The sequence below is a fragment of the Cygnus olor genome, chromosome 5, assembly GCF_009769625.2.
Source record: "Cygnus olor isolate bCygOlo1 chromosome 5, bCygOlo1.pri.v2, whole genome shotgun sequence".
Classification (NCBI taxonomy): Eukaryota; Metazoa; Chordata; class Aves; order Anseriformes; family Anatidae; genus Cygnus; species Cygnus olor.
The window spans coordinates 24,938,139-25,982,975 of record NC_049173.1 but is presented as its reverse complement, the minus strand read 5'-3'; the positions used below and the strand labels follow the sequence as shown (position 1 = coordinate 25,982,975).

At 38.5% G+C, this 1,044,837-nt stretch overlaps 9 protein-coding genes and 8 long non-coding RNA genes across 26 annotated transcripts in view; 9 read left to right on the top strand and 8 right to left on the bottom strand.

Annotated features, from left to right (window-relative positions):
- The window catches only part of NKX2-1 (NK2 homeobox 1), a 7,133-nt gene extending 4,342 nt beyond the window's left edge, over positions 1–2,791 (bottom strand). The window contains exon 1 of the mRNA XM_040559868.1: positions 2,641–2,791. Coding sequence (XP_040415802.1) covers positions 2,641–2,693 — 53 coding nt within the window. The 5' untranslated portion in view covers positions 2,694–2,791. The remainder of the gene's footprint in view (positions 1–2,640) is intronic.
- Positions 2,792–40,502: 37,711 nt separating this feature from the next.
- NKX2-8 (NK2 homeobox 8) lies at positions 40,503–42,497 on the bottom strand. The gene is made up of 2 exons (XM_040558760.1): positions 42,216–42,497; positions 40,503–41,278 (listed from the first exon to the last, which is right to left on the bottom strand). The coding sequence occupies exons 1-2, from the start codon at positions 42,379–42,381 to the stop codon at positions 40,734–40,736; spliced, it is 711 nt and encodes a 236-aa protein (XP_040414694.1). The 5' UTR covers positions 42,382–42,497; the 3' UTR covers positions 40,503–40,733.
- Positions 42,498–89,728: 47,231 nt separating this feature from the next.
- On the top strand, positions 89,729–112,840 carry PAX9 (paired box 9). 2 transcript variants are annotated; one of them, XM_040558631.1, is made up of 5 exons: positions 89,729–89,952; positions 90,840–91,466; positions 93,651–93,790; positions 98,893–99,045; positions 108,246–109,711. In XM_040558631.1, the coding sequence occupies exons 1-5, from the start codon at positions 89,949–89,951 to the stop codon at positions 108,498–108,500; spliced, it is 1,179 nt and encodes a 392-aa protein (XP_040414565.1). In that variant the 5' UTR covers positions 89,729–89,948; the 3' UTR covers positions 108,501–109,711. The 2 variants fall into 2 exon arrangements, with proteins under 2 accessions (XP_040414565.1, XP_040414566.1); XM_040558632.1 differs by lacking the exon at positions 98,893–99,045 and having other exon boundaries at positions 108,246–112,840.
- Positions 112,841–113,687: 847 nt separating this feature from the next.
- On the bottom strand, positions 113,688–366,109 carry SLC25A21 (solute carrier family 25 member 21). The gene is made up of 10 exons (XM_040557950.1): positions 365,557–366,109; positions 224,171–224,219; positions 179,170–179,253; positions 141,615–141,681; positions 135,261–135,320; positions 133,331–133,438; positions 128,238–128,402; positions 117,196–117,377; positions 116,331–116,383; positions 113,688–113,829 (listed from the first exon to the last, which is right to left on the bottom strand). Exons 1-10 carry the CDS (start codon positions 366,107–366,109, stop codon positions 113,759–113,761), a joined length of 1,392 nt encoding a protein of 463 aa, XP_040413884.1. The 3' UTR covers positions 113,688–113,758.
- Positions 218,469–221,120, bottom strand: LOC121070872. Its single transcript, XR_005820272.1, has 2 exons — positions 221,061–221,120; positions 218,469–219,074 (listed from the first exon to the last, which is right to left on the bottom strand). It is a non-coding gene; the product is annotated as an uncharacterized LOC121070872 (long non-coding RNA).
- Positions 364,223–559,064, top strand: MIPOL1 (mirror-image polydactyly 1). Of its 7 annotated transcripts, none has more exons than XM_040558627.1 (13): positions 364,223–365,581; positions 367,075–367,235; positions 398,883–398,962; positions 414,260–414,455; positions 417,288–417,423; positions 419,946–420,051; positions 432,513–432,642; positions 437,703–437,736; positions 437,996–438,166; positions 459,400–459,507; positions 507,528–507,622; positions 534,933–535,163; positions 553,281–559,064. In XM_040558627.1, the coding sequence occupies exons 3-13, from the start codon at positions 398,890–398,892 to the stop codon at positions 553,345–553,347; spliced, it is 1,347 nt and encodes a 448-aa protein (XP_040414561.1). In that variant the 5' UTR covers positions 364,223–365,581; positions 367,075–367,235; positions 398,883–398,889; the 3' UTR covers positions 553,348–559,064. The 7 variants fall into 7 exon arrangements, with proteins under 7 accessions (XP_040414561.1, XP_040414559.1, XP_040414562.1 ...); XM_040558628.1 differs by lacking the exons at positions 364,223–365,581; positions 367,075–367,235 and adding exons at positions 370,255–370,590; positions 389,012–389,163; XM_040558624.1 differs by lacking the exons at positions 364,223–365,581; positions 367,075–367,235 and adding exons at positions 382,824–383,022; positions 383,659–383,755.
- Positions 559,065–567,963: 8,899 nt separating this feature from the next.
- LOC121071203 lies at positions 567,964–570,261 on the top strand. Its single transcript, XR_005820437.1, has 3 exons — positions 567,964–568,215; positions 568,314–568,395; positions 568,954–570,261. It is a non-coding gene; the product is annotated as an uncharacterized LOC121071203 (long non-coding RNA).
- A 5,034-nt stretch (positions 570,262–575,295) lies between these two features.
- Positions 575,296–576,980, bottom strand: LOC121071457. The gene is made up of 3 exons (XR_005820608.1): positions 576,824–576,980; positions 576,150–576,228; positions 575,296–575,921 (listed from the first exon to the last, which is right to left on the bottom strand). It is a non-coding gene; the product is annotated as an uncharacterized LOC121071457 (long non-coding RNA).
- A 2,026-nt stretch (positions 576,981–579,006) lies between these two features.
- FOXA1 (forkhead box A1) lies at positions 579,007–584,347 on the bottom strand. The gene is made up of 2 exons (XM_040559831.1): positions 583,977–584,347; positions 579,007–581,586 (listed from the first exon to the last, which is right to left on the bottom strand). The coding sequence occupies exons 1-2, from the start codon at positions 584,046–584,048 to the stop codon at positions 580,324–580,326; spliced, it is 1,335 nt and encodes a 444-aa protein (XP_040415765.1). The 5' UTR covers positions 584,049–584,347; the 3' UTR covers positions 579,007–580,323.
- Positions 584,348–595,580: 11,233 nt separating this feature from the next.
- On the top strand, positions 595,581–658,952 carry TTC6 (tetratricopeptide repeat domain 6). Its single transcript, XM_040557943.1, has 32 exons — positions 595,581–595,643; positions 595,971–597,121; positions 602,519–602,602; positions 603,391–603,480; positions 608,317–608,456; positions 611,902–612,111; positions 618,781–618,937; positions 619,372–619,476; positions 620,475–620,573; positions 622,173–622,232; positions 623,748–624,172; positions 625,352–625,832; positions 627,039–627,168; positions 630,217–630,392; positions 630,810–630,951; positions 633,141–633,245; positions 633,731–633,851; positions 635,200–635,350; positions 636,654–636,736; positions 637,808–637,884; positions 638,701–638,861; positions 640,956–641,090; positions 642,502–642,651; positions 642,915–643,055; positions 643,753–643,866; positions 645,288–645,407; positions 648,354–648,427; positions 650,286–650,496; positions 652,037–652,189; positions 652,386–652,556; positions 655,438–655,663; positions 657,073–658,952. Exons 2-32 carry the CDS (start codon positions 596,315–596,317, stop codon positions 657,243–657,245), a joined length of 5,472 nt encoding a protein of 1,823 aa, XP_040413877.1. The 5' UTR covers positions 595,581–595,643; positions 595,971–596,314; the 3' UTR covers positions 657,246–658,952.
- Positions 658,953–678,226: 19,274 nt separating this feature from the next.
- On the top strand, positions 678,227–698,093 carry LOC121071774. The gene is made up of 3 exons (XR_005820766.1): positions 678,227–678,331; positions 678,417–678,507; positions 698,036–698,093. It is a non-coding gene; the product is annotated as an uncharacterized LOC121071774 (long non-coding RNA).
- Positions 698,094–707,478: 9,385 nt separating this feature from the next.
- LOC121071541 lies at positions 707,479–723,799 on the top strand. 2 transcript variants are annotated; one of them, XR_005820681.1, is made up of 4 exons: positions 707,479–707,587; positions 707,771–707,940; positions 715,892–716,024; positions 721,789–723,799. It is a non-coding gene; the product is annotated as an uncharacterized LOC121071541 (long non-coding RNA). The 2 variants fall into 2 exon arrangements; XR_005820682.1 differs by lacking the exon at positions 707,479–707,587 and adding an exon at positions 714,681–714,896 and having other exon boundaries at positions 707,819–707,940.
- Positions 723,800–788,528: 64,729 nt separating this feature from the next.
- On the top strand, positions 788,529–794,264 carry SSTR1 (somatostatin receptor 1). Its single transcript, XM_040559529.1, has one exon. It carries the CDS (start codon positions 788,710–788,712, stop codon positions 789,895–789,897), a length of 1,188 nt encoding a protein of 395 aa, XP_040415463.1. The 5' UTR covers positions 788,529–788,709; the 3' UTR covers positions 789,898–794,264.
- Positions 794,265–804,393: 10,129 nt separating this feature from the next.
- On the bottom strand, positions 804,394–806,790 carry CLEC14A (C-type lectin domain containing 14A). Its single transcript, XM_040559625.1, has one exon. It carries the CDS (start codon positions 806,050–806,052, stop codon positions 804,634–804,636), a length of 1,419 nt encoding a protein of 472 aa, XP_040415559.1. The 5' UTR covers positions 806,053–806,790; the 3' UTR covers positions 804,394–804,633.
- Positions 806,791–818,858: 12,068 nt separating this feature from the next.
- LOC121071499 lies at positions 818,859–850,813 on the top strand. The gene is made up of 3 exons (XR_005820635.1): positions 818,859–818,966; positions 831,783–831,913; positions 850,675–850,813. It is a non-coding gene; the product is annotated as an uncharacterized LOC121071499 (long non-coding RNA).
- On the bottom strand, positions 825,894–832,356 carry LOC121071498. Its single transcript, XR_005820634.1, has 3 exons — positions 832,066–832,356; positions 831,822–831,894; positions 825,894–828,464 (listed from the first exon to the last, which is right to left on the bottom strand). It is a non-coding gene; the product is annotated as an uncharacterized LOC121071498 (long non-coding RNA).
- A 54,081-nt stretch (positions 850,814–904,894) lies between the features above and the next one.
- On the top strand, positions 904,895–910,369 carry LOC121071420. 2 transcript variants are annotated; one of them, XR_005820585.1, is made up of 4 exons: positions 904,895–905,024; positions 908,388–908,672; positions 909,587–909,626; positions 909,773–910,369. It is a non-coding gene; the product is annotated as an uncharacterized LOC121071420 (long non-coding RNA). The 2 variants fall into 2 exon arrangements; XR_005820584.1 differs by lacking the exon at positions 909,773–910,369 and having other exon boundaries at positions 909,587–909,673.
- Positions 910,370–1,044,837: the final 134,468 nt, after the last annotated feature.

Genomic DNA, 1,044,837 nt, shown 5'->3' with positions numbered 1-1,044,837 from the left:
TCAGCTGCCTTGGCACCAGCTCCCTCCGGCCCGAGTGCCCCGAAGTGGGCTTGGTGTGGGTCCGCTGGGCCACCAAGGGCACGGAAGGGCGACTTTGGGCTACAAGGACAGCTGCTTTTACCACATCCTCTTTTCTTTCCAGATCTTTAGATCTTATCTTTCCAGATCCCTGGAGCATTTCTTCCCCATCCACCACGATCACCACCCCGCCTTTTCTCCCCTCTTTCTGCGCGTGTTTTTCAGAAAGGTATGCTGTTTTGCTCTTACAGAGAGAGACACTCGACCTTGCCTGTTTGTTTGCTTCTTTGTTTTTGTTTATGCTTGCCCCTGATTTCTCACACATCAGCTCCGTGCCTCTTTTATTAGCCTTAAAAAAAATAGGGGGTGGACGGAAGGTAAAAAAAAAAAAAAAATTACCAAGGGATCCTCCAAAAGGCTGCGGTGGATTTAAGTCAGAGATGAGGGCTGGCGAGGGTTGCATGGTGCAGGGGCAGCGGCTGCTGTTCTGCGGGGATGGAGCTTGGGGGTGGCCGGGGGCGGGCAGCGCTGGGTGCCCGGTGCCCACCGCCCGCCCTGCGTTTTCCCGGGGCGCGGCGGCGGTCGCTGCTTTCACCGCTGGCTCTATTGATTCCCCCGCTCGAAGGAGCGCTGCTTAAATCGCCTCCGAAAGCCTGCTCAAGGAGATTAACCCGAGGCAGTCCTGCCTTGGCTCTGCGCGGGGTCTTGTAAAGGGGAATTAAAGCGAGAGCTCTTCATTCCGCCTTGGCTGGGCAGCGGGGTGAAAGTCTCTTGGCAGGGCTGGTCGGTTATTTGTAAGGACATCGGCGCGCAAACGGGCACAGCTACACCCCTCAAGGTCCCAGCAGCACCTTTTAGCCCCTCTGGACAGATCCAGTGGAAGAGAAGCGGGTCAGCCCCTGGTCCTTCTTTCCCGCCCCAAAATTAACTTTGCCAGGGCAAGTCAAGCCGCGGAAACCGGCGAGAAAGCTTCCTTGCTGTTGCTCTGCCCCGACCGCTCACCCTTTTCCTTGCAACCCTCCACCCAAGTTTTGCTCTCCAGAGCTGTCCCCCGCTCCCCTCGGGGGGTGGCCGCCCCGACAGGGTCCTGCCTAGGCTGCCTTTGGTGATGTGCTCGTTTACCTGCTGATGCTGCTTAGTAAAACGCTCGAGTTAAAAGGAAATGCTAAAGGAGGAGAGCAGGGAAGATGAGATGCGTTTTGCCTGGTGGAAGCATTTTCATGAGAAAGGCACGGTCTTCACCCCGTGTTTGCAGAATGCGGCTACACGGACGTCCCTTCAATAGCTTCTGACCCCACACAATCCGTTTGATAACACTCGAGAGGTGGAAGAATGGGAGACTTTGTCAATCAAATGGTGCCAATCCCAATGGAAACGGTGCCACCAAGACCGCAGCGCGTTTCCTCATCAACTGGATTGCGGGGGCTGGGAACTCAAGGATCAGCTTTTGAAAGTGCGCGCAGGGCTCTCCAAAGACAACAATGTCTTTTTTATGCGAGCCGCCGTGCCTTCCCAACAGGAATCAAATGTGCTCGTCCAGCCAGAGCCGCGGAAGGGCTCCAGCAGGACTTGCCACCCATTTCGCCGGGCGGGGGATGGAGAAGGGGGGGGTCACTTCTGCCCGCTCGGGTGTCCAGATCAGCTCCTTGCCCTGAGCCTGTATCCCCCGCCTCCGAGCCCTTTCGGCGGGCGGTGACGGCCCCGCACCTTTCCCCGCAGGCAGAGCTCACGGCCCAGCACCAGGCAGATGCCGACCCCCCCGGGGCAGCCGGGCTCGGGGGGCAGAGGGCAGGGGCCCAGGCGACGTGGGGGCGAAGCCTTCCTCGGCACCAGCCTCACTTCTCAGGCACTGGTTCCTAACACGAGGGGACGAGGCCCCCGTGATCCCATAGGGTGCCACTGCGACACGCGTGACCCGGTGCTGCGTGTCCCTGGAGCGGGACTCAGGGTGCTGTGCGGAGGGTTCAGCCCCTGCTGGGACAGCCTTCAAGCGGGCACGGGGAGAACTGGGGAGGAACTCTCTCTTCCGTCCCGGTTATCAGCACAAGCCTAACGCACCCAGAGACAGATTTAAAATCCCCTCCCAAAGCCCTGCGCCTGGACGAGGGGAGAGGCACCCGGCGCCCCCTTCCATTCATCCCTCTCCCGTCCGACAGAGAAACTCCGGCCCTGATGCACGGTGTCGTGCCGTGCCCCCCGCAAACGAAGCGTGCGCACAGCGCATCCTGCCCAGAGACCGCTCCGGGAAGGAGGGAGCGGAGGGGACGTTTCCGCAGCCACTGCGTGGGGCGGACCTGTGTCGCTGTCATTGCCGGCCCCGGGCAGGGCGCCGGGAACCGCTCCCTGCCTGTGCAGCACATGCTCAGGCGTGTGAGGCAGGGTCGCCCTACATAGACACCCTCCCTGCAAGCGCCCCCTCGGCACAGAGCGCGCCTGGGGCGAAAAACTGCCCGTTGAGCTCATCGGGACAACTCCCCCCCCCCCCGTGGAACAGTCCCCCTGCCTTGCATATTTCGTTAGGCTGGGGGCAAATCTGCCGTGTACCGGTCGCGACCTCGTCCCCTGGCGTGGGAATCTAAGCAAGCAAGCGAACCAGCCAAAGCCCCAGCCGAAAATCCTCACCCCTCCGCAGCGCACGCACAGTTGCTCCTCCAGCTGCCCAGGGCGTGGAGCATCTCGCATGCAGGCTTCCTCGGGGCCCCTCCGTGATCGGTCGGTCCCCTCCGGCCCCACTGGCAGGGCTCCGTGCGAGGGCAGAGCGGGCTCCTCGCAGCCCTCGCCCCTCCTTCCCCAATTCCTGGCGGGCGGCCGAAGCTTTCTGCCCTAATCCTCCGACCCCCCGGCTTTTCCTCCGCCGGGCCGTTCCCGGCCAAGAGGGCCAGGGAGGGGCCAGGTGCCAGGTGCCAGGGCAGGGTTTTTGGAGCTGCCTCGGCCCGGCGCCGCTCCGCTGCTGCCCCGGGGCGGGGGGGCGCGGGTGCTCTTGTCCGTAGTGGGAACAGTGGGAACGGGCGGCACCCGAGCCGCGTCTGAACCGCGAGCTACCCTGGCACCGCTATAGTTCGCAGTTAGCGAGCTGACCCTACTAATAGTCCACGTCTGAGTCCCTTAATGTCCGTAGTTTGTCACTGTCGCCACACTGTCACTGCGTGCACGCAGGACTCGGTGTGGCCCCAAAGCCGCTTTGATACGGCCGAGTCAGGAGGGGATTTCAGCGGAGGTGGTTGCTGAGAAAATTTGGAGAAAGTTGTGCTGTAGATACTTAAAAATATAGGCATGAATTATAAAGGTACAAATACATACGTAAACACTTCTTATCGCTGCATACCTGCAAACAGAATCCTACCAAGATCGAACTATTTAACAGTTTTTAGATACAGCTATCAGTAATTTATGTTAGATAACTCAGGAGTTACATGCTTGTATATATACACCCAGTTATGCACACACACACACATACTCGGGGTTACATGCCTCTGGGAGCGGGTATGCGGGAGCATATATTTACGCACATATATCTCGTCCTCAGCCCTGTCGCCTGCAAATATTTCCAAAAGGAACTCGGCTTGCAAGTGGCTGGCCTGGCACCCTGCCCTGCCCTCCCTGGGTACGGGGCCTCACGGTGGAATGGGATCCCTAGGTGCCCCGGCTTTGCTTCCGAACCCTTCCCTCGCCCCTGGGCAGCCCCGGCCAGGGGATGGGGGAGCCGCTGCTTGCCCCGGGCTCTCTGCGGGCCGAGGGCTCCACGCAGGACTCTTAGGGCCGGGGCTGGGGTTGGGACTGGGGCCGGGGCGCTCCCCCGCGCCCGCCGGGAGTACGTGCGCTGGCGGGAAGGCGACCTTTCCCCCTCGACCTTTCCCTGGGGGTAACCAAAGCTCCCTTTTATTTTCAATGTCACTTCGGAGTTTGCCTTTTGTTCCCCACTACCTCTCGCTTCCAGGGATACGGGCGGCTCCCCGCTGGCTCGGGGAGGGGCGAGCGGTTGCAAAGATATCTCATTTAAAAACGACAATGGAGCCCTTTCGACCAGCCCGGGTGGTGCCCGAGCTTTATTTTCTGGCTGGGGGAAGGGAATTGTTTGCTTTACTTTTGTTTTCCCAGCAAAACTCGAGGGCAAGTTACAGGAGGGCTGCGAGCAGCCCCTGCCCTTCCTCTTTGTCGCAAGGTACCGGGCAAGGCCACCCAGCCGCGGGGCTCCGGGCGCATCTACCCGCAGCTCGGCTGCCAGGCTTCTAAGGCACCGAGGTCTCCCCTCATTGTCCCCTCTGCTCCCCCGCCTACAGCTCGGCCTGAGTTCCCCCAGGGGCTGTAACTCAGCAGGAATTGCCGGCTGCCCCGTTGTGCCCTCGGCTGGGCTTTTATGTTATTATTTATTTATTCTGCGAGAGCGATCGCTGCAAGGTGAGACACCGCACTCGTGCTCCCCAGGCTCCGGCGGAGGCCAGGAGGCTCCCAGCCGTGTCCCGGGAGCGCTGTGTCGGGTCCGGACCCCCGCGGGCCTCCGGGCGGAGGCGACCCACAGCAGCCTCCGCTGGCGGCCGGGGGAAGTGCAGCCCCGGCCCGGGAAGCGGGGCTTGCACCCGCCTGTCCGTGCCGACCTTTTGTTGTCGGAATTCTCCCTAAAGAGACAGCGAGACAAGATGAAGACAAAGAAAGCAAGAAACACGATGGGATTTTGCTCACTCGCCCCCGTAGGAGGTTGATGTGTTGGGTGGGTCTTCGCCACTCTTTGCTGTTTCATCTGTGCGTTGCTCCAGATCTAGAGGGAAGGATTAGCTTCTTTGAATGTTGCTGCAGCTCCTCTTCAACACTCACCCATAGAGGTAGCTTGGCCTCTAAGCAGGATTCTTCCCCCTCTCGGGAAGTATCTGCGATTAGCCTCGATCAAGAGGAGCCGTTTGAAAATTTGTGCCTGCTCCAAGTGTTCACTTTTGAACAGCATAGTCTACAGTTTCAAATTGTGCTCTTGCCAATTCATGGTCACATACACAAATGATCTCACTCAAAACCTGCCTGTTGGGAGTGACAGTCCCTCTTCCCTGTCTGCTTCCTCCCCTTGAGCCCATGGTTCCCATGGATGCAGTCTGTAGGGCTGGGCTCTGCTCCCCCTCTGCAGGGGCAGCCCAGCTGCCCCATGCTCTCCTCACAGTCCAGGAAGGGTGTCTGCCATGCCACTGAGGGCTGAAGGCCTCAGAGGTAGAGCTGAGATGGGTTGGTGAGCTGAGGTCTGGTAGGGCCAGACTGACCAAGCTGCCTACTGTAAATGGCAGGTGGATTTATTTCTCACATGAGCCTCAAAGTCAACATCACCCCTGAGTCTTAAAAGTAAAGAAACCACAACTTGCTTGGCCTTGATTTTCTTCCTTTCTTTCCTCAGGACAGAGAACACAGAAGGTTTCCTTCAGAAAGAGGACCATTTCAGACGCCCAAGGGCAATTCTAAGGATGTTTTAGAAGTCTCCTTTTCACTTCAAGGGAACCAGAGTCTCCTGGGAAGATCATGCCCTCAGTCTGGCTAGTACAACTGGTAGGTCTAGTTAAAAGCTGATGTAAAAAGCTGAGCACAAAAGGAGTCATTTGTAGTGAAACCCAACAATGAACTTTATTGGTCCTGCTACCAAACCCATTAACAAAGCTGTACATTCTGAAGCATTGTTTCCAGGCCTGCATTTTGTTAACTAGCTTCTGACATATATATGGCCCAGAGTACTGATGTAACAGGTGAATTCCTCTTGCCATGAAGGAGTTCAGTTCAGTTACTAGCTTCCACTAGTTCAGCCCCTAGGTACCACCCTCTCAAGAGTTTCCTATTGTAAGCAGGGTCTCAGACCTTCCTTGTACAGGAAGCTGTACATGGTATATGTGGAAGGTACGCAGGGTATAGATGGCAAGGAAGATCAACTTGGGCTGTAAGACCTGTCCCACAGAAGGAATCTGACTACTCTGACAACAGCTCTCATTGCCTCCAAGACAATGGGGTCAGATAGAACATCCTGGAAGCCAAGATTGGGCTCAGATCAGGCTCCATCAACTGGACTACCCTGCGGTACTGTATCTTTCAAAGTGTGCTATAAAAACAGTATATGCTTCTCATTCACTTCAACACCACCTTCCTCTGTTGTTGCTGGCACTGGTCTCTCTTCCCTTTGGATGTATTAATAACCCATAGAGCAGGATTCTTTGGCTCCCATAATACTACAGGGTTGGCAGCAGAGTTCCACTTAAAACTGAATTCTGACCAAAATGTTTCACATATATAATAAAAGACAGGCTCAGCCTTGCAGAAACTTTCTTCCTGGAGTTGATAAACAAGAAGGAAAGAGTGAAGTTCAGCTTGAGGTTCACTTGGGTTGAAGGACCAAAAATTAGAGACAAAAAAAAAGCCTATTTGTATTGTAACTAAAAAATGCACCCAAGAAGTTTCTGAAGGTCCAGAAGTATCTTAACTTTGAATTAGAATAGTACTTTCTATTCAAATAAAAATCCTAAAACATGTGCTAAAGCAAGTCCTTGCTAGCAGCTTTATTTTCTGTTTCCCCAGACATTAATCATTATTAGCATTCTAGTGCAGAAGAGTCTCCATGTAGCAGGACTATCTTCTAAATTACTTTGGATGATAGACATAATGAAGTTAAAAATTTCACTCATCTTTGCCCTGTCATAAATGAAAGCACATATTATACTCATTCAAAAAATAGCTAACCATAGAGTTAGGTTCAAGTTACATTTTCAATGTAGAAATGTTTATGCTTAAAAAGCCTAGATACTTTCTTGGAAGTAGTTTAATGATGTAAAATAGTCCATTAATGGATTTTGACTACTGTGCAGTTTTTAAAATAATGTCCCTTATAATTAGTTGTTTCATCATTCCTTTATGTGCTTTGCTTATTTCGAATTCCAGGGAAAGAAGACTGCTAAACTGATATAATGAGATAATATCCTTCACTGGCATAAGTAAGGATATGAGATGGACTGCTACCCACATGGGTAATTATACATGCTTTGTTTCCACAACTGGAACCAGAATGAATACTCTACAGCATTTTACTGTCTTTGAATAACATTAAATGAAAAAAACAAGTGAGTAACTTGTTTACGTATTAGTATTGGAGGAAGCAACCTGAGCTGGCTGTCCTTGAGTCTGCAGAGTCAAACTCATTCAGTGGGCACTTAACACAGGCCTAGGGAGAAAAGCCACTTTGCTACTGACATATATACTTGCTGTGCTGGCTCTGCTGTTCCATGGGGTGCCAGCTCCAGGTTCCCAGGGACAGGTCACCAGAAGGCAGGGAGATGATCACAGATTTGTCCACTTGTGAGAGACAAGGTTTGCCGGTGATTAAACTTGACACTTCCATCCCATCTTCTCTGTAGGATCTCAAAGCACTCCAGGATTGTTAATGGGCTTAGGGTGAGAGGAAGAAGTATTACATGCACCATTTTGGGATGGGATAAGAGGCAGAGATTTGGCTCACAGTCATATGTGAAACAGGTGGGTCCACATCATCTGTTTCTTCTAGAGACCTGTTCTGACTAATGAACGGAGGCAGATCTGCCTACTGCCTGCATAGACCTCTCTGGCAGCATGGCTACTACAGGCTGCTCTCACAGCAGAGAGGCAGGGCTTCTGGTGAAAAGTGCCTGTGCAGCCAGAGGAGCTCAGTGCTGCAGACAAATGAAACCTCCAGTGGCCCCTTACCTGCACCAGATGGAGAGCAGGTTAACAAAAAAAGAGAGAAAAAAAAAAGAAAAAGAAAAACATTTGGGTGACCCAGCATCTCCGCAGTTCCTCCTGATGGGGTTGCAAACAGGACTGCAGGATGTGCTCAGGAGCGCGTACATGCTGCCATCACCTGCAGGCAGGGGTCTGTCCTGCCACTTTGCCACCTGTGGCCCAGGGCTCTCCCAGCGTGAGAAATAAGGATTGCATTTAAATTCAGTGGGAAGAGTCTCTGGTACTTACAGCCTTTAAAGCTTGCACTGCAAAACGTATCAAGGAGTACTTGCTTTTCATTATTGCATTTTTCGGTGCTTTTTCAGTAAAAAAAAGCTTTGTCCTGAATGTAGCCTGGAAACATCAAATGGAAATACATATTGCATGAAGCAGGGGTTTCCAAACAGATCTTGCTTTGGGTACTGCTTTCTGCAGCAACCATAGCTGCTGGCAGCTGGAGTTGTTGGTGTCAGCCCTGGCCAGGGCTGCTGACTGTGGTGGTGGCTGCTAGGACTGACTTTGTACCAGTCTGTCCATTCCACCTCCAGCTCCCCAGCCTCTTGTCACCCCTCCGAGTATGAGGATGCCAGCCATAGCTCTCCTAATCTTTCTTCCAGACCCACAGTCCTTTTTCTCCTTCTTCCTCCTATCACATTTTCAGCAGCTGACCAGCACTGCCAGCGTAATTGCAAGAGGTGACTTTGGTGCTGGAGACTGTGGGACACTGCTTGTGTCCAGGTACAAGCATCACAGCTGAGCACCTTTCTACATAACACTTGGAGTACTCTGAGTACCAGCAGTACCATGCAGGCTGCAGGGTCTTCATGCCTAGGAAAGCTGTGAATTACCATGACCAACCACTTTCAGAAATTAATAATAATAATAAGGTGTCTGAAATGTTTTTGAAATTTGTACCTCTAAGAAACGTGGCTTCTGCAGGAAATTTTCAATGAGCTGTGGGTGCTCAGCTCTCCATGGCCTGTTCCTTGCGAGGCATAATGCTCTGTTGAACGTACAGCCCTTTGAACTGATGGGCTTCTCTAAATTTTCCTTTTCTGATTAAATCATTATGTATTCTGTATTTACACAAAATGGCTAGAAATGCAGAACTTTGCCTTCCTCTCAATCCGCATGTCAATCCTTTACGAAGCTTGAAAATATTTTTTTTTCATGTGGTATTTGTTCATTTGGCTGTGCTGTATATCCAATTAGACTATTCTGCTGCAGATTCAGAAATGAGAACAGTTCCACCTCCCTCGCATGCAGCGCCATTTCTCTTCAGTTTCATTTCCCTCAGGGTCACTGTTAGGTGATGACATGCAGTAATGTCCCCAGCGAGGTGCTGTTTCCATTAGCTTTCCCCTTCAGAGCTGGTCAGAGGTCTGAATTCTTACATGATTTGCTTTCTTGGCTTCTTAGGAAATAAGGTTCAGTTCTGATCCCTCTTCTACACAGACGAGAAATGCTCTGCTTTCAAATATTTCTTCCTTCTCTAATAAGACAGTGGCTCTTACCTCTGTTGTTAAACCAAGCAGAATGTTTCACTGGATGATTCTTTAAATCTTTATTCAATACTGTTTATATAAAAATGGTTTTAAAAGCAGGAAGAAATCACATGGCAGAACATATCATACATATCCATATGTCTCTGTTATGAAAATAGCAGAGAATGCTCCCAGATGCATCTACATGGAATACAATGAGAAAGCAAAGAAAAAATCCACCTATGGAGCACAAAGCATTTTCTGCAGATGGGTAAAAGCATAAGCTCCATACTACAAGGATGCGATAAGCTCAGTAGATGTAATCTTTGCTGAATCAAACATGATTCAACACACAATGTGCTTTCAGTTATGCTATTTTGGCAACTGCCTTCAGGGGAGGAGGAGGAATGACAAACCAAGTGTGACAGGTTCCCTTTCTTCCCTCAATGAAGTGTCATTTGAAAGTTTATCTTCTTTCAAGCACTGAAATGGCTTTTTCTCTGATCGTGAAATTCTAACATGTGGGGGCACTTCAGTGCCTTGCTGCACTTTAGCTTACAAGAGCGGTTATTCCCTTAAAGTTAATATTACTCAGTAGCCTTATATTGGCTCTTCACACCACTTGAGGCCCATGGTAGGGCTTTGCAAGAGAAGCTGGAGACAAATGGCCTTGTACTTTACCATCATGGGCCTTGAATAAGCTGCTGTGGAAGTGAGCTTGGAGACAAATTAAGGCTCGCATATCCAGGGAATCAGTGATCTGCAAATTTGGAAGAGGTGTTTTAGAGATGCAGTGACTACTATTGGAAAATAAGAAGAATTATTACTTATATAGTCAAACCTATCAATAAATACCAGGGTTCGGGTGAATTCAATCACCAATCAGGTCTTCTAGTTTTATTGATCTTTCCATGCTTTCAATGTATATTTCCTATAGTTATCATCTACATTTAGCTGGGTCATCAGTAGACATCATTAGTCATCAGTAGACATTGTATTGCAATTAAAGCTGGCAAGCTTAAACCTTATCATTTTCAGCAGAAGATATTTTTTTTTTCTGAATTTGCATCTTTTTCTGTTAAACCTAATTGAATCTCCACTTGGGTGTTGCCTGCCCACATTTTTCTCTGTCCCCCAACTCCATAGCTGGACAGCATCTCCCAGCTGCATTGTTGATTACAATTTTATGTTATCAGAAGTTGAATTTTCTCTTCTGAAAATCTCTCCTTTTCTCTGTTTCAATACAGAAGCAAAGCAAATGTCAAATATCAAGGTTGTCATTTTTTCTGTTTCCTTGTTTTTCCTGAGAAAGAAACTTCACCAAAACTCCTGTTGTTTTGATAAATGCTTTGCTCTGGTTTCAGAAGAAATATCAGTTTTTTTCTGTGGTAGAAAAAGTACAGTTTGCAGCCATCTCAAATTGAAATTAAAAACCCAATTGCTCTGAGTTCTTAAAATTGTTCTGAGTAACTAAATGCCAATGAGAAAACCCAATAGTTTGGACTTCTTTTCTGGGAAGCAGAAAGCTGTGGAAAAAACTCATAAACTGGACATCTGCATGTCTAATGGTTGGCAGAAACCTGCTCAATTATACAGGCTGAATAGTTAACAGCAGTTAAGATATTACCTATCTGGTCTTATACTATGATCTAGACTGCAGAACTCTTTTGTCTGCAGAATAAAGTTTTGTCAAGACATCTTGTTTCACTATTCTAGAAAGTCTTCAGCTAACCATTACACTCAGCTGACCACATTATTCATCACTGTTGTGGCATGACTGACAGGCACTGCCAAAGGCAGGAATCCAGCTTCTCCTCACTGTGCAATTGCAATTCCTAGATGTTTCTATGTATGGTAAGGTTATCGGTGATATAGCACCAGAGACTCTGTGGTGCTGTTTCAAGACTCAGATAGAAAATGTGCATGCCTTTGCTCTAGTAAACACAAAGATGTGAGTCTCAGGATCTTTTACATATCATTCTGTCTCTAATGACTTTAAAAATAATTGAACTCCAAAAATTGCCAGTGTTTTCTTTTTAGCTATTGTTCCTTCCATGTTTTTTTTTTTCAGTCTTTAAAAAAAGATATTATTGAATTTTATTTAAAAAAACGATCTTCCAAAATGCTTAGTCTTCAACAGGAAATAAGAATGCCTTTAGCTTTTTCAACTTTTATTGAAAAACAACAAATCCAGTGTATTCATACAAGACACACACATTATTCTTTTATTTGTCAAACTAGACCATTCTGTACCATCACTTCTAAATAGAACATTGTGGACTACTTTTCATGAGACAACCCATAGCCACACTACAATCTGTCATAAAACATCTGGTAGCCTAAATTTACTAATGCAGTATAAAGCTCTTTTGTTTTTTGTTTGCAGGTCAACAGCTCCAGAGATGCATAGGTAAACATCTTCTCCTTTCTTTTTTTCCACAGCAAATGTTTTCCACCAAGTTTCACAATGGGTATTATTCTTTGTATACTATAATGTCTTTCTTTGGATTAGTTGTCTAAATGAATGCTAGGTAAAGCTCTTCACTTTCAAATCCTCCCATCTTTATGTGCACACATAACTTCTACTGATCTCACAGAGTTCTGTATACATAGGGAAAGGAGGGTAGAGAATTAGAAATTGCCACCATTGCAACTGACTACACGATTTTTGCTTCTTTCTTTACCTTTGAATGCAACTCATTGAATCAATATAAAATTTATTCTGTCTACATTTGCCTCTTCCTTTCTCTCTCACTTTCGTTCCTAGTTCGCCTCCGCCCCTTGTCATCTGTGTGCACAGCGTTGTCTCTCTTGGTGTCATGCCACAAAGCTGAGGAGATCAAGTCCTAGCCCAGGAGAAAACAAATGTGTGACCATGAAGGTCATGCAGTTGCAAAGTATGTTTCCTTTCCAAATCCAGCTGCATGCTATTGGTCAAAACCAAATTGCATGGCAGCGTTGCTATGAGAAACTCCCACAAATGATGAGCCAGGTTAGAAAGAGTCAAAGAGCAAGTGACACATACAGGTAACAGCCTTTGTAAAGGGACAGATTTTTTTAGGCTGTTCAGTGGCTTCATGAACTGCTCAAAGGGTTGCTAGGTGGTCTTGAAAGTAGAAAATATGGATGTTTCACTTCAGCCATTGGTACAGTGAAAGGGAGGTGCTGCACTACAAGGACTCCACATGCCAAGAGTGAAGAGGGGAAGGAGCATCGTAAGCTGTGCCTCTGTGATATCCGCTCCTCCCCAGATGTATAGCTGCATCCAGTGTAGAGCTTTTGGATTGGTTCCAGGTGAGGTAGCTGCTGCTTGTCTCCATTCATCCTTATTCCTAGTTAACTGTGCTCAGACAGCATGGAAAATAAGTCATAAACTGCTTGTTCCCCATCTCACATAGCCTGAGAAGCATGTGACGAGGTGTGGAAACAGCATGGCTGCCTCTCAGCCAGCAGTGTGATGATGTACAAGTTGGACCAAACTGAGATTACCACGGGGACATAAAGGAGGATGGTCCATTTTCTTGTTTGTGGAGCCAAGATTTTGTGTTGGCACTGGGAGAAATTGTGTTGTGGGACTCAACTCAGTGCAACTGAGGCTTTCCCTGAGTGTATGAATCCAACACCAGGAAAAAAGATCACCTCCAGTATCCACTTCCATGATAAAAATCTGTCTCAAAGTGATTGAACGACAGAGGAACATGGAAGCATTATACCTTTAAATAGTCTACACTCACATGTTTCTGTCAAGGTTAGTTTCTTTCTGCTAATCATTTCTTTAAAATTCGTTCTTGCTACATCTCATTTCTTTTCCACATCATGCACTTCATTTTTCTCTTCAGAAAAGGGCTGGTTTCCTTACTCTCCATCCATGTGTATAGCAGAGTCAAAGGGCTGGAGTCTGAAGGATATGTGGCTGGAATATAACTGTATCAACTTCAGTAGTTACTCCAGGAGTACTTGAGAGAAGAGTCAGGGACAAGTTCTTTTTAACAAAGCAAAGCCTGTTGTCACAATTGTTTAAAGCTTTGTGGTACAACATAGGATGTGTCAGATAATGTTCATTTTAAAAAAGTATCCTTTTACATTTTGCAACCTCCTGCCAGCTGGCAATATTTATTTATTTATTTATTGATTGATTGATTGATTTCTCCTTCTCATGACCTGTTTTTGCAATTTGTTTCTCTGCTAGCCCAGACTAAGAAATTCTTCCACATCACTGCATCTGGTAGCTCTGATAGTCCCGTGACTGCTTAATTTGTTTGTGTACTTATAGATGAATCATGAGAGAAAGAAAACAAACTTGAACTCTACCATTTCCACTTGCTCAAATACATAATTTTAATGAGCAGTAAATTTGCTGGAAAATGTAGTACCAGTTTTCATGACACTATCCATTTATGAATTGCACAAAATAACAGGGCTAGACGGACAACTCAACTGAAAGATTTGTTTTCTTCTTAATTGGAGTAGAGGACTACGAATCCTGAGGAGATCTGAATGAGCTTGCCTCATCTCAAAGGTTAGTGCCTTCACCCCCTTGTGCCTGTTAGGTAGCACCTCACCTCTTATTTGGCCTCTGCTGAAGATGACATCCATGCTAGAGTAGGGGCAACTAGAGCCCAGCACTGCAGACCCTCCATCAAACCATGATGATAGTTACCCAGGCTGTGTATTTTATACCCAGTAAAATAGCTCCAACAGTGGAGGATTGATTTTTCTTTCTCTAATGTTTTATCTGTTCTTGGATGGGCTTTTCATTGTTTTCATTGAGGGTCATCCCTGATCCCAATTTTTCCAATATTAAAACTACTTTCTCTTACTAATTCTAGCTGCTGCTTTTATTCATCCATTTAGTCATTACATCCCTTTTAGCCATGAATTTTCTGTCTCTGTCACATCCTTATGTTATAGATATCCTGTTTTACCCTGCTCTGAGGAGTTGAGTCACCCTAGAAATGATTGCTTCCCTGTATTGCCTACAAAGGACAGTTTATATAGCCATCCGTGAGTAGAAATCTGCATATTGACATCTCTGATTAGCTGAGTTGAATCTAGCTCTTTTTATGGTCATCAACATCTTTCTCAGAATGACTCAGCATGTCATTGGAAGGGCTCAGCAGAGTATTGAAATACTTTCTGAGATGAACTACTAAGTTAGCCAAGGGAGCAAACAGCTAGTCCCTCAATGCCTTCCTCTGATCATCTCTCTCTTTGCTCAAGATGGAAACTCACTACTTATCTCACATGATTTACTGTTTTTTTTTTTGTTGTTGTTTGGTTGTTTTAGGGTTCTTCTTCTTCTTTTTCTTCTTCTTCTTCTCCTTCTTCTTTTATATAGTAGCAATGCAGATTTTGTATTTACATTCATTGGCATGGGATATTACCGTGAAAATTCACATCCATCTTCCCTGCCCTTCTCTTACCCATTTCTTTCAAATAAAAATGCAAAACTAATATATAAGATTCCTTAGTTTGTACTTCTCAATTAGCACATTTTTTTCCTTGCTTAAATGGCCCTCCTGCTGTTCACCACATAGTAAAGCAGAGTATTTCTTTAGTCATATAGCATAAAAAATATTTTCTGGACAACAAGTTTCAGGGAGTATTTTCTGTCCTTTGTTAAGGTATGCACCACGAGGTGGAAAATGTGATTCATCATCCCAGTTGAATAGCCTTGTTCTGGGCTTTCCTTCCTTTCTCCAGCTTCTTCACTTTCTGTTTTTCCTAGATCAATCTTGTGTTTTTGTTTCTAACATCTCCCTAGGCTCCTTCAGTCCTTTTATATTATATGTCTGTATAACATGATGTCCCCAATGAAGGATGGGAACATTTCCCAAGGAAGAATCATCTGCAAATGCCATCAGTGTGTTTCTAATCTTTTTTTTTTTTTTTTTTTTTTTTCCCTAATCACACTAAAGATATTAAATAAAATCAGAGCTAGTTTCAGTCTCTGTAAGAACCCTCTAGGCACCTTCCCCAGCTTGCACATTAGCGCTTATTGTTTCAGTCCAACAGCTAATTTATAACTCATGCTTTAGTGCTCTTGAAAGAAATTAATGCAACAAAACATAATTCTAGACCTTCTGGTAAGCAAAGGTGATATTTGTTTTAAACAAAACTGACTGCAGTCCCTCATGCTCTTTTTCCCACACATTTTGCTCACTTGTTTTCTCACACCCACATGCCCATAAGCACAAACAGTGTGTATGTCCAGGTACTCTGGCCAGTTATTGAGTCCTCACTGCATCTCGTGTTCCTCTTTGCTGGTTTAACAAGCAGGATTTTGGATAGGTCTTTTATACCTTTGGGGAGCTGAATGTATTATGAAGCAATCCCCAGATGCTAAATCTTGTTTACTTCATCTTTTGTAAAACTTACATGAAGCTGACATCTGGTTTCCTTGGGCATTTTTATGGCTCCAGACCATCTTCATATTGGGGTAGTGGAAAAAGGAGGGACACATGTCATGTGCTGTAACTTTTTTTACCCCGTTGTCTTGTCCTCAGAGGTCTGTGCTGGGACCTTACTGGAGCACAGGCCTTTGAGTTCTCGTCTGAAAATCACATTACTCAAGGCTTGACAGTTTGACTGCAGCTGCTCATGCCCTTGGTTATCAAGGCAAGTATCTTGGGGATTGTTATCTTATTGATCTATAAGTATGACCGCTTATCAGAGTGGTCATTACTTATTTTAAAATTTGCCTCTAGTACTTGCTCAGGGGGGTTCCATTTATTTTTGACGTTGTGGGCTTATTATAGGTTCTGTTTTATGTGCAATTTACTTCCTTTTATGGGTCCAATCAACAGATGTTAAATATGATTTGTTTATTCCTGACTGTCTTCTAAAAATCTCAGCCTGAATAAGCAGTCATCTCAGACTCTAAGGTAACATGGCACATTATCAAACCACTCATAATGGAAAAGATCCCAACCTGTGCAGTTTGATTTTGGTAGAGTGACTGAAGCGTACTTTAAACATGGGACAAATAAGTTCTGTATCTCAATGGTTTTAGAGTTGCAGTCTGTTGAGCTGAATCAATTACAAATGGAGGGTCATTCAAAGACAGCAAAACATTTAAACTGTAATTCCTCATTTTGCAATGAGTCAAATAGTACTGCACAAGCTCATCTTTTGCATGTTTTTGTTCAGTGTCTACAGTTTTTAGCACTGGTGGTGTTGCCTATGAACATGTTACATATTTATTCTATTTCAAGGTCAAGATTTCCTGAGAGGATAGAGATATACAAATAACTTACATTTGATATGGCTGGGTATTCAAGCAGCAGTGCTATTGTAAGTGATAACAAAAGACAAAATGTAAGTCCGATACTTAAGGCCAGAACATGTTGGTTTTTTTGAATCTTTTGTAAGAAAATGAAGGAATAGAAATTTTATCTTCCTTAATAAAAACATATTTATTTCTTTGTATGTTTAGTTTATGATATCAGCTTTACAAAATGATTCAAGCAGCTTTTACAATAAAAGATAATTCATAAATGTTCCTACAGGATTACATGTTATTTCTTCATATACATCAGTATCCAGAGGTCATTGCTTTCTTGTCAGAGAGAAATCTGAAGCACTGTATTTTGGGTTTAATTATAATATTCTTATGTTTCAGTAAACAAATTCTGACCATATTTAAGTGCTGGTTTAGGAGTCATTTTGTAAAGCAGCTGTTTGGGGGTCACCACTGCCATTTTGTTCATTCTGTGTGCATACATTGTCACAATGTACAGAAGGAGACAATTTTTCTCCTTTTTCTTTTCCTTTTCCTTCACCTGCACCCCCAAGAAATCCACTTGTTGAAAACACAAAGACAAGCATTAGACCAGACAGAATCTGGGCAGCAGCGGGAAGGTGCAGGAGAGAAAAAGTGAGAAAGGTCCTTCAGGAGGATAATCATGGGTCAGAATCAGCCTGAATTGCAGAGAGAATGTACAGGATCAAGGGACAGAAGAAGAGCATTGAAAAAGGAAGGAAAGAGAAAGAAAGGAAATCAGAGAGCAAAGAATGGCTGGCACGTGTCCTGGTACCAACCACAGAAGCCTATCTGCTCTCCAGCACCAAAGAGCACAACACTGGCTGCTACTGCCCCAGAAGGCTCTGCCTTCTGCTTCTGCTTCCTATGACAAAGAAATGCCTCTGTTCTGATATTCAAATCCCTCTTCAGGGACAGGTCCAAGCAACACAGAGATTATTTCTCCTTCTCTGCTACTAATGTGATTCCTTTTTTCAAGAAAATTTTAACTGATTACAGGGCACTTCAGTCATTGGGAGAGGAGCTGTTGGTCTCACAGGAAGTGCACTGAGGTTGCAGATCTTGTTCTTGCAAGCAAGAAAAATCACTACAGACCCTAATACATTGGGAGCTAAATGTCAAATGCTGTTCAGATGCTTGGTGCGTCTACTCACATTGACAAAGAAGACTTTCCGCCTTTGCTACACTTAGATGATGTGTGTCCTTGGCATTTGCCCATCTCTCTGCCGATGCTTCCCTTTTGCCATTAGAGTTCACCACTGTTGAAGTGGCTACACTTTTGCCTCCATCTGGTATGTGTACATCCACCAGGTACCTGTAGGGCTAGGAAGCTTGCATAGGAGCAAAGAAGGGAATTTGAAACAAGTAGGACAGAAATAGGATGTTACTTGGGGAAATGTATTATGGAATTCTGGTCCCTGACTCATGCATGAATAAATCCCAAATGCTAATTCTAATAAATCTTACCCTGGAAACAGGGTGGGTTCAAGGTTAACGTCCCTGAAAAACTGAATCATATTTTCCAGGACACCTCTACTGCAATTCTTGCTAACTTACATATTCAAAACAAACAAACAAACATTACTGCCAACTTGCTAGGGCAGAGAATAGTAGCTTTTCAAATATAGAAATGTCCTCTCCTGGTATTGTTTCTGTCTCCAGGGGGAAATTCAGGGTCTTTTTGGGAGATCAATGTGAGCCATCTGTGAGAAGCAGAATCCTTTCCTTTTTCTCCTTAGAAGAGAATCAAGCAGAGCCAGTTAGAAACAGTCAAAAACCATTACTGTCTCAAATGTTCATTCCTCAAAGACAGAACTTTTCACAAAGATGTGTTTTCAGTCAGCTTTTAGTAGAAGTGTTTCTCAGCCCTCTGCTCTCCTGGGAGCAGATATTAATCCACAGCTACAGTACCTAAAACCAGCTATCTTGCTGTCTTTTTCTTGCATGAAAGAAGAGTCTTTTGGAAGATGCAATCTTCCTTTTTTCAGAGATTTCATTGGAGACTGCCTCAGAGCCATGGACACGTGGAGTGCCCAGAGGCTGAGCAGTGAGCACACATTTGGCAGCAAAAGGAAGAGACTGCCCACGCACTGGGGTATCAGGCATCTTCTCACGGTTGACTTTTAGTTCTTGCTTTGTTCTTCCCATGTGGTGCTTTAGCATCCCTGGGAGTCAGCCACTCAGGGATGCTTTTCTGGGCATCACTGCTGCCAACCAACACCAATACCAACTTGTGTTGAAGCTAACTTGAGCTGGAGTACTGATAACTTCTGCATCCCCTGTACTTATCACCCCCAGCAAACTGCCCAGCCCCTGCTATTCAGATCATTCCAAGGCACAGCTAACCTTACATCTGCTCCTCAACCTGGCCTGACATTTTGAAACCCGCTTGTGTAATTCATAAAAATGAGAGTGCAAGAAATATCTTCTTTTCCCCATTGCAAACTCAAAGTTAAAAGCCATCACAGCTGCTGCAGAGGCTTCACCAAAAGCCGTATCAGCAGTTTCTGTTTTAAAAACATTTTTTTTTTCACCCAGTCACACTGATGCAGCTGCAGTTTTCGGCAGAGCCTTCTCTGTGGCTGATTTGCCATTTTCTCTCACTTTCCATTAAAAAATATCTAGGGCTTTCAACACCTCAAGACTTAGTTTATGAAACTCTGAAAGTGAAGGTTAAATATATCACAGCATCTGGCAAAGCTCTGTCAGACCCAAGGTCAAGTATTTTGCATATTTAGATGGAGGAATGTCTTTGTTCTCCAACTACATTCTGAATGCCAGATGAAATTACCAAAAGTTGCTTCAGACACAGTGTCAGTAACACGTTGTGGATACCTCAGTGCTAATGGTTGCTACCTGATGAATTTGAAGTGGTCTGCCAAAGGTAATGGCAGTGGGTTCAAACCTCTCATGGTCATGAAGACAACTAGGAGCTGGTAGGTTTCATGAATGCTACCCTCAGACAGTATATCCTGGGATACAAAGGCTTTTGCTAGAATTTGTGCTGCCTTCATGAAGGACTTTCATCTCTCCCCAGGAGCCAGCTGTTTCATTTCCTGCCATCCAAAGTCCAGGTTCCTTCAGAAATAGACAACTGCAGAATAGCTGCTGCAAATGAGGAAAAAAAAAGAGTTGGATTTTGTGAGCAATAGAATGTCCCCTGCTGATTTGAGACCTTCTTCAACAGCTATGGGTGTCCAGCCTGTTCCTTGCAGGATTTTGCCAGGAGAGCTCAAAGCACAGCAGGGAAGGCAGTTTCCATGCCTTGAGAAGCATGGCAGTCCTGGGGCAAGAAGGCAGTCACATGTCATTAGATAGAAACTTGTGGTAGAGGGAAGGAAACAACATTTTAGGACTCCCAGTGTTGTGAGAGAAGGAAGGAGGGGAACATATCACCAACTTAAAGATTTTGTTCTCTTTTTCTCATGTAGTTTTGTGCTGTCTTGGTTGTAGTCTTCTGTGAGTGCTGTTCCCACACATTTCAGAAACAAATGGATGGGTGAAAAGGATATTCAGCTTCAGGTGCCCTTGATATCAAAACAGAGATTAATGCATTCTAAGGCAAAAGATACAAGGACTGATTATCTAACACCTCTGCTTGACATCTAGGTTCTGAGTCCACATATGAAAAAATAAAACTTTCTTCTCCCTATTCATTTCAGTTAGAGCATGTGCTGGTAGATAGGGTAGGATGAAAATAATTTTGTGGGTTTTGTGCAATTCATTGTATGTAATTTAACTGTGAAAAAAAAATAAAATCAAATATATAATGAAAATCACCAATACTGAGAAGACATCAGGCACACTATATATTCTCTTCATTATTACAGCACATATCCAAAACAGCTATGCAAAACAACCTGTACAAAATAAAATGAAAATCAGTGAATAGTGTCTTGCTATATGGTGTTTTTTCTCTCTGGTGACTCCACTTAATTTCTGTTAAACTGGACAAACCCAAACATTTGTCTGAGGGCATCTGTGACAAAATTCCTACTGTAAGAGCTTTCCCAGAGCTGAATCTCACCTGATACAAGATTGTGGGAATAAAAGAACTCCAACACTGAGTTAGATCAAAGGTCCACCTAACCAATATCCTGTGATAGCCAAAAGTATGTAACTAGGGGAGAGCAAGAGGATAGAGAAAACATACAGTGATGCTTCTCCAAAATAACCTTCCAATCTCCATCAGCTTGTGACTCAAAGATCCCCTGAACCAGACATGGTGTTTAATTATCTTTGATGAGTTTCTGTTACTTGATGAGTTTCTGTTACTTGAACTTCTCCAGTCTCCTTGAATTCATGCCCAGTTTTAGTACACACAGTGCCTTTTGATAAAGAATTATTTTAAAACATTTTGTGGAGAACCATCTCCTTTTTGTTTGTTTATAATCTGCCACCTGCCAATGTCATGGGATGCCCCTTGCTCTTGCGCTGGGAGAGGGACAATCAACACTCATTTGCTATTGGCACTCAGGACTTTACACATCTCCAATGTATTTCCTCTCTGTTATCTCTCTTCAGGCTGAAGAAACCTCACCTTTTGGGGTAAATCATTTCATAACTGTGCCAACTTTCTCTGAGCCTTTTCAAATTCTGCTATATCCTTTTTGAGATGGGCAAAAAGAACGGTATGTAGCGTTCAGGATGCAGATGTACCATGAATTTATACAATGGTATTATGTTTTCTCTTTTGTTCTCTTTCCCTTTCCTAGGCATTTTTAACATTCAGTTTCCATTGTTACCTCCACTAAGAACTGAGATGACATTTCCATAGGACTGTCTGTTACAACCATTCATTCCTGAGTAGTTATCTCTGAGTCCATAATATTATATGTGAAGTTAGAATAGGATTTTTTTTTGTTATATGCATCACTTAATGTTTATATACTCTAAATTTCATCAGCTATTTAGTACTCAGTCTTGTAAGATCCTTCTAGACAGTTCTGTCACCCTACTACTCATACTTGAAGCATTCAATGTCTGTTATTTAAAAGAGAATTGCTATTTAGCTTTAAAAACGTATTAAAATTAAATTTATTTATATTTATTGCAAATCTGTGGGAGCAGAAAAGAACCTTTCCCTGGAAATTGCCGGTGATCTGATATTGGGTAGGAGATGCAACTGGGGCATGAGCTGGAACAGCCTCATATAAATAATCTATGCTTTCTTCTTTCTTCACTGTAAATAAGCTATTTCCAGTGGCTATTGCTGTAGTGGGAACAGACTGTACATATGGGACCGAGTGTGGAACTCTGAGGTGCCTGATCAGATGTAGCTGACATTTGAAGTCAGGCAAAATCTGGAGTCAAATGCCTCATTCTTGGAACTGAAATATTTTTGAACCTGTTTTAAATAACAGGACCAAGCACAACACACACATACACACTCTTTTTTTTTTCTTCTTTTTTTTTTTTTTCCCTCTCGAAATATACTGCTTGGAATATGTAGCTGGTGATTAGGGAAAGAATGGAGAACAATGATCCTACTCTCAGCCAGTGGCCTTTGGCCAGTTATTTTTTCTTCTCTGACAGGCTCTGAGCTCTCCTTGGGGCAAATGTCTGCCATGGACAGCTTACAGAAGAAATTGCCAAGTTCTTTCGCTTGACCCTTGTTTTACCAGGGTAGCATGAGCACAAGGGAGAAAAGGGACCCATCATTTTCCTTGTTCTGAGTCCCGAGAATTGTGAACTCCCATACTTGCCATGGAATTGGGCTTGACTTGCTTCATCTGCAAAATCTGATCAACCTGGTCCAGTGGAAGGTGTCCCGGTCCATGGCAGAGGGGCTGAAACTAGATAATCTTTAAGGTTCCTTCCAACACAAACCATTCTGCATTTCTGTGATTTAAGAAATAGAGTAAAAGAAGAAGAAAATACCAATGTTGATTAAAAATGGTGAGAAGGCCATATGTACTTCACCAAAGATACATTGTAGAAGCATAAACTTTTCCCCTCTGGCTTCAAACGGATGATTTAACTGCCAGGATGCAAAGAAAACAGAAGCTAATTATCAAATGAACATTGTCTTAATATGTTAATGAAGCGGTTTTGCTAATAGCGAGAGACCTGAATTTTAATACATTTTAAGAGCTCCTTGATTACGTGTTTGTTAGTTGTTATGATCATTTTAAATTATCTGTGCATGGCTTTATAATGGGTTAAAAACTGTATTAAGCACTGTATTCTAAACAGGCCTTGATGAGGCAGGTGAATAGTGCAAACATTGTCGCTAGGAAATTCACTTCAAAAGAAATGTAAACTAGTTAACCTAAAACGTGTCATCAGATCCAACAGTCACAGTTAGCAATGTAAGTCATTTTTATGTACCTGCCAGTTATTTCTTCAGAAATGTTTTTTTTTCTGATGATAACTCTATTCCAGGAACCTAACAGCTATTATATCAGAGTGTTTCTCTCTGATCTCCAAACATATTTAGGGGAATGAGCAAAATACTTTGTAAAACACAAATTTATTCCATCCTATCTTTGGTAATTAGAACAACTCCCTGTTTTCTTTTATTCAGTTATCCACAGACTAATGTTTTTTGTTCTTTCCTCTTCAAAGAATCTGTACCATTGTCTTTAGGCAGGCCTGGGACCGGCACAAACCAAAAATGCTTTCTGTAATGTCACAAGCATAAAAATATGAACACTTACACAGCAGTTTTCTTCTAGAATGTTTCTTGGTCCCCTTTTCCATCAATTTTCAAGTCACCCTGGACCATTTCAAGTCATCCTGGACCATTATCTTTCCTTCTCAGGCTTCTTTTCAGCCACCTGGAAAAGCCTTCAACCAAAAAGTTCCTGATGACAACCATTGCTCCTATGGAGCTTGTTAACTGAATGAGATCTGTTTCTCTTGCTTAGTGAGAAATAAGTGACAGTCATGAGTCCTCTGTTTTCAGTTTCTGCAATTTCCAGAGGCAGCCTGAGGTATCTTCTCCATGAGATATCTTCTTTCAGTCCTTGACAATCCATTTTCAGCCAAAATGCTGAATAAAAAGCCAGCACAGCATTTGTGTGGACAGAGAGGGTGTAGCTTCTGGAAGGATATCACTGTTTGCTGGAGGTTACTCACGTCTTTTGGGCATTTTTCCCCCATTGTTAAATGAAATGATACTTGAGTTGTGTGTGGCACAGATTCTGGGTTTGCTGGTGTGTGAGTGTACATACTCTCCCTGCTCAGACAATCAAGGAAGCAAGACTTTAATTTCCCTAAAACAGGTAGTGGTGCTCTGGATGGGAAGGGAATGGGGACGTGCGCAAATAGGAGTTGTACTTAGGTCAGACAAACAGCCACAAAGTGGTTTAAACTTTCCCCTCGTTACGTCCATTAATAACAACCAGAAGGCTCATGCTTGCAAAGCAATGGTCCTTTGCGATCCTCATAATATATATAATATCAAGTTATGCAGTATGGGACACAGGCTTCCTCATTTCAGTGAAGGCACATATCTGCCTCTCATTCAGACTCCAAAAGTGCCTGGAGCATTAGGCCATTCTGGCAGTTTGGTGAGCATTTGGGCTACCTTTGAGTACCAAGCTCTGGCAGTGCTTTGATTAATGAGCCAGTACTCCCACCTCCCGCACACTTGGGTGCCTGAGTTCATTTCATATCTCTAGGTCAAGCCCATGCAGTAGCACTGATAGGCAAAACCTGAAGGATAGTAAGGGGGACCGAGACTACCCAAAATTCTAGCTGCAAAACCCCTCTTAGGAAACCATATGAAAGGATACTTAAGTATAATACACATAGCTTTGATAGTTTGCAAAATTAAGTATATGTATTATGTGAGCTAAATAAATTAACATAGGGTAATACTGCTCATTTTGTTACATTTATTTTCTCATAAAATTTGGAAATTGTAAGTATCTCCTTATTTCTTGCACCTCTGTGCCAATTTGTCAGAGAAAGGAGGAAACAATTTTATTTAACCTAACCAGTGTTTGAAAAATACTAATTGCATGGTTCATTTTAATTTATTTTTAGGTCATACTGCCCTCTAGGGGATTAGGCATATAGCTAGAGATCTTTGCATAATATGAACATTTTTAATTCACACAAAACCAGACCACTTCCTCTGTACTGCAGTAGAATATAATAATCTATATAGATTTTGTAACTGACCATTTTAAGTGTGACTTGCATTCATTTTCTTGGGAAGTATCTTTCATAGTTAGTATAGAGTCTTTGCTTTCTGGATGTGAGGCTGACACTATATGCACAGGATATTCATTTTTTTACTTTAGGAAGTTTGTACAGGGTCCAGATAATGCCGTTAAATCAAGGGAACTTTCCCACTCTTTTTGAGGGATATTGTAGGAGAAGTATGAGAAAACTTATATCTTTAAATACCCTGTGTGGAGAACATATATATTTGCTGCATTGAACATGACCTCACTTTCAATGTTTTTGAAAAAAAAAAAAAAAGATGATCATAATAGAAAAAACATCAGAAAAAAAATATATCAAGAGTTGTGAGTGTTTTCAGATGAAATATGAAAGTTAAAATAAGGCAAAAAAAAAAAAAGAAAAAAAAAGAAAATTGAAATGCAGGGAAAAAAAAAAAAAAGAAAGAAAATGGTTAGAAAGACTGTCCTTTGCGTATTCTGAGAAACTCGCAGGGCTTTTCAGAGGTGTCAACACTCACTAAGGAGGATAGTAGCCTTCTGGAAAGGACTAAAAGGCCAGATACCTAGTGGCCTAATTACCTCCAAAAAATCAAAACCTTGTCCCTTTCACTGTCCCTTACTGATGACACAGTCCTGCCGCTGACTTCTCCTCATCCCGTTTTAATTCCAAAATATATCAACTAGGCAATAGTGTCATAATATTGCCTGGCCAAACTGAATCAAGAAACCACTCTGGAAAATGGGGATGCCTCACCAGGTCATCATTGTACATTGCATCATTGTAAATATGCTCTGTTGCTTGGCATTGTGCTTGAGGATTTCAAGGCAGGTATTTTGGAAAGTTATCATTTGGCTCAGAGTAATCTTCATTTTACTGTGGAGCGAGTGGTCTGAGCATTGCAACGTGTCTCAAGCTTCTTGTTTGATATCCTCAGTGAAGCTGCCTCCCAAAGTTGGAATAGCTATCTCCTGGAAGCATTTGCCTTTACAAAGAAACCAATCTGCTCTATCCTCTTCCCAGGATCACATGGGTTTTTAAAGACATTTTAAAGTTGTCAGATTGATATGGTCAGGCTTCTCACTTCAGACCTAATACTGTTCCATTTAAATGTTTCATGAGATATTCATCTAGCCATCCTCTGGCTTTGCCCAGCCATACTTAAGTCTTCTCATTTAAAGTCTGCATCCACTTTATAGAGTTTATTCTAGAAGGATAAACTGCTGAGCCCTCTTATGTTTTCTTGCCTGGCCATAGGAGTGGGAGTTAACCTCTGGAACATTTTTTTATTCCATCTGGACAGCCTTATCATATTGAGGCTTGTACATCCTGTATTGCTTCCATGGCATGATGATGGTCTCTGCCTCTCCTTCTGTTTTCCCAGCTGAGTCATTGTGAGCTCAGAGTCTGTGCAATAAGGAGCTTTTCCCAGTCTCTGCTGAATCTCACCTCATTTTATCAAAAGTTATTTGTGGAAATCTAACATCCCCAGAGATTCTCTCAGGTTACCTTCTTTTGTCTGTCAGTTAATCATGCTTTTCATTGCAGTGAGTCCACTAAGAAGAGCTGTTGCCACCATGGTTTTCATCCTACATGTGAGGTAAGAACTCAGTGGCACTAGCTCCCTAGTGAGATATTTGCTTTCAGAGACGGCACATTCTCAGCTAGCATTGGAGGCATGTGCAGTGTGAATGACTTCCTGGGACTCATTCCTCTTCCTTCCTACTTCCGTGCTTCTCCCTTGGTTTCCACAAAGGCAGCTTCTTTGCAAGGAGTGGTTGCCCTTGGATTCCATAAGGAATATTCACAAACATATTCCACAAGGAACTCCAAAATACCAACAAAAACCTTGCTCTACTTCAGAAAGGGAGATAAACAATTAAAAATACACTGAAAAAAAAAAGGGGGGGTGGGGGTGGGCATGGGCGTGGGCGTGGGAGATGGGATGGGAGAATTCCACCACTGCAGTCTGGAAAACCAAAGCAATGCTTCTGCACCAGTATGTTAGAAGAATTCAGTGAGATTCTGAGCGTCAGAGGAGCTTTTCGTACCCTGTGCCACCGAGCTAGGTGTGCTGTCCCCAGGCAGGAAAAAGTATGGGGGATAAACACTAAAGTGCAGCATTCACATAACTAGCTAAGAACCTGCACGGATAAAAAGACTTATTCCTATGTAATTTAAGACACATTTTGCATAATATATTTTCCTAGATCTTGCATGCCTGTATGAAGAACTTCTTGACTCTGTAAGTGATTCTCTGATGAAAACAAACAAGGCCTGATGGTGACTAAAGTGCTCCTCAACACAAGAGCAGTGCTGCAGCCAGATTCTGCCATAGCCATTCTTGCATTAAGTAGTGACTTAGTCTACAAGTAGGGCGTTTAGTTTCAGCCTGAGCACTGTTGGTGAAAGGTGCTACTCAGACTGAAAAAGAACCTGATTTACAATAAGAAATACAAGCCAAAACAACAGATTCTCCAATCACAATGGTTGAGTGGGAAGGTTAAGATTTAAGATGCAATGCTTGAGTAAGAATTTGCCTTAGGAATCAGGGTTAGGTTCTCTTTTCTGCAGTTCTCCTCAGGTCTTTCCTGTTCACACACTCTTAGGATCTAGTCTACAAAAAGGGACTCAGTGCCATGCTGTGCCCCACAGATCCACCCTTTAGCATTGCTCCTGCACAGATTTACACAGACAAGAATAAAACCAGAAAGCAGTGAATCACATTGTCCAGCCTCCTATATATCAACTGTCATTTCATGTTCCTGTTAAGATCTGTAATGAGTCTTGAGCAATTTCAGTGCAATTTAAACATGTTTTGCACAGGGGCCTCTAGTTTTCATTTATAGTCCTTACCCTGGCTAATTAAACTTACACTTTCAACTGTGTGCCTTGCTCTAAGTTTGGATTTGTCTTGCTTTCAGCCTTTCTTTTTGTTGTGCCCTCCTCTAGGCAGACATATTTTTTTTTTCCTCCAGGAACACTTACAACCCAGTTGATCCTGTGGATCAGCTCTCTTATTGCAGAGGGTTCAGCAACAAAATCCCATGTGTCTCTTCACATAAAAATCAGCATAATACCCCCATGTGTCTCTGGAAAGAGATCTTTACACTGTAATGAAATGATCTTGCAATCTTATTTCTGCTAAGTCTAGTAGATGTACATTTTTAAAAGACTTTTGTCCTTTTATTTTCTTCTTTCTTGAATTGCTCTGTGTCCTTTGTTTGTATGCTCTCCTGCAATGTGTTTTGAAAATATGTATACAACCAATGGACATAGTGACCTAACATTGATCTCATCAACTAGAGGTGGAGAGAAATTGCTTTATTTCTCTTACTTTCCATCTCCTTCTTAAAAGCCAAGGATTACCCATGCCTTTTTTCATAGTTGTACTGGCATCTTCCACTGAACTCTTGGCTCTTCTTTCAACCACGGGGCTTCCCAACTGTCTTTTCCCTATTCCTTATGTAGGATGTGTGTTTTTCTTCAGCTCTTGATATATCACTTTCCTGTGACAATATTCAAATGTGTTTTATAAGGGTCAGTCTTTCAAAGCAATGTAGGCAGCTTCTTATGGTTGCCTCTTCTACACACTTAGCTCATATTCTGCTCAACACTTGGGGTGCCAGGGATGGAAAGACAGAAGGGAAGAGGATGGTCCTTCCAGCAGCAAAAAAATGAGAGATTAGCTCAGCCATCTTGCAGAAACTCACCTCAAGTATTGTTATTGACAGGACATAGAAGAAATTAAGTGTGATCAGTTGATAAAAGACTATGCCAGGGCAAAGGGCATATGCCCAAGGAGCTACCTCATTTCTGGAACATACTGGCTTTTGCAGGTTTGACTTTGCAAATAAAAAGACATTTAAATGTATTTGTGTATGTAACATTATTTATCTCTCCTAAGAAACAGCCTCTGGACAAGCACAAGACATACTATTAACTTTAAATTAAAGGTAACCTGCTGCTTAAGGACTTTTCTGAATGAGGCAGGCCTTAACCATCATTCTAAATCTGCATGTCAAAGTAAGATTTTTAAACTCTATATTTAGGTTTCCAAATTCACCTCTAATGGTGCAAAAGAATAGTTTTCAGAAGCGTTAAGTATCCAGCACCGCTATATCCTCAGATAATCCACATAAAATACATTCCTTACCACTATGCAGGTATCTTCTATACACTTCCACTCTTCTGTCCCTGAAAACTAATGTTTATTATTCATATAAAGCCAATAGTCATAAGTATTTTTAAGCAACCAAGGATTTTACATTGCTTATTGCACAGCTTTTGTTCTTTTTTGGCCTGTGAGGGAGGGTCTGACTGTATATTGCCATATATTTAAACAATTCCTATTGCAATGTGGAGCCCTCCTGCTGCTGAAGAACTCAGATATTATTGTGCTATAGATAAATACTGACAGTATATCTACATAGTAAACAAACAAACAAACAAAAACAAAAAAGGAAAAGGCTCCCATATGAATAATGCTTCAGAGAGCATCAGGAAAGATGGAGTTATTTATTCCCATCATTCTTTCAGTCATTTGGTTTCTGATAGCACTTTTGCCTGAAGTTAAGATCTGCTATTCTTTAATCCCCAGGAAAATGATTACTACCATTTAAGAAAATGATATTCTTTCTAATTAAGCTGTTTTCAGACAATTAAATTGCTTCCTGATTTTCATAATTGTCTCATTGCTATGATCTACCTCTTTCCTGATTAGCAAGGTGGAGAAATCCCAACCTTTTTACTCTGTACAATATTTAGCAGTTAAGAAAGAAGTCCCAGCAAATATTCTGAGACAGATTCTTCCCCCACACAACCTGCCCTATATGTGCTTCTCTGGCTTCACAAAGTCACATCAAATAGCCAAAGGCACTCAGAAGCGTAACCAGAAAAGTAAGAGGAAATCTCTTTGGGATGGTCTTGTGGGCTAGCATGGGAGGCACTGTGGGAGGCAAGGGTGAATTTCTTCATCATCTTCAGGTTTTGTAAGGAGAAGATTGACTTCCCAACCAGCCTGGGTGGGCTGGGTTCAGGCTGCCATTCTCTGCAGAGGATCAGGTCAAGGGGACCTGTTTGAAGGCTGCCAGTACAGTGGCAGTGCTTCACAGTTACAGAGCACACAAATATAGTGGTCGTGTCAAGAGCTGCATTTCTTGTGCTGCTTCAGCCAGTTCAGCTGTATGCCACCTATCCTGGCAGCAGTCATGTCTGACCCATTCCTCCCAAGAGGTGTATATAGCTACCCCATGACAATGCAGATTTTTGTTTTGTCCCCACTAACACAAAGCAACAGCTCAGAAAGACACAGGTCTGCTGCGTGGAAATAGGGACATATCTAAATTCTGCCACCCCATTGGGATACACATCCTGTTTTCTACTGGATGGCAATACTTGTTCGGGACACTACCAGTAATACTAAAGCTGAGGCTCAAACTGATCTGTCTTAGGTAAACAGAAGCTCCTTTAAGGCAGTTCTTGATATTTCTAGCCGAAATTGACTGTTTTTGTTGTTGTTGTTTTTTTGTTTTTCCTTTTAAGAACCTGAAACCAAGCTTGTCTGCATCCATTGTTTGCCTATACCTTAGTCTGATGTCTCAGTAGACTAGAACAATGGATTCACAAATCCACAGTGTACAGCAAATTAACCTTGGCCAAACATTAAACAGCTAATGCAGTCCACCCTTCCTACTTACACAGTCTGGCACATGATTGATTTGCTGTACACAGACACTTTGAACAATGTATAGAGAAAGTCTGGTTTTTCCCATCCCAGCTCTGTGCAGTATGGCAAGAATGTTGTCAGATATACCTGGACCCATCTCACAGTATTACTTTTTTTCATCTCTCACATCTCATGTGCATGTTCTCCTCTCTTTCATTTGCTTTTTCTTGCCCCTTGATCTCCTGTTCTGTTGCAGTTAGGCATTACCTGTTAATATAAGAAGCCTAGCACTTACTAAAATGTGCAAAGTGTCTTAAGGTGCTAAGTGCTAAAGGGTTTGGAGAACACCATGTGACTTTTGGCACGTGAAACGTGCATAGCAGTAGTCCTGCACATCTTTCCACATTTAGTGCCCGGTTGCCTGCAGCTTCATGGAGACTGTTCGAAATGACCCAGTGGGTCAATACACTTGGAACTGAATGAAAACAAATAGATGGGACCTATGAAGGAGAGAACAATCCTAGAAACGTTCAGCTAGCTTTCCCCTGCTTCCCCACTTCCAAGCCAGCCTCTCTCCTGCAGCACCAGACTCCAGCTTTGTTAGCTGATTTCTGCCTAGGAGACAGAGACAACCCTCCCTGCTGGCATGGACCCTTTCCTCCTGTGTTAGTAAGCAAACAGTCTTCAAGGGACCCATTTCTCATAACCGGTTCTCAAGTGGACGCACTGTGAATGCCGCACATTGAACCTAGAGGTCCCTCTGATCTCAGCTTTCAGTCACTGTGCATCCCACAAGCAGCAAGCCCTTTAGCACTTCAAAATGTTTCTGGATCCCTTTATCTATGACTTTATGGGCCAATTTCTCTAAATGGCATTCAGGTGTCTTTCAACTCTGTGCTGACAAATACAGACTGTTTCTTTGTTTGTTTAGTGGTGTGTGTTAATAAGTGCAGAAATACCAAATTGGTAACACTGTGCTTTTAAGTATTGATCCACTCTTTCTCCATTAGAAGAAAAGAAGAAACGAGAAATAAAATTCAAGAAGTATTTCAGCAAGGTATTTTTCTTCCCACAGTTCATTTACCACTCAGCTCTTACTATGACAGATTCCACCTGAATTTACTGAACCTCTTTGTGATAATACTGAGTAGACAGAAACATGACAGCAAGGAGCTTTCCCAGCCTTGCACAACCAGGGAAATGTAACCACACAAGTGACAAACTATTTTACAACATTTTTGAGATCTGACTCACTGATTCTTGATTCTTGTGTGTTATGGTGCTGAAAATGCGGCATAGACTCACACGGATAAACACCTTAATGTAGCCAGAAATATTCCTCCATTAGAGATCTTCATGGGCTTGTTAGATATCTCCTGCAGTCTCCTTCTTTTGACATTCCCAACCAAATCATAGAATTCCTGAAATCAAACACTTTTGCCTTCCTGATATGAGAAGCTATTTTGTTGTGATATCAAGGGCCATTATTGTTAACTATCTCTTTTGTCTTTCAAATCTGTCTTTCAAATTGTTCCATGAGAAATGACTTAATATGAACTTCATGTCTTCATTGATAATTTTGTGAGGAGGGAGACGATGGCTTCAAAGGTGGAGAGGGCAGTTGTGATAGCATCAAAAGTAACAGGGATGGCAGAGACAGAAACAGGTGTTGCAGTGCTGAAGGGCACAGTGATGTGGAAGGGAAGGAAAGAAGTAACCAGTTAGTCCACAGGTTTCCTCTGAGAGTCAAGCCTCTGCTGTGGATTAGTCTCATTTTGGTTGCTTTCATTAATGCTGACACCCTCATACTCTTCTCTCCCACCTTTTGCCTTTTTCACCTCACACTTTAACAGCCTGTCTCAGAGGGTGGTAATGAAATAACAAATAATTTTGTCTGCAGAAAAGAATCCTGCAGAAAATATCATGTGTGGGAAGTGATCCTTCCAAACACCTGCACGTCCCCTCTGTACTGTGGGCTGAGCTAGCTGGAGTAGGTTATAAGTGTGACACACAGATGATCAGCAAGCGCTTTGCTTGGCATCCCTTTTTCATTATCCTGCCATTTTAGAGAAATGTTTTTATAGCCTCTGCTTGATTTTCCATCAAATCCCTCCCTATGAATCCTCCCTTCCTGCTTCCTACAGAATGTGGCCAGCTGGTTACTGCTAAATTTAAACAAAGATGTGCTACTTGTAACTCTGTTTGCTTCATCCATGCAATATTACTAGCCTAACTCAGCTAGCAAGAAGTACTTCTATTTTGATGTGCACAGGGATTGTAAACCCAGATGGAGGTCAATGAAGGCTGTTGCATAGATAGATAATGCTGACAGGGAGTGCTCTGGCTGGTTTTCCGCAGGGAAGTGCTGATTCAGTGGGACTGGGACATTTGAGGGGTACACGTGAATTCTGTTCAGTATTTGGGGTCCCCATGGGACTTAAAATGGGGTGCCCACCAGAGGTCTGCAGAGCAGCAGAAATGCATGGCCCAGGTCTCCATCAGTGCAGTGGTTTTGCTGTGCTGATACAGAACAAAACACCTGGCATCTCTTGTGAAATGGAAACCCTTCTTTCCAGTCAGCTCTAATTACAAACAGCATACCACGTTTAAATAACCAATAAAATAGGGCATCAACACAGAAGCTGCTCTTTGCATCTCTGAGATTCATACAGCATCCAAGAGCTCAAACATCAAGGAGAAAACAGCAGGTAGCTTAACTCCCAAGATCTCTCCCCTGCTGTTGTTATCATTGACAATGAAGGCAGTGTTGTAAGTGCAGAGTGCAATGGACAATTCATGCACTTACCGTATCTTGCACTCTAGCTACAGGCGCGTGATTTTCTGAAGAAATGATGACAGGATCAAACATATTCTGGCAGATGCTCACAAAATCAGAGCCCCTTTCACTCAGTAAATGACCATAAAAATGCTTTGAAGATGACAATAAAAAGTTATTTAATCATGTTCAAAACAGAAGCACCTACCAAGTCAATATATCATTTTTTACATGATTGGCTGGTGCGGTGACAATAGCAAAAAATGCAAAGTGAGGCTGTTAGGAGCAGCTACTGGCCTGATTCTATAGTAGGCATAGCCTGATAGTGGAGAGAGAGAGCAAGAGAAGGAGAGAAAAAGCAACAGAAACTCACACGTATATTTCCTCTGCCTCCTGATTTTTCAGCTCTTTTCCCGAGCTGTTACAAGGTGCCCTTGGAAACCTAGCCTGAAGATGTGCCGACCAGCCCCCATTTTCTGTGCAGTCAGTGCCAGAGGGAGAAGGGACAGTGACTAGGAGACATAAGGCAGCCTGGCTGGTCTTCATGCTGCCAAATCAGATGGGAAAAAAGCTGGCGAGATGGGCAGAGATTTGACCTTTTGGCAGCACCACTGCCCAGGATTTCTGCAAACCAGTAGACACATGCTGCTAGAAAGAGACATAGAGACATCACCTTCACAGCTTCATCCACCCCAAATTCAGCTACTCTTCTGTACATGATTATCTCTTCCATGACTAGCTAAAATTAAAGCAGCCCAAGGGTGGTAATAATTTGCATGAGTTGATGACAAGGCACCAGCCCAGTCCACCATGCCCACCAGTCCACCAGGGCAGCAAACTTAAACATGCAGATTTTAGGGCCAAAAGGGATTGTTCTGATCAAACACTGTCATCTCCAGGGGGATCCCTGGAATTAATTCTCAATAAAAGACCAACCTCTATGATTTGTCTAGCTGTTGTGTTGGACTTCATTAAGCTTTGGCTGCTAACCTGAAGGGTCTTTTGTGACCTAATTTATGTTTACTATGTCACTGCATTAGCTTAGGTTGCTTCTTTAGGCTCTTTCATGAGTTAGAATAGACAGACCCTCCCCAACCTTCACTCCACAGGGTGACTGTCAAGCCACTACCTTTCCCGTGGCTCTTGCATGATGGCTTTTGAGTACTTCAATATCTTTCTTAAAAAGTAGTCACCAAAACAGAATTCCTGTGGTGGCTTGAAATTTCCATGCACCAAAATTTCAACACTCTGTTGCCAAAGAAATCTTTAAAACAAAAGTACTCAAATCAGAAAACCATAATAAACTGCTAGATTACTTTGAAGCATAGGTGAAGTTAATTTTCAATAGCCAAATCTGAGTAAACAAATGTTAATCACAAACATGCACATTGGTATTGTGAAAGTTAGTTGAGTAACTGGGTCTGAAGATTACTCAGATGTAAAATTAATTCCTCAAGATTGTTGTATTAGACATGAGTGACAAAAATGGAGTACTAAATTACTGGAATAAAAAAAAATGAGGAAGGGAAGAATATTCACAGTATCCCAACCTTCTATATAAGATAGGTTAACTGAACACAGAGAAAGTACTTGCAGTGATGAAGAGAGAACTTCAGCACTTTGGACACAAACAATAACATTGTCACAGCCTCCTGAAGCCAGTGTAAGGAAAGTGAAGTAAAAAGCTGAGTAAAAACAGATGTGTCCACCTCATAACTTGTTCAAATAGCACAAAAAGACATTTGATAATGTGGTGCTCTCTGAAAGCAATAGAGAAATGGAAGACATGAGGAGGATCCACAACTGGTGCCCAGCTAGCAGCAGCAGATGCATTTTCTGAAGTGTGATAGCAAAGCAATCATCATGAATGATACTTTATTTTACAGAAAACAGATGTGTTCAATTAGGAGCTCAATGTGAATGCACACAAACAACAGAAAGAAGCAAATCAACAGCTTCCAGACAAGCATGGCATTAGCTATTGGGCACCTTTCCATACTGGGCTGCAGACCTTCAGGGAAGTTTACTTTGTCTGGCAATATTGGAAAATATTGAGCATGTAGGTTAGGTACGGAAGATATCCAAGACAGGATACAAACCTGAAAAACAGCTGTAGAAAGGCAGTAGCAGTAGGAAAAAAATAATAAAATAAAATAAAATAAAATAAAATAAAATAAAATAAAATAAAATAAAATAAAAAGTCTATACAGGTTTCATGAAAAACTGCAGATATGGAGAAATATCAGTAGCATATTTTCTTCCTTAATTGTCTTTTTACTGCAGCTTAAAAAACACATTATTTATTTAAATACCTATAATGTGTATGGCGGGAGACATACAAACACCCTAACATAACACCAATGTACCGATACCAATGTTCCAATATCTTTTCTCTCCAGATTGATCTTTTTCTACATATTTTTAGTGGTTATGTTTATGATTTAGTAAAATTGCTACTATGTTGAGTATCATAAAACCATTCGCTTAGTACCAAATCTCTCATCCACCCGCAACAAGGAAATCAGGAACTAGGAGGAAAACTTAATTCCCAGCAAACAAAGTCTGATGCCTCTGTTGCCTCCTGCCAACAAATACTGCAGAGCGATATGTTGTGCCTTTTGATGATGGCAGGAAATCATTTTTGGTTGATCATTTTGGGAAATCATTTCAGTGCTGTTCTGCATGTTGGATGCCCCTGAGAAATTTGGCTGCTTCTCAAAAGCAGCATGAAGAACTCTGGGACAGTCGCACTGAAATGCACCCTTTGGACTTCAGAATTGGTGAGAAGGAGTTTTTGCTCTTTTGCTGCTGACTTTTCGATTTCCTTTTCCTTATTGTGTCCGTTCCTTTTCTCTTTCGAAGTATTTCTCATTCAGATACAAAATCAGTCAGATTACGGAGAAGTTATCTAACTCCCAGCTTTAAACATTAGATGGAGCAAAGGCTTATGGAGAAGTAACTAACATGTAATTGTCTCTAAATAGTTTCGTCTCCTTTTGCTCAGGAAGATAGTCTGAGACCTGTGAATGAGTGTCTGAAATGGACTCATTCTTCACATTGGTCCTGAATGTAAAGAAAGCAATACCTTTGCTCTACAGAGAGGTAACCCAATTTTTTCTTGGGAAACCTGACTTCAGAGCACAAATTTCTGACATACTTCACAATCTCTTTTAAATAGAAGAGGACTGGAGAATATAGGATGAAAACTGGTGCTACTGCTACCATCCTCACTCTGGAGAGCTGATTGCCTTCTCTGTTTAGAATGCAATTGTAAGCCTGAATATAATGGACAGTAATCCTGATCTGCTAGCTAAGTAAGCTGTGCTCAGTGACAGGCAGAAATCTCTTATCCCTGTTAAATCTTGTAGATGTGTAAGTCACTTTTGATCATGCTAATAATGGATACTGCTGCTCTGAGCTACTGTACTCTTACCTGAGAATATCTATTCTCTTACCTGAGAATAGCTTTATGCTTGAAGAACGTAAAGCAACTTCTCTGATGTCTGCATCTGCTGCCCCATTCTCACAGGAAGTTCCCTTTTAAGTAATGTGAGTCGGAAGCCCCCTGTGTGAGGTGATTGGCATCCTTCAGTCACTGCTGATGTTGGTGGCACTTGACTCTTCCTCTGTTTTTTTTAATGTCAGGTAGGTGAAGCGGAGTTTTTGTTTTGCTATTCATTGGTCAAGGCAGGAGTTCTGGGAGGAGTGCATTATCAATAGCATATTGATAGGTCAATAGGTATAGGACTGGACCAGTACTCATGGGTTGGAAGCACCAACTGGGAAAAAGGGAAATACACTACCTAGGCTTTTGATGAAAGGGCTGCGTGCCATTAGTAATGCTCAGAGACTGGGATTCCTTGTATCCTAGCCACTCACATCTTCTCCAGAAGCAGCAGTTATCAGTCATTTGAGTCCAGTAAAAGATATGTAACTTCATTAAAGATCTGCGGTTTGTGAAGGGCACTGAAAATAGGAAAAGCCAGGCCTGTGATCCTCCACAGAAAGTGCTGGGCACCACTGGTTTCTGAAAGCAAAATGGGAACACTGTTCCCTCCAGCGCTGGGTGGACCCTGACCAGGGGGTGGAAGGCTGCTCCTGCCGGTGCAGTGCTTTGAGGCAGGAGGGGCTGAAAAGCCTAAAGACTTTTCACAGATCTGACTTGCACTTAGTTAACAGTACAGTCTGATGGGTTATTAACCTAGACATACATAATGCAAGGCTGCCAGAAACCTTTCTTAAGTCAGTGGTAAAGAAAATAGACTTATTTTCGTCCTCGACAGTGTTCTGCTTGGGAGGTGATGGTTTCTTTTTGTTGTAATTTTTTTAATGTGTTATGTATATATCCAGGGACTAATGATGGGCATGCATTGACAGGGACACAAATGGTTCATAAATTATAGCATAGAAGCTGGATCATATGCTTTTCCTGACCCATTGTCCATTTCTTGGAAACAAAGTCTAGTGATAGATGCCTTGGTTCTGAGTTAACAAACATGTGCCCAGGGGCTCCCACTGAAAGAGGGCTGGGCCTTTGCAAAGTCATTTTATTTACTGAATAAGAATAAAGCACCCAGGAAGATGTTTGAAGATGTTAGCAATGCTTTTCATTAGCTGAGGATGGCATTCAGGTCTTGATCATAACATGTTTATTCATTAGGTTCAGTGAAATCACAGTCCTGTTTGCAGGGTGAAAGAAACAGTGAAAAATGATGGGGCAAAAGAAAGGGGGAAAAGGCAAAGATTGTGTGTGCATTCACCCCTTACAGAAATAAAAATTAAAAATAAATTAAAATAAAATCACACACACACACACAAAACAAACAACAAAAACACAAAAACAAACACAACCATGATTTTCTGTCTTATTAAAAACTAAACCAAAACAAAGTAACAGAAAATACACTGAAAGGCAGTAAGTTTTTTGCCTCAAATTCATTATCAGTAACATTCGTCAAAGTCTATCTCCTAGATACAGCTTAAACACTGGTTAGGTTAGCAAATCAATTTTCCTAGCTAATACACTTGAAATGTAGATGGATCCATTTGTTTCTATTAGGGAAAAAAAAAAACAACAACAACAAAACACAATATTTTCGGTTCTGCTCAGTCTTTACAAATTTTTTTACTGTAAATTTCCATCATCTATTGAGTTGACTTCTTATTTAATACATTCTTCCTTCTACCCGGAGATAGCAATTCAGGGGGCTGCTTGTCCCAGTACTTAAGCCTGACTTTATTGTCCTCCTATACCTATGCTGTGCTTACTGTCCCTCAGCCTGCAAGGGCTTTGGACTTTGCTAGTGATCAGGAATTACACCTTTCCCACCCGCCGGGCTTGGTAAAAGGCAATGCTCAGAACCTGATTGTTTTGCTTCAAGAACCCCACATCAGGGACATTGCAGCAGATCCTTAGTGGGAGTCCATGCAGCCTGGGGCTGGGAGGGCAAGAGGAGAGAAAGGGTCACCGTAATACCCCCTGCCATCGCCTATACAGCCAGTAACTGGTGAAAGCAGTAATGTAATAAAGACCTCCTATTTTACAGAAGCTTCCTAGGGCCACGTGTGGTCTCCAGGGCAGGAGAGCAGCCCAGATAGCCAAGGAGCCGGGAAGGACCCCAGAGCCTCCCGGCTGAGATGCGGCCAAGCCCTCGGCAAGCTGATGGAGGGTAGATTCGGGCTGGGGAGGAGAGGGCTTGTCCTGCCGTCTTTGTTTCCGTTTCTAATGAAGGTGCCACGCTATTTCCATGGCTGCTCCTGCTGCATAGTTGGGTCGCAAAGAGTTAAAATGAAGAGCAGCATGTGCACTTTTAAAACTACATGCGACGAAGTCCAGAGCTTGAAGTCCGGGTCCCTTCATCCCTATCATCCCCGCCGCCCCCCTCCCCCCAGCTTCCAGCAATCATTTATTATAAAGGGGTTTTATGATACAAATTTGATAATCTCCCATACACATTGGCACTGTTCTAATTGGAGTTGTAAGCCCATAAAATTCAAACCCTTTGTCTTCATGAAGGCCACAAGGTTTTAAAAGATACTATTGTACCGCCTAAAACCCATAAAATTGTCACTAGGGACTGATTAAACAGTCCTGAATTGAAACAGTGCGGATTTTGTCTAGGTCCTTTTCAAGCACAACAATGCTCTTTTCAACTCCCAAGACAAAAGAAGGTTTAAGGAGCGATTCTCTGGGAGATTCTTCTAAGATAACCCCATCCATATGGGAGACAAGGTGGCCAGCAGCTGAGACCAAAAAAAAAAAAAAAGAAAAGAGGGAAAAAGAGAAAAAAGATTTCGGATGGCAGGAGGAAAAATAAAGGGAAGAGGGGAAAGACAACAACAACAATAAAAAAAACAGGTGACACAAAGGCTGTATTCCCCTGTGTCCGAAGCCTGGCCCGGCCTGCATCCCCCTTGGCACCTGGTCCCCCGGCCGAGCGCGGCGGCGGGACGGCGCTGGGAGGGGATTTGGGTGGAAGGACCCCGCAGCTCCGTCCTGCAGCTGGGGTCTCATCCTCCTGCACGGGGTCAGGGCCGACTCCGAGCCGTCGCAGGACCTCGCGGAAGGGATGCAGTCCTGGAGAAGCAGGGTTGGGAGCCGCGAAGCATCCCCGCGAAGCACCTCGCATCCCTGCCTGCGGGAGCTGCGCGGGATGCGGTCACTGCACAGCACATCCCAGGGGCACATCTGGGCCGAGTTGCTCTCTCCCGGGAAAAAAACAAAACAAAACAAAACAAAACAAAACAAAACAAAAAACTGCTTCTGCGGGTCCCGCTTCTCGACAACATTTCCGCGACGAACATCAGTCCTCGCGGGGGTCTTCGCCCGCAGATATTCCCTCCGGGTTCTTGGTCTGCGGCTCCCGCCAGAGGGGTGGATGCTACCAGTCTAGTCCACAATTGAAGGAGACCTATTTTTTCTTTTTTTCTTTTTTTTTTTTTTTTGGAGGGGTTTTCCCCATTCACGGTTAGCAGGACTATTATATGACTTTTTTTTTTTTTTTTCCCCAAATAATAAAATCAATAGTTCGTCCAAGCGTCTCAAAACACAACTCTCAGGCCGTTAAAAGTCTTCACTATTTTCTATTGGCCATCCTTACCCAGCCGATCTTCGCAACAGATGCGGACCAAAGGGAAAATTCGCTTACTCCTGGCCTTAGAGGCTCTGAAAAAGACAGCAAGAAGCTGCTGCTCTGCCGGAGCCAGCGGCCCCGGGCCCGGACCCACGCTTCGCATTGCAAACGGCACCTGCAGTACCGTGGGGTGCTCGCCCCAAACTTTTTTCGCCCTTTGTTGCCTTATGTGGGTAAAATAGAGGAAATCGTGGGTGAGATTCCGCTGGCAAGAGAAGCATGTCAGCTTTTACGGCGCAAGAGGTAATCCAAAGCGAAAGCCCTAATCGTCAAAAATACACGTCTCCGCCGGGAAAAAAGTAAAAATAAAAATATTTCGCCCCAAATCATTTTATTAGTCACCGGAAGAATAAGCTATCTGCAAATAAACTAGGTCGCTAGGATCATTATTATTGTTTTTTTAACAGGGAACCCTCTCAGAAAGAAACAGGGGGAGCAGAGGTTTTACAAACGCCGTGCCCGGTCCCCGTGCCCCCGGGCGAGCCGGCGGCGGGGCGGGCAGCCCAGGCGCCCTCGGGATGAGTCCGGCCCGGAGGGCGAGGCGCCGCTGTCACCAGCTCCAGGAGACGACGGCGGGGTGCGCTAAGTGCTGGTACGCGGGGAAGACGCCCAGGGCGGGCGGGCAGGCTTGGTAGCCCTGGACGGCGAGGGCGGCCTGGGCGCTGCAGCCCGCCAGGGCGCAGCCCAGCTTGGGACGGGCGGCAGGCGGCGGGGGGCTGGCGGGGCAGCCCCGGCACGGCTCCCCGTCCCGCACCAGCACCGGCACCGGCACCAGGAGCCGGCGCAGCAGGGCGGGCGGGCGCGGCGGCGGAGGGCTGCCGGGCCCCTCGCTGCGCGCCCGCTTCATCTTGTAGCGGTGGTTTTGGAACCAGATCTTCACCTGGGTGGGAGTGAGGCTGAGCAGGCGGGCCAGCTGCTCCCGCTCCGGCGCCGAGAGGTAGCGCTGCTGCCGGAACCGCCGCTCCAGCTCCAGCGTCTGCGCCTTGGAGAAGAGCACCCGCCGCTTCTTCTTCTTCTCGGCCTCCGAGCCGCGGGCGGGGAGCGGCCTTTGGGTGGAGTCGGGCAGGCTCAGCTCCGGGCCGCTCTCGTCGGAGGCTGGGGACAGCGAGGGGTTAGAGACAGGGGGTTCCCGGGGCCGCCTCGCCCCCCGCGGGGACAGCCCCGGCCAGGCTAATCCCGGTGGCCGACAAGAGGTCGGGGCTAGCCCCCCGAGCGGGATGAACCCGCTGCCTCTGCGTGCAGCCGCGCACGGCCCCGCACGGCCCCGGGGCTGGCGGGGACTGGCCCGGGGCTAACGCGGGGGCTCGGGCCGCCAAGTCGGTGCATCGCCGCTTTTCTCCGGCTGCTCCATCACCTCCACGTGTAACTAAGCCCGGTGGGGATCCTCCATCCCGCCAGCGGACGGGCTCCCCCCTTACCGCACGCCTGTATGAAGCGCTGTACTGCTGCGGCACGATTTGTAGGGGGGGATAAGGGGAACGTGCCGCCTAGCCGGGGGCTCGAGCCGGAGGCTGCTCTCCTCCGCGCTGGGAAACGCGTGGAAGGACGCGGTCGCGCCCAGGGCGCGCTCCGTGGCGGCCCGGGGAGGTGAGGCACTGGGCGTGTGCTTTCCTCTAGGGTACGTGGGATGACCTGAAAACCCTCCAGCGCAACAACGCAGGGTTTCTTGCAACAGTGAAACGGGAAAAAAAAAAAAAAAAAAAAAAAAAAAGGAATCCGGGAAGAGAGCTTAAACGATAAACGCAGAGAGACGGGTGGACACAGCCTGAGGTTTAGCTTTCTGCCACAGCCGGGAACATGCACAGACCTAGGGGAGAATATCTTTTCTCTCTTAAGCTCGTGGCTGGGATGTTCCTGCTGTTTCATTGTTGCAATTCAGGAATATTCTATAAAATTCCTAGCCTGGATTCCCCCGATCCTGTAGGCTACGCACGCTGGCGATTCGCTTCTTCGCATCTTCCCCAAAGGAACGGGGGAACAAATAAAAGAGAGCTGCATGGAGATGGCGAACTCCTGTCCGTTTCATACTCACAGGGATAATGATTTCTGTCTGTTTCTATCCACCCTCGGTACGGCGAGCCGGTGTAGTTCTCCGCTGAGTGGTGGTGGTCGGAGGCTTGCTTTATGCTATGCGCATCCTGCTCTGGTAAATCCAAAATGCTCCTCACTGTAAAACTGATCCTGCCAGATGTGGCCATGGTAGGTTGTGCCCACACCCCCCAAAAATATCTTCCCAAAGCCCCAAACCCCCTCCTTTAAAAGCTGCGAGGAAAGGACTGCGCCCAGTTACTGGGGAATCTCCGGGCTCAAGAGGACCTTCCCTTCCATCGCCACCTAACCCCAAATATTAGTGTCGTTTACAGAGGTGTCCTGTTTATATAAACAGTCCTCCCCACTGCAAACACTGCCTGCTTTCAAACCGTCCCTGTCTATAGGATGCTAAGTACCTGAATTAGTCAAGTGCTAAAGCCCTAATGGGAGTAGGTGTAACCCCCCCTCCCGCCACCCCCATGAGAGAATAACCCGTTACCTCCCAAAGACAGCAGGAAACAGGCTTCATCATTACATATTCTGTCTGATTAGCCAAAAGTGGGGACAGATAATGGTAATTGTTAGCAGTGAATAACATCTTGGGTGGCATGTGGATGACCAACAACCACCCCCCTCCATCCGCCACCAAAGCCACCAGCGTCCCTTCTATCCGCAGACAAAGTGAATCCTCCCAGGACATCCGCAGAGCCTGCCGAGAGCCTCCTCCCTGCTTCTCTCTCTTTATTCCTCTCCCCCCCTTTCCCTCTCTTTAAACCTGGAAGGAATTTAAGTTGTTATTTGTTTTATTTAGCCGGGCTGTTTGCCGTGCTACCTCCACTTCTCCCATTGCCATTGACAGGTTTCCGACCCGCAGCCCAGGATTTTTCACACCTCGGCGGTGCCCTCCGCGGGGAAGGCTGGTGTTTGTGTGTGTGTGTGTGCTTTCAGGGGATGGGATCTCCGTTTTTGTTGCCTCTGCGGAGCATGTTGTGGACGTAAGGTGCACCTTTTTCTCACGGAGGGCAATGGGGTGAGCTTGGCTGCGGAAACACGGGGAGCCCAACGCGCTCGGTCCATGAGCGAGAGCCGGGGTGGTGGAGATTTTGTTAGCATCGCTCTGCGTTGCACTAACCCAAAGAACATCGCCTCGGGCGCTATGTGTGAGGGGCTGAAACGATTCCAGCTGGGAGAGAGGGAGAAAAGATCAAACGCAGCGCGTTTATTTATCCTCGCGTCTCGCGTCCCCGCCGAGCGCCGCTTCATCTGCCAAAACCAGCAGCAACCAAACCCGGCGCCCCGGGCCCCCCCTTTTTATTTTCCGCTCCCGGCAGGAGGGGTGCGGCCGGCGCTGGGGGCATCTCCGGCGGCATCACCTCCGCGGTCCCCTCCGCGGGCCGCGGGGCAGGAGCCTCCCCGCAGCCTTTCTCCGGGCGGCCCCGGCCCCTCGCCCAGCCTCGGTGAGCGCCGGGGACCCAGCAAATGGCACCGCCCGCTCCGCTGCTCGGCTCCAGAACCGCAGTGGCAGGGCTCGGGGCTCGGCCGCAGGGCACGGACACAAGAGACAACCGGTCGCAGGGCGGCTCAAGCCGGGGGGGCGGGGATCGGAGCGCCCCCCGCCAGGCTCCACCGTGTCCCCCGCCCGGGGATGCGCTGGGAGCCGAGCCCGGGTGGATGGAGGAAACCTGGCAGGAAAGGGGGCTTGAACGGCGGCCAAAGTGCACACAGTGTAGCCCCGTCGGGGAAATTGCGGGAAACCCTGCGACACACTGCGCGCCTCGGAGCGGCGACCCAGATACGCATGCAGATACGCCTCTAGCCGGCCGCTTTGTTGGTTCAGATTTCCCTGTCCAAACAGACATCTCTAACCCATTGTGTATAGATTATAGTTATCCATACCCTGCTCTCGCCCCCCGGCCCCGCTCCCCGCCTGCCTCCGGCCGCCGCCGCCCCTCCCCGCCCGGCTCCGTGCGGCGCTTCTGGAAGCAGTTACACTTCCCCGTGAAAATGTAAATAGAGCGATAATGACAGCGGAGGGGCGAGATTTATATCGGAGAGATTTGTGGGCGAGATGAACAGGGCACAAGGCTCCATTTGGCCAACTTCCTGCATATTTCTCCGGGACTGGACAGGCTCCATATAAACGATTCCCAGGCCGTGATTACTGCAGCCACCTATCAAGCGTGCTTGGTGACAGTAGTTATCTTCCTCGCTTGGAGCACAGCCTCCCAGCCGTCTTGGGTGGTCGGAGCGAGGGGAGCACAAATACATGCCAACTGCTAGGCCGTGAACAAAAGGGAAATGTAGCCCTATGTCCCGGACCTGTTGGAAGCATTTGTTCCAGTCAAGATTTTGCATTTGTTCAGATCTGGAATAATAGGTGATTGACGCCTTCCCACAATGTGCTTTAACTCTCCGGGATAAATCGGAGCTTGTTCCTTGTTGTCATGGTTTTCAATAGGGTTCAATGGGATTGAACCACTATCGACTCTGCTTTACGTCTCCGGCAGCCCCGTCCATACAAATTTATTAGTTATGTCTTTTTAAATGAGATTAAATTGAAGCGACGTGGCCGTCCTCCGCGGAGCAGCTCCTCCCGCAGCCGCTGTCGCCCCCCGGTCCCCTGCTCCCCGTGTCACCGCCGGGGCAGGCGGCGGCCGGGGGGGGGGGGGGGTCACGGTCCCGGGCCAGGTAGGGCCGCATTCACCTGCCGGGCAGCGCCGCTGCTGCCCCTCGCTTCCTGACGCCCCCGGGAGCAAAGGAGGCCGAGGAGTGCTTATTAATATCTTGACCCCGCGGGCAAACATTTGCTGAATGCCTGCGCTTGGAGCTGGGCTTCGGGGGGGCGGCGAAGGGAGGGGCGGGGGCCGGCGTTCAGAGCCACAAACTTATACAGTATCCGAGGTGGCTCTTAAGGGGAGTTTGCTGAGGACACTCTAAAGAAAGTGCAAAAACTTTGCAAGGAAAAAAAGTCGGGAGGAGAGAAAGAGAGTCTACTTCAGTGACCTCTCTTAGCCTTTTAATCTATTTAACATCCTAAGCCCACACTGATGTGTAGAAATAAGTAAATGGTACTCTTCAAGCCTTAAGAGCTCTTCAGCATCAAATATTTGCACTTACTCTTAGAGTTTTTCTCAAATAGCGCAAGACACATTCTCCTTGGACGAGCCGAGCTATCTAAATATACCTACGCATTGTGATCTGCGGGAAATAGTTCGCTTCAAAGGCAGAAAGTAATAACCTGAAATGTTTCATGTCTTGTTTTGTTTGGGACCGACTTGGACACTTTTCAGCTCCGGCCGCCCGGCCCCATTTCGAGGTCCGCCGGGTCACGTTTCACCCCCTCGACGGACGCGACGGCCCCGGGCCCGAGGGAGCTCTGCCCTCCGCGGGACACCCGCCGAGGCGTCCTTTAACAGAGAGGTCCCTTCGCCGCTGCCCCCATCGCCCTCCAGCCTTTCGGTGCCCCTGGATGTCGAGAGCCCGGCACCCCCTGGGCGCCGCCGAGAGCCGCCGCTGCCCCGACGGCGCCCTATCCTCTGCGGGGACCCCCTCCAGCGCTTCTGAATTAACTTTCTCTTTTCCTAGCGGGTAAAGAAACAAACAAGCAAAAATATTTTTAGAAAAGAAATAAAAGTTTATTTGTTTTCACTTTATTCACAGAGCGCTTTTTCATCCCGCCCGCCGACGAGCGTGTTTGGTTGAGGCTCAAGGGAAAAAGGGCAGAAAAAACAGGGTTTCCAGCCCAAGATGTGTCCCGGCCTTTCTGGGATATCCCGGGGCTGGCTCGCACCTTCCCCGCTCCCGTCGGGGCTCCCGCCGTGCTCTTGCCCTGCTGCCCTCCGCACCGGCCCCGCCGGTCCCTCTCCAGCTGGGGAAGCCGGGCTGCTAAAAGCACCTCTGACCACCTGAGAAAACAGGGGCTTTCTCTCTCTTGCCCTCTCTTTCCCACCCCACCCCACCCCCTTTTTTTTTTTTTTTTTTTTTGAATGGGCTCATTTATTGTGCGCAGTGGAGGCTTGTAGAGCAGATTGCCCAGATCGATGGACGCGGGATGCGCGGGTGAAATTTTCGTGAAATAGGTGGTTGTGTCTGCTCCTCGGCAGAGGGGGATGGAAATAAAGATTTGCATCAAGAAAAGCGGCATTCTGGCTCTAGCCGATACAGTCCCAGCTCCAAGGAGGAGCTCTCCATAGCACTAACCCAGACGAGCGAGGGGCAGTGCTAACAGCCAGGGGAAGCTGAGAGTTTTCCAGGCTGCTTTAGGTTAAATCCCTGGGAGCAAAACCTACCGAGACTACGCACCTCTGCAGGCTGGTGACAGGGAAATGAGGAATGGAAAATGAGTGACTTGGCAAGCAGCACAAAAAAGCCTGGCAAATGAATCCCTCGCCGAGAGCTTCCTTTTTTAGAATACGGGATTTTAAAATTTCATTCTATATACAACATATCTGTGAGGTGTTAAACTGAGAACTTTGGCTTCACTAAAAGGAAAACCTGATTTCACAGAATTCAATGTGAATTTTAGAGTTGATTTTAAAAAAGACAAGATTCCACCTTTATATAAACAAAATAAAATAAAAAATCCTCTACTTCATTTTTCCAATAATGAAAATTCTCACAGCTTTACAGTTTTCTTTTGTCTTCGCCTGAAAATAATACCTTTCCCTCTCAACAACTAAGCAGCTTTAACTTTGAACCTTACCGTAAGCTCTTGTCTTTTCTCTTTGCCATTGACGTTCATTATGGTACATTTTCTGATTAGGGCAGTATTGTGAAAGGAGTGTAGTATTCCCTACAGGAAGGATTGGTTTCCGTGTATTTGTCTATATTACATTTGTCTCTCTTCCTCAGTAGAATCATGTTTATTTCTGGCTGTAGCTTTTTGCACTTACTAAAACTTCCTAACAAACTACAACCCTTTTTTTTTTTTTTTTTTTTTTTTTTCCTTTTCTTGCAGCTCCTTTATTTCTTCTTTTCATTACTATTCCCCAACCTAAGTACGTGAATACATCGGCCTCGTATGTATGAATACATAGGCCTCGGCCTATCAAAAACCTCAACAAAATTTAATTATTATTCTTTCTTTCGTGGTTATTTTGAAACTTCTTATTCTCTGTTGCATTAATTTCCACTCCACCTAAATAGTGACTCCCTCTTCTATCAGTTTCCTTTTGGTTTCACAGATCTCATTTATTAAAAATAACTATTAAATCTGATGCATACAAAGTATGTTATCCAAGGCTTACACTTTCTCTGAACCCCTCAACTTTCTGTTCTGCATTTAAACAAGAGATATTACTCCTTGCAACATGGATTACCCACACCACTAGAGGATTCAGGATCAAGCTTTTTATTTGCTTTGTGTGATCATCCTGGAGAAATTATTTTGCAAATGGACTGCAAGCAAAGTAGCAAGGGACAAGCTCTCCTTGCCCCCCTTTCCTTTGGGATGAGTTTGTGAGGAGGTGAAGTGGTGTGGCTCTGTGCAGCGAGGATATGAGCATGGCTGCACACTTGCCAGGGCTTTCCTCCCCTTGGGCTCCTTTGACCTCAGCTCACAGGGAAGTCTGAGGGGATGGGGATTTTCGTTTTCAGCCTGCACAACCTTCCAGCTGAAGGGCAAAGGACTTGATCCCAGGCCCAGAGTCCACTGCCACAGCTGAAGCCTGAAGGGACCTTTCCCCTCCCTGTTGTAGCACATCTGTGCAAGATGCTCGGGCTCAGGGGTGTAGGTGGTATGTCTGGAGTGCAGAGGACCGATGACCTTGAAAGGGACAGGACTAGATCAGAGGCTGTGACCTCGCCCCAGCCTCCCTGAGAGTTTAGGCACCTAACTACTCCTTCATTGCAGTGGGCATGAGGTGCCTAAAGCTCTTTGAGAGTCTGGCTTCAAAACCAAAGCAGATGGTGCTAGGAAAATGGGGTGAATACTAAGACAAAAGCACAACCTTTAAGCAGTTGAGAAACTGCAATAGAGGATGGGATTGTCCCCTAGGGAAGCTGTTCACCAACACCGTTGTCTTCAACAGACCTTCACAAAGGCATGAAGGTGTTTTGTCCTTTGAATGGCTTGCAAAAGTTTATATTGGATTTTAGTGCATAACTCTTTGTCCTGCACTGTAACATACCAATTGCATTTTAAGTAATTGTTAAATTCTGATAAGTCTTCTCCGTTGGCCAAATGCTATTAAATTCTGATATATAACCTCTATTATAATAAAACTGGCAGCCAAAATTATAAACTTGAAAAAGTTCTTTTTATCACTTTTATAAGATGTTATTTCCTTCCTCTGTGATGTGCCAAGTCACCCAGAGGTAGCAGTGCTTTGGCTGGGTGCATGCTAGCTGGCTGCTCGTCACATGTGCTGACTGGCTAGTAGGCTGCTGCCAAGCCAAATATTTATTTTCAGTTAGTCAGCCAATAATTTGGGCTTTCTCTCAAGCCATTAGGTTTCACGAAAATCCTGTGATCATAATTGGTGTTGAGACTTCTGACCATCTATTGAAATTGTTTGAGACTTTTTTTTTTTTTCCCAGATGACAGGCAGAAAATAAGATTGTGTGAGCCTTGCTCTTTAGGAAATCAGGCCAAAAAGGTACTTATTGCTCCCAGCTGCAAATGTGAAAGAAAAGGTGTCTGATGAAAATCAAAATGTTTCCAGAATGGCAAGATTTATCTCTGGTACTGCAGGTAAAAATATATGAACACAGAAAGTCCATGTTAAAATTACAGTCCACAATTTCTTGCCACACTTGAGCTGAATTCTGCTTTCACTTGAACACTATTGACTTTTAAATTGTTGAGTGAAGTTACTGCTGCCTCGAAGAGAATTGAGCTGGGTGAAGCAGGGCTTGCTCTGGCACAGCACACAATAAATGGGAGAGAGGCTCTGGCTGTGCAAGAAGTTACAGTTCCAGCTCTCACTGTGTGAGGGACTTTACGGAGGAATCACTTCCAGTCTCTGACAATAGAAACATTTATTTATTTATTTATTTTTATTTTTGATTGTGCATGGCCCCAGACCTCAGATTCAAATGTCCCCACTTACAAATGTAATTTGAAATCTGCACTTGAATTGTTCAGCTTTGCCCTGACTTGATATTGGGCTATTTTTTGTTTGTTTGTTTGTTTGTTTGCTTTTGTTTTGCCCCTAAAAATATAAGTAGTAAGGAAGATTTTTTGGGTTTGTGCAGCAAGAAGCTGTAGCTTATTTTCATATGAAACAATCTCTCAAACTGATAATCATCTAACCACACACATCCAACTTTATGTACTTTATACTAGGAATTGCGTGCACACACTTTTGGTGCTCATCATTTAACATAATAATAGTCTTTAAACTTCACAGTAGATGATTTATTTTCCTTTCTTCCTCAGCGCCTGTCTCCACAGCTCTCTTCTGTTTTTCTTCCCTTCTCTCAACCCACATTATAGCTCTTTTTGCCTCCATTTTCCTTTCTCGACAGCTTTCATTTGAAGTCTTATTTGTGATCATTTTCTCACAGTAACATCAAGTGTTGTATATACTCCATGCTACCAGAGCTTACATTCAGAAGCCATTAGGTTATATGACAATTTCTCAATCCTGTTGCAGTTTTTTAAATGCTGTTTAGTCACCAAACTGAGCAGCAAAGCATCTGAAGATCCCCCAAACAACCCCAGACTGGAATATTTGATTACAAGACAATAGCTGGAAGCCTGTCTTCAGATATGGCTTATCTGAAATGACTTATCTTGTGAGGGAGTTTGGTAAAATCCTTGGGCCTGATTCTGCTGTCATGATGCTTTCTTAGGGGCAATGAGGACTCCAATGAGGCAGATAGAGTTTGGGTCAAGTATAGATATTTAATTGTTTATTTGAAACAGCTGGCCATCAGTTTATGCAGCTACTGTCAGGTATGGTGAGAAAACAAACGTCTCCCCAGGGGATTTTCTCAAGCCTTCTTTTGTGCAGTAATTATCAAAGTCCAGCTCTAGCAAGATAGCTATATAGTCTGACAGAGTACAGGTTAGATGAGAATGGAGGACATTTAAAACCTATTTAGTTCTCCTGCTCTCACCACATGGTTTTGCTTCCTTTATCTATTTCTGTGTCTATAAAATGATGTCAGATTTTATTAAAGCATCTCATACAACTGCTGTGATTGTGCATTGTGTAACTAGTGAGTATCCATATAGTGTGTTAATCATATGAAATGCTGTCAAAACCTCTAAATAAGCACTCAGGACAGGTATTCATAATGGACTCACCACCTGACCCACACTACTGCACGCTTCTGATCCAGACTTCTGCGTGCAGCGTGCTTTTGTTCACCAAAGCTATTTAAACTGTTGCAGTTCTTAAAGCAGAGAAGTTACGAATCATGTGTGGAAACAGCTGCTGCAAGAATGTTTCAGAAGAAAATGTTTTGGGGTATTTTGAGGTTTTAGTCACCTGCAGGCCGAGAGACATAATATCATGTAACGGCTTCCAAAATGCCACTGTTGAAGCTCCCATAAAAAGTCCAGGAGTGATTTCTCATAAAGTTTTCAGGCAGGTAGTAACACAGTTAAAAGAATGGAAATAGTAACATTTAGTGATGTACAGAAATTAACAATGTGGGAAAATACAGTGTGTTTTCCCACCACCTCCACTGCACTTCTCTGCACTCCCAGCTTCAAGCCCAGCTCCACAGCAATGTATGGCTGCTGAGCTTGTGCCCCAGTGCCTTGTGAAGGCTAATGTCATGAATACTCACATACTTTCAGGTGTGTGTGTGTGTGTGCATTTTTGGGTTTGAGTGTACTTATGTGATGATTTGGAGTCAGGTTGACTACCCTTGAGGTTGTAGTGGGCAGGAGCAGCCTGCACTGGTGAGCAGTATGAAACCCTGTGGATGCCAAACCAGGGCAGTCTGTCTGCTTCTGGTCCTACAGAACCAGACAGAAAATCCCCCAGCAGGCTTCACAAAGATGCTGGCTCAGGCATCAAACAAATCCTAAACACGCAGGGTAAGTGAAAACGGGAGGAGAGAATATCAGGAGGCAGGAGGAACACACAGTAACTAACAGTGAATAAATGGCTGCTGACCCTCCCCATCTCTGCCCTCCTTTTCAAGCTGATCTCAGAGAAAAGTTGGATATCAGCTGTTTTCTTTAGGAGTTTAGTCAGCTCCATATACAGAGTTTTGAATTCTGCTGAAGTATCTTATAACTTGTTTGCTGATCGGTTGTGTGCTGACATCCTTCCTAAATTAGAATACTTGTAAGTAATATCCCTGGCCATCTTGTCTGTGATAATCTCTCAGCTTTTCGCAGGACAAGTACTAACCACTTTAAAGATGTATTGGTCAGTTCTTCTGTTAGTCAGAATGATTCACTTCTGGGGTACTGCAGCTCAGTGAAAATTCTTACTGGAATTCTCAAAATATTTCCAAAATCAACTTCAGGAATATCCCTTCTTGCTTCAGGTCTTGGGCATTGCATACACACACACGCACACACACACACCAAAAAACAAAACAAAACAAAACAAACAAACAACAACAACAACAACAACAACAACAAAACACATCTCCAAGACTTTCTCCCTCATACTGTAGTTCTTAAATGTCCTGACAGGAAGGAAGAACAGTGGATGATTAATTTTAAAACAAAACATTCCTGCCAGCCCTCTGCAGCTAAATGGAAGCTGTGGTGACTGAGGCATTTATGGAGAAGATTTCAAAGTGAGATATATTTATCCCATGACAACACTCTATTACCATGACATTTTGTGGTATACCTTTAATAATGAGTAACTTTTGTATAATAGTTTTCATATGATGGAATTTGTTACAACAGTGAAACAAAGCTGCTTTACTATTTCTGGAGCAGAGACATTCCAATCCTTTTTTATTATTTTTTATTTTTTTTCTTTTTCTTTTTAATATGCTTTCTTTCCTTGTTCCTCATCCAGTCAGCAAAAATATCCATTGATTAACAATACAGTTAAACTTCCAGCTCATGTAATCATTTGTATTATGCTCAACATCAAGCAGATTTATGGAACTTAAAGTAACGTTTAATAATACTGGGTTCAGGAGGCTGACTTCTTTTGTGAATTCTGATCTATTGCATTGATTTAGTAGTCATTTAGGGTTAAACAGTCAGCATGACATTGTATGATCCATATTTAATTTGATAAGTATTTCAAGTTTGCTTAGAGCAGCAGCTGTTTTATTTTATGTATTTAATCAAAGAAGTGTTTTGTAAAGTTATGCCGTGCTTTGGTCCATAACAAAAGTTTACTTTAGAGTAGAAAAAAGTTCATCTGTGCTCAAATCATTGTATTATGCGTCCTATCATGCTGTACCACTGGGGGAATTAGATTTGCAAATAGAAAATAAAAAAGGAATAACAAAGGAGAAAAGGAAAACAGTATTTTTAGTGCCTTATCTTGCAAACACATATCAAAACACAAAAGAAAAAAAAAAAGATTGTAAAAGGAGCTTGGGCGCTGCTTCTTTAGAAATCACAGTAATTTGTATCCAGCTCCCAGCTGACGAGCACAACTGTGTCTTGAGTTTAGACTTTAACCAGAGGGAAGGTAGCAGCGCCGATACTGCCTGTAGGCACTGGGGGCCACGTGTACAATGGCTGAAAGAGCGACCACCCAAAGTGACGCATTTCGGTATTGAGGATGCACAGAGACCTGTATCAGTTGACCTCAGCCTGTGACCAGCGGAGTAAAGAGTCACTAACTCAGAAAGGTAACTCGGGCCTTGCTTTTCAATGGCTTTGTGAATCAGCATAAGCACCTTATAACGAATGCAAAACTTTCTCAGTCACCAAGTGCAACTGAGATAGGATTGGGAGGCCGGGGGGGTTCCTGTGAGCAACCCCCTGGCAGCAGCCAGAACCACAGCTGCGCTTGCAGTACGGTGCTGTCTGAAAAACCATGCAGCAAGCAAGCTGGAGTGCCAGGAAATACTGCAGCTTTCCTTTTAAAAGTGTATCTGTGCACCTTCTGATTGCTTAGGTCATCAAAATCAGGAGTCTCAGACTCTGTGATCAGGAGTCTTGAAACAGAGATGGAAAAACAGGGGAGAAATCTGATTTGTGCAGTGGCAGCAGGACAGTAACAAGATATGTTTTGACACCCACAAGGGCAGACCTTAAGCTTCCTTGCACCCATAAAGGTATTTTATGACACTGGATACTCCCAGGCTACTTTTTTCACACTCTAAATAAGTATTCAGCTGGGGATGCAGAGAAAAGATAGTACTTCATTTAAATAATGTTACAGTTTACTGTGTATTTGTGTCTAAAACCCTCCTCAGAGGGTTTTAATTTGTTTGGATGTGACAGCTGTATTGCAGCTGCAGCCAGAATATTCTGTCTTCCTTTAGTGTCAACAGCAACATTTTTAGAGATTTCCTGTACTGCCTTGTTTGCCTCTTTTATTTTTTCCAGCTTTTATTTTATGAAATTAATCTTTGTATGCTAAGTGTTTAAGTTTGTGTTCTTCCTGCCTCATTTTTTGATCCTCATACGCTCTGTTTGGTTTTTCACTTGTGCAGTAACCACCACAGCAACATTTTCCATTTTCCTCTTCCAGGTCCAGAAACTCAAGGTCCATAATTTGACTATCACTGGCCTGTGAATTGTGTGCTATGTTTTGGGGAGCTCACCTAGCCAAGAGGGTCCTGGCTCAGAGCATCTTCAGATTATTCTTCTGCATCTCCAGTCCAACCACACAAGTTACATGAGCTATAAAACAAAGTAGTACAATACAGAACTAGAGCGTGGATTTTTAATCCATTGTGAAGAGGTTATATTCACTGGCCAGCATGAAATTTAATGCATTTATGCAAGGTGTCTATGACAACCTGAAACACCAAAAATCAATATTGACTAATATGCTATCAATACTCTTTTAAGTAGTGTCTTCTCTTCAAAGCAAACAAATGAATAAAAAAATCCACAAACAAACAAACAAAAACAACCCATAGCACAAAAGGTAAAAGCTAAATAAAGTGCAGATAGACCTGTGAAAGCCAGTAAGTACTGAGGTTTTTTTTTTTTGTTTTTTTTTGTTTTTTTTTTTTTTTTTACATAAAGCCAGATTTAGAGCATGTGTATATCTCTATACCTCCGTTGACTTTGTGGAGCTACAATGGTTTAAACCAGTTAAGTTGCTGGCTCTAGATATTTTATTCTTTCCTTTATTGCCTTCCCATGCCAGGCTTACAGAACAGACACAAGAAATGAAGGCTTACAACGCTTGAAAATGAGAGGAAATTTTGCAGTGCTGGTTAAGTGTTTAACTGCTCGTCAAGGTTAACAATGTGTTTAGTGCGCACACATGAGGGAAATCTTAAACAAGTGGATTTACAGAAACAAGCCATTGTTAGACTGGGAGTATAAAGGTCTATAGCTGCAAGTTGGAAGATAATTGCTTGAAAATATTGCTTTAAAAATAAACCATAAGCCTCTATCACCAGCTTCAGATAATGTCATGGGAACAGGCTGCATGCCAAGGAGCAGCAGGGAAGGTAAGAACCAAAGCTCATTCCTCTGTGTCCAGCAGCACTCCAGCACTGACTGTCCAATGCCAGCCCAGATGAATGCCCAAGCCAGTCCCATCTGGCCAGAAAATTGCACCATACAAATAAATAAAAGAGATGAGAATCAGGCCCTGCAGCATCTAGATTGCAGGAACTTTGCAGAAAGATTGTACTAAATGGAGCTTCCAATCTCAGTTCAGAAAATTTCCCTGCCCTCTTCTGTATTTTCTGCTTTTCTCCTTCCCCTTACTGTAAGGTGTGACCATCCTATGGCATGACAGCTGGGACACAGGTGGTGAGTGCCAGGTTACATCTATATTCTGCAGTAATAAACTTGTGTGTCCATTCCTAAAAAGATGCTTAAAAGTTACACTTGTTATTAAAATGGTATAAATACATTTCAGCTGATAAGGGCCAAGTTTATATTGGCATTTTGGGCACGAAACCAGGAATAACAACATACTGAAAGCTGCAGGCTAGGCTCAGCCTGTAGGAATTTTTCTCTGGAGTGTACTGTCAGCAGGTTATGTCCCCTCAACCAGTGGAAACAAGGACACTGTCAGGGCTCTGGCTTTTTTCCTTCCATTGTCTTCTTTCCAAATTACTTGCCATCCCTTTTCTCCAAGAAAGCAGTAAGCTGCAAGGAAGCAGCATGATTTTTATGTCTGTAGCTTTGAACTTCTCTTCCTCTCCAGCTCTTTGCCTGGGGCATAATCTCAGACATATTTTAGCCTATTAAAGAGAACTACCATAATTAGCGTTCAACATCAATATACAGAGGAGTTACATGGTTCAAAATGATATAATTGCATCAGAAACAATATATTACCCTCACTATAATCTTTGCTTAAGGTCACTACACAAGTAAATATTTTCAAGTACATTCAACATGTTTTTTTTTTTTTTTTTTCAGATATAATACAAAAAACATGCTATACTCTTGCCTCTAATCATGAGCTAATTATAATCATATTGTAATGGACAACCTGTCTCCTAATGTCCTTTTGGGGAATAATATCCTTCCAACACAAAAGCTGGAAATGAACCTTTTTTGAAAGCCGAGTTTCTTTCATGTTCATATGATGTCAGAACTTGGGGCTTTAAAAGAAAAAATCAAATTACTATAAATCTGTGAGACTCGCCAACCCTACAAAGGCCTCATCCCTTTGCTCTGACAATATAAAATGCCTTTCCAGTGCATCTGCATTGTGTTTGTATCCACTTTAGCATACTTTGATGTTCATTGGCAAAGCAAGGCCCTTAGTTTAAATAACAATCTGCACTTCTATCTTTTACAGTAATACACTATCACATTCCAGCCTTGAAGAATAAATATTGTTCAGGGGGCTCAAATGAAAGGGCAGCAGAGAATAAGAAATATTGGCTGAGCCCTAAATGCCACGAATGACAGGGATTTTTCATGGGAATATGCTGTTTTGTACAGGAAGAAGTCGGTTGACATTTTCCTGCAACTTGGCCACTTGATCCTGTTCAGAAAGATAGAAAGACAAACTGAGATGGTGGGTGATGTTATAGTTGCTAAAACCATCTGTTGAGAAAATAACAACTCTTGCTATGCCTGCTGGCTTGAACCAACAGCAGAAACATCAAATACTTAAAGGAATGAAACTCAGACATTTTCCTCTGATAATCAGTCCCATGTCACTTGGGTTTTGAAGGAGATCAGTCCAGTCCAACAGTGATTTAGAACTAAACAGCACATTTTTTTAAATAAGATCTTCAGTAAAATGAGTTGATGGAAACAGTTCTTCGTGTGGTGCGTGGAGGTTTAATTGAAACCAGTGGTGTATGTGCCACTGGCTAATGCCCTTTACCAGGAGTCAGTTGGGAGCTCAAAGAAGGAAGGCTCAGGGAAATGCATTTAGATTTTTATTGTACATGTTCTGTGCACAAATATTATGTTGCCTTCTCTAGAGTAGGCCAGCTGGCATAAAAGTAAAAAAAGCACCTAGACATTAGAGGCTCATACATCAGCCAAGTAGGCAGTTGGACCCTGGACACGCAAAGTGAACAGTCTGTTTTCACCCTTACTGCAGTTCTTTGTTTGTAACAACTTGAAACATTTCATGGCAGCATAAAGACAACCACAGAGAAAGGGAATCCTAGAAGTGCTTGTTTTTAAAGTATCTTTTCTTCCCACACAAGGTCCTTTAAGACTGGCAAGTAAAAAGCTCTTGTCAGCCTTCCATTCCATTTATTTCTATGGATCCACAATGTGCTCTCCCTCCATGCATCCTCCTGCAGTCCGCTACTGGCTCTTTGTTGTCTGGAGACTCACTAGGATTCTAACATTTTACCTAAATTGCTCAGTGGAAAAATATCAGAATATTTCATTTCATCAGCTTGAAGTGCTTTGCTTCTCTACAGTTGAAACACTTCAATTCAGCTGTAATGTTTTGACTTTAGCAAAATAATAAAATACTCTAAACTGTAAGCACTGAAGTCAATGCAAAAAGATTGAAGCTTGTTGTTCATGTCTTTTTGAGGTATTTCATGTCACAAGAAATTTTGCCTTTTTCTTTTAAGAAAGAAGAAAAATCCATTATTTTTTTTTTAAGTAAAGGAAACAGAAATTCCAAATTTTGTTCTGTTCTAATAAAAATAAATATTGTCCAACCAGTGATTCCTCATACCAAAAACATGGTTGGACTATCACTGTAAGGCAGAGATCGACAGGTTCCTATAAGACAACCGCTCTCCATAGAGCAGTTGAGAGATTTACGTTCAATTTTAAACATTATGGAAGTCTGTATTTTTCTTTGCCTGACTACAATCCTCTTGGGTTTAAAACAGTGCTTAAAACAGAAACCATCCAACAAAATGGACTGTAAAGTAACCTGATCTTTCATTCTATCCAGGTGCTTGCAGAGGGCAGATATGTGAACACATCCAGTCTCCATGAGTCAGGATGAGATTCAAGCACGCAGCCCCATGATTTGGACCCCATGCACATTAGAGTGCCACATGCTCCTCTCCCATCTCTACTAGTCACAGGAAACCCCAGGAAACCTCTGGGCTTCTCCCCACACACCAGACTACACAAGAATGGTCTTTCTCTTTTGCTTCAGCCCCATTCCCATCATGCTGCCCAAAGCCCCACCACCCATCTCCATGCCATGGTGCCAGTGAACCAGCCTGCCAGAACACCTCTCCTCCCAGGCCCTGTGGGGGGCCATAAACTACTTCAGAACCAGAGCAAATTGGTATTTTTGTTTTCAAACAGGCAAAGCTACATAAATGAATCATTCAGGCAACCAGGCTTGTCTCACAACCTCAGAAAGACTGGCCTTACACCACCAAGCTTTTCTAGACTTTTCTCTCAAAAAAACAAACAAACAAAGAAACAAAAAAAACACTTCAATTAACAACTAGTAAATGAAGAGGACCTGGTATCTGAAGCTGAGTGGTTGACTACAGCACATTAGTCTTGAAATAAGAGTGTGAAAAGCCCTTTTTCAGGTGAATGGAAAAATGGCCATTATGTTTTTCCTCTGTTGGTTCACCCTCTTCTGATTCCATCATGATTCAGGCCAACAAATATGGTATAAAATAAAATTCTTTAAAACCCTATTTGCAGTTATAGTTTCTATGGGATCAGCACTGCTTTAAAATAAATTGGACCTCATTTACCTTTGATTTCTGTTAGCCTCATGTCACCTTTCAAGTCAAAAAAGCATATATACAAACAAAACACAAGCAGTTCTGAAGTAAACCTGGGAACGCTTAGGAATGCTATGACTTTTTTTTTTTTTTTCTTAGGAAGAATTTTAGCAAGCCTAGGAGAGTTCTTGCTGTCATTGATAGTGATGGGCCTTCTTGGCTGTTCAAGATTACAAAAGTAAATGAAAAAGGGATATTGTGAACTTCTGCAACTCAACTGCCATTCCTTTCCTGATAACTGAGATTTTCAATATAAAAGGTTGAGATCAAGGGAGTCAACATAGCCAAAATTTTGTTCTGACTTCTGTAAGGTAATTCATGACATTTGGAAAAAGAATCAGTTGAAGCATCAAAGACAGCAATAAGGAGGGAAATCTTTCCGCTGTAGATACAGATCACTGCTTTAAAATCTTACTATGTCCAAAACCAGTCAAACATTGCATGGGTGAGAGAACTACTAAATATGAAAGTCTCAGTAGTAAAGTAAGGGAGACCTCCTTGACTTGGCTCTTATCTTAATAAAATTAGTGTGAAAACCTAAAATTTCCTTCCCTGTTCTTGCTGGAAGCTCAAAACCTTTAAGGAGGAGGTGGTTGGGGGTGGGAAGTGAGGGTGAAGTAGGTGAATAACGGCACAAAGCTCTCCTGAAGAGGGACTTCTGAAATATCAACTCCAACTGACACAGCATGTGTGTTATGTCAGTTTCACTCTTACATTGACAGAAAGCCCCCATTGCCAGCAAGAGGGCTGTGCTCTGGAATGCACAAAGGAAATGGAGGCTGTTGGAAAGAAACACAAGGTATTGAACTCTGGGCATTAAGGGAGGGAGAGCAATACAGAGTACAGTCTGCATGTGTCTGAGCTGACTCTTCATGACTCATCGGGAAAAAAAAGAGATGATAGAGAGGAAAAATTGTCAATTTTCTTTTCTCTTCTCTTTTTCCTTTCTTTTCTTCTTTTCTTTTCTTTTCTTTTCTTTTCTTTTCTTTTCTTTTCTTTTCTTTTCTTTTCTTTTCTTTTCTTTTCTTTTCTTTTCTTTTCTTTTCTTTTCTTTTCTTTTCTTTTCTTTTCTTTTCTTTTCTTTTCTTTTCTTTTCTTTTCTTTTCCTTTCCCTCCCGTAAGCTGAACAGTAAACATTGGAAATTCTGGGGGCAAAAAAAAAAAAAATGTAAGAGGACATTTTATATGATTTTTTTTTTTTTGGCAGGAACATTGATTATTTATTTATTTTTAATTTAAAGTTAATTTGATTCTGCTGTAGCAGCATCTTAGTCCTCCAAAACAGTATTTCAGGACTTATAGTATAGCAGCTATTTTATTTCCTATATAGTATAACAGCTATTTTATTTCCTATACTCACAGGGCTTAGAATATTTTTCCTCTCAATAGCTCTAGGCTTTTTCTGGGGCAGAAAAGGGGGGTAAAGTTTTTTTCATTGTCATCAAAATTTCTGCAGTCCTTTAGTTTTGCATGTTGGCTGACACCATCAAAATCCCATTGTGGGATCCCAAGCAAATACAAGCTGTAAATGTTATCCATGGCCAGGACAGGCCCTGAGAGATCTGCTGCTTCCACTGCCTGCAAATGAAGCACTGTTTCTTCAGGAGAATCCAGGTCCCAAAATTGTATGCCTCTGCTGTGTAGCAGGTGCTCCTAGGCCCAGCACTTGTAGGATGGAGCAGATCCACCAAGCAGCTGGTGCATAGCTGTCCGTCCTGTCTGCAGTACCCTCAGCAGGCTGTGAGCACATTAGATTTGTTGCATGTGCATAAGCTAGCCATACAGCAGGGCTGTGCTCAGTCTGACGCCTCCAGGCATGCTGTTTATACACACATATGTTTTGTCCAAGGCTTCCAAACATCTGGAAATTCTAAATAAGTGGCTAAATTCCTTTTCCATCTGGAGATCATTTATATACAATATCATTGCTAGCTGTCGTGCTTTTCCCTTATCTCTCTTGACTGACAGGCAGGAATGAGAAAGGCAAGATGAATTATTTATAATCATTACTTCTGTTTATATTCTGCATAAACAGAGACATTTACAATCCTGCCACTTACCATTTCTGTGGAGCTGCGGGACAGACATTCCCACAGGAGCAGCATCGCCTCTGCTCTGCTTCCTCTGCTCACTGTAACCCCCTTTGTGCCCAAACACCTCGCTAGAGCTCCTGTACACTCAAACAGGCATAGAGCAAGGCATTTTGCCTTGCCCTCGAGGGCATGGCAGGAGAGCAAGTTACACCTCCTGGCTTTGACATCAACACAGAGAAGTGAGGCTCTGAGGACAGCACATAAGCAAATACACGAGCAGATTTTCAAGACCATTCTTTGCCCATTTTCAAAGCCTGCAGTCACTCTCTAAGCAGAAAATCAAGTGATACCAAGGGGCCCCAGTTTGTATCAGAGCAGGGATTGCTGCAAGGCATTCCCACAGACCAGCGGTTCCAGCTCTGATAAATATCGTATATTTGCCAGGTTATTCATTTACAGGGAACTTGGCAGAAAATACTGTCCCTCTGAAGATCTGGCCTGGGTTTTCCCTTCACCGCACTACAAACACTACGCAGGTGTCTATCCCCCTCTAGAGGTAAAAGGCTGAAGCGTCTGTGGCATGAGTAAAGGCACATTTGCTGGTCTGAAGCAAATGCAGTGGTCCAGACCCTCCTGGTTGTCCCAGCACCAATACGACTAATTTGCACTTCTTGCTGCTGAAATCCAATACTTGGATCTTCAGGGCTTTCCGTCTTGAAAAAATCCTATACACTTGCGTAAAGCAGATGCAAAGCCACTGCCATTTCAGTGTGAAAGCAGATTACAGCCTTCCTCCACACAGGTGTAAGAAACTATAAAAGGTAAAAAGCAGTGGAGAAACCGGGTTCATAACTCAGTGTCAACTGCGCAGGAAAAATAAAAATAATTTCCACTATAAATAATGTTTATATATATGTATATTTCTTAATATTTGGCCTTCTCTGTTTCAATCTATATAGTATATCTGTTGCCTATGTCTCAAACACAGCACATGGATAGGTAGCACCACCTGTTACAACAGATCTGCTCTGATCTCTGACCTCCCAGATAGAAAGAGCACCTCACAGGGCCCCTAGAGAGACACAGAAAAACTGTAGTTATCACAATTACTATGCATGGACGTCAGATTTCCCAGTACAGAGTCAGAAATATGTTGCATGACTGTTATATATTGCATATATGTTGCATGATTGTTGCAAACCCACCTGAAGACAATGGGCTGAAAAATAATAGAGGCACATGAAACTGTAAGATCTTTTACTCCATAATGTACCTCCCCTAAAACATATGTAGAATAATGCAATACAAAAATCACATTATTGCGTTTAATTTTTTTTTTCCAAGAAGACTGTCAGGTGTTGAATTTAAGCTTTGGATATTTATTTATTTATTTATTTCTTCTTAAAGTTCTGTTGCAGCACATGAGCTCTCACTTACTCTGTTCTTGTACACACATCTTTTTTGGGCCACTGTTGGAGACATGTTACTTTGGAGAGGTTGGACCTTTGGTCTTTTAGAGAATACTTCTTCCTATTGCCTTTAAAAGCTCTGATAAATGTAGCACCAATGAATCTGTGTATTGTGAGACTAGGAAACCATGAAGCCTCTTATAACACAAATGGAACCAAGAGAGGAAGCAGGAGCCTGTGATGTGTCCCAACAAAGGCAACTCTGAAGGAAGAGAAGAGCACACACTGGTATGGTGCTCCAGCCTGAGTGGTCTAAAGTAAGAGTATTTTTGCAGTGGCTTTAGGAAAACTGTGTTTGCAGAATGTCTAGCTCTGTGAGGTGACGGTTACAACCTGTAAATGCTGTTAAATCACCATTAATGTCAGCTTTTCTGAGGGAGGTTCATTTTGCTACTTTGCTTCTGATAGGAATTTAATTCCTTGTTAATTTGGGGGTTTTAAACACAGTGAGTCTTGTTTTATCAATACTCTGAAGAAGAACTTCTCTAGACTAGCACTTTTGTGTTACTCCTCCAAAATTCCTGGACTAAGATTTCATAACAGTCCAGGAAGAGATATTTGTAGGCTTTGAACCACACTGCTTGCGGGAAAAATGTGAATACTGACACAAATCCCAAAGAAAAGATGAAAAGCCTTTCCATTGATCTCAATAGGCTTACCGCTCTCTGGGAATATTAATTCTGGGAAATATCATGTACTTTCCTATCAGATTTCTTTGCTTTTATTTCAGAAAACCTCAGAAACTTGGGTTACAGGACTGACTGCTCTACCACCTATTTGAAGGGAATTCTCAGTTTGCTGCTCAAGGCTGAGCCACATTTGTAACATTTATTTCATATTCACCATTAAGAGAAGTTTCAGCTAGACTTGAAGCCAAATAATTCAGAGGCTTTGTCAACATCTATTATTCAAGTGTAGGAAGATGAAACAAATTCTTTTTGATTAGGTCAATCTGAAGGAGTATTTCTATGCCCCTTTTAGTAGTGTATTTCTTCTCTAATGCAGAATAAATTGTTTGAGTCTTTTCCTGCAGTATTTTTCCAGAACAGACATTAAAGTAGGTACAAGTTCATGGTCTGATCAGGGTTATGGAATTCCAGATTGGCCACAAAATGTGATTTTATATGCAGATGTTGGGGGGTTCAGGTGGCAGGGGGGTAGATCTTCAGAAAGAAAAAGAAAAGAAAAATGTGTTCCAAATACACCTGCAGGGCTTCATTAATATGAATGACATAGGAAAACATTCACACTTACACATATACCTGCCATTAAGACTTTCACACGAAAAGCTTGAGTGCTTGGTTCCAAAAGGAAAAACAAGAACTTTAATTGATTATGACTTGTGGTGCTAGTTTAGCCAAAGGCAAAGTTGTACTTGGGCAGGAAACAGATTGCACAAAAACACGCTTTTTCCAAGCTGATCACATGTTCCAATCAGGAAATTCACTTGGTATTTGGTAGGAAACCCTATGGTTTCTATGGATCTTCAGAGGAAAGCTCAGCTGAAAAGCAGTGATGTCCTGCTTATGCAGAGTCTTCATCAAAAACTTCAATCTTACTGCTTCTTTGTAATATCATGTTCTACAAAATGTTAAATAAATTTGTATGTGTGTATGTCCATATATATATAAGCTGTGAAAGAGGAACAAGAAAACAGAAAATAAAATTATCTGTCTTACTAGTGTAAAGCTAAAAATGACTTTTAAAAGGTCAGATTGCATTAATTAAGAAAACCAAAGTTTCTTACAAAATAAATCTTATTTGATTTTCCACCCAAATAAAACATGATGTGTAAAAACAATTTTCTGGTGCTACTGTCTGAAGATTTTTGCAGGCCTCCGTGTACTGCAATGCACTGGCTTCTTCTCTTACACCACTTCTACGTTTCTCTGACCCCACTAGACTTGCAGGTATAAATAACATCTTACAGATGTGTGAGTACAGCTGACATTCATTGAAGCCACTGGAAGAGAGCAGACTTGAACTGGCAACATGGATGAGAAATTATGGGATAGTGTTAGAATTTCAAAGCTAAACTCTTCTTGGTTTCCTATTGTAGTGGGATAGATCCTTGTGGTAATTCAGCCTTTTGCTCTCTGGGAGGACTAAGTCTGCCGTGGATGATCCCTGATGTCTGTAACTGGAAACTCTGTGAGACACAGACAGTGTAGACCTGGCTCCAGCCATGCCTAACTTCCACACCTGCCTGGCTGGCTGAGCAGTGAGAGAGGGTGAGCAGGAACACATCATCCTTATTTTACATGACACATTCCTGGGCTAAATGGTGACCAAAGAATTATCTGTGCAGAGACACAAGAGTTTAATGAGTTTCAGAAGGAAGGTGAATTTATTTTAGGTGCATTAACACTGTTTTATGAATAAAGCAGTTAGAAAAGCCAATGCAAACAGTGTGTGATGCTTTTATAAATCTAGCCTGTAATTGTTACCATACGAAGCACACTTATTTTACTGCAACTTGAATTGCACTGTAAAAGCTTGATTCATGAAGGCATTATGAAATAATTAAGTGGGTTTTCTGTGAACTTAACCAATAAAAAAGTGCAGAAAGGACACGTCTGGAAGTTTCAGTGGTCACTGAATGTGCAGAAGCTGGTAACACACAGGTGTTCCTACAGTATCAGCCGGTGTCTGCTTGCAGCAGAGGAGGGAAGAAGACGTGTTTTAGACATAACCTTAAACACTGCTACATGGAATTATTGTGCCTGAGGCAAATAAGGGAAAATGTTATAAGCATCAGCCTTAGCCCTAAAACATTAATGTGATAAAGGGAATCTGTAACATCAGCCTTCTTTGGTCACTTTCTGTGTGTGCACATCTGTGTATGTATCTATCTGTGTATGTATCTATCTATCTAGTCTTCATCAAAAAGTATCTCCTGGTTATTTTTTTTTCTAATAACTAATCCAATATTGTCAGCTGTATAGTTCTGGTAAGTTGCTTAGTCAAAGATCCAATTCTGGCTCCATAACTAAAAGAAATTTATGATAATTTTACCTGCAGAGGAGGTGAGATATGTTAACCACCTTACTCTTCTGCAGATTGGCAAGATAAAATGTCCTATCTTCAGTCATTAATAATGAAGTAGGTGTCTCCTTGTGCCTGTCAATCTCCTCTCTCTAACATTGGGAAGAAGGATGGAAGAATTTCCAGCCCTGTGTTTGCTGCTGAAGCCCTGCACTTACCCATGAAGGTGACTTAACACCTAGCACATCTTACCTTGCAGTTGGAGAGTGCTAATTTACACTCAGCTACTGCAGCTCAGCTGATGGGAGGTAACAGTCGGTGCAACCACCTCTCCTAACCTGGCCATAAATCTGACTTATTGTCTCTCTTACATAATCTAAATCTGCTTCTGTGAAACTGAAAAAACTAAGGAAGCAAAAGCCTATTTGTGCTGTCAGTCACAGATGCACAATGTAAGGCTTGTGCTCTGGATGTGAGATTCACCGGGCTCCCCTCACCCTGGTGTCTCTCACACTTGACCTATCATGCCATAACGTCTCCCTGGCTCTGGGCTGTGCTCACAGGGTCGGGACGTGGATGGGGCTGCAGGGCTGTGCCACCACAGCAGGCCTGGTCCCAATGGACTGGGAGTGGTTGCTCAGAAAAGAGGAGGATAAGCCTTCTGAATGGCTCCAGAGGGAGGCAGCAGAAAGCCAGGCCACTGATTTTCTTTGTGCTTTCGGGACACTTTTAATGAATTCATTATTGTTGTCAGTTTTCTTCTGCTAACTACGTGGGATTTATTAGGATACTGCATCACACATACTGATTCTGCTGCCTGGATGGCTGCCCTGGGCACTAATTCAAGTATTGTCTGATTGTTAGTAAAGAAAAGGATATCAAGGATAAATTGTTAATACAACATGCTGTTGCACTCCACACCCGTTTGTTCTACAGGAGATGGAGAATCTGCAGCCCCTCTGAGTGAAGACATAGAGTACTGCACTACCCTCCCAGGGAAGAAATTTCTCTTGAAGTATAACCTGAATAAAAGATTTATTTTTTTCTTTGACTATCTAATCAGAAGTACTTGCAGAAAATGAACTCAGCACTACATGTCTGCAATGTCTTTCAAGCTTCACTTTTATTATCTCCTGAGGTTGTATAAGATGCTCCACCCACACACTTTGTGGTGAGTACATGAGAACTGAGGTTTGTGAAGGTACTAAAGAACAATACCTGTGATACGCCACATTTAAAATCATCAGTTGAACTCTCTAGCCTCACCTGTTCACCTTTATCACACTCTCTCCTCTTCATTCCCTTCTTCCTGCTAATGTAGCAAAGGCATACATTTTGGTCCTTCCTACGGTCTCACCTCTTCAGCTAGCACTGTGTAAAACCCCCTGGAGCTCCTGCCATCTGAAACTGTCTTCTGGTGTTCCTCCACTTTGACCTAATTAAACCCCCACTAAGAGCAAATGTCTTCTCACTTGTCACCATCTCTTCATTTTTCTTTTCCTTTGAATTTATTTATTGCTGAATGAATAGTGCCTGATAACTCTGCAGAAGCATTTGGGGGTGCAGTAGGCATGAAAGGTGGGAACCCACACAGAATGATATCGTCTGACTGATGTGCTCTTGGAAGTTCTGTCATTGGTTCAGAAATACCAGCAACATCATGTGTAACTGCCCCTTTTCTACTGGAGGGCCACCTGCTATATGAACTAGTCATAGCAAATTTATCAGGGGTGTTTTCATAGCTCTTTTAGTCAGAAGGAGGTAATGTGAACCCATTTGGAGATTCTCTTGTGAAGTACCCAGCGTAGCACACATTTTCCCCTCGTTACATACAAGTAGATCCTTGTGATGCTGATGGAAATTACATATGTGTGCACTTAGAGGAAAGTATAGATCTATACACTGCAAATTACTTCAGAAAACAAACTGACTTTCTGGACACAAGCTTTGCAAAGCTGAGCAGCAGTATATTTCAAGCAATGTTCCCTGCATACCACATAGTAAAGGAAAGAGAGGGCTAGGGAGTGAGGGAGGGCAGAGATCTGGATTTTATAACTAGTTTTAATAACAACCATGGAGGATAAAACCTGCAGAGTTTTGAATAGCTTCAAAATCACTTCTCACCTCTGGTTTTGAAATCTCCAGCCCAATTATTTGTTTACTTGATAGTGCTAAAGTCTTATTCTCCATCATTATTTGCTTTCTAGTAAAGAACCAAAAAGAGCTGCAATCCAAAGGTAACCACACAACTAAATCACTTCCAGATGATAAGTCACACTCTGATGGTGAAAGCAGACTTTACAGTTTCAGTGTGCCAGGTAATATATGGCAGTCACCCAGTTCCTATTAGGTTTTTGTAACAGTATATACACATACTCTTTTTTTTTTTTTTTTTAAGTCGGATTAGGGTCAGCTAATAGCACATATGTATAATGCTTAGCTTGATTTCAATCAGAAAATCTCTCCCTCAAAAGAAAAGAAAATTCTTAAGCATCTATTATCCCCATCACTCTATACACAAAAATCATGTTAGCAATTTGTGACATTAAGTGTCCAGCAGTTTGAATAGCCAGCTTTAGGAGCACTGAGTTTAAATACCCTCCCTCTGTGTGCATGTTTGTGATGCCATCCTTGAGTACATGACCACTTGCCTTTCCCACAGGATCGCTGCCTCTTCATTGCTCAGGATGAGCAGCATTCATTTATTGAAAAGCCATTCAATATTTTCCTTTCTCCATATGTTTAACATGTGGCCTAAAAGCCTGCTTACTACAGATTAGTTGATCTTGATCTGAAGAAAGAGTTTTTAATTTAATTTGCAAAGCTTTGCATGGTCTTAATGACTGTAGTCTCTAAGCAGTTCACAAATGTGTATTTATTTTCAGATCCCCCTTATGATTATCATCCCTATTTTACAGCTGGGTAAGAGCTGAGAGGTGCAGTGATTTGGGGTGCTTTATTTAAGACTCCAGGTTCTAATTTGTCAGGGTACTTACCATTATGTAATTCTTTAGATATTCAGAGCAGAGCTCTCATTGAGATCTGCTGCAGCTGCAAGTGCTCAGCACTTCTCCAGATCAGGCCCTGGAGTCTCAAGCCAGGTATCCACGTAACTGGGAATGTGCAATTAGTCACCATGTGTGTAAAATTTGGTGTAAGAACTTATTATCGGAGTAGAAGAGATATGTGGCAGAGTCAGGCAGGGTTGTATCCAGTTCTTCAGATTAGTATTCAACAGCTTTAAGCAAGATAGCCTCCACTGGTTTGCCCTAATCAAATGTATTCAAAATGCATTATTGAACCTACAGCAAATGGATAGATAGTGTGAGTAGACTACAGCACCTCTTACACAATCCTTACTCATCTTGACAGAACCCAGGGCTGAGCACAGACTGACACAGTTTCTGTGGGAGAAGAGTACCTTTTTCTGCAAATAAAGATGTGTTCCCTAAGCATATGTGCAAATGGGGAAAAAGCTGCACAGACAGCTTCAGCTCTGGCACTTTCCAACTTCTGAGTGTTTGTTTTGGCAGCTCACAGAGTTCTTTTAACAGAGTGTTTGTAGGTAATTTCCTAGGTTCTTAATGAAGCAAAGTGGAAAAACAAGATTTCTATTATGTGGCATCATATTAACACCTCTATGCCTCGCACTAGTGGGGTTAGCTTTTAGCTTCTCCATACAGACTTATCATGCCCTCTGAGCTGATGGGGTGATTTGTAGCAATGCAAAGTTGCCAACTCCTCTGTGGACCAGAGGCCACTTTTGCTGTGGGCTGACATCGGAGCGGTGCCATGACACAGGGGCCTTGTTATCTGGAACGACTAGGGAAGGGGCCGCAGTCTCTTACAGTCTCACTAAGTCTGTCTTACACACTTCAAACCACACCTGTCCCATTTCTGTTCCTTCTACATCTCTGGATCCTTGTTCCCCACCACTGCTTTCTCTCTCAGCCAGTTGCCATTCCATTCTCCCAGCCGGTTCCAGTCACCAATCTTTCTTTTTCTCTACCAGCCTCTTACCTGAAAGCGTTGGTCTCTCATGTCTGCATTTCTTGTCCCAGTCCCCCTTAGGTCCCCCAGCCTAGCTCTCCACCTCCTGAATGCAGCTGCTTAGCTTCAGCCTTTTGCCCAGGTGCTCAGTTCATAGCCTTATCCTCATTTCCACATCCAGCTGCTCTCTTATCACATTTAATACCCAGTCTTCATGTCTCTCTCTTTACCCTCTTCTGCTTTAGTCTCCCTGCAGCTACAGAGCCTCCCTATAAATGCTGAAGAAGGAAGCCTTCTACAGGGATAAAACTGCCTTTCATCATCCATGTTTCCCCTCCCTACTCCTGCTACATTTCTTAATTACATCCCTTCAGGAGGGTCCACTTACATTTTTACCATCAAAAATGAAGCATTTCTTTCCCATACATATATTCTTCTATTTCTGGAGGCAGTCTGTCGGGTTAATGTTACTTTTCTCTGGCTGGATAAATGCTTATATATGCACCGTTCTTTATGCCGATGCTGTGCTTAAGTGTCATGTAGCTTTTTAATGGTCTTTCAGCAGGGGGTTGAAGGAGAGGACAGAGAATTGGGGCCACCTCATGGATTTCTTTTTGAGCTACCTCTGATGAGTTCAGAACAGATACTCCTGCAAGAGTCTGCCAAGCCAGATGCTCCTGGGGGAAAAAAAGAAAAAATAGTAGCAGTGGGGGAGAGGGGGAGGGGGAGGGGGAAAGCACATGCTACTGCTACAGGGCTCAACCTTTAAAAATAATGTTTTAAAATTTGTATATGTTAAAAACTTTATCTTCAAGACGAGAAATAAGCAAACAAGTATATACACACAGAGACACTGATACAAATACAGACAGCCATCCACTGTCACACATGCATCCTTATAATTCATTTTCATTTTAAATGTGGAGTTTTCACTTGGTCGGTCACTGTTGACAGTAATGGGAGTGTTGCTTGCAATAGGAGTGCCATACTGAGTCCCTCAGCATAGGCAGAATTCGTCTGTTATGTTTGGAAGGGTAGAGCTGAACTGATGACAAATATTTTCTTACAGATTTATTAACTGCAAATATGATTTAAACTGAGGAGAAGAGGGGGGATAGCCCACACTGCCTGATGCCCCATAACTTCTGTTCATGCTTTTAAGTTTAGTCCATTATCCCTTGAAGTCAGGGGAAGGTTTGCACTGAACTGAAGAAGAGATTGATCACGTCTTCATGTGAGTCCTTCAGTTTGGCCTGTATTGAGTGATGGATGGGGTGAAGTACGGGACATGAGTAAAACTTTCTCTTGCCTGTGTAGTTCTCGTACAAGAGATAAGCACAGGGAAAGGCTGCAAACATGGTGGCATAATAATCCTCTGTTTTAAAATGGTATCCTATGTGTGTGGCTCTTACACTTATAGACATATACATTCATAAATAAAGTCAAATATCAAAAAATATGCTGACTAGTAACAAGGTAATTAGTCAACCAAATGTTCCAGAACTGTCATAAGGAGGAAGAAATAGTGATCTCAAGTTACTTCAGCCTGCTGTCAATATCAGGTTGGAGTGTGAGTATGATGCTAAACTATTTCATATGCTCTACACATGAAAACAGAGAAGGAAAGTGATGAGCTCTTTATATGCCTCTTTCCAAATAAATTTGGAGAAGAGCTTAGGAGGTTAAGCAGGTCCCAGGTGGTTTCTGCTGCTGAAATAGCCTATTGATGCTTTATTTTTCCCTTTAGGTTTTCCACCACATTAAACATTTTAAACTACCAAATATTTCTTTTTAAAGGGGAATGGAATGAAAAGATGTCTTACATGATTTATTACAAATTCAGAGGGAAATACTCCCCTTGTAAATAGCTCTAAAAAAAATCGCATCATCAATTTCAATGTTGACATGTTTAATATTAAAAGGTCATATTGTACTGAAGTTTCCCATTCAAATGAGCTAATTTCAGTGGGAACTGATTGGAACAGGGGCTTGTGCTTTCTAGTAGTTGATCTATCTCTGGGTTTAATTCCATGATTTTCAGTGCAATTGGCACTTAACTCAATTTTTCTGGGTCAAATTGGTTTACTCCATATTGCCTCTGCAAGTTCTTGTGCCGTAGCCAGTGTTTTACCACATTTCCTCGAGGGCACCATGCAGGTACCTGGGACTGAAACCTCTACAAATCCCTACTGGTGCCTCAGGGACACAAAAATGTCATGGTACCCAGGGGGACAGGATCAAGATTGCCCCTGGAAGGGCCTTACCTTGTCCTTACTTTGGTCTCAGCACATGCTTTTCCCATTCCAGCTTTGTGCTTGGGCTCAGCTCAGAGGTTTAGCTTTGCCACATGCAAGCAGGTTGCAAGCACAAAGCCAACTGAATTCATGTCATCAGCTGTGTCCTGGCTGGAAGTGTCCCCAGCGCTGCCCCTCCAAATGTCCTTCACCCTTCCAGCCCAGCCTTCCCCCACCAGCCCATGTAAAAAACAAATACTTGTGCTTCCAGAGGTGACCACCTCTGTACCAGAGCCAGCTCAGCCACTGGGGAAAAGCAGCATGCATTCCCCAAGCCACAGGATTCCCGGATGTTCAACAGTTAAAGCATCAAAACCTGTAGAGTACCTCTTATCACGAGCATGGACTAGATTTCCACTGAAAAAATAACAGTGTTTTGATTGTTTTATGTTTTGTTTATATATTTTTGATTTTAAAGTTCATGTTTATTCAGGGAATTTTTTGCCATTAAACTCAGTGTTCTGGAAAGAAATTACTTCATTTAGAGAAAATATTCAGCCCTTTTTCTGTCTTTCTGCTTCTATTCAATATGAAAAGGATATTGTAAGTGCATATTCAGCTGAATATGCGGTTTGGCAGTGAGTGGCTATTCAGCTGCCCTGCTTCTACCTCTGAGTTTATTCAGGTCATAAAAGAGACATATAAGCATTTGACTTAAGATTTATAGTTACATTAAATGTATCAGAAGCTTTTTGTACTTAATATAAAACACACTCTAGCAGCTCAACATCGCTTTATTCTACAATACAGTCAATATTAGACATGTTGCCTCCTGTAATTACTTACATTAATAGCCTCAGAAATAATGGAAAGTGAGTTAAATGTCAGTGTGGTAGATGTAAATAAGACTTTTCAGTACACGTCATTTTGAAATATTGCATGTCATGAAATTTGTACTTAATATTTCTCTATTTAGTAATTAAGCAATAACCCAACAAAACAAAGGACATCCTCACGTAAACACAGCATGGGTCAGGCTTTGCTATAAATTCAATAAAGAGCTTGCCTTAGGAATTTAATTTAAATTCCATGGAAGATTCAACCCAGCCCTGACTGAGCGGGAAGGTGAGGTTATGGACCTTTACTCCTGCACCCCAGAAGCAGGCATGCAGCGTTACTCACCTCTGGGGCATGCATCAGTCCAGAACAGGAGGCTGAGCCGTAGCCATCTTCTCCACAACAAGCCCACAGGGACCTCTGGTCTTCCTGAAGGAACACGACAATGATAGGAACCCTGGGGAGCTCCCAAAGGGAGCCTGACTCATTACTCACTCCTTTTCTTCTCCTGTGTTTTCCAACCTGGATTGCGGTGGCTCTGTGCCATTCTCAGTCCTTTAACAGTTGTGCTTTCCCTAGGGATGAACAACTGCAGAAATCAAATAATGTCCTGCTCCCACTCCTGACTCCTCAGTGTCTTTATTGCCTATTACTTCTACTGCAGCTTAAGTGCAAGGCAGAATCATATCTATTGTGATTATCGTTGCACAAAATTTACAGGAAGATATAGGTTTTGTTTTTTTTTTTTCTTTTTAACAAAATACTACAGCCCTACATAAACAGCGTGTGGATGTGGTAGTTATAGCTACTGACCTCTTGGTGGCAGAATGGAGTCTATAATTATAAATAACGTACTGAGAAATCAAAGGATCACAGTAAGTTGAGTTAAATTTGCCTTCTGATCTATTTGAAAAGTCTTCATTAAAAAGATAAATAGTAAAAATGCTGCCCTGGGACTAGATCTGGCATACAGTAATTGCAAACAGCTCTGAGCATTACATACGGTATGGCTCCTCCTAGTGAAACACTGCACAAACAGTTGATGACTAATTTTCTTTCCTTACAGTACTTCCATCACGTCTTGACCTGTAGTTACCTAAAAAAAAAAAAAAAAATTGTACTTTTGCTTCATAAACAAACTTCTGCCTTCAAACGTGTCTGGCTGCTGCTGGCTTCAGTCTCCTTTGCAAGTGTGTGTTTGCTAGTTACCATTCACGCCACTATAAATCAAAGAACTGACTCAAGGAACTCCAAAGTGAAAACATAAGCTGCTAGAGTTTGAGTTAAACAAGACAATTGTCATCTGCTATGGAGCTACTTATCTGCTATAAAGCTACTTTCATACCTTCTGGTAGCTTCTACTCTCTCTGGAAAGCAGAGCAGGCAAACCATAAGGCAGAACTTGTCCCTATGACTTCTAAAATAGTGTGCTTTGCAGTTGTATGGAGAAAATAAATCTTTTGTCTAAGCTATTTCATCTGTTTATCATTATATTTAATCGATATTTCATTCAGATATCAAATATGATTTTGTGTAGCTAGTTTAACCAATTTTGTTCTAATGATAATTTAGTCAAAATAAATGCTGGCAGCAAAACTAGAAAATAAGGTCACAGGGAGACAAGAATCCTCATAGCCAGTCAAATTAAAAGTGGAAATGACCAAGCAAACAGCTTGATAAAATTGTGAAGAATTCGTAACTTGCTACAGCTTTCTGGTGGGAAATTTTGAAAGTTTGGGTTCGTTACAGGAGATTGAGAAAAGTTTCACGTTTCAAAGAAGGTGATTAAAATAAATTTTAAAGTATTCCCCCGATGTCTGTAGGAGCCATTGACAAACAGAATCTATTTCTAGCAAAATAAATAAATCCCCAAAGCAAAACAAAAATACGGCTAATCTATTTGTCTGTCCAATTAAAGGGCCTGTCCAGCCCAGGCTAAAATAGTATTTAAGCGAGTGAGTTAAAGGCACTCTGCCCCAGAGCTGGTGCAACATCGATGTACAAAGTAACTTGCACATCTTTAACAAGCTCCCTGGCAGTTTGCTCAGGCATTTTCCATGTTCTCTGTTTAGCTGGCTCTGTTACCTCTTCCACACAGCATGGAAAAAGAGTTGTTCAGGATTGAGAGCTGCTGCAGTTCAGAAAATAAATAAATAAATAAATAAAAATTGGTCAGGATTCCTTGCACAGGAGAGATTGCTTACAGTAAAAACTTACTTTTGTCCTGAAGCAAGAATAAGCCTCTGTCTAGATCGCCAGACATGAAGTTACCAAACTGAAGCAATGACGAGGCAAAATAAAAGAACTTTTTCCCTTGTTTCTCTGCACGTCTTCTTTCAGGATGTTTAAAGAAACCAAGGATATTAATTAATTCGGTCTGTGGCCAGTTCTCTTCTGTATCCTAAATCTGACTGCATATCTTTCCACAATTACTAAACTGGAAGCTGCCAATAGCTGAAGAAAAATGGACTGTAATCACAGCCCTCCTACAGCAGGAATAAAATGCTGTGACAGTCCTGCTGAGCAGGAAAAATCACTACGGTGCAGAGATCAGGATTACACAAGTTGGCTCCTTTATTAATCTTTTAGGAACAGATCCTGAAATAACGAATAAATTAAAATCTGAGTTACAGTTGAGTGCTGGGTGAGAGTTGGACCTTGAAAACTCCCCCACATGCTTGTTTGACTCTTAAGTTAGAGTCTTGCCACTGGCATCCCATTGCATTACCTGTGATGGATGCAAAGCTGTGACTCATGAGCAGTTATTCTTCCCTTACAATTAGGTAGGAATCTATTATGGAAATCTAGCTGGCTATTTCTAGACTTTCCTGAAATGATTCTCTAAACACAGCTGCCTTACAGTCATGGTAAACATTCTTCACAAAGGCCAGTTTGCTCTGCAGGCCCCAAGGAATGTGACAGCTTGATACCTGGATAAGCCTGGGCTCAGTTTCTGTTTCTACAGAAAAGCTGGAGTCTCTAGTGGATGTTGGTAAACAAACCCCGGAGCCATTGCTCGATGTGGCTCATAAGCTGTTACTCAGCACCTTGTAATATGGACCTGGATGTGACCAAAATGGCAGGCAGTAAAAAAAAAAAAAAAAAAAAAAAAGAAAGAATAATCTGTTTCAAAAATACTTGAGACGAATAATAGCACACAGTAAGCTGCTCCTGAGGAGCTATGCCTAGCTATTTGGCTGTTACACGTGGCCTGGCTCCACTGCCCGGGCACCAGCAGCTGCAGCTGGTAATGGGCACAAGGCCTCTTCCCCAGTGTCCCCATACAGCTCTTATAGCCTCTTACAGGGTGGAGGGAGGAAGACTGGGACAACACTTGTAAGCTACTCCTGCTGTCACATACAGAAGGTAAAGACATTTTAATTTTTGGTGTCTGAAAGCTGAAGCCAGGTAGATTCAGGCAAGAAGTGGCATACACTGTCAGTACTGTTAACCACTAAATAAGTGTATTTAAAGAAGCATGTAGTTGCATAGGAGTCAGTGTCTTCCTAGTCCTTCAGTATCTAGAAATGATATGCTACAGCTCAAGCTGTGGTCCTGGAGCTAGCACTGCCTGGTAAAGTGCCGTGCTCTTTATCAAGGTGGTGAGGAGCTGGATCCCTTTGAACTTGCTGCTGCTTTTCTGGGAGCTTCTGTTTGCTTTTGTGATGAGGAGACCATACAGGGAGTGTTGGAAAGGACTTAGGTGAAGAGCTATTATCGTTACTGCTGTAGGACCAATTCCACCTTCATGACTAAGACTGAACAAGACTTACTGCCAAATAAGACACTACTTGCTTTGGTGCACGGTGGTGGAATTAAGCCCAGAATAAAAACACCTGGAAATCTGGGCTTGACTGTGCACGTGTTGGGCACCGTGTGGGAAATGCCAGGCGTGCCAGTGCCAGGCAGCCTCCACACCCACTGGCAGCCTGTAGCAAGCTGGGGACAGTGGGGCTCTGCCCACCGCTGGCCACAACCACGGCATGGCAGCAGCAGGAGGGTTTCAGTGCAGCAAGGAAGAGAGAGGCATTTCTCAGCCTTCAGGTCACTCCCTGCTGTGTATACAGTTTATCCCTTCTTTCCAGGGATGATGATTGTTTGTTCTTGTGGACAAAGGATTTCTCACTCTCTGCATCCATTTCATTCAATGGTGACAACTTTCAGCCAGCGGAAGCCTTCCCCAGAAAGGCTTCAAACAGGTACCAGCACATCACCTCGGTGACCTTAACACACCAGTTTTCTGAGAGGACATCCTCCTTCCATGCACTATGATCATCTGGAAGAGATTGTTTCTTCATAGATTATTGGGAAGATTTTCAGGTGTGTCCTCAAAGGCAGACAAACATAATGACCTGAAAAAAGAGGGCAAGAAATCAGATGAGATTTTTTAGCTGCTTTGAGAGCAGTCAGCTGAGCAGATCTTGGGAAGGGCTATGGGTCTTCTTTAGTGTTGAAGGGCTGGTAAGGTAAAAAAGGGCTTCAGTGACAGAGCCTGCTAGCAGAGAAGCCTTTGTTTCATTGTGGGTAACTGCAATCTAGTGCAGTGTTGATACCAGAGAGGGAAAGCACGAAGTTAAAACTGTAATCCTGGGACTGGCAGAGGGAAGGAGGGTAGAAAAAGAGAAGCCAGCTCTCAGTGAGAGATATGCTGTTACTTTTGAAGCATATTAACCTTGTATCCTGTGGTCTTGCTTTACAGCAAATAAAGCAATCATCATCACCACCATTAATACAGGATGCACTTTATTTCAGGAAGATGCCACCATAGGCTGGATTAATGACAATGCCTGAATCTGTCGTTTTTCGTGGTTTACTAGTAATTTTTAAAACTGCGTGATTGACTCCGATATATGGGGGAGTGTTAGATATAAACACTGCACTGAGCCCAGGATTGCCTTCACGCTGTGAGCAGAGATGTGGGAAGAGAGAGAGCGAGAGATAAACCTTTGGTGTATGTATCCTCTCTGAATTACAGCGCCTGCAGCCCTGTCAGGGCCCAGCAGAAAGTGAACCATGCCCCAGTCTCTGAGTCTGCAATGTCCCATCCCAAACGCTGCAGATGAGTTTAATCACAGAGAGGCCTGGAGCGCTTTCCACATTGGAAACAACCAGTCTCTGTGACAGAAACGAAAGTGGAAAATTCCCAGCACAGTTAAGCTCAGAGACCTTCCTCCACCCCAACCGCCCAGAAAGCAAGGGTTATTCTAACCACACATCTGGGCCACCACACTCAGAGCGACTTCAGGGAGGCTGCCGAGCTGCTTCGCTGTTGTAAAAGAGAAGCCATGCTTTAAGAGGATGGCTAGCAGGCAGAAGGGGAAGCCCGACAGCTGTGGCTGCAGGAGCAGTGAGGGCCAAGCCATGCCGCAGTCCCTGCTAAAGCCTGGTTGGGGGGGTCAAAGGTGCCGGCACAGCTGCTTCAGTGGTGCAGGAGCCCACAGCATGTGACCCCATGCACAGAGCAGTGCAGACCCAACACACATGCACTCACAGACACGCACCAGGGCAGTCTGAGCCCCCCACCCCTGTCCCATACACCCCTACACATGCACACGCACTGCCCTGTGCACCCTCTGCTCCCCAGGAGAGCAGTCTCCCAGGAGGCAGAGCAGTCTATTTGGCCCAGCTGTGACTTTCAAAGCAGGGGGGTACCTGTTACTATTATTTTTAAATCACTTTGTGAAAATAGAGGATTTGAGGTTTGCAGTTTGGCTGTAATTCAATGCCGGGACAGGCACCTTTCATTACCTGCCTGTTTCCTTCTCCCCTGGAGGTGCTTTCCCAGGGCCCGAGAGAAAACACCCACCACAGCTGGGGGACAGATCTGCCCTCCGGGATGGCCAGGGTCCCCCACGGCACCAGGATCCCACCCTGAGCCCCCTCGAGACTTCCCAGTATCAGCCCCACAGCTGGGGCGTTTCGCTCCCAGGGAGATCTCCGGCGAGCAGGACGAGGCGAGTATTGCTCCAAATCGCTTAATCGCTCTTAAGATCAACCTGGCAAGAGAATAAGCTCAGGAACAGATAAATCTCCTCTTCCCTAAGGAACAAAGACGCCGAGCAGCCCCAGCTCTCCTGCCTCCCCTCCCGGCAAATTCAAGCAGCCCCGCAGAGGGCGAGTCGTGGGCAGAGAGCTCATTCTCACGCCGGCTGTTTCACGGGGCTCGTGCGATGCGGACCCCTTTTTCCTGCCGTGCAAAGTGTAGGAATACTGTAGGAACGACACCATTCCCCCGGGGCACCTCCCGCCTCGGCAAACCGGCAGAGCGGGAGCTGTCCCTCCCCGACGGGGAGGGAGGCAGGGAGGGAGCCCCGCCGCCGGGGCCCGGCACCCACCGCCCCTCCAGCCGGGATTTCGGGTCTCTGCTGGGAGAAGGGTCGCTCTCCAGAACAAATGTTTCCCCCTCTCTCCGTCCAAGCCGCCGCGGTGCCTCTCCTCGCCGCCCTTTCCCCATCCAGCTCAAAGATGAGGGGCGAGATGGGTAAAAGAGAGGCAGAAGCGGCTGCATTTGTTGCTTTTGCTTCTGACGCCAAAAGGGCTTTAGAGGTATTACTAGCGGCTTATTTCGGGAGTCCCAAAATACACCGAGAGAAAAATAAACGAGCAAGAACAAACGCGTTGTTTTTAAGCACACAGTCGGGGAGCACCAGCGCAGGAGCCGGAGGCAAATGTTGCTCTGATTATTCCGGGAAAGGAACCGCCTCCCGCTCGCAGAAAACGTCCCGTTTCGTGTAAAACACAACAGCGCTGAAAATAAATATATACGCATATATACGCGTACAGAGCACGGCAGAGCAGGCAGCGGCTTTCTTGGCCCCGGGGGCTCTCCCCGCTGCCACCTCCCGCTGCCCCCTCCCGACGGGCTCCCCCCGGGCTCCCCCCGGCCCGGCAGACGCTGCCGAAGGCAGGGCAGAAAGGCTGTGGGCTTACACTGCGGCCAGAGACCTTCTTACCCGCCCGCTTTCCTCATTTTCCATTCGGTCGCCTTGGGCTGGCGTCGGCTGGGTGTCGCCAGCGGTGCTGTCGGGCAGGAGAGCCCGCGGGGTCCCTTGGTGTCACCTGGGGACACACGGGGATGCTCGCCTCCAGCCTCCCCACCCGCGACTGGCCCTTCCCCGCCTATTCGCCAGCGCCCATCCGAGCCGTAATTTCCTTTCCCCGCTGATCTGGGGACCCCACCTGTCCCAAACCTTTCCTGTGGTCCAGCAAGCAATCACTCGTATGCATACAGCCGTATGCACATACCCAAAGGGGAACAACTTTAATTCGAATCTGTACTTTTAAATAAAATACTCACCGGGCTATATAAGCATCAGAATTTTAGCTGGCTGTTAATAAATACGTCTCTGAAAGCCAAGCTAATGTTCATCTTTATTGTCTAAATCCGCACCGTATTTCCAGTGTAATCCTACCTGTTTTGTACCTTTTCTCTGAATAGCATGCTCGGATTTGTTTGTAAATGAGAAACTGTATTTTTTTATGTGTGTAGGAACAGAAATACCGAAGGAAGGTAATAGGTTCAAACGTTTTAAAACATTTATATTGTTGTAGAAACCATCCACATTTTTTTAAGAAAGTTGTAGGCAAGTTAATATAGAAAGTTGGTCCCGATAGTGTTTTGTAACTTCTGTCATGCTGCAGCTCTCCAAATATTAGATGGTTGTTAATTGACAATAATAATATTCTAATAATTCAAGAATGTTGTAATCTATGATGATCTGATTCTTCTAAATGAAATTCCCATTCAGAAACAGACAATTATTTGGACTTGCAACTGTATTTACCAGGAGAGGGATTTATAATAGAAAAATGTTTGTTTGTTTCCCTTTCTTTTGATAGTCACAATTTACTTGTGGAGTTTATGGGTTAAAAACAACAGGGTAAAAAGGGCACCTCATTTAAACCCCATGGAAGCACCCGCCTTCATCCTACATTGTGTGCATACAAAGAATAAACAAACCCTTCGTGCACTGGGAAAAGGTAAAGAACAACGAGATGTTGTTGCCTGTTCTTTTCTATGCGACATTTCTTCTATTGCTCCTATTACATATAGGTGGAGGCAGTTTGCACCGAGGTGAAGAGATGTTTATGTGGATTCTGGCCTGATATGCAGAGGCTGAGAGGTTGTTCACAGTACCCAGGATGCTGATGGTACAAGGAAAACAACAGATACATATATGCCGTTTATATCAACGAACGAAAGCAGCTGGATTGATTTTCCTAAATCTCTGAGGAAAGAGATACGGGCACCGATCGATGAACGTGTGTTGAAGCCGCACCTCGACCACTTCACCCTGCCTCTGCCCGGTGACCAGCGGCACGTTTGGCAGCTCAAGGGCTGCTCGCCTCGGCTACGAACTGGTCTTGCACCTGGGTACCGAAGAGATGCTGTAAACCTCCCACTGCACTCCAGGCAGCTCCTGACGCGGCCTCCCGTCGAGGGCACCCGTGGTTTGCCTGCCCTGGGGTAAGCACTGGCCTCTGCCACACGGAGAAGCCCTGCTGCAGGGCTGCCGGGCTTTGCGAGCTCCAGCATCCCCAGCAGGTCTTCCTGGTGACCTTCACAGCAGCTATACTCGGGGGTCTTGCCTGCAAACCTTCTCTTGGAGGCCTCGGCATCACCTTCCTTCCCATCACGTAGGTCCCTGCGATGACCTAAAACGCTCTGAGGCAAAGTGTCGCGAACGGGGACACGGCAGGTCTCATCCTTGGACAGGAGGAGAAATGCCACGGCAAGCCAGTCAGGCTGGGTGGGCGCAGCAGCCATCGGTCCCGGGGGCAGCGGCGGGGACGGGCAGAGAGCAGAAGCCCCCAGGGTGCCCTGCCGTCGGGGCTGCGGTGGGAGCCGAGGCCGTGGCACACTGTGCTGGGCTCTCCCGAGGGAGCCTGAGCCCAGGTCTGGGAACTCAGCACGCTGCTGTACGCAGCAAAAATCCCTCTCCTTCCTCCCTCCAGCTCCCTCACTTGAAATTAAACCAGGACAGTGCATGGACTGCAGTGAAAGCGGTGTGGCAGCTCCTGGCAAAGGCCGGATCCGGCTCTCCAGCCTGGCAGCTGCCACCCGGGATGCTGCGGGACTCCCCTGCGTCTTGCTGCCCAGCCCCTGGTCCTGCTGCACCCACTCCATCTGGGAGGACCGGGATGGGGGGGGGGCGGGGGGTGGGGGGCTGGGGGGCAGCTGCGGCTGCTTGCAAGGGGTGGCTCCGGGGCTGGAAGGGGGCTCATAGGGGTTCATTTTGCTGCGCCCAGGGGATCGGAGAGCAGTGCTCGCGGCCCCTGGAAAAGGAGGGCTCTCGGAGGCTGCAAAATGACAGCGCGGTGGAGAAAGCCCAAACGTTCCCCGGCCCCGGCTCGTCCCTGTGTTATTTGTTATTGCTGCTTTTCGGCAGTAAGCGCACATCGAAGCAGCCACGCTCAAAAGTCGATTTCTGCCTCCGTTGATTTAAAGCCCAGGCAGAAAAAAAACTCTCCTCGCTGAGCCTGCCCTGCCGCTCCCGGCCAGGCGTGGTGGGCAGAAGTGGGGGCACCCCGAGGAGTGACAGCGGCGGGGTCCCTCCCAGCGGCCTCGCGAAAAATGCGGCTTCTCCCCCCGCAAACGGGCAGAAGTTGCCGTGTATGACAGGGCAGCACCAAAGCCCCCGGATCTTTCCTTAAAACAGCCTTTCTTCTCCGAAATGTGTGTATTTAAAGCGCTCTTGTCCATTAAACCTTGCGACGCTGGAAATGCCCTGGCTGGGTTTTAGCCTCTCGGTTATTACACTGCGACTGCAGGCGAAAAATATCTTGCAAACGAAATCGACGGGGACCGGTGCGAAACGCGCCCCCCCGGCTGTGCGGCTGCAGGGCCGGCGGCTGCTCGGCGGGACCCGGCCCCGCTCCGCTCCCGTGGGGCTGCAGCCGCGGCGGGCGGCCAGGCCCCCCCCCGGCACCGGAGAAGGGGCAGAGGGGGCTCCGGGGAGGGCACCTGGCCGGGTGAAGAGACGATTTCGATCCCAAACGCGCACACGCAGGGGGGAAGCGGGCAGGGTTCGACCCCGCACCGGCGCGTAGGCAGCGCTGAGCGTCCCCGCAGAAGGTTTTTAAGCCGGAGAGCCAGGAATTTTGTTTTGCTTTACGAGAAAACAGCAACCGATAGCGAACGCCACGCTCGATTGCGTCTTTGCTATGTCACGTAGCAAATGGCTTATTATCCCGTGCATTAATAACGTCGCTGGCCCTTTGGAAAGCGGGGCGACAGGCACGGTGCTGCCCCCGCCTTGGGGAGCCGCCGAGCGCAGCTGCAAACCCGAGCAAGGCAGGAGGGGATGGGCAGCTCGGCTTGCTCCCTGCGGCTGCCTGTAGCATTAATAGTAGTACTAGTACTGGTATTAGCGATTAATTTATTTCTCACAACGAAATGGAAGTCTCCAGGTCGGAACGATAGTTTTCTTTACGCGTTAAAATATCAACATGACTACAAATCTTCCAGTGTAGGCCAAAAATGTTCGTTTCTTCTAAAAACCTGGCCGCATTTCTTACCCTCTCAGGAGAAACGAACTCTGGGTTTTGTAATTAGGCAATGCAAAGGGAGACGAAGTTTCGGGGGAAAACGTTAGCAGCCTTTCTCCGTCGGAACTGCCTCCAGCCCAGACTTTGTCCCGGCGCGCACGGGCGCTTTTTGTTGCACCTGGATCAAGTGTCGCGGTCCTTCGGGAGCCGCGGACACCTCTGTCCCTACCCGCATGCAGACCTCGGCTCATCTCGGAGGTATCTCCTTCCCGGAGAGAAAGGGCATCAACAATATTTACTGCGGACATTGCTGTATAAGAATGACGCTGAATAATACGCACATATACGTGCACACATTTTTGGATAAGGGTTTTATGCCCCGCAGAAGTATGGAAACTAAAAACCCTTAAAGGTAAAGGACCAAGAGAAAAAGGACGCACTTTTAAACCTGATCAGAAAGGATAGCCGCAGTTTCGAAGACAAATATTCGCAGGGGAGGTTTAAACGAGGGAAATGACAGGGGAACACCAAGCCCAGGAGGAACTTTCCGCCCCCGCGGAGCCACCTTCGGAGCGCGGTGCGGGTCGGTGCCCGCCGCCCCCGGCCCCGGCCGCCCCCCTGGGGCCGCCTCGACGGGACTGCAGCGGAGGGGGAGCGCTGCTCGCAGCCGAGGCCTCCTCCGCCGAAGCCGGGAGGGGAGGGATCATTATTTTGCCCCTGGAATTTCTGAGGCATTCGTTATAAATCGTCGGGCGAAGGTAAAGCCCTAAGGTGTGCAGGAGAGCAAGGCAGAGCGGCACTTGGCTTGTAGCTGGCCCTCGTAAAATACAGCCAGCAGATAAACAGGCATTGATTTGGGGCGCTGTGCAAGCGAGCTCGTAAATTCCCCGTGCTGCTGGTGGGTGTGCTGGGCTCCGCTGGAGCGGGCGGGCTGCCACCCCCGCTGCTCGGCCCCCCCGGCACCGGGCCAGCGACACCCCAAAAAGCTCTTCGGTATAAGCCTTTGCTTGCAGCGATTCCCTTTCCCCCTCTGCCTTCCACCTGCCGTGGCAGAAAAGAACGTGTGTTTGTACACGTGTGTGTTAGCGAGAACTCAAACGAAAGCTACAAAGAAAAACAGCTTTCGGAGTCAGTGTTTCTACTTTCTTACTCTAAAAAAGCTCGAAAACGCAAGTATTCCTGTAGGTGGCACTGGTACTAGGTGTTGTAGAAGCGAAGGCAGAGATGGAGAAAATTGCCTAGGAATTCCCAATTGGTTCCTATAATTTAATGCAGAACAATAGAGGTATTTTTTTCATTTACTCTAAATTCATGTAACATGTGACAAATGAAAACCCGATTGCTCTATTAGAACAAAATATGCTTTTAAAATCTGGCCCTCTGTAGCTTTATGGCCTAGTACATGAGAATTGTCTATTTCCCTATATGTCATTAAACAAATCCTAGTGCAAAGAGAAATTAACTCAATACCGCTCATTCAAGTCAAATGTTTACACCAGGAAAGCCCTAATGAGACACTGTCTGGGTTCCAGAGGGATTGCTAAGAACAAGTGGCGGCAAAGTTATTAAACCCGTCCAAGCTACTAACAGATCATTAAGAGCCACCACCACCAACACCCCCCCCGACCCTCCCAACCTCGATCTGAATATTCAAGCAGGGCAGGAAGGCGTAAGGCGGTGGCAGGAGGGATGCCGGGGGGCGGGAGATGCCGGCCGGCTCGGAGGGGCTGAGCTGGGGCAGCCCCCGGGGCTGGGCAGCGGGGAGGCACCGCGGGGTTTGGAGGGGAAGCTCTGTCCGCGGGACCTCGTTACCCCCGAGTCTTCCCCCGGTTTAGCACCGCTGCGCATTTGTTTCACCTGTTCGTCTGTTTTCAGTGCGGTACAGTACAGTGCAGGAGCCTGCTCCTGCCTTCACACTGAAGGGTTATGGACGTGAGACGAGGGGTGTCCATCAGTCCACGTCAGCCGGGTCCGTCTGTCCCCTCTGTCCCCTGGGGGAGTCAAACGCGTCGCATCCTCCCGCTGCCACCGCCTCCACCCGGGGGCACTCGACGCGGGGCTCCTGCGCTGTCACAGCCCCCGCCAGCTCCTGCCCCACAGCCCAGGTGTTTCCCAGCTTTGGCATTACACGGGGGGACGGCGGACAGGGGCTCGGGGGGGCTCAGAGCCGCGGCCGGGACGAGCGCAGGAAGCCGCGCAGCGCCGAGCCGCGGGAAGCGCAGCCTGCGCACAAGCCCAGCGGGGCCCCGGGAAAATCCCAGGGAAGGCTGCCTCGATTTCTTGTTAGCTTTCGTTTCCCTTCAGATCTGGGAGTCTGACACCGCCGAGGTGACTCCAAGACCTACCTGTGTTTTGCCCGCCATTGCTTCATAGGACGTGTTTTGTTTGCAACTGATGAAAATTTGTTAAACAAAACTTCATCCGATTACATTGTCATTCTCCGACCCGTCCCCGACGTCAAACCAATTTCTTAAAACTGCAATCACTCACACGCGGCACTGCCCCGCCGCCCCCCAAGCCTGTTTGAGGACAGGACAAAATCCCAAATTATTTCCTGGGTGTGTCGGAGTTGGTGCACGGATTTCTGAGCACGCTTGAATATTTTATTCATTGACTTAATGTAAAAAAATATCCTGTCCGGGATTCGCATGTCTGTCCATACCTTGATGCAGCCATGTGTTATGTGTGCTCAGAAGCACACGCGTGTTTTGTAGCGAGATGAAAGAAGGCAGCGGGCAGCAGTAACAGGAGAGAGGCGATGTCTGCCAACGAAAGATCGGCAACATGTGGCCGGGATCATTCCCACCCAACACTTTTCCCCCGGAGAGGGCAGAACAAGTGGAAAGTCAGGCCCACCCCTGCAGAAGGGGGCAGCCGGGGGTCGCTAAAGGGCTCGGGGCTGCGGGGGGGCGGCGGTGCCTGAATTCCTTCTCTGGGCCGCTTCCCCAGCCAGCATCCACCAGGGACGTTTTGGAAGCGCTTTTGTCCCGGGCTGCGGGGGACAGGCACCTGAGAGCCGCTCGGTAGACGGCAGGGTCGGAGGGGGCGCGGGCGGGGGTCATCGAGCCCCCCGCGCCCCTCTCTGTGGGGGTGCTGAGCTGCCACCCGCGGAAAATGAGAGTGATGCCTGCAGATCCCGTGGGGTTTTGTTCTCCCGCGTGGAGGAATGGCTCCGTGCAAAACGCACGCCCCGTGGCTCTCGCCTCTTTCTACACCGCGCAGCACCTTCGCTGCGGGATGGGTCACCTCCGGCGGGGAGGCACAGCTCTCTCCCGCCCCTCTCCCCGGGGCATGGGATGGTCTCTGGAGGCTTTGCTGTCCTCTCCGTGCGCTCCCTCCTCCGGACACTGTGTGCGCAGGTAGAGCAGCCCCTCCTTGACACGGCCCGGGGGTGTCTCTGCCCCTTCATCTGCCTCAGCCCCACTTGTCCATGGCCTGGCTTTCCCAGATGTCCAGACCCCTCTCTGACACCCTCCCGCGTTGCCCCCATTCCAAGGTGCCCTTTGTTCTCCAAACTGCCCCCGTCGCTCCCGCGGGGATTTCTCTCCTCCACCGCACGGCAGGGGCTGAGGGCAAGGCAGGACAACAATGACAGCCTGCGACAGCCTCTGCAACAGCCTTGCCACGTCCGTGTGGCTCTAAACCCCACCACACCGGACCCACACCTTCCCCACACCGGCTCGAGAAATCCTTCCACCCGACTTGCTCCTCTGGAAGGGTCTCAGGTTTTTTTCTACTTATAAAATGCGCTGCAGCAGGAGTGTCCCTCTGCCCTAACAGCTCCTCAGTAGCTGCCTCCTCTCGTGGAGGGAGAGGGGTTTAGCTCCCTTCCAAAAAAAATCATTAACAATCTGCAGCTTCAAAGACAGGCTGGAGGGGTGTCCCGTTTTATTTGGCTGATTTCTTCCTACAGTGGGAGAGCAGAGGAAGCTGGAGACCGGCGAGGCACTCAATCACGCCGAGGCCCTCCAGAAGGCCTTCATGGAGGAGGACGGGCCTTCCCTGCAGCCGACGGGGGTGCACGGGAGCTGCCCAAGCCGAGGTGAGCCCCCCGAGCCCCGAACGAGGCCGCCCTGGGACCGGAGCCCGGCCGGAGGGGCGAGCTGATGCCGCCTACGGGAGGGGCTCTGGGGATCACCCCCCGAGGGCTCGGCCGAGCCCCCCAGCCCCGAGCCCTCCGCCTGCCGGGCGCCGGGGTGCCAAGAGGGAGGAGCGGGACACTTCCAGCGACCTCGGGGCTCCTCTGCATGCGATCGGGGCTGCCCACCCGGGCTCTGCCTAAAAGGGTGCCGGGGGCTCCCGGTAGCCGGGGCTGAGGCAGGACGGCCTGGCTCGCTCCCTCTCTTCTGCACGGGGTAGCAGGGTCTCAGCTCGCCCCTGCAGGGGTCTCCTTCCACCCCCACGCGTTGCTTTGCATTGCCGGGGCACCCCACGGAGGGAGCGCCCACCTCAGGGCGAGCCCCCTGCCTCGCCACGCGTGCCCTGCCCGGGACGACCCCCCCCGACCCCGCGCCCCCCGCCCTCCTCTCCCTGCCGCCTTTCCCCTTCAATTCTCCAATTATTTCCTACCTGAAAAAAAAATTAATCTTTTTGCCAGGCAGGTCACCAGCGATCAACAGGCTGTTGTATATTACAATGTTTTCATATTCCTCTCGGCTCCCCCTGCCCTCTACCGACTCACTGTAGATGTGACCTTTGGTATTTCAGCCCACACTCAGCAGTTGAATGGAAACAAGTTGAGCACGTTCACTTCTGATAAACATTATCCTTAAACCACTGGAGACCCGAGCAGAGTAAACGAGCTTTTCCGACAGGACCACATCAGGAACACACATTGAGAAAGGGAAAGAAACCAAATAGCCAGGAGATCAGAGGCGGGGTGGAGGGGTGGGAGAGGGAAGGAGGGGGAACAGACAGGTTGGAGGACACCCCGCGGGAGGGAGGGGGGGAGAAAAAGACGCAGTTGTGAACACAACAGGCACAGATGGGGAGAGAAACTGCCCCGGCACCGTGAGAGAGCAGCGCAGTGTCACGTCCGAGCACCACAGCGACCCTGGGGGAGAGCTCCGTGGGCGCCGAGCGGCTCCTCAAGCCCCGGAGTGGCAGGGCCGGGCTTGCAGCAGCCGTGCTCCCGGAGCTCGTCCCCGGCCACAGGTCGCTTAGACCGGGCTGTAGCGGCGGCAGGGCAGGGGCCGTGCACCGGGGAGCCCGCGGGGCCGGTGCCGGTGCACCGGGCGCCGGACACGGCTCGGCCGGGCGGGGAGCGGCGGCTGCGGGGAGGGCAGGCGTGCCGGGCTCCGCTCCGGGTCGGCGAGGAGCAAGCTCCTGGAGCAGGTCGGCAGCTCGATGAACACGCGCTCCCCTCCTTTGTTTAATTGCAGAATGAACTGAAAGAGCTGCTGGATCCGGCTCCCACTAATTCAATACCTCCTACCTCCAAAATATCCGGATGGGATATTTTTATAGGATGTGCGAATAGGGCAGCTCACGACGCCGAGAAAGACTCTGACTTCAACAAATGCCTGCGACTATCGCTTGCGAGCACTGCTTCCTAACGATGGCATTTGTGCGCATATGTGTCTTTGCGGTGGGAGCCCTTTGCTAGAGGTGATTTGATTTAGATTTCGGAAGCACCGCAATTTACAAGTGTGATATGCTGAATTTGTAGCTCATGTTTCGGAAATAAACACAGAATTGCTAGAGAAAATGGTTGGTTTTGAACCTCTGCGGAGTAAACAGAGTATCCGCCGATATTGCGATCAAATAGATACATGCTGAGGAACCCCTACCGTCTTCTTGCCACCAAAAAACGCCTGCAACGTGCCATTAATTTCTGGTCGATCTCCTGTAACATCCTCACTATTCCTCATTGGGCACTTTCACTGTGATACGAATCCAAAATCTAGCTCAATTAATTAGATTTCAATAAAATATCTCTTACAAATATTTCACTCAATATTTATACAGTGTTCATACACACCAGCGACATCGAATCCATATTTTACTCGCTGGTGTTTCGAGCGCCGCGGTGACCATGTTATTTCTTTTCACGTTTTATTTCATTTATAGAGCCTGGATCTTCGAGAGTCTATTAAAACAAACAAACAACAAATCTCAGAAAAAAATAAAGAAAAATATGATAAATTTTTGGTTGGAGGTGGGAAGCCCGTGATTCCTGCGTGTAACGCGATGTACGTGGGATGTATATGAGAGGCACACATACGAGCTCATAGATCGGGATCCGAACACCTAGTGCCAAACCAAACACGTCTTCCACATATACAAACACGCCGTGACCCACACGTACTTTAATTCCTACCAGCTTTGTCTGTTTTTCTTTTAACTGTTAATATGTCGCAGTGTCTTTGATATAGTCGAAATCAGCTGCAAGAGGCTGATGTTTTACAGTTAAGCCCAGCGCCACATTTAGTACGGGGACTAAAACGAAACCCGCGGGGGGCTCTGGCGGCCGAGGAAGAGCAGCCCCGGTGGCTGGGAGCCCCCTGCCCGTCTCCTCTCGGGGCAGGAGATGCTGCAGCCGATGTCCCGACCTCTTTGCGGCTTCCCCCAGCAATAACCTGCCCGCCGCCGCTCGCTACCGTCTCCTGCACCACCCGTGAACCATTCGTTAGTTAAAAAGCGCTTTATTGCAAGGGGGCAGAAAACAAAGAACGCCTCTCCCGTGTCTGCGAGCAAACGCGGGAGCCCCTCGCGGGTTTCGGCACACCCTCCTTTCCCGGCACCGGGCTGGGGAGGAACCCCCGGCCGCCCCGACGGCTTTCAGCGGAGAGGGCAAGGCCAGACCGGCAGCAGCCGCGGTGTCGCGGGGCTGGGAGCCCGGCGCTGCGCCCTGCCCGGCACGGCCCGGCCCGGCCCGGCACGGCACGGCACGGCACGGCACGGCACGGCACGGCACGGCACGGCCCGCCGCGGACCCCCGACGGCTCCCGTCCCCTCGAGGCTGCCCGCCCGCCCCCGTCCCCTGGCGGGGTGCTGCCCTACCACAGCGCCAGCCCCGCTCAGCACCGCCCCGGCATTAATTGCACTTGGCGTGCAACTTACCGCCAGGCAGGTATTAAATAGGCATTTCTATTGTACTGGGGACCCAGGTGCCGAGCACGCCTCCGAGAGGGAGCGGAAGGGCCGCCAGGCCCGTGCTGTCTGTCATCTCCCCTGGCCACTGGGAGGGCGGCTGGGCCGCCGGGCCGCCCCCGGGGGCGGGCTCGGGTGAGTGATGGGCTGCGGCGCCCTGCCCAGCCCAGCCCTGCCCACGTTGCCCTGAGGTTGAAATGCACAAGTCAAGGCTCTCTTGCCGGGAAGCAGATTGCCTTGTGGCCCTTTTTCCTCGCGCCCCTGCCGCCTCTGCGCTGGAAAGCAGAGAGCCCGGTGGGCTAGGGCGGCCGGCAGCGCGAGAGGCCGGCAGAGCGCCTCGGGGCTTAGGGCTCCGCTCGGGATTTAGGGCAGCCTCAGAGGTGTCCTGCTCAGAGGAATGGGTAAGTGGCTGGAAGCTGCAGGAGGGTTCAAGTGCTGTCAAGAGAGAGGGAGCACCCGTGCGCCGTCATGTGCCGCCGCAGCTCCCTTATTGACTTTGCTCGTGTTCCTACAAGTTGTAAGAACGTGCCGAGGGTCAGGAGCAGGGAAGAGAGAAAGCTAATGACTGCTCGGTTTATTATTAATGTTATTAGGCGAGTGCGAGGCAGGATCGCAGGCGAGTGGATGGCTGGAGCCTGTGGCACGTTGTATATTATTCCTGACACCGATCTGAGCAGTTAACATTTTAGCACGTTTGTTTTACAGCCTGGTATAATTGTGCTGTTAAGAGAGAGGCGCTAACAGCACCAGAAATGGGCTTTAAAATGTTCGTCGCGACCAGGCTTTCAGAAGCACCGCGTTGCCCTTGCCTCTCCCAAGATTTAAAAGAATTTCCTCAACTACTTTTCCTTCCTCCCCCTCCCCCACGCCTTTGATAATGTTTTTCTTTTCCTTTTCTTTTTCTTTTCTTCACGTTCCTCTTCCTGTGGCAATAAGGCTGACTTGCCTGTTCAGGCGACTTTTCGTCTCTGGAATGTGCTTTTTCGGAATACGTGTGATGCACGGTCCGGAGAAATGTGACATTTGTTGTCACGGCTTTTCTTTCTTTCGTTTCTTTTCTTCCATTTTTGTCTCGCCTTCTCCTTTTTTTTTTCTTTCTTTTCTTTCTTTCCTTTTTTTTTTTTTTCTTTTTAATTTCGGGGATATTCTGCTATTTGAAAGCAGCGTGAGTGGAGTGACCAGGGGGTCCCCGAGTTGTGACAACTGCTTTCTGGTGACGAGGCGTTCAGACGCCCCCTTCAGAACCATTGGCCGTGTCCGACGGGTGTGTTTGTGTGTTTGCTTGCAGAACCTGCCTTCGGGGAAGTGAACCAGCTCGGGGGGGTGTTTGTCAACGGGAGACCCCTGCCTAATGCCATCAGGCTCCGGATTGTGGAACTGGCGCAACTGGGTATCAGACCGTGTGACATCAGCCGGCAGCTCCGCGTTTCCCACGGCTGTGTCAGCAAAATCCTGGCTCGCTACAACGAGACCGGCTCCATCCTACCGGGGGCTATCGGAGGCAGCAAGCCTCGGGTCACCACCCCCACGGTGGTAAAACATATCCGGACCTACAAACAAAGGGATCCGGGCATCTTCGCCTGGGAGATCCGGGATCGCCTCCTGGCCGATGGCGTGTGTGACAAGTACAACGTGCCGTCGGTCAGCTCCATCAGCCGCATCCTCCGGAACAAAATCGGCAACCTGTCTCAGCAGAATCACTACGACTCCTACAAGCAGCACCAGCCGCCCCCACAGCCCGCTCTGCCCTACAACCACATCTACTCCTACCCCAGCCCCATCGCCGCTGCGGGAGCCAAGGTGCCCACTCCCCCAGGGGTGCCCGCGATTCCCAGCACCATGGCCATGCCCCGGACGTGGCCGTCGTCCCACTCAGTGACTGACATCCTGGGGATCCGCTCCATCACAGACCAAGGTGAGGAGGGGGGTACGCGGGGCCACAGCGGGGCAGGGCCGGAGACTCCGTTCCCCGTCCCCTCCGAGGCTCGGCAGGGGCTTTCGCGGCTTTCCCCGGGAAGCCTCTTGCGTTTTCCCCGGCACTGAACTTACCGGGGGCTGTGCCCTGTGACCGGGGCACGTCGGAGGTCCGGGGGGGAGCCGCGGGCGTACCAGCGAACGGGAAATACCGGCAGCCACCGGTAACTTTGTGACCCGAAAAGTGGCGACTCCGGCTGGGGGGAACGGCCCCGGGGTTCGCTGCCCCGGGGCCCGCGGGGCTCCCGGTCTCGATCCCGGTCCCGGTCCTGGTCCCGGTTCCGGTTGGGACAGGGCTCGCTGCCGCCCTCGGGTCGCAGGCGCCACCTTGGCGTTAGCGAGCAGTCCATTTTCTCTAGTTTTCGCAATCAGGCCAAATTTGCTCGGGCAGGAAGTTCAAATGTCACCTAATTGCTTTAATTCTGATGCTGTATTTTCCTTCGAAGCGGTGGTCCAGGAAAACGAAACCCCGAAGATTTTCTCCTTGTATCCCTTCCACCTTCTTTCTGTTTCTCCGGCTGGAAACTGTGTCGTGTCTCCCAGCCGCTCGCTACGCTTTGCCGCAGAGAAAGGGACATTTTTTCCACTCCCGTCTCTGCCAGTGAACTAACAGTGAATGTGGTTAAAACAACAGTCTAAAATAACCTTCGCCTACAGCGATCTTTGCGTCCCACTCTTCCCTCCCAATTAGCGGAGGGAAGGGGGGGTGATTTTTGTTTTCATTGCGTTTTTAAAGGCAATCGTCCGGTTCCAGCAGCACTTCAAATGCAAAGTGATCCTTTATGTATTGCAGAATAATTATTCTTTCCTCCGAAAGCTGGCGTTTTTTCCAAGCAATACATACTCACATAAGTATGTTTTATTTATACAGACATACGAATTTTTGCCCTTCTTCGCCCTTTGCTTCACGGTACACTGTTATCCTCAGACCGCGCCGGCACAAACAAATATGTTTCCGAGTCGGCTTTAAAAATACACGCCTGGCAACCTCTGCTCTGTGCTGGGGAGAGGTAGTGTTGGCAATGAACATTAAAGAGAACGAGAACATTACAATCACATGAGAACTGGAGATTTTTAGTGAGTTCCTCTTTTATTAACACCACATTGGCAGGCAGGCCTCTGACGGTACTGCCGGGTGTCTCGGCATCTCCCCGTCTCTCTCAGACCTCGGAGCTGCACACGTCTTTCTGCGGTGTAAAATCTCCCCCCTCCCCTTCCCGGCACCGACCTGGGGCTGCTGAGCAGCCGATGCCGCAGATGGGGGCTGCTCGCCCTTGATTTATAGGATAAACTGACCTTGCTGACACGGAAAGGAAGCCCCTATTCATGGGAAAGTGTGAGATCAGCAGAAAAGGGCGCTCACCGAGAGAGCTCAATTTCTTAAGACAACTCCAGATTTGTGCTTTTTCCCCGGCCTCGGCGTGGGGCCGAGCGGGGTGCTGGGGCACGGACGCCCGCTCCCACGGCGGCCCGCAACCCCGCACCCTCCTGCGGGGCTTGGAGGGGCCGTGCCCCCCCCCCCCGCCCCCCCCCGGCTCCCGGCCGTGCCCCGTATTCCCGTGCGGCGGCTGATGCGTGTAAAGGACAGGGCTTTTCTCCTTTTTGTCTTCTTTCTTCCCTTTGCTCCAATTTTTCGTCTCTTTCCTTTATTATTATTATTATTTTTTCGTCTGTGCGTTTTGCTTGGTTATTTGCTTTGTTTTCTTGGGTTTGGTCCCAACCTTGTTTAGAGCCTGGTGCGCTGGGCAGCCGTGTTGGGGTTACTTCTCTACCAGGGGAAACACTTTGCCCTCGGACACGCTCGCACACATGCCGGACAAATCTAATCCTGCAGACCCCAGGTGGGGACCCGCGCAGCGACACGGGGACGAGCCAGCTCCTGCCTTGGCCGCGGATGCTCTTCCATCAGCTGCACCAGGGGGAGCGGGGGACACCGCAGCCCCCCCGCCCGCCTCCTCCTCCTCCCGCATTCCCCCCTCCAGGGCCAGCCTGGGGACCCAGCACGGTGCAGGGGGCACCCCTTAGGCCTCCCCTTAGCTCTGCCCCCCGGGGAGCAGGGCCGGGGTTTGCCCGCAGCAAGCCACCCCTGCCTCTAACTCCCCCCTTTCCCCCGTGTTTCCCGCAGTGAGTGACACCTCGTCTTACCCCAGCCCCAAGGTGGAGGAATGGAGCAGCCTGGGCCGAAACAGCTTCCCCACCGCCGCCCAGCACGCCGTGAACGGGCTGGAGAAGAGCTCCCTGGAGCAGGAGGCCAAGTACAGCCAGGTAAAGAGAGAGGGGCGGCCGGGCGGGGGGGATGCTCCAGGCCTCTGAGCTCGGCCCCGGGGCTGCGGCCCCTTCCCGGGGCTGCCGCTCCCGGTCTCAGGCCGGTGTCGGCCTTCGCTGGGCGGCTGCTTGGTTTTTTGGGTCGTGAGCCAAAAAACTCCGCACGGAGGGGCGACGTCGGGAAAGAGCCTCGTTGCAGCCTCCGCTGCCTCCCCCAGCACAGGCGGCCGCCAGCCCCCCCGGGAGACCCCGGCCGCCTCTCTCCCGGGTTGTGCAGCGGCTGCCCGGCCCAACCGGCCGAGTAGACACCCGAGAATCGCCGCGCACCGGCCTCCGCCGCGACCGGCCCCGGCCGCGCCGCTCCCGGGGTCTCTGCCCCCTGCCGCGCCGTGCCGAACCGAGCCGTGCCGAGCCGCCCCCAGGCCGGGTGAAGCCGGGGGCGTCCCATGGCGCTGCCGACCGCCGCCCTGGTGGCTGCACTGTACTGTGGCTGCGCTCAGTAGGCAGGGGAATAATTCGAAAATGAGGTGTAATTGCTTCCTACATTAAGCATTTTTAACCGCTTAAGTAGACTGCGAATTTCCTACATTTTAATTGCAACACAATATAACTGTGACTTAACAAATCTCTGTCTAAATCCTTGTACTTGCTAATCAAATCCCATGCCAGGAGAAAAGCTATAAAAGACTCAACTGTTGCTAGTTGGGAAAGCACAGGCTTGAAAGAAAGAAAGAAAGAAAGAAAGAAAGAAAGAAAGAAAGAAAGAAAGAAATAATATAAAAAAAAAAAACAACTGTACTTTTTCCATCCGATGGAAACATTTCAAAATGTAACACAAGTTTCTCAGAAGCGTTGCCTTCCCTCCAATTCATTTGTTATAGTTGTAATGAATTCAAGGAAAAACTGTGATCTCCGTTTAGCATGCTACTATTCAAGGACAGAGACTTTGGACATATTTGATGAGTCCTGTGCCTGGTTTTGGACTCCACGTTGAGGAGGTTTTTGTATCTCCTGTTTGGTGCTGAGAGTAGCTGAATCAGACCCTTTCACATTGTTGAGCGCAAAGTGCATGAATACTTGCAACGAGGTGAAGGAGGCAGAGTTGGACATATCGTAGGTCACAAAGGTGAACAATCACTTTTATATATTCTGCCTTACAAACAATATTCTGCTCTTTATGCATTATACTTGCTTTGTATTATGTTTTTCTATTATCCCATTATTATTTTGTTCATTGCGTATTACATAAAATGTGCACTGCAATCTAGCCATGACTGTGCAGTTAAAGCTAGAATTAGATTTAGAATTAGAGTTAATATTCACTCTTCCACAATTTTCTTTAAAGCAACAACAAAAACAAATTAGAATAATTTGTTAGGAATCTTGCTAAAAATTGTGGAAATATCTTGCCATTATTCTGTTGAGGATGGCTGTACCGTGGCTCTCCTGTCTTAAGTGCCAGTCTGGGCCATTCACTTTCCAAATGAATGATTCTACTGAAATAGTCACAGAAAGTCGTTCATAGATTATAAACCTTTGGAATCTCATTTATCTCAACAGGCACGCTGAGGAACAATATTGGGTAAATTGGGTTATTTTCAGTGCTGGAAACTATTTCAGTGTTGGAAACTATTTTTTATCTTTTTTCACTCTTTCGATATTTATGTTTTCATCTTGATAATATATCACTATTCTATTGTCAATACCAGTTTTATTTTAAAGTTCTGTTCAATCTGAAAGATTGCCTGATAAATGTAATTTAAACATATTCACTATCTAAAAATGGAGCAAATTTCTATTAATAAAGTGGAATTCATTTATCAAAATACATTGTCCAAAGAGTTTTAAAGGGCAGACAAACAAAAAAGCATTTATCCAAAAGGTCATTTTCTAAGTTATGCTCACTAAAAGAAGATAAAAAGGAGATTTCCCCCACAAACAATACGTATTAATAGATTTTGGAAATTTCTGAACTATACACCAATCTATTCATTTAGTATTCAGACTTGCTTACTAGAGAATGTATTCAAAGAAAATTAATGCCAAATAAGGATGTGAAAATGTGATTTTTTTGCAGTTTTTGCTTTTTTATTTTTTTGACAAAAGATTTGTTCCAACAAGGTGCAAAGTGAATTTATGAACCAAATTCTTGCTACATGTAGAACTGACTTAGTTGTCCATTCGCTGAAGCGCAGGGAGTCTGGGGTGACGTGCTGTTACAGTTAAGTCTTGCCAAAGACACATCCTTGGATCTTTACATAGTCTTTCACAATGTGTACTGCTTTGGATGTAAATAGATGAGCAGGGGGAAGGAGAGAACATTGGTTCATTTATACAGATCCAGCAAACAGGTAGCTGGAGTGGCGGAAAATGGAGAAGCCACAGTGATAATTTACATGCCAGAAGGATTACAGTGAAATAGGCTGTGCCTTTGGACTTCAGGGTAAACGTTATTTTCCTCATCTCCTCTGTACAAAGCTCATTGTGAATGCTGGGTCTTAAGAAGGCAGACAGCGGATTTCCCCTGGAGAAGAGAAGTGGCTGTTCTGTAATACTTACTCCAGCTTTATGTCTGTATAACCAAACTCAGTGGAGCCTACAGCAGGAGTAGAGCAGCAGGGAATCGAGAGAGTGTGTTTTACTTAGGCTTTCCAATTACACAACAGGAGCAGAGGGAATGTGCTCTGAAGCACATTAATGAAGGATTCTGTGGGACCTGTAGGGAATTCTGCTGTTTCTAACTAATATCAGCTATACATTTTAAGCATCTGCAGCATCCAAGACCGATTCACCTGCCCACAGCTTGTGAACAGCTCCATAGCTGCTAGGTGGGTGAAGGACTTGCTCCTCCAGCCTTAATCATGGAAGATATTTTACCTCTCAGGAAGGCCCCTGGAAATTCCCTCTGCATGAGCAAGACTAGAAAAATGGAGCCCGAAGAACAAAATGTTCTGTACTTTTAAACCATATATGTTTGCACCCTCCTTCTAAGTGAAACGCTTGTTTCAACACATGGGATCTTGTAGCCTTTTGTTCAGGCAGAGCTCCCATTGAACTCCCACACTTGTCAGCCAGGGCAGATCTCGGAGACCAGCTCAAATGGCTGCTTTTCGTCCCCTGCCCCACACACCAGTGGCAATTTGGTCTGGGGAAGGATTGCGCAAAAGAGGCAGGAAGGCTTCAAATTTTTGCCTCAGCAATATGTAGTCACACTTGTTTAACATGAAACTGAACTGAATGTAGAACATTTTTCACGTTAAGTGTTATTAATTTCCTGGTGTCGCTGGGCCTTTGTTTGCAATGTTGTTTGGTATTTGGGCTTGGGGAGTTTGAGAGCTCTGCCTGGCAGTCTGTCATTCTGCACCAAAAACTGCACAGGAAGTCACAGCGATGCCTTGTAAAGCTTCTTTTCACTTTTAATTACCTGATGCCCCAAGTTGTCATTTCTATGTAAGTAACTGCATTATATTTTCCCACTGCAATACTGCCACACGTTTCTCTTGTCATACAACATTGCAAACAGAGCAACTGTGAATCAGAGAAAACAAAAAGGAAAATAGATTTTTCTGAGAGCTTGACAGTTTTAGGTCATACACGTTTCATACAGAGCTGAGTTACATTCCACTATTTATACTGAGAGGCCCATTCAATGTGGTGTTGGGGGGAAGGCTTCCATGGGTAATTATATTATTAACACAAAGAATGAATATTCTGAGTATTTTACGCATTAAGCAGCTTATACTAATGGCTGCATTTGAAAAACAAATATCAGCTGAAATCACTGGAATATGAAGCCATTTGTTCCCTGCATTTGAAATGACACTATTTAATAAATATGTATCATATTTAAAATGCAGTTTTCAGCCATCTCGTGCTTGTGACTTTTTGGACTAACCTCAGGGACATGTAAAGTGAAAGAACTGCAGTTTGTACTTGCACATGTATGAAAATACAGAAGATCTGACGTATGCCTGTACAATTTGTTGAGAGGCAAATGGCTTTGGAAATATTTTTTCTCAGAATTATTTGTTGTGTGCCTTGCAGAAAGTAGACGCGCGCATTGCCAAAGGGAGCTGATACTCATTAACAGAAATATGTTTGTAACTGGGACCTAAGAGCAAGTGGTTGTTGCAAGCTTGCTCATGGAAAGGCTGAGCTGTTAGGAGGCCTGAAACCAAACCTACTGGAGTTGCTGAAAACACTCGTCTTAATTAAAAGGGGTTTGTGAACATGCCTCGGGTGACATCTTCCTGTGACATACTGGGCAGACCCCAAAGTAGCAACCCCTTCACCTCTGCCTCAGCAAAACTTCCTCAGTTGTTACTGCCTTGACTTTTCAGCTTGCCGGGATAGCGCCCCTTGTTCTTCAGTTGTGTTCTGATTAGGCGATCATGAGCAACATGTGCTTGCAGCATAAAAAAGAAGGCTCCACTTTAGGGCAAGCGATTGCAAATAATTGTGGGTGCAATTCTGGACAACTATTTACATAGAAAGTATAGGCAATGTAAATATTTAAGTTCCTGATCTTTGACTGTAGATGAACAATGAACTATATATGTGGTGGCCAAAGCATCTGTAATTGTTTTTATCTACACTACTTAGAACCTGTGGCATATAATTACTTCTTTGGGAGCAAGATGACAATGTAACTTTAAATGTTATGGCCAGTTACATGACCCTCCTACACAGATTATTTATTGCAAAATTTCATTTGAAGATTGCTTGTTTGGCATCCTATTTTCTAACTCAGGATTCAGAGATTTGGACTCCTATTATGGATACATGCAAAATCCATAAGGATAAAGGTCTAGACTGCCTGATCTCAACCCATACCCAGGGAAGGGGGTGGTATTAAGGAGAGGGACTTATTAGCTTCCCTGACGTATGACCGAGAAGAATTGTAGGCAGAGTTCCTGTCTGGTGCAAGGGTTCTCACCTTGTCTTGGAGACTCTGGTTCTGTCTTATTATCTCCAGGCCAGTGCCTATTATTAAAATATTGTCACTTAAGGTGGCTTGTCTGAGGTCTAGGCATCCATGTCAATGCATGTTGTGGGTGAGGGGCATGAGCTGATCCCACTACCTGCACCCAATTCCTTCCCAGGTGATCTGGATGGCACCCCATTCGAACCCCATTTGTGAGACCTGCCTCTTACTGGCCACCTGCTTCCACGGCCAAAACACAGTGCCCTGCCCACCAACCCACATGGCTTCAGGGCACTCCACCCGGATGAAACTAATAAAGAAAGTCAGAGAGGTGAGTGAATGGTGTAATGACACTCAAATTGCACGCTGAGCACCCTCTGCTCAAAGGGCCCCAAGCAGCCAGGAGCTCTGCTGTGACAAACAGGACTATGGACTGGAAAGCGAGAGGTGGGAGATACCTCACTCAGCCAAGGAACAGAGTGTCGGGACAAGGGGACCAGATAGGATTTCATCTCTTCAGTCTTCTGGTACTTGCAGGAGAGTGGAAAGTAGATAAAGACTGTACAGTGTGTTTGAATTTGTCTGTTGTGGCAATTGATCGTCTGTTAGGGATTGCCTGTTTGCCTAATCATAATGATGATGGTCATTCAATGATTGAGGGGATGTGATTTCACCTTCCTTAACTTGATAACTTCCCAGTAATGGCCTCTACAGCATCAGAGATTTGTTAGACAAAGGGGAGTGCAGTTTTGCCTCTCCTTAAAGAGGACAAAATGGGGATGTGTTGTGTTTGTTCCCATACTTACCCAAGGTCCATCTAGAAAGAAGCTCTTTGACGTCTCTGTGCCTGTAACATCTCCTTCTGCCAACCTCACAGCCTCAACCTTAAATAACCCAATATTTAAATACTTATACCCTGTATTAAAATTACAATAAATTGTAGATTATATTATATACAGAAGGCATTTTTTTTGTAGAGCTTTTTGCTAAAAAATCATAGTTTAGTACATCATTGTAGAAAGAACAAATGTTTATTCTTTTCATTGTATTTGCTTGTTTAATGTCCATAGTTGCCCTGCCTGACTCCAGATTTTGCCAAAATACCAGGGGGAAATTGTTGTGCAAATCTGTTCTAAAACTATGGGAATCTGTTCCTAGTTCCTACTCAGGGGAGTTTGTTCACATTGCATGATTTTTCCTAAGCTTTTCTTTTGTCCTAGTAAGCACAGTATATCTGTCTATGGGAGGCTAAAGTTGTGTCTTCGTTATTGCAATCGAGCTTTGTACTCAGAGCAAATAGATTTTTTTTCACATTAGGTTGAAGTAGCTCAGTTGTGAGGTTTGCTAAATAACAGAAGACAATCCAAGAGCCAACACTTTCACTGAAAAGGCAGTGACTTCCACTTACTTACATAGTCCTTTCTAAACTGGAATGAAAACCATTCCATGAACATACAGCCTTTGCACAATACTCTGCTTTTGCGAGACATTTTAGGCAGGCATTGTAGCGTGTGCCTGGTGTGCCGTATGAGGTAGAAATCACTTCACTGTGAAAAATCACCTAAAATAATCCTCTTTTGAAGAAGCATTTAAAACACTTGCTCCCACTTTTCCCTCGCACTCAGGTTTCCCTCGGTCTGCTTTGTCTCGTCTTTTTCTCCTGCCTCGTCTTCCCTCTGCTGTTTTTAGGTTGTCTCAGGTTGTTTTTATCAGTTTAAGTCTTTGTGAAAGAGTTTTTTCTTTCTTTCTTTTTTTTTTCTTCTGTTGTAGTTTGTTTTGGAAAAGACGTAAAATGCCCCTGGCTCCTTTAGGAAAGGATCAGTGATAGTGTGTAAATTCAAGTTATTTCTATTTTCAAAAGTGGGTTTTTATTTCCCCGAAGAGGCTGAGATTTAAAATTTGATAGGAAAATATAATTAAGAGTGATTTTGATGCATGTCGCAACTATAGTTAAAACACTCAATTGATCCTATCTGATTTCTGTGTTATTCAGTGCAGCTGGGGTTGCCTACAAGTAAAGGAAACAACTTTAAGTTAATAAAAAAGCACATTAAACACAGGGAATAGGATCTGCTCATTATTAAGGGAATGAAGTTTTATTTTAGAAGGAAGTAGTGTGATTTGCTCATGTGGTACAGTGTAATGCAAGGACTATTGAATTTAGTAATGGGAAAAGTAGCTGTAAAGAAAACAGCATCAATGTAAGAGAGATGATGTAGGATTGGATAACTAATTATGTTTGCAATCTTAAAGCACTTAAGCATGCATATAACTCTGTTTTAATTGTGTCTTCAAGTAGAATATCAGCATACAACTTACAGTGAAAGAGGGATCCTGTAACTCCCCATCCTTGAAAGTTTTCTTCCTATTTTTCAAAGCCCAGTCTTCTGGGAATCAACCCAGCTCAGCTGAGCGACAGATTGACTGTAAACATCTTGCCCATGTGTTATTTTAAAAGCTCCTCAATTCCGGTATGTTACTGCTGCCCAATCTTTATTGAAAATTAAGGCATATATTTCAAAGTAATATCCTACCTACAAAATGTTCCCCCGTCTGTTCAAGGGTATTTTGGACGTCACAATTATTTGATGAAAATGTTTTCACTTTTCAGAGTCCATTCTAGTCTCTTCTGCTTGCAGTGGCATTAACAGAAAATGGAAGTGGGAACATGTTAAATATAATAAGTTAATTCATATAAGAATATGGATACCGTTTAATATGAGCTATGAAAAGATTTTTGCAAAAAATTTCCAGTATTAGGAAATGTCACTAAACTGTGGTTTGCAGAATCAGCTCTGACTAAGTTATCACATGTACTCTGCCATCTTAGCAATTTTATTAAATTTTTCTTAGATTCTGAATGAAAAGTTATCATGAACTGGATAAATTTGTTCACTGCTCACTTCTGTAGCCCTTATTCTTTAGGTTACTGTGACTTACCTGTGTGGGCACGTTAATTTCAGGGGGATGCTGATGAGTGTTTGTAGGATCACGTCATTTTTCCCATTGAAGTACTGAATAGTAGCTTCAGAATTTAGGTCTAATTTAGGTAACTACAATCTGTACCAAAATATTTTTAAATGTCATTCTACTATTCTATTTTTAAAGTTATTTTAAAAGCTTAAAAGAAACTTAGGTGTATTACTTGTATCTTTAGGTAATGCCATTTTCTGAAATGAGATTTCCATTACATGCCTGCTGCTGATGTTTTACTTGGAAAATTTGTTTACTCTTCCCCTGGGATCCCATCTGTTGGTTTGATTTATAAATCATATTTAACCTCCAATTAAAAGGGAGATTTAGCAGGTTTGCTTCCTTTATGTTTGTAGTTTGCATTTGATTGCTCCTAGTCTTGTTGCCGTAACCGTTTTGACTGATTATGTGCACGTCACTACGAACATTAGATATCCTCTGGGTTTTTAGGCAGTTTGCTCTTCTGATTGAAGGACTCGATATTCAGCTCAGTTCCGTGCTATGCTTTTCCCTTGCTGTGGAAAAAATGACTCCTCCAGTAGCTACCCTGTAGTGCGTTTTCAGGACATTCGGAGAACATTTGGTGTTTCCAGAAATTGTTTAAGCTTTTTGTTTTGAAAAATGAGCAGCAAGAGAGCATCTGTTTGTGGAGCTCTGGTAGCGCTGCTGTAGTTAAGCTGCTGCCAGCTCTCCATTTTGCAGGGGAGCTGCTGCTCTCGGTAGTGCTGTGGTGATGCCTCCACAGATCTGTTTCGTTTGCTCTTGGGGAAAGGCCCTGGGCTGGAGGATAAAGGCAATTGCTGAGCTTGCTGATCCAATGACAGGGAGGGTTCCTTCTGTCCAAGGCAGAGTTAGGGTTAGGAAATACGTATGAAGCAGCAGCCTAACTCACCAGAGGTGTGTTCCTCTGTGACACAGGCAGAACTGCTGCTGGTTCCGGCACGGGAGCTTGGTCTGACTCACTGTCCAAGCTCATTAGGGCTGTCAAATTAGCTAGCTTGGTCTTGAAGCCAAAGTTGTTTCTCCAGAAACACTTTTTTAATAAGTGTTTTGAATACTTCCACAAAACATATGCTTAGTCAATATAGAAAACTATCTCTGTAAAACAATATTGTAGCAATTGCATTACAATGGGCAGATGACTCAAATCATTGGAAACAATTACTTTAAAATAAGAAGAATCATTTGCATTCTTTTGAACACTTACTGTGGAGTTAGACTATAAAACCGAGGTGGCATCCACCTAACGTTTGTATTCATGTAAACTTGGAATGAGGTCATTCACATGACTGCTATTAATAATAACTAACCTAAATGCAAGTTTACAATTTGGAATGCTGTTTCTGAGAAAAATTAGGTGACTCTGGGTCATCTTACGAAACATTTCCTACTTGTGAAAGGATCACAGGGAGATGATCTAATTTGGATGCTCATAGAACATATCTAGCAAGCAAAATGCAGAGAAGGAAAAGCAGACAAGGGATGAAACAAAATGATATCACTCAGTTACAGAGAGGTATAGAATATATCTATATAGAATTTGAATTTATACCTGAAAGTGGAATCTAGCTTGTGTTTTCTTTGGTGTTAACATGGCCAAGGCAGAAAAAAAAAAGTCACATTGCTTGTCTGGCATGGATTGTTTGGGAAGTTTGTGAGGAAAGTTTGTGTCCTGTCTCCTAAAATACAGGAGAGGAGGCTGAAGCTGTATGGCACGTTACACCAGCATAACCTTCTTAACAGAAATCGAGTTGCAGGGGGCTATCTCAGGTTTCGACTTTTAGGAATCTAAACAGCTGGTGGAAATTATTTGTTCCAAAGACAATCCCAAGCAGGCTTGGGTCTAGACTTGCTTTTCAGCTACCCACCCCTTTATATCCCAAATCCCAAACAGACTGAAAACAATGTATTGTACCTAGGGTGTCTAAAACTAAAAGTCCCTGGGTTAAAACTACCGAGTCAACTCCTTCACTGGTGAAAATGCACACAGTCATTTGCTTCAGCATCATCATTTTATATCACATAAAGTGACATTTTAAGTCCCTTTGGCTTTGTATTGTGTCTTGGATATTCCCTTCGCTTGCACTGGCGCGTATCAGCAGTAACGCAGTAGAACAGCACGAGACTGAACTTGTGATCCTGACCCGACTGTTGTTTTGCAGGTATCTTTGTGAGAACAGGTTTGACTGAATTTACAAATCATTTGGAGGTCACGTGTTTTAGGTAGAGAACACAGCTCTAAAATTTGGAAATACTTATTCCGTCAGTTACTTCAAAACATCAGTAGAGGCAGCAATGCAGAGCAAATATTTCTCTCTGGTCTCTGTAGAAGCCAGGCAGTAAAGTACTCCAAACAGGAACCCTAATCATTCGCACAGCAGAGGTTCTCCATCAGTTAGAACTACATGTTTGTTTGTTTGCTTGCTTTTTAAATTGTTTCCCTTGAAAGGCAGTGGTTTAAATTAAGGAAAAAAAACTGTTTATAAAACTTAAAAACAATGTTCAAGAAGCTCTGCACTTAAAACAAGTTCTAAGGGTTTTAAAAATTCATAATCACCATGGGGTTCTCGCACTCCTAATTATGAATGTTTGGATTTTGGTGTTCATTTCCTCTGATTGAAATACTGCAGGATGAATTATTCATCCAGTATATACAGGCTTGTGGAACTTAATCCCCTCCATTTATTTTAAGTGAATGTCATGTTTGTAAAAAGTGCCAGATTGACAGACAAGATTCAACCCTTCTGATAACCTACACATTGTATCTAAAGCTGTTTAGAAGCAAAAACCCTTGTGGTTAAAATTATTGTACCAAGTCCTTCACTGATGAAAGTCAGACTTTTTTTTTTTTTTTTTTTTTTTTGAATAGCACAATTTTAAGTCATGCAAGGTGAGGTTTTCTCCAGCCCCTCGGTTTTACATTTGGACCAGAATAGGCCTCTGGCTGCTTTGCCAGGACAGCTCAAACATCTGCTGGAGCAGAACCATGCTGTGTGCTGGGCCAGTCCTTACCCACCCCAGTGCTGCCTGTTTTCCTCGAGACATCGATTGGCATTCACATCTTCATGTCTTCGAGCAGTAAAGCTTTGTAGCCCTGGAAACAAAATCAGAGTGATTCATTCATTCAGCGAGGGAGAGACAATAGCTTTCAAGTGTTGGTGGCCTCTGGCAGGTCACAACTGGTGGTCCCTACACAAGTATCTCCATGTTTTGGCCTCTGTTTTTAGGGCAAGATATTCCTCACATTCCAAACAGTTAGATGCCATGAAAACATCAGTTATCACAGCTGTGGTTTAAGAAAAGCGTGCCCCTCAGCATGGGGTCTGGCAGGGCACAGCCCAGGGACCCTTCCCAGCAGGCTGCGTGGACAAGGCCTTCTTGTTTCAGGCAGAAGGAAGGTGAGCTGTAGAGACGAGTATTGTGTGACATGGCTCATCCTCAGGACCAGAGAGTTGGCCCTGGTCTATTTTATTTACATGTGTAGACATAGTCACCATCTCTAGATATATATATACATATACATTTTTTTTCCTGGATGCAGTTTAGGGTTGGACATAGGAGGAATTCATTTTTTGAGGACCAAAAGTTGCCTTTCTCACTGACGGCATGCACTACCCATACACACTTGGCCTGTGATAGCAGGGTGGGTAGAGATGCTTGGCAAAGCGATTGCATCAAGTGGTATTTCAACTTGGCATAAGTCAGCACTGCACACAGCTTTGAAGGATACATTCGTAGCCTAAGTACTTATTTTTCCTCAGATGAGGCGCTGTTAGAGCATCTGCCTTTTCTAAAGAGTTTTAAGAGGAAGCGCCAGTGTTTGGAGAGCATCCTATAGCACGGCAGTCTGTACAGCATATGGGAAGCATTTTCTCTTCTCCATGGCAAATGAGGAGCCTGGCTTTTCCCAGAGCCACATGTGATAGAGGGGAGCAGCAACAATGCAGGAGGCTAGAGGGACGTGTGACTTCTCTGTAGCCTAGGGGGAATCCTTGCAAAGGCACAACCAAGGGACATGACCATTCGTGTTGAGGAACCCTACTTAAAACAGGGCTTTCATCCTTGAGCCCACTGCTTGGCACCAAACTGCTTGGAAGTGGGCAAGCCTGGGGGAGCAGGGTGGCATCACAGAGTCCAAACAACCTCTTCTGAGCCTCAGGGGCTGGAGGTTTGGCTGTCCTGTGCTGCCGCACCGGCTATGAGACTCCCCAGGGACTTGTCCCAGGTCTCTTTCCAGCCCTCCATCAGGGTTTCTGTACTTCTCCCTGCAGGATCCCTCTAGGCTGTGGGTCTTGATGTCCCAGTGTTACAACCCACCTCTAATGGCTCTGCTGCCCCTGTGAAAAGCTTTTTGTTGCTGTCAGGAAAACCAGAGAGGTGCTCTTTTCTTGTTTCATATGCTGCTGAAAAGCATTTGCACAATAGAAGAGTCAGGGAGCTTGGAGAACAGCTGCTATTTAGGACCTGTCACACTTTTTACTTTCTGGTAAATTCAGTAAAATAATTTTCCATGTGATTTAAGAAGTGTACGAATTTACAGTGCAATTATTTGAGGGTTTGTATTAATTAGTATTGTTGCAAACACTGATATTTAGAACCAAGGCTAAAGTGTAATTCTGAGACACAGTATGGGACGTGTAATTGGAGTTGAAGGTCAGGTCACATATTTGGATTTTCAAAAGAATAAGGCAAGTTCAGCCTCAACAAAGTGTTTATGGATTTGGAATGACGATTATGTTGCTGCTGCAGCTGTATGTTTTGCACTAATTAATATCCCTATTTGAAGCTTATGGCTGGAATCCCCTCACTGTCTCCTGCTGTTTTAGATTGCTGTACACATTTATATTGACTCCAGCAGGATTACTGCTTATTTTCCCAAGTGGCAATGAGAGGACAGTCCAGCCAGTGGAACTGAGTTACACTGGTAGGAAAAACAAACCTGAAACTAGGCCAGTGTTGTTTATGGAGATAAATACTGGAAATTTAGGCAGGTGCAATCCAGACAGAGATTGGTAAGTGAAATGTTAACATTGAATAAAGTTTTAGCAGGAACAAAAGTCTGTTTCATTTCTCAACTCTGCACTATCCAGGTTAGGTCCAGTTTTACCAGGTGATTAAATCTCTGCAAAATTGGCAGACACGGCATGATTTGCTGAATTGATACTTGCTCTTTCATACCCAGATAGAAAACCTTTCTGGGAAAAAAAAACACACCAGAAATCCTAAAACATAAACACTACACAAATCAAAACCTAAGCAAGATAAATGATCCTGTTTTGTTCCTGTTCTGCTGAAGAAGCATTTATAGGGTGTGAAATAAACCACTGAACTTTTTTTTTTTTTTTTTTTATTCAAATAAGGAGTCATTCATTGTGAAATCCTACCCTGGTAGACTGAAGGACTCTCCCTTCTTTATTTAAATAGAAACCCTTCTCCCTAGCCTAGGGAGGACCTAGGAAAATAGCTTGCAGGAAAGGACCCAGCCCTGTAATTGCTTTGTGCACAGAAGCCCTATTGAAACCTGGAGAAGCTGTGGGCAAAGAACCTTTGCAGGGGTATATCCAGATACCTAGAAAACAGATTTTAAAAGACATCATCAGTAATACTACTACAGTTCTGACTCATGCTCTGAGCAAACAGTTACCAAAGAGTTTCAGATGTTCCCATCCCCCCAGCTGCTTGTTACCTTTCCGCTCCAGGGAGCGTTGTGCCAGGATCCGTGCCCGCGCCTGCCTGCTGCAGCTCAGGGCTGAGCCCTTTGGGGCTGGGGCAGGTGAGGCGCTGGGATGGGTCCATCACAAATAGATCCAGCACTAGCTCTTGAACATCACCAGGAGATGCAACCATGGGCTTAAGGAGTCCCTGGCATTGCTGGTGGAAGGCAGGTAGGCTTACAAGGAGGCTACCTTCATACAATCATTGAATATCCAGAGTTGGAAGGGAGCCACAAGGATCATTGAGTCCAACTCCTAGCTCCACACAGGACCACCTAATAATTAAACCATAATAGTAGCACAGAATAAGTCTCGGTAGTTCTTGCCCTGCTTTTTGTATGTGTTTTCTAAATGTAAGCAGCTGGTCACGGCCATGGCTGGGCTCCTGGGAGGGGTGTGCGGGGCTGATGCAGGGTAGCTGGTCTTACAAGCAAAGCACAAAGGGGCCTCAGCACCACGGAAATCCAGGGGAATGATGATGGGTGGCTCTTGGCTGCTGTCATATGGGCATCACCAGCCCTGGTTCTTGTACAAATGCCTCAGCAGCTTCTTTTATTGCAGATAGGATTTGTCTTAGAATCATAGACTCATAGAATGGTTTGGGTTGGAAGAGACCCTTAAAGAGCATCTAACTTCAACCCCCCTGCCATGGGCAGGGACACCTCCCACCAGACCAGGTGTTCAAAGCCCCATCCAGCCTGGCCTTGAACACCTCCAGGGATGGGGCATTCACAGCTTCTCTGGGCAGCCTGTGCCAGTGCCTCACCACCCTCACCGTGAAGAATTTCTCCCTTATATCTAAACTGTTTTACTCCCTTAGAAACATTTCTCCCTTTCCTTTCAGGCACCGAACGGCCTCCCAGCTGTCGGCAGTTTCGTGTCTGCACCGGCCATGCCTCCCTATGCCACGCCAGCCCAAGTCTCGCCGTACATGACATACAGCGCTGCCCCCTCTGGCTACATGGCGGGCCACAGCTGGCAGCATGCCGGAGGCACACCACTCTCCCCGCACAGCTGCGACCTCCCCACCTCGCTGGCCTTCAAGGGCATGCAGACAGCCAGGGAAGGCAGCCACTCAGTCACAGCCTCCGCTCTCTGATGCAGGAGCTGGTCCAGGATGAGCGTCCCCGGCGCCTGGCTCACGGACTGCTCTCCTCGTGCTGGCAGTACCGGGCATTTCTCCTCCTGACTTGCATCCCGTTGGACTTTCGGGATTGAAAGAGTTGAAGGCAACACCACAAACAGAGGGGAATGTGCTGATGTCCTTGCACTCTCCGACTAAAGATCTTGTGTCCCTCAAAGGGCCCGTGGAAACTTGTCTACTCTCCTCTGGTCAAACCACACGTATTTATTCTTAATCACCACAGACTTGTTAAATGTGCAATTGTTGTTAAGATTTGTGTAGAAATCAATAAAGAAAAATCATCACAGGAAATTCTGCTATGCCTCAAATCAGCAATGGTGGCTAAATAGAAGGTATTTGCCAAAGACCTGTCTCTAGAGAACAAACCTCCATATTGATGAGGTTATGCAATCCACTGCTATTAAGAGATCACTTTTTTTGTTGTTTTGTTGAGTTTTGGTAATCAAATATAGAACCAAGGCAATGTGCAGCTCTCAGATTCTTCTCGCATTTCGTCATCAGTGGCAGTAATACATTAGTACTTTTATCCATTTGTAAATATAGGCTTTTGACAGCATTTGTTTTCACTCCCCAGTACATTTGTATTTTTCCTTTTTTTTTTTTTTTTCTTTTTTTTTTTTCTCCTTTCTTGGAAGTTAAAAAGGTGACTTTCTAGCTATTTTCTGTGTCTTTGCGTGGTGGGGTGATAGCCTCAGGTGATGAAGTTTAGGTAAGATTTTTTTCATCATGTTTTTGTGTGGAGGCTTCAGCATCTCATGAAATACAGTTATTTCTCTAGCAGAAGATTCAAAGACCAAAATCCAGTCAATAAACACTCCCCAGTTGCACCCAGCCTCCCATGTTCACAAAATACCACATCCATGTTAAGTACAGAAACAGAAATGGGTGGAAAATATCTGAACAAAACTGAATTCTGAAGAGAAAAAAATGCTGTTAGTGTGAAACATGCAAGGATGCTTACAAAGCCATGTAAGTTAGCAAAACCACTGTGAAACAGAATTGTACTGTCATTGTCAGCTCACTTGTGTCCAGCATTTTTGGCCCCAAGATTATATATATTTTTTTTAAGAAGAAGTTGTCTTTAATTTCTGCTTTAATGAATGTAAAATATGGCTCTTGGTAAAGTTTACAATGTTGTTCTGAATCATTTTTTTCCCTTGTAGGTATACTGGTGGTGGTGCTACAAACACAGATATTATTTAATATTAACAAGTTCCCTTTCTAGATTTCTGTATCCAGTGGCAAGTACTCTGTCCCATTTATTTTGCTTTAAACCTTCTTAAGTTTTATCCCAAGAGAGCTAACATTCTGATCTTTGAAAATTTACCTGTTTTCCTTGGGCAATAATAAAGTTCTGAATATTATTCCAGAATGCTTTCCACATGCTGTAGGTATGTTCAGAATATGAACATGGAAAAAAATATAAAGATTGGTGTGAGATTTCATATCCTTCATAGAATATTAATATATTGTATATTTTTATAAATGTTGTGCAATAACTTAAATTACAGCAAAGATGGTTAAAACAAAGGAGAAAACGTCATTCTTCAAATATTGCTCTATCTGCGTACAATATTAAACATTCATTCAGTGGGAAGGTAGAATACAGTCCTCTCTTAAAATACATTCCTCTCTTTGTAGATTTCCAGGTTTCATCACTGAGACAACAGTGGGCAATTTTTCCTAACAATAGAAGTAATCAGTACAAATGTTGTGTACAGTAAATCCACTGAAATACAGGTGGACTCTACTTATTGCAGCCACCTTTGCTTTTTGCTTTAAAAAACAGTCAACTGAACAGTATTTCTGTAAAGAACACAGGTATTGTATTATGGCCCTAAGGAAAGAAAGATCTGATCTTAAATATGATCCCATACTCTCAGGCCTCAGTACAGCAAAGGAATTCAACAGCTGGTTAGCTTTAATGAGACGCTTAAGCCATTGCTATTCAGTAGAACACTTTTTAACAGACTGTTTGCTGGAAACCACTACTTGTAACGAAATTTGCACACAAGTGCATTTCCACACTGCCGTACTATTAGTAGGGTGACTGATCCTATTCTGTTTTTACATAGAGTTGAAATAAGATAAAAGTTTATGCAGCCACCATGAAAAATAAATTGGTTTAACTGTAGACTAGCTCTTTACTAAAAATAAACTAGGAATTAAAGAAAAAAAAAAAAAGTAAAAGATCACGAGTCAATAACTGATTTAGTTGACAATAGAATTTTAGCTTTCAACCTTTTCTTTCCTGGATAATGGAATTATTAAGTCTACCTATTGTCACCCATGCAACACAGGCAATATACATCTAAGGAAAAAGTGATAAAAAGATAAACGACAAGCAGCCTTTCAAAGCACAGATTTTTGAGCTCCAAGGATTCGCAAGCCTGCAATGAAGTGCACCTATGTTAAAAGTTTTCCGTATTTTCCAGTGCAACAAGGAAATTTCTGGGATATAAGTCTGCTTATCTGAGATTCCCATGAGGCATTAGTGTGTTGTGGAAGATAGAAAAACAGTTCCTCAGCTTGTATGAGTTGCTTGAATTATCTTGTCTTCATCTTAATTGGGATAATTTTTTAAAGCCAGGACAAGACATTTTATTAATTAATCTTCATCTGTGAACACACACACACCATCACGAACTATTTTTTGTTTGTTTGTTTGTTTCAGTACAGTTTGTGCTTCATGCATTTGCCTGTTGTAAATACCACCTTATACCTGTGTGGAAAGTCAGTAGGACTGCATGCAGGAAGTGTCGCTCAGCATGAGCAAAGGTGCCTGACCTTGGCCCTTGGTGACTGGCTTTTTTTTTGGTCAAATTTCATAACTATTTTTTTAATGTAAACCTATGATGCAGAATATTTCTTTGCCCAAGGACTCTTTTTACTGCTTACACTCATGGGTAAACTGAAAAACACAGCACGTTAGCTTATTAGCCATACAACTTTAAGCTACTTTACAATAAACAAAGGAAAAAAAGAGAAATTGTTTTTCAAGTAATAAATAGAAGTCAGCTCCTGCTGTAAGGAACAGGGGTGTAAATCTGGAATGAACTCACTGAGGTGAATGGGTTAATCTGGGAGATGTGCAGTATACATGAGTGCAGAATTTAAGTTTTTAGTACAAAAAGCCTAGACTCCATTCCTAGAGCATTAAATGTTTTCAAATAAATCAGTGAAGTCTAATACTCCCTTTTGTGACAGCCCCACTGTGTTTGCATGACCCCGGTGTAAAACTGAATCTGACCCCATATTACACGAGGAGCGATGGTGGATTGGCCTGGAAGAGACATAAAAAAGGCACATTCATTGGTTTGTTTTCTAAAACTATGCTGTGTTTTCTGCTTTCTAATGGTTCTCTTTTTATCAAAGATCAGGCTGAGATATCAACTGAAAAAAAATCACGTTGGAAAGGATGTAAAACCGAAGGCTATATATGTATATACAGTATGTCTAAAGTCTTTTATTTTTATATTTTGAATGCCCTAAATTAATAAAAGACTAATTATGAAGCATTTTGATTTTCACTTTCAAAATGATTTTAGTAGTGTCTTCTCTTTGGCTAAGTACTGATAATGAAGTGCAACAACAATGAACATTTGCCTTAAAATTACAAACTGCAACACAGCTGATTTAACTGATTTTATATATCAATTAGAATAGGTATGAAAAATCACTGTTGTCAAATTTAGACAAAAGAGAGGTTAACTGATCATGTCAGTACAAGCATCCTTGAAAGTGCTGAAAATGCATGTCTATTTTTAGCTATTTGTTATTTTTTAATGCATTAAAAAACACTTATGAAACGAGACTTTACATGTGAACTGTCATTTTAAAGTAACAATCTGGAAAGATATTTCTTTAGGATTGAACATTGATAAGAGGAAGAGCATTTGAAGTGTGAATACAGTATGGGGTGATACAGAAACTGTCAGCAATTGCAAGATATGCATTCATTTGACAACAAACCTTTATATAAAGGGAACATTTTCATGACAGAATAATACATGATTTTAAGTTACTTAAAGAGTTCTAGAGAAGAAACTGTCAAGTGGCATGAAATGAAACTGTCTTCAGTTAGCATAACAGAAAAATATTTCACAGAGGTGGTTAGAATGGCTAATAAAGATAGGAGTACATCACTGAAATATTGTTTATATTTACAGTGACTGGGAAAAGCAATAATTTTAGCTGTACAGCAATAACTTTTATCTATAGAAGGCACATTGCTTTGAGGTGTATGGCTAGTTAATTAAGATCACATGTATTCTGTCAGTCTAGAACACTGTTTCTCCACCTCACAGTAGTGAGAACAGCCTAAAGGGGTAATCAAGGTGCCCTGAGCGTTTTTCTGATAGGACATCTCCTTAAGCAATAGTGAAGGTGGACAAAAATTCACAGTAAGATCTTACACGCCTAAAATATTTTTTTTCTGTTAATTTGTTTACTCGTTTCTTCTATGATTCCCACAGTTGCTTCACACCTGAATGTAACTTTATTCATACCAATTATGTTCAGTATCTCCTGTGACCTAAGTGAGCTTTATATTATATATACAGCTATGAATAGGCAGGACATTTAACAGCGTGAGTCTTTCTAAGGTTGTAGCTACTCCCACTGTTCTTTTTCTGTCCCAACTCCCAACTACTTAAGAAGCTCTTCTGTCACTGCTGAAATCATACTGGGCTGAATGGAAATGGCACCCAAAGCCGACACAAGAGTTTTTAGAATTTGGATCAGTTTTTAGGTTTTGGTAACCTGGAGTAAATGGAGCTGTCAATTTGCTCTGTTTAGTATCTGGTCCCAACTGATTATTACAGTTTTCTTCTTCAAAACACTCTGAAAGTCATTATTTTGCCGTTCCAACTGTAATTTAAAAAAAAAAGAATATATTGACTACATAGCACAATTCAGGGTCCAGAAGTTTGTCTTTGAAAAATTATCTTGTTCCTATGTCTCCTTTATATTTTCTCTTGATACGGAAAAAGAAATTACAAATATCAATTCTGTTATTTACTTATGCAATTACAGGAAAGCATGTGCTTAAATATTTTTTTGGATCAAGAACTGAAGACCAAATCTGTTTTGAGCTGTAATAACATCAGTATAACCTGATGGCATTCAAAACTATAACAATGAGAATCACTTTGACTTTATTAAAATGTATTTTAGAATGCATATAGTTTTAAAGAGTACATTTTTCAGAAGCACTACTTGGAGTCAATTGTGTCCTGAAGCCATGCATAAACGTATTCATAAACCAAAAGCATCACTGCGCCACCTGGAAGAGAAGATATTATTTACTACATACAAAATTCAATATTTTCCAGATTTTGTAGAGTTTGTAATGTGTAGTATAAGACAGAATATGGCAAAACCTTATTTGCAAAACAGTTATTTCTAATTACTTCCCTAATTCATTAAAATCACCAATTCTTGAACCATATCTATCTATTTTGCTTGATATTAGACCATAAAGTTGATGTGAAAAGCTTCTATATTAAATCAAAATCACCCTCAGTGTATTTCAGATATTTTTCTTCACATTTTTGCAAGATTCATTTGTGTTTGTTCTTTTACAAGTGAATCTTTTCATCTGTGAACACATGTATATTTGTGTGGTTGTTTAGAGCTAGATTTGGCCATGAATGAACAACTTGAGTGATGGAATGACAAAAATTCATCACGAGGGTTGTGAAAATACTTCCAGGTAAGAGTCACAAAAGGTTTTCTGCTGTTTGTTTACCACAGAATTAGAAGACCATGGTATTGAAATGAATATAATCTTGTGACTGTACCTAGCTATGAATTCATTGTCAAAGTTTTGATTTGATGAAGCGGCGTTATCTGCTAGAACTGATAACAGTACAAAATCTCAGCTTGAATGCAATAAAGGATGTTTACTCTTAGTGAGCCAGACTAAGCCCTTCTGTAGCTGAGCTGTAGTTATTATTTGAGCTGAAGAAGGGAACATTTTGGAAGATGTATATATAACTAAGCATATATAGAGAGGCTGCTGAGAAGATGAAAACGAGAATCAGCTTCTAGGCTGCAGGAGCAAAAGTGTGTTATACTGGACTACTTGTGGGTGCCAGCATTGGGGCACAACTATTTTCTTCCTTTTGCCTTTGCCTGTTGGCTTGCTGAGCAGGTTACAGTAGCACCTCTAAAAAATAAGTTCTGCTGAACTGGTCTGACCTTTCTACGTGGATGGGATAGGCTCAGACAACCAGGCACACAGAGCTACCACATGTTTTCCCAGTTATTTATCCTAATGAACCATGATCAGACTTGAAATCCTATGTGAACAGTAACTCCCAGATAACTAGACAGAGCAAAAGTTTGCAAAAGGCTTTGACCAACAAACAAATTATAGTCACAATGTCTAGAAGATGTGATTTGAATTCAAATCAGGGCTGCTTCCAGTTCTTATAATGTGTGATGTTTGTGTATCTCTTTTCCTGAAAGCATTCACATGTTGAAAGAAGGAATTACCTTTCCAGTCACAATAAAGATTACCTTATTGTTTCACCAGAAATCCAAATCTACTTATTAGTCAATGGAACTATAAAAGTGTTTAAAATGAAGCACACACTTAACTGATTTGCTGGATTTGAGCCAGAATGCAATGTCACTTTTAAGATGAAAAGTTTTATTCCAAAGTCAGCTGTGCTAACGGATACTGGGGAAGTGAAGCCCTGCCTGCTCTTTGTCCTGTATATAATTTAGTAGCTTCAGATCTTGAGGGAAAAGGCTTTTACCTTCAGAGTTATGCCTAGGTGCCTTGTTTCCCCTCCCCACCTTCTTCCTTTGCCCTGCACAATAACCAGGCATGGTCTAGCACTTAGTCAGAAGGATTGGATATGCAAACATTTACAGACAAACCTAATGCCTCCTTTATACTTCAGAGCAGACTCTGTACCTACTTGCTTTTAACCATGTGTGCTCTTGCCTATTAAACCACCTTGCACAATTGGAACTACAATTTCATGGGAATGGGATACTGTTCAAACTGGGGCATCTGCTCTTTTTGACACAGACTGCCTCTGTGGGCTGGCAAAGTCTAAGGGCCTGCTGATTTGATTTCATCATTAATCAAAAGCAGTCTGAGAAAAATAGTCTAGATGTCAAAGAAGGTCTAGCCCTCAGCCACTGTGCTCCTCCATTTGGAGTAACAACTGGTGAGAAGGGGTCAATCAACAAACCTCGTTTGAAGCTATCCCTGTCCTTTTAGCCTTCTAGTGACGTGTAATGGGAGGAATCCCAGCCCATGCTGTTGACCTTTTAGGGTTTGTTCCTTACAGACCAAGCAGAGCACAGGAAGCAGAAAGTAAATGGAATGTGATATGCTTGGGCTCAACTAGTTGAGGGCATTTATACTGAAAAGACTCTAGCCTGTGTTTTAAGGTGACTTTACATTGGTACAGAATAGACCTAGTGAAAGCAAAAAATTACATTAGAGGGAATAGGACAATCTTTAATAAACACTTCAAAAGGTTTCACAGCTCTGGCACTTGCATGGATGCACTTTGGCTTGTTCACAAATAAAGTAAGTTCACAAACAGTTACTTGGCTCTGTGATCATCCCATCTGTATGTGTAAACGATTTTTTTTAGACACATTTAGACCAAAAGAAATCATTCAAAGATGAAAGAGATTTTGATGATTTCTGGTTCAGTGTCTCATTTATTTGTTTGATGCTTACTATATTTTGTCAAGAAATTGAAAAACAGGAAGACAAAGTAAGAACAAAAACAATACAGAAATGAGAGGAAAAATTACCTGGACCAAGCCTCATGATCTTGGGAACCAAGCCTTTGTACAGAGCCAGAAATCTGCAGCAGAAGAAAAACAAACAAAGCGTTTCAAACAATATTCTTGCTGTAAAAGAAGAATGGAATTTTAGCATGTGTTTGTTAAAATGCTGGCAGAGCACTTAGAAGCAATTATTTGAAATTACACATGTTCAATAGCAGGCAGTATCTGGATTTTAACATTTTACAGAGGCAGATCAGATGAAGAGAAAAAGTTAATCAATGTTCAGTCACAAAAGCTACGTTGTGAGTCCAGCCAATCAGAAATATGACTTTAATCAGTGAGATGGTTTTACTTTCAAGACAACTCTGTTAACAACAGCTGCATACATGGACAAATGACTGCTATAATTGAATATCAAAGCTACAACTCAGTCCTCACTTGAGAAATATTTTAAAAAGTTGGAAAAAGTTACTGCCACGAGGATCTGTCCCCAGTTCAATTATTTCAGCAGTCATTTTAAAAGTGCAGAGGTCTAATTACAAGTAGAGTTAAACTGGGCAATACTCTGTTTTGTGTAGATATTTTCCTTTTACAAAATGAAGAGTTGACAAAATTACATGAGATATACAAAGCATTTATGTGTTGAACACAAATTTTGACAACCTAGTAATCATCTCATAAGCCTTCTGTGAAAGTTCACATGAAGTTGGAAGACATTTCCTTGTAATTCTAAAATACATTTTTAAAATGTTACATTGTGCTCTTTTGATACATGAGTTCAGGGTGGCTTAATGGTCCTTGTGAAATCTGAAATATAACAACATGGTTTTATGGACCCATATGAACTAAAACAGAGGTCTGGACATTTATTAAAATAAGAATGTTTTACCCTTCCTCTTTATAGACTGTTGCCATAGTTTTAAAACAGGTTCTGTACTTGATCTCTCCAGGAACTGGCTGTGGTCCTTGAATCCTACTTTTTGCAACATCAAAAGGAATGTTAATAATTGAGGCTATTGTTCCTGAGACTAGACCAATTCCAAATTTCCTTAAAAACTCCAAATTTGGATCCTAAAAAAAAGAGAGAGAGAGAAGAATAAAAAGGGAAAGAATAAAAAGGGAAACGGAAGGACCTATGCAGGTTAAGCACTATAAAGTAATATGCATTTAATCAGAAAACTCACACAACACAACACACTCATGTTATTTTAGCGGAACACATTAGGATTTCCTATGCTGGAACTTGTTTTCTTGACAATCCTATTGGCTATGTTTTTACACATGGTCTAAATTGCTGAAGTACACATTTCCTCACACAGGATTTATAAACACAGTTCATAAAGAAAGACTGGTATGGCATATGGGGATGATTTGTATAATTGGGCTTCACAATGTACTTAGTATTACTGTATCAAAACAGGAGAAATCCAAGCACACTATTAGCTAATTGGCCAGAATATTTTACAAATGACAGCAACTTCCACCATGAAGCCTACTAAAACGCTCATTTGTGTGTTGGACCCCCAAATGCTAAATTAAATAAAGGCTAATCTCAGTCTGCTGCCATTCCCCTCCAGGTTTTTTACATTTATTTTCACATGTAGCTGATCCACTGTACTGAGAAGTGCTAGCTTCCTGTTATTAACAATCCAGCTCGGCACAACGGCAAGAGAGCCTCCACGTTCTGTGCATTATAAACGGTGGTAAGTCACTCAGCTAATTGGCTGAAGAATTCACAACAGATTGCTTCTGAACCCTACTATATGTTCAGGGTGAGAGTTAGAAGCAGGTTAGTAGTGCATCTAAAAACTTTTTTGCTCACTCCCCATTCACAGTCTGACTGGGTTTTATTTGATCTTACAGAAAGACCTCCTACCTTGGCATTTTCTATGACATCAAAGAATTTAAAGTTATCTGAGAGTCAAAATCTCTTGAAACAAGTCTCTTTCTACTTCTATAAGTAGTGGAAACCACTGGAAAGTGTGTCCCCATGTCTTGCCTATGCACATAGGTTTTTTTTTTTCTTTTGCTATCAGTGTTCAGCAGCAATGACCCTTTTTTACTATATCAAACTCTATATATGCAGTTCCATTTTTTATGAAGTCACTTTAATTATAGAAAACCATCAGTAAAATAATAGATGATCTTGTCGTGTCATAGTGTCAGTACAATATTAAAATGAAAGAGCTCTGTGTTTTCTAAACCTTTACATTTTTGAGTGAAAAAAAAAAAAAAAAAAGAACAATGAAGAAGGTCTCCTTTCCAGATTAACAACAAGGAACATAAGTTAAAGCCTCCATAATATGCATTGGATGAAGTCAATACAGGTGTTTGGAGAGAAATGTCAAAATCAACAGAGCATTTTATTACTTGCAGAAAAACTCAACACCTTGATTTCACAAAACATGAAACACTGATAATACCTTTTAATAATTAGAATGGCTTGTGATACATAAAGAATTGTACAACTTTATCAACGAAAAGCTTAGCAGCAAATTTCTGTTTATTTTGTACATAGTAGCACTTGTTTAAATGGAAATAAAATAAAGCTGACTTTTCTGGTACCCAGAGAGGAAAAAAGGACCCCTTTTGAAACCCAGGTGCAGCAGTGCGCCAGCCCCTTTCCAGTGTGGTACCCACGCCGCTCTGGGCAGCAGCTGTATGATCACACCCACACCTGGCACTAAGGTTGCATTTGCCTCCTCAAACCAGGCAGCACTGAGGAGGCTGCCACTGCCAGGTTGACTTCTCATAGTCTAGAATGATCTGAAATATCTTATTCAAGCACAAGGACACCTCTTCAGTAGTGCCAAGTACAGTGGGCTGCCCTCTGGGCTAGGCAATACATGTCAGGCAAAAGTATTATTTTTTCAACATGGAATTTCAAGCATTGCTGTTTCTGGCAAATCCCTTATATTTGAACATCTTCATATTTTGCTGAATTCCCAATGCCAGCATTGCCTGCTTTGTGACTGGCAGTGCCACAGAGTATGGGATACGGTGGAGTGTCCAGTCAAGTGAGCCTCTTTTGAAACCTGACACTGCACCACTGTAACTAACGGGAAATGAAAACAAATTGCTTTATTTCTATTCCAGTATTTGTGACATAGAAAAAGTTGGAAGGGATTTTGAGTATTCACGAAACTGGATTATAACCTAATGTGCTGTGGTTTACACTAGCTTTGCTATATAACCTGAATTTTTTATGACATATCTCATAAGAAAGGTTTTCTATGGCATTCATCACTGTAATATTCAGATTACTTCATTCACACAATGGATTCCAAATAAATTTAGCTGTTAAAATAATTTAAAAGTTTTTATTTTTTTTCCTAAAAGCACAGAGTAGTTGCTTTTTTATGTGCTACCGCTTTCAAGTGTAAAAAAAAAAAACACTTTCAAATATACTTTATAGTCTGTGTCTACAAAGCTTACATGGACAAAAGAACATCGGCTGTCTATCATGTAGTTGCAAGCTGGTGCAATCATGAAACACTGTCTTTCTTTTTACACTAAAATCGACCCTTTTCCTATCCCATTGGCAGATTCCAAAATATTCCTAGCAGTCTAGGACCCTGTGAAAGGAGACATGAGGTAAAGGTAAATGTATCTGCTTAGCGCTATCACTGCAACTGGCTAGCAGAGGCGATTATCATCATGGTATTGTCACTAACTTCTGCACCATGCAGTTTACCAACTGAATATTAAATATTTGGTACATTAAAGAAAAATATTCTGACAATCTTCCCTTGCTTTCATAAGTGACAGAACTAGAGGAAAAAATAAATAATTTTGTTTTTAGGCAAAAGTAATTTTTCTGTAGTATGAGTAGAATATGAAGTACAACAGAAGCACAATTTTAGATGGTGACACACCACAGTACAGTATACCTCATGGAAATGAACAACCAGTTTGCTTTTTCCTAATGGAATAACTTTGTTGTGGTTGGATAATGCAATCTCTGATCCTCTTACCTTTTTAGCATGTTCTTCACAATCACATTTCCTACACACTTGAGTCCTTGCCCTGTGAGCATAACCAGCCATCAAAAATAGAGAAGTAGGCATCACTAATAAATGCCATATCTATGCATGCCTCACTGCATTTCCCTACTTTGTTTGGAAGAAGAAATTTTGAGATATTATATCTCTGTTTTTTATATTTCATTACTCCTATTATAACACTTTGAAATAAGCAGAGACTTTGTAAATTTAAATCTTAAATCACATGCTACTTAATTCTTTCTTTTATATTCCGTGATTTCTAGCAACAGAAAATTCTAACCCTAAATCTATCACATGCACACCCATGTACAAGAGTGTCACCCACTGGAGATACTTTTTGGAGATACTATCAGTTTCATTTTCCAAAGCCACAGGCTTTCCTTTCCGTACCTCTTTATTGACTTGTTTATCAGCTAGGAACTTTGTCAAAACCTCTGTTTAAATCTTTGATCTCAGTCAAAAGCTTCCACACTATATTCATCTGTTCTGAAAGAAGGCCACTTAATTCAATAAGTAGCATAGATAATAATCCAGCAATGAAATAACCATTTGGTAAAGGCATGTATGCTTGGAACTCAGTTAATTTAGCCCACTGGTAGGGTCACCATGAATCCAAGTGCATTCATTATTGATGGAGAGCATGACCAGAATGCTGATCCATGTCTCCTGACTAGAATAACAGAAAAATCACTATAGAATAGACAATGACTCACCCTAGTCGATATGTTTGTACTGATTTAGACACCCATCTTGGGTGCAATTCAAAAGATCAAAGGTGGAACACCCCACTTGCTATATATAGTGCAGAGAAGTAGGTACCTTCAAAGGAACAGCTCAAAGTATCTAAAGTATATTGCTTGCGGTAACCAGAGACAGATAATGTGAACAGTCCAGTGGCATGCATAAAAGTGTTGAGAAACCTGAACAGGAAAGACACTCGGGAACACTACTCATTTTGTCCTTGTCCTCCTACCAATGAAGTCCCTGTACAGTCTCAGTAAAGGTGGCAGAATGTATCTCAAATAAATATATATTTTAACCTCATTTTAAGGAAAAAAAAAAACAAAACAACAAGAAAAAAACAAACACAAAAACCAACAAAACATAACCCCACAATAATATAAGAAGAAAAGTAAGTGAAAAAAGTGAAAAGTGTGAGTTTGCCTAACTGAAGCTGTTTGTCTTAAGATCCTTTCACTTTTATTTTATTTTATTATTTTATTTTATTTTATTATTTTATTTTATTTTATTTTTTATGTTGCTGAAGGTATATATTTTATGAGAAAGAATACTTCTGTAAACATGTTTTAGTACTTTTGGGCACCTCACAGATAAATTCATTATAAAAGAATAGGGCTTTTAAAGTAAGGAGAATGTTAATTCCTGACAATTTGCATGAAGAATAAATAATAGCTATGGAATAATATTTTAAGCTATTTTTGCAAAGCAGTCTACAGGACTTAGCCTGAAACTAATACTGACTTTGAGCGGAATATTTGCGTCAAGTTTCTTAAACTCCTTTGAAAACGTTAGCCATAATATTAGTTTTATATATGAGTTACACTTGGCACAAAAGATTAAAGCAATTTGAAATGATTGTTAAATCTAAATACATTTGCTCAAGGTCACATAATAGGTCAATGGAGAAGCCAGGAACAGAGCTGAGAGGCTTTGCACTATATGCGGCACATCTAACTCCCTGCGTGTAACAAGGAAGACTTTAAAAGACAGAAGGCTGTGGTTTGGCCAACTCTCATTCTGCCTGGTACACCCAGGAATTATGGGCCTGAAGAGGCATAAGGAGTAGAGTTGCTGCTTGATCATTTTGGCTAGGGTGAAGTGCAATAAGCATAGGAATTCCTATGGCAAGCTAAGAGGTTCCACAGGACCTTACCTGGGCTACATTGACTACAATCAAGTTTTTGGCAACAAAACAAGCTGTAAGGAACTGCTCTAGCCACCCTGATAATTGGTTTTAACCGCTGAAAAGAGCTTCCAATGGTAATAGGCAGTGGAAGAAATGAATGTCTGAGGAAGGGGAGCTTCCAAGACAGAGAAGATATATTCAGAGGGAGGCAAAGTAGCTTCTGAGAGCATGATAGGTCTCAGGAAAGTAAGAAGGAACAGGTGAGAAGCTATGAGTTATTTTAAACATGGACACTGATCCAGATCCCAGAGGAAAGCCATGATCTTGGTTCTTCTGAGTTTCAAGAGGAGCACTGGGAAGAAAGGCTGTGAAATTCTACTCTTAGGGAGGGAGAGGCTGGTACGGATGTGTTCAGGTGGTGTGGAGGCATGCAAACTCAGGACAGGATTCAGCAGTAATCAAGAGAAAATGATGTAGATCCACTGCAAGACCCTAGAAAGTGTGAAAACAAAAAGGTGAAAGTAAGTCTTGTCACTGTTGTGGTAACATGATGCTTTGATTCTTTTAAAGAATAGTCACAATTTCTGTTTGTGACTGAATCAAGATTTGACCACAGCTTTATGAACAATTTCATAGTTTTACTCACCCTGAACTTTTGTGCATCTCATGCATTTACATAGTAAACTCTTTATTGTAAACTACAGCTTGCTGTCTGATTAGTATAATGATGTTCTGATCTTTGTCAAGATGCATAGGAAATGCTCAAATAATAACAACAATAAACACATTGATGAACAGGAAAGGCATTCCAAAATGCATAGTCAGAGCTGCACTTTGAATTCGACGTGCCTTTTCACACTGGTATTATCTCAGATTCCTCCTTGAGTGCAATCTCATTGCAGTCGACATTTATTTAAGTTTTTAAAATCCATCTGTCAGATGTCTGACAGCATAATAAGATGAGTGACAACTACTGGGATAAATGTCCTGGCTAGTCTCCAGAGTGTGATGACTGTCTGCTCTACAGGGTAGACAATTTCAAACAATGTGCAATTCTCTCAGTGATCTTTTTTTCTTTTTTTTTTTTTTTTTTTCTTCTCGGAATTCAATTTCCTGATAGAATTATTAATCTTAATCCAGATTTATAGGTAGTAATATCTACCATTTACCTTTTTGCCATAACCTTTTGGACCCTTTGGTCAAGGCTAGGCCTCCGCTTCACTTATTCCTAAAACAAACATCTGCACCAAAGAACTTTTGATGCAAAAAATAAATAAATGAATAAATAAATAAATGAGACAGTAAAAAAGTCTCAAAATGTACAGAATTTTGGAGACTCAGTCGGTACAGTCAGCAAGAGAAGTAGCAGATAGATCTGTATTTGTTCCTCTTGCTGATCATTACATTTTTGTAGATTATTGTTAGAAGGAGAACACCAAAGAGGCAAAAGAAACTCGTGCTCAACCACTTTGGCTCCTCGCAAACTTTTTTTTTTTTGGTTTGTATCTTTCCAAACGCGAGCACCATCTTCTCTGTTAGTCCCATAGCCACCTCTACCAATGACATTCAGTTTATCCAGGAGAGGGTATCTAGTATTCTTGTCATTCAATGTTCAGTGTACGGTTTTGCAGCTCCTAAGGAATGGCCACCTGGAAAAACACCAGCTACACTGGTAAAAACAGAATCAGTCAGACAACTTCATGTGAGGCTTCTGCTATAACTCCAGTCAGCTCTCCCACATAGAGTCAGTCTACACAGATCATCAGACCGTTTGTAAACTGTTGGGGTTACAAGCAGGTCACCTCTTCTTGGCATCATTTAGACATTAACTACAACTCCCTTACAATTCCTTGAAGCAGAAACTGGCACCCAGGAACGGACATCTTTTTGCTTAACACCTGCATCCAGTACATATCTACTATCATCTCCAGTCTTAGTTACACAATTAGTTACGAAACAGGTGTAAAAAAAAAAAAAAAAAGTAGCTCCATGAATACCAGAACTACAGAAGTTTAATGTCTTATGAGTTCTTGTCTCATGACTTATTGACATTGTGTCTAGAAAAGTGCAAGCTCAGACTAAGGTTTATTTTGTCTTTTTCCTATGAAGTTCATTGTTCAATAAGACATAAGTTCTCACTGAAATTTTCCCTCAGCTACCACACTCATAAGACGTACTTGTAGGATTGCTCTTCCTTTTAAATGATTATTTGTAGGTCTTGTAAGAATTTAAATGTGTCTCTGTCTCTACCAGCTTTGGTTGAATCTGGCTTTTAGTTTAATCATTATTCTCATTTCTATAGGAAATCAGATAACTTGTGTTTCTTCTTCACATTTTTCTTTTGACCAAAGATTCCTCTCCTCAAATGTCACATCTGTCTTGCCTACAGGAATACCATAGAACAGGATCAGGTGAGGTAGAAAAGGACTCTCCCCTTTTTATACAACATCTTCTGGTGAAAATGGCCAGGGCCGAAGTTTTTAAACAACACAGACTGTTGCTTCAACAATCACAGGGCACCTCAGATTGGAAAGTACTGATCAACAGGTGGCTTGTAACCCTGTACTGGATACAGCACTACCATTTTTTTTTTTTTAGTTTACAGATCATCCTGAAACATGATGATAGCTCTGAGGTTGTTATATTGACTCTAATTCAGTCTTCTCCTAAATCAACTTGGTTTACTATTTTTCATCTGTGTCACACCACATGTCCTTTGCACTGTCTGTTTCTACATATAACTTTTACATTGGTGTAGATCTGAAAACAACTAAAAATAAAACCGTGCTCTGCATTCTTATTTATTTGACAAGATGAATAGCCTTTTTTGGTTTCCTATCTCTTCTTTGCCTATAGAAGTTTAGAGTCCTTTCTCTGACAAAACAACACACTGATCAGCTCCTGCTGTCTGGTGCAGCAGCCCTTTTAATAGGAGGCACGTCTGTGGCAGCTGGAGCAAACAGTATCTGACTTGAAATGAGTTTTGCAGCTGGCCACGATTCAAAGGGGGCTTTTACCGGGCAGTTGGGTTTTCATATTGTTAAGAAATATGACAGCCACTTGGAGGTGGTAGTGAGCAAAGGTTTTAATGAAACTAATGTTTACTATCAAACCAAACTATGACAAAAACAAAAAAAAGTGAGAGCTGCTGGAAGCCTATGAAGTGTGCTATAAAAGCACGTGCCATAAAACTGAGACGATATAAATTTTCAGACTAATTTGATTGCTAGTGCAGATGTATACCCGTTAATGCTCTATGGGTGATACATTAGTGGCAATTGAAACAAGTCTGGCTTATTCCATATTCAGTAAACAGAGCATGAGGTTGGCTGTAAATGGTCTGTTTAGCAGAATAGACTGAACATATGAAAAATTATTCATTATGAACATTTACAACCCACACATGTCATTTATATCATTTGAACACTCAACATAAAAAGTTTATTGTTTTTGGCAAAATAAGCTGCAAACATCCTTAATTGGGATGCAAATTTAATGCACAGTTTAGCACTGTTGACAGCTAAAAGGCTCATACGGACATTTCCATACATTTTTCCATTTACATTACAGATGGTGAACAGCAGATACATAATCAAGAGCCAACATTACTTCAAGTGTAGTATTCTTATTTCACAATTTTTATATGCTTGTCAATATTGCAAGACTGACTTTTGAGATTTTGTTTCCAGGTGAAATACACAAAGCGAACAAACTAAGTTTTGTAATGAAATCAAATATGTGAGAAAACATGAAAAGCTATAACTGTACTAATTTTTCAGACTAACCGCAAAACAGCTTCTATGAAATTAATTGTACAGGTTTGATAACTCTTGGTCTCTAGCACTTGCCTCCTGACACAGGAGATTTAAGTTATAGACCACAACATATTGATGGATGCTGATATTTTCCAATCACTGAGGCAAAATTCAGTGCACATAAACACCTGAGACACACTGTTGGCTAGCACAAGCCAGATGAGGCATGAATTACACCCCTGTTAAACTCAAGGTAAGACTTGCATTGATTTCAATGGGAGTTTGGTCAGAATTCCTGGCTATGTCTGTATGTACAGAAAATTGTCTGTCACTGATGCCAGTTGGCCTAGAATGTCCTATTAACTTTATTAATGCCACTAGGTGCTATTACCAGCCAAATCAGAGTGCCTGCATGAAACCTGCCTATGAGGAATGGTTCCTCGCCTGCACTAGCTCCCAAGCCATACCCAGAAGCAGTGCTAGCTGGCCTGGGACAGGGCTGTGCCAGGCAACCCTGAGCAGCACAGATGACAGAGTTTCAGTGAGGCTGCTCGATTTACTAGCTGAGATGTAGCTACTGTGCAAGCCACTGTGCACGGCACTTTGCACTGCTCAAGCACAATGCAAACCTCTCCACTTACCTGCAGTTAACACAATCTAATCTACATTGATTACATTGCATTTTGCTTTTGATAGTATGAACAGGACAGCTGGGTCATCAGCTGACACCACTCACTGAAGTAATTTCTCTTTCATCATCTATATGTATTTAAATTTATGCTCTAGATATTAACAATATTCTGTATCATACAAAACCTGTACAAAGTGCTAGTTTCTCTTAGATTATAATGCTCTGAGTCTTTCTAATCATATAATAATTGTTCCTCCCCCTCCCCTTTTAATCTGAAAGACTAGTAAAGAATGCTTATACCAAATACTATTACTATTCTTCAATTACTATGCAGAGAAACTTAAGAATTTCTATGGAAGTTGTATATAAGCCTCTGTCCTTATCTGCACATGGTTCTGAGTGTTCTCCATAGTAACTACAATTTTTCATCTTTTCATCAGCATAAATGTGTTTACTCCTATCTTAGTATCAAGCTATACTTGTGCCTTGAGATTTTAGAATGTGTGATTAAAGTACTTTGTGAAGTATGCTTAAATACACTAAAAGAAACTTGTAGAAACTTGTGGGTTAGCTGCTCTTGAACAATTCAATTTACTGTAATGATCTGCAAATAAGAAGTGGAGCTTTTCTCCATTTATACAATGTTGCCAACAAAAATACCAGGCTACTCAGAAGCATAGAAAAAAAAAAGGTGTTGCTTCACCTGGGAATAGAAACTGATCCCGTTTGATGTAAATTGCAGCTTCTTATATGAATATCACTACATATTACACCTGTGACTGTTTAACTGTCATCATCTAAAAATCACATTAGTGAAAATACAGTTCAGTAAGTAACATACTGGAGTCATTAATAAACCATTAACTGTTGCTCATGCAGCCATTTAGAAAGTTTCCTGTATTATCACATTTTCATTAGTAAAATTTCTCTTTGTTATAAAGGGAAATGCTTCCTTCTTTATAATAAAGGAATATAAGACTACTGAATAAAATTGCTTCAAGGGCAATTACAGCTATATTATTTTTTTTTCAACTTACTCATAGGGCATACTACATAAAGTCCCTGTGCATGACCCTGTCAGTCCTGTTTTGGTCTGGTTCCCTCCCGAGTGGGTAAATCTGACCCGTCATCCTTCAACACCAGGTTGGACTGCCTTGAGTAAATAGGCCCTGTACATGGCCAGGATACCTATGTACTGCAGCTCTGCCTTCTCATCAAGCTTGGCCACTTACTTGGTGAATACTTCTAGACGTTCTAGAAATTGCTTTTTCTTTTCCAAGCCAGTTTACCACAACAAACAAACAAACAAACCAAACACCACCGACAAAACAACAACAAACATACATACATACTTAACATAAGCATAATACACCTGCGTCCAGATTTCTGTCTTTTTACACTGCTACTGTAGTATAAAGGGATGTTCATAAAATTGGGAATTCAAATATGACTGTTTTATCTATACTCAGCTTTGCTTAAAAAGTCACAAGTACAAATCCTTGCTTTGATTCATAAATCTTATCATGAAAATGCTATAGATTTCTGCAAAACAGAGAGCTAGGTTAGTCACCAGTTAGTCACTGCACTGCTTTGCACAGAAAAGTACAGTGTTAAATAAATTGCCAAACCTCTTATCTGTTTATCTTATCTGTTTGCATTGTATGAAAAACTTACTTTATTGACTGGAAGAATGTTTTTCACGTTGAAGTAGAATCCAAAGTAAACCATGTTAAAAACTCCATGACGGCCCAGTGTTGCAGTAAGACCTTTGTTGAGTCCTTGGAGGCCCAAACCATTGGTTTTAATGATCTGCCGAGCTTGAACAAAGCTAGATGGTTGCTACACAAGTTAAGTAAAGGAAGGAAGAGATCATCTTTAGAAAAAGAAAACAATAACCACAGCCTCATTTCAATCCTGTTGACAAACAGCGTTGCCAACTCTTGTCATTTTATCTTAAGTCTCACCATAATTATTTTCATTAAAAAAAAAATCCTCACTTTTCTGATTGCAGAAAAAAAAAGGTGACAACATCCCTAAAGCAAAGATAAAGCTCTTAAAACAATAATTTAAAAAATCAATCAGATTTTACAGAGAAAATTGTGTCTTTGAATGTGTGAATTTGGCAGTAGTTTTTTTATCACTGAGCTTTGCTGTTAGGACTGTGACAGATGAAACCCTTGCACAACTAGAGCATACAACAATTATTCTGGACAATTAGAAGATTAAAACAGCTTCTAGAGTAAAACCAATGGCACGGGGACATGCATTGTGGGAGAGTGATGAAAGGACAGAACTGGAACAGGAAATTTGAGAGCCATTATGGTGAGGGAAGCAAGCCATTGGGAGACACAAATTGGAGCAGCAAGAGACGCTATAAATATGTGTGTTGAATAGCAGTTCCACATTCAACGTTAGGAATAGGGTTGAAAGGCGACAAAAAGCATATATATTATCTGGGAGTCCTTCTGTATCCTCAGGTTCTTCATGCTGTTAAGAATGCAAACTGCTGCTTTAAAATACCGACTTTTAAAGAAGTTACTGGATATACAGAGCTTTTAAAAACTGGATTACATGTTAAAAGTTTTTCCGTTACAGAGGTAGGCATCTAACTTTAATATTGGAGTACTGAAAATCTAGAAAGAAGGTGTAGATTTTTTTTTTCCAAAACCACACAACTGAACCCCCTGTTTTGCACTCCTAGTGCATGTATTTGACTTAAAAAGCATAGTTAGATTTTGAAAACCGGAATACCCATATACATTCCAAGGTACAAATTTAGGAAATTGACTTTAGAAATCCTTTTTTGAAAATAACAAGCAGAAGGCTTAGAAATTCTCTTAGTCAGCCTACTGCTACTTAATGAAAGCCATCAAGGAAGAAACTTCCCCAGGATCCACTTATGTAATGATCAATTCCTCTGACAGGATCTGCCTGACTACATACACAATTGATCTGTATCACAATATAATGTGACACTCAGAATCAGGTGCTAAAAATCAATTTAGCAGAATTACAGAAAAGTTATTTTCAAAAAGGTGTTGACTTGAGTTTGGTTTTCTCCAATGCATAAAGCTAGCTCTGGGTAACCAAATATTTAATTAGAAAGGCAAAACATGACTTCCACTAGGATTCTCAAACAGGAAAATACAGAAGAATTTTGACTACAACGCTCTGACCACTGCTAATTTCAATACACTTATTTGTTTAATGTCTTTCCATTTCAAAATATCACTGTAGTAGATCAACACCATCAGCCAAATGATCCCTATTATATCCGACACAGCATATGATTGCTTATTTAGGTGACTGACAAATGTAGTCTTTAATACTAAGTTTCACTCTGTTTTTTTTTTTCATACTTTGTAACTAATGTTATCCTCTTAATGCTCTGCACATATTTTACTACAGTTTACTTTTCTAACTACTCCCCAGTATACAAATCAGAATCTATTAAAAATGTAGATACCCAAATGGAATATGGTCCAGATACTAGCAATAACATCCATTCCCATGCAAAAAAAAAAAGAGGGGGGGGAATTAGATCTTTAAAAAATAACTAGTGGTCCTGAATAAAGTGATTTAAGCTGAAGACAGCAACTTTCAATAGTAAGTTGGTCTCAAATACAGATTTACTCATGACTCACAAGGGAAGCCTGCCAGTTGCTGTACACCAGAGATGGGATTCATCGGTCCAAATGTAGATGCCTGAAACGTCTACATCTAGAATCACAGAATCATAGAATGGCTTGGGTTGGAATGGACCTTAAAGATCATCTAGTTCCAATTACCCTTCCATAGGCAAGGATCACTAGATCAGGTTGCTCTACACCTGAGCTACTCAAAAGGACTCCCTTTTTAGCAATAGAGAGGGCTCTCCTAGAGAACAATTTACCAGACATCTAAAATGTCAGCTGATCTTGCCACAGAAGGTCTATATTTCTGTACTGATGATGGAAGGACCTTATGATGACTAAGTAGGAGGAATTCACTGTATAAACATCCAGAGTTTGACTCACTTCAGACACTTGTTGACTTATACTTAACAGACACCTAGACAGCACAATCTGGAGTCAAAGCCTTCTCATCCTAGAGCAGAAACACGTATTTGTTTAATTAATCACAAATTGAAAGTGAGAAGACTTCAATCACATCACCATCTATAGCCAGTGGGTTTTCCATGGCTATAGGGAAAAGAAAGAAAGAAAGAAAGAAACAAAAAAAGTGTTGGGACTTCTAGCAATTTACCTAAACAAAAAGTGTTGTGTTATTTTTACGTGTATCAATTCAAATTACAGAAGTGCCAATATGATTTATTGTGGCCTTCCTCTTTAAACCTATCAGCCCTAGAAAGATGATCTGGTACCACAGAATAACTCAACTGTCACTGTAGTGTGTGAATATTTACTTTGGGGGTGTGCAGGAGTCTGGGTGTGGGTTTATGTGTTCATGCTCTTCCTTGTTCCTTTAAACAAGATATATTTATTATTTCAATACAATAGCCGAAGAAATATGTGACCTGCATTAGGTTTCATCATATAATATGAAAGCTGCACAATGGGATAGGTGCATACTTAAACCTTTTATAAAAACAGTGTATGGTAATGAAATGAGTGTACCATTACCCTACACTCTGTAATAACATGCAAGTGCTTCTCCCAGTAAGCTGGAGTTTACATGCTTTAGTATGGAATGTCCTTTAACGTATTCTTAACGAGAACTTGAGATCGTGGTACTGAAGCCACTAGAGCTTTCCTGATTTACTGCAAATTCTAAAATTATAATCCTTTTGAAAAGATATTTTAAAAATTGATATCTCCGTGATTTAATCACAATTGTGATTTAAGAAATTCAGTACCTTGGATTATTTACATTAGGGCAAATAGACACTTTCAATCATATTTTAAGTGTAAACTAGGTTCCTAGTTGAGTCCCAATAGCATTCTTTTAAAATTTTATTTGTATGACACTATATTCTGACTTGGACTATGTGAAAATTTGCACTTAAATTAAATTCAAGGAATTTTCACTTAAACAATACAACTCAGTTTTTGAACAGCAATACTGTGATTATCAGAATATTTTGAAGGTCATCAGGAAAGGACTGCTGCAATTAAAGTAATTCATTGCATAAAATTTACTAATTAAAACATCATGGTCTTTATAATAAGTCTGAAATAGAGAAAAAAAAATAAAAGGTATGAAGAGAAAGGATATATCAATCTCTTGCAACTTTACAGGAACTAGTTATCTCAAAATATATACTGGTTTATTTGTATCCAAAACCAGAGATTTTTAAAAAATATTTGTTTCTTCACAACCATGAGACAGAAAGATCAAGAATATCTACCTGCTTTACTGAGGAGCAAACAGGCTGAAAGAGTAGTAGTCCATAATTTTCATACCACCTTACTGAGAAAGAAATCTTCTCATGCACTGCTTTCTCCTGCTTTGTCTTTCTCCTTGCAGGATCCTAACCATTTTACTCTCGTACAGTATTAGCTCTTTGTTTCAGTAGTGTTGATGCTGATGATTAAAAAATGTCTAGGCTGGAGACTTAAAGCAACCTAACATCTCTTTTGCATGCATTGAAAATATAACAGAAATTTACCAAATGTTTTAAAATTTATTCTCAAAGAGAATGCTTCTCTGAAGGAGTTACAGTCGGTGCCAACTGCTCTATGCCATTTGGAAATTAGCAGCAATATTTTGCCAAAGTGTCCCTGAAGAGCATGGCCCAAACAGCTTATGTAAATGGCAAGTTGATATATCCTGTGCATCCCCCAACAGGGTTCAGTTTGTGAGATGAGTGATAACAGGCATGCAAGTATTAGCTCTGACAAAGCTTAAAAGAAGAATATGGAAAACTTGTGCCTCACCGGGGATCCATCCAACATTTTCAGGCTTATGTGACTTGGCACTTTTACCATAATAGGTAGAGCTGATTTCTCAGAAGGTTTTGAAAGAGATGATTTGTCATTTGTTAGTCTTATTCACTGAGAAAAAAAGGAAGGAACTGTGTGACTGCCTGCCTTCTTCACTTTTGCCTGGAACATTTTCTGCATTAAAAGTAATTGAAACTGGTGCATTCTTGTGAACACGAGTTTGATGAATCATTCTTCACCAGTTTAATCTTTTTCCCCATTCACCAATAACCAACACCATGGACAAAGTCAGTTTCACACTCTGACTTTGAACAAAACAACATTTCAATAATAAAACTCTGAGGAGAAATAGGACTTTCAATTATCACCATGCTTTATTATATAACTATTTCCCATTTTGTGCCTAGAAATGTAAAGATTTATACTACAAATAAATTCATCCAAGTCTACAAAACCTACCAGCTACATTTTTAGTATAAAAGGCATGCCTAGGGCATAGGTCCTTGGTGTCTTATGGCAATCTTCTGTGCTCACTTGAAGTCTGGAGCCTGCCAGAGTAAATGTGTACAAGGGTCTCAGAATTGTACTTCTGGATAACAATTCCTCACAGCGCTGCCCCACTGGCTGCTCTGGAGGGGAGGAAGTGTACTGCAGGCACAGGATATCTACAGTGGAAATGCTGACTCAACTGAAAATACTCTATGCATCTTGATGCATATCTGACAGCATCATCTACTGAGTCTCCTCCCTTTTTCCATTTTTGTTAACCTTGTGGGAAAATCATTTGCATCAACCCACTATAGTATAGATATTCCAGTCTAAATATGAACTTTGAAGTGCATTACACTTAATAAAGCAAAAAGAAAAGTGGAACAGTTCTCATACCTCTGTGAAGGCATTCCGATTGGTCTGTAAGCTAACCTTTACTACTTCAAAGGGGTTAACCACAACTGCCTCTGTTAATCCAGATCCCAAGCCAGCAACTGCAAATGCCTAGGGAAGTTAAATCAATCAATATGTAAAAATCAAGTAGTAAAATTTCCCATATATCAGATTATGAAACTGAATGATACAATGAGAGATTTCAGTAATGTGGCAGAACTACTACTAAACAACACTAGCCCTTGATTAGATGCTGACAGTTCATGAAGACAATATGACAATAGCCATAAACCACATCCCAAAAAAATACAAAATAAAATGTCATAGCACTGTCAATGAACTCTCTTTTGAGCTATAAGAAAAACTGTGGTATTGATTTATAATGAAAACATGAAAAAGCATTGCCCTCATGTTAACTTTGGGTGGAGTCTGAGTAAAAGCATAAATGCAGTTACACAGTACCAGAAAAAAATAAAACTGCACAGAACTTTAAGTGTATAACATTAACACATTAACTTAAAAAAAAAAAAAAAAAGGAAATGTAAGAAATTCAAATAATGCAGTACTTAAGCAAATTACATAAGGAGAAGAAAATTCCTCCTAAGTAAATATCCAACCTGAAAAAGTTTATATGGGAATAAGTGGCACATATGGAAATGTCAGCATTCTCTACAAGGATGAGTTAACTCCGTGTACTTAAAAGCTGATGGTACATTACAGCCAGAGAAATGTTGATATTCAGTACTCTGCTTTCCATCAGGAAACAGCATTTATAAATACATGAATTTCTTTGTAAGAGAAAAATAGTTTAGATATTCAGGTCAATAAGGAAAATTCAGAGGGGTTAATTTTTGTGATCACTTTACACATTTATTGCCTCCGTTTGTTGTCTCTGAACTTTCTAGAGGCTGTAAAGACTCCCAGGACCACAATGCAATAAGTGTATTTGCTGAAATTCAAGGAAACGAACGGTAAGGAAAAAACAATACTAAGACAAATAACTTATTCAATACAGAGAGTTTTGACCTGGGAATATTGAGAGCTCAGGTACAGAATGGTAAATTAGAAGGGTAGCAGCAAGCTCCAGCCATAGTACCTTTGCCTCCAGCTGTACTACCATGTTACCAGCAGATCTATTTTTCCAATGTAGGATGGGAACATAACATATCCCTTTTACCGTCAACCAGCAGGAAGCCATCAGGAAGCTGGTGCTAATGTATGCATCTCTCTTTCAACAGCAGAAGTTGTCTTGATGAGAGCTCTGTTGAATCACCTAGAATCATTCTGTGTAGCTTAGACCAGAATCCCTCTCAGTCATCTTTTCCCTCACTACCATGGCTACCTTAGAGGCAAAAATGCCTCCAAGCATTGCACCAAATAACGTGCAAGAATGCTGGGGAGTCTGGTGGCTGCTGCATCTGCTAGATGAATTGGAGCAGCTTTTGGTCAGCTGTGGCATGTTTACAAGTTTCCAGCATATTTTACTCCAAAAAAGGTGATGGTGTACCATAGGACTCTTATCTCTGTTCTTTCCACTTTCTGGAGAATAGCCTCTCTATTTACATCTAAGGAAGAGATATTATCGCATGAATAAAAAAATATTGACAATGTTCAACATTTTATTTTGCAAGACTGAAAAATGACAAGCTGCATACAGACTCTTCTATGGTGACTGTCAATAACACTTTAACAATGTTAAGACATTTATTTATGACATTATTATTAAGGCATTTGATATAAAAATTAATGTAACTATCATTTTGGCAGATTATGTTATCAGTGTTTCAAAGGGACAAGTCTGTTCTGAGAAACTGCGATTTGGTAGACCAGACCCCCTTATTTTTGGGGCTTCTTCTAATATGGGAAGAAACAGATGGGACTGTTCAGAATATAAATATTAACTCAGAACATGAAGTGTTGTATCCATACATACCAGTCCTGGTGGTAATGATGCATATGCTAGTAGCTTCTTGTATTGTTCAAAGGTGAAAAACTGTAAAGAAAAGTTAGATTGAAACTGCATGGAAAAAAAATTATGAGTTAATTATGCAAGTTAGTAAAACCAAACTACAGTGATGTTCCACTACCTCATATCTTGAGTAGCCACATGAAGTTCCGCAAAAAAACATACGCTACTTTTTTTTCATACTCTCTGTAGCAGTGTTTGATGTGCAATAGTAGACTATTAGGCTTCAGAACTGATTTTATTAGTATATTGTGCACAACAGCAGCATAAATGCAATTAAGATTTTATGTAAGAGTTCACTTACAACATACAGTTCTTGTTTCCAATTTATTATTTTTCCTCTAACATCTAATTTTCATACGCTTGTATAAATGTAGTAGTGTAGTAGCAGATACTATTATTTGCCACCAGAAGTCACCCTCATATTTAATATATTGCAATCATCTTCACATTTCTCATGAGAAAAATGTAACTGCAGATTTTGAAGACAGAAAGTCTGTAGATTTTTGTAGTTTTTCACTGTCAACCCCATTAATTTTCAGAATACTTTTTTTTTGTGACATCTTCTCAAAACCGAAGCAGAATAAATTAATAATTTTGTTCTTCCAAGGAGATTGTTGAGAATAATCCTGACTGCACTGAAGTCAGTAACAAGCTTCCCATTGACTTATGCAAAGAGACTTTCACAACTGACTTCCTGTTCTGTAGGCACAAACTCTAAGATGCATCAGTCAAGGTATTTTCAAAAGAAAGTGTGTTTGTGATATTTTATAAATTATAAGGTGTCCTCTCAAATACAGTCCTGGCCACCCTTGTTCAAAAAATATGAACTCAGACTACAGCATATTGAAAACACGGTTGCCAGGATCCTAAGGAGAACTTAAGGTTTTTTTTTTTTAAGAATGAAGACTGAAAGAAAAAAAATGCTTGTCATGTTTAGTCTAGCAAAAAGGAGGCTGCAAGGGAATGAAAAACTAGGAAAGGAGAGAGAGATGTAACAAAAAAGTGGGTACAAATGGGTATAAACTACTCATAAATGGATTGTGGCTTGACATAAGATGAAACTTTCTCACAGGCAAAGAAGTGGGGTCCTAAAACAATCTTCCAATGGGAGGGTTCTTAATCACTTGTTAGAGAGAGTTTGATAGATTTCTGAACGGTAAACATGGAGCAGCAGGGGACTAGACTTGTTAACCTAAGAGATCCTCTCTAGTCCAGTGCTGCCATGAACAGCAACACTCCCTGAAGCCCGTCTTGTTTCTAATTCATATCAATAACATATATCAAATATGTTGCTGAGGCCACTGAAAAAGCACTTCAGGCTGATGGCACATAAGATAGTTCTGAGGGCACTGAAAAAGAGGCTAGAGCATGAGGAATGAGGATAGCAGAAAATCTTGTGGGTTATAAAGAGTAGATATTTGAGTTCCAGGGAAAACTAAAGATACTGGAAGTGTTATTTCATGCAATTTTCACGGAAGGAACACTATGAGGCCTGGAACTAAAGCTCACTCTTTGTGAGTCCTGTCTATCTATCAAGTATTCACTATTTTGTGTGCAAAAGGAAAGTGGCTTTTACATGGCATGTCCAGTATTACACGACTGAACAACAAAAAGCTGTCACAGCTTCACCAAGACTGCATAAACACAGGTGGATATTTACTGGAGCAAGAGCTGTCACATCCCTATATAGCAAAAATAAATAACTAAAATCTCTTACCTTCTTGGCTACTTTCCAAAGCTAACCTGTAACACTTAGTTTAGAGCAAGCTGATTCCAATGAAGGTGGGATCCACTGAAAGTCTATGCGTTTCACTCCCATGTATGAGACCATGAACACTCACATACCAACTAGCCATGAATGTGACATACTGTTTCACCATGAGAAAAAGGCAATAGGAAATGAGGCCAACAGAGATGTGGGAATCTTAAGAAACATAAGGGAATAGATTTTTTGGGCAAATCAGAAAGACCTATGCTGGGTCTCATCCAAAGAAGACATCCTCAGTCCCTCAGGCTCAGTTATCACAAACCTATCAGAAGAAAACATCCTTTCCATAAATCAAAAGAAATAGAATGAGCACTAAATTGACATTTTAACTTGTTTAGAACCCTGTCCTATGGCTAGTTCAACAATGTTCTTCAGTCAAGACCTGGTTCATCTGGAAAGTCATTAGAATCTTGCCAAAACCAGCAGAGAAATAGATGTTAATGAGTTGATAACAACACCATATTTACAAAAGAGGGGAATGTGTATTATACTTCCATAATGTAAAATTAAGATGTTAAATCCTGAAACTTGAAGGACCAATACTCTGGTCAGTGGATATATACTTTTTTATTATCAATAGGTATTATGTAAAATTTTGCAGAAAAGGCCCTAGAACCAGAGCCTAGATTGTAATTGCCCAGTGTACAGATTGAACACAAATCTTGCAAACATCTTGCAAATATGTTTAAAATCATTGTACTGGCCTTGGCAACAATAATAAAAGATAGAAGTGTTACTTAGACTGTAGGTCTATCTTGGATAAGTAAAATATAATGAAGTATTCCTTCTTCCATAATGTGTAATAATTTTCAGTGTTATTTTTACTTATAAGTAAAAGGAAATCTTTGGAAAGTGTCAATTGTAGGTAGGTGAGTTACTTCTCTAAATGAAATTAGTTTCTTATTGTGGTAAAGTTTGCTTTATTCTCTGTCCAGCACCTTTCTACTCATTGTTACCTTCCTAACCTTTAATGGAATTTCTGGTATTCCTTAATGTTTTCCATAGTGTCACAGATCTGTAAAATGGTTGTAATAAAGGCAGAAATACATTACCTAGCAATTTTTTGGTCTTAAAATTTTTACCTTAAAAATCAATAGTTTCCTAGAGTCATAAATAAAATAATGACATAATAGTAACTACGCCTCATATATTTTTTTAAAGAAAATAGATAAATAAAAGGATCAATATAAATGTTGCTGGGTATACGAGTGGCCAGTATACATACAATTTTGCCAAAAGTATCCAGCTATATCATATGGGTTTATATTATATATGTATACCCAAGTTGTTTTTAAAAACAGAGTAATTTGTCTTTTTCTCTATAGTTGTATTAAGTTAACAGCTTTGTGCAAAAAAATCCCACAATAAATGTATTTAAAACATGCTTTTGTTTATAGAATAACCAATATTGTCCATCTGGCAAAGATACACTTTAATACACAGAGAATAGTCAGACTACTTACCAGATGTCTCAATAACTCTAAGGTAAAAATATATGCTTGAAACAAGATGTCTGGGAATGCATGAACAATACGAATTTGCCCCAAAAGTTCATCTGTTAACCATTGGCATCATCACTTCTTTCCTCCAAGTTCAATCTAACATAAAGTTATAAACTTTGACTTTTCGTCTTCCAGAAATACCAGCTTTCTTTTTTTTTTTTAGAAGGGAAATAAAGAAAAAAATATATAAAAAAAAGCAAGATAGACATGAGAACCTCCTTGTCTAAAAGTGAACCTGTATCTTCAACACTTAGCATTTAAGCTGAATAACTGTGGCTAAGTAACTTCATTTTATCAGACTTATATTCATTAGCAAATAACCATGCCACGTAAATACAATATTCCAGTAGCAAGACTAAATTTCTTCTCAATACAAAATCTGCCTTGCCCCTTCTCTATACACTTTTATGAGTTATAAAAGACACTTTATCTAGAAGTTTTCCAAAATGTTCAGTACAAACCAAGGCTGAGAAATTGCCTCTCTACTTTTTTTTTTCCTCAGACCTCAAAGCCATAGTCGTTGATGTAGTTCTCCATGACCCTAAATCTCACTAGTCAGGTTGGCAGCAGACAAGACACATATTTGGGCCTGTTAAATGAGGAAAACCATTAGAAGAATAAAAGGTGGAGAACAACCAAAGAAAGCAGTGACTTTCCACTGTTGTTTCACATTCATATCCAAAGAAGGTTAGTGGAAATTTTAGCCAAGCTGAATTCTCTTCAGGCCAAAGTATAGATTCAAACTCCACTTTGGATGTTAGAAATTGTGCTGGCAGATAACACCTGACATTAAATAGCTTCAGTATCCAGGAACCTAAAATCACTTAACTATAATGCCCTATCCAGCCACTGAACCATTGGAATGTAAAATATGGCTGATATCTCAAGATAACTTGAAGTCCTGTTGGTGTCTTTGGAACACCATAAAATTTAAAATAAAAGTGTAAAGAATTAAAGAATTCAATGATTTATTTAAAAGCATGTTTAGCATTTAAATCTGATTCTCAAGGTTTCAGAAAAAATACTGGGCTCTCATGTAAATGTTCAAGAATTAGGTAGAAAGCATCCCACTAAGGGAGCACCAGTAAAACATTTAAGAAGTTGTGAGCTTATGATGTACAAAAGGAGGCTGAGAGAAATGAATTTGTTTATCCTGAAGATATGAAGGCTAAGGGGATCTAATTCCTGCCTTCCACCATAAAAAGCAGGGTTACAGAGAAGACAAAGTCAGAAACTTCTCAGAGGTCCACAACAAAAGCACAAGAGGCAACAGGCAAAGTTGCAACAGAGGAAATTTGGATTGGATATATGGCAAAATTCTTCACAGTGAGAGCAATCAAGCACTAGATTAGGAGCACAGAGAGGCTACAGACTCTTCATCCTTGCAGATTTTCAGAACTCAGCTAGACAAGGTACCTGAGCAACATACTCTAACCTGAAGTCAGCCATGCTTTGGGCAGGAGGTTCACCAGATGACCCACAGAGATCTCTCTCAACTTAAATGTTTTTATGATTCAACAATCATGTTGAATATTGTGGGGTTTAAGCTAACATAATCAATATGAGTAAGAGAAAGTGACTCATGATTTTTGAATGACTCAGGATGGTAGGAGAGAAATCAAAGTTGGGGTTGTATTTTAACTACAAATATGCTGGAATCTAAAATGCATGATCAGATGGACTTGGAGCTGTTCCAACTGAAATGCAATAAAGAGACAAAGACAACATTACAGTCTGAAGAGAACAAGTCATTAGGAAGCTTTCAAATAACATCCATTTATTCTTCACTGCCATTTTGCTATTAAATAGAACTTCAGTTTGCTTAGTTGTATTAAATAATTTTGAGATAGGTGACACACATCGTTGGCATCTAAAATGCTAATGCAAACAAGAAGATGACATTAGCAGAACTCCTTTAGGATTCTATTACAAGGTCACATCCTGGCACTTAATACAAATATTATTCCTCTGTAAAGGAACTGGAACATGAATGATTAATTGCAGGCTGAGGCCCAAGATCATATGCAGCCTTTTTAGAAAGACACCAAAGGAAAAAAAAAAAAAGAAAGAAAGAAAGGAAAATCAAGACATTCTGTACAGTAACTGCTTTGAGACACATTTATTGCAACTATAGAAAACTTCAAAGTTCTGAAGTAAGACAAACTTTCATTCATAACACCATGGATGCTTTGACAGATTTAGAACTGTAAGATGAAATGCTTATTTAGTAGCACTAAAAAAAAGGGTTGCATTTCATAATTGTAAAAATTGGTGTATTGATATTCTTTGCCTAGGAGTGTTACTAAAATAATGTTCCAGAAGTTGAAATAGAGGATAATAAAAGAAAATCAGATCAACATTTGATGTTAAATACACTGTTATAGGCTAGCATCCATTTCAAGTGTAAGAGACCTGGAACAAAAAATTCTTTGCATGCTAGAAAGTTGTACCCACTAACATATTCAATCTGTAAGAAAGCAAGAGTATGGAGCAGTGCTCTTTGAGTACAAGAAAACTCCAGACAGCACTTCAAACCTACAGATATACTACTTCAGGTTACTTAGTAAGTGCTTACTAGGAGTGGCTTCTTTAAAGGCTTCATTTATTACGCTATTCTGAGTATTAGTTGTTTTGTAAATTGGCAGGCATTTCCAATAAAACAAAATGTCTACATTAGAGGTAATTATGAGGCTAAAATATCAATTCTAGTACTCTGTTATAAACATTGCTTATTGCAAAGTTTAATTGCAATCTGTAATTAGAATTTGTTTTTCAGTAACAGTTTATATATTTATAGCCTAGCAAAAATAGCCTAGCATTTTAAAGCCTTATACTACACTTCTTAACCAAGAACAGTTTTTATTGTGTTATTCAACAGGAAAGTTTCCTCCTTGTAAAAATCAGAGAATCAATCTGCCAAAGCTTAAGAATCTAATGCTTTGGAGAATCAGTGTAGGAGAAATAAAATATTTTAGAGCTGACACTCTCTCTACTCATATTTTAAAAGGGGAAGCATGTTTATTTTTTTATTATTATTATTATTTTTACCTTCACCGCCCTTTTGGGTGTCTCAGCTAAGATGGGAGGGAATATTCCTTTGTAGAAGCCAAGCAATCTATTGAAGAAAAAAAGGAAAAGATTTTGTATGGATAAACAACAGATCATTGCCATACTGCCAATTCTATTTTCACTTTTACGTAAAGCAACTAACATTTTAACATTTCTAAGCATAAAAATAATAGCGATGCTCTTTGCTTGCTTGCCTGTTAAATAATGTTCTACCTATTCTATTATGTGCTGGTGAGAAGACAATCAAAAGAAAGCAATGAATAAGTAAAAATTCAGTCCATTTTACTGAGTAAACAAGTAATTATATTGAAAAAAGAAGAAAAATTTTGAAAATGAAAAGGAAGTATTATTTGTATTAAATGTAAATTTTATTAATTTTCTTGACATTGCAATGATATTTAAAATTGAAGTCATGACATACTGTTTTGGGAAACAAAACTGCGACCAGTAAGTTACATACAAAACCTGCATGCTCACCTCAGATACTAGGTTAACGCATCTTTTGAAATTTAGTTTAGTTTTACATATGCTTGAAAATACATGAAATAACCTTTGTTTGACAACTTAATTTTAAACACAAGTTAGCTCTTCACAGAGACATAACAGAATACATGTAATTTGTCTTGGAAAAAACATTCAGGCAGTATCTTGCTGACGTACTCATTCAGTTTATAACAGCTGCAGTCTTTTGGAGTTGGGCTGAAGCTAAAGATCAACTTGTTGTGGCACTTTGCATCGTAGTATCTAGATTTTATATATAATATATAAATGTCATATATATATAATTACATATAAATATTTTATATATAATAATATATAATACTTTAATATAATTTTATGTCTTGCTACAAGGACACATGGTATTTGAAGGCAGCCTGAGTTCTGCTTACAAGACCAGTGTGGACACATAAGGTTGGGTCTTGGGAATGTTCTAAACATCAGGTAGCTCTCAAGAACCCCAGCTGAGGTAAGACCAGATGTAGTTCCTGTCTGCTAGGCCTCCACGTTGCCTAGGTAGTGCTTAGCTCAGAATGATGTCTAATGCAATGAGCAATAAGGTACCTTGCCAGCCAACACGGGTATATCTTAAAACTTATCATCTTCAGAGCTCATATTCTTCTTCCCTGTAAGAAGGAAACTGTCTATAGACAAAATCACTTCTTAAAGCAAAGTTTTTGCATCCTTTTGAAATATTTAAAGGTTGAGATTCACTTTTATAAAACAGCCTATTATGTGGAATACTTTTACAGGGTGTAGAAGAGTAAGCACAACAGAATCTCCGATAGTTATCCTGTGCACATCAAAAGAAACCGATTAAATTCACACTCCCCACCCGACAATAAAAAAACACAAATGCTCTATCATCTTTTTCACCTTTCTTCTAACATTTCTTTCAAGTCCTCTTCCTAAGCTGCTCCCATGTAAATAAAATATTTAGGCTTTTTAAGACTTTCCAGAGTGGGAATATCACTTATCCTTCCTCTGAAGTGAGCAAGGTACAGATTCCAGTCCATGATGAAAAGAAATGTTGAACGTTTTATACAATGATGGTTTCATGACAAAATACTGAAAGCCCTTGGATAAGAGATTTCAGGAATTCAGTCAAGGAGTTAGATGTTTGAATTTCCCCCAAGCCTCAACTTAGGAACATAAATATATATAGATACTTAACTATGTACATATATCTATACGTACAGATGTAGATATAACCATACAGATAGATATACATATCCACAGATATTGATATAGTGATATAGATATAGTGGATACATGCTTAATCTTTAACAGTTCATACATATTCAATTTACTCTTGCTGATTCAGCAAGCTATTGAAATGTTGAATAACTTTATGCAAGTGATTCATACAGTTTAATGTGAGTTCAAACTGAAATTGAGGTCCAAGTAGGATCAGCAACAAGAACACAGATCCCTATAAACACTTTCTTCTTTTCAGCTCAATCTAAAACTCTGTAAGCGTATCTACAACAGGCATCCTGTTTAGAATTTCTAGTACACCAGCATGATTGGAAATGGAACATGAAACATACTCCACTGCTCTACTCACAAGTGTAGCTCTCGCTACAGAGAAGTGAGACCTGAACTTAATCCAGATTTTCTCATTACTAGAAGATGAATAAGCAGAGAAATATGCAGTGTAACAACTCTGTTAGTTCTAGAATCCCACTGCGCCATTACCTAGACAGCACGACAGGTTGCTTTTTCAGTGTAGTCTTCATATATATTGAAATATATGCAGTTATTGAATATATAAACATTGTAACATTCCCGCGGTCTCTGAAGGTCTCAGAGAAAATGTGGAGCGGAAGCATATAGCAGGAATAGAGCAACAGATCTGCCATTTCAGCAGTCTTGAGAGGCAGATAATTGTGTCTAAAAATAACAACATTCTATCATATTTGGGTGTTGAAATAGCAGCAATTCAGATGATCAGCAGGCTAGGCTGTGGGTTGTTTGAAAATTCTAGAGAAATGGGAACTGAAAATACAACAAACAATTATCCATTGCTCCTGAATCTCAGAGACACAGAATGATTGAGGTTGGCAGAGACCTATGGAGGTCATCTGGTCCAGCCCCCTGCTCAAACAGGGCTCCCTAGAGCAGGTTGCCCAGGACCATGTGTAGTCGGGTTTTGAATATCTCTAAGGAGACTCCACAACCTCTGTGGGCAACCTGTGCCAGTACTCCATCACCTTCACAGTAAAGAAGTCCTGCTTGATGTTAGACAGAACCTACTGTGTTCCACTTTGTGCCCACTGCCTCTTGTCCTGCTACTGGGCACTACTGAAAAAAGCCTAGCTCCATCTTCTTTGCACCCTCCCTTCAGGTATTTAGACATATTGATGGGATCCCCCCGAGCCTCCTCTTCTCCAGGCTTATCAGTCCCAACTCTCTCAGCCTTTCCTTATATAAAGGACGCTCCAGTCCCATAATCATCTCTGAGGCCCTTACTAGACTCTCTCCAGTAGATTCATGTCTCTTCATGTATTGGGAAGCCCAGAACTGGGCAGAGTACTCCAGGTGCAACCTCACCACAGCTGAGTGGAGGTGAAGGATCACCTCCCTCCACCTGCTGGCAGCACTCTTCCTAATGCTTGAGAGAGCAAGCACTTCAGAGAACCTGGCATGCTGATTTCCCAGAAAGGCTCAGGGTTTGTGCTATTTATTCATGCTCATAATGGTGCCTTGCAGGTATTTCCTTGCTTAAATGAAAATGCTTGAGTTTGCTTGAGGTAATAGCTTAAACCCTGATCTGTTGATTTTGTGTTCCCTTTCGTTCCCATCACCACAGGCCCTTTGCTTGTCAGCCCCATCCATCACTCTGTCACAAGTCTGCTGGTAGCTCTCACCCTCACCTGTTTTTCCTGGTTTAAAGCCCTCACCAGGTTAGCCACCCTGACCCAAAGATACATGTGCAGTGATATCACTGTGCATATTATGTGAAGCTGACTTGCTGCAAGGCCAGCACAACAACGTTCTCTTGGAAGAACCTCTACTGTGAGTGAGGAGAATGTGCAGAGCTCAGCAGCTATATTCATGACCCTACAACTGGGTTTCATTGCTTTACTTCTCTTTTCTTCTGTGGAGGCATATTTCACCATGAAAAACAGACAGGAAGGAGTTAAGATCTATTCCTATGGAACACATTAAGTTTAGAAATCTAAAAACACATGAAAACTTTGAGGATATACATATGTATATGCAATATGTAATTCAGTAAACATGGTAAGGACTAGTTCAGTATTTAATTATGAAATATGGCTTTTTTTTTTTTACCTCACTTGAAATAGAAGCTGAAAAAAAGGTTAGAAAGCAAAGTTATGAGGTGAAAGAAATAAGCAACTAAAACACAATCTCATCACCACATCTTGTCAACTGAATAAATTTTTGCATTAAGCACAAATTCATATAGAAACTTCTCTTCCTGAGGTGGAGCAGCTGCCCTCAACTTTTCCAAATAATGCTTTAAAAATCATGCCCATTAAGGATTTATTTATTTGAAATTTTGCAGAATTAGCTATTTATTTATTTTTCAAAACTAACATGATGATAACAGAAACTTAAATGGTTCTCATGTCAGCCAGAAAGTACATACTACACACAAAGATTTATACTTCTTTTTTCCTCGGTCAATAACACCGAGTTAGCCTACTTGCACATAGTGTATAAAATTTTTCAAAGTCAGCTAATGAATGGTGATGACATTTCACATTTGAAAGATATTGTCACCTGGATTCAGGCCTTCCTACAGAAAACTGGTGTTCAGCAAAATTATGGAACAGCAGCAGCAATCACTGCAGCATGTGATAGAAGGGAGAGGACGTGACATCATATCCCTAGCTAGAAACATTGGAAAGAACAAGTAAATCTCTAACAGAAACACAGCTAACACAGCTACATCTTATTTTGTTTCAGCAGTAAGGGTCTAAATGAACATCACCATTCAATTGTATTCTGGGCAACAGCCCAAACTCATCTTTGCAGCAGTTGATTTTGAAACATTACAGTCAATCATATCTTCTCAATTTGTTCTTTCAGGCTTTTGCTATCCTTCTGGTTTCCATTTCTTGTTTGGAAGCCTTGAGTCATTCAGCCTGGCAAGACGACCAGCCTAAATCAGTTATTTTCTCGAAATTATGCTGAAATTGGGATCTTGCTTAGTTTGTTGTTTTCTTCCTCTCTTTCACATAATTTTCCCTTTAAGGATCTAATAAAGCTGATTGAAGGCATGAACACAATATTGCTTTTCTCCTGTTGCTGTCAAATCTAAGTCCCTTACCCACATTGTTTTATAATTGAAAAAAAATACCTCTTAGGTCCAATTCTACTTTCATTACCTCTACATTATCCCAAGTACAAATAGAAGACCTGGGTTTCATGATCATGTCAGTTATATTAAACGGAATGCACAACTTTCTGTTTTTACAAGAATTTTTCTTTCAACAAAGGGAAGGAATTTTGAAGACATGCTTGGCAGAAGGCTGGGTATTCTTAAAAAAAAAAAAAAAGGAAAAAAAAACACAAAACAAAACAAAAAATCAGAACACATACCTGAATGTAACAAAATTTGCTTAAAATTTTATTTACACCAAGGAAAAGACATGCATGGTATGTAACATGTTGTGAATTTATTACTATCAGAAGGTAAAACAACTGAAAACAGGGCAATATGACTTTAATATATGCTACTAGTGTGAAGTAATCTTTATGATGACCTAGCTGGAGATTTCAAAGATTTTAAATTCCCAGAAGTTAGAGGAAAACTATCAAGTGCTTAGTGAAAACAGACACAAATTACTACTTCCTGCTGAGAAAAATGGACAAACAATTTAGCTATTTATTTTGAGAGCAGCAACCCACTAGCCAATTGTCACACATGTAGTTCATCCTAATCACTGTGCCTACAACCGTTTGCCCATCTGAAGAGGTATGCTATAGGGAAATCTGGGTGTCATTCAGCAGGAATAGGCACGGAGCTGGGCATACCTGAAAAGATATTAAAGGTTGGAAACATTCATAGAAAACCAGGTTTCAACACTCTGTTACTATCCAAAAATCATTTTTTTTTCCTTGTGAAGTATGTTTTGTATATTATCCTACTGCAAATGTTAAACACATGTCACTACAGGAACCTCAGAGAAAGCTATTAATGACATACTTATCCAAATTAGCTTCTGAATTTCTATTATGCAAATATATTTCTGTATCTATTCTTTGCCTCTTATACAGATACCTGCCATTTTAGACATCAGCACTAAATACTAGGTACTTATTTTCACGTCATATTTATTTTTTTTTTCACTGAGCTCTCATTTATCTAGATCACCATTGGCTACAACACATGGGAATTAAGGAAAAGATTATTTTTTTTTCACAGCAAGTAAAAGTAATACAGAATTATATGTTACTGTGGGGCTGCAGTAACACTAATGTTATACTATATGCTAAAAGAAGACCAAAAGTCCAGCTATAAGGATACTAGAAGTACACTGACTCAGGAAAGAAATCCCTCAAATAAGTGAAGGCAACATAGAGTATGAAAAGTGACTGGCTAAAAAGGAAGAGACCATCAGTGAAAGGTACTCTTAAAATACTTCAGAAAAATACTAAACAGTGGAGGAGCTGGCTCAGAAACAACCAGACTGGCTAAGAAATGGATTAATAGTCAGCATCAACCTACCTCACTTATTTAAAACGACAGTCATCACCATATTTACTGCATGTGGGTCAGATTATGAAGTTATTATGATCCATCATCCATGTGACTTTGTTATTCTTACTGAGAAATGAGTCTTTCTTCCATGATTTTTAATCACCTCTCAATTTCTTGTTCAAAATCCTTGCTAATTTTTGGCTTTCTAGTCTGCACTCTGAATTTAAATGAGTTACAGGACACACCTAAATATAAATCCCTCAAGAGAGGGAAAGACGATACCTTTCCCTTCCTTTCTCATGTCTATGGCAGCAAAAAGTGGGAGTAAAAAAAAGGGATCTTTGTTAGAATTTCTCACTATTCAAATGATTGCCCTCTATACTACTTATCCCTTCATTCTTTCTGGGTTTCACTATACCTAAGCATTTAAAAAAAGAAACACCTAGGAAGGTGAAGTTTGAAGTTAAAGCCCTGCATTGTAATGGACAACAAAGCCTCAACAGTTTTCCGTGTGTGGAAAAAAAAAAAAAAAAAAGAAAAAAAAAAAAAGAAAATCTTCTGACCTTTTGTTTTGCATATGATTATAAATTAAGTGTACATTATTACCCCGTATTGCTCAAGTAGATGCGCTTAAGTTAAATTTAACTGGATTTTTAAATGTCTAAGTACTCAAATCTATTTCAGATACAACAACTAATTGAAAATGTGCTTAATTAAAGAAGTGATTGTCATAAGCTGTTCAGAGTAGGTCAGTCATTCAGACACCCACACCCTGGCATGCCTCTAGGCTGAGTCCTCAGCTGGTATAGCTATTTACCAGCACCCATCAGCAGCGGAGCCTGGTGGCCTGATGCTGGAGTAGCTGTCTGTGTAGGCAAAGCAGGCAGCAGCTGCTTGTGGGACACATTTTGCTGGGGAGAGTGCAATGCAAGTACCTGGGGCTGTAAAGCTGTACTGACCACTGCTGCCAAGGGAGGAATTGGGCCATATGGGATGGTGGCAACTGCTGCGGGGTGGAGAGGCAGGACCCTGCCAGCTGCAACAAGCACTGCTCGCTGCTGCTTCTGCAGTCCCCCAGCAGCAGGAGCAGCAAAGTGCACCCTGCAAGGCTTGGTGTCACCTTTGCCTCTTCTTTCTTAACACTTTTGCATTCTGGCCCCCATCACCCATGAATGAAAGATCAATTTTACCCATGGTCTGTTTGATGCAATTCCCGTTGAAATCGCTGCAAAGGGAAGTGTTATTATCACTGGCAGATGGTCTAGGCTCTTACTAAATTGCTGGGCTGCAGAATGGGTCTACATGTCTCATTTCTTATGACTGACAGCATTTTCTTCTCCAAAAGACTTTCCCTGTAACTGCCCCTTTGTTTGCAATAGAAATAAGATACAGACATGCCAAAACAGCTTTGCCTAGAGCTTCTGAAACAGAAAAATTCTTCATTGCATTTTGGATTGTCAGAACTGGCAGAATGCTTCATTTGTTCAGTAGGAGTTTTAGTTGTTCAAACACTAGAAGAGAATTTAACTTCCCCCCCTTTTGCTAACAGTACTGCTGTAACTGGTACGACAGGAAGCAGTCACTGTTTTAAAGTAGCTCCATACCTACATCTCTTGAAGGTAAAGAATGCAAGAAAATGATTCACTTTTAGTTTTGATACCAGAGAAAAACAGGCTTTGTAGCTCTGTGCTATTTCTGACAATAAAATAAAATAAAGTAGTTGAGAGGATAACTAGATGGGTTTTCTGGAAGAGACTGACAGCATTTGTCTGTGTTAAACTGATGCTATGACTCATTAAAGGAAAATTCATGAGATTAGCAAAATTTTCTGTACTTGCCCTGAGCATGCGTCCTACTTAGATCAGTAGTGACTCAATAAAAGTACAACAGTTTAATTTCATCAGAAAGAATGTGTCTCAGGAAGGAAATTTTTGATTGCAAGTTAATGCTAAACTTCACTGGAATAAGTTATGCTCTTCAACATCCACATGTGTAATCTCCAGGGAGTTACATGACTACATGTATTCTTTCCCATCTGCTGGCTAAATATGAGATTTAAGAGGCTTTCAGTGTCATTATATAGATTAGTGACTCTCCCAGGAGGACTCTAGGTTCACAATACACTGAATAACTTCCAATGAGATTTAGAGGACCAACTTTCAGAGATCATTTTATCTGTGCATGGGTTTTGCACCTGCAATTATTTGTGCTTGTAATTTAGGTTACTTAAATGTTTTTAATTTATAGACGCAATCAGTGATGTAGATACTTAAATAAACTGAACTGCAGGCAACTATAAGTGCAGGTGCAAAATTTTGCCTGCAATAATTTGGATTCATAAACATATTGATTTTCTGAAGTCAAAAGTAAAAACTACGCTAGTAGTTTTATAATGTTTTTAACTGACTAAAAAACTTACATATTATTACTGTTTCTCAAGAAAGTCTCAAGGCAGATTTTTTTAGCTTTAAAAAGAAAAAGGTATCATTAAAAATATACATGCACATAATAATTAATTTAATTCCATCTTTTAGTATCTTGACCTTTGGTGTATTTTTCTTACTCCCTTTACAGTACCTCTAGCAGGAAATCATGAAAGATTCATGATTTTGTAACAGGAATACTGTTGATAGTTGCACCAGTAGAGTGAGACAGTCTTATATGCACAAAGTGTGAGGTATTTGTAGCACCACTAAGGTAGTGAAAAGCACCATGAATACATACACATCCTGGCAGTTGGATTTCCATCTGGCAGACAGTGGTGGTGCATAGATGTACCTTGGGAGTGAAGGGTGTTATTATACAGATGCATGAGGAAACTCACATGCGTGGCAGCTACCTGTCAAAGGACAAAATACCTCTGTGTGTCACTGAAACTGGGTTGTGTCACGAGCCTCTCTTCACTCAGGAGGAGTTAATTGTTATGAGGGAAATCAGTAACAGAATTTTTCATTAAGAAAGTTATTAGAAAGAGTTTTATTACATGGGAGTAAGAAAATTGCTCCTCAAAAAAGGCAGAAAGTTGTTGCAGTTAGTGCCAGGTACTGGGCTAGTGCCATGGATCATTTCCTCCACCTCCAGGATGCCATCACAGAGCGCTGGTGTGGTGCAGCTGGTGTGAAACCGATCCCTGATCCTTTGTTCCAGCCTGGGCTATGCTGTTTAAGAAAACTCCGTCACATGAAGGCCTTCATTATACACTGACTGTCATGGATGCTGGAACCATGCCCAAAAGGATACCTCCTATTGTTCATGCACCATGCGCAAACGCCCTAAAAATACCATACAGATTAATACCTTTTCCTCAATGTTATTCCGATCTAAGAACAAACAGAGTTGACAGTTTATAGAAACAAACTTATTTTCATTTTTTAGCACAATACATTCTGAACATGAAAGCTCCCTTTTCAGGCTATCTGCAGCAATGCATCCAAACTGATTCCACTTTCAATACCTCCTGTGCTGTGATGACATTCCTCTCGTACTTCTCACACCGTTTTTAAGATAAAACACCATAATGCCATGTTATTACTTTGTCTGGAGAGGTAACTAACCTTCACTCTGAGTCTCTCAAAGGGAATGACAGATGAGGTAAGTTTAAATGACTGAGAAATGAAGAAGACTTAGCAAAGATTTACCAAAGAAATCCAACCAAAGCTGACTGCTGAAAGAATAGAAAGATTTTGCAAGGCTTTAGACCAGTGCTACGCTTCAGTGTGGTTACCAATGAAAAACCTGCTAGAAGACTGTGGTGCAGAGATATAAACACCTTCTAAGACCAGATCTACATGAAAGACAAATGTGTGAAGAGAAGAATCATGTAGAAGTTGTTGTCCTAATTAATATTATTATTATTTATTATTTAGTGATCTACTCTTGTTTTCTGTAGCCATGCCTCACCTGTCAATAGTCTCTTCACCTACATAGACATCTAAAAAAAAAAAAAAGTGTCAAGTTTCTTTAAAGTAATGGAGTCTGTGCCTCAGTGATGTGGCAGTTTCTACTGAATTAAAAAAAAAAGAAAAACCAACAAAAAAAAAACTTGCAAGTTGTTCTTTGAGCAGCATACCTGCCTCAGCAGGTTTAACTTGAACATCTCTTTTGAAATGTTTTCTTTTTCTCAATATACTCTTCTGATCCAGCACCCTTCTCAACTTGAACTCTTCTGCAGAAAAGAAATTTTGCCACTTTGGCTTTGAATAAACAAAACAAACCAGTCCTCTCTCCCAGACTACTCTTAAAAGCATGCAGAGTATTTCACTTTACAAATGAACAAAATGTTTCACGCAGCAATCCAAGTAAAAGCAACACAAGTTATTTTACAGCACACAGTGTGATTTTTTTAGTATAACTTTTCTGTGTCATATAACTTGAAATAGTAGTAATACCATAATACCTTTATATATCTCAAAAAAGTAAATTTTGATCAAACTTGCTTTTCTTCTAGATCTCTAATTTTCTCTGTATTTGACAAAGAGAAATCTTTTTTTTTTTTCTTTTTTTTTTCTCTTGCATAGCTCACAAGCATGCCATTAGGCTTGCTCAGCAATCAGCTCTGAGTGTTTAGGAGTCAGCTACATTAGCCAGAGATTATCACTGCACCTTTGCAGCCAGCAGTATGGTTTGCCATGATCTCACAGTTTGTAAGTGTAACTGCAATTTGCAATCACACTTCTTCCTCGTTCACCGTCATCAGAGACCATTACAAAGTGAGTATAAACAACAGTTCACTAGCTATGACTAAATGATCACCTGGTGCTGTACAGAGAGAAACGTGAAAACCATCCCTACAGACAGTAAAACTAGACAGGACACAAGAACACATTTATCTTGTTTTGACTGGGGTAACAAGCAGCCACAACACCAGTTTCGTTGCAAACCTGCACATGGCAAGCTGCTGCTGATGAAAATAAAGTCTGCTACGAGCAGATTTGCAAGGCAAGGGTGGGCAGAGAGCTCAAGCTGCAATGGTTGCTGCTGTAGCTGCAGGTGATGCTGAAGGAGCAGGTGTTGAAGTGGTCATGAGCTCTGGGGCTCTGGAGGCAATGCCAGGTTAAAAGGCATCAGATGCTACCAATAACAATATGCAACACAGCAGATCCTTCTATGGGCTGTGCTTTGCTGTAAATTAATGCTGAAAGGCCTGCAAGTGTCAGTGAGCTTTAATAAAATGTGTCTGCAGTTCAAGAAAAAAGCCTGCAAGATTTATGATTTGTACTGAAACTGTGTAAAAATGACAGTACAGTACAAAAACTCAATAGTATTGATAACAGCCTTGTGTTCTCCCTTGGGTTATAAAATTCACACAAGGACATCACCTGAAACCAGCTGAAAATTATTTAGATAGCTGCATAACTTAAGAAGTAAGAGAAATCATGAATTCCTGAGAAGCAGTATTTCTTAAAGCAGTTCAACTTAACTTTCTTTGTGCCGTGATGCACTAGTTGGTTTAAGATAAGCTTTTCTTTCTGGGAAGAACACTCTTTAGTAAGCAAATTTCTATACTTTCGTAGGTAAAAGTGAGTAACAGTAACAAAGCTATAGACCCTTCTTCACTGATTCAACTCCTACTGAAGTCAAAGTAGTCCTCTGCATTTTAATAGAATTTATATCACATCTTTTGTAAAGAAGATTTAAGTGAAGTTAGAAAACATAACTACCTCTTTTCTTTCAAAGACTACATAGTCCTTAGTTCTTCTCTACGTATTCAAGACCCCTGCAGCTTTTTGTACTGTGGTTCCATCTCCCTATTTTTCTTCAGTTTTTATCTATAAAGCCGATGATCTTAGTTCCAAAAAAAAAAAAAAAAAAGGTTGGTACCATAAATTATTCAGAGACAAAGCAGAGCAGACTACTGCTACGTTCAAGGATTAAGCAAACACACTTCAATGAATTTGGCTTATGAATACTGACATATGTCTATTGCCCCAAACATTTATATATACACACACCACTAACAAATACAACCAGTCTTACATGAAAAACATTGTACATTTTGATTCAGGATTTATAACAGAAACATTTTTTTTTGTTGTTTAGAGATACTTAAAAAAATGGTTAAAGGTACATTCTGATAATGAGTGTATAAAACTTACTCTTGAGGATACAAGAAATCATAAATAACCAATAGAGAGTAGAAAGAGAAATGTAATGCTTTCCATCATCTCTGGGGTCTGCCCTGCATGTGGAACCCTCAGAAACCACAAAGCATAAAGCAGTGCCTCATAATGTAATGAATACCTGTAGTTTGTAGGAAAAGTACATTCACTCCACATACAGACTCAGGATGTAGTAGTGCACGGAGCCCTGGTACTGCAGCTCGAGCCTGCTACCATTTGAGCTAAAGCAGAACTACAATAGCTGGCACTAGCAGCAGCTCATTTATCCTGTCTGCAGGTAAGCCAGCACAGCACACACACAGGCAGAATCACTTTTCAAGTAAAATGAGTAGAGAAAGGAGGTAAGGAGAAAACTACAGCTTTGTATTAAGTTTAGTGTAGATACCTATCTAATTAATTCATTTTTCAAAATTATTTAAGCCTCTGGGAATGCAGCCTTCCTACAAGACGTTATACTCGAACGGCACTACATCACAACAAGTCAAGCACATAAAATCAGCTTAGAGATGACGAATAATGAAGTATTACTTGAGATTTTCAGCCTATTCACTCCATACTTGTTTGTGATGATGTGGTAAAAAAAATGCTTTGGATCTCGGTTTTAACCATTTTACTGGACATCTGGTGTTTGCTGCTTAAAGTTTCACTATTACCAGGGTCATTGTAATTCTATAGCACATCTGGGCCAAATTCCCTGGCAGATTTTAGCGAATTCTGCGGCAGTGGAAACATCTGTAGCCGCACACAGTTCCACACATACAGAATTGTGAGAAGCTGCAGAATGTTCTTGGATCTTTCACATGTCAGTGTCCAGGAAATAACCCACCGGTAATGGATTATCTTTTGGCAATTTTTTAAAAAAACTTCTGTGGGATACATCCAAATCAAGTAAAACCACACAGATTCTAATCACTAACATTTTATTTTCATCAGTTATTAAAGAAAACACTGGTTCCTCAGTTTTCATGTTTTCAGAACACACAGCATTTGGAAACATTTTCTTGTAAGTGGATGGACTGATTCAATGGACTGGCCCACTGTCACTGAAAATTTTGTGAACTGCAAATAAAGCTTAGGCTACAAGAGCTGAAGAGAATAAGAGGAAAACTTAGCAATAGATTCTCTCAGTGAAGGACTAGATATAGTAATCATGATTTTTATCTTCTAAGGTAAAAATAAAGATTAAAAATTGTAGCATTATCACATCCACCATTTGTGTGCAATCAACTTTTGTGTTAAAATTCTTTTAATGACATTATACCATAAAATAAGTTTCATTTACTTGCTTTAAAATGATGGTATGAAACTATTACTTGTTACAAAGAAAGGCTTGTGAGAATGAGTGCCCTGGAAGAAATAGTCTCTTACTCCCCAGACCCTGAAATATTTCTGCCAATCTGTTACATTTAAATCAATATATTACAATTGCCTGGACTTGATCCAACACTTTCCTTTGAAAAAAAAAAAAAAAAGCAGAAGGAAAAAGAAAAAAGAAAATCCTAGCACCAGCTTTCTTTCCAGTAGCATAACACATCACTGACCACCAGATGACTAACTAAATTTGTTATTTGCTGAGTCAAGTAGTTCTTGTTGTATGTGCTTAGACTGGCAAAGTGAATCATTGGACAGGGTAAGACCTCATTTATATTTCAGTCTAAATCCTAAACTGAATTAAACCCTAAATTCTTAAGAACTATAGCAAAGATATTGAAGACAATAAGGCTGGGACTGCAGTGAGTTAGCCTACAGAGTTTTTTCAGCCTCAGATGAGACTTTAAGTCATTCTACAGGGGAAAAAAAAAAAAAAAAAAAGCAGTATGCCAGGACGTATAATGAAAATGACAAAGAGCAACAATCTGGACAACCCATATATGTGGACAGAGCAGTGTGGAAGGGAGAGCATAAGGATGCCTAACACAGGAAGGGAGATCTATGACTAGATACAGGGTTAGAAAGATTTAGAACACATTTAATAGCTCCATTTAGTAACTACTTGTTGTAGGGCAGGTTCTCTTCAGCAGCGTACCCACTTTTAGAAATGCCTACACCTTCCCAACACAGCTTTCCCCAGCTGCTTCTTTCCATTTCTATACCACAGTCTTTCACAGTCATTTGTGCTAATATGCTTATCAGTATGACCACACTGTATGCCAGATCACTGAAGAGTGGAGAGAGGAATTCAAAAAGGAAATGCAAGGTGGCTGGGAACAGTGGAATTCTTCTTCTGAAATTGAAATCTTCTTCCAAAAGAAAGAAATATATGTGGAGATGACAGGACAAGAGCAAAAGAAGCTGAAATGTCAAATTTGTGATGGATGAGTAACATTGAATATTTATGGCTTGAAATTCTGTTCAGGCTGACTGAACAGATTTTCAATAGGGATTACAAGACATTTCACTTTGCTATATTTGTTCTCATACAGGTTAAAGACAACATTGATCTTGAAGGTAGAGAATCTGAGCAGCAGACTAGGTGGAACAGACAGAAAGAGACAGAGAGGATGCCTAGAACAAGGAATTTGTGATAGTCCCAGACTGAGGCAGAAATTCCTCACTGGCGAACAGTAAAAAGGTAAGACTCTGACCCTTCAAAAACAAACCATACTCCCCAAAAGGATTTCCTTTTCACCTCAGAGGACAAATCTGTGCTATCACATCTTCATCTGTATCCAATCTTGCTTAAAAAGAAGGAAAAAAACCCCTCCCTGTCATGCATCTAGTCATTTGTGCATTAAGAACAAATAATCCCTCTTGATCCCTGACAGTGACTTGCTGAAGCTCTGAAGCATGATGTAAGTACCATCATTACTATAATGCAAACCTGCAAATGTTATAGTAAGTTTAGGGCAGTGCAAGATTTCCTGTTCTCAAAGCTTCACTCAAGAAGGGGTTTGAGTTAGGACACTAGAGGACAAATTCAGAATGAATCCTTTAGGATCTATCATTTTAATGATACACATTTTCATCTGGAAACTACATTAAATAATATTTGCAAAGACTCAGGTAATGTCCCTCCAGCAAAAGTCCCCAAGAAAAACCCCTCTAGCTGATTGTTCCAGTGTTGTTTTACATTCAGAGGAAACTGCATTTGAAGGCCGAATTGCTAAACATCCCAGGTACTGGTTGTGCTGAGCTGATACTGTGGCTGGCACGAGTCTAAAAACCTTGAATTCATAGGTGCCAGAAAACTTTTTCCATAGGTGAAAAATACAGAACAATCATGTAAATTCTCAGTATTCCCTTTCACCACCAGAAAAACTTAACCCCTTGAACTTTATGACACAAGGCTCATTTTCCTCCCATGGCTGTTTTCTGGTGCTCTCAAATTCTACAGCATATCTATATTTTCTTGAAGTGTTGATTCAATTCAGTATCATTTAATTCAGTGTGTTTACATTTTCTTTTAAGTGTTCAGTACTGTATCAGCTGTCTTACCAAAGTCATGGATGGAGGCAATACTTCCTTACTATTCTTTAATTGCACGCAGCAGTTTTTTATACTTTAAGATTGAGTGATCCTTTTTGCTACACTACAGTCTTATAAGCTCATGTTCATATAATTATCTTTAACTACTAATTCTTTTGGTACTACTGCTTCCCAAGACACTGCCCTTTACATTATTGATATAACAAATACAATATGAATTCTGATTACCCCGTGACTTTGTATTTGGCTACATGAAAAGGCAATTAGTTTTATGATGACCTTGTAATTGGGTGTAATTTACAACAAATACCTGTTCTAATTTGCTGTCCCACCAGTGTTTGTGTTAATTGACTCACTTGCCAATTTTATTAAATGTTCACCAGGAAGGAATCACAATGCTGACTGTAAATACTTATTTTAACTTCAACTATGTGGCTTCTTTGTTTTTATTTAACTGAAACTCTTCCCGCTCTTAATTATTGTTCCCTCCTTGACTCAGAAATACTAAGGGCTGGGCTGAATTACAAATTTGATTCCAGAGATAACGATGTCTTTGAAGCATTCCCAAACTAACCTTGAGAAAAAAAAAAAAACACAAAAAAGTAAAGACTTTAACTGATAATATTTCAGCAAATGTGAGAGTATTAGTTTCACATCAGTGAAATTCTGAATTCTGTCATCTGTTTGGCAGACAGAAAATTCACCCTGCCAAGATAACTGGGCCTGGTGATACCACAAATATACTTTAGCCCATATGAAGTCCCATAGTGGAAAAATGATTGGGCTAATGTTCAACTGGGCATTAAAACAAATAAACAAACAAACAAAACAAACAAAAAAACACACACACAACAAAACTGGTGGTAATCCAGAAGGGTTCCCCCTCTCTGCCTCATCACGTAGGAACACAGACTTTTTGCCAGCTGAAAAGAAGGGATAGTGTGCAGACGGGACAGAGCAACTGGGAAAGGGATTATTGCTTCTTCGGTGGCAGTGCTAGTTTATTCCAAATGTGGGTGAAATCAAAACTCAGTAGCCAGAGCTGTTGGAGACAAATAGGGTAAATCCCAGCTGCTGCAGCTGCCACCTGGGCAGGCACAGCAGAGAACACAGGAGTCAGGGGCAGCTGAAAGGCTTGTGGGGACAGGGCCCAGTGTTTGGAGATACTTTCCTGGTCACTGGCAGGGATTCTGGCATAAAGTGGACTGTAAAATATAGAAAAGCAACATGACAAAATGGCTTATTAAAGAGAAGATGACAGAGAATTGGTAAGACTGTTATCAGTAAGACTGTAGTTTACAACTTTAGCCTGAATTCAACGCGCCATTGTTACTGCTTTCACAGTTACTCAATAGAAAATGAGCTGACCACGGTATCAGCTCTCAAACTCCCGTCCATTGTAGACAGTTTTTATTTTCATAAGACATTTTCTGTAATCATGACTACGAAGTCCTTTGCTCACCTGAAGGAGAAAAAGTGGTATATAATACTTTCGGATAGAAAGAAAATAGTCTGCAATATATTCTTCAAGATAAGTAATACATATTCTGAAAATAACTACTGTTTAAGAGGAGGAATATTTTACCATCATTGTTGGCATTATTCACTTACAACAACAACACTTAGAAAACAATTTACCTAAATAACATAAATCAACCAAAAGGGTGCCTTTTTTTTTGCTTTTTCAGTGCTACAATGTCCAATACAGATTATACAAATCATTTTTGGAAGAAGTCTGTCCCACTCAGTAAACCAATCCATGACCCAAAAACAGGTGCAGAAATGCACAAAGGAGAACGTGGCACAAAGTGGGAACATACAACTCTGGGCAAACAGCATATAAGGTCGTTTCTTCTGGTGGCAGTGCTGGTCTAAAATACTCATGAAACTATGGCTTTGGTTAGACAGAAATCAGGATGTAGCCTATTATGTTTTCCTCTTTAACTCAATTTTTTAATGTATGGTTCACATGTTGCTATGTATTATTCTCATCCAGCTGTGCTATAATAATAACACTTTTACCCTCTCATCAGGCAGTAATTTTGAATTAAAAAGTCTCTTCTAGGGATAGCTTCTAAAGTACAACACATACCACCTCATGAATGTGGTAACTGATATGTCGACATTCCAGAGTGCTAAATAGGTGAGGATGTTGGCTTTCAGGAACAATCTCTTGCCAGATAATACTTCATTATCTGACAGACCATCTGGTTTTCAGTCCGTCAATGCTATATTAATACCGTCAGCTCTCTATGCTTGATTATTGCCCAACATTTCTATTACTTTGTAAATAACAGAACTCAAAAAAAGGAGTCTTCCAGAGACTGAGCAAGACAAATCACCACTTGCTCATGTACTTGCCATTGTCATTTTTGGACAATGGCCAAAGATTAGATTTTTTTTTTTTAATGTGACTTGTGAATTCAGAGTACAGCATACTCCATTGTTATCAGGAGAAAGATCACTAACTTTTAATTGCACAATATATATAAACACAGCTGGCCTAGTGAGTCATTTAGTAATGCAATATGTTACTCCCCAAAACTCTGTTTCAGGTGTAACCTCAGGACTCTTTCTATTCTAGTCGTAGAAGTCTGTGAGATTTGCAGTGATGCACTCCTAGACTACTGGGAATTTTTAAAGGAATCTTTCTTTTCTGCAATTGCAGAAGGAATGTTTGGACTGTAAATGAGAAGCTGTATCTATTGGATATCCTTTCGGTGCCTGTTCAAACCACCCTGTTTTAAAAATGACTAATCACAAGAACGTGCAGTTCATAACTCTGTAAGCAATAATAGTTGATCTCTTTACAGTAAAATATACATTCCTCCAGTAGGAGGAATGTCACTGTGGGAATGTCATGACATTGCTGTACAAGATCATGAAGAACAATATTGGCTGCATTTTTACAACAAAGATATACATTAAGATATGAATAAAAATAGTGTTTCATTGTAGTTAGTAATGGAATGAAATATTTATAAATATTTTATTGGATTCTAGCTGAAATACTTCTACTGTGAGCTGGGAAGCTGGTGAATACTCAGGACTCATTTGTTATCACCTCTGAGGATTTGCGTTTTGTATACAACTCCCCTTTCCACTGAAATCAACAATGAGCTTACTCACTCATGAAAGCACTCTCTCTCTGTTTCAGTAGCCTTGACTTAAAATTTCAGATATCCTTCAGTAACTGATGTAGTCATCACTGTCAGTGCATGGTCAAAGCTAAGTATCTGGTTCAAAATCTAGATGCCTAAGGAAATCCTACAGCTAAATAAATAAATCTCAGAACAAAAAAGAAAAATCTTTTGAAAAAGATGGCGGTTAAGTTCTAGTGAAAAATGCATAAATAATCAATTAAAGAAATGTTCAAAGTTTCTTATACTCTTTTTTTCCACATTAATTGAATGTTTTTCCTGTGAGTACTCAAAGCACTAATGATCACATTCTTATCAGGCATGTCTGAAGTCCTTTTTCCAATAATAAAACACAAATATAAATATCAGCAAGTTACTGTAAAAGAAAGACAAAACTATTCCAAAAAGTACTTACAACTAGATTGGATCTATCACAAATGCCTGTTTCAAATTTAATTGTTCTCCATAAGTCAGGTCAAACATGAAAAAACAGGAAACAGAAATTGTCTCAACTTTCCTGTATTCCAATTTACTACTTGGTGCCTAAAAGACTCCAAAACATATGCCGCAGCCTAATTTGAATGAAGTCTGAGGTAATGGCTCTTTCTCTATTTCAGAACAATAAAATGTTAGGTTAAAAGTTATGTAGACACCTACTATGCATCTCAGCAAAGGTGCAGCTGCAGATGTAACTCTGATGAAATCAGGTCAAGTTGTACAGTAGTGGACCATGCTCATTACGCTACACAAGAGCCAGCACCGTCCCAAGGGATGCTAATGGGGAACCAAAGCCTAGTATCCTTTTAAAACTATGCCAGACTGCATGCACATGCTAGCAAAATAAGCAGAGATGCTGCTGCACTGCCTCAGCAATGATGTCTATAAAAACTTGGCAAGAGGCACCGTTCTTTACTTCTACAGTCAGCGCTATCCCTGCAGCGCAGATCTGCTTTTACAGTGTGTTTTCTTTCCCAGCAAAAACAGAAATTCCTCTTCAGGGGCTGTAAATGCTCCCCCTGCTGCAGCAGTCCCCACCGCCAGTTTCTGCAGACCTGCTAGCTTGTTTTCCAGGACTCTTCCCTCTCAAGTCCCACTACTCTGGGGCACCCCCACAGCATCCCAAACTTCACTACTTACAGACTGGATGCCCTGTGCTGTGGTTCATCAACCTCAAGTCCTTCATTATTCAGTCACAGAGAACCTGAGTCCAACATTGAAACTCTTAATGGGACAATATTATATATATATTATAATGATAACTATAATATATTATGGGACAATAACATAACATGCCATAGCCTCTCAAAGTGGAAGGTCTGTGGCAAGACATCCTGCCTGCTTTCTGATCACAGCTCCTGCTCACTACAGCTTTGGGTAGACATGCACACTTGAGCTTTTATAGTGTTCATTTTCCCAGGGGATGCTGGCGAGAGAAGTGAGGATGAAGCATCTAATTCAGGATGCTGTAACTACCAAAGGTGTTGTAACCCCAGGTACCCGAGGTGTTGCAATGCTGGATGAGAAACAGGCTGATGGAACTCCACAGACTCAAGCTAACAGACAGCTTCTTTAAACAAGCAGAGGAGAACTGTGTTTCATGAGCAGAGATGGGGCTGCAAGTGATAAGCTTCCCAGCATGTGGTACTGCAGGGCTCAGATTCACTTTGCTTAATGGTCACTCACTGCATCTACAGAAGCTTTAATATCCCAAGTTTTACTGCTGTGTGTATGGCCCCATGGGAAACAGTTTCTTTCATTTATGATTCATGGTTCACAATCATCCCCCAAAAAGAGACACTGACTTCTCTAACAATCAAGAAGACAACCACCTACTATTTTGCTGGGAAAATGGCAGGAGGAACCGGTTACCTCTCTTAACTAAAAAGTCAGGTTCAATTCCCCTTTTCCATACCTGCAAGGGATTTCTTTAATAAACTCATTGTCATGAAGAGTTTAAGGAATACAATTAGAAGCTATGACTCTTCCATCCAAATGCACAATCACAGAGTCACAGGCCATGATCTCTGGACAAACACATCTTGAAGTACACAAAGTTGGAACAGAAATGTAAAATGAGTGTTACCATCTCTATTCTCCTTCCCCTATGACTGTGAGAAGAGGCTGTAAAATGGTGGTAGATCATACTACAGCAAAGAGGAGTTAAGGGTCTGGATTCTTTGGGTACAGAAGAAGTAGCAATCTCCACTGCATAAAGGAAAATATCCTTCGGAGTATCATTCTTCAAAAACAAGGTAGGAAACACAACCATACTTTACATATGGTTTTGTTTTAGACATGGCATACAAATCCTTAGAAATGGATTGAGCCTATCAAGTATCTCCACGTGGCAACAGAGTGCGCTTTCTTACAATGTAAGTTTTAGGCTTAGGTGATTTTTTTTTTCTTCTGGATATTGCTTTTTTATTTGTCTCATCATTTTAAAATCCAAGCTTTCTGGTATGGTCCAAAAACAATAGTTTAACCTGGGTTAATTTTGATTTTCTAAATTAAAAAATAATCACAATTTGGAAAAATTTATTGTTTGCTCATGGAACAGTGCATCAGTTTTCATGATACCATAATTATTGGTACAGATTTCCTGGTTTAGGTAAAATGTATCTGTGCAGGACTGGTTTTATAAGTAGCTTTATTAATAAACAATTCACAAGGCAGCTTTCCAGTAGCTTTTCTACTCGCCTTTTCCAAATCCTGGGGCCTTGTCCACACCCTGGATTGCAACACATTGCCCTTTGTCCCCTCGGGGTCTGGCATGGTTGAACTTGTAGAAATATGTACGTGTAGTGGCGCTCTGACCATGACTCCTTCCTTCCTGCACCACCCTGGGCAGCTTTATCACCTAAGTATCCCCTGTGTAGGATGATCTTTGGTTGGCTGCTAAGCAAGCATCATAGAAGGCTCTAAGGACAAAGCAGATTTTGTATTACACTTTTAAGGATGCTTTCAAAGATTTGCTAAACGGGTGCTTAATTTAGTTTCATTTCTGATGAAATGATTATCAGGCACCCATATGAAGTCAGCAGCAAACCGTGAAGGCTAACAGAATCCTTAGCTCATCTGTTTTTCGGTGATGGGCAAGCAGCATCATTTAGATATTTTTGTTGTTGCGCATGCACTTATTTAATGCTTTATAATTATCTTCTTCCTGTGAGAGATTGTCTACTCACAGGTGTTCATCAAATGGTCTCAGGTGAATCACAGAAGCAGAAGCTTTGGTCATGCATCACTTAAGATGTAGACATCCAAGGTTAGCTGGAATGCTACTGAACATCCCCAGGTTTTATCATTCCTATCTGCAACATTCACTACGACAATGAAAACTCTTTCTAAGATTAAAAACAAGACCTGTCACAAGTGAAAAGAGTTGCAATTTTTAGAAAAAAAAATACTAGGAAAATTTGTGTAATAGATGATGACTAGCCCATACATTTCAAATATTGCCTAAACAATCTTACCTGAATTAAAATTTTAAACAATTTCCATGATATGTAGAAAGGCTTGTTAGACACCTGTTAGCACATTATATGTATACTACTTGTATGACAGAATTATAGATGTCTAAATTCTGCTTTCCACGCTGGATATCTTAAAACCTTGGGCAACTGTAAAATTAAAAATTGTGTAATTTAATATGTTGTCTTAAACACAGGTTTGAGCAACATGACAGAAAAGTTTTAGAAAGGTAGTGCAGAAGAATTTGCTAAATAATCTGTAATTCTGCAGGTCACTAATGAATGTGGAAAAGTGTAGTGTTTATACAGAGCCCACGGCACTGCAGACTATAATGATCACACAGCAGGGCAGAAGCAAATTTATGTGCTATGCTCTGAAAGGTAATATGAGCTTCATTTTGAATGAAATGACCTACCCAGCACAGAAGGAATCAAGGAATGTTCTAAGGAGTAGGTAAGCAGCAGCAGTGTGTACTAGTCAAAGATCCTGCATTTCTTTTTTAGGAAAATAGGGTTTAAAATGAATTGTATAATCTAAGCAGTAAGAGCCAGGACCAGAGCACTTTGAGTAATCTGCATTCAAATTTGCTTTTTTTCTCTACTGAAAAATAAATCCCGTTGCTTACATAAACCAAAAAGAACATATTCCAGTTTTCAGATTGTCTTAATCTTACATTGTACTCTTTCAGGACCACTTTGAGAAATTTTTATTCTTCCTATCCTATCTTTGTGTCATCTTCTGGTATGAAACTCTCCTCTTTTTGCTCCTCCAAGAACCACAGCTCCCCAGATTCTATGTCAGATACCTGTTAAGAATGTATTTCTTAGAGGAGATCTCTCAGTGTTAACTCACAAAACCACAGACATTTCAGTGTATTTCTCCTGCCTGCTCCCCTTTCTATTTTTTTTTTCTTTTGCAGCTTGTATGTTCCTTTTCTTCTTTGTATCTGATTTAGATCATCTTGATGGTAGCACAAAAGACATCATATAGTATAAACAGAGAGCATATATAAATAATGGGAGGGAGTAAATCTTTTTATAATACTACCACTACCTTGAATACAAAACTGGGAGTTTTATGGTAATTATGGGTTGAACTTCAGGGGATTATTTATCAATTAAAAATATGCGTATACATTTAAGCAGCCTATGTTATTGTCTATATTATGGTAAGACGACAGTCTTACAATAAATGAGGTACATATCTCCCAGAATCAGAGTATCTATTATGTCATTTGAAATAGGAGTTGCTACAGAAAACATACTAAATGGTAGGTAAGCAACTACACAGAATGTTTATGGATGTGGTTAGAATTAACAGCTTAAACTTTAGTACATTCAAAGCTAGCAACAAACAAGGTCTAAAACTTGCATATCTTTGAGCTATGCCCGGTCTTATTTTCTCACATGTACTAGCTTTATTTATGTCCTGGAATATAAAAAGGAAATTCATTATTTTTATGTTGCCAGAAAGGATTTTAATGAATTATAAGTGCTATGGACTCTATGTGAACTTCTCACAAAATTCACATGAAACACAATTCAGACTTTGGACAAGGACAGATGCTTCATAATTTTTTAACACTATCTTCAGTCAGAATAACTTCCAGAATACTGTCAACAAGTAAGTAAAGCATAAAAACAGAGCTGTCAAAGTCTGATATAGGAATAACTAAGATCATGAAAAAAAAAAGATATAAGAACTACTGTATTAATTTTTAACACCTCGAAATGTTACCAATTTTTTAATGCCCTCTGTTTTGATTCTTTCATGTGTGACCTATCAGGTTCTGTGATCAACTGTCTGTATGGCTCCATGTTTAATCAAACTGTTTGTGTAGGACATAAACATTAAGACATAAAGTAAGATTTATATTAAAATTACTACTTAGGTGTAAAACCATATACAGTGAGAAATGGGAAACTATTTTAATGACAGCCTTGGGTTCCATTTCTTAAAAAACAAAGAAAATTAAAGGCCTGATACAAAGACCATAAAGTCAACAGCATACTTTCCATTGACTTCAGAAAGATGTGAATCAGGCCCTTAAAGTAGCAACTCATTTAGTACTGACTGCTAAATTTATAGCACTTCTTTATTTTCTCTAAGCATAAGAGCATCCATTCATCACACTGCAGTAACAAAGCCGTAACCTGATATATGACAAATATTACAAGCTCAATGGCTGATGTCCATTACTGACGGGACCTGCTCACCATTTAGAAAAGATTGGCACTGAAGGATTACTGAGCAAACATAGCACCTGAAAAAACTTGCATGCAGGAGTCTGTCATCAGGTGTGTGATCGAGGGCATTATCTGAGAACGCTGGCTCTTTATCTTCAGTTGGAAACTGCTGCAATTGCCAACAGTTCTCAACAAAGAGCTTCCGTCATGGAAGGCTGAGACACCGAGCCAGTCTGGTGATGGTTTACCTTCCCAAGGCTTCATTCCTTTTTATGGATCACCTGAGACCATGCAGCACACCAGTCTCTAATAGCTTAAATAGCAGGACAACCTAGCAAACTGATGACAATCAATGGAAAACCAATCCTTTTCGGTAGAAAGACAAAATTCCAGGCATTCCCTCATGGTAACTGAGAAAGTCTTACTTCTAAAACTGCATTTTCCCAAACCCTTCAACAGGATGCTGAGGGCAACTTTTTTGCAATTGATTCTGAGCATTTTTCAAGGACTGCTAACTCTTCCAGTGTGAAACTGCTCACTAGTCCTTTTTTCATCTTTTACACCATTATAATTCTTCTTGTGAATAACTTAAACCCCTTTACCTTTTTTGTAATGCAACACTAGATAAAATTACTACTATACATTTTCTAAGAAAGCCTATGAAAACTTTATTTGTATAAAAACACTTATTTTTCTTGTTCTGTTGAAGTCTAAAATTCTAGAGGTATAAAAATATTATTACAGCCTTGAGAAATATTTATTATTTACAAATTATTAATATCAGCTGTTGAAATGCTGGTGGAGACATTTTATTTTTCTTAAAATCATAACAATATATTTAATATCCACGGAAGTTTTTGAAATGTAACTGAAGGTTTTGGTTTGCTTTTTATGTACTTTTAAACAAAAAATAATTTTTAAAAGGGATTTTTAATTAAATTACCCATGTATGAAGAAAAGATAAAAAATGAGATGAAATAGTTTAATATGTTGTAAAGTAATAAACATATACAAATCTGAATATTGTACAATTTTTTTTTTTTTTGTATTTTCAAAGGTAGAGACATGTTATGCAAGACTACTTTAAAACAAAGGCTCAAATGCATATTAGTTGATATTTTACTTTTAACCACAAAATTGACTCTTTTAAATCACAGTAACAATCAAAAGAATAAATATTACCTATAGGCTAAATGATAATTCATACCAGAGATAGACAACATTTCCAAATAAAAATGGTGTAAAAATAAGATTTTGAAATATCTATGGAATTTTTTGATAAAGTATTTTATGCAGAAGACTATTTGAATTTCTATTTTTACTTGAAGAAATGAGTGGATTTTTTATTTTCATATAAAATGGAGGTTTGGAAATAAAAAAGGTACATTGGTTGAAACTTGACTTTTGTTAAGTTAAGATACAAAATTATTTTATGAGGGACTCAAATAATGAAAAAAATAACTTCTATTAAGAAATGTTTTAGTAGTAAGTAATCTGAGCCCATACCTACATTAGGAAGCACCTGGAGCATAGAAGTATTTCTTCCTGCCATGGAGTTCAACTACTACAGAGAACAATGATTGGATAGTTTTGGCTACCAAATTCCTATGATGAAGAAGTGTCTATTTATTATGGAAAAATCCATGTATCAGATTAAAAGAACGCCTGAAAAATCTTGATGAACCTAGGACACCCATTGCCAATGGGATACACAAGCAGAATTTAGACATCTATAATTCTGTCATACAAGTAGTATACATATAATGTGCTAACAGGTGTCTAACAAGCCTTTCTACATATCATGGAAATTGTTTAAAATTTTAATTCAGGTAAGATTGTTTAGGCAATGGATACACAAGTTCAGGCAAAGACAAAATATGCAAAAACAAACAAACAGTGAAGGCAAACTGTAAAAAAAAAAAAAAAAAAAAAGAAAAAAAAAGGCATTTCTATCCACATGGGAATTGATCTTGTATTCATAACTGGAGCTGATCTTTCAGTTAGAGTTACTGCCTCATATGCTGCATGAAAGCTTCAGAAATTTACTATGGAGTGTCAGCCTGCTTTCCTGTGAAAGGAACTTTCCATGCTAGATAGAAAGAGAATGCAACAGTACATTTCTGTGCTTATATGCGTGGACTCCTGTAAGAAGATGCAGCATGTTACACAAACAGTACTCATGATTTAGGCATTTTTACAGTCAATGAAAATTATTTGCACTGCATTAAAGTTATTATTTTATTTATGTGGTAAAAAACAGTTGACTGTGAGTAAAATTGCATAAACAAAGATTGTGAAAGCTAAAAAGCCCACATTGTATGTATTTAGAATTTTATTTTCTTGAGAGAGGCAAATGGCATGACAGTCCAGCAGACTATTTATTTTTCACAGTTTGATTCTCAGAGTCATATGGATTGCAATGTGCCCTGAAATATGAGTTAGCATTATACAGTAAATATACTCTTCTAAAATATTTCCATATGTAATGCTAATTCCTCATTTTACCTTGTTTTATTTAAGATGCATTCCATGGAAAATCTGCACATAACTGTCAAATATTCATAGCTATTTACATTGCCTTTTTGTTTGGAGCTTTTGCATTGATTTAGATGAACAGTTCCTCCTCCATTGTCAAGCATAGATATTCTCAGCAACTAGTTTACTAAATTTCTTTCAGAATGTGAAGCATGGCACACAAAGCCTTTAAATTGGGTAAAGAATATTGCAAACAGAAGAGCATTTGGTGATGGTTTTAGAGAGGAATGATCAGTGTACCTAGCACTTACTGCTGCATCAGCAGCTCTACGTCTCAACAGATGGCTGCCAGGGAAAGCTTCTCCTCCTAACAAAGATGCATTTTAAAAGTTTCTCATCAAAATGCTACTCAACTTCCAACATTTAAAAAGAAGCTAAAGTACTTTAGTAGGAAAAAATGGAGGATACCTATATTTTCATTTGCATAATACAAATTTGTTAATAAAAATGCTATAGAAATCTTATAATTAAACTACCCCCAAAACATGAAAATGATGCATATTGAAAAAAAAAAAAAGTCTACATATTCTAATAGGTGATAGTCTTACATCTTCATTATTTACAGTTAAAATTATGAGCAAATTTATACAGTGTAAGGCACAATTATTCCAGGAGTGAAAATGTTTTACCACTGAATGCAATACTTTTGCATAGAATTTTTGTCTGCATCTTTTAGAGATTAAATACTGGAGGGATTCAAATAAAGCAGAATTATATATAAATAAACAGCTGAGGATTACAGCAATCAGAAGGATTGGCATAAAAGAGAAATAGCTTTATTTTCAGATGTAACAAGTGAAGAAAATTAAGTTAGATGAGGTAAAGACATGCTGATTAGAGAGCAGTATAATTGTGTCATTATAAATAAATATTAAATATAGTCAATATAAACATACTAAACAAATGTTGTCTGATTAGTTAGGTCAAGACGTGAAAAAATTGATCTGGATTTTTTCTTTTTTCCTCTTCAATTTACAACTTACAGACTTCTATTTTAAAAAGAAGGCTTTTGACCTGAAACGCTGCTGCTCATTTTCACATACATGTTTCCTACAACCTAAATAAAAATGCTTTACTTTGCATTTTACGCTGTCTGCCAGGTATTTCCTGTGAACATCCCATCTAAAATCTCTTGGTCCTAGTAACTAATGTCTGTAAAGAAAATCTTGGCAAAACTATAGTTCTAAGCTTCACAAGCAGCCATTTTAAACAGAAAGCTGCTTTAGTTGTGTTGACAATCGCATTTTAAACTGATTCCTTCCAGATGAAAAGATGCTTTTTCAAACAATGTAATAAAAGTGTAAAGTCAGCTGTTCCAAGCATATAAAAGTGATTTATCTGTTCTCTGGTCACTGTTTTTTTCCCTGATACAGTGAAATTTTTCTTTTAAGGAATAGGTTAACAATTAATCGCTACTAGAATCGCAAATCATGGAGAAATAAACAATTTGCCTTTAAAAGAACCTCGACACATAACTGAAATTAATTTTGCATCTGAATGTGCATATGCTATTGTGATTGTGTTTATGAAATGTTAACCATTAATGGCTAGATTTACATAACAGACACACAGTTAATTTTGACAGCTGACTACTGACAATGTCACAATCAGATTTCAGAGCTATTACCTCTGATAAGAAAGAGGGTAGTGCATGGATTTCAGTTTCTTTTATCTACTTGCAGCTGAGCATGACAGCCTTGCATGGGGTTCAGGTTTGAGAAAACTCTGATCCTCTGTCAGGGCTAGAAGCTGTTTCTGCTCTTTTAAAAACAAGTTTAAGTCCTGGTGATTCTGATGGCAGCATATACACGCCATTTCGGAGCAAGAAAGTTGTGTAGGGACAGATCGCCCTGAAGCGGCACGATCCAGACGTATGACAACAGAATTCAGCCTCTTAATCTTAAAACAGCAATTCATTAAATCTTTGCTCAGAGGATGTGCAGCCTCGGCTGCGACTACTGTTGGTTGTGTTTCGGTTCCTGACCTGAAAGCTTTTCACTAGCTGAGAATTTTCTTACAGCCCTGGATAAGCCAACAAAGCCCTGCAGATGGGCAACACTCACAGCGTGGGGTGTGTGAGCACTTCACTGCTTTCCGGCCCTAGATGGCTCTCTGCTCAGCATCTCGGCCGCCCACTTTCCGCCCGGAGCCCACCTCTCCGAGTGCCGTGGGCTCGGGGCTTGGCTGCAGCCCCACAGTACGGCCCCATTCAGGGTGAAATTGCCCCTGCCGAGGCCCCAGGGACAAGCTTCTGCTTGGGAACGTCCCAGTCACTGCTGCCAAACACTGCAGCCCCTGGTGATGAGCTGCTTTGCTGAAGCAGGGGGCATTCATGGCCATTTTCCTGGTCTACAAAATTTGGCAGTTATGTTCTTCACACTCAGAGAACATAAACATGTTCAGAGAGTACAGTGATGCAGCACAGTATAATATTTTCCCATACACTAGGCTAACAGGAGTTTTTTAAAAAAGCGAAATTATTACATTGATCTCTTTAAACAAAATTACTAATACGTCTGAATGCAGCAGGAACGTAAATTGGTAAAATGATAAATATTCCTGAACGTTGAAATCATAAGGAATAAAAATTAAAGGTCTGCTGCTATTTTGCTAGCTAGAGTAGATAAAGATAGATTGTAAATAACCTTCAGTAGGTATCCCCTTACTACTGTAATCTTATAATGCAGTTATATAATTCCAAACTGAACCCATAGGAACTACTGTTATAAATATGGTAATATAAAGAACTATATTTATGCTGCATTAATAGAACACACAGACACCCAAGGAATCATAGCTTTCAGATTAAAACAAACTGATGGTGAAAAAATCGGAAACTTAATAAATACAACCTGAACCTTTAAAAAATACAAACCAGACACTTACCAAGTGTAAACTGGCCATTCCAGTGGCCATAGCAAACAGTAACGACTAATGACAGTTAATGTCTGGCCTGTTTACGTCTAAGGTGCTTATAAGATTTATATAATTTTAATGTGTTCTGTTCTGTTCCTATGGGAAATAAATGAACATGCACTTCATCTTTAAAGCAGCTGATTCTCAGAAGTGATTCCCTAAAAGTGTCCTTGTTTACTCTGTTGCCATATATACCAGATCAAATGTTGTAAGTAAAATGTCCGTCCATCAGTAATAAAAATGTGATTGGCCAAATGCTGCCCATAGTTACACCAGTGCAACCTCGTTGTATTTCAGAAAGCTACACACATAAAACTGGGAATAAAAGTTTTTCACATTCCAGAGCCATTTCTTGTGTTTTCAAGTGTTAACATATGAAGATGGGGGTAGGGAACCTACAGTGAGGAACAGAGAATTCCTGCCTGAGCAGGATGATGAAAACCTGATGACAGTAACATCACTATAAATGCTGCTGACTATCTGCAGAGAGTGCAGTCCATTGAACAGGGCACCAGTCTTGCAGTCAGGATATCTGGCTACAGGCTTAAAACTGCCACTAGCTCCATGTATGACCTTGGACAAACCACCTCACAAAAGGGATTGCCAAAAGTCTTCAAACCCCTTCTGAACTAGGAGCTTAAATCAAAGAATGCAATTTTGTGTCCAACACACATGTTCCTCAGAGCTCTGATATTAACATGTTACTATGGGGCAAACAAAGTACCCAGTATCAGTCTGCTCCATGACAAACATCTGTGTTCATGCTCCTACTCTACTGCTTGGCACCTTAAACCCCAGTATCCCCATCTGCATAAATGAGATAATGATACTTCTTTCTTCTGTAGAGCGTTTTGAGACCTAGAGATTAAAAGAGCAGTTTTCATCTGTTTTTTTTTTTTTTCTTTTTTTTTTTTTTTCTCATGACTGACTACTGTTGCAAAAAGCATCCAGAGTCACTTGGGACAGTTGGCAAAACTTCACTGGATTATGAACTGGGTAAGTTTTGTCTACTAAGAGACTAAGTAAATGTATGAACATTTTACAAATAGGCATGCATATGCATGCGTATGTGCATTTTAAAACACTATGAGGGATAAGAATTTCCTGACATTTTTGCGGTCTTTACTAGGACATGAGACAAAGTTTAAATATCAAATGCAAATGTTAATTTAATGAAGATAGCACAATACACATCACCTTCACATAACTAAAGATCTCTGCTTTGTGGCCATACTTGATCTAAACCTTTGCAAGCATAATATAAATCACAACCTTAAAGTAAATAATCAGGAAAAATCTGTCAGTTAACTTTTCTGCCTTCCTTGTCTCTAATCTTAAAAGCAGTCTTATAATGATAATTTTAACCAGGACTGTTCCACCATTTAAATTTTATGTCTTGAAACCACAATAGACAACCAAATGAAACTGAAAATAGTAAGACCATGTAAGTATGATATTACACATAGGCCTATATAGAGTAAGGCATGGGGCAAAGTTAGACTAAATGGCATCAAGAACAGCTATGCAGTATATTACTCTGCATGTATACATAGTGGATTATGAAAAAGGAACTCCTGCTAATTACCCAGAAAAATTCTGAAATTTTCATCATGTGGCACCAAGAGGCTGAAGTCTGCTAAGGCATCTTTTTTCTTTTCACTACAGGTCCATGAGCCCCATTCCCCAGAAGGCCACATGAATCCTGTCTTCCAAACCACACCAAGAACTCTTCAGAAGAGTGCAATGGCTGAGAAATGCCATGGCTTGCCTGTAGAGGGGCTGTAATATCAAAGTCTCAACCAGTGGAAGAAATGTTAAAGCAAATGGAGTCCCTCACTTCTGAAAGTAAATGTATAGATTCAACAGTTAATATTTTTAATTATGTACTAAAAGAACTTGTGATTACCCCAGCTATATTTTTCAGGCTCATTTTCCCTGAAAATGCACAAATACTAGATTTCCTAAATTTGAGATTTCTTCTTCAAAGATATGCAAAGCAAGCACAAGGATTCAGGTATTCAAAAATTCAGCTCTAAGACTTTGATTTTTGTCCACAAAAGCCAAGAGATTTTATACAGAGTCACAGTTTAAGTCAACACACTATTCTTCAAAATCTCAGTTATAGTTCTCGTAGGGTGTTACAAAGCTTCAATAATACTTTAAGTTTCAGATGGTATTATTTCACAGGGGAATGTGATAATTTTTTCAACAGTATGTCACAAAGATGCTGATGCAGCATACTGTGACCCACAAAATAATTGTACATGTGGGATAAAGAGAGGGAAAATTAGTAATATACTATATATTGCTATATATGGTCTACGTGGATTCATCAGGATAGGTTCAGAAAGATATTTTGGCACTGTAGTGCATCCAGGCCTTGGGCACCCAACACAACAAAGATGTTGATCTGTTAGAGTGGGTCCAGAGGAGGGCCACAAAGATGATCAAGGGGCTGGAGCACCTCTCCTATGTAGAAAGGCTGAGAGAGCTGGGTCTGTTCAGCCTAAAGAAGAGAAGGCTCCAGAGGAACCTCATTGCAACCTTTCAGTACTTGAAGGGGACTTATAAAAACGATGAGAAGCAACTCTTTGCTCAATCAGATAATGACAGAATGAGGGGGAATGTTTTTAAACTAAAAGAGAGGAGATTTAGATTAGAGGTTAGGAGGAAACTCTTCACTGTAAGGATGGTGAGGCACTGGAACAGGCTGTCCAGAGAGGTTGTGGATGCCCCATCCCTGGAGGTGTTCAAGGCCAGGTTGGATGAGGCCCTGAGCAACCTGATGGCTTCCCTGCCTGTGGCAGTGGGGTTGGAACTAGATGATCTTTGAGGTCCCTTCCAACCCAAGCCACTCTGTGATTCTATGGTTCTATGACTTTAGCAAGACCTGTACAAGTATTATTTGTTTGTAGGTTGACCTGTAGGGCAGACCTGTAGGGCTAGAAAAGAGACAGAACTATGTATAGGTATTTTTGAAGTATGAGTGCTAGCAGACCTTTCTCAGGGTTCACATGGAAGTTACTGTTCCTGTAGTAGTGGGCAACAGGGAAAATGTGCTTTCAGTTTGCTAGATCACAGGTCTTTGAAAGTGCCAGTGCAGGCGGATCTATATGAAGAAACCAGGTTCCCGAAGGTAGCGAGTGAGCATGGGTCCAAGTTCACTTCTGCTCTCCTGGTGCTAAAAAGAAATCAAGGAGTGGGGTAGATAGCTGTGGGAGCAAATAACATCTTAATCTACCACTTTTGCTTGCCTCAGAGCACTTAAGTCAGAGCCTAAGTCTGGTCTTTTGATACCAGAGGAATTTATGCCTCCAGTAAGTGGAAATGAATCTCTGCTTCGTAGCTGCTAGCTGGGAAAAGGGATTTTTGGCATGACTGACCATGTCACACCTCCCCGGTCGGCAATTTCATTGAAGGATTCATGCACAAGGTAGCCAAGTATTTGTATCTTGTATAACATTTATTTGGCAGCCTTTTGATAAGTCTCCTCAGCCCAGCTGGAAGAGCACACATCCAGCTGGGCCCCAGGAATGGGTGGTGATGACTGCTGGTGAGTGCCAGAGGCTGAAGCTTGCCTGCAGGGCTGGCAATCCTGCAAGTCTCCTTTCCTGACCTGTTGGCAATCAGAAGCAGCAGAGCATCATCTGCAGCTAGCTGGGAGAGCCAGGTCTCAAGAGCACTGCTGTAGTCTTTCAGGCACTTGTCACCATGATAGACAGCCAAGGGATAGAGGCAGGACAAAGGAGAGTGCTAGCAAATTCCTTAATCAACAAATGATCGCTGTTATCACATAAGCCAGGAACCCTCCAGCTTCTGCACATTTGCTGACAACTCAGCATTCATCCAGCTCCTGCTTAGCCTTGGCTGTTCTCCCGCCTACTCCACCCATAGCTGACAAGTTTTGTGCAGCTTTAAAGCCTAATCCTACTAATGTATGAGTCAGGGTGCTGCTTATTGAAAGAAAGGTGTGTGGTCATACAGGCAGGCATTTATAGGTATAAGAGTGGGGTATGAGAGTATGAGGCAACGCTGAGAAGAAGACAGAAATAGTTATAAAGCTTATTGGGCTTTTTTATTAGGAGGTAATTGTTCCTTCCCAAACCAAATTCAGCATTAATAATCAAATAACCCAGCAGAAGTAATGAGGTCTCAAATGATCAATGACTATTGTGTTTTGTATTTTCCCAGGATCATCTAGGTCTAAGAAAAGCTAACAGCCCTTTAAACTGTACCTTTCTCAAATGTTGAGTTTCAAAACTGGAAACCAGGACACTGCTACCCTTTCTGTTTCAGGCAAGCTAACCAATGAATGAGAAAGTAACAGGCACTTGACTGGGTGCCTATCCAAAAAGCCAACTGTAAGCCAGAACATTTATTGTTAAAATAATGAGCCCATGAAAATCTAAGTTTATATGAAAAAAGTTGTTTACAGACCCAAAATAACAGCATCTATGTAAAATGGTGGATGCAACTCTAAATTAAGATAGTGCAGATGGACATAATTTCCATTCTTAATACGAGACAACGCCATGTGTCTTTAATATAAATGCAACATATACATTCAGCTAGACTGTCGGTTTATTCTGACATTTCATATTCAAACCTAAGTCGTTATCAAAGAAGTGAGTGATTACAAGTGCAGTGAAAATGGCAACAATGCAAACATTGGTCAACAAACATGATCAACCCCTTAGAACCTCTAAGAACCTTTTAGGTCCTTATTTGTAGGACCTAAAAAGAATGAAAAGCTTTCTCTGTTAATGGTTTCAGGTAATCCTCTATCCAAACATTTTCCCCAATAAACATCAGATTATTTTTATGTTAGCTGTAAAGCTGTCACTCCTCAATAAACAGATATACTCCTGGTGGTTTTACCTCTGCTGTTGAAGATCTGTCAATACATGCAGCATCTCATAAGTGAAACCAGAGAAATTCAGATGCAAGGTTCCTAACAAATACTGCTAAACAAAGGCTGGTCACCACAGAAGAGGATTCGCAGAGCTGCAGTCCCTGTGCAATTGGCAGTGACTGGAAGGTTTCAGCACAAGTCTGCAAAAGCCCTGAAGTGGATACTCCTAACTCCATTTAATAGACAGCTATGTCACCTCCAATGCTGTGCTAGACTGACCCTTCCTTTAGTGAGTCTCACTTAAATTTTATGTTTTGTGGCTCCTGTTTTCTTGTAAGACAAGAAAAGAGTTCAAGGGATGGATCCTTCTTTGAAGATTTTAATTCCCTGTGGAGAAAATTTATTTCCATCTAAAGAACTCTTCAAAGTTTGGGAGCTGGGGGAAGGGAGCTTTTGTAGAGGTTTTTTATTTTTTCCTGTATTTTTTGTTTAAGAAACTTTTAATATTTTGTGAAGATAAAGGAGACCTCATATTCTTTGAAAAGGACAGAATTCTATTAGTGGAAATATTTTATCTGCAATTCTCCTTATAACAGAGAGAAAATCAGAGGGATGGTTAAAGAAATCCTGGCCACCATTTCCAATGAAGCAGTTTGTCACGAAATCACTAGATTGTTACTATAATGCTGCAGTAACATAATACTGGTCAATCTTCAGTAAGAGAGATTGCAGCAAATTAAACTTTTGCATATATGTTAATAAACATGATAAGTACTTATTAGGTCAATCCCACAAATTTACTCTTCATATAACCTGAACAAGGTCAAAAAATTAAGGCATTAGACATATCTTATCTGTCTGAACTGGGCTTGGACATCCTAGCTCGCCATAGTTGCTACTATTGAAAATGTTACTACAGAAGAGCATAAGCACTATTCTCAGATGTAAATATTTTCAGGTGCAGGCCATTAGTAACATTTCTTTTTCTGACATGTTCCCTTATTTCATGAATTTGTTTTGTGATAAACTTAACGTGAAGTCACATATGGCAGTAGGCAACTCTGAGTGCTGGAGAGAGGTGCATAAATCCCTTACATAGTCAGTATAAACAGAATTGGATCTCTCTGAAAATCAGTATAAAAATGCTGAAGGGGATTTTATTTGGGGCTAGCGAATATGCAATAAACATGGGGCATGAAAGAATTTCTTTTACCCTCCTCCCAGTTCACACACCTGAATCTGGACACTTCATATATTGTTTTTATTTGCTTGGTATCTAAATATGAAGCCCTTTCTTGGTGCTCTATTCTGCATATTTTTGTGATCACCCAAGGAGAGGTTCAAGAATTAAATTCAAAATAATTCAATTTAGGTTCAAGATTTCCACTAACTTAAAGATTTCGCAGTCATCTCTCTTGTTTCCCCCAAAGTGTCATAATCAGCAAGTTTCAGAAATGGGACAATTTGCACAGGTGGGAATAACAGACTCAAGGATTCAGAGAAGTTTGTTAGGGTTAGTTGATTACTTTTGTTTATTTTTAGCCAAAGTTTAAGATTATATTGTATCTGAGATTCTCCTCCTTTTTCCCTTGTGCTTACAACTGATGACTGTTTTAATGTGACATTCTGTTTCTAACTGACAAATACTGCCGATAACGGCAAACGTGACAACTTCCTCTCTTTGCAACTTTAGTGAAACATCTCTACATCTCTCTTTACTTTAGCAATTCAAACTACCTAGTTCTATATCTGTGTACTTATGTAAGGTAGTTTAGCTAAATCTCACTACAAGAAACAATATTGGTCTAGTTCTTTTTCACTGCTGGCCTCTCCTATGTTTTACCAGTACAACTTGTGGACATAAGAAGTCTGATCCCCGTTGCACCTCTGCTGCTTCCATATGTGGCATCTATGCACAATTCCATTTTGATCAATATATGGACAAAATACTGGTTGCTGTTGCATTTGCAAAGTTGTTATGAAAAGCTTGTCAGCTATTCAAAACTGGCATTGACTAATTAGAGTTACCTTGATTAAAGGCTAGCTCCCAAAGAGCTCCTGTGGATAACAGGCTTAACTTTAAGCATGTGATCAGTCCCATTACATTCACTAGCTTTAACAGGACTGAACATAAAATTAAGCATGTATTTAAATGCCTCTCTGGATCACAGCCCAAGTCCCTTAGAAGAGCTTTGGCTCAGAACGGTGTAACCTTCTAAAGGTTCAGGTGACTAAGAACCATAAATCCTTTTCCACATTCTGTCAAATTGAAAAGTCGTGTAATTTTACTCACACAGGTCTTGGAAACATTGCCTACCACAGCTAACTGGGAATGCCAGTTCATCAGAGGTTGGAAACAAGTACTCCACTGAACTCAGGCTCAGACTGAGCTCATTCAGAAAACAAGATAAAATAACCAAGATACTGAACTGCACTGATGTGGCCATCCCGCTGCCAGTACAGAGGCGGAGTTTGCCCAAGTATCTCTGCACAGCTATGTATCACAGTTTTTAAAACATATCCTAATAGCAAAATTTGGTATTGTGAGTGTGAGTAATGTTAGGACTTTGCAAATTGTGCTCGTTATGTAAGACTAAATGTTTGCCAAATTCTGGCAATTGCATAAAGGGTGGAATATAAAGAGGATCTAATGTCGGAAAATAGGTGATTAAAAAAGGTCACATAAAATTGACAATTTTAAAAACATATACTCTTACCCTTCTCTCTGGAAAATAGTCCTAAAAGAGTCCCCCAGGCTCTTGTAACTGGTCGGATCAGTTTTCCCTCTTTGAATTTGGAACCTAAAAAAAAAATACAATTTACATCACAGCATGAGAAGTTAGGGATTTTAAGTTACTTTTAACTTTCCAATTATTATATAAAAGAAGTTTTAAAGGTTATTTAATGTATCTGATTCATTATTATATACTGTTCCTGATATACTTATTAACACTGTTTTCATAGAAGCTGTTAAACTAAGGAAAAATAGAGCTTTAGTAGTAACTTTTTTTTTGTAGTTTATGGAACTCACAGTATAACTATCACCTTTGACATTTACACCTCTTTCTAGTTGTTTGAAAAATAAGCTGTTAACCCTGTGCCTGATCCAAAGCCGATTGAAATTAATGGGAGTCTTTGAATCAGACCCTGTTTTTGAAAATCTGAAACGGAATACTGTCATGTGTTTCACTATGAAATTAATCCACTGTGCAGTTTTGTTCTTTTTATATCTGATGCAATTACAATAAAAATCAACCAGGGACATGACCAGAAATTACAGCATCATTCATTTTTTGTAATTTATTAATAAGATGAACAATAAAACAAAGCAATGAATTCTTTTAATTCTTTTAATTAAAACCTTGTTTTCTCTCTTCATATTCTGACAGTGATAAAGATTTCAACAGAAAGGCCTTGAAAGGAAAATCAAGAGTATGATTTAAGACTGTAAACATCTTATTATTTACAATTTCTGTATTTGTTAAACAGCAAGTTTAACAAACTATATTATTTTATTCAATACCCCAGTCAGATTATCCTACTTCTTGTATAGCATGGAGAAATTTTGAAAGCCTTTTTTTTTTGAAAAAAAAAAAGAAAAAAAAAAAAAGAACACTGATATTAGCAAATCCAATCTACAAGAAGTCTTTATCAGTCAATCAATAAGCTGGCTTTATCACTAAGTACAATACAAATTCTACACAGCAAAAAAATAGTTTCAAAGAATAACTGACATAATCAAGAAACTCATACACCACAGGTACAGGGCAAAACAAATATATGCGTATATGGCTTCTTAAAATCTGAATTTTCAACAAGTACTAACCACTGCTCCTCTAGGAAACATCTATTGTTACTTACTCTGATTATTACACTGAATCTCATTAATATGTGAAGGTATAACGGTATTTTTAACTCAGTGTTAAACAGCAGTGTTTTCTTTTTCACGAGAATTTAGTAGAAACAAATCAAGATTTCTACTGGAACAAAAGGCATTTATCATAATGAACATCAGTATTTCCTAAACTGTGTTCTGTGCTAACACATCTAATGTTTTATTCACTTTGAGGAAAAAAAAAATCCAGTGATGTAATACAATTCTTTAGGCACTTATGAAGGCAAGCCCACACCTTTTTTGAAAACAGTTAGAAGGAAACACTGAGCCCCTCCATAGTCCTAATAAAAGTAGTTCAGGCACATCTGGGATCTCTATCTGGGGTAACCTCTTTTATTAGCGGGAAAACTTGCTGCCAAGTTGGCAGAGAAGAGAATGCTATTCAACAGGCTTACACTCAAATAAGAGCTGATGCATAACATTTTGTCTGAAAAGAACCCTGGGGAAAGCTAATAGTTGAAAATGCCTCAATGCCATTGCACAAGTCCAACAGAAATACCAGCTACAGAAACTTTTACATTGAGGTAATCAAGCAATCAACATTATAACAGAAAGTAGATTCTAATCAAATATTGATATATATAAAACTTGATTATTTATACCTGTCAGTTCAAAAACAAAAATAGTCTTTATGTTTTTTAAAGAAGAACAACAAAAAAATTCTTTCAAAAACTCACCAGCAAATTACTTTTTCTCAAGTATTTCAAAAGTAAAGCTTTCTTAACCCGAACTCTTTTTCTCAAGTTTCAAGATTTGGCCCACTTGTAAACTCAGAACAAAGCTTTACTGTTTCAAAACATCCTCAGAATAACGTGCCTTCCCTCTCTCTCACCTTACAAATCCTCAAGCTTATCCTACTAGCACATGTGCAAGGTTCCCAGCTAATCCGCGCATGCACAACTGTTGGTAGAACTGAGGCATTAATCACAGTCTCACTGTGCATCTCAACAACACAATGAAGGTATGTTACTTAATTTTGATTTACAATTACAGTCTGTCAACTTCTCAACTGAATTTAAATAATTAACTAAAGTACGTCTTTGATAGCAATAATGAAAATCATAGCAAAAGACAATAATACAATAAACAATTTCATTGTTTCAGATGAAAAGACACGAGGACTACTTCTTGCTAAAAAAAGTTAAAGTTGCTTTTTTTTTTAAATTTTAATGTAGATAAGATTCTAGTATTAAATGAGTCTATTTGTAACACTGAGTCACACAAGTAACATATTCCTTCCTTTAGGGTTTTTGGATCCATTCCTTCCCTAGTAAATCTTTTTTATAGCTTTAACAGTGATCCTAAAATACATGCCAATTATGTGTTTCAACCTAGATCTGCGAATTGGGTTCTTTGATTCAGAATTGCTTGCCTCAATAAAATCATGTGTAACTTGTTAATGAACTAGCTAATTGATCACCAGCACTTGTTATAAGAAGCTCAAGGAAGAGCTGAAAAAATGTTTGGTTTTCTGGAGGCAGCAGCAGCCTGTGTTGGTAATCTTAATAATCCAAAAGAGTGAAAGCATTCACTTCAGTAAACAACCTGGTCTGTTTTTAATGATTGTTTAGAGGAATGAACACAACTGGGGGATACGTAATGGCTTTCTCTGCTTCCAATCCATTTCCTTCTAAAAGCATTATAAAACCCCTGAATTTCATGCATTTTTGGGAGCTGGATGCCTGCCTTGCAAGGTATTAGCTTTGCTAGAACAAAAAAAGATAAACTCACCTATAAATATAATCAGAGCGTTAACTTCTGACCTAATTTATTATTCTGATGTCTGAAAAGAATCATGTGCAGTCAGCAATCAGAGACATGTTGAATGGACAGGGAGGCAGATCGGCCACTGTATGCTCCAACACTGTAAACATTTACTGAGAGCTTGATTGCCCTAAAAATTATCATTAGATAACTTTCTTTCTTTCTAATTTTAATTCTTCTTTGCTGTCTGGCGTGGCCAAAATGCTGTGATGTGTGTTCCCACCTTGGGCCTGCTGGCAGAACCATTGGGCCACGTGTTGGTGCCCCGGTAATCTCCTCCTGCTTGGGGCCTGCTGCCTTCCCTTTCTTGCTGCTCCCACCTCCAGCTCCTGATGCCCCTGGGGACCTCGCAATCTCCCTTTGGGACCATAGCAACATGCCGTGAGACTTGGCCTTCTATGCCTTCTTTGACTGAACACCACCTTGTAGTAGCTTTGTTTGATACCAAAGTGTCCTGATATTATTTTAAAAAAGAACATCAATGTCTTTCCCTGTTCAAACCAAAAGAGACATGGCTGGGATCTCAAAAAGTGGAAATCATGTAAAATAATTTGAGGTCTTGGGGTCTGTTCAAAATGCAACGTCTGCATTGAAAACTATGATCTAAACCCAAGAAAATATTGTAACTCATCCACATTATTCAGCATTATGACTACCACTTGTGAAATGAATAAACCCAAATTATTTTGTACATCACAAGAAACAGCATTTGATGGTTATTACAGTGCTTGGTCAATAACTCTCAACATGCTGAGCCTGAAATCCCACAATGCAGATGCTTGACTCCTTTCATCAGTACTCTGAGCAACTTACCCTTTAACAAGTGACACTTCATATTTTGAAACGACTCTGCTGTACTCTGCTGTACACTTTGTGTACTCTGCTGTACACAAAGGTACATATCTATTTACAATGCCTAACTTAAAGTTCTTTTGGGTTTTATAATGGCCAGTATTTTATGCTGAGTTTAACAAAATCCTCATTATACAGGAAGATTTCCTGCAAAAACACCCTGTTGCAGAAGTCCTTTAAAGTCTTTTCTAACACTATATCTATAGGAGTACATGGAGATGTGTGTGCTTTCTGATATATATATATATGTGTATATAATATATATTTTTTCTCTCCCTCTCTCCTTTGCTAATTTTTTTGTTCATGTTTGCTGAAGATCTCATCAAAAGTGTCCTGTGGATTTTGCCACTACAGTATATACACATGTAGTGTTTACACTCTGTTCATTGCAATGTTACCTAGCAGTCCTCCCCCTTTTATTTAATGCTCTGGGTTGAATAAAGATGTCAAATTCATGCTGAAATTCTTTTAGTTACCTTAAAATCTAAAAGGAAGAAACCACTATTTTCATATCTATGTTCAAGTAGGTAGTGAGCAGCTAAATCACAGCTATGTAGAACAACCACAATGTGATGTGCAGCGGGCTCACCAAATTCTGTGATGTGGACCAGACTCGCCACTGGGATTACAAAGCCCATACCCTCATTCATAAATTCCAGAATTTCTCGGTGCATTTGTACAGTACTGCTGACTAGTTCCTCAACCACAAAGCTCAGAGGGAAAGAAAAACATTGACTCAGAGAACCAGACTTTACACCATGTCACAGTGCTTCCAATAAGTGGCAGTCTTAGATGTTTTTTCCTTCTTCTCACATCTTGTTAGGATTTTATCATACGTTCTACTCTATTTTGAATAAAGCTCCTAACATTCCCCCCATGATTGGGACCAAAGCAAATAATCTCAGTTACTGAGCTCTTCATATAATATAAAGAAGAGAGAAGAGTTATGTGGCATAACAACAAAACAAATTATCTGTGCAATGTTAAACTTAAAACAACTTTTAAAGAAATATACAGCCTTCTGAAAGCTGAAAACATTTATAGTCTTCCTAAACTTCCAATAATTCCCATGATTCCAGACACACCTCTGTAGTTAGTCCTACTAGCATAACTCGATCAAGAATGTATAGCCTGAAGCTTTATATCAATATACATCATCTAACAGTTCATGTCCATAATAAAAAATAGCTGCTTTATAATATAAAAAGATTTCAATTTGCTAACTTAAACATTTATTCAGGTGCTACTACTGGTTAAGGCTATCTACTGATGCTCAGATTTCATGCAAAACTTTGCACTGCAAAGCAGACCTTGATAATATATTTTATTTTTTTGGCTCAAGTTCTTTGAGTTGCTTATGTTTCTTACAGGCTAATAACTAAATTGAGATATAAAAGATATAAATTATGCTAGTATAAGGGTCATATTTTAAGTATTATAGTATTGCTATGATGATAATTTAACTGCAAAAAACATAATAATATTATAAAGTTGTAACATAGAGAACAGGCAAAGAACAGAACTTATTCCTGTCATTGTGTTTAGCAGATATAGATTTGCTTCCATCTAACTACAGAATTTATCACCTGCTTTCATACAGTTTGTGTTTATTTTACAAGTAATAAATCAGAATCATTGCTAGAGAAGTATTACAAAACTGATTTCAAAATTAATCTAAATGGAAATTTTATTCACTTTGTTGGAATTCATGATGTTATTTATTTTGTTTACCACTATGACTTTTGAAGGAACTTTTTTGTTTTATGGCAGAAAAAAGAAAATAATAGTAACAATGAAAATAATTGTAAAGATACCCTGAAAACTCAAAATTCTTTGCAGAGATGACTTTTATGTGAGTCTGAATGTCTACTATCAGATATGAAGTTCATATAAAAAATTACCAAACACAAATTGATGAATTTTCACAGTTACTGAATTATTTAACAAATATTGCAGCTCATAAATTCATCCATTCCACACCTGACCTGTGTCTTATTGCAATCCCAATCTATTCTTCTATCCTCTTCATATGTGATTGGTTAACAAGCAATTTTCATTTTGTCTGTTATAAAAAATTCTCAGCAACTGCTGTGAAATCCAGGTAGGGCAAAAAGAGGAAACATTGCCAGTGTATGAGTAAGACAGTAACTCCTACTTACATCTGAAAGAGTACATTCACAGTAAAAGTTAGAGCTAGATAAACAAAGGATATAGCAATTTAGAGCAGAACTTAGATGGAACAGATTGCCTATTCTGATCAAAATTTGAATCCAGTAAGACCGTCATCAGTTGCCACCTCCCTTTAAGTTAACTAAAAGCAATTTATCAAAGCTCTCATAAAGCAATTGGTCCAAACTCTCATTGGTTTACAACCTTGGATCTCCTCCATTCTGTTCGATTAGGAACCTATTCTGGTAAAACTATTTGTGTTGAAGACAGCATCCATGAAACAAAAAGAAGTCCCCCCAGCTTCCTGACAAGGCACCAGAAGAAAGATGTGATTATTCACTGACTTGATAGTGAAGAGATATGGATTATAGTTTCTATTCCTCAGATTATTGCTGTGTTTTACAACTGCAAACTGCTGCCGATAGAGAAGCATCATCTGCATCACTCTATTTTGCTTTCAGCATGAATGATAAGAACTTTCCATGTGTGGGCTCACTCCTAGCATATACAATTTTGAAAATATCTTCCCTGAATGAACTACATCACTGAATAGAGAAACAGCAAAGGCCTAAACACAGCAAAATGATTTAGGTGGTTCACTGATATTATCAGCCAGTTCTCTGAATATGAGACTTACTCCTAGAACAGACAAAAGTATACTGATCAGAAAATAGAATAATCTTTCCTGTATTTCCTATTATTTTTAAGGATGACTTCCTCCATCTTATACTTTAGTGTTCTAGCACATAGTTCCACCAAAAATATCAGTGGGAAAAATAAAGTGGCACTACATATATTCCTGGAGTGTAATAATGTGTAATAATGCATTTTAGAAATAAAAGCTGTATTTTGTCAGTTACTAATGAAGAACTATTAACTTTTCCATTATCCACAGGGGACAAAACATAAAGCAGCTACAATGGCAGAAAAATAAATAAATAAAAAAAATCCTTTACGTATAGCTTTAGACAAGAGCATTTAGCAAAAACAAACTTGGCAAGAAGCACGTACGGCAGTTACAGAACCTATGTAACTGTTTCATGAAAATCTCCTCTGGTAATTTTCTTAAAGTACAGTAAAAATAACTAGTTATAGCAGTCAAATACAAATAATTTAATGTCTTCCTGAGAAACAAACACGGCAGAAACTAAGTTCAAACCATAAATACTTTTAATAATCTAATTCCATCGATGCATGCGTTTATGTGGAGGAAAGTTCAAAACAACAACAAAAAGTAATTCACTGAAAACTACCATTCCCTTATTCCACAGGAATGAAAGATTAAATGAAGGACAATCTTAAAAGCTGGTCAGAGAAATATCATGCAAACTGATAGCTATGATTGTGCAAACCATATGCTATTTCTAGTTACATTGTGCAAATTTGCTTTTATTTGATGGATTAAAATATTGAGAACACTGTCAGTGCTCCGTGCTGACCAAGGAACAGAAAACCCTTGTATTGTTCACCTAAGCTTGGCACTGGAAGTGCAAACATGATATGTGCCTTGGCACTGGAGGATGAAGCCTTCAGACCCAGTTTATTTCTGAATGCAGTATATCATATATTCAAAGAAAACTTTGCTATCTTATTCTTACATTCTATTCTGACATCCTGGCATGTTTCTTAGTGAGGTGAACCTATAGAAAGGGACTCAGAGCAGGTGTCCTCTCTGCCTATTGCACATGCACACCAAGCTTTAACTTCCAGCTTCCAAGCTCTGTGTTTCTGGGTGCCAGATACAACTGCGGGCTTTCAGCTTCTACAAGGTCCCTTCGAGTACCAGCCTTTCTTCACAGTTATGGACCTGGAAACAGCACACACTGTTATTATCCTTTAGAAGTTACTCTAATGTTCTGTCTGAAAAGCCTATCTGGAATTTCTGCTGGAGCAGGGACAGCTCTCCAGTGTTGAGGATATACAAATGAATGTATAATTTTGTCCTCAAAACTATTTTGGCTGCCTGGATACAACTTCTATGACAACAGTGATGACCTTAGACAGATACTTATATCTGAAGGATTACACAATATCTTAGGTGTGATCTTATGATCTTACGAAAGTAAGATTGGCTAGGAAGTGACAACTGTAAAAGGAGTAGGTAAATTTAAACACTGCCTGTGCTTTTTGTCTACATTATCTTGTGTATAAAATGCTTAGCTATTAGTGAATCTGCAGAAAGTAGAAATAGCAAAAACAGTATTTTGTTTTTAAGAGTGATGGTTTATTTCTGAAAACTCTTGTAATCTGTATTTCCTAAGTAAAAACAACCATCCCAAAATCTATGGATGTTTTTGCCCCTTATCTAAACAGGACAAACATTGAAAATGACAGCATGAGGAATAATTTTTCATTGTCAGAGATGATGAAGTTATTTTTTTAAGATTTTACATATGGGTAGTTACTGATGGCCTAATACATCAACAGAAGTCTGGCTTTCATTAGTTTTGGATAGTCTTGTACGTTTTTCTTCAAAACTGCTTATAGAAAAACAACAGACAAAGTGATGAGGAACACAAATTAATGACTAGAAGAGATTTCACAAGAAGTCAGATATTAGATTATATTACATAAAGGCTCCAGCATCCAGTCCCAATTCAGGGAAAAATGAGAATGTGGTTTGGCTGATTTCTGTTCATAACATGTGTCTGATTAAAAAATGTCCAGTTTCTTATCTTAGTTGAAATGCTATTACAAAAATGTATATCCTCTCTTGACCTCTCTCTGTTGGATTAGTCAAATCCAATAGAGCCATTCTCATGCCTTGTGCCATTACCATCAATGAGCCTTATTGATGCCTTGATGAGCATTATTGAGCCTGTGCAAATTAGAGCCTTCAAAAAATTTGAATGTGAATATGAAAAATTCATTTATCGGTTAAATTTGTTATGATATCAATGATACCAAATAAGATGAATGATTTTGCTGCTTATAAAAAGTAAGGTTATTCTCTATTACTTCAAAAAGATACAAAGGCAAATCTTCATGCAGCTTTGTAAAATAAAACATATCTGATAAGCCATAGGAATGCCTCAAATGAATAATTACTGTTGGTTATTACTAACCAATAACTTAAATACAAATAGTAATCATTATTCAAAAATGCTTCCAGTTTAAATATTGAAATAGGAAAATTTATATCCCACAGGAAAAAGACACTTTTTTCGTCAACAATTCCTATAGACGGGGCCAAGAATTTCTACATTTTTTTTTTTTTAACAAAGCTTTGATTTCATTTTCCCCTCTGGTAATCACACAGAACTTTTCTTTCTGAGTAGGCAGGAAAATTGTTGCGGCTTTCAGACGAGAAGATTTGAGGGGAGGTCTTTTTGAAGGGTTGTTCAATTCATTTCAGGACTCATTAGCATCTTAAGTTCTTCGATGAGAGGAATCCCAACACAGCTTAGTGTATTCTGACTTTTCTTTTTTTTGTATTAAAAAGATTTAGCACCAAAAAATTTGCAAAACACAACAAAATATACATTACACTTTTTCCCTATGGTCGAAGTAGTAAAGATAACCGAAAATATCTTTTTTCCCAAAGGAAAGAAATGGTCAACTAAAGAAATCCAAACTCATTTTCAGTGGAAAATAGCCAAAATCAAATTGTGAGTTGCTGAAAGAAGTGTTAGTTTTGAGTGTCCACCCAACCTCCCATGCCTGTGCTGGAAAACATTTAAAATTTGATTAAGATATAGTGGCTGAGATATTTAAAATACTGGGAAGGATATAACCTGCCTTACTCCACTGAAAAGTACAGCTAAATACTCTGCATTTGAATACTTTAACTTATATGACTTTTGTTATCAAAGGACAGACTATTTAAAAAGACTGATGCCAAATATACATAACATGGGCAATACCTTCCAAGCATATGTTGATTCCATGTTAAAATTACCTTTTTTCTATTAATTTGCATAGCTAAGGAACAGAAAACCTACACTCTTAAAAAAGCACTACATTTTGAAATAAAACCAGTAAAATAAGGAAATTCTGAGTTAAAGACTGAAACTCAATTCTTACCCACCCAGCTGTGCTCCAATATTGCAGCTTATATGGAATTCATTATCAGGCAGTGCTTAGCGACCTCAGCAATTCTTAACATACAGTAGGGCATAACAAGGCAAGTTAAGGATGAAATTTCCTCTGAAGAGCTATGACTCGCTCTGCTGAGGTGACTTAAAATAAAACTAGTAAAATATCAGAACACTCTTGCTTTCTGTAATACAGTTTATCTGAAATGGTACATTTCCCTCTCTGTAAAAAGAAAAATAAAAACATGATCCCATAACTTTAAGGAAAGTTTGCTGTGTGTTGAAATGGTAGCTTTCCAGCATCTTTTATAGTCAACAGACATGTATCCACACTTCCAGCAAGTTTTTGTCTAACAAATTAAAATATATCCCAGGAAGGGAAGAGAAAACTTTGACACTTGAGGATACACACTATTTACTCACAGTTTGAAGATAAAGAGGGGAGTTATCCCAAATGCAGTGTAGTAAATGCTACTTCGTAGGAGCAGCAACAGCAGTTCCTACAGACTTCAGTACTTTATTTTTATTTTTCGAGTAACACTTCTACTTTTAGTAGGTAACAACAGAAATAATGTTAAGCAAAACAGAAGAATCTTGAATACAGGTTGTATGCTGTGGTCAGAAGACTCATTTTGAGTGTCCAAAACTGTGAATCACAGTTGCTGCAAAGATGTCACGATATTTATTTATTTATTTATTTATTTATTTTTCTGCAGACCTAACAAGCCCCTCCCAAAGAGATTATTTTTCTTATTTGTAAATACATTTTGAAAACTACCAAAATTTGACTTCAACTATTTTATGGCCTGGTTATAAACACCAGAAAATAAGAATTAGTGCTGCAATGGAAACACTAACAGGCTCTTGACAACGGCAGCACAAGGCTGAACCTTTACATCACAACACACTCTCCCCGCTGAAAAAACTCACTGGTTATCCAGGATAGTTTGGAAAAAAAGAGCAGCGTTATTTTAGGAAAGACAGTTGCTTGAAAATGGGCCGAAAGTGGTGAAAGTTAAAAAGGAGGGTTTCTTTATTCCCCCCAAACCTACCTAACTACTCCATAAAGTAATGCACAAATCATTCATTATAATGAGTCATAACAATGATTTGTGATCTTCCAAGTTTTCATTTTATGCCCCTCTGTTTTTCCTTAAAGACAGGAGGATAGACAAAGACTGGAAACTTTGGGTCATATGGATCACGGCACCACTGCTATGTCTGGAATTTTCTTATAAATATCCTATTGCTCTGAGGTTCATAGGCCTGACTGAAACAGCAGGGACGATCTCATTTGTACTTTTATAGTTGTAGAGGGATTTGCAAGAGTTAACGCAATTTTCCATAATATTTCTTACTGACCTCAGGAATAAAGGGAGAATTCCCTTTTTAATCAGTATCTGAAACATTGTTAAGTCTAAAGAAAAACAGGACTTCTTTCAGATTTAACAAGACTTTTCCAAGTGCTGATAATTTTAAAGGTACAAAGCAGGGCAGCTTTTGAATGAGAGAGAGGATTGCAGAAAAACATTTGTGGGAAGCAGGCAGTGCAGTAGTCTGGAGGATAAACTTCTCAACAGATTTTACCGCTTGCTTGCAGTCTTGGGCCTTTTATGTATTGTTCAAAAAAAAAGTTAAATGATTTCATGAAAATCTTCAAATCAAAGAAGTATGTGAAGGTTCTCTTATAATGATCTCAGAAAACAAAATGTTTTGTTAACCATCAGTTGGAAACCAGCAAAATTCCTCCTCTCACTTCGCACATTCACAGAAGTCTTTTAAAGACATTTTGCTCATGTTCTCCAGGCAGGCTACACTAACATGGCTGATCTGTCTCAGCTACTGAGCCCTAGGACTGAAAAACAGACATGACGGAAGGCAGTTCTGATGCTGTCATGCAGTATTTCCAAGGGACTACTGCTTTGTTTCCTTGTTACATTTGGTACATCTTCCATACTTGCACTTAGTCAAGTCTTTGTAGTACTACATGGCCTTAGAGATAAAGCAAATTGATTTATTGAATTATTGAATGTCTACTGATGAATAAAATGGGCTTGTTGAAATATGACTGAAAACTCAGTGCTTCATAACTAAAAGTTAATTACTATGTATATAATTATATTCAACATGTAGGGTTATGCCTTTGTTGGTTCATACATTGCTATTTGCTGTTTAAGGCCAAACTGAGTAAGAGTGCAATAAATAAAAACCTAACCGTACAACATATTGGTCATGCCACTTTCCTCCTTTTTCTTAGCACACGTGCTAGCTAATTGGGAAGCAGCTACTTAGAACAAAAGTTATGCTATGCTTCTTCCAAAGACCTAGACAGATAGTGTGTGCACTACGCTGGCAGTACTTTCACCTTCTCTGTTGTGGGTCTTTACTTTGGTGCAATACAGTCTGTGCACATAAACAGAAATCCAAGGATAGCCAGGTTCCAACTTTCTCTGCTATGCATCCTGAAAGGTGCCCAGGCTAAGGCATGGGAAGGACTTAATCTACTTAAACATTGCAGAGTACATTGGTACTGTACTTAAATCTACAGCTTGTCCCACTTGTGGCCTGAACCCCTCCAAGAATAAACCTGACTTTAAAGGTCTGCAGAAGGGAATCTCCAGTTTCATTACATGCACAGGAGAATTTTTAGCCTTTTTATGTTTCAAGACCCTCTTGAAAATGCAAATAGCCATCCTGCCTACCAGCTAATAGACATACCATTTACCCCCATTTATTAGAGGTCACAAGATGCCAACTTGTCATTGGAACTGGCAGGAGAAACCACAGTTTCACAATAAACAAACACTGCTGCTTTTGTTGCAGGAAGTTTTCACTATGAGACTGTGGGCTGCGAAAAGGGCAAACAGGGAAAGTCAATTGCTGAGGAATGACTGATGGATGTATAGAGTGAGAAAAATTATGAAAGTAGGTAGAAGGGAGAAGAGTGTGGTCCAAGAAACACCATATATATTGAGCAGACGGAAAACCTTCAGGCAGTCATTGTTCAAAATATGAGCAACGTATCATTGTCTCTGCTCCTTCCATGTCATCTCTAACACCTATAAACAAGCACTGCAGTTCTGCAATTTTCCTTTCTATGTCTACAGTTTGTTGAATGGATAGTCATAATGTAGACATAAATGATATCTGAATTACTATATGGTATTGATTTACAGTACTGTACTGTATCAAATTGCAATGCTTAAATCCTTCAGCTTCCATTAACAATAAAAGCAGTTTAGAAAATACATCAGAAACCTATGCTTTAACTTTATATGAGAAACTTTTGCAGGAATTTCTATACTGAGCAACGAATATAACAATAACGTATGTAGTTTGCAGAGGTTTGCTACATCTATGCCACATCTCATCTCTTCTTAATATCAAGTGGCATCTTTAATATATCTTAAAGTCTTTTTTAGGATCAAAGACACCCCCTTTGCTCTCCGTTGCCTTTAACGTACTTCAGCAACTACTGTTTCCCTCCCCACCGCTAGAGTATACATGTGCACGAGCATAACTTTCCTAAAATATGCAGAGGAAATATGGTATGACTTGAGAAACTAATTTTCTTTGAAAGAATATGTGAAGTGAGAATAGTTTAATGTCTGCACCACTGTTACAAATTATGTCTGAAGAATGAGAGGAATGATCAGAAACCTAATGTGTTTCCAGATCTGCTCATATAATGGCCTCTAAGTAGCCGGTAAACTTCCTGCCCAGGTCAGGACTGTGTGCTAAGAAGTACTTTAGCTGCTTCATTTTTTGTCATTCTGTCTCTGTCCCAGTTGCTATGACTGTGTGAATTTTGAATGAGTATCTTGAAGAAATTTCTTCAACATAAATGATTCGGCCAATCACAAACATTTATTAAATATGACTTGCTGCTTTCAGAAGTGGAAAATTTCACTGAAAGATGAACATCAAAATACGAAGTGGCAGTAGAAAAAAAAAGAATAAATACTGTCTAAAAAGTGGGGAAAAAAAATCCTAACCCTGTATCTAGATAGTATCTAGATAGATACAAGAGTATCTAGAACTGCTCATCTAATGTTATAGACTAGGTTGTGCTATAAGTGAGGAATAACATCCTGAAAATGCAGAGGAGAGTCAGAATATATCAGTAACAAATTCACCTGTTCTCTCTTTAGTACAGAGAACCTCTTTGCATATATAATAAAAATAAACCTCTTTCTAAGAAAATGCAAACAACAAACCAGCTACCTACCAGTATTTACACAGCTAGCTCAAGAAGCACATTTCAAAATTCTACCAAAAATCTATTCCTACTGGCAGCAACAAGCCCTAATTAGAGTGGAAACAAATAGCTTTAAAAAAAGTCATTGTGTAAAAAAAATCCACCAAGTTGTTTCAAATATAAAATCAGAAGCTCTAGGAAGTCCAGATATGAGCCTTTGAATGACTTTATACATACATGCATACATATATATACACTCCTTGTCTTCCCTGCAATTACAAGAAATAGAAAGGATAAAGGCTTATAAGAAGAAGCAATGAATGTACCACTAATTCACATCTTCAAATTCCTTATTCTTCTTGATATACACTTACATGTTACTTAACTAAACATAAATCAATAGGTTGACATGTGCCATAGAGTTTAGATACCAATTTAACACTTCCACATAAAGTTAGAGAGAGAATAATAAAATCACTTTGAATTTATTATTTCTAGAAAGAGTAGACAAAAGTCTTTGAGGATTAATTTCATGCTGTGGGTTAAATTTCACTCTCACGATAGGCCAACTATTGCCTGGGGCTCTACAGATAATGAACCTGCCAAGGGATTAGCAAGGAAACACTTGTGTTATTATAAATCGTGTACACTTCCCTTTCTAACCAACTTCATCCTTCATGACATTAACAAATTACACACTCTGTCCGTGTTTCAATATAATGTGAGGCTGTGAATGAACCTGAACCAATAGTACATTAGATAAGATCTTCCAAAGGCATAAATATCTATTAAATTTGGTTGAAAGATCCAGACCTCCTGAAGTGAGAACATAAGGCATATTCTGTCAGATCTCTCCAAGAAGCAGAGAAACAGTTGTATGTAAAATCTATTAAGAATATCAGCTGATGCAGTCTAAAATGGCTTATAGAGAAATGTGTGCAAAATAATTAAATGTAACACTGAAACAGAGAAAATTTTAGGGAGAATTAATATACCGTAAATAGTCTAAACTAGCCTATGCAAAGATGTCAATAACTTGGTATCACTGCAAGCAATGGATTTGCTAAAGAGATCAAACATAATTTATCATATGTATATTATTTCTAATAATGATTTTATGCCTATGATTTTATGCAGTTAGAATATTACTGATTCAAATCTAGATGTTTTGTGTACTTGATCCTTTTCTCCTTTCTTTTACTGCAAAGTTTAACTTTTTTATGTTTACCTGTAGAAAATAGATCAGGTTCTAGACAAACCATGCTGAGCATGCCCTGTAGTGAAACTGCATAATATTACAACGTTAAAGTAGAAATCTGGCATCATGAACTGATCCTAAACAGTATTCTCACACTACCATATAAACAGTAAGGCAAGAAAGAAGTCTAAGCTCTGAGACTTCTCCTTTGACCCAAATCGGCTCAGGACAGCATTCTCTGAGTTTTAGTGATGGTAGTACTACTGACAGCGATCCCTATAGGGAGAAAGACTCTGAAAAAAAAATAGTAGGATTCTATCAATATAACTCACACTTCTGTAGCTTTCAGAGCATTTGCACAAAACAACAGACTTTTTTTTTTTTTTCTGTGCCCCCTTGTTTACCCACTTCCTGGAAGCCAAAGCTGCCTTTGAGACAAACCATCTCCAGAATGTGGCAGCACATCACTTCTAATCACCACAAACTAATCATCCATGTTAAAATGCTCTGAGATTTATTCCATGTGCTGGATTGTCAAAGGCATGGGCAGTCCTTTCTTTTACTCCTGTTGTCAAACAGCCTGGCCAGAACCCTCTGCTAATGTTCCCTTAAACACTCTGAGGGAACACGACCTGAAAGGTTGTCCCTGGACCCCAAAAGTGTGAGCTTATTATGTGGGAAAAATGGCCAGTTTTGTCTGTTCTCTCCTACACATGCAACCAGTGAGCTCTGTTCTCCCTTGCTGTGGTTACAGAGTGCTCTTCTTTGGAGAACAGCATGCACTCGACTCTTCCAGCCATGATGAGTCACTCAGCTCTGCCAGATGACTCCGACCAGCTGCATGGCTGGTATTGTTCTGATGTGACAAAAACAGAGAAAGAGGAATTTCGCAATTGTTCTCTCACAATGCTTCAGTATCATTTTCTTCTACTGCCTAAGGAAGAGTAATAGTTGCTGCACTTCCCTCGACTTTCTAACAGGACAGGAAATAATACAATTGTATTAGGAGGCAGAAAAGATGGAGTAATAAATGCCTCACTTCTAAGAACTGGCCGTTCTGACTCCTTAGCATAATATAATGCTTGGCAGTTGCGCTTTTTACCTACCTGTACAGCTGAGCCTGCTCTGCATCCAACACTAGCAACAGACCTTTCATGAAAATTATTTTAAGTGAAGCACAAAACCTATTAAAGTGGCAACTGAGCATTCCTTAAAGGGGATATTTGGACAGTGTAATGAGTCCTGTGGCAGCTCAAAGAGCTCTCCGTATTTTCCAGGACTGCAAGTGCTGCAGACTAGACCAGTAGGATTCATGTGGCCTTTATAGTGGGAAGACAGAAAAGTGTCATTAACTTTCCCAGATGATCTTGAAGGTCTCTTCCGACCTTAATGATTCTATGATTCCACTTGGGATGTAATTCAGTGAATGGTTCCACTAATGGCAAAGCCAACTGAGTAAGTTCTTGATCCCCATCACTGCTTGTTGCCAGACTTTCTTTTTTGCAGATGCAAATATTTATGAGGCCATGCAGTAGAGCAAAAACAAACACACACACCCTGAAATTGTGCTACTAACATAGATTGTTTTACTTTTCACCACAGATTCCAAGCTGCTCTTGGGTGCCTGCATACAATTTGAACCAAAATTAACGTCATTTTGCTTTAAATACTTCTCCCCTTCTCAGCAAGCGATATGTTTGTAGCAGAAAGTGGTGCCTTCATCTAAAGGAGTCAAAAGGAAACAGAGCAAGTAAAGGACTGAAGTCCAGTGAAGTGGAAATGAACCGGAGAGGAGGAGTCTGGCAGTTGAACTGGGTAAAGAACAAGAGAGAGTACAGGACAGGTGGAATATATGCGGACAGATTGGTGGGAAAAGGCAGCAACTGGTGGCAACTGGAAAAATAGACGGAATTTTGGAGCTAGAAACTGAAAAGAAGAGTAAGGAGAAATGGGAGGCTGGCAGCAAAAGTAAATGGGAACACAGGAAGACAGAAATTATCTGGGCCTCAAGGGTCTGCAATAATTTGTGCACATGCCTTATGATACATTCTTTAACAAAAAATCTTTTCAGCATTTTCAGTAAGTGCAATTGTTTCATGAAAAACATGTTATCTACCTCTCTGTGGTTTGCTTTTGGAAGTGGCAGGTTTGTTCCGTGAAATGTTTTAGAGGAAACTTTCAGCTTTAAATATCCCCAGAAAATATAATTTTGAGCCAGATATGTAGAAATAAAAATGTGCAATGAGATGTTTATTTTTTAAGGCCCCTTCCTCATTAAGTCCACAGGATACATGGCAGTCTGCAAATGAATCAGTTTGCATTAGGAATAAGGATATTGAAGTTGGCATATAATATGCAGAAGAAATTAAATGTAGTGACGTGGTCCATGTTACTGAAGAGACACATTATTATGGATTGTGCAATTTGTAGTTCTCTGAAAGCTAATGACTATAATTCAGACATTAATTTCACTTAGAACGTAACAATCCTGTGTATTTCCCAGTTGGTCTTTACTAGAATAATGAATCTTAAGTCAGCTTAAAACAATTTTATGCTACACTTCTAACCATGGAATAATGCACATTCTACTTTGTATTAAAAAATCCATATAGGTTCACATCTGTTGCATATTACTTGTCGCCTCTTTTCCCCCCCCCTTGAAGGGAGCTTCTTGTTTTGACAGCATTTTAGTGTCTATACTTCAGGCGAACTCTTGATTTATAAACGAGTAATTGCAAAAATAATGTGAACTTATTTCTAATTTTCATATTTCCATTTCCTCTTCATTCGCTAAGAGTTGTTACTCTGAGCTTAAGGAGGTGGAACTTAAAGAAAGTCCTGCCCAAATGGAATAAGAGAAAGAAAAGAAATATCCAATTGTTAAACATCATCTGCTTTTATTATCGCTGTTTGTCCTAAAGAGAACCATGGTTGGGTGTGAGCGAAAAGAACTATTGTCCTTATAAGAGAGTTGCCAAGTACTTGTCAGCTGACTAAACTGATACCTTGGACCATTTCTTGACATTTATAGACCATGAACGTCCTATTATTACATGGCATGTACAGATGAGGTCTGTTGGTAAATGCTTTTCAGTGGACAACCAGGTGGCAAAGATTTTCATTACTCGATGATACTCATCTCTACCCCTAATAGGCACTATAAGGTAAGAAACACATTGAACTCTATACAACTTTTACAATACATAACCACTAAAAGCAGTAACTAAAGAGAAACTGAATAGACATTTTAATAATGTAGTCAAAACACATTATTTAATCCTCTGTGCCAGGTAGTAATAACAATTTGCCTAGCAAACTTTTTTTTTTGTCAGATGTTTTCAAATTTACAGCTATCCTAAACTGTGAAAGAGAAGAGCTAGCTTGACAAGCTGAATTAATGCGTCTATCAGCATTAAGCCCATACTACACAGTGACATCTCTCCAGTAGGTAAACTGCCTCTGAGACTAATGTGTCTTCACTTATTACTTCACTCCTCTTTGGTTAAATTCTGAAATGTCAGGGGACACAAGTGATTGTGTCTTCAAAATAATTTAAAACCTGCTGTAATATAGTATCAAAAACATGGTGAGCAAGATCTTGTCAAAATGCAAAATCAGTAGCGAGTGTCAGGAGGCAGAGCCTGCTGTCTGCAATCTGATCCTTCCACACACCATAATCTCCATTTTATTTTGCCTAATGAGGCAAGAGTTAAAACAGTTGACCTGATCAAATTCAGATGGCAGCCCTAAAGGATGAGCCCCCTGCTGCACTCTTGTCCCGACACCCTTTGTTACCTCCAAGTGAGCTGAGACCAGGCTGTGAACCATGTAAATAGGAGGTTTCCAGGTTAATGAAAAGCTGCAACACCATTCTAAATCAGGACAGAAGGTTATGCTTTTCTAATCCAAGAAACTTTCATGAACCTCAGTAATAAAGTTTAACGAATGTTGGCCATTTTGAACCTTGCAAGTAGAGACTGGACAAAGGGTAATAGCTTCCTTATAAAATTTCCTCATTCTATAGCCATTGCTTGGCATATATCAGTAAAGTAAAATGAATTTGTTTTCTTATGACAAAATCAAATATAACAATTAAAAAAGGATGTCTTGGGAAAAGGTAGTTAATGGTTCTTATGAATTGATGTTTTTATTAGGTGATGGCATGTTTGCTGTTTCATTACTTATCTGCCAAGGAGTTTCTTTCAACACCAAATCAGAATCTACATGCTACAGTCATGTAACACATTCAACTTCAGTCCTTGTGCTCCAGCTGCATACACAGATAAATCTTTAAAAGTGGGCAAAGCATAAAAACTGTCTACACTACCTTTCAGTGTGGATTGTAACTTGCAGTCTTTTACACAAAGGAAATAACAATTGGATTCAATAATTATAGCTCTATCTGTTACTTCAAAGAAAAGACTGTGAGAAAATCCCATGTTTGATGGTATCTCTGTGGTGTCTACAGAAAGGAACATGTTACATTAATTTGGGCTTACTGAGTGCATACTCAACTTTGTGTGAAGTGGGGGGGGGTCTCAGTCATGCTGACAAGAGATCATGTGCATAAACAAAGTCGACAAGATATACATAAAAATGCCTCATTGCATCTCTGGAGTTTCATTAATAAGTTTGAATATGTTTCCTGGTTTGGGATGTCTGGTTGTTGTTGTTGTTGTTGTTTTTTAAATGTGAAGCATTCCATATTTTGAAAATATGCATTCACACAGAAAACATTAAACTGGATAGCAAGAAAATGATGCCTATATGGGTGAAAAAATACATACATATATGATTTATGGTTACATTGGTTTAACTCTACTGAAAATTTGTATTAATTTATTTTATCTGTCTTGAAGAAAAGTGTGACAGATTTTACATTTTCATGTTTTAGCCTTATCTCCTGGGTGGCTATTCATTTGTTACTTGGTACATATCACATTTTTGTAATTCAGATTTCACTGGATTGTGTTTTTAGTCCCCTTTTCCTTTCCTCAATTAGGCATTCGTGACACTACTTTTCATACATTCCAGTAATCAATTCCGAAGCCATTCATCAGGATTTCAGAAGCTGCTCTTGAAAAATTAGATACATGTGCTCAGTGTAAATGAGAATGCAATGATTTATGACACAGGTCATTCTGAAAACCCATAAGTTCTTCTCCAGTGACATGCCAGAAATCACAACTATTACTATAGGGCTGTGATCTGTTTATTATACAGCGTATGGGTGGTGTGCCATGTCTAATTCATTTTTAATGTGTCACATTTTTTCTGGTTGATTTTTGAAAACAAGATTTACAGTTGTTTAGAGTTTGACAAGAACAGTAAACTGCTGGTTTAGTTAATACTTCTTCAAATGGATTGATTAAACTATCAGCCTGTTTGCACTCAATGTTCCAGCTATGAAGGCAGTGTTGTTTTAATTGCAGCTACAGCAGTCAGCAGTTCTGTAAACCATGTATTATGCATCCCTTGGGTGAAGAAAAAAACATGGATGTTCAATCTCACTGGCAGGGAAGAAATTCAGTTTCTGTTTTCTCTTCAGTTTACAAAGGGGAGAGGGGGACAATCACAAGAGAGTAAAGGTCTTTCCCAAATTCCGTGTTCTCAGTCACCTGTTCAAGGGAGGGATCTTAGCAAGGTGGATCAGAATATGCTCCTGAACCTTTTGGTTGACAAGGACTCAGCATTATGTCTGCTGGAAAGGTCTTAAGCAGCTCCTACCCATTGGTGATATGAGAGTAACAAAGCAACACGAAGTTAGCACTGGTTGATCAGTACTGATTTACCCAGTGGTGATGGTCAAAAATGACAAAGACTGAGGTTTACCATGGCACTCGTGACAGCTTAAAAGACAGTGGGGTTGTTTTCTGCTTTAGAATTGGCACAACTTCTAACCACTGGTTAAGGACAACCTTGTAGGAGTTATCAGCTGTGTGGTTTCCAGTGTAGACACAGATTTGTTTTTATCAAGAATGTATGAGGGCTGTAGCACTCAATTAATGCTGCTTCATACAGCACACAGTTCTGGCTGTGACAGAGCAATACTCATGCAGCTGTTCACTACAAACATGCAAGCAGACAGCATCTCTGCCACCATCAGTTTGGGAACTAAGTCATGTCTAGCAAGTCCCATTTAATAGGACAGGGGAAGCATCTCAGGTCTAGTACAAACAGGCACCTCAGAGGCACAAAAGAGCTCTGCCTTTATACTGAATCAGAATCTGGCCAAAACACCTGTAACTATGTACAGCTTGTTGGAATTAGATATACACCAAAGCAGAACTCCTGCATACATTTTAAATACTTAATTATGTTTCATCTCATTTAACTTCAGTCATTTTAATTTAACCATCCACTTTAAGCCAGTCATCTAGGCTCCCCGCAGAACCAGTGCTGAGACATACATCTCCAAAGGCCAATCATCCAATCCTAAATTGCGTATCACGGACAGATGGAATGAACTGTCCTGCATAATTGTTCCTCTCTTTCCCTTGACTATAGATGGAGCTGTCTACCTTTGATACACTGCCCAGGTTCTAGCAAGTGCCCTTAAAGAAGGGGAACACACTTGTCAATGGTCTGTTTTTTTTAGGTGAGATTTTTTTTTTTTTTTAAATAAATTACAGAGATATTTCACACGGAAATACAACTAACTTCTTGTAGTAGAGAACAGGTCACTTAAACTTGCCAGCAGACTATTGCCAAGTGTCCCTCTGTTTTCTGTGGCAGACTCCCACAATCATATCCTCAGGCAACACAAACCTTGCATCCAGCAGGTGACCCAGTATTTTTTGGAGGGCACTACAAGAACAGTAATGGTGAAATTTGGGTAGGAGATCCACTTAGGTCTGCTCACTTTGCCCACAAGACTGCAGTGTCTGGGGTAAGTTGTGCTCTCTGGATATGTGATGTAATCCAGACTCTGTGGGATGACAAGCAAAGGCGGAAAGGTCTAGGATAGGGGCAAGGCATGGGAAGAAGTTCAAGGACGGCAGAACTCAGTGTCCTGGGCAGCAACAAACGTACCTGAACAGGCACTTAGATAAAATATAAGTTTGATATATAATCACTGGACTTGTTCACAATCTAAAATATAATGAAAAAAGAGAGATAAAATATTAAAGGGCTCAATGAAAACTACAATCAAATTAGACTCCAGTGTGTATTTTGCATTGGTTAATTCCAGAAGAGCACCCAGAGAACATCAAATTGCAAAAATTTTGGTCAGTAAAACAAGAATACTCATTTGATTAAAAATTGTCAGAATCACCTGTATCTTGTGAATGCACAAGACACAGATACAACAAGAGAGAATAAACAAATTTCAAGGTCTTGGACTATGCCACTATGAATGATACTATCTGTCACTGTTAATGGCAATCATGGCTGTAAGTAGCATTGATGTCCCAAGAAGGCTCTAGTTTCCCTCTTCAGCATTTTGCATATTTAAAGTTTGTATGAATTTTTTCATACAAAAATCCTTAATTTTCCATTCTTAGCTTTCATGATCAGTCTATTAATTTTTTAATGAAATGAAACTATACACTATGTGAGTGACAGTCACACTCGGGATTTACTTTTCAAACATGGTTTAACGACTGTAAAAGCAACTACTAAGCAAATAAAACTCTTGAGTTTCACTGAGATGTAGTCAAGACAATGACTTTGTGAGGACTCAGTTTTAATGCCACCAGGAGAAAATATTTTTCCTCAATTTTGTGGGTCCACTCTGCAGATGGCTTGGCACATTTATGCTTTGCTTCTGACCATCCCAACTCCTCCTCCCCCACTGTTCCCCTGTTCAGAGCTCATGCATAGTAGTCTCACTGCTCCACACTCCTGATGCCTCTCCTACCTCCTGAAAAAAGTCAGGGCAAAGCAGTCCTGCCTTGTACAGGCTCAGAAAAGCCTGCAGGTCCTGAAGAAGGAATCTGCAGCGGGACTGTGCTATAATAAAGGAAGAATCCAAGTAGCAGAAGAGGCAGAATTCCCAGGATGGTAGAGAGGAAGGGAGTGTGCTGTGAAAGAAGATCTGGGCTCAGGAAAAAGGACAGGGACTCTGCACACTCAACACCACACTGTGCTGTGGCCTCCACCATGGACCAAAACCACCCAGGACTAAATTCTTGCCTTTGCATACTCAGGAGCCCAATGAAAGGAGAGGGAGGGGGAGGGAGAAGTGTAGAGAGAGGAGGAGAAAGAAGGATCTTTAACCATGACCCCTAAAACCTCATGAAGCCAATGTACAAAGTATTTTATATGACTCTAGTATATCTCTGTTAGCAATACAGTGAAAGATTGAAAGGGATTTCCTGTCAGTAGCCCATATCTCTAGCAGCCCTTTGTTTAATCTTAAGATGAAGGACAATAACATTCATTGGTTCTCAGAACTAATACAGAAATTTAGTGGATTTACTGTGCGTAAGTTCATGCAACAATGATAAATGCAGCATGCAGTCTATGTCATATGATGTTTCATATACACTGCACATCTCTACCATCTCTGTTTCAGTTATATCTAACCTGGATGGAATAATTCCTTCTTCAGCAATATTTCTGGCTATGTTACCTACCATACTATACTGATAAAATACTAAGGATGGTCTCATTTCAAAATGTCCAGGGTAAATCTCCATTAGAGCAATAGTTGAACACCATATCCAAGTCTAACATTCTTGATCTGGCAAGCATCTACCAACTGTCTCTCATCACTTTCTTACATCTTCCATTACAAGAACTGTATGACAGTGGACAACTTGTAGATGACTTCACAACAGTTCCTAAGAGCTCTCAACAAGGATATCCAGTGTAGCAGCCATGTATTTCACAGATTCATGGAAAAGTTCTTGATTCTGAGATGGGACAGTGAAGATTTGAACAGAATTATTGTCTCCCAGAAATAGCATGGAGATTCTCCTCTTGACATTTGTCCAGAAATGAACAGGGATATGAAATGGTGAGAATAGCAGGATTCTCCCCATTTGAAGGGAACAGAAGTGATGCTGAAAAAAGCATATATTCCAGTCAATTCTGTAGTCACCAGGGCAGATTCAGCACCCTGAGGACCAATGGTATTTTTTGAGAGTAGGATAGATCCTTCAGTGTTTTTCACTGGAAGCCACATGACACTTCTCCTTCTCACAGGCTTGTGTCCATTCTATTTGGGACAGGGACTCCAAAGATGAAATCTCCTCATCTAAGGAAAACATTAGCTACTGGACTAAACCTTAAGATTGTTCTTACTACTAATACACTTCAGTAACTGGACTTGTAATTCTGACAGGCAGAAGGGTAAACAACTTCCCTATCAGAACAACAAACATTACTGAGCAAAAGTAAAGATTGAGGGCTAGTATCAACAACATCATTTACAGATGAGAGAGTCAGTTTGGCAACAGAAGACTCAGAGCTTCATTAATGAGAGGAAGAACCCTCTCTGATGACTGTAGGTGTGTGGATGAACTACCCATAAAATAGGCACTACATTCTTGAACTGCTGAAAGTATTTTTTTCCTTGGTTCTATGTGTAGCAGGATTTGAACTGGGATCATTTCAATCATAAGTAAAGGGCAGCAGTTTACTGAGGAGATGCTATTACTTTGATCTTCTATGATCCTCTGTGACTTTTTTTTTTTTTTTTGGGTTAAGATCAGCAAAGGTGGAACATTTGCTAGGTACATGTAAGGTAATTTTGTTAGGTACTTAAAACAAGAAGTAGATATGACAGGGGAAAATATGAGTAAGAGTTTCACAAGACATATACTGTTTAAAGCCAGTTTGTTTAAGGTGGAAAGATGATGTTGCTTAAAGACGTGGCGAGAGCAGTAAGAAAATATCCGGAATGGCTGAACAAACAGGGTAGGTCAGGAACGAAAAAGCAGCATTTTTTTTCTTATGCTTTAATTAAATGAGATCCATTGAAAAACCTCAAGAATAATAGTGATTCAGAATGATGTTCCTGAGAGAACAGCGGATGTACCAGTTCAGCCACAGCACTGTGCATTTTCCACACATGCCACACAGACTGAAAGTGCAGAAATACATCATGGACAATGCTAAGACTTAAAAAAAGATTCTGTATCTTCAGTGTGCATGATTTTGCACCTGCAGCATAAATGTACATGTTGATCTGTAGTGGTTTTACTCGGGTGGGCAGCCAAGCTCCACCACACCCGCTCTCTCACTTCCCCTCCTCAAAGAGGAACAGGGAGAAAATATGATGAAAAGGGCTCAGGGGTTGAGATAAGGACAGGGAGATCGCACAGTAATTATCATGATGGGCAAAACAGACTCAGCATAGGGAGATAGTAAAATTTATTGCCTATTACTAACAAGCTAGAGAAGTGAGAAACAAAGGAAAGAAACCAAAAGCACCTTCCCCCCCATCCACCCTCTTCCACCTCCTTCCCCCGAGTGGCGCAGGGGAACGAGGGAATGGGGGTTATGGTCAGTCTATAGCGCTTCTTCGCCGCCGCTCCATCTCGGTCACTCTCGTCCCCTGTGCTGTGGGGTCCCTCCCACGGGATGCAGTCCTTGCTGAACTGATCCGGCGTGGGCTGCCCACAGGCAGCAGCTCTTCAAGAACTGCTCCAGATATGGGTCCGTACCACGCGGTCCATCCCTCAGGAGCAAACTGCTCCAACCTGGATCCCCCACAGGCAGCAGCTCCTGCCAGGTCACCTGCTCCTGCATGGTCTCCTCTCCACGGGCTACAGGTCTGGCCTGGAATCTGCTCTGGCAGGGGTCTTCCATAGGCCACAGTCTCCGTTGGTGCAGGTCCACCTGCTCCACTGTGGTCTCCTCCACGGGCTGCAGGGTGGAACCCTGCTCCACCATGGTACTCCATGGGCTGCAGGGGGACAGCCTGCTTCACCATGGTCCTCACCACAGGCCGCAGGGGACTTCTGCTCCAGCACCTGGAGCACCTCTCCCCCTCCTTCTTCACTGACCTTGGTGCCTGCAAGGCTGTTCCTCACTCCTCTCACTCTCCCAGCTGCTGTGTGTGGCACAGCATTTTTTTTTCCCTGTCTTAAATATGCTCTCACAGAGGTGCAAAACAACATCACTTATCGGCTCAGCTCTGGTCAGCAGTGGGGCCCTTACCAAACATGGGGCAGCTTCTAGATCCTTCTCACAGAAGCCACCCCTATGGCCCCCTGCTACCAAAACCTTGCCATGTAAACCCACTACACAATCATTTTAAAAATGGATCTATTTGAATAAACAACACCTTCCATCTTGTTATTTTGATTAAGATGACATTGCAGCTGAAGGAGAAATGAGAGGCAGGGTATTACTGACTGCAGTACTTGCAGTAGGGTCTGGCAGATACACCCTGAAGTCCTTACTTTGTTACAACGCAGTGTAGTTGAACCATGTGTGCAAGTGAACATGCTGGAAGAATGTCTTAACCAGAGCTCATACTTCTAGTCTTGCCTGGAGGAATTACTGAGGTTTGAATAAAGACACAACAGAGACTCAGAGGTTGAAGCACCTGTGTAGATTTTGGGAAGGTCAAGTCCAAATCTGACTTCTGATTCAGGGGAGAAGGAATTTGGACTGGGTCTCTCACTTCTTAGCTATATGAGGTTATTGGCTATTCTAGATGACAGGTTAATCTGTCAGTTCTATGCTGAAATTAAAGAAGTTATGACACAGCTTCTTCACTAATGCTAAAAATGTTTCAGTAATGAACATATTAATTTATATTTATTTAAGAAATATATATACGTATTTCCCCAGTGGCTTTAAAGATTTTCATTGACTCTCTGAATTAGCACCTGAGTACTCAAGGAACCCATGAGTGCTTCTCAGCCCATCACACTTTACTTCAGTGACCATGAAAATGAGGACAAATAGATCAAACTAGAGTGAGCTTCTGTTTAACTACATGACGGAAACCAGCACAGCTGGAGGCAATTCTTAGCAAATTGATCAGAATTCCTTTACCTTAACTACAGCTTAACTAATAAATAGACTTCCATAATTTTCTGCAATCAATCTAAATGTATTTGCAAAATTAGTGAAACCGTTGATCTTGAAACGTTCACTAAATCTTAAGCACATAACTTTGGAGAACTTACATAGTTTATCTTTCTGCCAAACTGGAAAAGAATAACCGTTCATAATACAACCTTGTTAACTAAGTAAACTTTGTAGAAGATGCAGGTTCATAACTCATTTGCCATGTAACAGAACTGTTTTGCTTTTTTTTTTTTTTTTCCCCTCCTCCATAATCAGTATTAACTTTTACCAGGTTTGTATTCTGCTCTGCTCTTTTCTTTAAAGATATTTTTATGTCAATGTCTGGAAACAGTAGTAATCGCACTAAAAATCTGAAAAGACTGCATGCATGTTGATGCTCTTTTGCCATTTTTTTTTTTTAAAAAAAAGCACACTTCATCCAACAATCCATCCATTTTTCTAGATGTATCTGTCTTTTAAGGGGCTTTTCAAACATTCTGTGAACAAGACAATCTTGAATTCCCGTTGAACATAACAGGCACTTGGAAAATTTAATGAAAATACACATTTTTGTAATGTAGTTGATCTGGCTTTCACCCTTTTCCCGATTATTTCTGCAGTTACAAACTGGCAAAATCTGAAAGTAATAGAAACATCCTATTTGCTAAAATAAACGAATACATTGAACTTTTTTTTTTTTTTCCTAAAAGCCTGCGTTGCAATCCCTCCTAAGGGACAAAAATAACAAGAAAAAGATGGAGTTTGAACTCAAAGCAAACATAAAAGCTTTCTTACAAAAAATCAATTACACTCCCCAATTTGTTTTTACCAGCAGCCAAAGGAAAACCTGGCTAGCATGTTTCAGGATCCAAACACCTTGGATCTACATGTTACACCAAATTTTACATTATGGCTATTTCTAAGAAACAAACTAACAATTAGAGACACCTGTTAAAAGTGCCTGTGCTCTGTTCACACTTCATGTAGTATCTTGAAGTGACAGCATATTAAAATGTCAATGCAATTCTTTTGCTTTACACAAATATTTATAACAACAGAAAGTGCAATTAAATTTTCTGTTTCTAAGTACTTGTACTCAACTTCTTTAGTATACAGGAAAAGTATGAAAATACAAGAGAAAACTATTAAAAATAAATGCTATAATACTACAAAACACAGAATTACAGAAGACATTGTCAGAAAAAGTTCAGTACCTAGATTAACACCAGTCCTTCGCCTCCCACAATTTTATGTACTGATTAAGCACATAATATATTTCTTCTATAGACAGACTGGCAAGTATAGATGTACAGGCTAGTAAAAAGTAAAATGAGTATACTGGATAAAAGAAATATGATCAAACTGAAATTATTTATTCAAAACTTTGGCTTTGAATATGTGCCAAGACACTATACAACTTGAAGGTTCAATGAAGTATTCTTTGATTTTGAGCTCTTCAACACACACATGTGCCTAACTCATGTCATGAGTTTCTGAGTGGGAACTAAGTCACATTACAGACCATACCTGAGACCCAGAGTAAGATAATATACCTTCAATTTCAACAGATCATAGAGGTCGCTAATACATTGGTGGTGCAATAACAGCAAAGTGAAATGGAAATTCCATCTTGATAACATGGATAGCTATGGGAAAATTGCACTCTGAGAAACATGTCACTTTAGAGTAAAATTCCAAAAAAATACAGAAGTTAACATTTAGGAAAAATTAATTTCTCACAAAACCCATCTTGAACATTCCACATAATGATCTCATGCCTATGCAGATGGTTGGAGCAGAGCATCTAAAATACTCCAGCCCTACTTAAATGCTCAGTGGAGTACAAAGGGTTCTGCATAGTCTTGTGATAATGTCCTAGAGAAAGGTAAAATTAGACTGTCCTTTAACGATGTTTTGTATTTTCTAAAATACTGAAAGTAATGGACAAATAAACATATACCACTATGAACTTCCAAAGGATCTCATTTGTCATGCCAAATCATCCACCAACACTGGGTGTATGCAACATTATTCAGAGCCACAGGACTCTGAAACGGATTTTATGTTAATGTTATTTTGCAGATAGGAAAACAACCTCTTTCCAAAGGCTTCTGGCTATTCACATCAATTGAAATTTGATGCAACTACACAAATTATGTCCTCCAAGGGCACCTGTGAATTGGCCTAGTGCTTTACCAGTTTTACGGTTTGTCACTCCAGACTGAAGTTTACATTATCCTTAAGCAATGTGACTAAGTGGGAGGAAGGACCATGGGCCAAGCTTTTCAAAGCTGTTTCTCACAGTTCCATTGCAGTTGGAAAGCCAAGAATGGTGGAACTGTGTTAGCCCCAGCACACATAGCACAACTCTGGGAGTTGTTCTAATTGATGCTGAATTCCTATTAGTCACAAGGGTATGTCCTGGCAGCCACGAAAAGCTGGAGTATAAAAGACATTCTGACCATTGACTTCTTTCCAGAATTACCTATTCCCATATAAGAGTTTGTGAGGAACAGGTGAAGTAGAGTCATTAATCCACCTCTACACCACCTACGGATTTATGTTCCATTAAGATACATTTCCAGTGCCAAAATTTCCCTCAAGGTCCCTTGAGCTGTCAGAATAGTATAAAAAGACAAGAATAATACTTTGCCCTCCCCCTTCAACATATCTACATACTTCTATTGTATACATTTCTATAAAGGCTGCAAAGTCAGCAAGTAGAAAGAACATCATTAATACATAAAATTGATCTAAAACTAGTTATAAATCTCACTGCAGAATTGTATTCAGACTTTTAATTCATGTAATTTAGCAAATATTAATTGTTTGGATAATCAGGGAATGGTTTTGTGATGTAGTAGCTTCTGAAGCAGAGTGAGCTGAAGACATCTGGTACTATTAACTTTGTTCCACAGGTGGGATTTTCTCTGGGACTTCCTTGTTGCTAATGGATGAGATGGTTTTCATGTTATTCAGAATGCATGTGAGTATGATACAGTCATCATCATTCTTTTATTACTTTTCTGATGATTTTTCATGCAAATCAAACCCTGGACCAAAAGAAGCTGTCTGAGTCAGTGCTTTCAATCCCTGTTTTCACAGGCACCTATGTCATATATGTCCTTGCATGCCCCTATATGTTACTTCATAGAATCATAGAATGATTTGCGTTGGAAGGGTCCTTAAAGATCACTTATTTCCAACCTCCTGCCAAGGGCAGGAACACCTCCCACCAGACCAGGTGGCTCAAAGCCCCATCCAACCTGGCCTTTAACAATTCCATCCACAGCTTCTCTGGGCAACCTCTTCCAGTGCCTCACCACCCTTAGAGTAAAGAAAGTGTCTCCAGAAAGTCACTAAGCTCCACTATGAAGATAGTTAGGAGTCCAGCCTTTTGCCTCTATAAATACCTATTAGAAGGGTGCTGCACAGTCTTGCTGTGATGACAAAACCCTAATTCCTGGAGAAGTTAGACTAAATTATTTTTGTGCTAATACTATGTATAAGGGATCAGAAGGACATCCATCCTAATATCTAATTCTTGCCAATGGTCAATAAAGGACCATTACACTAGTGTATGGCAAGATGACAAGTATATACTCTCTTCAGACTTCAAGGGTCCATGATCCAGGAACTCAAGAATCTTCTTAACTCTGTCCTTGCTCTCTCCTTTGTGACAGCATGGAACTATGGGAACAAGCCTTATATATGATTCCAAACTTATTCCTGTGTCCAGGTTTACTTCCTAGGTAGGACAGACCTTCATGTTCCATGTTTTTCACACTGTTCAGTGGAGTTGATTGAAAAACTCACACCTATACCTGGAGAGACAGGTCTCCCAGTTTACTTCCTTATTCCTCCCTCCAATTACATTTACCTTTTGCTAGACAGTTTGTTCTGTTTCATTTGTTTGTTTGTTTCTTTTCTGATGAATTAGTTTTTAGCCAAGTTAGAAAGCTGAATCTGCTGAGATCAGGGCTGGCATGAGAGGGAATGCAAGGCTCCTTTTAGTAGCCATGAATTATATCTGCTGAAGCTTTAATATGAAATTTCTACCTTAATTACATGTTTCACAGAAAAGTCAAGAGCTTTTTGTAATGTGCAGTAATTTCTTATGGCAATAACTGCAAACAATTGTAAAATTGTGCAATTTTATTAACAGGCAACTTCAGGAATCCTTTATTCATTCAAATTTGGCAAAGTATTTAGACATGAATTAAGTATTGCAAGCTGATAAATAGTGCACTGAAGAACAGGAATTAATTTACTCCTGATTTAGATGGTTTGATGCCTCTGACTTAAGCTGTTCCATGAACAGTTGAACTGATCTAAAAGTTCACCTAAGAAAACAACAAAAACATACAAACAAACAAAAAAGGGAGTTTTCATCCTCAGTTCCTTCTCCCCATTTGCTGTGTGGTCCTGCTCCTTCTCCTGTGGTAATTCTGAGTCTCACTGAATCCTATAAGCTGATTCAATTCACAAATTCATCAAAAACTGTGCCATTTTTGATAAATTAGTCTTCTCCTAGGAATGGAGTTTTGTATAGGCCCAGGGAAAACTACAATAAGGTCTACAGCTTGTACAAGGAGGGGTGCTGACATGGAGGAAAAAACACACCTTGTCCTTTTAGAACAATTAACTGCAAAATTGGAGCTTCCCATCTATGAAATCGAATACTAAATTTCAGTATATACCAAAATTTCATGAGACATACACCATACATGCATTATCTGTATAACAATGGAGTTTGCAGCTGTTTCAGTTCTTAGATATGTCAAATTGTTCAGATAATAAAACAATTCAGATAAAAAGAAAAAGAAGACAAAGGAAAAGGAAAATGATGTATTTAAAAAATCACCCTCCAGGGGCTAAATTAAGAAAGCCTTTTACCTATCTAACATACTTGCATTATTATTATTCCCCCTGTAGTGGAACTCAACATTTTTATCCATCCTGACTAGGATGTTCTAAGTGAAGATATAACACTATGAAATATATGCTATCAGACAAGACGGAAAAAAATGGCAATGGAAATAAAAGTTCTCATTTAACTTAGAGATGTACTAAATAAATGTGTATACATTGTGACTAGGATGCAGTTTTGCATTACAACTGAGCTGATCTAATGGTATGCAGCCACCAGAAAACAAATTCTTTTTTACAGCTTAATTTTCTGACATACCAACAAGCTGAATCAACTTTTCCTGAAGTTTTGCAACTGCTAGATCTGATGTAAGGGAAACAGTGGGAACATACCAAATACAGTAGAGAAGGGAGCTGGGTAGCAGGGAACCATAAGCAGGACTAACTTGCTCAGTGTCAGATCACCCTTTCACCAGGTTAATTGTAACATTACACTGCACTCTCATGACAGTGTATACACATATGCCTTTCATGTATACTTTTAGCATACGGTTTGGTGGTTGCCACTGACAACCTGTGTGGGTTGCCCCCTTTTCTGGCCTGGTATTGCCTGTTACACAACTGTATGAAGAAACAATTTGGGAAAACAAGCTGGCAAAAAAGAAAACCAAAAAGTGATTAATAGATCAATTTTCCACTGTCCCTGCTGATACTGTCATTGCATGACAGTGTAAGTATCAAGGGGAAAAAAGTAATTCCAAAATAATTGACCTTAAACTGTTGGGGAAACACATCTTCAAATTAAATATGCCTTTTCTTAGTTCTTTCTAGGATACAAAAAATGTCAAAAAACTTTTTTCCCTTTCTGTTTTTCCTTTCCTAATTTGTATTCCACTTTAGCAATCTCAGAACTATTTAATTTGAACCTTCCAGTTTGTGGCTGACTCACTCAGGGAAAGTGTCATGAGACAGGATAGAGGTTTCTGTCATAAAGATTTGCTGCTGTCTACAGGCACTTTTCCCATCCCACAGGCACTTTTCTCTTGTACTTCTTCCTCCTTTGTACTGCCACTGCCACTCATCTGATTCTTGTGTTGAGCTGATTCAGCTCACTAATGTGCTAAAGAAGAAGTATCCAACTTGCCTCCTGTGAGAAACCCACTTGATCTGAGTTGCTACAGGGAAAGTTATCTGAGTAGATGTTAGACGGATAGTACCATATATAGCACTTAGAGGTACAGCTCCGTTTTCTCAAAGGATAAGGTATGGCAGTGCCTTTTGCAGTTACGAGAAGTTAGTACTGCTATGGATCAACAGCCTGTCAGGGCTAAGGGAACACCAGGCAGCTCACTGCCCCTCTGAGGCACAATCCCTTCTGTGTGCTGCTCTTGAGCTGGTGCTGCTGAGCTCTGCCCCCAGCTTGACTCTGGTTGTAAAAGCACAGTCTAACCCTCTGTTTCTCACCAGGGAGTAATCAGTTTACTACAACATTGCAGCAGTTACGAACTTGCAAATATTTCCATTTTTTGCCCTTTCTTCCTCCTGAGAAATAAATTCAAAAGACAGCTCTATTGTGCCAAGACTATTTTGGAGATGGTATTTAACTTGCATCCTACTCAACATGAAGACTCTTGTTTCTCAAAACCCCCTCTAGACCTAGAATACACACTGGTGCATCTGCTCGTAAAAACATACAAAAAGCATAGTTCATAAAGATATTATCTCTCTTTTTATTTATTTATAGATTTACTTGGCACTTATTGGCCTAATGTAGTTATTTTAAGGACATACTTAAATACAGTATTAATGGCCAGCTTCTCTGACAGAATTGTTGGCATTGCTACAGTTACACTGTGCTTCCAACATATACAGTTTTAGTCTCTCATATCCTTAGCCTCTAAAAGCTAGTGCAAATACAAGTAAGAAAAAAACAAATGTAAAGAGGTAGAAAATTGCTTTTGTGCTTATTGTAAATGAAGATGTTAAATAGGGATTTTCCATACTTAAATGATCTCCCACTCATTCTACTACATGACTAAATAATGAGAAAAGTAAACATAGCTTCCCTTTTTCTTTCATTTTTCCTTTCCCTTTCCCTTTCCCTTTCCCTTTCCCTTCCCTTCCCTTCCCTTCCCTTCCCTTCCCTTCCCTTCCCTTCCCTTCCCTTCCCTTCCCTTCCCTTCCTTTATTCTTTAAAAAAAAAGGGGGGTTCCTTCCTCGTTTTATTTTAGGCATGTTCCATCCATGGTTAGAAATCAGCCATGACAGTGGTTTAATGCAAAATTTTTGTCCATGGAGAAATCAGGCATGACCACGTTCTACCCCTGAATGTGATCTTAATGTTTTATACCACTGACAAATCATTAACATCTGCTAATAACTCACCCAGCTGCTTTGTTAGATTGTTGTAAAAAAATCTTATGTATACCATAGATGTCTCCAACTTGTAGCCCATGTAACCTTTCCCAGCTGCTTAATCCTTATTTTAAACATCACTTAAAAATGCATACATATTTAAAACTATCCAATTTCTTCGTCTCCAGACTACTTTTTTAACCATGCTAACATCTGGTCATTTCCACTCCCCAATTCCCATTTTAAATACTTATTTTCAGCACATATTTTTCTTGTAAATAGAACCCCATGTACTTTATCACCTCCTAGCCCTCCACTTTCTGCTTTCTGCTCTTGCTCTCATACCACTCCATCCCTCATGGTTTCACTTGACTCATATTTTAAATACAGGATTGACACAGAGGGAAGATTATGTAAAGAGGTTCTTTGATTGTCTACCCTAATTTAGGCTTAGGGAAAGAAAATGGGGGCATGTCTAAAGGGAATAAACAAAGGGAAAGAGGAACAATGTACAGTAAAGGGGGTATAGGTAGTTGTTAGGGATGAAATTGCATAATGGAAACATTTGAACACTAGAAAATACTTCCTGGCTGTGAGAGCTAGTAGGCTATGCAGGAGCCTCCAAAGGGAATTAGAAGGCACTTGTCACCTGGCACACTTTAAAATAGGCTGGAAAGCAGCTGTGGTTTAGGGCCAGGCAGCTAACAGAACCAAGGATCTCTGAACAGGAGCAGAAGGCTCTGCTCCCCATCCTGCCTCATTATCCTAAGAAGTCAGAGGGGAAGGAGAGGACAATTAGGAACTCCTCCAGGACCAGGCATAAGAAAGCTGGGAAGAAGAGGACAAACCCAGTCCCATGGCCTGGGAGCCATTTCCATGCTGGGGATGTGGGTGAGATGGGAGGACAAGTGGGAGAGGGAGAGGGAGAAGCAGAGGGAGAGGGAGAGGAGAGAGGAGAGGAGGGGAGGGGAGGGGAGGGGAGGGGAGGGGAGAGGAGCTCAGCACTGGGATGGGAATTTCTGAGTGCTGGTACAGCAGTGGCTGGAGGAACATCATGGATGCAGACTGTAACACCTCATTTGGAAACTGGCTGTGAATTTAAGTGCTGGTTACACTGTCCTGGTCAAAATTGCCTCTAGCAGTTTTGGTATCGTTCCTCATTGCTATGAACTAGCAGATAAATAGGCAAATAGATCTTCCATGTCCAGAATGAATAAATCAGATTCATAAATGTTGTACAGGATAGTCCACATTACATTGATTGCTAAGAATCTAACATTATTTCTTTCTCACCATTTGAGTGAGGCAATTTACGTAGCTCAAAGAAGGTATATTAGCACATTATGATAATTTAGATTTTTTTTTTTTTTTAACAGCAATAGAATAGCATATCCTGAGGCTATGGGAATCTCAATAAATAAAATAATTAAACACATTTATTGTTTAATGCAAACCATAACACATAATATAACACTGCAGGGTATTTTCTGTACAAATATGGATATATTTTTTCAGACCTCTTAGCCTGATGCATCCATTCTCATATCTGTATAAATCTTGAGATACCTCAAAGAGAATCTAAGCAACTCTACACCTCTTATTTTTTAGGTAGGTTCTACCTAGAGAAGCAGCCAATTGTACAATGAGCATATTTTGGAAGGCATTTAGTCCTTGGTTCTCTTCCTTTTCTTCCTCTTCCCAGTAAATAGTGCTACAAAAGAATTATTCCAACATATCAGCAATCCATGACATGGCTCTTATCTATAGTTACAGTTTTGGAACTCTTTTGTCACATTTGCCTACTCTGCCTGGAAGAGGGTTATCTGTAGTCTTACGTTAGGAAAGGAAATATTTTCATAAAATTAAAATAAAAACAAAAGGAAGGAAAAAATTCAGAGCTTTCCTGAATTTAAACCAGGAGTGCACAATGTGCAGCCCATGAAATCATAAAATGCAGTCCATACAACCATCTTGAAACTGCATCATGAGGACACAGCTAATCAACTGCAGTTTTTTCCAGTGCTAGTGATCTTAAACATCAAGAAACTTTCCTTTCTCTACCAAGGAAGATACTGTACCAGTACAATCAAATGTGTCTTTATACATTTTTTTTTAAAGATGTAAATATAATATATGTAGATTACAGAAGGGAAACCCTCAGGCTCTTGTCATATTACAAGTTCTGCCCATGTAGCTGCCAGGAATTCTTTACGTGAAGCTGGTACCTGATGGTTGTAAGCAGTGGAAATCCAAACAGAAAGAGTATTGTGCTATGGCATTAGAAGGAAAGCAAAACATAAATTAAAGGGACCTGAAATGAACTATTCTAGTTCACTGTCAAAATCAGATGAAAAGCAGAACAACAAGCATAAAATTGTGAAACGCACAAATGCATGTTTACATTTGGCAGATGTCCATAGTCAAAAGCCTGGTCACTAGTAGGATGGATGATATTTGGTATGTCTTTTAGTATGATTTCCAGTTGTTCCTCAGATTGTCTGCACAAGGAATCATTTGTAAAGGGTTCTACAAAACAGAGCTGTGCTTGGGATGTGTAAAAGGACAGACAAAAAGACGAACCCAAACAAAAATCTGCAACAAAAATACAGACTACATGTTGAAGAGCACTAAGGCCACTCCAAGTCATCTTTGATACAGCTTCCTTCCAGAAATCCAACATATACCTTACACACCTACTGGTCTGAAAAGAAAATGTGCAATATACCATCAGACATTTCTTCTTGTCAGTCTTGGCTCTTCCTCAGGCATTCTTTCTCATTTGCTCTCTGTGGGAGACTGTCCGCTTGCTTCCACTCCTGAGAAGCTCATTCCCACATCTGCTGCTGCCTCTCTCCTTAATCCTCCTAGGACAGTCTCAGCATTTACCTCCTGCACACAGACCACTTCTCTTCCTTCTAGTGTAAGAGACTGGCCAGCTGCACACCTGTCCAGATAGCTAATTAGGCATCTAGAGGCTTTTTTTTTTTTTTTTTAAATTTTATTCCCCTACCATCCTTAGAAACAGGGAAAGAATTCTTTAAAAGGGAAATAGAGAAATAGATATTAATCCACTATCTTGAGCATGTTAAAGGTGGATATGGCTTATTTGGCAGGTGTTGGAAATTTCACACTGTTATATCTCTCAAGTGAGTCAAAAAATAGGGTTGTTTTCGTATGGCCAGTGTAATGGCACAGATAACACGTAACTTAAAAGGTAATATCATTGAGCTGCTCTGTAAAATGGAAATGATTATTTCATGGGATTTCAGTTTTTTAAGAAAGCACCTAAAGTTTATAAAAATACACAGTAAATGGCAGAATGTTCAATAAAAATTACAGAAAAGCTTCAGAAAAGAGCTCCGACAGCCTATTTTGCTGACGGACAAACATTCAGTTTCTAACAGAGCGGTGATAAGCTTATTCTAAAATCAAGAAACACTATGTTACAGTTTTTACAAAAATCAACGCTGATTTGAAATAGAGATACTGTTAAGCACTTTTGCAGTTTGACCACAAATGGCACAGTATCACATGAGGAGATGATGATATATTTATAGTTCTTTTTATCCCAAAGGATCTCAAAAGTCTTTATAAAACATACATATGGTACGCCTACGAATAAAAATAAAAAATAATAATAATAATAAAAAAACATAACAAAAATCACTTTGACCAGCACTGCAAATCAGAGCATCTGTTTAACAGTGCACATCAATACTGTTGTTTAATTCAGGGAAGGATTTAAATTGGAATAGTACATCTAGCTGGAATTATTAGCCTGTACGCCCTTATTAATTCCTAACAGTTTGTATGTAGAAGAAAAACAAAGGGCAAATTACTGACTCCTGGATCACATCCACATCCAAATCATTGTAAACTTGAGATAAGTTCTTATTATACAAAACTTGGGTCTGTAAGGAAATATTCAAAGCATTTAAAAACTGAAATTCAAATGCCAAAAACAGAGTATCAGCTACAAAATGCACACAGACCGTATGAACAATTGTGCCAAAAGCCACTGATAAATCAAGTAAGACTAATCCCAGAGAAAAGCCTTGATATTTGGTTGAAATAAAGACAATAAGTTGATTTGGTCAGGGATTATTTTTATAATTTTTTTCCCCACAATGAAAACAATGACAACAACAAAAAACTTTTATCAGGAAACAATCAGTTTCAATATATTTTTATCTACATTTTTAGATGATAGTGGTTCTCTATGTTTTCAACATTTTCAACCCAAAACTGCTGTTTTTCTGGATAAAAAAAAAAAATAAAAGAAGAATCTTAAGTGAAAATTTCCAAAAGTCAAAATTAATTAAATGTAGTCTTTCGTTGGCCAAATTTAATTGTTTTTATAATAGTCTTCTGAGATTTCACCTCAAGAGCAGAATACGGAATTGTTTGGTATCCTGATAATTTTCCCAGGACAGGAAGACTATGCTTAAAACTATTATGAATGTAGCTAGAGCAGTTCGCATGAAGTAACATGAACTTAACACAGCATGATGTGAACCAAGTCAGCTATGATCATTTGGAAATGGTAACATTGTATAAGGAAAATGAACTCTTCCTTAAACCATGTTTTTTAAGAAACAGGCTCCACTACTGCTCACTTAAACAAAAAAGACCAGAAATCAAAGAGGAATTAATGATATAAAGGAAGTAGCTCTTGCAAAACAACAGATGGAATGAGATCGGAAACACATGTAGTAAGCTGAACTTTTTAATAAGACCAAAATGACAGAATTGGAACAAAGGAACAAAATGGATAAACACACACACACACAAATCAGCAGAACAGTTGCTAACTAGAAATGGGTCTGTACTGCAGAGTTCAAATTTGGACTCAGATCCCAAATTCTCTACTAAATTCAGGGCTTTAGATCCACGATGTTGGTCTGGATTGTTGCAGAAAGAGTGGCAAACCATAAAATCTTGATCATGACTAGAGGAAAACTTTCTCTAAACTTTTTAAGGCGAATTATTGGCCTTATTTTCTAATGTTGATATTCTGGATCACACAAAAGATGGAAAATAAGTTCACACACAGATCCTGCTCTAATGCTGAACTATGTAAAAAGGCATTAAAGTAGAAGCAACATATTTTTCCCAGATTCTACCAAAGGTGGGAAACAGCTTTAAGAAAAATAACAGGGATGTACAGTAGGTTGATCAGGAAAACAAGTAACATATTCTCCTGAGGAACAAGTAAGAGATTTTGAAGGAATGTCTCTTAGGTTGTCTCTTGGGCTTTGCTTTCCAAATTGCACACATCCATCCCAATGTGAGGCCATGTTATGAAGACACAATTAAGTCTGAAAATAGAAGAGACTATTTAAATAAAGAATAAAAAATTAAAAGTATCTGGAAATGTCATTATTTGAATTAAGTAGAAAAGCATTAAAACATTGCCTCTTGAATATGTTTAATTTGTAATGATACAAGCTATCTTGATGGCTCTCTTTAAACAATAATTAATTAGAGTTTCTCCAAACCCTTTAGATGGTAGTTGGCTTACAATAACATTTACCACTCTCTGAATATGTTGTGTGGAATTGAAACCCCTTAATTTTCAAGGGGTATGAACTAATATATTTCCACTGAATTCAGCACAGATCTGGAGCATAATTTTGTATTAGTATGACGTGAGAGAAAACATCTTTCTTTTAAATATTTGTCTCAAAATGTATAGTTATGTCAAATTGCTGCCAAAATGAAAGAGAGAAGTAAACGATTCATCTAATCTGTATAAAAATATTTCTGTTCACAGGACCTTCAGATACAAATCTTTTTAGATGCCTTATGTATTTGAAATTTTTCAGTGATATCTTGTTATTTTTTCTTTATTATTTCAAAGCACCTAATCACACATTTCTTCATCTGTGTTTTCTATTAAATTCTGTCATGTAGATACAATTGCTAAAAAGAGTTATAAAATATGGTTTCCATTTCGTAACTAAAGAATACTGAGCCACATCCAAAATGAGTATTTCCATTTCGATACGTGCTTCACAGTATTTATGAATACTTGCACTAGCAACTTTGAAATTTGTTTTCATGAACAGTGAAGTGACAGAAATTCAGATATATAAATACTGTTGATTAATGAAAAAGAGGAGGCACATGTAAAGGTAACCAACATTTATACCTGAGGAAGTATTAGCTAACATTTTATTTCTGGTCATAGGATTTATAAGTTCTAATTTTGCAGTGTCCTTCTTGGCTGCATGCATTTTAGAGATGTTAAAATGCAATAGCAAGGAAAATTATACGCCAGTGCAGGTAGTTTGGAAGTTAGCAGGCTCCTGAAAATGTCAGTTTTATGGCAGCAACCCAGTAGCAGGAAATTAACCATTGTTTTGTTTGTTTGTTTGTTTTTTGTTTTTTTCCACCTAAAACTTGAAGGTGTTCAAAGCTATGGGACCACATAAAGGCATAATCTGGAGCCACAGTGACATCTTCCAGTCAGGTTTGCCTGACTGATCCCTCAAACAGCATCAGCTTTCCCTCAACTTCTGATAGCTTCCTATAATTCTCTCCGTTTTGCTCTGCAACTGGTCCTGTGAGCTATTGCACAAGTATTTTTTTTTCGGCAGTAAAAGGCTATTAATTTATTAATTTTATATGTTTGCTTAAACCAAAACATATGCCAGTAGGGCCAAAGGATAAACTCTAGGTGGAAAAGTACTCTGATAATTTTAATATAAAATTAATATTTATATATATGACAATGTTTTGTCCTACATATCATGATCTAGAATACCTTTTATCATCCTTTTGTAAGTCTAATGAATGACATCATAGCCCACATTAGACATAAGAAAAGAAAAGGGTTTGAAAATAAACAAAACCAGACTAAGACACTTTTCTACTCACTTTCCAGTAAAGAAAGACCATATAGGCTTCTTAATTAAAAAAATGAACTTTCTGTGTCTTGACTGTGTCTGTACCAGAGAGATCTTACTTGCTACTGCTCTCCCTGCTTGTACATAGGCAGACACAAACACTTACCACGTTCTGTAAAACTTGCTCGTATTTAGGATGACAAAAATGGAGATTTATTTAATCTACGAATCAGTAAAGTAATCCTAAGGGTAACTGGTAAATAAAACAGCTAACCAAAAGTCTCTGTCATATTGAAAGACTAACAAATATAGCACAAATATTTGAATAGTGTCTCATCAGAAACTATACCAATATATTTTCTAATTGAGAAGAGAGCTTTATTTCAAAGAAGAATTGAGATTCATAGGGCTAAAACAATGGATTATAAGTTATCTCTCTCTAGCCAGGTCACTTACATGAATTTCTGAAAATAGTGATATTTGGTGTTCTGATAGATAAAATAAAATTATTGTCTAATGCCTATTAAGAAACAAACAAACAAACAAAAGTCTATTAAGCATTTTGTTGGTCTGTAGTTTATAAAAATGCATTTATATATATATATGTTATTCCTTCTCTGATATGTGTTATGAATAAAGAAGTTAAGCATTGTTACTGTAAAATAATAGAAAATTACTAAACACAGAAAAGATATTGCAAAATGTCGCAAAAGAGCCAAACCATTTTCCAGGGTTTCAAAATAATCTTTGACAGGAACTTTCATTTCTCCAATTTTTTATTAAAAACATACACACACACAAAAATTATAACAACCAAGCCATGATCCTGAGCTACAAATCCACTAGATATGAGCCTCTGGCATCCTCCCTAAACTTCAGAATGCTAATTTAGATCAAATAAGATTCCACTCATTTGAAAAAGCCATGGGACTTTCCAACAAACAAATGCTTAACAGAAAAAATGAAGGAAAATCAAAACATAATAAAAATTAAGCAAGAAATAGTGGTTTTATAAATTCTTTCACCTAGTCATAAAAATAAATAAATAAATAAATAAATAAATAAAACAAAACCCAGCAACCTATATTAGCTGGATTAGCTGGAAGCAATTAAGAAATGAGAGATTATCAGTACAATGTTAGAAAAGAGTGAGTGCACTGCAGTGCTGAGAGACACTGAAACAAAAGAATAAAGTAAATGAAAATGCATTACAATCCATTCTAAATTCAAAGTTAATAATTAAAACCAATGTTTCACCTGAACCTCTGTGCGGCCACGAATTAACCTGCTATAGCAGTTTTGAGAACTTTGGACCGTTGCAAAACAAAGGGAAGGGGCATGAACATGACACTGAATGGTGGATGAGATAAAAGAATACTTTATTCTGGGTTTTGCCACTGGCTTTCAAGATGTAAATATTTATACTAGCCAATACTAACCTCAGCAGAATTACCAGAATCCGTATAATATCTCTGAATACATCTGCACCACCAGAACACAGGAAAGCTATTACTTGGGTACAGCTCAATTCTGCAAAGAGTTGCAGTGGCGGAGAAATTTGCTTAATGGCTTTTTTACTTGATTCAGCCCTTTGTTTTTGCCATGAACTGTAATCTGATTTCTTTTACACACCTATTGTTCTTCCATTTTTTTTTCTTCTTTCTTCTTTAATTCCATTATGCATAGACTCAGGTTTCACATTTAAAGGGTTCTTAATATTTATAATTTTTATAATTTTTTTAAAATGTTGAGAAAGCTTCACAAACATCCCCTTACACTCTTCAATGCTACCCATTTCTGGATCTCAGATGTGATTAGCATTTTCTATATTAACAGTATAACAAAAAAACAGTAAAATCTGGAGTAGAAATGGGGAACTCTGACCTTCTGAACATCCACTCTAAGTTTGGTTTCTGTCAGAAAGCTGGGAGTATATCTGTTAATTGCCAGTTTATCAGAACACATGTAACTAATGTTTTTTATGATATATAATATGCAGCATGTTCTGAATCATGGATGATAGTAAGGATAGTATTAAGTTCTTTCAACCAAGACTGGGGGCATGAGGATGGGTTGGATGACAACCTCAAAGGCAGCAAAGACATGAGGAGTAAAACACTGATGCTGCATTTATACTATGGAAGAATACAACACCTAGTTTAGTACAAAGGAAAACGGGAAGAGGTAACTCAGCCAGAGCTTTAAACAATTCTTACAGCACAACAGGCCAAAATGATGCCTCTAAAGCGTATCCTATGAGAACTACAGGAGAGACAGAAAAGCAAGACAGATTTTTTTTTCTTGTAAGTTTGGTCTTGTATCTGTTTTGCTTGTACCCTCTTGTTTCAGAGTCTTTAATTTCAGTCTTTCTATGTAAATCATGTTTTATTTGAAAAGTCTCAGTATACTGAAAGGGGCACACAGAGGACCCACTTGAAACTACTGGGTGTATTGTCTCCATATGAATCAATATATTCCATATTATGAAGGCATCCAGAAGAATTTTCAGAGCAAACTCCAAGCACCAAGGAGTACCTGCTGCACCCAGGCAGCAGTTAATGTGGATGGAGCCTCCATTGCTCTCCTATGGTTTGGGGCAATGACCACAGATGGCCTCCTTCTGCAAAAAGCAAGCTGCAGAAAAGTATCTCAAGGCCTTAGGCAAACCCCAGAATGTGATTTAAACATAAGCCAAAATATATCTGTAACAAATTCACGTTGGCTGACTGAAACTAGAACCTCAAGTCCTTATTGACTGCTTAAAGCATATTCCAAACACCACAACTGATCTCCTCACTATTTGTAGAGGGGTCTGATACATCTCCCAGTGAAATGTTTTCACTTAGATGAGTGAGACCTAGACAGAGGTCTAGGTATATGGTATTTGAGCAGGCTACCCAGGGAAGCAGTTGAGTCTCCATCCCTGGAGGTATTCAAAAGACATATAGATGTGGTGCTTCGAGACATAGTTTAGTGGTAAGGACACAACTATTATTAACTGATATTTTTCAGTTTCAATAAACAACATTGAAAAAATCATTTGACCAAATTTTCCAGGTCACTTTATCATTTATGCTTACACATAAACAAATAGTCAGAAAAGGAAATAGGGACAAAAGATGAAATCATAAAGTTACATAGCTTATAAAGCAAATATGGAACACCTCATTTCACCATTTTTATCATTTGTATCAGCTCTCAGAAATCTGTGAAAATGATTTTGGAGGCAATATGGCATTTCCCACTTAAAAAAAGAAGTATTGCTGCAGATGATACAGACAGTAAGTGAATTTAACTGTGGCCCTCTTCATATAATAGGATTTTGTTACAATGTTAAAAATGCATGTCAGAAAACGTATTTAACACCTTTAGATGACCTCTAATCAGAAATGTGTTATGCTATTCAAATTCCAACTGCCAAATGCTGTAGATACAGGTAAGTAAATATAAATGCCATTAAAGGTACAAGTTATCTTACTTCGAGAAGTTCTAGCATTTTATTTTTTGACAGCTCCTAATCTGGATATCTTCCAGTGTCAACAAAACATGTTCAAGCAGAATCTTACCTTGTTTTCACTACATCAAGGGGATGCATCAGGCAAATTTCTACAAGACCTATAAAATAATAATAAAAAAAGGCCTAATAAGCATTCGTACAAACAGTAGTTTCATTTTCATTGACTCCAATAGTTTTTGAAGTTTGAAAAGTAAAGTAAAAACCTAATCGTATCCTTGATGTTACAGCATTAAAATATCTCATATATTAAACATACTCTTCTGTAGTGTATTGGAACCTTCAGAGATTTTAGACAGTACACCCAGTGATAGTTGTTTACTGCAGCGGGGAAAGTGAGGACATATGCTATGTGATAATTTTATTCATTGTTTTTACTTAGCTTTCTGCCTTAAGAACACCAGGCATATTGGACGGGCATCATAAATAAATAAGTACTGCTGAAAGTAGTGAAGGAGGGGAGTTCAGGTTAGCACTGGCTTCTTTGTCATACAAAACTAATCCCTAAAGATACTGACTGCTATTATGCAACACAGTGCTGGGGGCTCAGATGAACTTGGTAAGTTCAAAAAAATAACAGCTGTTTTTTGAGCTGGTTATTTGGGTTGTGGCCTTGCTTGTTCTTCATCCTGTGATCTTCATTGCACTGATGAGCTGTCCAGGCTTTTCCCCTTCCTGTTTCACCACCCATCAACCCAATTCACATTCTGGGGACTTTCCATGTTCAAGAGTGGAGGGTGTGGATAGCAAGGGGAAAATGCTGAGGAAAAAAGAGATCTGGAAAATCCCTAATGCACCTGCCACCACTGACTTCAAAATTGGTTCCATTACTGTTTTGCACCCACGTGCCACCTCATTAGAAGTCCAGAATTTTATCACCCACATTTTGCTCCTACTCCATGGCATATGCCACCTTTCATTATTTCAGAGAACTTCTGAGCTTCTCTACATTTTCTTATATCTGCTAGGCTTGCCTACATCCTTGTCCATTCTATGTATGTATCTCACTTCAAACAGCAAACATACAAGAAGAACATGTATTTAACAAGACAACAGTAAAAGTATATTTTGAGATCCGTCAATATAAAGAGATGATAAAAACAACTGCACAAATTTTAAAGGATTTTGAACTACTGAGAAAAAATGCATCTGTACATCCAAGATACTAGATTACCATACCTTTGAATTTTCTGTGCCCTGGCTTACTAAGACTAATAAGCTTCCATGGTCACTTTTTATCCAGAGTAAGAAATTTAATGGTATAACATGCAAAAACTGTTTCTGAAGACTATATTGATCATAATGTTTCAATGCATCTGTTTCACTTATTCATTATTTTAGCAAGAATAATTACAAACCACTTGTAATATAGAGTGTGTATTTTGGTGATTCATGGCTAAACTTCCAAAAATCTTAATCATAGAATTATAGAATCACAGAATTTGGTTTGGGTAGGAAGGGACATTAAAGACCATTCAGTTCCAGTGCCCCTGCCATGGGCAGGGAAACCTGCTGCTAAACTAAATTGCTCAAAGCCCCATCCCACCTGGTCTTGAACCCTTCCAGGGTTGTAGCACCCACAGCTACTCCGGGCAAGTTTTTCCAGTGCCCCTACACCCTTAAGTGAAGAATTTCTTCCTAATATCTAATCTAAACCTATTCTCTTTCAGTTTAAAAACATTACCCCTTGTCCTGTCATTACACACCCTGATAGAGTCTCTTTCTTGCAGATTCCCTTTAAGTATTGGAATGCTTCTATAAGGTCTCCCTGGAGCATTCTCTTCTCTAGGCTAAGTAACCCCAATTCTCTCAGCCTCCCTTCATAGGAAAGACAGAACTTGATTCAGAAAAACATTCTTATTCAGGTTAGAATATCTTCAAAGACCTTTCTTTACACATACCAGAGAGACCTACAGAAGCCCATGTTAAAGTTCCACTAGGTGCTCTCCTCATTCATATGCCACTGTCTTTTGGTACAGATCTTGTGCTCTTGTTTTAATGGCACAGAATATGGCTGGGCTTACTAAAGTTAACAATCTCTAAAACTTAAAGCAATTTATTACATGCTAGGCTCCTGAATTACTTTCACTTCACACAGACGTGAAAATATCATGAAATTTGAAATGCCTCCCCCCACTCTCCCCCCACCGACTATTACTACTGAAGCAATGGAATTTGCATTTTGGCCCTGTTCTGCAGCAGACTTGATGCAAAAAGATTCTTGTTGGGCTTCATGTCAGGCTCTGCCTAGGCAGAGAACACTGCAGTATCAGAAATTGAGTTGCTTTTTCCATTACTGATTATAAATCTAAATGAGGCTTACAGTTTCCATTTTATAACTACTAAAGGTAGTAGTTCAAGTGTAATAGGAAAACAGTTTTATTTTATTACTACTATTTTGAAGTTTATGTAAGAAAGGATTAAATTTCAAAACATTATCTATTTTCTATTTCAACTTTATCCAAACTTCCTGAGTAATAAATGTTCTTATCTAAATAAGCCTTTTACATTGAACCAAAGCATTAGCAGAGTGAACATTCTCATTATAGTCAAAGGAAAGTTAGCCAATATATGCAATATATATGTAATTTTTTTGAGTTAGTCACAGGAGGGCATAAGCTGTAATGCTAACATTCTCAATTAAATGCATTTGAGCAGGAGTTTACGCAAAAGTTTGCAAAGATGTTAAAATGTTTAAATTGAATTCTTTGCATAAAATACTTGATGAGAGTTCCAATTAACATACACAATTTTCCCACTTTTCTATCATTACACTCTAATATATAAAGCTTGCAAAACATAAAACTGGACAGACAACCTCTTTAACCTAGCTATTTGCCATTCTATTTGAAAGAGTATCAAACTAATATTTGACCCTTGTTTTGTCATATTTTCTCTCCTCTCCATGCAGTATTTCAGTTTTGGAAAAAAGGAAGACAACATACACTGGATCAACCATAGAGTATTAATATTAGTAGTATGGAGACAGTCATTCAAAACCATGTAATTCAATATTTTCAGTATTTTTTCTGAAAAGCAAGGGTTGTAGTTGTTATTTCTGAACAGGTATATTTATGGCCATAAATATTACCCAGGAATTACTTCTATTTTAATAAAATAAGAACAAATCACATGTCACGTAAGGGAACACAGTCTGTAAGCTTTCTGTCCTGATTCTGTCCCCAAACCTATAAACTACCCCACAGCTGCCAACAGGTGCTTTACAAGTGGAGCTGCAGTCAAGTGTTTCAGTGCTGGCAGGGGGCATAGCCTACGAGTTTTTTCCTTTCCAAATACCCTCCTTTTCCAACTTCTCCTCCCCTCACTCCCTCTTTTATCCCTCCCGACCCCCTCCCAAGTTTTTGATCTCTTCCATGTTGTTTTGGCAGATACAGCCTACGGTAGGGGGCCAAGCACGGGGCTGGGGTTGTTCACTCTATTCTGTTTTTGCAGCATTAATGTCCATTTTGGGAGAAAAGTGTACATTGCCAGAATTTGGCTCTATTTTCTTGGTCCTCATAGGATAATTTTTAATTCAGGCATTCTTCCAGCAACTGAATCAGATGAATTCCAAGGTCTTTGGCAAGGGATCTGTTTTGATAACTTCAGGATTGTATTGGTTATCTGCCTTTCTCAGTCTTTCCTTTGTCTCATCATTTAATTACGCACTAGGTTTTAAATGGTGTATAATTACTTGATTTCACCAGAAAGAACTCTTCAAAAGATTCTGGGATTATTACATGGCTCTCTGAAGAGCACCAAAGGAGCACACACTGTGCAAGACGCTAATGGAATGGCTACAAACACAAGCTATATTTTTCCATCTACTATAGTAGTCATGCAAATCATTACAACATCCTACTTGATAGCCTGCCCAGAAAGTGTGGTGGCCCTACTAAATTACAAGCACTCTGAGATGTGCCCAATAAAATAAAATATATTGCTCTTTCTTCAACTAATATTCATCAGCTTTGAGATAAATTCAATTAGCACTATGAAAATCTAATTTGCTGAATTGATATATCACGGTGTAATGTATTTTAACTTGTTGCACTGTAATGACTACTGTTTACCAACTTTATTTCATGATAAAGTAGCTAACATTGCTATAGATAGATTGTTCAAAAATGTATTCCAATTGTCCCATTGGGTCTCCTTGGTGATGTCACCTGAACTAACTCAGAGTGATTTATGATGGCCTAATTCTGTTCAAAAAAAACTCAGATCCAACAAGCTGAACAAGAGCCCAGAGGAAATATAGGAAAGAACAATTACGAGGGCAGTCCAACATTTGTTGTCTTCTGGGTGGGAAAACATTCCTTGTGAAAACTGGATACTAACCATAAAGCAAGACATAATCAAAATCTCTGTGTAGAAGAAATAACCAGCTGTCATCATCGACATCCTCTGAGTGTACACAAGTAGAATATCAACAACCAAGAAGGGAGTCCAGGGTTCTATTATGTAAAACACGCTGCTGATTAACTAAACCTGCTGAGGGAAGAATATGTCAAAAAATACTGACCCCCCAGTGCAACCCTCCTCATTAGAGAATTTTCCCTTTTCCAGCGAGCATAGTCTATTTTCAAACTGTTTCCCATTATGGATTACATTACATTTCCCTCTACAGGATTCACACTTAAAATTTCAAATTGGCAATTTTTGTTTACTTCTCTTCAACGAAAACATTGTGGCGACTGGTGCATATGTTGAGTTCCTTCGCTCTTTGTTCCTCTTTTCCATCACACAAACAAATCTTGTATCAATAATCATATATCACAGAATCACAGAATCGTCTAGGTTGGAAGAGACCTCCAAGATCACCTAGTCCAACCTCTGACCTAACACTAACAAGTCCTCCACTAAACCATATCACTAAGTTCAACAACTAAACGTCTCTTAAAGACCTCCAGGGATGGTGACTCAACCACTTCCCTGGGCAGCCTATTCCAATGCCTAACAACCCTTTCAGTAAAGAAGTTCCTCCTAATATCCAACCTAAACCTCCCCTGGCACAACTTTAGCCCATTTCCCCTCATCCTGTCACCAGGCACGTGGGAGAATAGACTAACCCCTACCTCGCTACAGCGAGGTATATATATAATATGACCTGATAATACTATGGCTCTGTTTAAAAAAGGCTCTAATTCTCCATCTGGCAAAAAGTGAGAGATTTCAGTCACACAGGACTATAGCTCTCCTCATCTTCCCAAGTGTTTCTGTGCTTCACCTATTCACTGAATAGGGAGAAAAATGAAATCTAGATAACAGTACTTGCTAAATAGCACAGATAGGAATAGAATCATTATAGTTTTGATCCTCCTTATGAGACAAATTCTTGCCTTTAGCTCTTCTTAGACCCTCAAAATTATGAAATGACAAGTGTAAAGTGTCTGTGACACACAGTGATTTGTCTTCCAAAGAAACTCAAGTAGTTAACCCTCTACGTGTTTTCTGCAAAACGCACCCTGAAAGGGTGTTCCAACACAGATTGAGGAGGTGCGGAGCATGATCCATATATGTTAGTTCAGACAACCCCCTGCAGCGCAGAAGTCATTATGCATCCTCCTACCCTTGTGTTACTCATTTCCCTGGAATAACATAGTCACTGGAGAAACACAACAGAAAGGAGACTGGTCATAGAAAATGTGGCAATAAACACATCAGGCACTGTATATTGTATAGCTGGAACAGTTTGTATTTATTTTGGCTTTTGCATAGATATAGTTACAATGTAAGAAATGATCATAAATATTTTATGCATACTATGCATTTCCTTCTGAGAATATATGTCTGACAGACAAAAGCTTGTGTTGATCTTTGTATCCTAATAAAAAAAATGACATATTCTTAAGTCTCTTTGTCTGTTAGCTAAAACACTTTATTCGACAAGATGAAGTGTGGAACCTCTTCCTGATTATAACAGCATTGCTTGAACAATCAAAGTCTGTAGAAAAGTATCCCCGTAGTCAATTCTATACAGGCTAATTTTTATTAGCCTGTTGTCCTGCTGCATCTTCACAGACACATACAGCTTTTATCTATTCTGTAAGGGTACATCTCTCTCATAAAAGAGAACCAAATTCTAGGTTCACTGCAATATAAATGGCAGCTCACTGCTTTTCCAGGGAAATAGTCACATATTGTGCCCTTCCAAAGTGTAGTATGTGTTATGTAGGCTCCAATGAAAAATATACAGCAGTATACATGGGATATGCTGGAAAAGACCTATGTATTAGCCTTCACTTAAAAAAAAAAAAAAAAAAAAAAAGACATTTATTTTAACTCTTGCCCACGATTCTATTTAGCACTGTGGTATGAGATTAACTAATGGTACTCTGGAGCTTCTCACAAACATTAATTAACCTTTTAGGTAATGAGCCAAATCAATGCTTTCCTTAGAAAACGTGGAGAAATAGAACGTTACTCCAAAAAAATACTCCATAATGGCAATGCAGCATTCGTGAGTCATTCTTCCTTAGAGACCTTGTCTACACTGAGAAAATATACTAGAAAACATGTTAATTAAACAAGATGTTGAATATGATTTTTCCCTTGGTGTGGACAAGGATGCCTTTGTTTAAAAATATGTTAGCTGATCACAATTAATCCCAGGAGGAGCTCATGATTTACCATCATTACCTAATGCATTTTAGAAGAAGGTTTTTGCATGCTTACAGGAGGAGCTGGGTCATGCTCAACATCTTGTTAGGTAACTGTTTCCTTAACAGATGCAACCCATCAGTGCAGCATTGCTCTCTGGAAACAGGAATAGCAGGAACAGTGATTGTCTGGTTTTCAAAAAAACACAGGACTTCAGCTAGAGGCTGATGCTTTGCCCGTAACACCTCTGCTGAAAATGGCGAGAATCTGCTTGTAGGGTGTTCTCAGATCTCTCTCCACAAAAGCAATTCAGCCTGTGTTGAATTCATGAGGGCTTCTTGATTGTATAGCAAACTAGCATGTTAAACTTCAAGGTTTCAAGTAAATGTTACTCACTGGAGAATCACATCCTAGATGTGTGGAAGACGGTAGCTGGAAATGAGTGTTTTGGGCAGCATGTCATCCAGACTAGCTGCTGCTCAGCGTAAGCCTCCTTCAGCTTCTGAAGTCCCAATCCACAGACCCAGAAATGTGGTCATGCTGCATACTCACACCATAAAGTCTAAACTGCTCATCTTAGGTGCTGACAATGCTTACCTAGTATCTGCACGGTTTCACTGATCCCTGCCTAGTAAAGAAGCATAATCATAGTATAAGATCCATTATTATTACCTGATGATATGCATTGTGACAATATGCTTATATGCATAAATATTTATATGCATTTATAGCCTTTGAAAGGGCAAATTCCACCTTGTGAAGCCACCCGCATATATAAGTACTAAGAGGTTACTGTAGTAATAAATCACCATTTGCAATGCAGTATATGTGAGTAAGGAATATATGGTGAAGATCTTAATCTTTTTCTTCAAGACCCTGATATGTGGTGAAAATAATAATAAAAAATAAAAAAAAAAAAGAGTAAAGGTTGTCTTAAAAAAAAAAAGAAAGAAAAGAAAAAAAAGATTATTTCTTATATTTTACTCCCTTTCTGTATTATCTTTATGGTATCTTGAAATTGAAGATAAATGACCCAGTCAAGCTATGCAGGCATTCTACCATAGAACAAGTTTTTTTTTCAATCTAACACACAGCCAAGTTGACACATGTAAATCCACTGCAAGTAAAATTAGTGTGAGCTAACCAGACACACAATATGCATCAATCTTGTACTTAGTAAAAAAAATAATATTTTACTAATATATTTCTTGCGTCTGGGAAAAAATATCTATCTAGATATAATATTGAAAGTATGCATGGCAAACTACTCTAAATTTAGCATAAATTTATTCATTGTTTGCTTTTCACAATGTTTAGGAACAATTAGCTAAATCAGTATATTATGCTCATGCTGCCAGCAATTTCCACATCTTTATACTTACTTTTGCCTGGAATACAGCTCAGTGAATCCTGTAATGTGTTTCCATTAGACTGCTCAGTGCTCATCTAGGCACTGGCATTTAAGTACTGGGCCATTTAGGTACTGGCACAAATGATAATGGAGAAAAACATTGTAGAGAACATACCAAAAAGCTCAGAAACATACTGCTTCCTCAAGTGGCATAAATTATTGTACTTCTTCTAAAGGAACAAAGACACATCAAAAAACAAACAAACAACAACAACAAAAAAACAAACTGAAATTACCAAACATTTTCTCTAATTTCTTAAATATTAGTAAGGCAACGCAATATGCATCTCCACAAGTCACCATTTAGAATGTTACAGAAATTTGCTTCACCTTAATTTCCATTCAATTCCAAATTACATAACAATAACAATAATAACATAACAAACAATTCTAAATAAAATAAATAAATAGTTCTGGGCAAACTCACTTTTTCTGAAATGATTAGCAATAAAGAGTTATTTATATAACTGATTTTTTTTATTTATTTAGTCTTTCTACTTCCTTTAATGATCTTGTATTGACATTAAAGCTTTGACTTATAAAATAAACACTTGCAATTTACAAACTTAAGTATCTGAGTCTCCAGACACAAGTGAAAGGCTATATAGTGGGTAAATTCTCCATAAATTCTTCGGCAAGTATTACGTACTATTATGTCACTCACAGATGACATGTTCTTTCCATCATTTGTGTCTAAAAAGGAAGTTTTTAAAACATGACTGAAGGGACCACTGAGGTCAGCACCAGGTTATACTATGTTTGTGTCACTACAGCTTTAGATATTTCAATGCATATTGAATCAATATACCTGCAATGAAAATGTGTAACCTATATTTTCTTTGCTGTTATAGTAAAATGCTTCTCAATAAACTTGTTTTCATAAGAAGTTTGCCCATTCATATGTCCCAGAGCTATTGTAATCTTCATTGCTAATGCTGATCTAAGAGCATGGACATTATTCTATTTCTTGACACATTTAAAGTTCTCTAATGAATAAAGCAAACAGCTTATGGTTGCTTGGACTGTCACTTGATTGCCCCTGAGGGCTTTAATGTCTTTAAAATAGGCCTCCTAGTTTGTATTTAACTACCTTGTCCACAGAGGTCTGAGGGGTAGAGCAGATCAAAGATGTGCTGGAAACATAAAAAGCAGCTGTCCTTCATTTACCTTTAATTAGCTACATCTGACCAGATTCTTTATGGCTTCTTTGTCACACATTCAACAGTCTATAAGACTTCTGACCTGTCATTGAGGGCTGTACTGTTCTAAGAGTTTCTACAAAATTTAAGTTTAAAATATTTAATACAGAACCTTGAAAAAATCTTTGATCTCACTTTGGAACTACTACCTGAGGAAAAATGATTTTGGCTTCATCTGCCAAATTTACAAATTGCTCAGTATTTGGAGAGTCAAAAATGGGGTGGTTCCTGAACTTAGATTTGTTATTTACTTATGGTCCTTTGTGTACTACTCAATGTTGCAGTAAGTAAATATCATACAACAAGGAATCCTACAGAAAACCGAAAGGCAAGCAAGCACCACTTGGCTGGTGCAGTATTGCTGCCCTTACAGGAGCTATCGTGTAGAATGGCTATGGTCCAAACAGCGGGTGCAAATTTCTTCCTTGAGTTCCGCTGGGCCCTTCAAATTTTGAACAGCTTGAATAATCATCCCAGGTTTGGAATGAAATAGGGCCACCAGAAATGCTTCAGGTTTATGACATAGTTCACTAAGTAGTTTGTGGCCACTCCATGATTAATAGAAGTTAAAAATCCACTTCTAGGCCTGACAAATCCTTTCACATACCATTATGACCCAAATGACCTATAGAGACTGCAAAATAACTCCTACCATACATTCTCTTGGTGCTAAAGAAATTACTTCCAAATGATTAGGATTGTTCTGGGATCCCAAACACCAGTTCAGAAGTAAAAGATGGAAAGGGATCCTTCCTAGTGCTTCCATTCAGTAATCAACAATGTTTTAAATCTGATTGCTTACTGTAGTGTTGTCAGTATAAAAACAGATGGCACTTCAATAAATTGAGTAGCATGGATATCAACTGGGAGTTCCCCAGTTCATTGGACTAATTAACTACATATTGACTATTTCGTTCTCAAGAATGCTCTTGTAAACGATTACAAGGAGAAATCGGTAGGCTAGCATAGAAAACTATCTGTTGAAATCAGCAGAGCTAGTACCATTTAAATAAAAATAATACTGAGACTTTCAGATCTACTGAGCATGCGTTTTAAGTTTGTCAGTGCTGTCTTCATTACTATCAAGTTGAAGAACATGATCAAGGGAATAGGAAAACCTTCACATTGACACAAATGCAATGTGAAGGTTTTATTCTAATAAATGTATTTTTGAGTACATAAGCTTTGAATAAAGCACGTATCCCTTGATACTAACAGATCATTATAACACAAGGACTATGAGATATTTATAAAGTCATGTGTCTATCTGCACTCCTCAGTACTCTTTGTAACATAGATCCCATTACTTAAATATCTCTCTACCTAGCACAGAATGCACAACAGTTTCCAGTAGGATTTTGAATAACGGGATAATTCTGCCTCTACTGCAGGATTAATATGTAGTTCTTGTTCATTACAGCCCAGTAGTCAGGGCTGCAGTAAACTCCTGTATCAGCAACCCAAGGCTCTTATAGAATAAAAGAAGTTTAATAGAAAGGTTAGAGTGTATGCTAAATGACCAAAGATAGCTGGTCACACAAGGCATCATATAAAGCCACTGAGGTGAATTGATTTTGGATTTGGTCCATTCACAGAAATAATTAGCAAACAACAGAAAAAAATATAGTAAAAATGCTTATACAAAGTAGAATAGCTAATTCTGCAGTCAAAATTATCCCCAGATCTCTTTCTGTGTATGCAACAGCAGTTTGTAACCTCCATATTCTTTTCCAAAATGTCAACCTTTTAGTCTTCCCTAAGAAAAGTTTCAATTAATCACATCTCCAAACAGTTTAATACTCTTTCAAACACAATAGTGGGGAGGTACATAAACAGCCAAGTAGCCTGCCTCAATATATGTACAGTAGCTAGCAAGGGGGTGTGGCTAGAAGCCAGATTTTATTCTTCACAAAAAGTCTTCTGGGCAGTGCACAGTGGCAGCTTTCTTCCAAAATATCAACCTTGAGGGATTATTGTTACACCTCAACTTTACTCTTCACAAAGTTTTTTTCTAGTATCATACAAAGCACTTGACCCAAACTGTACAGTTGAAAGCTTTAATTATTCATCACTGATTTCAAGAAGCATGCATCTTTCATCTTTCATTTAAGAGATCTGATTTAAAACAGGAGTCATATCTACTTGCATTTATAACTAAAAGAGAAACATGCCTAAACAAAATAAAATCAAGTGGGTTTAAAAACTAATTTTGCGTGCTTATTTTTTCAAATAATTCCTAAAGTAAAGAATATTTGAATAGTTATTAATGAGACACCGATGTTTTCCACTGTTTTTTGTACCATCAGTATAGTCACATAATGAGGTAACTAGATGCATGAATAATGAAATTACAGTACCAGTTCCTGTTCAGGTCAAAGAACGCAAATAGAAATAGGCACAGTAATGCTGAATGCGTAATACAGATAATGGTAACTTTCTATGCATTACACCATGTTACCCTGAAAATACATCATCTTTGACCTAAAAATTTTAGACTAGAACTTTGTACACAAAGTATTAAAAACCTCAAGGAAAATTTGGTTTAAAGACAAACCTAATAGCAGGAATGTAAATGTTCCTAAAAGATAAACATTAAAAAGCATTTATACATTGCAGAGTAAAGTCTTATTTTTCTTTGGAATGAATGAAGCTAAATCATTCTTCTGGCTAAAAATATACTCAGTAGTTAAAGAAAAGACATACAACCTTGTCAAAAATATGCTGGTGAGCCATGGAATAACCAGAGAACAAGAACTTTAGAGCAGCCTGCTTTGGAATGGCTGCTCAACTCAACGATGCTATGAAAAACTAAAAGTGCAAAATCCATAATGTGAGATCTTTACTCTGAGGTGAACCAGCCAGTCACAAAGCTATCCTAGCTATCCTAGCTGACTAGCTATCCTAGGGTGAGTTTCTTCCTTATTTCCCACACAAAATTTCAACAGCTTCACATTCACACTGGCGTGAACAGAAACATTTCAGAAATATCAAAGAATATTAATCCCTGTTCCCATCATTTGCTCAAATTCTATGATTAATTGTAAACTAAACATACCCAAGAATAAAGTGTATATACTGTAAAACACTACTTCTGAAGATGAACTTACCCTTCAAATCTGTGATGTTACCCCACATGTAGTACATGCAAATACATGAAATTTGGCAAAAATGATAGCTATTTTGCCATCTGGGGTAAACTCAGTATTGGATGGTCATTAGCTGGAGAGTGAGACAACTGACCACAGATAAAACAAAAAATTTCAGAATTAGGTTATAATGATATGTAGGCTTGAACAACTGCTGTAACAACATATGAAACTCTGTCCATCTTAGTTTTACAAAGTGGCTTTGTAGCACCACCTTTGCTAATCTGTACTTGAATGTTGAATTTATTTTTTTTTCTAAAAAAAAAAAATGTGGCTCACATCAAGATAGCTGTTGGTGTTTCCTTCTTTTTTTTTTTTTCTTTTTTTTTTCCCAACCTCTCCACTAGTTGCTGCAATGTAAAACTGAACAATCCCTGATTTTTGCATTGGAAATGAAACTCAATGGCTGATAAGGCTTTATAAAACTATTATGAAAACCTGAACTATCCAGTTCCCTGACTAGTAAAAACACGTTTATGATATCATCCAAGAGTATAGGTATATTTCTGTTGTACAAATGTACTAGCTCTTTCTACTGTTTAACAAAGAATATTATAGAAAATCATAATTAAGACAATGTTTTTCTCATTCCAGTTGCCATAACTTTAGACTCAAAAGACATTTTCTTTATTCCTCCTGATCTTTAATATCAAAGATTAAATTTAATGGGATTTTTTCCTCTTTTGTGAAAAAAACAGTGATGAAAATTTCAAATATAACTGTATCAAATATTTACAGAACAGAAAACCTTTATTTTTTACACAGCCAAAATTAGCTATTTACCAAATGAGATGCCCTGTACTAAACACTTTTTTGTTAAAAAAAAGTTGTCTGTGTAAGTTTAGATTTTCACCCAGTGTTTGCATATTCATGAGCTTTCCAAATACATTTTTTTCTGTTTTGTCTCTACCAGTAATTATAGAATTACACTATGACAAAAAATGTATTACTGTTAAAATTAGGTAGATCTCATGCCACTTTAAGACACAGGTTTTCATTAAAAATTTTGCATTTATCATTTGCAGGCAGTACTCACTGGTTTCATTGTACTTAACACACCTAACAAGAAATTGAATACTTTTGCACGTACAAGAAAAAAATGAACAACCACCACGAACTCATTTTTAATTTGTTGCTGTCCAACACTGAAGCTTGTAAACATTTATTTATTGATTTATGACAATCCAACTTTATAGCATTTCAGTCAGCTAACATATACCAGTAAGGAACTGGACACTTGGTGTTCAGGCTACTAAAACACAGTGACTCATCAAGTACTTATGGATGAAAGAAAAAAAAAAAGATAAAATATTTTCTTGAACATGACTTCTATACAAAATGCAGTTGAATATTCTAGAGTCTTCATAGTGCATGTATTTTTTTGTTGAATTCTCTGTTGTGGCAACAGGTGATGACAGAATCACTATTTTGTGTTATTTTAGCAGTCACTGGTCTTCCCAGTATTTTTCACCACTCCCATTTGCTGGCAGTATATCATGGCAAAGTTTCAAGAGAAATCTACTATGAAGCCATGTATTAACTGGGAAATGTCAACATGCAAAGCCACGTCTAGAATTAACCTATCTTTAGCATTTTCAGGCACTAACACCCTCTCTCCTTTCCAAAACTTAATTAAGCAGCTTGCCAACTTTAAAAAAAAACTACAAACAAACACCCACACACACACAAAAAAAGGACAAAAAGTGTATCTCTATTTAATGCAAAGATAGAGCAATAATCCTCCAACAAAGGCACTGAGGTTGGTAATGTTGAACTTGCCAAGAAACAAACGTCTTAAAAACATAAATACCACCAGTTAAGAAGGAATAATTTTCCACTGAAAGTATGAGGACTTACTGCTACTGACTGAATTGATAGATATTCTGAACCTCTTCCTTTGAGTAACAGATTTTCATTGGTCAGGTCACAAATGCCCTTGTTCTAGTATGCTGAAAGTAACTCTGAATTCCCAAAGATCTTTCTCACAGAAAACACATCTCTTCTGCTCAGTTTTATAAACAATGGTTTTTTTTTCAGAACAAAATAAAACCACAAAAGTTAGGATTCTGTAATCCCTGTTTATTTCTGTAATACAAGCTCTAATTTTTGACAAGTGTTCATTTACATGTAATTAACTGCCAGTGCACTTACCTGATCTACTCGAGGACTAATTCGCCGAACAGTGTCGATGTGATATCAAAGGAAAAGAAGAGGCAACCCATAGCTCTTGAGCTAACGTGCAACTCACCTGCTGGTGCTATATCACACCACTGGCAGTAGGAGAGCTTGTGAATAAAGGATGGGCTCCCGTGATACTCATGATTGACTACAGCCTAGATGACTTCCATACCACAGTGGGGTTTTGCTGTGTCAGGAAGCCACTGCTATCTTCTATTTCTGAAATATCGTCAGAGTTCCTCATTTACACAATTCTCTGCACCTTCTGGCACTCAACCAGAGACTGGCCACCTATTAAATGGAATTGGTGAACGAAAAGCTAAATCTCAGAAAGAAATTGTAACTGGAAGAAGGTAAGGGAAAGCTGTAGGACTTGATGACAGTAAAAGGAATTCAGTAATATTAGGTGGTGTTTGTATGTGAAATTGCACACAAGGTCTTACGCAGAAACCAATGGTGCAGATTTGATCAAAAGCCATATATAAAGCTGCATACAGTGAACTGGAGCAAACACCAACCCTTAGGCTGAAGAGAGTCTCCCAGTGCCCACTTCATATTCAGCTATGTGGAAAAAAGGACCTTTCTGAAGACAAGGGAAGCAGCCTTAGAAATCACCTTCACTCAAACAGACATTTGTTCATTGCACTGATGAGCAGCTGCAACACTGAAAGTTTAGACTGGAATGCAAAGCATTTTTATTACAACTATTGATGACAACTATAAGCAATATAAATTTTAAATTTTTATGCTCCTTACTTGATCATGGACTTTTTATTAATGGATGAAATCATAGCATAATTTAGTTCGCAAAGCATGTCCAGACATCATTTAGTCAGACATTAGAAAATGTTGGTCTTCTGCTCCACCCAGTTTAGTTTGATGCACCACCCATCCACAAACACTTTGAGAATGCTCGCCATCCCATCATCCAGCTTATTAATGAAGACATTAAACACTACTTCTTCCAGTATCAATCCCTGAGCAACACCACCGGTTCCTGGCCACCAGCTGGACTTTGCATCACTGTTCACAACACCTCAAGCCAGGCAATCCAGCCAATTTTCCACTCACTTTATTGACCACTTACTCAGCTCATCCCTCATTAATATGGCAATAATGAGTCTGCAGGACATTTTGTTAAAAGCCTTGATAAAGTCAAGGCATACAACATCCACTACCCTCCCCTTGTCTATAGAGCAAGATATCTCAACATAGGATGTTTAATTAATGTAAAAATTGTAAGACTGAAGACTTAGGCATGGCTTAGGTAAATTACATTGAGAACAGCCAAAATCCTGTAGCCACAATCCCGTTGTTAGTGGGATACATGCTTAAATAAAATCAGGGCTTTAATGTGTTAAACGTTTGCTACTATTTTCATTTTATGTGTGATTTTGATTCTAAAAGTTAGATATTATTTAAAATTGTTGTTGTTGTTGTTTTTAAATCAACCAAAGTGTCATTTACAGAAGTGTAATTAAAATAAGCTATCATTTTAGGATACATTAGGCTATATTTTACTTTTATCAACCAAAACTCATTTAAAAAATTTGCTCACTGTAACTGAGTAAAACTTGCATTTTAATTAGCACAAACAGATATTTAGAGCTATGAATCCATTTTGATTTTAGTTCCCTAACTCCTCTTTTCAGCATATGAACTCTATGTTCAGCATTTTCCAGCCACATTTTTGCCTGTATCTTGCATGACAGCTGCTCAGCTTTGAATTAGCTGTTTGTTTCAAAAGAGATTTACTGAAGTCCAAGTGAAGTTCGGACACCACAATCATGTATGTAATTCCATTACAAAACCAGAAGGAAGAAGCTGAGGACCCAGACACTGCCACACAAACAAAGCCTTATTGTACCACTGAAGCCATAAACAATACAGGAAAAGCATTTCAGCCAACGGATGACAGGAAGCAGTAATACCAGCCCTCAAACATACACTGAAACACCTATTATGAAAATGCTGACATAGAACAGCTTACTACTAGAAATACCATGAGAAGCTAAAAATCAGAACAACATGCACTGCCAGAAATTGTTTCATCATCAGATTTCAGCACACTCATCTGACCAGTTAATGCAAACAGCTGTATTCACAGAACTTTGGAAAGGACTGGTTTTTTTTTTTTTTTTTTTTTTTTTTTTTTTTTTTTTTCTGTTTGCTTGGTTGGTTGGTTTTCCCCAGGCAGAGGCTTACAACACTGATATCAGTGAACCCATATCCATACCTGAATACGTTGTCAGTGAATTTAAAAAAAAAAAAAATGTGATGGCATCTCAGCAGTCATACAGAAGTGGTATCAACAGCATGGGTATAATGCACTCAAAAAAAAAAAAAGGCTCACGGGAAACAGGCAAAAATTCTGGTTATACAGTTAGAGAACCTTATATACATAACCATACATAATAATATAATAGTTGGTTCCAAGAGTTAGTCATGTTCCAATGCAGTTCTCTGACAGGGTAATAACCTCTGAATCATACAGAGCATTTTTATAACCCTAGCCGGTTACCCAAGCTATATACAGCATTTTATGAAGACAAGAACTTGAAAGGGATTTGGGAAATTATTTAATGAAGATTAGTTCAACCTAGAATTAAAATCTAGGCACTACAGCAACTGAGCGAGTTATATCATGCAGAAAACTATTCAAGAAAACCACATTACATTTCTAAGAACAATGCATCTCATACTCAAGCCTTTACACATGCTGATGTAGACACAAAATCAACTGTCATCTAGCTTTGCTGTCCCTTAAATAGTTAATAAAAAACACATACTGTGAAAACAAATTTGTAAAAGATTGTTTTGGACTTTCTTTAAAAGGGCACAACATTTTTTTTCCTTTTACGTTTTAACAGTTTTCTTTCCAGAAGGTAAGAATTTATTTTGAATAACTATGGTAACTATAGTTCATTGAGGTGACAAGAGACATCAGGTCAGTTTCCCAACTGATAACAGAAATAATAAATTTTGTCAGTGATAATTTCAGGGAACGAGTAATGACTTTACCTGATATCACTATAAAAGGAAGAATTGTGTCAAAAAAGAGAGCAGTAAGTGCTGCAAGTGAATTCTTCGTTGTCACCACTGTGCAGGATGAATTATTATGAAGATAAACAAAAATGGCTTAAACCAACTTGTTGAATGGCATCCACAGTGATATTTTTAAAGATGCTGAATAAAGAAGCCAATACTTATGGCTGAGTTTAACATTTTGCTGGTATATTTCCCTCTGATCTTCATCTTTCTTTGTCCTTTTTAGAATGCAAATGCTGTGGGTCAATTCTTTTGCCTTTGGAAGGTGCCTACCTGTGTTTTGGATGCTACTGTAATCTCAGAAAATAGTGTCTAATTTAAAATGATTTATTCCAAAACATGAATGGCCACCAGGGAGATTTGAGTGTGCCCTTTGGAGCAAAGAGCTCAAGTTTGTAAAGCTTGATCTAAACATATAACTGAACAGCTATATTAAATGGACTTCTACCTATATAATTACACAATTCCTCCAGACTATAGCATTTATTCCAAGTATGTGTAAGCATGCAAAAGTCTAAGTTCTGGGGTATCCCTACATTTATGAGGGAAGATTACTGAATATTTTTTGAAGATTTTGCAGGGAACCTTCAGAATCAAAAGGTAGCTGTCTAAAGTGAGTAGTCAGTGTGTGCATGTATGCATATGAGCATATATGTGTTTGCATGCTTGCATGTACATGCACAAGCATCCATATGTGTTTTACAGAGTTGTATAAGAGGCCAGTATCCTATATCACCTATATATAGACAAGGCAGCAATTTATTAATTCATTCTCCTGCAAACCATCAAATGCATGGTCCAGCTGATGGTGTGTTGCCAACTGAATGGTTGACTTTTCCCTATCTGGGGAATATATTACCCTAACAGCTTGATGTCTTGCTACTCTTGTTACTAGCCCAGTATTTACTGCAGACATTTCAGCTGGTGCTTCCAGTAGGAAGGGACTCAGAGGCATATTTCCTTCTGTTTATGTGCACAACCCAGCACAAAAGGGAGAGCTGCTGCCATGACAGTAGCTCATAACAAGCCTCCTACAACTGAAATCCGGTTACTAGGGCTACAGATATGAGATCACTCTACAATATTTTTTGTACTGTATTTTTAAAAGCAGAGTTAAGAGATCTCACAAGCTTTCAGAAGTCTTTATTCCACAAAATAACAAATTTTCCCTCAAACCTCATGCGGCATTTCATCTCATGATTCTGGATCTCCCTGAGCTGTGTGAAACCATCTTGAGTATAAATCTTCTAGCTCTGACTCTAGGAACCAAGATTCTTTCTTGATTTAGTGAGTATTACAGGCATCTTATAGATACTGTATGAACAAAATATTGCACATACACTATTTCTAAGATGCTAAAACAGTAATTGCAATTGCACCTAAAAAGTTGGAAAATACCCCATGTTTACAAATATACAGCTTTGAAAAATAATTAAATAATGATTATCAATGATTTACCTTGTAAATTAAATAATCCAAGAGGTTCATTTTATATTTTTCAATAACAGATTTTAAGAGCACATTTCCCATAACAGACACCTATGTTATTAAAATGTAAATGTTTGAAATCAAGATTGATTAAGACTTAATAAGCACACTGAGGAAAATGAAACTTTTTAATTAAGTCTTGAAAACACAGTTCAGAACTTCAGTTCCTAATGTGTCAAAAGTAGCTGTCACTTTAATATCTATATATTTGCTTTTATACGGCATCTCATAGGCCATCTAAGATCCAAGTAAAGAGAAATATCAAATAACTCAAAAAAATCCTGTGAAACTTGAAAAAGTTGGTTGTGCTATTTGGAAATCTTCGCATTAGCAGCCAGAAAGAAGACTCACTTTCTAGTATCTAATTCTTTCATTATTCCTTATATGTTCCTTACATGCGACGCTTGAAACAATGCCTCAGATACGGTAATTAACAGCATATTTAATTTGTAGATTATTAGTTCCTGCCTTGGACAGACTATAAGTATAAATTTATTTTATTCATTCAGAGTTAATTCTAAGAATCTGTTCTTATAGAAAACAAAGAAGTCCTTCAGAAGATGACCACCTCCAGGAGCCTCTTACTCTGGGGCCACACCAATATGAAAGTCTGTGAGAAAGCCCTCCCGCACTACGGAATTGCAGGACTGCATTGAAACTTGGTGCTTAGACTGGAGATGATAGTGTCTGTGTAGCCAATTATCACAATTTTTTAATGATACATGCATAGGTATATGAATAAACACTGTGTATATTTTGCAAGGTCATTAATTTATTTGAGTGCAACTTCTATTTCATTTCCTACCATGAGACCCAATGAAGAAACCTTCACCGGTTTCCTCAAAAGTAATGTCTGGTGCCTCTGCACCTGACTACTTATAATCATTGTACAAGTCTGTAGTGGAAAGTACTGCATTTCTGACTAAAAAATGTAGGGAAAACTGTTTTGTTGTTGTAGTTGTTATTGTTTTTTGTGAAATAAAAAAAAAAATTCTGAGGAAAGTGAGACAATTCTCTAAACTATTAGTTTGTGTCAAGCAACTGCATACTTCCATGTTATTTGGAATTAAAGTACTCCTGTTTAGAAAAATAAACAAGCCTCTCTTATCACTTTAAAAATATATTTAATTTTGACGGAGAAATAAGTTTAAAATATTAGGAACAGCAACCTTCTAACTTAAGCACAGTGCATTTTACAATGATGTTGGAAAGTATTCTACAGTTCTCAACTGCATTCCCAAGCACAATCACAACACTTGTAGTTTTTTTCCCTCTTTTACAAACTAAACCACCAGGACTCAATAGATTTTGAATAGCAATTTGCCATGGACATCATCATGTTTCAGAACCAAAGTCCACCTGATAAGGTTTGCACCTCTGTAGATTAATATTGAACACTTTCTATATAACTGAGATGTGTGCAGAAAACACAAACACTATTAAAATAGCACTTATTAGCACTTATAACTTACTGTGCTCTTTTAAATTGAAACATTTATTTTCAGTTTAAGGTGATGTTTTCCCCTCAAATGCATTTGAAAATACTTTGTGTATCCTCCAAAAGCACAAATAAATATTTAAGACTTGCATTTTCTTGTTCCCTGCAGAGCTCAATTCTAAGCTCCTGCAACACTGTCATTTATTAGCTTGCTCCAGGCCATTACATTTCTACACATTTTACTTATACTGGCACTCAGCCACACTGTTCAGGTCTAGAAAGCTCACAAGTTTTTGTATTTTTTTTTTAAACTAGCATGACAACCATTCTGAAGAGTAGCCCTCTCACCTAGTACGTTAAAATGTAAGACCATGAACATCGCTGCTGTTCTCTCTTTATTTAGTGCTGAAAATGAAACTATTTTTTCAGGTGCAACTAGCGCCATAAGAAATCTCCCTAATGTGTAGACATTTTGTAGCCGTATTTTTAATGGAACAGATCCACTAAACTTATCTAGAATTAAAAAAATTTAAAAAAAAAAAAAAAAAGGAAAAAGAAAAAAGAAAAAAAAGCATGAAGAACAAGCTTTTTAAACTGCAAGTTTCAGTGGACAAATTTTTTCACTCTGAAAATCTTATTATGCTGAATAGGACACATCTCTTTCTCAAATTCAGAAGAAACTGAGAAGTAACACAGTTGGAAAGGCCTTTCTGCAGGCAGAAGAATAAGTTTTCTCCAACAAGAATGCATGAGAATCAACACTGATACATGCAGGGGAAATCTGGAGCAGGGAACACCAACATGTATTTATAAAACTAGTAAAGCATGTATTGTTTACTTAGTTTGCACACATTGTTTCACTTCAGTGTATACTGCCTGAGTAAATTCTTCACTGCACATGAAAGCCAAAGATGAGAATTACTTTGATTCAAATAATTAGCTAAAACACTTCAACACTACTATATGAAAAGTTTTGATTTAGTTAAGGAGTTGCGATCACCTGCAATTCTACCTTGAGAAAATCCCAACAGTGTTTTGCTACTGAGTTTTTATCTGCATGAGCTTCACCAATATCAGTTAGTGTTCTGCATCTTCTCAATGAACAACCCACAAATCACACCTGAAAAATTAGCCAAATCAATGGGAACCAATACTGGTAAATCCCAAATACCACAAGTTAATCTACATTTGTTTTACCAAACTGAATTACAAATATTCTCTACTTACCACAATCTTTCATCAAAAAATTTTTTTTTAGTTACCACTCATGAACCCCTGAAAGGTGTTGGAGGGAAACCAAAGTTTTGACTTTATGAATAATTCTCTCCCTGGGATTTGTGAGCTAACTAAATGGTGTGAAATGCTTTTCCATTGGACAGTGTTCTCTTTGTTCCCCACTGATGACTCCCTTAGTTTGTCTTGCACTGATGTTCCCTCTCCTACTGTTTCCGAGCCCTTTAATGGCAGGTACTCTCTTTAGTCTATTACTGGTACTCAGAATTATCACTCAGAGAAAAGTTCATAAATCCATTTGCTGTGTGTTCATTGCTTACATTGCCTGAGAAGCTAGGGACAAAAGAGATTAGAAGAGAGCAACCCTCTTTTGGTGTTCTGCATCTATGTATACCCTCAGGCATTGATTTCCTGAAAATTTGGGTGCTCAGTTTTCCTAAATAGCTGGTCCTTTAGGTTCATGCATACACCCAGAAAAAGAACGAATAAAAGTTTTTCAGGAAAATGCTGTAATATATCTGGGTGAAGAAGTAATTTGATACACTATAAAAATAATTGAAAAAAGACATGAAATTGTTGATATATTCAAAAAAATTATTTCCTATTTCCACTTTTTAATTAGAGAATCAGTAATTAATTAAGGGATTAGTATCTGTTTTTTTTTTTTTCAATTAACTTAACTAAATATTCATTATAGGTCACAATAACATTTATTAATTAATGTCACTAATTGTAGGTTCACTGAAAATGTTTCTGACTGAAGAGAATTCTTCCATAACTATCTGTGTGTTAAAGCATATTATGATCAGCAAGAATCCTGACACAAGAATATTATAGGACATAACTCTTTTTAAAAACAATTTTGATTTTTGAAATAAATTAACAATAAAATTCCACTTAGGTCACAGTTCATTAAGGTTATTGTAGTCGGCCAAATTGCTATTCAATAAACAAGTTGCACCGTTTACAAAAATAAATGATAGTGAGACAGCAGGTGCAAATTCAGAGGCTGTTCTGCAACAGTTGTTTGTGACCACTGTACAATTTGAAAATTCAAATGGTTCTGGCATTAGACACTAAGCTAATATCTCACAAATGGAGAAAACCTCACAGCCAATTTTGTTGGTAGGTTAGAATTGTTCTCTTTCCCATGTATCTGTTTCACTTTGTTATGCCTATTCTCTGTGCTTTTCTCTTTGTCACTACTGTATTTGAATACACTGTGTTTCTTTAACCAAATGACAGGTAACTCAAAGCTGGAATACGAACAATAATATTAAAAAAAAAAAAAGATAAGTTGCGATCATATGTAACTCTTACTTGAACATGGTTATTCTACAACATAACTAACTAAAAATGGGCATCGTTCATAGGCATTACATTTGTGGTTCAAATCTAAACTACTGAAATCAGTAAAAAGTGTGTTATTCCCATGTTACAGAACAATTTCCAGAATGTCACAGGAGACTGATAAGGAATAAAGTGACATCTTTGAAAAGAAGCTGTGTCAGAGAGCACAGTGGAATCAAAAGTGGAGGATTTAAGCATTTTTGAAGATCAGTCATATAATTATATAGTCTGCATAAACCTCATTAAAAATTCAGGTGCAATCAGCAGATAAGATTGAGACATTACTTTTCCTCAGCATAATCAATTATTTTACCAAAATTCATATATCCTGAACAATGAATAGTGCTGTTAGCTACAGCAAAGATGCTGCTCCTTTGCATATCCAGTGAAGTATTTTGCCTTCTTTACAGTTTGCTAGTATTCCTTGCTGTAGCTTCTGCATATCTCATTATTTTATGCACAGGTAAAAAAACAATCCAAATATACATTTAAATCACATTGCCTGATCATTTTTGGATTGATGCACAAAAAAATAATCACCCCCACTGCTTACTAAGTAAAGGTTACATACATTCTGGAGTACTGAGCTGTAGGAACAGCTAAAGGCGGCATGTACAGTCTTGTGCATGAACAGTACAGGAGAGACTTGGACAAACTGGAGCAAGTCCAAGAAAGAGCCTTGAAGATTATTAAGGGACCGGAGCTTCTGAAATACAAGAAAAGGCTGAGACCCTGAGAAGAGAAGGCTTGGGAGGATCTTATCAATGTACATGAATACTTTGTGGGGTGGGGGTAAAGAAGATGAAGCCAGACAGCTCTTTTGCAGTGGTGCCCAGAGACAGGACAAGAGGCAAGTGGTAAAACTGAAATACAGGAAATTTTGTTTCAACATAAGAAAAGAGCTTTTGTAAAGGTGACTGAACAGGTTGCCCAGAGAGGTTGTGGAGTTACTCAAAACCTAGTTGAGCATGGCCTGGAGCAATCTATCCTGTCTGACCCTGTCTTGAATAGGGCTTGGACGAGACAGTCTCCAGAGATCCCTTCTAACCTTAGGTATCTGTGATTCTGTGATCACAATGAACTCATTGACCAATTTCATTAAATCTATCAGAGGGATAGATATAAAAGTCTTTTTTTTTTTTTTTAATTGGCTGCTGGGAAGTCAAGCTAGACACTTCTTTAGTCTAATATTCTTATCTGCTTTTATTTAAAGGGAAACATGAGTAATAATTGTTTGGCAACAGCCACATATATAGTTGCAGCTGTTATTTATTAGTCTCTTTATATAGTCATTACGCCACACTAGCCATAACTCCTGTAGCTCATGCTACCTTTACTGAACTGTAAAGCAAGCTAGCAAGATCACACGGTGGTATTAGGAAGGAACTGAGGAAGCACAGACAGGACATCTCAAAGTATGAAGAAGAAAGGACTGAAGAATATGTTGTTCAAAGATAATTGATGCATTTTTACAAATCACTTCATATGAAAATGATAAAAATGAATGCCACATCTATGTTCATTTTTGCTACTTGAAATGGGAAAAAAGTCTTGCCTTTCTTGCCAGTGCTGGAAAAAAAAAAAAAAAAAAAAAAAAAAAAAATATTGCAGTATCATAACATTACCCGTTAGTAGCAACAAACTATTCAGCTAAGGTATAACAGATAGTGCAATGGCTTACTTACTCACCAGAGGCTTACATGTCTTGCAAGTCTCTGAAATAATGCAGGCAACTTTACATTTAGATTCTGTTCCCCAGCATTCTGCTGTGAAATGGGGACAGTGATACTTCCTCTCCTCCCAGGGATGCCAGGAAGATAAAAACTTTCAATATTTTGAGGTTCTCAGCCACTCTAACAATAGAAGAGGCAAGTGTTGCATCTGAAAAGATTAACGCCATCTGCTCTCCTTTCACCCACTATATTTTGTGTTAATCTTAATATTTCATTTTTATACCACATGAATGACAATATTCCTTAAGCCTCAGTCTCCACATAGCCATACTTTTTCTTATGCTAAGGGCATTTTCTTTAGCACATTTCCAAAATGGTCCAGACATGATTTTGTAAAGAAAAAATGAACATTAAAAATTGCAAAGAAAAAAAGTTTTAAAACCTTAATTGTGAATGACACTACTACAATATATAATGGAAAAATAAGTGCGGTAAGTTAAAATACAAATAATACTAAAACTCAGGACCCCCAAATCAGCAACAAATTTGCTTATCTGAAGTTAATGGATACACAGGTGTGAGCACATAAATCCTTGCAGGTTCAGAACACAGGGTTTGACTTGACACCAGCTGAACTTGACAAAAACTTTGCTTTTACAGATTTCAGCAAGCTCAGAATCAAGCCATCAATTTTTTCATGTGAAACACGGAATAGAGATGATCAGGCTTTAGCAGCAAAGGTATTGTTTCATATCCTATTTTGTAGAAGGAGCTGCTAAAAGCATGAGTGATCTGATGTTTCTCTTGTGCTGCTATAAATCCTGGATAACTAGAGTCATTAGTGTAATACAAGGAAGGTAAGAAACAGGCCAACAGTGTTGGTACATGCACCCATATTGCACTAGACACCCTTTGAAAGAAATCTCTAGTTACTCCTGTTCTGCCCAGAAAATAATGGCATGATACAGCTCAGGAAATTTTGTCTTGGGAAAAACATACACAGAGGGCAGCTAATTGTTTCAAATATTAATAAACTATTTTGATAACACTTTTTTTTTTTTTTTCTGAAATTGCATCTGGTAAAATAACACATTCTTTGGCCTACAAGTTTAAAAAAAAAGTTTCTGAAAACCACCAACTTCTATTCAGGTACACCTCAAGAAAGTGTGCTACTTTTTCAGATATGTATTTAAAAAATCACTGCTGAAAAAAGACCTTATAGATTCTCTATTTTTTAAAAATGGGATCAGTCATAAAGAGCCCTAACTACAAGATTATCGTAGAAATTACATGTTCTTAACTATAAAGTTATGAAAGGATACGCCATTTTGGATTACTAAATTATTGTAGAAAAATGCAACATTTTTGTAACTACATCTTATTTGCATTCTTTTATTATTTCTCAGTTAAAAGCTCAGTAACTTTTTTAACATTAGTGTTTATTATTTACACAGTTGCTTAAAATCATGTATGCAAACTTTCTTATTTCCCTGTTCTAGAATTAAACTGAAAGGTACAGAAGTGCTTCTTATGAAATGCAACAAGAGGATGTATTATTTTGATATCTGCCTGAAAGAAATAGGAACAATTATTATAATGCACATGCATTTTGCAATATAAAATGTATTAGATCTTGAATGTCTGAGAACAAAGAGGAAACTGATGCAAGTCATGGAGGAACTCTTTTTAAAAAAATGTAATATTCAGACTTCAAGTTGTAATATTAAACAAATAGCAGTTATATACAACTTGTATATTAAATGATGTCTCAAATGTGAACCACAGCATTTTACTAGAAGCATTGAAATAAACCAGCCTTTAATGTCGCTAGAAATCCTAAGTCAGTGTACAAAGCGATCCTTTGTAACGTTCTATCATAAATTTTAAATGTGCAGGCTGTACATGGTTCTTAGCCATTAAACAGAAATGGGCCAAATTCTATTTCAGCTTGCACCATTTTGGGGGAAGAAGGTTTGTAAGCAGAGCATAAATCTTGTCAGAATTTCAGCTAGTAATCAGTACTGTAAATCATACTGAAATTTTGTAAAGGAATGACACTTTGTGAGTAAGTTATTACAAGTCTGTTTTTTTCTTAAATATTCAAAATAGACCTTTCTAGAAGGTTTATGATGAAGGTGCTCAGTAAGACAGCTCGTCAAATGAGTAAAGTTATTTCATTTTTTACTTGCTGACTAGCATGTTTTATTATTAATGCATAATATTTTATTTTTTACTTGCTGACTAGTATGTTTCATTATTAATGCACAATGCACAATATTTATTTTATTTATTTAATGCGCCTACCATATACATTTAGGTATTTGTTTTTAAGACTTATTCTCAGAACGTAGCATTACAATGATAAAAGCAAATCTTCCTACTATGCAATAAAGTCCTTTTCTTCATGAAGAATCAGGGCAATATAGTATGAACATGTGGTTATACAAAATGCAAGGAATATGCAAACTGACACTAGCAAAATAATCTCATCAAAAACACATACTATTATCAAATATATTAAAAACACTTTTTATTGTAAACACGAAATACTACACTTCTGGGCTTTTAAAATACTTTCATCTGGCTTTTAGAAATATTTAAAGTCTCTATCCCAGAAAAAAGGATCTTTTTAATTAACTGTATAGTTATATGATATATATGTAGTAAAGTTAATTTTTACAGTAAATTTAATCTCATACAGGGGCAATGGGTGAGAGAACTTGTCTACAGACACTTTCAGTTGTAACTTACTAAAGTCTCCAGTGAACTACCGTCTCCAGTGAAATGGATTTTAGCAGTATTTTCAAAATGCATGCAATTTTGCATGGAAATACAGTTCTATAAAGTTTATCTTTTAATTATCTTCCAGCGCTTCAGCTTCTCAAAAATTTACCAAAAGTAAGCAGTAAATGCTGAAGTAAAAGACAACTATTTTTTTTAAATCCAATTCTTTCATCTTAGTAGCTTTGAGACATAGTATAGCAGAAATACTGAGAGTAATTTGTTTGATTAAATCCTTGTAATAAGTCATTTAAACATAGGTTAACTATACTGTTCACTCTATTATTTATTTAAAAGACAGTTTTACCAATATAAGTTGTTTTCTTAAAGACAATTAAAAACATAACTGTTTTGTATATCTTACCTTGGCTTTGAAAACTGCTTTTTTTCAGTTACTTCCAGGATTTTCTTTTTCCATAGCTATTTATCAGACCACAATTAAGGCTCTCAGTAATGTCTTTCACAGTTAAAAACAAACAAGTTTGCTCAAATGATGAAGAATTTTATTTGTATTAGCTAACTATACTGATGAAAAAATCCTTACCATATATATTTTTTTCTCATTAAAAAATCACACAGAGCACACACTTTTCAGTTGGAAAGAACATGTTCTTAAATTTGTACAGCATGATTTTTTTTTTAAAAAACACCTATAGATAATAATAAAAAAAGTAAAAGAGCTGTACTGTCACCTAGTGGATAAAGGTATTAGACAAGTACACCTAGGATTACTTACTAAGATACTTGCAATTTTAACAACATTAAAATATACATTGTTTTTTATATTGATTTCCTGGAAGAGATGAGTAAACAGCAAGAATTGGATCTACTGCTGTCATAAGTCCTATGAGTACTTTAATGACAGCCCTACAGAGCCTTTGGCTCTGAATATAGCTTTTAATTGATTCATTGTAATGTTGAGTATTACGTTCTAAATCTGAATGTAAACATTGCATTTTTAAGAGCTTCAGATGTAGGGGAAAAGTCTCAGATTAAGAGGCTGACTGGTAGTGTAGACAACACAAAGAATAAAGCTAAAAAACGCTCTGTGACCTTTGTTTTGCCTTCTGCTCTGAACACACCATCTTGTTTTTGTACTGCAGCTCCAGAATGTCTTTAAAAAAAGTCTGACAAAGAAAAACTATGGGAGTGATGCTTCTGAGACACAAGAAAAGCATCTACACTAAAGAATTATTCAAGCCATTCAATAATCCAATCTAACTACATGCATAGATGAGGCCACTCACTTGCACAATTTCTTTTTTTTTTTTTCCCAGAGAACTTCTTATCATAGGAGCAGGCAAATATCTCACTGAAATTTTAACAAAACTTCTTCCTATGCTACAACTTGTGATTTAAGACCCAAAGAAAACATTTGCTTCAGGACACAGTTGACAAAACTCAAACCAAGTCAATACTGACACTCTTCCCATCACCGTTCTCCTGCAGCAGAAACCTTGTGAGAGTGATACCAATCTCAGATATATGAAGGGACTTCCCTCCATGTACTGCAACATAGTAGGAAAGGAAAAAGATTTTGGGAGTGGTCATTTTACTGAATAATAAAAAGTAATTTTAAGGGAAAGTAATACCTCTTTTTGAAACAATTAAGGGTAATATCTTCTGCTTGCATACATTCAATAGTCACAGATAGTCACAGTCTTAAGAAAATTTTCTATTCTTTTCATGCATTTAAAACATTGGCTGAAGCTCTTAAGCTCTTTATATCCACCTCATCCTTGTCCATGGATTGAGAATTCTAGAATAACAAATTGCTCTTAGACGACCACTTTTATGAAGTCTTTTTTTTTCTTTTTTTTTTTCTTTTTCTTCTTTCCTTTAGCACAGAGTAATCCATATCAGTTTTGCAACTACTGCAATTCTATGGGAACATGCATTAGACCATTATTATCATAAAGAACGAGGCACATGCACAGGAACTTACTAAGAGACGCCTTCATGGTGTTGTATTACCTGACATTAAATCATTTCACCCTTGTTTGCCTTCAGTGAAGCAGATTTACTTGTTCTTAATGCTCTGGTCTGAAGACTGATTCATTCCACTAAGGTTCACATTTGGAAAGAAAAAAAAAAAAAGAAAAAAAGGCAGACTATCCTACCTTACACTACACTTAGACTTAAAAGCTGCACTCTACAGCTTTCTAGCACCAGAAAGTTTGAGATAAATAGCATCATTCTGTCTTTCCATGTAATACACATACATTCTATCTTTAAATGTTTTAAACAAATAAACAAATAGTCAACCAACCAACTAAACATTTGTAGTTATCACAGTCATGTGAGCTATACTAGGAGTTTTTCTAGTGAAAAGTATTTTTCCTTATGTGTCCCTTGTATGGTAAAGGATGGTTACACATTGCAAATACACAGCCTGGAACAGAACTAAGTCAACTTTCTGCACCGAACAAATTCTCATAGAGCTTAACTACTGAGCACAGGTAGAAGTGAATAGTGAGTTCAATGTGAGTATCAGCAATTTAAAAACATATTTTGAGTGGCAAATAATATGATATACTTCTTTGTCCCTGGCACTCAAGACTTTTGCCTGAACTCAGTGTTCAGTATAACTGCTTGCAACACGGATTCATGATTCTCGCTCTGGTAGTAGTCAGCAGTATGTGCTTACAGCTTGTCCTTTCAGAGTATGTTCTTACATGTAAACATGTTTGCTAGAGTACTCATGCTGGAAAGCAAACATCAAAGGGCATGATTAATCACAGAAACTTAAAAAAAAAAAAAAAGTTTGGAAAAGCATTTCCAAGTTACTTCCTAGAATGCAACACCTTTTAATCTAAATTTTATAGAATACACTCTTCAAACAATATTACAATATTTGCAATATTAACTCATACTCCAAATGGACATTAAGGAACTTTAAGTGGCATTATAACATGGAGGATTGTCTTAGTGATAGATGAATAATTTAAGTTCAAGAACCACTTTGGATCTAATAATTGGTTTCATCTAGAGAAAAATGACAGCTAATAGTTTCACAACTATAGGGGTAGGGAATCCATTTTCTTTCTCTGCGCCTTCTTTACAAGATATAAAAGGGGAATTACCTGCAACCTCTGTTTCTTTCCACGGACCTGAAAAGCTCTCTGTGATGTACTCACTGTGAGTGCATGTCAATTTGAGGAAACAATTTCTTTTGCCTCAATATGTGATGGCAATTTATCCCAACTCAAAACATGTATTCCCTAATCAGTCATGTGAAGGCTGAAGACAGTGCAGCTAATTGTAAAGAAGCTGTAGCAATGGAGAAGGTTAGGCAGAAGTTATCTGTGGAGAGCAGAGATATTTGTTTAGTGGGCTTTTACATTGCTGGCCATTTGCTTCCTTCACTTTCTCACTACAAAGATGGGGTGGTAGTGGCAGAGCTGGACAAGTTACTGACATCCATATCCTACAGACTTTCTTTGAGCTACAAATTGACACCACCCCTCCAAGCTTCTTAAGTGCGTCTTTGCTCACTGGATCATTTTTACCTCTTCTGCATCTCTTTCTTCTCATACCTGACTAAAAGGGCTCATGGTTGAAAATATCATGAGGCAAGACTTTCCTGTGAGATTTCCTGCTAGTCCTGAGTTCGGTTAAGGTTGAAGATAGTGCAGTTTCTTCTTCTATTTCTCACTTCAACAAAAGCAAGATGTTCATAGACACAAAGGCAAACAAGCCTTTTTTTCTTCTTTTGAAAGAATCTTTCAGATTTTTGAATTTTTTTGCAGATCTTGAAAAAAAAAAAATCCCAACAGAAAAATGTAGCTTTGGTTAGGGTTTCATTTTCAATGAAGATTAGGGATTACTCTAAAGCTTTATAGAAAGTTCTATTTATTTTAAAAGAATCTCAGACTTATATAAGTAGTAAATGAGAATTAAAATACTGAACGGTTTAATGTAGAGCTGTAAACAAAAGATGAGACTAGACCAAGACTCAAGAGACCTTGTTTCAATTTCAGCCCAACCACAGGCTTCCTGTGTGACCTATGCACGCCACTTAATCTATCTGATGTTATACTTCCTTGCTTATATAATTAAGCTAATACTTCTCTGTCTCAGAGGGCTCCTATGAGGATAAAATTAATAAATGATAGGTTTTCTGTTAGCATTGTTAAGAAGATTACATAAGTGGATTACAAAATAGAAATTGTGGGATTAAGTGTTGCATTGTTTAATAAATTTCAAAATAGAAATCAGGATTTTGAAAATGGAAGAATTTATGATCTGAATAATTTTTAAATTCTCCTGTCTTGACTTAGACATATGGAAAGAAAAACCCAACAACCTGTTAACAGGCTGATAATTATATAAACTGCTTACATAGAGATCAGGAACGTTGTAAATGCAAAATTACCTTTTGCAACTAGGTTAATTCCAGAATAAATGCATAATAATTTTAACAATGAACTGTAACACTTGTTCAAATGTACTCAACTTTTCTAAATACTAACATATAATGTGGTAAAAGACTAGTGTTAAGAGCTTTAAATAAGAATCAGCAATCCAGTAAATGGCAGATGCCTGCAAGGCTTTTCTAAGGTCTGTTTCAACATAGACATAACTTCCTATGTATTAAAAGACTATGACAAAGTTATTTAATTGCATTAAAATATGATGAAACAGTTTCAATTTTTGCCATTTTCCTCCAGTTTTAATACCATTTAAACACCATACTTAGAAGAACTGAAAAACACAAGGGCTAAAATTCAAAGTATATAATTACCATAAGTGCTCACAAGAAATCACAAAACATGCTTAGGGAAAGCAATGGCAGGAATCAATCAATAGCAGTTCACTGTCTAGATTTAGCAAATAGACAGCTTATCTACAAATACATTTAACACTTCATATCATTGTAACAGGTCAATGAAAAAGGGCTACACTTCAGCAGTCTGACTACATACCTAGCTTGCAGTCAGAGTATCACAGACTGGGCACAGCTTCTGCTCTGATATTCTTAGCATTACCGCTGACACAAGCTGACTTGCCCAGTCAAGCTTTTAATATTTCTTGCGTGTCTCTTTATGTTTAATTACATAACAGCTTCTTCTACTCATAACACCTCTGATAGCACTGTCATTAAGCAAACCTATTTCTTCAGTAATAGAAAACCATAAGGTCCTCCTGAGTCAAAGGTCAAACACAGTCAATTTATTCCAAAAAAAAACAACACAACCCACACCAAAAAATCTCAGCTGCAAGTTACTACTTCACTCCAAGGAGTTTTATATTTTCCTTGTCTTTTGAAACAACCCACAAGTGATAATGAAATGCTTAAAGCAAAAAGAGAGAGAATCGGGTTTCATCTACCTGGACTGTCTGGCAGCATACTGTGTAACAATAAACGAGTGTTCTTAAGTCACAGCATTTCACTGGAAATGAGGCAGAACTTGTGTATTTTAACAGCTTTTTACAACTGGTAACCACTAGCAAATTTATTTTAGTTTCTCAGGGAAGACCAGTGAACGTCCCTAATTTAAACTAAAGGGCCTTTCAGCCTTGAAGACAAAAAGCACTTCTGCTTAGCACCTGAGTAATACATGGAATATGTACAGGTGAATCGAGAGGACTGGAATCAAAGATAGTTTGTCTTTGGCTGGTCTGAAAGGTCTGACTCATTTCCAGTTCTGTGATCATTTATTATCCAGAAAAGAAAGGCTAGCTTTTTGCACTGCAAACACAGTGGTGGTCTGCAGCTCGTGATGAATAGATTTCCCAGGTCTGCTCTGAATTGCATGACATAGAGTTTTCCAACAGGCTCTGACACATATACACCTGATATATGTTTAATTTCCCTTGCACAGACGGACCTGAATATCTACCTGCATGCACTTTTTTCTTTAAACTTATTATATACAGAATACATTCTTAGGTGGCATATTATTAAAACAAACAAACAAACAAAAAAACCCACATTATAATACAGTCCTATTTTTCATCAGTAATTTCATGTCAGACAAAGTCTTATTCTCCTGCAGGTACCCTAGGTACTCTAATAACTTCAGTATAGCATGGGAGCCTAATTTCGGTCCTAAAACATCAGATTCTGTATTTTCAAGGTGCATGTTATATTATGTTTACACAGGACTGAATTTACATTTGTGGATAATAGAAAAGTAAAAGATAGAAACGATGTTCTTTATCCTCAATGTTGCTTTGTGATAAATAGCAGCATCTTTAGACAACTGTTCCTGAATTTGGGATTTATATTCCAAACTAAGCCTTTCAAAAGTTACAAAGTGCTAATCAAAATCAAAGTATTCAATGGAGTAATATCACAAAACTAAGAAAATTCATCGGCAACATTTAACAGTTGTCGATTTGATAGCCACGTTGTTCTTTGCAGCTGACCTGTTTTTGCGGATAAAAGCTAATTTTACCACTGTACTAGAAGCCTGTAGTTCAATAAGTGTTAAGTGCTAGTACCTGTTCAAAAAAAAACAAAACAAAACTGGTATGTATTAAAAAACTATAATTAATCAAATATGTAGAATTAACAATTTAAAAAATACCAAAACAACATTGATAAGCATTCTCTGATCTGTAAAAAAAAAAAAAAAAAAAAAAAAAAAAAAAAGAATAAACACACTGTACAACTATGTTAAAATAAATAAAACTACAAGGATATAAAAGAGAACATGATTTTAAGTGCTTCTTTACTAACTGTACTTGCTCTGAAATTCAATTTTAGATGTGTAGAATCCTATAAGTCTTTAAATAATGTTTAATATTCGATCAGCCTGATGATCACTTTGAGTCCAGTGTACAAAACAAATGTGAATCCTTTGAAGAGACAGAAGAAAGAACAACAAAATGTCTTTTTGCTCAGTCCCTACTGAATCAATGCTGGTAAATTCTACACAGCATTAAGCAAAATATTTAGTATTTTCTAAGACTTCCTAGACATGTTGCAAGCATTGCCTATAATACCCAAAAGGCAAAGGAAGCATACACTGAGCATTCATAAATGCTGAGATAAATTGTTCTTTTAAAATGTTAACTTTCATCACTAATAACTATTTGAGTTTTACTCTAAAAATTCTTTCAGGATGATACTCCAGTATTCTTAGAGTTGTACTGAAATTTATTTGGCCCAAGTCTCACAGAATTATCATTTCAAAATTTTGTTAGGTACAGCAACTATCCTCCACTCTGCTTTATAAAGCTTAGTTTCCTTTATATACTCCTCCAGTTTTACTGCCTCAGTTCAGGTCTGTAATTCTTTCAAATTGTTTAACTTCCTTCTCACAGGAAGACAATGTCTTTGGTCTTAGTGGAAAAGGGTGTTTTGTCACTTTTTCAATACTGCTATCTGATTTCCAGAGGCAGATACCTTCTACTTCTGTAAGTACTGTGGTAAGAGAAAACAAACAAACAAACCAAACTATGGAGTCCTAAAGGGCGTTGGCTATGCAATAGACCAGGATTTAACCCTTACAGATTTGGAGAGATATTCAGATGACTAAATACAGATATATTTCCTGGTTAAAATGTTTTTTGTTTTATTGTAGGAATATGAAAATCATCAGAACACAACTAGAAAAGATTCTGAATCAAGTTCCTTCACAACGAAAACCAGGTGTATAAAGCAACTATAGTTTAGCTGAATTCTCTCACATAGTTCCAAAATCACCGGAAGAGAACAGCACTTGGACAGGTTAAGTCCTGGTGGCCTAACGCCTCAACTGCAAACACACACACACAACTGTAACTTTTCTAATGTGGAAAACCTAAGAACTGTAATGCTAGCCATATTATATATTGGAATTTTTACAGTGAACATGAGACAGAAATGGTTACTCAAACTAACAGACGTGGGTGATTTTCTCCCCATAGAGATAAGATGTAACAAAATAAGACAGTTGGACAGCCTTAGTATTTTTCAAGATTTTTCACAAGTCAAATCTTCAGTCTGAGAGTGAAAAGACTGAGATGAGTCTACACACTTCCCTTGTATGTCTGAAGATGCCCATGATCCAAGACTACCTGATCCTTTTGAGTGCTACCAAATTCCTTGACTTTGTTTCTCTTTAAGGCCAGGTGAAAAACAAGCAATGTATAAAATACCCTCTCTCTATGAATAGTAAGAAGAGAACTTCAGCCTATGTTTTTGGATTGAAGGACTGAAGAGTTTCTCATTTCACATTTGTTACGACTAAGAGCAACTTACATGTTGCTCTTCATATGATAATCAATGTTTTAAATATAACTTATCACTAACCTCTATTTTGTTTGTTCTTTATTATTTTGAACTTCAAGAAGTGCATTAAAATACAAAATTCTGTTTCCATACGGAAGCTTAAGTTTTACATGGATATCAAGAATGGTTTTGAGTGTACATATCTTCACCATTTTAAAATCAATTCTGGATTCAGATAACTGGTTGCTGCAGTTGAAAGTGTAATATTCTGAGCTGCAAGGGAAGTTAAAGACATCCATTCTTCAACTGATCTGACCTTATAAAAGAGAAAAAAAAAAAAAAGATAGTGCCACCATATTTCCTGTTCTTCTACTTGCAATTGTTAGGGGTAAACATCTTCAGATTTTCTTACAGATTTTTTCTTTAAGTGAAATTCAACAGAAACAATCTTCTGTAAAGAAGACAGATGTATTTGAATTGCATGCCGACTGTTATTTTTGCTTTCAGTAAAAAACTGCAGGCAAATAAAGTTCTGTAACATTTGCTCAAAAGGTCAATCCTAGAATCCTTTCTCTAAATATTCCTGAAAGTTCTGGTATGTTCATCTGACATCTTCAATTCAGCAAAGTATTTTTTAAAGGAAAAAATAGTTTAAGAAAATATATTTATAACATAACCAAACGGCATCCATGTACTGATGAAGGGGGAGAGAAGGTAAATACAGATTTTTTTTTTTTCCAGAAAAAAAATAAGAAAAAAAGAGACACTGTACGAAGTCCCAGATTGGTCATACATTTTGGTACTGGTCAATAAACTAGACCACCATATATAAACAAAACATTCCATTCAACATTATGTCAACCTTTAACAAAAAGATCATCAATCACTGCAAATGCATGTTCCATGCACCTGTAAAATCTGATGGACATTCTTTCAAGTTTTTATTTCAACACTGTGTCTGTCAGAATTACCCCCCACCATAAACTTGTTATTAATGTTGGGAGAAGTTTTCCAAATGTCACAGAAATGAATTAGTATCACACTGAGCCCAAGACTTAAGAGAGTCACCATGTGCATTTATGTATTTTCCCTCCCATAATACTGACACATTTATATCTTTTCCATGTCTGCTCCAGGTCTGGTGGAACTGCACAGTATGATTCTCATTTATTTTGTTATAACATAATGACAAAAATAAAAATTGATTTGCATAAAGTTTGTTGAAAAATTGTTAGTAATGGCCTGCATCCCAAAGATGGTCCAAATTAAAACAAATGAACAGTTTTTTACCAAATATATGACAAAATGAGGTAAAATACCTATTGTGCTACATGTCATTTCCAATTGTGATGTTAAACTTTGTTGGGCTTCACATGTGATGTGATTTTATTTTTGGCTTTAAAGAACTCTATGAAGAATTAATTCAAAGCTTTAATTTCTACATATAGGACCATGTATTTGATAATAAAGTACTTGTAATTTTAGTAAAGATATAATAAGATAAAAAAGCTAGACAATTAAAACTAGAAATAAAACACCTAACAGCAGTATTGTTTAGCCTTTAGAATAATTCCCTAAGTGTCCTGTAAATTCTGCCAGGTTATATGTTTTTAAAAGAATATATTACTTAGTTCACACAAGAGCTAGATAAGGGAAGATGTGCAGTGCTTCTTGCATTAGAGAACCCTACTGCAAAATAGTGCTTTCCTAATTTCCAATCATTTAGTTAACATTAATTTTACTGCTTGTGTGCTTAACATTTGAGAGAGATCTATAGCTACCATACAACAGGTACATACTAACACTTAGTTGCCACAAGGTGAGAAGGATACAAGTTTCATGGTGGGTCAGGGAATGGCCTTTCAAATAAAGGCTATTTTCCATTTGTAGTTCGACTTCAAACAACTTACATAAGCACATGCGTGATTTTGAGAGCAATCCTCTTGACTTCAGTCTGTACGCTCCATACATAAAGGCAGGCACAGGACAGTATGCTTTAGAAATTATACATTTTAGTATATTCATCTTACTTCCTGAAACTAAAATTGTACTTCTCAACTTCCTCATCACATATACGACGTAGAAAATGCATTCTCCAAATGCATCAATTAAGTGCATCTGATTTCCTGTAATCTAGCTAGATTTTCTATTTATGTTTTCCCTTACATCACTAATTCAATAATCTGCTTTGGCACACTATAACCATCTACAATTTCTTCAGTCCTCACTTTGTAACCTAAAAGGCTCTCATTATGAATGAAGCAGAATCCTGAGCAAATGAATGGTGATCCAGGTCACAGCTCTACTGATATTATTAAAATGAAAATGTCGGTAAAAGTCACTGAAGGTCATATCATAAGACCCTCCTTCAGATTTTACCCAAGCAGAATTCCAGCTTCTACACACTTCAAGCATAGTTTGTCTCAAGAAAACCTTACTGTAGGTTTAACAGTTTGCCCTGAAGTGAAGAACTGCCACTTACTGGTAGTAGGGACGCAGACAATAAATTGATACATTTCATAAACATTAAAAATAGAAAACAAGACTTTCACAAAGAAAGTTTTATGACTCCTATGGTTTAGGAATTCTTGACTGGATCCTGGAATTGTTTCACTTGGACTGGGTGTTAGATTTCTCTCTACAGCTGTGTGAATCCTGCAGGGTTCAGTTCACAAAATGAACCCCTGCAGTTTGATTCAGAAGGTTTGGAAAGGAACCAATATTTCTTTGTTCACTTACAGATTGAAGTATTTGGTCATCTCTTGAGTTCTTAGCACCTTTACATTAAAAAATCCCAGTATTCAATAATGAATGAATGGTAGGCAGCCTGACTCCTCCTCATATGTACTTAGGAGGATGTGAATTACAGAGCTTCACAGTCATCGAGTTCCCTCAGAAGCTAACAATAAGCAGAAGGAATAGGAGCGTTTTCCTCATTTCATTTTACTACAGGGAAGTCAGAAAACCCAAAGACCTTGTGGTGTGGAAAGTAATGTGGCAAATACTAAAGAGACCCTAAATCGAACCATTCAAAAAGGCCAGAAAGGGGAAATCACCAACCAGTAGCTTGGGTAACTCCACTCAAGGAGAACAACTCTGAGTTATGTTCTGAAGAAGCTGGGAATTACCTACTAAACTGAATTCCTGCAGATTCACAGAAACTGGGGAAAAGAGAAGACCTACTAGGCTACTTAAAAAAAATATATTAAAAAATTAAAGCATTTCAGGATGAATTAATATGGTTAACTACAAAAAGAAGACTGCAGAATATTCACAGTGTAAATGGTCACAACCTTCATAAGCACTGACTGAGATTCTTCAAAGCACTGTATCTGCATTAAGCTAAATTTCATATATGATAAAATAATTTCTGCATCTCTTCCATGCTTCACACTTCGCCAGTTTCCTGCTGGCCCCTGCATACTGATTTTATTTTTTAGACAGTAAAAAACTTGCAAAATGTTTCCACTTCATGAAGTTATTATTCCTTTTTACTTGGTCTTTTCTACAGACATAGCCATCTGCGGCTATCAAACACTGCATTAAAGAGAAATTAACATCCTGCATTTGTGCCTCTTTTCAGTCTCTAGCCTCTCATAGCATCAAATTAGAATGAAAGCATTAGGTTACCCTCACAAATCATTTGTTCACCAACATTACAGCTGAGCTATCATTTATACTAGCAGAGTTCTATATTACATTACTCACATGCTGTGCTGGCTTCTAGCATTTCTACAAAAATGGCTGAGAAATTAAAGTCAGTGATTGAAACTCACCTCTTTGCGTTGAAGGGGCTGGTGTTAATCCAGGGTTCAATCATTTTATGTCCTCTCCCTGGTGTGAATGAAATGCCTGTACCTTTGCCGATGATTACACATGATATTACAGAAGAAGGGTGAATGTGAAGATTTCTGAGAGAATGCATGTGAAAATCTAGATGAGACTGGGGAAGAAAGTTGTTTTGTGAGCACAGTGAACAGGAAAGTTAAAGTATTTAACTGCAGTAAAAACCAAGAGGTCAGTGGACCTGATCACCCTCTCCAAATTCTTCACCAGGCAAGAAGAAAAAGGAAATAAAGGGTTCCCAAACTGAAGATTTGCTAACTTTACAAAAGGTTTTAATTCAAGAGATGGGCTAGTTTTAAATAAACTCATTTTCATGTCTGTAATGAAAGCTTTCCACTTCAGTAACTCATTCAGCCAGTTAACCTTTAGACCAAATTATTTTAACGTCCTCTATGTGAGCCTGCTTTTGAAAACTACCTGTACACTGGAGTTTTTGTAGAAAGTGTAATAAAAACAAATCAAGACCTGTGCCTGTGGGACTAATGTTACACTTAGCATTTGCTACATGTCAGGGGAGAGGTTTTGCAGTCTTATGCTATTTGAGTTCAGCTTCCCTTGGAAGAAAAAGGATAAAGGGAATGGATGGATATCTTCAAGTGGAAAGAGGACAAGAAGCAAAACTGTCCTGCTGAAGACCTAGAAGACTAGAATCACTACTGAAAAGAATCACCATCTGCACTGTCAATATAGTTCTTTGAATTAGTTCTTTTCTCTTATGCTTCTATGCTTCATAGTTATTTCATTCTTTTGTTTGATTTGTTAGAACAGCAATAGCTTTTGTGTACTTTCCCTGTACAGCATACTGATCATCATATACACTTAATGGGTATGTGTACAACTGATATTTAATATGGTTAATTTGTACCAAGGCAACTCAAACTCTTCAAGGCACTGAGAACAGTGATAATAGTATGAAGTAAGTGTTAATTTATGAGCTATTCTCTGTGTTCAATATAAAAGGGGTCAGTATGGTTTTAAATCAGTGTTCTACAAGTTGAAAATGAATCTCCTTGCACAACATGTCTAAATGAGGTAACATAAAGCCAAGAAAAGAGGCACTTAAAAGCAGAGTCAGTAGTTTGAATGCCTGATAAAAATCTTCAAGCAGATAGTTCACTGGAAGTAGTTTTCCTAATCAGAAAGGAATGTTGTATTAAATCATCATATTTTGACACAGTTTCTGGAAGCACATGTGTTGCAGATTCTCTACTAATTTGGAAGGCAGCAAGCTTCCACGGATAGGAAAGGACATAAAGCACATCTGGGAATTCAAAAGTCTTGTGTACTGTTTCTTCCATGCATATTGCATGAAACCAGAATTAGGATGGAGTTTAGGTGTGCTGACTCATTTTTAGATCCAGTATGTGACCAGTACAACCGGTATTCTATCAGGAGATCACATTTTATCAGTTACATATACTGGTGTTACAAATCTGTAAATCTGGTCAGAATTCTATTGCTGCCTGCTGAACATTAGAGATGAACACAAAAAGTATGCAGAGTTGCTATTCCTACTCTCATATGATAGCAGGAAAGAAAAAAAAAGAAGTGGTGAGTGAAAAAAAGAGAATCTGCCTCTTAAAAGTAATTTAGTATATGAAATGCATTTATGATTTTGCAATACTGACAAGTGGATACTACCACGTCACCAGAAAAAGAATGAACATTGTTTCGGCCACTTATTGAGCTTTACATATTGTAAACTATTAGCATTTCCTTCCAATTAAAATATAATTTGAACTTTTTGACTTTCAAAGAACATTTTAAGGAATGACTGCAAAAACATCAAACCAGTGATACACTCCGGGTTTTAATTCTGGTCATACATAGGCTAAGTCTACAATTACACAAACCAGAATAAAAGCAGTAAGCTTGCTGAGGGTCACCGTGTGAAATACAGCTGAGGATAGTGTCCGTAAACTTCTTCATTTGCACAATCTGACCACATTGTGGGCCAATTCAGGTTGTTAAACCATACAGCCATAAGCATGGCTGTACTGGGTCAGATCAAAGCTCCATCCAGCCCAGTATTCAACAGCAGATGCCTGAGCAGTTTCAGAACAGTGTGAGCAGTGATGCCCTCCCCTCTGCAATAGACTTCAGTAATTTACAGCTAAGGGATTCCCCACACCAGAGGTGGTTCCTTCTGTATTTCGTATGCCTCAAGACATCTTTACAAGCCTAAAGAGTCCTGACTTGTTTACATGTTCTCTGTATGAAAACTGTTTCGTGGTGAGCCTTACCACAATTCTCAGAATCCAAACAAGCTCTCATCTATCTTTATGTTGAGGGAAGGGGGACTGTAACTGCATATTGGCTTCAGAATATGGCAACACAATAGCTGTACCAAGAAACATAAATAGTGTTCTCTGTTTTGTTCTCTGCTCCCTTCCAAATAATTACTAACACTAGATTTGTTTTCTTTTCATGGATACTATCCTAATGTTTTCACAGGACTATCATATCTGTTTGTCTCTTTTGCTAAATAAATATAATAAAATATTTCTATTTCTGATTAGAAACATGTCTATTATAATCCCAATTATCTAACTACTGAGTAATAATAGGCAGGGTCTGCCTTTTCATATGCAAAGCCAGGATCTTTTTTTCCCTGTTCTGTCTATTAATTTACACTTACCTACACTGATCTCATCTGCCATTCTATCACAAAGCCATTCAACATTGAAAAGTCCATTTGCAGTTCTCCATAGTCAGACCTTGTTTTAATTTCTCTCTGGAACTCAGTATCATTCAAAGACTGTCAGCTCACTATTACCCCCCCTTTTTTACTTATTTATTTATTTTTGAGAATACTCAAATACTCATTGCTGATCATCATTTGCTGTGAAAACTGACCATTTACTCAGTTTTTACTCAGTTTCTGTTTCCTTTGGTTCAGTTATTTATCCAATGTCAAGAATTTTTTCCTTATTCTCTGGCAGTTTCTAAAACAACTTCACCAAAAATCTCTAGAAAATCCAACTAGACTACACTCCTTGCCCACACCCCTGTTGATTCCTCCTAAGAACTCCCATAGTTTGCCTTACCTTTACTATAGCCATTTTGAAGCTTTCCATACGCTTACTAATTCTAGTTCCTGCTAATCTGCATAGCACAGATGCTAGATTCCTTCCTCTGCAGGTCCTCTGATGTCTCTTGAAACCCTTTTTGAAAAGTGGCACAAAAATGAATCTTACCAAACAATTGGTTGGTGTTCTTCTGGTTTAGCTCCCTGAACTGGCTTACCATGGAGACAGGCAGGACCCTCATTGTCTATCTGATGAGCTCTTGAGCTAAAGAACAAATAAGATATATCTAAGGAAGGAAAAGGAATCAGACCATCCTTTACCAATAGCTAGGTGTTGGTCAGCTGAAGCACCAAATGGAGGCTATATAGGCTATATAAATTGTTTAAAGCAACTTGGTTGATTTTCAACAGAGAGCACAGGTGTGCTTTTATGGGTTGGGATGGATGCTACTGAGGTGGATTTTTTGTAACAGTCATTGTTTGATTCTATTCAGTATAAATGTAAAGGGAGGTTTTAAGTTCTTCTAAGCAACTACACAGGTGAAATAAAAGCAGTGTTTTCACCAGACACAAACTTATACAACCAAATCTGGGTAGAGATGTTTGGTTGTGCGTTTGCCCACCAATAAAAGAAAGCAAAAAGCTGAGTAAAATTCATTAAGAAAGTAACAAAGCAGTACTGAACACAAAACAGTGTTTAATAATGCTAGTGTTTCAGATTTAGGAGACTGCTCTTGCTGGTATGGCTGTACAAAGAGTTGCACTAACATAAATGAGGAAAAAGAAGGGACACAACAGGCACTTTAACAGGCACTTTTTCTCTGTGCCTATCATGCACACCAAGAAACTAGAAGCATGATACTGAGAAGCAGCAAATGAGACAACAATTTTTTACATGGACTGTTGGGAGGATATACAGAACTTTAAAATTATGAAGTTTAACCTCTGCACTAGAAACAACACTAGAATAGTAAAGAATATCATGGTTGTCCATGTGCTACTAATTCTATAAAAAAAGGAGTCTTTCATAGAAGGAAGTCGTGTCTCACAAGACCATCTCTAATAATGCCTGTTGTCAGCCAGCAAGGAAATGAGATTGAACTGATTGTTACAGATGGGGTGCAGGAAGCCCGTAACGTGACAGTCAAAAGCTGGGAAAATACACTGGAAGAAGTGTCAGTCTCTACTTGCTCTGTTCTTGTATGATTTCTCATGGCCATTGTGAAAGAGACATTAACTGGACATTTGCTCTGAACCAGTGCATACACTCCTATCTCATGCTATTCTCACAGAATTTATAGAAACTTAGTAGTTCTGAGGCTTTCACCCTTCTACTAAATCTGGTTAAGGCTGGCAAAGACTGAAAAAGTTATGAAGGAGAGGGAGCAAAAGGCAGTGAGAGTGACACACAGCAGGATTACATGAGCCTTCTTTCTTCACATTCCTACACAATTCCAGTAACAGCTTCTGCTGAAGACTTGGCTGCAGTATTTATCCTGAAACATTAAGACTTCAGTAGTATCCAGAATTCAGTTATTTCTTATTGCCTACAAACATATTTGGATTTAGTGATAAGAATCCCATGGAAAGCATTTTTCAGAATTCATTCTCTTTTAGAAATATGTTCTGTTTTCCCTGATACATACGAAATTAAAGATCCCAAGCCTATACAATTACAATGTCTTTACTGGTACATCGGTATTCAGATTTCCCTATTTTAAGTATGGATGTATCTTAATTAGGCCCATCAAGCAGTTTAGCCCATCAGATGTACTATCTTAACTGATGTAGTGTGGATTTTTGCTGCAGTTTCACATTTTTGAAGATTAAAAAAAAATATGCTGCTAAAGAACATTGTTATTAAAAAGCAAGGAACTTGCCCTACCCCAAATTAAATTAACTCTGATTTAATAGGTTTAAATTAGATATTAGTACATATGCAAACAGACTTTTACATATGAATATTATGAAAATCAAAACTGTTCTAAGCTCTGCTGTTGATTCATATTATCAAGAAGCAAGAAGTTAGATAAGTTTCAAAATCTAAATACACCAGAACCTTGGAAAAATGAAATTCTAATTCTGCAGCTTGAACCTATTTCTAGAAAGAGATTATTGCTATTTTGAATTGTAAATGGGCTATTTGGAATATAAATAGGACCATCTGCAAATAATGGCATTCAAGCACCCATCATAGATGAAAACAAATTATTTTGAGCATCATTTGAATAAAGCACTTTATTAAGAGAGATTCATAACAGTAATTAGTGAGAAGCATATTCAGCATGTTGAAAGTGACTTGGTCTGGGTAAGAAGTGACAGGGAAAACCTCTGTGGCACAGGAAGTCCTTTCCCTTTTCAGAACGTCATCCATCATGCTGGGGAAACGGCAGGAAAGTAACCTACTACTTCTTAATAGGCTTCTGCATAGAGAGTTGCTTTGAAGCAGCAGCTGCCCATAGTAAATTTCACTGACCCTTAGAGCCTTTCTCCAAGTTTTCCAACTGTTTTGTCTCCTGAGTTACAACTTAGTGTTAGGTCCAAGTCACCAGCACCTGACAAAACTTAGAAGCTCCAACAATGTGAGAATGTAAAGCTTACAGGGATGTTGTCTTTTCCATACAACACCAGCAGAGAGACCTGATGCCATTACATTTACCAGCAGAGAAACTTTTCTCCCTGTGAGACGGGGACTGTTTTAGAGGATGGCATTACACTATGCACATGTGTGCTATTAGAGAACGCAAGATAAACAAAACGTTAGATTCCTGGCACAGGAATTAAGACTCCGTCATGATACAAAGTGCTATATCTCATTCATTAAACCTTAAACATGTAACAGTTTAAATCTGCTGTTTGCACCAAAGTGTTGAACATGCAATTACAAAGGATGGTAAAGTATACCACCCTAACAGTGTTCTACAGAAATCAATTGAGCTTTAGAATGCCTATTTAGTCATGCCCTCCTCATCAAATGCACTCCTGCATTTTTCGATCCAACTTCTGTGGACTCAGTGCCAGCAAATTACTTGTTCTGCTTAACTTTCTTCTTAAACCCTTCCTTCTCACTAGAGCTGGTGAAACAGAAAACATGATGCACTTCTCGCACTGTCTTTCAACCAGATTCTATCATCATCTCCTCTTGTCCTCTCTGACACCAGGGTGTCACCTTTTGTCTTCCTGCTCCTTATCTGTTTCCCTTGGATTCCCCTCCTCTTTTTTTTCCTAATGCTGCTCTCATATGCTCCTTCTTTTTTGTTTTCCCCTCTCTATAGCAGTATACTATGGGTTCTGTGCATTCCACAATAATACCATATATACATACATATTTCACAGTAACACACTCTCTTCTTCTTGAATGAATAAATTGCAACAAAATCAAAAGACCACATATTTGTAAGACAGTCCATTTTTTTCCCTTAACTTTTGCAAACCAGACTATTGGTAAATTTTCCAGTTTTTCTCTGCCTCTGATTTCTTAGTCATTTTTCAAATGGATTAGCTACAGAATAAAAGTTTTATTTAGCTTCAACTGTGGTGAGTAATGTACCCAGTATAAATGCTTGGCAGGCTTATATTAGTGTTGGAGCTGCAACTATACTGTTAATGTTCAAGGTTAGCTCTTCTGTACTGAATGCTGCTAGATTTAATTGTGTTAAACACCAAAAATAGAACATTAGCACACTAAAATACTATGGCATGATCATCATTTGTTCTGTAAACTTGCACATAATAAAGGGATTGTAAATGTTCTTTAGTTCCTCATATGATTAAAACATACATGGGGTCACATAATGGGAGAAATAATATTCATTCCAAGACTGTTTCTCCCCAAATAACAAGTGGGTGGGACATCAGAAGACTATTTGTCTCTCTTGGAAGTGTGCCTGGGAGGTTGGAAAACCAAAGCAAAATTAGATGAAATTGCTACCAGTATAGAGCAGAAACACACCTCACCAAAAAAAAAAAAAAAGTGACGTGGAATCAGAATTCATTACTTCATGCTTGGGAGATCATGCAAGTTAATGTTCCTTATGCACCACTCTATGTGAAGATTTCTGAATAAACAAATAAAGAATTGCTTCATGAGAAAATTTCATCATCTGTTTCCTCTTTTAGAAGCACTGTGAATGAGCAGGAGAAATAAAGATTAAAACAAAAGAAATCTGTTAGGATGATCTCTAAGGACAGACTTATACCTCATGAAATTCCAGCATATGAGCACTGTATATGTTGTCAGGTAGCCCGAAAGCCAGGCAACACTAATCTACCCATTAGGCTTTGAAAATAGGATCTCACAAGCTTCCTAAAAGGGAAAAATATATCTCTTTGTTGTGTTTGAGATTCTAAGTAAACCACATTGGAAAAACTTGTAAATACACCAAGTCTTGGGATTACACTGGGTTGCCTAAGGAACGCACCATCTTCAGTAAATACTAAGATTTGGAAAAATGGTGTAAAAATATGTCTCTCTGGAAAAGTCAAGATATGCCCTAACAAGCTACCTTGTTACTGGCATAACACTTTTTGTTTTATTTTACTTATTTTATTTATTTATTTATTTTAACTTATTTCCTTTATTTTGCTTACTTTTTTATTATATTTTAACTATGGCTATATAGAACTCAGAGCAAATTACAAAAGCCTGTCTAAGAAGTGAGGTATACACTTGGGTGATGACCTCACGGTAGGTCCTAATCTGCTGCAGTTAGTATGTGAAAATATCTAATAAAATTTTATTATGACTAGTGTAAGAATATTTGTATTTCAGTGCAATCTATTGTAAATTCAGTGCAGACTTATCATTCCATGCCACCAGGCAAACTACACAGCAGAATGTTTGTTGGCAATAACACAGCCCCAATCACAATGGTTATGTGATGGCACGAAACTCTAAAATTGTATTACACAGTTAAAATTGCACATTTGTATTAGGTAGGATAACTGGAGTTAAACTGGCAAAACAGCACTTTGCAGGGCTTACTTTGTTTTCTGTATTATGAACATACAGATTGTGGGATTTATTAAGACAATTCTGAGCTGAAGGTTGTTCATTAGACAAAATGTAATACTATGAACACTTCCAAAGGTATATAATTTGCCGAATATTGTAACAGCCTTGTTATTTGTATGAAATAATCCTGGAATACTTAAAATTCTGGAATACACCAAAAGCTTCATTTACAATAAACAGGGAATAAAGAAGGTGGACATCTTCACAGAGTCACAAGAAGGATAATGTATGTAATCACAGTCACAGGGAGGACAATGTATGTAATCACAGTCAAAGTTAGAAGAGAGCTATGGATGGGTAAATTTCCTTTCCAATAAAAGAACCAGAAAGAGAAATCTTTTGGAAAATAATTGAAAAACAAGAATGGTCTCCATCAGGGAGAAGAAGAAATATATGAATTCAGATTAAACACCTTCCCACAAAGAAAAAAGCCTAATTTGGAAAGATCACCTTCAGAAATCAGTTTTGAAAGCACATTTAAGAGGTGAAGTGCTGTTGAGTAGCTCATGCAATTCTCAGCAAATATGGTAGAGTAAAAGAGTAAGCTCAGTTTGAATGACAATACTAAGAAGACAGAATTCTACTCAACCTAACTTTTGGCTCCCACAGTTAAAACACAATTCAGAGAAATCATAACCTACCAGAAGACTGGCAAGTAAAAATGCATTTTATATTTTTCTCTATCTTGTAATTTTGATTCCAATTTTAAAGTGGAGATTACAATCCTTTCTTTTGTTTGAATTCTCTCTCTCTTTTTTACCTTAAACACATCTAGTGTCCAGAGTGACATCATGTGAAACCAATAAACCTTCCAGCCAGAGCGATACCATAGGTCCATGCACCATTTCACTCCACCTGTATTTCTTGGCTAGGGTAGTTTTACACTGGTTGCATCCTCTGATTCAAGTTTGGAGTGCACAAACACAAGCCCCCCTTCTTGTTCCAGGAACAAAGGTGGCAACAAGGGAGGAATGCACAGCTGTGAGCAAAACAGTTTAGCAGCAAATGCTGGATCTTGCCGATCTAAGTGTTTGTTTAAAAACAAACAAACAAACAAACAAAAAAACAACTGGAGCGTACTAAATTCCTCCTCTCATGTAAGGCCATGCCCCTCAGTGGACATGGTAATTAAATGTTTCTTCCCATGGCACCAATAGAAAAAAGCCACAGAACAGCCCTCTGCAAAGGTCACGGTACCACTGCCAGACAGCAGCAGAGTATTCCACAGCAAGCTGCAAGACCTCTTCGTACAACAAAATTAAAAGTTCCTGAGAGAAAAAAAGTTATATAGTGTGGGCTGCAAACAGATTTGCAATTACTTTTTAACTGATTAAGCCAATTTATCTTGCTAATATGGACCTACCTTGCATGGCACCAAGTAAACAAAATGTGTTTAGGTAAATCAACATTATTTTTGGAGATGAGTTCTTTAGCTGTTTTTACATGGGTAATACAAGTTTCCTTTCTTGATACCTGCTCATTTATGTGCATAAAATGGTATCTTTTTTTTTTTTAATTCTAGGGGGTCTGTTGTTGTTTATTGTTTATATCAACAGGAAAATCATCCTATTATTAAAAAAAAAGAAAAGAAAAAAGAAAAAAAGAAGAAGTTGCCAGTTTCTGGGGAATGGAAAGATATCAAATCATTTGCAACTGTGTGTAGAAAACATGTTTTCCTTTTCTTATTTCTTGGTTTCAATTTTAATGACAAGTTATATGACGTGTACAGTATGTGACATCAAATTCAAGTAAAAAGCACAGATCATTCAAGACTAATGTTTTGTGCCTTTTATCACTTGTATAAATAGATTGTTTCCTTTAGAGCGGGTTTAAATTTAATGTAAAAAAAAAAAAAAGAAAAAAGAAAAGAAAGAAAGACTGATAAAACAATGTTGAAGTTCTAAAAAATATATGACAATCAGCAACAAACTCATAATATTTGGAACAGAAATTATCATTAGTGTGCTATATTATATAAAATGAAATATTAAAGAAGACAAAATTGGAGATAACATCTTTGTAAGAAAATAACTTGTATGCACTGCTTAGGAAAATTCGGGTTTAAACTAAAATAATAAAAATGACTGCAGTAGAGTATAAATAAGAGGAAGTTGGAGGCTAAGGTACAATTGAACTTAGTGAATTTGGTAGAGGTGAAAACGAGATTCTGTACAAGTGCACCAGAGTTTGCAGTACGGGCCTCCTGCTGTTCTTAGACTGGCCTCTAAGTGAAATGACCAAACACAACTCAGCATAATTTAGCAACAAGATAAAATCATCCATACTCTATTTTCCATTAACATCACAACTCAGAAGGGACAGAGTGTGCAAAAGCTCCCCCATAAGCTTCCAGGGTTGTTAATGGGAGCGACATTCCTGGCTCTCACCCATCACGTTGACAATAACCTCTACTGAGCTGACCTGAGAGACTGCTCATGTTTCTGATACCATGCTCCCACTCCTCTTACTGTCTTACCTGAATCCCACAAATTACCCTGCAGTTTACCTCCTCTACAAGCCCAGCTTATTTTTATAATGTATTTTCAAATCCTGACTGCAAATTTAATTTCTCACACTGTTGCCTGTTAACAAGAACAACCTGGTCACTCTGTACAGGAAGATTTGATCAGAAAGTAGCTAAGGAAGCAACATAAATTTCTCAGGGTGATAAAAAATGAGTGTGCAGAAAGGTTCACATTGTGCTCAAAAACTCAAATAATAAATAATAATAATAATAAGTGCCTACAAATTTACTTAAACATTGGAGATTTCATGCACACTTAAATACTGGAGTCTGAATGTCAAAATTTAAGTTAAAAGGAAAAACCCTAATTAGAAACGAATAAAATGTCTTGTGAAATAAAACTTTCTTAAAATAAAATAAATAAAAATAAAATAAAAATAAAAATAAAAATAAAATGATCACTTGAAGAGATGTATAGAAAGTTCCTAACTCATTATATACAGAGGCTGAACCACAGAAATAATAAAAGCTGAAGAACAGCATTAACCATCTATTTCCGTGTAATTAGCAAATAAATAGAAAAAGAGAATTGGTAAAAATTATATGGCATTAATTATAAAATCCTATGATGGGGAGACTGAGAAAAATGCAAAGATCAGGATACCTAGTAGGAGATAGGGTCACAAAAAGAGAGAAAGAAAAGCTGCAGAAGTTGCAGAGAAAACATCTGCAAATAGTGCTACTGTTGAGAGAAAAGGGAGAAGCAAATGCTCATGTACACCATTACCAAGCAGCCTGAAACTTAAACCAACACCACTGGTATGGGATTTTTCTTGCAAGATCAAAAGGAAGCAGCAATGCCATCTGCTGTTTGCTTTGAAAAATTGTTAGAGCAGATGTTCCCATGTGTGGACCCTCCATCCCTTCTACTAAGAAACCACTTGAAAAATAACCATGAAATAACATAGGGAAAACATCTGCATGGAATACAGCAGACCACCAGTCGTGAAGCACAGGAAAGCCAAGAAAGGAGGAGAGAAAGGACTGGAACAATTCAAGCACGTCTAAGACTAGGTCAGAGACAGGCACCCCATTGCGTGGCATAACCTCCATATGTATACATATGTATAACCACTCACTGGTTGTCTTTTCCTTTCATTACTCAGCAGGAGGAAGCCAGATTTCTCACCCATTGAACCTATGTCAGGCAAGACACTCTTTGTGTGTGTGGTGAAGGCAAACACCACAAAGAATGTGTTAAAGAACCTGTATGGCACAGCAGAAGAAAGACTTAATCTTTCTATATGCTTACATCCCACCTAGTACAATAAGAACATGGTAGTGTATTTATTATTATGAATGGAGAAATTGCTTTCCACATAAGAGATGTTCGCAAAATACATTGCCAACAAAGAGACTAACTTAAAAATATATGCCACAGCAAAAGGCATTCTAGATTGTTGCAAGGTTAAATAAGTTGTTTGTCTTGCTTGAATACAAAAACAAAAAAAAGTTCACAGCAGAACACTTTAAAAGGACTGGTGGATTTGCTGTGATTGTAGTGAAGAAATCACACACGACAAAAAAATTCTGAAAGAAGTTAGAGTTGATGATAAGCATCATTGCAAAAAGAAAAAAAACTGCATTCTGATTTTTTATATCAGTGGAGACATCACAGTGAATTGTTTATTTCAATTTACCTCACAATCTCACATTTTAATAACTAGTAAGAAAGTTAACCCATCTACCACTATCTATACTGCTTAGAGATTCTACATACAGGCATATAATGAGCTACTCAACATTTCAAGTTGCCCTTAAAATTACCCCCCATAATTGGTTTGCAGACAGCAGCCTGCAAGGGGAAGCAAGTTTTTTCTCACAAGTGCCGTGTTCTTCAAACTTCCTTTGTCCCATCTCAGAATGCATTTACCAATTTATATTTCATTCCTGGACCTGTGGAGGACTAGGATGGGCATTACCATTTCTTGAACTACCTCTTTTTTGTAACTTCAGGGAAGGGATAGTACCTTGTTAAGACTGTTTTTTAGCAGACTCATGATCTGTACACTTCAATACTTTGTCCATGACTAATGTGGAATGATCGAAGAACACATTCAGACTTTCTAATACTGATTGATGAACAGGTGGATTTCAGATTTCAGAGTAACTAAATGTCAGGGTTTGGGTGGAAATACAAGTAGTAGAGACACTTTCCAGAACGTTCCATAAAAGTTTACTAGAGATTTTCAGGGATTATGACTATTTTTCCAGTGGTTCACTTCTTTATACTTTATGATCACAGAATCACAGAAAGGTTGAGGTTGGCAGGGACCTCTGGAGGCCATCTGGTCCAATACCACCTGCTCAAGCGGGGTCATCTAGAGCTGGCTGTCCGGGACCATGTGCAATCAGGTTTTGAGTATCTCCAAGGAGGGAGACTCCACAGCCTCTCTGGGCAACCTGTGTCAGTCACCCTCACAGTAAAAAAGTGTTTCCTGATGTTCAGATGGCACCTCTGGTGTTCCAGTTTGTGCTCACTGCCTCTTGTCCTGGCACTGGGCACCACTGAAAAGAGCCTGGCTCCATCCTCTTTGCATCCTCCTTTTGGGATTTGATATACATAGATAAGGTCTATCTATAATGCCTTAGATTTTCTTTCTGAATGTGTTCTTCAATCAGTCTAGGTTAATCATTCTCAGAAGAATTTAACACACTATGTCCTATGCAGATATTCCTAATATCTCATGCAATTTAAACCATCTATTTAAACCATCTATTCAGGATTTCTATAGGGTCATTCAAGTGGACTCTACAACTTATACATAGTGTTCTTTTTTCATCTCTTGAAGATTGAGTAATGCCTCACCTTAATTAAGACTGAATAGAAAATGTGAATATGTCAAGATTACCTCGTCTTTAACCACTTCTCTGATAAAAATAATGCTGCTGTCAAGAATTATTATCTGATAATTCTTCCCTTAATGATATCCTCCAAGATTCCTATAGGGATGAACAATCTCTAGAACCTCACAATCCTTTGGAGTTGTTGTTGAGTAAAGCATAAGCTTTTTACATTTTTTTTTCCATTTTATCAATATGCTATTTGTTCCCTAATGCTTGTATTTGTCTTATAAATGACTGAGAAATAGTACTACATCTGTATAGTCAGCTATGTATTTCTGTGTAAAAACATCACAGGCAGTTCAGGTCTTAAAGACACTTGAATATGGATCCACAGAAGAAATTATACTCATTTTAAGGTACAGAAAGCATAAATGTGACTTCAAGAAGTCTGGAATTATTTTGGCCCAGCTTCTTTTCAAATGGCTATCATCTGTAGTTTCTTAAAGACCAGACACAGATATAAATGCCAGTCCTTGAAAATGCAATAGGAGGCACCGCAATGTGTACACACATCTTTCTGTCCAGAGCCAATATGATGAATAAGAAACAAAATATACTGATTTATCACACAAACTTTTCTTCTTTCTGTCTTTGGTATCTTTCCCACCACCCCCTCCCTTCTTTTTCTTCTTGCTCTTTCTCTCTTTTCTTTCTATTCTCTTTCTCCTTGTCTCTTCTAGTGATACAAAGAAAAATGAATCGGCATTACAACAGACCTTGATAAATATTTGTGAGAAAGTGATAATTTCTTACTTATATATCCAGAGCCTGGTTGTTTGACAACTAAGAAAACTCCTTTTGAAATCTCAGTTGAAGGTTCAATTATCACCCACAGAGCAGAAATGAGCAGATGGAAAAGAAGCAGCAAGACACAACAGTTTTCTTAAAAATATTGTAAGGCCAATATGTAAAGATTTCAGAACATGTTCTGTAATCGGTATACAAAAATGTCAGCAGCAACAATTTCTGGTAACATCCACTGAGACACCAACATGCTAAAAATACTGCAATTTACCTGTTGTGTAAATGAATGCTTAAGAGTGATTAAAAACTATTCTATCCAATTTTGCCAATCTAATTTTTCTAAAATTAGACGACATTTACAGGCAAAAGCAGATCTTTAAAATAACTGCAAGTATATGAATTCTTAAATGTAGCATTTTGTTAGGAAACTGTGGGTAAGACAGTAGAACATAAATGTAGTCATTTTTTGTTTGCTGTACTTCCATCTAGATTTTCAGACTATAAAAAAGTACAGCATTATTTATGTGAATGGCCACAGCTGTATAATATTTTGTATTACCATAAACCAATCACTTACACATACTTGTGCATTATATGATCAATTAATTTATATTAAAACCACAACAACTGGTTGATCTGACAGGTTCATATATCCAAATCTTCTACTGCAATTAAATATATGATGCCTGTTCTAGATTTATATACTACTTCCACTTGAAAGTTTGAAGTTTTCCCATTAGTATCTATTAGACTTGCTTCAGGTGGGAATAAAAGAGGCAAAAGTAATGCTTTGTTCCAGAATATGTCCTTATTGACAGAATATGTCGAAAGGACAAAAGTATTTTTCAAGGCATTACAGCTGGAGACAATTATTGCCATTATCCTATCAGTGACTGCCTTTATCCTGCAGGGATGGAAAACATCCCTCTGCAAGGGACTCTAGAAACTGATATGTACGTGTTATCAGGAGGGGTAGAACAACTGAATTCCAAATGTTTGCTCTCTGTATGACATTCCCTAAATATAGTCAAAAATATTGCTATTTCAAAGTGCAGAAAGAGAAGGTAATAATTTAATCTTACTGGACAAACTTCAATATTCTTCATTTCTAAAGTGAGTCATTCATATGTCATTTGGCATACCTCTAATGCTTTTGTCACTTTATTCTTACACCCTCCTCTTTCAATTCAAAACTTCAAATAGGTGAAGGAATGACTATTTTCTCTTCTTCAGGCTTCTAAAACAGCTATGACTGTTTATATTACAAATGCAGCATTTCTTGTTCACAATGGAACCTATTCAACAGAGACAGATGAACAACTACTAAGGTAGTAGTTGTTTACTCCTTATAAAGAGTTTTGTAAAATTTATTGTTGTTGGCTTCACTTTCAAAGCACCCAATCCAGTAGTTACCAATTTTAGTATCAGTTTAAATAGGCGATTTATTATCAGTTTACATGTATACATTTCAGAACACTCTTCCTGTAAGTCTTGCTATATACATACCATAAACCATCTCTTTTCTTGCAGTAACCTGAAGATCTACTAAGGCATAATGACAGCTTATGTGTTTTAGAAGCTGGAAGCATCACTGGAGACAGAGCACAGATTGATTCAGATGCCATCCGATGGACAAACATTATTGATATGTGCAGTAGTGTCTCCCTGTTACCCATAGGAAATACTGGTATATAGGCTTGATTCTTCCCTGGAGTCAGTGTTAGAGGCCTCAGCTGGGAATCTCAAACTGTGAAGCAGCTGTCAGTGCTTCAGAAGGAAATGCGAACAGCTAGAATGAATACCAGTGCCGTTGCTTGCTTGGCTTGCTTGTTCCCGGACATTGTGCAACTCTCGTCAGCTTGATAACAACATTAAGAATGTATGAATATAGCCCCTTGAGATTATCTAATCAGGCACAATTTTTCTATTTAGAAATATTCTATATTTTTAGCGTAAAGGCTTTTTCAAATGAAAACTTCCCAAACTGCTGAAATTAACAAAAATAATGTTAATCTGAAAAAAATCTGAAATTATCTTTTCTAATAATTTTAAAATATATTCTGCTCTCTCAAATAGGAAAATTATATTATATAATAATTTTAAAATATATTCCGCTATCTCAAATAGGAAATAGATTTTTAACTTCTTTGAAAATATAGAAAAAAAGTTAATTGCAGATGAAAAATTCTTCTCAAATTGTTTTAAATCAGAATTCTTACTCTTCTGCATTATTCTTATCTTCACTAATTTGTAATTCAAAGAAAGGAAAAGCAGTGGTTTTAACTGTGCTAGTTTAGCTCTTTATACCAGCCCAACTTGTATCTACAAAAAGAAAATGTGTGAGATTGCTCACTGACTGTTCTTATGATCTCAGAACCAGCTGCAGGTTTCTATGCAATATTTTACCAGGAAATTCATCATACACTGGGCACTAAAATGCACTATCATAAATTCTGTTCAAATTAAATTGGCCACATATTGTCTATTTTGTTCCTTATCCTTGAAGGCTGCCAAAGGAGGTAGACTGGAACATGCCCAGAACCTTAAATTCATGAGAATTTATGTTTGTGAAACAGCATGCTTCTCGGGCCTATAGGCAAGTGAGAGACAATGAAGCAGAATAAGAAGCCAGCGCGCTGTGAGCAGATGATGAATGTGTCTAGCTTTGTAAAGAGTCCCATCTGGTTTTATAACTCCCTGCCTCTCCAAGTTTGGTAACTGAATAGCATATATTCTTCTTAAGAATTTTGATTGCAAAAAAATGGTTTGATGTACAAACCTTGTAATTCTTGAAAATATGCTTAATACAGAACTTGCTGGCGTAGGAGCTGAGTCAGAGATTTTAATGATAAGATAAGTATGCTGAAGTTCACTAAGTAAGATACTATGTTCTTCTGACCCTTTTCCAAAATAAAGACTGTCCTGGAAACAACTAGATGTTATTAGCTTTTCCATTTTTTCCTATCACTGTCCTACCTCTGAAGATGTTTTGCAGCTGCTGCTGGTACTGATAAGAAGCTTAGCAAAACAAAGGTAGAAATGAAGACTTGAAAGAACGAATCAGATGGCACTGGGGAATACTGATGTAGAAGTTAAGAATCAAAAAAAAAAAAAAGTTTCTAAATAAATGCTAAATGATGTAGCAAGGCTATTTCTAAATGGTTGTCTGCAAGACTATCATCAAATTCACAGAGGCTTTATTTCCTAATATTTTGAGAAAATGACAGAATGATATATTTTATTATTTTACAGACCAAGAGAATTAAGATTTAAAAAGACTGCATTTTTTGTTTCCACAAAGAAGCTTTGCTCTTTCTAAGGTAACTGACTTGCCCATAGATGTACTTTTATAACACCATGATATGTAGGTTAGCAGCAGAAGACACAAGATCCTGTTAGTAGAAGACAGGAAATAAGAAAAGAAAATCTTTCAATAACCTCATAATAGGAAAGATAATCTTGCCTGCAAACAATGGCTGAATTCTCTTCTGTATTCCTCTTTTTATTATCTTAGCACCTGTTTTATAAAGTAGCACAGTCTTGGGTATGGTCTCACCTTAAACTGTCGGGCAAAGGAGACTGTCAAGAAAAAAAAACACAATGATTTTGAAATGGAATGCATTCTCAGAAAATATGTGTTTTGCTTTCCATTTCTCAGGAAAGGTGACAATAACTTCCATCTAATGTGCAATTTCTGTGCCAGAATATGAAGCAATAACATCTACAAAGAAAATTCCTGCTGAAACAAAGTAACTAAAAAATCTGTTAGAGCATGAAAAAAATATTCACTTGTCCAAAAACCTCAGTGATAGCTTTATTTACATGTGCCCAAAAATGCTATCAATAAAATATTTGGAATGCTATCAGAGTTTAGCTTTCAACTCTAGTCTTTCCAAAAACAGTCATAACTAAAACTGGGTCTTCCATATATCCACAATGTTGGAAGTCAGGTAAAGGATTCACTTTGAAAAAACTGTTACAGAAGTATAGTTTCAAAGTAGATTGCAAGGAATTTGTAGTAGTAGTAAGGAATTTGTTTGGGGAGTCTTTCCACATGAACAATAGCATGCCTGTTAAACACATTGACAGTATGAGTCTGCAGCCAGTACCATCAAATTTAAGACTGCTGTGAACAAGCCCAACCTGCATAAAGATTTCATCTTTTCAGAGTGTTTGCAGATTTCTCCACTGACATTGTAGATTTCTGCAGCAGTGCTGGAAAGCCAGTGTTGAGGAAGAACTCTGAAACAAGGCTTACAATTGTAAATTGCTCTTTAATAATAAGAGCAGCTAAATTAACAAGTAAATAATGAAGTGAGGAGAAGACCTGTAGCTATGCCTACACTACAACTTACAGGTCCTTTTTGAAATATAATGAATAAGGAAACTAATCAAAAGCAACTTAACTGAACCCACACTGCAAGCTAATGAGAATCCCCCAACTTTTCCATGTATTCATGGGGAATACTGGATGGGTGCTTCTGTCCCACATGCCCTTGCAACATCTCTAACTTGGCTTTCCAGCATTTCACTCCATCTCACATGTCTGGTCCACAAACAGCCTCCTGAGTCACCAAAGCATCATGTGTTAAGTGTTTTGCACTGATCTTGCTGCACTTTGCAGAACACTAAAGTTTATGAAACGGATGCAGCCAAGACAAAGTGTGGTTGAACCAGCCAAGTTCACATCTACCACATTCCAACTTTTGTCACCTGAGCCTAGACTTCCACCAACATTCCACATTTTGGTGGAATACTGAACTGCTACTGATCTATAGGATCCACAGGATAGTCTTTTCCCAAAAACTGATAGTTATCAATCTCTGGTGTCTTTTGCATTTTGGAAATTAGCAGCTTGCTCATGTGCAAAAGTGGTGTGATTTACAATACGGATCACTTAATGACTGCTAGTTATTCACAGCCAAACTCAAACACAGCAATGTGCTTCTGCAGCCATCTTGTTTACAAATTTTTGTCTTTGCACAGAATTGTGCAACAGAGTCGAAACAGAAAGAATTCTGAATGACTATCCATTTTACAGTACAGACATGCAATGCATACAATGATTTTAATCACCATTAACATTTTGCTACTGTGTCCTGCATCCTCCTGCTACATAAGCAGAAATTAGTCATTCTAAAACTTTGATCCTTAACCCAACACCAGTGCACAAATCACACTGTTTATCCACTACCATTCTTTCTGTAGGATCCCTTACATTTTTTTCTTACTCTTGCCTAATGTAGAACTATGACAGTGAGGAAGAAAAAGCAGCTCAGATTCTACAGGGCATTGAAACATATGCAAACTTTCCTGTTTCCTGTACTTTACAAGAAAATTTTATGCTGTATTGGGCAGAGGCAAGGAAACAGAATTCAAGAAATGATGCTGTGTGTAACCTGAAAAGATGACGAAAAGCTGCCCAGGAAATGGAGTACCTTCTTGACCTACATAAACAGTCTAGTTAAGTATTAGACTCACAGGGATGATAGCCAAAGACACAGAGAAAGCATTAGGCAGCACAAGCAAGCATACTGTACCAGCCAGCCCCAGCTTCCCCACAGGGGTGTGAACTCAACAGAACAAAAAGTACTGGAGGCAGAGGTGGAACAGAGAAAGACAGAAACACCTAGGACAGTGCATAATACTCTGTAGGGATAGATAAGAACAGATGGAAAAGGATTGACTGCTTTTTTGCTTAATAAACTCTACTAAAATGAAGATTAGTACCAATAGAGTTTGTGAACTAAATTTATTGGTTGATTAGATGATTTTTTATGACAACTAAAATGATCATAATTTTCATTATTTGCATCTCTACCTTACATTGGCTTTCTTAGCATATGAGACCCTTTCATTTGTTAGGTTAACCCTTATTTTAGTTGAAAAAATATTTATTTTCAAATACATTTATAATTTAAATCATTATACAATGTAAATATTTTATTTATTTATATTAAAATATATTTTTATTTATTTTTTAAAATCCTACAAATAACCTTTTCTTTTAAACAAAAGTTATGTGAGCATTAATCTTTTTGGAGATCCAAGTAGGATATACTTGGTTAAATGGCTTCTCCAAAAAGATTAATGCTCACATAACTTCTGTTTAAAAGAAAAGGTTATTTGTAGGATTTTTAAAAATAAATAAAAATATATTTTAATATAAATAAATATAAGGATATCCTTATATACTTACAGCGTTTCAACAAATGGGACAGCTTCATCGGGATGCTTCAAACAATAAATGAATGAATTATTAGAAAACATCTTGAGATAATGAAAAAGTATTTCTTTTGCTCATGGAAAATGGAGATTTGCCCAAGGTTACATAGGAAGGTTTTGAGAGCACTAGGAACTGAAGACAGATTTCCTGAATTGTTTCTTTAAGCCCTGGTTACTACACCATGTGTCAAATACATGCTTCTCTCAGATGAAGCTTTCTAATGCTTCTGTGGTGGCTCTCAGTGGCACCTTGGTTGCTAGATGCTCAGCAGCTATGTTAAGCTAAGTTAAACAAAATCAAAGCACACAGTGATTTAATGATTCAACAGGAAGGAGTGCTGGGTGACACATGAATGTTATAGTCTTTTACACTTTGATTTATTCTTGGGCAGTGTACATTAACACTATTATTTTAATAATGCTAACTATTCTGAGCCCAATCTACAGTAGTTTGAAAAGAAAGAAGCTATAACTGAGATCTCATATTTCAGTAGCGAATATAACAAAGTAAAAACTGCTAGCTACTTTCTTTTTTAGATGAATGAGTTCCCACAGAAAGGATAAATGGGAAAGGAAACAAAACACATAAGAAGTCTTCTGCTTAGAACTCTGTTTTCATGGAGGCCCATGGAAACGGAAATTCTCTACCACTGTCATTAAGCAGTTAGGCTGTAGCACTATGCTGAGATAACAGAGAGAAAACAATTTCATAGCCAGAGTCCTCATTACTATGTAAGGAACTTTTCCCACACTCTTCTAACACCCTTATGTGAGCAAATGCCATTGAGAAATACTTCATCAGGCTCCCCAGCATGAGGTGTGATCTCCATATTTCAGATAGCTTTCCTGGTCAACAGTGGTAACTGGGAGGCAATTCTTCAGCAGAGCTCTTTGTGCTGCTGCCCTCTGCTCCTCCATATGCTGCACGGGCATGTACCTGACTAATAAGAGGATCACAACTCATACCGCAGGACAGCATTTCTATTCTGCAGCTCATGACCTTTGCTCTTCCAGTTCACGCCGCCTTGATCATTCTTTTGGCCTCTCTTTCTCAGGGCAACATAGTGGCATGAAAGAATCCATCCTTTGCACTCAACACATCCCCCTGCCTACATATGTTAAGTGACTGTCAAACTTCTCTTTCAAGTGCCAAATGAGAAAGTAAATGCTTTTCAAATATTGTATTTGCACACTGTGTATTCCATAAATTCTTATGATGTAGCTCTCCTTAACAAGATAAACATATTCTTCTGTATTTGTCTCACAATTGAAATCCTCAAATATCCTATGCCTCCTTATACATCCCTAAGTACTTGTCAGCCTTGCTGCCATATCTCTAATTGAGAGGAAAAGCAACAGTAAAGAAAAAGCACTTTTCAACTCGTTGTGTGACAAGTGCCAGGTAGCCCAACACACATCAAATGATTTATTTATTTATTTTTTGCTGTGGGCTCAGATAAAAGCATCATAAAAAGGAGGAACAGAGCAGCAAAAGAACACAAAGAAACACCATTATCAGAGAACCTCAGCTAGCCTAAGGTGTCAAATCAGCACCTGTTAAACATTCTAACCAGAATAAAATTTGGCAAGAAATCCTTCAGGTGTGCTGTCCAACTGAACTGGTCTCTAATACACCATATAAAAATGGTAAACTACTCAGTCAGAGACACAGACTCTAATGGAAATAGTCAGCATCACCATAAACGACTTGATAGAAAATTTCAAGACTGCACAAAATTCTTGCAGTTTGGCACTAGAGATAGCCTAACCAGAATTTTCATTATGTTGCAAACTTGATGCTTCTGAGAAGGGAGAGAAAATTCAAAATAAGAAGACAAACATTTAACAGTTTCAACAGAACACAATTTCAAGAGAGAAAAATATCAGCATCACTAAGCCATTGTTGTTTTTTATAATGCCAAATTTTCCTTCTGGCAATATTGAGATATTCACGTTTCCAAGATGAAAAAAATATGTATAATTTCCTAGCATGCCAGCTTTATTACTTTTAAAAACTTGAAACATATTAAAAATCAAATAACTGTATAAGCTGAAAAAATATGCCGGTGATATATGTATTCAATATGATATATATATATTCAATATTCAAGTGACATATATTCAATATACACATTGTAATAAACAGTTCTGGACAAAATCATTGAAATAAAATATTCTACCACATCAAAACCATAAGCTTTCGAAATGTAATGAATTAAAAAAAATGTTGCACTCTTATTTCTGTTTTTACTTTTGAGAAGTTATCAAAAAGACTTGCTTCCACAAAACTTTTTCAGTACATTAAAACTGCATTTATATTTTTTATAGAGAAAGCTGTTCCATTAAAAATATTTTAACCGGTTTTAGTCAGTCTGGAAACAGATGAGCACATGTAATCTGCTGGAATGTGTTACAGAGCCTGCAGAGGGCTTGAGTGATTAGTCTCTCTGGCTAGGGATCCTTGAATCTTCATTTCATGCTTAAAGTTTTGGAATTTTAGTTCTCCTCCTTGTTTACCAACAGGATGATCAGAGCGCCATCCATCATGTGCATCTCAGACCCAGGAAGCTAAGTACAACTGGGAGTTATGTATAAAAAGCACACAGGTGACAAACCACAGGAAGAAAAAGCATGCGAAGCCTGAGATAAAAGGTCTGCTGAATAGAGATGAAGGTAGAACCAAACCATTCCAGACCTATCTTGCTGCTTTCTCTGTCTAAATCCAATTGATAGGCATAAAGCTAGCAGTCATATACTCGCCCTTCTTTCTGTAAATACTGAGATACAGAAGAGACGCCAGTTTAACTAAATCATTCCATCAAAAAAAAAAAAAAAAGAGTAACATTTACCTCTCCTTCTGCAGCTTGTATGTGGAATAAATTATGTATCTTCAAGTCTAAACTTTGCCTGGTCTTTTAATATACTTGTCCAAAGATACTGCTGAATAGTATAGTTGGTCTTGGTCTCAACACTATTTTGCCTGTCCAGCGTCCAAAACTCCCGTGCCAATCTGGCAGAGTTATGACATTCAATATCATGATGCTTACCTTCCTTGATTTTGGAGAAATTTATTTCACAAACAGTGGACTACACTACTGCAAGATGGCCCTAAGACACAGTGTGAGGATGTGAAGACTGACATCAGCAAAACAGACCACGTATATTATTATTCCTATGCATGTCTATTATTATTCATACTTGTTTATTTTTTTAATTTAGCTCTATAGCTTAATGTTTACTTGACCCTAAAGTAGCAAATTGCAGAATATATGCCTATACGTTAACATTTGGCTAGGCGTATTTTTCTAAATAAGACATTGTTCTATTCTCACGATTCACATAAAAGATCTCATGCTATTGTGGACATTTACAGAGTTATCCAGGAAAATACCTAACTATACAAAAATGTCTGCTTTAATTTATTGATTCATTTTGGACCATCATGGGAAACTTAGGGCCTAAAAATATCTTACCCATAGGCTTTATGTTCACATTTCACATGTACTGAGAATGACTGACTGTATTAGAGGCCCTTGGTACCTGTTGCTGAAGTTTCTGTTCTCGGTATTTTTCTTGGATTGGACTTGCAGCCAACTGGTTGTAATTGACCCTCTACTGGGACAAGTTAGGATAAGAACATATGCCTTTCCTTACAAAAGAGAGAGAGAAAAAGAGAAGGAGAAAAGCAGAGAGAAAGAGAAATATCACCAGTATTTATTTTAAGTTGCCTTCATTTCCAACTTTTCTGGCAGACTGTCAAGCTTCTGTCATAATGCAGAACTCCATTTAAAAGCAGCTTCTGGAAAAAAAGACTACACAAGGAACTGTAACCTAACCAAAATATAAAATATAAGAATGGAGCAGTAGAGTTATTTCTGCCTTGTAGGGTAGACAGTATACCTGATACAGCCATAAGGTTTCTGCATATGAAATGCCAGGCTGGCATTTCTCTTTAGGGCAGTCATTAGTCAATTTGTCATACATCATGCAAACGTAAATTACTAAATTCTAACTGTGAATGTGCAAACCTCCAATGGTTCTTTACCTCAGGCCAACTATTTCTAGGCTAAACAAACTTGACACCAGGCTTCAGCAGCAATAGTAACAATTCCACAAGGATCTCAAGGGAATTAGTGGCTGTACCATGTGAAAATATGTAAATTCTATCTAATTTTTAGTGCATGAAAAGGGAACTTTATTTTTGATAAACTTTTGCATGCAGAAAAGTATATTAAAATACAATGTTATTGTCTGCTTACGTGTTGCTTTCTGCAGCATGCTATATGTTAAGCTTTGGTGCACATAATGGAAACTGCCACCATCTTGCCATCACTGATGAGCTCACACTCATGCTAAATTTGTTCTCATTTTTGGTATATAAAGCAAACCTCCCTCTAAAATCAGCAGTCCATATCTAATGGAACTCAGCATCTGCTTTGTTCCTTTCCTGGTGTCCACATAAAAGATTTCAGGTGTAAACTTACTAGAAAGCTTTTTTCTTTATACGTGTGAAAGCTTATGATTTTGATACATACATCTCTTCATACTAAAGGAGTACGTAGCATCCTTGCTGGTGAAATACATGAACGCTTCAGACATTCAGACCCAAATTAGAGACTCACTTGCAAAACACTAACTGATGAAATCTAGCCCCTCCTCAAAGACAGATGAGATTCCTTCGTTTTGTCATTGAAACACTCCAACCTCTACCATAAAATACCACAATGGGGAACAGACTGCACAGCCAAAGACTCCTGTGGCATCTTTAATAAACACAAACATTTGTTGTCACTATTAGGCACTGCTCCCAAAAGACAACTCCTCAGGTAGCTCAGCATCTTCTAATGCTGCATTATGATACTGATTCAAGGTTTAACAGATTGTTTAACCACTCCCAGTGCTGAACACAACTTCCAGAGCCAAAATGTCTTGACTGACCAGCTTTGTTCACAACATACGTGTCCTCATATGTGGATACTAAACCAGCACAGTCCTGCTTAGCTTAGAAAACTTCTGTTGTAGTTGAAGATAAGCTATCAAAGTCAGTGGTAATGTCCTATACAGACCTGGTGAATTACAACGGACTTATGAGTAATGAACATTCATTTTTAGCCCAAATCAATTGCTAGCTGGATGAAGAGGGCTGTTCTTTCTAAAGCGGCAAATGGCTGTTCAGCAGTCGTTCATCCAGACAGGTAAAACAAGGAGAAAAAAAAAAAAAAAAGCCTTTCCCACAAGAGAAAAGCATTGCATTAAACATGCTTCTTACCCTCCTGCATACTGTTCAATTCATGCATCTTAGTCCTTACACTCCTCCGTGTCCCCAGCTGGATTCCTGGGCCCATAGGAGTTGTAATGGACTTGTACGTTCAGTAATTGCTGCATGTGACTTCATCATAGGAGGCAGTGCAGCCCTCGGGGGAGGTAATAGTAGAAGGAAAGAGAGCATCTGTTCAGCTTTATTTTAACACAGCAGCCAGTCATGGAAGAACCTTCTTTCCTGATTGTTGGTATGAAGGCAAGGATGGCATTAACATCGACAACATGCCTGTAAGCTGGACTGCCACACATGGCAATGGGTATGGCTGGGGTCTCTGAAACCATTCAGGAGAAAATGGGCCTCAGCCATCTCGCAGTGCCGGTTTAGGTATTCACCCATCCACTGCCGAGAGGGAATGAACTCTTGGCAAAAACAAACAAGGAGTCCTGCAGAGAAATTGCCGTATTCTGTATAGTGTACAGGCACTTTCCACAAGAAAATATATATCCTCATGCTTCACATTTTACACTGCTGGCAGTTTAGGATTATCAGAAAAATGTTAAACCACGCAGAATAAGAAGAGTTTCCTATCTTTCTGTCTCTTTTATAAAAGCAGAAACATAACCTCTTCCATGGATTTAACATCATAATTTGTTGCAGCCAAGAGGTTTGTAAGAGCTATGTTATCAAAACTGGAATCATCAAGAAATTGTATCAGAAGACACTGTTTAAGTACAAGTCTAATTACTGCAATCATTTTTTTCTTTTTCTTTCCTTCTTTTTGTTTCCTTTGCATAGATCCACTTAATCCCATCTCTTAGTGTGGGCAAGAGCTGACAGTTGCATGACAAGGAATGTTTCCCTTTGTAAAAGCCTACTTCCTCTCTGTGTAGTTTTAGCCTAATTGAAATGTTTCCTATTAAGCTCAATCAAGGCAGCAATTATCTAATTACTCACTTATGCTTTTCCAGTCAAAAATTGTGCAACCAAGCATATTAGAGGGCTGCATACATATTTATTATTGTTTTTATATGTCCCTGTTTAGGTTTAAGCAGCAATCAAACATTTTTACAGTTCTTTTGTACAGCCCCTAAGTCAGCTTGCTACTATTTTCTCCTACAAAGATTTGCTCATGTCACAAAACCTCCTCTGTGCCTTCTACAAGTTCTGTAGTAGGTAGACAGCAATTTCAGAATCAAGTTACTCCTACATAATATGGTAAAGAGAAAAGTCGGCTGCAAACAAACCCATTTCATATGAATGGGCCTCGCATGAATAAGTTTGCTAGACTGAAGTGATCCAAGGGAACTTTTAGGCCTTCTAAATGCACCACATTTATGATGTAACTTTTTTTTAATGGGCTCAACTGAAGAGGGATTTTACAAGACCTCCATAAAAACACATTTTCTGAATGTCTAGACTTATTCTTTAGCAAGATCCCTGAAATCAAGAGTATCAACGCTGCAGGTGATCTGTACTCTGTGTGCCAGTAAATTCATTGTATATGTAATTGAAAAAAACACGAGATCACCAGTGACTGATTTTTACTAAAGCATAACACAAATTACACTACATATATTTACACCATGCCAGTGCTAGGTAGCTACCTGATTCTTGCACAGGCAGCTAGCATGTAATTATTTCTATGGATAAATTATTTTAAAAAATTTAGGAAAACTTTGAATGCAAGATACTTTGTTTCAGAATGCTTTATTGCTTTTAATTTGAAGACAAGCACAATACTGTATATCTTTACATAATCTGCATCCCATGCAATGCTTTGTGGTTGGAATTAATTTTACTGATGTAAATTATCTTTTCAAAACTGACTAGTGACTTTGGATACCGTAACTCCTAGGCTCATAACCTAATAAATACACTGTACAGTAACGCCTACTTTTTCATAATGGTACTGAGCAACCCTCTGTTGAACCTAAAGCCTGTCCCAGTATCCCAGTTTAAGAACACAAAAGAGGAAAAGATTGTCGGCAATGAGTCTAGGTGCCTTTTTTAGCGGGCACTTGAATCACACAGTTTGGATCACAGACACTTAAAGCTCCATTTGAAGTCTAGAAAGTTTTTCCTAGGTCCAAAGTAATCTAGTTTTCTATCTGAGCCTTTTAGAGAGGTCCTTTGAACATGTATATGGCCTATAAAACCACAGCACTCCTTCAGTAGCCTGATGCTGTTGTTGCTCACCTCATATTGGTTTTCATACAGTAGCCTCTTTTCTGAGCTAGATATAGCAGAATAGATATATCTGTCCTGCATTGCAGAAATAACACATTAACAGCTTTGACCCTTCACAAAAGGCCTCCTGCAATGTATGACGAAGAAAACTGAGGAATCCTTTTTTGACTTCATGTGGTCCATAAGCAGAAGGTGAAGTCTCGTCCATGTATGAATCCAGAGACTAAGACACACCGGTTAAACACCTGGTATTTCCCCCCAGCAGTACACAGGCGGGTAGGAGGCCCACCTCACACTCTTGCTCTCGTGCCAGTCCCTGTCTGGGGAGCCCCTGTGCTCACGTGGAAGGGGACAGCAGTGATCTCTGTGACATGCCATCCTCAGCCTTCCTGCAGGGATTTTGTCTGGGTCTGCAGAACATCAGGCAGTTAAAGCTGACTGTCAGGCACATTCGCCCCTTCCTGCTGCCCAGGATGCATCCAGATCAAGCCATCACAGAAAGGCAAAAAAAACCACAATTCTGTAAAGTGACATTATCAGCAAAGACTGCTTAAAAACTATGGGTAATAGCTTTGAAAATGAGAAGACAAAAAGTACCACAAATGAACGCTAGACAAAGACCTCCTATTAAAACATACCAGTTGAGCTGCAGGCAGTAATGTTACAGAGCACAATGTTAGAATTACAATCATGTTGTCCCCTGTGCATGACACATGCTACATGTACATAGGTTTGAAGCACACCCATGCAGGGAGTCTGGAAACACTTAGCAGTGATGGCCTGCACTTGCGCATAGGAAACCTATCTTTAATTTCTAGACTCAGGACATCTGGGGCAAAAGTAGAACTAAATGACATTCACCACACGGCTGCTCTTTACTAACTTGCAAACTACAAAACCTTGTCATACCGCTATGAACATATTCCTGTTTTCTACTTTTTAAAGTGAAAATGTTCATTCTTAATAGAAAGGATAATTTTACACATTTAGAATGTAAATGGATACTTACACTGTATTTCATAAATTTATGAAATGCACTATTTTTCCCACCACCTGACTCTGATGTTGTTTCATATACATTATCAACAAAAATACAGCTGCCTGGACTTTCTGGAAGATATATGCACGTAGCACACATTCACTCTCCATATACATGGAGGTAATATCCATGTGAAAAATTGAAGAGGTATGTGATACCCATGACTGCATCACCTGCCCACTAATCCAGCTCCCTGGGAGTTAGTCTAACATTCCAAACTCCTGAGCAGCTTCAAACAGCTGCTACTTAAAAAAAAAAAAAAGAAAAAGAAAAAAGCCCCAAGCTGCTGAATATGACAGTGAGACAGCAAAATGTCTCTCCTGGTAGACATTCTTCTACCTGTATAAATGCTAAAGCACCAAAATCCAGTCCTTTCCCCAGTGAATTTTAACATTGACTGAAAAGATTTATTACAATAACTGCAGCTACAATGAGCAGTTCCAAATTATAAAAAGCATTGAAAGACTCAGAATTCCCAATATCCCAATGCAATGATTGCTACATCCTTAAGAATGAGCACAAAGAAACAGTTTGGCTGCACAGAGGAAAATTTCATTCAAACTCTTAGAAAAACAAACAAACAAACAAAAAAACACTATGATTACAATGCAAAAAAAATTCAGGGAAAAATACTGTAAATTATACCAAGCATATAATCCACATAGTCCTTAAAGTAATAAGAGAAGGACCCTTTCAATCTTTAGCTTTAGTAGGGCTTGTCAGTGAGAGCAACCTTTCTGTTGACACCAATTTGGATGGCACAGAGCAGGATCAGATCCACTATTTCTAACTGAGGCTGAACAATGACATGTAAGCTGTGAGCTTGGGCTCACAGAATACTCTCTTGCATCATTTGTAGTCTGCTGTGTAAGTAAAAGTAATTAGGTCTGTAAAGGGAGTCAGGTACACCTCAGCTTTAAACAATTCTGGTCAATACGTTATGTTCTCAATAAGAAATTCTGTCATCTTTTAGTGGTGTTTTCTGTCACTCATCATTGCAGTAATATCAAGTCCTGCCAATGACTCATTTATTGAACATAATGACATGAGGAGTGCTGCTGAATTCAAGTGTGTAACTGTTAGGATGGTACATGCTCCAGCAGAGGAGAAATATACCTAGCACTGGTACTAGAGATTATTTTCTTATTTGTTTATTCTTCTGTCAAAACAATTTAAAACTCAGTCTACATTTCTGAAGTAAGTTACTAACCCAAAGAGCCCTGGCTCTTGATTTGATCCCAATACAGCTGCCACAACCCTAATAACATTTTATTTTATTTTTTTCACAGCTAGAGTTGTCAAGCACTGGAAGAAGATTCACGGAGATGTTCTGGAATCTCCATCCTCAGAAATGTGACAACTTGACTGGACATAGCCTGAGCAATCCTATCTAACTTTGCCCTACTATGAGCTGGACCTAAAGACCTCCAAAGGCCCCTCAGCACCTACACGGTCAAATTATTCTAGCAATAATTTTGGTGAGTCTACCAGACAAAAAGCTCCATATGAATATATACACTAAATGAGGTAATACATCTGAGAATTTCTTATGAATATGTACACTAAGTAAAGTAAAACCTCCAAATTTCATTTATCTCCCTGTTTAGTTTTCCTTTGTCTTATAAAACAGGATCTACCATGGCCATGAAACAGACACTATAACTGGAAATTCATTCCATCTAATTATACTATTTAAATGATACATTTGAATGAGGATAAATTATTAATGAAACTTACAAAGTTGAATTCAAATGTAAAGATTACTTGGATATGTGTAATAATTCTGACTCCCTTTCAAGAGATAAAACTTTGAAAAATGGAAAAGATTCAAGAATTGTCTGGATTAAACTTGTTAAAGGATTTAGGGGAATATAATCCATACAAAGCCAGAAATAAAGCACAACTAAAAGCACATTACTGCTCTGTATTCTGTTATGATTATCACGACATCATTGTTAAGTAATTAGTAAAATAGTTGATTAGGAATTCTGTTTCCATGACACGTGCTAATACTTACAGAGTTTTGCTAGTTAATACCAATAGCTGAAGGAATGCAAAATATTAAAAATAGTATTTATCATTAAAAAGTTCTTCACACTGCAAAGAAGAGTTGCAATGGAAATAAAACAAAAAGGTTTATTAAAAATAGCTACTGATTTGTAACTTTTCCTGAGACCAATAAAATCTAAAGGTAGAAATGTTAAGAGTGGAGAGGGAAAGGACTAGGAGAATGAAAATCCTTAAAATCTTTAAATCATTGTAAAGTCAATAGGGCCAGAGGGGATTGAGAACATTACGAAAGTCCCAACTGCACATGTGGAAAAAAAAAAAAAAGAATGGATAAAACATATGTAAAACGTGAACATTTTTATATTAAAAAGAACAGTGCTTCAACTATTATTGCTCTGCCTGATTAGCAAACTGCTTGCTATAAGAATACTGAAGGCTGGAAAGCATGATCTGTACAATTTACCACACTGATTCTCAAGAAAAACATGATGTCAGGATCCTGATGGTAGGTGGTCTTTGAAGGCAATATGTTGATTTCACATAACACAGATTCAATTTAAACTGTATGTGGAAATAGACAATGCACATCCAAAGCACAAACCACAATATATTACCTTCGTACACAGATATGCAACAGCGCAAATTCCTCCAAATTAAAGGTTAAACTGCTCCCAGAGGAAGAGTTGTCTAGCCAGCCCCACAGCAATGTAATCACGTTACAGTCCCCAAAGGAAGTTAGAAGCCATCAGGACAATTGCCTTTGGAATCTACCATAAAGGCAGACGCTGCTGCCAGTAGCCGGCTTTCCACAGGCAAGGATCTGTTCTTAAAAACAGTTCTAATTCTGCAGCAAGCACCACAACCGAAACATGGCGATGAAGTAGGAAATGGTCAAATCTATCTGCCTTATTCATAGGGACCTGGTTCCTAGGAGCTTGCAAATAAATATTTGCCAGGTGTAGTTTTTCTTTTGTCATTTTATGGAGGATACTGGCCCACTATTCTATCACTTCTGAGAATTTATTTCTGATTTTTATTTATTTGTCAACTTCTTTTAATGTAGCCTGGTTTTGAATTTTGCGTTAAACAATCACTAGATAAAGCGAAAAGTGAGCTGGCTGCCCCTCTGCCATTAATTTATCAGTTCTGGCTCTGCTCTTGGCCTTCTTGCACTTAAGAATTCAGCACAATGCCCAGTGCAAGCAGCAAGGGTGAAGGAGGAACCTCTCCTGGTACTACTCATCTCTGGAGGCAGCAAGAGGGGACTTATCCAGCACATGGGAAGGCTGGGGATGAATCTCTTCAGGCCTGAGGGAATTTAAACCACATCTTTTCTTTTTGTGCTTGTCAATAGCAATTACACAACAAAGAGCACAGCTGTATCCTGCTCTCAGGAGAGAAATTCTCATTTTGGTTACCAGCTGGATGAAATACTCACTGTGCACTCTAAAATGAGCATGTCAGCTGAAAAAGGGATCAAGAATCCAGACACAAAATAATGTGCTGTTTGTTTTGTATTGCCTCTCCTTTCAGGTGTGCCCATTTCTCCCCAGTGACTGCCCAGTTGCTTATCTCTCGCACTCCACTCTCTTGTGATACACTGACACCTATTTTTTTAAGTATTGTGATCTTTAAATTGTGATCTGGTAAGTGTTCTGGCCATCCCCCTGCTAGGAAAATGCTGAGATGCTGTCTTTCTGTCAGCCCCTGACTTGATGTTGTAGCCATGCAGAGTTGCTGGTGCCTGGCTCCAGCTGCAGTGCACGAGAATGTGTCCAATTACAGGATTTGCTAGAAGCTATGCCTCAGAAGAAGAAGGGGGGAAATAGTATTTTGCGGTAACAGCACCATACAAAAAAAGCATAAACAATACATGGCTACTTTATTCACTTTCTATTCCTGAGGTAAATACACACTGTATTTCAACTTCTGGCAGTCAAATAATTAAAGAGAACTTCCTATTTAGCCAGGACAAGCTCCCTCCAAAGACCTAGAAACACACTTCAAAAGAAACTGCCATAGAACATTTCTTCTGGTGGCTTTTCATAAGGCTTGGCATAGCATTCTTCTCTTCTGTCCAATTGTTTCTCAGCTAAAAGCACATCCTTTCCTCAACTGCCAGATCATTCATTTAGTTAAGGGGGACACAGCCAACATGTCACACTTTCCAACTTGCTTACAACTCTGTCTTATAACACCTTCCCCTCTCACATGGGGAATCATTACTAGGATTCAGTATAAAGTCATATTTTCTTTAGATTTACCCTCAGTGTGAATATCTGTCTGTTAATACAATAATTGCCAAAGCATATGAAAAAGGGATAACTGAAAAAGTAAACATATGTATGAAGTAACTGATGATACAAAGAAGCCTAATGATTAATTCCCTGTGCAAGCACTAAGTACAACATATCCTCAGTGTTATATACTCTTGTATACATACTCTTTATATACATTTGCTAAAAAATGTTATTTATAATAGCCTTTCACAAAGGTGCTACGGATGGGCCCAATGATGCCAGATGCTAAGAACACTCAATTCCAATTAATTTTAATGAGAGCTGAAAGCATTCAGAATGTCCACCCCTGTTGCTAGTTAAGTAGTGACCTTGCAGTCACACTGGAATTTCTAAATCCTAGAAAAATTATGCAACAAGACATACATAATGCCAAATTGAAGTAGGTAGGCTCACCCTGTTTGCAGTTTACCGATACAAATATCCTCTTCCCCTCTCTCTAAACAGGTCTGATCCTTTTCTACTCATTTTCCTCCTGTGTCTTCTTGTGCCACAATGACCAAGAGAGACAACAGCTGACCAGTTCCTAAAAACACTGAAAAACTGAAATCTGTGCCATTCAGCCTTCACAGCATTTCAGATACCCCGCTAATTCTGCCTGATACTGTGGACTGTGAACAAGGTTTTGAGAATGAGCTGGTATTAACCAGTTGTATGTTTTTAGAGGATAAGGGAGGAATATTTCATACTGAGCCAGATTATCTGAGATGCAAGCAGTTTCTTACCCTCACAGCAGGATTACAGAGACAGGCATATTTGGATTCAGAACACTGTGAATTAGAAATTTAATACTAAAAGTAAAGTAATAGACAGTAAAACAAACTGCAGTTAATACATAGTGAAAATAGGCTAAATAATCTGTTTCCCAGAGGTAAATGAGATTTTTTCACCTACATTTGTACGGAAAAGGGGAATACTGAAGACTCAGACAGTTTCTTGCCTCTCATACAGCTGGAAATAGTGAGAGGAACTGTAAACTGAGTTTCGAGAGGGACAGACTGAGGGCATCTGCCTCAAATTATGTTGGGAGCAACTGTTACATAGTATGCTTGTACTTAAATAGATGAATTTCTGTGCACTGCCAAGATTATAATTTCTAGTCTGCCTCAGTCTCTACCTCTATTTCTTTTGGCTCTAAGCAAGGCAGAAACAGAGATGCTATGTGACTTTCCTACAGAAATAAAAAGGTCCCAGACATACAGTCCAGTTATCTCAATTCAGCTAGTTAACAAGCATCAGCTGAACCATGCTAACTGCCTTTGTACCCATTCTTAGCCCTAGGAATATATACTGGTTTGATTTACAGGCCAACCTACAGACAGCAGGCTAAATTGTAAAGCCATAATAGCACATGCTCAATGTTGAGCTTTCATGGGCAGTGCGAGAATTGAAATTGTGGCTCCCTCACTCCTCACCCTGCAGGTCAGTCCTAAGATACTCTCAGAGCAACACTAAGCAATATGCTACAGTCAGATCTGCTTCCCCAACATTTCTATTTTATTTCCCCAATATATTTCAAGAGCTGAATTGATATATAGTTAGGAGTTCCAAAATTACTCTGAAGTAAACAGAAATTAGCTTATTTTTCTGATTTACTGCTTTGGGTTCCAGTCTTACATGGACTTAATGGATAATACAGCACTTACAGCACTTACATGGATAATGTGCTTAGCTTTAAATGAATGAGTAGGCCAACTAGCGCTAGTGGGGCCACTTACGGGCATGAGAGTCTCCAAAATCACTGGCCTCTTTTATTTGCACTGAGGAAGCCTTAAAGCTATTTTATTTATCACAGAGGGTGGAATTTATCTGATCTACCACTTTAGGAAAAAAGTCAGGCATCTAGTGGAAAGAAACAACTTTCCACTCAACCAGGAGAGATATAAGCTCCCTAGGAGAACATTTATCCCCACTTTAAATACAGGTCTTAGTAGTACATGCATATTCCCTTTTTTAAATATATATATTTTTACTTTTTGTGATAACTAAAAATGAATGTCTACTGCTCTAGGAGCAGTCATCCTGCAAAAAAATGTGACTAAACCAAAATCATTTTAGATACCAAACTTCTGAGAACTCTGCTCTCACTGCACGAAACCTAGAGGGCAAAGAGGAGCAATGGCTATTTTTCTACCTCATTTTTTTTTCTTATTCATCAAAAGTGAATTGTAGCTACTTCTTTAAGAATGAAAAACATGCTGTATGCAACTTAGTATCTAAAAAGCAGGTATTGTGCTTATGAAATAAATATGCATATTATTCTCATACACAGGAATAGATAGTGTGACTCTAAGAGACATTGCACTCTTCAGTTTACTGGCATCAGTAAAGCAAAGCCTCAGAGACAGAGGGATATTGAAAATAAAAAACATCAATGCTCTTGACAGGCAATTGGAAATTCAGTGTTATAATGCAGATACAGAAGAAATTCATGTTTCTCAAAAGCTGTTTTGGAAAATGAATATGACCTCCACATTAATCTTTAGAGATACATATAATACTAACATGGAAGTCATGCATGTTATGTAGGCTTGCACATATACACTAATGTTAATTTTACTATCATTACAAAAGCAGTACGTACTAAGGATTAATGATTAATGTGACCTCAAAATAAAAACCTAGAATATATGAGAACTCAATTTTAAGCTGGTAGTTTTAAAATAAACATTCAATTAAGAAAATTCTTAGGAATAGAGGGCGTATTGAAGAAATGGTATGCAACAACAAGAAAACTGACATATACAAAACATTTTCTCAAGAACTTTTTTTCTATCTGGAGTCAGCAGAAGAAGTTTTTAGATTAAGGGGGGGGAGGTGTTTGCTTTTGTTGATGTTACTGTTTTTCTTTGTTTTGTTTTAAATTTCTCTCCCCTCCACTTCTCACAACATCATATTTTTTTATACTAGATCTCAGGGAAAGAAGCGTGGGAGAAACAAAGATGCACACACAGAATATCACACTGGAAATAAAAAGGAGGGTGGGGGGTGTTCAAAAGTTCCATTCATCCCCTGGTTCCCTCTTCCCATCTTTGTTGAAAGATCCCATAGCAAATTCCAGTGACAACACAGCAGATGAGACTTTCTCCAGTGGACATACATGCCTCTCCATTCACCACTATTCTGTATGTAAACAAAGGCACATAAAGAAATTAAATATTTATTTATTCACGATGCTTTGAGAACAATTGCTAGAATACAAACTGTACCAAAATACATGGCATATTACCCCAGTTTTAAAGTGCTTGTTTTATCCTATTAATCTGTTGTCCACCATAAAAACCTGCTGCACTGATACAGAAGTATCACTAAGCAGGTGTTATTAGCATTCTAATTGTTAATTCTTCCAGAAAGAAGTAGACTATTGCACTACATTACAATGAAGATTATTTTTCAAGTCCTCAAGTAGTAAGTGGCTCTCATGCTCCTGAGATAAAGAATCAGACAATGATCCATCTCAGCGGCTCTGTCAGCAATTGCCATGCTGGCTGACAAGCTGAAGAGTTGGACTTCTCCATGCTGTCAATTGTTAAAATTTTAAAAGAAATCAAAATAAGTACTTCTTTCTCAGAATTATAATCTCAGTCTTTCAATTCTCATCTCAGTAGGGAAAAGCAGAAATGAAAGACTTCTGTTCCATTAAAAAAATAATAATAATAATAATAATAATAAAATAGAAAAAAAAAAGAGTAGAAGAGCAGTTTAGAAGAATTTTTGACTTTAGGAACTTGATACTAACTTTTGAAATCAATGTTAAAATGCATTCTTTAAAAAAAAAAAAAAGAAAAAAGGAAAAAACCTACATCAAAACCTACATCTGTAATAGAGTAGCAAAATGCTCATGCTACCAGTCTTCCACTGCTTTCCAGTCTGGAGGACAACCAAGAAATGAGAACTGCAGCAGATCACTGTTTCTTTGCTTGCACCCACAGGCAAGAGGCTTCAGCATGGAAGTCAAAATGAGATGCTTTTTCAAAACAGTTTGTATAATTCATTCATGAGACAGGCTGAATATTTACTACAAACTACATATCTTCCTTCATTGGCTAGGCAGTGGGTGGATGTGGCTTCTTTTCCCATCATGTCATCACATGTTGCTGGCTGCAGGGAGGGTCAATATTTGTCTGCCTTCTCTTTGCCCATTACTGTTGTTCCCCCTCTCGCCCCCCTCCCCCCCCCCTTTTTTTTTTTAAATACTGTAGTCTAGTTCCATTTCTCTGGATATTCTCATACTACAGTAGCATTAGTTGAAATTAACAGGAAAACAATCTTCATTTCATTACAATTAAGTATGGGTGAACTACTATTACACAGTTTAAAAAAAATAAATAGACGTACTGGGCATGAGGACTGTAATGCCAGACTTCACAGCCTGCTGTGACATAAAGGAAGCAGTTGTAAATTTCTGACTATCTCTGGTTGGTGTCCAACTGAAAATTGATTTGATGTCATTTTTCCTTAAAGGTTGTGTATAATTCCAGAATCCTAGCCAACATTTCCTTTCTCAGTAAACTAGGATCTAAAGATGTGTGAGAGCTGCAACTGAACTTACACTGGATGCCACAGTTTGCCCACTCGCTGCCCTATCAATTACCAAAAATGTTACTTTGTAAAAATTTTTGTATTCTTTGGTATTGAAAAATAGTATATAAAGTCATTTTTAATATGAATGTATATGTAAAATGGATTTTGAATGTGTGCAGCTTTGTTTTGATGGGTCCCTTAACATATAGGCAGTAAAAGTTATAAGTATGTTTTATATTCCCAGTTCCTTATAGAAATGGATTGGGAAAGCTGTTTCCAATACTTTGTCAGTGTACATTTTAATAGGGAAAAATAACTGCTGATTATTATGAAACAATGAGCCCTATTTCAAGTAATCCAGCCAATCAGTAGAAAGGATTTTAGGCCTTCTGTTTTATATTTGTGTGCAAACAGCTGTATTTCATTTTTTAGCCTCTTTGTTTTCTGAAGCTTTTTAACTTTTTGTCAGATAAAATCCATGTTGTCATGGTGGCCAACACACTAGTGAAATTAGGGTGGAGGAAGGGGGAGAGCTATAGGGGAAGAGAAAGCGCCCTGCTTGAAGTTTGTAAAATAAATAAATAAGAATGCAAAGAATAAGTAAGAACAGTTTATCCCTACGTAAAATATCAACTCCACAACACTTTACTTTGAATTGCAAATAGTTATTGTAGTGATCTCAAATCACAACACTGAACAACTCACACCTACAAGATGGTATTAAAAAATACTCTATCATACAAACTTGACAACATAGAATTCCTCACTTCCTAATTTTGATAACAATTTATAACTTCCTTAGGAAACTGTTTGGATTTGTTCTAATAAAGCAGTTGGGGAAGAATGAACACTGGAAGAAGTCCAGCTGCAGTACGTGCAGTTCTTAAAAATTAAAAATAATAAAATAATTTCATGAGTTATTAATGGTTTATTGCCTCTTTTGAGATTTACTTAAAATTTAATAAGTTTGTTGCACTATAAAAATCTGGGTAGAATTTCAGTAGGGTCAAAAAGTCTAAATCTAGCTGGCATTGCAAATTAAAATGAATTTCGTGTTCTCAGTTCATGTTCTTAGATCTCCTGAGACAAAACTTAATGTCACAGAACTACTGTACATAGAGCATAATGATGTAAGTGCTCCATATTCCACGTACTCCATGCATGTGGCTTGCATGCTGGCTCGATCAAGCCTATATTTTAGTATTATGGGAAGCTTTGATCAGGAAAGATCCAAGAAATAACTGCAAGACACAGCTGCCAGGCTAAAAGAAGAACATATCAGGGTAGCAATGGCCAGAACAGTCTAACTAAGCAGAGAAGGGCTTCATGGTACACAAGTAATGCAGAGCATGAATGCATCTGTCCTTTCAACCTCTTTTCAAAGAGCAGCCAATTCTGAGAACATTAGCTAAAAACCAACATCCAAAAGAAAACCCCAACATTTAAACTCAGTGGGCCAAAATTCAAAGGCATACTCAGCACTCCTTCTGACTTCAAGACATAGCTTTGTTGTGTCAAATGCAGAAAGCAGTTAAAGTAACCTTTCAAATCTTTTATCTCAGCTATGGCCCAACTTGACCCTCAAATTCCATGGGAGATTTTGCTAAAAACTAATCAGAAATGCAAAAGATACTTGTTCAAATTTGTTTACGTACTATGTAAAATTGATTTTTTTCTTTAATACTAAAATTTAGTCCATCTGTTGAGAAAACAAAATATTCTAAATATATGCAACGAGTAGAACTGCTTCATTCCACTGACTATATCCTGTGGTAGATGCATTTTCATCAGAATGTTTGTCTTGCAGACAAAATGAATGTCAGATGGTGGTTTTGAAAAAGGGCAGACCTAACATGAGGTGATTAGTTTCAAAAACAGATTTTTATTCTTGATAAATTATTACCAAATACAATCATCTGTTGATTGAGGATATAAAACAGATTGGTCATACCATAACCCACAGGTTAAATGAAAAACGGAAATAATAAGTTTATTTAACATAGTCTTGCATTAAGTTCCCAAGCAGTGCAAAACTAAGGCAAATAATTAGATTTCCAATTTAAAGATATACATTTGTTAAATCAGATGTTTCTTAGGTCATCTATTTCTTTACTGGCCATTCTATCTGCATTGTGTACTACATATGTACACAGACTTTTACAGACATATATAAATATATCATTTCAACCTGCAAACAATGATTAATGTACTTTGTACAGGACTTATCAGCTAGAGTTACCATTGCCATTTTACACAATTAAAATCTGTACTCTATCACATTTGCTGATTATTTGTGAAGAAATCTGAGAAATCTGCTGGCCTACAGTAAGAAATTCTCGCAGAGTATTACAGAGAAAAAGAAACTGATTCTTAAAGCAGGGGGAGTCCCAGAAGAAAAGAGCTTTGACTTACTAAAAGCACCTCATGACAATCCTTGCCTAGTAGTTCTTATTGAAATAGTGGCACAATAATTATGTGTGTTTCAGGAAGAAATCATATTCCTTGAAATTTACCTACTTTTACCTTAAAGACAATTATAACTGTTATAACTGTACTGTGTTTAACATGAAGATGGAAAAAAAAAAAAAGTAGAACAAATCAGTTCCCGTGTTTCTTACCCTACAAACACACATAGATTCATATGGAAAAATCAGTGTTGTTAAAGACAGCAGAATGTGACTCACAGTTTCAATTATTCACTCTAATCATCAGAGCAAAAACTATGAATTTGTATTATATTTTCATTGTATTCTATGACATGTAGTCATCTAGGCAAAATTCACTGCATATAAATTCTCATTAAAATGGTAAAATTACAGGCATGCATAAAAGCATTCCATGTTCAGCAGTGACCAGCATACAAAATAAAATCAACAAAATTTCTCATTCTTGGAAAATGACAAGGTTTTAAATAAAAGCTCTGTGACAAGATTTTAAATAGAAGCTAACTGCTGACTAGAAGTCTTTACCTTCTCTATAGGGACTGTAACTCCAACCATGCTCTATTAACTGGAAGTCTTCTACCAGACATAAAGCCTAACCAGTTCTTCTGCTAAAGATTCTAAAAAGAGTAGGCTAAATCGATAAAAAATTACTATTTTACTGTTTTGGTTAGTATGCAAAATTCTCACATATAAGAAAAGCTTCACTCCCCTATCCTCCAACCCTCAGTAGCAGGTTTCCACTTCCAACATGAACCTGAATGCATGTTTACACTACTGAAGTGGAGGGAAAATAGTGAATTCTGCCATCTTGAGTACACAGGACTATTTAAATTGGAAGAAACTAAAGCTTTGCTAATTTAACTTTATCACCATTCTGAGATTACGAAGTCTTTGATAAACAGTTAACTGGTTCTTGACATTGCTGCTGAATAAGGGCAATTACATTTTATATTTTTCACACACCATTTAAGGGTACCAGAGTACGTAAAGTTATATTGATACGCACATTACAAAGTATTGTGGATTTTTTCACAGTGGCCTGTAATTCTGTAGTTGGTATTAGCAGAATTTTCTGAAAAATAGCTATATATTTTGTATTTACTGTTTTGAAGAGTTTCTCTTCTTAATTTGTGATATTTTTAACCTGTGGTATTGTTAACTTTTCCCATTTTGTTCAATGCTATTTCTTTTTTGTTGCAGACTTTTTCCAGATGGGAAGTAATGGGGATCCCTAAGAACTTTATCATGGTTTTTAGCCAGTGGAATCAAAATACTTCTTGCACTGCCTTTTGAGTATCTTTTGTTCAGTCCAAGTGCTATTACTTAGGATTTGATATAATTGATTCTTAAGCCCGAGACTTCTCTGAATACCATCATTTGCTTCATAAGGCATGAGGCACACTTAAGTAAAGGGATCAGCAATCATCATTAGAACATCATTCATATGAAGTTTAATTCTTCTCCCTCTCTATCAGCCATCTGTATTTATTCTCCAGTTGTGGTCTTTCTCCCCCTGATTTTTTGCATGCATGAGGCTCCACAGCCATAAAATAAATTGGGTGTGGGCATGCCTATCAAATGAACAGGGTTCATTTATTGGTTCATCAACTGGTTCATGTAACTTTGTTGTTGAAGTGTATTTTTATGCATTCAGCTCTCATAAGTAAAAGGCAGGAGATGACCTAGCTGATTATGACTGGTTTTGCCAGTTAATAGTATGCAATAGTAACAGTAAAATTAAACAATTAAATTTGTATAGTCAGACGGGAAAGGTGGAATGAGCAGCACCAATGCTCTAAAAGACTCTAAAAAAACAGGACTGAATGAGCAGAAAAATGTTGAGTACATATAGTCATGTATAGACATTTTCAAACACTGGCTGCTAGAAGATTCACTGCAGTCCTGCCCAGTGTGTGACTGAATTGTACCAAGTATGCAACCACTAAGAATGCATTACTATGTAAAGAGTGCAGAAGCCCCTTCCTCAAAAGTGTCAAAACTTGCACTTCAAAACTGTTTATTTCATATTGCCGAACTCACAGTGACACAGTTTGTGGTGCAGTCTATCATTTACCATCAAATGTGTGATACGGCATTTTTGCTTCAAAGACCGCAGTGCAACATCAAATGCTTTTCAAAATATTTTTGCAGATCTGTTCCCATCATTGCCACAAAAGGAATTTTAACAAAGTGCTGTCACCTTCTATATGTTTATAGTCTCACGTAATGTGCATGTATTCATAAAGCCAAAAAGCCAATGAATGACATTTCCTACCAGTCAAGTAGAAGTGCAGTGAGCATTGCTGCACATTTACTGTTCAGAAGAGTACTTCCTTCACTGCAATGGATCCTCAGTGAGTCACAGCTCAGTTACTTCCCTCAGAATCTGGAAACTAGTGCATGGACTCAATTTGTAATTTTCCTGTATATTCCGTAACAACATCCCCAGGAACTTCCATCTTTATATGGGCATCATTAAGCAGTTTAAATAAGCATATGTTAATCTTTTCTGTTCTCCCTCTATGTTCAAATGCCTCCTAGGTTTAGTTTGGGGTATGATAAGTATCTTAACCTGCAATTTTCACAGTGTTTAAGTATCTTGGCTATAGAGACAAAATTAACCGTGCTTAACTATCAAATACATCACCTGAGAATGCAGCATTACATAGGTTTTCAGGATCATAAAATAGTTTTGGCACAGCATTGTCACTAAGAAATATAAAGACAAATTACATCTCCACTAACCAAACAACTTACTATCAGTGGACTCAGCTGTAACAACACAAATGTTTGTCTTCTCCCTTTCTGCTCAAAGTCTGAAAGCCAAGAGAATGCTCGGTCACCACTGGGGATGCTCCTACAAAGAAGCTTCCTCTCCACCTCTCCAACTTTTCCATTTTTAATTTTTTTTACTTTTTTTTTTTTTTTTACACTTCAGAGAACATGAGTTTGGTTCATTGCCTTAGCTAAGCTCAGCAACTGGTGAAGTTTGCACCTGCCTCACTGGTAAACTGAGATTCTACGTTATGTGGACTAAAGACGCATAGGTTTTTCTGCCAGGGATTAAAGGATGCAAGAACATAACTTTTTGATGAGTGTGAAAGTACAGTAACTGTTTTACTATTGGGAATGATCAATGAAACTTGAGCAATTCTTTATCCTATAACATTAGTAGAGTATGTCCATTTCTCCCTGAAATGGAAATTTCTGTGAGTTTTCTAATATCAGATCAAATGTTTTATGACCTTTCCTGGAAAAAAAAAAAAAGAAGCCCATTTTCTTGAAAATTCCTCTTTAGCCCCTCTGGGTTACAATAGTATTGGTGTTTTTTTCCTTCCTGGCTCTAGGCAAAGATAGAAACTCTAAAACACAGGTATCTTGGCTAAGTAAAAACAGGACAAGATTTTTTTTGTTTGTTTGTTTTGGGGGTTGTTTGCACTATGAAAGATTACATACGGAAAGCTAAGAAAGCAAAGAAAGAACCCTCAGATCCTGGCTGAGGCAACTGCAGAGTGATTAACTGCAGGCAGGAAGAATGAAAAGGGATTTCACAGAACAAGAGAAAAACCTGAGTTTAGGCTTCCTCTTGGTATGCAGAAGTTAACTGGGGGATTTGGAACAGTCTTGGGCTTCAAGACAGCCTAAGAATAACCACTAGGGGAAGACTATGCTGTCCTTCCACCTAAAGAACTTAGAGCTAAGGACTTAGAGTCAGGGGCTTGGATCAAAACTATGGCTCTGTTTGGAGTTTGTCATTTAGCTGGGGAAAACAACAACAATAAAAAAGGTACTCCAAGAAAACCTCCCAAGTTTGTCTAATGTAGGAAAATCACACATAAGCTGTAAAAAGAAAGGAGGAGTCCCTGTATCTCATCATACTGTTTTGACTGGGTGCACAAAAAGTTCCAGAAAAAGTAAGAAAATGAGAGCTGCTCACTGCACTAGTCACCCTGAGGCTTTGCGTATTGCAAACTGTTTTACACTCAAAAGCCACCGGGTTTTCAGAGCTGATAGGTCAAAACCCAATTTCCTTTGATTCTAGTGAAAAGTCCATTCTTATCTACGCTGACAGAATTAATAAGGCTAAAAGATACGCAATTCCAGTGACTCATCCCTATTTCTTCTTTTGTTTAAACAACGTGCAAAATTTGCTTGAGTGATGTTTGAAAGAACCAGTCTTCATAATAACAAACTGCTATAACACTTTAACAAGAAAATATCTAGGACAGCATTTTCAGGAGGTTCCTAAACACTGCTCCAAACTGTTTCTCCTGTCATTGAGATGGGATACAACATCACCAAGAGTAGTGTTGTATCTGTCAAGTTAAAACCCAGCTAGAGTCAGTGCACTGGAGGTGGGGTGAACTGGCTGTTGAACAATAACAGGTTCATGTTTCCTACACAACTAAACCCGATTGACTTCAGACTAAAATTCTACCTTCTGTATTTATATGAGAATAAAATTCTACCTTCTAAAAGCATATAACATACTACTACTATATCTAACATATACTTAATTATTGCTCAAAAGACAAGAAAGGCCATGAAAAAAAAATTATTCATGTTCTGTGTCACAACTACACAGATAAGCAGCCACCATGAGAAGTGCAATATTTGTCACCCTCATTTTTCAGAGGTGTTGACTTTTCAAAGCAGGACAGTAAGGGATAGAGTACAGAATTGCTGAGTGTGCTCAATGAGGAACACAAGTAATGAGGCATAGTACTATCTTTTCTAAATGGAAAAACATAACCAGAAGGGGCAGGAAATGTAATTACTGAAAACGTAAAAAAATAAAAATAAAAAAATAAAATCAATAATTATGTATAAAAGCAACTTTCAAACTAGTTCCAAAGATGTGAGATACATTTAACAGCTTCCCTTTCCCATGCTTGTTTTTTTAGACTACCATGAAAGAAAACAGACTGCAATAATAGAACACATGCTGTAAATAAACTTATCAGAAACTTCTTGGTTTTGCCAGCTGTTTCACTTTCAGGCTTGAAATAAGTCATTTTCCAGATACGCTAAGATGTTCTTATATTATAAGAGACAGAAATGCCAAGAGAATCTGCAATATTAGAATAACAATAAGGAAAAAAATGTGCAAAATGAGGAAGAGAACCCGACAATTTTATGTCTCTGGATTCTCCTTTCAGGAACACATAATGCTGTAAAAACTGTTTCTGACAATCACTGTATTATTGATACATCACACTGATGTCACACTAGCAGTGTAAAATACTACAAAGATAGTTCAGATGTAGACATGATTAAGTCTAATTGATTCAAGTGCTAGATAGGGGTGAGCATTAAGTTTCAAGCTTCACAGCAACAAAACCTGGGAAGTGTAGGAAACTTCAGGGTGGGACAGCAGAGATGTGCTGACCTTGTAAAATACCAGCAACAAACAAACTGCGACAATTTGTGTGTCAGCTTGTGTGCCAAATATCCACAATGATGCGATCCACCTCACTTGATGAAAAAGAACCATTCAAAGTGCATGGCAGTGACCTTACTTGAGGTATTTCGCTCTCCATTGCCACAGGAAAAGACAGAAAAGGCATATAGAAATAAGTCTAGGGCTGAACGTAGTATTTGAAATCACTTATCATGAAAACTGGGATCAACGTAAAACACAACAGTAGCTCCCCCACATGTTGAGTGGCTGGGACAGTTCAAGCATGCAATTTTATAGCAGGCAGCAAACAAGATTGGGAATTCAGGGTTAAAATATCCAGTGAAATTTTGTCTTATAAAGTAATGAAAGTTGACCAAAAGAGTAAATCAAATGGATCTCCTAACAAACTGAAAACAGCTGTTTGGCTGAGTTTGTCTCTAAGTTTGGTAATTATTGCCCTACTGTGGCTCAAGGTTATTCTGTATTAGTGAAACAGGATATCATATGAAAATCATCCAACTTCTTAATTTACTGTAGCATCAAAAATTCCACTGTATAAAAATATGCTGGAAACATAGCCTTCTAAAAACTTACCTATAAACCTTTTAAATGCTCATTTATTTATTCTTCTGACAGACAATTACACAAAATTTAATTAAAATAAAACTAGAATATCTATGCCAACCAAACGATATTTCACCTCTAGTCACTCCAACTGCATTTTCACATAAATACATTGGAAAACAACTTTTTAAAGTAAGAGTCAGTGATAAAACATCTTAGCTTAATAGTCCACTCCTTGGACTACTATGCTCTACCTTAGCACACAGAAAAATCATTCAGATTCTTACAAGAAGACATTCCTTCACAGGATACTTTCTCTTAAGGGCTTCTCATACCAATAGTAGCACACAATTCAAACTTACTGAATTTAATTTTTCTAAGTTGAAAAACTTGTGAAAGAAAGCATGGTAGATATTTGATTAATCTAAGCTTGATACTTGATCCCACATTAATTCCAAAGTACATTGTGGCTTTATTAGTTGCTTACATGCCTTTATTGACTAGCAAATAATGAATCAATAATCTATGTTAATAATTTAATTACCATGATAGTCTTGGTTGGCCTGTTGGGCATCAAATAGTGTACACGTACAGGAAAACATTTAATTGTCTGGAGCATCATTTTTAATGCTAAAAAGTGAAGAAACACCATGTGTGTTCTGTGAGCAATGTACTAGGATTTCAGTTCCAGAAAGTCAACAAAGTATCTGGTTATCCCTTACACCCTGGCTACAGTTTTTGAGTCAGAACCTATTATTGTACATTGCTGGACTGAATCTTTAATTCTAAGAACATGAGAGTAACATTGAAAAACATTTTATTAAACAATAACATAATCCCCACAAATTATTACAAATCAAGGTGTTTATTCTTTCTGAATCTTCCTTTCAAGATCAACCGGAAATCTCAAATCAAATGATTCAGGTGATTTATTAGAGGAAAAAACTGAATTGGAGGGCAGGTTATCATAGATTAACTGCAAACAGGTATTTCAAAAGTGTCCTTATGTTACCCATCCATCACACCATTCTTTTGTTCTGTTTCCTGTTTTCTCAGTTGAGATATATGCAAATAAAACCTTTGCCAGAACAAAATTTGCACATATACAGTCTAAAAATGTGATAATAACTGAGTATATGCTACAGGAAAAGACTTCTGAAAACATTGCTGATAAATTTTTTGATGTCAATGAAGATCAGGCAGACTCAAGCAAGATTAGTAGTAAACTGACTCACTTTATTCTTTTTAAATTAGAGTAGACTCTATGCAAATCTTTCTGAATTTCTAACACAAAACAGGCAACAAACATCAATCCAAAATCCTTTCTTCATATTCTTTGCCAAGGAGCAATTTTCATATTGACATAGCTTAAATACACATACAAGAGAGGCCAATAAAGGCACTTTGGCTATGAAAAACATCAAGACACACAAACGGACAACCTCTACCCCAACAGCATTGCAGAACAACTGACTGGAAACAAGGGAAGTCCCCACTCTGTTTTGAATCAAGTGCCCAATAACTGAAGCAGCTAAATGGAAGGAGAGAAAAATAGAAGGGCATAATAAGTCTAATTTCTCATCTGCTGATCTTAAGGTGCTTTGAAGTTAGGGCAACATAAGAGAGAACTCTACCAGATAATGGCTAAAACCTACTGCTACATTTTCTTACGCACAAAGACACTCTGGATCAATGAATGACATCATGTGCTGAGATAGCTGGAAGTCAAATATCTATGTATGAAGAGACTTCCATTCCCACGTGGCAGTTCATAGAAGCATGTAAAAAGTACTTATTTTAAAAGAAAGAATAAACAAGGAGGAGAGTGAAAGTAGGACTCCTTGTCATTAAATAGACCCTGAGGCAGGCTTAATCTCAATGAAAGTGACAGAAGTCTTTCACTGGCATTTAAATTCAACAGAGTTAACTTAGTATTTTGACTATTGATTTCCGTGAAAATATGAAACAACTATGCTAGAGGACATAAACTTCTAAAATAAGACTTGAGACAAATTAATGCACCCGTTTCCAAACAGAGCTACCTAACTCCAAAGGCAAACCTTTAAGCTTGATGTTCCTTAAGCTCCCAGTGATGCTTCTGCACCCATCAAGATCTGCCTTTCACAGACAAATTAATTCCTTCTTAAGCTTGTCCAGGTGCAATATGCAAATCTACAACATAACACAGACATGGACATAACATGGACACACAGATCAGAGCCTTTGAAAACATGACTGTGGGTGCTTTTGAATCACCACTAACAAAGGAGGCAATGATCTACCTCATCAACCTCAGCTACTTTTTTTTTTTTTTTTGTTAGGAAACCTTAGAGATTAAGATTCAAATATTTCCTCAATTCAGAAGTGGTTCAGCATCTTCTGTCTGACAGAAGGAGGTACACACTAGCTTCACTTTGCAGTAACCTTTCAGCAGCAGTGTTGAAAACTGTCATTATGCAGAAAGAACAAAATATATCCTTAGAAAGAGGCTACAAAGCATGCCTGTATTGCTTAAAATTTCAGAGGCTCACCTAAAAGTACAGTGTGTTATATGCTGGTATGGAGGGCATCAATCCAGAGTGTTCCATTTCTTAAGAAGAGATCTAGCCTTCTTTTGACACCATACAGGAATACAGAAGAGGTCTTTAACATGACTATTCCCCAATATTTCACGCTAAGTTCTACTGTTTAATTCTGTATGTTGTAGGGAGATACAGAGTCTTGAATATTCATTGAAACAGTTCCACAAGGCAACTGTAAGGGCTGCTGTAATATCCAAGTAACCATCTCTTTTGAAACACAATAAAATTGACCGTTTCTCAATGATGGCTATCATAGCAGTAGATCCAATGTAGACTGTTCATTGGCAAACAGCTACATCCTGCCCCTCTTAAGTCTGGCATACAAGGCATATGTATCAAGGACATCTTTTTTGCAGTTGTACATATAATCTCATTTTTGTTTCTGAAAAAAAAAAAAAAAAAGCTACTATTTGTACACATTATTAGATGGATATTGCTCCTTATCGAAAATGGTTTAGAGAGAAGTTTCAGCTTCTATTGATACTAACAGGAAGTAGACTTAATTCTTTCAATCTTTGAAACTGATATTTTCCCTGTTTCATTCAGAACGAAACATGAGTTAGTTCTCCAGAATTTTCCTAACTCTTCTATACCTTTAGAATATTCAAATGTGGAACAAAGAAAGTAGGTGCAAAGATGAAGGAACAGTTATTTTAACCCCAGCAACATTCTGTTGACATCTTATTTTGTGTTGTTCTGTTCGCACAGTGTCTTTCATTTCAAGATCAATGATGTTTTCCCCTCTTCATTAAATTTTGCTTTCACATACTGACACACACAGAGATGAGCTCATCCAACACCAAAATGCAGCTACCCCTGCAGTCAGAATGCAATGAGTCTTACAATAATATTTTGAAGTATCAGATGACAAATTCTTAAACAGTGATGACAAGATCCAGCAACACGTGACTTTTATTGTTTGATACTTTGTGTGCATTGCATATTCTTTCTTGTGCCTATGCTAGGGATAGCCATAATAAAATAGAGGACCTACTGTGACAATGAACAGAGGCAAATACCTGATTCCTTTGCCATTTTGACATCCACATTACAGAGTTCTCCCTCCTCCAGCACACATCTGGAGCACAGTGTTCAGCACTACAATGCTTCCAAAGCTTCTTTTGTAATAGGATCCAGAGTAGAGGTGGCTTCTTTAAAACTCTTCACCAGTAAGAGTTAGAAAACCTGTTCTGAATTTCTCCTCAACTTTTATAGATGATTGAAAAAGAAGGAATAAATCTTGGGCTCCATTACTAAAAATATGTTACACTGCTGTCAGTATCTCAGTATGTGGCTATCAGCAATGTCAAATTGCAAGTGTCCTTATACATAGTGCAAGTCTCTGCCCAGCTGTACAGCAGCTGGATCTGACTAAACCCAGGAAAGGTCGAGGGTGACATGAATCCTCAAAGTACTGCTGGATCGTTGTGTTGATCTTTGATGGTTAGAGAGTGCAAATGGCAAAAAAAGAAAACAAACATTTTCCTTCACCTTGGATTTCTTAAATGATTTAATGTCTTTGTCTCCTATGAGAAGCAGTTCAAAACATCTGCAGACTGGTCACTGGATGCCACTGCACACGAATCAGACACGACACAGAATCCTCTAACTGGGCAGATTTCGGTAGCCTACCTTGACAAGGACGTGGAAATATCCACAGAGACCTTTTCCGACCTAGCAGTCTCAATGGGTTCTCAAGTAACATTTTACTGATAGGTACATGACTTCTAATTTGCAAAGCCATCAAGGGGATGGGATTTAACCAGTTTTCAATCTTTCACATGCTAAAGGAGTTATTCTGTTCTGAAATTGTATAGCAACACAATACTGGAGCAGTAATGACCAAAGAAAAGAACTGTCACATTGATTCAACCATGGAACTAGCTATTAAAGTGGATTAAATTGCACCAAAACTCACCATGCTACAAAAAATTGAAAAATTTCCTTGAGAAAATGTGTGCATCAATTACAGTTTTATGCTAAAGCAGAGAAAAATTCAGTGTAACACTCCACAAAAGCACACCATACACTTTCCTACAGAAACCTAATGGTATAGCACACACCTAACAGAGAAGTATACTGAAAAATCAAGCCAGACACACCCACAAAAATTGTTACCATTATAAGATACCAAAGTAGGTGTTTCCCACCATACTTACTTTGGATTTTCTGCTGGCATAAGAGAGTTCATAGACTTCTGATAGTTTTTTCCAAAATCTTAGCCCTCTTTTGATAGACTATTTGGAATATAAAAATTGGAATAGGTACAGAAGTAAACAATATTGTACATAATGAAAATATACAGGGCTTAGGGAAGAAGCTAGATATTACAACAAGCTACAAGAGCAGGAACTCTCTCCAGATCTGCTCAAAAAATAAAATAAAATCTCTAGTGTGCTTTTTTCTCATAGTGCTTTTCATTACTCAGGTGCCTGAGCCACACAATGAGGCTGCAGTCTCATCTGCTTGGGCCTTTCATTTCATTGCCTTCTGTCTACAACATCTTTTCCCTCTACTTATATCCCTTCCAACCATCCAGTTTCAGTCTAATTTCACTTCTGAAGTGCTTAATTATTTTGGTAAAGGTCAGCAATGCTATTTTCTGTTTTGAGAACAGCAAGAGAAGAAAACAAACAAAAAATGACATTTCCCATTGCATATGATGGAAACCTAACCACTTACCAGCAACCATCTTCTTGAGCAAGCTGGGACCTCAGGAATCTCACACTCTGCTGCACAGCAAGCTTTGCCAGGGGACAGGGAGGGTCCTCACTCTGTCAAGCCTCATGGCTGGAAGATATGCCTTGGTTAATGTGGGTCCCAACCCTCTTAAAATGATCTTACAGAAGACAGGAAGAAACACAACTGATCTTTTTGACTTCAGCTGGACTACTCATGCCAAAAACTTCTCACCAGTGTTCCACTGTCTGGCTCTAAAAGTAATATAAATCTGGATTGTCACAAGCAGGAACTAAACCAGTTGGCACCAGCACTTCCTCAAATGCATGGATACAGCTGGTCCCTGGTTATGATTTTGTGCTTTGCATCTTGAATGATGAATACTGTTTATTCCTGTTTGTGTGTTCTGTATTTACACAGGGTGGTGGGGCTAGACACCTAAATTTATTATTGAATCTACATTGCTTAATTTAATTGTAGTGGAAAGCTTGAGACTAGCTTATGTTTAAATCTGTTTACATTTCCAAAATGCTCCCATGAGTATTTAAAGCCCATGGATGTAAAATTAAGAAAATCTGAATGTTCTTAATGTCAGTAAACACAGTATGGATGATGCAAAGGACCTCAATTAATAGAGTTATATGATATTATTGGTATTTAAAAATAGAAAATTGAGGTCAATTTATATTATATTGCTAGTTGATTACATAAAATTCATACACATGCGAAAGTGAGGATGTGCACACATACTCACAAACAGTTCAGGGTTGTCCAGTCTGCTTTGTTTGGGGCTCAGATCCATTCAAACACACATGTATAAATAAAGGTTTTTAAAAAAAATCAACATTTTTCAAACTAAACTTTTTAAATGCCCACTGAATTTTTGTTTCAACAGAAGCATTCATATCACTATGGGCTGTAATGACACTGAACAGTGTTTGATCAAATATTCTCCCTGAAATTGTGTAGGGCCAGAATGACAATTAGTCCTAGATGAGAGCTACTCACATAAGTAGTCACAGGGAACTCAGCTGGACTAAGCAAGTCAACAATTTTGACAGGCTGCCCCTATGTAAACAAGTACCAACACATTGACTTTAATTTTACAGCAGTCCTGTTCTTACCATGCCTTTACTTAATGTAAGTCTGCTGTGCTAAATGTTTTGTCTTAAATCAACAACATCACGAGAGTATCAATAGCTAAAGACAGCTGTGACTCCTAACTCATACAAAAGAAAGTGAAGGTTTTATTTGAGCATCATTGGTACTTTCTCTAGCATTTTTTCCTTCTTTCATTATTCCATTTTAGTACTTTAAGTTAATGCCTGCAAAAGAAATTAGAAAATGTTTTCCACATATAATACTTGAATACTTGAATGCAATCCAATACACTCTTAGCAGATATGTGTTGTCACTGATGGCTGTCTTTTAAAAATTGTTTTAAAACATCTTGTTATTTCTATTTTAACGCCTAGATTTTGAGGTCCAGTTGCAAGTGTTTTCTATAGAAAATTGGGTCAAGCCGGTGTTTGACCTTTGACAGGAAGCTGCCCTCACTCCAGCTAGTCCCAACAAACTAGGCCCAAGACAATAAGCTGCTTTATAGCTATTAGCTAGGCCAGTATGTTTCTCCAGGAAGACCTCAAGCTGAAAAGCCAACACGCTTGACAACCACAGCCAAGGTACCAAGGGTCCAAGCACTAGACATTAGAAAACAAATGGAAAAGCACACATGGCTACATCTGGAATCCTAATGGGCCACCAATGGTTCCCAGCTAAAGGAAGAATTACCAATGTTATTTTATCATCCCTTGTGCTAACTTAGCTGTTTATGTACAGCAATAAATGATTTTTTAAAAACATATTTGGGTCATTATGTCATATACCACCAGCAAGTACGATTGTTTTATTGTGCTTGGAGTCAAAATACACTGCTATACCCAGATGTGAGGGAAGTTCAAAACCTCTAGTCCTTCTGTATTCATTCCTGTTGGACAAATGGATTAAGTTTTTAAAAGGGAAACTGAGAATTTTTATGGCCTGTACTCCCATCTCACTAGTAAAATTCACACTGATATTTTCCTACAGAAGTTTGCCTTGCCAATGATAACATTAAATATTAACTTAGTAAGCAAACCTAAATTTCAACCAACAGGAAATGCCACACATTTCATTATCAAAACACCTCCATTCTCTTCTTCCAAAGCCACAATATGTTATATTAAAGAAATATTTTTGATGCCTTTTTTTTTTAACCTGTTCACCAATTGAAATTCAAGGCAAAATAATCATCATACAGTGGAATGAAATTAAAAAATATATATTTATTAAAGGACTTAATAAAGGAGGACTCTCCAGTTATGGCCCTAAATTTATATATGCAAAACCACGCGTTTCCAAAACCTACAATCAGAATGTTCTGTTTCCATAAACACAGAATGGAACACGGAATTTGTGTAAAGACTTTTGCACAGTTTTTCTAACCCTAGTACTATGGCATTTAAACATTGAGATCAAAGCAGACTAAAGAAAAACAGAGCTAGATCCTTCAACATTTGGTACTTGAGAAGAATATCAACAATTCAGTAAACAAAAACAGCAGACGTATATTATTTTTAAAATACTTTTTAATTTATTTATTTATTTATTTATTTATTTATTACTTTAATTAATTTTAATTTTTAAAATAAATAGAAGGTTTGACATTTGTTGAAAATATGATTCTAAAATTGTCAGAATCCCAACAACTTAATACACCATTTATCAACAGAACTGTTTTACAACTCTCCATTCCAAAAGACACTGAAGGTATTTGAAAATATTGAAGGTATCTGTAAATAAGTGCAGTTTAGCAAATGACACCTGAATCCAATTTAAATAAATGTAATTCTAACAGACTTTCATTAATTTCAATGGAGGACAGATCGATCTGTAATCAAAATGAATACATAATTCAATGAAACCCAGGTTTTATCATTTTTTCTCTTCCATTCTCATTCCCTCTTTCCTATTTCTTGCTAGCCCTGTTGCACTTTTCCTGTCCATCCTTTCTCACTTTTCTGGTGGGGATTAGGGCGGATGAGCAGGTAGGTGGACCATCAGCTCCCAGTGATGAAAGACATTTCTCACAGAAGAAATAGAAAATACCAAATAAAAATACACCAAGAATTTACAATTAACTTGAACATAGATTTATATAATATAGATATTTAATTTAACTATAATGCAGAGATCTAAATTTACCAGCACTATTTAACATCAAGCTGCAGATGAACAGAGTCATAGCATGTATAAAGCTAGCTAATTTTGAAGAAAGATTGCCATGGCGTGCACCATTTCACAGGTTATGCCCCAACTTTGCCAACCTGCTTACAGAGAGTCAAGGGCAAACCCAGCTGGGAAAATTACTGAGGAGCAAATGATCCAAAATGATTCAAGATGGTACTAAAAAGACAAATGAGAGAGTGTAAACATGTGCACGTCCCAGACACACAACGCGGTTGGAGATGATGCACTGAATGACACTCAACTTCATTACAGTCGATCAAAGCAGTCAATATCCTACAGAAGACTTCCATTAATATTAGCTGGAAGAGAGCTCAGAAGGTTTTAGGATATCTTCTGTCAAATAACATACATTACTTTAGCACAAATGACAAAGGATGAGATTATTAAAATAGTTATTTGCAGAAAAGTCAATACTAAAAGTAGCTTCTTTTCAAAACTGTTTTGACCACCTTGTTTCTCCTTTGCTATTACACTCCAAGTAACCCTTATTTGCCATGGAAAAACAGACGTGTGAATTTGATACCCTATACTTGTTGATGTGTTTTTAAAGCTGACAGCAGAGTGCAGAATGTGAAATTTCCTTGCTTCTGCTGCCACATGGCAGGTTAAAAGCACAATTAAGTAAACAGCTAAGTGTTTCCCCTGATTTCCAGGAACAGCAGAAATATTACATTAAACCTAAAAGAAAAAAAAAAAAAAGGGCAAAAAACCACCCACATCCCAGCAACTGATCTAGCAACTGATCTCTAGACACTATAAAGTCACTTCAGAAATATCTGTTCCATTTCCAAAAAGTAGACTAAATAGGGAAGCACAACACTTAAAAATTCTGGCACTGCTATAAAGTTCCGCATCCCTATACAGTGTAGTGCAATATATATACGCAATGCTTAACTTTGGGTATGTTTGCATATATGTATGTATGTGTGGACATATAGACATATATATGTGCATATATACTAACCATCCCAAAGTTAAATATTACATTTAAAATATACCTAGTAACTTAAAATAGTTCAGAATATCTTTTCCTTGCTGCCTTCCCAGATTTTTTTATTTTTTTTTTTTTACTTAATGCAAGAAGCAGAGCAAGGATTATAGATGAGTTTCAGAGAAACACAAAGCACATTGACAAATACTGAAAAGATAAATAAATATGTTTTCTACTCACAGAAGTGATTCTTTACACATGCCAATTACTCCCTCATGTTATCATTGGGAAAATTTGATCCTTGACAAAAATAGATTTAAAATATATTTAAATCCCAGGGGACCTTACACCAACACAAATAAAAAATTAAAATAAAAAAAAAAAGTACTCAGTTCCTATTTCATCTGCAAACATTTGATTTCAGTTCATATAATTATTTTCTGCTATTTCATCCATTCCCTTCCTTGCCTCCATACTCCCCTCCCCTTCTTTTTAAGGGAAGAGAAATTAAGTGATTAATTTCAATGTTTGCCATATTCACTTGTGCAAGACCCTATCCATCTTAAGCACAACTTATTACATTAAAACAAGGCTTAAATAACACAGACGGCTTTGTGCGGGTATGTCAGAAACAGGAATTTCATCAGAGACTGATAGTTAATAAACAAATAAATAAATAAAATCAGATTTCCAAAGTCTTACTGATGAGTCCTCTTCTTGCCACAATAGTATTTGTATTGTCATGTACATAAACGGATTGTAAAAGTATACTGTAAATATCAATTCTAAAATCACTGCTTGTATTTATTGGTGGTCTCAGTTATAATTATATATGTATTTAGCAGCAATAATGAGTAATTTCTAGTGTTTCTCAGTATACTCTCACAAATCAATTAGAAAACATCAGTTTCTAATTTTATTGGTCTGGCATTTTTCACAGTAACTACATTTTATTGTGGAAAAAATGTGCTTTCCCTCCAGTGACTACTTGGCAAATGTGTATTGAGGATTTCTACCATTAATTAAAGTGGCTTATTCTTGTTTACTTCTCTATATGTTCCAGTATCTCCAACAATTTAAAAAAGAATGTACTCAGCTAGCAAGGGGCCTGTTTAACAGCTTGATACAGCACAACAAGAGATTTCACACACTTTGGTTGAGTCACAAAAATAGTGATCTCTTCAAAATGTCTGTTTGAAGAGGCAGGGTGAACATTTTTTAGAAAAAAAAAAAACGTTCAGAAGTACCTTCTCCGTTAGACAATAAGAAATATTTTAAACCAGTGCATAAGGGCATTTTTAAAATCAAAGATATTTGCAGAGGGTTATGAAATACTTCCACATGTGATCATATTTTCACAATGAAGGTGACTATCAAACATTATATTGCACATTAATTTTTATTGTTGAGTAAGATGCTGGAGCCAAGAATACTGCAGATTATAAAGCGCAGCCTGTTGCAGCATATTCCCTGGCCAACTCTTCATACCACAGATGTCGGGCTGCTGTCCCAAACCATTGCACATATTTACTGGTGCTCATTTTTTCATATTAGAAGTCCCCTATTTAGCTGTTCTCCTCAGTAGCATTAACCAAGCAGTTCATAAAGTGCAGCTGCAAATATCTAACTGCTTTGTGAAGCCACTTGTTTCATGCTCCCCTTAAGATCTGCCATTAACAAGGACTAAATGGCCTGTGTCTTAGGTTGAGAAAGTTGTTCAAAAGCCAACTAACATCTTGATTCAGGGGCTAATTCTGAAGTAAATTACTAATGTCAAGTTAAAATATAGGTCTATGATTAGGCATGTGAACCTATCAAAGCTTAAATATAAACTCTGTCAATACAATGTCCTGATAGAATTAAGTTACAGCCTTCCAAAGACTGAATAGCCATAAAGCCTTTAACAAATGTTAATAACGGACACCAATATAATTATGACACAAAGTACTGGAAGTAAACCCAGGCCAGAACTCCCAGCAAAAATACCTGCACCATAAGTGAAGAATTTTTTTCAACTACTCAGCAGCCCAACACTGTTTCTACTGACAGCAGTGTGCATACTGGCTACCTTTGCAGATATGAACTAAAATCAACTGTCTTCCAACAGAATTTTGTAAATAAAAGTGTTCAAATTTTAAAGTTGAGTATCTCAGGACAGCCCCAGACAGTGTATCCTACCCAAGTCAGAAGTGTCCAAAATGTGAAGGCTTGCAAAATACTAAGCTTTGAGATGGGTGTATAACTGATTACTGTCCAGTTTTTCACATAGGCCAGTGTATTTTTTGGAGGCAGAAAGTACTTTGTTGGCTAGGAGAAAGGCAGGAAATTTTTCTTTGGCAGGTTGATTTTTTTATATATTTTTTTAAATTAGCAGATGTTTGAAGCTGCTCCAAGGTTTGGAATGTTGAATAAATCCCAGTGGAGATAGATTAGTGGCAGAAAGCAGGTGAGGTGGTCAAAGGTGGATGTAAATACAATTTATCAGATGACTCTGCAATTTGTCACAATGGTATCACCACTGCACATGTGGCATATATAAAAGCTTTGGCAACAAAGAATGAACATCAGTCCTTTAGTCAGTGTAGTTAGAGATGAATTGTACAGCAAACCAGCAATGTGCTACCAGCAAAGCAAATAAGAAAAATTGTAGAAAGAATTACTCCTTAGTTCACAAAAAAATCTGCAGTGTGCATTCTTGCACTGAGAAAGGAAGTAGAAAAGGGTTCTATAAAAACAAACCAACAAAACACAAACAATAAAACAACCACCCTCCTCTTCCATAGCTGGAAAACTAATTTAGGCAAATACCAAATATCTTCCATGCCAAATGCTAGGTATAATTCTTCAGTCCTCTTTTCTAGATCACAAATACTCAATGAAATATATGAGCAATTTATCTATTTAAAAAAAAAAAAAAAAAAAAAAGGATGACAAGATCCTTCCCACACCCAATACTGAGAAAAGTGAGCCTCCACATTAACAATTGTCTTCCTGGAAAGTGAATAAATTAAATTTATCAGAACAGGCTAGGAGACACCGAAGCGTGTCTCTTCCTCAAAAACCTTGGTCTGATTTAATGTTACAGCCCTAACACCACTTTATCCATGTATACAAATAAAACCATATAATGCTGTTTTAAGTTGTGATAAAATGCTATAGCATCAATATGCTAATGCAGTTATGGCTGGAAGTTTCCCTTCAAAGAACAAAGAGAACATCAGCACCAAGCAGTGCATGCAAACATACCTGGAGCCCTGGCTCCAGGCTGGGCTCAATTTTAGGAGGAAGCTGAACATATATCACAATTTGGAAAAACTAATTTCAGAATTGGTGACAAATTTGACTACTGTGAGGAAACTAAAGTGTGCAGCTGAGTATACAAAGGCATAGGCAGAAAGGAATATCCATATATATCTGAATGTGTTGGAACTGTTATTGTATCCAACAATTTCCTACCTTAGGGAGCCTTCTGTTGTGGGTTGGCTTGTTTTTTAATTCAGACAATCTACCCAGAAGTGCAGTCTTGGCTTTGCCATGATTTTGCATTTATGGCTTAAAAGATAATGGAGTTACTTTATAATTTATAAGATTCTTCTTCCATGTGACAAACAAGAAATGCATATGCAAAAGGAATGCTACATTATATTGTTCTACCTTTGGGGAAAAAAAGGAAAAGAAATAGGAAACTATGAAAGCACCACTATTATGTGTTGATGAGCTATACAGGTCAAGGTATGTCATAACTAGATATCCAGGACATGACTTCTTAGAACTTTGAACAGGAAGGCATAATTAATTGCATCTCATGAAGAAGTAAACCAGTAAAGGTGTTCACGCTGCATGCTTGTTCTGTAAGCTGTTCTTACAGTGCTCCAGACAGGACTTGAGAACTCCAAGGATTTGAGAAAGATACTATTGAAAGAGATACTAGATGAGGTCTCAACTTATATCATTTGTAAACCGGAAAATATTAAAATGGAAAATGGCTTGCAAAGTAGGATTGATTCTGTTTTCAGAGTCAGACTCTTTTCCTGTCCAGCAACTGAAGATGTCTTCAAGGTCCTCTTCGATAAGCAAACAAAAAATTTCTTAATCCAACTCTGAATTACACCCATCTCTTTCTTTATTGATCAGTATCAGAATTTAATTATCTTTGTCCTTTTGAGAAAAGGTTCCCCCCAGGCTTCAAAATGAATTATCTTGCTTTTGTTTCTGTCATTAGAATCATAGAATAGCCTGAGTTGGAAGGGACTCGTGAATATCATCATCTTTCTCCTCACACATGCATCTCTTTTGCTTGCCCTGATGCTTGTTAGTACTTGCACATCTTATAACTTTCCACACCCTGTTTTCCCAAAAATTATAAAATACTCTTATAGCAGTATGAAAAATGTGTGTAAGAACAGCCCATTGTCATTACAACATACTAAAAGCCTTTCTATGACACTTGAAATCAGTTTGTATATTATATCGCCAAGCAAGACAGGACCCAGCAATATAATATTCAAAATTGAAAAAGAAAAATATATCATGAGTAAGGAAGGTAAACATTCCATGAATAGATATGGAAAATAAAATATTAAGCAGTGATGCTCTCAGCTAGGAGCAGTAATTCATCTTTTCACTCTTAGCAGTCCAAGAAAGACAGCCTGGATAGTTACTGTATATTCTTAATGAATTTACCCTATAATTTAGTGAGGCCCACATTTTTGGTAATGAAAAACACATCGTGATGTCTAGACTCAAGTCATACTATGAACAGAGTTCTTTGCTTTTCAAAAGTTCTTACAAAGTCTTCTATATGGGAAGCTTTTCAGAGATGTCCTTCCTGAAGGAAAGACCTGAAATTAATACAATAAAAGGAAGGGTAAAGCCAGAACAGTCCAGAAGGCCAGGCAAATGCTTACAAGGAAAGAAGTGAGAAGCAAGTCTTGTTGCAGAAAAAGCTAATGCATCGCATTGTTTTATACCATGGCCTACTTAAGGATGTGAAGAAATGTAGGTTATGCTGAAAACAAATTATACTTCTGAAGACCAATATGAATTGTGTGACATCATTGCTTATTTCAGCTCCTGTGCAAACATGAACATATGTGGGATATATAGACGAAGCTGAGGATATCTACTATAACCTACAAGAAAAAAAAAAAGAAAAAAAAAAGCTACTGTGAAGCTACTGTGGTGTGTGATGTACTTCTGCAACAGCACGGATTACAGCAGTTAGTCTAATTATTGTTTTCACTGCAACTTAATAAACCTACCTCCTGAATGTAGTAACAATGCTCGTAAATAAACCCCAAAACATTTTATTATTAAACAAAACTACTAGAACCATATGTGTTTATAAATATATCTGAAACATCCTGTAAAACCATTGATGACTCTGCCCACACATTTCTTTGTGAAGATTAAAGGTGAGAAAAACTATATTAATACCATACATGTGCACTACGTATTTTTTTCATTTAGGTGAATTCTGGGTTTCTTTTCTGGAAACAAGAGCAAATCATACAATTAAGTAATTCCTGCAAAGAGAGACAAAGAATACTAATAAAATTTATTCATTAAAAATTACTACAATATTGCTTTTACAACTTTTCCAAAAAAAAAAAAATAAAAATAATTTACAATACAGCGATGAAGGAGATTTTCCTCATAGTACGTGGTTCTCATAAATATTTTGAACACTCTTCCTTTCATCCTGACCTTTTCTAATCATTATGTCTTTAAAACCAAAACTTAGTTTCTTGGAAGGCCAAATTAAATTACCTTTTGATCACTGAAATTTGGCACATGTGATATAAGTTGTGCTTCATTCAAGTCCTCAGTCCAACTGTGTACTTTTGCTATTTTCATTATGCTAGTACCTACACACTACAGTAAAAATTAAAAAAACCAACAAAATCTAGAGATCCTAGTGAGAAATAGCCTACAGATACATGGGAAACAGGGACAGCAGGAGCTTACAATTTCAGTAACCAGTTCAGGCAATCACTTGCCATGGTTTGACCTCTGTGGGGTCAAGGAGTGAATGGAAATAAAAATTACAGAAACACAACTAGGTCAGTAGTGGAGTGCTGGTGATGTTTTGACTGAAAGGTCCTGCTGCTTGCAGGCTGACGAATATCTTGCTTCAGAAAAGGACATAACTGGATTAACACATATGAAAAGAAGTTAAAGGCAGTAGGCAGACATGTCATATTTGTCTTGACAGAGAAAAAGAGATTTCATACATACTGTCAGCTATAGGAATACTCATGGGATAATTACACAAATGGAAAGAAAAGGTAATACAATATTTTTTCACTTTTTCTGTGTCCCATCACTGCATTCTCTCTCATGCAATATACGCAGTATGGTGCATGACGCATAGCATAGTCAATAGCCTCTGATCTGGGAGCAGTTTCATAGAAGCAGGGCTGCACCAACCCAAAACTAATTTAGGTCTGAGCCAGTTTAGGTCCAGAGCTGCACCAGTGCAGAGCTCTACCTCAACTCTAGGTCATCTGCCTTTACATCTGCTGTCACCAAAATTTTCTTTCATCGCTCCACTGAACCCTCATTGTACATTCCTATGGCTTAATTTGCCTATTTCCTGTGGCTTCGCACTGGGGTTATTTCAGTCCTTACCCTAGGTAATTAAGAGCTGATTAGATATCAAAACATGATTAGTTCTGGCAGCAAAAAAGGGTCCACATATAGTTGAACTGTTTTCAGGGAAGTGAGCTGTCTCAAATCCTGAGGCCAGTGTCCCAAATCTGCATGTACTACTATACTATAAACTCCTGCTATGACAATTTATGTTCAAGTAATTTACAGATGGAATAAGTTAAAAAAGAGTAGTATTTCCCTACTTAAAAACTATAGGAGTCCAGAAAAGTAGAAGATAAATAGAGGAAACCAGTTATTCAAAGTATGAATACATGTAAGGAAGTTCCTCTGAACCAACACAGATGTCTATTTGTGAGCTAATTGATTAGACTCCCTGCATAGTCAGAGTAATAAGGACTGTTTTGCATGGTTTGACTCACCCTAACAAAGCTGCCTAACACAGGTCAGATGAAGCATACCCTACAGAGACTTACTTGTACCTAAGGCATATAGACAGAGCCCAGAATGACTAACACAAATATAGGTGTCTAAAATCACCTGGGATTAATTTGCTTGCGTGCTGCATATGGTATTTGCACCTGCATACATGCTCTTGTAATACACAGATGCTTCCCTCTCTGACATTTAGGTATGCAAATGGGTCTATGTGCATGAAAATTTTGCAAAGGCCAACCAAAATTCTGGTTCGAGTCAGTACATTCAAATCTCAGGCCCAAAATCTTTCAAGAGATCTTGGAAGATCACAGTTTCTGACAGTAGTCTAATCAAGCATGTCAGTAAAGAAGGTGAAGTCTATTCTCACCTGATCAGCTAATCAAAAGCAACTGGCTGCAGTTTATGTACCTGCCCAACAGGAAGCTTACACTGGAAATGGTAAAGACTGAGAAAATACATTCTCCTTTTCCCTTCTCAACCTCAGGACCTAGTGCTATAAGAAGTGAATTCACTGAGTGTGAAGGATTATTAATACTGTGTGATGAATATTTATATAGTGTGACAAATATCAAGATTGCTTATTCCTTTGTCATCTCAACAGCCAGTCTCCTCAGGACTCACTAATTGAGGAATGATAATATTGTCATTTTCAAACCAAAGCTGGCTACTTACTGGAGATGATTCAATGAAGTTGTAATCGCACTCTGCCTTTAATCGCCATGTTGTTTGGATACACACACACAAATACATGACTACTACTTGGAAACACTTTGCTTCATCTAATAGATACAGACCTTGCAACACAGCAAATTTGTTACTCAGTGGTCGCTTTTTAATAGTACCACATAAAAGATTTAATGCACATTACCTTTAATAGGTGCCTTTTAGAATCACTGACAAATATAGATTAAGATCAATTTATTTCCATATTAAAGTCTCTGAATATTTATTGAAAGTAAAGCATATGCCTAGAAACAATGAGCCAAACACTGAAAATGACGATTTTACCGGCTTAGATAAGTAAATGTTTTAGAATAATATACTGATTTAAAATGACATTCTAGAGCAACAAAAGAAAATCATATTATTTTGAGGAACTTGCAAAGATTTTAGCTTATTTTTTACGTTCTGCAAACAAACAATATTTAATCTGTTTAAAATTAAACTCAAAAGATCAGATAGGCTTTTGAAGGGCTCAGACACTGCAAGTAGTTTAGCATTGTATTTGCAAGAGATACAGCCAGTTTAACCACAGTGATATCATTTAGTCTATAACTTAAACAAGCATTGATAAAGTTTTTTATAAAACGATGCTATCAGCAAAACAAACACAGTATTTTGTATTACTTCAAAGCTTATTTATAATGTGTTTAGAAATATTCAGTGGAAACAGGAAAATAATGTCTTGATTTTCTAAACTTTACAACATCTGCTTTTACTTACTTGCAGCATTGTAAAGTTCTCTGGATTTCAAATGGGTAACTTTTTTCTTTTGTCTGGTCCCAAATCTGAAAGTGTTCACATTATTTTTTAACCCAAACAATTTTTCATTTTTCACTTATGAATACAGCCATGTGAAAATCTCCACAGCTTTCTAACAGTGGTAAATACTAGTTACCATAATTCACATTTTAAATAAGCACATTAGAGACCTGCTAGAAATTATCCTTCCTCAGTTGACTAAAATTCTTCCATCTTTATGATTTCCCTGTGTATGTATGTAACATTAACTGTTTTTAATCAGATTTCATACTGCATATTCATACTACTGTCTCCCAACTGGGTGTAACCTACAGTAATTTCCACTGGAGAAGGCATTCTTTTTTACAAATGCTGTTCTTTTCACTGTCCTGGTTTGGGGGAAATGGCTACAACCTTCTACAACCAAAGGGCTTCTCCTTTAAAACTTTCTACATCTAAAAGAAAGGACTCAGCCTGTCATCCTAGGACATTAAGATGTAACAAGTGCCTCTGTATCACTTTAACAGTTTACTGAATTGTATGAAAATGTACTCTTGCATATATTGGTTCTCGTCCATATAAAAAAATCAAAGCTGTTTGCCATTTAGAGAAGCCATTTCTGAAGCCTTCAAGTAGATGATCATATGCTCTTTGATAAATACACTACCGTGTACAAGAAAGTTCCGAGCATAAGAAACTTCCTCTACTGGCTAAGATTACAGGTAGGGAAGCTACTCCTGCTCATGAGTCACTTTCTGCCTGCACGGCGGCTAACGTACCAGGCACCTCGTAGGGAGCATTTGATGCTACAGTGTACCTTGGTCTCCCAATCACCCAAATCAGGCTGATCAGCTATTGCGTGGTCTGGCTCCCATCTGGCCTCATGCTCGGGTTTCCCTCCCATCAATCAATAGCACTTGGGGGGACAGCAGGGAGGAGAAAGGAACTGGTGGAAAGCTGGGTCTCAGGCCACTGTAGGGATACGTGGCTGCAGGGTGAGGCAGAAGGCTTAGTTCGTGCTCGAGTTTTGCTGCAATATGAGATGAGGTCAGAGTCGGACATGCCCAGACCCCACAGGCTGGAAATGCTTCCAGGTCTACTAGCTTAAACACGGCTTCTGTGCGCCTGACAAGCAAAGGCAGTGAAGAGAGAAAGATTTCCTGTATAGTCCCCGAATAAACAAAAGGATGTTTGTTGCCATGCTGTAAACAACTGCATAGCAATGATGCTTCTTTTCTTCTTTCTAATTCCACCACAACAAGAAAATTCTTAGTTTAACTGTAACTTTCCTCCTAACTTTCTGCCAGTGTTTTTCATCCCTGTGTCTGGAATAGCCACTGGGTGATGGAGGTTGTGACTGGCAGCATAGCACATGCTCGGATGTAGACTTCGCAATGTATTTGTTACAGCAGAGAGGAGGTGGATCTGGTCTGGCCAGCTCAGGCTGAGCTCTCATGTACTGGGTGATTTTGTACCAAATTAAGACCTGCACCCCAAATTTGCCTGTTCAATCAGTTTTCAAAGCTTGACAGGCACACTGGATTCCTCAACCAAACTTGTGAAACATTTGGACTTCTTCTAAATGAATTTTTAGCATTTTAAAAATTATTTTTAAAAGCATTTCCTTAACTATTGCCATGTAGTAGTAGATTTAGCAATATCTGTGCAAACTTCTAAGCTGAATTTTTACATATACGTGTATCAATGGGTACACATTAGGTATTCATGCACACAGTGGGTATACATGTGCAATGTATGCAATGGGTATACCCATACCAATTTCTGGTTCCCGGTTTACCAGGTTGCAATGGCAGCAGGTTACCTGAACACCAGAGATTTTCAAAGGAAACCCTCTGCCATGGGATCACTGGCACAATGGTTTGAGAGCTAGACTCACACAGCAATTTACATTCACATCCCCAGGAAGCACTTAGGAGGCCTGCTCCCTTTCGGATACTCAAATACTGTTCACTTCAGTGACTTTTAGAGGAGTCTCTGGCCCCAATTAAGGAAGATACAGGCAAGAGAAGTCAAAATTTAGATTCTCAGAAATGCTTCATACTTTCTGCCTGAAACATCTGACAAGACACATTAGAATCTACGCTTTAATATGTTGCAGGCTTTGTGTGCAGATGAAGTCTGTTTCTATGCTGCATCCTCCAAATGTGATGCTCCAGCATCCCCTACCACCCATCTATCTATGAACTTCAATTCTACATCCACAACCCTTCAGCTTAAAACCTTTTAGGCAAAGACTGTTAGAGCAAAGAGAAAGTAGATCCTCAAGACTGCTAATGCTTGAGGCACTACTCCAAAAGCAGAAAGGTGTGGAATTCATTTCCAGATCCAGTAGTTTCAGCATTTTTCATACATGTTATAACAAACACCCATTAAAACAGGAACTGGAATCCATGGCTCTTGCCAACACCAGTGTGCCTCAGTTATGAGGCAGAAATAAACATACTCTTCAGTATTTATTCTCTCTGGCCATTGACGAGTTGTTTGAAGCTGTTCCACAGAATTAGGGGGTGCCTCATTCCTCAATAGTAGCAAAAGATGTAAATCTCATCCTCTGCATTTTCCACTAGAGTGTTCCCTATTCTGCTTACTGGGAATATAAGTACCTGATTCAAAAATGTGGATCCTGCTGCCAGAGCATAGCACCAGCTTACTTTGTGGATATGGGCCCTTCTTTGTTGGTCAGTTATAGAGCAAATACTGTCAGATATTTGAAGAATGAGAGAGCTGCGAATCCTGCAGCTACGGATGAGGTGATTGTTCAAGCCAGAGGGGGCAAAAGAAATCTCTTGAGTGAGCAGTTGATGTTGCTAAGCCTGGCAATGTATCCCTATCAAGGAAATTGATAGCACAAGTCCTCTTCTCTCTACCTCAGTATTTACAAGGCTGTGTGTTTGATGAAGATCCCAATTCATTTCAACCCTGTGGTGCCCAATGGGATTTGTGGTCCTCATATATGTGTGATCATGCCCTTTGATACCTTTGCAGGGAGTCAAAAGATTCAGGGGAAACTTAAAGCAGGGAAAATAGATCATTGACACTGAGATTTGTATTTAGCACATTTTGCCTTTTCTATACCACAGGTGTTGCTTGAGACAGCCCTGATCCTACAGTTTTAGATCTGACTCTGTATGTGACTCGATACTAACTAGCCAGGACAGCAGTGACTTTTAAAAAGTGACCCCTCTGTGATATAATTAATCAGCCTTCTTGTTCTTCAAATAAGTCACAGGTGTGGACCTAAGCAGGTAGGAACATAATGTAAAAGGCTGAAGGAATGGAGATAGCTTGGGTTTTCAGGAACATAAATGATCAAGTTCTAAGCTTCAGCAAGGCTGATGGAGACAGCTCAAAACTGCTAATGTTTTAATTTACAAAGAGGCCTCCTGGTGCCATGCATTGCTCTGGGGCACTCAAGCTACAGCTGCCACTAAAGATTTCTCAACCCCACACTCAGCTGACCCCTGCAAAGAGCCCACCTCCACTTTCCTTCACTTGCCTGAATGAACCACTCACTACATTGGTCCATGTGGAGAACAGAAGAAACGGTGAGGGAGGAGGGAGCTGAAAACAATCTAGCATCCGACAGAACATGTGGAGACAAAACCAGAAGAGGAGGGGTCGTAGGTAGAGAGTGGGATGTACAGTACAGTTTCTCAGCTTTGAAAAACTACTTCCAGTTCATTAAAGGATGGTCTGATCAACCACAAGAAACATGTCTACCAGACAACTTACGGGACATACCCTTTAAAAACTCCCTGATCCTTTAGATGGACCTTGAGAAATGTTTTAGGGTAGAAATAGACCAGTTTTTATACCTTATGGCCCATCCAAAGAAGTCTTTTTTTTTGTTTCCTCTCCCGCCCTTGACCATTGTCCCATTCTGAGTGGCAGTACCAATGCTGAAACAGCCACAGAGCACAGCAGCAGCTGAAGAACCCAGAAAGCAAACAAACCTAGGAAGTCTGACTTGCAGTCTTCTGCATTTATTATTAGACAAATCTCCTTAGTCAAATAAGCCACAGAAATGAATGTAAATAAATTGTCTTCCTCCTCATTTGTTTATCCATTATGTATAAGGAAGGGGATACCTTCCTCACCAGCTACTTGGGACTGGTCAAGTTCAGTAAAGAACCACCTGATAGTCCTCTTGTGGAGAAAATAAAACTCTTTAAATAGCAAAAACTTTTCCTTTTGTGTTATTGCATTTACTTACTTGTAAAAAGCAAATGTTGGATTTTTACTCAAAACAAGCATTGAATAAGCAACTGATCATTTGTTTTCCCTTGCCTGAGTCTGATGACTGTATAAACCTTGCTTGTCTTTTACTGGCATCACAACCACAACAACATTATTCATTCAAACACAAGTTTGTATTTGAAGTCTCTCTCAAGATGGAAATGAAAAGCTTAAATCATGGATAAATACTCTTCTACCAAATCTATTGCTCCCCACTCCCTGCTACCCCTAGGCAAGGGTAAAAGATGGAGTTAATTTTTAAAATTAAACAAACAAAATATTTGGTCACTTAGTTTCATTTTCTTCTGGCATTGATGTCTTGTGGGTACTATACCAAGCCATGAAAAATAAATAAAAGGGAGCTGAACGTTTCAAACACTGTCAGTGAACTTTTTTCCAGTTCAGTGAGGTTAATAGGTCTTTTAATCCACAAATTCATAAGAATAGGATTATACGTTGTTAATATGTTCTTTATATACTCATAGAAGTCTTCCTACTAGAAACAGAAATTAGTTCCTCGTGACAGAGTCAAGACTACTTGTAATTAACAAAAAAGTCACATTCAAGCAGACTTCAGACAGCAACAGCTAATTACAGCAACCAGAATGGACAAGCAAAAGAACTTGCAAACCCTTGAAAAAATTATTAGACTTGAGTATGTCAGTTGGTCCAGAGAATCTGTTCAAGCAAGTTGAAAACATGCACAAGTAATTTACAGGACTGGGAATAAATTAATCATTTCATTTTGGGATCAACCCAAATAAATTTCAGATCCTTCACAAACTTCTTGCATTTCAGAAAAAAAAAGGACACGTTGTGTGTGACACTCTGTCAACTTACTCTGCAGACCCAAACAACCTGGAATTTCAGTGGTGTTTCTTACTCTACATTTACATTTACAATGCCTTGTAAGAAATAATATATTACACTGTATCCACCCATCAACTAAAACCAAACCAAACCATACCAAACAAAACAAACAAAAAAATCAGGAGTTTACAAATAAATGTCTGCCATTTCTGTTGATTTTTTTTTAAGGGTAGCAAACTTGATATGCAGCACCCTATTAAAAAAATCAAGGCAGTAAACAATGGGAAACTGAAAAGCAGAAAGTTCTCTACAAAATGCCCTTCTAGCTGTGTGAACCCAAAGGAAGAATTTAACCTGCTGCATGTTCCAATTCCTTCTTCATGTTAAGAGAGGCATTGGTCAGTGTAGCAAGATATGGTTCTCCTTTGCACAGCTATTTGTAGAGAAAATGTTTTATTAGAGGAACCTTCACAAAGTGACAGCATCAGCAAGTACAACTTCCATTTCTTCTGTATGCTTTTCTAAATGTCAAATCAAAATGTGGCAATGGGATTAAATATACTGGTAACCATAGTTGTATTATAAGTGCCTTATAAATCATGTTATAGTTAATTAATCTAATTAACAGTCTTATGTCCCAGATACATTACAGGAAAAGACCAAATCAATCCAACCTTGAAGAAAGCACTAATATGTCTCAGACACCAATCCTGGATTTGTTGAGCATTCATTGAATATCGACCTGCTGTGAAAATATTACTATACCTGCTGCTTTTATGGGGCTGGATTTTGCTTGCTTTTTTTCCCCCTTTAAAAAACAAAACAAAACAAAAAACAACAACAAAAAAATTTAGGAACACAGAAGTTAATGTTATACACTAAAGATACTTCACTAGTGGCTTAGCATTTCAAAGATAGTTAATTAAACTGATTAAATGAACCTCTTGTAAGTTTTAAGATTCACAGGCTGATAATCTACTATTTTTCTGCTATGTCCAAATAACATAACTTTCATCTGTCCAAATTAAAACACTGATATGCAAATAAAACCGCACTAAGTCCCTTGGAACTTGGCTGAAAAGTCTCACATTTTCAGAAGGTAAATAAAGAGCATGTTGAAGCAGAGCAGAGTTTCTAATGAGTTAATGTAAAAAAACCTCATGCAAAAGCAATCCGCATCAAAGCTAGCAGGCTATACCCTGACAGTCATCCATCAAACCAAAAGTCCCCTTAGTAAATGCCAATTATAGGGCAAATATGCACAAACGCGGATAGCATAAGCCATGGGATCATTTCCTTCCAAGAAAATTAGTGACCAACAAAACACCCGTGCAGTGTAAACTACCAGCCTGCCCTACAGCAACACTCACTCCTGACCGGAATACTAACTACTATTATTATTTCACTCCTTTTTATTTCATTTCATTTTATTTTGTACTTTGCAAGAATTCAGAACCACACAGAATTTTGTTTGGGGTTATACAAATTCCTTCACAATTTGTATAGAAGTCTAACATAACTTTTTAAAAGCCATGACATGCCTATAATGTATACAGAGTCTCTGACTTCCGCCGTAAGCGAGCCTTTTTCCTAACTTAATCATACTCAAATTTCACCCCTTTTAAAGATCCTGATTCAAAAATGTTCACTCATTCTCCACAGTCCACAAATTTATACCATCTCTTCCTGTGGTATTATATGTGCATAAATTAAAAAAGAATGGTCTTGTATAAGGCCTAAAAAGTTAACATTCCAGGTCCCCACCCCCCCAAATCTAAGCTCAATTTATCAAGGAATAAAATACAAAATATACATTCTTATAAAATTATCCTTCTGCATATGGACAGGATGTTTTGAATTTGAGCAGTTATGTTCCCCAAACCTAAAACAAAGGGAAACACAACATGCTATGTAAAGTCAAGCAAATAATATTAAAAGGTTCTCCATTGTTGCATTTGCCATATATCTGATTCATTTCAGCCCCTTCTGCTAACACCGCCTGCAATCACACCTGACCAACACTTTTGCTCTCCCAAGAGCAGATTTTTTAGATTTATTGTATCCGATACACAGTATACTGAAAGGCAGCACATTTTCTCATAAAGAGTGTCAGAGGTCCATACCTCAAGGTAACAGTTAAAGTCTAAGACAAAAAACATTATGCTAATAAGCCAAAGCAGGTTTTCAAGAAGAAAACCTTAATACTAGTATCATGACAGAGAGAATTAATTCCTTAGATGAAAACACTCACATTTACTATATTTATACAATCGGATTAGAAAATGCAGTGTTAGTCCTAGTTTGATGTCTTACCTAATTGACCTCTAAAGTGACATCTTCCATCGTACAGGCTGGCCCGTGCTATATTCATTTATTTCCATCTTACCTAAAATTATGATGAATGGTCTGAGCTCCATTCAATTATTGAAAATGTGCAAAGAAACAGAAACAATGAAACTGGCAAAGTGCTCTGCATTCTTAGGAACAATTTAGGCTAATTAGCATCAACTTCTCTCCCATTCATCATACCCCTTTAGAAATATAAACAAACTGTCAGCTCTAACCTAACAAACAGATCACTGAGCTACTTAACACAAATTATTCTTACATGAAAAGCTCCTTCTCAGGCAATATTCTCCTCTAGGGCATCTGGGAAGCTGAGCTATTAAAATTGAAGACATATGTTTCAGTCAAACTTAACTCCCAGATTGCAATGATCGCTGTTGTGACAGTTTTCCGTCAGCATACTGCTGCTGGCAATGTACTGCAGATTTAAACAAAGCAATGCAACAATAGACTTCAACGATGCATGTTCGGTTACCGCACTATCAATACCAACCAATTAGTGTCCCACACCTAAAAGGGGAGCTATTAAAATTATCACTTAGGTACAGCTCAAATCTCAGGTTTCATTTCGGAATTACAAGTTTGGCATCTTCCAGCTAAGGGGCAGCAGCTCGGACAGCGCCGGCTCCCAGAGTCGCTTCCCAGGTCAGATGGAGCTGGAGGGGAGGCAGCACTCTGACAGGGCCACAGAAGAAGCAGCGCTGTGCTGCCACTCCTGTGCTCCGCTCACACTTCTCCCGAGGTGCCACAAGTAAAAGGATAGCTCTTTCAGCCCACGAGGACAGGGAGATTCACCAAGAGGAGTTCTTCCTTAGCGGGGCTGGCACTGTACTACTTCAAAAGCCAAAACAATAGTGAAACTCTTTCTTCCTCCCATTCTCCAAAATGCAGAAGGATCTAAATTTGTCCCCCACTCCATACCTAAGCTAAAACATTTTTCTTCACTTCAGTTAAATAGTTCACTATCTGGTGAAAGGAAAAAATAAACACTGCCCTTGACCTTCCTGCCTCATAGGTATTTGGGATGTTCTGCGTAAGCAAGCTTAAGCCTTTTCCAGCAAAGAACTGCAAAATTAGGGAACATCCTATGCTGCTTTCTTAAAACATGCATGCTGACAAATAGGGACTGGGAGCTCCAACAATATCTGAAGTAATCCGTGGTGAGGAGCTATTTCCTAACTGGGATGGGTTTTTCATTTGGAACTAAAAAAAAAATAAAAATAATTTTAAAAAAAATCTTATTTATTGCCTTGGTTTCCTTAAAACAGCAAAATACGAAACTGAAACTGTGAATTAAAAGGGGCAGACTTTCCTGTCATATCTCATTTGATTTCCTCTCATTTCTCTGCTTTTCTATTTCTTCCTGTCTCTAATTTTGTCTTGCGTGAATCACTTGTAGTACATCATAGCTCCTTTTTTTTTCTTTTTTTTTATATTCTTCCCCATTGTTTCCTTCTTCTGAGGAAAGTAATGCAACCAATCAGTAGCAGCACTGTGACCTGTGTGCATAAAAAAGTGTAGCTGGAATTTAATTTTGTTTCATCTTTGGGTGAGAGGAGGAAGAAGCGTCTTCCTTTGATGTCCTGATTTGGCCCTCATTACAGGCTTCACATACAATTGCTTTTTCTGCTTGGATATGGAACTTGCTAGGCCTGGAGGCACATGATGAAAACCGGAACAATTTCAGATATGAGGTCCCCAAACACCTTCATGGTGATAACTTCATCTTACCACCAGAGATACACTTTGTGAATTGACACAAACAGCAAGATTGTATTCTCGCTTCCAAAGAAAAGAATCTTGCATCAATGAAGATAAAATATGACAGCCACCTCAAAAAGCGTTTTACACTTTGGTGCTGTCCAGAAAGCCCAATCCAAGAAACCTTATGGCAACAGATTGGTGAGATTTGAAAATGAGCACCAAGGTAAAGGCTCCTTCCTGTCCTGTCTGAAATGACACCACAGCTATGGGCCTGACAGACTCATGTAGTTCATGTATATTAAGAGAGAATGAAGAGGGATTTACAGTCAGAAGGCTTCAAACCTATTCCAGATGTCATGAACATGAATTCATACATCAGAGTAGTAAATCAAGATTTTAAGCTGGACAGAAACACTTGAGGCCTGAAGTAAAAAATAATAAAAGCGACAGCATGGAAACAGCACTTGAACTCACATTTGTAGATAAGACTGCTCAAAAGCTAGGTGCAGAAGTAAGAAACAAACAGGATAAAAAAAAAATGTAGAAGAAGAGAGTCTCATGAGAATTTCAGAGGGGTTAAATGAAGGAAGAAACTACAACTGCCTTTGGTTACTTTTTTAGAACACAAAAAAAAAATAATCTAAAAATCTGATGGGTGACCCCACAGAAGCCAGGGGGATGTAAGATTTCAAGAAGACAAGGTTAAGCTCTGACAAGCTGAGAAGGAGGATGGAGTAAAGCTTCAGCAACATAACTAGGAGCAGAATATTAGAGAGCTTTGGCCTAGAGGAACAAGAAGTGTTTTAAGAAGACAGAGCCAGGCAAAAGGGGAATCGTTCTAAACTGTTCTTCAGAAAAGACTCTGCAACAGCTACGCAGCACAAGAGTTACCTGTATCTCATCAAATATATTGATGTGGGGAAGAGTACATTCTTAAAAACTCTGACCTGCAAGTTATGACACCAAAATACAGTGAAATAGAAACCTTAGGATTGTACCTTCTGCACCTTTCTGTTTTTACTTCCAAAGAAACAAAGAAAAACAAATAAAAAAGAAAAACATGAATAATTTTGCTCTAGAAACATGGGCGTGAAATTGGAGTCACAAAGGGACAGAGCAGCACTTAACCCTTCCCAGGTATTAGAGCTGAAACTGGAGGTATGCCACAAATGCGGCAAAGAAAATGTCACTTAAAGATTAAGTAACTTGCCCTGTGCTATGAAAAAGTATTCTCTAAGTTGTGGGTTATTTTATACAGGACCATCCCAAAGGGGGTCACCAGCAGAATATATTGATTACTGAAAAGAACATAAGGGGTATAGTATGCTACCTAAATGCCAAGGTGCATAATCCAGTTCACCTATTTAATGGATGGCAATCCATTTAATGTATGTGAATGCATCTAATGTATGTGAAAACACTGATTTCATCTTCACAGCTTTTTTGCTGTCTCAACAGCTACAAAATTGTCCTTATTTTAAAAGAAGCTAAAGGCATGTGTACATGGCTGCCGTGGAGCCAAATAAAATAAATATTAGATCATATACCTGGAAATTACTTCAAAACTGGCACTGGATTTTCACTGAGCTCTGCTGAAGCACAGAGAAACTTGCACACGGTAGTTCTTACCTTTATGTTACAAAGATCAAATGTGCAATGTTACAGAATTTGTTTCTTTTTTACACTGAGTTGCTCTGACATGGCTGTTACTTCCATTTTTCCTTACATTCTCAAGTGTTTTCTGTTGGTTCAAAGATTGTTTTCTTCCTGGTTGCAGTGCCTTTTTAAGGCACAGCATCAAGTAATAGAAGCAGACAGGAAATAAGTGTTGCGGCTCTCCAGAGGATGATTAAGCAAGTCTGCACAAGTTCCCTGAAGTTCCCACAAACAGGCTCTTAGGTAACAACATATGTTTTCAAAGATATTTTCTCTGAGAAGTGAAGAGACTTCATGGGAAAAATATAAACTAGCTTTACGATAAACACTGCTGAACATGAAATAACTAAAATAAAAGTCACCATGAATGAAGTAAATTATTAGATGCTAAAAATAGCAACTGATTCTCATTTACATTACTCAAAATTAACCTTGTTCAATAAAATGCCCACGTCTTGTAGTTCTTATGCAAAGAAGGCATCTTCCATGTTTCTCTGAACACCATCTGTAATGCTCTGGGATCAGTCCAGATGAAGGTATCAATGCAAATAATCCAACTGGCTTCAATAGGTTGCTTTTGTGCAGAAACCAGAATCTGTCCATCTCCTCTCATCTCTATTCTCTCAGAGCAGAATTTATTTTAATTTTAGACAACTGAAAAACGCATATATTATAGAACACTAAGATTTTCTGTCTTGCTCTCTACTAATCTGAAACAAAATTCTGAATAATTTTATTAAAAGAATTAAAAACTTATAGAAGAGATTATTTATATTCTTGGGAGGAAAATATTTGACTAATTAGCATTAGACATGAGGATAAGATATAATATCCTTTGATTTTCCTACCCATAAATAAAATGATTTTGGAAGACAAACATTGAAAAAGACAAGTGAACATAAACAGCACAGCATATGTATTAAGTTTTCAGGTTACTTTCATTTCTCTTATTTTCATCGGCTTTGTACAAAGATTCGATATTGCAAATGTAGAAAAGACAGGTCAACTAAATATGCCAGAGTTAACTACTCCCTCACAGATCAGACCCCCAATGTGTGCTCCAGCAGAACATCTTGCATGCTCTGGAAGTCTGCTAGCAGTAAGTCTGATTTCTATGAACCATACCATGCATTTTATTTTCACATTATGCAGGCAGGGGCTTAGCATTCTGTGTATTAAAAACATGGCCCAGATGTATAAAATTGCACACAGCTTATCCTGTTCCTAAAATCTACAATTGAGTATTTCACATGAAAGGAACATCTATTCACAAAAGATGAAGACTAGATGAACTGGATCCTTGACTTCCTAACTACTCTCTGATATTGTTACCATAAACTGTTTTTTAAAGATTTTTTTTTTTTTTGGTTTTGACTGTTAAAGACACAGAGGAGGCATATAACACAGGGGCTTCCCAGAAAGAGCAGAAGCAGAAACAAAGAAGATGAGATGTTTTCTGCCTTACAAAAGCTATGTGGCCCTACTGAGTTCACTTTCTCTCGTCTTTCTCACAATGGCACCAAAGTGAGAAATCATACTACAGTTTAAAAAAAAAAAAAAACAAAAAACAATTTGCTGTCTTCTCATGACCATGTGCTAAGCCTTTTCAATATTCAGTAAATAGACTTCTTACAATTCACTATTCCCACTTAGCTGGTGCTTTTTTCCCAGCTGGTGCTGGGAATTCACTCTGTGGGGTTGTTCAGTCATAGAAACAAGAGCTAGAAATGACCTTACAAGCCATTTTCCTGGCCAAACAGGATCATTCTTTCTAGCATATTTGTTAATGAGCTGTTCCAGGACCCAGGTGATGAGACATTTACCACCTCCTTATTTCACAGCCTGTAGATCTCACTGCTTGATAGCCATTCTTTCAAGCACCGTGATTCTTTTTTCAACATTACTTCCTGTACTATGTGCTGATTATACTCCACAATCCATTATAAGTAAGTACAAACCATGGCCAATCATGATGAGGATTATCTGAGCAACAGAAATTGCAGGGGTGGTAGGGGGAAGAAAAGCACTCTAGAACAGTCCTGGTGAGGAAAACGGAGAAGACACCTTTGAAGCTTTAACTCTGTAAAAGATCCTTATAAATGCTGGAAGGCAAACAAATAATAACTTCTTTAAGTCTAAAGGTCTGTTAGAGAAAGACAGCTTGTTTGCTCCATTTGTGCACAAGTTTACTGTGTTCTTTTAATATGCATCTTCCTCAAAAAAAGGTAATCAAAAAGGGATCATAACATGGATAATTGAGGTTCCTATTGCATTAAGATCTGTATTAAGCCAGACCTCAAAGACATTTTTCACAACAGAAATTAAGGAAAAACACCCTACAACTTTTTCTGTCCCTCTTAAACCTAATGACGTGATCCAGAACTGAAAATCTGTGCCTTCCTGGTTGCATGAGCCTCTGAAGACAACAGATGGAAGCACTGTAGTTAACAGAAGCATCAGGAAAATCCAAAGAGCTGCCAAAACATTCCTGCTCTTTGGTCAGGAACTGCAGTTGCCAAAAGCTGGGGTCAGGCGCAGAAAACTGACAGCTTATGCAAATGCTTTCCAGGCTAAGAAAGTCATGATTCTCAAGCCAGTTCACCCCCCTAGTTGGGCCTACACAGCTTGAAAGAGATTTTTTTTTTTTTTTTTTTTTAAAGCCATGGGTGGGGATGCAGGCCCTAGGCCAGCTTCTGGACTATAAGCATTTTTGTTTGCATTTTAAAAAACAAAACCTGTCGCTCAACAGGAGCAGGGAAGATGGGCTTGGGCCAAAGCCTGTTCACAATTCCACCGCAGCTGACAGATGTTCTCTGAATGAGGGAAATGCCTGCTTGTGCATTAAAGGGCTCCCTAACGAACATGGCCGTGAATGGGAGTCTTCTTACTGAGTTCACATAAGTGCTGCATCAAACCAAGCTGCCTGGTGATTGAGTGGATGCTGTTCCTAGAATCTCAGTTCCTATATGAGCCATTAGCACAAATGGACTCCCCCAGATTGATGCATCCATAGCAAAAGTTAGGTTTGGCTCCTTGAGTAAATGTACAGTTTTTGCTTCAAACCTGTGAGCTAGTTATTAACAGACCTTTGCGTGTATGTTGATGTTCCTTTAAGGGGTAATTTAAGTACTTCAGGTAGTGAATGTTGCTTAAAAAATGGTTAACCACAGAGTATTGGTTAAAAACGTGCAAATATCTAGGAAATCCAGGTGCATTTGGCACCACCTGTCAGCCAACAGAAGATACTGACATTTATGTTTTGAGTTCCCAATGACTGATATATGAAGCAGTAGAGAGACTCAAGGCACATGCATCTTCCATTGTCTTAGGTATCTCTTTCTCATTTAAATTCTAACATACAAGCAGGAGGACTATTTTTAGACTCCAAGAACGAACCACTCAGAGACCAGGATATCCCCTATTACCACACAGTCCAATTGAAAAAATACCATTCCCAAAGTCACTGGAATGCAAAATTACAGACCACTGGCAGAAAAATAAAATAAAATAAAATAAAATAAAATAAAATAAAATAAAATAATAAAATCTTGAAACAAGGGACATTCACTGCTTAAACTGAAGCATATTAAGCAGATGACATCAGTCTTGAAGCCTTAACCCTGAAATGGAAATAGTCATTATCAGCCCGCAAAAGCATCCCACAAAAACTCAAAGAAGTGTTCAATAACAGGTGGGTCTTCGGTTCTACTCTTCTGCACAGCACTTGCAGGAGTGGGTATTTATTCTGGTCTCAGCTGCTCTCCCTTCCACTGTGCCCCTGACACATGCTGTGACACTCTCTGGGTCTGAAACTGCTGCCTTGAGGCTAAAACCACAAAGAATATGCTACGAAATGCTGAATGCTATCTGTACCTACATAAAGTGTTCCACCTCATTTGTGTAATCTACAGTGTATTAAGCAGGATTCCCAAATGCCACATTCACAGACATGGTGAGTATCTTTGAGGTCCCTAGGAAGAGCCAAAACCCCAAGCATTCACCTGAGGAGCAGCACTGGGAAATGCCAAGCAGAAGGAGAGCGCTCCCTGTCACTATCAGACACTCAAATTCTCTGCAGATGTAAGATGCCTCTTTCTACCCGGTATTTTCAACCTGCAGCCTCATCCTGGAATTAGATGTATTACCATTTGTGACTCCTTTTGAAAAAGCAATGATGGTGATTTTACCTGCAACCAAACAAGTAAACAAATTAACGGTAACTGAGTAATAGCATCAAGGCAAGGGAAACTGTTTCCTTGTCTGCCTCTAACAAAAGGGATTTAAACCTGCCTTTATCAGCTCCCAGGAGACTGCCCTAAATGCCAAGTTACAACAGAATAACTGTAGAAGGTAAATTTATTCATTCCCTCCTGTTCAGACCAGTACATTTTGTGAAATTAAAGATCCACTGGATCAAAGGCTATTCACTCTGGCCTAGTGGAAGAGGCACTCTGGTGGGAGGCAGGAAGTCGGGATTACAGTCTCAGCTGTGAATTTAACATTTAAATTGAAACCTCCTTCCTTGCTAGTAGGCTCCACAGGCATGCACACCACCTCTCCCAGCCCTTAAATGTTTTGTGGAAAGGTGTTCAACGCAGAGGGCTGAGAGCATGAGCTGTTCGCCACAGCAGCTCAAAGTGGGCACCCTGCTCCCCCCAGAGCAGCACGTAACACCAGCTTTAGTTTTTACAGAGGAGGAGCTGAACCCAAGTCTCTTGCATCACGGTCAGGCAATCTAATGCTGCAGCAGATGTAGGACAAAACTGGTGGGAACTGTCTTTCTCCCCCACGATGGTTTATACAAAGGCTGATCTGATGAAGCTTCTCTAAACAGCCGCTGGACGGAGCCCTGCAGAGAAGGATGCCTATGCTGTTGATCACAATACAACTTGGATACGAGTAAGTCTACAAACTGAGTGTTTATGCCAAGCAAATCAGATTTTGAAAACAGAGCTCTAAATAAAAAGAAAACTGAAAGAATTTTTCAGAAACCAAAAGTGAGGCACATAGTCCACAAAATTTAAGTCATAAAGGACTGTAGCCCTTCAACTGTTTTGGGAACGTTGACATTTAGACAAAGGGTTCTGGTTTTGTGGTGGGTTGTGATTTTTTTGGTTTGTTTTTTGGTTGGTTGGGGTTTTTGTTTGTTTAGTTGTTGTTATTTATTATTTATTTTATCCCCTCCCTCCAGTATATGTGTATTTGTCACATCCAGGCATGTAAGTGTTAAAAGCAATTGGAAAACAATAGAAGGTTAAAGTATGCAATGCAATAAGAATGTTTAGCATGCCCTGACATCCAATTCCACCCCTCTCCCCTTTTCAGGCATCTAATTGTTTGCTTTTCCTCCTACATACAATAATGAAGTGAACTACAATCAAAGTGTGATGACAAATGGTCCCAGGGTTTGCATTCTTTGGAATATATTGGCATTTGTAAACCAAAAGATAGATGTAATCAACCACCCTCATACAAGGGAAGGATCTGGAAGAATATGTTGGCAAAATCTTCAAACCACATTAAGGACTAATTTGAAAGTGTGTTTGAAAGAAAGAAAGCAATGCATCTAATACCAGTTTATTTGTGTAACAACAACTAAAAACTGAACTTGCTAGATATATTTTGAAAGATGGAAACAATTAAAATACATTAGTGATCTAAACAGGCACAGCATTTAAAATAAAAGCATTTTAAACAATCAAGGTTATGCATATCCACATTTTATTGACTAATCCTCACCTTCCCTTGATCTGCTAATATTCAATACTTATATTACATGGAAACACTGCATTTGTGCTCACAACAGAAATGCACAAGAGTGAAATCTGTATGAGTATATTTGCCTATGGAAAGAATGGTATATTGCTATATTGGAAAATCCACATCAGCTGCAAGATGGCAATTGTTCTGTCTCCAACATTAAAACTTTCAACCCCTCTATTCAAAAGACAACATCGTAATCCAAATACAGAATGCCCAGGCCACAGTACATCATTGTAACCAGTGAATGAGCTGCTCATTTAACTAGTAAATCAAAATGGACAGAGTGTGTTGAGACAACATGTTACTAACAAAGAGGAAGATGTGAGCAACATCTTCACCGGAAGGGATGAGGACTCAGAATGGGAGCAGGCTTAGCAAAGGGACAAATCATAGGACATTATTTAAAATAATTTTAAATATGTAATACTTGAGTTCAAATAAAATTAAAGATCAACATAACCCACACAGTTTACAGGCATGTTTTAAAAATAGTACTTCAGACTTCTGGACACTGACAATCTCTCCTTCAAAAGATCGAGTCATGCCCAAGTATGAATTATTAAAAAAACCAGTTGTCTTTAGATACTTGCTTTTAACCTGCTACAGTCCTACCAGGCCGTCGCAGGCACATACAAGCTTCAGAAAATACTGGCATATGTCTTCATAACATGATACTTCCCCTCATTTTTTTTGCATGCTTTGATGAGAAGCAAAATTGTTAGCATTTGTAAGCATCAGCATTAGAATACATTAGCACAGAGTGAAATGAACAGCTCATGCCCATGAGCTACTGTTTCTAATCTTCTGAAAACTTAGACATCACTACACTGGTTATGGTTGCTGCTAGTCTTGCCGATTGCACATGCAGCAAAAAAATAACTACAGCAAAGGCAGATACAGAGTAGGGATTTCCCAACTGATTTTTGATCTCCTCTTTTCACATGAGGCATAGTACCAACAGCTACCTGTGGTGGGAAGTTACTTGTAATTACATAAGCTACATCAATATTTTAAGAGGCCAAGTTGATTAATACTTTTTTTTTTTAAAGTGATTATAATCAGTATGTATCATCCACTATTGTAGGAACCCAAAGAAAAATACCTGTATATCAGAATTCTCAAATAAGGAACAGACATTCACAGTTAATACACAAAAGCTTAAAACAGAAAACAAAAATAGAGTCAATGCATTCATAGAGAGCTTGAATTTTAGGAACAAAATGGTGGTAAGTACCCCATGAAACAGCTTTAGCATTCATTTAAAAAGCTTAAATGGTAGAACACTGAAGACAAAGAACAATAATCTACTTTATAATAACTCTAAAAATAATCATTGAGACAAATAGATTTCATACATACAAGTAGTACTATCACAAAGTATTCTGTATTATTTATGTTTTAAGAATGGTGATACACCTTGTTCCACATGGTCTGGAGCCAGTTTCCTGAAATTCCTACTTCAGAGGAATAGAAATTAAAGTAGTGAAATAGGAGTTGGACAGGCAGGGAATCAGGACTAGAAGGTATGAATGATGTCGCCTCTTAAATATCAATTTTTTAAGGAACAAAGTGCAGACAAATTTCCAGTGTTAAATACAATCACAGCCATTGAAGAAACAGATAGTATCTGTGGAACGCAAATGTATAATAAATACTTGGCCCCTCTTCCAACCCCATCTCACATATTTTTTATGTGAAGCTTTTTCAAATGCCTTAAGTGTCACAGGCTTCACTCGTAGGATAAAATAGGTAAATTCTAATAGCAATACAAACTCTACCACATATTTATAAAGGGTTATGCTCTTAAAACTACCACTGTCAATGTGAGTTTCAAGACTAATAAAGAACTAAAAATGTGTACACTAATGATATACAGTAAATTATATTTTCATACTATATGAGACTTCATATTTCCAAAAATATTTATTTCTACTCATGATGTAATAGGTGTTCAAAGTTACACAGTTGCCACTGAATTCTCCTAATAGCTGTGTTTGAGTCGCTAGGACGTAGCGGCTTATTAATAGATGCACAGTTTTGCTTGCAGAGTTAGAAAAAAAAAAAAAAAGTACAGTGAAACCATCCAACTGTAAAGTAGTTAATGAATATGGAAGGACTACAAGTTAAGGAGGAAAACTGGAAGGTTAAAAAGAAAAAAAAAAAAGCATTGTAGAATAACAGAGACATCTGTCATCTACGAGGATCTGTTAGTAAGAGACTTGAAAAACATTTGCTTATATAGTCAACCTCCTAATATGAAAACAAGAAAGCTGAGACACAAGTAATCAGTGGTGCTTAGCTCTTCAGACTTCAGTGTGCAAGAAGACACTGTGCAAGGTGTGGGTATCTGAGACCTCAGTGGGACTTGGGGTGGGCACCGCATCCACAGGTGCAGGACCACCAAGGTCAGCATCTGGCTGCTTTCCAGCTGCAAGGCCCAAGTTCCAGATGTTCAGATGCACTGCTCTGGTTCCACCAAGAACACATTTAAACTATCAGTCTTCCAAACACAGAACTGGGTTCTTATTCAAGCCAATGGGTTTGTGCCCAGATGCATTTAACCCCCTAGTGACAATGCTTTTCTGAAAAGAATATTATAGTTTTCATGAGTGTTTATAAAACTGTCGTAAATACTATGTAAGTTTGTAACTTCCAGACTATGAACAGCTCAAAATCCAAGCTCTTCCATTTTAGCTGGAACTAACAAAGGCAATACTTTATGTGAAATAAAATTATTCTCAATTTAAATGTTTTTCAATTAAGTGTTTTTTTAATAGAACTTTTCAATTGATACCATACTTCCTTGCAGCACGTACAGACAGATCTTTAACTACTTGCTGTAGCTTAATTTCAATACTTGTCATATGACTGACATAGTTATCTTCCTATAGAAAAACTTGCAGATGGCAAAGCCTTCTGCACGGTTAGGCTTCTTCTTGCACACATGAACTCAGAAAACAACACAGCAGCCTGAGAGTCCGAAGAGACAAAGCTGAACCACAGTCGTCTGCAATTTGCTTTTGTCTCCATGCAAGACAGGGAAGAAGCACAACACTGCCATCTCCACCTTAAATGCTGAAGTACAAGTGTCACACACAAAGATTACAGAATACTGCAAAGAACATAATGCAAGAACATAAGTAAAGGCTTCTAAAGATTTATGAGCAAATTAAGAAAAATACTGTCAGGCAGAAAAATAAAGTTTAACAAACCAGGATAATGTACTAGAAAGACATTAAAATCAATGGCCTCAGAGCCTAAAGGGAATAGAGCAAGTGAGGTGAAAATGTAAATTCCCTCACACTTCCAACATCACCCTCTGCCCTCAAGTGACCAACAAGGCAAGACATTTTTGATAGTGCTTCTATGCCTTGGTTTATCTGTCAGTGTTCCAGATTAACACAAACTCTGGTGATGGGTTTTTCTAGTGGCAGGCTCGTGCTGGGAAACAAGACCAGCAACTTGATCACTATAGCTGCAACTCACTGTTTTTTTCCACACATACAGTCAAGCAGGCTATACACTGAGCAAAGTGCAATACAAAGGCCAAAATCCATTCCCCAGACCCTAAACTCAATTCAGGATTCATACACGTTCATCAGTGCACCAGTAATACAAAGAAGAGTTTCTTAAGCTCTTTCCTAAAAAGCAGAGTGAAACCTTCTTTCCCTCTTAATCCTCACACAAATCTGAGCAAAGTCCTTTTTTCCTGGCATGGATTATTTGAATACGTATTTTCCTTTAATGGTATTTGTTAAGGGTTCAGGTTACCTGAGAAGCAGGTCCTATGAGTGTATATATGGAAGGTGACAAACAGCTTCATTAGCTACCACAATAGAGCAAGTTAAATTGCTGATATCTGTTAAGCTTTGGGTGACATTCAGAAGCTGAAGCATTCTTGGCACTCACTGCAGCCTGATAAAACAAGTAAGCAACCGAATGAGCCAGCTGATACCAAAACCACTACCTTCTCTTCCTCCACTCCCTGCCAGCTCCCCCAGTTCAGGCAAACAAACTAACAGAAAACTAAACCAATTAGGTTTGTCACCTAAGCCCCTTGGATCGGTTCTCTAAAAGGGCTGAGCATCATTTCAAAGAGTTTTCTAACACAATAAGAACAAGCACAGATAAATACCACCACCTCTTTCCTTTATAGGTCAATGGGGAACCTTGCAACAGAAAAGGGTGACATGGTCGACTTAAATGTACCCTGAGTTTGTGCTGATTTTAACCTAGACAGTGACAAAATCCACTGGGATGAAAGAAATGATAAATAAATAAATAAATAAATAATTTAAAAAAGTACAATGAGATTCTCATTATAGGTAGCACTTGGCTAATGAGAGAAACAGGGCTTGCACAGGCAACATCATCCCTAACAGAAACATGTGAGTTAATTGTAAAGGAAAATAACAACGGAAAAAATCCCAAACACCAAACTGACAAGCACCCTTTCTCGTGCTGGAAGTTTGCAAACTATTGGCATTAAATAAGGTAGACTCTTAGCTGAAACATGGGGCTAAACCGACCAAGGAGCAGAGTGAGACAAACTTCCAGAAAGTTCTATGCACACAAGAGACATGAAACATTCATTTTTATCTTTCCATGGATCATGCTTAGTAAATAGGGAACAAGAGACTGCCTATCAAGTTTGAGGACTTTATTGTTGCAGGCAGGAACCGAGTGGGTGTATTTACTGGCTACAACAGGTAGGAAAAAAGCTGGGGGCCTCCATTTATTTACCTAGTTTGTCTGTAGACATGAAAAAAGAATATTTAAATTATACACGAGAGGAGAAACTTCGGGGGAGATTCCTGACAGAAAATGTTTTCCCCACTAGCAGGTTTGATACCACCAGGGTTCTGGCAAGAACACGTAGGAAAACAAAGCACAAATTGCATACATTCAGAGCATGCTGCCATTTAGGTCCTGCTTGGCACGGGACATATGTTAGAAAAATACCTCACACATCTGATGTTCTACATACCATGTTTTGATCTGGGAAAAAGACTTTCAGAAAAACCTAGAGATGCCGAGCAGAAGCTAAGCAAAACCCAAATGGAACTCTGATTGAATGGAAACAGCGCAAACATCTCTGCCAGGTCTGTCAGACCACTGCCAACATCCATCCTGCAACAAATGAGGGAGAAATACAAATACGCCCTGGACACTCAAGAACGGAAGGAAACTTGTGCTTGATCCAGGCCCAGAAGATGGAGCTCAGCCTCCAACTCGAAGCCAACTGAAGGTGACCAATAGATATGGGATGGAAATCTCAATAGAAAACATGAGAAATTGACTGGGTCCCAGCTACAAGTGGAGGAGTAACTAAGCTGTCCAGAGAAGCTGCTAAGGCAAATATTGACAGTCCTCTTATCTAACAGTTTCAAAGTGTAACCCAGGAAGTCAAGATGGAACAGCAATGCGATTAGATAACTGAGTGTAAATAGGCTCAGACAGAGAAGACTGCTTCAGTCTTATCTCACTTATTAAATACCTTTCGTAAATTTATTGTACTGTCTATGAGCCCACAAGAAACCCTGTTCCTCACTCAGCAAGACAACCATGTACAGACTGAATACAAATCATAGAGAAAACATCTCCAGATATGCACCCCAGATCCTTTGGTAAAAGGGCAATGGAGCCATGTCCAAAAATATGACAACATCCATGTGACTTTACTTATCTAACTTGGTGAATGGAAAATCAAACACTATATTTTTTTCCTTCAAGTTTGAGAATAAAAGTTCTAGAACAGAATGGGAAATAACGTACATTAAAAATGTTGCATTCAAGAAAGGGCTCCAAAAATATGAGGCCAGAGCTGTGGCAGACTGGTGTTACCCAAGCAGTGAGAGCAAGCAATAGATTATCGTGCGTCACAGATGCCTGTGCCAGCGGTACATCAGAATTGATCTCCTCCTTTCCTGCAGTAAAGGCTTACATTTGTTGGATGGAAAATATGCTTTTATATAAAACTGTTACCACTTTTCCAAAAGAGATTTATGGTGCTCTTCAGTGCATCACACAGCTCTTTTTACTGAGCACAATACAGCTGATCCAACAGTACCTGACGATGGACTGCACATTTTAGAAGTGCAATACTTTTAAAATTTATTATTAAATGACAGCAAATTTTCCGACATTTTAGCTTAATGTCCAAATGCAAGAAGGGATATCAGTTAAAGTTTTGTACAGTACTTCAGAGATATAAGTTAATAGATTGTATCAAATTCACAATTCTCTATTTTTTTTTTCATACCAAATAGCATTTGTAGTAGAGTTAGAATCAGTAATTTAGGTGAGATAGGAACTTTGGGGGTCAGCTGGTCTGTCAAAGACAGATCAGCTCTGAAATGCAGACTGGTCCAAGCTCTGTCCAGTCCATTAATTATTCTTTCTGTATTTATAACACTGTGAAGACAAGCTTTCAGCTCACTGATGGATTATATATTGTTCATCCATAATTGCTGTGATTAATCTGCATTCTGTGATAGTTTATCACACACACACACAAAAAAAAATCTTTTGTGGTAAAATTTAGATCTTGGAATTCAGAATTAGTCAACTGTATTTAAAAATCCTCCATTAGCAAAGTAAACTTTCAACTAAAGCAAACTTGCATAACTTGGTATAAAGTGAAAATTCTTCCAGTTTAAAACTTTTTTATTGTTCTATAAGCAGCATGTGACGATCTTTTGAAGGTTTTGCTTAAAACTAAGGCAAAATATGTTTTTTCCAATATCATTACAGCTTCTTGTCTTTGGTATCTCTCTTTTTTTTTTTTTTTTTTTTTTTTTTTTAAATCAATTGACGTTTTTTCATCAAACAAAACTTCCGAAGCCTCTGGGATAGGAGCCCTCTACCAGTCATTCCTACCAGATAGGAGCATACATTGCCAGCCCCATTCTATTCCTGCAGACTTCAGTGATTTGTGATTAAAAGTAATGCCTGTCATAGTGAAATACTTGATATCTGCCTCTAAGTATCCAGTTTTAGACACTCAAATTGGAAAGTTTCATTTTAAAGTTATTTGCCTACATACTTCTGGGACATCAGCCTAGGCACTGCAAACTTAGAAGGTCGCTGCGGGGCTGCAGCAGGACACTTCACAGCACCCAAACCTGCAGTCAGTGAGATAATTCATCAGCAGTTCAGTCCTGTACACATCCATGGAGCAGCCACTGGGAGCTGGTGAACAGATGGACACGCTGAACACCAAAGGAGACCTTGTGCAGATCTAATACAGGTCAAAAGAGATACCAGGGAAATAGTAACTTCCGTTGATTTCAAAGGAATTTAGATACTGATCAGTCTCATGGTTTAGGCACCTGCATATCCTTAGAACTGAGGAGTGCCAGTTCCCCTGAAAGTACACATGAAAAGTTAATGCATCAGGGCCCAGAAAGCAGGACAGTTATGTCTGAGGTTTTCCTCAGCTTAAAATAATAACTAAGTCCATCATTTCACTTTTTCAGAGGACTTCACTCACCACCAGGGCCACTGCATATTCAGCTACCCTCCTGTTGAGTGTGCACCACCATGTAAAAACTACAAGACTCAAAGACCCTAAAAAGAGCAAGAATGAACCCAGTTCTGCAGCCCAGTAAAAAAGACTCAGGGAAAGAAGGACTTTCTTGGTTCCTCAGTTTCCTGGGCTACAGGCTAAGCCAAGGAGCGTCCCAAGTCTTTCCCTGGTCTCATGAATTTCACGGGTCTGTTCTGAATTGTTCCACAAGCCCCAGGCGCCCAATTTTTGCTTAGGCAGAGTGCAGGCAGTCTAAATCTTGCCCTTAGTCAAAACTATTTATATTACAAACCTGAATACTGAAGGGTTTACAAAACAATTAGCAAACATAAATATAAAATATGTTCAAGTTTTACAAACAGTTCAACTATAATACAAAATGCAATACAATGATTTATTCCTCTGTCTGAATTTAATTTCCTAACTATAGAGTTTGTAGTCAAAATAAAGTCAAAGTAAGCTATCCTTATTCCAGTTGAACTAAATACGGTTCCAGCCCTAGTGATGTCCCCCTGAAAAGGGGATTTATTAAACACAGCTGATTCTCCCATCAGAGTTTTTCAGATCTTCACAGGTTTTGCAGTTAAGGTTCTAGGTGCAGTTACAAACATGAATTAAAAAGTAGGAAACAAGGATTAAGACTGAACAGAAACAGACCAGTTTAACACTGAGCTTGCAGCAATCAATATACCATCTCTACTTGACTGCAGTGTTTCTCCTTGAAGGATGCTACCCTCATTCTGTGCACAGAATGCACATGGCTCAGTCCAAATAGCAGAGTAACATCCTGTCTTTAGGGTCCCTTCTGTTCTTAAAAACAGTTGGAAGATGCATAGATAAGGACACAAAGGACTACAAGCAAGAAAAAAAACAAAACAAAACAAAACAAACAAACAAAAAAAACAGTTAAGACAGTTATTTCCCTCTCCTCTCTCCAGGATTATGTCCCATTTCTCTACAGGTTTCACAAGACATTCACAGCATGTCAGTGAACATGTCTAATTTACTTGCAGGTGCCCATCTTGAGGAACCATGATTCCTACAAATCTCTGCACACCACCTGAAGTCTTCAGTGAAAATACTCAAGTAGAATAAAAAGATTCAGGCATAATCAATAGTACATGTAAGTGACAGCACATTAGATGAGAAGATAATGAGTATTTAAATAGAACAGCCATTATTCATTCTATTTATTGAACAAAATATAGATTGATATGGAGAAAAAGCAAAAGGCTATCATGTAATGAAAGGTGGGATCATACTACACAAGCATAGGAGTTGTTGCCCAAGTTATTCAACCTAATTCCAAGCATTGACTCTGCAAGACCAAGCAAATGACTAGTTCATTTTAAAAGTTTAGGGCAAGTCTAAACTGATCAATGTTCTTGTAATGCCTTTAAAGAACATTTCTGAATGTAGAAAATCTATTTGTGGACAATACATAACCAAAACGCTGTAAAACTTGTTTATCCAGCAAATGTTTAGAAGTTCATTCTACACTGCCCCTTATCTTTGTTCCAAGAATTTTGACGTGACATTTTTAGTGGATGTTTAAGGACCACCTGCTCCAATTTTATTGCCACTTCTTGCTTTTCGAAAGTCTGCAGAAGATACTTGTGTTTGTATAAACTTTAATTTTACATCAATTTATTTTTTGCTATTGATTTCCCAAAATACTTTTGCCTGTGATCCTGCTGTTTATTCTTTAGCTGCCAGAAATATTTGAATTCCAGGTGAGCACAATCTTACAGAGGAAATGATACCAAAAAGTTCAAATACACGGTAAATTATACATTTTACAGGTTTTCCAAATCAATAAACAAAGCTTGAATTCTTATGCCTACTGATATAGAAAAGGAGTTCTGTTTATATACCACTTCAAAAATGGGTAATATTTTCTTTTGGTTCATGTGTGAAATATTAGATGCCATCCTGTTTTTTATGCAAAACACTTGGTTTTCATTGATTTTTAGAAGAATGTTTGCTATTATTTTCCAGAGTTAGAAGCTAAAGCCCAAATCTTGATTCAGGAAGAAGAAGATAAACAAAATAATATTTGCTTACAGTAATGGCATCACATGGGTACCAACATTCCTTCAGTAGGCTTTAATTAGATCCATGCTGTGCAAAATAGTTATTGCCCGTGCCTGATGTACCTTTCTCTATCTGCACTCACCTACTAGCAATGAGCCCTAGAAAGACAAGACAGAATGAAACCTCATTTTTCAGGAACAGGATGAGGTCTCCTCCCTCCACTCCCTTTCTGAAGTAGACATATGGCTTTTATTCCAGTGTTCACCCAATATCCACTCTTACAAGAAAGAAGAGCCTCCAAGTACTGCAAGAAAATTTGTTTTTTCCAGGAGAGGACTACTCCAGTTCTAACCCAGCAGACCTCTATGAGAACAGTGAAAAATGCTTCATCTGCTGCCTGAATTTAACAAGATCCACTCAGTACAAAACAGATTTCCAGCTCTGCTGGCTACATCCACCATCTTAATCAACCTAAATGACTGAAAACAGTAAAAAAGGCTGCCCCACAGATATGTTCATATGGTATCTGGGCAAAAGGTATTTGCAGTCCAAGTGCCAAGCATCCAATTAATGTTTTAGTGCAACCTTTCCATCAGGCTACAGAGAAGAGTAGTAAAGTAAAGAAAAGTAGTAAAAAAGAAGAGTAGTAAATTTTGGCAGTAAAGTAGTAATCAGGAAGAAAAATATTCAGCAGTGGCAAGAATAGCTATACATCTATTAGTACAATATTTCAGTTATTACTACAAAGGGCAGAATTCCAGCAGCTCAGTAACTTGTTTATCTAACCAAATGCATTAACAGCAAGTGTTGCCTATAAACTTCAAAAGACTGAAGAGACTTATTTTTATCTGTCAATCAATATATTTTCAACAGGCCAATTTTGATAATTATGACTTGATGAAATATTGAAGAGTTTTTTTCCAAAATGTTGTTCAGTGTAACTTCTGGAATCATCATAGCCACCAACACAATGACACTAACTACAGTTGGATAGAAACTATTCCTTAGCCATTCAAAACCAGAAAGCAGTAAAATACTAGCTACTGTTATGTCCTATTATAACGTAATATCAGTTGAAGACTGCACAAGCTCTACTGTAGTTTTTAACAAGCTCTGGTGGAAGGTATAAATGACATGGTAAATTTATATTTGAATTCAAGGAACTTTAAAAAAAGTCTGTTTCCCATTTAGCTCTCCAACCAGAAACAATATTTTCATTTGTAAATATGCTGTTTCATAATCAGACATTTTGTGTTTTTGAGGGTCCCCTGAAATAAAATCTACTGAACTCTAATAACTTATTTTAAAAATAAAATAGTATCTTTTCAACATAAATCATTCAATACTTTCTGCACCCCTCCACAGTCTAACGTATAAGGAAAGATTTTAAGGAAAATTTAATCTAGTGTCCAAATATAACTTTACTTTAAACATGAGGTCATCTAAACATCTGTCTCCAATATATCCCTAGGGATTTAAATCAAAAGTCTGCTAAACATGTACAATCATTTTGAAAATAAATAACAGAACAAATTTAGTCTTGATTATGATTATCATGCTTTTTAAAAGGAAACATTTATTCTAATAAGAAAAGTCTGAACTAATTTAAACTTTATGGACATTAACCTAGACGAGTTTCATACTCTAAATAAGACATTTTTTTTCCATTTAGTCTAGTCTCTAACAATATTCATTGTTTAATATTTGCAGAAAGACAGCCCATATGCTTTCTTCCTTCCCTTTAGAAATGTCTAATCAATAATGCTATATTTCTTCTTTTATTAAGAAGTATAATTTTGCAGAAAGGAGAAAACCTTGCTGACAAATCAGGAAAAGGGGTTGATTTGTTTCTTTTTTGTCATCTAGGATATCCATCATCACACTTTACACTAAGGAAGAATATGCCAGATAAAACATATTGCATCTTGATAGTTATTTTCTTTGTTGTTTAGGGAAAAAACAAACAAACAAAAACAACAAACAAACAAACAAAAAAACAGTAGAAGCTGTTTTAAGCAAAGACCATCTTAGTAACCACCTAGCATTCCAGGTTTACTATTTAAATTTTTTTACTAACAGGCAAAATAAGTAAATCTGCCATGGCTCCCCTGGTTAATTCAGCAGCCCTAACCCCATTCTAAATCCCAGTCCCATTTCAGAGAAGAGAATGGAGCAGTAATCCATACAACACAATACTACCTTGAAACATTAATTGCTTTGGCTCTGTAGCCACAGATCATGAAATGAGAGTGAAGAGCAGGTCTCTGAGGACTCTCAGAGCTCCCAGGTTCTTCCAAAATTCTTTTCCTCTCCAAATACTGCCAATTGCTTTATTTTTTGATGGGGAACTCTTCTCAAGGAGAAGCTGTTCCAAGGGTGAACTAGAACATCTAGGAGAAACGGACGCTACCTAGAATATGATCACAGAAGTCTAAAAAGAGTGCTGGATGCAGAGTTTAGGATGTGAAGCATGAACAACGCAACAACTCTTGTTCGCACTATTATGCCTGTCCGACAACACTAGGGATAGAGGGGGAAAAAGAAAAAAGAAAAAAAAAAAAAAAAGCAGCTGTTAACAGTGTAGTTTACTGACTGAAAAGCTGATCTAAAGGGCAACTACTCCCATGTTTCCTTTTCTATTTATTGTATGGGTTCGGAACAACCCGTGTATAGGTTCTCAACAAACTTCAGACCCTCTCAGATATAGCAGTATTCTCCCATCAGGAAATCACTACTATAGGTAGTTCAGCCTTAGGTGTTCCAGCCGTTAGTGATATTATATTTAAAATGCAATGAGTCCTCAGGACAAGACTTGCTGCAGGAAAAAACGACAGGTGCTTTTCCTGCAACTATTTACCTTTCAACTTCCACAACAAAAGCAGTTGATGTGAACTACAGAACCTGAGTACAGAAACTATTTTATAATGACTTAAGTTTAACATTTTTCTCGTACAAATGATAATTAAGCATCAAAGAGTGAGAGCTTCTGATTATAAAACCCACTACAAACCCGGCCAACTATCAGAATCACACATTTTCGTCTCTGGTTGAAGCAGAACAGACATAAGGCTTTCTCTGACCAAGATGCAGCTACAGGAAATACTTAGAGGTATTCCTATAATGGAAGCAATGTCAGTTCTAACAGTCCATTGCATGACTGACTTTCAAGACTTCCAGATTCTAGCAGTCACATTACTATCTGAGGTTTTGTTTGTTTGTTTGTTTTTTACCTCCTAATCATCTTCACTTCTTTCAGCACTTTTAATTCATACTAACCTTAACCATGGTATTTAGGTCAGTCTGAGGCATTTAGGTTAAAAAGAAAAATTTTCAGAGCGAATTTTGACAGTCAGGCAAGCAGCAACTGATGAGTTCTTCCAGTTTCAGTGGTATGATTTTGTGGGTCTTATACTGTTGTGTTAGTTTGAAATAGAAATGTAACTAGCATAAGAATGGATGCTTGCAAGCGTAAGGACATTGAAGGGAATATCACAGAAACTGAGGTACAGTTAAGGGAAAACTTCTAATATCACTTAATGGGCAAAAATCCCTACACAGAAATAATCACAATCAGTTTTCATTTTCCTTTCTAGAATGCTTCAACAGAACCACATATGTTGCTATCAAAGGGCACACTTTAGAATTGTATCCTTATTCCACGTAGTATGACAATTTTAGTTGGAAATGAATGTGAATATTGGTCACTAAGCACAACTGATGAAACAACAAATGCAGTAATGAAAAAATATTTTTTAACCCAATATAATCTTGCCACAAATGTATCAACTTCTCAGAACTGCTTTTGCAGACAATGGATTCTTTTGCCTATAAATGTTAAAATAGACATAATTTAATTTTGATGACATAATATCATATGTCATAATATCATAATGTCATCATAGTTTAATTATAATGTCGTTAATAATTTAACCTACATATTTGGTTTTACATACATAGTACATACTATTCTATAATACTCTAACTTGGAAATCTGACTAATTTGTCCAACACTGTTTGCAATAAAATATTCTGAGTTTGTTCTGAAAAAAAATACATATCTGCAAGTTTTTATGCTTTGCTGTAGGTCACATTCCTATTAATACTTGAAAGAAATTAGCATATGCTTACAGCAGCCTCTAACACCCTGGTCTCAACTTTGTTTATGAAATCTGTGGTAAAATTAAAATAATCAACAGGCAAATTCCTTCCCATGGAAATTGGTAGCTAGTTGCATATTGATTCCATTGGGCCAGAAGTCCATCCCAGGTTTTCTGACTTCTGCGTGGTACCTTTGCCTGAGCACCACCCTTTGACCTTTATCAGTGATATAACAGTCTGTTTACAATCTTCTGCAGATTTCTGTTTACGATTCTGTAGATTTAAGGAAAGTCAAATTCAGTTTTTGCAGCACATATATGAAATCAGTATTTATTGATGGTGATTTGTTTTATGTCTTTTAGCTTTGCTTTCACGAATTATTATCCAAATTCCCTTATCCTAATCTTCTCACCTGCAACAGCTTCAACGTCCTTTCTCATTCATCTGCCACACATTGAGCATTTTATTCTAGTCTTATACTGCCACCTTGTGGGTAACAGAGCAAATAATTATAGATCACCACCATTACTCTAAGTTTTGGGGCTTTGTGTGTTTTTTTGTTTGTTTGTTTGTTTTGATTTATTTTTTGGAGAAAAAAACCTCATAGTAGAAGATAACAGTAGAAAATGCATAACCTTTCTCAAAACCCTCAGGCTTATGTGTATAAAATCTTAATGATAAATGTCTATTGCACAGCCGTTTTGTGCTTAGTATGTCACCATTAGCTTGTCACCATTGACTAGCTTGCCAACTACTTACTTTCCCCAGATTTTCTCTTGGAACAAAGACAGAATGGTACTGATGAGTTCTGGCTGCAGGATGCTTCCATTTACTTTCCTTTTATCCACTCAAACCAACAGTGAAACAAAGCAACACTAGCTTAATTTGAAAATTAATCCCCACGTTCAAAAAATAAGTTTGTTATGAGCAATTCCTGGGTCCACAGACCAAAAAAAAAAAAAAATTTAATAGTAATATTCATTTCAAGGTCCCAGCTTCCATAGGAAGTAATAAGCATACAGCAGGTGTCAAGACAAAAGTTATGAAGTCTTACAGCTTTTTAGTTTTCATCACAGTTGTATAAACATGTACTTTAAAATTACATCTTCGTATCTTAATCCCCATACGAAAGCTATTAAATTTTAAAAATGCATAGCTAGAAAAACATTTAGGAGTTCCAGGCAGGATTTTCATAGCTTCTTAAGGCACTGCTTTGAACAGATCCAACAAAATCAGTTCACCCAACACACAACATGTAAAGGTTTTCATTTGTTCTATTTAAACTATCTTGCAAGGATATTGTTTCTTCAAACTACTTAAATGTCTGAAAATTGATAGGATTTTTCAGCATAGTGAATGAAAGCCCATGAGGATTTCATTAGTTTTCACTAAAATTAAACAAGGTTTTCTGAAGCAACTCCACAACACCTTTAAATAAGGAAGATGCACACAAAGCAAATGGTCCAACCTGTCTTTCAGATTCAGGGGTGAATTTTCAGTATCATTTGTGGGCAGAAAGGGAGAGGCTCAGAAGCTGAAAATGTTACTTGCAGAATTAAATAATGTTTGATAAGCTGCAGTGGATGCAAAGTAACTGCAATTGCTTTGCTTCCTGGCATTCCACATGCTTTCAGCTAGCTGCTCTGTGCACTGGTTTGCTGCACATAGGTATGTTCTCATTGGATAAAAAAACAGGCAAAATGAGACTTTTTTCAAGTGACCAAGAAACAGCAGTTAGCAATTCAACCATACTGCCTTTACAACAAGCATCAGTTTCTGTGAGCTTCCATGGTGGCGGTTCCTTACTCCTGGGATCCGTTGAAGTCCCAAGCTAGCCTGAACACCGCACTCCCTCCCTGAACTGCTCAATGCTGAAAGCAGTGGGGGTTTCATAGACTTTGCAAAGATCTTTCACATTTTCTTTTCAGAATGTTTTGTAAAACACATTGTGGGGTGATGGCTGTCTTCCACCTCTTACCTTCCTGACTATTCCTAGAATAGAAACTTCCAGGTTTCTGAGAGGATACTTGAGGAAATTCAGGATACTTGCTACCTGAGCCTAGCTGAGAAGGTAGCCTAGCTGAGAAAATTGGCTTTACTGGTGCATTTACAAGTGCATTATTTGGAAATAATTTAGCTTGTAAGATGTTTCTTTGAAACTAGTACTATTTGACTGATTCCCACCCTTAGTTTGTTATCACAAACAGTTTTTGTTAATGTCCAAAATGCCAGTTCAGTACAAGTGGTGAAAGACAATGAACACATACTGTGGTCTCAGATATTTCAGTCTTAAGAGACTTCAGAAACAGGAACGTTTGAGCACTTCAAAACATTATGGTTTCACATCAAGATATTTAATAGCTTTAGCTATAAACTTAGATAGTTGAAACTACCACTGAGCATTAAGTGATTATTTTAAGTACCATGTGAATGCCAATAGTCTGGCTTAAAGGCAAGAAAAAAGCAGCTAGGAAAACACTGAACAATTACCCTAACTTTAGTTTCCAGAAAAATGTCAGCAAAATAATCAAAACAAATTAGTTGAACACCTTGGGGAAAAAGAAAAAAGGAAAAAAAAAAAAGAAAAAAAAAAAGAAAAAAGAAAAAGAAAAAAAAATTAGCTGATTTTCCAGCTGTTTGAAAGTGTTTCCTGTACAACTATTACTTAAGTTGTTTCACAGCTTATGCTGGCTGGCATACCTTGCAGTGATTTTTGTCTGCCTAATGCCTCTAGTGATAGGAGGACCAAACACTGCTTTCAATATTATATTTGCATCCAACACTCTTACTCTGATGATTGGCTTTCCTGCTTATAGATCTGGTTCAAAGGAGTTGCTGCAATCCAGGATAATCAACTTCGTCTACTCCTGAAATAAAACACCTCTCAAAAGAAAAGGTTTGGACTTTCAAAGGAGCTTAAGAGAATTAGACTCCCAAATCCTATTAGATTTCAATGCAGCTGGAAACCTAACTCTTTCCGAAAAAATCAAAGCCAAGAGGTCTAGACAGGCAGAAATCCTGCTGTTTCATGAAAATAAGGAGAATGAGAAAAAAAGACCAGCTCCAGTTATTCTTACATAGCAAGTAAATGCTTTTCTTTAAAAAGCAACCAACCAAACTTCATTTTATACCGACTTTTGCATATTCATCTTGCAATAACAGGAAGCCAATAGCTCATGATAATTTATTACATGGAATTAGCAAAAGAAATATGCTGAATTACAGCAAAAAAAGTACTTAAAGATCCAGTCAATATTACAGATTGACAGACATGTCATCTTTGTATTTATCACCTATTACATACAATAAATAAACCCTTCAACATTTTAACTTCAAAAATAAAGATGTTTATCTTATTTATTTGAAAGTGTATGGGAGCAAAAGAAGTGAACATAAAATCTCATTTATATTTACTTTCTATTTATGTTACCGATGGTTTTAGCTAACTGTTTCCTTCTGCAGCCTTTATTATTATTATTAAATACACACTTATACCAAGCAACAGCATCCTATAACCTTCCATGTAACCAAATTCAGCTACTTCACTCAGCCAAGGGTCATCTGTGCAATTGTTTAAGATGACATTTGCACTTCATGCCAGGTGCAAGGCTGCACCTCGAGTACTGTGTTCAGTTTTGGGCCCCTCACTACAAGAAGGACATGGAAGTGCTCGAGAGAGTCCAGAGAAGGGCGACGAGGCTGGTGAGGGGTCTGGAGAACAAGTCTTACGAGGAGCGGCTGAGGGAGCTGGGATTGTTCAGCCTGGAGAAGAGGAGGCTCAGGGGTGACCTTATCGCACTCTACAGGTACCTTAAAGGAGGCTGTAGCGAGGTGGGGGTTGGTCTTTTCTCCCGTGTGCCTGGTGACAGGACGAGGGGGAATGGGCTAAAGTTGCTCCAGGGGAGGTTTAGGTTGGATGTTAGGAAAAACTTCTTTACTGAAAGGGTTGTTAGGCATTGGAATGGGCTGCCCAGGGAAGTGGTTGAGTCACCATCCCTGGAGGTCCTTAAAAGACATTTAGATGTAGAGCTTAGTGATATGATTTAGTGAAGGACTTGTTAGTGTCAGAGGTTGGACTAGGTGATCTTGGAGGTCTCTTCCAACCTAGACGATTCTGTGATTCTGTGATTCATCATTCATACTGACTCAAAGGACAGTTCCCAGCATGTCACGGCAAATCTACCCAGGTATCACACAATGTAACTTGCAGTATTCAATTCCTTTTTCTCTGGAAAGAAATTTCCATTGACTTTGCATGCAACATTACTTTATTTCTTTAATTTCTGCCTTTTCCATGCTGGCAGAAAAAACAATTCTTTTCTGATCCTTATGAATTAGAAAAATGATTCTTCTGTGACTTTAACCCTTCATTGACTTGGCTGCTGAAATAGCCTTTAGGTTTCCTAGATATATAGCAATCCTGCAGTTACAGATTCCTAAGTTCTTCTTTTCGCAATGAGATTTACAGTTTAAAGATTTTGTTTTGTTTAATTTTTGCTGTACATGCCACACATGCCTCAGTGTACTAATCAACCACTAGAGAAAAGGAGCATGCCATCAGCTCACTGTACTGGAAGGGACCAAACTTAACAATAAAGGGCCCCAGTTCCATTTCAGTCAACCTCCTGTTCCTCACTGCAATCATACACCAAGGCAAGCAAACAAAATCAAGTATTTTCAGTTATGGTATTGACCTCCACTCAGGAATCTGAAAGATGGGAGCAAACTGAAATGGCAACAGGAAAAAATATGCCAAGACTAAGACTTCGTACTTGAGATTGAGTTCACCCTCGGGAAGCAGAGCTTTCAACTTGATATGAAGTCAAGCTGTGAGCCACCCAGAAGCAGATGCCCCCCCTGCCATGGACATGAAGTAGGCCTGAGATCCCATCACGCCTGAGGTCTACAGTTCAGTAATATCAGAGCACCACTCGAGTTTATCTTTAACTTAGAAATGTCTCAGTCAGCCAACAGTATGTTTAAATCTTTTCTTTTTCAACACTGAATACTTTCATTTCTCCTTACTTTGGCATACTAGTATCTTCTATTTTATCAGTCTTGTTGACTAGGGGTCATGCTTGATTTCTTTTTCCCCTTCCCCTCTCTTTATTAAGTACATGAACAAGTCCCGTCATCTTCCATAAAGCTTCAAAAATCCCCTTCTTCCTGTTCTGACAGCTTAGGCTTATCTGTAATCATTTTCCACTCGACCTAGCAGAATCACATCTTATCAGATCCTTTTGCATCAGACACGCAGATGCTAAATAATGTCTCATTTTACATATGCAGACAGTATTTCTGACCCTTCATTACACCCACTCTGTTGCACAATTCATTCCCTGACTACCTGGCTACTTTCCTATCGCTGTTTTGACTAAGACACAAAATTATGGCTTCCTTACAGCTTCCTACCCTCCTTTTTTTTTTTCTGAACTGTGTGAGTTAAGATTACCAGTATTTCTTAAAAATATATTCATCAATTCACCATCATATGCATTTTTTTCAGTTTCCTACTAAATACCACTCTGTGGTACAGGTAGAGAAGACAGTTTAGGGTATCTGTGACATTCACATGAGGCTACTAAACACAACAAAAGCTCTACAAGAGCCTTATGTCCTTCTGCAAAGGCAGCCAAAAGCATGTAGGGTGTATAAAAGAGATATTGGAAAACTAAGTTCATGCAACCAAGTTCCTTACAAGGGTGAAATACTAAGTACACTCTCAGGAACTCATGCCCTCCATCATTTCATTTCTGCTTTCACCTTCTCCATGGTAGATCCACACTTGTCTGAAATTTAACCATTGGCCTGAAGACCTCAAAGCTATCGCCTTCCTCATCTGTCTTCTCTTTAAATCACAAAGTACACCACCGAGCTTCTAAGCATGTGCCAAGAAAGTTAATTTTCAAGTTTGATCCACTTCCCTCCAATACCTTAAAACCCTCACTTTGAGCCATAGGCTTACCAATCCCTCAGACACGATGCTGTTGTTAAGAAGTAAGGAACAGTCCTTATTTATTTCAAAAGCAGTGAGCAGAGATCTCTGGACAGATTTAAGGTTAGTGATAGAGTTAAGGCACCTGTCTGACGGGAGACTAAGAAAAAGTATGCAAGCACCTTAAGAGCATATCTCTGGATTAGATTCAATAGGCTTTCCTTATTATATTTAGATAAATAAATAAATAAATAAATAAAAAGTGTTAGGTGCAGATTAGTTGTCTCCTTGAAAGGAGAATGCTATCACTTTAGCACTTAAGCCTACCAGGTAAGTGCAAATAGTTTTCATCCTCTCTGTTCATCACCTTCAAACACACCCCTGTTTTCCAATTCTAGTCCTTCTGTAGGACTCTGCCTTCATCTCAGTGACAATTTTCTTTCCAGTATGTTAGCCAAACTGCCTGTACCTCTGTGAACAAAGAACGGTGCCTGTAAAGAAAGCAGGCTGCCTTCAGAGGATGGACAGATACTGTGTTAGATCAGTCTGAATCAGTAACGTACAGACCCTCAGCTATGGGCAGAGAAATCTGTCATCTTGCAAAACATCTGCTAGCAAAACATCTTGGTATCTCTCCAGATACGAAGGGACTTTAAGGGGCTGGTGCAGATTAAACCCTTCCTTTCTCTTCTAAGGGAAGAGGGGGATGGTACCAAGCCGAACCTAAAAATGCTTTAGGATTTTTAGAGCTATGTAAATCCAGTACGCTGGCAGGGCCCGGACAGCAGACCTCTCTGCTTCTGGTGTGATGCCTCTCTGTGCCAAAGCAGAGGGCTGAAAACAAAGGCTATGCAGAGTCAGGAGCACACAGAGGAAGCACACAAATGAGCGTTGGGGGCAGGAACCCATGGGAGTGGGTTTAGTGGGAGCCAGGGAATTATAGGGGAGTGCCGCTCACGCGTTAACCAGGGCGTTACATAAAGCACGGCTGCCGTCCTTCACATAAAACACAACATGGCAAAACAGCACCGTGACCCTGAAAGAGACACTAAAGAACAATTAAAAACACAGTGCATAGCTGAAATACCAACGGGATTTACAAACATACCCTGCAACAGCGAGCCGTTGTGCAAACACTCGCCACACTGTAGGCTCACGTCAATATTTTAGGTTGCTTCTTACTTAGGGGAAACAAGAAACTGAACCACCAGCGCTTTCGTTGGGCACAGACAGACAGAAGTACGTGGTTTGGACACGCGTGGCTTGCAGCCCACGGGGGAACCCTCCACCGCAGTTCGCGGAGGGCCACCGGAGGCTGCTGCGGTTTAACGGGACTTGCCCGCTGGCCTTATCGGCCGAGGGGCCGCGGGGTGTGCTCCAGGGCGATACACCGAGCCCCGGGGGATGCCCGCCCCCGGGCAGAGGAGGCCGGCACACTCGCAGGAGTCGCAGCAGCGGCCCCGCAGCGCTGCCCCCCTGCCCCGGGACCCCCGGGGCCGCCCGCCGGGGGAGGAGCCGCCGCCGAGCGGGGCCGGTCCCCGGCGCTCCTGCCCCTGAGGAGAGCAACGGGACGGCGGCCTCGCCTCAGCCCGGCGGGGCGCCGGTGCGGGGCGGGAAGAGCTGAGGGCCCGCGGGAGGGAAGCGGCCACTTACCCGCCGAGCCTCCGGCGGCGATTTGGTGAGAGGCCTCCTGAAGAAAGCCCGCGGGCTGCCGAGCCATGTTGAGCCGCGGGGCGGGCACGGGCGGCCGGAGAGCGGCTGCCGAGCCGGGGCCGAGATGGCGCGGGGCGGGAGGGGGCAGAGCCGGGGGGAGGCGGGGGCCGCCGTTATCGCCGGGGGGGCCGCGGTTATCGGCGGGGGGACCGCGGCGGGGCAGGGCAGGGCCGAGCCCCGCGCTGCGGCCTTCGGCAGCCCGCGGGTGGAGGGCAGGGCTGGGCTCGCAGCTCCTGCTGGTGGCGGCCGGGATCGGGCTCTCCACCCGCTGCCAGCCCGGAGAGCGGAGCAGCAGGCGCCGGCATCCCCCGCGCTGGGGCGGCGGTCGTGTCCTGTCAGGGGACTGACGGGGAAGGTCTGTCACCACACACCTTGGGCTTTCGCTCCCCTTTTGGGGCTTTACAGCACACGCTTCTTGCAGTCCTGCTCTCAACACGGCGAACGCCCACAAATTCCCCTGTGCTCTACTTCCAGGAAGGATCAGGGGTGCCATTTGGTTCACCCACCGTCTTTCAGAAACATACTGTACTTTGAAAACCTTTGGACTTTGGTTCTAGCTCTTCAGTGTTCATTGGACCCAGGTCTTTTAAGTGGCTATTACAGGTCTTATGTGGACCCATTGGTCCCTCTTGGTAAAGTAAACATGCCATAGGCTCCAGCATTGGGACACAATCAGTCCTGGTTTTGACAGTCCCCAGCATTATTCTTGCTTAGGCCAACCAGCGCTTTTCCAGAAGATGCCAGGGAACAACAAGGGGATGACGTGGGCCAAAGGCTCTTCTGCAGAGGTTGTGTGGAAGAGGCTATGCAACGGAAGGGGAAGACAGGCTACCTGTATGGATGTGGAGCACCCAAGGACATCTAGTCTCAGGGCAGAGATACATTATATTGAGTGCCAGATTCATAACAGCATTTAGGTTAATAAACTACAGCTTACACACTTAATCAGCAACTCAATACCTAAATGCTTTTATGGATTTGGAGCCTCCAAAAGCAGATGCAGTATCACAGGTCTTTTCCTTTTCCTGTTGTATCACTGACCCTGTTCCACTAGTCAAACCCCTGGGTTGCCAACATCTAGCAGTAAATATTTTTCTTATGACTCCAGTTTCTGTCTTCTCCCTAACTGAGTACTAGTGTGGTTTCCAGCATTCTTCTCCATTTCCTCTTTTTGCACATATCTCACAGCCTCTAATACTGCTGATTCTTATTAACTCAAGCAAAGCCTTATCTGAGCTCAAGGTTGCTCCTTTTCTAACAGTGAGAGGATACTTACTTACAAGCATGATTATGTTGGTTTTGGGAAGAAAGCAGGGCTACTGTTGATTTCAAAGTTATTAGTGTTAAGAAGATGGATTTTAAGGGAATGGCTCTTGAATAAAGTTCTTGACTGCTTGTTTAACCAATCACCTAAATAATTGGGGATATTTATTTATTTATTTGCTTTCTTGCTGACAGACCTACAGTGTTAACACAGACAAGGATATCAATTCTGAGTGAGAAATCCTTCACAAGATCTTCAAAGTGATTCCGAATACTGTTCGTGATCTTGGACATCTTGAAGAAGAACTAGGAGATTAGATTTGCTGGTACTTCTTCAGAAGAGAAGGAAAAGAAAGGTAGTTTTTACATCGTTATGTTTTAACTTTTCTCACCTAGAGAACAAACAAAACAGATTACTGTTACCTTACAAGGGCATCAGTTTATACTAGTCTCTTAAAAGCATAGATAATTTGTAACTAGTTGCATATATTTAGTCCTGCAGCACAGCTACTAAAGGCAAATGTTGGTACACAGTTTTTTTGTAGTCCTTATGATTCATATTAAGCTAGGTCTGTTTAATATATTCAAACAGTATTTTTACACACTCTATTCATGCCTGAGATAGGTATTTAACTACAGTCTGCAGTCTGCATATATTTTAGATTAGGAAGAGTGAGGCTTCCAGACGTTCACTTAAAGACTGAGCCAGTGACTTTAAGGTAAAGTCCTTGGCACTGTGAATCCTGGGCACCCCAGAGGCATAGTACTAAAGTCGTCATTTCATGGCCCATACTCAAGGAATATATGTATCATAGCAGAGCTGAAGAGGATAGATACTGGTTTTCCTTACCTTCCATTCCTGGAAAGGTTCTTTAAAGGTACAAGAGAGATTTGGCTTTGTTTTAATAATACTACATCTTTTCCTCAAGTAAGAGGGGAAAAACTGAATAAAAAATCCATTGTTAAGAAAGGCATGCATAATTACGATAAAAGTGAAAATGGAAATACCTACAGTTGATAGATACGGGAGATAGCATTCCAGCATTCTAGTGGCTAGAATTCAAGTAATCAGAGATGAACTAGTAAAAGAGGAAATTAAGTAAAAGACAAAATGTATTTTAGATTGAGATTAAAATACCAGTATCTATTTCATAAAGGCAGAAAGCAGTACAGGCAGAGACAATTTCATATAGTGTTGTGAGAGAGTTCTCAAGTCACAGCTCTCTAGATTGGCTGGATGGAAATACAAAGGTTACTGCTAGACTGCGACAGAGAATCTAGAAATAAATGAAGCAAAATAATGAAAGCCTGTTAGAAACAGGATTTACGTCATTTAACTGTCTACTTTATTCACTGAGAAATAACCTTTTTTTTCAAACACAAACCAAAAGGCTATGATTTGTACAATGAGGAATATTTTGAGAAGGAAGGATTCTTCAAAAACCTGCAGGTGGGTTTTGTGCATAACGTTTTGAAACTGCAGTACTTTCATTGTCCTCAGTCACCTTTCTGAGAATCATTGGTCAAACCTTTCCAAACACATTTTCCTGTTTTGAGAACAAATTACAGGCACCTTAGTATTTGGAAGTCAAAGCTTTTTAAACGTGTTTTGGAAAAGTATTTTCATGAAGTCTGTTCATGAAGTATTGTTCTGATATGTTAGCTTGCAGAGTGTGCAGGTTTTGTGAAGTGGCTAGAGATTCCAAGGTTGAAATGGAATGTAGGCTTTGATAATTCAGAGCAAAGATAAGAGAAAAGCAAAGTTTTTTATTGCTAAAGTGTGAGAACATAGAAAATATACACAGAATTGTTAATAAAGTGATAAAATACTGAGTCTGTAACCATAAAATGGAATAATAGGTCTACTATTCAGGTATATAATTTGTATGCATCAGCAAATAAACAGTAACTTGAATTCTTTGATATATGTAAGAGCAGAGTGAGGATTGCTGTGGGAATACAGAATAACTCCCTAAAATTAATAAATTCCTAATGTGCTGACCTTTAAGTAATTAAAATCTCAACTTCAATGTTTCATTAACATTTGCATTAGTTCCCTTGGTTTTCCTCTTTGAGACTGCTGCTCAATAAATATAGCAAGATCATCAGGTCTCCGGTGTTCTGTATCATCAAAAAACAGATGCCAAAACATCACTGCTTTTTTGTTCCAGGGACATAGATCTCACTGTGCAATGCTCCCTACGATACAAACAGCAAATCTAGTATTATGGTGGACTTTCTGTAGTAGTTCAATGGTAAAGAGAATTTGGAGTTGATCAGATGGTGAAGAAACTCTTTAGTTACATTTGTTTTCTGCACAAGGTGTCACTGCAACAAAAAGGTTTACATTAAAAAATAAATTGCTTAGAATAGTGTAAAAAATGTTCAGAACGCTTGTAATTTTCATAGAGATGCATTGACAGAATAACATAACATCCTTAGAAAATAAATTCTGCTATTAGGAAACTAGTAAATCTGACTCAGAGTCTTCAGAAAAACAAATCTATTCACCCCAACACCATTAAATTCTCTTGCTGAAAGTCTCTCATATATTGCACATTTCCCTCCCTACTCTCCCTCCAATCGAAGAGAAGCGTTCCCATTGTGCGGGTTTCCTAAAGCACTTCCAGACTTAATCCCATTTTCACATGGCCTCTTCCCAAGCCGCTACATGTGGATCCACACTATCCTCAATAGCCTTGGCGGTGTGTTCCTCTCCGTGTGCGCCCACCGCGTGCATTATCGGTAAGAAATACCGCTTCTAGCCCACCTGGGCAGCACTCCAGCGCCAAGCCCACCAAGAAGACAACGACTTCTCTCGGTGCATGGCCAGCAGGGGCTGGGAGAGACGCCAGCTCCCACGTTCCCGTCACGGGGAATCAGGCAGCAGGCTCCCGGCCCACCACAGCACCCCGCTGTTCTCCTTGCGCCGCCTCTCCCGCCCGCAGGGCGGCACCGGCCGCTTCTTGCCCTGCCCGAGCCCGAGCCCGAGCCAGTCCCCACGCCTGGGCCGTACCGTGCCCCGCCCGCGGCCCTTTCGGCTACTGCGCGGCTCCCGAGGGTGGCGCGCTCGGCTCGTGCTCGGCGTTCCTCCTCCTCCTCCTCCTCCTCCTCCTCCTCCTCTTCCTCCTCCTCCTCCTCCTCCTCCTCCCGGCCCGCCCGCCCGCTCCGGGGCTTTGTTGTGGAGGCTGCGGCGCCGGGAGCGGGCCCGCGGGGGAGGAGCGCGCAGGTAACGGGCCGGCGGGGCGCTTCCTTCGTCGGCCGCTCGCGTTGGAACCCGGCCCCTCACCCGGAGCCGCGCCGTGCCCCGGGGGCTGCCCGCAGCGAGCTGCCCGCAGCGCCTCCCCGCCGCCTGGCGGCTCGGCTCGCCTCCTCGCCTCCCCCGCCGGGCCGCTGCCGCTGCTTCGGGGGCCGTGGAGCCCGGAGCAGCCCCCGGCGAGGCGGTGGCTCCGTCAGCCTCCCCTCCGCCCCCCTGAGGGCCTTCGACTCACCCCGTCCGGCTCCGAACCGGAGAAGTCGGGCAGCGAGTTGCCCGCTTTGGGGTGCTGGGCTTGGGGTTTCGATTGGTGTCACTGCAGTGAGGAGGGGGGACACGGGCAGGCTGGCCTCTGCACGGAGGAAGGGCAGCCGGTGGCAAGGTTATTCGGAGGCTACGAAGTGAAACCTTTCCCAAACAAGTTCAGCAGGTCAAAGCTGGATCTGTAAAGTCAGGTGAGAACAGGATGTGGAGGGTGCTCAGACCAGTACTGCATTACAGAGAGGGAAAAAAAGCCACATACATCAAAAATGCCAAAGTAAAGTTTGCAGCCTGTGCTTTTGTTTTAAACATATATGACTTAAAAAGCGTCTTTGAGAAGTTCTAATGAATTTTAAACCTTAGCTTCTAGGACAAGTAAGTTTCATACAAACCTGCTTTCTTGATGCTGTTGTAAAGGTCAGTTTCGTTTGAGGGGAAACCAACAATGCTTTTTCAGTGTGAGCAGTTCAGAGAAAAGACATCCATTCTGTCTGAGTACCCTGAGGCCTGTTTTATCTGCGACAGCACACATCTCCGTGCTGCCTGCGGAGCAGCCCTGCTGGCATCCAGAAGTAGCTCCAGGGGGTTGAGGTGGTTGGAGCTGGTTGCTGTTGGAGGTTGCTGGCCCTTCATTTGGGAATGCCAAGTGCTTTGCAGCAGCTGTGTGTCTTTTGTAATACTTCTGCAAGCTGTAGCTACGGTTAGAACAGTCTTATATTAACCATGCTTTAGGCATGGAAGAAAAACCACTTAGCCACTGCAGAGCTGCTGCTTCTGTCTCAGGCAATTCCAGAAACGGGAATTGTGGAGGTTGTGAGGCCTGTAGTTATTAGGACACTGTGATACACCCACCTTCTGTCCGTCCTTGAGCATCTGTTCTTGGCCCACCATGTTACTCTGGGAATATACAACCTTGTTTCAATCCCAAACCACCATTTTTATATTCTTTGCTTGCCTAAATATACTATGGCACTGACTTATTTTTTTCTAAAACTTCACAAAATATCTAAAACTAGGTCCTAACTGTTAAGGTAAACATGCTGGGTTAAGTGACAACTCTGTTTCTGTTTTGGTTTTGTTTGCTTTGCAAAATGTAGTCATTCACAACAAAGTCCTTCAGCTGTTAAGCAATGTGTGAAAATGAGCTATATATGGAGGAGGTACCACGGGCATGGTGGCTAGGGGCTCTTTTGCCCATCACTGGTGAAGGGATCAGTGCTAATTTCATTCTCTTGAAAGTGACCAGCTGAGGAGAAGTTACTACAGTACTAGTTGCAGTATAGATAGTGGGTGGAGGGGCTGGGCATTAAAATCAATGTACAGAAGTTATGAAGGGACAGCTGCTGCTGTAGGTTTGGGGAAGGAGGCGGAGTTGGGATGCAGCAGTGACTGCACAGCTTCATGTAACAGAGTGATAACGTTACTGGGGAGATGACATCCCGCCCTAGAACTTTGCTTCCTGGTAAATTTGCCTGCGGAGGCAACATCTGGGAGCAGAATATCCATTTACCCTTTTAGCCATTTCTTCACTAGTTTTAGATGTTTTGTCTCATTTTCTTTGAAATGCCTGGACTGATGGGGCTCAGTCCAAACTAGTAGATCTCGTGGTCAGAAAGGTTGTATAATCTCATATATTTAATAAATGATTACTTATTATATGCATTTCTCTATATCCTTTTTGAGGTTACTGCATGTTTTCATATAATGATATCAAAAGTTCTTTATAGCCTTTTTCTGATTTCCATTACAGTCTGTAATGGGAGCTACTTTCTCTCCCATAGTAGTGGGTAGCAAATGAATTTTTAAAAGAACTGTCACCAGTTTTCATGTGAGAACTAATTAGACTTCATTGTGGGTTTTTCGTTGGTTGGTTGTTTTTTTCTTGATTCACCTCATTTCCCTTTTAATCATTAGTTTACCCTGTTTGGAAAAGGAAGTGTTGCTCTTGTTCTTTGCATTCTGTTCTTCTATGTCCCTGCTTTTTAGAAATCATTCTGCATTGTGCTAAATTAGAAATACATGATTATGGTGTTACCTGATTTTCTTGACCATGAAGAAATAAAACAATTGTATCAGGCTTACTATGTATCTTGCAGCTAGGCAAACCCAATGCATTATATTACCTGCAGTTACAGGAGTATAGTGTTGACATTCTGTAGCCCAGATCTAGCTTTTTACATTTTGTGGAATTTTTAGTTTTTTAGGGTCTCTAGGTTGGTAGAAATGTAAGGAAATTTTCAGACCTTGCTGGAAGGGGTTATAGGAGGAGGGAAGAATGTTTTTTGGTAATTCTTTGCGGAAAGAATCATTAAATTATTAACTGATCACTAGAATTGGAAGAAGGAAGATACATGTGAGCTGCAGGTGAAGGGCAATAGATGTTTTAAAGCTTACTTAAAGAAAGAAACAAAAACTTTCTGGGGTGCAGTCTATTAATTTCTCTGCATAGTAATGTTGCAGCTGGCAGATATTCCTGAAAGTATGAGTTCTGGCATTTGCCCTTACCTTTTAAAGGGGAACGGCTTTTAAGGAGTAACAGAAGCAGTATTGGACCCCTACCTGCAGAAGGGGTTTTTGTTTGTTTGTTTGCTTTTAATTTCTCAAATGGAATTACTTCAATCTTCCTTATATGAGATTTGGAACAGCTATTACTTATCTGTCCCAAGCACAAGTAACAGAAATATGATCACTTAAATTGCATGCTATTGGATATCTATCGCAGTGCATCATTACTGTGTATGGGGTTCCTCTGTTTGTTACTGAGCATCAACTCCATGTGAAAACAGCTTGCCGTATTTACTCTGCACCATTATACTTGGATGAGCCTTGTTAAAATTATTTGCAGATTTGTCTTGTTTTTCAAAGGGATAAAATCGTGTTGGTTCAGATAGTAATTTTGCCAGTTAATTCTTTTGAAAGATTTTTCTTTGATTTTGAAAGCTAGCGCTGTAGCACCATGACTTATGCTGACCTTTATGTTGACCACCAGAATACCCGTGCAGCTTGTTTTCTTTTTTGTTTTTGTTTACCAGTGCTTTTCTGATATAGGGCTGTGAGAAGAGTGATGGGGTGAGGTGTCTTGCAGGAAACTGTCTCTCTGTTTGCTGTGAGTTGGGTGCAATGCATGTGCACAGGATCAATTGCAGGCACGCTTCTGTGGGATGTGGAGGCAAGGGGAGGAAAGACCAAGTAGGGTCCCTGAGTGGCCATGTAGCCTATCCTCACAAGAAAATCCAGCAGCTGGCTTCCTCTTATGTGTGATCCAAGCTTGCATGTAATGCATCAGTAACATAATGTTCAAACATCAAAAATAAAAACAAGTCAACCTGTAGGCAAGCAATTATGCCTTCCCCTGTTTAGGCAATTTAAAAAAGAAAGCAGTCCTATATATCACTTTGAAAGTGTCAGCTGAATGCTGTACTTACCTGTGTAAGTTTTTAGCCCATGAGAATAATGAGATCCCTCTACAGTCAGGGTGCAACTGATGCTGTTGGTATGCATCAGCCTGTTGGGCAGCCCTACAACAAAAAGAAGGGACTCCTCTAATGATATCCAAGACAGAAGTACTTGTAGGGCACTGTTATCAGTTTGTAGGGCATTATCTTTTTTTGTTTCTTCTTTTTTCCTTTAAGTTTAACACTTTAAAGGAAAAAGGCAGGCAGAATATGAGCAGAATCAGTGTTTGCTGAAATTTATTCTAGAAATTAATGTTGACAAAAGCATATAATTCTGCTGGCAACTTTTTGTATAGATAAAACTGTCAATACATATGTGGCTCTCAGTTTTAACAGGGAATAAAATACACAAGACTGGTTCATCACGTTATATTTTCCTTATTCGAAAGAAGTCAGCATCTATGATATCATTTTGCTATAGTATCACTTTCTGGTTAGCAAATCAAGGAACAGATCCAACTTGCCTGCAAGTGAATGGCAAAACTTCTGCCAGTCACAGTGGCATGGGATTATGCTCTAGGTTTGGAAGAAGTAATTGGTAATGACTTCAGCTCCCGAAGGGCATTAATTTTTGCACCATGAAATCCATAGTAAATTGAGTTAAGGAGATCCACATAACATGCTGGTAGACAAATGTTATCCTTTCTGTCCTTTTATGTAAATCTGTTGAAGACGGAATTTGATCTTTAAGTTACACATTCATTTAAGTAGTAATATTCCAGCCAGCTATGCTCTAATTTAAATGTTAAGTGTGAAATAAATTAGAAAGATCTAATCTGCTTCAGGAAGGTAGTGTTAGGACAGAGAAGGATTAAAATGTTTGGTTACTGGTGAGTTGTTGGGAAGAAGGTGGTGGCATCTCCTGTCAGAATTCATGGAATGAGAACATAGTCGTGTGTGAATCCCAATCGTTCTGGGAATGCTGTAGTATTCCCACTGCAAAAGAATTTAATGCAGCATCATAGACTATTGTACTTGAAGTAAATACTATATTTTAATGGTCTTTTAAGACTGTATAGATCCAGTAATGTATGTTGATTTGTACTTTCTAAATATAAATGTCCACTTGTAAAGAGAGTGCTGAAGAATTGCTTCGTGGTTGTGTGTGTGTATGAATTCTGCTTTTTGGGACCAAACCCAAAGCTTCTGTCATTAGTTGTGAATTTAACAAATGGTACTAAGCTTAGATTCACTTTGCAAAAAGGATTAGGGCTTTCTGAAGCATGGCAGTTGATATGTATAGAAATGAGAAGGGAAAAGTGTTTTATTTATTTATTTATTTATTGGCAGAGCACAACTAAAAATATTATTGTATCTTGTTTCAGTTTTTAATACACAAGTTAAATATGTTTATAAATATTTGTATTATGAACACTGATTCTTGTTTTGAATGATCTAGGTTTGTTACCTCTGGGAGTAATTAGTTCTGCTTTAGCCTTCTTTCTTGATGCTATTTCCAAATATATATATTCGTTCCCCCTCTCTTTGTTAATTCCAATGTATTAGTGGGTGGGAAAGTGAAATCATTCTTGATGCTTACATATTACATCTGACAGTAAATAAAATACCAGTTTAAACTATGTTTGTTTGTTTGTTTTTCTATCAGTGCAGCATAGGTGTAGAAGCTGAATTGACTGGTAAAAAGGCAAGCCAACTTACCAAGAAAAATGGTAACTCAGCTGACACAGAGTGTAGTTCGAGAACGGAGAATACTAACTGAGTATAATTAGAAAATTATTCTAAGACATTGTAGTGGTCATTTCAATGCCATTGTTAGCAATTGTGCAAAAATAAATATTTTCTAAGTATTCATTTCTCTCAATAATGGTATTTGTGGGTAGAAATATGATATGTAGTTACATATTTTATTAAGTGATCAGTTAGTCCTACATAAGAGACATTAGATGATGAAATGTGAAGAAGATGTATATCCTAATGCAGTGTCCTGTCATTTATGCTTGTTGTTGCATAAATTATACCCATCCTATAATAAAGCTATTAGTATTGTTTTAGGTATTATTTGTTTTTGTCAAGTACAGTTCTTAATTTCTAATTTTTTTGGTTTGCAGTTGGACTTGCTTTAGGATTCAGTTTCTCAATGCGTTGTCATTGTGACTCATTCAAGTAAATAAAGTTTCAGGTTCTGTAGGATTTTGCAAGGTTAGGTGCTTGGTAGGTGAGAATGGGGTAACTTGGTCATGTAAATTTTTAGATACAAATGTGAGAAACAAAGTATTCTTAATCATAGTAAGCTATAGTGTGTTTGTGTGTATCTGTGCAGGGATACAGGCAGATTTTCAATTTTCCATTGTATCAGAACATTAGGATGTGGCTTCCCTGTCGAAAGAGTTTTGCTATAAGCACTGTAGGAATCATTTGCTCCTTGGTACCTTCCTTGTAATGAGGAAATTAGAAATTAGAAAATTAGAATGAGGAAAAAAAATTAGAATGAGGAAAATTAGAAATTAGAAATGCCTCTAATGAGGCATTAGAAAAAAGCCACCACAACTTGAAGATCTGATGAATATTTTCTGCTGACTCTTAAAATGATGCAAATGTTGTAGGATTTAAAGTGACCTTAAACACTAAACAACTTTAAAATGTGTGTGTGTGTTTTTTTCTTTAACCCATTGGAGTTATGCAGCTTTTTATTTGAGGCACACGTTCCTAGTTTTTGTAGGGCAGCTTTTTCTGTTGTTTTGCTGAGGAGAAAAAAAAAGGAAAGGGAAGGCAAGAAACATCTTATGGATAAGGTAACTGAAAAATCGCTTTTTCCCATGTTTTTGTCGTGGACAGAAAATTATATTTGGAAACTTATTCAGTTGAGCCACAAGAGCAGAATTAATATGCTGATTACCAGAAACACTGTCTTTGTGTTTCCTTACCTTGTCCTCCGTGAGATCTTTTGGTTCCTTCTCCCTGCCCTGGTGAGGTGGCAGCTGTTGGTAGTGTGCTCTAAACAGGGAGCAGCTTTGTCAAGCCATATTTTGTCTTCAGATAGCTTGAAGGAAAAAAGTTTCCCTGATAGCCCTTGACACCAAGGGAGTATTATTCTGGAGAGTGGCAAGGAAAGGCTGCTTTCTTCAGTGCTTTGGCCAGCAGCAGGAAGACTGAGCAGAGCTTTTCATGTGTTCTTCAGTATTTCTGAGAACCCTAAAGGTCTGGTGCCTTTAGACAGCATAAGCATTTGGCAGTTCTCCTTTGACTGCTTTACCTCGGGCTGATGTGGTATAGATAGTGGCAGTAGGAGGCGTTTTCTCTCTTCTGAAAAAAAAAACAGCTAGATCCTGGAAAATTCAGGAAGTATAATTCTAAAGCATTTGTTAGAATATTCTTTTTCAGTGAAGGCAAGCTTTGTTTTCTTTTTGTGGCATAATTGTGCAGTGCTTGTTTTTACTTTTAATTATGATGGGGCAACAGAGTTATTTATACAAGTAGAGTGCCAGCTGACAATATGGATTTTCTGTGAAGATATCATTCTTAAACATAAATAAATCTGAAATCCCAAATGTGAGAGACCATTCAGCCAGAATCTCAGCATTTTCTGTATGTCATCCAGTAACAACGACAAAGAAAAAGTCTCTGTACTTAGGCCACTGTAAAAACAGCACAAATGTACTTTTGTCTCCTGGGCAGGTGATAGAAATGCTAGCAAATTACACAGTTCCACTTGGACAGTAGTTGATATTTTTACATATTTTTGAAGTGTATTACCTCCTTGATAGAACTACAAAAATGTTTCCTAATACTGAATGTCTTTATTCCAAATATCACTAGGTGAATGATACAGGTGGAATCAAGGACATTCAGTTACTCAGTAATCAAAGTAGGACAGTTAATGGCAGATACTAATAAATATCTACATTTACATATGCTAATCAACTTTTTTACACTTTTTCTATTTTGCTTCTAGTTGTTAGGATACCATGAGCTTGCTGTCAGGGAAAACAGTTTAAGATAGAATAAAAATGAGTCTTGAGGTAGTTAAATACCTCAGTTCACTTGACCTGTATCTGAAGAAAAACAAACAGTTATTAATAAATCTGTATTTGTCTATCTGTTCGTAATGGTATTTATTTTAATTAGACCACAGGAATCCTGAACTTAAACTTTTCTCTTTTCACCTGATTACATATGATGAAAAAGGATGTGGTTCCACACCTATATCCTCGACTGATGTCATTGTTCCTTAAGGAGGCAGCAGCAACTCCATAGTTGTATTCAGTTACATTTTAAAAATGAATTTTGATTAAAATCTTAGTTTAGCAAATGAAAATCCACCTTTAAGAACTAAATTTTGTTTTTCCCTCAAGTTCCAAAAAAAAAAAAAAAGAGGCAAAGAAGCATTCTGTTCTCTTTCTGCAATGCTTGCAGCTATCTTCTACCCGAGTTCACTGTAGGAGGTTTGTCCATTAGTGTCTTCAACTATCTTTTTAGAGGGACAAACTAAATTGGGAAAATACGGCCCCAGGTAGGGCTGTGTGAATTCACTGGTGTCTTTGTTCACTGTATCTCCCTGCCCATAGTGCCTGGGTTTTATTACTTCCTGCTCTGTTCGTGCCTTCTTGCTGCAATGATCTCTTGGTTGTTTCCAGGTGTTCCTGGCTAAAGTCATGCTATCTCTTCCTGCAGAGGTGTACAAAGAGATGTACTATGAGCGATATAAGTATTTCCATGATTCTGTTACCCTGACTTCATTGTTCTTTTGCCTCCTACAGTACTCAGCCCCAGTTATCTGGCTTAAACTTGGTGTTGAGTAGGGGACAGGATGCTCAAAGAAAAAGGCAGGGGGGAAGTTGTGGAACCCACTGCCCTTTTCTTGTGCCGTCTCTTTTCTTGCACCAAGTCTTAAGTTAGCTGCTGATCTTCCTAGGCATGCCTTGGAGAAGAGAATTGTTGTGCCTGGTCAGCCATTTGTTGGCCTTGCCACCTGGGTGTGATCACCAGTTGGGTGTGTTTGCTAATTTCTCAGCTGTTCCTTTCCAATCCCTGTAGTAAGCCTGTTCAGAAGTAGATCAGGAGTGTAGAGGTGTGTGTTGCTTCGTGTGGAAAAATAAGGGTTTTTTAGGACAGTTTTCAAGCCATATTTTACAAATCCTAAAGGATAATAGAAGACTTCATATACATACGCCTCTCCCTACTCAGCAGGTGTGTGCGCATGCATTTGGCTGACAGTCTTCTGCTGAACCAGGACTGAATACCTGGACTTCCTTAGCAAATAGAGGCATAAGCTAGTGGGTGGGAAGCTTGCTGCTTGCCGTGCAGTGCCAGCAGCCAGGAGATGGAGCCTGTGCCCCCAGTGGGCCTGGCGTGGGCTACACTCATAGAGTCTGCAGGCGGAGATCTGCACCTGGCCCTGTGGCTGCGCCTGCCCTGCTGCACCTAGGGTGTGACAGGGGGGGTCTAATTAAACATCCAGTATGAGATTTGAGTGCCTAGTTTCATAGTTGCTTTTTTTTTTTCTTGCTAATGCTAACTACTAATCCCATTGAAACTATGTGTTTGAGCACTGAGAACTGTTGAGCAGCACAGTGCATAAATTCAAAATCAGCAGTAGCTTATCCTGCAAATTCCACGTTTGGCGTGGTGTGTCAGCATCCCTGCATTGTGGCACGTGGCTCAACAAGTCGATGGAGTGGATGTGGTTTGTTCACATCTGTGTGAGCTGTTTGGAAAACTGTTAAGAATATGCAAGTTGCAAACAACTTCTTTAGAAATAAATTTACCAGGTGCAGTCTTGTAGGTAGACCGGTTACTACTCTAGTGTGAGAACAGTTGCTAAGTAATAAGGCGCTAATTTTACTTGAAAATGTGAGTTACAGGTCTTAACTTTAAAGGGACAGAGCAGGATAATATATTAGAGGTAATAAGAGGTAGTAAGTTTTTTGTTGTGGTGAGGTTTTTGTTTGTTTGTTTGTTTTTGTTTTTACTGCCAATGTGTATGTACTTCAAAGATCTGCCAGATCTGTCCTGTGATTGTAAAAGGTACACACTTTGTGTAACATGTACCTCGCATTTCTTATTTGAAATTCTAAATGACTTATGTTTACAGTTCAAAACAATGGAAAGGGTGTGGGTCCCCAGGGCTCCTGCTCTGACTAATAATTCTCTGCAGTCACACTCCTGTACAGTACCTTATAGCACAACAAGGAAGTAAGATCATTCTCAAAGACTGCAGATTTGTCTGATGACCATATGATTGATTACTAGGCTAAGTTGCAAGTAGAAATAATCTTTGGAAATGTGTTTCTCTGTGCTGGATATTATGAATGTGAAACCTGCATTCAGACATTAGGGAATGGGGTTAAAAGTGAGATGAAATTATGAAGGCACTTGCCAGAAATAAATTATTGAGTTAGAATTCTGCTGAAATGGTATAATTTGGTTTGCTTTATTTGTTTTGATGGTTAATAGTCACTTACTTATGGTTTGCAAAAATGAAATCATGGGTTTTCTTTAAGATGGCACATTAACGAATTGCAATACAGCACTGAAGGATGGGTCGTGTCTGGAGCTCACTCTCCCAAAGTGCAACCAAATGTGTTTGTTAGACATTTAGTTGAAATTGCTTCCTAATTTCTCTTTGTGTCTGCCATCAATAAATGCTGGCAAAAGTAGAGACAATTAGAAAGTAGTCTTATTCAAGCATTAGTCTTTTCTAAAGCACTTTAAGTTTTTAAAATATCACTTATTTTTCAGCCCACTGCATGTAGTTGTCACCTTATCAGACCATTGTGATAATATGTGCGACAAGTTCTGAAGTCTGTCCGTAAAACAGATCAGTGATGTGTTTTTAAGAGGAATTTAAAAAAAAAACACAAAACTGAAAACAAACAAACAACCCAACAAAACACAGAAGAGTTTGAATTGGGATTAAATGTTGTTACAAGCTAGCAGTTTTGAGGAGATCAGATTGTGGCAGACATCTGGGCAAAACACTTAGAAAATATTGACAAACCCCAAGCTAACCCCTATTGCTAACAAAGCAATTAGAATTCAGCCTCTGAAAGTGATCTTGGAGTACAGGCTTTCATTTTTGGTGGAGATAGAAGGTGCAGGTGAAAGTCCAAGTAGACAAGAGATTAGGCAGAATAGTGTCATCTCAGCCACCTTCCTCCTGAACAGAAAAACAAAATAGTTCGTGCAAATAGTGCATGGTGCAAAACATCAGAAGTCCGAGTGTCCAGAGCTATCTGTTATCCTTCTTCAAATATCAAAATATGCAAACATGATGACGAGAATGATGGTACCTTTAGTTATGAGGATATTGCCCTGGACAATATGATGGTAGAAGCAAAAATCACCTACCTGAAGCCCAGTGGAAAGTGTATCATTTGGATAGCCCAAGTGCAAAAAAAGTGTGGTGCCAGGCAGGAATATTATCTAAAAAAAGCAAGCTGTAGAACATAAAGATTTGGTTTGTGTTTATATAATAATCTTACTGCCATCAAGGGAAGGATTACTAAGTTTTAGCTCATGTTCTTGCTAAAAGAGTGTGGGGTTTTTTTTGGTTTTTGTTTTTGTTTTTGGAGAGGGAGGGGACTTTTTCAGGAAAAGTCTGTTGATAAAAATTTCCATGAAATACAAGTTAGAGCTGAGAAAACAAATGGTCCAGAAAGTGACATTACAACAAACGTTTGCCCTTAGAAGCAAAAGAAGAGCTTAATAATCTTCTATGAAACGTGAAATGAGTGATAGAGTCAACAGGATAGGTTTGCTGCTCATTAAAAGGTGGGGAAGAAAAGACAAGCCTTCATTAAACTTGTTGGCCTTAAAATGTTTTTAAAGTAAAAATTAAAAAAAAAAAGTTTTGCACCTGCCAGTGTATAGAGATCATGAAAAGATGACTGATAGCAAATGGTTTTCTACACTTGATGCATCGGTAGAATTTGGCAGTTGCCCTCAACCAAGTGAAGACCCACATCTGTGTGTGTTCAGCTTTCCTTATGTATCAGCACATGCTTCTTTTGAGAGCCATTTAGATTTTATGTAGTGCCTGAAGCATTTAGCAGAGGAATACAACAAATGTTTAGTAGCAGATCTTGAAGTCTGAAGGGAGGATGACAAACATGTAGAACTAGCAGTTGTGGGAAGCTCTGGGAAGATGCAGGGCTTCTTGGGTCTGGTTTCATCTCTTTTGATCTGAAAGATCTCAGGTGGTAACTGAAACACGGTAATTCCAAATGATGGTATGGGCAGAAGTAATAGAGTTTTCTCCTAACAGTAAAGGGTACCACAAAGAGCTATTGAAGATCGCCTGTAACATAATGAGATTTCCCTACTACAGTTTTTCTGTTAACAGGTTACATTCAGTGGGGAACAAGGTTTTAGGCACTGAGCCCTTTAAACAACTCATGCGAAACAAGAAATCATAACATAGAGCAGGGACTTCAAATCCTCTGTATTTATCAGGTGTGATACAGAAACTGATTGGAAGGGGCCTGTTGGTCTTCTAAGGTCTGAATGGTTTCCGAATGCAAATGGGGGGAAACGGAACACTTTGACAACTGCAGTCTTGCATGGAAAACTAATTTGCATGAGGTCATTGAGCTTTTTATAGCTTAAATTTGCATCTTAGCGGTAGGAAAGGCCAAAGTTTTAATGCCTGGAGTTCAGTGTTCATTCAGAGGCATAAGCTTGCTAGATCTAATGCAAAGCATCTCACAAAATGCTAATTTTTCTGTTTGTAAGCATATACCCAATGTATTTTACTATCTGGCTGATGCTTGGAAACAGATTTCCTGCTGGACTAATTACCCCTAATTGTGGGCTAATTACCACTATTTATGGTACTTTTGTGTAGCAATAAAGGAAACTAGCAGGAGAAACTGGTCTAATACTGACATTTAAGAGATAAACAACATAGACTATACTGTTCTTGTGTAGTACAAAATTTTAGTTGATATATGATTCAGGAAGCTAAGAGGGAAATTCAACCAATAGCTAAAATATTTTAAATTGTATGCATTGGTGATAGCCTTTTCTGAAAGCTGAATGGCTTTGGTGGTGATTTTATTCTTATTTCCCTTTGGAAGTGGATTGTGTGAGCTGGGGAGTTGTGCTTGCTTCCCTATTTAGCTTTGTAAATGTTGTGCTGTTCAAACTGACATTACTACTTATCCAGCAGTGATCAGTTTTCCTATTTCTTTGTATCTAAGACACAGATTCCAGGTGGGTGTCACAAAACCCCTTTTTCCTTTTTTTTCTTGTTTGTAGAATAGATTTGAATCATTATTTCTAGAAGGAGATGGTGATTCATTCCAGTAATTCATACAGGAATGATTTACAGTCTGATACAGGAAGGATGTTCATATTTGAGCCTAGATCTTACCAAAGTTTTTTATGCTAGTATCTTTTCTTAAATAGCGTCAATTGCCTCCGAAAGATTTTTAACGTATTTTACACTGTTTATATGTGTGTCTATTTATATATATTTAAAGTAATTAAAATATGTATGTATTAGGATTTTTAACTGTTTGGTTTTTAGGGTCTGGCCAGCTTAAAATTAGAGCTAGTGTTCTTTATCTCTAGTTATCTGCTGCAATACAGCTTTACTGAAGGACTTCTGTTGATCAATTTTTCATAACTTGAAAAAGCTGTAGGAGAACCCCTGTACCTATTTTCATATAAAATCATAACATGAAAAAAATAGTACAGGAATGTTTTTCTGAATCAATTAAGAATGTACTGCATTGTCTTGATACCAGATAAACAATTTGATACTCATATAGAGAGTTTCATATACATAAATAGGACTTAGATAAACTGCTTTAATCACTTATTTGCTCATATCTCCTGATTTTATAGTTAACTTGGGAAGTAAGAATAATCATTTTTGTTGTATGCTTTTGTGGACTGGATGTAAATTAATCGCAGAAGTACAGTGTCAGCATGAATTAATTATGTAAGTAAGCCAAATGGCTATTTCATTATTTTATTTAAATGGCAATAGCTTGAGAAGATCTTTTGTCTTAATAGATTAGCCAGAATTCATATGAAAAAGTCTTAGTATGTTTAAGGTAATGGAAAAAAAATCACTTTCAGTACATCCTAGCAGAGATCCTGTTTAAAACAGATGACAGCCTGTCACATTCAGTAGCATATCAGTCATCAGATTTATTCTAATTCCTTAAGCTGAACATTTCATTCAAGCCTGTAGATTGTCTTGTCAAGCTACGAAAAGCTTCATAGCTTTCCTGTCAAGCATATAGTTGCAGCAGCAGTTCACAAATAAATGCTAAGCTGCAAAAATGTTGTTTATTTTCTTTAACCTTTTAGTCAGTTAACTCTGGTGTTCTTCGTGTTATTTTCTCCACGTGTTTATTGCAAGGTATTTGAGGTACTACTTCCTAAGCATGCCTCATCCTGACCATAGCCACTTCTGACCAAGGGCCACTCGTTTTGCCATGTGTCATTTTTGCTCATAGCGGTCTAGACCACCATGGTTATGACATTCCTGCTTTAATCACAAAGGCCCAGTGAGCAGCTTCGTTTGCTGCAAACGTGAAGGAATTCCACTGCTAGTGTGCAGGAGGCACAGGGGGAACCAGTCCTGCCTTGTGCAGGGCAACTCTGCTGGTGGAGATCTGCCCTGTATGGAAAATTACAATTTTGTTATCAGCCCGTATAGCTATGTCATTCCCACTTCATCAAAACGTCTTTGGGCTTTTTTCTTAATGCTTTACTGGGCATGTTTGTGCACATGGGACATAGCTGAATTGGGCTTCTTGCTTTTCTTTTAGATCTGCTGCCTTTGAGAACAGAAATTTTTCATGTCACGTTTTTTTGTTGGTTTCTTGTTTGACCTTCTCTTCTTCTGAGCCTTTTACTTTGCTTAAAAGAAAGCTTCTGTGTAAACTGTAGCACTTACATACAAAGTACTTGAGCCTGTGCAGTAGTGAGAACTTGGCTTGAGACACAGTTGACTTTCTTTGACATCAACGTGCGTATGTCTAAGAGCAGTAAAACACTGGGGTGGTTAGTGGAAGTAATGCTAATTAATGCTTGTGCTAAAAAAGCAAACAAAACAAAAACTAAACTACTAAGTTGGTGCATTTATATAATTTATATTTAAGTCCAAAAAATTGCTCGGTGAAGTGAGTTTTCAAGTATCACTGAAAAGCACATCTGAGTTAGACTAATGGCTAATATTAAATTGCTAATGCTATGGCATTGAGTGTAAAGTTGTGACTGCCCTTTTACAGGGAAAAAAACTTCCTTGCTTACCTTTTTCAGCAATAATAAAAATCTAAGCTGAGTGTTAATAATTGTCCAGAACCACCAAATTCAGATTTCTACTCTACTTTCTACTGTTCTTCACTGGAGCTTGGGATTTCTTCTAATATGTGTTTTTTTCTGTCATTTGCACACAGTGCTACATTTTCTTCCCTAATCAGGTGTTTTTCTTTGTCATAAAATCCTGCTTTTTTATATATTTATATATATTTTAAATATTTTGATTTGCTGAATGGCAAATATATTCTTTTAGCTGGCTTATTTCTTGAACAGGTATTCTGGAAGACAGAGTGTACTTGTCTAAAAATCAGCTGTGGGGTTGAAGCCCTAGATAAAATCAAAGCCTGAGTATAAAAAAAAAAAAAGTTAAAATGTCAAGATAATGAAAAGTCAGAAAATAAATGATACCTATTGCTAATTTTGACTTTTATTCAAACAGAAATATGTAGCATAGACAAAACCTGGTTACAGAGAGATAAATTAGAATTTTACACAAGCATAATTGGTTTTTTTTGTATTTTACATTTATTTATAAGATGAAGGCTTGGAATTCTCAGTATAAATCACAGTATGGTCCTAATGAATGCCAAGGTCAGTAGATGGAAACCTTTTCACTTGCAAAATGCATTTCTACTGTGGAAAATATCAGTTGAATAAAGTGAAACTGATAAGCACCACCTTTCTTACTATGGATTCTTCACTTGCTTTATAATGTTAGAGATCTGGATATTTTTGGTTTTCAAAGGAGTAAATATGTATTAACTCTCTCACTATCCTCCCATATGTTACCTGTAGCCAAATTAACATCTTATTAATTAATATAAAACTTCCTTAAATTTTTGGCCAAGAATGGAACTGTTGTTGAAATATCGCTGAGAAATTAGATTGGCCCTGTAAAAGCAGACTTGTATGTACTGAAGATGTGGTTGATGGGATCCAAATGATGCATAGATGTTAGAGCCCACATTTTAAGAATGATGAAAAGTGGTAAGAAATAGACTTCTCAAGGTATCTCCTACTTCACAAAAATGGTTAACTAGACCTGACAGGTTATATTGTCAAGCTGGATATTTTAAAGAAGTGTTGGCTTTCAAGATGTCTTGATCAACTGCCCTTGTTATGTAGAAATAGTCATTTGTACATCTGTTACTGGTTATAGACTCCAGGTTTTATGGGCTCCTGTTGAAGTACCACTGTCCCCGAGGTCAGTGATTTGCTGCTGTTCCTTGTGTTAAGTCATATCAGAGGGTTGTGGCAATGGGTAAGTGACTCAGCAGCCCAAGAGTGCTGATCTGATGTTGTTGAACAATTCCTCTAGGTAAGTCTTGGGACTACAAATGGTCTTTTGTGTTCTTCAAAGCTCTAATTTGTGAGGTTCTAACTTGTTCCATTTCGTCAAAGGAAGGGGCTCTGTGAAGGAATCAGAATCTCTGTCTGATCAGGATCTTTGTTGGATAGACTTCAAGGTTTTGTGTGCCATCCGGTTTAACGAGCATGAAACTGTAGTATGGCACAGGTCAGCAGCTTTAATTTGCTGGGCTGATAACCAGATCGTTGAGGTCTGCTTCTCAGTGTGACTGGACATTCTTTCTAAATAGCGAAGGTTGATGAAACTGCAGAAGGACTGATAAGGAAATGCAGCTCCCTGTGAGATCAGACTCGCTTTACTTTTTGATAGAATGGGATTTCTTTGGGGATCATAATGAGCCCATTTCTTATGCTAACACTGTTAAAAGGACAGTAGTGTACCCAGTTGACTAGTTTGTTTATGGCACCCTAAAGGTACGAAAGAATAGAACACCCATGAAGGATTCCTTTAATCATAAATGTTATGGATAAGTGTGTAACGGTTGCTTCAAGAGACTCTTTTGTCTTGGGATATACATACAGCCATCCAGTTAAGGGTGCTTAAGTTAGTTTCCTATGCTAGGTAGTGTAAAAGTATGGCAATGTAATCATGGCTGGGAGCAAAATTTAGGTTTTTGCTTTGAGGACTCAGAATTTGATGGTAGCAAAAATAAACATGGTTGTGGAGTGTAACACTTTTTCTCACACTGTACTGAAGGTGACTACTGTGCAGGTGTACAAGGTAACTCTAATTAAAACAGTTTCCCCTTGAAATGTAATTTTGTTCCTCCTCTTCACTATCCAGTGGTAGACTAATATTTGTCTCCAGAATGTTTTTCCAGGATCTGAAGTGGAATTACAGTATCTGAAGGTTACTAAATATTAGGCAAAATTTATAATTCTCTTCATAGTTTAAAAGTATCTTTCATATTTCAAAAACCCTCCTGGATGTAAAATTCTTTTGGCAAACATTCACTGTCTTGCACTTATGAGAGAAAACTTACTAAAAATAGCATATGCTGTTATCATACTGAGGTTCCCCACTGCTTATATCTGCCCAGTAGCTTGTTTCCTGTTTGGTATAATATGCGCTTCCCAAGTTTATCTTAAAAGTTAAAGAACAAAAAACAGCTAGTTTATTGAGAACCCATTTAGCATTACATATTACATTTTCTTTCCAGTAATGCAGCCATTCAGCTTGTTATAGAGATCAGGGAAATCAAGAATTAACTGTACATCTCTAGTTCTTAAGAATCCCACATGTAGTGAAAATAACGCAGTGATGGATACATATATAGGTACATGTGTGTGTGCTGATGTTGATTTTTTTTAACCTGTAATCCAGTAAAATACAATTATTTGTAAAAGTATTCCTGTTTACTAATACAAGTGAGGAATTTGATATTGTGAGTAAAAGCAGAATTAATTCCAGTTGCTATAGAAATTCTTTCAGGATAATGTTAAATTTCAATTCATAAAAAATAATTTTCTCCAAAATATTTTGAAACAAAACTATAACTTGTTACCAGATTTTAAAATTGTGTTTGGAACAAACAATTGTTATTTACAGGGTCTCTGGACTTCTCAGATATCTAGAGATGCAGGTTTTTAGGAAGGTGTTTCTTAATGGTTTTCTGAGAGGATGAGTGTTTTTTTATTTTTATTTTTTTTCCCAGTCTGTTTTGAAAACACTTTGGGAAACCTTCAAATCCTAAACTGCCTTTTCCTTAAATTTAGCTTTTTTAAAGTGAGCACCTTTATAAATCAAAAGTAACCTTGCCCCTCAGTGAAGTTCAGTGTGATGAATAAATGAAATTCACCGAACTCTTTTCAGGCAGGATGAGCATATTCTAATAAGCTAAGTTATATAAGGCAAAAACTACCATCTAACCACTGTACGTCTTTTTCCAAACCTGTCTACTCAGTACATTCACAATCCAACTGAATAACTGAGTATGGTGAAATACTGCCTTGAGATCAGAAGGAAGCAAAAGAGGACTGTTACTTATTGACATGTTTTCAGAAAGGGAAATAACTAGTTAGATGTTGTGGCTTTAAATTCTTGAAGAAATTAAAAGAATGATGAAGCACTCTGAATGCAGTGTCAAAGTGACATAACTTTATCAGAAAAATTACGCCTTTTTTACGTTAAAGTTTGAACATGTTAGGATTTGCTTTTGACAACAAGAAGTCATGTTAAGTCTTGCCTTCGACAGCAAGGTGTCATAAAAGCACAGCAATCAAGAAAAGTTGCCTTCGTTCATAGTGTTTAAGAAATATTCCAAATGATTTTCTCCCTTCTTTTCTCCCAGTTTGACTGTGAAATAGAAAGCTGTTTAGGATTTTTTCTAATGCTGTATTAGGCACAGAAGACATCCTAGTGCAAATACCTAACCTTCTTGTTAGCTACTCCTTCAACATGAAAGGCAAGATGAAGCTCTGGAGTCTAAAAGTCTTACAGTTTCAGCATGTCCAAGAATATCTTCAGAATTGTTCTATTTGTGTGTATATAAAATCTTGTGTGTTATCTATGCTTATGTTATCAAGTCTTCTTGCTTTATTTTGTTTTATTTTTTAGTGATGCCAAGCAGTGCAACTTGCAATGCCCAGAATGTCTGACAAATAAGCCTCAAACTGTTAAGCAAGATTACGTGCATGAGAAAGCAGACATCAAAATGAGCTTGGGTTTCAGAAGTGCTGTCTAAGTAAGGATTTTGCCTCCTTTGTCTAGTAAGTGGATTTAGAGCTCTTTTGCTCTGCCCAGGAATAACTTGTGGGGCCAAGATTCAGCTGCTCTCTCAGCTCTCTGAAACCTAACCTAATTTCTTCTTTTCACCTCTGGTGTCAAGTGTTGTGGCAATTAAAACATTAATGTAGCTTGATGAATCAAGGAATAATGAGTGTTAGATATCTGAATTTATGATGAGGTTGCAAGAATGAAGAGAACATCCATCTGTTTCTTTTTATAAAAACTGAAGAGAATAATCTTGCTGAAACTGGCTTGATAATTCTTGGTCTGGAACTTTTCCAGGATTTTTTTTCTTCAATTTGTCTTTGTGGAAAGAATCTGATTTTTTGAAGCTCAGAACCCCTAGTAAAAACTTCTTCTGTCAGTTATATAACCTTCAACTTACCTGAACCTCTTTTTAGTTTGTTCTTAGAGAAATTCTTTAAGGCTTCTTCATCATAAATTATTTTCATGTTTTTAGCCAAATAACATGCTTTCTAAGGCTTTCAAATGACTTCAAAACACAGTAAAGAAATGTTTTAAACAGTGTAAGTCTGTCTGGCTTCTCTATTCTGTTCTTTATATATTATGATGTTGTATGTAATCTTAAATGATGACAACATCAAGGAACTCCAGTTCCTCAATGATCTAATTATGCAAGTGCATACTTCCAAAAATGCTTAAATATTTCATTGGTTGAAATAGAAGAACGGAAATGACAGAGCTTTTATTATATTGGGAATCTGACAATTTTGCCTGTTTTTTCAAGTTGTCCTGCATCTCTTTCTAGACCTTTTTTGAGTTTTCCATCTTTTGTAACTTAACTATTTTAGATGGAAGCTTTTATTCACAGTAGACATTTCCTTTCTACTGTGTGAAGATAACTTTTTTGGTCAGTTTCAGCTGAGAAAAAGTTTGAGGTATTTTCCAAAGTAGCTTAGATTAAAGATAAATATATTGTTTTTCCCAAAGTAAACAAAAATATTGCAGTAGTTTGATTGGGAAGAAAGCATTTGTTAGTGAACTTCATAAGTTTTGCATGGGCCCACATATCAAGTCTTTCAAGGTCCCTCTGGAATGCATCCCTTTCCTCCGATGTGTCAACCATGCCACTCAGATTGGAGTCATTCACAGTCTTGTTGAGGGTGCAGTTAGTCCCACTGTCCATGTCGCTAACAAAGACGTTAAATGGTACCAGTCCCAATACAGACCCCTGAGGGACAACACTCATCACTAGTCTCCATTTTCTCACTTACAAGTATTAAACTACTATTTGTAGTAAATGAAGACACTATGTACTGGATCTAGTTGCTAGATTTAAAAAGAAACATAACTTGACAAGAGACAATATATTTATTGAGTTGTAGGCAAAAGTATGTTGATGTTCACACCTGTGCAACATCTTACGATTGTGCAAGCACATTCTAGGGAACGGTTATGATCTTACATAAAGAGGACAGCTTAAAGGACAGCTTTCTCTTCAGATACTCATTTTTAAAAACTGGTGGCTCAGTTAATTCTCTTAAAGAACAAAACCGATCTGGATTTGTTGCTTTATTTCTTTGCTGTATTCAGTTTGTAAAATTTCAGGTGTCATGATTCTTGTCAGCTCAAGTGTATGCTCTTGAATTTGAGTGGGTAGATAATTTGGGGTACATACAATGCACTGGATGTTTTGTTTTATGACAGCAGAGGAGGTGCGTTTGTGCTCTCATGCTGTTCAAAATGTTCTGACATAAGTAGTTGGTGCAGCTGTATTTCTCTGAGAGGCCTGTGGGCCTCATTCACTACCAGGTCTTGAAAGGATGGCACATTTCTATCAGGCCTCAACATGTTTAGTACTCATGGTGGTTCTTGATCAGGCTCCAATATCCACACTATTTTGTAGTCTTTATGCTTTACATTTTTAATATGTTTGTTGTCAGGAAAAAGGGGGCTATTTGAAGGGACTTTGAGAAATGTGAGTTGGCTGGATAAACTGAGACTTCCTTTGCTTCCGTTCGGTTTGTTGCTTCCGTTCCTTCTCTAAGTTCCTGCTCTATCTTCCTTTGTTCCGTGAAGTCAGCTCAACAATTAAATTGGGATGCTTTGGACAGGAGAAATGTCATTTCTGTTTAATGTTATTACTTGTACTAGTGGTTTATTATTATGCTGCTAAATAACCCCTTCTCATTTTTACACATGCATAATATTCTGTGACTTCATTTTTGCTTTTATGGTAAAATCTAGGCTAGTAACTTATTTATATGGTAAAAGAAATAATTCTTGTGCCTTTCTGCTTTTTCTCTGGTCTGCTGTCCTGCACTGTCAAGCAGAAAGCAATGCAGAATTTAGTGTATTGTAGGAATACTAGTTTTGATGACTTTAATTACAGTCATTGGCATAATAAAATAGGTAGGAAGGCACCTCTGAATATCACCCAGTTCACACCTCTGCTAGACCAGGCCGTTTCCAAAGTTAGGTCAGCTTGCTATATCCAGATGAGTTTTGCCTATCTTTAGCAACAGGAGATTCTGCAGCCTCTGAGCAACTTGTTTCAGTGTTTGACCTTCCTCACTGTGAAAAAATCCTTTACCTTCCTTGTAAGTCATGTGCTACAGACCTCTCATCGTCTTTCTGGCTCTTCTTGACTTCCTTCAGGATATTCCTGGGAGCCTCATACTGGACACAGCACTTAAAGCATCATCGCAGAAGTGCTAAATAGAAAGGATTTATCTACTGGTGGTGATTTTGTGAGCAGAGTGTAATGGGCAGGTAGCCCTCATCACCATGATGACATAGTCCTAATTCTACTAAATATTCTTTGTTCCAAATAGGACAGAAGCTGCTTTAAAACATCTGTGTCTTTATCTGTGCAGGCTATGGAAATCACAATCTGGTTGTAAACTATTTAGATATGGAGATCTAGTGCCCTGGACAGTAAGACCAGTGATTTATTTACAACAAAGCTGAAGGATGGTTAAATGAATTGACTATTCTGCACCTGACCAAAGCATATCATAGTTTCGTGATTAGAGTGAAAAAAAAATGTTTATGGACATGTCACAGAAGAAAGCTACCTCACAGAACACACACGCAGATGAGAAAAGATGGACAAAAAGTAGATACAGACTTTGACAAGATCCTGTGTGGTTTTCTTTACATTTCAAAGAGATGGCAGAGAGGAGGAAGGAAAAGGCATGTATTGTCAGAGGAAAGACAAAACTAAGAATAAAAGAAAAGAAATGGAAGACAAAGGGCAGCTAAAAACTGGGATAGAAGAGGACAGAGCAGACTGATGATTGCTTAATAACTAAAATACAAAGATTATTTCATTTTTTAATGGAGGAGAGAGAATATAACAGAGGGGAGAAAAGGTATGGGGATATTGGCAATCAGTGATTTATTATGCACATAAAACACTTCCTTGTATGTGTAAAAAGAAAAATGAGCCTTGAAGACACTGACCTAATACCAGAAATTAGTCAGGGAGGAAAAATAAAGAAAGATAGAAGTGCATGTCCTTTATCCAATTAAATTTATTTCAGGAACGGGTACAATCTACTCTAAACCAGTTAAAAACTGCAACAAAAGATGTATTCTCTCTTGCCTTTGTCAAAAGCACAACACAGAATGAGTGCTCTGTGTTTCAGTGTATGTCATCGTTAAAAGCATCAGATGCAAATTCTTCATAGAGTATGAGAAGTTTCTGCAGCAGAATAAAAAAATATCTGAGCCCTGGTTCTCCATGTTTTTCTGATGTGTACAGGTTGCTCAGAACTTAATGCAGGTGTCTCATCTCTTTTGGGGCCAAGAATCGCTACGGGAGAAAAGCTAGGGATTATTATATTATTCTGCCCTCTGGGAAAATGTTTTTATCAAGCTTCCAGATAATGCACTTAACTTCTATAAGTCAAAATCTGGAAGTTTTTGTGGCAGTGCTGGAGTTTTACATGTGAAGTACTACTCATGCTGCATTCATCCATGTGGAGGGCTAATACACTTGCATAGCTTTTATATTCCCTTTAAAATGAAACAGAATATTTTGCATGAAATATTTCTATTTTAAAGCAAATAAGAGTAATAAAATACAATACAATAAGTAACTCCATAATCAAATTTCAAAGTATATTTCATTTCATGACTTTCAAATATCTAAGAGATTGATTTTTTTTTATTCCACACCTGACAAATATTTACAGTGACTATTTCAGTTATTCTTTGACTAATATTTTTCTAACTTCCCCAAACTATTTTTAACTTATTTTGAGTTGCATTATGTTTCTGATTTTCCATAAAGTTGTGTATGGTAGTGAGGAAATGTGAATCTTTTGTGGAGGAATGTATCACTGCTTCAAAATTTGGCATGCACCTGAGATAAAGAAAACAGTCTGTTCCCTTGGGAAATGTACCTAGAAGGTAATTTTGTTTCTTATATAGTATACCCTCCTAAATTAAGTTATTTTGCTTAGGTTGGCCTGGGGCAAAATGTTTCAGGATATTTTTAGGAGATCCTGGTGATCTAATTAAGCTTACAAAAATAACACTAATATTGATTCTTTATTTCCCTATCGGTGAAGTGTATGGTGTTACCTCTCCTTTAGAGCTCCATCCCCACTCTGTCATTGGCAACTGTTGACTGCACCGTTAGGCAGGACAAAGGGTGGCTTGGTGCCATTCCCAAGGGTGCTGGGAGCTGGTTTCTAGTTCTGCCAGAGGCTGAGCAGGTAGAGGAGCCCCCCTTTGTGGCAAATGCTTCCAAGACCTAAGGACTTTTCATTAAGAAGAGTGAATTCCAGCAACACCAGCAGCCATTTGCTTCTTGTTGCAGCTGTGAAGGCTGTGCATGATTCAGTAGCTCAAGACCTGTAAAGGCGCAAACAAGGACGAGGGGTTTACAGCCATCAGGGCTTCATACAGAGGGGTTTCAGCAGCCTTTTGGTTTCCAGGGAGTGAAGTCAGGAACTGAGCTCCAGGAACTGGGAAGTTGAACTTCCTCATCTCCTGCCCAAGGAGGGAGTGTGCTGGGAGCTACGGCAGACTGGCAGGAATCAAAATGCCTTGGGTCAACATCACTGGTCCGATGGTTGAAAGTTTCTGATATTGTGTGGGTGCTTGCTTGCGTTTGTGTAATCTATATGCTGCAGAAGCTCCTGATTTTTTTTTTCTCTGAAAGTGAAATACGTCCGCAGCTGCAATAAAAGCTACCCAGAACTGCAAAAGTGCTGTATGCTTCATACCTTTGTAGATTTACGTTGTTTTTATATACCTCTTGTTTTTATTTAATTACTCTTAAGTGTTTGTGGTGGTAAGTAATTTGAACCAGTATCGGAATGCCTTCCTCTTAAATAACTCATTATTTTGTTCATTTTTTTTCCCCTTCTAAGATCCCCTTCAAAATACAATGTACCGAAAGGCAAAATATTTTGATGACCATCTTCTCAGTAAGAAGTAGTAATTTTAGCACTAATGTATTTAAAAAAAAATAATAATAATGAAGGCAGTGCAGTGAGCTAAGTGAGCTTAGTTCCCATGGTTGTCTGTCATAGATGTGAATAATTCAAACATATAAACATGGAAAGAAGTTGGGAGTTTGCAACTGTGACTGCTTGACTCTTGTTGGACAATATTAAGATTTCCTTTGTTTTGATGTTCTTTAGGAAAAGGCTGGTTTTGCTGAAGTATATCCCAGTTAAATGCTGTTTTTTTCCACTGGGAACCCATGCTAAATGAGAATGTTCATGTATTTCATACATATGCTTATGTAATTAAGCATCTAGTATTTTTTTCTCTCTGGGAAGTACTTCTGCAAATCAGCAGTCCGTATATGAAGAGTTAAGATGATATCATCTGTTGTTTAAGGTAAGGCTAAGGACAGACATTATTACTATTTTATAATAGATTCTTAATCCTTTGTTCTGTGAAGTGTTGATGTTTTCATTAGACTTAAAATATGTTGCATGTTTACAGAAAGCCTGAAATCAATTTTAATTATTTGACTCATTAGAACATCTAATTTTTTTGCTTAAGGTGCACGAATGTACCATTGAATCTGTTTTTTAATTTTTTTTCACTTTAATGTCTGAATCCAAATTCATAAAGAGTTGGAAAAATGAGATGTCTGAGCTATAGGATTCACAGGGATTTTATATGAAGCCTATTTAATCAGGATAACACTGTTATTAATATTCATAAAGTCAGCTGGAACACAAATGACAGACTATGGAGCCTAAAATTTTTTACTTGTGAATTTATTAAAAGCAGCTTAAAAAATTAATGGAATTTAAGTAAAGTTGACGAAAATGAAAATCTTATGTTAGCAGAAAAAAATCTTTATTAGAACTTTCTCTAAGACCATCTTGCATTGATATCTTTGACAGATTTCATTGGCACTTAAAGAAGAAAGATGCATGAATGGTCATTTAAAAGGATTTAAACACATTGGCACATTAATTTTTACATGAATAATAAGTAGTTTCCAAAAGCAATTAACTTACAGTGTACAAGATTTGAATAGAAAAATAGGACTGTGACATCAAAGGGCAAAGCAAATGTGCTGTACATTTTAAACTTTTAATAATATGACTTCTTAAAGTAATTTATTTCATTTCCACAGTAGGTACAGTCACAGTGACAATATTTGTGTTCAACTTTGGTTTGTTTTGAAATACACAGAGATCAGGAACAAAGACATATCTTGATGCCAAAGTGCTCTTGGTAAAGAACAATTTCATGCTCTAACAATGATACGTCCTTTTGAATAAAGCTTTTTTTACAGTCAATTTATGCGTGTGGAAAATAGTCAGATACTGGCCCCAGCATATGATTCTTTCATGTGCTGCTGTGTGCTGCACTGGGAAGCATCTGTTATTTCTGTAGAAGGCAAAATAGGTAGATCTGGGATTTCTTTAGTGGGAAGATATTGGTTAATTTATATTCATATATGTAAGTGGCTTTGTACTTATATATTTAGAGTGAATTTTTCTTGACTATTGCTTATAGTCTTTATCTGATGAATATAATTTTTTCCCCCTCAGTTTCTTTGCTTAATGTATAAGTAGTAGTCTTAACAAACACAGATTAAATAAATAGATAGTGAATAAGGAAGTCAGTATTTAAAATTAATTCCAGATTTTGGGTTACAGTTTCACCTTGTATTTTCAGTTTTGTTTAAGTCTACCAATATACTTTATTTTAATCTCCATCTTTATTTTGATTGTTAGATAGATTGATTATTAGCAGATTGTATTGAAATTAAATTAAAGCCTTGAAATAATTGTATTTGATTTTTTTGATGATTCCTCCTGAGAAAACCTTCATGGTTGTGTCCAGCTGCCGATAGGTGTTGACTTGAAATTTAACACTGAATAATAGTTTGATAAGTTTAGATTCCAAAGATACCTTACCTTTGAAATACCCACTGTAAAGCTATATCTTGAATGATACATAAATGTTGTACATAAGTTAGATACCCACTGAAGTGTGTTCAGAACAACCAGTTAGTGTATGGAATATCTGGTCTTCTATTAACTAGCATTTTCTTTCTAATAATGGGGAAAGTATACTGAAAACCCTAGGGAGCTCCCCAAAGGTCCGTGTTTCACTTCGATCAAAAAGGTTGCCTTAATCTGATACAGAAAATAAACATACTTTTGATAAGTTTAAAACAGAAAATACCTGTTAATTAACAGAACATATTTCCCCTACGAAGACAGTCTGTGAAATGAGTCTCTTGACTTCTTTCTCCAATTATCCATTTGATATGCTCTATTATTTCCAGGAGAGGGCAGCATTTTCCTACATGAGGTACGTGAAAGAACATGCCCTGCTTAGGCTGTCAATGTTTCTTGTAATTACTCCCAGTATATTTGTTGCTTGCTTATGAATTAACTTGCATTTATGGAACTAAATCATTCCAATCATTTAATTACACCTGAGGAGCTGAACTATAATTGCTTGCTTCCAACTAGGATCTGATATGGCTTGAGCAGTATTAATTTGGTGTTTACTTTTCTGAGTGCTAAAAGCATTAAAATGATTGTGCAATGGGATTACATTTTACTAATTGCTGGCATTCATTAGCTGGGTAAATGGTGAGGAAGAATGACTGTATATTGTGGAGGGATAAAATTATGGTTTTAAATAGTATATTACTAGGCACATTAAGGCCCTAAGACATGTTTTAAAATACTCCAGAGGTTATTAAATACCATATTTTCTTCATGTCTTGCTATATGAATATCTTATTAAAATACTGCAATTATTATGAACCTTTTTGTGCAATATGTAGGGAAATGGCTTCATTGACAGAAACCTATTTCTTGATATTAATAACCTTCTATATTTTCAGCTAATCCAAAAGTAAATGAGGAACTTAGGAAAAGATTGCCAACTCCAAATCAACACGGTTACACAGAATTGAAAAAGAAGCGTACAGCTTCATTTAAGGGACTTCTGTAAGGAACTCAGTGTTCTGCGATATGGCATGAAGTGTTTTTTTTTGTTGTTGTTAAGACCTAAGCACGTCAAATCAACATTTTCTTATCATGCCCATTTATAGTTAACAACAAATACAAGCTAGATATGCATTTCTTGAATAAATGCTAGTCTTGAATCTTAAGTATTTGCAGAAGTAGTATATTTTTTATAATCTGAGATATAAAAAAGAAAATATCTGCCTCTGGTGTCGTATAGGAAAAAAAAATTGTCTCCTGCTTTATTAATTAAAAATATATGTCCTGGTGTAATGCACTTGAATTTTAAAATGTTTATGTAATGTTTTTTTTGTTTTGGTTTAACTTCTACATTTATCAACACAGTGACAACGCTTTGGGTATTTTCATGATCTGGTTATTGCATCTTCAAGGCATGTGCTGTATCTTTTTAATAAGAGTAGAAAAATTTTTGCAGGGAAGAAATACAAAATAAGCATAATGATAATAGTAAAAGTTGAAAAATTGTTCTTTGTATAATACATTTTAAAGGAGATGCCTTTGTAAGTAATAAAATTTCTGGTAAGCTTACTATATTAGCAAGATTACTACTTTCTTTAAATTTTTAACCTATAACAATATATATTTTAACATTAAAAATGTTACATAGTAAAACTAACATTTTACTGTAGGGCTTGTGTTTGAGTTTGAGGGTTGTCTTTTGAAGATCCTCAGTTACATAAAGTATTGCAACCATGTAATTAACTGTATAGTCTGAAGCAATATGTATGCAAATAGTAGGATGTGTTAAATTATTTAGTTGTTTAGAAAAACATTCAAGTACAGAGTTGGCATGGTCAAGGGCCACTTCACCTGTATTTAGCCAGGAAATTCAAGCAGGTGAAAGAATGTTTTAAAGTGAAGCAGATACTACCATCTGTAATAATTACCAAAGTGAGCAGTCTCATTCCCTCAAGAGTGGACTATTCGGTGTGGTTTATGCTGTGCTCAGTAGCATATACTTCCAAGATCAGACTCTAGAACAAGAAGACAAACTAATAAATTTTGCCATGAAGGCATTACATGCTGTAGAAAGCTGAACTAAACCGTAATGTAAACTAGATGTGTGAAGAAAATATCTTTTATTGAGAAATACAATTTAACACTCTTTGTTAGAGTACACAGACTTTATTGTGCTATTAAAAATATTTTTAAATCATTTGTCTTGTAAATTTTCTGTCAAATGAAGGCAAAGTATAAGTGTGTTATATTGTTTCAAGTTTATTTATCTAGAGTTTGCTTTATTTTAGCTGTGAAATGTTGGAGGAAAAACTGGAGTCAGTGCCAGATCAAACAAGTTCAGAAGAACAAATGGAGAACTCGTCAAAAGGTAGGGACTTTTAAGATATTACTAAGGAACCTCAGGTGTTGTACCAGTACTAGGCAGTGACTGGAATGTATTTGTTCTTGCCGATATATAGCTGACTTTGGAAGAAAAGAAAAGAAAAGAAAAGAAAAGGAAAAAAAAACACTGCCTCTAAAAAGTATTTGGGTTAACAGGAGAGCAGCTACAAACACGATTCTTTCTAGACTTCTATATATGTGCAGGCAAAGTAAGGAATGTAACATATCAGCTTTATTTTCTGGGTTATTGAAGCTGGTTTTGTACAATCCTAACAAGTTTTATTTAAGTTCTCAGCCTGTATATTGCACTTACCCTATTTAAAATTTTGGAGAGTGAACAACAAATCTGAAGTCTCTCTTAAAGTAACTTTCTTTGCTATTCATACCTGGCCAACGTATGATTAAGTCATCTACAAATATTAGCAATTTCTCACTATTACCTCAACCAAATGTAGTCAGTAAGGTAGTCTGTGAGGTTGAGAGGGCCTTGGTTAATGTGGAAGGAAGGGCATTCATCCTTTCCATGGTTCATGGAGTTTTAATCTTGATGAGGATGGAAGGTTCTTTCTATATTTGGATGACCACACTGCTGTTCTAAGATACATTTTTCTGTGCTTCATGAGAGAAACTTTAGAAAAAGTTTAATTTGAGAGCATGTTACGTGACTGAATTACTGAGAAAAGTGTTGGGAAGTGGCCTGTGTCTGCGTAACAATGCATAGGTTGAAGAAAGCACGGACACAGGAAGGAGACCTTCGGTACATCATAGAAGGGTGGATTTTTTCAGGAAGTGGCTATATGTAGGTTGAAAGAAAAAAATGGAATAGTTGTGTCAACATCTAAGATGCCTCTTATATGGGAGCCTGATTTGATTTTGTTTATTTCTTTTGGGGAATTTTATCCTGTGTATTCTTTCTAAAACCGTAATAAATGTCAAGTTTCTCATGAAGAGAGAAGGAATACTCCATCTTGGAGATAATGCATTTCTTAGTAATGTAAAGGAATTCCTATCTATATTACTGTGTATAACTACTTGTAGACCCCTTTTAATTCATGACATTTTGAGCTATTACTGACCTAAGTTAAAAATGTTTTTTAGTCAAATACACTGAAAACAAAAATAGTTATGGCGTAGTAACTTACTGGAGAACTGTATTTGGACAATTTATATTTCAAATGTGTTATGGCTTAATCAGATTTAGTATTCTTAGACCTTTAGGGGTCAGCATACCCAAAGAATGGTTCAAAAGGTTAACTTTTCCAAAGTAGGCTGCAAGTGAATGCCATGAACTGATTCTCTGTGAAATATTTTCTGTCCAATTGCAAGAAATGATGTTTTTTTGCAGCTATCAGATACTTTAAAAATCGGGTAGCTACTGAGTTTCATGTGTTTTATTCTTCTGATGCAGTAAATTAATATTTTGTGCTATTTAGAAAGCTATCTTTTCTAAGCTACCATTTAATGTATTTGTCAATCTAATGCAAGTTGTTGTATGAACATAGAAAACCTTGAAAGAAAATGTGATATACTCTATTTTTGTGTGCGTCAGTCATTAGTAAGTCACATAATTTCTTTACACTTGTACTCTTAGGACATTTTAAAAAAAAAAAAAAGGATTATGAAGTAAATAAATCTTGTCATACTGGTTTGGATAAGGATTTTTTGTGAACTTTTATTTGAGTGTTAACAAGTTATTTTTTTCTTGTCATAAAGATGGCATTTCAATAAAATAACAGCAACAAAATATTCATTATGTACCCTTGGTTCTATTACATTTTCTCATTGAACTACTATATCAAAGTAATTTTAATCTTTTGTTTAAGTGTCTAAAGTTGAATTGTGTGTCCTTCTGTGTTCCACTTTCTTTATCTGTGATATCTTTCCTTTTTGCAGTGGGTACAGTACCATATCTAGCTGTTCTTACCCTGTAACTTGGAAGTTAAAAAAGGTCTTTTCAGAAAAACGTAATAATGACTTATTCAGTTTTTTTAATAACATAATGAAATCTTAGAGATTATTTTATTTTGTGAAAAATAAGTACTCTAAAGCATGTCTGAGATTAAGTTCAGCTGACTAGATGAAAATTCAGTCAAGCAATCAGAATTAAGAAAAAAAAAAGGTACTGAAAAGTAGTAGGTTTATGATGGCTGTGTGGGATAATATGTTACCTGTTAATAGAAGCTATAAAATAAAATGCTAGAAAGAAAGGCAGTATTTAAGAAAAATATATCTGAAGTGTTTGAAAGTTGAGAATTTATTTTTAATGTTCTGGATTGTTTGGAATGTGCTTGCATGGATTGAGTACATCTGTCTGTCTCTGGTCTGGTATATTAGAAAGGGGTAAGTGCAAGGCTTATTATTTTGGGTTTGTATCTAATTTAAATGTACTGTTTATCTCCATAGGATCCAGTTTTTAATAGGGTAGTGACTTTTCTCATTTCTCTATAAGAATACTTGAGGGAATGTATCATGAGTGTTGGCAGCAGGCCAGTGGAGGCTATAATTTCCAGATGAAAAATGTTCAGAATACAAGCTAGAAAGCGTAGGACCATAGTCCATTATATAAATAAACATATATTAGCAAATAGGTACATAGCTTTACATTTTGCAGTGCACTGCACCTGGATGGTGTTGTTGCTTTTACAGGGTTTACATGCATGACAAAACCTGCACAATCATTAATGCTGTGAAAACATAAGAGGGAACCTGAAATTGGGTGCTTTCTGTGTTTACACATATATTCAGGACTTGATATATCAATTTTACAAAAAAGCTAGCAGGACAGCAAAGTGGTGAGCGTGCAAATACTGAAGGTAAATTTGTGTCTCATTTGGCTCATACCAGGTACTGGGTTTGAATGGGTGCAGGTATACTTGTTCTGTATTACATTGTCTTTCACTGTTGTAATCTTTTGCCTTGGTCATATTTCTGAGTGACCGTGATTTTTAAGGACGGTAGAAATTAGGAGGAGTCTTTCAGTATAAAATACTGTTTGTTTTGTTTTGACAACGTTATAATTTTGCTGACTCCAGAATGGAAAACATTGCATAATTATTATTTACATCTCATAAAATGAGATAATTGATTGTTTTTAAAGGGACAGTGGTTTGCTTCTTTTCAAAGATAATTGTTATATGTTATTCCAATGCTTGAAAACTATATATATTATTTTAAATCACTACTTAAAGTACATACTGTAACATGTGTCAATGAACCAGTTCCAGCTGTAAGAATTTGATGTCAGCTTTTATATGATAAATACAGATACTTTCACTGTAGCCTCTTGTCCTGCAAAACAATGTTTTTGTGGCTTATAAAAATGCTTTAAAATTGCAAGCCAGCAAACTTCAGTTCAGAGGAGATTCTTGAAAGAGACACAGTAGTGTAGATTGGAACAGGATTGCAGAATCAGCTTGTGCAGGGAAGTTTGAAAACTAAGTGTTTTATCTGGTGGTGAGCTGTTGTTTTCTAGTCCTGCTCAACTGAGGAAAAATAGAGGAGGAGGAGAACAGGTATGTAAACCTAATGAACAAGTTAAGTGTATATGTAGCTTCTCAGACACAAGTGTATGCAATAAGCTTATGCATAGACAATAGTCTTCATTGCATTGTGCGCTTGTGTATGCATTTGTCTTGCGTGAGTGAATGGTGCTTGCTGTTTTGATTTGTGTCTTCCATGTATGCTTTGCTTTCAGCATCAAACATACTCTGTGTAGCTGCCCATTTCCAAGTGGCAAGGGTGGTAACAGGTTTCTCTGTCCAGTATTGGATGCAAAAGAGAGGTCAAGAGGATGATCTTGCATGAGTCATACATAGGAATATTAATCACATTGGCTCATTAATAAATATTCATGTTGAACAACAGTTAAGAATGAAAGATAAGAAAACACCTTGCGTGGAGGAAGGGGAGTAGTGTGCCATGACTCAGGAGCTAACAACAACTGAAAAATCATCAAATGCTATCTGATCTTTCCTGTACATATAATCATCCTTTCACTTGTATAAATTCTCATGTCTCCTTTTTGCACCCACTTCCATTTCTTATACATTTTGAATGGTTAACTACAATGCATTTGTGGCCAGTCTGCATGGAGAAACATTCCTCATGAGAAGCACAATTAAGTCTCAGGTATCTGCCTGACTCATTAGGGTGTTGTGATTTTGTTAGACCCTTTACAATACACCGAAAATGTGTAGTACCTGATCTATGCTGAGTCCTGCAAGCGCTAAAGACGGGGAGAGTGCATACTGAATCATTTAGGTCTTTAAAGTTTGAGTGCAGCTAAATTCAGAATGTCTTGAAACGTGCTCCAGGAAGGAGCAGTGCTTATTCCCACAGTGATTGTTATGTGGTGCTCCAGAAGGACCTTCAGAAGACCTAGCAAAAGTACAGAATTTTGGTTATTTTCTTCTTTATAAACCTTTGGTGCTTGTATTTTAACAACAGCTAGAATGAAGCTTAAATTCAGAGTTAAGACGTAACAAAGGATTTCATTTAAAAAAAAACATGCCCTGGTTCTCCAGGGAATGCACTGGAGACTCTCATCTGAGAGTTCACCTACATCTTTAGTAGAGCTTTTACTTGGAGTAAAGGGTATGTGGGTGAGGTGTCTTCCTGATACTTTATGCAGAGTGACCTTTCTCTTAAGTCGGACACCTGAAATTACAGTATTTTTTTCTTAACTAATCCTAAAGCTGTAGTTTTCTGGGATTTTGTTTAGAACACTAAATTCAGCAAAGCCTTAGTTGTTTGTTTGTGGTAGGGGAGGTTGAGTACATTTGGATAAGAGAATTTTCACTATAATTAATGGGCATCAGGAAACATGACCCTGCCTAGATAAAAGGGAGTTCTGGATCATTAAGATTTAGATAATGGAAGGCGTTATATGTGAAAAGCAATTGTCTGGGATCACAATAGCAAAAGAAAAATGGGATAGAAAGGTTTACTTTGTTTTTAGCTGTTTTAGGAAACATAAACACAGCATGCTTAGTAAAAACTCTAGCAGACACTATGTTTGGAAATTATGTAATAACTCCATATAGGCCGTAATGATATCCTGAAACCCTGTATTTAAACTAACCTGAATTACAATGAGAGATAAACAGAATATTTACCCATCCCTTATGAGCTGCTGCTGATATGTAAATTTATTCTTCTACTTTGCACAAATATACTTTTGAGCTACTGCTTAAACACTTCAAGGTCCTTAGCCAAACAGTTTTAATGATGCCTCCAATATTATGAAAGTGTGACATTTGATGAATGCCTTGTATAGTTGTGATATCGGGGAAAGTGTAAACAAAAAACGCACATCAAGTCATCGTGCAACACCTAGATAATTTATAATTTTACTGTTTATATCCATCTTGACATTTTTTATCTGCCAAAGGCAGGTTTCATTTGGAATCTTAATCTGAGATTTATTTGGTGGATCTGGAAATCATAGCTAGAGTTCCCACAGGAAATGGTCCATCTACCAACAGATTAAATGGCAGTCCTGCAGTTGTTAAGGGAGCTCTGCATTTAACACACATGCATACTCATTCAGCCAGCACTGTGGAGAAAAATTAAAGTAGTAACCCAGGTTTAGGAACAATGTAGCTAAAAAGTCCCATATTTGCTGAATGACAAAGGGTTATATAGCAGCATTTCATTTTATTATTCGTGCTTGAATTTCTTGTTTGCTTTGTTGAGTCTGCTGACGAATACTAATAAATGCCTGCAACAATCCAGACGAGAGATGCCTGGCAACAAAGCTATGCGGTGGACCTCCCTGATCTTCTCCAGTTCACAACCTGACCTTTTGAAAAATTGGCTGGGCTAAGCTGCAGAATTTGGGTGTAATGGTTATTGTTAACTCCAGCTTTAGGATTTATTAATTTGTGTGATCAAGACTTACCTATACTTCAAAGTTTCAAAAGACCAAACACAATCATCCATCCATTAGAACTAACATTGTGTTTCAGTGAATCCCACTTAGTATCTGCCTAGAGATTCTGCTATTTTGATGCATTCAGAATATAAAAATGCTTTTTCAAGTGTGAGACCAATCCAGTGAAAATCTGGTGTCTTCTCAGAGACTAATATTTTAAAATAATAATATGTTAATGAGTTGCAAACGGAGAGTGGAATGCCAAAGGAAATGTGTGATATTTACACATTAATAAATGCATCACGATTAACTGCAGTGACTACCCAAATAATGATTGGTCACATATTTTAAGGACTTAGAAGCATTTTTCTATTTTAAATATTCACCAGTTTGTACACAATTGCTTTTTAGATGCAAAATAGGAGAGCAAAAGACTTGGTAAGAGACAGATGAGGGAAACATCATTACTAAAATAATCAGAATCCTCGGAGAATTGTAAAAATTGCCTTTGCCAGAATAACTCCAACTGTTCTTAATCTCCCTCTCAATTTATTTCTTTATGAGGGGTGTTGCCAGGGTTCCACACAAGTACAGGTGAATAAAGAAGCATTCAAAGTAACACAGATGTACCCCCGCTTAAATTGCTAACACAGAATGAATTCACTGTTCTCTTTAGATTCCTTTCAGGAATTAAAAAAGGAACCATTAAGCTTCTGAGTTTTGTCTGTATTTTAGTTGACAAAAAGGTATTTTCAGGCCTTTTTTTTGTGTGTGTATGCGTCATTAGAGCAAGCTAAGACAAAATATAACGTAGGTTATTTTTACTTCATTTGCGGAGACCTTTTTCAATAAAGTTCCAATAAGAATACATTGGGTTTCTTGACTGTGATTTTGGACTTCGTAAATGTTTAACTGTAGCCAATGATCGAGCATTTGAATTGCATTGTTTTGTTAATCTGACTGACTTCTAAAACAGTTTTAATTGTTCAAAAGTTTTCTGTATTAAAACCATAGTCAATGTAAAAAAAATAATTTCTTCTGACTACTATTGGAATTACAAGAAGTTTGTATATACTGTACACTGCACATCTGTCTTCTAATGTAGAAATACTACAGTCTGTCATGTGAATGAAGATCATTGTCATAAAGGAGTGCGGAAGGATACCAACCTAGCTATTTTAAATTCCTCTTAATCTTTTGGTTATACAAACACTACTTTATCATTCATAAGTAAAAGTGATTTTTTTTTTTTCTTGGAGTCCATTTGAAATTAATTGCATTTTGTAGTATTCAGGCTGCCTTAAGCCCCTCTGACAGAGGAGAAAAAGAATTCCAGGTCTCTGAGGAGGAGAAAGGAACAAGAAGGGCTGCCAATGAGGTAGCATGTCCTCCAAGATCCAGCATGGAATGATGCCTTGGACTTCCGCAGCTTTATTTCTGCCATGGCTTGTTCAATGACCTTAGTCCATTACTTCATTAATCACTGTGTGCATCAATCTTGCTCACTTTAAAATGACTATCATGGTGCTTATGTATCCTTTGCAAAATACCTTGAGAGTGTCCAGAAAATGTTGTTTTCAACATTCATTTTGACGAGTTTCTGTCATTTGTTTTGTAAAATAAGAGGACATATTCTGTCTCACTAAGAGTTGCCTCATCCTTTTCACTTGAGCCATGGTGCTCTCTGCATAGCCAAGAGTTATGATTGTTGGGGCACTGAGTGTACAATGCATCTATATGGTGATTTCCTCTTCATAAGTGCCAAGCCCTTGGCACTTTTCATATGTGACATTTTGGCTAGGAGGCAGAGCACTGAAAAATAAAAAGTATTAGCTTTGTATTACAGAACTATTTGGATTTCAGTCTTCATGTGTTATTAGGTTCCTGTGACTGTATTTCTGTCTTGCAACACAAGTGAGACACTTTGAATCTTACTGAATAATCACCTTATAATTTGCCCAGTTTTCTTTAAACACTAGGAAAAGTGTGTCATAAAAGGATAACTGCTTGCTGTTAGTTGCAAGTTATTGGTTCTCAGTAGACTACACTGCATTGAAGGGGGCTAAGTGACTGCTAACATAAGTAAATCTGTAGTAAAACCAAAGGTGAGTAAAGCTGCACTTTTGTTTGCTTTGGAGAAAACACATCTTGACCTTGTACTTTTTGTACTGAGCTCTTGTAATTGTTTTCCAGAAACAGGAATTACTTTCTTCTTGAAAATAAGTACAGCATCTTTCCATGGGATTAATTCTGAAAATTTGCTTGCAGATTGTGGAAAAGTTAAAATATTGAGCAAAAAGTTAAAAATAATAGAATACTCTTTGAGATATGCATGTAAATCATGTATGTTGTGTCTGTGTCAACTTCAATAGGAATGAAAGAGGAAGCTCTGAAAATGCATAAATCCTAAACCAACTCCTATCTTTCTACTTATGCCAAGGAGCAGGATTAGATTTCTTCCACCAGCTTCATTTTCTTTCTTTGCATATTTATGCCTATAAAATCCTTTAATTTTGTGTTTCCCACTCCTTTTCAGGATTTATGCCTTTTAATCATTCAGTATGGGGTGAACTGTTGAGTCATCTGAGCTTTTCACAGACACTGTGTTTGGTAGAAGTTGCAGTAGTTATACAGCCAAGTGAATGGATGTTTGTCTTTGGCAGAAAGGCTGAGTTGTCATTTTCAGTTCATGAAGGAATATTCAGCCATAGTACTAATTTAATTGTCATAGCTTGAAAAGTTGGTAGTTACCAGGTTCAAATTTTCAGTTTGATGTTAATGTAGAATTTATATTTATTTATATGTATTTTTATCTAAGAATTCAAGTCAAATGGCATTAGATATTATGAATTTAAGACAATTCCATAATCCATTTTTCACATGAAGCAATTAGAGATTGGTTTTTGTTAATGCAGCAACTGTCTAGTGCTGTCTGAACAGCTTGTTAAAACATTCACAAGTATGTGTGCATTGTCATACATGCATCCAACAAAAATCACCTTTTCAGAAATTTGTGATATTATTAATGCACAAAATCTCTAGATAACTGGAAGGTTAATAAAGAAGACCATCTAGTCTAGCAAAAATAAAAAGAAGGTGAAGCTCTTGAGTGGAGATCTGACACACTTGACAGTTATTGCAGGAGGTTGAGGTAGATGCTTGGTTTGTAGGTAGGTAGGGGTAAGAAATATTTTTAAACTTTACTGTGTCCTTGCTTTCCAGTGGGAATAGGTTATTTTGGTATAGGGTTGGGGTGGCTCTTTACTTTGATTGTTTTCATTGGTAAATTACTATTCTCTTATGGTACCTGAAATTCAGTTTTTGTTATTGTACAAAAGCAAAAACAAAACAGATCAAAGCTGCATTGTGGTTTATACTGAGAAGAAAAACTACAGGTTAACAATTAATTAGTTTGTTAACCACTGAATTTTAGGGGAGGTTAGTCACTGAGGTTGTAGTCAGTTCCTCAAATGCAGCACCATGGTTTTTTCTGCATTTTTTTCAAATGTTTTTAATCTGACAGTATCATGTAGAAAGAGTAAGCTACCTTATTTGCAGTCAGCTTTGCTTTTTCTCCCAAAATGTGTATGGCTCATTCTCCTCCTTCCTGGTTGTACTCGTTTTGCTACTCTGGCTCTTACTCCCATCCCTCTAGGGGTTCATTCATTCAGTCTTTTGCAGGTAGACAAGAACATGCTTTGTCTGTGCTACAGACCGACTTCAAACAAATACTTGGAAGCTACAGGTAGCAAGTGAAGCTGGATTGGAGCACCCACAAGGCTTCCAGTGTCCCCATAATCAACTACAGGCAGATTTGTAGCCAACCATGTATTTTGCACTACTGTGTGCATGTTCAGTTCTTGTTGTTGTTCCTGATTTTTCCTTTATTGTTATTTCTCAGAGATCCCCCCCTGCAAACCTCTGAGCTGACCACAGCATTTTGGCTGGTGGGATGTTAAAGAGTGCAGACAGGGGAAAGGAAGTGCCCACCCAGCTTCAGCTGGATGATGGGACTGCTGAATGTGGTGCGTGGTGCACAAGGGAGGCTACTGCTTTCTTAGCCTTGCGGGTGAATCTCTGCCTTCTGTGCACTTACATCTTCAATGCTTCTTTCCATATTGTCAGTTTCCATACTACAGGATCCACTAATGTTCTACTTTCACCTCTCTTAGTGCCAATCCCCCTTTTCTGAGGAAAAAGCTCTGAGAAATAGTGGCTGCCTTCAAATTGTGTTAGGTTTAATGTTTTTACTTGACTTTTTTAACCACTCCCAGCTTAGCAGCATTGAATTCTGTCCTAGCTTTACTATTTCAAGCCATGACAGCATTATCTTCCCCCTACTTCCATCACAATCAATTCCCAGCTTTAATTCTAGTGTCTTTATTCCTTCTTCCTAACATTTGCCTTTCTTTCCCTCAATGTGAATGAGGTATTCATTTGAGATAAATACATAAAACAGAAGATCAGCTTCTCCCTGTAGTGAAATATTAATCTGGGCTTCTGAAGTTGTTCAATTCTGTATGGAAAATAAGTTGTTTAGTACACTCAAGAACCAAAATCAATGGTGGTGATACCACTTAATGAAAACTACAGCATTTTTTCCAAAGCTTGCAAGGCTATTGTATGCTTTCTCTGATGTTCCTTGTGCAGCCTGATTATTGCAAATGCTACTTACTCCCCAGTGTGTCTCTGCAGCATTGGTAATTAGTGCACAATACAATTTGCAGGAGGCATGAAGAAAAGCACTGAAGTGCATTGCTACTTGGTTTAAAAGGAAGACTAGAATCTATCGTATCAAGGTCTAAATTACATGTGGTGGGGAACAGTGCGCTGTAGATCATGGAGAAGTGTTTTTAAAAATAAAAGAATTACTATGCCCGTTGATCTGACTGTTCACAACATCTTCCCCAAAGCATTCTCCTGACAGATTTAGCATGTTGACAAAATTAAAAAAATAATAATTAATAAAAGAATTGCAGCTCTATTAACCAAGCAAAAAACCCTCTAACCTTAATGCCCTTGGGCAGAGTGCTTTTAATTCAGAGGGGATGAGGCTGCTGTCCTCCTCTCTTTTACAAAGCCAGCAGGGGGAAAAACAGAGCTTCTGTGTTTCATCTAATGTTTCCAGGAATGCCACTCATTTCCAGGAATACCACTTACAGGCTTGCTGTAATACTTCTTCTCAGTCTTACCCCTGTCCTTGAGGGAATTGAGTTTGGATGAAGAGGTGTGCAGCAAATGTAAGTTGCTTAAAGAAGCAGCATTAGCAGTAATAAATGCCAAAACAGGTATAGTCCCATGATAAATTCTTTTATTTTCAGCTGGTTTCCTTTACAATCTTTATAGGCCTAGGGATTCAACCAGGAGTTCATCTGCAGGTGTTTACATCATCATGCGGACCAGTGGAAGAAGCCTCATGTTCACAGGTCCTCATGGGGGACTGCAATGATGCTGATAATCTGCTGGAAGGCCGATCATAGCAGGACACAAGTGATTGAGGGGGGGTTCTGAAGTCCTTTGATGACAACTGTCAGATGCAAATGATTGAGGAGCCAACAAAGAGAGGTGTTCTGCTGGACCTCATACTTAGAAACAAGGAAGAACGGGCTGTGGGTGTTGAAGCGGGAGGCAGCTTTGGCTGCAGTTGCTATTGAATGGCAATTCTATATATGAAGAGGAGAGAGCAAGGCAAAAAACAGGACCTCAGCCGTGGGCTTCAGGAGAGTAGATCATCCTCTGAGATCTGCTTGGAAGAATCACATAGGATACAGTCTTAGAGAGAAGAGGGATCTAAGAGAGATGGTTGGTATTTAAGGATCACCTACTCCAAGCTCAAGAATGCTCTATCCTGGCAAGCAGAAAATCAAACAAAGGTGGTCAGACACCTGTATGGGTAAGCAAGGAGCTCCTGCCTAAACTCAGACATAATAAAAAAGCATACAAAATGTGGAAGCAGGGGCAGGTGGCCCAAGAAGAATATAGAGATGCTGTCTGATTGTGCAGGTATGGGATTTGGAAAGCCAAAGCCCACCTAGAGTTGAACCTTGCAATGGACATGAGGAGAAGCAAGAAAGGATTCTACAGGTATCTAACGAACAAAAGGATGAGGGGGGAAAATGTTGGCCCACTGCTTAAATGCAGCAGGGACTGTGGTGACAAAGGACATAGAAAATGGCCACGTTACTCAATGTCGTCTTCACCTCAGTCTTTACTGGTAAGATCTACCTTCAGGAGTCCCACCCCCTTGAGACCAGGGGAAAGTCTGGAGTAAGGAAGACAGCCTTGGTTGAGGAAAATCAGGTTAAGTAACAGTAAGTCCTTAGGGGCCTTACTGGATGCACCCATAAGTGCTGATCACACTGGCTAATGTCATTGTGAGGCCACTGTCAATTGTCTTTGAAGGATCTTGGTGACTGGGAGAGGTGCCTAGCGATGAGGAAAGCAAATGTCACTCGTGTCTCCAAAAAGGGTAAGAAGGATGATGCTGGGAACAACAGACCAGTTGGCGACACCTCAGTCCCCGTGAAGGTGATGGAACAAACTAATCCTGGAAGCCATTTCCAGGCACATGAAGGACAAGGTGGCAACTGGGAGTAGTGAAAATGAATTTACTTAGGTGAACTCATGCTTAATCAACTTGGTAACCTTCTAGAATGAGGTGACAGCCTCTGAGGAGAGAGCAGTGGATATTTTTCCTTTTGAGGCCAAGAGAGCTGAGACTGAGCTTGCAGAAGGGAAGTCTCGGGGCAGGGGGGATGAGGGATCTTATCAGTATATGTAAATACTTGATAGAAGGGAATGAAGAAGTGGCCAGATTCTTCTTGGTAATGCCCATTAACAGGACAAGAGGAAACAAGTACAAATAAAAACAGATGGAATTTCCATCTGAATACAAGGGAAGAGGTTTTGGTTTTATTTTTACTATAAAGGTGATCAAACACTGAAACAGATTGCCCAGAGAGGTTGTGGAGTCTCCCTCCTTGGAAGTCTTCAAAAGCTGCCTGGAGATAGTTTTGGGCAGTCTGCTCTGGGTGGTCCTGCTGGAGCAGGGGGCGTTGGACCAGGTGATCTCCAGTAGTCCCTCCAACTGCAATGATTCTGTGGACTCTTTTTAAAGTCCTGGCACTAAAAGTAGCAAATTAGAAAAACACAAAATGTGAAAAGAAAAAAAAAATAGTTAATTACTCTTATGTTAACAGTGTAAATGTGGTACATAACGTCATCTAATGTTTTTAGCATTACGGAGCAAGAAGTTTTTTCTTCAACTCTTCCATGTGCTGTTGGTGAAAGGAGAGTAATGCCTAAACTAGGAGCAATTTCATGGCAGTACAGTCGCTGGTTGTTGCAACAGATATATTGTGCTTGAATTCCTCCAGGGAATGTAACACACTTTACCCGAGGCACTTCAAATGTATGTGGCTTATAGAAAATGTTGATGGCCAAAGGAGAAGGGGAGAAAAAGTTGTTAAGGCAAGTGAAGCATTGTGCTTCCCCTTCAGCACGTGAGAGAATAATTTGCAACATTTTTTATATGTGTGTATATATATGTATGTATATGTATATATGCACACACAGATGACTGTGTCTTAAACAGGAGGAGTGGACAGGATGATTTATTTGACTGGCAGTTCTTTATAATATAGATCAAATGGGAAACACATCTCAACCAGGTGTATGCCTCCCTATAAAAGGCTTTGCAAGTATTAAAATTCAAACTAGGCTGATTTTCAGATAGTAATAACTAGAAAGGATTCAGAAGTTAGCCGTGTATGTTGCTATTCCCAAGCTGGGGAAGGTTCTTAGAGTATAAACAACGATTTTTTAGTGCTTGTTCTTTTAGAGATCATCCATGCTATATACTGCAAGGAGTATCAAGAGGTTAAATCTAGTTTTAAAATGCAGCAGGTCTTTAAAGGAATCTCTGCTCACAAACCTGCAGGATTTTGAGCCAGTGAACATTCGCTCAGAATCCAGGTGGCTATGTTCAATTTCTGCATTAGCTGTGAAAGGATCTGATTTGAGCAACGTGTTTCAGTCACAGTACTGGAAGCACGATACTGGATGCAGTGTTAGGTTATACTTATTAATGAATGTTTTATCAAGTTATGGTTCCCTCATGTTTATTACTACTCAGAAACAAAGATTCTGCTGCACTGTTGACTGTTGTTCTTCTAGTATGAAAACCAGTGGTTATAGTTTAGAGGAATGGTGAGAGTAGACTCAAGAGGACTTATACTGAGGTAGATAAAGAGAATATAGATCAGCCATGAGCACAAGAACGTTTCCACAAGATAGTAATGCACAGCTTTGCATACGAACTTTTTAAACCAACTTCAGTCAAGCCACAAGAAGCCATCTCTTTGTGCCTGTGCCATTGTTTGTGCTATTCTTTCTTTCAGGAAGTCAACAGATTTTACAGACATGCTTCTGTGCTTTTCTTTTTTATATGCAGCATGACACCTTGACACTGATTAATGTGTATTTTCAGGCTATTTGTAGAAGATTGCTAGTGCATAGATGGTTCTTACTATTTCTGAGGAGGCAGTAATAAGTTGGATCAAAGAATATATAAAGTATAATTTATCGGAAATGTTTGGAAATGCTAACTTTGTTAAATAAGCAAAAGCTCCACTGTGTGTTCTCAACCTGTGAAAAATGTGCACTTTTTTTTTCAATTTTCAGCTTTTTTAGGCTTCTTCCTTGTCATTTTTAATATAGTTCTATAATTAAAAGTTACTTGTTCTTGCTTTATGAAAGCATATTCTTGTCATGTAGATCCTTCTTCCATTTAAATACCTTGATATCAGAAATGTGTCCTAAATATATCTACTGGCCAGGCTTAGGAAAACTACCTATCACACTCAACATTATAATCAGATCATTCTTCCATTTGACACAATTTGTGCTTTGCATTCTCCAAGTTCTTTAGTTGTACGAGCCTCTAGCTCATCCTTTCCAGGAATGAACAATGGGACTTTTTTGTTGCTAATTACAGCTTGCTAATACTGTTCTTGTAACCAAACGGGATTTGAAAATGACCTCAGAGCAAGTGAGACTCCAGTTCACAAGCTGAAAATGTACCTGTTTAGAGCAGAAATTCATCACATCTATCCAGGGTAGAAATGATTTTTACAAAAGATAGGTAGATGATTTGCAAGGGTCAGTGTTACATTAAACAGTCATTGAAGGGGAAGAGTGTTTCGGAAATGATGAAGAATTTTTCAGGTTTGCATGAGAAAAATCCAGTAAATAGATCTTAACTCCTACATCAGTGCTTGAAGGAGTACAGCACATGTTCCTTAGTGGAATGAGGAAGCTGTGAATGGGAAACTAAAGTTCTTTCTCCCTTCTGCTAAATTTGTACTTTTTTTTTCCAAATGAAAAAATATGTTCACTTCTATTTCCAATTAGAAATACGCATCTTGGAACAGAAAAGAGAAGACTTCTGTGCAGAATTTCAACTTCATCAGAATTCCTCAAAAAAAACAGAATTTTTCATCCAGGCAGAAGCTGAAGCATTGAAACTTTCAGATTTGGTAATAACCAGTCAAAGAAAAGGACCCCCAAATATGTGTGGTGATTGTAATTCCAGTCCTGGAGAATTAAGGTAAAAACAAATCCCTAAATATATTTTTCTATATTCATAATATAGATAATGTATCTATGATTTTTGGATAAAAATAGGGAAGTTTAATTCTTAGCTGAGAATCAGTATGTCTTCTTTTTACTTAGACTAGGAAATCACAGTTTGTATAAACATGGTGTACTAGTGGATAGTTGATATAACTGTGGTTAACCTGGAATGCAGCATTTCGCCAGTGTCTTCTCCAGCACAGATGCAAAATGTGATCATGGCAATGGCTTATGAAGCACACTGTAGATATTTCAATTAACTGTGATCACTTCAGAGAATTTTAAAAATGCATATTGAACAGAATTAGAAAAGGTGATCTAAAATCTAGACCATAAGTCCAGTGTACCCAAAGCATGATGAGTAAGTTGGTGGTATAAGCTAGGAAGCAGGAATAAATCAGGTTGAAATCCAGGTGAAGTTGAAAGAGCAAAGACGTGGAGCTGTATTGAATACTTCGTAGAGAGTCTGTGGCAGGAATCTGGGGAAGGGCAAATATGGTTGAAGAGTGTAATACAAAGTCTGAAGATTTTATTCTGTCATTGACTTCTGTACTGAGCTGTGGCCCTGTATAGCAATCTTAAGAAACATAAACACTCATGCAGTATGTGATGTAATATATGCAGGTACCTACTGACTGTGGAATGTTATCAGTCTTGAGTGATAGGCAGTCTGAAGCTCAAGTCTTAACAATGTTACCAAGTTGCTTTTGAAAATGAGATCAAGGCTGCAGAGTTGTGTGACCTGTTTTTGAGAGGTCTACTCTAGCTCTTCACCTGTCTGACAAAGATTCTACATCTGTTTTTGTTATCTTCAGTATGATCCAATGGAGACCCAATGCACCAAAATTAGTCCATAGTACTTTTCCATCTGCATTGTTGGTTTTTTTGTTTGTTAGTTTTTTAATTGAAGCCTGGGATGTGCTGTTTGAACAATGTATCCAGCTGTAAAAGCCAAATATGTTTGAGTGCTTAAGTAAAGCCCAGCATAGTGTCAGCCAAAGTCTGTTGTTCCTACCCTCAACAGTGTCACACTGGCAAGCAGGCTGGGCTTGAACATTGAGATTAGCTTCCCACATCAGTTAGCATGTTGAACCATCTTATCTGCATGTAGGATTCCAAAGCTATAGACCAAGACCTTGTTGTGATAGAGACTGTATAAACTGCACAAAATCTATCCTTCCCCAAATAGTTTGCAATTAGAATATATGATGAGAAAATAACTTCATACAAACAGACCCAGGAAATGTTGAGTCAGTGTTGATTTGCATTATAGGTGATGGTCTTAGTACACCAGCAAAGTGATTTATCAAGTTTTCTGTTACACAATAGGAAGAAAAAAATGAAGGAGGAACTGAAAGATGATGAAGTATATTCATAGTTGTTCATAGGAAGCATATCCTGAACATGGAAAATGCACACAAAGAAAAAGCTCAATGTTTAAAATGACTGGCCAATAGTCTCCAGAGTTGTTTATCATTCACAGTCCAAAATAATAGTAAGTGAAAATGAAATTCATTAGACAGAGCAAAGATGAAATAGAATCTTGAAAGTGAAGATAAGCAGCTTATGTACCCTTCCGTCCCACTTAAATTATAGTATAGTATCCTAAGCATTTAGTTACATGTGAATTACCATACTGCCTATATATGAAGTGCTTTGAGTTGCATCATAGGTTATGTGCAGAGTACAGATCTTAAGTTCTTTCTTAAAGAATCATGCGAATAAGAAGTCAGATGGAAGCAGGTGAAGAAGGGGGTAGCTGAGTACAAACAAATGTTTACCTAAGTGGATGACTCTTTGGAATAGCAGGTAGCTTTTCTTTCTAGGATGTGAATTACACATGCAAGTAGTATAAAGAAAGTAATTTATACATTGAAATGGAAGTTCAGAAGGTACCATTTTTCTGTGGCTACTTCTTATGACTGATAGCCCTTTCTAATCCATGAATCTATTTATTTTGCTCCCATCCTGGAAGTGAGATCTGGGTTACCTGTGATTATCAAAGGATAGCCAGGGTGTTTTATTAAAGTCTTGAGACAGAATTTTTGTGGCCATGTTTGTATTGCTGCTTCTGAAGCTTGCATTTTAAGCTGAGAGTGAAAAAATCATTTTATTGTTAGTTTGGGCTTTCATATTTGTTGCCAGCACAACAGTGAGCCCTATCCATTGATAGAAAGATCATTGTTACAAGGCTGTAATAGTTAAATCCATCCTTCCTTCTTAGAAAAATAGCTAATTGAATCTTTTCTCATTTCCCCCTGTCTATGGCTAAATAATCTTAAAACTCTGTGGGTATACAGTATAGAATTCCTGCCATCAAATACAATATTTATAGTAACACCATCATTTTACAGTTTTCTGCAATACAAACTTCTAGGTCCTGTCTTCTGGATATTCTCACTTTACTTCATGTGGAATTGTCCATCCTCCTGAAGAATTTTGATTCTTTTAATCTGAGCATCGATTTGATCCCTAAATATTTCATTGCTTTGTTGTTCCATGTTTAAGCCCCAGGTTTTAATATTTGCTCCCTGTAAGCATTTTCTGTTTATAGGCTTCATACCCAATTTATATTCATCTGTTTTATGCCTTAGCACTGTAGTATATTTGCTTAATATTTCCATATTTACAGGTTTTCTTTTAGAGTAACAGATTTAAGAAGTGACAGAAAGACATTCCTGTTACTGCTACTTAATATATTTGCAGTAGTTAACAAATGCTGTTAATTTATTTCTGCATATTTTGGGGGGTGAGGGAAGTGTTCTTTGCATTACTTTTCTCACTTTTTTTTTCCTCCTAAAAACAGCACTATAGAAGAAAAGGGTAAGAGGATGCTCCCTGAATTTATATCCTCATGGAAGGATGGCACAGATGTAGGTGGGAAGACAGAAACTGCATTCCTCCTAAAAGAATTGGACACTCTAAGGGCCAAAAACAAAAAGGTAAAAATTGAGATATTCAGATCACAGAAGTTGCTCTTTTATGGTTGTCTTACAAGACATATATTTTAAACTGTTCCTAATTTAGTTTTGTTATTTAAGTACACCAATCAATAGCTTTCTAGTCATTTTGGATTCTTAGTATCTGTTTAACAACTGCATCTCTGGAATTAAAGAATCTTTCATGCTGCCCTTTGACCTTTTTAATCAGTGACATAGGTTCCTGCATCATGGATAAAAAAACACTGAAGTTAATGGAAAAGTTTTTGTTGGCTTGAAAAAGCTTGTGGATTAGGGTTCACGTATGAAACATATTTATTATGCATGGAACTATTACAACAGAATAATTAGTAGTAATGGCTGGAATCCTGCTCATGTTACAAAGTTATCCAAATCAGGAATTCTTGTAAGCCAACACAAAAACAATAGTAATTCTTCACCAAATTCTACATTGTTCATATATTTTGACAGAAGATCCATTTTACTTCAGTGTAGTATTTTCATAGCATGGTGGAAGAGGTAAAACCCATTAATACTTGGAGGTCAACAAAATCTTGAGAGATGTTCTGAAATGCTTGCTAGGAGACAAAAAACTATTGTTCTAATACTTGCATATTGCTTGTAAGAAACAGTAAACTGCTTTGAGGCCTGATCCCGAAAACATGGTGAGCTGAGATTAAATATGGGAAACAGTGAGTCAATTCACTACGTAAAGTCATGGTGTGCAGGTTCTTACAAATTTAACATCTTAAACTTTTTCTATTTCTTTTTTTTTTAAAATCAGAGTTCTGTCATTAGAGTTAACATAGTTAATTTCTGTATTGTAGTTCCTTCCCAATTATATTTGGTCCATACTTTGCCACATGTGCCTTGTAAAACCTCTATTCATTTAAATCACAATACCTACCTTAATCCCAAGTTTTGATATCTACTTTCCATTTCCTTTGCATTCTATTTTGTATTTATATGTATTTTTATCTATGCATTTTTTATTTATATGTACATTTAGTTTAGCATCATACTAGAAATGAAAGTATGTATGTTTTTCCTCACATCTGCCATTTTAAGATATTGTAGTCATCATCATGTATTCTACTGAAAGTGGCACGTCTTCTCAATGATTCCTTTGGTTAACTTGATTAGCCTTCTGTTTTTTGCAGAGTAATCTTAATTTTTTCCTCTCAGAAATTTGACAGTTTTTGATGCTGAAATAACACTTGGTACTGACGTTGGCTTTTTACCAGAAGAGCCAGTGTATATTATGAATGTCATTTGAGTATGTTTTGCTTCTGCTACAGCCTTGTTTCTCTTGTGCTTTGATATAATGAAGACAGAATTGTAGCTTTTCTAATGTAATAGCATGGTTCAAATGATGAAACTTTGATAAAGTTTGAAACTTACTTTCTAGAATACACCTGGTCTCTTTCATTAAACATACCATCCCAGATCTGAGATGGCTCAAGCATTTCATGACAAATTTTTCAGCTGTTGAATACAAAAAAGGACCAAAACCAAAGCCAGTGTTTCATGAACAGAAACTGGAGCTCATGCTTCTGTACATGAGGTCTATATAATGAACACGCCCTGATATTTCTATGTTAAGGGGGGGAAAATTCCATCCTACTTGCACGCTGCATTGTTTCTACTGTTAGCAGCAGTTGCATGTGTTATTGACAGAAAACTGAAAAATCTGTAAAAAATCTGAAAAATCTGAAAAATCTCTTTCCGTGAATTGATGCCCAGTGTTAGGACAAGAGGCAGTGGGCACAAATTGGAACATCAGAGGTTCCCTTTGAACAGCAGGAAGCACTTCTTTATGGTGCAGGTTACTGAGCACTGGCACAGGTTGCCCAAAGAGGTGGTGAAGTCTCCCTGGAGATCTTCAAAAGCTGCCTAGATGTGGTCCTGGGCAACATCCTGTAGGTGGCCATGCTTAAGCATTGGGGAATGCTCAAGATGTCCAGCTGACCTCCAGAGGTCACTGGCAGCCTCAACAGTTCCGCAGTTCTGTGAAATGTCATTGAATATGTGATGGCAAGCTCAGCTCTGTCTAAAAACAGGCTAAGTGAATTCCCAATTAAAAGACAGATCCTGGCATGTGAAAGAGTGTAGGTTTTCTGTCTGGTGATGTGCATGGAAAATGACGCATTTACACCACAGGCTCTTCAGACATCAGTGATGTCAGTAATCTTGGTAAGAAAAAGGCTACTAATGCAGACACCATCTGCATTATATTCCATGTAACTTTGAACTTCCTTAGCAAGAAAAAGCATAGTTAGTGATATCTGAAGAGGGGAGTCCAAAATAAAAGTAATGGCATGCACATTGCTGCTTGTTTCAGAGAGCAAGATAGGGCAATTGATGAAAGAAAAAAAAAAAAGCATTTGTCCTTTAAATAGATAAATTTCTGTGGTATTGCCTAGTGTTTGTATTTTGGTGGTAAGAGAACTGTTGTTTAAAATTTTGTTATGCTGGTTGACTGTTTCTGAGAAATAAGAATCTTACTGTCCACTTGTTCTGTTCAGCTTCAGGATAAGCTGTCTGAAAAGGACAAGGAGCTGAAGACAATAAAACTGGACTTAGAACTGCAAGAGAGAGCTACAGAAGCTAAGATTGCAGAAAAGATTGCAGGTATGGTAGGCAAGCATTTAACAGATGGCTGTATGGCTCTTACAGTACCTGCGGTTGCTATATGACGTGGCCTAGTGAATGTTAGCTTTATTTGCTAAAGGAGGGAAGATTTGACTTTTTTGTGTGTGTGTGGCTGTTTAGAGTTGCTTAGAAAATAGGTGGCTTTAACATCCTGGTACTGGTATTAGCAGGAGCTTTACCTGTATTCATACTGATTTGGGCATTAAATGCATTGTTAACACCATGTCAATCCAATCACAAAAAGGTTGTTTGTTTTGTTGGAAGGTCCTGAACAAACAAGGGGAAATAATGATTACCAGTGCTTCTACCTTTCAACCAGCAGTTCAAATACCACTTATTGTTTTAGCTCGTTCAGAGCAATACTACCCCTCTCCCAGTGTATGAAGATAGTCGCACATTCACCTCAGCTATAGACCTGCACTTTTGAAAAATCCGTTCTTGTGGTAGTTAATGAATTTTTGTCTGATGATGGTATGTCTTCAGTGAATGACGTTTATGCAAATTGCCAAAATGTAAGGTATTTAAGTTTACAGTTGAAAGTGAATACATGCTTATATTGTTAAGTGTTCTTTGGATAGACACACAAGAATGGAAACAATTTGTATTCTGCAGTTGCAGAAATTTCTAAAGTGGTGAAGTTGAGTATTTTTATTATTATTGAAAAGTGATAGTGTGTATAGTATGGATGTGGATGAAAAATATCCTGAGGTTTTGCTCCATAAGTTTCAAGAAAATTTATAGGAGTAGTATTATAGATTAATCATATCATTTGTTCGTAAATGAAGTGTAGGATAGGTAAAATTATATCCTTGTGGTACTTAGGTGCCTGCCAGGGCCAAACCGAAACAACCACAGACAATTCACATAATATTGATAGTGAGTACTAATACCTGCCCCAAAAATATTGGTATTGGAGTAAGGAGTAACTATCTTCAAGAAAATGGAGCTGAAAATAAACTCCGTGGCTGAAAAAATCATATGGCTGACTTTAAACATGAAACTCCTGGGAATACAGGCGTTTATTATCCTGAGAATACAGGAATTCTGTGTATATTATAAGTTGAAGAGAATTGCTAAATTTTCTGTGATGGAGGATGGGAAAGGAGAAACTAGATATTAGGAAACAAGTTTAAGTGAAATACAGGCATAATTTTACTCTTATTTCATCTTATATAAACTGTTTTCTATATTTTCAGAAGACAAAAAAAGTCTGAACAACATATCATAGTTGTATCCAGCAACTGAATACTAATGCAAATTGTTTGGATTGAATTCCAAGTTTTGTATTTGTTCTTGGATATTTGCAGAGTGTTTTACCTCTATACCTATAACACAGAAATATTCTATTTGATATAGGTGTTCATTGCTCATTAAAACTTGGAAAGAAATATGAAATGTGTGTCAAAATGCTATTTAGTTTCCTTGTTATGGATACAGTTGAAATATTTGTTAGTAAATTGTTTTCTCTTGCATTACTGTTTAAACTTTCTAATTATGTCCTGAGTATGATATCCCCTCCGAAACAGTATGACGTGAATATGGATAGAATAATTAACATAGTTATTCCAATTAAAAAACAAGAGTAAGCCAAATTTTAATGAGAGCTGAAGTGCATAGTTAGGATGGCCTTTAAAAAGATACCTTTTTTGCTTCTTTTATGAGTTCAGGAAGTATAAAATTCTTTAAATGCTGGGAGTGAAGGTAAGAGGCTCCTTACACTTGAGAAAAAAAAAAAAAAAAGGAAGCCTTGTTAACATCTTATGGCTTTTTGCTTCCTATTTTGGTGTTCTAAGAATCTTACCAAGTTTGGATAAATGTTTTGAAATCTGGAATGATTTGAACCAAACAGAATTTGTGGAGGTCTATGTGTGTCTCTCATAAAAAGCCTTGGGGAGGATTGTAATGGACAGACATAACCTAATAAAGAAGACTCAGCGTGTTTCAGGAGAAACTTTTTCCCCGTGTATTAAGTCCTTTGAGGAAAGGAGAACACATGCTGCTGTGATTTCATGTTACTAGTTAATGTTTAATTACTGCAGTGTATAACACATGGTAGAGTGAAGCCTGTAAATATGGGTGTTTGCATTTTTATTATTACTTTGTACTGACTTTATGATAAGAAAATGACTCCACAAAATTATATTGTAAAAAACATCAGAAAGGTACACCATAAAATGTTATCTACTTTGAGGAATATTACAATTCTATTTTTAAATGGAACCCTCTAATTGATGGGTTTTACCTAAGCAAGCTGTGTGGCAAGAACAGGAAAGCTGAAGACAAAGGCCATTTTGAAATTAAACTGCAGAACTCTTCAGAAACAAATAACCCAAAGCTTGTCATTTTGTGCTTTTTACTTTCTTCAGATAAAGATGTGAAGAGGAAAAGTGTAAATTTGTGAAATGGTTGTGAGAGAATAAAAAAAAAAAAAAAGTAAAGAGTAAAGGTAGAAGAGAATGTTTACTATGTGCAATAAATGGCTTATTTTCAGAAGATTTTTATTTTTTATTTTTTCTATCCTGGAGTTCACAGTTCATGAGGAAATTCACAGTTCTGATTGCAGTTTCTCAACTGTTAGATACTATTGTTTCTGGTGGTCTTAGTTGCCACAGGTTACTACTGTTTGTGCACTATTCTTCTGTTAGGTTTCCTCTCATATAAGGCAATGTCAGAAACTACAGTTAGTTTCACTACGAGAGAAGAAAAAGAGAGAAGGCAACACAGGAAAAATCAAGGGGAGAGCACTTCATAGAAGAACTGAGACTAGGATAATGTAAAGGAAAAAGAAAGAGGAACATCAAATGTGAATTGGATGTGAGGAACAGGACTGCAGAATTTTCATATGTTGAACAGAAAAGGGAATGAGTGCCCTCTGTGGGAGGGGAAAGGAATAAGGAGCACACGTCCTCTGAGGACAGACTGGAACTTAAGGATCGAGATGCAAAGGAGTCAAGTTTTTACTTTAAAAGAGAGAGCCAGCAGAGAGAACAGATCTCACTTTGGACAGACATAATAAATGACTTTGTTTTTGCCTAACAAGAATTATACACGGTGTATATTGGAATTTTTAGAGGAAAGAGCTTGTTGTGTATAAGTGACAGTAGTAGAGCATAATGGTGTACCCTCTCTAGACTTAGAAAAATGTCAAAGCCCTGAACTTCTGAGTTACCTCCACCATTACCATAACAAGATATACCATAGTTGACAGCAGAGCCTTGTCTCTTGGGATCTTTGTGTTGCTATCACACTGCTTTATACAGGGATTAAGAATAATTTTTGAAGGAAAATATAATCAGAAATATTTCTGATTATATCTGTTACAGAATTTCTGTTGCAGCAAGTCTTCCTGTAATAGGGGCTATTTTGTTTGCTTCTTTCTTTATTTGCTTGCTTGTTTGTTTTTTTTTTTTTAAAAAAAAAAACAATATCTGATGGCAATGTTATCAAAATTGAATACTTTTCAAATCAGAGTCAACTCAGCTGGCAGAACTGGATTGTCTCCAGTCTGCTAAGTCTATCAGGTGCTGCACACCACCTTTAATGCTTGAAAAATGTATCAACATTCAGCATATACTTTCTGAAATGCCAGGGAAATGACAGAAAATACAGCAAAAAAAAGAAGGTAAAGTAATACTTCTAATGCAGTTGTACCTGTTATGTACCTTCCAATCTCATGGAAACTACAGCAATATACCAGTAATTAAGTTCTTGTTGTCAGGTCAGTTTGTACTAAAATGTGGAGAATTGACATTTGTGATATTTTGAAATTCTTGAATATGGTGTGGAAATTATTCATGAGCGTTATTTAGTGTTTCCTGAATTAACTTGAAAAATAATGCATATGCAATGGTTTTAATAGCAGAAATGAAAACAAATATCCAAGTGGCTATTAGCTTAAAGTTTGATTTAATATCCCATAAAGTAAGAGGAAGTAAGTAATCTTGCCAGTAATAAACTTTGGGTGGCAATAACTTCCAGCACAGATGTATTTTCCATTTCTTCAAAGCTCACTTTAGAGTCCCTTTTTAGATGTTATTTTTCTTTCTTGCATGTCATCCATTAAAGATTAGCTGTGGAAGGTTGGAGCATGGAGAGATTATGAATGACAGAACAACTCCTGCAGAATAATAATCAGTTTTTGGTATTTAATGCTGTTTGACTTTTGCAGACACATTTCTTATTAACCTTTGGTACAAACAGAAATCCAGGTTCCTGATATCTCATGGAGAAGATGAATTCAAGATCCTCTTCCAATTAAACTGAAATAAGGCCAATATTGGGCTTTAGCCAAAAGAACTCAGTAGTTCCCAACCCTTGTGTTTATAAGCCTAAATATGAATAACATTTTACAGTTTAAGTAGGTAATGCATATATTTCCCTAACTTATTTTTAGCGCATAATTCATTTTTATATGTAGTCTATATAATTATGAGCTTGTTTTTCCCTATTAATGCTTCCTTATGCAAAACTACTTCCTGAATATTTTTTTCAAAATATTTCCTGGTAAATAACAGAATTTGGAGAATAGCTGTATGATTTGAATCCTCTGTATGGGAACATAGACAATCCATCTAAGCAACAGGAAAAAAAAAGCCAAGGTGGGGGCATTGTGAGAACATCTTAATTTTTGTCTGTTTAATTTGAAACAATTTAGTTTTACCTTCAGATTGTTAGAATCATCAACTGTCGAAAAAGTTGCATGCAGCTCTTTGACAATATAAGATTAGCTGTAATAGGTTAAAATGTAAATTATTAAGCTATTTACGGGGTAGAGTTTTTACATAAAAGCAAGCCAGTAGTTTCTGCAAATTGTATTAGTCTGGCCCTTCTCTCTTCCCCACTATATGGTGCTAGATGAACATAAAGGATTGGGTTTTACTCAAGAGTATAAGTTCTGCAAATATTCTACTTCTTGGGGCATTACAGAATTTTTTCTTTAACCTGTCAAATTTTAACTTGCAAACTTTAATGCAACACTTACATCTTTCCCCCCTAAAGTAAATATTCAGGCATCGGCAATTATTCACTGAAAAAGTTTAACAGCATTATCGTTTGATTTTTGAAGTCAGCTGTGTTTAGTGTACTAGAAACAGAGGCTTAAGTATTGTACAAGGATTGGCTTTCACAAGAACTGCCTTGGGGTCTGTGTGTAATACTCTCTCCTATTCTTTTCCCACTTTATTTTTTTTTTAATTGAATTGGGATCTGAGTACACAAAGAACACCCTATACAGAGCTGCCACTAAGCAACTATAGCCTTTTATTAAGAACGCTGTGTTTATAGCATTGGAAATGTAGGAGCAGATGAATGCTGTGCACTAAATACATACAACAAACACAAAGCAATAAATAAGTCAGTGTGTTCTATCAGTGTTTGTTCAGATTGCTTTATCTATAAAGTCACATTTAGGTGTAAATGACTTGTAGTCTATAATTCCTTGTATAGACCAGTGAAAACTCTTAAGCAGTTTTCCTGTGATCTTCTTATCACTATTTTGCTTTTATTTTTCAGTTATAGGTCATAACTGAAAGTAAATGAATGGTACTTTTCAAAGAAAACAGCTAGCAACTTAAGTTGTCTGTTTCATAATAGAACATTTCAGCACTATTTTTAAGTCAACAGTAAGCCCTGGAGCTCATGGTAGTTTGCCATTAACCTGAATGAGAACTGCATAAGGGCCTTAGGCTTTGAACATTTCTAGGGATTATCTGCATTTTGCAACATGTATGCGCAGAGACCAATTAGTGACACATTTTAAAGGCTTTCATAGCAATGCAGTAAATCTGTTTTTCAGTTTATTTGGCTATGATTGACTACTTATTTAAGAATTGTGAGCATAGAGTCATTAAATCTAGTAGGAAAAAAGTCTTAGAGAATTCTGATTTCTCAAATGACTGAATTACAAATGCATTAATGTTTGTTATTGTGTAAGGAGATCAAGTGTATATCTATATGGTTAAATAAAATATAATTATATTGACCCTTCTGGAAATGGCAAAGATAGCTTCCAGGTCCTCTTGTGACAGACGGAGACCCAGTAATGTAGGAATAGGAGGGTTGATGAAAAGGAAAAGGCAGGTATTCATAGTACCTCTTTATACTTCCCTGATTCCTTACATCATCTATCTGCTCTTCAGAAATCCAGAGAAAACACAAAAAAAATCCCTAAAAAGCTTTAGTTAAACCTCTCTGCAGGATAAATTTCAGCTGACAGTTTTTTCACAGAAGCAATGCAACAGGATAAACAAGAAGCTCATTACAGGAATCTTGAATTCTAAGTATTACTTGGCCAAGCAAGTTGTTTCATGTTTGTGCTTTTCCTTTAGAATAACATGAATCTTGAAAAGGTAGAAAACAAAATATTCTTTGCTTCATTTTCTCATGTATTCAACCTTCTCTCCCATGTATGCCTGTATGACACAGAAGTTGAATCACAGAAAAAAAAGTTTGGAGTAATTAGTTATGACTGTTTCAGGCAGTTCTTGAATATTGAAGATGCCCTTTGCCTTTTTTTGTTGTTGTTGTTTTGTTATAAAAACATATCATCTAATTTGTATTTCTTGTTGCTGTCACGGTGGGAGTAACTATTAAAATTACTTTGATTGTGCCAGAATCAATGCTAAAGAAAATCCCAAGTCACTTATTTTTCAGGAGCCATTGTCCTTGAATACTAAATCTTAAACTACAGAACTTTGACATTCTGCAATAATACATTGTTATTAATAGAAAAACATGCTTAACCATGTCTTCTTCTTGGAAGTAGATGATCACTGTAACTAGTGTTAACTAGAAAAGCAATTATCAAAGTTTTATTTGTAGTATTTCTTGGATCACTTTGTTTTCATATAGTCAAAGCAAAAATAATCATTGCATTGCATCAGGTAATGTCAAACACCTGACAAAGTCCAAAATATCATTACTTCGTCTGTAAGACTGAATTATCCAAAAAAGCAATTATTATAGTATTGTAATATTTACCATATCTTCTGAGATAGTGGTGTGGGTAATGCTGTCATCTTTTACTTATAAGGTCTTCCCTGTATTCTTTTTTATAAATGTTTTAGTGAGTACTCTTAAGTGATTTCTGGTGATGTAGATGTTGTAAATCCTAACAAGTTCTTCTTTCTTGCCTCTCCTTTTCTATTTTTATTTTTAATTTTATTATCATTTACACAGATGACCTCTAGGAAATCAGCACGTTCTTTTCCTAGGAACTGTGCTTCCCTCCCTTCTCCCAAAGTTTTATTGTTTGTAACATTGTGAACCACTGTTTAAACTAGAATGGTTTCCAACACGCCTTCTCACTACTGCTGTATTTTAAAGGTAGTTTAAAAAGTGTAGAAGACGAGTTTGCCAAAAGAATCAGGTTCAACTAAGAAAATATGTACACTGCTTTGACTCAGTAAACTCATACTCGGTATGGTTCATCTTCTTCATATTTACTTTTGCCCATATTAGAAAACAATTAGCTTACTAAACAAATTTGAGTATTTGGGAAGAAAAACTCTACTTTGAGTCTCTCTCATTTGACTAAGAATTACATGATATTTGATAAGCTTGTTTAAAAATGGACATATCCAAATATTATTGTAAACACCCATTGATTTGTTTTACCTGCAATATAAGTATTTTACTTAGTTGGCTTACATAGTAGCTAATAATATTTGTTAATGTAATTTAACTGCTGTGAACCTTTACTGAACAAATATTGAAATTTATACAAGTCAAAGAAAGAGAATCTCTAATGACTTTTGTAAAAGCTTCCATTTAATAGTTAAGGAGAAAAGTTTATATGACATACCAGATGCAATTAACAGTAGATTTTACATTTAATAAAAAGAAAGAAGCATATGTATTTGCTTTATTCATTCCATCATAATTTGCATTAGAGCTGTGGGTGTTTAATGAGCAAATTCCAGCTAAAATGCTATATTGATTTTCTAAGTGAACTTTGTAATAGCTATCTACCTTACAAAAGCTCTCTGTTTACAATTGTTTTCTTTACTAAAAACTAAAAATGTTTTAGAATTGATGAGTTTAGCATAATGATTCTTTTAAAATAAAGAGCTCTTGTAGAGTATGCAGAGGTTTTAGTTACAAGGAGAAAGATGTTATTAAATTATTCTAAAGCAAATAAAGTTTATGCAACTAAATAGTACTGTCACATTTGTATATATTACATTATTATATTATTTATATATATTGGAAAGAATCCTTTTTTCTTAATTTTTCACTCTGGAAATTGAATATGTTAATTCTTGAATATCATATGTATATGAATTAGTAAATAACGCAATTCATTTTAGCTTAATACTTGACCATTCATAGTTCATTTTGTATGTCATTTTCATGCTTGAAACATGAGTACCATAAGAATTTGTGTTTCTTGTTGGTCAGGCCTCAAGATAAACAGGATAGGGTTGGTTGGTGCACCATTGGAAGGTCTCCAAGAAAAACCTCATGGTGTCGACCAGAGCAGTTGGTGACTAAGTAGCTGGATTACTTTTTCATTGGATCAGACATCAAGTGAGCATTCCAATATGGGGCTAGTGGTTTGCTGAATATGACGTCTCGAATGGGACTTAAGAACCTGACTCGTTACTCGTTATTTTTTGCCTGGCATTTTTAAGAAGCATTGGGATAATAATCTGGATATTTTTTTACAGTTTTTAATATGGAGGATTTTTATGTTTTTATGGACACCTTACACTTCACATACTTTCCTAAATTTGACATCAAATGTTTTGTTTTGCTGCTGTATTGAAACGCAGAGGTGTATGTGTTTCAGTGGCTTATTTGAAGAATCTTGTGAATCTTATGATTTAGATGACTTCTGAACATGAATAAAGTGTGGCATTGCACAGTCAGTTTCCTCAGGGTCACAAAGGCTAAGATAATGCCGAATCCTTGTTTGGAGATGCACAGAAGTGTTCCTTACCCCACGCTCCAAGCTCTTTGCCCAATTCTCCAAGAAATAATCCACATAATTCCTTAATTTAGGGCTAATATTCTGATACTATTTCTATTCATTTTTAGGTAGTCTTTAAGTTGTAACTGAAAGCATAGCAGTCTGCATGGAGGTCTGTCTGCTAAGCAGCTTTCAGGAATTGAACTGGACTTTTGCTTGTGACTCATCCATTAGCTCAGTCTGAACGTTGAACATATTGTTAACAACATCATACTTCTGAATACCTGAAAGTGTGTAGCTATTATAATACTTTAAAAAATAAATTTGTAAAAATATTAAATACCATAAGAAATGTATAGGCATTGGATAACAAAAATGTCTAACCTAAATTCAGCAGAAGCTGTGGCTGGTAAAGGAATGTGAGGTTCTGTAGCCTGTTGAAATGAGTTAGATGAGGGCTTCATTATTTTTAACTCTATTTTTTGTCATTTCTTGTTGTCAGTGTCAGTATTGCTACATGGTATTAAAATGCCACTATCCTAAGTATCTTTTTCTTTTTTTTTTTTTTTTTTTTTTTTTTTTTTTTGAATTGGAAAAGTTAAGTCAGTTCTCCACAGCCAGTAGTTAAAAGACAGTATTTTGTAATGAACCTTGTAGGTGGGGTTCACTGTTCAAGGCAATCAGCCTCTTGGCTGCTATCAGGAATGGTGAGATCTCAGAAAAGCGGGATGTTTACATCACCTGCAAAATCTCTTTCTCTGAGTGTGTTCATACTGCTATATATACATTTCTTTAGTTTCAAGACAAATAAGCAATAATTTCTTTTTTTTTTTTTTTTAAGCCTATATAGTCATTATTGCCACTGGTTATTACTCCTCAGAGAGGGAATTAAATATACCAAAACACAGTCATTCTGAGTGTACTCGCGTGCTCGAGATCCATTTTAACATTCAGCAAATGGCAATTTTCCATGCTGAGATGGGGAAGAAATAAGATTCGGTGGAAGGAGTACACTTAAAGAGACCAGATAGAAGTTAGTTAATCTGGAAATTAATTAACTCCAGAACAGTAATAAGTACCAAATCTACAGTTATTTTAGACAGCTTTCTACTCATTGCAGCAATTGTTTTAATGATGAAAATTTTATAATGTTTTCACTTGCAGCTTTATGGAAGGGCTTCACTGTGCAGTGTCTCTGGCATCATACTAGATAAACTGACATAATTTACTGGGAAAAAAAAAATATAATAAAAGAGTACTGTAAAGTACAGATAGGTAATAATTACCACACATAAAAAAACTGCCTGTGTATTCCAGATCCAGCCGGGACCTAGTGGTTGCAGTGTAGTTTATGCAGACACTCAGTGCAGAGGTACAAGTTTCTCTGCAATCACAGACCTCAGCAGCCTGAGTGGAAGTCTGATGAGCTGAAATGTGTTGCCCACCTCATACAGTTTGTTCTTGCCAAGTCACCTACCTTTCCAGACATTGGACTCCTCTTCTGCAAGTGCTGTGTACTTATTCCTGACTACCAAGCTGTGCATAGGCAGTTTTGCACCTGCTTTACTCATGCTTTAGTTTTTCCCTTCCACATCAAGCAAAGCTTTTTGTTGCAAATGGGGCAAATAGATCTTAAAGAAAAGTGATATTGTTCTTGTGGAATAAGAAAATACTCAAATAGAATTAGGTCAGTATTTTGTAAATTGTGTGGACATTTCAAGATATGGGCTTCTGATGCTGATTTCTTTTGGGGAGGGCAGGGGCTGGAGGAGTAAGGATGCAACTTGTTAAACCTCTGGCCTGATCACTAGGTTTGCAGCTCCTCTACAGATTTTTGTGAGACGAGGGACTACACCCCCAGAAGTAACATTTAGCCTTTCTTTATATTCTTTTGTCCCATCTACTGTTATTGTGCAATGTTTTGTTCTTTTGCTAGAGCTTCAAAAAACATTTCTTTACCTCTCAGTAACTTCTCCCGAGCCTGAGGATGAGAGGATTGCTTTCCTACCTTGAGCATCTTCCTAATTCATCTTTCCACATTCTTTTTCTGATCATCTTCTCACCTGTCTTACTTCCCTGGTTATCTGAGCTTCTTGTATTTCAGTTGTTCGTTGGTTGTTGGTTTTTTTTCCCTTGGTACAGATAAAGTGTATCTGGTAAAGCTGTGCCAATGATACAGCTGCTACCAAAATCTGCTGTTCCATTTTGTGAAGAAGTATAAAGTGTTTTATATTATATGACGTGAAGTTTTTATACAAGAATGTAGAATCGTGAAGTGACAGGAGAAAAAACTAACCTATAATGGCAACAAAGTTGATGTCAGTTGAGGTAAGGATGGAGGGGATAAAAGCTCTAGGCTGACGTGAAGAGGAAGCTTTTCTTTGAGATCTCAGTGACATTAGCAGTGGTTCAGTGAGGAGTTCTTAAGAGAGTAAGGAGGTCCAGCAGCAGTGGCTTAATACAGAAGAGACTTGAGAAGGGGAGTAAAAATTGCCAAAATTTGAAAGAGTATAGTATGGTGTTAGGAGACTGTGGCTGAACACCAGCTTGGCATACTAGAAGATGTGCATTGAGAACTCTGTGACCTGCAGACCTGTCTCATAGTTTATTTTGTTGGAAGTGCCCATGACAATCAGTGAGGATATAGTCCTCTGTCTTGAAGTGACAGCAGCCTTTCTATGGCATCCTGAAAGTCCCTAGACATTCAGACTGCAGGGTTTTATGATGACTGTGAGGAGATTTGCAGTATTGCAGAGGGAAATGATGAAAGTATGAATAAAGATTTTAGTGGAGGCAGGGTCGAGGTAAGGATTTTGGCAGTGTGCCAGAAATGGTGTTAGACATATTGACAGGGGAGAGGCGGGAAGAAAGCATAAGCTCAGGATGAGGAATGACTTGAAGGTGTTAGTTTGCTCCCAAGGATAGACAGTAAATCTTAGTTTATTGGCACCTAATGCTCCAAGGTCCATGTATGCCGTAACAGATAATATAACAGTATATTACACAATAAAGCAAAGGCTTGGCAGGGAAGGAGACATGCCAGCTGTGCCATTTTTATGATACCAGAGATAGACATACTGTGAAAATATTAAAATTTTTAGTATTTTTATCAGTGTGCCACCCTGATAGGAAGTGGTGTGATGACAGAAGTATTTTCAATGGGTCATTACTTAACTCTGTGTAATGTAGAAGAAACCTACTAGTGTCTCTTATGATTCAGAGATTTAAAATGTGTTTTTCTATGAAGCAAGTATTCCATGAAGCAAAGCAAATCACTTCCTTACCCTGTTTGATTATAAAGAGGTCAATTTGAAAACCCATAGCTTTATTTTATTCTTTAAAGTATTCATTTTAGCAGTCTATAGCTATTTAGTGTTGTGTCTGAAGAGTAATATAGACCTTATGCAGAGTAATCTGAGGTCAGTGGAAAAATGTTGATTTTAGGAGATGTTGGCAAAGGCCCATGTAAGTGTGCATAATAGTGTCTTTCCCTGTCAAGGTTGTTTGTTAAACGCACTGGTTACTTTTGCAGCTCTCGTAGAAGAAGTTTATTCTGCTCAACGAGAACGTGACGAGGCCATCATGGCAAGGCTTAGATTAGCCAATGAAGAGAGAGATGAAGCATTTTTACGAGTCCAGCGGTTAGAAGAATCTCTGAAAGAGTAAGTTTGCATTTACTGCCCTGTGCAAAAAGATTGTTGTGTTAGTCTGTGATGGTCATAAACTGCTTGACAGGGGTTACATTGAAAATCTTAGTACAAACTTGTCTATGATGAAATACCAGGCTAGTGCTAGTCTTACTGTGCTATTGGTTAATTTTTTAGCCATCTTTTGAGACCATATTTTTCACTGGAGACTGAGCGCAAGGTGAACGATTTCGATTACAAAAATTAAAAATATAATCAAAAGCTTTGGTATTGATTTATTCAGAGATAAATAAGAGGAATGTGACATTTTACAAGGATCTTTTGACATGGAGTACCAAAATGTCAGTCAGAAGTTACAACGTATAGGAAATCAATCAAGCCTTTAAGCCCAAGTAGATGTTTCTTTCAGCAAAATTTCCACTAATTATGTGGATGATGTAGTAAAAATATGTTTTCCTCCATATCTTTAGTGTAGGAGCAGTTTGTAAGGGAAGAAAGGTATAACTAATACTTTCTAGAAATTTACATAATACCATGTTAACTCAACAGAAACAGGCAATCTCTTGTTAAAGAAAATGCGCAAGCCAGGAGAAGATCAAGAACAGTTTCTTTTCTCTCTTTGGGATATATGTAGCTTTGAAGCTATAGTTTGATTTTCTGTGTAATCCTTCTCCATCCAAGTTGTGATCATCTTCGCTACCATCCAATACCCCCCACAGTCTAGAGTGGCTGAGAAATTTCCCCTATTTTTCTGTCAAGAGAAATTAAAAAAAAATAAATAGGAAAATGAGTAGCTACAAACAAGTTATTACCGCTTCTCATGGAATATATGAATAAGTTCATGGAACTTAATGTACATGACCTTATCCACATGTACCCGTTTGAATATTTGTCTGTGTAGGCTAAAACGGCGTACAGCCTTAAAATTGAAGAGGGTTAGAGGTCAAGGTGGAGGGGAATCAGGCCTTCAGAAATTGTTACTGATGTCTGATCCTTTAAATTGCATCCTTTCTTGCCTTTTTTCTGCTTCCCCTGTGGAATCTATTTTGGTGGTTCTCCATTTCAAATTTTCACTCTCCTTTTTTGCATTATACTCATGTCTTGTCTTTCCTCTGTTGCTCAGCTGCTTTTTCTCCTCAGCTTCCTTGTCTTTTTTTTTTTTAATCATTATTATTTCTTCTTTATGGCCTTTGTAACTCATCTTTTACTTCCACTTCAGTCCTTTGTCATTTCTGCTATGAATCCAATAAGATTGCTATTATTTTAATTGTGTTTTTCAGTTGGTTGAAAATGTGAAAGCAAAAGAAATATAAGAGAGAAGGGCAAACAAGATAGGAGGACTGATGGAGGCAACAAAATGGGGACAAAACCAATCTAATTCAGAAGAATTGTGCTTGCCAAGTTGCTTGCATATGATAGAACTAGAGTTTCAGTATTTTGCAGGATCTCCCATTCTGCTTTCCTGGGACTGACTGTGGCACTGGCAGCTCACTGGGAACAACCATAACCCAAGTCTTTCACATCCTGGGTACCTTGTGACCTGTCACTGAGAGCATCCTGAAAATAACCAAATTCCTTAGGGAGATCCCAAATAGGCTTCTGAATCCCTTAGGGCACAAAGATGTTGCTGAAAAATATTACATGCTTTTATTTTTATTAGTAGCTTTTAGTGTTGGACATCAGAGTGATAGAGAAGAAAAATCTTAATTGACAGAAGCCACAAAGGCAGAGATCCCAAGTGCTGTATTTGTTCCCAGATTAAAGTATGTTAATCATCTGTGCTGCAAGCACTTAATGGTAACGAATTATTGGGCATTAATTGCTTAATATGTAATTACCTGAAGGGGATAGAAAGTCATTCTTTATGTCCAATAGAAGTCATGTTCCCTGCATCAGCTGTCTTAATATTTGCCTCTTTTCTGACCTTGCTACCGATTAAGCCAAACTGATTTGATAGGAATGTCTTCAACCATGTCAGACAGTATAAGATACTTAAAGTTGCCTTGCTCTGTTCCACTAATTTATTCAGTACTACCTCAGTCCATGGTGGCTGCAGCCATTTCTACAACCTGACCACTGTCAGGCTGACCATAGCTCTTCCTTCTTCCATATCAGTCATCTCTGTGACAGGACCTTCTTGATAACACTGTGTTTCTTCCAAAAAGAGTGTTGCTATAATACAGAGAAACATTAGTTGTGATTACTGGTTTGGGGGTTTTGCATTCTTTTTCTTTGAATAAAGTTCTTTGTTATTTTTGAAATCTTTGGGGATTACAGAATCAAGAAGACAGGATTGCCTCCACCAAGCTCAGCTGCTTTTCTTCTGGTTTGCATGTGCTAAGCTTAGAGGATGCTAATTAATGCAGCTGTACACCTTGCAAGCAGGAAATTGCTGAGTGGAGCCAAGATTTCTGCTGGACCACTGGCCTGGCCCCAGCACTCAGGCTTTTCAGAACATTAAGCATCTTTACTAACTGTGGTAATACTTCACCTGAGGTGATAAGACATACTTTTCTACTCCTGCATGGATGTCTGGCATGTTGCAATGGGAGGAGCAAGCCAGGATTGTGCTAAGAAGAATCAAATTGAGGTGCTTAGGGCTCAGTTGCCCTCTGCAGTATTCACAAGAGTAGAGTGATTCTGAAACCTCACCCCTAATTTATCAGTAAAGGTTATCTCACTATTTATCTTAACTAAGCCTCATTTTTACACACTGCCTTCTCAGAATCAGAGCCAACCCCACAAGGAAATTACTTTTCTTAGCCTCCTTATTCTAAATAGTTTAATACTGTGGCTGAATGGAAATTGGGGGGAGCAAGTTCACCTTGACTCTCCACTAATCCTTTGGAAGGAGCAGTGATGATGGGATGAGCCATGAGGGACTTGGTTTATTTGGTTTAATTTTGGGATTTCTTCTAGAATCTTGGATCTTTTCCAACTACTACCCTTCATATATTCTTCCTGATGCTGGTTGTTCAAAATGTCAAGCTTTCTGTCATAGAGGTGGAGCACATAGAGTATTTTTTTGCAAAGTTTGTAGACTACTTGTGCCACAAGCATCGAGTTTTAGATCACAAGTCACTCCCTCCATCTGCTTTGGACTTGTTCCAATCAGAGATTTCTACAAGAGGGCAATACTGAACAGACTGCCAACCTTTATCAAACACTTTAATGCTTTCTTTAAATTAGCTGCTAGAGCAATTCTATTGTCATTATTTAACTGTAGCAACTGAAATTCTTTCCATTTTGTTAGCTCTAGGGGATATGTTAGTGTAATGTGTGCAGAAATGGGGGGGAAGGAACCCTTGGTTACTGCTGTTTAAAGTTGTGAGAGGTCTAAGGGCAAATCGTGAGAGGCACCAAGGCAAATACTCAGCTTTGGTTGCTGCTTTTTAAAAAATACTGTCACCTTAGGAGGACAGATCCCTTGTGACGGCAGTATGCTGAAAAGCTACACTTATGGTAGAAGTTCATGTTCTTTTTCCCACCCCCATTTCCTGTTTAAGGTGTCCTGCTTACCCAGCCTGATGGTCGGCTGGGTGATTTGTTGACCCATACTTTTAGCAGGGTAGAAGTCCTCTGGAGATGCCAGATCAGTCCTGCCAATTTACTTTGGCAAACACTGTTCCTTTCATTGTGAATACAAACTAGCTGAAGATCCATTTTTAAGTCCCTCATGAAGTGGAACTTGGAGCAATGTAAAAACCTAAAGTAGGAACTCTACAAGGAGCCAACTCACGGAGCCAGTTCTGAGGATTTAGACTTACATCTTTGTTATTTTATGCTTTACATTACTTTACAAATACAACTGTAATGCTGCAAAGTTAGCTTTTTGTGGTTTTTTTGTTTGTTTTGTTTGATTGCTGACTATATGCGTTGGAGTAATTGTTTGTAAACTCCTTATAATATACCAGCTATTGTACAGCAGTAGTACATTCTGAATTACTTCTTTTTGATTTAAATAATTAATTTCTGTATGGTCGATTTACGTTGTTTACTGTTATCTACTAAAACTAATGCTGTAAGGTAAAAGGTGATGGTGTGCTGTCAAGTACTCTGTGATGTTTGCTAGCTAAAATCTTGGCCTTATAGCAGCACCTGTCACAGCACTACTGAAGTGTGCGTTGCTGTTTAGCAGATGTTTAGTGGCTCATATCTGTCTTTTTAAATAGTGAACACTAGTAACAAACCTATTTTTAAGAAAAGTCACCACTAAGTAAGTAGCAATGGAGCGGTAATGTAATTGTAATATACGTGTTTTCCAGAAATGAGGTCTCGTCCATTATAAAATACACATAAATGTTGTAAATGATATGCTGTGCATATAACTAAGCTTAAGTAAAGTAAAATGCATAGCATCTCATTTATTAGGTCATTGTGCTTTCACTTACTGCTTTTGCACAGTCAATGTTCAAATGTGTATAACTAAATTCCTTGTATCATCTTTATATTTGACAGGTCAATATATGTTATGTTAAATAAAAAGGGGAGAATGTACAGGAGCAGGTTGTTCTGTACTTAAATAAGGGTCTTGCAGAGAATTGGCTTAACTTATTATTTTATGCAAGGTGTAAAAACAAAACATTTTTAGGGAAATTTCAACTAGGTTTTTTTGCTCCTTTTGGAAGAGAGAGGTGGAAAAAGAATTACTTAAAAATGAGAAAAACACAATCTTTGCAAAAGTCCTATCCTGTTTCATTTGGGGTGCAGTAAAAACAACAAAAATACGACATCAGGTAAAAGTTGTAAGTCCAGAAATAAATAAAATAAGAGCATCAGTCATTTCTATCACTGGGGAACTTTCTTCATCTAAGCACATATGAACAATTGATCCTTGTAGTCATATATAGCAGTAAACATTAATAACTTAACAGTCTGAAGTCAGTGCTGAAGATATGGAGCATTATTGAAAGATGGAGTCGAGCAGGTGGCACTTTAATATGTTCAGTGTCATGGTTGACTCTAAAGACTAGTAGAATGAAATTACTTGAGGTTCTAAAGATTTAAAAAGCGAACTCATTTTGCTGCACTAAGGAAATGCTACTGATCAGGCTTTCTGTGTCCCTTTTTTCTAGGCTAGAAAATATTAACCCTGAAGAAAATGACATGGTAAGCCATTCTCTGAGGAGATTTCTTGATGTCAGTCTTATATCTTAGAGGCTTAAGTTCAATTGAGTGGGTTTCAAGAACTAAGATGTGGGAAAAAGAAGAATTGACACACTAATAATGTACATCTTTGCTGCAATATGAAAATTCAATAACTTCACTCAGTCAATTTACAATTCACATGTGCCTATTAATTAAAACCCTATATTAAATAAAATATATTAAAACTTCATGTCTGACTAACATATAATGCTGTTGGTAGACATTACAGGAATTACTGAACAGAATAAACAATGCAGACACAGGGATAGATATACTGAAGAACGGAGCTATAATTCTGAATCGAATACACAGGACCAAAGAACGTAAAAAGAAAATAATAGCTGAGGAAATGACTGCAGTAATAGAACAACGGGATGCTGCTTTGTCTCAAGTAAGTCTCTACAAGTATGTAAACACTCAATACCAAATTTCCTTGTTTTTTTTTATTTTTTAACTTTTTTGGAGAATAAAATTATTGCTAACTTCCCTTTGCTGAAAATCTCAAAAACTGCCCTTGAGGTAAACGGATGATTAATGAGCAACTGTTTCTTCAAGGTAGTAGTGCCCATTGAGATGATGTCAATCCATTTCAGAGGAAAGGTTGTGTATTGTTTGCACCTGATCACTAGCTGACCCTTAAAAAAAAAAAAAAAAAAAAAAGTTTTCAATATTATTGTCCAATCCATAAAGCTGTTAAGGGCTTTGTTTTGCAGTATGCTGTAGTGGTATAAAGCACTGGGTGACTGGGACTCAAGGATTTGTAAAGGGTTATAAGTGGCAGAAATATACCTTAAAGGAAGATAAAAGTGCCACGTGTAACAAAGCAAGCAATTCCTCCCTTTGTTTCTTTACATTCAGAAGCTGAAAATCAGCATGTGGTCTGTGACTCTCCATGTCTTACACTTCTGCTACGTACCTTAAGAGAATATGATGTCCTTTTTCTGCTCAGATCAGCCATTCCCTGCACTTTCCTACTTTCACAGAAAAATATTGTCTTCATTCTCTTCACCTTGGAGTCTCCTTGTTTTTCCTGTCTCATGGTAGAGTTGTTATGGCAGGTTTTTTCTTTCCTGGATTTTTAAACTATATTTAGCTCAATAGGAATAGTCTGTAGGAGAAGCAGACTAAGTAGGAGCTTATACCTCCTGGGAAAACACAGTATTTTAGACTGGATGGAAGTCCTTATGCATCTATCCTAGCCAAAAAAAAATAAAAATCTAGTTCTTATTTCAATATTGAAAATTTAGATATTCACTGAATATGAGTAACCTAAGTTGGCCTACATCTAAATAATTTTTATTATATTTAAGATCAGGCTTGTGGTCTTGACTAGTACTGATAATGTTGATTGAATTTAATTTATGAAGTCTCCTGGTAAAAGATTCCCTTCTACGCGCCCTGTAATTTTCACTCTACTTCTTCACTGTGCTTTCGTTTGCTTTTATACTAATGATGAGCAGCATAGCTACTGGGGCACATCCAACCATCCTGCCAAGAGTTTTTGCTCTTTGTTTTTTAGTTATGATTGGATTTCTTCTATGCACAGGGCATTTGAAAAGTGGACAGCTCATTAGAGAAAAGCTTTCAGCAAAAGAGAAGGATCTTCTTTCTGATAGTTTTATTTTTGTTCTGTCAGGTTTTGCTTATTTGTTGAAGTGGACTCTCAGGCATACTTGGACCATAAATATTTCATGAAGGATGTCAAAAGAATGTCCTTGTATGGCGTTATAATATACATTTTAATTGAGCTGATTTTTATGCTGCCTGTTCAAGGAGTAATCCACAGATGTTTATAGGAGTCTTTTTTTCCAAGTAATCAGCTTGGAAATTATTAAAGATAATTATTTTATAAAATAGTGAGTCAGGTACCACAGCTAGCAAAGCCATCTTTAGGTCTAACAGTGAAAAGCACAGATAATGTTAAATAGGTAGTGCAGCTGAAAAAATAAATGAATGAAATAATACCACTCCGCCAATTCAAATTTAAGTATTTGATATTTAGCTTTACTACTATAACTTATTATTTATTGCAATTATAATATTTTTCTAATTATTATTAATAAAAGTGTGTTGCTCATGTGTTGTGTTTCCACATCAGTGATCCTTTTATGGCAGTAACTATTGAATCTGGAAAATAGGTCCTTGGAATTGAAGCTACCATATCAACCTGTGTTTCTTACTTGATGATTCCTTGGGAATTCGTACCGTACTTGAATTATTAGTAGTCTTTTGTTAACATTGCAATACCAGTAGTTATTACAGTGCTAACAGCAAGAACAATAGGAGAGGGATTCCTATGTTAGACCACAAAGGGACTAGATATAATTCAGGGGATGTATATGCTTAGCATAGCAAATGCAAATTATTAGAAGTTAGATCTGAGGTCACCTCAGGCATTCATAACATCTGCAAGTTAAAATCTTTTTCGGTGGAGGCGACATCAAATTGGGGGGGGGGGGGGGCAGAGTGGGTACAGGGGGGACTGATGAGAACAGACTGAGGCAAAGCAGAAATAGAGTAAACCATTAGCACGCTGTGCCTACCTTCTGGAAGAAAGCACTTCTAAAATTCAGAGGTCAGTGGGCAATGGAAGAAGCTAAATACTTTATGACATGTTGTATGAAGACTGTGTTGTGCTGTTCCTGATTGCTGTTGTGCAGTGCTGGAGACAACAATGTCTTTTGAGTGATCAACATAACCAGTTCCATGTGAGAGAGGACTGCCAATCTGATAATAAATGCTGGGACAGAAGTTTAATGAAACTGGATCTATTACCCTTCTTAACATTTTTTTTCACAGTAGACTGGCAGTTGACAATTAAACACCATGAATATAAGTAACATCTAGCTGTTGGAGTTTTACTTGTAGGATTTCTGATTTTTCTCAGTAAGAAAGAATAACAGAAAAACTATCCAACTCAAACACGTTGCTTTGTTTTCAAGTAAGGAACATGTTACATTGCTAGAGAATGGGCATTCTATAAACTGCATTTCTTATGACCAAATAAATATAGGCTGCTCTCAACCCATATTTTGGTAGTTTTGCAATGTCTTTTCTGGTAGCCATACTATGAAGCTGCATTTTACTGAACTGCCATTGCATGCATAAAATGGTTAGCTAGTTCTTCTGTTTGAATTTCACTTGAATATATATTTTTTTATTCTTCAGAAAAATAAAAAGCACTGCTCATGTCTTAGAAAGTGTATGAAAACACTTTCTGAGCCTTAAAACCCCAGCAACTGTGCATCTTTTTTGAGACTTCAAATGTGAATGTTGCTTCTTATTAGGAAGCAGATAGAGGCACTGCTATCACTGTATTGAGCTACACATGTGTATGTAATCTTAGATCATTCACTAGATTGCTGAGCAAATATGCAAACTACTTTTTGTGTGTGTGAAAACAAATAAAATGGTATAAACTCAAATATTTGATACTACTTTTAGTATGTATTTTCAAGTGAATAAAAAACAAACAACTAAAGCGTGGCTAAACATTGACATCCATCTTCTCCTGTACCTACCCCCTTAAAAAAACACACTCAACTGTTTGGTTGTATTTGCTAAGATATGTTTGTTAGTGAAGAGATACTGTGTTGTACTGGGAAGTTTGTGTCTGTTTTATGACTGGTTCTCTGAAAAGAAAATGTAGAAAGATACTGACTATCATGAGAAATAAAACATAAGTTTCTTGTCTTTATTGTTTGGATTTGTTTAAAGCCACTCAAGGAAAAAACCTACCTGTCCAGTTGGATGTACTATAGTTCTGCCTTTCTTCAAAAGTCTTTCTTGCTTGAGTAATCTGATTAGTGACAGATATTTAGTAAAGCTTATATATGGCCATAGTCACATTGTGTGATCTTTATAAAATACTTTAAGGAAAGTGGTTTCCAGCAGGAGGCAATACAGTGCAATAGCTCACAATAGCAACCACTTATTAACCATATCACACCTTATGGACAGGCATGTTAATATGATTACAAGGTTTGCAGCTGGAGCTTGGGACTTGAGTGAGTCATTACAATTACTTTTCTTACGGTTTAGAGAAGGGGACCTTTAAATTGGTACTGCTTGAAGGAAGTGATTTTAAAGAAGCTAAATAAGAGATGAGATGGCTTATAGTTCAGGGGAGTGTGTGTGTTATATTTTCAGTCCTAATTTTCTTTCTGTAGGTAATTTTTAATTGCAAAGTCAGTTCTATACAGAGTTTTAAATATTAAAGGTGTAGAGTTTTCAGTTTAACAAAAACAAACAAACAAAACTCAACCAAGATTTCACGGCTGGCAAAGTATCATCTGTAATACCCTGATCTTGAAGCAGTAACGTAACTGGCAAGCAGACCTGGTTTTACAGCTTTGAATAGTTTGATCACATCCTGCTGTGCAGGAACATGCTTATGACTGTTCATGTAAAAAATTGGCATGCACCCAGTTGCTCATCTGAAGCAAGTTTAAGTACCTTTCTCCATTTTGAGGCACTGTTTGGCAATGAGCAGGAGTTTTTCGTCATTGAAAACAAAGATGAGAAGCATTATGCTTGACTGCCCATCATTATCAGTTTCGACTTATGACTAATAACTGATAAATGTCTGTAGTTACAAGCCATTTTTTTACCAACTTTTTTGTAATATTCTGCTCAAACAATTTCCCTACTTCTGCACAAAATAAGGTGTACAACTCTGTTATCTGCAATTCACAGAGCATTAAGGCATTCTCAGCACACATGAGCAAACAGGTCTTATTGAAGTAATTAATGCAAGTGTAAAAACAACAGAAGCATACGTGAATGAAAAAAATGACTTACGTATCTTGGACCCTTAATCGGGGAATCCCTAGGTGTTACAATGCTGCATGACTCTTATCTTACTACAGAAATAATTCCTTTGCAACCCAAACCACAGTTTGGGATATATTTTTAGTAATTTGAATTAGCAGTTCAGTTTTACATTCTGTTTTGGCATCCTTTGATGCTTCCCTTACTACCTTTCCCCTTTTGCGTGCATATTTAGAAAACAGAAGAAAAGAAAAGGTAGAATGCTGTATTCACAGTTGTTTGTGAACCAGACATCTGTTGTAGGATAGGGATGATTTTTGGTCACAGGCTAATTTCAGGAGGAAAGGGAAGGTAAAGGAGCCTTTTATTGTAATTTGAGGATCCAAGGACCATTATCCTGGTTCACACTTACGGCTGGTGTGCTTTGGGCAGGCAACAGCAAGTGTCTGTTGCCCTCATTTGCAGTACTTTTCATTTGCAATGAGAGGTATCAGGTGAGTGAGTGGGTGAGGGGAAATTACTTGCCAGCAGGATGGTTGAGCAGAGAGAGGTCAGGTGAGCTGTCTGCAATGTGCCCTTTTTGATGTGTAATTTTAGTCCACATCATGAGAGAAAGTAATAGGAATATAGAATAAATCATGGAATAGATTTTGAAAATATACATAACTTGATATTCAACATTAAAAGCTGCACTATGACAGCAGGGGGGAGAGGGGGAAGAAAAGTAACAGGAATTGAGGAAATGATTAACAATTTATTGATATTCACATCAGTGAACCTCAACAGACTTTTCTCCTTTGGAGGTAAGGATAAATAAGAGGGATTCTGAAAAGGAAAATCACAAAAAGCCAAGTTATATGAGCAATTGTTGTGATTAGTATTATTAGTCTTCCATTTGGTTGTGTTGCATTGGAACAGTGCTTTAGAGTGCATTTATTTAGGTGTACCTAAATAAAGATAATCCTTTCAAAGTTTAACTAGATCCATGTTTCAGGAAGTCCTGAAATGGTCACTGAAATGGTCAAATCCATGTTTTCCTTTGCTGCTTCTTAGAATAATCTAAGTTTCATTGGCTACAGAGTTTACAACGTTCCAAAGGAGCCAATGACCTTTATAGCTGGGAAGCATGGAGCACTGAAGTATCATGTAAAACTATCAGGAATGATGCTGAAGAATATCAAGAATCTTTTGTGTCTTACAAAAGGGCAGATTCTTCCCTACCTAGCAGCTTTAGCGTTCTAAAAATAAACCAAGCTGGAAAAATGATAATAGTTACTTTCTGAGACAATTAGGTATGCACTGTCTCTCTACCTCGGATATACTTGTGCTACCTGGAGCATGAGCATTTTCCAGGGGAACGCTCAGTTAAATATTTGGCTACATTCAGAAGACGTATGAAGTATTCTTTTTCTTCTGAAGTAAGAATTTCAGTCCACGAAAGCCCAATAGAGAGGAAACTGGCCAAACAAAATCCTCTTGAAGTCTTGCGTTGGGAATTCTGATTTGCGTAGAATGTTCCCCAAAAGAATAATGCCTATTTAAGTTTCCATCATGGTTCTCTGTTATGTTGTTTAATCCTTGTATATAACACACAGTTCTCAAAGCAATAAGAAAGCTGATGAGAGGTGAGATGTTCAGGGAGAATGATAGGAGATTAGACAGAGAATATTCGAAGACATTGGTGTGTGTGATGTTTGTTGGTCTTCTGATGTAGCAGAGATTGCAATTTTTTCAAAGTCAAGTGTTAGTAGCGAATGAAACTCCCTTTGACTTCACTGGAGCCAGCATTTCATTAGTAAAAGCGTCTTCCAGCATATTCCTTAGTCTGACTTCAGCAAAGCTTTGGTTGCATGAGGTGGTGTAGTTTCTGAGTTGATGATGCTCACAGCTGGAAGTGCAGGTCATATGGTAGGGCATTAGTGGGAGAGTGTGGAGGATCTGGAGGAAATTACTCTAAGGAGCTCTTATACCTAACTTTTGTATTTAGTCCGTGAATGCTAAGTATGAGTAAATATGTAAATGTTAATGCAGTGTTTCCTTGAAGAGAGGGATTACAGTTTGTCTTTTTGAATTTATGAAGCAAATTTTTAATTGCTACTACATTTCCTCTTTTTACTGCCATAAGGTTTTGGCTGAATGATGCCCTGAGACACATGATTGTTTGCATTGTTAAATCACCTGTTGTTTCTCTGCAAACAGTGTGTTGTGCAGAATTCACAAAATACACGTCTGCATGATATTTGAGGGCATGATCAAGTCTTGTGTCTTTAATTGTAAACTTTAATGAATTTCCAGTAGAACATTCATCTTCTCTTCGGTACCTAGAAACTCCTCACCCCTTTGAAAATGACAGTAAATTTCCATGCAAGCTTGTTTGATTAATTGCTGTTTGACACTTCTATCACAGTGCTAAGCTCTAGGTTCACACAGCTTAGACTTCCAAGCCAATTTCTAGAATTAATTTAAATATTTAATGTCATAACTCTGGGATGAAAGAGCAGAAAATGTTTTGTATGCTTATTGATCGCCTGTTTCAATAGCAACAACCCACAGATGAAATTTTCAATGTGATACAAGCAGAATTCAAACAGTATTCCCTCTGAAGAGGAGACTGAATGATTGTGCATGCAATAAATTCTGTAAGTACCAAAACTGTTTAGAGGTACTTAAAGGAAGTTTTCCATGGGACTTAACACCTTACAGTTTCAAGTTAGGTGCTGAGTGTTAAGTTCGCTTTTGGTTTGCTTACCTGTTGGTTAAAACATCTCTGATTTTCTTAGAAATTAAAAATATCCATCTGTATGTTTCTGTTTGAAAAGCTGGTTTTGTTAGGCAACTTCCTGAGAAATATTTCTGCAAAAGTACCTGTTATTTTGGGTACCCAGATGAGTTTGCATAAAAATTCTCTCTCTGACAGGAGAGATTTTGTGCTTGATATTTATATTTAATGTGGAGTCTGGAAAGGATGATATGTCTGACCTCTGCATTTCCCTTCTTGCTACTACCCTCTTACCATTTACCAAATGCTTAGAATTGCAACTTTGCCATTGGTTATGTTTCTGTGAGCAAGTAGTAGGAACAAGAACAGATATGGAGTAGGAAACAATTAGTTCCCAGGATCTGAGATCCACGTGAACACAATTCTGTGTGTGTGTGTGTGTTGGGAGGTGTTAATGGGTTGAATTGGATTGGTTTTGGTTTTGGTGGGATGAGGAGTTGGTTCATTTTGTTTTTAGTTTGGACTGACTGTAGCCTAGATCTATGAACTAAGTAAATACCCATTTGTTTCAGAGTGCACCAGGTGCATTCCTGGAGTGCATCTTTAAGTTTGTTTTAATGAAAAAAGGAATCCAGTTTGTGCTGTGGAGAGGGCACTCCTTGGTGCAAATCAAACTGTATTAAACAGAGACGTGAGAGAAATTCTAGATTGCACTCTCAGTGCAAAGCAGTATGCAGATTATATTTTTTCAGTGAAGATCTTTGAGAGTCATTGAGAACTCTAGACAAAAGTTCAAGGGTACATTGTTTGTAAGTATAGAAAAGAAAAACAAATCCTTCTAATTCAAGAAAATAATTTTAAAATTAGTTAAATTAATGCTCCGATAGACTATTAAATAGAATTAAGGATGGAAGTGCAAGAGGTGACTTCAAGAAGGAGAATTAGATTTTTAAAAAATACTTAAAAAGAAGTAAAAGTTATCAATGTTTTTGGAGGAAGTTTTCCAATATGCTCTTATTCAGCCTTTTTACTTTGAAAATTATTAACTACTTTGTATGCAGACTTTTCTGATGAAGATTTTGGATCTGTCCACAAGACATATATCAATTTTGTTCCTTCAGCAAGAGCCAGGTTTCTGAACTAGTATAATAGATCACAAATAAATTGACATGAAGAATATAAAGTTTGGATTTAAATGGGCAATAAAGATATCTTCCAAGGATACAGTTCTGATCATGGCACTACCATAACATCAGTAGTTGACTGAGAATTTTGTGGGACATGGAGCTAAGGCAAATGAATAGAGCTACTCTTTTTTGACTTCATTTATTTTTTATCCCAGAGTCTCTAAAATGAAATATTCACCTATATTCTAGCATTGGAACACCCTTCTCAGTCATCCTCATTATTCAGGATGTGTGTTAAGCTATAAAGACTGGTGGTGAGTAAGGAAATTTATGTCTGGCAGTAACAGAGGATGTAAGGAAAAGTGATTGTAGTAGTGCTAAGGTCATTACTTATTTACAGCAGAATGGTACATTGTGAAAGAAGTGTAAGACTTCATAAGCATTATTGTAATTTTGATTTCTTTCTAGATTTTTATTTGTTTTTAAATGAGCAGGTAACCAAAATACCATAACTGCAATTTCCCCTCTTCCTTTGATCTGTACATCGTGACCTTTTATTTGGTTGTGAAGCCATTAGTCAGTTTCTGGAAGTCCTTAGACTTGATGAAGTCAATTTATGTATTCTGGTCTACAGTGTTTAGTGACCCTGGCAAAAGGGGGGGGGGGGGGGGGGGGGGGGCAGGGAGGGGCAAGAAAATCCATGAATATTCTCTTTGTGAAAGAAAGATTTCACAGTAGCACTGTTTAATTTATCTGTGTCTCATGTACCAAGTATGCCTAAATTTGTTTGTTGTATGGCTTTACTGTTTCGTGCTTCAGATGGTGAGTATCTAGGATTTGCCCTCTTTTTGATGTTCTGTTTATTCACCGTTTATTATTTTTCAAGCTTAGTTGCTTGAGAAGAAGAAAAATTTAGCTTCTATTACCCTCTGTTGTAAATGAAGGGCATGCATTGCATGTGGAGGGCTTGTAATTTTAAGATAATGTTGTCAGGGAACTTGTTAATGCTTTCTGATGTTGTTTTATTGCCATTCCTTTCAGTAGTGTTTTTGGTGTATTTATTATTGAGTATGCTGTGGGTATACACAAAGTTTAAAAAAAAAAAAGTCATTCCAGTTTATAGTTTACTTTTATGTTGAAAATACTTTTGTAAATGACACAATTCAAATATGTAGAAATGCTTATTTAAAGGCCCTCACAAAAACTGAGATTGTGGAAAGTATCAACATTTTGGCTATACCAAAAAGGAAAAAAAAAAAAGTGGATAAAGAACAGTATTAAACCATAAAACCAGAGCAACTTTTTGCAATTCTGGAGGTATCAGAAATACAGAATATGTGTTCCCAGTAAGTTGCTAGATACAGAATATTACGTTGGTATAATGTACTGATACAGGACAATGTAGAATGCAGAAGCAGTAATGCTTCTGAATACTATTGATACTTCTTTGTGTTGTTGATAACATAAAATTGATACTGCCTTTTGCAAGAGAGTTTTAACATTAGTTCTAGCTAATGAATTAGCTGTTATAAACATATAAATCTAAGTATAGTAAATAAAAAAAAGTTCTGCTGTGGCGTAGAGCTCTATATCAGAGGAATCGTTATGGCCACTTTGCTCCCAGAAGTTGCATTATATAAGTTGCCACCAACAGTTAGGATTTTCTTCCAGGTCATGTTCTAATCATGATGAGTAATCTTATACCTCAGACAGAGATTGTATTAATAGCTCCCAGCGATGTTAGGAAATAATAGCTTTCACTCTTTTTGTCTGAAAGAACTTTGTTCGTTGTGTTCAGGACAGACATGAACATCACCTATCTGTGAGTTTACTTCTTTTGTAGCTTTGAGAAAAGTGTTCTTTATCAGTCTGCAAGGATTTTTTCAGCCTCATTGTTTGAGGTCCCATTCATAATCAAAATATTAAGACTTTAACTGAATCTGCAAAGCTAGTCTTGAAAATCTCACTGTGAAAATGAAAGCATCCAGTACAAACCTCCCAGAAGAAACAGCAAAATCCTTGTTAATCCCTTGTACTAAAATCATCAGCCTACTTTCTACTGTAGGGCTAGCCAGCAGCTGTGCATCTTGTTACATGTTCTCTTTATGTCACGTGTGTTGTCTTCTATGGTATCCAGACACTTCTCAGCGGTAGTCATGCGTTTATCCGTTTTGTTTATTTTGGCAGGCAGTTCCATCACTTTGCTTTCAGGATTTGTCATAACATTCTTCTATCGTTGTGTTTTTCTTAAAAGTTCTCTGCTTACGGTGTCCTATCCTCTACACGTGAGGGATGGAATTGCCAGGAAGCTTTGAGTTGGATGAGGGTAGTGCTGGTAATTGCACATGTCAAATGCAGCTGATTTTAGGTTTAAGCATTCCTGCTTTTCTGTGACTTATCTGAAGGCTTTTATGTGGCTGTTAATTCAAAGCTGCATAATCAAGGTATAGAATGCTCTTGAGAAGAGTGACATCAATCCCTGCAAAACACTTCAGTGAAGCTAAAAATAATTTGTTACAGTGTTCAAATTTTTAGATGCCACCACTACTTAATATTTGAAAAGTCTTATTCATGTACCAAAACTATGCAGACATTTCTCAGTGTTATTGAAACTGAGCAATATAAAACTTAGAAATGTGTGGCTTTGTTTTAGTTTTGCAGAGCTTTTATTTACTTTCTTAAGCATTTCTTTGTGGGGTATCATTGTCTTCTGTATCAGACATATGACATGCGAGTCAATTTAAGCTTTTGCAAAGCTGGTTAAGCTCTTGATTTTTTGAGTATTTTTATTCCACTTTGCAATGCAGATAAGCAAATTTGAAAAGATGTCTGAAACATGAATTTTATAGATTTGCTATTACCTAGATTTCAGCATTGGTGAGAAACTGATTTCATAATGAAATATGAAGATTTATAATGTTACTTCATTTTGACACCTGTTTGCAGGCTGTTATAATGCTAATATTGCTTTCAGGTACTTGTGATCTTTAGTGTTGAGGTTTCCTAAAACAGCTCGTTGGTTCCTTGGAGAAAAGAGTAACTACTTCTGACTTTACATCATTTATTCAAAAACTATTTCTTGTCCCTGGCATATCTGCAGAGTTCTGTGTTGTCACCTACCTAGTTAGCTGTTTTAGTTTGTCATAATCTCTAGCTTAAAGCAGCTTTTATTGTACAGTAAAGAAATTTTGGGAGAACACATTACATGCAACAGAAAAACTGAAGAACTGCCACTTAAGCAACTGATGGCTCAATTAAGAGTACAGTATTTAGCAGGACAAACAGATACTGTGTACTGCGATGAAAATCTGCAGTCCCATGATTACAGTATCTGAATAAAGAGATTAAAAAAAACGTGGCTTCCATGCAGTGGTCCATGATACTATTTTCTGAAATAATGTGATGATATTTAAAAATGGACCAGGAGTATTCCTGTCCTTTTATGCTGTAAATGCCAACTTAAGGTTTAGACAATAGTCTTGTTTGCATATGGATTTTAACAAAATCCATTGAAGATTATTTGAAAACCACCTCATTAGAATGACAGACTGTTTACCAAATCTTGTTTTCTTGTCAACTAATAATGGTTATGTTCAGTTAAACAAGGTGACAGTTTCTAAAAACATGCCTCTGTCAGCAGTTGAGTGCTTTGCATATATCTGAGAATCGGATTTCGAATTTCTAGAACTAGGATGTTCAGCCTGATCCTCCACCATTTCTAAAATTTCTCTTTTCATACATCTTTGGTAGTTGACGTTGCTGAAAACTTAGGTGTATCAGACAACACTGCCTGCCTCCACTCTACTATGTATATTTTTGAGTACTATCACTATGGGGATGCGGGAAAGGTTTTAAACAAAAGCAGTTATCAGCTATCTGTCAGATGTTTGACAAGCCGTCTCTTGGCCACGGACCATCTGGTTGTAATGGAACTGGCTATGCTGAGGAACCAGCAAAACACGTGGCCACAGGACGCAATAGCTCGGTGTCATTTGGTCAAGTCAGCAAAGCAAAGGATTTAGGTGTAGTAATGCCAGTTCTGACATGATCTTGTAAGCTTTTTAAACTTCCTATGTTAATTCTTCATCCCATAAAACAAGTCCTATTTATTAATTTCAGTAAAGTGATGGAAAAACTGATTAGTCAGTGTTCATCAGGTGTTACAACATCTCCAAGCACTCAAATAATTAAACAAGAAGAATTATTGAGAAAATTTGCATAATAATGAGAGTATTTATGGGAATTGGATGAATCAAAAAGTAGACAAAAATGAGACAGTGCAGTGGAATAGACCTCACACATGCCAAAATGAGAATTGAGAATTGGAGTGTGTGAACATTCTGCAGTGCAAAAGAAAGGAGGAAAGATGCTGGATTCAAAGGAGGGAGAGACTAAAGAAAAATTGGAGGGGGATGACTTGTGTTTCCTTCTTCAATAACAAAGTAGGAGAAATGGAACAAAAAAATAAAATAGCTAGTAAAAAAAAAGTTCATGGTTTTTCAGAATTCATGTTCCTTTCTTTTATTATATTTTCATTTTAGAAAGAATGTGTATAGGATCTACAAATCTGTAGGAGAATAATGTTATTTTTTGAGCCCATGTGATGAAGAGGTGGCTGGCTACTGTGGAATTTCTCCCTATGTAACTGAAGACAGAAAATCAACAGTATATTAGATTATCTGCATTTACTGAGTATTGTGACTGCAGTGGCCCATTTCATAACATTACAGCTCATTGTGCTAACAAATCACACAGAGGTTAGCACTGTCTTTCAAAACAGTGTGTGAACAAGTATGTGGGAGTTGTTGTGACTTGGAAAGTGCTGAGACCTTTAGTAAAAGAAGATCAGTATAGTATTTTAGTATTCAGCTGCTCTGACTGGCTTCAGTGGAACATTTCTTGTAGGGCTATTTAATACGCAATCAGGTTGTGTTTTGTTTTGTTTTTTTTTTTAATCAGATGTTTCACTATGGGAATTAAAAAGGATAAAATAGCAAGAAAAATATTAAATAGATATTAAATATATAAACTCCTACATGATTGTGCATCCACGTTTTAAAATTTTATTCGTATCTAACCAGTGTATCTTTCTGTTTAGTCAGTACCATTGTTTATCATAACACAGTTGCTTTACACTAGTTGACATGGCTGCCAGACAGTCCAAACTGATGAAGCCAGCCTTCCTGACCTTCAAGCCACATATCATGATCCTGCTTGGCCTCAGAACACTTAAGAAAAGCATCAGGAGCTGTGGAGGGGCTCAGTTTTGCCTAAACATGCATGTCTAATGACATTTCAGGCAGTGTTCTGGCTTCTAGGCCTCCAGAGGTTCTCCCATAGGCCTAGCTTCTCATGTCTGCCAGGCCTGTGCAGGTGCTTCTGATAACCTAAGGTTTCCCACATAATGTTAGCCACCAATTTTTAGGTAACTGAATCAAGCATGGGATGAAATAAGTTCTTATCAGGAGCATTGATGCAGAGGGTTACAGCAAACTGTGAAGGCAACCGAATTATGTGGCTTCAGCAACTCTACTGTTGCTTCCTCCTGTAGGTGATGAGTCAGTCACAACCCCTCTTCAGCAGAGCCAGGCTAGCTCAGTGGCACAGCCAGCACAGGAACCCTGCTTGAATGACCCGTGAGTTACACAGAGCTGAAGAGCATCAGGTTTTCCTTTTTCATCTAGCACGTTTTCTATTATGAGTGTCATTGATTAGGAAAGCCTGACTGCACTGAGCTCTTCAAGAAGTAGATCAAACTTGTCTTGATATTTGAAATGTCATTGCTGAAAGAACAATAGGAAATGTAAAAATATAATGAGAATGAAGCTGTGTGGAGGAGTATCATAGGGTTAGCCAGTGCTGTTGAATAGCTGCACATTACAGTTAATATAAAATGAAGAGTAAAAACAGTTAATTGTTTGAATTTTCTGAATGTCTGTGCACTTACAGTTCCTTTAACTGTTCAAATGAAAATGACAGCTTGTTTTGCTGCATTTTCAGGTGTTCAGAAATAAAAAGGAAGAGTAATGGTAGGAGGAAACCAAGTCGTGTGTACAGAATGTTATCTGCCTTAATGCTGCAGGTTCCAACTGGCTCATAATGACAGAGAAGACCAAAATGTTTCATTTGTATTTTAATGCGTTTCTTTTGATGGCTTCTGATGGGACAAGACAGCATTGCACTACTGCAGAAAGAGGTGTTTGCATGTAAGTGTTTCTCTTGCTAATATAATATAATTTGTTTTAAGATGCATATGTTTCTGAGGCCTAAGCTCTACAAAAACACTTTTCTTTCTTGAAATCCTAGTAGTTCTAAGCTGCTGGGCATTGTATAAATAATCATTTAAACACGTTTGTTGATGGTTTGCCAGAACTTTGAAGGAAAGTATTTTCTTTCAGAGGTTTGAAAGCCTTAATTCAAAATTATAATTTAATGGAAAAATTGTTCTAGTGATTATTATGTAGAAACTCCTTTATTTCTTATTTCTCTTTATCTGATTATTTTAGAAGAAAAAGGATAAAATCTATTTGTATAAATATAAGTGCTTCCAAACATCTGCAGTTCAAAGTACATAATTCACAGTGACACCAAAGGTTGGCTTGTGTTTTGACTGGATCACTTTGGTATTATTTTTGTCTGCAAAGGAAAGAGTTGTGTAGCATCCAAGTGGCGCAAGATGTTTGTCTCTCCAGAAATCATGATGAATTTGGGACAAGGGGCAGACTGTTCAAAAAAATAAAATACATGGGGGAGAGGGAGAGAAGGGCTGTCAAACTGAGAACACTTGCATTTTGTTGGGCATCCTTGAGCTGGGAGCTACTTTAAAGTGTGGATCATTATACATGAAATAGGAAAAGGAGAACAGAATAATAAACTAAAAGTACAATCAGTTGAACCCTGTATGTTCAGTTATTGTTATTTATTGTACTCATGTTACCACAGATGACAGCTTAAAATAACAGGTGAAAAAGTAGACAGGATTCTTCTTTTTTCTTTTTTTTTTGTGTGTGTATGATATGTAGGTTAATTATTTGTATTTCATTTTTTCATAGCAGTGGATGTTCATTAACTAATCTCAAAATGTATCTGAAATATATCACTTCCAAAAGTATGCTGTGTAGTAGGATGTTGGTATCCCAGGAGCTCGGCTTTTACTGGTAGCTGTGCATTTTCCATCAAGATACTGTGTGTCATTTACTTTGTTGGAAAGTGTTTCGTTGAAAATACGTAAAGGGAAAAATGCAATTTGGAAAACAGTTCATCTGTTATTTAAATGAACTCCTGCTTTACTATAATTTAGAGGATGGAAACCATTTTCCTAAGTTATTTAGCAGGAATTAGGTTGGTTTTATTTCTCACTACTTCACTAATTGAGATCCCTATTTAGGACAATCTTCATGCAGAAATGTCCACAGAGTGTAATGGATTACTCACAGCTTAAAGTGAAGACTTTTGTATGCACTAAAGTAATAATGCACCAGCTGACCCATGGTAGTTGACTTTACACTCACTTTTGATTTTTGTATTACTTGAATAAAGATGTTATCTTTAGTTCAATGAGAGAGTAAAACTATGTGTGGGAAGCTGTACTAGATCTATTATTAAACTACAGAAAGTACTTAAGACTGACTGGATTGGATCAGATCAGACCGAAGATCCACCCAGCTCACCACCATGACCCCATTCTCAGACAACAATCCGGACTTCAGGAAGAGTACAAGAATAGAACAAGCTTATTGCAGTTCTTCCATCTTATACTATCCCTTTTTTCAGCCATCTTATCAGTGGAGTCATGTGTGTTTATACCAGTGCTGATTCATAAGTTTATTGGCATTGCAGATTTTGACAAGGATGATAGATAATTTTTTATGAAGATATTTTTTATTGTCTTTTGGTTTTGTAATCAAATTAATGTATACAAATGTAATTCAGAATTCAGGAAAGAATTCTGCAAAATTTGGCCTCATATTAGTCCGAGTAAATTTGTTTCATTAGACTTTGACCCTCGAATCTGCATTAACTGAAACTGTATTAACTTTTTTTTCCTAACATATAAATTACATAAGTTGATTCTTTTATTTTGCTAGCATATCGCCGTAACCTCAGAAGGGGCTAATTCTAATTCCTTTTAATGGAGACTAAGGAAAATATTGTATGTTATACAGTAATATTAAAAGCAAGCGTAGAAGTAACAGGATTAAATAGCCACCAAGACTGTATTTGTAGTAAGTTGGTAGTATAGTTCTCTGTTATATTCAACTTATTCTGCACTTAACCAGCCATTTCATTGATTTCTCAGCCAACGGGTGGTACAGTACACTTTCTCTTAGTCAAATCTGCACTGAAACACAAAATGAGCAACCCACCCAATATAACTGAGATGAGAGCCAGGGTCACAAATGTAGCAAAACACTTAAGCCTATTTCAAAGCATGTGAACAGCCTGATTGACCTGAGTAACTCAGAGTTAAATATGCTTCTACATGAGGTCTGTAGGGATAGGTGTTACCTTCACATAAATAAACTGGCAAGTGACCAAATTGTTGTGGGACGGGGGGGTTCTCTGCTCAATGTTAACACTTTTCCATATTCCATCTTTTTCCCTATTAATGTTCTCTCTCCAATTGCTTGTGGATTTGTCTTTATTGTTGTATAATCTCTTTACTTTTTAATATTAGAACACATCACCGAAGAATCCCATTAAGTAATGACCAAAAATTACTCATCTATCTGTGTAGACGTGGCAGGCACCGTAACACCATGTTAATATGTTGTAGTTAGAAGTCAAAGAAGAAAATGCTGATAAGCTGACAGCATGTTTAAGATGATTTGTTTATACAAGTGCTAAAGTTGTGTTTGATATGTTAATGCAACCTCATTTTCTAGTAAAGGCCAAACACTATTAAGTGGTTATCTGCATTGATTTTTCTATCTTCCATCTTTGCTCCTTTTGTGTACCTGGAACTAGGACCATCTTTTAACAGTCTCTTCCTGTGTGAGCCTCCAGGACTTTATTCTGTGGTATTCTGCAGGTCCAGGTCCACTTCTTGACCTCTTCATCAGCATCCCCATTAGTTGGTGCTCGTTTTTGCTGTTTGCCTGCATTTTTCCCCCATGGTGATCTCAGGTCTCCCACCATCACTGAAAGTCAGCACCTGCTGAGGGTCAAACTGGTGCCTGTCTTGAACATCCAGGTTCTGCCAAATCATATCAGCTGATGGTTTTTTTTTTTTTTTAAAAAAAAAAAAGGATTGTCTAATGGTTTAAATTAGAAGATGGTGAGAACAGGTGTTCTTTCTGTCTATCCTTTCTTTTCTGAGTCTTTTTTTTTTTTTTTGTATGTCACATTGTCACATGCTTTGCTTTTCATTTAGTGTCTAGCTGCATTTGATATATCCTGTGCTGGGTATTGGGGTATTTGTCTGGAAAGACATGGTGCATTTAAAAGGGAGAAACTAGTTTGTACAGTGAAAATACGGTTAAAGAGAAGATTGAGTGCCTGTTGCTGGGAAGGGATGACATTCTAGTGAAATCTGTGCAGATGGGCACTCATTATTGCTCAAGGAACACCTGGAGTAAACAGGTTCACTGCCTGGTAAGTATCTTATCAGAATAAGGCTAGCTTAGGTGGGAGACTTTTAGAAGGAAAGTGTATATTCAGAGAGGGGAATAAATATTAGGATTTGAAAGAAGAGAGAGGACTTCTTTTTTTCTTCCTTTTTTTTTTTCCCATCAGGATTGCCTCTCTGGCTGCAGAGCTCTGAACACAGGTGTGTGTGATGAGGCTGATTCTTGGTGAATTTTTTGTGTGAAAACTTCAAAAATCACATGCTGCCGTTTCCAAGGCTTTAATATCCTTTTCTTGGCAAAGTCTTCAGTGTTCTGATCAAGGCATATTCTTGACATCAATCTAAGCTGTTTTCATATTCCTTGCAGTACTTAAAGTATCTGAGATAGAGTAGCAGTTTTCTCAATTACTGTCTGGTCTTTCATAAGTGTGTGATTACACCTCAGATCACAATGTCTAGGCAACCTGTGTTGCACAAAATATTTTGTTTCTAACTTTAAGAGGATTCTATTTGAACGTTCTGCAAGTACAAATTTTTGCAGGTTTGGGGTGACTGGTTAGATATTCTTATTTATAATATTTAAAATGAAACACTTCCTTTAGCTTTCAGCTTTCTTAAAAGGATACATCTGACATTTCCTTTTTGCCAGTACTGAATTGGACGATGGCTTCTCTTCACTGTGCTCCAAAAAGTACTTTTATGTATGTTTTTAGAAGGAAATCCACTTTCTTACTTGCAGCTGTTGGCATTTTAAAGCCCTGGAGTGAACCAATAAAAACACATGTTCTTCTAAAGAACATCTATTTTTATTGGACCTTACTAACAACCAATGACACAGAATTCAAAACATGTTGGCTGAAATGAAGAGAAGGACTGCATTGTTTAAAATTCTATTTTTAAAACTTTTCTTTACAGCAAGATTACACAGAAATATCATATGCTCTTGTTCTTGTGAAAGAGCCCTTGTTTTTAGAATGCTATTTTTAATGGTTAAAAATTAGTTCAGGTATAAAAGTGTTGTAAATTGTAAAACGTTAGTAAGTAGTAACACAATATTGCTGTTTAAGAGTATTATTTAATACTTGCACTAGCAGGATGTTTAAAGATTTTGCTTCCAAGACAGCTAGGAATAAATACATCTGGATTCATAATTCATTTGCGATATCTTCTGTAAATCCATTGTTTCCAACATATTAAGACACTTATGTGCAAAGGCCGAATGAGATCACCACTTCTTTCAATGATACCCTCAAAATGGTTTCAAGCAGTATACAAATTGAGTATACCCATTTTTTTCACATATCAACATTCTTATTGAGAATGAAGTTAAAGGTGAATTACGATATGCTACCAAGGTTGATGTAGTGTGCAAAGGCTGAGTTTAATAGGGATGCACATCTGTTTTATGTTACTTCTGCTGCATCTTTATGCTGCTGCATGGTACGAGGATCCCTCTGTGCTGTTAATTTCACTGTTCTGACTTCACAGGAGTGAAATGGAGAGCAAGGTAAGATTGTGCCCATACTCTTAGTTGTGCAACCAGCCCTACACATCAAGATCTTTTTTCTGTCATGTCCTGTAGCTAGGCTTTGCTCTTAGCATATTTTAACTTTTTTTTTTTTTTTGTAAAAGAGAATAGTATGAATATAAATTCTTGTTATAAAGGTAGGTTGAGATTTTGGCATTCTATAAAATATTTTCCACAAGAAACCTGTGATACTGCCAAATTGGGAATTACAGAGCAGTGTTTTAAAGAAGAGCATTGGCAAAGCAGAAAGGTGAGAGGCCTGCTGATATTACATAGCAACAGGAGTGTCATGAATAATGTCTGAAGAAGTAGATTGATTTATTTACTTAATGATGTTTAGATCCTGTATGCTAGAGAAAAAAAATCTAGAGGGAAAAAAAAAAAAGCATAATTTGGGTTTAGTTTTTAGTAATTTTCCTAGGACCTTGTTTTTCATGCCTGCAGAAACACAATTTTTATGCTGTTCATTGCAGAATTACAGCTGTGATTTATGCTTTTTTGTTAGATAGACATTAAGTACCTTGAGTTTATAAAAATATTTGCAGTCAAATGTATCTTAACATTTTTATCTGGATTTCCTTATTTTGTAAGTGTCTTTTTCTGATTTTATTGCTATAAAAATGAAACTGCATTAAGGAACTTTATAACTCTCACTGAGAGAATGCGCTACTCCAGGGAGATTTGTTACCTTTAAAATAATTTTTTAGAGTTAACATCGGCTATGTTTCTTTGACCCGAGTACAAAATTGTGTTGGAATATGTTGCATGCACTTGTTAGTGAGCTCTGTTCTGTGCTGTCCAGAGTCACCAAGGTAGCAAAAGAGACTGATATATTCAAGTCTTTTATTTGAGTCAACAGTGCTCCTGTGGGCATATATCATAATTCTCATTCCTTTCTTACTACTGTTTTCAGAAGATATTTATTAAAATATTCATTATCAATGAATTTTCTTCTGTCCCAGATAGGTTTACCAGATTAGTTTTTTGGTGGTGATATCCAAACTACTTCCTTGCAATATATTGTTTTAAAATGTTCCTGTTAATGTTGTATTTTTGCCTAGAGCTGTCCGACAGCTGCTTCTCTATGTCTTCCTGGTCCTTCATCCTTTGGGGTTTTGTTTGTTTGTTTGTGTTTATAAAAACTTTTTTTTTTCATAAAGCAATGCAGTGTCTGCTGCTAATTACTAATTACTCCTTTAAACCAAAGTAACTGTGCAAAGTCTCTTATGGTTACTGTAAGAAACAGTGAAATATAATTTAGTTCACGATTTGCTGACCTTTAAAATAGGTGCTCAGCTGACCACAGTAAGTATATCTGTGTATGCACACAGTAGCAAATGTTAATTTTTTCATTATTTGTCATTAAATTAAATATTTAATCAAAACAATCTTAAAATTTCTTTTATGTGTTGTGTACTTGGAAATCAGAATAACCTCAGTGTAAAAAAACATACAAGTATAAAAATTACACACGTATTTTCTTATAAAAGGCTGGTTGGGAGGAGGGTGTTTAATTTGCTTGCTTTTCTAAAAGTATGTATTGCTTCCTTGGTAATCACTTACTCAATACATAAAAGCCAAAATACGGTATTATATTGGCATAACTAGGAGCAGAATTTAATCCCCATACCTTTGCAATTTTTTAAGACTTCTTAAAACATTATGCAAAATGTCTTTATCTAATACTAAACTTTGCTTTTTTTGACATACAGTTGGACTAGGAGGAAACTGAATAATGCTGCACATTTTAAAAATGTAGCTCTAGTGCTGTTTTGGGATTATAACATGCTTTTGTCTGATGCTTTCTCTACTGCAGAAATGGTGATGGGGTTATTTACGTTAATTCATTTGGCTTGTTAAAAAAAAATATGCCCACACTCCTCTACTTAATGGGATTCTTCCCTCGTTGCAGTGCAAACGGCTAGAGCAGGAGCTTCATCATCTGAAAGAGCAGAACCAGACTTCAGCAAACAACACGAGACATCTGACTGCTGAAAACAATCAAGAACGTGCTCTGAAGGTAAATCTCCATTTCTTCTTGCAGGCAAATTAAGGTTGTAAGCCCCTGGTGCCAGCTTTCTGGGCTGCATATATCAGTTGTGTACATTTCGGCAGAAGTGAGCTATGGTGTTTGCCAACAACCCCTTCTTTAAACACAGATACAGCATCCTTCTGTTATGGTTTTATTTTATTTTGTGTAAGAAAAAAAAAAGGAAAGAAAAAAATAACATATACCCAAAATTATTGGGCTGATAATTAACACTAGATTCTTGGAGTCTGTCCTTGCACTACATTTTATAATGAAGAAAACTGCAACTATTTTCCTCACGGTACCTTTGCAAAACTAATATTTTAAAGCATGGCTATTTGATCTGCTCCCAGCAGTGTGTACTATATTAATAACATTGTTGACCTATACTACTAGTGACCACATAGTTGATACTACTATTTGCAAAAGGGTAGCTAGTTGGAATTGGGAGGAGGAATAATAAGTCTTGTCAATAAGAATAAAAATGAGCAGAGAGGCGGGAGAGGGTCAGAGAAAGGACAGTGTAAAGTGACAGGTTATTGCTGCTTTGAGAAAGAAATTGTAACGTCAGAGGAATTGATAGCTACATAACCAGCAGTCTCAGTGCTAGCCAGAATAAGAGAAAATGCCAGGTAAGATGTGCAAGTATCATGCACGCCTATTCAACCACTATATTCTTAAAAATCTCTTTTACGGATAGTGGAGAGAAAATGTAAAGGCAAAGTTACTTTGTTAATACTGTGTTGTCATTTTAAAACTGTTTGATGTAGGCAGTAAGATCCAAGCATATCTCATTTATACACAGATTTTCCTCTGCCTCCTTCTTCCTTTTTTTTTTTTTTTTAATGTTGGGAAAACATTGTTATTCATGCAACAACTCAACCAATGCAAGATATAGGAATTAAGGAAAATCTGTGTGTAGTTTGACATTTCTCAGTTTAAAAAAAAAAAAAGAAAGAAAAAACAGTATGATGAATAAACAGAGAGGCTGCATGACATAAAAATGCTGTATGTTCTATAGGCTTATAATTGCTATCAGAATCCATGGTGAATATTACAAAATCAGGTGAGTAATATTGAAAGCAATCTATTCTCAGATGACAAGAAATAGAGATCATAAATGTTCAGAGCTGTTTCTAACTGTAATAATAGTATTGTTTTGAATCTGGTATCACTAAAAGTTCATGCTTGCCAAGCATGCTACTTATAGTAAATAATATTGTTTTTCATTAATCGCATGCTGACTTGTTTTTCTGGTGTCATTGAAAATGTTATGCCCAGACTCTTTCCTTCAGAAAATATCAATGGCTTATTGAGAGTACACTTTTACATTTAATATTGTCTGACATAATGCTTACAGAATAATTGTATTTTCAGAGCAAGAAGTGACTTAATAGTTGAGAGTGTTACTAGGATTTCATCCTAAGCCTGATATTGCTCTCCCAGCACCTAATCTTTAAAGAATTTAATTTCTGGCTCTCACAGGCATTTTTTGATTTTTTTCAAAGTTAGAGGTTAATTGGTTGTAGTCTTTTAGAGATGAGAGTTGGGGGAGGAGGAAAAAAAAAAAAAAAAGGAATGCTTTTAAATTTCTGGTAAAGTTCTACTTTATTAATGTTGTACCTCTCTAAAGTTTGTCTCAGTTCATATTACTGTTGTCTACAGTGAAGGCAGGGCCATCTGAGTACTTTTTAAAAGGCTTGGTTAAGTTGAATTCTTGACCTTGAAAACTGTGAAATGCCCGTATGAAATACTGGCAATAATAGGCAGCATTGATATGCAGCATATCAACACTCATCCTGACCTAAGCAGTTATCTAAATGAAAAGCTTCTCATCCATTTTTAGTGCAGCTATAGCCTGGAAAATACAGACTGGCTGGTAGGGATGAAAGTCAGGTCAGTGGTTCTTTAGCCATGGGTTGGACCGGCACTCTGGGCCTGGATGGTGTTTGGTCCTGGTGCTGTTGGCAGCAGAGCTCCCCTCAGAAGCCTCCTGCCAGGTGGTGCAACATGGGCTCTGGGTACACACCTCCCCTGGGGAATCCCGCTCTCGTCAGCTGCCTCGTCCTTCCTTCTGTACTTGCTCAGTAGCTGGTGGGGGTGCTATGCACAGGTTGTGTGTACAGACCTGAGCAGCCCTCTTGGCTGCTGCTGCTGCCAGTCATCCTCTGGGTTGTCTGACCATTTTCAGAGAAATATAACAGGCTGTTTGTCTCTGTGGTGCAGGGTTAAATATCAGCACAATTATTTTTATTTTCACCGTGATCCAAACAACTGACTGCTTTAACCATCTCCACATGCAAGTGAGAAACTGCGCTATATACTGTTAACCCAGATGTAAGCATTTACACTCTTGCAGGAGGAGTCCAGACACCTATTCTATGTCCATCCAGGAAAAATTCTATTAAATAAGTATTTAAAAAAAAAAAAAAACTTCACTTTTCCCTACTCTCTTAAATTAATAGATGTTCTCTGACATGGTTTGGTAAAAGATGTATTTTGGTGATAGGTGGCAGATGAGGAACTTGATCTGCTTTAGATTTGCTTTAGGGAGCAATGGAACTGCAAACATCAGATGTGGTATAAGGATATTTTTAACTGGATAAAAATACTGTAATAAGGATTGGCTAGATTAAGGATGGCATAAAAGTTTATGATAAAAGGTGAGTTTCAGGACTCTGCAGTGTCCTGAAATGCTCTTAACAACAAAACCCTACGTGTTACTATTTCTTTCTTAATTTTTAAAATCACCTCACGATTGTGAGTTGCTCAGAAGGAAGAAAAAAAGTGTAAGACCAGTATCCACAAGAAACCTATTTCTTTCCACATATGTTATGGTCTAACAGGTAAAACAAAATGCACGCTTTCGGCTTTATTTTTAGTTATATTAGCTCCTGGGGCTGTTTCTACCCTGTTTTGAGGCACCAGCAGCACATGGACTCCTGAGTGAAATAAAGCAGCAGAGAGACTGTTTTTACCTGCAGGAGAGGCGTGCTGTCAGTAAACTGGACAGATGTAGGATCTGGGAATAGCAAAAATGATGTAAGCACTCTGCATACTTTCATTTTTACATACTTTTACATCCCATGTCACACCCAAAGATCATGTGCCAAATTAAACACATTTTACATAAACACATAAACAAATTAAACACATTAAACATAAGGTGTGGTGTATAGATCTAGAATGTACCAGTTCATCTTACTGTTTGATGTAACATCGGTACATCTTTGGTAAGACACCTCTGTCAGATGTATTAATATGATGTGGTTTAAAATTTCTGTATTTAATGTATTTATGGGATAGAACATTCCTTATAGTGATGTGGGCCATGCAGTCCAACAATGCCAAATCGGTGCTCCTAATTTTTATAATATCCTTATTGGTCATAGGGGATTATATTAATTGCATGACAAGACGGATTTCAAATCTTCCCTCCAGGTAATGCCCACAGCTGCAAAGAGGTCATACAGGGAAGCATGTGGGCCCCTATTTCCATAGCTAAAGTAAAATAATCCTCTTCTTTGTGAAACCATTTAAAAAAAATCTCTTATAATATTTCAGATTGAATTATAGCTAAATCTTTTAGGGATAATTGCTTCCTAAGGGCCTATACATTTGCGCTCTTAGTACATTTTCATAAAATAAGATCTGCAGAGTACTTTGCAGTTCTAATGTGTCAGAGTCTATACATAAGATTATTCATTTGTGCTTGGCCTTCATAATTAACGTTTGGTCTCTACTGATTCTGATAAATGTATTCCCACAATACACTGAAATATCAGATTCAATTAAACATAGAACAGTTGAGGAATTGATATTTTTTCATTGGTATTCAAAGATTGTTGTGGATCATTTTATTGTTGGCTTTATAGTGTGTATTTTCAAAATACAGAGCTCCAAGTAATATATTTTCAGAAAGAAAAATAAAAATTATGCCTGTGTGAATGTCCTCTTTACTCTCTTGAAACAGAGTAAGAAATAAGTCTTGTGGGACAAATAATGTGAAAATTCATAGAAAATGTTTAACTGGATTTGAATGAAAAATAGGGAGATGTGAATTATTTTTTTCACAGGCCTGATTTATTTTGTAATTTTTAATTAGGAGGTACATTATTTTTAAAGCAGATGTTAATCTGCTTTAAACACCAAAGAGACATAGTAATTTACTTTCAAGCCAAACGGTCAGAATAGAGGAGAGTCCGTTTCATGGTGATACAAAAATCAGGTGCCCTTTAGTGACTTAATGAGTTTATTCCAGCCAAGTATGATGTCATTAGAACTTGTAAAGGTTATTTATCTTTTTCAGAACTGTTAGGATGGTAATCTTTGATTATGATTGTCCTTTTTTTTTCTTTTACAATTTTGTTTTTCTGATTAATCAATTTTTTAGTTGTCGCTTTCTGTAGAATTCATCCTAAATGCTTCCATGGTTTTATTAATACCATAAATTTAGAGCAATGGGCAAGAAACTGGCCTGCAAGATCCATCAGAAATTTGTCTACAGTAGTGTCATAAAGCAATTATAGCTGTTATCACCTCCTTTCGTGCTGACACATAAGAATTGTGTCAAGGACAGGAAATCTATAGTGCATAGTATTTTGTAGATAATCCAGTGAGGATGCCCATGAAAAAGCCACTCTAGAAGACTTAATTTAAGTACTTCCTGATGCCCTTCATAAATTGTGTTAATCTCTGGTTTGATTCCCAGAATTCCCAAGATTCTTGGAAACTATTTTTCCATACCTGCTGTACTATGCCAACCACAAGAATAAATCCAGTCAACATGTCATTCATGAAGAGCATAATCCCAGAAAGATCTGATGTCATGAGAGCTTAAAATACTTTTTAAAAAGCTTGAATGTGAAGTTTAGAATGTTTCTTAATGTTGAAACACATGGAGTATCCATCCTATTTAGAAGTATAGTAGTGGTTATTGAATAGTTGGGTATTTATATACTATATATAGTTAATATATAATATATATAATATATATTATATATAATATAACAATAATATATATATACACTCAATATATATACTATGTATACTATATATACTCAATATACTATTGAGTAGTTGACTGCTTTCAGAAGATAGTAGTTGTGGCCTATGTCTAGTCATTCTAACATTGTTTTCATGTTTAGAGCTTCGGGGCTGAAGTTTCAGAGCTTCATTTTCGTGTGTTTAGAGCTGATTTATGTCTACAAAGCCTCTGATTTGTTTCTGACAGAGCCACATGCTTTTGAAATATTTCGTAATCCAGAGAAACTTTGAACCAGTGATAGGAAACTGGGAGATTCAAATTTCATCACTTCTATTCAAATTCCAGTTCAGCATACAACTTTTTACATTTATTATAGTCATTAATTGCATCCTAGAAGAATGAGAGAAAAGCCTTTCAATATTTTAATAATCTTTTTATATAAGGCAGCACAGATTTTGTTGATTTATTGGAAACCTGTGAACATGGCAAGCCCCAGACACATCCAGAACACATCTCTGCTGACTTCAGCCATTTCATCTGTTATACCATTATTAACTGCAATACTGTTTGAGTGATAGAAAACAGTTCAGTTGCTGATTAACAATATTTTACAGCTAACAAATGAATAGCTATGCTATCTAGTGGTGAAGTGGCTATTACACCTTTCTCCAATATGTAGTCTACAGTAAAACTAGACATTACTCCCTGAAATGTTTAAAACTTGCTGTTGAACTTCTTGTTGACATAGTGTTACTGTTCGTCAGTCATATGATAAAAGATGCTTCAAGATATTGCGCTTGCCCCAGAATTGTGTTTTTTGTTTGTTTTTTAATGAAGCAGCTCACTGATATTATGTTGAACAATCCACCCATTTCCCTTGCATTTTGCAGTAAATTCCTCTGGCCAACATGCACTTTCCCTCCATATCTAACAGAGAATATCAACCTCCGAAAGCTCAGTTTAAGAGCTTGCTCTCTGGAGTTAACCATAAGGCAATTATGCTTTTCATTCAGGATGTCACATGTTGCTATATATAAAAGGGACTGCAACCCCATTTGGATATGAATTTATAGGTATGTTTGAAGACTAGGATGCCAGCTACATCTTGGAAGTAGGAGAGGAGGAAAGGTAGATTGCAGATGTGCTGCTTAGTGGGAGCAGATACACTCTGCCCTTGCATTTGTTTATGATCTGTTTCTATTTTATTGAAGCTACAGGAACGTTTCAAGAGCAATAGGAGTAGTTAAAAGGCTTCTTGCAGGTTACATCCAGCAAATAATACATTGTTACAACTAATCCTGAAAGGTTCTTCGTGCTATTCTGCCAATAACTTATATGTGGATAAAATACTAGAGAATTTATCAAAGCAAGCTACAGTCTCTAACTTTGTACAAAAGCCTCCTAAGAAAGGTGATGCTTCTTTTCCTCTCTCAGGAGAGCTGTCCACTTCAGTTTATATAAAAATTATGTAATGTGTCCATTGCAATCTCCAGTAGCTACCCAAAAGCAGTGTGTACGCTCCTTTTAAATGCCTGGGATTTGTGAGAGACAAATTTGCTGCCCTGCCAATAAAACTGTTATAAAGTATATGAGATCACTATTCCATTTTTAGAGTGGCAGTTTGCTAAATTTGAGTAGTCTTTGCTTTTAAGTACATAGTGGAGGTGGAAATAAAAGACCTAGTAAAACTTGGAACACGCTGCTGACAGTCTAGATAAGAATGCACAAACGTTTTTCTTCAGTTGGTCCTTCCTAGACACTTTAGCAGACAGAGTACGTACAGTTGCAGTTTTAATTACCATTGAACAGAGCTTTTGCTTGTGCTGCACCCAAATCACAAGGTCTTACAGGTTGTCACTGAGGTTAGACCCAAGTCTGCTTAGCTCTTATCCATGCTAGAAACATGATTAGTCACGTTATGGCTGGTATTATGAAGCAGTACAGAACACCTCAGAAGATCTCAGTATAAGCCGGTGCATCATGTTGTAAATGAACACTAAAATGAGGCCATGTACAAATGCAGCAGAAATAATTCTGTCCATGTTCCACTTGAACGTTAATTTTTTGCATTCCTTTCTGCTAAAGTTATAGTGTCTCCAAAAAGTGGCAACTACATTCTTAATAACAGTTATCTTCTCACCTGGTAATTGATGCTTTTGCACTGATAGATATTTGTATTCATTAACAAAAAATCTTAGTTTGTAGCACTATACAAAAGTTACAATAATTCCTTAAACGTAGCATAAGCTAATAATACAATATTTTCCTCTGATGGAAAACGAGGGGAATAAATAAACGAGGGGAAAACACTTGCCATTTACTGAAAGTCAAGTCATCCAGAATCCCTTTAGAAAAACTGTCTTCCAGAGTCTGATAAATCTGTTCTAAATGAAAGATTATCTCCTTAGTTTAAGGGAAATGAGGTTTGATAACATAAGAATTTGCATGATTTTCGGTGGGCAGGTAGTGATCTCTTTAAGTGGCCGTATTTTTGCCAGGGCTGTGAATAGAAGGTAGTAGTTTTTTCTGTTCTTGGTTTACTAAGGGACAGAATTTTGAACCCAGTCAAGCCTTGGATTGTTTCTGAATTGAAGGAAACAAACAGATGTACCAGAGTTTGCTGCATCAGTTGCACTGGTTGTGCCACCTTTCTGTGTCTGTAAGGCTGTCCTTGCACTGACAACATTGTCTCACAAGGCAACCCTGTGTGTATGTTGTTCTTTTCACAACAGTTACTAAGGATTTCTTGGACTCTGTTCAAATGAAAGGAGACCAAGCAGTGCCGTTTCTTACTTACTGTGACTTTGAGTCAAAATTGTTTCAAAGCGAAGTAATACATGGAGTAGAGTGAATGTTTATAGGCAAAATGATATTTGTCCAGAAAATTATCCTGAGCAGACTTGCTTCTGTCTAATTTAGTTATACTTTTCCAAAGTATTGTGTATCTGAAGTAATTTTGGAATGTTTTATATTACCTGCAAACACCAGCACAAGAATGGCACTGCTTGTGTCTTGACAGACTGAACAAAGAGCATCCTGGCAACAAGCATTTGTTCACCTTACCTGATGAGTTTGTATTCCTTCTCTCCTGTTAACAGATGCTGAACATCTCTAACCAAAGCAGATATGTTTATTGAACTTTAATTCAGTTCTAAGCATTAAGAAACTCACACTGTGTTTGGTGTGCGCTTTCATCTGCTCACTAAAAATTCCTTGGAGGTCTGTTGCTTTTTATTTGATGGCCTTCGAATCTGTCTTGGCATCACATTACACTTGACGATCTTAAACATCAACAAACTGTTTGTATACACTATAAACATCTCTTTGGCATAAGGATGATGTGGTCATTCAGATCTTTTTTTCTGAATGTTTTATATTTTGTTTCCATTTCATACATGGAAATTGTCTTCCCAGTGGGTCAGTCAATATTATTACTTCTGGTTATCAAAAGTATTATTTCTGATGAATAGTACTTACTGTGCTACTTACTGCAGGTACTTACTGTGCACTATTTTGTTTTCAGGTTATTTTAAATCTGGATTATCACTCTCCCGCTCATCTAGACTGCTTCCATGTCCTCGCTTTTGCGCTCTGTGCAAAGAATCACCTGTTTCATGATAGTAGACTTCTGTGACCATGACCTTTCTATTGACATGGCCCTCTCATCCATGTTTTTCATTTAACCATTCTGTAATTGTACATCTGCACATCTTATATTAACTTCATATGTTACAAATACTTTGCACTTTCAGGTACCTGTTTTTCCTTCTAAAAGGATAGATTTCACTTTGCATGGCTGATTCACTTGATCACTGTTTGCCTTCCTGGATTTTTTTTTTTCCTTGCTCAGTGGCATGGCCTCTTGGACTTACAGTACAGTAAGATCTGCAAAAGATTTACAATTTTTTTCAAGTGTAAATCTTTTGCAGCATTTTTATATTGTTTTCTAAGCTGCACCAAAGTACCTCAAAATTGGAGTAATTTATGGATCTGGGGCCTATCGCAGATATATGTATTCCAGAAATATATATCCTGAAATAAACAGACCTTCTGAAGTTGTAAAAGATGAAAAAAAATCTATGCAAGCATCCCGTGGCCTTCTAGAAATCTGACTGCTATGTGGTATTTTGCTCCTTATCTCCGTAGAAGTGACACCCATGACAAGAAATTGATGAGTTTTAAATTACACTGAAATTCATCAGTATAGTTGTATTTAGAATCACATAATCTGATACATAAGCAAAACAGATACTGTAGAAACCACAATAGTGTTAGAAAAGCTGTTCATATGGGAAAGTACGTTCTTAAAAAACAAAAACTCCATTAACTGTAACGATAAGCTTCATTGGTATCAATGGCATTGTTACTTGCTCCAGTCATGGGTTCATTTTTCTTTCATTCTCCCTAATAATATATTAATAGTAGTACTACTTTGAACATCTGCGCTAGTGTCATGTTATAGAATCATAGAATATCCTGAGTTGAAAAGGACTGACAAGGATCACAGAGTCATAGAATGACTTGGGTTGGAAGGGACATTGTAGATGATCTCATGCCAACCGCACTGCCATGAGCAGACATGCCATCCACTAGATTAGGTTGCTCAGGACCTCATCCAACCTAGCCTTGAACACCTCCAGGGATGGGGCATCCACAACTTCTGTGGACTTCTATGTTCCAATGCCTCACCACCCTCTGAGTGAAGAATTTCCTCCTAACATCTAATCTAAATCTCCCCTCTTTTAGTTCAAAACCATTCCACCTTGTTCTATCATTATCTGTCCACAACATTAGTTGTTCTCCATCTTTTTTATAAGCCCTCCTTAAGTATTGAAAGGTCACAATGAGGTCTCCCCAGAGTCTTCTCTTCTTTAGACTGAACAGCCCCAGCTCTCTCAGCCTTTCTTCACAGGAGAGGCACTCCAGCCCACTGATCATCTTTGTGCCCTTCCTCTGGGCCTGCTTTATCAGATCAACATTCTTCTTTTGCTGGGGCCCCCAGACCTGGATGTAGCACTCCAACTGGGGCCTCACAAGGGCAGAGCAGAGGGGGACAGTCCACTCCCTTAACCTGCTGGCCACTCCTCTGGTGATGCAGCCCAGGATGCAGTTGGCCTTCTGGGCTGCAAGCACATACTGCTAGCTCATGTCAAGCTTTTCATCCACCAGAACCCCCAAGTCCTTCTCTGCAGGGCTGCTCTCAATGAGTTCTTCTCCCAATCTGTACTCATGTCTGGGATTGCCCCAACCCAGGTGCAGCACCTTGCACGTAGCCTTGCTGAACCTCATTAGGTTCACATGGGTCTACTTTTCTAGCTTGTCCAGGTCCATTTGGATGGTATCCCGTCCTTCCGTTGTGTCAACTGCACCACTCAGCGTGGTGTCATCTGCAAACTTGCTGAGGGTGCACTCAATCCCATTGTCTATGTCATTGATAAGGATATTAAACAGTATTGATTATCAGGTCCAACTCCTGGCTCCACACAGAACCACTCAAAAATCAAACCATGTATCTGAGAGTGTTGTCCAAATGCTTCTTGAACTCCAGCAGGCTCAATGCCCTGACCCTGGGGAGCCTGTTCCAGTGCCCAACCACGTTCTTGGTGAAGAACCTTTTTAAAACATCCAGCCTGAACCTCCTCCATCACAGCTTCAAGCTGTTCCCTTGGGTTTTGTTGCTGGTATCCAGAGAGAAGAGATCAGCACCTGCCCCTCCACTCTCCCTCATGAGGAAGCTGCAGGCCACCATGAGGCCTCCCCTCAGTCTGCTCTGCTCTAAGCTGAACAAACCAAATGACTTCCAACTGCTCCTCATATGTCTTCCCTCTTTCGTTTGCCACTATAAATCATATAAAATCATAATCCGATACTATAAATCATATTTCCAAACATAGAATAGAATAGAATTATTCAGTTGGAAAGGACCTTCAAAGATCATCAAGTCTGACTGCCTGACTACTTCAGGGCTAACCAAAAGTTAAAGCGTGTTATTGAAGGGCATTACCCAAATGCCTCTTGAACACTGACAGGCAAGGGGTATCGACCACCTCTCTAGAAAGCCTCTTCCAGTGTTTGATAACCCTCATGGTAAAGAAATTTTTCCTTGTGTCCAGTCTGAACCTCCCCTGGTGCAACTTTGTGCTACTAATATATTGTATTCAATCTCTCAATTTAGATGTGATATTCTAAATCTGAAACCATTTTGTACATAAACCAGTAACTGTTTTCTGCAATGTTTAAAGAAGCCTTTAGTATTAGTTTCTGTTAATATCCCTAATCTTCAGTGGACTTTGCTCATAGTTCTATAAGTAACCACCCACTGTGGCTTTACAGTGTGAAAGAATAAAAGAAATGTTCCCAACATCACATCTTAAGACTTACATTGGCATAGTTTTCAAAGACATATCCACATAGTACTCTAATAAAGCAAAGCAAGTTCCAAAAATATTTAGTCAATGTTAAGTTTTTCCTTTCTCACAGGGGCTGAGTAATTAATGATGCTGGAGACAAGATACCAGATTTAACAAATGAGGAGGAGTGATATTGTATTACTTTTTATTTTGTAAAACTTATTTTTTATACATATGAAATCATACTAATGCATGCATAAAGTGTGATAAATATTAATTTACAGCCATTTTTTCCATGTCTTACTGTATACCCTTTGTTTTTTATATGCTGCACAAGAAAATGATCCTCTTGTGTATGAGCAGCAACTGTAAACAAAATCATGAGCCTGAGTGTATGATGACATGTTAGTTACTTGTCCTACAATAAAATGTATAAAAGGTAGTAACCTAAGCTCTTGTGTAAAAGGCAAGCTACAGGGTCATTAAATAGCAAAGGTCTTGCTCTGACCCATCCATGACCTCCTTATCTAAAATGTCTCTCAGAATTGGTAGAGTCTGCTTTAGATCTTGGGTAGAGGAAACCAGGGATGGGATAAAAGATCAGTATAAATATTTCAGAATTGTATGTACATACTAAGGGTAATCTTTGGTCTTTGTATGTTTAAGTTTATCCAAGTTTCTGTTCAGAGCTGGAGAATCCCATAGTAGTAAGTGATTGTGTAAAGTACTGCTTGGAGTAGAAGGGGGGACAGATTAAGGATGACACTGAAACATTAGGTCTTATTATGGTCTTAAGGCCGTAGACTAACCTCGATTCAGAAGCCCCAAGATACTATTTGTTTGCTCCTATTTGTCTGTCTGTCTGCTGTAACCTGAAAATCTTCTCTAGTCTGTTCCCAGGTGAGAAACTTCTTTAGGTTTTAGAATGAGATGAAGTCAAAAGAAAAAGTGCATTTTTGTGCATAGGCATCATGCGCTTGGAGGAGTCAGGGCTTGATTTGCCTCTCTTTTTTAACTGCCATCTATTTATTTGGTCTGGTGTAGAAGTGCATTTACAATAATTCCCTATTATTTTAAATGTCTATTATTCCCCATAAATAAAAGCAAAATCCTGATTTGCCTTCTAAGTGTGAGGCCATGCAGAGGTATAAAGGAAAAGTGGACTCTGCTGTTCACAATTTCACACTGCAAAGGGGCAGATGTACTCCTTGTGTGTTGTAGATTTGTATTTCTATCCTGGCAGTGTAGAGGTCTTTACAAGAAGTGCTTGAAGAGCAGGAAGAACAAATGGTGGCATTATATTTATTTTGATCTTTTTATTTTTCTTCTCTGAAAGTTTGCTTTATGAGGTAAAATATTCTTCTTCTCTTTTCTGGCGGATCACAGCTTTTCTGATGAGATACACTGGCAGCAGAGCTTTGGCTTTTCTGTAGGAATAAGCTTTAGAGTAGTAAGTTATACATTAGGAGCTGAGTTGTGGATTTGGTAGTAATTCTTAGTTTCCAGATCTTAACCATAAAAAAAAAAAAAAAAAAACTGTGCAGGCATACTGGTGTTATACCTATTCTGAAGGTAATATTATCTTTACTGATTAACACGAGCACAGATAGAATTTTGGCATATTAAGTACTTAACCTTGTTTTATATTGTTTGTAAGATGTCAGAAGTGTAAAATGAGGTTCACATCAGTGGAAGTATATCAATGCGTTAGGATTTCAATTCAACATATTTTACATTGATCTTCATATTTAGAAACACTGCGTGCATAACTGGCTCCATCAAGTAGTTGAATCAAAATTACTCAATACAATGGAGGAAAAAAAAAGAGTTATTCACTGGAAGCATTCAAAGAAGGTCTGATTTCTCCTATAAAATACGTTGTCAATTAAAACCTCAATTTTTTATGCCTCCAAAATTCAGCCAGCTGTGTTCTTATTTCCAAAATTCAGCTTTCATTAGTGATAAGGTAAATATATCTTACAAAGAAAAAGCAATACAAATGTGAAATTAGAAGACAGATACCTTAAAACTTTGGCTTACAAGTTGAAGTAACAATGTTATTGTTTAAATAAGTACATATCGTATTTTCTAAACATGGTATTGATGTGAACTGGTGATTGTGTTAAGCTGCTAAGCAGCCAAATTTGCAATTTAAAATTAAACTCAAAGACTCAAATGTCATTTTGTAGTTAGATTCAATACATAAAGAAACCTACTGGGACTTTATTTTCTGAACTGTGTTTGTTGATACTGTTCTTTCCATCTCCAAAATAGGTTCTCTGCTCAAGAACAGAGGTCATCCTTCCCAGTTTTACTAGTTATATTCAGATTCCGTTCAGTTTCATAAATTTGCTGTTTCTTTGTGGATCACAGTGAAGATGATTATTTCAATGCTTGCTTGTATTTGATTACCAAAGAAATAACTGTGATGCTGGAGGGGTTATTAAGATGTTGTGATTTGCACACAGAGTTCTTTCTTTACAAGTATCGTGGCCACGCATTCTGAAAAATTTTGAGAACTTATTTTGAATACATCAATACAATTTAAATTATTATTTACATTGCAAGCATCATTTGGACCAGACTTTCAAACACTGAAGGTAGTCTTGTAGATTAAGCCCTGATTCTGTGCACATATGTAGCAGTGACTGTTCCAGAGAGCAGTCCTCCTGACATTAATAGTTACTATTACAAGATCTAAATTTTGAGAAGAAAGGAGCCCTTTGTTACTTTGATCTAGAAGCTTGTGAGTTCCACATGCACTTGAATTTTAACGGAGCTGGGTCTCAAATATACGAAGCCTCAAAGGTGGTGCCACACACATTTAGGCTGTTATAACAATACTCAGAGAGAGTGGAAACCGTTGAAATTTGTTTTCATAAACTAGGTATCTTACAAGACACAAGAAGATCTGGTAAGCATGCATTGATGCTTCACTAGTTCTTTCAGAAAAGCTCAGACCAGAAGACATCCTAATAGGAAAAATCTTTGATGTCCACATTAAAAGACTCTATTATGCTTTCTCAGTTAAAATATATATATATATATATATTCCTTCAAAACCTTTCCATCCAAAATCTCATTATGAACACCTTTACTTTAACCATACTTCTTAACTGAGTTCTTTGGAAAAAAAAAAAGAATGAATCATAAAATACCTCATTGCCATGGTACTATAATCCTTCACCCCATCTCTTAAAAGGATGGAACTATTTAATGCAGGATTTTATTTTAAAAAATGGAACTGTGCTTGCCTCCACTATTCAACAAATATGCAAATAGTTTGAATCCACTACTTGGTGTCAAGTAGCTGTATTTTGAAGAGACAGATTTCAAAGTTTTTCTTTGGAAAAGGAGCACGTAGGCTAGAGGGGAGACTGAGGGCACCAAATACTTTTTTTTTTTTTTTGTAATTAGACCTTTTGTTAGACTTTTAATTATTAATTATGTGCTGATAATTAAGAATATCCCATAAAATGAATTAGTTCAGTTCGTTATCTGTTTCTGTTTCTTACAGCTGAGGTGTAATTTTCTTAGATGTTGGAGGAGAGAGAGACTGAGGGTAGAGTGACTGAAATCTTGGTAATGCTGCTGATAGCTACTTCCGTTTGGAGTTGCTGTACAGCAGTAACAATGAAAACACTCATTTTCCAAACTAGATAAAATAAAATCTGTTTATCTAGCCTATTAAATCTGGGTGCCAACTTTCAAGCAGATGCAGTTTTAAGCTCTGTAGTTGCTAAATCCTGAAACATTTGGTCTATAAACAAAAAGCTAACATCAAATACAGCATTGCTGCAAGACATAGTAATGGTGTATATATGCTACATTCACACAAAATAGGGAGATGATTGCTTTTTTTGTATGTTGCTTAGGGTTTTTTCTTATGTTAGAGTATTAAAACAGATATTAAATTTTATCATTAATGCAATGCATGGTCTCTCTTCAAATCCCCTTAATTACAGATTGACTCCAAGGATTACACAGCATGGATTTTAATTTTAACTGCAACAAAAGGAAAAGCTGCTTAAAAATTATTCTTGCTGAGTGACTTGTTGGACCACAAAACAATTTTTAACATCTTTTGACAAGTGTTGTCAATTTTTTTTAAACATTAGAACAGAGTTAAGTGCACCTTCAAACTCCAATTGTATCGTGTCTACTTCCCAAATAAAATGTTTTATTAACTTTGTCCTCACAGAGGAATGTCTGCTTCTCATATTCTTGTTTTTTCAGTTATCCTTTTGGAGAAAAAGGCTCGTAGTCTTGCTGAGCTGTGTTTATGTTTGAAGAGAATGACATCAGACTTCATATTTCCTGTCTTTAGTAATTTGAAAAAAGTTACCAAGCAAAGTTGACGTTGTAGCAGCAGCAGCGTATTTCACACCCTTGCGTTGTTCCCACTCTAACCCCTATCTTTAGGGCTTAAGAGCTCCACTCTGAAAACTTCATTCCAGCCTGAAAGTTAAAATAGCATGTCTCAGTCCAGAAACAACATTTTCATAAATTGGGGCCTAATCCAGTAAACCTCACACAGGAAGCTACTTCTGTGAGTACATATTATTCATAAGAGTAAAACTTGCAGGATTAGGGCCCCATTTTTTAATCTGAGGGGGTTTTCTCCCCATTTGTTAATAGATGAAATCAGCTTCTCATTTTGTTTGTTTCATTTATGAACGCTCATTTTTTACAGTTGAAGTTCAGTAGTACTTTTTTACAGTTTTACTGTACTTCTCATGCCAGGTCTTCAAGACACAGCGGGGGGGGAAAAAAAAAAGTTGCTCTCCAGAGCTGCATCAAGTAATAATAAGTGTCCAAAGCTGAGTGTCCACAACTTCTCTTGAAGTTAGGTGCAGCTGAAAGTGCCCCTTGTCTTTCAAATGTGAATGTGAGTTTCTTGCTTCAAAAATCAGCCCCTTTTGTGACTGAGTAATAACTTTCTATACAAAAGGCTGGAAGAATGAGAAATGGGTTTTTGTCTAGGAGGTCACTGTAGTGCTGAGGAATAAATCTATTATTGCTGTTTAATGGTGTTTAGTAGTTTTATTAAATTCCCTGAACTCCAATTTGTTAGCCTAAAACATACTTTCTGAGCTTTCCCAAACCTGCAGGTAAATAACACCATTTTTGCTGTGTCGTTGTATGGGGTGAAATTTTTGTTCTTTAAAAGGGTTATTTCAACAAGCATTTCTTCCCTCTGTTTTCACCTACCTCTGAATTGTTGCTATCAAAATGTTTAGTGGCTTTCTCTGTTAGCATATTAATGCACTTTTTTAATGGATCAAATTAAACTATTGCTTTGTATTACAGTCAAGCATAATACTTTTCTGTTAAAATAGAAAGGAATTTCTAATGCAAACCCATAAACACTCTAATTTATACACAATGTTGTTGTCTAATTTCTCCATTATCTGCAATAGTCTTAATAGTATATGATTTTCGAGTTGTGTGCATAATGCAAAGGCCAGAAGTAGCAACAAATGAGGCTAAATTGTGAATACACTTGCTTTTTATGGCTTTTGCTGCAATCTTAGCATGTGTAGGTTAAGTGTGCACATGTGTGCAATTTAATAATTTGTTAGGTGATGCACGGCACTGTGAGTAACACTGGCTGATGACAGAAACTTGATGCTTTACATTCATTACAGTTGTGTTCTGTTGGCTAGACGCAGCAAAGTTTTGCATGTATTATATGTTAGACTTGTAATAATGTATACAAAATAGTGTGTAATTTGGACATAAAATGGCCTAAAGGGAATAACAGTGACTGGTTTTTAATGTATAATTTAATTTTGCAAGTCATCTTTTGAGGACTATTCTGTGAGATTGTGAATGTTTTTGAGTGCCCTGGGAAGTTAACAGGGGATGAGGAGGCTCAGGGCCATTCAGACAGATCCTCTGATAAATAATACTGTCTCTTTACCACACTGGACAAAATCTGGAAAAAGAAAAATCCTGCTTGTGTCCTAACATAAATAAATGTATGCCTGAGCTCTGTCTGTCTTATGAAGTAGTTCATGTTTGTTTAAGTTAGGGCACAGGACACGCAGACAGTCTGGTGTCTGGTTTTTGAAGCGGGGGTGTGTAAGCATCTATGTCAAAAAGAAAATCGTTCAGGAATCTGAAGGCTGAGACTGACAAGAAAAATCATCCTTTGCAATAAGCAAGGCCTGATTTTGACATATAGTATTGCTGAAAAGAACATGTGTCTGCAGCACGTTCACTGTTGGTAGAGGTTTTGAGGCTCGCGCCATTTTCCATATAAACTGTCACTATTTTTTTCTGGATCTAGATTTTGATATCTAGATTATGAACCAGTTCTGCATTTTGAGGCAAGGCATGTTGCTGGGGCTGTAGTTTCAGTCCAAATGTCACCATCTCTGGTTAGTGCACCAGCTTTTAAAAACTATATTGGGACTGGCAGTAGCTGTTTAATTTTTGTCACCTGATCACTATTTTCTTTTTCTTTTTTTTTCACATTGACTGCATAAGTGAAGACTAACAACGTAATTTCTGGGAATTAGGTCAGCTTTTGCTTTTCATAGTTTTTCTCTAGTCAGTACTTCAGGGCTGCTGAACAGGATGTGCTGTTTCCTGGAATAGCTAATTTACAAGCAAGTGCTTTTTCAGTTCTGTACGTATTCTTGCACAATAATTGAAAATCAAGGTTCATTCTTGTAGTTTGGGCGACTCGAGACTTTTTTGCTTTTTGTTTTGTTTTGTTTTTATTTTTCCTCTTATCCAGTGGATTAAATCTCTTGTTTAATTATTGCAAAATCCCCCAGCTGTCTTTAGTTGAACCTGAATCATGAAAATGAGGAGTCTGAATTACATTCGAGAAAGGAAGGGTTCGACTTGAAACATGGTGCTTGCAGGTATATCAGTGGGCACTGAAAATAAAATAATTAGAAATAGAATGGCTCTTTTTCATGCAACTGATTTGTAGTTGGCTACATCTGAAAAGGAATGAAAAAATGATCTCTTTGCTTGCAATTTCCCAGACAATGCTGTGAGTTCCAAGTTATTTTGAGGTGGTGAAAGGTGAAACATTTGACATGTTCTTTTGGGGCACTGCTTTAAAAAAAAGAGAGGGCGGGAAAGAGGCGTTGCCACATCAGAGTTAAGGGTGTTTGTGGTTGTCGGTGACAGCGGCTCCAGTTTTAAAACACCTGTGTTTACTTTCAAGCTTTTCTCAATCGGCCTGAAAGTGGCCTAAGAATGGCACAGACAGACCTGCACTATGGCTGTGTTGCCTTTGCAACACACACGTACACACACAAAAAGAAAGAAAAAAAGACAAAGATAAATCTCTTGTTATGCAGCTAATCATTAACAGCATTTTTTGTGACTAGCTGAACTTTTCTAAATTTTCTAGTCTATCAGATTGTGTGTATATTTATATTTTTTTCATATCTCTTAAGCTATTTTTTTAATCTTGCTGGTCATTCTTTTCCTAGCAAAAATAGAACTAACTTAGCGGGATTTATTATTACTAGTAGTAGTAGTGGTAAAAATAATACCAGAAATTTGTAATTTTGTTGGAAAGTGCCAATTTAAAAAAAAAAAAAAAAAAGATATAACCCTACCTCTGCCACCTTCCCTGAAACTTATCTTACAACTTTTTTCTGAGTAGAACTTTGCTGGACAGAACCCTAGTATTTGATGTATATTAACTTTTTGTAATGTCTTAGCTTGCATTTTGTCATGCAAATGCCCTTGTCTAGCCGAGGGTTATACAGTTAAGTTTAGGTGTAAAATAGTAATCTCTTGAAAACTAGGTAATAGAAATTGAATTAAAAAATAAATAAATAAATGACAAGCTGAAATAACACATTTTCAGTGCTTGCATAGAAATTTTAAAATAATTTGTTGTTCAGTATTTCAGATGTTCATCTGATGAAAAGGTGGCATGCTTTTAACTACTGCTTCAGACTTATTTATTATTACCTTTGAAATTTGTTCACATCTTAGAAATTTCTGGGGTCTTTAAAAAAAAAAAAAAAGCTGCTTTCTCTAGTATCTTTTTAACTGATTTTTCATCTCTTCTACCTTTCTACTTCAAATGACATTGCTGGTTGTAGAAATATGCCTGCCTCATAAATACAATGTTGTGGGCTTTCTGTGGAACACTTACCATAGCTCAGTTTTTTGTTTTCCTGTGGTGCAAAGAAAGAAAGCAGAGTGCTGATACAGGAACACAGGTGATTCCTCCCTTAGACTGATTTCTTCTTAAAATTATAAGCTTGATAGACAGTTTCAAGGTCAGCATATTGTGGTGAACAACATGAAAACCCTTAACCAAGTCACCTAACCTAACCAGAGTACTGGTTAATACTGTTGATCTAACACAATGTCTCATCAGAGCATAGTGGGAACAGACCAGCTCCCCTCCTGATTGGGCACTTCTAATAGACAGAGAAATTGTCCTAGAATGATGATCTCCCTTTGTGCTGTGCAGCAGAACATCCACCTCTGCTTTCCCAAGCAATATGAAAAGCAGGGTGGTAGCAGTGCTCTTTCATGTCAGTAAAGGAGGTAAACCAGTACCTTGAATCAGAACTGGGAGGAACCAAGAGATCTAAAGAGTTCACAGAACTGATTCCAGTGGGGCTTTAAAGAGAATTAAATGTTATGTCTGAAAGTTGGGGAAGCTACCACATTTATTGAATTACCAGGTGTAGATCTGTTTTAAAAGCAAGCTGGGTAAGGACAATATATGAAAGGGAAAGAAAATGTTTTGTGAATGTAACTGCCTTTTTCTGAAGACAAAACTGAGATCTTGGTAAGAGAGAGGTAAATAGGGAGCTAATACTCCAGATGTTTCTAAGTGTTTTGGATACCTACCTCTTACGAGTTTTAATGGTAGTTAGGTATCTAACCCACTTAATATTTTTGTATCACACTAAGTACCAGTCTTGAGCTGCCTCAGCACCTCTAAAAATCTGATAGTTGTTCACTTTTTGACCTCTTAAAATTACTCCCTGCTCCCTGTAAAAGCTAATGGTTAATTAAGAGCAAAATTAAAGACTGCAATTTCATAGCAGTCAAAACTTGAGTGGCCTTGAAAATGGAATTGCCTCTGTGAAATACATTTATTCAGTTTGTGCTTCATCTTGCCACATTGATTTGTTCTGTGGAACAGCACTGAGGAAGAAGTTATAAAAAACTGATCTCAAAACAGGATAAACCTATGGCTTGTTGATTTAGTCATGTAATAACCATGTGTGTGACTCTGTACTTCACTGTGTGGAGTCTCAGGCTGATTTAGATTTACATGTGCATTTCAGATTTCTATGATATAAATTTAGTATACAGCTAAGGAATGCAATCTTGAGTGAATTATTCTATTATTCTGCCTTATTCCTTTTTTCATGTTTTTCACTAACTTACCTTTTTATTCAGTCTCCTGAATTGTTAATGCACTAGGGAGAATTCACGCTCTCTATTGCTTCAGGAACTGTCACAAGATTCTGAATTTCTTAACCTTCTACTCAGTCTGTTTCACAGTCAGGAAATGGTCCTACCTAGAGCAAGACCATCCTGGATTTAGAAAGGTCAAAACCAATTTATTGTTTCCTCCTACAGTCTTAAGGTGGATTCTCTCTGGTAAGTCACTCTAGTTGTTCACTCAGGGATTTATAGCATTAAAATAGCTGTGAAATACCACAGAGTCTTTACAGATTCATTGCAGATATAAGACAGAATCAGCTATCTAAGAAAAGGCATAATTATGTGAGCAATAGACCAATTGTCATCTTTGGGGATGTATACATAAAGGGGTACAGTTTTTCATGTGGGTGCTCTGAACAGCCACACATTGCTTCTCTCTGATGTAGACTGTGTGACAGTGTTAGGGTGGTGCTGAGTCCAGCACACGATACCTAGCATCTCACCTGGAAATGCTGCTTCACCTAGACTCTTGAGAAGAGTTTGGGCATTTGTAGCAAATCTGCAAAGCGATTTCTTGGGGTCCGTCCTAACTTTACCATACTTCGCGCTTTTTCTGTTCTGGTGCTGGGATCACATCAATACTGAAAGAACTCTTCTGTCTGAAAGAAATAAGGCCAAACAGGGACAAATACAGGCAAAATCTAGAAGTTGCAGTATATGCAGGGTTTTTTTGTTTGTTTGTTTTCCTACTCAACAGTGCATCCTTTGCTTGCTTGTTGTGTTATGCCTAAATTTATTTTGGAATTTGCTTCAGGGCTCGAATCAAGCAATTTCATCCACAAGTCTGATGACATTCTTGAATTGTCTAGAGCTGGTTTTGTAAAACCAAGGGCAAGTATTCCATGCAGAAGCTCTGTCACTATAATTAATGGCTGTGATTTCTGTCTCAGAATAATTCGGGGAGAGGTTGGTGCATAAATATTCCCTCCTAGCAGGACACTATCCACAGCGCCTCCTCGAAAATTATTTTTTATCAAAACCATTTGTGTGACCCAATACAGCTTCAATTTGGTAGAGGCTTTGATACCACTGATCTTGGATATCTTGCTATAACTGAAATGTCATGAAATATCATGAATCATTAGTTCAGTCAAGGCATGTGTCAAGATTGCTGTAAACATTTTCCTTTACTCACTATTCCCTCCTGGACCAGGAGTAAGGAAACATCTTAAAGGTAAGATACAGGTTTGTCAGCCTTGGCGCTGCCTCTTGCTGTCTTTCCAGGGGATATCGTATCCTCAGAAGAGTGCACAAGTGCCAGGCAGTATATCAGAACCTTTGTGCATCTGGTTCTACATGGACTACACGTCCATGTTTCACCATGTCTTGTTTCATCTGTTCTTATTCAGGATGCAGTCTGAGGGAAACCAAATGATTTTGGTTGTTTTGTTTCTAAAATATGTTAATATCTGAGATTTGCAAAGTTCTTCATTCTTATTTATAAACATCACATAGTGGATTTGGTTTTCTGTATGCAGTGCTTGATTTGGGAAAGCTGTGTTCTTAACCACCTGATACATCAAACACTACCTCTGATCTTCTCAAGGAGGTAGCAATCTGCAAAGTTTTTACTGCTATATATACTTAATTTCTAGAAGCTTTGAGTCTTCCGCTCACTGTAAAAAATCAAAAAAAAAAATCTGCATTGCTCACTTTTCAGTCAGAGAACAAAATGAGATAGAGGTACACATATGCTCTACATTAATCTCTGTGTTTACAGCAGTTGTGCATACAGTGCATGAGAAACAACTGTTTAAAAGTGTCCTAGTTTGCAAATGTGAGGCTCATCTTCATCTTCTTGATGACCTTTCATTATTCTGTTCTTTTCATGTGTACCAATGTGACTGGAAGCCATCTGTGGTCTTTAGATCACAGCCTCTTCTGGATAGAAATCATTCTCAAGAGAACACTACATGAGAATGCATTACCTTAATTTTTAATATAGGGGGGAAAAAAGAGGATTTTCAATGAAGCAAGTAGGTTTTTTTTTCACCTTTGTTTCATAAGTAAAAGAGGCATATATGATTATGTAGTCTTAGTTTTCACATTCTGATTTTTAGCAGCTTTCAACAGCTACTGACAGAAGAATAATGGTTGGGTCCCTAAGAGGGTTCTCTCTCCTCTTCCGTTCCCAGTTTTCATGGAACTCAATGTCCCACTCTAGGTAGATGTGGGAAGAACTTTATCAGTAGTCATTACTGTTTAGCAGGAGACAGCTGTGCACAATATATAACTACTATATAAAGAAACAAAAAGGTAAGTTGGGTTTTGAAGGGTGAGCTGGAGGTGTTGTAGTAGGAAGCTATATATAGGTAGAATCCAAGAATTTTATGAGGATATTGGAGGATATAAGGATATTATTACAACGAAAGGTGGTACAAGGAAAGTGTCAGACACTAGGTTGTAGTATCAGACAAGGCTTGCTTAGTATGGAGTGTACAGAAGACCTTACTTGGTTTGATTATTTTTTTAAAGATGTGCTTTTCCCCAAAGAATTACAAATATTTTAGTATGAATACAAATTTTCTTCTTTTTTTCTTTTATATTTCAAATTGCTGCATATAGTACTAGAACTGCAAATTGTATGTAAAATAAAAATGTAAAACTGCACAAGCAGTGTAACTGTCTTAAAGAGCTTCAATCATTTCTCTCTGTTGCTTTTTTTATGCTACATTTAAAGTGATGACATTAAGCCTTGAAGAGTTTTTAACTTATCAAATTAAAGTCTACAATTTTCATTAGTTTTTAATAGCTTGAACACCAACTGATCTGTGGCCATATTTTGGGGAGAGAAGTGGAGATTAAGATGTGGTACTAGATATAAATTGATGTTGAAAAGATACTGGCACTAAAACCACCTCTCATAGTTTTAAACTCATTCACTTTTGCATTCAAAGATTCATTCAGTGGCATATCTGACGTAGATTTTTTTTTTTATTATTTTTTAGAAAGTTAAAGAGAAGTGAGTTTTATTTCCTGATACTTGGAATAATTTGACTTAGCTTTAGAAGAGTAATCTGTTTAATATTTCAATATTAAAAGCTATTTAGATACATTTTCTCTATGTAAATGCTTCAAAATAGAAAGGTTCAAAAAAAACTAAAAACATCGCAGAAATTTTGTCAGATAAAAGAAAATAAGATGTGGAAAAAATATTTTTTTTTCTCATATTATGTTTTACTCCTGTGTTTTGACCTACATCTGAAAAGCACATTGAGCTTTGTGTTCTTCTCTTCCGTTTTTCCATACAAGTTTATCTTGTCTCTCTTCCCACATCTTATACTGTACCTTCAGCATCACTCAGCTTTCTTCTGTTCCCTATTCTCAAAAATGTTTTCTTTTGTCTTTCCTCATTGTTTTCCTAACTTATCCTTCCTTTTTTTCAGCCTGGATGTTTGTTTCTTCCTCATCTGTCTCAGCCACTTCATTGTGCCAAGAGCCTGAACATCCCCAAAGACCTTTGTCCCGTGCTAAGAGCTGTACCTAAGATACTGGTATTTTCGTGTGTGTTGGCTTTAGTTGTTCTGTGAAGCAGAAAGATTACTTCAGGTCCCCACTAATCAAGCGGAAAATGGATGACATGAGCAAGATGTGAAAAGCTCATTGGTAGCCCCTGGAGAAGTATTACATTCAAAGTTGACAAATTACATGGGATTTAAGAAGTGCATGATAGGGCAAGCAAATGGTCTTGCTTTCAGCAAAGTTGTTTGTCAGAACATTCATCCTTTTATGAAGGCATTTTATTTAGACAATAATTATGAGTATATTGTAGATTTACAATTTTTGTATGTTATTTGCTATGCATGCAAAAAACTAAACTGAAGTAGCCAGTTAATCAAGAGTTAACCTCAGTTCTGGCATTTCTAAAGTGAGCATCTTCATTTACTCCCTTTTCTCTGAAACAGTACGTTAACATTTTTCATTACAGGATCATGTGTGCTTTATTTCACAGTATTCCTGCTTCACACAGTATCCAGAGAACAGCCAATCAATATATTCCTTTTTTATCTTCTTTGTTCATTATGTGTGTCAATCCCTTGTTTACTGGATACTGTTCAAACCTTTCCCTGAAAACAGAATTTTGAGTAACCATCATGGGGATTTTCTGTAGTATTCAATGCTATAAGAATAAAAGGTTTAATAAACAATGATATTAATGTGTTTCTGCAGGACTGTTTTCTTTGTGCTTCATGGAGAAGCCGAGGCATGAATAAATTAAGGTCAAAAGTACCCACAGTTTTTGCATACCTATTGAAGACATACAAGATGTTACCTTTTGGAATATTTGTCATTCATAAAGTCCCAGCGTTTAAGGCCAAGCCCAGAAGCCATCTTTACATAATTTAATTGGTTTTAAGATTATTGATTTCACCAGTTGCGCCTGTATTGATCCCAGAAATTTGTTTGTTTAAACACACTTTCTGGAGAGGTATCTAGGTGGATGTAAAAATTTCAGGAGAAGGGGAGATCACTATTTCCCTTTGATAGTGTGTTGTAGTGATTCAAGTTGTGCTTACTCAACTAGACTAAAAAATCATTCTTATCCTGTATTTTCTGTCCATTTATTGAAAGACAATGACAAGCAGTAGTGAGATAAAATGATGCTGTTCCTGGTACTTGATTTACCTTGTTTCAAATTAGCACATGTATCACTATAGATTTTTAATGGGTAGACATATCCTCGGGATTTTTAAAATATGTACAGAATAAGTTCTTTCACTACATGCCATTTTCCCTAGTGCTTACATTACCAGTGCAGCTCCTTTCTGTATCTACTCTGGGTTTTTAACATCCTTGTATGTAAAAGCAGATGCAGATGCATTTTATAGCATTGTTCCTCAGTGCCATGCATAAAGTAAAATCACCTTAATTGCTTCCTAGACATACTTCTATTTTACTATGTATACACCAAAAGACTGCATTTTACCAGTTTTTCCACAGCATTTCACTGTCACCTCATACTGAAGTCCAAAATCTTTTTCATAGTCATTGCTTTTCATAATACAGTTAACCCTTTCTATAAGTGTGGCCTGTGTCTACTGTTCTTACACTGAGAGTTTTTGGTTTTATTAAAACATACCCAACTTGAAAAGACCTAATTATCAAGGGACCCAAAACATTGTTTCATCATCATTTACTTACTTTGTCATTCATGAACATGACTAGTTGTGTCTATCTGGTTCTGAGTAATTGAAGAATACATTGAATAAGAGTATGCCTAGTACTGATACCTGTGCAACCTTACAAGTATTCCAGTATTATTCAGTGATGATTGCCTCTTGGAACATGGGGTTTTGGTGTTTTTTGTTGTTGTTTTGTTTTGTTTCATTTTGTTGTTTTGTTTTTGTTTTAATCATTGGCCCATTCTGAATCCATTTAGGGAGTATTTTCGTGATGATGCGTAGTGCTTTTTTCTTTTTTTTTTTTTATCAGACGGCCATGTGATACTAAGTCAAAGCCTGACAAATCTTTGTATGACATCTGCTACTAATCTCAGAAAGAAAGAAATCATATTTGTTTGACAAGACCTATTTTAAACAAAAATACCCTGACTGGGAGAAATTATATTCTTTCATTAAATTCTGTATTAGTTTAATCCAGTGTTGTCACTTTTTTGGCCCAGTTTTTTTTTCCCACTAGTTGAAACTGGACATTGTCCAGACAGGGATCTTCTCTAACAACCCTGTAACACCAAAAGTGAAAATTGTATGAATCAGTAAATATAAAAGTTATTCCTCCTCGATAACTAATGAAATGCTTATTAATTTTATACAAAAATGTAACTATATCACCTTGTTTTTTAACAAATACATAGCAATTTATATGGTGAATACTGCTGAATTGTTTTTGTTTTTGTTTTTTTTTACATTACAATTTGTGACATAGGTATTCCAGCGTTGGAATGGGCTTACACGGTCCCTGTTCGTCTCATAGTGAGAAATACTTATTATCTGTCTTTAGCTAATTTTATCAGTTCAGAACTTCTACCTCTTAGGATGTTTTTTCTTCTGTAGTGTTATGACTTTTTATCGTTTGCTACATTTACTTTATACGTGAAAGAGGAATTCTTCTTTCTCTTGTTTGTGAGGTCAGATATTCTTTATATCCACCTTTAAATGACTCCCCCATTTTCCAGCATATACTTGTATCCCTTTTTCTCCTGATTTTGAAGCACTTTGTATATTTGTGAGAATGGTTCTGTGCAAGTAAAGATTCTGGTTGTTTTTCAATTAATTGATAAATACTTAGAGATAAGTTATAATAAATCTCCGTTACGGTGATTAACATCTCTTGTTTTATAATGAGATACAGAATGTTTACCTCATACTGACAAATAATTTGTGTTTTTTTTTTTAAGTGTATAATACTGATTTATAGTTGCTCACATGAAATTTTCAACATGTCTCCTAAACTGAATTTCCCTATAGTATCATTATTTTTCTTTCCAAATATTATAGATAGGTGCTGAAGAAAAGCTTGTCCTATGCTCTAATTAGATTTTCTACCCAGCAAATCTTTCTTAAGTGATGTTAGTTAGCTTACTGACCTGTACATACTCAAGAGCTGTGATTCTGTGTTACTGATCACTCCAAAAGGAATAATGGTGTGGGTTTTGTTTTCTAAGGTGTCATAATCCTTTACTGCCTCTCTTACCCGTCCTGTTAATCAGAGATTTTAACATACCGGTTGTCCACCAGATTTTAGTAATGCTGGCTATATAAAATTTATTCCCATCAATGAGAATTTCCTCTTGCTTCTTATCCAGATTCCTAAGATCAATACATAAACACAATTGAAGAGATTCTTTTCATTATATTCTTTGCCACATTGGTTCAACTTGCTCGTTAGGTGCTGAATTTGAGCATGTACCTCATTTGCCTTCCAAATAACCTCCCCTTGTGTTGCTGGTTTAATATCCTGGCTGCTCCAGCTAGTTTCCAACTGAGAAGATTAGCCTCCTACTTGTGTGGTGTGGGCCGTCCTGTTCATGCAGTCCCTTCTTTCACTGATGTGCTGTTTCACAGATTCAAACCCGCTTCTTTTCAGTCCTGGATGACAAGCAGAAAATACTGGAAATAAACTTTCTCATTTTTGATATCTGTGGATAGCCACTTCCATTTTAATTTGCCTCTTAATTGTTTTCAGTGCAGATCAAGCCTTCAGTAATTTAATCTCAGGTCTGATGTATAGGCATTATATAACATTTATGTTCTTTCTCTCATTGACTTCAGTTGCAGCTGTGAGCACACAGTACTTCTGCAGATTAGACACAAGGGATTTATCTTGCACAGTCAGAAAATGGGTAACATACTGTGAATCCCTCTGAAAACTTTCAGTTAAGTCACGCTGAGGTACCTTAACCAAAGGACGGATAGATTCCACCAATGCCCAACAGCATTTGGTTCCATTAAATATGAAGTGTATTTTCTCATGGACTGCAGTCTCATTCCTATGGCAGCAACAGAAGAAACAGGAATAAGCAGGTAACAGCTCCTTCGCTGGACAGGGATGATTCACTCCCAGGTTTAGGTCCACCCTGTGCAACAATTAGGAAGAAGATTAGGGAAAAAAAAAAAAAACTGAGCGTGGTTTTGCAGTTAAAATCACAATGCATGTGTGCTGCTTACCTTAACACTGGCATTTCTAACATCTCTGTCCTTGGCTTTATGGCCTTAGTAATGTTCTGCTAAGGAAGGGGCCCACTCACCTACCTTTAGTTGTCCAAAGACCTTTGCTGAGCCACTCATCCAGGTTCCACTCATAGCAAATACAAAGAGGGGTATGTATCACCACAGAGCAATTCTTCTTCCCTTCAGATAATGTGGAAGATAAGACAGAAGAAATGTTCTTTGGAGGTGCCTGGTTCACATAAACTTTAGGTGGCTGAAAGTAGGGGAGCCGAATAACACCATTTCTGTGTGCAGGATTTGTGTGCATAACTGTATACCTATCTCTGTGTATAGAGGTGGTGGTATGCTTGTAGGTGGGCTTAGGTGTGCGTGGCCTTGTACACCTATATATATGCAGCATTAACTTGTAGCTGTGTAATACTACATTTCTTCTCTACTTACAGTACTTCAAAATAAATTTTTAATCAAGCCTTAGGTGTGTTAAGGTTGCATTTCTGAGCTGAGCTACTGAATTTGGACCAAGTTAATCTGCTTTTGTTAGCCACCAGTGAGAACCAGTAGTCCTGTCCCGCAGAACGTCTCAGTAAAAATGTGTTATACATACAGCAGTGATAAGGAATTACTCTGGTTGGTAAAGAACAGCACTTTGAATGAGCTGAAAACTTCTCAAGACCTGGTATATTTAATGGGCTTCTATCTAAAGCTTGATAATGCATTAAATAGCAAGAGGTTGTCTGACTTTTGTCCTTCATTGTTTATAATGAAATGGATTAAAGATGTGTTCGCTGAAAATCCATTGGTATGTTTATTCTTTTCCTTAATCAGTTGCTAATGATATCTGGTGGTTTTCTTCTGGTGGTTTTTTTTTTGTTTGTTTTGTTTTGTGTTTTTTTTTTAAATACATGTTTAGAAGTTTAGCCTAACCTTGAGACAGGTTCCCTAACATTGTGCTTCCCTCTTATATGTAAAAATATTAAATGTAAAACTATTACTTAGTATTTTAAGAAAACGTTCTTCATAAAATTAAATTCCTAAAATGTGTGCCTGCATAGGAGCTTTTTTTCAAGTCAATAATCAAGATTTAATCTTCATTCTTTAGCAGTGCTACTTATTTTTTTTTTCCTATGGAATAGTAACTGCAAAATATATATGTTAAAGTTCTGCTATAGGAAAGATGATGTAGGCTTAGTTTAAATTACTGTATTTTCTGACACACTTTTGGAAAGTTAGTTGTTTTTCTTAAGCAATTTGGTTGAATGCAGTAATAATGAAATAGACCTCTGTGTTATCAAATATACTTTGTTTTTGTCAATCAATATTTACTTACCATGGATTTTTTTACTGAGCTGTGAAGCTTATTGTTGATACCATCAGTCAGTTTCAATGTTTGTAACAACAAATATTTCAACCTACATGCTAAATTATGATAACGATATCTGTAATTATTAGGAAGCAATTATTCCTGACAACAATCCTCCAAAATATAATAAAAGGAGGACTTAAAAAAAATTTTGGAGAAAATAAAACAAGCAGTGGGGTATGATAGTAACTCAGTCAGAGGAGTGGTCACCTAGAGTTGAAAAAATATTGCTGATTAAAGACAGCTAGCAGTTTATCTAGCAGAGATATAATTTTTTTTATATACAGAAGGGCTTTTTTCAGAGAAACTGGCAATTTTACTGCAGTCTGGTTGATGTGAGAAGTAAGACTTTTTCGTGGGAGGTTATATATCACCTAGCTATTGGATACAGTTCTCAGAATTTTTCAGAATACCACAGTACAGTAAATTACAGAGAAAATATTAAGTTTTACAATATGGTGCTTTTTAAATTTATCTCACACCATTAAGCCTCAGCAGACATTCAGTATTGAATGTTTCTTGGTGGTATAAATTAGACAGTACTTTGTGTCCCCTCAAGAGGTACAGCATAGCTGGACTTCCCTGTATGAAAAATGATGGGATTTCAGTGTATCTTCACAAATTAGGAACTAAGGCTGGCTCCTAAGTTCACTGAAAAACAATACATTTGGGGCCTGAACTTATGAATTCCTTAATTTTGTGAGTACCGTCTTCTGGGTATTTGGTTTTAGTGCACAGGTTACTCATTGTATTAACTCTGATACTTAGAATTAAGTTGAGGGAATATCTTTTGCTGAAAACAAATGTTACCAGCCGTCAGGATTCTGGCCAAAGCAATACTAAATTAAACCAATGATTTATACTCTTTCTTATAAAAATAAAAAGTCAGACATACAATGAAATGCAGAAAAAAAAAGTGATTTGAGGAAACAGATCTTGATTTCTTAATATTTAACTTGATATTCTCATAAATTTTTCCTGCTGTTTTGACCTCTAGCAGTAATAGTCATGGACATTCATATAGTATTTCATTTCACCTGAGGCTGTTGATACTGTAGTCATCTGAAACAGCTTCTTCTAAACAGTGTCACTAGGATGTAGTTCCTCCCTCAAAGGGGAGTGGTCTTTTGTTAGATTATGTAAATCAAGAAACTCATTCATAATCAGCGCGTTACTAATTCCTGCCTTAACCTGTAGAACCAGGGATCGAGCAGCTCTTTTTCTGAATACAGCAAACATTAGAAGCTACTGTTACAGCATTTGCTTTAGTTTCTTGGGGTAATTGAATGAAAGTAGATTCAAATCAGCAGGGGATTTGTTTGTCAAATTTTGCAAATCAGGTTCCAGAAAATGAAGTTTTAGAAGCCCCAGTCAGGAGTCCAAGATACCAAACTCACTTCGGCTTTCAAAATAACATTCTTAGTGACTCTTTCAATCTTAATTTTGATTGATTACTTACCAGCAGAAGTTTATACTAAAATCCTTTGTCCGCTTTATCCCTTGCTCACCTTTTCATTCTTTTCATGTCAATTATTAACACTCTGACGTTACTTGTTGCTGCAGTAACTTTGTTTTAGTGCAGCTGTTGCCAGGTGAATTTTCTTGAGAGCTTGATTGTCACATTTGCAAAGATTTGATGAGATAGCCAAAAAGGTCTGTTTCAGGCAGCAGTCTTCAACGTTACCTTTTCTTAGGGGACCGGTCTGGCTGTTTCTACATTGTTTAGTGGAAAGCAAATTACAAAGGGAAAGCACAGTGATTCCAACCCGCAGGCCCTAGGCTTTCTCAGTGAGGTAGGTATCACCACATGGAAAAATACATCGGATTAACTTCACTGGGACTGATTTGCTGTGGCCTGGTATAGCAGAGGTTTGTGAGAGCCTCAGGAGGCAGAATGTGTCTGTTTTATTTGCTAATTCAGATCTTTGTGGCCCTGATTTTTGGCTGGGAAGTGTAGCCATAATTATGTCGTGAATCCAGTCAAGCTGTGCATTGCTAGACTGTGACTGTTGCAAAACCGGAGACCAAAGTCCAGGTGCTTTCAGTTCCCTGACAGAATGCCAGTGGCCAAACAGCACACGCCCTGCCACGCTTTGCTGCTGCTAGAGGCAGGTCTGGGGTTAATTCTGCAGGTACTGCAGCCGCCGCAGTCAGTTCGCGGGCCTGAACCGGTCACCCTGACTGGAGAGTTTAGGCAGCTGAGATCCTCCCCACGTACATGCAGTTTGAAGGTTTTCTGGAGCATGGATGAGGTGAAACAATGTTCACAATCGTTTTCTTCTTCAAGTGTCTGCTTGCTTTGTGGTTGTTTCTGCCATGGAAACCCATGCAGATCACCAGCTTGGGAGAATTTCCTGACTTCTATCCTGATTTTAGTTAGTAGCTTTTCATGTTAAATATAAGGCAGAGGGGCCCTGTACTGCAGATTAGTTCCTGGTTGGCACGGTCTACATTTTTAACTTTTCCTTGGTTGACCGAAGCAGAGTGAGACCACTTCCCCCCTCTCACAGCACCCCCCCTCCCCAAGTTACTCATTGGATGACAAACAAAAGGCAGAGCCAAGTTTTGCCTTCCAGGGGAAAACCCAGTGTAATGGCCTAAACACACAGTAAGGATAGAGGGAAGCATCTGAAGAAAGAAGAAAAGAATGAAAGCTGAAAGCCATTCCTTCTCCTTTCCTTTTCCCACTTTTTTAGCATTCTTCTAACAGTAGAAAACTGACAACTAGGCTCAGCGTCAATGTTTCTTTTATAGCATTCTGTGGATTCCTGTTAATAGATGTGAGGCTGTGTATACAAGGATGCATTTCAGTTTTGTTGCTATAATGATTTTTTTTCTTTTGAGTCTGCAATGGGAACAGTGAAGTACATTCTTTTCCTTTATTTCAAAATTATAAATCAATATCCTGCCATGTATCTTTCTTAAAACAGCTGCCACCAGAATATGATATACTTCTGCTCATCCCTGTGGCTGAAACGTTTTGTTTAGTTGATTTCTTTACATGTCCCTTAAAATGTTGGTAGCTCCTGTTAATTGCCCCAGTGCCTACTGATGAGCCCAGAACTGATTGTCAAGCTTCCCTACTTAAAGCTCAGAGAACAAGCTGCTTATGATAACCCAACGAAGACATGAGGGAGGTCTATGAAAGGGAGAGTATTCAACCAGCCTTAATCCTTGTTTTCAGTAAGGCAGTGTCTTTAAGTGCAAACTAATTAGTGAATAGACATGGTTGTAGATTCTTGTCTTTTGTTGGCCAGAGATGAACTGAGCAGCTAATAGAAATGGTTTAAAATCTCTGCTTTGCTTTTCTTTTAATGCACTTTAATAGGGTATGGAGATGAGGAAATAAAAATCAAAGCAGGAACAAAAGTAAGTACAAACCATCCAAGAACCAATGTTGATACATTCCATTTAGATATTACCAGTTATGCTTGTGACTCCCACTTGTGGAAGTCTGGCCCTGTGTTACTAAAATAACTATTCATTTTATAAATTTTGACATATATCAATACTAGAAAAGCATGTAATTTTCTTCCTGTTACAGTAATGTTATACAAGCATTACTTTGCATTTAAATAGTATGTTAAAATCATCCATCACAAAGTAATCAATCAAGATAAACATGGTTCTGCCATTTTAGCTATAGTGAAACTGAACTCCAAGAAGTGAAGTGAATTTGCTTAAGAATTGATGGCATGCCTAAGACTAGGACCTAGATCTCTAGAGGGATGCCCCCCCCTCTTTAACCATTTGTTTATCCTGTCTTATTATATATTGTACAATAAAATTTCTCAACAGGTAAAAGAAACATTTACATATTCCAAAAAGTCATTTACAGTAAAATTGAAGGAAAGGCACACATGGAAACTGAGCTGATAATGAGTGGCATCCAGACATAGTCACCTGAAAGAAAAAACATTCCTTAAAGATCAGTGAGATATTTGAAGCATAGCAAGAGGGCTGGGGAAAAAAAAAGAAAAGAAAAAAAAAAAACTTGTGTTTTTTTACTGTTTGTATTTCCCCTATTATTTGCATATTGCTTGACCTTGACACAATGCAGACAAAAAGTAGGCGTAGCAGCTTACTGTTTTACTTATTTTTTTAAATTAACCATAAATTCCAGTGATATTCAATAACAGTACCTTGGTTATTGAAGCTCATAACCTTTTTGCTGCCTTTATCACCTGTATTATCAATAGGAGATAATTACTGCAAAGCAGCTGGCTGTTGGTTTTAGAGAGCATCAATTGTTCTCCTGTCCCAGCTGTTGGCTAATAAGGACAGTCAACACATCTGTTTCAACAGCTGGTAATTAACAAAAGCCTAATTGCTGCAACTCTTTTAACAACAAATCTATGAAAGAGTAGGGATGTAGAGGAATATTATTTACTCTGTGCTTTGCACTTTCTGTGACCAGTTTCTTTTTTCTTTTTTCTTTTTCTACTTTGAACACCACTGCCTTTGTCTGACACGTTGAATGGCAGGAGAACACAATATGGTAATCCAGAGCTTAAGTTTTTCAGATCTTTGTTGGTGTTTCTTATTGCAACATTTCTTTGCTAAGTTGCAAGATAAAATGGATCAAAAGCATTTTGTGGAGTTTCATACAACAGCTACAATCCGCAGCAGTATGCCTAGGCAATAGGGCTGCCAATCCAGCAGCCTCCAAAAGAAAGTAATGGGTTTCCCCTTTTCTGTATGAGTTTAATAGCTCTGCACCCCTCCCCAAAAGAGGTGTCATCATTCTAAAAGTGGTGGTTATTTAAAGAATTTTATTGCTGCTGTTCAGATCCTTCACAAATCTGGTTGCACAGATGGTTGTTTTCCCTTCCTCTGATGAAACCTATATGCATTGGTCAGTTTAAAAGTTAATGTCAGGTGGCATCTTGCCCTGCACAAATATCTCACCATTTTATCTTTACAGAATTGGAGAGGGTTCTGCACAATGCTTGCCTACATATCTACATTTTTCGTATTGATCAGCAAACACACAATGAAAGACATTGTTCGTGGTAAGATTTATTCTGTGGGTTAACCTTGTGTACAGCAAGCATATAATTGGAATACTCATCACTAAATAGAATGTATGTATACAAATACAGGGAAATGTTAATTCCATTTAAGTCAATAGCAAACTTCTGTTGGCTTCAATGGGTCAGGACTTTCCCTGCAAAACCAAATTTTCTTAAAAGCTGGAGACAAATTTGGCATTCATCACACTGCACATGAAAAGAAAATGCTCAAGTATTAATGGAACTATTGCCTGAAGTATTATGCAAGTCAGGCATGTATTGCAGATTGTGTAAATGACTGAGTCAATACAAATTTTGAAGAAATAGCATTTAAAGTGGTATTTTGAAGCAGTAAACTGATGATGAAAAAATTGTGATTCTTTGCTAAAAGTTAGTCAAGATCACTTGATTAAACTTGTGGCACTAACATTTCAGTTGGCAAGTATTTCTGTACACCAAGTTCTTTCATTTTCTGCTGGGTATGTTGAAAGGTATATAAGAAATTCTACCCAAGTGCTTGCCATTGACAGAATACAGATTGCGTAATTAAAAATATTCTGGCAAGACAAGTTTAGTTCAACAGGTGTTCAAGTGAAGAAATGTATAATAGGTGCAGTGAAAAAGTATAAAATACACTTTGAACAAATAAAGACAAAAGCATTGGCTAAAATTCTAACTGTAAGAAAGTAACATAGAGAAGTGTTTGCTGTCTGGGTTTATCAGGATGTGATTTTTGTACACCACAATCTGTGGTGATTGAAATGGTCTTATTTGTCTTGTGCAAATAAGATGGAAGAAATATACCTTCTGCATTATATTATCCTATGGAAAATTGCTGGAGCATTTGATAGTTGACAGAAATGTTTGTCTTTGGGTTGTTTTGTTTCATTTTGCAAATTACATTTTTAAAGAAAATCACTGTGGGTTACACATGATTCTTCTCCTTCCCTTCCTTTTGCTTCCTCCAAAGATTTCAAGTATCATCTGATATGCGGGAACCACCTTTTTTTCCAGTTGAAATGTAGTTGAGTCTGAGTGAGCTGTGGGAGAAATTTAGAAGTGTCTTGCAACCAGGCACCTTAATTTTGGTAGAAAGTGAACAGAATGCTTTTTTCTGAGGCAAAGACCTAACAGAAGCAAATTGAATAGGCATGCAGTAGGGGTAAATGTAATTACCTCATATAAAATTTAGTAAATAGATTCATGTTAGTAGAAAGGACCAGATATCTTTAGTATCAGAACCTACTTTTGAGTTCTGAGTGAAGGTAACTTACCTATATGAATAGAACTCATTCAGCAGTATAGTGTCCATAACAATTTGTGGAGGCATCTGTCCCCTGCTGATTCAATAGGAAGGTGCTGTCTATCAAATCCTCTCCTGTACTTTTTCCAGCAGATAGATGGTTCCTATAACTATACTTGAATGTATGTTCTCACAAACACTCCTATTCGCCTTTCTTCCTCTTATTAAAAGTCCTTAGTCAGAGTTCTACTTGGGTAGAAAACACTGCAATAAGAATGTGGAAAAAGCAAGATTCAGGGAGTCGATCTGCATAAATATGATCAAAATCAGCACTGGATATTCAAACTCTGAATGTTTGATTGCTTTTACATATCAAGGACTGCACAAAGACTGAAACTGTTTTAAATTACCTGTTGGGGATCCTCTCATCACAAGAGACATGATGGTAGCTTGTTCACAGTGTCTCAGAAATTCACAGTCATCGCAGTTGCACAGGCAGTTCAACGTAATAAAGCCTGCAGACAGCCTCAGGAACAGGCATACAACTTTTTCTTTTTCCCAGAAGTGCTAGGCACAAAATTAATCCAGCTGGGGAAAGAGCCCAAATTGGTTTGCTATGTAGTCTGATGAGAACTTCAGATATCAAAGGAGAAGAAATAATAATAGGCTTGCCAGATTCAAAGTCACTGAGAATGTCTTGGTACTTAAAGTCTGGACATATCTGTGTGAGGCATATACTTATTGATTCTCTTATTCCTAAGTTTTCCTGCTAACAGAAACATTTATTCAGTAATGATTTATTATTTTCTTAAGTGTAACAGTTACTGTTGAACTCAGTACTTTGATTCCACATTTATGTGTGTATAAAAATATCTGATAAATTTGACTGTGTATGCCTCCTAGTAATTTGGTGAAGACTAAGGTGAAGTAGTAAATATTAACTCAAGCTTTTCCCTACCTTTCATTCCAAATCCTGCAAGAGCTATGGACAGAAGCAATCCTAGTGAAGTCAGTGGGACCATTCATTTTTATAGTTCTGTACAGAGTCATGGCCTTTATGAAAGATTCATAGTTTAATTGCTGTAGTGGGATTCTGACACTCCTGCCTTCTGCAGAAGTCATGTCTGCTAAGAGGTAACAGTCATTCTGTCTCTTTGCTTGAAAGGTTATAATTTGGGGTATATAGTCATTTAGCATTGGTTATGAGCTTTCAAGCATAAATTGTCAACTGCTTTTTTGCTCGAGTTACTGCCTTGCATGTTTCTTTCTGCCACTTTAATGAGGCATGAATGATTTGAACGTACATATTTTCTTACGGAAAAAAGATTTGTGAAATGTCAGAGTGTCTCAGTTAGACTAAGGAACTGGTGTCATGCTGAAATCAAGGGTAAGGAACTCTGATAAATGAATATTTTAACAGAGAAGCCAAAGGATAACCAAGTCCAAATGGTAATGGAAGGGCACAGTCAATAGCTGGTCATAGGTCAAAGCCAAGGACTTTACTGTAAGGTAAAGTCTTCAATAGAGGTTAAGTACTGAAATAAGGTTAGAAGCGTACATCCAAGCAAGAATTACTCCTGCATCTTTGGAGTGGAGCTGTGGGAGAGACCTGCTGAACAGTCAAGTGTGCCTCATCTGCCTGTTGGGAAGAGAGAAGCAATTTGTCATTCAAACTCATATATAAGTCAGGTTTATCAAGCTTGTTTAAGTTAATAAGTCCCTGTTAGTTGGTGAGACTGACTATTTGTGTCTACTGTAGTAACTGAAATAGGATCAGGACATGGGCTTGCAGAATGACGCACAATCATCTATGCTTTTTGTTAGAAAGCTTCCTGGCATGGTTTTAACATGCACTCCCAGAAAATGCCTTTGAAAGACACTGTCTATCAGGATCTGTCCCCCTTAGACAATCTGGTGTTAGCAGCCCTGACTTCTAGGAGTGGACAGAAGAGAGGTTTTGGTTTGTGAACACACGGCAGGTCAAGCCACTAGGTGTTAAGGCTGGAAAATAGTTCTTGGATGCTTCTTTTCAGTAACAGAGGGATGCTGCTGTGCTCGGGTTTGGGGCTGTTAGCAGAACTTGAAAACATACCAGACTGAGAGCCCTGAAAGTACACACTGTTTCTGCCTACAGCACAGCTAAAACGTGTCTAGCTGTAATACGAACTTTCTTCTGTTCTTCTGCCAGTTCAGTTCCTCCCCAAACTGGATAGGACACTTCTGGGGCTGAGGGGAATGTGCTTTTTATTGAATAGGGTCTTTGTTATTGTAAAGCTTCTGAGACAACATTACAACACTACCTTTTGGATCCCGTGCTGAAGACTTACTGTTTGTACCAGATATTGACTTGATATCATAGTGGCTCAAGTCATTTATGTGGACAAGAGGTTTATCATGGGTACTGACATTTGAAGCTTTCCCATAGCAGTCTGCCAGTAGGCCTCAGAGGCAACCTGGAGGGCTGCTTCCAGGCTATCCAGCTTGTTCCAGCCTACACGGTCAGTTCCTTCTTCATTCCCTCTAAGGAGACTGCCAGTAAAGTTTGCTGTAAAGCATAATATTCTTCATGGTGTGGGGGAAGCAAGTCAGGTTTCTTGGAGTTGAGGGAAACATGCTTGTTATTAAAGCAGATCAGAGAGGTTTTTCTTCTTTGTTTCAAGCTTATATTTGATAACCCACTCTGCCTTAGAAGAGATGTGTCTGGTTTCTAGTCCAGTCACCTAAGCAGCCTTGAACGTGACATGAGAAAGCTTCCTCAGATAACCAGAATATTTTAAGTTCTGCAGAAAACATTTTCTGCTTTAGACATACCATGCCCAAAACAGTGTGCTTTAATTTTTAATTTTCAGTTCAAATACAAGTTTCTCTGTATTGCTGATATCTTTCCATCATTTCTTTGAAATTGTATTTTGCCAACTGATTCTTAGATAGAAATAAAGGATGTGATGTCACCATGGCCAAACCTGAATTACAGAAAATAGAGAAATGTGCCTTTTCCACATGTCCACAGCTGTAAGCATTCTTTAATCTGAGAATTCACTTACATTTGTTGTTTATAAATCACGTATTTTGTAAAATTAATTAGAAAAAAAAATTAATTAAAAAAATGTAAATCATATTTTGTATAGCTTCTAAAGCCATAGTTACCCTGCAAAATGACTGTGGTGAATGGCTTTTTGCTCCTTTTTTAAGACGAAGGCTTCTTGGTTGTTTTCTTTTTTCTTTTTATGTGCATCATGATTTAGTATTGAGACAAGTATCTAGCTATCTGTATAAGGAGACCCAGCTACGTGGCATTTTAAAGTACTTTCAGCTTGTGTTCTTAATAAAATCCCTCCTACTAAAAAGTCAGCACTCCTGTGCATGATATTATTATTACATGCAAAGCCCAGTGCAGCTATGAACGTGTATTTTTGGTGCTGTCATCCTTGAAAAATTTCAGGGATGTTTTTGTTAGATCTTACCTGAAGCAAGCTTTGCAGTATCTTTAGTAGTTATTCATAAGCAGAGAGTAGGTATCTATGATAGTATCTCTGTTTTTTAGCTATGTACTTAAACAAATGGAAATCATAAATGAAATCTTGACCCTATGAAATCAATTACAGTTTGGAGTCAACCTCACAGATTCAAATTAATCTTCCTCACTGTGAATCATTCTTTACAGTAAAATAGTTCCGTGTATTAATCTCATACACTCATCACATGCCTTAGATTGTCCTCGGAATAGCTAATTTTTCCTGCAATTTCAGTATGCCATGTATTGCTTGAAAAAAAAAATACCAGATATTACAAAATGTACTGCAGATGTTGAAGAAACTTTGCATAAATGTAATACGTATGGTTAGATAAGCAAATTCTTAAGGTAATTCTCATTAAAAAATATCATGAGCATTTCGTAGAGACTTATGCTTGTATACTGTGATAATGGGCTGAATCTGTCTGTAATATGTGCTAATGTGATCATTAGGTGAAAGAGTTAACTGCTTGTCAAATACTGCTGGAACAGGGTGATGTGACCATGCAGTACAAAAATGAAGTATTCACGTCTCAGACATAATGGTTCAAATGGTATAAATAGTATTTCTTTAACATAAATAGTAAATACTAAGTTTGCTCTTAGTATAATAAAATGAATCAGGTATGTGCCTAGTCTAGTCAAAAACGCTATTGGATCCTTTAATTTTCTTTGGCAGAGCAGTAGAAAGCTATTTGGTGATCTTTTTCCCTAGATGTACAATCTGCAAAGTATTTGTTATGGCCTGTTGCTGTCATTCCAAATTGCATTAGGACCTCTCAGAAATGAATGACAATACAAGCAATATTGGTATGAACATGTATTCTTACTGGGGAATTTGTTGTTGTGATGAAAACAGATTCTGGACTCCAGACAGTGGCATCTTTTACAACTCTTTTTAAAAGCTCCCTAAATATATTAAATTACGGATTGTATAAAGACTGAGTTGGAGAGGGTAGCATTACATAAACAACACACAACACTTCTTTAAAATGTCAGTTCCATTCTGGAGAAAGAGAGATTATGGAGTTACCATTTTTAATTCTGATATGAGAAAGCATTAAGATTCTCTGTAAAATAACAACTGAAAAAGATGTACCTGTAACTGCTAAAAAGTCACACACATGGAACCTCTGATTTCAGCTCCCTGATCTGAATTGGGCACCATCAAAAGTTCTGATGGTGTGGCTGTGGAAGTCTCCTTAGTCACAACGCATCTTCTTTCTGGACCTGCTTTTCAAACACTTAGCAATTTAATAAAAAATTATTTGTGCCAGTCTCAGGGAGAGGACATAGACCAATTATCATGGAAGTGACCTGAAATGTAGGCAATTTACATGGCTTTAGAGGAGGACAATGTTCTCACTGGTGGGAGCCTGTGGTATCCAGAGTGAGTTAGTGCAAGAGACTGGGACTCAGCATTAGGTTTCCACATCCAAAATGAGTAACTTAGTCACATGGCTGGAGAACAACTTTCTTCTTTGTCAGAAATTGTGCCTGTGATTTCTTAGAAATGTCTAAACCAATGCATCTTCATAAAGTATTATTGTTTCAGTTTTGACCAACAGTAGCATTGGATGGTAGAGCAAAATCTTTTTATGTATGGTTAATAGTTCGATTCTGATGCAAACTTACAAAAGGTCTTGTTAACTGTTGAGATCCCATTTCTATCCCCAGAGGAAATGTCCACCCCCAGGTGTGGCTGTGGTAGGGTGCTGGGTGCTAAGGCTTAAAGGCTGTTATAGTTTCCACCAGCACTACCTTTACCCTGAAATTCTCACACACTCACACACAAATGATCCTCACTTGTTTTTTTAGGGTAGTTTTCTAGCTCTACTGATCCTCCCCAACAGCACAGATCCGTCAGGGGCCAGTCTTACAGTTGTTTGATTTACAGTAACTCAAGGTTACAATAGTTTAATAAAAACTATTTCCATTGGAAAATGATGTGTTGAGAAACTAAATTTTCGTGAATTTCTAATGATTTCAGTTAACATTCAAAACTTTTTCGTCTCAAGTTTATTTCCCAGAATCTTTATTTGGTGAAAATTTGAGTCTACGTTACCAAATTCAGTTTTAATTTTATGTTTTAAATTTGATTTTATTGTTTAGTTATATATTACATGACATGTTAAAAATTTATAACATCTATTATATTACAGTTCCAATTTTCACTTTTCATTTTTAAAATTGGCCAGGCCAGCTGCTACTTGGACACACATTGCATGTGTTTTCTATATATATATATATATAAAGCACCTATGACTGTATTGATAAACACTCTGGAACCACTCTGATGGCGAGGGTAAGAAGAGGAGTTGCCCTGTTAGTACTAGCACTTCTGTTTCCAGTGAATTTTAAAAAAAAAAAAAGGCACAAGACTGTTTTATCTAATTTTCTAGGTCAAACTGTCCCATTTGTATTGTAGTGAAACAGTTTGACACGTTAACACTGTGAGTTAAAAAAAAAAAAAGGTGATTGCTTAGCATGTTATTAGAGATCTAGGTATTTTCAGTTCCCTCGTGTTAGCTGGAGTCTTTTTCTTGACCCTGAAAACCTCTGATCCTCCAATTAATAAGACAAGTGCTCATATTCTTTTCTAGATCAAAGCATCACCTGCTTCTGTTGTGGAACAGTTTGATGTGTTGACACTTTGAAATAGAAAATAAGATGAAATGAGTAATCTGCACTAAGTAGCAGCTGCTAATGTAAAAACAACAGGATGGTTAAAAGTTGGATGTCATAATGTGTCACAACATGACCTGCTCTGTCATGCAGTACATGCTACCGTTATTGACATAAGATGTAAAATGTGAAAGCAGTAAAAGTAGTGTAAAATAAAAATATCTCTTAAACGGTTTTAAAACATTTTTCCTGATTTTTTTTCTTGGTCATTCTAATTCAAAACGAAAGAAACCTTTGCTTTCCCTCCCAATCTCCTACTGCCCTGAGAAGACAACTGTCCTCTTACTGTTGAACTAGTCAGCTAATATCACCATAAACATAATACTGCCCCCAGCAGAAACTGGGGCAATTCAGTTGGCCAGCCATTTCTGGCTAGATTCCATTTCAGACCCCAGATAACACAAGACTGAAGGAGCAGAACGATACCTTATTGCCATCTTTCACCATTACCCAGCTCTAACAAATGTAAATGATTGAGTCCATAAATTGTAGAAATGACCATTGAGAATCTCAAGACTTCTTATCCAGCCGCCTTCTAATCCATAGGAGTGTCTGGAATCTGTGGAAGGAAAGCTATTGGTAGCAGCCATTACTAAGTTAAGGAGTACCTACCTATATGTTAACAAGTATCGTAGTCAAACCAGGGGAAAATACTTACAGGAAAGGGTGGCAGTTGTATTTGGGTGAATTATAACCTCAATAAGAAGAAAGTGATTATCTACAAAAAAAGAGCACTTATTAACCAAGAAAGTTATGTCTTAGAAAACAGAAGATACAGGGACAAATGAAAATTGCCGGAGGTTAAGCTAAATTGGCCTGTGGAAAGGAAATTAAACAATAGTGTAATGACTGAAATGAGAACAAGGAAAGAGGAAATGTGCTACCATTCTGAGAATGGCATAGAGATCAAGGATAATCCGTATTAGGTCCAAAAGTGTGTGATCTTTTTTTTTTTTTTCTGCCAGCGTTGACTAATGATGATGTCAACTATGAGGACAAGGGTTAAGAGAAATAAAGGTATGGAAATGAAATATAATGGAATATATCCTAGTTGTTCAGTAGGTTATTGTGCTCAGATTGGGATAATAGTGGTCTTCATCCCAAAATTCCAAAAGATCTGATAATTAAAATTGCAGGAATTATAGTAAAGTTCTTTAATAAATTTTTTGAAGTTGTGTGTGGTGTAATTTGACAGAATTAGCAGAGGCACCATCGACACTTAGGAAGGAAAAGAAAAAACAAGTCCTGGCAATTGTAGACCAGTTAATATTTATTTTGAGTCTTTTTGGAAGGAAAATACTTAAAGCATCCATTAACAGTGGATTGAAGTATAGCTTTCACCCAAATAAGATCATGCAAGAATTATTCTTTGATATAATTGTTTATTTAGACATGGAAATTTGTTATATGTAAGCTGACGCAGAAGTAAAGCTAAAGTAGTGCAGCACGGAAAATTATTAATTAAAAAAATGGAAAGTGTGTAGGTTGTTATTTTACAAGCAAGCATAGGCTTAATATGCTGCTATTAACTGAGTACACCTAGCATCTCTTGTTTGAAAGGACGGACAGGTTGAGCTCATGTCCATCTGCAAAATATCATGCACCCATGAAGGAGATGAGGGATTAGTCAAAGGCAATAAGGAACTAGTTAGCAGGAAGGCAAGAACAAACAACTTTGAAAAGAGAAATGTTAAGGTCCAAGGATTTATTTAGTGGAATTTTTATCCAGTTTCTCACTGGCTGGTGATGAACCTGTTTTCTTCAATGTTCTCGTTAAGAACATTTGACATAAAGAACAACAGCGTACAAACAAAATAGCTGTTTGCCACAGAGCTGGGAGGTATTATTATTTGCATTGTTAATACAAAGTAAGTTCAAGCTGTCTTGCAGAATGTTTGGAATGACCTCAAGTACAGGAAAAAAAACAAAAAACAGTGGGGTGAAATTCAGTGGTACCAAGAGTTTTTACTCTTAGCTGGGTAATAGCAGTGGACAGGTGAATAGACAAATACAGGAGGCTGACTGTGAGCAAAAGGGATGCAAGAATGTGCCGGGGAAGATGTTTTCACTGGAGTTAGCAAGTACTGCTAGCAGAGCACAGATGAGAGATGGGTTTGGATTGATCAGGGGAATGGAGAGCCTACTTGCTGAGACATAACAGAAAAAGTTATATTTAGCCTACACATTGAAGGAAATGCATATGCTCTGTAAATATATACAGGTGGAATATATATGCTCAATAAATGCGTAAGAAAAAAAGTAAGAAGATGAAGCTATTAAGCTTTGTTATTCACGTTCATTGAATGTTTTTTCTTTCTGTTGCATGCAGAAAGGCATTGTGAAAGTCATCTCTTACCCATAGGGAACCTGACAGCATAGGATGCTGTGTGTTCCTACCTCTTTCAATTTAGAGTAGAGTTGAGGGTGTTCATGTTTGCCCTGGTGAAGATAGGAACAGATAAAAACTCTGTTTTCCTTTGCTTTAGTCTTGAATTTTTCCCACCAGTGGGTTAAGAAGGCACATAGCATTGTTCCTTTAAATATTTTGAAACACAGGCAAAGGGATCACTAATGAGATTTTCTTATTCAAGATCTGGCTTTGCTAAGTCTGATATGGAGCAATTAGCTTTTAAATTTTATTTAATTGAGAAAATTAAATTTTCTACAAGAAACTGCTAAAATGAAAAATGAGAGAAGTGTAGAAACAAGAATTTTCTTTTTCAGGAAATTAGGTTGGGAGACAGAAGAGGGAAGGATCTAACCGCATTAAACCAAATATGAAAGCATTAGAATTGTTGGGCAAAACAAAATTGTGAGAAAGAGACCATATCCCAGCTATCAGAATGCCCTTTCAGGGTTAAACAGGAACTTCATTGAGGGTGGCCCATATGCCAAAGCAGTGACTGACCTCTCTGCTAAATGGGCCTTTTTAGGGAAAACCTTCACCAGAGGAATCTGAGTGTAATTCTTTTTGTTCTTCTTCTTTTTGTCCCCTAGTTTCCAAAAAAAAATTAAAACTGATACATTTCTGTGAGAACTTCTGATTTCCACAGTGACATTTTCCAAAGGAATAATATTTTGTTAAAAAGTTCCTGAATAGCTATTGTTATTACTAGAGGTGAATTCATGTAGGACTTTTGCCATGTGCACTGTGGATGGATTTCAATGTATATTATAGGAGTCTTCCAAATATTTTATAGTAATCCAGGCACCATTATTTTAGTTAGCAGTTTAACTTCATTATGGGTGTTGTTCTGCTTTCCTCCTCCTTGTGAAGGAAGACATCTTCATTTTGTGAGGATATTTGAGTCATCTATTTGTGTTTACCACTCTTCAGGCCTGTGAATGATAGGCCATTTTGTTGCGTAGCTGCATATCATACACAAAAGTTCCTGCACTGGAATTCTTGTTGCTCTCATGCGGCTCCCTAGTATCAACCTACTACATGCTTTTCAGGAGGTTAGCAAATGCCTTATTTTCTTCCCTTCAGTTGTTGTAGATGTTTCCTGGTGTTTGGTGTTTTTTTGTTTTGGTTTGGTGTTTTTTTTGTTTGTTTGTTTTAAATCCGAGTAACATGCTTCTGCTGTTATTTTTACTGGTGTAAGTCAGGCTCAAACCCAGTCAAATCAGTGCAGCTTTGTTTGCTGAAAACTGACATAAATAAGAGTCTCCAGACTCAAGTGCCTTCTGACTTTTGTCCTGAAAAGTGAGTGGAACGTTAGGTGTATTTTTTATGATAGTTCTCCAAAGAGACTAGCCGTTAATCTCCCCATGAGTAGGTGTGTCAGCTGCACACATTTCCTTTCAGTCTACCATTTCAATCACACTTCACAGTACATTGAAAATTGGCAAGGATGTTAATTATTGGCCTCTAGAACAAACCACCTACTTTGATTCAAGCGTGTTTTCCAATTTTTAAGAATGTTGTTTCACCTTCAGTACAGTATAATTATAGAAAATAGGTTGGTTTGGCTGACATTCTTGTGTTCTGTGCGTTCTGCTTGCAAGGCAGCAAGCAGCACCAGGCAAGCGGCTCACCTGCAGAGGATTTTAACCTCTTGATGGCAGGAGTTAGGGCTTACCAGCATCCAGTACGTTGTTTTCAGTATCTGAAGCTCTATACCACTGTCACTCAGAGGTTAAACATTAACACTTTCTGCTTTTCAGGCTGAAGGAATGCTCCATAGAGTAAGAAAGTTTGTTTTTATTCTCCAAGGAAATTCCTGTTAACGTTTTATGAATGTCTGTTACAGGAGCAGCTGCAGCAGTGGGTTTTGTACCCCAATAACGCAAAACCCTGGGTAATGCATGACCCACTGAGCAGCGCAGCGCAGAGACTGGTTGTGTGGCTGCATTTGTGCAGGGCTGTGTTTGGTAAAATTTGCCAGGAGTCAGCCATGTATCCAGGACACGATTAGTCAACCAGCAGGATAAATTGCCCATAGATGACTGGGAGTTGACAGTAAACAGTAAAACACCTGCCTTGAAGACATATAGTCTTAATAGACATACAGGAAACAGCAACAAGTGTGAGTCCTGTTTTAGGAGAGGGATTTTGAGGTATACAGACAGAGTTGTTCATGATTATACAGAGAGTCTGGCAGAGCTCAGAGCTGAACTCCGAGCCATTCCCTTCATGTGTTCGTCGCTCGTGTAACAAGTCTTCAGTGTACTGAGAAACTGTTCTGCAACACTGTCCTGAGGAGTTGGCAGAATTCACCGTCAGCATTTCTCACACACGTACCGCTTGGTTTGGGGCTCTACAATTTGTACAATTAATAACCTACACCATGCATTAAAAACATTGGAAACCAGCCCAATGCTCAGGCTCATGTGTCAAAGAATTGTTGGGCAAGTCCCGTCTTATTTGTTGTTACAACAATTAATCATCCACTGATTATAAGATAATTTATATGGTATCTGGGCCCTCAAGGGAGTTCTGCAGTGCTATTGAAATTGGACATTTTAAAATTAATGGTGATTAAACTGTAAGGCAACATTAAATATGCATGAGTACTTATTTCTTCTACTTCCTCCTTAACTGTAGCGCCATGTCGGGGCTGGCTACCTTCCTGACCTTACAAGCCACACAGGCAATTTCCATAATGGTTATGAGTCACAAGCCGTTCACAGCACAGTGTGAATAAACAAAGGGAGAGGGAACATCCGGGATGGTGCACAGGTGGGAGATGACAGTGGTTCCTCAGGGGTTCCTCACCCCACTAGGAACCAGGTCCTGGATGAGAGGGCCGCCAGTTCCCAGAGCAGCCCAGCAGTGCCGGTCTCAGCAGCCCTGGCTGGCAGCATCAGGTGGCTCCCTGTACAGGAGCTGCAATGTAACAGCGTGAGAGGCATGTGCAGAGCAAGAGTTGCACATCAGTTGTTGATGGCTGAGTGCTTTGCTCCACTCTCTGCAAAGTATGTTGGTCAACACAATTTTGCACTAGGAACATTATATAAATACGAAAAGTGTGCTGAGAAACACGTGGCTGAACTTAATATAGCTAACCTTAACCATTCAAAACGTTTACTGTATATGCAAGGGGAAACCATTCAAAACATGATCCTGTCAGGAAAAAGAACAAGAAACAATTTCAATGCTACAAGAAGAAAGGATTTTTTTCATAAAAATTACATAGCCAACGTTAGAGAATAGTATAACATAATACACGTATTACAATAAAGCATGGCTGAAATGAACGCACAAAGGATTGTTCTGTTTTCAAAGCAACATGGATATTCTGAAGAAATTGTTTATAATTTGTTTATCATTTTTCAGGCAGAATTGATAGCCTTGCAACAGGAAAAAGAGGCAGCTCTTCAACAGTGCAAAAAATTAGAAGAAGAAATCCAGAGATTGCATGTATACTACAGGTAAAATAATTAATACTCATATAAATCAGTGACTCATAGGGGAAATTTTCTGTGTGATGTCTGACTCTAAGTGAGGAAATAGCCTTATCAAATAGGTATTTGTTGGAAATGTGAATGCATCAATGAATCAAGGCTGCATTTCTGCTTTACTGCTCACCAACCATCTCTTTGAAATAGAATTCCTTTTCTTGTATCCTAAATATTCTTTAGCTTTTTTTTTTCTAAGGGAAGGGGAAAGGGAAGGTTGCTGGCAGTTAATTCTCATAAGAATGAAATATCTGTGTAATAGTGATGCATTCACTTTAAAAAATGAGGAGAAAAGAACCAGTGGGCATAAATGCTTATTTCTTCACTGGTTGTTTGCACATATGCAACCTTATCAACACAGATTTTAAAATAATCTGTAATTTTAAAAGACTGTTTTCTAACTCCCAACATAATGGACGTGTTTTAATTCCTTATATTCTGTAGCAGTATGTAGAACAAGAGAAAGAGCCATTCTCTCATTAATTTAGATGGCTGCACTGAGCATTTGCATGGATCAGTGGATGGTAGTCCCTAAGGAAAAGCTCTGTGTGGTCCAGTGAAGGAGTTAGGTTGTTTTATGGAGTGATGTTGGGTTACAGCTCTCATTTCATCCTGACCTCCTGTGTGAGAGGGGGTACAGAGCTGCCAGCAGGTCAGAGGCAGGAGAATTGGCATCAACACAGCAGAAAATTGTGAATCTGAAGGCTGAATGTCTGTGATGAGGGATGTGGGCTGCAGAGGTAAATAATAAATGTAGTGTGAATATTATGTTCATGGAAAATAAAGGGAACTAGTTAGTTATGACTAAAAAACATTTGCAGTTGCAGAACTGTGTGTGTTTTCAGTGTTCCAGCATTTACAAGTGGAAAATACTCATATTTCTAGAGGTTTTTAGAGTTTCCCCTTCTCATTAAGTTTATTAAAACCTTGGAGGGAAGTCTCAAAAACAACTTCTGTTCCTAAATCTCATAGGCATTTATTTAAAACCTGTTAATAGTGAATAGAAACCCCAAGCAATTTGTGATTATTGCTTTTAATGAATTTGGTCAGCATTTAGTGTGTGCACAAATTATGGTATGATTTACCAAGATAGAATTTATTATAGTGTCCTTATTACTCACTTAAATGGGATTTGTAGAATAGTTTAAAAACAGAAATGCAATTTTTATATTGATATTTCAGAAATTAAGAGTTTACTTGTGTTGGTCTGCACGTTGTAGGAGATTTGTCATTGACTTCTGACTTGTTGACATAGTGTATCAGGTTTGCTCTAACATATAATATTTAACAAGAGTAGTAGAGAGCAGCTGCAGTTTACTCTAGTACGTACTTTAAATCTCAGAATATAATAATGACTTGTTGGAATCACCATTGGAATGTAGCACACTATTAATTTATGGCCCTTACTTTGAACAGGCAAAATTTCATTGTAAGTTTGATTATGGTATTTTACAAGATTTACTCATAAGGTGTGAAAATTGTCATCTGAATAACCTGTGGGTCATAACCTCTGGAAGTCATATGGTCCAATCCTGCTCAAGCAGGGCCACCTAGAGCAGTTGCCCAGGCCCATGTCCAGACAGTATTTGAATTATCTTCATGGTAAGAGACTCCACAAGCTCTCTGTTTAAGACATACTGTCTACATGTGCAGGCACACTGTTTGGAAAGCCACCTGGAGTTGAATCTGGTGAGTAATGTAAAAGGGAACAAGAAAGACTCCTGTAACTACTTAAGCAGTGATGTTTGAAGTCTTAGGTCTATCTTTTCCCTTGGCTAGAAATGAATTACAAAGATTCTTAGAAACATCTTAACATTTCAGTTGCAGTTTTACATATGGTGCATGAACATCTGCAGCCTCTGTCATCCAGTAGTCTGGCATTACTTTGAATGCATACCAAATGAGGTAGATGAAGAAAAGAGTATATGGCGTGTGTGTGTAAAACCTTAGGGAACTATATCAGACAAAGTGTGAGATGACCACAATAATCATAAATGACAAAACAATGCATTTTCTCAGACCAACTAACTGACCAAAAACTTATTCTCTGTTTTATATGTGGAGCCTATTTAAGAATTACTTGTGTAGATGTCTACTAGGTCTTTTTATTTTCTTTTACTGCTTGTAGTGGTAACATTAAGTACTGAGAGTATTTTTCAGGCAGCCTGTTTTGGACTGAGGTGGAAGTTTGATGCTTTGATCCAAGTGAATTGGCAAGATGATTTGCTCTTTAAGGCAACCTTACCTTGGAGTTATTTCTCTTTTGGACTTTAGAGCTCCCCAGGAATCACAATATGGGCCTTCACACGTTCCACTCCTCATCTGAACCACAGAACTGCAGTGAGATATCTTATTACACAGACTGCACATTTCCTTCACCTACTGTTCCCTCTTTCTTTTACCAACTTCTCCCACTTTCTGTCGTCTCTGTGGTGCCTTGCCCACTATGACAGCAGCTTGGGAATTTTGGCACCATTTGGTGCCTTCTCCTGCTTCTCCTCTTAGGTCTTCCTTGGCCTTAAAAAAGCATTTTCTCCTACTTCTCATTTGTTTCCTTGTTTGGACCAAGACTTCCACATCATCCTTTAACCTAGGAGAAACAAATTTAAGAAAAAAAAATACTAGAGGCTATAAATAGAGGTAATAAATACCTGAAGCTGTGCCTACATGCACAGCCACATTTCAGGGGTTTGGGCATAAATGTAACAACTATCAGCATATGTTAACTTTTGAAGGCTTACCTGTGCAAACAGTAACACTAAAATGTGCATCTTTATACTGATCTGTCTTTCATGAATATTAGTATAAGCCAGAAAAGGCTGAATATCTTTAATATCTTTTTATTATACAAAATCAAGGAAGAGATATTTAGTTCCAGATTATCTGTATGTGTGAACATGCAACTGTATATATATACAGACATGCTCAAAGGAAGGAAACAAGTGCAGACCTTCAGAAAAAAGAGTCCTTTTTTTTTTTTCCCCTCAATGAAAAAGATCCCTGGTATCTAGACACTGCATGCATTTTTAGGCCCCAGTACAAGAAAGCTATATAAATTAGCTTAACTTCTACAGAGGACAGCTGGTATGGTCACGGGGCTGCAACATTTGCCCTGTAAAGAGAGACTGAGGGTACTGCTTCTGAGCTCCTGATAAGCCTGGAAAAAAAAAAAAAAAAAAGATTTATTTCTTAGGTGGCTTCAGAGAACCTAATAGAAGCCTGCGTGTATCTATAAGGAGGTTGTCAGGATGGACGGGCTCTTCGGAGTGCTGCATGGCAAGAGGGTGAGAGACAACAGACTTGAATTGGAACAAGACAGTTTCAGGCTTCAAGACCAGGTTGGGTGGGGCTTTGGGCCATCTGGTGGGAGGTGTCCCTGCCCAGATCTGGGGGATTGGAACTAGATGGTCTTTTAAGGTCCCTTCCAACCCAAACCATTCTATGATTCTATCTGTGATTCTATGGTAAGGAAAAACTTTCTCAACACAAGGGATGTGCAGCATTGGAACAGGTTGTCCAGAGAGGTTTTGCTGTCTCCATCCTTGGAGATTTCCAATACCTGAATTGATAAAGTCCAGAGTAACCTGGTCTTATGAAGCAGAAAGTGACTCCTAGCTGGAACAGGAGTTTCATGGAAGACAGGAACGTCCAAACCAAAACTGAACTTTGTGCAATAAAAGATGAAACATTAATTTACACATGAATTTTGACTTTCTTAAAAGATGGTATATCCCAGAAAGAATCTGTCTCTTTTTAAAGGGAAAGAGAAGTAAAAATGAGGAAAAAGTGAAAAGGAAGAGAAATCTAATTTAGATACAGGAGGGAGAGGAAGTTGGCTCAGAATAAAGTTGGGCAAGTTCTCTGCATCTGCTTATTCTTTTTATATTTTTCCTGTGTCGTGTCTCAAAAGGAAAATTGGATTTTCTGTGGAGTAACATCAAAATGCATATCAGAAATGAAAATTTGCATAACAGTTAGGAACAGTATAGAGTTTCTAGCTTACTAGGAAAATTGTTTCACCGCAATGCTCTTTAAGCTAGGGATTAATGCAAATCATAGATCATCAGTGACTGAGGAAGGCTATATCCAAATAATCAGTTTTGAACTATGTAGGAGTGTTAATCCCACTACCACTTTCTCACATAGTTCTGTTGTTTGAATGTCGTCAGAAGTTTTTTATTTTTTTCAGTTATATGGTCTGTCCATTTTTATAATCAGTTTCCTTGTATTTCAACAATGCTTCAGAAGTGTACTTCTGCTACACATAAAAATGCTGACAGAGACGTATGCTGTTGCATACTGATTATTTTTTCCACATATTAGATAAAACAGCACAGCTGTGTATGAGAAATGTATCTCTATACAGGGAAGTACGTATATATTTTTCCAAATTAAAAAAAAAAAAAAAAAAGAAAAAGGCTACAATATTTCACTGAAAATCCCTGGCAACAGGAGTTTTCATAGGCAAATAATTTGAACAGAGTATAACTAGTACAGCAAAATGTAGACCTCTGAGATGTCAACCCTCATTGTAATGAAAGATAAAAGAGCAAAATATAAATGTAGGGCTATCTCTACTTAAAAGTATGTTTTCTGTAGGTTTCATGTTGGGGTCAGAGGCAGTGAGGCTCAGTTCATTAAAACTACTGTTTGCTGTACATATGTATAAGAAATATATATTTGTGTCAGTTTACACACCTTTGAATGAAACTGCTAAGGATAAGAATTGGTATGTTCAGCAGCAGGAGTTAATAAGGGTTGTAAGGTAAAATTTAGGGATGCATTTAGTAACTGTGAGTAGTTATTGCAAAGATATATATGAGCTTCCTTTGTGATTTACTCCAGTACTCTAAAAGCTATATATTTGCCAAGTCTGATGTTCCCAGGGGAGGAAGGACATGAAAACTTTGCAAAAAATTTTTATCCAGAGGTTCTTCCAGTTTGCAGTTGAAGCGTGTAAGATGCAGAAATAGCTACAGGCTGGAAGTCACAAACGTACATTTACTGCAGTGAATTTCCTAATAAACAGATATTTGAAAAACCTTGCAACAATAAAATGAAATTTAAAAATGATTTTTTACTCTCCTGATGCTGCAAGAAAAAGGTATCTTACTTTACAACTATGTGACAATTTTCAATAATGAGATAGAAGTCTAACTTCAGTGAGACCCCTTCTAATAGTAAGCACTATGATCTGAAATAAATATTTTTAGAAGCAGACATTCAGTCAGTATGGGTAGCTTCTCCATCAGCATTGCAAACAGAATTGTTGTTCCCTAACCAGCTGTATCACTTTTAAAAGTTATAAACTATTGAAAAGGTTTAATAAGTTTTTAATCTAAAAGCTTCTGATGCTGCTGATGGTTCGGTTAAAGTGGGATTCAGGGTTTAAGTAGCATGAGCAAACAGTTGAAAAAACGATTGATTTTATGGAGATACATATATTTTTTTCCCACAAAGTCCGTTGTAAAATGATGTGCAGGTTGATCTTTTTAAAGATTGAAATTGATAGACTTGAAAGAGAAAAGAATCAAGAGTTTTTTATGATTTCCTCAAATGAAAGACATATAAGCACAGGGACAAACTTAATTTTCATTTTAATTACAGAACTAAATCACCCTATAACAGGAGAAATAGATGAAGAAAGGCGCTTTGCAAGGCAATATTTGCACTTCTGGGAAAAAGAAAAAGGCTGTATTCTGTTCAAGCTTTGAATACAATGGTGCATGTTAATTTACATGTTCTGTAGGTTCATGGCCGATGTTATGGACTATAATACTTGAGTGATATCATTTCATCCCTCTTCCATGGGTCCTGTAAAAGGATATGTAACAGCATAATTCTTGCTGTTAGACTGTCCTCTTGTTCCAGTTGTAAGGACTATTATAAGCTATAGATTATTCTACCTAACATCAATAGTCATCCTCTTATATTCTGTGTAGTTCACGGGGACAGTAGCGGCAAGTAAATCAGAATACAACTGCCTAAATATTTAATCTACTGTTCTCTGACTGTCCCCTGCTCAAATATTTCAGCCTCTCTGATTTGCCACCTCTGTCTTTTTCAGAGATTTCTCCAGTCCAGATTTATCTCAGGGTGACATGATGTGCAGCAGGATATGGGGTTGCTCTAATGTCCAGCTTCCCAGTCCAAATAAACTGGAACCCATTTACACTGGGATGAGTGAGGCTGCAGCCATGAGTGCAGAGCAGTGATCTCAGTTCTTCCTCTGCAGCTAAAGCAAGATACCTTGAGCACTTGCCACTGCAGTTAACCTCAGAGAACTGTTTTTTCCATTGCTGTTTTTTTTCTCACTTTTTCTTTTAAGCCCATTGACTCGTTTTCCTGCTCTTTTCATCCTGACTGCACACTGCAATTCTGACACTGCTGTTGTTTCAGTATTAGTTGACTTAAACTTACCATAATGTGGCTAGTTATGGTCATTGAGAAGAATGACCAGACAATGTATGGTATCAGTGTAAACATACTGTTACTTTTGCAGATCAATTTTGGGGAGATCAGGACAGAAGACAACAGCTGTGTTTTCAGTATTCTGTGTCCCTGCAGCAGTAACTTCTGTTTTATCCAAGAGTTTCAGACACTGACACCAAATGTAAATCTTGAGCTAAGTAAATCTCCCACTTCTAAGCAAAGGAGAGATTCTCTTTTATGCCAAACAGATGAGATGCTTGCATGTATTATGCAGTGGGAGATGGTGCAATATGTCTTCTTGTGAAGGAACCTAACCCTCTGCGGTGTTACGCAGCCCAACATATAGAAAAAAATGGCTCTGTAAGGGAACACTAAGGTTTTTGTTTGTCTTTTGTTACTCTGAAAACACTCGGGTGTGACCTGAGCTATATTTCTTAGTTTATTCTCTACATATAAAGTCCCACTGATTTTTTCTATGGGAGATTTGGACATGCACTGAATAAAGTTTTAACCCTCACCCTTTTTATTTATTTATTTATTTTACCTAAATGTATGTGCATTCTTCCAGTTTATTGAACTGAGTGCTGAAACTGGTTGGGATTTAGAGCCTGCAGGTTCTAGTTCTCCCTCTGTTATCATGCCACTTTCCAGTGGAGTTCTGCAGCCCCAAAAGTATTGCTGTTTTAGATTGGCGGGGTCTTTCACACTTTGTAGCTCTGCAAGCATTTTCCCACTGGTAAGCCCCTCTTTTTTTCTTTCCTGCCTTGTATTTCTTGTTATCCTTATGTATTTCGCATTTTATTGGATTTATTATCCTCTTCCCCTTGCCCCATTCCTAGACTTCATGTTCTCTAGCCTGGAATTGATTGGTCTCTCCTTCTGCAGTTGCTTTACTTTCTAGCAATAATTGCCAGGGAGACTGACTTTATAAATCAATGGGTAGTGAGCTTTCTTGGGAGTGTGGCAGACCAGATTCTCATACGCAGTTAACACTTGACCATTTGCCCAGAAGAGGGATGGTAGAGAGAGGCTCCAGTATAGGTCATAGGCTTGGTGTTTACAGCACCTATTTGGCAGGTGATGAAAAGGCAGAGCAGTGTCTGAGCCTGTTTGGAAGGGGGATTGTTTTTCTTTTTCTTTTCTTTTTTTTTTTTTTTTTTTTTGCCTCCCAATGGAATATCTTAGCCAGCAGTGCTCTCTGAGCTTCTTCTCGCTCATTCATTTGGAGAGACACACACACAAAAGTTTTGAAAGTTTCTCTTTTTGCCCTGACATGATTTCAAAGATTTTCCCATCATATTGGGAAAAAAAAAAAAAAGTTGCAGCATGGAAAAATAATTTCCTTCTGAGCTTTAGTGATTTATAAAAACTTAGAGGGAGAGGAAGCACTGAACTGTCAGAGATCCCAGCTGCCTGGTGGAACAAGCTAGCCCGTGCCATCCCTGTAACGAGCCCTGGGGTGGATGTAGCACACTCAGATTGCCTTGTGCTGCTGTTGACTCAGGCATGGATTGGTCTGACCTATATTCCATGAAATCTTTGTGCCTAATGTTTCCATGGGCTGGTTCTTGTCTTTCAGAGGTGCTTTGCCAATAGGAAACGCTAAGCAGCAGGTCTGAGGAGGAATGTGGACTGAAGTGCTTAACATGCTCTGTGATGGGGTTTTAACTCATACTATTCCCTGGGCTATGTTTGTTACTGCTTCTGTTACTGAGTGTGTTATATTGGAAATCTTTCTCCAATTTTTAAAACTTGTTGTGGACCACCCAGCCCTTTGTTGTGCCAAAAGCATTAAAGCTAGAAGCACCCTGCAGCGGATTATACTGTATTTTATCAGGCTTGCACAGACTTCTTCCTATCTGCTTCTGTGGGGTAACTTGAACTAAAAGAATGATTACCTTGTCAATTTTGCTGTTATAGACCTTTTCAGATGAGTTTCTGCTCTTCTCTAAGAGCAGGGATTTGCTTGACAGAAAGGAATTCCTTGCCAGTGGATGCTGATATGGTCTTGTGACTCTGTATGCAGCGCCCGGCTGACTTTCTGTTAACAGCTCTCCCTGGTTCAGGCTGATTCTCTTCCCCCTCTGTTTCACTTTGGTTCTCTGTGGTTTTCTGTTATGACTTCCTTGGTTTCTCAGTGAGCTGAAAAGTCTAAGAAGTGTAATTTTGTTCTGTGCTTTTTGGAATAAGTACATAGCTAGAGGTTTCTAGGAATTGTTTTTCAAATTTGTTAAAGCCTAATAAAGTGGAATTATTGGAAGAATGGTTTTAAGTCTCTGGAATAACCACCTACAAGCAACCAGCTGACTACTGCTGATAGTTTGGAGCAGATTATTAATGTAAAGTATACTGCTGTAGAAGTACTTGTAAAAATTAAGATATTGAGATCAGCGAAGTTAATATCTATTCTGTATAATGTAAGAATACTTGAAAAGAAATGTTGGAAAAGCTGTACAGAGCATTTGCAGGATTATGAAAGCTGTTACCTGGTGGAAAGGGTATGTGACCAGAGGCTAAATGTTCTGGTTCTGCAATTGAAATGCTGAATGAATGTCATCACTAATCTCTGCTTCAGCTTCTTTATTTGTATAAAATGAAGTATTACCATTTTCCGTCATACCTTTAGAGATCTATGGAGTATAAAAATGTAGGTCCTCTTACTTTAAAACCAGGGAAGGAAAACAGACTCAGGATTAGAAAAAGCATTCTCTAGAGCAAGTTAGAGAAATACAAAAAAGATGTGTGTAATAAACTGTTTGAAAGACAAATTTTCCCATAAGAAATTTTGAAGAAAATCTAAAACTACAATGAAAAGAATTTGACTTTCCAAGAAAATATTATATTAATGAGAATTTCTTTTGCTATGAATATGATATTTAGAAATAACGTAGTAACATCGTTAGAAGGACATTAAATGCCATTTCTTTTCTGTTGATTTTCACAGGACATGTTTTTATGTTAAAATGTCAATTCAGTGAGAAAAAGATCATTTTGACTTATGTTTTGGTTCAGTTCTCTTCAGCTGAAGAACTGAAGCAAAACAGCATTTAAAGGTGAAATGTGAAGGTGACAGGAAAACTTTCACTTAGAAATTTGCCACAGGAAGCCAACATATTGTTTTTCACTGGAACATACATCTTCCAGTAAAAAACATTTGTTTGTTGAGAAGACTGTCCGCATGAAGAAATTTCAGGCAGTGCTAGACATAACATTACTTCTCTTACTTTGGGCTTAGCCCTGCTCCCAGTTGAGTCATTGGAAAACCTTGTTTAGGAAATAAGTAAGAATTCAGGTGGGAAGAGAAGTCCTCTGCCTGTGGAAGAAAATGAGCCAGAGGACTGCCTACCTATTGTGTTAACAGAGAAGCTGAGAGTAAGATATTTTTTTAATCATTTTTTTTTTTAAGTTAGAGGTTTTATTGAGTTGCTACATGCACGTCCTGTTGATGCCTTTCACTGGAAAGTTTTCTGTTTTTACATCCCCAAGCTACTTTTCTAACTAATAGATAGAGATCTGTGTTTTGGAAGCTGAGGGTTTTTAATGTTATGTCCAGAATTACATAATGTTGTGTTATTCATCTGGTATGGATAATTCCTCCAGCATAGGTGTGACGGCTTTCATTTTTAATGTCAGGGGTAGGGATGGACTTGAAGGTTTCAGTCAGTTTTTCAGTGAAGAAATGGGCCTGCTGGGATTTGCACAATCCTCAGCCTCTGAAATATTTGAGTAAAATGCAATATATTAGTAATGCTTTTCATTTATAAGCTGTGGTTCATATTGTTAGGAGGGGAAGAAGAACTGGCCCAGAGCACACTGTTAGTTTTTTTCCACCGCCACCAAGACCAACACGTGTATGCAGCAGGACAGCACTGCTGTCTCACTGGCAGAGAAGCTTGTCTGGCTGTGAGCTTTGAAGGAAAACCCACAGGAGGGCAGGGAGGAAGTTATGCCAAGTGAATAATTAGTGTCTATTTTCTTTGCCATCAAAGTGATTTTAAAGAACTTCTTCCCCTACCTGAGCCACTTCACATCTTGTTTTTGTCTTCTTTGAACCTGTTCTGTATCAGTGATACAGATTAAAGCACGGCCACCCACATATGTTTTCACTGGCAACACAGAAGTGGTGGCAAACAGTGACACAGGAGCAGGAGCAAGCATTAGTAGGCGAGGGACTAGAAATTGCTGAAGGAAAACATTTTGCCATACTGCAGCCTGAAAAATCCCTGTCTGACAGGTGGACAGACAAGCACATGGGGTCTCCTCTTGTGTCATGTCAGTAGCTTGAAAACTCTTCACAGCCTCTCTAGCTAATATAATTGAAGTTATTTTTTAAGCTGCAGTAGGTTTGAAAGCCTGTTTGGGAATCAGGAAGAATTTTTTTTCACTATGCCCTAAGGCTTGGTAAGGGCTTTATTTCTTAATTTCTCCTTCTTTGTACACCTAACTGACCACAGTTAGCACGAAGGCTACTGAACTGAGAAATACAACATTGCAGTGTCCGATAGCAACATTTTCTTTTGGCAACTGGTGACTAGTGTCCTCAATGAGTAGAAGGGCCAATAATCAGATTTCAGAAGGAAGAGAAACCCACAAGTCTGGAATCTCAGGGTGCAATCCACTGAGGCTGGTGGTGATTAGAGCAAATGAAGTCAAGGTCTGCAACACAGAATCCACCAGCTGTGTCTCTTCTTTCTTCAGGAGAGGAATTTTTATGCAGTTCTTGCCACTTTTTAGTCTCTAGGGCTGCTGCTTTCATATTTGAGAGAAATTTATTGGCTTTGATAATTTCAAGATTTTTGATTCATGCTCGACATTGTTGCTTCCAAGCTTGTGAAGTTAACAGCATGTATCTGCACCATTCACTAGACAGCAGGATGAAAACTCTGGTCACCACAAACTAAGCTTTGAGGTGCCCAAATTGTTTCAAGAGTTTGTGTTGGAAATAATTAGGGCAATTGTGTAAAATGTTTGTAAATATTAACATCATAAAAGCTGTAACTGTAAGGGATCTCTCTCTTTTCAGTGTAAATTTGTATTCAGTGCCAGCCAAACCAGACTACTATATGTAAACCCTATCTGCCCAACAGCCAATAGACTAAACCATAAATACAGTAGTTTATTTGGGATTTGTTTGCTCGCCTTCTGTATCTTTTTTTTCAAAACAAAGTAGGAAAGTGGTAGTGAAAAAAGAAAGGGTGCTCGCTTGACTTTTTTATTATTTACTTGTTATGTGTTTGTTTTGTTAGTATTTCTGGCGCTTGTGGCAGGAAAAAATGTTTTTATTTCATTTAGTTTCATTTTATTCTTTGAAAATAACATAGTAAGAAAGAAGTGTCGGGTAGAAACAAAGTGTACTCACAGTTGGATATTACTGTTACAAGACAGGAGATGACAATGGTATCTTTTTAGTGTATCTGTTATCTGTGGTGTCATTAAACCTAATGATGTGCTAAATAATAAAAGCAGCCTTATCGCATCACAAGGCCTTGAATTGTGTCTTGAAGTTGCCATGCCTGTGGGTTCCGTTTGGCTTTCAGAAAAGGGTTTGGAGTCAGAAGAAGCAGCAGTTCAGAGTGCGTTTATGTGATCAAAGCTCTTTAGACAGATGGCTGCTAGCACTCCAAAATGATTAAAATATGTTCCAAGCAACATCAGTTTGTGGGCTTGGGGACCCAACCTTTCATTAGTCAATAAAGGGTCTTGAGTTCTTGAAAATGAAATCTTTAAAAGCTAATAAGGCTGCTGGTTTCCTCTGAGCAGTTTCTTCAGATTTGCAGTTGTGGATTGGACTTGGGCCAGTATCTGTCCAATAATATAAGGCTTTAAAAAAAATCTGGTTACAAGAGACCTCCCAGCAGATCTGCCTGTTAAACAGTGTGGCCGAAATTTTCAGTCTTGAATATGTAAGTTCAGGCACCTGAGTTTGCATTTAGGGGGCTGGGAAGGGACCTGCAAGTGCCTCCTCAGGTCACCAGTCACTCAGTGGAGGATTAAACGATAGGCACCAGCACTTGACTGTTTCAACCTGTTCTATTTTATTCTTAAAACCTTGTGAGTTGGCCTAGCATCATTTCCAGAACACTTTCAGCATACTCTAAACAAGATACTGTCTCATTAAGCAAGTTTCTCTGAGCTTTTAGAAATCAATAATATTGTTTATAGCATTCCCAAGTCCTGTCAGTACTTGTGAATTATGAATGTGCCATAGTGTGGTTCGGTGCTACAGCGCAGTAGGGTTTATTCTGTTGTCTGCAGCAGGGTTACAAGAGAGAGCAACTGCGGGCTTGTGCAAATGCAAAGTGTCTGTAACCTCTGTGTGTCTATGTGAGGGCAGTAGCAATAAATGTCTGTTCAATAAGGTATTAACAAGTCCAAGCCTTCTGTGTTTTTTTTTTTCTCTGACAGAGAAAAGACCCCTCTCACAATTTGTAAACTTCTGAACTTAGTGTTCTTGCCCCATAGACTCTACACAAGTCATAAATCTGGAGGTATGCTTGTTCTCCCAGTGTCTCAAAAGTCCTTCAAAATTTAGCCCACTGCTACCTTAAAAAGAGTGTATAAAATATAAAATAAAAAAATAAAATCGGTTTTGACATACACCAACAGAAGCAAAGCAAGTCACAGTGATCCCATTAGCTTAGTGTGATCTCATTAGCTGGATTGTTCACCCTGTCTTCTTTCACCTTGGGAACAGTTCTCGCATTCCTTTTGTCAGTACTTGATGGGGCCAGCAACTGAAGTTCTTCCCCCAGACGCACCATAGTTACTCAGAGAATGTCATACTCCATTTCGCTTTCCCATGGTCTCTCCCTGAAGGTTTTTTCTGTGCTTCAGCTTTAACAGCCAGTGATTTTTACTGGCACATAAGCACAGGCAAGATGTTACTCTCTTTTGTTAAACATACATCAGATTCTGCATGCTCATTATTTTGGTGAGCTGATTTTTTTTCCTTTTGTTATTAAATATCTGGTTTGTGTTTCCCAAAGCTTTTGTCCACCAAACAATCCCATCATATACTCTGCTCTTAGAAATGACTTCTGAAATGAATCATATTCTCACTGAAAAACATACAGCTCTACGTTTTTAACCTTCTTCTTCCTGTGAACCCTTTTTTTCCTCAGACAAAACTAACAACTCATTTTCCCCGGAGTAGGTTGCACAAGACAATAGTCTACACTAAAAGCTCAGGACATAGTGGACATACCTCTTTCTCTTAATGTCTCCCTTTATGGAGGTCTTTACAAACAGATACATTTACCTTGGACCCTGTCCCATTGATTTAAGTGTGCTCTAATGTGGTCATGTTACTTTCTCTTTATTACTATTTCTTTGTGCCTCCTGAAATTTAGGCAGTTGACCTAACCACCTAAACGAGTGAGAACTTCAGGGTAAGGAGATGCACAAAGACTTCATCAAAGTGCTATGATTTTAAGGTTTGATAGTTCCTGAAGAACTAGCACTAGGAAAGGAAATTAGAAAGAAGATATTCATATTGTCTTGGGAGAAGACAGAATTAATTTCTCTCATTAGAAATTATGTCTACCCTTTATATCTCCTAAGGTACTAGACATCATATTAGTCACTTTTCCTTCTACTCCAGGGAATCATATAAATCCTTTTATTAAGAAAACCAGCATCCTACATAGCCTGTGTCACTTCTTTTTTGGATTGTTTTCCTGAACTCTGTTTCCAGATGCCATGTAGTGAGAAAATGCCACAGAGTGCTCCATGCGTACACTCAGGTCTGAGGATTTCCTGCTTTGGCAGGGGGGTTGGACCCGATGATCTCTCGAGGTCCCTTTAAACCACTACAATTCTGTGATTCTGTGATTCTAGGAACCAAGCAGGTACTTCTAGAGCAGCATGAATCTGCAGTGGCGGATGATTTTTACATGCTGCCAAAGTGCTTTTGGGGGCTTCTGCTTTGAGTATTCTCATTTGCCATTGTTTTCATCCGGAGTTGCAAGTTGGAAACTTGTAAATATAAAGTCCTAAAGGTCTCCGTTTGGGGAATGAAAATGAAGGGCCTCTTTTGGAATGTTTTTTCTTTGCCTCTTGATTCCCCTAGCTGTAAGATGTGAATAGTGCTACTCATACGTTTTTGGAAAATACATTGATTTAAGTTTTCTTTATTAGATTCTGCTACAAGTTAAGTGAGGGAAACCTAAATTTATCACAGTAGCTATTGTATTGCAGCAGTTCTTCTAAAATGCAAGTACAGAACTGCCTTTTCCAGACAAACGATATACTGTGAGTGCCTCATTAATACATTTAATGTTTAATGACCAACTGTTTCTCCTGTTTCCTCTAAATTACTGTAAAGTTACTATGCCACGGAGAGAAAGTAGCTTTTTATTCTGGAGAAGACTGTGGCATTCATTGCTTTGAGTGAGAATGTAATCTCAAATAGTTCATAATATTTCCTCTGCTAAAAAGCAGCGAGTATTTGAAATGCTTTGAAATGATGATGCTGCAAGACAGAAAATCTTTCTAAATAAGTGAGTCCGGTTCAGATTTAGGGAAATTTTTGGTCAAATCAGTGAATATATGTATGTAATTTTGTTGTAGAAATGTTGCAGAGTTCCTTCTTTCTGTTTGTAATACTGCAGCTCTTTATGATTAGGGGGAAAACTGGTTTAGCGAAGGAGGTGTTGAGCCTGCCAAAGTTGATGGAGTAGAATTTGGATAGCCATTTGGTGTGGGACAGCTAGACAGGAACAGAGAAGCATGTAAAATGAGTAGATTGCTACAGATTTATGCTTGCCAGAACAAAACAGGTAAACTGTTTGTGAGTTTTAAAGACCCTGATTAAGATTTGCAAACTTAAATAAAAACATGCCTTTAAGAACTGGGAAGATCTTGGTATAATGATAATTATTTTGAAGATTATTCTGGAGGAAGGTTACAATAACGTAAAACACTTCAAAATGATTTTTACTCAACTAATGCTTCAATAATGGACGTTAATACTGTTGACTTTATTCGTGGATTGAATGCAAGCAATTTAGACAATAGATAGTATCAGGTGCTAATAGATCAAACATAATTACTCTTGATGAAATAATTTTACACAGTTTAACAAAATTGTTTCAATTATTTATACACTGTAAACGAAAACCCTGAGTAAAAGTGAAAATACTAAGCTTTCTCCTCTAGGGGCATTGTATGCATTTCTGAGTCATACTTTTTCTTCATAGCAACCTTTCCTCTATAACAGCTTCCAGTGCAAGTTATTACAATTCTTTTTGCATAACATAGGTCATATGAAGTTCAGCCGTAGGTGGGGCCACTGTAGTAGATTGGGGGACAGTCTTAATAGATCCGTTTCATTAATTAAGTCATGCATTTTTTTATTAACAAAACCTGTATGTCAGGTTTAGCCAGCTGGGAACCATTCTTATGGTTGTTATCTTTGTCAGAAGGAATATTGAGAAAATAAGGAATTACTGTACACGCTTTAACTCCTGATTAAACAGAGGAATGACATCCTTTCACCCGCTGTCCATGAAAAAATAACTTAAGGGCATATTGTAGGCTTGATTTGGAGGATGTGATCTTACAGATCTCATTAAGGCAAAAATTGTGTACATTGCATTCAAAATTTAACCTGAAGGATTTGTTTCATACCTAACCCATGGCCACTGAGATAAGCAAGGTAAAAGTCAAAATTTCAAATATCTAGATTATATATGGTTGCTTATTTTATTTTATTTTATTTTATTTATTTTATTTCATTTCATTTCATTTTAACTCTTGAAGGAACTTCTTCTTGTCCTTCTATTTGAATGTATAAAGTAAGATTTTATTGTGCTTTTTCTCTTCTGGTGTTCCGTTCCCAGAGATCAGAAGGAAGGAGTAAGATTTTCAGGAAGTGTTTTGTTATTAGACACAGAGAATGGTGTAAGCATCTACTGATGGCCTCAGTCTTTAGCTTCTTGATACAAAAATTCAAGTCATTTTTTACTAGGCTTTCTCCTGGTCCTCAACAAGAAATGCACTAATGACTTCAGCTGTCATTAAGGAGGATTGAACAGGGGGCATCTCTTGCCAGGGAGGAAGGAGAAGTGCTGTGAATTTGTCCCTCACTTGTCCTTCAGACAAAGGAGTGGGAAGATGGATGGGTAACACAGTTCATAACATCTGATTTTTTCTTTCTTTTACTGCTGAGATAGGCTCATTTAGCATCACAATCTGTTTGTTTCATATTCTGTAAAAGGGAATAATACAGAGGCTAGATTTTGATCCTAAGGTCTTTAGTCAAGTTACAGAAATACCTATTCTTCCTTTTAGCTCTTCTTCCCTGCTGTCTTTAACCAAAGAGTGATACATTACTATACTTCTACAGCTGTCACAGTAGAACAAGGATTTTAGTTCTCCTTCTTGAGCAAATGTTTCCACTTCTATCATAGGAGAACAGATGATTGGTTGAACATGTAGAAGTATAGCACATTACCTTTTCCTGTCTAAAAAATGAATAAATTTGAATTGAACAGTGTCAGTTCAGTGATAGCTATATTTCACAAAAGCTTTCATGATCATTCAGGTTCCTTGTCAGGTCCTGAGAAAATAATTAATTCTTTGGTTCAATGCAACCAATACATTTCCTGCTACGATTCACTTTTACCTGCTGGTTATGGAGAAATGATATGCTGGCCAAAAGAAGAAGCTGGAGTTTTTCTCATGAACTCCTGCCTCATGAAGTTAACACTGCTGTTTTCTTCTTCACTCAGACTAAATTAAGTGCACAACAATGTTATTCTTTTACAGATTTGATTTCAGTAGCCCGGTGGTCAAAACTCATGGGGATGAAAGAAGAGAGAGGTGAGGGAGCCAATTTAAAAGTTTTAGGATACAAAAATCAATTCAGCATCTGTTTTCAGCACCTTCCCAACCCTTATACTTTGAAGCTCTGTCTTCACTGATTTTTCTCCAGCAACAGCCAGTCTAATCACTCACATTCCAAGAGGCTTGTGAATCACACAATTTGGCTTTCAGTCGGTGGGCTATACCCAGCTGATGGTCCTTTTCATCTGGAAGGATGCAAGGAACACCTTCTTGGGTAACAAAGCTCTTGGGCTCACAGCAGGTGGGAGGCTGCTGTCACTGCTTGCACCTTACACATTGGTTGCAATGGTGGCTGAACCTAAATGGGGAGGCAGAAACTGCCTCGTGAGAAGCTGTAGTGTTTTTTTCCATAAGAGTCCTAAACCTGGATCTGTCTCCTAAAGTTAAGCAAACTGACATACATCACCAACACATGCATACTGTTAATTAGCTGTTTTGTATCTTCCTGTGAATAATGATTTGTGCTGAGACCTGAACCAAGACTGGAGCCTCAGGTTTCCAGATGTGGCACACATAGATAACAAGAAATAATCCAAGCCCCGCAAAGCTTAGAATTCAACAAGGGCAAAAAGCAAAGGAAGGGCGCTTTTCTCCCGGTTTCATCATGGCAGGCTGTGGTGTGCATGTTGTGACTTGTTCAGTACCACACAGAAGATGTGAAACAGAAGAGGGAATTCAAGACAGAGCTCTGATCCCCAGTCCACTAAATCATTCCCCAGCATATGTCCTTGTTTCATGTTAGGGAGAATGGCCCAGACAAGTCTGCCCCATCACTTCAGTAAGCATTGGTACAATAGAGAAGCAGACTTCCCCTATATTAAGTTTCCCAGGCATTCCCTTTATCATTTAAGCCATCAGTTTTAACTGCCTTGTTTCGTAGTGCTCAACTGTCCAAGGAGCTGTGTGATTTATATATGAATAAGGGTTTGGCAGCAGCAGCTAGGTAAGACATGGCTTACTGAGTAGCAATACATTGCCATTGTGTCATTCGCATGGCTTTCAGGAGGCAACTTGCTAGGTTATTTCTGCATAGCAGTCCCAAAACCATCTCCATTTTTGCATAGGAGAAGCCATGATAGTTTTAAGGTAGACACTACAGGCGTCTGTAGTAGCCTGGTTGAGGGCTTTCAGACTGCAGCACTTGCAGTCCTCCTGGTGACTGCAGCCATCTCAGAGGGGCACATATTGCAGTGCACAGTACTGACAGCAGAGGAAACCATGTGCTGGGCACACTCACATAGAGTGCATCAGTGTACCTCACTTCCTGGCACGTTGGTGACCACAGCCAGGCATGTGTTGGAGCACAGGACACCTTGTTCCACCGTGGTCAGAGTTGCTTAATATTTTTCAGTAACACTTGTGAGAAAAATCAGACAAAATTTTTCAAGTACACTCTATTTTTCTGGGTATGGGGAGAAGTATACTCAAGAAAAAAAAAAAAGTTAATTTTTTTTTTAAAAAAGATATTCAGAGAGTTTAACCAAGCTGATTCATTCACTAACTAAGGAATGATAAGAGAGCACAGCCCCATGTGAATCCCTTCCCAGGTCAGTTACACAGGGTTTCTAGCTTTAGGGCAACTCATCTCATCCATTAAATCATCTCTCTCTCAAATTCCATATGTGTTTGGTTATTCCATCTTTGAAACACGTTTCCATTCTTCATGTTTCTTTTAATTGCATTCTCTTGGAGAGACACTTCTCTTCCATCTACTCAGCTGGATGTTCCTGGCTATGCTGGAAAGCAGGGCTGGCTTCTAGCCCTGTGTCCGAGACAGATTTGCCTCTTGCTTTTCTGGTTCAGTGGGGGAGTTAAGCCATGCGATCACAATAGCAAATCAGAACAGCCATAAAATTCACAATCGCGTCTGATTTATAAAGATAACATTGTACTAAATACAAGATATTTTCTAAGGTTATTAGTAACAGGCTTTCTTCAGCTGGTCGTTTCTGAATGGTGCCATGCGCTTTACTGCCTGATTGATTTACAGGCCTTTATGATTTTAATTAATGCTGTTTTCATCAGAGACAATTACTATTGATTTGAAAACTCCTGGCTGTCCAGTTTATCTACACCAGTGTTTGGGAATTATTCCTGTGATCTTTATTTTGGAAATCTATTGAATAGCATCAAGAGCACTAAAGAGGCCATTTAAACACTGGGGAAAAAATAGTACTTATACTTCTGGGAAAACATTTATGGTGATTCACATTTTGGAAGCTGAAACACTATCAATGTTTTATTCCCGGATTATTTTCCAAGAAAAAGCTTGGATCCACTGCTGAATCAGTTTCTTTAATATGCTTAGTCTCATAGTGAAGTTGAATCATGCAGAGAAGGCTGGAAGTCTGTGCTGGTGGAAGGGGTCAGGAAACTCCTCTGTCCTCTGTCCTGTGACATTAGCACAGAGGTATGGAATAATCCTATGTAAGTCTCTTGGGAGACATTCAGATCCTACCTGGCTGGAGCAGAGGCTTACATGCACTAGGTGTTAAAGAATTAGGATAAAAGTGTTTATCTGTTAAGTGAACTGCCTTGCACAGAAAAATACAAAACAGAAGAACACTTAATAAAACTCATTAGCTGAGAATATACCCATCTGAAAATGGGAATATTCACTCTATGGGAAAATAAAGTCACTGGATATTAACATATAAAAGGTTGAGTTTTTCCCTGGTGAAAAGAAGCTAAAAATCCTAGGCCATCTTGATGTGAGCAAGAGCTAGGAATTTTACAGAAACTAAAGCCTTGAAAGAAAATCTCAAATGTGCACTTGTATAACAGGTTTTGAGCAAGTCTGGCACAGTATCTACTACTACAGTATAAAGGGCTGGGTTCCTTGATGTATATTTCTAGTTGGCATTTTATCAAGGAAATAAACTTTGATTTTTCTTTTTTTTCTTTTTTTGTGTGTGTGTGTGTTATGGGCATTGAAACTTTATTTTCTCTGTCCAAAGCTTTGATTTAAAAGCATTAGATCATTAATTTAAGTGCTTTTGCATAAGACTAAAATTGTAACTGAACAAATTATTTATGCAGAAAGAAGCAAGATAAAGTTTCTTTCAAGAGTTCTTTAACATATCAGATTGATAACAGTCAAAACACCTTTACTGCCATTAAATATTTACCAAGACTTGGCTTTTGGAAGAGGGGCAGTTCAGTGCAGTGTGTTTGGCTCCATGCAATGCTATTGATTAGCTATCAGAAGGACATAGTTAATGGGTAACTTGAGGTATTACAGAGTGCTCCACATTCTTGTCAAGTCTTTTCTCTGAAGATGACCTAAAATAAAGTCAGTTACAACTGGCGATCACCCTACGACAGATTGCACAAGCTCACCTACGGTATGAACAAAAGGTTCACAAGAATCAGTTGACCAGGGCTTAAGCAATCCTTTCTAGTAGTTGTTGTCATCACTGCTGGACTTTAGAACTGAACATGTTTACATTTAATTAGAAAGAACACACAGTTTACATCGCACAGTAGCTATCAGTATCGAATCAGAATTGATTTCCGCTCTCTTTCTCAAATGACTGTTTCCTTCAAACTAATTAAAAAAAGGCACATGTAACAAAATGACTCATATAAATTTTAAAGCAAAGTAAACAGTATTCCCTGGAGACAAAAATAAAAGTCAACAGCACATAGTCATTACACTGAACTTGTTTTCAGGTGATTCTGATGCCCGTGTTGTGATCTATACCTGTGCTATCAGATTTATTTTATGTACATGTATATAGATATATGGGTAGATGTATATATGAAGTATCACTTTCTACTGAGTGGATACTCCACTGATTACATCAGTTTTCAGGGTCAGGATTCTTATTTGTTCTGTCTGAATTACTTCAGTTTATCTGATACAAGAGGTGATACACTAGTATTAATGCTTTTTGTAGAAGGATTTTGTCCATTCCAAACAGAATTGTTTGTGTGTAGGTCACACATAAAATGGAAATCAGAAGCCATTATCCTTACCAGTGAGAAGCTGTAAAAGAAACTAAAGACACAAACCAAATTAGCCCTAACTTCATGCATAATTTCTAACAAAGATATCTCTGCTAGATTTTCTTAGCTCTGCAGGCAAGTCTAAATTCAAACTACGGTGACAGGAGATGTTATTTAAGTCTCAGAGCAGAAATGCCTGACTCTTGAATGTGCACATTTCCTGTGTCAACAGGAAAGATTTCCGTGGCTGGCATTTTGGAGACTAGATCTTCAAGCCAGCCATGTACTGTGTACTGCCAAGTGCAGTGAAGTCAGCAGGAGCCAAGGGGGCTGCTGTCCAGACCTGGTTGGTGGTAGATGTGTGGATCTGTAGGAGCTGATCCTGACATGCCTGCTCTGAAGGCCTAATGTCCATCTATCCCACAATACCTGGTTTCCATGTAAGAGGCAGTGTTCAGAATGAAACTCTTGGCAAGGATCACCAAAAAAGGCACAAGCAATACATACTGTGTCCATTTTCTACCTGTTTTAGTTGGTGTACCAAAAGCTCTATTAATTCAGCACACAACCAGAGTTACTGCTTTCTTAATTATGTTTAGTTTTGAAGACAAAAGTGCACTGTTCTTAAAACTGATGTTGTCAAAAGCATACTGAAGCTATGAAAAGTAAGCCACTATGACATTTGGGACAGGATCCTCCATCTTGATTCCACCTGGTTTGTGTTTCTGCAAATCCCTGACATAGGCAATTTCCCAGCTGGCTGACAGCCAGCATCACTGGCTTTACACCACCCACTCTCACACCCCTGCACTCATCCATGTCCATGGAGAGGCCTCCGGCAGCCATCAGAGAGCCCAGGATCTGGGAAGGTGGAAAAACCTCTTGTCCCCGGGCTGCCTGTGCCCCTCCTGCCTGCCTGCCACGTTCAGCTGAAACAGGATCCATTCAGTTGTAGCTACGATGTTAGTGCTGCCCAGGAAAGGCAGTTGGGATTCTGTGATATGCTGTACAATGTGGAGGTGTTGGCACCATCTTAAACATCCTTTATATTCAAATACTGAGGTCACTCTTGATGACTTGATGCCAGTTCTGTCTTCGATTAATAGATAAGGTTCCCTCTGTATTTGCAGTGTTACCTAAACAATCTATTACTGTAGGGAATAACTACAGTATTACAAATACTACCTTAAAGTTATTTTGTTAACTAAAGCCATTGGCAAATATTTAAGAATGGACAAAGGATATGAATTGGCAATAAAGAGCAGATAAAAGATAGCAAAAGCCTTTCTTGCAACTTCTAGTATGGTAAAGTAAGCATTGTACAAAATACAATTATTTTTAAAATATCAGATTAATTTTACACAGTTAGAAGCTAGGCTTCAGGGCTGGATAGTCTCACTCTGTGAATGCTAGACAAAAATACTCTACTACAGCCAATTCCATGTCAAAACATGAGAGGAACATTTTACAGCAAGCTTGGTTGTAGGAATAGCGTGTAGTCAAATAAACTCTGAAGAGCATCTACAAAAGATGCTGTTGTATTGAAAACACAGTGCCCTAATTCTTGGAAGAAATCTGATAGCCTGTGGATGTGTATATTGCAATTAACACAGGTACATCATGGAATCTTGGTGTTGTATGAGTCATGTTAATCTGTATCAAGTATTATATTTGGGATTAAAGCATAAAACATGCAGTATTCTCTTCTGTAAACTCTGATGCACTGTATCTGAGAACTGATATATGTCTGAAAAAAGCTAATGCTTAAGTTATCATCTGCCAGACTCTAATTAATCAATTAGAGATCATAGAGGGCCCAGCTCCAGGTGCTGCTGGGGAGAGCATCTTGTGCTCAGGAAATTCAGAAGCATTTCTTGATCACAAGCTATTAACCATGGGTCTGCACTTACCTGAAGAGGATAGTACCACAGCTGCAAAAATCTCCAGAATGCTTCCTTCTACTTATTGGTATCATATCATGTATGTTTTGCTTGGATTCTGTTTCAACCAAATATTAGTCATCCATAAGCTATTTCTGTGGGAATCCTGGACCATTTGATGCCGTGGTGAACGTGAGGAATGATAGGTGGTGCTGGATGTCGTGTGCGTATCACTGACATGAATCTGTGCTGTCTGAGCGATTTACCTACTGTCTGCATGAGGTGACTTTTGATTACTGTGCATCTCTGTAAGTGAAGGGTTTGTAAAGGAGGTTTGGCTTCTAATTATTTCTTGTTGAAAGCATGTCTTAGCAGTCCCTCAACCTCGAGAAAGGCTCAAATGATTAAATCAGGTGCCCTAGGTCCTTGCTACCTCTCCCAGGCTGGTCCCTTGGGAATGGTGTGAGTACTGCAGGGCGCTTTGCACTTGGAGAATGAAGTGAGATCCAAAAGAGAATGTTTGATGCTTGATGTCACCAGAAGACCATCTGGGTTTCATTTTTTCCTAAATTCAAACTATGCTGGATCTAACATGCTTCAACAGTGACAAGTCCCTTTTCAGTAGTGAAGCTCAGAGCACCTTGCAAAGGTAGTTAGTCATTGCTCTTATTAAAGGTGAAAAGATTGAGGCCCGAGGAGGCACAATGTAGTGGCCTTTAATTTGTATATGTTGAAAAATGAAAGTTCTAAGATGGATGATCATCAGTTCAAGCTTGCACTATAAATAATGAACGTGTGCTTCAATCATACAGCATGCAGACAATGCAGGTCACAGGTTTCTCCAGATCATTTCAGGAGAGAATGTTGAGATTCAACCTACAGTTCACCATGGATCCAAATTCAAAAGTGATTGAGTTTGGTGCTAGGGACATGCATGATCAGTGCTTGTCAGTCAACATGTTATTCTGTAAAATCCTAAGGTTTTATCACCAGCTGACACAGAGAAGAAAATCATTAGTGGGCTCTGCCCAGCAAGTGCTTATCCTTGGGTTTGGTGAGAGAATATAAAATACAGAGGATGCCTGAGCTCATCCTACAGATGAGGTAGTGACACTCTGTGATGGACTGTAAGAATGCACAGAACATAGCCTGTGTTATGCATAACATGCACTAATGTTGTAACATGGTCTGTGGCCTGAGCTAACACAGATGGTGCCGTCAGTTAAATTAGTGAAAGATGTTTAGGAGGTTGTACTGAAGAGGAAACAGTTCTCTTAACATCTGTAATTGCAGAGGAAGGAAGGCTAATAAAATATTTGTCTATGGTAGGGCAATGTCATCTAGTTACCTGTCTACCAGCTGTCAGGCTCCTGACTCACTTGTAATGCAAACTTGACCATTTTATTTCCTCTGCTTTGCAGGAAAATGTCAAAGTCCTTCTAGGTGTTATGAACTTTTTTTTTTTTTTTAATATTGTCTTATTGGATTGTTACCCAAGAGCACCTCTGAGGTAGTATTTTCAAGGTATCAATGCTGCCTAGCCTTTGAGTGGTCTCAGCACTATGAAGGGACCCTCTTCAAAGCCATCCCAAGTGCAGGCTGAGGTTTGAGCAGTCTCCAGAACTTGAGTGTCAGAGACATTTGTGGTGAAAACCAAGGTCAGACCTGCATGCATTTGGGAACACTGGATATGTTTATCACTAGAGATGGGGAGGAAAGAGGGAACAAATAGGGAATGTTTGTTTTTTTTATTTCCCCCCACCCCCCACCCCTTTAGGTGGAAGGTTGTTCAGTAATTGCTTCAGGTGGAAAATCATTTCTCACCTTGCAGCAAAAGTATGCCTGGTAAGTGAGAAGTGTTATAAGAGCAGCACTTCATGCAGTTGATTTTCAGCCAGTGACAAGTCTCTCTGGGAACAGTTATAACTAGCGAAATTTATGGCAAGTTTGAAGGTGCTCTGACTTTGGGGGACCTCTTGCTATCTGCCAGAGCTGCATAAGTGACTTCATCACATTTGACTTTTTCTTCTTCCTGGATATGGTTAAGGAGGCCCATTAACTGGAGCTCTCAGACCCAGGCTTAAGCAAAAATTGTTAAACTCATATTGCCATAGTAAGCAAAAGTTGGTGTTTTTTTTTTATAATGAAAGTGTGAATTACTTAAATCAAGGAACAGTTTGAATGCTTCTGTGAACCATTTTTCAGGCCTAGAACTCTCATTTATTTTTGATTTATAGCATCAATATTATTTGAAGAAATAATATTCTGGAACTTTGGAAATTGTATGGTCTTAAAAAAATGTTTGAAAGATTTATCAATTGCAGTGCCTTTATCTATATGAATTGCACTGGCTTACAAAATATATACGTCAGAATCTCAGATGCAATCATTATGAGTTAAAACACGTAACTGTGTATTGCATACTGTATTATTCAGGGCCAGTCTTTCAGAAGGAGCACAGTTGTAGCCAGACAGGGTCACTATTTTAGAATCTAAATAAAAGGCCATGTTTTTCATATGTTCTAGAAAGGAAAATATTTTTTTTAAAAAAAGCTCTCAGCTGGTATAAACAAGTTAGTTTTTTCTTTGCTTGTTTGTTTTTTTGAAAACCAACGACCCATATATTCACTGAACAGTTTAGCTTCTCAGCATTTTTTTTTTTCATTTTATTCTTGTGCCAGGTGTTTAAGAAGTAGACATTAGTGGTATTTCAGTACCCATCTTTCAGCATTATTTGCATATCTTTGTATTTTTCTGTGGTGATCAATGCTTGACCATAGTGGAATTTCAATCAGTAAATTTTATGTGCAACCTTTAATGAGTATGTTCTAGAGATTTTCTAGAGATTTTAATGTCCCTTTACAAATATTTATATTTTCAATATCTTAATTTAATTGAAAATATTCTTCACTTTATTTTCAGACAACCTCAGGTGGTAGGCATAATGACATACCAACACTGACCTTTTAGCTTTTAGATTTCCATTAGTTCATGAACAGTTTTTTATCTATGTGTATTATATTTTATTTTGTATATGATTTTCCTCTATGGACTGACAGAATGAAGGATGTTTTCTGTACAAACATCTTAATAAACTGGAAAGGAAGAAAGTATGCTATTGCATACCACCTGCTGTCATGCAGAATATCTTGAGTATTACAATCAGTCTCCACTGCTACTAGAAACTTATGCTGAAATAATGTTTGATATTTACATGGTCATCAGTGAAACAAGATGTTACTATTTTGTGCTGTATGATTTGGTATCTCTGTGAATATAACTCCAAATTGTGTATAAAACTGAATGAGTTGAGTATACACCTGTGGCACTTCAGTGTGCAATAGTTGGTAAACATGTCTACTTTCTCCCTAAGTCAAACCAAAACAGTGACTCAGGAAGGTCTTTCCAAGAAGTTATGGTGGAGTATGTTGAAGTGTCCAGTAATAAAACAGTGAAGGACGCTATACATGTTGAAGTATCCAGCGATAAAACTCTGATGCTGGCAAGTAACCTGTCTCTGCCTATCACAAAGAAGCTATTTAAGACATAGTGTATCACAGTATATGTGTTACTAGCTTATTTAAACCAGCATCAAGAAACATTTAAGTTCCATCTCACAAAAATATCGACTGAGGGGCTTTAGAATTGATTAGCATGCACAAATCATTCATATTTCTAAGAAATCCTGATATCTTAATTATGTTTGTACATTGTAACACTTTTATTCCTTTCATTGTATTGAAAAATCTTCAATTTTGCAAATAAACTCCCTTCAGTTGATGAGTCTGCTTGCTAAAAGAGAGGCCTCTGTATCATGACATAATAACACATCAGTAACTTACACTGATTAATTCAGCTTCATGTAAATCACAATAACAGCTTTTTCCTGCAGGTCATAAAGTGATTGGGAGAATAATGCAGTTGAAAAATACTACTACTTTATAAGTTTGTTTAACAGGTTTTTGACTTTTTAAAATTCTGCTAGTTTTTACATACTTGTAGAAGACCCATGTGGAAATGCGGTATTCTCTTGTTTCGCATCACCTTTAAAATAATATTGGTATTAATGCATATAGATCCGTATATGATAATATTAAAAAAATTAAACTGAGTGTCATATTCTTGCAGTTCAGCCTTAGGCTGAACCTTAATGAACTGTATGTTTTTTTTTTCCCCAGTTCACACAAACCTTTGTCTCAAGGGATGAGCCCGAAGGACTGGCTTAACCATGCTTTCAGTACTTCTGAAGGTAGACTGAAAGACAGGGAAGATGTTGTGACCCTTACCTATGGCCAGATTGAAGAACTGGCAGCTCAGCTGCAGCAAGCTCAGTCAGAGCAGAAGAACACTGAGATGAAGCTCCAAAAGGCCTTGGAGGTTTCAAAGGAGGCCAACGAAAAAGTTCAGAAGTAAGTCATCTGCTTTCTTTCAGGAAAACTTGTAGTAGAAAAACAAATGAAACATTGTTCTTTTGCCTGTGACTGAAAATGCTTTTGTACTCAGAACTAAGTTCCTTTAAAATGATTCCTTTTTTGTTGACTGTTCAGCTCATTACTTACTCAGTTATGAAGCCAATTATTTTAACAGTTATATATTGCTATGGAAGAGAGTGTGCCTGTCAGTACTGTTATGGAAACTGCATGTGCAAGGCACAAGGAAAGTGTTTCCATTTCTGATGAATCATTTACACCCATGGCAATTCTATAGCAACAGAGTATTTGCCTTTATAATTGCATGGTAGAACCTTCAGGTTCTCATGATTTCTTGTCTGGCATGATTCATACAGGAAATGCAGATGGGGTTGTTTAGGGAATGGCTTCAAAATCTCACTGAAATCGGCAGGAAGTCTCTGAATGGATGCGCAGGGATTGCATTCTTCTTCCCACCATACAATTCTCTGTTGAAAGGTTACTGAACTTCAAAACCTGAAGTTCATCTCTGTTGAAGTCCTTATTGTGACAAGTTATTACTAGCACAGAAGCTTCTGAAGGTCTGATTGCTGGGTTATAGGCAAATGTATAGGCTTTGCCTCTTCATAGTCTGGCGTTTCTTATTGCTGCATTGCATTTATCAGCTGCAAAATGCCTTTCTCACACCCTTCCAAGGCTGTCGAGGCTGAATTGCATATTTTCCCATCAGTCCATATTTTTCTTCAACTTTAATGTCTGTAACATATTTCGAGAGTAGCTAGGAGTTGGCTTATAAAATATTTCAAGGACCTAATAAGAGTTCTTCCTGTTTAAAAAGGAAATCATGGTGATGTTTCCTATTATAAAATATGCAAATTACATTTTTATATTGTTAAGAATTATTTTTAACTACCTAAAATATAATTAATATATGTATATGAAAATACATCCTTTCAGTCATCTCTTTAAAACCTCCAGTGGCTGAGAATCATTCAGATCTTTATTCTGAACATTTAGATGTTTTTGAAACTTCAGCAGGTGCATTAAACATGCTCGATAAAAATAAAACTATGAAAAATAATTGCAGCACCTAAAAGTGAATGTTGGCTAAACCTTCCTGTACACTGCTTGATTTTAAAGTTGTTGTGTTTTGTTTTATTTATAAATGCTTACTGACAACCTATAGTTAAGTGAAGAATGTTTTTGTTTTGTTCTTGTTTTAGAGAATTCTTGTTTAATCCCGTGTAACCACAGTGCCCAGAGTAGAAGTGCAAGCACAACCTGAATTAAAGTAGTGGTGATGCACTGCTGTAGTAAAAAGTATTTATGCAATTTAACATGCTCAACTACTTGGGAAAATTTTGGTAAGGTTAGTTTTCATTATTGCTAAGATCACACCACTGAGCCTATAGCAAAATTAAACAATTGATTGAAGCCTTTTGATGACAATAGCATGCCTTTTTTACCAAGAAACTGTGGAAATGCTCTGTGCGTCTTCCCAGCACCCAGAGTCATCCACCCCCATCTTATAATTCAACCTGCAAACAGATTAAGCAGCTGAGTTTGTGGAAAGTGTGTTTACTTTGAGCTAAGAACCCTTGTGTGACACTATAGAGATTCCTCTGACACCTCTGGGAGAACTACACAGACAGTTCTTACTCATCAGCAGGGAAACCAGGCTGAGAATTCCCAATTCCTTTGTAGATTCAACTGCTTCATACAAATCAGTGTTTGGCAATTAGGCAGGAACTCATTTGTTAGCTTTGCTTTTTATTTCCAAGATGTAGGATGCTCTACATTTCAGAAAGGAACTGGCAATTTATAAACCTGTCAACTGAAAGACTTCTTGGTATTAATTACAGTAGTATTAATTATTAGTACTGTCTTAAGAGCAAGCTGCTTGTAATTTGAAATGCGATGCTACATTTCATAGCCCAAATAGGTTTTTTTAATGTCTGTTTACTTGATTTGCCATTCTTCTAAATGCCCAAGTAACATTTAGTTCTGTTGAGAGACATATTTAGCAGCCATATGAAGTAGTTTCCCAATATTAATCAGTAAAATATCTGAATAACATAAGCAACAGTTAAAACTCTGAAGAGGAAAATAATTATTAGATTCACTAAGAAAGAATATAATTAGAATAATTAAAATAAAGTTGAAAAAGATGTACTTTGTATCTTCCTATCATGTAATTTCCTAGTGTTCACTGTGCCTTTGCTAATCTGTTCTCTGGCAGCATTAAAGAATTTTTTAATATTCCTAAAAACTTGAGTGTTTGCAGACAGCATCACATGCAGAGCTTGCAATGGAGATGGAATTTCTGCATGGTGTTGCCATAATTTCTTTAATTTGTGTACCTACCTGCAATTGTTGCTTTCTAAGTGCAAGACTGAAGTCAGAACAGTGGTCCTGGGCTTTCAGTCATCAGGACACAAAGCATCTAAAAAATTTCTGGATCCTATCCCATATGAAACAGCAGCTGGGAACCAGAAGGGGGATATATTGGAATCTCTTAGTAGTGAACTTAGGTATAGTCAAATTCTGTTGATACTGAAGTAGTGTGAACACCTCGCATCAGCTCACTGCAGTGTGATATATGAATTGCAACTGTGTACTCTTGCTTGTAAAGACGATTTGCAGTCCTAGCAGGGGTGGTGGTGCGAAACAGAAAATAGTGATGGTTGGAGAGTAGCCCTGCAGATCTAGCAGCATTTGTTTGAATCTATTTTGATTTTGAAATACTAACAAGGTATATATTAGACTTTGAATAGAGCACTATTCTAGTTTATAAAACAAATACACATTTTAACTGTGTGAAGTGTGTAAATAAATATGTGTATATGTACACATAACACAGTGCATATTTATTCATATATTTATTCAGTAGGAAATTGCGACAATTTGTGGGGTACTTAAGATTTTTAACTTATGCTCTGTAGAGCATATAATTTTTGATATGTCATTAACATTAACAAAGAACAAGGACAGTGGCACAGACTCCCCAGGAGCCCTGGCGCGGTGCCACAGGCCCCCCGCAAGTTTGTCCTGCTAGAGAAGCCGGGAGCCAGCTGGTGCAGCCCCAGAAGGGAAATGGGGCTGACCTGGAGAAGGTGGCTGGGAAAGCCTGTGAATTAATTAAGGCCTCTGCCAGCAAAGGAAGCAAGATATTTTAAAACTGTCCTTCCCGCTGGAGCCTCTGGGATCGAGGAGTGGCTACTGGTGACAGTGAGATCAGAGGAGGTTATAATGTAATACCAAATCAATATTAGCCAATTATCAGTAAAGGTTGAGGCCACTTTTGATGTATTTTTTTTCCAGGAAATGTTCTATTTTTCTGCAACAGCTTTGCAGCTGGGGGGAATTTTAATGCAATTTGTCTTTGAGGGCTTTTATTTTTTTTTCTCACAATTTAATGATTCCATCTCAGTAAAGTGTAGCTCTGCATATGTGAGCAGTCATACTCGCATACTCACAGAGCTGCATGTCTAAGTTTGTTGCGGAAGGTATGCATGTAGAATTGCTATGTAGCCTTTCTGCTTCTAAAAGCAAACTCAAATCCATGAAGTGATGGTGCAATGCTAAAATATACAGGTATGAAAATCAGCATAAATCGTGATAGATATACTCAGCACACTTTGTCAAAGTAGTTCTTACTATGAACAAAACAATTATAAAAGTGGTGTGAGCCAGAAATTCTTACTTGTTTTGTTCTTAACTATTAAAGAAACCTTTTCCTTTTTTTTGGTGTTGTTTTGTTTTGTTTTGTTTTGTTTTTTCCTTTTCTTTTTTGCTTTTAAGATGGAAGGCAGGAGAGTTACAAATTTGGATAAAATATTTCAGTTTATTGAGTACAAGAAAAAAATAAGCTATCTTCTGAATAAGCAGGTAGTTTTATCAAATTAAATTACTGTCTCTCATAAAAGAAATACTATCTTTGCTTTACTTCCTAAGGTGTGGGTTTTCTAGCCACGTAATTTTCACTGTTATTGGAATGCATCCATTTTGAGTGCTCCTGGATTTCCCTCCAGCGTTTCTGAACATCATTTCTGTTTTCAGAGTTGTCCACTTAGTTTTGCTTCTTAGCTTACGCTGATAAATAAGTCCATCAATGAGACAACAAAAATAAACATTTCTTACCAGCATCTGACACATTAAAAAGAATAAAAAAATTAAAAGAAATAAGGGCTGCATATTAACTAAGTGGTTAGAGTCCCCTTCCTCTGCAAGTAAAACTAATCTGCCTTGCTAGTACAGGAGTTGTGTGCATTTCACATTGATGTCCAAGACGTTCTCCAGTGCTTGCTGGAGGGTCTAATCTTTCCCAGAGTGGTTGGAGCAGTGCAGTTCAAGAACAAGAATGAATATTTGAATAATCACACCACAATGTGAGGTGACCCTCCGAGAGGGGACTGACCAGATACACATATGGATTTTGGGAAGACGCTCTGATGCTCTTTTTTAACACAGCTGTGAGAAGAATGTGGCTAAGACCCGGTAGTCTTTCTGGAGTATAGCTGGCAAAGGAAACCATGAGGAGAAGAGAATTTAACACATGGGTGTAAGAGAGTCCGCTTCATTGATGCGATCTGAGGGGAATGTCTAATGACTGGAAGAATCAAACTTGGCAATGAACACACAAAGCTCTTTTCATCAATTCAAACGCAGACTCTAAAGCTGCAGATGGTTACCTCCAGCCTTGCCTATTCAGTGCGGGGTTGTATAAAATGGCACGTTGGTGAATACTAATAGATCAAAACAAAGATTTAATAACATAAAGATGTGGTGTTCATTTTTAAATGAGGATACAGGTCAGTGTCTCAGAAAAGAGTAAAATAAGTATCTTTATGTATAGGTCTAAAGTCTCTGGAGATTTTTAACTGCAAACATGGTATCTTTAATGTACAGATTGTATTCAGTACAGCACAGCTATGCAGGGAACAAGCTAAAAGCAAGCATTTCTGATTTATTATACCGATTGAGCCTCTTTGCCTCATGCAAATGTTGTTAACTAGTTATCTCCCTTTTAAAATCATACCTACATATATTTAGTTGAAGTATATATTGTAGCTTGTATGCTTTCAGTCACTTGTTGTAGATAAGAATGGAGCTAGTTAATTAGAAATTGCAGGCAGAAGCACAACACAAAAGAAACAAGTTGTACATTCACTGGGACTTAGAGCTATTTGTTTTGGAGGAACCACCAAATGTTAGAGAACTCAGTTGGTTTTATTTTAAATTTTGAAAATGCATGTCTTTTATTTTCACCTTTCAAAACAATTAAAATAATTTGATTTCTTATTTTATTAGGATGACACATTTAGACGTTCAGACTCCCCTATTAAAACTAGGCTGCTTTTTTTTTCTGTTTTTTTCCTTTTTTTTTTTTTTTTTTAACAAAACTGTATCCTGAATGTGAGATCATGTTAGCTACTGGAGATGAGTAGTACGGTTTCATAGATATTAATAGTTTCACTGATTTGTGTCAGTAAATAATTTAGCAGATGTCAAAAGTGATTTTGCTTTTAATGAAAACCACCATGTTGTCTGCTGCTGTGAATTTCTGCTGGGATTGAATAGTTGGTAATCTTTTAATATCATATAGGGAATAATGTAATTGGTGCTTGCATTTTGAGATGTAAAGTAAGTTCTGATGACTTGTCAAAGACAAGACACTCTACATTTCTATTAAACGTAGAGCTAGTTTCTTAGTTACAGTAAATTGGCTTAGCTCTGTTGCACTGAGTTGCATTAATTTGTCCCAGCTAAGGATCTGACCTGTACTTTACTGTGAAACAGATGCTGGTGGCTACATTCAAAAGACAAGCAAGTGAGGGCAAAGTGCTAAGAATTTTTTACTTACTGTAATAAACGATTGAAGTCAATGGCTATGAGAGTTCGAAAGGAAGGAGCTGAGGGAGGAGAAACTCTTGTAGCAGTGTAAGATAGCAATGAAAATCAGCAATAACTTTGAACTTTCAGAACTGGATCAAAAGTTATTAAAGGATATTCAACGTGGAAAAAGCTGCTTGATGAGGACTGATGTGTTGGCTGCCTCGTGCGATGATTAAAAGCAGATTATAAACTCCATGGGGCCCATAAGAGATATACAGTCTCCACAGGCGGGGTTTTATAGTGTTTAGGAAACCCACACTAGCCAGATGGAAGACTCCCAGACACGCAAAACTACCACATACCCCAAAGAATTCTGCTGTGCAGCACAGCTGATGTAAAGTTTCTTTGGCATGCAAGGCATGAAGAAGAACATTAGAGAATCTGAAACACAAAATCTAGTACCAAGTATATCATATCTTACATAAAATATTACCATTAACTAGAGTAGCAAAAACAGGCAATGTGAAATTATTAGGTTTAGGGGCAATGGGCTTGCAAGTAGTCTGCTTTAGGAATTAGGTTTAGTAAGGAATTAAGACTAATTGAAATGTGCGAAGAAAGTCATGTCTGATCTAACAGAAAGCAGTACATAGTAGGGACAGAATTTATTTAAATACTTGGAATTCTGCGCTAACACCATTGACTTCTCTCAGAATAATTCCCCTCAGACTGCACTAATATGCCTGGTGAAATGATGAATTTAAAAGTCTTATAAAGATACATATTTGTTGTAATAAAAGAATTTAGTAAGCCAATAAGGTTGTGTTCAACTTCAGATAAATTTAACATACAGGGTGAAATCAGTTTCCTGGGTTGTGAGTAAATAAAATATTGAACTAACATTCAAATCTAAGGTGAGCTGAACAAATTCAGCCACTCGGGGCATATTCTCTGGACCTTTCTAGATATGCTGTGTTTTGGTATCACTAAACAGATCTTGTTTCTCTTGGTATGTCTAAAGTACCATTCATTCTGCACAAAAGGAAATATATTACTTTTGCAAATCTGTAATGAAATGTGTTTTCCACACTGAATCATATCACTTCACTGGATGACGCATTGCTTGCTAGTTTTTGAATTGCATGCTCCATGTTACAGTCCAGTTAGGATTTGCAAGCTGTGGAGGGAGTGGCTGGTGCTACCTACCACTTGCAGTAATAACTTCCTGACCCAGAGAAGAGAGGACTTGCGTTAGCATAAATAGAAACTTCTGACTGAATAACACAAAAACTGTCTGGCTAGTTTAGGAGCACTCTTCTCTTATAGCCATTGTTACAAATCCCATCCCAAGGTGCTGTCTTGCTCTCTGTGCAGTCTGGAGGAGGAATGTGCCTGTGCGGGTCCTGTTCTGAATACTGGAGTCCTGAAAGACAGATCTGGTGATCTGAGCCACAGCTAAGACACTTGCTAGTACTAATGATTCGTAATTTCTTTTGGTATTTCCTTGTCTTTTGAGGATGGCCCTTAGTAGATCATTTTGTTGTATCAGTACCAAAAGTCTCATACAGTTATAATCTGTGATAGTGCCAGAGCAGATTGTGGAATACCAATTTCATGGATATTTTGGGTGTCATAAATTATAGTGAGGCCTTTAGCATCTGATGGTTTATGGTCAATGCCAGAATTATGTTCAGTGGTGTACTTAACAGAATGAAGACAAAATAATAATAATAATAATAATCCCAAACAAAAGGGAATTACAGATAAAACTTTAATGCATCCCTTGCACACCCAAGCCATCCATTGACTACAGGAAGTTTCACATGGATGAAGAACACAAAACTGAGTATACAATCTAAATCAAGTGTTTATTTTCTTTGTGTAGCTATGATTTACATTTATTTAACCTCTGTAAATCATGGATTGCAGTGCAGATATTGTTTTCTTAAAGTATGTGTAGTTACAATATAAACACAAATATTTATCATCATTTGAATATTTATCATCTCAGTCTTTCAGGAAAATATAAGCAGTGCTGAAACTTCGTTCTCTCAAACACTAAAATGTATTCTATGAAAGTCAAATGTTTCACAGTCAACATAATCACGGCATCCCAGTTTTTGACCTGTGTGTTCATTTACAGTTTGCTTATAGCTGCTTCACAGAGATGGAAGTTTGTAGATTACAACATGGTTTTATTGATTTATCAGTAGCAAAATACACTAAGTATACTCAGTAAACTGGATCGGCTAGCTCTTGGGCTTGTATTGTATAATATCAGCTTGTTGTGGAATACTTCAGAACAAAATCAGAATGTTGGCATAGTTAATATAAATGGTGTAAACCAGACTTGCAAAGACCAATATTTAGTAAGGCCAATAACACAAACAAATTAGATTTTGAAGTTGTTTGCCCAATAGGAGGAAGCATGCTGACACAGTATTTGTAAGCTTAGAGTTAACTATTCTCTGGAAAAATATTAAATAACTTTGAAAAGCAGATTGAGTGCTTCCTGAAGAAAGGCAAGAAAACTTTTTCTAAGACTTGCTTTTTTTCCAAGATGATAAAATGAGTGTCACAGCAAATAATCATTTACTTTAATATTTTATATCCAAATAAAATAAATCCATGGCATTTACATTGCCGTTACTAAATAGTATTTGGTTTGTTTGCAAGAGTCATTTATTTGTGGCTTGGCTGAAGGAATAAAAATAAATTTGCGGTTCTTTCTGTTAATACTCATACTGTTTCTTAACATATGCAAAAGATTGAATACTGTAAATGTATGTGCAGAAGCTCAACAAGAAATCCCAGACTTACTGAAGCTTCTGAATTAGATATAAACTTTTGGAGAATTGCTGGAATGGTTCTTTACAGCATCAGATAGGAATAACAGACTAGGCCCAATCCAGCAAAATATTTAATTTTAAGCAAGCTTGAAATCATTTTTCCACTACTTAAAGTGTACCTTTACTGAAGAAGGAACTACTTCAACAACAACAACAACAATAAAAAATTGCAGTTTGTGTTTCTAATCTAATACTGAGTCATGGAAGTAATAGCCAGATGTTTTCAAAGCTTTTAATTTTTTTGAACAAGGTTTTTTGGAAAGGCAGCATTAATTGTGTTTGTAGGTATGAGAGCTAACAAAAACTTTAACCCTATAATTGCCCCTGCTTTACTGGTAAGTTTCTCAGTTTCCCTTTTCTAGGTTTTTGCTGTATGTGAGGTGGGTATAAGTATACAGATCTAAACACTGACTTGTTGTAAGTCGTAAATCTTTAGGACCAAAATTTAGCATTTCTGTTTCAGATTATGGAATTTTTGTCCATAGAAAGTATCAGAATTCATCTTTTGAATGGAAGACACTGCAGATATTGGGATATGTATAATAAAATTACCATATTTAACATTTTACTCTGGGCCTCATAATACATCAATTTCTGTCACCTCATATAATTATATGACTAAATGATTATATATTAAAATATATAAATATATATATATATATATATATATAAAAGAAGGGTATAATAAGTGCACATCTACATATGATAAAAGGGATGTCCTAATTGGAAAACTCAGCAAAAAGTTATTTCATAGGTCTCTGATTTTAAACACTAGGAAAATATTTTACTCTGCTTTTGAAGAATTTCAGGAGTCTTGATGTAAAGCCAGATTTTTATGCTCGTATCAGCAGAAATTAAAAGCCTTTTTTCCTACAATCAATCTCATTCACATCACCACCAGGCAGAATTGCCACCAAGGCTTGAGTCAGTAAGCTCACCAGTTCAGAAAAATTAAAACTGTCCTTGAAATTAGCTGAAGGTGCACTGCTTCTTTCCTCATTCAGCCTCTCACTCAAGAATTCTCCGATCTCCCAGGAGCAGAACAAAATGTGACACTAAAGCTCATTTCCAGTCACATGGAAGGAACATGTAGCAAAAAGGGCCTAAAAGGCCCTTTTTTGAAGGTTCAAAAAAATTTCATGTGAATAGTCATGATGGAATGGTGCAAAAGACAGTTGGAGACTGGTGCCTGCTTCCGAAGAGAGGCTACTGAAGCTCGTTTTTACTTTAATGGCCTTAAACGGATGATAACTTGGTAAAAGGTCTTTGATGTGTTTTAAAGAACATTGCACGCGTGTAGAAGACACTTTGGTCTGTGATGCTGAGTCTCAACTGGTAATTTAAAGCTCATTTTTTATGTGCAAATGAGCAGTGAGACACCTTTTCTGTTTTTGTCCCTGCATGTGGGACCACATTGCAACATCACCAAAATAGACAAGCTTCACATTGATAACTTCTATCTGTAATACATTGCAAACATTAAGAGGAGAGGTTGTTTCATCCATGGATTTTTTGTTGGTCCACTACTGCCAAAAGACTGCTCTTTTTTTTTTTTTCTTTCTATAAATACTTTTTAGGAGGATGACTAAGTGTGAGTCGCCCTGAATCCAGAAGTCTGTGGGCACCACTGAATTACACCAGAAGGGTGGGGAGTTCAGCTACCAGTCTGAGCCCGTTGTGAATGGCTTATCACAACTGGGAGCTCAGCTAAATCCTTTCTTCTTGCATCCAAACCCTTTTCCATTGTTACTTGATCTCTCAATGATACCATAGAAATCATTCCAGTGTGGGCAACATCACATGAGTCACACAAGGAAGGAATGTTTATTGAAATACATCAAACCCATGCAAAAGTGACTATTTTGAATGTATAGTGGATGGATTGGATGATGGTTTATGGGAAGGAATTTTCTCTCCACAAGCTCCAGATTACTCATGGTCACGAGGGTGGGACCACCTCAGGGAGACAGAACATAGCTGAGAGCTGTCTAGAGCCAGCAAGTCTGCATCAGGTTTTGTAAAATATTTGTGGAATCAAGAAAAAAGCTAATGTTGTCTTCATTGTTTGTGATATCAAGAGAAGTCTGCCAAAGTTGTGCTTTGATGGGGTGGACTTGGGAAGCAGCCTGAGCAGTACAGCAGTATTTGAGATTTTACAAACTCGTTGTAAACAAGGCTTGACTAGAATGTGCCCAAAAGGGGAGGGACTGCCTCAGAACAGGCAGCTGAGAAGTTCAGACCTGGCCTTGTAAAGAAAGCTTGTTTGAAATACACAGAAAGGTATAATGTGGTGGTTTCAGACTGACACTTTTAAAGTTTAGAGTCTTTTAGTAACCCCATTCCCCACAGATCCTTAAATGTATTATCAAACTGTTGGTCCTACATTTCATCAGAAATCCTGTCTGTGGTTTTGAGCAGGTTTTAAATAGTAGTTATTTTTGACAACAGATTTTTGATCTTTTTTTTTTTTTTTTTTTTTTTTTAATGTTCCTGAAGAAGGATATAGAACAACAAAATCTTCTAAGTAAGTCTTTTTTTGCATTTCCTGAAGTACATCTCAGCTAGATGTAGAATAAGAGAACTGGCTGGTTGTTACTAGTTGACATGATTCAGAGCATGGATTAAGAAACCGAGAGGGGTGGGTTCTGTATCCAACAATTTTGGATGCTAATTCTGCAGCCATTTATGCCTATATTTGTGTGTGTGTGTGCATGTACATGAGGAACCCAGTTCAGTTTAAGACTACTTATATATGAAGTTAAACATGAAAAAAGTTTGTGGGTCCTTTCGGTCTTGGTTGGTTGAGCTTCAACAAGTCATTTCCCTTCTCTGCATGCTGTTTTGCCCCATGCAAAGTACACATAATGCAAAATACACCTGATGTCTGCCTTTTAAGCACTTTACACAAAAGTTCTGACCTTCCCTTCATATTGTGAGTGTTCAAAGGAAAGAATATTTGCTTTCTGAGATTGTATTGCTCGCCAAAAAAAGGTGGGGAACTGTTCAGAGACAGAATAAGCCTGCCTGTAAATCATGGCTCTATAATGATACCAGACGTTGTACCAAAGGGTCAGACTGGTGTTCATTAGGAGCTGATAGGAAGCAATATTTTTCCCTTTTCAAAAGAATAAATACTGTGACGGAATACTTTCTACAGGGAAGATATATTAGCAATAAAGTAAATCTGCTAGCTTTTCTTAAGCAGATGACAGGGGGTTCCAGGAAGTATTCATCAAGAAAATCCAAGAGACACTTGCCTATTCATATCAGCACAAACTTTGTGGAAATTCTGTCACAGTAAGTAGTAGGCTTAGGTGGCAAGATTTCTCCTAGAAAAGGGACTAGCTGTAATACCGAGTGAGTGGAAACAATAACTGTCAGTGCTAAAAGTATTTCAAGCTTATGGAAGGAGGCATAGAAAAGGGTTTTCTTGCACAAGTAGGTGTCATGAACTTTGCATAAAACCAGTATATAAACTGTGGGACTGAGGCTGGAGTAATTAGGTGAAGTTCTCTGATCAATACCTTTCACAAGGTGGCATTAAATCCAGCACAGAAGCAGAAGTCCTGATTCTGTATTATTCTGTACTGTGTACCAATCTACATGAATGCAAAGTAGAGTGAAATGCTGTCAAAATAGATCAACTGTGTTTATCACTCACTTTTCCTCCTGCTAGTGATGGCACAAGGTGAATAGTAATGGTGAGCTAGCTCATAATCTTCCAAACAGAAGGTAGAAAGCAAACAATTTGACAAGATTAGTTATTGTGAACCACAGATAAAGGCTTAATATTTTAGCCAAGGCCTGTGTAAGCCAGGTTTATTTTGAAATATGTCTGCTGTCAGGAGCCCAACTGGCTGTATTTACTTCTAAGTTTAATCATATACAGAATTACTCTTTTGGGTTGAGAAGACGCTGAAAGGGATTTAATAGGAATGCTTGTTTTGTGACAGGGCTTTTCAGAGACAGAATGGCTTGCCCTGCCAAATTTAAGGTCTGTAAGTTTAATGGAACATACTTTTTGGAGTGACATTACAAACAGTGTTGGGCAAGCAGGAATTGGCGGCAGTGCCTGGAGTAATTAGATTCAACACTGTGGTGTACCACAGTTTAGAGCTCACTGATGCTGCTAAATCAGTCTCTAATATTCGATTTTAAGACCAGAAAGGGCTGTTAATACCGGTCAGTCCAGCCACCTGTCTAACACAGGGCACAGAATTTCACCCAGCAATTCCTGCATCAGGTTCAAAAACGCTGCTGAACTGCTGTGTGTCATTTAGAAGACACACAGTCTCCAGTGCAAAAGATGCAGAGGAAACTTTGCTAGGTAGAGGCAGCCAGGCCCATATAAGCTCACGTAGTCTTTAGCAAAATGTTGATTTATGAAGATTCCTGTTACAGACTGGTAGATGACCCATTACATGCACCCAGGTGATGTATTTCAGTGAGTCAATCAAAAATTATTATTGTTGAAAAGTCAGGGTTTTGAGGTGGCAAAAATAATACCTAAAGTTAGTAATAAGAATAATTAAATTTTCACTGAACCACCCAGAGGGCAAGAAGGAGATGCCTCTGTAGCACACAGGCCACTTACTGCAAGGCCATACCCTTATGTTCCAGGCTTTGATCCAGTGAATATTTAAGCATCTTATTTAATCAGAGCAGCTTCAATAATTGAAACTGAAAACAAGGCCCCCCCTGAACCCAGTGTTCGCACAGTGCTGCTTCCTGAAGAGGGAAGCAGCTGGAACGTGATTCTCTTCTACAGACAGTAGACCTGAACCAGTTTCCTCCAGCTTCTTGAGTAAATGATCCTATCCAAGTGACGGGTTTCTAGAAAAGTGATAGCATCATAGCATAGCAGTGTCTTCTCCATGTCACTAATTTCCTTCACTTTTGCACAAAATGTCTGAAAACAAGTATGCTGAGTAGGATTCAATGAAATACATCCAAGAAGAAAACTGAAGGAAAGGAGAGGAAAAGAAAATGAGTTGTTTTTGTTTTTTTTTTCATTCTGAGATGAAATTAAGTGGATTTGTTTGTGGGAATGCTCACGAAACAGTCACTTATTCACAGAGCCCAACTGCTAAATTGTTTGTAATGCATTTTATTTACCTAAAATATTTTTAAATGCTTGGTTTCTAAAGGGAATTAGTGTTAACAAAACACATTCCACAAGAAGCCAGAAATCATGCAAGTAAGGCCATCTTCATAGCCTAAGCCTAATCTTATCTACTGGAAAGATAACCAAGGGTTATAGTTTAGGTTTATAAGCCTTTATATAGCATTTCAAAATCCAGGAGGGTTTTGTTTTTATCACTTAACCCCCACATCTGCAGGTAGAAGCTATTGTTTTCAGCAAGTCTATATATTGCTTTGTAGATTAAGGCATAGGCTACTTGAAGGATGCTTTTTTGTTTCAGTTGAGTATACATTTTGGCTACTTCTGGGGCATGATGCCCTGCAGGATTATTCTGTGATGCTGTAACTTGGTCATGTACAGAACTTGTGGATAAAGGCCAATGCTCTCATTTGGAGTGAGTTCCTTTGAGCAGAGAAGGAGCAGTGTGGGAGGATCTACATGGATTTTTACTGATCCCAAGCTCCAGTTTAAACCTAGATTTCTTCAGCAGTCAGCAATACAGTGGTTACACCAGTAGGTACCATCTTTGCAACTATACATCCAGCTTCTGGGCTCCTCAAACAAACTTCTCTGTCAGTAAGAATTGTAAGTCTACCTTATTGAGCATGATTGAAGAACCAAAATAGTTTATATTCAAGGGAGTAAAACTCTGTAAATCTCTGCTAAAAGTCAAAGGAGGTTGTCAAACAGTTCAGGAACTATGTAAGAATATTCCATATAACATCATGCTCTCTGTATAGGCATTTTGTTAGATGGTGGTAAGAGAATACAATTTGGAATAATTGGAAGAGTAATTGAGAATAGTGAAGAATCTGTCTTGGGGAAGACATTGGTGGCGACGTTCATGTTTAGGTAGCCTTCCTCTGAAGATGAGGAACTTCTTAAAGCTTAGCAACACTTTTAAAAGTATATATTCAAACTGGTAATACTATAACAGCAAGCCCCTCAAGTATTTTTTTTTATTATTTCTGTAGTAAAACACAGATTCCCCCGATACTGAGGAATAATTAAGCCACTGCAATTCAAGACTCTTCACAATGATGAGTGTTTTGCTAACTTCTCCTGAGTGTCATATTGCATGTTGCATCGATACTATGAAGACTGTCTCCTTCACAAGCAAAAAAAAATGTCATTTGTTAAACCAGCATCCTAGGATACTATCAAATGTAGTCAGTACTTCTTTCAGTTAAGTAAAGTATGGTGAGGCTATACTGGCAGATATATCGTGATTGGACAAAATAATAAAAACTGTTTTCTTCAGGTCACTGTCCTCTGTATTTTGAATCAAACTCTGCAGACCCTGAGACTTTTAGAGTAGTTCCCAGCACCTCCCATTCTGCTGTTTAGATATTTCAGTTAGTTTTTATCTTGAGGTATTCCTTCAGTTGACAACAGATTAAGACGCTCAGCTTCCAAAAGGAGCTGCCTGCAGTAACCCACCAGGCTTGATGCAAAGCCTGATCAATAAGGCATGATTCTGTCATCCTCACCCCTTGCAGGTAGTGCCTCATTTACACAAATGGCCTTATTAGCTGTCTTTTATTACTCACAAAGAAAAATGTTGCTTATTGTGAGTCAGGATGGCAGAGTTGGGCCCTTGGTGAACAAAGAGTCCAGGATTATCGTTCTGAAAAGCCCCCTGAGGCCTGTATCAAGAGTTATTAACCACTGATTCAGCCCATAGCATTATTTTGTAGGCTTAAGTGGGATTTTAGTGGTATATTGGGTCTTGTGTGTGTGTAGGGGTGAATTTTGCCCTCTGTTATTTTATCTTATAAATAGCTGTTACAGTTTCTCTTTTACATTATTGTTTAAATCTCTTTCAAAGGTATGGATTCTTAATCCCCTGCTGTTTTTTTTTCTTTCTTCTAATAAAGAATAAATAAATTTGCAAATCCACACATCACTGAAACAAAAGGCAAATAAGCCCTGCACAGTTTGTTTTTGGTGCTGGATACCTCATTTTGATGATTTCAGTCATCATTCATTTGAAAGGCAGAAGCTATGATTGTTAAGCCTCATTATTTTCAATGAAGCCTGACAGTTTCAAGGTTAAACAGAAGACAGCTACTTTCATCCCAGTGGTATTTCTCTTCAAACATGGGCAGCTCCTCACTAACTTGCCTGCTCCGATGTGCAGTGCCATTGGTTGGTCACAGAGTGGTGCACATCTAAGCCCAATTGTAGGACAGTGCGTAAGCAGTGACCCTATAACCTGTGTCCCTGAAAGAAACCTCAATTATTGAAGGCATTTTTCCCCTGCTTCTATAAGCCACACATGATTTCTTTTTAACTGAGCGGTGATTTAAATAAGCTGTGGTCTCAAATTTTGTCATGTTTCTGCTGCTTATCAGAAAACAATTGGCAGCTCCAACCTTCTGTTTGCCCAGACGGTTTGAAATGTTTCTCCTCTCCTTTATGTTCCTGAAACACATTAGAGAGGGTGTTAGTGAGAGAGACCTCCAGTGATATTTAAAGTGGTGAGAAAGCTGCAGTGCTGCTTCTGAACGTAAAAAGGTCGAAAGTTGTCATTGCTGTTGAGGGTGAGGACTGATCTGTCATTGCTTTCTGAAATTGCACATGGACTAAGAACTGATTTAACAGGGGAACATCTCAGGAGGAGGGGGTGACAAAAATATGACCTATCAGTAACTATGAGTTAAAAGTCTTAGAACACAGAAAACATAGATTCATCCACTTTAAGGAGTAAACACGCTGTCAAATCCCTGACTTTATACTTGCATGGACCGACTACAGTGAGTTAGGGCTGCCATAGATGTATGTCACAAATACAGAAAAAATGCACCAGCTGTTGAAAACAGAAAACTGATACATGGGCAATTGGAGGGAAAGGAATAGCTAAGAAGTGCCTTTTTACCTGTGCTTAAAAAGTGATTAAAAGCAGATTATTTAGAGTCCCTGTGGAACAACTAGAGCCAGCTGAACTTTCCCTATACATTTCCTGGTGTCTGATAATTGTGTTAGGGTGGTGAATTCTTAATCAAGTTTCAGGAATTAAGTCACCTGGTGAGTACAATAAGAGGTGTAGCTTCATGGCACTTTGGTGGTTCCTGGAAAACAAGAGTGTTTCAATACGTACCATGTGTGTTAGTCATGATTTGTGACAATAAATCCAAGATGTGTTAACTAGTTTTCCTGCACTGAAGTTACTAATGTATCCCATTAGATAAAACACGTTTTACAGTTTTGATAAAGCTGTTATATTTTTATTTCCTATCTACATTCCTCATGTTATATAATATAAAAAAATCTGTCTTTTCAGATAAGAAAAATTGTTCAACTTCACAGTAGTGAATACAGCTACATGAACTTGCAATTGTTTTTATCCATTATAAAAGTTGTGTGCATAATATGGCTCTGAAAGTATTCCAGTACTTCCAGTACGCAGTGTCTAGTTTTATATAGTTAGTTTATTGGTGGGAGAGCTTTCATGGAAGAATTCAATAAAATACAGATAAATTGAAGAAATCACTTGAATGCCTGATTGCACAGGAGTGCTTAAGGTAAATGTGTACAAATAGAAAAACCCTGAACAAATTTAGGCCCATGCGTTTGCCGATATACCAAAGGAAAGAACAAATTAAGCCAATGAAATGCTGAACATGCTTATAGCCCATGCATTAAAATTAGGAGAGGATTAGGTGGTTCTCTGTCCCACTTATTTAGACTTAATTTTTGCGTAGTCTACATAACAATCATACAGGCCACCTTCAAATATCAGCATGCACAACCTCAGAAACCTTCTTATGTATTTTGAAAAAGCTTTTGATATAAAAGGCATAGGTTTGGGGGCATAAATTTATAAATTGGACAATCAAAGTATCTCGCACTGCTGGATAATGGGCATGGTATTTTTTTAAGGGAAACAACAGCTAAGTGTTACATTTAACAAGAACCATGGACTGCTCAGATTTTTAAAGTACAAAAAACGAATGTCCTGCTAATAGCAAAGGGTATATTTTTCATGATTACTGCAAAGGGTTTTGTGTTAGTTCTTTATGAGGGTTCAGACACTACATATAGTACAAAAGAAAAGCAAGTTGGTATATATCACTGACTGCAAATGGATTGAGTTGTAGGTTTAAAAGTTTTCCGTAAGTTGTCTGCATTTTCCCTTAATGTCTGTCTTTTACAGTAGTGCTTTGTTTCTGAGCGTGACCACCACCAGGACAGCTTGGTTCAGTGCAAACACTGTCTCTTTCAGCCAGAACATTCCTAACGTTAGCTTCCTTTTTTTTTCTCCTCTCCCTCTCCCCTGCCCCCTCTCAGGTTGGAAAGGCTGGTGGACGTCCTGAGGAAGAAGGTTGGAGCAGGGACCATTAGGACCGTGATCTGATTGAAAGCTCTAGTCTAAGGAAGCATTCACATCTGGTGACCAGGCTGCTTCATTCAGCACTGTGTAAACACTAAAGCCTTAACTTAGCAAACAGTTGTTAGAAGTGGGACACTCCAGCGACATTCCAAGCTGAGATAAAATCAAATCATAAATGTTTAACTACTTTGCTGCTGAGTTCTGTGATTTGTTGAAATGTTTCACTGCAAACATATATTTGTTTTTAAGCAGATGCATTGTGGCTCTGTATACTGTGAAAAATGATGTAGATGCTTATTTTAACAGTCTGTTCTCTCAGTGTTACTAGACTACAGTCTGCTGCAAGGCACAGCTTGGCCGTGTTTTCAAATACTGCCAGCTTCAGGTGCAAAATCCTGGAAAGCAGTTTCAAAATCTAAATCCCTTACGTTATTTATGAAACTGCAAACAGTCCAGTATTTGTATGTTAAATACAGTAACTGATAAAGTAGGTTCACATTCAAGAAATAACTCTAAACACTATATTGAAGATTTTTTTCCTCCTTACTCGTAGCCCATTGAATTGCAGCTAGGAACTCTAGCTACATCTAAAGGAAGGATATACATATAGCTTTATACAGTAGTTGAATAACTACTGCTAGTACATGGCATTTTCAGCATACATTAAAAAGAAATGTACAGTTAGGTTTCACTGGGGGAACAGCTGGGTAAATAATCATAAATTGCTCTGTGAAAGCCTTGTGACACTGTGCAGTATCTCAGACAGTGGGGAAGGTTTCCTGCATTGTTTTTGGTCAGTCCTCTGTCCTTTCCTATGAGGGGAAGTCCTTCAGATGTTCAGAAATCACCTTACAGAGTCAAAACTCATCTCTTCGGTATAAGGTGAGTGGCTCACTCATTCCCTACAGGATTTTTTGCCAGCTTTATCTTGACCTCTGATTGCTCTGCAGTGCAGGAATACCATCCAGGTTGGGTTTGAGGCCAGAATGCCAACCCTCTGCTTTGCATACCTTTGAAGTGCCCTGGGAGTGAACTTGAAGGTTTGATACAATCCTAGAGGGAGGGAGGAGATAGAGGAGTGGGGAGGAAAATCTGGGGTACACAGTCATTGTAGGCCTTACAGATACACAGGGAGAGTTGGCCCTAGAGGGAGGAGCCAAACATCTCCATGTATTCTGCATGTCTTTGTCACATGAACAAAGGTGAGCGGAGAGGTCAGCTCAGTGCTCATAGAAACCTGCTCAAGAAGGGCAGCTGTAATCTCTAAGCAGCCCACATTCAGTAATGAGTCTCGGGAGCATGGTGGTCTTTGAGCTATGGCCAGGGCTAGCCAGCTCAGTCAGGGTGTATGTAGCTCCTAAGGCTTCTGCTTGGTCACTCTGCTTTGTCTTTAATGTTGTTGTGCTGTCTTCCCTCTTAATGTTTGCTTGTACAAATGTAATGATAGGGCATTCTACCAAGGGGAAAAAAAATGAGGAAGAAAATGAAATTTCAATTTGGGGTTGGGAGAGACAATTCAATGCTTGTTTTTCCTTTCACGAAATTCCACATTAAACCATCATCATCTGCAGACCTAAGCTCCTCTTAGTTTCAGTCCACCAAACCTGGCCCCTTGCAGGGAAATGAGTAGCATTCTTTCAAGACAAATTTACCAAAATCTCTTCCAGAAAATTCTGAAGTGCTCTTTTTAAACTTTTGGACAACCGTGAGATAGCCAGTGAGGCTAAAGTCTCCCCATGACACCTACTCAGCAGGAAGAAAGCTTAATGCTTCCAGACCAGAAGACTGTCCACAGCACCAGCCCCTTCACCCTCTCTGGTGTGCTGCTGTCCAGCATTTGGACAACTCAAGTGCTCTTTTATCCACTGTCCTCTTTGATCCTTAAATCACTAATTGGAAGACAAGATCTGAGCTGTTGGTGCTGTTGAACCAATTCTGCTTTAGGGAGCTGGTAAGGAAGAAATGAACATAAAAACATGAGAACTGCTGTACTAGGGTAGAACAAAGGTCCAGCTAGCCCACAGACTGTCTTTGGCAATGACCAGTAGTAGATGTCTAGGAAAGGGTGTAAAACTGGGACAGCACTAGTGACCTTTCTCCCAGGTGCAATTTGGCACTGAGGGGCTTTCTGAGCCAAAAGTGATGTCTGTATTTAGCAGCATTTTTTTCATCACCTGTTTTTTAATCCATTTAAACTTTTAGTATCTGCTCTTTCCTGCCACACTGACTGAAGAAATATTTCCTTTTCTTTGTTATGAACAAGTTATAGTTATTTGTTATCACCTTGTTTTTCTATTAGAGAAACAGTGAACAACCATTCCCTGGCCATACCTTTTCTTGGGCCTCGTGAGTTTATGTATTTCATGTCATTCCCCCACCATCTCTTTTCCAAACAGAAGCTCTAGTCTCTTATAAAGAAGTTGTCTCATGTTTTTAATTGGCCTTGTCATGCTAATATGTTTCTTTTCCAGTTCTTCCGTGTTTGTACTGAGATAAAACCAGATTTGTGCATGGTGTTCAAGCTGTGGACAAACTGTGACTTTATCAGCTCTCATGATTATGTTTTCTTTTTCATTCTCCAAGCCATTTGTGATCATTTTTAGCATTGTGCACAGGGCTTTTGCTTTACCTAGTGAGCTGTCTTTATCTCAGCCCATGAGTTCTCGCACTTCTACCTTTCTGATTCTCTCCCCCATCCCACCTGGGGAAGTGAGCAAGCAGCTGTGTGGTGCTGAGCTGCCTGCTGGGTTAAACCACAACAATTTGATTTATGGCAGCTTGTGTCTTTTGAATTAGTACTTTTATAATAAAAGTAATTACTTTAGATCTTCAGTTATAATATTCAGCTCAGAGTTCATCATAGGTTGTACAAAGTCTGAACCATTCTCTGAACACACAACTTTGCATGATGGGTATCCATGGCACCTGATGTTTTAATGTGCATTCCCTGATTGATTTTCACTATTTCCTATTCCATCTCTTCTCACAGCTCATCTTTACTACTACAGTAGCAGGGTACAATCAGCAAATATCACCGTTTCCAAATTACCCCCCTTTTTCAAGGTGATTTCTTAGGTTGAACAGCATGGGGTCTGGCAAAGATCCCTGGAGAACAGCAAAGTAGCTTCCCTTCACTGTGAAAATGATATATTTATTCTTAACTATTGTTTTAATCTAACTTTTAACTACATACTTCCCATATAAAGATCTTTCTTCTTACTCATTTGTCAGCTTTGATGAGGAAGCTTGTTTGCTATTTTGGAAATGCAAGTTTACTTAATCAGGGCTTGTTTTCCATGCATGAATGTGTTAAGTTCCTCCTTCCGCGGGTGTATCAGAATTCCTCACCTTCCCCTAAGTCCTTCCTCCTCTGAGCGAATTGACTTGTGAGTGCAGGCTCCATACAGCAAGGCTGTTTGACCTCCCTCCTCTTGTGTCAGCTGGCTTTGTTTAGGAAAGTAGCATCAGCCAGGCTAAAGCAGTCTAATACGTGTACATAATACTCGATTCTCTACATTTAGAAAATAATTTTGTTTCAAATTTTTCCTTTTAAAATATTGTATCTAAGGTGAAAAAATGCTTCCTGACCCTGTCTTATGTCTTGTACCAAGTAGCCTGAAATTTAATGAGCTTTTTAGTAAGTTTTTTTTTTAATCATCCTGTAGATAAAGGACTTTGAATCATAATTAAAATAGGTATTGATTTTTAAAAATCATCTAGAAAAGTTTGTCTTGTTTTGAAAGGACCTTTGAAAATTCACTGTGCTGAGAGGTGAAAATTCAGAAACAGTTGGGCACTACCTCCTCCTTACTAACAACCTGGTGTGTGGTCTTCAGCAAATCCCTTAGTGACAGTTGTAAAAGGTATGCAAGCCCTCAAGAGGTACATAGGCACCTTGGGGGAGCTTTCAAACACATCTGTGCTGTTAATGTCAAAACACTTTCGCTTCTTCGCCCACAGGAGTGAACGATGAAGGTCACACAGCCCCAGTAATGGAGGCCCAGCCTTTAGTGCCTTCAGGTGAATTTCTGGCCCTGATGAACTCAGTCTGAGTTCTTCCTTTCAGTATAATGAGGGCAGGAACTCTGATCTGGCATGTAGAAATACGCAATAATGATAACATGGGTTAATTGGCTTTTATTTTACAGTTTATTCACTGAGAGGTGATTGATGTCTGCGCAGAGCTCTGAAGGTGAAGAAAACGCCTGCCCCATATAGCAGACATGCAATAGTCACTTCTGTCCTAATTTACAAGAGAAGGATAAGATTGTGTCAGATTAACTAACAGGAGTAGCAATTCATTTGCCTCCCAATGGAACAGCAGAGTTCATGATGAAAGGTGGTTCACCATAGGCAATGCTTATGGTGGCAGTTGTAATTACTGGTCAAATTAGTGTCTCTGCTGTTTTGCAGAGTACTGAGATGTTCAGAAACATCCATCCCTTGTGAGATTTTGTGTGTTTCTCTTGATGATCCTGCAGCACACTTGCATTGGGAGCCATTTCTGTTATATGCCAGGGTAAAATATGTAAATAGCATCATGTTGGCTCGGGGTAAGAGCATTATTAATGCTTTTCGGCACTGTAATTATATTCATAGTAAGCCTTCCCTAAGCCCACACTAATTAACAATATTGTAACAAATCAACTTTAACAGGGAAGAACTGTGGACCTTTAGTCATTTAGTACTGTTTTTCATTCAGCCCACAACCCAAAACTGGTAGCATGGTTTTCTGTACTAGTGTTGGGAAAACTACTGATATTTGAAAAGTTCAGAGCCAGCTCAGTCTTGTTAGCAGAATCCTGTAGATGAAGTCAGTTTGATTCCTCTTTAAATATATTCACAAGAAAGATTCATTAGTTAATTGTTAATGTAGGGGAATATTAAAACAGCTTTTATAAATAAGCCATCATATTGAAATAGTTTAGTAATGTCAATATGTTGTCACTTGCACATGTATTTATCTATTTATTCCAAATCACAGGACGCTTTACAAATATTCACCTTAGTTTTCAAATTAAATGGCTTTATAAATATTCTTATCAGGTGATCAAGAGTTGTAACATCCTTAATCCATCTTGCTATCTAAATGTCAGGATTTCTCTGTGCCTTTATTTTATTCATTTAGAATAATTCCAGATGAAGGCTGTTAGAGTTATTTTATCTTCTTTTTAATTTGTACCCCAAAGATTTTTGTCACATACAAGAATTAAATGTGAGGCACATTTAAATCTCTGACTGGCAGTTTCTCTGATTCAAGTCTTGCTGTGATCTCAGCGTTATTTATACTGACTCTTATCATTGTAAAATTTCACATCAGGTCTGCAGAGCTGGACTTTCTCTGTTTGTTCTTCTCATGCATTGGTAAATAAAATGCATTCACGAGTCCAAAAAAACAAAGTGGTGTTCTCATATTAGGTTGATTATAAGTCAGCTGTTGAGCTTCAGTGGTCTAAACATTTCATTCTTCAGTTTTGTTGGGAGCACACGTGTTCTGGGAGGCTTTTAAACAAATACTTGAAATGGTTGAAAGATTTACATTGCCAGTGCCTAGCTAAATATGTAGTCTTAAGAAAAGACATGGTTTATTTTGGCACCATTTGAAAAACTCAAATATTTTAAACATTTGTTAAGTTCGAGCTTGCACATTTGAACGAAAAGTTTGCATTCCAAAATTGCATCTCAGGTTACCTGTCTCTCTCTTTTGTATTTTATAATCCCTTTATTAAAATAGTCTTTGCAAAAGAAGTTGAGTTTTTGGGTGTTTTGTTTTGTTTTTGAGTTAATTTTAAAATATTGCTATTTACTTAATCAATTATTAATTATTAAGTAATTAATTATCAATTATAATATATCAATTATTAATTATTTACCTGGTAACTCAGCTCAACTAAACATCAAAAATGCAAGTCCACCAAAGTGTTTTCAGCATTTAGAGCTTTGGACTTGTTTGTAAAATTAATCAAATACAGGGATATTGGCCAAATCCTGCAGAATATTTAGTTATTCTGTGTGCTGTGATGAGTAAGTACTAGCCCCGATGTTGGGTGCAGACCCAGACAACAGAGAAAACAGGTTGAACTGATAAAATAGAATAGCTCAAGGAAAAAGAAAAGCAATCTTTTGCCTGGAGTTGTTTTTCTTTTCTGTCTTTCCTTCCCTTGGCAGAAGGGGGTGGGAGGGGGTTGCAATGTTTAGTCTAATTTTTTTATTTTAAAAATAATTGCCACCTTTGATTTTCCCGTAGGTTTTGACCTGAAACTTGACTGAAACTTTGACTGAAACTTAAAAAAGTGAGAATGTATAAATTGAAACCACTACATTTTGTTTAAATCCCACCAGATCAACAAATACTGGAACACACCACTACAATCGTGCACATGCTTTGGTGTGTTGCCCAGTCAACAGCCGACTGCGAAGGGTCACACCCCTTTCTGAGAAGCTGTCATCAGGAGGCGTTTGGCATGTTTCCTCCATGGTTACCTTGGGCCAAAGGTCCAAATACTGCCACATTCACAGGAGCTCCTAGGTATTTGAACAGCTTCTGAATGTGGTAGAAGCAGATCCATTATCATATGGTAAAGCAGCAACATACCAGGTAGAATTGGTCACACCTGATAAACCTTGTAGAATATGTTACGTGAATTTACAATGATTAACACTCATACATGAATGTGCACACTGCATTTCACATAAAATTGACAAATGTAATGCTTTCCCAAAGAATTCAAAGGATGGAAACTATGGTATAGTTTTGATAAAATAATTATGGGAAGGGAAGGGAAGGGAAGGGAGGGAAGGGAGGGAAGGGAAAGGGAAGGAGGGAAGGGAAGGGAAGGGAAGGGAAGGGAAGGGGAAGGGAAGGGAAGGGAAGGGAAGGGAAGGGAAGGGAAGGGAAGGGGAATGGAAGGGAAGGAAGGGAAGGGAAGGGAAGGGAGCTCAAGATGCAAAAATGAAAAACTACTTTGACACTACTCTAATTCGTTGTCTGAAGCATCAGGACCTTTGTTCATTTGTGTTTGGCTTTCACTATTGTGCCGCTATTTCAAAAGTTCTTTGTGATCAAATAGGTAAACTGCTTACAAATATCAGTCTATGAGAAATGAGGATACTGGTGTCTAGGTGGAAATCTAAGCAAGATTTCAAATATCTGCACATGAAAGTCAGTTTCAAAAAGTTAATTACTCTCTTCACCTGGATATTTAGATTATTCAGAGAACATACTTGACTCAGATGCAGCCTCTGTAGAAGTATACTAGACTAGAAATAGAATAACAAACAGTAGGAAGTCTCCATCAACACGTGCTCATAGCGCTCATATCGCTCCCATTTACTGCCTTAATATACTCTATAAAATTATCAGCTATGTTTCTTCCACTTTACATAGAGAAAAAATATTTCTCACCCCTAGCACTCTACCAATGCAGGGAGAACATCAATATTACAAATTAAGGTTGCCAAACATCAGTGGTACAGTTAAGCAAGAGAGGGAGATGCAAGAATAGATAAAGACTTGGAATGTGATCTGCTATGGCATTTGTTATATAAACTTGTTTTAAAATGGAGGTGCACCAATGAAACGCTTCAAGCTATGACCTCCAGTATGGCAAAACAAACCTACCACTTAACTGTATTCTTACTAGAGAGGACACTAGCCTCGCACACAGTCCAAAAATGTAGGGTTCCATATCCATGTCATAGGACATGTGGGGCTCCAAAATACCACATCATGCATTTTGGACCTAGAGTTATGAATTCTCAATGTATGATCCAGTCAGCAAACTGAGAAAGATGTAAGTAAATCATAGCTTCAGCTTGGATTCTTCTTCCTGTCAGGCAAGGAAGACACAAATCAGGACACCGGGACTGCCCTATTGGTGCTAAAGCAGCAAAAAGGAAAAGTGAAAGATAGAAATTACAGTTTGAGCAGAACAGCAGAAAGGAATTTTGGGAAAAAAAAAAAAAAAAAAAGAAAAAAAATGCACAAGTGTGGAAGCTTAGTCTGCTTCAGATTAAAAAAATAATGATTGTCACTGAGTGACAGAAATACTTTGCTTTGCATAACCAAAGAAGTGAAAGTCAAAGCACAGCAGAGCTTTTAAAATCATCTGAATGTAGGTGTCTCACTAAGGCTAAAGTTGATGTGAGAGCATAAGGCTAGAAAATGTGTTGAAATTTGGTTTTGTTCATTTTTTTTCCACTATATTCTTGTTTGATAGGGCAAGCTACCTTGGTTCTAAATTTTGAATAAGACAACATTCCTAATTAACGTTTAGCTGGTTTGGTCACTGTATAACCAATATGTACAATTGGCAGTGTCCCCTTTGCTTCTCACAGGTTGAGTAATAGAAATGGCAGTTGTCCTATCAACTAAGGCTGTTTTGGTATAAATATGGCATAAAAGTAATCATATCAAAATAGTAAATATTGAGCCCTTTTAAGGTTTTCATCGAGAAATCTCAGCACCTGTTTAAAAATAATAATAATAATAATAGTACTTTCTCCCATAGATTGGTAAAATAAATGGCTAAATATATATTTGATTGCATGTTGGATGTCTTCACACTGGACCTGATCAGAATTGACTAAACTAGACTGAAGGTTTTCTTAACATCTCTACTGGTGCAGGCATTGTGTGTCCAGATGTAAAATCTTACTGTGGCTTGTGTGCACGTGAAATGCCACCTCTGGCCATGCACAGCTCTTCTTCACAACATTTCTAACAGTTACACTCTGTCTTGCAAAGCCACAGCTTCTTCTGTCCAAAAGAGTAGTTCTCCATCCTGACCCAAAGGCATTGCATATGGGACTAGCTGCATACAGGTATGGTACTTTTGGATGAGAGTTTGCTCCCCTCCTGATAGCTTGAAGTGCAGGAGGAGAACACAGATGTGTAAACTCAGGCTGTTCTCTGTGTTAAGCAGAGACTTGACTAAGGATTGTGCTGCCAGTGCGCAGGGATATCTGCGGAGAGGGAGAGGCAGGGCTCTCATCTGCAGAAATACAGCGTCAAACATCTGAATACAGTAGTGGCTGCCATCACATGACTGGAGTAGAGGCCAGAAAGCTTCACAGTTTTGCTCTGCTTTGATCACATAATGGAGAAACTCAGCTCAATTGCTTTTCAAGCAGCTAAATGCCCTGCTCCCTCCATATTTTGCTTGTCTGCTCATGATAACTTTATTTCCCAAGAGCTCTAACAGCCACTAGAGTAAGACTCTTATAAATCTGAACTGCCTGTGCCTAAAGAAAATATGCTTTCATCAGTGTATTTTTGTGAAATCCCACAGGACTGTTCTCAACATTCCTATACAGCTAAGCCACAACTGCCTGTTGTGGCTCTCTTCCCTGATTTTCAGTAATAGCATTATTCTTGTAAATTTCCAGTCATCGAGATTTGATCTGCGAATGACTAATATTGCATGTCACAAAGAGTTTCATACAGAACCTCACCACCCTTGCACAGACTCATTTCCTGTGGAGCCAACCATTCGTTATCAGGTGAGCTGCTATCTGTTATCTCGTTAAATGTCTGATTTCTTTTTTTTTCACTGCTGTTGGCATTTTATCTTCTTAGGGCTCTTCTCAAACCACCTGCTGCAGGTGCCTAACTGGCTGTTGTGACTATTGCTCTCCACTAGTAGTAAAGTGAGCCAAGGTCTGGCAGGCTGAACCACATATTACCCTCTTGACCCAGGATGTGTAGGAGATATACCACCACCTGTCATAGGCATGTCCTGTTCCCGCCTTCCACCCCCCCCCCCCCCCGAGCCTGCCAAACCTGTAAATTATGTCTTTGGTTCCTCCCTTCTACCTAAGTGATTCATATACAACATGTGTCTAGCTAGCTAACAGGTCAGTTTATAGTGATTATAATACGTGCATATGGTATAGTTCAGCCCAAAGAAAAAGATTGCCTTGGCTTGAACAGATATTGCTTTTTGTAAAGGTGGAAAACACTGATAGAGTGGCTCAGCAGGTAAAAAACCCATGGAAAGCTCCTTCTCCTCCTTAATATACTGTTGCTTTTCCGTTGAACTCACCCTGGTAAAGCTGGATGCCAACCAGGCTGGCATTAATTCCATCACATCTTGGTCTGTTACAGAGTGGCTTCCCTTAAAGCTGGTCCCAGGTCTTCACATGGAACTGCACACGTGAGGGGAATTACAGATCCCTGACTATAGAGCGTGGAGAACCCACTGCTGTTATTGCACTTGTTTTCTAGACTTTCTCTTCTGTCATCTCCAGACCAGAAGATCTCATTACTCTTCTTTTTTCTGTGGAGTTAAAGAGTGATTTACTCTCCCAAATCCTTCCCCGTTTTGACAACTGGAGACCATTAATAGACTACCATTAGCCTTTTGTTGGATAAACTGAGCAAGGGGAGCTTCTGATATCACCTACCAGATATTGCTCAGACAAGAAGGCATTCTGGAATCCTTTCTGATTCTTGGGTGTGGGGATACTTGAATTGGACACTACTGCTTTCCTGGTCTCAGACATGCTCTGTATGAAGCTGATCTCTCCCTGTCCTTCTCCTGATCCCAAGGACCATGCTCATTTGCTAAGGCACAGCACCACCCAGGACGTCATGCTTGGTGGGATACCCAGTATGTCCACCCAGTGATACAGTCTCCCACCCTGTAAGCATGCTCTGCATCCTCGAGTCAGTTGCATGACCTTGTCTCCATGGTGTTAAAGGAACCTGCCTTCAATTCAGACAGTAGATTGTATCTGGAGTCAAAATAAATTACCTCAATAAAAGTGAAGTTGGAGGGAGATAAAGGGGAAAAAAAAAGAGAAGAAAGTAGTGCAGGGACTGAAGGATGAGCAGGGTGTGGTGGCAGAATAAAGGAAGAGGGGAGAGGGATTACAAAGGAAAGGACAAGAACATGGGAAAGGAGAAAAAGAGGGGGTTGAAATACAGCAGGAATAAGTTGGCACCTAAGTGAGAAAAAAAAAAATCAACTTCTGAGAGAGGATGGAAAGGGAGCACTACAATGAGAAGGAACAACCTGAGCAAGAATAAAAGTAGAGCTAGAGAGCCATTCAGAGACATGTATTTGTGGTCCATTCTTCCTTTAACATTTTCAGGATGTGGGAGAGACCAGACAGAAACTGATCTGAGGTACAAAACAATAATACAAGAGTAAGCTGAACAAAAGATGATAAAATAGATGTGGAAGTCTCATTTTAGTAAGCTCTGCTTCATGAATGCTGATTCCTGTATCCTTTATTTTTATTGCTGGACCATGAATGGTCCCAGTAATGGAAAGAAATAGCTGCCTGTCATAGCCATCTGAAAGTCACAAAAGCTGAAGCGAGGAAGATGTCTAGTAAGGCTGCTACAGAAAAAAAAAAAAAAAAAAAAAAAAGTGATTGTGCAGTCAATCTTGTTGGTTTAGTTGTGTTCCATGGTGATTTTAATTACACTGTACTTGAGCTAAGTCAAAGGATGGCAAGAATAGTGGCTGGGTAGAGGAGGTTAGTGGAATGCGAATGGAAAGAAGTGGTGTCGGGAGCAGGTCTGATGAGCAGGGGGCGAAGCTGCTGGTGGCACCAGCATAACAGGGAGCTGCTCCCAGAGGCGGGCAGGGCTGGCAGTGAGGGATGACAGCCACTCATTGTCATGGTGATACTGCACTGACCATGAAAGGGAGGGAGAAACACGTCCCTGCTGATGGTTAGGAGAGACAAGGTCAAAAATAGGACTTAGGGGTGTCATGGGAACAGAACTGCAGAGCTGAATGCCAACATGGAGAACTCACTGTCCCAGGCAGACCCTTCACAAAATATGAGGCCATACCTTGAATTCACTCGAGTTTTGACATAGCTGACAGCAGTACTCCATCACGACCAGAGAGGTATCCAGCCACTGGGTGGTAACTGAGCTTTCAGGTCGATCAGTAGTGGATGGCACTAACATCAGTTATGCCACTGATGGACCCTAAATGAATACTGTTGAATAAGCAATGATATCGGAGCTGTGTGCTCTGCAGCAATTGAAAGAAAAATTATCTAGATGACTAGCACAGAGAGGCAAGAATTTTTGACCAAAGTATTGTTAGCAACATTAACACGTTGATTGAAATACACCTGACACTTCTACCTTGAGGGCTGCAAAGCTATGTAAGATACAAGTATTCACTTCTTCAGTCTATGCTGCAGCCTTCTTGTGGTAACAAGAAGCTACTGAAGGTCAATATTAAGAACACTCACTTTAGTCACGTGAGCATAATATTTGATTTTGATCAGGAAAAAGAGAAAGCTCAGAAAAGAGTTTGTTTGTTTCTGCAGTATGTACTGCACATGTGGCCAATAAGTCTTATTACTGAGGGGAGGGATGGTAGCACATGCTGGCATGTGACACATTTGAAGGTCTCGTATTTCTTAGCAGACAAAAGCAGTCCCAGGGCTGACAAATGGCTCTGAGCATGGTGGAGCTGGCTGCACCCCTCTGCTTGGAGCAGTGTGCAGGCAGGGGTCCCGGGGGCTCCTCTGAAAGCCACGAACCCCCCCTGCAGCAAACTCTTACTGCATCAGGGGATCAAGACCACAGATTTCCCCTTTGATTTTTTCAAGAGCTCTTGTCATACCAAAGAAAAGCCAGCATTAAATGTGTGCCACCTTTGCCCCTGCTCTTTGGGGAGCTCTTATCACAAGAGAAACTGCATTTCTCTTTTCAGATTGTAGAAGGACACAGAATGCATCGCGCTTCCTTACAGTGCCCTGGAACATCAACACTAACGCAGAAAATTAGTGATGGACAGGCTACAAAACAAATTCCATGAAGTTTGCTTTGTGAAGAAGCTGATCCAAGTTTTTTTTTTTTCTTCAACAAAAACAGGTCTGAGAGGGCCAGGTGGAAGCCTTGTTGCTCTTTCCTTTCAAGACAGCACCTAAATTTGTAGATTTAATAGCAAATTCATATTCCATTTCCTTCTGTTATATGCATGCATAGATAAGATCTTAATTTGCCTTCAGATTTTCATGCCATAAAAAGAACATTGTCATTTTAGTAAAAATTACTTGAACTCCATGTATTATTTTCATAATCCCTTCTCCCACTCCTGTATATCAGCATTTTTTCTGTATAGACCCTGTGGCTTGTATAAGTCCTGCTTTTCTATAGCCGTTTCTTGACAGCAGGATCAACCCTGCTCCTGCCAGGTGCTGAAACTACTGATCTTGCCTCGGCTGAATAAAAGTTGTGGGTGCGACACCACTGCTCTGAGCTCCGCTCTGTGGAATGCTACATTTGTATTAACATGTATCTTTCTTTGTGATTTTTTTTTTTTAACTGAAAATGATGCCCTTTAAAATCTCTTCCTGGAGAGAGAGAGAGAGAGAGAGGTGGAGAGAGAGAGAAAAAAAAAATTTACTCCCCTTGGAATTTAACCTTAATTTGAACCAAGATCGGTGAAAGAAAAGCGCTTTCGTGCATTGTTCACCAGCTCCACCCAGCCAGCCCCTTATCTAACCTGCGTCTCTATTGCTTATAGCTTTGTAACTTTTGCAGTAGTAGGCTGCACATGCTCTTACATGCTTTAAAACCAGCTTAGAGACAAGGTGACACTACAATAGCAAGAAACACCTAACGATTCTATCTTGCTAGCCCTTAGACTGTGCAGTGCAGTAGCAGGGACTGACTTAGAAAGGGCCTAGTGAGGAGCAGGGTGAGCAAGCAGCCCTCTTAGCCCTGGCTGCTGGCAAAGGGGACAGTGGCTTCATAAGCCCTGAGCCAGCCTCTCCCTACACCTCGAAGCAGGTGTACTAATTTTAACCATTAGTAACTCTTGGTTTTAACCCGATTCTTTGGATTTCTTTCTCCTTTAAAGAGAAGCAGCCAACCCTTGATTTGCATGACGTCAGCTCAGGGTCAAAATTCACCCTTAAACACACACATAAAACAGCAAGCTTCCTTGTTTGCTGTTCAGAGGCGGACTTCCACTGCATGTCTCCTGTTGTCTGGATGGGAGGAACAGCCAGTGTATTGCCTTCCCATTACTTTTTGCTTCCTAGAACAGGCAGACAGCTGCTCCAGGTGCGGTCCACCTTTATGCTGTCCCCTGGCTCCCATCAGCCATCTGCTCCCTGCAGTCCTCTCCCGCTCCCAGCCTCCCTCAGTTTCTCCTGACTGGTAACTACTTGGCCCACCTGCCTCTGCTCACCTTCTGCTTTATATCCCTCCCTTCCACATCCTGCTTCCTCCAGGCACTCGTTGCTCATTATTCCCATCCCCACCTCCCTCATGCTCCGCTCTTACCACTTCTCAAGGGTTTATGTGAGCCTTATGTTGCCCTTTTTGCTAAGCACTGTCTCCCTTCACCTGCAGGCAGACGTGGCACACACCTGGTGGAGGGCAGTGGGTGGTGTCACCCTGCCAGCAAAAAAATAAAATAAAATGTCCATCATCTAGGGAGCAAACCTCTTAAAACCGAAGGCGGGAATCAGACATTCATGATTGCTGCTCGAAATAAAGACCAAATTTCGTGCAGCTCACAAGGAAAGAGAGGATGCTATTAAATGCACGAATAACTTGCCATGTATCCTCCCCTCTTTTAACAACCGCCGGCTGCTTTTCTTTCAAAGAAAAGTTTTGCGAAATGCTGTTTGTTTTTGTTTCAGATGGACTGCAATAAAACCCTTCAAGGAAATACTGCATATAGCATTGTTCCTACTCTCCTCGAGTGTTTGAAGGACCCCTTAGAAGGAGCGTGCACCGGGAGACAGGAGGGGGGAAGCAGGAAAAAAAATAAGAAATATCAAGGAGACACGGTCAAGCATGAATCATTTCGGTCTTTCGGTTGAACCTGAGGCAAGATCAGATTTCACATCCACCCTCGGCAGGGCTGGCATTTTCACACACGCTGCAAACCCCTTGGCGTGGAAGTGCCTTCATCTCGCGGTTACTACGGGGGGGGCACTGGCGTGTATCGAAGCCAGATTTAGACGCGTTGTTTTTTTAATTCTTGTTTGTTTGTTTTAAGAACACCGCTGATGAGAAGAACGGTTACTTGTGCTAAAAGAAACGAGTGCCCAGATCCTAGGGGCAGGCTGGGAGGTACCGAGGTACACCCTCGGGCAGCTGTAGCTCCCAAGTGCGGGGGTCTCCGGGGAAAAGCAGAGCCTCCAGAGCGGCTTGGCTGGCGGCAGGAGGAGGAGGAGGAGGAGGAGGAGGAGGAAATCCCTCCGGCCGCTGCCCGGCGCTGACTCAGCAGCCGGGGCTGTCGGGGCGGGGGGGCTCAGCCCTGGCTTTAAGGAGCAAGAAGGGCGCAGGGGGTGGGCAGGACTACAGCACAGTGGCAGGTTGGCAAGTTGTGCCACATCCCTGGCATCCTCAGTGCCCCCGCCGCCAACGGCAGCCCCATCCCGGGCTGGTGCGCGCCTGCAGGAAGGAGGAGGGAGGGAAGTGGGGACGGAGGGGGGAATCCCGGGGAGCCCCAGAGCCCGCTCCCCCCTCCCCCCGCCCCACAGCCCTGTTCCCGTACCTTCTTCCTCAAAAGCACCCCACAAAGTGCTTTCCTTCCTCCCGCGCGGTGCCCTGATGTTTAGCAACCCAGAAAAAATTTTGTAACTTAAACCGGTGTTATTGTATTATTTTGTATACTCTTTTTTTTTTCCACCTAGATCTCTGATTTTTCACGTCTCCTGCTGTGTTCATGCTGGCTCAGGCGTGATGCATGTGCCAAACCGCAAAGCCTATGGAGCACAGGTCCTTGCAGATGAGGAGAGCTCGAGCCTGCGACTTCCGTAAATTAAAGAGCTCTGTGTCTTCGTGTGTCTGTGCACTGACTGTTTTCAGAGGGTTTTAGCTGTGGTTTGCCGCTCAGTATTGAAAGGCGTTATTGATACATACAGGAGAAAAAATGAGAACGAGATTTTTTTTTCCTTTTCATTCATTTTAAGTATAATGGTTTCTCTTTGGTTTTCCCTCTTCTATTCTGTCCCCTACTAATAGCGTGGGCACCGCCGTGGGAGGAGGACTGTTGCACTTCTCCACCGCATTGACACGTGCTCTGTGTTTGCTGCAGCCCGGAGTACCAGGCTGTTGAGAAGTATTCGATCCCAAATGTATACATTGATGGTTCTTGGACTGCCCTGGCATAAAGAATCCACCTGGTTAAGTACAGTGACCTTGCTTCCTCCGAAATAAAGAATTTGAAAATGAATGACTCATTTCCATGAATGTCTTTCCTGATCAATACACACTGAGGCTTTTATTCTATTCCTGTATTTCTAGAATGGCGGCAATATTTATAGTGGGAACGCAATTATGCCTTAGAAAGCATACTAATGCATATTAAAGTCTTGAGTGTTACCCGAGACATAAAGGTGTTGCCTAATGTGCCAGTAGGGCAGACTGAAAGTCCCGGTCTCCCAGATGAAGAAGTATTTGCTAAAAAGTTCAGAACTACTGTGTGAAGAGCCGTCATTATCAGACAATATGTGAAAAACATCGTTTCCCTTGCTCATTTTTAGTGAAAGAAACGTATCTTCATAGCATCCAGATGAGACTGGAGACGTACACTTTTTCTGAGCTGCAACCGTCCAAACCAGCGTTAAAAAAATGCTGCCCGGCTCTCGCCGTCCCATCCTGCCAAGTGCTGTGCACCTCCTAGAGGCACTTGGAATTGCTCTTATTTAATTAGGTCTTATTTACTTATTGCATTCCGGTAACACATGGGTTGCAACACGCTCTGCAGCGGGGGGAAGCCGCGGTCGGTGCCTGGGGAGCTGCCCACCGGCTCCTCGGCCCTGCAGCCGGGGCAGCAGCGGAGCCAGAGCGCGGAGCCGCCCCTCGGCATCCCGAAGCACCTCTTCTCTTTGCCTGGGGGTGTCCGGATCTCAGCTGGCCTCGTGCGGAAAGCAGAAGCGGATAAAGGACGCTTTCGGGGGGGGAGGAGGAGCAGTCGGACACTGCTCCCACGCAGCAGCCGGCTCTTTCTCGGCTGTCTCTGCCACCCATCTGGGTTCCCAAACGGCTTGTAGTCGCACAGGCACACAAAAAGGGTTTCCCTGCATCAACCTGCATGTCCCTGACTTTCCGTGCTTGGGCGTTTGCTCTCTTCTTCAGCCTGGGAAAGCACGGTCCCAGCCAGTCCCACCTTCGCTATTGCCAAAGGGCGCCGACAGGGATGAGGCAGAAAGGGTTTCCCCTTTTCGCCGGGGCGACCCCCACTGCGACCCCTTCCCAGGGCGGCCATGGGGACCCTCGGGACCCCCCCCAGGGCCCTGGACTTGAGGCCAAATTTGACAGGCGCCCGCCGCCGTGGTTTCAGGGCAGGCTGAAGCCCGCGAAGCCCGCGGGTCGGAGTTTGGGGTCCGCACCTCGCTGGGCTTGTTTCCAAAGGGGAAAGGTTTCCCGTGGCTCCCCCTCCGCCGAAATTCCCGCAGAAGCTCAGAAATAAGGGGGGGGGGGGGTTCCCCTCGCAGTCCCATTTGCCGCCCCGCGGATTGGTGATGCTCCGTGACGCTCCGCCAGCACCACAGGGAAGGGGGCTCCGTCCTAAACCTGGCTGCTTTTTCCATTTTCTATGCCTGATAGATTGCGAGGGAAAAAAAAAGAAAAAAAAAAAACTATCAATCCAAATGAAAGTGATATTTATGATATTTTAAATCCAATCGCCTCTACATCTGTTTCACGGAAAATACAGCCGTGATTGGTAAAAATAAATCTACAGACCTTACTTCAACCTATGTGTTAAATACATTTTTAAAAATACGTTTAAAAAAAAAAAAGAGGGAATTGTGTTTAATTTGGCGAATCTCTTCTGTTTATTTTTGTTTAGCACTGCATAGTATTACATGCAACTTTTGGCCCTGGGAGGGATGAAGGGCGGGAAGTCCTGAACTGATTTAAAACGGAAGAAATGCAGGCTACCTAATGTCTGACTGGTCCAGCGAGCTGGAGATGGTGCCCTGTCCTGCTTTTTACTAGAAAGAAATCTGGCGTGAAAGCAGGATCTTTGTTGCCTAGGAATTAAGTTGTTGCTGCTGCTTATTCCTTACCTGAACTCCTAATCCCCTGTTTGTGCTACAGCACAAAACAAATTATTTCTCGTAGACCAAAGAGCTCCCTTGTAACAATTAAAGTCTATTGTGTAAAAGCATAAATGGCGCATTGATCGTTAAGGTAAAATGACTTGTAAAAGGTAATTCTTGAAGTATGTGGTCATTTAATCTATACTTTGGAGGAGTCATTATGCACAGGGAGGTAAACTACAAACAGTAAAATGCTTAGTTAGCCAGTTAACGTGTATGCTTTGTCTAAATAGACCTCAGCAGAAAGAAAGTGAGGTTTGCTCCTAATTCTGCAGAAAACAAGGCATTTTGCTACTGTTTTCCCTGGGAATATCCACATTATTCTCGATTTTTCTTTTTTAAAAATTTCTTAAACAAATAAACACACATGCCCCTTAAATAAAAATAAAACCCCAAAGCACTTCACGAAGTGGGAAATATCCTGATATCCTTGAACCTCGGACTCTGCTGTGGCCAGTGTAATCTCGGTCCACACTCATTAGGGGAAAAAAAAAAAAAAAAAGAAGAAGAAGAAGAAAAGAAAAGAAAAGAAAAGAAAAGAAAAGAAAAGAAAAGAAAAGAAAGAAAAGAAAAGAAAAGAAAGAAAAGAAAAGAAAAGAAAAGAAAGAAAGAAAAGAAAGAAAGAGAAAAAGGAAAAGAAAAAAGAAAAAAAGAAAAGAAAAGAACAGAAAAGAAAAGAATAAACAAAGAACAGAAAACAAAAGAAAAAATAAAAAATAAAAGAAAAGAAAAGAAAAGAAAAGAAAAGAAAAGAAAAGAAAAGAAAAGAAAAGAAAAGAAAAGAAAAAAAAAAGAAAGAAAAAATCTACCCCCTGCCCAGGGAGTGTTTAAAAGGAGGAGTGTGGATCAACATAAACCAGTCCTGTCAAGGTCATCTTTGTCTTGTGAAAGGAAAGGCGACAGGGTCAGCATTATTGCACATGAGGAAATCCCCACGGGGATGGAAGAGATGATCTCTCTCTCCTTCTTTCTCCCCCTTTGGCCAAGTGTCCCTCACTCGGGCAAGACTCACACCGAAGCCGATGAGCATTGGCTTCGTCCCCTTTGGGGGACGCGCAGCAGTCACTGGGAAGTTTGAAAATGCGAATGGGTTCCTCGGTGGGAAGGCTGCGTGTCGCCGGCGTGCAGAGAGATGCGAGAGGCGGAGGTCGCACCTCGAGCCCATCTCACCGCCCGCACCCGTGTGTGACACGCACAAGGTCCCGCAGCCGCCCGCCCCACGTGCAATGCCTTTAAGCGCTCCTCGGGGTGTTTTGCTTGGCTTTGAAAATTAGCCTGTTTGGTTAACATCCGATAGAAAACATTTACGCTGGAGGCCAAACAGGCAAATACTTTAATCTCTCATATTAACACAGCGGTTTTCCAATCGGGTGGGTTTTCTATCCCGATTATTTATTTATTTACGTGCGCCTTCTTCATTCATTCGCTCCGTTCATTCATTCACTCGCTCGCTCCTTCATTCATTCATTCATTCACTCGGCCATCCCTTGCCCTCCCCCGACGAGACCGGGGCCGGCGGTAGCCCGGGATGAGCCCCGGGGGCGCCGACCCCCGCCGGCTTTGCTGGCCCGCCCGTCGCCCTAAGCCGTGCCGGGGCGTGTTTGGGGCTGGAGCCCCCTACCCGAGACCTGCTCAGAGCGTCCCTCCGGTGCCTGAGAGCAGGCGGGGACCGCAGCAGGTGCCTCGGCTGCAGCCGGCCCAGGGCCGGCGGCCTCAGGCGGGGACCCCCCCGGCAGCCCTCCCGCAGCCCCGCCGGCACAGGGACGGGCTCGGGGCCGAGGCAGGGCAGGTAGAGCCGGGACGGGGGCGGCCAGAGGGGCTTGGCCGGCTCGGCGAGGGAAATGTCAGGAACCTCTAACCCGGCCGGTGTCCACTCGGCCAGCCGAGGTAGGAATGCGCAGTCGGACCACCAACGTGCCTTGATCCGTACAATGCACCACTTAATACACTTCTGTAATTTAAACTGCTGGGGACCCCCTCCTTCCAAGCCGATTTTCGATATAGGTGTTTTCTCACCCCCCCCCATCCTTTCCCTTTGAAATGCCCCCACCCCCCTCACCCTCCCGCTCCCTTTCTTCTGAGCCCCGCTCTCTAATTCTAGATGAGTATTACTTTGCTCTTTTCGTTGGCCAAGCACAATTGTGTTATTGGAGATAATGAATTCAATCCCCATCAAAGAGTATTAGGAGCGCCTTGGCCCTGTAGTGCCTTTTTTCAAACCGGGAATGAAAGGCAGAGAGAAAATTCTCTGGGTAGCCTCCGCGATGGCAGCTTTTGAAGTGAAGGGAGGCGGGCATTGTTGTTCACATTTTTGTCCATACGGCTGAAGAAAGACCGGCGGCTTTTGATGAGAAGATGAGAACCGCCTCGTAAGTCGAGCAACAAGTTAGATGGCGAAGCCTTACCGCTGCCTACTGCCTGTGGATAACATATGTCCCGCATTAATAGGGGCTCAAGGAACAATTGCCCGGGGGGCGGGGTGGGGGGAGCTGTGCACCGGCTAGCGGCTCTTTCCTCCCCCTTCCTCCGGACCCCGATGCCCCCATGGGGGTGTTTTTAAGGGAGACTCGAGGAGGTGCTGCACGGCTCCCGGCCGGGAGGGGACCCGGGGGGTCTGGGACGGGCAGGGGGCTTCCCTCCGCTGCCAGCCCCCGGCCCTACTGCCGGGGCTCCTGGGGGCTGGGGCGCGATGCTAGGGCTGCTGCGCGTATCTGGAGGCGAGGGCATCCCCTCTTCCCAAGCAGGAGTCTTTCTCTTATTTGTATTTATTTGTTTCTGCTAAACGTGGAGCCGAGACTCGGTTTTGTTGCTCTATTTCTTCTCCCTTGCCGTTTCGGACAACTTCATGACATACCTGAAGTTTGTAAAGTCTTCCTTAGATAAAGCAGCCAGGCAAGGAAAAAAGGCAGAGGGAAAACGTCTGTTGGTCACATCAGATAACCTCAGAACTGGAAAACTTGTTGCATACATTTGAATAAATTCAGACATGCTCTTATTCCAATCTCCTGCCCCGCGGTTCAAAGATTCCCCGCCCCGGGGGCTTTATTATGCTAAAGAGGTCATTACTGAGAGTCACTATGGAGAGATCCCGGTTTTCAGAATGAGGCCCACCTCCTGGTCACCAACATGTTTACATTTTCCGCCAGTCATAACCGGAGGAAATGTGTGTTAGCAACCTGCCGGGCAGGCTCGGGGGAAAAAAAAAAAAAAAAAAAAAAGAATAAAGGGGAAAATATATTTCAGCTGCTGCGCAGTAGATCGCAAATGTAGATGATTCACCGGGGAGCACTTAGAAGCAGAGGGCACAAAGGCGGTGTTTGCCGTGGGGATGGCTACTGCCAGCGGACCAGCCCCGGCTCCGTGCGGCAGATCCCAGCCCCGGCTGGGGGTGCGGGGAGAGCCCCCTGCGGAGCGTGGGGTCCCCTTGCAGCCCCCGAGCCTCGACGGCACCCGGCACCCCGAGTGCCCCCGTCCTGGTTGATCAGGATGATCTTCCCCACGGACAACCCCGGCACCCTTTCGCTGCCGAGAGGTGGCTGCAAGCTGAAATGCAGCCTCCTGAAGCGTGCCCGGCCGGGGATGCCAATCCCCCAGAAGCCCCCGGTCTCCTCCCCCGGCACCGGGTGAAGGCGAAGGACGGGCGTCGCAGCCCCACGATGGGTTGGACCACAGGTGGGCATGTGCCGCCGGCTGTCCCCGCCCGACGGGGCTCCGCAGCCGGGCAGGAGGGGCCCATGAGGGGCAGGAGGGGCCCGGGGGGGTGGCAGGGGCTCCCCGTGCTCCGCACCCGGCCCCCGGAGTCCACCGGGCCCGGGCCCGCTGCCGCCCGCCCCGGTGCCGCCCCCGCGACGCCCTGGACAGCAATAATAGTAGTAGTAGTAGTAGTAGTAATAATAATAATAATAATAATAATAATAATTTCCCCATTCTCCCGGTAGCTCCCTCTTGGAATAACGAGCAGATGTAGGAGCCTTTGATAGGAAAATTAGATTGCCAATAATAAATCGGGAGTGACAAAAGAACGACGGAAACCGGCGAGGAGCTTCCCCTAAAACAACCCGGCTGGGCAAACCCCATCCGAGCAGTGCTCCCGCAGCAGAGGCGCCATTCCGGGAAATGATCGTTTCAATGAATTCAGCTAAATGTAGGAGTTTTGGGGTGGGGGGAAGAGAGAAGACTGCATTTTTTTTCCCCTCATAGAGACAAATGGATCCCGTCATGAGGCCACATATGTTTTAAATCCTAATGAGTGGAGACAAAGGTGAGCGCTGGCAGTTTGATCTGTCCAAAGTTCAAAGATCTGAAATCTCAACGAGTTTCTGTTTGAGGTGAAGGGGAGAAACACAAACACCATGGCACGGCTTGGGCCAGAAAGTTGCGCGGTTCGGGAGTGAAATGCGAGGTTATTTACACTAATCTATCCTTAACTGCTACTTTGTCACAATGGGCAGAATAATTAGTAGAAAATAACCAGAGAGAACAAAGGCAGGTTTTCTTCTTATCGCCTCCCATTTTCCACTCTTCCCTAATTTTTTTTCTCCCGCTGAAAAGGCCTGCAAATCGCAGAAAATGCACATTCTATTATTATTTTGTAGCTATTACTCTGCATTTGCTGGTAGCCAAGAAACCCGGATTTGCATTAAGAGAAAAAAATGCCCCCTGACATTTAAATAATCAAACTAATTTCATTTTTTATTTTAGCTATTAACCATTATCCTATATTTCCTAACCCACTGTTGCAGCGTGGGAGTGTTCCGAGGACTTACGTCTACATTCCTTACCTCAGTCACTCTCTGTGCACTATTGTGATGTGATTTTCGCCTGGTCATTGTGTGTCGTGTATATTTCCACTTGTCTCCCCTGGAAACAAATACATATTAATTATATATATGTTAATATATACAATATATGCATCTGTACACCTCCCGAGAGAACTTTTCATCCCATGTTTATGCGAGGATAATTTGCTTCTTCACGAATTAAAATGATCACCCTGAATGCACACGAGAAGTGTATATTTATTAAGTGTCTGTTTTAAAACATTTTTTTTAGGGTGATTAAACACGTCTAGGCACACACATCCGCCTAGATCCCGTTTTATCACAGCGGAGAAGAAATAATACAAGGTGCGTTATTATCTCACTCAAGCGTTTTATCTACAATATCGCTGTAAAATTAAAAGAAAGCCAATCGCTCTAGTTGGAGTTACAGCAAGGGAATTCCTTTATTTCTGGTTTGTGCTGACGGACCAGTACCATTCAAGTATTCAGTATCTACTCAACAACTCGAAACAACATCTGAAGCTACGCCAAAGACTGGAGTGTTTTCCTGCGCCGTTCTTTTACAACCTCCTTTTTATTGACTTAGTTTCTGGGGGAAAAACTGCCCGGGAAATATTTTTCCTCCTCTTCCCGTCCCGCAAATTTTAAATCAGTTCCTTCCAATAACCACGTACCCTGCCATCGTTTGCCTATGTAGCTGCCGGGGCTGTCCATCCAGACCCCTAAAATGAGCCGGGAGGCACTCGTGGTTTTCTCCCCCCCCTTTCCGATTTTGGGTGCCGGAGGCTGTTTTTATCCCATCGACTCTCCCCACCTGCGGAGAGCAGGGGCCGTGCGGAGGTGCCCGGGGCCGGGGCCCCCTCCAGCCGCCCGCCTCCCCCGGCCCTGCCGGCCCCTGCCCAACCCGGGGGCTCCATCGGCGCCCAGATCCTCCGGAGTCTTCACGGAGAGATCCCCCTCCGCCCCGACCGGCTCCCCGCTTGGCTTTAATGACGCTAAATGAGCCGTTTTCGCTCCCTCGCACGTGGCCGGTTGGAGATAATTGCCGGGCAGGAAAAGGCGAAGTTCCCCTATAAATTGCGGCGGCGGCCGGAGGCTGCAGCCCGCTGGTTCCCCGCTTTGCCGGTGGCACGGGGTTGAGCTCTGGCAAGGCAAAAAAACCCCGCACCCCCTGGCTGCTCCCCCCCGGGCGGAGCCACCCGTCCGGCTGGAAGGAGAGGAAGGAGACGCTCGTAAGCTCCCCTCTGAACATTATGGAGCGGGGGTGATTCTCTCTCTTTCCTATGGAGCCCACTTCCAGCCTGGTTTTGCACCGCGGTCTTCGTGAGCACGGGATTAAGGCCGAGCAGCTTGGAGCGGGGCGGAAAGCAGGGGACGTTTCTTCCCCCCGTTGACTTCTAAGTCTTACTCTACACCCTGCTTTTTGCCACGACCCGCACCCCTGCTATGTCAGGGGGTCACTACCTGCCTCGGCCACCGCGTGCCCGCACCAAGAAAAAGAAAGAATATGGCCTGGGTGGCGGCGGGGCACACGCTGTATCCGTGACAGGCTCCGCTCCTTATCTCTGAGAGGTTTGGAGCCGCGTTGGTCCGCTTAAACCCTTTTACTGCCCACGCCCCGAATATTTCCATTACACACGGTCTGTGCTCCTCAGCTGATATGTGAGACCTGCTGCCTTATCGCTGGCGGTCGATTGATATTTTCTGTGTACAAGCCCAAGGCATTAAATCAATGTCTCCGCTCTGAAGTGGCATATTCTCTATAGGCTGGTCTGTGGGAGACAAGCAAAGTCCTGCTGAAAACGGGCTTCATCCTGCCTTGATTTCGCACCAAGCTGTTTTTGGCAGAAAAAGTGGGACTTTAAATAGCATCCACCTGCCTGGACTTGGTGCTGAGCTACCTGGAGCTGTCCCTGGCTTCGGGGAATTTGGTGCTGTTGGGTGGCTCACAAAAGGCAGCGGGCAAAGGTGCTGAGCCCGGAAGTTCTGGCAAAAGCTCCTGTTCCCCCCAACACTGTCGGACCCACCCGCAGCAGGGTCCTCGATCCATGTCTCCTCCGATTGAGTGCCCCCACGCCACAAAATGCCGGTAGCCGGCTCTCAGGCAGCGCCGTGTCCTTGTTCCTGCCACCCACACCGAAGGTGAGCCCCCACGGCAGAGGGGCTCTAAAATATTTTTTTTTTTTTTTTTTGTCCTCTGGGTAGCAGCTTTGGAGGAATTTGGTTAGTTTGTGAGATTTCCAGGAGGTTGGCTTGGTTTTTTTTTTCTTTTTTCTCCCACCCTTAAATTTAGTTTGTCGCCGCTGTCCCTAACCCGTCAGGGGGCAATTATGTGCTAATTACGAGAATTACACGGTCCTTTTATCCGGCCGTCTTGCACGAAGGGGGCTGAGCGCGGTGAAATCTGTTCCCGTTTAAACCCTTCCGGACGATGCCTCTTGCAGGGGAGCAGCGCTTGCCAGCCGCCCTTAGCAGAGTCAGGGCTCGGAGGTAGGACCCGGGCTCGGCCTTCCTTTCCCGGGGAAGGGGCGTCTCACCCCGGCCTCCTCGGGAAGAGAAAGAAACTAAAAGAAAAAAGGCAGCGCCGCCCGCACGCACATCGCCCCGCGATAAAAAAAAAAAAAAAAAAAAAAAAAAAAACGCGCACGCCGGCGCAACCTGCGCGCCCCGCGCAGCGCTGGCCCCGTCCTCCCGCAGCCACCCTGCCGGGCTCTCCGCGTCAGCTCCGCCGTGCAAACCGCTCTTCTTCGCAGCCCCCCTTCAGGGCTCCCTTTGCTTTTATCGCATCTGGCTCTGCCGTCCGGCCCCCGCCCCAGAAATTTGGAAAGAAATTAGCAGAAGTCGTTCCTTGTTAACATTTGATTTATTTAAAGTCCTTAACTGCAAATGATCAAAAACATACTTCACGCGTTAAATTCTCAGTTATCGTTTTAAATCAAAATATTTTTTCAATTACAATCACATTTATAAAATTAACAAAATTTCTTAAATTCACTTGTAATTCTTTTTACTGTCATTTAAAGCAATTTCCAGCTGTAAAGAAAGAAAAAAATATAAACCATGCAATAAATTAAGAACATTGAGACAGCGAACAGGAATAATAATAAAACCCGTCTGGCTATGCTAACACCGTGTAAAACTGTGGAAAGTGCATTAACACTGGATGAAACAAGCTAACGATGGCGATAATTAAACGGCCACAAAAAAAAATGGGTGTGGAATTTATTAAACAAGTCGGAAAAGGAGGGAGAGAACGAACTCTCCTCTTTTCCTCTTTTGCTTTCGTTTAAAAGTCAGCGTTTCCTGGGGGAGGGGGGAAAATAACCTTGTTTTACGTACATAGCCCTAGCTGGTACACAATGAAGAGACACTGAAATTAAATAAGCATGTCATCCACATGTTGACGAGAGCTCCTGATGAATGAGAATCTTCAGTAACAGATGGGAAGAAAAAAAATATCCAACTGGCTGTGACCTCTTGTAACTTTATATTACATCCCAAGACAGGTAACACTTGGAAAAAAAAAAAAAGAATAAGGGTCGTATCCTGCACTCCAAAGCTCCAGTTGGTCCCCTCGGGAGTGCAGGATCCGGCCCGCAGCATCTGGGTGTATGCGGGTTGTACTAGCCGAAGATTTATTTTGCAAGTATCAAAAGGATGATCCGAGAAAGTAAATAGTTCTCTTGTTGCTTAGAGATTCTCTTAGTGTTTTGCTACTTCACAGCAGTATTGTCCTTCAAAGCCTTTTTAATTAAAAAAAGCCTTAAACATCTACTCTCTTCTTCATCTCCGTATTGTTAAAGTATTGCCACATACCTGTAAACTTACATGAGATTATAGAGCACAGAAGGGGGGGATGAGGGGGCGGAAAGCACAAACAAGTAGTTTACAAGCTCAACATTTTTTTTTTCTTCTTTTTAATAACACCCTGCAAAGGCTACGGGGATCTCGGGGGACCGAGGCCGGGGGGCGGTGGGGCGAGGGGAGGTATGTACAATAGGGAGGCGGCCGGCTTTGCAGGAGGTCGTGTTGGATAATAACAGCACACGACGCGTCGGGAGACAACCAGAAAGTAACAGTCCTGTGCACGCAGCGTGCGGGAACACCTCGGGGGGTCGCAGCTCGAAGGAACGGGGGGGGAAACCCGGAGGGGAGCGGGGCGTGGGGTGCGGAGCTACGAGGTGTTTAGCACGGGTCTGGAATACACACCTTGGTAGTAGGAGGGCTCCAAGGCCGAGGGCTCGATGCTGCTCCGGCCCGCCATGGAGGCGCTGCCCAGGGGCAGCCCGCCGGGGATGCCGGCCCCGTAGGAGGAATATTGCAGCGCCTGCTCGTAGGCTTTGAAGTCCAGCTTGTGCTGCTGCTCCGAGGAGGACATGAGGTTGTTGATGGAAAAGGGGTGGTTGAAGGAGTAGTGGGGATCCCCTTTGAGGTGGAGCTGGGGTTCGTGGGCTAAGGAGTGAGGGGGGTGCGGGACGGACGCCAAGGCAGGGACGGAGCTGATGGTGGAGGAGGCGGCCGAGGCCGAGGTCTTTAGCTCCGTGCTCGATCCGCTGTGGTCCATGGACGGGGGACTGGTGGACGGGTTGGAGCTGGAGAGGGAGGTGGCGGTGTCCAACTGCGCCGCTTTGCTGTGGCCTCTGTGCAGGGGGGAGTTGGAGCTGGAGCTGGAGGCCCCGGCCTGATCTTTCCTGCCCTCCTGGGGGGCTTTGCTGTTCGCCGGTTTCTCGCACTTGAAGCGCTTTTGCCGGCGGAGGTAGCAGCCGTTCTCAAACATGTTGCCGGAGTCGGGGTGCAGGGTCCAGTAGGAGCCCTTGCCGGGCTTGTCGGGGGAGCGGGCCACCTTGACGAAGCAGTCGTTGAAGGAGAGCGAGTGGCGGATGCTGTTCTGCCAGCGCTGCTGGTTCTGCCGGTAGTAGGGGAAGAGGTCCATGATCCACTGGTAGATCTCGCTCAGCGTCAGCATCTTGCTGGGCGCCTGCTGGATGGCCATGGTGATGAGGGAGATGTAGGAGTAGGGCGGCTTGGCGTGGGGGTAGCTCCGCTTGAACGTCTTGGCGTCCCGCGTCCTGCCCAGGTTGGACTGCGTGTAGGCCATGGGGCTCATGCAGGGGTTCATGCTGCCGTAGGGGCTCAGCCCGTTCATGGGGGCGGGCTGGGCCGACATGGCGTTGATGCCGCCGGGGCTCAGCGCCGTGCCCATGGTGGCCACGCCGGCCGGCATGCCGTTCACCGGCCCCGCCGAGCCCGCCGGCATCCCGGCCACGGCGCCGGGGCTCAGCCCGGCCCCCAGCCCCGTGTTGGCGTAGGACATGTTGAAGGAGCCGGAGGTCATGTTGCCGCTGGTCGTCATGGTGTTCATGGTCATGTAGGTGTTCATGGTGTTCATGGAGCCCAGCCCCGAGTTCATGTTGCTCACGGGCACCGAGGAATAGGCCTAGGGCAGCCAGACGGAGAGAGGGGGTTAGGAGGGAGAGGGGGGGCAGCCCCCGCAGCCCCCTGTCAGCCGGGGCCGGATCCCGCCCGCCCGCCCCCGCCGCCACCCGGCACCGCGGGAGCGCTGCCCCGGCTCCCCGCGGAAAGGCCGCTGGCGGGATGAAAAGGCCAATTCATGTTTAGGCGTGCCTATAAATAAATACACACGGGCACACGCCGCCGTTTTCCCGGCCCGCCGAGCCTCGGCCGGGTAGTGCCGACCGCGGCCCGCCCGGGGCAGCTCCGTGCCCCGCACGCTGCGGCTCTGCCTGCCCCGAGAGGAGCTCGCCTCCCCTTCTTCCCTGAGGTCCTGTTAATTTTGGGGTCCGTCGGGTTAGCAGAGCGTTTAAAGCCATACGACTACTGAAGCTGACGGGGGTACGGCGGCCGTGCCAAGGAGAGATCCATCTGCCTGCCCTTTCTCAGAATAACCTCGCGCATCTCTCCCCCCGCACTGATTTAAATCGCTACACTAGGTGTGACATCATCTTGTCACAAATTAAATAAAAATTAAAATATTTTTTAAAAATCGACAGCTCGCGTCTGCACATTTCACCTACGGAAAGGTAAAGCGTGCTTCCTCTTTGAACGCATTTGCTAAAAAGTCAGTCTAGAAAGTTTAAATAAAAACAAAACCCCAAAAACACAATGCAACTTCCCCATAGTATAAAAAGCCTGAGCTTTCCCTGCCTGTGATTTTCTACAATCGCCCAACGTGCAAAAATTGTAGAGCCCTACCACTGAACACAACTCTTACAAAATGCAGAACCTTCGAGCCTGGAAATGCGCTTTCCAGTACGGCAGCTGATGAACAGGAGGAAGAAAGACGTTGCAAGATGTATTCCCAGTTTCCCTCGTACAAAGGCAATACGGTTAAGGGAAGGATGTTCAGCGATGGTTAAATGCTACTGTAAAATTCGCTGTTATTCACTACAAATTCCACGAGCTTTATAAATGTGGTTTTAATTTAGAGGATCACGGTAATTATTGGCGAGGATACAGCGCGAATGGGTTTCCCACCTTGCATCCGTGTAGTGATTCAAATTAAATAGCACGGGAGGAGTAAAGATCGAGGCCAAAAAATAGCAAAAGGGAAGGTCGCTTAACTTTATGTTCGTGGATAATGAGCATGGCGAGGATAAATGACTGTGGAAACGACACATAATTAGGATGACCCTTATTTGCCCTTAGCCGGCTTCCCTCTATTAAACAAGGTGCCAGCAGGGTGACACGTATCTGCGTGTGCCCGCGTGGCCCTATGGGTGCTGGGTGCAAGCCTCGGGGTGCAGGGACGAGGCGTGGGGACTGTGCAGCCGTGTCCGGGTGTGCTGATGCAATGCCTGTGCGCGCACACCTAGGTGCCTGGTTTGCTACCACACTTCCTTAAAACGGCTCCTGCCCGGCCAGCGATCCAGGCGGAGGTTCTGACGGTGCTGCCGAGCGCTGGCTTCTCCCGAGGACCCGGGCAGAGCCGCACCGGCACTGTGTAAAACCAGGGCCCCCGCAAGGCCGGGCTGTACCCGGGGGCGCTTCCGTGGCCCACTCCCCGGCCGCGTTTGGGCCGCTGCTCCCCTTCTCTTGCACCGCGTTGGAAAACAGCCGAGGGCCGGGGCCGCCTCCCGGGACGCCGCGGGCCGGCTGGGGACGGCCGGGGCAGGCCGGGGAGGCCGGGCCAGGGCCGGGGCTGGGGTCGGGGCTGGTGCTGGGGGCCGGGGCCCGGGGCCCCCTCCCGGTGCTGGGAGCCGGGGCCCTCTCTCCGCAGCGCCGCCAGCCGGCCCGCGGCAGCAGCGCACACCGCAGGCGAGCCGTCTTGCAAAGTACGAACAAACGGCTATTTAATTATTTATTTCTTCTTTCTTTTCCTTGTTTTTTCCTTTATTTTTTTTTTCTCCGGGCTTTACCAGGTGAGGACCCCAGCGGGGGGCTCCGGGCCCCGCGGGGGGAAGGCGCTGCCCGCGCCCCGGGGCGCGCCCCGCTCCCCGCCGCTGCCATATGCCGGGGGCCGGCAGCGCGGCGAGTCCCTGCCCCGAGCCCGGAGTTTTCGGGGCGCTTTTGTGCCCGCCCGGAGCGGAGATCGAGCCTTCCGGGGGAGCTTAAGGGCTGCCCCCGGCCCCCCCGGGGGGCTCGCAGCCTCCCCGGTTCTCCCTCAAGCGCCTCCAGGCCGGGTGGATTTCCTCGGGGAAGCCTGGCCAGTTTCAGCGCTGGAGGGGGGAGGCACGTTTGCGCTGGCAGGATCTGGAGTGCAAAGCTGGAATGCGGCCGCTGCCCCCCTCCGGACCCCCCGCCCTCCCTCCGACCCCCCTCTCCCTCGCGGAGGGGCAGCAGCGGAGCCAGAGCCTGGGATTTACTCACCTCCTGAGTGTCGGCGTAGTAGCTGTTCCAGTCGCTGGTTTCATGCCCTTCCATTTTCACAGTCCCTAACATTATGGAGCCAACCTGCCCGGTGTAACCATCCAGCCCTCTTGCAAGCGAGCGACGGGCAGCAGGAAAAGAACCCGAAAGCCCGACCTAGCAGGAAGCCAGCTCCCAGGAGAGGCGGGGGGTGCTCAAATCTCCTCTATAACAAGCCAAAAAGGAGGCAGGGAGCGGTGTGGGGCGAGACAGTTGAGAAAGTGAGGAAGTGCCGGCTGGGATGTGAGTGGAGTTGAGCTGATGTGGATCTTACGTCGCAGAAGTACCCACCTCCTCCTCCTCCTCTCCCCATTTGTCCGCCGCACAAAGGCGTTCGCACCTACAAAGCCGGAGATGCACCTGCAAACAAGGCAGTTCCCCTCGCCTGCAACTCCCCCCGGGGCGGCACTTTATTTGCAAAGCAGCGTAATTGGTTTAAGCTTGCGGGAAAAGAAGAAGAGACGGAGGTGGGAAGAGAGTAGGAAAGGGGGGGAGGAACCCACCCCTTTCAGATGGACAGGACAAATGCTAGGAGTGATCGCTGGAACTGAAACGAGGCAGATAAGGGAAGGGCAGCCCCCTCTGTTTGAACAGAATGCAAAAGGCCATCCAGCCTTAAACCCCCGAGATTAGAGGCAGTATTTACTAAAGTCCGGTAGATGCTCCTTTAACTCGATGGTCGGGACGTGCTCCAAAGTCCCGAGCCCCGCAGTCAAACACGCTCCCCCCGCTCCCGCCCCCCCCCCCCCCCATTCAAAGCTCAGCACGGCGCAGGTGCCTCTGCGCCCCCCGCCCCTGCCGCGGCGCCCCCCGCTCTGCGCTGCGGGCGGCCAGCAGCGCCTCAGAGGCCCCCGTGGGTTGCACGGAACATCGGACCCCCCCCCCCCTTTGGGCTGCCCGCAGCCCCCCGTGGGCTACCAGCAGCCCTTCAAACGGGGCTGCCGCCCTAAGGCTGCGGTGATGGTGATGGTGTTTCTTTCTTGGTGTCTTGCATTTAGAAACCCTGTGAGTCACGGCGCAGAGACACAACACTACAGACACCCAGTGCATGCGGACAGAGCCTTGAATGCGGATCCACCGAGGTTAACCTCCACTTGGCAAACATCAGGTGAGTCACTGGAACCGTTTACTGTCTTTACCGTGGAAAGCCTCCAGGCCAGAAGGCTACTTGGGAAGCCTTCTCTGGTGCCAGGCACCCAGGAGCAGCAATTAGAAGTAGCAGCTATCCCCTTAACAACTTCTTGCTCCTTACCTTGATTTCTCACAAGGAAGAGGGGAGGAGGAATCTGCGTGGGCTGAAGGGCAAAAAGGGGCAACAGCGATAAAACAAATCGACGTTGGACAAAGCTCCTTAAAATATGGATGTAGGGAATCGCTCAGTCTTTGCAGACGAATCTAACATACCCTTGTTCTGTTCCTACCCTGCCCGGCTCTTCAAGCTTATGTCATGACCAGAGACTTTTATTGGGTTTCTCTTCTTGAGCTTTTTCCCACCCAGTTACTTTTTTCACCTGATAGCAAATAAATAAATAAATCCAGAAATGAAAATAATAAATACTCCCCACCTACAAAATCAACCAACCAACCAAATAAACAACTTCCCCCCATTCCCAACTATCCGGGGAATAGAAATTTGGAAGGGAAATAAAATTTATTGGGATTTTGAAAAACTTCGGCTTATCATATCACACAAACTAAAATACACAGCTGGGTCCGAATTTCTTCCTTGCATGTTTATTGTGCAGCAAGATCGCAGTTGCTTCCACACTGATTTATCCTCCAGTGGTCTGCGAAAATGCCACCTTCACAATCACGATTTTTTTTAATAAAAGTTTCTTATATAGAGGAACCAGGGATTAAAATGACAAGATACAGGTTATCTCCGCCTCGAGAAATATGTTTTAACTTGTCCTCTAAATGCGTTTTCTGTTATCCCTTTCTTTGTTCTTTCTCTCCTCGTCCTTTTTTCTTTAAATCTGGCAACAGAATTAAGTCAAATCCTTGAAACAAACAGAACTCTGGAACCAGCAGACAAGAAAAGGGAATGAAAATGTGTCTTGAAGGAAATAAAATGAAAAAGATAAAAGTACTGAGTTAAAACCCTACTTTTCCAAGTGGTCAGCGTACACAATTGGAAATTGGAGCAAAACCTAGAGGAAAATCTAAGGTACTAAAATTGCGGTCTTTATGTATGCACCCTCCCTCTTTCTCCAGTGGGAACACTCTATACACCTGAACACAGAGCCCCTTCCGTGGTGACTTGTTCAATTCGGTGCTTAGGTCTGCTCGGGAGCCTCCCAGAAGAACAGCCGCCTCCGGCGAGGCTGGGAGGGGTTCAGCAGCCCCAGTGCCCCGCCGGCGGTGCCTCCCCTCCGTGTGACCTCGGGGCGGTGCTGCCCCGCTTCCCAGGGCACAGCCCCGCGGGAGCAACACCCGCCGGGCCGCCGGACAGCCCACGCAGGGCTCGCTCCATACCTGGAAAAAGAGCAGGCACGAACCCCACGGGCGGCACGCTCCTCGGATGCCGGTACAAAACGCGGGGCCGTTTGGCCGGGACCGCCCCCGAGGCGCAGGGGACACCGGGTCCCGCTCCTGGCTGACCGTGCCGGGCCGGGCTGGGCCGTGCCGGGCCGTGCCATGCCGGGCCGGGCTTTGCGCAAAGCCGCAGCGCCTCCTGTTGTCCGGCTGCGGCTCCGGGTTCTGCGCCCTGTTCCTAACGTTGCTCCCGGAGGTGAGCGCACAGGCGGGCTCCTGTCGGTAATCTTCTTAGAGAGCGTTTAGGTTCGTTGTGCAGATCGGTAAGCCCGAGGCAGAGTCAGCCGCTGCTGGAAATTCCCTTCAGCCCAGGCTGCTGAAAGCTTTCCTTGTGTGAAGCAGCGCATCACGACGGGTATGCCCGTGGCCATGGGAAACGAGGGGATTTCGGTAGTTCCACTCGGCCCGCTCCTCCGTGCCTGCGAAGCCTGTGTGGGATGCTCGGAGAGTCCGGCGCAACTGGTCCGTGCCCTTTGCAGCAGCCCCAGAGGGACGGAAAGGGCTCTGCTAAGATGCAGGACGCGTGGTACCGAGCAGGAGCTCTCCGGATGCGCACAGCTGCTTGCGGCTTTCCATATTTCGGGACGGGAACCGTGGCCCGGTTTGCACGGAGCCTTTTCCCCAGATCTCGTTAGAGCAGTGCCACTTTCTCGTTACTTCATGCACCGGTTTCTCCCCTATTTATTTATTTATTATTAATTATGGGGAGCTACTTGTTCACCCTGGAGAAACGTGCAGGCGAGCTGTATTTTCACTCTTTAAACGGGAGCAGGGTCTCTGCTCCTGGCTCCTCCGGTGCACTGTCAAGGAGGGAAGCACGATACCTGCCCTAAAAGAGGGGAGCGTGCGCGCACGCGTGTCTGTGGGAGTGAGTGTCAGGGCTTGGCTCGCCCACGGGTGCCCAGCCGCAGCACTGGCAGCGACAGCTGGACCAAAACCCACGCGGGGACCGCCGGTGCCCTCTGCCCAGCGCTGCTCGGGAGCGCCGCCCGCAGGTACTGTCCCACGCGTGGGGCGGGCGAAGGATGGAGCTGGCGGGGGCTTTAACTGTACCTCCGGGGGACGGGCAGCGCTATTTTAATGCGCTCCTGCCTAAGAGCCACTTGTTCTCTGGAAGAAGCAGCGCCCGCTGGCCAGCTCGGTTTGTCTCGCAGGTTTTATTTGATTTTATCCAGATGCCGCCGCTTCTGGGCTGGGGATCTGTCGGCGGTGCTTGTGCGGGGCAGGGCTCTACCTCAGAAAAAGGCTGCCAGGCTGTCTCCGCGTCAGGATGCCTCCCTTGCTCCTCACTCTACAGCCGCCTTTTCATTTCCCCGGCTCTGCCTCCCGCAGAGACCCGGCTCTCCCATCCCTCCCGGCGGTGGGAACCCCCCGGGGGCTCCACCTGTTGCCGACCCCAAATCCTCCCCACCCACGCGGGCAAACAGGAACCGCGTGGGAACCCTGCCGGTACCCGCAACCGGGATGGGTACCGCCCGCCGCCCTCTGCTTCCCCGCTTCTCTTCGTTTCCTTCATCCTCCCCGCGGGGCTCAAGGAGGCTGCGGATCCTCCCCCCCGGAGGCCCAATCCTGCCGGGGCCGAGCCGTCGGGGCAGCGGTGGTGCTCCCACGCGTGTCTGGGGGCTCGCTCCCGGTGCGCGTTTCCCGAGCGCTCTACGAGGCCCCGGGGACGTTGCACGGCTCGTTGCAGAGGCGACTTTCTGCTGCCGCGTTTTGTTTTACTTTATTTTATTTATCTTCGTTACCTATTATTATTATTTACTTTATCTCAATTCATCTGATTTCTTTTTATTTCTTTTTATTTCTTTTTTCTTTTTAATTTTATTATAATTCATTGCAATTCATTGCATTTCATTTTTTTCTATGCATCATTCAGCACGCAAGTAGACATGAGAGACCTGAGAGACATTCCTGACATAAAATAAACACATCACCCCATCCGCGAAAATACATATATGACCAATTAAAGGAGAGAGAAGCACAAATAACGAAATGAAAAGCTACAAATAAGCTAGTGTCCAACGGTGGCAGAGAACAGAGTAAGGAAGTGGTTTACTTTTTCTTTAGTGTAACAAAATAGTTCTTAAGTAGGTAAATCACGACCCAGTGTATACAGTCACTTCATTTTTGCTAATTGGGTAGATGTGGGTATGTTGCTTGCAGAACTTCAGCTGGTAGGATGCTGGCAAAGTCTGTCTTCCTTACTTTACATTAAAATAAATGCATTTGACATTTCTCACTTGATTCAAGATCAGACATATAGGTATGTATTTCAATTATTGGGTGCATTATTTATGTTATGATTTACTGAAACATAAGTGGCAATGCTTCTAATGTTTATTTCAATCAGTATGTCAATTCTGATGCAATTACTCTACATTTTTGAAAGTTTTCTTTGTTTTGTTTTAAAGTATGCTTTGTTTCAAAGTAATGGCAGTAATATAGCATGGAAGAAACAGTACCAAAGGAGATGGGAATACAGTTACATGCAGAGATAAACAAATATACTTCAATGGCATCTGCTTGGAAGAGTCTCACCGAAATCACAAAAATGGTGTTTCAGGACATACACAGACTTCTGAAATACATGTATAAGGAAGTAAGAAAGCAAACTAAGACTGCAGTTAATCTACATAAACTGGTATCAGAAACAAAGCTTGGTAGGAGAGGCACTTTTGCATGAATCCTAGAACTACTTCCTTGTAAAAGCTGAGAAAGGCTTCCTGGACCACTGTCTGTCCTTTCTTTTCCATTTTTTTTTTTCCCAACAGTATCTGCTCATTGAAAAAAAAGTATTTCCACTCCCCATTAATCTGACTTCTCCAAAACCTGCAGTGAGTTCTCTGTGAGAACATCTGTTTTACTGATGTAAGCCAAAGATCCCTGTATTGGTCAAGTGATGCAGAGCTGATCAGCTCCTTGGGATATTCATGTCAATATAAACACACCCCTTCTTCTGCAAACTGACCTTTCTAAGCAGAAGGTTGAGCTGGCAACCTGGATTTTGTGTGATGGAGAGTGTAGAAATGTTATTCTTCTATCACTGCATACTACTGTATTTTCATTTTTTTTTTTTTTGCACTGATTTCCCTTGCCTGTACAAAATATTCATTTCCATTCTTCGTCTCTACAGCAGTTTTACAAAAAAGCATGGGAGAGACCAGTATCCATCATAACTGTCTTTCTCGGCTGGCTTCAGCTCTGAAGAATCAAATGTACAAAATCAAGGCTGGCTTATTTAAAGTCTTCCCCAGGGAGCAGTTCCACAGCTTTACCCAGCTTGCAGTTCCTAGAGCACAAATGAATTCAGGCTGTGTTATCTGCACATTTTCTTGAGCTGTATTAATACGGACACCCAGAAATTGTGGGATGTGTGGCAGTGTGATCACTCATACAGAAACACTTCGGCCATTTACACCATCAGGGGACATATACTAACCTGCACATAGCAAAAAAATGATATTTGCCCTGGAAAAGGATGTCTGGAGGCCCTATGTAACACATCCCATAGTTTTACATTGAAATGTGAGAATGTGAGTATCAACTGGTAATACCCTGAAATCATAAGCAAGACCCATAAAATAGGATAGTCAACTCGCATCTATGGGAAAGTAGAGGAAGGTCTGGATTCAGTAACATTTTAGGACTCCTCAGGGGCAGCAGCTGTTCAGTAGTTTGGAGAGTGGTTGGCTCTCCCAGCAGTTGGTCTGAGCTTCTGCTGCTGCTTCAAGCATTTCAAGGGTAATTCTTCCTGCTGAGCAGATTTGAAGAGAATGACATCAGGAAGGTCACTTAGCTCACCATGTGCCTTCCCTTCCGCCTTCATGTGAGCTCCCTCCTCTGTGCAACTGCTGGTGAGACAAGGAAGAGGCAGGGCTAGGCAGATTTCATTCATTCCTCCTCCACCCTTCCCCAGCCAACAAGGCAGCTGCCTAAATGTTTCTGAAGTGCATGTGGTTTCAGGGTTACTCCTTTTTAGGTAGCAGCTTAAGGTGGGATTGTTGGGAAGTAAGCCAACACTGCTTTCCTTCATGTCCTCCAAAGGAGAGAAATTCCGTCTTCCAGCCCAACAGTTTCATAGTTGAATCAGGTGGCTTTCCTATTACCTGTTGAACATCGAATCTTTAGCTCTTTTTCAGGATCAACACCAACAAATATTCCCCTCACCACTTGTTCTGTGCCAGAAATCCTGTAAATCTTTTCTAACCTTACCCTATGACACAACTGAAACTTCAGCTTTTGCTGACATCTCCTCACAGGACATTTACTTTTGCTGAAGAAACTAAGCAGATGTAAAGATTTTTCTTGTGATTAAATAGGATTTCATTGTCCTTCAATGCTGACACTTCATCTGTAAAACCTGGGGAGGACTCTTCAACTGTGATATCTAAAAGCACACGTGCATCGCATATATATAGATACACACACATTCACAGTCAAGTTGTTGTCCTAAGTGTAAAAAGGGTTGGGGTAGAATAAGGGACTGGAAAATCTACTGTTTTCTAGTATTAACTGAAAGACAATAGAGAACAGAGATAACAGGATCAAATTTTAAATCTAAAGCTAGTAAAGGGCTGAGCCCAGCAAAGATTTTGGCAGGTGTTTAGCTGTAATTTCTTGATTTATTGCTTACAGCCTTGTTTAAAGCCAGGAGTGTCTCTGACCTTGTGCCTATAATAAAGGCTGTGTGTGATAGGCTTCTAGAAGTTACTCATGTAAGTTTTCTTGGGTTGTATAATGAAATGGCACATAACTGAAAATATTGCAGTCTCATCATACCAAAAAATAAACCTGAAATTCAAGATCACTCAAGATGACCCAATTTTCTCATTTCAGATATGGTTGAGAATGAAAAAACTCCATCTTGTTTCTATCTTTTTGTTGACTTTTATTTTGAATTATAAAGGAAACACCATTATTTAAATAATGTCATTCATTTGGTGGTTGGGAGGGGAGGGTGAAGCAAAGCTCAAAATCATAGGAGGAAGAAAAATTTTAGCTATTTCTGCTGACGTAGTACTGGCAAGTACTGATATCTCACAATCACAACAGAGATTAGTAGGGGCTGGGTGCGCATCAAAGAGAGGATATAGTGATTAGAAGAATGACAATATTTTCAATGCTCACAGAAGGATTGAATATATGATTTATAATACTAATTCTGCAAAATCTTTCTGTTGCTGCTTACTGCACAAGGGATTCATTATGGATTGATCTGTGAATAATAACAATAAAAAAGTGTTTGCTTCAGCTCAGCTGTATCAAAACCTTGCAGTTAACCAAAAAGATTTTCAGTGCTGACACTGTCTGATTTAAGAGATTTTTTGCCACCTACCTGTTTACTCCACTGTTCTCTTGCAGATTACTGCCCCCATGGTGTAACTGGCAGAAAAGTTTGTGCGCTACATCCTCAGAGACCATACTTCACAGATCAGCATTTTAACTTATAATTGTTTGATTTTCTCTGAGTATTTATGGCCATTTTACACATATATGTGACAGAAACATTAAACAAAGATGTTGATCCCCTTAACAAGCAAGTAGTAACGTGTAGTCTGAGGATACATACCTTTGATATTCCATTTACTAACAGTCAAAAATATAGTCTGTTATGGATCTGCCACTAGTTCTACTGGGAGACTTAAAAAAGTTATTCAAACTCTTTGTGTTCTTTGTGTTCTCTTTGTGGTCTCCGAAATGGGATAATGCCACGTGGGCATCATGGCAAAACCATATTTGTAAATGTGCTGTTATCCTTACAGAATTGTTGAACTGCTGAATAGCCTTGAGCAAGTGTAGTCCCATTTTGAGGCAGGGTAGACAAGCACTTTGGCTGTAGCATGCCAGAAGGGAGAGATCAGAACCCCTCAGCAGGTCTGTTGGGGATTTAGACTCTTTTCAAGTGAAAAGGTTTTCACAGCCAGCTGGAAAAGGATGCCAAGGTGAAGTTGCTATTTAGGTGTAAGCTGCAGAAGAACTAGCAATGTAGCTCTGCCCTTACTTTTCTTTTCCTTTAAGTGATTGCTATTTAGCGTTCCAGGGACTCTTTCTGGCATTGCTGGACAACCCATAGCAGGTTGTGCATATTTCATATGCACTCTGCTGTCCTGATTTGCAATTGCCTAGACCGAGGTAGCTATTGGAGAGCACCATAACTCCTCCTGACTGTGTGCTTACTTCCTGCCAAGGCCTGGAAGGAATACGTGCATCTAAATCTCGTTGCAGCATGAACTTGGATCACAGCGATGATGCGCACCAGGGGTGAGACTTCCTACACAGTGTGGACTCAGACAATTTAGGAGAAAAGAAACTGAATTTGCAGACTTTCTCTAACCAAATGAACTGTTTTTTAAATAATCACTTTTCCTCCTAAATGGAAAAAGAAAAAAAAAAAAGAATGAAAAGAAAGAAAAAAAGCCTTCTTTATAACATTAATAGACTAATAACCTAGATGGTACAATTTATATGATGTTAGAAAGCTTAGTGATCTGGTGAGGTCTAATTAAGAAAAATAATAATGTGTACCTAAGGACTAAACGTGCACAAGATTTTCCAAATCTAGATCCATTTGCTCAGTATAAGAATTCATCTACTGATTAAATTTTGGACTTTGCAAGCTACAGAGATGAGATTTAGCCTGTTTAACTAAATACTTAATGTTAATAAAAACCCACCTCCTGGCTTCAAGCAGCACTGTGAACATTTAGAGATGGGACACATACTAATAGTACCTAGGGCATGGAGAAAAAGGTTTCCCTGTATTCCTGTGTACCAGATACAGTTGTCATCTCTGCAGCTCCAGCTGAAGTTCTAGAGGATATTGGCAACACTTATTCCTGGAATGACTGCTAAGCAGAGTGTGTGGCTTTGTAGGGGAAATAGCATTTAGGATTTAACTTGTCAACAGCTACCCTTGGGTGCTAACTCACTTTGCTACAAGACTGAGAACCTCAATGTTGTGGAACAGGAAACATATTTGAACTACAGCTTGAACCTTTCTTGCAACCTAAATGCATTCTCCTGGAGCCAGTCCCTGCTTTGCTACAAGCTGAGCTGGTGGACCACAGATACAGTAAGATAACACAGCACACTTATTTTCCTGCAGGACACCACCATTTTACCACAACTATTAACCTAAGGAGAAAACCCATGTCTAAGGATTTTTCCTCCTTCCTAACTTTTTTTTTTTTTTTTTAAATGCAAATACTTCTTGCCATTCAGTATCTCCTTATGGGAACTTCCTGATGCAAATACCTCTTCACATGCAGGGCTTTTTCTTCCATGCCCCACTGTGACTCCTGCGGCGAGGAGCTGCTCTCAGTAAACTAAATTGTTGAAGCTTCACTGACTGTGTAATTAGTTTGAAATGAATCTGTTCTCTAGACTTACAACTGCGTTAACCTGCTGATAGGATTCATCTTCAATGGGGGAATCAAACACTTCCATGCCTGTTTGGAACTGCTCTAATGGCTTGGACAGCTAATGGGAATCCTTCCACACAGAACAACTACTTCCTATCCCACCTACTGCTCCTCCAACTATTCTAGTATTGCTGCTGAAGAGAGGGAGAAGCCAACTAGACACAAAATAGACAGGCTTCCTAGGGTGTATTACAGGGCTTTAATCAGTTATCTTACTATAACAAGAAGAAATCCTACTATTAATTTGGTTTTAATGTGACTGGCTAATGAGTTTTTAATCTTTAACAAGTCCTTAGTTCCCTTAGGAAGCTAAAAGTGGGTCGTCTAGCCTAGTGCATGGGGCATTGTCTGCAGGAAGTACACTGGCCACCCCCTTGGACTCCGGCAATACAATTAGGTTGGAAAAAAAGCTACAAAGCTGTAGCTGAAAGCTACAAAGAAAGGAGAGGATAATCGAAGGCACTTGCTTGTTGGATCCTTCTAATCAGCTGCGTGGCTTATTTGAATCCAACATACGCAGCTAGTCACTACAGTCCCTTGTTATCACACAGGTGTTTGGTGATCCAAACTGGAGGAAAAGAAAAAAAAAAAAAAGAAAATGAAAGAGAAAAAGACTATTTTTTACCCACCGTAAAAGACGTAAATGGATTGTGAGCTTAATTTTGAGAAGTGTCACAGCCCAGGGATTCCTGGAAAGCAGTCAGTACTTTGTGTTTAGACTAGATGAGTTTTAAAGGTCCTTTCCAACCCAAACTATTCTATGATTATATGAAACTCATTTTTCCCCTTTCCTGCTATGAGCTGCTTCCCTTTGCCCTTGTGTTCTGCACAACCAGCCCGCTGTGCAACTGAGTCAATGCGACCTTGTAGGTTTGTGCTGTACTTCCAGTTATAGTCCTCTTGGCAGACCTACTTTGACTTTTAACGTTTTCTTTTAATTTTTGTGTTCAGTTTTTATTATATTTTGAAGAACTTTAGCGCGTGTCGCCACCCCCCCCAACTCCTCTCAGCGAACTCGTTTCAGCCCTCATGCTCATGTTACTGCAGCAAAGCCAGTCAGTTTGTGGAGCCTGTCCTGTTGCGGACAATCCCTGGTATTCTAAATAAAACCCCAGAGACAGAAAGTGTATTGGTGACAATAAACCAGACAAATGCAGTTGGCTTTGGCTTTTGTCTCCAAGCCGAGCCTTTGACGATTAATCAGGAAAATCATCCGGACACTTAGGGAGAACGCGTATGTGACTGTGCTCAGGAGGACAGCCCTGCGGGACACACAGAGGCCCAGCAACGCCGCCCTGACCGCGGGCCCTGAGGGCCAGACCCGCGGAGGGCAGCTCCCAGAGCCGCGCCCCACGTTAACACCGCACCGCCGGTGCTCCGGGGCCGAGCTCGGGGCCCTCCGGCCGGCAGAGGGGGCGCTCGGCCCCTCGCTCCCGCGCCTGGAGCCCGGTTGCGCGGTTACGGAGCGCGTCCGTGCCCCGCCCGCCCGCTCGCTCAAGAGGGAGCGGCGGCGGCTTCGTGGCTGGGGAGCTGTGAGGGGAGCGGCGCGGGGGCGCCGGGGCAGCCGCTCGGGTGTGGGAGTGGGAGTGGGGTCTGTCAGGCCGCGGGACGCCGGCGTGTTCTGTTGGGAGGCCCTTTTGTGAGGGGGAGGGAGGCCCTCTGCCTCCCCCAGGTTGAGAAGCCGGGCTTGTGGGGGTCTGAGGTCACTTGTTTTTGGAGGGAGAATGCCGCTGTAGCTCCTTTGGGTGGGCACTGAGCTTGAATCTGTCTCAGTTCTTCTTCAGCTGGCAGCTTCTAGGTGGCTTCCAGTGTGTGATCCCAAAGACTGAAACAATTTGGCTTTTTTCTTAGGTAAAATGGTAGAAACTGTTGCTGGTGTTCAATTATATGCCTTTAGTCTCATTGAAATCCACAGGGCTCTTAGTGAAGTTGTCTTTGAAAGCTTGGGTTCTGTGTTGGCATTTAAAGTATAAAAACTCATTTCTCTTTGAATTTACAGGCTGTGTGCAGCAGGAGAGAATTGCTAGAAAACACAAGCACTTTGGACCGTTATCTGGAGGAGCTGAATATGATTAAGGAATGTGAGACTATATGCAGGGAATCTCAGCAGGACAGTCTGAAGATCAAACAAGCAATAGTTACTGCTCCTAGAAGCATGAGCATTTAGCTCTTATTGGAAGATTTAACACATTAGGTCAATCGCGTTGTTTAAGAACATTATCCTCTTCAGAGGTCAAAGAGTCCACATAAGCCTGTCATGCATATAAATAAAAATATTACTAATTAATTCATTGGGTGTTCTGAAGTTCACAGGAAGTAAGGATATCTTTTGAAGTAAGAGAAATGAAAAAACAAACTCCTCATCTCAGGGTAATGACTCACAGAAATATATCTGTGGAAGAAGGCAGTGATGACATAAATCCAAGTTCCTCTGAAAGAGTTAGCAGAGAAAATGCCACATGTAGTCATGAAAGTAGTGTTGTAAAACTGCCTGTAATAGCATCATTTGCAGGTACCACTAAAAAAATTGTCATGGTTAAGCACCCAGCACCACTTCAGAAGCCAAGTTACTGCAGGTCTAATTTTCACACCAGTAATTCCCCTGTGTCATTGGGAAAGGCAAAAGCTGTTAGTAAAGTAAAGGATAGAGTGCATATACTAAAGACGAATCCCCCAAATTTAGAAAGGGATAGAACTGAAGAAATAGGCACTGTGTTTAAAGATAGTGGTGACTTTAGCTCTACAGATTTGGATACAAATAAAAACATTTCCAGGAAGGAAAAAACATCCAGGGAAAGCTGTAAGAAGGGGAGCAAAGTGATTTCAAAAGCAAAGCAGCAAGATTTAAATGTTGAATCAGGAAGAGTGCTGAGAAAAGGAAGCAAGCAGCCAAGTGTGAGGTCTGCTCAAGAACAGTTGGAAGAGGCACGAGATGTGACTAGACCAGACACTTCAAAAATATACGAGAACTTCCAGCAGAGCAAACCTGAAGAGCCTACTTCCACACCAGCATTGCCTGTGAAAGTGGTTGCAAAGTCTGTTGATGAAATAACTGCTTCCCTGCAGTCTACTTCTCCATCTCCCTCAGACCAGACGATCAAAGAACTCCTGGAGAGTGTTCTTGGCCAGAAATACAACATAAAAATGGAAGTAGGTGAACCAGAACAAGAGCAATATTTTTGTCTTGGATAAATATTACTTTTATAAGAGTTGTATATTTTTTTCCAGCTCCTACAATGTGTTATAACACAGAAGCCAGACAAAACAAATGGATAAAAACACTAATATATAATAGAATATTCCTCACTGTTTCTTCTGACTGTTTTTTTCATGTCCCTTAAATGAAAATGAGCCAATATAAAAATCTATTAAAACCTAAGCTCTTTTTGGGGTGATAATTGTGTTATACTGCTTATAGTTTAATATAACTTTTTCTTTACTTTCTTTTCCCTTTATGTGTGGCATATTCCAGTCTGAGTGATGAAAAAGTATGTTAAATGTATCCAGAATGTTGTTGGAAGTATTACTCATTTCAGTTATTGTTTGGTTGTGAAGTCTCAAGAAGGCGAATTCTGCATTGTCACAGCTGGGTAGATTGTATAGGCTGTTGTAAGAGAGTGCCTTCAATTACTGCAAGAGATATCAGTAATACATCAGTAACATCATGTAGATGGTACAGAAGACTTTCTTGATTTTCACCAGAGGGTTGCTTCATTTATTGACTAGACTAGTAACTTACTTGCAGATGGATTTTTCACCTCTCTGAGCAAGAGTGATGGTTTTATTCTAGTTCCACAAAGGCTGAAGCGTATGTCCCAAAAATTGCTATCACATCTGATATTCATGCTTGCAGTTGTTGTTAGGGGTGCCCTGAGACGAGTAGGCCCGTGGCAGATGAACTACTCCTTTTAAGCAGTAACTGCCTCTTCAGGGAAGTATGGAAGGCTGATGCATCTGTGTTTTAGGAAATGATAGCAAACATTGTTTCCTGCAACTATCAAAATACTACCTTTATGACCAAAAAGTATCTCATATAGAATGTTAGACTGTAAGTGTAGCACCTTACATTCCTTTAATGTTAGATACAAAAGTTAGGACAAAAAAGAATTCTGAACTGAGTTAATTTAGATAAGTCCATGAGCAGCAATGGCCTGAAACTGCATTTCCAGTAGATTTATGTCCTCAGATTTAATTTACTACTGTTCTGGGAGCTGTTTGTGTGGGTGAAGCCCTCGTGTCTTTCCCACCCTCCTACGCCCTACCCCTGCTGTGCATGTTTTCTGCTATACAATTGGGATTGAAATCAGAGTTGCTTTTCCTTAGTGTGGCAGCATTGATATGGTCCCTCTTCACTGCTTTACTCTTGTTTTAGGAATGTGATAATTTGGGGCTGTTCTCTTTCTGTTAAGCCTGGTTGAAATTTGCCAGTTGGTTACAAAAATACCTCAGGGGAGATGGGAAAGGAAAAGGGCTAAAGAAGACCCTAGACCTGGAAAACCATTTCTTGTTCAACTTACCAAAAGTAATTGTTAGTATTTAGTAATGTGTGCTACATGGCTTGGTTTCCTCTTACTCTTTTATAAACGTGTTATGTGTTGTAGGTAAGATTTTAAAAGTCCAGCCTCTAGTATGTCCTAATGGTCTTGATCAGAGGTGAACTGATTCTCTATTGTTTGTAGTGGGAGCTACTGGGCTCTGAGCTTTGAAAATGGCCTCTGGAGTACTGTGTTGTCTAAAACATATCAATCAAGTTCAAAGTAAAATGAAAATCTAAATTTGGTGATGTCTTTCTGGTCCAGTTGTTTGTTTAATGTTTTTGTAGATATGAACATATGGAAATTAGTGAGGATGAATGACACTCTTACTGATCACACTTTTTTAACCAAAGGCATTTGCAGCAGGTGTCTTTTGAACTTAAGTGACCTTATCAATAGGGTGAGGACTCTAGAAATTCTTCATTATTATTATGCGTGGTTTATTTGTTTTAGACTGAGCTTCAAGACTTGTCTTCTCTGATGAAATAAGAAATGTATTATTTTAAATGAAATAGAAATACCTAGGAAAAGAACAGAACTACTAAAATGAAAACAAGCTCTCAGAATTAAATGTGATTTTAATTTCTTAAAAAAATACAAAAAATATTCTGTTCACTTTATCTTATTATTGCCTTTAAATTAATGACTGGTTAGTATTGATAACTTACGCTATTGTTGTGAGGCGTGAACGCTGATTTTCTCACAGCATTAAAAAGAGTATTATCTGGGGAATGGGATGCCAGCTTGGTGGGACATTAGTACTTAGTCCTATTTCCACTGGGGGAAATCAGAATAATGATTCCTGCTTATTATATCAGAATATCATTTCCAATGTCTGGAGTAATTTTGTTGCTTCAGGACCTGTTGCTACCCCTGAAGTACATTAAGTTATCAAGTCATATGTTGGATTTAGTATCCACAGGAGGATGTTTATATTCATACCAGAAATGCATTTTCTTAGTGTTCAGCTTGATGTTCAGCTTTCTTGGTGATGAGCCTGCAGCTCATCATCTTTAGTTGGTTTATTTTCAGCAGATCAGTTCTTGGTACCTCAGAGGAGCTTGTGAGAAAAACATGTGTGTTCTAGAAAAACAGAATCAATTTGGAATGTGTCTATTAAACAGAGACTATACAGTGTACCATACCATCAGCAAGCCAACACAAAATATACATCTTTTTTAAAAAACATCTCTCACTCTTCAGGTACTTCCAATTGTGAGTGAGGCCTTGAGGAGATGTTCTCAGTAATGGTTTAGTACTCTCAAAAGCAGTTGGATGGAGTCTAATTATTTTTAAAATTCAGGAAGAGATGCTCACTTGTTTGTGTTTTGCTCGTAATTACAAGAAAATATAAACAAATATTTGTTCATCACTTTACAATATCTTATTTAGTATTTTCTGTATATGTTCCTTACATTTCAGTTGATGTTAAAATTATACAATAGATCATGTATTGCTTTCTGATAAAACAATATTTTAAGAGGCTTACTGAAAATATATTTTTTTCCTTTTGAGTGCTGTAAGGCATATTCTAATTTTCACAGAAATGAACAAGACACTTCAATTTGTTACACTTAGATCTCTTTAAAAGTAGCTGAATCAAGACCATGAAGCTTTTTATTACGAATTTGATACTATATCATTAATTGTGTAACCACATATTATTGGTTATGCTCTATAAGGTTAATCATAGCAGAGGAAACAGTATATTGCTTCCTGCCGTTGTCTGAAGGAAGTCAGTCTTCAGGAGTGGATATTACCAGTCCTGGACACATGATTTATATTATAATTATTATTCTGGAACAACTAACTTGTACTACTTCTACTTTATTATCATTATTATTGTTATTATTTTTAAGATGTACCGTTTTCATGATGTTACAAGAAGCAGCCTAGTGAGAGAGATATGGTATACAAGTATGGACTTAGGAAATCTAATCTGTTTATCTTTTCAAAAGTACTAATACAAGTAACTAATTAAAAATAATCCAGTTGTGCAATTATTACCACTTGTTGTAAAAATGCTGCAGGCTTCATGGGGCAAGGACTGTCTTTTTTACCCTGAAGTCTAAAAAATAAATTAATGGGAGAGTAATCCTGATTTAGGCCAGTGAGATGCTGCTAAAAGAGAATAAACTGATTTTAATCAGTTTAATTAGGACATAAATTTAGATGTAATTACTAGAAAAAAAATACTGAAAAAAACCCTGAATTTTCTGCATGTCAAGACTCACGATTCTTCTTTTCAGCAACAAAGGACCAAAGGCATATCAAAGTGACTGAAAATGTTAAAATAGTTTCTCTTGAATTATGAAGGTGCTCAGGTACCTAAATAGTTTCCTACAAGGGCAACAGGAAGGCTATGGCTAGTAAAACTGTTTTTTAAAAGGCACAATAGAATTTTCCATCACAGGTAAAATATCAGCGCAGGAAGAATCAGCAGAATGTTTGAGAATGGATCCACGAGAATTAAGAGTTGCCACAGGTCTCAACACTTTTATTTCCTAAAGTTAGATCAAATCCCTTTGGCCTAGTTTTTGTTAATACAAACAGACAGCCCATAGTACATATATACACAGTACACATCATTTTATTAAAATAACACAACAGCATTGTGCCTGCAATTCTCCCATGGGGAGTGAACAAAAGAGAAAACACCACACCCAACAAAGGAAAGCAGTCACATAACATGTGCAGATGTCGAACATGGCTTGGAGTTATTGTTTGTTCACATAATTCTGTTGATTTTGACAGAAGAGAGAAATTAATGCATAACATTATAATTTATATATTCTGTCAGAGTTTTGAAACAAGTTCATCAAGTCATTAGTCCATAGTAATCACCGTGTTTGAAAGCCTGCACATGTTGTAAAGAAGAGGAAGATTATTTAGTATAGCTTCGGAAGATAATGCTGAATCTATTTATTTTAATCTGAGGTGTTACTACATTCCCAATGGTGATGAAAAGAATATGCAGTATGATTTTTTTTTCTTAATCTGCCATTTCTGTCAAAGGTAGATTAATTGGTAAGGGTTTGGTTAAAAACAAACCACCAATGTGAGAGTATGCTTATTACCCAGTTTGTTAAAATGCAATTTAATTTGACATGAAAAAAATCCTAAGCATTAAAAAAATACATTCTTAGATCACTAGGTGAACAATGTAATAAAAATCTACTATGTGGAAAATTCTTACATTAAAAGAGCAAATGAACACTTGCAACATCAGCAAAAGTTTTTTCTCATTAAGTGACAGGCTGTTTACAACACATACTCAGCTAACAGTTTTGATGGAGCTGTGCATTGACTTGTGGCTCTGAAATATTTTTCTCCAGTATATTTCACATTTCCGTGGTAATTTTAAAGAACTGTATTCTAAAATGAAATAAAGTTTAGTTTTGATACTCCTGCTTGTTACTGTTATCTTTAAAATGTGGTTCATCAAACCAGTATATGTCACAAAGTATAAAGTATGTGTGTGCTGAGTTGCGTACATGTATACTAAACAGGTGCTTAGCAAACACACTGTCCTTAAACTACCAACTCTTTTGAGTTGTTGCTGGATTTTATTTCTGACTGTATTTATTTTTTTAATTATTTTTTTATGGTTATACTGTAACCAAAAGGGGACTTGCTGAGACATTCTTTTTATGAGGAAAAAGTAGTGTGTCTGGGAACTGAGAACAACTCTACATTTTGTAGCAGCGTTTCCACTGGTGGAAAAATTATTATTTATCTCCTGTGGAGAAAATGATTAACTGAAAATTGCACTCAGCTTTTAAAGTTTACTACTACAGGCAATTTCATAGAGAAGTTGTTTATAGTAAAGAGTTAAGCATGAGTGCAAATGTTTGCAGAAGATGAGCCCGAGATTGTATCTACTTGTTGCTTTCAAAGTAATATACGTAGTAAAGACCCAGCCTTTAATTCATGCATGTATATTATTTTGATGTTGTTTTGTTCTGTAAGGTAGTATGCATAACAACATATATATATTTTTTCTCTTATGCAGCAGGTACTGGTCGAACATAAGGAAATAACATCTGAATCTCAAGATAGCAAAGAAGTCCTGCCAAGTTTTCACCAAGCAAGCCTGGTAACATTCTACATTATCTAGGAATGTTAAAATATAATAAGTTAATTGTGCTTTTATTTACTTGCAGAGTTGTTCAGATAGGTAGTTCATATTTTAAACTGATAAAACAGGAAAGGAAATGAAATAGTGCTTGAAACCATTTTGGTACTTCATAAATGATATGATATTTTTCTGTCCTTCCCTCTTGTGTCTCTTGTTCATTCATTTTCTTCCAGGGTTTGATTCTTCAGCTACTGGATATACAGAATTTCACTATTATTAAATAGCATGAGAATTAGGGCAATGGGCTTACAAGGCATTCATCTATATTCATATATATTAATGCCCATCATTCTATGCCTTGCATTCAAATTGTTTTAAAATTTTAAATATTTAAACTTAGGTATGTTTGTGGGGGTTTGCTTAATGTTTAGAGTTGTTAATGATTTATTTGCTTTAAAGGATTGTATATCTGTTGATGTCCATTTCTACTGTATGTTTCTTCTTGCATTTTGGAGGTGTAATTTGTAGAAGAAACAGACTAAGATAAGAAATCTCTACAAATATTATTTAGCATTAATCATTGTAAGTCCTTCGTCTGTTACTGTATTTATTTTTGAAAATCCATTTAGTGATTGAGGAAATATTTGGTTTAAGATAAATTTGATACAGTGTTCTAGGTGCTTCATAAAATACATGGACAATGAAAATAATTGCACATAATAAATATTGTACTGAAGCACAAAAGTGTTTTTGAAAAAATATTGTATGTTCACTGCTGAAATGGATTTTCTCTTTCCCCCCAAAAGACACCAGTTGTTCAAAAAGAACCTCAAGCAGCGGAAAATGAGTCTCAGCCTACAGAAGAGATATTAACATGTAATAATCAGGTGAAACAGGTAAGCAGATTTAGTACTCTTGTGAGATAGTATTAGTGTTTTTATGCTTTAGAGCATACAGGGATTTGCAAGATGTTTTCATACCACCTGCCCTTTAAAAGAAGACTCTTCTATAAAACAGGTCTCCATACTGGTCTTGCAGCTTAAGGTTAGAGGGAAAAAAAATAAATTAAGGTTCATTCGGTCAGATGTTGGGTTAGGCTTCTCATTATGAGATTGGGAAGAAGATTGCAGGTGAAACAACATACAACTAGAATCCTCATCTACATTTAACAACTGTGTGCCTTCCTGGAAAATGGCATAATGCTCAATATCCTTTTGGTTTTGCAATATTTCATGCATGACAAAAGCTGCCATTAGGATATTGACCCTATAAAGCTTTTTAGTAGAGAACACATTAAGTTTATAAAGACAGTACCATAGAGAACAAATTAAATTCTAAAACAAAAAAAAATGTATTTTGTCATATGTTGTCAGTTTCCAGCATTCTGATATTTTGAGGATACAACCAGACCAGTCAAAAGAAACCTTAACCTGGCTTTTTCTGCAGTTTCAATATGAATGATTACTTTTCCCTAAAATTATTACACATGCTAAATGTATTACGTGAAGAGCAACCAAGACTGGGATATGTTTCCTCTAGGCAGTTTTATGTGTAGAAATACCAGATAGCCATGGCTTAAACTTAAATAAATGAGATGAACACAAAGTTGGATAAGATACCTGGAAAGACAAATGCAGTTATTGAAATAAGGGGATAAAAGGAACAAAATAGAGGACAAGAGCGACAGATGTGGAATGCTTGTTGATAGTAATATTATTGGACAATAGGTTGTTTCAAGGTCTAGTCATAGTGAGACAGATCTAGTCAAAATGAGAAACCTTTTGAATGTCTAAGACCCTTGTGTCAGCTGCTTCTTCATCTCATCCCATCAACTGTAGTTTGGCCCTGATCATGTCTTGTCAAGCTGCATGGAGAAATGCATAGAAGAAAGGTGGACATGTCTCTAGGGTTTCAGAGCATTAGTGACCAGATTTCCCAATCAATTTTGGGATAGCTAAGAACACGAGATGCACACAGCTTTCCCTGCACACAGCTAAGGTGTCCACCACAGTCTCAGCTCTGAGACTGAGTCACTGGGAGACAACAGAAACTCCTCATCAGTCCTGGAGCAGCTTCCTGTGCTGGGGCTACAATGAGCATGAAGGAAAGCTCTAAGTGGTCTGAGCAATTCCAGTTCACTGGCATTCTCCAGCCAAAGATTAGGATTTCCTAAAAACTCTTGTGGAAGTAGAACTCTTCCTGTTAGATGGGTTAGATTGTCCATACAATATTTGTCTGTCTATATATACATATACACACACACATTTATATAAAAATATACATATAATATAAATTATATATAAAAATAAATTTATATAAATACATATTATATATGCTTTATATATCTATATACTTGAATTTATTATATATAAATATTAATATATATATTCATACATATGAATATATATTTATATACTCATATATGCTTTATATATATCCATATATTATTCTATTAATATAAATTATATACATTATATAAATATATATATATATTTGTCTGTCTATAGGTCAGAAATGTTTCAAATCTTTCAGTAACTGAAATCTCATGTACCATCTATACTTGAGTTTATATAATTAATATTAATGATGATGTTTGCCATAGGTAGTTTAAAAAGTATACTCTGTAGTTGTACCCTTGTATCTGTTGATTTGTTGATTACTAAAGTAAAAATGCTAAATGATATGTAAGCAATATACAGACCAATGTCAATGATGGTAATTTTTATGATATTCAAAAATATAGCAAGAGTACTTATTACTTATGAATTTTATACTATTTGCACAGAGCACTTTACAACAGTACACTTTCATGGTTATTTAAACAGTACTGTGGTACTGTGATGCTATTTTTTAGACAGTATTATTTTGGGCAGAATGCCACTTCTGTAATGCACTGGCAATGTTGTTTTAACAACACTCATCAAGTGTGTGTTCAGTGAGCTTATAATGCAAAGTAGTTTGCAGGATTGGCATCTGGAAAGGTAAAATACATTTGCTTCTATTTAATGTAATTATTACATAATTTAAATATATTATTTATTTGAAAGTGTGTTCATTTGATATTACACACAGAAAAAATAATGGAGACAAAAAAATTAGAAAGAATAATATAAATGTGTTTCAGAACCCATATGTATTAGCTAAATGCTATATCCCATCATTAACAAAACCATTTCTGCTATAGTATCTGCAATCTATTGTACTGTATGTTAGTATTTCTTTAGAACACTATTCATTGACATTTGTTTCATGATGTTATCTTATTTTTTTGAAATTATTTACTTTTGCTTACTGTGTGTCAGGCCCTATTAATTACAAGATTAATTGATTCATTTTGCGGATGAACTTGGAAATTTGGTTAAGTGCAAAGCAGTCAGATAGAAAAATGTAGATATTTGCTTTAGTTATTGTAATTTTATGTTACATGTGTAACTGAATTATGTAAATATTTTGATAAAATGTGGTGGATTTAGTTCACTGGCACGTCTTCAAATAATATGAAATAAAATATGAGACTACATATTTAAAATGTCCTCCTAATAATAAGTGTTTTGGCTTATGTTCTCTGAGTTTAGGCTTAAAGGAACTTCCCCCTCTGCTTAGTCAACAGACTTCATCAGCAATAGTGTAGTTTTCCCTGTATGGTCCATTTCATGGAAAATACAAGATCACAGAACTTTGGCTCATGGTTTAAAAATACTAGCTACTGTAATTTTAATTTTTATAGTTTCCATTAACCATGTTGGTGTCTTACATATTGTAAAATTTTGTTGAGTATCTTCTGTTACTTCTGATATCATTTACATGTTTTTTTTTTTTTTCCCAAATTATTTGAGTATCTTGACATTTCAGAACATTTAATGGCAATGCATACAATAAAGTTACTTTTCTTTTTGTATTGGTCAAGAGGTCATGACATTCATTTACTTGACATTCAAACAGAACAACGTAGTCTTATACTTGGCTCATTTTAATGATCTATTTCTAGGTAGATATAGTGCTTCCAAACTTTTCTATATTCCTTATTTTTGTTAGCCTATTTTCTTTATGTGAAATTTGGATCAGTTTCCAGTTTCTCTGGTAAACATTAAATATCTGACTTTGTTCCTTCAAATTGTTTCATATATATGCTAATATAAACAGTGGTATTGGTTTCAAAAATAAAACAACAATAGATTAAACCATTCTAATTTTGGGCAAGCCTTTTCAGAAGCTCTTCAATCAATTATCTTTCACAGTTCTTCATTTGCTGATTTATATACTTATTCATGAACTGCAAACTTCCGTATTTTTTCATGTAGTGATCTCTTCTAAGAACTTAAATATTGCTGAAGTTATCAGTAAACATAGACAGTGTGGCTATTTATATTCTGGGATAAATAAAATATGTGAGTGGACAAAGAAGAGTAAAATCCCATGCTTTTTGTGATTCTATTAACCAGATATGTGATTGAAAAATCTTAGTAAGAAAGACATTTGGTCACTATAGTTGTATTCTTTGGGTACTGTAAGGATGGCTACTTTAGTTATTACCATGGTATATCAAGAAGATATCAAGTTATTATCATAGGATATCATGAAGACCTGGGCAAAAAAAGACTTTTCATATTGACATTTTTTTTTTCAAGACAAAGCACTTTACAAGTAATTTTCTGTGCTGTGTTGTTATGTTTCTGTCTTCTATTGTTATTATTATAGTGTTTCATTATTATTATTATTTTTATTGAACCTGCTTTGCTATGTTATGTATGCAAGGTTTTAAGCGGAATTCAGAAGAATACTTTTCATTGATGGCACTGTTAGTATGTTTTATGAAGATGTTTAACAGTTTGCAGGAAACAGAACTGTGGAATGGTTGAGGTTGGGAGGGTCCTCTGGAGGTCATCGAGGTAAGGGAAAAAGAGCACATTCTGAAGCTGGGTTTTATGAAACAGATGCAGATGCTTTGGGAGCAGTGACAGGATGTTCCTTTTCCTTGCCATTTGCTCTTGTTCCTGAACTCCACTGAGTCGCCCTCTGACAACGTTTTTATGTAGGGACACTCTACAAAGGGAATCAGAGATCTGGATTAGTTTCTGCCTTCTCCCTGCAATTTTTTTTTTACTTAGCTAAGTTTTTCAACATGGATCAGTTATCTGATCTGTTTCACAGTGTGAAAGAACAATTTTTGGCACAACTAAGCAGGTGGTGCTTTAATAAATAGGAATGAGCAGCTGTGGGAGGAAACAGTAGGAATTCCTCATCTGCATATTGCTGAAGTTTCTGAATAAATGTAATCTTGAAGAAACTTTTCTAAAAGCATCATCTTTAAACCACGTTTATCTGCTTGAATTTGCATAAAGATAGAACAAGTTTTAGATGCACTTATGTACTTCTAAATTTAGTAGTTCTGAATAGTGTTATTATAATTTTGATGCTATTCTGATTATTCTCTTTTTAATATACTTAGACTTTTCTCATCTTATAAACTATTCAGAAATGCAGTTTAGGTAGGGCACACTGAAAAATTTCCTTTATAACACATTTCTCCATATATGAATAGCTGTGGGTGTTTTTGTGATCTGCTCAGTGATAGCAGTTCTAAACTACTCTAGTTTGACTGAATTTTGTTTTCTGATGGCCAGAGTTGCTTATTTGCCATTGCTCCTTGTTTGTCAGAGTAGGTATGAAAATATTCATGTAACTTATCAGTTTATAACACTGTGTTTATCATCTGTTTGTGAATGTTGTAGGCTCCATCTGCAGATGTGCTACAAGTGGAAGGAAAAGCAATATCAAAAATTAAACCAGATGAAATTCAGAAAGAGCTACAAGAGGAAAACAACTTGCAACAGTCTTTGTCTTTCCTGTCCACTCATGCTTCAAATGTCAAGTAATTTTTTAGTCTTACTCCATTACAATGAAAATAATATTGGAAATGTATTAAGTTATAAATGCATAGCATGGTAGATAAGTATGGAGAAGAAATAATGCCAACCCCCCAAATCTGGGTCTGAACACTTGCAATTTTATGCAAGTTCTGAGTTAACTATCAATTTTAGTTTGGTATCTCTAGTTTTAGTTTGCTACTTATCTCCTTGAAATAGTACTGATTTACAGTTTTTAAAGTCTAGAAGGCATGTTCATTGCTGCTGTATGCCGATGAAACTTCTCTTGACTGCAGCAGAGGCTGAAGTTGCTTATGTGGGGGTTGAATTTGTCCGTATAATTCCAAGCATAATCTAATCAAAATAATTAAAAACAAACAATGGAAAATACCACAAATTTAATATAAGCTATGCCAGCTGTAAGTCATCATCTTTAAATAGAGAAGATGTATTAAAAATTCATTAACTTGAATTTGTATTACAGTCGGAGCTTGTATGAAATTCAGGAGATTTTACAGAGCTGTAATTTAAGGACAACTGCTTATTACCTTGCTCTTGTCATAGGTGGCATCTGTCATTCTGTAGTAGGAGTGCAGATTACAAAAGTAGTATAGCCCATGTCCTAATTTAACTGATTCTGTCCATCCCATGTCAAGTGAGACTCTTCAATTTTATGGTCTTCCCTACTAATAAGATCTTTATGGCTGGCTTTGTTTGGATGTACCATAAGTTGCTTCCTCACTTTTCTCTTTACTGAGGTTAAAAAAAAAAAAAAAGCGGGGAAAAAAAAAAAAGCAGCTTTAATTATTAGCTTTTGTTGTTCTTAGGGTCCTGAAAGGTCTATTGGATACAGAAGAGAGCCTTTTTATGGCAGGCCTGAAGTTTGTAAATGGATAATACTTTCAATTAAGTAGCTGAGAATAGTCATGGGAAAAGAATGCTTAAGTTTATGAAACAGTCAAATTGGCATTTAAGTGACCCTTTGCATGCCATTGCTTATCTGCATTGCTTAAAGATCATTTGGTTAGCAAGATTATATATTAAAACAAATAGTGACAACAGACAATGAGTGTTTTACCTTCAATAAATACTTACTGTCAGATTATCAATGGTGCAGAAACTGCATGATTTTCTAAAAAACCTGTATTTAGTGCATTAAGTAAAGGTAAGGTAGGCCACACACATAGTATTGTTTCTTCATGTCCCCTTTTTCAAAGAATGATAAATAGTCTGTTTTAGGAGACTGTGTGCTGTAAAAACATTCACCTTTACCTGCAGCATGCCCTAAATATTTTAGTTTACATTGATAAAACATTCAGTCATTTCATTCAATGAAACGATAAACTTCTATACAAGAACAGTAATGATACTGCAATTAAAATAACATTCAAACTGTTTTAATTTATTTAAAATAAATTACAAAATGTTTGAGAAAAAGTTCCTAGGTGATTTTAAAATCATTTTGCCCACCTTTGTTTACAGAAATCACTCCAACTGTTTTAAGTTCAAAGTTAATTGTTTGCCTATTTTTATTTTTAATTGCATGGTTATTGCACTGCAGAGAAAGTGAACTGTGTTAGAACATCCTGAGATAAAATACCACATACATTTGTGGAGATCATGTACTCTTCAGTTAAAAAAGCAGTGAGATTTTCTTTTTTCTAATTTGAAATTAATGTGGTCTGTTTATTAAAACACTGATCTCTGATTTCACACTCTGAAACAGTTGCTTATTTTCATCTGTGTTGTAAAATGAATGAAATGACTTCCAAAAAAACCTGTCCTCATCAAACAGGTTTGTTGTAAGTGTGCCTTAAATGCTAATCAGTCTTGCGTGATGTGTTGCTTGAGTTGCTTTTCAAACTGGATATTTAATTTTTAAGTTTAACTACCAGATTTTATTTCATAAGCTTGATCCGGTTCTCATTCAGAAAAAAAATGCCACTAATTTGAGTAGAGGCATTAGTAGATTATAAGATCTGGTGAAAATGTCTTGATGAACCATGCAGTGAGCAGTCTCTTTTATATATGTTATTTCTATGTATTACATATAATTATCACATATTATGGCTTGACAAAAAATATTTTAAGTACTTTTTTTATTAGAATAAACAGACTTTCATTGGCATTCTTATTTGTGTTGCGTTGTCAAGTGCCTGTAAATTTAAGGACTCAAACTACATTAACATAACAGAGATATATCTGGTATCATTACTTGATATGATGAATTCTTAATAGTGAGTCAAATTCATGCTATATTGCATTATTTTTCATGTTTTATTGTTTTTTTTTGACTTTACATATGTGATTTTTGTTTTACTTTTTTTCTGTCACTATTTTTCAGGAAAAGTAAGTAATATAAAATGTGTTTTTTTTTTTTTTTTTGTAACTTGAATATGTATTGCATGATTAGATTCATCTTGTGTTTTTTTCTTTATTTTGTAGTTCTTAACAATTTCCACTTTTGTAATATCTCTTTATAACACAAGGCATAGTTCTCAGTAAAAGAAGCCAGTTGTTGTGAGTGACATTGCCTTAGCATAACCTCAGAAAAAACAGTTAAACCTGAAAGCTATTCAGTATAATTTCAAAGCTGAATTATAACCATTTTCATTTAAGATTTTCTCTTAAAATATGAAGGTATTTATGAACTTTATTTGAAAGTAGCATATATTTGTGGAGTCATTTCTGATCTTTTGCATCTCAGACATTTTCCATATACTGCTTTTCACATTGTAAGTGTCGGCACCTTAGACATTTATTAACTTTTTAGAGTTCATACAGTAGCTGGAGACTGTTTTTAGAGCTTGATCCATGGCCTGTGGAAGTCAATAGACTTTCATCACCTTCAGCACAACTTAGATTGGAGGGCTAAATGGTAGAATTTTTTAGTTATTAACTTTTCAAAGATAGTCAAAGACATTGTGTTTCCTGTAAAATCAACAGATGAATTGAAATGCTAAGAAAAAGTTCAAGTGATAGCATATCATAAAACTAATTCAAAATTTTAAGGGTGTTTACAAGGTACTCTGTCATGAGAGAGAAGGTGCAGATGAATGTATAAATAATATTTTAACATAACGTTTATTCACATGCCCAATTTAAGCTATAAATCTACATTACTTCGTTGGTTTAAAATTTCAGTGCAGCAAGTGAAAGATCCACGTAGTAGCACTTTTACTTTCCAACTTACTATAATTATCTTCTAATAAATAAAATTATTACCAAAATTTTTGCTTTCACCACCTGTGGTTTTTTTTTTTCCCCTTTTCCCTAAATAATAATATTTCTAGTAGAACTTATCAGGCAATTTTTGCCAAGTGTTTATATGAACAATTTATAACCTGTGATCTGTTATGTCATGATCTAGTATGAAATAAATCATATACTTTTACAATACAGAGAATGGATATTAAGATTCTTGATTTTTCTTTTTTTTCTCCTTTCTAGAGGTCAACATTATCCAAGCATTCATCATCTATGTACTGCTTTTCCTAGTTTTACGCTGCCTCCATATTTACAATTGGCTTCTAGAATTTATCATACTTTTGACAGAAAAGGTCACAATATCTTGCTTACAGCAGAGGACATGGGCAATAAGCAAGAAGAACCAATCTGCTCTAAATATATTTATTTGAAAGAGCAAGCTGAAAGGAAGAGGTATGAATTTAGTGTCAGTATTGCTATCCATTAATTTTGTAAATTAAAGGATTGTATTTTGAGAACTTGGTGGTGTTTTAGTATTTGGTGGTTTCACAGAAGTGGTAAATATGTATATTTTTTCCCTTGTTTGGTAGATGTACCTAAAGATAACTAGTCCAAAGGTCCTAAAAGGCTTGTCTTGCTTAGAATGTAAAATGTTTTTTTTTTTTTTTTTTCAAGAATAAATTGCATTTTGTAGACACATTTTAAGTTATATGTCACAATTTGTTATAAATATATGAATTTTTATACTTCATTCTAGTCAGGAGAGGTCCTACTTAAATCACAAGAAATGCTGAACAAATAGAGTAGGTTTTTTTGTGAATGTAAAATGCTACAGGAGTAAAAGGCTTGAAGTGTGCACTCACTAGTCTTTTATTGTAGAGACAGTCTTACATAAATCCTGATTCTACAAGCACTTAGGAACAAACTTTAAGTAATTGTGTGTAGTTCTGTTGAGTTCAATACATACACAAAGTTAAGCACATACAAAACTGGGACTTTGGATAGACATAGTCAATAGTATGCATTGTATACATAGGAGGTATTTGTGTGATAACTGTGGGATCCCACATCTTTAATAAATGAGGAACTGAATTAGAATAAACAAAATACAAAATAGTTATTTTTTCTGAGGTTGATGCAGCATATGAAGAGATCTGTCAAAAAAAAAAAGTTCTGTAAGAAGTAGTGAGGAAATTTTAATATTTAAAATAAACTTACCTTTATCAAGTTATTGCATTAGCACTTGTTATATTTGATGGTAGTAAATTCCTAGACCTCTGTTTTTTTGAACATATTTTACACTAAAATAATGTGAAATAAGGCTAAGGAATGGATATGAAGAACATTCATTTTTCACCGCCTATTATTTCAGTTATATTTTTACCTTTTTTTTTTTTTTTTTTGTGTGTGTGCCTATGTAATAAGGTCAAAGATTTTAGAAATAGAGTCTTTATATTCTCAAGTTTTTCCTGATGATTTTTCAGAGTGGCAGTTTGCTACTTATAGTTTCTGTGCATCACTAACTCCAGAAATATAAAATTATTGCTCATGAAGTTTGTATTGATCTAAAGAATAGTACAGTGGTAAATAAGGATGGGTCAGTTTTACAGGGCAATTTATATAGCTTGTTAACTTGGGTTCCCTTGAAAAGCATGCATTTTAGTGCAGCCAAATGCAAGGTCATAAGGATAAGAATAGGGAATAGGGGTCATCCTTTATAGAAGGAGAGGTTGTATCCTGAAAAGCAGTAACTCTGAAAAGGAGCTTTGCACTCTTGAAAGATAAGCAACTGAAGATGGGCTATGTAATACTCTCAAAACATTAAATTAAACATGTTTACCTTAAAATGAAGGATGTGAGACATGATCAATAAAATAGAAGAAGTTTTGGGATTAGAAATATTGTATAGAGCTTTTTTGCTCCATGTAAGTGCTCTAATAACTAAAACAGTCATGCCACCACTTGTTTTCTCTCCTGGCTGCATGACTTCTGCATTCTTTTCTGCTCAACAGAACCACTTCCTGTACCCACAATGGTCAAATAATGTAATGGTGAGTGAGGTTTGAATCCTCAGATAAGCAATGAATTCTCATTTCCTGGCTCTGTGCTTCATAGCAAATCATCATAAAGAGGTGGAAATCACCACTCTTTTTTTTTTCTCCCCCGTTGACTGTCTTACAAAAAATAAAAAAATAAAAAAGGATGCTGTTAGAAGGCTCCATTCTCGGGATTTGAAATGGAGGGAAATTTCTAATGTCCCTGAAAAATCTAAGCTCAAGAGAAGGGCAGCAGATTTGCTGTTGGCTAAATCTGTGGTTCTTCATATGCAGGTTTGCAGGAATGTTGTATACTTAATGCACCTAGCAGAATGTTCTAAATACCATTTTGGGGGAGCAAACAGAAGTTTTGATTCCTGTATGTGATCATTCTTTTACTTGAATACCCGTTCTGTATTAATACACTTAAAAAGATCATTATGTTGGTTTCTATATAAGAGATGGTTTGACTCTGTAACCTTCATGGTTTAGTTTCTGATACAAAAGAATCTGTAAATGGAAACTTAACAGACCCAATACTTGATGTTTCAGTCTAGACAGACCGAGAGTTAACTGTCAGATTTCAATATATAGCAATGCAAGGAACTTCTGAAACTATCCATTGCTTGCAGCCTTTAAATGAAGGCTGGATTTCTTTCTGAGATATATCCTTAGTTTCACTCCAGAGAATTGTGATTTTGATGCAGGAATACTAATTAAAATTTTATTATTGTTATTATTTAGAAGATCAGGTTGGATTGTCATAATGTTTCTTTGACCATAAAATATGAATGCATAAAACTGCTGTATTAAAGTTCCTAGATGTTGAACTCTTTTGATGTAGTTGAGATTGCTCCAACCTTCAAGCGTGGCATTATTTCAAGGTAGAGGAGTAGGCCCTGATCTTTCCCTTTGGTTTGTGAGAGCTTCTGCTTCTTTCAGGAATGTGGATAACAATATTGCTCATGACCATAACTGGAGCATTTGCTTTTGACTGAACATTGTTTTCTGTCTGTTGGACAGAAAGAGAGACAGACTATGAGGACTCAGTGAGAAGAACAGTTATGAGTATTGTTAATAGGGGTTTCGGCATACTGGTAACCTGGCCATTGATTATTTTCCAGGTTATGGGGAAAGAGTCTTTAATGAAATTCAGAGAAAATAAGCTGATGGCCATAGGCAGCTTTTCTCAAGAATGAGAGGCAGCATGAGTATGGGCAAAAAGGTGTACAAAAAGTAAAAAAAATTAAAAAAAAAAAGGGGGGGGGGCAAAAAACACCCTTAGGAAGTCAGTAATGGAGTTAGAAGTCACACAGAAATAGAAGTTGGTACCATTTTACTAGTTTAAAGATGACAGAAAAAGGAAAGTCTTAGCTTCGAAAGCAGAGGAGCATCTTATATTTGAATTAGGTCCTTTTTTCATGTTACTTCAAAGAGTGGGATAACATTCAAAGCAAGGATCTATGCCTGTGCAGTAAAACTTCGAATGAACAAGAACAGAACAACAGAATGAATGAACAGAACAAAGTGGCGCTTGTCTAGGTTAAAGAAACAGATGCTGCAGCAACTGCAATTGTTTTTTGGGGGAGATTAGGAAAAAACTTTAATTCTAGAATGTTGTGAATGTTACCTGTCTTCTGAGTCTGAGCGAATGATGGGGTGCTAGCCATCGTGATGAAGAAAGTAGTGGGGAGGTCAGGAAGACTGAAAAGGGAAAAGGCTCATGAGATCCTTGTACTTCAGCCTTGCTGAGTTAGCATTGGCAGCTTAACATCACCAAGAAGAAGATGATCTAGTATTTTTGTTGGTGCAGAACAATGATGAATCACACTGATTCATTATCACAGAGAGCAAACTTGTATAAGGTCTACTTGTACATGTTACTAGAAATAGTAGAGGAAGAAGAGAAACAAGTAGAAGACAATGCCTTGAGATATGCAGGAGGCATAAAGAGTTAGATGGGAGTAGAACTAAGAGACGGGAAATGCAGAAGCTATGGGAGGATAGGACATGAAGAAGAGAATGGTTTGGTTTTCAAGAGGAAGCCAACAGGTTGAGGATCAGCCAGAGGTTTATAAGGCAGAAGAAAGGTTTTGGTGGAGATTCACATTCCCACAGATGAGGAGAATTAAAGTTTAAAAATAAGCCCATACCAAAATTTCTTATGGAATTTTTTTGGTCCTGGAAAACTAGAAAACTAAACTCTTTGGAGCACTGCCATCTAGTGGCACTACCTACCACAATCCATCTGCTTTTAATTTTTTAAAATGGCTTGACTTGAGCCTTGAAGGTAAGAGGTATCATTTGTCTGGCACTAATTTCAGTTTATTTATGCTTTTCACACTTTATTGGTGACCAATTCTTCACAATTGGCTAATTTCACAAATACAGACAATCTAACTAGGGATAAGCATGATTTCTATGTAGTGGATAGTAAAATTCAAATGACTTTGTCAGACGTTTAAATAGCAATAGATCTATGTTCTTCAGATTTTTTAGTACCAGTTCTGAGTTCTTCTATAAAAGAATCTTGTTTGGCTGTAACAAAGTCCAAGCAAGCCTTCAATAGTAAGATTTTACATTAGATCACATCAAGAAAGCGATAATGTGTATGCTTTAAAGTCTTGTCTTCACTGTGAAAAATATCCACAAGTTTAAACAAACAAACAAACAACTTTTCATTCACATCTGCAGAAAATATGTAGCAGAGCAGGGTATAACAATTTATCAATATGTAATGTTCCCAAGGTCAGCTATAAGCCTCTCCTGGGATTGACTTTATGGAGTTTATTTTGTAAGACATCAAATGTTCCTTTCTTTTGCTGTCCTGTTTAATCTTGACATACTCTACAGACAACAGTTCTTTGGGAGTTAGAAATGCTGCTACTTTGTCTATGAAGACAAGTGTTAGTCAGAATATGTTTTTATGAATGTTATATATGGACAATCAAACCTGCTCCTGGCAGATATCCTACCAAATTTTTAACAGGGTTTGTAGCTTCATGTTATGTTTGTTAAGCAATGCCTGCATTTCACTGAGACATTTTGATTATATATATATATATATATATATATATTTACCTGCGGATGGAAACGAAATATTATTAGATCACTACTATTATTGCTTAGAACTTTCCTCCATGTTGCTTCTGTCTTTTAGAAATGAAACGTCTGAATGTTGTTTCACATTAACTCACGTTTTATTACTTAAACTCACTGGTTTGAAAACTATTTATGACAAAAGTGCCCTAAAAGAGCGACAGCTCTTTTTATGTTTTTCACTTAAAGCACTCTTAACAGCCAAATGCTAAAGAATCTTTTAATTGTTTTATACCTTTCTGTATCTTGTATAACTTCACTTGACATTCCTTTTATGCAGACTCCCACCTTGAAGAGTCAGAACCACCAAATACTTAGATGTAAAGAAAAACTAGGAAGGCTAAACAATTACCAAAAGTTAGGTTTTCAGTTCTTGTCTTACTTCTCTTTAAGAAATAAGTCTTTTGTCAAAGCCTCCACTTGAAGAAAGGAACATTCCAGAAAGAGTTCAAGTACTCATAGATCTATAATCTTTGTGTGTAAGAACTACAACTTCTGCACTAGTGCTACATTTTAAAGATTCCTTTTAACATCCAGTACTTCAGTAGCATTTTGTTTGCTAAATCAAATGGCTTGTTCTCTGTTATGCTGAGACAGCCCCCTCCTTCTCCCCCCATTTACAGAGTGTTTTGGTAATTCAAATAGGTCTTAAAATGGAAATATGTTGCACTTAACAACATATATTAACATTAGTGAGAATCAAGTCAACAATAACAGATATATGTCTGACAGTGACATTTCAGGTAACAGAAATTACACACTTTAGTTCCACAAAGGCACAAGAAAACTTCATTATTAATTTATTGTTTGCAGAAAAACTACCCCAAACCTAATTAACACCAGTAGATGTCAGTGTTGGCATATGCAAGTGTGCCAACATATTGAGAAAAGTCAAATATTCCATGCATTGTACATTTTACGTTATATATATTTTACAAACATATACCTGAATATATTAAATTGAGTGTGTTTAGATGTTCTTTTGTACATATATTGTATTTCACCATTTATTATATTCTGTGCTTATAATTCTAGTACAATAATAAGTATATAAGTGACAACATAAGTAATTATTATACTATAAAACAAGCAAACACAAGAATAGCTAAAAATATAGATGATTTCCTATCCTCCGTAAAAAAATATTCATTATCATTTTGTATATAAATCCTGTAAAATACCTTTGTAAGTGCCAGAAGATAGAGCTGGAACAGTGGTTGCTACTTTTCTCTAAAATAGTTTCACTAGTTTGGTAGTAGTAATAGGTTCTTCAGATCTGAATTTCCCTTTGCAGGTGCTAAGAAAACAGGAAATAGAGGTAGAATAGTTATATAGGATTATATGTATATATGCACATGCATATATAAATATACTTACATGTGAGTTACACTGTGTTGTGTAAAGTGTTCACTATTTTTGAAATTGAAACAGTGATAGGAAATTAGGATGTATAATTACTTCATACTGAAGCTTTCTAAAGTGAAATATTCCTTTTGCAATGTGATTGCCATAGGTAAGTTTATTTAAAATAAGCAAGCAAACAATAATCAGAATCCAATCCCAAAGTAATCACAAAAAGATACTGGTCAAAACCATCCAGACATTCCTGCTGAAATTGTTTCTCTTTGGCATTTAAGTATATCTGACCAGTACTGCACAGTACTTGACGTGTATTTGCCATGCGTGAAGCTATCCATAAAATGCATTTCATACTAACTTAGAGGTTAGGTTATATTTTTCTTGTGACTTCATGTAGTATACACCATAGACCTAATCATGAAAGTTGTCTTAAAATTATACAGTGTGTGACTGTACCAGGTTTCTGCCATGTCATTTCAATCTTTAGTTCTTTCTTTTTCAAAGAAAAAAGTTCGGTTTTGTCATTATTGATTTCTAATATGATTAAAAATTTACCTGATTTCTTATTTTTGTGCTTTTAATACCTGACAGCATCCAAGTAATTTATTCATCTTCGGTGTTGCTGCAGACTTTGTTATGAAGGAGTTCCTGTTTCAGAACAGTTCCAGAATAATCAGACGGATGGGATTCACTCTCTTCCTCATACATCAAAAACTCCAGCTGACTGGCAAAAAATAGCTGAATATAATCTTAAAAAAACACAACTGCAACTGGTAGGAGAGAAAGTAAGAAATAATTTTAATATTTCATGTATTTGCACAATTCAAGGTGTCTGAAACACTTAGGAAATAAAGAGCTTTTGATTTTTTGACATTTGACAAGATGCATTATAAAAATGTATATGAAATTTTTTATTGATGGGGAATGTCATTCTAAAACCTCAAGCCTTAGTTCTAAATTCCTCTTCTGAAATAATAAAATATGCTAATTAATAACAAAAAAAACCCAAGCACTAAAAGGCCAGGCAGTTCTTTCAGGCTGCAGAGCCCTATGCCTCACAAGATTCCACTGTATTTGGTGTTATGATTTTTTTTTTTTTTTTTTTACAAAATCATGTTTAGAAAAAAATGTATTTTATCACCTAATTGTTCAAATTCAATACAGACATTAATGAACTATGTTTGTGTTAGCTGATAACTGAATTGTATTGGTTTTGAAGGTTTCCATTTATCCAGAAGCTTTAAAAATGTTTTGGGCTCCTGTTCCACCAAAATTCTTTGCTCCAATTTCTTCTATGAAGGAAATTTTATTTCCTAAATATGAGGTAAATATATAAAAAATATTTTTAGTGTTCTCATCTTTTGCAGCAATGTCATTTTCTAACATCATAGTTGTTAACTGTAATAGTTGTATTTTATGCTTCTACCTTATTAACACTTCTGTATATTGTAAGCTCTTTATATAAGTTGTTGTACAGTTTGTAATAATATGTATTGAATGGTATTGTTTAATTTCAGTTTCTACATTAAGAAACTGTCTGGTAGCAGTTATTCTTAATTATCATTTACTATTATATTATCTTGTTTGTCTTTACATTTATGTTGAAAGCCACTTTTGCACAGATATTCTTCTGCTGTGCTATGCTGGCTGTGATACATATTAAAATGTGATATAATTATTACGTCAAACAAGATCTGTTTTAGAAATTGCCACTGTTTTTGAGGTTTGAAATGTTTTGAATTTAAAATCTCCACTACAGTTACATTGTTGTGAGAGGTAAGCCATTTGTGTAAGTCTGCATGCCTATTGCATGTCCATATTCGTAGCACACTGCACCTTCCTATGTCAAAAGTTACAGAAAAACTAGCATTTCACAACCATTTCACAACCCTGTGCAATATATAAAGCATGCTTATTACTGCTGTCAATTAATCCATGCGTAATTCTGACATAGTTTGTCATATCCTAGCCCTACTGTCCTGAACCGAGAGCTGTGTTGTTGTTACTATATGGACTACTGTGACCTGACATAAATTACCAAGGCTACAGATAAAAACTTTACAGAATCAGGTAGCAATAATCACTTCCCTCAGGTTATTTGCCCCTTTTGCACCGTGTAATTCTTGATTGCATTAAAGTATGTGTTCTACTGACTGTCCATTAGAAGCTTATGATAAATGGCTTCTGTGATACTGGTCTTGATCATCATAACTCTTTAGCTCAATTATGTTATAGGCTTAATTTACCTGTTAATATGGTCCCTGTAGCTGACAAATAATAATGTTGCATGTATTCAAATATGTAAATATATTATCATTTCAGAGCAATGTTATTGAAGATGTTGTATTTGAAGACTTTTTAATTGATTATGAAGAGTTAGAAGCTGAGCAAGATGATCATGATTTCTATGATTATGTACAGGTGTGTATTATGGTGCTTTAATGTAATTAAGCTTAGCAAAACAATTCTTATCTTGAAGTTGTAAGACAAAATATTTCTGTATAGGGGACTTCTAGAAGCAATTTTATGTTGGATATATCTCTGCAAATGAAAAACAGTATTTATATTTGGTTCATTTTTGAATAGATAGAAAATACTAAATCTCACTTTTTAAAACCTTAGACTGTGCTTGGAAAGAGTCATTGCATATTTTAAAGATAATTCTTATTTTGCATGGCACTAGGTGATGTTTTAGGGGAGGGACTGTAATGCCCTTTCCTGTAATAAAGAGATTTTGGAGAACATGACACATCTCAACAGAGATATTCCAATTATGGAATCCTGACCATTTCAAATACCTTTGGTCTCATTCATAGAATGTAAACCCACTACAATGAGTGGATGTATTTGCAGCCAGAAATGGGGTAACTGAGGGTACCATATTATTACTGCAGCTGAGTTCCCAGATATAATTTAGTGATTGGAAGTACTGTTTTATGTTTTAATTAAGGGTTACAACTGTAAGTTGGAACTGTTAGAGCTGTTAACATCTGTTGGATGATGTGTTTCCTATTTGAAAGTAAAACATGCTGGGCAAGACATATTTACTTTTGCCCTTGAAAGAAGCTTTTAAATAGTGACAATAGATATCTGAGGATCTGTGATTCAAGAGTATGTGACTTGAAGATAACATGGAAGCAGAACAAAAAGATAAATACCATTATGATAAAGGAACACTCGCTGCTTTGAACATTTCTTGCAGGAGTTGGCTACAAATAATGAGGAGAATCTTTTAGTAACTAGTATGTAAAAAAGGAAGTGTTCTGTGATAAGCTTTGCATGTCTCCTACATTTATGGGCAGCAGCAACTTTAAATTGTTATTTTATATTTGGCTAAAATATTTTACCCATACTATGTTGGTACCATATTGTGGTACCTCTTCTGTTTTCCTGTACTAGTAGGTCTATTCTATTAAAATGGATTAAAACCAGATGAAGCAGATAGAGGTATTTTCATTGGAAGTGATTGTTGTGGTGATTGTATGTGGCTGTTTTGTTGCCTGGGATTCCCAAGACAGGAATATCTGTGCGACTAAATTGATTTATTGTGGAGTGAATGTGATGCTTTTAAGAATGATCTGGCTTAAAGCATTTTCATTGAAAAGACATGTCCATACACAGTAAATCCATTATGGGTGATTAACAGTATGGAATATTCACAGTATGTTCTGAGACTGGAGCATCTACATAGAATACAGATACATCCATAGAACACGTCCACTGAATGTGCTTGTTCCATAGTGTTAATTAATCTGAGTATTTTGAATGTGACTGGGATTTTTGGACACCTGGCAATGGAAATGGGCATAAGACATCCAGAAATCCAGACAAATGCAGTCCTTACTGTAGTCTGGCAAAAGTGTATGTGTATGTGGTTTTCGTGTGTGTGTGTGTGTGTGTAAAGGTTCAGATTTCTTTGGGCATTAGTTCTGCTTTTAAAAGCAGAATTTATCTGAAAGCTCTATTCATAGCAGACTCAGATTCATCTAGAGTTATTTTCACTTTTTCTTTTTTCTATAGACAAAAGCTCTGAGAAGATGCCAGTCCTTGCCAAATTTTTCTGACAGTGACAACTCAGAGGTATTATTTTATATTTACTTTGACTTGTTCCCAAAATGTGATTTTGTAGAAATTCTTTCACTGAACTGAAGATTTTCATATTAAATGCAAAAATGAGAGTCTCAGAGGTCTTTTTCTAGGGGTTTGGTTACATTCAATATTTTCATTACATAATAGGAGAACACAGCTTTGTAATGAGAACCCCTATTAATGTTACAGGCATTTAGAGAGGTCTCTCTTTTTGGAGAGAGATCTTTTGGAGGAATCTATACTCCTCTAACCTGAAATAAGTGGAACAACATATCTGAGTAAAGATTTGCAGCATCAGATCCTTGCATTTCAGACATATCAGGGCATCAATGTTAAGTTTTCAATCTATTAAGTGTTATGTACTCTTATGTCTATTGAAGTAATGTTAGGTGCTTCACAAAATACATAAAGCTGCAATAAATAATGCAAATTTTACACTTGTGCAAAGATGAACTTTATAGCATTATATAGATAGTATTTTATTAAGGAATTTGTTTTTGAGTAAGAAAAAGTATAAGTATATATTAAAAACCTCTATATAGTCCATAAAGACCTGCATAAAATATTTTAAGGACAGATATAAAGTATAGTGGCAGTTGAAGCTGTATACAATAATAAATTAAATAATTTAAACACCATATCAGCAATTTAACTAAGCACTGATGCTTGATTTTAAAATATCAGTTTCATGTTCTAATAGAAGTAGTCTTGTTAAGTGCTTCACTTGTTTTTTTTTTTTTTTCAGATCAACAAGTGCTTTTCTCTGTAAATTTCAGGCAGTGGACATGAAATTGCATTTTCATTTCCTTAACAAATATGTGTTATGGCTTATATTATAGTTTAAGTTAGACCAGCGTACTGGAATTAACAAAAAGAGTGAGAAGCAATACATTTTTTGTTGTAAATATTACTTGCTTAATAAGTAATTACAATTAAACACCAGAGCACAACATTATTCATTTGGTTTTGATCTCATCAGGTGATTCAGGGACAGGGGCACAAAATATGAGTACATAATTCAGTTCAGATCTTAACTGTGTTTCCAGATAATACAATTGTACTTCCAAATATAATACTAAGTCCTTCTGTCTTTTGTTCTGTGGTCATGAATATATCTTTGTTTGTCTTTTTGCATATGTCACCACCAGTGGCATACATTTTTGGTTTTAAAATTTAACTTTCCTACAAGGATTTCTACTTCTACTTGGAAGTATCTGCTTCAAATTTCTTGTGATAATCTTCTAGAGATGATTAATTTTAGCCCCTTATGAGCTTCAAATAACTTTCATTTAATGTTTCAGATCTTTGTTTTAACGCATAGGTATGTAGATTTTTTTCCCCGTTCAATACTATAAATTTCCTCAGCAGTGTAATTTCCCTGTAGCTCTTTTTTTCTTTATATTTTTATATAAAAGAAAATCCAGTCCACTCAAACTAAGAATATGCTATATATAAATCTTATTTCAAATGAACATCTAAATAAAGTTTCCTTTTTTTTTTTAACAGATAAGTTTAATTAAGAGATCAGTCTCAGCTGTGGAGGTGGCTGCTTTCGAATGTGAAACTAAGTTAAAGATGTCATCTAATTTCAAAACCAGCATGAAAGAGTTGGAGGTTATGAAGCAACGGATAGCTGAGCCAAAGGTTGAGAGAGAGATTGGGAAAAGCTCCCCTACCAAGCATCTATTGAATCAAGCCTGTGATGATCCTCAGTCAATGCAGACAGACACACCAGCGGAAAAAATGCCTACTTCAACTGGACAAGAGGATAGTGAGAATATTTTACTTGTGCAGAGAGCTGAAAAAGCTGGAATTAAATACACTATTTTCCCAAGAAGAAAGAAAACAAAGAAATCAAAGAAAACAATAAATCCTAGAAAACTAGAAGCTGTGATTAAGATATTAATTCAACCTCCAAGGATTCTTAAAAGGTTTTCTTTAATTAGTGTATTGACATTTTAAGGAATGTATTTTAATTTGTAGCTATGTTATATAATTACAGGTTTAATCTTCTTACATATTAAGTGTTGCTCTGAAATTAAGTAATAATAGTTTGTTTATTTATTTATAATGCTTTTTTTTTTTTACTGTGTGAGATATCTTTAGGACATTTAGTATATATAGCATTTAAACAGAAATGGCGTGGTTTCATGTAACAGCAGAAGAATCTTTATCTCAGTGTAAATACAAGATTAAAAATAGTCAAAATCCTTTCCTCTGAAAGATGAGGAAATTCTAAGTTCTTAGGAAACTGAAATGCTAGGCTGCACTAACCTCAGTTGTACCATGAACAATGTTGATTACGTGAAGCAAGTGATTTGCTTTTTACCTCTTATTTTTCTGTATCACTCTAAATATTTTTCTAGTAAATGGTTGTTATTTATATACTTATGACATAGGATACTTTACAAAACATCCAAGTTGTTTTTGTTTTGGAAGAATGATATTTCTTAAATACTTATGCTTGTTGTGAGCTCCAAAAACTCCCAAAGGTTGTCTGTTTTTGTGTGCAGTGTCCACATTGTACTTACATTTATGCTTAGGCCTGGTCCTTCAGACCAGTTTCCTATTCAGCCTTTCCTTTTTTCTCCTCCTTTTTTTCTCCCACCTTTCTTGAAGTTTATTGTTATGAAAATAAAAGATGCTTAAACTATGGTGTGATATACTGGTATGCTGAGCTGTCACTAAGGGAGATGGCAGTCTTTTTCCAAAGTCTTGTTTTAGACAGTACTGTATGTTTGCTGTTCATGGCTTTCATATCACTTTTGCTGAACCCTCTTTTTTTTCATCTTTGTACTATTTTACATGCCATTCATGCATGGGATTACTTTTTTTCTTCAGTTTCCTTTTTTTTCCCCGGTGGGATCCTTATGTATAAAATATTATAAATGTTAGATAAATATTATAAATATGTATATGTATAAAATATTACCTCTGTATTCTCTCTAACATATAATTGGCTGGTAAGTTAAAAAAAAAAAAATATATATATATCACTAACAAGATAATTAACAATAGGTTTTTCAATTATTGTTGACTGGCAGATTGTAATTTGATATTGTTAATATATTTGGGAATATTTAGTTAATTTCAGTAATATTTTTCCTTAGGTCCGTGTCTCTGGGAAGACTTCCTACTCATGATAAATTCATTATCAAGTTGTCTCCAGCAATCAAAGAATATCAGAGCCCCAGCATTCCTTGTTTGTTAGATTTTGAAAAGTTTGCGAAAGTGAGGGGTGGAATTCCAAAAGAAACTTCTGCTCGCACATGGGTCAGTGCAATCTGGAACAGCTGGTTTGATGAAACTTTCCCTCCTAGTGAGAATGCTTCTGAGGGTATTGAGCTACTAAAAGGAACTAATGCAGTGGACTCTCAAGAAGCAAATCTACCAATAGAATTAGTTGACTCAATACAGCCTGTTCTGCTTGAAGGTGAAACAGTTAGTATTGATGATTTAGAAGAAGAAGTAAGAAGACTGACTGAGATAATAGAAAAGGATGAGCATCCTTCAGCTTTTCACTATTGCAGGCGTGGAGCAATACAAAAAAAGTTAGGGAAGTTAAAGTCAGCAATGGAAGACTTGGAAAAAGTAAGTTTCCAAGCTACTTGGCTTGGAAAGCCATTTTCCTCCTATCAAGCACCTTGATAAAAGAGTATCTGAATTCATCAATAGGTGGTGATTAGACACGGGAATGTTGCTAACATATAACAAATATATTTTTAATTTCTGCAAAAGCATAGTGAACAAATAAAATGAAAAATAATGTATTTCCTGTTTATGATTAAGTTGTCATTTCACATGAATTTTATACAGTAGTAATAATGTTTTTCCATGTGTTTATTCAACTTTTAAAAGTTTTTTTATAGTGCTACGAAAGCTGCCATTACTTCCACCCAATACCCTGAGCAACTAACCAGAAGGAAACAAAACAGTAAAAACATTGTCAAAATATATATATATAAATAAATATATAAAAAAAAATTACTCTAAACTTTAGAAACAGATTGTCAAGTGTCTGAAAAGCTAAAAATTCAACACTGACAAAGTGGCATTAACCAATGGGCCAATATCAACCATCCAAATTGCTTGTAAAGCAATTACATATTTTAGTGAAAACATTATTGACACTTGGATCTGAGAAATGGCTCACAGACCCAAACTTGAAAATTACTGTTGTAGCAGATCAGTCTCAGATATGTATCAGTCTCTATATTTGTTTCCATATGGCTGTTAAATCTGTATTATATCTGTAGTGAATATACATCATATATATTATTTGTTTGATAATATCTGACAAATGATTTCTGTTACAGAATGTTAAGTTCTTTCTAAAGGAATTATAACAGCATGGTTTGAAAAGCTGATACTTTTTTCATGGGGACATGCTTATTTCTTACTTTCAAATAGGAGAACAGTGAACAAGATTGTTTCTAAGTGTTTATTCCCTGGGATTCCTGTAGGACTAATTCTGACTTTCTAGAAATAATTCAGATAACTATTTTAAAGAAATAATCAAACATGGTGATATCACAGCTGATTTGTATTTTCTATTGCATGCTGGTAGATTGGACTCCGATTCTGCATCTTTGTAAGCACACTATGTTTTTAAATGAGTGCATCAGCCATACTTTTCACGTTTCTGGATTAAATAGAACCTTGTCAGTCTAAGACTTATTAAAAATAATTTCAGTGCAAAAAAAGTTTTCTCATTCCATATGTACTATTGTTAGCACATTTGAGAAGTTTCTTCTGCAATATAAATTATTATTATTTATTCCTTTATTTTGTTTATAGGCTATAAGCTTAGAACCGCTACTACTTGATGCTTACTGGCATAGACATTTGATTTACCTCTTTCAAGATAAAATTTATGCTGCTTTGGATGACCTAAATTTCATAACTGAGTTGAACAAAAATAAAGCAGGCAAGTATCTATGAAAGTGTAACTTAACTTTTTAAGCAGTTCATTTTTCAGTGTTTTTTTTCTCTAGCTGCCTAGTTCTGCAAAAGTTTTAGTAAGTATTTATCCTTACATCAGTTATTTTATCTGTATTATAGGAAAATTACAAAGCAGACATAAATCCCCAAAGATTTGGGACAGAAAATATTTTCTAAGACAAAAATAAATACTTCATTTTTTCATTTAAAGAAAAAAAAAAAAAGAGGACTGGTGGAAATTGCACCTATTAATTTAATGTGAAAAGCTGATAATCCTATAATGGGGACAGTGTGCTATTGTGTATTCAGTCAGTCCTGTTCTGTAACCTTTACACTAGGAAGGAGGAACTTAAAAGGGAAAAGTTCCGTCTGTTTGACAGACCAAGAAAAAGGATCAAGTTTGGTCCACAACTTGTGAAGAAGAGTTGGCAGAAATTTTTTATGTGACTGCTATCTGTGTGAACTGGGGACTAGTGGCTAGATAGCCAGGAAAGGGCATTGGGGTGCTCTTGTTTCCATGAGCAGTCAAATGTAAGTCATTAGTATGACCTTTCAGCAGGGGAGGCTAGCTATACACTGGATGCGTTAGCAAAAGCATGGCCCTGCAGGTCAGGGAAAGTGATTCCCCTGTACCTGTTTGTGACGCTACTACACTTCCAATACTGTGTCTTGTATGAGAGAGAGAAGCTGGAGAGAGTCCATTGGAAAGTTATTAAGATGGTCAGGGGCCTGGAAATATATATGAGGAAGGGCTGAGGGAGCTGAATTAGCCTGATGAAGGTAAAGCTAAGAGGGAAATCTGTCCTCAGCTATGTAAGGGATAGTAATAGAGGAGACAGAATTTTCTGAGAAATGCTAAGCAAAACAGGAGGTTTTGCTTAGGAGCAAAACAGACACAAGCTGCAACAAATCAATTTTCAGTTGGGCATAAAAATATTCATGATAGGAATGGTTAAGCACTGGAGCAGATACTTCTTGGAGATTTTAAATTTGGAAAAGACCCTGAGCTGATTCACCTCACTTTCCAGATTAGCCCCAGATAGAGCAGGTAATTGCACTAGGTAAATTTGAGAGCAACCTCCTGATCTAACTTTTTTTTTCCTTTTTTAATGATTCTTCAAATAACTGAGATGACTTTATTTTGCTAAAACCACTTTTCTGTGCAGAACATCCAAAGAATAGCTAAGCAATATACTAAACTTTAAAGCCACTGTGTTGTTGTTCTTAACACAATACAATCATTACATGTTCTCAATCTGTAGTTTAAACTACTGCAGATGATCAGGCAGTCTATGAAAGTCTACATTTATAGCACAAGTATTTGTAAAAAGTCATGTTGGGAGCTGTTTGCCATGAAGATAAAATATTTAAATTGAAGGATGACAGCACAAGATCAAGTCATTGTACATTTGTAATGGATAAATGTGAGCTGTAAATTAAGTGTTTCTAGCTTTTTTTAGTAGCGAAGCTCTGGAGTGGCTTTCTAAATTGGGTAGTGGAGCCAAGGAGCTTAAAATAGAGCTCGATAATATTAAAGGAATTTTATAACAATATTCCTGGAGACAGATTTAAGTTCATACTGGTCTCTGGTTGTCAGATTCATTAGTATATTGGAAGAGAGGGACTTGCTGTTTTTGCATGACGTCTGTTATGCATTAATCAGGACTTTGGCTAGCTACCTGTAAGGACCAGGGAGCATGTTTTTTTTCCTTTGCTTATTCAAGTCCTTTGCTTATGCTCTGGTTTTAACTGATCTAACTGATCACAGGTCAGGCTTGCTTGATCAGGGACCAGGAGGAACTATTTTACTCCTTCATCAAATTGTCACTGTCTACTGGAGGCTCCTCTGTTTTGTCATATTCTGTGTTGTGTGTGTAGCCTGCTACAGAACATGAAAATGGGAACATCCTACATCTGATGATCATTTGGAAGTTTTCTATTATTTGATTGTGTGAAGGCTTAAAAGATAACTGGTGATGTTGACATCTGATGTTCTGTTTCTGTAATATATTACAATTTTGTCTTTGGGTCTTTTTCCTGATCTTCACTAGAAATTTGTTAGGAGATGCTGGGAAATGTTTATCCATTGGTGATGTGTGAGTGTAGTGGCTTGACTCCAGCCTGCAGCTAAGTGCCCACACAACTGTTCTCTTGCTTCTTTACCCTGCACGCCACAGGACAGCGGAGAAAATGGGAACATCAAAAGTGAGAAAACTCATAGGCAGAGATACAGTTTAACATGTAAAGAGGACAGATACATAGGAAGTAAAGGCAATCACTCACCACTTCTCAAAATCAGAGCAATGCCCAGCCAGACTTTGTGTGATGGCCACTTTTGAAGACAACCATCATGTTTCCTTCCTCCTTTAACTTCATATTTTTATTGCTGAGCATGACATTATACAGTATGGAATATCCCTTTGTCCAACTTAAGTTAGTTGTGCCACAGTCCCAGCTGTGTCCCCTCACAACTTTTTGCCCACCCCCAGCTTATTTGTTGGGGAGGTGGTGGTGGGCTGTGATGGGGAACAGAAAGCCTTGACATTGTGCAAGCACTGTTCAGTAACAGCCAGTTGCTGTGTTATCAACACTATTTTAGCCCCAAATCCAAAACACAGCACCGTATGGGCTGTTATGAGGAATGTTAGCTACATCCCAACCAGATTTGGTACAGTGGGACAAATATTGTATTGGTCCATTTAAACTAAATCTCTTTTTATATTTGTTTGTGGTCAACAGGCCTACGCTCAAATGGCTTGATGGGCCATTTCTACCGAGCTCTACTGAGAGCAAAGAGCTGCAAATCCTACAAGAACTATCATTTTACAGCTGCGTGGGCTCAGGACTGAGCACACAACTGCAGCTGTAAACTTTTGAGCTCTGTTGCTCAGATTAAAAATGGACTTCCTAACCTTCTGTATAATCCACTGTTTTATTTCTACTGCCTGTATTAACTACCTTGTAAGGAGGAGATGACATTGTTTTGGGCTGCTAAATTAAATAGTGCCTTTTATGTTTTGGGGGGTTGTTTCAGATACATACCTGTCAAAGGCTGAAATTTACAGAAAACAGGGTGATAATACATTGGCAATCATCAATTATGGTTCTGCAATACAATACTGCCCAACAGATGATGACATTTATTTCAGGAGAGCTGAGATGTATTTTGAAGAAAATCAATTATTATTGGCCATGGATGATTATGCCAAAGTAAGTTAACTTCTTTGTATTGTTACAACAATGTAGTAATTTTGTATAACTTTAAAAGTGAATTCTATTTGGGTATATCTGGAAAATAGCTTGGAGAACAAATATCCTTTTAAATAAATAATGTTTAAACAAATCAGTGTCATAGAAATAAATATGTGATTTATGTTACTCCTGCCAGGTAATTCAATAAATTACTGAATGTCTACAAATTATCAGGCACTGATAACGTTGTGTCACTGCTTTTGTATTTCACTCCGCAGTTAATGAAAATGACAATAGACACTAAAGGACAAGAGAATAAAAAAGAAAACCTGAGAATAAACTAACATTCTTTTTTATGCTTGGTTAAGGCTTTTAATCATTAGGAATATTAAGACTGAGGAATAACATCAACTAATTATTTTTTTTTCGTTATAGTGTTTTCAGTATAACCCAAAAAGAACAGATGCATTTATGAAACATGGAATATATTTCTTTGACTGTTCAGTTTTGACTGCAGCTATTCAGGATTTTACAGCTGTGATCAGGGAAGACCCTAGCAATGCTCAGGCAAGGTATAGTATATAGTTTGACAGAAGTATTTGAATTTTAAGTGGATTATTAAAATAATATTAATATGTAAAAGACTAACTACGCATTAAACAATAATAAAGCAATTGCATTTCCAAAGAGGCGTATAATAGAAATAGAATCAGACTTCTAGGCCATGATATTCATTGGGGAATCTTTGTATTGCTTTAATGACTTTGGATTAGTCCCTAGACCTTAATTTAGCTATGCACAGAACCATGTGCTCAAATTCTACTGGAGTAATGCAAATATAGAGTTAGTTGGACTTAAGCACGTGTGTGTGTGTGCTTTGCTGTAAAGTGCTGTATTTAAATACATGCTCAAAGTGAAGAATGTCCTTAAGGATTGCATAGTTCTATGCCTAATTCCTTTGGTTGTCTTGACACTTCTAGTTTTAGCATTATGCCGAATTGATGTATTCTGTGAAGAAAAAAAAAAAAAAAAAAAAGAACGTATGAATAAGAAACATCTTTATTTTTGAATTATAACAATGATTTTGAGTTTTGACTTACAAAGGCTGATTTTTTAAAATGATTTTGCCACTAGAAAATGTGACTATTTTTAATATAATTCCTGCAAAAAATCATATTCTTTTTATAATATAATCTGTAAAATAAAAGTAAAATATGAGGATTAAATACCAGATTATAATACCTGAATTTAGATGTAAGCATGTTGTCTGCTTGGGATGTAGAAGTCTGAACTGCCATTATCACCAAGGGCAATCTAGCCAATACATGCATATTGATTCTATCTGGAATCTATTACATCTGGACACTTCTGTAAAGCCTGGAGAGCTATACAGCTGTGAAACCAATAAGTGTATGCATTTTTGAATGAGCTGAATTGCTCTCATCGCCTTGGATTATGTTCGCTAGATCTTCATCTATAATGAAAATATCTAACAGCTAACATATGTTGTAGACATCAACAAATAAACACCTAAGTTTAGATGTCTTGTTCTAACCAAACTGAATAGAAAGGGCTAGTGAAGGACTCTCCTATGTGCATCTTTTACCTGTCAATCAATCTTCTTTATCACAGGGAGCCTTAGAATTATGCAAAGCTTTCTAATGACATTAGGTTGCTTGAGCTACTAAAGTAGTTCACAGATGCTTCTTAAAACTCTGATTTTAAAATAAAATCTTGAAGCAATGTGAAGCTGCAGTTGGCTTCCTGATGTCAACTTACTTTGGGGTTCAAAGGTGGATGAGTGGGCTCTGTGAATAGTCCTAGTGAGTATGATTAGTGTCACTGCCTTGTGTTTGTGGAGAGTTAGGCATGTGATTTAAATTCTTGAGGAACTCACTGTGTTAGATTTAAAAATGAACAGTATATAGTTTGCATGATAATTCTTTATACAAGGAAGTAGGATGTGACATAAGACTCACTTGATATGTGAAAGCTATCTTTAGTAATATAAATAAATGTTTTATATATTATATTTTGCATTGATAAAATATTTTTTACAGCCATTGCCATCTATTCACACTTTTCCAGTTATGCCTTTGATTTATTTTGTTTATATTGTTAGAGTCTGGAATTTCATTGAGGATTAGTGGAAAATAATAGGAACTGATTCTGTAAACTTATCTGTTTGAAAGAAATTTTGAAGAATAGAATGAATGTTTTCAAAAAAATTTAATAGTAATGAAGTCAGTTTTATTTCTTTTCTGTTACATCAGATTTGACAAAATCTAGTGTTTTCCATATAGAAAATGCTGTACCAATAGACTCTGGAACTCGGAGAGAGTCCCTTTCAACTCTGTGATGCTCAAAGCTGATACAGTGCTCTATTATATTGAGCTTGATTTATGGAAGTGCAATGCAATGATCTGCCTATATGGTATAGGTTGTAGGACTATAGGTTGTTGTTCTTTCAGATTTGCTTTATTAAACTGAGAAATAAAAGTGAATGCTTATTCTATTCTTAAACATTTTTTCCCTAAATAATTTCTTCAAGTTTGCATGGCATAAACAATGAAAGTATGCTTCGTATTAACTTGACTCAACCTGTTAATTTTCTAAGTAATAATTTATGACTTCAAAATATGACTGAGGTATAATTTTCTAAGAGAAATCATATTTAAAGAGAAACTGTCTTTCTTGTTAGGCTATATCGAGGAAGAACGTATGCTAAACAGCGGCAATATAGAAATGCAATATGAGACTTAGCAGCGGCAATTCGTCTAGACCCATCTTGTTGGCAAGCATTCTACTATAGAGGTTGCATTCTACAACAGGTTGATCCAAAAGGAGCTCTGCAGGACTTCAGTGTTTCTGGTATTGTTTATTTTAAAGGTGTATGTGTTTGTTGTTAAAAAGAGAAATGAACATTTGCCAGTAATTACTATACTGTAGTATAGTGCAGTTGTTTCCTGTAGCGAATATTGAAATGTATGGTTGTCCTTCAGTGTTTGCTAAAAATTTGTTCCTTTTCATTTATTTCTATTAAGTTTGCTATTAGACATCAACTCTTTCTGTTGTTGCTACTGCTTAGCTATTTTCCTTCTACTTCCTAAAGCTTTTTCTGCTACATTTTTAACAATTTGATTGGGTTAACTGAGAATTATATGTCTTGAAGATATTTGATGCCAAATTAAACCATTTGTATTATGATCTAATATGTTATGTTTTTGTTTATCTATGATATTCTATAAATCTCTAAGAAAGCTAGAGTAAAAAGTAAACTGCAAATAAGTTGCGTGGAGTAACAGAAATATATATGAGTATTTGAACTGTTGATATTTATTCTCCCTTTCCTACAGTACTCATCAATGACACTCAGGAAAATTTCTGTTCTTTTCTTCATCGTGGGATCATTTACTCAAAGCAGTGTCAATGGTCACTTGCAATCTGTGACTTTGAAAGCGTTATAGCTTTGAATAGGTAATTGAACTCGAAAATTTTAATATATTTTGTTTATATTCTGACTTTACCTGGGTGCATAAAAGTACTAATAAAGGAAAGTGGAACCAGAACTGCTTATTCAGCAAATACACTGAAATTAAAACAAACAAAGCCATAATGTCTTATAATATCTTTTGCCCCATTTATTGCAGTAAGAAAATAATAAAAATAATTATTAAGTTAATTTCAAAATTACATTTTATTTCACCTTATATACACTTGGAAAATAAATTAAGGTTTGGCAGACAAAAGATGAAATTGAAGTCCTAGTTAAAGCTAAGCATTCATGCCATAATAATTTCATTAGTTTTTTGGGAAGGAATCTTTTTACAGTGCAGGCACACACACACCCTTTTTTTTTTTCCCCCAGAGAAAATGTCACAATGTTTTGTTTAACAGATGACAGTAGATAGTGTCCCTGAAATAAAATTAAAAGAAACAAAAAACAGAAGCCAACAGCACAAAATAAAGTGGCTAGTGATCCTTTATGGTTAGTGGTGGAAACTGATATGGTTCTTGTGAACTGCGTTTCTTCCTACCACTTAGAAATACTTTGTAAACAGACTATATTTGTAGCAGCCCTACCTTGTAAGTAGTTTTGCAATATGCAAAAAGCTTCCTATTCCAGATAGCTGAAGTAGTTATACATCCTTTAAAGATAATGACTTCTCCTTCGGCCTCAGGCAACCTCAACAGTCTTGCCTTGAGCAAAGGCTTCTATTCCAATCTGTGGCAGATGTAAAAACTCCTCAGCTCTTCCTTTTTCTTGTCTCTGCTATAGGAAGTCTAGAACTTGCCTAGAAACAGTATACAAGAGAGAGGGCTGCACAAGATATTGCAGATCCTGGAAACTTGGATCTCCCTAGTTGCTAGCCAAGTGAAATGCCAGAAAGTAAGGGAGCAGGCTAGATGGAAAATATGTATGCTTTATCAGAATCTTTTAAAACCAAAATGTGTTTTTAGTGTTGAAGAATTCAGTATTTCTTGGTGTATTCATTATATATAAAACTAACAGCTAGGTCTATTCCTAGTCTGTTCCATGACAAAGAAACTTGTCACCATTTTTTTCTCATTTGAAGTGGTGGTTTTGGTGATCAGAAAGCCTCTAGTGTGCATCCCAAGGTACTGAGATGGTGTTTTTTAAAGAGTTTTCTCCTCAGCTGTAAATTACTGTTATGCTCAGTGTGGTCACAAAATAGACTCTTGTAAATGTCATAAAAGGAGATATATAAGTATACTGTGTAAGTTGTGTACAACTGTATAAGTTGTGGGATGTATATAATGACACATTTCCTGCAATAACAAAAGGAAAAAAATCTATTTTTAGCTCTGTCATCTTTGCTTACCTAAATATTGGTTTGATACTGCTGTTGCATCTGGATCAATACCATGAAGCTATTCGACAGTTTACTAATGCAATTAAAATTGATCCTCTCAATGTTCGAGCCTATTTATGTAGAGCACAAGCATATCATAAGGTAATATGCTCCTTTCATTTTTGTTGGCTACTTAATACAGCTTTATTTATATTTGTGGTTGTTGCAAGCATTTTAATATTTATGGCTTGGTATTGTACAGATGTTAGAACCTGTTTATAGCTATATACTTCAAGTGGTCCTCATCACCATAATAGAATTATATACACTTCAATTATTATAAAATACTGTTGGAATGTGACGCAATGACATAAAATATTTCAAGGTTCATTTGATTGTCCCTATATCAGTGTGCATCTGATCTAGGCTTTAATAAAATATACTTTTGATATCAAAAACCCACAGATTTTGAAATACTAATTCAGAATGTTCTTGAGAATTTTCACTTTTCTGGAAATTCATTTTTTTCACTACAAATGGGAGTGGGATGTTTTAAATATTTTAATTTCCCATGAAGCAAAGTATTTTACATCTGCATAGGATCTGAGAATAGTTTCTGCTAACAGTTGCTTTTTGAGATCCTCTCAGGAGTACGAGGAATATGGTCTTCAGTGTGACAGTTTATGTAGACTGTCATTGGCAGAACTGAAACAACTGTTTCTCACAGTGCTTAGTTTGCAAAATGTTTTGGGAAATTGCTTACACTGTTAATTTTCTCCCACTAAAGGAAATGACTTTTAACTCAGAGTCCATCAAAGTGGACTGATTACGCCTTTAAGAAGTTGTGTCGGATAGCTGATAGTTACAATAGGAGGTCATCCACTAATGCTAGGTTGCTTCTGTAGTGTTTTTGTTTGTTTGTTTGCTTTTCCCCCAGTATCTGAAATATGTAGAGCAGCTAAATTAAAATCAATACATGCATTCCATCAATGGTAGTTTTTGATGACTGTTCCAGTTAGCAGCTACCAATCTGGATGGATCAGTCCTTGGGATCTTCATTGCAATGATCTACTTTCTCCTCCACATCTGAAGAACAATGAATGGGACCACAGGCATGGACACTTGAAAAATAAATGCAAATTCATGACAGCAGTGAAGATTAATAAGGACATATGTGCATGTGGATCTCATGACTTAATCTCCTTCCCAGTAGTCCAGAATCTCATTTGGATTTTGGAAAAGTAAAGAAACTATCTGCTGTTAGAATCTGCCCTGTGGGAGAGTATGGATATTTGTAGGTCGCATGTTTCAGACTTTTTAATAAAAAAAAAGTGTTGAGTTCCTGTGTAGAGGGCATATGCGCCTCATGAGGCATTGCAGCCTGTAGAACCACATTTATGGAAATAATAGTCTCCAAATTGTGTTTGTATTAAGAGTTAAATTGTTGTTTCTTTTTAAATTACAGATTCATAATTTATCAAATGCTGTGAAAGATATGAATCGAGCCATTCATCTTTATCCAAATAAGTCACAACTGAGGATATTAAGGTACAAAAGTGATTAGTTGAGGTCTTCGCTTGTATCTTACTCTTAAAAAATTTCTGATGCAGAATGCTGTTGGTAGATACCTTATAACATTCAAAACTTGCTCTCAGTAGGTTAAAAATTGTATATTCATAACATTTTTCAAGCCTTAGGAACTTTATATCTGTATAGTATAATCTCTAGTTTGGAGAGAGGGACCTTCATATACAGGATATTGCTCATTGAGGTGCATATAGTTTCTGGGGAAAAAAGATGTAGAGAGGTGCAATGACAATACAGAAAGTCTGAACTTAAAAAAAAAAAATAATCATTTTAAATGTTTTTCCCAAGTGAATGGGCCTTTCACTGATTTGTCTGCAGAATCCATATAACACAAGGAATGTGAAGGACTAAGTCCAGGCCAATTTAATTTTGAATTATTTTTCTTCCCCATCTTTCTCTCAGTGAGAAGTACTGACCTTTACCAAGACTAAAAGATAAAATTACTAGATAAAGCTGTTTTCTCCCCTGAAAAGCCATAACTAAGAATGAAATGTTGGGATATTACTCCTTAGGTGTATTAGGAGAATTGGTTACTATGTTCCAGTCAATAATGCTGTGTTTTCCCAGTTTTAAGAGTGGGTTTGCTCATTTGGTCTCTCGGAGGGTGGTTTGGCTAGCAGTAACTCTTAGACTGACAGGGAGATCTGAGAGGCAAAAAAAATCTTTGAAAACAGAATATCAGATATTAGTTTGTGATGGATGTTAGAAACAATATTAAGCTTACTGTCACAGGTCTTAAAATAATAAGGACTGCTATCTGTGAAATACAAAGGAAATATGTTTTTGTAATTCACACAGTCTGGAGAGAAGTAAGCATATAATTTCTTGGTGCTTTCATGTTAGAGAAAAATTTAAGAATTGGAGAGATACTTCTGATGGAAAAAAGAAGAAAAAATGGATGTTTTTATTGGAAGGCATTGTTTTTCCTTTTTCTCTTTTTAGATTAATGAAAAATTGCAGCAGCATTTGCAATTTGAAAGAAATAATTGAAAAGAGTTTTATTAATTGCATCCAATGAATATTTCCTTACAGGGGACAGTATTTAATGGAGTTGAAGAAATATGAGCTGGCAAGTTTGTGTATTCACCAACTTGCAGAAATAGATGAAGGTAAATGTCAATGTGAATCATAGCAAGGGTCTGTAAGCAAGGAAATGTTTTTTCTTCTTTTTAAGTTTGGGCACACAAGCACACAAATAGGTTAATTACCAAAAATCAGCTAAAATATAGGGTATTTAAATATAATAATGGTATACATTATTGCCTGATTACAACCTGTGTTTTTTGAATTTTCTATATATTTTGAGGTTTTTTTTAATTTATTTCTTCCTTTCAATATTAGTAACTTCTGCTTTAAAGGAAAAATGAGTAGGGATTCTGTCCTGTGCTTATATAGTCCCTAACAAAATATCAGATATCTCTAGGACTGAACCTTCCCAACACATTTGAGCAGTAAAAATGTTGCAGTATAGTAGTTCCTTGTTATGTGCTCAGCATAAAACAGCAGTGTTCAGTGCATTGTGAAGCTCTTTGTGAGTCCATATGGATAGTTATACCACATGAGATGAATTTCCTGTCTCTGGCAGTGACCAAGATTGGGTACACAGAGTATAACCATATAAAAACAAAGCAAACATATGGTGATAATCCCACATAGCATCTCCTTCTTAGATGTGGGGCAAGGAAGGTAAATGTTTATGGGTATTTAGCCATTGAACTACATTCATGGATAATTAACTGTTCAAGTTCAGACTTTTATATGGAATTTAGTTTGTTTCTATTTTTATGGCTGATAAAACAAGCTTTGAAACGTAAAATATTTTAATAGCATTTTGAAGTTTACATATCATTTAAAGGTATCTTATACTGTAGAAATATATGTTGAAGTAGAAGAGATGATCACTTTTCATGGTTGTTTTCTTCCAGAATCCTTTAAGTCTCAGCCCGTTCAGCAAGCACTCATTCAGTCATTTTGTCAAAATCACAATAAAGCCATAGAGAGCTTATGCAGAGCTACAGCAACTCAGCCTGAGCCTTCAATGTTTGTTCTTCTAGGAAAAATACAAATGAAAGCTGAGAAAACAAAGGTTAGAAATGTTTACGTTATATATATTTATATATATATATATATGCCAAACAATTTTTTTTGTTAATTCTTTTAATATTTTATCAAATCTCCTAGTATAATAATAAATCTTTGTAGTACTTCACTGCTTAAATTATAAGAAGATCTGGGTAAAATTTTTCAACAACAGCGGCACTAATAGTTCAGCATAAATTAGGCAATTTTAATTTTAACACATTTTAATTGAAAATTTTATAGATTCAGTTATATAGATTAAGGTTGATTGTATGTCATAATTTTGTTTCTTGTGAAATAAAACAGAATTATGTCTGGCATTTTGTGTCTAATAAAATGTTGTACAAAAATTTAATGTATGTGAACTAATATATAATATATAGTTGCAGGTGTATTCTCAACTTTGTGAATATTCATATCTCATAGAATTTAACCAATGCTGTCACTCCTCTGACTCGTGCAGTTAGCCAATGCTTGATGCCTGCAGAGTTGTTGAAATTGGCAGTATGGATAGGCTATTTCTTCTTGTACAGTCCTATTTATTTTTACAAAATGTACAGAGTCCTTTTTCCCTAAACACAACAGCAGGAAGCAACAGGTAGATCAAGAAAACATCAAATCTACCTTATCCATTGAGTTCTGTATTTGACATGCACGATCCTTCTATTTCCTTATAGTTTCATTTTTGCAGCATCTTTTTAAATGAACATCAGGTGTACACTGTGCAGAAATTATACTCCTGCTCCCTGGGCTTGTACCAGATAAAACCTCTTGGCTCACTCAACTTTTTTTTGTGTTAGGCTTGTGAGTTATGTTCATTTCAAGCCATAACACAACATTAATAGTTCTGCTGTCTATGCTAAGAATGCTATGAATGCTAAGTCAAAGACAGCAATCATTAGTATCATCCGATCAAAACCATTTTAGTAGTCATGGTTAAGAGGATGTTTATTACAGTCCTTCCCTGATTTCTCAGAGTACTGCTCTCAGAGGTGAGGACTGCCACCTCTTTTGGAAAGGTATTACATAATTCTCCTGATATGGGAAAATGATCAGACTTCAGGTTATACTGCTCTGAGAATCAGCTGTGCCTTTAGAATCATATGTGAGTTCTGATATCTACAGCTTTTTTTTTTTTTCTTGAAATAAGAGTATTTTTTTTTAACTGTAGGAATAGAATAAAAGGATTTTAAAATAGCAGTAAATGCAGATCTGTTTTGTCTAAAACATCCACTACATTGATGACCATTTAAGTGAGCAGCCACAGTATTTGCAGACACCCCTATAACTACTGGTATTTCAGGCTGATTTTTCTGAACAAACACTTTCTTTTTTTCATTTTTCAAGAAAAATGTTATAATTGTTTTACTATTCTTAATATTTAAACTTTCAGCTATTGTCCCTTCATAATCCTTAAAGACAAAGGAATAGTTTATCTTGAACTGATCTTAATTTCCTGGTAGTTTTCCTTATTCTCTCCTTTAAGACAAAGAATTATTAAAAAAAAGCATAAATTCTTACCATGTCTCATAGATCTGGGCAGTATTCTGAGAGGTTGTTCACCTAAGTTTCTTCAATTCAGGATTTTGGTATATATCTTTATCAGTAATAAGTTTATGCAAGTTGTCTATGGAATAAATATGTATTTTGCATAACTGTTTGTTGTTGTTATTATTATTATTTACAAAAGAAACCTGCAACAAGTACTTCATTATCATCATACTCCAAGAGGTATATTTTCTTCCTGAGAAGAGAGAAAAAATAAAAGTGACATTTCAAGGAAAATCAATAAATAGTTATAATTATGCCCCTAAACAGCATACATTTCATTTCTACTGTCATCTCTAGATCATGTACAATAGCTACTTTGTTATATATAAATCATGCTCAAAAATATGTCCATTTTTCTAGTCAGTTGTTTATATGAACAGTTCAGAGATCAAGAGAATGTCTAAATGCAGCAGCAAGTAACACTCTAGTAGTCATTTTTACCTTAATGTTTCAGACTAAGAAAACCTTTTAAAAATAATTGAAAATGGCTAACAAGTCTTGCAGATTTCAGTTAAGTGCTTTGTAACTATTAGTATTATCTGTATTGCAGGATGCTGTGGAAAGTTTTAAACAAGCTATAGAGCTTCAGATGACCTCAGCAAAAATCCTACATAATGCATTTGAGGCTGCTGAAATGTATTATCTTATGGGCCTGTGTTATATGGAGCAAACAAATTTATTACAGGTTGGTATTAATTATATACAATGTGTTAGCCTTTGACTCCACTGCCTGTAAACAATGATAACCGAATGAATGATTTCAATATTTTCAACAGCCTCCACTGTTTTTAGCAGTTTTCTTTTTAACTCACAATGTACATTAAACTGTCTTGCAAGTTTGTGAACATTTTTTTCAGTGCTAATGTTATGTTTTTTTTTAAATGTATGACATTAGTTTGCATTCTAATGTTATAAAAACTACATGAATTTCTTACTCTTTATGCATATTTTCAGAGACCTTATAGACAGGTACTTGGTAGCATATCAGTGGCTAAGTCAATTAGTACTAAACTTGGACAAGGGAATTCCTAGATTATTGTATTAATTATGGAGTTGGCTATATTTTGTTAACTGTCTTCTATATTACTGTAGCTCAAAACACCTCTCTAGATGGTTCTATTTGGCACTTACCTTACCTATGAAACTGCCTTACTTAAGGAAATTATATTTGCATTATTTCAATAAAATCAATACTTCTGATTAGAGATTTCTTTGTTAAAAGCATATTAAAATTTGGATGCCCCATCCCTGGCGGCATTCAAAGCCAGGCTGGATGCGGCTCCGGGAAGCCTGCTCTAGTGGTTGGCAACCCTGCCCAGAGCAGGGGGGTTGAAACTAGATGATCTTTAAGGTCCTTTTCAACCCAGGCCATTGATTCTATAAAAAGTCAGTGAGCTTTGTGGCAGGCCTAGTGTGTGTTCATGCAAATGTTTTCGATGTTGATATTTTAGTAAATATGTGTCAGTTGCTGATTTGCTAAAAGGCTCAAGAATGAAACTAGAAATATTTGAAAGCAGATTTTCACAGGGCAGGGTAACAATTTCTTGCCTTGTCTGCCTCCAACCCCAATTGTCATAAGTGATATTCTTCTGGAAGAAGGCTGTCAAAGTTGTCTGAAATATCTAATGTAATAATACATGACAATTGCAAAAGGTGACATTCTATATCAGTGCACATCTGATATTACAGCTGCAGATCTAGGAAAAGTTCATGATTTTGTAAATTCATGTGAATTGTGTGGGGAAAAAATATCTGGATGGATTTTAAAGGAGTTGCATGCTAACCATGTTAGTCCGTTGTAAGAAATAACTTCACTGTTTCAGCTTTGACAAACCATGTGCTTGGATAAACCACTGAAGAAATGAGATTAGTAAGTGAGTTAGATTGTAGCTCCTTGTGGTTATGATTGCATTACTGGGACACTTTAAGTAGCTGCAAATAGATGAAAGCAATCAAAACCAATGCAGATACATGTTGGATTTCAACTGCATAAATAGATTATACCTTGCTGTACAATGAATCAGTTGTTTAACAGCCTATGTTTACAGCTGTACAAACAGACCATATTTAATCCGGATGATATGTCATTCTTTTAGGCCCATGATGCTTTTAATACGGCTATCAGACTACATTCAAGTTACCCTGATGCTTTTTATCAGCGAGGGCTATGTAGAATGCAGCTCGGACGAGCTAAGTTCATCCAAGATTTCAATCGAACACTTGCCCTTTGTCCATCACACTTCCAGGTAATATATAAAGACTCCCCGTAATTTGTTTCTGTGCGGTGTTTTAGGATGGGTTCAAAGAATAACAGGTTCTGCATTTAGGGGTGTATTGCCTTGTAATCTGCCAGTAAGCTCAATGCAAGGATTAAATAAAAGAAATGACATGCCTCAAAAGATGCATGTTTTTATAGAGCTTATTTCTTATATTTTACCCTTATCTTAGATAACCAGCTTATTTTCTTTTAGCATTATGCCACATCATCATTCTATGTTAATCTCTGCAGGCATACATGAGTCGTGCTGCTTACTATGGAAGTAAAGGCAGATACTCTAAGGCAATTATGAATTGTAATGAGGCAATCAAAATTCTTCCTAACAGTGCGAGAGCTTATTTTTACCGAGGAACTTTGAAATATCAGAATAAGGTGGGTATCTCTGTTATTGTTGTACTTCTGTATTCTCCCTTAAAACAATGTATTTTACTTGCCACTTCGTAATGGTAAAACAATGATAAAAACTTTGGAAACCAGTGTTGTTGTTGGAAGCAAGGAATTTCAATTGACTATCATACTTTTCTCTTTTGAAGCCACTATGATTTTTCTGTGTAGCTTTCATGATGGATTGGACAAGCTACTGAGCATTAGATGATCTTTAAAGTCTGATCTTTAAAGTCCCTTCCAACTCCAACCATTGTATGCTTCTATGATCTACCTGCATATTCTCCTCTTCAGTTCTTCAGGATAGAATCTTACTTAATAGACATAAGTACCAAAACTCCATCAAAGATACCATCTAGGTTAGGCTAAGAAACAAATCAGGCTAGTAAATTAAAGGTTGATTGCAGCATATGTATATCATCTAAACAAATATTAAAAATGTTTGGTTGTCCAGTCGTTGGCAAAATAGAGCTTCTGAAGAATTGTTCCTTCTGCAGCAAGTACTGCAGTAACTAGTCCATAGTGAATTGATTAGATACCTTCAAGTACTAATGAAGAAACAATAATGTAAAAAAAATAATGTAAATGTAAAGTCAAGTTTTCCAAAAGGCTGTTATTTGAGGAGGAATATATAGTGCTGAGAATTGTGAATTATAATTTATACATAGTGTTTTTTCATGTCCAGACATTTAAAGCTGCTATTGAAGATCTCTCCAAAACTATTGACCTCAACAAAACCTGCATTTTGGCATACTATAACAGAGCAATCTGTTATCATCAAATAAAGAACTTCAGAAAGGTATGATATATATTTTTGTAACATCACGTGATCACTCAGTTGTTCATATTAGCTAGTAACCTGTCTTTGACAATTAGTCAAAATTCGTGATCTCTTGCAATGTCTCCTTGTATGACAGTGCTCTTCAAGAAATTGTTTATAAAACTAATTTTTGGTCCTCATCATGTTAATTACATTTGATATACCTTTGAAAATATAATGGCTATATCCAGAAAAGGACCTCATAAAAATTTGGATGACATCCTACACTCATCACAACCTTGTTTTTCTGGATGTGTTTATAACTCTGATGACTAACCTGTGAGCTGCCACTACCTGTGTTTCTGCTTTCTATTTTTGTTGTAAAGAAAAAGCACAACAGGACACAAAAAGGCAAAATGCAGCTTGAGACTGGAAACATGATCATGCTGAACTATCATTTTGATGTCTCAAGTTAAATTGACCTTGTGCAAAGGCCATTTGTTCATACAGGTTAAACGGCCAAGAATGATGCAGGGGGTAAAGAAAAAAAACAGGGGCATTGAAGGTAAAAACTTAAGATGTGAAAATGCTAGTTCCTTCATAAGTTATATTATAAAATTCATTCTTTGCTATCACTTTTTAGAAAAGCTAATTAAAGTACGAGGGAAGTTGCAGAAAAATGTAATAACCCATTGACAGAAGAAATTTACTGGGTCTAACAAGAACTGGGTTGGTTTCTGTAAAACACTTTCAAATGCCTTTCCCAATTTAGAAGAGACAAGGAATAGATCTTCCCTTAAGAGGCTAGTATATGGAATTCTGCTGTCAAGAACCATTTTTTTTTTGTTAAATATCTAGATGTAAAATATCCAATTATTCTTAAGTAAACTATATGAGTTAATTCTTCATGTAAAAAAAAAAAAAGATAAAGCATTGTTGCTGAAATATTGTTTGGTTTTGATAAATTTGGGAATCAAGGCTTCCTCAATCTATGCAGTCATATCACTATCACTATTTACTTTTTTACAAAATTTACACAAAAATTTAGTTAATACAAGTAGTGCTTAGACCTTTCAATAACAATAAATTGTATTTGAAAATACTTAATTTTAAAAGTATCCTACTTTGGTATTAAACCATGAATAGTGCAGTCAGAATTGTTTAAAAAAAAAAAGAATATGGACAAATTTTATCAGCAGAAAAAATAAAGACTTATTTCCAACTGTAATTTATGTAATAACAAAATAACTTTTAATTTTGCCTGTTTAACGCATCTGTTTAATTTATATTATCTTTGCTTTTGTACTCTCAGATTAGGTATCTATGTAATTATAGAAGTCTCCAAATACAGTTAAATTCAATCTGCAAACAGTGAAACATTGGAGTAGCCACACTGAAGTCAGTGCTTGTGTCTGTCTCTGTATGAATTATTTTCTAAAGTGCCTTCTATGTTTTTGTAGGCTTTGAAAGACTATGGAATTCTTGTTCTGCATGAATTGAGTAAGGAAATAATTGTTAAAGTGTTAATTAATCGTGGACTACTCTACATGGAAGTTGGTGATTATGCTAATGCATGTGAGGTACAAAACCCTTTTTTGTTTAAGGCAAATTTTGATTTTTTTCTTATTTGTAAGCCACTGATGATATAGAGACCAATTTGCCAGCTTTTATATTTTCCTGAAATAGTTGGTGTCCTCTTCTCATTTGCTCAACAGCTCATACCAGTCTGAAAGCAAATAAAATGACTAGAAATGCCTTTTACAATTTTATGCTGCAAGGGGTAAGCATGGGAATTTTACAAAATGTAATAAACGAGAACCTGACTTTTCCTCTTTTTCTTTTTTAATCCTTTAAGTTGTTTGTGTTGGGTCCGAGTGAATACTAATTCTTTGCAGAATCTGAAGTAAATGGAGGGTTCTGATTAATTGAGTGAGCTTGTCCTCTTCCTCTGTGTGTGTGTGTATAAATGACCATTTTTGTTGAAAGGGCAGGCAGGGTCAGACCTCAAGTTCGTTTTCTTAAATGTAGGGAAAAAAATCTGCTTCTGACAACTACAATGCAGAGGACTGTTCTTCATTGGGACTTCATCTGGTATAGCAGAAATCTAAGCATTAAAACACTCTTTCAAACATATGGGCTTTTAGTTTCAAATTGTAGATAGTTTTCAAGTTTTCTAAAAGTTTCTTTTTCCTTGTCTTTGAAGAATGTATTTTTTTTTTCAAAGAATAGTTGCTGCTGCATTCATTGCCTCCATTGTGGACTATAAACATTGGTATCTTCATTACGCGATAGCAACAATGTGAACATAGGCATTCTAAAAATTGAGTAAATGTAAATTGAAGAATGATTATGAATCCCATTTCAGTAACCCATAAATGTCCTACTGGAAGTATTTACAGTTTGTAGAGCTTGTGTAGAAGTAAGTTAAATAGGAAGATTGCATTATTGATCTCTTGTGCTTTAAGATGTAATTGATCAAAATAGTTCAGAAAAGATACTGAGATGGTACAAACTGGTATGTAAGGCCAGTGAAAGGAGACTGTGAAATGGGACAGAACCAGCAGGCTGAGCAAACATAATTTGAATGGATTATAGATGTGGTTTAACCTGGCAGACAGCTAAGCGCCACACAGCCATTTGCTCACTGCCTCAGAGTGGGATGGGGTATAGAAACAGAAAAAAGGTAAAGCTTATGGTTTGAGATAAAGACAGTTCAGTAGGATAAAAAAGGAAAGGGGGGAAAAAAAAGATAATGATAAAAGAATGTACAAAACAAATGATGGACAATGCAATTGCTTACCACCTGCCGACCGATACCCAGACACTCCCCCCTTTTTTTTTGAGTTTTATTGCTCATCACTGTGGCCAGTCTGGGTCAGGTGTCCTGGCTCTGTCCCCTCCCAGCTCCTGGTGAACCCCCAGCCTGCCCGCTGGCAGGGTGCTACCAGTGAGAGGCTGGAAAGTCCTTGGCTCTGAGCGAGCACTGCTCTGCAACAACTAAACCATCCTGTGTCATCAGTATTCTCATCCTAAACCCAAAATACCGCACCATACCAGCTACTAGGAAGAAAATTAACTTTATCCCAGCCAAAACCAGGACAATAGTTAAGACAAATTTACAAAATAGTAATTGAACAACAGACGCAAAATTATGTAATAGCTACTTTAAGAAAAAAAAATCATAAATGTGCTAGAGACCTCCTTGTCTATCCATTCTGTTAATGTTTTATTGCAAGTATGTGTAATACATGTATACTGCTTGCTGAAATAACATGTAATTATTTAAGCTCTACTCAAAGTGACTGTATTCCTGAACTGGGTACACTGGGAGGAAGAGGAAAGGTTACAGTTCAGTCTGTATAAGATCTGAATTGCTGTATAGAGGTGTCTGTTTTTTTTCCAGTTGATTCTGTGAAGTGTGAGGTGACCTGTGAGGGTAGCATATTTGGTTTAAGTAAACTAAACCTGGTCCTTGGAAATTTGATCCTGCTTTTGCTGTGCTTCATGCATAGAGCAGGGTGTATACTTCAAACTGCACATATGAAGAATCACATTAGCTTCTCTGGAAATTCACTGAAAGGCTTTAGTGGATTGGAACAGTGCCTCTCAGTAGTTTTTTAGAAGCAAATCTGTAATTTTATGTTGTGTGTTTACAGAAGGAGAGGTTTTATTTTAATAAAATACTGATATATATGCACATCTGCACATCATGAAAGTATTATGAAAGTATTTTGCCACTTTCGTACCTCCAACAGTACCAAAATCTTCCATTTTTTTTTATTTTTAAAATCTGAACATATAAAAAATGCTTTCTGAGTTGTGATTCAGTGGAATCAGCTAAACCACTCCTACTGCGTACTGATTGCTTTCCTATGAAGAAGGTCTAAAGCACTTCCTTACATCATAATTGAAATGACTGTATTTAATTTTAAAATCAAGTGTACTTTACAGTTGAACCACATAAACAAAACCACAAGCATTTTGACAATGTTCTGAATTTTAGTAAAAAAGAAAAATTAAAAGCTCTGAAAAAGTGATTTATTATAAAAATCCTAGCGTGTCTTTCATTAGAACATTGTGAATAGAGTCTTGTAATGCAAATACAAGTTTGGTTTGCTATGTCTTTAAAAGTAATAAAAATAAATAATTTTATTACTGGATGAGTTCTATTGAAATTGCATATAACAAAATTTATCTTCCATATATATATGTATTTAATTAGAGATGTTGTTTCTATTAAAATAGAAACTTTCTAAACAGTTTTTTTTTTTCTTCTGGAAATGTTACCTCAAATTTCGTGAGAAGCACTATGATGCCACATAACTTTAGAGATTTTGTTCTATCAAAGTCTGTCACATGAAGTATGAAAACAGTTAAATATATCTAGCCCTTTTGAAAATATATCTTCTTTGTGTAGAGTTATCTCCCTTTTCCTATAGAAGCATGAAGTTGTATAGCTAAAATCACAGTTTTAGGTGAAGTGAAACAGTGTAAATTTTGCATTGTTTAATGTCTGTTCATTTCAGGACTTTAAAGAAGCAGCATTGCTTAGTCCAGACGATAGCAAGATCTTTCAAGCTATTGGAATCTGTTATCATAGGTAAGAGGTAGTTTTGTTTGATGCAGAGTAGAAAAATTAATAATTCCTGAACTTTATATGCCTATACCCCCTTTTATTTTGAGCAAACTGAGAACTGGGGGGACGAGAGAGTGGTAAAGAGCAATGGGAAAAAAAATAACTGAAATAACTGATATTAAAACCTTCTGGTATCAAGCAACCGTGTGTTTATGGCAGCATCAGAAGGAAATACTAGGATGATAAAAATGAATCAAGAGAAGGACTGAAGAACAAAGAATTATGAAAGAGAAACGTTAAGAAGAAGTTATTCCACACCCTTAGATGGAATGTGAAGTAGCTATGCATTGTGTTGGTTTGTTCAGAATTAGTCAGTATGTGACTTCTGTTTAAATTGGCACCTTGTCCTTTAAAGGAAGGCAAAAACCTCAATTGTCGGTCTTGATTGAATTTTTTATTTTGAAGTTCTAAAGTGTCGTTTCATCAAGATGAGATTTATTTTGAAAGATTAAAGTATATCTGTTAAAACAGATACAAGTTGGAAGAAATAAGATGTGCATTAGTATTTTTAGTGTACTCATCATAGTGACACTTGGAGTCATTAGCTCCCATTTCACACAAACATAACCTGTGGTAAAAAGGGAATTTTAATAGTTCTCTCTACCTATTAGTCTAGTCTAATCTATTTTATTCTAAAGTTATGCTGTTATGTATCACTCCATAATATAAATTTCTGATGAGGCAGCTTGGAAGTGGACATATTCAGGATTCTAGCATCACAACTTCTTGTGTTACCATGCTTGTAGTTAAAGCACAACTGGCTCCAACTTTCACAGTGTCTGAATGATGTAGAACTAGCATGGTAATGTCGAGTCCTGCTTCTGAGAACTGGGTATAAGATTTTTGTGTTCATGTCTATATTTACCTGTCAAAAGGAGTTACTGGTAACTGTAAAACTGAGCTAGTACAACCTGTTTTAAATGCATTTGGGATACTATTAATAGGATTGGGATGAAGCCCTAATTTGTTTTGCAACATGTGCTTTGCTTGAAAAAAACATTTGATTTACAACCCTTAAAATTATTTGTTAGATTAATCTATAATCTTTCCTCCTTTGGTAAAGAAATCAGGCTGTATTTAGGTGGATTCAAAACAGGTAACTTACAGTCAAAAAATCTCTTACCTTTCAGTATTGTCTTGGTAAAATGAGTTTGTACTTTGACATGCTGAAATTTTTGCTTTGTATGTAAAGGCATCTATTAGTAATCATTGATGTATTTCAGGTATTCTGTTTACACGCAGTATACTCCACATGCATCAAATTTTATCTAAGGATGGAATTCCACATTTGGCCTACTCTTTGACCAGAATGGTCTGTCCTTAGTAGCCTGAATATCAGCTCTTTTTACCCTGCAAGGGTAACATAGCTTGGATAAGTTCAAGAACTGGTATGAGTAGAAACAGAGAGAAGGCTTGTATTAGAGGTAGATCATTTATGGCTGAAACAGATGTGCCTGAGGACATTGCCAAAAAACATTTGGTCATGACATTTGGACAGCATGAATGACTCCAATAAAGTCTATATTAGAATCTGCTGAGTACAAATGGTGGAAAGGTGAAATCTTTGGCCACCAGAAGTTAAAGGAGAGTTTTGCTGCTTTCTTCCTCAGGCCAAGGAATTTAAGCTGAAGTTTGACCATCTTCATTCACTGTTACAATAACCATCAGGGAGCACATATAGAAACCAAACTTAAGGAAAAACAAAGCGTCACTTTCAGTCAGAATTCAACTATGTTCTGAAGGCATTATGGGATAGAGGATCTTGTTTATAATTTTTTAAACAATAAACAGAGCAAATATTCACTAGTAGCTCTATTTTTAGACTTAATGAATTTGAAGAAGCTGTGAGATCATTTAACCAGGTTCTCAAACTAGAACCCATTTCTGTGGATACCTATATTGGACGAGGAAATTCTTACATGGAAAATGGACACGAGGCTGGTCTTAAACTAGCGCAGAAAGATTTCCTGAAAGCAATTCACTTGAATCCAATATGTGCGAAAGCCAGAATTTGCTTAGGATACAACTTGCAGGTAATGCACCAAAATTCATTGTCAATACTACAGTTAATCAAACAAAATAAAGTTAATATTGTATGCATATATTTTTATAATGCAAAATGTAAAACAATCCATATATTAAGACATGTCTTAGTGTGCTTTTTGTTTTTAGGTAAATGGATAGACTATTATTTTCTTTTCACATTTGTACTGAAACTTGTTGCAGATATACTCTCAATTAATGACATAAGTAACCTTGCGTTTTTATTTGCATCTGATAAAGGAACATTACGAATGTACATGTTCTGTGTGTATAAGCTGTTTACAGATGTAAAACGGGCCAAAATATTAAATGTATATATATTAAAAAAAAAAATCAATTTAAAACAATCTTATATGTTCCAGTTATCCAAAATAGTGTTAGAAAGTCTACTAAAATCCTTTGGAAAAATGACTTATATGTAATGATCACTGAAAAATGCTTAACTACATAAAATGTACTTCTGTATTAGCAAAAGGACATAAGATATGACTTGACAGTTTTTCTTCTTCTCTAATTCCTCTGATTTACTTACCGTGATTTGTTATATCCAATTGTCTGAAATGTCTTGAATTGTCAAGAATCTTGCTGGGAATTATTTTTTGCCAATGTATATGTATATGAGAAACTAATGTCAGTGGCCTGTGTCAGGTCTATTTGCACAGGAAGGACTAAGTTGGTGAGCAGATAGGAATAAGACATGTAGAAACTGGACATCTCATGTTGCAGGAGGCAACCCAGAATGTTCACATACTGGCAGGTGCTTAATTTCTGTGAGGTCTAAATCTCACTAGGTACCTTTTCTTTACCCTGATTTTACCTTTGGGGCTTAAACATACACACAAGTGGAGAAGTATTTTGATTTGGATGTTTAGTCTTTCACCGTTGCTTAATTAATCCGTATACTAGATAAAATGTTACACTTTGCCACAGTGAGAGCTGAAAATGCAAGGGGGGATTTTATCAATGTGTATAAATACTTAATGGATGAACAAAGAGGAAACGGAGCCAGGCTTTTCTTAATGGTGCCCAGCGATAAGACAGGAGGCACTAATTGAAATAAAGGAAAATCCACTTAAAAATTAGAAAAGTTTTTAGTATTTATTTATTTATTACTGTGAGGATGATCAAACATTGGAACTGGTTACACATAGGTGTTGTTGAGTCTTCATCTTTGGAGAAGTTCAAAATCCAACTGGACATGGTTATGGACAACCCTGCTTTCAAAAGGGGGTTGGTCTAGGTGACTTTCAGAGATCCCTTCCAACTTCAAACATACAGTGAATCTATGATATAGAAAAGGTAATACTTGCAATTAAAACAGTTGCGGCTGATAGATTGAATTGCTGTAAAAACAACGAGTGTTGCCTACAAGATATTTGAAGACTTTTTTTTTTTTTCTGTAATTTAGTTAACTGCATTTGTAATTAAAAGCATTCTTCCATTTTCTGCTGTAATCGGGTCATTAGTAGGTTGTTTTTTTTCTGACATTTCCTAAGTTTCTTATTGTGCACATACTGCAATTCATTTTAGGCCCATGGAAAGCTTCAGAGAGCTTGGAACCAGTTTACAGTTGCCATTGTTATTGATCCAAAGTGCTATGCTGCATATGATGGACGAGCTTCAGTCTGTCTTCAGATGGGTGAAAATTTTGCTGCGTTTCAGGATATAAATGCTGCATTAAAGGTAGGTCTTAGCTTAAAGTGATTTTACTAAAATTAAACTGGTTTTATGAATCCAGTCACTACTGTACAAGAACAATTGCCAGAAGGTGCATTTAAAAATTTATTTTGGAAAGAAATGTATCATTTAAAAACAGAATAAATTACTGCATAAATGTGGATTTTCCCTGGATAAGAATGCATCTGGCATTTCCTTTCAGCTCACTACCACTGCTCCACTTCTAACAAATCGGGGTGTCATCAATCAGTTAATGGGGTATCTATCCTGTGCCATGAAGGACTACCAACAAGCAATTTCTGTTGACCCCAACTATGCATTAGCTTACTTCAGTGCAGCAAATATTTACTTCCATAATCATCAATTTTCACAGGTAAGTCTTCAGTCTGTCTTTATACTGTCTTCAGAACACTTTTTTTTCCTTAACTCTAATAAATACTGTTGGTACAAATCTGTCTTTGAATGCACTTAAACTTCTTACACGAATTTCCTGGTCTTTTAATGGGAGATTAATCTGTAGTAATCAATAATAAGTAATTCTCACAACCCAAACTCACAACCCCAGAAAGGTGCTTCTTGCTTTGTGATTCACATGAAATCAGTATACATTATTAAAACACCATTGTTACAGCTGATATGTGACTGTTTCCTGTGATGATGGAAAAGCCTTCTGTAACATGCAAATAAGTTTATTTAAATTTGCTAAATACTCTCGTATCTGTCTCTATGAAACTTATGCTAAATGTTAGACACAATTATCACTCTTCTTATAAGAGAGAGCAGTAAAAGTGAGATACAAGTGTGCTCTACTCAGCTGTCACTTTTGCTCAAGAAAGCAAGATCTCGCAGAAATACTCAGGTATTACTCTCTTGCTTTGTTTGTTCTTTCATATATAACAATCCACCAGTAGATTTAACATCGCACATATGAGTACATTTTCTGCTTGAGTTTCACCTAGGCTGCCCAATGCCTTAGCCAGAAGTGTATCTTGAGATCTTGAGCAGCTTTACATAAATATCATAATAATTTAAATGACCAAGCTAAGATAGAAGCTGCACCATTCCCCATGTTACTGAACTGTGGATGATACATGTTAAAAACTGGTAGTCAAAACTTGGCCACTGGCAAGCACTGAACGTCAGGAGATCACTCTATCTGAATGAGGTCTCTGGATGGGAAAAATCTGCTCGGTGGAACAGAAGAGGCAAGTAGGCAGTATAGTGTAGTTCTTGAAGCATGTCAACGAGTAGAATGCAGAAAGCTGTGACTGCAATTTTTTGTTTTCTAAGTGAGGTTGCTTGATTCATAAAGAAGAACACTTTATTGAAAGGGGCTGGTGGGATCAAGTTGATACCAGACAACTAAGTTACTGGGAGCTGAAGCGGAAGAACTAGTTAGCACACGTGCAAACATCAGGGCAGCAGTGATGGTGATGTGCATTAGGGTCCTAGAGCCCCTACTTTGACAGCTGTCCTATGCTGTAACAGTGATATTAAGATGTTGAGAACTCTTCTTTAACAGATATGAATGAACTAACATTTATGACAGCTAGGATACACATCACAAAAGTTTGTAAAGAATTGTGGTACTAAAATTTCACTGACGCTAAGTAAGCTTCACCAACCCTAATTCCCATACGTTAAATAAGTTGCCTGGATTCACTATAGCACCATTAGAAGGAAAATGAAAAGAATCTCATGCTGATGGTCTTTAATCAAGAAGTCAGATCTTCTACCTGTTACCACAATAACAGTAACTTCAGGGTTTTAAATCACCTACTTCTGCTTGAAGGCAAGGACCATTTATTTTTCTCTCTGTTAGAACGCCCCCCCCACTGATTTTTCCTTTGGCTTCCTATCACACTTCATGGACACAGGCTCAGTCTTTTATTTGATTGGAACTTTATGGTCCAGCAGCTGTGGAAACCCAGAACCAGTATGGATGCTTCAGCATGTTTTGTCTACTTTAATTAATCCTCTCCTAGAATTGCATCTGTAAACACTTTAGCTTGCAGTTCACATAATGAGGAATTCATCATGTACAGTACAGGCTTGGCATATAGTTTTAAACTGAGATTGTACTTCATACAGCACGAGAAATAGATGATGTAAGAAAACAATTTAATGTTCTTGTTTGTTTCTTTGAGTTAAATTCCTTTTTGCTCTTGAGCATAAGTTAGACTTGGGTCATACATTCCTTAAGACTCCAAGGTCAGTGCTCTGCATGTAGATTCTGCTGTGACCATGTAATCTCTCTCTCTCTCTTTTTTTTTTTCTTTTTACTGCATCTGGTATCATTCATCTATGAGTGGTCTTGCACAGTCTATTCTTCCTCTTTCCTATGAAAAAAATCTGTGATTCTCTACGCTATCTTCCAGAAGATGTTTGGTTACGGAGAAAGAAGTTCAAGAACAGGTGTCGCATTAAAAATCACTTTCTGTGTTAATTCAAATTGACTTCAGTGCATAGCTCATTTCTTCTGTGCTATAATTACAATTCAGCATAAACAGGTATTCTTTTTTTTTCAAAAGTCTGTCTGTGTGGTTACTAACCCATTTGTGGATGTTGTGGGTCAACCCCAGTAGGCAGCTAAACCCTACGTAGACACTCGTTCAGTCCCCCTGAAGTGGAATGGAGAAGAGAATTGAAAGGGTAAAAGTGAGAAAACTTGTGAATTGAGATAAAAACAGTTTAATAGGTAAAGCAAAGGCTGTGTATACATGCAATGCAAAATAAAGAATTCATTCAATACTTCCCATTGGCAGATGTTTAACCATTTTCAGAAAAGCAGGACTTCATCATGCATAATGGTTACTTGGGAAGACAGACACAATAACTTCAAATGTCTTCCTCCTTTTCTGTAGGTTTTTGTTGTTTGAGCTTGATGATGTAAGGTCTGGACCCCTTTGATTAGCTGGGGTCAGCTGTTCTGGCTGTGTCCCTCCCAGCTTTTTGTGTACCCCCAGCCTACTTGCTGGCAGGTCAACATGAGAAACAGAAAAGGCCTTGATGCTGTGTACATACTGTTCAGCAATAGCTAAAATGTTGGTGTGTTGTTAACAGAGTTTTGGTCACAGATCCAAAACACAGCACTGTACGGGCTACTATGAAGAAAAATTAACTCCATCCCAGTAAAAATGAATTCTGTGAATAAGCATAGGGGTGCTTTACTATGCACAAAGAATGTTAAACAGCATGAGTAAATATTCCTCAAATTTTAACAGTTTTTTATCTCCAATTCATGTCTTTTTTAGGCCTATTGCTATTATTCCAAGGTATTAAAGCTTGAGCCAAGAAATGAATCTGCTATTATGAATCGTGCTATTACAAATACAATATTAAAAAATTTTGAAGAAGCAAGAGAAGACTTTGAGAAGGCAGTTTGCCTCAGTCCATTCTCTGCAGCAGTGTATTTTAACAGGGCAAATTTCTATAATGGATTAAAGCAATATGAACAAGCTGAGAAAGACATTTCAACAGGTAATCTTAATTACCTGCTATGGTTGCCATTTGGAACCATACTAGCAATTATGATGATAAATTACCTAGTTTTATTTCACAATTCAGCAAGTATGTGTGTATTTTTGCTAGCATATTTTCTAGCTAGTTTGATAAGGTATTATGATGTGATTAAAAAGAGCAAGTTAAAGTAAACATACTAATTAATTCCAGTCTTTTTTTTTCATTCTTAGAACTAAAAATATGTAGATTAGAAGAAAAACTGTTTCATATAATGTGTCATATTAGCTGAACAGATCCCCATTATAAATGAAATTGTGGCAAGAAGTTGTGAGAAAATACAATACTTAAAAAAATTTAATTTGTGTATGTGTGTATTGAGAAGTCTAGGTGCTATGAAAATGCCATTCATGTAGCTTATTTCATATATAAGCAAGAAATAAAATGTGTATGCTCATTGTAGAAGAAGTTTTAAAATGGTATTTGCTGGCATAAGCTTTTGTACTGGGAATAGACATGGTTCATGGATAAGAGGAGTCGAATCAAACTCTTGTCTTGATCCTAGTAAAATACAAACTGTTTGTTCAGATTTAAAACAGCTGAGCTATGTTTTTTGCTTCTGTTGTCCTTGCTGCTAACACAAGATACAGCAACTATGGATACACAGACAACTTTTTCTCCCAGGAACTAACGCTATGTTTAGTTTGTATTAATTTTGTAGAACAAAACTTAGTAATATGACTTTGATTTGACATTTGATTGCACAGGTAGTGATCTTTCCAGAAAAATTAACTCTTTAGATTTTTTTTAAATTAGTTTACTTTTACTTTTTGAGATTTGTCCAAATAATATTTTATTTCATGATTAATAAAATAATTGCATATTGGTTTTCATGAGTATTATTTTCATGCTATAGATAATGAAAATTGACTGAACCACTGAGATGATTGCTTTTCAACTAACTTTCTCTCTAAAACAGAATTTTAAAACATCAGATTAAGCTTTCCAACAATTATATAAATCCTTTTTTACATAATGGAGGAACTAAGAAAAGTATTGGGTACCTTGCCATGTCCACCATGGATGGTGGTAGTTTTTTTTTCTGAGATTTTCCTCATATTATAGAGGAAAGCATAGTTTCTGCTGATGGGGCAGAATTGAAATGGGATGCATAAATGGCATCAAAAAGAAAAAAAAATCTGAAGAATAAATAGCATAGCAAAATTGCCTACCTTTTCATGTAAAATTAGTACAGGTAATGTATGTAGGTAATTAGTATATAGGTAATGCTTTTCTCTTGTGAAAGCATGTTTGGAGAAAAATTAGAACACTGACAACAACTTTGGGACCATGTTTCTCTTTATAATTATGTGGCAATGTGTAAAAAAAAGAAAAAAAAAAGCCTAATATTCTATTTCTTGTTTTTACAGCATTGGCAATTCAGCCTAACAACGCCTTGATGTATAGACTTAGAGCTGATATTCGTGCTAAATTGGGTTTCAGTAAAGAAGCTGTAGAAGACTACAAACAAGCAATCAGCATACAAGAACAGATTGCGTATGAAAATACCTCAGTTCTATTTACAGATTTCTCAGACTTCTAATTAAAAAAGTCCAACATGCAAAGAAATATATCTTTATTTTTATATATTTTACACACGTTTTATTTTCCTAAATAATATAATTACCTTGATTCAATCCCAAATTAGCTGGATTTACGAGAATAGAATGCCGCATTTAATTTTTATGAGTTATAGATTGTTCTTTATTTGTTAAAGAGAGAACTGTGTTGTACAGTAAATGAAGAACAGAGAAGTAGTAGTTATAAGCAAGAGGCTTCAATCATATTGGTGACAGAATGAGAAGAGATACAACTCCCTGGCCAGACGATGACTGGAGCGTTTGGCTACCAAACCTTCTAAGATGGCTGCCAAATGCCTGTGACTGCTCACTAGACCTCACATTCTACCTTATCTCTTTCCAGTTCCCTGTCACTCACACTAGACATTGTGCAAGGTACACGTTACAGAGCATGAGAAGTACTCCAGGAACTGAAATTTGAGAAGATGATTCATTCTGAGAGTAAAAAATTGAGGTCATTTGCTTCCACTTAAATATGTTACACTGTCAGCTTGAAGAGGCATGTAAAAATGCATAAGTAATAGATCATATTTTTTTTGTTCTAAATTGTGAGAGTGAGCTTAAGAATAGGCTCTCATCTAAACATGGAGATTGAAGTGTGAATCAGCGTGAACAAAATTTAAAAACTGTCAGTCCCTACCCTACCCAGCTGCTAAACTAAACCCTCCAAGTCTGGTATAACATGATGAAGACAGCAAAAGGATGAAGCAAAAGAGATGTCTTTGTCTCAGAAAAGAGAAAAAGAAGGAATCTTAAGGTCTCATTCAGAATGCAAACAGTACTGTGGGTTCAGATGGTGAGAAGATTTTTAAAGGCACAAATGGTTCTTTAATGCCCAATCCCAGAGATATGGAAATTATAAGTGTATTTTTAGTTTAGATTTAGATATAAAATGCTGACAATTTACTTCTTGGCAGGTAAGGAAGAGCAGAGGAAAAGGGGAGGGGGACCTTCACCAAACAATAGACCTAACGCATACTGGTATATGCCTGTAATTGCCTAATCCCCTGTATGTGCAATAATTTGTAGATAGAGAATAATCCAGAATAGATTCAAAGTAAATAATCTAATTCATATTAAAGGAACATTAAAGAATAATCATATAGGTTGGTTTAACTTTATAACTGAAATAATTGTGTTTATTTACTCTGAGTACTTAAAACAATGATATACTCTATTTCTGTATGGTCCCTGTTCTTGCAAACCTATATGGTGAATGTTTAGTCAATGCGATAGAGAGTGACTAGAAGTTTAGCTATGTTCTGCTGTCTAATTTTTTTTCATTCGTAATATCATATTACATTATAAAAAATCCTATGCTTGTCACACTTATGATATTTGGGCTGGAAAAAAAATTACCATTGAAAGGAAATTCAGAGTATCACAACTAAGATAAGCTGATGAAGAAAAGCATTTGACTATATCCCTAATCTCCTTGATTGTCCTCTTATCTAGCTGTTTAATATCTCGGATGGTGACAGATCTAGCAAATGCAATGGTTGTCTGGAATAGATGAATCATAGTCAAAATGCATAAAGGGTAGAAAAAGTTTACAAAACGTTGCTTTTAATTTCTTTATTCATGATTAGTATCTCTGATATTTAAAAAAGAGAGTTTATAGATAAAAGCACTAAATTAAAATATCTCTAGGTAATGTAGGATGTTTTTGCCTAGTATTATCATAGATGAAAACATATAGAATATTATGTCATAGCATTCATTATATCATATTATTGTATACATTAGTGTGTTACTGGAAATCTATTTGGAATAACAGTTTTTTGAACTTGAAATTAAGTTAAAATATGTGACCATAGGATGATCAAAAATAAAATATGTAAGTATAAATTTACAAGTGGCTATATTTCCATGCATGACTATCATGGTTGTTGATGCAAATTGGGGAATTATTTACCTAATATCCCATATGTGCACAAATTCAAAGTTTGCTTGAACGATGGTGTCAGTGTGAGGCAAATACATTTTTTTCCCCTTTCTCTTTCTCCACATGGCTCTTTCAGTGCTTTTTATTATCTGAAGAATTGTTTATTGATGAAATTGTTAAATTATTCATGATTCTATGGCCTTTTCCTTTCTTTGACCTCCTTATGAATTACCTGCTGATGGGTTGTGAGATAGTGATACCCTCATCATGTATAGAGCATCATCAAAGTTAAATCAGAATGAAAAGAGGCCAAACCTTTCCCTTGGATCCTTTTCTTGCAGTACTCACTATAGTGTTTTGTTTTGTTTTGTTTTGTTTTAGCTTAGCACATCTTGAATATCAAACAGAAATGAACATTTATAAGACTTTTATCTTCACATTTAAAACCTGAAATGAAACACAGTCAGTTATGACTTGCTATTGGTAGAGTGACTTGACGTAAATGACATGGGCTATTGTCATTTATGAATTTTTCATCCGTTACACAATGCTAGGATGTGGGTGGTGGCCCACTGAATTTCCAGTTTTATCATCTAGCACCACAATTGGCAATTCAGGGAGCATATTAGATGCTTCTGAAAAAGTGAAATGGATGAAGAATTTATTTGCATAATATAACTTGTAAATTTCAAGTTGCATGATCAAAATTTACTGCTCTATTTGAAAAATAGATTACCAGCTCCTTTTTTTCTTGAAAGCTTTCTTTCAAATTTTCTTTCTCAAGAGAAATTTTTTATTTTCTAAAGCATTTTAAAAGTTAGTGGAAATATTTTGTATAATAGCACTTCTTTCATGTCTTTTTAGTAAAATAGATTGATAAGGTCATTAGTGACTTTAAGAATCACAGTTCCACTACATTACAATTGTATTTTACAGGCTGAACAGGATTATTATGGGTTTATTGCAGCCTGAACTTTGTTCAACCCAGTATGGTAGGGTTGTTAAACTCTGAGATTTCTTCCATTGTTAATTATAGATCCAGAAAATTTTCATAATTGGTATTATGAAAATTTTTGCTTCACAAAATCACTTTAAGAGAAGCTCTTGTCCCTTGTTATACAGTGGTATTAGTTCTTTCAGTATTTAAAATCTCTTTAATGGAGCTTAATTTTTTCTGTATTTTCTTTTATTCTTTTTCTAAAAAATCAATTTTATAGGCTGTAGTTTAATAAAACAGACTTACTAAGAAACCTCGGCTGCATTTATGTTTGGAAACTGCTGCTCAGAAGACTTGTGTCTAGAAAGGCAAAATACATCAGCAGTGGAACATCTCTGTTGTTATCATATCACATTTGTCAGTGTTACACTTTATTGTTAAGACTTGCACTACTTGTAACCCCACTGAAATCTAGTTTACTAAACTAGTTTACCTGTGACTTCTGTGTTCCCATTTATGTCTTTCCATGGACAAAATGAAAAATCTATATACAAGTTTTATCTTTAGTTACTGGTAATTGTTCCAAATAAGAAATACAATTTCAAGAAAACTTGATATTGCTTTGATCATTATTTGTTCATTATGTTAGTAGAAACATAGCTCAGTTTATTGAAAAAGGAGGGCAGAAGAACAGATGTATCCTTATGAGTGCTGGTCAAGCAAGATTTACAGATTTATAGAACAAAACAAAACAAAATGTTTTCTCAGTCCCGATTCCATCTAAAATAATTAAATTTTATAGTAATGTTTAACTGTTATAATACAATAGGATAAAGAACTTAATTTTATAACTGAAACAGAACTTAATTATGCAAACATAGCCCTATTCACCTAAAGGACTAAATCACCTGTTTAATTTCTCACTCTTTAAAATACTGATAATAAATAGATTATTGGAAAACAGGTAAGTGTTTGATTAGCAGAGAATACATTCAGCCAAAACCCTCAGATCCCTTTCAGCAGGGCTGCTCTGCAGCTTCTTGTCCCCCAGTCCGTATGTATATCCAGGGTTGTCCCTTCCCAGCTGCAGACTCCAGCACTTACTGTCACTAAACTTTATGTTGTTGCTGATAGTCCAGCTCTCTAATTCGTTAAGAACTCTCTGCAAGGACTCTCTACCCTTGATGGAGTCAACAGCTCCTCCCAATTTAGTGTCATCTGCAAACTTAGTATGCCTTCAGGTCCTGCATCAATGTCATTTCTGAAAACATTGAAGAAGCCCTAAAATAGAGCCATGGGGAACCTCAGCAGTGACTGACTGCCAGCCTGATGTAAACCAATGTACCCCGAGCACAACCCATCACTAAATTGTTCATTCATATACGAATACAAATATGTATTTATCTGTAGAATGGACATTTTGTCCAGAAGGATGCTCTCCATATTGAAAGCTTTACTGAAATCCAAAAAGATTACATAACTGGCTTCCCTTAGTCAACTAGGTGGGTGACCTTGTCATAAAAGGAAATTAAGTTAGTTAAACAAGACTGCCCCCTTGTGAACCTGCTCTGGCTATGACCAATGACTGCATTGTCTTTCAGGTGTTCAGTAACCCCCAGAATAATCCCTATAATTTTACCAGGCACTGAAGTGAGACTGACAGGCCTGTAGTTACCAGGGTCTTCTTTCTTGTCCTTCTTGAAAATTGGAACAATATTTGCCAGCTTCCAGCTGACTAGAACTTCTCCAGATTCCCAAGACTGTTGAAAAATAATTGAGAGGCACTTCACGATGACATCAGCCAGCTCTCAGAGCTCCCTGGGATGAACCGCATTGGGCCCCATAGACTTCTGTGCATCCAGATGGAGCAGCAAATCCCATACAAGTTCAGGATTGGCTGGGAGTTTATCATTACTGCATTCTCAGGGCTCCAGGGGTCCGAGAGACCATCCTTGGTGTTGAAGACAGAGGTGAAGAAGGCATTAAATGTCTCTGCTATGTCTATGTCCGTATTTGTGAGGTGATCATCCTCATCAGGAAACAGACCAATACTTTCTCTGGTCCTCCTTTTGTTGTTAACATATTAACAAACAAACAAACAACAATTTTTTATTGTCCCATACATACTGTACTGGCCAGCTTCAACTCTAATTGAGCCTTGGCTGCATAAATTTTATCCCTACAATGGCAAACAGCATCTCTATAGTCCTCCTATGTTGCCTAACCTCACTTTGAGTGGCCATACACTTTCTTTTTCCTTCTAAACTTTAGAAGAAGACCTCTGCTCAGCCAAGCTGACTTTCTGTCCCACCTGCCTCCAACAATTTGGAATTGCCTGTTCCAGTCCTCCTAAGAGGAGGAACTAACTAGTTCCCTGAGCCTCCTGAAGCCTGCTCTCCCCATACCCAGGGTTGAAGTTTTGGCGGCAGTTTTCCTCCTAACACCAAAGATTTTAAACTTGACTACTTCATGGTCAGTCTTCATGGTATTTGTATTTGGGGAAGTTTTTTGTTTGTTTGTTTGTTTTTTGTATGTTTTGCTGTCAACCTTTGTCTAAAGTTATTGATTAGGCTTTAGATTTATTGGACTAAATCTAACATTTTAATATTCACGTCAGAAAACCTTTTAAATTGAAGCAGTCTTTCTCCAGTCTAATTATCTAGTTGCACAGAGAATGTCCCAATTAGTGGCAGTGAGATGAGTAGCCTTTGAGAGAGCAGTAATGGGCTCAAATTTAGCAGTCTATTTTACAAAGTGTAAATAGCAAATATATAGTCTGATTTTCCCATGTCTCCAAGATTTCCACCTTTGTAAAATACATAGATAAAATTTACTTTAGCTTGAGCTACTTGTTGTGTCTTTGATCTCAATCTCAAACCTCAAGCCAATGCTTGAGCATGAGCTTGTGTGGACACAAATTTAATTTGTATTTGAGTTGGTGGTGGACCAAACCTTGAATTGCAATATATATACATGCAACCTGAGCAATTTCGTGAGGTATCAGGGAACAGAATATACCAGAATAAATATGCTTGTGAAAAATCAGTGTGTGGGGGAAAAAAAAAAAAAAAAAAAAAAAAAAGAGACAATATTTCAAGTAACCTTTTTCTAAGGGTTTACAAAGTATGAATTTGGGTAAGAGCACCAGCAGATGGCAGCCTGCAATCTGAAGTGGGAGAACTTCATTGCCTGATAGATCAACTACAGCAGCAGCTGCAGCTCCCTTTTCTGAGGAGGGATTACTCTGTATTGGTATATTCTAGGTCTCTTGCCTAATTGACAGTATTGTTCTCACTTCCTTTTTGATATGTTATGCACAATTATTTAACAATAAAACAATAACTGAGATTATTATACCTCAAGAGATCTGAAGTAATATATAACTGGTATAGAACTTGAACATTATAATGGAAACATATAAATACTTGAACACATGCACAACTGTACATATGGCTATATGTGTGCACACACACACAGTAACGCAGTTAATAAGCAGAACAAGCCTTGAATAAGAACTCCTTTCATGTGCTCATTTTTTTCTCTCCTGGCTTTGATGTATTTTTCTACAAAATGGGGTATTCGGAAAAGGGAGGCAAACTGTGTGGAACCTTTTAACAGCTCCCAGCAGTTACATTTTACAGCATATTTCTTTTTGTTCACTATACCTAGTCAGTAAAATCTTTTTCTTGCAAAGGGAAAAGGCTTATCATTGGTCTCTGTTGGAATTCAAGGAGAAAAGCTAAAAAAAAAAAAAAAAGTGGTGGCCTTTTTTTTCCCCCATCGACACAACGTTTTGTTTGAGGTGGCAAGTGGAAAAGGTAAAGTGCTTTCTCCTTGAGAGAAAACAAACAAACAAGCTTAGAGTAGCAACCAGAGGTTGTGACCTTCCAGAGCAAGTGTTTTTCAACTCTAATAAAAGGAAAGCTGGCATTGGGCATTTTCGGAGTTGCAAGCTTGGTTTCTTTACTGGGTGACTGTTAATTGAATTGCAGTCTCATATTGTTTTGTAATTAGATGCACACATACATACAATGACCATTAAAAGCCTGATTCAGAATTCATTAAATTCAGTGAAAAGCAGGAGCTTCACTATGTTTTAAGTCAAATCTACAAGCTACAGAAGAATGACAAATGCTCCCTTGCCGTTACCTTTTCCCATGTTTATGGAAACTAGAGTGGTCTGATTTGACCTGTCATTGGAATAAAACAGTGATATTTATCAGGTTTTTCTGACCTGACTGACAGTGATGCAGTGTGGCAAATAGCTTATTTACAACTCCTAAAATGTAAATTTATAGCATGCAAACAACTTTATGTTGTGCAAAATGGTTTTATCAAGTCGTGTATGCAACTACATTTAGTGGTCTCTTAAGCATAGTGTTTATTAATGTTGTTCTCATGTGAAGATAATATGCAAAGTTCTCAATGCAATACATGCACTGGAAATGCATATGCTATTTTACTTGAGAGTAGCTTCCCCAATCACACCAGTGTGGTGTAGAAGATCTCATCATGTACTAAGTTTAAATCCTTTATTAGCTGGATGTTTCCTGTATTACTTCTAGAAAGAAAAGTCTGATACCTATATAAATGGATGAAAAACATATCTTGGGCATGGCAGAACAGGGTTCTGCTGCTCTTAGTGATACCCTTTCCCCCCATATGTCAGATGACAATGAATGTTGGAGCTATTCTATATGGCCCTCACCCATATCTCTACTTACTGAGCCATTTTTGATGATTTTCCTCTATCTGCGTTTTCCCAGACTTCATATCAGTGTTTTTTCCATATAAAGCTTGATGAGAAATTCTACTAAGGTCAGGTCTGTGTATTTAACTCTGGCCTTTCTGACTGGTTTACTCATCGTGAGATAAATTCTAATTTCTTGTTTGCAAAATGAAACTTGTAATGCACTCTTCCATGGCTTGCCATTGTCCTTTTCTCACAGAACTGTGGAATAGTGGGATATAAACTAGGTCTGTAGGAGTCTGCATAGTCTTTATAGCCAGTCTCCATCAGGGCAGAGTTCAAAAAGTACAGCTAAGATACCATTTGTACTTACTTAAAAAGTGAGAATAGTATGTTATTTGTATTTGTTAATAAGCTTTTTCATTGGCCCTAATTTACATGCTGATGAATCTGAAAAGTTTATCCATGCAGTTATCAACTATAATTGTGATTTAGTGAGGAATACATACACTAGTCTTTAAATAAGTAGTTGCCTTAAAGAGAAAGTGAAAATTACTTACATAAAGGCTTTCCAAATAGTACTTTAACTCTGATTAGAGCAATTCAGAAGCCATGGAGTAAAGAAAGAAAACCATCATTGAAGCCTAGCTTGTTAGTTACTAAGCTGAGTATCAAGTGGAACAAATATGTTAAGGTAGTATCAATAGGTAGCTAATTAGTTCAAGAACCATTACCCTCTTTTCTAATAATAGCATTATCTAACATGCCAGCCTTCCCTCCTGGTTGTTTTCACGAACTCACAGGGAGAAAGTATATTTTATTTTCTAGCATTGTTGTGAACTTGCTGCCTTTCTTAATCTCATTAAGCAATAGTGTACATTTCTGTATCAAGGGACACTGCAAATTGTAAGTTTTAAAAATATAAATGTGAAACTTCTGGTACATATATATATGTATAAAGTAATCAGGACAGGTGAATAAGAAATGGGTAGGAGACAGAGGATTGTTTTTGTGGAGATATAAATCCCACATCAAATTAATCATGCCAAGCAATGTGTGCTGTATTTATGCAATCAACTTTTTTTTCAGCTGTTGCTCTCCATCTCAGTATGGGGTTCTTGCTTTCATGGCTTTGCAGAGGTTTTTGTAAAAGTTCTGTGTCTGTGCAAAGATATCCTAATAGCCCTATTTCTGATCAGAAGAGGCTATCCTTTGCTGCAGATGTTGTAGAGCACAGCAGGTAATTATTTTCTAAAGGCTTAAACGGGCTGCAACTCCTTGTGTAGCTGGTGTGCTAAGATATGGCTGGAGGTGACTGCAGAAAGTCAGGGATGAGGCTGTGGTATGCAGCATTGCAGACATCCCAGGTGACGCTGTGGCACTTGCTTGCTTCTAGTGGTTACTGTGGTATTGCCAGCTTTTAACACCCAAGTCATACCTCACCATGTCTGGGAAACTGCAGACTCTGTTTTTTGCTCTCTTTTCTAGATACCTTTGCAGATAACCCAGTTATCTGGGTTTTGGGAGTGTGAAAGTCCACAATATTGAGATATAATGATGTAGTTGCATTCATAATGGAACCACAGCTCTGGACAGGCACTTGAAATCCTGAGCCCTTAGCACTTCTCTTAGTCTTCTCTGAAACATTTTAGAGTGTATTCTGGGAGAATATCTGTCCATTCCTGGCCATCGGCAGAAATGCTCTTATCTCATCAGCTCAGTAAACTAAAGCACTTCCGGCATGGCATGGCATGGCATGGCACAGCAATCTAAAGGTTCTGCCCCAAATAGAAGGGGGACACAGAGATTACTCGGGACTTGTTCCATTTGCTGGTGGCCCTGGAGCACTTATATTGGGAAACGCAAGAGAATGCAAAGGAAAGAACACAAGTGGAATGTCAACTTGAGGAGGTGGTAACATACCTTTGATGAGATTGTGCAGGCTATGTGCAGAAATGTTGGGTTATGATGGCTGATGAGGATATTAATAAGTATCAATTTGACTGGAACAGGATTGCAAACTGAATGGTGGGGCTAGGCAGACCAGCAGAATGGAGAGGAAGACAACATTTAGTGGCACGTACAATGTTTATGTTCTGAGATATACAGGTCAGTGAGGTAATCATGCCTGTCTAGATGCAGGTGGCTACTTCTTCCTGAAACTTGACTATAATGAATACCTACACACACTCTTTCTCTTTCCCCATCTTTTTTGTCCTGTGGTGATTTCTCTGCTATTCATTATGCCATGGCAAATTTTTTGTGTAAAATAACATCCTCTTACAGCATTCAAAATTATTGAGGTCTTCTCAAATATTGCAGAAATGGGAGCTAGACCTGGATAGATGAGCAGAGCTGGCTATTCTAGAAATGCTGGCAGTATTTTCGGTCGGTTGCCAGGAATGAAGACAACTTGTAGAGCAGCCAGCTCAGTCCAGCCAGGGGGTTCATGGCAACAGCAGCTCCCTAGCTCTGGTTATTAGTTCCTCCCCAAACTTTTGGAAAATAACAACAGATGGATTACTTGTTTAGAACACACAAGGAAGCCAGCAGTAGAGCAGAGCCAACTGTGCTGATATCCCAATCATTCCCTAATGATCCATTAGTCCTGTGACTGCTGTGACTCTGTATTGTCAAGTTGGAATGACAAAATGCAGTCCAACATGAATGGTGAAGCTTTCCTGCCTTCTGTTCTGGAACACGGTTGCCAGGACTTCCCAAAACAAATTTTTTTAAAATGAAATATAATTAAGAAATTAAACTGTGGAGCTTAAAATGAGAATTTTCTGCATGTTCTCTGAGAAATAAGGGAAAAAGGACAGATCAAGTCCCTGTGAAAATGTGATAATAAAAATTGATTTAAAATAATCAGCTAATCCATTCAATGATTTTTGAAAAATTAATTCTCACTTTCAAAAATAATGTATATACACATTTAGGTACTGTAAAATATTCTAGTTGGGCACTATCTGCATGTTTAGGTGTCCATATAAATCTAAAAATCTGTGATGTAGCTGATTGCTAATTTAACTTTTTCTGAAATACAATGTGATTAGTGTTAATCAGAAAATTTTCACAGAAGGTTTTTCTGTTAAAAATGTTGTTTTTGTTAAACTCAGATATTTAGTGGAAGTATGCCCATGTCACTGAATTCTTGTTTAGACAGAAGCCCAGCAAAGTAAAACATTCAGTTTCCTTTCTATTTTGATGTTTACAGAACAAAATGCTTTGACTTTGCATTGAAACAGTTATTTTCTGATTCGAGAAGTTGTATTTTACTTTATGAAAAAATTTGAAAGGAATATAAATGAGTTAATAACATTTTAATTAGTTTAAAAGAAAGTCTTAATCTACCAAAAGTGAAATTTCATTTGGAATATTGGTTCTAAAGAGGGCTTAGATTTCTTCTCTGAACTGTAGAAAGCTTTCAGATTAATTTTATTTTCCCTAAAAACAAAAAGTATAGATCTTATCTCAATCAATGTGGGACTATTCTCTTTGGAAAATTTCATCCAAACTTGAGATTTTTCTCGTGCCGTATTCCCAATCAGTAATAAATGTTTTAGTCTTCCCAACTCTGTTTTCTGAATGCTTTTGAGGGCTTTGATTATGTCTAAAATCCATTAGCAATATTTAGAATTACATGTTTTTACTGCTTTTGTTTTTCTGTGTGCTTTATTTTATTTTATTTTATTTTACTTATTTTATTTTTCCTCTGGAGCAGAACATTGCTGTGGTGAAAGAAATTAAAGTAAAACCTTGTGTGAAGTTTGAGAAAGCTCCTTCTTTTTTTCCCTCTCATCCTCGTGTTTTAGTTCTCTGGGCTTTTGATGCAGATGGTTGTCTTCAGATGAAAGCATAAGCTCAAGCTCCAGGCTAACAAGGACAAGTAACTGCAGTGAGTAGGAAAGAAATATCATAAATGAGTTTATCTGGGGGGGAAAAAAAAAAAAAAAAAAAAGAGTGACAGGAACAATTAAAACAGTAAGAATCTTACTTCATAGGGAGAAATGTCTATGGGGTATGAAAACAAACTAATAGAGTTTAGACAAACACATTGCATTTTTATAGTGAGGAAAATATTTTTATTTATGAACATTAGAAAAAATGCTTCAGAATATAGCATGGTTGTTTTCCCTCTTAATTGAATTTTGCATGCATTATTTCAGTTGCAGTTAGTATTAAGATTTGATTAAGATTTGGAAAAGAACAATTTAGAGTATTTACATAGCTTTCATTTCTTCAGTGCAAGATAGTTTTCTTGAAATTAATGAAAGTCTAAGTCATTACATTCATAAATGATGATTGCAAAGAAGACCAATGTTACTGCATGCTGTGGGTTGCACTGAAGGCTGGTGTTTGCACCTCATTTTTTGTGCCATAATTTAGTAAGATTTCTAACACAGAAATAATGCATTCAGCTTTTGTAAACAAGCAACTGATGCAGACAGACAGAGTGAATATAAATATTTTTGTAAGACCAGGTGTGGATTTACTGAGGAGAGTACTAGTGAGGCTGGAGCAAGTACACATGGCCAACTCAAGTCCCCACTTAACTCAAACAAACACAAAGTCCTATAATGCTCCTGTCCCAGCAGCTTGGTTCAAATCTAGTGCAACATAAGCTGTGATAGTTACAGGATGACTGCTGTATGGTCATACCAAGTATCTCCTTGTTCCCTGCTCCTCAGCACTCTGAGAGAAGCGTGAAGCCAGAAGTAACAAACACAAGCTGGGTCCTTGCACATGTGATGACACGTGCTTTGGTAAGCTCTTGGACCTGGAGTTGTGAGGGGGCAGGATGAAGAACCAAAGGCTTTGGAAACCACTGTCTGAGAGATAGCAGAGCTGATTTTAGAAATACCAGCTGGCCTCGGCCACCTCATGCAGACCCTCCCACACTGTGCTTCCTGGCACTGTGTGAGTGTGGCGCACGAGTCTGCACAAAGTACCTGGGATCAGCTCTGCTTCTGCCACTAAATTGGACACAGACAATGTTAAGTAGTCCTTTAATCAAATAACAGTTTTGTAAATGATGTTATGTTATATGAGAGGTCAGATTTTAACCTTTCCTGTAGAATAAAATAAGGCATTATCATTTTTATGTGCAGCTCTATGTATTTTATGCATTCTGTGAAATGATTGTCAAGTGTAAGGTTTTCAAAGCCATTTAGGAGACATTAATTTTAATGAGTGAATAGTGCTTGCCCTGGATAGCTGTTCAAAGCTGACAGGTTCCTTTTAGATGCTATAGACTTTGTGAGGGGCAGAATCAGTGGTGCTTGGTGATCACTGGGGATTTTACTTCCTTTAGTAAATTGGGTGCAGACATTGGATGCTGGGGTTGTTATCAAAGTTATTGAACTTTGTCTCTGCCATTCTTTTCAGTGTTTGCTTTTCAGTTCATTGTAGTTATACAATATTACCATTTCTGTATGGTCTGACTATCCAAAACCACTAGCATGAAAATTTATGCCCACAGTACCTCTACTGCAATTTTTATAAATGTTTTCATTTGCTGTGTTAATTTTCTCAAGGAACTATGAATGTTCATGCTTAATTGTAAAAAGACTGGGAACAGAAACAATACCAGATAATAAGCTTATTTTAGGTTGTTCACTGTAAAATAACTAATCAAATAACATAGCATGACAATTGTCATTTGGATGTTTAACATAATTACATAAATCAAGTCTGTTTTTCTGAAGTTTATGAGAACATTGTCTGACAATCATTTCAGTAGAGACTATTTAAGATTCGATGTCTATATAATAGAAAAAACAAATGTGCTTTCAGAATTTCCATACCCATTCTTAAATCCTGCTTATTTGTGCGTACATGTCACTGTTTATTTGGTGAATGACTTTCACAGAAGATTAAGATATTACTCTTATGATACCTGATTAACTTTTTGAAATACATAAGATTAACTCCTATGTTCTCGGATAATTCCACTAACTTGAGGGAGTGATTTTCAGTGTAATGACAGATCTACAACAGAGTAGACTGGAAGTTTCTTGAAAGTGTAGATTTGTCTGGATGACTCAAAAAGGTCAGGCATACAAAACCTTAGAATGCTTTAGAACAAATGAATTTACCAAAGCATTTGTCTACTCTTCTACTCTTCCTTTCACTGAATTTTCAGGGTTTATGTTGTTATTGGTGTTTTTGTTTGTTTGTTTGTTTGTTTGTTTCCTTTTTTTTTTTGTGTGTGTGTGTGTGTGTGTGTTTTGATTCCTTATGCTTATGCCATGAGATGTAGCAAAAATTCTTTCTGAAGCTAATTTCTGTTTTTCATTAAGCTTGTTGTATTACCTGGCAGCTTCTTCCATATTAGTGAGGATTTGGGGAAATCCACTAGTGCACTAATTAGGTGGAAATTGGAGGCCTTAGTATTTAATACATCTGCCATGAACAGTGCCTGGAACATTACTGATTCATAGTCTTACATTTTCTTATTTCCAGCCTTTCCATGTAAGAGTCTCTACCTTTACAGAGAACAAAAAGAATTGTGGGGAATTACGGTTTTATGTGCAATTCAGTAAATGTGTTATTTGTGTGCTGTACAATAGGAAATTTCGTCTTTGGAAGTTGAATGCAGTATTCTTCCAAATCTTCCAAGTTTTCAGGTGTTGTAAGTACATACAAATGAATAGGCTTCCCTTGAAATGTGGGCTTCCTTCCTTTAAAATTTCACAGAGTTGTTATGGCATATTTTGTAGTTAAGGTTTTCTGTAGCTGATCATTTCTTAATTCCTATTCTCACACAAATCTTGAATGTATTTTAGCCAGAGAGAATCAAAAATTGGAATGATTTATAAAATATCTGCAAGCTTTGAGAGTGGTTCCGCTCCTCCCCCCATCGCCAGTCTTTTTCACTTCTTTTTCAATCTACTAAACAGAGCAGTGATTGCAAGCACATTCAAATACTCTGAGCAAATTACAGCATGGCAGTGACCTGAAGAATCACTCTTCCTGGAAACAAACAGAAAACAGAAAAGAAGGGAGAGGAGGCTTTCTTTGTACCATGCCTTGTTTTTAATAGGATCCAGAGGGTTGCTGGATTGAGCTGTGGGTCTCACTTGCATTTTCTTTCCCTCTGTAAACACAGACTGCCAAGTCCTGTGCAGGCTGTGTGAAATGCATGTGGCAACTATTTTCCCTTCCCTGACAGCTCATGTTTTTTTTCCTGCTGGTTCATGGTGTCTGCATGCAGAGCCCCCAGTGCCCAATGGACCTGCCCACAGCCAAGGAGAGTGCAGAGCAGTGCTCTTTGGGACGGAGAGCCCTAGTCATTGTCTGGTGCTTCAGAGAGCCCCCACAGAAGGCTCCCACTCCAGCAGAAGCCAGCAGTCATGATCCCATGACAGTCACAGGAACTGGATAAATATTTAAAGCAGGGTGAAGCTGTGTTATTAAAGGCAGTATAAGTACCTATGAAAGTGTGTGAGTTCTTTTTCCTCTATCTGTAAGCATTCAGGACATAGCTTTCTCTTTTCTGTATGGTTATAGAAAAGCATAGAGGGAGCCTGTTGCAACTACTGCCTGGCTGTAGAAGCTGCTGTAATACAAATAGTAATTATAATATCTGTCTGCAATAAAAGATTTGCTGAGAATGCATGCTCATATCATGTGCTGTAGGAAGTTACTCTTTTGTTTCTGTATGGAATTGCTCACTAGGTGTCCTCACAGGATCAGAACTCATTGGATATTTTTTATGATCAAGTTTGGAGATGGTTTTATTTGCCCAATCCTGAGTGATTATGAGCTATAAAGGGAGACTAATGACGTGTATCTGTCTCCAATTCAATTGGGAGATTAAGGCAGACAGATGGAGATGGCCAACTTATACCCATTGTTACACTTCAGGTTTGAAACTTTTGCAGATTATCCTGTCTTTGGGCAGAATCACTGTAGGATATTGAACTAATATGAATAATAAGTTAATATATAAGTAAAAGTTAATATAATTATCTTTTGGCAGGAGGGAAAGAAGTGTGGAGTCATTAACAGCACACAGACAAGGAATTAACCGAGAATTTGAAAGCCATCCTGTTCCACGAGCATGCTGCAGAGAATCGTGTAGAACATGAGAATTATGGTCGTTTCATACTAAATGTGTTAAGTTCTCCAGGAAAATATTTTGTGTTCCACAGAGGTAAGTGCAGCAGATTTACTTGGTATCAACTGAATAATTGTTTCTATATATCTGTCTCTTCTGATTCTCGATTTTTTGCCATCAGTATAATTAAAACAACTCCCAGTGCAAGGCAGCCTGTCTTTTAGCTGATTTTATGCCATTAGTTATCCTTCTTGGGAAGCCAGTAACTCTCTTTCTAAGCTGGTTTAGTATATAACAGAATTTTCAATTCTAACACCAGAACTGACAATGACATCAATTAACCTAACGTCCTCTATGACACAGGCCATAAATGTTCAATAAACAAACAAACATATAAGCAACAATGGACTAGTCCAACAGCATATTTAGAGCTGCTGCTTTTGGAAAGTATGGAACATAGAATTTTGGCTCCTGTACATTGCAGACAGCTAGAGATGAACTTGATCCTTCATAAAGACTCATGCTAAACAGGTCATTCTTCCCTGCACAGGACCTAGGAAAAGGGTTGCTATGGAGCTTCTGGACTGGCTCAGTACCATACGAGATTAACACACTTTTTCCATTTTATCTGCGTTTCTAAAACAGAGACCTGAACTGTGCTACGAAGGACCGCTTTTTATTGGTGATTAGCTACCCAGAGTAGCGTGAGGAGTAATGCAATAGAATTGCCTTTACTCATGTTCTTAATTGTTTAAACTGCTGAAGTTGTTTTGGCAGCTACTCACTGGAAGTGTCATTAGTAAAACGTAACGCACAAAAATCTTTTAATGGAACACGTTTGACATAGCGAAGTAGCAAATCAATTGGGCCTTCAATAGATGTAGCTAGACCACAGGTAGTTTTGGCTGAGGAAAAAGAAGACAGAAATTGATGGAAAAAATAAATAAATAGGTATTTTGAAACTCAGTAAACAAACCCAGCTCAGAATAGGGAAAAACTAATACTTTACTGGGAGATAAGCTATCAGGTAATCTTAGCATGTGAAGCACTTCGAGGTAATCACTTGGGTATACATTTGTATCAAATTCTTTCAGCCAGTCTGTGACTTTAACCAGCAATGAACAGCAGTGTTTGAATTTGTCTGTGCTCTCACACTGATGTGCTGACATGAGTTCACAGCCAAGAAGAGATAAGTCATTGTCCCGTAGCTGTCTGTTTACTGATGCACCCTTCTTCATGCAGGGCTGTTTAAATGAACACTTGGAAGTTTTGCCTTCTGAGTCCATTCACCATCTTTGCATGTTTTTGCCCTTGGCTTCCCAGTTTGAAACATTTCCCACTCAGCGGCATCTTCCTTGTCCTTTGGATCAGTCTTCTGGATGATGACGTTCAGCTTAGTGAGACTGACCTGTACATCCTGCCATAAGGACATGGCCTCCAGGGCATGTCATTTCAGTTACTTTACCTATTTTGTTTTTATAATGGCATCCCAACTGCTTTTTACAGTTGTTTACAGCCTCTAGTGGTTCTCTTCTACTGCATTTCCTCATAGAATGTGGAACCACAATGTAAAAATTTGTACCATTCATACCACCATAGATTATCTTGTCCTGTGAAACCCAGCAAGACTCAGAAAAAGCAGGTGGTAACAAATATTTCAGCATAGAAGGTTATTCACTAAGTGCAAATGTCTCCTCTGTTTCCTTAGGGCCACAAGCTAGAACTGTGCTAAGGTTCTGCAGCGTAATCTAGAGCTTCCTCAGTAAACACGGAACCAGCTACCTTCTAGACAGAGAATTAATTTTAATTAATTAACTCTGTTTAATTAGTGTGAAGATGAGACACACAAGTATTTCATGGCTCCTCCTTCCACTGTGCCTGTGCTATGCCTTGCATGCATCCTGGGCTACTCAAATCTAGGTTGTGGACCTAGGAACTGGGTTGACATGTTCCTACATTCTCATTTGTAGACAAGCTCATTTGTCTTTTCCTTTAAGGGTTAATTATATTCATAGATATGCCTAATGTAAAAATGCTTTTCAAGTTAGAGCAATTATGTAAAGGCTTGTACGGAAATAGAAGTGGCAAATGGAGGTGCATACTTCTTGGAAACTGTAGTCACTGAAATGTATTGGGAAGCACAGTGAAATAGCAGTACCTGGAAGGCAGTTATGCTAAAGTAGACCTAGATTTCACAATAGCTGATGATTTAATGGTGAATAATAGTTAAAGAGAGAAGAAATGGAAAGTCTGAGGTGTAAATACTGAAACATCCTACCATAGACCAACACAGGCAGTACCACTTACGTTGCTCAGCAATGAAGAGGTTTGTAGATACAGTAGAAGCCTGTGGACCTATTACAGAAAAAGATCAAAGGACAAGCAGAGCTGACTTATAAAGAAAAAAATATATATTAAAAAGGCAATTATACATAATCTGACTATGAATTTAGGTCAGAGGTTGGACTAGGTGATCTTGGAGGTCTCTTCCAACCTAGACGATTCTGTGATTCTGTGAATATCTCCAGGAAATAGGAACTATGGTTATATCCTAATTTGCCATAAGAAGCTTAATCTACATAGGATCTTACCACAGTCAAATGGAGGAGAGGAGATTTTGCAGATCATATTTGAATCAGGCTTGTGCTCTGTTTACTTGCTTGGTTGAGTTTAGCTTCATTCACCAGAAGAGACATTTGCCTTCCGTAACGTTTTTGCATATCTCTGTGCAATGCCAACCAGCCTGGTACATATAAACATGAATTTGTTGTCTAAATGAATGGAGGAGAATGTAATCATTAAAAACAAACAACAATAGCAAAACCAAAAACACTTCAGTAGAATTTCGGGCAAATATTTATTATAGTAACTGCTTGAAGATGAGACTCTTAAGAAATAAAGGACACGACTCACACTTTCTGAACTGCTTAAAACTTTACAGTGAGTATTTTGAGACTGAGCTACAGGGAGAGGCCATGCACTGATCAGAGAACAGACTTACCCGATATAATGCTTTTGGGTCTTTTTTTTCTAACATTCATCCCTAAATTTATGCATAATTAGTGCCATGCAGTAAGCATTAGTACATAAATGACAGAATAAATCAGGTCTTCTAATAAAAGATATTGACAGAGACCCAGATTCAGCTCTGATAAGTCTGTGCTTATATCCCTATCAATGTTTCTCAACATTTGGAAAGGACATTAGGAATTTGGCTACAAGAAATAAGAGTGGCACACATTTCTATTGCTGGACTCCAAAGTATGGTTAGGAAGAGGGAAAGCTGTTGTCTGTGAAGGAGTGCTCAGCCAGTGTGTGGGATCTCTAAATTACTCTGGGAATGGGGACAACAGAACTCTGGTCTAGGGAAAGGACAAAATATTATCTACACAGCCTGCCAGAACTGCAGTGTTTTCAAAGGAGAAATGGAAGCAAAAGGAGGCTGTAGATACATTAGCAGCACTCTGCAATATGCCTGTTCGAGAAATAAGTGTGGAAGTTGTACTGATCTGAAAAGAAATTAGAGTTCACAGTGGAGAAGCTGGAAAAGGCATCAGAAAGGATGCCTTTCAAGTAGATACAGGCTGAAGAAGTGGTGTTTGGAAATGACAGCCAGGGAGGCCAAGAATAAACAGACAGATTTAAAAAGAGTGAAGAATAAAAGATTTCAAAAAATGCAGGGACTCAAAGTGCATATACCTATGTGCCAGTAAATACAGGTGAAAGAAGAAAGCTGAGCAATAGCTGGAGCAAATCTGAGTGCATTAGCAGTGTATTGCAGAAAGACAGATGTAAAGACAAATTCTGTCTTATGTTCTGTGTAACTCAAGGTCTCTGTATCTGTAACTTCATGACAGTAGAAATGGAATTTTGCCTAGCTTTGATTTCTTTCATTTATTATTATACACAAACATCGATGCCTGCAAGCAGAGCATCTGTTACCTGCTACAGAGACAGCATGACCCACTGGCTGCCTTTTCAAACCAGAAACTAATCAAGCAATTTACTTTCTGCAGGTGGCAGTATTGGTGGGTAATTGCTTGAAGATCATAGAAACTTCTCCATGATTTCTTTTAATGGAAAAGGAGAGATATTTTGATTTCAAAGGTATAATTTCATTAAAGTTTTCTGAACAAACTGGTTAGGTCAGCTCTGCTTAGCCTGAATTCTGCTTGCAAAACTGAAAGAGAGGTCAGACGTGCAAAGGTAGGTTAGGTCCCCATGTGTGTTCATGATTGCTGATGGTGCTATGGTGGTTCAGTCTCCACTGTAATTTGGGGATGGCTCCAGAGTTTCTCTAAATCATAGATGGCAGCACACCTATATTACAGTGTCATTTTACAAATGAAATTTGCCAGGACAGAACGTCTCTGTGATTTCCAGTATCTCCTGGGGGAGATGTCCTGGTAGAAGAAGGCAGAAGGCAGTTCCCTGATTATACAGCGTATATATTTCTATACCTTTCTTCTAACCATCTTTTTTATCTAGTCAGCATTACAAATCTGTATGATATCTATTTGAATTACAATGTTCATTATCTATATTTTCTTACTGATGCCATAAGTCTGAGTTAGGGCATGGTTGATATCAACATTTTTTGTCGAAACCCAGAAAATGTATGAGGAGTTGCGTTCTTGGTCTAGTTAGTAAACAAACAAACAAACACAAACAAAAACCCACAAACAACTAAACAAACAAAAAACCAAATTTATCTATTATGCATATGATTTGACATCTTTAGTCTCCGGAAACTCTCCCCAGATTACTTTTGTGGGCAAAAATTCCTTCAGGTAGAGGACTCCTAGAGACTTTAGTGAGCAGAAGCATCTGCAGTGAACCCACTTATGAAAAAATAATGAAAAAAAACATCAGTCCAATTGGGACTGTCCCTGCCTTGTGTGGACTGGCAGTTTATTCCAACCCTTCTTTCCTATATAATCTCTTCATCTCAGCTTTAGAGCATACCTGGGCTATACCTTTATCTGCTCCTATATTAGCTCATACTGTCTTTGATAATAGAGTGATTTTGTCAAGCATAACATTTGTTTTCATCATACTGAGCTCCACTTCTATCTCTTACCTACTTAGATCAGGGCTGCAGCTTCCTGTAATTATTTTAGTACAGCGTCCAGCACTGTGTAAGCAGGCAAGTGGTCAGGATGGAGAAACAGGCACAATAAATGTAATTATAGCAAATAACGTTGAAATAGGAGAAACTGGTGCATAGGAGTCTGTCAGTAAGGTGGACGTTTTATCTTTTATGTATGATTTTTCTTTCCAAAATCATACCCAGTTATTAAAGAAATAAATGATACTTAATTTTATCTTTACATTGTTTTCCATCTTCTCTCTTGCTGCTCCTACTGAAAAGACCACTTCAGTTTGTGACCTTCACTATAGTCAGCAAGGTTGCTTAAACTTCAGGCTTCATCAGTAAGTTGAAATGACACAGGAAAACCTGAAATGGCTCTTTAGGTAAGAACTACCATGAGGAATCACTCTGAAATTTATTTACAGATCTATTGCGGTGCTTATGATTCTCTTCTGTTATGCCCTAAAGGTCCACCATCACAACAGCCATGAAACCTGGACTGTTCAACCCTTTCTGTATATTCACTGGAAATGGCTAATGCACCTTCTGAACAACCCAGGTGAGACCACAAAGTGCTTCGTAGGCAATGGCAACATGAAGAAATAAGATTGTTTGTGTTTCCTCAAGTATGTCATTTTCTATGGGGCATGCTCTGGTATGTAAGAATCCGGGTGTGGTGTAAGGGCATCAGTATGCAACCAAGGCCCTGCAGAAGTTAGAAAATTTTAGGCAATTCTGGGGTAAGTGTTTAGCCTCGGTTTTGTGTGTACATGTGGATTTCTGCATACATGCATGTATGTACATCTTTTTTGTTTCTTTCCAAATATGACTAAGTGGAAGTTGTTCATCTAACAATATTCTGTCTGTTGGTGTATTTTTTCCACATTGAAATACTCTTTGCATAAAATATTGTATTACAAACAATTTAAATTGCCATTCTAATGGCCACATTAATGCTGTGTCAAATGGAATGATCTTTCCTCAGGGCCTCAGCATGATGTTTGCCATAACACTGATGTTTTGTACATTATTTTATTTTAGGGTTTTCATCTTTTTGTCATCATTGCTATCATTATCATCACTAATCCATCAGTTTCTCAGCCAACACAACAGATCTTTTATTGTCTACTACATGATCAGCATGAAAGCTCAGACACTAAGATTGAAGAGTTATTTTTCAAGTGGAGGTACTTAAACTTTAGACTTTTAATTGTGTATTTGAGGTGTCAAAATGCAATGACCATTAGACATGCAGAAGTATTAACTTTGATGGAACTGTGAATGTAATGCACAACTATGGGCAGCCAAATTCAAAAATGTCAATCCACTTGAGCTGTCCAAAGCTATTCAGGATGTCTGTAGCTGATCTGAAAGTGAACTTGAATCTCTCACCTCTCACTCTTGTAGTTTATTTACTAGAACTCCTCCTTCCCACATTAGCATTTTCTAAATTTTTCTAATTGATGTTGTTTTTTTTTGTTGGTCTTCATGAAGGCTGGAACTGGAGGAAAATAAATGTTTTTTATATAATGGCCATAAGAAAAAGATGAGGAAAAATATATTTGGCTTGTCCCAAACTGGATATTTCTCTTTTTTTTTTTTTGTTTTTTTTTTTTTTGTTTTTTTTTTTGATGAAACAAGTTTAATTTTGGGACAATCCATTATTGATGCCTTTATATGTGGGATAACATTTACCCCTTAAGACACTAATATCTTCAGAAAAGGACATCAATTTTTAAATGAATTTGCAAAACATTGTATTTTCCAGTAGCTGAAACCTATTCATCTCCTATTCTACCTACTCAGTCTAGAACAGAAACCCTTTCTTTCCCTTTTCATATGCTGCTTACAAGAAGAAAATAAGATAGATGCAAAGAACAAAAAAATACTACCGAGTTCCTTCCACATCCTCATGGGGAATAAATTAAGCAGTCAGAAGTACTTCTGATAGGTCTTTCACATGCAGTAAAATGAGGTCAGCTTGCTCAGCTTTTTGTCAGGTTACTGTGACACTGGAAAGAAAGTACAAACATAGCATACAATGGGTACTGGAAATCTGTAGTTGTAGCATACCCATACCATTTAACATGTAACCTACTTAGAAAAATACACACTCTAGGCACAAGTGTACTTAGAAATGGGCTGTGCTTGTACTTGCCAACAGAAGCAAAGTGATAGCAAGCACCTCATCAGCCTGCTTACATAGTTTCTTTCCTTTTCAACACATCCTTGTAGCTACTCTACCTAAGCTGTATACAGATTTGTGCTAATGACTTGCTGAAGAATTCAGAGTGTCTGAGTATCAAGTGAGACTATATTGCTTAAAATAAAAACATTTCCTTTTTGCATTGTCTTCCATTCAATGGAATGTCAATGTCCCTTACATGAGAGAAGTGCTACTTACCCATGTACTGATGTTTCTTCTTCTGAGGGGCACAGCGGTTGTGTTACAGAACATCTTAGAACAAGGACTGAAACATCTAAAAAGACTAAAGAGAAATAATTTGCAGAGAGGAAAATTGGACAAAGCATTGGTGTATCGCATATTTACTCTTGCAAAAACTGCACTAAATTCTTTGATGATTGTAAAGAGTCTCAAGGGGTACCGTCACTCTCCTGAAAAAGTGCAGGACCTCTTGATGCTGCCTCATGACTTTAGAAGAAATATTGCAAATTCTGAGTGTCTTGGGGTTTCCAAAGAGCAGTTGACTCTAGTGTTTGGCTCTGTTATCTGACAAGATCAAATTCTAAAATGGTGAATAATTTTGAAGATAAACAACTGTGGAGAAAACTACATGAGCAGTGTAGACAATTTTTAATGTCCTCTGGCTGCAGAATTTCTGTTCAAATGCTCAAATGATGTATTTTGGGGAGCAGTAATAACAAAATACTGAAATCTGAAATGGATACAGCAAACTACCAATATCACTCTCATTATTCTTGGATGCAGTTAACTGGGTTTCCCCTATTTCCTTTTACTATTACTTTATAACTGTTTTAGAGTGCTTTCATTTCCTCTTAACTCTCAAGTGTTTTAAGAAATGGTAATCCCCTATTCCTCAGCCTGGCTGCAAAATAACCTAGCTGAGAGAGAAGGAAAACAACCTCTCTGACATACCTTTGAATTTGTTTATTTGTAGAATGTGTATTTTGCTTAATTCCACTGGACCTGTTTTAAAGAGTCGTGATTTCCTATTGAGACTAAAGGACTTTTTTTTTTTTTTTTTTTCCACATCCAGTGACACTAACAAATGCTTTTAATTGGGGAAGGGAAGAAGGATTTCCTCTTCCCTGTGTTCCCTTTCCTCCCTTAAATAGTAATCATTTTTGGTTTGCCTTCTGATGTATAAACTGTTCCTGGTTCACTATAAAATACATCTGTTCTCATATGTTCTGCAAGGCTTTCTGAAGTTCTGTGTTATCCTTGATAAAAATAATCTCTGAGGGAACAGGTCATCCATACTTTGATCTAAAGTTCAGTGTCAGTAGTTTGGTGCTTTCATGTTCATTGTACTGCAGATGTGTATCATACGGAGGAACTTTCATCACAGCAGCTCAATAATGTCTTTTAAGGTAAATAACTATCTGCACAGAAAGATATTTAATTTTATGCAAGAAAATAGGAATGCTTTTATGCAAGAAAGTCTGCACCCACTTGTGATGACATTAGCAATTTCAAGTGTTTTTAATTTATTTATTTTATTTTCAAGCATAGAAAAAAACCCAAAGAATCTAATTTTAGTTGATGTAGTATATTGTTATGTCCCAACATAGATGATGTTGCAACAGTCTCACTGGGGTGATCCTGTTTCTTCTTTCAGGAGGGATGTTCTACTTATATATATCACTTCAATTTATCTGCACCAGTCTAATTCCTGGCATTGGACTAAGGAGGAGTTTTAGTGGAAACATCTGTGTACATCCGAATTACACTTCTGGGTAACATTCATGATCTTTTATTTTTCCAGTCCAATGAATTACATAATTGGGAGCACAGTAAAGTTTTGTTGAATTGGTTATTATTGAATGGGTGTTTTTATGTATTTTGTTGGAGACTTCTGTGTCTTCCACAAAGAATTTTCAGTTAGGCATCTATCTCTTTTATATGTTACAGTCAATAGAAATACATAATTTAATTTCTCTTTGTTTCATGTTTGCTGCTGGTTTGGAAAAAATGAATCAATGAATAATTTCAGTAGTATGTATCCAGATTTGTAATGTGCATGGACGGCTGATCAGCTAAGGTAGTTTTTAACTGCTTTGCAATTGCAAGTGTACAGGGGAAGTGCCACATAATGACAGCAACATGGTGGACTAACCGAACTCTTTCTGAAATCACAGGAAACCTATTTGCTGACTTAAAGGTTGAACTGATGCATATTTTGATGGATTCAAGTTTCCTGCCAGTAGAGTTTTCTGATCTGTTTAGTCAAGCAGTAGTTGGGAGGTCAAACACTGAGTGTACAGCCTTCAAACCAACAAACAAACAAACAAACAAACAGGAAGCAGATGAGGACGAGAAAGAGCAAGACCATTATTTGGGAAGATCTGGAATGAGCAAAGACAGCACCTAATTTCTGATATTTACTGTTTTTTTTGTGACTTGTGAATCATCTGTGTAAATTTTATTTATAAAAAGAAGGAAGATAATTTTTAATGAATGGCCGTTGATTGATCCCTCTGGTTGTTCCAGACAGGCCCCAAAGACATTAGAGTCCGTGGCTGGCAAAATGATAAACAGTGATTACTTAAAATTCTATTTAGAAATTAGCTTTGTGTGGTACTCTGTCTAGCTCTACTTATTGACTGTCCAGGCAATGTATTTTACATCTTCTGTAGCCCAATGAATCAGAGCATGTTATTAAAAATCACTGTTGGTTCTTACCATCCCTCATCCCCTAATTGCTTTGTGCTATGTGGCAAGAATGGTGCTTCTGATAGACTTACATAGTTTCTATGTTGCTCTTACACTTCATCTAGCCCTCATTTTTTGATTTATTTTCTATAGAGCACGAGGAAACATAGAGCATCCTTGTGTGCTTTGCCTGCTGCAAAAAAACAGAGTCGAGGAGACCAGGACCCTGAAATCAAAGGAGTTGATGGTGAAGGTACTGTTCTACCTATTTCAGCACAGACTTTTCTTTCAGTATTGAGAAGAAAAAGAGGGAAATTTCTCAGTAGTTAAGGTCTATGAAGCACGTAAAAGAAAATTCCAGCTATACAAATGAGACAATTAAAGAAGGACATGGAAAATGGATCTGTGTACATCTATATGGAAATATATACATATATGCAAAATATGTATGAAATAAGTGTGTATGCATAAAATGGGTATAATGTGTATATGTAATAATCTGTTCATATTTATAAATTATTTTCAATAAGGGATAATGATAAAGAGGATCAGCTCACATATTCTCCATCTTAAAAAAAATCTTATCAGGTCAAATGTTTCTCAGGTTCTCAACATTTTCTCAAGGGACGAAACTGTGTGAGGGTCATTACATTAGGATTATACAGTAACAAACTGATCTTTTCATCTGTGGGATCAGAAAATAAAGCCTTAACCCCAAAGAGCAAAGTATTTTCACACAAGTAATTCTGTCCCTCTCAGGAAAGCTTTAATCCTGTGACTAAGTCCCAGTGAAGTCTGTGAGATTTATCTGGTAATGATGATACAATTTCTGATTATTTTACAGCACAGAATAGATATGGTTAAAATCACTATTGTACTGTGGAGAGAAGGCTTTCTAATTTAAATATAGTATTCGAAGAGGCATCAGAAACACTAATAAATATTCATTAAATCCATGACTAAAACATAATTATTCAATAACATTTCCTGAAGCCTTAATGCACACTTTAGGAAAAAATAAATTTAACATTTGTTTCAGTTTTCTGTACAAATTAAGAAAATTATCCCAGTGATAAGTAGTAAAAAGATGGAAAGCACATCAGCCTGGTCATGTTTATGTGGACACAGGGATCAATTAACTGAAAACAGAAGGATGTTGTGTGCAGCTGAAACCATGACAATGTACAAGTTTTCTGATTAGTACTAAAAACAGAGAAGTTTGGAAAGTGGATGGTTTTCTCTGAAGAATTCCACTAACAAAAGCATCCATAACTGGAAAACAACCTTTTTGCTATAGCTCTTCTCCTGGGCTCCAGGAGAAGGAAAGAGTAACTTTCATATGACTTTAACATCTAACTGAAAATTTCTCTATATTGAAATCTCCTAATTGGAACTGGGTGGAATATTAACATGTACATCCCAATGCACTTCTGCAAGCAGTGATAGAGACCTTTCTTGATACCTCTAGGGGAATCAATAGTAATAAGAATTTTGTCTTGATGTAATTAGAGGGATTTTTTTTTCTTGTGTGCTTCTTTTGCTTCCTTTTGAAACAGAAAAATTGAAAGTGACACATCAGTCAATTAGAAAAATAAAACATCTAGCAAGAAGAGAATTTGTAACTCTTATCCAGGATTATTTTACATGTATTCAGCTTAACAAGGTCAACTTAAATTAGAGTTTTGTTTTAAATCCTCATACATATTTAATTTTATTCACCTGTTCCCCCTATGAGCAATTTGGAGATGGTCTTTTCAGTGACACTGTCCCACAGAGAGACACAATTATTTACACAGGTAATCTGGTTTCTGTGATATGGTCCCTACCCATTCTTTAGTGAGTTATTGTCATATGTAACAGGCAGTTGGGGTAAGAAAATCGTTATGTAGTACAATAAATGTTCTCAATCTAACATTTCATTGGAGCAAAGTTTCAAAACTTAGCTTTTCACTTAATCCTAATGATGATGGCTTAGTGATGCTTTGGAGGGTTACTCCAAGATCACACTCTAGATCTATTGAGATCTACAGGTAATGATCAAAAGCATACTAAAAGCAGTGGGAATTGTTTCCATTGACTTCTGTAGATTTTTACCCAGCTCAGAATGAATCATAAGAGATAGTCACTCAAACTTAGTCTGTAAATCAATGTCTTTTGATGCAATCAATTGTTGGAGCTTTCCATCTCTGAATAAGGCTTAAAAAGAAAAGTTACTTAAGAAAGAGAGATGGAGAGAGAGCAGTATATTTCTGCCATTAGAAAACTTTAGTCGGTTTACTTACTAGCATATTGGCATATTTTCTGCAATAAATTGCAAAATATGCAATATTCTGCACATTACAATAATTATTATACTAATGCTGACTACCTCATTATCCTATAATCTTCCTTAAATAATTTGATTTTACACTTGGCTGGTTTGCCTCAGCGAATTAAGTAAATGTGCTAAGAATGAAGGATGGGTAATAAACTGTTCTCCACACATGAAATGAAAATAACTGATGTTCTCAAGTAACTTGTAATTATAGTACTCTCTTGTAAAGAAGTCCTCTGAGTTTGGTGAATTTGGGAAAGATTTTCACAAAGACACATTAGAACACCTGAAAATGTGGGTGAAAATGCACCACAGTCTGCTATCTGGACTTCCATGCAGACTGTTATTTTGTAGAAGATCACTCTTTTAAATAAATGTGAATTGCACAGACTGAGAAAAAAGCATAGAAAAAAGAAGTTAAAAAAAAAAGGAAGGAAAAAAAAAAAGACCAAGAGAATGTGACCAGAAATTTTTTTGAAAGCCAAGTTCTTGCAAAGGATTATCTCTGCTCTTATCCACGCATTTTCATAAGAACATTGTTACAAAAGATATGCTGAAATGTTGAAGATGCTAGAGGGTGGTGGTTTTTTTTTTCATTTTTATTTTTTAATGTCAAGTTTACTTTAAATTGAGTCTCACAGCCCTCAGAATAGTCTGACATAAACATGTAGTCATATCTTGCACTTCCAACACGCTCCATCAGAGGAAGTGTAGCATGCCATAACTGTGTCTCTCTAGGACCATCGTTTAATCAGAAGTGCAATCCATCACCTCTGCATAAGCAAGGATCATTGACCAATTCAGAGCATTATCGGTGAGATGAATATTTTTTAGGTCCTCATATTGATTTATGGGATGAAGGTGAAATAGTGAAAAGCTGATGAGTAGAATTTCGACTATGGAACAGGAATGAGAAAGACAAGGCTTTTAAAAAAGCCACTTGCATCTTGGCATTGTTAATTATAGGGAACATTCAGAGAAGTTCATGTGGTAAAGGAATCAAAATTTATAGTTTAATTTAATATAGACATATACCTGAATTTTTGTTACTGGATAGCAATGCATTTGGCATCAAGTTTTACTATATTGGTAACCAATAGAAGGTACTATGAACAGTTTGGGGAGTATTTTTTTCTGTGAAACTGCCTTCTATATCATGATATTGGGTTTGGTTTTCAATCCCTTTAGGAAATAAATGATACAATGATTTTCATAATATGATTGTAGTATAATGTTATTTCTCTCATTTGTTAAACATTATACTTAGAAATCTTATTTTAGCTATGAGAATAAGGAAACATGCTTTATTGAAAGGAAAGATTAAGAATGAGTATATCATGATCAAGTTAAAATATATAGCCACTGAGGTTTTGGAACATGACAGCTGAAACATACAGTTTCCTGCAGAGAAGGCTTATGAAATGCCTGCAGGGGGCAGGAAGGGATGCATTACAATGTGGCATTTCACACAGAGGGGGTTCTTGCAGAAATCTAACCTAAAATTGCCTCTCCTCTATAAGCATCTAAAATGAAGCACACTTCATTTATGTGCAGCAAGTGTCTGGACTCTTTGCTTTTGCCCAAAGAACCACAACAGAAAATATAAATAATGCATGTTTGCTTCATATATGACTGGCTACTTCAGGATCTGCTAAATTAAGTGGAAACTTTCAAGTGGAAATCCTGTCCACTGCTCTGTTTTTCAGTTGGTATTTTCTGAAAGACGCTATAGACAGCTGATTCCTTTGTGACTATTTAACCAAACAGTACCACTTTGTGACCATTGCATTAGCTTTTCCTAGAGTAGCAGAGGAAGTGATGTTATTTCTCAATTGGGAGAGCAGAACTGCAAAAGCATCCAAGCGGAAGACCATTACAGACTTTTAGGCCAACAGTGTCCCCTTCGTTTACAACCAAATATTTTTAAAAGAGCATTTGAGGAAAAAAAGCTTGGAGGTAGGAAGCATTAATGACCGTTTTCAGGTGCATATAGCAGATTGCTCCTGTGATTTTCAGAAATATTGTTGATAAATTAAGGAGTTCTCCTTATTCCTGTACTGACTCCATGTTGGCAGAGTCCTCACTGTGGTTTCAGCCCTGTTTGAGCCTTAAACTTTGTCTCTTATGTATGTTGACCTGCAGTAGTTTGTTCATAATGAAGACTGTACAATACATAACGAGATGAAATGTTTCATATATTGAGTCCGTTTATTTCCATGTTTCTGTGCTCTGGTGTCAGTTGAGCACAGGTGACAGGCAGAGAAGAGAGGACTAGGAGATGCTAAGTCTGACATCGGCTGTAACTTGTCTCTGTTTTAAATCCACAGTCGAGGTGACCTAGCCTGGAACACAAAGCCCACTGTAAAGAAGCCTTGAGAATTTCCATTGTAACAATGTTCTATTGTTAGGAGTAATAATTCAACAGAGGTTGACCATGGGCATCACCCCACACTTTGAATTGCATTTGACATACTGGTCTGAATGTGCTCTTTTCAGTCAATGTTAAGCAAGTACTTGTTCAGTGTCTTGTTGTGTAACCCTCAGCAAAATCCTAGCTTTGAAGACAGAAACTAGACTGAGCAAAGTTGGTTATTTTTTTCAGGGCAGAGAGGGGGTTATGTGGCTGTGGGGAATGATAGGAAAGCATATTGTACTCACTTTCACAAGTGTATCAAGGCAGACAAAAAAAGCTTTGCATAGCCATTTGGTGTCAACTGCTTTACAAGGCTAAAATACAGTTTAAAAGGAACAGAGGAGGATATGGTAGGAAAGGTAAAGTAGGTCAGAGAAGGATTTCTTCTTGAAACATCAATATTGTGAAACAAATGAGGACCCCATAAGAGTATTAGATTTTCTTTTGCCACTTTGCATAATGTGTCTGGAAGCATGAATAAACACCTATGCAGTTATACACATCTGCATGTGTACAAAGATATCACTGCTGCTGAAGAACAAAGAAACCCACTGCCTATGCTACTTGTAGTACCTGGAGTAGCATTAGAGATCTTTGCATAAAGGGTTCCTTTGAAAAAAGGTTTGTGAGTGAGATCCCCAGGTTGATATATCTTCTGGTGAATGTTACTTTTGGGGACATTCAAAGCAAAGAAGAGAAAGAGGGGAAGCAAAAAGGGAAAGGGAAAACTCTCCCTAGTGTCCAGCTGGGAACAACAGGACAGGGTCCCAAATGCATATCCTCTCTCCAGTGCAGCAGGCAGCAATGATGATGATTTTGATGAGTTTTGACACTTATCTCCAATGCTGTGTATATAATTTTTAATTGGGACCCACACAAACTCCTTCACAGTTATTTACAATGATGATGTCATTAGTGCTGATTGGATTATGCTAAATAGGTGCCAGCGTTCCACACTTATTGGTTGTTATATGTCTGCGCATATAATTATTGGTTAATATGTATTGAGGATTGTTATGGCTATTAACTGCTTCAAGGTGCACTATGCTTTTGATCTGTCTAATATAAAAATCTAAAAAATATAATGAAAGGAAGAGGGCAAGGAGAGAGGTGATTCCCATGCCAGTGGTGCCCACGGTACTTGCAGATGAGAACCTACCATAAAACCACTATTGGGATTTGCAAGGGCAAGAATATGAAAGGCAAGAGTAAGAGTACAATAGGCTGAGAATAATAAGGGAAAAGTTCTTGACACAGTCTCTGGAAATACTGCCTCAATGGCTTAGGTAAAAGGTTACAGAGTTGTAAATAGCTTTTAGCATTACTAAGGCTAAGGCATCTAAGAGAGTGGAACAAGACAGATTTGGCTTTTATTACATCTGCGCTTTTGAATGTAAACATATACACTTGGGGGGCAAGTACAGGGAGTCTGAGGACACTTGTCAAGGCTCAGATTTAGCAGGGCATTTAATGCAGAGGTTTTTTCTGTGAATACATGCAGCTGGTTTTCCATGCTCTGTGAAGATGCCCTGTGAACATGAGAGGAAAGGGAGCAATCAGAGATAGCCACTATGCCTGCTGGTTTATATCATAGATTTGTTGTTGGTGTTTTTCTCTCATATCAGACTCTGCAAGCAGAAGTGACTGGAAGGACTGCTTCTGTAGTGGACATGTACCAACAGGATGGAACTGTAAAAATTGCATGCATAAATATAATGGGAAAAGGTAAACTTTCTTGATTCCTCTTTTAGAAGTAGATTAGCCTTAAGCGGGAAGGATGCTACAAGCACAAACTCTTTTCTAGAGATTGCAGGGACATCCCAGAGATGCAGCACAATACTACAGACAGGACAAGTGCACTCACTTTGCACTTCTTGGGTGTCTAAAATTCTGTTGCTACACCAGTGCTGCAGACATTGGATAGCATATAATTGCCTGTAACCTAAGAGCAGCTTATCCTAGTCTTCAAGTAGAACGTGAGCAGAAATACCAGAACAGACAAGTGAAGGACACAAGCTGTCAAGGCCTACAGTTGGATTAAAAAAAGATGTTAGCATGCTATCCACTGACATTTCTAGTTTTAGAAGCAAGTGGCTCTGACTCAGCAAAGTGCCAGGTAAGACCAGTGTCTGTGACTGACTTAGCCATGCAGAAATTCTGGGAATTCACAGTGACTCACCCCCACTTTTAACTATTACAGGTGGTGTTTTGCTTTGGGTAACTCTCTCACACAGCTGACCTTAAGCTATTCAGGTGACCCTTAAGGGTATGTAAAACTGTCATAGTTTTTCTTTTTTAATTAAAAAAACACCTTTTTTTTTTGGTGTTTGTTTAGACTCCAAATTTTCCAAAAAGTGAGGCGAGATAGTAAACATTCTTTTCTTTTTCTTTTTTTTTTTTTTCTTTTTCCTGAGTGTTCAGAGAAACTCTTGTGCAATTTTGACAGCATCTCCACCAACACTGAATAAGTTTATTCTGCAAAACAGAATATATTTCCAGTTCAGTATGGACACTTAGTAATAACATATACTGTGTCTGTTCTGCTCCTTTCCCCTGCATGAACGCTGTTTGATAGCTGTGCTGTGTCACAGCAAGCGCTACCCATCCCGGGTGTGGAGATGAGGAGAACATCAGCTCTCTGCAGGGATGTGGCAGCTCACCAGCTGTCCAGCTCTGCTTGCTCACATGATTTGCACACAAAGCTTCCAGCCTGCAAACTACAAAAGACAGGGGGAAGATGATGGATTTGAATGTACAAGTACCTTGCTCCTGTAGTCTCTGTGGCTCCAAGAATGAGCAATTATGTTGAAAAGTGATTCAGATGAGTATTTGTATTTTTGTATTATTTTCCTTGCTCCGATTACAGTGGGGAACAGACCATTTTTGTTCTTTGTTTTTAGCACTAGTGGCACTCAGTGGGTATTGCCCATGACTTCAGGGGCTCCTATCTGCTGTTAGCCTTGGAAGATTTAGCTTGGACTTTAGATTAATTGTGGATAAAGGGCTGTGAAGAGCGATTCTGCCACTGTGGAGAATCAGTCTGAAGGCAGGATATGCAAAACCACATCCATAAGGTAATTAGACCACTCTGGGTACAGAGTAAATCTCTCAGCTCTGGACTCCAATCAAACACTGATGTTTTGAGGAAAGCATTTTATTGAAGGCAAAGGGGACTTTGCCCGTTTCTTGATTCTTACCCTGAATCAGTGGCAATTCACATACTTGATAGCTGCAGCACAGCACCACAGTTTCTTTTCAGCTCCTCCGTCATGTCCTGTAATGGAGGTAAATGTCTGTCTTCAGACTCAGGAAGATGAAGAGAACACTCCTGTGTAGCATCTTCCCCCTAACCATTGAGGTTATTTCTGCCTCTGGCTCCCAGGACTGGGAAAATATAGGAAGATCTGGATCCTGAAGGATCTAGAAACCACACAAGTGCATAGAATACACTCAGGCCTAAAGTTGCTCTTGAATGAGTAAGTCTTCCCAGGTGCAGAGTGTTGGAGTACGTGTGGACTCAGATGGCTATTATATGTGGGTGAAATCAGAGGTATGTTTTCTGGGCTACCTCAGTGCAGTGACCTGCATATTTCTCTGTTGGATTGCCTACCCATTTCTAGAGTCCACAAAAATGTTCACCACTTGTTTCCCACTTTTGAAATAATGAAGACATCAGAGAATTTGGCTTTTTTTTTTTTTTTTTTCTCCAATGGCAACTGTATAAGAGCTAGAGAGAAACTGCCTAGATTTAAAGTTTAAACTTATTGGATCAGTCTAGAATGCAGGTAGCATTTCTATTTTTCATTTCGAAGGCTGAGGTGACTCTAGCCAACATGTCTTAGAGAGGCATACTAAAGTATTTAATTTAGCAAATATGTATTTTACAAGTATAAAAATTAAATAACCATCTTGCTTTTTACATAAGTAGCAATTACGTATGTTATGGGATTTAATTTCTCATATTTTATGTTAATATGTAAGAGACTCATTCCATAAGCTCAGTGTTCCCAGCCATAAACTGAACATTAGGTAGAATGTTACAGAACAGTTCTAAGCATGTAAAGAAGATAAATCTATAATCCCAATGCAAAAAACTTAAAGCATTACACCACTTAGCAAATGTTACTGAAATGAAGCTGGATTTCATTTAGATAGAACCACCATAACAGAAGTTTTCAGGGCTGTGAGATATATTAACATCCATCAGTTTAAAGAAAATTTAATTGTCATGAAACAAAAATACAGTCCAGCAAATTATGTAAAGGGACTAGCAATTAATCAGAGCATATTTTAGAGTGAAAAGCATTTGGAAATTATTCTAAGAGCTATTCTTCCAGCACAAAATAGAGCCAAGTTTAATAAAAATTAAAGTCTATTAAAGTCCAGAGAAAGAGATCAATCAATAATTATATCTCAGTAGCTCTGAAAACTGAGGGGAAAGGAAAAAGTTGTCATGTTCTTTTCAGAGCATGCAGCACCATTTAAAACTTTTTCAAAAGAGCTGTTTTATTTTCAACTTGGCCTAAAAGTAACATCTTTAGATAACCCATGAGATGCACAGAGAATAATACTAAAAATGCATGTTTGGTCAGGGGTTGCAAGAAGGTATAATTATTAGAATCTCTCTCTCTCTCTCTCTCTCACTCTCTCTTTCTCTCTCGGAAGAAAATAACCCTTCCAATACCTTCATACTTGACTAGTTTGCTTTAAAAGCTGGATTTAAAAGTCAGTTAATTAAGGAATCAGCTAGAACACCAGAATATTAGTGACATAAAGAAGCTAGTCAGGTTTGTAATAGGGAATATTTCTTGCATAGAGAGCAGATTTATAGAAAGGTGTCAAAAAGGCTTTAAGGTATGCCAGTCTGTCTTTGTCTCCACACAGTTTTCCTTGTGGAAAATTAATTCTACAAGAAATGTTAAGACAGGGATGAAGAGAAGACTCAGATCAGACTTGTTTCTTTTGCTAATTTATAATGTTTCATATGCCTGGCCACCTGCAGGGAAAACTTTACTTTTTGACATATCATTAGCATAGATCACAGGTTCCCTGCTACTGTTTTATCTCTGCTGTCAAACTTGTTCACAATGTGAGCAATCTTTTTTGCATCTTCAAGGATACCTGGGAAGTTTTTTATTGCCCCTGCAGAGCTCGCTATTGGCTCTTGTTCTGCTGAGGGCTTATGCGCTAGCAACAATACATGAGCATGTCAACATAAGGATATCTAAACATAAATAATAGAAGCGAATCCCTTTTCTGGGTGTCTTCTCCAGGTTCTATGAATACATTCTACTCCAAGCAAATGATAAAATAGGCAGTAAAAGTAACACTGATGAAACTCTTTCATTCTCTATTTTTTTCTTCCTTTCAAGAAAATTTTGTTCACTTCTCAGAAGCCACATATCTCAGAAATAAGTGTATACCTGTTACTCCACATAGAACCATACTGAGGAATGTATGAAGTAAAGCAAATGTATTAGCTACAATAAATGCTGTATCCAGGCCAAGAAAGAACTTCAGAAAAGTGCTTCGGTATTCATTTAACTCTTCCATTTCTTTTCAGATTTATTAGGCAAAGAAGTGGATTTGTTTCCAAACAGAAAATTTCTGGAAGAAGCCAAGAATCTGCAGTTCTGCAGAGATGTCAGGGTTGTAAGAAGGTTTTCTGTGTACTTGTTTCCTGTATGGAAAACCAGATCTTGAGCACCTGTTTTTCATTGCTCTTGGCGTATTTTCATAACTGCAGCATAGGTCCATGATGGAATACTTTTGACAGAAGTGATATAGAGGATGAGATTTTTTTAAGATTTACTCTCAACTGGTGTGTGATTGACAGCATGGCAGTCAGCCAGCTACTAACCTTGTGGAAAATAAATGTCTTTTTCTGCTTCTAGGTGTTAATTCCATAAAAGATTTCTTGGAAATATTCTTAGATTCAATATAGGTGAGCAGTTCTTTTGAGGTGAAGGGATTCCTTGCGTCTTTTTAATCTTTCAGTTGTGGAAGAACTTGAAAGATGGAGTAACAATGCGAGGATCTCACCTCTCACACACTACAGGACTGTGACACCATGAATTAGAATTTGAAAACCCCGGAGACTGGTTTTATAGAGTAGTCTGCACTTTGTCAAGCATAATACCTCTTGCTAATTTTGCAAGGAAACCTTTTCATAGCAAAACACCCAAACTCTACAGTTCTTCATGAAAAGACTCATGCAGCCCTTTATTCTGTCTCTGTCAGAAGGAGAACATCCATGGCAAGGGCTTGCGCTTCTCTGAGGGAGCACTCCTTTTGCAGGGTTTGTGTGCTTATGACTGCAGCTTGCACTGAGAAGGACCTCTGACCATACTGCCAACAGTAGTATCTGAATCTCTCTTTTTGTTTGTCCTTTTTGGTTGCTTTGTGCTCTATGTGCAAATGTTGCTTGTACACCAGGTTAAAAGCTTTGGCTTTCATGAAAATGCCAGTATAGATACAGAAGTTCCCCAGGATGTTTAAAATGTTAATTATTTTAAGCTAAGTTCCATTGTCTTGAACAGGATGTTTAAGTAAAATAATTTTTCTACTATAATGTGGTAGCTGTAGGACTTAAAGGGATCTTTTGAAGTTATAAAGTCACTTCCTAAACAGATCAAATTTTATATGTATATTTGATAATATCTATATCCAATGCTATCTTTGTTCTCACAGCTGTTACTAACAGTGTTTTATTGTAAATCTCTATTTCCAGCCTGTGTTTATTAACAAACACTTTATACCTATTAGTGCTTGAGATGACGCCTTTGGATTCAATAAGCAAATATTTTCTGGCTCTCTTCTGTTAAAAAGCCTCTACATTCTCTTGATTATCCTACAAATCCACTTCTGTCACTGTTCTTGTCTAGGTTCGTCTATCTTGAGCAGAAGTTGCCTATGAAGTAGTGGAAATACTTCACTTGATGCGTTCCATAATTGTATTTCCCTTTTTTTTTTTAATTTTTTTCACACAACTTCATAGTGGTGGCCTATGAACATCTTATAACCAGGCAAAACACACAGCGTTTCTTTTTGTCATTCCAAATTGATAAGCCTCAGGGTTAATTGCAGAATTTCTTGCTGTTAAGTCCAGAACACCTGCTGCAAAACAAGGGGGTAATGTCCAGTTCTGTATGGTCCCATTAAAAGTGTTTCTAACAACCAGAAATAGCTCCCTCCAGGAAACAGGCAAGAGGTTTGTGCAATATAAAAGTAAAGTCTGATGTTCCACATTAATCTGGGTGTATCTGTTTGCAACAGCAATATGCGGATTATTACTGCATATCAGAGGAGTTATTTGTTACTAGGGACAGTGCAGGCAAACAATTGGCATATAGATGGACATTATGCATAGTCAATTAGACAGCTTCAAGGTATAAATTTAAGTCCTGCTGTTATACATAGCAACAGTGTTTTTCTGTAACTGCCATGGCCTCTTTTGGTGCCGCTTTCATATCTCACCCTGAAGGTTTTAGGCATCTTTTGTAGCTTTGAAAGAACCTAGATTTCCGAACTGCCTATATTACTTAACATGTATGTTCCAGATTCTTTAGCTTGCAACTGGTATTTGTTAGGGCTTTCCATGGTGCTGAAGGGGATCATCAGATACAGCGATTAATACATGTTTTTGTAAAATAGCAGTGGCTTGAGATCTATCCTTGTAATTTCAATTTTTCTTGCAATTTTATAATGATAAGGGCCATACATAATGTTTTGCACTGTAATATGGGAAAACTAAAGCAGAATTGATTGCTGAAATCTGTTTCACAGTCATGTCTAGGCCAGCAGAATGGTTTGGGGTCACTGAAAAGTACTCTGCAAGGTTCCTCCTCATCATCTTTGCAAAAGGATAGGTATATCCCAGTCACTGCTTCAATGAAGGGTTCTCCTTCAATTTCTCCACTTTCCTTTCCAGGGTCCCAGGAGACAACAAGTTCAGCAAGAACAGGAGCAGTGGTGTTTGGCCAGCCTGAGTTGCCTGTGGGGCTGGACTGCCTGGTTTAGACTTTTCAGAACTTGTCTCCTCTTACCAACAGATGCCCAAATATTATGTACACATTGTGAATGACAGTGCAGCTTGGGGCTATATCTATCCTGAAATATTATTGCTTGGAACTGCTGTCCTCACTGTTGCTCACTTGCCTCTGAAAATGAGTAAGTAATTCCAGAGAAGAGGCTAATTCCTCCTTTTCTCCCACTCTCCTCACTCAGATTTTCAGAGGACCTTGAAGAAAACCTGCACCAGTCTTCAGGACTATAGAGAACGTGAATCCTTGAGCGCTTTCTGGTCTAGGGTGTCTTAGAGTGCCTTGCTTCCTCACCACTCAGCTTCCAGTAGCTTCAGAGAATGTTGCAAGCATGTCACCCTCCCTCCAAGAGGTACAGGGGACCACATGGCTAGTGGATTTAGTTTTATGTAAAGTGTAGGAGAGACCCCTACTATAGCCAGTCTCCACCTCTGAAAAATAGTTTTATTGGTGAAAAACATTTGCCATTTCTGTTGACTCAAAAACATAAGTTAAAATGACTGGCATTTTGTCTGTGTAGTTAGTTACGGGTACAGCAGAGGGTCTAATTCCAAACCATGCACATAGTGAGTGGGGAGCATCTGCAGCCCATAATATGTCACCTCTGCTAGGTGACAATGTATTTATTAGCAGCTGATCAGATCTGGACATGTTGTCTGAATAGACCTGTTGTTAGTGCTGGTACTAGTCTCTGCCCTTTAAAAAAGAGTAAGGTGGTGCAGAAAGTACTTAGACCATTCTAAAACATGCCACTACTTCCATGTCAGAACACTGTGGGTGCAGGAAATTTTTTGCAAGACATTTAAAAATTTGTGACTAATTCTCATGCAGGTATTCTCATGAAATTACTTTTCCTTGCCTGTGAGGCTGTACAGCAAACCTGAACGTACTGAGAAATGCACTGAGCCTTTGTTGACATACTGAGTTCAAGCTGCTCTGAGAGTGGTGATGGAAGGAGCAATTCTTGGTCACACACCCATGTCTGTGAGCAAGATTACTGTATCCCACCTAATTTAATTCTGATAAGCAGTCACTAATTCTCTTGCTGTGCTATGACAACTAAAAAATAAGCCTATAAAACAGTTTATTTCAGTACGCTTAAAAAACTCATACCAGTTTTCGAAGTTCTTAACCAACAAAAAAACCTGAGCAATTCTGAGACTGGACAGGACATTGGAAGAACCAAACTCTCTCAGTTTGATATTCATGGGAATCTAGGCAAAATCCCATCAGAGGTAAAGCACTTTCTTTCCCATCTCATATCTTGAATGTAGGACAGAAATCAGAAAAGTGGGTGAAACATTTTAAACTGTATTTTAGCAGACTTTTAAAATGTATGTCATTTATGAAAAAAAAATGTATATTTTCAAAAGCTCAGCTCTGACAACAGTTTCTTTCATAACTTGTTTGAAATAGTATCAAAATCTGCTGTGTGGAATCCTGTAAACTCACTACCACACCATCACATTTAAAATATCCATGTGTGTGTGTTTATGGAACAAGGAAAGTCTTACTAAATATCTTGCCAGCCACCTCTTTAGAACCTCAGTGGAGAGGCCCTTAGAGCTGAGAATGTGTGTGTATGTATATAATATATATATGTATATGCATGTATATATATGCATGTATATAAAGTATGATGTGTATGTATATTAATGTGTGTGTGTGTGTAGGACAGTATCCATACCTTCTGAAGATACCATGGGTGAGACAGGGTACTAACCAGATACTAGATTTTTCAGCAGTGCCTCGCCTTCCCCTGACTCTGAAATTGCTGCTGTGCTCTGGCAGTGTTTGAAGATCTACTCCACAAGTCAGATCCTAGAATGAACCGATGAATGTGTGAATAGGCTGGTGTGTTTATTTTAATAAACAACTGTGAACATCTTAAATTTCTGTAAATTATTTCCCACATTTCTTTTTATATTCCAAGAAATCAGTTAGAAATGGGCTTCCTCGGGATGCCATTTTAAATTTCAGAGTTGACTCATGTGCTTTCCTTGCAATTTCTTTTCAGCTTTTTCCTGTGACAACGTTCTGGCAATTATGAAGTTGTCTTTTCTCATTCATGTAAATCATTAAAGCAATGCCCTTTCCTGCCACAGATACAATGGACAATCATGAGAGGTTTTTCTCCCAGTTACATGCCTCACTGGGCCCTTCTTGATTTAAATATTCTCTCATTTTTCCTTTGTTCTAAGCTATCAGTGTTGCTACTCAGCAAAGTCAAGCTGAATCAGGAATCATAGTGTCCATTCCCACAAGATGCATGCGCTTTTTGGAATGTTGAAGTCTGAGAATCAATTGCTTTTCTAATGGCCAGAGATGACAGAAGGTTTTCTTGTGATTCTCCACCTCCAAAGAGATTCTTTGTGAATGTGCTCTGATTTTTATGTGACTATAAATGTTGTTACTCAGCAACACAGCCTGACACTTACCCTTCCTTTTTTTTTTTTTTTTCAGTGTTTATTGCTTGCTGAAGGTTTTGTTTTACTGGATGCTGTGAAAATGAAGTCCAGGCTCCACAAACGTCCACCTCCACATCCTGCAGGCGAACAAGCCGATAAGCAAGGGCTGAAAAATGTCAGCTGTGAAACTAAATCTCTCACTAGTAAATTGGCTAAATTCACCTTAAGTCAAGTGATGAAAAGGCTTAGGAAATATTTGGACAGTCCACATTTCAATGGACATTATTCATGTAGAATTAATAGCTGATCAGCTAATAGCTGAATAGCTGGTGGCTCATCTTAAGAAGCTTCTCTTTCTGGTGTGGCAGAGTGCAGTGCATCCCTTCGTCATCATTTAGGATTGTGTCTGAAAAAGCCAGATTTCAACCAGAAAATTATAATATAATTATAATATGGTTGTAATTATAATAAAGATGAACATCCTAAGAAAATCCTTCATTCTAGAAGCCTTTTGAAATCCAGCTAAGATAGGTTTCTCATGATTCATGGGAATGTTAATTAGATACTCTCTTTGTCATTTATTAAGTTCATGCCTATGGCTGAACTGCTTTTCAAATGTAAGCCTGGGGAGGGACAAGCACTTCCACCTAGCAGTGGACTTCTGGGGTGTCAACTTACCCTCTGCTATGAAACCTCTGCTAAGGATGCTTTCTGAGAAGGATGGGGCCCTTGTTATGTCATCAACTGCTTGCTACAAACTGTTTCATTAAACACAGCCCTTCAGTACACATCATGAATTTTTTAATGCATTTACATATCTGTTGTTGCTGCATTGCAGAGACCGTGACAGAACCCTCAGAAAGTTCAGCTTCAGACTTACCTGCAGATTAGGGTGTAAGGGATGACTCCAGGTACCAGTACTGGGTTATCTCTTGGTAATTAGTGTCCTAGACTGGTCTGTGTGGCATTTAGGAATTACTGCTGTTGCCTCCATCTCCAGGGTTCTATTTAAATCAATGGTGTTATTAATCCCCTGAATGTAGGGGGATTCTATCTGCAGATTTTGCGTAGCTTGTCCTATCACTTTCATACCCCATCCCCTTCAGGTCAACAAAATGCTTTGATTTATTCTGATGTCATGAGATTCAAAATCAAATTTGCAGTCTTTTTCTCTGGGGCTGGAGAGAAAACTTCAGAAGTTTTCTTCACCTGAGGTGAGAGGTGTAATTGAATTGTCCTACCCTGTAAGTCTGTTCTTTCTTTCTTTCTTTCTTTCTCTTCTTAGCATGGAGCAAGGTCAGCTTTCTGCATACAGTTCAAAATGAGATGCTCAGAACTCCTTGACTAGTGAACTTTATTATGGAGATGGAAAACTGCCAGCATGAAGTCAGGGTTAGCCAATATTAGTTTGTCTGAAGTATTAGAGTCACCTTCACAGTGGTTGGGATCTATGTTTTGGGCACTAGGAGGATTGTGCTTCTTTTTTGAAAGAGAACAGCGAGGGCTTTACACAGAGACAGGCAATTATGCGGTTTGCTCAAAGATGAGCCAATCATTCATTTTAATGAAGAGAATTTCAACTTAGGTACATAAGTATGTTCCTTGACATTTTTAGTGGTGGCGACATTATCTGAGCAGCTTATTCTAAGAGAAACATCAGACAAGCACAAGTATGCCTACCTCTACACAGAAAAACACTAAGCAAAGTGACCTGATTAGCAAAATCATCAACAACTAATTATATATTGCCAGAATTCAGTTGTCTTCTGCTCTGTGAGTTTGTGCAGACTATTTGAGACAAAGAAGCAGCAACAGATGAATGCAGAACAAGATTCAGAAAACAGTTATAAGAACTGATGCTAAGTTGATCAAGAGTAATGGTAAGTAAATATTGTTTCTTTAAAACTAATAGCCACAGTTTCTGCCCAACATTTGCCATATAAGGCACCTCTGACAATGGGAACACACTGGGATTCTGTTCAGTAGTGTTGCCTCTAGGAAGTCTCTGAAATTTATGATGTCATTTAGATAACACCACTTTTTCTCCCACCCCCTTTTTTTTAATTAAAAAAAAAAAAAAAAGATATCAAAGCATATATCTGTTCATTCATTTCAGCTATTTGGAACATTTTTCTAATGCATAAACTGTTTTAATTTTAATTAGGAAAAAATATTTTTCTTGGACCCCAAACAATTCATTTTTATTACAAAGCAGAAGTCTTAGCGAAATTAGTTTCAGTGTACTAGTTACTGTAAGTATATGCAGTAAGAGAAGTATAAGAGCACAGGCCAGATTTTTAGGTGTATCTTAACATTTAACTCAGACTGAACAAAACAGAAAATAGATACCTAAAATATACCTTTATCCAACTAGACGAGTCATGTGAAAAATCTAGGGAATAGAAAGGAAGATTCAGTAATTACATTTCACTGATAAAGATTTGAAATAGCTCAAGGTTGTGCTGTGTGTTTTGAAGCTTTCTCAAAGACTTAGATGTATAGCTAATAGGTGATGGCATATCAGAATGGCTTTCCTGAAAGAAAATCCAGCTTCCACAGAAATACTGCCTTCTTGGGAAATTGATTTAAACACACACACACACACAAACACACACTCATTATTATTATTATTATTATTTATGAAAGAGAGTTAGACAGCTTTGGCAGTCAGTACACTGGGATCTTGATTTGTGAAGTTCTTTGGTGCCACAGACAACAAACTTTTCTCATAAATATGCATATCACATCATCTTAAAAAAGAAAAGGGTTTCTCACACCTGCTGTCTATTGAAATTAACATTGCACATTTTCCTGTAATTTACAGCTTTCATTTATTTGGGACTGTCTGTACTTATTTGCTCTAATTTCAGTTCTGGTTTGTTTTTACTAGCTCAATAGCTATTTTCTCTCTGTGTTGTTTAAACCTTGAGGTATTTACAGCATTTAATTATAATTACTCTCAGTCTTTTCTAGCTGCATTTAGCCTTTTTACATTCTTTGATCTTTCAGTTTGTGAAAAGTTGGAACATTTTAATTCAAACTGATTTAACATGAATGGGGAGATTTTATTACTTTTAAAATTAAAAATTAAACACATCATATCAACTTAGTTTAAAACACCTTGCTGCATGTGTCTGTTTCCTCACTTCCTTATGGAAAAGGACGTTTTTTCAAATTCTCAGTCTCTCCTCTGCAATGCTCCCATAAAAAGTAGTATTCCTGTTATTCAGTGCAGATATCTTCTAACCAAGAAGTGGTTTGCCACTGGAAGCACTTGCCTCTGCATGTGTTGTGGAAAAAACACTCTGCACAGGGCACACTGAAGGTGAGGAAAAGGAGGGGAAAGTGGGGGTATTGGATACCTTAAGCCCAAAGTCCACAAGGGGAAAAAACTCAACTGAATATTGAATTTAATCGCAGAGCACTAGGGTCAATGTAATCAATTGGAATGAAACACTTCAGGTCCAGATAAAAACATGACTTCTCTCAATAAGTTTTTTATCAAATCCATCATGTGAAAACTTTAAAGTTATCCTGATTTGGAAATATTTTTTTTTTACTTTAATATTAACCATTTCCTAAGATAGAAATTGCAAAATTTATTTCTATTTAGGCTCTCTTGGATAAATATTTTTTGGAACCTTCTACCCAAACCCTGAGAAAAGTGTTCTCAGTGTACCTGGGACATTCAGGACAAAGCCTGACAGTAAATGCAGTTTGCTGGACATCCCAAGCTAGCGATACAAATATTTTCTGTCACTGAAGCTGTGTAATCTTCTACAAAGCTCAGGGCTCCTACCATTATTCTCCCACTTTTTCACTAATATTTATGTAAGACCATAAAATGGTTTGAAGTTTGCTCCCAAGATTTGAGTAATTGGACAGAGATAATTTTTATTCCTATGTAGATTTTTTAAAGAGTCTCTTGTATAGTGAAGACTATGGACTTTTTTTTTGTCCAATATATTATTTCCCTCAATGTTTACCTAGAGTGACAGACAAAATGTTCTTCTCCCCTTTTCCTCTGAAAACTCTGCCAGACTTCCTGTGCTTCCTGTAAACTTTTCCATAGCATTAGCCATAGCTACCACAGTGTACTTTTTGGGTTTGACTTATGTAATTCCTTTTTGTGTACTACCTATGTAACTCCTTGAACGACTTCTCTAGTGCTAAATGTGGAGTGAATGACCTGACAAAGCTAGGAGACTGCACTTCTCTTGAGTATGTTCTTTATTTTAGAGCTGTGTCACACCACAGATCACCGAATCCTCAGAGACTCAATAGTCTAAGCACATCCTGTGGAAAATGGGGCTACATACAGGAATGTTATGACAATGTCATTATTTTGGGAAGGGAATCAACTTTCAAACTAAGATAGCTAAACACTGTCAATCTCACTAGTGACATTTTAAAGCTACAAAATACTGTTTGCTGCAGATGTAATTTATTTCTTTCTCAAAGCAGGTGTAACTGGCTGTAGCACTGGGGACCAGAACCTCTCTTCTACTCTGCCATACAGCTCAATATTTTGTAGGATGAGTTGAAAAGGAAGCTTGGTACTTTCTTTCTAAATTCACCTGTGGAATAGCAAACCTGGCCTGGTTCTTTTTGAAATATAAGCTAATTGATTTTCTTGAAACAAATGACACGAGGTTGGTGGATTAACTCTGGGCTTGAGACCCTGTTTCCAGCTTCATCCCTGTGAAAAGGCTACCAGAGCTACATGACAGAGAACCCAGATGCCCACCCCCAAGTAGCAAGATTACCAAGGTGCCCTACTCCTCAGAAGATTTTCCTGGTTAGCACCAGAGAAGTCAGTGATAAAAGACATGGATAAAAATACCAATTCAGGCACACTGACTCTCCATTTTGCAGGGATGACATCAGAAAATGCCCATGTCATGGTAGACAACCAAGGGCTCATCTCATTTTCAGTGTGAAGACTTATTTTTTTTTTTTTTGCTGCTGTAGTTAACAAGGCAGCAAATTCTAATGTAAATCAGTAAACTTGCCCAAGCCAAAGGATCTTTTTTCCACCAAACCTTTCCCACCGTTTGTCAGATGGAATCCCATTCTTTGGACAGCCTTTAACTGAACATCTCCCAGTGCCTCATAGGCACCAAGCCTGAGATACATACTGCAGTTTTAACTCTGTCATGGTAGTTCATATTTCTTTACAGGATTCTTAGGCTGCTCTAGTTTGAGAATGAAAAAAGGAGGTGAGCAAAGCTAGCACAAATTTGAAAGACTTAGCAATTTCTCTTACGTAAAGTAGCATGTTTATATTGTCCTTAAATATTGTTTATATTTAACATTGTTTATATTGTCCTTAAACAGAATAGCATATTGTAGAAATTGAAATTAATTTATCTGAAAGCTGCCAGTAGAAAGATATGAAATAATAATAATAATAATAATAATAATAATAATAATAGCAGCTTAGGTATCATCTCCTTTCTCTGCTTCAAAATAGTCCAGGAATTGTTTTTAAGCATCCAGTGAGCATCCAAAATAGTTTATAGGAGCATCAGAAGTGTGTAAATTTCTCAGTAAAAATCATTATTCCTTCAAATATTCACTACTTCTAAATTATTAACTACACTTTATGTTTGGCCACCAAAAGCATATCGCATTCTATTTCCCTCTAAATTGATGGTTTCTAAGTCAGGTGATAAGCTCATAAAATGTGTAATCATACGAATACATACTTGTATACATTTAATGTGTTTGTTTGTTTTTCTAAAAAATATTCTTATGAACAAAATTTTATTCATATTCACAAATATGAAGCTTTTCCTCATCTGTGTGAACAATATTAGTCAGGAATGCCTTCAGATAATGTTAGACTTTTGCTTGAACCAATGTTCCTAAAAACAGTTTTTGATGATAATGTTATTTCCATAAAAAGTAAGTTTCGAGGTAAATTAACATGTAGTACTTGAGCTTTAATATCCCTTCTTTCTCAATTTGAATGTATTGGTCACTGAATTTTAGACCGAGAATATTTTTTGCCTTTTAATTAGATCTTCAATTTAGGGAACAAAACAAGCTGGCAGACTACAGTCACAATTAACAAAAGCAAACACAGCCAACATTACACATCCTAGCTTGTGATGAAAAAGGATAATCAGAAATATGAATTGATCCATTACATTTACATGACCAGCTATAGATCAGCAAATTATGGCTGCTTGTTTTGGCCTATAACATGCATTTTTTCACTCACTTTAGCTTCAGTTTCTTTTTCAAAAGGGCAAACTAGAAAACACCCACCTTTTGATTACCTGGGAAGGGTTTGCAGCAGCCATCCAATAACTTAAAATTAAAATTGCCCTAGGAGATCTTTCCCAGGAGCAGTGTAAAACAGAGCTTTCTTTCACCTTTTGTTGTGAGAGGCTTTTCAAGTTCTTAAAAGAGCAAAGTGTGTTGTGCCAGTAGCATTTGAGACTGGAGTATTGTGGCACAAGCACCTATGGCAAGTCTGTGAAGGATGTTACTATGCTGATGTTGCTAATGCTTTGGGCATTTACTGGAGGCAGCTAATAGAAAAATGCAATCATCAGAGGCACCTTCAGTAGTCAATAGAGATAGGGAAGCCTTCCCAGCTGCTGAACCAAGTACTCTGCTACGTGTCCCTTGTTCTGTGTTTTTTTTTTGTTGTTGTTGTTGTTTGTTTGTTTCTTTTTGTTTTTGTTTTTCCTGACCAAGCCAGTGCCCTCACTATTTGCTGGGTGTGAATTTCACTTTTATTAAAAAAGTAAATTTGCCTTGGAGTCAGCTGGTATCCTACAGAAACCCTGCAAGGGGTGCAGGAAGTAAGCAATGAGAGCAGATGCAGTTGCCACGCAGAGATTAACCGGATGAGTGTTTCAGATGGCACTGCTGGGGTTTGTTAGTACTCTCGGGTGGCCAAGTGCTGTGGAAGCTGTTATGAAAGTGAAATTTGCTCAGTACTATGCCGCCACAACACAACTGCTGTTTCTTTTAATCAACATGAGAACATGAAAACAGAGCAAAGAATCATGCACAAGTTGCAATGAAGCCTATATTTAAGACCTTCATATTTATGCTGCTAATAATAAAACATTGTTCTTCATACAAATGCCTCATCAACTCATTATCCTAGGAAAGGTGCAAGTTCATATAATTCACAAATTATGTTATTTCAATAATAGCTGTGGATGCTGGAATGGAAATACTTTAATCTTGCAGAGAGAAATGTCATGACAACAACCGGTAATGTCTTCACTGTATGAAGCCAAAATCTATGCTACAAGATGAAAATGCTCCATACGCTGGTAGGCACACCCAGAGCCGCAAGCAGCAATCTCTTTTTTAAGACAGGTTTTAAGGCTGACATTTACACTAAACTTTTTCTTTTTATCAAAATTATGTTAAAACATTCCAATGTATTCTGCATTTTTAGTATAAAATTGGGAACTTTGGGGCTCAGATGTTATGAGTTATATTGTTGGTATTTTGCATTTTACAGGTTTATAATTCTGTATGCGCTCAGTTTATGTTTCTGCAGTTCTCATTACCATAATCTGTAAACACACAAGGCAATAATGAAGAAGAAAATCTAAAATGTTTTGACTTTCTCCTATCCTCACATACACCATACTTAACCTTTCAGTTATATTTGTGCATATTTCTGTCAATTTTTTTCCCAATTTATTTTGAGAAAGCTGGGATATGCAGATATTTCCAGTGTTCTACAGCATAAACTGGAATATGGTTTTGTAACAAACTAAAGATATCCCTGTTAATGTGGCTGATCTACGACCCAGTTTTGCTTTCCCATAAACCCATGTCATTCCCAATAGATAGAGCTCTGAAGTCCTGCATATGCACCCAAGCAGAGGATTAGGCAATCTGCTCCCCGAGTATTCACGTGCCTAAAGCTGATTCAAAGCTTTATGTTTTTTGTCAGCAATGAATAAAAGAAGGGAACAAGGGTTGGGCTGCTCTTGACTCAGGAAAGGAAGAGACAGTTGAAGGGGATGAGGGTAGTCAACCTTGTTGATCCTGCTGCTGCTGAGGAGGCAAAGTCATGGGAAAATGATTGCTGCTGATGAGAGGGGCCACCATTCTGTCAGACACTCTCAGAAACACAGCAGTCTGGGAGAGGCTTTTCAAGACTTGTATAGAAACATAAGGTCATTTTTCTGCTCCAGCCATTTGTTGCTGTTAGCAACTGCCTGTGTTACTTATCCTATACTGAACTGTGTATTTACACACACACACATATATATGTGTATGCAAATTTGTGTATGAATACATACACATAAACCTTGTGTACATAAACACATAACACATAAACGCACACACACTTGGTGGTTTTCTAGTATATCAGAACCTCTTCTTGGCATATAACACATACTACAATATATTGCTAACAACAGTGGAGATTTTGCTTAATTGCCTGTGCTCTTTTGGAGCAGAAGGGACAAGTTGCTGTGGTTAACATGAAAGTATGCAGGCCACAGTGTTGTCTTAAGCTACAAAGTTTCCTACTATTTACTATCAGACTTAGCACAGCACCAAATGATGTATCTTTATGTTCAGTTGAAATATGTTTTTCTAAATGCAGATGCCCAGGCAGAAAAAGACTGCAACAATGACATGCAAGAGCCAGAAACCTTACTCCGAAGTTATAAGTTTGTTCTTGTTCCATGCAGACATAGTCAGCACTGAGCAATTAATATCTTTCTCTCCATACCCAGATTCAGCCAGGAGATGTCTTTCTTTCCTGGAAAATGGCACAACCTGATTGGTAACAGATGAAGCAAAACACCCTAGGAAGTAAGCAGGAATTCACTACGCTATATGAATATTTATTTTTTCTGTTCAAACACAATGATCAAAACCTAACATTTTAACCTCTGGAGATTTCTGGATGTGCAAATCAGATGCTAAATAGCAGTGTTGGGAAACTATTAATAAAAATCTAGTTTGCTCCGCTAGTAAAAAACAAAAAAACAAACAAACAAAAAAAAAAACGGAGATTTCTTATCTCCAATTTAAAGTATGTCCCAAGTGAATACATTCATCACTGCAGAATTTTTTGTCCTAATACATCAGTTAATAGCAGGAGAACTGGAGCCAGATGCAGCTACAGTCTGTACACAGAAGCTGCAGAGCTCTGTGTCTGTATCTGTATCATGCCACCTGCAGGCAGCAGATGGGGAGGAAGGAAACGTGGATGATTTGTACCTGGAATAACTATGGACTTTAGGACAGTTCACAGAAAATGCTGTATTTAGAAAAGAAAGAAAACCTGTATTAAAGCTAAGTAAGGCACTATAGTGGTGAATAACACTGATGAGCCCTTCCAGCACGAGAAGCTGTGTTGAACCAGCATGGGGAGATGCTGAGGCCAAGTTGCCATGACCTAGGAGTGAACATGAGAGCTCACGTTTCAGAAAATGACTCAAGCACAAGCACTGCCTTGCTCCTGGTGCTCTGTGGGGCATGGCATATTAGTGCTACTGCCTAAGAACTGCTGCAGCCATGCAATCAGCTATGTGCCAACTCACTACCACAGGGGGGTGATTTTTTAGGATTTACTGCCTGTCTGAAGATAGAGATTGCCATCTGGATCTCAGTGAGTAGTACTTCTGGGCAAATCCCTCTAGTGCTGGTGGGAACCAAGCCATGAAAAAAATGAATGCCTTCTTATTTCTCTTTCTTGAGGTGGTGACACCCAGCTAAAACACAGGAAAGAAGGATTTAAGCGAAATGACAAGCTGATGGCACTTATCTAACCTATTACTTTTAAACACACCAGGTTAATCTCCTTGATTGGAAAGCTTTAAGATTCACTTCCTAGAGAGCTCCCAGTGGCAATCATTAGAAAAGTAAAAACTACACCTAAATCTTCTCTTCTGAAAGTCTACACGAAGGAGGATCATGCCCTAAAATTTGCACATCAGACCACTGTATAAAAGAGTGAACAAGGTAAACAGTTATGTTTTGTGTATTGTTTCTTTTCATCAAGGATTATTTTCCTTTTACAAAAGGATGAGTCTATGTAGAAACAACAAAAGCAGGATCTGTCTTAAAGAAAAACTAATGAAATTTGAACAAAACTTCCAGCCAGTTACAGCAAAAAAAGTAACCTTATGATATGAGGAATAGATTCTTTTTATGTCCCTATCAAATCTGAAATATATTTTGAAAAGTCTTTTTTAAATGTCTGTTTGGAGGAAAAATCATGACTGTACATCAAATGAATCAGTGCAGACATTTCTAAGCACTAGTAAACTAAGTCATGGAAGGCTTAGGTTCCATGGTTGCCTCAATGCTAAACAATACATGTTTCAAATATGCTGCATGCTTATTTCAACACATGAAGCACCTGCTGTTGAGATTTCAAATTAATATGTAATAAACCCAGTAGTTTCTACCTCCTTATTCTGTCTTTCCTTTCTACATTGCATCTTCAATATGAATTATCTTCACCTTGCTTGCCTTTTTTAGAGTAGAGGTTTCTGTGCTTAATCTTTGAATGCAAAGTGTTATGGGGATTAATATCCTATTTCAAAATTGTTTAGAGTAAATATTATATTTCTTAAATATTAAAATTATTAGCAAATTATTAAAATATAAGTTAACTAGATTAGACATTGAAAATGATTTAGAAGCCTGTGTATGTTAATTTTTGTTTTCTCTGTGAATCTTCAGCTGGGATCAAGTTTTAAATCTCCAGTATCTGTGACAAACCCAAATATTTGACTTCCATTCCTTGTTTCCACTGCAGAGGTATTCCTAAAACCTTTATAATAATAGCATTATGGTCACATCAAATAATCTTTAAACTTTGAATGAAAATATTTGTAAAAGCAACTCACAATGCCTAAAAATAGAGCATGTTTTCTAGGGACAAACTCCTTTGAGCAACATGATTTTTCATATCTGGTGAAATGCTGACTATTTTTCAGTCACGTAGATGTTCTGCAGATAGAAGATGTTTTACTTTTATGTTAGTAATTGTGTATCTGGAACCACACATTTCCTTTATGTACAAAGAACAAAAGCACTTCCTCTTTCTATCTCAACCACCACTTATCTCCCTGGGTCATATTAAAAAACGAATGGAGTCAATCTTGCCTCTGACGAGAGGAAATGTAGTGGTGACAAATACATATCCATTGACTTTCTGTTGCTGTTCTGGAGTGGAGACAAACTGAATGACAATCTAAATGTGTTGTAACAATGCACCGAGAAAATAAAACCAGCTGACACGTCACCCACAAAAAAAAAAAAAAAAAAGTGTGCTCAATAGACTGGATAGGTTTTAAATGCTTCCTGGTGTAGTAGTTAGGAATTGTAGTAAGTTATTTTTCAGACAGCTGGGTTACACTTATGACATGGTCACATGATACCTGCTGCACATAAAGATGTGTTTGAAAGTAATGCCAGGCAATTAAATGCCTGCAAATCTAGCAGCATAGCAAGATTTCAGATTTATCTAATCTAAAATATGTAATTCTATGAAGACTCTTTTAGGAAGATATTTTCAAATTTTTAAGATATAAGGGACACCTTTCTCTCCCATTGAACAGAGTGTTAATAGTATTATTTGTGGTAAAAAGTTAAAAAATACTTTGGCATATGCTATCATGTGATCTTAAAGCAAAAGTGAACTTGAACTTGACACAGCTTTCTGATGATAATGAAATGTCCCTTTATACGTTCTTGATCTCTCTTTCACCCACTGCACCTGATTTTGAAGTTATAAAGTTTATTTGAAATATAAGCATATGCATTTTTTATTGACCAACGTATTAGGAAAGATTCAGGAGATAAGCTACAAATGGAGAGTTGACTGCATTCAGCAATTTTATAAATAATACAGATATATAACAAGTGGGAATCCCTTAATTTACATTGGAATTTATTTTTCATGAATTAAGTCCTATAGCACACAAATGTTAGTTCTGTATAGACAATTGAATTGTCTACATTGTCTAAATTGAACATAAATTGAAGATTCAAAGAGAAACATTCAACCACCTTGATAATCACAGGTTAATGGTATGGAAAACTGAAAATCTATGGATTCCCTTTTAGGTTTCAGTTTTGTTAGAGACTCTTTTCTTATTCTACCCTATCCATAGTCTTGGCCTTTGTCCAAGGGTCCTGTTTTCCTTCTCACTTCTTTCTCTTTGTTGGTTGCAGCATGTTTTGAGTATTTATGCCTTTCCTTTGCTGTAGGGATGTTAAGAAATGTGCATTTTTCTGGACAGAGATGACAGCTGTAGCAAGCTGTACACAGAAAGATGCTAAGGATTTGGGATTTCAGTAACTGCAGACAGAAGTTAGAAGAGGGTGAGAAAAGAAGACGTGAAAGATATGAAGAGGAAAAGAATACTGAGGGGACAGAGCAGTATACTTCAGCACCATGACTCAGAAGATGTCTAAGGAAATTCTGATCTTTCCAGGTGTGGCAGGTAGAAGGTGATTTAATGCGTGCAACATTGCAATAAGACTTTCATCTTGTATACACTGGTCTTAAATGCTTATATCCTTACCACTTCCCCTTAACTCAGCAAAGGAATCTTCCTGTTCCTCCATAAGACAGCAAGCAGAGCTTTTGGACCCAGTCATGAGATGTATTTCAAAGGTTATATACATATGGTTGATTGAAAGCTGACTGGCTTCTAGCATCTTGTTTAGCCAGCTCTGTATTTTAATAGTTTAGCCAGCTCTCTATTTTAATTTTTCTGCATTTGTATGCTGGATACCAAAATATTTTACATATCCAGTTTCAGGTGGGTTATAAGGAAATAAGTAATGCTTTTTCTAGATTTGACTTAAATGATTCATTATGCTCTCACAAGTCCTGTGATCATAGTATAGCTGAAAAAAATAGGCAGGTTTTTTTTTCTACACTAACAACAAACATTGAGTCTATTAGATTAGAACATACAAGAAAAGTACAGAAGGCATCAACACTTTCTCCATGCTGAATTTTTAATGTTGCCAGAAATAAAAAATAAGAAGTATCAGCACTACTAGCTGTCTTCCCTTGGCTCTAGTGAGCAATATTGACATTATTCTGGATGTAAGTTCTTATTTCAGTAATGAAACAGTGTAAAGTTACACATTGTAAGGGAAAAATGTATGTACAATGGAATGTGTCTATTCCTCAAGCATACCCATCTCATCTCCATTAAAGAAGTTATACACTGTAATGATAGTCTTGATCAGTCTCAAGCAGTGACAATATAGAGCACCAGAAAAATGGGTTTAACAGATTTGTCTGATTGTAATGCAGTACCCTACAAGCTGGCAAGAAGGTAAAATGTTTAAACTAAAAGGGAAGAAAAGCTCATAAAATTAATCTGCATTTATTAACTTCAATTTTCAGAAAAGAGATGGGATTCCCAATTAGTGTAAGTGTAAACCACTGTGGCTGTATAGAATCCAGTAAAACTCCAGCAAAACTACATTGCACAGTTAAGATTTGCAAAGACATCTACTCCTCTGGTTCTCATTGAAGCAAAAAAGATGCCCTCAAAATTTGGTCTTTGGGCTTTTAAACCTAAATTCTCTCTAGAAAGGCAATAGCTTCTATATAAAAGTGGATTCTGTATAAAGCAGTGGCAAAGCAATCTTTTTAAAAATGAAAATTGCAAACTGAAAATACATTAGCTTTTAGTGTTTCCTGTAATTTAGTGATTCAAAGGACAGTGACTTTTTTTTTTTTTTTTGCATTGGAGGAACAAAAGGATTATTTCTATCAAGATTAAAACAAATTTATTTTTATTATCATTTCCATGACAAGCACACTTAGCACACCTTTTCGTGATCTTGCCTACAGTCTTTGAAAGTCACACGGAGAGGAGGAGATAATACAGACTTACACATGCATGCACATGCACAGTGCCTATCAAGCCTCCCTGCTGTGTGTGTTAATATAGTGCTGGTTTCTTTATTTGCCAGTTGTCATTAATGGTCTAAATGCATGTGCTATCTTGAGAAGTACTTTGATTCCCCTGTGCTTTTGTTAAACTACTGCCTCTTTCTCAACCCTGTAAAATAAGTGATGCAAGTAGTCAAGGGACTGATTTGCTTCCCACCCCCACAAAACAGTCTTTGGATTTTCCAACATAGTGTTTCATTTGCATGAGAAACTGTCATTTTAGAAGATAATTGGAAAAAATTGTATTTAAAAACAATCCAACAAAGCAGACATTCTGCACTTCTAAATCTCATTAGAGGTGCTTCAGGCTGTGTCATGATGGCCTGGAAATCACAGATATGCAGCTGTAACTCTAGATGAGGAGAAAATAATATAAAGATATATTTTATTTGCCTTTACATATGAATATCAAAGAGCAGAACTTAGTTGTCTGCTTTTTAAATGCAGTTTTGTTAGTGAAAGTCAGCTGAGGCTATCAAGGAAATAACTGCAATTTCTTTTCAGTCACTAGCAATTATTGTTATTATTTTCCTTTCTCTCGTTCTACCTTCCTTGACCTGTAGAGCTCAGAACGGCTTTCAAAAATCATGAATGATGTCTAGTAAGTAGACAAAAGTTTAGCAACAGGGGACTGAAATTAAGGGACTTGCTGAGGATAGCACTGCAAGCAGGAGATCTGAAAGTGGAACTCAGATTCTGGGATATCTGATCTTCTGTTTTAATCTGTCCAAAACTAAGTGCTGTTTTCAAGAACAGACTTTATAGGCCCATTCAATGGTGTTTTGATAGAATAAGACAATCTCTAAATGTAGTTTTTGCTGTGATTTCATCATGATTCTCACATGTGGTAAGGTTCAGTCTTGACCATATCAAAATTATACATTAAGTCTAAGCTGTTTGTCAAAGATCTTTTCTATTCAAGGAAAATGTTTCCAGGAAGTGCCTCCTCCTAGACCAAGACGAATGTCTGTGCTATTGTACTGGCTCACCCTGCCTGAGAGCGCCTGTCTCGCCCGAATGCAGTCTGGACTGTGGACCTGCAGACCAGAGGTCAGGTGAGGGCACTCCTGAATGAGAATTTGTTATAGACATCATTTCAGATATTTCTAATACTCTGTATTCTCCACAGAGACAGTTTCTGTTCAGCACTCAGGAAGAAGGGTACTAGGTTATGAACAATTCAAATTACTGCAGGAGCTATGTTTGACTCAAGTACAAAATTAATTTTATTATGTTAAGGATCAGAACTGGCACAACAAAACTGAATCCCTCCAATAGAAGACTAAGAGAGGCCCCCAGTGATTAAGAGGGAGGGCAGTTTTTTTAGTGTCAATGGCTTTCCAGCTGGAAAAGTCTTCCGACTGTATGCAGCAGCATGGTTTACTGCATTACATTATTCATAATTAATTAATTATCTACAAGTACTATGATACATAAAGCCAATAGTATCCCAGATAAAACGGTGGAGCAAGGTAGGTAAGTACGTAGTGGACTAAAGCTATGTGAAGATTTCACTTGGAGAGGCTTTCTGATTATAGCAAATTGTTTTGAAGGTTTATGAGGGCATATATTTACCTGGAGTTCTTCAGCCTTTCCATCAATGGCACCCTGTTAACTGATCCTTCTTTACCATTATATTTTCAAAAGGTGCATTCTCCATATACTACCATGGCTTTTCAATTTATGCTGCAAAATCAAGTTTATTATTTAATTGTTTTTTTTGTTGGTTTTTTTTAAACTTTATTTGAATGTAAGCTTAGGAGGTTTAGAATCCAAGAATTAATCTTAAGGAAAAAGCTCTCTAGCAGGAGATCAATATCACGCTCTCTATCTTGCTTTGGATCTTTGCACTTAAACTTGGATCTTGCTGGACCCACGATCCACACAAAAATGTACTTCTAATTTCCTTTAAAACCACTGGGCATGACACTTCTTAGTACCATTTGAGAACCTGTCCTGTAGTACAGTATAACACTTGCTGTCCATTTGCTGAATGCAAGCCAACATTTTTCCTGTAATTTTCTGTGGCTCAATATGCTGTTAATACAACTGCTTTCATGGTTTGCCATGCCAAAGGCAGTGACCCCTTCACTTCATATTAGAAATCTGCAGAGAAGACATTTGATTACGGACCCAGGGGTGGCATGTTTTTTCTAGTGAGAATGTTGCTTTCTAGGCAGACAAAAGTACCTGATACTGGGTCTTGCTGAAGCAGATCTGTAAAGCAGAAAAATATCCAAGAGAGGGAGAATGTGGCCACAAACCTAGGAAATCTGCATTTCTATTTAAAACACCACAGTGCTGGAAGTTAGCCTGCATTTTATACTTGGCTGGTTGGCATCCATAGGAATCATCTCACTTCATAACAAATCTGAAAACCTGGAAGTTTTTTTTTTTTTTTTTTTTAACTCAAATCACTAAATTGTCTTATTTCTGAAAAAATATTTATCCTCCAGGTCTCCTGTTTTGAAATTACATTAGCTCAGAGTATCCCCATTTAGTTGAAACTATCCCATAAAAACACAATAGGGTCTGACAAACTTGCTTTTATTACCTGTGCATGACATAATTTTAGTTACTACTAACACAGGTTACTTTAGACCTATGATACAAAAAAACGTGTTTAACAGACTTGATGATGCAAAAAACTTGTGTTTAAATATGCAAGGAGCTATCAGCTTCGATTTTCCAGACTGGAATGTACATTCAAGACAAGGGGACAGTGTGACTTTAATTGTTGATGTTGAATGTTGAATCTTGTGCTGGTTAGGGCAAGAACAACGCTGTAAGCTGCCACAAGAGAGGTCTTTGTTTAAAGAAGATTTCAGGTGTCATGAGCGTCACTGCGTATCTCCCACTGAGCCCTTTGAGATGATTACAGCCATCAGGGTCTGAGCCCTGGTTTGCCTTCCTCTTTTCCTCCACCTACTCAGCTGTCTCTCCCCCTCCTTTTGTTCATCAGTAACAGCTTAAAAGTTTTCTAAAGGTAAGAGGCTGGCTCCAGTTGCATGGAGTGTGTGAAATAACAAAGAAACTCCTCTGTATCTAATTCAGCAATATATGATTCATGCTGCTCTGTTTAGAAATAGCTATAAGTGAGCACTGCAGTGTTGAGTTCTGTTTTAGGAGGCCTGGGTTTTACTTTATAAATCCTAGCTACATATCCTTCTCCTTTTTACCCAAGTATGTTGGTTTACTCTCTTGTGTTATGCAAAACCTGGGTACAAAAATGTGTGACTCAAATATCTGAAAATACATTTTTTTTATTATCACTTACATACTAAATTTTTCATTCATGACTATCATCTTCTTAAGTACAACCGATTCATAATAGAAAAGCTGTTTTATGGTACATACTGTGTATAACTTAGCATTGTGCTCTAAGAGTGGACTCCTAAGTATACAGCATTTCTTTTCTGCTTTGTGATTCTCAGGTCAACAAAGATGTATACAAAGTGTTGCATATGTTTTCACTATATATATATATATATGTATATATTTGACATATTTCTTGAGACAACAGGGACTTGACAAAACCTCATGTGTCTTTATGGTATGTCAGCTAGTAAATACTTTTCAATCATTAATTAATTACTGAGAGTAAATCTTTACCGTAGGATGGTAGAACATTTCTCAGTTCTCTGTCTAGCAGCATAGTTACATTTGGTACAAACTTTGTCTTTATATTTGCTTGTTAAAAATATCAAATTATGACACATTTAAACAATTATGACTTTTAGCTTTAATAACAAATTATGCACTTTCCAAAAAAAAAAAAAAAAAAGTTTAATCTATCCTTTAAGTAGCCTTTATTCTCCTTTTTAATTGCTTTTTAAGGTAACATTTTACAATATTCTAGAGAAATGTGATACATCCATTTGAAATGAGTTCATTGCTTCTAAGTAGTAGCAGTGAGTCATCTGTGATTGCTCACATCTCTGCCTTTGTCTGACTTCAAATAATTTTCTCCCTTCCCTTCAGACCTTCTTTTCAAAACATTGTCCCTTTCCCGGAATGTCCTCTTCTACTGGGTATTGAAAGTCACATTTCATGGTGTGACTGTATGGTATTTTAAGATGCCTTTAGTGCTACTGGAAGATGATGCTACCATAAGGTAATCAAATCCACTGTGCTCTCCCCATCTCCATAGTGAAACTGGAATTCCTCAAGATCTTAGCCTAGGCTCACATTCATAAGCAAGTTTTTCTCACTTCCTCTTTGCTTCAGGAAGGAACACAGCATATGACCAGAGCAGGTGTAACTCTAATGTTCAGGGAAGTCTTTGGAGGAAAAGGATGATTAAGAGACTATGGATGTCATTACAGAAGCCCTTGCTCCAGAAGTGAGTAACAGGTGTCCTAAATACACAGGTTCAGAAGCTATGGGAGTAAAAGATGCAGCTCTTCCGAGCAATGCTGATTACGAATAACTCCCCACATGGGGATGAAGCTTAAACAGTTCAAGCAGTCCTTCATTGGATTGCCCTGCCCAGAAGTAAGGCAGGAGAAAAACATCGTTTTTCAGAAGAATGTGAAGTAGCAAGGTTTTCCCCAGAGAAAGGAATTGTGAATAATCCCTATTTGCCACAAACAGGTAATTAATACCAGAGTGAACTGACCCTGGGGTTTGAAAACCTTCCTATACTTTTGATTTCACAAAACCCACGTACCGCCCCCTCCCCTTTTTTTTTTTTGACGTAGGAAAAATACAATTCCAAAACAGAAATTATCTTAAATGAGGAAGAGAAACTTCAATCTGAAAATGTCCACATGGGTTGTTTTGACCACATAAGTGCTTTTCCTCAACTTTTATTAAATTGGAAGAAACATTGATTTTTCTCTCACAAGATGTTTTAAGCTTTATGTACGGTGTTTCACAGTGTCTAGACATCTTTGTTGTTTATTTGTTTATTCTGTTAGTCTAGATTTTTTCTTCCTGGGAAATCTTTCATTACTAATTTCATTTTTCTTATCTACACTCTTCTTTTACTGTTCCTCCTTCTGTCCATGTTCTTCTTCTCAGTCAATGGGTCCTCACATTCCAGAAATATTTGCAAATATTTTGAAATTGTGACGGTGCTTTGGTGTAGTTTATTTGACATGACAAAGTTAATGTATTTGCTTCAGGAAAACAGTCTAAGCTTAAAAAGTGGTTATAATTTTACAAAGCATTTCTATTGGAGCAAATTTTTCTTGAACAATCTGAGCCTTTTCAGGCTGTCATTTAACAGAAGACTGTAAGACTTAGACTGTGTGTCCGTATTGGCATAAGACAGCATTCTTACTCATTGCCCATAAAGTTTCATATGCAATATAATCACACATGAATATATTAATTATACTGTTCCTGTGAATGTTGTTATAATGTTAACTTGCAGTGTTGAATTGAGAGCAAAATAAAAAATAATGAGGTCAGAGGAACTAATAGCCAAGCTATTTTTGATGTGGGCTGTCAAACTGGTTTTCTTTTAGTATTTCCTGATAGACTTTTCCTCTAAAATATCTAGTTTCTAATATATAGTTATGTGTCAGTGTCTTTGTTAGAAATTATGTATTAGCAAAAGGATCAGGAACTTAAATTTTTTTTTGCAATAAAGCTGGATCAGTCAGAAAATAAAAGGACAGGAGGAACTGAAACTGCTTTCAAGTTTCTTTTCCAAATTTACTCTTCTACAAATTGAACATTTGTTTTATAACAGTAGGGTAAGAGGTTCAAAGCAATATGTACTGAAAATCATAGCAATACTACATAAATCCTCACTGAGGACACAGGCTAATGGACCAGATAATACCAATGGCCTAATCTGAAGCCTCGGATGTCAATGAGGTCTTGCCATTGACTTCAGTGAGCTTGGAATCAAGTCTGCAAGGAAGGCATTTCTTTTGCCATTTCCTCATGGCTTAAAACAGGACATTTTGATGTGAAACATTTAGGCACGTAAAATTCTAAATTTCACCTGCTTCTTCCATTCCCCCTAAGCAGACCCACACCCAGCCTGAGCAGCTGGTTATGTGTCTCCTAAAGTGCATGTGCAGTGTGGACTCAGGGGCTGCACTGCAGCTATGGACTCAAGTGCCAAGGTGCACAGCTGACCTTGGTAACGTGAATCAAATGAGGCTGCTAGATGGGGAATTTGGATGAGAATTTCGTGTTGCAAGGGTGCACATTGGAGTTATTTCATGAGAAACCAATGCTGCCTTCTGATCTGAATACTGTATCAATAAACAAATAGTAGAGAGCTGGGGGGTAAGGACTGGGGACTCAATATAAGGGCATGGACCTGTTGTAATGAGCCAGAGGAGGGCCACGAGGCTGATCAGAGGGCTGGAGCACCTCTTCTATGAAGACAGGCTGAAGGAGTGTTGGTTGAGAAGGCTGGAGGGAGACCTTACTGTGGCCTTCCAGTACCTAAAGGGGGCCTACAGGAAAGCTGGGGAGGGACTCTTTGTCAGGGGGTGTAGCAGTGGGACAAGGAGTAATGGCTTTAAACTAAAAAAAAGGTAGAATTAGATTAGATGTTAGGAATAAATTCTTTACTCAGAGGGTGGTGAGGCACTGGAACAGGTTGCCCAGAGAAGCTGTGGATGCCCCATCACTGAAAGTGTTCAAGGCTAGGCTATACTGGACTTTCAGCAACATGGTCTAGTGGAAGGTGTCCCTAGCATGGATGGAATCTATACATGTTGACTCCCTGGGCACACTGGGGAGGTAGAAATGTCTAGTAATTTATTTGAAAAAAAAAAAAAAAAAAGAAAGAAAGAGGAATACTTAGAAATTGGAGAAGGTACTTTACTTCTGAGAAAAAGGTTGGGCTAGTTGACAACACAGCTTCTGTTATCCAGTACTATACTGAACCTCTCGACCTTTTCTCCCTCATGTTCTAGCTTTGTCTCCATCTCCTAATTATGCAGGAGGGAGAGGCTATCTTTCTTTGTAGAACCAAAAATAAAATTAAATACAGATTAGCATAAAGTTATTTATCTTTTCCCTTTTCCTTTTCTTCCCCTGGCTTTAAACTGCAAGCAGTGTTCAAATGCTTTAAATATATTTATCTGAGTAAAACTGTGTAGCAAAGTACTTACCAGCTGAGCATGCACTTACCTCATGCTGTACATTCCTCAAACATGGCAGGTTACCAGCTACCCTTTAATAACACGTATCTATCAGATGGACAACACAACAGATACATGGAACTGAATGGAGGAAAAAAGACTTCTCTGAGAGTCAGAGTCCTCTTTGCAAGCTTTTAAACTACTATGTCACCTCTCAGTTAGAAGCTGTTAAACATATCCATACAAAGATTGAGATGACTGCAACCTTTTAAACAAGTGTGAGATTTTGTGGTGGAGGTAACAGAATCCTTTGCATGTACTTTTCAGTAAACTGAACTTACCCTGCAGACGTCCTTCACATTGTCAGAACTTTGTTGTATAACCCTGGCACCCTCTATTCCATCTGTTTTCCTCTGAATAGCCTCTCCCACCACCTTTATCACCACACTATTTGAGTACCATTCGTAAGTGCATTAAGCATCCTAAGCATCATCTGTTATGTTTGTCCTCTGGTCCTCTCCATAAGGAGTGTAATGTGCTCAGTAAGGTGCTTTGTTCTGATAGGGTTTTTGTTGGGATAGATTTTTACATGTACATAAAAACAGAATAAAATCTGCCTTGACTTTAGAGGAGAAGGTGAGGATGTCAGGGATGTTCTGGGTTCCCAGTTCATGGGAGAGTTTACTCCACAGATTGGACCAGTCCCTGGGAAAGTTGTGTTTTCCTTCCTGCACTTCCAGAAGGTACTACTGGGCCTTTCCAGATCTCAGAGGCTATTTTAGATATCTGGACCCCGACCATAAGTCACTTCCAGGAAAATACTCAAGACCTTGAATTTGATTTGGGTGCTTTTGAAATCTTCCAGCAAGGCAGGAGAGGACAGCATTGCAGTGTTCCCAGTAGCTTTTGTTACTGAAGAGGCAGTTGTCCTTAATCTTGTGCTTTCTGCCTCAGATGAGAGCTACAGCTGAGTTCACCAATCTGTCAGGACACTTTTTAATGCTGCCTCAACAACAGACTTTATCTTTGCCTATAGGCTCTCACCTTCCTTTCTGGGAAAACATCATACACTGATTTAATTCCTTCTCAGAAACCTCCAGAATTTTTAAAAAACTTGTCTCAGGTCTTTCATAAAGCTGTTGGCCATCTTTGATTCCTGAAAATGCTTTCATTAGTCATTTCATTTTGGTTTGAGAGAAGAACTTCAGAAACTTTAGAAATTAAAAAAAAAATGAATAAAAAATGGATGGGAGAGGCAGACAGTCCTCTGACACAATCCCATTTGTGAAATTTACAGGGTGTTTCTATATGCGCTGTGTTTTGTTTTGCTTATCTCTAGCATAGACACATACGCAGATAGCTGAAGTCAAGTCAGTTCCCGGGCCCTGCATTTATTATCAAGAAATTCTGTGAACTGCAAAAAACAGCTAGTGCATGAACTTATACAAGTTCGCTCTTGAACGGTGTTTCTGTGGCTAAACTGGGGGTTGTACTGTTTCCTCCAGTTGTCTGACACTAAAGCACCTGCTGTAACGAATAGCTCTGAAGTAGCGCAATTGATTTCAGTGTGAAGAAGTAATGGGTGAATGAATTAGGTAATAAAATAAAAGTGTTTGTCCAGAGGTGAGGTGAGGCATGGAATTTAAAAACCTACAAGGAATTTGCAAGTCTTGCTGTAAAACTCACGATGTTAGATGGGAGCTCAGTGCAGCGCATTCTGTTACTGTTTTCAAAAAAGCAGAAGAGTCTTGCAGAATTACTGTGGAGGCTCTTGCTACACCTAGAATTAATTCTGACTCTCTGCTGAGTTATAAGTAATGTAGCACTAAGTTCTAGCCTTATCTCTGCTCAGTTGTACAGGTTTCTCTAAGTGATTCTTAAACCCATTTAATGAAACCTGGCAATACACTCAGGGTGGTTTTGGCCTCAGTTTTTAATTAAACTGATAAATTGAGGAATATAGATAAGGTCTTTGTTGCAGTTAGTGGTATGTAATTTCTATATGCATGCTGATCCCAGCTTCATGACAGGGCTTTTGCTAACTTTAATTATTTTGGTCATTTCTCCCTTTAAATAAACAAGGACAGATAGTAAGGTCATGTCAGAGCTGTAATGTTCAGAAATCCTACACCAACCTTTTTGCTCTGTTAGATCATTCTCATCTTCTCTACAGTTTAATTTTATTGTAGCTGATGTGCCAGTGTATAGCTGTGTGAAAAGGATTTTTGTTTTCTTATGTGTCCGATAAAATCTCCTTTACAGACAAAGCAGAGGTTTCCAGACTCTAGTTGAGAGATCATATCTAATCATTTCCTCAGAACCCAGTGTCTCACAGGTGCTAATAGGAAGAGCAGTAGCTCCTTAAGCTTGTTTCTGTAAAGTCTCTCTAGGCCACAAAACATGGATAGTGGCCTGCAGAAGTTATAGAAAACATCAATAGATGTAAAGGCTCTGTGCTGAACAGAGGTTAACTGGGTGGCATCCAGAGGTCTCTTGCAACCTGAATTATTCTACGTGTATTTATCACATTACTTTGTTCATTTAGGGTTGTTTAGTTGCATATTGGTCTGCAAGACATGATGAAGGTTGTCAAGGTCCATGGAATCAAGAGTTTGGGGGCTTTAAAGCATTATCTTGAATGTTGCCCTGTCTGATACCACTATCCCATTCTGCTTCACTGAGGGTCTGGAACCACACACATATGATTCCTTACAAAAGTGTATTATTAATATTTTGACTACACATAACCTCTGCTGGAAGAGAAAGGGTGTTGGGGAAATGTGGTTGTTATGACTGACATAGAAACCCTGTGACTTGTTTTTGCAGTGCTATACCATTCTGTTGAATGGCTGGAGGGATTTATGATGCACGAAGTGCAAGATGACAACTATTCTGGAGGATAAGATATGTGATCTGGAAATGTGAAGCTTGGCATAGTGCAGAATCAAAGAACATCTTTTCTGGCAACTAGATTTCAAATTTATTACCACAGACTCCACAAGAAAAGGGTTAGAGGCAAGGAAACTGGTGAGGTTGCAAATTGAGCAAGTGGACTAGTGATCTGTAAAAAGAGACACTTTATCCAGTTAATGATATTGTCTCAGTATCAGATCCTTATTGAGTTATCTACTGAGGAACAGAAGACAAATTTAGAGGGACATCTTCGATGAACATCTTTACTATAAGAAATGAACTGGAACAGAGATCTCCTTAATATATTTTAAACTCAAGAAGATGCAGTCCATAGATTATATGAAAATAAACGTAAAGAAAATTCATAAAGGAAGGAGGGACAAAAAATGTGCTGTTTTCCAAGTGCAAAGTTATGGAAATGTAACAGTAGTGTTGGATGTGATGACTGATCAATGCAAATCATGCTCTGCTGACAGTTCACATTGGAACAAAAAAATGTGGAACAGCACGAATAGTAAAGGTTTGAGAGCTGCAGAAGAAAAGCAAAGAAAAAATCAAATGATTTTTCTGGTTTTATGAACAACATAAGAGAGAACATCTTGGAGATGAGTGGATGTACAGCTGACTGGTGGGAAACAGAAGATTTTGATTTTCTGGAGCACTGAACTTTGTGACAGTTTACTGGGAATTGGTGCCATTTGCCCAGAACATGCTGTATCTTATGGGTAGGGAGATAATTTTCTCAGCTAGAGACTAGCTTGACTAAGTAAGAAGACAAGTAGCTACATGAACCAAGGGTGTAAGGACAATACAGGCAGTAACCATTTAAACTCAGTGTGTCATAAACGAAGTGGTTTGATATGGCAAGAATGTGAAGGCAAGACATTTTTCACTAAATATTTACCCATGCTACAAGACTGACTAATGAGCTAGGGGAAATTGTAATTCTCACTGATGAGAAAAAATTTGGTTTAACTGGCAGTATTGAAGCCTAGTGGGAAGATCTGTATGAGGAGAATGTTAAAATCTCTATCTGTAGCCTGTTTAGGAAGTATAGAGTGAAAAAATAAATTTTATATTAAAGATACCATTGGTAACTCAGGACTACAACATCTCGAATGCATATGAATCAATGTACTAACTCAAATGCTCAAGAGATCAGAGCTGCACCAGAGGATTTCATGAATGCCTATGTGCACACTTGGTTTGGTAATGTATAGAACAAACAACTGTACGCCAAAGGACCCTAGCCTGGGAGCTGTAGACAGATAGTGAAAGACACAGCTGCAAAATGTCATTAGATTTCTAAAAATAAAAATTAAAAAAGAGATTTTTTTTCTGATAAAAAGGTGTCTGTCCTCCTGTACTTTGAATGCAGTGACTCACTCTATACTTTCAAGTTGTCATGAACTCAAACCTTTCAAAGACAGAATGTTGCAAATGTTAAATATTTTTTTTTCTCAAGCCATAGTTTTTGCCATAAACTTCGCATTAATACTAAGTGGTTAGATGTTGCAAGTTAGGCATGTCCACCAAAGACGTTGACCTGCACAAAAACAAATATTTTTGCCTTCTCAGGAAAAATTAATAACTCCATTAAAGACAAGAGCTAAAAAACGCTCTATGAAGTATCTGTTTTCTGCTGGCTTATAGGACAATAGTCCAGAAAATGCATCAGAATTCTGGGGAAATTGAGCCTAGCACACCATGAGTGCCAGCAGAGGGGCATGCCCTTTTGGTTCTCTGCCAACCTGTATAAACTGATGGAGCTTGGTATCCATCAGGAAGGAGCAATCTGCTTCTACCCTGTCTGTCTTACTTAGGGAAGACTGAAGCCTCTCCACGCAGTGGAGAACTTACTCCTTTCAGCAGAGCACAATTTCAGTGGATTCCTCCTCTGGCCATGCTCATATTTGTGCATTCGACACTTAAGCTCAACTTGTTTAAAAACAAAATTTTATTAGTTTCTCTGATGTAGAGATTTCAGCATTTTGACAGGCCTTATTCAGTGACATGAACAAATATGTCCAAAGGCAGAAAATTTATTCTCCTGGAAATTAAACCAAAGCAGATTCCACAGAAGGGAAAAAGACATAGATTTATTTATTTGTTTATTTATTTATTTATTTATTTTTATCAGAGATATTCATCACTAGATATCTAAAACCTCTGCCATGGCACAGATCCTTCATTAGATGTAGGTGCAGATGAACTACACATCCTACTCTGTGCAGAGCAATACAGCACAGCAAAAATCAAGATCCAATCCAATGTTCTCTGTTAGCTAAGGTGTAAAATAAAGCAAATAAACATGAAAACCCCTTTGACACTGAATCGTGTAGATTCACAAGACAGATTGTTGCAGTGCTCAAAAAGACAATCTTGAAAGTGTTTTTTGTCTTCTTTTTATTAATATTTTTTCCCCTCCTCTTCTTGTTATCAGCTTGTTAAAACATTGCTAGGCTGAAAGAGAAATCTCAGGACATACGTTAACAGAGGGAAAGGGGATAATAACTTGACAGGCTTTTTAAAGAGAGAGTCCTTTAATTTTCAGCAAAACTCCATGCTCCAATTTAAACAATTCTCCAGCCTGTCTTCATTTTTACTATGGTATCACAGCCAGAGTTTAAAGAGGGTACATTTCAATGGTTACAGCAGAAGAGAGACTGTGGAATGACAAACCTGTAAATCTCCTGGCTCCCATTGGAGGTCAGTAGCAACCCAGGGTGTTTGGTCTCTTCCAGGATCAGTCTCCATGTGAATTGCATCAGTTTTTCTGTAACAATGTTAATTCCTTCTGTTGGACCTGAACAAACGGCTTTTCAGTCACAGGACAGCCAAAGTGACAGGAATAGATTAATGTCACACATAGGACAGGTTAGATTTTCATATTGTCACCCAATGCAGTCAGGATAAGCAAATTAAAGAACCAGCATTTCTGCCCTCACTTACACACAGAAAACCTCTCTGCTTTCTGCAAATGCTGGCAAAGCTGCACAGTTTGACTGCTGCTGACAGTTTGGTCCCAGGCTTGAAAAGAGACCTAAGGTTAAAGGGCTGCTGTCTCAAAACTGTTGTATGTCTTCTGGAGCTGGCTAAATTCTTTCCAGCTGAATGGTTTTCCATCAGAAAATTGTGACTGGATGGAACCAAGGTTCTCCAGAGCCTGGTTTTGTTGATGCTAACATATTCCTGGAGGATGCAACGACACTGCCAGGTTCCCTGGTGCTGTCTCTCAGCTCTGAGTCCCCAGAAAGATTCATGGACCACTGCAGAACAAGGGAGGCTGGCACCCCAGGATGCTGAGAGCAAAGCAGGATTTGAGAATTTCACTTTTACTTTTTCTGGAATATGATTATTTGAAGATATCTATCCCATGGAAAATGCTGCTGAGTGCTAGATCTTTCTTGCCTCTGTTGCCCTTTAGGTACTATACAAAATGATGGCATCATCTGGAGTCAGTCAATTTATGTTCAGTTTAAAGCTGTTTTTTACAGAAAGAAGTGAGAATATATTGCTCTTTCTTTTATAAACACATTGCTTTTGTTCTTTCTTGGGTATACTTTTCTCTGAGAGCACAGTCAGTTTAATGCTAGAGGGAATAGAAATGAAAGCACAGTGCTGGCATTTCAGACCCACATCTACAAGGGCAGGAGTTAGGCTTGTTTGGCTCACTAACTAAACGGCATAGATAGCATTAGTTTTTTTTTGTTATTGTTGTTTGTTTGTTTTCTTTAGCATTTCAATGGTAATAATAATGTCCCATACCATAACTTTTACACATTGACAATAACAGGACTCTTGAGGGAGATAAAGCATACATGAAATCAGGAAGGGTGTATATACTGTATCTCCATCTGATCAGAAAAATACCATTGGTACGAGGTGAATTGCAGGTCTGGATACAAAATTGTACTTAGCATGTCACATCAGTTCAACTCCAGTGCCAGCTTCGTTGGCTTCTCTGGAGTTACATCCAGGATAACACTCTTTTTAGTGTTTTTATTTGTTGTAAATTGGCCATTAGGCTTCATCTATAATGCTGAGAAACTAATTTAGAATGCTGAGAAGCCATAAAGCACCGAGGATATCCTGTCACTCCAATCACTTACGGAAACTCTTCTTTCATCTGCAGATACCTGAAATCCGTTTAGCTGGATGAGACTGTGTGGTTTGGGGGAACTCTCAGGATTTCTGAACTCTGCTTTAAGGTGGAGGCAGAGGTAAAAGATTATTAAGTGTCTAGGAATTTATTGCTAGAAGAACCAACTGTTTGGCTTGAGACATTGGGTTCAGCCTTGCTCCAAAGAACACAGTGTTTTCTTGTATTCCCTTACAGCCTGAAAGCACATTTTGAGTACTTTGTGGAATACACCATTTGTCTTCACTTTTCTACCTTCCTGAAACTGCAGATTTCAAAGCATACAGACCCATTCTGGTTTCACTGTGTACTGTTTCACAGCTTTACATGTGGATTTTTTTCTCTTTATTTGGTCAACAAATGAGGATTCTTCCCAATCTTACATTTACAGGAGCTTTTAAAAGAATCGTTTAAAAGAACCTGATTGCCCTCCTAGTTGAAGGGCATGAAAAACAGGGGGAAAGAGCAACACTGGAAAAGATGATAGGTATCCTGAAGAGAAAAAAAAAAAAAGTGAAAGATGGCGGAAATGCAAACCGGATATGGGTGACTGTGTCATATCTACTTCCACTTTGTACGTGCTTCATTCCAGTAGTGAACGGTTACTCTTTAAGAGACAGAATATCCTCAGAGAGAGGAAAAAAAAAAAAAAAAGAAAAGAAAAAGCTAGATGATGCCTGTTATGCTTTGAAGGAAGTGGAGATTATGGGTGCCTGTTGCATCAAATCCAGAGAGGTACTGAACACGTGTAATTCTTCTCACCAGATGTATAGTCTTTTTCACAATATTGGTATGTACTTAAAATGTGTCTAATCCTGCAAATCCTGAAAAATTCCTACAAAATCCTACAAAATTCTTCAGACTCTGCTCACTAGTTTTCTAAGACAAAGCCACTGTTTGAATCCAGATTCTTCTTTTGGTGTTGTTCTCATAAAGGAGGGAAATGTTGCCATTTCTTGTATTTCTGCTGTTGTGAAACTGACTGTAGGAGCCTTCTGAAATTATGTTTTGATCACAAGTAATTCTGAGTTAGTGCATGTATTTTTACAAATATAGTATGATTAGTAATGCACCAAACACAAAGTAACATATAATGTGAGAGGCTGTACTGGTGCATAGTAAGAGATCTTCTATAACCTAAAAATCTGAGGAGACCTGATGGCAGGTGAATGGAAATATCACTGCGCTCATGTGCCTAGTCACATGGGACATCTGTTACAGAGACTGGAGATTTAATCGAAACTCAGTATGAGAGCAGTTCCTCAATTACTGGGATAATCTTTATTTTTCTGTGGTATACTTCCTATCTCAGTGTAACACATTGCACATATTACCATAATGACTTTCTCATAATTAATTTGAACACAAGAAAGGTTTCTTTTCCCTGACTATCATAAGTTATACCTTTCATATAACATCCTGTGTTCTTGGATACATTATGTTCAAACGCAAATTTGAACAGCTCTATCTTTACAACTGAGTCTTGTACTTGTCACATTCTGGCAAATACTACTGATTTATTGAAGATAGTAAAGAAGCACGGAAGCTATTAACAGCAGCCCTCATCAATAACCCATCTGAACTCATAGCATACAAAAAAGATATTACAGAAATGGTATCTTTATGATAGTGCTCAAACTGCTTGGTAGCACAGGCGTTTAACTGATACAGAGGATGTGAACTGAGATTTCATTTGCAGTTATTTCACCTCCATGATTATAGTGAGGCCAACCCAAGAACTAGCAGAGATAAATCTGTCTTTATTAAAGACAGTGGAATGAAAGAAAATTATTTTCATGAATAAGTTAAAAGTGATCAACATAAATCTCTAGCTTATTAAAATTAATAAATAAGACTCTTAAGTGAAAAGTTCTCAATGTCCAGCTTGATTTGTCTTCAGTATTTTCTTATGATTGTTGCTTTTGCTGAGCAGCTAGTGTGGACTGGGAAGCATTAAAAGGCGTATCTCATTGCTCTCTAATGGTAGGGAAGGCAAGAAGCAGGGTTGATGAACTCAGTATTTTGCTGGGCAACACGAGTGATCTTTATGATCAAAAGCATACACGTATTTGTCAGTATTTATTTGACTGTTCCAGAGAAGTCAGATAAGCCCTCTGTAACCCTTTTTCCTGGAGCTCTGTGCCAAAATGACCCATGATCACCAACAAATGCAAAAATGAAAAATCTTTGGGGATCAAGTCTAAGCAAGCGATGAGGGAGACATCCCTCCAGAAAACTCCTGAATTAGTGCTTCCTCCTCTGGTTTTTCTTCTCTAGGGAAAATTCCTCCTGAAGAGTGAATTTTCACCTGGACAAACTACCCAAAGACTACTCGAACTCCATGGTGAGAAAATTAGTGCTGTATCAAGCCTTTTTCTTACACTGTGCTGTTCTCCCTTCCTGCCTCCCAGCCACACTAGGTGTTTGGGATGCAGAACAATAACATATCCAGCCACAGAGCCTACAGCCACTCCTGGGTAACTGTCTGGAAAGCAACTGTTAATTTTTTCTATTCCAGACTAATTAGCAATTTAAAAGCCTCTTTGAAAGCAGAAACAGTCTTAGGGAAGGTTTGTATGTTTCCACCTGGGCATTTTTCAAAATTGATGCTGGACAGCATATATCATTAATAATGATTTACTTCTTATTCTGTTACTTAGGCTGCAATTAGAGTCTGTGCAAAATGCTTTACAGAACAAAGACAAGGATAAAAGCTGTGATGCCCATACTGTGTAACTCAGAGATCTCAGGGAACTTCTTTCTCAAACAGGAAAGAATGTGTCAGTCCTGCGACAGGTGAGGCTACAGATGGGAGAGTCCACTTAAAAAGAGTCCTTTGAATAAAGTGATGTGCTAGGACCATTTCTCTGTGCTCTACAGTAGGTTGCAAATCAGAGCAGCCAAGTGCATCTGGCACATGGGATTCTAGAGCAGGATGGAGACCTTGATGCTCTGTGGTAAATGAATGTGATATGGAACTAGCTTCAGGGGCATCACAAGACTAAAACGAGTTGCAAGAGTTTGAATCATGAAGTGGAGACTCAGTAGACCTGAGATCTGCAAAGACTGGAGTGTAGATACCCCTTAAGTCTGGGTATGAACTGTTAGTGAACAATAGGACACAACACAGTTTCAAGGACTTGCTCACCCATATCTTTTGTGAACTGGGAGTTCTATTTTTATATATAGAAAGACACATAATGATGGACAAGAGCAGAGGACCAAAGGCAAGGTGGAGAGATAATGGAGGTAACTTGCTCTGCAGATGTTGCTCATGGTCTTGCACTTCCCTTTTTTGGGTGCAGAACTGAGGGAAGAAGGGAAGACAGGTGCATGGCATTGTTAGATGTTGTAGCTGGAAAGAGGAAACAAGATAAAGAAGAAATATAGATGAATCCAAATAGCATTAGCAAGACAGAAAAAATCAACGCAGTCTGTCAGTGTGCCCTTTCATATTATGGTTTTTATTCTGGTTTATTCAGTTTGTCAGTGTAATAGAACTTTCATGAGAGTTTTGTAGCTTTCAAAGGGTCATTCTGAAAGACCCATAGCTATTCTGCTCACTGGGTTGTGAAATGAGGAGTACTGTGGTAACTGATGGGAACTGTTTCCAGAGAAAATAGAGGAGAAGTAAGGACATATGTGTGCTGTACATCCTTCGATATCTTGGCTGTTTCGGCTATAGCATGCCTTTGTGGGTTTGGTCATCTATATGTTCTCTGGCCTATATTTACTAACGACTGGAATTCACAGGAGCCACCATACTAAGTATGAGGCTGCCTAATGCAACGTACTGCAGAGATGAGCAAAAAAGGAATTAGATGTCTCTGTACTGAATGGAAACACCTGCTCTACCTGGAGTTCAGCTCTTCCCTCCAAACTGAGGAAGGTTGGAAGCATTGAACTCATCGGTGTTCAGTGGTGATAACATTAATTTAGAAGATAGATTCAAGGACTTTCTCTTTATGAATTCTAGTCTTGAGCTCCTGTCAGTCATCACCGAAAGAAGTGCTGTAATCCAGTACAAATGTGTGGCAGGTAATTCCCAGTAAGTTGTTGAACTGTCATTAAATACTACATAAGCTATTCAGTCATTCAGTATTCACAGAGCAACAGAAAGAGTGGCTGTGACCTTGTAAATTAGTGAGGGTGCGTCTGTCTGATCAGAGGGCTTGAGTTCTGGTCCTCTTCCAGTTAGCATGAAAACATTTCACAGAGGACTAAACAGCTGCAAGAGAAGATCCCAACAATCAGATTCCCAAATGTTTTGGGCAATAATCTTGTGTATCAGCAAGAGGGTCTGACTCTAGGTGTCCACTGTGCTAGCTCAGTGTTCTAATTACAGGCTGCTACTTGGACTGACATGATGTCTGCTGCTGAAGTGAATTGTTCTATGATTGTGCCTGTGCCAGTTTGGGAACAGCATAAAGGCAGAAAAGCATCTGCTTCTGACACCAGGACTCCTGGTAAACAGCGTTTTAATACATTGTTTTGTATTTCTTACAACTAATGTTAACCTTGTTGCTATTAATCTAGTTTTCAAGATTAGCTATACTTCTTGTAATACAATCCCTCTGGCTCCTGTGTTGAGTTTACATCCAACACTGAATATTCAGGAAACTTCATCAACTCTGTCTTTTGTACAAGTGTCTTTATAGGAAACATTAAAGAGATTCAGTGCTTCCGTCTGCCCTTGAGGAACATCAGAAGGAACCCCATTTTAACTGGTGTGCTCTGTCTACGAGGGTTCTTATCTCTCAGTTAGTCAGGTTTTGACCTGCATTGCAGATTAGCCTTTGCACTTATCCCCCTCACTCTTTTTTTTTGCTAACAGTTTTCTGGCCCTATGTTAAATTAATATCTGGCTTCATTTTAGGTCACTACATTTCCCCAATCCAGAAGATGACTGGCATTATCAAAGAAAAAATCTAAAAGTACTTTGGTTTCCTGGCATCCCTCTGAATTGCTTTTCCATCATCTGTGAGCTGAGATGGTGAAATAAAGATTATTTATAGCATAACTCTTAATCCCTTTGCTGCTCAATATTCTCCATAGTTATGCCGTTAAATATATACTATCTATTAGCTTTATTGACCTCAGACTTAATATTACTCATTTATTTTCATTAAGTTGCATTTTCCATTTCCATGTCAAATCATATAGGACATCAAAATCTTTCAAAATCTGGACACAGTATGCCTGAGTAGTAGCTGCATCTTAAAATTATTATTGTTAAATTCGATATATCCTTTAGACAGTAGCATGAAAATAGTTAAACACTTTTCAAGTATGACAGGTTATATATATATAAAAACATAATCCTCAATAATCTACAGCTAATAAGAAAAAACTCCCACATTTTTCCAGTTCAGTAAGTTAGTCACTGTTACTTTACAAGTGTGTTTTTCTTGTTGTTGTTGTTTTTTAATGGTATTTTAGCCCTCATGCAATTTTATCATAGTTATCTTCATAGCTGAGCCTTTTTTCTTTCACGTAAAAACTAAGCTCAAGGCAAAATTTGTGCTTTCATGTTTGGTTACCCTAAAACTGTGATACAAAGTCGAATTTGCTAAATAAGTTCGAACGTATTTTCTGGTCTAGATGTGCAAAAATGCCTTCTTTTAGTCCAGAAGAAAATGGAATTCAGGATGTAGAGATCTAAATCCTGCCCTCTCCAGGGTAAAACAGCTAAGCCACATATATTCTGGTGTTGATATAGGAGGAAATAGAAGGTTTCTCATTTCTTATTTGAGCTGTTTTACAGTAAATGCAATTAAACTTTCCCTAGAGTGGTTGTGTGTTTTATCTGCTTGCTGAGTCACTGATCTGCCAGGCCACTACCATGCTTCTGATCTGTTTTGGAAAAAACTTCACTATTTTGTACGAATCAGAAAAATCATAGCAGCTAAGACTGACTAGGTGCTATCTCCTTCTGACTAGTTGATTAGTGGTTAGAGCATTCATTTAGGCAGTAAACAGCTCATATCTTCTCAGTCAGTGACCAGCTCAAAATTCCTCCTCTCTGGTCAAGCTTGCTCAGCCTCAAATGATTGGACAGCTGCAGAATAGCATTTCCTTCAACAGTTTTGTGAATTATATATATAATTTCATTTGCTTGTTTTTTCCCATGCACACCTGATATGATTCTTAATACAAAAATGTAAATGAAACCAAGTAGTTTTGGATAGTTTTCCTCAAGAAAGAAAGATGTAGTTTGGACTGAAGTCTTCCAGGTTTTTGTTTCATTTGCCGAATTGAAAAATTAGTTATGAGCAGAGTCTTAATTACTTCTTAGTGCTGTGATGCTCATACCATAAATCGTGGGACTGTTTGAACATTCCCTGTCCCTGTACAGGTTAGATACAATTTCCCTCACAAAATTTAACTGAATTTCCAGATCTAGATACCACAGCAAGGTGAGGACAAAGCCTACTGATTACTAAGGAACAAATCCAATCCCTTTCACTGTCTCCCTGAATTTGAGGAGGCTTTCAGGAATGGACCCATGCTGAGTTCTCCAGTTCTGTTAGATTCTCTCACTGCCAGTCTAAATGCCAAGTGTAAGAGTGACATGGAAAACTAGACTGAAACTTGCAGTAGAGACGCTGTTCTACCCATTCTGTGCCTTCCTCAGAAAAACAGAGAATGTAAGGCCATGCTGGAGTAAATGCATTGCCAGTTAAATACCCCTCACTATTCCTGAGTCATGTCTGAGTCCTTGAAGTTAATCAGCAGGTTGGCACTGTGTAGTTAGAATGTTTGTTTTCCATCAATAAATGATTATCTTGCAACATCCTAGACTTTGAATTTATTTAACCAAGGACACAACCATGTAACTGTTTCACAGGATCATATGAGGTTTTGGATTTTAACAAATATAATTTGGTAGTGTAAAATAGATGTCAGATGAAAAGAGAAATAGTTTTGGAAGAACAATGTTCCCCACTTTGAAAACTAGCTCAACAGTAATTTAGAAAACAGGGAAAAGAATGAACAAAGGTGGTCATAATTTCAGAGAAATAAATCAGCATTCAGCATGAATAAGTGTGTGAGAGACTCGCAGTAAATGAGTCTTTAATTCTCTTTAGAGACTTTTTTTGAGAACCTACAAATAAGAAAATAGATAGACCACAATAAGGCTTTTACTAGCTGGGCTCTTGTATACATAAATTTTAACCTGAAATTTTTTGCCTGTAAAGAGTTTGGCTAATGGCACACTGTACTTACAGGTAGACATTTTCAAAAAGTAGGCAGGCGTCTGACTGCTGCCCAATTTTACTCTCAGCTGGGGAGTAGAAAAACTCTTTGGCTTCCCTAATTTGCCTGCTGTCTAAAGCAGTAAGCAGTTTTTTTTTAAAGTTTCATATTAAAGTTCCTCTTTTTATGCTACAGAGCGCAATGAATCTGTGTTGCCATGCTGGAGTCAAAAGGGGTTCACGACAAACCTTTTATCACCAATGAGTAAAGAAATTCCTCAAAATCTAAGCCTTGCTCTCTGCAATTCTTCTCATCTGTGTTTCTTCCTGTTATACTCAAAGGTCTGCAAGGTACGTGTAGAGCATTCTCTTTGACTCTTACATGAGCGCTTTGCTCAGGAAAGCACAAAGCAGGAAAGAATGCAGCAGCTTTGCTGCCTTCTTCCATTCAGCATGTTGCTGCCTCACATCTGTTTTGGAGTTCCTTTTCCCTTCCCTTCTCATATGTAGCCTGTGTGATGGGGAAGTGCCCCTGTCGTGGACCTCTCCTCTCCACCTTCCCCTGCTACTTAGGTCTCAAAGAAGGGAATGAAAGGGAAGAGGTACATAACAGATGTCTAAAGGGGGACATGCAGAGGGACAGCCAAACCTGACATGAGGTATAAAGACAAGACTAATCTGGCAAAATTAGATTAGGATGAATAGCCAGTTGGCAGATGCACATGTAAAAATGTGGCAGATGCCCTTCTTTCTTGTACTCGATCCACATACTCCCTCCTACATTTTCAGGTCTCTTCAAGGTTGGGGGCGGATGTTCAGAGCTATATCCATCTCCAGACATAGCTCACAGGGTGCAGTTCTACCACCAATCTTCTTTAGCTGTAAATCCAGTTCATAAAGTTGTTTCTCTCCCTCTTCCCTTCCCAACCCTTCTGTCAGCTGGAATATTTTTTGTTTTCTTTGTGCATGCTGCACTTCACTACTCCATCACTATTGCTTTTTAAAATATTTATGAAAAATTTCTTTCCTTTTCCATGTAGTTGTTTCATGAGTCTGTTGTAATCCTTTCAAAACTGATTAAAGTCAGTAACTAGTCCACAGTTAACAATTTATTTATTTATTTATAGTATTTTTCTATTATCACAACCTGTCATTGTATCAAGTACAATGGTAGGAACCATGTAAATTATATTGACGGTGCTAAAACAGAATGAGTGATCACACTCAACATTTTAAAGAGCTGTAGATATTAATGGGAGGTGTCAGCCACGAGTTTATAGGTTCCCATTTTAATAGGGAAATAGTTTAGTCCTACCCATACTGCTGTTTCATAAAGCTGAGCCAAAGATAAAGATTACCAGGCAAGCCTGCTAATAAATATGTGGTCAGAAAACACAAAGCAAAGTTTTTGGAACACCATTAATTTTCAATTCAAGGAGCATAGTCTTCTCTGAGTACTAAGAGCAGCAAACCTCAGCACGTATGCCAGAGCCATTTTGAAAATTGGCTAAAGCTGGATGTTGCTGTTCAAAACTATGACTGTAAACTAGGCAAAAAATGCTTTTATTTTAATTACAGTCCACAGTATTTCCAGGATTTCTATTTGTTATTACTGTTTATACTTGGACCTGCATTTGTACTGCTTGCACATTCTACATTCTCCAATATTAATATTTTATTTCATTATTCAGCTTTGGAAGATATATACCCTAACTTCTGTTTCATGCACTTCTGTGGCATGCTTTGACTAAATACTTTTAGTATTCTATGTAAATAAGTTATAAATAAAAGCCCTTCACTGTTTACAAATGGAAATCTTGCTCAAAAACCATGATAGCACAGTACCTCCCAATGCATATACAGCTTGGCGGTTCCCGTTCCATGATTTGCTCTGTGCATATATTTAACCTGATAAACACAAATTGTTCTATTGGGACTACTCTTCTGTTTGAAAATGTTTGCAGTGCAAGTACTTGTATTGAGGTTAATGCATAATGGAAAGGAAAAATGAAAATCTTGCGGTTAAGCCACTGAACTAAGAGACAGGTTTTTCTCCTGCTCTTTGATTAGGGTACTGAGCTAATTTAGGCCAGTGGTATTTTTGGAGCACTCACCTAGACAATGCCACTGTAGCAGTGATTGTTCTCTGTGTTGGGAACCTTCTAAAACAGATTTCTGTGTTGAGGTAGAGCTCTGCACTCTATATACTTTGAGTCTGGTGTAGGTAATGACCTAAAGAGCAACACAGATTCAGAGCTTCTCAATAGAACAGATTTTGGCAGGGTATTGTGAGGCATATGAAATTGATATTGTTAAAGTGCTCCATGAGTCTTGGAGGAAAAACACTGTATTATGAGTGATGATCATACTGATTTTTCTCTTAGCTCCTAGTTGCTTAGCTCCTGGCTATAGTTCAAGCCTGGTGTTAAAATATTCTCTGATGTAAGTGTTTGCAATCTCAATAAAAGCCAATTTCATTATTCAACAGAATGTATTCAACTGAGTATAATTATGTACTTCAACCTTACTGCTACCGCTCTGACACAATTCTGCTCTTCCAAAACTTGGCTGCAGTTTGAAGAGATGGGCAGTTAGCTTGGCACAGTCTTCAACGGTGCAAAATTTTTGCTCCTTTTTGATGCTAATGAAATGGCAGTCAAGTAATCCAGTCTTAAAGATCATTTGATGTCTACGTCTTCTTCATTAGCTATAATGCTTTTTTTGTTTTTGTTTTTATTTTTTTTTGTTTTGTTTTGTTTTTTAGAGAGAGTACGGGGTCATTGAACACATCTGGACAGACTGCTGATGTGCAGAAACCTGCATGGAGAAGAGAGTAGGACAGATGTAAGAGAAATCTGTGTTCCTGAGCAATCCTGAAGCTGCTCTTTGAGAGAAATGTAGACTTACTCATAGACTTGTGGCCCAGAATATATCAGAAGAACATTTAGTCCGAAATGATGTCTCATACAGTAATGTATTCCACTATAAACCATTTTCTCTAACCCTCATATTATTCTTCTCTTCTTCACCTTTTAAAGCCCTCTTTTTCACCTTTTAAAACTCTCTTTTATTCTGCACACCTGATTAACTCAGCATAATTCTGGTATCAGTCACATCAATGTTTTCATAGTATTAGTTAGCTGTCTGTCTTTTCTTTCTGGCCAAATACGGTTCATATTACCCGACTATGGACATATGCTATGAAGGGATATGTATCTGGGCTAATACTCTGGACTTCTTTTACAGTCACTGGGAAGAGATAGAGAACAGTTTAATTGCTTCAGCTTTCTTTTAGCATCACATTTACTCTGACTTGAGTCACAAGGAATTGCATCCCTTCTGGACTTGCACAAAATCAGAAATCTTCCACTATTTCAGGTCAGAGTATGAAGAAAACCACATTATCTGAAGTATAGGAAATGTACAATAAAATGCAAAGATGTTTTGCCATAAAGATAGCCATGTTCACAAAATTATTACAGGGTAGATTGCACTTCTGCCACAGTTTTAAGAGAATTATTTCAGGCTGAAAATTGTCAAATTTTGCTTGGCTTGGATGAATGTACTCCATTCCCAATTACTGGTACTGTGTATCTGATTGACTCGTCATAAATCTCAAGTAAAAGCCACATAATTCTGGAAAAAAACTATATTGGACTCTCCTTTGTATTTTGAAATCTGAGAACATACTATGGTTGGAAGAAACATTTATAAACACTTAAAGAAAGTCTCATCTTCATTACCTCCAAAAGGCTTACCAGTTATATAGAAATTGATCTCAGATATTTACAGAACAAAAAAGACAGCTAGCAAACAATAGGACACCTTAGAATTAAGAATCTATCTTTAAAGTTTGTTCTAAGCCAAGATGTAGTTGCAAGTAATGATGTAATTTCAAATGTGTGTTTCAAAGCACGAATCTGTAAAAACAGAAAGCTGCCAGGTAATTGCATTTTTTTAGTCACAACAAGCATAAAAGAATGGTATACGGCTTCTCATAAAGAACTCTCAGTTACTTGGCTGTGTTAAATGGCTCCGAGTACTGGCATATATTTGGTGTTGCATGCTGGGACAGTATAATATGCCTTATCAATCAGTTTTGGGAAGGTCAAATGAGCTTCACTGCTGTGAATGGATTTGCTGATGTGCTACATAGGCCACATTGGTGGCCTACACTTGGTGCCAGCACCTGGTCAACATAAAACGTTGTTGCCAAAGGTGCTTTACAAAGCAGACATGCTACTCAGCCTTTTAAAGACAATGTTAGTAACTGGAAGATTATGTTGTCTGAATGCTGGAATGTTGCACTGAGTTCAGTGACAATCCACTTACATTTGTTCACCTGTAGCCAAAGGGTGGGTTGGCTGGGGCAGAGGAAATCAAACCATGCTATGTGTGTATTTTTCACTTTAAGGCAGGAATTATGTACACACACTGTGTCCAGAAAGCTGCACAAAGTGAAACCTCATATAGTTAGATGGCTCATATAGTTAGATGTCTCATGGCTTTACATTTGTAACTATCCTTCAAATGAAGTTTTAAATATTCACAGCAGGATATATATTTTAATATCTAGTATACTTTGACATCATTTCATGCAACAGACTAATTTCAGTAAGACCTGAACTGTGAATGAACTAGAAATACGAATGATTTGCTGTGACCTAGATCCTGGATTCTCTGTGGATAATACTCTATAAAAAAGACAGTAGCACTCTTTCTGTTACACTTGAAATGAAGGTTTTTATTTGTTTTCGTTTGTTTGTTTGTCTTTAATGTATTAAAAAAGTGATCAATTAAATAAAAAGCCAGCAATTCAGGAACATTTGTCAGTTTCGTCCATATTAGGATTAAACAAGCCGTAGGAAGATGTAATCTGTGCCATTTGACTGTTTTTCAGTTTAGTGGAGTCTAGGTATGGTCTCACAAAAAATAGATCTTACTGGCTTTTCTTAATTTTGTGTAATTGTGAAGTAGCTTGCACATTTAAATTAAAAAAGAACAAGATGATTTTTCAAAAGTAATCATGGTTTTAATGTTATACTGGGTGTTCTCTTTTATACTGTGCAATAGCCATCTTGTGATTAAATTGCAATAGGACCTGGAGCAGGATACACAGAACCAGGGCAACAAGGAAATGAAAATTAAGTAAACTCCAGAATCAAATTTTCTGCTATCTGCAGTTATATAGTTATGTTCCTTTGTTATGAGAGCTTCTAGCTATGTTGAATATTTATGCACCCAAGTATTTCCCAGCAAAACTATCAGAGGTGATGTCAGGTCATTTTACAGTATTGGTCTCAAGATCAACACATGGAGTGGTGGACAGGACTGTATCAGTTGTCAGTGTGGCAATATGCTGGAAGCAATCAAATTCCTCTGAAATCAGAGGTACCATCAGTGCTAATTAGGAGAGGTGTGAAATAATGATGTGTTTTTAATCAAGAGGTCTCACCAGGAGCTAAGCTTTCGCATGTATTTTGTAGTCTTTACCTTGTGTTTAATTGGGACACCTCTGAGGCTACTTGCTGGATAACTGGGGCAGTTGGAATTGGATCTGGTGGCTGATTAACTCTCAGTTAGTGGTAATTATGAGAGGAAGGCCCAAGTGTTCAAAATAAGCACTGCACCATACTGTGCTGTGGTACACTTCACTGTACATCTCTTACTGTGCTCTCATGACACGGTGAAGGTCCCTTAGTCAAGAATATATTGAAAGCTGAGGTAGTTTCACAGCTCCGGCTACAAATCCCAAACCTTTTGATGTTTTAGGTACAATGGTAAAGGGCCAAAGCCTTTTTCCTTCTACAGATCACATCCCTTCAGAAACATATTTCCTGCATGTTAAAGTTGTCTTTGTTTTTGCTGTCAAAGTCCCAATAAATGCTGGGGTAAATGTTATTGTAGGCTTTTAAAGGCAAGGTCTTGGCATATGGAAGAGAGAGATGTTTGTGACAAGTGTGAACTCCTCTTGGGAGACCCAGAAATTGGATTCGAGAGAAGTAAAGCACTTTTGGGAAGAGCTGAGAGGAACTGGGGAGACCTGTGGTTCTGGAGAAGCCTAGTAAGAAGGTAAGAAACTCCAGAGAGCAAGGAGTGGGGAAAGGGAAACTCTCAGGCATGTGGAGTTAGGAGTCATATAGGTATCTGAAAAATCACCATGGGTCATCCCCCCAGCAATGGATCTGTGAGTAAAATTACTCTCCTCATACAGAGCTGAGACACTCTATGTACCTTTACTGCTTTCATTTAATATGGTCCTAAATTAGCATGTACATCTGGTAAGGAGAAAGAAGTCTAAGCAAGACAGAATAAGGAGGATATTACCGTACCATGCTGACAACGAAACAGTCACCCAAAGCAGTGCTAAAGTACTTTTAACTAGAAACAACCTAAAAGCATTTGGAGACCTGAGTTTGGGCAGTCAAACAAAGCAGGGGAAATAAGGAACGTGAGTAACAGAACGTACCCTTACTACTTCAACTGCAAAAGGACTCATACACTTCTCAGTGGCACATCTAGTAGGAACAAAATATGGTAGAAAAAATGTGAGTGCCAAAACAGCAGGAGGCAAGATGAACCACTGTGATCAGAAGAGGAACTGTTCAATGTACTTAATTCATAATACAAAGGAGTCCTCCTGAAACCTGACATAAAGAAGTACTGCTTCACCGGTGCACTGCTGTCTTTATGAAAAGCAACAATATTCGCACTGCCTAGCAGAGGTGACGAGAAGCAGATTGCCGGCAGGGGAATTCTTAATTGCATTACACAGAGAGTTAATATGAGAAATGCCAATCAATTTTCTTTGAAAGTACCTGTTTGTAGCTGATAAGTTAATACGTTAAATCTATGATTCTCTTTTATGTAATTGTACCTTTATGCTATATATGTCTTAATTCCTCACAGCTTTGTTTTATGGAAATGTCAGTCACATATTTTAAGACTAAAAGTCTGTGGGTTGGTGGGTTTTTTTGTTTTGTTTTGTTTTGTTTTTTGTGTTTTACTTTGTCTGCTTTTCACTGCTTTCTCTGAATTTTATATCTTTTGATACTAATTAGCTATTTCAATCCCAGAGAACTGTGAAATTATTGACTCTGGAGAGCTGTGATGCTGTCACTTATTTTAAATCCCTTTCTAAAACAGATTGTCCTATATCATGCACATATGTATCTGGTCAAGTTCCCTACACTTTCTTAAGTCATGAAATGTCTGATGTTGGAATCTAACTTAATTTAATGAAGTTTCATCTATTTCTGTATATCTTTTTGTTCTTACTACAGTGATGAGTGCTGTAAGGGAGCATTTGGCAAGCACTGTTTCTAAAGGATGTGTTCTCAGCTGACCTCCGATACTCTCCTAAGTACAGGAATGAAAGGAAGTAAACTGCTAGATTGCTTGTCTGACAGAGAGGGTAGGCTGAAACTCAAGCCCTGACTTTGGTATGACAGGTATTGACTAAGTATAAAACCAGTACAAATGAGCAAGAGAACAAGAATAGGTTAAACACTTTGTGCAGGGTGGTTTTGTGGTTTGTTGTTGATGATGATGATGAAATACTCTTCTGACAAAAAGTTATTCTGCCTCACTCTGTTTTTAATGTCATTGTATGTGATTTTATATTCTATAGTCAGCTTTTAATTGATTAATAGACAGGTGAGCAACAGATGTTGCAGGAAACCAGATCAGCAAATACATGGCCTCTGAGTTAATGAGGTTTTATCAAGATGTCCCAGAGGTCAATGGTAGCCCTAAATGAGAAGGACAATGGAGGTTGGGGAAGATGAAAAGCAAAGTAGAACTAAATCTGTGGCTTATTTCTCTAATCTGTTATTCAGACAGAACTGCTTCTAGTTAAAACAGAACAACAGAATACTTAGCTACTGGAACTGGCTAGCGAAACCCAACGCAGCAGGTACTCTCTCAGATTTATTTTCAAAGGACAAGATGGAGAGTACCCTAATACTGTTGAGTATGGACAATCATGTCTACATTGTTGTAGAGGGTAGCTCCTGAGGATTGCCCTAGGAAAGATATTTCAACATAAGGTGCCTTGCAGCCACACTGTATATCCTTACAGCACCTCCAGAGAGCACATTCATCCTATCATACCCAGCAGGCAAGCCTCTTTACCACTTCTCCCCAGTTCTGACTATTTCAAACAATGACCCCAGTTCTCTGCCCTATGCCAAGGATCCTATTGGATTTTCAGTCATGTGTGACAGTATTTCAGTAAAAGTTGTAGGTAATGGATCCAGACCTCTAGGCTTTCAGACCTTCTCCGCAAATTGTATCTGCCTGAATCTCACAGCCTATGTACAAGGGACAATGAACATTTATTACCAAAGCATGAAGCTACCACTTGAAGGGCTTTCCCTCAATCACTCTACAAGGCCCAACAGTACAATGGCATGTTGTCCATCTTTGCCCTTACTTTGCTTTTTTCCACAGACTTCTGCAAATGGAAACCAACGTGCTCAAGCAGAGTATCAGGGCAGGAGACAAGATAGCATTGCTGAATAAAATATGGTTTCTTTCTTGCAAGAGTTAGATACCACTACAGTTTCTAAGATACTACTTTTTCTCTCCTCACAGCAAGCCATCAAAGAAGGGTGGTTGTATGACCAGCTCTCAATGATTATGTAAAAGTCTCTCAAAGTATCTGATGAGGAGGTCTCTGTCCAAGGGCCATTTGTTATAATCTGAATCCAGTTATTAGTCAGGTTTTGCCTACCTGTGTGTTGAAACAAAGACTTGTGAAAGAAGGTGGTGATAGGCAGTGTCACAACTCCCTTTTCTTATTGCAACCCTTACAGAGAAGGTCTCTAAATTTCTCTGCCTCTGTGCCAAGAATATTTAATCTTTTAGATCTGCAAAACCCCACTGCAGAAGGTACACCCACCTATATACTCCTGAGCTGGACTTCAAATCAAGGATTTCTATCCAGATAAAGGATTTATATCCTGAAACTCAAGCTGTGGACCCAGATTAACAACTCAGAGCAGCCCAGCCTTTCAAGGAAGAGGTTCAAATAGGAATCAGTTTATCTGAAAACCCCTTAGGACCAGTAGGCCTTCCCAATACAGGCCTTGAGCCTTCACTCCTGCCGGAGGTGTGGAAACTATTCAGAGCAGATCTAGGAAAGCCTTATGGATGTTTGTTTTCTGAATACAGTGAATAATTTGTCATCTCAGCAGAAAGAGCACTACTCCCAGATGCATCTGAGGCTAAGGACCCATCTTCAGGCTTCACCACCACTTTTCACTGGTAAAGGTAATTTGGGACAACACCAGGCAAGCACACACCGTTTTGCAATCCATCACAGATCACAATCATCAACTTTGTCACTTGACAGCTGCCAATGCATAGCTCCAAATATTACCTGTTTGGTCCTGTCTGCTCTCCTTTCCTCACAGTCTGGCAGATCCACTTTGGCCATGCACACTGTTTTTAAATAGGCCCTATTGCATCTTGCTGTTGGTCAGCAACAAGGCTTGTTGAGGTAAACATAATAAAGTTGTTATTGGGTCATACAACTTTTTTTTTTTTTCCTGGATCCTGTTTGTGGTTAAACTGGGAACTAAACACAAAATGTTTTGAATTCTTTGCCAGTGTTTTGGCCTATGTCTGTGGCTTGCGGACGGTAGCTGAGCCAGCTTTTCCTACCAATTTAGCCACCTTAGATTATATGCTGATGCCATTTACTTCCTTCTAGATAACAAATAAGTTCAGGTACCCTAAGATACACAGAGCTGTAAGGGGTAGACCCATCTTTGCTCATTGAAGACCCCTCTCTGTGAAGAATGGCTTTATTTAAAATTATTTTAAGAGGTTTAATTTTGAAATTATAACCTATTGTCTTTGTGAAGTTAGTGCTTATTACTTCTACATGGAATTTTAGAAAGCTTTCATCTTTATACCATATTTATTTAGTAATTGCTATGAGATTAGTGTCTCAAAAGGAAATATCAATAATACTTCACCATAGAGAAGTAGAGACTATATAATACTAAGCAGTCTTTTCACACTAAAATAAAATGTCTCTGAAATACACCTTGCCTCTAATAAAATTTCTTCCAGCCTTTTTAATAACCACATCTTCTGCACTGTATCAATTGTAGCTAACATTTTAGGATCAATTTAGTAGATGAAAAAATAATAACAATCATTTTTTCCATGTCAAAAATTCTTGAAAAATGTGAAGAACTACAGAGCAAGTGCTGTTTTATGTCTCACAAGAAGCAATTTTTTAAAAAAACTTCCATTGTGTTGACATTTAAAATGGGATAGAAATAGAAATGTGGAAATAAAAGAACAACCCATGAAACAAAACAAAACTTCTGTAAGGCAAACCAGATCAAAGAGTTATTGCATTGCAATTTTGTGATGAGGATCAGTTTGCCCTAGGGTTTGCTTAGGTATGTGAACCAGCTGGAGAAGTTATTCTTTATTTTGAGCATTTTGAACTTGCTTAGAGAAAGCTGGACTGAAGTTATTATTTCAAACAAACACATATGCACATGCATTATACCAAATCAACACAATGATTGGATTCACAATGCAAGCAAAACTTCCTCAAGCAGAAAAAAAATTTGCTCTTCAGGAATAATAAGCTTCCTTCTGTTTTTTGTTGTTGTTGTTGTTTTTTAAGCCTCAAGATATGTAAATTCATTTTGTTCTCATCTATGTTTTAATGTCATATTGGGAATTACTGTAAGCAGGTCTCATTCCTTGTATAAGACAGAGCAGTGTTTGACTGGTTCATTCCTGCATCAAATGGATGAATTATACAAAAATGTCTGCAAAACAAAATAACATGTAATGTAGTGATGCCCTATAGAGGCTTTAATGGTCACTTGTACAACTGAATTTGATCTTTATTTTACTAGCACCAATTTTACAAAAGGAGATCTTGATTTATTTCAGTGGTGGTGTTTCTCTCAATCTGTTCCTCAGCCCAGAGTGTCTGCTGAATATCTCCCAGCTGATGGTAGGACTTGGATCAGCCTCCAGTTAACTGAGTGCTGGTCTGCAAAAGTATTTACTCGTGTGAGATGAAATTTCAAATAATCAAAAGGTACCAAAAGGGCAATTATAAAATGTTTACTTATTCCAGAGCATTTCATTGCCATTTTTGGTTACAGAACTATGCCGTCTGGAAAGTCTTTAAGTTTCTGGCAAGGTGACCAACAGAATTTTATTTCCAGTGCCATATGCACTTTCTGCCATGCCTCATGGTATAGCCACAAGTGCTGTGCACCATTGCTCAGATCTCATAGTCAGTCACCCATGCAGTCTCTGCAGCTGTGCATAGCCCCATTGCTCAATAGCGCTCACTTCCATAATTTGATTGTACTTACAAATTTGGATGCAGCACAAATATCTTGTTCATTTATTGTACTTGGAACTGTACATATCAATTATCTGAAAGGCCTTATTGCTTAAATTGTCATCATCCCGAGCTATTCTGTAGGCCTAAGACACAGCTAGATTTTCATGAGGGTGATAAAAAACGCTTATCTGATGCAAAAGCAACCTACTGCCAAATTGCACATCTCTGCTTTAACACACAGGATCAGCAGAGCTGTTTGAAGACAAAAGTACACAAAACTTTGACTGCTAAGCACCTTATTTTCACCGTCTTTAGTCTCAAAGATAGTATAACAAGGGGAAGATTCAATCATCCTTTTTTCTTTTGGCAATTCCTCATGTGTAATTTTCTTCTAGGTAATTTTTCTTCATGGGAATAATTAGAAAGAAGGCCAACTTTAGTATGTGAAAATGTAGTGTCTTTCTTTACAATGAGAGACTCTCACAAGATTTTGGAGAGCCAGAAAGCCGTTTACCTGTGAGGTATGGGAAAAAAAAAAAAAAAAAAAGAACACTAGAAATCTGACTGCTGTTCCTTCCTGTGAGCTCTTTCTTTGATTCCTCTCTTTTCACTTCTGTGCATTCTCTAACCATGACCAGCACCTTTACCTCAACCCTCCCTCTAGATCCATGCATCTCTTCTCTGTATAAAAAAAAACGCAAACAGTAAATTGTTATTCCATTATAGAATGCAATAGTCAGGATGAGGCTGAGCCTCTAACCTAGCACCACCTCCGGATCTGATATTCCTAGAAGATGGTCTGTGTTTAAATGCAAGCTTCTGAGTTAGCCTCAACTCTAGTAATTACTGATCTGACCTAAAGCTATTAAGTCAATGGGAATCTTGTAATGGGTTTCAAAGGACTTTGGGTCAGGATTTTTGTGCATATTAAGTCCAGTGGTGCATTAAGACCCCCCCCCCCACATTTTGCTTCAGACACTGACATTTGAAAAGGTCAGTGTAAAAAAACCTTTGAGCCAATGATTAAGAGGAAGTAAAGATAAAATAATAAATTATTATCTCACAAGGAGTTTACTAAATGCTTTAACATATTTAAAGTAAGATATTTATGTTCTCTAAGGATGGCAAATAGAGACATAAAAATACCTCTTAAGACTTACCTTTTGCCTCTGTGAATGTTTCCAGAGTATGATTATCATTGTTGAATTTTCTAACTTCTGCATGTTGAAATAATTAGCTTTCAACCTCAGTGATTGTTGGAAAAGAATGGCTCAGTCTTTCACTTGGTACTTTTCTCTGATATATTTAAGTCAGCACAAACAAGAAAATTAGAAAATGAAACAGCTCAGTTAGAGCACCAGGTATTCATTGCTTAATGAGAAAACAGATCTCAATATCTGTAATAAGATTCTTTAAAATTTACAATGCACTGGTGGAGTTGCTATTAAGTCAAGGGATCCCATTTCCAGTTTCATCACTCAATACTTTTATGCACCATTTTTGAATTCCAAAATCTCCAGGACAAGCTGTATTTTTGTTATGATACTAAGACATGTAGTTACTGTGTCCTAAGGTAAATGATGAGTAAAAGAATGCATGAATGGATGGGAAAAAAATGGCTTGTGAGAAAGGGCAGTAGCAAGCACGAGAGAAATAATGAGATTCATCTCCTGGGAAAATTTAAAAAAAAAAAAAAAACACAAAACAACAACAACAACCAAAAACAAAAAAACACCAAACACCTCCTTCCTGTGTTTGTACCAAATGAAAGTTTGCTTTCTTATAAAGAGAAGCAAATCAAAGGTGGTTGACTCCACATTTACAAGTGTTACTGTCCAAGACAAACCATACAAAACACTATTCGCACGTTAGCTGATGTCACTGTACAAGGAAGAGTGAAAAGGTAAGTCTCTAGAGGTAGCTTGCACTCATTAGCTACTCTTTCAATTCACTCCATAACCAGAGTGATTTTTCTCTGTATTAGGAAGAACACTTAGTCTCATTTTCAGCCTTATGGCTGGTGGATATCTGGGAGAGAAATACTAAGGAAGACATGAAAATGGACTAATTTTTTTTTTTTTTGATTAGCCACTAAAACCGGATTTAATTGTCTTTTAACTTTCTGTAACTTACTTGCCAGAATTGTAGTAGAAAGGATGACCTTCTACAGTGATAAAATAAACTAGATGCAATCCTACAATTAAACTCTGCCTGCTAATAAACATGGCCTCTAGGTCAGGCTGAAGATTGCTGTGTTGCTGTGGGAGCGGTGGATCATCACTCATGGCTATGGAGGGTGTGATTACCCAAAATGCATAAAGGGGTTGTAAAGACCTGAGATGTATGTTTTCCATGGGACTGCCAGAACCAATTCAAGGCCTTATGATGCCAAATGCTGCACCTGTGGGAGGAAATCTTTGTCAGATGCAATCCAATGACTCCTGACAAGTGGAAAGAAGGGTGCAATATAAAGAGAGTTGTGAAACACTCTATCAATCACGCTCCAAAAAATAGCTGTAGTGAGGCAGAAATTATTTGGGGCAGACTTTTGGACAATTAACTTGCTACTGAGCCAAATGCTGTCCTTGACTATGGAAAACCATGGGAAATATGTATGCTGGCATCTGTTTTCGATAGATGTTGCCGTTTAAAAGCTTAAGTCCAGGAGAGGGGAGTTAATCGTGCCTTCATACAGCAAGACCAGCCTGCTTTGTGTTTGGAAAGGAGTGATGCCAAAATGGAAAACTTCCCCCACCATTTTATGGGCAATTGTTTGCTTCAGGTGACAGATATCAATTCCTAAAACAGAGAAAAGGAAAGCCTATATGCTGTGGACAAGGCAGACTCAAGAGCCAAAATTTGAGGATGTGAAAACTGATGATACTGACTTGGACAGATCAGGTTATACCTAAATGATGGAGCTGAATTTACAATCTGTCATCTCATAATATCATGAAAACTGAACTGAAAGGAAAAAAAAAGAGATCTCTGAAGGTGTTTTTTTGGGTGCTTAATCCAAAAATAAGTTTCTATCTGAGAATGTTCTGCTGAAATTCTCTAGCCACAGGGAAGTAACTGGAAATCAAAGTACTGAAGATGGAGCATGCTGCCATCAAATGAAATTTGAAATTTCAAGAAATTGCATGATAGAAAGAAATGTTTAATATAATTGAAGACAACTAGATAAAATGAAGGTGAAAGAACAGGGAGAGGGTAAAAGTTGTGGAATCTCAGAATACAAATAAATACTCAGTGCAGACTAAAAATTAAAAAAAAAAAAAAAGGAAGATGTGCAAGAAAATTGGTAATTAACAGTTGAATCTATGGATGAGCTACACCTATGCCTGAATACGGCACTGCAGAACTATTTGTCTGTTCCAGAGCTCATTCTCTGCACTTCTTTTTCATGTGAACCTTGTTCATCCCCTGCATATGACCAGGCACAGGTTACATCTGAGAAAAGAGGTTTCCTGCTGAAGAAATGCTGTGTCTTATGTTACTAAGCCTTGAATTGAACTTTGACATGACAAAAAAAACTCAGGCCAGGGGACAGTGTGTATAATATTAACACTATTGCACCTATTTCATATAATCAATATGTTCATATTCCTTCAGACCCTAAACCAGCAAAAATCCCTCCGCTCACCACCTGCAACTCATGTCTAACTGCTTTAACTTTAGATCTGTCTGGATTAGGCAGATCTATGAAGGTTAATAGTGGCGTACCTTCATTTCAACATATAGTTTTTGAAGTTAAAAGCAGCAAGGCAAATGTAGTTCATTTTCTCACTAAAGCTAATAGATCTGCACAGCAGGACCTGAAAGCATAATTGAGAGCCTTACCTCTTATACTTGTGAATGAAAAAGCAATTATTTGACTTAAACTGGACCTATTCTTTTATCTCAGAGCCAGCTTTGTTTCAAAAATATCTACTTGTAAGACTGGGCACAATACCTAGTTATAGACCATTGCGGCTGCTTTGACTGAGTCATATAGTTTTTAAGGATGTAAAAAACTGTGCACAGGTGACTTCTCCATTTCTTTTTGCATAAATTTATGGGCATTGCTGATGGAATTAAGTTTCGTCTGTTCCAGAAACTGTCACACAGGCAGGACATGCATTTGATCTCAGATTTCGTTCACTCTTAGTCTCACACCCACATACTCCCAAGCACCAAATGTGATCTGGCCAAGATCACCTGTATGCTGCATAGGTACATGGATTATTGAGTCCTTGCTAAATCTCTGATGTTCTTTTGTCTGGCAGTGGTGAAATAATTTGGGAGCAGATCTTTTACACTCCTGAGGAGTGTAAAAGGGACAAGTGTTATGGGACTGTCCTTTGCTTCAGAATCTTGCTTACTTCAGTCTCCATAAGTTGCATTCAAACTTACTCTTCATTGTCTGCTTTTTGAAACTGATGTCTGTTTTCCTGGTGGACTAACAAGGCAAGGAATGGTGTATGTGATGTGCTGCAACCTGGCTGCAATCATCCAGTTGACAAGTCATCCGTGCTGTGGTCTTATCAGTGCATAGGCCTTCAGATCTTGGCAGACACAACACATGCCTCAATTTTGTTGCTGGGAAAGGTTTCCTGGGAGCAGTGTCCTGGGAATGGTGTCCTTCATAAGCTTTATAGGCTTTTAACCCTTCTTCTGCTGTTTCTTCTGGTGTTCTTATGAACACATTTCCATTCATAGTTCTTTACGCTATTCCTATATTTCTGTTGCAGGTCTCTACAAGCTGGTCTTACTATTTTTGCCATTTTGGTTCCTCAGGGTTTTTATTTTTCCATCTTCGATTTACAAACATTACAGAAAATATTTGTAAATGAGTTTCTTTCCTTCTTCTTTTCTACTGGCTTGCAAAACACATTATAAAAATATTTTTTTCTCCCATGTCTCACTCAATTGTTAGTACTAATGTATATTCCCCTTTGCCATGACTCAGTCATGCTACTGAGAAATAAGCAAGAATTGTTTATGTCTCAGAGTCACACCAGCATGCCAATAGAAACATTGCCTCAATCTGAACTGTAATCAGCAACTTTGAACAAGGCATTGCTGCCAGATGGTCAGATGTCAATTTAGCACTCGAACTAGATATGTCAGAAAGTTGAAACAAATCAATAAAACTATTTAGAAGAGATTTCAATGTGAGTTTTTTGATAACTAGTTTCTTTATATCTCTCTCTCTCTCCCCCCCCCCCCCCCCAGTAGACTGATTAGATTAAGGCTTTATGAATAGTAATAAAAAAGCAGACATGCTTCTTAGTCTGAAGTATTTCACTCCTGAAAATTTAGGAAAAAAAAAGAGAGGGAGATGTATAAATACACTATCTTTATCTAAATGTTAATAGATAGTCTCATATAGTCACTATGTCATTGCACTTTGTCTTTTTCATCCAAAGTGTCTATTCAGATAAGATAACCTATCAAAATATTTTAGAGTGAAATTCAGTATCACTTTAGACCTGTTTGGTGATGAAGCTCCACAGTCAATATTCTAGACAAAGAACAAAATTCAAGGACACATTTGCAAATAGTAATACTGAAAAACTGGCCATGTAATAGTTCTTTTTCAATCAGTACTTCTAAGAACAGACTGATTTTCCAGCTGAGCTCTTGCTGGCCTTACCCTACCTGTATATGGCTCTGCACTGAGGTTACAAAAGCAGCACATCCTTGGCAGATCAGTGTTCTCTGTAGCACAGAGAGGAAAGACCAGCTGAGAACTGTCTATACCACATCTCTTGTCCCTTTCCATGTAGGAACTAACTTACCAATAGAATACACAATAAAAGATGCAGGGGTGAATGCAGGCCAGATGAGAATGCATGGTGTTCTGCACAATTAAAACATAGCTTAACCTGGAACCACTTCAGCAACTTCTGTCATGCTAAAGTCTTCAGATAGGCCAAGGTCATAGAAACAGTGAGTGATTTGAGTGTTAATGTGCCAGTGCCTGTACACCAGACCTTTGTTCTAGCTAGCAAAGGTAATGACAGCAGCAAAGACAAGGTAGTGCAGGCTTTAGCACAGTCTTACACAAGCAATCCTTCACCTCTGAATATATTCACGGATTACACCACCTCCTTCATCATTTCTCTGTTACTTAAGTTTATCTGATATAGCTGAAGACTGAAATCTTTGCCTACCCATGCAGCTGATTTAAGGCATGTCTGCCGGACATTAGCTGAAACTCAGATTTATGCGTATTCAAGTAGGGGTTGAATAAATAAATAAATAAATAAATATATGCAAGATCAGGTGAAGGCCATAATTTAAGAATCAAAAAAAAAGTATTTATTGTAGGTAAAGTATATAGCAACAGTACTATTTTTTTTTCTTCAGAGAAGACTTCATTCCTTTTGCCTTTAGAAAACAAGTAATAAGGGCATAGCATCACTAACATCCTCTAGATTCAATAGCTCAAACCCAAGGTCTCAATAATTGTATGCAATAAGGTGCTTGAAATTCATATAATAGCAACACATAAAATAGAACAAAGCCAAAGTTCCATGGCAGTCCACAAGCCTGTAACAAAAAAAAAATGGCATTTACATTTAAAATTTTGTAATTGTTTTGCCCCTTCTGAAATCAAATCTGAAGAGAATCGATTTGAGATCTCAATACCAATGTAACTGATGTACTTGAAGATACTAGTATCAGCACAAGTGACATCAGGATCTGGGACTAAAACCTTGAAATATATATATATATTAAGTCTAGCTACTGAAACGCCATGTTTCCTGACTGTTTACATGTGCAAAGACGTGTCTGAGCTCAAAGCAGACAGATGCATGTTTAATTGGTTAGCCTGCCTGTACAAATATCAGTTTCCAGATATGACAACCTTATTTGTAGAAAATTATTTCATAAATTTTATTCAGTCATGAAATCTGGTTTTCAAAATGTGTGTCTTTCAGATTAGCTCCTGCTACCTTAGAATTTTTTCTGTTAGCAAAATGTAGTCTGGTCTCAGAAATATGCACATATGCAACAGAAGGAGATACTGTTGAACAAAGGAACTCTTTATATCAAGTTGCCAAAAATGAATACTGAAATTCATGCCCCACTGAAATTTATGGTGTTTTCCCTACTGACTTCCATTCTGAAGAAATTTGATTTTAGTTCAAATTACAATATCTGAAGGGATGTTTAAAGAACTAGTGAGTTCTCTTGGAATAATCTATACCAAGCAGATCTCAACTGTGTTAAAAATCATGTTAATTCTTCCTTGTTCCTAAATGGCTGATGAAAGTATTCATACCTGATGGGGACACTCATGATTCTAGAGTGTGGAGAAGTGGGATATTTTTCCATAGGCAACAAGTTCTTCATTGGATTTTTTGAAAGGCCTGTATGTGCAACACTTCAATGTGACATTTACAGCTTCACACAAGGCTCTAAAAAAGAAAAAATGCCCTTTTTTCTTGATATTTGCTTTTCCAATTTCCACCTTTTAATAATTATTTTTGTTTCTATTCTATGAGCCAATCAATCACTTAGAAGAGAACTCAAACTAATCACAATGCACTACTAGATTGCACATACCTGAATTATTAAAAATATGCTCACAAACTTATTTTCTGAAGGATTTATGGCTAAATTCACACAAGATCTTAGTAGTGAAAACACACTGCCCTCGACATATCTGTCTGCTCAGTGAAACCTACAGCCTTAACAGGCAATGAGGCTCCCTATATAAAGCATCAAACTATTTGAAGAAGAGGATCAGCAAAAGCCAGCATCATGAAGGGATGATAGCTAATAGGAAATACTGAGGAGACAAATAAGCTTATAACTTCACACGTTTTTCAGTGGTGAAAGTTCCTTAGGGAGTGAAAAGACATTCTCTCATTAACAGCTGTGCTAGTAGAAGGCATTACTCTTCCAGTTGCTTAATACCACTGGCAAGGTGTACATTGCTGTGCCTACAGATATGCCAGGAGAACAGATGACACTTCCTTTGATAAATCAGGCAGGTTTGTTTAGATAATTTTCACTGACTTCTCACGATCATGTTCCTGACTTTGAAGAAGTTTTGGGAGTCCTCACATAGTCACTTCCAATGGCAGTGCTGTGAAGACAAGTTTATCCAACAGAGGCAGAATAGCAGGGTCCTTCTGTGTCCATTAGCATAACCGTTGTCAAAGGAGTTGTTGACCATACTGTCTCTCGTCAGATATTCTTTTCATTCAGGTAATTGTCTGTTGCTTCAGGCCCTATCCTGGCTCAGAAGTTGTTGCATCCCTTTCCCATTTAGATGTGGGTTTGTGTTTAACACATACAGACGCGACATGACTGTCATGACTGTCTCTGTACTTGCTGTGTAGAATTGCTCTTAAACACAGGAGGTGACAGATTGCTTGAAGTTTAAGAGAATCACCAAATCAGGAATTTTGGAATTCACTGATAAGTCTTGATAACTAGATTTGTTCCATGAAGTGCTGGTTAGACAACACAGACTCCTGAGTTAATGGACAAGTCCTTAGTGACTGTTCAGGTTGTTTTGCCTGTGTTTTGAGATCAAGAGGTAACACGTCTTAATTTTTCCAACACTTTTAAAATTAAAATTATTTATTTTTAAGATTATTATTTAAAATTATTTTCAAAATAAAAAATATTCTTAAAATAATGATCTTAATAGTATTTTCTGATGCACTTGTGTTCAGAGCAAATTCTTTCATAAAAGTTGTTTTATTGAGTATTTCAGGAAGATATGTTGTACCATGTATGGACATATAGTGCAAGCAGATGCACATCAAAAAAAAAAAAAAAAAAAACACAAAATGGAAGGATGTTTTTGTAGGATGGAATGAAATGCTTTTTCTCTCAGTCTGTTGATAGTAGGTCTCTATTTTATTCAGAAGCAGGAGTGAGATGAAACTTTTCTTGATTTTGCGAAACAAAAGACCAAAGATCTCTTTTATCTCTTTTGCACCAATCACTTTTTTTCCCTCTGCAAATGTCAAAAGTAAATGTAATTTATAAATTTATATTGTGACAATCTCATTTTTTTTTATCATGAAAGCAATTGTTCTGAAACTGTCTTTCAGTGAAGACTAATTTTCTATTTGGCTGACTCATTTTATCTTGCAATTAGATAAGATGTGTGTATGTTTTGATCTTTAAAGATGAATTCTGGGTAGTATACTAAGAAGTAATTGAATTCTGTTGCATGCATAATTTTTTAACAGTTCAGACGTTTAGTTCAATAGACAGTCTTGTTCTCTAATTGACTTTGTTGTTGTTGGTGGTGGCTTTTTGTTTTGATTTGCTTTGTTTTTATAATTCTGCTATCTCCATGATGACATGAGCTCTGTCTTTTCAGGAGGTTAAGCACAGAGATAAATGTAGCATATTGTGGTTCTTAGGAAAAACAAACAAACAAAAAAAACAAAAACCAAAACTATTGAACTGGGGAATATGTAACAGATCAAATCTGGCTTTGGGTCCCATCAGGTATCTAGTAACTGCGATCCAAGAGATGCAGGGCTCCCAGAATTTTTTGTTTCTTTAGCATTTGGGCTCACTGTCTTAGCAGTGTTAATCCTTTCCACTGTTTTGTGGTAAGGATCCCCACAGAAGAGTTGCCCTAGCCCCAAAAGCAAGTGTTGACTTCTTACATGCAGCAGTGTTTTAACAGACCAGCTCCTGGCTCCTCATACTATTTCCTTCTGGGACACGTCTTTGAGGAGCTAAATAAGGCTCCATGCCGTGAGATTATGTCATGACAAAGTATTTCTTACATGTTTGTAGTTTTTTCCTCAGTTGTTAATTTAAAAGCTCTCTCAGTATGTTTTTACTTGAAATATTAACAGTTTGACATTTTTTAGTTCTTGTTCACCACACTTACTATAGTAATAGATTTATTTTATACTATTTTATCACATTAAATGTATCATATGTAGTAATGATATTATAACAATAAAATACTATTATTTTTCAATACTATTACATTTTTATAAAATAATATTGCAGGCTACAGGCATATCCAGACTTAAAATGAGAGAAGTACAGAGTAATTCCACTAGTATCAGTGTAGCTGCACTGATATTTGATGAATAACTACCCTTTTCTGATTATTCCTTAACTGAAAGGAAAATGAGTCATTGATAATGCTGGTAGTACTTGAAATCAGACTTTTAGTGAATCAAAGATCTGAAGAAAACACAGAACAAAAACATCACAGACGTCTTTATAGAGATAATTAAATCTTTGATTCTAGAGATTTGATTAATCTTTGTATGAAAGTAAGTCATGGTAGATGTATATGCATATAGTGAGATTCTCAGGATTACCTTATATAGAGAGAGATAAACTCAATAATCTTCATAATCTTACTGATGCTTTGCTAGCCTTGTTAATCTATACCTCTATACAATAATTCTGCTCTTTGATTTTGTCAGCCTTGCTTGTACATGTGTGTATGTGTTTGTACAAGGTACAGACAAAATTCTTTACCCTATTACGTGCCACTGGATTTAATTTCTTTTAAATGTTGATGTAAAAAACACATGAAAACAACCTTACATTTATAAGCTTGGGGTATGTGAGCAATGCCTTAAAAGTCTCTTTTAAAATTGCCCATTCTCACCCTTCTATACTGCAAATGGAAAACAAAGTATGCCAAGATCAGAAGAGCAGAAACAACATTGCACTGTAAGACCCCACACAGCAGCTAAACACATTAAAAGGAGTGAAAAATTCCCTATGAACCCATTCATAAACATTCTATTTTATCAACTCTTTTCCGTAATACTGATACCTCCTCAAACTCTGATGTTTATTCCCTATTAATTTAGAAAATTAGTCTCCTCATGCTTCACTTTTAAATGATGTAAACTAAATCAAACTTGGGATTTTATTAGACCTTAGCTCCTTTAGATGGCTCAGTCCCATCTTAATAAACATTAATAAACATTAGTCCTCTGGATTAAGTACTTCCATATCACTCAATTTTCATCCACAGAGGCCTCCTTCTCCAGTCTGTGAATTATCTGTTTTCTAGTACATTCTTGAACTTTAAAAACTTTTTCTGTAAATAAGCTGATCAAAACTGAATGCTCTACTCTGCATACAGTCCAGACAGAGATCTATTAAATACTATCACATGATCCTTAGACTATGTAAACACTATACATGAATAAATAAACCTCCTGAGGCTGACCAATGCATAATGACCTGAACAACTCCTTGCTTTGTGAGAGTTTGAAACTCTTTCACAGTCCCAGATCTCTGCAGCAGATTGAAATAAACAATCAGTCCAAGCCATTTCCAGAAAGTTTTCAAAAGTGCTGTACTTTCATTTTGGGGATCTTATCCAACATTGTTAATCACTTCTTGTTACTGTTGCTTAAAGCTTCATCCCAAGTCTGTCAATGCACTTACAGGCAGGTCATCAGCTACAGCAACTTGGCTTGGCTGTATCAGAACAGAAAAAAATGCTGTTTATTCACCAGCCCTGGATCTGCATCAGACCTTAAACTGCTGGGGTTTTACCATACTGACTAAATTTTTGCTGTATCTCATGCATTATTTCTATTGAAGTGAGCTACTTAACACTTGCATTTTATGTTCTAAACATCCTTCCTCTGCGCCTTTTATTTAAGCTTTCAGGTGCATTGTGTAGCTGCAGCATCCCTTAAACACTTCCTCTTTTAAGTGCTGTGTGATAGTATCCCACATTCAGTTTGAATCATAAGGTGATTCATGTGTTCATATTTTATATAAAAGCAACATCATTTCATTTGTTCCTAGTTCATTTTTTTCCTTCATTCATACCCACTCAATAATAGGCACATGTGAATAGAAATACACTTGGTACTTATGATTTCATGGTGAAATCCTGACGGACCTTACTGTTCTTTGAAAGAGCATAACCCCTAGGATACACCAAGACTGCAACTTCAGTTTCCTGAAAAACAAACAAACATACAAACAAAAAACACTACCAACAGATACAAACAAACAGATAAAAATAAAAATAAAATAAAAGCAAAACAGGAAAGAAAAATAAAAGTTGCCTCATCTGTATAGCTAAGTGCCTGACTCTGGTCTGAGCAAATATAAAAGTACATAATGATTATATCTGGACATCTATGTGGGAAGAAGCTTACAGATAGCAGGAAGCTCTTTGATCTAGCAGAGGAAAAGCCAACAGTTGGAAGCTGAAGTTGGACAAACTGGAGGTAAAAATAAGGTGCATGCTTGAACAGCATAGAAAATTAAACATTGGACTACCTTACCAATGTGGTAGTGTCTCCATTATTGTGTTGCGTTAAAATCATGGTAGATCTTTTTCTGGAAGATGTATCTGTCATAGGAGATGGGAACACATATGGCGTGAAGGACAGATCCATCAAGAACCATTAGTTGTGCTGGTTCATATGCAGTTTCCATCACAGGCTGTTTTTTTTTGGCAATTGCCAAATATGAAAAATAAACAGAGCAATCTGTAAGAAGTATTTCTCAGCGCTTGCTCTCTTTCCATAGGTATCCATTATTGGCTAATTTAGGAGATGTGCTTTAATCCATATAACAGTCCATATGTTCTTAGACAGGATAAAGAGGAAATGAAGAGAAGGAAATTTTGTAGCTTACCTGGTAGAATCACATCATTAATTACAGTAATAATTGCTTCTGTACATAAAATGTCTGAAAAAAACTTCCTTCTTTTGTACGAAATTTGCAACACTGTTGAGATCAAGCAGCTCCGTAGCTCAGGACTGAAATAGGTCTTGACATAAAGTAGATATTGTGCCTCTAATTTGAAAGTGATGAGGCTGAGAGATAGTGAGTGATAATTATGACTCAGAAGAAAGGTGATTTCAAAATCAATATTATTTGATACTGTTGACACACTCAACATGAGGCAGCTGTGTGCCCTGGCAGCCAAGAGGGCAAACACATTTTGGGGTGCATTAAACAAAGCATAGCAGTCAGTCAAAAGAGATGATTCTCCCAATATATTTAGCATTGGTGCAGCCTCACCTTTAATATTGTGTGCAGTTCTGGGCTCCACAAAATAAAAAGGATATTAAGACACTTGAAAGCATCCAGAGGAGGGCAACAAATCTGGTAGAATGGCTGGAACATGTCCTATGAGGAGAAGCTGAGGACACTTGGCTTGTCTAGTTTGGAAAAAGGAGGCTAAGAGGTGAACTCATTGCCCTCTACAACCTCCTGAGGAAGGGAAATGGAGAATGAGGTGCCAGTCTGTTCTCTTCGGTAACAAATGATAACAAGTACAAAGCTATGCCAGGGGAGGATCAGACTCAATAACAGGAAAAATACTTTTACCATGAGGTTGTCAAACGCTGGGACAGGTTGCCTAGTGTGGTGGTTGATGCCCCATGCCTGTCAATGTTCAAGAAGCATTTGGATAATGCCCTCAATAATATGCTTTAACTTTTGGTTGGTCCTGAAGTGGTCAGGCAGTTGGACTTCATAACCTTTACAGGTTCCTTTACAACTGAACTATACTATTCTGTTCTATTCTAAATACCATCTCTTCAGAATTGACCCATTTTTAGTGTACTATTTAACAATATACTGGGAGTCACAGTCAGGACAAAAGGGGGACAATGACTTCCCAACAGAGAAAAGGAAATCAGCTCCTTCAAGTAAAGAGGGCTTGGGAAGCAAATCAATAAACTATCCTTCTTGTGTTAATATCTATTGGCAAGAAGGCATGCAAAGAGGATTTAATGATATATTGACTCATTTTAAGATATCAGTTTCCACCCAGAAGGCAAGTGTACTAAGGACAACACAAAACAGCATTAGTACACTATGGTCAAATACATGCTAGAAATGTAAATATAATCATTACCTTCACTTTTCTGCTTACCAATACTTCCAGGTTTTGTGGTAGTTGTACCTTATCACAGACAGATAAAAAAGAAACTAGGTAATCAGTTCTTTTGTCAAGGTGACAGAGATTGTCAAACTATGGCATCACATGAATGTCAAACGTATTCCAGTACCTATTTATTCTACCTATACTGACTGTGGTGTAACTACCTAAGTAAAAGTGGGCCAACAGCAATTTGTAGCTCCTGTCAAGTATATTGGGACAAATGTATTTAGTATGAGGTTCAGAAAGATGAAGTCTCCACTATGAGAAATCAAGCAGACAAGCTGTGCGCAACTATTCAGGATGAAAAATGATTATTCCCTAGACAGTGTGTGAGATTTATCAGAAGTGGTCAATCTGCACACCTTAAGAGCAATAATCCATACAAAGCAAATTGTTTCATAAATTGATATGAACTGAGGATGGCAAAAAAAAAAAAAAAAAAAAAAAGAAGCATTCATTTCAAAGGCGATTAAAAAAAAGTTGGAAGCACCATTTACAACCATTTCCCCTTGTCCCTCTTTTTTAATACTGAAATGCCTTTTTGACGCAATGAGGGTTAGGCCCTAACAGAGACAGATGCTATATGGAGCATGCAACAATAAGACAGCACAGCAAGACTCTGATTGGATACTAAGGCAAGGAATGTCTACAGACAAACCCAAGCAGGAGTATTGGTTTGTTCTTCTGTAATCATTATAGAACAAACAGGTGAAAGCAAGATCACCAAGTAAGATTTACCTTGCTGCATTTTGACTTTAACCTTCCCCTTTCCTAAGAGGGGAAGGTTTCCATCAATGTTATTTTATTTGTAGGAATGATCGTCATCACCTTGCTGGGAAGACACCTTCTACTTGTTATAACTGCCTCAGTTCATGCATCATTGTCTGAGATTTGTCTGAAATGCCTTCACTTGCACTGCAGAGGAAACCAGGAATAAGGAGTTACAGAGCTTAACTCTTCTTTTTCTTCAATTTCTGCCTAGCTGTCTTTGAATAAAGTACTCACTGGACTACGTGTTTAATTAACCCTTTCACTCTTCTTCTGTTCCTTTCCATTTAGCTCCATCTTTTCCACATTGCAGTGAATGGGTACCCTTCTAGGCCATGGAAAATATTTGGCTGCCCATTAATGCCCAAACCACCTGAGCATGTTTCCAGTTTATCTGTAACACTGAGGAATGGTCTTCATTTAAAGGCAAAACTAACAACTCAGTGACATGACCTCGAGGGCTTTTTAAATACCATTACTGTCTGAAAGCTATTACATCATGCTGCCAAGTGGATACCACCACTGTTAACATAAAAAGGACTACATAAATAAATAGAGCTAATGAACTAAAGAAATGCTTTGTTTATAAACTTTCCATTTAGAGACCCAGTTTTGATTTCACTGTTCAAAAATTTGGGTGTCGAAAGTCTTCCATTTATTAATTATATTTACCATTAATGTATAATATATAGTGCAGACTGCAAATTACATTATTTTCAAATACATCCAGAACGATATACTTGTAATGTTTCACTGTATCAAGGAATGGAATCTCCCCGAAACACTAAGGAAATTTGCATAGTCTTTGAAAATTGTCATTTAATGCATGGCATACTAATATGAAGGGAAAGAGATCAGACTGTCTGTGGTGATTGTGGTACAGTATTTTATGTTTGTTTTTTTTCATCAGTGATAATAATTTCTGATAGGTGAAGAAAAAGCTGGGTGAAAACCATAGTATTTTCACACATGCTGAAATCCAGACCAGCCTCATTTTCTTTCTTCACAGATGACCAGAATGATCATCACTTTGAAGTCATGCAAGTGAAAAAAAAAAAAAAAAGTATAAAACTTGCTTAAATATGCTTATCGCTTTTGATTAGCTATTAGAATGTTTGATATTAGAATATTAGCTATTAGAATAATTGGCCCTTCTGGGAATGGCAGTTCTCCTATTTCTTTTTCATTTTTTCTTGGCATCTTGGGAATCTTTACTGTCAATTTCCAGTGAAATTTACTCTGGCTCAGTTGTAGGTTTTAACTGTCCTATGCAGAAAGTAGTTCCTTTGCTAAGTTGTAGGTGTTAGGGGTTCTGGATTTTACTTTTAGATCTGTTACTTGCTTTCATTGTATCCTCGTTCAAACCTCATATGCTTTTACTTGCCTACCTACAGAAGAAATCATAGATCTACAAAAGAAATCATAACAGTCCTGTAACTGATGATGTGAGATCATGGTTATATAATCTCTTTTCACCTTTTTTATGTTCATTTAGCATATCTTCAAGGTCATTGTAAGTCACGTTGACTAAAAGGGGAGAACTGTGAAGAACTGAAATGACCTCATGTGGGATCTGTCCAATTCTCTGATGTTCTGTTAAACAGCAGCAGAAGCTTGCAAGCCCATCTGTCACAACTATCCTAGAGACACTAATTCTTGTTTTTTGGATGCAGGGTTTACCGAGATTTATCTCATTGTACTCATACAAGACTGCTAGTACTGATTTCAGTAAGCTCCTACTGTCTAGATCATTGCATCCTTTGAAAATAGTTATCCAGACAAAAGTATTAAAAGCTCCGTCAAGACTCTGACATGGAATCAAAAGGTAGCTTGGTCCACGGCCTGCTTAATGAACAGCTGGCCTGTTCATGTGAACACGTCCCAAAAGCAGCTCTTGAAGAATGGGCCATAGTATTTCTCACCAAGAACAATCACATTTATGAAGGTAGAACCTTGAGCAAAAGAGAAGGGGAAAACATTCTTACTGTGGGCCAAACTGCTGGTTTGCTAATCGTTAGCTCTAGGAAAAGATGGTAGATGGAGATGTTGCAAAGAATTTTTATGCACAGAAGCATTTTGTCTTCTGCAACCTCTTTCCAGCCACCACCACCATTATCTTCTGCTTTCCCTGCAACTGCAGGCCACATCTCACTGGGAAGCTGCTGACGCTGGCAGAGCTCAGAGATATTAACCACTCTATAGGCCTCCTTCAGAAAGGCATGGGCCCACCTTTAGCTGTCCATGTTGCAGCATTACAGGTAGATTTGGGCTAACTAGTCCCAGTAAAATCAGCAGGAAATTTGCTGAAGTAAAACACTAAATATATTTGATAATCCTATCCTGTAGTAATGGAATTGTTGTTAATAAAAGAGTAAACATGCATCATGTCAATGCTATAAATATGAGGGTAATGGAGGACCGGCTAAATAAGGTGCTTGTAAGCAGCAGCATTTTATCCAGTCAAAAAAAGTAAAAAAAATCATCTTCTTTTGAATTTGCTGATGAAACAGTGTAGAAATAGCAGGGAAAAGTCTTGACAACTTTCCCTGCTACTTTGTAATTACACATTTGGAAGCCAAATGGAATCTAGGATCTCAGGGTGCCCCACGCCCATGGAAGCATACATCTTATTGTCTGATGTGCTAGAACTGTCAGTAAAAGGTAGGTGAGGACAAGCTGTTGTTTTGAAATATACTTCTTTTAAATAGCCTTACTTTCCTTCTGAGCTGAATAGCTTTGTGAGTACTGTAAAGAAGATGGAAGCTATTCCAATTATCTAAAGAACTTTGGCAAAAGATCTTACTGGCTTTAGACACTGTGAGATCTCAAAAACTATTTCATAGCTACCTGGAGAAGCACAAAAGGAAAGAAGAACAAATCTAAATTGTCTTACGCACTGTGAAGGAATAGATTTGATTTTCAAGAGCTTTGAGTATTTCAGACTCATATTTGTGACAATATGTAGACATGGATGAGATAGCACTTACAATCTAGAGCCCCATTTTCAGGGGCTTCAAAACTCCATGAAAATTATTTCTAGGAAGATGTTGGAATAGTTCCTGCTTTTTATTGCTTTAAAGGGCTTCTTGATAGATTTTCATAAGGTTCTCTGAGCTGCTTTTAGCTTGCTCAGATGGCAAGATTAAAATTATGATTTTCTGTGATTGAGAGATTGCCTAGATGCTTCTCTGAACTCAAAGCCAAGCAAGTTGTTTGTGATTGAAAGTTTTATGCCATTGATATTAAAAATATGGCCTAAAACTAAAGCCTTTATGTTAAATAGAAATAGCAGAACCCATTTGACCCATCTAACACCATCACTGAAATAAAAGAAGTTTGAAGGATATATATATATATCAGTCCATTCCCTTGGGCCAGTTCATACGGATTTCTTCACTTTTGCCCTCCTCTCAGGACCGCCCATGATAAACATAACCACACTAAGCAATAAACAGTACAGATAGCCTGAAGCCTGAGTGGAGACAAACCTACTAATGGTGTTGAAATAAAATCGTGGAAGAAAATACGCAGCACAAACACTTAAAATAGTCTTGGAAAAATGACTTTACAAGCATGGTACCATTGTTCTTTGTGTTCCTGACCTTAATGACAGAGTGAATGCTCAGGTTACACCAGGAAACATGCAGTTATAGGTGCCAATGAGACACAGAAGGTTGTCCACGCTGTCCATGAGCCACAGGCTAGTGTTTGTGAACCCTTCTGAGGTCTTTGCATAACAAATTACTGAGCAATTTCTCTTCTTCCTCTTCTTTAAAAACAGGTGGAAGGGTGAGAAACTAAATAGTCGCAGTGCTAGTATTCAGCCTACCCCATACCTACATGAATGATGGGTGAAAGATATACAGTCTGGGAGGATTAAAGAGGTGAGACAGAATTTAAGATTTTTTCAGTGCTGGCCCTAGAACTGAGGTGATCAGCCTGAGTCATATCAAAGCCAACTGTCACTTGGACTCCATGGAGAAGTTGAGGCAACTGGCCCTCCACTACACAGATCCCCATAGCATCATTTCCCTCACAGAGCAGTGAGGAAATAGAGAGAGAAGACTTGTATGCTTGGTTCCACGCACACACCTCTCCAGCTAGGGGCTGCTGTGGCAGCTACTGCCTGGTTGCACAGCATCTGAACCACAGTCACTTTGCAAAATGAATCTCAGCTTCCTCACTTAATATAGAACTGAAAACATGATAAATGTTTATGGAGGGAACACTCTTGCATTTAATAGTTGCTAGTTTCTCATTTTAATTTATTTTTTTATAAATAAAATAACACGTTATATCATACCTAATAACTGCATGATTCTCAGGAGTTCAAATGATTTCTGCATGAATTTCTGCCTGCTGATATGTGGATTGGCAACATTTGACTGTCAGCCTCCTTTTGAGTAATGGATTCAGTGTGGAAGGCCAGGATGCACACAGTGTTGTACCTCATTGCTCAGTTTCACAATGACTGTATAGTGGAGGGTAAAACTCAAAGCATTAAGTTTTAATTTAAAGCAAGCTGAATTTCTTAAGCTGTGTTTGCAAGGTTAGTTTATCCTTTCATGGATGGCTGCTCCCATCTGCCTTTGTGTTAGTAAATGCCCCACAAAATCACTGACGTTCGTGTTGTGTGTGGAGCATGAACAGTAACTATTTTAGCTTTCCATCTTTCATATAGAGAATGGATCCTCCTCAAACCATGACCTTTCTGCCTGTCTTTCAGATTTCAGCCTCGTAGCAAAGCTAGGTTTGACTGACAAATCAAATTAAGGACAACAGTGTATAGGCTCTGAATTTTGCAAATTGAGAAACAGAATTAATTCACAAGCACAAATATTTATTTGGTGACCTCATTCTCCTCTCCAAGGTATCTTACTGCAAATCGAGGTGACCTATTAGCTCAATGGAACAGTAGAAATGGCATGGGTGAGATGAAATCTCAGGAAAATGCTCTTTAAACACAGATATTTCCTCATTAATGACAAGAATGAAGAAAACAACAACAACAAAGGTCTCAGCTGCCAAAGGGGAAAGAGAAAGGTACAAGCTTTTCCAAGATGAGATTTAAACTCCTGGACTGTTTCCCTTTCTCTGGTCCTCAGCTGCCAACACAGAAGCTTGTACATTCAATGATGAGCAATGCTGGTGAATAGACCCTGTGTTGATGGACTGATTTCAGTCAAAGGGTTTTAAACAACCAATTTTAACCTTTTATCCTTCTTTTCCAGATAAGAAGCAGGAAATCTTAAGCAAGCAATTTTAATTTGTTTTGCATATATATCTTTCTTTTTATCCTTAAGAAATTCATAGATTCTTTTCCTTTTCTCTTTTTCTTTCTTTTTCTCTTTTCTTTCTTTTTCTTTTCTTTCCCCTTTTTCTTTTTTCTTTTCTTTTTGCTTTTTTTGTTTCTTTTTCCTTTTTCTTTTTCTTTTTTCTTTTTCTTTTCTTTTTCTTTCTTTTTCTTTTTCTTTTTTTTTTTGTTTTCTTTTTCTTCTTTTCCTTTTCCTTTTCCTTTTCCTTTTTCCTTTTTCTTTTTCTTGTCATGCTAATCAGCAAATATACATGCCTCTCCCTGTATGTAAGCAACTGTCACACGCTCCCTGATAATTATGAGTTTCAGAAAGCCTTTTCCCTGTCCTCCTGCTTGCCAATGAAATTCCAGATAGGACTGCTCACAAGAAGTTTTATCTTTGTTACAGCAGGAGTGTTAGCCCCTCTGGCCCTTACCACCTTCTATTGAGGAATGGACTGCAGCACCCATTTGCTGAAAACTGTGCCACTACCCCAGTTTTAAGGGTTGCCATGTTCCTAGGAATCAAGTTATTTACTGCTTACCAGTTATATTATAAGTCCCTTATGAGAAAAAAAAAAATGTGATTTTTTAATTTTTTGTAAGCTCAAGTAAGAAAACAGCAACAGCTTGTGCAGAAAAACTGCACAGAAATAACTGAAAAACCCTAACCCATGAAAAGCTTTTACCTGCATTTTTTATTAGTTCCAAAATATTTCTCCTTCTGTGTGTTTTCATTTGACATTCATCATTCACTTAGTTGTTGTTTTTTGTTTTGTTTTTGTTTTTAATCAGTTTTTTGACCTCTTATAGGAAGAATCTGGCTTTCAGTTTAAAAAGAAAAGAAACATAATTTAAAGATTTCTGGGTTTTTAATTGGATTAAACTGAATTATGTTGTATATATTAGAAAATCATCCATTAAATATATGTTTATTTAAAACTAATACACAAAAGGATATCTGTTGCGATCTCCGAATGGATGGATTATACCTGATCATAGGTGGATTTTACAAAGAGCTTTATAATTCATAATTTGAGTACAAACAATTAGGATTTCATTAGAAATATATATTTTTTCTATTTATTTTTAGTCATTTTGCCCTGCATTTGAGAGCTGATTGACATTGTGACCTATATGGGAGCGTTCAAGAACCTCCGAGAGGAATAAGCCTTGTGGAAATATTTAATGATAAAGCCTACTCTAACATGTGACAGTGGTAAAACTTCTCTTGTGGCCATCTGGAAGAGAAATCGGCATGTGAAACTCAGAAGAACAATGTCGCTGATAAGACAGATGCAGTAAGTAAAAACAGGAGCAGAAATAAATGTACAGAATTGGGTCTCTACAAGATTTAACAAAATGTTCAAATCAGAGCCCTGAGGGCACTAGGAGGCCTTAGTGGCCCTGACCAGTCTCACTCAAGACTCCCACCCACAGATTCTGCCCCTGGGCCCTGAAGCCTAATTTCAGCTCAGGCTTGAGCCCCCTGCCCCTGCCTGAGCTTTGCTGAAGGGGTGTCTTTCCCCAGTCCTGTCTGGCACATGGTCCCCTTGGACCTGTGCTGCAGTCCTGTCTCCAGTCCTGTCTTCAGACCCAGCTTCTGCTGCTCCTGAGAAGACTCCATGGATGGCTGCTGGGCCAGGTTCACCATTTTGCCCTGCCTGGGCCTGTCGATGGGCCCAGCTACCAGCACCCACCTCTGTCTGTTGTGTTCAGGTGCTCAGGAGCATGCCCTCATCAGTGAGAGCACAGCCTGGGCATGCCATCATCAGTGAGAGCACAGCCTGCTCCAAGCTCACTTCCCTTATGAGCAAGCAGCCTGTCCTCACTGCTCCCACACTATTCAAAATAGGATGATTTTTTTTTCCTGGCTTTCATAAATTCCTATGTGACCTATACATAATACTCAGAGAAAGACAAAAAGCTGAGTGTAAGCACATCAAGAATGCACAATACTCAAGGGACAGGCAATCCACCAGCTACTGAGACTTGGAGCCTGTATGTGATAATACTGTCCCTGGCAAACTAGAGGCAGATGAAAGAGAGAATTAGGATAATCCTCTCAACTGCTAAGAGACCTTGATGATGTAACACAAGTGCCCCAAACAGCAGAAAATGTTCTTTATTCTTGGTTAATGTTTAAAGGCTTCAAAGTGCAATACTGCTATGGCTGTGATTGAAAAGGACAAATTCTGCTCACAAACACACATCAAGGTTTTCCTACTTATTTTCTACTCATAGCATTCTCTGCTCAAAATACTGACAAAGTTGTTGCTCAGAGGGACAATGACAGTAGCTGAACACTATTTAATTGATTCTTGCAGCTTAGGTCCAGTAGGATAATGCAAAAGCTTCATTTTGCCCTAGGTGGGTTGTAGCACTCACGTGTCTTTCCTGTTAACACCCCTGGAAAACATTTTAATAGTCCTGGTAGTGTAAAGGTGGGAAGACTCCAGCCTACACAGCTGTTTTGAATGCTGTATTCCCACTTCAAGGGAAATCCTGGCACTAGCAAAAGTATAGCTTATTTGGGAGCCAAACATGTGAGTTTTTAAAATTTTGCTACAGACATAGATTTCTGGAAGCACTTTGATTTGGAAAAATCTAACAATTTGTTTGATTAGTTGGGGTATTTCTCTAAGAGAACAAAAATAGCTATACTGATTCTTGGATGCTCTTGCCATGAAGCTGCTTTAGATTCCCCAAGACGCTCTTTACTCCTGGGAGTAGCCCTGGATCTCATCCTCTACAGAGGAACTAGAACCCTGAGATTTGTGGTAACATCTCAGGAGCACAGAAATTCAGAAACTCTCTGAAACCAACTTGCATTTCAGGAATGATTTAAGGAAATAAACATGATTTGTTAAGCAGCATTTCCTAAACAGAAACAACAACAACAAAAAATAAATAAACAAAACCTACCAACAAACCACCGAGTGCATTTTTTGCTTCCATTTCCTGATCTTGTTGGTAGGTTATAATAGTACTGGGACCAAACTAGTGACCTTGTGCTGCTGTGAGCATGCAGGAAAACAGATACTGTAAACCAAACATTACTTCTGACCTGCAATGCCTTTCTGACAGGAGACTATCTTGGAGGGATCAAGAAAGAGGAAAACTCTGGTGTCCTATTGAGGTTTTTTTGGTAAAATCTTTCATGAGTGGAAAAGGTGTTAGGGAGTTAGGAGGTGGGGAGGGAGCTGCCCACTTAGCACACAGCTTTTGCCACCCCTTGGAACCTCAGCCACCTCTCCACTGACACTGCACTTCCCTCAGTGCTGGCCTGATGCCACTAGGTTTCATGGTTGCCCTTGTAAAGGACTGTGAGAGTTGGCCCTTAGGACTTGCTCTCCATAAACTATATAACCATCTGAATCTGTACTGACATCTTTGCTGATTCCCTTCATGGTTAGTGAGGGCAGCATAGGATCTTTTCCTAAATCACATTCTCCCAAGATTTTAAATTCCCTCTCACAGAGCTTTTGGTGGAAACAAGCAATTTTACAAAACAATCACAGATTCATTAAGATGGTGACTTGGAGCGTGAATCTCTCTAGGTTAGTATCCTTGTTACCACATACATTTTTTCTCATCTTAAGTAGCTCATTATTTATATGGTAGGATAGCTTCAACTGGAGATACTCTGGTCTCAGAATAGAAGGTGGGACTGGGACTGAATTTGGACACAAAGTATGAAAAGTTTGAAAGTTGGCTCCAGTGTCATGCTTTAATCTCTCAGGGTATTCTCGGAAGGATCCCAATTTCTTATGAAAAGAGGTTTCTCTCCTTCCAAAAAAAGGACTTGATTAGGTGGTGCTTGGGCAGCAACAGGCATATCCTGCAGGTTTGGGTGTCAATGCATTTCTATCTTCCAGAGAGAGAACTTGCACATATTGCTCCTGAGTGTCCATGGCTGGCAACCGCAGTGTTTTGTCCTCAGCACACTGACTTCTGGAATCCTTTTCTTTTATTGCATGTGTTTCACTTTCTTCTTCAAGGCACTGGAACATCTATCCTGAATTCCACTAAGCACCAAGATAGCAGCTCTGTTGGTCTCAAGCATCAAACTGTATCATTCTGAGAAACTAAACCCTAGTTTCTTACAGAGCAGTCTAGGTCTAGATGTACAAAGAAACACAGAAAATCCCAGGAGTCAAGTTACTCAATAACTTCTTGAATCTGTGAGAGTAGTAACTAAGTCATTAGAAAGACTTGTCCCTCGGGTACACTGCATAAATGGATAATGTGTAATAGGTAGTCGTAGATTAATGAAGTTCATGTGGAGTACCGAAAAGATTTTCCCTTGAGGATCACGATTAGCTTTTGTATACTTTCGGTGTAGTCAATCCATAGCACTTTATTCTCCTTATAGTTGCAAAGTCTAATATTAGCAATATTGAGCTGTGATGGCTAGAAGAATTAGGCCAGAAGGAGAAAAAATATATACATTTGTACAACTCCTTTCCCCAGACAAACCCTTCCTCATCCCATTCCAGTTGGTTTTCCTTTTATAGGAGTCTTATTACTATTATTTGCACTTTTCACAGAAATACAATGAATGCCATCTTCACAGTAAGATGCTGCTTCTGCCCTTTACACTACTTCTAGGTATTTGAGAAACAGTTTGTTATTCAGATATTGAAATAACGGCACAGTTGTGAGATTTAACACCATTGGGTGATATTTCAAGCTTCAGAACATTTTATGTTTCTTTAGGGGTCTAATTTTCAAGGTGATTTGATTCATTTTTGCTCCTGTATTCCCATAGCAACTGTAGCCAGAAATGCCTTTTACCGCTTGGGCAAGCTAAAAGGCTGCAGCCTTTTCACTAAGATGCAAGACTACATACCGGGTCTGGTGGTGACATCTTTGTCACAGGGAGTGGTGATGCCTACTAGGACTAAGCTTGCAGACTTCCTGGAAACTGTAGCTAATTCAAAATGCAGTGGTCTGCCAGCACAGAGATGAAAAACATTATACTAATCTCTAAATTGTACATTGGCCACCCATTGGAGCCTGGTTTTCATTCAATGCACTGGTCCTTATCTCTAAAGCCTTAAGATTTGGCTGACTCTGAGAACATCTATTTTCTGCCTGCTAGCATGAAGCCTGCAGCTGATGAATTTTTTAGACTTTTCAGCTCTAGACTGACAGACGGAGGGGGCAGGGGCACAATGCACCAGTTACTTCCCATTTCCCAATTTCATCTCTTTTTGCCTTTCCGACTGCAGTATACTAATTCAGATTTTCCTCTTAAAGAATATGGCTGGCAAAATTCTCTCACACATGCACTCAGGACAGGGATTTTTTTATTACTTTCCTATGGAAGAAGGAGTCACGTCATCACTGGTGAAAGTATTATCAGCTCTTTTTTGGAAGAGGTCTGCTGTAATAAGTGTTTTTAAAATGTCTGTAATAATAAGCAGATATGGAAAACATTCTCCTCTGTTTTAGCTCACGACCCAATAAAACCTAGTTGACATGTATCTGACACATTTATGCCACCCAGCAGCTTTTACTTCATCAAAAAAAGTTACTAAATGGACACAACAAAAAGATAACTGTACTTCAAGGTTTGTTTGGTGAGTATTCACCAAATACAATACAATACAATATTCCTTGAGTACCGTATAAATACCATACCTTCAGCAAGCAACAATAGATACTAATGCAGTTGTGTCATTTCTAGATTTCAGCCTGTCATGCAACCAATTTAAGTGTGGCTAATGTTGTTTCTACCTGTAACCATAGTGAAAACAATGGATTTATTAAAATAACACATGCTTAAACAGTTGCAGTAGCAAAGACTTAAAGATCAAGAAGATGTTTTTTACATTTATTTCTTCAGGTTTATTTTTCTTCTAGCATTTTCTACTACTCTTTGCATGCCTAAATCTTTATGTAGCATAGTTGTTGCTGTATACAAATAAAAAGGTATGCTAAAAATATAAACAGCAGCACCTAAAGAAGCCAAAACCAAGCCCTGAGCCTGTATAAAGAATGATAAGAGAATGCAGACGGATGTAAGCTCACATTTGTGCTGAACACCCACCTACCTTACAAGTCAACACACATTAGAAGAGAGGAGGCTTTGTGTCAGAAATAAAGAAAACTGCCCCCCTCACAGATTCTTTTCTTTTGATTGTGCTGAAATGAATCAAGATTACAGAAACAATCAGCCATTTCCTTCCACGTATCATTAAAGCTAGGTGAAAAGTCTGAGATGAAACTTGCCCTATCTACAGGTGATCTACTATCTACTAGATCTATCTACTAAATCTATCTACTAGAAGGTAGTTATTCACATAGGCTCAAGATGAAGGGTTTCCACTTCTTGTGCAAGATTTTTTTTTTCGTACATGGCTGTGTTTTATAGCAGGTTGCTTTCTCTGAGGAAACTCACTTTTATCAGAAAATGTTAGATTTTTGTCTCATTGTGTTGAGATGATAGCTGTGTCCAATGCCTACAGACCTCAGGAGATCTGGGTAAGGGAAAAACTAAGCTGTGGAACCATGCCAATCTTGGCACTGAGCTGAGAGCTTGACCAAAGAAACCGGGCAGATCTGGACATTTGCATAAAAAAGGCTTCACATATCTGTGGAATTTTAATAATGTTTTGGATAATACGTACAGATTTTTGGTTCATTTAGATAGCCACAGAATCAATGCTGGAACTCAGTTCACAAGTCTGGTCTTGGCGCTACCTTTTCTGCTTCTAGTTTCAATTTTGGCATCTGAACCCTTTCTTTTGTGAAGTCCAAGAACTAAATTCAGATAACTGAAACCATGCTCAGTTGGTGCATAGACTTGAAGCAGTCTAAAATTTATAGAAAAATGAGGTTTTTTTAATAAAATGTCCCCACTGTATCTCATAACGCTGAGCACACTGTGTGCTCACTTTAACTGGTGATATCTGGTGCTGGTCAGGTTTAATTGTAACTGCATTGGAAATCTGTAATCTTTTTTATTTCATTTAGCTTGAATTAATCTCCTCTAACAAGCACTCAGAATAGCCCTATTCCCTCTCAGGATGCTGGCCATGGAGCCATTGTTGTGACTCATTATTGAGAACCCTTTTTCTGCTCAGCAAAATTGAGACAAAGGAATGCCTCATCAAGTTTTTACTGTTCTGCTGCCTTGCATTTATAAAGCTCATATGAATAGGCAATATGCAAAAGTCCTTCCTGTACAAGGTCACCCAATTAACATCTAGTGCACAGAACCATTAAGTTTGATTAATGCAATGCTTTGCTTTAAACTTTTTTCATCTAAAAGCTTTTTTAAATTACTAGTAATATTTCTGAGTATGGTTGCAACTAATTTATAGTAATTAGAGGAATCGCATCTCTGAGTCTTGTGTACCTACGTATATTTAGCTCATCAATATTTCTGAATGTATAAACATCAAAATACCTTTTTTAATCCAGTCCTCATTTTCTCATTGCTAAAGTTTCTTCAGAAAATTGCAATTCTTTTTCTCATCTGCTTTCTGTTGTATCAGACTGTAAATTGTTTGGGGTGAGAATTCTGTTTTATTTTGTGTCTATCCAGTACTCAGGATAACTGGACACTGATTTTTCTGGTAGCCATTACTAAAATAATTTAGAGAAGACCAAAAACAGGAGCTGTGATGGATGGCTGCTCACTTTCCTCCATCTAGAGCATGTGTTGCAGTGGAAAGTGAAAGGAGAGCAGGAAATGTAGTTACTTGTAATGTTACCTCTCTCACCTACTTCCTCTTTTCTCTTTTCTACACTACTATGATGGGAGCCTAGCACAGGACTGGACATTTGATGCTGCTAGAGAATACATGGTAATATCTTTCCATAGCTCCACAGAGATTACACCTCACAGAGGTCATCCAGTCAGATATCTTGCTAAGTGAGTGAGTTCTCTATATTTAAATCACAAAGCAGAATTAAACTGAAATACTTCTTTTCTCAGAAGATGTAATTGTTGCATGCTATGGGCAGAGAATAGGAGATCACCAAGCACTGCTGATATTCGAAGTTCCAATAGCTGTGTAGCAGGGAGTTATTCAGGTGGTCACAACAGGGAAACAACAGCATGTAATGTGGAGAAAAATAAGAACTTCTCCTTTTTGCTTGCACTTCTGTGACAATACCAAATCAACTCATCAGATATGGCCAGCATGCATAGACAGGGCTTGCAAACTCAGTTCCTAGGACCACTGTGTTCTACCCCTTGCTCTATGTCTGCCTACAGATAGCTTAATGTTTTACAGGAACACAAAGGAAAAAAAAAAACTTGGAATACATGCAGTCTATCACGGGGAGAAAGAATCGTTTCTGATCCTTGCCTAGGTGGACCTGGGGGAGTTACGTTTTCCAAGGCATTTGAAAAATACATTTAAATTCTCATTTCATTGACAAATCATAAAGGTCACTTGAATGATCATGCAGTGCTTAACTACCCTAGCTGCCCTCACATTGATTGCACAGTAGTAGAATACAGACACTCTTTATGTAACATTGGAGCATATTCTCTGTTATAATTATTATTTATAGTTAAGGCTTTAGTGAAACAGTTATAAGGGAATACTGACAGCAGTTGACTTGGTAGCAGACCCAAATTGGCTATAATTGCTGTGACAAATCAATTTCTCTGGGATTATTGCTACTGTAAAACTAATAGTCACTAAGAGTAATATGTCATTAAAGATGGCTCTGTATCAGAGCTTAGTAGTTAGGAAGTTAAGATATTAAACAGAAATAGAGCTGCTGGTAAAAATGATGTAAAAACTCTCTGAAAAGGTCAACAATCAAAGAACAAATGAAAATGAACAATAGGAAATCTTGATAAAATTTTGAGGGTTACAAGAAAACAAAAATCACCAAGCATACTACCACACAAAGGTAGCAAACAATGCCTGACGCATTCTCAGTCATTAAGCTCCCTGGTCTTCCATTGCTGTGGGAGTTGTGCTGTCATGTCATTAATGGAAGGGCAAGGGAGACTTCTGGAATGACACCACAATGAAACAGTAAGCATGGCTCTTTCACCTGGACTAACTGAAACGCATTAAAACAAATGTCAGGATCAATCAGTGTAATATTCAGAATTTAGCTTCAAATTTCTGTCTGTTCCAAACAAGCCTTTTCAGTGCTGTATCTGTAGTTCATGCCAGGACAATTTTGGCTTCTGCTTACTAAATCACCCATAGATCCTTTGGTCAGTTTTCAACCCAAGAGGATCCACATCACTTTTACCTTCAAGAAACCAGCCTTTGAGAAATGAAAGATCGCTGTTCACTGACCAGCTTGGTCATGTTCTTCTGCTTGCATCTTTACTCTGTAAAAGGGGAAAACATACATGAATAAATGCACATTTGGAGTATTCTCTTCTTCATGTTGGCCAAGCAACACTGGATGCTGAGGGCTTTCCTGTAGAGTACAGGTTTCTGAATATGTCAGAACATTGAGTGATGAACCAGAGACAGTTCAATGACAACTTATGCTACGTGTTTCACAGATCTGTTTTCCTCCCATCCCTTAGAGTACAGAGTACACTTCAGTGAGTTATTAGTTTATAGAGGTGTGGGGAGGCGAAGCCTTTTGGGGTAAATTTCTTGGTCTCTAAAACACAATAAATCTTCCCGCATCCATGTACACAACTAGAAAATCTAGAAGCTTACCAATGACTTTTTCTCAAAGTTTGTATTTAAAAATGTTAAGTAAAAACTTTTAAAAATTTACAAAGTTTAAAATACCACTTCCTATATCTATCTGTAAATATTTTGGAGGTACTGAAACATGTTGGTTTGCAGAGTTCATGGTTTATTTATCTTAAATAAACTAACTAGCTCAGATTAAAGATGAAATTATTTTGTTGACATGCTTGCCTTTCAGACAAGTACAACAGGGAAATATTAAAATGGTTTTGTAACTACATTTGACTGCAAACCACACTTAGTTGGATTATTTCCTGCTTTTCTTATGAGAAAATATAAATTTATGCAGATTATAAAATCATAACAGTAAAATCAATGCTAAAAAAGGGACTGCATACATAAGAGAAATATGCATATAGCAAGCAGGAGGGAAGTGAGAACTCACTACCACAGTGTTCAGCTTATTCATAACCAACTTAAACTGCAGGGTAGAAAGGAGAAAGAAGGTCAATGGTTTTTGCTGTGAAATACATTTCCCTTTTACTTTATTCATAACTTTTTGAAGAACGACTCCTCAACTCCTTAGATGTTGCTGCAACACATATCCTCCTATCTCACCAGCCCCTGTTTCTATGCATTTTAAAATGCTGTCGTTCAGATATTGCTTTCCAGACCAGGTCAAAACAAAGTCCACAAATAGCATGACTGCAAGACTAAAAACCACACAAGTACAAGGAATATGGTGGAGTTTTAATTAAATTTGACCAAACCAGCAGATTAAATCCTTATCCATTCTTGAGATGGGATAGCAGGAAATGTTGCAGCTACCTCCACCTTGTTTTCTTGAAGGAATATTGATGCAAGGAAAGGATAGAAAGCTCCCGTCTCACATGGACCCTGACAGAAGAGAGCCCAGTTGCATTCACTGGGCCTCTGCATAGCAGCAGAAAGAAATATTGCTATCTAATCATGAGCTTTAATTAATCAGACCTGAAAAAATATGGACTGCATATTTTAGTAACTGTTCAGCCCTGGAATCTTAACAGAGTAGACAAAAAGGGGGAGTTTAGATATAGACCTGTCAGGCTACAGAAGACTGATGAGAATTTTATCCATTAGGATGCCAAGTACTGACTTGCCTCTGCTGTCAATCACTATTCAGCAGGAATCTGACTCATTAATCAATCAATACATAGCACAAATGGGTAATGCTGAATACAGTTATTTCTCTGCAGATCAGTATGTCTTAACATAATGATGCTGTGTCTTTAAGACATGTTTAACTTCACAATCCAAAACGAAAAAAAAAAAAAGAAGAAGAAAAAAAAGTTAAAGATAGAATGCAAATAACACAGGTTTCAGGTGTTTGACAATTTGACAATTCAGGTGCTAGTAGCTTATGGTAAATTAAAACATAACACAGGTTTCTGGAATAGTCTCCTGGGGCCTATTTTATAGCTGTTTTGCAGAAGGGTGTTTTTTTGTTTGTTTGTTTCTTTGTTTTGTTTCTTTTCAGATAATAAGACAAGTTTTAAAATTATCACATCATATAAATGTTAGCAGTCTCCCAAACTGTCTTGTTTATTTTTCTCTTCACATCAGAAAATGAGTCTGATGATGCTTTGACTGAAGTCAACAGGATTATTCCCATTCAATTACACCCTAAACCTGCAATGGGATTTGCTAATGAGTATAATGTCAAAGACGGCACAAGTGATGAGCAAATGGTTTTTATGATGCAGTCATTATTGAACTTTTTTTTTTTTTTTCTTTTTCTGGAAGGCCTTGTTTCAGAATCAGGGACATACTCAATACCGAATATGTATTTCAAAAGGATTAATTCTGCAACCAACACTCAAGCTAAACATCCAAAACTTGTTTCAGACTGGCTTCTGTGGCATTAAGTGATACCTGAAGTGTATGAAGATGGCACCATTAGAGCTGATGTAAGTGATAAACATCAATAACAGAAGGAAGCAGATAAAGACCATTCTAAAGATAAAAGAGTGCCAAGAAATGCCTTCAAAGAAATCCTGCCCTCCCTGTTCTTCTATAGACAGTGTTAGAAAAAATTGTCACTGGCTGATCAACTCAAATTCATAAGCCTGAAAATAATTCTGTCCACCCCATAGCATGACAATGGTAGTAAGATGGATTCTGCAGCTCGAATCCACCATGACCACCAAGAAAAAATATCTCAGAATATTTCTGCCTGTCAGGCAACTGGGATCATGGCCTGAAACTATTCTGAAAACGAATGTTGAGAAACAGATGGGAAGGAGCTGTACTCACAGGTTGTTGGTTTTTTGTTTGTTTGTTTTTTACCACTATTAATACTGCCCGAGAATCATCTCCACATATTTTCCCCATATATGCAGGTAGCACTTCAGTTTACGAAAGCGAGAAGTGTAATATACTGTATGACATCTTCCTTTCTAATCTGTTTAGAAAACTCCATCTTTATAATCTTGGTTTTATTATCTGATAACCATATACTAGCACAATGTGATGTGTTTATTTCCATTGGTGTGGGAAATGCTGAGTTATTCATTCATCCTCCACACAATCCCCCAAATGATATATTGGCTTCACTTAATCCAGTATTTGGATTAATGTAAACTCTGATATCACTTTTTGCAGGTGGTGGCAAATTCTGATAAAGTGAAAGAGGCTACTGAAGTGGCTCTGACTTCAGCCAACAAGGAGAGAGATGAGAAAAAGCTGAGAGAGAAGAGAGAGGGAGGCAGAGGCAGAAGGTGTCCTATCAGCATGTCTCTGAAAGAGACTGGCAGAGTGAGTGATGCTCTCAGAAATGCTGGGGAAAAGAGTGGAAAGATGCAGGCTTTCTCACGCTACCAAAGGACAAGGTCTGAGAGGATCTCAAAGTGTGTGAATCATTATTAATTTAGGAAGGTAAGAATGAATGTGACCTATAACATCTATTTTCTTTGCATGTATTCTTGTTAATCCAAGAGCTTGGGGCTGAACATCCTCTAACTGAAAGCATATACTTTAAAAATCTTTTATTTCTTTCATTGCACTCATATATTATCACAGTTTGCATTTTGAGGTGACAGGATGACATTAGGTGCATTATTGACTCCGACATAGAGATGAAATAACCATTTATCATCCCTGCTTCCTTCATGACCTTCACCTAGTCATTTTCTTAAGATAGTTTTAAATATTGCAAAATGCCTTTTCCTGTCTGAAAACTACAGTAACTAGATAAATGCAATGGGAGATAGTAGCTAGCATGATGGAAACAAACAACAATTTGTATTTCTTGTGTCAAAAGAAAATGAGATGCATAGATGAGAAATTAAAAACAAGTAGCTTGTTTTTAAATAGAGGTGAGAAAAAATTTACAAATAGATCACCTCATGCAAATTACTTATGGAAATATTACTTTCACTCAAGACATGCAGATGAGTTTTCAACCTACATGAAGCTTTGCTTTGACCCCTGCCTTGCGGCCAAGATGTGAAGTTATGTGTAATATACCATGATATGCCTTATTGTTTCATATGCAGCAGGCCTAAGTTGGTCTTTCAGTGCAGGAAGAATCAATGAAAGTCTTGAATTACTGCAGAGGTTTTAGTACTGAAGCATCTGCAAGTGGTCAGGTTTTAGCTACGAAGAGTCATTACTTGAAATATTTTCACTGTTGCCATTATTCAGAATATTATGTTTATTTCTTAGAAGGTGGAATAAAAAGTACTGACTGTTCTAAATATTGCAATAAATCTATTTTACAATTGTATTTACTTTGTTGTAAATTTTTACTTTACAACTATATTTTAGGTTATTAAGTTCTATTTTAAAAACAACTAGCCTTTGGCTTTTTCCTTTTTCTTTTTTTTTTTTTTTTTTTTTTTTTTTGGTCATGTAGGAAATTAAAATAGAAGTCCTTCAGCTTAATAAAATATACAAGATAAAACTGAAAAAAACAATTTGATCATGTCAAACTGGAAGATACCGCTTTCTGTTTTACTGCACGAGAGTTAGATGTGCAAAATGCTGCGCCTGAAATGTCAAACGGTCTTCAGAGATGTACAAGTACCATAGGTAGCCAAAGGTAACTCTAGGATTATGCTTTTTTTTTTTTTTTTTTTTCACAGTTAATCTTTCTCCTGCAGCTGGACTTGAATTTCAAAACACAGACTAGATCTGTGCTGTCACTGTAGATGTGTGCTGCTACTTCAGTTGTTAGCAGCCAAATATCCTTTTAATCATCTATTCTCATTTCCATGATAAAAACAGCTTCCGGTTGCTTGCAAGTAGAAAGAAACAATTATACATCAGACTATGATGAGACATCAATTTTTAACAAGATTTACTGTGAATTACATGATTGTTCCCTGTACAAATGTGTTTCAGGAGTTTGAGAAAGGAGTTATCCATCAGGAAGATCATCAGACCTTTAAATGAAAATTCATACACTGAGAGAAGCAAAATAGATGCAATAAGTAATAAAATTTAACTGGGTGTCATACAGGCAACTATGGTTATCCTATATGTTTACTTTGTTCAGAGCAATATTTCCCGATTTCTTTATAGCTATTTGCATGTAAACAGGACCTCCCCTTCTCCCAGCCCGCCCCGTTCATAACTGATCATCCACTCGCTGTGCTCACACATTTATTGCCATATTTATTCTCCGACTATATCTGCCAAAATAAATACTTAGCACTGGCAAACAGTAGCCATCAGCATACATTTAAACATAACAATTACTGTAAAGAGGCTGGAGAAGACTAGTAACTGAGCCATTTCAAAATTAGGCTGGGCAAAGCACCAGAGAACAGTATATGCTGTAGGAAAGTACTTTGATAGAAGGCAAAGAGCAGATGACCTAAAACCTTTATCCCCAACAAGCTTTTGCAGTAATTATTTGCAATTACTTGTACTTAGTGATTTACACAATCTCCAACATAACAAAAGTCATAAATGTCACAGATGTTTTTGTTTAAATCAATTGTGAAATATTTCATTGAATCACTGGGAAAGTTCAGTTTTACAGACATGTCTCAAACCCAAATTATTTCAATGGATTTACATATTCATCGAATACAGTTTTCTATCTCTGCTTGAATGACGAAAAATTCCTATTCTTCTTGTAACTTACATGAATATAGCTATTTAAAGATTAAGCAGTTCTCCAAAACAAAGAGTTTATAGTGAGTCACTTTTACCACACAAAACAATTCCCAAACCCCAAAGATTACACAGCAGGGAATCAGTAAAATTATACCAATACATAGAAAGAAGCAAGAACAAGTAGAGTATTACAAATTGTATAGAATTATCCACAGAATTAAAATGATGATTTTAATCATCACCCTTGATGTAGGGATTATAAGATGAATTTGTGAATAAATTGTGAGCTTGTTCTATCAAAAGGGGTTTCTGACATTTCCATTTGACAATGACAATTTTAACAAGTTTTCATTTACTTTCATTTCCTTGCCCAGTTACAGTGAAGAGAGAATAAGTAAAAGCAACTCTATTCTGCAAGTGAAATAAGATGTTATTCTTCCATTTACTGACAGATGAAGTGGGCAAAATTTTCTTCAGGGGTAATGTATGAAGTCCCTATTGGTTTCAATAAGGTTTTGCACATTTACCCATAAGAAAATTGAGATATTTTATCCTGTACAGTTACACACAATAAAGAAAACTGCTTCAAACAACAGCATATTTCTTCACCACGTGAAATTTCTTTTAAGATTATCTTTGTGTCAAATTATTTCCAAAATGCTTTTTGGCTTAAATATAGTGATACCTATCAGTCATCTTGAAATGCTGCAATTTTATAGGGGCTAAATGTAAAGATAATAATAATAAATAACCTGTTTTAAATACCTGTGGAAGCTTCATGGCCATTTTCCTGAAGAATGTACTGTCTCCCTTTAAAACAGATCTCCATACTCAGAACTTCAGACAATGCTTTTGGCTAAGATCAAGAGGGCTGATAGCAAAAACTGTAAACCAGCAGCTAGTTGATTGTTTCTTGAAGGATGTTAGGTTAGATACAGACTCTAAATGTTACCCCAAAAAAGTAACTGTACACTGATCTTCTCCTCAAGAGATACACCTAAAATTATACAAATCTTGCCAAGGTGAGAAAATTACAGCGAAATCAGTCCAGACACCAAGTTTGTAAGGTGAACACTGAATGTTTTCAAACACCAGGAATGTCCATAGGAATCCAGTCACAAATCCACAAATCCTCCATGTTCAGGTATGCTGTCATAATGACTGGCATCTGAGACAGAAATGTTCTGCCCCTGGGCAGAATACCTACCACTGTGAAACCTCAGAGGCAAGACACCGTTGATGTAATGATCCATGCTTAGCAAAGTCAATAGAAATACAGCAATTTTCAATTGTTTGAAGACGTTCCCCCTTAGAAGGTATCCCTACTTCCAAGCTAAGAAATAAAACATGCAATCTTCTTGCAATTAATATTTAAGAACTTGGTTTATGCCCTTTGAGGTAAGGAGACAAGTTGTCTCACTTTGTTAACACAAAACGTTTTTCTACTGGAAGATGCATTGTAGCACAGTATGATGTGGTATTATTTGGGGACCATCACTTCTGATCTATTCTTTATCTGTCTAGAACAACACGTATAGCTCTCTCAGTCTTTAGAAATATTCAAGTTAATCAAGCAGTAAAAACAAAACAAAAGAAAACAAAATATATATATATATGCAAATTTTATATCTGTTCTGCTCCAGGCAGATTTTAACTAGGCCTGATGAAAATCTGTTAGATATGGTTTGTCCATGATGATGTTTACAGCCAAAACACTCAGTAGCCTCTCAGCTGCACCTACTGCTGTGGCCACTTTTCGCCAAGTAATATTTCTAAGGGAAGCAAGGATTAAAATCAAGATCCCAGCCTGTGATACATCAATACAAACCTAGTTATTTACAAGTCAATAGAATTACTCAGATTTGGAAACATGTATCTGAGATCACAATCTGACACATTTTACCTTGTTTACTGGGGCAGCAACCATGCGTTTGAGAACTTGGGGGTATGTGCTGTCAAGACATGTATTCAGCCCTCAGCTCTTCTGGAAAAATATTGGCATAGAGTCACTTGTATGATTCTGCCAGATTATTGATTTCAGGAATGGTACTCTGTATCATTTATTAACTATTATAGTAGAAAAAGTGATGAAGTGGGGAGAATTACAATACAACACAGCTTTTGTCAACTATCTGATTTTAATATTTTCAGCAAATAAATCTGAAATAAATGCATCTGGATCAAGAGACAAAGAATCATTTGTATGTTCACTAAGCAACAGCTTGACACTTTCTGTGATGAATTTGGTTTAAAACATCTGTTTCTACAGAATAGATGTTAATTTCTCAATTAATTGTAAAGTTCAAAAGACAAAATTGTCCTTTTAGAAGCAAATGCTTTCTAACATACTATTATAATGAATCACTCCCATCTGTCTATTTGCACTGCATTTTCAACTGTAACTATAAATGATGTAGAGTTTAGGCTGTAGAGTTTACTCTGTTAAAGTAAAATGATAAGAATCATGACATCTAAGATACAATAGCTGTATTAAAACAAAAACTTCTTAAAAATATGTTGACATTCTAGTGAAAAGTTAAAAACTCTGCTGATTCACAGCACATCCATTGATACCTCTCATAAAGTAAGAACAGAATTTACATCTGAGTAGTTTAAGTGGCCCAAAATTTTCTATCTTAATCAAAAGGTCATGAAAAATGTATGACTCAAAAATACGCAATTTAAATGGGTACTGAATGATTTATAACAAAACTATAACAGATTACAATTCAACTGATTAACCAAACTACATCATATTTTGCTATTTTGTAGAAATAAATGGTTGTAAAAGAACATTCAGTCATTAACTTCTCAGCAAGATTTATGAAACATTCAGTTGAAATGTACAGGGTATCTGTAGTTTGAACAGGAGACACTTTACCAAGTTATTCAGTGGAACCCCATCAAAATGACTTCAGGCTACCAAATTGATTTTGATCTTGCCAAATTTTCATGGCATATACAAATCAGAGCAGTTTCACAGGCTACTACATCACTGCTGTGTTGAAAAGTTGAAAGACATACATTTTCCAGGTTTTAAAATACATAATAAATTATCCTAGGATCCCTTTTGAGTGCCTTGGCTGTCTCCTTTTGTCTTCTTACAATACACAAGGCATGGTGACACTATGCAAAATATATGTTGATTGACAGAAAACGTATCTGACTTATGAGCTGTTTGTAGGGTTTTTTTTAGATGGGAGATTTTGAGTGGTGGCCTTACACTGCTGTCAGGAGACGTGTTTGTCAGAAGACTGTTTCTAATTGCCACTGACTTTCATGCCTCAACTACTTCAGATGGAGTTGAATGGGCTGGCATGTAACTGGAAATAAAATGAAGGTTTATTCTCTTCATATCAGAGCAGGAAGTGCTCCATCAGCTAGTGCAAAAGCAAATGTACTTGCCTGGAGTTCAGACCACAAGGCAATGCATCCGTGATTTTTACAGTCCACTTGATTTTTGTTGCCTGTCTCCTCAAAATTAGACTTTGTAAACAAAAAAATTAGACTAAGAGATATGTATGCCAGACAATATTTCTGCTGTAGTTAAGTAATTCAAGTTCAGGATATGATACTAGGGGCTCAGGGCTCAGTTTCTGCAAGCAGTGGTGACAGGTCCCCCCCTCTGCATTTTAGGGAGCTCTGAGACTCACAAGAGAGCTGGCAGGAAGATCCTACCCCAGCATGGTACTCCCACTGCACCTGCAGCTCTGGGCTTTGCCTCCCATAAGCCTAACCCTAAGACTGTGGTCGGGATGGACCTTATCCTGATACTCCAGCTGTGTCCCAGAGAACATGGACAGGGGAGAAAAAGTTTCATTACCTTCCCTTTGGCAACCCCTCTTAAGATTCATTCCCCTTGGAGCTATTGGCTTTGTCTCTTTTCTAACCTATTGTGGTGGTTTTACCCAGCTGGGCAGCTGAACTCCACCACAACCACTCTCTCACTCCCCCTCCTCAAAGGGAAAGGAGAAAATATGATGGAAAGGGCTCAAGGGTTGAGATAGGGACAGTGATATCACTCTGCAATTATTGTCACAGCCAAAACAGACTCAGCATAGGGAGATTAATATAATTTATTGCCTATTACTAACAAGCTAGAACAGTGAGATACTAAAAGCAAACTAAAAACACCTTTTTTCTCATCTACCCTTTTCTATGTCATCCCCCCGAGCAGCACAGGGGAATGGGCAATGGGGTCTGCGGTCAGTCTCTAAAGCTTCATCTCCACCGCTCCTTCACAGTCACTCTCTGCCCCTGCTCCACGTGGGTGCCCTCCCACAGGATGCCGTCCTTCCCAAACTGAGCATGTGGGGGCTGCCCACAGGCAGCAGCTCTTCAAGAACTGCTCCAACATCGCTCAGTACCACGGGGTCCATCCATCAGGAGCAAACTGCTCCAGCACAGGTCCTCTATGGACGGCAGCTCCCCCCAGACCCCTTGCTCCTGTGTGGGCTCCTCTCCACAGGCTGCAGCTCCGGCCTGGGGCCTGCTCCTGCGGGGGCTCTCCATGGGCCGCAGCCTCCTCCAGGCCACATCCACCTGCTCCACCGGGGGCTCCTCCACGGGCTGCAGCATGGAGATCTGCTCCATGTGGGACCCATAGGATGCAGGGGGACAGCCTGCTCCACCAGGGGCCTCTCCACAGGCCGCAGGGGAACTTCAGCTCTGGCACCTAAGCACTTCCTGCCTTCCTTCTGCACTGACCTTGGTGCCTGCAGGGCTGGTTCTCACTCCTTGCTCCCTCAGCTACTGTTGCACAGCAGTTTTTTTCCCTTTAAATCTGCTCTTACAGAGGCACAACCAACACTGCTTATCAGCTCAGCTCTGGGCAGTCGTGGGTCCCTTTGGAGCTGGATGAAACTGGCCCTTATCTAACATGGGGCAGCTTCTGGGCTCTTCTCACAGAGGCCACCACTGCAGCGCCCTGCTACCAAAACCTTGCCACGTAAACTCAATATGCCTGTGTCTTAGAGTTAGGTTAAGAGATTGGGCCCTATCCTGAAACCCCAGCCTATGGCCCAAAGGAGAAAGTCCTTGGAGAAAATATCTGTAGAGTCCTCTCTTACCTTATGCAGCTTTAAAAAAAAAAATTCTTTTTCACTCCCTTTTCAGCTGGAGCTCTTGTCTCTCTCCTGGACCTAAACATAAGCCTAAGTGTGGGATGAGCTGTACCCTGAGATGCCTAGCCATGTCGCAGAGGAGCAAACATGCAGCCTCTCCCATCATTTGTTTTCCCCCTTGCATCTCACCATTACAAGCTTCATTCATGTCTCTCCTAACTCGAATTCTAACCTTAAGCGTGGGCTAAGCATTAGCACTAGGCTGCCCAATATGGCCAAGATGAGAGAATTTTGGGGAGATAATTCTTTTTTCACCCTGCCATGGGAAACAGGTCTTGCTACAAAGATGGTGTGATGGAATGTATCCGCATGCATCTTAGGCAAACCTGCAGCCTGTGTTGAGAAGGTCAAGCTGCCCTTCCCAGTTTTGTGACAGGAGCATTATAATCACAAACTGAGACCTCTGGCTCATTCTTTACAGTGAAATCCTTAGGTAAAAGAAATGACCATTAAAAAAAAAAAAAAAAAGTCTAAGCATGTTCCCAAATTAGAGTTTATTTGTATCAGTATTTCTTCTTTACAGGACTTTTTGATTGTTATACCTATTCCTTTCATTTCATGAGGGTGAAATGAGACAATTCTGGTATTTATAATGGTGTTATATCATTATTGGGATAATAAAACACATTATTTGTATTCAAGCATTGCGCCTTTATCAAGCAGTTAAGGTTAGAAATATCCACTTTTGAATCATGAGCAACAGACAATTGAATGTTGGCAAAGATCTAGAATTTCTCAGTAAATTAATATATACAGTGTTTTAGAACAATTGGCTTAAGTGACTAGGCAAGCATTCAAACAACTCATTTTTGGAAAATGGCAGTATTCTCTAATGTGAATGTAATTTTCCATAACGGAGGGAAACTTCATTGAATAGAAATACAGAAATCCTCAAGACTTATAAGTAGGGCACATACTTACTTATTGAGAGGCACATGGTACCTCAATATAATTATGATTATAATGATATTTTGTTTTTCTGGAAATACACATCAACTAGGTATATGTATGATGCCTAGTGAGATTAGTACCTCCACAGGAGTTACAATTTACAGGTAATTTATTTTGAATCACTGCAGTAAGAAAGAACACCATGCACAAAAGTACTTCAGTAGAAGAGCTTTTACTGATCCTCTTGGGTGCAGGGCATAGCCGGCTGCTAGCATGGCAAAGGAAGGGCTTAAAATAGGCCAAAGCATGAAGAAAGTGTCCAAAGTACCTTCATGAGTGACTGTGTGTTTATATGTATACAAATGTAATGGAGAACAATGCCGACAAGAACTGAAATTTTGTGCTGATGACACTGCTATTAATCAGCTTCAAAATCACTCATTTTTGCTCCTGTGTTCTCAGAGGGCAATATGAAAGTATTCAAATTTATAGTCGAACTATTGTTAAATGCCAGCTTACAACAATACAAAAGAAAGAAACCATTTAATCAATACTCCATAAGTAAATGTCCCTTAAAACAAATGCTCATGTAAATAAAAATTGGATTATATTTGAACTATAGGTTTTCAAACAGACTAAAGTGCTGCAATCGAACAGTTGTTCTTGTTGATGGGTTTGCAGTTATTTACTTACGCTCGTCCTCATATCAGTGACTGAAAGCTGATTCACATTCTCCCAGAATATAAATTTTAATGAAAATAATTCTCCAGCTGAATTTACGTAATTGTAGAGATTTGAACAGTGTGAGATAGTATACTGCAAATAAAGACTTTGCACTTTGTAGTTAAATATAAATCTTTTCTTTTCTTTTCTTTTCTTTTCTTTTCTTTTCTTTTCTTTTCTTTTCTTTTTTTCTTTTTTTTTTTTCCGCTGTATACTGGAAGTTCTGATCTTAGTATATTAGAATATACAACCTCTAAAACTCAACAAAGTAAAATTTGCATGACATCCCTAAGTGTTCTAACATCTAGATAAAGCACTTATATACAGCAATAGTCCTAAGACTATTAAGATCATTTGCAGAGGTTGCTCAATAAATGCATTTCTATACATGAATGTAAATACAAAAAGTCCTCAAAATGACCAAAAGTCACAAAGAACATCATTCAAATAGAACTTAAGTGCAATTACTAACAAATGGGTTGGGTGTTTTATATTATTTTATTTTTTATTTTATACCATTACATTTCTGTGTAATATTTGATATAAATCTACAGTCTCCTTCTTATTCACAGCTTGCTTAAGGCTCCTGCAAAAGTGTGCATTTGTTAAAAATAGTACCTATTACAAGGTGTCAAAAACACGCACTGGTCCCATTGGAGTGTCTGGGTATATATACTGGTTGGAAGTGGTGATTGATATGAGAAAAATCATACAGTCAGAGAGATTACATGTATGTGTTAGAATTGCTGCTAGTGGGGATAATGGGTATGTACACATATAATGTGTTAGAGAGAATAAATTCCTGATGATGGGTTATAATGAACTGATGGTAATGCTGTGTGTATCTGCATATTAAAGTGGTGGGTAGTGATAATATGTATAATTGTGAGGGTGGGCAGACAGTGATAACAAGATGTGTGAACCGTAGGAGGTGATGGGCATGCATGGTAAAATGAGTAGGAAGCAAGGATGTATGTGTGACGCTGTGTATAGTGATGTTGTGGGGGGCACATGGCAGCATATGCATTATGGTGATATTTATGCATTTTGGACCTGCTGTTCTTGGAAAAGTAGGTGGTTCTCATAGGTGACAGTTCATGTGAAGAAGCAGGTTGGTCTCCATACAGGTGAGGTGTGCCCACACATATGTGTGGATACAATAGACAGAAGCAGTTATTAATTTTGTTCATCTATGTGCTGAAGGAGTCTTGATGCAAGCATGGTGCATGCATTAGTGAATAACCGTGTCTAGCTAATACAGAATGGGCAGGTGGTGGTAGTATTTGAAAGCTGGCTAAGTGGTTATGTGCAAATATGTAAGGATAAACTCTGCATTGAATGATAGCATGTAGAAAGATAAGAGACATTGCCTGGAGGGAGATGTGTATATGAAGGTGATTAAATATGTTTGCCTAGGGTGTAGAGGTGCAGTAACAGGACATTCTGCTGGTGTTCACATGTGTTTGTAACCGGTGGTGCGGATGAAGTGTGTGAGGAAGCAGCATCTGCCTAGGGATAACAGCATGGGTAACTACTGGTTTTGATTGTCGTTGTCTGGGATTGGAGTGTGTATATGAAACAGCATGGTGTAGATCAGTGTGTAAAAGCAGTTTGTGGTGCACATCCCCAACAGGGATATGCAAGGGTTTTAAGTGCAGTATTAAGGTGTGTGCATGTGCAGCAGTGGTGATACAGCATGTGGTGGTTCAGTTTGAAGTGCTACTGGGAGCAGAAGCAGTATGTGAGGGGACAGAAGAGTGGACAGATGGTGTGTTCGTGTGGCAGCATAGCTGGGATGTTCTTGGCACCATCATGGTGTAGACAGTAATGGTGAGCAGTAGTGTGCAGGCTAGTGCCTGCACTCCTAGATGTGAGAAGCACAGAGGCAGAAGTTGTGCTGGGGGTGTGAGAATGGGACAAGGTTCGGGATATAGCATGGGCTGGGGGGCAGTGCCGTAAGGTATTGGATGCTGCTAATGTGTGATGGCTGGTGGTCGTGGTGGGATAGGACAAGGTGGGGAGCATGGAGCAGCAGCACGGCTGCAGGAGGAGGTGTAGGCATCGCTGGTTTCAGGCAGTGCTGTGCATGTATGGTAAAGGCTGTGGGGTGTGTAGTCAGTGCCGTGCCCGGTGGCAGCACCATGGGGCGGGCAGCGTGCATGGTGCGGCTGCAGCAGCTGTGCAGGAATGAAGCATGCCAGCCCAGGTAACACTGCCCACCCGCCCCTGAACCCGCCGCTTTTGTCCCGAAGCCGGAGGCATGGTCCCTTTGCCCGGGGTGCCCCTGGCAGGTAGGGAGCAGTGCAGCACGGATGGGCAGGAGAAGACGCTGGCTGCAGGGGGACCTGAAGCTGTACGGCGTGGGGCAGGGGCAGTGCGGGCAGCAGGGGCAGAGCGAGGTGGGCAGAGGGGCCGGGGGTGCCTGCCCTTCGGCAGCCCCGGCTCTGCGAGCAGCCGGGGGGGCGGGGTGGGAGGCGGGGGAGTGTGGGGGGGAGGGACACCCACTTACGTCTCCTCCCGCATTTTTTTTTTTTCTTTCCCTCCTCCTTTTCGTAGCCGGTGACGCGCCGCCGCCTATTAATCATTCACCAGCCGGGGAGCAGCGATTGCTGCCGCTCGGAGCGAGCGGGGCCGGCGGCCGCCTCCGTCCGTCCCCATGCCAGCGCCCCGGGGCAGCGGCGCCGGGAGCCCCGCCGGGATGCTGCGCCCGGCGAGCGGCGGGAGCCTGCGGCTCTGAGCCGGGAGCGGGGAGGTCCGGGCAGAGGATGCTCCCCAATGGCACCTGCACCAGGCTCCCGGGCGGTGCAGGCAGCGACAGCGGCGGCAGCGACAGCGGCGGCGGAGGAGCCGGCGGCCCCTTGGAGGAAGCGGCGGCAGGGGGCATGGACTCGGGCGGCAGGAACTCCTCTGGCGCTCCGAACAGCACCCTGAGCGAGTCTCAGGGCAGCGCCATCCTCATCTCATTCATCTACTCCGTGGTGTGCCTGGTGGGGCTGTGCGGCAACTCCATGGTCATCTATGTGATCCTGCGCTATGCCAAGATGAAGACGGCCACCAACATCTACATACTCAACTTGGCCATCGCGGACGAGCTGCTGATGCTCAGCGTCCCCTTCCTGGTCACCTCCACCCTGCTGCACCACTGGCCCTTTGGCTCGCTGCTCTGCCGCCTGGTGCTCAGTGTAGACGCCATCAACATGTTCACTAGCATCTACTGCCTGACCGTGCTCAGCGTGGACCGCTACATCGCTGTGGTGCACCCCATCAAGGCGGCGAGGTACCGCCGGCCCACTGTGGCTAAGATGGTCAATCTGGGCGTCTGGGTGCTTTCCATCCTCATCATCCTACCCATCATCATCTTCTCCAACACAGCGGCCAACAGTGATGGAACGGTGGCTTGCAACATGCTCATGCCAGAGCCCACCCAGAGGTGGCTGGTGGTCTTTGTGGTCTACACCTTTCTGATGGGCTTCTTGCTGCCTGTGGTGGCCATCTGCCTCTGCTACATCCTTATCATTGCCAAGATGCGCATGGTGGCCCTGAAGGCCGGCTGGCAGCAGCGCAAACGCTCAGAGCGCAAGATCACTCTCATGGTCATGATGGTGGTGATGGTCTTCGTCATCTGCTGGATGCCCTTCTACATCGTGCAGCTGGTCAATGTCTTTGTAGAGCAGGATGATGCCACCATCAGCCAGCTCTCCGTCATCTTGGGCTATGCCAACAGCTGTGCTAACCCCATCCTCTATGGCTTTCTCTCGGACAATTTCAAGCGGTCCTTCCAGCGGCTGCTCTGCCTCAGTTGGATGGACAATGCTGCAGAGGAACCCATCGACTACTATGCCACTGCCCTCAAGAGCAGGGCATACAGCGTGGAGGACTTTCCCCCGGACAACTTGGAGTCAGGGAGCATGTACAGGAACGGCACTTGCACCTCCAGGATTACCACCCTCTGAGGAAGCATTCCTGCCCCACCGCCCCCCCACTGCCCCCAGCAGGAGGGTGAGCGAGGCCAGGGCTGTGGCACAGGGAGGACGGGAGGGAGGGGGTTTTGGTCCAGCCCACCGACAGCAGCGTTTGGCACAAGAGGGAGCAAAGAAAACCCCATGTCCTCGGTGTGCTGCCCCATCCCCCCTGCCTGCCTCCCATGAGAGTGGGTGCATTTGCTGATGCTTTGACACCCCCTTAGTAAACTGCCGCACTCAGCTTAGGCTCTGGCAGCCGGGCTCTGCCACCCCTCTCTGTGTCTGACCAGCAGCTGTGCGGGTCCCACAGCGACTGTCCCTTTTGTACAGGTCCCCCTTCTCCTCCCCCTCGGCTGGTGGGACCCCCCTGCCACTGAGCAGAGCTTGCCCCAGTCAAGTCCCAGCAGTCTGGCTCAGAACCCCCTGACCGATGGCAGCCCTGCTCAGCATCTACAGGTACGCACCTGCCCTTCAGAGAACAGAAACACTGGGAAAAGTCCTCCCCGTGCACACCTGGCCCTGTTAGCAGCCTCTCTCTGCCTTCCCAGGGGGAAAAACAATAAAAGAGGGGAGAAAAAGGCCCCGAGAAAAGGAGCAGCGTAATCACGGAGCTGTCTTCTGCTTTGCAGACAGCTCTGACCTCCCTGGGGCTTGGGCTCTCTGTGCTGCTCTCAGAGGAAGCAGAACAGAAAAGGTCTTCGGAAGGAAAGCTGCTTCTTGCTGTGCTTCAGAGCTGCACAGCCGGCTGCTGATAACAGGAGATAAGTGGTCTCGTGACCCACAGGGAGCGGAGCACTGAGCTGGGGGCAGGAGGGAGCCTTGAGCCGGGGGATGTGTGAATGCGTCCATACATCCAATAAAGTGTGCAAATAATAAAGTTTAAGGGGAGCGCTAGACTGTGAAGTTATTGTCTTGTGCCTGCTCCATTAGCCATGAAACGGCAATGAAGTGAGCTGAGACAGTTCTGAATGACCTGGGTGGCTGCAAAGTCACTTTAGCCTATATGGAAAAAAGGGGAATTCATTCAAAATCTCCATCAGGCTCTTAAATTAATACTTGACAGAAAAGTAGCTGTTTGAACATAGCTATTACCCTAGCTCCTGTTTCTTCTGTTGCACTAAAAGAAAGATAAAATGTGTTTATCATATGTTGCCAATGTAATATACTGGCCCGGAGCTTCATAATGTTTCATTTCTCAGAACTGTTGTTTTTAGTGTGTGCCAGATGTCTTTTTATTTGATTTTTTTTATTTGATTCGTGTCACTGTGTTGTGAACGTGTTTCTCTGAAGCAATTTATACTGTGTACTTATGTCTGTGGTGGCTACCTGCAAGAGTGCATTTAAAATGGGTGATGCTCAAGAAGGCTCCTTTTCAGAGAAAAAGGTTGTAACTTTTTCTAATACGCTCATCTACACTGTCTCCCCCAGAAAAAAATCTCTTGAATTTTCCCTCTTTCTCTTATGAAGTAACATTTTTCATATATGTGAATGAAGATTTCTTGTTTGATAAATGGAGCTGATTAAACAAACCTTCTCTCCCTGCTCCCCTTATCCCAGATGCAAGAATTACTACAAAGTGTATTAAAACAAGCAGATAATGTTTTTTTTGTTTTCTACCACCTGTATTGACAATGTCACGGAGTGGCAGGTGTCCTGGTAGTTGTGACAAATCACTTCTTGAGCACAATACTGTGGTGGTATTAATTATAGCTACTGACAGTCTGAAGCAAAAGACTGGAAAAAATCTCCAGTAGCAACACACCCATAGCCCTGTACTGGGAGCTACAGTGCTGAAGAAGTGCACGCAGTGTTAAGTGTAAGGCTGGCTGCAGAGGCATCTAGCACTCAGGGTGGTGGACTTACTGCAGGTTCTTGTCAGATTGTACCCTTCAACTTTTCTCAGCAGCAAAAAGCAGGAGACTACTTTGTACATTTCTTTCACCAAAAATTAGATACTGTTAAATGAATGTATAAATTTAGTATTTCAAAGTTGTCTGATTCAAAGCCCATCGAAATGAGAGAAAAGATCCTAGTTCACTTCAATGGACTGTGAGTCAGCTCCTTTTAGGTTAAAAATCGCTAATGTGGAAGCTGTTACATCTTTATTAAAATATTTTGTGAAAAGCTTTAACAATTGTAGTTTCTTTTCTTCTACTTCTCAGTGAACCTCATTTAAAGAAAACATGCAAATATTAGTTTTGCTAATGATTTCCATGCACATATGGGGGAAAAAAAGGACTAAATCTCTCTATAAGCTTATTTAACTTTTCACAGAAACCAAACATCTGTCAAAACAGTCAAATGCCCCATGATACCACACGGTGCTATTTGTAGAGCTTCACTTAAAATCTCACTCACAATCTCTTTAAAATGGTATAAAGCTCTCTCTCTCTCTCTCATCTAGGCATACTGTTATGTATGCTTATACTAAATAAAGAATGTCTACTTTCTACTGCTGGATTTGTTTAACATTAGACACTATGAAGTAAAAGTGAAGAAGCAGTGATTCAAATCAGCTTTGATGAGAAGTTGAGCCTGGTTTTATTGCTTTTTTTTTTCTTTTTCCTGATTTTGCCTTTAAACAAAAATGTTATGGATTTCTGTACACCTGCCAGCACATGCACTTTAATTTCAGTTTTCCCAGGCAGAGTGAAGAGGGTTGGTGACTGTAATTGGCAAACTACCCGGCTGCTGCAGCAGAGGCTGTCGGTGACACAGTAGATGGCAGGCTTTCCTTCACAGAGATGCCCTGGCTCACTTGCAGCCAGCAGTGCTGGTCTGACTCCTGGCTAAAACACACCGCATAGTTTCAGTTTGGAAACAAAACCTGCTTATTCTACATTAACAGTTCTTCCTGCTATTTTTCGCCCTGAGTTTAGTTCGACTTTGGCAGTGGGAGAGGTGATCAAATACTGTAAATCACTCTTGATTTCCTTTGGAAGAAAAAGTTTGTTTTGTATTATTCTACCCAGTAGAAGATACCTACCAGAAAGTAAGCTGTCCTTCTGAAATAGTGTAGTATACCAGAAAACAAAGAGAACTCTTTTTAATACTTTCCAAATTGCAAATAATTATTAAGATTTTACATGGAAATTATATGAATTTATGCTTAATTCACTGAAAAAAACACAGTACAGCACCATATTTCTTGGTGAAATTTTGTCCCTTTATACTGTAATGTAATTCATTTACAACTAGGTAAACCATAACTTATAACCAGTGGTGTGTAGCTCAATTTTCCCTGTGAGTTTAATATTTAAAAAACACTTCAACTTTATACACATCACTGAATCCCAAGCAACTTTTCCCATTCTTTGTTTAGCCTAAGACCTATACAAAACAGTATGACAGCTCTGAATAACATGCAGTGGACTGCATCATTTCCCTGGGTACAAACAAAGAGAGAATGGCCTTCACATGGATTTTCCTAGCACATACACCCGATACTTCTGCAGCATTTTCCCACTCAGAGAAGAGCAAGTGGAAAGCTACTCTTCTTTCTCACCAGATTCCCCAGGAAGCAAGATTAGATCTAGAAGTGCATCCAAGAAGACACATCTCATCATCCTGGGGCTAACTGCTGCCTGCAGACAGTGGGCTTGGAGCCGACTGGCTCTTCCTATCTCAGCTGTAGATGAAGAGAGTGATGGCCACAGGTAGATCCTCTGCCTTCTGAGATGGCCCTCACAGCAGAGAACATCAAGCAGTATACATTTTTGCATTTAACACTGAAAAAATCCATCTGATTTCTTCACAGAGAAGAAGCATAAGATTTCTGAATGTGATGTGTGCATTTCTGAAATGCCAGATTCCCATTGTGTTGGGATAAAACAGTGTTGTATCAGAATAAAATGGATTTCTGGTTGTTTTTGTAAAACTGAAAGTCTGCATTTCAAGCATAATCTTGCATGCTGTATCAACTTCATGGCCATTTGTCCATATATTCTATGTTAACCAGTTTCCTAAGATCAGCATCATAACTTTAAACATTAAGCTTAATGTTACTGAAATAAAATGATCCTCTGATGAATGATTTATATAGGATTTGACTTTTCTCTGTCATGTTTCCAGAACAGCAATGTGTAAATTAGTGTGTTAAAAAAAATAAATAAAATAAATAAAAAAAACAATAAGCAAACAAACAAACAACACCAACAACAAACAGAAAAAAATAGTCAAGAAAATAAAAAATCAGTCCAGTGTTCTATATTTCCTCCCCTAGAATCCTTATCTGACTCCAGGGCTACAGACAAAATGTTAATTGTGAATGTCTAGAGGAGAATAAAATATTTTTACTGCATTATGTATTCAGCACTTCCGTCTTCTTTAACACAGAGCCTTGTTGGACCAATGACTGCAAGCAAAGCCACAGGAAGAAACGGTAATTTACTAATTAAATTTCTTTTTGAGAATAGTGCTTTCAAAATATTATATTTTGTAGAGAGAAATAAAAAAGAACAGGTGAAACAGAGACCATTTCAAAGTGTTTCATTAGACAGCTACAAACTAAGCACAGTTTTCACAATATGCTCTTCAATGAAATCTTACTATGCCCACCCCCTTCAAACCCTGCTTCACCAAAACCCTAAAATCTGGTTTTAGCATAGTAGTAGGCAGCCATGAATCAGAAACAGCAGGATGATGGGTCCTACGTGAAATATATGGGTTTCATCTCCCGTCTGGACTGAATATATTTGTCATTATATGCTTATCATTTCTATGGCAGGTAGAGTCACCTTGAAAGCAGTATTAATGTACAAAAGGCCCATTCTACTCTCTCTTTAAAAAAAAAAAAAATAAAAAAAAATTCTCTGCATGGGTTCTTATTCTATGAAACATGAGTAACACTGCAGGGTATCTCTGTGGGTTATTGAGTTTCCTAAGTAGAAAGGTTAAGATAAAAGTGCCAGGATGCATAGCATATGAGGACTGGAGGACAGCTAAGAATCACACATTTATAACTTGGGACCTGCTGTTCATTGTGATGGTGACTGTAACTGGTTTTTATTAGCTCACTTTCCACTGCTGCTGACAGTGCTGTTTTCTGTATGTAGGAGCCTCACCAGTCATAAAAGTGGGTATGATAACAGAGGGGGAGGCTGTGAGCTTCTGCAAGGGTGCTGCAGTGCCCTGTACTTTGCAGAGCTGAAGATGCTGAGTAACGTTGCTGCTGACAGACTGAGGCAAGTCAGGGGACTAAGGTTCATCCGTTTCATGCAGGACTGGTAATCACACGCACATTTACAACAGCAGGTTCAAATGGTCATCTGGAATAGTTCAAAACGATACACAAATATACAAAGCAAGTATGTAATATACATGTAGCTTGCAAAATGCATAATTATCCTATTTGGTCTGTTAGACCAAAAGAGATGGATTAAGATGTTATGAAGGTTATGAAGGAGCTCATGATCAATAAAATTCCAATTAGAATTTCTGGACAATTAGGTAGTGCTGTTTTACTACTTAAAATATCGAATCATTTATTTCATAGAATCATTTAGGTTGAAAAAGACCTCTAAGATCATCAAGTCCAACCGCTAATAGGAAGTCTTTTCTGTTTTTTTTCATGCTAATCTGATGTGTAGATGAAAACTGAAGTCTCAGTTCTGCTGCAGAGGTGAGTCCATTGCTGGAAAGATTGGAGCTGGTAGGAGAAAAAGCTCTTGGAGGAAAAACATTTGGATAAGAACTGGAGTGGCTTTATATGGAGATATCTATTTGATATTCAGAAGGTTTGAAGCTTGCTAACACACACTGAGTGTTGCAGGTGCCCAGCACTTTAGGAAATCGCACCTCACACCTTCTACGTGGACCAACCATGCCTTGCCTCAGCTAGGATAATGTAAGCATCTCCATCTGAGGCCTAAACCTGGAAACTAAGGGAGGCTTTGATTTGGTTTCTTAATTAGTTAGGTTAAATAGGTTATAATATGCTGTTACTGAATACAAAAGCACCTTGTCTATCAGCATACTGGCTAAAGGCTAAGGATCTTCTTGCCCTCTGGCTTCTGTTAAATACAGACATAGATGGATCTTGCCCCTCTATCCAGTCAATAAGAGACAAGTCATGGATAAAAGAAAAATTTGAAAAGCGCTGGCTTACTGAGCAGAAAATCAATACTAGTGTTACTGAGTTTATTTTCTTAACATTGCATCAGAATTGTTGTTTATATCATTTGGTCACAGAAAATAAAAGATGCTTCTAGAAGCTAAACTGACTGTACAATATTGTAAAGCAGCTTTTTTTTTAAGGAGCTATATATATGTCTTCTTGAAAAAGTAGAACAACTTTGATATTAAAACAAGTTTATTATCCAATGCCTTGTATTTCCTATACCATTTTGTATTCTTTCTATAAACTGAGTGTCTTCATAAGAAAAGATGCTTATTTACCCACTCTTGGTGACTATCGATAACTCATTTCAGCAATGCTTTGAACAGCTACACCAGCTAAAGACCTGTCTGATCCAAGGTTCATGCCTTAGATTCATACAAATTAATTACACAAATCAATTGCAAGACCAAATGGATGAACAAAAGAAAATTCAATGAAAGGAAAGATGAGAAGCACAGAGAATGGATTTTTTTGATGGATATTTTGTTTTAATTTTTAGATCAGTAGACGTTAACTGGTCACATGATGAGACCAGAAGAAATTGAATCTTACTTTCTACTACTTGTGCTACTACAGGATGGTACAAAATCCTCATCAGTTAACTGTGCAGAAGAGTGATGGGATTGGTGTCTCAGGTGACTACATGTGAAGTTTTCATAGATGTAGGGAAAGGTGGGGTTTTAACTCTCCCTGTTGCTATTTCTGTTGTTTAAGGTGGAAAAGGAGATGGAAAGGTTGTGGTGTTTTACAGAGAGTTGTATAAGAAAAAGCAGAACATTCCAGGTATGTTCACAGTGGGGCAAACGATTGTTTGGATATTTGGGGAGAATGGACATGAAAGAAGGCAGAATTGGTGGATATCTTACCACCACTAAACACTGAACAGTAGTGCTCAGAGCCTTAGAAAGAGGGAATCTGAAATGGAGAAAAAGCAAGTGTGTGATGTCCAGGAAAGGTCATTTAATTAAGAAAAGAGAGAGAGGGAAAAAAAAAAAAAATGTCCAGTACAAGAGTTATAAAGTAGGACTTAGCTCTTTCATACAATTAATTTAGATTGTTTAGGGTATGGCAGATACATGAATTTTCAGTTCAGCAAAAAGGATGAAGTTCTGTTTTTTATGTCAGCTGCTATTTTCAAAGCTGGCTGTTGCTTTTTAGTTAGAAAGTACCTAGGTATTTATCTAAAAACTAAGGGATAATGTAAGTACTTTATGAAATTACTAGAAACTTAGGAAAGCAATGCAGAAAACAGATAACAGATTTTTTTTTTTTTTAATGTTAATTTACGGTGGATTTTTCCAGTGCTTTAAATTTCATGGGCTATTTTCTTTCCTTTTAAATAGAAAAAAAAAAAGTCTTACCATTTTCTTGCTGAGCACAAAGAACTCTACATCAACAAGACAGAAATGGAATGTAGCAACATATTATCTTCTCTTTCACCATCATAAAATAAGATTTGCAGAATTTCTTACTTTAAAAGCATCTTCAATGCTATGGCTGTGAAAACTATTTTCCATAAGAGAAATACATGCTCTTAAGAACAAAAGGTAATGTTCACATATTCCTCTCCACAGACCTTGAAACTCTGAACTTTGTTTAGCATGAAGACAGAACTGCATTCCCCAAATGGTTTATCTAATTTACAGAGGATTTCAGGTTTCTGTGTACTCATTTGAGAACCTTTAAGTAGAACTAAGGTTTAAAAGAAAATACGTAAGAGAATAAACTACTCAAGCAAGGAAGGAAATCTCCCAAATAATGCTTACTTTTGGGGAAAAAAAAATTGTCAGTAATACTTGCACTTAAGCCAATTCTAGAGTCTGTAGAAGGGCTTCTCCTAACTAGACAGATTTTTGCTTAGATAAACTATTCCCACAATCTTAAATTTTACTAGGAGAGCATATTCTCTCTAAAGGTAAATAAATATATACAAGTTTTCATTTAAACAAAAAAGAAAAAAATGCATTTAAACCTAAGTTCTTGTCTTTCACTGCAGCAAAGTTGGCATTATCTAATGAGCCAGTAGGATGTTCTTTTGAGAGGTCTAAACTGGATTTATGGAATTGCAATGGATATCAACAGCATTAGTGTGGACAATTTATCTGAAAGTAATGAAAGCTTCCTCATTACTATCCGACTGATATATAGGCCAACAAAAGAGGACTTGTGGTGTAAAAGCTGCAGATATATAATAATATGTCACTGAGTATAGGGCAGAGCAGACCATGATGAACGTTGCATATTAACAGGTTTATGCTTTTGTACTGTATTGTCTTCTCATCCTTTTAAGCTTCAGAATCTAGAAAAGAATGAAAATCAACTTTGTTTTACTTAGGAAGACTAACACATATGTTGCTATGAATAAGTATTCTCTTAGGATATCAGAGTTGCTTCAAATGGACCTGAATCTGCTTCATCATCTCAGTGGTTAGGTATAATTGAAAGAGAATCAATTCACTTTAAGTGCCATTAGCACTGCAGAGTTGGAAAGGTTATTGCTGAGAAATGTAGGAAGCTTGTATTCTGAGAAACAGCTGCATGCACCACATACACACAACTTATTACTTCTTTGAAGAGGGAAGAATTAAAAATATACAGGGGGAAGGGGCTGCTTTTTTTGTGTGTGTGTTTGTGTGGGTCTGTGGACTACTATCATGGCAGGCTGACTAGCACCTAAAATTAGACATCTTTAATAACTGTTACTTGGCATAACTGGTCAGACAGCTGACAAAAGAGAAAAAGACCCTGATTTTGTCCTAAGAAATGGGTAATATTTGGCTGAACACTGACTATAACATACCAAAAATGAAAACTTTGAGTGAAAAAAAAAATATATATATATATCTCATTCAAAGCAGGGAACTGCATATAAATTAAGGAGGTTTTGAAAAAGAAATTAAAAGGAACAGCTAAAAAGGTAAAAGCTTGCAGGTGGCACTGGAGCTATTTAATGATAGGGGAAAAGATTAACACATATTATCTACCAAAAGAAGACATTACTAGACCCCTTTCCCCTAAGTTTAAAAGTGAAAGTTAAACACTACACAACAGAAAAGTACCTAATTTACAGTTGAAATCAAGTACAAATAAAGAAAACAAAAGAAACAATGAACTTTAGCAAATAAACGGTAAATTCTTAAAGCAGACAAAATCAAAAAATGTCGAGGAACATTTGCCTAAAGACACAGTAACTACAAATGGAAAATGCAGTAGAGGAGGAAAACGACCAGTGTGCTCACTGCTGATGAATGATGATTGTATTTAAGAACATTTCAGGAACAGCCATAGGGGAAAGAAACGTGAAATCTTATTGCCTGTGTTCATTATGGACTATCCTTTTTCTTAAAGAAGGGGAAAGGATGAGACTGTGGAACTTCACCAGAATTAAGAGTTTGTAGCAGTTCTGGTATAAATCCAATAAAGGACAGTACAAAACCATCAGCAGAGGCTGATGCTCTCCTAAGACTTCAGAGGGAATTCTGTAATGAAACAGCTGTACTATGGATAGTGGTGAAACCTGCTGGAAACCACAGGGCTCTCTCTGGGGAGTTGTTCAGCTCAAATGTCTCATAAATGATCTGGGGAAAAGAGAGAGAGAGAGAATTCTTTGTAAACATCAGCACCATTCTCTTCAGCGGTTAAAATAAACAAATGGTTTTCTTCATAACTTAAAAAAATATACTGTTAAGCTATCATAAAAATAACAAAAAAATATACCTGCAATAGTTTCTAAACTTGTATTTCACAAGGAATCCAGCAGCATAAGAAAGGGTGCAAAAAACTATAAGTAAACCATCAGGTCTATAGAATATTTTTTTTTAAAGTGGAAATTGACTCATCATCTTGGCTGAGTGAGAGAGTGCATGGCAAAGGTATAGAAAATTGAGAAGATGAATGGGTCTATTTTCTCATGTCACATGTAAATTAATTTAGCAATTAATTGATATGGGATGGTTGGATGCTAAAAGTAATAAATAGGATCCAACCTCTATTAGACAAACTGATGGAAGTCTGCCATGTGTGACATCGATGATACCCAGTCTCAAACTCATTTTGTAACCTGGTAGAGTATCTAGTAGAAGTGCCACTTACAGATGTCAGCTTTCCTATTCTATTTCCAAAACCATTTGCTATTGTCAGAGACGGATTACTGATTTAGGTGACTTTTAATCTCACACAAACTATCTGTTCTTATGTTCCAGGGAACAGTGTAAACCATTCTTATCAATCCAAAACACAAGACCTACTGGTTACGTTCCAAAAAACAAATCACACTTTGCTTAAATATCGCAGGCCATGTGCTTTTCCTTGATTAATGACTGAAAATTTTTGTTTGTTTGCAGACCACTGCATTCTAAGTAACAAATACCTGAATAAGTATGCAAAAAGAGGCTGTTAAGGATGGATACATCCTGGTTAAAGATGGATATTTGCCTGAATTTCTTCTCTCTTCCTCCCCAGCTCTTCCACTCCCTGGATTCTTGTTCTTTACTTTATCCAAGAAATACATAATAGTGTTTGACTTTCCCCCATCCTTCTGCCTCAGACTTGCAATGGAAGGACTGGCAGGTGGCAGGAGGGACAGGACACTATAAATGTGGGACCACCACCACGTCTCTCCCTTCTCTGCCTCTGCTGCTGCCTTCAGCTACCTCACCTATGGTAAAGTGGTCCTTCAGTCCTTCAAGTTTACAATACAAAAAAAGGAAAAGAAGGCTTGCTGGACTCCCCATTCACATTCACGTCTTCCAGTGCCAGAGCTCTACAACTCCAGGGGGGAAAGGCAAGGCTGTGTATTGGGGGAAGAAGGAAAGGCATGAAGTTTAACCTAGTTTGAAGCACTGGGAGAGTGATTACTGTTGCTACCTCAAGTTGGTTATATACCAGTTAAATGCATGAAACACCTCTCTACAGCCTTGATAAATATCCACATGCTGTAGAAATGGAAAATATTTTTTTCTAGAAGGAACTTAACATGTATCAGTGATTAAGCTCCATGTGATAAATGAGGAAAGATAATGAAATTTGAAAATATGAAAAATATTAAGTGATGGGAAATCATGCTTCCTGGGGGAAACACAGAATCCATTCATTTCGAAATCTTCTTTACGCTGTACTGCACTCAAAAAAGGAGGAAATTTCTTGGAATGTTTGAATTTTGCCTACATCCACTTCTAGCTTTCACTTTACTCCCATATCACACTTAATCAAGCCCTCAGTAGTATAAAATATCATTTTTAAAATTGGGAAAGTCAAAATTTTATTTCTGATTATCTGATGATTACAAACCATTAAAAAAGCATTATATACTCATGAATAAAATGTGCAGCCAACAAATGATGTGCCTATTAGTCAAACTATCTTTGGAGAAATTAAGGAAATCTAAACACTAGATTTAACACTTGGCAGCAGGTCACACTTTTTGGACCGCTGTGATACATTAGAGGTTTGGACATTCCTACCCCTTGCAGAAATCAGCATTTTTAAACGTGGACTCATAGACTCTTATGTCGACTATTTTGTTAGCATTACTTTGTTACATTCAGTCCCCTAGGGAATTTACAATTTAAACAAACCACCCAAAAAGAACAACAAGTAAAAGTACTAGATCACTTAAAATCCCCCATACAAATCTAAAACTCACAGATACAATGTTTATAGTGACTTACATAGTTTTAATATGTGATGAAAAGATGCACTGGAAAAACAGATTAAATATAATATGCTTATATAATATAAATAAAGTATTTTTAGTGAAAGGAGTAGTATGTAAAAGGAGGGACCAGGTCAAGATTTGTCTTAATCTCTGCTCTGTCTTGGAAAAATATTTACATTTGATTATGTGTTTTACATACTTTGTTAAATAAGAATTAAAAGAAAGTTGCATCCAATTTCATAACTAGACACTTTTAATGTAAGTGTTGTTATGGTTATCTGTACTCATTATGACCTTACTTATTCCCCTCATATGGATGTAAATAGGAAACCCTGCAATGAATCTGCCTAGCATAAAACTGATTCATCACTGTGATATGAGCCAACGGTACATGATACAAGCCAGCTATCTATTGGTTTCCTACCAAAGAAAGACACAATTTAAATTGAGAGTGGAAAGTAAAAATGATTTACCCTTTCTCCCAAACCCTCTACTTCTTGGTCTGAACCATTACAGAAAAGGAAGAGAAATTTGTACTCTGCCAGCTCAGGCATTTCAAACACATTCAGGTGTCAACCAAATCCAAATGCTATTGGCTTTATATTCTCTTGGCTGCAAAAAGAAGGTAAAGCAGCCCACAGAGAGAAAACAGGAATCTATAGTATGTAAAAACAATAGTGGCTATGGTGAAATTATGACCATCTAGCTTTGAAGAGACACAAGACTGTGAGCTCGTTTTTAGAAAAGTGACTTGCACAGCTAGAGACCTAGCTTTGCTGATTTTTCTGATTTAATTTTAGATCTGTGTTTTACGGTCATTTAAATCCAAGTAGGCTCCCTAGGCTGTCTTTTCAGCTGATGTAGAGAAATGGTACTTTTAGGATGCAATTCATTGGTCCTGTTTTCAGCTTCTATTCTAAAATGAGATTAATTGTTATCTGCATGTACATATTTCTCTCCATTAGAAGAGTAGGTGAGTCTAGACGAAAATAATGCAAAATAATCTCCTTTCAACTGAGTCAAATTACAGACCGGGGAAAACAACAGAATCCTTGTGTAGCCCTTTAGACACGTGTCTAAAAGGATGATCTAATGCTTAATCCTGAACCTCAAGTGTAAGAAAAAGAATTCTGAAATCCATATGTGATTTAACAGGAAGCCAATGCAAAGAATGAAATGAAAATAGTGAGACAGGCAAGTGGCTTGTAAGAGCACGAACTTGTGCATTTTAACTGAATAGACTGAGTCAAATCCTGAGAGATGCCAAAAAAAAAAAAAAAAAAGTAGTCAGTAACAGGCACATAAGTCAGCGCTTAGATGTGTGCTTCATAAGACTCCTGAAACAGAGAATCTGAGTATTTCTAGAGCTTAGAAGAATGTCCCTGAGCAGTCATACCATCCAATTAGGAGTTCCACTATCTGATACGTGGGAAAAACAGAAAGCATAGAAACAATAACTCGGGGAGGCTCTCACTCATCTTAGTTTCACTGCTACTCGCTTATGGAGCCCCTTGTAGAAGCATGGAGCACCCTGTGCCATGGAACAGATTACTTACAGTGATGGTAACGGAAACAGTATTAAAAGGAAAGGCATTTAGAGGCTTAGTCATTTTCCATATCTGTGCACATTGCAACGTAGAATCAACCTCTTATTGAAGCTGAAAAACGCTTGCCTTTTGTAACACAAATGTCAGATAAACAGATTAGAAAAGTATGCAAATTGTGAGATAGCTTTGTACTGACTAGTATTCTGACCTAGCTGGATTTAATTCCTGTCATAACAAAGTAGAATTTATAGCTATAGACAGCCTAATGGTTCACAGATGTCTGGGATACCCTTAAGAAAAGCAAAAGGCCGTCTCCCAGAAGGCTACAGACTATCATCATTAAAACAAGAGAGAGGGGAAAAAAAGCACGCTATGTCAAACTTTATCCTTAGCAGAAGTTTATACCAGATAAATCATCAAGTCTTTGCTTGCAGGAAAAATAGGCAATAATACACTTTATTGTTTGAAACAGAGTCCTCCAAATTCAAAAGGAAAGTCACAAAATGAAAGTAGTCAAAGGGTCAGGTCAGCTCTGAAGGGAGGAAGAGAGAAAAAAGAAAAGAAAAGAAAAAAAAAAGCAGCAGCTTGGCAAGGCAGCTTAGAAAAAGGCATATTCAACTGTAACATACTCTTAAAGGAAGAAAATATTTCCCTCTCTTCCATGCACCCCAAAAGGCTTGGATGAGCTCCTGTGTCTTACTGCACTCAGAAAACCTTGAATCAATATTTAGCATTACCACTTTAATTGAAAATCAACACTAACAATAGGTAGTGAGCATCAGCACTATGAGCTGCACTGAAAGCAAGTCATGTGGTCAGGAGGAAAGCTGCTTTATGGGAAATTCCGAAGGGAAATCACAGAGGAAGTGTTTACCTCGATTAGAAATGGGCACAAAGGGTGAATCCTTCTTTCCTTGCTCTCAAGGGACTCCATGGAAAACAAGATTTCAGAAAAGCTTGGGATTCGCATGCTGTGGACCCATGTTAACCCTTCTCACAGCGTGAGAATTGTGCAGGCACCTTGTCTGATTGCAAGGGATCCCCACGCTGCAAGCAGAAACCAAGTTTTGTACCAACACACCCTAGGAACAAAATTGTAACTGGAAAACTTGTTGTTCTGCTACAATAAAAATGAATATTGCATGAAGTTACAATAAGAGCAGCAATTTAGGCTTTAAATAATCCTTTATTCTTTCCATCAGCTGAAATATAAAACTGAACCCCCATTAACCTCCCCCTTCCTTAGCAACTTAGTGACCTTAAAGATATAGAAATGCTCTTCGTTTATAAGAATATCAGTCTGAAAGAGTATGGGTCACAGTTTCCTCCGAAATTACGGCGGTTCACATCCCCAAACGTCCCAGCAATGAGCACGAAAAGGAGAGCCTCCGGTCGAGGAACGACGTCTAAATCTCAAGGCACGGAGTGGTCCAAAGCGTCCACTTCTCAGCTGCTCGCAGCAAGGCCCCCGGGGAAGTTTTTTGGGGAAAAGGGAAACCCGCAGCCGGCTGCGGCTGCCGGTGAGCGGTGATTTTGGAGGCCGGGCCCGCGGGTGGCGTGTGGCAGAGACCGACAGGGAGCGACAGGGAGCGGGGTAAGAGCGGGGCAGGGCTCGGTCCCTGCCGCCCGTACTCGCCGCCCGCTGCCTCTCGCGTCTCCGCGGCGCCCGCCTCCGCCTTGCTGCCGCCCGCCGCCGGCTCCTTGTCCCCGCCGGCCTCCGGCTTCTTGTTGAAGCACAGCTTGAAGACCCCCAGGACGGTCATGACCAAGATCACCAGCACCACCACCGCCACCGTCACCAGGATGAAGACGTAGTTGGAGGAGGAGGAGGAGGAGGTGGACGAGGTGGAGGAAGGCGGAGGGGCCGCCGGCTGCTCCCGGCCGGCGGGCGGCGTGGCGGGGGGCCCCGGGGAGCCGCCGGGGCCCGGAGCGGAGAGGCGGCTGCCGCCCGCGGCTGTGGGGGCCGCCCCCGGGGCCGCGCAGGGCGCCCCGTCCCGCCCGCCCGGGGCGCAGTCACAGGCGAGGCCGCCGCTGGCATCGCGGCACTCGGCGGCCGGGGCGCACTGCCCGGTGCCGGGCCGCAGGTAGCCGAAGGGGCAGGGGCAGACAGGCTCGTCCGTGCCCTTCCAGGCGAAGCCGCCCGGCTCGAGCTGGCAGGAGAGCCGCACCTCGCCACCGGGGCACGCCACGGAGAGCACGGTGCCCGGCGGGCTGAAGCCGGGGGCGGCGCTGCGCTCGGCGAAGGGCAGGCGGTAGTCGAGGCCTAGGGCGGTGGTGGGGCGGAGGTCGGGGCAGGCGCCCTCGTCCTCGTACCTGCAGGCGTAGCCCTGGCTCTGCCGCTGGCAGTTCTGCTCCTGCCATCCCCAGCCTGGGTCGGCGGTGGCGGCCGCCGCCAGGCGCAGCCCGGCGCAGCGGGCGGAGACGCAGCTCCGCACGGGCTCCTTCACCCAGCGGCCGAGCGCCGCCGGCACCTCCCGCGGGGCCGCCCCGTCGGTGGAGTCCTCCCAGGAGAAGCCGCGGAGCGGCTGCCCCACGTCGGTGCAGGCGGACGCGTTCCTCTTCAGCCCGACCCAGAAGAGCGCGGGCCCCGCCGCCACCTCCGGCAGCAGCGCCAGCAGCAGCCGCAGCTCCGGCTCGCCGCCCACCCAGGCCAGGCGGCCCCGTCGGCGGCCGCAGGCGCTCCGGGCCTCGCCGTACGAGGCGTTGGCGAGGTGGGCGCTGAAGCAGGCGCCGGCCGCCTGGCAGCGCACGGCGGCGGGCGGCTGGGGCCGCCCCAGGGCGCAGGCCGCGGCCAGGAGCAGGCAGCAGGGCCCGGCCCGCCTCATCGTCGCGGCGGGTTGAGGGGCGAGGGATGCCCCGGCGGCTCTGGCGGAGCTCCGCTCTGCCCGGCTCGGCCTGGCCCACCCCGCGCCCACGGCCCTCCCCCGCGGGCCGCCGGAGGAAGCGTGTCGAGAGCCGGGCTTGACCTCGGCATCCTCCGTTTGTTGGCGGGCAGCGAGGAAACGTTGGCCCGGCCCCGGCTGGCGGGGCTCCAGCGGCGGCGGGGTGAGGGTGGAAAAGTCCCGGTGCCCGCCCTGGCCCCGAGAGGGGCAGCGAGGCCCGGAGGCCCAGCGGCAGCAGCCCTGCCTTCAGAGCTGAGGGGCTGAGGGTTAGGTGAAGTAGTGCAGCCCCGCCGACCCCGACACACCAGGCGAACACTCGCCAGAACTGATTCCACACTCATGTTTCGAGAAAGTTGGCCTGAATGCATTTATAGGTGTCTGTGCCAACGCACAGTGGGTTGTTTTTAAGTGAGCTTTACTGAGCTGGTGCAACTGTTCTTCCACAGGCAGTTTGCGTGTCGCCTCCTATTCATACTCCATACTGGGATATCCCTCTGCTCTTAACCTCACACAAACGTTCAGGTGCAGCACACATCAGTTTCATTCCCAGGCATTTTATGTGGCATAAAAACAATACATACATGTGCATTTCATTTTCCAGGTTTCACTTCAGAAGAACCCATGTCAATGTTTTCAGTTTAGTGAGCGCGATGCAATAGAAACTGCTAGTGTCTCAAAAAGCAGATAACTCAGAGAAAGCAAATAAAATAGCATAAAAAAAAGTGTCATCTATTTGGAATTTTTTTAAGAAAGTGAGGTTCATCAGTAGCTGCTGTTTCTGGAGGAGTGGCTTCTACAGTCGGATCAAGGCTCCACATAGATTCAGTCCTGAACAAAGTCCCCACCCTGCTCAAGCATGCTGGTAGGCTCTGTGTCTCTACAGCCCATTCTTAGGAATTTAATTTCTTAGGTGGAATAAATGTGGAGGACAAGCCTGATTCAACTAGTTTTAGACTGACCTGCATGGATCTCATTGACTCTAGGCCCACGCTTACTTTCTCTGGCTTCCTCAAAGAAGGAGTTGAAAGACCAGCATACAGACATACAATGTGATGAAGTTCAGAAGCACTGTATATTTTTGTATATTCTAAATATTTGGCAAATTTTACAAGCTTTCCAGCAGGAAACTGTCTTGACAAACTGTTTTAGAGACGGTGTCCTCATGAAGCTGAGCAGCTTCTGCTGCAATGTCAGAACTGCAGTAAACCATACTGAAGAAAAATCAAAAGCTTAGATTCAGGCTGTTCCACTTGCCCCAGACCCTGTGTCCTGAATCAAAAATGAATGCAGGAAGCACACAGTGGTCTCTATTCACAAAATCTCTCTTTTTTTTATTTTTTAACAAGAAGATGAGGGGCAAAAGGGCAAAAAAAGTCATCTATATCAGTTCTATATAAAGTACATCCATGGTATCCAGTATGTAGATATGTGGTGGTTTTACTTGGGTGGGCGGCTGAGGTCCACCACAACCGCTCTCTCACTCCCCCCTCCTCAAAAAGGAACGGGGAGAAAATATGATGAAAAGGGCTCAAGGGTTGAGATAAGGACGAGGAGATCGCACAATAATTATCGTGACGGGCAAAACAGACTCAGCATAGGGAGATAGTGAGATTTATTGCCTGTTACTAACAAGCTAGAGAAGTGAGAAACAAAGGAAAGAAACCAAAAGCACCTTCCCCCCCATCCACCCTCTTCCACCTCCTCCCCACAAGCGGCGCAGGGGAACGGGGGAATGGGGGTTATGGTCAGTCTATAGTGCTTCTTTTCCACCGCTCCATCTCGGTCACTCTCGTCCCCTGTGCTGTGGGGTCCCTCCCACGGGATGCAGTCCTTGCTGAACTGATCCAGTGTGGGCTGCCCACAGGCAGCAGCTCTTCAAGAACTGCTCCAGATATGGGTCCATACCATGGGGTCCATCCCTCAGCAGCGAACTGCTCCAACCTTGACCCCCTACGGGCAGCAGCTCCTGCCAGGTCACCTGCTCCTGCGTGGTCTCTTCTCCACGGGCTACAGGTCCGGCCCGGAATCTGCTCTGGCAGGGGTCTTCCACAGGCCACAGTCTCTGTCAGTGTAGGTCCACCTGCTCCACCGTGGTCTCCTCCACGGGCTGCAGGGTGGAACCCTGCTCCACCATGGTACTCCATGGGTTGCAGGGGGACAACCTGCTTCACCATGGTCCTCACCACAGGCCGCAGGGGACTTCTGCTCCGGCGCCTGGAGCACCTCTCCCCCTCCTTCTTCACTGACCTTGGTGCCTGCAAGGCTGTTCCTCACTCCTCTCACTCTCCCAGCTGCTGTGTGGCGCAGCATTTTTTTTTCCCCATCTTAAATATGCTCTCACAGAGGCGCAAAACAACATCACTTATTGGCTCAGCTCTGGTCAGCAGTGGGGCCCTTACCAAACATGGGGCAGCTTCTAGATTCTTCTCACAGAAGCCACCCCTATGGCCCCCTGCTACCAAAACCTTGCCACGTAAACCCACTACAAGATAATATATCTACCCATGGAGACGGAAACACTTTAGAGACAATGCTAGCAATTCCTTGTTTTGTCTATCTTCCTCCTGAATACTTAATGACAAGAAACTGCAGCTAGGTGCAAGCTGCTTGTAACCTTTTAAAGCCAATATTTAACCTTTTAAAGCCAATATTTTGGATAGCCTTTGCATTCTTATTTTCAAGATGAACACAGAGGACACAATAAAGAAGAAAAACAAACAAAAAAAATATGTCCTAGCTTCCCTTGTTCTGTTTGGTCAATTCTTAATAATTAAGAAGATTTTTTTTAATTTTCAAATAAAGTAGACTTTCAAATGTGCTTTATGTCTTTTCAAGTAGAATGATTTAAATACCTTTTTGAGATCTATAGAAAACACAGTAATTGTCTGTCCCCAAAATATGTATCTATTAGTTACTTAATTTTTGCTTTGGGCAAACATTGCTAATTGCTTTTACGGTCCCGCTAGACACTCACATATACAGAAATTCTGATTATCACAATTGTAAGAGCTAGCAAAGCAGCATTTCAAAATACATGAAATAGAAAAACTGGATTAGGGCTAAACTGAATTCACACATTCATAACTGTGTTTAAGCAGACTATTACATTCAGTTTGTATTTCTTTTCTCATGCTATTCAGCAGAACTGAAACTAGGTCAAATATTGCCTATATTCTTACAATTATTATATTTCAAGAGCACAAACTGCTTAAGTAAAAATACATTAAATTTACTATATACAGCTGGGAGTGTAATTAAATTTGGGTGGCAGTAAGACTTGGCTTTATGGAAAGCAGGTTTTTATAACCAAACAATAACCTGTTGATTGAATTCTAGAGGAAATTAGAAATTTGATTAATCAAGACATATAAATGATGGTGCCATCGAAGTGTTTCAAGAGCTCTGCTGCCTGCCGGAGCTGTTGCCCCACTCTCTCTCCTCTCCACAGTGCACCAGGGTGGAGGCACCGAGCCATGAGTCCAGGTGGGCAAGGACAGGGTGATCCCTGTGGTCTGCCAGCACTCCCAGCTGTGGAGATGCAGCTCAGTTTGCATCTGAAAGCTGTTACCATCTCATATTCAGATCTCTAATTCTTCACTGGATCCAGCCTTGAACGTACCCAAACTAAACAAGCCATTCCTCTGGTCCAGTGATGGCTCTTGACGATGCACAAAGGTTACAGTTCCACAAATACCTGTCAGCTTGGTATCTGGAGCCAAATATAGTTGATGATAGGTTTGAAAGAGAAGAGTTTGTTATATTGGAAGCCATAAGTTATATTTACTACTGCCGTCTTACTCAGGACTGCTGACAAGGCTTTGCCTAATATGCACCTGTAATCCTACATCTTCTTCTCTTTTCTCTTTCAAAATGGAGCTAATGTATTGCAGCTGAATAGAAACAAACCTTTATAAACACGATGAATAAAACAGAAGGAACAAAATAGTCTGTTGTGCTTCAGACCTCAGGCTGTGTCCCTAGAGAGCAGAATGCAATTCAATCTCTGAAAACATTTGCTCCCTTGCTTCTCTTTTCCACTGTCAGCAAGGGCACGATGTGACCTGTTTGTGATGGCCTGTCCACCAGGTAATTGGTAGGTACTACCTGCTCATTTCACACAGGCCATGAGTTTAATTTCCTTGGCTACATTTGAACCAGCCATTTAGAAACAACAGGTTAGCCACCAGTGCCCTGGACAGTCCTGTCTCATCAGAGGAATTCATACCAAACAGAAACAGCAAACACTACATGCCAATGCCAAAGGCTTTCTGCAGCAGGGAATAGAGATGGGAGCTGATTGTCTGCTGGATCTGACTGTACACCTGCTATTTTCTCCTACAGCTGCACCCAAGAGTCCTGCAAAATATTTTAAAAGTACTGGGTCTACTAGATCTCCAGAAAGCAGCTCTCCCTCTGGTTTTCAGGGTTCTTTTGGTTCCATTTTAGGCAAATAAGAAAACACCCTTTCATTAAGTGCCGTCATAGGGCTTTTCCTGAAGAATTCCTTTCTTTAATGAGAGGATTAGCTGCTCACACACCAGTCAACGTGTGAGGCAGTTAAAATTCTATATATAAAGAAGACTTTACTGTGTGAATGGGACTGCTTTATGACTAATTGATGTCTAAGTCCTAATGTAGCTGTTTTGCTCAATAGTAAAAGCTTTATTTAGCTATAGTCGTTCCTTAGACTCCTGCCTGTAAGATCTGAGCCTCTGAAGATACAATGGCTTCCTTTAATTGCAATTTTACTGAGAGCAATTAGTTATTTTGTTTCATTGTGTGACCATGTCTGCCTTATAATAATAGGTATGCTTTGATTAAAGAGTAATGAGCAAATTAATAAAACTACTTTTTTTTTTCTTTTATGGTGGATTATTTCTTGCATTTTTACATGGTAAATTAAAACTATTCTTTTTGTGAGCCATATGTCAGCCATATTCAGACACATGCTTTACACCTGCTAGGGCTTAAGGGGGTACGTTTTCATTACAAGTAGGATTGCAAAGAGGTATAGTATCCTTTTTTTACTAAGGATATTTATCCTTTTTTTACTATCCTTTTTTTACTTTTTTTTACTTTTTTTTACTAAGAACTGTATTTTGCTTTGCTGAAGTAGAGGAGATGGATGGTGCAGTAACAGATCTGCCTGGCTGTGAACGGGACAAGTAAAGTGATTGCATTACACTGTGATGTGTAGGTTAGGAGTAAAGTAGCTCAACTGGCTAGTGACATTTCCGATAACCAAAGGGGATACAGGAAAATGTCTGGAAATTGTTCTTTGCCCATTCTGCCACAAACCTGGAAATGGTATTTAAAGGCAGAAGCAGCTTTTATTTTGTCTAAAGGGTTGCCTCGTCCCTGTGAACTTGCTCCTTCTCCTTCATCCCAACCAACATCCCAACTAGATCCACACATCTTCCTGTTGAATTTACTGTGATCAAAGTCAAAACATATTCCATGTCTTTCAGTGCTCTGCCAAGAGATAGGTAATAATTTAAATGTCCCAGTGGAAAGAGGTATTTTGAACAAGTGAGACTCACAGTTGTTTGACAGCACACTTCCAACATTATCCTCCCTTCCTCACTCACTGCTTCATGAAATTGATAATTGTGTTTAAGAAGTGGTTGACCAAATAATAAGACAGCCTTATTTCACATTTCACATTTAAGTGGTGTTTAAGCAAAATATTTTCTCACAATAGGTTATATTCTTTAAGAAAATGCCTAAGTTAAAAAAACAGATACTCTTGAAGTCAGTGAGAACTGTCTCATTTCATCAGTGTGCCAAGATTTCTCATGGATTTCACTGCATTCAGTTAAATAACTTGCAACAGGGAGTAAAAATGCCAGGTGAAATCTGGCATGCCTTTGTAACTTTTTCAGGAAACAGGACGAGAAATGAAAATAAAATTTTCTATCCTATTTCAACAACTTCCACGACCGTAAAAATTTAATTATTCATCTCTAAGAAGGACTATACAGATAACAAGGTTCACTTATACAGTTTGGAAAAGATAACCCAGCAGGGGTCATGCGAGTTCCTGTCTACTGTAATAACAATTTCCAGTGACATTATCACATAGCTAAGAGACTTTAAAAAAATAAGTAATAATGTTTAACTGCTGTTATGAACACAGTGATATATGTGTTACATTGATGATGTGGACATAAAATTTAACTAATCGTGATCTGCTGAAGTGGCATTTAACAGATGGAATGTGTTGACAAAAACAAACAAAAAAAGATGTGACTGTAGTGTTATCCAATATGCATATGTTACCCTTAAAGCCTGTTTCAGTTTTGATATTCATGTTTCTATTAGAAATTATGCAAGAAAATAATGTATTCTGTTAACACTTCCATGAGTTATTAAAAAAAATCCAATACTGTAATTAGCTAGGGGAAATGAACTCTAGAACTCTCAAATTAAACACTTTAAATCTTTTCCAAAAATACTGTAGTCTATAAATATTTTTTATTCTCACTCTAGCCTTCCTTTTGTTGACTGGATAATTCAAACTCATTCTGTCCCAACCTCCAAAGTCTTCAGATCTGCTATATTATGTAGCAGGGTCTGGTTGCCCCTTTTGAGGTTCATATTGAACACACATTGGTGTGAGGGGGGCCACAGGAACTGCAAAGAGGGTATAACCATATCTTCTAGTTTGTGGTTAACAGTGTCATAACTAGTAACAGCACTGAAATGGGTCATGGCATGATCAACCTTCCCGGCATCATCTTCTCTTTTCTCTGTATCTTGAATGACAGCCAGCAGAGGCCAGGGCTTTGATTTGATGTTCTAGTGGTTCACATGAAGTGTCTACATGCTGCAGAATCCTTTTCAATTTCAATTGATTCAAGCTTTCAATTGTGTTCATGTGTGTGTACATGTATTTAGATGTTTGTATGTAAAATGTGCATATAAATATATATGAAAATAAAGACATTTTAAGTACTTGTGATTTCAAGGAGTTGTTTTTTTAAGTGCAAACTGGCATGAAGTTTGTCATCTTTGTCTTCATAACTCTATAAGGAGTTTAGAAGAGGGGGGCAGGAATGCAAATATTACTCCTGTCATTGATCTCATAATGTCTGACACCACCTCTGTGACACCCAAGCAGTGTGGTGTTAAAATAAGGCTGAGAGTATAGTGAAGGGTTAAGTTGAAGGAATGGGGAGCTGCTGCACAGAATAAAATGAGTAGGCAGGATAAAAGTAGAGAATAGGGAAGGAATCAAAAGAAGACAGGAGATTTAATATTGCTCGTTAGTGTGGAAGCACTAGGAGAAGCAGAGGGAGCCAAGGGGCCATATCCCTGCATGTGTGCTGGTACGTGATATGGTGGTGACCAGCGTGTTTGCACAGCTGGGCAGCCCCCAGAACAGTCTGATTCCAGGCAATGCAGCGCTGTCAACATGGGGTCAAGATAAGAACAACGACAGATAAAATAAAAGATAGTTACCCTGTAAGGACTGCGTACAGTTCCTCAATCATATTCCTATAGGCAGCTGTGGGAGACACACTATGGACTGAGAGGCCGTCAAAGCCTTAAAGCAATTTTGTGGCTCAAAGGCAATCCTCAAAAAGCATTATTGTCAGAATGAGCTTTACACCTTCTTTATGCCATTTCCTTTCTGGTCCATAGCGATGTTATCAGCAGGCTTTGTAAGTCATAGGTTTCAAAAGTCTGGGAAAATGTTGTGTGCAGTTCTGATGTCCTCACATCCTATTAAAAAAAAAAAAATATAGAGAGAGAAGAATGAGCCGTTAATTCAAATTCACCTATATCCTATTATAGGTTTCTAATCTTGTAACAAGTTTTACCAAGCTAAAAACATTTTGGAAAATTAATGAATTTTTATTTGAAGTAAGAAAACCCATACTTTTAGTATCTGCTTGTAGAACTGCAATTATCTAACAGGCTTTTGGGACTGGCAGATTATTTGGAATGAAACAAACTTTCCTAGGGAAATAAAGTAAAATAGAAGGAAATCTAGTGGTAAAGAGGTGATTTCACTTCCTGGCATTTTGCCTAGACTGACCATTTAAGAGAGAGTCTTGAAGTATTTGCTTGAAAATAGGCAAGGAATACAAGCTAGTAAGAATAAATTCAAGAGAGAGCAGCTGTGAAATGGAGAGGCAGCAGATGCTTGTCTACACAAGCAGTTAATTCAGAATGAAAAAAATAAAAGGAAAGAAGAGTATTCTGAGCCTAGTGAATTAATTGTTGTGGAGGTCATAAGAGTTAAGCGTGCCTTTTATTGAAATATCTATTGCCATTTGTTTTGTGAGACTGGACAGTCTAAAAAGGTTTTAGTTCACTTTACTGATGCATTTTCCCCTTTTCCCTTTATAAATAATCCCCTTTCTTGAAGCATTTCCTTCTCCAGAAGGTCTAATGTCTCAAATGTACCTCATTGTTTGCTTGCAAAAGATAGAAGCAGAGACTTTAAATTACTTGTGTCCTATAGACGGAGAAGATTTCAGAAGAACTTGCTGTACAGCATGATGTTTGTTTGTTTGTTTGTTTGTTTGTTTTCCTGTTTAAAAAGACAAGCAGTGCTGTTCTTTGTACTTGTATTTCAAATGTGTGCAGAGATACTTATTCTAGCTGTCTTAAATGGCTCTATACTCATAAAATAGTACCTAGGATCTCAAAATTTTACGTGACATAAAAATCACAAGGAAGTTATTGTTATACTCTGGAAGGAGTGAATTTTGAAGAGATGGGCTCAAGAAACAAAATTGGCATTTGCCTTTGGACTTCCCATGCTCCAGGATGTGGAGTGTTCAGAACTGGGGTGTTAATCCATGTCTACTTAAAGCAGGAAATTAAAATTATATTTTAAGTAAAGAAGTGTTTACTTGCCAGAAATGGCTAAGGTCTAAGTGATGGATGGGTCATAGCTGTATTTCTTTCATGCTGCAATTAAGATCTTAGCAGTAGTGACAGTCTTTCACAATTTAAATTAAATAAATAAATCATCTCTGTTATGACATTATGAGAATGTTGTTTTCACAAAAAAAAAAAAAAAAAAAGCTTTTTAAAGTTAAAGTCTATAAATGCTGGGAACCAAAGACCAACTGTTTCCACAAAGAATAAAACAAGCTTCTGCTTAGCAAACCCAGTTCAGAAGACACAGTCACATATTCTATACATAGAATCATACAATCATTAAGGTTGGAAAAGACCTCCAAGATCATCTAGTCCAACCAGCCCCCTACCACCAATGTCACCCACTAAACCATGTCCCTAAGCACCAGGCCCAACCTTTCCTTAAACACCCCCAGGGACAGTGACTCCAACACCTCCCTGGGCAACCCCTTCCAATGCCTGACTACTCTTTCTGAGAAGAAATGTCTCCTCATTTCCAACCTGAACCTCCCCCAGCACAACTTGAGGCCATTTCCTCGAGTCCTATCATTAGTTATCTGGGAGAAGAGGCTGACCCCCAGCTCCCCACACCTTCTTTTCAGGTAGCTGCAGAGAGCAATAAGGTCTCCCCTGAGCCTCCTCTTCTCCAGACTAAACAATCCCAGTTCCCTCAGCTGCTCCTCACAGGACTTGTGTTCCAGGCCCTTCACCACCTTCATAGCCCTTCTCTGGACACGTTCAGGGCCTTGATGTCCTTCCTGTAGTGAGGGGCCCAAAACTGAACACAGTACTTGAGGTGCAGCCTCACCAGAGCAGAGTACAGGGGTCGATCACCTCCTTGCTCCTGCTGGCTACACTATTTCTAATACAAGCCAGGATGCCATTGGCCTTCTTGGCCACCTGGGCACAGTGCTGGCTGGCTTATGTTCAGGTGAGCAACAATTAGCACCCCCAGGTCCTTTTCCTCTGCACAGCTTTCCAGCCACTCTGCCCCAGGCCTGTAGCACTGCATGGGGTTGTTGTGGCCAAAGAGCAGGACCCAGCACTTAGCCATGTTGAACCTCATCCCATTGGCCTCTGCCCATCGATCCAACCTGTCCAGGTCCCTCTGCAGGGCCTTCCTACCCTCCAGCAGATCGACACTGCCCCCCAACTTGGTGTCATCTGAAAACTTACTGAGGGTGCACTCAATTCCTTCATCCAAGTCATCAATAAAGATATTGTCCTGGTTTCAGTTAGGACAGAGTTAATTTTCCTCCTAGTAGCTGGCAGGGTGCTATGTTTTGGGTTAGAATGAGAAGAGCGCTGATAACATGCTGATGTTTTAATTGTTGTAGAGCAGTGCTTACACCAAGCCAAGGACTTTTCAGCCTCTCTCTGTCCTGCTAGCGAGCAGGCTAGGGATGCAGCAGGAGCTGGGAGGGGACAGACCCAGGACAGCTGACCCAAACTGGCCAAAGGGGTATTCCATACCATCTGACGTCATGCTGAACAATATATAGGGGTGGCTAGCCGGGGTGGAGGGGGGGGGGCAGCTGCTCGGGGATAGGCTGGGCATCGGTCAACGGGTGGTGAGCAATTGCATTGTGCATCACTTATTTCGTACACATTATTACTATTAATACTATTATTATTATTATTATTGTTGTTATTCTTTTCCCTGTCTTAATAAACTGTCTTTATCTCAACTCACAGACTTCACTTTCCCGTTTCTCTCCCCCATCCCGGAGAGGGAGGGGGGAGGGTGAGCGAACGGCTGTGTGGTGTTTGACTGCCAGCCGGGCTAAACCACAACAGATATTAAAGAGAATCAGCCCCAACACCAACCCCTGGGGAACACCACTGGTGACCAGTCGCCAGCTGGATTTCACTCCATTCACCACTACACTCTGGGCCTGGCCATCCAGCCAGTTTTTAACCCAGCAAAGCATGTACCTATCCAAGCCATGGGCTGCCAGCTTCTCCAGGAGAACATTAACAGCTATGTACCCACAAAGTAGACTTGATCTTGCAATTTTCATCCACAAGCAGGTTTTGTTGTTATGATTATTGTAATGTTATTTTTGTGTTTTGGTTGTGTCACAGGCCATGGATTCCTTTTATTTTCACAGGTTGTGTGAAAATATCTGCAAATTTAACCAATATTAACATCACAGAGCTGCAGACAACATGCAACCATTATGTGTCTCCATTAGAACTAGGCGTACTAGCTCCCACCTGAGTGTATAGCCAATCCATTGGGTTGTGTGCACACGTGTGACCTGCAGATCCAGACTCTTTTGCCCATATATGGACATTTGTTATTATTTGTCCCCTATTATTCCGGGCATCATTGAGAAAAATATGTAACCTATTCATATGATAAAATAAAGCCCTAACTATTGTTTAGCCCCCCCCCAAAAAAAATCATATAACCATATTTAAAATAAATCATGAATAATAACCTATGAGAACAAACAGTAGCCTCACTTCCTGGCTTCATTTAGAGCAATGCCAGCCATAGGCTGCCCTTGAAGATTGTTTGTGTCCATGGGTTTTCCCTAAAGGGAGGGTCTGTCATCACTGCTCTGCTAGTTTCAGACCTCAACCACCATATACTTTGTCAAATGTTATGTGGTACAAAAGCCCAGTCACAGCAATTTGTTCCTCAGCCTTCATTGACTGTAGTATAAGGTGCGGGAGAGGTTAGAATCTGCAGTTTATTTTAGCCAGCGATGGACAGTACAGGCAGACCAAATTCCCTGAGTGGTGTGCTCATAATCAGTAACATTTTTTGAGGTAGGGCAAGCAGTAGCATTGAGGGAGGCATGCCGTGCCTCTAGCTGCCCATTACTCAGGGCAACAGCCTGCAATCCAGCTGCACCACTTGGCACTTGGTTCAAAGGGCCTTGGTTTAATACTAGTTGAATAGGAAAGGTTAGAGAGGTTAGAGACAATTGAATATTAATATATAATAAAGGAATGAGAGCTACAAATGCTTGACCCATCCCTGCTGATCCGATATCAATCTTAACTGGAAAAGAAATGTCAAACTGTTCCCCACCCAGAGATCTAGAAATGATTCTGAAGTCTGTCAGTAAAAGATAAGGATCAGACCAAGAATAATAAATTACCAGAGTGACAGAGAATAAAGCATAAACAAACTAAGAACAATAGTTACTGTGTGTCATCTACAAATACCATGTGCTTATTTGACAGAGCACATCCTGCTTATGTCTGCTCCTGCAGGACAGTGTGGGCATGCCATAGAGACTTGTCCTGGGTAGGGAGGTCAGGCACGAGGAGACTGCTTAGTGATAAGGTTGCAGGCTCTTGGAACTGCAACTGTGGCCTCACATGGAGGGAAGATTGGAGGCAATGAGTTTTTCTCTACACAGAATTTCCATCCTATTCCTTTCCATTCTGACTGTGTAGTGTCCATCCTGCATATTTTACCTTGAGAGCACTCAAATGTATCTACAAAGGACTTTAGGCATCAGTCTACCATTTCTGGTTCAAGAGTGGATCTTCAAAACCTCCATTGTGCTGTGCTTAGCCATCCAGAGACAATTCCCCAACACTCCCCTTTTCCTACCTGTAAAGCAATCTACATTTTTCCCACTAGACCCCCATGTACACCTTGACATCAAAGTTAAGAACTGTCCCTCCTGTATTATTCTTATCCTCTGATCACAGGTGAATCGAACAGCCAGTCACACCACTGCAGGAAGTCTTGCACAGAATGCAGTTGGATGGTAGAAGGGCACATCAGGGAAGTCCTGTAGCCTGAATATTAAGGCATTTTTCACAACAAAGCAGAGTTCTGCTGCAGTGATTATTTCTGTATTTTAAATCCAGTGGTAACATTTTTTTTTCAGAAAAGACTGATATAGAAACCTACATAAGATTGCCTGATCTTTTCCAGAAGCATGGGGTTTTTGCTTTATATCCCTGCTCCACAATCTGACAGAGGAAAGATTTGAACTTTTATCTCTGACATTCAAGTAAGCATATTAATCACTAAGCAGTCTTTTTTTATCTTTTTTTTTTCTTTTTTTTTTTTTCTTTTTTTTAAGATAGACTGACTACATATCAGTTTTCTGATTTACGGGAAGTATACTAACTGGGGATTTGGTCTCAGCAAAACTCCTTTCCTTCCTACTTCCAGACAGAAAGCCCTTAAGTATGTCTCCATCCTCAGCTGAGTTAGGAACATAGTGCATTTGACAGATTGCTCCTTTGAAGTCAATCCTAAACTGAGATCTGTCTGCTATATTCAGATTGCTTTACAAAGGAAAGAGCTCTCCACAAAACATCTAGAGAAACAGTGCTTTTTGCTGAAATGTTCTGTGTTTGCCTCTTGCCACTTCAGGATCAGGATAGTAATGTTTGCTGCTGTAAAGCCAGTAAGAATCATCCACTTTTAAATGTATTGGTTTTAGTCTTAGCCGATCTTTGCACCAATGTATGAAAAAGGGATTTTTTTATTCTTTACAGTTTAAATATTCCCCCCCCCCCCAAAAAAAAGGGGTGGGGGAGGAGGAGAAGAAATCACTTTCTTTAGTAATTCCCCAAGACTTTATAGTTCATTTTAATAAAATTTAGGTAAATGAATACACTTAATCTCAGCTAAAATCTCAACATTATATTTTAATAAAGATGCTGAAATAATTATGACTTCAAGCTACTGCTCACAATTGGTAACATTTCCAGGGGAAACAGGAAGGGGGCTGGGTCAGTATTTTTAATTTAGCCAATTCTTTGGTGGAAGACAGACAAGGGAGACAGCCAGAAGAGATAAAGCTTCCAGTTCTGAATCCCCCCTGCCAGAATAGCCATATTAGTCACTACAGAGAGAATTTATCGTGTCCTTCTGACACTGTAAAGATTAGCTTCCTGGTTTAATTATAATTGGTTGTACAACATATACAGTATATATATATACATATTTTTTTTTATTTTATTTTATTTTTAATGTGAGGGGAATCTCCCATGCTTATGAGAAAAGTCTATAAGAGACACTGTTTTCTCCCAGGCAAATAAGTAAAACAGGATTAAGAAATCTTAGAACAATTTAAATTACTTTTTTTTTTTTTTCTTAAGGTCAAGCAAGTGTTACATGAAACATCTCTCCTTGAAAAGTAGGCTTTATGTAGACCTCCAGCTTTAGACTTTAAGTTTAAACTTGTATAATCACACATATTAACTGCATGTGAATATGCAATGCCAGTTCAAAGATGTACTTAAATACATTCATTGCTGATATGCTGGATTTATGGCAACTGGATGAGAGGACCACGAAGCCTTGCTCTCCCAGTTCCCAGAGGGACTGAAATGCTTCTACTGTTCAGTAGTCTTCTATGCTTGTCACCATTAAGGTTCCCCCTAATTTATTAGTCTGTGTGTGACAAATGACCTCTTGAATACAAATGTGGGACTTGCAGCCTTAGATCACATGGGCCCAGTAATGCGACAGGAAAACAAATGTCAGTAAGACCTTTTTGTGCTTTTGGCATTCTGAGTCTCACTCAGTCTGTGGTATAACTTTCTATAGATTCATGGCATCTTTACATCATGTTACGAAGTAAGAAAAAGTTATTTTGCAGTGCAAAATGTGTTCCAGGCCAGGGTAGCGTAGCTGCATCACTGGCTGAGACCTCTTATACAAAAGAAATATTGGACCCTGAAAATGGATCTTCCCAATCCTCCCAATCCACTCTTAATTTTGAATTCTGCCATTTCACTCACGGGAGGGCAGAGGGGTGAGGGGAGGTAGGAGAAAGGCACAGGGACTGCTGGGAATCATCCCTTACATGGCCAAGAGCAGTTGTGTACCTCCTGCTCGGGAGGAGAAGCCTCAGGGGAGGAAGCCTGCCAGGCTGGATCTATCCCTGTGCTCCAGGCCTAGCCAGAAGACATGGAGGTGGCAGATGGAGGTGGGTCGCAGGGCCTCTGCTGCTAGCCAGAGATCACCAGAGCTGCAGGGGGACAGCAACACGTCTCATCTTCCCCATCCTGGTCTGTGTGCCTGCAAGCTAAGGCATTTGCAGATGGATTTACAGGAAGCCTGAATGTGTGTCGGCCTGAGAAGTTACCACCCTCCATGCACAGCCTCTCCTTTCCCCACTGCCCAGGGGCAATAACTTCAGAGGGAGGGCCAAGACAACTCAAGAGGTTCTGGTCATTCCCCTGGTGCACCCAGACGTTTCATCTCTTGCCTTTCTTGGACATTGCACTGTTAAATGAACACTGAACCTGGCGGTGTGTATAACTCTGCCCATCATGGGCTGCTTACTTCTGTGGCTCCTTTGTGAGACACAGTGACCCCCTCGGGAGGTGGAAGTGCCATGCCATGCCTGTGTCGAGCTGCAACATGTAATGTGCAAACATCCTCAAAAGTCATTCACATTTGCAGGAATAAAACTCAATTGCTCCTGTGCTGACAGAAAGTAAATTCAAAAGTGTGGGTAAAATGGCATCATTTTGATATCTGAATGGGAACGACAAATATTTTGCAGCTGTCTCATATTTTCTAAGGTGACCTATTCGACTCCAACTTGTACTCAGCAGTGTGTTTTATAGATTATCCCTAGTGCACATAAACAATAGATCCCCTGCCTGAATGCACAAGGTCTCCCTGCACGGAATTTGTGCCATTTAAAGCAACTTTCTGTGCCTGAAAAACAGGGAAAGGGGCTGAGTGAGCAGGGATCATGGCAAAACAGTGAAAGACATGCTTGAAAGCTGAACTAAAGTGGTCTACCCAAGCGTGTGCACAAAAGAACAACTGTATAAATGTGCATACTTGGAAAACAAAATCCTTACTTCCATTTATAGCAGTGTGAATTTTTCCACTAGATTCGGAAAGGCTAGAATACCATTTAAAGCACATCAGAAAGCAAAAATGAATAGTTTCTGGAGAAAACATTGAAATGGGAATGTCAAAAATATTTTTCTTAGAAGGGAGAAAACAGCATTTCTATTTTAGAAGAATGCTTTAAAAAATACCTATCTCACTCTGACATTGTCTTGTTACTATACAGAGCAGAAGTGAAAAATGGCTATTACCCAGCAAAGAAGAAGTAGGTTACTGAAATTACTGGGGAATTAGTGTTTCAGCACTTGCAAGACTAATTCTACTTTACGCTTTTAAGATAAAAGGATTTGATATAGTATTGTAGCATAACAGGGAACTTTCTTATTATCTTTAGTTTATAAGCAGGTGTAGATTATAAGGATTAAAAAAAAAAAAAAGTACACAACCTGGTGGGAGGCTGGTACAGATTACTGATGATAGGATATGACTCTCCTCTGCTTCTTTGTCCTTAACACATTGATTTTTAAGTTGAATAGTCTCAGGATGTCACTCCTATGTCTAGGCAAGGAGTCCAGACTAATTCTCATTCCTGCAATCATCTGCCTGATAATGGCTAAAGACTTGTTGACCGTGGGGCAACGTGCACTGTAGTTACCAGTGTTGTACAAGTTTTGCAGAAGAAGCAAGCAGCTATTTTTCCAGCACTATCTGCCTGCCACATACCTTCAAAAGGAAAGTATAAAAAAAAGGAGACAGGCAAAAACTGAATTTATTGTCTTGATTTTATATGGATAAGTCCTAGGCAGCACTGAAAAGCAATGAAATCAAGCACAAAGAAAGGTTCATCGTATAAGCTGTTTATTTTGTTCTTTGTTTGCAATTCTTGTGAATACAAAATTGAAACACTAAGCAGCTGTCACCTCCTGTTTGTGCCTTAGAACAAAAGCCCAACAAAACCCAGAGTTTTGCATGGTTCTCTGACAAAACCATAATGCAAGACTGTCCTTATCTGAACAAAACTCACTCCTTTCCCAAAATACTGTAGCAAAGTAGGCAAATTCTACTTCCAGGCTTTCTGTTGGCTTTGTAGATCAGGTATACTGATAACACCATATCTCCTCTTTCTGTAGCACAGTCTGAAATCCCTAACTAAATCCTCCTGGGCAAACATCAGCATTCTCCTTGAAAAACAAATTCTATTGCAACAGTGTTCTCCATTTTTCATTCTATTTATTGTTTCATTTTTAATTTTTAAAAATACTTTAAAATAATCTTGACAAAGACTGAGAATAACACATTAGCATTGATATTTTGGAATAAAATCCCTGAATAAGTAGAGAAGGATCCTGACATCCTCATTTTATTCCTGAATTTATCCTAAAGAATACTGCACAGTGGTACGCAAACAAAAACAAGAACACATTTAACTTTAACTGATATCTATTTCTTGTACTAACTAAAGAAATAAACTATTTGGTTCAGTTGAAGAAGTGGATAGTTAAGTGAGTGCAAGTGTGTGGTTAAACCTTTGGGGAAATTCTTTTGCTGATTTGATTATTATGGAGTGGGAGAAAGATGGGGGAGATGTCTTGGAGGTCTTTGAAGGCATTGGTCTGGGAGAACTGAGGCAGCTGTACTGCTGGTCTTTGAGGGGTCAAACAGAAAGCTATAGTGTGTCTTCTATGCTTAGAAAACATGCCAAAGAGTCAGTCTAGGAAAATCCATTGATTTAGCATTATCAGGTCAAAAGAAGCTTAAGAGGAAATATTATGGTTGCACTTAAACACAGCCATCTGGGAAGTGTACATCTAGAAAATGCTTGTGAAGTCTTTGACTAGTAGAAATCCTTTTCAACAGGTCTTTGTAAGCTGTGTCCTTTGAATTGAAGGTCCTGTATCTAATAGGGTTTGGGAAAAAAAAATCAATGAAAACATCTTTGATTACACAACTAAAATTTATTGCTGTGTGAGGCCTCAAAAGCAGTTTCCTAAATTTTTCAAAGTCTTTCAAAATGAAATGAAGGAAAATATTGCTTTTTATGCTAAATTTCAAAAGGCAGTATCAAACAGAGAAAGAGCTGCTTCTGTTACCTTAATAGAGATGCATTCGTTACAGTGCAGAACTCTGAATATCAAGATTTAACTGCCTCAAATACCAATATTGACAGATTTCTCCAGAGATCATATGCAGTTATATTAACTAAAAGAGTAAAGTACTGTTTCTGGAAGATGTTTAATTTTTTCAACTCCCTCTGAACTTAGTGGGAAAGATAAGGGTGTCCAGGGCAGGAGAAATTAGAAAGGTATTGGATAATGGCATTCATCATCTTACTTCCTAAAATGCAAACTCCTTTGGGTTTCTTTTTGTCTCTCATTGCTTCTAGATTAAAGCTCAGGGAAAGGGTAGAATATTAAAATGCCATCCAATTTATAATTGGTTACGAAAGTCAATTCACAGATGACCTTGAAAAAGAATTAATCCAGCAAGCTTATAAAAGCAGATGACCCAGTCAGTCTGATTAACATCAGAGCAGGTGATGGAACAGCAATGGGGTGCGGGTGAAGGGAGACAGAGGAGAAAGACTAAAACACCCAGTATGTTAAAGGATCTCTTTAGAATGTTCCTCTTGCCTTCCACCCTGACAAAAATCCACAACTTTTAAGCCAGCAGTATAAATTTATTACAAATTTAAAATCTAGTCAACAGCTCTTACTATAAGCAAAATGTGCAATTTAAAATTCTGTCAAAATATTATTAGTTTGAATTTTCCATATAGGCTCTGTATTAAAAATGTAAGCCAAATGAACATTCAAGAACTGAGAATTTATTTCTATATTTATTTGCTTGTCTTTTAAAGCAAAATTTATAAAGCCAATTTAGTCTGGGAGAAGATTTAAGCTGTAAGGATTAACAGGGAGAATGGTGAGAGAAATGTGTTTAGTTTTTCATTTTTCAACATTGTTAGAAAGAGCATAAAATTGGATGCTCTGAATTGGTTAATATTGTCTTAAAAATATAGAATTTCTGACTTTTTTAGGTTTTGTTTTTAAATCAGACAGCTATGAAACTTTAAAAGTTCAATCTTTGAGTATTTGGAAGGGATTGACTACCATTCACACTTTCCAACAACCCAGAACATTAAAAGTTTAATTGGACAGAGAGGGGAAAGAAAAATCTGAAACAAGCTTTACATGGTGAAATCTTCAGACCACAATATACCAAGATTTGTCATAAAATAAAATAAAATAAAATAAAATAAAATAAAATAAAATAAAATAAAAATAAAAATAAAAAGCTGTAGTTCATATGCCTCATCACTTTGGTAAGCTTAATTGGATACTTTTAAAAATTCTTATATTGGGAGACTTTCTAACAAAATTTTAAAATTAAAAACAGGGAAAACTACAGCTACATGAAATGGCTGTGCTCTGATTTCCTCTATTTACCAGGAGATTTCAGAGAGGAAGCACCTCAAACTCTGAGTCGTACAGTTCCTTACAAGGAGTTCCCAAAGGAAGACAACCCAAGGGCAAGAAGACAACCTTGTCTGAGACCTTAGGAGCTGAAAAAGAAGGCAAACCCTGTCTAATTTCCCCTGTTGAAGTTTACCTTCAGCTCTGAGCGGTGACAGTCTAGCATTGCCCTCCATAACCTTCATGTCAGAGGTAACAATGTAGGACTGTGTAACAATAAAATCAATGAACACAAAGCAGTAGGCCTACATTTATTTTTTTAAAATGAATACTACACTGAACCTACAACTTCTTCCTCAAGGTATCATGAGTGACAAGTGACTGACATGTTGCCCATTGTATTCCTGGAGGCTTTCTGATGAAATATGTAAAATACAAACAGAATAGACAACTGCCTTGCATTAAGTAAAAACTTTGCTTCAGATCAGAAACTGTACACCTGCACCAGTGTTTAACCTATTTTTAGTCCTCCATAACCAGACAAAGTCTGTATATACGTAGTAGAGAGGGAGATGTACAATACATCTGTGGCTGAAACACCAGCACAGGGGATGATCAGTAGGTAATGGCATCTCCAACAAGTAAGCAGGTTTTCTGTCTGGCAGAACTGCAAGCACATACATATTAGTGGCTGAGCACCAGATTTCAGTCCTGAAATATTGTCACTTTCACTTAGACTGTTTATCTAAACATTGTCTCTAATTAACGGGAATCCTTATAAAAAGTGAAAGTAACAGAGCCAAATAACCCAGTGTTGTAATTCTGTGACTTTCTCAACTGCTAGTATTAATGTCAATTTAATTACAGCAATGCTTCTGGTCATCACCAAATTTTACTTAAATCTGTCTCTCTACAGTTTCAGTGATCCTTGTCACATTAGTAGAGTGAATATGAAAACACAGTGTTTAGTACTAGATTTGATAATGCTGTGTTTTTTGTAGCTGATAAATAAATGAACAATCCTGCCTTTAGATTTTGCAGTAATTGTTGTTTATTCCCTATTTTTAGCAAGCGTAGTAATGGACACTGAGCCATTTTATTTTGGTCTGTGTAAGTTTCATTTTATTTTAGCCATGGTTTTAATTTTAGAAAGTATACACCATGGGACTATCTTGTCAAACCAATATTTCTTAACCAGGCAGACAGTATAAGAAACTTTGTGGTTAGTAACTCACTATTGTTCTCATATCCTTCAAAATCAAATCACTTGAAAGTGCTTATTTTCTTTGGAGATAAATATCACATTTATAATCTACACATCAGAAGCACCTAAGCCATATTTTGTTTGTTACTTTTAATATATTTTACCTGAATCCATCATTTACTACGGGGGCAGAAACATCACACTTATTTGAATACAAGTCACATTCAACCCCAAAATCCTCTTCAAAAAGTAAAAAATTGGGAACACAGAGACTGCAACAGTAGCTCATCTAGTACAATATCCTGTTTCCAAGAGCAGCCAATGCCAAATGCTTCAAAGGGGCAAAGAATTGAATTAAAAATCCATGAGTCTACTGAAGATTTCAGCCTAGCCACATCAATATAAGGGAAGTTAATGTCTTCAAGCATTACTTCCTTGAAAACTAGAGATGTTACTTTTCTCCTTCGAGCTTTAGACTGTCCCAGAACAATTCAACACATAATGTAGGTATAGTCATACCTCACTAAAGAACTGACTATCACTGGGGGTTGGGAACAACATAACAGTTATAGCTATTTCTAAGTTTCTTACTTGTACAGGAAAAAAAAAAAGTAACAGAAAAAGCAAGATTAGGGTTTAATTGTGTCATTGCCTGTAGCATTAAGGAATTTTGTTAAACACCAATTCATCATGCTCTAGTGATACAGCTAGAGGATAAGGCTCTGCTTCACTCCACTGATATGTTTCTTTCTTCTCATGCTTGACAAGCTTAGAAACAAGCATTAATGCAAAATTTCAGAAGAATCAATTCAGTCGCTTTGAGGTATCAGACAAGAAAAAAACAGTTGGAGTGGTTTAAAGAAAAATCAGCTGAAGTTTCAAACTTGCTGCTCTCAGGGGAGCTTAAAAATCAGCTTGTGCAACCTAAACTCACAGAGAGGTTTGTGATGGTCTGGTCTGATCAGGAAAACACAGTAGCATCTATTCAGTGTGCCATTATTCTATATAAGAAATTGGCCATTTGAGTGTATGACCCAGAGAGTCATTCCGAGTCTGTAGTGTCAGTGACTTTGCTAACTTATGGTCTCAGGAAATCTGTTCTAGTTCACTCTGACATACACTTTTATTCTAAGGCATCGAAAGCTCACTCGATACAGCAATGGTACTAACGAACACAAAAGTGTGTCAGACTTTATGAAGTGGTTGTTATTAATCTCTAATTATGATGTTATCACAGGTACACTACTATAGCAGACTTCATTAATCCTTTTTCTTTCAAAATCTGGACTTTGGCCATTACTTAGATTTCAGCCCTCTTTCCTCTCAAGCACAGCAGGATCCCACTGGGTTTATACAGCCTTCAGGAGCTGAGTATTTGCAGCAATTTCTGGGTCCCAGTCTCAGCCTGATGCACATTAGTACAAAAAATATCTTCTCTTTGGCTCTGAAATATGGCTGGGCTGTGCTGCAAGCTCAAAGTGCTGCTTAGAGATGTTTTGCCAAGGCTTACACATAGTTTTTCCTTCATTGTTTCTGGTGTAACAGAATAATTCTCTGTTTCTTTAATTTCTTAGTTGTGGATGAGCCTTTTTGGTGAACAAGAAAATGTGTTACAATCTAGGGACCTGATCTTGCAAGGTGAGGAACACTCTCACTGCTCAATAAATCATGACTCTGACAAATGCTGAGAAATTGCCAGAGATTAGCAGACAGCTCTATGCTACTCAGTAGGCAGTACTGAACATGCTGCTATCTTACATTTAAACCCTTTTTGGAGCTGCAGCAGCACCTCTCATACCCCTGGAGAGAGGCTTTCATTTTCTTGGTGAGAGATCACTGTCCTTAGCCTTCTCCTGAAATCCAGCTCCTGAGAGAGAGATTTCTTCTGGAGTCCTTATTTGAAATGACTATTTCAATATTTTACTGAATGACTGGTTAATATAATGCACAAATACATTTAGGAGTCAGTTCCCAATGCAATGTCTTTCCTGATAAACTTCTGAACTTCCAGCCTCGTGTCTTGTACCCAGCTCTTGGACATCATCTTCCTCTGTTGACCTTTGAGTACCTGCAGGGAAGGTAAATCAGCTTCAGCTGGTGGAACACTTTCTTACTCTTTGCTTAAATGGTAGCCTAACAGCCATTTGCTTAAATAGTAGGCTACGCGTCTCTGCCAGGGGAAATATGATAGGGAGCGCTCCCCAAGAGAAAACTGAGCCCCCAGTTTCCCATTCTCTGTCTAACACACTGAGCTGGGAGCAAAGGAACTCCAGCAGCACTATTTGTGATACCAGCAGAATCATCCCATATTTTTGGAGCACATCTCCCAGACCAAGTACCAGAAGTGATATAAGCAAAGGAAGCTCTGCTGTATTTCAACTTACTGCAAAGCTCTTTATGACCATAATTAATAGTAAAAACATGGTTAGATCAGAATTGGATGTGTAGTTTTTCAAGTTTTTGTCTCCAAATAGTTCTGATATACTTCATGCAGGGTACCTAGTTTTACTCCTGTATGTGATGCTTAATTAAACATGTGAGTGCAGGCACTGACTAGTGTCTTGAGATGGCTTGTTAACACTTGCTCATTTGACAGATTTTCTGAGAAAGAGGGTATGAGAACACTGCCACTCTTGTTTGTGCTAAAAAGTTCAGTTTACATTATGTTGAGCATTCGTGCTATAGCAAAAACAATTAAGGGAATCATTTTGTTTTTATTCTGTAGATGCAATCTACTAACATGTTTTGCAGTAGCTATTTCAAATTCCTTTGTTACACCAATAACACTAGGAACATTTAGAAAAGCAATCATTGTTTAAAGCACATATTTAATTTGAGGAGAACTGGATGTTTGTAATGGCTGCTGATGTATTCCGTGATAAGAATACATATAAGTCTGAGGTAAAATTAATGAGGGAGAAGTGTGGTATTCAGAATCTGACACCACGCAAGGTTCAGTACATCCTCTTCTCTGCCAGTGTTAGAAACAAGGTATCTTGAAAGCAAGATGAGGAATAAAGTCATCCTCTCCTTCCCCCTCCATCAGCATTACAAAATATCTTTGAGATGTTGGAAGTGTTGTGCAGATCACCCAAATCACAACCCAGTGTTATGCAAAACTGTTTTGGGGGTAGAGTGTTGAGTAAGGGGGCCTTTAAGGTCCCCTTAAAACTGCAGGCTTAAGAACTGAAAGCAGGCTTCCAAATTGTCCTGTGTTGGTTAACAGCCAACGAAAATCCTCTTTGCAGAGGACTGGCAGGGTGCTGATTCCAATCCAGAGAGGCCTGGAGCCAGTGTCTAATCTCCCAGTAATCCCCCACCCCGAAATTTTTGGAGTCAAATTGAACCAGTAGCAAGGGAAAGCAGGAAAAGACAAAGAACCAAACAATAAAACCTTCAAACACATTCCAAATTTAAAACCCCAAAATGTATTTGTGTGGAAGTGTAAATAATAATAATAACATCAGTTCTTGAGCTCATATATAGGATTGTACAGAGCTGAACAAAATGGCTACAGTATCAAGGGTATCAGCTAGCAGTAACCCATGTTCTGAATACAAATTAATATTTCCTGTACTGTTGTTATTTCAAATCTCTTTTTGGTTTCAGCTATTACTTTCCCAAGCTCAGATATATTCTTAATTAAAATCAGGTAAAGAAAGCTCCAAGGACAGCCTATAACAAAGACTCAGAACAAATTATAAAGGCTTCAGTAATTGTAACATCGACACTTTTTCCAGCAGGTTTAGTTTAAGGGACCGATCAGCTGTTAAGGACAGAAAAGTGTAGATTAAACCTTTAAGTCTTAAAAACTGACTATCTTCACAGCTTTGTAGCAGAATTAATTTGGCTTTACAGACCTTACTTCAGCCAAATTAGCTTTGAAGTTAGTCACCCTTATAGAGTAGTCCCTACCCCTGACAGAGTTTTACCAGCTGCCTTGTAGTTGCAGCTATAACATACTGCATGTCAACAATACATCATGTCAATATTACATCATAACTTTTAACTGGCTTTATCATGACAATCTGTCGAGCCAAGTGTGATCTATTATACTGCTAGCCAATCTTCACTGCATAGACTTGTGAGATATCAAGTGGGGAGCATTTCATTTATATCTGCTCCTAGGGATTGACCTGTTGGAGTGCCAAAGGTCATCAGCTCCCAGGGAAGCCCAGTGGAACTGAAGCACCTTGAACCCTCAAAGATCAGATCCTAAACTCAGTCACCAGCTGTACAGTCATGGGGAACCTTGCCTTGCTACTGAAACAAGCTGCACAAACGAGTAACCTTGCTAGAATTGACATTTCAGCCCAGGCAGTTTTAAAATATCAGCAGTCAGGGGCGAACCCCTTGCGGGTGCTGAGCCTCCTGCTGCTGACCTGGCTGGCAGTTAAAGCTGCTCAGCCCACCACTCTGCCGCTCAGCACTTACCTGAGTCAACTTTTTAGGGTCAGTGGATGTCATTGCCTTCAAGGTTAGTAGCTTTAAATGGCCATTGAAACATATAAAAGCCCCCAGCCTTTGTCTCCCCGTGCAATTACAATGCAGCAGTTTTGCCACAGCAGTCATGAGTGGGTTGGTCATAATTTTTTTCAGCCTTGGCTTTGACTGCCCTTGAAAGCTTGCCAACAGAGAGTAAAAAGGGGAAAAAGTTCTTGCCAAGGATGAAGTGATGAATAGGAGGAAAAGATGGGAATGGTGTTTGTTTATGTTTAAGGGGAAAATAAGTGATATAATTGTGTTGAATTGGTTAAGAATCATGAAATTAATTCATTCACGATTTCAGTAATCACACAGATACCTGCAATGCTGAGTTAATACCTTAACAGTAATAAGATGTAAGTCTTGATGAAGTATATAGAATTTAAAGTTTTTTCCTTGGTGGCTTCCCCTTTCCAGTTAATATGTATTGGATTAGATCTTCATTGCATACAAGAGAGGGAAATGGGGCTCCTCCCAGAGATTTCCTTCCTACCAAAACCTCCTTAGCATGTAAACCCAATATACCAGCGTTTCACTTAAAGGGTCCTAATGCAGTATATGAACTCTCAGATAAAGATATGGCTGAGCCCATCTAGTCAGGACTGTTGTGACAGTATCTGCTTTGCCTGTAGTTTATAAATAAATAAATAAACGCCATCAACAGTACACTACAACTAAAGCATAACATGAAATCCACCATAATTCATTTCAGGTCACTGAAAAACTGGATTCCTGATCAAACTTTCAGGTCAATCTGAAAAATATTTCAGAAGTATCTGTCAGACTGAAAACACTGACTGAAACTACAATGACTGGTTTAAATATTTTCTTAATGAAATCTTGATCAAGTATTAATTACTTAAAGCATTTTTACTCTGTTAACCATTCCTTTTATCTCTAGAGGTTCAGAGACAATTTATATGCTTTCTGAATTACACACCTGCTTTGTCTCCTCGTGGGCCATCTCCACTATGATATGTGAAGTCACCAGAAGAAAACTTGCCCAGAAGAGACTGGAGAAGTAATTCAAAAGTAAGGCATTTAGGATACTTGCCACATATATGGATTCTCAACCACCTAAGGTTGGAGCCTAATCTGAACAAAAAAGGAGTCTAACCTGAACAGTCGAGGTCTGGTTAAATATTTGTTTCCATCTGAAAGAGTCACTTTGCACTTGAACTCACACAACTGCTTGTTCTAGTAGGTCCTTGCAATCCCCTGGCCATATGCCAGTTCCTCTTCCATTTCTTGTCTCTGTGTTGCAGAAAGCTGCTGAGTGGTACAAAGGAGACACGATGGTGCCTGCTGGGTTCCCCATATTCAGCTTCCCCACTTGTCTCAAGAACAAGCTCCAAGATATATGTCTCTGCCAGTAGGGTGTACTGAAGTGGTCTCTGGTCTCAGCAGGCAAGGCTAGGCTTGAACTTGTCCTTTATTCAGAGCAATTACAAGGTGTCTCTCATCCAATCAGCCAGTGGTGTGCACGCTGCTAATGGGAGCCTAATTACCTGCTAATGGAAGCCTAATTACCTAAGTAATTGGCTGACAAGCAGGGCTCAAAGGGTTGTGGTAAATGGGGCCACATCTGGCTGGTGGATGGTCACTAGTAGTGTCCCTCAAGGCTCCATTTTAGGGCCAGTCCTCTTCAATGTTTTTATAAATGTTTTGGATGTAGGACTGGAAGGTGGTTTGAGCAAATTTGCTGACAACACCAAACTTGGAGGAGTTGTGGACTCGGATGAGGGTGGAAAGGCCTTGCAGAGAGATCTGGACAGATTGGAGAGCTGGGCGATCACCAACCACATGAAGTTTAACAAAAGCAAGTGCTGGGTCCTGCACCTGGGACGGGGCAACCCTGGCTATACGTACAGACTGGGCGACGAGATGCTGGAGAGCAGCCCCGCAGAGAGGGATCTGGGGGTTGTGGTTGACAGCAAGTTGAATACGAGCCAGCAGTGTGCCCTGGCACCCAGGAGGGCCAACCGTACCCTGGGATGTATCAAGCACGGCATTGCTAGTCGGTCGAGGGAAGGGATTGTCCTGCTCTACTCTGCGCTGGTGCAGCCTCACCTTGAGTACTGTGTGCAGTTCTGGGCACCACAGCACAAAAAGGACATTAAACTGTTGGAGAGTGTCCAGAGGAGGGCGACAAAGATGGTGAAGGGCATAAAGGGGAAGACATATGAGGAACGGCTGAGGTCACTGGGACTGTTCAGCCTGGAGAAGAGGAGGCTGAGGGGGGACCTCATCGCAGTCTACAACTTCCTCACGAGGGGGAGTGGAGAGGCAGGTGACCTGTTCTCTGTAATCACCAGTGATAGGACCCATGGGAACGGTGTTAAGCTGAGGCAGGGGAAGTTTAGGCTGGACATCAGGAAGAGGTTCTTCACCAAGAGGGTGGGTGCACACTGGAACAGGCTCCCCAGTGAAGTAGTCGCTACACCAAGCCTGTCTGAATTTAAGAAGCGATTGAACTGTGCACTTAGTCACATGGTCTAAACTTTTGGATAGACCTGTGCAGTGCCAGGAGTTGGACTTGATGATCCTTATGGGTCCCTTCCAACTTGGGATATTCTATGATTCTACCTCCACCTTCCTTCCAATTGTCATGGGAATTAGGTGGTGGGTTCAGAAGTTACTGGCAGAGTTGTTCACCTAGGTTGCTAACAGGACTGCTGCTAATTAGGCTACTAATGTATCTGGTTCTTTCTATGAAGACTTTTTTTTTTTTTTATCCCAGCTGATGAGCTGATGTCACATCTTCATTGCAGTAGAACAATCTCAGGTTGCTCACTTTCTAATTGGCTATTGTGCAAATGAATCACTCTGGTTTGGGTGCAATCCACTATCAACATGTCTGACATGAAGATTTTACTGATGCCTAACAGCTGTGCCTCTAAACCTGCTTAGAAGAGATAGAAAAATTGGGGGGATTTCATACCAAATTGTGGTCTGAGCTTATTTTTGGGTAAATCTACCCTGCATTATCACATTGCAATACCTGTCCTGACATGAGCCAAGTCAGACATATAATGCTGGATCACCTTTTATTGGCGTACTTGGTTTGTGCTTGTCAAAATTCCTCCTTGTCTTAGGGAGAGTCAGAAGCTATTGTGTCCATGTTGGTGCCTCTGCACAGACTGGCACTATGTAAAGTCAATATTTCCAGAGACAGGTGCAAATCCATTATAACTTCTATACTGGGAACATGTAGAAATATGGCATGTAATAATTACTCAGAACAACCTCTGGGATCTGAATCACCAAACCCCAAAAAGGAAACAAAAACAGATCCAAATCAAAGATGCTCCATACAGGTAGAGAAAAACAAGCCAATTTCACTATCTCGGTGCTCAAGACAACAAAGAGTGCACTATACCTTTAAAATGAGTCACAGTGTTTTGTAGTAATTTAAATGTGAACTTTCAGAAAATAAATTACTATTCTCCGCTTTTACAAGGTTAATTTTTTCATGGCCTCTTGATCACATAAGATGACTAATCAACACCCAGATCTAGCTTTGAAAACCATTTATTTACTCTCTGGTTTCTTTCAACATTCTTCCAGTGTGTAGTTTAAGTCTTCTTTAATCTACTTCAATTCTGGAAGACTGATTAATAAATATTGATTATAAATATGCTGTGTAGGCATTGTGAAAGAGGATGAAGTGGAGGTAATAGCTGGGGAAGGGAGGGTAATGCAACTATCTTTCTAGTCTGCTGTGTATGTCACTACACATGAGTATGTCTTTGTGTTCCCTCTCATACTGTGTCTAGCAACTGCTCTCGCATACCTAACCCCTGACTTCTGCTGTCACATATTTGAAGCTAACTCTCACACATTTGCAGCACTGTCTCAGTCTCTTCTCACCCTGTGACCTATTGTGCCAGACCTTGTCCATCAAAGGTTTGCCATCTGGCAGTCTGTTGAGCTCAGACAAGCCCTGTTCATGAGCAGTCTCACCTGCTGCCCTCTTGGGCTGGGATTTTTCTCAGGTGGCTTGATACACTGACTGCACCCTTGAGCTCATAAACTAGCCCAGTGCTGCTTCATCAGAGATGATACCACCTGAGAAGTCTTTATGCCAGGCACCAGCAGTGAAAATACGCACGGTGGGAATAAATTGCCATATTCATCTTTGTTTTCTTTTCTGTACAATAATTTTTGACACTTGGTTGAAAAAAAAAGTTGCAAACATGAAAGTCTGCTTAATTAGATATATAACCACACCATCAGTGTATGCCCCTGAGAGCTCAGAGGATAATGTCAGCAGTATTGTGTATCCAGCACTGTGATGGAGCAGGGTATGCTGTTGCAGCAGAAAATGCCAAGGAGAAGCAAAGGCATTTATAGAAAAGGCAAAACTTAAAGATTTTATTTTCCAAGTCAGATATGTGAATGAGGATAATGTTCTCTGGGGATAGAAGTGGAGAATAAAATTCCAGCTAATAGAACGTATTCATCCAGGAAGATATATTTAGTTCTGCTGAAAAACAGTAACAAATATTTATGGGTATGAATTGTGATTAGCTAAAGCATGTCCTTAATTTCTCCTCCTTGATAAACCCAACTCTTCTCTAACACAGCATATGATTTTCATATTTACTCACTGACAATATTATTTTGTGGATGAGCTGGTGAACTGCCACATCATTAAATTAACTTATTTTTGGTCTGACAAACCCATTAAAATGGAGCAACGTGTCAGAATAATATCTTCAGGTTTGGAAGCAAGAACCTCTGCTTTACCTTCCCCACAAATACCATGATGTTTCTGTTGCTACTGTGGTGGCTGCTAGCTGGTTGCCATGTCCTTTCTGTTGTCATTGTTCTTTTATTACAGCACATGAAATTGCTGCTTGCTGATTAGAAAGGTGTTAGATGGGTTTAATTGCTGATTTAAATCAAAACAGAAAGCACCTCCTCACTGTTGTCAGTCCTAAAGCATCACTTTGTAAAAGCAGTTCTTTAAGGAAAAATATGAAGTCAAGAACAAAATCAGGAAATATATGTTTCATAAACTCAAAGGCCCCTCAATTATATATGTCAGTAAAGCACACTTTGACACAGGAGAAAATTTACAAGAAGACTTTAAGGGCTGCAGCCACCCGTCAGCTCTGTTCATTGCAGGCACAACGCCCCATGCTGTACACCTAAAGAGTGATTGCCCTCCTTCGCAACTCTTTTCCTCAATCCTTTATGCAGACACATCCAGCATTGCCTAAGCAAAGAATCCGTTCAGTTTGCTATGTGAAACCATTAAGTTGTTCTTCTAAATTCTCATGGAGCAGAATGATACCAGTCTCTGAGAAAGGTAGGGTCTTTCACACTAAGCACCATGCTCTGGTTTTCACCCTAAAGACCTAAAATCCTGCAGATACTTACACAGTCACCCTTCAGCTCTGGTGCTGGAGTAGACTCAGGAAATACGGATTCTTTTTACATGTCACAGGTTTCCTGTGTCGTCTCGTACGAGTAGCTTAGGCCAAGATTTAAAAACATGACTGGCATTTTTAAGTGTCGTTACTTGAGAAACTTTAAACTGTTTTTCCAAGAGAAGATGCTCAGAATATGCAGGAAGCAGTAAATACTTTTTAAACGCTACATTTTCCTTCCCATCCTTACTGTTTTTTTAATGCAATGGTTAGTGGTTTTTACAGTCAGGGGAGTAGCTACAAGTGCTGAGAATTCAAAGTTAACAAACAAATCTCTTTGAAGAAGCCCTGACTTAAACCCTTAAGCTTGAAGTTCTCAGGGCTCATTAATCAACTTCTTAGTATTTATCTTGCTGGGCTTTAGCTGCCCAGGCAGTGCAGAGGCTGTATAAATATATTTGTATCCGGTAAAGGTGCTCCATGGAAGGACTTGAAATGAAGCAGACCCCTTAACTTCAGAGGGAGGACTCAGTGAGCAAAAGTTTCTGACATCTTTCTGTCACATGGAGGCTTTGCTGCAGGGTCATTGTCTTTGCTTTTTATCTTCCATGCCCCACATATTTCAAAAAACATCTTCACTGGACACTTACCCACTGCATCTTTAATGTCTTCTTCTAGATTACCTATTTCATTATAAAGGAATATAAATTTAGATAGCTGCAATGATTGATTGCCTTTTCTGTGTTATTATACCATACCATTTTACTTGTGTGTTTTCAATTTCATGGTGGATTAAAATAAATATTTTGTTCACCAGCAAAAATTGGCATCTGTTCAAAATACTATCTTAGAGTTATATTCATTCCTATGCAGGTGATGTTCTAATGATTCCTTCCATTTTCAAAGCTATTTTGAGGCATTCAAAGTCAACTCTATTAAGCTGATAGATCCAGACTGGGGATTTAGGAACAGAAAAGTTCAGCATTGCTCCTCCTAACACATAAGTGTCTAGCCCTCATAGTGTCATTTACAGCTCTGAGTTATGTGCCTAAGCGTGATATTTCATAAGGCTCTTAGCTCCACATGGCTTCACCCCAAAACAGAGAACTTCTGGAAGATGGTTTTTATTCTCCCTACATCCTATTTTATTGCGCCCCTGGGTATGACTCCGTGAAAAAGCTGCTTCTAGTCTTCATGAAATATTACTTTCCCATCCTGGCTGAATCTAAATTAATGCAAGAGGCACTGTCAAAAATTCGCTCCTATATGTTAGCTGACATAAAATGACTAATGATTATTTGGCAATCATGGCATTTAAATATTGATAGTCTTCCTTAAAAGCTTTTATTTCATTATTTGATATTTGACTGTTTTACTTCATAAAAATGTGCAAGCAATTTGAACCTAATTATGCACTTGTCATTTAACTCCTACTTGCAGTTTTCCACAGCACTATTCCAGATAGGCATGAATTAAAATGATTTGCCTGCATCAGATCAACTGCATTTCTCTTGTAAAGTCTCCACATCCAGGACCACTGATGAACAAAAAGTATGTTAGGTTCCAACTAAATAAGAGTAAATTAATTATGCAAACTCCTAAAGAAAGAATCCAAAATGATTATTGCTTTAAAATGGCTAATCAGAGGTTTGGGGATGAATCCCAATGCATTAGTGAATAGGATTACAAATAAGAAAGTTCTGGTATTTGAACTAGTACAATATACCCCTAGCTATACCTTTGAGTTACCTCTGCTTTTCAGATGCTTACACAATTGAGGCATCACATTACATGTACAAGTCCTCTGGTATCACAGAAAGATGAGGAGCTGGCTTGACAGTAATGTGAGTTCAGATCATGTGTTTTGGCCAAAGTTACTGTTTTGTGGAAATAAAATGTTTTAGGAAGATAGTTTAGCCTACTTTACCATAAACCAATATCTGCACATACACTGAGTGGTACTCTGACCATAGTCTCACACAAACTTTCATGTATACTACTGTCCAGGTAGTAGTATCTACTCATCTACTACATCTACTTATCAGTTATTTTGGATGGAAGTTGTGATGGCAGGGACTTAAATGAGCTTTTGAAATGCTGTCTTTGGAAATGGAAATGAAAAATGTCCCTCTTGCCTAGAACTCTGACTGAAATTTGGGAGAAAGGCAGGAGCTGTCAGAAATCACTCGGTGAATCAAGTTTTGATAAATAACATTTCCCCAAAGTGATGCTTACATGGAGGCTTTTTAAAAATGTTTTTGAAATGAGGAAGCATGATAATAAAAGTCCAAAGCATTCCATAGTAATTCTGGCATATTAAATTTTAATAGTATTGATGCATTCTTATAAGGAGTAAGCAAGAATGGTAACTACTTACTAGGGAATGCAATTGCAATTAACCTGAAAAGCATGTAAATATGAGAGGTTGTGTCTGAATTTGTTCTTTAATGAGTTTTAATTTCATAATGAAAATATGTTAAGTCACAAAGAATGCATCAAAGGACACTGCAGGAAAGGATGAACATATATGATGTTAAGAAATAATACAGCTAAGGATGATTTAGCTCGTGATCCAAAAGCCATTGTGTTCTTTGATATGAAAGGGTTGCAAGACCCAAGGGACTATGAATTAGCTGACTTGCCTGTAATATTCCTGCTTCTGCCAAGCACTGCTAGCTGTACACCAGTGGGAGAGCCTGCGTCCCAGCCGGCTGGCAACCTTGCTGAGCAGCTGAAGCTGAGTTCCTTGTAGGGGAAAGGGGGAAGGCTTTTAACGTACTCTCTCTGTGCAGAAACAATATTCCTATTGGTAACTCAAAACTATCTACATATCTTTCTATGTTTATTGGGGGAACTGTTCCCTAGGATCATCGCAAAATATGACTGTTGGGTGAGATGCCTTTATTACCAGTTTGAGGGAGATCTAACGTCTGTCTGTGACTTCTGTATCTCAGAACCACAGGAAACCTGCATGTGTGCTGGTGTACAGCATAAGGGTTATGGCTTGCCTACCACTCTGTATTTGGCAACACAAAGAGTGCTCTGGTGCTTTATTCAACCTGTGTTTCCCACAGAAACATCAACTGGCAGTTTGTAGCCTTCAGAAGTGCTTTGCAGTTTAACATAATTAGCAATGTGGATGGCTTATTTTTGCTTTTCAGCCTATTTAGATGAAAGATGCAGAAGCACTCTTGCACAAACTTTTCCTGAGCATAGCTTTGCTTTCAGAATTTGAACTGCAAAGAGCAGAGCAACAACTACTTGCATGATATTTCACAGTTTCTGGTTCTGGTTGACATTGACAAGCAGGGAAATACGAACAGTGCACTTTTCCGTGTTCTTTGTGATGAGACACGATGTAGTACCTCTGGGAGAAGTGGTTCCCCAGGTGCTGAGATCAGAACCTGCTGGAGCATGCTGCAGCTCTCATCTCCGATGGGCACCTGAGCTTTCTTCCCATGGAAACCAAGGAGTAGTTGTGTGCAGCTGTGCCTTGTCCTGAGGTGGAGGAGATAGGCAGTCTGAGCCTGCAAACAAAACCCCTCAGAAGCTGTCTAGGTTGACGCCACTCCCCTTAACTGAAGTGTGCTGGAGTGAACAGGTGATAATAAAATCATACGAGCACTGAAACTGTGAAAAACCAAGGAGAAAACAAGAAATAAAACAAGCCTGGAGAGATCTAGGAGACAGAACTATTGAAACGCAAAATGAGCTTCATTCAATATGTAAATCAAACTGAATCTGCATTTGCTTTCTCTCCTACAGCAGTCTGTAATTAGGACTATGCTGACTGCCATTTGTTGCTGATTTAGGAGCCAAGAGAAAATCTAGTTAATTCCCTAACATTGCAAAAGCCATACGGCTAAGAGAAAAGTTTCATTTAATGAATCAAAAATATGAACATGGTCCCCTGATGCTCAGGATGCTTTTATACAAAGTAAATTGGTCCCCTTTACATACAGTAACATTTCTGGCTATCTCAAAATCCAGCTAAAGATTAGGGGAGGGGTGAAAATAAAATCGTATTGATAAATTAAAGGTCTGAGTTTGTCTGTCTGAAATCAAAAAATTTAGGTACTTAATAATACAGTGGTTCTATTTTGTAGGTATATGTTCAGTTGCTGAGAAGCTACCATAATAGCTCTGTAATGTATTTTGTTGGGTCTTGGGTATCATTAGTGGATATAACTTTAAGTGTATCTTGAAAAAAAAAGTAAGTTTAGAATATGTAGCCTTTAAAGACATTTTCAGCTGAAGGTCTTCTGTATTAGCTTCTAGTGAGTTGCATGACTTGCTTATAATATGTCTGGAAGGTTACAGTGGCGTAGTTTATGATAACTCAGCACATAAATCTAAAGAGATACTTAGATTTGTTTTGCCTTTTAAATTAACCTAATCAAAACTGTCACCTTTAGGAACAGGGTCTGAATTACCTAAAAAAACTGAAAACACTTAGATCACGTTGAGAAACAGAAAAGCCACCAAAATGGACATGAAAGGTGACTGTATCACACAGCTGGATAGCTCCATGAATAACTTTAGGAAGAGATCTCGAGTCTTTATTAAGAGTAATATTACTCTTTAGTAAAAGTCTAAGGACAGAAGATTGTTGTAAAGATACCAGACTGCCTAGATTTTACCATAACGTGTGTTAGATGTTGTGGAACCAGGCTGTAGCCATCCTTTACCATGCTTCTCTGAAATAAAATTCTCTACAAAATTGGGGTCAAAACTTACAATGGCCACTGTGCAAATATTTTGCCATGTTAGTGGACTAAATAATTTTCTAGGTGCATTTTATTTACTAATTATGCTCACAATAATTCTCACAATAATTTCTGATTCTATTTCTTTCAACATTTCTCAGTAGGTTTCAACTGCCCTACATGAGCTCCAGGAAATTCAAACTAACAGTTAATTATTGTTGCAAAGCAATTAGCCAAGTTTTAGAGAGGAACTTAAAAGAAATCTACAAAAACTATATCACAGATTTAATGCCTACTGTCATGAGGTTGAGACCTGGATTTATATCCTGGAAGTTATAATTAAAATAAACAAAACACTAAAACATTAAAAACACAAAGATGAAAATACATTCCAAATCAAAATTAGTATGTCATGAAATAAACCTGAAACATTCCAATTTAACATGCAATCTGTAAGGGCCAGATTCATCTGACCTAAACTTTACTGAAGCCCATCTCAGATGGCATTTTCTTAGAATAGTTCTTCTTCTGAGAAGCCTAACCATGCAAAATGGTGTCAAACCTCAAAAAACCTTCTTTTTAGAAAAACAGATCAAGATATTCCAGCAGAATACTTCAATTTTAACAAATGACTACCACTTTGTTTGTTTGTTTGTTTGTTTTTAAGCTTCATCAATCTTAAACAATAAGCTTTGTGTCAATTCTGTTTGGCAAGCTTTTCACCCAGAGCTGCCAGCAGTGCAGGGTACTGTGAGTTCATGCTGTAGGTGACAAAATTCAGGAAGATTTCCTCCTCTCTCGCTTGTGCCCTTCCTGCAAGAAGCAGGTGACACCAAGATGATTCCTGAAGTTTCACAGTGAATTATTGCATTGCACTAACATTTCAAACAGCAACATGTAGACCTGATAAGCCTACATGCCAATAATGATATGTTTCGTCTCTTAGGATAATAAACCATTTTAATTATCATGCTATCCCCCCAAATCCTAACAAAGACGTGATGTTCACTTCAGAGCTGACTATAGATTTCTTCCACAAACATTTACGATAGGGAAGGCGAATGTCACACTGTTTAACATCATTTTTTTCCCTATAAAAACCCAGTTCTGTAAGAAGCAGAACATTTACAACTTCCATTGATTTCATACAAATTAGATGTTCAGCTTTTTCACACAATTGCATGTAATAACCGGGTATGTCACATCTCACAGATGCTCTGTTATTAGTCTATGAATAACATCAGTTGAAAGACTGATCTTTACCAAAACTAAATTGCTCTAAAATACATTTTAAACATTGGCAGTATGAATTTAAAGATTTCTCTGCAAAAATCAAATGCCTTCAAATTTCATTCTTCCTCTGCAATCCCAGCAGCTCACAGCGCCAGGATGAGATCACATTCAGATTTCTTGATGCTCCTCTAATCATAGTGATTCTCTTCAGTTTTACTGACTACAATGACATGATGTCCCTTGTGCATGGCTGTCTGCTTTTGATCATTTTTCTTTCTTCTCTCTTAAATACAATTGTTAGTGCTTCTTTTTTCACTCTTTCCTTCTTGCCTATAGAGTGAGTTACGCTTACAGAGGATTATTGCAACATTGCATTAAATGCTTATTACAAAGCTGTAGGTGTAGAGGATTCACAAAATATCACCTTCTCCCCTTGAGACCAGATGCATCAGACACTCTAATCTTTGCTCCTTCTGCAGTAATATACAACTTATGGCTTTATTATTACATGCAATTTTACCACTATACAGTGACATGAATAATAAGCAGCACAATCAGACAGTCATAGAACAAACTACCTTGCTATGAATGCATAAGTCTTGCCACAACCACCTAATTAATCTTGGAGAACCTCCTACACTAGGGGTGACTGTATTATAAATTGTTCAGCTAAATAAGATACCAATAACACTCATGGGTAAGGCTTCATTTGTACTTGCAAATAACTCCACATATATATATATTTATATATATATATATATTTATTTTTTTTTTAATAAAGAAAAACTTCATGCAGCGCCGTTTTAATTTTGGGCAACAGTCAAATCCACAACCATCCTTGACTCACGTACCCATGTATTGTTGTGATATGGCTACAGATCCTGACAATGAGGCATTAACTTAACAAGTTTGAGAGCATCCTGGGGACAGTAGCAGAGTTGCCAAAAGAGGTAGTGTAAAGAAAGTATCAGAATGCCAATGTGGGCATAAATGGCTTGAATGTGAAGTGCAGTCACTGTATCTGTCTTTTACATGTTGGTTTAGCTTTCAAGCTTGTGTACTTAAATATGGATCAATGAATCAACTGGCACAGAAGCTTTGGGAAAACCAGAAAACATTTTTTTGCCAGTTCACCTGAGATGAACTTTGTGCCGCCAAACAATGCCTTGAGATACATTTGGAAACAGTTGGACATTACTTATTCATATCCAGAGAATTCAAGTGTACACCTGCTCTTTTATTCATACAAAATTTTCAGTTAAATTTAATTAAACAATGACACTCTCACCTCCTCTTACAGTGCCAGAACTGCATGTGTCGTGCTGCATGTTGATGTTACGGACTCTGTGTTACAGCTATGTAGAAGTCTGCCTTGTGTTAAACTCTATCTCTGCTCTACCTGTAGGTTATTGGCTTTTGTGAGCCGACAAGATGAAATGTCCATGTGTTTCAGAATATAGCTAAACTAAAAAGATCAGAGGTAAATTCCAATTAAAATACCTCTAAGCAAGGCATGGCATTTAAGCTGAACAACCCTAGGATCTGAGCAGAGGGTTGCTATAACTCAAACATACCTCTGAAGCATAAAATCTCTCTACTTCTGATAGTACTAATGCATTATCAAACAACCCCAGCAGAATTTTGTTACTGTTCTCTTTCTAGATTAGCTAGCAGTAGAGAAAGGTATCAAGAACTCTATTTGTCATCCATTTCCCCCCACACACACACAGAGCACCTTTCTTTCACACACAGAGATCCTTCTTGTGTAAAAAAGCACAAAGCTACTTGACCAATTAAAAAAAAAAAATCCCATTTAGTAATTCTCAGCTGAAAGTAATTTGACATCAAGAAAAGAATATTGGACTAAAATAGTAAAAAAGAAACCAAAACCACCAACAACAAAAACACACACAAACCACTTGTCATTAGTAAGGTTTTTTTCAAGTTACATATTCTGTTTAACTTATAAAAGTAGCTGTTTACTATGGAGGAGCCAGAAGGTTCAGGGACACTAATGATTCATGCAGCATTCAGCCCATCAGTAGCTTTCTTGGTCTCTAATGGGCCTTTAAAAGCCACTTCTTTCATTTTGTTTCATATAGAAACAGTACATATTAATCTCTTCTAATGGAAGATGTACTGACCAAAAAAAAAAAAACCATAGTACCCAACTGGCAAAATTACTTGGGTTTTCTTGACCTCTGAACTGATATGTCCCGTGTGTTATTATGCAGTGTGGGTAGGAAAGAAATTAGTCACTGTGATAGATGTTAAACATTTCTGGCAAAGTCACGGTGAGCTCTCTCACAGAGTTGTATAATCCCTGCTTGTGTGGCTGTGCCTACAAATAGTATCACTGGAGCCAACAGGTCTCCTGCCAGGGATCAGTGCTCACCATGGTTGAGGAAAGACTCTGTCTGGCTCAGAGGTATTTAACAGAATTATTTCTATTTGCTCTGTTGTTTGAGATTGCAAGAAGCAGACTTTTGTTTATACTGGGCATGTTCCCTGTCCAGGGAAAAGTGTCCTTGCAATAAGATGATGAAATAGTAGGGTTTACTATTTGTATGTGATTTATTGCATTTAAATCATGTCACTGCAGGATTGTCTTGAGAACACTGCAAAATTTCCACAGGGTTACATTTCTGTAGTGTACTGTATCAAGGATTAATTAGTTAAATGAAAACAAGATGTATATATTTGTCTCTGAAAAAGATGTACTGCGCAGTCAGCTGGAAGCCCCCTCCCTTCTTTTCCTTTCAGCAAAAGTGGACAGACTGCGGGGAGGATGGGAAAGCTGTGTATTTAGTAACTGCTACAGACTTGCAATCCTTCTTGCCTTCCTACCTCCTGTCTATTAGTCTGGAAGCTCTCTGGAGCTAGTGCTCCCTCCTTTATAACATATTTGATTATTTCTGAAAAAGTGGAGCTGCGATGTGAGTTAAAGACTCCAGAGGCCCCTACCCCCTAGCAGGAATGGCTATCGTTGGGAAAGTTTGGGTGAGACTTTCTCTAAACTGAATTTGAAGTCAGACAGGTTCATCACTCACTTGTGAAATTGCTTTTACGTTCAAGAGGAAATGTAAAAGGAATGGATATAGTAATACTTCTTAAAGTAATGCACACTTTGAAAACATGCTACTGCTTCAGAAACAGCATTGCAGCTTCTGTGTAACATTAACTGCTGTTCTATTCCTCCTCGATCTCTTAGGTTAGGAAAAATAATGTAGGTAGATGAGGACAGCCCTTATTTTATTGTTTAATACCAGGAAAAAGCAAAGCCCAAACAAAATTCAAATACCTTTATCACCCCACAGAATCCAATGTATTCAAGTACTCGAGACAATAACAAGGCAAGCCAAAATTGGAGTAAATTAAACTACAAATCATTACATTCCACATGATTTGATAAAATACTTTTCAACATCTCATCTAGCAACTAATGAGAAATAATAATGAAATATGGTCAAGCCTTTTGTATTTTCTGGTCATTGCTAGCTAGAAGCTTGTCTGAGAGTGATCTGCCAGGCATTAAGGAAATCAAATGTCTTTTCTGCTCTCAGCAATGGTTTCCTTAGTTTACAGCGTATTGAACTATATGATTAAAATAAAAGATTGAACTAATAATTTATTAACCTATACTTAGTGCTGAAAATACAAGAGGGACAACGTGAATGTTCAGTTAGTGTCACAAGGGGGTTAAAAGGAATGAGGATTGATGGGTTTGATAATGAGGATGTAAGAACAAAATGAAGGCCCGCATTTTATAAACTGAATAAGCCCTGTGTGCTACTACTAGATAAGTTAAATAGGAGTGTTTTCTTGCATAGTAATGGATTTACCTTACAGAAATAATGCATTAGGATTTTACAAGCTTCTTCATCATACCTTCTGCCATGAACAGGAAAAATTTTGTTTTCTAAGTTATGGTATTGCAAAGGACTGCACTGCAGTTACTAAAGTATTTTCCCATGCTGACAGTGTCAGAGTTATATTGAGACTATACTATACCACATTTCCTCTCTTGGTAGAGTTCCTGTTTCCATCCCATGTGCACTCCTATTTTACTGAAATTAACTTGCACTAAGGACCAAAATTAACTTGAACTAAGGATCAATAACTTTAACAGCATACAGACAAAATAGTCATTTCAGGAGCTCATCCTTCTCCCCCTGTCCCACAGGCTCAATATAGTTTATACTATTAATGCTTTGCTTTGAAATGAAACCGTACTATTAGGAAGTTTAACTCCATTCTGCTTTCCCCTTGGTCCTGTCGGGGGCCTTCTTACCAAGGTCCTTTATTATGTGTTTTTAGATATATACTACTCTTACATTACCAGACCCTTTGGAAGCTGCAACTCAAGTCAATATTTTGGTGAAGTTTTTTGTAGTTTACGCTAGGTTGAGTTGTCAAGTAGCATCTCAGAGTAACCTGATCAAATTGTTTTAGCATCATTTCAGTCCCTATACCCAAATATATGACAGTTATCCCACTATCTGCAATAATGCATTAAGCTGTAAACCTATCAAACACTGGGTATGGTTCCTTCCCCGTCTCCTGCACTCCCCTGGCTGGCTGGAATGCAGGGTGCTGGGAGATTAACTGTTTTCTCCTTATTCTGAAACGCTGTGAGTTTTCACATGTAGATGCAGGGTCAAGGAAGTAAGCTCTTTAGGTGGAACAAAAGCCTTATGGTACAAGTTTGTTGAATTTCCCCCTGCAGCAATAAGAAGCACCTTTTACATGGCTATGAGTGGAGATGTCTGTGTTCAGGGACGATATGAGATTCACTGCTAAGCTCACCCATAAGCCTGAAGGCAAACCAGTAATGACCCTTGCAGAAAAGGGCAGATCTCAAAGTGCACATCAATACATGGCATGGTGTATGTAGGTTACAGAGCTTGAAAATCTCATTAAAGCTCAAGACAAGGTAAAGACCTGCTACTGTTTATTCAAAGAATCATAGAATGGTTTGGGTTGGGAGGGACCTTAAAGACTATCCAGTCCCAAGTCCCCTGCCATGGGCAGGGACACCTCCCACCATACCAGGTTGCTCAGAGCCCCATCCAACCTGACCTTGAACACCTCCAGGGATGGGTCATCCACAGCTTCTCTGGGCAACCTGTTCGAGTGTCCACCACCCTCAGAGTAAAGAATTTCTTCCTGATACCTAATCTAAATCTACCCTCTTTTAGTTCAAGATCATTACACAGGTATGTCTCCTTGGATCTACTCTGGTTTGTATAAATGCTGGTTCATGGAGGCAACCCTCCCAGCACTCACTTGGCTGTCAGACACCTCCTGTGCAATACAGAATGATAGGTTATAGGTACTGTTGTAAATTAGTCCTCTAAGGTCTTTCAGAGCCCAAGTGTCCTAACAACAAACGTATCAGATGGTCATTAGGTATTATCCTTTTCTTCCTATTGTTTTCAGAAAGCATTGCGGTTTTCTTATTCCTCAAGTCTGGGACATTTCCAAAGAAAGTTTCTATTTTCATAAAACATCATTTTTTAGGAAAGAAATACAATTAAAAAAAAAAAGAAAAAAGAAAAAGAAAAAAAAAAAAAAAGGATCATTTCCTCTCACAAACATCTTCATTAAACCCCAGTCATTTTACATCTGCTCCAACTTTTTTATCTTCTATTACCTGCGTCTATCTGAAGCTGCCTATCTGTAAGTGGCTCCATACACAGTAAGTGCCTCATCTCAGATTGCTTTAACAGTGTCCCCTTTCTCTTAGGCTGGCTCTGGGCCAGTCCAGCTTCTTAGTGCAGCAATTGCAGTTCCAGTATAATAGGCAAGATAAGCCACTATCAGTCTCTCTTACAGCAAAGTCTTCAGTAATTGCTTTACTTTGGAAGAACTCCATCTCTTTGCTGCCCCATATAAAATTCTAGGGACGGGTTTGGCTAAAAAAAATGTTTCCCAAGCACACATTGCATGGCACATTATGTAAAAATATTGCCTGTTTACTATTAATTGGACATAATGACAAGAAAAAAGTCAAGTGTTCTAGAAATGTGCATATGCAAATACACATCTGACAGAATTCATCCTATATGAATTAATTCTTTCTAAGTTTAGTACAAGGGATCCTATATTCTCTTCACTTGGTATTTACACAAAAATATCACAGTTCTTTACTGTATAAAGTAGGTCATTCAGATCTGCTGCTGCTCTCTCCATGCAGCAACAGTTCATTCAGAATCAAAGCCCCACATGTGTTGAGCAAAATCTACCCAATGAAAGCAATGGGGTGAATTCTGATGGAAATTAAACACACTCCTTTTTCCTCTACTGCCAAGTGGTCCCTTCACTGTATGTCAAGGAACTGAAAGCTATAAATTGTGGCTAAAATCATGTGGCTTAAGAATGTATGTGATGCAAAGTTTGCAGGTAAACATATTAACTTATAGGACTGATAAATATAGCTGAATGGTAAGATTTCTGGCATATGAGCCATTTTTATGGTCTGAAACTGAAGTACCAAAATCTACAGAGAAGAAAAAAGTGGTTGGTACCTGTGAAGCAGAAGGAGATGTTGTCAAAAGAAGAGGTGAGAAGGTACTTAGCCCCTGTGGTTAGAAGAAATAGAAACGTATTTATCGCCTGTAGCACACTAGAAGATTGATTACAAGTGTGGAAAAATTACTGTCTGTGATAAAATCAAAGACTTCTGCCACTTGAAACTGATTCATTGATGGCAGTTATTTGCTTCAGAGAGTCTATCAAGGTGCATAACCAGATAGGTTTTACCATCATATGTTCCTTATGAGGGCATATAATGTACTGAATACGGTAAATACATACTCAGTGACATGGGAAGTGGATTATGTGAAAAAAGGTATGCAGATGAGTCTGGGAACACTATATATTCCCTATGGCTTTCTTCTGGATAATTCCACAGAAGGTGCTAGCATCAATTGCATTCTACATCTTTCTTTATGTTACTGCATTTAGCATATTGTTGTTTCAGTTTAAGGTTGTTTAGAACTATTCTTGTTTGTAAAAGCAGCTATTGTTTTGTTAAATGAAAACAGAACTTTTATTCTGAATCCAAACTTCTTTTTCAAAATTGACAATTCTCCTTAAATACAGGTGGGTAAAATCAATAGAATGACTGCCTTAAGAACTCCATGTCTCACGATCTATAAGCTCAAGTGAAATCATTATCCAGACGTCCTTGTGTTTATAATGCAGCTCAAAATAAAACCTCTTAAAGAAAAACAGCATGCATTATAATTTGTTGTTTTCCTATCCTAATACTAATGACTATTCTCCAGTCATTTAAAACAAATATGCCCAACAGGATCTTCATTTTCATAATTCTAAGGTGTGTTTGGGATGATCTTCCCAAGTCTTGTGCTCTTCAGCTGAACAGAGCAGGAGGACCAAGGCAACATAATTTCTTTCTTCACGCATGTCTACCTTTAGAATCCAGTTTGTCACTGTCAGGCTCTCTAAGGAAAATCTGCTGAGAATTAAAATGAGTAGAACGGGACATGAGAACAGCACCTGTACATGACATTCTTCTCTCTAAAGTGGGAAGCTCTTGGTGTAACATGGTTTATGCTCTGGGGCAAGTAAAAACTTGGAAAGATATAACTACTGCATGACATTGAGAGAATGACATTGTGAGAACAGGAAAAACTGGACAGATGTATAACAGAGTAATCCTGGTGTTCCTCCATAAATCCTTATAATACCGGGTTGGATTTTGATCTTTTTATCTCTTATTGCATGCCTTTAACTCTGTCTTTGATTGGAAATTTTTGTTAGGAATGCCCTCTGGTAAAAGTCAGAGTTGTTTTCTTTGTTCACATGTGAGCTTCACCCTGGGGTGTAGAAAATGGCTAATTATCTTTTGGAATAGACCTGATGGCTACTTCAAGGAGATTCCCAGACCAGATTGACTTTTGTGAATTCATCCAGTTGAAGTCCTTTCACAGGCACAGCTCCAACTAACACAAAAGAGTATCACCCAGAGAAGCCTCCAGCCCTAATCTGAAGTAGAGAGGCTAGTTAAGGTAGTGGTTCGCTGACTTACAGTAACAAAATCAAACTGAATGAAAAATGCTGCAACTGCATTACACACAGTAACCATAAAAGACAATCACAGTTTGCCATTTAAAGTATGCTCAAACCTATTCGACCAAATACGTTTTTACCAAGAAGCTTCATGGTGGTTTAATTAACATATGTTGTTCCACATTCAACATAAATCTGGTATTAAAGCTACTATAAACCATTTTTTTGTATGGGCCTCACTGATGTGCCCAACTTTGATGGTGGCAGTGCAAAAATTCAGGGTTAAGGCCTGCAAAACCATAGCCTCAACCTCCAATACTTTTCTGGTACTAATAACAACCATGAAAATTTATTGAGTTATGAGGGTACTTAAAAAACATTAAGTGGAAACCTTCCCAAGGCATAAAGATTAACACAAGTTATTCTGTTGGCTATCACACTGTAGGATGCCTGACTTTCTTCGTGCATTTGAAAATCTGTCAGACTGAACAAGGGTACACTTTGAATATGACACAGAGGGAATAACCTAACAGCTTCAAAAGATCTCGGCTAAATGTGCAACAAAATCTCCACAAGGATTGGCTCATGAAATGCTCTTCTCTACATCCTTGAATTGCAAGTTTGCACTTTAAATTCAAATTTAAAAAATCCTGTAAATCTATATGCATATAACTATATACTTCATGAGGCAAATAAATGCTTACCACAGATGTATGTTTGACGTTAATTTTGTTTACTAGATCCTCAGGAAAGGCTATTTCAAAACAGATCTTTTTTCAATGAAAAACCAAAGCTTTTCCATTTCCTCAAAATAGCTTTCTGACTGCAAAGCCATAATAGCTCAGATAAAGTATATGTGACTGTGTGTACCTATCCTGTAGCTCACAAATAACTGACAGACATCAGTTTGTAGTCCCAGAAGTTATAGGCTACTTTACCCAATAAATCCCAATCAGAATCACCTAATTTTTTCTACTAACTTATTGTACTGCTATAAAGGTTGCATACTATACAAGCTTTGCCATTTTTAGGAAACTGAGTAGTGTTTTAAGTTGTGTGAGCTGGCACCCACATCTTTCTTCAGTTTTATGTTCTAATTTACAGCATTCTCTTCTGAGACAAATTATTTTTGAATGTTAAGAAGCTGGAGTGGCATTTCTGTTCTAAGAGGAAAAAATCTTTGCCAAATAAATGTCAAGGATATATGGTTAAGTATGAAGATATTCCTTGGGAGAGTCCTTCTACAGGATATTTCTCTAGATAGCTAACATTCAAAGCAGACACATCAAAAAACTTCACTAATTCAGACAATTCTTTGCCATAATGTGGCAAAATTGAGGTGGATATTTATACCTGATCTAAATGTTCCATTTATAGATGTCCATGTGGGGAATAAAATAGAATTATCATATTCCCATCACCCCAGCCCAATAGGATGAACCAATGTGCCTTTTATTTTGTTTAAAGGTGATGTAAAGCTAGAGGTTTTTCCTTAACCTTGTATCTGCTTCTTTTTTTTCTCATGTGGAGAAGGATGTGTTACAATTTTCTTATAAGTGTTTTAATGACCATGCTTTAATGTTGTTAAAATATCAGCTTTTAAGATTTCTTTTTTAACTATTTTGGTGAGAGGATTTGGTGTAGTCTTGTAAACCAATCAAGGGAATTCAAGGGAAGATACTACCAAAATCATAAATATTTTTATTTATATGGAAAATGCTCACATCTGGCATTTTAAAATCCTGATGAACATCTACTTATACTAGAAATTTCATCAGAGGTTTCTTTCTTCCATCCTAATGTGACTGCAACACTGATATTCACTTGATAAATACAATTTGGTCATTTATATCAAACACTTGGATATACTCAGTAGAGAAAGTTCCCTGTAACCTTTAACTGACCACCAGTGCTAAAGCAGGAAAGTTAATCCTGAAGTCTCCATCCTGCAATTTGCAGTAGAAGTCAGGATGGCTGGGCTGGTTACCAGCTGTCTCTTTTCAATGAGACAACCATTTGGGACATGATTTTCTGTAGTTCTATACAGCTATCAATTATTCACTGCCACAATGGGCCATTAAAGAACCATCAGTCAATGATTCATGTCTGGTGGTTATTTTAAGAAGTCTAAAAGGAAACCTACAGAAAAAAAAATATCCTCATAGTTCCTTAAATTCAAGAAAACTACTCAAAGGAAGAATAATCTCCAATCATGGAATGAATTAATCCTTTTGTAAGGTTCCCTAAAGTCTATCCGCAGCTACAGGTTAGAGCCAGGCTGGAATGGGAAGGAAATGAGGCAGGGTGTTGACAGAAACGGGATCTGAGGTCTGGCAGAGGATCAGAGAATTGGGCCAAGTCACTGAGTACGGCAGAGTACAAAACATGGTCAGGAGATAACCAGGGTTCAGAAAACTGGCCAAGCTGGGATATTCCAAGCTGCAGAGCCAAAGTAACAGTACCACCAGAGACTGAGTGAAGGCCAGAAAGCTGAACAGTCTGAGTAAGACAGGGCCCGGGGGAAATAGGGCTGAGCAATGTCAGACAACCCGGTCACCATCAGTGAGCAGTGCTTTGCCAGGAATCAGGTGTGAGGAGACGGAGGGCAAAAGCCAAAAATTAAGGTACAGCAAATGGAGGGAGAAGAGACTTAGCCAGGATCTGCAGCCAAGACTGAGGAGCAGAAGACACAAACAAGGATGTGAATGAGAGATGCTGAGACAAGTGACAAGCTTGCAGCAGTAACCAAACTGAAGAAAAGGGAGCAACCGATAGGATTGTCTCATGTCTCCAGTAAGCGGGACAACCTGTCAGCCAGCCTCAGGATGCCTGGCCTTCTGGCCCTCCTGACTCCCCAAAAAGCTGATGACAGGCACCATCTCTAGAGCTAGATGATGTCACCAAGGCTGAAACAATTAGAAATAGGTAGGATTTGGGATTTCTCTAGGCAAATAACAGTTAAGTGGTGATTCATCACAAACTAGGATTACAAAATATAAATAAAATCTTCCCTAATATTCTTCCAAAGAAAATAATAATAATAATAATAATAATAATAATAATAATAATAATAATAATATAAGATAAGCTATGGTAAATGTTGCACCAAGTTTTCTTAGAAACCAAATACGGATGGAGAAAAGAACTGCGACTTGACTAAAACCAATACTACGATACGGCCGAAACAAAACTTTTTTTGACTTTATGAATGAGATGTTTTAGTGTTTTGGTTTTTGATTCTTGTTGTTGTTGTTGTTGTTGTTTTGTCTTTTGATGTTTTTTGGTGTTGTTTGTTTTTTTTTCTGAAAGACGTTAAAAAATTTGTAAATGATCACTAAATGTTTCAGGTTTTAGTGGAAAAAATTTGTGGCAGTGCGTGTGCCCGTTTGTGCATGTGTTTGTGCATGTAAGGGAAAACAAAGAGGGAAAAGGGGAAACAAAGAGTTTCCTTCCCATGTCCCCACCAGTTCTAATCCAAATCATTGTATAATTATGTCTGATAATGGGCTGCCAGTTTTTCTGTCTACATAAAGCCATCAAAGAACATTAGGAACTCTAATATTTTACATAAGCATTCTCCAAGTTATTTTTGTCTCAAATACTGCCATCTCAGAGAAATTCAGCTGTTCATATGTCCTGCTTGTTAGCTTCAGCACAGAGCTGTACTGACAGAAATACTGGCAATGTTTCTAAAAAGTAGCTCAAAGCCCATGTAGACCAAGAGAAAGACTAAGAAACACTGGCATCGTAAGATTTGAAAAGGTCACTTGAATAAAATTTGTACTGTGCCCCCTTCGACACTGATTGAAAAGCAGATTACCTCTCCATATAGCTACCTATTATTTCTTTTTAGTCAATGGCAAACAGCATTTCAAAGAATGCTCCTCAATAGGCATGAACTAGTTACAGGCATTTTTCATCTCATACTTAATTCACAGAGAATTACAGAAGTAGGTGATTATCATCTTGATTGACTTAGAAGTTAAAAAAAATAAAATAAAAAAATCCCACAATTTGAATAAGTATATTTAATCAACCCTTCTACCGGACCCGGTCCAATTATTTACAAGTCTTTTTTTGGAATCCGTAAATAGCTTTTAAAAGTACTCTTCTAGAGTGACAGGATGTCAGTCTCTTTAAGAACAACACGCTTTTATTGCATTTGGATCAGATCGAGATAAAAATAGAGATAAGTATTATAATGAGAGCTCTAGTACTTTCCAAACTGACTGTTTTGAATGACTTTGCTAATAAAAGATTTTAGATATTGGCAGTGAAGTCAGATCCCAATTTGGTGTAGAATCCCTGTGCAAGACTTTGAGTCTTACATAACATGCTCAAACTAAGGGGGGGGAAGATCACATTTTGTCAAAAAAAAAAATAATCCTAAAATCCTAAGCTTATCTTGTGTGGTATCTGTGTATGTGGTGGAACATTTCTGCTTCATTTCTTCACAAGCCTGTGCAGTGACTCTACAAACTGATACGCTGATTCACAGGGATCTAAAATAGATTATCCTTTTTCTGCAGCTGAAATTCAGGTAAAATTTTCTAGAGTATCTCAGCCATATAAAAACTCTTAAGTAGCTGTGTTTATATGTCTGTTTTGTGAAATGACATATATATATATGCTGTATATTTTTATTTATGTATATATATATAAAATAGCAAAAGCCTTTTTTTTTTGTTTTTAATACTGGGAACAAAAGTCAGCAGCTAATATGCAGTTTCTTTGGTTTTTGAAACAGACTTGCCTAAACTTTCAAGTAAATTTATGTAGTAAAATGGATTTGGGAATATAAAATCTTTGTGTAGCTCAGAAGGGATTCAGAGATCCTTATAAAAAAATTTTTACTGGAGAAACTATTTAGAATGCTCAGCTGAGAGGCTGGTGCAGTTGTCTGACAAGTTACTTTCCCTTCTGATAGCATTAATTGCTCAAGGACTGTGATAGATGGGGTAAAGCACGATCATTAAAATTTAACTGCAAGAGAATAGTAGTATTACATCTGCCAAGGAGTACTGGGTAGCTGAATGATAAGAAAAGGTAGCATTGACATTCCTTGTAATAAAACTAGAAGAGATGAAGTCAAATTGTGAATTCTTCAGAGTAAATATATTATTTTCCCCAGTGTATTCAAGCTAGCAATGAAACAACTGGTATTTCCAATATTAGATTTTATCTTTGACCATATGGTGCAGCTCACAGAAGTAATTTTGGCAGAACCTGATGCCTTTTTTTATGTGCTTGCTAAGTCCTTTCTTGGTACAGGCAGATGCCAACATTAAAAACATATCACTGGGTACTATTAGAGTAGGTACATTATCTAGACATTAAAAAATGAGCCAGTCTGTATTTTCTTCAATGAATAAAGATGCATTGCATGTTGCTTTACATTCATAGGTCTAAGTCACTCTCCTTTAAGTGTGATAGTCATAAAAGACCTTAGCCTATATTTCTACCCAAAAGCTTCTTGTATGATCTGAGCAGAAGAGCCCTGCTGATTATTGTTTTGGAAAGGATTGTGATTTGTGGGCAGATGAGCAACAGCTCAGGTGGAAAAGCATGAAAATACATTCAAGTTGAGAGAGAGAAAGACATTTCAGCACTGCCGGAGCCATACTGCTGTATAACTGGCAGAAATCCAAACAAGTCGTTGCACAGATTGATGCTGAAAGAGATTTGATATCTGGATCAGAGGAGACATTTCTGAAAGTTTGTTTCAAGATAGTGGGACTTTCACTACCCTGCAACCAGCAATTACCAGTTTCTCTTAAAAAACATATGGGATCTTGGATTTTGGCTAGGTTGGACGTGTTAGCAGTGCATTATTTGAGTTTTTATTTTAGTTTGCAGCACTGGCTCCTTTTTACAGGTAGACTAACTTGGAATAGTTGATGCAGCTACTGCCCCCTCTGCCTCCCCCAGCCTTCTGGCATCCTTCTAGCAGACATGAAATATGAATCACAGTCTGGATCCAGAGCTACTAAATTCAGTAGAAGCTGTTCCTTTCTCTCTAGAGAAACTGAACCGGTGCTTGGAGCCTCTGTGCTACCTCCTGAGGAAGGCCATGGAAAGATGCCTCCCTGCTTGCCTGGATCTGGTGCTTACTGAGCACAGTCCATCACACCTCAGCACGGGGGGCTGAAGGAACAAAGAGTTTAGGTAATGACTGCAGGGAAGAGGACTGCTGGGGACAGCCTCACTTACAAGCAGCCTTACAAACCCTAATGTCACAAGGATTTCTTCTGTGCCCAGCTCCATTGTGGCTGCCCAACCGCTGGCTTGCTACTGGGAAGCAGCATGGGGGAGCAGCCAGTGAGCAAGCAAGCAGAGCAGCCACCAGTGAGCTTGCTGCCCACAGAGCTGGAAAGCAGTGAGGAGGGGTTGGCTGCTAATTCCTTGCTATTACCAGCTGCTGAACCAGGGAATGAGCTCATCACCCAGAGAACGGCAAACATGTAAAGACAGAGAAGTTTGCTCAGCCCTAATGGGAGAGAGAAAGAGCAGACTCCTCTTAATTAAGAAAAGATGCCAGATTGACATCCTACTAGCAAAGTTATTTTGCTCTCAAATTTTGCCTGAACTGCTCTGAGTATAAGGAATTGTTCTCAAGATGTGTTTATTTTTACTTTATTTAAAACCACAATTTTACTTTAAATATAGAAGTTAAATTCTAAAAACCACAAAGAATTAATTCTTTCTGGGTCTTTTGGCATATTAACAAAAAAAAAAAAAAAAAAAAAAAAAAAAAAAACAGAATGTAACGAGATATTTTGCCCCAGCAGTTAAGGTGCTAGTTAGTCACAGATACCTGCATCACTAATGATTTGTTCAGCAGCAGCAGCCAGTGTTCAGCTAACATCATCTTAATGTGATGTGGAAAGTATAAACACACAGGAGGCAAATATCCTTTTTATATTTAGTTTCTGCCATTTTGCAGTCCTTGTTAAAACACCTGGAAAACCAGCCTTCCCTTTGGTAGATGCTATTAAAGGGTTACACTAAATTCATTGTCACAGTTTTTGTATTTCTGGTGGGTAGATTTAGGATATAAAGCAAAAATTGTCAGAAGGAGTTTTAACATCCACCACTGATGTAAGATCTAAATGAAAGATGTAATTTTCCATCAGACATCAACTCTAATGTTGAAAATATTTCCCTTTTATTATGAGCTAAGTAATCTAATCTGTGTGTAAGCCAAGAAATTTTATAGCTCTTTCTATTCATGCAGTTCATAAATACCATGTTTATATAAGCAGATTATGTAGGTATTTATGTAAATTGGCATCAAAAGCATAAAAAATAGACACTGAAAATCTAAAACGTTATATGACAAATCTGTCTTGACTCCCTTTAAAAATAGTTATATTGTGAAAAAACAGAGAAAATCAGTCTGAACCAATCTGAATCAAAACGATTAGCCACATGAACTACCACACAGTAAAAAAGTACCCTATGTCAATCGATCTGTGATAGCTATCTGCATGCCCTTAGCAAATGCAAAATACTGCAAATCAGTTAGGTTCTTCATAACTGAAGGCCTAGCTAACTCACGTTACCTGACATCTTCTGTAGGCCAAATAAGGCATTCATGCTGAGTCTGAGCTAAGAGCAAAGGTTCCTTAGAGGAGTCAGGTAATTATCCAGCCTAATTTCAATTTCTAAAATTAGATTATCTGAATACTCCTTTCTGAGGTGCATAGATGACAATATATATTTGCAGGTGTTTTGTTTTTGGTGGTTTTATCCTATTTGATCCTGATCTTTAATGCTTCATTCTTTACTCAGGATGCTGGGGGGGGAAAAAAAAAAAAAAAAAAGGAGAAAAGAATTTTCTTCTTCCACCTTGCCTTGTTTCATGACTATCCTGTATGCTGACACTGTTTTGTTCCTCCACTGCATCATCAAAAAAAGACTGCTTGACCTTCCCAGTTTCTCTTCTGGTTGGCTTGCTCCTCCTGAAATCTAAGATGCTGCTTCTTTGACAAAAGTAGTCCTGCTATGTTACATAGCTGCTATGTTCAGAGAGGAACCGTGACCTGCATGATGTCTAAGGCCAAGCGATGTTCACACTTCAGGCATCCACACCTTTGTGCGGTGAAAGGCCGGATTAAGAAGGTGTGCTCTGAATTTGCCAGCAACATCCTGTCAATGTCAGAATTGTACTCAGAACAAAGCACCCTTCTTTGAAAAGAGAAAGTAACTCAAGTGCCCATTTTGTTGTATAATAGTTAAGCGATTAGAGCACTTCACCAAGGAGTGGGAGACTTCAGCTCAATTCCTTCTTCAGCTTGACAAGATTCAAAAGTACATCTACAGCCTCCCAGGAAGTCGTTCATCCTATCTCCATAAAACAACCTGAACTGAAGCACTCTCCATTCTGCCTGCTGAAGTGAGGCCACTAAATATGAAGTAGTGTCAGATTTTTAGCGCTGAAGGAAAACAAGAAAGAAGAAACTTAACTCGGCCTGGTGACAATTGCATTCTGCTGGAAAAAAATCAGCTGTAGGGCCTGCTCCCGGGCCCACGTCACTTTATGCACTGCATTTAATGATGGCCTAATGTATAGGATATCTCTGGGAGAACTGGGAAAAAGAAAGGTGGTCTGAGCTGGCAATCTTATTTAGTAATTGGGATGGGCTAAAAAGCAGTGAAAAAATGGGCTAGTGTAAGTAATTTAACAGGCTGTGACTGCTTAAAATTCGTTAACTTGATCAACTGCCATCTTACAAGTGTGTTAAATATGTTATCAATTACTGTAACAAAATTAAAAGTAGAATTTTAAATTTGATTCTTCTGTAGGTATTACCACTTGTTGCAGTAGGAAACAAATTGCCAAATAGGCCAACTGTGTGAGTTATGATACTCAATGTGGTTAATTACTGCAAACACTGTTTTTCCAATTTACTATTCAGGTTCTGAATTGCTCATATGGCACCATGCTTAGGCTGTTCAGGAGCTCTTACTCATCTGTGCAGGAAGGAGACTGTGTTATTCATTCCTCACTGTTCACTCTTACCCATTTCTTTTGTTTGTTTCTTTGTTTTAAACATATCTGATGACAACAGAGAAAACAGAAAAAGAGGCTGTGGGATTTAAGTAACTACCTGGGTTCCATAATCAATTCACAAGCAAGCCAAACAAGGCTTGGGTGAGTACAGGCTGAAGATTGCTCATCCTTTCTATCAGACAAGGACTTAGTTCCAAAAATTTCAGAAGAAAATTGATCAGTTCACAAACTATTTGTAGATGAGAAAAATGGAGCTGCTTTCATCAGGTACAATCATTCACAATTAATAATGTGATGTTATTTTTAGTACTCTGAAAACAGAAGTTTCCTTTCAATGCCAAAAACCTACTACGTGTTTTGATTACTACTGACATAATCATCCTCTCTCTATAAAAGCATATCTTTCCTATTGGGATTTTGTGTCTTGTGCCATCACTAATTATTAACAATGAAGGGAGAGGAAAAACAATAAAATTCACACTCTTCCCACAGTAAAAGTAAATAAACGTTAAAATGTGGAGACTGTTATGAGACAAATTTTACTCCCAGAAAGTGATATCCTCAAATCCTGACATGGAGAGCTGACATGGAGGTTGTTGAGACTATTTTTGTTACTGACAGAGCAACAAAAGACATGGAATATATGATAATCAAAACCAAAAAGTAATGCGCAACTCCCAGATAACCACAGGAAATACCTCTGGAGTACATCTAGTGAGGTAAGGGCCACAAAATCTGAAGGGAACAAATGGCATAACCTTTCTGTGATGACAATGCAAATCTGCCAAGTCTTTTCCCCGTGTACAGCATTGTTTACTTTTACACACTGTATACAGCTCAACGGGTTTCAGACATTTGCCTGTGCCTCTAGAACAAAGAAAGGTATTTATGCAACAATTTTATGTTATATGTACAGGATAAATTCACATGCACTGGCTTTTTTGCCCAGGAGTTGATCTATTTTACTTCACCTGCACAACAGTTCCAGCACTTCTGACATGAAAGACCGCTGCCTGACATGCATATATAACCACAAAAGTTTAACGTCAAAAGTACAGGTTGGATACTATTTAGGCAGGTCAATCAGGCTGAGTCAGTAGCATCTGTAAAATGATATTTACAAGGAGACTTACTCATAGGAGATAACAGGAAATCAATCAAAATCTGGTAATAGTGATGTTCTAGCGCTCAAATATTATAATAATGAGCACTTTAGTGCAGTAGGTTTGATACATTCTAAAGCTATCTATTGAAGTGAGCCACCCAACAGGTATTTTCCAATTATGAGAAAAAAAGGTTCACTCATTTTTTCTTGAAAGTTCATGGCAGAGTTTATCAGAGAAACCATCTGGTTTCAGCACCAAAAATAATTCTTTTGATCATAGCATCCTTTCATGATTAGTCATGACTGAAAACCAACCTTCCATCTTCTCACGCAGCACACAGCGCAAACTATTAGCAATTTGTTTCACTGTTAATTGAGTTTATTAAAAATGTCTGTAGTTCCAGACATTACTATTATAAGCCCTATTCTAATAAGCCATATTATTATACACTGGATTTCTGCATTTCAAAGGCTTTCCAAGCAAGATTTTGTTCTTCAATGGACAAAAAAAAAAAAAAAAAAAAAAAAAAACTATTTTCAGAAAATAAGAAAATGAGATATCATTTATTATTTTTAGTCTTATTTTAATAGTTTGCATTTCAATAGTTTAGCAAGGTATACCACTGAAAAAAAAAAAAATCCTCTGTGGAATTACCAGTCTTCAATTATGTGAATTCATATGTCTTCCAACAGGACAACTATTGTCCGTATGTCTATGTAATACATACTTGTAGTGCTCTGAGAACTTTAGTATGCATGTATGTTACCAATGACAGAAGCTCTTTGCAAATGCACTGAATTTATTAGGATAGTCTGGGCAACATAAGCCCTTTTCACAAACAAGGACCAGAACTTGCTACCTTTGACCTAGCAACACAAAAAATGATAATTCAGATGTGATATACTCTTTGCCATTTTCCATGAAGGCAACACCACCACACACATATGTTCATTGAAATACACACCTAGACGCCACTTGAGAGTAAAATAATAAGAAAAAGCATTAGAGTAATAAGCACCAGATGAATTGAACTAAAGAAAGAATAAAAATGCTTTTGTTCAACAGGATAGTGCAATACATGAACGATATTTTCAGAAATGAATTATTTGTTATGATTTACAGAATGTCTGCACAGAAATTGCTTTTATGATGTTGTAAGAACTGTATGAAGTTTGTAGGGGTCTTTATTGCATGACATCCTGGTTTCTACGTTGCCAATTGATGACACCCACAGTAGCAGACTAGAGGTTAATAAAGCATTGGAAGAGAAAATAATGTGAAAAAGTGCAAAGTGAGTAATAAAATTTTACCAGATGCCTCATATTCCTAGCTAGCAGTCAGAGGAGCAGGACAAACAGAAAGGTCTGTTTAGATCACAGCAAGAAGGATATAGAAAAAGATGGCTGAAAAATAAAAGGTAAAGAAGAGCAAATCTAAATGAGTATTTTCAATATTCAATAACATTTTTCATTTTTTTTGGTGAAGGGGCATTGTAGTGGTTTAACCTGGCAGCTCACTCCCCTCTCCCTGAGTGGGATGGGGGAGAGAATCAGAAAAAGAAAATAAAAGTAAAACTTGTATATTATATGTTAGATGCATTATATGTTACTACACACTGCTGACCCAGTTTTCTGACATGGAGAGTGTGCAGTATCCACTGACTTACTAGACCACTAATAGCCCACTGACTTACCTCTGCATGGTAAATATACATATCAGATATATATCAGAATATAATTTGCCTAATAACCGCAGAGGAGTGACAGATGCACCAGGTGGTCATGCAGCCATTCATAGAGATCTCAATAGGATGGAGAAATAAGCCAACAAGAATCTCATCAAGTTCAGTAATCAAAACCCTAAGTCCTGCACCTCGGCAGGCTGGGGGCTGAGAGCCTGATCCACCTACAGGTCCCGGTGGACAACAAGCTGAAGGTGAGCAGCATGCCCCTGTGCCAAAGATGACCAGCAGTGTCCTGGGCTACAAAAGGAAGTGCTTTGCCAGCAGCAGTTTCAAGGGATGTGATCTTTCTCTTTTATCCTGCACTGGAGAGACCACACCTGGAGTGCCAGGTCCAGGAGAGACATGGAAAAGTTGAAGTCCAGCAAAGGGACACTAGGATGATTAAGGAACTGAAACATGTGTCGTATGAGGAGACACTGACAGACCACGGACTGTTCAGCCAGGAGAAGAGAAGGCACAGAGGGGATTTTATCAATGTGTATAAACACCTAACAGGGGGAGTGAAGATGACAGACCCAGACTCTTCTCAGTGGTGCCCAGTGACAGACAAGAGGCAATGGGCACAAACAGAAATATAGAAAATTCCACTGAAATTTATGAAAAAACTTTTTTACTCTGAGGGTTCCAGGTGGAACAGATTACCCAGAGATATTGTGGAGTTGCTATCCTGGGAGACAGTGAAAATCTTACTGGGCACATCCCTGAGCAAGCTGCTCCAGGTGATACTGCTCTGAGCAATGGAGTTGGCCTAGACGACCTCCAGAGGTCCCTTCTAATCTCAGCAATTCAGTGATTCTGCGAATCTGTGATAATGAAGTATCTGCCTTGCCATTTTATTTCTGAACTGCTTCTGAAAGATGACAGCTTACTGCCATTCTGAAGTAAAGACCTACAGCTAGGTTTATTAGTACTTACCATTTTCTTGTAGCCATGGTCATTCTGACTCATACAGCAGCCTGGACTCTCCTGAACAACCAAGCAATTTGCAGCAGTGACGGTGAATAAACCCTAGAAAAGAACTGCTTTGCAGGAAACATTTGTGTTGCCATTGGGGGCAAGCTAGCAAAAGGAATAGCGATGACCTGTAGTAGAAAGGGGACTGGATCAATGCTTCAAATCTGTAGCATAATGAGTTCTTCCTGTGTATGGCAAATGTCACCTTACTGCTCAGTTCCAGTATATGAGGAATAAAGCGTAATGGGGGAAGGGGTGGAGCAGAACACTCCTTCTCCAAGCTGAGGCTGCATTATCTCTTCAGAAATAAGAAGGGAAGATACAATAAAGTTAAGGTGGTAGCACCTAGAAACAAGAGTGCAACAATAATAGCAAGCTGAAAAACACTCTTAGGAGCACTGTTAACTTAAAAACATAATTTTCACAGGCCTAATTTCCAGAAATGCACTCTGGGAATTACTTATATAAAAAGACAACCTTAGTAGTTGGCAGGGGATGAGGGTATTGTAAAGAAGTGTTTGTCCAATTATTTTGCTCTCTACCATGGATGGCCATTTCTAACAGAGCTTGATGAGGCATATCCCAGGCTGGCTTTATTGCTGCTTGACAGGCAATCAAGTTTGCTGATGCCAAGCAAACTTGCTGATGCTATGCCTCCCTCCATAGAGCTTCATGAGGTTGATTATCAACCCAAGTGCTACAACACAGAAAGCAAATAAGAACTGATGTTTTTCACCTATCCAAATCATGTTTTCAAGATTTTTCTTTGAATTTATGCAGGTTAAAAGGGCTTTTAGAAAGAATTTGAGTTTCACATACAGCAACATCCGTATGATGTACACTTTCCTTTCTCTTGCCCCCAAAATATTTATGGGAATCATGATTTTAAATAAAATATTGATAACACAAAGAAACTTCTGCTCTTGCAGTGGCTTCACCCTGATGGCACCTAAACACCAGTACACCCACTCTCTCACTCCTCTTCCTCAAAGGAAGAAAAGAAAATATGATGAAAAAGAGCTCAAGGGCTGAGATAAGGACAGGGAGATCACTCAACAATTACTGTCATGGGCAAAACAGATTCAACTTAGGGAGATTAATGAAATTTATTACCTATTATGAACAGGCTACAGTAGTGAAAAACTAAAAGCAAACTTAAAACACCTTCTCCCCATCCACTTTCTTATACTTCCTCCCTCTGAGTGGCACAGAAGAATGGGGAATGGGGGCTGTGGTCAGTCCCTAACGCTTTGTCTCCGCCGCTCCTTCATGGTCACTCACTGCCCCTGTTCTACGTGAGGTCCCTCCCACGGGATGCCGTCCTTCCCGAACTGGTCCTATGGGGGCTGCCCACAGGCAGCAGCTCTTCAAGACCTGCTCCCACATGGCTCCATACCACGGGGTTCATCCCCCAGGAGCAAACTGCTCCAGCACGGGTCCCCCAGGGACAGCAGCTCCAGCCCGGGGCCTGCTCCTGCAGGGGCTCTCCATGGGCCGCAGCCTCCTCCAGGCCACATCCACCTGCTCCAGTGTGGGCTTGCAGAAAATGACCCTGGATGACAGCATGGGCTTGCAAGTGCTGTTACAGTACAGTTAGTGGGAACACTGCAGTCTTTATTACAGGAGGTATTTATCTTCTTCTTCAGTATCATTTCTTCCCTCTCTAAACACAGCTAGCACTTGACATGAAAAACACGACATGTACTTCCTTCTCATCTAGAAGCACTTGTTACAATACTATAATGTTGTGATTTTTGTGCTGTTCGAATTCAACAGGATTCACAGCCTGAAATAGCACACCTGATCTTCCTTCATTTATGTGCAGTACCACAAAGCTTCTGTGAGCACAAACACAGCATGAAAAGGTGGCTTCTGCCCCAAGAACCTTGCAGTCTGAACTGAAGTAAAGCAGACATATTCAAGTAGACCAAGGGCACAAGGAAAGAATGAAACAACATCTGTGATAATGATGTTCTGAAGTGCAGCACACAGGCAGCTCACCTGTTTAAATTGTTGCACAAAGCCCGTAATAGAAAGCTTATGGATAATATATATCTGCTCTACAAGGACCTCTAGCACTAAGGAGAGCCGCCCAGGAAGTTACTGTATGAAAAGTTTGGAAATTACAATCAAAAAAGGAATGGCAGGCAGAGATGGATAAAAGTTGGCATATTCATTTGCCCTTGGCTACTCAGCACCTGGTTTACTAACCTCAGCTTTCTCGGCATATCCAGGCGGGACTGAAAATAGACCCAGTTTGGAACAGAAAAATAAAGTCATCACTTTCCAAATTCATTTCATACTTCAGGGGTTATGAATTCTCCTCCCTTTTGTTTTCCTCAGTTCAAACTTTACAAGTTTGGGGCTGGAGGAAATGGGAGAAGAATGGTATCTAGTGTTATTTCCTGGAGATAAAGCTTATACCTAAAATGTGAGAGATGTGAAAACACTGAACTTTAGAGGCTGATTAATGATCCAAAGCACAGAGCAGGTTAGGTCTTTTGGACTGGACCACTGAGTTTCCTATTATATCATCTTTAAGGCAGATTGTCTGGAGTTGTGCCAAAGCACAACACCCTTCCCTTATACTCCTGAGCAAGCCATTGCTTTTGATTTGAGAGAAAGCTGAGCTGAGAGTAGTTTTGTTAAAATAGTACAGTTGAGGCTGGATTCCACAATACACTTCTGAGGAGTCTGCAACAAGAGGTGCACAAAAAGCCTTCCCCTGTCCTTGCTGAGCACAACAGAATCTCCTGGAGCATGGAGCTGCTCGCAGCTCCATCCGTTCTCACATCTCCTGCACAAAGCACATTCCCATAAAGGCTTCATTGAATAGGTGGTACCTCCATTTCTTAAAAAAGAATTCAGTGGAAACTTCACATGTGGATTTTTGATAATCAGCCCAAGGGAACCACAGTGCAAACTCCAAGCCAGAAACTTGCTCTGAAGTGTAACTCCTTTCAGGCAGTAGATTGATACTCTATCTACTGTAATCTTCAACTGTATATAAAATGAAATGTGTTTTCCACTGAAAATAATTGAAAGACCCAAGAATCCCTGCAATGCCTTTTCAGGCTCGATAAGCCTTCCCAATGCACTTTCCTTTAACATTTCTTTCCCCTGAAGAACAAAGTTTTAAGACAATGATTTAATGCACTATACATAATTGCATTCAATATCCCTCTAGGATTGTAGGATATTTTTGTCTTGCTCTGCTTCCTTTATGTTTTCACCACAACACAACAATATTCAGAGCCCCTATCTACATACTTCCATCAGTCCATTGTTCATTAAGTAAGCCAGGAACATGTAGAGCTTTGATCAGTTCTCAAACAACAACAGGAAAATTTCTTACTAAAATTTTCCCACAGGATTGCCATAACTGCATAGACAAACCAGCCACTGTGCAAACAAGTGAGTAAATGATCACTTTTTCTTTAACGGTCCACAAAATTGGCCCTGCTTACATTTTTTACTAACTGAATAGTTGGCAAAGATATGGTATTACAGAAGTGGACAGGTGGACAGTTCAAACATGATTGTCAGTATGTCTATACTGCAATAGAATCTATTTTTTATCTTAGAAAAAGAATCAGGTTCCTAATATTTATTTCATAAGCCTGTTATTGAGAGTTTGAAGACAAACTGAATGCTGCTGCATAGAACAGATATACACCAGCCACCTTTATGCTAGCTTGTTCAGCAGATAGCAGTAGCTCAACACAAGCTGGTCTATCCTGTTTCTCATACAGATTTTTCACCCTATAGTTTTCTATATGATTCTGTCATGGTTGGATCTAAACAAATACTACAGTTAAACAGTTCAATGTTAGTGGTAGGATTTATAATTATTTGTCAGAGAATAAAGAGTAGGGATCAGACTTTTCTAGTTTAAGTTAAATAGGACTGACTGCAGTATAGATGAAGAAACAGAGCAACTGGACTCTCAATCTAGATCCCTTCAGGACAGCTTGGGCTGTGGTCTTGGACTTTTATCAAAGAATGATACAAGAGCAAAATATGAAAGATTAATTGATGTGCTTTGCATTTTGAGAAATCAGAATTTAAACCCATGTTCTGAAATAATGTTCTGCTTTGTATTTCCAGAATGGGACAAAAAAACATCATAATGAAATATGTGCTGACACACAGACAGGACAAAACATCAATGGTAAAATGTGGAGCAAGGTAAATTAAGCAAGTCCATTAGTATTACACAACTGGGAATAAGAACTGATGTTAAAATACAGAAAAATTTACTTGTAACAGTGAAAAATAATCACTTCTCTAAGTTGCCATTCTGCTCTTGTTTGCAGTAGTCAGATGGGATTCTCTATCATATAAAACAGAACAGATGATTTGATAAGGAGCATTTTGACTCTATTCCCATTGCATCTCAGGTGAGCTCTGCTCTTGCCAAATACACCATTTCTTACCACAAGGTTGTGGATATTGTGATTCACTTAGCTGATGAACAGTATTCAGGATGAATATATTCATATGAAGCTATGAAGCTGTGAGTGTAATAGATCATAAGATTACTATTGTCACTAGAAGGAGTTATTCAGAGAGCAACACCAACCAGTAGATCAATGGGGAACATGGTATATTTTGTTTATGTTAACTGTAAAACTTGACAAAGAAATTGAATATTTTTCATCAGGCAGAAAAGTGAAAGACTTACATAAAATGAGATGCAAATGCTGCTAATTTTGGTGAGTAAAGTTTCTGGTTATTTATGATTATTACAAAAGTATATGAAAAGAGGCTAATTCTAAAGTGTTCTTACAGGAGCCTGAATCCAAGCAAGTGGGTCTAAAGTTGTAAAAGGATGATGAACGTAAGAACACAATTTATTTAAAATAACAGTAGCGTGAGATAAATGTGAAAAAGAAATCTGTTATTTAAAAATACAAGAACTCTTTTGTGTTTTCACAGATTAACATATGGTAAATATCCTATGTTGGTCTGCATGGACAGTTTTTAAAAATTTGATAAAGTGGACATGTTTCTGATTTTAAGCAAAGGGAATCAACACTCGTAAGTTAAACTTCCTTCAGTACAGGTGCCATGTTCTCAAGAGAAAATTTGCTAACCTCTCTTTACACTTGATATGAGATTACAAACAGATTTGGTTAGGTGAAACCACACAAATTAAAAAAGCTAATTTTAGATTGTGGATATGTTTAATAAGTGAAATATTAATAATAAAAAAGGCACAACAAGTTTTAAAAGGGAGCAAACAACTCAAACAAAATATGAAATTATTTCTCCTGGACCCATGTGTCAGAGTACAGACATATTCATCACACAGTTATTCAGAAGATAGGCACCACATCAAACTGTCCCCTATCTCTCTGCTCTGTCAACTCCTAATACTCTTTTGAACTAAGGGTTATTCTATGTAACCAAAGGAATAGCAATAAATAGTGAATGGAAAAACAGCTACTTAACAGGTATCATTAAATGAAGAATGCTGAACAAAAATGACTGAAGAAAATGAAATATTCCTACAGTCTGAGCTGTAAGAAGCAGAATGTTTCAGCCATGATTTAATGAAGCACACTCAGAATACAAATACTTCTGAGTTTCCCCTAAGTACAATATTGCAGTCGTAATTAGCTTTCACTTCTTAATCAGAGGTAAGAAGTAAATATCTGATGAAGAAAGTAACTTGAAAGAAAAATAAAATAAATAAATAAGATAAAATAAAATAAGATAAAATAAGATAAAATAAGATAAAATAAGATGATAAAATAAGATAATAAAATAAAATAAAATAACAAAATAAAATAAAATAAAATAAAATAAAATAAAATAAAATAAAATAAATAAAAACAGCTTATCTTTAGCTTCCACAGATCTCTACTATTACTTCTGTCACAGTTCACCCTTTTGAAGACCTTTCCAGATTTCTATGTGCTGCCTTTCAAGTGACAGGCTTGTAAGCCCAACATCCCCTGGTAATGCAATGCCATAATTCAGTCAGCCTCAGTGTCTGCACTTTGGTAGCAAAGTGCATTCATCAGTAAACACAGTATCTTGGGCTTTTGCAGCCCTTTGGGAGCCTGAGCACACAGAAATCAAACTTCAAAACAGAGCAGGGTTTTTATGTCAAAAGCTACACAGTACTCACAGAAATTAATTCAAATCAGCAGAAAGACATATTCTGCATATTCTACATGTGGTGTCCACCTCACTCCAGTTTACCTCAGTAATGCGTGCTTAAAAAACATCACAAAGGCATGGTTAAAGATGCCTTTAATGTAACGGTGAAGGGCAAAATTTAACATCTGTTGTTTTCATTTAAATAAATTCATCCAAGATTCATCGATTCTAGAAGCAAAAGCAGAGTTGCAAGAATGGGAAATGTGTAATGAAACCTCCAGTTCCTTAGATCTTATTCTGCTGCACAGAGTTCTGCCTGCAGACTTGTGTCACAAAATTGACAGATCCATGCTTTCCCCAGTGCTGCTACTGGGAGCACTTACATTTAATGATTTCATGGCCACCAGATATGTTATCTTCTATTTGTTTTAGCAAATTTGTGATATGCATAGCATGCAGGTAGAGCTGAGAAATACATTGAAGCACATTAAAAAAAAATATTTACCTTAACTGGCAATTTTTTCTCTTTAGCTATAAAAAAGAAAATAGAGAATTGAAATGTGCTACTTCTGAAATACGGAGGATTTACATTTTAGGACTCTATTAACACTCTGCTCTTAGTTCATTATAAGCTTATATAAATGAAAGAAGAATCTCATTTTTCCTATATAGACTTATTGCAAAAAATGAAAAGATAGAAGGATGAAATACAAAATAAAGATCTATTATTACTAGTATATCTTGTCCCATGTCTGTTCATTTACCTTGACATAGGACAGTCCTTGTAAATATTCTCTCACATTTCTAGTAGTCCAAGAGACAAACATATTTGTGAAGATTTAGAAGGAATTTAGAAGGAATACCTGAGATCTTTCAAATTCTGTAAGGTTGAAGCCCAAGATCCTATATGCAATTAGATTTTGTCTATTTAGGTCACATTTTAAAAACAGTGATTTTTTATGAAAATTGTCATGGAAGGGTTTTTTGGTTTGTTTATTTGCATGTGTTTTGTAGTATTGGAATTCCATTTTAAATGTTGTTTTTGAGGATATTCTACATATATAGTACATTTTATATTTATTTCTCACATAGATCTAAAAGAAATGGTTTCTCTGATGGATTCTTAGAAATATTTTAAAGACATCTGCTGGTCAGTGCTACCTGAAAATCCTTTTCTGTAGCTGTGTATATCTCCTGTAGTTCATAGTGAGTCACTATACAAAAAAAAAAAAAAAAAAAAGTGAAATGCAAGGACAGAAACCAATCCAACCACACACATAAACAATTCCTAACACTTTCCTTCCACTGCATGTAGAGAAGAGAATGGGTACGTACCATGGGATAAACTCTGTCTCCCTGATTAATTGTTAAAGTCACAGTTTGATACCTAAAGAAATAATTTTAAGGGAGTAGAAATTAAGTCTGGTTTTATGGGGCATTTGCTTGCATTATTTAATGTCTGATAAAGTTCTGCTTTAAGCTTTGCTGTGACTGGAGTGTTCATAATGCCACTGTCTTGGGGATTCTTTGGTGTCTAATAATATAACCGATCTCACTCTGTAGGGACCCCACCAGTGGGATGCCAATTTGACTCTTCCTCCTGTTCTCAGCAGCTTGTTTTCCTGCAGCTTGGAGGAATTTAATATAGCTGAGACTGACTACTTCTCTGTCAGGATTGCTTGAAAGAGGCTGGCAGGTTCAAACAGTACTGAAGCAGATAGAGAATGACAGATTTGCAGATAGTGGGACGGGGACAATTCAATCCCATAAATTTAATTTCCCTTGGAAGTCAAGCTAATGTGGAATAAAATTCAAATCCTCATTCACAGCAATACTTAATACCCTGCTATTCTAGCCTCTGCTTACTGTGATTTTGCCTCTCAGGCCTAGTTAATAGAAGCAATATCTCAAAGGACCATTTTATACCCTAATTGCTGAGAAGATGGCAACAACAGGCTTTTATCCAAGAATGAAAATTCTCACCTGTAACATACAATTATTATTTTTTTCATAATGCCTAATTAAAGTCAATTGCTTTCAACTGTCTCCACACACACACAATAGAGTTGTATTCCAGTTATGGATTTGAGGACATTGCAGTACAGAAATCGTAGGCAGACAAAGATATAATAGATCAGTTCAAATGGTAAACTGTCCACTTTATAAATGACCTTTTTCATGTGACAAGTTGCAGTCATTATTGCATTATATAAAAAAGCAAGTTGAATATACTCCTTGGGTGTTATTTACTGAGTACCACCTTGGTGGTAATAGTAGGAAAATAGTTTAACAGTGTGTTACTTTGACTAAGAGTTGATAGGATTCATGTCCACTAGAAAAACTTTTTAGATAGTACTGTTCAAGCCAGACCTCATAAAAGACTCAGGCACCTCACTATTAGGGCAGATGCTCACATTTCCACATGACCCCACCCCTGGGCAGGAAGGATGTGTTAGAGAAGGATCATTTCATACTGACCTTGAAGGTCTTTGAGCTCTCCTGCCAGGCTCACAACACCGCCTAGGGAATTCTGCTTGTGCTGCAGCACTTAGGTTTTCAGTGCCCAGTCCCTCACCGAGAAGCAAAATGCCAGAATTCAATGTCCAAGCAGCTGAACCAATGCCTCACAAGGACAAGCCAAACAAGCAGCATACTGAGCGTGGGGAAGACATACTGCTAGCAAACAGGGAAAGCAAAGAGCAAGAGAAAAAATATCAGCAACCCAATCCTTTCCAGAGACTACGCTTCTAAATCAGGGCTGTGAGTAAACACCCCCATCTGTTTAGCATCCAAATCCTCCCTAGAGACCAGGAACCTAAAATTGTCTTTGAAAGAACTTAGTACTTCAGTCTTTCTCATGCTTTCCCTTATAAAGTGAAGACTGAATAGAAGAGGAGGCAGAAGTGTAGCTGGACAGTGGACAGTTCATTAGTATTCCTCCTGAAAAAAGTCATCTGAATTGTTGGTTTTTCTCTGTCTGCAGGAAACTTGACACACATTACATATCCTGGCAACACATCCAGACCACAAGGCTGTAAGATGGGGAAAAGGCATATATAAAGCTGGGTACTTGGTTATGTTGGGACTGTTCAGTCTGGAGAGGAGGAGGCTCAGGGGGATCTTATCAATGAGTCTAAATACCTGAAGGGAGGGTATGCAGATGTCAGAGCCAGGCTCTTTTCAGTGGTGCCCAGTGCCAGGACAAGAGGTGGTGGGCACAAACCAGAACACAAGAGGTTCCCTCTGAACATCAGGAAGCACTTCTGTGCTGTACAGGTGATGAAGCGCTGACAGGTTGCACAGAAAGGTTGTGGAGCCTCCTCCTTGGAGATATATTCAAAAGCCACCTGGAGATGGGCCTGGGCACCCTGCTCTGGATTGCCCTGCTTGAGCAGGGAAATGGACCAGCTGCCCTTCAGTGGTCCCTGCCAACCTCAACCACTCAGTGATTCTGTGATGTTATTTTACTGATACGTTATTGTGTCCCAGTATAAAACATATTGCAAGACACTGCATTCTTGCAAAGCTTTAAGGTCTTCAATGGTTAATTTGTGTTCACTGAACATTGTGTAGTCCATATTTAATAGTATATTAATTTTGTAGGAAGGTAATCCTATGAATTCTAATAATCAAGAGTCTGAAATAATAAATAATAAAATAAAAAATAATAAATAATAATAAATAATAATAAAATAAAAATAAATAATAAATAATAATAAAAATCTGAAATAATAATAATAAATAACATGTAATCTGGAGGTAAAAATTGTTATCGGAAATTCAATCGTTAAAAATATGTTTCTTTTAAGTTTAGCTGAGTGCTCTTTGGTGTACACAGATTCTTGCCTTCTTTCTCCTACATACCTACAAACTATTTTATTCCCTGAGGGTTCTTTCCTATTGTGGAGAAATAAAGATTAATATAAGCGTTTGCATTCATCATTTAGTTTGGCAGAATTCCAAATGTTAGATTTTTATTTCTAGAACCAGAGTAATTCAAGATTGCTCAGATCTATGATTTGAATCTATCTTTAGTTAGAAGTGAGATCTAATAAAAAGCTAACTTTCTCCTCTGCACAAGCTCTTTTCAGAATAGCTTTTCCCTGTCAAAATACAGCACTGATTTGCTTTAGTTGTGCTTCTGAAGCCTTCTTTCTGCACAGCTGCATTGTTAGAGCACTTCGATTATTTTCAAATACAAGTGTTTCCTGCCTTTTCCTTGCCTGATTGTGAGCTGTTGCTCTGACGCTCATGAAGTTTATTTTGATAACTCTGAATATCCTGAAATACACATTGCATGAGGATTGGGAGATCACTTTTTTCTCTTGAATTTCAAGAAAAGAGGAAAGCTTTTTTAATTCAAATTATTAGCTAGTCATTTTTTTTTCTTGATAAACATTGGTACTATAATTGAATAAAACATCATTAGAATCAAAACCAATAATTTATAAATAGGATAAAAACCTGAATTAAAATAAAAAGCATGAAGACTGATGTCTTAGACACAATACATAAAAGCATTTGTGGTTCTGTCCTCTCAGAGATCTTGCTTCTGATTCCTACCTGTCAGCAGTGCTGTCTCCATGGGCTTTTCTCAGACTGCTGACCTCACCTGGGTTATCCTGGATACACTATATTTGCATCTTCTTTTTTAGAATGCTTGTAAAATATAGCAAATAGTATTGCTTGGTTTTCTTCATTTATTTTGCAAATTTAATGATACACAAATTTATTTTTCCTCTTTGCTTCATGTACTTTCAGTTGCAGGGCTTCTATTGATGGTGAAGGTACTTGCTGCATGGGTTTCCATTACAGTGACACAACACAAAAAGGCACTAATTGATTTCTCTTTGTTCCTACCAAACTCCTAGAGATTCCCAAGCCACTTTGATGGGGTACACAAAACACCATTTCATAAAGTACCCCTACCTACCCCCATTACTAGGGTAATCCTCTTTTGATACAGTGCTAGAAGAGGGTCCCAAACAATAGCAATGTCTCCTTTCAATGAAAGCTCTGCTATCCATTGTATTTCACTTTTCTTTTACCTGCATAATTTCTTTTAACTCTTGATTTTCTGCCATTTATTCTTTTTGTTTCCTTTTGGTCTTCTCATCCATTTACATCACTGCTTTTTTCCTTTAAATTACCTACTAAAAATTACTGGTCTTAAATGTTTCCAGATTCTTGTCCTTCTTAAATAAATTAACCTGGCCCACTTCACTCTTCACAAATTCTACTGTGAGAAGAAAAAGCATCTCTGAACAGCTTTTAACAGCAGTTCTAGACCAGCGAAAAGACATCATCCTCATAAAACCTACACACATATAACCAAACTCTTGCATGTATTGAGGAAGTATTTTTCAGCTAGCAGTATTTAATGGGTACTTGATTTCTTTTACTATTCCTCTATGCCAGTTTTTCAAAAGGTCAGGCAGGATATAAAACATATGTTATGGCCAAATATGAATAAGTAGTATAATTACATTTAGTAAATTATGTCAATATGAAAGCCACTCTGCAATATGTACCAGTAAGTAATATATTACATATAAAACCAAAAGATTTTGCAAACTCATCTGTGTTGTAATGGGTTTACACCAAAGATGAATCACATCACTTGCTATTTGAAAAGCTGTTTACTCTGCAAATATATGGCTATGACACGTTGATCCCACTTTTGCAGAATTTCAGTCAAGAGCAGGGGAAATTCTTTATGACTTAACTTCATGGCACCTACCAGCGTACCCACTAACCCGATACAAAAGGCAGTAGGGAAGTAGCAGAAAACAGCAACTTTTGAGACTATTATTTCTAACTAAAGTTAGAAAATCAAGCTATTCAAGATCAGCTTTAAGCATGAAAGGAAGAAAGGAAGAAAGGAAGAAAGGAAGAAAGGAAGAAAGAAAGAAAGAGAGAGAGAGGAGGGAAGGAGGGAAGGAGGGAAGGAAGGAAGGAAGGAAGGAAGGAAGGAAGGAAGGAAGGAAGGAAAAGAAATATCCGCTCCTGTGCCAATCTCAAGTGTATGAGAAAAATTATTTTGTATATCACTTAAAAAATGATCATTCTGTGAAACTCTTCCCCACACCTTGAAACTTCAAACTGAATAGTCCCATCTCTCGGGTTTTGCTCTTCACAGCTCTCTTTCTCAGTCTAATCAAAATGCCACTTATGATAAAACAGTACCTTTCTGAATTATTTCCTTGGCTTTCTGTCTTTGGCTGTATCAGATTTGAGTTTCTTTATTCTTATCTCCCTCACAGTTCTCACCTTTCCTTGTATTTTTGTCCTTTTGTAGTGTTACACAAATATTTACGCAATGAGTTAAAAGAACATTTTGGTAACAGCTACAATGGAAATAGCAATTAGTAATGTGTAGAACCACTGATATTATCTACCAAACAATTGCTATGGCTTAAAAGTCATTGGGGAAAAAAAGCTAATTATTGAAAAGAAGAGTTGTAAAGGCCTTATCAAATCTCTTCAGCTAGTAGCAGTGGAGATTCATTAATAAGATATAAAATGATGTTAACATATCAAATGAAAACTCCCAGAAAAGGAAGGAGTCCTGCATATGTAAATTGAAAATCTCCAACAGTTTTGTAAAAGTTTAAATAGAGATAGAATTATATGAAACCTAGGAAAAGAGTCAGATATAAAAACATAAAGCTATGAGATATCTTAAACACGAGAATGTGAAAAATAAGTATTGACAGTCAATGGATGTGATACTGCAATCTCTAAAAATAAGATTTCCAACATATGGACAATTTATCTTCAGCAACATCTGCAAAATACAGACACACATTGTAAACTGTGTGATTACTGGACATGTGACAAGCAATAAGCTTTAGACTCATTAATGACTTCTTCAAAGAAAAGCATTTTTATTGTGCTAAGAGAAAATTAGATGAAGGGGAACAAGATAAATATATAACTGCCATGAAAATCCAGAAAATAAATTTAATTAAAAATGAGGAGAAGCAATTAAAACAGGCACAAGAGTTCCTCAGGAAGCACAACCATGTGTTTTGCTACTTATCTACTCTACATAAATAATTTAGATAACAAACTAAATAATTATCCTATAATACGTTGTTCAAATGCCATCATTAGCTAGAAAGCAGAAATATGCTGTGTTCTACAATTAATGGGTAGGAGACGTTTGCAGATAAGTAAAATATATGCACACCAGGTGAAAACACCAAACTGAATCACAAAAGAAAAGAAATGTGAAACAAGAGGGCAAGTGGTGATTTAGTTTCACCTCAGAGAGATTTTGGAGGACATCAGAACCTTCTGAATATGACTGCTCTGAATAGTGACACTGATGTTGATTTCTACCTCCTCATCACAACTACCAGTACAGCTAATAGAAATCTTTCTTTTGAGACACAGATTCCACAAATTTCTATGCCACTGACTACAGAAATATTTTATGATGAGAGTGACTTTATTAAATGAGTTGGTACTTTTGGAGCAGTGGCTAGAACCAAGCAAGCTCTTTTGCCATGTGCATGCTGTAACTGGTTACTGTGGTCTTTGGATCTGAGAAATGTAGAGTAAATTAGGTGTTTGGGAAGCAAAAAGGTTGGCTTATGAAGCATGATTTAACAGAAAACTTACATACAGGCATTTAGCATTTGTTATCTCTGAGCTGTCTGACTTTCTCACCTCATATCTACCACTAGCTTCTCAAATTTGTCTTCAGCAGCATTGCTGTGGTTACTGGTGCCTCTGTGAGACAAAATCTTCCCCGCCTCATCTGATTAATCATTCTTGTAGCTACCTGGCCTAACTGCTCCTTACTACCTCTTTCTCACTCTTAATTCCCTACCTCCTTGCTCCCCCATTCCTGGCCTCATTTCTTGTTTGTCATGTCTCAAATCCTCTGCCCTATGCCTGAAAAATCCCACTTTCCACATTTCCTCTTTCCTTCCTTTAATGATTTGGAGAATACTGAAAAGGCAGGAAAGACAGCCCCACTGCTCAGCCCCATCCCACCTGCAAGGAGGTCTTTCAGGGTCAGCTGGTTCCTGCAGCCCCTGGATGCACCATCCTCCATCACATGTCAGCACATGTGGGCTGAACCACTCAGAGATGGGAAAAGTTCGAGAGCTTCCAGTGAGGCTGCTGTCTTCAGACACTATACTCATTAAAGTATTTAAATATTGGACCTAATCAAACAGTAATCTTTTCAAGTGCATATAGTGGGGCTGAGATGGTTTCTCCCCAAATCTGCAAGACAAGCTTGCGTGATATCCCATGTTCTGTGGATGTCAGAGAGGAAGGAAGGTGATCTTAAAACCTCAAGGAAGTGAAGCAACTTTGAGAGGTAGATTTAAGGCTAACAGACCAGCAACATTGTCTCCATGTGTTAGCACCAATAACTTTGCAACTTCTGTAAGTATTTCAATCTGCTGTTTTCAGAAAAAAAGGTGGTAAAATCTCTGTTTTCCTGAAAGTGAAATTGAGACACAGAGGTGATATGTGAAAGACTGCACACTACAATTCTTCTGTGGTAAAATCAGTAAAGGAATCCACGTTACATCTATTTAGGATTAGTACTGTAGCCACTACCTCGTGTTATTTCTGGATGAGTTCACTGGGAAGAATCACCTGTACCGTTACATTTCCTGCACATTCTGCAAACCTTAATGAAGGGCATGGGTTACTACAAGAGCTTCTTTCCACCATCATTTGCAAAAACTAGAAATCCAGAACTTGAATTTCAATTATTAAAATATTCAGAGAAATCAAGAAAGGTAAAATATAGCCTTAGTAGCTGACACTTTTTTTTTTACCTCATACAGTACATATCCCTTCTTTGTCATTCGTCATTCCATCTTTATAAACTAGAGAGCATACAAAGCATATACCTCAATTTAGTTAAACCAATAGTTATAAATGAAAATCAAATAAAGAAGGCAACAGGAAAAAAATAATAAATCCAAGAAATGAAATCTCTCCCTAATTAAAGCGATTTGTTTGTTGATGTTTTTGTCCTTGTTGTTTGGGGGAAGTGTTCATTAGCCAAAAAGGAGAATACCCTCCAAAACACTGGCAAACACTATTAGTAAGCTCTTCATTCAGTTTACACAGAGGAAATGAGCACATTTTAAAAAGACAATGGGCAGAATGTAAAGGCCAGCAATACAGGAGGCAGTCATGACTGGCTTCTCGTGGGAGGGGAAGCCATTGCAAGTGTTATCCAGAAAGGCCAGGACATTGTGGAAGAAATGACTCAGCTCTCTTCTGTTATCAGGGGAAAGGAATTCCATTAGGACACAAAACTGCTGATGCTTGTGCAGATCCTTGTCACCAAGCATGCATCCTGGAGCAAGTGATGTTTTTTCATGGTACCGGTCATGTTATATAGTTCGGGAAGAGAAATACCTACCATGTTTTCGCTTCTCGGTTTTTGACATTTAGGAAGGATAAGTTTAGATTAATTTTTAAAAAGAGCAAAGTGTCTAAAGTTGCTGAGGTAGAAAACATTTACTCTTCTGTAAAATCATGCTACTCTACCATAGCCACAGTCAGAGTATGTTCTCTTATAGATGACTCTGAGAAGTTGCTTTAAATTAAGTGCTTTCACACACTGCCTCTGCTTTACACTTTTAAGTGGTGACTCCTTTGAAATGCAAGATTTTGTATCCCCTGAATGATCTTCAAATCTTTGTAGTCTTTTAAGCATTCTTCTGAAATACAGTGCAATGCTACCAACATAATAGAAAGAGTCAGTCAAAAGTCTTGTTATACACAGACATGACATGAGTTAGGTGCAACAAACATCCCTGTCAATCAAAATTCATGTTAAAATGAGTTCTCATGTCAATATTGTTATATCTTACTGACAGCTAAATGCAGACAGAAACTTTTACAAGCCTTAGCACATCTATGAAATGGACTGCTGTGCTATTGCTTTCAATCATCTACACCTGCTAGGACTTTCTGTTCAGGACAGAATAAATACTAAGTTTAGATGTTTGGAACAAAAAATGGAAAGCATGAAACCACTCCAACTTCAAAGCCTTTCCTCTCAGTCAACTCTGGAGGCTAGGCATAGCAGTCATAGCAGCAGGAAAAAAGGAAAAGATTACATTTTCCAGCACGCATATAACTTCCAGCTATAGATAAAATAACATGAAAAAATCATACTTCTGCTTCAATAAGAAAAATATTATAGAAAAACTTTAATGATTTCAAGTAGTTTGAGAAACTATTTTGCTATGCTACCTTCTTAAAATATAAATGTCATTTTGCGTTAAGAACAGCAACTAGAAAGCATAATAGGAAGTAAAAGTAGGCCATCCTTATGATTTCTGTTCCCCTTAAAAGCCGTCAGTCTCTCTGGCTTCTTTCTCCTCCTGTAAGATAAAAATTTACATGAAGATGAGCTGTCTGAAATATATTTATGTTCCAGTTCATTCAAAGGATGTGGAGTTTGATTTATGAATTAGTGCATGGAACTCAGAAAAAATATATATATGATAGCGTTTCTTTTAGTCTTAGACTCTGAAAGACTCTGACTTCACTTATTCATATAAAAAGATTTTACATTGTATGGGAGATCTTCTACCACTGTCTAATAATAAATCATCACTGCAGAATTGGTTTGAGTTGTGTTTGTTCACGTTAACTGTGCACAAGTTAGTTTAAATTGAGTTAGAAGACGAAATGGTATGAAGCTACAAGTGCTAGTGGTAGGTATCTATAGGCTATTTCCCACAGACAAGCCAACCCACTGTGCAGGCATTGGTACCCTTTAATTTTGGCTTGAGGGGAGGACAAGTTAGGTGCAACATGTACATATGTGCTAGAGAATAAAATTTTCCTGCATTTTACCTCTGCAGTGCAGACAAATCCCAAGTGTATCATCGTGCCCCCAGAACGGCACCATAAAGGAATCTTTCCTAGCAAGGCATGGTGGTTTTCTTCAGAAGTAGTGGAAAATGTCAGGATGAGTAATCCCTAGCTTTTCCCTCGTTTCCACTAGAAAATATGCTGACAGGTGTAGTTAACAGGCAGTCCTCTTCTCCACGCTAGTGCTGTTGCTCTGTTGCTGCTGCTTTCTTTGTCCTCACCCAGATCTGCAAGCTGGCCCTGGCACGAGGTTTACTTGAAGGGAAATGTGCACATCTACATGCTCATAGCCTGTAAGTAAACCTGCAGCAAAATCAGCACGTACTTTGAGGGGGTGCCACCCATGAGCATATGCTGTGAAGGTTCACTGCTTGCTCTACCCACTGTCCAGAGGTGCAAGCAGCCAGCTGAGCAACTGACACAGACCTGGAGGAGGCTACACTGAGAGGTAAGTCCTGAGTGCCAGCACTGTGGCTTTGCCTGTGGATGACACTTCTGGGGAGCTGATAGCAAAGGAGGAATCACAGAATCACAGAATCATCTAGGTTGGAAGAGACCTCCAAGAGGAGTTTCGCTAGGGGGCAACTCGTCAAACCAGGTGTAATCATTCTGCCAAAAGACAAAATAAAACTTTATGCACTCTCATTCTAGAGAAAGAGAGAAATATTCGGTGAGTTGTTTTGCTGCTTTAATACTTTTCTCAGTCTGCTACAAAGTGCACAATTGTCTGCAGAGCCTAACCACCTGTAGCCTAGTCTGGATACAAAGTTGATTTGCTCCTGAACCTCCTCCTCCTTATTTCTGACCTTGTCCCTAAGGGCTGTTTCTGAAATCAGAATTTATATCCTATACCTCAGCACATCACATGCATAATTGCAAGCAACAGAACTGAAAATTATGCTAACTCTGCATTTATATCCAACACATGTCTGGATCATTTTCCACGCAAGAAATAATTAATCTTTCAGGGAGCTTTTCCATCAGCCTAATGGCTGCTTTGAGAATTGAATTCCCCTTACCTCCTAGCAAGTCATTAGAGATTAGAGAGATGAGAGAATAACGTTGACAAGAATCTTGCCTTTCACTTCAGCTGCAGTAAGTCAGGGCCATACTTGACCAGAATTTAGGCATAAAAATCTGAGTTTCACAGGAAATCTGAAGCTTTTGTGAGCTGAAGAACTTGAATGGTTTTGCTTGTGTTTTGAATCAACATTTCTCATAATGAGTACAAAATGTTATTATTATGATCATCTGCAGAAAATAATGCTAAATTAATTCCATACAATTTTATGAGTGAAATTATACAACATATTAATGAAATGCAAATATCCTTGTTCATTAGGCTCATCCATTTCAATTGTACCTACGGTAGATGTCTCAGCGGGGATGGTTAATCATACAGCAGCATACAGAAAAGAATATATTGTATTAGTTAAATAGCCACATTATGCAGCTGGGTACTTGAATTATGCCCATGAAATTCAACATAGCATACACTATTATTTTTTATTAAAGCACCAGAATCTCATGTTTACTGATTTTACAGGAACACAATATCATTTTGGTGAACATCACAAGTAACAAATGAAGAACAGTCCAGTATTTCAAATGACACCGTATTCTCCACAAGAAACATCTGCATAAAATCCACAACCATCAAAACTGTGATCATTCAAAGAGTTATTCACAGGCACATGGCTCAGTCCATGCAGACCTTATTGAAAGGCTGAAACAAACAGGAAGATTAGAGAGCTGGGCAGAGTAGGAAGGATGGCCAGAACTGAGCCTTCAAATTCAAGCATAATTTATCCACAACACAATGCCTTCAAGGACCTTGAGCATTTTAAAGATTAAGGTACCAATATTGACCAAAAAACATCTCATAATAAATACAGTGTGTGATGTGTTCACATTCATAGGAAAAGACACTGCTTACCGTTATGTAAGGAAACCCCAAAGGAATATGTCTAACTTTCTGCTTCCATCATTACACTACACATATCCTTAAAGATGCTGCAAAGCCAAGTTCTCTCTCGGATTTTGAACACTTAATATTAATGGAGGCTTAGTTCTGGAATCAGAGGTCAACATCCCAGAGTTTCCCTTAAAAATACTAATGGCAGGACTGAATCAGAGAAAAGTCCACTTCAACAAACCTACTCAAGGTAAAAAGTCAATTTTCCTTTACATATTAAATACAGCATTTCATGCTGTAAATTATATTACAAGGAGGAAGAATGAAACATGCAGGACAGGACAAATTCATATTTTACAACATGCTGTCAGGTGACTGAAATTGTAGGCTTCCTCCTAAAGCACCATGATGTAAGAAATGGTAACAACTAGTATTTGAAGAAAACGCAACGGCTGCATTCATATACTGTTAAGCAATTTAGGTTCCTTATAGATTTGTTGTAGTGCCTGAGACTTAAAGTGCAAAGGAGTACTATTAGATCTGTCAGAAGATTCTATTTCCTTCTGCATTACCTGTTTGCTTCAAGCCTGTGGTTGAAAGCTATTTACAGGCATCATTTGCTAAACACCAGGAGGATGAAGCTCGTGGCATTCCACTTCTCAAAAGGAAACCATCCATTGCTCGAAAAACTATCACAACTGAGAGTCAGCCTGCAGACTGGGAGTAAAGATCACAACTGAGAAAACATGATTTCCAGCTGCAATTTCTGCAATTCCTTATAATAACTAGCCAAAGCGTGAAATCACCAGTATTTCTTCTGCCAAATGCCTCTCCTTTCTGCAGTCAAAGTCCTCTATTCTCGAGAGCTATATGATGGGAACTTTTGAAGAGGTCTGAAGTTTCATTCACAATGTTTGAGATGTTTGCATCATGCCTACATGTTTAAAACACCTAATTATGCTAGGAGACTGATGGATGAACAAAATCAAACCCGTTCTACCAATGAAAAAGTAAACGATTAACCCCATAGCATAAGGGACTCAGGAGTTAAATAGGCGTATAGCCTATTCAGGCTAGCACCTGACAGGATGTTAAATTTTAGGTTCTTTATCTGGCCAATGGATAGAAATATGCATCAACAAAATTCATTGTTTATAAATGCCTGACATATAGAGAGGAAGTTAGGGGGGTTTTCTCTTCCACCCTGCCTATTCTGGGGTGGGGTGATGCTGCAAGTAAATGTGATTCAGTTCCCTTATTTGCAGCACAGACTGGGACCTGTGCCTGCCACTTTGTAGAGAGCTTAACCAGTAATCTGTCACACTAAGCGCTGATAGCCAGACATTCCCCTCCTCCACCCATGTTTCTTGGTAAGATGACAGTGCTTGCTCTGCGTCACACTGAGCTAAAGGCTGGCCAAGCACTTTCAGCATCTTCTGACTATGCCCAAGGGATCAGGCACTCAGGGCTACAGACTGGGGTTTCCCTTTATACCCTATGAAATCTTACTGAATTCAGTCTCCCCCTCTGGCCTGCAAGGAGTTTACTAGCATTCATGTCTCCCCAACAGATGCAGAGATGTACAGCTCCTGCAAAGGCAGACAGGTAGCTACGCACACCAAGTAGTACATATATAGTGCCACTGAGTCCAAGGGAACCACCTACTTGCCTGTGGCTTTTAGAGACTTCCCAAACACGCATCAAAATCAGATTGGACATATTTTGTCCCACTTTTAGGTAAACAACAAGACCAATCTGTTGTATAACACATAGGAAAACTTTCAAAATTATTTTGGAGCTGCATTTTTTGTTGCTTCCTTGCTTGTCAAACTTAAATTCACATTTAAAATGGCCCTAGTTTTTCACCCTTAATAAACATTGAGATGTGCAGTGGTTGTAATGCAATTCACATTGCATGAAAACTGCAGCCATGATAGTACCATCTGGTTTCTTCACTGATTTATAACTTGGCTGTAAAACTTCGCTCTAGTTTTAAAATGAACAGAAGACTTCTAGTTGAAAGCAAGTGTTTCAAACATAATTTTATATATACATATACCAAAACTAAACTGGGTTAATTTGCTGGATTCTCTTTACAGAATAATTATGTTATTAAGAGCCTTTAATTTCTCGAGCGTTATGTCTAGTTTGACAATAATCCAAATGAATCAAGAGCTACTCAGTCAAAACTTGAGGTCTGGATTCACTTGAATGGGCTCACTGTGCTTTGTAGTTCCATAACAGTTAAGAAGGAGATTAATTCAATAACTCTTTGCACGCTGGCTCAACACTTTGTTCCTGACAAGACACTCTGAAGTCCTATGATGGGTATGAAATTTCTTAGGTCATGACTGTGTGGCCTCGCTAATCTGACATTTGAATTCAATTCTGATTTTTAACAAAAGATCCACAGATTGAAAAGGGCAAAAAGATTTTGCACAGTAGCAAGCCAGAGCAATGTTCTTCTATGTTCCCTAGGTTTGTTTTGACATTTGTCTGTGAAAAGAACAAGTTACAGCTAGGACCACTGCAATCACCCACTGTGACTTCCTACGCAAAACAATTCATAGCACTTAGAGATGTTCTCATATTTGTACTTCCTAGGACCTGGCACACATTTTTCCCTGACATTTGAGGCCTGATGCTTATCTGATGTAGCAGTCAGTCCATTATGATCTCCCTTATCATTTTACTACAGCACCAAGAGAACATAGAGCAATCGCAGCAGTAACAGCAACTACGACTGGAGGATGAAATTAAACTGCAGTATTCAGAAAAGTATTCAGAAACTGCAGTATTCAGAAAAGACCAAAGTAAAAGCAGATAGACAAAATTCTTCCAAAAGAGAAAATTAAGTTTCATTTTGATTATAGCCAGATACAACTTCTACAATTTAGATTTCCATTACCATTTTCCTATAAATTCATGTTGCCTGATAATGGACCATGCAGCTGTACCTTTTAGAGAAAAAAAGTCCTAGGTAATTTCAAGGTGTTTTTACAGATAGAAAATAAAAAATGAAAGGCTTAGCAGAGTTTTGTTAATGTTCTAATTTTGTTTTTAGACACTTTAAAAGTTTCACATTTCAAACAACTTTTAACATATCTTTCTGACATATCTTTAGCAAGCTTCATATAAGCTTAATGGTCTAACAAGTATTTAGGCATCTTCTACAGCTGCAGGGACATGACTGGCACCTCTCACCATACTTAGCTGTTCACCTGTCTCCTACCAGATAAAATGTTTGCCTAGGTGGCAAGATTGCTAACATCCTAACTTTTAGACACCTAAGTTTAATCAAGATGAATATCACAACTTCATTTAAAGAATAAATAATAAATACATGTCCAGGTAATGTTTCATGATGGATAAGCACAGCTAACTAACAAAATGTAAAAATGAACTAAAAATAAATTACTTGGGTTTTTGGTTAACTAGAAGAAAGCAGATGTTAAGGCATGCAGGAAATTTTTCATAAGAGTTTAGCATTTCAGCTGGAAACAGATAAGCACACAACATTAGTCCAAGGAGTAAGAACAATTTTCAGTAGAAAATCAAAGCATCCTGAAGTGCATTCAGGGTCTGTGTCTTCAAGACACACAGATTTCAGGGAAGAGAAACTAATCACTTCTGACACAGGGACATTTGTTAAACTGTCAACTGCCCATATGAAACCAAAGCTGAACCTTTCCTTCCTACCTCCACAGACCATAAATCAAACATGGACAATGAATTGGTAGTCAGCAACCGAAACCCCCAATTGCAATAGATAGATAGATAGACAAACAGATAGATAGATCTAATAGATATCTGATAGATAGAAAAATATCATACAAAAAATTTTGTTGTTGTTGTTGATGTTATTGCAATTCCGTTAAAGCTGTAAACTAAAACAACTGCCTATAATGTCAGCTAGATTTATTATCCAGTATGACACAGTCACCAATATTGACACAGACTGCTGCAGGGAAGCATTCTCATAATCAGAGAGTTGAAAGCAAGGTCATCAGTCACAGTTCTCTTTCCCACCTCAACTAAGAGACATTCTTCTTTCTGTTCCTCTTTTGTAACCTTTTGATGTTTTTGGTGTCGATTCTTCTTTGGGCTTTCTTCATTTTTTCACTTGTGGTGGAGGACACCAAGTTCTAATAAGTCAAAAACTTGTCATTTAATTTCAGTACAAATATTATTCATTCAATAGGTATTGTATTTATCTTTCTCATGACAGCGTTTTGTCCTTCTGACTGTGTGTGCCACATAACGCCATACCATGATAGATTTGAATTTATATAAGTATGGTCTTTTTCAGAACTGTAATATGAAACACATTATTCAAATTAGACTCACCTCCAAGATTTTGCTTGGATGCTTTCTCCAAGATCATGGAGGCAAAGGAGCAAGCAGTTAGTTCAAACAGTGCAAATAACATTTACCATCTTCATAGGTTATTGTATTTTTTTTTTTAGTTTAGATTTCTCCACAGAGAGTGAAGTTCTAAACATTTTTAACTATCCTACATTTAGTCTGTTTGCAGTTTTCACTAACAAGAAGCCAATTTTCCTTTCCAAAAGAATTTGTTGGATATGTTTGGATGACTTAACAAAACATTGACGCTGCTGGACTGGCATTTTGAAGCTATTAGAATAGGTCTGGCTAATGAGAGTACTTGGAACTCCAAGTAAATGCTTGCTTATTGTATGCTTACAATGTAAATTGTATGCTTATGTTTCTACTGTAACGTGTAAAAGGGAGTCTCCCATGTGAAGGACTGTGTATAGGAAACAGTATTCTGAATAAAGCCTTTTTTGCCAATGGATACATATTGAGACAGCTGTGTGTCCTAAATCCTCTCCCTGTCTGGGACTGAATGGAGAAAACTAAGATTCCATTGATTTTATGCTGGCTGCAAGAGGATGGACTGTGCATGATCCATCATAATCCCTACCAACACCAACTTAACATACCATGGCTGCAGAGCATAATTCAGCTGGCAGAGTGAGTTTTGACTGGATCAACACTTTTCATCACGAGACCATTTTATTTCCAACCCAATGCAGGACATCAAAAGAAAAAGTGATCCCTCTTCCTTTAAAAAACACTGCCAGTGGCAGAGGAGGCAGTAGTGCCAATTTTCTTTTTCATATGAAATTATATGAAATTATGAAGTGCTAGAGGAGCCACCTGATACAAAGAGCAAGATGCAACTGACAAGAGCAGAAAGGCTGAGCTGTTTTACTCCCAGCATACTAACCATGGTAACTGATTAAGTGTAGCAGGAATGTACAGTGTCTGAAGGAAATGTACCTTACAATTTACCAAGCAGCACAATGGAAAGGAATGAGGTTTCTACCATTAGGGCACTGCATGGAATGTTTTGCATGGAAAGTTCTGCACCAGAAGATTTACTATAAGACTGTAAATTTTGTGTTGTATTTAATTTGACCCACTTCATTGAATAGCATGAGATTTTGTGGGACTTAGCTCGACTCAAGATTCCAGTATTTAAGCTTAAGTTTACTCTTGCCAGAAGGCATCGCAGTGCAAGGAAGAGGGCATTCTCTTCAGTAAAGTCCCAACATTATTTCAGGTCACAAAAGTTTCATTAAAACTTTGTTAAGATGAGCTCAAAGTGATTTTTTTCCAGATAAGGAGGAAAAAATCCTATTACTTAATGATAAAATACACCCCTATAAAATGATGCTCAAATACATGTTTATAATATCTTGCAAATTGAAAAATAAGACTAACACTGTTCTCCCATAATCATATTCCTAACATCTACATTTAAATTTCTTCACTGTCCTTGTGTATGATTATTGCAAAAATATGATTTTTTTTTTTTTACTGTGAACCATATAGTCATAGCATACCCAAAATTATGCAAATTCCAAAAAAATTTAATAGCTATATAATCAGTCTTTGTATACATGCAATCACGTTCTTTATGAGCTGGATCATCCCCTGCTATTAAAAAAAAAAAAAAAAAAAAAATCATAGGAATGAACTGTGAAGGGAAAATGAATCTCAGATGGAGTTTGTCATATCTCAAATTCTGCCCTAGCAAGTGGAGTGTCAAAAAAAAAAAAAAAAAAAAAAAAATGTGGAATTCATTATTAAGAATTTAGGTTCCTTGGGATGTTTACATTTTCCTTGTTCTCACTTTCTATTTCTTTTGTATCTTGAAAATCATGTGAATTTGTATGAAGTCATCTCATGCATTTAAATGAAATTAATTCAGTATTAGCAGAAAAAGGAATTTCTGAAGAAAAAAAAAAACTGTCAGCATGCTGTAATGCAGCCATAAAAATTAAGACAAAAGTAATCAAAGATTTTGCACGGTGAACCTCCCTGTATGTTCTACTTGTTTGTATGTAAACGAGCATATTTTGAGTTGAGAATGTAGAAATACAGAGAAATATAATTCTTAATTTCTGCTTACTGGGGACACACTCACTACGAAACAAACTCACTACTCACTGTTTCCACTAAGCTGGTGAACCTGCTTAGATTTGAAGGAAAAACTACAAGATAGTCAATGAATCCTGAAGCAACATCCGTCCTTCCAAAACCTCCCCTAAGGCTGCTGAGCATCTACAGGGCCCAGAGGACCAGGGTGGCACACAAAACAGAAATCCACAGTTCACAGCGTAAAATCACTTGGGGTTTGTAGAAGACATTCACTCCCTGGCAGCAGTCACTTGAGCCAGAGAGATAAGATGTGTCAGCAGCCTGGACAGCAACAGAAGCTGAGTCTCAGTAGCATTTGGAACATTAATTTTTTCATGGACTTTTTTTCATGGTCTGGAGGATGTCGGGTGTAAACTATGTCTTCTGCTACCTCTCGGTGACACCTGGCATTCTGTGGGCACTGCTGTAACACAGAACTGTTTGCTGACCTTTACATCTTGCTAAGGCTAGGAGGATCATGTCTTAGGGTTGCTGTTATATCAAATGTTTCATCATCCCTTTCACAACTTTTTATTCAGCATTTGGTACAAATAATGTTTACTCCCAGCAGTGAAGGAATGTGTGAGTGAGAAGTGTTGCCCAATTTCCCACCTTTGTTTTAACAATGGTCCACATTTATCTCTATTCTTAACTTTGTCTTTTTTTCTTTTTTTTTTTTTTTTTTTTTTTTTTTGGTGACTGTAATATTGACAGCTGGGAACTTATCATTTTTAAATCATGGTTTTTTTACTTTGCTCTTTGGACCTGACAGAAATGGGACATTCTTTTTGCCAACATCTGGATGTATTTATCATTAAAACTAATAGAAACTTCCCTGGAGGTTAGAACTAGTGGCTACCTATCAGTACACGATACACTAGTGAAAAGTCACCACTGCTTTTGTGAAAAAAAGGTCCACTTTACAAAGTCATCAGAGCTCTCTGATAGCTTTACTGAGGACTTGGATGTGGGAAGAATTGATGATACTGACAAAGCCTGGCTGTTGAAAAAGGCTGTTTAAGAAGTTAAATTGTCATGGAATAAAATGGAATGACCTTGAAAGGATAAATAATTTATTTAAAAAAAAAAAAAGAAGAAGCAGCAGCAGCAAGAAACAATAGCAGGCATAAATGTTTAGTCCTTAGAATGGAAGAAGGTCAAGAGTAGAGTTCAAGGGATTTATGTGCTGGAACATGTGTGGTACAACACATTCATAACAGTGTTGAGTAGTGAGGAGACAGATTTTGCTGAGGTACCTAAGTTATTCTGGATAAAGTAAAGGTGAAGGTGAAACAAAGTATTGTAGAAGGATTTATGAAACAAAGTGAATAGCCAATAAAATGGGAAAAAAAAATCAGCATAGATGAATGTAAAATCATGCACATGAGGGGAAAATAAAAACACCTTAACTTGTCATACACATGGTAGGCTCTGAGGAGCTGGTCATTCCCACTAAGGATTGAAAGTGAAAATAGAGCCCAGGGCTCATAAGAGGCCTATGGGGCAAACTAAAGGCCAGGAGCTACAGGGAAGGAAAGATAGGACAAAATAAAGAATGTGAATTTGCTGCTCTATAAATACATATCTCTTCTCCATCTTGAATAATACATGTAGCAGTGTGCTATCCATCTTAACACGTTATAGTAGAGCTTGAAGAATTTCAGAAAAGACCCCAAGGACAATCAAGGATATGGAGCAGTTTCTGCACCAGAAAAATTAAGTAGGCTAGGACTCTTCAGAGTGAATAAGAAACGGATGAGGGGCATATGACAGAGTTCTGTAAGATCACAAGTGCCATGGAGGTATATAAGGATTGATTGATTTGGTCGTTACCTCACCCAAGAAAAGAACTGGAGACATGAAATTAAACTAAGAGGAAGCCAGTCCAAAACAAAGGAGAATGTTACTCATACAGCCAGGTTTAGCTACGGTCCTGCTGGCCACAAGATGCTGTGGAGTGGAAAAGTTTACAGTGTTTCCAGAAGAGGTTAGCAAAGTTCACAAAAGAGATATCTCCTTAGTAACTACAGAACAAATAGAAACTACAGATGGCCCATGTAGTCCTAGTGCAGTAAATGACTGGATGCTAGGAGAATGCTTGTGGGGAGCATATTCGCCTTGTTCTTCGACTCTTCCCTGGGTAGCTGCTTTTGGTCACTGGAGACAGGATACTGGGCTAGATTGATTGACCAGATTGACCCTTCATGGCCCCTCTTCCATTCTTAATTCAGACGTGAACAAAATAGCTCTACATCTCTGTACAAGGTCCTCATACCAGGTTGTCTATCACATATCCTTCTTTCTGCCCTAAAATTACTTGTCAGACTTTAGCTGCCCTTTCAGTCACTGTTTTAATGTTGGAACACATAGACATAACACCACTCCAAAATGCAACACTGTGAAAATACAGACAAAATAAAGAGCTCTTGATTTGGGCTTGGATTTTTTTTTTATTTTTTATTTTTTTACTTCAGTGGTAAGAAAGTATTGAAATGCTACTGTATTTCAGAATAAATTAGATGTATTGTATCTTGTGCCTTTTGAAATTTTTCTGTAAAAAACTTTATTCTGAACTTGAATGGCTGAGGATACAGCACACTGCAAAATAATATTTAACTCAGAGAAATGCATTTCATAAATAAAGCCTTTTACAACTCAGAAGTTGTGCTTTCATTCAAACTGTAAATTCAAGAAAGATTCAGTGCCATTGTGCTCTCAAAGCAGGATTTTTCAGAATGTACTATTTTCTATGAATACCATCCAAAGCCCTTTCCCTCTGTAAAGAATTTCCAAAGGACAAATCAGAGTCACCTGGTAGACTAGCTTTTAAGAACAGTACAACTAGCGCAGAAATGCTTTGAAAGTCTGGGAAAGCAGAATATATTCCTAAGAATGTTAAATAATGAAGAAAATTAAAACATTTAAAAATTCAAGGAATCAAGTCATATTCAGTAGCTTTTACTGATAGAGAAGTACAATTTCTAAATGTCTAATTAAACTGCAGTAATTCAAATTTTAATATACTATTTTAATAACATTTTTTATTATTTTGTGATGGAAAATAATTTGTAAAATAGCAACTGAAAACTGTAAGATTAGATTCTATAACAATTTCCAATGCCAAACAGATCCTTGGAGATTTCCTCTTTGAAAAGCCAAAACAAATGTATAAATTGTCAGAGAAAACCCATAACAGACTTCAGCCCTGTAACTCATTTTCCTGTGCCAGTCTCAATTCTGAGTATTTAGCTAAGAACAACGTTTACTATTAGAAGCATGCAAAAATATAGCAGTGCTTACTCCTGCCAGGGTAATAGGACATTGTATTAAAAGTGCTGTGTGGTTCCAATCAAAGTGGGGTGTGTGGTCACCTTGGTACTAGAGACAACAACAACAACAACAAAACAATAAATAGGTAGATCCAACCAACCATGCAAACTTATGGAGTGAACTGTAAAGCATGGTTTGAAATATGGATCAGGATTAACACTAAATAAATATTGCAAAACGCATACTCAACATATGAGATATTAAACTAGCTCATTCTCTGCTCGCTCCATAATGAACTGCTTTTTCATAAATACATTAATGACTGCTCCCTACTGATAAATATTGAATCTTAAGCTATTGCTGGATAATATTCACATATTTTAAGACCTTTATCCAGAAAACTTCTTTGCATGTAGCATAAACTATCAGAATCAAACTAAAGGTACAAATATGAGAATTCACCTCAAAATTCAGATGTTGAGTACCAGTAAGTTTCAGCTGTTTTACTATTCATTCATCATGGATAAGAGAAAGTAGCATTTCATAAACAATATGTCACAACAGTAATGTGTTTGCAATTCAGATAGATAATAAATTGCTTATGTTATGTGGTCATAAGTCTGACAGAAAGAAACCTTAACGTGGAAGGTAGACATGCCTGTAAAAAGTCATTAACAGTGCTACATTAGTCTGCTACTACCTTTACACTACAACATAAAGTCTTTAGCTCAAAATGGAAAGCTAATGGAATTAATAGTAGAGGTTCTGAGTCACCACTAGTGGTTCCCATTCATTTGGCACTGAATATGTAGCATTGCACTCATCCAGCAAGACAATGAAAACATGCACTAGTGAAAAGTTGGCACTGTGGAATCCAACAGCAATTGGAACGGAGATTACTTTTAAGTCCAAAAAGAGATATAAAACAAAAAAAAATCCATGAAATCAGCTAGTTCTGCACCAGAAAGTACATCTGTGGAGCACTTAGTGGTCCTTGCAGAAACTGCTTCTGGGACTACCAATGTTTCAATGTTGTTTCACTTTGATGTTTTTTGTTGTGTTTTTTTTTCAGAGGGGATGTAGCTCTTATCTGGAGACTCATAAGTAAAATCAAAGCATTTGCAAGGAATAGAATAGAAAATTTGTACTTTATTTGTTAATTTTTACAGCCCAAGCTTTCAAAAATACCTGTTCACAGCGTTGTTCATAGTTTTGAACCCGTTTCTACAGACAAACTAATCCAACATTTCGAAGTGCAGTACCAGCTATAGCTAAATTTTGTTAGGAGAATTTCAGATCCCCAGTTAGTGTTCTCTTCAAAAATAGAGAGACTTGTTCATTTCAGCTGGTAAATCCCCCAAACCAGTGAGACCCAGACTCTGATCCTCTTTCTCTTTAGGCTGAAGATGGGCTGAAAATCATTTTCTCTATGAGAAAATTAATGGTTAATTTATAAAAGTGGACAACTTTCAACAGCAATCTGCCTGTCTTAGTACTAAACCTAATTATTCCCTTGCATATACTACAAATAAACTTTCACACAGTCCCTCGGGTCTTTAAATTCATGTTTTGAAAGTATCATTTTCATTCCAATGGACCAAAGGAATGTCAAAGCCTTACCATTTTTAAGAAAACTGACTTATTTTCTGGGCAACCTTACTCCAGAGTTACCATCTGCTAGCTCTGTACAGTGATTGCTACATAATATTTTCACTGAAGGCAGATACTAATGCTAAACTGCCCAATTAATCGAATCATTCATCCATCAACTGGATTCTTTGCACTTTATGTCAGCCAGCTGTTTTTATTTTTTTCTTTACAGGCTATGGATCTGAAGCAACTTTCTCTCAGTTAGCTATTTTTCTTTTTGTATCATTTATGCTAAATATGATCTTCAAACACAGAAACCTTTTAAACAGGTCCAGAAGAGAAACCTTCATCAGAGACCTCATCTCAGCTATGACAGCTTGAGAAAACAGGCCAGTTAACAGAATGGAAGTAGGACTGTTAATAAACAGAATCATACTTTTCTCATCATCAGATCTGATTTTGCCTATTTGTAAACATGTATTAGTCTTAATTTGTTTTCCCCATCCCACACACTTAGGATGTTTTGCCAGTTTTACATAGAAACAAACTAATTAGCGAGAGGAAAAGAGATTACATCTGAGATTCTTCCCAAAAGGTAAAGCTCTGTAAGGGACCTGTTAATATGATGACTCCTCTGCAGGCAGCCATTGGACCTCAGGTGTCAGGAGAGACAAGGAAGGTTTCTTTGCCACCATTTTAGATGCTTACAGATTCCTTCTAAAACACCTGTTACTAATTCACTCAATTTCTTTACTTTCACGTTGTCTATTGCAGGACAAAGAGGCCAGTATTTTCAAGAGCTATGCACAGCGTGCAGAATATAACTTGCAGAAGACCAAAGATTGCTATGTGTCATTGGCAAACAGACCACAGTCTTTACCAGCCAACCCTTCACCAGGGTTGACCATCAAAATAAATCAGCTGTGCAGGAGAGCCATGTTCTGACTACATTCCACTGAAATAAACTACTAGTCTTTCAAGAAGGCTTCTGTATCTCTCCTCTCCAGCCCCATCTAAAGAACTAAGCTGCAGCTTCCTAGGTGTTTTGTAAGAGCAAGCACTCCATCACCTTCATGGAAGGGGCAATTTCTGGACAGATCACCCCACAGGATTCAAACACCAGTTCCAATATAACATGCAGCACCTTGTATAATTGCAATCAGAGGTGACTGTGCCTTTGGTGTCATCCATAGCTCCATACAACTGTGACTTACCACACTGAACAACCCACTGTACTTAGCGGGGACAAATTTGCTTTCATAACATTAGCCAAGACTGCTCTCAGTTACGTATTACATTATTTTATGATATATAAAAAAAAAAGAAAAGTAAATGAGTAAATAGCTGTGAAAGGTTCTCAACATCCAGACACTTCTGCAAAACATAGTAGAGCCTCTTGAGATACAATCTCCCCTTGTTTGCTGGAACCAATGACACTGTTCCATCAAGTCCACCAGTTCCACCAGGATGTCTACAGCTGGACAGGACTCCATCTGCAAGTGTTAAGAGTAGGCCACTGGAGGCTTTGAGATAAAGGCTTGATAGGTCAGTCAATTCACCGACCTAATAATAATGTCACCAGACTCTGACATAACCTGGGAGTGGTCATGGAAAGATGCATTTAATCCTGCTGTTCCGCATTATTCAAAGTATGAAGACTGAAACGTATATTAAAGATTTATTCAATGGAATAAAACAAAAGGAAGCAGCACAGGAATTTCTGTCTACAGCAGTAGGTAGCCATCCAAAACACTTCTCTTCAGCTGCCCAGCAACTGCATAAATCCCTCAAATATTTCTGCATTAATACACATGCCAGCAATGTCAGTAAAACACACTGTGTACTTCAGCAGAAGGACCTTTTGAGTTACAGAGATGAAAAGCAGTTGTGTTCCTTACACACAAATGTAGTTTGAAGAGAAAGATACAACAACACTGCAGAAAAACCTCAACCAACCTCAGGTCTTTACTCCAGGGGCAAATGAAAACACAGACGTTTTCTTTTCTAAGATCTGATTATAAGCTTTTTTTTTTTTCCTTTTTTCCCAGGCCATTACTCTTTATGACCAAATTACATCTCTTGACAAATTTAAACTTTATAGCTAAAGAGAGCAACGTTTCCATCTTCCATCATTAGTTACAGAGATTTTGCAGCCCATTCCCATGGAAACAAAAATTTAACTGGCTTCCTTCTTTTGTTTCTTGTTCCTAATTAACCAAGACAATAATGCCTTCCCTTTAGAACATGAGCACCACAGAGTTTTTACAGGAAAAGGTTGGTCTTCTTTCCTATTCCCAGAGCAGTTAATTAACCTCTTCTTGTATTTGCCAGAGGTGGGACATATCACTACACCCATATTGTGTTGTAAGCCTGTTAGGTAAGTTTGCTTAATAGTGTAAAGTACATTAGTGCATAGTGTATACAGTCACATGTGGAATGACTCCGGATGCCTTTTTCTTAACCTACAGCAGTAGCTAAGCCATTTGGCAACTGAAGCAAATAGAACAAAGTAGAAAGCAGTAGAGTAGCTAGAAAGATGGTGTTTCTTTTGAAAGAAAAAAGTCCCATCAATTTTACATGTGAATGTAATACCTATGTATAACTGCACCTATTGATCTGCTACTCCATGTTTTTCACAACTATCTAAACCCTGGAAATAGGATGTTAAAATAACTGTACGAGCATTCTCCATTCTCCTTTCACAATAATGAACACAGGAGACAATTTTGGCTGACTTGTGTGCATGCTTAATTTCATGCAAATGTATACACAAAGAAGATGGGACCACTTCCAACGCCCAGCTTTATCCTTATTGAAAACAATGAGCAAATTACTTTAACTCTACTCATTGCACTCAGTATGTGAACAAGTAAACTTATGCTTTAAATTTTCGGGACTGGGACCAAAGCAAACATCATCAGACCAAGAAAACCATTATCTAAAGCTGATTATCAAAAGTGAAGACTGAAAATATCCCTGCAAATAACATCAAGCGTTCTCAGCAACCATATCTCAGCTGCCCAGAATTTTTTTGACAGTGTCTAGGTTGTTAACACATGAGCATCATCTGCCCATGCCAGAAGGCAACCTTTATTTCTAATAACAGGAAAAGAAAGTAATTTCGCCAAAAAAAAAAAAAAAAAAAAGAAAAAAAAAAGTATGTCTAAATGGAACTATCCTTACAGTTCATTCATCTGTTTCATAGGTTCCATACAAATACCCTCTACAATTGTATACATCTTCAGGTGCAACAGCAATGGGGCCAAGTACCTAGAGACATTATGACCCAGTTTTACCTCTCCCAGCATTTCATCTTTATACCAAGAAATTTCAGAAATATCTGAAATGTCAAAACAGTCAAGGCAAGTTGGCTATTATCTTTAAAATAACTACAAAACATTTTTTCCACATATATTACTGCATATACTGCAATTTCATTTGTTATATGTAAAATAAACATAAACAATCCAGGAGAAAGTATGTTTAATGATATTAACAGCACTTATGGAGAAATAGCAGCTTGAGAACCACAGAAAATAGGAATAGTTAATGAGCCTTTAAGCTACTCCTGTACTTTGTTTGTCAGTGGATATCAAAAAATCTCCAGTGGCAACCATCCTGTTTTAGAGCTTAACTGTCCTTAGTGTTTGGAGACCTTTTTTTCTACAGTGTAGCAAAGATCTTCCTTGATTCAGTTTAAACCTTATACTTTTTATCACAAGACAAGGTGCCAGGTCCCTGTTGCCTCTGGCTTAGCTTTTTAACCTCTACAAGCTGAAGTTTCTCTTCTGTAAAAAAGCTTTTCTAGCATTCCCTATCTTGTATCATATAGCTGATTATTCGCATGTGAGAGAGAACTTCACCCTTTCTCTGACTGATTTACATCCTGTCTACCACACGCTATTGCTCCAATCAATCAACATTTCACATTGTAATCTTTCCAAGTGCTTGTAGGTGTCCCGCCCTTGCTTGTTTTTGCATGAAAATTTAATAAGCTCATTCTCTATTCCACTGTCCAAATCCTTAATGAAAGCAACAAGTAATACTGACCTTGAGAAACTTCATTCATATTTCAGTGTGTGAACAGATAGTAACTCTCAGCATGACTTTTTGACTGCTTGTTTGCCCACTCTACACTAGTTCCACAATGTTTCTATGATTCATTTATGGGAATGCTGTGCAAGACTATCAAATTCTGCTGAAAGTCAAGTTATATGTGACATTGTTTTCTTCCTCCTCCACCAAGCTTTTTCCCCCGTATTGTAAGAGGAAATTAGGTAGCTTGAAGTTCATGAATTCTAAACAGAGGAGGTGCTTTATAAAACAAGGTGAAGTTTCATTACAAACATGGAAACACACTCTTGATTAATATTTCCTAATAATCATTGGTATTTGGAGTAAATAAAGGTATACAGGTATAGTGATATATCTAGAACCATGTTTTGCAGCAACTCATAGAACAGTCTGTTAAAAACAATCCAAATTTTTAGATTAGCTATTGCCAAAAATAATCCTTCCCATGGTCTTGTTTTATTGGCACCAATACTTGAAGCTAATGAGGATAGTTTGAGTATTCTTCATTTGTTCATTGCAATTCCAGATTTTTGACTGCTCCTTTCCTCATCTAGAATATTTTCACACATTATTTCTGAAGCAGCCATCACTCTAAGCCAGAGCTTCTTACACATCCATTTTCCCATGAATTTGTGCAATGTGTCTTTTTTGTGCATGATTCATGGAATTCAGGAGAGATTGCTACTGTCCATTTTTCTTTATCCCAAATTGTAAAACCTCAAGCTTTTATTTCTTTAGAGTTCACGAAACTATCCCTCACATACATCAATCAATATTATAGGCACTGTAATAAGCTCTGCAATGTATTGTGGATACAATTTTTGCCATTAACTGTCCCTGCAAATAACTGTGTATGAAGAGACAAAAGCGCAGGTTTTGTGAGGGTCTGAATATAGAAATATGGATTGAACTTTGAAGTCTTGCTATTAACCTTGATAAAGGAAGATGGAACATTAGGAAATGTTCAACTTCTTGTTTCTAATATGCATAAGGTTAAAAAGATTCCCCGTCTAAAGTTTCAAGAGACATTACAGAAAAAATAGTAGCGATCACTAGAAAAAATTCTCTATAAAAAGACCCCTCAATACAGATTTGTAAAATACCCAAAATTATTAGAACTTTCTTCCTCATAACTGTTAGAATGTTCGCTCACAGAAAGCTCTTAGTGTGCCTCATGGTGCACTGTCATCTTCACTGTGAGGTGCAAACACATTGTGACATATTGCAGTAGGATGACCATTTTAATTACTCATTTTAATAACAGACTGGCCACTACAGTGACTGACAATAAACACTTTCCCATCTGCCAGGTTGTTTTGAGGGGAAGGAAAAGAAGGCATTTTGTTCCCTTCCCAAACTCAACTCTCCTCCAAAGCACACCTGCTAAGCATCATGTATTTCTTCTCGTCCCCTGCCAAGCTAAAGAACACAATAATTCCTGTCACTAAGTAGGAAAAATAGGAACTCTAATAACAGAACAACATTGTTTTCAGTGATAAGATAGACCCTGTAAAACCTTGGATAAGAGATGGGAGCTAGAAAAAACAGGGAGCTAGAGATATCCAAACCTGGCCCAAACATATTTGCTTTGATTCTTTCTTCACGTTAATTTGATATTCAGATTTACTTTTCAGTTGGATATGAGTAATAACCCATTCTATACCTCAGTTTCCAGGTACATAAAACACAATTATTTCGTCTCTGAAGAAAGTGATTTCCTGCAGATGTTGTATGTTTTTTGGCTAAGTTCTTTAAGGAATGACTATAATTATTAGTTGACAGAGGTAAAAAATTCATTGACCTTGACTATAACCACAAAGTAGCAAATTAATTATATGCATAGGATTCTCTGATTTTTGTTTATTTGTTTATTTGTTCATACATTGTGAAACTCATTGCACCTATGAACTTTCAGGAAGGAATCAAGGTAAGCTTATAAAGTTAAATCAACAGTGTTTACTTTGTCTCTACAACTGTATTATAAAAATTGTTCACAGAATCTCAGAATCATCTAGGTTGGAAGAGACCTCCAAGATCACCTACTCCAACCTCTAAAAATGCTAAATGTTTAAGAAAGATGGTTCTGAAAGATCTCAAATCCAACAGTTCATTCATTACACAGACTAAGAAGAAAAAATAGTCCATTTCAAGTTTCATGCTCTAAAATAGGATGTAAACTGTCAATAAAAAAATAAAATAAAATTGAAACTCATCACGTAAACCCTGAATCCAAATCCAATAAGACACAAAAAAAGTAAATGAACAGGTAATAAAGACTCAGTTTAAAATACAGTTGTTTCTAATCCTAGTTATGACTGCTGTGAAGATATGATCTAAAGCTAGACAGGGGTAGAAGGTAGATTTTTTTCTCAAAAGATATGTGACAGCATTATATTGATTTTTTTGTAAGTGAAATCACTTTCTCTTTCTGAGAACATTTCTGAGCCAGTTTCCGATGTTATATGGGGAGAACTCCATATCTACTCAAGCCCTTAGTCAAAGAATTATTGAACAACATGTCAGACGCCAGTTATAGTGTATGATATCGATCATTTAGATCTTTCCTCCTGAAATCTACACAGGTTGTCTTGTGGTGTTGGGTTTTGGGTTTTGGTTTTATTCCTTCCCACATCTTGTTGGGTAAACCAAATGACACTAGAAAAGCTTTCAGAAAAATCCTGCATGGTTTGCCTATGAAGTAAAAAGGAAAAGAATTATGTGAAGTGTTAAATCCCATTGGCAAGAACACCTTTCAACTGATATTTCAACAAGATATTGTGGCAATGAAGCAGTGGCTACAGAAAACATCAAAGTATAAGAGAACTAGACAATTAGCTATACAAAGAATAGGACAAAGAACCTTTCAACTCAGGAAATGGCATGAAGATTCTGTCCAAAATATCATAACCTAATGGTACATCAGCTAGAAGCATTTTGCCAGCATGTGGTGAGGTCAGCTGGTAGTATTGTTCATAATCACAACCTCAGCCTAAAGGAATTCAGGGACTACAGGAAAACATTTTCTTCTTTTTGCCTTTTTCTCTTCTAAGAAAAAAAAATAGCATTAGTTTTCTCATGGGAAGGTAATTTTGAGAAAGTTGATCTTCAGACAGTGCAGAACTGATGAGCTGCACAAAAAGGATTCATTGAGTGCTGGAATTTCCTGCCCATGGTACTGAGATGGACCAGGGCTGTGTGAGAGAGCAAGACAGAGATTAAGTGAAACGCTGCCCAGAGCTGCCACTTGCACAGCATGGCAGAAGCTGCATCATCAGAGAAATAACAACCATCGCTTATATTTGTGTGAAGTAAGTTCTGCCTGTGGCTAAGCATTCTTCTCTCCCACCCTCCTTTTTACACCCTGCACCTCCAACCTGTATTTATGGAACTATTTCCCAGTCAGGGCAAATGATGTACTGCATGCTTTTGGAGATGCAATGTATCACAACTTTGCTAAATCTCTGTATAACGAGCACAAAGGGAAGTAGCCAAAGGTTTAAAACTGAGCACCCAGTGTTTGAAAAAATAAAATAAAATAAAAATAATAAAAAAAAAGAAACCACCTGAACAGTTTAATTAAAACATTCCTTATGCTAAAGGTACATACTTTATTTTGGGGTATATTTTTTTGGTTACACCTTGTTACACTGGTGGGGTAAGTGATCACTTTTTCAGCAAGCACTTTATTATATTTAATAACACGTGTTTCAAAGCAAGACCAAAACAAAAATAGCTGCTTTCCTGCATAAAATACTGACTAAGAATCAGACCTTTCTAATGTACACCATTTTTGTGATTATTTTAACTACGAATATCTTAACGAATTTTCAGTTACAAGAGATACTGGGTGGGTGGGGGTTGAAGTATGTAGTTAGTCAGGGCAATTACTACCTTACAAACACTTAAAGCAAAGCGAAGGGAATTTCTTCTCTACCCTCTTGAATTTATGCTGAAGTTGCAACATAGCAAAACTCATGAAAATAATTACTTTTCTAATTATAGAGATGTTCAAGCAGTAAATTACTCAAATTTCCACAGAAAATGATTAATACTTTTTAGCACTGAATGAATTGCAAAATCATTAATAAAACCAATACGTTCTGCATCTTTATCAGAACTTTGGTGACAAGCAAAATCAGGAAGACTCAGGTGGGCGACACTGCCTTCCCAGTTTAATGCAAGCACAAATGACTTCTGTGAAGTACTGAGCATACTAAACTGAGGGGGGGGGCTAAGGATCTTATTTCTGATTAGTGTCTTTTAAATGCCATCTGATGCATTTCTATGAACTTCTAGCCACTTGCTGTCAAACAGTTTGGATGCATCTGTCCCTCTAGTTGTTACGCAAATTCTTGAAATTTAAATTAATTCTTGGATCTACCACAGTCAGTAGAATACTTGGATTTATTTTCAGCCATGTCACAATTCCTCTCTTGAACTAAGAATTAAGTAATTTTTTTCTTCCATTCATTAGTGAACATATTAATGTATGCAGACACGTCCATCTGTGGGCAGTACTGTGTGATACCACTATAGAGAAAGGGATTCAATATAAAATGAATCGCAGTGATGTTACGTGAATATTTCAAAAAATATTCTACAAATATTAGGCCATAAGCAGCATTCTTTAGGAGGTGCTTTTGAATTTCCTTCTACAATAGAAATCCTGCTTCAATTACAAGACTGTCTTCTTCTAGTTTAAAGTGCATATAAGTACATTGAAATCCTCCATCACATATGCAGAGAATTTGTTTCAGTATTTTCACAAAAAATCTGCAATTTCAACTGTTGCATAATACTTTAAATTGCATTTTAATGTCATCTATATAAAATGAAAAAGTCATTAAAGGCTCTAATCTTTAGCATTGCTGTTACTCTAACATTTTTTTCCAGGAAAATCTGTTTTCTTTCCTGATGGAAGCATTTGAGGTCAAAGGTGTGTGATCAAGGCATCAAATCATTTGGTTCCAGGTAGCAAACACGTTGGGAAAGACTAGATGATCAATTTGATAGAGTAGGCAAAAGCATATTATAAATCAGAAATTGTATACTACCACTTGTGACATTCGCCCCTCACTGTGAAAAAGACAATATTTTCTTGCAATTTATCCAAGTATTTTTATAAAAGTAAGATTAGATTTATTTTAAGAAAAATGATGAATTTCCAGAGGTAGTAACAGCAAAAAGCAAAGTTTCAAATTTCTTTGGTATTAACCAGCAATTTTACTGTTACAAAGAAAAGAAAAAAATCTTTTGCCATTGAGTAAGAAAATTGTATTTATCCAGAAAAAAAAAAAAAAAAAAAAAAAAAAAAAGTAGTGGACAGAATAAAGTGTAATTTCATCTGAAAAATGCTTTAACTTATATTCAATCTTCAGAGAAATATTTTTTCTATTCTAAACAGTGACAAAGATAGAGCAGGCAGTAATGTGAGAAATCATTAATCTGTAACTTTATAAGCCTATAAGAGGCCAATTCCAATTTTGCACAATTGCAATGGATTTCACATAAAAATGCAGTTGCTACAAAATACCTATTTTGTTGTCTTCAAAAGAGATTAATACATATACTAAAGCGCAGAGTATGCTTTTGTTGTGAGAAACTACTTGCACACTAATTGCACACTAATCACTATTATATTTCTAACCTATTCATAAAAATAACATGAAATCAGTGAGGTTGAAAAAGTCAGTGATGGACATCAAATACTGATTCTTCTGTCTCCTACAGATAATCTGCTTGCTCCCTCAAAACAAAAGTCTAAGAACAGAACATCAATGTAACATCAAACCAAAGATTTGAAACCAGTTATTTTTTCAGTCAACTACCATTCCCATTCCAAACTCCAAACATTTTGGCCACATGAAATATAAACTGTGCTGTTTTCTTCCCTACTATGCATTTGTCAATTATTCCTTTTGTTTAGATTCAGGAACTGCTCCTCGTATGTACTGAAATCTGCAAATCTTTGAGCCTCCTGTGTTTTTATAAACCGATTGCTAAACTGTTTAACAATTCCAAAGCAGATATTGAGACATGCCCATGCATTTGTCCTTCTAGAGAACTAATTCTATGACAAGTTGAACTTACTTTTTTGTACTTGTGAATGTTTGAACCTATACATATTCATAGCCTCATTAAAATGTCTTACTTATAATTACTTCCTCAGCAAGTTCTCTGTTTTATCCTATGAACTACTTAAAAGAAACACTGAGTATATCTGTAATAAACCTCCCTTTGCTCACCAAACTTCTTCTCTAATGAAAAGAGATCAATAAGCCACAGCGGCATTTATATGTTAAACTGTTTAAAGCACAATGTATATCACATAATGACTGTTATTAAGCCAAAATTTATTGGCAGTAAACACATAGTCATGTTTTATGACACAAATTGACCTTAAACTTGTAGCAGTAAGTAACACTGAGGTCTGCTGACAAATGTTTGGAGTGACAGTGTTGGCAACTGAAGTACAATGATTTAATTTTTCATTTTTTCCCCTGAGATATAGCTGAGGTGAGACTGCTAAAATGACTCAGTATTTTCCACCTGTGCATTATAAATCTTTAAGCAAAACCAATACAACAGCAAGGACAAAGGCAGACTAGAATATCAGAGAGCCAGATTCAGTGCCAAAAGGGAACAAGGAAAGCTCATTCACAGAAACACTGGACAGAACTGGTGGTAAGCCCAGTGACCTGAGTACCTGATCCTGTTATCCCAGGATTCCTCTAGCGTCAATAGCAAGAGGTGGCACCTCCAGCAGAGGCTGATGATTTTAAGAGCTTGAAATACTCTGACACCTCCCTGAAACACATAGATAGATTCATAAATCCAGCTGATGAAACTAAAGAGGGTCCACTACAAAGCAAGCTAAAGGCTTAGTCTGGAAGCAATTCCAGACCCTACGGTTCCCAGTTTTGTGCTTTAACTCTTCTTGGTCTGTAGAATGAACGTTGAATATAAGAACCGCATAGTCAAATATAAGGTGTTTTTTTTTTTTTCCACTAAAGAAAAGCTACAGTTCATCTGTTGAAGTTAGTGACCAAGCTGCAGGTACTCAACACCCAAGCCATTGCAAGAATGAATATAGGTCAGCCTAGTCACTGAGTACCAGTTCAGCAAATGTTCTGGGTTGCAGTACCATCCCTAGAGATACAGACAAAAATAAACTAAAACATGCAGCCACAGTAAAGTGACTCAATGCTACTGATTGAATAATTCCCTTTTTTTAGAGTCTGTCTGCCCAGATATGCATCCTACTCATTGTCAAAGCAATTTTGGCCCAGTGAGCCAGAAATAGGTTTGCACTGCTTGCTGCAAAATTACAGGCTGCTCCTGCATTAGAAATGGAATCATGTGGAAACGATTCTCCAAAAAATGCTAATGAGTGGATGCCTGATTTCAATCACTACTTTATTACAGCCAGAGAACCAGAACTACCCAAGATTGCAATGTATGTTTTTGTGTTTCTCCTACGCAGATTTAAGCACACTGTTCTGTTGTGTGGTTTTTTTGGTTAGTTGTTTCTTTTTGTTTTGTTTTGTTTTTTACCCCAGAACTGAAGGTCCACAGCATCTCTCAGGTGGCATTCCAGACATGCAAGATCTAGATTTCCAAAATGAAGACCAGAGATCAAGTTTTGTATTGTAACTCTCTAGTGATAAGCACCTCAGGAATGAGTTTACCCATCAGAACTGCTTCTCTTGTAAGTTTTCTTCTGATTGTATTTGCCATAACTACATGTGCTGTTTTTCAAAACTGAACAATTTAGACAAGTGAATGTCTGCACCTCTGATAGCTTTTAACAGGCTGAGGCAGGGCTGTAGATGAATGCCCCACATTTATACTTTCCTTCATAAATAGTATATAAAATGAAGTGTCACTCAACAATTCAAAGGCAGACTCGCAATCCCACCATGCAAGTTCTTTTTTCTTTTTCTGTCTGGAATACAGCTGGCATGCTGAGATGTGACTCTGTGTGCAGATTACTCTGTGTTAGCACCAGTATCTACAAATGTTCTTTACACAGGCACAAAAAATAAATACAGCAATAAATACAGCCCTTCGTGATTTAGGCATGGCTGATGTAGAGCCATGGAATTACTACATCCTTCATCCTGCCAATAGAATAGGAGCTCCCAATGCAAGCAAGATGTTACAGCAGGACCAAAATAGTAATAAAAGATGGTTTTCAGACTACCACCACACAAACTAGGCACCTATAATGGCTACTGTTTTTTTTGCTACCATATCTCATTAGAAAACACTGTCAAAACATCAGTGTCCATCTGAACAAAAAGCTGGAAACTATAACTAAATTCTTCCTCTCTGCAGCATAAGGTAGATACCTCAGTGAACTGCCTCTACTGACAGGCTGAATGTTGCATCTATAAAATGAAAGGAGAAATTTAATCTGGTTCCCCCAAACTGGCCTATGTACAGAAAGATGCCATCATGATTTTGACAGATTTAACTTGTGGCAGTACTAAAACTAACTTCCAAAAATTCATGGCCTTATGAGATGTAGAGAAGTGACATTTTCTTCCTCCTTAAGAAAACTGTCAGCAAGTTCTGCACTGTTAGCAACTTTCACATCGCCTCAGAATATTGAGTATTGCCTAAGATATTTTTTTCCCGTATCAAACAAAGAAAAAATTTAAATATGCAGAAACGTGTTTATTAGTGGTTGACATCTCCAGCATATTTCTATTGCTGTCTATTCAAATAATGGACCGGCAGTCTCAGTGTTTCCGAGCGATACTTCCTCAACAAGAGCATTTTCTTCACTTCATCACCCACAAGACATTTAGCTATTATCCTATATGATCTACTGCATAAAGGCATTTTTAAAACCTAGGCATTTTTATTTCTGTAAAATAGAAATGGTTTTGAAGGTGGCTGGTTGTTCTCACAAGCAAAGGGATGTTGAATAATCATAGAAACGCTGAATTGTCTGAGGATCCATTCAGCTCAAATAGTGCATCGAGCACAACAAATACTTTTTAAGATCCAAGACATTATAAGTTAATTTTCCATTTCCATTACACATTAAGTAGTACAGATGGTTCCATAAGAAATCAGCACATGATCAAACTATGAGGAAGTAGACTATAGAAAGTGATATTTTTCTACCAGAGTGCACAGCAACATAAGACCTTCCCCTTCTGAGCAGTTTTGTTCTCACTGTGGCTGTGGGCTGCTCAGCTACCACGGACCCACTTCCAAAATCTTTTACAGGCACGCATGATAAACTGTGCATCACACTCAGGTGATTCCTTGGTTTGCTTTCCCGAAGGGAATATACATGCCAAAGCAATTGAGTAGGTTGAATGGTAAACCTGATGCTAAAGTCATTTAAAAAAAAAATGGAGATGTGCCCAAGTTGACACATAAATCTTTGTGGCACATATTATGTTAGCAAAAATCCTGGTAGATAAGGGAATGCCAAGTTCCTTTGACACTTCAGTAATTACAAAACACTTTCAGTAAGAGCAGCAATATTAAACTTTGGTTTTCTTAAAATTCCTACTTGAGTATTTCCAGGCTGCAGTAATTAACCCTCCAACTTCAGCTAGATGATATTTCTGCTTTCTGTTTTGATACGAATTTTGCTGAAGTTAATGGAAAGATTTCTATTGGCTTGCTTAGGATTTGTTTTCTTTGGGATTTTGTGGGGTCTTCCCTGGGAAAACGTTCTGTGTTTCTGGCAAAATGACTGCAACAGCTCCTGTTTTTCTCCTCTACAGCTTGGGAAAAGAGGAGTCCAAGAGTACCACTCCAACTTTTTGCAGATCTTAGCCTTTTTGTATTCAACACATAAATAAGTTAATCAAAATCACAGCTCAGGCAATTGTCTTAAATTCCAGGGAGTTACTACAGAAATACATTAAAGGTTAGAGGCTGGCAAATGCTTTTGTCTGCTGACAAAAATCTTGAAAAGACAGCTAGTTTATGCTGTGAAATAAGAAAATATTTTAGATTTCTCATTTTTGCAGGATTGAAGACTACTTTCTGCCCAAATCTGACAGTGTTCCTCTTTTTCTTAACTCTCTCACATGAGTATTTATGGGATTTAGCTATTAATAGCATTTTATTTGCAACATAGAAAAATTATAAACTTTAATTATTAGAACAGTCCATATGTGCAAAAATTAAATTCACCTCCAAAGCCAAGAGATTAATTCATGGTCAGAAGAACATGTAATTAGGAAAAAAATCAGAAACGTGCTCCCATTCTGCATTTTACTGAAATGTTCAGTAATATGGAAGGAGTAAAAATTGTATAGAATTTAGTCTAATTCAGACAGGGTAGAGTAGATAACCTCTCCTGCTAATATACACAATAATATATGCAAATGCTGCGTATAATCTGCAAAATGACCATCTTTGCAGATTGTAAGGGGAGGGAAGGGAGTTAAGTTATTTTTGTTCCACTGGTTTAGACATTTTTAGACAGTAAGCTGCTGTTCAAGGAAAAATCCCCATTTAAAATGAATTTCCTCACATCTATGGTCCTATGCTATTCTTTTGCTTTGATCTCTCTTTCCTGGAATTTTCTGGTTCAGTCGGGATATATTTTAATATAATTTTCTTTAAAATACGAAAATACAACACTGCTGATTTCTCTCTCTTTTTTTTTTTTTTTCTAAATAACCTTTTATTTATAATCAAGAAGTGGTGAATTTGAGAATTATTTCAAGGGCTCCAGTGCAATACTTCAATGCAATGCTTAGTGAGAATTTTAAAATAAATACATGGAAGCTTGGACTAATTCAAAGGGCCTTATCAAATACTGTAGTCCAATGTTTTACTGGACATATTCTTTAATATGAAATACACTACGTTTTATCTTTTCTGTGTTACTAACAAACAGATTGCATGAGTAAAGAACAGGTTTCACAGTTATTCTGGAGACTTCTAAGTGCTTTTCAAGAAAGATTTTGGTATTGCGTCATTCAGTGCTCTAAGATCTTGCTACATCTTGTAGAAATTTTGAAGCAGTCTGGTCAGAGCACAGTACTGTCACTTTCTATTAACCTTTTTTTGTTGTTGTTTAATATTACTAAAGGCAGAAGTACCAGAAATACAATGGCCTGATGGAGCAAATTTCTTAGCAAGCATAAAAAGAGGAAAAGAAATTCCACCGTTCTCCTAAAAGTCTGCCTGAGTCTTTGAGAGCATCAAGGAGCTGGAGCCTGATACCTATTAGAATTTATTCCTAATAGAATTCTAAGTGGGAATGGGCAAAGCAGAAGCAAAACTTCTCTACCATATTTTCGCTGATTGTCAAGAAGGGGAGGAGAGAAATGAATGACGATTTGATGATGGCAGAGGCTTCCCAGCTGAAGTACAGGTGGTATTCCTTGCAAACGCCCCACTTTTCTGTACTGCTGTCTATCCTGTTTACACATATGTACACTGCATTGCAAATTGATCTCTGAGCTGAGAGAGAAGCACTATTTTACGTTTATTTTGAAACTCAATATTAAATGAAAAAATAAGTTGCTCAGAAATCTGAGGCTATAAGCACTGACATCATGCTCCAGGAACTGATGTTTCCTTTCCTACATTTCTCCAGTCTGTGCTACTACTCCTTCCCACCCCTCTTAAGCCCTCCTGCTGATTTAAGTCCTGGGAATCCCAAGATATCAGATTTGGTTAAAAAGTCTTTTTACAACACAGAAGTAAGAAAGGATGTATCAGGGAGGGACACTTGAAATTTAGAGACAACAAACAGATTTAGGCACTTCAGGTTTGTTAGTCTGTAAAGATCTTTTCAAATACCTGCCTCCCTAACCAAAACTAAATCAGGAAAAAGAAGAAAAAAAATACCACTCTCTGAACTTCCCTCCAGCCCAAAGCACAGACAGCTTCCCAAAGCACATTCACAACAGCCTGGCCTACGGCATGTCCACACTGATTCTGTTTTCTCCTTGCTGTAGGAAGAAATACCCCAAAGATTAGAATTGTTTCTCTACAATGTTTCTGTCTGCTTAGGATGAGCAAAACCTCTAATACTTGTTAACAGAAGCATGACAAAGACTTAGCATAAATGCTTTAAACAGACATAAAACTAAACTTCCAAACTGCCTACAGAAGGGAGCCTAAATCAATTCAGATTCTCTATAACCACAAAGTTTTGAGCAACTAAATTCTGCAGATGCCAAGGAGCTTTTTGTTTGTTTTTTTCCTGTATAGCTACGGCTTAAGAATCTTATACTTCTCCTTTGTAAGTAAGTAATTTTGGTAACTCCATCTCTTTCACAGAAATGACAACCTCCAAGCATGGAACCAAGGAAAAGGACTGGTAATAACCTTCTAATGAATAATTATTTAAAAACAAAACAAAACAAAACAAACAAAAATAAAATAAAAACAGTAACACTTTCGAGGAAATGTTCTGTATAGGAAAATATTTTCCAATCCCAGCCTTGTGAAAGTACTCTTTTTCAGGGAAGACTGTTAAAAGGATTGCTGTGATGAAAGACGTATCTGAATGTCCTGAGGAAATAAATTAAAAAGAAGGTGCCTATTTTCTGCTGCTTTCAGGACACCAAATCAAGAATACAACTGCTGCCTCACGTTTGCTCATACCATTCATTAATCCTACGTTTTTCAAGTGGCTGGGAAATCCCCATCTATCACAGAGACCAACAATTGTGTTACTGGACCAAGATGAATCTTGATCAACAATATTGAACCTATCCTTAGAAAATAAGAAATTTCGCAATTCAGACAGTACAGTCAGTTAATTAATGTACTAATATTACCTCTAACAGCTTTCTAGACATACGCACAAGATGAGTACCTCCTAGAAAGTGTCATTTTAACATGAGAAACTTTATTTTACAACGCTTGCATAACCAGTATTACATAAATATATATGAAGTATACACAAGTGTATGTGCGTGATGTGTTTGATAAATATACATCCTGTCTATTATGTTACATCTATTCATTTTGCTGGGAAATGGCCATCAGATGAAAACATTTCTTCTGGCTGAGAATAAATTTGACAGAACAATTGAAAACAGAGTTTCACTGAGTTCTAGATTTGCATTCAGGAAATACAACCTATGGTTCAATAGGGCTTGTAATAGCATGGCAACTTGCAGAGCACATTCACAAAGCAGGAACATGACCAGTGATGAATATCCATGTCCTTTCTCCACCATCATCCTCTTTGTTTGATTGAGCATTGAATAAATTTTCTGGCATAGGAGCTTGGCATTGTTTCTGCAATGCAAGCCAAATACATATATTTTCTAATTCCACCAACATTTCCCTCTAAAAATTTCTGTTAATACATTTGAAGATTAAAGTGGTGCATACTAATCTGGGATATCTCAGGAAATTCTCAGAAGTGTTGTTTCATCAGTAGAAGAAATAGTGCACATTTTAGATGCACTATAAAATATTTATACATAGTTCTTCATTAATTTTATTCCATATTAATGTCTGGTTGGTACCTTCTGAAAGAAAAATGAGCATACAAGATAATAGTAAATCTAAATTAAAGAAAATAATTTAATCAAACTGTGGCCAAATTGCAGGAAGCACTATAAATCCACACTATAAAATTGGCATCAAGGTTTTTCAGGACTCAAAAACCTCATCAACTGCCAATTAGAGGCCAGATAAAATCCCAGTGGGCACCAGTAGTATAGCATTCCATCATATAAAATTAATGTTGCAGGCATGAAACGAAACAGACATTACTATAAGAACAGAAGACTCAAACCACTGCAGTAATTACAGCAGATCTGAACGGTCAAAGGAAGATTCATGAACATTTTTGCAATTAAGTGGGGCAGCTTCTCCCCACTGTTAACTCCCAAGGTCACATACACACAGTTTTCGCAATTTTTTGGACAGCCTCCAGCTTATTCACCAAAACAGTGATCAGCCTAAGTGCCATAAGTGTTAATGCTAATTAATTATTTGGGCCAAATTTCTACAAGATGTGTACTCTTTTTTAACTCTTAAGATATCAGCCTGGAACAAAAGCATTTTAGGGCTCAGCACATGATTCACAGAACCTAGATAGCAGCAAGGAAATAAAAAGCAAAAAAGCTGCAACGTCTCTCAGCAGATTTTATCTGCAAAATCATTTAGCAAGTAGTTATTACTATAGAAGGATGCCAACCAACACTGCTTCTTAGAATAAGACAACATGCCACATTAAAATAATAAATAAAATAAAATAAAATAAAATAAAATAAAATAAAATAAAATAAAATAAAATGCATTTATTCATTACAGGCTTACAATGAGTGATCTAGCCAGCTCTAGCCAAATTCAGATATACTCTTGTCCAGGAATCCTTGGATGCCTCCAGTACCTTGCAGTGCTGTAAGATATACACTTATCCTAAATAAATGGAGCTGGGGATCATGCTCTGCCCTTGTGACCAAGTAGCAGGAAAGGCATCTGATCAGCTGAAGTCTGACCACTTGCAAATCAATGCAGCTACAGGCAGACTGTGCTCTGGGAAAGGTCCCTGGCTTTTGTTAACCAGCACTGAGCCATGCCCTGGCACTGTGGGAGAGAGACATCTGCTTAACCTGAGCCAAAACCTCACCAGAAACTGTGCTAGCAGTTAAACAGTGTGGATGAGAGTGGGACATGACACGGCTGCAAGCTCTGGCTCTCCTCTGTGTGGCAGAGAAAGGCCACATTTTTCACTAGAAAAATCACTGGAAAACAGCATGTTGACAATTTACCACAGGCCTCTTCCAGTCTTATGTGATGTCAAGGAGCAAACAATGCGACCCTGGTCATTTGTCCTTTGGTGAAGCTGGACTGAAGTAGGTTTCTTAAAATGCAACCACAAGCCTACTTTTCCTACCCTAACTTCCCAGCTGATCATTCATGCATGACAACATGCATCTTACAGCCACTATCAGCAACAACAGGAGAAGTTCAGAACATGCATTAGGCAGCCATATTCTAAATAATAATTTTAGGGATACAGAGGATCTGAGGCCCGCTATACTCCAACCGAAAAGGAGATATTGGCAGCATATGAGGGAGTTCGATCTGCTTCGGAAGTGGTCGGTACTGAAGCGCAGCTCCTCCTGGCACCCCGACTGCCGGTACTGGGTTGGATGTTCAGAGGAAGGGTCCCCTCTACACATCATGCAACTGATGCTACATGGAGCAAGTGGGTTGCACTGATTACTCAGCGGGCTCGAATAGGAAACCCCAGTCGCCCAGGAATCCTGGAAGTGATTATGGACTGGCCAGAAGGCAAGTACTTTGGGATATCGTCAGAGGAGGAGGTAGTCCGTGCTGAAGAAGCCCCACTGTACAACAAGCTACCAGAAAATGAGAAGAAATATGCCCTGTTCACTGATGGGTCCTGTCGTATTGTGGGAAAGCATCGGAGATGGAAAGCTGCTGTATGGAGTCCTACACGACGAGTTGCAGAAGCTGCTGAGGGAGAAGGTGAATCGAGTCAGTTTGCAGAAGTGAAAGCCGTTCAGCTGGCCTTAGATATTGCTGAACGAGAAAAGTGGCCAGTTCTCTATCTCTATACTGATTCATGGATGGTAGCAAATGCCCTGTGGGGGTGGCTACAACAATGGAAGCAGAACAACTGGGAACGCCGGGGCAAACCCATCTGGGCTGCTGCATTGTGGCAAGATATTGCTGCCCGGGTAGAGAACCTGGTTGTAAAGGTACGCCATGTAGATGCTCATGTGCCCAAGAATCGGGCTACTGAAGAACATCAAAACAACCAGCAGGTGGATCAGGCTGCTAAGATTGAAGTGGCTCAGGTGGACCTGGACTGGCAACATAAAGGTGAATTATTTATAGCCCGATGGGCCCATGACACCTCAGGCCATCAAGGTAGAGATGCAACATACAGATGGGCTCGTGACCGAGGGGTGGACCTGACCATGGACACTATAGCACAGGTTATTCATGATTGTGAAACATGTGCTGCAATTAAACAAGCCAAACGGTCAAAGCCTCTCTGGTATGGAGGACGATGGCTGAAATACAAATATGGAGAGGCCTGGCAGATTGATTACATCACACTCCCCCAAACCCGCAACGGCAAGCGCCACGTACTTACAATGGTGGAAGCAACCACCGGATGGCTGGAAACATATCCTGTGCCCCATGCCACCGCCCGGAACACTATCCTGGGCCTTGAAAAGCAAGTCCTATGGCGACATGGCACCCCAGAAAGAATTGAGTCAGACAATGGGACTCATTTCCGAAACAACCTTATAGACACTTGGGCCAAAGAACATGGTATTGAGTGGGTGTATCACATCCCTTATCATGCACCAGCCTCCGGGAAAGTTGAACGATACAATGGACTGTTAAAGACTACACTGAAAGCAATGGGTGCTGGGACATTCAAAAATTGGGAAACACATCTGGCAAAGGCCACCTGGTTAGTCAATACTAGAGGATCTGCCAACCGAGCTGGACCTGCCCAATCAAACCTGTTACGCACTGTAGAAGGGGATAAAGTTCCTGTAGTGCACGTAAGAAACATGCTGGGTAAGACAGTCTGGGCTACTCCCGCCTCAGGAAAAGGCAAGCCCATTCGTGGGATTGCTTTTGCTCGGGGACCTGGATGCACTTGGTGGGTAATGCAAGAGAATGGGGAGGTCCGGTGTGTACCTCAAGGGGACCTAATACTAGGTGAGAATAGCCCATGAGTTGAATTATAATATGTTAATTATCATATAACACTGTATGTCATCGCTACCATGGTTGCTATATATCATAGATGAAAATGGTGATTAATTAGAAAGTATTGGAAAGAGTGTAACCTGAGCATGACATAAATGGTATGGAATAAGGGGTGGATATCTGTCCTGGTTTCAGTTAGGACAGAGTTAATTTTCCTCCTAGTAGCTGGCAGGGTGCTATGTTTTGGATTAGGATGAGAAGAGCGCTGATAACATGCTGATGTTTTAATTGTTGTAGAGCAGTGCTTACACCAAGCCAAGGACTTTTCAGCCTCTCTCTGTCCTGCTAGCGAGCAGGCTAGGGATGCAGCAGGAGCTGGGAGGGGACAGACCCAGGACAGCTGACCCAAACTGGCCAAAGGGGTATTCCATACCATCTGACGTCATGCTGAACAATATATAGGGGTGGCTAGCCGGGGTGGAGGGGTGGCCGGCTGCTCGGGGATAGGCTGGGCATCGGTCAACGGGTGGTGAGCAATTGCATTGTGCATCACTTATTTCGTACACATTATTACTATTAATACTATTATTATTATTATTATTGTTGTTATTCTTTTCCCTGTCTTAATAAACTGTCTTTATCTCAACTCACAGGCTTCACTTTCCCGTTTCTCTCCCCCATCCCGGAGAGGGAGGGGGGAGGGTGAGCGAACGGCTGTGTGGTGTTTGACTGCCAGCCGGGCTAAACCACAACACAGCCACTATCAGCAACAACAGGAGAAGTTCAGAACATGCATTAGGCAGCCATATTCTAAATAATAATTTTAGTCCACTACTACAAATAAAAAATTAAAAAATAATAATAATAAAAAAAATAGGTTTTGACTCTAGTTATGGAAAAATATCTTTACATTTTAGCACCTTCTTATGGAAAAATATCTTTAAACTATAGCATATTCTCATAGTCACATATTACAAATAAACAATTTGACAATTTATTATTTGTAATTATTTAGTTAAGTCTCAGTTGTGCTTCCTGAGTAGTGTCCAGTTTACAGCAACCACCCTCAAAATGTAAGTCGGTCACCTGATTGACTACCTGTGCCAAGGGACAAAGGGAACCAAATCTCATCCTCACCTCTTGGACCAGGTGGAAAACCAGTTTGGATGTAGCCTTTCATAACTTGAAGAGTTCTAAAACCAGGGCTTTATTATTTGTTTCCACAACATTCTTCATGGAACAACTATGTCTGCAAAACAGTTATCAATTTTATTATTCTTTCAAGGGATCACTTAAATAAATTACAGAAACAGTGAGGTCGAAAGGGAACTCTGGAGATCATCTAGGCCAATTCCATTGATAGAAGCAGGGTCAGCCACAGTAGCTGGCTCAGAGATGTGTTGCTGGGTTTTCAATATCTCCAAGGATAGAAATTTCACCTCTTTGCACAGATTGTTCCTGCGTTTGACCACTCTCAGAGTAAAACACGCTTTTTTTCTTATGTTTTGATGTAATTTCCTATATTTCTGTTTGCGCCCATTGCCTCTCGTCCTGTCAGTGGGCACCACTGAGAAGAGTCTGGGCCTGTCTTCTTTACTCCTCCATGAAGTATTTATACACATTGATAAGGTCCCCCTTGAGCCTTCTCTTCTCCAGGCTGAACGGTTTGTGCACTCTCAGGCTTTCCTCATATGACAACATGCTCCAGCCACTTATCACCTTAGTGTCCCTTCACTGGGCTCACTCCCGTTTGTCCATGTCTCTTTTGCGCCGGGGAGCCCAGAACTTGTCCTAGCGTGTCAGGTATGATCTGACCAGTGCTGAAAAGAGGGGAATAATTACCTTCCTTGACCACCTGGTGACACTATGATGGTATGTCATGAGCATCATTTAGTACCAGACAACTCTGCCAGATTAATTTTTGATAAAATAATTTCCAGCCTTTCCTTGCAAAAGCCGTATTTCTATTTTTTGCTTTTTTTAAAATAAAACATGTTAGGTCATTAAAAATTGGAACAGCTCAAACACATCACTTCTTCCACCTCTTGGTTTTCTCCTTTAGTCACCAATATTCTGTTAGAGCAGCTGCTCTGAGGTTCTCAGTCTGTAACACTCAGCTCGGTGTACAGTTTTAAGCACTCAGCATTTCACAGTTTCAGCACTGTGATTATAAGAAGCATATTTAGCTTTGTGAATCATGCATGTGGAAAGACATAACAGCCAAGATGTTTTATTCTTGGAAAGGCGCCTCTAAAATTAAGACTTATCCGAATTGCAGGATGGAGGTTCACTCATATGTTGCTGTAGACATGCTAATGAAATGCTGATTAGAGTTCCCTAGGATCTTGGAAAGCATTGCATTTGAGACATTTGAAGATAAACAAGGTACAAACACAGCGTACACAGTCATGCAGCTTGACTGAATAAAACTATTCACAAGCAATTCTACTAAAGTATAAAGTGATGAGGGGCTCTGGCCTAGGCTGTGACTGCAAGTCATGAGGACAGTTCTAAAGGTGTAGACAGTTGTGCACTCTCCAAATAGCTGTGAGAGAGAAGAGGTTCCTTGCATACCTCCATATGGTTATTACCTTCCCACAACAGATCTGCTCATATAAGTGCTAATTTATTTCATTCAAAATGAACCAACATTTATATCCTTCTAAAGAAAATCCCTATTAAAGGTACCTCAATCACAAAGAGCGGAATTAGCAAAGCGCTTCAGTTTAAACTTGTTAAGCTAACCCACATGGACTGAAGAAGGTTTGGATACCATTTTCAAAAGTTTAATCCCTTTTTCTCTTCTCTCTTTTTTTTTTTTCCATCTCATTCCTTTTTGTTTATGTATTACAAGCACCTCTTATGTTTTGGCCATGATTTCCTTGAAGAAGAATTTAATAAATTTCTTGAAGCTTCCAGATTTCAGTTTGAGGCTGAAACGTGTGCTGGAGAAGCCAGGCATAAGAATCCCTAGTAACTGAGACACAATCATTCTGTCACCATAGTAACTTTCCTTCCACTAATTTCTACAGGAAAAGAAACTAACATACTGATGTCAAGTAAAGTGTATCTTATTGTGATTTATATTTTAATCCCTTATACCCAGTGATGAGCACTTACGCATAAAATGTGCTGCACTGATTTAATTTGTATTATTTTTTTAGGTAAGGGTCTTGTAGATTGATCCTAATACATTAAACTTTTTTTTTCAATACAAAGTTTTTGCCTGTTTTAGAACACTTAAAATAAATCATAATATCACGGTGCATTACCGTAGTCTTCCAATTACCTTATTTTTAAAAGTATTCACTTTTTAGCTTAATTCTTCAGAATCCTCAAATATTAATTATTAAGATGACTTCTACCTCCTACACAATAAATCCCACTATTTTTCCTGAGTCTGCTTCTTCAGGAGCTAGTCACTGTCAGTGAGTGTTTTAGAGTTAGATTTAATCCTGATTTGAAATATGATCCTATAAAGACTTATGCATATTCTTAATATTATACACTGATTTATAAATAGGTCTGTACCTCCTTACAGCATGGGGCATAAATTAACAAAAGAAAAGGTAGTTTTCCTTAAGAAAAAAAATGGCAATATGTTCAATGTGCACAGACAAGTCTTCAAATTAAATTGGATCTTTAAAGGAATACATGTTCTATTAAAAAGGTCATTTGAAAAGGACAGTACAGACTGGCAAAATAGCACTGTTTAAATAGTATGAAGATAGTACAGCTTAATATATATTCAGAGTCTCCAAGTAGTTACTTCCTGACTGCCTGTTCAGACCCAGCTAGCTAAAAGCTTCTAATCCAGCCTGCAATTGAAACATACAAAATATTATCTCATTTAAACTATACTGTTTGCAGGGCATTGCAACAGTCTGGATAGATACATTTTAGGACTGATCTTTTTTCCTGTGAATTGAAAAGTTTCAATGAAGTCACAGACTCATAGAACCACCTACGCTGGAAAAAACTTTCAAGATTATCAAGTCCAACCATTAGCCTGACTGATCAAGCCCGATTTCTAAACCATGTCCATTCCCGCCACTTCCATGTCTCTTCAATACCTCCAGGGATGAAGACTCCACCACTGACCTGGGCAGCCCATTCCAATGCTTGACCACCCTCTCCACAAAGAAATTCTTCCTAACGTCCAATCTAAACCTCCCCTGGAACAACTTGAGACCATTTCTTTGCATCCTATCAATCTGTGACATTTTTCTCCTGAGAAATTGGTTGAGGACAGCTATATCCAATTTGGAATGGGAAAAGAACAAATCCTGGGCATATTCTAGTGCCTGAGAAACTGATAAGATTAAGGCTACTCTCATATTAGGAGACAAAAGGATTGACGAAATACACAGCAGCTCCGTCACACTATGAACTTCAATCAATGCCAATAATAAGAGTTAGCAAAAATCCTTGGGAAAAATGATAAGAGAAAGAGGATTTTTCCAGAATATAATGTTCAAAATTTTCCTGTCTACCTTGTTCTCTTCCTTTTCCCAATATTCAGTGAAGAAAATATGAGTGCTTTAGTACACAGAAAACAAAGCTTACCTAGATAAGCACCAGAAAACTACTTTGTTCAAAACATCTCAGAATATACAATATACGTAGACGAGCTTTAGGGAAGACACAGGCAGGATTCCTCCAAAGCCCTGCTTGGTTTTACTGTGGATAGCTGAGAACCAGAGTTAGTTCTGCCAAGCCAATTGACTCATGATGGGAAACCCTAGATTTCTGAAGTATAAAGGAGTGGAGAAGGCAGTCAGCCACACGTTTGCCTTCCAGGTTTGCTGCATGTTGTGTAACAGAACATCTTAGCCTCTCAGCTCTAGGCAGTGCTTGATTCTTGCCTAAAACTTAGTCAAAAACCCAGTCAGAGAAAGTTGCATAGACTGTTTCAACCTCTGTATATGCAGACAGTGCAACCAAATTCAGACTTTTTCATCAACAACTGGTTATGAAATATTTGCTGATTTTAACAGTTTTCAGTTAAATCAGATAGAAGGTATTGACTACACAACCACAGCAGAGAAGTACTAGGAGTTTGACCTACAGCAAAAGAACAAATATTCACCACCATACACAATTAGGAACTTGCTGCTTCAGAGTCACAGTGCTAGACCATAAGTAGTTTCAGTACCAGCTTCTGTTTCAAAAGATGCCAAAGGACCCACAGTTTGGAAAAAAAAATAAAGATTAATCAGAAACAAAGCACAGGAACCCTGTATAACACTATTATCAGCTTCCTTTCACACCAGTTGAGTGCTGTGTCTAGTGAGGGAAGGTTCCACTCTCTAATTCTTTTCCAGTTTAGGAATTTTTATGATATTATCATACATACAACCCATTTCATAAACTCTGCTCTTCATCTCTTTTATTGAGCAGCAACTGGGATATCAACCACTTTTACTATCCGTGTTGAAACAGAGATAGAGTGATAGCTTGCTTTTCATCTACCTCAATAGCATTAGATTCTGTCTCCCCATATTTAAAGAATGGCACTGTCCCTTGTTTGAACCACAGGCTACAAGTATGGTTTATGAACACAAAAATAATGTACTATCTGATACAGCAATCCTTACTGTGCTGTTGAATACATCACTGGAGAAAAAAAAATGACTAGTAATACAATGACTAGTTAGAAAACAATAATTTGTTCCACTCTGAAATAAAAATGAAACCATTCAAAATTTCAGGGAGAAAATATTTATGCCACATTAGCCAACAACAGACTGTTTTAGAGATTCAAGTTCATATTCCTGTTTTGCCCGACACAGAGCATGAGTCTTCTGTGATATAGATTCAAGGAACCACTGTTCTGAACATCTCTTGTCTTTGCCCCTTCCTGACTCACAAATTGAAATACATGATTATTCTTCAGCAGTTCTACTTTATACACTTAAAAATCCTCATATATTCTCTTCTGCTTTGCTGCAGTCCAGTGACAGCTCTCATTTTTATTCCATATTAAAACAAAAAATCTGTTTGTCCAGCTAGCCATTAATCAGATTTTAACACCTAATACTTCTCAGAATCTCCCAACTTATACATTGCAAACAGTTAAAAAAGAGTCAAATTAGTAATAATAACCCTATAGCAATACAGAAAGTTTCACTAAGCACTTTTTATTAACATTTTTTCTGCATTTACATAAAAATTAGATTTTCCCTTCTGTTTCCTGATAAATGATAAATGAGGCCTTTGATGTACAGTATGTAAGTACCTACTGTTATAAGTCCAAGAGAATCTGATTAGAATAATAATAACAGAAATCCTGTTATGCTTATGGCAGATGTTGTAATGTAGCAAAGCATTCCAATGCTATAAAACACATATTTTTATGTAAGGTTCTACTCTCTTTTCCTATAGTGTCAACAGCTGTCTGTTGATGAAAAATTACTACAGCCAAAAGCAAGCTGAAGAAACAATTTATCTCAGGCTGACAGAACCTGTGTATTTACCCGCATGTATATTTACCCATATGATGAGATACGCCTTTAGTAAAGCTTGAGTCTTTGCTCTTTCAAAAGTGCTTTTTTTTTTTTTTTCTAAAGTGTGGACTCTGAGCAAACTAACACCAGTCAATTTGCAAACCTTTTATTTTCATCTTTCGTACAAAAGAGAACAAGTTGTCCTGTCTTATTGTCGTTTGTTTTGTTACCATTGCAGCTTGCAGCTTTTGAGCACTGAAATGTAGTATAAATTGTTTTAAAGCCAGAGGCTAGAGATTTATATTAAGGTGTATACACTGTATTCTTCACACATTTGACTGACAGCTATAGCTAATTCAAAGTTTGAGATTTTAACATATGTTTCTTCCAAGTATTTCAGCCCAGGCCTATGAAGTCCTAAAAGCATGTTCTTCAACCAATTTTGGCTCTCAGATAATGTGATTGCTTTTAGAGTTTAGTGATGGACAGTCTTTGCACATAGTTTATAGAAATTTCTGAAACTCAGAGTATGTTGATGAAGCTTAATGTTGGGTTGCCTTCTGCAATAATGTATGAACATAGGGTAAAGATTCAGAGGTTCTTAAGCAGCAATGCAGAATTGAAACCTTATAATAAGAACTATTGCTTATTGCCTTCCTAAGCCCTCATTATGCACCTTGATCCACAGGACAACCTGTTGCAAATCATAATGCAGGACCTCAAACTAGAATCTCAGCTGCCTTATCTAACTTTTACACTGTCTTTATCACAAAGGGCCTTGAGCTGGTCAAAGCCAGCAGAAGATATTGGCAAGAATGGACAACTAACTGTAACCGGACTTTGAAAAAGAAAAAAACTAGAGACTTCCCCGTGATCCGTGCTAGTGCTAGGGAAGTCCTAGCTACAGATCAGGACTCTTATGCTAAGACTCGTTCAGAGTAAAATTGTTAATACATTACTCTTATCACTTACAAATATAATTGAATATATACAAGCATTGCATGTATTACATGTATGTATGTGTTCAAGATGAATGTAATTCATATTACATGTATACATGAATACGGAAAGTGAGAGCTCTTAAACATGTGGGTTTGATCCAAGTCTTCTACAAGTTACAGCATGGAACAATCACTCCTTACAGCATCTTTGCTTTCAATTATTTGCAGAGCCTTAAGTAACAGAGGATGAGATAAAAATTTAAAAAATACAGTTTTGAAATACTATCCTCCCATACTCTGTAATAATGAATTAAATCTTCAATACTTTCTTCCCTGGAGGGAGGACCATGCCAAAAGTTAGTATGAAGAACATGAGTATAATTCTTGGATATTTCAAGAAGTAGTGGAAAAAAAGTCTATTCTAAAATTGATCTTAAAGAGCTTTTTGAATAACTTCCCTCCAGACAGTAATTCTCCCTCAAGACAGTTTGTCACAAGCCTTGCATCTCTGGGTCTAGTCTCCCTAAGTACACTTCCTAAATGGCAACATATCAAATGCTGACTGGAAATTCAGAGAGATGGGGCTCATGCCACTATTTGAGGTTAGGAGAAAAAGTCTTTTATCTTTTCACTAAAACACCAGGTTTGTCTGGCTTTATAGAATATTTTATATATAATATTTCTCTGTTTGTTGCTACCACATTACTTCATTGTGTTTATGTTATAATTGCAACTATTATTTTCTTTGAAGTTGTTTTTAAAGCCCCTACTCGACTGAACCAAGAGATTGTTATGCCACCATTGAAGGTACTAGTCATTAGAGAGCTGGTCTGACTTGTAGAAAGTTTTTAAACACCTTCTAAGACACAGCCAATATTCCAATCTCATTCTTTGCCACTGAGTACAACCCCCATGTGAATAGTGCAGTTCTCACAGAAAGAATGGATCAGACATTTTTTGCTTTCATAATTTACAGGCATTGTCAAGAAGCTTTATGGTTTTGTCTTGTGACAAAGCACAAAAGTATAACAAAATCCTTCAGTATGGTGGTCCCCTGGAGGGAACTCATAAAGCCCTGCACTGTTCAAGAGGGCTTTAACACTTTCTTCTACTGTACAAGAAAAGTACTGAATTTTAAAAGTATTATAGCACCACTAGAAATAATAATATGAAATCACATAGATGGAACCTCCTGCCAACAAACATCATTAAAAAAAAACTTAGCAAGAGTTAATAACAATAAGCCTAGTATAAATGAGAGCAAAATCTCCATTAAAGTAAACCCAGCATGCTTCTGTAAGACTCACAAGCTTCCTCCTTTAGTAACAAATTTATCATACTTTACTAATAAGAAATTTCCTAAAAGGACAGAAAGACATAAGACACCCCTAAAAGGGAATTAGCACCTTTCTCCTACGGATCTCTCACCAAAGTTAGAGTTGCTGTTGTAGCATGGGTTATTGTTTCTGTCATTACTTCTCCGTGTCATGATCTATTAATACACAAGTTGGAATGCAGAGACCTAAATGAATCTCTGCCCTAGGAGAGCAGAAACCATACAACCATGTTAAAATATGGCCTTATTCAAGCTAATATGTGCTGTTCCTCTGAGGACCTGCATTACCAAGTTTCCACAGTTTCCTGTCAGGATCCAAACAAGAGGCCACCAAGTGTTTCACATGTTGAATAAAAGAAAGTTAGGGATGCTGGAATATACATTAAATGCAGAATAACATTACAATTGAATCAAACACAAAGAACTGGACGTACTTTTAAAATAACACTATAGTGATATACTGTTTGAGAGCTCAGAGAGATCATTATATTTAACAAGTGCTATCATTAAGGTCAATGGCTCATACATATAGGAAAAGTAAATTCACTCCAAAATGGATTAAAGTTGCCAACGCCTTCATGACATTATAAATATTTAGAAGTGTTCCCTTAATCTATGCAGAGAATTATTTCTCAGTTGCCTCTTTTATAGTATTATATTTTTATGTAAAAATTCTTGTAATTTGTAGTTTAGCTTTAAAATGAAAAGGCTTGCAATGTGATAGACATTATAATGCTTTATTTTAATACAAAAAATGGCAACAAAGCAACTATTTTCATACTTCTGTGTCATGGCTTTTAGCATATTGTTGCCTTCAGTGTGCAGTTATTTGTATAGCACAAGCACTTCGGTGTGATCACCTTATCATGCCATGCTGCTGAGAAATACAGACTAGTTTTTGACGATGGGAGAATGTGTGCTCTCAGAAACTTCGCTGATGACACCAAACTGAGAGGGAGCTGTCAATACACAGGAGGCCAAGGCTGATATTAAGTGTGACCTACACAGACTGGAGAAATGAGCTGACAGGAATCTCATGAAGTTCAATAAAGGTGGAATATTGTGTCTGGAATGGAATAACCCCATGTAACAGCACAGGCTGTGAGGTACCTTGGCTGATGAATCAGGGAGGGCTTGGAAAACAGCAAGCCGAACATGAGTCAGAACTGTGCCCTCGCAGCCAAGAAGGCCAAGGTGCTGCCTGGGCTCTGAGAGCAGGTCATGGCAGCATGACATTTGTGAGCCCGCTACTCCGAAGACCTTCACGCAGTGAAGTACAGGATGCCACCAAGCTGATTTAGGGGGCTGGTGCACAAGATGTGAAGAGAAGCTGAGAGAGATGAGTTTCTTCCTCTTTAAAAACAGAAAGCTCAAGGAAGAATATATTTCAGTCTACTGCTACCTAATGTGAAGCTATGGAGCTAAACCCTTCTTAAGAGTGCACTGTGAAAGGATAAGAGAGAAAAGACACAAGATGCAAGATGAGAAATTTCAACTGGATATAAGGAAACAAGTTTTTGTTTGGTTGTTATTGAGCTTTTTTAACATGAGCATTGTGAAAGCAGTCTGGACTAGATTACCTCAGGAGGCCTCTTCCAAACTCATTAAACCTATGACTAATAAGCAGTCCTCATCCAAAGACTCCTAAAGACATTACCATTCGTAAGCAGCACTTCAAGGCTCCAGCTAAGACCACAGCCTGACTGCAGAGAGTCCTCATGAGAAACATGTTGCAGTCTAATAACTTTCTTTTTTAATATATTAATCTAGAATTAGCAAAAAGTGTAGATGTACATGGAAAGCTGCACAGCAGCAATGAAAGCCAATACAGGCATGACCACAACATGTATTAGTCCTCCTAACTGTTAAAAGAGAGAAATTGATTAACTGTATGATCTGTCTTGAGACATCCTAGAAGCAAAAGACTTAGAAGCAAAGAAGAATTCTGCTACCACATTAAATAGTTAAATGCATCAGGGCCCTGTGTCAAATTGTTTCTGGTTTAGCTTCGATGATAATATAATTTAAAATATCCTAACCTTTTTAAATATATAAATCTGTGAACTGTAAAATATTATGATTTCATTTTAAAATGATTCCATATTTTCTTTGATTGCATGGAAATTTGCATAAAAAATACTTCCAATTTAACGGCCTTTAGTTGGGAAAAGCCACTATCTGCACCTTTGGGGGTAGAAAAAATATTAACGTATCTCATACCCTTGTTACTGCTCACTTTCTTTGACGCAATACATCAGCATAAAAAAGTAGAAAAAAGCAAAAGGTAAGAAGATGCAACATTTTCTCTTGTGCATTTTCTTACGTATAGCCACAGTGCACCTTAACTTTATCATATCCTTTCCAGATATAATAGATAGATATCAGCTAATACTGTTCCTTGAGGTACCCATTTTAATAACTTTTGTGACTCCATGTACTGCATTGTTATGGCAAAAAAGCCCTCAGGAAAGAGAAGGTGACAATCTTATTCACTAAAATAAAACACACTCAGGAAATAAATTCAAAAAGTGAGCAGTTTCTCCCGTTCTTCATCTCCTTCAGGGAAAAGAGATGTTAAAATACAATTCTAGCAAGAATTTTGAAGACCTTTTCTTCTATTTCAAGTCTAAGGCTTACTCAGCTTACCCGTCTTCATCTCAACAATTACACATGACAAGCAAGATGAGCTGCTGTCAATCTTCAACAACTGTCCCTCTAAGCAAATCCCATGTTCTCTTCAATCCAAGATGAGTACTAACAGAAGCCAAACCAGAGCCAACTGATGAGCAGTGCAGGTTATCAATTTCAATATATTCTCAAGATCAAAGACAAAGTCAATCATAGGATGGATTCCTCTGTTCCCTATACTAACGGGATAAAAACTTTTCATAAGTATACTTACTGTTTCTCAGTCATAACTTTGATTCTTTGAACCAATATTCTTTTTGTTTATAGAGTATTGAAAAACTGGCCTGATAAGCACAGGATTTAATGGCCATTTATAAAATAATGTTTGTTTGTTTGTTTTTTCTTGTAAGTATAGCCTAAAATATTTAGAATAAAAAAAAATACCTTTATAAAATCTGATTCCAATTTTTTTAACTTTCATATTTTTATAACATTTAATTTTCTTTTTTTTTTAACTCAGTATATTTAAAATGGAAAATTCACTTCACTGAAAGTTAACACACAGCTACATTTACTTCTTCTTAAATTTGTAATAACCATTTGTGTGCCCAGAAAAAAATCTTTCTTTTTCTTAGTCAGAGAAGAGAGAGAAGCTACAGTCTCCTCTTTCATGACTGAGTGGTCCAAAGGCAGGCATCAGTGCCTCTTCTAAATGCGGCTTGTGATCTTTGCTTGCATCTTGGAAATGACAAATGGAGGTACCCACCTTGAAGAGAGTATTCTGAATCCACACACAGATGGAGGTACCTGTCTACAAAGTTCAGTTAGGTGGCCTTGTGCTCAACAGTTTAGCACTAGAAAATCACTTGACATATGATATCCAGCCTGTGTGGTTTGGATGCACAGACTAAATGCTTGAGAATGGCATATCACTGTGGAGACCTGTGGGATCCCCACCATAACCTCCTGCTGATCCCCTGAGCAGGAAAGGGGCAGCCATTCCATGACTCCTCTTGACTGAAGGTTAGGCCAGCTGCAATACCCAGGGTCCCTAACTAACCTTTTATGTTGGCTTGCTGCTCTTCAATCTGTCATAAAGAAGGAGCATCTTCACTTTCTGGGTCAGCTACAGCCAAAACCTCAGAGTAATGTTTTATCAAACCCTAATACAAACCCTAGATGTGTATATCTTCTCTACACTTCACAGGCCATCTTTGTAAGATGTTCTTATCTAGCACCTCGCAGTATTTGCTCTAAGAAAATTAAGGCATTAATTGTAATAGATACAGAATATAGCAACGCGTCTTTGCCTTTCAGTGTAAGTTGTGATGACTTCTATTAAAACATTTCATATTCTATTTATTTTTTTCATTTCATTTTAGTAGCCAAGAAATTAAACCGCCTTCTTTAGAAATATAAATGTGATTTATAAGAAGTTGTTTGAAGAAATAAACTCAGATGGCTATTACTAATCTGAAAATTTGCCTTTGCTGCCATAGGCTTTACATTTAAAGGAATTATTAACAAGTTGAAAACATACATTTCTGAACTGAATAAAACAATTGGATTTTAAAAAAAAAATCAGTACAACAGCAATTTCACTCCCAAGCAGGAAATACACAAGCACAACACTACTGAACTGATGTATGGCAAGATTAAAGGCAGGAGCTTTCGATTTTAGGAGGGCAAAGAGCATTCTTCTTCCAAATTGTTCTGTCTCTTTTGTTGTCAGCAGCACTGATATACAGTGTCCTCTCAGGAATCTTTTAATAGATATTCAGCTATTGAAGTATGACCTTTTTACATTTTAATAACCTGGAAATTGCATTTTTATCCTTAGATTATATACTATCAGATACCAGTCAAATTCCCTCTCCAGGCACAACGTGTAAATGAAAGCTGACCCAAATAACTAATTTCAGATTGGGGTGATAATTGCCTCTCCTTTTAAGGTACCTAACAGATTGTAGTCAAAATCTATTTGACGAAAAAATGTTGATAAATCTCCACTGCATTATCAGAATTGTCAGGCTTGCTAAGGATACAAGTATGTGTTTTTTTCACCCCAGTTTGCGTCCAAATTTTAGAAATGAATCAAAGTATACAATAAGAACTGCCAAAAGCAAAAGAAATATATGTCACACTCCATGATTTACGCACCCTATTCAGCATAGATATGGCAAAGGTCCCAGAACACTGTGTGAGCTTCTCAAGGCCACAGTAAGAGCTAACAATAATGAGGTGAGTAAGCAAAAATTTTTATGAGCATTTAAGTATTATTGAAGGTCAGATGATAAAAAACATTCTTAACATGCATGCTACTATTTCTGACCACTAAAACTCTTTCCCACTTCAATACCAGCTTTAGCTCTTTGTAATGTTTTTATTATTACGATTTTACTTTTAATTTTATACCATATTTTCACAGAAGACCTTGGAGGTTATATTTCTCTAGCTGAATTATTATTTAGAACTACACATCTAGAAGGATGCTCACTGACATTTTGACTATCTTCTGTCCATGATTAAAATGACCTTATTTCTGAATATGATAGCATATGGTAATAAATGCTTCAGTTTTCTGATTCTTTTTATACATGAATTTTGGAGTTTTAGAAGTGCATAGTATTTACCCAGATGTTCCATTGAAATGAATGGCAAAGTGCCTACTGGCTTCAGTTGGAGTAAAGACAGGCCACCGCTGAGAGTTTTCATAAATCCTTCCTTCAAGCATAATACACAGTGTACATCTGTCAAGTAACTGCCAATCTGTGCTATTTTTAGCTTATTGTGTATTCAAGGGTGATCAGAAACGATAATGCAATGTGAATTTGAAGCCATGAATCATCTGAAAGGTAAGTTAGATTTATAAACTGAAGACTGATTCTGCTGATGTTTACACGTGAGTTAGACAATAGTTGTCTTTAGTCACATGGGCAAATTCCACGACAGGTTATCTCTGGGACTGTTTGTAACTTGAGGTTTGGGGACTTTCTTGTGGTTTTGTTTGTTTGTTTTGTTTGCAAGCAGACAGAAATAACTTTTAATTTATCATGGTTCCATCACGGATGGATTTGTCTTATTTGTCTTACCACACTGCCACAACCACTCTTTGAAATTTACAGGACTTACAGAGTACCTGGAAGGGAAAGATAAAGAAACAAACTCTGAAAGGCTAATATTTTGCTGAATCGCACAGTATAAAATTCCCCACATTGACAACAAATTGTGCCATGTTGGTACCTTAAATACAAATGTCACTAGCTGTGATCAATATGTCATCAATACCTATTTGACTTTTACACATTATTCCTTGCAACGTTCTTCTCTCTCTTTTTTTTTCTGTGTTTTTTTTTGTGTTTTGTTTTGTTTTTTTAAAATATAGTGTCATGGTAGCCAAAAAGATATATATATATATTTTTAGGAAAAGAGATGGAAAAAAATATTTTCACCTCTTCTACTCAGAAACCTTCTCCAACTGAAAAGTGATAGGCAGCAATTTAAAAAAAAAAAAAAATTACTAACCAAAATCAGTAGACAAATATACTAATTTCTGCTCCCAATCACATTTATGGAAGGGTCATTGACCTACCCTATTTCTCTTAAAGTGTTTAACCCACAGTTCTCTGTTGTTGTCATATACAGCAATCATGTTACAATACCTTTGTAGTGTCATTTGGTGAGTAATGCTGCTGAAAATGAATAATAAAGGCCTAATAAACAAAATATTTTGTATGACTTTTCTCAGTTTCTGTATTAACTCAGATCTCCTTTGAAAAACAGAAATTCTGGTGATTATATATAAACGTATATGACGTATAGGTAGTGTAAAAGTATAAAATGTGTAAAATGTAAAAATTTACCGTTATCAATTTAGAAAATGAAGTGGAAGGGTTTTGGTAGATGGGAGTTCTGAATCAAATGAATAAAAATCCTTCTGATGGTGGTCAGGCTTGCAGCTAACAATAATGTTGAGGGAGAATTGGTTTCAAGATGTCACACGAGAAAAATGATGGTGTCATTTTCAACATTTCTTCAATACAGTTGCAGATTTCTTATCCAGTAATTCATTGGTAATATCTATATACACACCTAAAACATATTAGTCTCCTTTGTTCTAATAACTAAACTTCCAAAACTGAATCACACTGCTTCTTTTTCCCCTGACGATTTTTGGGAGAATGGTTATTAAAAGAATTTTCCCCTAGGCTGTGGAAAACATTTCATCAGTTTAGAAACAGCATCTCATGCAGTATGGCATCCATAAAAAACAGAAGACATACATCACTGGAAAAAAAAATAAGATTTTTGCTATAATTGAGGTACTTTGCAGTGTAATAAAGACAACCCAGTGCCAGAGATACTATTAGCAATATAGCAACATATAAGAATATTTCCTCAAATTCCCTGTGTGATTATAGCTCTCCTTTGGTTTGCATTAGTGATTTAAGAGCTGCATCACAACATTTATTTGGAAGAGAAAGGTTTAAAAAAAAAAAAAAACACAGTTAAAAGAAATCATCCTAAATAGGAATTTTAGCATTCTATGCAAAACCCGTGCATTTGCTGCTTTGTGGCTACACATAAATAACGTGCTTGGACAATAATGATGATAATGGGTATAGTTAGAAACCAGCTAGCTGTGAATTCTTGAACATTCCTAGAATAATCCAAAAATATATAAGAACCTCTAATTTGCTGTTTTATTATTTTACGCATTCTTTTTCATCCATCTCTAACACATGCCCAAGGTATGATAATTTCAGCTAAGAAACTATGAGATGGCTATCATCTGATTTGAGATGGCTATCAGTTACCTGTATAAAGAGAGCAATCAAAGAAAATATGTGTTCCATAGACTTTCAGGCCAATATTTTCAAAAGACTCGCGTCTATTCTATGAATGTACCATAGAATGCTTTTCTGTTCCCACTCTGTCCGGGCAAAGGAAATTTTAAGGTTGGAGTTGTACCAAACTCTATCACAAGCAAACCCATACAGGTAGCAGAAGCCTCTGCAGCCAGGGTTGGGATCTTGGAAATTTTGATTCCAATATCTCCTCAACATTGTTACACCTTTTAAAGGGTTTTATACACAAGAAAATAAAAATCTGGCATTCCTGTTTAAATGCTGTCAAAGCTTAGCTGAAAATAATGAACTGATCTTTTAAAGATACTGAAGGCCAAAATAGCACTAAAGTTTCCACTTTACCTCTGAAGAAATAACACTGAGAGCTTTCAGAAAAAAAGAAAAAAAAAAGATAAAAAAAGATTTCCTGCATAATTTGCAGTGAGGTACTACAGACAGGTGTGGTGGTTTTACACAGCTAGGCAGCAGCTGAGCTCTACCACAACCACTCTCTCTCACACCCCTTCCTCAAAGGGAAAGGGAGAGAGAAAATATGATGGAAAGGGCTCAAGGGTTGAGATAGGGACAGAGAGATTACTCATCAATTATCATCATGGGCAAAACAGACTCAGCATAGGGAGATTAATGAAATTTATTACCTATTACCAACAAGCTAGAGAAGTGAGAAAAAAAAAAAAAAAAAACCCTCCTGTCCCTCCACCCTCTTCCATGTCCTCCCACCAAGCAGTGGAGGGGAATGGGAATAGGGGCTGCAGTCAATCCCTTATGCTTTGTCTCCGCCGCTCCTTCATGGTCCCTCACTGCCCCTGCTCCACGTGGGGTCCCTCCCACAGGATGCCGTCCTTCCTGAACTGGTCCTGCGGGGGCTGCCCCCAGGCAGCAGCTCTTCAAGAACTGCTCCAACATGGCTCCGTACCACAGGGTCCATCCTCCATGAGCAAACTGCTCCAGCACGGGTCCCCCACGGGTGGGCGGCAGCTCCCCCCAGACCCCCTGCTCTTGCGTGGGCTCCTCTCCACGGGCTGCAGCTCCGGCCCGGGGCCTGCTCCTGCGGGGGCTCTCCATGGGCCGCAGCCTCCTCCAGGCCACATCCACCTGCTCCACCGGGGGCTCCTCCACGGGCTGCAGCGTGGAGATCTGCTCCATGTGGGACCCATGGGCTGCAGGGGGACAGCCTGCTCCACCAGGGGCCTCTCCACAGGCCGCAGGGGAACTTCTGCTGCGTTCCTGGAGCACCTCCTGCCCTCCTGCTGCACTGGGCTTGAGTCTGCAGGCCTGTTTCTCACTCCTTGCTCTCCCAGCTGCTGTGGCACAGCAGTTTCTTTTTTTCTCTTTCTTAAACCTGCGCTCACAGAGATGCAAACAACATTGCTTATTGGCTTGGCTCTGGCCAGCTGCAAGCCCCTTTGGATCCAGCTGAAACAGGCCCTTATCTAATACGGGGCAGCTTCTGGGCTCTGCTCACAGAGGCCACCCCTGCAGCCCCCCTCTACCAACACCTTGCCACGTAAACCCAATACAAGAGGAAATTAAAGAATGAAGAAAATCACATACTAGATCCTGGGAAGAAAGCTACATGAAGTTTGCTAGTGTAGAAAGAGAAAGGCCTACTAGCTTTATGCAATATATATGGTTTAGGAACTAAATGATAGAGGCAACATCTTTGAAGAAAACACTGAAGGAGAATTTGTGATTGCAGTTATGTTCTACGAACCATAACCTACACAAGCAGTCACTTGAACAAAGTATTTCATAAAAGTGATCATTACAAAACTGAATCTCTATTATTGCCTCTTTCAGTGGGATAATTTTGTCCAGGTAAAATAAGTCACTACAGCATTGCCAGTGTCACTGGCCTAAAATGAATGGGCCAGCCTGAAAACTTTGGAAACTTCACAGCTGCTAGGGCTCCTGTCCCAGCCTTAAACATGTCCGAAAGGATTTGATGAAATGACAGTTAAATAGAGTTGGAAATCAACAAAACAAGAACGAACATGAAGTAGGAATCAGGAAGGAGAGCAGAACCCTATGTTTGATGTGGCAGAGACAGCCAGTGAAGACTAGAGAAGAGATGATCTCTGTAATAACTCTCTGAATGAGCAGGAGGAGGACTCAACCACGTTTGTCAAGCCTCAAAAGAGACACCTCAGTATTCAGAACACAAATATTTTGAACAAGGCTTTTTTAGGATGGAGGGCATGAAAGTTGGTATTTCAGAGAGAAAAGGGTTAGCTGTAAGATGGACATAGGGACCAAGAAAGACATCCAAGTCTCAATTAATGGACCTACATGACACATAGTCAGTTACTATTATCTACAGTGAGCAAGAAACCAGGAAGTAGATAGGAGTCGAGGAAGATATATGAGAGTTCTGGTTTAGACATTCTGTGTTTATAGCTACACATCTACCATAGACCTCTGTCAAACAATAAGCCCTGGTTTAATTTGGATTAAGGTCAATAGGTGTGGAGTAGAGTGGTAAATATATGCAAGTCTTCAGTGTAGAGACTGTAACTAAACTTTCAAAGTATTACAAGGGCATAGTAGAAGCTATACCCTACAGTCTTTATGTAACCATAATTTTGGTAGAAGTTTTATCCATTTAAGGACTTTGGCATTGATATCTATGTTACATATCGCTCTCCATTAAGATATTTCATGTCCAATTCAACATTGCTCTGCAATTTCTGTTGAAATTTATATCTCCACAAAATGGACTTAAAATGTGACTCTTGGTTTGATAGCACTCAGCAGATACTTTGTAAGGTATAAATTACAAAAACAGGTACAAGGTGCCATGGAATCAGAATAACAGCTTTCTATATCATTTTTGTAGAGATATAAATTACAAGCACAAACTGTTACTAAATTGAACCAAGCACTAGTACTTAAGTCCTAACAACGAGCACTTTCCTGTTCACCTTTACAGCTGTAATAGGTTATAAAAGGCAAGACAGTTTTTCAGAACTGGTTTTGCACCTAGATAAGCACATCGAACTAGTTCTACATGTGAATGCGAATGGTCAAATAGAACTACATGGGAAGAAAAAAAATATATATATATATATAAAATAAATTGCCTAACAATAAGTACCTTAAAAGGTAAGCTTCTAGCCCGCTAAACCAAATAATACATGTGTAGTGTGGGTAGTGTAGTAGAGAACAGAAATGTGAGACTTTGCATTGCTGAGTGGATATATGCAAATATCATATAAATAGGCAGTAAAGCCTTTAGAAAATATAGGCCATTAGCTTTGTAGCTTCAAAACTCTGCTAACTGTGTTTTGATCAGTTACAGAGTTTCTCATGCATATGAAATACAGAAGCGCCTAGCACGGATGAGTAGCTAAATAAAGCAGGAAATCAAAATACCTATTTAAACAGAAAATGAAATTTCAAGGAAAGAGCTAAGAGATGGCTCATGAGCCCAGTATGTGTCTTCTCTGGCTGCACATTATAACCTGCTCTGACATTTTGCACAAGCCACTCCAGGAGGATGCTTCGAGTGTTGCTAAGCAACATCACTACCCAGCAGCAGGGATGCAGTAGAAAGCACTGCCTGTCTTTATAATCATTTATCATCTTTCTGTAAATTATTTTCTGAAAAATAAAACAGAATATTTTAATATGATTAAATATTTTTTGTTTTGTCTGTTATTTTTCTGGTTTTGCTTTCAAAGAAAGTGTCAGATATTATTTGGATGCTATATCTGCCAGACAGCATCCCTCTTCTACAGTTTGTTTTAAAATTGTCTTCTGTAGATCTTTTCTTTGCAATGACTTTCAGTATCTCCCATTAAATTTATATATTTTGCAATGAATTTTCTATTCCATTAAACACTTCCTCATTGTCTACTTCAGGATGGAATAGGAGGAATGCTGGATAGTGAGTAAAAATTTTCAGATGTACCAACCCCTTTCATTAACACAACACTTTGTATGCTGATGTTGATGCCAGACAAAAGTTGTGAGAACTACAAAGCACATCAGCACGTGAAGAATATATTAGTCCCAATTAAAGCAACCACCTTGACAAGCTCTGTGATCTTATTATATGCTAGCTACTTTCACTAGTGTGAAAGTATGTTTGTTTTGTAAAGTACATAACTTCCAAGGAAATTCAAACTGTTAAAATAATTTGCATAAAGAAAACCTGAGTTGTAGCTTGCGGGTGTTTTACCAGATTGGAGTAGAAAGAGAACAGTAGAAGCTGGAGTCTCAGTCCCAGGAACTCCTGTGTGCAAGTAGTTGCTCACACCTTGTGCAGCACCCACTGTGAATCTTAACCATTCTGTACGGAGCAGGTTACTTGTGCATGACACAGTGACAACCAACATACTCGGAACAGACCTCCCATGCTTTCTGCACACAAGGAACCTACTCTAAGGGCAAGTCATTATCAGTCAGTGCCTGTTGTAAATTCATTATGTACCATATACACATTGGATCAGCAGGTGAGCAGCAGCTGTCAGATGTGTTCCTGGCATCAGGAACATTGTCCAGAACAGGGGCCATGGCTCATGTCCACATCCTGTGCCTGTGCTGCAGTTATATGTGCAATAGCTTCCTGCAGGGACAGAAGCCACTTGCCTGTGTTTTTCCCTTGAGACCATTTGGCTCTCAAAGTATTGCTGCAAATTATAAAGAGTGATCAGAGAGAAAGTATGTGTGTGAATATATAATATATACACACACGTGGATAATTAGCAGTCTCTCAGCCCTTTCATTTAGATAGTATTTTGTACTTAAATAGACATTTTAATTTCTTGCTTTTAGATACTCACAGCCACCCATCCATAAATATGACTCCATATACCAAAGCGAGAGCTACTGTATTTTTTGACAGAGAGTGAAGAAGATTCTTGCTGTATAACTTTGTATTGTGAGTGACACCAATCTAGAAGGCTTCTGCCTGGAGCTCTCCTATTAAAATACAAAGGTAGCCTCCCTATGGGTACATCTGTATTGCTTTTCATGACCCCATGTCCAAGGATGTGCTCATGTGTTGTTCTCCCCTAAACTTGATCCACATATGTCCAAACTGTAAGCCACGTCTTATCTCTTGCTTGTCCTTATCTCACCTGCCTCTTGGTAGGAGCAAATTCAGGTACATCAGTTACCTCAATGTTTTGTGCCAATCTTTGCCTTGTCCCACCAAGATCATCAAGCTTCAGGTACAGGTAGAGCAGGGTTTGGTCCACCACTGTCTGAGATTGAGGATCTGCCAGATACAGCAGCTCTGGGACACCAGAATTTGCTCCCAGTGGAAATCAGTGCTACCCAGAACACAACCGCCCTTCTGCAGCTCTGAGGTATAAAAAATGCCCCTCTTCTCCCTAGCATCAATGTCCTAGACAATAACACCAGATCTCTTCTCTCTCTCAACACAAACCCCACAAGAACAATGCTGCCCAGAGGGCTGCTGTGCTGTGTCTCCAAAGGACTCGCTGCTGAACAGCACAGCTCGGCCACCCCACCAAACCCAGGCTCTGCCCTTGCACTCACCACAGCTTTCCTCATTGCTTAACCTCTGCAGTGTACTGGGCTTGCCAGCTTCACCTTCAGGGGCTGTAGGGAAGAGGCAGTATCTCTCACATATTGCATGCCTGCTCCTGTTGTGATCTACAAGCTTGCCGTGTGTTTTAAATGGCAGCTGCAGGCCAGCTGAAGAGCCCAGACATGCTACACATTTCTTTCCATTGTACTCAGCTGTTTCCGCTGAACTGCCCAGTAAGGTGGTGACAAGAATGTGCTTGCAAACCTGAACTCTCTCCTACACCAGTCGGCAAAACCCACACAAATCTGCTTCCTTTAATACACTTGGATGTGACTGCTTCAAAAGTCTGTACTTGCAATGAATGCCAAAGATTTTGCTGAGGAGGGAATATACCTTTTGCTTAGACACTTTAGAGCAAAATTGTTTGCACATTCTCTTTGCCTTTGCTGAAAAGAAATATGAGACTGCAGTTTTGGCATTAAAGAACATTTTGTGTCCAAACACTATAAATTTTGCCAGCATGGACAGAAATCAGGTAATTAACTGTAAAATACAGTGCTGATTTAAAGGAAATAATAATCATATTTAAGTTTAGAAGTATGGCAAATGAAACGATCAAAGATCAGGTCCTTGAAAATCAATTACACATTGTACATGTGCTTAAGAGCATTTGCTCCTGATATCACAGGAGGCTAAAACTGAGCCACCCATAGCAGAAATGGAAAGTGATAAATCAGGGTACAGTAGGCACTGTTCAATCTATGCAACCATTTCATATGTGGTTTAAAGTCTGGTATGTAAAAACACAATACAGAAGGAAAAGAAAAATCAAGATATAAATTTAGTCAGCTCAGGAAAATGCAGAGAAAAATACATTACCTCCGTGGATCTACAGAACACAAAGACATTGCAAATTACACTGAACACCCTGCAGAAGAAGCAAAATAGGCAGAATAATGGGGTATTTTGCTACCAGATATCTTAATGCTCCATTATACTGTCAAATATGTAAAATAACTGAGCCACATGTTGTATTTTTGAGTGTGGATGGAAGCAGTATACTGGCAACATTTCTGTAATATGAGAATGGTCCCAGGCTACTCTCTCAGCAGTCGACCTTACTGCCTAATGGCAGCTTGCTAATAGCAGCTTGCCACTTGCTGGTCTTCAACTGACTCTTGTTCCTGAGAAATCAGATTCCCATTCTTGGTGGCTTACATGTGACTGCAACCTTTGATTCATGCTGTGAGGAGTTTGGGCTTGAGGAATTCTGTACTCTGCATATCAGCACTCATAGCCTGGGCAGAGATTGTTTTGCTACACTAAGCACGCAATGTTAATGGATGCATTACTTCCATGCTCCCAAATGCTATGGCAACACGGAGTTGACATCGAAGAAACGCTTGGCTGTGCAAAAGAGTTTGCCCACAGAATTAGAATCTGACTTGAAACAACAGCAAGTCAGTAGGAATTCTGTCAGCTATCACGGGTAGCGAAAGATCACGTATCACCAGCATGCCAAATTTAGCTTTATTGTATGTGCTGAATACTATCAAGCTTCTCAAGCATCTCAGAGGCAAATAAGAGAGCGTTTTCCCAAGGCTGCACCCAGGAGAGCTGATGTTCACTTGCTAACAGAGGCACTCCCTCAGAAACCAGCAGTAATGAGCCAGTTCCCAGGGGGAAGAGACTTGTGCGACATCCATTTTGAAAAGGCCCTGTTCCAGATAACACTTTCACACACATTTGACCCTGGGTTCCTCTTCCCTTTCTGCATTCTCCATCCCCCTCTCCACCCTTATGTGTCTGGCAGTGTGCCTGGGCTACGATCCCACAGCTGGGAGCATGCCAGCTCGGCAAGCAGACCCACACAGTAGCCCCCAGATGCCCTCGCAACTGGGGCATGCCTGGAAGGAGTCTGCATTTTCTACACGTGTCAGGTATAAATATGGCAGCAGAAATGCTACTGCAAGTCTTGTGAGGGTAGCATTTAGGAATTCCTGAAGAGGATTTTCCAGCACGTGTCCCCACGTGTCCCCCAGCTGTTTATGGAAGCAGCCACGCTCCAGGCAGGCGCCACAGCCTAGGCCAGCACAGTGTCAAGGCACATCTTCAGAGCTGAGGTTTGTATTTAAATGTGGCTTAACATGGAGATGTCGTTACCTGAGGCTTCCCAAAGCTGCATCAGGACTTTGCACTCCTTAGTTCATGTGGACCCTTTTATCGTAACAGAGTACAGCTGGGTTTAATAAAGTTTAGTTGAGACACATAGAACACAGCCAGAAGAGCTAGATATGGCTACCCCCACAAATCCCCTAAGATACCAGCTATAAAATTGGCCACGAGCCACATTCACACCTGTTATCCATAAACCATACTGATACAACCAATAGAAGCACCCTTGAGCTGAAGTTAAACTTCGAGCTCTGCCTGCCATTTCCTCATGGTCTTCACACTCTGGTGTGCCACACTGTGTGCACGGTGTGACATGGTGTCTTGGATTAAATGGTAGAACTCTATAGTCCAGATTAAACCTGCTGCCATCAGGATAAGCAATAAGTACAGTCAACTTCATCCTGACCATGCTATGTCATATAGAGCAAGCTCTTGTCCTGCAAACAGAACTGGCTGGAGGAGCTGAAAGTCATTATTTGCTGGGCAGCCAACAAAAAGCTTTCTATCACAATGCACAGTAAAGAGTGTAAGATAATTTCTGCTCAGTATCTCCAGCCCAGTGTCATTCTGGCTGTGAAGGAAAGATTCATTTCCTTGGGGAAGGGTTTTCTTTGAGATGGGAGGTACACTATTTTTGTCTTTGCAGTTTTGTAGATTAACTCATGTAGCATCAATCAATTGCAGAAAATTTAGCAGCAAATTGAAAATCACTAAGGGAATGCTGCAGCTGATTCTTACTAGTAGCAGCCAAGAATCATGCATAATGTAGCATCTATAGTTAATTGCACAGGTACCAGATTATTTAAATAGGTTTTGCAGATACTTAAAATGCATGGCAGGACAGTACAATACACTGAATACTTTATCAACACTCTCTCTAAAGCAAATTTGTTAAGTGGCACTGCAGATTCTTTCTGGCAATGCATCAAAATGATTCAGAACTTTACTATATCCATTCTGGCTTAAGAATATATTATATAACGTGCCATTGATGATGGAAATAAAATGCTTTTTTTTTATTATTTAAAAATGTTTTTAAAGGGTGATTTTTTCATATAGTCTGGAAGAACTCTCGTGGGAAAAGATCAAAAGAAAAGGTATTATTTTTCTCCTATTTTTTCTTCAGTTTATCTTCACATTTGACAGTCCTGCAGGTGGTCAGCTTAATTATTTTCTCCTCTGTAACTAGTCAATCTGTCACTTCCCATTCTGGTTTCAAAGGCCGTAAGGGAGAGGCAGGGGAAACAAGAGACCTATTTGGGGCTTATTCAAATAAGAGACTGGTCCCCTACTTTGGGATCTCACTATAAGCTAGAGAGACAGTCTAATCAATGCAGTAGAGGGAAAGATGTTGCAAATGGAATTTACAGGAGACATTTACCTAATTCCCATTGAAGAATCATGGATATTTGAGCATTTCAGGCTTCTTTCAAACACCCCTTCAATAGCTTCATTCCTTTTAAAGTTCAAAAGAGGCCAAGCTTTGGATGGTTCACAGATATTCATTCTTCAAATTATTGAATGTTTCTACTATGTACTCGGAAGCGCTTATTAAGATAATACAAACAAATTCCACCTTTTTAATGTTATGCCTGTGTTGGAAGGAAACATAATGTTGTCTACATATTTGTTTGTATGGTTAAAAGATGCTGACTATTGGGGTGCTGTGCACATACATGTTATCGTACTGTCCTCATTCAGAACCTTATTCCTTTCAAGGAAAAAGATTATTTGCTGAAGTGTAGGCATTGCTACAAAATTAGCACAAACTTAAATATCATATCAATAACTATAAATAAATAAAGCATGAAGTGTGATAGCTAATTTTTCAATTGGAAATCAGAAACTGGAATATTAGCCAAGAAAAACCAAACGGACAAATGCTCAGTGTAGTCCCTATGTGAGTGTAAAAGAAACTCTATCATAGTAACCCAAAACAAATAATTTCATGGGAAATAGGAAAAATAGACAATGAACGTCAAAAACAGAGCAACTAATACTATTCTCCAGAAGGCCCATTTTCTGCAAAAATTGTAATGTTTTCAGAAGCCTATGCTTTGAACCTCCACACCTTGAATGAAACAGTGCAGCACATTGTACTGGCAGTTTTCAAAAACCATGAAATTTCTGTTTAATATGGAAAAGCAGCTGAAGGCAGGCCACTTCACATTAAATTTTTTCTAAACATTGCCAGTTACTACAGTTCTGCTGCTGAAGCACATTTAAATATATAAAATAATTATATCATGTATCTTTATACAGTTCTCTTCATCCTTCTAGTATATTAGCCCTTTTGCTCCAAAACCAAGATTTAGATTTATCTGCTAGAGGTGAAAATGAATGGTGAATATTGAAAATTATTTTTTTTAATTTATTTTTTCCCCTCAAACTGAATAATGCCATCCCCCAGGACACAGCCAGCCCAATGTCATTTTAGCATGACTTTGAATATTTGCTAAACTGCAAAGGGTGTAGTTAATGGAATTGCAGTGCTTGCTGAAAGACATTTTGCTGAGATTTGCTGACACACTTTCCTTCTAGAACATAGGACCACCTCTTTGGCTTGGGTAAATAATGTGATTCTCCTTTAGCTAGCTGTTACTGTACATTATGGCAGTTGAAGATTTAATCCTCAAAATCTTAAAGAGGTATACTTCCAAACTGCTGGCATTTTCCAAGAGTTTCTTATGTTAACTCATGTTTTTTTTCCACTGTCATTCTCTTATTTTCTTTAGTCAAGATGCTTTTCACAACTGAAAGTGGTTAAAGGAAAGGATTGTCACTGGTGACTCAGAGTAACACAGAAAATTGAGCCCAAAATGTCACATGGAGGTGGTACTGGAAGACAGGCTGCCATCGAAGCTACAAGCAACTCATTTCTGCTTTTGTAAACAACCTTTACCTTTATATTAGCTAATTTTTGCTTCGCACAACAGCATACCAAACAGTATATCATCTTTAATCTAACAGTTTTCTCTTAAAGAAGGAAATTGTGTAATGTCAAAAACACGATAGCAACAAGGAAAACTTTTCATAGCAAGGCATATCTGATCAATACATCTTCTGGGCAAGCCCATGCACTCTGACTGATACTTGCTTACCCTAATAAAAGGCAAGGGACCAAAGACATTAGTGACAGTATCACTGCTGTTGGGACAGAGTTAATGGACTCTTATAAACTCTTTCTGGAGGTAACTAAACACTGGGTGTAGAACTGTGAGTGCATGAGAAAATAATCTTTCTTCCTTTTGCTACAGAAATCCTAGTGTTGTTGGCCACCTTCAAGCATGCAAGAAGCACAGAAAGTTCAGCTGCAAAGACAGTTAACCTAAGAAAACAGATGTTTGCAGAGTTTAACAACCTTATTTCTCAGGTACTCTTCCAGTACAATTTCTGTAAATTCATTATTTTAATTAGTGAGAAGCAAATGGATAACACAAACTAGTTCAACAGCACTTAAACTAGTCTGGATATTTATGCAAGAGTGCAACAATGTTGATAGTAAGTCTGCCAAAACAAACCTAATCAACCATTTCCAGAAACCTGCCTGCATAATTTTGAAAATGAAATACTTAATGCAGTTTTGTGATGCCATAGAAAAGAGAGATTGGATATTATCTAGATTGGTTTGCTTGTTTTAAAGATGAAGAAGGCTGGTGCAATCATAATCTTGGCATACATTTACAATAAAAATGGTTTCAAATTAAATTGAAAAATAACCTGAATAACATTGGCTATGCTCATGCAAACAAACTCAGTCAATTCTTCTCATATTTTATTCCCTATCTTATTGGTAAGAGACTTTAGAGAGACGATATCACTTATGATGTTGTGCCATATATGCAATGGGAACATAAATGCCGATTGTTTAAGTGTTAAGAGAGTCAGTCTGGAATTCCCGAACATCCAAAACCTACCTTCTCTGGCAGATTAAAAGTGTTGGAGCAAGTCTACAGGACTACAGAGGGAAAGGGGAAAAGAAAAGAAAGGGATTGCACAGGAGAGTTCTGAGAAGGGAAAAATCTGCTAAATCTTCCTCCATCCCATTTATAGTTTTCTTCTTCTGTTGCTTTTTCCTGTTTCTCTTATTCTTTCTATCCCTTCTCTTCTCTTCTCTTCCTTCTTCAATAGAGATGTCATGCTCTGTTTGCAGGCTTATTGTATTTTGTTTCAGCGAACCACGCAGGGTCCATCTGTATGAAATGGAGCAAATGGAAGCATGAACGTCAGCCTCCTCCACATACAATAGCAGTAGACATTTGTTGCCTGTGGACTCTGGTGCTGAAGTCTGGAAAGTCTAAGTCCAGGTTTGCCATTTAGAGGTCCTCTAGCAATTTTTGTTATTCCTTACCCTGTGCAATATGCTTTAGGTGATCCTGCTTGGCAGGGGGTTTGGACTAGATGATCTTCAGAGGTCCCTGCCAACCTCAACCATTCTGTGATCCTGTGATTAAGAGTTCCTTGATTCTAACATTATGGCACCACAAACAACCTTCCCTTCCCCACAGCAGCAATTGGCCTCATGTTTTGACCACAGAACCAGCCAAGGAAGAAAAACAAAGCTGCAGAGCTAGTGACCAATCCCATACATCAGTGAGAGCAGTAATATTCAGTAGAAGATGCAGCCAATAAACACTGTTCACAGAGATTGAAATTTGTTCTTGTGATACATCCAATCAATAATGAATAGCAAACAAATTAATGAGATCCAAGGTCTATTCACAAAACACAAACAAAACAAAAAGACTGAAACTGATCATATTAATTATTTGCAGCTAGGAGTTTCACTACATTTAGCACTGAATGATTTGAAAACAGCCCACTAAAAATGCACAAAAGGCATCTGCCTGCCTGAAATTATTGGTTAACCTATATACAAATGTTGTTTGTTCAGAGGGAAAGATTCAACACCATTTTATATAAAAGGAAAAAAAAGAAACCATACAGCTTGCAGTGCACCTGCATTTTAGTTCACTTACTAGCATTGCTTTGAACAAGATACTTTGCATCAGTTTTCCTATTTGTAAACAGAGGTGATGGCTGGAAAACTGAAATATTGAAATACTGAAATATTCCAAAGCACTGGAAAATAGTAGACCTGAAGCTTTGTGGAAATGTACTTATGTCTTGAAAAAAGGCTTCACTGAAATGAGACTGAGATTTCGATTAAAAACAGAAACCCCAAACTCCTGAACAGCCACTTAAGAGAATGAGATTTAAATCTCTGCTTTGAGTCAAAGCCTGAAAGAACTTGAACAAGCTCTGAACTACATCTTAACTGAGTGTCCTAACCACTGAGTCACCTGATATTCAGTGTCATGTATCTCCACTTGTTTTTTTGTTCGAGTGGGAGAAGTCTCAAAAGTTTCAAATGAAAGAAGGAAAGGAAAATTTAAATCTTGTAGAAGATCAAACTATTTCCAATCCATTTTTTACTATGACATTTTAAGTTCTTGTACAGTGTTTTTAGATCTGTGGATGAGAAGTGTTGAGTAAGAGCAAGGTATGATTATTAGATCCTTCTGAGAAAATAAAAAGTTTCTTACTAGGAGTTTGTATGGCGCGTGGAATGACAGGACTGCTATTCTGACTAGAAATTCTGGTCATTTCAACATACAAGTGTTGAATGAAAAAACAAGATCTTAATATATTTTAAATAATATAATATATATGTGCATTATATATATGCATAATATATATATTATTTCTTGTCTGAACTTTACTTTTATATTACTTTCACATTAATTTATCTCTAGGAATGTATTAGGAAGACTCAGTGATCACAAGAGGATTCCTAAGCACGGGTGCCAATAGTGTTGTAACAAAAAAAAAAGGCCCTAATTTCACTGATATATGTATGTTTACAGTTAGCTCTGGAGGACTATATAGGATACCCTATCCTGTGGAGAACACTGATTTGTGATATACAAGTGCACTATTAAATAACATCTTGAGATAGCAGTGATCCTTTTCTTTCCCCAACAGCACATGTAAATAGTAAATTACCTGTACCCTTCCTCGTGATTTCTCCTTGCTAGTCCACGTGGTATAGACATTGCAGCAAACACAGTAAATTACTGGGCTCTGGAAGAAGTGATTTGTGCTGGTTAATATCCAGAGGTGCTGCTTATACTCCAGAGACAAGCCATCCTCACATGCCATACAATACATACGTTTCATCTTTGCCCCTATCCTAAATTGTTCTCTTAGTTCACTGGGGAAAAATCAGTAATAAATTTCCCTGATTTTCTTCACAGAAGAGTTAAGGAGGACTTCAGGAAAAACCCTCCAATTGCAGGTGTGCTAGGCACCTCAAATCTATAGTGCTTTAGGGATAGCTCTGCTAGAACAGGTGGAGCTGATAAGCCTACAGGACTGTGAAAACTGATCCTAAAAATCCACAGGTCCTAGAAAGAGTATTGTCACTGTTCCTTCCCAATGCAACTATACTACTCTTGGGTCTGGAACAGCTCTCTCTGGTGAATAACTGGGTAGGTGAAGACCAGAGGAAGCTCCACAGGGAGGTGGAATGTCTGTGAGATATTGCCGTATTGTCATCATACGAGCCACGTTAACCCAAACATACCAGGTCAGCAAAAGCTGAGGGGTTCATAGTCTGAAGCCTACCCAAAAGCAATACCCAGATTTAAAAAAAAAAAAAAAAAAAAAAAAAAAGGTACGATCCCTAACTATATAGACCTGAAGTACTGCATAGTACGTTACAGCTTCAGAAAATGCCAGGAGCCTTTACTTGGAAACATAGGTTGAGGGGAGGGAGTGGGGACTTGAGGAAGAAGATGATGATAAGCCCGTTTTTGAAGATATTAAGATGGTGACTGAAAAATGGAGGCTTGTTATAGGGTACCTGGAATTGACTAAATTGTGATCTAATCTGTCTGGTTCATTGGCAATGTCATGTTTAATTGCGGTGCTGCTCTTGAGGACTGGGAATTTTTCTGTCTTTCAATTATGGGAGAGGTGCCAAGAGAAATTATTAATCTACATAAACAGTGTCAAGACTACATTATTATTCTTAGAGAAAATCATAATATTAAGATGTGTTCAATCAGCTATAGCTCCAGAAAGGCTCCTTGCAGCTTTCCTGCTAGGCTTGTATATCTTTACACATCCACTGTTATATTTATACCAACAATTACGCTAGGGCTCATATTATATTGTCATTTTTCCCTGTCACCTTAACTTGAACTTATCAAAAGTATTTCAGGGTAGCATCTGTCTGTGCAAGTCAAAGTCTGTCAGCTTCTAGCTTTAGGTGCGCTATGAATCAAAAGTGGAGAAAGAAAAAAGATAAAAAGCAAATACCAAAGGCAGAGTGATAAATCTGCCTGTTTCTACCTAAGATATCTATTAATTTCACTTCAAGCACTCAGATAAATCAAATGGGACTATTATCCATTACAGTGTTATGAGACTCAGAAGTTTCAGATCACCCAGTTTCATTGAAATGTGTTGTCTGGCTCTTATGTATGTATATTCAAACTCCCTCGCTCAATTAGATGGAACAAGGTGAAACACTAAGTAAAACTGAGCTCATACAAGGTTGAAGCTATCAAAAATATCCTATTTTGAATAAGCTTTGAACTCAAAATATAATTTAACTCAAATTCACATATCTTGACTCACTTTCTATAGCCTGATAGACATTCAGAAATGGCTAGTGATTTCAGGTGTCCTCATTATGGATACATGATGCCAATCAACTGGTATCTAGATTATATATCAAAATCTAATCAGTAGATTAGATAGGATGGCACATAATCTAAAGATGAGCTTCTCTAAAAATCTGGACGTTTCAGTAAGTGTCTTAAGATAATATCTCAATTTTAAGATGTTTAAAAATATCAGTTATCTTTGAAAATGTTGCAACATGTTTTATCAAGCATGGTTACAGGTAAATCTTGCTAAAATAAGAAGCTCATATTGAAAATATTATTTCAATGATTCTCACCTGATGCTTGATACAACAATAGCTGTATATTCTCAGGTAGCATTAGCATGCTAACGAATCCTGTCCATCACTGTTTGTGAATCACTAATGCATTCTTAATACCTGATAAACCAGAACCTTAGGGTGCAAAGTTCTATTAAGATGCTAATGTATCTTGTCCCTGCTTGCTTTAGAATTAGAACGTGTAGGTTGTTAACCAATACAAGTCCATTTTTCATTTTGTTAAAGCCATTAACAGTGAGGAAAGAGATAGAGATGCCGTCTGCCAATCAACATTTCATATCAACTAGCAGCTAAATATAACAAAACACTGCTTGGAAAGCAATACAGGGAAAAGGTGCTACTCTAGCGCCTAACTAACTGGATTTAGAAGCTCCATGAATTATTTGTATTTAGCACGTGCATCCAGAAATTTGGCAGCTGGCTCTATATTCTGTAGCCCAAAATGTAATCTTATGCAAAAATTTCAATTATTCTGACAGTTTTATAGCTTCACTATGAAGATTTTTAAAAAGAGAAGTAGTGATAGACATGAGTTCCAAATTTAGAACTTTCCTCAGCAAATGTTATTCCACCCACAGCATTTGTTTTGAATATAATAACATAGCTCTCTGGAAGGTATAAAGGACTCTTCCTTTTCACTCATGTAAAACTGAATTACTACCTGAAATCTGTGAAGCTGTACTAGTTTAAATCCAAGATCAGTTAGATTAATATTGAGCCACCAAAGGAAGAGGCATATACAATACTGTATTTTCAAGTATTTTTCAGGCAGGAGGAAAGAGTGTCAACAACCTGATACATACACATAAATGGGAAGTCAAAGGAAGAATGGAACAAAAAAAAGTCTGCACTGTCTTACAGATTTGGATTAGCACCTCCATGAAGGCAAATAGGGCGGCAGCAGCACTCTGCACCAGCTGCTATGTTAATTTAGGGTCATGATACCCTGTGACTAGTCTTCATGATCACTGAAAAGCTGTCTGATTTTGGCAATGCACGCAGCAGAGGTCTACACTCCTGGGGCCAGTGTGAACCAATTCCTTCTGAATGAGAGAAACTGTCCTTAAGTATACATCTCATAGAGAGACCTGATATGCAGTAAGGATTAGAGGAGAACCCATCCCTGATGGTGGATATACACAAAGTAGCAAGGCCTTTTCCCAAGCCTCACTCATCCTATAAAATCCGTTGGAGAGCCGGCTGCAATTCCATTTTTGAACACATAAGGAGAGAGTTGATGAAAATGTTTTATATATTAAGAGAAGATTATTATAATCTCCTCATGCAATGCTTCTTTGTTGTTCTTGTCTCAAACGGAAAACCACTGGAGAATGTTTTGATGGCTTGAGGTATGAATTAGCACAGAGCAAGAAGCAGAAAGACATTTTCTGCCAGATCTACCCAGATACAAAATTCTTCTTCATTTCTGTTTCTGACCTTCTTGTGAACAGTTTCTCAAGAGCACTTGAGTACTTCAGTTTTACCAGTACTTCAGCTATTCATTTTTTCTTGGCTCTGAAGCTAAAATCCAGAAATATCTGCCAAACATATATTTTGCACTCATTTACAAAATTTCTACTTTCCACAGAACTGTTCGGTTACATGAGTCATCAGATAAAAGAAACATGCACAGATTATCTGCCTGTGTTCACATACACTGTTCAAGAAATGACCAATCTTTAAAAAATGCACAAATTGGATAAAATGAACAAACCAGTGAAATTTGCATGAGGCTAGTGGATAATTCATAAACAGTAAAGGTGACATTGAAATCAATTATTCATTGGAGATTATTTGCTTAACTCTGCTGCAGTAAAATTTCTACACAGCTCTAGAATTAAACCATTACACATTCATTCTTGTTTGCATCCTAATTAGTTTTTGAACCTAGCCTAGCAATGCAGAACACCATTACATCAGTTACTTCTGTGTCCCTTTACATAGATCTCAAAGACAAGTTGACATCTCAAGATCATGATAGCTCCTGTAAGTTTTTGATCTCAGCAGATATAAATATACAGAGAAAAGGATTACAGGTAACATACACGTATAGGGGTATAGAAATGTTTGTCTCCTTTTAAGCATCTCGATAAAATAAGAAAACAAATTCTAATATGATCCACTCACTGAACTTCATGAGTTATAAAATGACTAGATAGAGCATTACAGATTCTCATGTTTTCCCTTTGCTCCCTTTACATATAAGCAACTAGCACAGATTCAAGCACACCTGAGCCATGTCATTAGACTGACAACACCCAATTACAGTGCAGATGAAAACGTTCAAGTTACTGCATCTTTACAAAACCCTAAAGCTTGGATACAATAAAGGTATGTCTTATATATCCAAGTGACAAACACAAAAATGTGGGAGTCAACAGCGACAGACACTATGACTAAAATACAACAGAATATGTGGTTGAGTCACCATCCCTGGAGGTCTTCAGACAAACTGTAGATTTAGAACTTAGTAGCATGGGTAAGTGGTGGACTTTTAGCACTAGGTTAAAGGTTGGACTGGATGATCTCAGAGGTCTTTTCCAAATTGAATGATCCTATGATTCTATGACACATCTCACCCCAGTTCAGAGTCAAGATGCAACTGGGGCATCTGCCCAGACAAAGGAATTGTAGGCTTCTCCAGCAAGTCAGAGGTAGGAAATATCTTACCGATAGTGTTGTGTTGAATTCTGGGGCGTGGGATCTGAAGTCTGGCCTTCCCTGTTTAATATCTGGTTGCATACATATGTATATTGTTATAGGTATACATATATGCAAAGTCTAAAACAAAGATATCTTTCTTGTCTTCTCTACATACTTTACTACCTGTAGATTTCATATGAATCCTGTACCAAAATAAAAATTATCACCAGTGAAATGATACTACATTCTTCTAAATTATTACTGCTTTTCTACACGTTTTCTTTTTTAGAATTGAGTCTCTAGAATGAGTCTCTAATTCAGATGGGGTTTTATCATTTTATTTGTTTTTCTGCTTCTTAGTATGTGATTTCTTTTCACTAACAACTGACTTGCAGACCATTTCATGTTTTCAATGAAGATTTAAACCCTCATTAGGCTATGATTTTTTTTCTCAAAATAGGAATTTCAAATAAATGTACTTTGTTCATTGATTTATTATGCAATTAATTTATTTTCATATTTTATACACATCCTGAGGAAAGATTAACAAACACATACTACACATATACTAGAAAGGGGGGAGAACATTTCTACTCCAAATAGCATACTGAAATATTAATACAAATAAAGCAGGAATGGTTGCAAGACATTTTCAGTAGAGTAAATGTTAAAATGTTGCCCGAGTGCCTAAGGAGTGATTTCACAATTCTGACAGAGGAGGTGTCAATCAAAGTCTGGGGAAATGGACTGGAAGTATTTCTTACAATAATAATCCAGTTATTTACCTTTTAACTCCAATTTTTGTGGTACAATTTTGTTCAATCTTCTAAAATTATCATATTGTTTCTAGTAAAAGATGATAATCTTTGCATTTTCAAAGAGTCTTTCCAAAACACGTTAAATTGCTGCAACCATGGTTTCTGTTTCATTCCTTTAGTACTCTTTTTGGTATTGATGATACTATCATAAAATATTATGACAGTTTAAACTTAAATGTTCACTACCTTTGGTTTCAGTAACCACAGTAAGGCAGCTGTTTCCAGTAGGGCACATGATGTAGACATTTTTATCATTTCACTGTTTTCAGCCCCAGTTCCTGAAAAGCAAATTCACAAAAGCAGGGCTAAAGAAGTCAGGCCAGAAATGAAATGCTCATTCATCTTCCAATTAGGAACTGAAATAGTAAGAAATAGTAGCTGGGTTGTAGCTGTCATATTCAAGGGATACAAGAAAGCCAAACCAGCTTTGTATGGAAAGGTAATCTCTTCTACCAGATCAACAGAACTTTTAAAGTAAGGGCTAATTGTGCCATCTGTTAGGTTTAAATTAAAGGAAGAAGACAATGGAACTATAAAATACTTAACTATCTTAAAATTTTCCTATTGATTATAGAATTTGACAATTTTGTAGTTTATGTATTGTAAAATACTGTAACCACATATTCATGCTGAGACTTTGATCAGAGTCCCAGATGTCTCTGAGCTTCTAATCTGAAATGATAAAGCATGCTTAAAAAACATTTAGTTTGAAGGAAAGGATATAATTTAAGCACCAGTAATCATGATTCAGGCCAAAATAACTCAATTTATCGTAAAACAAATTTTTGAAGCCTCAGGGAGATTTCTTTTTTCAGAGGGTTAGACTTTCAGAAAACCAGTATCTTCCAAGGTTTACTGAAAAGCTGATTCTGAATTGTCCCTTCTGCGTAATAATACATCCCCTCTGAAGTTTAATTTTTAGACTTAGACTTTGATAAAGAAATACCAGACACAGTTTCAGTTTATCTGCCAAAGGCTTTCATCTCTGCTATTCTACTTGTCCCTGTCCAGGGTGGAATGCATTCCTATTTCAAGTGATGCAGTCGCAATCATAAGGCTACATTCTCTTCACATTAAGATACATATTGCATTCCCTTCAAAAATAACTGTTCTCAACCACCACATATAGAGGAGAGGGAACACTCAGCAAAACCACATATATATTTTTTTCATTCTTTTTCTTTCATGTATGACATTGTTAGTTCTATGCTAGTAGAAGCTACTCTAAGCCTTGGTAAACTCTTGCCTCTTGCCAAGACAGATGACAAGGTTCTGAATTCAGTTAGGCACCAGTTGGATCAAGTGGCCATTACCTAACTAGGTATAATTGAACTTTTCACATAAAGGTGCAGTACGCAATCTCTGAATGAACTGACACACAGCAGAAAGAAAACTGGAAGCAATCAGCATAGGCCTGGTTTCCAGTGCTGTGAACAAAACCATATATGCAAGGAGATATCCAGCCCGCTAGCTTAAGAGGACATGGGATATTCCTTCTATTACTACCAAACAGTGACATTTTAGTTACAAACATCTCTACCTAAATTCGCTCATAACTTGACAACAGAGAGAGCAGGAGGGCAGGTATTTCCAGTGTGCCCAAAACTAAAACACTCATGGATGTCAGTGGCCATTAATAAACTAGGACAAGATATCTCTCAAATTCTCAGAACAAAATAACACCTTTCATTTTTAGGTTCTCATGCTCAAAGGTCTTCCACTAAAAGGTCTAGCAATTCCTTCCTGTTTGGGCTCTAGAATGAAAGAGCAAGACAAACTCTGGACCGGTGTAAATTCCATTTCTTGTCAAAGTTGATTTTCTAGCATTTTAAGGTGTATTGCTGGCGTGAAGAAAGAATATGGAGAGATCTGGAGAACTTTTCTAAATGCAAACATGGTGCCAAAGAACACAAGAACAAGTACCAGCAAATAACATTTCGCTCATTCTCAAGTCTTCCACTGTAACATTTATTTGCTGTTGAGTCTATCTCCTCAAGAAATACTGCCACATCCAGCCCTCACTTGGATAAATAACATGTACTTACTGTTTTGATAGAGCTTACTAGTCAGACTTCATTCAAAGTAACTTGAATTCAAATGAGAATTCCTTTGGTACTGTTTGGCATTGGATTGGTATGATCACAGAGAATAGAGAAGGCGCGTTTCATACAAATCAATGTAACACCTGAATATTAAGGTAATCACAACTTGCACTATTTGGAATTGCTGTCCAATGTTCTTCAGTTAGAAGACTGGCTGTGGCTAACCTAGAGGGAGAAGTGGCCTTCAAAACTGAGGACAGAGAGCTAAGAAAGGCAAAAATTGTCATGAATGACAAAAATATGCAGGATAAAATTAGAGAACTTCTGAAGAGAAGCAAGAACAGTGGATTTCAAAACCTCAGGAAATGACACACTCATTCACCACTGCAGAAATCACATGCATGCATATGGAACATTATTGTAGATGCTGTAGTAGAGGCCACTTTAAAATACAATGTCTTAGTTTTTTTTTTTCTGCTGAAGTGCCTGTTTTCCAAGAATGTATGTTAATCAACTGTAGTGCCTTTTCAAGCTAATCAAGCACAGTAACTGAAGGCGAAGCAGCCATGCTGCTCAGTTTAGTGCCTTCAAACATATTGTCTTAGATTTGTTTCTTAAAAGCGAATGCTTTCACCTTAGAAAAATTGATTTTTTCTCAGTTATTTCTTACCACTCATTTATATGGTATTCTTCTCTACACAAACCAGAAATGAGCCAGTACTAGCAGGTAAACAGGTGGCAGTCTATGAAGGACTGCCCAACTGACAGTTAAATAGAGAAAATTATAATGAATCAGCAAAATATTTCAAACAAGAATTGCCTGTATTGCCTGTATTCACATCAAGAGGCTGAATGGAAGGATACAACAGGGAACTGCTTAGCCAAATTCCTGCTCTCTGAAGTGACCAGTTCTGGGCTCCCCCATACAAGAGGGACATGAACCTACTGGATTGAGTCTAGCAGAGGGCTTCTAAGATGCTGGGGGGAGTAGAGCATCTGTCGTATGAGAAGAGGCTGAGAGCTGGACCCGTTTATCTTGGAGAATAGAAAACTGAGAGGGGATCTTATCAATGTGTATAAATATCTGAAGGGAGGGTGTCAAGAGGCTGGGGCCAGACTGTTTTCAGTGGTGCCCGGTGAGAGGACAAGAGGCAACAGGCACGAACTGAAACACAGGAAGCTCCAGCTGAATACGAGAAAACATTTCTGTACTGTGAGGGTGACAGAGCACTGGAACAGGTTGCCCAGAGAGGCTGCAGAGTCTCCTTCTCCAGAGATATTCATAACACACCTGGATGTGACCCTGTGCTCTAGGTGACCCTGCTTGGCAGGGGGTTGGACCACATGATCTTCAGAGGTCCCTTTCAACCTCAAACACTCTGTGATTCTGTGTGATTCTGTGATTGCTTAAGGAAATTGCATCTCTGTAGCTGAAGGCTTTTTAAAGAATAAAAACCTGTTCCTGTACTATTTGGGGTCTGCAAACCATTGGGAGTATGGGTCATCTTTAACTACATGTTTGTGCAGAGCCTAACAAAAAGAAGCTTTATTTGCAGACAAAACTGCAGCTGCTACTTCAATAAAGATACACAAGTGTACGTCAAAAAGCATAAAACAAAGCACATAACTTGGAAGGGTCTACAAGCTAAATAACAGACATCTCCTGACAGTTCTGTTTAACTGCAAGTGATTTCACATCACCTGGAGATGTGAAATCACCTGTGCCTCTCCAACGGTTTATGGATGATAACAAGAAAAGGGCACTTTGAAATTCAGCATTATACATCAGTGAGACAAAGTCAGTTTTCGGTTCTTCTTTTCATGAGGTGACACAAACCCCAAAGTCCATTTCATCCATTCTTCAGATAGACTTAGGATTTATATCCATCAACAAGCATTCACTTCATACATTGTAACATGAATCAGCCTATCTTGTTCTTTCTGCATCTTTTAAGAAAAAAAAAATACTGTTACGATCTAAGCTGAACAAAAAATTCCAAAGGCTATCCTTTTTTATAAAAGAGAGGCATTTACTGCTAAAGACTTACTTCTTTTCTCCAATCGATGTGCTCGGTATTTAAGTATAACAGGTTTTAAAGCATGGATTTTTCTCAATAAAGAGAAGCAAGCCTTTTCAAAAGTGCATCCAATGTAAGCTTTTCTTTATGCCAAAAGCAAAATGGTAGACAAATATGTAGTCTGCTAATCTACTAGTTAGATCTCCAAAATTTTAGCTGTTCTCTGTCTTCCACCTAGCTTTTTCTCCCTCCTCAAAAATTGTGCTAAGATTGGGGTCTTCCCCACTAATTCCCTTCTTCATTTCCTTGTCTGCTCCTCTAACTGTACAATACATTGAGTATGCATTGCATTTAGTTATATAAGCCAAGACAAGCCACACTTTCAAGAGACATGCTGTAGACAAGCAAGAAGACATTGGATGCTGGAGTTACTAGCAGAATGACTACAATCTGCTTCACAGAAACAATTAAATCAATTAATTATAAAAGTCCCTCCTGGTCTCTCCCTGCTAATTTTTTTGAGCAGCTGTTGTGCTCACAACCCCAGCTGTGATACCCCACAAGCAAAGACACAACTAGTCAGAATTAGTTTTTGGCTTTATCATCCTTTGTACATCAACATTGTATTTGCTACCATTGACTGTTTTGTAAAATATTCTAAATGATTTTCTGGGCCGTTGACTTCTTATTGCACAGGTCAGATCAGAGTTAAATGCCAGGTAAATGCCATACACAAATCTCCTGATCCATTCTTTCTTCTGCTAAGCATCATACTATCAAGTTGTGAGACATCAAAAGAGGCATCTAGTTTGGAAAGCAACGTGGCAGGAGAAAATATGAAATGTAAACTAAAAAACAAAGTATAATCCAGCTCCACTCTCTCTATATACATAATTTGATTCTCTACCCCATTGCCTTTGTAGTGTAAAACCAAGACCACTGAGTTTCATGGGGAAAAAAAAAAAAAAAAAAAAGATTGGCTAATTAAACTGGAATTGCCTCCTCATTAGAAAAGACTATGGAATATTTTCAGTTTGAGAAGTAAGAGTCAATTTGCAGATTTTGAACCTCCATCCAACAACATCCTCCAACAGTGAATGGAACAAGATCCTCAAAGCAGAAACTCTGCTTTGCAGGAATAATTCACAGTTAAAGCTATATGAAGACTATAGCTTTCATGTAGATTGTTTCTTAATGGCAGACTGATTGTTTCACTCTGCCAAAAGACCATCTACATAGAAGTATTTTAAAATACTAAGAGGTGAAAACCTATAGACCCATTCTGAAGACTTGACTCTTTTGCTGTCTTCTGAAGGTGAAAGCAAGCAAAAGGAAGGATGTTCTGAGGAAAAAGGAAAAAAAAAAAAGTACAAAAAAAAATGAGAACATAACTCCCAATACAATACACAAAATCAATCCAAGAAAGTTCAGAAGCCAGTACAGTTAGTGGCTCTATCACAGATCAAGAGATATGAATGAAAAAAAAGCATCCTATAAATAAGACAAATGAGGAATTTAGAGGTAGTCAAGGACTTAGGTCTACAAACCTTTGACCTGGATTTTCAAACATACTTAAAATGTGGAAGTTTTCCATGAATAGCAATAGCACTGAAGGGTCCTCTGAGAGTATCTTTCAGAGAATTTGAGATATGCTTCTCTGAGACAGGATTGATGAATTTAATATACACTGTGTTTTTAGCAATAGGTTAAAAAAAATCTGATGGTTATCTGTCTTGAATTGTAGCAAGAAGGGAAAACTAAATAGAAAACCTGTGACACTGTCAGGAATTGAATTACTTCTTTATGAAGCAACAACTTGAAGGAACACGCACAAATAACTTGTACAATGGTGAAGATAGCAAGGTAGAAGTAACGGTATGCATATCTCATGATAAACATGGTAAACATGAATAGACAATACAAACATTTCAGAAAGCTTAAATAGAAATTCAATTCTAAAAGACAACATTCATCAGTGACAATATTTTCAGAGAGAATTAACTTAAATCTCAAAATCAAACAGCTCCAACCCTTAAAGGGATGGCAGAGTGGAGCAGATACTTTAAAAGTGGAGCTTTAGTAGAAGTAGCAGCTATTTTTATGTTTTTCTCTAGCTCTCCTTTCAGTTACTAAGAATAAATATTAACCAGTTGTTGAGTGGGTGTGTCATAGCAGCGACTTACGTGTCTTTTGATTTCTAAAGGCAGAACACACCTTTCTTCTTTTGGCCTGATGTCTTTCAATGGGAGAGTTGTCTACATAAAAGTTATAGGCTTGGTCTAGCCAAAGTCGTTACTTGAAAACATCAAAACGTTTAAAGTCTGACTGAAAGAAGGGGAAACAAAAACTTACACACACACACACAAAAAAAAAAAGTCACTAATTTTCCCAGTTAAAAATATATATATATATATATATATATATATATATAATAAAAGACAGACAAAGACCATTTAAATTAAATAAATTATATTTTAATGTGTGAGCAAGGTCAATACTACTGCTCATTTCCTTGTTCTAAAAAGAAATATAATTCTGGAGCTAAAGAAAGCATTTGTATTGTACATATGAGTTCAGCAGGAATTTTATGCTGATTAAAATACTTTTATTCTGTTTTTGATATCAACTGCACTCAGACCAAGATCTGAGAAAGGCAATGATAAAACAAATATAATCCAGCACGAAACCGAACAATTCTTAGTAGATGATTTTTTTTGTTGTTTAAAAAAGAACCTTAAAAGCAAATTAAATGGATTCTAGTGCACACGATTCTGGTGTCATTTATGGTATACTTTTGATTCTGGAAGACATTTTAGATAATGTGATCATTTCTCATTTGTCTGGTTGGCATTAGTTATTGATGTTTCAGGGCTCTTCACTGGAGATAGCTCTTTGCTAATGATGGAAATATGTTTAAAACTATTGTAGTATTGTTCCAGTAGTTCAAAGAGTTCCTGCTTCCACCTACTTCAAAACATAATAAAAAGCTATATTAACTCAGACAAGCTGTTATTGTTGTGACTGCTCTGTAAAAATATGCATATCTAAAAGAAACTGTAGAGTTTGCTATATACATAAATTTTAATGAACCCACTTATACTAGTACTGATACTTGTTTGGTAATAAAAAGTCATATAAACCAGGGACTGTATTCACAACAGGAAAGTAAAGTAAGGTACAAAGAAACCATTAGATATCCTTCTGTTAAGCCTGGACAGACAAATGAACTTTGAGAGAAGGCTCTAAGAAAAATAGAGCCTTTCCATGCTTTTCATCAGAGGTGAGATGTCAACATGGCTGAAGGCAAATCTAATAAGCCTCTCATTTTGGCCCAGGAAACATACTAATAAATATGACCTTCTATGGTAGCCTTTGCCTTTGTGGTGACCCTACTCCAGGGTAAATCACAGTGGGGACTATATTAACTCTGCTTTCTGTGGATAAGGAATTTGTATTGTCTCTCAGAGGGTAGCATAGAGAACCTTCCCTCTTACAAATTTCAAGTATTTGCTAATAAGTATTTCAGAGCAGATATTAAGAAAAATACAACCTCATTTTACTTTCTTTTCAAGCTAAGAGACAGCTTGTTTGTAAGAACTAGAATCAACCTCTTCTGTTTAATTCATGAAAGAGTTTCAACAGCATTTGCCATCTGGACCCAAAATTAGATCCCTATGGAAATGGCACATTATAATCTTCAATCATTATTTCTGTGCTACTTAAAAGGAGTGTTGCCATAATTTTTGTCTCCAGTAACATTACAAGGTTCATTAGGGTAGGTACAAAGACAACTTAAAATTTTCTAAAGGGCAATCGCTATATGAACAGTGTACAAAAATACAAAAATATGAACAGAACACTCTTCTTGCATGCCAGTAAAATTTTGAAGGAAGGAATTTCATTGACAAAGAAATCTAACTGCTTTTTCAACAACTGTAAAAATTCAGCTACAGGAGTTTCCATGGATATTTTAAGTCAGCAACTCAAATTAGACTGTAGTTGACATGCTTATTGAATTTTTCTTCTTTGACTCCAAATTTGACTTTGTAATGGAGCTGTCCTTCAAACCTGCTGTAAGCTAATGCAAGACACTGGCCTCATTGACTCACCAAACTCTAACTTACTTTATAACTTCTCCATCCAGCATGCCTTTTCTCAAAGTAAAATAACTCAGCCAAAGCCGATGGAGTCCAGGATCTGCCATTTCTCACATGAGTATCTCAACTTAGGAAAGTCTTACTAATAAGTGTTTATACAAAAGGACCCCATGTATTGTCAGTGATACACAAAAAGAATATGGCTGCATATCATCCCATGAGTAAATGAAGCATGAAAATAATCCATCTTTTCCTTCTAAATCCAAATGGATTATACCATACACATGCTGTATTTACAGAGGGATTACTCTAAATATCCTCATTACATGCTATTGTTTCCTTTGTTAGAAGATAGAAATGTTAGACAATTCAATGACTTCAGAAATTAATAATTCAGAGGAAAGAAAAAGAAAGCCTTCATAAACACTTCTTCATTCCACTTATGCCCAATCCAACAAAGGCCACACTGAGAACAGCTTTCTTCCCTTCCCTCTCACTGCCAGTTTTACTAAGTAGGGCACGGAAGGAGCAGAACCTAAGATCACCATGCCCCATCCTCTCCAGACACAAATGATGTAGTGCAGAAAAATGAATTAGTGGGAAAATTGCAGAAACAAGGTTGTTCAGTTTCGTGAGTAATGTTGCCCATCTCACTGTTATAGCAGAGGGAAAGCTAATCTTTACAATTGGAAATAAGATTTTTATGGTCTAGTATGGTGTAAGCATATCTAAAATGTCTAGCAAAAGCAAGTGACTGAAGAAAAAGATTTGGAATTAAACTGATTTAATAACAAGTGCAGAGATATCCTAGATAGTTCAGAACCCCCTACCAATATTGTCTGAAAGTGAAGACGAAAATATCTGAGAAAAATACAAAGGACAAAGCCAGAGAATCTGTCACAGGAGAATCTTGGCTAACAAAGTGCAGAGATGTAAAAAGGGCTGAAAACATCTTTCTGTAAAATTGCTTATGCATAAGGAAAATGTAGAAGCCTTACTAGACAGGATTTGAAAAGAGACTGGGCCCAGGTAGCCAGAAATACCTTATGTCCTAGCTCATAGAAGATGACCTATGAAGAATTGATACAGATGGTTTTTGACCTTGCAGTGGAGTTCTGAAAATATTTGAGAGAAATTGGGTGCCTAGTGTTGAAGTGGTGTGACAGAGAGTAATGAATGAATATAAGATAATATAAACCATTTACTTCCCTTAATGTTCTGTATCATAACACAGTGATTGACCTTCCAAAGTCCATTATAGTTCATTCTCTGGAGTCTTGATCCTCTAACAAACCCCACCTAGTCTCCCACTCATTCTCAATGTGAGTTCAAGAAGCTAGTCTGTTATCTTGTCTCCTTGTGTTCTTACCTACCTACATCCAAGTCTCATACACATCTCATTTTTTTGTGACTTTTTTTTTCTTTTACCATTTGCCACTCTCCTCTTCTGTTCAGTTCACCCTGAAAATGCAGAGTCAATTTTATATTCTGACAACAGCATATCTTCAGACTTAAAAGCAGTCATGCAGCTACCAAGCCCCCTCATAAGGTTCAGGAGTATCTGATCCACATTTTTGCACTTGCAGAGAAAGTAAAGTTTTCTAAAAGCCTTCTTAGTCTTCTTCCTAAATTGCCTGATACCCTCAAACCTTTAAAAGCTATATAGTAATTTTTCATCATCTTTTCTGTGACATATAACAGGGATAAATTTTTCCATTCTAGCAACCTAAAATGTTACATAATTATGTATTTAGGTGACAAAGAAAACAGCTATTTTCAATTTTTATAACAACCAACATACTAAAATTCTTTTAGACAATGCAGTGTGCTGTCCTTTTCCTGCAGAAACTGTGCAGTAGATGACAAGACAGGAGAAGCTAATTTAAGATTTACATTTTCTTATTGTTAATGCAATTACAACTAAGTAACTAGGAAGAAAAAACACACAGTAAGTAAGTTTCAGCCTAAACAAAGCAGGATTTAACTTTTCCCCCTCTGCTGACATTGTTTAAAGGATTGCTGCAGAGCTGCATTCAGCCTCTGGGTCCTCAGCAAGGCCCTTAATCCAAGGCCTTAAAATACACAGCATTTTGACTTGCTGTGGGATATAAACATTGAAGTCTCAGTATGCTGTACTTAATTTCAGTTTAATGCCTAATACTTTAAAGTGTTTTTGATATTATGTTTCCTTCCACTGGAAGAAAACATTCTTATTTGGGGATTAAGTGAAACTTCATTGAAGGTGTTGGTAAAACAGCTGCATTTCAGTCACCTCAGATGTAAGAGGCAGATAAACTCATTTTTTGGAGCAAAAGCATTTGAGGCCACCACACAAGCTGTATGGGAAGAGAGACATCTCTGGGGCAGAGAATGCTGGCACATGGGTATTTGGTAAAAACACTTGGACTTGAAAGCAAAATACCTGTCTATAGGTGCATTGATGCTCATGTACAGAAATCACAGGCATTATCAGGTGGATTTCTGCAGAGGAGAAGAACCTGTTGGCAACCAAGTATTTCCATTAAAAGAAAAGACACCCAAAGGCTACTGACTTCTCATATTTTCTCATATTTAAAAGGCTGTAGAGAACATGAAGCATGGAGGTGCAAAAACAGTATAAACATCTGGCAGTAGTAAGCAAAGTAATAGTAGAAATAAAAACAGGTAAAAGAAAGAAATAAAGGGCAAAACAACAAAGAGCTGTATAACCTTTCTGCTTTCCATGCCCCAGTTTTTCGTTCCTTCACCCCTTTCTAATCACACATTCCCCTCATAGTAGCAAGTCAGCTATCTTAATTATTAAAACAGAATTTTCTAGGAGTGAGGTTGCAAATAAGGAACATCAGTGTAAAAAGTCAAACAGAAAGTCCCTCTCCCACACTGCAATACGTTCACTTTCTCACAAATGTACTGCACCTTAATTTTAAAAACAGGAATGTTAAGAATATTGAAGAGGTTACCCTTCCAGCTACAGCAAGGTATAAGTGTATAATACAATCAAGTGTACACATACATTAAAGTCTGCATGTGTAATATGCATGTCCTTTTTTGGTGGAGTAAGCAATTCTTGGTTTTAGCCTTCTTATCACAGAATTAACTGTACATGACTAAAATTAAAAATAATAATAAAAATAAAAATCAATAATCCAGAAAGAATCCAAAGTGTATCAGACAATTGATTATGATTTGCTTTTTAAAATTCTTGTTCATTTACATAACTATTTTCTTTCTTCCCACATCATCTCAACCAAGTGTTGCTATAACAGTTTTTACTTATCTGTTATATTTATTTAACACTCCTAAAGTTTTTTGAATGGATAAATTTAAAGCAGACCTATGCTAATAGCTAAATGAAGCTTTTTAACAATTTTAGCAAACCTGAATTTGTGTCTTAGTATTCTGTATCATTTATTTAGTAGACCAGAAAATAAAGGAGATTAAGGATTCCATCCTGAATATCAATAATATAACCACCCAGCTGACTTACTGGCACTGAATAGCCCACAGTCTGGAGATGGGAGATTTCTTATTCACAGTAAGGTAGAAGGATATCAGATCTTTCATTAGCTTCTATTTCTATCAGCTATTTTTCAAGGATTTGAGTCAAATTATAAAATAAGCAATCCTATCCGCTGCATTTTAACAAACCCTCATTTAAAAACAAACAAACACAAGCTTAGTTCTATTGCACATTATAATGGAATTATGCTAATATGTTTCTTTTCTCCAGCTGTCCCCAGAATCATCCTTGAAAATCAGTCTTTGAGATCTCCATTTATTTTCATTTGTAAGTGAACTTTATAGTAAGTTTACATCCCTGAATCTATAGCTCTACATCTCTGCATGTCATTGTGCTTAATTGTATTTATTATTAACAAAAAGACTGAAGGAAATGTCTACCTCTCACGTTATTTCTTCAGAAACCCATAAAGAATTCAAGCATACAGCACCTGTGACGACCACACAAGTCTGGAAAAGCAATTTAAAAAGCAATAATACACTCGAGATAAAGGCAGAACAGGAAAATAAATTTCTAAAATGATAATATTTCCATCGTGGAAAGAATCCAAAACTAGAAAACAGGTGTAGCCTAAGCAAGCAGACTCAAAATACTTCCAGGCTTTTCACTCTTTATGTTTATTAATCCTTATGAAGTTAATAAGTTTACACTGAGACTTCTATAGAACCTGATGTATTTGATTTACTTTGAATAAATCTATTTGATTTTAGGGGGAAAAAAGATCAAATTTTCTCCATTTTATGCTTAAGGAACTTCCGCACCAGTTTCCCACACCCATGACAAGAAAAAAGTACAAATACCATGAATAGGCCAGCACTAAGTACAGAAGCAAGAGAAATGACCTTCTCCATTCTGCCACAAAGCCTACTTATGACAGAAAGAAAGGCATATAGATGTGTCAGTAAAATAACCGTGAATGAATAATGAGGAATGATTTTCCAGTAAAATAACAAATAAATGAGGAGGAATGTGTGTGCTTGGTTAGATGGGATTTCATCTAACCATGTGTGCCATCATTTGAAATTCTGTTGTTAAAGGCAGTCCACCAACTGACCCTACTGGTAGTCCATGACATCCATTTTGTTCCTCAGTTTATTTCTTATTTAGAATGACTCCCACTGCTTTGGAGTATCTCCCATTTCACTCCAGTCACATCCCTTATACACCAGATCTATTTATACCTCATTTTTTGATGTTAGACTATGTGAATGCAAGGTTAAATAAACTAACTCATGTAGGGGAACTCCAGGTATGAAATCTGGTTGGACCAATTCCCTATGGTCACAGACTATTTAACTGTTATCTTGACAAAATTACAAGGCAAAGCAATTGCACTAAAAATGCAAATATGTCTTATGTACCTCAACATATCTGGAACTACTGGAACTTTGAGTTTATCTCATAGCCCGGGTTTGGATTAAGCTAGCTCATGTGATTTAACTAGATGAAGTTAACTACAAAGAATCTTCCTTGCTCTGTAATTAGCAATTGCAACACTTGCTTTAATCTAGATTTTATAAAGCTTCTAGAGGCTACAGTGGCAGAATTAATTTATCCAAATGCACCTGAAATCAGCATAGCGGCAGCTTGCATCTGAAGAAGTCTGCATCATCAATCAGAATCCTTTAAATTGTCAATTGCTTCAGTTCTGTTCAGTCCAAGTGATGACTGTTTATAATACCACCACTTTATTGCTACCATACATAAAATTCAGCAAAGAACACGGGAGGAAAAGGGGGAATATATTTATAATACAAAGGCCAGAAGGATTTTTTTTTTAGAAGTAGCATCCAATTTTGTCATTTTGAAAGGCTTAGCTATGGATGGAACATGTAGAAAACTACTGCTACAATGTATGTAGTCTGACCTTTTTGTAGAATACCTCTGAATTAATAATCACTATAATTTTCAGTATATCTGATATCATAGTATTCTACATCAAATATCTCTATAATAAAAATAACTGTGTCTGGAATATATTCTTGTCAAAGAGAATCAATTCGTCTTCATTTCGAAGCTATTTAGTATACTTCTGTCTCAGGGTACAGTAAAAATTATTGCAGCATTCTGATAGGATCTTCTGTTACTTTCATTTTGTTCAAATATTTGCAGCAATCAATGTCACATGGGGGAATAAAATCATCGATTACCCAGGAAATAATGCCAAAAAGCAGCCATAGCAGAACAGAAATCATCAGCATCCACAGTAATAATCTCTAAAAGTTTGGCAAGAAAGAGTTGTCTTCACGAGAAAAATTTGGACAGTAATACCTTTCATAAGGGATGTCATAAACCTTCCAGAAATCTCATGAGACATAACTGACCTAATATTCACCTTCTGCAGAGAGTTTGGAAGTGACAGCCCTATTACCAAACTAATTAACAATACATTATAAATGACCAAATTAATTTTCATGGCTTAATTATAAACCTTTTATGAACTTAAAGCTTTCTGATGCTCTGTTGCTAATGACACATTACCTTAAAACTCATCACAACGGACCACTAATTTAAATGACTACAGTGAGTAATGTAGGAAAAGATATCAACGTTCATAATAACATGTTCCTATTAAACATTTACTCCTATAAAATATTAGCTAAATGCACCTTTGCTGCTTTTACATTGCAGTACAAATACAACTATGTTTTAATGCAGGTATGTAGCTGAATTTTTGCAGGTACATGTGGCTTTGGAATCTATTTGTAATAAAAAACAACTGGATCCTCAGGATATTGCTTTCAGTGGTACAAGCACTGTTTATTCAACACAGTCTCATGAGACCCGTGTCCAGCTAGAAAATAATGCAGACAAGTCAGAGGGGATCTGTAATGCCAAAGAGTTGGTGCTAAGGATTTAATGTCCACACATTGCAGACGGAGTAAGGAGTGTTTTGTTTGTTTTTTGTTTTCTTAAACTTTGGTCTGACTGTGGCCTGGTGCCTTGGACTGAATGACAACTTGTACCTGAAGCCACTACTAGAGCACATCTCCCTACTCAGTTTCATCTTGAAAAAAAAGAAAACCAAAACATTACTGAAACAATTAACTGAGGCTACTAAGTGTGAAGCAAAGCATAAGAAGGGAATGAACTGATTTCCTTCAAGGCAAGCTCTTCATCCAAACTACCTTGAAGGAGGAAGCAAAAAGGTGCACTGAAATAACACCATGAGCTAACAAGAGGCACACGCAGGTATAAAGAAAATTGCCTGTGGAAATGTCAGGTCAAGTAGGCCAGTGGGTCAAAAATAAACACTGGCCCTTGTTCTGATCCAGTCCATGCCTCAGTACTCCAGAGAGAGCCAACAGTGAGTCCACTGGTTTTCCATTTGGCTCACTACCAGCTTGCAACCAGACCCTCTTCCATTGACCACCCCTCTCAGTAGAGATGGAGGGCTGCCTACAGTCTGCGCTGGGCTCCCTGCTCCTTCCCTGTAGGAAACCAGCTAGGTTCTTTACAAGAACTCCATAGCAAAGCTGAGGGGCTGTTTCATTCTGCTGCTTACAGACAGTGCAGTTAAAACAGTGACAAATCTGATGCCTCCAACAGAGCAGGTATTCATTGTTAAGCCAGTAGGCCTGATGCTCTTGCGTCTTTGACTACTTGAGGAGATGTCTATTTCAAAGGTGCTTTCAGCATTTCCTCTCCTTTGTAAAAGTTACCAAATCCATCAGCTAGACCTTCAACACAGTTCAGAAATGTCAGTCAAGGAAGAATTGTGGTGTCTTTACCTTTGTCCAGAAACATATTAGAGAAAGATGTTGCCCCACACTCTTAAAGGAAACATATTAAGGTTCACCACCCATACCCAGCTCAAACGACACCCTGATAGTGGCTCAAGCATACCTCCTTAGGGCAGCCAGCTATGCTATGAGTTAGTCTGTCATCAGTGGAGAGTACGACACACAAACATAGCAAGCCCAGGCATCAGCCGACAGCTGTATATGTGCATATCCCATCCCCAACAGCAGAGTACAGCTGTCCACTCTTTGATCCATGCAGGCATTATCTAACAGACAGCACCCCCTGACCAACTCAGAGCCTTTTTTCCCTTGTTACTGAGCTTTCCTTACTGCCATTATCAGAAAAGTTTATTTTTTCCTTTTTTCCCTAAGCTGGGAAATGGTCACTTCTTCCCAGGTACACAGAGAAAAAGCTTGCTTACAAATATCCTTATACTTCAAAAGAAACATCTGTTTCTCTGATAATTGTGCTCATATTTGTCCTTTCCCTCTGTAATTGTATCAACAAGTATTCCTGGAAGAACATTTTATTTTTTTTCTTCTATAATATTGGATTAAATACTATCTCATTGGTGACATCTATGTCTATTTTTGTCACAATACCACCACAATCAAACCCAGAGTTTGTACCAAGATCAAAATTGATGATTTCATGAAATCAGTGGAAGATTCTGAAGATATCAAGACCTGCTATGATATAAGAACAATCTTTTGTAGCATTATTACTAAAAATTTGTATGTTGGAAAAAACGAGCAATAGAATACAGGTCATCCTTCTCACTGGAAAAAATCTATTTTTCTTTCTCTCAGACAACTTCAGTTAGAAATCTGCTCAACATGAAATTTTATATATGTAAGCTTTGAAACTAACTTTTTTTCTGTGATTATCCACTTCTTAATTTATCGTTTAGAAAATGTTAGAATTTTGTGTAACATTTTGCAGTTTCTTCTTAATCACTTACCAGTTTGAAAGTTTCAGTCAATAGTTTTGCATTATTTAGCAATCATTGAAAATACAAGGATGTTTATCATGCCTGACAGGCAGCCCTCAAACTTTGGAGTTCTAAATCTTCATTTTAGTAAACTGCAATTACTCACACAGCCTTTTGGCTTTTGCAAATGTATCTAGTCCTAACCAAGCTTTCCCACATTGTTGTGTAGAACATGAAAATTGTTTTAATAGAGACCAGTAAAAAAGGAGCCCGTTTATAGCCCAGTTATTTTTCATCACATTGTAAATATATGAAAATCGAAAACCTTCTGATCCTAAACAAGAACTGAAAAACTGATATGAGAGGACTGGCCGAGTCCTAAAACTGCTATGGATATATGGCTGTGGCAATTATATGTTTCTTTCCTGATCAGCAAGCAATATAAATATATCTGTTATTTACAAGTATGTTGCTTCATCCATCAAGGCAGCGCTGAACAGACTGCACTTAGTAGGTAAGTGAGGCATGCCAGAGAGTGATAAAAATGAAAAATGACTCCCACTTCAGCTATGCTAATTCTGAGCTATGTACTGTAAATGCTTAACCCCTGTTAAGGTAATGCCTCCAAGAATGCAGCTTTAAGAAAATTGCACCAAAATGTTCAAATGAAAGCATTTCTTTTCAGCTAATTTGAATCAAATTCCTTTGTTAAAATAGTTGCCAAAGGAATTCAAAAACTCAACCCAATACTGTAAAGTACTAATTTCCCTGGGAGAAAATAGTTTGCAAGAATACAAAGCCCCATTTCTGTGACAAGAGCTGTATAATGAAAAAGACACACTGAAGTTAGTACTACAATCAAAAACCATTTGCTAATTAATGGGGTACAGTATGTTTCAATATCTCCTTGTATTTAGCTCCTTCAGCCCCCTATATAGAAGATGTGAATTCCTCTGAAGGACAATCCAAAACAGAAGACTGATTTAAATCCTTTCAAAAACTCCCTGGAGGAGCTTAGATGTCTCCTTTTACAAGAACAATAGGCAACCATCTTTTGAGACAGGGTTTGGCAGTATGGTGTATTAGGGGTGTTACCACTCGTGTACCCCCTAGGTGTACTTGCATGTTAATTGTTGGCAGGTAGAAACAGCTGCCACCTAAAACATATTTGATTTAGCTAAAGAAGTAGAGAACCAAGATTTGTGCCAAAAACAAGCCTTCCAGTGCAACAGATAATGGGTTTGTGCCCTGACAATTTATAATCCCATAAGATGTCACCAAGTGGTAATAAAAGCTAGGTGTCACAGTGAGTCTTCACCACAAGCACTATTCCTGTGCTTGCAGTAGACTAGGTGCTTAGAGAAAACATGACCTTCTTGGCCCTTAATTGATTTTCTCCTTAGCAAGGAGGCTTGTGTCTACCCCAGCCCCCGCCTGGGCGTTAACAAATGGCTGCAGCTCCATGCAGGGGGAAAAAGCAAACCTAGAGCCCAGCATGTTCCCCTTCTACCAAAGACCAGGGCATTAGGAGCACTGAGGGGCCTCTGCACAACCAGCCACTTCTGCTACAAATACAGAAATGGGTTATGCCCTGGAATTATATCTTTACAAAGAAATTCACTATTAATCATATTATTCCCATGGCTATAATAACAAATTTCTGCCCCTTATTTTCATAAGAGGGATTGAGAGAAAAATTCCTTTAGACCTGGGGACGGGCAGGCAATGCAGAGCTGGTCTACTCCTACCCAACCATCCTAGAGAGAAGGGTTTGTTCTGCAGACACAGACGTGGAGCTGGGGGACTCCGTTCTGTGGGACATCCTTGCTGGGCGATGAAAAAGGAGTGGGTGTATTTCTGCCAAAGTTGCTGAGAGAAGAGCTGCTATATTTTTTAGCTGCATATACATACTCGACTACTGCAATTTTCTCTGTCTTTATAATTCTGTCCCATTTGTGTTAGTAACATTTCATGGTTCATATTTAGTAGTGAAGTTCTTACTCGAGGAAATCCAGGCAAGCTGCACCAACTTTCCCACATGTATCAGAAAGGGCTTAAGATTATTTCATTATTTTCTTGTGCAATTTAGAAATATTGGATTCAGACAGGTTTGCCAAATTCAGCAGATGGGTGACATTTTGGAGAAAAAAATTACTAGTTTATTTTAAAAGATTTTAAGGGGGGGAAGCGTACTTGGAAAAGGGGAAAAATTAGGTTTTGTTCTATTCATACTCTTTTTTAAGGCATAACTTATTTTTATTCTTTCCTTACCATCTGGAAAGAGAGTGAGCTTTACAGATAGCAAAGTCTTGTGGAGTAATCCAAATCTCATCACCCTTCAGGGTGTAGCATATAATATAGTGCATGTCTTTCAAAGCTATTGACATTTTGCCTGGTCTCCCCGAGTTCACTCACTCAGGAGTTAGGCCTCATGCTTTTACCATTGCTGGGTTCTCCCCTTCTCAAATCAGTTCCTGGGCTTCTATGCATGCTGCCACTACTGGTTTTCACATCCAGAACATAAACAGCAATAGGCAATAACAACCTTCCTAAGTAGCTATTATTTTATTTTTATTATTTTTAAAACAAGAGAAAAATAAAGATTTTAAAAACTAAAGATGTTATTACAAATAAAGTCTACCAACATAACTCTAGAGACATTCTTACCTTGGCAGTCATATTTTGACATTGGTGACTACTGTGGACAATAGTCAAGAAGATGGAGATCACTCAAGGTTGTTGCTTAAAAAATTCTTAATTATCAACAATCATTTGACAGACTCTTGAGCTTTTCCTCCACTACACAAGTGTTTAAACACAACCTAATGTCCGCCTTGCATAAAACAGAGGACCCCAGTGAAATACAGAATTATTTCATTAAAAAAAAAAAAACACTGAAGAAACAGACTTGAATGAGTCGATTTGAAGGTATTTGATATAGATGACATTTTTCATGCAGAGGGAATGTAGAATGGTTTGTAAGATTTATTAAATTTATTAAATTCAGTAGATTCAGTGTTATCGAGTAGTTTTCTTTTGGAACTTCCTATGCAAACCAATAAAGTTTATTATGAATGGGCAACTCATTCTGCCTACACAATAACCAGTTACAGTCTTTGCTTCAATTACATAAAAGGCCAAGAGAATGTAATGGCTTATTTAACTGTCACTTTGTATATAATTGAGATGTTAAGCACACTGCAGTGTTCAGGGACATGAAGGCACTGATGTGCTGTCAAAAATTCACATTCTTCAAACATGTCATATGCTTCAATAAATCCACCCATACAGACAAAGCCTTACAAAGCTGTCATCTTTACCCAATGTCAGAAGCATCTTTCAGTGACTTGGCAGCTACCCGGTTGTGTTCACCTTACTTGGCTTCACAGAGCTGGGACGAGGCCGTATGTGGAGGTCACAACCAATGAATACAACCGAACTCAGCTGTATTAAGCGAATTCAAAAATTTCAGATATGCATCTGGATGTTATGGCAACAAAAAGCAACCAAATTGATTCTTCTAAGGGAACACACAAAAATTAAAGAATACTTTAAAAACATATTTTAACATTGTCCCTTTTATGACATTTATATTTCATTTTCACTTTTAACTCTTGTATCTTTCAAGAGCACTTATACACAATTGCTTTCATATAATTTTAACTGAAGACAAACACACACAAATAATATTTTTTAAAACACAATAAAATATCAGTTTATGGAGTCCAGACACTTACAGGCATAAGCAAAAATTCCATTCTGTTTGCTACCTTGTAAACTCACTAACTCAAAATCCAAAAAGGATTTATGGCACAGAATTCAAATTTCCATCTGAGCCTGGATCAGACCTCCAGCCTGTTTTTTTTCTGTCAAAAACATTTCTGCATGACTAATTTAACCATGTTCAGTAAATAAATCTGAAATCTGAAACTGTTTTAGCTAAACAATACAGATGATAATTTTCTAATGCAAATGGCATTGCACCAGGCATGATGTAATTGTTATCAGCATCATATAATACATGTAGATGGATTAATTGTTGGACTGAAACTTTGTGGTTATCTAAGAAACAGTAATCACTACATGATTTAAATTGCATAACAGAAGGCAGATCCCAGATTTAATGAAAACACTGGATTCTTCAACGGAAATAGTTTTCTAAAACTGAAGACTATTACTTTGAAGGAAAAAAAATCAAGCAAAGATGTGACTAAATGTAGGCAGGTGCTTAAGAGAGAGATTCATGGAAGGCAGAAGTTGTTTAAATATTTTAAAAATTATATATATATTTATATATCAAGCAAAAACAGAGTAAATGAGAGTAGAAAAATATCAAAGAAAGATAATCTGGGGAAAACTCATTGCTAGCTAAAGCAAATAAGAACAAAAGCTTTTTCAAGTATTCCTTTAACCAAAGATACTACAATAATGGCACAGCCCCACTACTCAATAGATTTTCAGTATTTATAATAATGTGAAAAAAATGTTGATTTAATTTTGTTAGGTGTTTAAAAGGAAGCAGAAAGAAGTATTCTAAATAAGATGCTGAAGTGATTTATAGTATATTAGTAACTGAAAATGTTGAACAGAACTCAGTTTTAAAAACTGAGGCCTTGGCAATTTATACCTAAAAAGAGCTGTATGAGTGTATTTCTAATTTCAGAATTGCAGGGACATTCAAGAAGCCTGAAGGGATGCTAGTGCTATGCTGACACTTAACAAGGGCAATAGCACTCGCTCTGGTAATTATATGCTTGCTAGCCTGACATTAAACTAAGGAAAAATAAAGAAAAACTAATATAAGATTCAATTAATAAATGCAGAATAATAATTTATGCCAGCCAACATGATTTTACAGAGATAGGTCGCATCAAACAAGCCAATAAATTTTGTATGAGATTACAGGAGTGATAAAGAGAGTTGGGTAGACAAAATAATTTGGAAAGGTATTTGAACCTCCACTAACTGTCAATGACCTCATTTAAAATTAGCACTACAGAATATCAATCTGTCATACATAAAATAAACTGAGTTCAATAGTTAGTTAGAATATAGAATATATATAGAATATATATAATAGTTAGAAATCAGAAAGTAGCCAGTTTTGTTCTTAGTAGCACTCTCCAGGGCTTGTTTTCAGGTTTGGTGATATTCAACACAATAATTAAGATTCAAATGTAGACATACAGCTATTTTCAACAAAAGTGTAGATGCTTCAGTGTTTGGTAAACTACTAAGTAATAATAACATACACCATCATCACACTCATTTACAATTCAAACACTTGCAAAACAAAAACAATGACATGTTTAGGAAACATATTTATGGCAGATAATCTCAAAGAAATGGTAACCATGCTCAGAATAAAGGTGATACTAAAACAAATTTGTCCAAATACTGGGTCAGGAACAACACCTCTACTGAATGACTCAAATGCGGTCATTCCTATCCCTCTTTGATGAGATACATATTTAAATGTGTACATACACACACAAGGTTATCCAGACCACCAGCAAGACTGCATGGTCTCAAACAACATTCTTGGTCAGAAAAACCTTTGTTCAGTCTTGAAGTCCAACCATAGGCACAACCAAGATTTAGCACTGGCTTCAGAACTCCTACCGTACCTCCCATCTGAGATGGCTGCAAAGATGGAGCAATGTTAACCCCCTAATGTCTGGCTGAGTTAGGTAACAAGGACAGAGAGCTGGTTCAGAGAACCACAGGGAAATTTTACACAAAAAGACTAATCTGTCCAGAGAAACACATTTGGTTTTGCCTTGCTTTTGTTTTTATTTTTTATTTTTCAAAATAATGGTTCAGAGAACATAATGCAATGTAAAAACTGTCCCACAGGCAAATAAAACAATTCAACAACTCAAATCAGCAACTGAATGGGCCATGCAAAATATTTGAACTTGCAAAATCACCCTCTCCGTACAACCCCAAAGAAGCTAAACAATGAGATAGATGTTCTCATAAGGGTTAAAAATAAATAACCAAAAAGTAAAGAAAAACCCCTTAAGAAACAAGACAGAAATAAATGGTCAGTTTTTCTAATGAAAGAAATCATTAACGAAATCTCACAGGGATGTGTACTGAGCCCATTCTTTTATATTTATTCATAAACGATCTGGAAGAGGAGGTGAAGCTTCATGTGAGACAGTTTGCTGATGAAATGAACAATCCAAGCCATGAAAGGTGAGGGCTGACTGCCAATGAAAGACCTTACGGTAACAAACATATGGCCTGATGAAATGTAATGTAGATAAATGTGAAGCAAGGTACTGACCAAGTTAAACTACATGACTTCAAACCAAACAGAGCACAGGAGCATTTAACATCAGCAACACTATTTATTTTTAATTCCTTCAACTTAATTGTTTTTTTTCCATGTAAGAAAGCTTTGATATAAAAATCAAAAATTCAAGCCAAGCCAAGAAAAAAACTTGAAATGTTTCAGCCAGAAGGTTTATCCTCTGCTAAAACTGTAAACAATTGAAGACAGGGTTTATATCAGGAAGTGCTAGGTAATAATTAGCAAAGTTTTCTCTCTTCTCTGTTGAATGTTAGTGCTATCTCACCCATCATCCCAGGATGTCTTGGAGGTTGTCTGCATCTACTGTCTCAGAGCACCTAGTTTAACAATCTGAACTCTAATGTTTCCACCAACTCCAGTCACTTTACTGTAGTCTTTTATGGCTGTGTGAAGAATGTTGACTCATTTTTTTCAGAAGTTTCCGTCTTCACAATTCCCATCCCAATTATTAAAGTCTTATTACCTTTTAAAGACAGGTTACCTTTCCTTCGCAATACGAAGTGGCAAACATCACCATTTTGTACAACATTTATACTATTGTACAATTTTGGCCTCTCCCTTTACACAGCTGACATCATATCTTTCTTTTAAAAGAGAAAAGCACCCCCTAAACATGGGCACTTTTGTTTGTTTGTTTGTTGTTGTTGCTTTTTAACAGTGTCATTTTCTCTAAATAAAGCATCAGCTCTCTGAACCTCAGTTCATCTTCCTGGCACTAAAAGACATGCTACATTTCTCTTTTTGTTACTTTTGTGAGGTTTGAATTTATCATCTTTGGAAAATACTCATTTTAATATGGCAGTACTTTATTTCTCCTGCTGTAGAAACACTTGACAGAGAAATATTTCATCCCAGATCATTTTTGGTAAAATTGCAAGAGCAATAGATGGAAGGCAAGGCTAGACATACACTTCAATTTTAGTGAATTATGTGGTACATCATGAAAACTTGGTCACAAAAGTGGTTCAAATGAATTTGATAATAGACAGTCAGAAGCCATTAACAAAATGGATGAAGCAGTAAATGGATACTGAGCATTTATATTAAGCTGGTGGGAGGTGCCCTTGGCTCTGGGAAAACCGTTAATTTGCTAATGTTGATAAACTAAATGAAACATACAGAACCGAAAGTCTGTCATTCACAATCACAGGTCTGCTAAAAGGGATGTCTAGCTGCAACTGTTTCGGAGAATAAAGTGAGAAAGAGTTTGCAGTACAATATGAGTCACCTTGGACAGAAGGTTAGAACAGCAGAAGCTGCAGCACAAAGCGAAGCTATCGAATGGCTGTCACCTGGAAAATGATTGTTCGGCAATACAGAAGACAAGCACAGTTGCATAGGAAACATAGGGAGGGCAAACAATTTATTCTTTCACTATGGGCATGGGAGTGTTATAAGCAATGCCAATCCGTTAAACCCACAGGCTTGTTTCTTACCACCCACTGTGATACTGAAAGTGCTGGCCATAAAAACTTCTCATAGCTGGCACACCAGCAAACTAAAGACGCTGGCACAGGGACATCAACACAGCCTCTGACTGGAAATCAGTAGAGACGGTAGCTGACAAGTTAATGAGGTTGCTAGCAAAGGCCCAGGGAATGGAGAAAACCCCAGCCAGCCACTTCAGCATGCTAAACTCACCGAGGATGCATGGCCGCAGCAGGAACAAATGAGGGGAAGCTAGTGTTGAATTCTGAACTCTGCCATGAATAGCCTTGTAGCTATGAAACAAGTTGGGTTAGCACTGACCTGGATTTTTTGTACTTCACCTTGCAGTGACCTTGTGTGAGCTTAACCTTCTGAATTTGCCAAGCAGACGTGAAAAATATCAGAGACATGTGGAAGGACAGGTGCAAGTGGAATGAAAGGCTATTTTCCTGTTGGGAACCCCATCTTAATCCCCCCTGCCTAGCCCTTCACTATCTGTCAATCCAAGACAAAAATAAATAAATAAATAAAAATCTCAAGTAAGAGCAAAAAAAAGACTGCACTAGCAGTTTATAAGGCTCAAGCTTTTTCTCTGTGGAAGAACGATCTGGGAGAATCGTGCAAGCTAGCAGAGCATTAGCATTCCCTTCATCACCAGATGCTTATGGAAGACGAATGGCTCTGAGGGTTTTCTCCCTCAGAAGATCCACAGCAGAGCATGAGAGGCAGGTGCCAGAGGCAAAAAGAGACCTTTCTCAAGACCCTTGGTGTTAGAAAAAGAAACAGGATAGAGGAAGGAAGAATTAAAGATTTTGAGGAAAAATCAAGTTGCCTCCCTGAGTCTAAATAATCTCTTAACTTTCTGGAAATACCGAAGCATTATAAACTAAAGTGGTTTATAATACCAGGTCTATACTCTGCTGCTTTTTCCCACTTACCATAGATTGCTACATCTGTTTTCCATGTAAAAATAAGTTCTAATTAACATACCACAGTGCAGCTCCAGGCAGAAGAGATGGGAGGCAGCAGAAAATATTGAACAGAGCTAGTATAGGTACCCACGTCTAAGGACATTTTCACAGCCCTATAGCTCTCTTTCCATGTGCATTGCACTGACCCCTCTCTATGCAGGCATCTGCCTACACAGGTATGTCTTGCTAATTTAATTTTATTTCCAAATACACAATAATGTGGGACTGACATATGAAACGCGACCTGGCATGCCATCAATTATAAGATGATTTTTAATTCTTGAAAAAGTGCCATAGCTTCGTTTGTTTGCAGATCAAGCATAGCTGGGGTTAAATCAAGCTGTTTACTATGGGATTGGGTTGTGAGGCGCAAGGCAATTTCAGCTCCCTGTCTTTGATGCTGAAAAAAAGCGCTCAGAACCTAATAGGAACTTTTTGGCACTTCACAAGGATTGGGCCACAGTGAGAACATTAGGAGATAGCTTGCTTTCTAATGATTTTAGGTCTGACTCATCAAGACTTGACATTTACAGTCTTATTCAAATATGAACATCTTCAGGAGTAATTAAAAGGGAACCATTTTAAAGGAGCTTTTTATATCAAAGAGAAAAGAAATAACTTTGTGTTGGCTGACTAACAGAAGTGTGACAAAGCCTAATTACATTTATTCAAAATCCAGCCCAAACAAAATCTCAAGATAATGGCTCTTTCAAATTTAGAGATGCATAAGAAACGTAGGGGGAAACAGACCGCAACAGATACAAACAAATCCAATTCTGAATTAAAGGACAAGCTCTTCAAAAAAGAAAGTGCATCGTTTTCATAAAAGCAGCATCATGACAAATTGGGGGAAAATGAACATTGTTCTCTAAAAGCATATGCAAGAGAGCAATTTAATTCTGCTTCACTGACAGCAGAGGGACATGGGGACATGAGGACTGGGGGTTTAGCAGGTGAGGAGAATTTCTTAGAAATTCTTAACGATCTTAAACAGAGTGGGTTTAAATGGCAGCAGAACAGCATTAACCTGGATTTTCAGTGAAATTCAACTGCTGAAGTTTACCTTCAGGATCCCCTGCGGAGCTGAGCTCAAGCTGCTACCCAAAGCAAAAAGCCAAATCTCTGTTTCTTCACTGAAGTAATGGTATACTCCCCAAATGATTTCCACTGATGAAGCAAAGAAAAATAAGGGAAAATGAATGAAAAGAAAGTGATCAGGACAGAAATCCTGACTGGAGAGATGAAGCATACCTCTAGAAAAAAGAAGAAATGAAGCACAACTCCTTAATTGATTCCCAGGTCTCTCTTACATGCTGTCTCTTTTCTCCTCCTTGTACCAGCCAACTTAATCTTTGAGTCAATTTCTTACTGTCATTATTTTTCTCTCCCTTCACTGACAACTGGTTCAGTTTCATAGTTCATAACACTGCCAATCCCCAAGTACTATGTGCTTTACTCTTTAGAGGCTCTCAGCCATTTTATGTACTACCGATGAACAAAGTACCTCATCAGGGATTAATCCTGCCATCCTTCAGCTAAGAGCTCTCCCAGTGGAAGAAATCATATTGCCTATGTTTATCTGGAGAAAGATTACGGAAATAGTGAGGTTATAACACCAAATAAAATAACACTGGTGTCAGCATTAAAGTATGTTCTATTCACTACCTGAAGAAGTAAATCAAAAGTCATCATGAAACTGCTTCCTTCTACAACCTTCAGATGAGTCATCAAAAACACAAGCATGTTGGATACACCAGTATTCAGACGGCATCCCTGCAACATCACATAGCATAGGGAAGTTTTATTAGAACAAGGAACATGAGATCTCTGTCATGATCCCTGAATTCCAATTACAAGCTCACGCTTAGTTCTGTAACTACCAGATGTCAAGTCAGAGCTGCCAATGTGAAGAGGAACAGATGGCATAGACCCATTTAAGTCTCTGAGTTTTGAGACTGTGTTTGGGGGATTGCACAGAGGGGGTTTGCTTGTGCCAAATAAAGTACTAGGGGATTTATCAGCATCTATAGGAAAAAACAATTTCAGGACAAATAAAAGGCAATTCAAAGGCTTGAGCAAAATTAGCTAATATTTGAAGCCCAATAAGTTTTCCCTCCAGTGGGAATTTTTACAGTAAATCCCCTTTTCTGAATAATTTCTTGGTTTTAATACCAACAAAAAATCTGTAAAAGCTCAAAGCATTCCATAAAATATCATACTCATACAAAAACATAGAAGGATGTGCTTTAAGACTGTGAAAAAATCTTGGCTCCAAGCACAGTTAAGAAATGTCAGATTGCAAATTAAAGAAGTTAAATAAGCATAAGTAATTGTATTTTGTTAGGTCCTGTGGTAGGGTTCACACAGAAATCTTACATCCAGCCATCTAGTGAGTTTAAAGGATTTTCAGCTTGGGCAAAGTGTCAAAACAGAGCTGTTTACGACTGATTCAAGTCCAAAAGAAGAAAAAAATTTGAGATATCTGCCCTCTGAGATTACCAAACTTTTCTTTACACAGAAACCAGAATCAAAATGATGCTGACAATCTGATCCTCAAGCTGTATTAAGGGAACTGCAGTCGATCAGCATATCTTCAGATTTTGTTGTGACTGCTGAAAAGCTCTTCATACTCTAACTCAGAAGTAACGAGAGTTAAGCTCACAACGCTATAAAAGAAAGTGCATAGAGTAAATACATGCTGTGAGGAGACGAGGTTCATCACGTTCCAGTACAGCACTGCTCTAGACAATGCCTGCTCAAAGCATGGTAGCCCACAAGATCATGGTATTTTCCCTAAATAGGCTGAGTACTTGCCTTTTGAAATGCATTTCCACATAAAAGCTTCCATCTCTGTACATCTGCATCACTATTGCACTGCAGAGTTTAACCCCTTATACATTATCCCAGATCAAAGCTGGTTTTGCTAATGAGGCTGTGCAACGATGATGCTCGATGTTGCAATCTGCACAGCACAGCAGGGGCAGATGACAAGAAACATACTCTTAATTGTACTGATGAATGGTTAATAAACTCATTACCAGCTGTGAAAGAATTTAGAGGAAGGATGCACTGGTGTACTGAAAACAAAACTGTCCTCACTTTTATTATTTAAACTCCAGGCCTAGTTTCATCTGGTTCAATTTAGAGCTTTTATGTAGAAACCTGGCTGCCCTGTACCCTAAAATCACATTCTGCAGCCTATTCCCTCTGCACAATCCAGTGAAATCCATAGAACATAGTCTTAAAAAGTCTTAAAATTTGAAAAGTTTTAAACAAGACTTAAACTAGATTGATGCGAAGGGAATCTGTCTTTTCAAGAGGGTATGATTTGAATTCCTTCTAGCAAAGATGTCCTTGAATTCTGGGCAAGTTCTTCAACTTTTGTTCTTATACGCACTCTCAATTGTTCCTTAAGAAAAAGAAATAAAAAGCTTTGAACATCCCCTCCCTTCTCATTCCCCAACTCCCATTTCATTGTGAGAGAACAGAATAGGCTCTAGACTGGGAATGCAAAGGAATGGGTCAGCCTACATGAAAGATGTGGAGAACTATGCTACAGAAATGCAAACAGATCAAATATATTATTACCATCTTTTCCATGAAAATAAGGCAGCAAGACAGACAGTGGAGCTTCACATACTCGTGTGGTCTCCTATTGTAATCAGCAAAATAGATTTAGGACCAAAATCTTAAGTCTACACTCATTTATACACTACTATTTATATCCTGCCTGTTGTTACATGTAGAATTTGGCCATAAAATGGAAAACCTTTCCTTTAAAAATCAGTGTATTAAAAAGAAAAAAAAAAAGAAAAAAAAAGAACGATGATATATCAAATGTCTGAAATAGAGAGAATAAATGATGAAACTACAATCTCTGGGGGAAAAATGGAATTAGGAGAAGAGGGAAGTAAATGAGCTAAATTTGACAGCTGTAAAGGCAGATCATTTTGCCAAGTAGCTAACTTGCGTGGGCATTTTACTTACCAAATTGTCAGGCTACAAAGAACATCACACACTCACCAGCCACATACATCTCAGTAACAAAATTATTTCTCAGTAAGGTTTTCAAACGACACTTCAAATTCTTTTTTTAATCGACATGTAGAAGTGATTATCTCTAACTAAATCAGGCAGCTCAATAAAATATGCTTATCTCTACAGAAATAATGTTTATGAAAATGTGGAGATTTCAGAGGAATCACCAGGAAAGTACGGTTACAGCTGAATATGAACATAAGATGCATACAGCTTTCAGCCTGTGCATAATGAAGGGATTAGATATATCAGCCAGTCACCTAGGGAAAAAAAAAAGAAAAAATGAAAAAAGAAAAAAAAGATATGCACAGGAATGCAGTGGGAGAATAAGTGGGAGAATAAGTACATTTCTTCCCACTTCTTCCTGGTCCCACCAATAAATTGAGTTCCAGAAGAAGGAAGTTATTTGCCTCTTTCTCCCACTCCCACTGTAAAGCAGTTAAACTCTTCTTCTCAATGGGTGCTCAAATCCTTCCACACAGACCAGATTTGCCATGTCTCTGTGCTTTAGACAACCAACTGCTCTTGTACCATGCCAGTACAAAAAGCACTAAGTCAGTAGGAGGAAAGCCAGTTGCTCTGCAGTAGTGCCTGTGAGGCAATAAAAAGCCTTTTCTATTTCTCTCAGTTCTGGCAAGGCTCATTTATTCCGTGTCGTTTTCCATCTGGAGCAACCTAACTGTACCTCGTTACATCATTTGCCTCACTTCTCTCCAAGTCTCATATGCTCAGAGAGTATGAGTCCATATACTCATACTCATATACCCTCAAATATACTTGTTCCTTGCCTTTCTTTTCTCCCATTTCTCACCCGAATCATTCAATGATTTGAATCCATGGAGCTGGATGGTGTCCAGCAAACACTTAGGTCCCCAAGAGTGCATAGGATCCATCCATACTACTGTTTTTCCTTGGGTTCCTCTCAAAGTGGTACATTTGCATGCTGTCTTGTTCTTAGAGCTTACACAAGCAGTCTCAGTCTAGCCCTAGGCTACCCCACAAGATATGATAAGAAACAACTTGAACATCTCATCTGCCTTAACCATTATAAATGAACTTATCTGTAAATAACCGAAGAAACTATTTCAATCTTAAAAATTCCCAGGTCTACAGGAGACCCCATCAGAACTATCACCCTATTCCAACAAAGAAAAAAAAAAGTACATATATATATATATATATATATATATATATATATGTATATATAAAGGCAAACCATGTCCTTTCTATGTAACAAACAATCAACATGAAGTTTCTGCTTGTAGAAGACAATGTTATGAGGTCACCATAACCTAACTGGTTTTCCTACCAGTTTTGCGGTGGTTTGCTATCTTGAAGTTAATGAAAATATTCCTCATGCAGCAATGTTAATCTCTGTACGTTAATAACTTCATCCAAGGTAACAGTCCTGAATCTCTAAAGCCAATCTTATATTCAAGTGTTTATAAAATCATATCCTAAACCAGGAGCAACTAAATCCCTAAATTGGGAAAATTAGTAAATAACTTTAGATTTACAGATTCTAAAATAGCAAAGGAATTTTCTCCAAACAAAAATGCTCACTGAAGGCTAGGCTGACTACAGCAAGACAATGCAAAGACATTTAAGAACATCTACCATTTGTTTCCCTGATCTCTCACAAAGTAGATCCTCCTGCTGACAGAACAGTAAAACTGTAAAAGTCCTGTTTAACAAAAAAATTACTGTCTGCATCCAGGAAAGTATCATATTATAGTTTGTCATTTTAGGTGCCTTCAACCACTAGATGTTATGTTTGTTCCTTTTTAAAGCGTTTTTTTTAATGACATCAATAATCAATTGTTTTAATTTTGTCACAAACATGATAGTAAAGATTCAACAACATAAAATAATCACAGACATAAAAGCTTAAAACAATTTATAAAAACTGTTATATAATAATCATTAGGGAATACACACTTTGAATTTTTGAACTCTAATGTCATTGAAATTAACATTTTGCCTGGAAATGACATGTAATATGTATATGTCTTATTGTGTGGAGCTAGTTGTTGTTGTTCTCCTTGCATTGTAAAACAAAGATATTTCTGTTCTGCTGAGAACAAAATGTGACCTTTTTCAGTCATCTACGTTTTACTGATTGCCTTTGAAGAAAAATAAAATGTCACTGTATCTCATGAAGTTTGCTGGCAATTCATGTGAAAATCAGAAAGATTATTTCTTTCTCTCGGTGGAAGACCTAAGGTGTAAGCAAGCTGCAGTAAAGCATAACACAGAAAAATAATATTAAATAAAATTTAAAAATCCTTATTTTTAGATGCATAACAAATTTGTCTTGTTGCTGGGTGAAAAAAGGCACTCAAGCTGGTTTGGAGTGCCCTTCTGATGTTTGAAAAACTATTTCAGTTAATTTCCACAAGTTACAGACTCCTTAGTGCATGTGTTAGGGATAAGTCCTAACCCATATTTACCTGAGCATTAGCTTGTTATTCCCACATCTCCTTTTGAGGATTAGTTTGCCTCCTGCTTGGTAAAACCTAGCATAAAGCAGACAGAGGCACAACAGCAGCCAGAATCTCATGGAAGGATTTAAGCAGGAAACTTAACCAGATCAAAACAGGTAAATGCATGCATCTTTTCATAACAAAGCTCTTTGCTGTGTTTGCATGGCAGATTGCACTCTCACTATAGATTTTACTCTGTCAAAAGCTTGCATAAAACAAATAACAGACACCACCAGTTACCATCAAGTGGCTCATCATGGATCTTATTTCTTCATTATTTGCATTAGGTACTCCAAGAAACAAATGCACTGTCAGTGCATTGGTAACCTTGTAGAACACCAACACAGCATTCAAGGAGAAAAGGAGAACCATCATCTCAAAGACATGTTCTTTAAAGGTTAGAACTGATAGAATAAATTTGCCTTCTCTCTCCTTTCCCCCAGGAAAAGGTTTGTTTATCTATCATGGTTAATTACAGGAAAATTGTAATTAAACAATGGCATTCTATTTACTTAAAAATAAAACTTTCATCCTGATTCAGTTTTTAAAAACTGACAATTTTCCAAGTCAGACTGGTTGTTTTTCACCAAACACAGTGGAGTGCACTTTGTTGTTGTCACCGTGTTTTGTCAAGATTTCTTTGCCTACAGAAGAGTTTCAAGTATAAGAGGAAAAAAAAAAGACAAACTGATTATGTAACTTCACAGCTTTCTCAGCAGTTGCGTTCTACTATATTGACAATATTGTCAGAGAGCTATTTTAAACTGTAGAGGTAAAAAGACAGAGGAAGAAGAGAAAACATCTGGAATTTAGTTCTCTATTCAATTTAGTAAGGGAGAAAAAAACAAAAGGAATTAAAAAATACCTATGAAACTGATTCTGTTTTCCCCTTACAGGGAGTTTCAGGAAGGAAAACAAAAACAAGCTGTTTGCAAAGTGCGATCAGCTCTGAACAGAAGGTTTAGATCCCCTCTCCGGAGTGTACTGAGCAAATATTTCTCTGTACCACATATGATCCAAACAGATACAGCCCTCCTTGGTGCTGTTTCCATTTTAAAGTTTCCAGCTGGAGGTCCAAAGGTCCAAAGAGGTGGATTAGCTCTTTCAGTTTTTGTTTTTCAGAAATCTCCAGTTATTCCTCTGCTGAGCTATGTCAACATTGTACTACATGGAAAATGTTGGAAATCTGCAGTCTTGCCCTACGAGAACTCATATGCCTCCATGGCACAGCACACAGCATGTGGAGACGGTCACAAAAGTCTCGTTGCATTAGCATTCCCTTTTGCCAGGGGTAAGCTGTCAAGCTCAATGCTCTATGTCTGGTTACAAGCCTCTATTAATCTTAAACTAATGGTTTATTTATACTGCATGCTAGCATATAGTTTGAGATCCCCAAGCCAGCTCTAAATAAGCTAGTTCAGTCAGTCCCAGCTACAGCCTAAGCACCTTGAAGCAGAGCAAATGAGCCCCCAGCAGCTCTGTTCCTCCACTTAGTATGGGCTCGAACATACCTGTAGACTTACCCCTAGTTTAACACTTGTGCTTTCCATTTATACCTGGATTGCTGTTGTTTTTTTAAAGGATAATAAATTTTCAGCGTAGGCTCTGATATTTTTTTAAGACCATGTATATAACCAAAACAGCAAACAAAAAAAAAATAGGTTTTAAAGCCATCAGGGATTTTACCACTGCTGAAGGTCGCATTGCCAATAACTGAGACAGAAAAAGCCATCATAAAATTATGCATGGTCACATTACTCTTTTATTGGCTTTAATCTGTTTGCAAGAATAATTTATAAAACTATCAGGAGCTGTATGCGTTAGCCAAACTGTCCTGTTACAGCTTCCACAGTGCTAACTAGCTCTCAGTAGCGGTGGCAACACAGTTAATGAACAGCTCCTGACTGAGTATCAATACATCACCAGACAAAATTCGTTCAACTCAATCACTTATTCTTAAGCATTTTCATTTCAGAAGCACCATAACTGGAAACACAGTGCTTTGTGTCACCATGTTCATGCTTTTATTCAGTTAAATGCTTTTGCAAAATGTTTCTACTTTTCTCGTACCTCTCTCACATATTTGAGCATCAAAAGCTTTTATTACACTACTAATTATATTTCTTACGATAACATTTGTTTTTCTCTGGTAGAAATACTTTTATTCTCTATAATTTAGAAAACCAATCCCTAAACATCTGCAATGAAAAGATAATGCAACGAAATTAATGGCAGCTGGAATCTTTATCCATAGCAAAGAATATCTGAGCTTCTCTGCCAGAATTTCAACCCCTTTTCATCTAATTGTGTGTTCTTACTGCATTTGTCCCTTCAGCATAATGATTAAATGCTGCGTTCTCCTAGGCAGGCTGATCAAGTTGATTGCCCTCAGATGCTTTAGCTGAGGGAGTGAAGGAGAGAATAAAGCTTGAGAAATGTAATGGTTTCACTTATACACATCTACATGTGGATACAGTGTCAATTGCATTCAATAATACCCTTTTAAACATCACTGTGAATCACTCCTATGAGATCAGAGATTTTCCTACACTCCTTCCCCCCACCTTTTCTTTTCCCTAATTTGCAGCTGGTCCATTGGGATCAGATATCCTTGTTTTAAGGAAGTAGCTTGGATTATAGAAATATCCATGTAGTATTAGGAACCTACCCCATCATCTTAACCCTTCCTTGAGCACATTCCTGGTTACAGCACATGGTCTGCTCTTTAGCCTGAAACACACGTCCCATCACACACCTCTCTAGAAAAGGTGGAAGCTGTATTAGAAAAGAGTGCTTTTCTCCTACCCCACGTGGAAGGAATAGCAGACCTGCAGATGAATGGCTTCTCAGAACCAGACCTCCAAATGAAATAAGCCCAATTACTCTTACAGTTAGTAGATATTTTTCCTTAACTTGCAAGAGTTTAAATCACAAGAACCCAGCATTTTTGTTTCCAAAAACTCAGATTATCACTGTTTAATAGTGTTGCCTGAGCCTTCTCTGACTGCAGGCAGTCTGCATCAGAAAGGAAGCAGAGGCCATAAGACTTACACTACAAACTGGTACTTAACTTTTTATAGCCTTTGCTTAAGGCCTCTGTGCACCATGCTGTGGAAATATACTTTAATAAATGTTTTATCTGCCACTCTGGATGTCTCCTTTCCACTGAAATTGGTTAAATGGGTAAGCGTACAAGCCACAGAAATGGACAAATAAAAGAGACAAATACTTTCCCCAACATTTAAAATTGCAAGATTAGTCCATACTGCCTCCCATTCAGAAGGTATAAAGAGAAAAATAATTGCAGCATGTATTTGAAAGCTCTCTGTTTTAAACTGCGCTTTACAGGCATATCTGTAACAGCTGTATAATTATGCTGTCTGTATAATTAAGCTCCTTCATGGCATACTTCCCAAACCAGTAATTTTGCACCAGCGTTTGATGCATTAGTATGTGCTGAATCCATACACACTGATACAATCAGGTATTGTGTTTCTGCTGGAAAGCAGTAAAAAGCAGTTTCCCAAAAACACTTAGCAGCTGCAGGCAGTACTGCGAACACATTTACTCTGTCTCAGACCCAAAGCAAAGAGATCTGTTTAAACCACCTTCAGCATTTTCCCTGAACACCAGACTTGATGCAGACAAGGCCGGGAGTGGTGTGCTCAGTCCTGAGGGGAAAGTCTCGTCCATCTTCTCAGCCATACTGCTGGACCCGCATTAGACTTGGTGTCCCTTGCTGCATCTCACCACCTGCTCCGCACTCTCTCTCATAGAAGGAGGGCAGTGTGCGCTCTCTCTGCTCTTTAACAAAATTTTCTTCATCTTGGTTTAGCATCTCTTTAAGTGTGCAAAAGATGAGACAAACAGCAGGGTCCTATTCAGCTTTGACCTCTATCTAACAATACTTTGACATATGTACGCATGTATGTTCTAAAACTTGAAAAAACTGAGAATGAAACCTCCCCATGAAACAGGGACACAGCAGCCAAAGTAGGTAACAAATGGGAAAAACCAACACAGAGTGTTAACACTTGCACAACACCATAGATCTGTATTTCTAGTGGACAGTAAAAATGTATGCGTTTGCAGGCAGCCACTGTATGGCTTCTTTTGGATCCTACTGATCCAAATTAAGATTTTTTAAGTGTATCTTACCCTGAGAGTTGCTACTTTCAGCTTTATTTGGTTGTTATGCTTTACTAATCCAGTTTTATGATTCTCTTGAGTGCCTGCCAATAAATATATCTTTAGAGGCATCTGGTGTAGTGGCTTGCATCTGACATCACCAGAACACTTCAAAAGCTGGCTTCAAAGTTTATTTTCCTCTTATTTAGTTAGGAATTACACAAGGGACGGGCAAGAGAAAACTTTTTACTTCTGCATTTACAGTTTTGATTTTCTAGATTATTCCCCAAAACCGCCAGCTAGAGCTGCAATGATAAATCACAATGGGGAGGGAAGGATGGTATTTTTTTGAACTTTAGGTCTAGCTGAAGAGATATGAAGGAGTCCCAGGAGCAGTTTTTCAACCTCTGGTTGTATTCCTTTTAAAGATCGTACGACTACATTTTGTCAAGATGGATGGACACTGCACCTTCATATTATTTTTATACTGAAAAGAAGCTAGAAAAATTCACAGGAGTCCTCCTTTGGAAGACAAGTGTCAGTTAGCAGACAGAGATATTTAGAAAGCATCTATTCCCTCTGCCCATACAGGGTCACAGTCTACATGCCTGAAATGTCATAAGCAGTTGTGACTAACTACTAATATGCTCAGAACTGCTCTGCAGTACCCTAAAACCAAGCCATCTCAAGGACTAGTAGATTCAAGACCTTTTAAGACCGTACCTCACCCCACTTGGCATGCTGAGCACATCTGGGCTATCACTGCCCACTGGTCTGCTTCAGAAGGAAGCCTCAGAACAACACTGGGGGGAATGTATAGTTTTTGCCTCTGCCATCTAACAAAAATGGCACTGAACCACTTTCCTTAGAACCAAACACCCGAAGATTTAGCCTTATTTAGGCTGAAGTTAAATTAACACAGAAGCTTTGCTATTTCTGAGCGGCATCAACTACACAGGAACTAAAGGTGATTTTAATTAGCCCATTTTCAATGAACATCTTTAGTTATTTCAAATAATTTTTATAAATGTTCTTTTACATACGAGCCTTAGGCGTATGTTTGACTTTGACTGACTTCATCTGGACTTTAATTGCTCTGGCGAAACTGTCTTAAGCACTGACATATTTATTGTTGGCAGGGAGCAAGGGAAGGGAACAGACATTCTTCTCAAGTGGGAAAGGCATGTGAGTGAAGGATGCTATAAAAAGAGCAGCAGCAGAGCAGTTCACCCCATAAGAGATGCTGCAAGTTGTATCAGGAGAAAAATGCCTCACCACGCAAACAAGGTTCTGTATTCATGGCTTGGCTTGCCCATCCCCTCTACCACATTGCCATCTTCCTCCCTGAACGGCACAGAGCCCTCCAATAATGAAAATAATTCATCTCCTAATATGGAGAATAAATCCACAAATCCATTCTCTTTGAATTGTATTGAGCAAACCAGGTTTAAGTATTCTGGCATAGGACTGAGTTGCATGTTTTATTCAGTGCCGTGTGCATTCCAGCAGACAGACAGATAGACAAGCACAACATTCACATACACACAAAAAGAAAGAAAACGGAGCCCAAGACTGAATATGCCTCACACTGGCTGGGGTCCCCACTATTTTGTTTTTACAAAGAAATCAGACAGGATATTTTACATCCATAGGGCTTGTAACATAACTGCATGGATGTGTCAGTTATATCCCAGTTGCGTTATATACCCCTTTTGTCTCATGTGACGAGAGCAGTCAGTGGTGTTATATCTTATCATTGACTTCCAGTATAGCCTGAGCACCTTGAAAGTCATGTCCGAGGTAGGATGACCCTAGAGGAGCTGGACAACAAGAAAAATAGAGGTCAAAAGTCTTTTACAATGCAGTAAAACTCAATCATCTTTGTTTGAACATCCTAAATCAATTGCCCTTGAGCAGCACAAGGGAAAACTAGAATGACTCTGCTTGGCTTGTTATCCTTCTTCACTCAGCACTAGGGCTGTGGCATTACAGGACTGCAAAGTCAAGTCCCAAAGGTATAAAACTCTAAAAAAAAAAAAAGAAAAAAATTTTTTTTTGACAGGAACCTTCAATCATATTTGAAACAAAAACAAGAAAGAAGGAGGCAGCAAATAATAATAAATATCCTGCTATTGGACATGTCACTGATAGATCATTTTATTTTAACCTGGTTTGTATGTTCAGTATCATAACAAATCCTAACTCATATGGCAAATAGTGACACCAGTAACATAAACAACAAGCAACAAAAATCAGATATGAGACTTCCTTAGGGAAACTTAATTCAGAAATTTCTTCTCTTTCCTCACCCCAAGTCAGATGCCTTCTTGTGATGGAATTCAGATGTTGTACTACAGTAGGTATGTTAAGGTAAACTATTACACAGAGGTTAACAGTTGTACTGAAACTATGCATTTTGACATATCTGATATTTTTTCATTCAAACTAGGCAACCAGAAAGATGCAATTATGGTAGGTAAATTTTCCATTTCTTGAAAAACTTACAAGTGTCAGGGAGCAAGTTGAAGACCATTAAAAAGATTTCTGGGCAACAAAATGATCCTAGTACAACAATAATAAAGATCTCTGTAGCATTCCCTGCAGTTAAAATAGGAAGGTGAAAATGTGATAGCCAGAATAGGCTTACTGGTCAGATTTGAGTATTTGGAGCTGCAACTTCCAGAACCAATACCTTTAAAAAGCTGGTTTCCTGTCTCAGCTTCCTGGTATAGACAGATCTTTAGATAAAAACAGAAATAAAGATGAAGGAACAGCTTTCAACAAGTTTCAGATCCTGTCCCTTGCTCAGTTTCTGGCTATGCTGTTCAATAGTGTTTGCTCAGTCCTAGGACACACTATGTGTGATGTACGGCAATCTTGAAAATTCGATCCCTATAATAACAGGGAGTACTAACAGGCTAATTGACCTGTCACTCCCATGGGCTTCTTTGACAACTGACGCTGCATATATATTCTGCCATGTTTAAATTAAACACTGAATTAATGCTTTATTGCTGTTTGATGTTTGTCTAGGTTGATGAAAACAAAATAAATTGCTCAGTCAGTAAAAATCATAAAGAACTGAAAAAAGATCATCTATGACTTGTAATACAACTTACTGAATGTGGAGTTTTATTAACAGTTATGAAATTGGTAGGTTTTGTTTTGTTTGCAATCCTTATCTCTTACCTAATGCAAGTCAGAACTCATTAACCATTAACCCATTTATTAAATGACCTCTTTATCAGAAAAGTGAGATTTTCCCCAGGGGGAGAAAAAAAAAAAGAGAGAGAGAGAGAGAGAGAGAGAGAGAGAAAACACCTTGCTAACTACTGCTGTGATTAGCCAGAATTAAGTTACCAATAGCTCAGATGGAAAAGGTTGCACAGTGTTTTCCTGAGCATAGCTCAAACAAAAACCTTCCAATCTTACTCAATCCAAAGATGAGGAGGTCATCAATGCCAGGCGTGAATTCAGAGAGTCTAAGGCAGACCTCAGTCCACCAAAGTAAGAGACCGACACCTCCAAACAAGGAACAGAGCAAAGGCAGGAAAAGCCCCACAGAAAGCCAGCTCCATCGTTTGGGCAGCTAGGCTCTGCTTTGCAAACATGGAGATCAAGGTGTATTCAGCCTTTATTGATCCAGGCACCTACTGGACAATCCCACAGCTTGTGACGTGCTCAGCTCATGGCTTCTAGCAAGTTTGTGCTGGATAGGAAGTCCCAGATACTTAGGAACATTAAGGTTAATGAAAAATAAATAATAACAATAACAGCTACAGGGATCAGATGAGGTGTGAGATAGGAGCTCCAGAGTTTCTGTGCCATCCAAGTATCCCTTCGGCACCCAGAGCACATGCCTCAGTCTTGCAGCTCCTTAGTGCAGTGCAAAGGGACTGAGAGCAGCCAGTGGGACAGGGACATAAGATTTAGGAGGTCTGGCGTTTATTGTGCCAAATCCCAGACTTTCCACATGACCTTTGTCATTCAACCACCACTACAGATGTCAAAATACCTTCACTAAAGCTTGCATTTTTACCAGAAAGAAAACTGAGGCAGAAGTAGACTCATCTGTAAACTGGTGATGGTGGTAAGGAACTGCCTCATGCAGCTTTGCCCAGGAGAGCTGCGTACGAGGCTGTGCAGTGACACATCTTCAGCAAACAGACACCGCACAAAAAAGCCAAGGTTCTGGTTAAGGGGCACTGGGACTCAGAACAGGATGCTTTCCTGGGGCCATGTCCAAACAAAAGCTCACTTTCATTCCCCAAAATATGTTTTCTAGCAGTACTGTCTGCCTGTTATCTCCAGTGTTTGCCTCTGTGTTCCCTACTGTCTCCAGTGTTTGCCTGGTCACTGGGAGCTACTCCTCCTCTCCCCATTCACAGAAAACATCTTCCTTATCAATTCATCAGTCTCAATCAGCTGCGATAAACCATCTTGTACCTTGAGCTACGTAGCACTTCAGAGGCTCACTGAATGCCATCTCTTTTTGAATCTCAGAATATCATATTTTAAGAGGCTGAAATGGGCAATTTCTTTAACACTTAGGCTTGCCAGTGTCCAAAATAAGAACTTTTCTAGTTCACATGCTATTAGTAGGATGGGTAGCTGTCATGCTGAACTTGGGACTTGTTGGATGGCTACACTTTTTAACCCTATTTCACTTTAACGGGTCTGTTACCACAGCCATAAAGAGCACATGGCCAAGATATTTATTGATAGTGCTATTGGGAGTGACATAGATGCTGAAGACAGGCAAACTAGTAATTAATTGTGTGCAGATCCATAAATACTAAAGGGCACATCCCTGGCCTCAGTGCTCAGTCAGCAAAGCAAAGAAAGTGCCTACCTACAAAATCTCAGTGACTGGACATAACATATAGGTCATCTGTGACAGGTTAAGAGCAGGAACAGCAACAAAAAAAATTGCACAGCTCTCCCAAGTAAATGAGCAAGACTGAGGTCAGCTGCGATAAGTCACTGAAGTGTTCCTCTCCCGACTTTCCGGAGAAGAAGCCAGTTTCACTGAGGCGAGAAGGAAAGCACCCTGGGCTTGAGCAGTTAGGCCCAGCCTGAGCCCTTCATGAGTCTCAGGATCTCATTCTGTAACACTCAGAGATTCCTGCTAAATAAGTGCAGTTTTTCAGTGAGTTCCCAGCATACGAAAGGTTAACAGTGTTAGGAAGATTACACATTGCTGGCTAATAAGACACTATCTGAAGTTTTCTTTTTGTTGGAGCCGGGGATATTAGGGAGGAGAGAGCGGGTGGACTTCTACTGATTAATTTGAATTAATTCCTTCTTGATTAAAATACATTATGTACCACGTATTTTTATTACAGAACTATAGAACTACATGCCCTCAACAAGCACATTTCTACTGTAAAATTCCCTTCTGTTGACACTGTCACAGCTAGCTCTTCATGGCACTGCTGGGACTTGCTGGCAGGGAGAAGGCTGACATGAAAGGTGCCATGCCTGGCTCTCTAGGGATGGATCCAGTGCCCCTCTGCCTTCAGGAAGAGAGCTGAGGAACAGGTAGTTATTTGCTGTAGGGCTGACTGGTCTCTGCCAGGCTGCTGGCAGCCTCGCAGGGCTATGAGCTGGACAAGCAGTTGGGGAGCTGGTTGGCTCCTGACTACCAGATATTGTTAACCTGAAGGCACGGCCTAGCCCACGGTTCTTGTCTTTATTGTGGGCACCAGCAGTGACAAAGGGGAAACAACCAATTACTAGAGCCTTGTCCTAAAACCGTACTAATTCTTCAGCAGCAGATTTTGAACCCTCCACTGCTCCAGCTCCCCAGAAAAGTAGATATCTAGAAACCAGCAAGATGGTTTCACATCTCTCACACAGTACCATATGCACACCAGCCATAACCCCTGCTCACTATCCCCATTACCAACATTAGCATCCCCACAAAAAAAAAAAAAACATCATTATTGTATTGATTGCTAGCACATGAAAGCATAGAGGAACTGAACATCACTGCTCCTCAGCATTTAACACCAGGGAACAAACAGAGCTTGCTGCTCTCTATGCCTGCATAGAGAGGGCTGTACCTGTGTGATCACAAAAGCAGCTACAGGTACACAGGTAGCAGAGCAGGTGGCTTGAGCAACACAGCAAAGCAAGGGGAGGCCTGCCAAAGCACCATGTGATGCAGGCAAATATTAGCATGCAATAACAAATCACAAGATGGAGTTAACTGCTGCTTCCATGCAGCACAGTATGGCACCAGTTACTACTTTGTGGGTGACTCGCCCAGTTCAGACATGACTTCTTTATTCAAAGCAATTCAGTAGAGGATAAATTCCATCATGTAGACAGACCCTTAGACCAGAGGTAACATGTCAAAGCTGAAGAACTGTGCATCGCTCCCTGAACCTTTTAGTGGAGTTATTCTACAACCTTATGACACTCAGCACATATTCTTTTATAATTTTAGAGGCAGTCAAGAAACACCTCCTGTATGTCACAACCTGACAGCTGTGCAGGTGGAAAAATGAGTCATAGAAATATTATTCCAAAATTTTAGGTTTCCATCTAAGTAACACAAGCTTGACTCTCCGCAGCCTCACATACTGTAATCATTTAGACGGGTGTTCAGCTAAATGCTGCCCAATACTACTGGATGCTCTCCTCACAGACAGATGTGAATACATACATCTCCTCGCATACAGACGTCCACTGAGTGGACCAGAGGCACTTGAATGTCTCTGTTAGAGAACACATCCAGAACTGCTAGTGCTTTCACGTTCCATTTCATTTCATTTTCAAGATCCATTTCAATGATTTCATTTCAAGATCCATTCCAAGAGAGCTGAAAATCCTAATGTAATTCTCGATGCCATGCAGACATTGCAAAATATAAGAACCATCATGTTCTGAAGAGTAGGGGTCACTTTTTCTTTTGCGTAGGCTGTTAAAGAAGCAGTAAATAACACCATGTTGGCCCACATAAATCACAAAAGCATGTCCTGTTAAGAACACCAGAACTTCTACTTCAGACCTTAAATCACCCCTTGTGGTGCTTATCTTTTAAACAAAAGCTACCCAAAACACGACAACAACAACACAGTAATTGCTGACACCACAGGAACAGATGTAGGACAGTATGCACATTTGCACAGGAACCTGTTCTTTAGTAGTGGGACAAATACAGTTCAGCTGTCAATTATGCAGCCGTGCAGACCATGTTTAATACTTACAATTCCATAAACAAGAATATGCACAGGAGAAAATAATGTCAAGACACAGTAAGTATTAGATCTGAATGCTAATCCCCAAGTGGGTGGGTTGCAAGCTAGAATTCCACACTAGCAGCAGCATGCAATATTTCACTGCTTTTTTCTCTTCTTTTTCAGTTTCCGTAACATACACTGTTTACTTCAAGCTGAAGTTCTGACCTAAGCCATCTCCCCTAAGGTTGCATAAAGTAAACTGCCAGGTAGGCAGAAATGGACAGATTTCAGCCAAACATTTGTCTAATGGACCTAGATCAGCCAGAGATTTGCTTTACATTATGCCTTTTGCACGCAGAGTAGCTATTCCAGTAAAGGTCCAACAGAGAGAGAACAGCTGCTCTCTATAAAACCAGAGAAGCTTCCCCCCACATCTAACCACTGCCAATAACTCCTCAGTTCTACCGCTCTGCTTTCTGACTATCACTGAAAAATCTTTCAAGTACTCAATTTTGGTTCCACTAAAAACACAAGTCAAAGGGCTGTAGTTATCCTAGAGACTACAGTGTGATGTAGGGATCTGAGCAAGCTTGAAATGAGAAAGCATGAGTGTCAGAACCTGCCTAGCTGTGGCCATATGAAGCTCAGCAGAGGAAATTAGCCATGGTAAGCCTTATGCTGCTGCAGCAAGATTTCTACAAATACCCAAGTTACCTCATTTAAAGCTAGCACGGGCATCTAGAAACAATACTGAAGGTTGCAAAGCCTCACACTCAGCTTTTTTTTCCTTGGATAGATTATATACCAGCAATATCTAATTGCCACAGGAAAATACAAAGAAAGAAGAAAACTTCCATTGTTAAATATCCAAATCCTTAACAATTCAGTGGCATGCTCAAACCAGGTCACTCCAATAACTCACATGTCGTGAACCAAAATTCTACTGTTGAGCTGTTAAACACAAAGCAGTTGTTAAACACCAATACTGCAAGCAGGCTTCAACACTGCTGTCCTGTCAGTGAGCAAAAATAATGATCCTGCTTAATCAATTTACTTTGTCTTTGAGGACTGAACAGTCTTTCTAAAGTCTGCCCAACTCAATGTGACTTTTAACCAACAAAAGGACTTTCACCAAACAGCTTTTTCAATCATGCAGCTTTACTGTACTACATTCAGTAACTGAGGAAGGTAGTTTTATGTAATTACATACATGCACATATATATACGTATACACACAGATATTTATAAAATGAAAGACTGCAGCTGCATCCATAGAGACCTATGGCTGCAGAAGGCAGTGACAAATACTACAAACGGCACAAATTGTGCTGAAAAGTAAGCAGCTAGCTACACTTTGATGCCAGAATTCAAGAATATATTTGTACAAGGGTTTTGTTTGTTTCTTTTTGTCATTTTTTTAAAAACACAAAGTTCTCTCCTCAGCTTGGTAAGATCTTGCAAGTTCTACTATCTATTAGAAAGGATGTTTGCAAACACTAAATAGCCACATCACCAACTAGAAGTTATTTTTCAGAAGACAGAATCATCTTTTCTGAAGGAAGAAACAGTCACTGCTAAGTTTCTATGACATTAACACTATAAGGTATTATGCAAGGTACAGTAATATTTGCATCTGTTATTGTTGAGAAGGTCTTCAGAAACTGAGTGGGATTTTCAAAAGCGATTTAGGTTTGCCCAACTCTGCTCTTTCCAAAGGAAATTAATTATAGCGCTGACTTTATTCACAGTGGATATTGAGCCCTCTGGAGAATCCTTTAGAGCCTCACTTGAACAAAGATTTGCCATAATTTTGACATTTAATGCTGACAATAGAGGTTGTTAGAATCCCCACAATCATTCTATTACATCATTGCTTGAAATACTCAGAAAAACATCCTCCTGTTTTTGCTATTTGCTAGTCCAAGACAAATGTAAGATTAATTTTTTTCAAGAAATGTTGCATCTCTCATGGTTTGGTGACTGCAAGAATCAGATGAGTTAACCAAAGAGTTGCATCAGCATAAATTACCTGTGGAGAGCTGGAGCAAAAAGCCACAGGATGAAGAGGCTGTAATCATGCAGCAAACTGAGGTTATATGTTCTTTGAAACTTTCCTTCAGCTTCTTCAAGGAGATTAAAGGCAGGGAGAAAAACTCCCCAATAGGAACTCTTAGGCAGAAACTTTCAAATGGAACTTGGAAACAGTTGAAAAGGCACAGCATGGAAAAAAGAGAGTCTGCAGAGAAGCAGATTGTAATTGGACAGCAAGGACTTGCCTAAGCTTGAAAAGAATAGCCAAATTCAGATACGACAGTGTGTCTAAGGATTTGTTATTTTAATCTTTTTGTTTGCAAAAATCCTATGGAAAACCAAATCATATGCTGCTCTGTGCTAGCAGTTCCCTGTGACTGTACATGATGGTTCATGACAGCTCTTGCAGCAGGATCCAGAGCTATTGCTCTGATCAGTCAAAAGAGAATCAAGCAGGTCAAGGAAGAAGGGGTCAGTTACAGAAACACACAGCAAAAAAAGGGCCTGATGCTGACAGAAAATACTCAGAGGAGAGATTAAAGGTAGTTTTACCTGATTAACGAGAACCATCCCAAATGCAAGTGAGGTGTTTGCTTTTACTGAGGAAACGTACTTTTTTTTTTTTTTTTTTTTTTAAATAAACAAAACAACCATTACCCTACATAAACTAAGTTTCAAAGGTTTTGCTCCTACGGAAGAGGATAAAAATACATGGGACAGGTATCACCTGTGGTACCATCACTTTACTGAAATGCACAACCATCAGCACCATGGGAACCTTCATGGGGCAGCAGAGGTTAATTGCATTCCAGTTTTCTAATCTTTCATTTTGTGCAGGATTTTGCCTTTCAGATGATTCCTTAAGAGAGTTTCCACAATGCACATAACTCTTTTGCTCTTTTATGAAGGACCAAATTTCTAAATCAACCAAGTTACAGCAAGCTCCAAGATTTCTTTGTCTCTCTTTTGAAGCCACAGATACCCAGTGTAAGAATAAACACAGCAGGACTGGAAACCAAGGCAACCAACCCATAAGCGGCACCTCCCTGGTGGGAGCTCACCCCATACCAAGCACTCCTTCCAAACAAGTAGCCCACTGTGAGGGACAAAACACAAACGAACAGTACGGGAGAGTTGGGGTGTCTTAGTCATTTGAAGTGTTTATTGTCACTACCTGGATTTCACTCAACAGTGAAAGGGAAGGCAATGAAGAACATTGAAACATTTGCACTCCATGTCTCTTACCATCAGTCACAAATTTGGATCGATGACTTGGCAGTTCCAAGCAGCCTGCTAACAGGAAAGGGCTGTGGGTGTTCATCACTGCTAGGAGTGAGGCAAGTTTTCATGTCTTCTGTTGAAGATCATCAGCTTTGTGATATTTCAGAAAGAAACTCAGTCCAGTGCATAATACATCACATGTATTACAGGCAGGCAAAACCAAGAAATGTGATGTCTCATTGCCATACCCATTGAACTTGAATTTTTGGAATTTGAGAGGGAATGACACACAACCAGTTACGACACAAACAAAGACAACTTTGGGGGTCCAAAGGATTAATTAAGATCTTTTCTGGTTATTAAAAGAATTACATGAAGATAGGGAAATGGACAAAACAGCATTTAAAGATATGTTACATAGATGTAGCATGAACAAAGACTGCTGCTAGCACATAATATCAGGTATAAAAGGCCAAAATATCATTACATACTATGAGGAAATGACAACTTGGATTCACGTTGCTGGAACCTATTACTGCTGCATTGGCCACCTCTGTATCAAATGTGACTTCTACTCTCTCTCATACTGTTGCAAATAGCCTCTGCAGTGCCAGAATTGCTCACTGTGACAAAGCAGTTAGCAAGGGACAAATTCCAGCAGGAGCCACCAGCAAAGAGGAATGCTTCACACTGGGCTGTGGTCAGTAGGGCCTTCAAGCCACCTTTGCTATCAGCTGCTGAAGCACTGGTTGGTGGCAGCAAAGGAACACGGAGAAACAGTTTAAAGAATCCCTCGTGAGGGAGACAGGAAGGAATACTCCGCAGTTTTTCAAAAGCAGGTCTGTTCACACAATAGAAGTTGAATAGAGGCATCTGACGAAGTACAGCATTTACTTTTTGCATTTTCCACAATTTTTTGGCATTTCTAAAAATTAGCCTAACATCAAACTAGACACTTCCTATACAAACATGAAAAACGTAGAGGAAAAGAGTAGGAGGCCATGCCATATTTAAATGGATATATAAGTAAGAAAAAATAAAAGCTAACTGTTGCCTGTAATCCTTTTACTCAAATTAAAAACGCTCCCAAAATGTAAAACCCTCTAATAGTTTAGTTTTAACCTGGAAGGATAGTGCCCTCTGGTGATAAAAATGTCATGCTATTTGACAGTATGAAGTTAATCTGTTTTTTTCTCTTGACACTTCTAAGCAACTGCACTAGACTACTCAATTTCCAAGGCTCTGTTTCTAAAATACACTTAATTAAGAAGCTTTTATTTGTAGCAAGATATCTGATTATGTGTGATTGCAAAACTCTCGCAAATTAGCATTTTCTTACCTGATGCAAATAGCTGCTGGCTGATTCTGCTGCTCTGCACATTCTCTGTATTCATTACAGAGGCAAGACTTACATCCTACATGGCTGTGCCATTTGAGAATAAACATGGACCTAACATTTAGTCATCGAGCTACTCAAGATCCCAGTAAGTTCTATCTAGAACTAGTAAAAGGAAAGAAAATGTTAAGATATTCATTTTTTTTTTATCCTACTTAATAAATAAGATTCCATATGCATAGTGTTCCAACGAAAATCTCACTAATTCACTCAAGTAAATAAGTAAATATTTGAGTGGGGGGAAAAAAAAAGAAGAAATATTCACAAATTAAGGAATCTTGCCCAAATAGTATTGAAATAATGAATTGTGAAAAGGATCAAGATGTGGATTTTACTACCCACACCACAATACTAACTGGTATTAGTTAGAGGTACACCTCCTACATAAGCACACAGAAAATAACTAAAGCCTGTGCAATTAATATAATCCTCATTTCACCTCATATCATAGCTTATTGGTCTATAAAAGATCTAGTTTGCTTTGAGTATTACTGCTATAAGCCCACACTCCTCAAACAAGAAGGAAAAAGATTGGGCGAGGATCTGAGAAGTAAATTCTTTCAGACAGCAGGACAGATAACTTAAAAGACAGCATCACAGAGTACAATCATGCATATTTCTGACCAAAGACAATGGGTGCGACAGAACAGCTCATTCTACTCATCCATGGCAAAGGTGTATGAAAGAGCACTGGGACCAAAGGCAGTGACCTGACTCAATATCTCTCTGTAAAGGTTCCTGCAGTCACTTGCCATCCCTTATATTGCTGCACCTTATTTTCAAATGATGGCAATATTAGGATAGCGTGTGCTAACTGGGCTATATTTAATATCTTTGCTAGGTTGCGGGGGGGGGGGGGCGTTTAGCAGAATCCTGCTTAATTCTGTTCTTTCCCTATTAGCCATTTCTACCATGACAACAAGATTTTGTGGTCAATTTTTGTTTTACCAACAGTCACAACATATTTACACATAGTGGCAAGAGTTTAGAAACCTTTTCCTTAGGTCAAAGAGGAAAAACGTTAGAGGGAAAAAAAAAAAAAGAGAAAAGAATACACAAAGGAGAAGAATCTAGTAAGATTCTTCATACTGTGGTGAAATCTTTTGTTTATGCAGATATTGGATGGGGGAAACTAATTCACAACTTCAAGGCTGCCACATCCTGGTGTCATACAAGCATTTGCTAGGAAGCTGGTAAGGAAAATACCTTTTGAACTCCCTATACCTAGAAGCAGCAGCAGCCAATTATGTGAAGGCACTGTTATGTGATTCCTGATGTGAGCCTGCCTGCCCTCGTGAAGAGGGAAGCTGAGAGATGGAGAAGTCCCAGCAGACTCAGAAGTTTGTGCCAGATGTGGCGTTTCTATTCACTAGCCATGTCTCACACTCAGCTTTTCCAGGCATTCAGACTGCAGTTTCTTATAGATTTTTGTCCATAGCTGTGTATCCAGAACAAGAATCCTCCTCAAGGAGGAGATTAAAGCAGCCTAATTCTGCCTTGGGAAAGGGTAGGAGCACGACAGAGAGTAACAGGAAAGCACTGGGGAGCTGGAGCATGTTGCTGTTGCGGTTTGAGGAAGAATTATTCGCCTTCCCACACACTTCAGCAACAGCAGCAGTTGCCCCTGTGCTGCTCAAGCAGAGGTGTTGCCTATACCAGACAGTTTTTGTCCCCACACAGTTCAGCGACACAGGAAATTCCTTATATCTATATGGTACACAGTTGTTGGTTCTGTTGCAGCATGCATGATAATAATAATGCAATAAATTGCCTCAAATGCCCCTAAAAACTGGATACGTTCAATGTTTTAAAATCATTCTCCCCATAGAAACACTTGAGAAATACAGGACAACAGCATATGATTACCAAGGTGAGGAAGGGCTCAATTTAATTTCCCGTTTCCAAGATAGGCCTATCTAAATATTTGGGCAGAAGAACATCTCAATATATCCAAATCTACACTAGTGAAAACGTTTAAGGTAGCATTAATGTTTCCTTTCCAGTTTATATAAAATTCAATTTTTATTATAGAGTTAGACAGCTTTCTACACATTGGCTTTCAAAACTTAAGCAGTGATGATGTGGTGGAATAGTACATAAAATATAGTTTAAAAATTCAAATTAAGTTGTAGATAGAAATGTTTCTGTTCTCCCCAGGGCAGAAAATTATTTAAGTGAAACTTGATTCCATTTAGCCAATGCTTCTTAAAAGTGACTTCTGTGAAGCAAGACCCAGTTCTATAAATTAGTTTGCAACTTCCACTACCTTAGAGATTTGCACTTTTTTTCCTAAGAATAGTTAGGTCACATGTTTATAACATTGAGCAGTCAGTATCTTAATGTTATAAGCTTTAGCTATGCATTTAAATTTATTATGAGCATTTCACATTTCCAAAACTAGCCTATATTAATAAGATCATGTATAAAATACCATCTTTCTCTACTAAGTAGCAGCAAAAACAGGAGAGAAAAGTATTTGAAATTAAGTTCAAATCAGCATGATCATATTGTATGCTGCAGAGCTGCCTTAAAGCTTTTTATGTAATCCACCAATCCTTTTGCTTCAGGGGGGCTTGCTAGGCATGTTGCACTTCTGGAAGACAGACATTTGCCTGCATGTGCAAGTCTTCCTTTTGGAGCAGTTTGAATTGCCAGAGTCAAGCTAGCTGCTCCTAGGAAAATCAGCCATCTCCTCTTCCTCTCCCACTCCCAGCAGCAGAAACAAAAGGAGCTCTGTGTGGCTGGTAATCTACCTCCCCTTCCCACAGGGAGAGTGAGGGTTAAGAGTGAGGTTTGTTCATTTAAGAAGATTCAGTTTTGGTTATAATGCTGGAAAGTCTTCCATCGACCCTGTTGCCCCTACTGCCCAACTGCGTTTTACAGTTTCTGATTATTCATTAGTCCCTGTATATACTAAACATGTGATAGTGAAGAGCTATCAAGTCAAAAAGAAGAGTGACTCCCCAAAATTAAGACTTAAGAGTGAAAAAAAATGCATTAATAGCTTGATCCCACAATGCAAACAACAAACGAAACCAAGAGTTATACAGTTTGAGTAGCATCACTGTATATTTAATGAAGGAATTCTTCCAAATGAGGTGTTCAAGGGAGAAAAGAGTGCTGTCAGTAAGTGGCTGATATGAGCTTCATTATATCCAAACTAAGCTTCTGCAAGATTAGGAAGAAGAGGGCAGTGGAGTACAGTATTTGAAGCAGGCCAGGAAGTTTGCATTGAAAGAGACACATCTCTGGTTTTGTTGTGTGGGTTTTTTTTGGTTGGTTGGTTTATTTCTTTTTTATTATTATTTATTTTAGATATTATTGCTTAATGTGCTACCTTCATTACTATTATTATTTTTATTATTATCCTATTCAGGATAATATTTGAATGCATTTCACAACCTTTAGGAATCCAAGTCCAAAAAAATAATGGGAAAATTGTATCTGCTTTCACCCATGAAAAATATATCCTCTTCCTTTACCAGTCCTTAAGAAAAATGGCATGAGAAGTTGTAAGATCTGCTTTTTGCTGCCATTTTCACTTAAGTAGTAAGCTTCCAATTGACAATCATAGATTAAAATACAAAAGAGTCTGATAACGGGCCAATTGTCAATTAATACATGGAACATCTTTTAAAAATAGAGGGAGAAAAGACAGTAAGTTAATATATATTACAGTCTTTTAAGTATTTATGTTCTTAAATATTTTATTGTCTTTCACTGCTCCTACAAAACTAAAGAGGATATTGATTTTTTTCCTTCCATTGAAATCCATTTATAGACCAGACACGTTTCTCTTTGTATTCGGTAACCTCTTTAATATTCTTAATTTGACCCTTGTGATTTACTGTCTCTCAGTACATTAAAGATTTCAGTAAAATAGGACACACTCATCTGGATGAGAATGAGACTATTCCTGGGAAAACTGAAGGCTGAAAAGTATCACAGATTTATAGTCTGATGTGTTAACAGTTATATTGTGTGACTCAACATAGCAAAAAAGATCAATGAAGAATTTCTTTATAAAAGTTGTTTTGTCAGTTTGAAGAGAGAGAATGGGGAAGGGACTGCAGTCAAATTGTAACAAATCATTCCTCTGGGCTAGTCTCTAAAGATGCCATGGGATGCTAATAATAACTCTGAAATACCAAGGAGTTTTGAAATATTAATAAGCTCTATTTTCAAAAGCTTAGTTGATGCCTCAAACTTCTAGCAGACTTTAAACAGCACCTGCCAACTCAAGCATAACAGAGCAGAAAGTGCCACTGGTGGAATCCACAGTACCAGTGGCTGGCAGCACGAGCCACCGGAATATCACAGAGGAGAATCAAGGGAACAAAGATCCTTTCCCAGGTAGGAACTGCACATGTGAAGAGGATCCTGGAGGTCTGTGCCCAAAGGACAGGAAAAGGAGAGGGTGAAGGATAGGAATAAAGTACGGTACTTTCATTAGGTGAAATTGCCAGGGTACCTGTCAACTCAGGACAAAGCTGGAACAGTGTGATGCGGAAACAGCAAAAGAAGTGTGAACTTGGACAGGAAGAATAGAAATTATTTGAAAGAGTTAATCATAACTAACTACTAATGAAATTAGCATTTTTCTTCACTAATGCAAATAATTCTTCAGCAGCTCTTGGATAAAATTGCTTCAAGACTATCAGGCTTGTTTTCTTTTTCCAGTGCCTGGCAAACTCACTTCTGCCCTGTTCCAATTTTCAAATCTGTACAATCAGAAGAAGGGAATTTCACTTCTTCCATCACACAAAATATTCAAAGGCATTTAGATAGCAAAATTTTATTAAGACAGTATGCTTCATCTCAAGATTACCACCAGCAATGTGTACACTGAACTGCTACCTTGCACTGCTCCCAGACAAATGCATCAACCTGGATCAGAATGACTACAGACCATCATCATCATCATCATCCCCCCAGCCTGAAGGTTCTTCACACCAGTTTGGCATGGCTGAGTAACCTTGCTTGAGGGTAAAAACATGCTCAGTTGTTGAGGTTTTATCGAACTTGATGTTGATGCCAGATATACAGAATAAGTTGCTTATATCTATGTTGGCTTTTAAATGCCACGGAAGATTCTCTGGCTTTATATTTAGTAATTTTAGTCAGTTTAGCTAGAGTGCTGTGCAATTTGCATGTAGTACTACAGCCATGCACTGCTGCAACGCTGAGCAACATTAGTTTCAAATATACTGTTTATACTGTTTAAAGGAGAACACATGAGCAAAACTAATTATTCATTGTTTTATAGTAATATTTGAATCTTATACCAAATAAAGCAGAAAACATTAAACGTTTTAAAAGGTTAAATACTGCCCAGAGCAATTCTGTAGAAACTATAACTATGAATAAATTAAATTAAAATTAATGTGTAATTATTTTCGCCAGTGAAACAGTAAGAAACTGTCAGCCTGTCTTTCTTCCCTGAAACTGTTTCATAATAAACTACTAATATTTACAAATTTGTTTGTCATAAAAAAGAGCATATAAGCACTGATTTAATTGCTGAGAAACAGTATATCCACATATGCTCTGGACCAAATCCAAGCTGTTTTTCGACAGAGACTATCACCATCAGTTTTCTATAGCATCCACGCACATAAAATGCCAAAGTCTCCCCTTCGTAATACAAGGCCAGTGGAAATTTTCTGCTCCATGTTGACACAAACTCCCTGTAACCAGCTCAGTATTCATTCCTCTAGTCACATTCCTCCCTTGAACCCATCCGAAATACCCTGTAGGCAAGAGGAATAAAAATGCCACTGAAGAGGCTGCAGCAGAACCTGGGAGGCTGCCAGAAAGCTCTGGCAGGGAGGGGAGAAGGCCACTGGCCAGCACAGGGCAAACTTAACTGACAGCTCACAAAGACAGCTCTTACCACACAGAAGGGAGCAGACACGTCTCTCCCCACCTCAGCAGACTGGAAACAGAAGAGAGGTGGGAAATAAAGCCCTCTGTGACTATGTAGAGGACTACAACAGCTCAGCTGCTGTCCTCTTTCAGCAGTCCATGAAGTCAGGGATTTAATTTAAGCTCCTCAAGCTAATCGCAGTGAAGAAAGCACAAATAGGACTGGAGAAAACACATGAACAGCATGATGAAGCAATACAGGTATTGACCCAAGAGAAACTTCTCCATGCTGCCCAATGCTCCATCAGCTTGTTTCTCTTCGTTGTATCAGATGGCGCACACAGCACACAACCCAGAGGATGAGTGACTGAGCATATTCACACATTATGAGAGCCACTATTTGGCTTCTGCTGAAGAAAAATAAAACACTAAAGAAGTGTTACATGTTATTGATTATTTTTCATGTCCCTTTCTCCTCTGTGAAAGCTAAAGAAATGTATTGCTTCCAATTCTGTTTCTTTTTCAGAAAATCTGGGTCTCACTGAAGGTACACATTCTTAGTGTCTAGCTCAAGTGTTCAGGAAACATTTGACTGATGCACACAGAAAGGTACATGCATGTAGGCTCTGCATATTTCCTAATGATGTTTCTGCTGTTTCCATACAGAATAAAGCACACAAGAATGCAGGTCTCTAGAAAATACACCACCTGGCTATACCATCCTCCTGCTCTGCTCACCCTCCTCAGCTGGCAGATGCAATGGCACCTGACAGCAATATTTAGGAAGATGGAATTCCTTCTTATCACTAGATCTATGAACCAGGACAGTTTTTTTTTTTTTTTTTTTTTTTTTGATCTTCCTTCATTTTCTTTCACCCCAATTAATTAAATGGAGATTAACCAAACGGCTAAAAGAGACACCTCTGTCCATTATCTCCCAGGAGGGTGTCTGTAAGAACCCACCCAAGTTGGGTGAAAGCTTCTCTGTTCCTGAGCCAGAGATTGTAGTGCAGTGTTTAATGGCATTTGAGAAATCCTTCTAATGTTAATTTGCATTATTGTCCTCACCTCTCTTCACTTCTGGCGTCCTGTAGAAACTGTTGCTGAGACACTGCATGAAAAGATTCTATGTTGCTGTTGCTCATCTTGCTGCTGGATAGTGCTTATACTCTGACAAACCGTAATTGATTATCATTTATACACCTTCACAGCATTCAGAACGTTATCTTCCCTTCTGGTATTTACCTTCTCCCTTCTACATTGAAGACCTCTACACTGTTTGAATGTTTCTCGTGAGAAAAGGGGACTCAAACTGGGTGATGGATAAGATCCACTTTTAGAAAATGGCATAATGATAACCTGTGATTTTCTGTTTGTTTCTCTCCTACTGTTCTGCAGTACTAATTATTATTATTTCGTTATCACAAAGGCCTGAAGTGAATCATTTAATAGGGCAAACAATAGCGATACCAAGATCTTTGCTGGGTAGTAATAGATAGTTGAAAGCTCCTCACCCATGCACAGAGAGTGATGATAACAAAACCTTTCAGAGACTTTTGACAGTTATCTTTCGCCTGACTACTCTGAAAATTTTGTGTCACTGCTAAGTTTTGCTACATCCCTGCTCAGCTCCCAGGATTATATATGAGCATGACAAAGTGATTGTGTCCATGCACGGATCTTTCCTGGGCTCTGCTGGTATTTTCTCCTACATTGTTAAAAAGGTCTCTTTATTCCTCTCTTTTCCATCCTTTGTTAATTTCTTTTTGTAAGTCTCTTAAATTTAAAGATGCCATAGGACAAGAGGCAAAGTCTTCTCACAGAATAAGAGCTGGATAAGAAAAAGGCAAAGTAGCACTGCAATAAGTGGCTGGAGCTTTCCACTGCAAGGATCTGGATCTCTTCTGTGCACTGGGCTTTCAACTGTTTGCTTTCTTAGTTCTAGCCATCCATCAAAAGCACGCCCAAACACTTGGACCCACCAAAACCTTCTGCTGTGCTTCCTTTCTTTCACTCTTTCTGTGATCCCTCTTTAGGTGACTCTTCTGTTAATTTCCTCTGTTTTCCTTCCATATTTCCTGATACTTTCTGCTCTTTCCTTTTTTTCTTCCCTCCTGAAAAGGACACCAGCTATTTCCTTTGCATTTTCATTGACAATCACCACAAAATAATCAAGAGTAAATGATCCCTGTTGCCCTTCCTGATGAGTACTTTTGAGGCTTTGCTAGTGAGTACAGCACTTTTCATAGCAACAAGTATATAACTGCAAAAATATTAATAGGAGCATATTTTCCTTTTATTTTTACATTTAAGAAGCATTTTCTTGCCCCCAGCTAACTCTGTTATGTCTTGCTCTGTCATTGATCTTCTTAGGAATCACAGGAGTATAATAATAAAGTAATTTGGCATATAGGTTCAACTCACAACTGAAAATCCTAAAACAGACATCAAAAGAAAGTTGCCCTCTGTGACACACTAACATTAAATTTCTGCTTTGCTTTCAGCAAAGAGGAATATAGCAGAAAGGATAATTTGCAGCACTTGGTAATATTCTACTGGAACACATCAAGACAGCTATAAAGGTGCCAGGAAGCCCTGAATACGTAATTAAAGCAGTTTGTTGGTAATATGGCGTTCACAGATTGAATAGAAAATTATATTCTACTTGGAATACTCCCCATCAGATTCACAGTACAAAAGACACAGAACGCCTTAGCAGACACCACACGCTTACATTGCTGTGTTCCCATCTGAGTATTGGGGAGATGGGAACTTCTAGCAAAACTTGCCTCAGGACTTTCAACCAAAGGTCCTGCTTCCACTGCAGATAAGCTGCCTGAGCTTTAGGAGTCTGGACAGAAACTTCCTGTACCATGTGCCTTGGGATAGCATATGGAAGTTTTCAATTAAAACCATTCCTTTGTTCTGAGAAGGAACTGGGACTGAAAAGGTAGTGCAACATGTAACTTGAATGCTTTCTTCCCTTTAGCTGAAAGAATGCTAGTTTTGACGAAAGAAGGCTATCCAGATGTTCCTCTGGTTTACAGTAATATAGTATATTTTGTCATAAGCAATCTGCCAAGTTTGAGCAAACTATGTGTTGTGGAGAGGAAAAAAGCTGTCTCTTTTGCATGTGGCAGCACTGTTTCTAAATTTATTCCAGTCACACAAAGCAAGCTCCATTCCCAGACAACTCCTGTGCATCTCCACAGCGCAAAATGCCACCCCTTTGAAGGATGTAAGCCTCTCAGAAATGTGAGAACTGTACTCCTTCATCCACAAGTGGCCCTTAATAATCTGAGTTTACTACAAATGATGAATCACAATAAATGTATGTTAATAAATGGTTGTCCACAGCACTTCTCCCTCTCTCTTGTTTTTTTTTTTTGTTTTTGTTTTTTTTTTAAACAAACTGAAAAATTAAAATATGCTCATGCATGAAGATAGATATAGATCCTATGGTTAGGGCAATTCAGCTTCTGAAGTCTCTGTCCTTGCCTCTGTCACAAATAATGCAGGCAAACCTCAGGCTGCTGAAGCTAAAGTATTCTCATTTTTCTAAGTGATTTCAGACATATAGATTCATATTTATAGAAGAATGATATACTCCAAACTGAGGTTAATAGAATGTGTTATGATGTGCCATGCACATTAAGCAGCCTGAGGCAAAATAAGCCCTGCATATGTCCCACTGGCTCTCTGTTAACAGGTATGAGATTTTGATCAAAATTTCCTACGAAAATAAAAAAAATAAAAAGATAAAAAATCTTTTAAGACCATTCCTTGCAAGAAAGAGAGATAAAGAAACACAATAAATAAGTTCTGCAAGTCAAGTTAAAAGAAACACAACAGAATAAAGAAAGAGTTACTGAATACATCAATCTCGTTATCAAAAGCATTTTCTTTCTTTTGTTGATAATATTCTTTTGATGATAAATACTTTGGCTATATGGAACTTATAATGTCTTGTATTACTATTAGGAAATAGAACGGGATAAAACCAGTCAAAAATGAAGTTCCAAGATCTGGCAAAGTATAACTTTTCAGAGAGTGAGAAAAAAAATAAAAATAAAAATAAAGTAGTTAGTCAATTATTTTGGAATAAACTATGTAAGCACATCAAAATAAACCTAGAATAACGTTTGCTTTGATGACTTTTGAAAGTACTCTGACAAAACAAGTTCTCATGTTAAAGATAGCAGGAATTTAAGAGTCATTTTGCTTAGATTCAAACCTAGATTGAAATACATCTCCCCTGGGTTCAGTCACACTCTCATTACTCCCTTTGGCACAAGTCGCATTCCTCTGCTTATCGGCAGGAAGCCTTGCGAAGGCAGTTGTAATCAACCTTAGTGAGAAAAGTGAAAATTGGCCCTTTCTGTGCAGGAACATATGACCCACCCCAGCCAGCCTAAAAGACTCTGAAAATAGGAAAACAAGGCACAAGGAATGATGAATGGATTGTGCTCTGAGAAAGCTGCCTCTGCAATAACAGCAGGCCATCTCAACAAGCATAGCTTCTTGTATATGTAGAGGGGTGTATTTTCCTACATACAGGAAAGAAGCCATCTCCTACATGTTCTCCCAGCACAGCACTTTATTCTTAACTTTGTCTTTCCTCCACTAGTTTCACTCTCCTGTCTTTCTTTGAAGGATTTACATTGGTTCTTCCCAGCCAGGAAGAAATGTCCTTACAATGGACGACAGTCATGAAAGAATCACAGTAATTATGTTTGGGGTGGGAGGGAAGCTCAGCAGGGCAGGGGGACTCAGTCCAACACCTGTTGAAGGAAATTGTGGTGGATTTAATTTTTTGATATCCTGGTATACAAATTCCATTTTGTAAAAGCAAAAAAAATGTATTACAGGATAGCTAATTTTATGCAATTAAGTCTTCATTAATGCTATGTTCTTCAGGTCACTTAACCTGACTGGCAGCAAGCGCCCTGTGTAAGCACACAACAACAAGTTCACAGAAACAAACACATATCCAAGAGACCTCTGGCTCTCGTATGATATCACTGCCAGTTGCTACAATAAAAAGTCTTTTTCTTCATTATATTAACTTCTTCATGTATGCCTCATTATTTCTTCATGCTGATTACCCAGTGGAAGAGTTTCATTCTATTTAAGGCTATGGAAAAGGTCACAGACAAAGGGAGTTTGAGTCTCTGTTTGCTATTTTAAAAGAAAACTACCACACTAGTGTTAATATTTGCTTTCACTTACAGCAGGTACACTCCGGTTATCTGAGTAGCAAATCATGGTGAGCCATATGAATGAAAAAGTACTGAGAAGTTATTGATCTCAGAAGAAGGATGTAGACATGTAATGACTGATTTTTTTAACGGAAACCTCGGAAATATTTTGGGTTTAGTTGGTATTGTTAAAAGGCTGTTGAAAGCCCTATCAGCTACCTGCTGCAGAAACAAAAGAAATGGCATTTTCTTGTATTTGATATCCACAGAAGTAATCAGAGCATGAAAATTAAAAGCACAGTTATTATAATAATTGAAACTGAATGCAGTGTAAAAGATTATTATAAACAAAACATTTATTTCAATTAAAAAAAATTACAGGGGCACATAACAAGAATGACTTCTAGTTTTGGTCAGCTGGTTGGTTACCTTCTAGGGGGACTGAAAATACTGTGAGAGTTCAGACTGCAGTTTCGCAATTGGCCTCGATTCACCAGACACAGTCATTTTTAGATTCAAATATTACCACTGCTTTAAAGAGACGGTGCCAAACCAGGTTTCTAACAGATCATAAAGGTCAGGATTTGAGGTTTGCTGTCTGCACCCATTTATAATATTTACGACTGTTCAAATAAATGATGCGCTTTATATTTGTGATAAAATGATTTGTTGAGATGCAATCTTTCATAGCTCATGGAGCGTTTGTCTTTTACATGAGATTTTGCCCAGGCTGTGAAGGAGGTCAGGCAGGTCCAGATTTCCCAGCTGAGGCACTGACAGACACGAGCCTGCTCTGCCGTGGCACCTGTCTTAGTTGCCAGAAGTGAGCAACGCAACTTGTCCCTTCCAGTATGAGTCTGCCTCTTCCCCCAGAAGCACCCATCCATTTCCCATCTTGCCCATCTCAGCCCTGAGAACCATCAGAGAACCAAAGCACAGAATGACGAAAATGTTCCCTGCCTCCAGTCACCTAACTCAAGCACTGTGATGTAAATGCCCTAAACCAGATGAGCGGTGATGAGTGATTAAGTTCAAGATGAGAAGCACCATCAATCCCTTCTACAGAAGGAGATTGCACCAAAGGAATAAGCAAAGGGCCACATTAAAAATGCAATTGTGCTCCAACCAGCAGCTGAATGGCAGCAAATTGCATCTTTGAAAGGCTGAGGTGGGATGATGTTTCCTCCCACACAGCTTTGATGCCAACATGCCAAGTGCTTTATCCTTAGCATCTGTGAGGGCAAGGGCATGAAACAGCATTTAAGATAAATTCTCCTATAAAATACAAAGCAAATGCTAACATTTCATAGATTAAAATACAACTCAGATGTTAGTTACTGCACAACCCAAGAATGCAGCTAGACTAAAGTTACTTCCATAAAAAATGGATTTCTGATGTACATAAGATTCTACCTTCAGGCATATTTTCTAAACACAGACCTCCTGGAAATCACGCTTCATATATCTCAGCACATCAGGAATGCTAAGAAAGCTTGTGATGTCTGAAGATTGCAAGCCCTGGTCTCCCAATGGGATTTATGTAGGTGTTATTTTGTTTTCTTTAAACTAGATTAACTTCTTTGTTGTTTTTCTAAGCTTCTAAATATCTGTAAATGACAGCTTGGGGCAGCTGTTTGCTGCAGATTGATTTATTCAGTCCAATTACTTCTTTCCTTATGTTATATGAGAGGGTTACCCACAAGTTCAATTTTACTGGCTGACTGATCTAAAAATATACCTCTCTCTCCAGTCCATTTCATAAACTGAATGAACAGATAAACAACATAATTCACTTTCACAAAATTTCTTTTCTTTAAGAAAATCATACAGTTCAGCTCACGTAATCAGTAAATGAAGTTGTACTAACTGATTAAAAGCACATAGATGTTTTTTGAACTCTGCAGAGACTGAGAACATAGCAGGCAGTAAACAAAAGTTTCAAACCTGAACTACCAACCAGGGAACAAGAAACAGGGTACTAGAGGAAAATTAGAGGAATTCAGAACTGCAGCAGAGGCTTCTTCCAGTGACTGAGCTGGATAGAGGAGAACAGAGCTTCTCTGTATTTCTTAGGAGTGCCTCTGATTTCATCTGGAACAGGGAACATTTCCTGTCCAGAAACCCTTTGTCTACAGGCTTCCACCCTGTGTGCTTGCCCTGTGGCTCCCCACAAGAAGCACACGATCAAAACGCACCCTACCCACCAGGGGCCTCAGCAGAGTCCTCTGGGGAGCAGGGCATGGGTGAGGAGGGTCACCGTGGCCTGGGTGACCATGATGAACTCAGACAAAAAACAAGTTTCTAGACAGCCCCTTACTTTCTCTATTCCTGTTAACACATTTTTTGACTGCTTTCGTGAGGCATCATTTTTTGCACTTTCATCCATTTGCCATCATCCCACCTTCATTTGCCATTATGACTAGGAAAGAGTTACTATTTAGCTAGTGTGAGAATCACTAGTTTGAAGCATTTCAGGATGATCTATAAGGTCAGATATAAGAATGATCTATAGCTAAGATTCACACTACACTAGCTACTACAGTTTTCCTTCTTTTAATAGTTCACAACTCCTTTTATCATCTACAGTTTTTCTTCAGCCTAAAAACATTCATGAAACAAATTTCAGCTTCCTTACTTTACGCCTACCTTTTGATTGTTTTAATTTCAATTTTCTCCCTTGCACTAAGATCCCAGCACAGAGATTACACAGCCATTCATATTTTGGGTAGGGCTGAACAATTACTGGACAAATCCCCAGCCGTGTTGTTGTCCAAGGGCTGAGCAAAGGAGTTTTCACATGTTTGCAAGCCACTAGGAGTTCTTGGCATAGAATTACTGACCCCGAGAAAGCTTGTATCATGCCATCTTTTCCTGCTCGCTTATTTCACTGTTCATTTCCTACCATCACGCTCCATACTGAACTACTTATATTCAAGAGAGAAATTCTACAGCCCGGTGTTCAATTCCAGCAATTTCAATGACTTGCACACAACACAACCAACTTTGGCCCATTCTTCATGTCACTGAAAGAGAAACAAAAATTGATTATAATTCCACCCTCATCACAGGAAAATAAATGTGTGTGTGTCACACATATAACTGCCGAAAACTACTACTCCTGCAACTTGCTAGAAAGTGACATTTCAGTCTTCCTAGCTGCCATTATGCAGACCACGCAGGTAAACATTTTGTAAAGGTATAATATTAGAAAAGTATGCCAGAAGCCCAAAGTGTTATGTATGCCAGCATCTCCAGGACAGGTACATGAAACAGCACGTGGAAAAGGCAGGAGATAGAGCCCTTAATCTGAGCTTCTTGTAGTGCAAACTACAGCAGTATCGAAGCACTGTCGCTGTACCATCATAGGAAAGCGTGTGGCAAATAGATAAAGAGAAGAAACAAGCTTGAATTGCTATTAGCCAAACGGATGACTTCTCTGGTGCATTTCAGTAACAAATAATACAGCCTGCAGCAAGAACAGCAGTTTCCCATGGTCAAACCCTGCAGCTGGACAGAACTCGTATGGCACACCACAGCAGCATGTCCTGAGGCACAGGAAGCCCAGGCTCACAGGTTTCAAAACAGAAACCAGGTCTCCCCACCTTCAGCCCTGTGCTTGCCCTGTTGAAACAACGTGTTCCTATACAGGTGCCGGGACAGGATGGGTGATCATGAATACTGGCTGGCTCACGTTGGGCACTTGCAGCTTTACAGAGCACCGCTTGCTTTCTCAGCCAAGGATTTTCAGATATCTGGAGGGAGAATGGCAATGTGACAGAGCCATTAACTGCAGTTTTACAAAGCAGTAGGAAAAGCAAGTGCATTAAATATAAGCCTAAAGAAGCACTGAGCTGATACTTTGATCATCTGTAGATGTAGGAAAAAAAAATGTATATTTTTTAAAACTGAGTTTTCAGCTCAAGGTTTATTCTGTATTTATAATTTCCTTTAAAAAGCCTGCTATAGGGCAGGACATTTGTAAACTAGCAGGAATATACAGATGAGATTATTTAGGAGGCCCTATCATACTGCTGTAATTTTTTTTTTTTTTCTAAACACATCTAGCCTAAACCATTCTTCAGAAAAGGAAGTCTTCCTCAGAGTAACAGTAGTGACCAAGGACTATTGCATTTTTTAAAAGCCTGTTGGAAGGTCTAAGCATGAAAAATATCTTTTGAGAACTCTTGAAAACCACCCACATAATTCCCCACTTTTGTGATTTCTAGCAGACATAAAATGTTGTATCTGCATAAGGCAATGGATACCTGAGGACAAAAGTCATGCAAACTGGTACTGGTACTGCCAGCCAGTTTTCCATCTGCTTCAGGGCTTTCATCTTTCAACACATACAGTCAATACACTTAGCCATTCAATCTGTTGTTGCAGTGTAATTTGTATGTGTTGATTTTCTTGTTCTCTGTGACATTTGCTTTTCTCCTTCCTTTATATATTTTTTCTGCCATCCTACAGCCTCCTTCACATAACTGTCTCTTTCACTACGGCATAAAAATACTTTTTTTCTGTGATTCATTGATTCTTAACTTTTCCAGGTAATGACTGCAAATTCCTATTTTATATAAGAAACTAAACACAGAACAGATTCCTGGTTACATTTTCTGTTGATAGTAGCAGATCCGCCTTTGTCCTAATCCATTTTTGCTTTTAATATAGCTGCAGACTGGGACCATTATTCATATTTTCCACTGAGATAATATATTTATCTCAATATTTCATAATGCAGTTGACTTGACTTCTGGGGAATATTTGTTTAGGTTTGTCACGTTGAATATCACTGTTCATTTCATGTTTAGAGAATGAAGTAATAGACCCGCTAGAAGTCCCTGATTATTTCTGTTTATGCCTTCCAGAACAGTATGGGGAGACACTGAAGTAGTGGTACAGCTGTAAGGAAGGGAGCTTTTCTAAGCAAATATCCAGAATTATTGTAACCCCTGTCTGATCAGAGAGGCTGGCCAAAGAAACAGAGATATAAGGGTTAATATCACTTAAGAGAAGACATTCATAATGGAGCCTGGTATCTTTATTTACAAAGAACACACAGAATCCTGTTTTCTCAGAGTACGGAAGGAATCAAAAGGAAGCAAAACATCTTTCCTCACATCTTCAGCTTTTTTCCTATCAGTCAACAGATAACCCTCAACAGTTAACCTGAAAATTTCTCTCCGATGTTCTGAATTCTGCAGTTGGATATTAAATTTTCTCCTTTCCTGTGTTATTCCTTCTGGCTCGGTTACTCACACATCCTTACACCTCTAGAGCAAAGTCCTCTGACTATACAGCTGCAATTTCTGAAAGGCCTGACCATACCATCCCTAAGGGGTGACACATGTAATTTAAGCAGGCAAAAGACAGCACTTACCTATGCTGACTTTAACACTCTTTTACCCAAAACAAAACAACAACAAATTGGAACTCCTACACTAGATTTATATGAAAGCTTTTTAGGCTTGGCATGAATGAGTATAAGTGTGGGAAGATAAACAAACACTGCTGCATCCTCTGTCAGTTGCTCTAGTAACAAACTCATCATTAGCCATCATTAGTCCATCAGCATATGAAAGCCAGCAACAGTCTTACTGTTTCCACTGCAGTAGTAGCACCGACCTTCTTTTGCCAACACCAAGTAATGGGAGCACAACTGCTGCTCTAACTCACAGAAAGAATTGTTAAATATTTTGTAAGGTTGGCTAATAGGAGCCTTTATTTTCTCTATTCAAAGACTACAAGATCGATGTTTAGAACTCTGTGTTAACCAAATACAGAATTCTGGAGCCACAACTCAAGTTAAAAAAATAAAAAATAAAGTTGTCTGTGTTTGGTACCGCCAGGTTCCTTGCTTTTGCAAGATAAAAGACTGGTGTAACAATTTTAACCCAATCAATCATTGTTTCAGCTTTTCAACTTCTTTGCCAGTAAGGCCTTTTTAGCTACTTATGGTTGAATCATACAATCAAAGAACCATAGACCAAAGAATAGTTTGGATTGGAAGGGCTGAAGGTTATGAGAGGCAATGTTTTCTTGAAACAAATCCATGACATAAATGCAGTGAATTCATAGCTGTGGAGAAGGAAAGCAGAACTTGGGTCTGCAACTACTCTTCATGACACTTCAAGACCACATCTGTACAGTTTGACAAGGTAAAAAAAATATATATATTCTTAAAAATGTGGGTATTTCTACTCCTCCTGCACTAGTAGTTATGCTGATGACAAATGAAACCAAAAGCAGATTACATAAACAGAGCTCTCTGTATTGGAAATGATATTCAAAACGTAGAACTTCTTTAGTTTCAAATCAGATTATCACATTATCATTTTTGTCCTTTCACCTAATGCATTCCCAACAGGATTTATTAGTTCAGCCACAAGACTCTTGTTACACAGTCTTGCAACTTTGAGAGACCTTGAAGGGCACGCAGAGTAAATTAGCCTTTTTCCAGAATATGCCATGTGACACCACCTGAGCATTATCTGCCCAAATTGTGTTAGCCACGTTTATTTCTTAGCAATTTGATTTAGGACTACAGACCTTTGCTAAGGGACACCATAGGTTCAGACGGTTCGACACAGCTGAAGTGCCAGCGGAGCTACCCAGCGCACTGCTCACAGCCACAGCTCCGCAGCCTGCTCCTGGTTCTGCTGGTGACTCTCTGCTCTCGGCCTGGGTTTCATTGTACCTAACTGCAAACCTGGGATTAACTACCTATGGTTTTTCAAGATATTTGTAGTTCCTTTTAGCAAAATACTTCAACCTCACTTAACAAATGTTTATGGTTTCCTCTATTATGGCAATCATTCGCAAAACAGATATAAATTTCTATTCGTCACTTCAAGAACAATAGGGGATGTTTTACGCATGAAACTGCAAGTCAAAAAAAATGCCAGATGTTAAATCACAGCTCCTTTTCTTTTACCATTGACACCCAGGACACCCTTGTCTTCTTCCATCCAACCATTAGGTCCTGAGAACACAGAAGATGAAGAGTTTTCAGTTCCTGGCCCTGGGCTAACAGAAGAAATATGACATCAGTCTAACCCTTAGTTTATTTCAGATGAGATTATTGACAAGCACTATTTCTCCCAGAAAAGCAGATTTAATTGTTTTAGCAGCACTGCGTCTAAGAAAAAAACAGTACATGTGCAATCTGAGTGGGTTCTGAACACATCAGTTCAATCCAATACAAACTCAGAATACCCTGTTTGAACAATAAAATGTTAAATTTAGTTCTACTCCCAGACTTTCAGTTATCAAGCTTTGGAAGACACTCTAAAACAATTTGAAGGAGATCTGAGAAGAGGATGATACTAATTAGGATATCCTATGCTTGTTCAACCTTGCAAAGTAGTTCTTCCCTGAAAGGAAATCAGAATGACATGACTTGCCAGAATGAAGCTAGCTATTTGACAGTTCAGTCATCACGTCATAAGAATGAAGTATTTCAAGTCATGCACTTACCAATCTTTCCAGACACAGAGAAGCAACAAGACTGAAAGAAAAATCCGGAGGTAAAGTAATAAACCAAAACTTTCCTAGAGTGTTTGTTCCTTAAATGCCAAATACTATCACAGATGAGATTCAATTTCAGAAGTTCTGTTGCTTTTTGTTCACATTCCAATTTTGTGCAATTTCATTTATTGTAAACTTATCTGGCTTTGCACATATTTTTCATCATGGGCCTCACTGTGTAACTTAGAAATATGCAGGGTTAGAGGTCATCAAGCTTTTTCCCCCTTTCATGTCTATACAAGGATTTCTTTAAAAACCATTGCTTCCCCAAGTAAAAGAAATTTGATTGAAAGATACAGGCACTCAAAGCCTGGAGAGAAAGAGAATGGGATGCAAGAAGACTGTAGGGAATCCAGACTAGAGTAATAACAAGTCCCCAGTTCCTCAGTTTCTGATGCATTCAGTGAGATTTTCAAATTTTTCATAGGCCCCTAGGCAATTTAAACGCGTGCTATGAATTTAAGGCATGATCTTACAGACTACTTACTCTCCTGTTCATCATACTGGGGAAAAAAAAAATCTGGCTTCACATAGCTACTGTGGTTTTTTGCACCACCACCACATTCACATAGAGCTAACAGCACTAACTGGGAGAAGAAAAAAAAAAAAAAAAAAGGAAAGCCAAGTGGGCTGGAGACTGACTGCAAGTCAAAGCTGTCAGCTTTTGGGGGAGCCAGGCTGGAAAAAGGACACCTCCCCACCAGGTTTTAGAACACCTCTGCCTCTGGTCCTGTCTCAGTAACAAGCCCATTAAGGCTGTTGCCTCCGAGTTTCTCCTAGGAAGCTTTTGCAGAATTGCAATTTTTTTTTTTTGCAGAAACTGCAGAAATCAGAACTCACTTGTTCCCAAGAAGGTCATATGAGAACTACTAGGAACTTGTTAGCTTATTAAACATTCTTGCACTGACAAGTTCTTTTAACATCTGTTGTAAGCTGAAACCCTCACAGTGCCTCACTGAATTGCTTCTGCTTCATTACACTTCTGTTTATAATACAAGGCTGTATTTCCAAGTTGCAAAAGTGTCTAAAATTTTTATATAAACTAACAGCAAACCAAGCAACATGGAACACTGATTAAAAAAATATATATATAATATATATATATATATATAAACAGATTCCACAGGGGACTAATTTAGAAGAACACTGCAATGTCACAGAAGTCCAAGAAACTTCTAGGCAACAATACTCAAGATAACCCACTTTGCTATAGACTTTTATATATCCTGTAGTGTCTGTGACTGGATTTCTAAAGAGCAAAAGGCAAATCACACCTCTGATAAGATGACCTCCCCACCGATGGTGCAGACCAATTTTGCCTGTCACTGCCACTAGATTTTTATTGATATTTTACCAGTTCCCTTCTAGGGATGTCAAATGTTTCTTTCTATACAAAAAGATGTATAGACAGCAGCACTCCCCAAAAACCTGATCAAAGCCTGTGTTACTCAACATGGGGTTAGCTTTCAGCAACCACACAGCATTTCTTCTGCGCTGTAGCAGAGCTGCTTACTATTTCACAGACCAGATGAAAGCCTGAGGAATTGTGGACTGCTTCTGATGGCCTGACCTCACACAGGATGTTCTGGGAGTCTGTGTGAACAGCAGGGAAACTGAGTCCTATAGAAGACAAGTCCAAAGGACACACTCTTGTACAGGACTGCAGCTTGCTCCTAGCATTTTGCTGTTACCCTGACACAGTTCTGACCGCTCCTCAGTACAACACGCAGGCGTAGCTCAGAGCTGGCACGTCCATGTCAGGATGCATCCCCAGGAGTCAGCGTGAACAGGCTGCACTGGGTTTGGTTTCCTCCAGCCCTAAAGTGTGCCTGTGTGCCCTCATGCCAAGCCACAGTTTTTCATGCTACTGAGAAAAATAACACGGGTGATTTAAGAAGCTTTGAATTCAGCACTTTTGCCCTGGATTATGCTTTAGTGACACAGACACCGTGCATGGGCCATGAGATTCACGGCAAGTAGTACGTCCTCCAAGGCAGCAGGATTTGCCCCTCTCAGAGGTGCTGCCCTCGTTCCCCACATCAGTTTTCACCAACATCCCCAATGTATGTGAAGGACAGTAAGCTGCACGTCCTGTGGTCACTCACGTTCCCTCCTGCTCCACCTCCGTCACGAATGCCTTTGTCAGGTCTCACGTGAACTTTTGCAGTTCTGCACTGATTGGTGCAATTGCCTTTACGATTGTCATGAGATCAGCTGTTCATCCCCTAAAGAAATAAGCCTGTATGTTCCTTTTGTCCTTTTCTGCATGGATTTGACTTTTGGCTGTTGAAGCACTCCTAAAAACACACATAACTCAAACTGAATTAATTTACTAAAAGCCTTAGGGCACAATTTCAGTACACATAACCCTGTGTGGGGCTGCCTATAAGTAAATGGATTCACCACTTACAAAAGAGGCAAGGACATTGCCAAAACAAAAGGATTTATTGCACACAAGAAAAAAACGTAGAAAACTCTAGTTACAGTCTTCTACTGAGATTAAACACTGCCACTGGCCAGAAAATATATTAAAATGCCAGCATGGAAACTGCATACAAAATTTAGAGCACTTCTCTTAATAGTAGTTTTAGATGGAAATGTTTTCCTTTTTCCTCCCACCAGTACCTGAAAACTTCCTGAATAAAAAAAAAATACAAAAAAAATCTGGCAATCATCTTCGAAAATCATAAATAAAGTTTGCAATTTCAAGCAAACACTTTTGTGGAACATGTTTAGCTGAAAACATCCTTGGCATTGGCTTAAAAAAAGAAGTCTCTGAGCAGCTCTTCTCCACCTAGCACCATCCAGCAGTGTGGGGTTTCCTGGCTCCAGACAGCTTGGAGTAGTTACGGCAGAAGGAGGGAAGGTGCTGTACTCTATCCATCTCTTCTAGCACATCTGACTGAACCTGCCACAGCTCAGCACTACTGGGATATTGAGTAAATGTAAACAAATGAATATTGATTTTATTCCATTTTTCACATCTCCACTCCAGGTCTTGTTTTCTTAGGTTCCATCAAATGCACAGCTCTGCTTTCTAAATTAAGCAGTTTTATAACACTATGCCATAATAATACGGGTTCCTCTCAACACAAATTGATGTAAAAGGTGTGAGGAATCACATGCTACTAAGTGCATGGAGAAGAAGAATCATTTTACTGGAAAATGAGGAAGGCATCTGGAAAGGGAGGCAAATGCCTGCCCTGCCTAACAGCCCAGAAAGCCCAGCCCTGAGCTCCCTGGCAGCAACACAAAGTCCTCAGTGCTGCGCCAGGCAGAGCACGTAGACCTACGTGCTCACTTGCGCGTGGTGCCACGCAAGCATGCAATTACATTTCTAGTGGTGCTTGGAAAGGATGGACCTACCCGCGCCTGACAGCCTGCACAGCGCGCAGCCGTTGCCAAAAGCCTGCACATTATCAGCCTGGTTACTAGCAGAAAGGTCGTTTCTGTTTAGCAAAGATAAAACCAAAGCTGTATTTTAAGCATAAGTGAGGGGAAATGAAGAAACAAATACACCTTTTCTGCTCCTAGAACCAACCGGGAAAACAGAAGACATTTGTAACAGCATGATTTATAGATCACTTTTCCCTGCTTTTCTTATGGGAAGATCGTAAATAGCCACAAATTTATAGATAGACTATCCCATTTTACTGTTAAATTGCAATCCAATCTGGCACAAGCAGGAACATCAGTCTGGCTTTCCTATCTGTTGACACCATAGCAACAAAATCTTTGAATTACACCAAAGTGGCTTTTCCACTGGTGACAGGGAAGTGAGTTTGGGTTTTTATTCTTTCCTCGAACCTGAGGCTGAGGTTTTCCACAGGCCTTTGCAGTCCTGAGGAATTACCTGTTGACAGTGATTAAGTTCCTTGCCCCTTGCCTTTCCATGAAGAGCTGTGCCACGATTGCTGTAGTCAAAAAGATTTGGATGAGCAAACTCCATTGATTCCCGTCTTTCTCAGGAGTTGGACTCTAGTTGAGAAAGTGGGTTGTTCAATTAAAAATTTATTTTTTGAGTTTTCTACAGAGAAACCTAAATATTTCAGCAAAAGTGTCAATGAAGCAAAATTCCCTTACAACTTCTCCCTGTACTTCATTTAGAAATTCCCAGCTAGCCAATGGAGGTCACAGATCAAGCTTGTTATCTAGGAGGCTGCAACTTTCAGCTTTTGATTTCTTAGTAATCTAACTCACTCTTACAAAGAGAGGTTATCATGAAAATAAATTAAAAAAAATAATAAAATACACGTAGCTTCAAAAGGTGAATATAAATAAACAGCACAGAGAAGACTTCCATCTTCCTTTTCTTCAATGCAATTCAAGAGGTTTCTTTAAATTTGTGCCAGCTACCTCAAAAGCTATTTTGAAGTTTAACCTGCACAACAAGATTACTTCCACTCTTTCCACTTCCCCCTTGCTACTTACTGCTCACAAAAATGCTAATAACACTTTGCGTAGCTAAGTGCAACCATCTTCTATCTTGGCAGAAGACAAAATCTGTAACTGTGCAGAAGGTTACTAAGCTATAAGTAAACCACTTATGCTTTGCATATTTATGTAAGTGAAATAAATATAGAATTCCATCTTCCATCTCAAAATGGCAAAACAGACATGCATGGAATAAGCACTGCCTGGTTTCCTTTGCTCTTAAATGAGGCCACACAATGGTAAACAAATACTTGGGGGTAGGGAAGTGTTTCAAGCGACTGATCCCAAATTACCATGAAAACAGTGATTAGCTTTATTGCTTTGTAAACATATTTAATGGTAACTTCATGTCAAAAATGTTGAGAGGGTTAATTCTAATAGAAGCAGAGAGGCTAAGAATAAAAAAATCATTTTCCATAACAAGAAAAAGTATTGGAACTGAAAAATAAAATTAAATAAAATTATCAGTCAGTCGTGCAGATAAGCAGGGCCAACTGGTCTCATTTGTTGAGGTGGATGAGAAAACATTAATTTAAAAACCTAAGGTGGACAACACAACATCTATGAAGAAGTTGAAGTAGGGGAAGGTGCCAAGTCTGACCTCACTGTCTGGAAGCCTTCTTGTTTCGGAGTCAGTCCATAGATGTCTGTCCAGAAACCTCCTGAAGAGCAGTCAGTCAAAACAAAAACATCCAAGTTGCATCAAGAATACCATAGCACAGGGTTTGTTCTTTAAAAAGCTGTGTAACACTCTGTTCATATTCACTGAAAACTGATGGAAAAACAATGCATCACTTTTATTATTTAACTTGATGCACCACACCATTATATCTAAAATTAGGTTATTAAAATAAAATTTTATAAAATATTTATAAATGTTACAGAACACTTCCAAGAATAAGATTAATCTTTTATTTAATTCCTCATGAATGTGTCCTTAACTAGTGCCAGACAAAACACACAATTTCCTTTTGGCTAACACAATGAATTGGAGAATTAAAATCCTTCCTATTACCAGAATGCAATTCATTCTAGCATACATCATTTGTAAATTAATTAACAAAGATATGCCATCTCTTACAACACTGGTCTACTTTAGAAAACAACTCCTCTAGCTCTGGGCCTGTCACTGAGCAATCTCCCAACCATCATAACTGGCTCCCAATCCAAACATCGTAGCCCCAGTTCTACAGCATACTTTAGAAATTTCTGAATCTGTGTTCTTTGTTTACTAGAAACACGCTCCCATTACTACTGATACAAAGAAGAGAACAGAGGAAGAGGGAAAGGAGTTAAAAGAACATTATTAAAACAATTCTGTCAATATTGTAAACTTAAGACCTAATCTATTAGATGTTATTCTTTGATCAGCACATAGGGAAAATTGCTGCCTTTTTTTTCCTAGGGGAACTTGTACATGGGCAACTACTGTAGAAGTAGTCTTCTCTGGTAATGTTGTTTTATTGCCATCATCTACGGAAGAAGGGACTTTCCTACATTCTCCATGTAGGAGAATCAGTTCAGGCTACTAAAATGGTCAGAAATCTGTCTTGCATAAGTCAACCTGAAGACAAAAAAAAGTAAAGTTTTACAGGGGCTTGGTTGAAGGCTGAAAGAGTTATAAGGACAGAAATAATTTACTGTTTTTCATTATAACAAGATGGTCCTAGCTCTAAATGCATATTTATCAGGGAAGTTCCAAAATGTTGCATTTACATTAAGATTTTCCGTGAATCCATCCATGAATATTTCCTGTCTGTATTGCAGTTTATCATGGGATTAGTTAATAAACAGGTCTGCTTCACTCACTAAAGCTTTAGGCTGAAAACTTCACAGAACAGCTTATATGGCAGAACCACGGGTAGGGCTCAGCGTCGCTATTATAAGTGCAGTTTCAGAACTTATCTGAATATTTTAAGTCATAGCCTAAAATTTGGAATAAGAGCTGGGAGTCAAGCAAAGCTATCTATTTATATGTCATATCACTGAAAACCCTTTATGGTTACTGAGCAGTAATAAAAATGTTAAATAGCAAACAAAATAAGCCCAGGCAGGAAAGGAGTTGAAGCTGGTGAGCTTGAGAAAAGTGGGCTATATTTGAACACATTAATTGCAGCTCTTTGATTTATCAGCACTGGTGAAACTCTTGCATAATAGTCTGAGAAGAGGTCTTCAGGAACATGGCAGTAGTGGTCCTGGAGGATTTGTAGGTATGAGTGATAACACGTATTTTACCTCATCCCTGACAGTTAGCAAAAAGTAGAGTTCAAGCTGACTTCTGGCGCCAGTTCAAGTGATTTTAGGATTATTTTAATTAGTACCAGAGGATGGGATTCCAGTTCAGGATCCTTGCCTGGAGCATATTATCGCAAACCTGGACTTTCACCCACACCGCAGAAAATTCAACTCATCTGAAAGATGAGATCAGTACGTTGACAATCAAAAAAATATATATATTTGGATAGAATTTCTGTAGAGGTAATTTAATACCCCCTTACATTCAAAAAGAGTTGTTTCATGACTACTGGGTATGCTAGTGAACAACTGTATTTTTAATTAAACTTTTAAAGAAAAAAATGTGTTTATGCTGGTATGTTCTAGAGAACAATTGTTTTTTTTTAATCCATTTTCTGCTCAAGGCCATATGCTTCCTCAAGCATAAAAAAAATCTGTCCAGAACTACTCTGTTATTTGGAACTACCCTATTTATTTTTTTTAGCTACAAAGCCTATGCAGGTATGACAGGATATTTTTAGGATCTAAGAGGCATTTGAAGATTTCACACATGTCCAGCACTACACTACAAGGCAGTTCAAGACATCATTCTATGCATGGAAAATGACTAATAAATTTAAGCAATCCCTGCATAACTAAAGCTTGTGAGCCAGCTCACTGAAACCACTTTGCAGGCAACAAACACACTGGGTAATTTTACTACTACAATGAGGACAGTGGTCACCTGATTAACAAGCAAACTGCAGTTAGATCCAAAGTTTTTTTAAAAACAGATTTAAAAATACAGTTAAAAGGAAGAAAGGGAAAAAAAAAAAAGAAGAAAACACTAAGGTAAATTTACAGCTTGAGACCTGATAAGGCTAAATTATTGTCACAAAACCTATTACTAGCACCTAGCCAAACCAAACTGGCTAGGCCACAGGGTTGTTTCAGGGATGTTTATAGCCTAAGAGCAAACTACAGACAGGTGAGCAAACTCTGTATACACTCACTCCATTTTCAGTCAATCGGTGACTCCCGTTAAGGTACATCCCCACCTGCAGTGGTCATACTCTAAACTGTACCTTTTTGGAATTAAATGTGGTCATACTTAACTGTACCTTAATGAAATTAAGTCCATTCTCAAAAAAGAGTCAGAAGCAAAATTCAATTTCTGTGGGTCTGAAGAGTAATGTAAAACACGATACCACTATATGTGGAAAGGAAGCACTGTAGATAATGGCATTCAACTTCACTTTTTTTTTTTTTTTTTTTAATTTGAAGACCATTATTACACTGCCATACTTGTCAGGCCATAATGTGGAAGTGTTACAAGGCTAGCCACTTTTCCCTCAGTGTTTGGGAACGTGCGCTTGGAGTCTCTTTATCTTCCTCTTGACATTAAAGTTGTAGTGCTGGAGAAAGCAGAGTTTACTTTTCTACCAATTTGCTTTGATTTTACTTCTGCAAGACAATACCAATGAGATGGCTAGAGAGCCTGATGAAGATATTCCTCCTTTTGTCATGTCAAGCATAAAGACCATGCAATCATCGCAGAGATTCCTCAAGGAAGATTACATGGGAGCAATTGCCACTTAGTGTTGACCATTTTTTCCAGCCTGCTCTCACACAACATCATTCCCTTGAGTCAGGGACTATTGGCAGTGGCAGAGGCAAAATCCTCTGTCCAGCCTGCCTCATCTGCACCACCAAGCTGGAGGCAATTTGCACAAAACACAGGTGGTATATTTCTAACCTGCAGCTGGGATAATAGTCTCTTCATTATATAATCAAAGATTTTCAGTGCAGTACATTTCCTTAACAAAAAGTTAGAGTATTTCATTAAGTTGGTTTTGTTTCTGTGGTCATTAACAGCATCTATCACTTGCTGTTCTACTCTTTAGCTGACAAATATTATTTCCCTTCTACGCCACCCAATCATTTTACTTGCCCTCTTCCCAATCATCTTTAAGACCATTCCAGACTTTTGGAAGGCTCCAAGAACCCAAAGGTATGATTTCATCCCGAAGTTCCCAAAAGCTATGAGCACACACAACTGGCTGGTACCTATAGATCTGCCACAGGAGTCACAATGCAAGTGTAAGGTGCATTTATTGCTTTTGTAATAGGAGTTGGTCTCTGGACTGTATTCCGAGTATTTGGACCCAGAGAACATACCACAGGAACACTGTTTGCCAGCGAAGTATCTTCTTATGAAAGAACGAAATGTTTTGAAATATTCTTTGTTTTCTGGATGTTTGTGATTCCATGTACGTGTCTAGATGTCACTGGGATTCACCTCCACATTTGAAAAGCACATTCAAAATAGCACACTTCTGGGAATTGTTTCAATGTGTTAAAATTTGTAGTCATTTTCTACAGGAAGGAAGGAATGTATTTCAGAGCTATTGCACTTAAGATTTGAGGATGAATAGAATTTGTGCATATAAACAACTCACCTGATAAGAAGAATATTCAAAAACACCACTGTCAAAGCCTATTCCCAGTAAAACTACTTGAATTTACATGCTCATTTATAAGCTGAGGAGTCAGTTTACATTAGCATCCAACTGCCTCCACATCATTATGTGCCCAACAGAGAAAAGGAATTAGAGCATCTTCCTAACACCTCTCTGGGTAAACCATACAGGATTTGGGAGTCTCTGGAAAGCAGAATGCCCCCCTGAATGAATGAGCCAAATTCCAAGGAGGGTCTAGATAAACTGCTGAAAGTTTCCAATGTAAACTTGACCCAATATTATTTGAAATAAAAACCTATGGTCATTACCAGGAACTGACTGGTATTTCACTAGCACATTCCAAAGGGGAGATACACCACAGTGAGGGGCATGCAGAGTGAGAGCTGAACTCACCTAGGTTCACAAAACGTTGTAAGGAAGATGCAGCAATACTGGATTCAGCATCCAAAAACAACTGAGATCCAAGCTTTACCTCTCTGGTGACTTGAATCAACCTGTCTGGAAGTTCATATCTTATCATTAGTTTTTACAATAGAAAAAGAGAAAGTTTTAATGGCAAAAAAGCCACAGCTCAGGAGAATTTTATCATTTTGACCAGAACATTATACATATCCCTGTTAATGTTCACTGTTCCCTGAAAACAAAGAGTGGATGAAGTAGTAGCATACCCAAACACACACACAGAAAAAGACCATCTTAGGTGGATATCACAATATAGTGGTTAATGGAGTCAAAACTTTATGGAGAGAAAAATTTGCCCTTTTTTGTTCTGTAATTACAAGTCAGCTCCATACACCTTTTAAAGGTGTACAGAATAAGAGGGATTGTAACAGAGGAGTGCATCACGAACAAGCTCATGCTATAGATGAGTAGTTTCAATAATCTTTTCTAGCTTAGGTTAGTATTGAAGCTAGATTTGATTGACTGTGGGAGCCAAAGGCCTTTTTCAGAGCACAGTCCACATGGAATCAAGTATAACCTGAACAAAAACAAGCAGGAACTGTTCCCTGAATGTGTTCATCAGTTTGCAGGATGAAGAAGCTGCCTGTTTTTGCAGAGGATATCAACATCACTGAACAGCAGCTTTTTAATGAAGCAAACACAAGTTGTTTGCTTCGTCTTAAAGAAGGGAGATAATCCATTTCCTAATCAATTAGCGCTCTAAGCTTTCTCGGTTTTGCTCTCTGAGTTAGTTTTCTCAGTCTGGGTTGCATTTTATAATATGGTTGTACATACAGATTTATTAAAGAAATGAACTCCATAGTGTCTATACGTTTTGCCACAAAAATACTATGAGAGGAAAGATCCACAATGGATTCTAAAAAAAGTCAACGCAGCTGACCATGTAAGGGGCAGGGGCTGTTTAAATCTTGTTTGAAGATTTCAGCTAGGATAAAACTCTCAGAAAACTTTAAAACAGAAAAGCAAAGAAGATTGGGGGGGAGGAGGGAGCAGACAGGGGAAGGGAAAAGGTGGCACAAGAGGGACGAGAATTTCCTCAACAACCTGAGTCTAGAGGCTTAATGTGACGTTCCAGTCTGTTCTCCAAGTTTGAACAGTTGTCACAGGATTTTTGTAACTTTCAGGTAGAATACAAAGCAGACAATGAGGAAAAAAAAGGCTTGTTTTCACATGTTGATCATAAAAGAGAACATGCAGCTCAGGGGAAAATGGGATATCAAAAGCCTCTATAGATGGGACCCCTGGCTGCGCATCTGCTCAGAAGAGTTATGAAGACATTATTACACAGAGGATAAAAGGCATACCAAGTGTTAAGGTTTACATAGAAGGAACACCCAAGATGCAACTTGCTACTCAAAATTCAGTTATACAGATGTCTTCAGGTATCCATGTGTCCTGCTACTCTGAAGAAGAAAAAAATAATTTTCTAAATTGAAATACACACAGTCTTCAACCACACATGCATGCACAGTTAGAGCTCCAAGGACTTTGCCACATGGATCTAACACCTGGAACTCGTTGTTGCAACACATTCTTAATCCTGATCTGCATGGAGAGTGCTGGGCCTCACAGCACTGGATGCATTCCAGTACCATTATTAGTCTCGCAGAGGAGCCAGCAGAAAGTAGCAGCATAGATTTAGGAACAGATTTCCAGATTCCCTGTTCAGTTTTTGGTTGATTGCATAAATCCAGTGCTTGGAGGAGTTAAATGCCTGCATACTTTTCCAGGAGAAAGACACTCTCAATGAGCAAAAGCTGACATACAGCTCTGCCAGTTTTCCTGCTTTAGGAGATTAGGCTTAAGACACAGATAAACCAAGTGTTATCAAAAACAGAAAGATAATGCGGGTCAAGGACCTGGAGGATACTGTTAGCTAATTTTCAGTAGAAACTCGGGCTGATAAAGCTGCTGGAAAAATTAAAGATCTTTCACAATTATCAAGTTGTTCAAGACACATTCAAAGATCACCTACTCCTCAAAGGTGCATTTCTCTGTTATAGGCAGGGAGTGGTTTAACACTGCTTTGAACAGTGCCTTCCATCAGCACACAGATTTACACTTGACTAAGTTTCTTACCAGCTTTTGCATTTAACCAGTTTCTCTGGTTCACCAAAACCAGCTTTACCAAACAGAAAAGCCAGCCTTAGCAAGATTACAGAATTCTTGCACAGCCTCCCAGGTAAATTTTCAATGAAGACCTCAGGTATAAATTAAGATCTACCCTAGTTTTACCAAGGAAAGGAGTAGTTAGCACGGTCCAACTTCAAAACACCAGAGCTTCAAAAAGGACAAGTCCAGATGCTGCCCTTAGCTGTTAGATAGGCTCTCACATTGGTTCCAGCTGCAACACCTAGCTACAATTAGGGTTTGGACTTTGCTGAGATAGGCCATTAACCATATAGTTAAAACCAGTAATTGGACAACACTTCAGGAACAATGATTTGCATTTATTGTCAATCAGCATGATTGCACACTGGCTCTGCTTGGTTTGATAGACTACTGGAATTCCTAACAGCAAAAGAAATATGATGAAAGGGCTTGATATACAGCAACAGATTATCGCAAGCCTGGATCTCCTATACTAATCTGGGGTGCAGCTTTACAAAAGACTTTCTGTGACCTAACACCCACGACCACATTGGGGTAAGGTTTAGGGTACACTTGGTCAGATTTAATTACAGATTAATGAGTTTTAGGAACAATATTTGAAGCACAGCCATGACGCACACTGTAGCAACCATAAAACTAAAGACTCAGATTTCATTTTAATTTTGCCAGCCATCTTCTTCAGTGACACATGAAACGTTCATATTCTACCTAAGATCATGAGTGTAAAACAGGTCGTATGCACTTAAAGATGTATTTAATTAGTTGTGGTTTTTTCAAATTTACCAGAAGCTAAACATATCAATTGGCAAACAGCAGTAATAGCATCCATGGTCTGAGAAGAAACAACAGAACTTTCTGAAAACAAAGCAGACTCTACATCTACTAATTTTTTTTATCTTCAAGCTTCCTTGCCACAGACACATGACTTAATGTACCCATGGCTTTCCACCTCAAGTAAGCTGTGGTTGGCTGTTGACAAACCCTTGACCTCCCAAATCCAATAGGATTTAGAGCACTTCACTACTTCTCTAAGTAGACCTCTTAGCGTGTTTCCAGAACAGCCCAAAGAAACCTGCTGTATATCACCATCACGATTAGTATTCAGAGTTCTCTTTACTTGACAAGCTACCTCTCCTTTCCAATTCCTCCACACAAGCTGATAGCTTGAAGCTCTTTATAACATTTTGCTACGTGCTGAAGGCCCTTCCATACATTTTAAATGGAGACAAGATGAAAGAGGTGCTTTCTCTTACCCTTACTAATTAACAGGATGCCCCCAGGGAGTCTAAAACAGAGATCTTGAAAGAGAATAAAATGCTCCTGAGCTGCCAGAGGTGGTCTGAGCAGACATACACAAAGGCTGCTGACTACAGCAGTTGAAAGCAGGCTCTTAACATCACAGGTAGCTACTATATTCTTTAGACTCCTTGTCCAAAGGTGTAAGGAGGAGCCAGTAGAGTTAAGGTTTTTTATGCTCCTGATGTGGTCGGCAACTCAAGAAAGCTGAATTCAGCTTCATGCTTCAATCTCTGCAAGAGGATTTGAGGCCAGTACATCTCCCACTAGCGTCAGTGACTACTTTTGCCCTTTACGTCACTATCTTTTTGTTGTCTGGTTTTAGCGTCGCACCTATTACTATGGGTATCTTTTTCCAGAAACCTTTTCAAAAGCTTTCTTCATGTAAATAGATTACAAATCCTTTTAGCTAATTCATATGAGCAGGCCATTTATTTGGGCTTGTTCCTCTCTTATTGTATGAGGATCATTAGATTTGCTAATACTAATACAATAACTAAGTTATCAAGTCACCAAAAATAAAAAGTATCACTCTCTGCTTCAGAGTCTTTTTCATTTGAATGAGCTAGGAGAAAGGACTGATGAAAACATACCCATTAAAAATTATAATTGCAAGAATACTATATCTGTATCCAAGGAATTCACTTAACACTCACAAAACACTACAAAAGACAGCCTAGCTGTGTAGCTTCTACCTTGCTTTTTTACATTTCATTTACTGGAGCTTTCACAACTTGTTATTCCATGACTTAATGGAAAACTGCCTATGCCACATTATTTTCAACACAGCATACACAGTCAATAGGTTCTGAATAAAGTAGGAACAAGTCATTGCTAATAGAGGAGATGAAAGGAACACACATTCAATGTGGTTCAAAAAAGTTACCTACTAAATAGTTAATGAAGATTCAGTCTGAGAAGGCACCATGAAAAATACTTGTGTAATGTGAATGAGATCATTAAATCACAAGTTTATACCTCATTTATAAACAAATAAAAGGTAAGCTTAATCTTTTTGAAGACTATTTCAAGAGACCCTTCTACATTGTTTCAGAGTAAGAATCTCAGTTGTCCACCTATTTTTATCTGATTGTGCCAAGAAACTGCTCTAATCAAGACATTACAGTGTGTGGACTGCAGCCATCAGTAGAATCTCCTGCATAGTACATGCTGATACTGTTGAAACCTGAAGGCCTTCTGAAGGCCTTGCTGAAGATAGCATCTTCCTCGCTTTCCACTGACTGTGAAAGAATCCATCATACTTAAGACCATACCCTTGAGAAGTTAGCGTCCTGAAGGCTTGTAGGCTTTTAGTGGCAGGCATTCAGTGGTCTGAAGAAAAATTTTGAAGTATTTTGAAATATTCTCCTTCCCCTACCATTTTTAGAGATGAGATTATAACTGATTATTTTCAGTTCACTGTCCAACCAGATTATAACTGCAAATTGTAGTTTCAAACATGGTTGCAGCAACTACCCCTTTCAGCTGCGTATTGAACCCATGAGACAGCTCAGGGGTCTCCTCTTTGGAGGAGACCCCTTTAGTCTCCTCACCACTGTACCGTTTGGTGACTAAGAAATTCTCAAAAGCACTGTAACCATGTGGTATTTGCAAGTGAAAACAAAACAGCAAATACAAAAGTACTGAGTATAGCAGCATCTACTCTGCTATTTCACGTGTCTATTTTCCTAGTGTTTTCACTAATCTTACTATCTTGTAACTTTACTTAACTCAGAAGGGTTCCTCAGGCAAGAAGGGTGATGGTGCAAACAATCTAGCACTTGGTCTCTTGGAAAAAGTTGTTTCTGTGAACTCTCAGCTAGACAGAAAGCAGTAGAAACTACTCAGAAAATAACTATAGTTTTTCATAATATCTCTACATTTTCATGATTTTATTTAGATTCACCTAAATTTATGTGTTTTGCTGTCCAAGCATAGAATAACTACATTACAGAAATGACTGGGCTACTGCCAGCTTGCACAATCTACTGGGAAAACAAAATGTAAATTAAGACTTTATATAATGAGCTTTTGTCCTAATCAAATGTACAGTTGGGTTTTTCTTCTACAATAGTTTATATCACACACCCAACAATAGTGCAATAATAGTGATACATTTAACAAAACTCTATGATAGTACATACATGTGCTAAAAGGTAAGAAAAAAGACTGGATAGAAAGATGGAACACAGACAGCAGTACTGGAAGCTCTACTGTTCTATTGTTTAAGCATATAAAACACTTCTATCTACAAATCAGTAGAGCAATTGATTCAATAAGCATAAGAGACACACTTTAAAGATCTCAACAGTTTCAACTCCTACCAGTAAGGCTAAAGAAAACAAACACATAAAAAAATCCATTTGAGTAGTTTTTCCTGTGTGAAAGCGCTTTACAACATCTAACAATTTGAATCTGGACAGAAAAATCCATGTAATTAAAAAAAGAAAATCAGTACAAGGACATCCCTTTTGAAGTTAGCTTTTACTCCTTACCAAAGCAAAAACTGGGTCATCAGAGTATTAACAGATCCCCAATGACAATGTAGTACCCTTGATTATTCAGCTATTCTTAATTAAAGAATTAGCATCACTCCCTAAAACAGAAAGTCCATTTAAAATTTCTACTTCATCAAAGAACATTTACTAGCACTTTCTCCAGAAATCTTTCTGACCAACTTGTGACTGTACATCCAACAAACTAAGCCTGTACTGCAGGACCATAATCCTTTCACCATTTCAGTAAAGCACTATACCACCAGAACAAATAAATATCCAGATTAAGCCTAGACACTACAATGCCAAGCTACTATGACATTCAGCAACTAAAAGTCAAGGTAATAGACTTTAGTCTAATGGGAAATAAGGGCTCCAACTCATAAAAACATCTTCCAACTCTCCCTAGGAAAAAAAAAGTTTACCTTTTGTCAGATCACAAAAGCAAGACTGCTAACTGCTTTGCCCAACACGAATTTGCAAACTGCCATTGAAAATTTACCTTCGTGGTGTTGCCCAATAAAGCTGACAGTGTCTCCAAGGTCTTACAAGCTACAGCTGCCACTAGATGTCATACACCTGGAAAAGCAGAAGGAATAATAAATGCATGAACCCTGTGGTCCCAAGCCCCAATTACTTGAACTGCCTCAAAGAAGGTAAAGGAGCTAGCTTCTAGATGTCCTGACCCTCCTGCATGTGAGACCTCAGGAGTTTTCAGTTAATATTTATCTATCTTCTACCATAAAAGAGTGTGGCAGTAACATAAAATCATTTACCTCTATTACTTTTTCCAAACTTCTCTATATCCTGCTGGTAGCCTGCTTAGAGCAGTAGCTCTAGGTAGGCAAGAGGTCTGCTTTCCCACTCTTCAGGCCAGATGTCATTATCTCTTTTTACATGTTTCGTCCCATTTATTTCAAAAACATTTTAATTCATGTTGTTTACGACTGGTGAAAACCCTAGATAATAGCAATGCAAACTTCCATTGGATGGCTATGGTTTTTATTCAATTTAAATAAAAGTTGGGCTACTTTTCAAAGCCATATACTTAATATACAACAAAATAGATGGCTTTGATTTTAATCAGTGTTGTGCTTTGAACACAGTCACCTAATTCCATTTGGGGATGCAGCCACATTAAATAAGGAAGCTACACTAAAGAAAGCAGGGAAATCTGCCATACTGCTTTAGGTCCTAGATGTGAGGTATATTACAGTAGTACAAAGAAGTTAAACTATCGGTACTTTAGAAAACATGAAATTCTCTCCAAATTACTTCTTTCCTTCTCTACCTATCAGATAACGTCCATCAGTGCCCTTATTTCCAAATATCAAGTTGAATGCTCTTTTCCAAGTTCTGTAGTAACCTACTGAACCATTCTTCAAAAAATGACTCAAAAGAGCTGGACCACGTTCTGTCCAATTCTAGAATAAGCAATGGCAGTGTTAGCATAGGAGCAGCACCATACCCAAACCTCTCAAAATGTACTTTCTAACCTCTCCCTCACTATAAAATCAAAGGGCAATTTTAAATGGTAACTTCTCTCAGGTCCTGCTGGTACCTGTGGAGAGGTCTGGATTCACCACAAGTGTGCAGCCATCTTGTGTTTCCTCACGCACTTGGAGTTAGTCATGTCGCCACGGCATGAGGCCCAGGCAGAGCGTTTCTTCAGTGACTGCATGATGGAGGAAATGGCTACACTGGCACCTCCACAGCCAGACAACAGAAGGCCTGGCATTTAGCCCCTCACATGGCTACACAACCGCCTGCAAACATGAATGGCTTTCTTGTGTTTGTGGTATCCACATTGTACCTTAGGACTCATCCGTTGAGCTGGGGAAGGATTGAATGCATCCACATGTGGGGGGACCTGGGTTCTTGTGTTTCATGAGAAAAAGCCAAACACCAGGAGGCCCCAACAAATGCTTCTTCCACCCAACACTGAAGCTAGAGCAGCCGGGCCTCCACCACCCTCACACCAGGCAGGGTGGGCAGCGCAGCCAGCCTGTGGAGGTGCAGGGGGTCAGGCGGGGCACAGCACAGGGAGTGAAGGCCAGAGGGCAGCAGCTGTAGGGGTGGCATTTCCAAGACCCTGTGCCCAGGGACATGATATGCCTCAGCCTGAGCTGGGAGACCAAAGGCAGAGGCCAGTGAACGTCCGTGACTGCAGCAATTTGTTTGTGGTGCCTATGGCCTGATGCTGGTGAACAAAATTTTTGAGCGACTCCGCCACCCCGCTCAAATTGTATGTCTCCAAGCCTGTGGGGTGAGGGTGCTTCCCTGTCTGAGTCTGCAGGTTGAAATCCTTCACAGACTTCACATGGCCTCCATCTTGTCCAGACCTCTCACCCACAGCCTGCTTTGCCCTTGTGTCTCAGCCAGCCAGAGAGAAGTTGCGGATCCAGGTCTGGTCTCCCCGGTGCTATCCCTAGAAGTCATTCAGGCTATACCTTTCATCGGACAGCACTGGCATTGCTCTGTAATTTCATCCCAGTGCCACCTCACTACATGGTCACTCTACCTTGTAGCAGCCGCAGTAGAGCACTAGCTAGCAAACAAGCAGGGCTTCTAAAAATGACAGTCTTCAATGACAATCTTCTTCAATGACAGTCTTTTTTCTTCTTTTTTTTTTTGGATTAAATACACACTAAATCTCCAGTTGTCTGTCAGTGTAGTTGCCCATACTTGATGAGAAAAAAATCTTGTAATTGTCTCAAAATTTCCTACTTCATCTTACTTACCATAGACATATAAACGACATATAAACAGCTTTATTTCAAAGTGAGGTCTTGATGCAATACAAGAAACAGAAGAAGTGAAATATTACACAAAGCAACTGTCTTACTGCCTGTTCCCATAGCTCTGTTAGCTGTTCACAGCTAACTCCCTGTAACAGATGTTTCATGCTGTAAGTCAAGCTTGAGCCTCTGCCTCTGCATCAAGAGTTTATGAAATGAGCTAATTCAATTGCACAGTAAGAACTGCTGCTTCATGGCTACAGCAACTTCCGCAGTCTAACTTCAGCATGCAAAAGCTGTTTGGGAATTGAAATTGAATCATGCCCTTATCAGAGTCATCATTGGATGTTAGTAGAAGGTACTTTTACATTGCTTGGTTTTGGTTATTCAATTTATTTAAATCACATAATTTTATCTGTTTTGAATAATCCTTTAAAAATAAGAACAAAACAAGCAATGTTTCAGTCTATTTCCTGCCACCCCAGAACGGAGAATGAACATATTGGTACCTCTACTGATGAATCTGAAATTTCTTTTGGTGATCACAAGTTGCCACTATCAGCTTGTTCATGTCACTTTTTCCTTCAGACAAAACCACAGCTTTTTTTTTTTTTTCATTGCCAAGCCCACTCTCCCCATCAACTATATGGTATGGAACAACATCCAAATCTTGCCTTCATGCTGCGAAAGAACCTTACCTTCAATGCCTCTATTTCCCCCAGAGAAAAAAATAAAATAAAATAAAATTAAAATTAAAATTAAAATTAAAATTAAAACTTAAAAAAAAAAATCATCTAATTCCATTTGACATGGAAAGAACATCAGAAGGTCTCTAAAATCCTCACATATATAAAACTACTTCTATTATCTTGTTCAAAGAGAAAAGTATTGGTTTATCAAAAGCTGAGTCCACCAAAAGTTGTGCCCTTATGTCATATGCGTGTACAATAAACACATTCCATGATATAGAATATTACAGACTTAGAAATATTGCAGGTACGCATTAGTGATCTGAATAAAGATAGGTCAGATGAATCCAAGTTACATTTGCTTCTCGCAAAGGTTAGAAGTGAACGTCTTCTTAACTATATCTGCATTCCATTAAGGAAAAACTGCAAATTAGTTACTGAAAGAAGAAACAGAGGGCAATCACTCAGATTTAAAGGGGTTTCTAGAGGGCAGAACTGTCATAAAAACTGTGTCGCAAGATCTTAAATTTGGCCAGTACCAGAACTTATTCTAAAAATAACAAAAAGATCGATGTTCTAGCAGAATACCCTCTAATTCTTATTAAAGACTGCACTAATTTTGTATACAACCAGAAATTTGGGCAGAAGGCCCAATCAGCAAATCAAGGAACTGTTGATGAATTAAAATGCAAAAAAAAAGACAACATGCAAGAAGCAGAAACAAGGATCGGTGACAAAACAGGAATATAAAAGCACTGCTTGGGCAATTAGGGATGGTATCAGGAAAGACAGAGCTCACTTGGATCTTAGGCTGCTGAGGGGTATAAAACGTCAAAGGAAAACAATTCTGTAAGTACACTAGTAGCAAACTGAAGTTCAAAGAAAACATGAAGCTGTTGCTCAGTGGAGGAGACAACCTGGTGGCAGACAACATAGCAAAGGTTGAAAAACTCAATGTTTTTCTTTTGCTTCAGTCTTCACAGAGTTCCCAGGTCTCCGCACATACCTGCACAGTTTGAGAAAGGAGGACAAGCAGAGGCAGAAGAGCTGGGGACTATTTTGAGAAACCAGGTATATTCGTATTTATGGGGATAGGTAGGATCCACACAAGGATGGTGAAAAAACTGAGTGATTGTGAAGCCACATCATCCTCAGATCATGATGATGATCCATGGAAAAGGGCTAAAGTTCCACTCATCTTTAAGAAGGGTACAGAGGAGGATCTGAAGAACTAAACATTCACGAACTTCCACTCAGTACCTAGAAAGATCATGCAGCACATCTTCACAGAATCACAGAATCATCTAGGTTGGAAGAGACCTCCGAGATCATCTAGTCCAACCTCTGACCTAACACTAACAAGTCCTCCACTAAACTATATCACTAAGCTCAACATCTAAATGTCTTTTAAAGACCTCCAGGGATGGTGACCCAACCACTTCCCTGGGCAGCCCATTCCACTGCCTAACAACCCTTTCAGTAAAGAAGTTCTTCCTAATATCCAACCTAAACCTCCCCTGGCAAAACTTTAGCCCATTCCCCCTCATCCTGTCACCAGGCACGTGGGAGAATAGACCAACTCCCACCTCGCTACAGCCTCCTTTAAGGTACCTACAGAGAGCGATAAGGTCACCCCTGAGCCTCCTCATCTCCAGGCTGAACAATCCCAGCTCCCTCAGCCGCTCCTCATAAGACTTGTTCTCCAGACCCCTCACCAGCTTCGTTGGCCTTCTCTGGACTCACTCGAGCACCTCCATGTCCTTCTTGTAGCGAGGGGCCCAAAACTGAACACAGTACTCAAGGTGCGGCCTCACCAGAGCCGAGTACAGGGGGACAATCACTTCCCTAGACCTGCTGGCCACACTGCTTCTTATACAAGCCAGGATGCCGTTGGCCTTCTTGGCCACCTGAGCACACTGCTGGCTCATATTCAGCCGACTATCAACCAATACTCCCAGGTCCTTCTCTGCCAGGCAGCTTTCCAACCACTCATCTCCCAGCCTGTAGCACTGCTTGGGGTTGTTGTGCCCCAGGTGCAGGACCCGGCACTTGGCCTTGTTGAACTTCATACAGTTGGCCTCAGTCCATCGGTCCAGCCTATCCAGATCCTCCTGCAGAGCCTTCCTACCCTCGAGCAGATCGACACATGCACCTAACTTGGTGTCATCTGCAAATTTACTGAGGGTGCACTCAATCCCCTCATCCAGATCATCGATAAAGATATTAAAGAGAACTGGCCCTAGTACTGAGCCCTGGGGGACTCCACTAGTGACCGGCCTCCAACTGGATTTAACTCCGTTCACAACGACTCTTTGGGCCCGGCTACCCAGCCAGTTTCTAACCCAATGAAGCATACGCCAGTCCAAGCCAAGAGCAGCCAGTTTCTGTTTTCAAACAAATGAAGAACAAGAAGGTAGTGAGGAAAAGTGTGGCTTTACGAAGAACAGATCAGGCCTGGCCAATCTGACTGCTTTCCATAAAGAAATGACTTGCTCTGTGGACAAGAGGACAGCAGTGCATGTAATATATAACTCTCAGTAGTTCCACACATCAAAGCCACTATTTTTATCATTGTAAAAACTTCTCCTGCAATGCCTACAATCCATAAGCACCTTTCCTCTACTGTGAAGACACTCATGACTGCTCCAGGCTTCCAAGACCATTGTCTTTCCTAAAACTTTGGACCTCCTCACTCAGGTTTGCCTGTTTTAGGTGTTTCATGTCTTACTACAATTCCCAGCTGAGTTTTCTGCAGAGCTGTGTAACTCACTTGTACAGCACCTAGAGCAGTGATTGCATGTGAGTATCCTCTTGTTCTCTGAACTAATAATTCCTTGTATATTCCATGATTTTTTTCAATTAAATGATCCTGGAATTATCAGAAGCATTCATTCAACACTAAAATTCCCAGACCAACAAGTTTTATTCTAGGCATTTTACACCTCCAAGATAATTGTTTTCTTACATTAGTTCCAGTCTGCTGAATGTGTTGGGCAAGTCTTTGTACAGGCACGTAGATATAACACACATAATTTCTTTTAGTCAATCTCATCCTACTTTTCTCTTTTTAGAGATAGGAAAAAAAAATGCAAATCTGTGCCCATGTATTTAATTTCTGCTTATTTTGTGTTCTTTTTTGAAGACAGGAATCAAAAAAATGATAATTCAGCGGAATTTCCTCTTCTGTGCTATTTTTGCACTTTTTTCTTCCAACCTTTTAAAAGAAGATGTTCAGTTACACCTAGGGGAGTTTCTTATTATTCCATTAAAATATTTTAAATCAGTCCTTTGTAGCTCTTCTTTCTAGACTATTTCTTAAAACATCAAAAATACTTGGGACGGGTGGTTTACTTTAAAAGGTTGCCATTTTTATCATAAATGCTTAAACAAAGACAGAAGAGAGAAACAAAACACTTCTGTGTTATTCAAAGGAAAGTTTAATTTAACTCATATTACACACTGATTTGACTCACACCAGTGCAAAAGAGAAATAAAAGACACTTGATTACACCAGTAGCTAGCATAATTGGAACCCAAATCAGGCCAGAAACATTATGCAGCTACTGCCCTCTTAAGGTTTGCCAAAGGTAATGCTAGCAATTAAAATATTCCCACTAACTGGGAAGATGTAAAGCCTTACTGCTGTTTCCTCTGAAGCAGACCTGTTCCTGCAATTATACAAAAACATGAAATTGCAGTCAAAGTGTGGCAGGGCTTATCTGTTAACATTAAGTACTAAATCTCTTCTCAGAAGATAATGTCTTCCTTTAGCCACAGCTCTGATCCTGCAGAGGCTTAGCATGCACATTCGATTCCGCATACAGCAAAGTCAGCACTTATACCACTGGGATCACTGTGCAAAAGTAAATTGCTCCATTTCTTTGTGAAATTGCAGACAGAATCTTTAAAAGTAGTCTTTTCTTATTGTGAGGACAATTGTAATGTGTAACAGTGTTTTGAATAATACATATTTTTAACATATATTTCTACTAGCAAAAAGAAGATAGTTGTGTCCAAGATTAACACATTGCAGAAATCTGACTAAAACAGATGTCCTACTTATGCTGGTCAGCTTAATGCAAAGTTATTTCAAGCTCTGCTTACAGTGTCATTATATCACACATTACCAATTATATCATCTCAAAAATAAATCCAGATTTATTTATACACATTACTTAACCAGGACAAAGGGTATTTTTCATTCAGATGCAACTAGACCACTAAGAGGTCTAGTGACTTAATGTTACTTAATGTGACCTGTCACTTAATGCATTTCAGATACTTTTTTGCATTTTTTGATTAATCTGCATTCATTCCACTCTGATTAAGATGGATTTAGGCTTTGAAAGTGTTCTACCCTTGTGTTATTTTTTCAGTAAAAATCAGTTCTCAGAAAATATTCTGCATTTATACATGTAGTTTTGCACAGCACCACAAAGATTCAGACTTGCACAGGGAGCAGAGGTCTCAGTCCATCTCCTGCAGTCTATGGGACAGTTGCAATTTGGGCTACAATTATGATGGATAACAAGCAGCCTGTGCAAGGACCTGTCTTTGATTTTGTAAATTTTCAACTCATTTTAAAGTCAAAAGTAACTGATACAGTAATGGGACTCTTTATCCTGCTGTCTTAGTAGATGTCATGCAATTGCCAAATCCATCTCATTTTCCACAGTTACCTGTTAGGGTTGTATTCTTGCCTTCTCAGGGAAAGCCCATTCATATCCTTTAGCCTGGAAGATGTTACTACGTTATTAAGTCACTTAAGCTATCACTTCTGTCTGGATGGCGCAGCCATCACAGTTTGTGCACCTGTGTTCAAAAGCATCCTGTCAAGGTATGACTAATGTATCTGAAAAGCACAAAGAAAAGCAATTTCAGTTATTCCCAAAGGAAGGGAAGTAAGAGCAGAACAGTTATGCACTAAAATTTCAGCACAACCATCTTTTTCCTTTTAGTCAGCCAAATTACAAAAATAGCAATCACAGTGTACTTGGCTTGATTTATCTTTTGATGGGCCAAAAATCAGGAAATAGAATACATAAAGATCTGTTTGCCATGCATGTGCTGCATAACAGCCTGCAAAATCTCCTCCTCCACCCACGGATTGCACAGCTTGGCTAACGGGGCTTTTTTGCCTTCCTTGGAAAGAGCCGCTAACCACAGCTTGCTCTAGGATGCCAAACTGGTGCTCATAATCAAATGAAAGCTCTAGAGTGTCTTGTTGGTATTTAGGACTAAATTAAGTTCCTGTTTGGAAGATGGCAAGGATTTTTCTGCCCCTGTTAGATCGACAGGGACTACCGAGGTACTACATTTCACGTGGCTGACTTCCTCCCATCACCTGGGCATTTTATTTAATGTTCTTTGCTGTTGCAGAGCACCCCAGACATTGTCATATATTATTGATCTCTGCTGCTTTTTCTCTCCTGACACAGTGCAAGTTGTATCCTGCATTTCTGTAAGAAAACTATGGGATCTGTCCTAAATATTTGAGTATTTTTTGTGACTGACAGTTCATTCACAGAGGGAATGGCACAAAGTAGACCCAGCTGAGTGAAGTGCCTGTTACACCAGTACCACTGGGGGGATTGGCTCTGATGACAAACTCTCTTTCCACACCTACCTTTACTGTAGTTTAAAAATACTCTACCTTCTGCAGGTGGAGTAGTTTTAGCCAAAACGAGTCTGTGATAAAAATCTCAGTTTCTAAAGCAGAAAATACATGTTCTGTTAAACTCTGTAACAAGTTAACACTCTTGTCTGCTATATTAAGGACAAAAATGAAGTACAAAAATGAAATACACTTCCACTGGTTTGTTGGGTGCCATCATTTAAAAAGTGTCATCTTCATGTACCTCCTCCTCCTGCAGGGGAGCAGGAGCAAGTCTGCAATGAGAATCTGTGACCTTTCGTGGTGCAGCACTGCTCATGCCATGGTGCTGGGCCCATCTGGGCTATCTTCCCCTTGGCACAATGTGCAAATATTTAGAGTGGGAGGACATGTTATGGAAACTGCTATGGGAGAGCGACGTTTTGGTCTTAACTAGACTGGCAGCACTGCTTGAAATCACAAGTTCCTCGGCACTTAATTGTCCCACTCGGCCCTCTGACTGCCAGCCAGAGCTTCTCCTCACGGCCTCTCCTTCCTGTCTGCTCCCAGGCACACAGGAGGAGGGCTCAGCGGCTGGGCTTCTGTGTAGGAAAAATTGTCACTTTTCTCAGGTCATCCAGGATGGGAAGGGTCTTCCAAGGTTCGTATCAATGCAGAGCCAAGGCTCAGATTTGTCCGTGCTACTACACAAAACAGCGAAACATGTGCCAGGCCCACTCTGCAGCCAGAAAGGAGCTCACAGCTGAATCCCAGGAATGTAATCTCCTCTTCTTTGGGACTGAGCTCATTTCATGGGTTACTTCATAACCAGCTAGTGTCACCAAACCTTCCTGAGTCTCCACCTACCTTCAGTTTTTCAGACACAGTTGTGCTCCCTGCTAAACTTTCATCAATAACCATATAAAATCATTCTGTCTCCAGGTGCTGTTTGCAGACTATGAACTCTGGCCCGTGAGTCACTGGCATCTGTCCCAAAGCTGAAAAACCAGCAACCATGTAGATGTAAGTTCAAACATAGAAGGAAGTACCTGTTCAGGGACCTCAGAGGTTACCCTCACATTATTTCAGCACCACCTGAGCAGCCATTGTGGCTCCCAGTCACCTTCATATGCACACTTTGAAGGTGCCTAATCCCAAGTGGTTATCTGCAGCAGGGAAGAAGAAAGCTGCCATGCCTGGGCTTTGCAAGACACGTGCCCTTTTTCTAATATGGTATATTGGTCTTTGGCCACTCTTGAGTCAAACACCCCCGAATGTGCACAGTCCCAGTGCATGGCTGTAGACACAGGACACAACACACACATACATTTCTCTCCAAGAAGGGCACAGGACAGCCTATTGCTCATTCCACATGCATTAGCTTCCAAGCAAACTCTTACCTCATTTCAAGGCAAGCATACCACACAGCTGGATACCTCCAGGCAGTCATGGAATAGGATGGGAAGGCACACGCAATGGACAATCTGCAGGTGTTGGTGACAGCCTCCACTATTTAAGTACGCAGTGATTATTTTGCTTAATTTTTGCCAAAATCAATATATGGGCATTGATTTCATTGTTTATCTTTTAGCATTGCAGTCCTTTCTTTGGATAAAAGCTTGCACTATTAGGCACAATCTGCTATTTTAAACAAGATTTTACATTAAATTCAGAGCAGAGCAACAGCTTCATTAATTTTTCCATCTGTTCTGTTCAGGCTCATTGGCTTTCATGTAACATTTAACTTTTGTACAAACCCAAAATGCCAGAAGCTAAACTGAGCTCAATTCTTCTGCGCTTTACCACCTGACAGGGGGATAATGAAATTGCCTCAGATTTGGTAGAAGAATGGGATAGGCTCCCAGTCACTGTTTATCAACTATTGTTTTTAACTGTGGAAAAGAGGGAATATTAGGAAATTTGACTTTCCAAACACGCTGCTGTGTGTTGGAGGCAGGCATGAGACCACTCATCTCTGTCACAGCCTCACAGACCAAGCTGTGAGGCTCCTGGAACCTACCTGACAGTGTTTCTGTTTCTAGTCAAGTACACTTGACTTTAAGCAGTTTAACAGCAACTTTTGGGGTGAGCTTGTTACCTTGTGAGCTATCCCATCCAAACAGGAGACGACAGCCTAAAGATAACAAGCCACTACCTTTTCCCAAGGAAGGTGAAAGTAAATTGTTGACAGGTGGTATTAAAAAAATAAAATAAATAAATAAAAATAAACACAGAGTAGCTAAAAATAACTAAAAAAAGCTAAAATCCTATACTGTGAGAAAAATGTATTCCCTGTTAGCAGCTACAAGAAAGGCAGCAATGCAAAGGTAGAACCATGGCTCCCTATGGCTGGAGCAAAGAGAAAGCGGTCAGAGATTATAGCATTAGGGGGTAGCATGAGTGCTGACTGCCTAAACATTTGTCATGGCTCCCACGGTGATACTACAAGAAGCATTTACACCATAGGTAAGACCTTGTTAATTTTCCCATGCTACAAACTGAGGGAAGATGTGAGTACCATCACTGGAGGATTACAACTGGCCTTACCAAGAATGCACATCTAGGCAAACATCGGCACAATTTTATAACTCAGCATAGTCCAAACTACATGAACCCACACCTCATTTCAGTGAGGGCATGTGGACACAGTAAATGGACTGTAAGTATGGGAATTAAGGTGATGAAAAGAGAAGAAAAAATCAGATGCTTGTGTAGCACATACAGCGTGAAAAGTTGTCCTGAGAAAAAGGCAGCAAGCTAGAAATATGTGCCAGGTAGGCCAGATACTACACAAGGACTGCCAGTCACAACAACGTGCTTTTCCATGCAATGTTCAAACACTGGTGACAAGAATATGCAAGAACATGAACAGCTGTTAGATTGTTATGAGCCTCCATCTGATTTCATGATCCTGGCAACCCATTAACTGCAGATTCACCCATGTTGCCTCTGAGACAAATACACTTCCCAGATGGCAAAGCTTCGGGCACATACATATCCAGTGGGGAAGCTTGTATCAAGAACAGATTTTGCGCTGTTCAAAAATGCACAGCATGCCTAACAGAGTAAGGAAAGCGGCACCTGATTACTTGCTCCCCTACCTGACTGCGCACTGGTAATTTTCAGTCTTCACCTTCCCAGACCTTAACAAAACAGCCAGCAGCTTAGTTTTACCCCTTGTCCTGCAGAAGGCCAATTCTTCAAGTCTGAGGCTGAGGATTAAAAATCTCCAGGTGTTTTTCCCAAGGAGATTTGACTGACTCCTCCTCCTCTGATTTCCAATCTGTGTCCAACGAAAACCAAGTATTTAAAGAAATCATTGCAAGGTCTGTCATAGATATTGCATCTTAGTAGCATCTCTTCACCGAGAAACCTAGTAATATGTATGCTAGCAAGAACAGTAAATAGCAGCAATTTATCTTCCTAGACCATTTTGTCCGATAATACAGCCCTAAAACATATTATTTTGATTTTAAATATTGATGAATTCTCAACCATAACAAACAGCTTACTTCCCCAAGCAGCTGGAAAACGTATTTAAAATGTCTTTAGATGATACAATCAACTGTGTTAAACCCAGGTAGCTTCAGAACATGAAATTTTTAGCATGCACTCCAACACAGGTGTTGTGAAGAGACTGAGGACTTAAACACACAAAATTGTCCAGCTTATTAATGGTTCTGCCCATCAGTTACAGCATCAATTTTAAAATATATCTGTTCTAAATGTCCAACACAAAATTTCAGCAATCATACATAAGATATATGTAAACAAGACATTCTTACGGTTGTTTTACCGTTCTTGGTTTTTAAATTCCCTGCACAAAAATTTAACGATACTCACAATATCACACTGTTCTGCAGGGGCACATCAATGTTGCAGAAACTGTATGTGAAAAATGTCATCTTTTCCCCACGTTTTATAGCAAAATTGAATCGGTCCTCACTGCAGGAATCAAAATAGAATCCTAATAGATCCAGAAAACAACTGGTGGTTGCTGCCATTTCCTGCAGGTATAAGTCCTGAAATAGCTGCATCCACTATACTTCTGGTCAAATGCACAAGGGAAGTTAATCGAGCTAAACCTGAACTTGAAAAACACCTTGCAACAGATGTTGAACCTCATAATGAAAAGTTCTTTAAATACAACAACAAGAAGCACAGCTTCTGGGGAATCAGTGAGACTGCTTGTTAGTAGAGTAATAAAAGGGCCACTACATCAATAAAAGGAGGATATTCTTTACAATGAGGGTGGTGAGGCACGGGAACAGGTTGCCCAGAGGAGCTGTGGACGTGTTCAAGGCCAGGTTGGATGGGATTTTGAGCAACATGGAAGAAGGTATCCCTGCCATGGCAGGGGGGTTGAACTAGATGATCTTTAAGGTCCCTTGCAACCCAAACCATTCTGTGATTCTATGAGCAGTAGAGGCATAAAGCTCAGTGAAGTCATCTTCCCTGTTGAATGTATTGAGGGGGTTACTGTTCCCAACGTGTTCTTTGCAGGAGATAAAATTGATGTAGTTAACCTGACCTATGCGTAAGTGTGCAAGAGGTATTAGACCAAGTAGATAAATAAGATGTAAGTTGCCAGAAAGGGACAGCATTCACACAAGAGTTTTGAAGGAAGTCAAACTCAGAAGGGCAAAAATGCCAGCAAATGTGTCTAATTGTCATTACACACTGTCACTGTGCCAGAGGACTGGCAGACTGTTGCCCACATCATATCCACAGAAAGGGTTGTTCCGAAAATCCTGCCTCTTAGACTGATCTCTATCCTCGGTAAGATGGCAGAGGCTATAATAAAGAGTAAGATTCATGAGCCTAAGGATAGACATGGGCTTTTGGGAAAGGGACAGTGTGCTTGCTACGAAGGGAAATCCTGTC

Bases quoted from the DNA above. Each gene is read 5' to 3' on its own strand.
- NKX2-8 (XM_040558760.1), bottom strand. From the start codon at position 42,381: ATGGCCACATCTGGCAGGATCAGTTTTACAGTGAGGAGCATTTTGGAT. The intron at 41,279-42,215 runs GTGAGTATGAAA...CGCTGTCCCCAG, and splicing joins AGACAGAAATCATTATCCCT to CCTCCGACGAGAGCGGCCCG.
- PAX9 (XM_040558631.1), top strand. The intron at 93,791-98,892 runs GTAAAGAGAGAG...ATTCCTTCCCAG, and splicing joins AGGAGGCCAAGTACAGCCAG to GTGATCTGGATGGCACCCCA. The intron at 99,046-108,245 runs GTGAGTGAATGG...CTTTCCTTTCAG, and splicing joins TAATAAAGAAAGTCAGAGAG to GCACCGAACGGCCTCCCAGC.
- SLC25A21 (XM_040557950.1), bottom strand. From the start codon at position 366,109: ATGGCACCCCTGATCCTTCCTGGAAGTAGAGCACAGGGGAATTTGTGG. The intron at 224,220-365,556 runs GTAAGTGGCCGC...ATTATTTTATAG, and splicing joins CGCCGCCGGAGGCTCGGCGG to GTCTTGTAGAAATTTGCCTG. The intron at 116,384-117,195 runs GTAAAACATTCT...CTTCTGCTGCAG, and splicing joins ACAGTCTATAAAGAGGAAGG to ATTTCTGGCTCTGTACAAAG.
- MIPOL1 (XM_040558624.1), top strand. From the start codon at position 383,694: ATGCTTTTGTGGACTGGATGTAAATTAATCGCAGAAGTACAGTGTCAG. The intron at 432,643-437,702 runs GTAAGTTTGCAT...CCTTTTTTCTAG, and splicing joins TTAGAAGAATCTCTGAAAGA to GCTAGAAAATATTAACCCTG. The intron at 438,167-459,399 runs GTAAGTCTCTAC...CCCTCGTTGCAG, and splicing joins GGGATGCTGCTTTGTCTCAA to TGCAAACGGCTAGAGCAGGA.
- FOXA1 (XM_040559831.1), bottom strand. From the start codon at position 584,048: ATGTTAGGGACTGTGAAAATGGAAGGGCATGAAACCAGCGACTGGAAC. The intron at 581,587-583,976 runs GTGAGTAAATCC...TGGCTGCCCTAG, and splicing joins ACTACGCCGACACTCAGGAG to GCCTATTCCTCGGTGCCCGT.
- TTC6 (XM_040557943.1), top strand. From the start codon at position 596,315: ATGAAAAAACAAACTCCTCATCTCAGGGTAATGACTCACAGAAATATA. The intron at 627,169-630,216 runs GCAAGTATCTAT...GGGTTGTTTCAG, and splicing joins GTTGAACAAAAATAAAGCAG to ATACATACCTGTCAAAGGCT. The intron at 636,737-637,807 runs GTACAAAAGTGA...ATTTCCTTACAG, and splicing joins TCACAACTGAGGATATTAAG to GGGACAGTATTTAATGGAGT.
- SSTR1 (XM_040559529.1), top strand. From the start codon at position 788,710: ATGCTCCCCAATGGCACCTGCACCAGGCTCCCGGGCGGTGCAGGCAGC.
- CLEC14A (XM_040559625.1), bottom strand. From the start codon at position 806,052: ATGAGGCGGGCCGGGCCCTGCTGCCTGCTCCTGGCCGCGGCCTGCGCC.